We start from the raw sequence: 1,153,433 nt of genomic DNA, 5'->3' as shown, positions 1-1,153,433 counted from the left end.
ATTCAATGCCACCAGCAAAACCTATTCATTCAATGGAGCAAACTGCACTCATGATAAAGACTGCCTGCATCAATTCAATGAGTAGAGCTTCTCTCATTCATTGAATGTGTCAAGCTCACCGTTTTCATTTAATGAAACAAACTGCATTGATTGAATCATTGAACCAAACTAGAATCACTGATTCAATGAATCAAACCTTATTCCTTGTTTCATTCGAACAAACCTAACTCACTTATTTAGTGAATCCTACTACACTCATTCATTCAATGAAACAGACTGCACATGATAATTCAATGAAGGTACTCTTAACGCATTGATTCAACCAAACAAATTGCACACATTTAGTTCATGAAGCAAACTGCATTTGTCAATTGAATGAATACAGCTACTCATTCATTCAATGTCACACATTGTCACAATCAAACTGCACACATTCACTCCATGAACCAAACTACACGTGTTAATTCAATGAGCAGAGCTTCTCTCACCAGTCAATGATGAGCTTAACGCTTTCATTCAATGAAACAAACAGCATTCGTTGAATCATTGAATCAAATTCTAAAGATGGATTCAATGTAGATTAGATTACATTAGATTAGATTACATTACATTAGATTACATTACATTAGATTAGACTGCATTACATTAGATTACATTACATTAGATTTCATCAGATTAGATTACAGTATATTAGATTAGATTAGATTACATTGCATTAGATTACATGAGATTAGATGATATTACATTAGATTACATTACATTAGATTTCATCAGATTAGATTACAGTACATTAGATTAGATTACATACATTGCATTAGATGACATTAGATTAGATGAAATTACATTAGATTACATTACATTTCATTAGATTAGATTGCATTAGATTACATTACATTACATTAGGTTTCATTAGATTACATTACAGTAGATTACATTACATTAGATTAGATTACATTAGATTACATTACATTAGATTACATTAGTTTAGATTACATTACATTAGATTAGATTACATGACATTACATTAGGTTACATTAGATTACATTTCACTAGATTACATTACATTTGATTAGATTACATTACATTAGATTACATTTGTTTAGATTACATTAGTTTAGATTATATTAGTTTAGATTAGATTACATTACATTAGATTACTTTACATTAGATCACATTACTTTAGATTAGATTACATTACATTAGCTTACATTACATTACATTGCATTAGATTAATGTAATAAGATTAGATGAGATTACATTAGATTACATTACATTAGATCAGTTTATATTATATTAGATTACATTACATTAGATTACATTACATTAGATTAGATTTGATTACATTACATTAGAGTAGATTACATTAGATTACATTGCATTACATTACATGAAATTACATTACTTTAGATTAGATTACATTACTTTAGCTTACATTACATTACATTCGATGACATTACATTAGATTAGATTACATTAGATTACATTACATTAGATTACATTACATTACCTTATGTTACATTACATTACATTGCAATACATTAGAATACAATACATTAGATTACCTTACATTATATTACATTAGGCTAGTTTACATTATTTTACATTACATTACATTAGATTACATTACATTAGATTAGATTACATTAGATTAGATTACATTACATTGCATTACATTAGATTACATTAAATTTGATTAGATTACATTAGATAAGTGAGATAATTTTGTTTCATTGAAACGTTTGATTCATTGAATCAATGATTTAAGTTTCATTCAATGAAGTAATGAATGAACGTGGTGAGCTTCTCTCATTCATTCAATGTGTTAAGCTGAACGGTTTTTTCAATGAATCAAACGGTATTCATTGTTTTAATGAAACAAACTGACCTCACTTATTTAGTGAATAAATCTGTTTATTCATTGAGACTGCAATTGACAATTCAATGAGTAGAATCAAAGTGTACGCATTCATTCACTGTATGTCTTAATTAAAAGAGTAGAGCTCCCGCCATTCATTCAATGCCACCAGCAAAACCTATTCATTCAATGGAGCAAACTGCACTCATGATAAAGACTGCCTGCATCAATTCAATGAGTAGAGCTTCTCTCATTCATTGAATGTGTCAAGCTCACCGTTTTCATTTAATGAAACAAACTGCATTGATTGAATCATTGAACCAAACTAGAATCACTGATTCAATGAATCAAACCTTATTCCTTGTTTCATTCGAACAAACCTAACTCACTTATTTAGTGAATCCTACTACACTCATTCATTCAATGAAACAGACTGCACATGATAATTCAATGAAGGTACTCTTAACGCATTGATTCAACCAAACAAATTGCACACATTTAGTTCATGAAGCAAACTGCATTTGTCAATTGAATGAATACAGCTACTCATTCATTCAATGTCACACATTGTCACAATCAAACTGCACACATTCACTCCATGAACCAAACTACACGTGTTAATTCAATGAGCAGAGCTTCTCTCACCAGTCAATGATGAGCTTAACGCTTTCATTCAATGAAACAAACAGCTTTCGTTGAATCATTGAATCAAATTCTAAAGATGGATTCAATGTAGATTAGATTACATTAGATTAGATTACATTACATTAGATTACATTACATTAGATTAGACTGCATTACATTAGATTACATTACATTAGATTTCATCAGATTAGATTACAGTATATTAGATTAGATTAGATTACATTGCATTAGATTACATGAGATTAGATGATATTACATTAGATTACATTACATTAGATTTCATCAGATTAGATTACAGTACATTAGATTAGATTACATACATTGCATTAGATGTCATTAGATTAGATGAAATTACATTAGATTACATTACATTTCATTAGATTAGATTGCATTAGATTACATTACATTACATTAGGTTTCATTAGATTACATTACAGTAGATTACATTACATTAGATTCGATTACATTAGATTACATTACATTAGATTACATTAGTTTAGATTACATTACATTAGATTAGATTACATGACATTACATTAGGTTACATTAGATTACATTTCACTAGATTACATTACATTTGATTAGATTACATTACATTAGATTACATTTGTTTAGATTACATTAGTTTAGATTATATTAGTTTAGATTAGATTACATTACATTAGATTACTTTACATTAGATCACATTACTTTAGATTAGATTACATTACATTAGCTTACATTACATTACATTGCATTAGATTAATGTAATAAGATTAGATGAGATTACATTAGATTACATTACATTAGATCAGTTTATATTATATTAGATTACATTACATTAGATTACATTACATTAGATTCGATTACATTAGATTAGATTTGATTACATTACATTAGAGTAGATTACATTAGATTGCATTGCATTACATTACATGAAATTACATTACTTTAGATTAGATTACATTACTTTAGCTTACATAACATTACATTCGATGACATTACATTAGATTAGATTACATTAGATTACATTACATTAGATTACATTACATTACCTTATGTTACATTACATTACATTGCAATACATTAGAATACAATACATTAGATTACCTTACATTATATTACATTAGGCTAGTTTACATTATTTTACATTACATTACATTAGATTACATTACATTAGATTAGATTACATTAGATTAGATTACATTACATTGCATTACATTAGATTACATTAAATTTGATTAGATTACATTAGATAAGTGAGATAATTTTGTTTCATTGAAACGTTTGATTCATTGAATCAATGATTTAAGTTTCATTCAATGAAGTAATGAGTGAACGTGGTGAGCTTCTCTCATTCATTCAATGTGTTAAGCTGAACGGTTTTTTCAATGAATCAAACGGTATTCATTGTTTTAATGAAACAAACTGACCTCACTTATTTAGTGAATAAATCTGCACACGTTTATTCATTGAGACTGCAATTGACAATTCAATGAGTAGAATCAAAGTGTACGCATTCATTCACTGTATGTCTTAATTAAAAGAGTAGAGCTCCCGCCATTCATTCAATGCCACCAGCAAAACCTATTCATTCAATGGAGCAAACTGCACTCATGATAAAGACTGCCTGCATCAATTCAATGAGTAGAGCTTCTCTCATTCATTGAATGTGTCAAGCTCACCGTTTTCATTTAATGAAACAAACTGCATTGATTGAATCATTGAACCAAACTAGAATCACTGATTCAATGAATCAAACCTTATTCCTTGTTTCATTCGAACAAACCTAACTCACTTATTTAGTGAATCCTACTACACTCATTCATTCAATGAAACAGACTGCACATGATAATTCAATGAAGGTACTCTTAACGCATTGATTCAACCAAACAAATTGCACACATTTAGTTCATGAAGCAAACTGCATTTGTCAATTGAATGAATACAGCTACTCATTCATTCAATGTCACACATTGTCACAATCAAACTGCACACATTCACTCCATGAACCAAACTACACGTGTTAATTCAATGAGCAGAGCTTCTCTCACCAGTCAATGATGAGCTTAACGCTTTCATTCAATGAAACAAACAGCATTCGTTGAATCATTGAATCAAATTCTAAAGATGGATTCAATGTAGATTAGATTACATTAGATTAGATTACATTACATTAGATTACATTACATTAGATTAGACTGCATTACATTAGATTACATTACATTAGATTTCATCAGATTAGATTACAGTATATTAGATTAGATTAGATTACATTGCATTAGATTACATGAGATTAGATGATATTACATTAGATTACATTACATTAGATTTCATCAGATTAGATTACAGTACATTAGATTAGATTACATACATTGCATTAGATGACATTAGATTAGATGAAATTACATTAGATTACATTACATTTCATTAGATTAGATTGCATTAGATTACATTACATTACATTAGGTTTCATTAGATTACATTACAGTACATTACATTAGATTCGATTACATTAGATTACATTACATTAGATTACATTAGTTTAGATTACATTACATTAGATTAGATTACATGACATTACATTAGGTTACATTAGATTACATTTCACTAGATTACATTACATTTGATTAGATTACATTACATTAGATTACATTTGTTTAGATTACATTAGTTTAGATTATATTAGTTTAGATTAGATTACATTACATTAGATTACTTTACATTAGATCACATTACTTTAGATTAGATTACATTACATTAGCTTACATTACATTACATTGCATTAGATTAATGTAATAAGATTAGATGAGATTACATTAGATTACATTACATTAGATCAGTTTATATTATATTAGATTACATTACATTAGATTACATTACATTAGATTCGATTACATTAGATTAGATTTGATTACATTACATTAGAGTAGATTACATTAGATTGCATTGCATTACATTACATGAAATTACATTACTTTAGATTAGATTACATTACTTTAGCTTACATTACATTACATTCGATGACATTACATTAGATTACATTACATTAGATTACATTACATTACCTTATGTTACATTACATTACATTGCAATACATTAGAATACAATACATTAGATTACCTTACATTATATTACATTAGGCTAGTTTACATTATTTTACATTACATTACATTAGATTACATTACATTAGATTAGATTACATTAGATTAGATTACATTACATTGCATTACATTAGATTACATTAAATTTGATTAGATTACATTAGATAAGTGAGATAATTTTGTTTCATTGAAACGTTTGATTCATTGAATCAATGATTTAAGTTTCATTCAATGAAGTAATGAATGAACGTGGTGAGCTTCTCTCATTCATTCAATGTGTTAAGCTGAACGGTTTTTTCAATGAATCAAACGGTATTCATTGTTTTAATGAAACAAACTGACCTCACTTATTTAGTGAATAAATCTGCACACGTTTATTCATTGAGACTGCAATTGACAATTCAATGAGTAGAATCAAAGTGTACGCATTCATTCACTGTATGTCTTAATTAAAAGAGTAGAGCTCCCGCCATTCATTCAATGCCACGAGCAAAACCTATTCATTCAATGGAGCAAACTGCACTCATGATAAAGACTGCCTGCATCAATTCAATGAGTAGAGCTTCTCTCATTCATTGAATGTGTCAAGCTCACCGTTTTCATTTAATGAAACAAACTGCATTGATTGAATCATTGAACCAAACTAGAATCACTGATTCAATGAATCAAACCTTATTCCTTGTTTCATTCGAACAAACCTAACTCACTTATTTAGTGAATCCTACTACACTCATTCATTCAATGAAACAGACTGCACATGATAATTCAATGAAGGTACTCTTAACGCATTGATTCAACCAAACAAATTGCACACATTTAGTTCATGAAGCAAACTGCATTTGTCAATTGAATGAATACAGCTACTCATTCATTCAATGTCACACATTGTCACAATCAAACTGCACACATTCACTCCATGAACCAAACTACACGTGTTAATTCAATGAGCAGAGCTTCTCTCACCAGTCAATGATGAGCTTAACGCTTTCATTCAATGAAACAAACAGCTTTCGTTGAATCATTGAATCAAATTCTAAAGATGGATTCAATGTAGATTAGATTACATTAGATTAGATTACATTACATTAGATTACATTACATTAGATTAGACTGCATTACATTAGATTACATTACATTAGATTTCATCAGATTAGATTACAGTATATTAGATTAGATTAGATTACATTGCATTAGATTACATGAGATTAGATGATATTACATTAGATTACATTACATTAGATTTCATCAGATTAGATTACAGTACATTAGATTAGATTACATACATTGCATTAGATGTCATTAGATTAGATGAAATTACATTAGATTACATTACATTTCATTAGATTAGATTGCATTAGATTACATTACATTACATTAGGTTTCATTAGATTACATTACAGTAGATTACATTACATTAGATTCGATTACATTAGATTACATTACATTAGATTACATTAGTTTAGATTACATTACATTAGATTAGATTACATGACATTACATTAGGTTACATTAGATTACATTTCACTAGATTACATTACATTTGATTAGATTACATTACATTAGATTACATTTGTTTAGATTACATTAGTTTAGATTATATTAGTTTAGATTAGATTACATTACATTAGATTACTTTACATTAGATCACATTACTTTAGATTAGATTACATTACATTAGCTTACATTACATTACATTGCATTAGATTAATGTAATAAGATTAGATGAGATTACATTAGATTACATTACATTAGATCAGTTTATATTATATTAGATTACATTACATTAGATTACATTACATTAGATTCGATTACATTAGATTAGATTTGATTACATTACATTAGAGTAGATTACATTAGATTGCATTGCATTACATTACATGAAATTACATTACTTTAGATTAGATTACATTACTTTAGCTTACATAACATTACATTCGATGACATTACATTAGATTAGATTACATTAGATTACATTACATTAGATTACATTACATTACCTTATGTTACATTACATTACATTGCAATACATTAGAATACAATACATTAGATTACCTTACATTATATTACATTAGGCTAGTTTACATTATTTTACATTACATTACATTAGATTACATTACATTAGATTAGATTACATTAGATTAGATTACATTACATTGCATTACATTAGATTACATTAAATTTGATTAGATTACATTAGATAAGTGAGATAATTTTGTTTCATTGAAACGTTTGATTCATTGAATCAATGATTTAAGTTTCATTCAATGAAGTAATGAATGAACGTGGTGAGCTTCTCTCATTCATTCAATGTGTTAAGCTGAACGGTTTTTTCAATGAATCAAACGGTATTCATTGTTTTAATGAAACAAACTGACCTCACTTATTTAGTGAATAAATCTGCACACGTTTATTCATTGAGACTGCAATTGACAATTCAATGAGTAGAATCAAAGTGTACGCATTCATTCACTGTATGTCTTAATTAAAAGAGTAGAGCTCCCGCCATTCATTCAATGCCACGAGCAAAACCTATTCATTCAATGGAGCAAACTGCACTCATGATAAAGACTGCCTGCATCAATTCAATGAGTAGAGCTTCTCTCATTCATTGAATGTGTCAAGCTCACCGTTTTCATTTAATGAAACAAACTGCATTGATTGAATCATTGAACCAAACTAGAATCACTGATTCAATGAATCAAACCTTATTCCTTGTTTCATTCGAACAAACCTAACTCACTTATTTAGTGAATCCTACTACACTCATTCATTCAATGAAACAGACTGCACATGATAATTCAATGAAGGTACTCTTAACGCATTGATTCAACCAAACAAATTGCACACATTTAGTTCATGAAGCAAACTGCATTTGTCAATTGAATGAATACAGCTACTCATTCATTCAATGTCACACATTGTCACAATCAAACTGCACACATTCACTCCATGAACCAAACTACACGTGTTAATTCAATGAGCAGAGCTTCTCTCACCAGTCAATGATGAGCTTAACGCTTTCATTCAATGAAACAAACAGCATTCGTTGAATCATTGAATCAAATTCTAAAGATGGATTCAATGTAGATTAGATTACATTAGATTAGATTACATTACATTAGATTACATTACATTAGATTAGACTGCATTACATTAGATTACATTACATTAGATTTCATCAGATTAGATTACAGTATATTAGATTAGATTAGATTACATTGCATTAGATTACATGAGATTAGATGATATTACATTAGATTACATTACATTAGATTTCATCAGATTAGATTACAGTACATTAGATTAGATTACATACATTGCATTAGATGACATTAGATTAGATGAAATTACATTAGATCACATTACATTTCATTAGATTAGATTGCATTAGATTACATTACATTACATTAGGTTTCATTAGATTACATTACAGTAGATTACATTACATTAGATTCGATTACATTAGATTACATTACATTAGATTACATTAGTTTAGATTACATTACATTAGATTAGATTACATGACATTACATTAGGTTACATTAGATTACATTTCACTAGATTACATTACATTTGATTAGATTACATTACATTAGATTACATTTGTTTAGATTACATTAGTTTAGATTATATTAGTTTAGATTAGATTACATTACATTAGCTTACATTACATTACATTGCATTAGATTAATGTAATAAGATTAGATGAGATTACATTAGATTACATTACATTAGATCAGTTTATATTATATTAGATTACATTACATTAGATTACATTACATTAGATTCGATTACATTAGATTAGATTTGATTACATTACATTAGAGTAGATTACATTAGATTACATTGCATTACATTACATGAAATTACATTACTTTAGATTAGATTACATTACTTTAGCTTACATTACATTACATTAGATTATATTACATTAGATTACATTACATTAGATTACATTACATTACCTTATGTTACATTACATTACATTGCAATACATTAGAATACAATACATTAGATTACCTTACATTATATTACATTAGGCTAGTTTACATTATTTTACATTACATTACATTAGATTACATTACATTAGATTAGATTACATTAGATTAGATTACATTACATTGCATTACATTAGATTACATTAAATTTGATTAGATTACATTAGATAAGTGAGATAATTTTGTTTCATTGAAACGTTTGATTCATTGAATCAATGATTTAAGTTTCATTCAATGAAGTAATGAATGAACGTGGTGAGCTTCTCTCATTCATTCAATGTGTTAAGCTGAACGGTTTTTTCAATGAATCAAACGGTATTCATTGTTTTAATGAAACAAACTGACCTCACTTATTTAGTGAATAAATCTGCACACGTTTATTCATTGAGACTGCAATTGACAATTCAATGAGTAGAATCAAAGTGTACGCATTCATTCACTGTATGTCTTAATTAAAAGAGTAGAGCTCCCGCCATTCATTCAATGCCACCAGCAAAACCTATTCATTCAATGGAGCAAACTGCACTCATGATAAAGACTGCCTGCATCAATTCAATGAGTAGAGCTTCTCTCATTCATTGAATGTGTCAAGCTCACCGTTTTCATTTAATGAAACAAACTGCATTGATTGAATCATTGAACCAAACTAGAATCACTGATTCAATGAATCAAACCTTATTCCTTGTTTCATTCGAACAAACCTAACTCACTTATTTAGTGAATCCTACTACACTCATTCATTCAATGAAACAGACTGCACATGATAATTCAATGAAGGTACTCTTAACGCATTGATTCAACCAAACAAATTGCACACATTTAGTTCATGAAGCAAACTGCATTTGTCAATTGAATGAATACAGCTACTCATTCATTCAATGTCACACATTGTCACAATCAAACTGCACACATTCACTCCATGAACCAAACTACACGTGTTAATTCAATGAGCAGAGCTTCTCTCACCAGTCAATGATGAGCTTAACGCTTTCATTCAATGAAACAAACAGCATTCGTTGAATCATTGAATCAAATTCTAAAGATGGATTCAATGTAGATTAGATTACATTAGATTAGATTACATTACATTAGATTACATTACATTAGATTAGACTGCATTACATTAGATTACATTACATTAGATTTCATCAGATTAGATTACAGTATATTAGATTAGATTAGATTACATTGCATTAGATTACATGAGATTAGATGATATTACATTAGATTACATTACATTAGATTTCATCAGATTAGATTACAGTACATTAGATTAGATTACATACATTGCATTAGATGACATTAGATTAGATGAAATTACATTAGATCACATTACATTTCATTAGATTAGATTGCATTAGATTACATTACATTACATTAGGTTTCATTAGATTACATTACAGTAGATTACATTACATTAGATTCGATTACATTAGATTACATTACATTAGATTACATTAGTTTAGATTACATTACATTAGATTAGATTACATGACATTACATTAGGTTACATTAGATTACATTTCACTAGATTACATTACATTTGATTAGATTACATTACATTAGATTACATTTGTTTAGATTACATTAGTTTAGATTATATTAGTTTAGATTAGATTACATTACATTAGCTTACATTACATTACATTGCATTAGATTAATGTAATAAGATTAGATGAGATTACATTAGATTACATTACATTAGATCAGTTTATATTATATTAGATTACATTACATTAGATTACATTACATTAGATTCGATTACATTAGATTAGATTTGATTACATTACATTAGAGTAGATTACATTAGATTACATTGCATTACATTACATGAAATTACATTACTTTAGATTAGATTACATTACTTTAGCTTACATTACATTACATTAGATTATATTACATTAGATTACATTACATTAGATTACATTACATTACCTTATGTTACATTACATTACATTGCAATACATTAGAATACAATACATTAGATTACCTTACATTATATTACATTAGGCTAGTTTACATTATTTTACATTACATTACATTAGATTACATTACATTAGATTAGATTACATTAGATTAGATTACATTACATTGCATTACATTAGATTACATTAAATTTGATTAGATTACATTAGATAAGTGAGATAATTTTGTTTCATTGAAACGTTTGATTCATTGAATCAATGATTTAAGTTTCATTCAATGAAGTAATGAATGAACGTGGTGAGCTTCTCTCATTCATTCAATGTGTTAAGCTGAACGGTTTTTTCAATGAATCAAACGGTATTCATTGTTTTAATGAAACAAACTGACCTCACTTATTTAGTGAATAAATCTGCACACGTTTATTCATTGAGACTGCAATTGACAATTCAATGAGTAGAATCAAAGTGTACGCATTCATTCACTGTATGTCTTAATTAAAAGAGTAGAGCTCCCGCCATTCATTCAATGCCACCAGCAAAACCTATTCATTCAATGGAGCAAACTGCACTCATGATAAAGACTGCCTGCATCAATTCAATGAGTAGAGCTTCTCTCATTCATTGAATGTGTCAAGCTCACCGTTTTCATTTAATGAAACAAACTGCATTGATTGAATCATTGAACCAAACTAGAATCACTGATTCAATGAATCAAACCTTATTCCTTGTTTCATTCGAACAAACCTAACTCACTTATTTAGTGAATCCTACTACACTCATTCATTCAATGAAACAGACTGCACATGATAATTCAATGAAGGTACTCTTAACGCATTGATTCAACCAAACAAATTGCACACATTTAGTTCATGAAGCAAACTGCATTTGTCAATTGAATGAATACAGCTACTCATTCATTCAATGTCACACATTGTCACAATCAAACTGCACACATTCACTCCATGAACCAAACTACACGTGTTAATTCAATGAGCAGAGCTTCTCTCACCAGTCAATGATGAGCTTAACGCTTTCATTCAATGAAACAAACAGCTTTCGTTGAATCATTGAATCAAATTCTAAAGACGGATTCAATGTAGATTAGATTACATTAGATTAGATTACATTACATTAGATTACATTACATTAGATTAGACTGCATTACATTAGATTACATTACATTAGATTTCATCAGATTAGATTACAGTATATTAGATTAGATTAGATTACATTGCATTAGATTACATGAGATTAGATGATATTACATTAGATTACATTACATTAGATTTCATCAGATTAGATTACATTACATTAGATTAGATTACATGACATTACATTAGGTTACATTAGATTACATTTCACTAGATTACATTACATTTGATTAGATTACATTACATTAGATTACATTTGTTTAGATTACATTAGTTTAGATTATATTAGTTTAGATTAGATTACATTACATTAGATTACTTTACATTAGATCACATTACTTTAGATTAGATTACATTACATTAGCTTACATTACATTACATTGCATTAGATTAATGTAATAAGATTAGATGAGATTACATTAGATTACATTACATTAGATCAGTTTATATTATATTAGATTACATTACATTAGATTACATTACATTAGATTCGATTACATTAGATTAGATTTGATTACATTACATTAGAGTAGATTACATTAGATTACATTGCATTACATTACATGAAATTACATTACTTTAGATTAGATTACATTACTTTAGCTTACATTACATTACATTAGATTATATTACATTAGATTACATTACATTAGATTACATTACATTACCTTATGTTACATTACATTACATTGCAATACATTAGAATACAATACATTAGATTACCTTACATTATATTACATTTGGCTAGTTTACATTATTTTACATTACATTACATTAGATTACATTACATTAGATTAGATTACATTAGATTAGATTACATTACATTGCATTACATTAGATTACATTAAATTTGATTAGATTACATTAGATAAGTGAGATAATTTTGTTTCATTGAAACGTTTGATTCATTGAATCAATGATTTAAGTTTCATTCAATGAAGTAATGAATGAACGTGGTGAGCTTCTCTCATTCATTCAATGTGTTAAGCTGAACGGTTTTTTCAATGAATCAAACGGTATTCATTGTTTTAATGAAACAAACTGACCTCACTTATTTAGTGAATAAATCTGCACACGTTTATTCATTGAGACTGCAATTGACAATTCAATGAGTAGAATCAAAGTGTACGCATTCATTCACTGTATGTCTTAATTAAAAGAGTAGAGCTCCCGCCATTCATTCAATGCCACGAGCAAAACCTATTCATTCAATGGAGCAAACTGCACTCATGATAAAGACTGCCTGCATCAATTCAATGAGTAGAGCTTCTCTCATTCATTGAATGTGTCAAGCTCACCGTTTTCATTTAATGAAACAAACTGCATTGATTGAATCATTGAACCAAACTAGAATCACTGATTCAATGAATCAAACCTTATTCCTTGTTTCATTCGAACAAACCTAACTCACTTATTTAGTGAATCCTACTACACTCATTCATTCAATGAAACAGACTGCACATGATAATTCAATGAAGGTACTCTTAACGCATTGATTCAACCAAACAAATTGCACACATTTAGTTCATGAAGCAAACTGCATTTGTCAATTGAATGAATACAGCTACTCATTCATTCAATGTCACACATTGTCACAATCAAACTGCACACATTCACTCCATGAACCAAACTACACGTGTTAATTCAATGAGCAGAGCTTCTCTCACCAGTCAATGATGAGCTTAACGCTTTCATTCAATGAAACAAACAGCTTTCGTTGAATCATTGAATCAAATTCTAAAGATGGATTCAATGTAGATTAGATTACATTAGATTAGATTACATTACATTAGATTACATTACATTAGATTAGACTGCATTACATTAGATTACATTACATTAGATTTCATCAGATTAGATTACAGTATATTAGATTAGATTACATTGCATTAGATTACATGAGATTAGATGATATTACATTAGATTACATTACATTAGATTTCATCAGATTAGATTACAGTACATTAGATTAGATTACATACATTGCATTAGATGTCATTAGATTAGATGAAATTACATTAGATTACATTACATTTCATTAGATTAGATTGCATTAGATTACATTACATTACATTAGGTTTCATTAGATTACATTACAGTAGATTACATTACATTAGATTCGATTACATTAGATTACATTACATTAGATTACATTAGTTTAGATTACATTACATTAGATTAGATTACATGACATTACATTAGGTTACATTAGATTACATTTCACTAGATTACATTACATTTGATTAGATTACATTACATTAGATTACATTTGTTTAGATTACATTAGTTTATATTAGATTACATTACATTAGATTACTTTACATTAGATCACATTACTTTAGATTAGATTACATTACATTAGCTTACATTACATTACATTGCATTAGATTAATGTAATAAGATTAGATGAGATTACATTAGATTACATTACATTAGATCAGTTTATATTATATTAGATTACATTACATTAGATTACATTACATTAGATTCGATTACATTAGATTAGATTTGATTACATTACATTAGAGTAGATTACATTAGATTGCATTGCATTACATTACATGAAATTACATTACTTTAGATTAGATTACATTACTTTAGCTTACATAACATTACATTCGATGACATTACATTAGATTAGATTACATTAGATTACATTACATTAGATTACATTACATTACCTTATGTTACATTACATTACATTGCAATACATTAGAATACAATACATTAGATTACCTTACATTATATTACATTAGGCTAGTTTACATTATTTTACATTACATTACATTAGATTACATTACATTAGATTAGATTACATTAGATTAGATTACATTACATTGCATTACATTAGATTACATTAAATTTGATTAGATTACATTAGATAAGTGAGATAATTTTGTTTCATTGAAACGTTTGATTCATTGAATCAATGATTTAAGTTTCATTCAATGAAGTAATGAATGAACGTGGTGAGCTTCTCTCATTCATTCAATGTGTTAAGCTGAACGGTTTTTTCAATGAATCAAACGGTATTCATTGTTTTAATGAAACAAACTGACCTCACTTATTTAGTGAATAAATCTGCACACGTTTATTCATTGAGACTGCAATTGACAATTCAATGAGTAGAATCAAAGTGTACGCATTCATTCACTGTATGTCTTAATTAAAAGAGTAGAGCTCCCGCCATTCATTCAATGCCACCAGCAAAACCTATTCATTCAATGGAGCAAACTGCACTCATGATAAAGACTGCCTGCATCAATTCAATGAGTAGAGCTTCTCTCATTCATTGAATGTGTCAAGCTCACCGTTTTCATTTAATGAAACAAACTGCATTGATTGAATCATTGAACCAAACTAGAATCACTGATTCAATGAATCAAACCTTATTCCTTGTTTCATTCGAACAAACCTAACTCACTTATTTAGTGAATCCTACTACACTCATTCATTCAATGAAACAGACTGCACATGATAATTCAATGAAGGTACTCTTAACGCATTGATTCAACCAAACAAATTGCACACATTTAGTTCATGAAGCAAACTGCATTTGTCAATTGAATGAATACAGCTACTCATTCATTCAATGTCACACATTGTCACAATCAAACTGCACACATTCACTCCATGAACCAAACTACACGTGTTAATTCAATGAGCAGAGCTTCTCTCACCAGTCAATGATGAGCTTAACGCTTTCATTCAATGAAACAAACAGCATTCGTTGAATCATTGAATCAAATTCTAAAGATGGATTCAATGTAGATTAGATTACATTAGATTAGATTACATTACATTAGATTACATTACATTAGATTAGACTGCATTACATTAGATTACATTACATTAGATTTCATCAGATTAGATTACAGTATATTAGATTAGATTAGATTACATTGCATTAGATTACATGAGATTAGATGATATTACATTAGATTACATTACATTAGATTTCATCAGATTAGATTACAGTACATTAGATTAGATTACATACATTGCATTAGATGACATTAGATTAGATGAAATTACATTAGATCACATTACATTTCATTAGATTAGATTGCATTAGATTACATTACATTACATTAGGTTTCATTAGATTACATTACAGTAGATTACATTACATTAGATTCGATTACATTAGATTACATTACATTAGATTACATTAGTTTAGATTACATTACATTAGATTAGATTACATGACATTACATTAGGTTACATTAGATTACATTTCACTAGATTACATTACATTTGATTAGATTACATTACATTAGATTACATTTGTTTAGATTACATTAGTTTAGATTATATTAGTTTAGATTAGATTACATTACATTAGCTTACATTACATTACATTGCATTAGATTAATGTAATAAGATTAGATGAGATTACATTAGATTACATTACATTAGATCAGTTTATATTATATTAGATTACATTACATTAGATTACATTACATTAGATTCGATTACATTAGATTAGATTTGATTACATTACATTAGAGTAGATTACATTAGATTACATTGCATTACATTACATGAAATTACATTACTTTAGATTAGATTACATTACTTTAGCTTACATTACATTACATTAGATTATATTACATTAGATTACATTACATTAGATTACATTACATTACCTTATGTTACATTACATTACATTGCAATACATTAGAATACAATACATTAGATTACCTTACATTATATTACATTAGGCTAGTTTACATTATTTTACATTACATTACATTAGATTACATTACATTAGATTAGATTACATTAGATTAGATTACATTACATTGCATTACATTAGATTACATTAAATTTGATTAGATTACATTAGATAAGTGAGATAATTTTGTTTCATTGAAACGTTTGATTCATTGAATCAATGATTTAAGTTTCATTCAATGAAGTAATGAATGAACGTGGTGAGCTTCTCTCATTCATTCAATGTGTTAAGCTGAACGGTTTTTTCAATGAATCAAACGGTATTCATTGTTTTAATGAAACAAACTGACCTCACTTATTTAGTGAATAAATCTGCACACGTTTATTCATTGAGACTGCAATTGACAATTCAATGAGTAGAATCAAAGTGTACGCATTCATTCACTGTATGTCTTAATTAAAAGAGTAGAGCTCCCGCCATTCATTCAATGCCACCAGCAAAACCTATTCATTCAATGGAGCAAACTGCACTCATGATAAAGACTGCCTGCATCAATTCAATGAGTAGAGCTTCTCTCATTCATTGAATGTGTCAAGCTCACCGTTTTCATTTAATGAAACAAACTGCATTGATTGAATCATTGAACCAAACTAGAATCACTGATTCAATGAATCAAACCTTATTCCTTGTTTCATTCGAACAAACCTAACTCACTTATTTAGTGAATCCTACTACACTCATTCATTCAATGAAACAGACTGCACATGATAATTCAATGAAGGTACTCTTAACGCATTGATTCAACCAAACAAATTGCACACATTTAGTTCATGAAGCAAACTGCATTTGTCAATTGAATGAATACAGCTACTCATTCATTCAATGTCACACATTGTCACAATCAAACTGCACACATTCACTCCATGAACCAAACTACACGTGTTAATTCAATGAGCAGAGCTTCTCTCACCAGTCAATGATGAGCTTAACGCTTTCATTCAATGAAACAAACAGCTTTCGTTGAATCATTGAATCAAATTCTAAAGACGGATTCAATGTAGATTAGATTACATTAGATTAGATTACATTACATTAGATTACATTACATTAGATTAGACTGCATTACATTAGATTACATTACATTAGATTTCATCAGATTAGATTACAGTATATTAGATTAGATTAGATTACATTGCATTAGATTACATGAGATTAGATGATATTACATTAGATTACATTACATTAGATTTCATCAGATTAGATTACATTACATTAGATTAGATTACATGACATTACATTAGGTTACATTAGATTACATTTCACTAGATTACATTACATTTGATTAGATTACATTACATTAGATTACATTTGTTTAGATTACATTAGTTTAGATTATATTAGTTTAGATTAGATTACATTACATTAGATTACTTTACATTAGATCACATTACTTTAGATTAGATTACATTACATTAGCTTACATTACATTACATTGCATTAGATTAATGTAATAAGATTAGATGAGATTACATTAGATTACATTACATTAGATCAGTTTATATTATATTAGATTACATTACATTAGATTACATTACATTAGATTCGATTACATTAGATTAGATTTGATTACATTACATTAGAGTAGATTACATTAGATTACATTGCATTACATTACATGAAATTACATTACTTTAGATTAGATTACATTACTTTAGCTTACATTACATTACATTAGATTATATTACATTAGATTACATTACATTAGATTACATTACATTACCTTATGTTACATTACATTACATTGCAATACATTAGAATACAATACATTAGATTACCTTACATTATATTACATTTGGCTAGTTTACATTATTTTACATTACATTACATTAGATTACATTACATTAGATTAGATTACATTAGATTAGATTACATTACATTGCATTACATTAGATTACATTAAATTTGATTAGATTACATTAGATAAGTGAGATAATTTTGTTTCATTGAAACGTTTGATTCATTGAATCAATGATTTAAGTTTCATTCAATGAAGTAATGAATGAACGTGGTGAGCTTCTCTCATTCATTCAATGTGTTAAGCTGAACGGTTTTTTCAATGAATCAAACGGTATTCATTGTTTTAATGAAACAAACTGACCTCACTTATTTAGTGAATAAATCTGCACACGTTTATTCATTGAGACTGCAATTGACAATTCAATGAGTAGAATCAAAGTGTACGCATTCATTCACTGTATGTCTTAATTAAAAGAGTAGAGCTCCCGCCATTCATTCAATGCCACGAGCAAAACCTATTCATTCAATGGAGCAAACTGCACTCATGATAAAGACTGCCTGCATCAATTCAATGAGTAGAGCTTCTCTCATTCATTGAATGTGTCAAGCTCACCGTTTTCATTTAATGAAACAAACTGCATTGATTGAATCATTGAACCAAACTAGAATCACTGATTCAATGAATCAAACCTTATTCCTTGTTTCATTCGAACAAACCTAACTCACTTATTTAGTGAATCCTACTACACTCATTCATTCAATGAAACAGACTGCACATGATAATTCAATGAAGGTACTCTTAACGCATTGATTCAACCAAACAAATTGCACACATTTAGTTCATGAAGCAAACTGCATTTGTCAATTGAATGAATACAGCTACTCATTCATTCAATGTCACACATTGTCACAATCAAACTGCACACATTCACTCCATGAACCAAACTACACGTGTTAATTCAATGAGCAGAGCTTCTCTCACCAGTCAATGATGAGCTTAACGCTTTCATTCAATGAAACAAACAGCTTTCGTTGAATCATTGAATCAAATTCTAAAGATGGATTCAATGTAGATTAGATTACATTAGATTAGATTACATTACATTAGATTACATTACATTAGATTAGACTGCATTACATTAGATTACATTACATTAGATTTCATCAGATTAGATTACAGTATATTAGATTAGATTAGATTACATTGCATTAGATTACATGAGATTAGATGATATTACATTAGATTACATTACATTAGATTTCATCAGATTAGATTACAGTACATTAGATTAGATTACATACATTGCATTAGATGTCATTAGATTAGATGAAATTACATTAGATTACATTACATTTCATTAGATTAGATTGCATTAGATTACATTACATTACATTAGGTTTCATTAGATTACATTACAGTAGATTACATTACATTAGATTCGATTACATTAGATTACATTACATTAGATTACATTAGTTTAGATTACATTACATTAGATTAGATTACATGACATTACATTAGGTTACATTAGATTACATTTCACTAGATTACATTACATTTGATTAGATTACATTACATTAGATTACATTTGTTTAGATTACATTAGTTTATATTAGATTACATTACATTAGATTACTTTACATTAGATCACATTACTTTAGATTAGATTACATTACATTAGCTTACATTACATTACATTGCATTAGATTAATGTAATAAGATTAGATGAGATTACATTAGATTACATTACATTAGATCAGTTTATATTATATTAGATTACATTACATTAGATTACATTACATTAGATTCGATTACATTAGATTAGATTTGATTACATTACATTAGAGTAGATTACATTAGATTGCATTGCATTACATTACATGAAATTACATTACTTTAGATTAGATTACATTACTTTAGCTTACATAACATTACATTCGATGACATTACATTAGATTAGATTACATTAGATTACATTACATTAGATTACATTACATTACCTTATGTTACATTACATTACATTGCAATACATTAGAATACAATACATTAGATTACCTTACATTATATTACATTAGGCTAGTTTACATTATTTTACATTACATTACATTAGATTACATTACATTAGATTAGATTACATTAGATTAGATTACATTACATTGCATTACATTAGATTACATTAAATTTGATTAGATTACATTAGATAAGTGAGATAATTTTGTTTCATTGAAACGTTTGATTCATTGAATCAATGATTTAAGTTTCATTCAATGAAGTAATGAATGAACGTGGTGAGCTTCTCTCATTCATTCAATGTGTTAAGCTGAACGGTTTTTTCAATGAATCAAACGGTATTCATTGTTTTAATGAAACAAACTGACCTCACTTATTTAGTGAATAAATCTGCACACGTTTATTCATTGAGACTGCAATTGACAATTCAATGAGTAGAATCAAAGTGTACGCATTCATTCACTGTATGTCTTAATTAAAAGAGTAGAGCTCCCGCCATTCATTCAATGCCACCAGCAAAACCTATTCATTCAATGGAGCAAACTGCACTCATGATAAAGACTGCCTGCATCAATTCAATGAGTAGAGCTTCTCTCATTCATTGAATGTGTCAAGCTCACCGTTTTCATTTAATGAAACAAACTGCATTGATTGAATCATTGAACCAAACTAGAATCACTGATTCAATGAATCAAACCTTATTCCTTGTTTCATTCGAACAAACCTAACTCACTTATTTAGTGAATCCTACTACACTCATTCATTCAATGAAACAGACTGCACATGATAATTCAATGAAGGTACTCTTAACGCATTGATTCAACCAAACAAATTGCACACATTTAGTTCATGAAGCAAACTGCATTTGTCAATTGAATGAATACAGCTACTCATTCATTCAATGTCACACATTGTCACAATCAAACTGCACACATTCACTCCATGAACCAAACTACACGTGTTAATTCAATGAGCAGAGCTTCTCTCACCAGTCAATGATGAGCTTAACGCTTTCATTCAATGAAACAAACAGCATTCGTTGAATCATTGAATCAAATTCTAAAGATGGATTCAATGTAGATTAGATTACATTAGATTAGATTACATTACATTAGATTACATTACATTAGATTAGACTGCATTACATTAGATTACATTACATTAGATTTCATCAGATTAGATTACAGTATATTAGATTAGATTAGATTACATTGCATTAGATTACATGAGATTAGATGATATTACATTAGATTACATTACATTAGATTTCATCAGATTAGATTACAGTACATTAGATTAGATTACATACATTGCATTAGATGACATTAGATTAGATGAAATTACATTAGATCACATTACATTTCATTAGATTAGATTGCATTAGATTACATTACATTACATTAGGTTTCATTAGATTACATTACAGTAGATTACATTACATTAGATTCGATTACATTAGATTACATTACATTAGATTACATTAGTTTAGATTACATTACATTAGATTAGATTACATGACATTACATTAGGTTACATTAGATTACATTTCACTAGATTACATTACATTTGATTAGATTACATTACATTAGATTACATTTGTTTAGATTACATTAGTTTAGATTATATTAGTTTAGATTAGATTACATTACATTAGATTACTTTACATTAGATCACATTACTTTAGATTAGATTACATTACATTAGCTTACATTACATTACATTGCATTAGATTAATGTAATAAGATTAGATGAGATTACATTAGATTACATTACATTAGATCAGTTTATATTATATTAGATTACATTACATTAGATTACATTACATTAGATTCGATTACATTAGATTAGATTTGATTACATTACATTAGAGTAGATTACATTAGATTACATTGCATTACATTACATGAAATTACATTACTTTAGATTAGATTACATTACTTTAGCTTACATTACATTACATTAGATTATATTACATTAGATTACATTACATTAGATTACATTACATTACCTTATGTTACATTACATTACATTGCAATACATTAGAATACAATACATTAGATTACCTTACATTATATTACATTTGGCTAGTTTACATTATTTTACATTACATTACATTAGATTACATTACATTAGATTAGATTACATTAGATTAGATTACATTACATTGCATTACATTAGATTACATTAAATTTGATTAGATTACATTAGATAAGTGAGATAATTTTGTTTCATTGAAACGTTTGATTCATTGAATCAATGATTTAAGTTTCATTCAATGAAGTAATGAATGAACGTGGTGAGCTTCTCTCATTCATTCAATGTGTTAAGCTGAACGGTTTTTTCAATGAATCAAACGGTATTCATTGTTTTAATGAAACAAACTGACCTCACTTATTTAGTGAATAAATCTGCACACGTTTATTCATTGAGACTGCAATTGACAATTCAATGAGTAGAATCAAAGTGTACGCATTCATTCACTGTATGTCTTAATTAAAAGAGTAGAGCTCCCGCCATTCATTCAATGCCACGAGCAAAACCTATTCATTCAATGGAGCAAACTGCACTCATGATAAAGACTGCCTGCATCAATTCAATGAGTAGAGCTTCTCTCATTCATTGAATGTGTCAAGCTCACCGTTTTCATTTAATGAAACAAACTGCATTGATTGAATCATTGAACCAAACTAGAATCACTGATTCAATGAATCAAACCTTATTCCTTGTTTCATTCGAACAAACCTAACTCACTTATTTAGTGAATCCTACTACACTCATTCATTCAATGAAACAGACTGCACATGATAATTCAATGAAGGTACTCTTAACGCATTGATTCAACCAAACAAATTGCACACATTTAGTTCATGAAGCAAACTGCATTTGTCAATTGAATGAATACAGCTACTCATTCATTCAATGTCACACATTGTCACAATCAAACTGCACACATTCACTCCATGAACCAAACTACACGTGTTAATTCAATGAGCAGAGCTTCTCTCACCAGTCAATGATGAGCTTAACGCTTTCATTCAATGAAACAAACAGCTTTCGTTGAATCATTGAATCAAATTCTAAAGATGGATTCAATGTAGATTAGATTACATTAGATTAGATTACATTACATTAGATTACATTACATTAGATTAGACTGCATTACATTAGATTACATTACATTAGATTTCATCAGATTAGATTACAGTATATTAGATTAGATTAGATTACATTGCATTAGATTACATGAGATTAGATGATATTACATTAGATTACATTACATTAGATTTCATCAGATTAGATTACAGTACATTAGATTAGATTACATACATTGCATTAGATGTCATTAGATTAGATGAAATTACATTAGATTACATTACATTTCATTAGATTAGATTGCATTAGATTACATTACATTACATTAGGTTTCATTAGATTACATTACAGTAGATTACATTACATTAGATTCGATTACATTAGATTACATTACATTAGATTACATTAGTTTAGATTACATTACATTAGATTAGATTACATGACATTACATTAGGTTACATTAGATTACATTTCACTAGATTACATTACATTTGATTAGATTACATTACATTAGATTACATTTGTTTAGATTACATTAGTTTATATTAGATTACATTACATTAGATTACTTTACATTAGATCACATTACTTTAGATTAGATTACATTACATTAGCTTACATTACATTACATTGCATTAGATTAATGTAATAAGATTAGATGAGATTACATTAGATTACATTACATTAGATCAGTTTATATTATATTAGATTACATTACATTAGATTACATTACATTAGATTCGATTACATTAGATTAGATTTGATTACATTACATTAGAGTAGATTACATTAGATTGCATTGCATTACATTACATGAAATTACATTACTTTAGATTAGATTACATTACTTTAGCTTACATAACATTACATTCGATGACATTACATTAGATTAGATTACATTAGATTACATTACATTAGATTACATTACATTACCTTATGTTACATTACATTACATTGCAATACATTAGAATACAATACATTAGATTACCTTACATTATATTACATTAGGCTAGTTTACATTATTTTACATTACATTACATTAGATTACATTACATTAGATTAGATTACATTAGATTAGATTACATTACATTGCATTACATTAGATTACATTAAATTTGATTAGATTACATTAGATAAGTGAGATAATTTTGTTTCATTGAAACGTTTGATTCATTGAATCAATGATTTAAGTTTCATTCAATGAAGTAATGAATGAACGTGGTGAGCTTCTCTCATTCATTCAATGTGTTAAGCTGAACGGTTTTTTCAATGAATCAAACGGTATTCATTGTTTTAATGAAACAAACTGACCTCACTTATTTAGTGAATAAATCTGCACACGTTTATTCATTGAGACTGCAATTGACAATTCAATGAGTAGAATCAAAGTGTACGCATTCATTCACTGTATGTCTTAATTAAAAGAGTAGAGCTCCCGCCATTCATTCAATGCCACGAGCAAAACCTATTCATTCAATGGAGCAAACTGCACTCATGATAAAGACTGCCTGCATCAATTCAATGAGTAGAGCTTCTCTCATTCATTGAATGTGTCAAGCTCACCGTTTTCATTTAATGAAACAAACTGCATTGATTGAATCATTGAACCAAACTAGAATCACTGATTCATTGAATCAAACCTTATTCCTTGTTTCATTCGAACAAACCTAACTCACTTATTTAGTGAATCCTACTACACTCATTCATTCAATGAAACAGACTGCACATGATAATTCAATGAAGGTACTCTTAACGCATTGATTCAACCAAACAAATTGCACACATTTAGTTCATGAAGCAAACTGCATTTGTCAATTGAATGAATACAGCTACTCATTCATTCAATGTCACACATTGTCACAATCAAACTGCACACATTCACTCCATGAACCAAACTACACGTGTTAATTCAATGAGCAGAGCTTCTCTCACCAGTCAATGATGAGCTTAACGCTTTCATTCAATGAAACAAACAGCATTCGTTGAATCATTGAATCAAATTCTAAAGATGGATTCAATGTAGATTAGATTACATTAGATTAGATTACATTACATTAGATTACATTACATTAGATTAGACTGCATTACATTAGATTACATTACATTAGATTTCATCAGATTAGATTACAGTATATTAGATTAGATTAGATTACATTGCATTAGATTACATGAGATTAGATGATATTACATTAGATTACATTACATTAGATTTCATCAGATTAGATTACAGTACATTAGATTAGATTACATACATTGCATTAGATGACATTAGATTAGATGAAATTACATTAGATCACATTACATTTCATTAGATTAGATTGCATTAGATTACATTACATTACATTAGGTTTCATTAGATTACATTACAGTAGATTACATTACATTAGATTCGATTACATTAGATTACATTACATTAGATTACATTAGTTTAGATTACATTACATTAGATTAGATTACATGACATTACATTAGGTTACATTAGATTACATTTCACTAGATTACATTACATTTGATTAGATTACATTACATTAGATTACATTTGTTTAGATTACATTAGTTTAGATTATATTAGTTTAGATTAGATTACATTACATTAGCTTACATTACATTACATTGCATTAGATTAATGTAATAAGATTAGATGAGATTACATTAGATTACATTACATTAGATCAGTTTATATTATATTAGATTACATTACATTAGATTACATTACATTAGATTCGATTACATTAGATTAGATTTGATTACATTACATTAGAGTAGATTACATTAGATTACATTGCATTACATTACATGAAATTACATTACTTTAGATTAGATTACATTACTTTAGCTTACATTACATTACATTAGATTATATTACATTAGATTACATTACATTAGATTACATTACATTACATTATGTTACATTACATTACATTGCAATACATTAGAATACAATACATTAGATTACCTTACATTATATTACATTAGGCTAGTTTACATTATTTTACATTACATTACATTAGATTACATTACATTAGATTAGATTACATTAGATTAGATTAGATTACATTGCATTACATTAGATTACATTAAATTTGATTAGATTACATTAGATAAGTGAGATAATTTTGTTTCATTGAAACGTTTGATTCATTGAATCAATGATTTAAGTTTCATTCAATGAAGTAATGAATGAACGTGGTGAGCTTCTCTCATTCATTCAATGTGTTAAGCTGAACGGTTTTTTCAATGAATCAAACGGTATTCATTGTTTTAATGAAACAAACTGACCTCACTTATTTAGTGAATAAATCTGCACACGTTTATTCATTGAGACTGCAATTGACAATTCAATGAGTAGAATCAAAGTGTACGCATTCATTCACTGTATGTCTTAATTAAAAGAGTAGAGCTCCCGCCATTCATTCAATGCCACCAGCAAAACCTATTCATTCAATGGAGCAAACTGCACTCATGATAAAGACTGCCTGCATCAATTCAATGAGTAGAGCTTCTCTCATTCATTGAATGTGTCAAGCTCACCGTTTTCATTTAATGAAACAAACTGCATTGATTGAATCATTGAACCAAACTAGAATCACTGATTCAATGAATCAAACCTTATTCCTTGTTTCATTCGAACAAACCTAACTCACTTATTTAGTGAATCCTACTACACTCATTCATTCAATGAAACAGACTGCACATGATAATTCAATGAAGGTACTCTTAACGCATTGATTCAACCAAACAAATTGCACACATTTAGTTCATGAAGCAAACTGCATTTGTCAATTGAATGAATACAGCTACTCATTCATTCAATGTCACACATTGTCACAATCAAACTGCACACATTCACTCCATGAACCAAACTACACGTGTTAATTCAATGAGCAGAGCTTCTCTCACCAGTCAATGATGAGCTTAACGCTTTCATTCAATGAAACAAACAGCATTCGTTGAATCATTGAATCAAATTCTAAAGATGGATTCAATGTAGATTAGATTACATTAGATTAGATTACATTACATTAGATTACATTACATTAGATTAGACTGCATTACATTAGATTACATTACATTAGATTTCATCAGATTAGATTACAGTATATTAGATTAGATTAGATTACATTGCATTAGATTACATGAGATTAGATGATATTACATTAGATTACATTACATTAGATTTCATCAGATTAGATTACAGTACATTAGATTAGATTACATACATTGCATTAGATGACATTAGATTAGATGAAATTACATTAGATCACATTACATTTCATTAGATTAGATTGCATTAGATTACATTACATTACATTAGGTTTCATTAGATTACATTACAGTAGATTACATTACATTAGATTCGATTACATTAGATTACATTACATTAGATTACATTAGTTTAGATTACATTACATTAGATTAGATTACATGACATTACATTAGGTTACATTAGATTACATTTCACTAGATTACATTACATTTGATTAGATTACATTACATTAGATTACATTTGTTTAGATTACATTAGTTTAGATTATATTAGTTTAGATTAGATTACATTACATTAGCTTACATTACATTACATTGCATTAGATTAATGTAATAAGATTAGATGAGATTACATTAGATTACATTACATTAGATCAGTTTATATTATATTAGATTACATTACATTAGATTACATTACATTAGATTCGATTACATTAGATTAGATTTGATTACATTACATTAGAGTAGATTACATTAGATTACATTGCATTACATTACATGAAATTACATTACTTTAGATTAGATTACATTACTTTAGCTTACATTACATTACATTAGATTATATTACATTAGATTACATTACATTAGATTACATTACATTACCTTATGTTACATTACATTACATTGCAATACATTAGAATACAATACATTAGATTACCTTACATTATATTACATTAGGCTAGTTTACATTATTTTACATTACATTACATTAGATTACATTACATTAGATTAGATTACATTAGATTAGATTACATTACATTGCATTACATTAGATTACATTAAATTTGATTAGATTACATTAGATAAGTGAGATAATTTTGTTTCATTGAAACGTTTGATTCATTGAATCAATGATTTAAGTTTCATTCAATGAAGTAATGAATGAACGTGGTGAGCTTCTCTCATTCATTCAATGTGTTAAGCTGAACGGTTTTTTCAATGAATCAAACGGTATTCATTGTTTTAATGAAACAAACTGACCTCACTTATTTAGTGAATAAATCTGCACACGTTTATTCATTGAGACTGCAATTGACAATTCAATGAGTAGAATCAAAGTGTACGCATTCATTCACTGTATGTCTTAATTAAAAGAGTAGAGCTCCCGCCATTCATTCAATGCCACCAGCAAAACCTATTCATTCAATGGAGCAAACTGCACTCATGATAAAGACTGCCTGCATCAATTCAATGAGTAGAGCTTCTCTCATTCATTGAATGTGTCAAGCTCACCGTTTTCATTTAATGAAACAAACTGCATTGATTGAATCATTGAACCAAACTAGAATCACTGATTCAATGAATCAAACCTTATTCCTTGTTTCATTCGAACAAACCTAACTCACTTATTTAGTGAATCCTACTACACTCATTCATTCAATGAAACAGACTGCACATGATAATTCAATGAAGGTACTCTTAACGCATTGATTCAACCAAACAAATTGCACACATTTAGTTCATGAAGCAAACTGCATTTGTCAATTGAATGAATACAGCTACTCATTCATTCAATGTCACACATTGTCACAATCAAACTGCACACATTCACTCCATGAACCAAACTACACGTGTTAATTCAATGAGCAGAGCTTCTCTCACCAGTCAATGATGAGCTTAACGCTTTCATTCAATGAAACAAACAGCTTTCGTTGAATCATTGAATCAAATTCTAAAGATGGATTCAATGTAGATTAGATTACATTAGATTAGATTACATTACATTAGATTACATTACATTAGATTAGACTGCATTACATTAGATTACATTACATTAGATTTCATCAGATTAGATTACAGTATATTAGATTAGATTAGATTACATTGCATTAGATTACATGAGATTAGATGATATTACATTAGATTACATTACATTAGATTTCATCAGATTAGATTACATTACATTAGATTAGATTACATGACATTACATTAGGTTACATTAGATTACATTTCACTAGATTACATTACATTTGATTAGATTACATTACATTAGATTACATTTGTTTAGATTACATTAGTTTAGATTATATTAGTTTAGATTAGATTACATTACATTAGATTACTTTACATTAGATCACATTACTTTAGATTAGATTACATTACATTAGCTTACATTACATTACATTGCATTAGATTAATGTAATAAGATTAGATGAGATTACATTAGATTACATTACATTAGATCAGTTTATATTATATTAGATTACATTACATTAGATTACATTACATTAGATTCGATTACATTAGATTAGATTTGATTACATTACATTAGAGTAGATTACATTAGATTGCATTGCATTACATTACATGAAATTACATTACTTTAGATTAGATTACATTACTTTAGCTTACATAACATTACATTCGATGACATTACATTAGATTAGATTACATTAGATTACATTACATTAGATTACATTACATTACCTTATGTTACATTACATTACATTGCAATACATTAGAATACAATACATTAGATTACCTTACATTATATTACATTAGGCTAGTTTACATTATTTTACATTACATTACATTAGATTACATTACATTAGATTAGATTACATTAGATTAGATTACATTACATTGCATTACATTAGATTACATTAAATTTGATTAGATTACATTAGATAAGTGAGATAATTTTGTTTCATTGAAACGTTTGATTCATTGAATCAATGATTTAAGTTTCATTCAATGAAGTAATGAATGAACGTGGTGAGCTTCTCTCATTCATTCAATGTGTTAAGCTGAACGGTTTTTTCAATGAATCAAACGGTATTCATTGTTTTAATGAAACAAACTGACCTCACTTATTTAGTGAATAAATCTGCACACGTTTATTCATTGAGACTGCAATTGACAATTCAATGAGTAGAATCAAAGTGTACGCATTCATTCACTGTATGTCTTAATTAAAAGAGTAGAGCTCCCGCCATTCATTCAATGCCACCAGCAAAACCTATTCATTCAATGGAGCAAACTGCACTCATGATAAAGACTGCCTGCATCAATTCAATGAGTAGAGCTTCTCTCATTCATTGAATGTGTCAAGCTCACCGTTTTCATTTAATGAAACAAACTGCATTGATTGAATCATTGAACCAAACTAGAATCACTGATTCAATGAATCAAACCTTATTCCTTGTTTCATTCGAACAAACCTAACTCACTTATTTAGTGAATCCTACTACACTCATTCATTCAATGAAACAGACTGCACATGATAATTCAATGAAGGTACTCTTAACGCATTGATTCAACCAAACAAATTGCACACATTTAGTTCATGAAGCAAACTGCATTTGTCAATTGAATGAATACAGCTACTCATTCATTCAATGTCACACATTGTCACAATCAAACTGCACACATTCACTCCATGAACCAAACTACACGTGTTAATTCAATGAGCAGAGCTTCTCTCACCAGTCAATGATGAGCTTAACGCTTTCATTCAATGAAACAAACAGCATTCGTTGAATCATTGAATCAAATTCTAAAGATGGATTCAATGTAGATTAGATTACATTAGATTAGATTACATTACATTAGATTACATTACATTAGATTAGATTACATTACATTAGATTAGACTGCATTACATTAGATTACATTACATTAGATTTCATCAGATTAGATTACAGTATATTAGATTAGATTAGATTACATTGCATTAGATTACATGAGATTAGATGATATTACATTAGATTACATTACATTAGATTTCATCAGATTAGATTACAGTACATTAGATTAGATTACATACATTGCATTAGATGACATTAGATTAGATGAAATTACATTAGATCACATTACATTTCATTAGATTAGATTGCATTAGATTACATTACATTACATTAGGTTTCATTAGATTACATTACAGTAGATTACATTACATTAGATTCGATTACATTAGATTACATTACATTAGATTACATTAGTTTAGATTACATTACATTAGATTAGATTACATGACATTACATTAGGTTACATTAGATTACATTTCACTAGATTACATTACATTTGATTAGATTACATTACATTAGATTACATTTGTTTAGATTACATTAGTTTAGATTATATTAGTTTAGATTAGATTACATTACATTAGCTTACATTACATTACATTGCATTAGATTAATGTAATAAGATTAGATGAGATTACATTAGATTACATTACATTAGATCAGTTTATATTATATTAGATTACATTACATTAGATTACATTACATTAGATTACATTACATTAGATTAGATTTGATTACATTACATTAGAGTAGATTACATTAGATTACATTGCATTACATTACATGAAATTACATTACTTTAGATTAGATTACATTACTTTAGCTTACATTACATTACATTAGATTAGATTACATTAGATTACATTACATTAGATTACATTACATTACCTTATGTTACATTACATTACATTGCAATACATTAGAATACAATACATTAGATTACCTTACATTATATTACATTAGGCTAGTTTACATTATTTTACATTACATTACATTAGATTACATTACATTAGATTAGATTACATTAGATTAGATTACATTACATTGCATTACATTAGATTACATTAAATTTGATTAGATTACATTAGATAAGTGAGATAATTTTGTTTCATTGAAACGTTTGATTCATTGAATCAATGATTTAAGTTTCATTCAATGAAGTAATGAATGAACGTGGTGAGCTTCTCTCATTCATTCAATGTGTTAAGCTGAACGGTTTTTTCAATGAATCAAACGGTATTCATTGTTTTAATGAAACAAACTGACCTCACTTATTTAGTGAATAAATCTGCACACGTTTATTCATTGAGACTGCAATTGACAATTCAATGAGTAGAATCAAAGTGTACGCATTCATTCACTGTATGTCTTAATTAAAAGAGTAGAGCTCCCGCCATTCATTCAATGCCACGAGCAAAACCTATTCATTCAATGGAGCAAACTGCACTCATGATAAAGACTGCCTGCATCAATTCAATGAGTAGAGCTTCTCTCATTCATTGAATGTGTCAAGCTCACCGTTTTCATTTAATGAAACAAACTGCATTGATTGAATCATTGAACCAAACTAGAATCACTGATTCAATGAATCAAACCTTATTCCTTGTTTCATTCGAACAAACCTAACTCACTTATTTAGTGAATCCTACTACACTCATTCATTCAATGAAACCTACTGCACATGATAATTCAATGAAGGTACTCTTAACGCATTGATTCAACCAAACAAATTGCACACATTTAGTTCATGAAGCAAACTGCATTTGTCAATTGAATGAATACAGCTACTCATTCATTCAATGTCACACATTGTCACAATCAAACTGCACACATTCACTCCATGAACCAAACTACACGTGTTAATTCAATGAGCAGAGCTTCTCTCACCAGTCAATGATGAGCTTAACGCTTTCATTCAATGAAACAAACAGCTTTCGTTGAATCATTGAATCAAATTCTAAAGATGGATTCAATGTAGATTAGATTACATTAGATTAGATTACATTACATTAGATTACATTACATTAGATTAGACTGCATTACATTAGATTACATTACATTAGATTTCATCAGATTAGATTACAGTATATTAGATTAGATTAGATTACATTGCATTAGATTACATGAGATTAGATGATATTACATTAGATTACATTACATTAGATTTCATCAGATTAGATTACATTACATTAGATTAGATTACATGACATTACATTAGGTTACATTAGATTACATTTCACTAGATTACATTACATTTGATTAGATTACATTACATTAGATTACATTTGTTTAGATTACATTAGTTTAGATTATATTAGTTTAGATTAGATTACATTACATTAGATTACTATACATTAGATCACATTACTTTAGATTAGATTACATTACATTAGCTTACATTACATTACATTGCATTAGATTAATGTAATAAGATTAGATGAGATTACATTAGATTACATTACATTAGATCAGTTTATATTATATTAGATTACATTACATTAGATTACATTACATTAGATTCGATTACATTAGATTAGATTTGATTACATTACATTAGAGTAGATTACATTAGATTACATTGCATTACATTACATGAAATTACATTACTTTAGATTAGATTACATTACTTTAGCTTACATTACATTACATTAGATTATATTACATTAGATTACATTACATTAGATTACATTACATTACCTTATGTTACATTACATTACATTGCAATACATTAGAATACAATACATTAGATTACCTTACATTATATTACATTAGGCTAGTTTACATTATTTTACATTACATTACATTAGATTACATTACATTAGGTTAGATTACATTAGATTAGATTACATTACATTGCATTACATTAGATTACATTAAATTTGATTAGATTACATTAGATAAGTGAGATAATTTTGTTTCATTGAAACGTTTGATTCATTGAATCAATGATTTAAGTTTCATTCAATGAAGTAATGAATGAACGTGGTGAGCTTCTCTCATTCATTCAATGTGTTAAGCTGAACGGTTTTTTCAATGAATCAAACGGTATTCATTGTTTTAATGAAACAAACTGACCTCACTTATTTAGTGAATAAATCTGCACACGTTTATTCATTGAGACTGCAATTGACAATTCAATGAGTAGAATCAAAGTGTACGCATTCATTCACTGTATGTCTTAATTAAAAGAGTAGAGCTCCCGCCATTCATTCAATGCCACCAGCAAAACCTATTCATTCAATGGAGCAAACTGCACTCATGATAAAGACTGCCTGCATCAATTCAATGAGTAGAGCTTCTCTCATTCATTGAATGTGTCAAGCTCACCGTTTTCATTTAATGAAACAAACTGCATTGATTGAATCATTGAACCAAACTAGAATCACTGATTCAATGAATCAAACCTTATTCCTTGTTTCATTCGAACAAACCTAACTCACTTATTTAGTGAATCCTACTACACTCATTCATTCAATGAAACAGACTGCACATGATAATTCAATGAAGGTACTCTTAACGCATTGATTCAACCAAACAAATTGCACACATTTAGTTCATGAAGCAAACTGCATTTGTCAATTGAATGAATACAGCTACTCATTCATTCAATGTCACACATTGTCACAATCAAACTGCACACATTCACTCCATGAACCAAACTACACGTGTTAATTCAATGAGCAGAGCTTCTCTCACCAGTCAATGATGAGCTTAACGCTTTCATTCAATGAAACAAACAGCATTCGTTGAATCATTGAATCAAATTCTAAAGATGGATTCAATGTAGATTAGATTACATTAGATTAGATTACATTACATTAGATTACATTACATTAGATTAGACTGCATTACATTAGATTACATTACATTAGATTTCATCAGATTAGATTACAGTATATTAGATTAGATTAGATTACATTGCATTAGATTACATGAGATTAGATGATATTACATTAGATTACATTACATTAGATTTCATCAGATTAGATTACAGTACATTAGATTAGATTACATACATTGCATTAGATGACATTAGATTAGATGAAATTACATTAGATTACATTACATTTCATTAGATTAGATTGCATTAGATTACATTACATTACATTAGGTTTCATTAGATTACATTACAGTAGATTACATTACATTAGATTCGATTACATTAGATTACATTACATTAGATTACATTAGTTTAGATTACATTACATTAGATTAGATTACATGACATTACATTAGGTTACATTAGATTACATTTCACTAGATTACATTACATTTGATTAGATTACATTACATTAGATTACATTTGTTTAGATTACATTAGTTTAGATTATATTAGTTTAGATTAGATTACATTACATTAGATTACATTACATTAGATCACATTACTTTAGATTAGATTACATTACATTAGCTTACATTACATTACATTGCATTAGATTAATGTAATAAGATTAGATGAGATTACATTAGATTACATTACATTAGATCAGTTTATATTATATTAGATTACATTACATTAGATTACATTACATTAGATTCGATTACATTAGATTAGATTTGATTACATTACATTAGAGTAGATTACATTAGATTGCATTGCATTACATTACATGAAATTACATTACTTTAGATTAGATTACATTACTTTAGCTTACATTACATTACATTCGATGACATTACATTAGATTAGATTATATTAGATTACATTACATTAGATTACTTTACATTACCTTATGTTACATTACATTACATTGCAATATATTAGAATACAATACATTAGATTACCTTACATTATATTACATTAGGCTAGTTTACATTATTTTACATTACATTACATTAGATTACATTACATTAGATTAGATTACATTAGATTAGATTACATTACATTGCATTACATTAGATTACATTAAATTTGATTAGATTACATTAGATAAGTGAGATAATTTTGTTTCATTGAAACGTTTGATTCATTGAATCAATGATTTAAGTTTCATTCAATGAAGTAATGAATGAACGTGGTGAGCTTCTCTCATTCATTCAATGTGTTAAGCTGAACGGTTTTTTCAATGAATCAAACGGTATTCATTGTTTTAATGAAACAAACTGACCTCACTTATTTAGTGAATAAATCTGCACACGTTTATTCATTGAGACTGCAATTGACAATTCAATGAGTAGAATCAAAGTGCACGCATTCATTCACTGTATGTCTTAATTAAAAGAGTAGAGCTCCCGCCATTCATTCAATGCCACGAGCAAAACCTATTCATTCAATGGAGCAAACTGCACTCATGATAAAGACTGCCTGCATCAATTCAATGAGTAGAGCTTCTCTCATTCATTGAATGTGTCAAGCTCACCGTTTTCATTTAATGAAACAAACTGCATTGATTGAATCATTGAACCAAACTAGAATCACTGATTCAATGAATCAAACCTTATTCCTTGTTTCATTCGAACAAACCTAACTCACTTATTTAGTGAATCCTACTACACTCATTCATTCAATGAAACAGACTGCACATGATAATTCAATGAAGGTACTCTTAACGCATTGATTCAACCAAACAAATTGCACACATTTAGTTCATGAAGCAAACTGCATTTGTCAATTGAATGAATACAGCTACTCATTCATTCAATGTCACACATTGTCACAATCAAACTGCACACATTCACTCCATGAACCAAACTACACGTGTTAATTCAATGAGCAGAGCTTCTCTCACCAGTCAATGATGAGCTTAACGCTTTCATTCAATGAAACAAACAGCATTCGTTGAATCATTGAATCAAATTCTAAAGATGGATTCAATGTAGATTAGATTACATTAGATTAGATTACATTACATTAGATTACATTACATTAGATTAGACTGCATTACATTAGATTACATTACATTAGATTTCATCAGATTAGATTACAGTATATTAGATTAGATTAGATTACATTGCATTAGATTACATGAGATTAGATGATATTACATTAGATTACATTACATTAGATTTCATCAGATTAGATTACAGTACATTAGATTAGATTACATACATTGCATTAGATGACATTAGATTAGATGAAATTACATTAGATTACATTACATTTCATTAGATTAGATTGCATTAGATTACATTACATTACATTAGGTTTCATTAGATTACATTACAGTAGATTACATTACATTAGATTCGATTACATTAGATTACATTACATTAGATTACATTAGTTTAGATTACATTACATTAGATTAGATTACATGACATTACATTAGGTTACATTAGATTACATTTCACTAGATTACATTACATTTGATTAGATTACATTACATTAGATTACATTTGTTTAGATTACATTAGTTTAGATTATATTAGTTTAGATTAGATTACATTACATTAGATTACTTTACATTAGATCACATTACTTTAGATTAGATTACATTACATTAGCTTACATTACATTACATTGCATTAGATTAATGTAATAAGATTAGATGAGATTACATTAGATTACATTACATTAGATCAGTTTATATTATATTAGATTACATTACATTAGATTACATTACATTAGATTCGATTACATTAGATTAGATTTGATTACATTACATTAGAGTAGATTACATTAGATTGCATTGCATTACATTACATGAAATTACATTACTTTAGATTAGATTACATTACTTTAGCTTACATAACATTACATTCGATGACATTACATTAGATTACATTACATTAGATTACATTACATTACCTTATGTTACATTACATTACATTGCAATACATTAGAATACAATACATTAGATTACCTTACATTATATTACATTAGGCTAGTTTACATTATTTTACATTACATTACATTAGATTACATTACATTAGATTAGATTACATTAGATTAGATTACATTACATTGCATTACATTAGATTACATTAAATTTGATTAGATTACATTAGATAAGTGAGATAATTTTGTTTCATTGAAACGTTTGATTCATTGAATCAATGATTTAAGTTTCATTCAATGAAGTAATGAATGAACGTGGTGAGCTTCTCTCATTCATTCAATGTGTTAAGCTGAACGGTTTTTTCAATGAATCAAACGGTATTCATTGTTTTAATGAAACAAACTGACCTCACTTATTTAGTGAATAAATCTGCACACGTTTATTCATTGAGACTGCAATTGACAATTCAATGAGTAGAATCAAAGTGCACGCATTCATTCACTGTATGTCTTAATTAAAAGAGTAGAGCTCCCGCCATTCATTCAATGCCACGAGCAAAACCTATTCATTCAATGGAGCAAACTGCACTCATGATAAAGACTGCCTGCATCAATTCAATGAGTAGAGCTTCTCTCATTCATTGAATGTGTCAAGCTCACCGTTTTCATTTAATGAAACAAACTGCATTGATTGAATCATTGAACCAAACTAGAATCACTGATTCAATGAATCAAACCTTATTCCTTGTTTCATTCGAACAAACCTAACTCACTTATTTAGTGAATCCTACTACACTCATTCATTCAATGAAACAGACTGCACATGATAATTCAATGAAGGTACTCTTAACGCATTGATTCAACCAAACAAATTGCACACATTTAGTTCATGAAGCAAACTGCATTTGTCAATTGAATGAATACAGCTACTCATTCATTCAATGTCACACATTGTCACAATCAAACTGCACACATTCACTCCATGAACCAAACTACACGTGTTAATTCAATGAGCAGAGCTTCTCTCACCAGTCAATGATGAGCTTAACGCTTTCATTCAATGAAACAAACAGCATTCGTTGAATCATTGAATCAAATTCTAAAGATGGATTCAATGTAGATTAGATTACATTAGATTAGATTACATTACATTAGATTACATTACATTAGATTAGATTACATTACATTAGATTAGACTGCATTACATTAGATTACATTACATTAGATTTCATCAGATTAGATTACAGTATATTAGATTAGATTAGATTACATTGCATTAGATTACATGAGATTAGATGATATTACATTAGATTACATTACATTAGATTTCATCAGATTAGATTACAGTACATTAGATTAGATTACATACATTGCATTAGATGACATTAGATTAGATGAAATTACATTAGATCACATTACATTTCATTAGATTAGATTGCATTAGATTACATTACATTACATTAGGTTTCATTAGATTACATTACAGTAGATTACATTACATTAGATTCGATTACATTAGATTACATTACATTAGATTACATTAGTTTAGATTACATTACATTAGATTAGATTACATGACATTACATTAGGTTACATTAGATTACATTTCACTAGATTACATTACATTTGATTAGATTACATTACATTAGATTACATTTGTTTAGATTACATTAGTTTAGATTATATTAGTTTAGATTAGATTACATTACATTAGCTTACATTACATTACATTGCATTAGATTAATGTAATAAGATTAGATGAGATTACATTAGATTACATTACATTAGATCAGTTTATATTATATTAGATTACATTACATTAGATTACATTACATTAGATTACATTACATTAGATTAGATTTGATTACATTACATTAGAGTAGATTACATTAGATTACATTGCATTACATTACATGAAATTACATTACTTTAGATTAGATTACATTACTTTAGCTTACATTACATTACATTAGATTAGATTACATTAGATTACATTACATTAGATTACATTACATTACCTTATGTTACATTACATTACATTGCAATACATTAGAATACAATACATTAGATTACCTTACATTATATTACATTAGGCTAGTTTACATTATTTTACATTACATTACATTAGATTACATTACATTAGATTAGATTACATTAGATTAGATTACATTACATTGCATTACATTAGATTACATTAAATTTGATTAGATTACATTAGATAAGTGAGATAATTTTGTTTCATTGAAACGTTTGATTCATTGAATCAATGATTTAAGTTTCATTCAATGAAGTAATGAATGAACGTGGTGAGCTTCTCTCATTCATTCAATGTGTTAAGCTGAACGGTTTTTTCAATGAATCAAACGGTATTCATTGTTTTAATGAAACAAACTGACCTCACTTATTTAGTGAATAAATCTGCACACGTTTATTCATTGAGACTGCAATTGACAATTCAATGAGTAGAATCAAAGTGTACGCATTCATTCACTGTATGTCTTAATTAAAAGAGTAGAGCTCCCGCCATTCATTCAATGCCACGAGCAAAACCTATTCATTCAATGGAGCAAACTGCACTCATGATAAAGACTGCCTGCATCAATTCAATGAGTAGAGCTTCTCTCATTCATTGAATGTGTCAAGCTCACCGTTTTCATTTAATGAAACAAACTGCATTGATTGAATCATTGAACCAAACTAGAATCACTGATTCAATGAATCAAACCTTATTCCTTGTTTCATTCGAACAAACCTAACTCACTTATTTAGTGAATCCTACTACACTCATTCATTCAATGAAACCTACTGCACATGATAATTCAATGAAGGTACTCTTAACGCATTGATTCAACCAAACAAATTGCACACATTTAGTTCATGAAGCAAACTGCATTTGTCAATTGAATGAATACAGCTACTCATTCATTCAATGTCACACATTGTCACAATCAAACTGCACACATTCACTCCATGAACCAAACTACACGTGTTAATTCAATGAGCAGAGCTTCTCTCACCAGTCAATGATGAGCTTAACGCTTTCATTCAATGAAACAAACAGCTTTCGTTGAATCATTGAATCAAATTCTAAAGATGGATTCAATGTAGATTAGATTACATTAGATTAGATTACATTACATTAGATTACATTACATTAGATTAGACTGCATTACATTAGATTACATTACATTAGATTTCATCAGATTAGATTACAGTATATTAGATTAGATTAGATTACATTGCATTAGATTACATGAGATTAGATGATATTACATTAGATTACATTACATTAGATTTCATCAGATTAGATTACATTACATTAGATTAGATTACATGACATTACATTAGGTTACATTAGATTACATTTCACTAGATTACATTACATTTGATTAGATTACATTACATTAGATTACATTTGTTTAGATTACATTAGTTTAGATTATATTAGTTTAGATTAGATTACATTACATTAGATTACTTTACATTAGATCACATTACTTTAGATTAGATTACATTACATTAGCTTACATTACATTACATTGCATTAGATTAATGTAATAAGATTAGATGAGATTACATTAGATTACATTACATTAGATCAGTTTATATTATATTAGATTACATTACATTAGATTACATTACATTAGATTCGATTACATTAGATTAGATTTGATTACATTACATTAGAGTAGATTACATTAGATTACATTGCATTACATTACATGAAATTACATTACTTTAGATTAGATTACATTACTTTAGCTTACATTACATTACATTAGATTATATTACATTAGATTACATTACATTAGATTACATTACATTACCTTATGTTACATTACATTACATTGCAATACATTAGAATACAATACATTAGATTACCTTACATTATATTACATTAGGCTAGTTTACATTATTTTACATTACATTACATTAGATTACATTACATTAGGTTAGATTACATTAGATTAGATTACATTACATTGCATTACATTAGATTACATTAAATTTGATTAGATTACATTAGATAAGTGAGATAATTTTGTTTCATTGAAACGTTTGATTCATTGAATCAATGATTTAAGTTTCATTCAATGAAGTAATGAATGAACGTGGTGAGCTTCTCTCATTCATTCAATGTGTTAAGCTGAACGGTTTTTTCAATGAATCAAACGGTATTCATTGTTTTAATGAAACAAACTGACCTCACTTATTTAGTGAATAAATCTGCACACGTTTATTCATTGAGACTGCAATTGACAATTCAATGAGTAGAATCAAAGTGTACGCATTCATTCACTGTATGTCTTAATTAAAAGAGTAGAGCTCCCGCCATTCATTCAATGCCACCAGCAAAACCTATTCATTCAATGGAGCAAACTGCACTCATGATAAAGACTGCCTGCATCAATTCAATGAGTAGAGCTTCTCTCATTCATTGAATGTGTCAAGCTCACCGTTTTCATTTAATGAAACAAACTGCATTGATTGAATCATTGAACCAAACTAGAATCACTGATTCAATGAATCAAACCTTATTCCTTGTTTCATTCGAACAAACCTAACTCACTTATTTAGTGAATCCTACTACACTCATTCATTCAATGAAACAGACTGCACATGATAATTCAATGAAGGTACTCTTAACGCATTGATTCAACCAAACAAATTGCACACATTTAGTTCATGAAGCAAACTGCATTTGTCAATTGAATGAATACAGCTACTCATTCATTCAATGTCACACATTGTCACAATCAAACTGCACACATTCACTCCATGAACCAAACTACACGTGTTAATTCAATGAGCAGAGCTTCTCTCACCAGTCAATGATGAGCTTAACGCTTTCATTCAATGAAACAAACAGCATTCGTTGAATCATTGAATCAAATTCTAAAGATGGATTCAATGTAGATTAGATTACATTAGATTAGATTACATTACATTAGATTACATTACATTAGATTAGACTGCATTACATTAGATTACATTACATTAGATTTCATCAGATTAGATTACAGTATATTAGATTAGATTAGATTACATTGCATTAGATTACATGAGATTAGATGATATTACATTAGATTACATTACATTAGATTTCATCAGATTAGATTACAGTACATTAGATTAGATTACATACATTGCATTAGATGACATTAGATTAGATGAAATTACATTAGATTACATTACATTTCATTAGATTAGATTGCATTAGATTACATTACATTACATTAGGTTTCATTAGATTACATTACAGTAGATTACATTACATTAGATTCGATTACATTAGATTACATTACATTAGATTACATTAGTTTAGATTACATTACATTAGATTAGATTACATGACATTACATTAGGTTACATTAGATTACATTTCACTAGATTACATTACATTTGATTAGATTACATTACATTAGATTACATTTGTTTAGATTACATTAGTTTAGATTATATTAGTTTAGATTAGATTACATTACATTAGATTACTTTACATTAGATCACATTACTTTAGATTAGATTACATTACATTAGCTTACATTACATTACATTGCATTAGATTAATGTAATAAGATTAGATGAGATTACATTAGATTACATTACATTAGATCAGTTTATATTATATTAGATTACATTACATTAGATTACATTACATTAGATTCGATTACATTAGATTAGATTTGATTACATTACATTAGAGTAGATTACATTAGATTGCATTGCATTACATTACATGAAATTACATTACTTTAGATTAGATTACATTACTTTAGCTTACATTACATTACATTCGATGACATTACATTAGATTAGATTATATTAGATTACATTACATTAGATTACTTTACATTACCTTATGTTACATTACATTACATTGCAATATATTAGAATACAATACATTAGATTACCTTACATTATATTACATTAGGCTAGTTTACATTATTTTACATTACATTACATTAGATTACATTACATTAGATTAGATTACATTAGATTAGATTACATTACATTGCATTACATTAGATTACATTAAATTTGATTAGATTACATTAGATAAGTGAGATAATTTTGTTTCATTGAAACGTTTGATTCATTGAATCAATGATTTAAGTTTCATTCAATGAAGTAATGAATGAACGTGGTGAGCTTCTCTCATTCATTCAATGTGTTAAGCTGAACGGTTTTTTCAATGAATCAAACGGTATTCATTGTTTTAATGAAACAAACTGACCTCACTTATTTAGTGAATAAATCTGCACACGTTTATTCATTGAGACTGCAATTGACAATTCAATGAGTAGAATCAAAGTGCACGCATTCATTCACTGTATGTCTTAATTAAAAGAGTAGAGCTCCCGCCATTCATTCAATGCCACGAGCAAAACCTATTCATTCAATGGAGCAAACTGCACTCATGATAAAGACTGCCTGCATCAATTCAATGAGTAGAGCTTCTCTCATTCATTGAATGTGTCAAGCTCACCGTTTTCATTTAATGAAACAAACTGCATTGATTGAATCATTGAACCAAACTAGAATCACTGATTCAATGAATCAAACCTTATTCCTTGTTTCATTCGAACAAACCTAACTCACTTATTTAGTGAATCCTACTACACTCATTCATTCAATGAAACAGACTGCACATGATAATTCAATGAAGGTACTCTTAACGCATTGATTCAACCAAACAAATTGCACACATTTAGTTCATGAAGCAAACTGCATTTGTCAATTGAATGAATACAGCTACTCATTCATTCAATGTCACACATTGTCACAATCAAACTGCACACATTCACTCCATGAACCAAACTACACGTGTTAATTCAATGAGCAGAGCTTCTCTCACCAGTCAATGATGAGCTTAACGCTTTCATTCAATGAAACAAACAGCATTCGTTGAATCATTGAATCAAATTCTAAAGATGGATTCAATGTAGATTAGATTACATTAGATTAGATTACATTACATTAGATTACATTACATTAGATTAGACTGCATTACATTAGATTACATTACATTAGATTTCATCAGATTAGATTACAGTATATTAGATTAGATTAGATTACATTGCATTAGATTACATGAGATTAGATGATATTACATTAGATTACATTACATTAGATTTCATCAGATTAGATTACAGTACATTAGATTAGATTACATACATTGCATTAGATGACATTAGATTAGATGAAATTACATTAGATTACATTACATTTCATTAGATTAGATTGCATTAGATTACATTACATTACATTAGGTTTCATTAGATTACATTACAGTAGATTACATTACATTAGATTCGATTACATTAGATTACATTACATTAGATTACATTAGTTTAGATTACATTACATTAGATTAGATTACATGACATTACATTAGGTTACATTAGATTACATTTCACTAGATTACATTACATTTGATTAGATTACATTACATTAGATTACATTTGTTTAGATTACATTAGTTTAGATTATATTAGTTTAGATTAGATTACATTACATTAGATTACTTTACATTAGATCACATTACTTTAGATTAGATTACATTACATTAGCTTACATTACATTACATTGCATTAGATTAATGTAATAAGATTAGATGAGATTACATTAGATTACATTACATTAGATCAGTTTATATTATATTAGATTACATTACATTAGATTACATTACATTAGATTCGATTACATTAGATTAGATTTGATTACATTACATTAGAGTAGATTACATTAGATTGCATTGCATTACATTACATGAAATTACATTACTTTAGATTAGATTACATTACTTTAGCTTACATAACATTACATTCGATGACATTACATTAGATTAGATTACATTAGATTACATTACATTACCTTATGTTACATTACATTACATTGCAATACATTAGAATACAATACATTAGATTACCTTACATTATATTACATTAGGCTAGTTTACATTATTTTACATTACATTACATTAGATTACATTACATTAGGTTAGATTACATTAGATTAGATTACATTACATTGCATTACATTAGATTACATTAAATTTGATTAGATTACATTAGATAAGTGAGATAATTTTGTTTCATTGAAACGTTTGATTCATTGAATCAATGATTTAAGTTTCATTCAATGAAGTAATGAATGAACGTGGTGAGCTTCTCTCATTCATTCAATGTGTTAAGCTGAACGGTTTTTTCAATGAATCAAACGGTATTCATTGTTTTAATGAAACAAACTGACCTCACTTATTTAGTGAATAAATCTGCACACGTTTATTCATTGAGACTGCAATTGACAATTCAATGAGTAGAATCAAAGTGTACGCATTCATTCACTGTATGTCTTAATTAAAAGAGTAGAGCTCCCGCCATTCATTCAATGCCACCAGCAAAACCTATTCATTCAATGGAGCAAACTGCACTCATGATAAAGACTGCCTGCATCAATTCAATGAGTAGAGCTTCTCTCATTCATTGAATGTGTCAAGCTCACCGTTTTCATTTAATGAAACAAACTGCATTGATTGAATCATTGAACCAAACTAGAATCACTGATTCAATGAATCAAACCTTATTCCTTGTTTCATTCGAACAAACCTAACTCACTTATTTAGTGAATCCTACTACACTCATTCATTCAATGAAACAGACTGCACATGATAATTCAATGAAGGTACTCTTAACGCATTGATTCAACCAAACAAATTGCACACATTTAGTTCATGAAGCAAACTGCATTTGTCAATTGAATGAATACAGCTACTCATTCATTCAATGTCACACATTGTCACAATCAAACTGCACACATTCACTCCATGAACCAAACTACACGTGTTAATTCAATGAGCAGAGCTTCTCTCACCAGTCAATGATGAGCTTAACGCTTTCATTCAATGAAACAAACAGCATTCGTTGAATCATTGAATCAAATTCTAAAGATGGATTCAATGTAGATTAGATTACATTAGATTAGATTACATTACATTAGATTACATTACATTAGATTAGACTGCATTACATTAGATTACATTACATTAGATTTCATCAGATTAGATTACAGTATATTAGATTAGATTAGATTACATTGCATTAGATTACATGAGATTAGATGATATTACATTAGATTACATTACATTAGATTTCATCAGATTAGATTACAGTACATTAGATTAGATTACATACATTGCATTAGATGACATTAGATTAGATGAAATTACATTAGATTACATTACATTTCATTAGATTAGATTGCATTAGATTACATTACATTACATTAGGTTTCATTAGATTACATTACAGTAGATTACATTACATTAGATTCGATTACATTAGATTACATTACATTAGATTACATTAGTTTAGATTACATTACATTAGATTAGATTACATGACATTACATTAGGTTACATTAGATTACATTTCACTAGATTACATTACATTTGATTAGATTACATTACATTAGATTACATTTGTTTAGATTACATTAGTTTAGATTATATTAGTTTAGATTAGATTACATTACATTAGATTACTTTACATTAGATCACATTACTTTAGATTAGATTACATTACATTAGCTTACATTACATTACATTGCATTAGATTAATGTAATAAGATTAGATGAGATTACATTAGATTACATTACATTAGATCAGTTTATATTATATTAGATTACATTACATTAGATTACATTACATTAGATTCGATTACATTAGATTAGATTTGATTACATTACATTAGAGTAGATTACATTAGATTGCATTGCATTACATTACATGAAATTACATTACTTTAGATTAGATTACATTACTTTAGCTTACATTACATTACATTCGATGACATTACATTAGATTAGATTATATTAGATTACATTACATTAGATTACTTTACATTACCTTATGTTACATTACATTACATTGCAATATATTAGAATACAATACATTAGATTACCTTACATTATATTACATTAGGCTAGTTTACATTATTTTACATTACATTACATTAGATTACATTACATTAGATTAGATTACATTAGATTAGATTACATTACATTGCATTACATTAGATTACATTAAATTTGATTAGATTACATTAGATAAGTGAGATAATTTTGTTTCATTGAAACGTTTGATTCATTGAATCAATGATTTAAGTTTCATTCAATGAAGTAATGAATGAACGTGGTGAGCTTCTCTCATTCATTCAATGTGTTAAGCTGAACGGTTTTTTCAATGAATCAAACGGTATTCATTGTTTTAATGAAACAAACTGACCTCACTTATTTAGTGAATAAATCTGCACACGTTTATTCATTGAGACTGCAATTGACAATTCAATGAGTAGAATCAAAGTGCACGCATTCATTCACTGTATGTCTTAATTAAAAGAGTAGAGCTCCCGCCATTCATTCAATGCCACGAGCAAAACCTATTCATTCAATGGAGCAAACTGCACTCATGATAAAGACTGCCTGCATCAATTCAATGAGTAGAGCTTCTCTCATTCATTGAATGTGTCAAGCTCACCGTTTTCATTTAATGAAACAAACTGCATTGATTGAATCATTGAACCAAACTAGAATCACTGATTCAATGAATCAAACCTTATTCCTTGTTTCATTCGAACAAACCTAACTCACTTATTTAGTGAATCCTACTACACTCATTCATTCAATGAAACAGACTGCACATGATAATTCAATGAAGGTACTCTTAACGCATTGATTCAACCAAACAAATTGCACACATTTAGTTCATGAAGCAAACTGCATTTGTCAATTGAATGAATACAGCTACTCATTCATTCAATGTCACACATTGTCACAATCAAACTGCACACATTCACTCCATGAACCAAACTACACGTGTTAATTCAATGAGCAGAGCTTCTCTCACCAGTCAATGATGAGCTTAACGCTTTCATTCAATGAAACAAACAGCATTCGTTGAATCATTGAATCAAATTCTAAAGATGGATTCAATGTAGATTAGATTACATTAGATTAGATTACATTACATTAGATTACATTACATTAGATTAGACTGCATTACATTAGATTACATTACATTAGATTTCATCAGATTAGATTACAGTATATTAGATTAGATTAGATTACATTGCATTAGATTACATGAGATTAGATGATATTACATTAGATTACATTACATTAGATTTCATCAGATTAGATTACAGTACATTAGATTAGATTACATACATTGCATTAGATGACATTAGATTAGATGAAATTACATTAGATTACATTACATTTCATTAGATTAGATTGCATTAGATTACATTACATTACATTAGGTTTCATTAGATTACATTACAGTAGATTACATTACATTAGATTCGATTACATTAGATTACATTACATTAGATTACATTAGTTTAGATTACATTACATTAGATTAGATTACATGACATTACATTAGGTTACATTAGATTACATTTCACTAGATTACATTACATTTGATTAGATTACATTACATTAGATTACATTTGTTTAGATTACATTAGTTTAGATTATATTAGTTTAGATTAGATTACATTACATTAGATTACTTTACATTAGATCACATTACTTTAGATTAGATTACATTACATTAGCTTACATTACATTACATTGCATTAGATTAATGTAATAAGATTAGATGAGATTACATTAGATTACATTACATTAGATCAGTTTATATTATATTAGATTACATTACATTAGATTACATTACATTAGATTCGATTACATTAGATTAGATTTGATTACATTACATTAGAGTAGATTACATTAGATTGCATTGCATTACATTACATGAAATTACATTACTTTAGATTAGATTACATTACTTTAGCTTACATTACATTACATTAGATTAGATTACATTAGATTAGATTACATTAGATTACATTACATTACCTTATGTTACATTACATTACATTGCAATACATTAGAATACAATACATTAGATTACCTTACATTATATTACATTAGGCTAGTTTACATTATTTTACATTACATTACATTAGATTACATTACATTAGATTAGATTACATTAGATTAGATTACATTACATTGCATTACATTAGATTACATTAAATTTGATTAGATTACATTAGATAAGTGAGATAATTTTGTTTCATTGAAACGTTTGATTCATTGAATCAATGATTTAAGTTTCATTCAATGAAGTAATGAATGAACGTGGTGAGCTTCTCTCATTCATTCAATGTGTTAAGCTGAACGGTTTTTTCAATGAATCAAACGGTATTCATTGTTTTAATGAAACAAACTGACCTCACTTATTTAGTGAATAAATCTGCACACGTTTATTCATTGAGACTGCAATTGACAATTCAATGAGTAGAATCAAAGTGTACGCATTCATTCACTGTATGTCTTAATTAAAAGAGTAGAGCTCCCGCCATTCATTCAATGCCACGAGCAAAACCTATTCATTCAATGGAGCAAACTGCACTCATGATAAAGACTGCCTGCATCAATTCAATGAGTAGAGCTTCTCTCATTCATTGAATGTGTCAAGCTCACCGTTTTCATTTAATGAAACAAACTGCATTGATTGAATCATTGAACCAAACTAGAATCACTGATTCAATGAATCAAACCTTATTCCTTGTTTCATTCGAACAAACCTAACTCACTTATTTAGTGAATCCTACTACACTCATTCATTCAATGAAACAGACTGCACATGATAATTCAATGAAGGTACTCTTAACGCATTGATTCAACCAAACAAATTGCACACATTTAGTTCATGAAGCAAACTGCATTTGTCAATTGAATGAATACAGCTACTCATTCATTCAATGTCACACATTGTCACAATCAAACTGCACACATTCACTCCATGAACCAAACTACACGTGTTAATTCAATGAGCAGAGCTTCTCTCACCAGTCAATGATGAGCTTAACGCTTTCATTCAATGAAACAAACAGCATTCGTTGAATCATTGAATCAAATTCTAAAGATGGATTCAATGTAGATTAGATTACATTAGATTAGATTACATTACATTAGATTACATTACATTAGATTAGACTGCATTACATTAGATTACATTACATTAGATTTCATCAGATTAGATTACAGTATATTAGATTAGATTAGATTACATTGCATTAGATTACATGAGATTAGATGATATTACATTAGATTACATTACATTAGATTTCATCAGATTAGATTACAGTACATTAGATTAGATTACATACATTGCATTAGATGACATTAGATTAGATGAAATTACATTAGATTACATTACATTTCATTAGATTAGATTGCATTAGATTACATTACATTACATTAGGTTTCATTAGATTACATTACAGTAGATTACATTACATTAGATTCGATTACATTAGATTACATTACATTAGATTACATTAGTTTAGATTACATTACATTAGATTAGATTACATGACATTACATTAGGTTACATTAGATTACATTTCACTAGATTACATTACATTTGATTAGATTACATTACATTAGATTACATTTGTTTAGATTACATTAGTTTAGATTATATTAGTTTAGATTAGATTACATTACATTAGATTACTTTACATTAGATCACATTACTTTAGATTAGATTACATTACATTAGCTTACATTACATTACATTGCATTAGATTAATGTAATAAGATTAGATGAGATTACATTAGATTACATTACATTAGATCAGTTTATATTATATTAGATTACATTACATTAGATTACATTACATTAGATTCGATTACATTAGATTAGATTTGATTACATTACATTAGAGTAGATTACATTAGATTGCATTGCATTACATTACATGAAATTACATTACTTTAGATTAGATTACATTACTTTAGCTTACATAACATTACATTCGATGACATTACATTAGATTAGATTATATTAGATTACATTACATTAGATTACTTTACATTACCTTATGTTACATTACATTACATTGCAATATATTAGAATACAATACATTAGATTACCTTACATTATATTACATTAGGCTAGTTTACATTATTTTACATTACATTACATTAGATTACATTACATTAGATTAGATTACATTAGATTAGATTACATTACATTGCATTACATTAGATTACATTAAATTTGATTAGATTACATTAGATAAGTGAGATAATTTTGTTTCATTGAAACGTTTGATTCATTGAATCAATGATTTAAGTTTCATTCAATGAAGTAATGAATGAACGTGGTGAGCTTCTCTCATTCATTCAATGTGTTAAGCTGAACGGTTTTTTCAATGAATCAAACGGTATTCATTGTTTTAATGAAACAAACTGACCTCACTTATTTAGTGAATAAATCTGCACACGTTTATTCATTGAGACTGCAATTGACAATTCAATGAGTAGAATCAAAGTGCACGCATTCATTCACTGTATGTCTTAATTAAAAGAGTAGAGCTCCCGCCATTCATTCAATGCCACGAGCAAAACCTATTCATTCAATGGAGCAAACTGCACTCATGATAAAGACTGCCTGCATCAATTCAATGAGTAGAGCTTCTCTCATTCATTGAATGTGTCAAGCTCACCGTTTTCATTTAATGAAACAAACTGCATTGATTGAATCATTGAACCAAACTAGAATCACTGATTCAATGAATCAAACCTTATTCCTTGTTTCATTCGAACAAACCTAACTCACTTATTTAGTGAATCCTACTACACTCATTCATTCAATGAAACAGACTGCACATGATAATTCAATGAAGGTACTCTTAACGCATTGATTCAACCAAACAAATTGCACACATTTAGTTCATGAAGCAAACTGCATTTGTCAATTGAATGAATACAGCTACTCATTCATTCAATGTCACACATTGTCACAATCAAACTGCACACATTCACTCCATGAACCAAACTACACGTGTTAATTCAATGAGCAGAGCTTCTCTCACCAGTCAATGATGAGCTTAACGCTTTCATTCAATGAAACAAACAGCATTCGTTGAATCATTGAATCAAATTCTAAAGATGGATTCAATGTAGATTAGATTACATTAGATTAGATTACATTACATTAGATTACATTACATTAGATTAGACTGCATTACATTAGATTACATTACATTAGATTTCATCAGATTAGATTACAGTATATTAGATTAGATTAGATTACATTGCATTAGATTACATGAGATTAGATGATATTACATTAGATTACATTACATTAGATTTCATCAGATTAGATTACAGTACATTAGATTAGATTACATACATTGCATTAGATGACATTAGATTAGATGAAATTACATTAGATTACATTACATTTCATTAGATTAGATTGCATTAGATTACATTACATTACATTAGGTTTCATTAGATTACATTACAGTAGATTACATTACATTAGATTCGATTACATTAGATTACATTACATTAGTTTAGATTACATTACATTAGATTAGATTACATGACATTACATTAGGTTACATTAGATTACATTTCACTAGATTACATTACATTTGATTAGATTACATTACATTAGATTACATTTGTTTAGATTACATTAGTTTAGATTATATTAGTTTAGATTAGATTACATTACATTAGATTACTTTACATTAGATCACATTACTTTAGTTAGATTACATTACATTAGCTTACATTACATTACATTGCATTAGATTAATGTAATAAGATTAGATGAGATTACATTAGATTACATTACATTAGATCAGTTTATATTATATTAGATTACATTACATTAGATTACATTACATTAGATTCGATTACATTAGATTAGATTTGATTACATTACATTAGAGTAGATTACATTAGATTACATTGCATTACATTACATGAAATTACATTACTTTAGATTAGATTACATTACTTTAGCTTACATTACATTACATTAGATTAGATTACATTAGATTAGATTACATTAGATTACATTACATTACCTTATGTTACATTACATTACATTGCAATACATTAGAATACAATACATTAGATTACCTTACATTATATTACATTAGGCTAGTTTACATTATTTTACATTACATTACATTAGATTACATTACATTAGATTAGATTACATTAGATTAGATTACATTACATTGCATTACATTAGATTACATTAAATTTGATTAGATTACATTAGATAAGTGAGATAATTTTGTTTCATTGAAACGTTTGATTCATTGAATCAATGATTTAAGTTTCATTCAATGAAGTAATGAATGAACGTGGTGAGCTTCTCTCATTCATTCAATGTGTTAAGCTGAACGGTTTTTTCAATGAATCAAACGGTATTCATTGTTTTAATGAAACAAACTGACCTCACTTATTTAGTGAATAAATCTGCACACGTTTATTCATTGAGACTGCAATTGACAATTCAATGAGTAGAATCAAAGTGTACGCATTCATTCACTGTATGTCTTAATTAAAAGAGTAGAGCTCCCGCCATTCATTCAATGCCACGAGCAAAACCTATTCATTCAATGGAGCAAACTGCACTCATGATAAAGACTGCCTGCATCAATTCAATGAGTAGAGCTTCTCTCATTCATTGAATGTGTCAAGCTCACCGTTTTCATTTAATGAAACAAACTGCATTGATTGAATCATTGAACCAAACTAGAATCACTGATTCAATGAATCAAACCTTATTCCTTGTTTCATTCGAACAAACCTAACTCACTTATTTAGTGAATCCTACTACACTCATTCATTCAATGAAACAGACTGCACATGATAATTCAATGAAGGTACTCTTAACGCATTGATTCAACCAAACAAATTGCACACATTTAGTTCATGAAGCAAACTGCATTTGTCAATTGAATGAATACAGCTACTCATTCATTCAATGTCACACATTGTCACAATCAAACTGCACACATTCACTCCATGAACCAAACTACACGTGTTAATTCAATGAGCAGAGCTTCTCTCACCAGTCAATGATGAGCTTAACGCTTTCATTCAATGAAACAAACAGCTTTCGTTGAATCATTGAATCAAATTCTAAAGATGGATTCAATGTAGATTAGATTACATTAGATTAGATTACATTACATTAGATTACATTACATTAGATTAGACTGCATTACATTAGATTACATTACATTAGATTTCATCAGATTAGATTACAGTATATTAGATTAGATTAGATTACATTGCATTAGATTACATGAGATTAGATGATATTACATTAGATTACATTACATTAGATTTCATCAGATTAGATTACAGTACATTAGATTAGATTACATACATTGCATTAGATGTCATTAGATTAGATGAAATTACATTAGATTACATTACATTTCATTAGATTAGATTGCATTAGATTACATTACATTACATTAGGTTTCATTAGATTACATTACAGTAGATTACATTACATTAGATTCGATTACATTAGATTACATTACATTAGATTACATTAGTTTAGATTACATTACATTAGATTAGATTACATGACATTACATTAGGTTACATTAGATTACATTTCACTAGATTACATTACATTTGATTAGATTACATTACATTAGATTACATTTGTTTAGATTACATTAGTTTAGATTATATTAGTTTAGATTAGATTACATTACATTAGATTACTTTACATTAGATCACATTACTTTAGATTAGATTACATTACATTAGCTTACATTACATTACATTGCATTAGATTAATGTAATAAGATTAGATGAGATTACATTAGATTACATTACATTAGATCAGTTTATATTATATTAGATTACATTACATTAGATTACATTACATTAGATTCGATTACATTAGATTAGATTTGATTACATTACATTAGAGTAGATTACATTAGATTGCATTGCATTACATTACATGAAATTACATTACTTTAGATTAGATTACATTACTTTAGCTTACATAACATTACATTCGATGACATTACATTAGATTAGATTACATTAGATTACATTACATTAGATTACATTACATTACCTTATGTTACATTACATTACATTGCAATACATTAGAATACAATACATTAGATTACCTTACATTATATTACATTAGGCTAGTTTACATTATTTTACATTACATTACATTAGATTACATTACATTAGATTAGATTACATTAGATTAGATTACATTACATTGCATTACATTAGATTACATTAAATTTGATTAGATTACATTAGATAAGTGAGATAATTTTGTTTCATTGAAACGTTTGATTCATTGAATCAATGATTTAAGTTTCATTCAATGAAGTAATGAATGAACGTGGTGAGCTTCTCTCATTCATTCAATGTGTTAAGCTGAACGGTTTTTTCAATGAATCAAACGGTATTCATTGTTTTAATGAAACAAACTGACCTCACTTATTTAGTGAATAAATCTGCACACGTTTATTCATTGAGACTGCAATTGACAATTCAATGAGTAGAATCAAAGTGTACGCATTCATTCACTGTATGTCTTAATTAAAAGAGTAGAGCTCCCGCCATTCATTCAATGCCACGAGCAAAACCTATTCATTCAATGGAGCAAACTGCACTCATGATAAAGACTGCCTGCATCAATTCAATGAGTAGAGCTTCTCTCATTCATTGAATGTGTCAAGCTCACCGTTTTCATTTAATGAAACAAACTGCATTGATTGAATCATTGAACCAAACTAGAATCACTGATTCATTGAATCAAACCTTATTCCTTGTTTCATTCGAACAAACCTAACTCACTTATTTAGTGAATCCTACTACACTCATTCATTCAATGAAACAGACTGCACATGATAATTCAATGAAGGTACTCTTAACGCATTGATTCAACCAAACAAATTGCACACATTTAGTTCATGAAGCAAACTGCATTTGTCAATTGAATGAATACAGCTACTCATTCATTCAATGTCACACATTGTCACAATCAAACTGCACACATTCACTCCATGAACCAAACTACACGTGTTAATTCAATGAGCAGAGCTTCTCTCACCAGTCAATGATGAGCTTAACGCTTTCATTCAATGAAACAAACAGCATTCGTTGAATCATTGAATCAAATTCTAAAGATGGATTCAATGTAGATTAGATTACATTAGATTAGATTACATTACATTAGATTACATTACATTAGATTAGACTGCATTACATTAGATTACATTACATTAGATTTCATCAGATTAGATTACAGTATATTAGATTAGATTAGATTACATTGCATTAGATTACATGAGATTAGATGATATTACATTAGATTACATTACATTAGATTTCATCAGATTAGATTACAGTACATTAGATTAGATTACATACATTGCATTAGATGACATTAGATTAGATGAAATTACATTAGATCACATTACATTTCATTAGATTAGATTGCATTAGATTACATTACATTACATTAGGTTTCATTAGATTACATTACAGTAGATTACATTACATTAGATTCGATTACATTAGATTACATTACATTAGATTACATTAGTTTAGATTACATTACATTAGATTAGATTACATGACATTACATTAGGTTACATTAGATTACATTTCACTAGATTACATTACATTTGATTAGATTACATTACATTAGATTACATTTGTTTAGATTACATTAGTTTAGATTATATTAGTTTAGATTAGATTACATTACATTAGCTTACATTACATTACATTGCATTAGATTAATGTAATAAGATTAGATGAGATTACATTAGATTACATTACATTAGATCAGTTTATATTATATTAGATTACATTACATTAGATTACATTACATTAGATTCGATTACATTAGATTAGATTTGATTACATTACATTAGAGTAGATTACATTAGATTACATTGCATTACATTACATGAAATTACATTACTTTAGATTAGATTACATTACTTTAGCTTACATTACATTACATTAGATTAGATTACATTAGATTACATTACATTAGATTACATTACATTACCTTATGTTACATTACATTACATTGCAATACATTAGAATACAATACATTAGATTACCTTACATTATATTACATTAGGCTAGTTTACATTATTTTACATTACATTACATTAGATTACATTACATTAGATTAGATTACATTAGATTAGATTACATTACATTGCATTACATTAGATTACATTAAATTTGATTAGATTACATTAGATAAGTGAGATAATTTTGTTTCATTGAAACGTTTGATTCATTGAATCAATGATTTAAGTTTCATTCAATGAAGTAATGAATGAACGTGGTGAGCTTCTCTCATTCATTCAATGTGTTAAGCTGAACGGTTTTTTCAATGAATCAAACGGTATTCATTGTTTTAATGAAACAAACTGACCTCACTTATTTAGTGAATAAATCTGCACACGTTTATTCATTGAGACTGCAATTGACAATTCAATGAGTAGAATCAAAGTGTACGCATTCATTCACTGTATGTCTTAATTAAAAGAGTAGAGCTCCCGCCATTCATTCAATGCCACGAGCAAAACCTATTCATTCAATGGAGCAAACTGCACTCATGATAAAGACTGCCTGCATCAATTCAATGAGTAGAGCTTCTCTCATTCATTGAATGTGTCAAGCTCACCGTTTTCATTTAATGAAACAAACTGCATTGATTGAATCATTGAACCAAACTAGAATCACTGATTCAATGAATCAAACCTTATTCCTTGTTTCATTCGAACAAACCTAACTCACTTATTTAGTGAATCCTACTACACTCAATGAAACAGACTGCACATGATAATTCAATGAAGGTACTCTTAACGCATTGATTCAACCAAACAAATTGCACACATTTAGTTCATGAAGCAAACTGCATTTGTCAATTGAATGAATACAGCTACTCATTCATTCAATGTCACACATTGTCACAATCAAACTGCACACATTCACTCCATGAACCAAACTACACGTGTTAATTCAATGAGCAGAGCTTCTCTCACCAGTCAATGATGAGCTTAACGCTTTCATTCAATGAAACAAACAGCTTTCGTTGAATCATTGAATCAAATTCTAAAGATGGATTCAATGTAGATTAGATTACATTAGATTAGATTACATTACATTAGATTACATTACATTAGATTAGACTGCATTACATTAGATTACATTACATTAGATTTCATCAGATTAGATTACAGTATATTAGATTAGATTAGATTACATTGCATTAGATTACATGAGATTAGATGATATTACATTAGATTACATTACATTAGATTTCATCAGATTAGATTACAGTACATTTGATTAGATTACATACATTGCATTAGATGTCATTAGATTAGATGAAATTACATTAGATTACATTACATTTCATTAGATTAGATTGCATTAGATTACATTACATTACATTAGGTTTCATTAGATTACATTACAGTAGATTCCATTACATTAGATTCGATTACATTAGATTACATTACATTAGTTTAGATTACATTACATTAGATTAGATTACATGACATTACATTAGGTTACATTAGATTACATTTCACTAGATTACATTACATTTGATTAGATTACATTACATTAGATTACATTTGTTTAGATTACATTAGTTTAGATTATATTAGTTTAGATTAGATTACATTACATTAGATTACTTTACATTAGATCACATTACTTTAGTTAGATTACATTACATTAGCTTACATTACATTACATTGCATTAGATTAATGTAATAAGATTAGATGAGATTACATTAGATTACATTACATTAGATCAGTTTATATTATATTAGATTACATTACATTAGATTACATTACATTAGATTCGATTACATTAGATTAGATTTGATTACATTACATTAGAGTAGATTACATTAGATTACATTGCATTACATTACATGAAATTACATTACTTTAGATTAGATTACATTACTTTAGCTTACATTACATTACATTAGATTAGATTACATTAGATTAGATTACATTAGATTACATTACATTACCTTATGTTACATTACATTACATTGCAATACATTAGAATACAATACATTAGATTACCTTACATTATATTACATTAGGCTAGTTTACATTATTTTACATTACATTACATTAGATTACATTACATTAGATTAGATTACATTAGATTAGATTACATTACATTGCATTACATTAGATTACATTAAATTTGATTAGATTACATTAGATAAGTGAGATAATTTTGTTTCATTGAAACGTTTGATTCATTGAATCAATGATTTAAGTTTCATTCAATGAAGTAATGAATGAACGTGGTGAGCTTCTCTCATTCATTCAATGTGTTAAGCTGAACGGTTTTTTCAATGAATCAAACGGTATTCATTGTTTTAATGAAACAAACTGACCTCACTTATTTAGTGAATAAATCTGCACACGTTTATTCATTGAGACTGCAATTGACAATTCAATGAGTAGAATCAAAGTGTACGCATTCATTCACTGTATGTCTTAATTAAAAGAGTAGAGCTCCCGCCATTCATTCAATGCCACGAGCAAAACCTATTCATTCAATGGAGCAAACTGCACTCATGATAAAGACTGCCTGCATCAATTCAATGAGTAGAGCTTCTCTCATTCATTGAATGTGTCAAGCTCACCGTTTTCATTTAATGAAACAAACTGCATTGATTGAATCATTGAACCAAACTAGAATCACTGATTCAATGAATCAAACCTTATTCCTTGTTTCATTCGAACAAACCTAACTCACTTATTTAGTGAATCCTACTACACTCATTCATTCAATGAAACAGACTGCACATGATAATTCAATGAAGGTACTCTTAACGCATTGATTCAACCAAACAAATTGCACACATTTAGTTCATGAAGCAAACTGCATTTGTCAATTGAATGAATACAGCTACTCATTCATTCAATGTCACACATTGTCACAATCAAACTGCACACATTCACTCCATGAACCAAACTACACGTGTTAATTCAATGAGCAGAGCTTCTCTCACCAGTCAATGATGAGCTTAACGCTTTCATTCAATGAAACAAACAGCTTTCGTTGAATCATTGAATCAAATTCTAAAGATGGATTCAATGTAGATTAGATTACATTAGATTAGATTACATTACATTAGATTACATTACATTAGATTAGACTGCATTACATTAGATTACATTACATTAGATTTCATCAGATTAGATTACAGTATATTAGATTAGATTAGATTACATTGCATTAGATTACATGAGATTAGATGATATTACATTAGATTACATTACATTAGATTTCATCAGATTAGATTACAGTACATTAGATTAGATTACATACATTGCATTAGATGTCATTAGATTAGATGAAATTACATTAGATTACATTACATTTCATTAGATTAGATTGCATTAGATTACATTACATTACATTAGGTTTCATTAGATTACATTACAGTAGATTACATTACATTAGATTCGATTACATTAGATTACATTACATTAGATTACATTAGTTTAGATTACATTACATTAGATTAGATTACATGACATTACATTAGGTTACATTAGATTACATTTCACTAGATTACATTACATTTGATTAGATTACATTACATTAGATTACATTTGTTTAGATTACATTAGTTTAGATTATATTAGTTTAGATTAGATTACATTACATTAGATTACTTTACATTAGATCACATTACTTTAGATTAGATTACATTACATTAGCTTACATTACATTACATTGCATTAGATTAATGTAATAAGATTAGATGAGATTACATTAGATTACATTACATTAGATCAGTTTATATTATATTAGATTACATTACATTAGATTACATTACATTAGATTCGATTACATTAGATTAGATTTGATTACATTACATTAGAGTAGATTACATTAGATTGCATTGCATTACATTACATGAAATTACATTACTTTAGATTAGATTACATTACTTTAGCTTACATAACATTACATTCGATGACATTACATTAGATTAGATTACATTAGATTACATTACATTAGATTACATTACATTACCTTATGTTACATTACATTACATTGCAATACATTAGAATACAATACATTAGATTACCTTACATTATATTACATTAGGCTAGTTTACATTATTTTACATTACATTACATTAGATTACATTACATTAGATTAGATTACATTAGATTAGATTACATTACATTGCATTACATTAGATTACATTAAATTTGATTAGATTACATTAGATAAGTGAGATAATTTTGTTTCATTGAAACGTTTGATTCATTGAATCAATGATTTAAGTTTCATTCAATGAAGTAATGAATGAACGTGGTGAGCTTCTCTCATTCATTCAATGTGTTAAGCTGAACGGTTTTTTCAATGAATCAAACGGTATTCATTGTTTTAATGAAACAAACTGACCTCACTTATTTAGTGAATAAATCTGCACACGTTTATTCATTGAGACTGCAATTGACAATTCAATGAGTAGAATCAAAGTGTACGCATTCATTCACTGTATGTCTTAATTAAAAGAGTAGAGCTCCCGCCATTCATTCAATGCCACGAGCAAAACCTATTCATTCAATGGAGCAAACTGCACTCATGATAAAGACTGCCTGCATCAATTCAATGAGTAGAGCTTCTCTCATTCATTGAATGTGTCAAGCTCACCGTTTTCATTTAATGAAACAAACTGCATTGATTGAATCATTGAACCAAACTAGAATCACTGATTCATTGAATCAAACCTTATTCCTTGTTTCATTCGAACAAACCTAACTCACTTATTTAGTGAATCCTACTACACTCATTCATTCAATGAAACAGACTGCACATGATAATTCAATGAAGGTACTCTTAACGCATTGATTCAACCAAACAAATTGCACACATTTAGTTCATGAAGCAAACTGCATTTGTCAATTGAATGAATACAGCTACTCATTCATTCAATGTCACACATTGTCACAATCAAACTGCACACATTCACTCCATGAACCAAACTACACGTGTTAATTCAATGAGCAGAGCTTCTCTCACCAGTCAATGATGAGCTTAACGCTTTCATTCAATGAAACAAACAGCATTCGTTGAATCATTGAATCAAATTCTAAAGATGGATTCAATGTAGATTAGATTACATTAGATTAGATTACATTACATTAGATTACATTACATTAGATTAGACTGCATTACATTAGATTACATTACATTAGATTTCATCAGATTAGATTACAGTATATTAGATTAGATTAGATTACATTGCATTAGATTACATGAGATTAGATGATATTACATTAGATTACATTACATTAGATTTCATCAGATTAGATTACAGTACATTAGATTAGATTACATACATTGCATTAGATGACATTAGATTAGATGAAATTACATTAGATCACATTACATTTCATTAGATTAGATTGCATTAGATTACATTACATTACATTAGGTTTCATTAGATTACATTACAGTAGATTACATTACATTAGATTCGATTACATTAGATTACATTACATTAGATTACATTAGTTTAGATTACATTACATTAGATTAGATTACATGACATTACATTAGGTTACATTAGATTACATTTCACTAGATTACATTACATTTGATTAGATTACATTACATTAGATTACATTTGTTTAGATTACATTAGTTTAGATTATATTAGTTTAGATTAGATTACATTACATTAGCTTACATTACATTACATTGCATTAGATTAATGTAATAAGATTAGATGAGATTACATTAGATTACATTACATTAGATCAGTTTATATTATATTAGATTACATTACATTAGATTACATTACATTAGATTCGATTACATTAGATTAGATTTGATTACATTACATTAGAGTAGATTACATTAGATTACATTGCATTACATTACATGAAATTACATTACTTTAGATTAGATTACATTACTTTAGCTTACATTACATTACATTAGATTAGATTACATTAGATTACATTACATTAGATTACATTACATTACCTTATGTTACATTACATTACATTGCAATACATTAGAATACAATACATTAGATTACCTTACATTATATTACATTAGGCTAGTTTACATTATTTTACATTACATTACATTAGATTACATTACATTAGATTAGATTACATTAGATTAGATTACATTACATTGCATTACATTAGATTACATTAAATTTGATTAGATTACATTAGATAAGTGAGATAATTTTGTTTCATTGAAACGTTTGATTCATTGAATCAATGATTTAAGTTTCATTCAATGAAGTAATGAATGAACGTGGTGAGCTTCTCTCATTCATTCAATGTGTTAAGCTGAACGGTTTTTTCAATGAATCAAACGGTATTCATTGTTTTAATGAAACAAACTGACCTCACTTATTTAGTGAATAAATCTGCACACGTTTATTCATTGAGACTGCAATTGACAATTCAATGAGTAGAATCAAAGTGTACGCATTCATTCACTGTATGTCTTAATTAAAAGAGTAGAGCTCCCGCCATTCATTCAATGCCACGAGCAAAACCTATTCATTCAATGGAGCAAACTGCACTCATGATAAAGACTGCCTGCATCAATTCAATGAGTAGAGCTTCTCTCATTCATTGAATGTGTCAAGCTCACCGTTTTCATTTAATGAAACAAACTGCATTGATTGAATCATTGAACCAAACTAGAATCACTGATTCAATGAATCAAACCTTATTCCTTGTTTCATTCGAACAAACCTAACTCACTTATTTAGTGAATCCTACTACACTCAATGAAACAGACTGCACATGATAATTCAATGAAGGTACTCTTAACGCATTGATTCAACCAAACAAATTGCACACATTTAGTTCATGAAGCAAACTGCATTTGTCAATTGAATGAATACAGCTACTCATTCATTCAATGTCACACATTGTCACAATCAAACTGCACACATTCACTCCATGAACCAAACTACACGTGTTAATTCAATGAGCAGAGCTTCTCTCACCAGTCAATGATGAGCTTAACGCTTTCATTCAATGAAACAAACAGCTTTCGTTGAATCATTGAATCAAATTCTAAAGATGGATTCAATGTAGATTAGATTACATTAGATTAGATTACATTACATTAGATTACATTACATTAGATTAGACTGCATTACATTAGATTACATTACATTAGATTTCATCAGATTAGATTACAGTATATTAGATTAGATTAGATTACATTGCATTAGATTACATGAGATTAGATGATATTACATTAGATTACATTACATTAGATTTCATCAGATTAGATTACAGTACATTTGATTAGATTACATACATTGCATTAGATGTCATTAGATTAGATGAAATTACATTAGATTACATTACATTTCATTAGATTAGATTGCATTAGATTACATTACATTACATTAGGTTTCATTAGATTACATTACAGTAGATTCCATTACATTAGATTCGATTACATTAGATTACATTACATTAGTTTAGATTACATTACATTAGATTAGATTACATGACATTACATTAGGTTACATTAGATTACATTTCACTAGATTACATTACATTTGATTAGATTACATTACATTAGATTACATTTGTTTAGATTACATTAGTTTAGATTATATTAGTTTAGATTAGATTACATTACATTAGATTACTTTACATTAGATCACATTACTTTAGATTAGATTACATTACATTAGCTTACATTACATTACATTGCATTAGATTAATGTAATAAGATTAGATGAGATTACATTAGATTACATTACATTAGATCAGTTTATATTATATTAGATTACATTACATTAGATTACATTACATTAGATTCGATTACATTAGATTAGATTTGATTACATTACATTAGAGTAGATTACATTAGATTGCATTGCATTACATTACATGAAATTACATTACTTTAGATTAGATTACATTACTTTAGCTTACATAACATTACATTCGATGACATTACATTAGATTAGATTACATTAGATTACATTACATTAGATTACATTACATTACCTTATGTTACATTACATTACATTGCAATACATTAGAATACAATACATTAGATTACCTTACATTATATTACATTAGGCTAGTTTACATTATTTTACATTACATTACATTAGATTACATTACATTAGATTAGATTACATTAGATTAGATTACATTACATTGCATTACATTAGATTACATTAAATTTGATTAGATTACATTAGATAAGTGAGATAATTTTGTTTCATTGAAACGTTTGATTCATTGAATCAATGATTTAAGTTTCATTCAATGAAGTAATGAATGAACGTGGTGAGCTTCTCTCATTCATTCAATGTGTTAAGCTGAACGGTTTTTTCAATGAATCAAACGGTATTCATTGTTTTAATGAAACAAACTGACCTCACTTATTTAGTGAATAAATCTGCACACGTTTATTCATTGAGACTGCAATTGACAATTCAATGAGTAGAATCAAAGTGTACGCATTCATTCACTGTATGTCTTAATTAAAAGAGTAGAGCTCCCGCCATTCATTCAATGCCACGAGCAAAACCTATTCATTCAATGGAGCAAACTGCACTCATGATAAAGACTGCCTGCATCAATTCAATGAGTAGAGCTTCTCTCATTCATTGAATGTGTCAAGCTCACCGTTTTCATTTAATGAAACAAACTGCATTGATTGAATCATTGAACCAAACTAGAATCACTGATTCATTGAATCAAACCTTATTCCTTGTTTCATTCGAACAAACCTAACTCACTTATTTAGTGAATCCTACTACACTCATTCATTCAATGAAACAGACTGCACATGATAATTCAATGAAGGTACTCTTAACGCATTGATTCAACCAAACAAATTGCACACATTTAGTTCATGAAGCAAACTGCATTTGTCAATTGAATGAATACAGCTACTCATTCATTCAATGTCACACATTGTCACAATCAAACTGCACACATTCACTCCATGAACCAAACTACACGTGTTAATTCAATGAGCAGAGCTTCTCTCACCAGTCAATGATGAGCTTAACGCTTTCATTCAATGAAACAAACAGCATTCGTTGAATCATTGAATCAAATTCTAAAGATGGATTCAATGTAGATTAGATTACATTAGATTAGATTACATTACATTAGATTACATTACATTAGATTAGACTGCATTACATTAGATTACATTACATTAGATTTCATCAGATTAGATTACAGTATATTAGATTAGATTAGATTACATTGCATTAGATTACATGAGATTAGATGATATTACATTAGATTACATTACATTAGATTTCATCAGATTAGATTACAGTACATTAGATTAGATTACATACATTGCATTAGATGACATTAGATTAGATGAAATTACATTAGATCACATTACATTTCATTAGATTAGATTGCATTAGATTACATTACATTACATTAGGTTTCATTAGATTACATTACAGTAGATTACATTACATTAGATTCGATTACATTAGATTACATTACATTAGATTACATTAGTTTAGATTACATTACATTAGATTAGATTACATGACATTACATTAGGTTACATTAGATTACATTTCACTAGATTACATTACATTTGATTAGATTACATTACATTAGATTACATTTGTTTAGATTACATTAGTTTAGATTATATTAGTTTAGATTAGATTACATTACATTAGCTTACATTACATTACATTGCATTAGATTAATGTAATAAGATTAGATGAGATTACATTAGATTACATTACATTAGATCAGTTTATATTATATTAGATTACATTACATTAGATTACATTACATTAGATTCGATTACATTAGATTAGATTTGATTACATTACATTAGAGTAGATTACATTAGATTACATTGCATTACATTACATGAAATTACATTACTTTAGATTAGATTACATTACTTTAGCTTACATTACATTACATTAGATTAGATTACATTAGATTACATTACATTAGATTACATTACATTACCTTATGTTACATTACATTACATTGCAATACATTAGAATACAATACATTAGATTACCTTACATTATATTACATTAGGCTAGTTTACATTATTTTACATTACATTACATTAGATTACATTACATTAGATTAGATTACATTAGATTAGATTACATTACATTGCATTACATTAGATTACATTAAATTTGATTAGATTACATTAGATAAGTGAGATAATTTTGTTTCATTGAAACGTTTGATTCATTGAATCAATGATTTAAGTTTCATTCAATGAAGTAATGAATGAACGTGGTGAGCTTCTCTCATTCATTCAATGTGTTAAGCTGAACGGTTTTTTCAATGAATCAAACGGTATTCATTGTTTTAATGAAACAAACTGACCTCACTTATTTAGTGAATAAATCTGCACACGTTTATTCATTGAGACTGCAATTGACAATTCAATGAGTAGAATCAAAGTGTACGCATTCATTCACTGTATGTCTTAATTAAAAGAGTAGAGCTCCCGCCATTCATTCAATGCCACCAGCAAAACCTATTCATTCAATGGAGCAAACTGCACTCATGATAAAGACTGCCTGCATCAATTCAATGAGTAGAGCTTCTCTCATTCATTGAATGTGTCAAGCTCACCGTTTTCATTTAATGAAACAAACTGCATTGATTGAATCATTGAACCAAACTAGAATCACTGATTCAATGAATCAAACCTTATTCCTTGTTTCATTCGAACAAACCTAACTCACTTATTTAGTGAATCCTACTACACTCATTCATTCAATGAAACAGACTGCACATGATAATTCAATGAAGGTACTCTTAACGCATTGATTCAACCAAACAAATTGCACACATTTAGTTCATGAAGCAAACTGCATTTGTCAATTGAATGAATACAGCTACTCATTCATTCAATGTCACACATTGTCACAATCAAACTGCACACATTCACTCCATGAACCAAACTACACGTGTTAATTCAATGAGCAGAGCTTCTCTCACCAGTCAATGATGAGCTTAACGCTTTCATTCAATGAAACAAACAGCTTTCGTTGAATCATTGAATCAAATTCTAAAGATGGATTCAATGTAGATTAGATTACATTAGATTAGATTACATTACATTAGATTACATTACATTAGATTAGACTGCATTACATTAGATTACATTACATTAGATTTCATCAGATTAGATTACAGTATATTAGATTAGATTAGATTACATTGCATTAGATTACATGAGATTAGATGATATTACATTAGATTACATTACATTAGATTTCATCAGATTAGATTACATTACATTAGATTAGATTACATGACATTACATTAGGTTACATTAGATTACATTTCACTAGATTACATTACATTTGATTAGATTACATTACATTAGATTACATTTGTTTAGATTACATTAGTTTAGATTATATTAGTTTAGATTAGATTACATTACATTAGATTACTTTACATTAGATCACATTACTTTAGATTAGATTACATTACATTAGCTTACATTACATTACATTGCATTAGATTAATGTAATAAGATTAGATGAGATTACATTAGATTACATTACATTAGATCAGTTTATATTATATTAGATTACATTACATTAGATTACATTACATTAGATTCGATTACATTAGATTAGATTTGATTACATTACATTAGAGTAGATTACATTAGATTACATTGCATTACATTACATGAAATTACATTACTTTAGATTAGATTACATTACTTTAGCTTACATTACATTACATTAGATTAGATTACATTAGATTACATTACATTAGATTACATTACATTACCTTATGTTACATTACATTACATTGCAATACATTAGAATACAATACATTAGATTACCTTACATTATATTACATTAGGCTAGTTTACATTATTTTACATTACATTACATTAGATTACATTACATTAGATTAGATTACATTAGATTAGATTACATTACATTGCATTACATTAGATTACATTAAATTTGATTAGATTACATTAGATAAGTGAGATAATTTTGTTTCATTGAAACGTTTGATTCATTGAATCAATGATTTAAGTTTCATTCAATGAAGTAATGAATGAACGTGGTGAGCTTCTCTCATTCATTCAATGTGTTAAGCTGAACGGTTTTTTCAATGAATCAAACGGTATTCATTGTTTTAATGAAACAAACTGACCTCACTTATTTAGTGAATAAATCTGCACACGTTTATTCATTGAGACTGCAATTGACAATTCAATGAGTAGAATCAAAGTGTACGCATTCATTCACTGTATGTCTTAATTAAAAGAGTAGAGCTCCCGCCATTCATTCAATGCCACGAGCAAAACCTATTCATTCAATGGAGCAAACTGCACTCATGATAAAGACTGCCTGCATCAATTCAATGAGTAGAGCTTCTCTCATTCATTGAATGTGTCAAGCTCACCGTTTTCATTTAATGAAACAAACTGCATTGATTGAATCATTGAACCAAACTAGAATCACTGATTCAATGAATCAAACCTTATTCCTTGTTTCATTCGAACAAACCTAACTCACTTATTTAGTGAATCCTACTACACTCAATGAAACAGACTGCACATGATAATTCAATGAAGGTACTCTTAACGCATTGATTCAACCAAACAAATTGCACACATTTAGTTCATGAAGCAAACTGCATTTGTCAATTGAATGAATACAGCTACTCATTCATTCAATGTCACACATTGTCACAATCAAACTGCACACATTCACTCCATGAACCAAACTACACGTGTTAATTCAATGAGCAGAGCTTCTCTCACCAGTCAATGATGAGCTTAACGCTTTCATTCAATGAAACAAACAGCTTTCGTTGAATCATTGAATCAAATTCTAAAGATGGATTCAATGTAGATTAGATTACATTAGATTAGATTACATTACATTAGATTACATTACATTAGATTAGACTGCATTACATTAGATTACATTACATTAGATTTCATCAGATTAGATTACAGTATATTAGATTAGATTAGATTACATTGCATTAGATTACATGAGATTAGATGATATTACATTAGATTACATTACATTAGATTTCATCAGATTAGATTACAGTACATTTGATTAGATTACATACATTGCATTAGATGTCATTAGATTAGATGAAATTACATTAGATTACATTACATTTCATTAGATTAGATTGCATTAGATTACATTACATTACATTAGGTTTCATTAGATTACATTACAGTAGATTCCATTACATTAGATTCGATTACATTAGATTACATTACATTAGTTTAGATTACATTACATTAGATTAGATTACATGACATTACATTAGGTTACATTAGATTACATTTCACTAGATTACATTACATTTGATTAGATTACATTACATTAGATTACATTTGTTTAGATTACATTAGTTTAGATTATATTAGTTTAGATTAGATTACATTACATTAGATTACTTTACATTAGATCACATTACTTTAGATTAGATTACATTACATTAGCTTACATTACATTACATTGCATTAGATTAATGTAATAAGATTAGATGAGATTACATTAGATTACATTACATTAGATCAGTTTATATTATATTAGATTACATTACATTAGATTACATTACATTAGATTCGATTACATTAGATTAGATTTGATTACATTACATTAGAGTAGATTACATTAGATTGCATTGCATTACATTACATGAAATTACATTACTTTAGATTAGATTACATTACTTTAGCTTACATAACATTACATTCGATGACATTACATTAGATTAGATTACATTAGATTACATTACATTAGATTACATTACATTACCTTATGTTACATTACATTACATTGCAATACATTAGAATACAATACATTAGATTACCTTACATTATATTACATTAGGCTAGTTTACATTATTTTACATTACATTACATTAGATTACATTACATTAGATTAGATTACATTAGATTAGATTACATTACATTGCATTACATTAGATTACATTAAATTTGATTAGATTACATTAGATAAGTGAGATAATTTTGTTTCATTGAAACGTTTGATTCATTGAATCAATGATTTAAGTTTCATTCAATGAAGTAATGAATGAACGTGGTGAGCTTCTCTCATTCATTCAATGTGTTAAGCTGAACGGTTTTTTCAATGAATCAAACGGTATTCATTGTTTTAATGAAACAAACTGACCTCACTTATTTAGTGAATAAATCTGCACACGTTTATTCATTGAGACTGCAATTGACAATTCAATGAGTAGAATCAAAGTGTACGCATTCATTCACTGTATGTCTTAATTAAAAGAGTAGAGCTCCCGCCATTCATTCAATGCCACGAGCAAAACCTATTCATTCAATGGAGCAAACTGCACTCATGATAAAGACTGCCTGCATCAATTCAATGAGTAGAGCTTCTCTCATTCATTGAATGTGTCAAGCTCACCGTTTTCATTTAATGAAACAAACTGCATTGATTGAATCATTGAACCAAACTAGAATCACTGATTCATTGAATCAAACCTTATTCCTTGTTTCATTCAAACAAACCTAACTCACTTATTTAGTGAATCCTACTACACTCATTCATTCAATGAAACAGACTGCACATGATAATTCAATGAAGGTACTCTTAACGCATTGATTCAACCAAACAAATTGCACACATTTAGTTCATGAAGCAAACTGCATTTGTCAATTGAATGAATACAGCTACTCATTCATTCAATGTCACACATTGTCACAATCAAACTGCACACATTCACTCCATGAACCAAACTACACGTGTTAATTCAATGAGCAGAGCTTCTCTCACCAGTCAATGATGAGCTTAACGCTTTCATTCAATGAAACAAACAGCATTCGTTGAATCATTGAATCAAATTCTAAAGATGGATTCAATGTAGATTAGATTACATTAGATTAGATTACATTACATTAGATTACATTACATTAGATTAGACTGCATTACATTAGATTACATTACATTAGATTTCATCAGATTAGATTACAGTATATTAGATTAGATTAGATTACATTGCATTAGATTACATGAGATTAGATGATATTACATTAAATTACATTACATTAGATTTCATCAGATTAGATTACAGTACATTAGATTAGATTACATACATTGCATTAGATGACATTAGATTAGATGAAATTACATTAGATCACATTACATTTCATTAGATTAGATTGCATTAGATTACATTACATTACATTAGGTTTCATTAGATTACATTACAGTAGATTACATTACATTAGATTCGATTACATTAGATTACATTACATTAGATTACATTAGTTTAGATTACATTACATTAGATTAGATTACATGACATTACATTAGGTTACATTAGATTACATTTCACTAGATTACATTACATTTGATTAGATTACATTACATTAGATTACATTTGTTTAGATTACATTAGTTTAGATTATATTAGTTTAGATTAGATTACATTACATTAGCTTACATTACATTACATTGCATTAGATTAATGTAATAAGATTAGATGAGATTACATTAGATTACATTACATTAGATCAGTTTATATTATATTAGATTACATTACATTAGATTACATTACATTAGATTCGATTACATTAGATTAGATTTGATTACATTACATTAGAGTAGATTACATTAGATTACATTGCATTACATTACATGAAATTACATTACTTTAGATTAGATTACATTACTTTAGCTTACATTACATTACATTAGATTAGATTACATTAGATTACATTACATTAGATTACATTACATTACCTTATGTTACATTACATTACATTGCAATACATTAGAATACAATACATTAGATTACCTTACATTATATTACATTAGGCTAGTTTACATTATTTTACATTACATTACATTAGATTACATTACATTAGATTAGATTACATTAGATTAGATTACATTACATTGCATTACATTAGATTACATTAAATTTGATTAGATTACATTAGATAAGTGAGATAATTTTGTTTCATTGAAACGTTTGATTCATTGAATCAATGATTTAAGTTTCATTCAATGAAGTAATGAATGAACGTGGTGAGCTTCTCTCATTCATTCAATGTGTTAAGCTGAACGGTTTTTTCAATGAATCAAACGGTATTCATTGTTTTAATGAAACAAACTGACCTCACTTATTTAGTGAATAAATCTGCACACGTTTATTCATTGAGACTGCAATTGACAATTCAATGAGTAGAATCAAAGTGTACGCATTCATTCACTGTATGTCTTAATTAAAAGAGTAGAGCTCCCGCCATTCATTCAATGCCACCAGCAAAACCTATTCATTCAATGGAGCAAACTGCACTCATGATAAAGACTGCCTGCATCAATTCAATGAGTAGAGCTTCTCTCATTCATTGAATGTGTCAAGCTCACCGTTTTCATTTAATGAAACAAACTGCATTGATTGAATCATTGAACCAAACTAGAATCACTGATTCAATGAATCAAACCTTATTCCTTGTTTCATTCGAACAAACCTAACTCACTTATTTAGTGAATCCTACTACACTCATTCATTCAATGAAACAGACTGCACATGATAATTCAATGAAGGTACTCTTAACGCATTGATTCAACCAAACAAATTGCACACATTTAGTTCATGAAGCAAACTGCATTTGTCAATTGAATGAATACAGCTACTCATTCATTCAATGTCACACATTGTCACAATCAAACTGCACACATTCACTCCATGAACCAAACTACACGTGTTAATTCAATGAGCAGAGCTTCTCTCACCAGTCAATGATGAGCTTAACGCTTTCATTCAATGAAACAAACAGCTTTCGTTGAATCATTGAATCAAATTCTAAAGATGGATTCAATGTAGATTAGATTACATTAGATTAGATTACATTACATTAGATTACATTACATTAGATTAGACTGCATTACATTAGATTACATTACATTAGATTTCATCAGATTAGATTACAGTATATTAGATTAGATTAGATTACATTGCATTAGATTACATGAGATTAGATGATATTACATTAGATTACATTACATTAGATTTCATCAGATTAGATTACATTACATTAGATTAGATTACATGACATTACATTAGGTTACATTAGATTACATTTCACTAGATTACATTACATTTGATTAGATTACATTACATTAGATTACATTTGTTTAGATTACATTAGTTTAGATTATATTAGTTTAGATTAGATTACATTACATTAGATTACTTTACATTAGATCACATTACTTTAGATTAGATTACATTACATTAGCTTACATTACATTACATTGCATTAGATTAATGTAATAAGATTAGATGAGATTACATTAGATTACATTACATTAGATCAGTTTATATTATATTAGATTACATTACATTAGATTACATTACATTAGATTCGATTACATTAGATTAGATTTGATTACATTACATTAGAGTAGATTACATTAGATTACATTGCATTACATTACATGAAATTACATTACTTTAGATTAGATTACATTACTTTAGCTTACATTACATTACATTAGATTATATTACATTAGATTACATTACATTAGATTACATTACATTACCTTATGTTACATTACATTACATTGCAATACATTAGAATACAATACATTAGATTACCTTACATTATATTACATTAGGCTAGTTTACATTATTTTACATTACATTACATTAGATTACATTACATTAGATTAGATTACATTAGATTAGATTACATTACATTGCATTACATTAGATTACATTAAATTTGATTAGATTACATTAGATAAGTGAGATAATTTTGTTTCATTGAAACGTTTGATTCATTGAATCAATGATTTAAGTTTCATTCAATGAAGTAATGAATGAACGTGGTGAGCTTCTCTCATTCATTCAATGTGTTAAGCTGAACGGTTTTTTCAATGAATCAAACGGTATTCATTGTTTTAATGAAACAAACTGACCTCACTTATTTAGTGAATAAATCTGCACACGTTTATTCATTGAGACTGCAATTGACAATTCAATGAGTAGAATCAAAGTGTACGCATTCATTCACTGTATGTCTTAATTAAAAGAGTAGAGCTCCCGCCATTCATTCAATGCCACGAGCAAAACCTATTCATTCAATGGAGCAAACTGCACTCATGATAAAGACTGCCTGCATCAATTCAATGAGTAGAGCTTCTCTCATTCATTGAATGTGTCAAGCTCACCGTTTTCATTTAATGAAACAAACTGCATTGATTGAATCATTGAACCAAACTAGAATCACTGATTCAATGAATCAAACCTTATTCCTTGTTTCATTCGAACAAACCTAACTCACTTATTTAGTGAATCCTACTACACTCATTCATTCAATGAAACAGACTGCACATGATAATTCAATGAAGGTACTCTTAACGCATTGATTCAACCAAACAAATTGCACACATTTAGTTCATGAAGCAAACTGCATTTGTCAATTGAATGAATACAGCTACTCATTCATTCAATGTCACACATTGTCACAATCAAACTGCACACATTCACTCCATGAACCAAACTACACGTGTTAATTCAATGAGCAGAGCTTCTCTCACCAGTCAATGATGAGCTTAACGCTTTCATTCAATGAAACAAACAGCTTTCGTTGAATCATTGAATCAAATTCTAAAGATGGATTCAATGTAGATTAGATTACATTAGATTAGATTACATTACATTAGATTACATTACATTAGATTAGACTGCATTACATTAGATTACATTACATTAGATTTCATCAGATTAGATTACAGTATATTAGATTAGATTAGATTACATTGCATTAGATTACATGAGATTAGATGATATTACATTAGATTACATTACATTAGATTTCATCAGATTAGATTACAGTACATTAGATTAGATTACATACATTGCATTAGATGTCATTAGATTAGATGAAATTACATTAGATTACATTACATTTCATTAGATTAGATTGCATTAGATTACATTACATTACATTAGGTTTCATTAGATTACATTACAGTAGATTACATTACATTAGATTCGATTACATTAGATTACATTACATTAGTTTAGATTACATTACATTAGATTAGATTACATGACATTACATTAGGTTACATTAGATTACATTTCACTAGATTACATTACATTTGATTAGATTACATTACATTAGATTACATTTGTTTAGATTACATTAGTTTAGATTATATTAGTTTAGATTAGATTACATTACATTAGATTACTTTACATTAGATCACATTACTTTAGATTAGATTACATTACATTAGCTTACATTACATTACATTGCATTAGATTAATGTAATAAGATTAGATGAGATTACATTAGATTACATTACATTAGATCAGTTTATATTATATTAGATTACATTACATTAGATTACATTACATTAGATTCGATTACATTAGATTAGATTTGATTACATTACATTAGAGTAGATTACATTAGATTGCATTGCATTACATTACATGAAATTACATTACTTTAGATTAGATTACATTACTTTAGCTTACATAACATTACATTCGATGACATTACATTAGATTAGATTACATTAGATTACATTACATTAGATTACATTACATTACCTTATGTTACATTACATTACATTGCAATACATTAGAATACAATACATTAGATTACCTTACATTATATTACATTAGGCTAGTTTACATTATTTTACATTACATTACATTAGATTACATTACATTAGATTAGATTACATTAGATTAGATTACATTACATTGCATTACATTAGATTACATTAAATTTGATTAGATTACATTAGATAAGTGAGATAATTTTGTTTCATTGAAACGTTTGATTCATTGAATCAATGATTTAAGTTTCATTCAATGAAGTAATGAATGAACGTGGTGAGCTTCTCTCATTCATTCAATGTGTTAAGCTGAACGGTTTTTTCAATGAATCAAACGGTATTCATTGTTTTAATGAAACAAACTGACCTCACTTATTTAGTGAATAAATCTGCACACGTTTATTCATTGAGACTGCAATTGACAATTCAATGAGTAGAATCAAAGTGTACGCATTCATTCACTGTATGTCTTAATTAAAAGAGTAGAGCTCCCGCCATTCATTCAATGCCACGAGCAAAACCTATTCATTCAATGGAGCAAACTGCACTCATGATAAAGACTGCCTGCATCAATTCAATGAGTAGAGCTTCTCTCATTCATTGAATGTGTCAAGCTCACCGTTTTCATTTAATGAAACAAACTGCATTGATTGAATCATTGAACCAAACTAGAATCACTGATTCAATGAATCAAACCTTATTCCTTGTTTCATTCGAACAAACCTAACTCACTTATTTAGTGAATCCTACTACACTCATTCATTCAATGAAACAGACTGCACATGATAATTCAATGAAGGTACTCTTAACGCATTGATTCAACCAAACAAATTGCACACATTTAGTTCATGAAGCAAACTGCATTTGTCAATTGAATGAATACAGCTACTCATTCATTCAATGTCACACATTGTCACAATCAAACTGCACACATTCACTCCATGAACCAAACTACACGTGTTAATTCAATGAGCAGAGCTTCTCTCACCAGTCAATGATGAGCTTAACGCTTTCATTCAATGAAACAAACAGCATTCGTTGAATCATTGAATCAAATTCTAAAGATGGATTCAATGTAGATTAGATTACATTAGATTAGATTACATTACATTAGATTACATTACATTAGATTAGACTGCATTACATTAGATTACATTACATTAGATTTCATCAGATTAGATTACAGTATATTAGATTAGATTAGATTACATTGCATTAGATTACATGAGATTAGATGATATTACATTAGATTACATTACATTAGATTTCATCAGATTAGATTACAGTACATTAGATTAGATTACATACATTGCATTAGATGACATTAGATTAGATGAAATTACATTAGATCACATTACATTTCATTAGATTAGATTGCATTAGATTACATTACATTACATTAGGTTTCATTAGATTACATTACAGTAGATTACATTACATTAGATTCGATTACATTAGATTACATTACATTAGATTACATTAGTTTAGATTACATTACATTAGATTAGATTACATGACATTACATTAGGTTACATTAGATTACATTTCACTAGATTACATTACATTTGATTAGATTACATTACATTAGATTACATTTGTTTAGATTACATTAGTTTAGATTATATTAGTTTAGATTAGATTACATTGCATTAGATTACATGAGATTAGATGATATTACATTAGATTACATTACATTAGATTTCATCAGATTAGATTACATTACATTAGATTAGATTACATGACATTACATTAGGTTACATTAGATTACATTTCACTAGATTACATTACATTTGATTAGATTACATTACATTAGATTACATTTGTTTAGATTACATTAGTTTAGATTATATTAGTTTAGATTAGATTACATTACATTAGATTACTTTACATTAGATCACATTACTTTAGATTAGATTACATTACATTAGCTTACATTACATTACATTGCATTAGATTAATGTAATAAGATTAGATGAGATTACATTAGATTACATTACATTAGATCAGTTTATATTATATTAGATTACATTACATTAGATTACATTACATTAGATTCGATTACATTAGATTAGATTTGATTACATTACATTAGAGTAGATTACATTAGATTGCATTGCATTACATTACATGAAATTACATTACTTTAGATTAGATTACATTACTTTAGCTTACATAACATTACATTCGATGACATTACATTAGATTAGATTACATTAGATTACATTACATTAGATTACATTACATTACCTTATGTTACATTACATTACATTGCAATACATTAGAATACAATACATTAGATTACCTTACATTATATTACATTAGGCTAGTTTACATTATTTTACATTACATTACATTAGATTACATTACATTAGATTAGATTACATTAGATTAGATTACATTACATTGCATTACATTAGATTACATTAAATTTGATTAGATTACATTAGATAAGTGAGATAATTTTGTTTCATTGAAACGTTTGATTCATTGAATCAATGATTTAAGTTTCATTCAATGAAGTAATGAATGAACGTGGTGAGCTTCTCTCATTCATTCAATGTGTTAAGCTGAACGGTTTTTTCAATGAATCAAACGGTATTCATTGTTTTAATGAAACAAACTGACCTCACTTATTTAGTGAATAAATCTGCACACGTTTATTCATTGAGACTGCAATTGACAATTCAATGAGTAGAATCAAAGTGTACGCATTCATTCACTGTATGTCTTAATTAAAAGAGTAGAGCTCCCGCCATTCATTCAATGCCACGAGCAAAACCTATTCATTCAATGGAGCAAACTGCACTCATGATAAAGACTGCCTGCATCAATTCAATGAGTAGAGCTTCTCTCATTCATTGAATGTGTCAAGCTCACCGTTTTCATTTAATGAAACAAACTGCATTGATTGAATCATTGAACCAAACTAGAATCACTGATTCAATGAATCAAACCTTATTCCTTGTTTCATTCGAACAAACCTAACTCACTTATTTAGTGAATCCTACTACACTCATTCATTCAATGAAACAGACTGCACATGATAATTCAATGAAGGTACTCTTAACGCATTGATTCAACCAAACAAATTGCACACATTTAGTTCATGAAGCAAACTGCATTTGTCAATTGAATGAATACAGCTACTCATTCATTCAATGTCACACATTGTCACAATCAAACTGCACACATTCACTCCATGAACCAAACTACACGTGTTAATTCAATGAGCAGAGCTTCTCTCACCAGTCAATGATGAGCTTAACGCTTTCATTCAATGAAACAAACAGCATTCGTTGAATCATTGAATCAAATTCTAAAGATGGATTCAATGTAGATTAGATTACATTAGATTAGATTACATTACATTAGATTACATTACATTAGATTAGACTGCATTACATTAGATTACATTACATTAGATTTCATCAGATTAGATTACAGTATATTAGATTAGATTAGATTACATTGCATTAGATTACATGAGATTAGATGATATTACATTAGATTACATTACATTAGATTTCATCAGATTAGATTACAGTACATTAGATTAGATTACATACATTGCATTAGATGACATTAGATTAGATGAAATTACATTAGATCACATTACATTTCATTAGATTAGATTGCATTAGATTACATTACATTACATTAGGTTTCATTAGATTACATTACAGTAGATTACATTACATTAGATTCGATTACATTAGATTACATTACATTAGATTACATTAGTTTAGATTACATTACATTAGATTAGATTACATGACATTACATTAGGTTACATTAGATTACATTTCACTAGATTACATTACATTTGATTAGATTACATTACATTAGATTACATTTGTTTAGATTACATTAGTTTAGATTATATTAGTTTAGATTAGATTACATTACATTAGCTTACATTACATTACATTGCATTAGATTAATGTAATAAGATTAGATGAGATTACATTAGATTACATTACATTAGATCAGTTTATATTATATTAGATTACATTACATTAGATTACATTACATTAGATTCGATTACATTAGATTAGATTTGATTACATTACATTAGAGTAGATTACATTAGATTACATTGCATTACATTACATGAAATTACATTACTTTAGATTAGATTACATTACTTTAGCTTACATTACATTACATTAGATTAGATTACATTAGATTACATTACATTAGATTACATTACATTACCTTATGTTACATTACATTACATTGCAATACATTAGAATACAATACATTAGATTACCTTACATTATATTACATTAGGCTAGTTTACATTATTTTACATTACATTACATTAGATTACATTACATTAGATTAGATTACATTAGATTAGATTACATTACATTGCATTACATTAGATTACATTAAATTTGATTAGATTACATTAGATAAGTGAGATAATTTTGTTTCATTGAAACGTTTGATTCATTGAATCAATGATTTAAGTTTCATTCAATGAAGTAATGAATGAACGTGGTGAGCTTCTCTCATTCATTCAATGTGTTAAGCTGAACGGTTTTTTCAATGAATCAAACGGTATTCATTGTTTTAATGAAACAAACTGACCTCACTTATTTAGTGAATAAATCTGCACACGTTTATTCATTGAGACTGCAATTGACAATTCAATGAGTAGAATCAAAGTGTACGCATTCATTCACTGTATGTCTTAATTAAAAGAGTAGAGCTCCCGCCATTCATTCAATGCCACGAGCAAAACCTATTCATTCAATGGAGCAAACTGCACTCATGATAAAGACTGCCTGCATCAATTCAATGAGTAGAGCTTCTCTCATTCATTGAATGTGTCAAGCTCACCGTTTTCATTTAATGAAACAAACTGCATTGATTGAATCATTGAACCAAACTAGAATCACTGATTCAATGAATCAAACCTTATTCCTTGTTTCATTCGAACAAACCTAACTCACTTATTTAGTGAATCCTACTACACTCATTCATTCAATGAAACAGACTGCACATGATAATTCAATGAAGGTACTCTTAACGCATTGATTCAACCAAACAAATTGCACACATTTAGTTCATGAAGCAAACTGCATTTGTCAATTGAATGAATACAGCTACTCATTCATTCAATGTCACACATTGTCACAATCAAACTGCACACATTCACTCCATGAACCAAACTACACGTGTTAATTCAATGAGCAGAGCTTCTCTCACCAGTAAATGATGAGCTTAACGCTTTCATTCAATGAAACAAACAGCTTTCGTTGAATCATTGAATCAAATTCTAAAGATGGATTCAATGTAGATTAGATTACATTACATTAGATTACATTACATTAGATTAGACTGCATTACATTAGATTACATTACATTAGATTTCATCAGATTAGATTACAGTATATTAGATTAGATTAGATTACATTGCATTAGATTACATGAGATTAGATGATATTACATTAGATTACATTACATTAGATTTCATCAGATTAGATTACATTACATTAGATTAGATTACATGACATTACATTAGGTTACATTAGATTACATTTCACTAGATTACATTACATTTGATTAGATTACATTACATTAGATTACATTTGTTTAGATTACATTAGTTTAGATTATATTAGTTTAGATTAGATTACATTACATTAGATTACTTTACATTAGATCACATTACTTTAGATTAGATTACATTACATTAGCTTACATTACATTACATTGCATTAGATTAATGTAATAAGATTAGATGAGATTACATTAGATTACATTACATTAGATCAGTTTATATTATATTAGATTACATTACATTAGATTACATTACATTAGATTCGATTACATTAGATTAGATTTGATTACATTACATTAGAGTAGATTACATTAGATTACATTGCATTACATTACATGAAATTACATTACTTTAGATTAGATTACATTACTTTAGCTTACATTACATTACATTAGATTATATTACATTAGATTACATTACATTAGATTACATTACATTACCTTATGTTACATTACATTACATTGCAATACATTAGAATACAATACATTAGATTACCTTACATTATATTACATTAGGCTAGTTTACATTATTTTACATTACATTACATTAGATTACATTACATTAGATTAGATTACATTAGATTAGATTACATTACATTGCATTACATTAGATTACATTAAATTTGATTAGATTACATTAGATAAGTGAGATAATTTTGTTTCATTGAAACGTTTGATTCATTGAATCAATGATTTAAGTTTCATTCAATGAAGTAATGAATGAACGTGGTGAGCTTCTCTCATTCATTCAATGTGTTAAGCTGAACGGTTTTTTCAATGAATCAAACGGTATTCATTGTTTTAATGAAACAAACTGACCTCACTTATTTAGTGAATAAATCTGCACACGTTTATTCATTGAGACTGCAATTGACAATTCAATGAGTAGAATCAAAGTGTACGCATTCATTCACTGTATGTCTTAATTAAAAGAGTAGAGCTCCCGCCATTCATTCAATGCCACGAGCAAAACCTATTCATTCAATGGAGCAAACTGCACTCATGATAAAGACTGCCTGCATCAATTCAATGAGTAGAGCTTCTCTCATTCATTGAATGTGTCAAGCTCACCGTTTTCATTTAATGAAACAAACTGCATTGATTGAATCATTGAACCAAACTAGAATCACTGATTCAATGAATCAAACCTTATTCCTTGTTTCATTCGAACAAACCTAACTCACTTATTTAGTGAATCCTACTACACTCATTCATTCAATGAAACAGACTGCACATGATAATTCAATGAAGGTACTCTTAACGCATTGATTCAACCAAACAAATTGCACACATTTAGTTCATGAAGCAAACTGCATTTGTCAATTGAATGAATACAGCTACTCATTCATTCAATGTCACACATTGTCACAATCAAACTGCACACATTCACTCCATGAACCAAACTACACGTGTTAATTCAATGAGCAGAGCTTCTCTCACCAGTCAATGATGAGCTTAACGCTTTCATTCAATGAAACAAACAGCTTTCGTTGAATCATTGAATCAAATTCTAAAGATGGATTCAATGTAGATTAGATTACATTAGATTAGATTACATTACATTGCATTAGATTAATGTAATAAGATTAGATGAGATTACATTAGATTACATTACATTAGATCAGTTTATATTATATTAGATTACATTACATTAGATTACATTACATTAGATTCGATTACATTAGATTAGATTTGATTACATTACATTAGAGTAGATTACATTAGATTGCATTGCATTACATTACATGAAATTACATTACTTTAGATTAGATTACATTACTTTAGCTTACATAACATTACATTCGATGACATTACATTAGATTAGATTACATTAGATTACATTACATTAGATTACATTACATTACCTTATGTTACATTACATTACATTGCAATACATTAGAATACAATACATTAGATTACCTTACATTATATTACATTAGGCTAGTTTACATTATTTTACATTACATTACATTAGATTACATTACATTAGATTAGATTACATTAGATTAGATTACATTACATTGCATTACATTAGATTACATTAAATTTGATTAGATTACATTAGATAAGTGAGATAATTTTGTTTCATTGAAACGTTTGATTCATTGAATCAATGATTTAAGTTTCATTCAATGAAGTAATGAATGAACGTGGTGAGCTTCTCTCATTCATTCAATGTGTTAAGCTGAACGGTTTTTTCAATGAATCAAACGGTATTCATTGTTTTAATGAAACAAACTGACCTCACTTATTTAGTGAATAAATCTGCACACGTTTATTCATTGAGACTGCAATTGACAATTCAATGAGTAGAATCAAAGTGTACGCATTCATTCACTGTATGTCTTAATTAAAAGAGTAGAGCTCCCGCCATTCATTCAATGCCACGAGCAAAACCTATTCATTCAATGGAGCAAACTGCACTCATGATAAAGACTGCCTGCATCAATTCAATGAGTAGAGCTTCTCTCATTCATTGAATGTGTCAAGCTCACCGTTTTCATTTAATGAAACAAACTGCATTGATTGAATCATTGAACCAAACTAGAATCACTGATTCAATGAATCAAACCTTATTCCTTGTTTCATTCGAACAAACCTAACTCACTTATTTAGTGAATCCTACTACACTCATTCATTCAATGAAACAGACTGCACATGATAATTCAATGAAGGTACTCTTAACGCATTGATTCAACCAAACAAATTGCACACATTTAGTTCATGAAGCAAACTGCATTTGTCAATTGAATGAATACAGCTACTCATTCATTCAATGTCACACATTGTCACAATCAAACTGCACACATTCACTCCATGAACCAAACTACACGTGTTAATTCAATGAGCAGAGCTTCTCTCACCAGTCAATGATGAGCTTAACGCTTTCATTCAATGAAACAAACAGCATTCGTTGAATCATTGAATCAAATTCTAAAGATGGATTCAATGTAGATTAGATTACATTAGATTAGATTACATTACATTAGATTACATTACATTAGATTAGACTGCATTACATTAGATTACATTACATTAGATTTCATCAGATTAGATTACAGTATATTAGATTAGATTAGATTACATTGCATTAGATTACATGAGATTAGATGATATTACATTAGATTACATTACATTAGATTTCATCAGATTAGATTACAGTACATTAGATTAGATTACATACATTGCATTAGATGACATTAGATTAGATGAAATTACATTAGATCACATTACATTTCATTAGATTAGATTGCATTAGATTACATTACATTACATTAGGTTTCATTAGATTACATTACAGTAGATTACATTACATTAGATTCGATTACATTAGATTACATTACATTAGATTACATTAGTTTAGATTACATTACATTAGATTAGATTACATGACATTACATTAGGTTACATTAGATTACATTTCACTAGATTACATTACATTTGATTAGATTACATTACATTAGATTACATTTGTTTAGATTACATTAGTTTAGATTATATTAGTTTAGATTAGATTACATTACATTAGCTTACATTACATTACATTGCATTAGATTAATGTAATAAGATTAGATGAGATTACATTAGATTACATTACATTAGATCAGTTTATATTATATTAGATTACATTACATTAGATTACATTACATTAGATTCGATTACATTAGATTAGATTTGATTACATTACATTAGAGTAGATTACATTAGATTACATTGCATTACATTACATGAAATTACATTACTTTAGATTAGATTACATTACTTTAGCTTACATTACATTACATTAGATTAGATTACATTAGATTACATTACATTAGATTACATTACATTACCTTATGTTACATTACATTACATTGCAATACATTAGAATACAATACATTAGATTACCTTACATTATATTACATTAGGCTAGTTTACATTATTTTACATTACATTACATTAGATTACATTACATTAGATTAGATTACATTAGATTAGATTACATTACATTGCATTACATTAGATTACATTAAATTTGATTAGATTACATTAGATAAGTGAGATAATTTTGTTTCATTGAAACGTTTGATTCATTGAATCAATGATTTAAGTTTCATTCAATGAAGTAATGAATGAACGTGGTGAGCTTCTCTCATTCATTCAATGTGTTAAGCTGAACGGTTTTTTCAATGAATCAAACGGTATTCATTGTTTTAATGAAACAAACTGACCTCACTTATTTAGTGAATAAATCTGCACACGTTTATTCATTGAGACTGCAATTGACAATTCAATGAGTAGAATCAAAGTGTACGCATTCATTCACTGTATGTCTTAATTAAAAGAGTAGAGCTCCCGCCATTCATTCAATGCCACGAGCAAAACCTATTCATTCAATGGAGCAAACTGCACTCATGATAAAGACTGCCTGCATCAATTCAATGAGTAGAGCTTCTCTCATTCATTGAATGTGTCAAGCTCACCGTTTTCATTTAATGAAACAAACTGCATTGATTGAATCATTGAACCAAACTAGAATCACTGATTCAATGAATCAAACCTTATTCCTTGTTTCATTCGAACAAACCTAACTCACTTATTTAGTGAATCCTACTACACTCATTCATTCAATGAAACAGACTGCACATGATAATTCAATGAAGGTACTCTTAACGCATTGATTCAACCAAACAAATTGCACACATTTAGTTCATGAAGCAAACTGCATTTGTCAATTGAATGAATACAGCTACTCATTCATTCAATGTCACACATTGTCACAATCAAACTGCACACATTCACTCCATGAACCAAACTACACGTGTTAATTCAATGAGCAGAGCTTCTCTCACCAGTAAATGATGAGCTTAACGCTTTCATTCAATGAAACAAACAGCTTTCGTTGAATCATTGAATCAAATTCTATAGATGGATTCAATGTAGATTAGATTACATTACATTAGATTACATTACATTAGATTAGACTGCATTACATTAGATTACATTACATTAGATTTCATCAGATTAGATTACAGTATATTAGATTAGATTAGATTACATTGCATTAGATTACATGAGATTAGATGATATTACATTAGATTACATTACATTAGATTTCATCAGATTAGATTACATTACATTAGATTAGATTACATGACATTACATTAGGTTACATTAGATTACATTTCACTAGATTACATTACATTTGATTAGATTACATTACATTAGATTACATTTGTTTAGATTACATTAGTTTAGATTATATTAGTTTAGATTAGATTACATTACATTAGATTACTTTACATTAGATCACATTACTTTAGATTAGATTACATTACATTAGCTTACATTACATTACATTGCATTAGATTAATGTAATAAGATTAGATGAGATTACATTAGATTACATTACATTAGATCAGTTTATATTATATTAGATTACATTACATTAGATTACATTACATTAGATTCGATTACATTAGATTAGATTTGATTACATTACATTAGAGTAGATTACATTAGATTACATTGCATTACATTACATGAAATTACATTACTTTAGATTAGATTACATTACTTTAGCTTACATTACATTACATTAGATTATATTACATTAGATTACATTACATTAGATTACATTACATTACCTTATGTTACATTACATTACATTGCAATACATTAGAATACAATACATTAGATTACCTTACATTATATTACATTAGGCTAGTTTACATTATTTTACATTACATTACATTAGATTACATTACATTAGATTAGATTACATTAGATTAGATTACATTACATTGCATTACATTAGATTACATTAAATTTGATTAGATTACATTAGATAAGTGAGATAATTTTGTTTCATTGAAACGTTTGATTCATTGAATCAATGATTTAAGTTTCATTCAATGAAGTAATGAATGAACGTGGTGAGCTTCTCTCATTCATTCAATGTGTTAAGCTGAACGGTTTTTTCAATGAATCAAACGGTATTCATTGTTTTAATGAAACAAACTGACCTCACTTATTTAGTGAATAAATCTGCACACGTTTATTCATTGAGACTGCAATTGACAATTCAATGAGTAGAATCAAAGTGTACGCATTCATTCACTGTATGTCTTAATTAAAAGAGTAGAGCTCCCGCCATTCATTCAATGCCACGAGCAAAACCTATTCATTCAATGGAGCAAACTGCACTCATGATAAAGACTGCCTGCATCAATTCAATGAGTAGAGCTTCTCTCATTCATTGAATGTGTCAAGCTCACCGTTTTCATTTAATGAAACAAACTGCATTGATTGAATCATTGAACCAAACTAGAATCACTGATTCAATGAATCAAACCTTATTCCTTGTTTCATTCGAACAAACCTAACTCACTTATTTAGTGAATCCTACTACACTCATTCATTCAATGAAACAGACTGCACATGATAATTCAATGAAGGTACTCTTAACGCATTGATTCAACCAAACAAATTGCACACATTTAGTTCATGAAGCAAACTGCATTTGTCAATTGAATGAATACAGCTACTCATTCATTCAATGTCACACATTGTCACAATCAAACTGCACACATTCACTCCATGAACCAAACTACACGTGTTAATTCAATGAGCAGAGCTTCTCTCACCAGTCAATGATGAGCTTAACGCTTTCATTCAATGAAACAAACAGCTTTCGTTGAATCATTGAATCAAATTCTAAAGATGGATTCAATGTAGATTAGATTACATTAGATTAGATTACATTACATTAGATTACATTACATTAGATTAGACTGCATTACATTAGATTACATTACATTAGATTTCATCAGATTAGATTACAGTATATTAGATTAGATTAGATTACATTGCATTAGATTACATGAGATTAGATGATATTACATTAGATTACATTACATTAGATTTCATCAGATTAGATTACAGTACATTAGATTAGATTACATACATTGCATTAGATGTCATTAGATTAGATGAAATTACATTAGATTACATTACATTTCATTAGATTAGATTGCATTAGATTACATTACATTACATTAGGATTCATTAGATTACATTACAGTAGATTACATTACATTAGATTACATTACATTTGATTCGATTACATTAGATTACATTACATTAGATTAGATTACATGACATTACATTAGGTTACATTAGATTACATTTCACTAGATTACATTACATTTGATTAGATTACATTACATTAGATTACATTTGTTTAGATTACATTAGTTTAGATTATATTAGTTTAGATTAGATTACATTACATTAGATTACTTTACATTAGATCACATTACTTTAGATTAGATTACATTACATTAGCTTACATTACATTACATTGCATTAGATTAATGTAATAAGATTAGATGAGATTACATTAGATTACATTACATTAGATCAGTTTATATTATATTAGATTACATTACATTAGATTACATTACATTAGATTCGATTACATTAGATTAGATTTGATTACATTACATTAGAGTAGATTACATTAGATTGCATTGAATTACATTACATGAAATTACATTACTTTAGATTAGATTACATTACTTTAGCTTACATTACATTACATTCGATGACATTACATTAGATTAGATTACATTAGATTACATTACATTAGATTACATTACATTACCTTATGTTACATTACATTACATTGCAATACATTAGAATACAATACATTAGATTACCTTACATTATATTACATTAGGCTAGTTTACATTATTTTACATTACATTACATTAGATTACATTACATTAGATTAGATTACATTAGATTAGATTACATTACATTGCATTACATTAGATTACATTAAATTTGATTAGATTACATTAGATAAGTGAGATAATTTTGTTTCATTGAAACGTTTGATTCATTGAATCAATGATTTAAGTTTCATTCAATGAAGTAATGAATGAACGTGGTGAGCTTCTCTCATTCATTCAATGTGTTAAGCTGAACGGTTTTTTCAATGAATCAAACGGTATTCATTGTTTTAATGAAACAAACTGACCTCACTTATTTAGTGAATAAATCTGCACACGTTTATTCATTGAGACTGCAATTGACAATTCAATGAGTAGAATCAAAGTGTACGCCGCATTCATTCACTGTATGTCTTAATTAAAAGAGTAGAGCTCCCGCCATTCATTCAATGCCACGAGCAAAACCTATTCATTCAATGGAGCAAACTGCACTCATGATAAAGACTGCCTGCATCAATTCAATGAGTAGAGCTTCTCTCATTCATTGAATGTGTCAAGCTCACCGTTTTCATTTAATGAAACAAACTGCATTGATTGAATCATTGAACCAAACTAGAATCACTGATTCAATGAATCAAACCTTATTCCTTGTTTCATTCGAACAAACCTAACTCACTTATTTAGTGAATCCTACTACACTCATTCATTCAATGAAACAGACTGCACATGATAATTCAATGAAGGTACTCTTAACGCATTGATTCAACCAAACAAATTGCACACATTTAGTTCATGAAGCAAACTGCATTTGTCAATTGAATGAATACAGCTACTCATTCATTCAATGTCACACATTGTCACAATCAAACTGCACACATTCACTCCATGAACCAAACTACACGTGTTAATTCAATGAGCAGAGCTTCTCTCACCAGTCAATGATGAGCTTAACGCTTTCATTCAATGAAACAAACAGCATTCGTTGAATCATTGAATCAAATTCTAAAGATGGATTCAATGTAGATTAGATTACATTAGATTAGATTACATTACATTAGATTAGACTGCATTACATTAGATTACATTACATTAGATTTCATCAGATTAGATTACAGTATATTAGATTAGATTAGATTACATTGCATTAGATTACATGAGATTAGATGATATTACATTAGATTACATTACATTAGATTTCATCAGATTAGATTACAGTACATTAGATTAGAATACATACATTGCATTAGATGACATTAGATTAGATGAAATTACATTAGATTACATTACATTTCATTAGATTAGATTGCATTAGATTACATTACATTACATTAGGTTTCATTAGATTACATTACAGTAGATTACATTACATTAGATTCGATTACATTAGATTACATTAGTTTAGATTACATTACATTAGATTAGATTACATGACATTACATTAGGTTACATTAGATTACATTTCACTAGATTACATTACATTTGATTAGATTACATTACATTAGATTACATTTGTTTAGATTACATTAGTTTAGATTATATTAGTTTAGATTAGATTACATTACATTAGATTACTTTACATTAGATCACATTACTTTAGATTAGATTACATTACATTAGCTTACATTACATTACATTGCATTAGATTAATGTAATAAGATTAGATGAGATTACATTAGATTACATTACATTAGATCAGTTTATATTATATTAGATTACATTACATTAGATTACATTACATTAGATTCGATTACATTAGATTAGATTTGATTACATTACATTAGAGTAGATTACATTAGATTGCATTGCATTACATTACATGAAATTACATTACTTTAGATTAGATTACATTACTTTAGCTTACATAACATTACATTCGATGACATTACATTAGATTAGATTACATTAGATTACATTACATTAGATTACATTACATTACCTTATGTTACATTACATTACATTGCAATACATTAGAATACAATACATTAGATTACCTTACATTATATTACATTAGGCTAGTTTACATTATTTTACATTACATTACATTAGATTACATTACATTAGATAAGATTACATTAGATTAGATTACATTACATTGCATTACATTAGATTACATTAAATTTGATTAGATTACATTAGATAAGTGAGATAATTTTGTTTCATTGAAACGTTTGATTCATTGAATCAATGATTTAAGTTTCATTCAATGAAGTAATGAATGAACGTGGTGAGCTTCTCTCATTCATTCAATGTGTTAAGCTGAACGGTTTTTTCAATGAATCAAACGGTATTCATTGTTTTAATGAAACAAACTGACCTCACTTATTTAGTGAATAAATCTGCACACGTTTATTCATTGAGACTGCAATTGACAATTCAATGAGTAGAATCAAAGTGTACGCATTCATTCACTGTATGTCTTAATTAAAAGAGTAGAGCTCTCGCCATTCATTCAATGCCACGAGCAAAACCTATTCATTCAATGGAGCAAACTGCACTCATGATAAAGACTGCCTGCATCAATTCAATGAGTAGAGCTTCTCTCATTCATTGAATGTGTCAAGCTCACCGTTTTCATTTAATGAAACAAACTGCATTGATTGAATCATTGAACCAAACTAGAATCACTGATTCAATGAATCAAACCTTATTCCTTGTTTCATTCGAACAAACCTAACTCACTTATTTAGTGAATCCTACTACACTCATTCATTCAATGAAACAGACTGCACATGATAATTCAATGAAGGTACTCTTAACGCATTGATTCAACCAAACAAATTGCACACATTTAGTTCATGAAGCAAACTGCATTTGTCAATTGAATGAATACAGCTACTCATTCATTCAATGTCACACATTGTCACAATCAAACTGCACACATTCACTCCATGAACCAAACTACACGTGTTAATTCAATGAGCAGAGCTTCTCTCACCAGTCAATGATGAGCTTAACGCTTTCATTCAATGAAACAAACAGCTTTCGTTGAATCATTGAATCAAATTCTAAAGATGGATTCAATGTAGATTAGATTACATTAGATTAGATTACATTACATTAGATTACATTACATTAGATTAGACTGCATTACATTAGATTACATTACATTAGATTTCATCAGATTAGATTACAGTATATTAGATTAGATTAGATTACATTGCATTAGATTACATGAGATTAGATGATATTACATTAGATTACATTACATTAGATTTCATCAGATTAGATTACAGTACATTAGATTAGATTACATACATTGCATTAGATGACATTAGATTAGATGAAATTACATTAGATTACATTACATTTCATTAGATTAGATTGCATTAGATTACATTACATTACATTAGGTTTCATTAGATTACATTACAGTAGATTACATTACATTAGATTCGATTACATTAGATTACATTACATTAGATTACATTAGTTTAGATTACATTACATTAGATTAGATTACATGACATTACATTAGGTTACATTAGATTATATTTCACTAGATTACATTACATTTGATTAGATTACATTACATTAGATTACATTTGTTTAGATTACATTAGTTTAGATTATATTAGTTTAGATTAGATTACATTACATTAGATTACTTTACATAAGATCACATTACTTTAGATTAGATTACATTACATTAGCTTACATTACATTACATTGCATTAGATTAATGTAATAAGATTAGATGAGATTACATTAGATTACATTACATTAGATCAGTTTATATTATATTAGATTACTTTACATTAGATTACATTACATTAGATTCGATTACATTAGATTAGATTTGATTACATTACATTAGAGTAGATTACATTAGATTACATTGCATTACATTACATGAAATTACATTACTTTAGATTAGATTACATTACTTTAGCTTACATTACATTACATTAGATTAGATTACATTAGATTACATTACATTAGATTACATTACATTACCTTATGTTACATTACATTACATTGCAATACATTAGAATACAATACATTAGATTACCTTACATTATATTACATTAGGCTAGTTTACATTATTTTACATTACATTACATTAGATTACATTACATTAGATTAGATTACATTAGATTAGATTACATTACATTGCATTACATTAGATTACATTAAATTTGATTAGATTACATTAGATAAGTGAGATAATTTTGTTTCATTGAAACGTTTGATTCATTGAATCAATGATTTAAGTTTCATTCAATGAAGTAATGAATGAACGTGGTGAGCTTCTCTCATTCATTCAATGTGTTAAGCTGAACGGTTTTTTCAATGAATCAAACGGTATTCATTGTTTTAATGAAACAAACTGACCTCACTTATTTAGTGAATAAATCTGCACACGTTTATTCATTGAGACTGCAATTGACAATTCAATGAGTAGAATCAAAGTGTACGCATTCATTCACTGTATGTCTTAATTAAAAGAGTAGAGCTCCCGCCATTCATTCAATGCCACCAGCAAAACCTATTCATTCAATGGAGCAAACTGCACTCATGATAAAGACTGCCTGCATCAATTCAATGAGTAGAGCTTCTCTCATTCATTGAATGTGTCAAGCTCACCGTTTTCATTTAATGAAACAAACTGCATTGATTGAATCATTGAACCAAACTAGAATCACTGATTCAATGAATCAAACCTTATTCCTTGTTTCATTCGAACAAACCTAACTCACTTATTTAGTGAATCCTACTACACTCATTCATTCAATGAAACAGACTGCACATGATAATTCAATGAAGGTACTCTTAACGCATTGATTCAACCAAACAAATTGCACACATTTAGTTCATGAAGCAAACTGCATTTGTCAATTGAATGAATACAGCTACTCATTCATTCAATGTCACACATTGTCACAATCAAACTGCACACATTCACTCCATGAACCAAACTACACGTGTTAATTCAATGAGCAGAGCTTCTCTCACCAGTCAATGATGAGCTTAACGCTTTCATTCAATGAAACAAACAGCTTTCGTTGAATCATTGAATCAAATTCTAAAGATGGATTCAATGTAGATTAGATTACATTAGATTAGATTACATTACATTAGATTACATTACATTAGATTAGACTGCATTACATTAGATTACATTACATTAGATTTCATCAGATTAGATTACAGTATATTAGATTAGATTAGATTACATTGCATTAGATTACATGAGATTAGATGATATTACATTAGATTACATTACATTAGATTTCATCAGATTAGATTACAGTACATTAGATTAGATTACATACATTGCATTAGATGACATTAGATTAGATGAAATTACATTAGATTACATTACATTTCATTAGATTAGATTGCATTAGATTACATTACATTACATTAGGTTTCATTAGATTACATTACAGTAGATTACATTACATTAGATTCGATTACATTAGATTACATTACATTAGATTACATTAGTTTAGATTACATTACATTAGATTAGATTACATGACATTACATTAGGTTACATTAGATTACTTTACATTAGATCACATTACTTTAGATTAGATTACATTACATTAGCTTACATTACATTACATTGCATTAGATTAATGTAATAAGATTAGATGAGATTACATTAGATTACATTACATTAGATCAGTTTATATTATATTAGATTACATTACATTAGATTACATTACATTAGATTCGATTACATTAGATTAGATTTGATTACATTACATTAGAGTACATAACATTAGATTACATTGCATTACATTACATGAAATTACATTACTTTAGATTAGATTACATTACTTTAGCTTACATTACATTACATTAGATTAGATTACATTAGATTAGATTACATTAGATTACATTACATTACCTTATGTTACATTACATTACATTGCAATACATTAGAATACAATACATTAGATTACCTTACATTATATTACATTAGGCTAGTTTACATTATTTTACATTACATTACATTAGATTACATTACATTAGATTAGATTACATTAGATTAGATTACATTACATTGCATTACATTAGATTACATTAAATTTGATTAGATTACATTAGATAAGTGAGATAATTTTGTTTCATTGAAACGTTTGATTCATTGAATCAATGATTTAAGTTTCATTCAATGAAGTAATGAATGAACGTGGTGAGCTTCTCTCATTCATTCAATGTGTTAAGCTGAACGGTTTTTTCAATGAATCAAACGGTATTCATTGTTTTAATGAAACAAACTGACCTCACTTATTTAGTGAATAAATCTGCACACGTTTATTCATTGAGACTGCAATTGACAATTCAATGAGTAGAATCAAAGTGTACGCATTCATTCACTGTATGTCTTAATTAAAAGAGTAGAGCTCCCGCCATTCATTCAATGCCACGAGCAAAACCTATTCATTCAATGGAGCAAACTGCACTCATGATAAAGACTGCCTGCATCAATTCAATGAGTAGAGCTTCTCTCATTCATTGAATGTGTCAAGCTCACCGTTTTCATTTAATGAAACAAACTGCATTGATTGAATCATTGAACCAAACTAGAATCACTGATTCAATGAATCAAACCTTATTCCTTGTTTCATTCGAACAAACCTAACTCACTTATTTAGTGAATCCTACTACACTCATTCATTCAATGAAACAGACTGCACATGATAATTCAATGAAGGTACTCTTAATGCATTGATTCAACCAAACAAATTGCACACATTTAGTTCATGAAGCAAACTGCATTTGTCAATTGAATGAATACAGCTACTCATTCATTCAATGTCACACATTGTCACAATCAAACTGCACACATTCACTCCATGAACCAAACTACACGTGTTAATTCAATGAGCAGAGCTTCTCTCACCAGTCAATGATGAGCTTAACGCTTTCATTCAATGAAACAAACAGCATTCGTTGAATCATTGAATCAAATTCTAAAGATGGATTCAATGTAGATTAGATTACATTAGATTAGATTACATTACATTAGATTACATTACATTAGATTAGACTGCATTACATTAGATTACATTACATTAGATTTCATCAGATTAGATTACAGTATATTAGATTAGATTAGATTACATTGCATTAGATTACATGAGATTAGATGATATTACATTAGATTACATTACATTAGATTTCATCAGATTAGATTACAGTACATTAGATTAGATTACATACATTGCATTAGATGACATTAGATTAGATGAAATTACATTAGATTACATTACATTTCATTAGATTAGATTGCATTAGATTACATTACATTACATTAGGTTTCATTAGATTACATTACAGTAGATTACATTAGATTCGATTACATTAGATTACATTACATTACATTAGATTACATTAGTTTAGATTACATTACATTAGATTAGATTACATGACATTACATTAGGTTACATTAGATTACATTTCACTAGATTACATTACATTTGATTAGATTACATTACATTAGATTACATTTGTTTAGATTACATTAGTTTAGATTATATTAGTTTAGATTAGATTACATTACATTAGATTACTTTACATTAGATCACATTACTTTAGATTAGATTACATTACATTAGCTTACATTACATTACATTGCATTAGATTAATGTAATAAGATTAGATGAGATTACATTAGATTACATTACATTAGATCAGTTTATATTATATTAGATTACATTACATTAGATTACATTACATTAGATTAGATTTGATTACATTACATTAGAGTAGATTACATTAGATTACATTGCATTACATTACATGAAATTACATTACTTTAGATTAGATTACATTACTTTAGCTTACATTACATTACATTCGATGACATTACATTAGATTAGATTACATTAGATTACATTACATTAGATTACATTACATTACCTTATGTTACATTACATTACATTGCAATACATTAGAATACAATACATTAGATTACCTTACATTATATTACATTAGGCTAGTTTACATTATTTTACATTACATTACATTAGATTACATTACATTAGATTAGATTACATTAGATTAGATTACATTACATTGCATTACATTAGATTACATTAAATTTGATTAGATTACATTAGATAAGTGAGATAATTTTGTTTCATTGAAACGTTTGATTCATTGAATCAATGATTTAAGTTTCATTCAATGAAGTAATGAATGAACGTGGTGAGCTTCTCTCATTCATTCAATGTGTTAAGCTGAACGGTTTTTTCAATGAATCAAACGGTATTCATTGTTTTAATGAAACAAACTGACCTCACTTATTTAGTGAATAAATCTGCACACGTTTATTCATTGAGACTGCAATTGACAATTCAATGAGTAGAATCAAAGTGTACGCATTCATTCACTGTATGTCTTAATTAAAAGAGTAGAGCTCCCGCCATTCATTCAATGCCACCAGCAAAACCTATTCATTCAATGGAGCAAACTGCACTCATGATAAAGACTGCCTGCATCAATTCAATGAGTAGAGCTTCTCTCATTCATTGAATGTGTCAAGCTCACCGTTTTCATTTAATGAAACAAACTGCATTGATTGAATCATTGAACCAAACTAGAATCACTGATTCAATGAATCAAACCTTATTCCTTGTTTCATTCGAACAAACCTAACTCACTTATTTAGTGAATCCTACTACACTCATTCATTCAATGAAACAGACTGCACATGATAATTCAATGAAGGTACTCTTAACGCATTGATTCAACCAAACAAATTGCACACATTTAGTTCATGAAGCAAACTGCATTTGTCAATTGAATGAATACAGCTACTCATTCATTCAATGTCACACATTGTCACAATCAAACTGCACACATTCACTCCATGAACCAAACTACACGTGTTAATTCAATGAGCAGAGCTTCTCTCACCAGTCAATGATGAGCTTAACGCTTTCATTCAATGAAACAAACAGCTTTCGTTGAATCATTGAATCAAATTCTAAAGATGGATTCAATGTAGATTAGATTACATTAGATTAGATTACATTACATTAGATTACATTACATTAGATTAGACTGCATTACATTAGATTACATTACATTAGATTTCATCAGATTAGATTACAGTATATTAGATTAGATTAGATTACATTGCATTAGATTACATGAGATTAGATGATATTACATTAGATTACATTACATTAGATTTCATCAGATTAGATTACAGTACATTAGATTAGATTACATACATTGCATTAGATGACATTAGATTAGATGAAATTACATTAGATTACATTACATTTCATTAGATTAGATTGCATTAGATTACATTATATTACATTAGGTTTCATTAGATTACATTACAGTAGATTACATTACATTAGATTCGATTACATTAGATTACATTACATTAGATTACATTAGTTTAGATTACATTACATTAGATTAGATTACATGACATTACATTAGGTTACATTAGATTACTTTACATTAGATCACATTACTTTAGATTAGATTACATTACATTAGCTTACATTACATTACATTGCATTAGATTAATGTAATAAGATTAGATGAGATTACATTAGATTACATTACATTAGATCAGTTTATATTATATTAGATTACATTACATTAGATTACATTACATTAGATTCGATTACATTAGATTAGATTTGATTACATTACATTAGAGTACATAACATTAGATTACATTGCATTACATTACATGAAATTACATTACTTTAGATTAGATTACATTACTTTAGCTTACATTACATTACATTAGATTAGATTACATTAGATTACATTACATTAGATTACATTACATTACCTTATGTTACATTACATTACATTGCAATACATTAGAATACAATACATTAGATTACCTTACATTATATTACATTAGGCTAGTTTACATTATTTTACATTACATTACATTAGATTACATTACATTAGATTAGATTACATTAGATTAGATTACATTACATTGCATTACATTAGATTACATTAAATTTGATTAGATTACATTAGATAAGTGAGATAATTTTGTTTCATTGAAACGTTTGATTCATTGAATCAATGATTTAAGTTTCATTCAATGAAGTAATGAATGAACGTGGTGAGCTTCTCTCATTCATTCAATGTGTTAAGCTGAACGGTTTTTTCAATGAATCAAACGGTATTCATTGTTTTAATGAAACAAACTGACCTCACTTATTTAGTGAATAAATCTGCACACGTTTATTCATTGAGACTGCAATTGACAATTCAATGAGTAGAATCAAAGTGTACGCATTCATTCACTGTATGTCTTAATTAAAAGAGTACAGCTCCCGCCATTCATTCAATGCCACGAGCAAAACCTATTCATTCAATGGAGCAAACTGCACTCATGATAAAGACTGCCTGCATCAATTCAATGAGTAGAGCTTCTCTCATTCATTGAATGTGTCAAGCTCACCGTTTTCATTTAATGAAACAAACTGCATTGATTGAATCATTGAACCAAACTAGAATCACTGATTCAATGAATCAAACCTTATTCCTTGTTTCATTCGAACAAACCTAACTCACTTATTTAGTGAATCCTACTACACTCATTCATTCAATGAAACAGACTGCACATGATAATTCAATGAAGGTACTCTTAATGCATTGATTCAACCAAACAAATTGCACACATTTAGTTCATGAAGCAAACTGCATTTGTCAATTGAATGAATACAGCTACTCATTCATTCAATGTCACACATTGTCACAATCAAACTGCACACATTCACTCCATGAACCAAACTACACGTGTTAATTCAATGAGCAGAGCTTCTCTCACCAGTCAATGATGAGCTTAACGCTTTCATTCAATGAAACAAACAGCATTCGTTGAATCATTGAATCAAATTCTAAAGATGGATTCAATGTAGATTAGATTACATTAGATTAGATTACATTACATTAGATTACATTACATTAGATTAGACTGCATTACATTAGATTACATTACATTAGATTTCATCAGATTAGATTACAGTATATTAGATTAGATTAGATTACATTGCATTAGATTACATGAGATTAGATGATATTACATTAGATTACATTACATTAGATTTCATCAGATTAGATTACAGTACATTAGATTAGATTACATACATTGCATTAGATGACATTAGATTAGATGAAATTACATTAGATTACATTACATTTCATTAGATTAGATTGCATTAGATTACATTACATTACATTAGGTTTCATTAGATTACATTACAGTAGATTACATTAGATTCGATTACATTAGATTACATTACATTACATTAGATTACATTAGTTTAGATTACATTACATTAGATTAGATTACATGACATTACATTAGGTTACATTAGATTACATTTCACTAGATTACATTACATTTGATTAGATTACATTACATTAGATTACATTTGTTTAGATTACATTAGTTTAGATTATATTAGTTTAGATTAGATTACATTACATTAGATTACTTTACATTAGATCACATTACTTTAGATTAGATTACATTACATTAGCTTACATTACATTACATTGCATTAGATTAATGTAATAAGATTAGATGAGATTACATTAGATTACATTACATTAGATCAGTTTATATTATATTAGATTACATTACATTAGATTACATTACATTAGATTAGATTTGATTACATTACATTAGAGTAGATTACATTAGATTACATTGCATTACATTACATGAAATTACATTACTTTAGATTAGATTACATTACTTTAGTTTACATTACATTACATTCGATGACATTACATTAGATTAGATTACATTAGATTACATTACATTAGATTACATTATTTACCTTATGTTACATTACATTACATTGCAATACATTAGAATACAATACATTAGATTACCTTACATTATATTACATTAGGCTAGTTTACATTATTTTACATTACATTACATTAGATTACATTACATTAGATTAGATTACATTAGATTAGATTACATTACATTGCATTACATTAGATTACATTAAATTTGATTAGATTACATTAGATAAGTGAGATAATTTTGTTTCATTGAAACGTTTGATTCATTGAATCAATGATTTAAGTTTCATTCAATGAAGTAATGAATGAACGTGGTGAGCTTCTCTCATTCATTCAATGTGTTAAGCTGAACGGTTTTTTCAATGAATCAAACGGTATTCATTGTTTTAATGAAACAAACTGACCTCACTTATTTAGTGAATAAATCTGCACACGTTTATTCATTGAGACTGCAATTGACAATTCAATGAGTAGAATCAAAGTGTACGCATTCATTCACTGTATGTCTTAATTAAAAGAGTAGAGCTCCCGCCATTCATTCAATGCCACCAGCAAAACCTATTCATTCAATGGAGCAAACTGCACTCATGATAAAGACTGCCTGCATCAATTCAATGAGTAGAGCTTCTCTCATTCATTGAATGTGTCAAGCTCACCGTTTTCATTTAATGAAACAAACTGCATTGATTGAATCATTGAACCAAACTAGAATCACTGATTCAATGAATCAAACCTTATTCCTTGTTTCATTCGAACAAACCTAACTCACTTATTTAGTGAATCCTACTACACTCATTCATTCAATGAAACAGACTGCACATGATAATTCAATGAAGGTACTCTTAACGCATTGATTCAACCAAACAAATTGCACACATTTAGTTCATGAAGCAAACTGCATTTGTCAATTGAATGAATACAGCTACTCATTCATTCAATGTCACACATTGTCACAATCAAACTGCACACATTCACTCCATGAACCAAACTACACGTGTTAATTCAATGAGCAGAGCTTCTCTCACCAGTCAATGATGAGCTTAACGCTTTCATTCAATGAAACAAACAGCATTCGTTGAATCATTGAATCAAATTCTAAAGATGGATTCAATGTAGATTAGATTACATTAGATTAGATTACATTACATTAGATTACATTACATTAGATTAGACTGCATTACATTAGATTACATTACATTAGATTTCATCAGATTAGATTACAGTATATTAGATTAGATTAGATTACATTGCATTAGATTACATGAGATTAGATGATATTACATTAGATTACATTACATTAGATTTCATCAGATTAGATTACAGTACATTAGATTAGATTACATACATTGCATTAGATGACATTAGATTAGATGAAATTACATTAGATTACATTACATTTCATTAGATTAGATTGCATTAGATTACATTACATTACATTAGGTTTCATTAGATTACATTACAGTAGATTACATTACATTAGATTCGATTACATTAGATTACATTACATTAGATTACATTAGTTTAGATTACATTACATTAGATTAGATTACATGACATTACATTAGGTTACATTAGATTACATTTCACTAGATTACATTACATTTGATTAGATTACATTATATTAGATTACATTTGTTTAGATTACATTAGTTTAGATTATATTAGTTTAGATTAGATTACATTACATTAGATTACTTTACATTAGATCACATTACTTTAGATTAGATTACATTACATTAGCTTACATTACATTACATTGCATTAGATTAATGTAATAAGATTAGATGAGATTACATTAGATTACATTACATTAGATCAGTTTATATTATATTAGATTACATTACATTAGATTACATTACATTAGATTCGATTACATTAGATTAGATTTGATTACATTACATTAGAGTAGATTACATTAGATTACATTGCATTACATTACATGAAATTACATTACTTTAGATTAGATTACATAACTTTAGCTTACATTACATTACATTAGATTAGATTACATTAGATTACATTACATTACCTTATGTTACATTACATTACATTGCAATACATTAGAATACAATACATTAGATTACCTTACATTATATTACATTAGGCTAGTTTACATTATTTTACATTACATTACATTAGATTACATTACATTAGATTAGATTACATTAGATTAGATTACATTACATTGCATTACATTAGATTACATTAAATTTGATTAGATTACATTAGATAAGTGAGATAATTTTGTTTCATTGAAACGTTTGATTCATTGAATCAATGATTTAAGTTTCATTCAATGAAGTAATGAATGAACGTGGTGAGCTTCTCTCATTCATTCAATGTGTTAAGCTGAACGGTTTTTTCAATGAATCAAACGGTATTCATTGTTTTAATGAAACAAACTGACCTCACTTATTTAGTGAATAAATCTGCACACGTTTATTCATTGAGACTGCAATTGACAATTCAATGAGTAGAATCAAAGTGTACGCATTCATTCACTGTATGTCTTAATTAAAAGAGTACAGCTCCCGCCATTCATTCAATGCCACGAGCAAAACCTATTCATTCAATGGAGCAAACTGCACTCATGATAAAGACTGCCTGCATCAATTCAATGAGTAGGGCTTCTCTCATTCATTGAATGTGTCAAGCTCACCGTTTTCATTTAATGAAACAAACTGCATTGATTGAATCATTGAACCAAACTAGAATCACTGATTCAATGAATCAAACCTTATTCCTTGTTTCATTCGAACAAACCTAACTCACTTATTTAGTGAATCCTACTACACTCATTCATTCAATGAAACAGACTGCACATGATAATTCAATGAAGGTACTCTTAACGCATTGATTCAACCAAACAAATTGCACACATTTAGTTCATGAAGCAAACTGCATTTGTCAATTGAATGAATACAGCTACTCATTCATTCAATGTCACACATTGTCACAATCAAACTGCACACATTCACTCCATGAACCAAACTACACGTGTTAATTCAATGAGCAGAGCTTCTCTCACCAGTCAATGATGAGCTTAACGCTTTCATTCAATGAAACAAACAGCTTTCGTTGAATCATTGAATCAAATTCTAAAGATGGATTCAATGTAGATTAGATTACATTAGATTAGATTACATTACATTAGATTACATTACATTAGATTAGACTGCATTACATTAGATTACATTACATTAGATTTCATCAGATTAGATTACAGTATATTAGATTAGATTAGATTACATTGCATTAGATTACATGAGATTAGATGATATTACATTAGATTACATTACATTAGATTTCATCAGATTAGATTACACTACATTAGATTAGATTACATACATTGTATTAGATGACATTAGATTAGATTAAATTACATTAGATTACATTACATTTCATTAGATTAGATTGCATTAGATTACATTACATTACATTAGGTTTCATTAGATTACATTACAGTAGATTACATTACATTAGATTCGATTACATTAGATTACATTACATTAGATTACATTAGTTTAGATTACATTACATTAGATTAGATTACATGACATTACATTAGGTTACATTAGATTACATTTCACTAGATTACATTACATTTGATTAGATTACATTACATTAGATTACATTTGTTTAGATTACATTAGTTTAGATTATATTAGTTTAGATTAGATTACATTACATTAGATTACTTTACATTAGATCACATTACTTTAGATTAGATTACATTACATTAGCTTACATTACATTACATTGCATTAGATTAATGTAATAAGATTAGATGAGATTACATTAGATTACATTACATTAGATCAGTTTATATTATATTAGATTACATTACATTAGATTACATTACATTATATTCGATTACATTAGATTAGATTTGATTACATTACATTAGAGTACATAACATTAGATTACATTGCATTACATTACATGAAGTTACATTACTTTAGATTAGATTACATTACTTTAGCTTACATTACATTACATTCGATGACATTACATTAGATTAGATTACATTAGATTACATTACATTACCTTATGTTACATTACATTACATTGCAATACATTAGAATACAATACATTAGATTACCTTACATTATATTACATTAGGCTAGTTTACATTATTTTACATTACATTACATTAGATTACATTACATTAGATTAGATTACATTAGATTAGATTACATTACATTGCATTACATTAGATTACATTAAATTTGATTAGATTACATTAGATAAGTGAGATAATTTTGTTTCATTGAAACGTTTGATTCATTGAATCAATGATTTAAGTTTCATTCAATGAAGTAATGAATGAACGTGGTGAGCTTCTCTCATTCATTCAATGTGTTAAGCTGAACGGTTTTTTCAATGAATCAAACGGTATTCATTGTTTTAATGAAACAAACTGACCTCACTTATTTAGTGAATAAATCTGCACACGTTTATTCATTGAGACTGCAATTGACAATTCAATGAGTAGAATCAAAGTGTACGCATTCATTCACTGTATGTCTTAATTAAAAGAGTAGAGCTCCCGCCATTCATTCAATGCCACCAGCAAAACCTATTCATTCAATGGAGCAAACTGCACTCATGATAAAGACTGCCTGCATCAATTCAATGAGTAGAGCTTCTCTCATTCATTGAATGTGTCAAGCTCACCGTTTTCATTTAATGAAACAAACTGCATTGATTGAATCATTGAACCAAACTAGAATCACTGATTCAATGAATCAAACCTTATTCCTTGTTTCATTCGAACAAACCTAACTCACTTATTTAGTGAATCCTACTACACTCATTCATTCAATGAAACAGACTGCACATGATAATTCAATGAAGGTACTCTTAACGCATTGATTCAACCAAACAAATTGCACACATTTAGTTCATGAAGCAAACTGCATTTGTCAATTGAATGAATACAGCTACTCATTCATTCAATGTCACACATTGTCACAATCAAACTGCACACATTCACTCCATGAACCAAACTACACGTGTTAATTCAATGAGCAGAGCTTCTCTCACCAGTCAATGATGAGCTTAACGCTTTCATTCAATGAAACAAACAGCATTCGTTGAATCATTGAATCAAATTCTAAAGATGGATTCAATGTAGATTAGATTACATTAGATTAGATTACATTACATTAGATTACATGACATTAGATTAGACTGCATTACATTAGATTACATTACATTAGATTTCATCAGATTAGATTACAGTATATTAGATTAGATTAGATTACATTGCATTAGATTACATGAGATTAGATGATATTACATTAGATTACATTACATTAGATTTCATCAGATTAGATTACAGTACATTAGATTAGATTACATACATTGCATTAGATGACATTAGATTAGATGAAATTACATTAGATTACATTACATTTCATTAGATTAGATTGCATTAGATTACATTACATTACATTAGGTTTCATTAGATTACATTACAGTAGATTACATTACATTAGATTCGATTACATTAGATTACATTACATTAGTTTAGATTACATTACATTAGATTAGATTACATTACATTACATTAGGTTACATTAGATTACATTTTACTAGATTACATTACATTTGATTAGATTACATTACATTAGATTACATTTGTTTAGATTACATTAGTTTAGATTATATTAGTTTAGATTAGATTACATTACATTAGATTACTTTACATTAGATCACATTACTTTAGATTAGATTACATTACATTAGCTTACATTACATTACATTGCATTAGATTAATGTAATAAGATTAGATGAGATTACATTAGATTACATTACATTAGATCAGTTTATATTATATTAGATTACATTACATTAGATTACATTACATTAGATTCGATTACATTAGATTAGATTTGATTACATTACATTAGAGTAGATTACATTAGATTACATTGCATTACATTACATGAAATTACATTACTTTAGATTAGATTACATTACTTTAGCTTACATTACATTACATTAGATTAGATTACATTAGATTACATTACATTACCTTATGTTACATTACATTACATTGCAATACATTAGAATACAATACATTAGATTACCTTACATTATATTACATTAGGCTAGTTTACATTATTTTACATTACATTACATTAGATTACATTACATTAGATTACATTACATTAGATTAGATTACATTAGATTAGATTACATTACATTGCATTACATTAAATTTGATTAGATTACATTAGATAAGTGAGATAATTTTGTTTCATTGAAACGTTTGATTCATTGAATCAATGATTTAAGTTTCATTCAATGAAGTAATGAATGAACGTGGTGAGCTTCTCTCATTCATTCAATGTGTTAAGCTGAACGGTTTTTTCAATGAATCAAACGGTATTCATTGTTTTAATGAAACAAACTGACCTCACTTATTTAGTGAATAAATCTGCACACGTTTATTCATTGAGACTGCAATTGACAATTCAATGAGTAGAATCAAAGTGTACGCATTCATTCACTGTATGTCTTAATTAAAAGAGTAGAGCTCCCGCCATTCATTCAATGCCACCAGCAAAACCTATTCATTCAATGGAGCAAACTGCACTCATGATAAAGACTGCCTGCATCAATTCAATGAGTAGAGCTTCTCTCATTCATTGAATGTGTCAAGCTCACCGTTTTCATTTAATGAAACAAACTGCATTGATTGAATCATTGAACCAAACTAGAATCACTGATTCAATGAATCAAACCTTATTCCTTGTTTCATTCGAACAAACCTAACTCACTTATTTAGTGAATCCTACTACACTCATTCATTCAATGAAACAGACTGCACATGATAATTCAATGAAGGTACTCTTAACGCATTGATTCAACCAAACAAATTGCACACATTTAGTTCATGAAGCAAACTGCATTTGTCAATTGAATGAATACAGCTACTCATTCATTCAATGTCACACATTGTCACAATCAAACTGCACACATTCACTCCATGAACCAAACTACACGTGTTAATTCAATGAGCAGAGCTTCTCTCACCAGTCAATGATGAGCTTAACGCTTTCATTCAATGAAACAAACAGCATTCGTTGAATCATTGAATCAAATTCTAAAGATGGATTCAATGTAGATTAGATTACATTAGATTAGATTACATTACATTACATTACATTACATTAGATTAGACTGCATTACATTAGATTACATTACATTAGATTTCATCAGATTAGATTACAGTATATTAGATTAGATTAGATTACATTGCATTAGATTACATGAGATTAGATGATATTACATTAGATTACATTACATTAGATTTCATCAGATTAGATTACAGTACATTAGATTAGATTACATACATTGCATTAGATGACATTAGATTAGATGAAATTACATTAGATTACATTACATTTCATTAGATTAGATTGCATTAGATTACATTACATTACATTAGGTTTCATTAGATTACATTACAGTAGATTACATTACATTAGATTCGATTACATTAGATTACATTACATTAGATTACATTAGTTTAGATTACATTACATTAGATTAGATTACATGACATTACATTAGGTTACATTAGATTACATTTCACTAGATTACATTACATTTGATTAGATTACATTACATTAGATTACATTTGTTTAGATTACATTAGTTTAGATTATATTAGTTTAGATTAGATTACATTACATTAGATTACTTTACATTAGATCACATTACTTTAGATTAGATTACATTACATTAGCTTACATTACATTACATTGCATTAGATTAATGTAATAAGATTAGATGAGATTACATTAGATTACATTACATTAGATCAGTTTATATTATATTAGATTACATTACATTAGATTACATTACATTAGATTCGATTACATTAGATTACATTGCATTACATTACATGAAATTACATTACTTTAGATTAGATTACATAACTTTAGCTTACATTACATTACATTAGATTAGATTACATTAGATTACATTACATTACCTTATGTTACATTACATTACATTGCAATACATTAGAATACAATACATTAGATTACCTTACATTATATTACATTAGGCTAGTTTACATTATTTTACATTACATTACATTAGATTACATTACATTAGATTAGATTACATTAGATTAGATTACATTACATTGCATTACATTAGATTTGATTAGATTACATTAGATAAGTGAGATAATTTTGTTTCATTGAAACGTTTGATTCATTGAATCAATGATTTAAGTTTCATTCAATGAAGTAATGAATGAACGTGGTGAGCTTCTCTCATTCATTCAATGTGTTAAGCTGAACGGTTTTTTCAATGAATCAAACGGTATTCATTGTTTTAATGAAACAAACTGACCTCACTTATTTAGTGAATAAATCTGCACACGTTTATTCATTGAGACTGCAATTGACAATTCAATGAGTAGAATCAAAGTGTACGCATTCATTCACTGTATGTCTTAATTAAAAGAGTACAGCTCCCGCCATTCATTCAATGCCACCAGCAAAACCTATTCATTCAATGGAGCAAACTGCACTCATGATAAAGACTGCCTGCATCAATTCAATGAGTAGAGCTTCTCTCATTCATTGAATGTGTCAAGCTCACCGTTTTCATTTAATGAAACAAACTGCATTGATTGAATCATTGAACCAAACTAGAATCACTGATTCAATGAATCAAACCTTATTCCTTGTTTCATTCGAACAAACCTAACTCACTTATTTAGTGAATCCTACTACACTCATTCATTCAATGAAACAGACTGCACATGATAATTCAATGAAGGTACTCTTAACGCATTGATTCAACCAAACAAATTGCACACATTTAGTTCATGAAGCAAACTGCATTTGTCAATTGAATGAATACAGCTACTCATTCATTCAATGTCACACATTGTCACAATCAAACTGCACACATTCACTCCATGAACCAAACTACACGTGTTAATTCAATGAGCAGAGCTTCTCTCACCAGTCAATGATGAGCTTAACGCTTTCATTCAATGAAACAAACAGCTTTCGTTGAATCATTGAATCAAATTCTAAAGATGGATTCAATGTAGATTAGATTACATTAGATTAGATTACATTACATTAGATTACATTACATTAGATTAGACTGCATTACATTAGATTACATTACATTAGATTTCATCAGATTAGATTACAGTATATTAGATTAGATTAGATTACATTGCATTAGATTACATGAGATTAGATGATATTACATTAGATTACATTACATTAGATTTCATCAGATTAGATTACACTACATTAGATTAGATTACATACATTGTATTAGATGACATTAGATTAGATGCAATTACATTAGATTACATTACATTTCATTAGATTAGATTGCATTAGATTACATTACATTACATTAGGTTTCATTAGATTACATTACAGTAGATTACATTACATTAGATTCGATTACATTAGATTACATTACATTAGATTACATTAGTTTAGATTACATTACATTAGATTAGATTACATGACATTACATTAGGTTACATTAGATTACATTTCACTAGATTACATTACATTTGATTAGATTACATTACATTAGATTACATTTGTTTAGATTACATTAGTTTAGATTATATTAGTTTAGATTAGATTACATTACATTAGATTACTTTACATTAGATCACATTACTTTAGATTAGATTACATTACATTAGCTTACATTACATTACATTGCATTAGATTAATGTAATAAGATTAGATGAGATTACATTAGATTACATTACATTAGATCAGTTTATATTATATTAGATTACATTACATTAGATTACATTACATTAGATTCGATTACATTAGATTAGATTTGATTACATTACATTAGAGTACATAACATTAGATTACATTGCATTACATTACATGAAGTTACATTACTTTAGATTAGATTACATTACTTTAGCTTACATTACATTACATTCGATGACATTACATTAGATTAGATTACATTAGATTACATTACATTAGATTACATTACATTACCTTATGTTACATTACATTACATTGCAATACATTAGAATACAATACATTAGATTACCTTACATTATATTACATTAGGCTAGTTTACATTATTTTACATTACATTACATTAGATTACATTACATTAGATTAGATTACATTAGATTAGATTACATTACATTGCATTACATTAGATTACATTAAATTTGATTAGATTACATTAGATAAGTGAGATAATTTTGTTTCATTGAAACGTTTGATTCATTGAATCAATGATTTAAGTTTCATTCAATGAAGTAATGAATGAACGTGGTGAGCTTCTCTCATTCATTCAATGTGTAAAGCTGAACGGTTTTTTCAATGAATCAAACGGTATTCACTGTTTTAATGAAACAAACTGACCTCACTTATTTAGTGAATAAATCTGCACACGTTTATTCATTGAGACTGCAATTGACAATTCAATGAGTAGAATCAAAGTGTACGCATTCATTCACTGTATGTCTTAATTAAAAGAGTAGAGCTCCCGCCATTCATTCAATGCCACGAGCAAAACCTATTCATTCAATGGAGCAAACTGCACTCATGATAAAGACTGCCTGCATCAATTCAATGAGTAGAGCTTCTCTCATTCATTGAATGTGTCAAGCTCACCGTTTTCATTTAATGAAACAAACTGCATTGATTGAATCATTGAACCAAACTAGAATCACTGATTCAATGAATCAAACCTTATTCCTTGTTTCATTCGAACAAACCTAACTCACTTATTTAGTGAATCCTACTACACTCATTCATTCAATGAAACAGACTGCACATGATAATTCAATGAAGGTACTCTTAACGCATTGATTCAACCAAACAAATTGCACACATTTAGTTCATGAAGCAAACTGCATTTGTCAATTGAATGAATACAGCTACTCATTCATTCAATGTCACACATTGTCACAATCAAACTGCACACATTCACTCCATGAACCAAACTACACGTGTTAATTCAATGAGCAGAGCTTCTCTCACCAGTCAATGATGAGCTTAACGCTTTCATTCAATGAAACAAACAGCTTTCGTTGAATCATTGAATCAAATTCTAAAGATGGATTCAATGTAGATTAGATTACATTAGATTAGATTACATTACATTAGATTACATTACATTAGATTAGACTGCATTACATTAGATTACATTACATTAGATTTCATCAGATTAGATTACAGTATATTAGATTAGATTAGATTACATTGCATTAGATTACATGAGATTAGATGATATTACATTAGATTACATTACATTAGATTTCATCAGATTAGATTACAGTACATTAGATTAGATTACATACATTGCATTAGATGACATTAGATTAGATGAAATTACATTAGATTACATTACATTTCATTAGATTAGATTGCATTAGATTACATTACATTACATTAGGTTTCATTAGATTACATTACAGTAGATTACATTACATTAGATTCGATTACATTAGATTACATTACATTAGATTACATTAGTTTAGATTACATTACATTAGATTAGATTACATGACATTACATTAGGTTACATTAGATTACTTTACATTAGATCACATTACTTTAGATTAGATTACATTACATTATCTTACATTACATTACATTGCATTAGATTAATGTAATAAGATTAGATGAGATTACATTAGATTACATTACATTAGATCAGTTTATATTATATTAGATTACATTACATTAGATTACATTACATTAGATTCGATTACATTAGATTAGATTTGATTACATTACATTAGAGTACATAACATTAGATTACATTGCATTACATTACATGAAATTACATTACTTTAGATTAGATTACATTACTTTAGCTTACATTACATTACATTAGATTAGATTACATTAGATTACATTACATTAGATTACATTACATTACCTTATGTTACATTACATTACATTGCAATACATTAGAATACAATACATTAGATTACCTTACATTATATTACATTAGGCTAGTTTACATTATTTTACATTACATTACATTAGATTACATTACATTAGATCAGATTACATTAGATTAGATTACATTACATTGCATTACATTAGATTACATTAAATTTGATTAGATTACATTAGATAAGTGAGATAATTTTGTTTCATTGAAACGTTTGATTCATTGAATCAATGATTTAAGTTTCATTCAATGAAGTAATGAATGAACGTGGTGAGCTTCTCTCATTCATTCAATGTGTTAAGCTGAACGGTTTTTTCAATGAATCAAACGGTATTCATTGTTTTAATGAAACAAACTGACCTCACTTATTTAGTGAATAAATCTGCACACGTTTATTCATTGAGACTGCAATTGACAATTCAATGAGTAGAATCAAAGTGTACGCATTCATTCACTGTATGTCTTAATTAAAAGAGTAGAGCTCCCGCCATTCATTCAATGCCACCAGCAAAACCTATTCATTCAATGGAGCAAACTGCACTCATGATAAAGACTGCCTGCATCAATTCAATGAGTAGAGCTTCTCTCATTCATTGAATGTGTCAAGCTCACCGTTTTCATTTAATGAAACAAACTGCATTGATTGAATCATTGAACCAAACTAGAATCACTGATTCAATGAATCAAACCTTATTCCTTGTTTCATTCGAACAAACCTAACTCACTTATTTAGTGAATCCTACTACACTCATTCATTCAATGAAACAGACTGCACATGATAATTCAATGAAGGTACTCTTAACGCATTGATTCAACCAAACAAATTGCACACATTTAGTTCATGAAGCAAACTGCATTTGTCAATTGAATGAATACAGCTACTCATTCATTCAATGTCACACATTGTCACAATCAAACTGCACACATTCACTCCATGAACCAAACTACACGTGTTAATTCAATGAGCAGAGCTTCTCTCACCAGTCAATGATGAGCTTAACGCTTTCATTCAATGAAACAAACAGCTTTCGTTGAATCATTGAATCAAATTCTAAAGATGGATTCAATGTAGATTAGATTACATTAGATTAGATTACATTACATTAGATTACATTACATTAGATTAGACTGCATTACATTAGATTACATTACATTAGATTTCATCAGATTAGATTACAGTATATTAGATTAGATTAGATTACATTGCATTAGATTACATGAGATTAGATGATATTACATTAGATTACATTACATTAGATTTCATCAGATTAGATTACACTACATTAGATTAGATTACATACATTGTATTAGATGACATTAGATTAGATGAAATTACATTAGATTACATTACATTTCATTAGATTAGATTGCATTAGATTACATTACATTACATTAGGTTTCATTAGATTACATTACAGTAGATTACATTACATTAGATTCGATTACATTAGATTACATTACATTAGATTACATTAGTTTAGATTACATTACATTAGATTAGATTACATGACATTACATTAGGTTACATTAGATTACATTTCACTAGATTACATTACATTTGATTAGATTACATTACATTAGATTACATTTGTTTAGATTACATTAGTTTAGATTATATTAGTTTAGATTAGATTACATTACATTAGATTACTTTACATTAGATCACATTACTTTAGATTAGATTACATTACATTAGCTTACATTACATTACATTGCATTAGATTAATGTAATAAGATTAGATGAGATTACATTAGATTACATTACATTAGATCAGTTTATATTATATTAGATTACATTACATTAGATTACATTACATTATATTCGATTACATTAGATTAGATTTGATTACATTACATTAGAGTACATAACATTAGATTACATTGCATTACATTACATGAAGTTACATTACTTTAGATTAGATTACATTACTTTAGCTTACATTACATTACATTCGATGACATTACATTAGATTAGATTACATTAGATTACATTACATTACCTTATGTTACATTACATTACATTGCAATACATTAGAATACAATACATTAGATTACCTTACATTATATTACATTAGGCTAGTTTACATTATTTTACATTACATTACATTAGATTACATTACATTAGATTAGATTACATTAGATTAGATTACATTACATTGCATTACATTAGATTACATTAAATTTGATTAGATTACATTAGATAAGTGAGATAATTTTGTTTCATTGAAACGTTTGATTCATTGAATCAATGATTTAAGTTTCATTCAATGAAGTAATGAATGAACGTGGTGAGCTTCTCTCATTCATTCAATGTGTTAAGCTGAACGGTTTTTTCAATGAATCAAACGGTATTCATTGTTTTAATGAAACAAACTGACCTCACTTATTTAGTGAATAAATCTGCACACGTTTATTCATTGAGACTGCAATTGACAATTCAATGAGTAGAATCAAAGTGTACGCATTCATTCACTGTATGTCTTAATTAAAAGAGTACAGCTCCCGCCATTCATTCAATGCCACCAGCAAAACCTATTCATTCAATGGAGCAAACTGCACTCATGATAAAGACTGCCTGCATCAATTCAATGAGTAGAGCTTCTCTCATTCATTGAATGTGTCAAGCTCACCGTTTTCATTTAATGAAACAAACTGCATTGATTGAATCATTGAACCAAACTAGAATCACTGATTCAATGAATCAAACCTTATTCCTTGTTTCATTCGAACAAACCTAACTCACTTATTTAGTGAATCCTACTACACTCATTCATTCAATGAAACAGACTGCACATGATAATTCAATGAAGGTACTCTTAACGCATTGATTCAACCAAACAAATTGCACACATTTAGTTCATGAAGCAAACTGCATTTGTCAATTGAATGAATACAGCTACTCATTCATTCAATGTCACACATTGTCACAATCAAACTGCACACATTCACTCCATGAACCAAACTACACGTGTTAATTCAATGAGCAGAGCTTCTCTCACCAGTCAATGATGAGCTTAACGCTTTCATTCAATGAAACAAACAGCTTTCGTTGAATCATTGAATCAAATTCTAAAGATGGATTCAATGTAGATTAGATTACATTAGATTAGATTACATTACATTAGATTACATTACATTAGATTAGACTGCATTACATTAGATTACATTTCATTAGATTTCATCAGATTAGATTACAGTATATTAGATTAGATTAGATTACATTGCATTAGATTACATGAGATTAGATGATATTACATTAGATTACATTACATTAGATTTCATCAGATTAGATTACACTACATTAGATTAGATTACATACATTGTATTAGATGACATTAGATTAGATGAAATTACATTAGATTACATTACATTTCATTAGATTAGATTGCATTAGATTACATTACATTACATTAGGTTTCATTAGATTACATTACAGTAGATTACATTACATTAGATTCGATTACATTAGATTACATTACATTAGATTACATTAGTTTAGATTACATTACATTAGATTAGATTACATGACATTACATTAGGTTACATTAGATTACATTTCACTAGATTACATTACATTTGATTAGATTACATTACATTAGATTACATTTGTTTAGATTACATTAGTTTAGATTATATTAGTTTAGATTAGATTACATTACATTAGATTACTTTACATTAGATCACATTACTTTAGATTAGATTACATTACATTAGCTTACATTACATTACATTGCATTAGATTAATGTAATAAGATTAGATGAGATTACATTAGATTACATTACATTAGATCAGTTTATATTATATTAGATTACATTACATTAGATTACATTACATTATATTCGATTACATTAGATTAGATTTGATTACATTACATTAGAGTACATAACATTAGATTACATTGCATTACATTACATGAAGTTACATTACTTTAGATTAGATTACATTACTTTAGCTTACATTACATTACATTCGATGACATTACATTAGATTAGATTACATTAGATTACATTACATTACCTTATGTTACATTACATTACATTGCAATACATTAGAATACAATACATTAGATTACCTTACATTATATTACATTAGGCTAGTTTACATTATTTTACATTACATTACATTAGATTACATTACATTAGATTAGATTACATTAGATTAGATTACATTACATTGCATTACATTAGATTACATTAAATTTGATTAGATTACATTAGATAAGTGAGATAATTTTGTTTCATTGAAACGTTTGATTCATTGAATCAATGATTTAAGTTTCATTCAATGAAGTAATGAATGAACGTGGTGAGCTTCTCTCATTCATTCAATGTGTTAAGCTGAACGGTTTTTTCAATGAATCAAACGGTATTCATTGTTTTAATGAAACAAACTGACCTCACTTATTTAGTGAATAAATCTGCACACGTTTATTCATTGAGACTGCAATTGACAATTCAATGAGTAGAATCAAAGTGTACGCATTCATTCACTGTATGTCTTAATTAAAAGAGTAGAGCTCCCGCCATTCATTCAATGCCACCAGCAAAACCTATTCATTCAATGGAGCAAACTGCACTCATGATAAAGACTGCCTGCATCAATTCAATGAGTAGAGCTTCTCTCATTCATTGAATGTGTCAAGCTCACCGTTTTCATTTAATGAAACAAACTGCATTGATTGAATCATTGAACCAAACTAGAATCACTGATTCAATGAATCAAACCTTATTCCTTGTTTCATTCGAACAAACCTAACTCACTTATTTAGTGAATCCTACTACACTCATTCATTCAATGAAACAGACTGCACATGATAATTCAATGAAGGTACTCTTAACGCATTGATTCAACCAAACAAATTGCACACATTTAGTTCATGAAGCAAACTGCATTTGTCAATTGAATGAATACAGCTACTCATTCATTCAATGTCACACATTGTCACAATCAAACTGCACACATTCACTCCATGAACCAAACTACACGTGTTAATTCAATGAGCAGAGCTTCTCTCACCAGTCAATGATGAGCTTAACGCTTTCATTCAATGAAACAAACAGCATTCGTTGAATCATTGAATCAAATTCTAAAGATGGATTCAATGTAGATTAGATTACATTAGATTAGATTACATTACATTAGATTACATGACATTAGATTAGACTGCATTACATTAGATTACATTACATTAGATTTCATCAGATTAGATTACAGTATATTAGATTAGATTAGATTACATTGCATTAGATTACATAAGATTAGATGATATTACATTAGATTACATTACATTAGATTTCATCAGATTAGATTACAGTACATTAGATTAGATTACATACATTGCATTAGATGACATTAGATTAGATGAAATTACATTAGATTACATTACATTTCATTAGATTAGATTGCATTAGATTACATTACATTACATTAGGTTTCATTAGATTACATTACAGTAGATTACATTACATTAGATTCGATTACATTAGATTACATTACATTAGTTTAGATTACATTACATTAGATTAGATTACATTACATTACATTAGGTTACATTAGATTACATTTTACTAGATTACATTACATTTGATTAGATTACATTACATTAGATTACATTTGTTTAGATTACATTAGTTTAGATTATATTAGTTTAGATTAGATTACATTACATTAGATTACTTTACATTAGATCACATTACTTTAGATTAGATTACATTACATTAGCTTACATTACATTACATTGCATTAGATTAATGTAATAAGATTAGATGAGATTACATTAGATTACATTACATTAGATCAGTTTATATTATATTAGATTACATTACATTAGATTACATTACATTAGATTCGATTACATTAGATTAGATTTGATTACATTACATTAGAGTAGATTACATTAGATTACATTGCATTACATTACATGAAATTACATTACTTTAGATTAGATTACATTACTTTAGCTTACATTACATTACATTAGATTAGATTACATTAGATTACATTACATTACCTTATGTTACATTACATTACATTGCAATACATTAGAATACAATACATTAGATTACCTTACATTATATTACATTAGGCTAGTTTACATTATTTTACATTACATTACATTAGATTACATTACATTAGATTACATTACATTAGATTAGATTACATTAGATTAGATTACATTACATTGCATTACATTAAATTTGATTAGATTACATTAGATAAGTGAGATAATTTTGTTTCATTGAAACGTTTGATTCATTGAATCAATGATTTAAGTTTCATTCAATGAAGTAATGAATGAACGTGGTGAGCTTCTCTCATTCATTCAATGTGTTAAGCTGAACGGTTTTTTCAATGAATCAAACGGTATTCATTGTTTTAATGAAACAAACTGACCTCACTTATTTAGTGAATAAATCTGCACACGTTTATTCATTGAGACTGCAATTGACAATTCAATGAGTAGAATCAAAGTGTACGCATTCATTCACTGTATGTCTTAATTAAAAGAGTAGAGCTCCCGCCATTCATTCAATGCCACCAGCAAAACCTATTCATTCAATGGAGCAAACTGCACTCATGATAAAGACTGCCTGCATCAATTCAATGAGTAGAGCTTCTCTCATTCATTGAATGTGTCAAGCTCACCGTTTTCATTTAATGAAACAAACTGCATTGATTGAATCATTGAACCAAACTAGAATCACTGATTCAATGAATCAAACCTTATTCCTTGTTTCATTCGAACAAACCTAACTCACTTATTTAGTGAATCCTACTACACTCATTCATTCAATGAAACAGACTGCACATGATAATTCAATGAAGGTACTCTTAACGCATTGATTCAACCAAACAAATTGCACACATTTAGTTCATGAAGCAAACTGCATTTGTCAATTGAATGAATACAGCTACTCATTCATTCAATGTCACACATTGTCACAATCAAACTGCACACATTCACTCCATGAACCAAACTACACGTGTTAATTCAATGAGCAGAGCTTCTCTCACCAGTCAATGATGAGCTTAACGCTTTCATTCAATGAAACAAACAGCATTCGTTGAATCATTGAATCAAATTCTAAAGATGGATTCAATGTAGATTAGATTACATTAGATTAGATTACATTACATTAGATTACATTACATTAGATTAGACTGCATTACATTAGATTACATTACATTAGATTTCATCAGATTAGATTACAGTATATTAGATTAGATTAGATTACATTGCATTAGATTACATGAGATTAGATGATATTACATTAGATTACATTACATTAGATTTCATCAGATTAGATTACAGTACATTAGATTAGATTACATACATTGCATTAGATGACATTAGATTAGATGAAATTACATTAGATTACATTACATTTCATTAGATTAGATTGCATTAGATTACATTACATTACATTAGGTTTCATTAGATTACATTACAGTAGATTACATTACATTAGATTCGATTACATTAGATTACATTACATTAGTTTAGATTACATTACATTAGATTAGATTACATTACATTACATTAGGTTACATTAGATTACATTTTACTAGATTACATTACATTTGATTAGATTACATTACATTAGATTACATTTGTTTAGATTACATTAGTTTAGATTATATTAGTTTAGATTAGATTACATTACATTAGATTACTTTACATTAGATCACATTACTTTAGATTAGATTACATTACATTAGCTTACATTACATTACATTGCATTAGATTAATGTAATAAGATTAGATGAGATTACATTAGATTACATTACATTAGATCAGTTTATATTATATTAGATTACATTACATTAGATTACATTACATTAGATTCGATTACATTAGATTAGATTTGATTACATTACATTAGAGTAGATTACATTAGATTACATTGCATTACATTACATGAAATTACATTACTTTAGATTAGATTACATTACTTTAGCTTACATTACATTACATTAGATTAGATTACATTAGATTACATTACATTACCTTATGTTACATTACATTACATTGCAATACATTAGAATACAATACATTAGATTACCTTACATTATATTACATTAGGCTAGTTTACATTATTTTACATTACATTACATTAGATTACATTACATTAGATTACATTACATTAGATTAGATTACATTAGATTAGATTACATTACATTGCATTACATTAAATTTGATTAGATTACATTAGATAAGTGAGATAATTTTGTTTCATTGAAACGTTTGATTCATTGAATCAATGATTTAAGTTTCATTCAATGAAGTAATGAATGAACGTGGTGAGCTTCTCTCATTCATTCAATGTGTTAAGCTGAACGGTTTTTTCAATGAATCAAACGGTATTCATTGTTTTAATGAAACAAACTGACCTCACTTATTTAGTGAATAAATCTGCACACGTTTATTCATTGAGACTGCAATTGACAATTCAATGAGTAGAATCAAAGTGTACGCATTCATTCACTGTATGTCTTAATTAAAAGAGTAGAGCTCCCGCCATTCATTCAATGCCACCAGCAAAACCTATTCATTCAATGGAGCAAACTGCACTCATGATAAAGACTGCCTGCATCAATTCAATGAGTAGAGCTTCTCTCATTCATTGAATGTGTCAAGCTCACCGTTTTCATTTAATGAAACAAACTGCATTGATTGAATCATTGAACCAAACTAGAATCACTGATTCAATGAATCAAACCTTATTCCTTGTTTCATTCGAACAAACCTAACTCACTTATTTAGTGAATCCTACTACACTCATTCATTCAATGAAACAGACTGCACATGATAATTCAATGAAGGTACTCTTAACGCATTGATTCAACCAAACAAATTGCACACATTTAGTTCATGAAGCAAACTGCATTTGTCAATTGAATGAATACAGCTACTCATTCATTCAATGTCACACATTGTCACAATCAAACTGCACACATTCACTCCATGAACCAAACTACACGTGTTAATTCAATGAGCAGAGCTTCTCTCACCAGTCAATGATGAGCTTAACGCTTTCATTCAATGAAACAAACAGCATTCGTTGAATCATTGAATCAAATTCTAAAGATGGATTCAATGTAGATTAGATTACATTAGATTAGATTACATTACATTACATTACATTACATTAGATTAGACTGCATTACATTAGATTACATTACATTAGATTTCATCAGATTAGATTACAGTATATTAGATTAGATTAGATTACATTGCATTAGATTACATGAGATTAGATGATATTACATTAGATTACATTACATTAGATTTCATCAGATTAGATTACAGTACATTAGATTAGATTACATACATTGCATTAGATGACATTAGATTAGATGAAATTACATTAGATTACATTACATTTCATTAGATTAGATTGCATTAGATTACATTACATTACATTAGGTTTCATTAGATTACATTACAGTAGATTACATTACATTAGATTCGATTACATTAGATTACATTACATTAGATTACATTAGTTTAGATTACATTACATTAGATTAGATTACATGACATTACATTAGGTTACATTAGATTACATTTCACTAGATTACATTACATTTGATTAGATTACATTACATTAGATTACATTTGTTTAGATTACATTAGTTTAGATTATATTAGTTTAGATTAGATTACATTACATTAGATTACTTTACATTAGATCACATTACTTTAGATTAGATTACATTACATTAGCTTACATTACATTACATTTCATTAGATTAATGTAATAAGATTAGATGAGATTACATTAGATTACATTACATTAGATCAGTTTATATTATATTAGATTACATTACATTAGATTACATTACATTAGATTCGATTACATTAGATTACATTGCATTACATTACATGAAATTACATTACTTTAGATTAGATTACATAACTTTAGCTTACATTACATTACATTAGATTAGATTACATTAGATTACATTACATTACCTTATGTTACATTACATTACATTGCAATACATTAGAATACAATACATTAGATTACCTTACATTATATTACATTAGGCTAGTTTACATTATTTTACATTACATTACATTAGATTACATTACATTAGATTAGATTACATTAGATTAGATTACATTACATTGCATTACATTAGATTTGATTAGATTACATTAGATAAGTGAGATAATTTTGTTTCATTGAAACGTTTGATTCATTGAATCAATGATTTAAGTTTCATTCAATGAAGTAATGAATGAACGTGGTGAGCTTCTCTCATTCATTCAATGTGTTAAGCTGAACGGTTTTTTCAATGAATCAAACGGTATTCATTGTTTTAATGAAACAAACTGACCTCACTTATTTAGTGAATAAATCTGCACACGTTTATTCATTGAGACTGCAATTGACAATTCAATGAGTAGAATCAAAGTGTACGCATTCATTCACTGTATGTCTTAATTAAAAGAGTACAGCTCCCGCCATTCATTCAATGCCACCAGCAAAACCTATTCATTCAATGGAGCAAACTGCACTCATGATAAAGACTGCCTGCATCAATTCAATGAGTAGAGCTTCTCTCATTCATTGAATGTGTCAAGCTCACCGTTTTCATTTAATGAAACAAACTGCATTGATTGAATCATTGAACCAAACTAGAATCACTGATTCAATGAATCAAACCTTATTCCTTGTTTCATTCGAACAAACCTAACTCACTTATTTAGTGAATCCTACTACACTCATTCATTCAATGAAACAGACTGCACATGATAATTCAATGAAGGTACTCTTAACGCATTGATTCAACCAAACAAATTGCACACATTTAGTTCATGAAGCAAACTGCATTTGTCAATTGAATGAATACAGCTACTCATTCATTCAATGTCACACATTGTCACAATCAAACTGCACACATTCACTCCATGAACCAAACTACACGTGTTAATTCAATGAGCAGAGCTTCTCTCACCAGTCAATGATGAGCTTAACGCTTTCATTCAATGAAACAAACAGCTTTCGTTGAATCATTGAATCAAATTCTAAAGATGGATTCAATGTAGATTAGATTACATTAGATTAGATTACATTACATTAGATTACATTACATTAGATTAGACTGCATTACATTAGATTACATTACATTAGATTTCATCAGATTAGATTACAGTATATTAGATTAGATTAGATTACATTGCATTAGATTACATGAGATTAGATGATATTACATTAGATTACATTACATTAGATTTCATCAGATTAGATTACACTACATTAGATTAGATTACATACATTGTATTAGATGACATTAGATTAGATGCAATTACATTAGATTACATTACATTTCATTAGATTAGATTGCATTAGATTACATTACATTACATTAGGTTTCATTAGATTACATTACAGTAGATTACATTACATTAGATTCGATTACATTAGATTACATTACATTAGATTACATTAGTTTAGATTACATTACATTAGATTAGATTACATGACATTACATTAGGTTACATTAGATTACATTTCACTAGATTACATTACATTTGATTAGATTACATTACATTAGATTACATTTGTTTAGATTACATTAGTTTAGATTATATTAGTTTAGATTAGATTACATTACATTAGATTACTTTACATTAGATCACATTACTTTAGATTAGATTACATTACATTAGCTTACATTACATTACATTGCATTAGATTAATGTAATAAGATTAGATGAGATTACATTAGATTACATTACATTAGATCAGTTTATATTATATTAGATTACATTACATTAGATTACATTACATTAGATTCGATTACATTAGATTAGATTTGATTACATTACATTAGAGTACATAACATTAGATTACATTGCATTACATTACATGAAGTTACATTACTTTAGATTAGATTACATTACTTTAGCTTACATTACATTACATTCGATGACATTACATTAGATTAGATTACATTAGATTACATTACATTAGATTACATTACATTACCTTATGTTACATTACATTACATTGCAATACATTAGAATACAATACATTAGATTACCTTACATTATATTACATTAGGCTAGTTTACATTATTTTACATTACATTACATTAGATTACATTACATTAGATTAGATTACATTAGATTAGATTACATTACATTGCATTACATTAGATTACATTAAATTTGATTAGATTACATTAGATAAGTGAGATAATTTTGTTTCATTGAAACGTTTGATTCATTGAATCAATGATTTAAGTTTCATTCAATGAAGTAATGAATGAACGTGGTGAGCTTCTCTCATTCATTCAATGTGTAAAGCTGAACGGTTTTTTCAATGAATCAAACGGTATTCACTGTTTTAATGAAACAAACTGACCTCACTTATTTAGTGAATAAATCTGCACACGTTTATTCATTGAGACTGCAATTGACAATTCAATGAGTAGAATCAAAGTGTACGCATTCATTCACTGTATGTCTTAATTAAAAGAGTAGAGCTCCCGCCATTCATTCAATGCCACCAGCAAAACCTATTCATTCAATGGAGCAAACTGCACTCATGATAAAGACTGCCTGCATCAATTCAATGAGTAGAGCTTCTCTCATTCATTGAATGTGTCAAGCTCACCGTTTTCATTTAATGAAACAAACTGCATTGATTGAATCATTGAACCAAACTAGAATCACTGATTCAATGAATCAAACCTTATTCCTTGTTTCATTCGAACAAACCTAACTCACTTATTTAGTGAATCCTACTACACTCATTCATTCAATGAAACAGACTGCACATGATAATTCAATGAAGGTACTCTTAACGCATTGATTCAACCAAACAAATTGCACACATTTAGTTCATGAAGCAAACTGCATTTGTCAATTGAATGAATACAGCTACTCATTCATTCAATGTCACACATTGTCACAATCAAACTGCACACATTCACTCCATGAACCAAACTACACGTGTTAATTCAATGAGCAGAGCTTCTCTCACCAGTCAATGATGAGCTTAACGCTTTCATTCAATGAAACAAACAGCATTCGTTGAATCATTGAATCAAATTCTAAAGATGGATTCAATGTAGATTAGATTACATTAGATTAGATTACATTACATTAGATTACATTACATTAGATTAGACTGCATTACATTAGATTACATTACATTAGATTTCATCAGATTAGATTACAGTATATTAGATTAGATTAGATTACATTGCATTAGATTACATGAGATTAGATGATATTACATTAGATTACATTACATTAGATTTCATCAGATTAGATTACAGTACATTAGATTAGATTACATACATTGCATTAGATGACATTAGATTAGATGAAATTACATTAGATTACATTACATTTCATTAGATTAGATTGCATTAGATTACATTACATTACATTAGGTTTCATTAGATTACATTACAGTAGATTACATTACATTAGATTCGATTACATTAGATTACATTACATTAGATTACATTAGTTTAGATTACATTACATTAGATTAGATTACATGACATTACATTAGGTTACATTAGATTACTTTACATTAGATCACATTACTTTAGATTAGATTACATTACATTATCTTACATTACATTACATTGCATTAGATTAATGTAATAAGATTAGATGAGATTACATTAGATTACATTACATTAGATCAGTTTATATTATATTAGATTACATTACATTAGATTACATTACATTAGATTCGATTACATTAGATTAGATTTGATTACATTACATTAGAGTACATAACATTAGATTACATTGCATTACATTACATGAAATTACATTACTTTAGATTAGATTACATTACTTTAGCTTACATTACATTACATTAGATTAGATTACATTAGATTACATTACATTAGATTACATTACATTACCTTATGTTACATTACATTACATTGCAATACATTAGAATACAATACATTAGATTACCTTACATTATATTACATTAGGCTAGTTTACATTATTTTACATTACATTACATTAGATTACATTACATTAGATCAGATTACATTAGATTAGATTACATTACATTGCATTACATTAGATTACATTAAATTTGATTAGATTACATTAGATAAGTGAGATAATTTTGTTTCATTGAAACGTTTGATTCATTGAATCAATGATTTAAGTTTCATTCAATGAAGTAATGAATGAACGTGGTGAGCTTCTCTCATTCATTCAATGTGTTAAGCTGAACGGTTTTTTCAATGAATCAAACGGTATTCATTGTTTTAATGAAACAAACTGACCTCACTTATTTAGTGAATAAATCTGCACACGTTTATTCATTGAGACTGCAATTGACAATTCAATGAGTAGAATCAAAGTGTACGCATTCATTCACTGTATGTCTTAATTAAAAGAGTAGAGCTCCCGCCATTCATTCAATGCCACGAGCAAAACCTATTCATTCAATGGAGCAAACTGCACTCATGATAAAGACTGCCTGCATCAATTCAATGAGTAGAGCTTCTCTCATTCATTGAATGTGTCAAGCTCACCGTTTTCATTTAATGAAACAAACTGCATTGATTGAATCATTGAACCAAACTAGAATCACTGATTCAATGAATCAAACCTTATTCCTTGTTTCATTCGAACAAACCTAACTCACTTATTTAGTGAATCCTACTACACTCATTCATTCAATGAAACAGACTGCACATGATAATTCAATGAAGGTACTCTTAACGCATTGATTCAACCAAACAAATTGCACACATTTAGTTCATGAAGCAAACTGCATTTGTCAATTGAATGAATACAGCTACTCATTCATTCACTGTCACACATTGTCACAATCAAACTGCACACATTCACTCCATGAACCAAACTACACGTGTTAATTCAATGAGCAGAGCTTCTCTCACCAGTCAATGATGAGCTTAACGCTTTCATTCAATGAAACAAACAGCATTCGTTGAATCATTGAATCAAATTCTAAAGATGGATTCAATGTAGATTAGATTACATTAGATTAGATTACATTACATTAGATTACATTACATTAGATTAGACTGCATTACATTAGATTACATTACATTAGATTTCATCAGATTAGATTACTGTATATTAGATTAGATTAGATTACATTGCATTAGATTACATGAGATTAGATGATATTACATTAGATTACATTACATTAGATTTCATCAGATTAGATTACAGTACATTAGATTAGATTACATACATTGCATTAGATGACATTAGATTAGATGAAATTACATTAGATTACATTACATTTCATTAGATTAGATTGCATTAGATTACATTACATTACATTAGGTTTCATTAGATTACATTACAGTAGATTACATTAGATTCGATTACATTAGATTACATTACATTACATTAGATTACATTAGTTTAGATTACATTACATTAGATTAGATTACATGACATTACATTAGGTTACATTAGATTACATTTCACTAGATTACATTACATTTGATTAGATTACATTACATTAGATTACATTTGTTTAGATTACATTAGTTTAGATTATATTAGTTTAGATTAGATTACATTACATTAGATTACTTTACATTAGATCACATTACTTTAGATTAGATTACATTACATTAGCTTACATTACATTACATTGCATTATATTAATGTAATAAGATTAGATGAGATTACATTAGATTACATTACATTAGATCAGTTTATATTATATTAGATTACATTACATTAGATTACATTACATTAGATTAGATTTGATTACATTACATTAGAGTAGATTACATTAGATTACATTGCATTACATTACATGAAATTACATTACTTTAGATTAGATTACATTACTTTAGCTTACATTACATTACATTCGATGACATTACATTAGATTAGATTACATTAGATTACATTACATTAGATTACATTACATTACCTTATGTTACATTACATTACATTGCAATACATTAGAATACAATACATTAGATTACCTTACATTATATTACATTAGGCTAGTTTACATTATTTTACATTACATTACATTAGATTACATTACATTAGATTAGATTACATTAGATTAGATTACATTACATTGCATTACATTAGATTACATTAAATTTGATTAGATTACATTAGATAAGTGAGATAATTTTGTTTCATTGAAACGTTTGATTCATTGAATCAATGATTTAAGTTTCATTCAATGAAGTAATGAATGAACGTGGTGAGCTTCTCTCATTCATTCAATGTGTTAAGCTGAACGGTTTTTTCAATGAATCAAACGGTATTCATTGTTTTAACGAAACAAACTGACCTCACTTATTTAGTGAATAAATCTGCACACGTTTATTCATTGAGACTGCAATTGACAATTCAATGAGTAGAATCAAAGTGTACGCATTCATTCACTGTATGTCTTAATTAAAAGAGTAGAGCTCCCGCCATTCATTCAATGCCACGAGCAAAACCTATTCATTCAATGGAGCAAACTGCACTCATGATAAAGACTGCCTGCATCAATTCAATGAGTAGAGCTTCTCTCATTCATTGAATGTGTCAAGCTCACCGTTTTCATTTAATGAAACAAACTGCATTGATTGAATCATTGAACCAAACTAGAATCACTGATTCAATGAATCAAACCTTATTCCTTGTTTCATTCGAACAAACCTAACTCACTTATTTAGTGAATCCTACTACACTCATTCATTCAATGAAACAGACTGCACATGATAATTCAATGAAGGTACTCTTAACGCATTGATTCAACCAAACAAATTGCACACATTTAGTTCATGAAGCAAACTGCATTTGTCAATTGAATGAATACAGCTACTCATTCATTCAATGTCACACATTGTCACAATCAAACTGCACACATTCACTCCATGAACCAAACTACACGTGTTAATTCAATGAGCAGAGCTTCTCTCACCAGTCAATGATGAGCTTAACGCTTTCATTCAATGAAACAAACAGCTTTCGTTGAATCATTGAATCAAATTCTAAAGATGGATTCAATGTAGATTAGATTACATTAGATTAGATTACATTACATTAGATTACATTACATTAGATTAGACTGCATTACATTAGATTACATTACATTAGATTTCATCAGATTAGATTACAGTATATTAGATTAGATTAGATTACATTGCATTAGATTACATGAGATTAGATGATATTACATTAGATTACATTACATTAGATTTCATCAGATTAGATTACAGTACATTAGATTAGATTACATACATTGCATTAGATGACATTAGATTAGATGAAATTACATTAGATTACATTACATTTCATTAGATTAGATTGCATTAGATTACATTACATTACATTAGGTTTCATTAGATTACATTACAGTAGATTACATTACATTAGATTCGATTACATTAGATTACATTACATTAGATTACATTAGTTTAGATTACATTACATTAGATTAGATTACATGACATTACATTAGGTTACATTAGATTACTTTACATTAGATCACATTACTTTAGATTAGATTACATTACATTAGCTTACATTACATTACATTGCATTAGATTAATGTAATAAGATTAGATGAGATTACATTAGATTACATTACATTAGATCAGTTTATATTATATTAGATTACATTACATTAGATTACATTACATTAGATTCGATTACATTAGATTAGATTTGATTACATTACATTAGAGTACATAACATTAGATTACATTGCATTACATTACATGAAATTACATTACTTTAGATTAGATTACATTACTTTAGCTTACATTACATTACATTAGATTAGATTACATTAGATTACATTACATTAGATTACATTACATTACCTTATGTTACATTACATTACATTGCAATACATTAGAATACAATACATTAGATTACCTTACATTATATTACATTAGGCTAGTTTACATTATTTTACATTACATTACATTAGATTACATTACATTAGATCAGATTACATTAGATTAGATTACATTACATTGCATTACATTAGATTACATTAAATTTGATTAGATTACATTAGATAAGTGAGATAATTTTGTTTCATTGAAACGTTTGATTCATTGAATCAATGATTTAAGTTTCATTCAATGAAGTAATGAATGAACGTGGTGAGCTTCTCTCATTCATTCAATGTGTTAAGCTGAACGGTTTTTTCAATGAATCAAACGGTATTCATTGTTTTAATGAAACAAACTGACCTCACTTATTTAGTGAATAAATCTGCACACGTTTATTCATTGAGACTGCAATTGACAATTCAATGAGTAGAATCAAAGTGTACGCATTCATTCACTGTATGTCTTAATTAAAAGAGTAGAGCTCCCGCCATTCATTCAATGCCACGAGCAAAACCTATTCATTCAATGGAGCAAACTGCACTCATGATAAAGACTGCCTGCATCAATTCAATGAGTAGAGCTTCTCTCATTCATTGAATGTGTCAAGCTCACCGTTTTCATTTAATGAAACAAACTGCATTGATTGAATCATTGAACCAAACTAGAATCACTGATTCAATGAATCAAACCTTATTCCTTGTTTCATTCGAACAAACCTAACTCACTTATTTAGTGAATCCTACTACACTCATTCATTCAATGAAACAGACTGCACATGATAATTCAATGAAGGTACTCTTAACGCATTGATTCAACCAAACAAATTGCACACATTTAGTTCATGAAGCAAACTGCATTTGTCAATTGAATGAATACAGCTACTCATTCATTCAATGTCACACATTGTCACAATCAAACTGCACACATTCACTCCATGAACCAAACTACACGTGTTAATTCAATGAGCAGAGCTTCTCTCACCAGTCAATGATGAGCTTAACGCTTTCATTCAATGAAACAAACAGCATTCGTTGAATCATTGAATCAAATTCTAAAGATGGATTCAATGTAGATTAGATTACATTAGATTAGATTACATTACATTAGATTACATTACATTAGATTAGACTGCATTACATTAGATTACATTACATTAGATTTCATCAGATTAGATTACAGTATATTAGATTAGATTAGATTACATTGCATTAGATTACATGAGATTAGATGATATTACATTAGATTACATTACATTAGATTTCATCAGATTAGATTACAGTACATTAGATTAGATTACATACATTGCATTAGATGACATTAGATTAGATGAAATTACATTAGATTACATTACATTTCATTAGATTAGATTGCATTAGATTACATTACATTACATTAGGTTTCATTAGATTACATTACAGTAGATTACATTAGATTCGATTACATTAGATTACATTACATTACATTAGATTACATTAGTTTAGATTACATTACATTAGATTAGATTACATGACATTACATTAGGTTACATTAGATTACATTACATTTGATTAGATTACATTACATTAGATTACATTTGTTTAGATTACATTAGTTTAGATTATATTAGTTTAGATTAGATTACATTACATTAGATTACTTTACATTAGATCACATTACTTTAGATTAGATTACATTACATTAGCTTACATTACATTACATTGCATTAGATTAATGTAATAAGATTAGATGAGATTACATTAGATTACATTACATTAGATCAGTTTATATTATATTAGATTACATTACATTAGATTACATTACATTAGATCAGTTTATATTATATTAGATTACATTACATTAGATTACATTACATTAGATTCGATTACATTAGATTAGATTTGATTACATTACATTAGAGTAGATTACATTAGATTGCATTGCATTACATTACATGAAATTACATTACTTTAGATTAGATTACATTACTTTAGCTTACATTACATTACATTCGATGATATTACATTAGATTAGATTACATTAGATTACATTACATTAGATTACATTACATTACCTTATGTTACATTACATTACATTGCAATACATTAGAATACAATACATTAGATTACCTTACATTATATTACATTAGGCTAGTTTACATTATTTTACATTACATTACATTAGATTACATTACATTAGATTAGATTACATTAGATTAGATTACATTACATTGCATTACATTAGATTACATTAAATTTGATTAGATTACATTAGATAAGTGAGATAATTTTGTTTCATTGAAACGTTTGATTCATTGAATCAATGATTTAAGTTTCATTCAATGAAGTAATGAATGAACGTGGTGAGCTTCTCTCATTCATTCAATGTGTTAAGCTGAACGGTTTTTTCAATGAATCAAACGGTATTCATTGTTTTAATGAAACAAACTGACCTCACTTATTTAGTGAATAAATCTGCACACGTTTATTCATTGAGACTGCAATTGACAATTCAATGAGTAGAATCAAAGTGTACGCATTCATTCACTGTATGTCTTAATTAAAAGAGTAGAGCTCCCGCCATTCATTCAATGCCACCAGCAAAACCTATTCATTCAATGGAGCAAACTGCACTCATGATAAAGACTGCCTGCATCAATTCAATGAGTAGAGCTTCTCTCATTCATTGAATGTGTCAAGCTCACCGTTTTCATTTAATGAAACAAACTGCATTGATTGAATCATTGAACCAAACTAGAATCACTGATTCAATGAATCAAACCTTATTCCTTGTTTCATTCGAACAAACCTAACTCACTTATTTAGTGAATCCTACTACACTCATTCATTCAATGAAACAGACTGCACATGATAATTCAATGAAGGTACTCTTAACGCATTGATTCAACCAAACAAATTGCACACATTTAGTTCATGAAGCAAACTGCATTTGTCAATTGAATGAATACAGCTACTCATTCATTCAATGTCACACATTGTCACAATCAAACTGCACACATTCACTCCATGAACCAAACTACACGTGTTAATTCAATGAGCAGAGCTTCTCTCACCAGTCAATGATGAGCTTAACGCTTTCATTCAATGAAACAAACAGCATTCGTTGAATCATTGAATCAAATTCTAAAGATGGATTCAATGTAGATTAGATTACATTAGATTAGATTACATTACATTAGATTACATGACATTAGATTAGACTGCATTACATTAGATTACATTACATTAGATTTCATCAGATTAGATTACAGTATATTAGATTAGATTAGATTACATTGCATTAGATTACATGAGATTAGATGATATTACATTAGATTACATTACATTAGATTTCATCAGATTAGATTACAGTACATTAGATTAGATTACATACATTGCATTAGATGACATTAGATTAGATGAAATTACATTAGATTACATTACATTTCATTAGATTAGATTGCATTAGATTACATTACATTACATTAGGTTTCATTAGATTACATTACAGTAGATTACATTACATTAGATTCGATTACATTAGATTACATTACATTAGATTACATTAGTTTAGATTACATTACATTAGATTAGATTACATGACATTACATTAGGTTACATTAGATTACATTTCACTAGATTACATTACATTTGATTAGATTACATTATATTAGATTACATTTGTTTAGATTACATTAGTTTAGATTATATTAGTTTAGATTAGATTACATTACATTAGATTACTTTACATTAGATCACATTACTTTAGATTAGATTACATTACATTAGCTTACATTACATTACATTGCATTAGATTAATGTAATAAGATTAGATGAGATTACATTAGATTACATTACATTAGATCAGTTTATATTATATTAGATTACATTACATTAGATTACATTACATTAGATTCGATTACATTAGATTAGATTTGATTACATTACATTAGAGTAGATTACATTAGATTACATTGCATTACATTACATGAAATTACATTACTTTAGATTAGATTACATAACTTTAGCTTACATTACATTACATTAGATTAGATTACATTAGATTACATTACATTACCTTATGTTACATTACATTACATTGCAATACATTAGAATACAATACATTAGATTACCTTACATTATATTACATTTGGCTCGTTTACATTATTTTACATTACATTACATTAGATTACATTACATTAGATTAGATTACATTAGATTAGATTACATTACATTGCATTACATTAGATTACATTAAATTTGATTAGATTACATTAGATAAGTTAGATAATTTTGTTTCATTGAAACGTTTGATTCATTGAATCAATGATTTAAGTTTCATTCAATGAAGTAATGAATGAACGTGGTGAGCTTCTCTCATTCATTCAATGTGTTAAGCTGAACGGTTTTTTCAATGAATCAAACGGTATTCATTGTTTTAATGAAACAAACTGACCTCACTTATTTAGTGAATAAATCTGCACACGTTTATTCATTGAGACTGCAATTGACAATTCAATGAGTAGAATCAAAGTGTACGCATTCATTCACTGTATGTCTTAATTAAAAGAGTACAGCTCCCGCCATTCATTCAATGCCACGAGCAAAACCTATTCATTCAATGGAGCAAACTGCACTCATGATAAAGACTGCCTGCATCAATTCAATGAGTAGAGCTTCTCTCATTCATTGAATGTGTCAAGCTCACCGTTTTCATTTAATGAAACAAACTGCATTGATTGAATCATTGAACCAAACTAGAATCACTGATTCAATGAATCAAACCTTATTCCTTGTTTCATTCGAACAAACCTAACTCACTTATTTAGTGAATCCTACTACACTCATTCATTCAATGAAACAGACTGCACATGATAATTCAATGAAGGTACTCTTAACGCATTGATTCAACCAAACAAATTGCACACATTTAGTTCATGAAGCAAACTGCATTTGTCAATTGAATGAATACAGCTACTCATTCATTCAATGTCACACATTGTCACAATCAAACTGCACACATTCACTCCATGAACCAAACTACACGTGTTAATTCAATGAGCAGAGCTTCTCTCACCAGTCAATGATGAGCTTAACGCTTTCATTCAATGAAACAAACAGCTTTCGTTGAATCATTGAATCAAATTCTAAAGATGGATTCAATGTAGATTAGATTACATTAGATTAGATTACATTACATTAGATTACATTACATTAGATTAGACTGCATTACATTAGATTACATTACATTAGATTTCATCAGATTAGATTACAGTATATTAGATTAGATTAGATTACATTGCATTAGATTACATGAGATTAGATGATATTACATTAGATTACATTACATTAGATTTCATCAGATTAGATTACACTACATTAGATTAGATTACATACATTGTATTAGATGACATTAGATTAGATGAAATTACATTAGATTACATTACATTTCATTAGATTAGATTGCATTAGATTACATTACATTACATTAGGTTTCATTAGATTACATTACAGTAGATTACATTACATTAGATTCGATTACATTAGATTACATTACATTAGATTACATTAGTTTAGATTACATTACATTAGATTAGATTACATGACATTACATTAGGTTACATTAGATTACATTTCACTAGATTACATTACATTTGATTAGATTACATTACATTAGATTACATTTGTTTAGATTACATTAGTTTAGATTATATTAGTTTAGATTAGATTACATTACATTAGATTACTTTACATTAGATCACATTACTTTAGATTAGATTACATTACATTAGCTTACATTACATTACATTGCATTAGATTAATGTAATAAGATTAGATGAGATTACATTAGATTACATTACATTAGATCAGTTTATATTATATTAGATTACATTACATTAGATTACATTACATTATATTCGATTACATTAGATTAGATTTGATTACATTACATTAGAGTACATAACATTAGATTACATTGCATTACATTACATGAAGTTACATTACTTTAGATTAGATTACATTACTTTAGCTTACATTACATTACATTCGATGACATTACATTAGATTAGATTACATTAGATTACATTACATTACCTTATGTTACATTACATTACATTGCAATACATTAGAATACAATACATTAGATTACCTTACATTATATTACATTAGGCTAGTTTACATTATTTTACATTACATTACATTAGATTACATTACATTAGATTAGATTACATTAGATTAGATTACATTACATTGCATTACATTAGATTACATTAAATTTGATTAGATTACATTAGATAAGTGAGATAATTTTGTTTCATTGAAACGTTTGATTCATTGAATCAATGATTTAAGTTTCATTCAATGAAGTAATGAATGAACGTGGTGAGCTTCTCTCATTCATTCAATGTGTTAAGCTGAACGGTTTTTTCAATGAATCAAACGGTATTCATTGTTTTAATGAAACAAACTGACCTCACTTATTTAGTGAATAAATCTGCACACGTTTATTCATTGAGACTGCAATTGACAATTCAATGAGTAGAATCAAAGTGTACGCATTCATTCACTGTATGTCTTAATTAAAAGAGTAGAGCTCCCGCCATTCATTCAATGCCACCAGCAAAACCTATTCATTCAATGGAGCAAACTGCACTCATGATAAAGACTGCCTGCATCAATTCAATGAGTAGAGCTTCTCTCATTCATTGAATGTGTCAAGCTCACCGTTTTCATTTAATGAAACAAACTGCATTGATTGAATCATTGAACCAAACTAGAATCACTGATTCAATGAATCAAACCTTATTCCTTGTTTCATTCGAACAAACCTAACTCACTTATTTAGTGAATCCTACTACACTCATTCATTCAATGAAACAGACTGCACATGATAATTCAATGAAGGTACTCTTAACGCATTGATTCAACCAAACAAATTGCACACATTTAGTTCATGAAGCAAACTGCATTTGTCAATTGAATGAATACAGCTACTCATTCATTCAATGTCACACATTGTCACAATCAAACTGCACACATTCACTCCATGAACCAAACTACACGTGTTAATTCAATGAGCAGAGCTTCTCTCACCAGTCAATGATGAGCTTAACGCTTTCATTCAATGAAACAAACAGCATTCGTTGAATCATTGAATCAAATTCTAAAGATGGATTCAATGTAGATTAGATTACATTAGATTAGATTACATTACATTAGATTACATTACATTAGATTAGACTGCATTACATTAGATTACATTACATTAGATTTCATCAGATTAGATTACAGTATATTAGATTAGATTAGATTACATTGCATTAGATTACATGAGATTAGATGATATTACATTAGATTACATTACATTAGATTTCATCAGATTAGATTACAGTACATTAGATTAGATTACATACATTGCATTAGATGACATTAGATTAGATGAAATTACATTAGATTACATTACATTTCATTAGATTAGATTGCATTAGATTACATTACATTACATTAGGTTTCATTAGATTACATTACAGTAGATTACATTACATTAGATTCGATTACATTAGATTACATTACATTAGATTACATTAGTTTAGATTACATTACATTAGATTAGATTACATGACATTACATTAGGTTACATTAGATTACATTTCACTAGATTACATTACATTTGATTAGATTACATTACATTAGATTACATTTGTTTAGATTACATTAGTTTAGATTATATTAGTTTAGATTAGATTACATTACATTAGATTACTTTACATTAGATCACATTACTTTAGATTAGATTACATTACATTAGCTTACATTACATTACATTGCATTAGATTAATGTAATAAGATTAGATGAGATTACATTAGATTACATTACATTAGATCAGTTTATATTATATTAGATTACATTACATTAGATTACATTACATTAGATTCGATTACATTAGATTAGATTTGATTACATTACATTAGAGTAGATTACATTAGATTACATTGCATTACATTACATGAAATTACATTACTTTAGATTAGATTACATAACTTTAGCTTACATTACATTACATTAGATTAGATTACATTAGATTACATTACATTACCTTATGTTACATTACATTACATTGCAATACATTAGAATACAATACATTAGATTACCTTACATTATATTACATTTGGCTAGTTTACATTATTTTACATTACATTACATTAGATTACATTACATTAGATTAGATTACATTAGATTAGATTACATTACATTGCATTACATTAGATTACATTAAATTTGATTAGATTACATTAGATAAGTGAGATAATTTTGTTTCATTGAAACGTTTGATTCATTGAATCAATGATTTAAGTTTCATTCAATGAAGTAATGAATGAACGTGGTGAGCTTCTCTCATTCATTCAATGTGTTAAGCTGAACGGTTTTTTCAATGAATCAAACGGTATTCATTGTTTTAATGAAACAAACTGACCTCACTTATTTAGTGAATAAATCTGCACACGTTTATTCATTGAGACTGCAATTGACAATTCAATGAGTAGAATCAAAGTGTACGCATTCATTCACTGTATGTCTTAATTAAAAGAGTAGAGCTCCCGCCATTCATTCAATGCCACGAGCAAAACCTATTCATTCAATGGAGCAAACTGCACTCATGATAAAGACTGCCTGCATCAATTCAATGAGTAGAGCTTCTCTCATTCATTGAATGTGTCAAGCTCACCGTTTTCATTTAATGAAACAAACTGCATTGATTGAATCATTGAACCAAACTAGAATCACTGATTCAATGAATCAAACCTTATTCCTTGTTTCATTCGAACAAACCTAACTCACTTATTTAGTGAATCCTACTACACTCATTCATTCAATGAAACAGACTGCACATGATAATTCAATGAAGGTACTCTTAACGCATTGATTCAACCAAACAAATTGCACACATTTAGTTCATGAAGCAAACTGCATTTGTCAATTGAATGAATACAGCTACTCATTCATTCAATGTCACACATTGTCACAATCAAACTGCACACATTCACTCCATGAACCAAACTACACGTGTTAATTCAATGAGCAGAGCTTCTCTCACCAGTCAATGATGAGCTTAACGCTTTCATTCAATGAAACAAACAGCATTCGTTGAATCATTGAATCAAATTCTAAAGATGGATTCAATGTAGATTAGATTACATTAGATTAGATTACATTACATTAGATTACATTACATTAGATTAGACTGCATTACATTAGATTACATTACATTAGATTTCATCAGATTAGATTACAGTATATTAGATTAGATTAGATTACATTGCATTAGATTACATGAGATTAGATGATATTACATTAGATTACATTACATTAGATTTCATCAGATTAGATTACAGTACATTAGATTAGATTACATACATTGCATTAGATGACATTAGATTAGATGAAATTACATTAGATTACATTACATTTCATTAGATTAGATTGCATTAGATTACATTACATTACATTAGGTTTCATTAGATTACATTACAGTAGATTACATTACATTAGATTCGATTACATTAGATTACATTACATTAGATTACATTAGTTTAGATTACATTACATTAGATTAGATTACATGACATTACATTAGGTTACATTAGATTACATTTCACTAGATTACATTACATTTGATTAGATTACATTACATTAGATTACATTTGTTTAGATTACATTAGTTTAGATTATATTAGTTTAGATTAGATTACATTACATTAGATTACTTTACATTAGATCACATTACTTTAGATTAGATTACATTACATTAGCTTACATTACATTACATTGCATTAGATTAATGTAATAAGATTAGATGAGATTACATTAGATTACATTACATTAGATCAGTTTATATTATATTAGATTACATTACATTAGATTACATTACATTAGATTCGATTACATTAGATTAGATTTGATTACATTACATTAGAGTACATAACATTAGATTACATTGCATTACATTACATGAAGTTACATTACTTTAGATTAGATTACATTACTTTAGCTTACATTACATTACATTCGATGACATTACATTAGATTAGATTACATTAGATTACATTACATTACCTTATGTTACATTACATTACATTGCAATACATTAGAATACAATACATTAGATTACCTTACATTATATTACATTAGGCTAGTTTACATTATTTTACATTACATTACATTAGATTACATTACATTAGATTAGATTACATTAGATTAGATTACATTACATTGCATTACATTAGATTACATTAAATTTGATTAGATTACATTAGATAAGTGAGATAATTTTGTTTCATTGAAACGTTTGATTCATTGAATCAATGATTTAAGTTTCATTCAATGAAGTAATGAATGAACGTGGTGAGCTTCTCTCATTCATTCAATGTGTTAAGCTGAACGGTTTTTTCAATGAATCAAACGGTATTCATTGTTTTAATGAAACAAACTGACCTCACTTATTTAGTGAATAAATCTGCACACGTTTATTCATTGAGACTGCAATTGACAATTCAATGAGTAGAATCAAAGTGTACGCATTCATTCACTGTATGTCTTAATTAAAAGAGTAGAGCTCCCGCCATTCATTCAATGCCACCAGCAAAACCTATTCATTCAATGGAGCAAACTGCACTCATGATAAAGACTGCCTGCATCAATTCAATGAGTAGAGCTTCTCTCATTCATTGAATGTGTCAAGCTCACCGTTTTCATTTAATGAAACAAACTGCATTGATTGAATCATTGAACCAAACTAGAATCACTGATTCAATGAATCAAACCTTATTCCTTGTTTCATTCGAACAAACCTAACTCACTTATTTAGTGAATCCTACTACACTCATTCATTCAATGAAACAGACTGCACATGATAATTCAATGAAGGCACTCTTAACGCATTGATTCAACCAAACAAATTGCACACATTTAGTTCATGAAGCAAACTGCATTTGTCAATTGAATGAATACAGCTACTCATTCATTCAATGTCACACATTGTCACAATCAAACTGCACACATTCACTCCATGAACCAAACTACACGTGTTAATTCAATGAGCAGAGCTTCTCTCACCAGTCAATGATGAGCTTAACGCTTTCATTCAATGAAACAAACAGCATTCGTTGAATCATTGAATCAAATTCTAAAGATGGATTCAATGTAGATTAGATTACATTAGATTAGATTACATTACATTAGATTACATGACATTAGATTAGACTGCATTACATTAGATTACATTACATTAGATTTCATCAGATTAGATTACAGTATATTAGATTAGATTAGATTACATTGCATTAGATTACATGAGATTAGATGATATTACATTAGATTACATTACATTAGATTTCATCAGATTAGATTACAGTACATTAGATTAGATTACATACATTGCATTAGATGACATTAGATTAGATGAAATTACATTAGATTACATTACATTTCATTAGATTAGATTGCATTAGATTACATTACATTACATTAGGTTTCATTAGATTACATTACAGTAGATTACATTACATTAGATTCGATTACATTAGATTACATTACATTAGTTTAGATTACATTACATTAGATTAGATTACATGACATTACATTAGGTTACATTAGATTACATTTTACTAGATTACATTACATTTGATTAGATTACATTACATTAGATTACATTTGTTTAGATTACATTAGTTTAGATTATATTAGTTTAGATTAGATTACATTACATTAGATTACTTTACATTAGATCACATTACTTTAGATTAGATTACATTACATTAGCTTACATTACATTACATTGCATTAGATTAATGTAATAAGATTAGATGAGATTACATTAGATTACATTACATTAGATCAGTTTATATTATATTAGATTACATTACATTAGATTACATTACATTAGATTCGATTACATTAGATTAGATTTGATTACATTACATTAGAGTAGATTACATTAGATTACATTGTATTACATTACATGAAATTACATTACTTTAGATTAGATTACATTACTTTAGCTTACATTACATTACATTAGATTAGATTACATTAGATTACATTACATTACCTTATGTTACATTACATTACATTGCAATACATTAGAATACAATACATTAGATTACCTTACATTATATTACATTAGGCTAGTTTACATTATTTTACATTACATTACATTAGATTACATTACATTAGATTAGATTACATTAGATTAGATTACATTACATTGCATTACATTAGATTACATTAAATTTGATTAGATTACATTAGATAAGTGAGATAATTTTGTTTCATTGAAACGTTTGATTCATTGAATCAATGATTTAAGTTTCATTCAATGAAGTAATGAATGAACGTGGTGAGCTTCTCTCATTCATTCAATGTGTTAAGCTGAACGGTTTTTTCAATGAATCAAACGGTATTCATTGTTTTAATGAAACAAACTGACCTCACTTATTTAGTGAATAAATCTGCACACGTTTATTCATTGAGACTGCAATTGACAATTCAATGAGTAGAATCAAAGTGTACGCATTCATTCACTGTATGTCTTAATTAAAAGAGTACAGCTCCCGCCATTCATTCAATGCCACCAGCAAAACCTATTCATTCAATGGAGCAAACTGCACTCATGATAAAGACTGCCTGCATCAATTCAATGAGTAGAGCTTCTCTCATTCATTGAATGTGTCAAGCTCACCGTTTTCATTTAATGAAACAAACTGCATTGATTGAATCATTGAACCAAACTAGAATCACTGATTCAATGAATCAAACCTTATTCCTTGTTTCATTCGAACAAACCTAACTCACTTATTTAGTGAATCCTACTACACTCATTCATTCAATGAAACAGACTGCACATGATAATTCAATGAAGGTACTCTTAACGCATTGATTCAACCAAACAAATTGCACACATTTAGTTCATGAAGCAAACTGCATTTGTCAATTGAATGAATACAGCTACTCATTCATTCAATGTCACACATTGTCACAATCAAACTGCACACATTCACTCCATGAACCAAACTACACGTGTTAATTCAATGAGCAGAGCTTCTCTCACCAGTCAATGATGAGCTTAACGCTTTCATTCAATGAAACAAACAGCATTCGTTGAATCATTGAATCAAATTCTAAAGATGGATTCAATGTAGATTAGATTACATTAGATTAGATTACATTACATTAGATTACATTACATTAGATTAGACTGCATTACATTAGATTACATTACATTAGATTTCATCAGATTAGATTACAGTATATTAGATTAGATTAGATTACATTGCATTAGATTACATGAGATTAGATGATATTACATTAGATTACATTACATTAGATTTCATCAGATTAGATTACAGTACATTAGATTAGATTACATACATTGCATTAGATGACATTAGATTAGATGAAATTACATTAGATTACATTACATTTCATTAGATTAGATTGCATTAGATTACATTACATTACATTAGGTTTCATTAGATTACATTACAGTAGATTACATTACATTAGATTCGATTACATTAGATTACATTACATTAGATTACATTAGCTTAGATTACATTACATTAGATTAGATTACATGACATTACATTAGGTTACATTAGATTACATTTCACTAGATTACATTACATTTGATTAGATTACATTACATTAGATTACATTTGTTTAGATTACATTAGTTTAGATTATATTAGTTTAGATTAGATTACATTACATTAGATTACTTTACATTAGATCACATTACTTTAGATTAGATTACATTACATTAGCTTACATTACATTACATTGCATTAGATTAATGTAATAAGATTCGATGAGATTACATTAGATTACATTACATTAGATCAGTTTATATTATATTAGATTACATTACATTAGATTCGATTACATTAGATTACATTGCATTACATTACATGAAATTACATTACTTTAGATTAGATTACATAACTTTAGCTTACATTACATTACATTAGATTAGATTACATTAGATTACATTACATTACCTTATGTTACATTACATTACATTGCAATACATTAGAATACAATACATTAGATTACCTTACATTATATTACATTAGGCTAGTTTACATTATTTTACATTACATTACATTAGATTACATTACATTAGATTAGATTACATTAGATTAGATTACATTACATTGCATTACATTAGATTACATTAAATTTGATTAGATTACATTAGATAAGTGAGATAATTTTGTTTCATTGAAACGTTTGATTCATTGAATCAATGATTTAAGTTTCATTCAATGAAGTAATGAATGAACGTGGTGAGCTTCTCTCATTCATTCAATGTGTTAAGCTGAACGGTTTTTTCAATGAATCAAACGGTATTCATTGTTTTAATGAAACAAACTGACCTCACTTATTTAGTGAATAAATCTGCACACGTTTATTCATTGAGACTGCAATTGACAATTCAATGAGTAGAATCAAAGTGTACGCATTCATTCACTGTATGTCTTAATTAAAAGAGTAGAGCTCCCGCCATTCATTCAATGCCACGAGCAAAACCTATTCATTCAATGGAGCAAACTGCACTCATGATAAAGACTGCCTGCATCAATTCAATGAGTAGAGCTTCTCTCATTCATTGAATGTGTCAAGCTCACCGTTTTCATTTAATGAAACAAACTGCATTGATTGAATCATTGAACCAAACTAGAATCACTGATTCAATGAATCAAACCTTATTCCTTGTTTCATTCGAACAAACCTAACTCACTTATTTAGTGAATCCTACTACACTCATTCATTCAATGAAACAGACTGCACATGATAATTCAATGAAGGTACTCTTAACGCATTGATTCAACCAAACAAATTGCACACATTTAGTTCATGAAGCAAACTGCATTTGTCAATTGAATGAATACAGCTACTCATTCATTCAATGTCACACATTGTCACAATCAAACTGCACACATTCACTCCATGAACCAAACTACACGTGTTAATTCAATGAGCAGAGCTTCTCTCACCAGTCAATGATGAGCTTAACGCTTTCATTCAATGAAACAAACAGCTTTCGTTGAATCATTGAATCAAATTCTAAAGATGGATTCAATGTAGATTAGATTACATTAGATTAGATTACATTACATTAGATTACATTACATTAGATTAGACTGCATTACATTAGATTACATTACATTAGATTTCATCAGATTAGATTACAGTATATTAGATTAGATTAGATTACATTGCATTAGATTACATGAGATTAGATGATATTACATTAGATTACATTACATTAGATTTCATCAGATTAGATTACACTACATTAGATTAGATTACATACATTGTATTAGATGACATTAGATTAGATGAAATTACATTAGATTACATTACATTTCATTAGATTAGATTGCATTAGATTACATTACATTACATTAGGTTTCATTAGATTACATTACAGTAGATTACATTACATTAGATTCGATTACATTAGATTACATTACATTAGATTACATTAGTTTAGATTACATTACATTAGATTAGATTACATGACATTACATTAGGTTACATTAGATTACATTTCACTAGATTACATTACATTTGATTAGATTACATTACATTAGATTACATTTGTTTAGATTACATTAGTTTAGATTATATTAGTTTAGATTAGATTACATTACATTAGATTACTTTACATTAGATCACATTACTTTAGATTAGATTACATTACATTAGCTTACATTACATTACATTGCATTAGATTAATGTAATAAGATTAGATGAGATTACATTAGATTACATTACATTAGATCAGTTTATATTATATTAGATTACATTACATTAGATTACATTACATTAGATTCGATTACATTAGATTAGATTTGATTACATTACATTAGAGTACATAACATTAGATTACATTGCATTACATTACATGAAGTTACATTACTTTAGATTAGATTACATTACTTTAGCTTACATTACATTACATTCGATGACATTACATTAGATTAGATTACATTAGATTACATTACATTACCTTATGTTACATTACATTACATTGCAATACATTAGAATACAATACATTAGATTACCTTACATTATATTACATTAGGCTAGTTTACATTATTTTACATTACATTACATTAGATTACATTACATTAGATTAGATTACATTAGATTAGATTACATTACATTGCATTACATTAGATTACATTAAATTTGATTAGATTACATTAGATAAGTGAGATAATTTTGTTTCATTGAAACGTTTGATTCATTGAATCAATGATTTAAGTTTCATTCAATGAAGTAATGAATGAACGTGGTGAGCTTCTCTCATTCATTCAATGTGTTAAGCTGAACGGTTTTTTCAATGAATCAAACGGTATTCATTGTTTTAATGAAACAAACTGACCTCACTTATTTAGTGAATAAATCTGCACACGTTTATTCATTGAGACTGCAATTGACAATTCAATGAGTAGAATCAAAGTGTACGCATTCATTCACTGTATGTCTTAATTAAAAGAGTAGAGCTCCCGCCATTCATTCAATGCCACCAGCAAAACCTATTCATTCAATGGAGCAAACTGCACTCATGATAAAGACTGCCTGCATCAATTCAATGAGTAGAGCTTCTCTCATTCATTGAATGTGTCAAGCTCACCGTTTTCATTTAATGAAACAAACTGCATTGATTGAATCATTGAACCAAACTAGAATCACTGATTCAATGAATCAAACCTTATTCCTTGTTTCATTCGAACAAACCTAACTCACTTATTTAGTGAATCCTACTACACTCATTCATTCAATGAAACAGACTGCACATGATAATTCAATGAAGGTACTCTTAACGCATTGATTCAACCAAACAAATTGCACACATTTAGTTCATGAAGCAAACTGCATTTGTCAATTGAATGAATACAGCTACTCATTCATTCAATGTCACACATTGTCACAATCAAACTGCACACATTCACTCCATGAACCAAACTACACGTGTTAATTCAATGAGCAGAGCTTCTCTCACCAGTCAATGATGAGCTTAACGCTTTCATTCAATGAAACAAACAGCATTCGTTGAATCATTGAATCAAATTCTAAAGATGGATTCAATGTAGATTAGATTACATTAGATTAGATTACATTACATTAGATTACATGACATTAGATTAGACTGCATTACATTAGATTACATTACATTAGATTTCATCAGATTAGATTACAGTATATTAGATTGGATTAGATTACATTGCATTAGATTACATGAGATTAGATGATATTACATTAGATTACATTACATTAGATTTCATCAGATTAGATTACAGTACATTAGATTAGATTACATACATTGCATTAGATGACATTAGATTAGATGAAATTACATTAGATTACATTACATTTCATTAGATTAGATTGCATTAGATTACATTACATTACATTAGGTTTCATTAGATTACATTACAGTAGATTACATTACATTAGATTCGATTACATTAGATTACATTACATTAGTTTAGATTACATTACATTAGATTAGATTACATTACATTACATTAGGTTACATTAGATTACATTTTACTAGATTACATTACATTTGATTAGATTACATTACATTAGATTACATTTGTTTAGATTACATTAGTTTAGATTATATTAGTTTAGATTAGATTACATTACATTAGATTACTTTACATTAGATCACATTACTTTAGATTAGATTACATTACATTAGCTTACATTACATTACATTGCATTAGATTAATGTAATAAGATTAGATGAGATTACATTAGATTACATTACATTAGATCAGTTTATATTATATTAGATTACATTACATTAGATTACATTACATTAGATTCGATTACATTAGATTAGATTTGATTACATTACATTAGAGTAGATTACATTAGATTACATTGCATTACATTACATGAAATTACATTACTTTAGATTAGATTACATTACTTTAGCTTACATTACATTACATTAGATTAGATTACATTAGATTACATTACATTACCTTATGTTACATTACATTACATTGCAATACATTAGAATACAATACATTAGATTACCTTACATTATATTACATTAGGCTAGTTTACATTATTTTACATTACATTACATTAGATTACATTACATTAGATTACATTACATTAGATTAGATTACATTAGATTAGATTACATTACATTGCATTACATTAAATTTGATTAGATTACATTAGATAAGTGAGATAATTTTGTTTCATTGAAACGTTTGATTCATTGAATCAATGATTTAAGTTTCATTCAATGAAGTAATGAATGAACGTGGTGAGCTTCTCTCATTCATTCAATGTGTTAAGCTGAACGGTTTTTTCAATGAATCAAACGGTATTCATTGTTTTAATGAAACAAACTGACCTCACTTATTTAGTGAATAAATCTGCACACGTTTATTCATTGAGACTGCAATTGACAATTCAATGAGTAGAATCAAAGTGTACGCATTCATTCACTGTATGTCTTAATTAAAAGAGTAGAGCTCCCGCCATTCATTCAATGCCACCAGCAAAACCTATTCATTCAATGGAGCAAACTGCACTCATGATAAAGACTGCCTGCATCAATTCAATGAGTAGAGCTTCTCTCATTCATTGAATGTGTCAAGCTCACCGTTTTCATTTAATGAAACAAACTGCATTGATTGAATCATTGAACCAAACTAGAATCACTGATTCAATGAATCAAACCTTATTCCTTGTTTCATTCGAACAAACCTAACTCACTTATTTAGTGAATCCTACTACACTCATTCATTCAATGAAACAGACTGCACATGATAATTCAATGAAGGTACTCTTAACGCATTGATTCAACCAAACAAATTGCACACATTTAGTTCATGAAGCAAACTGCATTTGTCAATTGAATGAATACAGCTACTCATTCATTCAATGTCACACATTGTCACAATCAAACTGCACACATTCACTCCATGAACCAAACTACACGTGTTAATTCAATGAGCAGAGCTTCTCTCACCAGTCAATGATGAGCTTAACGCTTTCATTCAATGAAACAAACAGCATTCGTTGAATCATTGAATCAAATTCTAAAGATGGATTCAATGTAGATTAGATTACATTAGATTAGATTACATTACATTACATTACATTACATTAGATTAGACTGCATTACATTAGATTACATTACATTAGATTTCATCAGATTAGATTACAGTATATTAGATTAGATTAGATTACATTGCATTAGATTACATGAGATTAGATGATATTACATTAGATTACATTACATTAGATTTCATCAGATTAGATTACAGTACATTAGATTAGATTACATACATTGCATTAGATGACATTAGATTAGATGAAATTACATTAGATTACATTACATTTCATTAGATTAGATTGCATTAGATTACATTACATTACATTAGGTTTCATTAGATTACATTACAGTAGATTACATTACATTAGATTCGATTACATTAGATTACATTACATTAGATTACATTAGTTTAGATTACATTACATTAGATTAGATTACATGACATTACATTAGGTTACATTAGATTACATTTCACTAGATTACATTACATTTGATTAGATTACATTACATTAGATTACATTTGTTTAGATTACATTAGTTTAGATTATATTAGTTTAGATTAGATTACATTACATTAGATTACTTTACATTAGATCACATTACTTTAGATTAGATTACATTACATTAGCTTACATTACATTACATTGCATTAGATTAATGTAATAAGATTCGATGAGATTACATTAGATTACATTACATTAGATCAGTTTATATTATATTAGATTACATTACATTAGATTCGATTACATTAGATTACATTGCATTACATTACATGAAATTACATTACTTTAGATTAGATTACATAACTTTAGCTTACATTACATTACATTAGATTAGATTACATTAGATTACATTACATTACCTTATGTTACATTACATTACATTGCAATACATTAGAATACAATACATTAGATTACCTTACATTATATTACATTAGGCTAGTTTACATTATTTTACATTACATTACATTAGATTACATTACATTAGATTAGATTACATTAGATTAGATTACATTACATTGCATTACATTAGATTACATTAAATTTGATTAGATTACATTAGATAAGTGAGATAATTTTGTTTCATTGAAACGTTTGATTCATTGAATCAATGATTTAAGTTTCATTCAATGAAGTAATGAATGAACGTGGTGAGCTTCTCTCATTCATTCAATGTGTTAAGCTGAACGGTTTTTTCAATGAATCAAACGGTATTCATTGTTTTAATGAAACAAACTGACCTCACTTATTTAGTGAATAAATCTGCACACGTTTATTCATTGAGACTGCAATTGACAATTCAATGAGTAGAATCAAAGTGTACGCATTCATTCACTGTATGTCTTAATTAAAAGAGTACAGCTCCCGCCATTCATTCAATGCCACCAGCAAAACCTATTCATTCAATGGAGCAAACTGCACTCATGATAAAGACTGCCTGCATCAATTCAATGAGTAGAGCTTCTCTCATTCATTGAATGTGTCAAGCTCACCGTTTTCATTTAATGAAACAAACTGCATTGATTGAATCATTGAACCAAACTAGAATCACTGATTCAATGAATCACACCTTATTCCTTGTTCCATTCGAACAAACCTAACTCACTTATTTAGTGAATCCTACTACACTCATTCATTCAATGAAACAGACTGCACATGATAATTCAATGAAGGTACTCTTAACGCATTGATTCAACCAAACAAATTGCACACATTTAGTTCATGAAGCAAACTGCATTTGTCAATTGAATGAATACAGCTACTCATTCATTCAATGTCACACATTGTCACAATCAAACTGCACACATTCACTCCATGAACCAAACTACACGTGTTAATTCAATGAGCAGAGCTTCTCTCACCAGTCAATGATGAGCTTAACGCTTTCATTCAATGAAACAAACAGCTTTCGTTGAATCATTGAATCAAATTCTAAAGATGGATTCAATGTAGATTAGATTACATTAGATTAGATTACATTACATTAGATTACATTACATTAGATTAGACTGCATTACATTAGATTACATTACATTAGATTTCATCAGATTAGATTACAGTATATTAGATTAGATTAGATTACATTGCATTAGATTACATGAGATTAGATGATATTACATTAGATTACATTACATTAGATTTCATCAGATTAGATTACACTACATTAGATTAGATTACATACATTGTATTAGATGACATTAGATTAGATGCAATTACATTAGATTACATTACATTTCATTAGATTAGATTGCATTAGATTACATTACATTACATTAGGTTTCATTAGATTACATTACAGTAGATTACATTACATTAGATTCGATTACATTAGATTACATTACATTAGATTACATTAGTTTAGATTACATTACATTAGATTAGATTACATGACATTACATTAGGTTACATTAGATTACATTTCACTAGATTACATTACATTTGATTAGATTACATTACATTAGATTACATTTGTTTAGATTACATTAGTTTAGATTATATTAGTTTAGATTAGATTACATTACATTAGATTACTTTACATTAGATCACATTACTTTAGATTAGATTACATTACATTAGCTTACATTACATTACATTGCATTAGATTAATGTAATAAGATTAGATGAGATTACATTAGATTACATTACATTAGATCAGTTTATATTATATTAGATTACATTACATTAGATTACATTACATTAGATTCGATTACATTAGATTAGATTTGATTACATTACATTAGAGTAGATTACATTAGATTACATTGCATTACATTACATGAAATTACATTACTTTAGATTAGATTACATTACTTTAGCTTACATTACATTACATTAGATTAGATTACATTAGATTACATTACATTAGATTACATTACATTACCTTATGTTACATTACATTACATTGCAATACATTAGAATACAATACATTAGATTACCTTACATTATATTACATTAGGCTAGTTTACATTATTTTACATTACATTACATTAGATTACATTAGATTAGATTAGATTACATTAGATTAGATTACATTACATTGCATTACATTAGATTACATTAAATTTGATTAGATTACATTAGATAAGTGAGATAATTTTGTTTCATTGAAACGTTTGATTCATTGAATCAATGATTTAAGTTTCATTCAATGAAGTAATGAATGAACGTGGTGAGCTTCTCTCATTCATTCAATGTGTTAAGCTGAACGGTTTTTTCAATGAATCAAACGGTATTCATTGTTTTAATGAAACAAACTGACCTCACTTATTTAGTGAATAAATCTGCACACGTTTATTCATTGAGACTGCAATTGACAATTCAATGAGTAGAATCAAAGTGTACGCATTCATTCACTGTATGTCTTAATTAAAAGAGTAGAGCTCCCGCCATTCATTCAATGCCACCAGCAAAACCTATTCATTCAATGGAGCAAACTGCACTCATGATAAAGACTGCCTGCATCAATTCAATGAGTAGAGCTTCTCTCATTCATTGAATGTGTCAAGCTCACCGTTTTCATTTAATGAAACAAACTGCATTGATTGAATCATTGAACCAAACTAGAATCACTGATTCAATGAATCAAACCTTATTCCTTGTTTCATTCGAACAAACCTAACTCACTTATTTAGTGAATCCTACTACACTCATTCATTCAATGAAACAGACTGCACATGATAATTCAATGAAGGTACTCTTAACGCATTGATTCAACCAAACAAATTGCACACATTTAGTTCATGAAGCAAACTGCATTTGTCAATTGAATGAATACAGCTACTCATTCATTCAATGTCACACATTGTCACAATCAAACTGCACACATTCACTCCATGAACCAAACTACACGTGTTAATTCAATGAGCAGAGCTTCTCTCACCAGTCAATGATGAGCTTAACGCTTTCATTCAATGAAACAAACAGCATTCGTTGAATCATTGAATCAAATTCTAAAGATGGATTCAATGTAGATTAGATTACATTAGATTAGATTACATTACATTAGATTACATTACATTAGATTAGACTGCATTACATTAGATTACATTACATTAGATTTCATCAGATTAGATTACAGTATATTAGATTAGATTAGATTACATTGCATTAGATTACATGAGATTAGATGATATTACATTAGATTACATTACATTAGATTTCATCAGATTAGATTACAGTACATTAGATTAGATTACATACATTGCATTAGATGACATTAGATTAGATGAAATTACATTAGATTACATTACATTTCATTAGATTAGATTGCATTAGATTACATTACATTACATTAGGTTTCATTAGATTACATTACAGTAGATTACATTACATTAGATTCGATTACATTAGATTACATTACATTAGTTTAGATTACATTACATTAGATTAGATTACATTACATTACATTAGGTTACATTAGATTACATTTTACTAGATTACATTACATTTGATTAGATTACATTACATTAGATTACATTTGTTTAGATTACATTAGTTTAGATTATATTAGTTTAGATTAGATTACATTACATTAGATTACTTTACATTAGATCACATTACTTTAGATTAGATTACATTACATTAGCTTACATTACATTACATTGCATTAGATTAATGTAATAAGATTAGATGAGATTACATTAGCTTACATTACATTAGATTACATTACATTAGATCAGTTTATATTATATTAGATTACATTACATTAGATTACATTACATTAGATTCGATTACATTAGATTAGATTTGATTACATTACATTAGAGTAGATTACATTAGATTACATTGCATTACATTACATGAAATTACATTACTTTAGATTAGATTACATTACTTTAGCTTACATTACATTACATTAGATTAGATTACATTAGATTACATTACATTAGATTACATTACATTACCTTATGTTACATTACATTACATTGCAATACATTAGAATACAATACATTAGATTACCTTACATTATATTACATTAGGCTAGTTTACATTATTTTACATTACATTACATTAGATTACATTACATTAGATTAGATTACATTAGATTAGATTACATTACATTGCATTACATTAGATTACATTAAATTTGATTAGATTACATTAGATAAGTGAGATAATTTTGTTTCATTGAAACGTTTGATTCATTGAATCAATGATTTAAGTTTCATTCAATGAAGTAATGAATGAACGTGGTGAGCTTCTCTCATTCATTCAATGTGTTAAGCTGAACGGTTTTTTCAATGAATCAAACGGTATTCATTGTTTTAATGAAACAAACTGACCTCACTTATTTAGTGAATAAATCTGCACACGTTTATTCATTGAGACTGCAATTGACAATTCAATGAGTAGAATCAAAGTGTACGCATTCATTCACTGTATGTCTTAATTAAAAGAGTAGAGCTCCCGCCATTCATTCAATGCCACCAGCAAAACCTATTCATTCAATGGAGCAAACTGCACTCATGATAAAGACTGCCTGCATCAATTCAATGAGTAGAGCTTCTCTCATTCATTGAATGTGTCAAGCTCACCGTTTTCATTTAATGAAACAAACTGCATTGATTGAATCATTGAACCAAACTAGAATCACTGATTCAATGAATCAAACCTTATTCCTTGTTTCATTCGAACAAACCTAACTCACTTATTTAGTGAATCCTACTACACTCATTCATTCAATGAAACAGACTGCACATGATAATTCAATGAAGGTACTCTTAACGCATTGATTCAACCAAACAAATTGCACACATTTAGTTCATGAAGCAAACTGCATTTGTCAATTGAATGAATACAGCTACTCATTCATTCAATGTCACACATTGTCACAATCAAACTGCACACATTCACTCCATGAACCAAACTACACGTGTTAATTCAATGAGCAGAGCTTCTCTCACCAGTCAATGATGAGCTTAACGCTTTCATTCAATGAAACAAACAGCATTCGTTGAATCATTGAATCAAATTCTAAAGATGGATTCAATGTAGATTAGATTACATTAGATTAGATTACATTACATTAGATTACATTACATTAGATTAGACTGCATTACATTAGATTACATTACATTAGATTTCATCAGATTAGATTACAGTATATTAGATTAGATTAGATTACATTGCATTAGATTACATGAGATTAGATGATATTACATTAGATTACATTACATTAGATTTCATCAGATTAGATTACAGTACATTAGATTATATTACATACATTGCATTAGATGACATTAGATTAGATGAAATTACATTAGATTACATTACATTTCATTAGATTAGATTGCATTAGATTACATTACATTACATTAGGTTTCATTAGATTACATTACAGTAGATTACATTACATTAGATTCGATTACATTAGATTACATTTGTTTAGATTACATTAGTTTAGATTATATTAGTTTAGATTAGATTACATTACATTAGATTACTTTACATTAGATCACATTACTTTAGATTAGATTACATTACATTAGCTTACATTACATTACATTGCATTAGATTAATGTAATAAGATTAGATGAGATTACATTAGATTACATTACATTAGATCAGTTTATATTATATTAGATTACATTACATTAGATTACATTACATTAGATTCGATTACATTAGATTAGATTTGATTACATTACATTAGAGTAGATTACATTAGATTACATTGCATTACATTACATGAAATTACATTACTTTAGATTAGATTACATTACTTTAGCTTACATTACATTACATTAGATTAGATTACATTAGATTACATTACATGAGATTACATTACATTACCTTATGTTACATTACATTACATTGCAATACATTAGAATACAATACATTAGATTACCTTACATTATATTACATTAGGCTAGTTTACATTATTTTACATTACATTACATTAGATTACATTACATTAGATTAGATTACATTAGATTAGATTACATTACATTGCATTACATTAGATTACATTAAATTTGATTAGATTACATTAGATAAGTGAGATAATTTTGTTTCATTGAAACGTTTGATTCATTGAATCAATGATTTAAGTTTCATTCAATGAAGTAATGAATGAACGTGGTGAGCTTCTCTCATTCATTCAATGTGTTAAGCTGAACGGTTTTTTCAATGAATCAAACGGTATTCATTGTTTTAATGAAACAAACTGACCTCACTTATTTAGTGAATAAATCTGCACACGTTTATTCATTGAGACTGCAATTGACAATTCAATGAGTAGAATCAAAGTGTACGCATTCATTCACTGTATGTCTTAATTAGAAGAGTCGAGCTCCCGCCATTCATTCAATGCCACCAGCAAAACCTATTCATTCAATGGAGCAAACTGCACTCATGATAAAGACTGCCTGCATCAATTCAATGAGTAGAGCTTCTCTCATTCATTGAATGTGTCAAGCTCACCGTTTTCATTTAATGAAACAAACTGCATTGATTGAATCATTGAACCAAACTAGAATCACTGATTCAATGAATCAAACCTTATTCCTTGTTTCATTCGAACAAACCTAACTCACTTATTTAGTGAATCCTACTACACTCATTCATTCAATGAAACAGACTGCACATGATAATTCAATGAAGGTACTCTTAACGCATTGATTCAACCAAACAAATTGCACACATTTAGTTCATGAAGCAAACTGCATTTGTCAATTGAATGAATACAGCTACTCATTCATTCAATGTCACACATTGTCACAATCAAACTGCACACATTCACTCCATGAACCAAACTACACGTGTTAATTCAATGAGCAGAGCTTCTCTCACCAGTCAATGATGAGCTTAACGCTTTCATTCAATGAAACAAACAGCATTCGTTGAATCATTGAATCAAATTCTAAAGATGGATTCAATGTAGATTAGATTACATTAGATTAGATTACATTACATTAGATTACATTACATTAGATTAGACTGCATTACATTAGATTACATTACATTAGATTTCATCAGATTAGATTACAGTATATTAGATTAGATTAGATTACATTGCATTAGATTACATGAGATTAGATGATATTACATTAGATTACATTACATTAGATTTCATCAGATTAGATTACAGTACATTAGATTAGATTACATACATTGCATTAGATGACATTAGATTAGATGAAATTACATTAGATTACATTACATTTCATTAGATTAGATTGCATTAGATTACATTACATTACATTAGGTTTCATTAGATTACATTACAGTAGATTACATTACATTAGATTCGATTACATTAGATTACATTACATTAGTTTAGATTACATTACATTAGATTAGATTACATGACATTACATTAGGTTACATTAGATTACATTTCACTAGATTACATTACATTTGATTAGATTACATTACATTAGATTACATTTGTTTAGATTACATTAGTTTAGATTATATTAGTTTAGATTAGATTACATTACATTAGATTACTTTACATTAGATCACATTACTTTAGATTAGATTACATTACATTAGCTTACATTACATTACATTGCATTAGATTAATGTAATAAGATTAGATGAGATTACATTAGATTACATTACATTAGATCAGTTTATATTATATTAGATTACATTACATTAGATTACATTACATTAGATTCGATTACATTAGATTAGATTTGATTACATTACATTAGAGTAGATTACTTTAGATTACATTGCATTACATTACATGAAATTACATTACTTTAGATTAGATTACATTACTTTAGCTTACATTACATTACATTAGATTAGATTACATTAGATTACATTACATTACCTTATGTTACATTACATTACATTGCAATACATTAGAATACAATACATTAGATTACCTTACATTATATTACATTAGGCTAGTTTACATTATTTTACATTACATTACATTAGATTACATTACATTAGATTAGATTACATTAGATTAGATTACATTACATTGCATTACATTAGATTACATTAAATTTGATTAGATTACATTAGATAAGTGAGATAATTTTGTTTCATTGAAACGTTTGATTCATTGAATCAATGATTTAAGTTTCATTCAATGAAGTAATGAATGAACGTGGTGAGCTTCTCTCATTCATTCAATGTGTTAAGCTGAACGGTTTTTTCAATGAATCAAACGGTATTCATTGTTTTAATGAAACAAACTGACCTCACTTATTTAGTGAATAAATCTGCACACGTTTATTCATTGAGACTGCAATTGACAATTCAATGAGTAGAATCAAAGTGTACGCATTCATTCACTGTATGTCTTAATTAAAAGAGTAGAGCTCCCGCCATTCATTCAATGCCACCAGCAAAACCTATTCATTCAATGGAGCAAACTGCACTCATGATAAAGACTGCCTGCATCAATTCAATGAGTAGAGCTTCTCTCATTCATTGAATGTGTCAAGCTCACCGTTTTCATTTAATGAAACAAACTGCATTGATTGAATCATTGAACCAAACTAGAATCACTGATTCAATGAATCAAACCTTATTCCTTGTTTCATTCGAACAAACCTAACTCACTTATTTAGTGAATCCTACTACACTCATTCATTCAATGAAACAGACTGCACATGATAATTCAATGAAGGTACTCTTAACGCATTGATTCAACCAAACAAATTGCACACATTTAGTTCATGAAGCAAACTGCATTTGTCAATTGAATGAATACAGCTACTCATTCATTCAATGTCACACATTGTCACAATCAAACTGCACACATTCACTCCATGAACCAAACTACACGTGTTAATTCAATGAGCAGAGCTTCTCTCACCAGTCAATGATGAGCTTAACGCTTTCATTCAATGAAACAAACAGCTTTCGTTGAATCATTGAATCAAATTCTAAAGATGGATTCAATGTAGATTAGATTACATTAGATTAGATTACATTACATTAGATTACATTACATTAGATTAGACTGCATTACATTAGATTACATTACATTAGATTTCATCAGATTAGATTACAGTATATTAGATTAGATTAGATTACATTGCATTAGATTACATGAGATTAGATGATATTACATTAGATTACATTACATTAGATTTCATCAGATTAGATTACAGTACATTAGATTAGATTACATACATTGCATTAGTTGTCATTAGATTAGATGAAATTACATTAGATTACATTACATTTCATTAGATTAGATTGCATTAGATTACATTACATTACATTAGGTTTCATTAGATTACATTACAGTAGATTACATTACATTAGATTACATTACATTAGATTCGATTACATTAGATTACATTACATTAGATTAGATTACATGACATTACATTAGGTTACATTAGATTACATTTCACTAGATTACATTACATTTGATTAGATTACATTACATTAGATTACATTTGTTTAGATTACATTAGTTTAGATTATATTAGTTTAGATTAGATTACATTACATTAGATTACTTTACATTAGATCACATTACTTTAGATTAGATTACATTACATTAGCTTACATTACATTACATTGCATTAGATTAATGTAATAAGATTAGATGAGATTACATTAGATTACATTACATTAGATCAGTTTATATTATATTAGATTACATTACATTAGATTACATTACATTAGATTAGATTTGATTACATTACATTAGAGTAGATTACATTAGATTACATTGCATTACATTACATGAAATTACATTACTTTAGATTAGATTACATTACTTTAGCTTACATTACATTACATTCGATGACATTACATTAGATTAGATTACATTAGATTACATTACATTAGATTACATTACATTACCTTATGTTACATTACATTACATTGCAATACATTAGAATACAATACATTAGATTACCTTACATTATATTACATTAGGCTAGTTTACATTATTTTACATTACATTACATTAGATTACATTACATTAGATTAGATTACATTAGATTAGATTACATTACATTGCATTACATTAGATTACATTAAATTTGATTAGATTACATTAGATAAGTGAGATAATTTTGTTTCATTGAAACGTTTGATTCATTGAATCAATGATTTAAGTTTCATTCAATGAAGTAATGAATGAACGTGGTGAGCTTCTCTCATTCATTCAATGTGTTAAGCTGAACGGTTTTTTCAATGAATCAAACGGTATTCATTGTTTTAATGAAACAAACTGACCTCACTTATTTAGTGAATAAATCTGCACACGTTTATTCATTGAGACTGCAATTGACAATTCAATGAGTAGAATCAAAGTGTACGCATTCATTCACTGTATGTCTTAATTAAAAGAGTAGAGCTCCCGCCATTCATTCAATGCCACCAGCAAAACCTATTCATTCAATGGAGCAAACTGCACTCATGATAAAGACTGCCTGCATCAATTCAATGAGTAGAGCTTCTCTCATTCATTGAATGTGTCAAGCTCACCGTTTTCATTTAATGAAACAAACTGCATTGATTGAATCATTGAACCAAACTAGAATCACTGATTCAATGAATCAAACCTTATTCCTTGTTTCATTCGAACAAACCTAACTCACTTATTTAGTGAATCCTACTACACTCATTCATTCAATGAAACAGACTGCACATGATAATTCAATGAAGGTACTCTTAACGCATTGATTCAACCAAACAAATTGCACACATTTAGTTCATGAAGCAAACTGCATTTGTCAATTGAATGAATACAGCTACTCATTCATTCAATGTCACACATTGTCACAATCAAACTGCACACATTCACTCCATGAACCAAACTACACGTGTTAATTCAATGAGCAGACCTTCTCTCACCAGTCAATGATGAGCTTAACGCTTTCATTCAATGAAACAAACAGCTTTCGTTGAATCATTGAATCAAATTCTAAAGATGTATTCAATGTAGATTAGATTACATTAGATTAGATTACATTACATTAGATTACATTACATTAGATTAGACTGCATTACATTAGATTACATTACATTAGATTTCATCAGATTAGATTACAGTATATTAGATTAGATTAGATTACATTGCATTAGATTACATGAGATTAGATGATATTACATTAGATTACATTACATTAGATTTCATCAGATTAGATTACAGTACATTAGATTAGATTACATACATTGCATTAGATGTCATTAGATTAGATGAAATTACATTAGATTACATTACATTTCATTAGATTAGATTGCATTAGATTACATTACATTACATTAGGTTTCATTAGATTACATTACAGTAGATTACATTACATTAGATTACATTACATTAGATTCGATTACATTAGATTACATTACATTAGATTAGATTACATGACATTACATTAGGTTACATTAGATTACATTTCACTAGATTACATTACATTTGATTAGATTACATTACATTAGATTACATTTGTTTAGATTACATTAGTTTAGATTATATTAGTTTAGATTAGATTACATTACATTAGATTACTTTACATTAGATCACATTACTTTAGATTAGATTACATTACATTAGCTTACATTACATTACATTGCATTAGATTAATGTAATAAGATTAGATGAGATTACATTAGATTACATTACATTAGATCAGTTTATATTATATTAGATTACATTACATTAGATTACATTACATTAGATTAGATTTGATTACATTACATTAGAGTAGATTACATTAGATTACATTGCATTACATTACATGAAATTACATTACTTTAGATTAGATTACATTACTTTAGCTTACATTACATTACATTCGATGACATTACATTAGATTAGATTACATTAGATTACATTACATTAGATTACATTACATTACCTTATGTTACATTACATTACATTGCAATACATTAGAATACAATACATTAGATTACCTTACATTATATTACATTAGGCTAGTTTACATTATTTTACATTACATTACATTAGATTAGATTACATTAGATTAGATTACATTAGATTAGATTACATTACATTGCATTACATTAGATTACATTAAATTTGATTAGATTACATTAGATAAGTGAGATAATTTTGTTTCATTGAAACGTTTGATTCATTGAATCAATGATTTAAGTTTCATTCAATGAAGTAATGAATGAACGTGGTGAGCTTCTCTCATTCATTCAATGTGTTAAGCTGAACGGTTTTTTCAATGAATCAAACGGTATTCATTGTTTTAATGAAACAAACTGACCTCACTTATTTAGTGAATAAATCTGCACACGTTTATTCATTGAGACTGCAATTGACAATTCAATGAGTAGAATCAAAGTGTACGCATTCATTCACTGTATGTCTTAATTAAAAGAGTAGAGCTCCCGCCATTCATTCAATGCCACGAGCAAAACCTATTCATTCAATGGAGCAAACTGCACTCATGATAAAGACTGCCTGCATCAATTCAATGAGTAGAGCTTCTCTCATTCATTGAATGTGTCAAGCTCACCGTTTTCATTTAATGAAACAAACTGCATTGATTGAATCATTGAACCAAACTAGAATCACTGATTCAATGAATCAAACCTTATTCCTTGTTTCATTCGAACAAACCTAACTCACTTATTTAGTGAATCCTACTACACTCATTCATTCAATGAAACAGACTGCACATGATAATTCAATGAAGGTACTCTTAACGCATTGATTCAACCAAACAAATTGCACACATTTAGTTCATGAAGCAAACTGCATTTGTCAATTGAATGAATACAGCTACTCATTCATTCAATGTCACACATTGTCACAATCAAACTGCACACATTCACTCCATGAACCAAACTACACGTGTTAATTCAATGAGCAGAGCTTCTCTCACCAGTCAATGATGAGCTTAACGCTTTCATTCAATGAAACAAACAGCATTCGTTGAATCATTGAATCAAATTCTAAAGATGGATTCAATGTAGATTAGATTACATTAGATTAGATTACATTACATTAGATTACATTACATTAGATTAGACTGCATTACATTAGATTACATTACATTAGATTTCATCAGATTAGATTACAGTATATTAGATTAGATTAGATTACATTGCATTAGATTACATGAGATTAGATGATATTACATTAGATTACATTACATTAGATTTCATCAGATTAGATTACAGTACATTAGATTATATTACATACATTGCATTAGATGACATTAGATTAGATGAAATTACATTAGATTACATTACATTTCATTAGATTAGATTGCATTAGATTACATTACATTACATTAGGTTTCATTAGATTACATTACAGTAGATTACATTACATTAGATTCGATTACATTAGATTACATTACATTAGTTTAGATTACATTACATTAGATTAGATTACATGACATTACATTAGGTTACATTAGATTACATTTCACTAGATTACATTACATTTGATTAGATTACATTACATTAGATTACATTTGTTTAGATTACATTAGTTTAGATTATATTAGTTTAGATTAGATTACATTACATTAGATTACTTTACATTAGATCACATTACTTTAGATTAGATTACATTACATTAGCTTACATTACATTACATTGCATTAGATTAATGTAATAAGATTAGATGAGATTACATTAGATTACATTACATTAGATCAGTTTATATTATATTAGATTACATTACATTAGATTACATTACATTAGATTCGATTACATTAGATTAGATTTGATTACATTACATTAGAGTACATAACATTAGATTACATTGCATTACATTACATGAAATTACATTACTTTAGATTAGATTACATTACTTTAGCTTACATTACATTACATTAGATTAGATTACATTAGATTACATTACATTAGATTACATTACATTACCTTATGTTACATTACATTACATTGCAATACATTAGAATACAATACATTAGATTACCTTACATTATATTACATTAGGCTAGTTTACATTATTTTACATTACATTACATTAGATTACATTACATTAGATTAGATTACATTAGATTAGATTACATTACATTGCATTACATTAGATTACATTAAATTTGATTAGATTACATTAGATAAGTGAGATAATTTTGTTTCATTGAAACGTTTGATTCATTGAATCAATGATTTAAGTTTCATTCAATGAAGTAATGAATGAACGTGGTGAGCTTCTCTCATTCATTCAATGTGTTAAGCTGAACGGTTTTTTCAATGAATCAAACGGTATTCATTGTTTTAATGAAACAAACTGACCTCACTTATTTAGTGAATAAATCTGCACACGTTTATTCATTGAGACTGCAATTGACAATTCAATGAGTAGAATCAAAGTGTACGCATTCATTCACTGTATGTCTTAATTAAAAGAGTAGAGCTCCCGCCATTCATTCAATGCCACGAGCAAAACCTATTCATTCAATGGAGCAAACTGCACTCATGATAAAGACTGCCTGCATCAATTCAATGAGTAGAGCTTCTCTCATTCATTGAATGTGTCAAGCTCACCGTTTTCATTTAATGAAACAAACTGCATTGATTGAATCATTGAACCAAACTAGAATCACTGATTCAATGAATCAAACCTTATTCCTTGTTTCATTCGAACAAACCTAACTCACTTATTTAGTGAATCCTACTACACTCATTCATTCAATGAAACAGACTGCACATGATAATTCAATGAAGGTACTCTTAACGCATTGATTCAACCAAACAAATTGCACACATTTAGTTCATGAAGCAAACTGCATTTGTCAATTGAATGAATACAGCTACTCATTCATTCAATGTCACACATTGTCACAATCAAACTGCACACATTCACTCCATGAACCAAACTACACGTGTTAATTCAATGAGCAGAGCTTCTCTCACCAGTCAATGATGAGCTTAACGCTTTCATTCAATGAAACAAACAGCTTTCGTTGAATCATTGAATCAAATTCTAAAGATGGATTCAATGTAGATTAGATTACATTACATTAGATTACATTACATTAGATTAGACTGCATTACATTAGATTACATTACATTAGATTTCATCAGATTAGATTACAGTATATTAGATTAGATTAGATTACATTGCATTAGATTACATGAGATTAGATGATATTACATTAGATTACATTACATTAGATTTCATCAGATTAGATTACAGTACATTAGATTAGATTACATACATTGCATTAGATGACATTAGATTAGATGAAATTACATTAGATTACATTACATTTCATTAGATTAGATTGCATTAGATTACATTACATTACATTAGGTTTCATTAGATTACATTACAGTAGATTACATTACATTAGATTCGATTACATTAGATTACATAACATTAGATTACATTAGTTTAGATTACATTACATTAGATTAGATTACATGACATTACATTAGGTTACATTAGATTACATTTCACTAGATTACATTACATTTGATTAGATTACATTACATTATATTACATTTGTTTAGATTACATTAGTTTAAATTATATTAGTTTAGATTAGATTACATTACATTAGATTACTTTATATTAGATCACATTACTTTAGATTAGATTACATTACATTAGCTTACATTACATTACATTGCATTAGATTAATGTAATAAGATTAGATGAGATTACATTAGATTACATTACATTAGATCAGTTTATATTATATTAGATTACATTACATTGCATTACATTAGATTACATTACATTAGATTCGATTACATTAGATTAGATTTGATTACATTACATTAGAGTAGATTACATTAGATTACATTGCATTACATTACATGAAATTACATTACTTTAGATTAGATTACATTACTTTAGCTTACATTACATTACATTAGAATAGATTACATTAGATTACATTACATTAGATTACATTACATTACCTTATGTTACATTACATTACATTGCAATACATTAGAATACAATACATTAGATTACCTTACATTATATTACATTAGGCTAGTTTACATTATTTTACATTACATTACATTAGATTACATTACATTAGATTAGATTACATTAGATTAGATTACATTACATTGCATTACATTAGATTACATTAAATTTGATTAGATTACATTAGATAAGTGAGATAATTTTGTTTCATTGAAACGTTTGATTCATTGAATCAATGATTTAAGTTTCATTCAATGAAGTAATGAATGAACGTGGTGAGCTTCTCTCATTCATTCAATGTGTTAAGCTGAACGGTTTTTTCAATGAATCAAACGGTATTCATTGTTTTAATGAAACAAACTGACCTCACTTATTTAGTGAATAAATCTGCACACGTTTATTCATTGAGACTGCAATTGACAATTCAATGAGTAGAATCAAAGTGTACGCATTCATTCACTGTATGTCTTAATTAAAAGAGTAGAGCTCCCGCCATTCATTCAATGCCACCAGCAAAACCTATTCATTCAATGGAGCAAACTGCACTCATGATAAAGACTGCCTGCATCAATTCAATGAGTAGAGCTTCTCTCATTCATTGAATGTGTCAAGCTCACCGTTTTCATTTAATGAAACAAACTGCATTGATTGAATCATTGAACCAAACTAGAATCACTGATTCAATGAATCAAACCTTATTCCTTGTTTCATTCGAACAAACCTAACTCACTTATTTAGTGAATCCTACTACACTCATTCATTCAATGAAACAGACTGCACATGATAATTCAATGAAGGTACTCTTAACGCATTGATTCAACCAAACAAATTGCACACATTTAGTTCATGAAGCAAACTGCATTTGTCAATTGAATGAATACAGCTACTCATTCATTCAATGTCACACATTGTCACAATCAAACTGCACACATTCACTCCATGAACCAAACTACACGTGTTAATTCAATGAGCAGAGCTTCTCTCACCAGTCAATGATGAGCTTAACGCTTTCATTCAATGAAACAAACAGCATTCGTTGAATCATTGAATCAAATTCTAAAGATGGATTCAATGTAGATTAGATTACATTAGATTAGATTACATTACATTAGATTACATTACATTAGATTAGACTGCATTACATTAGATTACATTACATTAGATTTCATCAGATTAGATTACAGTATATTAGATTAGATTAGATTACATTGCATTAGATTACATGAGATTAGATGATATTACATTAGATTACATTACATTAGATTTCATCAGATTAGATTACAGTACATTAGATTAGATTACATACATTGCATTAGATGACATTAGATTAGATGAAATTACATTAGATTACATTACATTTCATTAGATTAGATTGCATTAGATTACATGACATTACATTATGTTTCAGTAGATTACATTACAGTAGATTACATTACATTAGATTCGATTACATTAGATTACATTACATTAGTTTAGATTACATTACATTAGATTAGATTACATGACATTACATTAGGTTACATTAGATTACATTTCACTAGATTACATTACATTTGATTAGATTACATTACATTAGATTACATTTGTTTAGATTACATTAGTTTAGATTATATTAGTTTAGATTAGATTACATTACATTAGATTACATTACTTTAGATTAGATTACATTACATTAGCTTACATTACATTACATTGCATTAGATTAATGTAATAAGATTAGATGAGATTACATTAGATTACATTACATTAGATCAGTTTATATTATATTAGATTACATTACATTAGATTCGATTACATTAGATTAGATTTGATTACATTACATTAGAGTAGATTACATTAGATTACATTGCATTACATTACATGAAATTACATTACTTTAGATTAGATTACATTACTTTAGCTTACATTACATTACATTAGATTAGATTACATTAGATTACATTACATTAGATTACATTACATTACCTTATGTTACATTACATTACATTGCAATACATTAGAATACAATACATTAGATTACCTTACATTATATTACATTAGGCTAGTTTACATTATTTTACATTACATTACATTAGATTACATTACATTAGATTAGATTACATTAGATTAGATTACATTACATTGCATTACATTAGATTACATTAAATTTGATTAGATTACATTAGATAAGTGAGATAATTTTGTTTCATTGAAACGTTTGATTCATTGAATCAATGATTTAAGTTTCATTCAATGAAGTAATGAATGAACGTGGTGAGCTTCTCTCATTCATTCAATGTGTTAAGCTGAACGGTTTTTTCAATGAATCAAACGGTATTCATTGTTTTAATGAAACAAACTGACCTCACTTATTTAGTGAATAAATCTGCACACGTTTATTCATTGAGACTGCAATTGACAATTCAATGAGTAGAATCAAAGTGTACGCATTCATTCACTGTATGTCTTAATTAAAAGAGTAGAGCTCCCGCCATTCATTCAATGCCACCAGCAAAACCTATTCATTCAATGGAGCAAACTGCACTCATGATAAAGACTGCCTGCATCAATTCAATGAGTAGAGCTTCTCTCATTCATTGAATGTGTCAAGCTCACCGTTTTCATTTAATGAAACAAACTGCATTGATTGAATCATTGAACCAAACTAGAATCACTGATTCAATGAATCAAACCTTATTCCTTGTTTCATTCGAACAAACCTAACTCACTTATTTAGTGAATCCTACTACACTCATTCATTCAATGAAACAGACTGCACATGATAATTCAATGAAGGTACTCTTAACGCATTGATTCAACCAAACAAATTGCACACATTTAGTTCATGAAGCAAACTGCATTTGTCAATTGAATGAATACAGCTACTCATTCATTCAATGTCACACATTGTCACAATCAAACTGCACACATTCACTCCATGAACCAAACTACACGTGTTAATTCAATGAGCAGAGCTTCTCTCACCAGTCAATGATGAGCTTAACGCTTTCATTCAATGAAACAAACAGCTTTCGTTGAATCATTGAATCAAATTCTAAAGATGGATTCAATGTAGATTAGATTACATTAGATTAGATTACATTACATTAGATTACATTACATTAGATTAGACTGCATTACATTAGATTACATTACATTAGATTTCATCAGATTAGATTACAGTATATTAGATTAGATTAGATTACATTGCATTAGATTACATGAGATTAGATGATATTACATTAGATTACATTACATTAGATTTCATCAGATTAGATTACAGTACATTAGATTAGATTACATACATTGCATTAGATGTCATTAGATTAGATGAAATTACATTAGATTACATTACATTTCATTAGATTAGATTGCATTAGATTACATTACATTACATTAGGTTTCATTAGATTACATTACAGTAGATTACATTACATTAGATTTGATTACATTAGATTACATTACATTAGATTACATTAGTTTAGATTACATTACATTAGATTAGATTACATGACATTACATTAGGTTACATTAGATTACATTTCACTAGATTACATTACATTTGATTAGATTACATTAGTTTAGATTATATTAGTTTAGATTAGATTACATTACATTAGATTACTTTACATTAGATCACATTACTTTAGATTAGATTACATTACATTAGCTTACATTACATTACATTGCATTAGATTAATGTAATAAGATTAGATGAGATTACATTAGATTACATTACATTAGATCAGTTTATATTATATTAGATTACATTACATTAGATTACATTACATTAGATTAGATTTGATTACATTACATTAGAGTAGATTGCATTAGATTGCATTGCATTACATTACATGAAATTACATTACTTTAGATTAGATTACATTACTTTAGCTTACATTACATTACATTCGATGACATTACATTAGATTAGATTACATTAGATTACATTACATTAGATTACATTACATTACCTTATGTTACATTACATTACATTGCAATACATTAGAATACAATACATTAGATTACCTTACATTATATTACATTAGGCTAGTTTACATTATTTTACATTACATTACATTAGATTACATTACATTAGATTAGATTACATTAGATTAGATTACATTACATTGCATTACATTAGATTACATTAAATTTGATTAGATTACATTAGATAAGTGAGATAATTTTGTTTCATTGAAACGTTTGATTCATTGAATCAATGATTTAAGTTTCATTCAATGAAGTAATGAATGAACGTGGTGAGCTTCTCTCATTCATTCAATGTGTTAAGCTGAACGGTTTTTTCAATGAATCAAACGGTATTCATTGTTTTAATGAAACAAACTGACCTCACTTATTTAGTGAATAAATCTGCACACGTTTATTCATTGAGACTGCAATTGACAATTCAATGAGTAGAATCAAAGTGTACGCATTCATTCACTGTATGTCTTAATTAAAAGAGTAGAGCTCCCGCCATTCATTCAATGCCACGAGCAAAACCTATTCATTCAATGGAGCAAACTGCACTCATGATAAAGACTGCCTGCATCAATTCAATGAGTAGAGCTTCTCTCATTCATTGAATGTGTCAAGCTCACCGTTTTCATTTAATGAAACAAACTGCATTGATTGAATCATTGAACCAAACTAGAATCACTGATTCAATGAATCAAACCTTATTCCTTGTTTCATTCGAACAAACCTAACTCACTTATTTAGTGAATCCTACTACACTCATTCATTCAATGAAACAGACTGCACATGATAATTCAATGAAGGTACTCTTAACGCATTGATTCAACCAAACAAATTGCACACATTTAGTTCATGAAGCAAACTGCATTTGTCAATTGAATGAATACAGCTACTCATTCATTCAATGTCACACATTGTCACAATCAAACTGCACACATTCACTCCATGAACCAAACTACACGTGTTAATTCAATGAGCAGAGCTTCTCTCACCAGTCAATGATGAGCTTTCATTCAATGAAACAAACAGCATTCGTTGAATCATTGAATCAAATTCTAAAGATGGATTCAATGTAGATTAGATTACATTAGATTAGATTACATTACATTAGATTACATGACATTAGATTAGACTGCATTACATTAGATTACATTACATTAGATTTCATCAGATTAGATTACAGTATATTAGATTAGATTAGATTACATTGCATTAGATTACATGAGATTAGATGATATTACATTAGATTACATTACATTAGATTTCATCAGATTAGATTACAGTACATTAGATTAGATTACATACATTGCTTTAGATGACATTAGATTAGATGAAATTACATTAGATTACATTACATTTCATTAGATTAGATTGCATTAGATTACATTACATTACATTAGGTTTCATTAGATTACATTACAGTAGATTACATTACATTAGATTCGATTACATTAGATTACATTACATTAGTTTAGATTACATTACATTAGATTAGATTACATTACATTACATTAGGTTACATTAGATTACATTTCACTAGAATACATTACATTTGATTAGATTACATTTGTTTAGATTACATTTGTTTAGATTACATTAGTTTAGATTATATTAGTTTAGATTAGATTACATTACATTAGATTACTTTACATTAGATCACATTACTTTAGATTAGATTACATTACATTAGCTTACATTACATTACATTGCATTAGATTAATGTAATAAGATTAGATGAGATTACATTAGATTACATTACATTAGATCAGTTTATATTATATTAGATTACATTACATTAGATTACATTACATTAGATTCGATTACATTAGATTAGATTTGATTACATTACATTAGAGTACATAACATTAGATTACATTGCATTACATTACATGAAATTACATTACTTTAGATTAGATTACATTACTTTAGCTTACATTACATTACATTAGATTAGATTACATTAGATTAGATTACATTAGATTACATTACATTTGATTACATTACATTACCTTATGTTACATTACATTACATTGCAATACATTAGAATACAATACATTAGATTACCTTACATTATATTACATTAGGCTAGTTTACATTATTTTACATTACATTACATTAGATTACATTACATTAGATTAGATTACATTAGATTAGATTACATTACATTGCATTACATTAGATTACATTAAATTTGATTAGATTACATTAGATAAGTGAGATAATTTTGTTTCATTGAAACGTTTGATTCATTGAATCAATGATTTAAGTTTCATTCAATGAAGTAATGAATGAACGTGGTGAGCTTCTCTCATTCATTCAATGTGTTAAGCTGAACGGTTTTTTCAATGAATCAAACGGTATTCATTGTTTTAATGAAACAAACTGACCTCACTTATTTAGTGAATAAATCTGCACACGTTTATTCATTGAGACTGCAATTGACAATTCAATGAGTAGAATCAAAGTGTACGCATTCATTCACTGTATGTCTTAATTAAAAGAGTAGAGCTCCCGCCATTCATTCAATGCCACGAGCAAAACCTATTCATTCAATGGAGCAAACTGCACTCATGATAAAGACTGCCTGCATCAATTCAATGAGTAGAGCTTCTCTCATTCATTGAATGTGTCAAGCTCACCGTTTTCATTTAATGAAACAAACTGCATTGATTGAATCATTGAACCAAACTAGAATCACTGATTCAATGAATCAAACCTTATTCCTTGTTTCATTCGAACAAACCTAACTCACTTATTTAGTGAATCCTACTACACTCATTCATTCAATGAAACAGACTGCACATGATAATTCAATGAAGGTACTCTTAACGCATTGATTCAACCAAACAAATTGCACACATTTAGTTCATGAAGCAAACTGCATTTGTCAATTGAATGAATACAGCTACTCATTCATTCAATGTCACACATTGTCACAATCAAACTGCACACATTCACTCCATGAACCAAACTACACGTGTTAATTCAATGAGCAGAGCTTCTCTCACCAGTCAATGATGAGCTTAACGCTTTCATTCAATGAAACAAACAGCATTCGTTGAATCATTGAATCAAATTCTAAAGATGGATTCAATGTAGATTAGATTACATTAGATTAGATTACATTACATTAGATTACATTACATTAGATTAGACTGCATTACATTAGATTACATTACATTAGATTTCATCAGATTAGATTACAGTATATTAGATTAGATTAGATTACATTGCATTAGATTACATGAGATTAGATGATATTACATTAGATTACATTACATTAGATTTCATCAGATTAGATTACAGTACATTAGATTAGATTACATACATTGCATTAGATGTCATTAGATTAGATGAAATTACATTAGATTACATTACATTTCATTAGATTAGATTGCATTAGATTACATTACATTACATTAGGTTTCATTAGATTACATTACAGTAGATTACATTACATTAGATTCGATTACATTAGATTACATTACATTAGATTACATTAGTTTAGATTACATTACATTAGATTAGATTACATGACACTACATTAGGTTACATTAGATTACATTTCACTAGATTACATTACATTTGATTAGATTACATTACATTAGATTACATTTGTTTAGATTACATTAGTTTAGATTATATTAGTTTAGATTAGATTACATTACATTAGATTACTTTACATTAGATCACATTACTTTAGATTAGATTACATTACATTAGCTTACATTACATTACATTGCATTAGATTAATGTAATAAGATTAGATGAGATTACATTAGATTACATTACATTAGATCAGTTTATATTATATTAGATTACATTACATTAGATTACATTACATTAGATTCGATTACATTAGATTAGATTTGATTACATTACATTAGAGTAGATTACATTAGATTACATTGCATTACATTACATGAAATTACATTACTTTAGATTAGATTACATTACTTTAGCTTACATTACATTACATTAGATTAGATTACATTAGATTACATTACATTAGATTACATTACATTACCTTATGTTACATTACATTACATTGCAATACATTAGAATACAATACATTAGATTACCTTACATTATATTACATTAGGCTAGTTTACATTATTTTACATTACATTACATTAGATTACATTACATTAGATTAGATTACATTAGATTAGATTACATTAGATTAGATTACATTACATTGCATTACATTAGATTACATTAAATTTGATTAGATTACATTAGATAAGTGAGATAATTTTGTTTCATTGAAACGTTTGATTCATTGAATCAATGATTTAAGTTTCATTCAATGAAGTAATGAATGAACGTGGTGAGCTTCTCTCATTCATTCAATGTGTTAAGCTGAACGGTTTTTTCAATGAATCAAACGGTATTCATTGTTTTAATGAAACAAACTGACCTCACTTATTTAGTGAATAAATCTGCACACGTTTATTCATTGAGACTGCAATTGACAATTCAATGAGTAGAATCAAAGTGTACGCATTCATTCACTGTATGTCTTAATTAAAAGAGTAGAGCTCCCGCCATTCATTCAATGCCACGAGCAAAACCTATTCATTCAATGGAGCAAACTGCACTCATGATAAAGACTGCCTGCATCAATTCAATGAGTAGAGCTTCTCTCATTCATTGAATGTGTCAAGCTCACCGTTTTCATTTAATGAAACAAACTGCATTGATTGAATCATTGAACCAAACTAGAATCACTGATTCAATGAATCAAACCTTATTCCTTGTTTCATTCGAACAAACCTAACTCACTTATTTAGTGAATCCTACTACACTCATTCATTCAATGAAACAGACTGCACATGATAATTCAATGAAGGTACTCTTAACGCATTGATTCAACCAAACAAATTGCACACATTTAGTTCATGAAGCAAACTGCATTTGTCAATTGAATGAATACAGCTACTCATTCATTCAATGTCACACATTGTCACAATCAAACTGCACACATTCACTCCATGAACCAAACTACACGTGTTAATTCAATGAGCAGAGCTTCTCTCACCAGTCAATGATGAGCTTAACGCTTTCATTCAATGAAACAAACAGCTTTCGTTGAATCATTGAATCAAATTCTAAAGATGGATTCAATGTAGATTAGATTACATTAGATTAGATTACATTAGATTACATGACATTAGATTAGACTGCATTACATTAGATTACATTACATTAGATTTCATCAGATTAGATTACAGTATATTAGATTAGATTAGATTACATTGCATTAGATTACATGAGATTAGATGATATTACATTAGATTACATTACATTAGATTTCATCAGATTAGATTACAGTACATTAGATTAGATTACATACATTGCTTTAGATGACATTAGATTAGATGAAATTACATTAGATTACATTACATTTCATTAGATTAGATTGCATTAGATTACATTACATTACATTAGGTTTCATTAGATTACATTACAGTAGATTACATTACATTAGATTCGATTACATTAGATTACATTACATTAGTTTAGATTACATTACATTAGATTAGATTACATGACATTACATTAGGTTACATTAGATTACATTTCACTAGATTACATTACATTTGATTAGATTACATTACATTAGATTATATTTGTTTAGATTACATTAGTTTAGATTATATTAGTTTAGATTAGATTACATTACATTAGATTACTTTACATTAGATCACATTACTTTAGATTAGATTACATTACATTAGCTTACATTACATTACATTGCATTAGATTAATGTAATAAGATTAGATGAGATTACATTAGATTACATTACATTAGATCAGTTTATATTATATTAGATTACATTACATTAGATTACATTACATTAGATTCGATTACATTAGATTAGATATGATTACATTACATTAGAGTACATAACATTAGATTACATTGCATTACATTACATGAAATTACATTACTTTAGATTAGATTACATTACTTTAGCTTACATTACATTACATTCGATGACATTACATTAGATTAGATTACATTAGATTACATTACATGAGATTACATTACATTACCTTATGTTACATTACATTACATTGCAATACATTAGAATACAATACATTAGATTACCTTACATTATATTACATTAGGCTAGTTTACATTATTTTACATTACATTACATTAGATTACATTACATTAGATTAGATTACATTAGATTAGATTACATTACATTGCATTACATTAGATTACATTAAATTTGATTAGATTACATTAGATAAGTGAGATAATTTTGTTTCATTGAAACGTTTGATTCATTGAATCAATGATTTAAGTTTCATTCAATGAAGTAATGAATGAACGTGGTGAGCTTCTCTCATTCATTCAATGTGTTAAGCTGAACGGTTTTTTCAATGAATCAAACGGTATTCATTGTTTTAATGAAACAAACTGACCTCACTTATTTAGTGAATAAATCTGCACACGTTTATTCATTGAGACTGCAATTGACAATTCAATGAGTAGAATCAAAGTGTACGCATTCATTCACTGTATGTCTTAATTAAAAGAGTAGAGCTCCCGCCATTCATTCAATGCCACGAGCAAAACCTATTCATTCAATGGAGCAAACTGCACTCATGATAAAGACTGCCTGCATCAATTCAATGAGTAGAGCTTCTCTCATTCATTGAATGTGTCAAGCTCACCGTTTTCATTTAATGAAACAAACTGCATTGATTGAGTCATTGAACCAAACTAGAATCACTGATTCAATGAATCAAACCTTATTCCTTGTTTCATTCGAACAAACCTAACTCACTTATTTAGTGAATCCTACTACACTCATTCATTCAATGAAACAGACTGCACATGATAATTCAATGAAGGTACTCTTAACGCATTGATTCAACCAAACAAATTGCACACATTTAGTTCATGAAGCAAACTGCATTTGTCAATTGAATGAATACAGCTACTCATTCATTCAATGTCACACATTGTCACAATCAAACTGCACACATTCACTCCATGAACCAAACTACACGTGTTAATTCAATGAGCAGAGCTTCTCTCACCAGTCAATGATGAGCTTTCATTCAAAGAAACAAACAGCATTCGTTGAATCATTGAATCAAATTCTAAAGATGGATTCAATGTAGATTAGATTACATTAGATTAGATTACATTACATTAGATTACATTACATTAGATTAGACTGCATTACATTAGATTACATTACATTAGATTTCATCAGATTAGATTACAGTATATTAGATTAGATTAGATTACATTGCATTAGATTACATGAGATTAGATGATATTACATTAGATTACATTACATTAGATTTCATCAGATTAGATTACAGTACATTAGATTAGATTACATACATTGCATTAGATGACATTAGATTAGATGAAATTACATTAGATTACATTACATTTCATTAGATTAGATTGCATTAGATTACATTACATTACATTAGGTTTCATTAGATTACATTACAGTAGATTACATTACATTAGATTCGATTACATTAGATTACATTACATTAGATTACACTAGTTTAGATTACATTACATTAGATTAGATTGCATGACACTACATTAGGTTACATTAGATTACATTTCACTAGATTACATTACATTTGATTAGATTACATTACATTAGATTACATTTGTTTAGATTACATTAGTTTAGATTATATTAGTTTAGATTAGATTACATTACATTAGATTACTTTACATTAGATCACATTACTTTAGATTAGATTACATTACATTAGCTTACATTACATTACATTGCATTAGATTAATGTAATAAGATTAGATGAGATTACATTAGATTACATTACATTAGATCAGTTTATATTATATTAGATTACATTACATTAGATTACATTACATTAGATTCGATTACATTAGATTAGATTTGATTACATTACATTAGAGTAGATTACATTAGATTACATTGCATTACATTACATGAAATTACATTACTTTAGATTAGATTACATTACTTTAGCTTACATTACATTACATTAGATTAGATTACATTAGATTACATTACATTAGATTACATTACATTACCTTATGTTACATTACATTACATTGCAATACATTAGAATACAATACATTAGATTACCTTACATTATATTACATTAGGCTAGTTTACATTATTTTACATTACATTACATTAGATTACATTACATTAGATTAGATTACATTAGATTAGATTACATTACATTGCATTACATTAGATTACATTAAATTTGATTAGATTACATTAGATAAGTGAGATAATTTTGTTTCATTGAAACGTTTGATTCATTGAATCAATGATTTAAGTTTCATTCAATGAAGTAATGAATGAACGTGGTGAGCTTCTCTCATTCATTCAATGTGTTAAGCTGAACGGTTTTTTCAATGAATCAAACGGTATTCATTGTTTTAATGAAACAAACTGACCTCACTTATTTAGTGAATAAATCTGCACACGTTTATTCATTGAGACTGCAATTGACAATTCAATGAGTAGAATCAAAGTGTACGCATTCATTCACTGTATGTCTTAATTAAAAGAGTAGAGCTCCCGCCATTCATTCAATGCCACCAGCAAAACCTATTCATTCAATGGAGCAAACTGCACTCATGATAAAGACTGCCTGCATCAATTCAATGAGTAGAGCTTCTCTCATTCATTGAATGTGTCAAGCTCACCGTTTTCATTTAATGAAACAAACTGCATTGATTGAATCATTGAACCAAACTAGAATCACTGATTCAATGAATCAAACCTTATTCCTTGTTTCATTCGAACAAACCTAACTCACTTATTTAGTGAATCCTACTACACTCATTCATTCAATGAAACAGACTGCACATGATAATTCAATGAAGGTACTCTTAACGCATTGATTCAACCAAACAAATTGCACACATTTAGTTCATGAAGCAAACTGTATTTGTCAATTGAATGAATACAGCTACTCATTCATTCAATGTCACACATTGTCACAATCAAACTGCACACATTCACTCCATGAACCAAACTACACGTGTTAATTCAATGAGCAGAGCTTCTCTCACCAGTCAATGATGAGCTTAACGCTTTCATTCAATGAAACAAACAGCTTTCGTTGAATCATTGAATCAAATTCTAAAGATGGATTCAATGTAGATTAGATTACATTAGATTAGATTACATTACATTAGATTACATTACATTAGATTAGACTGCATTACATTAGATTACATTACATTAGATTTCATCAGATTAGATTACAGTATATTAGATTAGATTAGATTACATTGCATTAGATTACATGAGATTAGATGATATTACATTAGATTACATTACATTAGATTTCATCAGATTAGATTACAGTACATTAGATTAGATTACATACATTGCATCAGATGACATTAGATTAGATGAAATTACATTAGATTACATTACATTTCATTAGATTAGATTGCATTAGATTACATTACATTACATTAGGTTTCATTAGATTACATTACAGTAGATTACATTACATTAGATTCGATTACATTAGATTACATTACATTAGATTACATTAGTTTAGATTACATTACATTAGATTAGATTACATGACATTACATTAGGTTACATTAGATTACATTTCACTAGATTACATTACATTTGATTAGATTACATTACATTAGATTACATTTGTTTAGATTACATTAGTTTAGATTATATTAGTTTAGATTAGATTACATTACATTAGATTACTTTACATTAGATCACATTACTTTAGATTAGATTACATTACATTAGCTTACATTACATTACATTGCATTAGATTAATGTAATAAGATTAGATGAGATTACATTAGATTACATTACATTAGATCAGTTTATATTATATTAGATTACATTACATTAGATTACATTACATTAGATTAGATTTGATTACATTACATTAGAGTAGATTACATTAGATTACATTGCATTACATTACATGAAATTACATTACTTTAGATTAGATTACATTACTTTAGCTTACATTACATTACATTAGTTTACATTACATTAGATTACATTACATTACCTTATGTTACATTACATTACATTGCAATACATTAGAATACAATACATTAGATTACCTTACATTATATTACATTAGGCTAGTTTACATTATTTTACATTACATTACATTAGATTACATTACATTAGATTAGATTACATTAGATTAGATTACATTACATTGCATTACATTAGATTACATTAAATTTGATTAGATTACATTAGATAAGTGAGATAATTTTGTTTCATTGAAACGTTTGATTCATTGAATCAATGATTTAAGTTTCATTCAATGAAGTAATGAATGAACGTGGTGAGCTTCTCTCATTCATTCAATGTGTAAAGCTGAACGGTTTTTTCAATGAATCAAACGGTATTCACTGTTTTAATGAAACAAACTGACCTCACTTATTTAGTGAATAAATCTGCACACGTTTATTCATTGAGACTGCAATTGACAATTCAATGAGTAGAATCAAAGTGTACGCATTCATTCACTGTATGTCTTAATTAAAAGAGTAGAGCTCCCGCCATTCATTCAATGCCACGAGCAAAACCTATTCATTCAATGGAGCAAACTGCACTCATGATAAAGACTGCCTGCATCAATTCAATGAGTAGAGCTTCTCTCATTCATTGAATGTGTCAAGCTCACCGTTTTCATTTAATGAAACAAACTGCATTGATTGAATCATTGAACCAAACTAGAATCACTGATTCAATGAATCAAACCTTATTCCTTGTTTCATTCGAACAAACCTAACTCACTTATTTAGTGAATCCTACTACACTCATTCATTCAATGAAACAGACTGCACATGATAATGCAATGAAGGTACTCTTAACGCATTGATTCAACCAAACAAATTGCACACATTTAGTTCATGAAGCAAACTGCATTTGTCAATTGAATGAATACAGCTACTCATTCATTCAATGTCACACATTGTCACAATCAAACTGCACACATTCACTCCATGAACCAAACTACACGTGTTAATTCAATGAGCAGAGCTTCTCTCACCAGTCAATGATGAGCTTAACGCTTTCATTCAATGAAACAAACAGCATTCGTTGAATCATTGAATCAAATTCTAAAGATGGATTCAATGTAGATTAGATTACATTAGATTAGATTACATTACATTAGATTACATTACATTAGATTAGACTGCATTACATTAGATTACATTACATTAGATTTCATCAGATTAGATTACAGTATATTAGATTAGATTAGATTACATTGCATTAGATTACATGAGATTAGATGATATTACATTAGATTACATTACATTAGATTTCATCAGATTAGATTACAGTACATTAGATTAGATTACATACATTGCATTAGATGACATTAGATTAGATGAAATTACATTAGATTACATTACATTTCATTAGATTAGATTGCATTAGATTACATTACATTACATTAGGTTTCATTAGATTACATTACAGTAGATTACATTACATTAGATTCGATTACATTAGATTACATTACATTAGATTACATTAGTTTAGATTACATTACATTAGATTAGATTACATGACATTACATTAGGTTACATTAGATTACTTTACATTAGATCACATTACTTTAGATTAGATTACATTACATTAGCTTACATTACATTACATTGCATTAGATTAATGTAATAAGATTAGATGAGATTACATTAGATTACATTACATTAGATCAGTTTATATTATATTAGATTACATTACATTAGATTACATTACATTAGATTCGATTACATTAGATTAGATTTGATTACATTACATTAGAGTACATAACAGATTACATTGCATTACATTACATGAAATTACATTACTTTAGATTAGATTACATTACTTTAGCTTACATTACATTACATTAGATTAGATTACATTAGATTACATTACATTAGATTACATTACATTACCTTATGTTACATTACATTACATTGCAATACATTAGAATACAATACATTAGATTACCTTACATTATATTACATTAGGCTAGTTTACATTATTTTACATTACATTACATTAGATTACATTACATTAGATCAGATTACATTAGATTAGATTACATTACATTGCATTACATTAGATTACATTAAATTTGATTAGATTACATTAGATAAGTGAGATAATTTTGTTTCATTGAAACGTTTGATTCATTGAATCAATGATTTAAGTTTCATTCAATGAAGTAATGAATGAACGTGGTGAGCTTCTCTCATTCATTCAATGTGTTAAGCTGAACGGTTTTTTCAATGAATCAAACGGTATTCATTGTTTTAATGAAACAAACTGACCTCACTTATTTAGTGAATAAATCTGCACACGTTTATTCATTGAGACTGCAATTGACAATTCAATGAGTAGAATCAAAGTGTACGCATTCATTCACTGTATGTCTTAATTAAAAGAGTAGAGCTCCCGCCATTCATTCAATGCCACGAGCAAAACCTATTCATTCAATGGAGCAAACTGCACTCATGATAAAGACTGCCTGCATCAATTCAATGAGTAGAGCTTCTCTCATTCATTGAATGTGTCAAGCTCACCGTTTTCATTTAATGAAACAAACTGCATTGATTGAATCATTGAACCAAACTAGAATCACTGATTCATTGAATCAAACCTTATTCCTTGTTTCATTCGAACAAACCTAACTCACTTATTTAGTGAATCCTACTACACTCATTCATTCAATGAAACAGACTGCACATGATAATTCAATGAAGGTACTCTTAACGCATTGATTCAACCAAACAAATTGCACACATTTAGTTCATGAAGCAAACTGCATTTGTCAATTGAATGAATACAGCTACTCATTCATTCAATGTCACACATTGTCACAATCAAACTGCACACATTCACTCCATGAACCAAACTACACGTGTTAATTCAATGAGCAGAGCTTCTCTCACCAGTCAATGATGAGCTTAACGCTTTCATTCAATGAAACAAACAGCATTCGTTGAATCATTGAATCAAATTCTAAAGATGGATTCAATGTAGATTAGATTACATTAGATTAGATTACATTACATTAGATTACATTACATTAGATTAGACTGCATTACATTAGATTACATTACATTAGATTTCATCAGATTAGATTACAGTATATTAGATTAGATTAGATTACATTGCATTAGATTACATGAGATTAGATGATATTACATTAGATTACATTACATTAGATTTCATCAGATTAGATTACAGTACATTAGATTACATTACATTAGATTCGATTACATTAGATTAGATTTGATTACATTACATTAGAGTAGATTACATTAGATTACATTGCATTACATTACATGAAATTACATTACTTTAGATTAGATTACATTACTTTAGCTTACATTACATTACATTAGATTAGATTACATTAGATTACATTACATTAGATTACATTACATTACCTTATGTTACATTACATTACATTGCAATACATTAGAATACAATACATTAGATTACCTTACATTATATTACATTAGGCTAGTTTACATTATTTTACATTACATTACATTAGATTACATTACATTAGATTAGATTACATTCGATTAGATTACATTAGATAAGTGAGATAATTTTGTTTCATTGAAACGTTTGATTCATTGAATCAATGATTTAAGTTTCATTCAATGAAGTAATGAATGAACGTGGTGAGCTTCTCTCATTCATTCAATGTGTTAAGCTGAACGGTTTTTTCAATGAATCAAACGGTATTCATTGTTTTAATGAAACAAACTGACCTCACTTATTTAGTGAATAAATCTGCACACGTTTATTCATTGAGACTGCAATTGACAATTCAATGAGTAGAATCAAAGTGTACGCATTCATTCACTGTATGTCTTAATTAAAAGAGTAGAGCTCCCGCCATTCATTCAATGCCACGAGCAAAACCTATTCATTCAATGGAGCAAACTGCACTCATGATAAAGACTGCCTGCATCAATTCAATGAGTAGAGCTTCTCTCATTCATTGAATGTGTCAAGCTCACCGTTTTCATTTAATGAAACAAACTGCATTGATTGAATCATTGAACCAAACTAGAATCACTGATTCAATGAATCAAACCTTATTCCTTGTTTCATTCGAACAAACCTAACTCACTTATTTAGTGAATCCTACTACACTCATTCATTCAATGAAACAGACTGCACATGATAATTCAATGAAGGTACTCTTAACGCATTGATTCAACCAAACAAATTGCACACATTTAGTTCATGAAGCAAACTGCATTTGTCAATTGAATGAATACAGCTACTCATTCATTCAATGTCACACATTGTCACAATCAAACTGCACACATTCACTCCATGAACCAAACTACACGTGTTAATTCAATGAGCAGAGCTTCTCTCACCAGTCAATGATGAGCTTAACGCTTTCATTCAATGAAACAAACAGCTTTCGTTGAATCATTGAATCAAATTCTAAAGATGGATTCAATGTAGATTAGATTACATTACATTAGATTACATTACATTAGATTAGACTGCATTACATTAGATTACATTACATTAGATTTCATCAGATTAGATTACAGTATATTAGATTAGATTAGATTACATTGCATTAGATTACATGAGATTAGATGATATTACATTAGATTACATTTCATTAGATTTCATCAGATTAGATTACAGTACATTAGATTAGATTACATACATTGCATTAGATGACATTAGATTAGATGAAATTACATTAGATTACATTCCATTTCATTAGATTAGATTGCATTAGATTACATTACATTACATTAGGTTTCATTAGATTACATTACAGTAGATTACATTACATTAGATTCGATTACATTAGATTACATTACATTAGATTACATTAGTTTAGATTACATTACATTAGATTAGATTACATGACATTACATTAGGTTACATTAGATTACATTTCACTAGATTACATTACATTTGATTAGATTACATTACATTAGATTACATTTGTTTAGATTACATTAGTTTAGATTATATTAGTTTAGATTAGATTACATTACATTAGATTACTTTACATTAGATCACATTACTTTAGATTAGATTACATTACATTACATTGCATTAGATTAATGTAATAAGATTAGATGAGATTACATTAGATTACATTACATTAGATCAGTTTATATTATATTAGATTACATTACATTAGATTACATTACATTAGATTCGATTACATTAGATTAGATTTGATTACATTACATTAGAGTAGATTACATTAGATTACATTGCATTACATTACATGAAATTACATTACTTTAGATTAGATTACATTACTTTAGCTTACATTACATTACATTAGATTAGATTACATTAGATTACATTACATTAGATTACATTACATTACCTTATGTTACATTACATTACATTGCAATACATTAGAATACAATACATTAGATTACCTTACATTATATTACATTAGGCTAGTTTACATTATTTTACATTACATTACATTAGATTACATTACATTAGATTAGATTACATTCGATTAGATTACATTAGATAAGTGAGATAATTTTGTTTCATTGAAACGTTTGATTCATTGAATCAATGATTTAAGTTTCATTCAATGAAGTAATGAATGAACGTGGTGAGCTTCTCTCATTCATTCAATGTGTTAAGCTGAACGGTTTTTTCAATGAATCAAACGGTATTCATTGTTTTAATGAAACAAACTGACCTCACTTATTTAGTGAATAAATCTGCACACGTTTATTCATTGAGACTGCAATTGACAATTCAATGAGTAGAATCAAAGTGTACGCATTCATTCACTGTATGTCTTAATTAAAAGAGTAGAGCTCCCGCCATTCATTCAATGCCACGAGCAAAACCTATTCATTCAATGGAGCAAACTGCACTCATGATAAAGACTGCCTGCATCAATTCAATGAGTAGAGCTTCTCTCATTCATTGAATGTGTCAAGCTCACCGTTTTCATTTAATGAAACAAACTGCATTGATTGAATCATTGAACCAAACTAGAATCACTGATTCAATGAATCAAACCTTATTCCTTGTTTCATTCGAACAAACCTAACTCACTTATTTAGTGAATCCTACTACACTCATTCATTCAATGAAACAGACTGCACATGATAATTCAATGAAGGTACTCTTAACGCATTGATTCAACCAAACAAATTGCACACATTTAGTTCATGAAGCAAACTGCATTTGTCAATTGAATGAATACAGCTACTCATTCATTCAATGTCACACATTGTCACAATCAAACTGCACACATTCACTCCATGAACCAAACTACACGTGTTAATTCAATGAGCAGAGCTTCTCTCACCAGTCAATGATGAGCTTAACGCTTTCATTCAATGAAACAAACAGCTTTCGTTGAATCATTGAATCAAATTCTAAAGATGGATTCAATGTAGATTAGATTACATTACATTAGATTACATTACATTAGATTAGACTGCATTACATTAGATTACATTACATTAGATTTCATCAGATTAGATTACAGTATATTAGATTAGATTAGATTACATTGCATTAGATTACATGAGATTAGATGATATTACATTAGATTACATTTCATTAGATTTCATCAGATTAGATTACAGTACATTAGATTAGATTACATACATTGCATTAGATGACATTAGATTAGATGAAATTACATTAGATTACATTACATTTCATTAGATTAGATTGCATTAGATTACATTACATTACATTAGGTTTCATTAGATTACATTACAGTAGATTACATTACATTAGATTCGATTACATTAGATTACATTACATTAGATTACATTAGTTTAGATTACATTACATTAGATTAGATTACATGACATTACATTAGGTTACATTAGATTACATTTCACTAGATTACATTACATTTGATTAGATTACATTACATTAGATTACATTTGTTTAGATTACATTAGTTTAGATTATATTAGTTTAGATTAGATTACATTACATTAGATTACTTTACATTAGATCACATTACTTTAGATTAGATTACATTACATTAGCTTACATTACATTACATTGCATTAGATTAATGTAATAAGATTAGATGAGATTACATTAGATTACATTACATTAGATCAGTTTATATTATATTAGATTACATTACATTAGATTACATTACATTAGATTCGATTACATTAGATTAGATTTGATTACATTACATTAGAGTAGATTACATTAGATTACATTGCATTACATTACATGAAATTACATTACTTTAGATTAGATTACATTACTTTAGCTTACATTACATTACATTAGATTAGATTACATTAGATTACATTACATTAGATTACATTACATTACCTTATGTTACATTACATTACATTGCAATACATTAGAATACAATACATTAGATTACCTTACATTATATTACATTAGGCTAGTTTACATTATTTTACATTACATTACATTAGATTACATTACATTAGATTAGATTACATTTGATTAGATTACATTAGATAAGTGAGATAATTTTGTTTCATTGAAACGTTTGATTCATTGAATCAATGATTTAAGTTTCATTCAATGAAGTAATGAATGAACGTGGTGAGCTTCTCTCATTCATTCAATGTGTTAAGCTGAACGGTTTTTTCAATGAATCAAACGGTATTCATTGTTTTAATGAAACAAACTGACCTCACTTATTTAGTGAATAAATCTGCACACGTTTATTCATTGAGACTGCAATTGACAATTCAATGAGTAGAATCAAAGTGTACGCATTCATTCACTGTATGTCTTAATTAAAAGAGTAGAGCTCCCGCCATTCATTCAATGCCACGAGCAAAACCTATTCATTCAATGGAGCAAACTGCACTCATGATAAAGACTGCCTGCATCAATTCAATGAGTAGAGCTTCTCTCATTCATTGAATGTGTCAAGCTCACCGTTTTCATTTAATGAAACAAACTGCATTGATTGAATCATTGAACCAAACTAGAATCACTGATTCAATGAATCAAACCTTATTCCTTGTTTCATTCGAACAAACCTAACTCATTTATTTAGTGAATCCTACTACACTCATTCATTCAATGAAACAGACTGCACATGATAATTCAATGAAGGTACTCTTAACGCATTGATTCAACCAAACAAATTGCACACATTTAGTTCATGAAGCAAACTGCATTTGTCAATTGAATGAATACAGCTACTCATTCATTCAATGTCACACATTGTCACAATCAAACTGCACACATTCACTCCATGAACCAAACTACACGTGTTAATTCAATGAGCAGAGCTTCTCTCACCAGTCAATGATGAGCTTAACGCTTTCATTCAATGAAACAAACAGCATTCGTTGAATCATTGAATCAAATTCTAAAGATGGATTCAATGTAGATTAGATTAGATTACATTAGATTACATTACATTAGATTAGACTGCATTACATTAGATTACATTACATTAGATTTCATCAGATTAGATTACAGTATATTAGATTAGATTAGATTACATTGCATTAGATTACATGAGATTAGATGATATTACATTAGATTACATTACATTAGATTTCATCAGATTAGATTACAGTACATTAGATTAGATTACATACATTGCATTAGATGACATTAGATTAGATGAAATTACATTAGATTACATTACATTTCATTAGATTAGATTGCATTAGATTACATTACATTACATTAGGTTTCATTAGATTACATTACAGTAGATTACATTACATTAGATTCGATTACATTAGATTACATTACATTAGATTACATTAGTTTAGATTACATTACATTAGATTAGATTACATGACATTACATTAGGTTACATTAGATTACATTTCACTAGATTACATTACATTTGATTAGATTACATTACATTAGATTACATTTGTTTAGATTACATTAGTTTAGATTATATTAGTTTAGATTAGATTACATTACATTAGATTACTTTACATTAGATCACATTACTTTAGATCAGATTACATTACATTAGCTTACATTACATTACATTGCATTAGATTAATGTAATAAGATTAGATGAGATTACATTAGATTACATTACATTAGATCAGTTTATATTATATTAGATTACTTTACATTAGATTACATTACATTAGATTAGATTTGATTACATTACATTAGAGTAGATTACATTAGATTACATTGCATTACATTACATGAAATTACATTACTTTAGATTAGATTACATTACTTTAGCTTACATTACATTACATTAGATTAGATTACATTAGATTACATTACATTAGATTACATTACATTACCTTATGTTACATTACATTACATTGCAATACATTAGAATACAATACATTAGATTACCTTACATTATATTACATTAGGCTAGTTTACATTATTTTACATTACATTACATTAGATTACATTACATTAGATTAGATTACATTAGATTAGATTACATTACATTGCATTACATTAGATTACATTAAATTTGATTAGATTACATTAGATAAGTGAGATAATTTTGTTTCATTGAAACGTTTGATTCATTGAATCAATGATTTAAGTTTCATTCAATGAAGTAATGAATGAACGTGGTGAGCTTCTCTCATTCATTCAATGTGTTAAGCTGAACGGTTTTTTCAATGAATCAAACGGTATTCATTGTTTTAATGAAACAAACTGACCTCACTTATTTAGTGAATAAATCTGCACACGTTTATTCATTGAGACTGCAATTGACAATTCAATGAGTAGAATCAAAGTGTACGCATTCATTCACTGTATGTCTTAATTAAAAGAGTAGAGCTCCCGCCATTCATTCAATGCCACCAGCAAAACCTATTCATTCAATGGAGCAAACTGCACTCATGATAAAGACTGCCTGCATCAATTCAATGAGTAGAGCTTCTCTCATTCATTGAATGTGTCAAGCTCACCGTTTTCATTTAATGAAACAAACTGCATTGATTGAATCATTGAACCAAACTAGAATCACTGATTCAATGAATCAAACCTTATTCCTTGTTTCATTCGAACAAACCTAACTCACTTATTTAGTGAATCCTACTACACTCATTCATTCAATGAAACAGACTGCACATGATAATTCAATGAAGGTACTCTTAACGCATTGATTCAACCAAACAAATTGCACACATTTAGTTCATGAAGCAAACTGTATTTGTCAATTGAATGAATACAGCTACTCATTCATTCAATGTCACACATTGTCACAATCAAACTGCACACATTCACTCCATGAACCAAACTACACGTGTTAATTCAATGAGCAGAGCTTCTCTCACCAGTCAATGATGAGCTTAACGCTTTCATTCAATGAAACAAACAGCTTTCGTTGAATCATTGAATCAAATTCTAAAGATGGATTCAATGTAGATTAGATTACATTAGATTAGATTACATTACATTAGATTACATTACATTAGATTAGACTGCATTACATTAGATTACATTACATTAGATTTCATCAGATTAGATTACAGTATATTAGATTAGATTAGATTACATTGCATTAGATTACATGAGATTAGATGATATTACATTAGATTACATTACATTAGATTTCATCAGATTAGATTACAGTACATTAGATTAGATTACATACATTGCATCAGATGACATTAGATTAGATGAAATTACATTAGATTACATTACATTTCATTAGATTAGATTGCATTAGATTACATTACATTACATTAGGTTTCATTAGATTACATTACAGTAGATTACATTACATTAGATTCGATTACATTAGATTACATTACATTAGATTACATTAGTTTAGATTACATTACATTAGATTAGATTACATGACATTACATTAGGTTACATTAGATTACATTTCACTAGATTACATTACATTTGATTAGATTACATTACATTAGATTACATTTGTTTAGATTACATTAGTTTAGATTATATTAGTTTAGATTAGATTACATTACATTAGATTACTTTACATTAGATCACATTACTTTAGATTAGATTACATTACATTAGCTTACATTACATTACATTGCATTAGATTAATGTAATAAGATTAGATGAGATTACATTAGATTACATTACATTAGATCAGTTTATATTATATTAGATTACATTACATTAGATTACATTACATTAGATTAGATTTGATTACATTACATTAGAGTAGATTACATTAGATTACATTGCATTACATTACATGAAATTACATTACTTTAGATTAGATTACATTACTTTAGCTTACATTACATTACATTAGTTTACATTACATTAGATTACATTACATTACCTTATGTTACATTACATTACATTGCAATACATTAGAATACAATACATTAGATTACCTTACATTATATTACATTAGGCTAGTTTACATTATTTTACATTACATTACATTAGATTACATTACATTAGATTAGATTACATTAGATTAGATTACATTACATTGCATTACATTAGATTACATTAAATTTGATTAGATTACATTAGATAAGTGAGATAATTTTGTTTCATTGAAACGTTTGATTCATTGAATCAATGATTTAAGTTTCATTCAATGAAGTAATGAATGAACGTGGTGAGCTTCTCTCATTCATTCAATGTGTAAAGCTGAACGGTTTTTTCAATGAATCAAACGGTATTCACTGTTTTAATGAAACAAACTGACCTCACTTATTTAGTGAATAAATCTGCACACGTTTATTCATTGAGACTGCAATTGACAATTCAATGAGTAGAATCAAAGTGTACGCATTCATTCACTGTATGTCTTAATTAAAAGAGTAGAGCTCCCGCCATTCATTCAATGCCACGAGCAAAACCTATTCATTCAATGGAGCAAACTGCACTCATGATAAAGACTGCCTGCATCAATTCAATGAGTAGAGCTTCTCTCATTCATTGAATGTGTCAAGCTCACCGTTTTCATTTAATGAAACAAACTGCATTGATTGAATCATTGAACCAAACTAGAATCACTGATTCAATGAATCAAACCTTATTCCTTGTTTCATTCGAACAAACCTAACTCACTTATTTAGTGAATCCTACTACACTCATTCATTCAATGAAACAGACTGCACATGATAATTCAATGAAGGTACTCTTAACGCATTGATTCAACCAAACAAATTGCACACATTTAGTTCATGAAGCAAACTGCATTTGTCAATTGAATGAATACAGCTACTCATTCATTCAATGTCACACATTGTCACAATCAAACTGCACACATTCACTCCATGAACCAAACTACACGTGTTAATTCAATGAGCAGAGCTTCTCTCACCAGTCAATGATGAGCTTAACGCTTTCATTCAATGAAACAAACAGCATTCGTTGAATCATTGAATCAAATTCTAAAGATGGATTCAATGTAGATTAGATTACATTAGATTAGATTACATTACATTAGATTACATTACATTAGATTAGACTGCATTACATTAGATTACATTACATTAGATTTCAGCAGATTAGATTACAGTATATTAGATTAGATAAGATTACATTGCATTAGATTACATGAGATTAGATGATATTACATTAGATTACATTACATTAGATTTCATCAGATTAGATTACAGTACATTAGATTAGATTACATACATTGCATTAGATGACATTAGATTAGATGAAATTACATTAGATTACATTACATTTCATTAGATTAGATTGCATTAGATTACATTACATTACATTAGGTTTCATTAGATTACATTACAGTAGATTACATTACATTAGATTCGATTACATTAGATTACATTACATTAGATTACATTAGTTTAGATTACATTACATTAGATTAGATTACATGACATTACATTAGGTTACATTAGATTACTTTACATTAGATCACATTACTTTAGATTAGATTACATTACATTAGCTTACATTACATTACATTGCATTAGATTAATGTAATAAGATTAGATGAGATTACATTAGATTACATTACATTAGATCAGTTTATATTATATTAGATTACATTACATTAGATTACATTACATTAGATTCGATTACATTAGATTAGATTTGATTACATTACATTAGCGTACATAACAGATTACATTGCATTACATTACATGAAATTACATTACTTTAGATTAGATTACATTACTTTAGCTTACATTACATTACATTAGATTAGATTACATTAGATTACATCACATTAGATTACATTACATTACCTTATGTTACATTACATTACATTGCAATACATTAGAATACAATACATTAGATTACCTTACATTATATTACATTAGGCTAGTTTACATTATTTTACATTACATTACATTAGATTACATTACATTAGATCAGATTACATTAGATTAGATTACATTACATTGCATTACATTAGATTACATTAAATTTGATTAGATTACATTAGATAAGTGAGATAATTTTGTTTCATTGAAACGTTTGATTCATTGAATCAATGATTTAAGTTTCATTCAATGAAGTAATGAATGAACGTGGTGAGCTTCTCTCATTCATTCAATGTGTTAAGCTGAACGGTTTTTTCAATGAATCAAACGGTATTCATTGTTTTAATGAAACAAACTGACCTCACTTATTTAGTGAATAAATCTGCACACGTTTATTCATTGAGACTGCAATTGACAATTCAATGAGTAGAATCAAAGTGTACGCATTCATTCACTGTATGTCTTAATTCAAAGAGTAGAGCTCCCGCCATTCATTCAATGCCACGAGCAAAACCTATTCATTCAATGGAGCAAACTGCACTCATGATAAAGACTGCCTGCATCAATTCAATGAGTAGAGCTTCTCTCATTCATTGAATGTGTCAAGCTCACCGTTTTCATTTAATGAAACAAACTGCATTGATTGAATCATTGAACCAAACTAGAATCACTGATTCAATGAATCAAACCTTATTCCTTGTTTCATTCGAACAAACCTAACTCACTTATTTAGTGAATCCTACTACACTCATTCATTCAATGAAACAGACTGCACATGATAATTCAATGAAGGTACTCTTAACGCATTGATTCAACCAAACAAATTGCACACATTTAGTTCATGAAGCAAACTGCATTTGTCAATTGAATGAATACAGCTACTCATTCATTCAATGTCACACATTGTCACAATCAAACTGCACACATTCACTCCATGAACCAAACTACACGTGTTAATTCAATGAGCAGAGCTTCTCTCACCAGTCAATGATGAGCTTAACGCTTTCATTCAATGAAACAAACAGCATTCGTTGAATCATTGAATCAAATTCTAAAGATGGATTCAATGTAGATTAGATTACATTAGATTAGATTACATTACATTAGATTACATTACATTAGATTAGACTGCATTACATTAGATTACATTACATTAGATTTCATCAGATTAGATTACAGTATATTAGATTAGATTAGATTACATTGCATTAGATTACATGAGATTAGATGATATTACATTAGATTACATTACATTAGATTTCATCAGATTAGATTACAGTACATTAGATTAGATTACATACATTGCATTAGATGACATTAGATTAGATGAAATTACATTAGATTACATTCCATTTCATTAGATTAGATTGCATTAGATTACATTACATTACATTAGGTTTCATTAGATTACATTACAGTAGATTACATTACATTAGATTCGATTACATTAGATTACATTACATTAGATTACATTAGTTTAGATTACATTACATTAGATTAGATTACATGACATTACATTAGGTTACATTAGATTACATTTCACTAGATTACATTACATTTGATTAGATTACATTACATTAGATTACATTTGTTTAGATTACATTAGTTTAGATTATATTAGTTTAGATTAGATTACATTACATTAGATTACTTTACATTAGATCACATTACTTTAGATTAGATTACATTACATTACATTGCATTAGATTAATGTAATAAGATTAGATGAGATTACATTAGATTACATTACATTAGATCAGTTTATATTATATTAGATTACATTACATTAGATTACATTACATTAGATTCGATTACATTAGATTAGATTTGATTACATTACATTAGAGTAGATTACATTAGATTACATTGCATTACATTACATGAAATTACATTACTTTAGATTAGATTACATTACTTTAGCTTACATTACATTACATTAGATTAGATTACATTAGATTACATTACATTAGATTACATTACATTACCTTATGTTACATTACATTACATTGCAATACATTAGAATACAATACATTAGATTACCTTACATTATATTACATTAGGCTAGTTTACATTATTTTACATTACATTACATTAGATTACATTACATTAGATTAGATTACATTCGATTAGATTACATTAGATAAGTGAGATAATTTTGTTTCATTGAAACGTTTGATTCATTGAATCAATGATTTAAGTTTCATTCAATGAAGTAATGAATGAACGTGGTGAGCTTCTCTCATTCATTCAATGTGTTAAGCTGAACGGTTTTTTCAATGAATCAAACGGTATTCATTGTTTTAATGAAACAAACTGACCTCACTTATTTAGTGAATAAATCTGCACACGTTTATTCATTGAGACTGCAATTGACAATTCAATGAGTAGAATCAAAGTGTACGCATTCATTCACTGTATGTCTTAATTAAAAGAGTAGAGCTCCCGCCATTCATTCAATGCCACGAGCAAAACCTATTCATTCAATGGAGCAAACTGCACTCATGATAAAGACTGCCTGCATCAATTCAATGAGTAGAGCTTCTCTCATTCATTGAATGTGTCAAGCTCACCGTTTTCATTTAATGAAACAAACTGCATTGATTGAATCATTGAACCAAACTAGAATCACTGATTCAATGAATCAAACCTTATTCCTTGTTTCATTCGAACAAACCTAACTCACTTATTTAGTGAATCCTACTACACTCATTCATTCAATGAAACAGACTGCACATGATAATTCAATGAAGGTACTCTTAACGCATTGATTCAACCAAACAAATTGCACACATTTAGTTCATGAAGCAAACTGCATTTGTCAATTGAATGAATACAGCTACTCATTCATTCAATGTCACACATTGTCACAATCAAACTGCACACATTCACTCCATGAACCAAACTACACGTGTTAATTCAATGAGCAGAGCTTCTCTCACCAGTCAATGATGAGCTTAACGCTTTCATTCAATGAAACAAACAGCTTTCGTTGAATCATTGAATCAAATTCTAAAGATGGATTCAATGTAGATTAGATTACATTACATTAGATTACATTACATTAGATTAGACTGCATTACATTAGATTACATTACATTAGATTTCATCAGATTAGATTACAGTATATTAGATTAGATTAGATTACATTGCATTAGATTACATGAGATTAGATGATATTACATTAGATTACATTTCATTAGATTTCATCAGATTAGATTACAGTACATTAGATTAGATTACATACATTGCATTAGATGACATTAGATTAGATGAAATTACATTAGATTACATTACATTTCATTAGATTAGATTGCATTAGATTACATTACATTACATTAGGTTTCATTAGATTACATTACAGTAGATTACATTACATTAGATTCGATTACATTAGATTACATTACATTAGATTACATTAGTTTAGATTACATTACATTAGATTAGATTACATGACATTACATTAGGTTACATTAGATTACATTTCACTAGATTACATTACATTTGATTAGATTACATTACATTAGATTACATTTGTTTAGATTACATTAGTTTAGATTATATTAGTTTAGATTAGATTACATTACATTAGATTACTTTACATTAGATCACATTACTTTAGATTAGATTACATTACATTAGCTTACATTACATTACATTGCATTAGATTAATGTAATAAGATTAGATGAGATTACATTAGATTACATTACATTAGATCAGTTTATATTATATTAGATTACATTACATTAGATTACATTACATTAGATTCGATTACATTAGATTAGATTTGATTACATTACATTAGAGTAGATTACATTAGATTACATTGCATTACATTACATGAAATTACATTACTTTAGATTAGATTACATTACTTTAGCTTACATTACATTACATTAGATTAGATTACATTAGATTACATTACATTAGATTACATTACATTACCTTATGTTACATTACATTACATTGCAATACATTAGAATACAATACATTAGATTACCTTACATTATATTACATTAGGCTAGTTTACATTATTTTACATTACATTACATTAGATTACATTACATTAGATTAGATTACATTTGATTAGATTACATTAGATAAGTGAGATAATTTTGTTTCATTGAAACGTTTGATTCATTGAATCAATGATTTAAGTTTCATTCAATGAAGTAATGAATGAACGTGGTGAGCTTCTCTCATTCATTCAATGTGTTAAGCTGAACGGTTTTTTCAATGAATCAAACGGTATTCATTGTTTTAATGAAACAAACTGACCTCACTTATTTAGTGAATAAATCTGCACACGTTTATTCATTGAGACTGCAATTGACAATTCAATGAGTAGAATCAAAGTGTACGCATTCATTCACTGTATGTCTTAATTAAAAGAGTAGAGCTCCCGCCATTCATTCAATGCCACGAGCAAAACCTATTCATTCAATGGAGCAAACTGCACTCATGATAAAGACTGCCTGCATCAATTCAATGAGTAGAGCTTCTCTCATTCATTGAATGTGTCAAGCTCACCGTTTTCATTTAATGAAACAAACTGCATTGATTGAATCATTGAACCAAACTAGAATCACTGATTCAATGAATCAAACCTTATTCCTTGTTTCATTCGAACAAACCTAACTCATTTATTTAGTGAATCCTACTACACTCATTCATTCAATGAAACAGACTGCACATGATAATTCAATGAAGGTACTCTTAACGCATTGATTCAACCAAACAAATTGCACACATTTAGTTCATGAAGCAAACTGCATTTGTCAATTGAATGAATACAGCTACTCATTCATTCAATGTCACACATTGTCACAATCAAACTGCACACATTCACTCCATGAACCAAACTACACGTGTTAATTCAATGAGCAGAGCTTCTCTCACCAGTCAATGATGAGCTTAACGCTTTCATTCAATGAAACAAACAGCTTTCGTTGAATCATTGAATCAAATTCTAAAGATGGATTCAATGTAGATTAGATTACATTACATTAGATTACATTACATTAGATTAGACTGCATTACATTAGATTACATTACATTAGATTTCATCAGATTAGATTACAGTATATTAGATTAGATTAGATTACATTGCATTAGATTACATGAGATTAGATGATATTACATTAGTTTACATTACATTAGATTTCATCAGATTAGATTACAGTACATTAGATTAGATTACATACATTGCATTAGATGACATTAGATTAGATGAAATTACATTAGATTACATTACATTTCATTAGATTAGATTGCATTAGATTACATTACATTACATTAGGTTTCATTAGATTACATTACAGTAGATTACATTACATTAGATTCGATTACATTAGATTACATTACATTAGATTACATTAGTTTAGATTACATTACATTAGATTAGATTACATGACATTACATTAGGTTACATTAGATTACATTTCACTAGATTACATTACATTTGATTAGATTACATTACATTAGATTACATTTGTTTAGATTACATTAGTTTAGATTATATTAGTTTAGATTAGATTACATTACATTAGATTACTTTACATTAGATCACATTACTTTAGATCAGATTACATTACATTAGCTTACATTACATTACATTGCATTAGATTAATGTAATAAGATTAGATGAGATTACATTAGATTACATTACATTAGATCAGTTTATATTATATTAGATTACTTTACATTAGATTACATTACATTAGATTAGATTTGATTACATTACATTAGAGTAGATTACATTAAATTACATTGCATTACATTACATGAAATTACATTACTTTAGATTAGATTACATTACTTTAGCTTACATTACATTACATTAGATTAGATTACATTAGATTACATTACATTAGATTACATTACATTACCTTATATTACATTACATTACATTGCAATACATTAGAATACAATACATTAGATTACCTTACATTATATTACATTAGGCTAGTTTACATTATTTTACATTACATTACATTAGATTACATTACATTAGATTAGATTACATTAGATTAGATTACATTACATTGCATTACATTAGATTACATTAAATTTGATTAGATTACATTAGATAAGTGAGATAATTTTGTTTCATTGAAACGTTTGATTCATTGAATCAATGATTTAAGTTTCATTCAATGAAGTAATGAATGAACGTGGTGAGCTTCTCTCATTCATTCAATGTGTTAAGCTGAACGGTTTTTTCAATGAATCAAACGGTATTCATTGTTTTAATGAAACAAACTGACCTCACTTATTTAGTGAATAAATCTGCACACGTTTATTCATTGAGACTGCAATTGACAATTCAATGAGTAGAATCAAAGTGTACGCATTCAATCTGTATGTCTTAATTAAAAGAGTAGAGCTCCCGCCATTCATTCAATGCCACGAGCAAAACCTATTCATTCAATGGAGCAAACTGCACTCATGATAAAGACTGCCTGCATCAATTCAATGAGTAGAGCTTCTCTCATTCATTGAATGTGTCAAGCTCACCGTTTTCATTTAATGAAACAAACTGCATTGATTGAATCATTGAACCAAACTAGAATCACTGATTCAATGAATCAAACCTTATTCCTTGTTTCATTCGAACAAACCTAACTCACTTATTTAGTGAATCCTACTACACTCATTCATTCAATGAAACAGACTGCACATGATAATTCAATGAAGGTACTCTTAATGCATTGATTCAACCAAACAAATTGCACACATTTAGTTCATGAAGCAAACTGCATTTGTCAATTGAATGAATACAGCTACTCATTCATTCAATGTCACACATTGTCACAATCAAACTGCACACATTCACTCCATGAACGTGTTAATTCAATGAGCAGAGCTTCTCTCACCAGTCAATGATGAGCTTAACGCTTTCATTCAATGAAACAAACAGCTTTCGTTGAATCATTGAATCAAATTCTAAAGATGGATTCAATGTAGATTAGATTACATTAGATTAGACTGCATTACATTAGATTACATTACATTAGATTTCATCAGATTAGATTACAGTATATTAGATTAGATTAGATTACATTGCATTAGATTACATGAGATTAGATGATATTACATTAGATTACATTACATTAGATTTCATCAGATTAGATTACAGTACATTAGATTAGATTACATACATTGCATTAGATGACATTAGATTAGATGAAATTACATTAGATTACATTACATTTCATTAGATTAGATTGCATTAGATTACATTACATTACATTAGGTTTCATTAGATTACATTACAGTAGATTACATTACATTAGATTCGATTACATTAGATTACATTACATTAGATTACATTAGTTTAGATTACATTACATTAGATTAGATTACATGACATTACATTAGGTTACATTAGATTACATTTCACTAGATTACATTACATTTGATTAGATTACATTACAATAGATTACATTTGTTTAGATTACATTAGTTTAGATTATATTAGTTTAGATTAGATTACATTACATTAGATTACTTTACATTAGATCACATTACTTTAGATTAGATTACATTACATTAGCTTACATTACATTACATTGCATTAGATTAATGTAATAAGATTAGATGAGATTACATTAGATTACATTACATTAGATCAGTTTATATTATATTAGATTACATTACATTAGATTACATTACATTAGATTCGATTACATTAGATTAGATTTGATTACATTACATTAGAGTAGATTACATTAGATTACATTGCATTACATTACATGAAATTACATTACTTTAGATTAGATTACATTACTTTAGCTTACATTACATTACATTCGATGACATTACATTAGATTAGATTACATTAGATTACATTACATTAGATTACATTACATTACCTTATGTTATATTACATTACATTGCAATACATTAGAATACAATACATTAGATTACCTTACATTATATTACATTAGGCTAGTTTACATTATTTTACATTACATTACATTAGATTACATTACATTAGATTAGATTACATTAGATTAGATTACATTACATTGCATTACATTAGATTACATTAAATTTGATGAGATTACATTAGATAAGTGAGATAATTTTGTTTCATTGAAACGTTTGATTCATTGAATCAATGATTTAAGTTTCATTCAATGAAGTAATGAATGAACGTGGTGAGATTCTCTCATTCATTCAATGTGTTAAGCTGAACGGTTTTTTCAATGAATCAAATGGTATTCATTGTTTTAATGAAACAAACTGCATTGATTGAATCATTGAACCAAACTAGAATCACTGATTCAATGAATCAAACCTTATTCCTTGTTTCATTCGAACAAACCTAACTCACTTATTTAGTGAATCCTACTACACTCATTCATTCAATGAAACAGACTGCACATGATAATGCAATGAAGGTACTCTTAATGCATTGATTCAACCAAACAAATTGCACACATTTAGTTCATGAAGCAAACTGCATTTGTCAATTGAATGAATACAGCTACTCATTCATTCAATGTCACACATTGTCACAATCAAACTGCACACATTCACTCCATGAACCAAACTACACGTGTTAATTCAATGAGCAGAGCTTCTCTCACCAGTCAATGATGAGCTTAACGCTTTCATTCAATGAAACAAACAGCTTTCGTTGAATCATTGAATCAAATTCTAAAGATGGATTCAATGTAGATTAGATTACATTAGATTAGATTACATTACATTAGATTACATTACATTAGATTAGACTGCATTACATTAGATTACATTACATTAGATTTCATCAGATTAGATTACAGTATATTAGATTAGATTAGATTACATTGCATTAGATTACATGAGATTAGATGATATTACATTAGATCACATTACTTTAGATTAGATTACATTACATTAGCTTACATTACATTACATTGCATTAGATTAATGTAATAAGATTAGATGAGATTACATTAGATTACATTACATTAGATCAGTTTATATTATATTAGATTACATTACATTAGATTACATTACATTAGATTAGATTTGATTACATTACATTAGAGTAGATTACATTAGATTACATTGCATTACATTACATGAAATTACATTACTTTAGATTAGATTACATTACTTTAGCTTACATTACATTACATTAGTTTACATTACATTAGATTACATTACATTACCTTATGTTACATTACATTACATTGCAATACATTAGAATACAATACATTAGATTACCTTACATTATATTACATTAGGCTAGTTTACATTATTTTACATTACATTACATTAGATTACATTACATTAGATTAGATTACATTAGATTAGATTACATTACATTGCATTACATTAGATTACATTAAATTTGATTAGATTACATTAGATAAGTGAGATAATTTTGTTTCATTGAAACGTTTGATTCATTGAATCAATGATTTAAGTTGCATTCAATGAAGTAATGAATGAACGTGGTGAGCTTCTCTCATTCATTCAATGTGTTAAGCTGAACGGTTTTTTCAATGAATCAAACGGTATTCATTGTTTTAATGAAACAAACTGCATTGATTGAATCATTGAACCAAACTAGAATCACTGATTCAATGAATCAAACCTTATTCCTTGTTTCATTCGAACAAACCTAACTCACTTATTTAGTGAATCCTACTACACTCATTCATTCAATGAAACAGACTGCACATGATAATGCAATGAAGGTACTCTTAATGCATTGATTCAACCAAACAAATTGCACACATTTAGTTCATGAAGCAAACTGCATTTGTCAATTGAATGAATACAGCTACTCATTCATTCAATGTCACACATTGTCACAATCAAACTGCACACATTCACTCCATGAACCAAACTACACGTGTTAATTCAATGAGCAGAGCTTCTCTCACCAGTCAATGATGAGCTTAACGCTTTCATTCAATGAAACAAACAGCTTTCGTTGAATCATTGAATCAAATTCTAAAGATGGATTCAATGTAGATTAGATTACATTAGATTAGATTACATTACATTAGATTACATTACATTAGATTAGACTGCATTACATTAGATTACATTACATTAGATTTCATCAGATTAGATTACAGTATATTAGATTAGATTAGATTACATTGCATTAGATTACATGAGATTAGATGATATTACATTAGATTACATTACATTAGATTTCATCAGATTAGATTACAGTACATTAGATTAGATTACATACATTGCATTAGATGTCATTAGATTAGATGAAATTACATTAGATTACATTACATTTCATTAGATTAGATTGCATTAGATTACATTACATTACATTAGGTTTCATTAGATTACATTACAGTAGATTACATTACATTAGATTACATTACATTAGATTCGATTACATTAGATTACATTACATTAGATTAGATTACATGACATTACATTAGGTTACATTAGATTACATTTCACTAGATTACATTACATTTGATTAGATTACATTACATTAGATTACATTTGTTTAGATTACATTAGTTTAGATCACATTACTTTAGATTAGATTACATTACATTAGCTTACATTACATTACATTGCATTAGATTAATGTAATAAGATTAGATGAGATTACATTAGATTACATTACATTAGATCAGTTTATATTATATTAGATTACATTACATTAGATTACATTACATTAGATTAGATTTGATTACATTACATTAGAGTAGATTACATTAGATTACATTGCATTACATTACATGAAATTACATTACTTTAGATTAGATTACATTACTTTAGCTTACATTACATTACATTCGATGACATTACATTAGATTAGATTACATTAGATTACATTACATTAGATTACATTACATTACCTTATGTTACATTACATTACATTGCAATACATTAGAATACAATACATTAGATTACCTTACATTATATTACATTAGGCTAGTTTACATTATTTTACATTACATTACATTAGATTACATTACATTAGATTACATTACATTAGATTAGATTACATTAGATTAGATTACATTACATTGCATTACATTAAATTTGATTAGATTACATTAGATAAGTGAGATAATTTTGTTTCATTGAAACGTTTGATTCATTGAATCAATGATTTAAGTTTCATTCAATGAAGTAATGAATGAACGTGGTGAGCTTCTCTCATTCATTCAATGTGTTAAGCTGAACGGTTTTTTCAATGAATCAAACGGTATTCATTGCTTTAATGAAACAAACTGACCTCACTTATTTAGTGAATAAATCTGCACACGTTTATTCATTGAGACTGCAATTGACAATTCAATGAGTAGAATCAAAGTGTACGCATTCATTCACTGTATGTCTTAATTAAAAGAGTAGAGCTCCCGCCATTCATTCAATGCCACCAGCAAAACCTATTCATTCAATGGAGCAAACTGCACTCATGATAAAGACTGCCTGCATCAATTCAATGAGTAGAGCTTCTCTCATTCATTGAATGTGTCAAGCTCACCGTTTTCATTTAATGAAACAAACTGCATTGATTGAATCATTGAACCAAACTTGATTCAATGAATCAAACCTTATTCCTTGTTTCATTCGAACAAACCTAACTCACTTATTTAGTGAATCCTACTACACTCATTCATTCAATGAAACAGACTGCACATGATAATGCAATGAAGGTACTCTTAATGCATTGATTCAACCAAACAAATTGCACACATTTAGTTCATGAAGCAAACTGCATTTGTCAATTGAATGAATACAGCTACTCATTCATTCAATGTCACACATTGTCACAATCAAACTGCACACATTCACTCCATGAACCAAACTACACGTGTTAATTCAATGAGCAGAGCTTCTCTCACCAGTCAATGATGAGCTTAACGCTTTCATTCAATGAAACAAACAGCTTTCGTTGAATCATTGAATCAAATTCTAAAGATGGATTCAATGTAGATTAGATTACATTAGATTAGATTACATTACATTAGATTACATTACATTAGATTAGACTGCATTACATTAGATTACATTACATTAGATTTCATCAGATTAGATTACAGTATATTAGATTAGATTAGATTACATTGCATTAGATTACATGAGATTAGATGATATTACATTAGATTACATTACATTAGATTTCATCAGATTAGATTACAGTACATTAGATTAGATTACATACATTGCATTAGATGTCATTAGATTAGATGAAATTACATTAGATTACATTACATTTCATTAGATTAGATTGCATTAGATTACATTACATTACATTAGGTTTCATTAGATTACATTACAGTAGATTACATTACATTAGATTACATTACATTAGATTCGATTACATTAGATTACATTACATTAGATTAGATTACATGACATTACATTAGGTTACATTAGATTACATTTCACTAGATTACATTACATTTGATTAGATTACATTACATTAGATTACATTTGTTTAGATTACATTAGTTTAGATCACATTACTTTAGATTAGATTACATTACATTAGCTTACATTACATTACATTGCATTAGATTAATGTAATAAGATTAGATGAGATTACATTAGATTACATTACATTAGATCAGTTTATATTATATTAGATTACATTACATTAGATTACATTACATTAGATTAGATTTGATTACATTACATTAGAGTAGATTACATTAGATTACATTGCATTACATTACATGAAATTACATTACTTTAGATTAGATTACATTACTTTAGCTTACATTACATTACATTCGATGACATTACATTAGATTAGATTACATTAGATTACATTACATTAGATTACATTACATTACCTTATGTTACATTACATTACATTGCAATACATTAGAATACAATACATTAGATTACCTTACATTATATTACATTAGGCTAGTTTACATTATTTTACATTACATTACATTAGATTACATTACATTAGATTACATTACATTAGATTAGATTACATTAGATTAGATTACATTACATTGCATTACATTAAATTTGATTAGATTACATTAGATAAGTGAGATAATTTTGTTTCATTGAAACGTTTGATTCATTGAATCAATGATTTAAGTTTCATTCAATGAAGTAATGAATGAACGTGGTGAGCTTCTCTCATTCATTCAATGTGTTAAGCTGAACGGTTTTTTCAATGAATCAAACGGTATTCATTGCTTTAATGAAACAAACTGACCTCACTTATTTAGTGAATAAATCTGCACACGTTTATTCATTGAGACTGCAATTGACAATTCAATGAGTAGAATCAAAGTGTACGCATTCATTCACTGTATGTCTTAATTAAAAGAGTAGAGCTCCCGCCATTCATTCAATGCCACCAGCAAAACCTATTCATTCAATGGAGCAAACTGCACTCATGATAAAGACTGCCTGCATCAATTCAATGAGTAGAGCTTCTCTCATTCATTGAATGTGTCAAGCTCACCGTTTTCATTTAATGAAACAAACTGCATTGATTGAATCATTGAACCAAACTTGATTCAATGAATCAAACCTTATTCCTTGTTTCATTCGAACAAACCTAACTCACTTATTTAGTGAATCCTACTACACTCATTCATTCAATGAAACAGACTGCACATGATAATTCAATGAAGGTACTCTTAACGCATTGATTCAACCAAACAAATTGCACACATTTAGTTCATGAAGCAAACTGCATTTGTCAATTGAATGAATACAGCTACTCATTCATTCAATGTCACACATTGTCACAATCAAACTGCACACATTCACTCCATGAACCAAACTACACGTGTTAATTCAATGAGCAGAGCTTCTCTCACCAGTCAATGATGAGCTTAACGCTTTCATTCAATGAAACAAACAGCATTCGTTGAATCATTGAATCAAATTCTAAAGATGGATTCAATGTAGATTAGATTACATTAGATTAGATTACATTACATTAGATTACATTACATTAGATTAGACTGCATTACATTAGATTACATTACATTAGATTTCATCAGATTAGATTACAGTATATTAGATTAGATTAGATTACATTGCATTAGATTACATGAGATTAGATGATATTACATTAGATTACATTACATTAGATTTCATCAGATTAGATTACAGTACATTAGATTAGATTACATACATTGCATTAGATGACATTAGATTAGATGAAATTACATTAGATTACATTACATTTCATTAGATTAGATTGCATTAGATTACATTACATTACATTAGGTTTCATTAGATTACATTACAGTAGATTACATTACATTAGATTCGATTACATTAGATTACATTACATTAGTTTAGATTACATTACATTAGATTAGATTACATGACATTACATTAGGTTACATTAGATTACATTTCACTAGATTACATTACATTTGATTAGATTACATTACATTAGATTACATTTGTTTAGATTACATTAGTTTAGATTATATTAGTTTAGATTAGATTACATTACATTAGATTACTTTACATTAGATCACATTACTTTAGATTAGATTACATTACATTAGCTTACATTACATTACATTGCATTAGATTAATGTAATAAGATTAGATGAGATTACATTAGATTACATTACATTAGATCAGTTTATATTAGATTAGATTACATTACATTAGATTACATTACATTAGATTCGATTACATTAGATTAGATTTGATTACATTACATTAGAGTAGATTACATTAGATTACATTGCATTACATTACATGAAATTACATTACTTTAGATTAGATTACATTACTTTAGCTTACATTACATTACATTAGATTAGATTACATTAGATTACATTACATTAGATTACATTACATTACCTTATGTTATATTACATTACATTGCAATACATTAGAATACAATACATTAGATTACCTTACATTATATTACATTAGGCTAGTTTACATTATTTTACATTACATTACATTAGATTACATTACATTAGATTAGATTACATTAGATTAGATTACATTACATTGCATTACATTAGATTACATTAAATTTGATTAGATTACATTAGATAAGTGAGATAATTTTGTTTCATTGAAACGTTTGATTCATTGAATCAATGATTTAAGTTTCATTCAATGAAGTAATGAATGAACGTGGTGAGCTTCTCTCATTCATTCAATGTGTTAAGCTGAACGGTTTTTTCAATGAATCAAACGGTATTCATTGTTTTAATGAAACAAACTGACCTCACTTATTTAGTGAATAAATCTGCACACGTTTATTCATTGAGACTGCAATTGACAATTCAATGAGTAGAATCAAAGTGTACGCATTCATTCACTGTATGTCTTAATTAAAAGAGTAGAGCTCCCGCCATTCATTCAATGCCACCAGCAAAACCTATTCAATCAATGGAGCAAACTGCACTCATGATAAAGACTGCCTGCATCAATTCAATGAGTAGAGCTTCTCTCATTCATTGAATGTGTCAAGCTCACCGTTTTCATTTAATGAAACAAACTGCATTGATTGAATCATTGAACCAAACTAGAATCACTGATTCAATGAATCAAACCTTATTCCTTGTTTCATTCGAACAAACCTAACTCACTTATTTAGTGAATCCTACTACACTCATTCATTCAATGAAACAGACTGCACGTGATAATTCAATGAAGGTACTCTTAACGCATTGATTCAACCAAACAAATTGCACACATTTAGTTCATGAAGCAAACTGCATTTGTCAATTGAATGAATACAGCTACTCATTCATTCAATGTCACACATTGTCACAATCAAACTGCACACATTCACTCCATGAACCAAACTACACGTGTTAATTCAATGAGCAGAGCTTCTCTCACCAGTCAATGATGAGCTTAACGCTTTCATTCAATGAAACAAACAGCTTTCGTTGAATCATTGAATCAAATTCTAAAGATGGATTCAATGTAGATTAGATTACATTAGATTAGATTACATTACATTAGATTACATTACATTAGATTAGACTGCATTACATTAGATTACATTACATTAGATTTCATCAGATTAGATTACAGTATATTAGATTAGATTAGATTACATTGCATTAGATTACATGAGATTAGATGATATTACATTAGATTACATTACATTAGATTTCATCAGATTAGATTACAGTACATTAGATTAGATTACATACATTGCATTAGATGTCATTAGATTAGATGAAATTACATTAGATTACATTACATTTCATTAGATTAGATTGCATTAGATTACATTACATTACATTAGGTTTCATTAGATTACATTACAGTAGATTCCATTACATTAGATTCGATTACATTAGATTACATTACATTAGATTACATTAGTTTAGATTACATTACATTAGATTAGATTACATGACATTACATTAGGTTACATTAGATTACATTTCACTAGATTACATTACATTTGATTAGATTACATTACATTAGATTACATTTGTTTAGATTACATTAGTTTAGATTATATTAGTTTAGATTAGATTACATTACATTAGATTACTTTACATTAGATCACATTACTTTAGATTAGATTACATTACATTAGCTTACATTACATTACATTGCATTAGATTAATGTAATAAGATTAGATGAGATTACATTAGATTACATTACATTAGATCAGTTTATATTATATTAGATTACATTACATTAGATTACATTACATTAGATTAGATTTGATTACATTACATTAGAGTAGATTACATTAGATTACATTGCATTACATTACATGAAATTACATTACTTTAGATTAGATTACATTACTTTAGCTTACATTACATTACATTCGATGACATTACATTAGATTAGATTACATTAGATTACATTACATTAGATTACATTACATTACCTTATGTTACATTACATTACATTGCAATACATTAGAATACAATACATTAGATTACCTTACATTATATTACATTAGGCTAGTTTACATTATTTTACATTACATTACATTAGATTACATTACATTAGATTAGATTACATTAGATTAGATTACATTACATTGCATTACATTAGATTACATTAAATTTGATTAGATTACATTAGATAAGTGAGATAATTTTGTTTCATTGAAACGTTTGATTCATTGAATCAATGATTTAAGTTTCATTCAATGAAGTAATGAATGAACGTGGTGAGCTTCTCTCATTCATTCAATGTGTTAAGCTGAACGGTTTTTTCAATGAATCAAACGGTATTCATTGTTTTAATGAAACAAACTGACCTCACTTATTTAGTGAATAAATCTGCACACGTTTATTCATTGAGACTGCAATTGACAATTCAATGAGTAGAATCAAAGTGTACGCATTCATTCACTGTATGTCTTAATTAAAAGAGTAGAGCTCCCGCCATTCATTCAATGCCACGAGCAAAACCTATTCATTCAATGGAGCAAACTGCACTCATGATAAAGACTGCCTGCATCAATTCAATGAGTAGAGCTTCTCTCATTCATTGAATGTGTCAAGCTCACCGTTTTCATTTAATGAAACAAACTGCATTGATTGAATCATTGAACCAAACTAGAATCACTGATTCAATGAATCAAACCTTATTCCTTGTTTCATTCGAACAAACCTAACTCACTTATTTAGTGAATCCTACTACACTCATTCATTCAATGAAACAGACTGCACATGATAATTCAATGAAGGTACTCTTAACGCATTGATTCAACCAAACAAATTGCACACATTTAGTTCATGAAGCAAACTGCATTTGTCAATTGAATGAATACAGCTACTCATTCATTCAATGTCACACATTGTCACAATCAAACTGCACACATTCACTCCATGAACCAAACTACACGTGTTAATTCAATGAGCAGAGCTTCTCTCACCAGTCAATGATGAGCTTAACGCTTTCATTCAATGAAACAAACAGCTTTCGTTGAATCATTGAATCAAATTCTAAAGATGGATTCAATGTAGATTAGATTACATTAGATTAGATTACATTACATTAGATTACATTACATTAGATTAGACTGCATTACATTAGATTACATTACATTAGATTTCATCAGATTAGATTACAGTATATTAGATTAGATTAGATTACATTGCATTAGATTACATGAGATTAGATGATATTACATTAGATTACATTACATTAGATTTCATCAGATTAGATTACAGTACATTAGATTAGATTACATACATAGCATTAGATGTCATTAGATTAGATGAAATTACATTAGATTACATTACATTTCATTAGATTAGATTGCATTAGATTACATTACATTACATTAGGTTTCATTAGATTACATTACAGTAGATTACATTACATTAGATTCGATTACATTAGATTACATTACATTAGTTTAGATTACATTACATTAGATTAGATTACATGACATTACATTAGGTTACATTAGATTACATTTCACTAGATTACATTACATTTGATTAGATTACATTACATTAGATTACATTTGTTTAGATTACATTAGTTTAGATTATATTAGTTTAGATTAGATTACATTACATTAGATTACTTTACATTAGATCACATTACTTTAGATTAGATTACATTACATTAGCTTACATTACATTACATTGCATTAGATTAATGTAATAAGATTAGATGAGATTACATTAGATTACATTACATTAGATCAGTTTATATTAGATTAGATTACATTACATTAGATTACATTACATTAGATTCGATTACATTAGATTAGATTTGATTACATTACATTAGAGTAGATTACATTAGATTACATTGCATTACATTACATGAAATTACATTACTTTAGATTAGATTACATTACTTTAGCTTACATTACATTACATTAGATTAGATTACATTAGATTACATTACATTAGATTACATTACATTACCTTATGTTATATTACATTACATTGCAATACATTAGAATACAATACATTAGATTACCTTACATTATATTACATTAGGCTAGTTTACATTATTTTACATTACATTACATTAGATTACATTACATTAGATTAGATTACATTAGATTAGATTACATTACATTGCATTACATTAGATTACATTAAATTTGATTAGATTACATTAGATAAGTGAGATAATTTTGTTTCATTGAAACGTTTGATTCATTGAATCAATGATTTAAGTTTCATTCAATGAAGTAATGAATGAACGTGGTGAGCTTCTCTCATTCATTCAATGTGTTAAGCTGAACGGTTTTTTCAATGAATCAAACGGTATTCATTGTTTTAATGAAACAAACTGACCTCACTTATTTAGTGAATAAATCTGCACACGTTTATTCATTGAGACTGCAATTGACAATTCAATGAGTAGAATCAAAGTGTACGCATTCATTCACTGTATGTCTTAATTAAAAGAGTAGAGCTCCCGCCATTCATTCAATGCCACGAGCAAAACCTATTCATTCAATGGAGCAAACTGCACTCATGATAAAGACTGCCTGCATCAATTCAATGAGTAGAGCTTCTCTCATTCATTGAATGTGTCAAGCTCACCGTTTTCATTTAATGAAACAAACTGCATTGATTGAATCATTGAACCAAACTAGAATCACTGATTCAATGAATCAAACCTTATTCCTTGTTTCATTCGAACAAACCTAACTCACTTATTTAGTGAATCCTACTACACTCATTCATTCAATGAAACAGACTGCACATGATAATTCAATGAAGGTACTCTTAACGCATTGATTCAACCAAACAAATTGCACACATTTAGTTCATGAAGCAAACTGCATTTGTCAATTGAATGAATACAGCTACTCATTCATTCAATGTCACACATTGTCACAATCAAACTGCACACATTCACTCCATGAACCAAACTACACGTGTTAATTCAATGAGCAGAGCTTCTCTCACCAGTCAATGATGAGCTTAACGCTTTCATTCAATGAAACAAACAGCTTTCGTTGAATCATTGAATCAAATTCTAAAGATGGATTCAATGTAGATTAGATTACATTAGATTAGATTACATTACATTAGATTACATTACATTAGATTAGACTGCATTACATTAGATTACATTACATTAGATTTCATCAGATTAGATTACAGTATATTAGATTAGATTAGATTACATTGCATTAGATTACATGAGATTAGATGATATTACATTAGATTACATTACATTAGATTTCATCAGATTAGATTACAGTACATTAGATTAGATTACATACATTGCATTAGATGTCATTAGATTAGATGAAATTACATTAGATTACATTACATTTCATTAGATTAGATTGCATTAGATTACATTACATTACATTAGGTTTCATTAGATTACATTACAGTAGATTCCATTACATTAGATTCGATTACATTAGATTACATTACATTAGATTACATTAGTTTAGATTACATTACATTAGATTAGATTACATGACATTACATTAGGTTACATTAGATTACATTTCACTAGATTACATTACATTTGATTAGATTACATTACATTAGATTACATTTGTTTAGATTACATTAGTTTAGATTATATTAGTTTAGATTAGATTACATTACATTAGATTACTTTACATTAGATCACATTACTTTAGATTAGATTACATTACATTAGCTTACATTACATTACATTGCATTAGATTAATGTAATAAGATTAGATGAGATTACATTAGATTACATTACATTAGATCAGTTTATATTAGATTAGATTACATTACATTAGATTACATTACATTAGATTAGATTTGATTACATTACATTAGAGTAGATTACATTAGATTACATTGCATTACATTACATGAAATTACATTACTTTAGATTAGATTACATTACTTTAGATTACATTACATTACATTCGATGACATTACATTAGATTACATTACATTAGATTACATTACATTACCTTATGTTACATTACATTACATTGCAATACATTAGAATACAATACATTAGATTACCTTACATTATATTACATTAGGCTAGTTTACATTATTTTACATTACATTACATTAGATTACATTACATTAGATTAGATTACATTAGATTAGATTACATTACATTGCATTACATTAGATTACATTAAATTTGATTAGATTACATTAGATAAGTGAGATAATTTTGTTTCATTGAAACGTTTGATTCATTGAATCAATGATTTAAGTTTCATTCAATGAAGTAATGAATGAACGTGGTGAGCTTCTCTCATTCATTCAATGTGTTAAGCTGAACGGTTTTTTCAATGAATCAAACGGTATTCATTGTTTTAATGAAACAAACTGACCTCACTTATTTAGTGAATAAATCTGCACACGTTTATTCATTGAGACTGCAATTGACAATTCAATGAGTAGAATCAAAGTGTACGCATTCATTCACTGTATGTCTTAATTAAAAGAGTAGAGCTCCCGCCATTCATTCAATGCCACGAGCAAAACCTATTCATTCAATGGAGCAAACTGCACTCATGATAAAGACTGCCTGCATCAATTCAATGAGTAGAGCTTCTCTCATTCATTGAATGTGTCAAGCTCACCGTTTTCATTTAATGAAACAAACTGCATTGATTGAATCATTGAACCAAACTAGAATCACTGATTCAATGAATCAAACCTTATTCCTTGTTTCATTCGAACAAACCTAACTCACTTATTTAGTGAATCCTACTACACTCATTCATTCAATGAAACAGACTGCACATGATAATTCAATGAAGGTACTCTTAACGCATTGATTCAACCAAACAAATTGCACACATTTAGTTCATGAAGCAAACTGCATTTGTCAATTGAATGAATACAGCTACTCATTCATTCAATGTCACACATTGTCACAATCAAACTGCACACATTCACTCCATGAACCAAACTACACGTGTTAATTCAATGAGCAGAGCTTCTCTCACCAGTCAATGATGAGCTTAACGCTTTCATTCAATGAAACAAACAGCTTTCGTTGAATCATTGAATCAAATTCTAAAGATGGATTCAATGTAGATTAGATTACATTAGATTAGATTACATTACATTAGATTACATTACATTAGATTAGACTGCATTACATTAGATTACATTACATTAGATTTCATCAGATTAGATTACAGTATATTAGATTAGATTAGATTACATTGCATTAGATTACATGAGATTAGATGATATTACATTAGATTACATTACATTAGATTTCATCAGATTAGATTACAGTACATTTGATTAGATTACATACATTGCATTAGATGTCATTAGATTAGATGAAATTACATTAGATTACATTACATTTCATTAGATTAGATTGCATTAGATTACATTACATTACATTAGGTTTCATTAGATTACATTACAGTAGATTCCATTACATTAGATTCGATTACATTAGATTACATTACATTAGTTTAGATTACATTACATTAGATTAGATTACATGACATTACATTAGGTTACATTAGATTACATTTCACTAGATTACATTACATTTGATTAGATTACATTACATTAGATTACATTTGTTTAGATTACATTAGTTTAGATTATATTAGTTTAGATTAGATTACATTACATTAGATTACTTTACATTAGATCACATTACTTTAGATTAGATTACATTACATTAGCTTACATTACATTACATTGCATTAGATTAATGTAATAAGATTAGATGAGATTACATTAGATTACATTACATTAGATCAGTTTATATTATATTAGATTACATTACATTAGATTACATTACATTAGATTCGATTACATTAGATTAGATTTGATTACATTACATTAGAGTAGATTACATTAGATTACATTGCATTACATTACATGAAATTACATTACTTTAGATTAGATTACATTACTTTAGCTTACATTACATTACATTAGATTATATTACATTAGATTACATTACATTAGATTACATTACATTACCTTATGTTACATTACATTACATTGCAATACATTAGAATACAATACATTAGATTACCTTACATTATATTACATTTGGCTAGTTTACATTATTTTACATTACATTACATTAGATTACATTACATTAGATTAGATTACATTAGATTAGATTACATTACATTGCATTACATTAGATTACATTAAATTTGATTAGATTACATTAGATAAGTGAGATAATTTTGTTTCATTGAAACGTTTGATTCATTGAATCAATGATTTAAGTTTCATTCAATGAAGTAATGAATGAACGTGGTGAGCTTCTCTCATTCATTCAATGTGTTAAGCTGAACGGTTTTTTCAATGAATCAAACGGTATTCATTGTTTTAATGAAACAAACTGACCTCACTTATTTAGTGAATAAATCTGCACACGTTTATTCATTGAGACTGCAATTGACAATTCAATGAGTAGAATCAAAGTGTACGCATTCATTCACTGTATGTCTTAATTAAAAGAGTAGAGCTCCCGCCATTCATTCAATGCCACGAGCAAAACCTATTCATTCAATGGAGCAAACTGCACTCATGATAAAGACTGCCTGCATCAATTCAATGAGTAGAGCTTCTCTCATTCATTGAATGTGTCAAGCTCACCGTTTTCATTTAATGAAACAAACTGCATTGATTGAATCATTGAACCAAACTAGAATCACTGATTCAATGAATCAAACCTTATTCCTTGTTTCATTCGAACAAACCTAACTCACTTATTTAGTGAATCCTACTACACTCATTCATTCAATGAAACAGACTGCACATGATAATTCAATGAAGGTACTCTTAACGCATTGATTCAACCAAACAAATTGCACACATTTAGTTCATGAAGCAAACTGCATTTGTCAATTGAATGAATACAGCTACTCATTCATTCAATGTCACACATTGTCACAATCAAACTGCACACATTCACTCCATGAACCAAACTACACGTGTTAATTCAATGAGCAGAGCTTCTCTCACCAGTCAATGATGAGCTTAACGCTTTCATTCAATGAAACAAACAGCTTTCGTTGAATCATTGAATCAATATCTAAAGATGGATTCAATGTAGATTAGATTACATTAGATTAGATTGCATTACATTAGATTACATTACATTAGATTTCATCAGATTAGATTACAGTATATTAGATTAGATTAGATTACATTGCATTAGATTACATGAGATTAGATGATATTACATTAGATTACATTACATTAGATTTCATCAGATTAGATTACAGTACATTAGATTAGATTACATACATTGCATTAGATGACTATAGATTAGATGAAATTACATTAGATTACATTACATTTCATTAGATTAGATTGCATTAGATTACATTACATTACATTAGGTTTCATTAGATTACATTACAGTAGATTACATTACATTAGATTCGATTACATTAGATTACATTACATTAGATTACATTAGTTTAGATTACATTACATTAGATTAGATTACATGACATTACATTAGGTTACATTAGATTACATTTCACTAGATTACATTACATTTGATTAGATTACATTACATTAGATTACATTTGTTTAGATTACATTAGTTTAGATTATATTAGTTTAGATTAGATTACATTACATTAGATTACTTTACATTAGATCACATTACTTTAGATTAGATTACATTACATTAGCTTACATTACATTACATTGCATTAGATTAATGTAATAAGATTAGATGAGATTACATTAGATTACATTACATTAGATCAGTTTATATTATATTAGATTACATTACATTAGATTACATTACATTAGATTCGATTACATTAGATTAGATTTGATTACATTACATTAGAGTAGATTACATTAGATTACATTGCATTACATTACATGAAATTACATTACTTTAGATTAGATTACATTACTTTAGCTAACATTACATTACATTCGATGACATTACATTAGATTAGATTACATTAGATTACATTACATTAGATTACATTACATTACCTTATGTTATATTACATTACATTGCAATACATTAGAATACAATACATTAGATTACCTTACATTATATTACATTAGGCTAGTTTACATTATTTTACATTACATTACATTAGATTACATTACATTAGATTAGATTACATTAGATTAGATTACATTACATTGCATTACATTAGATTACATTAAATTTGATTAGATTACATTAGATAAGTGAGATAATTTTGTTTCATTGAAACGTTTGATTCATTGAATCAATGATTTAAGTTTCATTCAATGAAGTAATGAATGAACGTGGTGAGCTTCTCTCATTCATTCAATGTGTTAAGCTGAACGGTTTTTTCAATGAATCAAACGGTATTCATTGTTTTAATGAAACAAACTGCATTGATTGAATCATTGAACCAAACTAGAATCACTGATTCAATGAATCAAACCTTATTCCTTGTTTCATTCGAACAAACCTAACTCACTTATTTAGTGAATCCTACTACACTCATTCATTCAATGAAACAGACTGCACATGATAATGCAATGAAGGTTCTCTTAATGCATTGATTCAACCAAACAAATTGCACACATTTAGTTCATGAAGCAAACTGCATTTGTCAATTGAATGAATACAGCTACTCATTCATTCAATGTCACACATTGTCACAATCAAACTGCACACATTCACTCCATGAACCAAACTACACGTGTTAATTCAATGAGCAGAGCTTCTCTCACCAGTCAATGATGAGCTTAACGCTTTCATTCAATGAAACAAACAGCTTTCGTTGAATCATTGAATCAAATTCTAAAGATGGATTCAATGTAGATTAGATTACATTAGATTAGATTACATTACATTAGATTACATTACATTAGATTAGACTGCATTACATTAGATTACATTACATTAGATTTCATCAGATTAGATTACAGTATATTAGATTAGATTAGATTACATTGCATTAGATTACATGAGATTAGATGATATTACATTAGATCACATTACTTTAGATTAGATTACATTACATTAGCTTACATTACATTACATTGCATTAGATTAATGTAATAAGATTAGATGAGATTACATTAGATTACATTACATTAGATCAGTTTATATTATATTAGATTACATTACATTAGATTACATTACATTAGATTAGATTTGATTACATTACATTAGAGTAGATTACATTAGATTACATTGCATTACATTACATGAAATTACATTACTTTAGATTAGATTACATTACTTTAGCTTACATTACATTACATTAGTTTACATTACATTAGATTACATTACATTACCTTATGTTACATTACATTACATTGCAATACATTAGAATACAATACATTAGATTACCTTACATTATATTACATTAGGCTAGTTTACATTATTTTACATTACATTACATTAGATTACATTACATTAGATTAGATTACATTAGATTAGATTACATTACATTGCATTACATTAGATTACATTAAATTTGATTAGATTACATTAGATAAGTGAGATAATTTTGTTTCATTGAAACGTTTGATTCATTGAATCAATGATTTAAGTTTCATTCAATGAAGTAATGAATGAACGTGGTGAGCTTCTCTCATTCATTCAATGTGTTAAGCTGAACGGTTTTTTCAATGAATCAAACGGTATTCATTGTTTTAATGAAACAAACTGCATTGATTGAATCATTGAACCAAACTAGAATCACTGATTCAATGAATCAAACCTTATTCCTTGTTTCATTCGAACAAACCTAACTCACTTATTTAGTGAATCCTACTACACTCATTCATTCAATGAAACAGACTGCACATGATAATGCAATGAAGGTACTCTTAATGCATTGATTCAACCAAACAAATTGCACACATTTAGTTCATGAAGCAAACTGCATTTGTCAATTGAATGAATACAGCTACTCATTCATTCAATGTCACACATTGTCACAATCAAACTGCACACATTCACTCCATGAACCAAACTACACGTGTTAATTCAATGAGCAGAGCTTCTCTCACCAGTCAATGATGAGCTTAACGCTTTCATTCAATGAAACAAACAGCTTTCGTTGAATCATTGAATCAAATTCTAAAGATGGATTCAATGTAGATTAGATTACATTAGATTAGATTACATTACATTAGATTACATTACATTAGATTAGACTGCATTACATTAGATTACATTACATTAGATTTCATCAGATTAGATTACAGTATATTAGATTAGATTAGATTACATTGCATTAGATTACATGAGATTAGATGATATTACATTAGATTACATTACATTAGATTTCATCAGATTAGAGTACAGTACATTAGATTAGATTACATACATTGCATTAGATGTCATTAGATTAGATGAAATTACATTAGATTACATTACATTTCATTAGATTAGATTGCATTAGATTACATTACATTACATTAGGTTTCATTAGATTACATTACAGTAGATTCCATTACATTAGATTCGATTACATTAGATTACATTACATTAGATTACATTAGTTTAGATTACATTACATTAGATTAGATTACATTGCATTACATTAGGTTACATTAGATTACATTTCACTAGATTACATTACATTTGATTAGATTACATTACATTAGATTACATTTGTTTAGATTACATTAGTTTAGATTATATTAGTTTAGATTAGATTACATTACATTAGATTACTTTACATTAGATCACATTACTTTAGATGAGATTACATTACATTAGCTTACATTACATTACATTGCATTAGATTAATGTAATAAGATTAGATGAGATTACATTAGATTACATTACATTAGATCAGTTTATATTATATTAGATTACATTACATTAGATTCGATTACATTAGATTAGATTTGATTACATTACATTAGAGTAGATTACATTAGATTACATTGCATTACATTACATGAAATTACATTACTTTAGATTAGATTACATTACTTTAGCTTACATTACATTACATTCGATGACATTACATTAGATTAGATTACATTAGATTACATTACATTAGATTACATTACATTACCTTATGTTACATTACATTACATTGCAATACATTAGAATACAATACATTAGATTACCTTACATTATATTACATTAGGCTAGTTTACATTATTTTACATTACATTACATTAGATTACATTACATTAGATTACATTACATTAGATTAGATTACATTAGATTAGATTACATTACATTGCATTACATTAAATTTGATTAGATTACATTAGATAAGTGAGATAATTTTGTTTCATTGAAACGTTTAATTCATTGAATCAATGATTTAAGTTTCATTCAATGAAGTAATGAATGAACGTGGTGAGCTTCTCTCATTCATTCAATGTGTTAAGCTGAACGGTTTTTTCAATGAATCAAACGGTATTCATTGTTTTAATGAAACAAACTGACCTCACTTATTTAGTGAATAAATCTGCACACGTTTATTCATTGAGACTGCAATTGACAATTCAATGAGTAGAATCAAAGTGTACGCATTCATTCACTGTATGTCTTAATTAAAAGAGTAGAGCTCCCGCCATTCATTCAATGCCACGAGCAAAACCTATTCATTCAATGGAGCAAACTGCACTCATGGTAAAGACTGCCTGCATCAATTCAATGAGTAGAGCTTCTCTCATTCATTGAATGTGTCAAGCTCACCGTTTTCATTTAATGAAACAAACTGCATTGATTGAATCATTGAACCAAACTAGAATCACTGATTCAATGAATCAAACCTTATTCCTTGTTTCATTCGAACAAACCTAACTCACTTATTTAGTGAATCCTACTACACTCATTCATTCAATGAAACAGACTGCACATGATAATTCAATGAAGGTACTCTTAACGCATTGATTCAACCAAACAAATTGCACACATTTAGTTCATGAAGCAAACTGCATTTGTCAATTGAATGAATACAGCTACTCATTCATTCAATGTCACACATTGTCACAATCAAACTGCACACATTCACTCCATGAACCAAACTACACGTGTTAATTCAATGAGCAGAGCTTCTCTCACCAGTCAATGATGAGCTTAACGCTTTCATTCAATGAAACAAACAGCATTCGTTGAATCATTGAATCAAATTCTAAAGATGGATTCAATGTAGATTAGATTACATTAGATTAGATTACATTACATTAGATTACATTACATTAGATTAGACTGCATTACATTAGATTACATTACATTAGATTTCATCAGATTAGATTACAGTATATTAGATTAGATTAGATTACATTGCATTAGATTACATGAGATTAGATGATATTACATTAGATTACATTACATTAGATTTCATCAGATTAGATTACAGTACATTAGATTAGATTACATACATTGCATTAGATGACATTAGATTAGATGAAATTACATTAGATTACATTACATTTCATTAGATTAGATTGCATTAGATTACATTACATTACATTAGGTTTCATTAGATTACATTACAGTAGATTACATTACATTAGATTCGATTACATTAGATTACATTACATTAGTTTAGATTACATTACATTAGATTAGATTACATGACATTACATTAGGTTACATTAGATTACATTTCACTAGATTACATTACATTTGATTAGATTACATTACATTAGATTACATTTGTTTAGATTACATTAGTTTAGATTATATTAGTTTAGATTAGATTACATTACATTAGATTACTTTACATTAGATCACATTACTTTAGATTAGATTACATTACATTAGCTTACATTACATTACATTGCATTAGATTAATGTAATAAGATTAGATGAGATTACATTAGATTACATTACATTAGATCAGTTTATATTATATTAGATTACATTACATTAGATTACATTACATTAGATTCGATTACATTAGATTAGATTTGATTACATTACATTAGAGTAGATTACATTAGATTACATTGCATTACATTACATGAAATTACATTACTTTAGATTAGATTACATTACTTTAGCTTACATTACATTACATTAGATTAGATTACATTAGATTACATTACATTAGATTACATTACATTACCTTATGTTATATTACATTACATTGCAATACATTAGAATACAATACATTAGATTACCTTACATTATATTACATTAGGCTAGTTTACATTATTTTACATTACATTACATTAGATTACATTACATTAGATTAGATTACATTAGATTAGATTACATTACATTGCATTACATTAGATTACATTAAATTTGATTAGATTACATTAGATAAGTGAGATAATTTTGTTTCATTGAAACGTTTGATTCATTAAATCAATGATTTAAGTTTCATTCAATGAAGTAATGAATGAACGTGGTGAGCTTCTCTCATTCATTCAATGTGTTAAGCTGAACGGTTTTTTCAATGAATCAAACGGTATTCATTGTTTTAATGAAACAAACTGACCTCACTTATTTAGTGAATAAATCTGCACACGTTTATTCATTGAGACTGCAATTGACAATTCAATGAGTAGAATCAAAGTGTACGCATTCATTCACTGTATGTCTTAATTAAAAGAGTAGAGCTCCCGCCATTCATTCAATGCCACGAGCAAAACCTATTCATTCAATGGAGCAAACTGCACTCATGATAAAGACTGCCTGCATCAATTCAATGAGTAGAGCTTCTCTCATTCATTGAATGTGTCAAGCTCACCGTTTTCATTTAATGAAACAAACTGCATTGATTGAATCATTGAACCAAACTAGAATCACTGATTCAATGAATCAAACCTTATTCCTTGTTTCATTCGAACAAACCTAACTCACTTATTTAGTGAATCCTACTACACTCATTCATTCAATGAAACAGACTGCACATGATAATTCAATGAAGGTACTCTTAACGCATTGATTCAACCAAACAAATTGCACACATTTAGTTCATGAAGCAAACTGCATTTGTCAATTGAATGAATACAGCTACTCATTCATTCAATGTCACACATTGTCACAATCAAACTGCACACATTCACTCCATGAACCAAACTACACGTGTTAATTCAATGAGCAGAGCTTCTCTCACCAGTCAATGATGAGCTTAACGCTTTCATTCAATGAAACAAACAGCTTTCGTTGAATCATTGAATCAAATTCTAAAGATGGATTCAATGTAGATTAGATTACATTAGATTAGATTACATTACATTAGATTACATTACATTAGATTAGACTGCATTACATTAGATTACATTACATTAGATTTCATCAGATTAGATTACAGTATATTAGATTAGATTAGATTACATTGCATTAGATTACATGAGATTAGATGATATTACATTAGATTACATTACATTAGATTTCATCAGATTAGATTACAGTACATTAGATTAGATTACATACATTGCATTAGATGACATTAGATTAGATGAAATTACATTAGATTACATTACATTTCATTAGATTAGATTGCATTAGATTACATTACATTACATTAGGTTTCATTAGATTACATTACAGTAGATTCCATTACATTAGATTCGATTACATTAGATTACATTACATTAGATTACATTAGTTTAGATTACATTACATTAGATTAGATTACATGACATTACATTAGGTTACATTAGATTACATTTCACTAGATTACATTACATTTGATTAGATTACATTACATTAGATTACATTTGTTTAGATTACATTAGTTTAGATTATATTAGTTTAGATTAGATTACATGAGATTAGATGATATTACATTAGATCACATTACTTTAGATTAGATTACATTACATTAGCTTACATTACATTACATTGCATTAGATTAATGTAATAAGATTAGATGAGATTACATTAGATTACATTACATTAGATCAGTTTATATTATATTAGATTACATTACATTAGATTACATTACATTAGATTAGATTTGATTACATTACATTAGAGTAGATTACATTAGATTACATTGCATTACATTACATGAAATTACATTACTTTAGATTAGATTACATTACTTTAGCTTACATTACATTACATTCGATGACATTACATTAGATTAGATTACATTAGATTACATTACATTAGATTACATTACATTACCTTATGTTACATTACATTACATTGCAATACATTAGAATACAATACATTAGATTACCTTACATTATATTACATTAGGCTAGTTTACATTATTTTACATTACATTACATTAGATTACATTACATTAGATTAGATTACATTAGATTAGATTACATTACATTGCATTACATTAGATTACATTAAATTTGATTAGATTACATTAGATAAGTGAGATAATTTTGTTTCATTGAAACGTTTGATTCATTGAATCAATGATTTAAGTTTCATTCAATGAAGTAATGAATGAACGTGGTGAGCTTCTCTCATTCATTCAATGTGTTAAGCTGAACGGTTTTTTCAATGAATCAAACGGTATTCATTGTTTTAATGAAACAAACTGACCTCACTTATTTAGTGAATAAATCTGCACACGTTTATTCATTGAGACTGCAATTGACAATTCAATGAGTAGAATCAAAGTGCACGCATTCATTCACTGTATGTCTTAATTAAAAGAGTAGAGCTCCCGCCATTCATTCAATGCCACGAGCAAAACCTATTAATTCAATGGAGCAAACTGCACTCATGGTAAAGACTGCCTGCATCAATTCAATGAGTAGAGCTTCTCTCATTCATTGAATGTGTCAAGCTCACCGTTTTCATTTAATGAAACAAACTGCATTGATTGAATCATTGAACCAAACTAGAATCACTGATTCAATGAATCAAACCTTATTCCTTGTTTCATTCGAACAAACCTAACTCACTTATTTAGTGAATCCTACTACACTCATTCATTCAATGAAACAGACTGCACATGATAATTCAATGAAGGTACTCTTAACGCATTGATTCAACCAAACAAATTGCACACATTTAGTTCATGAAGCAAACTGCATTTGTCAATTGAATGAATACAGCTACTCATTCATTCAATGTCACACATTGTCACAATCAAACTGCACACATTCACTCCATGAACCAAACTACACGTGTTAATTCAATGAGCAGAGCTTCTCTCACCAGTCAATGATGAGCTTAACGCTTTCATTCAATGAAACAAACAGCATTCGTTGAATCATTGAATCAAATTCTAAAGATGGATTCAATGTAGATTAGATTACATTAGATTAGATTACATTACATTAGATTACATTACATTAGATTAGACTGCATTACATTAGATTACATTACATTAGATTTCATCAGATTAGATTACAGTATATTAGATTAGATTAGATTACATTGCATTAGATTACATGAGATTAGATGATATTACATTAGATTACATTACATTAGATTTCATCAGATTAGATTACAGTACATTAGATTAGATTACATACATTGCATTAGATGTCATTAGATTAGATGAAATTACATTAGATTACATTACATTTCATTAGATTAGATTGCATTAGATTACATTACATTACATTAGGTTTCATTAGATTACATTACAGTAGATTACATTACATTAGATTCGATTACATTAGATTACATTACATTAGATTACATTAGTTTAGATTACATTACATTAGATTAGATTACATGACATTACATTAGGTTACATTAGATTACATTTCACTAGATTACATTACATTTGATTAGATTACATTACATTAGATTACATTTGTTTAGATTACATTAGTTTAGATTATATTAGTTTAGATTAGATTACATTACATTAGATTACTTTACATTAGATCACATTACTTTAGATTAGATTACATTACATTACATTGCATTAGATTAATGTAATAAGATTAGATGAGATTACATTAGATTACATTACATTAGATCAGTTTATATTATATTAGATTACATTACATTAGATTACATTACATTAGATTCGATTACATTAGATTAGATTTGATTACATTACATTAGAGTAGATTACATTAGATTACATTGCATTACATTACATGAAATTACATTACTTTAGATTAGATTACATTACTTTAGCTTACATTACATTACATTAGATTAGATTACATTAGATTACATTACATTAGATTACATTACATTACCTTATGTTACATTACATTACATTGCAATACATTAGAATACAATACATTAGATTACCTTACATTATATTACATTAGGCTAGTTTACATTATTTTACATTACATTACATTAGATTACATTACATTAGATTAGATTACATTAGATTAGATTACATTACATTGCATTACATTAGATTACATTAAATTTGATTAGATTACATTAGATAAGTGAGATAATTTTGTTTCATTGAAACGTTTGATTCATTGAATCAATGATTTAAGTTTCATTCAATGAAGTAATGAATGAACGTGGTGAGCTTCTCTCATTCATTCAATGTGTTAAGCTGAACGGTTTTTTCAATGAATCAAACGGTATTCATTGTTTTAATGAAACAAACTGACCTCACTTATTTAGTGAATAAATCTGCACACGTTTATTCATTGAGACTGCAATTGACAATTCAATGAGTAGAATCAAAGTGTACGCATTCATTCACTGTATGTCTTAATTAAAAGAGTAGAGCTCCCGCCATTCATTCAATGCCACGAGCAAAACCTATTCATTCAATGGAGCAAACTGCACTCATGATAAAGACTGCCTGCATCAATTCAATGAGTAGAGCTTCTCTCATTCATTGAATGTGTCAAGCTCACCGTTTTCATTTAATGAAACAAACTGCATTGATTGAATCATTGAACCAAACTAGAATCACTGATTCAATGAATCAAACCTTATTCCTTGTTTCATTCGAACAAACCTAACTCACTTATTTAGTGAATCCTACTACACTCATTCATTCAATGAAACAGACTGCACATGATAATTCAATGAAGGTACTCTTAACGCATTGATTCAACCAAACAAATTGCACACATTTAGTTCATGAAGCAAACTGCATTTGTCAATTGAATGAATACAGCTACTCATTCATTCAATGTCACACATTGTCACAATCAAACTGCACACATTCACTCCATGAACCAAACTACACGTGTTAATTCAATGAGCAGAGCTTCTCTCACCAGTCAATGATGAGCTTAACGCTTTCATTCAATGAAACAAACAGCTTTCGTTGAATCATTGAATCAAATTCTAAAGATGGATTCAATGTAGATTAGATTACATTAGATTAGATTACATTACATTAGATTACATTACATTAGATTAGACTGCATTACATTAGATTACATTACATTAGATTTCATCAGATTAGATTACAGTATATTAGATTAGATTAGATTACATTGCATTAGATTACATGAGATTAGATGATATTACATTAGATTACATTACATTAGATTTCATCAGATTAGATTACACTACATTAGATTAGATTACATACATTGTATTAGATGACATTAGATTAGATGAAATTACATTAGATTAGATTACATTTCATTAGATTAGATTGCATTAGATTACATTACATTACATTAGGTTTCATTAGATTACGTTACAGTAGATTACATTACATTAGATTCGATTACATTAGATTACATTACATTAGATTACATTAGTTTAGATTACATTACATTAGATTAGATTACATGACATTACATTAGGTTACATTAGATTACATTTCACTAGATTACATTACATTTGATTAGATTACATTACATTAGATTACATTTGTTTAGATTACATTAGTTTAGATTATATTAGTTTAGATTAGATTACATTACATTAGATTACTTTACATTAGATCACATTACTTTAGATTAGATTACATTACATTAGCTTACATTACATTACATTGCATTAGATTAATGTAATAAGATTAGATGAGATTACATTAGATTACATTACATTAGATCAGTTTATATTATATTAGATTACATTACATTAGATTACATTACATTAGATTCGATTACATTAGATTAGATTTGATTACATTACATTAGAGTACATAACATTAGATTACATTGCATTACATTACATGAAGTTACATTACTTTAGATTAGATTACATTACTTTAGCTTACATTACATTACATTCGATGACATTACATTAGATTAGATTACATTAGATTACATTACATTACCTTATGTTACATTACATTACATTGCAATACATTAGAATACAATACATTAGATTACCTTACATTATATTACATTAGGCTAGTTTACATTATTTTACATTACATTACATTAGATTACATTACATTAGATTAGATTACATTAGATTAGATTACATTACATTGCATTACATTAGATTACATTAAATTTGATTAGATTACATTAGATAAGTGAGATAATTTTGTTTCATTGAAACGTTTGATTCATTGAATCAATGATTTAAGTTTCATTCAATGAAGTAATGAATGAACGTGGTGAGCTTCTCTCATTCATTCAATGTGTTAAGCTGAACGGTTTTTGCAATGAATCAAACGGTATTCATTGTTTTAATGAAACAAACTGACCTCACTTATTTAGTGAATAAATCTGCACACGTTTATTCATTGAGACTGCAATTGACAATTCAATGAGTAGAATCAAAGTGTACGCATTCATTCACTGTATGTCTTAATTAAAAGAGTAGAGCTCCCGCCATTCATTCAATGCCACCAGCAAAACCTATTCATTCAATGGAGCAAACTGCACTCATGATAAAGACTGCCTGCATCAATTCAATGAGTAGAGCTTCTCTCATTCATTGAATGTGTCAAGCTCACCGTTTTCATTTAATGAAACAAACTGCATTGATTGAATCATTGAACCAAACTAGAATCACTGATTCAATGAATCAAACCTTATTCCTTGTTTCATTCGAACAAACCTAACTCACTTATTTAGTGAATCCTACTACACTCATTCATTCAATGAAACAGACTGCACATGATAATTCAATGAAGGTACTCTTAACGCATTGATTCAACCAAACAAATTGCACACATTTAGTTCATGAAGCAAACTGCATTTGTCAATTGAATGAATACAGCTACTCATTCATTCAATGTCACACATTGTCACAATCAAACTGCACACATTCACTCCATGAACCAAACTACACGTGTTAATTCAATGAGCAGAGCTTCTCTCACCAGTCAATGATGAGCTTAACGCTTTCATTCAATGAAACAAACAGCTTTCGTTGAATCATTGAATCAAATTCTAAAGATGGATTCAATGTAGATTAGATTACATTAGATTAGATTACATTACATTAGATTACATTACATTAGATTAGACTGCATTACATTAGATTACATTACATTAGATTTCATCAGATTAGATTACAGTATATTAGATTAGATTAGATTACATTGCATTAGATTACATGAGATTAGATGATATTACATTAGATTACATTACATTAGATTTCATCAGATTAGATTACAGTACATTAGATTAGATTACATACATTGCATTAGATGACATTAGATTAGATGAAATTACATTAGATTACATTACATTTCATTAGATTAGATTGCATTAGATTACATTACATTACATTAGGTTTCATTAGATTACATTACAGTAGATTCCATTACATTAGATTCGATTACATTAGATTACATTACATTAGATTACATTAGTTTAGATTACATTACATTAGATTAGATTACATGACATTACATTAGGTTACATTAGATTACATTTCACTAGATTACATTACATTTGATTAGATTACATTACATTAGATTACATTTGTTTAGATTACATTAGTTTAGATTATATTAGTTTAGATTAGATTACATGAGATTAGATGATATTACATTAGATCACATTACTTTAGATTAGATTACATTACATTAGCTTACATTACATTACATTGCATTAGATTAATGTAATAAGATTAGATGAGATTACATTAGATTACATTACATTAGATCAGTTTATATTATATTAGATTACATTACATTAGATTACATTACATTAGATTAGATTTGATTACATTACATTAGAGTAGATTACATTAGATTACATTGCATTACATTACATGAAATTACATTACTTTAGATTAGATTACATTACTTTAGCTTACATTACATTACATTCGATGACATTACATTAGATTAGATTACATTAGATTACATTACATTAGATTACATTACATTACCTTATGTTACATTACATTACATTGCAATACATTAGAATACAATACATTAGATTACCTTACATTATATTACATTAGGCTAGTTTACATTATTTTACATTACATTACATTAGATTACATTACATTAGATTAGATTACATTAGATTAGATTACATTACATTGCATTACATTAGATTACATTAAATTTGATTAGATTACATTAGATAAGTGAGATAATTTTGTTTCATTGAAACGTTTGATTCATTGAATCAATGATTTAAGTTTCATTCAATGAAGTAATGAATGAACGTGGTGAGCTTCTCTCATTCATTCAATGTGTTAAGCTGAACGGTTTTTTCAATGAATCAAACGGTATTCATTGTTTTAATGAAACAAACTGACCTCACTTATTTAGTGAATAAATCTGCACACGTTTATTCATTGAGACTGCAATTGACAATTCAATGAGTAGAATCAAAGTGTACGCATTCATTCACTGTATGTCTTAATTAAAAGAGTAGAGCTCCCGCCATTCATTCAATGCCACGAGCAAAACCTATTCATTCAATGGAGCAAACTGCACTCATGGTAAAGACTGCCTGCATCAATTCAATGAGTAGAGCTTCTCTCATTCATTGAATGTGTCAAGCTCACCGTTTTCATTTAATGAAACAAACTGCATTGATTGAATCATTGAACCAAACTAGAATCACTGATTCAATGAATCAAACCTTATTCCTTGTTTCATTCGAACAAACCTAACTCACTTATTTAGTGAATCCTACTACACTCATTCATTCAATGAAACAGACTGCACATGATAATTCAATGAAGGTACTCTTAACGCATTGATTCAACCAAACAAATTGCACACATTTAGTTCATGAAGCAAACTGCATTTGTCAATTGAATGAATACAGCTACTCATTCATTCAATGTCACACATTGTCACAATCAAACTGCACACATTCACTCCATGAACCAAACTACACGTGTTAATTCAATGAGCAGAGCTTCTCTCACCAGTCAATGATGAGCTTAACGCTTTCATTCAATGAAACAAACAGCATTCGTTGAATCATTGAATCAAATTCTAAAGATGGATTCAATGTAGATTAGATTACATTAGATTAGATTACATTACATTAGATTACATTACATTAGATTAGACTGCATTACATTAGATTACATTACATTAGATTTCATCAGATTAGATTACAGTATATTAGATTAGATTAGATTACATTGCATTAGATTACATGAGATTAGATGATATTACATTAGATTACATTACATTAGATTTCATCAGATTAGATTACAGTACATTAGATTAGATTACATACATTGCATTAGATGTCATTAGATTAGATGAAATTACATTAGATTACATTACATTTCATTAGATTAGATTGCATTAGATTACATTACATTACATTAGGTTTCATTAGATTACATTACAGTAGATTACATTACATTAGATTCGATTACATTAGATTACATTACATTAGATTACATTAGTTTAGATTACATTACATTAGATTAGATTACATGACATTACATTAGGTTACATTAGATTACATTTCACTAGATTACATTACATTTGATTAGATTACATTACATTAGATTACATTTGTTTAGATTACATTAGTTTAGATTATATTAGTTTAGATTAGATTACATTACATTAGATTACTTTACATTAGATCACATTACTTTAGATTAGATTACATTACATTACATTGCATTAGATTAATGTAATAAGATTAGATGAGATTACATTAGATTACATTACATTAGATCAGTTTATATTATATTAGATTACATTACATTAGATTACATTACATTAGATTCGATTACATTAGATTAGATTTGATTACATTACATTAGAGTAGATTACATTAGATTACATTGCATTACATTACATGAAATTACATTACTTTAGATTAGATTACATTACTTTAGCTTACATTACATTACATTAGATTAGATTACATTAGATTACATTACATTAGATTACATTACATTACCTTATGTTACATTACATTACATTGCAATACATTAGAATACAATACATTAGATTACCTTACATTATATTACATTAGGCTAGTTTACATTATTTTACATTACATTACATTAGATTACATTACATTAGATTAGATTACATTAGATTAGATTACATTACATTGCATTACATTAGATTACATTAAATTTGATTAGATTACATTAGATAAGTGAGATAATTTTGTTTCATTGAAACGTTTGATTCATTGAATCAATGATTTAAGTTTCATTCAATGAAGTAATGAATGAACGTGGTGAGCTTCTCTCATTCATTCAATGTGTTAAGCTGAACGGTTTTTGCAATGAATCAAACGGTATTCATTGTTTTAATGAAACAAACTGACCTCACTTATTTAGTGAATAAATCTGCACACGTTTATTCATTGAGACTGCAATTGACAATTCAATGAGTAGAATCAAAGTGTACGCATTCATTCACTGTATGTCTTAATTAAAAGAGTAGAGCTCCCGCCATTCATTCAATGCCACGAGCAAAACCTATTCATTCAATGGAGCAAACTGCACTCATGATAAAGACTGCCTGCATCAATTCAATGAGTAGAGCTTCTCTCATTCATTGAATGTGTCAAGCTCACCGTTTTCATTTAATGAAACAAACTGCATTGATTGAATCATTGAACCAAACTAGAATCACTGATTCAATGAATCAAACCTTATTCCTTGTTTCATTCGAACAAACCTAACTCACTTATTTAGTGAATCCTACTACACTCATTCATTCAATGAAACAGACTGCACATGATAATTCAATGAAGGTACTCTTAACGCATTGATTCAACCAAACAAATTGCACACATTTAGTTCATGAAGCAAACTGCATTTGTCAATTGAATGAATACAGCTACTCATTCATTCAATGTCACACATTGTCACAATCAAAGTGCACACATTCACTCCATGAACCAAACTACACGTGTTAATTCAATGAGCAGAGCTTCTCTCACCAGTCAATGATGAGCTTAACGCTTTCATTCAATGAAACAAACAGCTTTCGTTGAATCATTGAATCAAATTCTAAAGATGGATTCAATGTAGATTAGATTACATTAGATTAGATTACATTACATTAGATTACATTACATTAGATTAGACTGCATTACATTAGATTACATTACATTAGATTTCATCAGATTAGATTACAGTATATTAGATTAGATTAGATTACATTGCATTAGATTACATGAGATTAGATGATATTACATTAGATTACATTACATTAGATTTCATCAGATTAGATTACAGTACATTAGATTAGATTACATACATTGCATTAGATGTCATTAGATTAGATGAAATTACATTAGATTACATTACATTTCATTAGATTAGATTGCATTAGATTACATTACATTACATTAGGTTTCATTAGATTACATTACAGTAGATTCCATTACATTAGATTCGATTACATTAGATTACATTACATTAGATTACATTAGTTTAGATTACATTACATTAGATTAGATTACATGACATTACATTAGGTTACATTAGATTACATTTCACTAGATTACATTACATTTGATTAGATTACATTACATTAGATTACATTTGTTTAGATTTCATTAGTTTAGATTATATTAGTTTAGATTAGATTACATTACATTAGATTACTTTACATTAGATCACATTACTTTAGATTAGATTACATTACATTAGCTTACATTACATTACATTGCATTAGATTAATGTAATAAGATTAGATGAGATTACATTAGATTACATTACATTAGATCAGTTTATATTATATTAGATTACATTACATTAGATTACATTACATTAGATTAGATTTGATTACATTACATTAGAGTAGATTACATTAGATTACATTGCATTACATTACATGAAATTACATTACTTTAGATTAGATTACATTACTTTAGATTACATTACATTACATTCGATGACATTACATTAGATTAGATTACATTAGATTACATTACATTAGATTACATTACATTACCTTATGTTACATTACATTACATTGCAATACATTAGGATACAATACATTAGATTACCTTACATTATATTACATTAGGCTAGTTTACATTATTTTACATTACATTACATTAGATTACATTACATTAGATTAGATTACATTAGATTAGATTACATTACATTGCATTACATTAGATTACATTAAATTTGATTAGATTACATTAGATAAGTGAGATAATTTTGTTTCATTGAAACGTTTGATTCATTGAATCAATGATTTAAGTTTCATTCAATGAAGTAATGAATGAACGTGGTGAGCTTCTCTCATTCATTCAATGTGTTAAGCTGAACGGTTTTTGCAATGAATCAAACGGTATTCATTGTTTTAATGAAACAAACTGACCTCACTTATTTAGTGAATAAATCTGCACACGTTTATTCATTGAGACTGCAATTGACAATTCAATGAGTAGAATCAAAGTGTACGCATTCATTCACTGTATGTCTTAATTAAAAGAGTAGAGCTCCCGCCATTCATTCAATGCCACGAGCAAAACCTATTCATTCAATGGAGCAAACTGCACTCATGATAAAGACTGCCTGCATCAATTCAATGAGTAGAGCTTCTCTCATTCATTGAATGTGTCAAGCTCACCGTTTTCATTTAATGAAACAAACTGCATTGATTGAATCATTGAACCAAACTAGAATCACTGATTCAATGAATCTAACCTTATTCCTTGTTTCATTCGAACAAACCTAACTCACTTATTTAGTGAATCCTACTACACTCATTCATTCAATGAAACAGACTGCACATGATAATTCAATGAAGGTACTCTTAACGCATTGATTCAACCAAACAAATTGCACACATTTAGTTCATGAAGCAAACTGCATTTGTCAATTGAATGAATACAGCTACTCATTCATTCAATGTCACACATTGTCACAATCAAAGTGCACACATTCACTCCATGAACCAAACTACACGTGTTAATTCAATGAGCAGAGCTTCTCTCACCAGTCAATGATGAGCTTAACGCTTTCATTCAATGAAACAAACAGCTTTCGTTGAATCATTGAATCAAATTCTAAAGATGGATTCAATGTAGATTAGATTACATTAGATTAGATTACATTACATTAGATTACATTACATTAGATTAGACTGCATTACATTAGATTACATTACATTAGATTTCATCAGATTAGATTACAGTATATTAGATTAGATTAGATTACATTGCATTAGATTACATGAGATTAGATGATATTACATTAGATTACATTACATTAGATTTCATCAGATTAGATTACAGTACATTAGATTAGATTACATACATTGCATTAGATGTCATTAGATTAGATGAAATTACATTAGATTACATTACATTTCATTAGATTAGATTGCATTAGATTACATTACATTACATTAGGTTTCATTAGATTACATTACAGTAGATTCCATTACATTAGATTCGATTACATTAGATTACATTACATTAGATTACATTAGTTTAGATTACATTACATTAGATTAGATTACATGACATTACATTAGGTTACATTAGATTACATTTCACTAGATTACATTACATTTGATTAGATTACATTACATTAGATTACATTTGTTTAGATTACATTAGTTTAGATTATATTAGTTTAGATTAGATTACATTACATTAGATTACTTTACATTAGATCACATTACTTTAGATTAGATTACATTACATTAGCATACATTACATTACATTGCATTAGATTAATGTAATAAGATTAGATGAGATTACATTAGATTACATTACATTAGATCAGTTTATATTATATTAGATTACATTACATTAGATTACATTACATTAGATTAGATTTGATTACATTACATTAGAGTAGATTACATTAGATTACATTGCATTACATTACATGAAATTACATTACTTTAGATTAGATTACATTACTTTAGATTACATTACATTACATTCGATGACATTACATTAGATTAGATTACATTAGATTACATTACATTACCTTATGTTACATTACATTACATTGCAATACATTAGGATACAATACATTAGATTACCTTACATTATATTACATTAGGCTAGTTTACATTATTTTACATTACATTACATTAGATTACATTACATTAGATTAGATTACATTAGATTAGATTACATTACATTGCATTACATTAGATTACATTAAATTTGATTAGATTACATTAGATAAGTGATATAATTTTGTTTCATTGAAACGTTTGATTCATTGAATCAATGATTTAAGTTTCATTCAATGAAGTAATGAATGAACGTGGTGAGCTTCTCTCATTCATTCAATGTGTTAAGCTGAACGGTTTTTTCAATGAATCAAACGGTATTCATTGTTTTAATGAAACAAACTGACCTCACTTATTTAGTGAATAAATCTGCACACGTTTATTCATTGAGACTGCAATTGACAATTCAATGAGTAGAATCAAAGTGTACGCATTCATTCACTGTATGTCTTAATTAAAAGAGTAGAGCTCCCGCCATTCATTCAATGCCACCAGCAAAACCTATTCATTCAATGGAGCAAACTGCACTCATGATAAAGACTGCCTGCATCAATTCAATGAGTAGAGCTTCTCTCATTCATTGAATGTGTCAAGCTCACCGTTTTCATTTAATGAAACAAACTGCATTGATTGAATCATTGAACCAAACTAGAATCACTGATTCAATGAATCAAACCTTATTCCTTGTTTCATTCGAACAAACCTAACTCACTTATTTAGTGAATCCTACTACACTCATTCATTCAATGAAACAGACTGCACATGATAATTCAATGAAGGTACTCTTAACGCATTGATTCAACCAAACAAATTGCACACATTTAGTTCATGAAGCAAACTGCATTTGTCAATTGAATGAATACAGCTACTCATTCATTCAATGTCACACATTGTCACAATCAAACTGCACACATTCACTCCATGAACCAAACTACACGTGTTAATTCAATGAGCAGAGCTTCTCTCACCAGTCAATGATGAGCTTAACGCTTTCATTCAATGAAACAAACAGCATTCGTTGAATCATTGAATCAAATTCTAAAGATGGATTCAATGTAGATTAGATTACATTAGATTAGATTACATTACATTAGATTACATTACATTAGATTAGACTGCATTACATTAGATTACATTACATTAGATTTCATCAGATTAGATTACAGTATATTAGATTAGATTAGATTACATTGCATTAGATTACATGAGATTAGATGATATTACATTAGATTACATTACATTAGATTTCATCAGATTAGATTACAGTACATTAGATTAGATTACATACATTGCATTAGATGACATTAGATTAGATGAAATTACATTAGATTACATTACATTTCATTAGATTAGATTGCATTAGATTACATTACATTACATTAGGTTTCATTAGATTACATTACAGTAGATTACATTACATTAGATTCGATTACATTAGATTACATGACATTAGATTACATTAGTTTAGATTACATTACATTAGATTAGATTACATGACATTACATTAGGTTACATTAGATTACATTTCACTAGATTACATTACATTTGATTAGATTACATTACATTAGATTACATTTGTTTAGATTACATTAGTTTAGATTATATTAGTTTAGATTAGATTACATTACATTAGATTACTTTACATTAGATCACATTACTTTAGATTAGATTACATTACATTAGCTTACATTACATTACATTGCATTAGATTAATGTAATAAGATTAGATGAGATTACATTAGATTACATTACATTAGATCAGTTTATATTATATTAGATTACATTACATTAGATTACATTACATTAGATTCGATTACATTAGATTAGATTTGATTACATTACATTAGAGTAGATTACATTGCATTACATTACATGAAATTACATTACTTTAGATTAGATTACATTACTTTAGCTTACATTACATTACATTAGATTAGATTACATTAGATTACATTACATTACCTTATGTTACATTACATTACATTGCAATACATTAGAATACAATACATTAGATTACCTTACATTATATTACATTAGGCTAGTTTACATTATTTTACATTACATTACATTAGATTACATTACATTAGATTAGATTACATTAGATTAGATTACATTACATTGCATTACATTAGATTACATTAAATTTGATTAGATTACATTAGATAAGTGAGATAATTTTGTTTCATTGAAACGTTTGATTCATTGAATCAATGATTTAAGTTTCATTCAATGAAGTAATGAATGAACGTGGTGAGCTTCTCTCATTCATTCAATGTGTTAAGCTGAACGGTTTTTTCAATGAATCAAACGGTATTCATTGTTTTAATGAAACAAACTGACCTCACTTATTTAGTGAATAAATCTGCACACGTTTATTCATTGAGACTGCAATTGACAATTCAATGAGTAGAATCAAAGTGTACGCATTCATTCACTGTATGTCTTAATTAAAAGAGTAGAGCTCCCGCCATTCATTCAATGCCACGAGCAAAACCTATTCATTCAATGGAGCAAACTGCACTCATGATAAAGACTGCCTGCATCAATTCAATGAGTAGAGCTTCTCTCATTCATTGAATGTGTCAAGCTCACCGTTTTCATTTAATGAAACAAACTGCATTGATTGAATCATTGAACCAAACTAGAATCACTGATTCAATGAATCAAACCTTATTCCTTGTTTCATTCGAACAAACCTAACTCACTTATTTAGTGAATCCTACTACACTCATTCATTCAATGAAACAGACTGCACATGATAATTCAATGAAGGTACTCTTAACGCATTGATTCAACCAAACAAATTGCACACATTTAGTTCATGAAGCAAACTGCATTTGTCAATTGAATGAATACAGCTACTCATTCATTCAATGTCACACATTGTCACAATCAAACTGCACACATTCACTCCATGAACCAAACTACACGTGTTAATTCAATGAGCAGAGCTTCTCTCACCAGTCAATGATGAGCTTAACGCTTTCATTCAATGAAACAAACAGCTTTCGTTGAATCATTGAATCAAATTCTAAAGATGGATTCAATGTAGATTAGATTACATTAGATTAGATTACATTACATTAGATTACATTACATTAGATTAGACTGCATTACATTAGATTACATTACATTAGATTTCATCAGATTAGATTACAGTATATTAGATTAGATTAGATTACATTGCATTAGATTACATGAGATTAGATGATATTACATTAGATTACATTACATTAGATTTCATCAGATTAGATTACAGTACATTAGATTAGATTACATACATTGCATTAGATGTCATTAGATTAGATGAAATTACATTAGATTACATTACATTTCATTAGATTAGATTGCATTAGATTACATTACATTACATTAGGTTTCATTAGATTACATTACAGTAGATTCCATTACATTAGATTCGATTACATTAGATTACATTACATTAGATTACATTAGTTTAGATTACATTACATTAGATTAGATTACATGACATTACATTAGGTTACATTAGATTACATTTCACTAGATTACATTACATTTGATTAGATTACATTACATTAGATTACATTTGTTTAGATTACATTAGTTTAGATTATATTAGTTTAGATTAGATTACATTACATTAGATTACTTTACATTAGATCACATTACTTTAGATTAGATTACATTACATTAGCTTACATTACATTACATTGCATTAGATTAATGTAATAAGATTAGATGAGATTACATTAGATTACATTACATTAGATCAGTTTATATTATATTAGATTACATTACATTAGATTCGATTACATTAGATTAGATTTGATTACATTACATTAGAGTAGATTACATTAGATTACATTGCATTACATTACATGAAATTACATTACTTTAGATTAGATTACATTACTTTAGCTTACATTACATTACATTCGATGACATTACATTAGATTAGATTACATTAGATTACATTACATTAGATTACATTACATTACCTTATGTTACATTACATTACATTGCAATACATTAGAATACAATACATTAGATTACCTTACATTATATTACATTAGGCTAGTTTACATTATTTTACATTACATTACATTAGATTACATTACATTAGATTAGATTACATTAGATTAGATTACATTACATTGCATTACATTAGATTACATTAAATTTGATTAGATTACATTAGATAAGTGAGATAATTTTGTTTCATTGAAACGTTTGATTCATTGAATCAATGATTTAAGTTTCATTCAATGAAGTAATGAATGAACGTGGTGAGCTTCTCTCATTCATTCAATGTGTTAAGCTGAACGGTTTTTTCAATGAATCAAACGGTATTCATTGTTTTAATGAAACAAACTGACCTCACTTATTTAGTGAATAAATCTGCACACGTTTATTCATTGAGACTGCAATTGACAATTCAATGAGTAGAATCAAAGTGTACGCATTCATTCACTGTATGTCTTAATTAAAAGAGTAGAGCTCCCGCCATTCATTCAATGCCACCAGCAAAACCTATTCATTCAATGGAGCAAACTGCACTCATGATAAAGACTGCCTGCATCAATTCAATGAGTAGAGCTTCTCTCATTCATTGAATGTGTCAAGCTCACCGTTTTCATTTAATGAAACAAACTGCATTGATTGAATCATTGAACCAAACTAGAATCACTGATTCAATGAATCAAACCTTATTCCTTGTTTCATTCGAACAAACCTAACTCACTTATTTAGTGAATCCTACTACACTCATTCATTCAATGAAACAGACTGCACATGATAATTCAATGAAGGTACTCTTAACGCATTGATTCAACCAAACAAATTGCACACATTTAGTTCATGAAGCAAACTGCATTTGTCAATTGAATGAATACAGCTACTCATTCATTCAATGTCACACATTGTCACAATCAAACTGCACACATTCACTCCATGAACCAAACTACACGTGTTAATTCAATGAGCAGAGCTTCTCTCACCAGTCAATGATGAGCTTAACGCTTTCATTCAATGAAACAAACAGCATTCGTTGAATCATTGAATCAAATTCTAAAGATGGATTCAATGTAGATTAGATTACATTAGATTAGATTACATTACATTAGATTACATTACATTAGATTAGACTGCATTACATTAGATTACATTACATTAGATTTCATCAGATTAGATTACAGTATATTAGATTAGATTAGATTACATTGCATTAGATTACATGAGATTAGATGATATTACATTAGATTACATTACATTAGATTTCATCAGATTAGATTACAGTACATTAGATTAGATTACATACATTGCATTAGATGTCATTAGATTAGATGAAATTACATTAGATTACATTACATTTCATTAGATTAGATTGCATTAGATTACATTACATTACATTAGGTTTCATTAGATTACATTACAGTAGATTACATTACATTAGATTCGATTACATTAGATTACATTACATTAGATTACATTAGTTTAGATTACATTACATTAGATTAGATTACATGACATTACATTAGGTTACATTAGATTACATTTCACTAGATTACATTACATTTGATTAGATTACATTACATTAGATTACATTTGTTTAGATTACATTAGTTTAGATTATATTAGTTTAGATTAGATTACATTACATTAGATTACTTTACATTAGATCACATTACTTTAGATTAGATTACATTACATTAGCTTACATTACATTACATTGCATTAGATTAATGTAATAAGATTAGATGAGATTACATTAGATTACATTACATTAGATCAGTTTATATTATATTAGATTACATTACATTAGATTACATTACATTAGATTCGATTACATTAGATTAGATTTGATTACATTACATTAGAGTAGATTACATTAGATTACATTGCATTACATTACATGAAATTACATTACTTTAGATTAGATTACATTACTTTAGCTTACATTACATTACATTAGATTAGATTACATTAGATTACATTACATTAGATTACATTACATTACCTTATGTTACATTACATTACATTGCAATACATTAGAATACAATACATTAGATTACCTTACATTATATTACATTAGGCTAGTTTACATTATTTTACATTACATTACATTAGATTACATTACATTAGATTAGATTACATTAGATTAGATTACATTACATTGCATTACATTAGATTACATTAAATTTGATTAGATTACATTAGATAAGTGAGATAATTTTGTTTCATTGAAACGTTTGATTCATTGAATCAATGATTTAAGTTTCATTCAATGAAGTAATGAATGAACGTGGTGAGCTTCTCTCATTCATTCAATGTGTTAAGCTGAACGGTTTTTTCAATGAATCAAACGGTATTCATTGTTTTAATGAAACAAACTGACCTCACTTATTTAGTGAATAAATCTGCACACGTTTATTCATTGAGACTGCAATTGACAATTCAATGAGTAGAATCAAAGTGTACGCATTCATTCACTGTATGTCTTAATTAAAAGAGTAGAGCTCCCGCCATTCATTCAATGCCACGAGCAAAACCTATTCATTCAATGGAGCAAACTGCACTCATGATAAAGACTGCCTGCATCAATTCAATGAGTAGAGCTTCTCTCATTCATTGAATGTGTCAAGCTCACCGTTTTCATTTAATGAAACAAACTGCATTGATTGAATCATTGAACCAAACTAGAATCACTGATTCAATGAATCAAACCTTATTCCTTGTTTCATTCGAACAAACCTAACTCACTTATTTAGTGAATCCTACTACACTCATTCATTCAATGAAACAGACTGCACATGATAATTCAATGAAGGTACTCTTAACGCATTGATTCAACCAAACAAATTGCACACATTTAGTTCATGAAGCAAACTGCATTTGTCAATTGAATGAATACAGCTACTCATTCATTCAATGTCACACATTGTCACAATCAAACTGCACACATTCACTCCATGAACCAAACTACACGTGTTAATTCAATGAGCAGAGCTTCTCTCACCAGTCAATGATGAGCTTAACGCTTTCATTCAATGAAACAAACAGCTTTCGTTGAATCATTGAATCAAATTCTAAAGATGGATTCAATGTAGATTAGATTACATTAGATTAGATTACATTACATTAGATTACATTACATTAGATTAGACTGCATTACATTAGATTACATTACATTAGATTTCATCAGATTAGATTACAGTATATTAGATTAGATTAGATTACATTGCATTAGATTACATGAGATTAGATGATATTACATTAGATTACATTACATTAGATTTCATCAGATTAGATTACAGTACATTAGATTAGATTACATACATTGCATTAGATGTCATTAGATTAGATGAAATTACATTAGATTACATTACATTTCATTAGATTAGATTGCATTAGATTACATTACATTACATTAGGTTTCATTAGATTACATTACAGTAGATTCCATTACATTAGATTCGATTACATTAGATTACATTACATTAGGTTACATTAGATTACATTTCACTAGATTACATTACATTTGATTAGATTACATTACATTAGATTACATTTGTTTAGATTACATTAGTTTAGATTATATTAGTTTAGATTAGATTACATTACATTAGATTACTTTACATTAGATCACATTACTTTAGATTAGATTACATTACATTAGCTTACATTACATTACATTGCATTAGATTAATGTAATAAGATTAGATGAGATTACATTAGATTACATTACATTAGATCAGTTTATATTATATTAGATTACATTACATTAGATTACATTACATTAGATTAGATTTGATTACATTACATTAGAGTAGATTACATTAGATTACATTGCCTTACATTACATGAAATTACATTACTTTAGATTAGATTACATTACTTTAGATTACATTACATTACATTCGATGACATTACATTAGATTAGATTACATTAGATTACATTACATTAGATTACATTACATTACCTTATGTTACATTACATTACATTGCAATACATTAGAATACAATACATTAGATTACCTTACATTATATTACATTAGGCTAGTTTACATTATTTTACATTACATTACATTAGATTACATTACATTAGATTAGATTACATTAGATTAGATTACATTACATTGCATTACATTAGATTACATTAAATTTGATTAGATTACATTAGATAAGTGAGATAATTTTGTTTCATTGAAACGTTTGATTCATTGAATCAATGATTTAAGTTTCATTCAATGAAGTAATGAATGAACGTGGTGAGCTTCTCTCATTCATTCAATGTGTTAAGCTGAACGGTTTTTTCAATGAATCAAACGGTATTCATTGTTTTAATGAAACAAACTGACCTCACTTATTTAGTGAATAAATCTGCACACGTTTATTCATTGAGACTGCAATTGACAATTCAATGAGTAGAATCAAAGTGTACGCATTCATTCACTGTATGTCTTAATTAAAAGAGTAGAGCTCCCGCCATTCATTCAATGCCACGAGCAAAACCTATTCATTCAATGGAGCAAACTGCACTCATGATAAAGACTGCCTGCATCAATTCAATGAGTAGAGCTTCTCTCATTCATTGAATGTGTCAAGCTCACCGTTTTCATTTAATGAAACAAACTGCATTGATTGAATCATTGAACCAAACTAGAATCACTGATTCAATGAATCAAACCTTATTCCTTGTTTCATTCGAACAAACCTAACTCACTTATTTAGTGAATCCTACTACACTCATTCATTCAATGAAACAGACTGCACATGATAATTCAATGAAGGTACTCTTAACGCATTGATTCAACCAAACAAATTGCACACATTTAGTTCATGAAGCAAACTGCATTTGTCAATTGAATGAATACAGCTACTCATTCATTCAATGTCACACATTGTCACAATCAAACTGCACACATTCACTCCATGAACCAAACTACACGTGTTAATTCAATGAGCAGAGCTTCTCTCACCAGTCAATGATGAGCTTAACGCTTTCATTCAATGAAACAAACAGCATTCGTTGAATCATTGAATCAAATTCTAAAGATGGATTCAATGTAGATTAGATTACATTAGATTAGATTACATTACATTAGATTACATTACATTAGATTAGACTGCATTACATTAGATTACATTACATTAGATTTCATCAGATTAGATTACAGTATATTAGATTAGATTAGATTACATTGCATTAGATTACATGAGATTAGATGATATTACATTAGATTACATTACATTAGATTTCATCAGATTAGATTACAGTACATTAGATTAGATTACATACATTGCATTAGATGACATTAGATTAGATGAAATTACATTAGATTACATTACATTTCATTAGATTAGATTGCATTAGATTACATTACATTACATTAGGTTTCATTAGATTACATTACAGTAGATTACATTACATTAGATTCGATTACATTAGATTACATTACATTAGATTACATTAGTTTAGATTACATTACATTAGATTAGATTACATGACATTACATTAGGTTACATTAGATTACATTTCACTAGATTACATTACATTTGATTAGATTACATTACATTAGATTACATTTGTTTAGATTACATTAGTTTAGATTATATTAGTTTAGATTAGATTACATTACATTAGATTACTTTACATTAGATCACATTACTTTAGATTAGATTACATTACATTAGCTTACATTACATTACATTGCATTAGATTAATGTAATAAGATTAGATGAGATTACATTAGATTACATTACATTAGATCAGTTTATATTATATTAGATTACATTACATTAGATTACATTACATTAGATTCGATTACATTAGATTAGATTTGATTACATTACATTAGAGTAGATTACATTAGATTACATTGCATTACATTACATGAAATTACATTACTTTAGATTAGATTACATTACTTTAGCTTACATTACATTACATTAGATTAGATTACATTAGATTACATTACATTACCTTATGTTACATTACATTACATTGCAATACATTAGAATACAATACATTAGATTACCTTACATTATATTACATTAGGCTAGTTTACATTATTTTACATTACATTACATTAGATTACATTACATTAGATTAGATTACATTAGATTAGATTACATTACATTGCATTACATTAGATTACATTAAATTTGATTAGATTACATTAGATAAGTGAGATAATTTTGTTTCATTGAAACGTTTGATTCATTGAATCAATGATTTAAGTTTCATTCAATGAAGTAATGAATGAACGTGGTGAGCTTCTCTCATTCATTCAATGTGTTAAGCTGAACGGTTTTTTCAATGAATCAAACGGTATTCATTGTTTTAATGAAACAAACTGACCTCACTTATTTAGTGAATAAATCTGCACACGTTTATTCATTGAGACTGCAATTGACAATTCAATGAGTAGAATCAAAGTGTACGCATTCATTCACTGTATGTCTTAATTAAAAGAGTAGAGCTCCCGCCATTCATTCAATGCCACGAGCAAAACCTATTCATTCAATGGAGCAAACTGCACTCATGATAAAGACTGCCTGCATCAATTCAATGAGTAGAGCTTCTCTCATTCATTGAATGTGTCAAGCTCACCGTTTTCATTTAATGAAACAAACTGCATTGATTGAATCATTGAACCAAACTAGAATCACTGATTCAATGAATCAAACCTTATTCCTTGTTTCATTCGAACAAACCTAACTCACTTATTTAGTGAATCCTACTACACTCATTCATTCAATGAAACAGACTGCACATGATAATTCAATGAAGGTACTCTTAACGCATTGATTCAACCAAACAAATTGCACACATTTAGTTCATGAAGCAAACTGCATTTGTCAATTGAATGAATACAGCTACTCATTCATTCAATGTCACACATTGTCACAATCAAACTGCACACATTCACTCCATGAACCAAACTACACGTGTTAATTCAATGAGCAGAGCTTCTCTCACCAGTCATTGATGAGCTTAACGCTTTCATTCAATGAAACAAACAGCTTTCGTTGAATCATTGAATCAAATTCTAAAGATGGATTCAATGTAGATTAGATTACATTAGATTAGATTACATTACATTAGATTACATTACATTAGATTAGACTGCATTACATTAGATTACATTACATTAGATTTCATCAGATTAGATTACAGTATATTAGATTAGATTAGATTACATTGCATTAGATTACATGAGATTAGATGATATTACATTAGATTACATTACATTAGATTTCATCAGATTAGATTACAGTACATTAGATTAGATTACATACATTGCATTAGATGTCATTAGATTAGATGAAATTACATTAGATTACATTACATTTCATTAGATTAGATTGCATTAGATTACATTACATTACATTAGGTTTCATTAGATTACATTACAGTAGATTCCATTACATTAGATTCGATTACATTAGATTACATTACATTAGATTACATTAGTTTAGATTACATTACATTAGATTAGATTACATGACATTACATTAGGTTACATTAGATTACATTTCACTAGATTACATTACATTTGATTAGATTACATTACATTAGATTACATTTGTTTAGATTACATTAGTTTAGATTATATTAGTTTAGATTAGATTACATTACATTAGATTACTTTACATTAGATCACATTACTTTAGATTAGATTACATTACATTAGCTTACATTACATTACATTGCATTAGATTAATGTAATAAGATTAGATGAGATTACATTAGATTACATTACATTAGATCAGTTTATATTATATTAGATTACATTACATTAGATTACATTACATTAGATTCGATTACATTAGATTAGATTTGATTACATTACATTAGAGTAGATTACATTAGATTGCATTGCATTACATTACATGAAATTACATTACTTTAGATTAGATTACATTACTTTAGCTTACATAACATTACATTCGATGACATTACATTAGATTAGATTACATTAGATTACATTACATTAGATTACATTACATTACCTTATGTTACATTACATTACATTGCAATACATTAGAATACAATACATTAGATTACCTTACATTATATTACATTAGGCTAGTTTACATTATTTTACATTACATTACATTAGATTACATTACATTAGATTAGATTACATTAGATTAGATTACATTACATTGCATTACATTAGATTACATTAAATTTGATTAGATTACATTAGATAAGTGAGATAATTTTGTTTCATTGAAACGTTTGATTCATTGAATCAATGATTTAAGTTTCATTCAATGAAGTAATGAATGAACGTGGTGAGCTTCTCTCATTCATTCAATGTGTTAAGCTGAACGGTTTTTTCAATGAATCAAACGGTATTCATTGTTTTAATGAAACAAACTGACCTCACTTATTTAGTGAATAAATCTGCACACGTTTATTCATTGAGACTGCAATTGACAATTCAATGAGTAGAATCAAAGTGTACGCATTCATTCACTGTATGTCTTAATTAAAAGAGTAGAGCTCCCGCCATTCATTCAATGCCACGAGCAAAACCTATTAATTCAATGGAGCAAACTGCACTCATGATAAAGACTGCCTGCATCAATTCAATGAGTAGAGCTTCTCTCATTCATTGAATGTGTCAAGCTCACCGTTTTCATTTAATGAAACAAACTGCATTGATTGAATCATTGAACCAAACTAGAATCACTGATTCAATGAATCAAACCTTATTCCTTGTTTCATTCGAACAAACCTAACTCACTTATTTAGTGAATCCTACTACACTCATTCATTCAATGAAACAGACTGCACATGATAATTCAATGAAGGTACTCTTAACGCATTGATTCAACCAAACAAATTGCACACATTTAGTTCATGAAGCAAACTGCATTTGTCAATTGAATGAATACAGCTACTCATTCATTCAATGTCACACATTGTCACAATCAAACTGCACACATTCACTCCATGAACCAAACTACACGTGTTAATTCAATGAGCAGAGCTTCTCTCACCAGTCAATGATGAGCTTAACGCTTTCATTCAATGAAACAAACAGCATTCGTTGAATCATTGAATCAAATTCTAAAGATGGATTCAATGTAGATTAGATTACATTAGATTAGATTACATTACATTAGATTACATTACATTAGATTAGACTGCATTACATTAGATTACATTACATTAGATTTCATCAGATTAGATTACAGTATATTAGATTAGATTAGATTACATTGCATTAGATTACATGAGATGAGATGATATTACATTAGATTACATTACATTAGATTTCATCAGATTAGATTACAGTACATTAGATTAGATTACATACATTGCATTAGATGACATTAGATTAGATGAAATTACATTAGATTACATTACATTTCATTAGATTAGATTGCATTAGATTACATTACATTACATTAGGTTTCATTAGATTACATTACAGTAGATTACATTACATTAGATTCGATTACATTAGATTACATTACATTAGATTACATTAGTTTAGATTACATTACATTAGATTAGATTACATGACATTACATTAGGTTACATTAGATTACATTTCACTAGATTACATTACATTTGATTAGATTACATTACATTAGATTACATTTGTTTAGATTACATTAGTTTAGATTATATTAGTTTAGATTAGATTACATTACATTAGATTACTTTACATTAGATCACATTACTTTAGATTAGATTACATTACATTAGCTTACATTACATTACATTGCATTAGATTAATGTAATAAGATTAGATGAGATTACATTAGATTACATTACATTAGATCAGTTTATATTATATTAGATTACATTACATTAGATTACATTACATTAGATTCGATTACATTAGATTAGATTTGATTACATTACATTAGAGTAGATTACATTAGATTACATTGCATTACATTACATGAAATTACATTACTTTAGATTAGATTACATTACTTTAGCTTACATTACATTACATTAGATTAGATTACATTAGATTACATTACATTACCTTATGTTACATTACATTACATTGCAATACATTAGAATACAATACATTAGATTACCTTACATTATATTACATTAGGCTAGTTTACATTATTTTACATTACATTACATTAGATTACATTACATTAGATTAGATTACATTAGATTAGATTACATTACATTGCATTACATTAGATTACATTAAATTTGATTAGATTACATTAGATAAGTGAGATAATTTTGTTTCATTGAAACGTTTGATTCATTGAATCAATGATTTAAGTTTCATTCAATGAAGTAATGAATGAACGTGGTGAGCTTCTCTCATTCATTCAATGTGTTAAGCTGAACGGTTTTTTCAATGAATCAAACGGTATTCATTGTTTTAATGAAACAAACTGACCTCACTTATTTAGTGAATAAATCTGCACACGTTTATTCATTGAGACTGCAATTGACAATTCAATGAGTAGAATCAAAGTGTACGCATTCATTCACTGTATGTCTTAATTAAAAGAGTAGAGCTCCCGCCATTCATTCAATGCCACGAGCAAAACCTATTCATTCAATGGAGCAAACTGCACTCATGATAAAGACTGCCTGCATCAATTCAATGAGTAGAGCTTCTCTCATTCATTGAATGTGTCAAGCTCACCGTTTTCATTTAATGAAACAAACTGCATTGATTGAATCATTGAACCAAACTAGAATCACTGATTCAATGAATCAAACCTTATTCCTTGTTTCATTCGAACAAACCTAACTCACTTATTTAGTGAATCCTACTACACTCATTCATTCAATGAAACAGACTGCACATGATAATTCAATGAAGGTACTCTTAACGCATTGATTCAACCAAACAAATTGCACACATTTAGTTCATGAAGCAAACTGCATTTGTCAATTGAATGAATACAGCTACTCATTCATTCAATGTCACACATTGTCACAATCAAACTGCACACATTCACTCCATGAACCAAACTACACGTGTTAATTCAATGAGCAGAGCTTCTCTCACCAGTCATTGATGAGCTTAACGCTTTCATTCAATGAAACAAACAGCTTTCGTTGAATCATTGAATCAAATTCTAAAGATGGATTCAATGTAGATTAGATTACATTAGATTAGATTACATTACATTAGATTACATTACATTAGATTAGACTGCATTACATTAGATTACATTACATTAGATTTCATCAGATTAGATTACAGTATATTAGATTAGATTAGATTACATTGCATTAGATTACATGAGATTAGATGATATTACATTAGATTACATTACATTAGATTTCATCAGATTAGATTACAGTACATTAGATTAGATTACATACATTGCATTAGATGTCATTAGATTAGATGAAATTACATTAGATTACATTACATTTCATTAGATTAGATTGCATTAGATTACATTACATTACATTAGGTTTCATTAGATTACATTACAGTAGATTCCATTACATTAGATTACATTACATTAGATTACATTACATTAGATTACATTAGTTTAGATTACATTACATTAGATTAGATTACATGACATTACATTAGGTTACATTAGATTACATTTCACTAGATTACATTACATTTGATTAGATTACATTACATTAGATTACATTTGTTTAGATTACATTAGTTTAGATTATATTAGTTTAGATTAGATTACATTACATTAGATTACTTTACATTAGATCACATTACTTTAGATTAGATTACATTACATTAGCTTACATTACATTACATTGCATTAGATTAATGTAATAAGATTAGATGAGATTACATTAGATTACATTACATTAGATCAGTTTATATTATATTAGATTACATTACATTAGATTAGATTTGATTACATTACATTAGAGTAGATTACATTAGATTACATTGCATTACATTACATGAAATTACATTACTTTAGATTAGATTACATTACTTTAGCTTACATTACATTACATTCGATGACATTACATTAGATTAGATTACATTAGATTACATTACATTAGATTACATTACATTACCTTATGTTACATTACATTACATTGCAATACATTAGAATACAATACATTAGATTACCTTACATTATATTACATTAGGCTAGTTTACATTATTTTACATTACATTACATTAGATTACATTACATTAGATTAGATTACATTAGATTAGATTACATTACATTGCATTACATTAGATTACATTAAATTTGATTAGATTACATTAGATAAGTGAGATAATTTTGTTTCATTGAAACGTTTGATTCATTGAATCAATGATTTAAGTTTCATTCAATGAAGTAATGAATGAACGTGGTGAGCTTCTCTCATTCATTCAATGTGTTAAGCTGAACGGTTTTTTCAATGAATCAAACGGTATTCATTGTTTTAATGAACCAAACTGACCTCACTTATTTAGTGAATAAATCTGCACACGTTTATTCATTGAGACTGCAATTGACAATTCAATGAGTAGAATCAAAGTGTACGCATTCATTCACTGTATGTCTTAATTAAAAGAGTAGAGCTCCCGCCATTCATTCAATGCCACCAGCAAAACCTATTCATTCAATGGAGCAAACTGCACTCATGATAAAGACTGCCTGCATCAATTCAATGAGTAGAGCTTCTCTCATTCATTGAATGTGTCAAGCTCACCGTTTTCATTTAATGAAACAAACTGCATTGATTGAATCATTGAACCAAACTAGAATCACTGATTCAATGAATCAAACCTTATTCCTTGTTTCATTCGAACAAACCTAACTCACTTATTTAGTGAATCCTACTACACTCATTCATTCAATGAAACAGACTGCACATGATAATTCAATGAAGGTACTCTTAACGCATTGATTCAACCAAACAAATTGCACACATTTAGTTCATGAAGCAAACTGCATTTGTCAATTGAATGAATACAGCTACTCATTCATTCAATGTCACACATTGTCACAATCAAACTGCACACATTCACTCCATGAACCAAACTACACGTGTTAATTCAATGAGCAGAGCTTCTCTCACCAGTCAATGATGAGCTTAACGCTTTCATTCAATGAAACAAACAGCATTCGTTGAATCATTGAATCAAATTCTAAAGATGGATTCAATGTAGATTAGATTACATTAGATTAGATTACATTACATTAGATTACATTACATTAGATTAGACTGCATTACATTAGATTACATTACATTAGATTTCATCAGATTAGATTACAGTATATTAGATTAGATTAGATTACATTGCATTAGATTACATGAGATTAGATGATATTACATTAGATTACATTACATTAGATTTCATCAGATTAGATTACAATACATTAGATTAGATTACATACATTGCATTAGATGACATTAGATTAGATGAAATTACATTAGATTACATTACATTTCATTAGATTAGATTGCATTAGATTACATTACATTACATTAGGTTTCATTAGATTACATTACAGTAGATTACATTACATTAGATTCGATTACATTAGATTACATTACATTAGATTACATTAGTTTAGATTACATTACATTAGATTAGATTACATGACATTACATTAGGTTACATTAGATTACATTTCACTAGATTACATTACATTTGATTAGATTACATTACATTAGATTACATTTGTTTAGATTACATTAGTTTAGATTATATTAGTTTAGATTAGATTACATTACATTAGATTACTTTACATTAGATCACATTACTTTAGATTAGATTACATTACATTAGCTTACATTACATTACATTGCATTAGATTAATGTAATAAGATTAGATGAGATTACATTAGATTACATTACATTAGATCAGTTTATATTATATTAGATTACATTACATTAGATTACATTACATTAGATTCGATTACATTAGATTAGATTTGATTACATTACATTAGAGTAGATTACATTAGATTACATTGCATTACATTACATGAAATTACATTACTTTAGATTAGATTACATTACTTTAGCTTACATTACATTACATTAGATTAGATTACATTAGATTACATTACATTACCTTATGTTACATTACATTACATTGCAATACATTAGAATACAATACATTAGATTACCTTACATTATATTACATTAGGCTAGTTTACATTATTTTACATTACATTACATTAGATTACATTACATTAGATCAGATTACATTAGATTAGATTACATTACATTGCATTACATTAGATTACATTAAATTTGATTATATTACATTAGATAAGTGAGATAATTTTGTTTCATTGAAACGTTTGATTCATTGAATCAATGATTTAAGTTTCATTCAATGAAGTAATGAATGAACGTGGTGAGCTTCTCTCATTCATTCAATGTGTTAAGCTGAACGGTTTTTTCAATGAATCAAACGGTATTCATTGTTTTAATGAAACAAACTGACCTCACTTATTTAGTGAATAAATCTGCACACGTTTATTCATTGAGACTGCAATTGACAATTCAATGAGTAGAATCAAAGTGTACGCATTCATTCACTGTATGTCTTAATTAAAAGAGTAGAGCTCCCGCCATTCATTCAATGCCACGAGCAAAACCTATTAATTCAATGGAGCAAACTGCACTCATGATAAAGACTGCCTGCATCAATTCAATGAGTAGAGCTTCTCTCATTCATTGAATGTGTCAAGCTCACCGTTTTCATTTAATGAAACAAACTGCATTGATTGAATCATTGAACCAAACTAGAATCACTGATTCAATGAATCAAACCTTATTCCTTGTTTCATTCGAACAAACCTAACTCACTTATTTAGTGAATCCTACTACACTCATTCATTCAATGAAACAGACTGCACATGATAATTCAATGAAGGTACTCTTAACGCATTGATTCAACCAAACAAATTGCACACATTTAGTTCATGAAGCAAACTGCATTTGTCAATTGAATGAATACAGCTACTCATTCATTCAATGTCACACATTGTCACAATCAAACTGCACACATTCACTCCATGAACCAAACTACACGTGTTAATTCAATGAGCAGAGCTTCTCTCACCAGTCAATGATGAGCTTAACGCTTTCATTCAATGAAACAAACAGCATTCGTTGAATCATTGAATCAAATTCTAAAGATGGATTCAATGTAGATTAGATTACATTAGATTAGATTACATCACATTAGATTACATTACATTAGATTAGACTGCATTACATTAGATTACATTTCATTAGATTTCATCAGATTAGATTACAGTATATTAGATTAGATTAGATTACATTGCATTAGATGACATTAGATTAGATGAAATTACAGTAGATTACATTACATTAGATTCGATTACATTAGATTACATTACATTAGATTACATTAGTTTAGATTACATTACATTAGATTAGATTACATGACATTACATTAGGTTACATTAGATTACATTTCACTAGATTACATTACATTTGATTAGATTACATTACATTAGATTACATTTGTTTAGATTACATTAGTTTAGATTATATTAGTTTAGATTAGATTACATTACATTAGATTACTTTACATTAGATCACATTACTTTAGATTAGATTACATTACATTAGCTTACATTACATTACATTGCATTAGATTAATGTAATAAGATTAGATGAGATTACATTAGATTACATTACATTAGATCAGTTTATATTATATTAGATTACATTACATTAGATTACATTACATTAGATTAGATTTGATTACATTACATTAGAGTAGATTACATTAGATTACATTGCATTACATTACATGAAATTACATTACTTTAGATTAGATTACATTACTTTAGCTTACATTACATTACATTCGATGACATTACATTAGATTAGATTACATTAGATTACATTACATTAGATTACATTACATTACCTTATGTTACATTACATTACATTGCAATACATTAGAATACAATACATTAGATTACCTTACATTATATTACATTAGGCTAGTTTACATTATTTTACATTACATTATATTAGATTACATTACATTAGATTAGATTACATTAGATTAGATTACATTACATTGCATTACATTAGATTACATTAAATTTGATTAGATTACATTAGATAAGTGAGATAATTTTGTTTCATTGAAACGTTTGATTCATTGAATCAATGATTTAAGTTTCATTCAATGAAGTAATGAATGAACGTGGTGAGCTTCTCTCATTCATTCAATGTGTTAAGCTGAACGGTTTTTTCAATGAATCAAACGGTATTCATTGTTTTAATGAAACAAACTGACCTCACTTATTTAGTGAATAAATCTGCACACGTTTATTCATTGAGACTGCAATTGACAATTCAATGAGTAGAATCAAAGTGTACGCCGCATTCATTCACTGTATGTCTTAATTAAAAGAGTAGAGCTCCCGCCATTCATTCAATGCCACGAGCAAAACCTATTCATTCAATGGAGCAAACTGCACTCATGATAAAGACTGCCTGCATCAATTCAATGAGTAGAGCTTCTCTCATTCATTGAATGTGTCAAGCTCACCGTTTTCATTTAATGAAACAAACTGCATTGATTGAATCATTGAACCAAACTAGAATCACTGATTCAATGAATCAAACCTTATTCCTTGTTTCATTCGAACAAACCTAACTCACTTATTTAGTGAATCCTACTACACTCATTCATTCAATGAAACAGACTGCACATGATAATTCAATGAAGGTACTCTTAACGCATTGATTCAACCAAACAAATTGCACACATTTAGTTCATGAAGCAAACTGCATTTGTCAATTGAATGAATACAGCTACTCATTCATTCAATGTCACACATTGTCACAATCAAACTGCACACATTCATTCCATGAACCAAACTACACGTGTTAATTCAATGAGCAGAGCTTCTCTCACCAGTCAATGATGAGCTTAACGCTTTCATTCAATGAAACAAACAGCATTCGTTGAATCATTGAATCAAATTCTAAAGATGGATTCAATGTAGATTAGATTACATTAGATTAGATTACATTACATTAGATTACATTACATTAGATTAGACTGCATTACATTAGATTACATTACATTAGATTTCATCAGATTAGATTACAGTATATTAGATTAGATTAGATTACATTGCATTAGATTACATGAGATTAGATGATATTACATTAGATTACATTACATTAGATTTCATCAGATTAGATTACAGTACATTAGATTAGATTACATACATTGCATTAGATGACATTAGATTAGATGAAATTACATTAGATTACATTACATTTCATTAGATTAGATTGCATTAGATTACATTACATTACATTAGGTTTCATTAGATTACATTACAGTAGATTACATTACATTAGATTCGATTACATTAGATTACATTACATTAGATTACATTAGTTTAGATTACATTACATTAGATTAGATTACATGACATTACATTAGGTTACATTAGATTACATTTCACTAGATTACATTACATTTGATTAGATTACATTACATTAGATTACATTTGTTTAGATTACATTAGTTTAGATTATATTAGTTTAGATTAGATTACATTACATTAGATTACTTTACATTAGATCACATTACTTTAGATTAGATTACATTACATTAGCTTACATTACATTACATTGCATTAGATTAATGTAATAAGATTAGATGAGATTACATTAGATTACATTACATTAGATCAGTTTATATTATATTAGATTACATTACATTAGATTACATTACATTAGATTCGATTACATTAGATTAGATTTGATTACATTACATTAGAGTAGATTACATTAGATTACATTGCATTACATTACATGAAATTACATTACTTTAGATTAGATTACATAACTTTAGCTTACATTACATTACATTAGATTAGATTACATTAGATTACATTACATTACCTTATGTTACATTACATTACATTGCAATACATTAGAATACAATACATTAGATTACCTTACATTATATTACATTAGGCTAGTTTACATTATTTTACATTACATTACATTAGATTACATTACATTAGATTAGATTACATTAGATTAGATTACATTAAATTTGATTAGATTACATTAGATAAGTGAGATAATTTTGTTTCATTGAAACGTTTGATTCATTGAATCAATGATTTAAGTTTCATTCAATGAAGTAATGAATGAACGTGGTGAGCTTCTCTCATTCATTCAATGTGTTAAGCTGAACGGTTTTTTCAATGAATCAAACGGTATTCATTGTTTTAATGAAACAAACTGACCTCACTTATTTAGTGAATAAATCTGCACACGTTTATTCATTGAGACTGCAATTGACAATTCAATGAGTAGAATCAAAGTGTACGCCGCATTCATTCACTGTATGTCTTAATTAAAAGAGTAGAGCTCCCGCCATTCATTCAATGCCACCAGCAAAACCTATTCATTCAATGGAGCAAACTGCACTCATGATAAAGACTGCCTGCATCAATTCAATGAGTAGAGCTTCTCTCATTCATTGAATGTGTCAAGCTCACCGTTTTCATTTAATGAAACAAACTGCATTGATTGAATCATTGAACCAAACTAGAATCACTGATTCAATGAATCAAACCTTATTCCTTGTTTCATTCGAACAAACCTAACTCACTTATTTAGTGAATCCTACTACACTCATTCATTCAATGAAACAGACTGCACATGATAATTCAATGAAGGTACTCTTAACGCATTGATTCAACCAAACAAATTGCACACATTTAGTTCATGAAGCAAACTGCATTTGTCAATTGAATGAATACAGCTACTCATTCATTCAATGTCACACATTGTCACAATCAAACTGCACACATTCACTCCATGAACCAAACTACACGTGTTAATTCAATGAGCAGAGCTTCTCTCACCAGTCAATGATGAGCTTAACGCTTTCATTCAATGAAACAAACAGCATTCGTTGAATCATTGAATCAAATTCTAAAGATGGATTCAATGTAGATTAGATTACATTAGATTAGATTACATTACATTAGATTACATTACATTAGATTAGACTGCATTACATTAGATTACATTACATTAGATTTCATCAGATTAGATTACAGTATATTAGATTAGATTAGATTACATTGCATTAGATTACATGAGATTAGATGATATTACATTAGATTACATTACATTAGATTTCATCAGATTAGATTACACTACATTAGATTAGATTACATACATTGTATTAGATGACATTAGATTAGATGAAATTACATTAGATTACATTACATTTCATTAGATTAGATTGCATTAGATTACATTACATTACATTAGGTTTCATTAGATTACATTACAGTAGATTACATTACATTAGATTCGATTACATTAGATTACATTACATTAGATTACATTAGTTTAGATTACATTACATTAGATTAGATTACATGACATTACATTAGGTTACATTAGATTACATTTCACTAGATTACATTACATTTGATTAGATTACATTACATTAGATTACATTTGTTTAGATTACATTAGTTTAGATTATATTAGTTTAGATTAGATTACATTACATTAGATTACTTTACATTAGATCACATTACTTTAGATTAGATTACATTACATTAGCTTACATTACATTACATTGCATTAGATTAATGTAATAAGATTAGACGAGATTACATTAGATTACATTACATTAGATCAGTTTATATTATATTAGATTACATTACATTAGATTACATTACATTAGATTCGATTACATTAGATTAGATTTGATTACATTACATTAGAGTACATAACATTAGATTACATTGCATTACATTACATGAAATTACATTACTTTAGATTAGATTACATTACTTTAGCTTACATTACATTACATTCGATGACATTACATTAGATTAGATTACATTAGATTACATTACATTAGATTACATTACATTACCTTATGTTACATTACATTACATTGCAATACATTAGAATACAATACATTAGATTACCTTACATTATATTACATTAGGCTAGTTTACATTATTTTACATTACATTACATTAGATTACATTACATTAGATTAGATTACATTAGGTTAGATTACATTACATTGCATTACATTAGATTACATTAAATTTGATTAGATTACATTAGATAAGTGAGATAATTTTGTTTCATTGAAACGTTTGATTCATTGAATCAATGATTTAAGTTTCATTCAATGAAGTAATGAATGAACGTGGTGAGCTTCTCTCATTCATTCAATGTGTTAAGCTGAACGGTTTTTTCAATGAATCAAACGGTATTCATTGTTTTAATGAAACAAACTGACCTCACTTATTTAGTGAATAAATCTGCACACGTTTATTCATTGAGACTGCAATTGACAATTCAATGAGTAGAATCAAAGTGTACGCATTCATTCACTGTATGTCTTAATTAAAAGAGTAGAGCTCCCGCCATTCATTCAATGCCACGAGCAAAACCTATTCATTCAATGGAGCAAACTGCACTCATGATAAAGACTGCCTGCATCAATTCAATGAGTAGAGCTTCTCTCATTCATTGAATGTGTCAAGCTCACCGTTTTCATTTAATGAAACAAACTGCATTGATTGAATCATTGAACCAAACTAGAATCACTGATTCAATGAATCAAACCTTATTCCTTGTTTCATTCGAACAAACCTAACTCACTTATTTAGTGAATCCTACTACACTCATTCATTCAATGAAACAGACTGCACATGATAATTCAATGAAGGTACTCTTAACGCATTGATTCAACCAAACAAATTGCACACATTTAGTTCATGAAGCAAACTGCATTTGTCAATTGAATGAATACAGCTACTCATTCATTCAATGTCACACATTGTCACAATCAAACTGCACACATTCACTCCATGAACCAAACTACACGTGTTAATTCAATGAGCAGAGCTTCTCTCACCAGTCAATGATGAGCTTAACGCTTTCATTCAATGAAACAAACAGCATTCGTTGAATCATTGAATCAAATTCTAAAGATGGATTCAATGTAGATTAGATTACATTAGATTAGATTACATTACATTAGATTACATTACATTAGATTACATTACATTAGATTAGACTGCATTACATTAGATTACATTACATTAGATTTCATCAGATTAGATTACAGTATATTAGATTAGATTAGATTACATTGCATTAGATTACATGAGATTAGATGATATTACATTAGATTACATTACATTAGATTTCATCAGATTAGATTACAGTACATTAGATTAGATTACATACATTGCATTAGATGACATTAGATTAGATGAAATTACATTAGATTACATTACATTTCATTAGATTAGATTGCATTAGATTACATTACATTACATTAGGTTTCATTAGATTACATTACAGTAGATTACATTACATTAGATTCGATTACATTAGATTACATTACATTAGATTACATTAGTTTAGATTACATTACATTAGATTAGATTACATGACATTACATTAGGTTACATTAGATTACATTTCACGAGATTACATTACATTTGATTAGATTACATTACATTAGATTACATTTGTTTAGATTACATTAGTTTAGATTATATTAGTTTAGATTAGATTACATTACATTAGATTACTTTACATTAGATCACATTACTTTAGATTAGATTACATTACATTAGCTTACATTACATTACATTGCATCAGATTAATGTAATAAGATTAGATGAGATTACATTAGATTACATTACATTAGATCAGTTTATATTATATTAGATTACATTACATTAGATTACATTACATTAGATTAGATTTGATTACATTACATTAGAGTAGATTACATTAGATTACATTGCATTACATTACATGAAATTACATTACTTTAGATTAGATTACATTACTTTAGCTTACATTACATTACATTCGATGACATTACATTAGATTAGATTACATTAGATTACATTACATTAGATTACATTACATTACCTTATGTTACATTACATTACATTGCAATACATTAGAATACAATACATTAGATTACCTTACATTATATTACATTAGGCTAGTTTACATTATTTTACATTACATTACATTAGATTACATTACATTAGATTAGATTACATTAGATTAGATTACATTACATTGCATTACATTAGATTACATTAAATTTGATTAGATTACATTAGATAAGTGAGATAATTTTGTTTCATTGAAACGTTTGATTCATTGAATCAATGATTTAAGTTTCATTCAATGAAGTAATGAATGAACGTGGTGAGCTTCTCTCATTCATTCAATGTGTTAAGCTGAACGGTTTTTTCAATGAATCAAACGGTATTCATTGTTTTAATGAAACAAACTGACCTCACTTATTTAGTGAATAAATCTGCACACGTTTATTCATTGAGACTGCAATTGACAATTCAATGAGTAGAATCAAAGTGTACGCATTCATTCACTGTATGTCTTAATTAAAAGAGTAGAGCTCCCGCCATTCATTCAATGCCACGAGCAAAACCTATTCATTCAATGGAGCAAACTGCACTCATGATAAAGACTGCCTGCATCAATTCAATGAGTAGAGCTTCTCTCATTCATTGAATGTGTCAAGCTCACCGTTTTCATTTAATGAAACAAACTGCATTGATTGAATCATTGAACCAAACTAGAATCACTGATTCAATGAATCAAACCTTATTCCTTGTTTCATTCGAACAAACCTAACTCACTTATTTAGTGAATCCTACTACACTCATTCATTCAATGAAACAGACTGCACATGATAATTCAATGAAGGTACTCTTAACGCATTGATTCAACCAAACAAATTGCACACATTTAGTTCATGAAGCAAACTGCATTTGTCAATTGAATGAATACAGCTACTCATTCATTCAATGTCACACATTGTCACAATCAAACTGCACACATTCACTCCATGAACCAAACTACACGTGTTAATTCAATGAGCAGAGCTTCTCTCACCAGTCAATGATGAGCTTAACGCTTTCATTCAATGAAACAAACAGCATTCGTTGAATCATTGAATCAAATTCTAAAGATGGATTCAATGTAGATTAGATTACATTAGATTAGATTACATTACATTAGATTACATTACATTAGATTAGACTGCATTACATTAGATTACATTACATTAGATTTCATCAGATTAGATTACAGTATATTAGATTAGATTAGATTACATTGCATTAGATTACATGAGATTAGATGATATTACATTAGATTACATTACATTAGATTTCATCAGATTAGATTACAGTACATTAGATTAGATTACATACATTGCATTAGATGACATTAGATTAGATGAAATTACATTAGATTACATTACATTTCATTAGATTAGATTGCATTAGATTACATTACATTACATTAGGTTTCATTAGATTACATTACAGTAGATTACATTACATTAGATTCGATTACATTAGATTACATTACATTAGATTACATTAGTTTAGATTACATTACATTAGATTAGATTACATGACATTACATTAGGTTACATTAGATTACATTTCACTAGATTACATTACATTTGATTAGATTACATTACATTAGATTACATTTGTTTAGATTACATTAGTTTAGATTATATTAGTTTAGATTAGATTACATTACATTAGATTACTTTACATTAGATCACATTACTTTAGATTAGATTACATTACATTAGCTTACATTACATTACATTGCATCAGATTAATGTAATAAGATTAGATGAGATTACATTAGATTACATTACATTAGATCAGTTTATATTATATTAGATTACATTACATTAGATTACATTACATTAGATTAGATTTGATTACATTACATTAGAGTAGATTACATTAGATTACATTGCATTACATTACATGAAATTACATTACTTTAGATTAGATTACATTACTTTAGCTTACATTACATTACATTCGATGACATTACATTAGATTAGATTACATTAGATTACATTACATTAGATTACATTACATTACCTTATGTTACATTACATTACATTGCAATACATTAGAATACAATACATTAGATTACCTTACATTATATTACATTAGGCTAGTTTACATTATTTTACATTACATTACATTAGATTACATTACATTAGATTAGATTACATTAGATTAGATTACATTACATTGCATTACATTAGATTACATTAAATTTGATTAGATTACATTAGATAAGTGAGATAATTTTGTTTCATTGAAACGTTTGATTCATTGAATCAATGATTTAAGTTTCATTCAATGAAGTAATGAATGAACGTGGTGAGCTTCTCTCATTCATTCAATGTGTTAAGCTGAACGGTTTTTTCAATGAATCAAACGGTATTCATTGTTTTAATGAAACAAACTGACCTCACTTATTTAGTGAATAAATCTGCACACGTTTATTCATTGAGACTGCAATTGACAATTCAATGAGTAGAATCAAAGTGTACGCATTCATTCACTGTATGTCTTAATTAAAAGAGTAGAGCTCCCGCCATTCATTCAATGCCACGAGCAAAACCTATTCATTCAATGGAGCAAACTGCACTCATGATAAAGACTGCCTGCATCAATTCAATGAGTAGAGCTTCTCTCATTCATTGAATGTGTCAAGCTCACCGTTTTCATTTAATGAAACAAACTGCATTGATTGAATCATTGAACCAAACTAGAATCACTGATTCAATGAATCAAACCTTATTCCTTGTTTCATTCGAACAAACCTAACTCACTTATTTAGTGAATCCTACTACACTCATTCATTCAATGAAACAGACTGCACATGATAATTCAATGAAGGTACTCTTAACGCATTGATTCAACCAAACAAATTGCACACATTTAGTTCATGAAGCAAACTGCATTTGTCAATTGAATGAATACAGCTACTCATTCATTCAATGTCACACATTGTCACAATCAAACTGCACACATTCACTCCATGAACCAAACTACACGTGTTAATTCAATGAGCAGAGCTTCTCTCACCAGTCAATGATGAGCTTAACGCTTTCATTCAATGAAACAAACAGCATTCGTTGAATCATTGAATCAAATTCTAAAGATGGATTCAATGTAGATTAGATTACATTAGATTAGATTACATTACATTAGATTACATTACATTAGATTAGACTGCATTACATTAGATTACATTACATTAGATTTCATCAGATTAGATTACAGTATATTAGATTAGATTAGATTACATTGCATTAGATTACATGAGATTAGATGATATTACATTAGATTACATTACATTAGATTTCATCAGATTAGATTACAGTACATTAGATTAGATTACATACATTGCATTAGATGACATTAGATTAGATGAAATTACATTAGATTACATTACATTTCATTAGATTAGATTGCATTAGATTACATTACATTACATTAGGTTTCATTAGATTACATTACAGTAGATTACATTACATTAGATTCGATTACATTAGATTACATTACATTAGATTACATTAGTTTAGATTACATTACATTAGATTAGATTACATGACATTACATTAGGTTACATTAGATTACATTTCACTAGATTACATTACATTTGATTAGATTACATTACATTAGATTACATTTGTTTAGATTACATTAGTTTAGATTATATTAGTTTAGATTAGATTACATTACATTAGATTACTTTACATTAGATCACATTACTTTAGATTAGATTACATTACATTAGCTTACATTACATTACATTGCATTAGATTAATGTAATAAGATTAGATGAGATTACATTAGATTACATTACATTAGATCAGTTTATATTATATTAGATTACATTACATTAGATTACATTACATTAGATTCGATTACATTAGATTAGATTTGATTACATTACATTAGAGTAGATTACATTAGATTACATTGCATTACATTACATGAAATTACATTACTTTAGATTAGATTACATTACTTTAGCTTACATTACATTACATTAGATTAGATTACATTAGATTACATTACATTACCTTATGTTACATTACATTACATTGCAATACATTAGAATACAATACATTAGATTACCTTACATTATATTACATTAGGCTAGTTTACATTATTTTACATTACATTACATTAGATTACATTACATTAGATCAGATTACATTAGATTAGATTACATTACATTGCATTACATTAGATTACATTAAATTTGATTAGATTACATTAGATAAGTGAGATAATTTTGTTTCATTGAAACGTTTGATTCATTGAATCAATGATTTAAGTTTCATTCAATGAAGTAATGAATGAACGTGGTGAGCTTCTCTCATTCATTCAATGTGTTAAGCTGAACGGTTTTTTCAATGAATCAAACGGTATTCATTGTTTTAATGAAACAAACTGACCTCACTTATTTAGTGAATAAATCTGCACACGTTTATTCATTGAGACTGCAATTGACAATTCAATGAGTAGAATCAAAGTGTACGCATTCATTCACTGTATGTCTTAATTAAAAGAGTAGAGCTCCCGCCATTCATTCAATGCCACGAGCAAAACCTATTAATTCAATGGAGCAAACTGCACTCATGATAAAGACTGCCTGCATCAATTCAATGAGTAGAGCTTCTCTCATTCATTGAATGTGTCAAGCTCACCGTTTTCATTTAATGAAACAAACTGCATTGATTGAATCATTGAACCAAACTAGATTCACTGATTCAATGAATCAAACCTTATTCCTTGTTTCATTCGAACAAACCTAACTCACTTATTTAGTGAATCCTACTACACTCATTCATTCAATGAAACAGACTGCACATGATAATTCAATGAAGGTACTCTTAACGCATTGATTCAACCAAACAAATTGCACACATTTAGTTCATGAAGCAAACTGCATTTGTCAATTGAATGAATACAGCTACTCATTCATTCAATGTCACACATTGTCACAATCAAACTGCACACATTCACTCCATGAACCAAACTACACGTGTTAATTCAATGAGCAGAGCTTCTCTCACCAGTCAATGATGAGCTTAACGCTTTCATTCAATGAAACAAACAGCATTCGTTGAATCATTGAATCAAATTCTAAAGATGGATTCAATGTAGATTAGATTACATTAGATTAGATTACATCACATTAGATTACATTACATTAGATTAGACTGCATTACATTAGATTACATTACATTAGATTTCATCAGATTAGATTACAGTATATTAGATTAGATTAGATTACATTGCATTAGATGACATTAGATTAGATGAAATTACAGTAGATTACATTACATTAGATTCGATTACATTAGATTACATTACATTAGATTACATTAGTTTAGATTACATTACATTAGATTAGATTACATGACATTACATTAGGTTACATTAGATTACATTTCACTAGATTACATTACATTTGATTAGATTACATTACATTAGATTACATTTGTTTAGATTACATTAGTTTAGATTATATTAGTTTAGATTAGATTACATTACATTAGATTACTTTACATTAGATGACATTACTTTAGATTAGATTACATTACATTAGCTTACATTACATTACATTGCATTAGATTAATGTAATAAGATTAGATGAGATTACATTAGATTACATTACATTAGATCAGTTTATATTATATTAGATTACATTACATTAGATTACATTACATTAGATTAGATTTGATTACATTACATTAGAGTAGATTACATTAGATTACATTGCATTACATTACATGAAATAACATTACTTTAGATTAGATTACATTACTTTAGCTTACATTACATTACATTCGATGACATTACATTAGATTAGATTACATTAGATTACATTACATTAGATTACATTACATTACCTTATGTTACATTACATTACATTGCAATACATTAGAATACAATACATTATATTACATTAGGCTAGTTTACATTATTTTACATTACATTACATTAGATTACATTACATTAGATTAGATTACATTAGATCAGATTACATTACATTGCATTACATTAGATTACATTAAATTTGATTAGATTACATTAGATAAGTGAGATAATTTTGTTTCATTGAAACGTTTGATTCATTGAATCAATGATTTAAGTTTCATTCAATGAAGTAATGAATGAACGTGGTGAGCTTCTCTCATTCATTCAATGTGTTAAGCTGAACGGTTTTTTCAATGAATCAAACGGTATTCATTGTTTTAATGAAACAAACTGACCTCACTTATTTAGTGAATAAATCTGCACACGTTTATTCATTGAGACTGCAATTGACAATTCAATGAGTAGAATCAAAGTGTACGCATTCATTCACTGTATGTCTTAATTAAAAGAGTAGAGCTCCCGCCATTCATTCAATGCCACGAGCAAAACCTATTAATTCAATGGAGCAAACTGCACTCATGATAAAGACTGCCTGCATCAATTCAATGAGTAGAGCTTCTCTCATTCATTGAATGTGTCAAGCTCACCGTTTTCATTTAATGAAACAAACTGCATTGATTGAATCATTGAACCAAACTAGAATCACTGATTCAATGAATCAAACCTTATTCCTTGTTTCATTCGAACAAACCTAACTCACTTATTTAGTGAATCCTACTACACTCATTCATTCAATGAAACAGACTGCACATGATAATTCAATGAAGGTACTCTTAACGCATTGATTCAACCAAACAAATTGCACACATTTAGTTCATGAAGCAAACTGCATTTGTCAATTGAATGAATACAGCTACTCATTCATTCAATGTCACACATTGTCACAATCAAACTGCACACATTCACTCCATGAACCAAACTACACGTGTTAATTCAATGAGCAGAGCTTCTCTCACCAGTCAATGATGAGCTTAACGCTTTCATTCAATGAAACAAACAGCATTCGTTGAATCATTGAATCAAATTCTAAAGATGGATTCAATGTAGATTAGATTACATTAGATTAGATTACATTACATTAGATTACATTACATTAGATTAGACTGCATTACATTAGATTACATTACATTAGATTTCAGCAGATTAGATTACAGTATATTAGATTAGATTAGATTACATTGCATTAGATTACATGAGATTAGATGATATTACATTAGATTACATTACATTAGATTTCATCAGATTAGATTACAGTACATTAGATTAGATTACATACATTGCATTAGATGACATTAGATTAGATGAAATTACATTAGATTACATTACATTTCATTAGATTAGATTGCATTAGATTACATTACATTACATTAGGTTTCATTAGATTACATTACAGTAGATTACATTACATTAGATTCGATTACATTAGATTACATTACATTAGATTACATTAGTTTAGATTACATTACATTAGATTAGATTACATGACATTACATTAGGTTACATTAGATTACATTTCACTAGATTACATTACATTTGATTAGATTACATTACATTAGATTACATTTGTTTAGATTACATTAGTTTAGATTATATTAGTTTAGATTAGATTACATTACATTAGATTACTTTACATTAGATCACATTACTTTAGATTAGATTACATTACATTAGCTTACATTACATTACATTGCATTAGATTAATGTAATAAGATTAGATGAGATTACATTAGATTACATTACATTAGATCAGTTTATATTATATTAGATTACATTACATTAGATTACATTACATTAGATGCGATTACATTAGATTAGATTTGATTACATTACATTAGAGTAGATTACATTAGATTACATTGCATTACATTACATGAAATTACATTACTTTAGATTAGATTACATAACTTTAGCTTACATTACATTACATTAGATTAGATTACATTAGATTACATTACATTACCTTATGTTACATTACATTACATTGCAATACATTAGAATACAATACATTTGATTACCTTACTTTATATTACATTAGGCTAGTTTACATTATTTTACATTACATTACATTAGATTACATTACATTAGATTAGATTACATTAGATTAGATTACATTACATTTGATTAGATTACATTAGATAAGTGAGATAATTTTGTTTCATTGAAACGTTTGATTCATTGAATCAATGATTTAAGTTTCATTCAATGAAGTAATGAATGAACGTGGTGAGCTTCTCTCATTCATTCAATGTGTTAAGCTGAACGGTTTTTTCAATGAATCAAACGGTATTCATTGTTTTAATGAAACAAACTGACCTCACTTATTTAGTGAATAAATCTGCACACGTTTATTCATTGAGACTGCAATTGACAATTCAATGAGTAGAATCAAAGTGTACGCCGCATTCATTCACTGTATGTCTTAATTAAAAGAGTAGAGCTCCCGCCATTCATTCAATGCCACGAGCAAAACCTATTCATTCAATGGAGCAAACTGCACTCATGATAAAGACTGCCTGCATCAATTCAATGAGTAGAGCTTCTCTCATTCATTGAATGTGTCAAGCTCACCGTTTTCATTTAATGAAACAAACTGCATTGATTGAATCATTGAACCAAACTAGAATCACTGATTCAATGAATCAAACCTTATTCCTTGTTTCATTCGAACAAACCTAACTCACTTATTTAGTGAATCCTACTACACTCATTCATTCAATGAAACAGACTGCACATGATAATTCAATGAAGGTACTCTTAACGCATTGATTCAACCAAACAAATTGCACACATTTAGTTCATGAAGCAAACTGCATTTGTCAATTGAATGAATACAGCTACTCATTCATTCAATGTCACACATTGTCACAATCAAACTGCACACATTCACTCCATGAACCAAACTACACGTGTTAATTCAATGAGCAGAGCTTCTCTCACCAGTCAATGATGAGCTTAACGCTTTCATTCAATGAAACAAACAGCATTCGTTGAATCATTGAATCAAATTCTAAAGATGGATTCAATGTAGATTAGATTACATTAGATTAGATTACATTACATTAGATTACATTACATTAGATTAGACTGCATTACATTAGATTACATTACATTAGATTTCATCAGATTAGATTACAGTATATTAGATTAGATTAGATTACATTGCATTAGATTACATGAGATTAGATGATATTACATTAGATTACATTACATTAGATTTCATCAGATTAGATTACACTACATTAGATTAGATTACATACATTGTATTAGATGACATTAGATTAGATGAAATTACATTAGATTACATTACATTTCATTAGATTAGATTGCATTAGATTACATTACATTACATTAGGTTTCATTAGATTACATTACAGTAGATTACATTACATTAGATTCGATTACATTAGATTACATTACATTAGATTACATTAGTTTAGATTACATTACATTAGATTAGATTACATGACATTACATTAGGTTACATTAGATTACATTTCACTAGATTACATTACATTTGATTAGATTACATTACATTAGATTACATTTGTTTAGATTACATTAGTTTAGATTATATTAGTTTAGATTAGATTACATTACATTAGATTACTTTACATTAGATCACATTACTTTAGATTAGATTACATTACATTAGCTTACATTACATTACATTGCATTAGATTAATGTAATAAGATTAGACGAGATTACATTAGATTACATTACATTAGATCAGTTTATATTATATTAGATTACATTACATTAGATTACATTACATTAGATTCGATTACATTAGATTAGATTTGATTACATTACATTAGAGTACATAACATTAGATTACATTGCATTACATTACATGAAATTACATTACTTTAGATTAGATTACATTACTTTAGCTTACATTACATTACATTCGATGACATTACATTAGATTAGATTACATTAGATTACATTACATTAGATTACATTACATTACCTTATGTTACATTACATTACATTGCAATACATTAGAATACAATACATTAGATTACCTTACATTATATTACATTAGGCTAGTTTACATTATTTTACATTACATTACATTAGATTACATTACATTAGATTAGATTACATTAGATTAGATTACATTAAATTTGATTAGATTACATTAGATAAGTGAGATAATTTTGTTTCATTGAAACGTTTGATTCATTGAATCAATGATTTAAGTTTCATTCAATGAAGTAATGAATGAACGTGGTGAGCTTCTCTCATTCATTCAATGTGTTAAGCTGAACGGTTTTTTCAATGAATCAAACGGTATTCATTGTTTTAATGAAACAAACTGACCTCACTTATTTAGTGAATAAATCTGCACACGTTTATTCATTGAGACTGCAATTGACAATTCAATGAGTAGAATCAAAGTGTACGCATTCATTCACTGTATGTCTTAATTAAAAGAGTAGAGCTCCCGCCATTCATTCAATGCCACGAGCAAAACCTATTCATTCAATGGAGCAAACTGCACTCATGATAAAGACTGCCTGCATCAATTCAATGAGTAGAGCTTCTCTCATTCATTGAATGTGTCAAGCTCACCGTTTTCATTTAATGAAACAAACTGCATTGATTGAATCATTGAACCAAACTAGAATCACTGATTCAATGAATCAAACCTTATTCCTTGTTTCATTCGAACAAACCTAACTCACTTATTTAGTGAATCCTACTACACTCATTCATTCAATGAAACAGACTGCACATGATAATTCAATGAAGGTACTCTTAACGCATTGATTCAACCAAACAAATTGCACACATTTAGTTCATGAAGCAAACTGCATTTGTCAATTGAATGAATACAGCTACTCATTCATTCAATGTCACACATTGTCACAATCAAACTGCACACATTCACTCCATGAACCAAACTACACGTGTTAATTCAATGAGCAGAGCTTCTCTCACCAGTCAATGATGAGCTTAACGCTTTCATTCAATGAAACAAACAGCATTCGTTGAATCATTGAATCAAATTCTAAAGATGGATTCAATGTAGATTAGATTACATTAGATTAGATTACATTACATTAGATTACATTACATTAGATTAGACTGCATTACATTAGATTACATTACATTAGATTTCAGCAGATTAGATTACAGTATATTAGATTAGATTAGATTACATTGCATTAGATTACATGAGATTAGATGATATTACATTAGATTACATTACATTAGATTTCATCAGATTAGATTACAGTACATTAGATTAGATTACATACATTGCATTAGATGACATTAGATTAGATGAAATTACATTAGATTACATTACATTTCATTAGATTAGATTGCATTAGATTACATTACATTACATTAGGTTTCATTAGATTACATTACAGTAGATTACATTACATTAGATTCGATTACATTAGATTACATTACATTAGATTACATTAGTTTAGATTACATTACATTAGATTAGATTACATGACATTACATTAGGTTACATTAGATTACATTTCACTAGATTACATTACATTTGATTAGATTACATTACATTAGATTACATTTGTTTAGATTACATTAGTTTAGATTATATTAGTTTAGATTAGATTACATTACATTAGATTACTTTACATTAGATCACATTACTTTAGATTAGATTACATTACATTAGCTTACATTACATTACATTGCATTAGATTAATGTAATAAGATTAGATGAGATTACATTAGATTACATTACATTAGATCAGTTTATATTATATTAGATTACATTACATTAGATTACATTACATTAGATGCGATTACATTAGATTAGATTTGATTACATTACATTAGAGTAGATTACATTAGATTACATTGCATTACATTACATGAAATTACATTACTTTAGATTAGATTACATAACTTTAGCTTACATTACATTACATTAGATTAGATTACATTAGATTACATTACATTACCTTATGTTACATTACATTACATTGCAATACATTAGAATACAATACATTTGATTACCTTACTTTATATTACATTAGGCTAGTTTACATTATTTTACATTACATTACATTAGATTACATTACATTAGATTAGATTACATTAGATTAGATTACATTACATTTGATTAGATTACATTAGATAAGTGAGATAATTTTGTTTCATTGAAACGTTTGATTCATTGAATCAATGATTTAAGTTTCATTCAATGAAGTAATGAATGAACGTGGTGAGCTTCTCTCATTCATTCAATGTGTTAAGCTGAACGGTTTTTTCAATGAATCAAACGGTATTCATTGTTTTAATGAAACAAACTGACCTCACTTATTTAGTGAATAAATCTGCACACGTTTATTCATTGAGACTGCAATTGACAATTCAATGAGTAGAATCAAAGTGTACGCCGCATTCATTCACTGTATGTCTTAATTAAAAGAGTAGAGCTCCCGCCATTCATTCAATGCCACGAGCAAAACCTATTCATTCAATGGAGCAAACTGCACTCATGATAAAGACTGCCTGCATCAATTCAATGAGTAGAGCTTCTCTCATTCATTGAATGTGTCAAGCTCACCGTTTTCATTTAATGAAACAAACTGCATTGATTGAATCATTGAACCAAACTAGAATCACTGATTCAATGAATCAAACCTTATTCCTTGTTTCATTCGAACAAACCTAACTCACTTATTTAGTGAATCCTACTACACTCATTCATTCAATGAAACAGACTGCACATGATAATTCAATGAAGGTACTCTTAACGCATTGATTCAACCAAACAAATTGCACACATTTAGTTCATGAAGCAAACTGCATTTGTCAATTGAATGAATACAGCTACTCATTCATTCAATGTCACACATTGTCACAATCAAACTGCACACATTCACTCCATGAACCAAACTACACGTGTTAATTCAATGAGCAGAGCTTCTCTCACCAGTCAATGATGAGCTTAACGCTTTCATTCAATGAAACAAACAGCATTCGTTGAATCATTGAATCAAATTCTAAAGATGGATTCAATGTAGATTAGATTACATTAGATTAGATTACATTACATTAGATTACATTACATTAGATTAGACTGCATTACATTAGATTACATTACATTAGATTTCATCAGATTAGATTACAGTATATTAGATTAGATTAGATTACATTGCATTAGATTACATGAGATTAGATGATATTACATTAGATTACATTACATTAGATTTCATCAGATTAGATTACACTACATTAGATTAGATTACATACATTGTATTAGATGACATTAGATTAGATGAAATTACATTAGATTACATTACATTTCATTAGATTAGATTGCATTAGATTACATTACATTACATTAGGTTTCATTAGATTACATTACAGTAGATTACATTACATTAGATTCGATTACATTAGATTACATTACATTAGATTACATTAGTTTAGATTACATTACATTAGATTAGATTACATGACATTACATTAGGTTACATTAGATTACATTTCACTAGATTACATTACATTTGATTAGATTACATTACATTAGATTACATTTGTTTAGATTACATTAGTTTAGATTATATTAGTTTAGATTAGATTACATTACATTAGATTACTTTACATTAGATCACATTACTTTAGATTAGATTACATTACATTAGCTTACATTACATTACATTGCATTAGATTAATGTAATAAGATTAGACGAGATTACATTAGATTACATTACATTAGATCAGTTTATATTATATTAGATTACATTACATTAGATTACATTACATTAGATTCGATTACATTAGATTAGATTTGATTACATTACATTAGAGTACATAACATTAGATTACATTGCATTACATTACATGAAATTACATTACTTTAGATTAGATTACATTACTTTAGCTTACATTACATTACATTCGATGACATTACATTAGATTAGATTACATTAGATTACATTACATTAGATTACATTACATTACCTTATGTTACATTACATTACATTGCAATACATTAGAATACAATACATTAGATTACCTTACATTATATTACATTAGGCTAGTTTACATTATTTTACATTACATTACATTAGATTACATTACATTAGATTAGATTACATTAGATTAGATTACATTAAATTTGATTAGATTACATTAGATAAGTGAGATAATTTTGTTTCATTGAAACGTTTGATTCATTGAATCAATGATTTAAGTTTCATTCAATGAAGTAATGAATGAACGTGGTGAGCTTCTCTCATTCATTCAATGTGTTAAGCTGAACGGTTTTTTCAATGAATCAAACGGTATTCATTGTTTTAATGAAACAAACTGACCTCACTTATTTAGTGAATAAATCTGCACACGTTTATTCATTGAGACTGCAATTGACAATTCAATGAGTAGAATCAAAGTGTACGCATTCATTCACTGTATGTCTTAATTAAAAGAGTAGAGCTCCCGCCATTCATTCAATGCCACGAGCAAAACCTATTCATTCAATGGAGCAAACTGCACTCATGATAAAGACTGCCTGCATCAATTCAATGAGTAGAGCTTCTCTCATTCATTGAATGTGTCAAGCTCACCGTTTTCATTTAATGAAACAAACTGCATTGATTGAATCATTGAACCAAACTAGAATCACTGATTCAATGAATCAAACCTTATTCCTTGTTTCATTCGAACAAACCTAACTCACTTATTTAGTGAATCCTACTACACTCATTCATTCAATGAAACAGACTGCACATGATAATTCAATGAAGGTACTCTTAACGCATTGATTCAACCAAACAAATTGCACACATTTAGTTCATGAAGCAAACTGCATTTGTCAATTGAATGAATACAGCTACTCATTCATTCAATGTCACACATTGTCACAATCAAACTGCACACATTCACTCCATGAACCAAACTACACGTGTTAAGTCAATGAGCAGAGCTTCTCTCACCAGTCAATGATGAGCTTAACGCTTTCATTCAATGAAACAAACAGCATTCGTTGAATCATTGAATCAAATTCTAAAGATGGATTCAATGTAGATTAGATTACATTAGATTAGATTACATCACATTAGATTACATTAGATTAGACTGCATTACATTAGATTACATTACATTAGATTTCATCAGATTAGATTACAGTATATTAGATTAGATTAGATTACATTGCATTAGATGACATTAGATTAGATGAAATTACAGTAGATTACATTACATTAGATTCGATTACATTAGATTACATTACATTAGATTACATTAGTTTAGATTACATTACATTAGATTAGATTACATGACATTACATTAGGTTACATTAGATTACATTTCACTAGATTACATTACATTTGATTAGATTACATTACATTAGATTACATTTGTTTAGATTACATTAGTTTAGATTATATTAGTTTAGATTAGATTACATTACATTAGATTACTTTACATTAGATCACATTACTTTAGATTAGATTACATTACATTAGCTTACATTACATTACATTGCATTAGATTAATGTAATAAGATTAGATGAGATTACATTAGATTACATTACATTAGATCAGTTTATATTATATTAGATTACATTACATTAGATTACATTACATTAGATTAGATTTGATTACATTACATTAGAGTAGATTACATTAGATTACATTGCATTACATTACATGAAATTACATTACTTTAGATTAGATTACATTACTTTAGCTTACATTACATTACATTCGATGACATTACATTAGATTAGATTACATTAGATTACATTACATTAGATTACATTACATTACCTTATGTTACATTACATTACATTGCAATACATTAGAATACAATACATTATATTACATTAGGCTAGTTTACATTATTTTACATTACATTACATTAGATTACATTACATTAGATTAGATTACATTAGATTAGATTACATTACATTGCATTACATTAGATTACATTAAATTTGATTAGATTACATTAGATAAGTGAGATAATTTTGTTTCATTGAAACGTTTGATTCATTGAATCAATGATTTAAGTTTCATTCAATGAAGTAATGAATGAACGTGGTGAGCTTCTCTCATTCATTCAATGTGTTAAGCTGAACGGTTTTTTCAATGAATCAAACGGTATTCATTGTTTTAATGAAACAAACTGACCTCACTTATTTAGTGAATAAATCTGCACACGTTTATTCATTGAGACTGCAATTGACAATTCAATGAGTAGAATCAAAGTGTACGCATTCATTCACTGTATGTCTTAATTAAAAGAGTAGAGCTCCCGCCATTCATTCAATGCCACCAGCAAAACCTATTCATTCAATGGAGCAAACTGCACTCATGATAAAGACTGCCTGCATCAATTCAATGAGTAGAGCTTCTCTCATTCATTGAATGTGTCAAGCTCACCGTTTTCATTTAATGAAACAAACTGCATTGATTGAATCATTGAACCAAACTAGAATCACTGATTCAATGAATCAAACCTTATTCCTTGTTTCATTCGAACAAACCTAACTCACTTATTTAGTGAATCCTACTACACTCATTCATTCAATGAAACAGACTGCACATGATAATTCAATGAAGGTACTCTTAACGCATTGATTCAACCAATCAAACTGCACACATTCACTCCATGAACCAAACTACACGTGTTAATTCAATGAGCAGAGCTTCTCTCACCAGTCAATGATGAGCTTAACGCTTTCATTCAATGAAACAAACAGCATTCGTTGAATCATTGAATCAAATTCTAAAGATGGATTCAATGTAGATTAGATTACATTAGATTAGATTACATTACATTAGATTACATTACATTAGATTAGACTGCATTACATTAGATTACATTACATTAGATTTCATCAGATTAGATTACAGTATATTAGATTAGATTAGATTACATTGCATTAGATTACATGAGATTAGATGATATTACATTAGATTACATTACATTAGATTTCATCAGATTAGATTACAGTACATTAGATTAGATTACATACATTGCATTAGATGACATTAGATTAGATGAAATTACATTAGATTACATTACATTTCATTAGATTAGATTGCATTAGATTACATTACATTACATTAGGTTTCATTAGATTACATTACAGTAGATTACATTACATTAGATTCGATTACATTAGATTACATTACATTAGATTACATTAGTTTAGATTACATTACATTAGATTAGATTACATGACATTACATTAGGTTACATTAGATTACATTTCACTAGATTACATTACATTTGATTAGATTACATTACATTAGATTACATTTGTTTAGATTACATTAGTTTAGATTATATTAGTTTAGATTAGATTACATTACATTAGATTACTTTACATTAGATCACATTACTTTAGATTAGATTACATTACATTAGCTTACATTACATTACATTGCATCAGATTAATGTAATAAGATTAGATGAGATTACATTAGATTACATTACATTAGGTCAGTTTATATTATATTAGATTACATTACATTAGATTACATTACATTAGATTAGATTTGATTACATTAGATTAGAGTAGATTACATTAGATTACATTGCATTACATTACATGAAATTACATTACTTTAGATTAGATTACATTACTTTAGCTTACATTACATTACATTCGATGACATTACATTAGATTAGATTACATTAGATTACATTACATTAGATTACATTACATTACCTTATGTTACATTACATTACATTGCAATACATTAGAATACAATACATTAGATTACCTTACATTATATTACATTAGGCTAGTTTACATTATTTTACATTACATTACATTAGATTACATTACATTAGATTAGATTACATTAGATTAGATTACATTACATTGCATTACATTAGATTACATTAAATTTGATTAGATTACATTAGATAAGTGAGATAATTTTGTTTCATTGAAACGTTTGATTCATTGAATCAATGATTTAAGTTTCATTCAATGAAGTAATGAATGAACGTGGTGAGCTTCTCTCATTCATTCAATGTGTTAAGCTGAACGGTTTTTTCAATGAATCAAACGGTATTCATTGTTTTAATGAAACAAACTGACCTCACTTATTTAGTGAATAAATCTGCACACGTTTATTCATTGAGACTGCAATTGACAATTCAATGAGTAGAATCAAAGTGTACGCATTCATTCACTGTATGTCTTAATTAAAAGAGTAGAGCTCCCGCCATTCATTCAATGCCACGAGCAAAACCTATTCATTCAATGGAGCAAACTGCACTCATGATAAAGACTGCCTGCATCAATTCAATGAGTAGAGCTTCTCTCATTCATTGAATGTGTCAAGCTCACCGTTTTCATTTAATGAAACAAACTGCATTGATTGAATCATTGAACCAAACTAGAATCACTGATTCAATGAATCAAACCTTATTCCTTGTTTCATTCGAACAAACCTAACTCACTTATTTAGTGAATCCTACTACACTCATTCATTCAATGAAACAGACTGCACATGATAATTCAATGAAGGTACTCTTAACGCATTGATTCAACCAAACAAATTGCACACATTTAGTTCATGAAGCAAACTGCATTTGTCAATTGAATGAATACAGCTACTCATTCATTCAATGTCACACATTGTCACAATCAAACTGCACACATTCACTCCATGAACCAAACTACACGTGTTAATTCAATGAGCAGAGCTTCTCTCACCAGTCAATGATGAGCTTAACGCTTTCATTCAATGAAACAAACAGCATTCGTTGAATCATTGAATCAAATTCTAAAGATGGATTCAATGTAGATTAGATTACATTAGATTAGATTACATTACATTAGATTACATTACATTAGATTAGACTGCATTACATTAGATTACATTACATTAGATTTCATCAGATTAGATTACAGTATATTAGATTAGTTTAGATTACATTGCATTAGATTACATGAGATTAGATGATATTACATTAGATTACAGTACATTAGATTTCATCAGATTAGATTACAGTACATTAGATTAGATTACATACATTGTATTAGATGACATTAGATTAGATGAAATTACATTAGATTACATTACATTTCATTAGATTAGATTGCATTAGATTACATTACATTACATTAGGTTTCATTAGATTACATTACAGTAGATTACATTACATTAGATTCGATTACATTAGATTACATGACATTAGATTACATTAGTTTAGATTACATTACATTAGATTAGATTACATGACATTACATTAGGTTACATTAGATTACATTTCACTAGATTACATTACATTTGATTAGATTACATTACATTAGATTACATTTGTTTAGATTACATTAGTTTAGATTATATTAGTTTAGATTAGATTACATTACATTAGATTACTTTACATTAGATCACATTACTTTAGATTAGATTACATTACATTAGCTTACATTACATTACATTGCATTAGATTAATGTAATAAGATTAGATGAGATTACATTAGATTACATTACATTAGATCAGTTTATATTATATTAGATTACATTACATTAGATTCGATTAGATTAGATTAGATTTGATTACATTACATTAGAGTAGATTACATTAGATTACATTGCATTACATTACATGAAATTACATTACTTTAGATTAGATTACATTACTTTAGCTTACATTACATTACATTCGATGACATTACATTAGATTAGATTACATTAGATTACATTACATTAGATTACATTACATTACCTTATGTTACATTACATTACATTGCAATACATTAGAATACAATACATTATATTACATTAGGCTAGTTTACATTATTTTACATTACATTACATTAGATTACATTACATTAGATTAGATTACATTAGATTAGATTACATTACATTGCATTACATTAGATTACATTAAATTTGATTAGATTACATTAGATAAGTGAGATAATTTTGTTTCATTGAAACGTTTGATTCATTGAATCAATGATTTAAGTTTCATTCAATGAAGTAATGAATGAACGTGGTGAGCTTCTCTCATTCATTCAATGTGTTAAGCTGAACGGTTTTTTCAATGAATCAAACGGTATTCATTGTTTTAATGAAACAAACTGACCTCACTTATTTAGTGAATAAATCTGCACACGTTTATTCATTGAGACTGCAATTGACAATTCAATGAGTAGAATCAAAGTGTACGCATTCATTCACTGTATGTCTTAATTAAAAGAGTAGAGCTCCCGCCATTCATTCAATGCCACCAGCAAAACCTATTCATTCAATGGAGCAAACTGCACTCATGATAAAGACTGCCTGCATCAATTCAATGAGTAGAGCTTCTCTCATTCATTGAATGTGTCAAGCTCACCGTTTTCATTTAATGAAACAAACTGCATTGATTGAATCATTGAACCAAACTAGAATCACTGATTCAATGAATCAAAACTTATTCCTTGTTTCATTCGAACAAACCTAACTCACTTATTTAGTGAATCCTACTACACTCATTCATTCAATGAAACAGACTGCACATGATAATTCAATGAAGGTACTCTTAACGCATTGATTCAACCAATCAAACTGCACACATTCACTCCATGAACCAAACTACACGTGTTAATTCAATGAGCAGAGCTTCTCTCACCAGTCAATGATGAGCTTAACGCTTTCATTCAATGAAACAAACAGCATTCGTTGAATCATTGAATCAAATTCTAAAGATGGATTCAATGTAGATTAGATTACATTAGATTAGATTACATTACATTAGATTACATTACATTAGATTAGACTGCATTACATTAGATTACATTACATTAGATTTCATCAGATTAGATTACAGTATATTAGATTAGATTAGATTACATTGCATTAGATTACATGAGATTAGATGATATTACATTAGATTACATTACATTAGATTTCATCAGATTAGATTACAGTACATTAGATTAGATTACATACATTGCATTAGATGACATTAGATTAGATGAAATTACATTAGATTACATTACATTTCATTAGATTAGATTGCATTAGATTACATTACATTACATTAGGTTTCATTAGATTACATTACAGTAGATTACATTACATTAGATTCGATTACATTAGATTACATTACATTAGATTACATTAGTTTAGATTACATTACATTAGATTAGATTACATGACATTACATTAGGTTACATTAGATTACATTTCACTAGATTACATTACATTTGATTAGATTACATTACATTAGATTACATTTGTTTAGATTACATTAGTTTAGATTATATTAGTTTAGATTAGATTACATTACATTAGATTACTTTACATTAGATCACATTACTTTAGATTAGATTACATTACATTAGCTTACATTACATTACATTGCATCAGATTAATGTAATAAGATTAGATGAGATTACATTAGATTACATTACATTAGGTCAGTTTATATTATATTAGATTACATTACATTAGATTACATTACATTAGATTAGATTTGATTACATTAGATTAGAGTAGATTACATTAGATTACATTGCATTACATTACATGAAATTACATTACTTTAGATTAGATTACATTACTTTAGCTTACATTACATTACATTCGATGACATTACATTAGATTAGATTACATTAGATTACATTACATTAGATTACATTACATTACCTTATGTTACATTACATTACATTGCAATACATTAGAATACAATACATTAGATTACCTTACATTATATTACATTAGGCTAGTTTACATTATTTTACATTACATTACATTAGATTACATTACATTAGATTAGATTACATTAGATTAGATTACATTACATTGCATTACATTAGATTACATTAAATTTGATTAGATTACATTAGATAAGTGAGATAATTTTGTTTCATTGAAACGTTTGATTCATTGAATCAATGATTTAAGTTTCATTCAATGAAGTAATGAATGAACGTGGTGAGCTTCTCTCATTCATTCAATGTGTTAAGCTGAACGGTTTTTTCAATGAATCAAACGGTATTCATTGTTTTAATGAAACAAACTGACCTCACTTATTTAGTGAATAAATCTGCACACGTTTATTCATTGAGACTGCAATTGACAATTCAATGAGTAGAATCAAAGTGTACGCATTCATTCACTGTATGTCTTAATTAAAAGAGTAGAGCTCCCGCCATTCATTCAATGCCACGAGCAAAACCTATTCATTCAATGGAGCAAACTGCACTCATGATAAAGACTGCCTGCATCAATTCAATGAGTAGAGCTTCTCTCATTCATTGAATGTGTCAAGCTCACCGTTTTCATTTAATGAAACAAACTGCATTGATTGAATCATTGAACCAAACTAGAATCACTGATTCAATGAATCAAACCTTATTCCTTGTTTCATTCGAACAAACCTAACTCACTTATTTAGTGAATCCTACTACACTCATTCATTCAATGAAACAGACTGCACATGATAATTCAATGAAGGTACTCTTAACGCATTGATTCAACCAAACAAATTGCACACATTTAGTTCATGAAGCAAACTGCATTTGTCAATTGAATGAATACAGCTACTCATTCATTCAATGTCACACATTGTCACAATCAAACTGCACACATTCACTCCATGAACCAAACTACACGTGTTAATTCAATGAGCAGAGCTTCTCTCACCAGTCAATGATGAGCTTAACGCTTTCATTCAATGAAACAAACAGCATTCGTTGAATCATTGAATCAAATTCTAAAGATGGATTCAATGTAGATTAGATTACATTAGATTAGATTACATTACATTAGATTACATTACATTAGATTAGACTGCATTACATTAGATTACATTACATTAGATTTCATCAGATTAGATTACAGTATATTAGATTAGTTTAGATTACATTGCATTAGATTACATGAGATTAGATGATATTACATTAGATTACAGTACATTAGATTTCATCAGATTAGATTACAGTACATTAGATTAGATTACATACATTGTATTAGATGACATTAGATTAGATGAAATTACATTAGATTACATTACATTTCATTAGATTAGATTGCATTAGATTACATTACATTACATTAGGTTTCATTAGATTACATTACAGTAGATTACATTACATTAGATTCGATTACATTAGATTACATGACATTAGATTACATTAGTTTAGATTACATTACATTAGATTAGATTACATGACATTACATTAGGTTACATTAGATTACATTTCACTAGATTACATTACATTTGATTAGATTACATTACATTAGATTACATTTGTTTAGATTACATTAGTTTAGATTATATTAGTTTAGATTAGATTACATTACATTAGATTACTTTACATTAGATCACATTACTTTAGATTAGATTACATTACATTAGCTTACATTACATTACATTGCATTAGATTAATGTAATAAGATTAGATGAGATTACATTAGATTACATTACATTAGATCAGTTTATATTATATTAGATTACATTACATTAGATTCGATTAGATTAGATTAGATTTGATTACATTACATTAGAGTAGATTACATTAGATTACATTGCATTACATTACATGAAGTTACATTACTTTAGATTAGATTACGTTACTTTAGCTTACATTACATTACATTCGATGACATTACATTAGATTAGATTACATTAGATTACATTACATTAGATTACATTACATTACCTTATGTTACATTACATTACATTGCATTAGATTAATGTAATAAGATTAGATGAGATTACATTAGATTACATTACATTAGATCAGTTTATATTATATTAGATTACATTACATTAGATTACATTACATTAGATTCGATTACATTAGATTAGATTTGATTACATTACATTAGAGTAGATTACATTAGATTACATTGCATTACATTACATGAAATTACATTACTTTAGATTAGATTACATAACTTTAGCTTACATTACATTACATTAGATTAGATTACATTAGATTACATTACATTACCTTATGTTACATTACATTACATTGTAATACATTAGAATACAATACATTAGATTACCTTACATTATATTACATTAGGCTAGTTTACATTATTTTACATTACATTACATTAGATTACATTACATTAGATTAGATTACATTAGATTAGATTACATTAAATTTGATTAGATTACATTAGATAAGTGAGATAATTTTGTTTCATTGAAACGTTTGATTCATTGAATCAATGATTTAAGTTTCATTCAATGAAGTAATGAATGAACGTGGTGAGCTTCTCTCATTCATTCAATGTGTTAAGCTGAACGGTTTTTTCAATGAATCAAACGGTATTCATTGTTTTAATGAAACAAACTGACCTCACTTATTTAGTGAATAAATCTGCACACGTTTATTCATTGAGACTGCAATTGACAATTCAATGAGTAGAATCAAAGTGTACGCCGCATTCATTCACTGTATGTCTTAATTAAAAGAGTAGAGCTCCCGCCATTCATTCAATGCCACGAGCAAAACCTATTCATTCAATGGAGCAAACTGCACTCATGATAAAGACTGCCTGCATCAATTCAATGAGTAGAGCTTCTCTCATTCATTGAATGTGTCAAGCTCACCGTTTTCATTTAATGAAACAAACTGCATTGATTGAATCATTGAACCAAACTAGAATCACTGATTCAATGAATCAAACCTTATTCCTTGTTTCATTCGAACAAACCTAACTCACTTATTTAGTGAATCCTACTACACTCATTCATTCAATGAAACAGACTGCACATGATAATTCAATGAAGGTACTCTTAACGCATTGATTCAACCAAACAAATTGCACACATTTAGTTCATGAAGCAAACTGCATTTGTCAATTGAATGAATACAGCTACTCATTCATTCAATGTCACACATTGTCACAATCAAACTGCACACATTCACTCCATGAACCAAACTACACGTGTTAATTCAATGAGCAGAGCTTCTCTCACCAGTCAATGATGAGCTTAACGCTTTCATTCAATGAAACAAACAGCATTCGTTGAATCATTGAATCAAATTCTAAAGATGGATTCAATGTAGATTAGATTACATTAGATTAGATTACATTACATTAGATTACATTACATTAGATTAGACTGCATTACATTAGATTACATTACATTAGATTTCATCAGATTAGATTACAGTATATTAGATTAGATTAGATTACATTGCATTAGATTACATGAGATTAGATGATATTACATTAGATTACATTACATTAGATTTCATCAGATTAGATTACACTACATTAGATTAGATTACATACATTGTATTAGATGACATTAGATTAGATGAAATTACATTAGATTACATTACATTTCATTAGATTAGATTGCATTAGATTACATTACATTACATTAGGTTTCATTAGATTACATTACAGTAGATTACATTACATTAGATTCGATTACATTAGATTACATTACATTAGATTACATTAGTTTAGATTACATTACATTAGATTAGATTACATGACATTACATTAGGTTACATTAGATTACATTTCACTAGATTACATTACATTTGATTAGATTACATTACATTAGATTACATTTGTTTAGATTACATTAGTTTAGATTATATTAGTTTAGATTAGATTACATTACATTAGATTACTTTACATTAGATCACATTACTTTAGATTAGATTACATTACATTAGCTTACATTACATTACATTGCATTAGATTAATGTAATAAGATTAGACGAGATTACATTAGATTACATTACATTAGATCAGTTTATATTATATTAGATTACATTACATTAGATTACATTACATTAGATTCGATTACATTAGATTAGATTTGATTACATTACATTAGAGTACATAACATTAGATTACATTGCATTACATTACATGAAATTACATTACTTTAGATTAGATTACATTACTTTAGCTTACATTACATTACATTCGATGACATTACATTAGATTATATTACATTAGATTACATTACATTAGATTACATTACATTACCTTATGTTACATTACATTACATTGCAATACATTAGAATACAATACATTAGATTACCTTACATTATATTACATTAGGCTAGTTTACATTATTTTACATTACATTACATTAGATTACATTACATTAGATTAGATTACATTAGATTAGATTACATTACATTGCATTACATTAGATTACATTAAATTTGATTAGATTACATTAGATAAGTGAGATAATTTTGTTTCATTGAAACGTTTGATTCATTGAATCAATGATTTAAGTTTCATTCAATGAAGTAATGAATGAACGTGGTGAGCTTCTCTCATTCATTCAATGTGTTAAGCTGAACGGTTTTTTCAATGAATCAAACGGTATTCATTGTTTTAATGAAACAAACTGACCTCACTTATTTAGTGAATAAATCTGCACACGTTTATTCATTGAGACTGCAATTGACAATTCAATGAGTAGAATCAAAGTGTACGCATTCATTCACTGTATGTCTTAATTAAAAGAGTAGAGCTCCCGCCATTCATTCAATGCCACGAGCAAAACCTATTCATTCAATGGAGCAAACTGCACTCATGATAAAGACTGCCTGCATCAATTCAATGAGTAGAGCTTCTCTCATTCATTGAATGTGTCAAGCTCACCGTTTTCATTTAATGAAACAAACTGCATTGATTGAATCATTGAACCAAACTAGAATCACTGATTCAATGAATCAAACCTTATTCCTTGTTTCATTCGAACAAACCTAACTCACTTATTTAGTGAATCCTACTACACTCATTCATTCAATGAAACAGACTGCACATGATAATTCAATGAAGGTACTCTTAACGCATTGATTCAACCAAACAAATTGCACACATTTAGTTCATGAAGCAAACTGCATTTGTCAATTGAATGAATACAGCTACTCATTCATTCAATGTCACACATTGTCACAATCAAACTGCACACATTCACTCCATGAACCAAACTACACGTGTTAATTCAATGAGCAGAGCTTCTCTCACCAGTCAATGATGAGCTTAACGCTTTCATTCAATGAAACAAACAGCATTCGTTGAATCATTGAATCAAATTCTAAAGATGGATTCAATGTAGATTAGATTACATTAGATTAGATTACATTACATTAGATTACATTACATTAGATTAGACTGCATTACATTAGATTACATTACATTAGATTTCATCAGATTAGATTACAGTATATTAGATTAGATTAGATTACATTGCATTAGATTACATGAGATTAGATGATATTACATTAGATTACATTACATTAGATTTCATCAGATTAGATTACAGTACATTAGATTAGATTACATACATTGCATTAGATGACATTAGATTAGATGAAATTACATTAGATTACATTACATTTCATTAGATTAGATTGCATTAGATTACATTACATTACATTAGGTTTCATTAGATTACATTACAGTAGATTACATTACATTAGATTCGATTACATTAGATTACATTACATTAGATTACATTAGTTTAGATTACATTACATTAGATTAGATTACATGACATTACATTAGGTTACATTAGATTACATTTCACTAGATTACATTACATTTGATTAGATTACATTACATTAGATTACATTTGTTTAGATTACATTAGTTTAGATTATATTAGTTTAGATTAGATTACATTACATTAGATTACTTTACATTAGATCACATTACTTTAGATTAGATTACATTACATTAGCTTACATTACATTACATTGCATCAGATTAATGTAATAAGATTAGATGAGATTACATTAGATTACATTACATTAGATCAGTTTATATTATATTAGATTACATTACATTAGATTACATTACATTAGATTAGATTTGATTACATTACATTAGAGTAGATTACATTAGATTACATTGCATTACATTACATGAAATTACATTACTTTAGATTAGATTACATTACTTTAGCTTACATTACATTACATTCGATGACATTACATTAGATTAGATTACATTAGATTACATTACATTAGATTACATTACATTACCTTATGTTACATTACATTACATTGCAATACATTAGAATACAATACATTAGATTACCTTACATTATATTACATTAGGCTAGTTTACATTATTTTACATTACATTACATTAGATTACATTACATTAGATTAGATTACATTAGATTAGATTACATTACATTGCATTACATTAGATTACATTAAATTTGATTAGATTACATTAGATAAGTGAGATAATTTTGTTTCATTGAAACGTTTGATTCATTGAATCAATGATTTAAGTTTCATTCAATGAAGTAATGAATGAACGTGGTGAGCTTCTCTCATTCATTCAATGTGTTAAGCTGAACGGTTTTTTCAATGAATCAAACGGTATTCATTGTTTTAATGAAACAAACTGACCTCACTTATTTAGTGAATAAATCTGCACACGTTTATTCATTGAGACTGCAATTGACAATTCAATGAGTAGAATCAAAGTGTACGCATTCATTCACTGTATGTCTTAATTAAAAGAGTAGAGCTCCCGCCATTCATTCAATGCCACCAGCAAAACCTATTCATTCAATGGAGCAAACTGCACTCATGATAAAGACTGCCTGCATCAATTCAATGAGTAGAGCTTCTCTCATTCATTGAATGTGTCAAGCTCACCGTTTTCATTTAATGAAACAAACTGCATTGATTGAATCATTGAACCAAACTAGAATCACTGATTCAATGAATCAAACCTTATTCCTTGTTTCATTCGAACAAACCTAACTCACTTATTTAGTGAATCCTACTACAGTCATTCATTCAATGAAACAGACTGCACATGATAATTCAATGAAGGTACTCTTAACGCATTGATTCAACCAAACAAATTGCACACATTTAGTTCATGAAGCAAACTGCATTTGTCAATTGAATGAATACAGCTACTCATTCATTCAATGTCACACATTGTCACAATCAAACTGCACACATTCACTCCATGAACCAAACTACACGTGTTAATTCAATGAGCAGAGCTTCTCTCACCAGTCAATGATGAGCTTAACGCTTTCATTCAATGAAACAAACAGCATTCGTTGAATCATTGAATCAAATTCTAAAGATGGATTCAATGTAGATTAGATTACATTAGATTAGATTACATTACATTAGATTACATTACATTAGATTAGACTGCATTACATTAGATTACATTACATTAGATTTCATCAGATTAGATTACAGTATATTAGATTAGATTAGATTACATTGCATTAGATTACATGAGATTAGATGATATTACATTAGATTACATTACATTAGATTTCATCAGATTAGATTACAGTACATTAGATTAGATTACATACATTGTATTAGATGACATTAGATTAGATGAAATTACATTAGATTACATTACATTTCATTAGATTAGATTGCATTAGATTACATTACATTACATTAGGTTTCATTAGATTACATTACAGTAGATTACATTACATTAGATTCGATTACATTAGATTACATGACATTAGATTACATTAGTTTAGATTACATTACATTAGATTAGATTACATGACATTACATTAGGTTACATTAGATTACATTTCACTAGATTACATTACATTTGATTAGATTACATTACATTAGATTACATTTGTTTAGATTACATTAGTTTAGATTATATTAGTTTAGATTAGATTACATTACATTAGATTACTTTACATTAGATCACATTACTTTAGATTAGATTACATTACATTAGCTTACATTACATTACATTGCATTAGATTAATGTAATAAGATTAGATGAGATTACATTAGATTACATTACATTAGATCAGTTTATATTATATTAGATTACATTACATTAGATTACATTACATTAGATTCGATTACATTAGATTAGATTTGATTACATTACATTAGAGTAGATTACATTAGATTACATTGCATTACATTACATGAAATTACATTACTTTAGATTAGATTACGTTACTTTAGCTTACATTACATTACATTCGATGACATTACATTAGATTAGATTACATTAGATTACATTACATTAGATTACATTACATTACCTTATGTTACATTACATTACATTGCAATACATTAGAATACAATACATTTGATTACCTTACATTATATTACATTAGGCTAGTTTACATTATTTTACATTACATTACATTAGATTACATTACATTAGATTAGATTACATTAGATTAGATTACATTACATTGCATTACATTAGATTACATTAAATTTGATTAGATTACATTAGATAAGTGAGATAATTTTGTTTCATTGAAACGTTTGATTCATTGAATCAATGATTTAAGTTTCATTCAATGAAGTAATGAATGAACGTGGTGAGCTTCTCTCATTCATTCAATGTGTTAAGCTGAACGGTTTTTTCAATGAATCAAACGGTATTTATTGTTTTAATGAAACAAACTGACCTCACTTATTTAGTGAATAAATCTGCACACGTTTATTCATTGAGACTGCAATTGACAATTCAATGAGTAGAATCAAAGTGTACGCATTCATTCACTGTATGTCTTAATTAAAAGAGTAGAGCTCCCGCCATTCATTCAATGCCACCAGCAAAACCTATTCATTCAATGGAGCAAACTGCACTCATGATAAAGACTGCCTGCATCAATTCAATGAGTAGAGCTTCTCTCATTCATTGAATGTGTCAAGCTCACCGTTTTCATTTAATGAAACAAACTGCATTGATTGAATCATTGAACCAAACTAGAATCACTGATTCAATGAATCAAACCTTATTCCTTGTTTCATTCGAACAAACCTAACTCACTTATTTAGTGAATCCTACTACACTCATTCATTCAATGAAACAGACTGCACATGATAATTCAATGAAGGTACTCTTAACGCATTGATTCAACCAAACAAATTGCACACATTTAGTTCATGAAGCAAACTGCATTTGTCAATTGAATGAATACAGCTACTCATTCATTCAATGTCACACATTGTCACAATCAAACTGCACACATTCACTCCATGAACCAAACTACACGTGTTAATTCAATGAGCAGAGCTTCTCTCACCAGTCAATGATGAGCTTAACGCTTTCATTCAATGAAACAAACAGCATTCGTTGAATCATTGAATCAAATTCTAAAGATGGATTCAATGTAGATTAGATTACATTAGATTAGATTACATTACATTAGATTACATTACATTAGATTAGACTGCATTACATTAGATTACATTACATTAGATTTCATCAGATTAGATTACAGTATATTAGATTAGATTAGATTACATTGCATTAGATTACATGAGATTAGATGATATTACATTAGATTACATTACATTACATTTCATCAGATTAGATTACAGTACATTAGATTAGATTACATACATTGCATTAGATGACATTAGATTAGATGAAATTACATTAGATTACATTACATTTCATTAGATTAGATTGCATTAGATTACATTACATTACATTAGGATTCATTAGATTACATTACAGTAGATTACATTACATTAGATTCGATTACATTAGATTACATTACATTAGTTTAGATTACATTACATTAGATTAGATTACATGACATTACATTAGGTTACATTAGATTACATTTCACTAGATTACATTACATTTGATTAGATTACATTACATTAGATTACATTTGTTTAGATTACATTAGTTTAGATTATATTAGTTTAGATTAGATTACATTACATTAGATTACTTTACATTAGATCACATTACTTTAGATTAGATTACATTACATTAGCTTACATTACATTACATTGCATTAGATTAATGTAATAAGATTAGATGAGATTACATTAGATTACATTACATTAGATCAGTTTATATTATATTAGATTACATTACATTAGATTACATTACATTAGATTCGATTACATTAGATTAGATTTGATTACATTACATTAGAGTAGATTACATTAGATTACATTGCATTACATTACATGAAATTACATTACTTTAGATTAGATTACATTACTTTAGCTTACATTACATTACATTAGATTAGATTACATTAGATTACATTACATTACCTTATGTTACATTACATTACATTGCAATACATTAGAATACAATACATTAGATTACCTTACATTATATTACATTAGGCTAGTTTACATTATTTTACATTACATTACATTAGATTACATTACATTAGATTAGATTACATTAGATTAGATTACATTACATTGCATTACATTAGATTACATTAAATTTGATTAGATTACATTAGATAAGTGAGATAATTTTGTTTCATTGAAACGTTTGATTCATTGAATCAATGATTTAAGTTTCATTCAATGAAGTAATGAATGAACGTGGTGAGCTTCTCTCATTCATTCAATGTGTTAAGCTGAACGGTTTTTTCAATGAATCAAACGGTATTCATTGTTTTAATGAAACAAACTGACCTCACTTATTTAGTGAATAAATCTGCACACGTTTATTCATTGAGACTGCAATTGACAATTCAATGAGTAGAATCAAAGTGTACGCATTCATTCACTGTATGTCTTAATTAAAAGAGTAGAGCTCCCGCCATTCATTCAATGCCACGAGCAAAACCTATTCATTCAATGGAGCAAACTGCACTCATGATAAAGACTGCCTGCATCAATTCAATGAGTAGAGCTTCTCTCATTCATTGAATGTGTCAAGCTCACCGTTTTCATTTAATGAAACAAACTGCATTGATTGAATCATTGAACCAAACTAGAATCACTGATTCAATGAATCAAACCTTATTCCTTGTTTCATTCGAACAAACCTAACTCACTTATTTAGTGAATCCTACTACACTCATTCATTCAATGAAACAGACTGCACATGATAATTCAATGAAGGTACTCTTAACGCATTGATTCAACCAAACAAATTGCACACATTTAGTTCATGAAGCAAACTGCATTTGTCAATTGAATGAATACAGCTACTCATTCATTCAATGTCACACATTGTCACAATCAAACTGCACACATTCACTCCATGAACCAAACTACACGTGTTAATTCAATGAGCAGAGCTTCTCTCACCAGTCAATGATGAGCTTAACGCTTTCATTCAATGAAACAAACAGCTTTCGTTGAATCATTGAATCAAATTCTATAGATGGATTCAATGTAGATTAGATTACATTAGATTAGATTACATTACATTAGATTACATTACATTAGATTAGACTGCATTACATTAGATTACATTACATTAGATTTCATCAGATTAGATTACAGTATATTAGATTAGATTAGGTTACATTGCATTAGATTACATGAGATTAGATGATATTACATTAGATTACATTACATTAGATTTCATCAGATTAGATTACAGTACATTAGATTAGATTACATACATTGCATTAGATGTCATTAGATTAGATGAAATTACATTAGATTACATTACATTTCATTAGATTAGATTGCATTAGATTACATTACATTACATTAGGTTTCATTAGATTACATTACAGTAGATTACATTACATTAGATTACATTACATTAGATTCGATTACATTAGATTACATTACATTAGATTAGATTACATGACATTACATTAGGTTACATTAGATTACATTTCACTAGATTACATTACATTTGATTAGATTACATTACATTAGATTACATTTGTTTAGATTACATTAGTTTAGATTATATTAGTTTAGATTAGATTACATTACATTAGATTACTTTACATTAGATCACATTACTTTAGATTAGATTACATTACATTAGCTTACATTACATTACATTGCATTAGATTAATGTAATAAGATTAGATGAGATTACATTAGATTACATTACATTAGATCAGTTTATATTATATTAGATTACATTACATTAGATTACATTACATTAGATTAGATTTGATTACATTACATTAGAGTAGATTACATTAGATTACATTGCATTACATTACATGAAATTACATTACTTTAGATTAGATTACATTACTTTAGCTTACATTACATTACATTCGATGACATTACATTAGATTAGATTACATTAGATTACATTACATTAGATTACATTACATTACCTTATGTTACATTACATTACATTGCAATACATTAGAATACAATACATTAGATTACCTTACATTATATTACATTAGGCTAGTTTACATTATTTTACATTACATTACATTAGATTACATTACATTAGATTAGATTACATTAGATTAGATTGCATTACATTGCATTACATTAGATTACATTAAATTTGATTAGATTACATTAGATAAGTGAGATAATTTTGTTTCATTGAAACGTTTGATTCATTGAATCAATGATTTAAGTTTCATTCAATGAAGTAATGAATGAACGTGGTGAGCTTCTCTCATTCATTCAATGTGTTAAGCTGAACGGTTTTTTCAATGAATCAAACGGTATTCATTGTTTTAATGAAACAAACTGACCTCACTTATTTAGTGAATAAATCTGCACACGTTTATTCATTGAGACTGCAATTGACAATTCAATGAGTAGAATCAAAGTGTACGCATTCATTCACTGTATGTCTTAATTAAAAGAGTAGAGCTCCCGCCATTCATTCAATGCCACGAGCAAAACCTATTCATTCAATGGAGCAAACTGCACTCATGATAAAGACTGCCTGCATCAATTCAATGAGTAGAGCTTCTCTCATTCATTGAATGTGTCAAGCTCACCGTTTTCATTTAATGAAACAAACTGCATTGATTGAATCATTGAACCAAACTAGAATCACTGATTCAATGAATCAAACCTTATTCCTTGTTTCATTCGAACAAACCTAACTCACTTATTTAGTGAATCCTACTACACTCATTCATTCAATGAAACAGACTGCACATGATAATTCAATGAAGGTACTCTTAACGCATTGATTCAACCAAACAAATTGCACACATTTAGTTCATGAAGCAAACTGCATTTGTCAATTGAATGAATACAGCTACTCATTCATTCAATGTCACACATTGTCACAATCAAACTGCACACATTCACTCCATGAACCAAACTACACGTGTTAATTCAATGAGCAGAGCTTCTCTCACCAGTCAATGATGAGCTTAACGCTTTCATTCAATGAAACAAACAGCATTCGTTGAATCATTGAATCAAATTCTAAAGATGGATTCAATGTAGATTAGATTACATTAGATTAGATTACATTACATTAGATTAGACTGCATTACATTAGATTACATTACATTAGATTTCATCAGATTAGATTACAGTATATTAGATTAGATTAGATTACATTGCATTAGATTACATGAGATTAGATGATATTACATTAGATTACATTACATTAGATTTCATCAGATTAGATTACAGTACATTAGATTAGATTACATACATTGCATTAGATGACATTAGATTAGATGAAATTACATTAGATTACATTACATTTCATTAGATTAGATTGCATTAGATTACATTACATTACATTAGGTTTCATTAGATTACATTACAGTAGATTACATTACATTAGATTACATTACATTAGATTCGATTACATTAGATTACATTACATTAGATTAGATTACATGACATTACATTAGGTTACATTAGATTACATTTCACTAGATTACATTACATTTGATTAGATTACATTACATTAGATTACATTTGTTTAGATTACATTAGTTTAGATTATATTAGTTTAGATTAGATTACATTACATTAGATTACTTTACATTAGATCACATTACTTTAGATTAGATTACATTACATTAGCTTACATTACATTACATTGCATTAGATTAATGTAATAAGATTAGATGAGATTACATTAGATTACATTACATTAGATCAGTTTATATTATATTAGATTACATTACATTAGATTACATTACATTAGATTAGATTTGATTACATTACATTAGAGTAGATTACATTAGATTACATTGCATTACATTACATGAAATTACATTACTTTAGATTAGATTACATTACTTTAGCTTACATTACATTACATTCGATGACATTACATTAGATTAGATTACATTAGATTACATTACATTAGATTACATTACATTACCTTATGTTACATTACATTACATTGCAATACATTAGAATACAATACATTAGATTACCTTACATTATATTACATTAGGCTAGTTTACATTATTTTACATTACATTACATTAGATTACATTACATTAGATTAGATTACATTAGATTAGATTACATTACATTGCATTACATTAGATTACATTAAATTTGATTAGATTACATTAGATAAGTGAGATAATTTTGTTTCATTGAAACGTTTGATTCATTGAATCAATGATTTAAGTTTCATTCAATGAAGTAATGAATGAACGTGGTGAGCTTCTCTCATTCATTCAATGTGTTAAGCTGAACGGTTTTTTCAATGAATCAAACGGTATTCATTGTTTTAATGAAACAAACTGACCTCACTTATTTAGTGAATAAATCTGCACACGTTTATTCATTGAGACTGCAATTGACAATTCAATGAGTAGAATCAAAGTGTACGCATTCATTCACTGTATGTCTTAATTAAAAGAGTAGAGCTCCCGCCATTCATTCAATGCCACCAGCAAAACCTATTCATTCAATGGAGCAAACTGCACTCATGATAAAGACTGCCTGCATCAATTCAATGAGTAGAGCTTCTCTCATTCATTGAATGTGTCAAGCTCACCGTTTTCATTTAATGAAACAAACTGCATTGATTGAATCATTGAACCAAACTAGAATCACTGATTCAATGAATCAAACCTTATTCCTTGTTTCATTCGAACAAACCTAACTCACTTATTTAGTGAATCCTACTACACTCATTCATTCAATGAAACAGACTGCACATGATAATTCAATGAAGGTACTCTTAACGCATTGATTCAACCAAACAAATTGCACACATTTAGTTCATGAAGCAAACTGCATTTGTCAATTGAATGAATACAGCTACTCATTCATTCAATGTCACACATTGTCACAATCAAACTGCACACATTCACTCCATGAACCAAACTACACGTGTTAATTCAATGAGCAGAGCTTCTCTCACCAGTCAATGATGAGCTTAACGCTTTCATTCAATGAAACAAACAGCATTCGTTGAATCATTGAATCAAATTCTAAAGATGGATTCAATGTAGATTAGATTACATTAGATTAGATTACATTACATTAGATTACATTACATTAGATTAGATTACATTACATTAGATTTCATCAGATTAGATTACAGTATATTAGATTAGATTAGATTACATTGCATTAGATTACATGAGATTAGATGATATTACATTAGATTACATTACATTAGATTTCATCAGATTAGATTACAGTACATTAGATTAGATTACATACATTGCATTAGATGACATTAGATTAGATGAAATTACATTAGATTACATTACATTTCATTAGATTAGATTGCATTAGATTACATTATATTACATTAGGTTTCATTAGATTACATTACAGTAGATTACATTACATTAGATTCGATTACATTACATTAGATTACATTACATTAGATTAGATTACATGACATTACATTAGGTTACATTAGATTACATTTCACTAGATTACATTACATTTGATTAGATTACATTACATTAGATTACATTTGTTTAGATTACATTAGTTTAGATTATATTAGTTTAGATTAGATTACATTACATTAGATTACTTTACATTAGATCACATTACTTTAGATTAGATTACATTACATTAGCTTACATTACATTACATTGCATTAGATTAATGTAATAAGATTAGATGAGATTACATTAGATTACATTACATTAGATCAGTTTATATTATATTAGATTACATTACATTAGATTACATTACATTAGATTCGATTACATTAGATTAGATTTGATTACATTACATTAGAGTACATAACATTAGATTACATTGCATTACATTACATGAAATTACATTACTTTAGATTAGATTACATTACTTTAGCTTACATTACATTACATTAGATTAGATTACATTAGATTACATTACATTAGATTACATTACATTACCTTATGATACATTACATTACATTGCAATACATTAGAATACAATACATTAGATTACCTTACATTATATTACATTAGGCTATTTTACATTATTTTACATTACATTACATTAGATTACATTACATTAGATTAGATTACATTAGATTAGATTACATTACATTGTATTACATTAGATTACATTAAATTTGATTAGATTACATTAGATAAGTGAGATAATTTTGTTTCATTGAAACGTTTGATTCATTAAATCAATGATTTAAGTTTCATTCAATGAAGTAATGAATGAACGTGGTGAGCTTCTCTCATTCATTCAATGTGTTAAGCTGAACGGTTTTTTCAATGAATCAAACGGTATTCATTGTTTTAATGAAACAAACTGACCTCACTTATTTAGTGAATAAATCTGCACACGTTTATTCATTGAGACTGCAATTGACAATTCAATGAGTAGAATCAAAGTGTACGCATTCATTCACTGTATGTCTTAATTAAAAGAGTAGAGCTCCCGCCATTCATTCAATGCCACCAGCAAAACCTATTCATTCAATGGAGCAAACTGCACTCATGATAAAGACTGCCTGCATCAATTCAATGAGTAGAGCTTCTCTCATTCATTGAATGTGTCAAGCTCACCGTTTTCATTTAATGAAACAAACTGCATTGATTGAATCATTGAACCAAACTAGAATCACTGATTCAATGAATCAAACCTTATTCCTTGTTTCATTCGAACAAACCTAACTCACTTATTTAGTGAATCCTACTACACTCATTCATTCAATGAAACAGACTGCACATGATAATTCAATGAAGGTACTCTTAACGCATTGATTCAACCAAACAAATTGCACACATTTAGTTCATGAAGCAAACTGCATTTGTCAATTGAATGAATACAGCTACTCATTCATTCAATGTCACACATTGTCACAATCAAACTGCACACATTCACTCCATGAACCAAACTACACGTGTTAATTCAATGAGCAGAGCTTCTCTCACCAGTCAATGATGAGCTTAACGCTTTCATTCAATGAAACAAACAGCATTCGTTGAATCATTGAATCAAATTCTAAAGATGGATTCAATGTAGATTAGATTACATTAGATTAGATTACATTACATTAGATTACATTACATTAGATTAGACTGCATTACATTAGATTACATTACATTTGATTTCATCAGATTAGATTACAGTATATTAGATTAGATTAGATTACATTGCATTAGATTACATGAGATTAGATGATATTACATTAGATTACATTACATTAGATTTCATCAGATTAGATTACAGTACATTAGATTAGATTACATACATTGCATTAGATGACATTAGATTAGATGAAATTACATTAGATTACATTACATTTCATTAGATTAGATTGCATTAGATTACATTACATTACATTAGGTTTCATTAGATTACATTACAGTAGATTACATTACATTAGATTACATTACATTAGATTCGATTACATTAGATTACATTACATTAGATTAGATTACATGACATTACATTAGGTTACATTAGATTACATTTCACTAGATTACATTACATTTGATTAGATTACATTACATTAGATTACATTTGTTTAGATTACATTAGTTTAGATTATATTAGTTTAGATTAGATTACATTACATTAGATTACTTTACATTAGATCACATTACTTTAGATTAGATTACATTACATTAGCTTACATTACATTACATTGCATTAGATTAATGTAATAAGATTAGATGAGATTACATTAGATTACATTACATTAGATCAGTTTATATTATATTAGATTACATTACATTAGATTACATTACATTAGATTCGATTACATTAGATTAGATTTGATTACATTACATTAGAGTAGATTACATTAGATTACATTGCATTACATTACATGAAATTACATTACTTTAGATTAGATTACATTACTTTAGCTTACATTACATTACATTAGATTAGATTACATTAGATTACATTACATTACCTTATGTTACATTACATTACATTGCAATACATTAGAATACAATACATTAGATTACCTTACATTATATTACATTAGGCTAGTTTACATTATTTTACATTACATTACATTAGATTACATTACATTAGATTAGATTACATTAGATTAGATTACATTACATTGCATTACATTAGATTACATTAAATTTGATTAGATTACATTAGATAAGTGAGATAATTTTGTTTCATTGAAACGTTTGATTCATTGAATCAATGATTTAAGTTTCATTCAATGAAGTAATGAATGAACGTGGTGAGCTTCTCTCATTCATTCAATGTGTTAAGCTGAACGGTTTTTTCAATGAATCAAACGGTATTCATTGTTTTAATGAAACAAACTGACCTCACTTATTTAGTGAATAAATCTGCACACGTTTATTCATTGAGACTGCAATTGACAATTCAATGAGTAGAATCAAAGTGTACGCATTCATTCACTGTATGTCTTAATTAAAAGAGTAGAGCTCCCGCCATTCATTCAATGCCACCAGCAAAACCTATTCATTCAATGGAGCAAACTGCACTCATGATAAAGACTGCCTGCATCAATTCAATGAGTAGAGCTTCTCTCATTCATTGAATGTGTCAAGCTCACCGTTTTCATTTAATGAAACAAACTGCATTGATTGAATCATTGAACCAAACTAGAATCACTGATTCAATGAATCAAACCTTATTCCTTGTTTCATTCGAACAAACCTAACTCACTTATTTAGTGAATCCTACTACACTCATTCATTCAATGAAACAGACTGCACATGATAATTCAATGAAGGTACTCTTAACGCATTGATTCAACCAAACAAATTGCACACATTTAGTTCATGAAGCAAACTGCATTTGTCAATTGAATGAATACAGCTACTCATTCATTCAATGTCACACATTGTCACAATCAAACTGCACACATTCACTCCATGAACCAAACTACACGTGTTAATTCAATGAGCAGAGCTTCTCTCACCAGTCAATGATGAGCTTAACGCTTTCATTCAATGAAACAAACAGCATTCGTTGAATCATTGAATCAAATTCTAAAGATGGATTCAATGTAGATTAGATTACATTAGATTAGATTACATTACATTAGATTACATTACGTTAGATTAGACTGCATTACATTAGATTACATTACATTAGATTTCATCAGATTAGATTACAGTATATTAGATTAGATTAGATTACATTGCATTAGATTACATGAGATTAGATGATATTACATTAGATTACATTACATTAGATTTCATCAGATTAGATTACAGTACATTAGATTAGATTACATAAATTGCATTAGATGTCATTAGATTAGATGAAATTACATTAGATTACATTACATTTCATTAGATTAGATTGCATTAGATTACATTACATTACATTAGGTTTCATTAGATTACATTACAGTAGATTACATTACATTAGATTACATTACATTTGATTCGATTACATTAGATTACATTACATTAGATTAGATTACATGACATTACATTAGGTTACATTAGATTACATTTCACTAGATTACATTACATTTGATTAGATTACATTACATTAGATTACATTTGTTTAGATTACATTAATTTAGATTATATTAGTTTAGATTAGATTACATTACATTAGATTACTTTACATTAGATCACATTACTTTAGATTAGATTACATTACATTAGCTTACATTACATTACATTGCATTAGATTAATGTAATAAGATTAGATGAGATTACATTAGATTACATTACATTAGATCAGTTTATATTATATTAGATTACATTACATTAGATTACATTACATTAGATTCGATTACATTAGATTAGATTTGATTACATTACATTAGAGTAGATTACATTAGATTGCATTGCATTACATTACATGAAATTACATTACTTTAGATTAGATTACATTACTTTAGCTTACATTACATTACATTCGATGACATTACATTAGATTAGATTACATTAGATTACATTACATGAGATTACATTACATTACCTTATGTTACATTACATTACATTGCAATACATTAGAATACAATACATTAGATTACCTTACATTATATTACATTAGGCTAGTTTACATTATTTTACATTACATTATATTAGATTACATTACATTAGATTAGATTACATTAGATTAGATTACATTACATTGCATTACATTAGATTACATTAAATTTGATTAGATTACATTAGATAAGTGAGATAATTTTGTTTCATTGAAACGTTTGATTCATTGAATCAATGATTTAAGTTTCATTCAATGAAGTAATGAATGAACGTGGTGAGCTTCTCTCATTCATTCAATGTGTTAAGCTGAACGGTTTTTTCAATGAATCAAACGGTATTCATTGTTTTAATGAAACAAACTGACCTCACTTATTTAGTGAATAAATCTGCACACGTTTATTCATTGAGACTGCAATTGACAATTCAATGAGTAGAATCAAAGTGTACGCATTCATTCACTGTATGTCTTAATTAAAAGAGTAGAGCTCCCGCCATTCATTCAATGCCACGAGCAAAACCTATTCATTCAATGGAGCAAACTGCACTCATGATAAAGACTGCCTGCATCAATTCAATGAGTAGAGCTTCTCTCATTCATTGAATGTGTCAAGCTCACCGTTTTCATTTAATGAAACAAACTGCATTGATTGAATCATTGAACCAAACTAGAATCACTGATTCAATGAATCAAACCTTATTCCTTGTTTCATTCGAACAAACCTAACTCACTTATTTAGTGAATCCTACTACACTCATTCATTCAATGAAACAGACTGCACATGATAATTCAATGAAGGTACTCTTAACGCATTGATTCAACCAAACAAATTGCACACATTTAGTTCATGAAGCAAACTGCATTTGTCAATTGAATGAATACAGCTACTCATTCATTCAATGTCACACATTGTCACAATCAAACTGCACACATTCACTCCATGAACCAAACTACACGTGTTAATTCAATGAGCAGAGCTTCTCTCACCAGTCAATGATGAGCTTAACGCTTTCATTCAATGAAACAAACAGCATTCGTTGAATCATTGAATCAAATTCTAAAGATGGATTCAATGTAGATTAGATTACATTAGATTAGATTACATTACATTAGATTACATTACATTAGATTAGACTGCATTACATTAGATTACATTACATTAGATTTCATCAGATTAGATTACAGTATATTAGATTAGATTAGATTACATTGCATTAGATTACATGAGATTAGATGATATTACATTAGATTACATTACATTAGATTTCATCAGATTAGATTACAGTACATTAGATTAGATTACATACATTGCATTAGATGACATTAGATTAGATGAAATTACATTAGATTACATTACATTTCATTAGATTAGATTGCATTAGATTACATTACATTACATTAGGTTTCATTAGATTACATTACAGTAGATTACATTACATTAGATTCGATTACATTAGATTACATTACATTAGATTACATTAGTTTAGATTACATTACATTAGATTAGATTACATGACATTACATTAGGTTACATTAGATTACATTTCACTAGATTACATTACATTTGATTAGATTACATTACATTAGATTACATTTGTTTAGATTACATTAGTTTAGATTATATTAGTTTAGATTAGATTACATTACATTAGATTACTTTACATTAGATCACATTACTTTAGATTAGATTACATTACATTAGCTTACATTACATTACATTGCATTAGATTAATGTAATAAGATTAGATGAGATTACATTAGATTACATTACATTAGATCAGTTTATATTATATTAGATTACATTACATTAGATTACATTACATTAGATTCGATTACATTAGATTAGATTTGATTACATTACATTAGAGTAGATTACATTAGATTACATTGCATTACATTACATGAAATTACATTACTTTAGATTAGATTACATTACTTTAGCTTACATTACATTACATTCGATGACATTACATTAGATTATATTACATTAGATTACATTACATTAGATTACATTACATTACCTTATGTTACATTACATTACATTGCAATACATTAGAATACAATACATTAGATTACCTTACATTATATTACATTAGGCTAGTTTACATTATTTTACATTACATTACATTAGATTACATTACATTAGATTAGATTACATTAGATTAGATTACATTACATTGCATTACATTAGATTACATTAAATTTGATTAGATTACATTAGATAAGTGAGATAATTTTGTTTCATTGAAACGTTTGATTCATTGAATCAATGATTTAAGTTTCATTCAATGAAGTAATGAATGAACGTGGTGAGCTTCTCTCATTCATTCAATGTGTTAAGCTGAACGGTTTTTTCAATGAATCAAACGGTATTCATTGTTTTAATGAAACAAACTGACCTCACTTATTTAGTGAATAAATCTGCACACGTTTATTCATTGAGACTGCAATTGACAATTCAATGAGTAGAATCAAAGTGTACGCATTCATTCACTGTATGTCTTAATTAAAAGAGTAGAGCTCCCGCCATTCATTCAATGCCACCAGCAAAACCTATTCATTCAATGGAGCAAACTGCACTCATGATAAAGACTGCCTTCATCAATTCAATGAGTAGAGCTTCTCTCATTCATTGAATGTGTCAAGCTCACCGTTTTCATTTAATGAAACAAACTGCATTGATTGAATCATTGAACCAAACTAGAATCACTGATTCAATGAATCAAACCTTATTCCTTGTTTCATTCGAACAAACCTAACTCACTTATTTAGTGAATCCTACTACACTCATTCATTCAATGAAACAGACTGCACATGATAATTCAATGAAGGTACTCTTAACGCATTGATTCAACCAAACAAATTGCACACATTTAGTTCATGAAGCAAACTGCATTTGTCAATTGAATGAATACAGCTACTCATTCATTCAATGTCACACATTGTCACAACCAAACTGCACACATTCACTCCATGAACCAAACTACACGTGTTAATTCAATGAGCAGAGCTTCTCTCACCAGTCAATGATGAGCTTAACGCTTTCATTCAATGAAACAAACAGCTTTCGTTGAATCATTGAATCAAATTCTAAAGATGGATTCAATGTAGATTAGATTACATTAGATTAGATTACATTACATTAGATTACATTACATTAGATTAGACTGCATTACATTAGATTACATTACATTAGATTTCATCAGATTAGATTACAGTATATTAGATTAGATTAGATTACATTGCATTAGATTACATGAGATTAGATGATATTACATTAGATTACATTACATTAGATTTCATCAGATTAGATTACAGTACATTAGATTAGATTACATACATTGCATTAGATGTCATTAGATTAGATGAAATTACATTAGATTACATTACATTTCATTAGATTAGATTGCATTAGATTACATTACATTACATTAGGTTTCATTAGATTACATTACAGTAGATTACATTACATTAGATTCGATTACATTAGATTACATTACATTAGATTACATTAGTTTAGATTACATTACATTAGATTAGATTACATGACATTACATTAGGTTACATTAGATTACATTTCACTAGATTACATTACATTTGATTAGATTACATTACATTAGATTACATTTGTTTAGATTACATTAGTTTAGATTATATTAGTTTAGATTAGATTACATTACATTAGATTACTTTACATTAGATCACATTACTTTAGATTAGATTACATTACATTAGCTTATATTACATTACATTGCATTAGATTAATGTAATAAGATTAGATGAGATTACATTAGATTACATTACATTAGATCAGTTTATATTATATTAGATTACATTACATTAGATTACATTACATTAGATTCGATTACATTAGATTAGATTTGATTACATTACATTAGAGTAGATTACATTAGATTGCATTGCATTACATTACATGAAATTACATTACTTTAGATTAGATTACATTACTTTAGCTTACATAACATTACATTCGATGACATTACATTAGATTAGATTACATTAGATTACATTACATTAGATTACATTACATTACCTTATGTTACATTACATTACATTGCAATACATTAGAATACAATACATTAGATTACCTTACATTATATTACATTAGGCTAGTTTACATTATTTTACATTACATTACATTAGATTACATTACATTAGATTAGATTACATTAGATTAGATTACATTACATTGCATTACATTAGATTACATTAAATTTGATTAGATTACATTAGATAAGTGAGATAATTTTGTTTCATTGAAACGTTTGATTCATTGAATCAATGATTTAAGTTTCATTCAATGAAGTAATGAATGAACGTGGTGAGCTTCTCTCATTCATTCAATGTGTTAAGCTGAACGGTTTTTTCAATGAATCAAACGGTATTCATTGTTTTAATGAAACAAACTGACCTCACTTATTTAGTGAATAAATCTGCACACGTTTATTCATTGAGACTGCAATTGACAATTCAATGAGTAGAATCAAAGTGCACGCATTCATTCACTGTATGTCTTAATTAAAAGAGTAGAGCTCCCGCCATTCATTCAATGCCACCAGCAAAACCTATTCATTCAATGGAGCAAACTGCACTCATGATAAAGACTGCCTGCATCAATTCAATGAGTAGAGCTTCTCTCATTCATTGAATGTGTCAAGCTCACCGTTTTCATTTAATGAAACAAACTGCATTGATTGAATCATTGAACCAAACTAGAATCACTGATTCAATGAATCAAACCTTATTCCTTGTTTCATTCGAACAAACCTAACTCACTTATTTAGTGAATCCTACTACACTCATTCATTCAATGAAACAGACTGCACATGATAATTCAATGAAGGTACTCTTAACGCATTGATTCAACCAAACAAATTGCACACATTTAGTTCATGAAGCAAACTGCATTTGTCAATTGAATGAATACAGCTACTCATTCATTCAATGTCACACATTGTCACAATCAAACTGCACACATTCACTCCATGAACCAAACTACACGTGTTAATTCAATGAGCAGAGCTTCTCTCACCAGTCAATGATGAGCTTAACGCTTTCATTCAATGAAACAAACAGCATTCGTTGAATCATTGAATCAAATTCTAAAGATGGATTCAATGTAGATTAGATTACATTAGATTAGATTACATTACATTAGATTACATTACATTAGATTAGACTGCATTACATTAGATTACATTACATTAGATTTCATCAGATTAGATTACAGTATATTAGATTAGATTAGATTAGATTGCATTAGATTACATGAGATTAGATGATATTACATTAGATTACATTACATTAGATTTCATCAGATTAGATTACAGTACATTAGATTAGATTACATACATTGCATTAGATGACATTAGATTAGATGAAATTACATTAGATTACATTACATTTCATTAGATTAGATTGCATTAGATTACATTACATTACATTAGGTTTCATTAGATTACATTACAGTAGATTACATTACATTAGATTCGATTACATTAGATTACATTACATTAGATTACATTAGTTTAGATTACATTACATTAGATTAGATTACATGACATTACATTAGGTTACATTAGATTACATTTCACTAGATTACATTACATTTGATTAGATTACATTACATTAGATTACATTTGTTTAGATTACATTAGTTTAGATTATATTAGTTTAGATTAGATTACATTACATTAGATTACTTTACATTAGATCACATTACTTTAGATTAGATTACATTACATTAGCTTACATTACATTACATTGCATTAGATTAATGTAATAAGATTAGATGAGATTACATTAGATTACATTACATTAGATCAGTTTATATTATATTAGATTACATTACATTAGATTACATTACATTAGATTCGATTACATTAGATTAGATTTGATTACATTACATTAGAGTAGATTACATTAGATTACATTGCATTACATTACATGAAATTACATTACTTTAGATTAGATTACATTACTTTAGCTTACATTACATTACATTCGATGACATTACATTAGATTAGATTACATTAGATTACATTACATTAGATTAAATTACATTACCTTATGTTACATTACATTACATTGCAATACATTAGAATACAATACATTAGATTACCTTACATTATATTACATTAGGCTAGTTTACATTATTTTACATTACATTACATTAGATTACATTACATTAGATTAGATTACATTAGATTAGATTACATTACATTGCATTACATTAGATTACATTAAATTTGATTAGATTACATTAGATAAGTGAGATAATTTTGTTTCATTGAAACGTTTGATTCATTGAATCAATGATTTAAGTTTCATTCAATGAAGTAATGAATGAACGTGGTGAGCTTCTCTCATTCATTCAATGTGTTAAGCTGAACGGTTTTTTCAATGAATCAAACGGTATTCATTGTTTTAATGAAACAAACTGACCTCACTTATTTAGTGAATAAATCTGCACACGTTTATTCATTGAGACTGCAATTGACAATTCAATGAGTAGAATCAAAGTGTACGCATTCATTCACTGTATGTCTTAATTAAAAGAGTAGAGCTCCCGCCATTCATTCAATGCCACCAGCAAAACCTATTCATTCAATGGAGCAAACTGCACTCATGATAAAGACTACCTGCATCAATTCAATGAGTAGAGCTTCTCTCATTCATTGAATGTGTCAAGCTCACCGTTTTCATTTAATGAAACAAACTGCATTGATTGAATCATTGAACCAAACTAGAATCACTGATTCAATGAATCAAACCTTATTCCTTGTTTCATTCGAACAAACCTAACTCACTTATTTAGTGAATCCTACTACACTCATTCATTCAATGAAACAGACTGCACATGATAATTCAATGAAGGTACTCTTAACGCATTGATTCAACCAAACAAATTGCACACATTTAGTTCATGAAGCAAACTGCATTTGTCAATTGAATGAATACAGCTACTCATTCATTCAATGTCACACATTGTCACAATCAAACTGCACACATTCACTCCATGAACCAAACTACACGTGTTAATTCAATGAGCAGAGCTTCTCTCACCAGTCAATGATGAGTTTAACGCTTTCATTCAATGAAACAAACAGCATTCGTTGAATCATTGAATCAAATTCTAAAGATGGATTCAATGTAGATTAGATTACATTAGATTAGATTACATTACATTAGATTACATTACATTAGATTAGACTGCATTACATTAGATTACATTACATTAGATTTCATCAGATTAGATTACAGTATATTAGATTAGATTAGATTACATTGCATTAGATTACATGAGATTAGATGATATTACATTAGATTACATTACATTAGATTTCATCAGATTAGATTACAGTACATTAGATTAGATTACATACATTGCATTAGATGACATTAGATTAGATGAAATTACATTAGATTACATTACATTTCATTAGATTTGATTGCATTAGATTACATTACATTACATTAGGTTTCATTAGATTACATTACAGTAGATTACATTACATTAGATTCGATTACATTAGATTACATTACATTAGATTACATTAGTTTAGATTACATTACATTAGATTAGATTACATGACATTACATTAGGTTACATTAGATTACATTTCACTAGATTACATTACATTTGATTAGATTACATTACATTAGATTACATTTGTTTAGATTACATTAGTTTAGATTATATTAGTTTAGATTAGATTACATTACATTAGATTACTTTACATTAGATCACATTACTTTAGATTAGATTACATTACATTAGCTTACATTACATTACATTGCATTAGATTAATGTAATAAGATTAGATGAGATTACATTAGATTACATTACATTAGATCAGTTTATATTATATTAGATTACATTACATTAGATTACATTACATTAGTTTCGATTACATTAGATTAGATTTGATTACATTACATTAGAGTACATAACATTAGATTACATTGCATTACATTACATGAAATTACATTACTTTAGATTAGATTACATTACTTTAGCTTACATAACATTACATTCGATGACATTACATTAGATTAGATTACATTAGATTACATTACATTAGATTACATTACATTACCTTATGTTACATTACATTACATTGCAATACATTAGAATACAATACATTAGATTACCTTACATTATATTACATTAGGCTAGTTTACATTATTTTACATTACATTACATTAGATTACATTACATTAGATTAGATTACATTAGATTAGATTACATTACATTGCATTACATTAGATTACATTAAATTTGATTAGATTACATTAGATAAGTGAGATAATTTTGTTTCATTGAAACGTTTGATTCATTGAATCAATGATTTAAGTTTCATTCAATGAAGTAATGAATGAACGTGGTGAGCTTCTCTCATTCATTCAATGTGTTAAGCTGAACGGTTTTTTCAATGAATCAAACGGTATTCATTGTTTTAATGAAACAAACTGACCTCACTTATTTAGTGAATAAATCTGCACACGTTTATTCATTGAGACTGCAATTGACAATTCAATGAGTAGAATCAAAGTGTACGCATTCATTCACTGTATGTCTTAATTAAAAGAGTAGAGCTCCCGCCATTCATTCAATGCCACCAGCAAAACCTATTCATTCAATGGAGCAAACTGCACTCATGATAAAGACTGCCTGCATCAATTCAATGAGTAGAGCTTCTCTCATTCATTGAATGTGTCAAGCTCACCGTTTTCATTTAATGAAACAAACTGCATTGATTGAATCATTGAACCAAACTAGAATCACTGATTCAATGAATCAAACCTTATTCCTTGTTTCATTCGAACAAACCTAACTCACTTATTTAGTGAATCCTACTACACTCATTCATTCAATGAAACAGACTGCACATGATAATTCAATGAAGGTACTCTTAACGCATTGATTCAACCAAACAAATTGCACACATTTAGTTCATGAAGCAAACTGCATTTGTCAATTGAATGAATACAGCTACTCATTCATTCAATGTCACACATTGTCACAATCAAACTGCACACATTCACTCCATGAACCAAACTACACGTGTTAATTCAATGAGCAGAGCTTCTCTCACCAGTCAATGATGAGCTTAACGCTTTCATTCAATGAAACAAACAGCTTTCGTTGAATCATTGAATCAAATTCTAAAGATGGATTCAATGTAGATTAGATTACATTAGATTAGATTACATTACATTAGATTACATTACATTAGATTAGACTGCATTACATTAGATTACATTACATTAGATTTCATCAGATTAGATTACAGTATATTAGATTAGATTAGATTACATTGCATTAGATTACATGAGATTAGATGATATTACACTAGATTACATTACATTAGATTTCATCAGATTAGATTACAGTACATTAGATTAGATTACATACATTGCATTAGATGTCATTAGATTAATGAAATTACATTAGATTACATTACATTTCATTAGATTAGATTGCATTAGATTACATTACATTACATTAGGTTTCATTAGATTACATTACAGTAGATTACATTACATTAGATTCGATTACATTAGATTACATTAGTTTAGATTACATTACATTAGATTAGATTACATGACATTACATTAGGTTACATTAGATTACATTTCACTAGATTACATTACATTTGATTAGATTACATTACATTAGATTACATTTGTTTAGATTACATTAGTTTAGATTATATTAGTTTAGATTAGATTACATTACATTAGATTACTTTACATTAGATCACATTACTTTAGATTAGATTACATTACATTAGCTTACATTACATTACATTGCATTAGATTAATGTAATAAGATTAGATGAGATTACATTAGATTACATTACATTAGATCAGTTTATATTATATTAGATTACATTACATTAGATTACATTACATTAGATTCGATTACATTAGATTAGATTTGATTACATTACATTAGAGTAGATTACATTAGATTACATTGCATTACATTACATGAAATTACATTACTTTAGATTAGATTACATTACTTTAGCTTACATTACATTACATTCGATGACATTACATTAGATTAGATTACATTAGATTACATTACATGAGATTACATTACATTACCTTATGTTACATTACATTACATTGCAATACATTAGAATACAATACATTAGATTACCTTACATTAGGCTAGTTTACATTATTTTACATTACATTACATTAGATTACATTACATTAGATTAGATTACATTAGATTAGATTACATTACATTGCATTACATTAGATTACATTAAATTTGATTAGATTACATTAGATAAGTGAGATAATTTTGTTTCATTGAAACGTTTGATTCATTGAATCAATGATTTAAGTTTCATTCAATGAAGTAATGAATGAACGTGGTGAGCTTCTCTCATTCATTCAATGTGTTAAGCTGAACGGTTTTTTCAATGAATCAAACGGTATTCATTGTTTTAATGAAACAAACTGACCTCACTTATTTAGTGAATAAATCTGCACACGTTTATTCATTGAGACTGCAATTGACAATTCAATGAGTAGAATCAAAGTGTACGCATTCATTCACTGTATGTCTTAATTAAAAGAGTAGAGCTCCCGCCATTCATTCAATGCCACGAGCAAAACCTTTTCATTCAATGGAGCAAACTGCACTCATGATAAAGACTGCCTGCATCAATTCAATGAGTAGAGCTTCTCTCATTCATTGAATGTGTCAAGCTCACCGTTTTCATTTAATGAAACAAACTGCATTGATTGAATCATTGAACCAAACTAGAATCACTGATTCAATGAATCAAACCTTATTCCTTGTTTCATTCGAACAAACCTAACTCACTTATTTAGTGAATCCTACTACACTCATTCATTCAATGAAACAGACTGCACATGATAATTCAATGAAGGTACTCTTAACGCATTGATTCAACCAAACAAATTGCACACATTTAGTTCATGAAGCAAACTGCATTTGTCAATTGAATGAATACAGCTACTCATTCATTCAATGTCACACATTGTCACAATCAAACTGCACACATTCACTCCATGAACCAAACTACACGTGTTAATTCAATGAGCAGAGCTTCTCTCACCAGTCAATGATGAGCTTAACGCTTTCATTCAATGAAACAAACAGCATTCGTTGAATCATTGAATCAAATTCTAAAGATGGATTCAATGTAGATTAGATTACATTAGATTAGATTACATTACATTAGATTACATTACATTAGATTAGACTGCATTACATTAGATTACATTACATTAGATTTCATCAGATTAGATTACAGTATATTAGATTAGATTAGATTACATTGCATTAGATTACACGAGATTAGATGATATTACATTAGATTACATTACATTAGATTTCATCAGATTAGATTACAGTACATTAGATTAGATTACATACATTGCATTAGATGACATTAGATTAGATGAAATTACATTAGATTACATTACATTTCATTAGATTAGATTGCATTAGATTACATTACATTACATTAGGTTTCATTAGATTACATTACAGTAGATTACATTACATTAGATTCGATTACATTAGATTACATTACATTAGATTACATTAGTTTAGATTACATTACATTAGATTAGATTACATGACATTACATTAGGTTACATTAGATTACATTTCACTAGATTACATTACATTTGATTAGATTACATTACATTAGATTACATTTGTTTAGATTACATTAGTTTAGATTATATTAGTTTAGATTAGATTACATTACATTAGTTACTTTACATTAGATCACATTACTTTAGATTAGATTACATTACATTAGCTTACATTACATTACATTGCATTAGATTAATGTAATAAGATTAGATGAGATTACATTAGATTACATTACATTAGATCAGTTTATATTATATTAGATTACATTACATTAGATTACATTACATTAGATTCGATTACATTAGATTAGATTTGATTACATTACATTAGAGTAGATTACATTAGATTACATTGCATTACATTACATGAAATTACATTACTTTAGATTAGATTACATTACTTTAGCTTACATTACATTACATTAGATTAGATTACATTAGATTACATTACATTAGATTACATTACATTACCTTATGTTACATTACATTACATTGCAATACATTAGAATACAATACATTAGATTACCTTACATTATATTACATTAGGCTAGTTTACATTATTTTACATTACATTACATTAGATTACATTACATTAGATTAGATTACATTAGATTAGATTACATTACATTGTATTACATTAGATTACATTAAATTTGATTAGATTACATTAGATAAGTGAGATAATTTTGTTTCATTGAAACGTTTGATTCATTAAATCAATGATTTAAGTTTCATTCAATGAAGTAATGAATGAACGTGGTGAGCTTCTCTCATTCATTCAATGTGTTAAGCTGAACGGTTTTTTCAATGAATCAAACGGTATTCATTGTTTTAATGAAACAAACTGACCTCACTTATTTAGTGAATAAATCTGCACACGTTTATTCATTGAGACTGCAATTGACAATTCAATGAGTAGAATCAAAGTGTACGCATTCATTCACTGTATGTCTTAATTAAAAGAGTAGAGCTCCCGCCATTCATTCAATGCCACCAGCAAAACCTATTCATTCAATGGAGCAAACTGCACTCATGATAAAGACTGCCTGCATCAATTCAATGAGTAGAGCTTCTCTCATTCATTGAATGTGTCAAGCTCACCGTTTTCATTTAATGAAACAAACTGCATTGATTGAATCATTGAACCAAACTAGAATCACTGATTCAATGAATCAAACCTTATTCCTTGTTTCATTCGAACAAACCTAACTCACTTATTTAGTGAATCCTACTACACTCATTCATTCAATGAAACAGACTGCACATGATAATTCAATGAAGGTACTCTTAACGCATTGATTCAACCAAACAAATTGCACACATTTAGTTCATGAAGCAAACTGCATTTGTCAATTGAATGAATACAGCTACTCATTCATTCAATGTCACACATTGTCACAATCAAACTGCACACATTCACTCCATGAACCAAACTACACGTGTTAATTCAATGAGCAGAGCTTCTCTCACCAGTCAATGATGAGCTTAACGCTTTCATTCAATGAAACAAACAGCATTCGTTGAATCATTGAATCAAATTCTAAAGATGGATTCAATGTAGATTAGATTACATTAGATTAGATTACATTACATTAGATTACATTACATTAGATTAGACTGCATTACATTAGATTACATTACATTTGATTTCATCAGATTAGATTACAGTATATTAGATTAGATTAGATTACATTGCATTAGATTACATGAGATTAGATGATATTACATTAGATTACATTACATTAGATTTCATCAGATTAGATTACAGTACATTAGATTAGATTACATACATTGCATTAGATGACATTAGATTAGATGAAATTACATTAGATTACATTACATTTCATTAGATTAGATTGCATTAGATTACATTACATTACATTAGGTTTCATTAGATTACATTACAGTAGATTACATTACATTAGATTACATTACATTAGATTCGATTACATTAGATTACATTACATTAGATTAGATTACATGACATTACATTAGGTTACATTAGATTACATTTCACTAGATTACATTACATTTGATTAGATTACATTACATTAGATTACATTTGTTTAGATTACATTAGTTTAGATTATATTAGTTTAGATTAGATTACATTACATTAGATTACTTTACATTAGATCACATTACTTTAGATTAGATTACATTACATTAGCTTACATTACATTACATTGCATTAGATTAATGTAATAAGATTAGATGAGATTACATTAGATTACATTACATTAGATCAGTTTATATTATATTAGATTACATTACATTAGATTACATTACATTAGATTCGATTACATTAGATTAGATTTGATTACATTACATTAGAGTAGATTACATTAGATTACATTGCATTACATTACATGAAATTACATTACTTTAGATTAGATTACATTACTTTAGCTTACATTACATTACATTAGATTAGATTACATTAGATTACATTACATTACCTTATGTTACATTACATTACATTGCAATACATTAGAATACAATACATTAGATTACCTTACATTATATTACATTAGGCTAGTTTACATTATTTTACATTACATTACATTAGATTACATTACATTAGATTAGATTACATTAGATTAGATTACATTACATTGCATTACATTAGATTACATTAAATTTGATTAGATTACATTAGATAAGTGAGATAATTTTGTTTCATTGAAACGTTTGATTCATTGAATCAATGATTTAAGTTTCATTCAATGAAGTAATGAATGAACGTGGTGAGCTTCTCTCATTCATTCAATGTGTTAAGCTGAACGGTTTTTTCAATGAATCAAACGGTATTCATTGTTTTAATGAACCAAACTGACCTCACTTATTTAGTGAATAAATCTGCACACGTTTATTCATTGAGACTGCAATTGACAATTCAATGAGTAGAATCAAAGTGTACGCATTCATTCACTGTATGTCTTAATTAAAAGATTAGACCTCCCGCCATTCATTCAATGCCACGAGCAAAACCTATTCATTCAATGGAGCAAACTGCACTCATGATAAAGACTGCCTGCATCAATTCAATGAGTAGATCTTCTCTCATTCATTGAATGTGTCAAGCTCACCGTTTTCATTTAATGAAACAAACTGCATTGATTGAATCATTGAACCAAACTAGAATCACTGATTCAATGAATCAAACCTTATTCCTTGTTTCATTCGAACAAACCTAACTCACTTATTTAGTGAATCCTACTACACTCATTCATTCAATGAAACAGACTGCACATGATAATTCAATGAAGGTACTCTTAACGCATTGATTCAACCAAACAAATTGCACACATTTAGTTCATGAAGCAAACTGCATTTGTCAATTGAATGAATACAGCTACTCATTCATTCAATGTCACACATTGTCACAATCAAACTGCACACATTCACTCCATGAACCAAACTACACGTGTTAATTCAATGAGCAGAGCTTCTCTCACCAGTCAATGATGAGCTTAACGCTTTCATTCAATGAAACAAACAGCTTTCGTTGAATCATTGAATCAAATTCTAAAGATGGATTCAATGTAGATTAGATTACATTAGATTAGATTACATTACATTAGATTACATTACATTAGATTAGACTGCATTACATTAGATTACATTACATTAGATTTCATCAGATTAGATTACAGTATATTAGATTAGATTAGATTACATTGCATTAGATTACATGAGATTAGATGATATTACATTAGATTACATTACATTAGATTTCATCAGATTAGATTACAGTACATTAGATTAGATTACATACATTGCATTAGATGTCATTAGATTAGATGAAATTACATTAGATTACATTACATTTCATTAGATTAGATTGCATTAGATTACATTACATTACATTAGGTTTCATTAGATTACATTACAGTAGATTACATTACATTAGATTACATTACATTTGATTCGATTACATTAGATTACATTACATTAGATTAGATTACATGACATTACATTAGGTTACATTAGATTACATTTCACTAGATTACATTACATTTGATTAGATTACATTACATTAGATTACATTTGTTTAGATTACATTAATTTAGATTATATTAGTTTAGATTAGATTACATTACATTAGATTACTTTACATTAGATCACATTACTTTAGATTAGATTACATTACATTAGCTTACATTACATTACATTGCATTAGATTAATGTAATAAGATTAGATGAGATTACATTAGATTACATTACATTAGATCAGTTTATATTATATTAGATTACATTACATTAGATTACATTACATTAGATTCGATTACATTAGATTAGATTTGATTACATTACATTAGAGTAGATTACATTAGATTGCATTGCATTACATTACATGAAATTACATTACTTTAGATTAGATTACATTACTTTAGCTTACATTACATTACATTCGATGACATTACATTAGATTAGATTACATTAGATTACATTACATGAGATTACATTACATTACCTTATGTTACATTACATTACATTGCAATACATTAGAATACAATACATTAGATTACCTTACATTATATTACATTAGGCTAGTTTACATTATTTTACATTACATTATATTAGATTACATTACATTAGATTAGATTACATTAGATTAGATTACATTACATTGCATTACATTAGATTACATTAAATTTGATTAGATTACATTAGATAAGTGAGATAATTTTGTTTCATTGAAACGTTTGATTCATTGAATCAATGATTTAAGTTTCATTCAATGAAGTAATGAATGAACGTGGTGAGCTTCTCTCATTCATTCAATGTGTTAAGCTGAACGGTTTTTTCAATGAATCAAACGGTATTCATTGTTTTAATGAAACAAACTGACCTCACTTATTTAGTGAATAAATCTGCACACGTTTATTCATTGAGACTGCAATTGACAATTCAATGAGTAGAATCAAAGTGTACGCATTCATTCACTGTATGTCTTAATTAAAAGAGTAGAGCTCCCGCCATTCATTCAATGCCACGAGCAAAACCTATTCATTCAATGGAGCAAACTGCACTCATGATAAAGACTGCCTGCATCAATTCAATGAGTAGAGCTTCTCTCATTCATTGAATGTGTCAAGCTCACCGTTTTCATTTAATGAAACAAACTGCATTGATTGAATCATTGAACCAAACTAGAATCACTGATTCAATGAATCAAACCTTATTCCTTGTTTCATTCGAACAAACCTAACTCACTTATTTAGTGAATCCTACTACACTCATTCATTCAATGAAACAGACTGCACATGATAATTCAATGAAGGTACTCTTAACGCATTGATTCAACCAAACAAATTGCACACATTTAGTTCATGAAGCAAACTGCATTTGTCAATTGAATGAATACAGCTACTCATTCATTCAATGTCACACATTGTCACAATCAAACTGCACACATTCACTCCATGAACCAAACTACACGTGTTAATTCAATGAGCAGAGCTTCTCTCACCAGTCAATGATGAGCTTAACGCTTTCATTCAATGAAACAAACAGCATTCGTTGAATCATTGAATCAAATTCTAAAGATGGATTCAATGTAGATTAGATTACATTAGATTAGATTACATTACATTAGATTACATTACATTAGATTAGACTGCATTACATTAGATTACATTACATTAGATTTCATCAGATTAGATTACAGTATATTAGATTAGATTAGATTACATTGCATTAGATTACATGAGATTAGATGATATTACATTAGATTACATTACATTACATTTCATCAGATTAGATTACAGTACATTAGATTAGATTACATACATTGCATTAGATGACATTAGATTAGATGAAATTACATTAGATTACATTACATTTCATTAGATTAGATTGCATTAGATTACATTACATTACATTAGGTTTCATTAGATTACATTACAGTAGATTACATTACATTAGATTCGATTACATTAGATTACATTACATTAGATTACATTAGTTTAGATTACATTACATTAGATTAGATTACATGACATTACATTAGGTTACATTAGATTACATTTCACTAGATTACATTACATTTGATTAGATTACATTACATTAGATTACATTTGTTTAGATTACATTAGTTTAGATTATATTAGTTTAGATTAGATTACATTACATTAGATTACTTTACATTAGATCACATTACTTTAGATTAGATTACATTACATTAGCTTACATTACATTACATTGCATTAGATTAATGTAATAAGATTAGATGAGATTACATTAGATTACATTACATTAGATCAGTTTATATTATATTAGATTACATTACATTAGATTACATTACATTAGATTCGATTACATTAGATTAGATTTGATTACATTACATTAGAGTAGATTACATTAGATTACATTGCATTACATTACATGAAATTACATTACTTTAGATTAGATTACATTACTTTAGCTTACATTACATTACATTCGATGACATTACATTAGATTATATTACATTAGATTACATTACATTAGATTACATTACATTACCTTATGTTACATTACATTACATTGCAATACATTAGAATACAATACATTAGATTACCTTACATTATATTACATTAGGCTAGTTTACATTATTTTACATTACATTACATTAGATTACATTACATTAGATTAGATTACATTAGATTAGATTACATTACATTGCATTACATTAGATTACATTAAATTTGATTAGATTACATTAGATAAGTGAGATAATTTTGTTTCATTGAAACGTTTGATTCATTGAATCAATGATTTAAGTTTCATTCAATGAAGTAATGAATGAACGTGGTGAGCTTCTCTCATTCATTCAATGTGTTAAGCTGAACGGTTTTTTCAATGAATCAAACGGTATTCATTGTTTTAATGAAACAAACTGACCTCACTTATTTAGTGAATAAATCTGCACACGTTTATTCATTGAGACTGCAATTGACAATTCAATGAGTAGAATCAAAGTGTACGCATTCATTCACTGTATGTCTTAATTAAAAGAGTAGAGCTCCCGCCATTCATTCAATGCCACCAGCAAAACCTATTCATTCAATGGAGCAAACTGCACTCATGATAAAGACTGCCTTCATCAATTCAATGAGTAGAGCTTCTCTCATTCATTGAATGTGTCAAGCTCACCGTTTTCATTTAATGAAACAAACTGCATTGATTGAATCATTGAACCAAACTAGAATCACTGATTCAATGAATCAAACCTTATTCCTTGTTTCATTCGAACAAACCTAACTCACTTATTTAGTGAATCCTACTACACTCATTCATTCAATGAAACAGACTGCACATGATAATTCAATGAAGGTACTCTTAACGCATTGATTCAACCAAACAAATTGCACACATTTAGTTCATGAAGCAAACTGCATTTGTCAATTGAATGAATACAGCTACTCATTCATTCAATGTCACACATTGTCACAACCAAACTGCACACATTCACTCCATGAACCAAACTACACGTGTTAATTCAATGAGCAGAGCTTCTCTCACCAGTCAATGATGAGCTTAACGCTTTCATTCAATGAAACAAACAGCTTTCGTTGAATCATTGAATCAAATTCTAAAGATGGATTCAATGTAGATTAGATTACATTAGATTAGATTACATTACATTAGATTACATTACATTAGATTAGACTGCATTACATTAGATTACATTACATTAGATTTCATCAGATTAGATTACAGTATATTAGATTAGATTAGATTACATTGCATTAGATTACATGAGATTAGATGATATTACATTAGATTACATTACATTAGATTTCATCAGATTAGATTACAGTACATTAGATTAGATTACATACATTGCATTAGATGTCATTAGATTAGATGAAATTACATTAGATTACATTACATTTCATTAGATTAGATTGCATTAGATTACATTACATTACATTAGGTTTCATTAGATTACATTACAGTAGATTACATTACATTAGATTCGATTACATTAGATTACATTACATTAGATTACATTAGTTTAGATTACATTACATTAGATTAGATTACATGACATTACATTAGGTTACATTAGATTACATTTCACTAGATTACATTACATTTGATTAGATTACATTACATTAGATTACATTTGTTTAGATTACATTAGTTTAGATTATATTAGTTTAGATTAGATTACATTACATTAGATTACTTTACATTAGATCACATTACTTTAGATTAGATTACATTACATTAGCTTACATTACATTACATTGCATTAGATTAATGTAATAAGATTAGATGAGATTACATTAGATTACATTACATTAGATCAGTTTATATTATATTAGATTACATTACATTAGATTACATTACATTAGATTCGATTACATTAGATTAGATTTGATTACATTACATTAGAGTAGATTACATTAGATTGCATTGCATTACATTACATGAAATTACATTACTTTAGATTAGATTACATTACTTTAGCTTACATAACATTACATTCGATGACATTACATTAGATTAGATTACATTAGATTACATTACATTAGATTACATTACATTACCTTATGTTACATTACATTACATTGCAATACATTAGAATACAATACATTAGATTACCTTACATTATATTACATTAGGCTAGTTTACATTATTTTACATTACATTACATTAGATTACATTACATTAGATTAGATTACATTAGATTAGATTACATTACATTGCATTACATTAGATTACATTAAATTTGATTAGATTACATTAGATAAGTGAGATAATTTTGTTTCATTGAAACGTTTGATTCATTGAATCAATGATTTAAGTTTCATTCAATGAAGTAATGAATGAACGTGGTGAGCTTCTCTCATTCATTCAATGTGTTAAGCTGAACGGTTTTTTCAATGAATCAAACGGTATTCATTGTTTTAATGAAACAAACTGACCTCACTTATTTAGTGAATAAATCTGCACACGTTTATTCATTGAGACTGCAATTGACAATTCAATGAGTAGAATCAAAGTGCACGCATTCATTCACTGTATGTCTTAATTAAAAGAGTAGAGCTCCCGCCATTCATTCAATGCCACCAGCAAAACCTATTCATTCAATGGAGCAAACTGCACTCATGATAAAGACTGCCTGCATCAATTCAATGAGTAGAGCTTCTCTCATTCATTGAATGTGTCAAGCTCACCGTTTTCATTTAATGAAACAAACTGCATTGATTGAATCATTGAACCAAACTAGAATCACTGATTCAATGAATCAAACCTTATTCCTTGTTTCATTCGAACAAACCTAACTCACTTATTTAGTGAATCCTACTACACTCATTCATTCAATGAAACAGACTGCACATGATAATTCAATGAAGGTACTCTTAACGCATTGATTCAACCAAACAAATTGCACACATTTAGTTCATGAAGCAAACTGCATTTGTCAATTGAATGAATACAGCTACTCATTCATTCAATGTCACACATTGTCACAATCAAACTGCACACATTCACTCCATGAACCAAACTACACGTGTTAATTCAATGAGCAGAGCTTCTCTCACCAGTCAATGATGAGCTTAACGCTTTCATTCAATGAAACAAACAGCATTCGTTGAATCATTGAATCAAATTCTAAAGATGGATTCAATGTAGATTAGATTACATTAGATTAGATTACATTACATTAGATTACATTACATTAGATTAGACTGCATTACATTAGATTACATTACATTAGATTTCATCAGATTAGATTACAGTATATTAGATTAGATTAGATTAGATTGCATTAGATTACATGAGATTAGATGATATTACATTAGATTACATTACATTAGATTTCATCAGATTAGATTACAGTACATTAGATTAGATTACATACATTGCATTAGATGACATTAGATTAGATGAAATTACATTAGATTACATTACATTTCATTAGATTAGATTGCATTAGATTACATTACATTACATTAGGTTTCATTAGATTACATTACAGTAGATTACATTACATTAGATTCGATTACATTAGATTACATTACATTAGATTACATTAGTTTAGATTACATTACATTAGATTAGATTACATGACATTACATTAGGTTACATTAGATTACATTTCACTAGATTACATTACATTTGATTAGATTACATTACATTAGATTACATTTGTTTAGATTACATTAGTTTAGATTATATTAGTTTAGATTAGATTACATTACATTAGATTACTTTACATTAGATCACATTACTTTAGATTAGATTACATTACATTAGCTTACATTACATTACATTGCATTAGATTAATGTAATAAGATTAGATGAGATTACATTAGATTACATTACATTAGATCAGTTTATATTATATTAGATTACATTACATTAGATTACATTACATTAGATTCGATTACATTAGATTAGATTTGATTACATTACATTAGAGTAGATTACATTAGATTACATTGCATTACATTACATGAAATTACATTACTTTAGATTAGATTACATTACTTTAGCTTACATTACATTACATTCGATGACATTACATTAGATTAGATTACATTAGATTACATTACATTAGATTAAATTACATTACCTTATGTTACATTACATTACATTGCAATACATTAGAATACAATACATTAGATTACCTTACATTATATTACATTAGGCTAGTTTACATTATTTTACATTACATTACATTAGATTACATTACATTAGATTAGATTACATTAGATTAGATTACATTACATTGCATTACATTAGATTACATTAAATTTGATTAGATTACATTAGATAAGTGAGATAATTTTGTTTCATTGAAACGTTTGATTCATTGAATCAATGATTTAAGTTTCATTCAATGAAGTAATGAATGAACGTGGTGAGCTTCTCTCATTCATTCAATGTGTTAAGCTGAACGGTTTTTTCAATGAATCAAACGGTATTCATTGTTTTAATGAAACAAACTGACCTCACTTATTTAGTGAATAAATCTGCACACGTTTATTCATTGAGACTGCAATTGACAATTCAATGAGTAGAATCAAAGTGTACGCATTCATTCACTGTATGTCTTAATTAAAAGAGTAGAGCTCCCGCCATTCATTCAATGCCACCAGCAAAACCTATTCATTCAATGGAGCAAACTGCACTCATGATAAAGACTACCTGCATCAATTCAATGAGTAGAGCTTCTCTCATTCATTGAATGTGTCAAGCTCACCGTTTTCATTTAATGAAACAAACTGCATTGATTGAATCATTGAACCAAACTAGAATCACTGATTCAATGAATCAAACCTTATTCCTTGTTTCATTCGAACAAACCTAACTCACTTATTTAGTGAATCCTACTACACTCATTCATTCAATGAAACAGACTGCACATGATAATTCAATGAAGGTACTCTTAACGCATTGATTCAACCAAACAAATTGCACACATTTAGTTCATGAAGCAAACTGCATTTGTCAATTGAATGAATACAGCTACTCATTCATTCAATGTCACACATTGTCACAATCAAACTGCACACATTCACTCCATGAACCAAACTACACGTGTTAATTCAATGAGCAGAGCTTCTCTCACCAGTCAATGATGAGCTTAACGCTTTCATTCAATGAAACAAACAGCATTCGTTGAATCATTGAATCAAATTCTAAAGATGGATTCAATGTAGATTAGATTACATTAGATTAGATTACATTACATTAGATTACATTACATTAGATTAGACTGCATTACATTAGATTACATTACATTAGATTTCATCAGATTAGATTACAGTATATTAGATTAGATTAGATTACATTGCATTAGATTACATGAGATTAGATGATATTACATTAGATTACATTACATTAGATTTCATCAGATTAGATTACAGTACATTAGATTAGATTACATACATTGCATTAGATGACATTAGATTAGATGAAATTACATTAGATTACATTACATTTCATTAGATTAGATTGCATTAGATTACATTACATTACATTAGGTTTCATTAGATTACATTACAGTAGATTACATTACATTAGATTCGATTACATTAGATTACATTACATTAGATTACATTAGTTTAGATTACATTACATTAGATTAGATTACATGACATTACATTAGGTTACATTAGATTACATTTCACTAGATTACATTACATTTGATTAGATTACATTACATTAGATTACATTTGTTTAGATTACATTAGTTTAGATTATATTAGTTTAGATTAGATTACATTACATTAGATTACTTTACATTAGATCACATTACTTTAGATTAGATTACATTACATTAGCTTACATTACATTACATTGCATTAGATTAATGTAATAAGATTAGATGAGATTACATTAGATTACATTACATTAGATCAGTTTATATTATATTAGATTACATTACATTAGATTACATTACATTAGTTTCGATTACATTAGATTAGATTTGATTACATTACATTAGAGTACATAACATTAGATTACATTGCATTACATTACATGAAATTACATTACTTTAGATTAGATTACATTACTTTAGCTTACATAACATTACATTCGATGACATTACATTAGATTAGATTACATTAGATTACATTACATTAGATTACATTACATTACCTTATGTTACATTACATTACATTGCAATACATTAGAATACAATACATTAGATTACCTTACATTATATTACATTAGGCTAGTTTACATTATTTTACATTACATTACATTAGATTACATTACATTAGATTAGATTACATTAGATTAGATTACATTACATTGCATTACATTAGATTACATTAAATTTGATTAGATTACATTAGATAAGTGAGATAATTTTGTTTCATTGAAACGTTTGATTCATTGAATCAATGATTTAAGTTTCATTCAATGAAGTAATGAATGAACGTGGTGAGCTTCTCTCATTCATTCAATGTGTTAAGCTGAACGGTTTTTTCAATGAATCAAACGGTATTCATTGTTTTAATGAAACAAACTGACCTCACTTATTTAGTGAATAAATCTGCACACGTTTATTCATTGAGACTGCAATTGACAATTCAATGAGTAGAATCAAAGTGTACGCATTCATTCACTGTATGTCTTAATTAAAAGAGTAGAGCTCCCGCCATTCATTCAATGCCACCAGCAAAACCTATTCATTCAATGGAGCAAACTGCACTCATGATAAAGACTGCCTGCATCAATTCAATGAGTAGAGCTTCTCTCATTCATTGAATGTGTCAAGCTCACCGTTTTCATTTAATGAAACAAACTGCATTGATTGAATCATTGAACCAAACTAGAATCACTGATTCAATGAATCAAACCTTATTCCTTGTTTCATTCGAACAAACCTAACTCACTTATTTAGTGAATCCTACTACACTCATTCATTCAATGAAACAGACTGCACATGATAATTCAATGAAGGTACTCTTAACGCATTGATTCAACCAAACAAATTGCACACATTTAGTTCATGAAGCAAACTGCATTTGTCAATTGAATGAATACAGCTACTCATTCATTCAATGTCACACATTGTCACAATCAAACTGCACACATTCACTCCATGAACCAAACTACACGTGTTAATTCAATGAGCAGAGCTTCTCTCACCAGTCAATGATGAGCTTAACGCTTTCATTCAATGAAACAAACAGCTTTCGTTGAATCATTGAATCAAATTCTAAAGATGGATTCAATGTAGATTAGATTACATTAGATTAGATTACATTACATTAGATTACATTACATTAGATTAGACTGCATTACATTAGATTACATTACATTAGATTTCATCAGATTAGATTACAGTATATTAGATTAGATTAGATTACATTGCATTAGATTACATGAGATTAGATGATATTACACTAGATTACATTACATTAGATTTCATCAGATTAGATTACAGTACATTAGATTAGATTACATACATTGCATTAGATGTCATTAGATTAATGAAATTACATTAGATTACATTACATTTCATTAGATTAGATTGCATTAGATTACATTACATTACATTAGGTTTCATTAGATTACATTACAGTAGATTACATTACATTAGATTCGATTACATTAGATTACATTAGTTTAGATTACATTACATTAGATTAGATTACATGACATTACATTAGGTTACATTAGATTACATTTCACTAGATTACATTACATTTGATTAGATTACATTACATTAGATTACATTTGTTTAGATTACATTAGTTTAGATTATATTAGTTTAGATTAGATTACATTACATTAGATTACTTTACATTAGATCACATTACTTTAGATTAGATTACATTACATTAGCTTACATTACATTACATTGCATTAGATTAATGTAATAAGATTAGATGAGATTACATTAGATTACATTACATTAGATCAGTTTATATTATATTAGATTACATTACATTAGATTACATTACATTAGATTCGATTACATTAGATTAGATTTGATTACATTACATTAGAGTAGATTACATTAGATTACATTGCATTACATTACATGAAATTACATTACTTTAGATTAGATTACATTACTTTAGCTTACATTACATTACATTCGATGACATTACATTAGATTATATTACATTAGATTACATTACATTAGATTACATTACATTACCTTATGTTACATTACATTACATTGCAATACATTAGAATACAATACATTAGATTACCTTACATTATATTACATTAGGCTAGTTTACATTATTTTACATTACATTACATTAGATTACATTACATTAGATTAGATTACATTAGATTAGATTACATTACATTGCATTACATTAGATTACATTAAATTTGATTAGATTACATTAGATAAGTGAGATAATTTTGTTTCATTGAAACGTTTGATTCATTGAATCAATGATTTAAGTTTCATTCAATGAAGTAATGAATGAACGTGGTGAGCTTCTCTCATTCATTCAATGTGTTAAGCTGAACGGTTTTTTCAATGAATCAAACGGTATTCATTGTTTTAATGAAACAAACTGACCTCACTTATTTAGTGAATAAATCTGCACACGTTTATTCATTGAGACTGCAATTGACAATTCAATGAGTAGAATCAAAGTGTACGCATTCATTCACTGTATGTCTTAATTAAAAGAGTAGAGCTCCCGCCATTCATTCAATGCCACCAGCAAAACCTATTCATTCAATGGAGCAAACTGCACTCATGATAAAGACTGCCTTCATCAATTCAATGAGTAGAGCTTCTCTCATTCATTGAATGTGTCAAGCTCACCGTTTTCATTTAATGAAACAAACTGCATTGATTGAATCATTGAACCAAACTAGAATCACTGATTCAATGAATCAAACCTTATTCCTTGTTTCATTCGAACAAACCTAACTCACTTATTTAGTGAATCCTACTACACTCATTCATTCAATGAAACAGACTGCACATGATAATTCAATGAAGGTACTCTTAACGCATTGATTCAACCAAACAAATTGCACACATTTAGTTCATGAAGCAAACTGCATTTGTCAATTGAATGAATACAGCTACTCATTCATTCAATGTCACACATTGTCACAACCAAACTGCACACATTCACTCCATGAACCAAACTACACGTGTTAATTCAATGAGCAGAGCTTCTCTCACCAGTCAATGATGAGCTTAACGCTTTCATTCAATGAAACAAACAGCTTTCGTTGAATCATTGAATCAAATTCTAAAGATGGATTCAATGTAGATTAGATTACATTAGATTAGATTACATTAGATTAGATTACATTACATTAGATTAGACTGCATTACATTAGATTACATTACATTAGATTTCATCAGATTAGATTACAGTATATTAGATTAGATTAGATTACATTGCATTAGATTACATGAGATTAGATGATATTACATTAGATTACATTACATTAGATTTCATCAGATTAGATTACAGTACATTAGATTAGATTACATACATTGCATTAGATGTCATTAGATTAGATGAAATTACATTAGATTACATTACATTTCATTAGATTAGATTGCATTAGATTACATTACATTACATTAGGTTTCATTAGATTACATTACAGTAGATTACATTACATTAGATTCGATTACATTAGATTACATTACATTAGATTACATTAGTTTAGATTACATTACATTAGATTAGATTACATGACATTACATTAGGTTACATTAGATTACATTTCACTAGATTACATTACATTTGATTAGATTACATTACATTAGATTACATTTGTTTAGATTACATTAGTTTAGATTATATTAGTTTAGATTAGATTACATTACATTAGATTACTTTACATTAGATCACATTACTTTAGATTAGATTACATTACATTAGCTTACATTACATTACATTGCATTAGATTAATGTAATAAGATTAGATGAGATTACATTAGATTACATTACATTAGATCAGTTTATATTATATTAGATTACATTACATTAGATTACATTACATTAGATTCGATTACATTAGATTAGATTTGATTACATTACATTAGAGTAGATTACATTAGATTGCATTGCATTACATTACATGAAATTACATTACTTTAGATTAGATTACATTACTTTAGCTTACATAACATTACATTCGATGACATTACATTAGATTAGATTACATTAGATTACATTACATTAGATTACATTACATTACCTTATGTTACATTACATTACATTGCAATACATTAGAATACAATACATTAGATTACCTTACATTATATTACATTAGGCTAGTTTACATTATTTTACATTACATTACATTAGATTACATTACATTAGATTAGATTACATTAGATTAGATTACATTACATTGCATTACATTAGATTACATTAAATTTGATTAGATTACATTAGATAAGTGAGATAATTTTGTTTCATTGAAACGTTTGATTCATTGAATCAATGATTTAAGTTTCATTCAATGAAGTAATGAATGAACGTGGTGAGCTTCTCTCATTCATTCAATGTGTTAAGCTGAACGGTTTTTTCAATGAATCAAACGGTATTCATTGTTTTAATGAAACAAACTGACCTCACTTATTTAGTGAATAAATCTGCACACGTTTATTCATTGAGACTGCAATTGACAATTCAATGAGTAGAATCAAAGTGTACGCATTCATTCACTGTATGTCTTAATTAAAAGAGTAGAGCTCCCGCCATTCATTCAATGCCACCAGCAAAACCTATTCATTCAATGGAGCAAACTGCACTCATGATAAAGACTGCCTGCATCAATTCAATGAGTAGAGCTTCTCTCATTCATTGAATGTGTCAAGCTCACCGTTTTCATTTAATGAAACAAACTGCATTGATTGAATCATTGAACCAAACTAGAATCACTGATTCAATGAATCAAACCTTATTCCTTGTTTCATTCGAACAAACCTAACTCACTTATTTAGTGAATCCTACTACACTCATTCATTCAATGAAACAGACTGCACATGATAATTCAATGAAGGTACTCTTAACGCATTGATTCAACCAAACAAATTGCACACATTTAGTTCATGAAGCAAACTGCATTTGTCAATTGAATGAATACAGCTACTCATTCATTCAATGTCACACATTGTCACAATCAAACTGCACACATTCACTCCATGAACCAAACTAAACGTGTTAATTCAATGAGCAGAGCTTCTCTCACCAGTCAATGATGAGTTTAACGCTTTCATTCAATGAAACAAACAGCTTTCGTTGAATCATTGAATCAAATTCTAAAGATGGATTCAATGTAGATTAGATTACATTAGATTAGATTACATTACATTAGATTACATTACATTAGATTAGACTGCATTACATTAGATTACATTACATTAGATTTCATCAGATTAGATTACAGTATATTAGATTAGATTAGATTACATTGCATTAGATTACATGAGATTAGATGATATTACACTAGATTACATTACATTAGATTTCATCAGATTAGATTACAGTACATTAGATTAGATTACATACATTGCATTAGATGTCATTAGATTAATGAAATTACATTAGATTACATTACATTTCATTAGATTAGATTGCATTAGATTACATTACATTACATTAGGTTTCATTAGATTACATTACAGTAGATTACATTACATTAGATTCGATTACATTAGATTACATTAGTTTAGATTACATTACATTAGATTAGATTACATGACATTACATTAGGTTACATTAGATTACATTTCACTAGATTACATTACATTTGATTAGATTACATTACATTAGATTACATTTGTTTAGATTACATTAGTTTAGATTATATTAGTTTAGATTAGATTACATTACATTAGATTACTTTACATTAGATCACATTACTTTAGATTAGATTACATTACATTAGCTTACATTACATTACATTGCATTAGATTAATGTAATAAGATTAGATGAGATTACATTAGATTACATTACATTAGATCAGTTTATATTATATTAGATTACATTACATTAGATTACATTACATTAGATTCGATTACATTAGATTAGATTTGATTACATTACATTAGAGTAGATTACATTAGATTACATTGCATTACATTACATGAAATTACATTACTTTAGATTAGATTACATTACTTTAGCTTACATTACATTACATTCGATGACATTACATTAGATTATATTACATTAGATTACATTACATTAGATTACATTACATTACCTTATGTTACATTACATTACATTGCAATACATTAGAATACAATACATTAGATTACCTTACATTATATTACATTAGGCTAGTTTACATTATTTTACATTACATTACATTAGATTACATTACATTAGATTAGATTACATTAGATTAGATTACATTACATTGCATTACATTAGATTACATTAAATTTGATTAGATTACATTAGATAAGTGAGATAATTTTGTTTCATTGAAACGTTTGATTCATTGAATCAATGATTTAAGTTTCATTCAATGAAGTAATGAATGAACGTGGTGAGCTTCTCTCATTCATTCAATGTGTTAAGCTGAACGGTTTTTTCAATGAATCAAACGGTATTCATTGTTTTAATGAAACAAACTGACCTCACTTATTTAGTGAATAAATCTGCACACGTTTATTCATTGAGACTGCAATTGACAATTCAATGAGTAGAATCAAAGTGTACGCATTCATTCACTGTATGTCTTAATTAAAAGAGTAGAGCTCCCGCCATTCATTCAATGCCACCAGCAAAACCTATTCATTCAATGGAGCAAACTGCACTCATGATAAAGACTGCCTTCATCAATTCAATGAGTAGAGCTTCTCTCATTCATTGAATGTGTCAAGCTCACCGTTTTCATTTAATGAAACAAACTGCATTGATTGAATCATTGAACCAAACTAGAATCACTGATTCAATGAATCAAACCTTATTCCTTGTTTCATTCGAACAAACCTAACTCACTTATTTAGTGAATCCTACTACACTCATTCATTCAATGAAACAGACTGCACATGATAATTCAATGAAGGTACTCTTAACGCATTGATTCAACCAAACAAATTGCACACATTTAGTTCATGAAGCAAACTGCATTTGTCAATTGAATGAATACAGCTACTCATTCATTCAATGTCACACATTGTCACAATCAAACTGCACACATTCACTCCATGAACCAAACTACACGTGTTAATTCAATGAGCAGAGCTTCTCTCACCAGTCAATGATGAGCTTAACGCTTTCATTCAATGAAACAAACAGCTTTCGTTGAATCATTGAATCAAATTCTAAAGATGGATTCAATGTAGATTAGATTACATTAGATTAGATTACATTACATTAGATTACATTACATTAGATTAGACTGCATTACATTAGATTACATTACATTAGATTTCATCAGATTAGATTACAGTATATTAGATTAGATTAGATTACATTGCATTAGATTACATGAGATTAGATGATATTACATTAGATTACATTACATTAGATTTCATCAGATTAGATTACAGTACATTAGATTAGATTACATACATTGCATTAGATGTCATTAGATTAGATGAAATTACATTAGATTACATTACATTTCATTAGATTAGATTGCATTAGATTACATTACATTACATTAGGTTTCATTAGATTACATTACAGTAGATTACATTACATTAGATTACATTACATTTGATTCGATTACATTAGATTACATTAAATTAGATTAGATTACATGACATTACATAAGGTTACATTAGATTACATTTCACTAGATTACATTACATTTGATTAGATTACATTACATTAGATTACATTTGTTTAGATTACATTAGTTTAGATTATATTAGTTTAGATTAGATTACATTACATTAGATTACTTTACATTAGATCACATTACTTTAGATTAGATTACATTACATTAGCTTACATTACATTACATTGCATTAGATTAATGTAATAAGATTAGATGAGATTACATTAGATTACATTACATTAGATCAGTTTATATTATATTAGATTACATTACATTAGATTACATTACATTAGATTCGATTACATTAGATTAGATTTGATTACATTACATTAGAGTAGATTACATTAGATTGCATTGCATTACATTACATGAAATTACATTACTTTAGATTAGATTACATTACTTTAGCTTACATTACATTACATTAGATTATATTACATTAGATTACATTACATTAGATTACATTACATTACCTTATGTTACATTACATTACATTGCAATACATTAGAATACAATACATTAGATTACCTTACATTATATTACATTAGGCTAGTTTACATTATTTTACATTACATTACATTAGATTACATTACATTAGATTAGATTACATTAGATTAGATTACATTACATTGCATTACATTAGATTACATTAAATTTGATTAGATTACATTAGATAAGTGAGATAATTTTGTTTCATTGAAACGTTTGATTCATTGAATCAATGATTTAAGTTTCATTCAATGAAGTAATGAATGAACGTGGTGAGCTTCTCTCATTCATTCAATGTGTTAAGCTGAACGGTTTTTTCAATGAATCAAACGGTATTCATTGTTTTAATGAAACAAACTGACCTCACTTATTTAGTGAATAAATCTGCACACGTTTATTCATTGAGACTGCAATTGACAATTCAATGAGTAGAATCAAAGTGTACGCATTCATTCACTGTATGTCTTAATTAAAAGAGTAGAGCTCCCGCCATTCATTCAATGCCACCAGCAAAACCTATTCATTCAATGGAGCAAACTGCACTCATGATAAAGACTGCCTGCATCAATTCAATGAGTAGAGCTTCTCTCATTCATTGAATGTGTCAAGCTCACCGTTTTCATTTAATGAAACAAACTGCATTGATTGAATCATTGAACCAAACTAGAATCACTGATTCAATGAATCAAACCTTATTCCTTGTTTCATTCGAACAAACCTAACTCACTTATTTAGTGAATCCTACTACACTCATTCATTCAATGAAACAGACTGCACATGATAATTCAATGAAGGTACTCTTAACGCATTGATTCAACCAAACAAATTGCACACATTTAGTTCATGAAGCAAACTGCATTTGTCAATTGAATGAATACAGCTACTCATTCATTCAATGTCACACATTGTCACAATCAAACTGCACACATTCACTCCATGAACCAAACTACACGTGTTAATTCAATGAGCAGAGCTTCTCTCACCAGTCAATGATGAGCTTAACGCTTTCATTCAATGAAACAAACAGCTTTCGTTGAATCATTGAATCAAATTCTAAAGATGGATTCAATGTAGATTAGATTACATTAGATTAGATTACATTACATTAGATTACATTACATTAGATTAGACTGCATTACATTAGATTACATTACATTAGATTTCATCAGATTAGATTACAGTATATTAGATTAGATTAGATTACATTGCATTAGATTATATGAGATTAGATGATATTACATTAGATTACATTACATTAGATTTCATCAGATTAGATTACAGTACATTAGATTAGATTACATACATTGCATTAGATGTCATTAGATTAGATGAAATTACATTAGATTACATTACATTTCATTAGATTAGATTGCATTAGATTACATTACATTACATTAGGTTTCATTAGATTACATTACAGTAGATTACATTACATTAGATTACATTACATTTGATTCGATTACATTAGATTACATTACATTAGATTAGATTACATGACATTACATAAGGTTACATTAGATTACATTTCACTAGATTACATTACATTTGATTAGATTACATTACATTAGATTACATTTGTTTAGATTACATTAGTTTAGATTATATTAGTTTAGATTAGATTACATTACATTAGATTACTTTACATTAGATCACATTACTTTAGATTAGATTACATTACATTAGCTTACATTACATTACATTGCATTAGATTAATGTAATAAGATTAGACGAGATTACATTAGATTACATTACATTAGATCAGTTTATATTATATTAGATTACATTACATTAGATTACATTACATTAGATTCGATTACATTAGATTAGATTTGATTACATTACATTAGAGTAGATTACATTAGATTGCATTGCATTACATTACATGAAAGTACATTACTTTAGATTAGATTACATTACTTTAGCTTACATTACATTACATTAGATTATATTACATTAGATTATATTACATTAGATTACATTACATTACCTTATGTTACATTACATTACATTGCAATACATTAGAATACAATACATTAGATTACCTTACATTATATTACATTAGGCTAGTTTACATTATTTTACATTACATTACATTAGATTACATTACATTAGATTAGATTACATTAGATTAGATTACATTACATTGCATTACATTAGATTACATTAAATTTGATTAGATTACATTAGATAAGTGAGATAATTTTGTTTCATTGAAACGTTTGATTCATTGAATCAATGATTTAAGTTTCATTCAATGAAGTAATGAATGAACGTTGTGAGCTTCTCTCATTCATTCAATGTGTTAAGCTGAACGGTTTTTTCAATGAATCAAACGGTATTCATTGTTTTAATGAAACAAACTGACCTCACTTATTTAGTGAATAAATCTGCACACGTTTATTCATTGAGACTGCAATTGACAATTCAATGAGTAGAATCAAAGTGTACGCATTCATTCACTGTATGTCTTAATTAAAAGAGTAGAGCTCCCGCCATTCATTCAATGCCACCAGCAAAACCTATTCATTCAATGGAGCAAACTGCACTCATGATAAAGACTGCCTGCATCAATTCAATGAGTAGAGCTTCTCTCATTCATTGAATGTGTCAAGCTCACCGTTTTCATTTAATGAAACAAACTGCATTGATTGAATCATTGAACCAAACTAGAATCACTGATTCAATGAATCAAACCTTATTCCTTGTTTCATTCGAACAAACCTAACTCACTTATTTAGTGAATCCTACTACACTCATTTATTCAATGAAACAGACTGCACATGATAATTCAATGAAGGTACTCTTAACGCATTGATTCAACCAAACAAATTGCACACATTTAGTTCATGAAGCAAACTGCATTTGTCAATTGAATGAATACAGCTACTCATTCATTCAATGTCACACATTGTCACAATCAAACTGCACACATTCACTCCATGAACCAAACTACACGTGTTAATTCAATGAGCAGAGCTTCTCTCACCAGTCAATGATGAGCTTAACGCTTTCATTCAATGAAACAAACAGCTTTCGTTGAATCATTGAATCAAATTCTAAAGATGGATTCAATGTAGATTAGATTACATTAGATTAGATTACATTACATTAGATTACATTACATTAGATTAGACTGCATTACATTAGATTACATTACATTAGATTTCATCAGATTAGATTACAGTATATTAGATTAGATTAGATTACATTGCATTAGATTACATGAGATTAGATGATATTACATTAGATTACATTACATTAGATTTCATCAGATTAGATTACAGTACATTAGATTAGATTACATACATTGCATTAGATGTCATTAGATTAGATGAAATTACATTAGATTACATTACATTTCATTAGATTAGATTGCATTAGATTACATTACATTACATTAGGTTTCATTAGATTACATTACAGTAGATTACATTACATTAGATTACATTACATTTGATTCGATTACATTAGATTACATTACATTAGATTAGATTACATGACATTACATAAGGTTACATTAGATTACATTTCACTAGATTACATTACATTTGATTAGATTACATTACATTAGATTACATTTGTTTAGATTACATTAGTTTAGATTATATTAGTTTAGATTAGATTACATTACATTAGATTACTTTACATTAGATCACATTACTTTAGATTAGATTACATTACATTAGCTTACATTACATTACATTGCATTAGATTAATGTAATAAGATTAGATGAGATTACATTAGATTACATTACATTAGATCAGTTTATATTATATTAGATTACATTACATTAGATTACATTACATTAGATTCGATTACATTAGATTAGATTTGATTACATTACATTAGAGTAGATTACATTAGATTGCATTGCATTACATTACATGAAATTACATTACTTTAGATTAGATTACATTACTTTAGCTTACATTACATTACATTAGATTATATTACATTAGATTACATTACATTACCTTATGTTACATTACATTACATTGCAATACATTAGAATACAATACATTAGATTACCTTACATTATATTACATTAGGCTAGTTTACATTATTTTACATTACATTACATTAGATTACATTACATTAGATTAGATTACATTAGATTAGATTACATTACATTGCATTACATTAGATTACATTAAATTTGATTAGATTACATTAGATAAGTGAGATAATTTTGTTTCATTGAAACGTTTGATTCATTGAATCAATGATTTAAGTTTCATTCAATGAAGTAATGAATGAACGTGGTGAGCTTCTCTCATTCATTCAATGTGTTAAGCTGAACGGTTTTTTCAATGAATCAAACGGTATTCATTGTTTTAATGAAACAAACTGACCTCACTTATTTAGTGAATAAATCTGCACACGTTTATTCATTGAGACTGCAATTGACAATTCAATGAGTAGAATCAAAGTGTACGCATTCATTCACTGTATGTCTTAATTAAAAGAGTAGAGCTCCCGCCATTCATTCAATGCCACCAGCAAAACCTATTCATTCAATGGAGCAAACTGCACTCATGATAAAGACTGCCTGCATCAATTCAATGAGTAGAGCTTCTCTCATTCATTGAATGTGTCAAGCTCACCGTTTTCATTTAATGAAACAAACTGCATTGATTGAATCATTGAACCAAACTAGAATCACTGATTCAATGAATCAAACCTTATTCCTTGTTTCATTCGAACAAACCTAACTCACTTATTTAGTGAATCCTACTACACTCATTCATTCAATGAAACAGACTGCACATGATAATTCAATGAAGGTACTCTTAACGCATTGATTCAACCAAACAAATTGCACACATTTAGTTCATGAAGCAAACTGCATTTGTCAATTGAATGAATACAGCTACTCATTCATTCAATGTCACACATTGTCACAATCAAACTGCACACATTCACTCCATGAACCAAACTACACGTGTTAATTCAATGAGCAGAGCTTCTCTCACCAGTCAATGATGAGCTTAACGCTTTCATTCAATGAAACAAACAGCTTTCGTTGAATCATTGAATCAAATTCTAAAGATGGATTCAATGTAGATTAGATTACATTAGATTAGATTACATTACATTAGATTACATTACATTAGATTAGACTGCATTACATTAGATTACATTACATTAGATTTCATCAGATTAGATTACAGTATATTAGATTAGATTAGATTACATTGCATTAGATTACATGAGATTAGATGATATTACATTAGATTACATTACATTAGATTTCATCAGATTAGATTACAGTACATTAGATTAGATTACATACATTGCATTAGATGACATTAGATTAGATGAAATTACATTAGATTACATTACATTTCATTAGATTAGATTGCATTAGATTACATTACATTACATTAGGTTTCATTAGATTACATTACAGTAGATTACATTACATTAGATTCGATTACATTAGATTACATTACATTAGATTACATTAGTTTAGATTACATTACATTAGATTAGATTACATGACATTACATTAGGTTACATTAGATTACATTTCACTAGATTACATTACATTTGATTAGATTACATTACATTAGATTACATTTGTTTAGATTACATTAGTTTAGATTATATTAGTTTAGATTAGATTACATTACATTAGATTACTTTACATTAGATCACATTACTTTAGATTAGATTACATTACATTAGCTTACATTACATTACATTGCATTAGATTAATGTAATAAGATTAGATGAGATTACATTAGATTACATTACATTAGATCAGTTTATATTATATTAGATTACATTACATTAGATTACATTACATTAGATTCGATTACATTAGATTAGATTTGATTACATTACATTAGAGTAGATTACATTAGATTACATTGCATTACATTACATGAAATTACATTACTTTAGATTAGATTACATTACTTTAGCTTACATTACATTACATTAGATTAGATTACATTAGATTACATTACATTAGATTACATTACATTACCTTATGTTACATTACATTACATTGCAATACATTAGAATACAATACATTAGATTACCTTACATTATATTACATTAGGCTAGTTTACATTATTTTACATTACATTACATTAGATTACATTACATTAGATTAGATTACATTAGATTAGATTACATTACATTGCATTACATTAGATTACATTAAATTTGATTAGATTACATTAGATAAGTGAGATAATTTTGTTTCATTGAAACGTTTGATTCATTGAATCAATGATTTAAGTTTCATTCAATGAAGTAATGAATGAACGTGGTGAGCTTCTCTCATTCATTCAATGTGTTAAGCTGAACGGTTTTTTCAATGAATCAAACGGTATTCATTGTTTTAATGAAACAAACTGACCTCACTTATTTAGTGAATAAATCTGCACACGTTTATTCATTGAGACTGCAATTGACAATTCAATGAGTAGAATCAAAGTGTACGCATTCATTCACTGTATGTCTTAATTAAAAGAGTAGAGCTCCCGCCATTCATTCAATGCCACCAGCAAAACCTATTCATTCAATGGAGCAAACTGCACTCATGATAAAGACTGCCTGCATCAATTCAATGAGTAGAGCTTCTCTCATTCATTGAATGTGTCAAGCTCACCGTTTTCATTTAATGAAACAAACTGCATTGATTGAATCATTGAACCAAACTAGAATCACTGATTCAATGAATCAAACCTTATTCCTTGTTTCATTCGAACAAACCTAACTCACTTATTTAGTGAATCCTACTACACTCATTCATTCAATGAAACAGACTGCACATGATAATTCAATGAAGGTACTCTTAACGCATTGATTCAACCAAACAAATTGCACACATTTAGTTCATGAAGCAAACTGCATTTGTCAATTGAATGAATACAGCTACTCATTCATTCAATGTCACACATTGTCACAATCAAACTGCACACATTCACTCCATGAACCAAACTACACGTGTTAATTCAATGAGCAGAGCTTCTCTCACCAGTCAATGATGAGCTTAACGCTTTCATTCAATGAAACAAACAGCATTCGTTGAATCATTGAATCAAATTCTAAAGATGGATTCAATGTAGATTAGATTACATTAGATTAGATTACATTACATTAGATTACATTACATTAGATTAGACTGCATTACATTAGATTACATTACATTAGATTTCATCAGATTAGATTACAGTATATTAGATTAGATTAGATTACATTGCATTAGATTACATGAGATTAGATGATATTACATTAGATTACATTACATTAGATTTCATCAGATTAGATTACAGTACATTAGATTAGATTACATACATTGCATTAGATGACATTAGATTCGATGAAATTACATTAGATTACATTACATTTCATTAGATTAGATTGCATTAGATTACATTACATTACATTAGGTTACATTAGATTACATTACAGTAGATTACATTACATTAGATTCGATTACATTAGATTACATTACATTAGATTACATTAGTTTAGATTACATTACATTAGATTAGATTACATGACATTACATTAGGTTACATTAGATTACATTTCACTAGATTACATTACATTTGATTAGATTACATTACATTAGATTACATTTGTTTAGATTACATTAGTTTAGATTATATTAGTTTAGATTAGATTACATTACATTAGATTACTTTACATTAGATCACATTACTTTAGATTAGATTACATTACATTAGCTTACATTACATTACATTGCATTAGATTAATGTAATAAGATTAGATGAGATTACATTAGATTACATTACATTAGATCAGTTTATATTATATTAGATTACATTACATTAGATTACATTACATTAGATTCGATTACATTAGATTAGATTTGATTACATTACATTAGAGTAGATTACATTAGATTACATTGCATTACATTACATGAAATTACATTACTTTAGATTAGATTACATTACTTTAGCTTACATTACATTACATTAGATTATATTACATTAGATTACATTACATTAGATTACATTACATTACCTTATGTTACATTACATTACATTGCAATACATTAGAATACAATACATTAGATTACCTTACATTATATTACATTAGGCTAGTTTACATTATTTTACATTACATTACATTAGATTACATTACATTAGATTAGATTACATTAGATTAGATTACATTACATTGCATTACATTAGATTACATTAAATTTGATTAGATTACATTAGATAAGTGAGATAATTTTGTTTCATTGAAACGTTTGATTCATTGAATCAATGATTTAAGTTTCATTCAATGAAGTAATGAATGAACGTGGTGAGCTTCTCTCATTCATTCAATGTGTTAAGCTGAACGGTTTTTTCAATGAATCAAACGGTATTCATTGTTTTAATGAAACAAACTGACCTCACTTATTTAGTGAATAAATCTGCACACGTTTATTCATTGAGACTGCAATTGACAATTCAATGAGTAGAATCAAAGTGTACGCATTCATTCACTGTATGTCTTAATTAAAAGAGTAGAGCTCCCGCCATTCATTCAATGCCACCAGCAAAACCTATTCATTCAATGGAGCAAACTGCACTCATGATAAAGACTGCCTGCATCAATTCAATGAGTAGAGCTTCTCTCATTCATTGAATGTGTCAAGCTCACCGTTTTCATTTAATGAAACAAACTGCATTGATTGAATCATTGAACCAAACTAGAATCACTGATTCAATGAATCAAACCTTATTCCTTGTTTCATTCGAACAAACCTAACTCACTTATTTAGTGAATCCTACTACACTCATTCATTCAATGAAACAGACTGCACATGATAATTCAATGAAGGTACTCTTAACGCATTGATTCAACCAAACAAATTGCACACATTTAGTTCATGAAGCAAACTGCATTTGTCAATTGAATGAATACAGCTACTCATTCATTCAATGTCACACATTGTCACAATCAAACTGCACACATTCACTCCATGAACCAAACTACACGTGTTAATTCAATGAGCAGAGCTTCTCTCACCAGTCAATGATGAGCTTAACGCTTTCATTCAATGAAACAAACAGCATTCGTTGAATCATTGAATCAAATTCTAAAGATGGATTCAATGTAGATTAGATTACATTAGATTAGATTACATTACATTAGATTACATTACATTAGATTAGACTGCATTACATTAGATTACATTACATTAGATTTCATCAGATTAGATTACAGTATATTAGATTAGATTAGATTGCATTGCATTAGATTACATGAGATTAGATGATATTACATTAGATTACATTACATTAGATTTCATCAGATTAGATTACAGTACATTAGATTAGATTACATACATTGCATTAGATGTCATTAGATTAGATGAAATTACATTAGATTACATTACATTTCATTAGATTAGATTGCATTAGATTACATTACATTACATTAGGTTTCATTAGATTACATTACAGTAGATTACATTACATTAGATTCGATTACATTAGATTACATTACATTAGTTTAGATTACATTATATTAGATTAGATTACATGACATTACATTAGGTTACATTAGATTACATTTCACTAGATTACATTACATTTGATTAGATTACATTACATTAGATTACATTTGTTTAGATTACATTAGTTTAGATTATATTAGTTTAGATTAGATTACATTACATTAGATTACTTTACATTAGATCACATTACTTTAGATTAGATTACATTACATTAGCTTACATTACATTACATTGCATTAGATTAATGTAATAAGATTAGATGAGATTACATTAGATTACATTACATTAGATCAGTTTATATTATATTAGATTACATTACATTAGATTACATTACATTAGATTCGATTACATTAGATTAGATTTGATTACATTACATTAGAGTAGATTACATTAGATTACATTGCATTACATTACATGAAATTACATTACGTTAGATTAGATTACATTACTTTAGCTTACATTACATTACATTCGATGACATTACATTAGATTATATTACATTAGATTACATTACATTAGATTACATTACATTACCTTATGTTACATTACATTACATTGCAATACATTAGAATACAATACATTAGATTACCTTACATTATATTACATTAGGCTAGTTTACATTATTTTACATTACATTACATTAGATTACATTACATTAGATTAGATTACATTAGATTAGATTACATTACATTGCATTACATTAGATTACATTAAATTTGATTAGATTACATTAGATAAGTGAGATAATTTTGTTTCATTGAAACGTTTGGTTTATTGAATCAATGATTTAAGTTTCATTCAATGAAGTAATGAATGAACGTGGTGAGCTTCTCTCATTCATTCAATGTGTTAAGCTGAACGGTTTTTTCAATGAATCAAACGGTATTCATTGTTTTAATGAAACAAACTGACCTCACTTATTTAGTGAATAAATCTGCACACGTTTATTCATTGAGACTGCAATTGACAATTCAATGAGTAGAATCAAAGTGTACGCATTCATTCACTGTATGTCTTAATTAAAAGAGTAGAGCTCCCGCCATTCATTCAATGCCACGAGCAAAACCTATTCATTCAATGGAGCAAACTGCACTCATGATAAAGACTGCCTGCATCAATTCAATGAGTAGAGCTTCTCTCATTCATTGAATGTGTCAAGCTCACCGTTTTCATTTAATGAAACAAACTGCATTGATTGAATCATTGAACCAAACTAGAATCACTGATTCAATGAATCAAACCTTATTCCTTGTTTCATTCGAACAAACCTAACTCACTTATTTAGTGAATCCTACTACACTCATTCATTCAATGAAACAGACTGCACATGATAATTCAATGAAGGTACTCTTAACGCATTGATTCAACCAAACAAATTGCACACATTTAGTTCATGAAGCAAACTGCATTTGTCAATTGAATGAATACAGCTACTCATTCATTCAATGTCACACATTGTCACAATCAAACTGCACACATTCACTCCATGAACCAAACTACACGTGTTAATTCAATGAGCAGAGCTTCTCTCACCAGTCAATGATGAGCTTAACGCTTTCATTCAATGAAACAAACAGCTTTCGTTGAATCATTGAATCAAATTCTAAAGATGGATTCAATGTAGATTAGATTACATTAGATTAGATTACATTACATTAGATTACATTACATTAGATTAGACTGCATTACATTAGATTACATTACATTAGATTTCATCAGATTAGATTACAGTATATTAGATTAGATTAGATTACATTGCATTAGATTACATGAGATTAGATGAAATTACATTAGATTACATTACATTAGATTTCATCAGATTAGATTACAGTACATTAGATTAGATTACATACATTGCATTTTATGACATTAGATTAGATGAAATTACATTAGATTACATTACATTTCATTAGATTAGATTGCATTAGATTACATTACATTACATTAGGTTTCATTAGATTACATTACAGTAGATTACATTACATTAGATTCGATTACATTAGATTACATTACATTAGATTACATTAGTTTAGATTACATTACATTTGATTAGATTACATTACATTAGATTACATTTGTTTAGATTACATTAGTTTAGATTATATTAGTTTAGATTAGATTACATTACATTAGATTACTTTACATTAGATCACATTACTTTAGATTAGATTACATTACATTAGCTTACATTACATTACATTGCATTAGATTAATGTAATAAGATTAGATGAGATTACATTAGATTACATTACATTAGATCAGTGTATATTATATTAGATTACATTACATTAGATTACATTACATTAGATTCGATTACATTAGATTAGATTTGATTACATTACATTAGAGTACATAACATTAGATTACATTGCATTACATTACATGAAATTACATTACTTTAGATTAGATTACATTCCTTTAGCTTACATTACATTACATTCGATGACATTACATTACATTATATTACATTAGATTACATTACATTAGATTACATTACATTACCTTATGTTACATTACATTACATTGCAATACATTAGAATACAATACATTAGATTACCTTACATTATATTACATTAGGCTAGTTTACATTATTTTACATTACATTACATTAGATTACATTAGATTAGATTACATTAGATTAGATTAAAATACATTGCATTACATTAGATTACATTAAATTTGATTAGATTACATTAGATAAGTGAGATAATTTTGTTTCATTGAAACGTTTGATTCATTGAATCAATGATTTAAGTTTCATTCAATGAAGTAATGAATGAACGTGGTGAGCTTCTCTCATTCATTCAATGTGTTAAGCTGAACGGTTTTTTCAATGAATCAAACGGTATTCATTGTTTTAATGAAACAAACTGACCTCACTTATTTAGTGAATAAATCTGCACACGTTTATTCATTGAGACTGCAATTGACAATTCAATGAGTAGAATCAAAGTGTACGCATTCATTCACTGTATGTCTTAATTAAAAGAGTAGAGCTCCCGCCATTCATTCAATGCCACCAGCAAAACCTATTCATTCAATGGAGCAAACTGCACTCATGATAAAGACTGCCTGCATCAATTCAATGAGTAGAGCTTCTCTCATTCATTGAATGTGTCAAGCTCACCGTTTTCATTTAATGAAACAAACTGCATTGATTGAATCATTGAACCAAACTAGAATCACTGATTCAATGAATCAAACCTTATTCCTTGTTTCATTCGAACAAACCTAACTCACTTATTTAGTGAATCCTACTACACTCATTCATTCAATGAAACAGACTGCACATGATAATTCAATGAAGGTACTCTTAACGCATTGATTCAACCAAACAAATTGCACACATTTAGTTCATGAAGCAAACTGCATTTGTCAATTGAATGAATACAGCTACTCATTCATTCAATGTCACACATTGTCACAATCAAACTGCACACATTCACTCCATGAACCAAACTACACGTGTTAATTCAATGAGCAGAGCTTCTCTCACCAGTCAATGATGAGCTTAACGCTTTCATTCAATGAAACAAACAGCTTTCGTTGAATCATTGAATCAAATTCTAAAGATGGATTCAATGTAGATTAGATTACATTAGATTAGATTACATTACATTAGATTACATTACATTAGATTAGACTGCATTACATTAGATTACATTACATTAGATTTCATCAGATTAGATTACAGTATATTAGATTAGATTAGATTACATTGCATTAGATTACATGAGATTAGATGATATTACATTAGATTACATTACATTAGATTTCATCAGATTAGATTACAGTACATTAGATTAGATTACATACATTGCATTAGATGTCATTAGATTAGATGAAATTACATTAGATTACATTACATTTCATTAGATTAGATTGCATTAGATTACATTACATTACATTAGGTTTCATTAGATTACATTACAGTAGATTACATTACATTAGATTACATTACATTTGATTCGATTACATTAGATTACATTACATTAGATTAGATTACATGACATTACATAAGGTTACATTAGATTACATTTCACTAGATTACATTACATTTGATTAGATTACATTACATTAGATTACATTTGTTTAGATTACATTAGTTTAGATTATATTAGTTTAGATTAGATTACATTACATTAGATTACTTTACATTAGATCACATTACTTTAGATTAGATTACATTACATTAGCTTACATTACATTACATTGCATTAGATTAATGTAATAAGATTAGATGAGATTACATTAGATTACATTACATTAGATCAGTTTATATTATATTAGATTACATTACATTAGATTACATTACATTAGATTCGATTACATTAGATTAGATTTGATTACATTACATTAGAGTAGATTACATTAGATTGCATTGCATTACATTACATGAAATTACATTACTTTAGATTAGATTACATTACTTTAGCTTACATTACATTACATTAGATTATATTACATTAGATTACATTACATTAGATTACATTACATTACCTTATGTTACATTACATTACATTGCAATACATTAGAATACAATACATTAGATTACCTTACATTATATTACATTAGGCTAGTTTACATTATTTTACATTACATTACATTAGATTACATTACATTAGATTAGATTACATTAGATTAGATTACATTACATTGCATTACATTAGATTACATTAAATTTGATTAGATTACATTAGATAAGTGAGATAATTTTGTTTCATTGAAACGTTTGATTCATTGAATCAATGATTTAAGTTTCATTCAATGAAGTAATGAATGAACGTGGTGAGCTTCTCTCATTCATTCAATGTGTTAAGCTGAACGGTTTTTTCAATGAATCAAACGGTATTCATTGTTTTAATGAAACAAACTGACCTCACTTATTTAGTGAATAAATCTGCACACGTTTATTCATTGAGACTGCAATTGACAATTCAATGAGTAGAATCAAAGTGTACGCATTCATTCACTGTATGTCTTAATTAAAAGAGTAGAGCTCCCGCCATTCATTCAATGCCACCAGCAAAACCTATTCATTCAATGGAGCAAACTGGACTCATGATAAAGACTGCCTGCATCAATTCAATGAGTAGAGCTTCTCTCATTCATTGAATGTGTCAAGCTCACCGTTTTCATTTAATGAAACAAACTGCATTGATTGAATCATTGAACCAAACTAGAATCACTTATTTAATGAATCAAACCTTATTCCTTGTTTCATTCGAACAAACCTAACTCACTTATTTAGTGAATCCTACTACACTCATTCATTCAATGAAACAGACTGCACATGATAATTCAATGAAGGTACTCTTAACGCATTGATTCAACCAAACAAATTGCACACATTTAGTTCATGAAGCAAACTGCATTTGTCAATTGAATGAATACAGCTACTCATTCATTCAATGTCACACATTGTCACAATCAAACTGCACACATTCACTCCATGAACCAAACTACACGTGTTAATTCAATGAGCAGAGCTTCTCTCACCAGTCAATGATGAGCTTAACGCTTTCATTCAATGAAACAAACAGCATTCGTTGAATCATTGAATCAAATTCTAAAGATGGATTCAATGTAGATTAGATTACATTAGATTAGATTACATTACATTAGATTACATTACATTAGATTAGACTGCATTACATTAGATTACATTACATTAGATTTCATCAGATTAGATTACAGTATATTAGATTAGATTAGATTACATTGCATTAGATTACATGAGATTAGATGATATTACATTAGATTACATTACATTAGATTTCATCAGATTAGATTACAGTACATTAGATTAGATTACATACATTGCATTAGATGACATTAGATTAGATGAAATTACATTAGATTACATTACATTTCATTAGATTAGATTGCATTAGATTACATTACATTACATTAGGTTTCATTAGATTACATTACAGTAGATTACATTACATTAGATTCGATTACATGAGATTACATTACATTTGATTAGATTACATGACATTACATTAGGTTACATTAGATTACATTTCACTAGATTACATTACATTTGATTAGATTACATTACATTAGATTACATTTGTTTAGATTACATTAGTTTAGATTATATTAGTTTAGATTAGATTACATTACATTAGATTACTTTACATTAGATCACATTACTTTAGATTAGATTACATTACATTAGCTTACATTACATTACATTGCATTAGATTAATGTAATAAGATTAGATGAGATTACATTAGATTACATTACATTAGATCAGTTTATATTATATTAGATTACATTACATTAGATTACATTACATTAGATTCGATTACATTAGATTAGATTTGATTACATTACATTAGAGTAGATTACATTAGATTACATTGCATTACATTACATGAAATTACATTACTTTAGATTAGATTACATTACTTTAGCTTACATTACATTACATTAGATTAGATTACATTAGATTACATTACATTAGATTACATTACATTACCTTATGTTACATTACATTACATTGCAATACATTAGAATACAATACATTAGATTACCTTACATTATATTACATTAGGCTAGTTTACATTATTTTACATTACATTACATTAGATTACATTACATTAGATTAGATTACATTAGATTAGATTACATTACATTGCATTACATTAGATTACATTAAATTTGATTAGATTACATTAGATAAGTGAGATAATTTTGTTTCATTGAAACGTTTGATTCATTGAATCAATGATTTAAGTTTCATTCAATGAAGTAATGAATGAACGTGGTGAGCTTCTCTCATTCATTCAATGTGTTAAGCTGAACGGTTTTTTCAATGAATCAAACGGTATTCATTGTTTTAATGAAACAAACTGACCTCACTTATTTAGTGAATAAATCTGCACACGTTTATTCATTGAGACTGCAATTGACAATTCAATGAGTAGAATCAAAGTGTACGCATTCATTCACTGTATGTCTTAATTAAAAGAGTAGAGCTCCCGCCATTCATTCAATGCCACCAGCAAAACCTATTCATTCAATGGAGCAAACTGCACTCATGATAAAGACTGCCTGCATCAATTCAATGAGTAGAGCTTCTCTCATTCATTGAATGTGTCAAGCTCACCGTTTTCATTTAATGAAACAAACTGCATTGATTGAATCATTGAACCAAACTAGAATCACTGATTCAATGAATCAAACCTTATTCCTTGTTTCATTCGAACAAACCTAACTCACTTATTTAGTGAATCCTACTACACTCATTCATTCAATGAAACAGACTGCACATGATAATTCAATGAAGGTACTCTTAACGCATTGATTCAACCAAACAAATTGCACACATTTAGTTCATGAAGCAAACTGCATTTGTCAATTGAATGAATACAGCTACTCATTCATTCAATGTCACACATTGTCACAATCAAACTGCACACATTCACTCCATGAACCAAACTACACGTGTTAATTCAATGAGCAGAGCTTCTCTCACCAGTCAATGATGAGCTTAACGCTTTCATTCAATGAAACAAACAGCTTTCGTTGAATCATTGAATCAAATTCTAAAGATGGATTCAATGTAGATTAGATTACATTAGATTAGATTACATTACATTAGATTACATTACATTAGATTAGACTGCATTACATTAGATTACATTACATTAGATTTCATCAGATTAGATTACAGTATATTAGATTAGATTAGATTACATTGCATTAGATTACATGAGATTAGATGATATTACATTAGATTACATTACATTAGATTTCATCAGATTAGATTACAGTACATTAGATTAGATTACATACATTGCATTAGATGTCATTAGATTAGATGAAATTACATTAGATTACATTACATTTCATTAGATTAGATTGCATTAGATTACATTACATTACATTAGGTTTCATTAGATTACATTACAGTAGATTACATTACATTAGATTCGATTACATTAGATTACATTACATTAGATTACATTAGTTTAGATTACATTACATTAGATTAGATTACATGACATTACATTAGGTTACATTAGATTACATTTCACTAGATTACATTACATTTGATTAGATTACATTACATTAGATTACATTTGTTTAGATTACATTAGTTTAGATTATATTAGTTTAGATTAGATTACATTACATTAGATTACTTTACATTAGATCACATTACTTTAGATTAGATTACATTACATTAGCTTACATTACATTACATTGCATTAGATTAATGTAATAAGATTAGATGAGATTACATTAGATTACATTACATTAGATCAGTTTATATTATATTAGATTACATTACATTAGATTACATTACATTAGATTCGATTACATTAGATTAGATTTGATTACATTACATTAGAGTAGATTACATTAGATTACATTGCATTACATTACATGAAATTACATTACTTTAGATTAGATTACATTACTTTAGCTTACATTACATTACATTAGATTAGATTACATTACATTAGATTACATTACATTACCTTATGTTACATTACATTACATTGCAATACATTAGAATACAATACATTAGATTACCTTACATTATATTACATTAGGCTAGTTTACATTATTTTACATTACATTACATTAGATTACATTACATTAGATTAGATTACATTAGATTAGATTACATTACATTGCATTACATTAGATTACATTAAATTTGATTAGATTACATTAGATAAGTGAGATAATTTTGTTTCATTGAAACGTTTGATTCATTGAATCAATGATTTAAGTTTCATTCAATGAAGTAATGAATGAACGTGGTGAGCTTCTCTCATTCATTCAATGTGTTAAGCTGAACGGTTTTTTCAATGAATCAAACGGTATTCATTGTTTTAATGAAACAAACTGACCTCACTTATTTAGTGAATAAATCTGCACACGTTTATTCATTGAGACTGCAATTGACAATTCAATGAGTAGAATCAAAGTGTACGCATTCATTCACTGTATGTCTTAATTAAAAGAGTAGAGCTCCCGCCATTCATTCAATGCCACCAGCAAAACCTATTCATTCAATGGAGCAAACTGCACTCATGATAAAGACTGCCTGCATCAATTCAATGAGTAGAGCTTCTCTCATTCATTGAATGTGTCAAGCTCACCGTTTTCATTTAATGAAACAAACTGCATTGATTGAATCATTGAACCAAACTAGAATCACTTATTTAATGAATCAAACCTTATTCCTTGTTTCATTCGAACAAACCTAACTCACTTATTTAGTGAATCCTACTACACTCATTCATTCAATGAAACAGACTGCACATGATAATTCAATGAAGGTACTCTTAACGCATTGATTCAACCAAACAAATTGCACACATTTAGTTCATGAAGCAAACTGCATTTGTCAATTGAATGAATACAGCTACTCATTCATTCAATGTCACACATTGTCACAATCAAACTGCACACATTCACTCCATGAACCAAACTACACGTGTTAATTCAATGAGCAGAGCTTCTCTCACCAGTCAATGATGAGCTTAACGCTTTCATTCAATGAAACAAACAGCATTCGTTGAATCATTGAATCAAATTCTAAAGATGGATTCAATGTAGATTAGATTACATTAGATTAGATTACATTACATTAGATTACATTACATTAGATTAGACTGCATTACATTAGATTACATTACATTAGATTTCATCAGATTAGATTACAGTATATTAGATTAGATTAGATTACATTGCATTAGATTACATGAGATTAGATGATATTACATTAGATTACATTACATTAGATTTCATCAGATTAGATTACAGTACATTAGATTAGATTACATACATTGCATTAGATGACATTAGATTAGATGAAATTACATTAGATTACATTACATTTCATTAGATTAGATTGCATTAGATTACATTACATTACATTAGGTTTCATTAGATTACATTACAGTAGATTACATTACATTAGATTCGATTACATGAGATTACATTACATTAGATTACATTAGTTTAGATTACATTACATTAGATTAGATTACATGACATTACATTAGGTTACATTAGATTACATTTCACTAGATTACATTACATTTGATTAGATTACATTACATTAGATTACATTTGTTTAGATTACATTAGTTTAGATTATATTAGTTTAGATTAGATTACATTACATTAGATTACTTTACATTAGATCACATTACTTTAGATTAGATTACATTACATTAGCTTACATTACATTACATTGCATTAGATTAATGTAATAAGATTAGATGAGATTACATTAGATTACATTACATTAGATCAGTTTATATTATATTAGATTACATTACATTAGATTACATTACATTAGATTCGATTACATTAGATTAGATTTGATTACATTACATTAGAGTAGATTACATTAGATTACATTGCATTACATTACATGAAATTACATTACTTTAGATTAGATTACATTACTTTAGCTTACATTACATTACATTAGATTAGATTACATTAGATTACATTACATTAGATTACATTACATTACCTTATGTTACATTACATTACATTGCAATACATTAGAATACAATACATTAGATTACCTTACATTATATTACATTAGGCTAGTTTACATTATTTTACATTACATTACATTAGATTACATTACATTAGATTAGATTACATTAGATTAGATTACATTACATTGCATTACATTAGATTACATTAAATTTGATTAGATTACATTAGATAAGTGAGATAATTTTGTTTCATTGAAACGTTTGATTCATTGAATCAATGATTTAAGTTTCATTCAATGAAGTAATGAATGAACGTGGTGAGCTTCTCTCATTCATTCAATGTGTTAAGCTGAACGGTTTTTTCAATGAATCAAACGGTATTCATTGTTTTAATGAAACAAACTGACCTCACTTATTTAGTGAATAAATCTGCACACGTTTATTCATTGAGACTGCAATTGACAATTCAATGAGTAGAATCAAAGTGTACGCATTCATTCACTGTATGTCTTAATTAAAAGAGTAGAGCTCCCGCCATTCATTCAATGCCACCAGCAAAACCTATTCATTCAATGGAGCAAACTGCACTCATGATAAAGACTGCCTGCATCAATTCAATGAGTAGAGCTTCTCTCATTCATTGAATGTGTCAAGCTCACCGTTTTCATTTAATGAAACAAACTGCATTGATTGAATCATTGAACCAAACTAGAATCACTGATTCAATGAATCAAACCTTATTCCTTGTTTCATTCGAACAAACCTAACTCACTTATTTAGTGAATCCTACTACACTCATTCATTCAATGAAACAGACTGCACATGATAATTCAATGAAGGTACTCTTAACGCATTGATTCAACCAAACAAATTGCACACATTTAGTTCATGAAGCAAACTGCATTTGTCAATTGAATGAATACAGCTACTCATTCATTCAATGTCACACATTGTCACAATCAAACTGCACACATTCACTCCATGAACCAAACTACACGTGTTAATTCAATGAGCAGAGCTTCTCTCACCAGTCAATGATGAGCTTAACGCTTTCATTCAATGAAACAAACAGCTTTCGTTGAATCATTGAATCAAATTCTAAAGATGGATTCAATGTAGATTAGATTACATTAGATTAGATTACATTACATTAGATTACATTACATTAGATTAGACTGCATTACATTAGATTACATTACATTAGATTTCATCAGATTAGATTACAGTATATTAGATTAGATTAGATTACATTGCATTAGATTACATGAGATTAGATGATATTACATTAGATTACATTACATTAGATTTCATCAGATTAGATTACAGTACATTAGATTAGATTACATACATTGCATTAGATGTCATTAGATTAGATGAAATTACATTAGATTACATTACATTTCATTAGATTAGATTGCATTAGATTACATTACATTACATTAGGTTTCATTAGATTACATTACAGTAGATTACATTACATTAGATTCGATTACATTAGATTACATTACATTAGATTACATTAGTTTAGATTACATTACATTAGATTAGATTACATGACATTACATTAGGTTACATTAGATTACATTTCACTAGATTACATTACATTTGATTAGATTACATTACATTAGATTACATTTGTTTAGATTACATTAGTTTAGATTATATTAGTTTAGATTAGATTACATTACATTAGATTACTTTACATTAGATCACATTACTTTAGATTAGATTACATTACATTAGCTTACATTACATTACATTGCATTAGATTAATGTAATAAGATTAGATGAGATTACATTAGATTACATTACATTAGATCAGTTTATATTATATTAGATTACATTACATTAGATTACATTACATTAGATTCGATTACATTAGATTAGATTTGATTACATTACATTAGAGTAGATTACATTAGATTACATTGCATTACATTACATGAAATTACATTACTTTAGATTAGATTACATTACTTTAGCTTACATTACATTACATTAGATTAGATTACATTACATTAGATTACATTACATTACCTTATGTTACATTACATTACATTGCAATACATTAGAATACAATACATTAGATTACCTTACATTATATTACATTAGGCTAGTTTACATTATTTTACATTACATTACATTAGATTACATTACATTACATTAGATTACATTAGATTAGATTACATTACATTGCATTACATTAGATTACATTAAATTTGATTAGATTACATTAGATAAGTGAGATAATTTTGTTTCATTGAAACGTTTGATTCATTGAATCAATGATTTAAGTTTCATTCAATGAAGTAATGAATGAACGTGGTGAGCTTCTCTCATTCATTCAATGTGTTAAGCTGAACGGTTTTTTCAATGAATCAAACGGTATTCATTGTTTTAATGAAACAAACTGACCTCACTTATTTAGTGAATAAATCTGCACACGTTTATTCATTGAGACTGCAATTGACAATTCAATGAGTAGAATCAAAGTGTACGCATTCATTCACTGTATGTCTTAATTAAAAGAGTAGAGCTCCCGCCATTCATTCAATGCCACGAGCAAAACCTATTCATTCAATGGAGCAAACTGCACTCATGATAAAGACTGCCTGCATCAATTCAATGAGTAGAGCTTCTCTCATTCATTGAATGTGTCAAGCTCACCGTTTTCATTTAATGAAACAAACTGCATTGATTGAATCATTGAACCAAACTAGAATCACTGATTCAATGAATCAAACCTTATTCCTTGTTTCATTCGAACAAACCTAACTCACTTATTTAGTGAATCCTACTACACTCATTCATTCAATGAAACAGACTGCACATGATAATTCAATGAAGGTACTCTTAACGCATTGATTCAACCAAACAAATTGCACACATTTAGTTCATGAAGCAAACTGCATTTGTCAATTGAATGAATACAGCTACTCATTCATTCAATGTCACACATTGTCACAATCAAACTGCACACATTCACTCCATGAACCAAACTACACGTGTTAATTCAATGAGCAGAGCTTCTCTCACCAGTCAATGATGAGCTTAACGCTTTCATTCAATGAAACAAACAGCATTCGTTGAATCATTGAATCAAATTCTAAAGATGGATTCAATGTAGATTAGATTACATTAGATTAGATTACATTACATTAGATTACATTACATTAGATTAGACTGCATTACATTAGATTACATTACATTAGATTTCATCAGATTAGATTACAGTATATTAGATTAGATTAGATTACATTGCATTAGATTACATGAGATTAGATGATATTACATTAGATTACATTACATTAGATTTCATCAGATTAGATTACAGTACATTAGATTAGATTACATACATTGCATTAGATGACACTAGATTAGATGAAATTACATTAGATTACATTACATTTCATTAGATTAGATTGCATTAGATTACATTACATTACATTAGGTTTCATTAGATTAAATTACAGTAGATTACATTACATTAGATTCGATTACATTAGATTACATTACATTAGATTACATTAGTTTAGATTACATTACATTTGATTAGATTACATTACATTAGATTACATTTGTTTAGATTACATTAGTTTAGATTATATTAGTTTAGATTAGATTACATTACATTAGATTACTTTACATTAGATCACATTACTTTAGATTAGATTACATTACATTAGCTTACATTACATTACATTGCATTAGATTAATGTAATAAGATTAGATGAGATTACATTAGATTACATTACATTAGATCAGTGTATATTATATTAGATTACATTACATTAGATTAAATTACATTAGATTCGATTACATTAGATTAGATTTGATTACATTACATTAGAGTACATAACATTAGATTACATTGCATTACATTACATGAAATTACATTACTTTAGATTAGATTACATTACTTTAGCTTACATTACATTACATTCGATGACATTACATTAGATTATATTACATTAGATTACATTACATTAGATTACATTACATTACCTTATGTTACATTACATTACATTGCAATACATTAGAATACAATACATTAGATTACCTTACATTATATTACATTAGGCTAGTTTACATTATTTTACATTACATTACATTAGATTACATTACATTAGATTACATTACATTAGATTAGATTACATTACATTGCATTACATTAGATTACATTAAATTTGATTAGATTACATTAGATAAGTGAGATAATTTTGTTTCATTGAAACGTTTGATTCATTGAATCAATGATTTAAGTTTCATTCAATGAAGTAATGAATGAACGTGGTGAGCTTCTCTCATTCATTCAATGTGTTAAGCTGAACGGTTTTTTCAATGAATCAAACGGTATTCATTGTTTTAATGAAACAAACTGACCTCACTTATTTAGTGAATAAATCTGCACACGTTTATTCATTGAGACTGCAATTGACAATTCAATGAGTAGAATCAAAGTGTACGCATTCATTCACTGTATGTCTTAATTAAAAGAGTAGAGCTCCCGCCATTCATTCAATGCCACCAGCAAAACCTATTCATTCAATGGAGCAAACTGCACTCATGATAAAGACTGCCTGCATCAATTCAATGAGTAGAGCTTCTCTCATTCATTGAATGTGTCAAGCTCACCGTTTTCATTTAATGAAACAAACTGCATTGATTGAATCATTGAACCAAACTAGAATCACTGATTCAATGAATCAAACCTTATTCCTTGTTTCATTCGAACAAACCTAACTCACTTATTTAGTGAATCCTACTACACTCATTCATTCAATGAAACAGACTGCACATGATAATTCAATGAAGGTACTCTTAACGCATTGATTCAACCAAACAAATTGCACACATTTAGTTCATGAAGCAAACTGCATTTGTCAATTGAATGAATACAGCTACTCATTCATTCAATGTCACACATTGTCACAATCAAACTGCACACATTCACTCCATGAACCAAACTAAACGTGTTAATTCAATGAGCAGAGCTTCTCTCACCAGTCAATGATGAGTTTAACGCTTTCATTCAATGAAACAAACAGCTTTCGTTGAATCATTGAATCAAATTCTAAAGATGGATTCAATGTAGATTAGATTACATTAGATTAGATTACATTACATTAGATTACATTACATTAGATTAGACTGCATTACATTAGATTACATTACATTAGATTTCATCAGATTAGATTACAGTATATTAGATTAGATTAGATTACATTGCATTAGATTACATGAGATTAGATGATATTACATTAGATTACTTTACATTAGATTTCATCAGATTAGATTACAGTACATTAGATTAGATTACATACATTGCATTAGATGTCATTAGATTAGATGAAATTACATTAGATTACATTACATTTCATTAGATTAGATTGCATTAGATTACATTACATTACATTAGGTTTCATTAGATTACATTACAATAGATTCCATTACATTAGATTCGATAACATTAGATTACATTACATTAGATTACATTAGTTTAGATTACATTACATTAGATTAGATTACATGACATTACATTAGGTTACATTAGATTACATTTCACTAGATTACATTACATTTGATTAGATTACATTACATTAGATTACATTTGTTTAGATTACATTAGTTTAGATTATATTAGTTTAGATTAGATTACATTACATTAGATTACTTTACATTAGATCACATTACTTTAGATTAGATTACATTACATTAGCTTACATTACATTACATTGCATTAGATTAATGTAATAAGATTAGATGAGATTACATTAGATTACATTAGATCAGTTTATATTATATTAGATTACATTACATTAGATTACATTACATTAGATTCGATTACATTAGATTAGATTTGATTACATTACATTAGAGTAGATTACATTAGATTACATTGCATTACATTACATGAAATTACATTACTTTAGATTAGATTACATTACTTTAGCTTACATTACATTACATTAGATTAGATTACATTAGATTACATTACATTACCTTATGTTACATTACATTACATTGCAATACATTAGAATACAATACATTAGATTACCTTACATTATATTACATTAGGCTAGTTTACATTATTTTACATTACATTACATTAGATTACATTACATTAGATTAGATTACATTAGATTAGATTACATTACATTGCATTACATTAGATTACATTAAATTTGATTAGATTACATTAGATAAGTGAGATAATTTTGTTTCATTGAAACGTTTGATTCATTGAATCAATGATTTAAGTTTCATTCAATGAAGTAATGAATGAACGTGGTGAGCTTCTCTCATTCATTCAATGTGTTAAGCTGAACGGTTTTTTCAATGAATCAAACGGTATTCATTGTTTTAATGAAACAAACTGACCTCACTTATTTAGTGAATAAATCTGCACACGTTTATTCATTGAGACTGCAATTGACAATTCAATGAGTAGAATCAAAGTGTACGCATTCATTCACTGTATGTCTTAATTAAAAGAGTAGAGCTCCCGCCATTCATTCAATGCCACCAGCAAAACCTATTCATTCAATGGAGCAAACTGCACTCATGATAAAGACTGCCTGCATCAATTCAATGAGTAGAGCTTCTCTCATTCATTGAATGTGTCAAGCTCACCGTTTTCATTTAATGAAACAAACTGCATTGATTGAATCATTGAACCAAACTAGAATCACTGATTCAATGAATCAAACCTTATTCCTTGTTTCATTCGAACAAACCTAACTCACTTATTTAGTGAATCCTACTACACTCATTCATTCAATGAAACAGACTGCACATGATAATTCAATGAAGGTACTCTTAACGCATTGATTCAACCAAACAAATTGCACACATTTAGTTCATGAAGCAAACTGCATTTGTCAATTGAATGAATACAGCTACTCATTCATTCAATGTCACACATTGTCACAATCAAACTGCACACATTCACTCCATGAACCAAACTACACGTGTTAATTCAATGAGCAGAGCTTCTCTCACCAGTCAATGATGAGCTTAACGCTTTCATTCAATGAAACAAACAGCTTTCGTTGAATCATTGAATCAAATTCTAAAGATGGATTCAATGTAGATTAGATTACATTAGATTAGATTACATTACATTAGATTACATGACATTAGATTAGACTGCATTACATTAGATTACATTACATTAGATTTCATCAGATTAGATTACAGTATATTAGATTAGATTAGATTACATTGCATTAGATTACATGAGATTAGATGATATTACATTAGATTACATTACATTAGATTTCATCAGATTAGATTACAGTACATTAGATTAGATTACATACATTGCATTAGATGTCATTAGATTAGATGAAATTACATTAGATTACATTACATTTCATTAGATTAGATTGCATTAGATTACATTACATTACATTAGGTTTCATTAGATTACATTACAGTAGATTACATTACATTAGATTCGATTACATTAGATTACATTACATTAGATTACATTAGTTTAGATTACATTACATTAGATTAGATTACATGACATTACATTAGGTTACATTAGATTACATTTCACTAGATTACATTACATTTGATTAGATTACATTACATTAGATTACATTTGTTTAGATTACATTAGTTTAGATTATATTAGTTTAGATTAGATTACATTACATTAGATTACTTTACATTAGATCACATTACTTTAGATTAGATTACATTACATTAGCTTACATTACATTACATTGCATTAGATTAATGTAATATGATTAGATGAGATTACATTAGATTACATTACATTAGATCAGTTTATATTATATTAGATTACATTACATTAGATTACATTACATTAGATTCGATTACATTAGATTAGATTTGATTACATTACATTAGAGTAGATTACATTAGATTGCATTGCATTACATTACATGAAATTACATTACTTTAGATTAGATTACATTACTTTAGCTTACATAACATTACATTCGATGACATTACATTAGATTAGATTACATTAGATTACATTACATTAGATTACATTACATTACCTTATGTTACATTACATTACATTGCAATACATTAGAATACAATACATTAGATTACCTTACATTATATTACATTAGGCTAGTTTACATTATTTTACATTACATTACATTAGATTACATTACATTAGATTAGATTACATTAGATTAGATTACATTACATTGCATTACATTAGATTACATTAAATTTGATTAGATTACATTAGATAAGTGAGATAATTTTGTTTCATTGAAACGTTTGATTCATTGAATCAATGATTTAAGTTTCATTCAATGAAGTAATGAATGAACGTGGTGAGCTTCTCTCATTCATTCAATGTGTTAAGCTGAACGGTTTTTTCAATGAATCAAACGGTATTCATTGTTTTAATGAAACAAACTGACCTCACTTATTTAGTGAATAAATCTGCACACGTTTATTCATTGAGACTGCAATTGACAATTCAATGAGTAGAATCAAAGTGTACGCATTCATTCACTGTATGTCTTAATTAAGAGTAGAGCTCCCGCCATTCATTCAATGCCACGAGCAAAACCTATTCATTCAATGGAGCAAACTGCACTCATGATAAAGACTGCCTGCATCAATTCAATGAGTAGAGCTTCTCTCATTCATTGAATGTGTCAAGCTCACCGTTTTCATTTAATGAAACAAACTGCATTGATTGAATCATTGAACCAAACTAGAATCACTGATTCAATGAATCAAACCTTATTCCTTGTTTCATTCGAACAAACCTAACTCACTTATTTAGTGAATCCTACTACACTCATTCATTCAATGAAACAGACTGCACATGATAATTCAATGAAGGTACTCTTAACGCATTGATTCAACCAAACAAATTGCACACATTTAGTTCATGAAGCAAACTGCATTTGTCAATTGAATGAATACAGCTACTCATTCATTCAATGTCACACATTGTCACAATCAAACTGCACACATTCACTCCATGAACCAAACTACACGTGTTAATTCAATGAGCAGAGCTTCTCTCACCAGTCAATGATGAGTTTAACGCTTTCATTCAATGAAACAAACAGCATTCGTTGAATCATTGAATCAAATTCTAAAGATGGATTCAATGTAGATTAGATTACATTAGATTAGATTACATTACATTAGATTACATTACATTAGATTAGACTGCATTACATTAGATTACATTACATTAGATTTCATCAGATTAGATTACAGTATATTAGATTAGATTAGATTACATTGCATTAGATTACATGAGATTAGATGATATTACATTAGATTACATTACATGAGATTTCATCAGATTAGATTACAGTACATTAGATTAGATTACATACATTGCATTAGATGACATTAGATTAGATGAAATTACATTAGATTACATTACATTTCATTAGATTAGATTGCATTAGATTACATTACATTACATTAGGTTTCATTAGATTACATTACAGTAGATTACATTACATTAGATTACATTACATTAGATTACATTTGTTTAGATTACATTAGTTTAGATTATATTAGTTTAGATTAGATTACATTACATTAGATTACTTTACATTAGATCACATTACTTTAGATTAGATTACATTACATTAGCTTACATTACATTACATTGCATTAGATTAATGTAATAAGATTAGATGAGATTACATTAGATTACATTACATTAGATCAGTTTATATTATATTAGATTACATTACATTAGATTACATTACATTAGATTCGATTACATTAGATTAGATTTGATTACATTACATTAGAGTAGATTACATTAGATTACATTGCATTACATTACATGAAATTACATTACTTTAGATTAGATTACATTACTTTAGCTTACATTACATTACATTAGATTAGATTACATTAGATTACATTACATTACCTTATGTTACATTACATTACATTGCAATACATTAGAATACAATACATTAGATTACCTTACATTATATTACATTAGGCTAGTTTACATTATTTTACATTACATTACATTAGATTACATTACATTAGATTAGATTACATTAGATTAGATTACATTACATTGCATTACATTAGATTACATTAAATTTGATTAGATTACATTAGATAAGTGAGATAATTTTGTTTCATTGAAACGTTTGATTCATTGAATCAATGATTTAAGTTTCATTCAATGAAGTAATGAATGAACGTGGTGAGCCTCTCTCATTCATTCAATGTGTTAAGCTGAACGGTTTTTTCAATGAATCAAACGGTATTCATTGTTTTAATGAAACAAACTGACCTCACTTATTTAGTGAATAAATCTGCACACGTTTATTCATTGAGACTGCAATTGACAATTCAATGAGTAGAATCAAAGTGTACGCATTCATTCACTGTATGTCTTAATTAAAAGAGTAGAGCTCCCGCCATTCATTCAATGCCACCAGCAAAACCTATTCATTCAATGGAGCAAACTGCACTCATGATAAAGACTGCCTGCATCAATTCAATGAGTAGAGCTTCTCTCATTCATTGAATGTGTCAAGCTCACCGTTTTCATTTAATGAAACAAACTGCATTGATTGAATCATTGAACCAAACTAGAATCACTGATTCAATGAATCAAACCTTATTCCTTGTTTCATTCGAACAAACCTAACTCACTTATTTAGTGAATCCTACTACACTCATTCATTCAATGAAACAGACTGCACATGATAATTCAATGAAGGTACTCTTAACGCATTGATTCAACCAAACAAATTGCACACATTTAGTTCATGAAGCAAACTGCATTTGTCAATTGAATGAATACAGCTACTCATTCATTCAATGTCACACATTGTCACAATCAAACTGCACACATTCACTCCATGAACCAAACTACACGTGTTAATTCAATGAGCAGAGCTTCTCTCACCAGTCAATGATGAGCTTAACGCTTTCATTCAATGAAACAAACAGCTTTCGTTGAATCATTGAATCAAATTCTAAAGATGGATTCAATGTAGATTAGATTACATTAGATTAGATTACATTACATTAGATTACATGACATTAGATTAGACTGCATTACATTAGATTACATTACATTAGATTTCATCAGATTAGATTACAGTATATTAGATTAGATTAGATTACATTGCATTAGATTACATGAGATTAGATGATATTACATTAGATTACATTACATTAGATTTCATCAGATTAGATTACAGTACATTAGATTAGATTACATACATTGCATTAGATGTCATTAGATTAGATGAAATTACATTAGATTACATTACATTTCATTAGATTAGATTGCATTAGATTACATTACATTACATTAGGTTTCATTAGATTACATTACAGTAGATTACATTACATTAGATTCGATTACATTAGATTACATTACATTAGATTACATTAGTTTAGATTACATTACATTAGATTAGATTACATGACATTACATTAGGTTACATTAGATTACATTTCACTAGATTACATTACATTTGATTAGATTACATTACATTAGATTACATTTGTTTAGATTACATTAGTTTAGATTATATTAGTTTAGATTAGATTACATTACATTAGATTACTTTACATTAGATCACATTACTTTAGATTAGATTACATTACATTAGCTTACATTACATTACATTGCATTAGATTAATGTAATAAGATTAGATGAGATTACATTAGATTACATTACATTAGATCAGTTTATATTATATTAGATTACATTACATTAGATTACATTACATTAGATTCGATTACATTAGATTAGATTTGATTACATTACATTAGAGTAGATTACATTAGATTGCATTGCATTACATTACATGAAATTACATTACTTTAGATTAGATTACATTACTTTAGCTTACATAACATTACATTCGATGACATTACATTAGATTAGATTACATTAGATTACATTACATTAGATTACATTACATTACCTTATGTTACATTACATTACATTGCAATACATTAGAATACAATACATTAGATTACCTTACATTATATTACATTAGGCTAGTTTACATTATTTTACATTACATTACATTAGATTACATTACATTAGATTAGATTACATTAGATTAGATTACATTACATTGCATTACATTAGATTACATTAAATTTGATTAGATTACATTAGATAAGTGAGATAATTTTGTTTCATTGAAACGTTTGATTCATTGAATCAATGATTTAAGTTTCATTCAATGAAGTAATGAATGAACGTGGTGAGCTTCTCTCATTCATTCAATGTGTTAAGCTGAACGGTTTTTTCAATGAATCAAACGGTATTCATTGTTTTAATGAAACAAACTGACCTCACTTATTTAGTGAATAAATCTGCACACGTTTATTCATTGAGACTGCAATTGACAATTCAATGAGTAGAATCAAAGTGTACGCATTCATTCACTGTATGTCTTAATTAAGAGTAGAGCTCCCGCTATTCATTCAATGCCACGAGCAAAACCTATTCATTCAATGGAGCAAACTGCACTCATGATAAAGACTGCCTGCATCAATTCAATGAGTAGAGCTTCTCTCATTCATTGAATGTGTCAAGCTCACCGTTTTCATTTAATGAAACAAACTGCATTGATTGAATCATTGAACCAAACTAGAATCACTGATTCAATGAATCAAACCTTATTCCTTGTTTCATTCGAACAAACCTAACTCACTTATTTAGTGAATCCTACTACACTCATTCATTCAATGAAACAGACTGCACATGATAATTCAATGAAGGTACTCTTAACGCATTGATTCAACCAAACAAATTGCACACATTTAGTTCATGAAGCAAACTGCATTTGTCAATTGAATGAATACAGCTACTCATTCATTCAATGTCACACATTGTCACAATCAAACTGCACACATTCACTCCATGAACCAAACTACACGTGTTAATTCAATGAGCAGAGCTTCTCTCACCAGTCAATGATGAGTTTAACGCTTTCATTCAATGAAACAAACAGCATTCGTTGAATCATTGAATCAAATTCTAAAGATGGATTCAATGTAGATTAGATTACATTAGATTAGATTACATTACATTAGATTACATTACATTAGATTAGACTGCATTACATTAGATTACATTACATTAGATTTCATCAGATTAGATTACAGTATATTAGATTAGATTAGATTACATTGCATTAGATTACATGAGATTAGATGATATTACATTAGATTACATTACATGAGATTTCATCAGATTAGATTACAGTACATTAGATTAGATTACATACATTGCATTAGATGACATTAGATTAGATGAAATTACATTAGATTACATTACATTTCATTAGATTAGATTGCATTAGATTACATTACATTACATTAGGTTTCATTAGATTACATTACAGTAGATTACATTACATTAGATTACATTACATTAGATTACATTTGTTTAGATTACATTAGTTTAGATTATATTTGTTTAGATTAGATTACATTACATTAGATTACTTTACATTAGATCACATTACTTTAGATTAGATTACATTACATTAGCTTACATTACATTACATTGCATTAGATTAATGTAATAAGATTAGATGAGATTACATTAGATTACATTACATTAGATCAGTTTATATTATATTAGATTACATTACATTAGATTACATTACATTAGATTCGATTACATTAGATTAGATTTGATTACATTACATTAGAGTAGATTACATTAGATTACATTGCATTACATTACATGAAATTACATTACTTTAGATTAGATTACATTACTTTAGCTTACATTACATTACATTAGATTAGATTACATTAGATTACATTACATTACCTTATGTTACATTACATTACATTGCAATACATTAGAATACAATACATTAGATTACCTTACATTATATTACATTAGGCTAGTTTACATTATTTTACATTACATTACATTAGATTACATTACATTAGATTAGATTACATTAGATTAGATTACATTACATTGCATTACATTAGATTACATTAAATTTGATTAGATTACATTAGATAAGTGAGATAATTTTGTTTCATTGAAACGTTTGATTCATTGAATCAATGATTTAAGTTTCATTCAATGAAGTAATGAATGAACGTGGTGAGCCTCTCTCATTCATTCAATGTGTTAAGCTGAACGGTTTTTTCAATGAATCAAACGGTATTCATTGTTTTAATGAAACAAACTGACCTCACTTATTTAGTGAATAAATCTGCACACGTTTATTCATTGAGACTGCAATTGACAATTCAATGAGTAGAATCAAAGTGTACGCATTCATTCACTGTATGTCTTAATTAAAAGAGTAGAGCTCCCGCCATTCATTCAATGCCACCAGCAAAACCTATTCATTCAATGGAGCAAACTGCACTCATGATAAAGACTGCCTGCATCAATTCAATGAGTAGAGCTTCTCTCATTCATTGAATGTGTCAAGCTCACCGTTTTCATTTAATGAAACAAACTGCATTGATTGAATCATTGAACCAAACTAGAATCACTGATTCAATGAATCAAACCTTATTCCTTGTTTCATTCGAACAAACCTAACTCACTTATTTAGTGAATCCTACTACACTCATTCATTCAATGAAACAGACTGCACATGATAATTCAATGAAGGTACTCTTAACGCATTGATTCAACCAAACAAATTGCACACATTTAGTTCATGAAGCAAACTGCATTTGTCAATTGAATGAATACAGCTACTCATTCATTCAATGTCACACATTGTCACAATCAAACTGCACACATTCACTCCATGAACCAAACTACACGTGTTAATTCAATGAGCAGAGCTTCTCTCACCAGTCAATGATGAGCTTAACGCTTTCATTCAATGAAACAAACAGCATTCGTTGAATCATTGAATCAAATTCTAAAGATGGATTCAATGTAGATTAGATTACATTAGATTAGATTACATTACATTAGATTACATGACATTAGATTAGACTGCATTACATTAGATTACATTACATTAGATTTCATCAGATTAGATTACAGTATATTAGATTAGATTAGATTACATTGCATTAGATTACATGAGATTAGATGATATTACATTAGATTACATTACATTAGATTTCATCAGATTAGATTACAGTACATTAGATTAGATTACATACATTGCATTAGATGACATTAGATTAGATGAAATTACATTAGATTACATTACATTTCATTAGATTAGATTGCATTAGATTACATTACATTACATTAGGTTTCATTAGATTACATTACAGTAGATTACATTACATTAGATTCGATTACATTAGATTACATTACATTAGTTTAGATTACATTACATTAGATTAGATTACATGACATTACATTAGGTTACATTAGATTACATTTCACTAGATTACATTACATTTGATTAGATTACATTACATTAGATTACATTTGTTTAGATTACATTAGTTTAGATTATATTAGTTTAGATTAGATTACATTACATTAGATTACTTTACATTAGATCACATTACTTTAGATTAGATTACATTACATTAGCTTACATTACATTACATTGCATTAGATTAATGTAATAAGATTAGATGAGATTACATTAGATTACATTACATTAGATCAGTTTATATTATATTAGATTACATTACATTAGATTACATTACATTAGATTCGATTACATTAGATTAGATTTGATTACATTACATTAGAGTAGATTACATTAGATTACATTGCATTACATTACATGAAATTACATTACTTTAGATTAGATTACATTACTTTAGCTTACATTACATTACATTAGATTAGATTACATTAGATTACATTACATTACCTTATGTTACATTACATTACATTGCAATACATTAGAATACAATACATTAGATTACCTTACATTATATTACATTAGGCTAGTTTACATTATTTTACATTACATTACATTAGATTACATTACATTAGATTAGATTACATTAGATTAGATTACATTACATTGCATTACATTAGATTACATTAAATTTGATTAGATTACATTAGATAAGTGAGATAATTTTGTTTCATTGAAACGTTTGATTCATTGAATCAATGATTTAAGTTTCATTCAATGAAGTAATGAATGAACGTGGTGAGCCTCTCTCATTCATTCAATGTGTTAAGCTGAACGGTTTTTTCAATGAATCAAACGGTATTCATTGTTTTAATGAAACAAACTGACCTCACTTATTTAGTGAATAAATCTGCACACGTTTATTCATTGAGACTGCAATTGACAATTCAATGAGTAGAATCAAAGTGTACGCATTCATTCACTGTATGTCTTAATTAAAAGAGTAGAGCTCCCGCCATTCATTCAATGCCACCAGCAAAACCTATTCATTCAATGGAGCAAACTGCACTCATGATAAAGACTGCCTGCATCAATTCAATGAGTAGAGCTTCTCTCATTCATTGAATGTGTCAAGCTCACCGTTTTCATTTAATGAAACAAACTGCATTGATTGAATCATTGAACCAAACTAGAATCACTGATTCAATGAATCAAACCTTATTCCTTGTTTCATTCGAACAAACCTAACTCACTTATTTAGTGAATCCTACTACACTCATTCATTCAATGAAACAGACTGCACATGATAATTCAATGAAGGTACTCTTAACGCATTGATTCAACCAAACAAATTGCACACATTTAGTTCATGAAGCAAACTGCATTTGTCAATTGAATGAATACAGCTACTCATTCATTCAATGTCACACATTGTCACAATCAAACTGCACACATTCACTCCATGAACCAAACTACACGTGTTAATTCAATGAGCAGAGCTTCTCTCACCAGTCAATGATGAGCTTAACGCTTTCATTCAATGAAACAAACAGCATTCGTTGAATCATTGAATCAAATTCTAAAGATGGATTCAATGTAGATTAGATTACATTAGATTAGATTACATTACATTAGATTACATTACATTAGATTAGACTGCATTACATTAGATTACATTACATTAGATTTCATCAGATTAGATTACAGTATATTAGATTAGATTAGATTACATTGCATTAGATTACATGAGATTAGATGATATTACATTAGATTACATTACATTAGATTTCATCAGATTAGATTACAGTACATTAGATTAGATTACATACATTGCATTAGATGACATTAGATTAGATGAAATTACATTAGATTACATTACATTTCATTAGATTAGATTGCATTAGATTACATTACATTACATTAGGTTTCATTAGATTACATTACAGTAGATTACATTACATTAGATTCGATTACATTAGATTACATTACATTAGTTTAGATTACATTACATTAGATTAGATTACATGACATTACATTAGGTTACATTAGATTACATTTCACTAGATTACATTACATTTGATTAGATTACATTTGTTTAGATTACATTAGTTTAGATTATATTAGTTTAGATTAGATTACATTACATTAGATTACTTTACATTAGATCACATTACTTTAGATTAGATTACATTACATTAGCTTACATTACATTACATTGCATTAGATTAATGTAATAAGATTAGATGAGATTACATTAGATTACATTACATTAGATCAGTTTATATTATATTAGATTACATTACATTAGATTACATTACATTAGATTCGATTACATTAGATTAGATTTGATTACATTACATTAGAGTAGATTACATTAGATTACATTGCATTACATTACATGAAATTACATTACTTTAGATTAGATTACATTACTTTAGCTTACATTACATTACATTAGATTAGATTACATTAGATTACATTACATTAGATTACATTACATTACCTTATGTTACATTACATTACATTGCAATACATTAGAATACAATACATTAGATTACCTTACATTATATTACATTAGGCTAGTTTACATTATTTTACATTACATTACATTAGATTACATTACATTAGATTAGATTACATTAGATTAGATTACATTACATTGCATTACATTAGATTACATTAAATTTGATTAGATTACATTAGATAAGTGAGATAATTTTGTTTCATTGAAACGTTTGATTCATTGAATCAATGATTTAAGTTTCATTCAATGAAGTAATGAATGAACGTGGTGAGCTTCTCTCATTCATTCAATGTGTTAAGCTGAACGGTTTTTTCAATGAATCAAACGGTATTCATTGTTTTAATGAAACAAACTGACCTCACTTATTTAGTGAATAAATCTGCACACGTTTATTCATTGAGACTGCAATTGACAATTCAATGAGTAGAATCAAAGTGTACGCATTCATTCACTGTATGTCTTAATTAAAAGAGTAGAGCTCCCGCCATTCATTCAATGCCACCAGCAAAACCTATTCATTCAATGGAGCAAACTGCACTCATGATAAAGACTGCCTGCATCAATTCAATGAGTAGAGCTTCTCTCATTCATTGAATGTGTCAAGCTCACCGTTTTCATTTAATGAAACAAACTGCATTGATTGAATCATTGAACCAAACTAGAATCACTGATTCAATGAATCAAACCTTATTCCTTGTTTCATTCGAACAAACCTAACTCACTTATTTAGTGAATCCTACTACACTCATTCATTCAATGAAACAGACTGCACATGATAATTCAATGAAGGTACTCTTAACGCATTGATTCAACCAAACAAATTGCACACATTTAGTTCATGAAGCAAACTGCATTTGTCAATTGAATGAATACAGCTACTCATTCATTCAATGTCACACATTGTCACAATCAAACTGCACACATTCACTCCATGAACCAAACTACACGTGTTAATTCAATGAGCAGAGCTTCTCTCACCAGTCAATGATGAGCTTAACGCTTTCATTCAATGAAACAAACAGCATTCGTTGAATCATTGAATCAAATTCTAAAGATGGATTCAATGTAGATTAGATTACATTAGATTAGATTACATTACATTAGATTACATGACATTAGATTAGACTGCATTACATTAGATTACATTACATTAGATTTCATCAGATTAGATTACAGTATATTAGATTAGATTAGATTACATTGCATTAGATTACATGAGATTAGATGATATTACATTAGATTACATTACATTAGATTTCATCAGATTAGATTACAGTACATTAGATTAGATTACATACATTGCATTAGATGACATTAGATTAGATGAAATTACATTAGATTACATTACATTTCATTAGATTAGATTGCATTAGATTACATTACATTACATTAGGTTTCATTAGATTACATTACAGTAGATTACATTACATTAGATTCGATTACATTAGATTACATTACATTAGTTTAGATTACATTACATTAGATTAGATTACATGACATTACATTAGGTTACATTAGATTACATTTCACTAGATTACATTACATTTGATTAGATTACATTACATTAGATTACATTTGTTTAGATTACATTAGTTTAGATTATATTAGTTTAGATTAGATTACATTACATTAGATTACTTTACATTAGATCACATTACTTTAGATTAGATTACATTACATTAGCTTACATTACATTACATTGCATTAGATTAATGTAATAAGATTAGATGAGATTACATTAGATTACATTACATTAGATCAGTTTATATTATATTAGATTACATTACATTAGATTACATTACATTAGATTCGATTACATTAGATTAGATTTGATTACATTACATTAGAGTAGATTACATTAGATTACATTGCATTACATTACATGAAATTACATTACTTTAGATTAGATTACATTACTTTAGCTTACATTACATTACATTAGATTAGATTACATTAGATTACATTACATTACCTTATGTTACATTACATTACATTGCAATACATTAGAATACAATACATTAGATTACCTTACATTATATTACATTAGGCTAGTTTACATTATTTTACATTACATTACATTAGATTACATTACATTAGATTAGATTACATTAGATTAGATTACATTACATTGCATTACATTAGATTACATTAAATTTGATTAGATTACATTAGATAAGTGAGATAATTTTGTTTCATTGAAACGTTTGATTCATTGAATCAATGATTTAAGTTTCATTCAATGAAGTAATGAATGAACGTGGTGAGCTTCTCTCATTCATTCAATGTGTTAAGCTGAACGGTTTTTTCAATGAATCAAACGGTATTCATTGTTTTAATGAAACAAACTGACCTCACTTATTTAGTGAATAAATCTGCACACGTTTATTCATTGAGACTGCAATTGACAATTCAATGAGTAGAATCAAAGTGTACGCATTCATTCACTGTATGTCTTAATTAAAAGAGTAGAGCTCCCGCCATTCATTCAATGCCACCAGCAAAACCTATTCATTCAATGGAGCAAACTGCACTCATGATAAAGACTGCCTGCATCAATTCAATGAGTAGAGCTTCTCTCATTCATTGAATGTGTCAAGCTCACCGTTTTCATTTAATGAAACAAACTGCATTGATTGAATCATTGAACCAAACTAGAATCACTGATTCAATGAATCAAACCTTATTCCTTGTTTCATTCGAACAAACCTAACTCACTTATTTAGTGAATCCTACTACACTCATTCATTCAATGAAACAGACTGCACATGATAATTCAATGAAGGTACTCTTAACGCATTGATTCAACCAAACAAATTGCACACATTTAGTTCATGAAGCAAACTGCATTTGTCAATTGAATGAATACAGCTACTCATTCATTCAATGTCACACATTGTCACAATCAAACTGCACACATTCACTCCATGAACCAAACTACACGTGTTAATTCAATGAGCAGAGCTTCTCTCACCAGTCAATGATGAGCTTAACGCTTTCATTCAATGAAACAAACAGCTTTCGTTGAATCATTGAATCAAATTCTAAAGATGGATTCAATGTAGATTAGATTACATTAGATTAGATTACATTACATTAGATTACATTACATTAGATTAGACTGCATTACATTAGATTACATTACATTAGATTTCATCAGATTAGATTACAGTATATTAGATTAGATTAGATTACATTGCATTAGATTACATGAGATTAGATGATATTACATTAGATTACATTACATTAGATTTCATCAGATTAGATTACAGTACATTAGATTAGATTACATACATTGCATTAGATGACATTAGATTAGATGAAATTACATTAGATTACATTACATTTCATTAGATTAGATTGCATTAGATTACATTACATTACATTAGGTTTCATTAGATTACATTACAGTAGATTACATTACATTAGATTCGATTACATTAGATTACATTACATTAGTTTAGATTACATTACATTAGATTAGATTACATGACATTACATTAGGTTACATTAGATTACATTTCACTAGATTACATTACATTTGATTAGATTACATTACATTAGATTACATTTGTTTAGATTACATTAGTTTAGATTATATTAGTTTAGATTAGATTACATTACATTAGATTACTTTACATTAGATGACATTACTTTAGATTAGATTACATTACATTAGCTTACATTACATTACATTGCATTAGATTAATGTAATAAGATTAGATGAGATTACATTAGATTACATTACATTAGATCAGTTTATATTATATTAGATTACATTACATTAGATTACATTACATTAGATTCGATTACATTAGATTAGATTTGATTACATTACATTAGAGTAGATTACATTAGATTACATTGCATTACATTACATGAAATTACATTACTTTAGATTAGATTACATTACTTTAGCTTACATTACATTACATTAGATTAGATTACATTAGATTACATTACATTAGATTACATTACATTACCTTATGTTACATTACATTACATTGCAATACATTAGAATACAATACATTAGATTACCTTACATTATATTACATTAGGCTAGTTTACATTATTTTACATTACATTACATTAGATTACATTACATTAGATTAGATTACATTAGATTAGATTACATTACATTGCATTACATTAGATTACATTAAATTTGATTAGATTACATTAGATAAGTGAGATAATTTTGTTTCATTGAAACGTTTGATTCATTGAATCAATGATTTAAGTTTCATTCAATGAAGTAATGAATGAACGTGGTGAGCTTCTCTCATTCATTCAATGTGTTAAGCTGAACGGTTTTTTCAATGAATCAAACGGTATTCATTGTTTTAATGAAACAAACTGACCTCACTTATTTAGTGAATAAATCTGCACACGTTTATTCATTGAGACTGCAATTGACAATTCAATGAGTAGAATCAAAGTGTACGCATTCATTCACTGTATGTCTTAATTAAAAGAGTAGAGCTCCCGCCATTCATTCAATGCCACGAGCAAAACCTATTCATTCAATGGAGCAAACTGCACTCATGATAAAGACTGCCTGCATCAATTCAATGAGTAGAGCTTCTCTCATTCATTGAATGTGTCAAGCTCACCGTTTTCATTTAATGAAACAAACTGCATTGATTGAATCATTGAACCAAACTAGAATCACTGATTCAATGAATCAAACCTTATTCCTTGTTTCATTCGAACAAACCTAACTCACTTATTTAGTGAATCCTACTACACTCATTCATTCAATGAAACAGACTGCACATGATAATTCAATGAAGGTACTCTTAACGCATTGATTCAACCAAACAAATTGCACACATTTAGTTCATGAAGCAAACTGCATTTGTCAATTGAATGAATACAGCTACTCATTCATTCAATGTCACACATTGTCACAATCAAACTGCACACATTCACTCCATGAACCAAACTACACGTGTTAATTCAATGAGCAGAGCTTCTCTCACCAGTCAATGATGAGCTTAACGCTTTCATTCAATGAAACAAACAGCTTTCGTTGAATCATTGAATCAAATTCTAAAGATGGATTCAATGTAGATTAGATTACATTAGATTAGATTACATTACATTAGATTACATTACATTAGATTAGACTGCATTACATTAGATTACATTACATTAGATTTCATCAGATTAGATTACAGTATATTAGATTAGATTAGATTACATTGCATTAGATTACATGAGATTAGATGATATTACATTAGATTACATTACATTAGATTTCATCAGATTAGATTACAGTACATTAGATTAGATTACATACATTGTATTAGATGACATTAGATTAGATGAAATTACATTAGATTACATTACATTTCATTAGATTAGATTGCATTAGATTACATTACATTACATTAGGTTTCATTAGATTACATTACAGTAGATTACATTACATTAGATTCGATTACATTAGATTACATTACATTAGATTACATTAGTTTAGATTACATTACATTAGATTAGATTACATGACATTACATTAGGTTACATTAGATTACATTTCACTAGATTACATTACATTTGATTAGATTACATTACATTAGATTACATTTGTTTAGATTACATTAGTTTAGATTATATTAGTTTAGATTAGATTACATTACATTAGATTACTTTACATTAGATCACATTACTTTAGATTAGATTACATTACATTAGCTTACATTACATTACATTGCATTAGATTAATGTAATAAGATTAGATGAGATTACATTAGATTACATTACATTAGATCAGTTTATATTATATTAGATTACATTACATTAGATTACATTACATTAGATTCGATTACATTAGATTAGATTTGATTACATTACATTAGAGTACATAACATTAGATTACATTGCATTACATTACATGAAGTTACATTACTTTAGATTAGATTACATTACTTTAGCTTACATTACATTACATTCGATGACATTACATTAGATTAGATTACATTAGATTACATTACATTAGATTACATTACATTACCTTATGTTACATTACATTACATTGCAATACATTAGAATACAATACATTAGATTACCTTACATTATATTACATTAGGCTAGTTTACATTATTTTACATTACATTACATTAGATTACATTACATTAGATTAGATTACATTAGATTAGATTACATTACATTGCATTACATTAGATTACATTAAATTTGATTAGATTACATTAGATAAGTGAGATAATTTTGTTTCATTGAAACGTTTGATTCATTGAATCAATGATTTAAGTTTCATTCAATGAAGTAATGAATGAACGTGGTGAGCTTCTCTCATTCATTCAATGTGTTAAGCTGAACGGTTTTTTCAATGAATCAAACGGTATTCATTGTTTTAATGAAACAAACTGACCTCACTTATTTAGTGAATAAATCTGCACACGTTTATTCATTGAGACTGCAATTGACAATTCAATGAGTAGAATCAAAGTGTACGCATTCATTCACTGTATGTCTTAATTAAAAGAGTAGAGCTCCCGCCATTCATTCAATGCCACCAGCAAAACCTATTCATTCAATGGAGCAAACTGCACTCATGATAAAGACTGCCTGCATCAATTCAATGAGTAGAGCTTCTCTCATTCATTGAATGTGTCAAGCTCACCGTTTTCATTTAATGAAACAAACTGCATTGATTGAATCATTGAACCAAACTAGAATCACTGATTCAATGAATCAAACCTTATTCCTTGTTTCATTCGAACAAACCTAACTCACTTATTTAGTGAATCCTACTACACTCATTCATTCAATGAAACAGACTGCACATGATAATTCAATGAAGGTACTCTTAACGCATTGATTCAACCAAACAAATTGCACACATTTAGTTCATGAAGCAAACTGCATTTGTCAATTGAATGAATACAGCTACTCATTCATTCAATGTCACACATTGTCACAATCAAACTGCACACATTCACTCCATGAACCAAACTACACGTGTTAATTCAATGAGCAGAGCTTCTCTCACCAGTCAATGATGAGCTTAACGCTTTCATTCAATGAAACAAACAGCATTCGTTGAATCATTGAATCAAATTCTAAAGATGGATTCAATGTAGATTAGATTACATTAGATTAGATTACATTACATTAGATTACATTACATTAGATTAGACTGCATTACATTAGATTACATTACATTAGATTTCATCAGATTAGATTACAGTATATTAGATTAGATTAGATTACATTGCATTAGATTACATGAGATTAGATGATATTACATTAGATTACATTACATTAGATTTCATCAGATTAGATTACAGTACATTAGATTAGATTACATACATTGCATTAGATGACATTAGATTAGATGAAATTACATTAGATTACATTACATTTCATTAGATTAGATTGCATTAGATTACATTACATTACATTAGGTTTCATTAGATTACATTACAGTAGATTACATTACATTAGATTCGATTACATTAGATTACATTTGTTTAGATTACATTAGTTTAGATTATATTAGTTTAGATTAGATTACATTACATTAGATTACTTTACATTAGATCACATTACTTTAGATTAGATTACATTACATTAGCTTACATTACATTACATTGCATTAGATTAATGTAATAAGATTAGATGAGATTACATTAGATTACATTACATTAGATCAGTTTATATTATATTAGATTACATTACATTAGATTACATTACATTAGATTCGATTACATTAGATTAGATTTGATTACATTACATTAGAGTAGATTACATTAGATTACATTGCATTACATTACATGAAATTACATTACTTTAGATTAGATTACATTACTTTAGCTTACATTACATTACATTAGATTAGATTACATTAGATTACATTACATTACCTTATGTTACATTACATTACATTGCAATACATTAGAATACAATACATTAGATTACCTTACATTATATTACATTAGGCTAGTTTACATTATTTTACATTACATTACATTAGATTACATTACATTAGATTAGATTACATTAGATTAGATTACATTACATTGCATTACATTAGATTACATTAAATTTGATTAGATTACATTAGATAAGTGAGATAATTTTGTTTCATTGAAACGTTTGATTCATTGAATCAATGATTTAAGTTTCATTCAATGAAGTAATGAATGAACGTGGTGAGCTTCTCTCATTCATTCAATGTGTTAAGCTGAACGGTTTTTTCAATGAATCAAACGGTATTCATTGTTTTAATGAAACAAACTGACCTCACTTATTTAGTGAATAAATCTGCACACGTTTATTCATTGAGACTGCAATTGACAATTCAATGAGTAGAATCAAAGTGTACGCATTCATTCACTGTATGTCTTAATTAAAAGAGTAGAGCTCCCGCCATTCATTCAATGCCACCAGCAAAACCTATTCATTCAATGGAGCAAACTGCACTCATGATAAAGACTGCCTGCATCAATTCAATGAGTAGAGCTTCTCTCATTCATTGAATGTGTCAAGCTCACCGTTTTCATTTAATGAAACAAACTGCATTGATTGAATCATTGAACCAAACTAGAATCACTGATTCAATGAATCAAACCTTATTCCTTGTTTCATTCGAACAAACCTAACTCACTTATTTAGTGAATCCTACTACACTCATTCATTCAATGAAACAGACTGCACATGATAATTCAATGAAGGTACTCTTAACGCATTGATTCAACCAAACAAATTGCACACATTTAGTTCATGAAGCAAACTGCATTTGTCAATTGAATGAATACAGCTACTCATTCATTCAATGTCACACATTGTCACAATCAAACTGCACACATTCACTCCATGAACCAAACTACACGTGTTAATTCAATGAGCAGAGCTTCTCTCACCAGTCAATGATGAGCTTAACGCTTTCATTCAATGAAACAAACAGCATTCGTTGAATCATTGAATCAAATTCTAAAGATGGATTCAATGTAGATTAGATTACATTAGATTAGATTACATTACATTAGATTACATTACATTAGATTAGACTGCATTACATTAGATTACATTACATTAGATTTCATCAGATTAGATTACAGTATATTAGATTAGATTAGATTACATTGCATTAGATTACATGAGATTAGATGATATTACATTAGATTACATTACATTAGATTTCATCAGATTAGATTACAGTACATTAGATTAGATTACATACATTGCATTAGATGACATTAGATTAGATGAAATTACATTAGATTACATTACATTTCATTAGATTAGATTGCATTAGATTACATTACATTACATTAGGTTTCATTAGATTACATTACAGTAGATTACATTACATTAGATTCGATTACATTAGATTACATTACATTAGTTTAGATTACATTACATTAGATTAGATTACATGACATTACATTAGGTTACATTAGATTACATTTCACTAGATTACATTACATTTGATTAGATTACATTACATTAGATTACATTTGTTTAGATTACATTAGTTTAGATTATATTAGTTTAGATTAGATTACATTACATTAGATTACTTTACATTAGATCACATTACTTTAGATTAGATTACATTACATTAGCTTACATTACATTACATTGCATTAGATTAATGTAATAAGATTAGATGAGATTACATTAGATTACATTACATTAGATCAGTTTATATTATATTAGATTACATTACATTAGATTACATTACATTAGATTCGATTACATTAGATTAGATTTGATTACATTACATTAGAGTAGATTACATTAGATTACATTGCATTACATTACATGAAATTACATTACTTTAGATTAGATTACATTACTTTAGCTTACATTACATTACATTAGATTAGATTACATTAGATTACATTACATTACCTTATGTTACATTACATTACATTGCAATACATTAGAATACAATACATTAGATTACCTTACATTATATTACATTAGGCTAGTTTACATTATTTTACATTACATTACATTAGATTACATTACATTAGATTAGATTACATTAGATTAGATTACATTACATTGCATTACATTAGATTACATTAAATTTGATTAGATTACATTAGATAAGTGAGATAATTTTGTTTCATTGAAACGTTTGATTCATTGAATCAATGATTTAAGTTTCATTCAATGAAGTAATGAATGAACGTGGTGAGCTTCTCTCATTCATTCAATGTGTTAAGCTGAACGGTTTTTTCAATGAATCAAACGGTATTCATTGTTTTAATGAAACAAACTGACCTCACTTATTTAGTGAATAAATCTGCACACGTTTATTCATTGAGACTGCAATTGACAATTCAATGAGTAGAATCAAAGTGTACGCATTCATTCACTGTATGTCTTAATTAAAAGAGTAGAGCTCCCGCCATTCATTCAATGCCACCAGCAAAACCTATTCATTCAATGGAGCAAACTGCACTCATGATAAAGACTGCCTGCATCAATTCAATGAGTAGAGCTTCTCTCATTCATTGAATGTGTCAAGCTCACCGTTTTCATTTAATGAAACAAACTGCATTGATTGAATCATTGAACCAAACTAGAATCACTGATTCAATGAATCAAACCTTATTCCTTGTTTCATTCGAACAAACCTAACTCACTTATTTAGTGAATCCTACTACACTCATTCATTCAATGAAACAGACTGCACATGATAATTCAATGAAGGTACTCTTAACGCATTGATTCAACCAAACAAATTGCACACATTTAGTTCATGAAGCAAACTGCATTTGTCAATTGAATGAATACAGCTACTCATTCATTCAATGTCACACATTGTCACAATCAAACTGCACACATTCACTCCATGAACCAAACTACACGTGTTAATTCAATGAGCAGAGCTTCTCTCACCAGTCAATGATGAGCTTAACGCTTTCATTCAATGAAACAAACAGCATTCGTTGAATCATTGAATCAAATTCTAAAGATGGATTCAATGTAGATTAGATTACATTAGATTAGATTACATTACATTAGATTACATTACATTAGATTAGACTGCATTACATTAGATTACATTACATTAGATTTCATCAGATTAGATTACAGTATATTAGATTAGATTAGATTACATTGCATTAGATTACATGAGATTAGATGATATTACATTAGATTACATTACATTAGATTTCATCAGATTAGATTACAGTACATTAGATTAGATTACATACATTGCATTAGATGACATTAGATTAGATGAAATTACATTAGATTACATTACATTTCATTAGATTAGATTGCATTAGATTACATTACATTACATTAGGTTTCATTAGATTACATTACAGTAGATTACATTACATTAGATTCGATTACATTAGATTACATTTGTTTAGATTACATTAGTTTAGATTATATTAGTTTAGATTAGATTACATTACATTAGATTACTTTACATTAGATCACATTACTTTAGATTAGATTACATTACATTAGCTTACATTACATTACATTGCATTAGATTAATGTAATAAGATTAGATGAGATTACATTAGATTACATTACATTAGATCAGTTTATATTATATTAGATTACATTACATTAGATTACATTACATTAGATTCGATTACATTAGATTAGATTTGATTACATTACATTAGAGTAGATTACATTAGATTACATTGCATTACATTACATGAAATTACATTACTTTAGATTAGATTACATTACTTTAGCTTACATTACATTACATTAGATTAGATTACATTAGATTACATTACATTACCTTATGTTACATTACATTACATTGCAATACATTAGAATACAATACATTAGATTACCTTACATTATATTACATTAGGCTAGTTTACATTATTTTACATTACATTACATTAGATTACATTACATTAGATTAGATTACATTAGATTAGATTACATTACATTGCATTACATTAGATTACATTAAATTTGATTAGATTACATTAGATAAGTGAGATAATTTTGTTTCATTGAAACGTTTGATTCATTGAATCAATGATTTAAGTTTCATTCAATGAAGTAATGAATGAACGTGGTGAGCTTCTCTCATTCATTCAATGTGTTAAGCTGAACGGTTTTTTCAATGAATCAAACGGTATTCATTGTTTTAATGAAACAAACTGACCTCACTTATTTAGTGAATAAATCTGCACACGTTTATTCATTGAGACTGCAATTGACAATTCAATGAGTAGAATCAAAGTGTACGCATTCATTCACTGTATGTCTTAATTAAAAGAGTAGAGCTCCCGCCATTCATTCAATGCCACCAGCAAAACCTATTCATTCAATGGAGCAAACTGCACTCATGATAAAGACTGCCTGCATCAATTCAATGAGTAGAGCTTCTCTCATTCATTGAATGTGTCAAGCTCACCGTTTTCATTTAATGAAACAAACTGCATTGATTGAATCATTGAACCAAACTAGAATCACTGATTCAATGAATCAAACCTTATTCCTTGTTTCATTCGAACAAACCTAACTCACTTATTTAGTGAATCCTACTACACTCATTCATTCAATGAAACAGACTGCACATGATAATTCAATGAAGGTACTCTTAACGCATTGATTCAACCAAACAAATTGCACACATTTAGTTCATGAAGCAAACTGCATTTGTCAATTGAATGAATACAGCTACTCATTCATTCAATGTCACACATTGTCACAATCAAACTGCACACATTCACTCCATGAACCAAACTACACGTGTTAATTCAATGAGCAGAGCTTCTCTCACCAGTCAATGATGAGCTTAACGCTTTCATTCAATGAAACAAACAGCATTCGTTGAATCATTGAATCAAATTCTAAAGATGGATTCAATGTAGATTAGATTACATTAGATTAGATTACATTACATTAGATTACATTACATTAGATTAGACTGCATTACATTAGATTACATTACATTAGATTTCATCAGATTAGATTACAGTATATTAGATTAGATTAGATTACATTGCATTAGATTACATGAGATTAGATGATATTACATTAGATTACATTACATTAGATTTCATCAGATTAGATTACAGTACATTAGATTAGATTACATACATTGCATTAGATGACATTAGATTAGATGAAATTACATTAGATTACATTACATTTCATTAGATTAGATTGCATTAGATTACATTACATTACATTAGGTTTCATTAGATTACATTACAGTAGATTACATTACATTAGATTCGATTACATTAGATTACATTACATTAGTTTAGATTACATTACATTAGATTAGATTACATGACATTACATTAGGTTACATTAGATTACATTTCACTAGATTACATTACATTTGATTAGATTACATTACATTAGATTACATTTGTTTAGATTACATTAGTTTAGATTATATTAGTTTAGATTAGATTACATTACATTAGATTACTTTACATTAGATCACATTACTTTAGATTAGATTACATTACATTAGCTTACATTACATTACATTGCATTAGATTAATGTAATAAGATTAGATGAGATTACATTAGATTACATTACATTAGATCAGTTTATATTATATTAGATTACATTACATTAGATTACATTACATTAGATTCGATTACATTAGATTAGATTTGATTACATTACATTAGAGTAGATTACATTAGATTACATTGCATTACATTACATGAAATTACATTACTTTAGATTAGATTACATTACTTTAGCTTACATTACATTACATTAGATTAGATTACATTAGATTACATTACATTACCTTATGTTACATTACATTACATTGCAATACATTAGAATACAATACATTAGATTACCTTACATTATATTACATTAGGCTAGTTTACATTATTTTACATTACATTACATTAGATTACATTACATTAGATTAGATTACATTAGATTAGATTACATTACATTGCATTACATTAGATTACATTAAATTTGATTAGATTACATTAGATAAGTGAGATAATTTTGTTTCATTGAAACGTTTGATTCATTGAATCAATGATTTAAGTTTCATTCAATGAAGTAATGAATGAACGTGGTGAGCTTCTCTCATTCATTCAATGTGTTAAGCTGAACGGTTTTTTCAATGAATCAAACGGTATTCATTGTTTTAATGAAACAAACTGACCTCACTTATTTAGTGAATAAATCTGCACACGTTTATTCATTGAGACTGCAATTGACAATTCAATGAGTAGAATCAAAGTGTACGCATTCATTCACTGTATGTCTTAATTAAAAGAGTAGAGCTCCCGCCATTCATTCAATGCCACGAGCAAAACCTATTCATTCAATGGAGCAAACTGCACTCATGATAAAGACTGCCTGCATCAATTCAATGAGTAGAGCTTCTCTCATTCATTGAATGTGTCAAGCTCACCGTTTTCATTTAATGAAACAAACTGCATTGATTGAATCATTGAACCAAACTAGAATCACTGATTCAATGAATCAAACCTTATTCCTTGTTTCATTCGAACAAACCTAACTCACTTATTTAGTGAATCCTACTACACTCATTCATTCAATGAAACAGACTGCACATGATAATTCAATGAAGGTACTCTTAACGCATTGATTCAACCAAACAAATTGCACACATTTAGTTCATGAAGCAAACTGCATTTGTCAATTGAATGAATACAGCTACTCATTCATTCAATGTCACACATTGTCACAATCAAACTGCACACATTCACTCCATGAACCAAACTACACGTGTTAATTCAATGAGCAGAGCTTCTCTCACCAGTCAATGATGAGCTTAACGCTTTCATTCAATGAAACAAACAGCTTTCGTTGAATCATTGAATCAAATTCTAAAGATGGATTCAATGTAGATTAGATTACATTAGATTAGATTACATTACATTAGATTACATGACATTAGATTAGACTGCATTACATTAGATTACATTACATTAGATTTCATCAGATTAGATTACAGTATATTAGATTAGATTAGATTACATTGCATTAGATTACATGAGATTAGATGATATTACATTAGATTACATTACATTAGATTTCATCAGATTAGATTACAGTACATTAGATTAGATTACATACATTGCATTAGTTGTCATTAGATTAGATGAAATTACATTAGATTACATTACATTTCATTAGATTAGATTGCATTAGATTACATTACATTACATTAGGTTTCATTAGATTACATTACAGTAGATTACATTACATTAGATTACATTACATTAGATTCGATTACATTAGATTACATTACATTAGATTAGATTACATGACATTACATTAGGTTACATTAGATTACATTTCACTAGATTACATTACATTTGATTAGATTACATTACATTAGATTACATTTGTTTAGATTACATTAGTTTAGATTATATTAGTTTAGATTAGATTACATTACATTAGATTACTTTACATTAGATCACATTACTTTAGATTAGATTACATTACATTAGCTTACATTACATTACATTGCATTAGATTAATGTAATAAGATTAGATGAGATTACATTAGATTACATTACATTAGATCAGTTTATATTATATTAGATTACATTACATTAGATTACATTACATTAGATTAGATTTGATTACATTACATTAGAGTAGATTACATTAGATTACATTGCATTACATTACATGAAATTACATTACTTTAGATTAGATTACATTACTTTAGCTTACATTACATTACATTCGATGACATTACATTAGATTAGATTACATTAGATTACATTACATTAGATTACATTACATTAGCTTATGTTACATTACATTACATTGCAATACATTAGAATACAATACATTAGATTACCTTACATTATATTACATTAGGCTAGTTTACATTATTTTACATTACATTACATTAGATTACATTACATTAGATTAGATTACATTAGATTAGATTACATTACATTGCATTACATTAGATTACATTAAATTTGATTAGATTACATTAGATAAGTGAGATAATTTTGTTTCATTGAAACGTTTGATTCATTGAATCAATGATTTAAGTTTCATTCAATGAAGTAATGAATGAACGTGGTGAGCTTCTCTCATTCATTCAATGTGTTAAGCTGAACGGTTTTTTCAATGAATCAAACGGTATTCATTGTTTTAATGAAACAAACTGACCTCACTTATTTAGTGAATAAATCTGCACACGTTTATTCATTGAGACTGCAATTGACAATTCAATGAGTAGAATCAAAGTGTACGCATTCATTCACTGTATGTCTTAATTAAAAGAGTAGAGCTCCCGCCATTCATTCAATGCCACCAGCAAAACCTATTCATTCAATGGAGCAAACTGCACTCATGATAAAGACTGCCTGCATCAATTCAATGAGTAGAGCTTCTCTCATTCATTGAATGTGTCAAGCTCACCGTTTTCATTTAATGAAACAAACTGCATTGATTGAATCATTGAACCAAACTAGAATCACTGATTCAATGAATCAAACCTTATTCCTTGTTTCATTCGAACAAACCTAACTCACTTATTTAGTGAATCCTACTACACTCATTCATTCAATGAAACAGACTGCACATGATAATTCAATGAAGGTACTCTTAACGCATTGATTCAACCAAACAAATTGCACACATTTAGTTCATGAAGCAAACTGCATTTGTCAATTGAATGAATACAGCTACTCATTCATTCAATGTCACACATTGTCACAATCAAACTGCACACATTCACTCCATGAACCAAACTACACGTGTTAATTCAATGAGCAGAGCTTCTCTCACCAGTCAATGATGAGCTTAACGCTTTCATTCAATGAAACAAACAGCTTTCGTTGAATCATTGAATCAAATTCTAAAGATGGATTCAATGTAGATTAGATTACATTAGATTAGATTACATTACATTAGATTACATTACATTAGATTAGACTGCATTACATTAGATTACATTACATTAGATTTCATCAGATTAGATTACAGTATATTAGATTAGATTAGATTACATTGCATTAGATTACATGAGATTAGATGATATTACATTAGATTACATTACATTAGATTTCATCAGATTAGATTACAGTACATTAGATTAGATTACATACATTGCATTAGATGTCATTAGATTAGATGAAATTACATTAGATTACATTACATTTCATTAGATTAGATTGCATTAGATTACATTACATTACATTAGGTTTCATTAGATTACATTACAGTAGATTACATTACATTAGATTACATTACATTAGATTCGATTACATTAGATTACATTACATTAGATTAGATTACATGACATTACATTAGGTTACATTAGATTACATTTCACTAGATTACATTACATTTGATTAGATTACATTACATTAGATTACATTTGTTTAGATTACATTAGTTTAGATTATATTAGTTTAGATTAGATTACATTACATTAGATTACTTTACATTAGATCACATTACTTTAGATTAGATTACATTACATTAGCTTACATTACATTACATTGCATTAGATTAATGTAATAAGATTAGATGAGATTACATTAGATTACATTACATTAGATCAGTTTATATTATATTAGATTACATTACATTAGATTACATTACATTAGATTAGATTTGATTACATTACATTAGAGTAGATTACATTAGATTACATTGCATTACATTACATGAAATTACATTACTTTAGATTAGATTACATTACTTTAGCTTACATTACATTACATTCGATGACATTACATTAGATTAGATTACATTAGATTACATTACATTAGATTACATTACATTACCTTATGTTACATTACATTACATTGCAATACATTAGAATACAATACATTAGATTACCTTACATTATATTACATTAGGCTAGTTTACATTATTTTACATTACATTACATTAGATTACATTACATTAGATTAGATTACATTAGATTAGATTACATTACATTGCATTACATTAGATTACATTAAATTTGATTAGATTACATTAGATAAGTGAGATAATTTTGTTTCATTGAAACGTTTGATTCATTGAATCAATGATTTAAGTTTCATTCAATGAAGTAATGAATGAACGTGGTGAGCTTCTCTCATTCATTCAATGTGTTAAGCTGAACGGTTTTTTCAATGAATCAAACGGTATTCATTGTTTTAATGAAACAAACTGACCTCACTTATTTAGTGAATAAATCTGCACACGTTTATTCATTGAGACTGCAATTGACAATTCAATGAGTAGAATCAAAGTGTACGCATTCATTCACTGTATGTCTTAATTAAAAGAGTAGAGCTCCCGCCATTCATTCAATGCCACGAGCAAAACCTATTCATTCAATGGAGCAAACTGCACTCATGATAAAGACTGCCTGCATCAATTCAATGAGTAGAGCTTCTCTCATTCATTGAATGTGTCAAGCTCACCGTTTTCATTTAATGAAACAAACTGCATTGATTGAATCATTGAACCAAACTAGAATCACTGATTCAATGAATCAAACCTTATTCCTTGTTTCATTCGAACAAACCTAACTCACTTATTTAGTGAATCCTACTACACTCATTCATTCAATGAAACAGACTGCACATGATAATTCAATGAAGGTACTCTTAACGCATTGATTCAACCAAACAAATTGCACACATTTAGTTCATGAAGCAAACTGCATTTGTCAATTGAATGAATACAGCTACTCATTCATTCAATGTCACACATTGTCACAATCAAACTGCACACATTCACTCCATGAACCAAACTACACGTGTTAATTCAATGAGCAGAGCTTCTCTCACCAGTCAATGATGAGCTTAACGCTTTCATTCAATGAAACAAACAGCATTCGTTCAATCATTGAATCAAATTCTAAAGATGGATTCAATGTAGATTAGATTACATTAGATTAGATTACATTACATTAGATTACATGACATTAGATTAGACTGCATTACATTAGATTACATTACATTAGATTTCATCAGATTAGATTACAGTATATTAGATTAGATTAGATTACATTGCATTAGATTACATGAGATTAGATGATATTACATTAGATTACATTACATTAGATTTCATCAGATTAGATTACAGTACCTTAGATTAGATTACATACATTGCATTAGATGACATTAGATTAGATGAAATTACATTAGATTACATTACATTTCATTAGATTAGATTGCATTAGATTACATTACATTACATTAGGTTTCATTAGATTACATTACAGTAGATTACATTACATTAGATTCGATTACATTAGATTACATTACATTAGTTTAGATTACATTACATTAGATTAGATTACATGACATTACATTAGGTTACATTAGATTACATTTCACTAGATTACATTACATTTGATTAGATTACATTACATTAGATTACATTTGTTTAGATTACATTAGTTTAGATTATATTAGTTTAGATTAGATTACATTACATTAGCTTACATTACATTACATTGCATTAGATTAATGTAATAAGATTTGATGAGATTACATTAGATTACATTACATTAGATCAGTTTATATTATATTAGATTACATTACATTAGATTACATTACATTAGATTCGATTACATTAGATTAGATTTGATTACATTACATTAGAGTACATAACATTAGATTACATTGCATTACATTACATGAAATTACATTACTTTAGATTAGATTACATTACTTTAGCTTACATTACATTACATTAGATTAGATTACATTAGATTACATTACATTAGATTACATTACATTACCTTATGTTACATTACATTACATTGCAATACATTAGAATACAATACATTAGATTACCTTACATTATATTACATTAGGCTAGTTTACATTATTTTACATTACATTACATTAGATTACATTACATTAGATTAGATTACATTAGATTAGATTACATTACATTGCATTACATTAGATTACATTAAATTTGATTAGATTACATTAGATAAGTGAGATAATTTTGTTTCATTGAAACGTTTGATTCATTGAATCAATGATTTAAGTTTCATTCAATGAAGTAATGAATGAACGTGGTGAGCTTCTCTCATTCATTCAATGTGTTAAGCTGAACGGTTTTTTCAATGAATCAAACGGTATTCATTGTTTTAATGAAACAAACTGACCTCACTTATTTAGTGAATAAATCTGCACACGTTTATTCATTGAGACTGCAATTGACAATTCAATGAGTAGAATCAAAGTGTACGCATTCATTCACTGTATGTCTTAATTAAAAGAGTAGAGCTCCCGCCATTCATTCAATGCCACGAGCAAAACCTATTCATTCAATGGAGCAAACTGCACTCATGATAAAGACTGCCTGCATCAATTCAATGAGTAGAGCTTCTCTCATTCATTGAATGTGTCAAGCTCACCGTTTTCATTTAATGAAACAAACTGCATTGATTTAATCATTGAACCAAACTAGAATCACTGATTCAATGAATCAAACCTTATTCCTTGTTTCATTCGAACAAAACTAACTCACTTATTTAGTGAATCCTACTACACTCATTCATTCAATGAAACAGACTGCACATGATAATTCAATGAAGGTACTCTTAATGCATTGATTCAACCAAACAAATTGCACACATTTAGTTCATGAAGCAAACTGCATTTGTCAATTGAATGAATACAGCTACTCATTCATTCAATGTCACACATTGTCACAATCAAACTGCACACATTCACTCCATGAACCAAACTACACGTGTTAATTCAATGAGCAGAGCTTCTCTCACCAGTCAATGATGAGCTTAACGCTTTCATTCAATGAAACAAACAGCTTTCGTTGAATCATTGAATCAAATTCTAAAGATGGATTCAATGTAGATTAGATTACATTAGATTAGATTACATTACATTAGATTACATTACATTAGATTAGACTGCATTACATTAGATTACATTACATTAGATTTCATCAGATTAGATTACAGTATATTAGATTAGATTAGATTACATTGCATTAGATTACATGAGATTAGATGATATTACATTAGATTACATTACATTAGATTTCATCAGATTAGATTACAGTACATTAGATTAGATTACATACATTGCATTAGATGACATTAGATTAGATGAAATTACATTAGATTACATTACATTTCATTAGATTAGATTGCATTAGATTACATTACATTACATTAGGTTTCATTAGATTACATTACAGTAGATTACATTACATTAGATTCGATTACATTAGATTACATGACATTAGATTACATTAGTTTAGATTACATTACATTAGATTAGATTACATGACATTACATTAGGTTACATTAGATTACATTTCACTAGATTACATTACATTTGATTAGATTACATTACATTATATTACATTTGTTTAGATTACATTAGTTTAAATTATATTAGTTTAGATTAGATTACATTACATTAGATTACTTTATATTAGATCACATTACTTTAGATTAGTTTACATTACATTAGCTTACATTACATTACATTGCATTAGATTAATGTAATAAGATTAGATGAGATTACATTAGATTACATTACATTAGATCAGTTTATATTATATTAGATTACATTACATTGCATTACATTAGATTACATTACATTAGATTCGATTACATTAGATTAGATTTGATTACATTACATTAGAGTAGATTACATTAGATTACATTGCATTACATTACATGAAATTACATTACTTTAGATTAGATTACATTACTTTAGCTTACATTACATTACATTAGATTAGATTACATTAGATTACATTACATTAGATTACATTACATTACCTTATGTTACATTACATTACATTGCAATACATTAGAATACAATACATTAGATTACCTTACATTATATTACATTAGGCTAGTTTACATTATTTTACATTACATTACATTAGATTACATTACATTAGATTAGATTACATTAGATTAGATTACATTACATTGCATTACATTAGATTACATTAAATTTGATTAGATTACATTAGATAAGTGAGATAATTTTGTTTCATTGAAACGTTTGATTCATTGAATCAATGATTTAAGTTTCATTCAATGAAGTAATGAATGAACGTGGTGAGCTTCTCTCATTCATTCAATGTGTTAAGCTGAACGGTTTTTTCAATGAATCAAACGGTATTCATTGTTTTAATGAAACAAACTGACCTCACTTATTTAGTGAATAAATCTGCACACGTTTATTCATTGAGACTGCAATTGACAATTCAATGAGTAGAATCAAAGTGTACGCATTCATTCACTGTATGTCTTAATTAAAAGAGTAGAGCTCCCGCCATTCATTCAATGCCACCAGCAAAACCTATTCATTCAATGGAGCAAACTGCACTCATGATAAAGACTGCCTGCATCAATTCAATGAGTAGAGCTTCTCTCATTCATTGAATGTGTCAAGCTCACCGTTTTCATTTAATGAAACAAACTGCATTGATTGAATCATTGAACCAAACTAGAATCACTGATTCAATGAATCAAACCTTATTCCTTGTTTCATTCGAACAAACCTAACTCACTTATTTAGTGAATCCTACTACACTCATTCATTCAATGAAACAGACTGCACATGATAATTCAATGAAGGTACTCTTAACGCATTGATTCAACCAAACAAATTGCACACATTTAGTTCATGAAGCAAACTGCATTTGTCAATTGAATGAATACAGCTACTCATTCATTCAATGTCACACATTGTCACAATCAAACTGCACACATTCACTCCATGAACCAAACTACACGTGTTAATTCAATGAGCAGAGCTTCTCTCACCAGTCAATGATGAGCTTAACGCTTTCATTCAATGAAACAAACAGCATTCGTTGAATCATTGAATCAAATTCTAAAGATGGATTCAATGTAGATTAGATTACATTAGATTAGATTACATTACATTAGATTACATTACATTAGATTAGACTGCATTACATTAGATTACATTACATTAGATTTCATCAGATTAGATTACAGTATATTAGATTAGATTAGATTACATTGCATTAGATTACATGAGATTAGATGATATTACATTAGATTACATTACATTAGATTTCATCAGATTAGATTACAGTACATTAGATTAGATTACATACATTGCATTAGATGACATTAGATTAGATGAAATTACATTAGATTACATTACATTTCATTAGATTAGATTGCATTAGATTACATGACATTACATTATGTTTCAGTAGATTACATTACAGTAGATTACATTACATTAGATTCGATTACATTAGATTATATTACATTAGTTTAGATTACATTACATTAGATTAGATTACATGACATTACATTAGGTTACATTAGATTACATTTCACTAGATTACATTACATTTGATTAGATTACATTACATTAGATTACATTTGTTTAGATTACATTAGTTTAGATTATATTAGTTTAGATTAGATTACATTACATTAGATTACTTTACATTAGATCACATTACTTTAGATTAGATTACATTACATTAGCTTACATTACATTACATTGAATTAGATTAATGTAATAAGATTAGATGAGATTACATTAGATTACATTACATTAGATCAGTTTATATTATATTAGATTACATTACATTAGATTACATTACATTAGATTCGATTACATTAGATTAGATTTGATTACATTACATTAGAGTAGATTACATTAGATTACATTGCATTACATTACATGAAATTACATTACTTTAGATTAGATTACATTACTTTAGCTTACATTACATTACATTAGATTATATTACATTAGATTACATTACATTAGATTACATTACATTACCTTATGTTACATTACATTACATTGCAATACATTAGAATACAATACATTAGATTACCTTACATTATATTACATTAGGCTAGTTTACATTATTTTACATTACATTACATTAGATTACATTACATTAGATTAGATTACATTAGATTAGATTACATTACATTGCATTACATTAGATTACATTAAATTTGATTAGATTACATTAGATAAGTGAGATAATTTTGTTTCATTGAAACGTTTGATTCATTGAATCAATGATTTAAGTTTCATTCAATGAAGTAATGAATGAACGTGGTGAGCTTCTCTCATTCATTCAATGTGTTAAGCTGAACGGTTTTTTCAATGAATCAAACGGTATTCATTGTTTTAATGAAACAAACTGACCTCACTTATTTAGTGAATAAATCTGCACACGTTTATTCATTGAGACTGCAATTGACAATTCAATGAGTAGAATCAAAGTGTACGCATTCATTCACTGTATGTCTTAATTAAAAGAGTAGAGCTCCCGCCATTCATTCAATGCCACCAGCAAAACCTATTCATTCAATGGAGCAAACTGCACTCATGATAAAGACTGCCTTCATCAATTCAATGAGTAGAGCTTCTCTCATTCATTGAATGTGTCAAGCTCACCGTTTTCATTTAATGAAACAAACTGCATTGATTGAATCATTGAACCAAACTAGAATCACTGATTCAATGAATCAAACCTTATTCCTTGTTTCATTCGAACAAACCTAACTCACTTATTTAGTGAATCCTACTACACTCATTCATTCAATGAAACAGACTGCACATGATAATTCAATGAAGGTACTCTTAACGCATTGATTCAACCAAACAAATTGCACACATTTAGTTCATGAAGCAAACTGCATTTGTCAATTGAATGAATACAGCTACTCATTCATTCAATGTCACACATTGTCACAATCAAACTGCACACATTCACTCCATGAACCAAACTACACGTGTTAATTCAATGAGCAGAGCTTCTCTCACCAGTCAATGATGAGCTTAACGCTTTCATTCAATGAAACAAACAGCTTTCGTTGAATCATTGAATCAAATTCTAAAGATGGATTCAATGTAGATTAGATTACATTAGATTAGATTACATTACATTAGATTACATTACATTAGATTAGACTGCATTACATTAGATTACATTACATTAGATTTCATCAGATTAGATTACAGTATATTAGATTAGATTAGATTACATTGCATTAGATTACATGAGATTAGATGATATTACATTAGATTACATTACATTAGATTTCATCAGATTAGATTACAGTACATTAGATTAGATTACATACATTGCATTAGATGTCATTAGATTAGATGAAATTACATTAGATTACATTACATTTCATTAGATTAGATTGCATTAGATTACATTACATTACATTAGGTTTCATTAGATTACATTACAGTAGATTACATTACATTAGATTCGATTACATTAGATTACATTACATTAGATTACATTAGTTTAGATTACATTACATTAGATTAGATTACATGACATTACATTAGGTTACATTAGATTACATTTCACTAGATTACATTACATTTGATTAGATTACATTAGTTTAGATTATATTAGTTTAGATTAGATTACATTACATTAGATTACTTTACATTAGATCACATTACTTTAGATTAGATTACATTACATTAGCTTACATTACATTACATTGCATTAGATTAATGTAATAAGATTAGATGAGATTACATTAGATTACATTACATTAGATCAGTTTATATTATATTAGATTACATTACATTAGATTACATTACATTAGATTAGATTTGATTACATTACATTAGAGTAGATTACATTAGATTGCATTGCATTACATTACATGAAATTACATTACTTTAGATTAGATTACATTACTTTAGCTTACATTACATTACATTCGATGACATTACATTAGATTAGATTACATTAGATTACATTACATTAGATTACATTACATTACCTTATGTTACATTACATTACATTGCAATACATTAGAATACAATACATTAGATTACCTTACATTATATTACATTAGGCTAGTTTACATTATTTTACATTACATTACATTAGATTACATTACATTAGATTAGATTACATTAGATTAGATTACATTACATTGCATTACATTAGATTACATTAAATTTGATTAGATTACATTAGATAAGTGAGATAATTTTGTTTCATTGAAACGTTTGATTCATTGAATCAATGATTTAAGTTTCATTCAATGAAGTAATGAATGAACGTGGTGAGCTTCTCTCATTCATTCAATGTGTTAAGCTGAACGGTTTTTTCAATGAATCAAACGGTATTCATTGTTTTAATGAAACAAACTGACCTCACTTATTTAGTGAATAAATCTGCACACGTTTATTCATTGAGACTGCAATTGACAATTCAATGAGTAGAATCAAAGTGTACGCATTCATTCACTGTATGTCTTAATTAAAAGAGTAGAGCTCCCGCCATTCATTCAATGCCACGAGCAAAACCTATTCATTCAATGGAGCAAACTGCACTCATGATAAAGACTGCCTGCATCAATTCAATGAGTAGAGCTTCTCTCATTCATTGAATGTGTCAAGCTCACCGTTTTCATTTAATGAAACAAACTGCATTGATTGAATCATTGAACCAAACTAGAATCACTGATTCAATGAATCAAACCTTATTCCTTGTTTCATTCGAACAAACCTAACTCACTTATTTAGTGAATCCTACTACACTCATTCATTCAATGAAACAGACTGCACATGATAATTCAATGAAGGTACTCTTAACGCATTGATTCAACCAAACAAATTGCACACATTTAGTTCATGAAGCAAACTGCATTTGTCAATTGAATGAATACAGCTACTCATTCATTCAATGTCACACATTGTCACAATCAAACTGCACACATTCACTCCATGAACCAAACTACACGTGTTAATTCAATGAGCAGAGCTTCTCTCACCAGTCAATGATGAGCTTTCATTCAATGAAACAAACAGCATTCGTTGAATCATTGAATCAAATTCTAAAGATGGATTCAATGTAGATTAGATTACATTAGATTAGATTACATTACATTAGATTACATGACATTAGATTAGACTGCATTACATTAGATTACATTACATTAGATTTCATCAGATTAGATTACAGTATATTAGATTAGATTAGATTACATTGCATTAGATTACATGAGATTAGATGATATTACATTAGATTACATTACATTAGATTTCATCAGATTAGATTACAGTACATTAGATTAGATTACATACATTGCTTTAGATGACATTAGATTAGATGAAATTACATTAGATTACATTACATTTCATTAGATTAGATTGCATTAGATTACATTACATTACATTAGGTTTCATTAGATTACATTACAGTAGATTACATTACATTAGATTCGATTACATTAGATTACATTACATTAGTTTAGATTACATTACATTAGATTAGATTACATGACATTACATTAGGTTACATTAGATTACATTTCACTAGAATACATTACATTTGATTAGATTACATTACATTAGATTACATTTGTTTAGATTACATTAGTTTAGATTATATTAGTTTAGATTAGATTACATTACATTAGATTACTTTACATTAGATCACATTACTTTAGATTAGATTACATTACATTAGCTTACATTACATTACATTGCATTAGATTAATGTAATAAGATTAGATGAGATTACATTAGATTACATTACATTAGATCAGTTTATATTATATTAGATTACATTACATTAGATTACATTACATTAGATTCGATTACATTAGATTAGATTTGATTACATTACATTAGAGTACATAACATTAGATTACATTGCATTACATTACATGAAATTACATTACTTTAGATTAGATTACATTACTTTAGCTTACATTACATTACATTAGATTAGATTACATTAGATTAGATTTCATTAGATTACATTACATTAGATTACATTACATTACCTTATGTTACATTACATTACATTGCAATACATTAGAATACAATACATTAGATTACCTTACATTATATTACATTAGGCTAGTTTACATTATTTTACATTACATTACATTAGATTACATTACATTAGATTAGATTACATTAGATTAGATTACATTACATTGCATTACATTAGATTACATTAAATTTGATTAGATTACATTAGATAAGTGAGATAATTTTGTTTCATTGAAACGTTTGATTCATTGAATCAATGATTTAAGTTTCATTCAATGAAGTAATGAATGAACGTGGTGAGCTTCTCTCATTCATTCAATGTGTTAAGCTGAACGGTTTTTTCAATGAATCAAACGGTATTCATTGTTTTAATGAAACAAACTGACCTCACTTATTTAGTGAATAAATCTGCACACGTTTAATCATTGAGACTGCAATTGACAATTCAATGAGTAGAATCAAAGTGTACGCATTCATTCACTGTATGTCTTAATTAAAAGAGTAGAGCTCCCGCCATTCATTCAATGCCACCAGCAAAACCTATTCATTCAATGGAGCAAACTGCACTCATGATAAAGACTGCCTGCATCAATTCAATGAGTAGAGCTTCTCTCATTCATTGAATGTGTCAAGCTCACCGTTTTCATTTAATGAAACAAACTGCATTGATTGAATCATTGAACCAAACTAGAATCACTGATTCAATGAATCAAACCTTATTCCTTGTTTCATTCGAACAAACCTAACTCACTTATTTAGTGAATCCTACTACACTCATTCATTCAATGAAACAGACTGCACATGATAATTCAATGAAGGTACTCTTAACGCATTGATTCAACCAAACAAATTGCACACATTTAGTTCATGAAGCAAACTGCATTTGTCAATTGAATGAATACAGCTACTCATTCATTCAATGTCACACATTGTCACAATCAAACTGCACACATTCACTCCATGAACCAAACTACACGTGTTAATTCAATGAGCAGAGCTTCTCTCACCAGTCAATGATGAGCTTAACGCTTTCATTCAATGAAACAAACAGCATTCGTTGAATCATTGAATCAAATTCTAAAGATGGATTCAATGTAGATTAGATTACATTAGATTAGATTACATTACATTAGATTACATTACATTAGATTAGACTGCATTACATTAGATTACATTACATTAGATTTCATCAGATTAGATTACAGTATATTAGATTAGATTAGATTACATTGCATTAGATTACATGAGATTAGATGATATTACATTAGATTACATTACATTAGATTTCATCAGATTAGATTACAGTACATTAGATTAGATTACATACATTGCATTAGATGACATTAGATTAGATGAAATTACATTAGATTACATTACATTTCATTAGATTAGATTGCATTAGATTACATTACATTACATTAGGTTTCATTAGATTACATTACAGTAGATTACATTACATTAGATTCGATTACATTAGATTACATTACATTAGATTACATTAGTTTAGATTACATTACATTAGATTAGATTACATGACACTACATTAGGTTACATTAGATTACATTTCACTAGATTACATTACATTTGATTAGATTACATTACATTAGATTACATTTGTTTAGATTACATTAGTTTAGATTATATTAGTTTAGATTAGATTACATTACATTAGATTACTTTACATTAGATCACATTACTTTAGATTAGATTACATTACATTAGCTTACATTACATTACATTGCATTAGATTAATGTAATAAGATTAGATGAGATTACATTAGATTACATTACATTAGATCAGTTTATATTATATTAGATTACATTACATTAGATTACATTACATTAGATTCGATTACATTAGATTAGATTTGATTACATTACATTAGAGTAGATTACATTAGATTACATTGCATTACATTACATGAAATTACATTACTTTAGATTAGATTACATTACTTTAGCTTACATTACATTACATTAGATTAGATTACATTAGATTACATTACATTAGATTACATTACATTACCTTATGTTACATTACATTACATTGCAATACATTAGAATACAATACATTAGATTACCTTACATTATATTACATTAGGCTAGTTTACATTATTTTACATTACATTACATTAGATTACATTACATTAGATTAGATTACATTAGATTAGATTACATTACATTGCATTACATTAGATTACATTAAATTTGATTAGATTACATTAGATAAGTGAGATAATTTTGTTTCATTGAAACGTTTGATTCATTGAATCAATGATTTAAGTTTCATTCAATGAAGTAATGAATGAACGTGGTGAGCTTCTCTCATTCATTCAATGTGTTAAGCTGAACGGTTTTTTCAATGAATCAAACGGTATTCATTGTTTTAATGAAACAAACTGACCTCACTTATTTAGTGAATAAATCTGCACACGTTTATTCATTGAGACTGCAATTGACAATTCAATGAGTAGAATCAAAGTGTACGCATTCATTCACTGTATGTCTTAATTAAAAGAGTAGAGCTCCCGCCATTCATTCAATGCCACGAGCAAAACCTATTCATTCAATGGAGCAAACTGCACTCATGATAAAGACTGCCTGCATCAATTCAATGAGTAGAGCTTCTCTCATTCATTGAATGTGTCAAGCTCACCGTTTTCATTTAATGAAACAAACTGCATTGATTGAATCATTGAACCAAACTAGAATCACTGATTCAATGAATCAAACCTTATTCCTTGTTTCATTCGAACAAACCTAACTCACTTATTTAGTGAATCCTACTACACTCATTCATTCAATGAAACAGACTGCACATGATAATTCAATGAAGGTACTCTTAACGCATTGATTCAACCAAACAAATTGCACACATTTAGTTCATGAAGCAAACTGCATTTGTCAATTGAATGAATACAGCTACTCATTCATTCAATGTCACACATTGTCACAATCAAACTGCACACATTCACTCCATGAACCAAACTACACGTGTTAATTCAATGAGCAGAGCTTCTCTCACCAGTCAATGATGAGCTTAACGCTTTCATTCAATGAAACAAACAGCTTTCGTTGAATCATTGAATCAAATTCTAAAGATGGATTCAATGTAGATTAGATTACATTAGATTAGATTACTTTAGATTACATGACATTAGATTAGACTGCATTACATTAGATTACATTACATTAGATTTCATCAGATTAGATTACAGTATATTAGATTAGATTAGATTACATTGCATTAGATTACATGAGATTAGATGATATTACATTAGATTACATTACATTAGATTTCATCAGATTAGATTACAGTACATTAGATTAGATTACATACATTGCTTTAGATGACATTAGATTAGATGAAATTACATTAGATTACATTACATTTCATTAGATTAGATTGCATTAGATTACATTACATTACATTAGGTTTCATTAGATTACATTACAGTAGATTACATTACATTAGATTCGATTACATTAGATTACATTACATTAGTTTAGATTACATTACATTAGATTAGATTACATGACATTACATTAGGTTACATTAGATTACATTTCACTAGATTACATTACATTTGATTAGATTACATTACATTAGATTACATTTGTTTAGATTACATTAGTTTAGATTATATTAGTTTAGATTAGATTACATTACATTAGATTACTTTACATTAGATGACATTACTTTAGATTAGATTACATTACATTAGCTTACATTACATTACATTGCATTAGATTAATGTAATAAGATTAGATGAGATTACATTAGATTACATTACATTAGATCAGTTTATATTATATTAGATTACATTACATTAGATTACATTACATTAGATTCGATTACATTAGATTAGATATGATTACATTACATTAGAGTACATAACATTAGATTACATTGCATTACATTACATGAAATTACATTACTTTAGATTAGATTACATTACTTTAGCTTACATTACATTACATTCGATGACATTACATTAGATTAGATTACATTAGATTACATTACATGAGATTACATTACATTACCTTATGTTACATTACATTACATTGCAATACATTAGAATACAATACATTAGATTACCTTACATTATATTACATTAGGCTAGTTTACATTATTTTACATTACATTACATTAGATTACATTACATTAGATTAGATTACATTAGATTAGATTACATTACATTGCATTACATTAGATTACATTAAATTTGATTAGATTACATTAGATAAGTGAGATAATTTTGTTTCATTGAAACGTTTGATTCATTGAATCAATGATTTAAGTTTCATTCAATGAAGTAATGAATGAACGTGGTGAGCTTCTCTCATTCATTCAATGTGTTAAGCTGAACGGTTTTTTCAATGAATCAAACGGTATTCATTGTTTTAATGAAACAAACTGACCTCACTTATTTAGTGAATAAATCTGCACACGTTTATTCATTGAGACTGCAATTGACAATTCAATGAGTAGAATCAAAGTGTACGCATTCATTCACTGTATGTCTTAATTAAAAGAGTAGAGCTCCCGCCATTCATTCAATGCCACGAGCAAAACCTATTCATTCAATGGAGCAAACTGCACTCATGATAAAGACTGCCTGCATCAATTCAATGAGTAGAGCTTCTCTCATTCATTGAATGTGTCAAGCTCACCGTTTTCATTTAATGAAACAAACTGCATTGATTGAGTCATTGAACCAAACTAGAATCACTGATTCAATGAATCAAACCTTATTCCTTGTTTCATTCGAACAAACCTAACTCACTTATTTAGTGAATCCTACTACACTCATTCATTCAATGAAACAGACTGCACATGATAATTCAATGAAGGTACTCTTAACGCATTGATTCAACCAAACAAATTGCACACATTTAGTTCATGAAGCAAACTGCATTTGTCAATTGAATGAATACAGCTACTCATTCATTCAATGTCACACATTGTCACAATCAAACTGCACACATTCACTCCATGAACCAAACTACACGTGTTAATTCAATGAGCAGAGCTTCTCTCACCAGTCAATGATGAGCTTTCATTCAATGAAACAAACAGCATTCGTTGAATCATTGAATCAAATTCTAAAGATGGATTCAATGTAGATTAGATTACATTAGATTAGATTACATTACATTAGATTACATTACATTAGATTAGACTGCATTACATTAGATTACATTACATTAGATTTCATCAGATTAGATTACAGTATATTAGATTAGATTAGATTACATTGCATTAGATTACATGAGATTAGATGATATTACATTAGATTACATTACATTAGATTTCATCAGATTAGATTACAGTACATTAGATTAGATTACGTACATTGCATTAGATGACATTAGATTAGATGAAATTACATTAGATTACATTACATTTCATTAGATTAGATTGCATTAGATTACATTACATTACATTAGGTTTCATTAGATTACATTACAGTAGATTACATTACATTAGATTCGATTACATTAGATTACATTACATTAGATTACACTAGTTTAGATTACATTACATTAGATTAGATTGCATGACACTACATTAGGTTACATTAGATTACATTTCACTAGATTACATTACATTTGATTAGATTACATTACATTAGATTACATTTGTTTAGATTACATTAGTTTAGATTATATTAGTTTAGATTAGATTACATTACATTAGATTACTTTACATTAGATCACATTACTTTAGATTAGATTACATTACATTAGCTTACATTACATTACATTGCATTAGATTAATGTAATAAGATTAGATGAGATTACATTAGATTACATTACATTAGATCAGTTTATATTATATTAGATTACATTACATTAGATTACATTACATTAGATTCGATTACATTAGATTAGATTTGATTACATTACATTAGAGTAGATTACATTAGATTACATTGCATTACATTACATGAAATTACATTACTTTAGATTAGATTACATTACTTTAGCTTACATTACATTACATTAGATTAGATTACATTAGATTACATTACATTAGATTACATTACATTACCTTATGTTACATTACATTACATTGCAATACATTAGAATACAATACATTAGATTACCTTACATTATATTACATTAGGCTAGTTTACATTATTTTACATTACATTACATTAGATTACATTACATTAGATTAGATTACATTAGATTAGATTACATTACATTGCATTACATTAGATTACATTAAATTTGATTAGATTACATTAGATAAGTGAGATAATTTTGTTTCATTGAAACGTTTGATTCATTGAATCAATGATTTAAGTTTCATTCAATGAAGTAATGAATGAACGTGGTGAGCTTCTCTCATTCATTCAATGTGTTAAGCTGAACGGTTTTTTCAATGAATCAAACGGTATTCATTGTTTTAATGAAACAAACTGACCTCACTTATTTAGTGAATAAATCTGCACACGTTTATTCATTGAGACTGCAATTGACAATTCAATGAGTAGAATCAAAGTGTACGCATTCATTCACTGTATGTCTTAATTAAAAGAGTAGAGCTCCCGCCATTCATTCAATGCCACGAGCAAAACCTATTCATTCAATGGAGCAAACTGCACTCATGATAAAGACTGCCTGCATCAATTCAATGAGTAGAGCTTCTCTCATTCATTGAATGTGTCAAGCTCACCGTTTTCATTTAATGAAACAAACTGCATTGATTGAATCATTGAACCAAACTAGAATCACTGATTCAATGAATCAAACCTTATTCCTTGTTTCATTCGAACAAACCTAACTCACTTATTTAGTGAATCCTACTACACTCATTCATTCAATGAAACAGACTGCACATGATAATTCAATGAAGGTACTCTTAACGCATTGATTCAACCAAACAAATTGCACACATTTAGTTCATGAAGCAAACTGTATTTGTCAATTGAATGAATACAGCTACTCATTCATTCAATGTCACACATTGTCACAATCAAACTGCACACATTCACTCCATGAACCAAACTACACGTGTTAATTCAATGAGCAGAGCTTCTCTCACCAGTCAATGATGAGCTTAACGCTTTCATTCAATGAAACAAACAGCTTTCGTTGAATCATTGAATCAAATTCTAAAGATGGATTCAATGTAGATTAGATTACATTAGATTAGATTACATTACATTAGATTACATTACATTAGATTAGACTGCATTACATTAGATTACATTACATTAGATTTCATCAGATTAGATTACAGTATATTAGATTAGATTAGATTACATTGCATTAGATTACATGAGATTAGATGATATTACATTAGATTACATTACATTAGATTTCATCAGATTAGATTACAGTACATTAGATTAGATTACATACATTGCATCAGATGACATTAGATTAGATGAAATTACATTAGATTACATTACATTTCATTAGATTAGATTGCATTAGATTACATTACATTACATTAGGTTTCATTAGATTACATTACAGTAGATTACATTACATTAGATTCGATTACATTAGATTACATTACATTAGATTACATTAGTTTAGATTACATTACATTAGATTAGATTACATGACATTACATTAGGTTACATTAGATTACATTTCACTAGATTACATTACATTTGATTAGATTACATTACATTAGATTACATTTGTTTAGATTACATTAGTTTAGATTATATTAGTTTAGATTAGATTACATTACATTAGATTACTTTACATTAGATCACATTACTTTAGATTAGATTACATTACATTAGCTTACATTACATTACATTGCATTAGATTAATGTAATAAGATTAGATGAGATTACATTAGATTACATTACATTAGATCAGTTTATATTATATTAGATTACATTACATTAGATTACATTACATTAGATTAGATTTGATTACATTACATTAGAGTAGATTACATTAGATTACATTGCATTACATTACATGAAATTACATTACTTTAGATTAGATTACATTACTTTAGCTTACATTACATTACATTAGTTTACATTACATTAGATTACATTACATTACCTTATGTTACATTACATTACATTGCAATACATTAGAATACAATACATTAGATTACCTTACATTATATTACATTAGGCTAGTTTACATTATTTTACATTACATTACATTAGATTACATTACATTAGATTAGATTACATTAGATTAGATTACATTACATTGCATTACATTAGATTACATTAAATTTGATTAGATTACATTAGATAAGTGAGATAATTTTGTTTCATTGAAACGTTTGATTCATTGAATCAATGATTTAAGTTTCATTCAATGAAGTAATGAATGAACGTGGTGAGCTTCTCTCATTCATTCAATGTGTAAAGCTGAACGGTTTTTTCAATGAATCAAACGGTATTCACTGTTTTAATGAAACAAACTGACCTCACTTATTTAGTGAATAAATCTGCACACGTTTATTCATTGAGACTGCAATTGACAATTCAATGAGTAGAATCAAAGTGTACGCATTCATTCACTGTATGTCTTAATTAAAAGAGTAGAGCTCCCGCCATTCATTCAATGCCACCAGCAAAACCTATTCATTCAATGGAGCAAACTGCACTCATGATAAAGACTGCCTGCATCAATTCAATGAGTAGAGCTTCTCTCATTCATTGAATGTGTCAAGCTCACCGTTTTCATTTAATGAAACAAACTGCATTGATTGAATCATTGAACCAAACTAGAATCACTGATTCAATGAATCAAACCTTATTCCTTGTTTCATTCGAACAAACCTAACTCACTTATTTAGTGAATCCTACTACACTCATTCATTCAATGAAACAGACTGCACATGATAATTCAATGAAGGTACTCTTAACGCATTGATTCAACCAAACAAATTGCACACATTTAGTTCATGAAGCAAACTGCATTTGTCAATTGAATGAATACAGCTACTCATTCATTCAATGTCACACATTGTCACAATCAAACTGCACACATTCACTCCATGAACCAAACTACACGTGTTAATTCAATGAGCAGAGCTTCTCTCACCAGTCAATGATGAGCTTAACGCTTTCATTCAATGAAACAAACAGCATTCGTTGAATCATTGAATCAAATTCTAAAGATGGATTCAATGTAGATTAGATTACATTAGATTAGATTACATTACATTAGATTACATTACATTAGATTAGACTGCATTACATTAGATTACATTACATTAGATTTCATCAGATTAGATTACAGTATATTAGATTAGATTAGATTACATTGCATTAGATTACATGAGATTAGATGATATTACATTAGATTACATTACATTAGATTTCATCAGATTAGATTACAGTACATTAGATTAGATTACATACATTGCATTAGATGACATTAGATTAGATGAAATTACATTAGATTACATTACATTTCATTAGATTAGATTGCATTAGATTACATTACATTACATTAGGTTTCATTAGATTACATTACAGTAGATTACATTACATTAGATTCGATTACATTAGATTACATTACATTAGATTACATTAGTTTAGATTACATTACATTAGATTAGATTACATGACATTACATTAGGTTACATTAGATTACTTTACATTAGATCACATTACTTTAGATTAGATTACATTACATTAGCTTACATTACATTACATTGCATTAGATTAATGTAATAAGATTAGATGAGATTACATTAGATTACATTACATTAGATCAGTTTATATTATATTAGATTACATTACATTAGATTACATTACATTAGATTCGATTACATTAGATTAGATTTGATTACATTACATTAGAGTACATAACAGATTACATTGCATTACATTACATGAAATTACATTACTTTAGATTAGATTACATTACTTTAGCTTACATTACATTACATTAGATTAGATTACATTAGATTACATTACATTAGATTACATTACATTACCTTATGTTACATTACATTACATTGCAATACATTAGAATACAATACATTAGATTACCTTACATTATATTACATTAGGCTAGTTTACATTATTTTACATTACATTACATTAGATTACATTACATTAGATCAGATTACATTAGATTAGATTACATTACATTGCATTACATTAGATTACATTAAATTTGATTAGATTACATTAGATAAGTGAGATAATTTTGTTTCATTGAAACGTTTGATTCATTGAATCAATGATTTAAGTTTCATTCAATGAAGTAATGAATGAACGTGGTGAGCTTCTCTCATTCATTCAATGTGTTAAGCTGAACGGTTTTTTCAATGAATCAAACGGTATTCATTGTTTTAATGAAACAAACTGACCTCACTTATTTAGTGAATAAATCTGCACACGTTTATTCATTGAGACTGCAATTGACAATTCAATGAGTAGAATCAAAGTGTACGCATTCATTCACTGTATGTCTTAATTAAAAGAGTAGAGCTCCCGCCATTCATTCAATGCCACGAGCAAAACCTATTCATTCAATGGAGCAAACTGCACTCATGATAAAGACTGCCTGCATCAATTCAATGAGTAGAGCTTCTCTCATTCATTGAATGTGTCAAGCTCACCGTTTTCATTTAATGAAACAAACTGCATTGATTGAATCATTGAACCAAACTAGAATCACTGATTCAATGAATCAAACCTTATTCCTTGTTTCATTCGAACAAACCTAACTCACTTATTTAGTGAATCCTACTACACTCATTCATTCAATGAAACAGACTGCACATGATAATTCAATGAAGGTACTCTTAACGCATTGATTCAACCAAACAAATTGCACACATTTAGTTCATGAAGCAAACTGCATTTGTCAATTGAATGAATACAGCTACTCATTCATTCAATGTCACACATTGTCACAATCAAACTGCACACATTCACTCCATGAACCAAACTACACGTGTTAATTCAATGAGCAGAGCTTCTCTCACCAGTCAATGATGAGCTTAACGCTTTCATTCAATGAAACAAACAGCATTCGTTGAATCATTGAATCAAATTCTAAAGATGGATTCAAAGTAGATTAGATTACATTAGATTAGATTACATTACATTAGATTACATTACATTAGATTAGACTGCATTACATTAGATTACATTACATTAGATTTCATCAGATTAGATTACAGTATATTAGATTAGATTAGATTACATTGCATTAGATTACATGAGATTAGATGATATTACATTAGATTACATTACATTAGATTTCATCAGATTAGATTACAGTACATTAGATTAGATTACATACATTGCATTAGATGACATTAGATTAGATGAAATTACATTAGATTACATTACATTTCATTAGATTAGATTGCATTAGATTACATTACATTACATTAGGTTTCATTAGATTACATTACAGTAGATTACATTACATTAGATTCGATTACATTAGATTACATTACATTAGATTACATTAGTTTAGATTACATTACATTAGATTAGATTACATGACATTACATTAGGTTACATTAGATTACATTTCACTAGATTACATTACATTTGATTAGATTACATTACATTAGATTACATTTGTTTAGATTACATTAGTTTAGATTATATTAGTTTAGATTAGATTACATTACATTAGATTACTTTACATTAGATCACATTACTTTAGATTAGATTACATTACATTACATTGCATTAGATTAATGTAATAAGATTAGATGAGATTACATTAGATTACATTACATTAGATCAGTTTATATTATATTAGATTACATTACATTAGATTACATTACATTAGATTCGATTACATTAGATTAGATTTGATTACATTACATTAGAGTAGATTACATTAGATTACATTGCATTACATTACATGAAATTACATTACTTTAGATTAGATTACATTACTTTAGCTTACATTACATTACATTAGATTAGATTACATTAGATTACATTACATTAGATTACATTACATTACCTTATGTTACATTACATTACATTGCAATACATTAGAATACAATACATTAGATTACCTTACATTATATTACATTAGGCTAGTTTACATTATTTTACATTACATTACATTAGATTACATTACATTAGATTAGATTACATTAGATTAGATTACATTAGATAAGTGAGATAATTTTGTTTCATTGAAACGTTTGATTCATTGAATCAATGATTTAAGTTTCATTCAATGAAGTAATGAATGAACGTGGTGAGCTTCTCTCATTCATTCAATGTGTTAAGCTGAACGGTTTTTTCAATGAATCAAACGGTATTCATTGTTTTAATGAAACAAACTGACCTCACTTATTTAGTGAATAAATCTGCACACGTTTATTCATTGAGACTGCAATTGACAATTCAATGAGTAGAATCAAAGTGTACGCATTCATTCACTGTATGTCTTAATTAAAAGAGTAGAGCTCCCGCCATTCATTCAATGCCACGAGCAAAACCTATTCATTCAATGGAGCAAACTGCACTCATGATAAAGACTGCCTGCATCAATTCAATGAGTAGAGCTTCTCTCATTCATTGAATGTGTCAAGCTCACCGTTTTCATTTAATGAAACAAACTGCATTGATTGAATCATTGAACCAAACTAGAATCACTGATTCAATGAATCAAACCTTATTCCTTGTTTCATTCGAACAAACCTAACTCACTTATTTAGTGAATCCTACTACACTCATTCATTCAATGAAACAGACTGCACATGATAATTCAATGAAGGTACTCTTAACGCATTGATTCAACCAAACAAATTGCACACATTTAGTTCATGAAGCAAACTGCATTTGTCAATTGAATGAATACAGCTACTCATTCATTCAATGTCACACATTGTCACAATCAAACTGCACACATTCACTCCATGAACCAAACTACACGTGTTAATTCAATGAGCAGAGCTTCTCTCACCAGTCAATGATGAGCTTAACGCTTTCATTCAATGAAACAAACAGCTTTCGTTGAATCATTGAATCAAATTCTAAAGATGGATTCAATGTAGATTAGATTACATTACATTAGATTACATTACATTAGATTAGACTGCATTACATTAGATTACATTACATTAGATTTCATCAGATTAGATTACAGTATATTAGATTAGATTAGATTACATTGCATTAGATTACATGAGATTAGATGATATTACATTAGATTACATTTCATTAGATTTCATCAGATTAGATTACAGTACATTAGATTAGATTACATACATTGCATTAGATGACATTAGATTAGATGAAATTACATTAGATTACATTACATTTCATTAGATTAGATTGCATTAGATTACATTACATTACATTAGGTTTCATTAGATTACATTACAGTAGATTACATTACATTAGATTCGATTACATTAGATTACATTACATTAGATTACATTAGTTTAGATTACATTACATTAGATTAGATTACATGACATTACATTAGGTTACATTAGATTACATTTCACTAGATTACATTACATTTGATTAGATTACATTACATTAGATTACATTTGTTTAGATTACATTAGTTTAGATTATATTAGTTTAGATTAGATTACATTACATTAGATTACTTTACATTAGATCACATTACTTTAGATTAGATTACATTACATTAGCTTACATTACATTACATTGCATTAGATTAATGTAATAAGATTAGATGAGATTACATTAGATTACATTACATTAGATCAGTTTATATTATATTAGATTACATTACATTAGATTACATTACATTAGATTCGATTACATTAGATTAGATTTGATTACATTACATTAGAGTAGATTACATTAGATTACATTGCATTACATTACATGAAATTACATTACTTTAGATTAGAATACATTACTTTAGCTTACATTACATTACATTAGATTAGATTACATTAGATTACATTACATTAGATTACATTACATTACCTTATGTTACATTACATTACATTGCAATACATTAGAATACAATACATTAGATTACCTTACATTATATTACATTAGGCTAGTTTACATTATTTTACATTACATTACATTAGATTACATTACATTAGATTAGATTACATTTGATTAGATTACATTAGATAAGTGAGATAATTTTGTTTCATTGAAACGTTTGATTCATTGAATCAATGATTTAAGTTTCATTCAATGAAGTAATGAATGAACGTGGTGAGCTTCTCTCATTCATTCAATGTGTTAAGCTGAACGGTTTTTTCAATGAATCAAACGGTATTCATTGTTTTAATGAAACAAACTGACCTCACTTATTTAGTGAATAAATCTGCACACGTTTATTCATTGAGACTGCAATTGACAATTCAATGAGTAGAATCAAAGTGTACGCATTCATTCACTGTATGTCTTAATTAAAAGAGTAGAGCTCCCGCCATTCATTCAATGCCACGAGCAAAACCTATTCATTCAATGGAGCAAACTGCACTCATGATAAAGACTGCCTGCATCAATTCAATGAGTAGAGCTTCTCTCATTCATTGAATGTGTCAAGCTCACCGTTTTCATTTAATGAAACAAACTGCATTGATTGAATCATTGAACCAAACTAGAATCACTGATTCAATGAATCAAACCTTATTCCTTGTTTCATTCGAACAAACCTAACTCATTTATTTAGTGAATCCTACTACACTCATTCATTCAATGAAACAGACTGCACATGATAATTCAATGAAGGTACTCTTAACGCATTGATTCAACCAAACAAATTGCACACATTTAGTTCATGAAGCAAACTGCATTTGTCAATTGAATGAATACAGCTACTCATTCATTCAATGTCACACATTGTCACAATCAAACTGCACACATTCACTCCATGAACCAAACTACACGTGTTAATTCAATGAGCAGAGCTTCTCTCACCAGTCAATGATGAGCTTAACGCTTTCATTCAATGAAACAAACAGCTTTCGTTGAATCATTGAATCAAATTCTAAAGATGGATTCAATGTAGATTAGATTACATTACATTAGATTACATTACATTAGATTAGACTGCATTACATTAGATTACATTACATTAGATTTCATCAGATTAGATTACAGTATATTAGATTAGATTAGATTACATTGCATTAGATTACATGAGATTAGATGATATTACATTAGATTACATTACATTAGATTTCATCAGATTAGATTACAGTACATTAGATTAGATTACATACATTGCATTAGATGACATTAGATTAGATGAAATTACATTAGATTACATTACATTTCATTAGATTAGATTGCATTAGATTACATTACATTACATTAGGTTTCATTAGATTACATTACAGTAGATTACATTACATTAGATTCGATTACATTAGATTACATTACATTAGATTACATTAGTTTAGATTACATTACATTAGATTAGATTACATGACATTACATTAGGTTACATTAGATTACATTTCACTAGATTACATTACATTTGATTAGATTACATTACATTAGATTACATTTGTTTAGATTACATTAGTTTAGATTATATTAGTTTAGATTAGATTACATTACATTAGATTACTTTACATTAGATCACATTACTTTAGATCAGATTACATTACATTAGCTTACATTACATTACATTGCATTAGATTAATGTAATAAGATTAGATGAGATTACATTAGATTACATTACATTAGATCAGTTTATATTATATTAGATTACTTTACATTAGATTACATTACATTAGATTCGATTACATTAGATTAGATTTGATTACATTACATTAGAGTAGATTACATTAGATTACATTGCATTACATTACATGAAATTACATTACTTTAGATTAGATTACATTACTTTAGCTTACATTACATTACATTAGATTAGATTACATTAGATTACATTACATTAGATTACATTACATTACCTTATGTTACATTACATTACATTGCAATACATTAGAATACAATACATTAGATTACCTTACATTATATTACATTAGGCTAGTTTACATTATTTTACATTACATTACATTAGATTACATTACATTAGATTAGATTACATTAGATTAGATTACATTACATTGCATTACATTAGATTACATTAAATTTGATTAGATTACATTAGATAAGTGAGATAATTTTGTTTCATTGAAACGTTTGATTCATTGAATCAATGATTTAAGTTTCATTCAATGAAGTAATGAATGAACGTGGTGAGCTTCTCTCATTCATTCAATGTGTTAAGCTGAACGGTTTTTTCAATGAATCAAACGGTATTCATTGTTTTAATGAAACAAACTGACCTCACTTATTTAGTGAATAAATCTGCACACGTTTATTCATTGAGACTGCAATTGACAATTCAATGAGTAGAATCAAAGTGTACGCATTCAATCTGTATGTCTTAATTAAAAGAGTAGAGCTCCCGCCATTCATTCAATGCCACGAGCAAAACCTATTCATTCAATGGAGCAAACTGCACTCATGATAAAGACTGCCTGCATCAATTCAATGAGTAGAGCTTCTCTCATTCATTGAATGTGCCAAGCTCACCGTTTTCATTTAATGAAACAAACTGCATTGATTGAATCATTGAACCAAACTAGAATCACTGATTCAATGAATCAAACCTTATTCCTTGTTTCATTCGAACAAACCTAACTCACTTATTTAGTGAATCCTACTACACTCATTCATTCAATGAAACAGACTGCACATGATAATTCAATGAAGGTACTCTTAATGCATTGATTCAACCAAACAAATTGCACACATTTAGTTCATGAAGCAAACTGCATTTGTCAATTGAATGAATACAGCTACTCATTCATTCAATGTCACACATTGTCACAATCAAACTGCACACATTCACTCCATGAACGTGTTAATTCAATGAGCAGAGCTTCTCTCACCAGTCAATGATGAGCTTAACGCTTTCATTCAATGAAACAAACAGCTTTCGTTGAATCATTGAATCAAATTCTAAAGATGGATTCAATGTAGATTAGATTACATTAGATTAGACTGCATTACATTAGATTACATTACATTAGATTTCATCAGATTAGATTACAGTATATTAGATTAGATTAGATTACATTGCATTAGATTACATGAGATTAGATGATATTACATTAGATTACATTACATTAGATTTCATCAGATTAGATTACAGTACATTAGATTAGATTACATACATTGCATTAGATGACATTAGATTAGATGAAATTACATTAGATTACATTACATTTCATTAGATTAGATTGCATTAGATTACATTACATTACATTAGGTTTCATTAGATTACATTACAGTAGATTACATTACATTAGATTCGATTACATTAGATTACATTACATTAGATTACATTAGTTTAGATTACATTACATTAGATTAGATTACATGACATTACATTAGGTTACATTAGATTACATTTCACTAGATTACATTACATTTGATTAGATTACATTACATTAGATTACATTTGTTTAGATTACATTAGTTTAGATTATATTAGTTTAGATTAGATTACATTAGATTAGATTACATTACATTAGATTACATTACATTAGATTAGACTGCATTACATTAGATTACATTACATTAGATTTCATCAGATTAGATTACAGTATATTAGATTAGATTAGATTACATTGCATTAGATTACATGAGATTAGATGATATTACATTAGATCACATTACTTTAGATTAGATTACATTACATTAGCTTACATTACATTACATTGCATTAGATTAATGTAATAAGATTAGATGAGATTACATTAGATTACATTACATTAGATCAGTTTATATTATATTAGATTACATTACATTAGATTACATTACATTAGATTCGATTACATTAGATTAGATTTGATTACATTACATTAGAGTAGATTACATTAGATTACATTGCATTACATTACATGAAATTACATTACTTTAGATTAGATTACATTACTTTAGCTTACATTACATTACATTCGATGACATTACATTAGATTAGATTACATTAGATTAGATTACATTAGATTACATTACATTACCTTATGTTATATTACATTACATTGCAATACATTAGAATACAATACATTAGATTACCTTACATTATATTACATTAGGCTAGTTTACATTATTTTACATTACATTACATTAGATTACATTACATTAGATTAGATTACATTAGATTAGATTACATTACATTGCATTACATTAGATTACATTAAATTTGATGAGATTACATTAGATAAGTGAGATAATTTTGTTTCATTGAAACGTTTGATTCATTGAATCAATGATTTAAGTTTCATTCAATGAAGTAATGAATGAACGTGGTGAGATTCTCTCATTCATTCAATGTGTTAAGCTGAACGGTTTTTTCAATGAATCAAACGGTATTCATTGTTTTAATGAAACAAACTGCATTGATTGAATCATTGAACCAAACTAGAATCACTGATTCAATGAATCAAACCTTATTCCTTGTTTCATTCGAACAAACCTAACTCACTTATTTAGTGAATCCTACTACACTCATTCATTCAATGAAACAGACTGCACATGATAATGCAATGAAGGTACTCTTAATGCATTGATTCAACCAAACAAATTGCACACATTTAGTTCATGAAGCAAACTGCATTTGTCAATTGAATGAATACAGCTACTCATTCATTCAATGTCACACATTGTCACAATCAAACTGCACACATTCACTCCATGAACCAAACTACACGTGTTAATTCAATGAGCAGAGCTTCTCTCACCAGTCAATGATGAGCTTAACGCTTTCATTCAATGAAACAAACAGCTTTCGTTGAATCATTGAATCAAATTCTAAAGATGGATTCAATGTAGATTAGATTACATTAGATTAGATTACATTACATTAGATTACATTACATTAGATTAGACTGCATTACATTAGATTACATTACATTAGATTTCATCAGATTAGATTACAGTATATTAGATTAGATTAGATTACATTGCATTAGATTACATGAGATTAGATGATATTACATTAGATCACATTACTTTAGATTAGATTACATTACATTAGCTTACATTACATTACATTGCATTAGATTAATGTAATAAGATTAGATGAGATTACATTAGATTACATTACATTAGATCAGTTTATATTATATTAGATTACATTACATTAGATTACATTACATTAGATTAGATTTGATTACATTACATTAGAGTAGATTACATTAGATTACATTGCATTACATTACATGAAATTACATTACTTTAGATTAGATTACATTACTTTAGCTTACATTACATTACATTAGTTTACATTACATTAGATTACATTACATTACCTTATGTTACATTACATTACATTGCAATACATTAGAATACAATACATTAGATTACCTTACATTATATTACATTAGGCTAGTTTACATTATTTTACATTACATTACATTAGATTACATTACATTAGATTAGATTACATTAGATTAGATTACATTACATTGCATTACATTAGATTACATTAAATTTGATTAGATTACATTAGATAAGTGAGATAATTTTGTTTCATTGAAACGTTTGATTCATTGAATCAATGATTTAAGTTGCATTCAATGAAGTAATGAATGAACGTGGTGAGCTTCTCTCATTCATTCAATGTGTTAAGCTGAACGGTTTTTTCAATGAATCAAACGGTATTCATTGTTTTAATGAAACAAACTGCATTGAATGAATCATTGAACCAAACTAGAATCACTGATTCAATGAATCAAACCTTATTCCTTGTTTCATTCGAACAAACCTAACTCACTTATTTAGTGAATCCTACTACACTCATTCATTCAATGAAACAGACTGCACATGATAATGCAATGAAGGTACTCTTAATGCATTGATTCAACCAAACAAATTGCACACATTTAGTTCATGAAGCAAACTGCATTTGTCAATTGAATGAATACAGCTACTCATTCATTCAATGTCACACATTGTCACAATCAAACTGCACACATTCACTCCATGAACCAAACTACACGTGTTAATTCAATGAGCAGAGCTTCTCTCACCAGTCAATGATGAGCTTAACGCTTTCATTCAATGAAACAAACAGCTTTCGTTGAATCATTGAATCAAATTCTAAAGATGGATTCAATGTAGATTAGATTACATTAGATTAGATTACATTACATTAGATTACATTACATTAGATTAGACTGCATTACATTAGATTACATTACATTAGATTACATTACATTACCTTATGTTACATTACATTACATTGCAATACATTAGAATACAATACATTAGATTACCTTACATTATATTACATTAGGCTAGTTTACATTATTTTACATTACATTACATTAGATTACATTACATTAGATCAGATTACATTAGATTAGATTACATTACATTGCATTACATTAGATTACATTAAATTTGATTAGATTACATTAGATAAGTGAGATAATTTTGTTTCATTGAAACGTTTGATTCATTGAATCAATGATTTAAGTTTCATTCAATGAAGTAATGAATGAACGTGGTGAGCTTCTCTCATTCATTCAATGTGTTAAGCTGAACGGTTTTTTCAATGAATCAAACGGTATTCATTGTTTTAATGAAACAAACTGACCTCACTTATTTAGTGAATAAATCTGCACACGTTTATTCATTGAGACTGCAATTGACAATTCAATGAGTAGAATCAAAGTGTACGCATTCATTCACTGTATGTCTTAATTAAAAGAGTAGAGCTCCCGCCATTCATTCAATGCCACGAGCAAAACCTATTCATTCAATGGAGCAAACTGCACTCATGATAAAGACTGCCTGCATCAATTCAATGAGTAGAGCTTCTCTCATTCATTGAATGTGTCAAGCTCACCGTTTTCATTTAATGAAACAAACTGCATTGATTGAATCATTGAACCAAACTAGAATCACTGATTCAATGAATCAAACCTTATTCCTTGTTTCATTCGAACAAACCTAACTCACTTATTTAGTGAATCCTACTACACTCATTCATTCAATGAAACAGACTGCACATGATAATTCAATGAAGGTACTCTTAACGCATTGATTCAACCAAACAAATTGCACACATTTAGTTCATGAAGCAAACTGCATTTGTCAATTGAATGAATACAGCTACTCATTCATTCAATGTCACACATTGTCACAATCAAACTGCACACATTCACTCCATGAACCAAACTACACGTGTTAATTCAATGAGCAGAGCTTCTCTCACCAGTCAATGATGAGCTTAACGCTTTCATTCAATGAAACAAACAGCATTCGTTGAATCATTGAATCAAATTCTAAAGATGGATTCAATGTAGATTAGATTACATTAGATTAGATTACATTACATTAGATTACATTACATTAGATTAGACTGCATTACATTAGATTACATTACATTAGATTTCATCAGATTAGATTACAGTATATTAGATTAGATTAGATTACATTGCATTAGATTACATGAGATTAGATGATATTACATTAGATTACATTACATTAGATTTCATCAGATTAGATTACAGTACATTAGATTAGATTACATACATTGCATTAGATGACATTAGATTAGATGAAATTACATTAGATTACATTACATTTCATTAGATTAGATTGCATTAGATTACATTACATTACATTAGGTTTCATTAGATTACATTACAGTAGATTACATTACATTAGATTCGATTACATTAGATTACATTACATTAGATTACATTAGTTTAGATTACATTACATTAGATTAGATTACATGACATTACATTAGGTTACATTAGATTACATTTCACTAGATTACATTACATTTGATTAGATTACATTACATTAGATTACATTTGTTTAGATTACATTAGTTTAGATTATATTAGTTTAGATTAGATTACATTACATTAGATTACTTTACATTAGATCACATTACTTTAGATTAGATTACATTACATTACATTGCATTAGATTAATGTAATAAGATTAGATGAGATTTAATTAGATTACATTACATTAGATCAGTTTATATTATATTAGATTACATTACATTAGATTACATTACATTAGATTCGATTACATTAGATTAGATTTGATTACATTACATTAGAGTAGATTACATTAGATTACATTGCATTACATTACATGAAATTACATTACTTTAGATTAGATTACATTACTTTAGCTTACATTACATTACATTAGATTAGATTACATTAGATTACATTACATTAGATTACATTACATTACCTTATGTTACATTACATTACATTGCAATACATTAGAATACAATACATTAGATTACCTTACATTATATTACATTAGGCTAGTTTACATTATTTTACATTACATTACATTAGATTACATTACATTAGATTAGATTACATTAGATTAGATTACATTAGATAAGTGAGATAATTTTGTTTCATTGAAACGTTTGATTCATTGAATCAATGATTTAAGTTTCATTCAATGAAGTAATGAATGAACGTGGTGAGCTTCTCTCATTCATTCAATGTGTTAAGCTGAACGGTTTTTTCAATGAATCAAACGGTATTCATTGTTTTAATGAAACAAACTGACCTCACTTATTTAGTGAATAAATCTGCACACGTTTATTCATTGAGACTGCAATTGACAATTCAATGAGTAGAATCAAAGTGTACGCATTCATTCACTGTATGTCTTAATTAAAAGAGTAGAGCTCCCGCCATTCATTCAATGCCACGAGCAAAACCTATTCATTCAATGGAGCAAACTGCACTCATGATAAAGACTGCCTGCATCAATTCAATGAGTAGAGCTTCTCTCATTCATTGAATGTGTCAAGCTCACCGTTTTCATTTAATGAAACAAACTGCATTGATTGAATCATTGAACCAAACTAGAATCACTGATTCAATGAATCAAACCTTATTCCTTGTTTCATTCGAACAAACCTAACTCACTTATTTAGTGAATCCTACTACACTCATTCATTCAATGAAACAGACTGCACATGATAATTCAATGAAGGTACTCTTAACGCATTGATTCAACCAAACAAATTGCACACATTTAGTTCATGAAGCAAACTGCATTTGTCAATTGAATGAATACAGCTACTCATTCATTCAATGTCACACATTGTCACAATCAAACTGCACACATTCACTCCATGAACCAAACTACACGTGTTAATTCAATGAGCAGAGCTTCTCTCACCAGTCAATGATGAGCTTAACGCTTTCATTCAATGAAACAAACAGCTTTCGTTGAATCATTGAATCAAATTCTAAAGATGGATTCAATGTAGATTAGATTACATTACATTAGATTACATTACATTAGATTAGACTGCATTACATTAGATTACATTACATTAGATTTCATCAGATTAGATTACAGTATATTAGATTAGATTAGATTACATTGCATTAGATTACATGAGATTAGATGATATTACATTAGATTACATTTCATTAGATTTCATCAGATTAGATTACAGTACATTAGATTAGATTACATACATTGCATTAGATGACATTAGATTAGATGAAATTACATTAGATTACATTACATTTCATTAGATTAGATTGCATTAGATTACATTACATTACATTAGGTTTCATTAGATTACATTACAGTAGATTACATTACATTAGATTCGATTACATTAGATTACATTACATTAGATTACATTAGTTTAGATTACATTACATTAGATTAGATTACATGACATTACATTAGGTTACATTAGATTACATTTCACTAGATTACATTACATTTGATTAGATTACATTACATTAGATTACATTTGTTTAGATTACATTAGTTTAGATTATATTAGTTTAGATTAGATTACATTACATTAGATTACTTTACATTAGATCACATTACTTTAGATTAGATTACATTACATTAGCTTACATTACATTACATTGCATTAGATTAATGTAATAAGATTAGATGAGATTACATTAGATTACATTACATTAGATCAGTTTATATTATATTAGATTACATTACATTAGATTACATTACATTAGATTCGATTACATTAGATTAGATTTGATTACATTACATTAGAGTAGATTACATTAGATTACATTGCATTACATTACATGAAATTACATTACTTTAGATTAGATTACATTACTTTAGCTTACATTACATTACATTAGATTAGATTACATTAGATTACATTACATTAGATTACATTACATTACCTTATGTTACATTACATTACATTGCAATACATTAGAATACAATACATTAGATTACCTTACATTATATTACATTAGGCTAGTTTACATTATTTTACATTACATTACATTAGATTACATTACATTAGATTAGATTACATTTGATTAGATTACATTAGATAAGTGAGATAATTTTGTTTCATTGAAACGTTTGATTCATTGAATCAATGATTTAAGTTTCATTCAATGAAGTAATGAATGAACGTGGTGAGCTTCTCTCATTCATTCAATGTGTTAAGCTGAACGGTTTTTTCAATGAATCAAACGGTATTCATTGTTTTAATGAAACAAACTGACCTCACTTATTTAGTGAATAAATCTGCACACGTTTATTCATTGAGACTGCAATTGACAATTCAATGAGTAGAATCAAAGTGTACGCATTCATTCACTGTATGTCTTAATTAAAAGAGTAGAGCTCCCGCCATTCATTCAATGCCACCAGCAAAACCTATTCATTCAATGGAGCAAACTGCACTCATGATAAAGACTGCCTGCATCAATTCAATGAGTAGAGCTTCTCTCATTCATTGAATGTGTCAAGCTCACCGTTTTCATTTAATGAAACAAACTGCATTGATTGAGTCATTGAACCAAACTAGAATCACTGATTCAATGAATCAAACCTTATTCCTTGTTTCATTCGAACAAACCTAACTCACTTATTTAGTGAATCCTACTACACTCATTCATTCAATGAAACAGACTGCACATGATAATTCAATGAAGGTACTCTTAACGCATTGATTCAACCAAACAAATTGCACACATTTAGTTCATGAAGCAAACTGCATTTGTCAATTGAATGAATACAGCTACTCATTCATTCAATGTCACACATTGTCACAATCAAACTGCACACATTCACTCCATGAACCAAACTACACGTGTTAATTCAATGAGCAGAGCTTCTCTCACCAGTCAATGATGAGCTTTCATTCAATGAAACAAACAGCATTCGTTGAATCATTGAATCAAATTCTAAAGATGGATTCAATGTAGATTAGATTACATTAGATTAGATTACATTACATTAGATTACATTACATTAGATTAGACTGCATTACATTAGATTACATTACATTAGATTTCATCAGATTAGATTACAGTATATTAGATTAGATTAGATTACATTGCATTAGATTACATGAGATTAGATGATATTACATTAGATTACATTACATTAGATTTCATCAGATTAGATTACAGTACATTAGATTAGATTACATACATTGCATTAGATGACATTAGATTAGATGAAATTACATTAGATTACATTACATTTCATTAGATTAGATTGCATTAGATTACATTACATTACATTAGGTTTCATTAGATTACATTACAGTAGATTACATTACATTAGATTCGATTACATTAGATTACATTACATTAGATTACATTAGTTTAGATTACATTACATTAGATTAGATTACATGACATTACATTAGGTTACATTAGATTACATTTCACTAGATTACATTACATTTGATTAGATTACATTACATTAGATTACATTTGTTTAGATTACATTAGTTTAGATTATATTAGTTTAGATTAGATTACATTACATTAGATTACTTTACATTAGATCACATTACTTTAGATTAGATTACATTACATTACATTGCATTAGATTAATGTAATAAGATTAGATGAGATTACATTAGATTACATTACATTAGATCAGTTTATATTATATTAGATTACATTACATTAGATTACATTACATTAGATTCGATTACATTAGATTAGATTTGATTACATTACATTAGAGTAGATTACATTAGATTACATTGCATTACATTACATGAAATTACATTACTTTAGATTAGATTACATTACTTTAGCTTACATTACATTACATTAGATTAGATTACATTAGATTACATTACATTAGATTACATTACATTACCTTATGTTACATTACATTACATTGCAATACATTAGAATACAATACATTAGATTACCTTACATTATATTACATTAGGCTAGTTTACATTATTTTACATTACATTACATTAGATTACATTACATTAGATTAGATTACATTAGATTAGATTACATTAGATAAGTGAGATAATTTTGTTTCATTGAAACGTTTGATTCATTGAATCAATGATTTAAGTTTCATTCAATGAAGTAATGAATGAACGTGGTGAGCTTCTCTCATTCATTCAATGTGTTAAGCTGAACGGTTTTTTCAATGAATCAAACGGTATTCATTGTTTTAATGAAACAAACTGACCTCACTTATTTAGTGAATAAATCTGCACACGTTTATTCATTGAGACTGCAATTGACAATTCAATGAGTAGAATCAAAGTGTACGCATTCATTCACTGTATGTCTTAATTAAAAGAGTAGAGCTCCCGCCATTCATTCAATGCCACGAGCAAAACCTATTCATTCAATGGAGCAAACTGCACTCATGATAAAGACTGCCTGCATCAATTCAATGAGTAGAGCTTCTCTCATTCATTGAATGTGTCAAGCTCACCGTTTTCATTTAATGAAACAAACTGCATTGATTGAATCATTGAACCAAACTAGAATCACTGATTCAATGAATCAAACCTTATTCCTTGTTTCATTCGAACAAACCTAACTCACTTATTTAGTGAATCCTACTACACTCATTCATTCAATGAAACAGACTGCACATGATAATTCAATGAAGGTACTCTTAACGCATTGATTCAACCAAACAAATTGCACACATTTAGTTCATGAAGCAAACTGCATTTGTCAATTGAATGAATACAGCTACTCATTCATTCAATGTCACACATTGTCACAATCAAACTGCACACATTCACTCCATGAACCAAACTACACGTGTTAATTCAATGAGCAGAGCTTCTCTCACCAGTCAATGATGAGCTTAACGCTTTCATTCAATGAAACAAACAGCTTTCGTTGAATCATTGAATCAAATTCTAAAGATGGATTCAATGTAGATTAGATTACATTACATTAGATTACATTACATTAGATTAGACTGCATTACATTAGATTACATTACATTAGATTTCATCAGATTAGATTACAGTATATTAGATTAGATTAGATTACATTGCATTAGATTACATGAGATTAGATGATATTACATTAGATTACATTTCATTAGATTTCATCAGATTAGATTACAGTACATTAGATTAGATTACATACATTGCATTAGATGACATTAGATTAGATGAAATTACATTAGATTACATTACATTTCATTAGATTAGATTGCATTAGATTACATTACATTACATTAGGTTTCATTAGATTACATTACAGTAGATTACATTACATTAGATTCGATTACATTAGATTACATTACATTAGATTACATTAGTTTAGATTACATTACATTAGATTAGATTACATGACATTACATTAGGTTACATTAGATTACATTTCACTAGATTACATTACATTTGATTAGATTACATTACATTAGATTACATTTGTTTAGATTACATTAGTTTAGATTATATTAGTTTAGATTAGATTACATTACATTAGATTACTTTACATTAGATCACATTACTTTAGATTAGATTACATTACATTAGCTTACATTACATTACATTGCATTAGATTAATGTAATAAGATTAGATGAGATTACATTAGATTACATTACATTAGATCAGTTTATATTATATTAGATTACATTACATTAGATTACATTACATTAGATTCGATTACATTAGATTAGATTTGATTACATTACATTAGAGTAGATTACATTAGATTACATTGCATTACATTACATGAAATTACATTACTTTAGATTAGATTACATTACTTTAGCTTACATTACATTACATTAGATTAGATTACATTAGATTACATTACATTAGATTACATTACATTACCTTATGTTACATTACATTACATTGCAATACATTAGAATACAATACATTAGATTACCTTACATTATATTACATTAGGCTAGTTTACATTATTTTACATTACATTACATTAGATTACATTACATTAGATTAGATTACATTTGATTAGATTACATTAGATAAGTGAGATAATTTTGTTTCATTGAAACGTTTGATTCATTGAATCAATGATTTAAGTTTCATTCAATGAAGTAATGAATGAACGTGGTGAGCTTCTCTCATTCATTCAATGTGTTAAGCTGAACGGTTTTTTCAATGAATCAAACGGTATTCATTGTTTTAATGAAACAAACTGACCTCACTTATTTAGTGAATAAATCTGCACACGTTTATTCATTGAGACTGCAATTGACAATTCAATGAGTAGAATCAAAGTGTACGCATTCATTCACTGTATGTCTTAATTAAAAGAGTAGAGCTCCCGCCATTCATTCAATGCCACCAGCAAAACCTATTCATTCAATGGAGCAAACTGCACTCATGATAAAGACTGCCTGCATCAATTCAATGAGTAGAGCTTCTCTCATTCATTGAATGTGTCAAGCTCACCGTTTTCATTTAATGAAACAAACTGCATTGATTGAATCATTGAACCAAACTAGAATCACTGATTCAATGAATCAAACCTTATTCCTTGTTTCATTCGAACAAACCTAACTCATTTATTTAGTGAATCCTACTACACTCATTCATTCAATGAAACAGACTGCACATGATAATTCAATGAAGGTACTCTTAACGCATTGATTCAACCAAACAAATTGCACACATTTAGTTCATGAAGCAAACTGCATTTGTCAATTGAATGAATACAGCTACTCATTCATTCAATGTCACACATTGTCACAATCAAACTGCACACATTCACTCCATGAACCAAACTACACGTGTTAATTCAATGAGCAGAGCTTCACTCACCAGTCAATGATGAGCTTAACGCTTTCATTCAATGAAACAAACAGCTTTCGTTGAATCATTGAATCAAATTCTAAAGATGGATTCAATGTAGATTAGATTACATTACATTAGATTACATTACATTAGATTAGACTGCATTACATTAGATTACATTACATTAGATTTCATCAGATTAGATTACAGTATATTAGATTAGATTAGATTACATTGCATTAGATTACATGAGATTAGATGATATTACATTAGATTACATTACATTAGATTTCATCAGATTAGATTACAGTACATTAGATTAGATTACATACATTGCATTAGATGACATTAGATTAGATGAAATTACATTAGATTACATTACATTTCATTAGATTAGATTGCATTAGATTACATTACATTACATTAGGTTTCATTAGATTACATTACAGTAGATTACATTACATTAGATTCGATTACATTAGATTACATTACATTAGATTACATTAGTTTAGATTACATTACATTAGATTAGATTACATGACATTACATTAGGTTACATTAGATTACATTTCACTAGATTACATTACATTTGATTAGATTACATTACATTAGATTACATTTGTTTAGATTACATTAGTTTAGATTATATTAGTTTAGATTAGATTACATTACATTAGATTACTTTACATTAGATCACATTACTTTAGATCAGATTACATTACATTAGCTTACATTACATTACATTGCATTAGATTAATGTAATAAGATTAGATGAGATTACATTAGATTACATTACATTAGATCAGTTTATATTATATTAGATTACTTTACATTAGATTACATTACATTAGATTCGATTACATTAGATTAGATTTGATTACATTACATTAGAGTAGATTACATTAGATTACATTGCATTACATTACATGAAATTACATTACTTTAGATTAGATTACATTACTTTAGCTTACATTACATTACATTAGATTAGATTACATTAGATTACATTACATTAGATTACATTACATTACCTTATGTTACATTACATTACATTGCAATACATTAGAATACAATACATTAGATTACCTTACATTATATTACATTAGGCTAGTTTACATTATTTTACATTACATTACATTAGATTACATTACATTAGATTAGATTACATTAGATTAGATTACATTACATTGCATTACATTAGATTACATTAAATTTGATTAGATTACATTAGATAAGTGAGATAATTTTGTTTCATTGAAACGTTTGATTCATTGAATCAATGATTTAAGTTTCATTCAATGAAGTAATGAATGAACGTGGTGAGCTTCTCTCATTCATTCAATGTGTTAAGCTGAACGGTTTTTTCAATGAATCAAACGGTATTCATTGTTTTAATGAAACAAACTGACCTCACTTATTTAGTGAATAAATCTGCACACGTTTATTCATTGAGACTGCAATTGACAATTCAATGAGTAGAATCAAAGTGTACGCATTCAATCTGTATGTCTTAATTAAAAGAGTAGAGCTCCCGCCATTCATTCAATGCCACGAGCAAAACCTATTCATTCAATGGAGCAAACTGCACTCATGATAAAGACTGCCTGCATCAATTCAATGAGTAGAGCTTCTCTCATTCATTGAATGTGTCAAGCTCACCGTTTTCATTTAATGAAACAAACTGCATTGATTGAATCATTGAACCAAACTAGAATCACTGATTCAATGAATCAAACCTTATTCCTTGTTTCATTCGAACAAACCTAACTCACTTATTTAGTGAATCCTACTACACTCATTCATTCAATGAAACAGACTGCACATGATAATTCAATGAAGGTACTCTTAATGCATTGATTCAACCAAACAAATTGCACACATTTAGTTCATGAAGAAAACTGCATTTGTCAATTGAATGAATACAGCTACTCATTCATTCAATGTCACACATTGTCACAATCAAACTGCACACATTCACTCCATGAACCAAACTACACGTGTTAATTCAATGAGCAGAGCTTCTCTCACCAGTCAATGATGAGCTTAACGCTTTCATTCAATGAAACAAACAGCTTTCGTTGAATCATTGAATCAAATTCTAAAGATGGATTCAATGTAGATTAGATTACATTAGATTAGACTGCATTACATTAGATTACATTACATTAGATTTCATCAGATTAGATTACAGTATATTAGATTAGATTAGATTACATTGCATTAGATTACATGAGATTAGATGATATTACATTAGATTACATTACATTAGATTTCATCAGATTAGATTACAGTACATTAGATTAGATTACATACATTGCATTAGATGACATTAGATTAGATGAAATTACATTAGATTACATTACATTTCATTAGATTAGATTGCATTAGATTACATTACATTACATTAGGTTTCATTAGATTACATTACAGTAGATTACATTACATTAGATTCGATTACATTAGATTACATTACATTAGATTACATTAGTTTAGATTACATTACATTAGATTAGATTACATGACATTACATTAGGTTACATTAGATTACATTTCACTAGATTACATTACATTTGATTAGATTACATTACATTAGATTACATTTGTTTAGATTACATTAGTTTAGATTATATTAGTTTAGATTAGATTACATTAGATTAGATTACATTACATTAGATTACATTACATTAGATTAGACTGCATTACATTAGATTACATTACATTAGATTTCATCAGATTAGATTACAGTATATTAGATTAGATTAGATTACATTGCATTAGATTACATGAGATTAGATGATATTACATTAGATCACATTACTTTAGATTAGATTACATTACATTAGCTTACATTACATTACATTGCATTAGATTAATGTAATAAGATTAGATGAGATTACATTAGATTACATTACATTAGATCAGTTTATATTATATTAGATTACATTACATTAGATTACATTACATTAGATTCGATTACATTAGATTAGATTTGATTACATTACATTAGAGTAGATTACATTAGATTACATTGCATTACATTACATGAAATTACATTACTTTAGATTAGATTACATTACTTTAGCTTACATTACATTACATTCGATGACATTACATTAGATTAGATTACATTAGATTACATTACATTAGATTACATTACATTACCTTATGTTATATTACATTACATTGCAATACATTAGAATACAATACATTAGATTACCTTACATTATATTACATTAGGCTAGTTTACATTATTTTACATTACATTACATTAGATTACATTACATTAGATTAGATTACATTAGATTAGATTACATTACATTGCATTACATTAGATTACATTAAATTTGATGAGATTACATTAGATAAGTGAGATAATTTTGTTTCATTGAAACGTTTGATTCATTGAATCAATGATTTAAGTTTCATTCAATGAAGTAATGAATGAACGTGGTGAGATTCTCTCATTCATTCAATGTGTTAAGCTGAACGGTTTTTTCAATGAATCAAACGGTATTCATTGTTTTAATGAAACAAACTGCATTGATTGAATCATTGAACCAAACTAGAATCACTGATTCAATGAATCAAACCTTATTCCTTGTTTCATTCGAACAAACCTAACTCACTTATTTAGTGAATCCTACTACACTCATTCATTCAATGAAACAGACTGCACATGATAATGCAATGAAGGTACTCTTAATGCATTGATTCAACCAAACAAATTGCACACATTTAGTTCATGAAGCAAACTGCATTTGTCAATTGAATGAATACAGCTACTCATTCATTCAATGTCACACATTGTCACAATCAAACTGCACACATTCACTCCATGAACCAAACTACACGTGTTAATTCAATGAGCAGAGCTTCTCTCACCAGTCAATGATGAGCTTAACGCTTTCATTCAATGAAACAAACAGCTTTCGTTGAATCATTGAATCAAATTCTAAAGATGGATTCAATGTAGATTAGATTACATTAGATTAGATTACATTACATTAGATTACATTACATTAGATTAGACTGCATTACATTAGATTACATTACATTAGATTTCATCAGATTAGATTACAGTATATTAGATTAGATTAGATTACATTGCATTAGATTACATGAGATTAGATGATATTACATTAGATTACATTACATTAGATTTCATCAGATTAGATTACAGTACATTAGATTAGATTACATTACATTGCATTACATTAGATTACATTAAATTTGATGAGATTACATTAGATAAGTGAGATAATTTTGTTTCATTGAAACGTTTGATTCATTGAATCAATGATTTAAGTTTCATTCAATGAAGTAATGAATGAACGTGGTGAGATTCTCTCATTCATTCAATGTGTTAAGCTGAACGGTTTTTTCAATGAATCAAACGGTATTCATTGTTTTAATGAAACAAACTGCATTGATTGAATCATTGAACCAAACTAGAATCACTGATTCAATGAATCAAACCTTATTCCTTGTTTCATTCGAACAAACCTAACTCACTTATTTAGTGAATCCTACTACACTCATTCATTCAATGAAACAGACTGCACATGATAATGCAATGAAGGTACTCTTAATGCATTGATTCAACCAAACAAATTGCACACATTTAGTTCATGAAGCAAACTGCATTTGTCAATTGAATGAATACAGCTACTCATTCATTCAATGTCACACATTGTCACAATCAAACTGCACACATTCACTCCATGAACCAAACTACACGTGTTAATTCAATGAGCAGAGCTTCTCTCACCAGTCAATGATGAGCTTAACGCTTTCATTCAATGAAACAAACAGCTTTCGTTGAATCATTGAATCAAATTCTAAAGATGGATTCAATGTAGATTAGATTACATTAGATTAGATTACATTACATTAGATTACATTACATTAGATTAGACTGCATTACATTAGATTACATTACATTAGATTTCATCAGATTAGATTACAGTATATTAGATTAGATTAGATTACATTGCATTAGATTACATGAGATTAGATGATATTACATTAGATCACATTACTTTAGATTAGATTACATTACATTAGCTTACATTACATTACATTGCATTAGATTAATGTAATAAGATTAGATGAGATTACATTAGATTACATTACATTAGATCAGTTTATATTATATTAGATTACATTACATTAGATTACATTACATTAGATTAGATTTGATTACATTACATTAGAGTAGATTACATTAGATTACATTGCATTACATTACATGAAATTACATTACTTTAGATTAGATTACATTACTTTAGCTTACATTACATTACATTAGTTTACATTACATTAGATTACATTACATTACCTTATGTTACATTACATTACATTGCAATACATTAGAATACAATACATTAGATTACCTTACATTATATTACATTAGGCTAGTTTACATTATTTTACATTACATTACATTAGATTACATTACATTAGATTAGATTACATTAGATTAGATTACATTACATTGCATTACATTAGATTACATTAAATTTGATTAGATTACATTAGATAAGTGAGATAATTTTGTTTCATTGAAACGTTTGATTCATTGAATCAATGATTTAAGTTGCATTCAATGAAGTAATGAATGAACGTGGTGAGCTTCTCTCATTCATTCAATGTGTTAAGCTGAACGGTTTTTTCAATGAATCAAACGGTATTCATTGTTTTAATGAAACAAACTGCATTGAATGAATCATTGAACCAAACTAGAATCACTGATTCAATGAATCAAACCTTATTCCTTGTTTCATTCGAACAAACCTAACTCACTTATTTAGTGAATCCTACTACACTCATTCATTCAATGAAACAGACTGCACATGATAATGCAATGAAGGTACTCTTAATGCATTGATTCAACCAAACAAATTGCACACATTTAGTTCATGAAGCAAACTGCATTTGTCAATTGAATGAATACAGCTACTCATTCATTCAATGTCACACATTGTCACAATCAAACTGCACACATTCACTCCATGAACCAAACTACACGTGTTAATTCAATGAGCAGAGCTTCTCTCACCAGTCAATGATGAGCTTAACGCTTTCATTCAATGAAACAAACAGCTTTCGTTGAATCATTGAATCAAATTCTAAAGATGGATTCAATGTAGATTAGATTACATTAGATTAGATTACATTACATTAGATTACATTACATTAGATTAGACTGCATTACATTAGATTACATTACATTAGATTTCATCAGATTAGATTACAGTATATTAGATTAGATTAGATTACATTGCATTAGATTACATGAGATTAGATGATATTACATTAGATTACATTACATTAGATTTCATCAGATTAGATTACAGTACATTAGATTAGATTACATACATTGCATTAGATGTCATTAGATTAGATGAAATTACATTAGATTACATTACATTTCATTAGATTAGATTGCATTAGATTACATTACATTACATTAGGTTTCATTAGATTACATTACAGTAGATTACATTACATTAGATTACATTACATTAGATTCGATTACATTAGATTACATTACATTAGATTAGATTACATGACATTACATTAGGTTACATTAGATTACATTTCACTAGATTACATTACATTTGATTAGATTACATTACATTAGATTACATTTGTTTAGATTACATTAGTTTAGATTATGTTAGTTTAGATTAGATTACATTACATTAGATTACTTTACATTAGATCACATTACTTTAGATTAGATTACATTACATTAGCTTACATTACATTACATTGCATTAGATTAATGTAATAAGATTAGATGAGATTACATTAGATTACATTACATTAGATCAGTTTATATTATATTAGATTACATTACATTAGATTACATTACATTAGATTAGATTTGATTACATTACATTAGAGTAGATTACATTAGATTACATTGCATTACATTACATGAAATTACATTACTTTAGATTAGATTACATTACTTTAGCTTACATTACATTACATTCGATGACATTACATTAGATTAGATTACATTAGATTACATTACATTAGATTACATTACATTACCTTATGTTACATTACATTACATTGCAATACATTAGAATACAATACATTAGATTACCTTACATTATATTACATTAGGCTAGTTTACATTATTTTACATTACATTACATTAGATTACATTACATTAGATTACATTACATGAGATTAGATTACATTAGATTAGATTACATTACATTGCATTACATTAAATTTGATTAGATTACATTAGATAAGTGAGATAATTTTGTTTCATTGAAACGTTTGATTCATTGAATCAATGATTTAAGTTTCATTCAATGAAGTAATGAATGAACGTGGTGAGCTTCTCTCATTCATTCAATGTGTTAAGCTGAACGGTTTTTTCAATGAATCAAACGGTATTCATTGTTTTAATGAAACAAACTGACCTCACTTATTTAGTGAATAAATCTGCACACGTTTATTCATTGAGACTGCAATTGACAATTCAATGAGTAGAATCAAAGTGTACGCATTCAATCTGTATGTCTTAATTAAAAGAGTAGAGCTCCCGCCATTCATTCAATGCCACGAGCAAAACCTATTCATTCAATGGAGCAAACTGCACTCATGATAAAGACTGCCTGCATCAATTCAATGAGTAGAGCTTCTCTCATTCATTGAATGTGTCAAGCTCACCGTTTTCATTTAATGAAACAAACTGCATTGATTGAATCATTGAACCAAACTAGAATCACTGATTCAATGAATCAAACCTTATTCCTTGTTTCATTCGAACAAACCTAACTCACTTATTTAGTGAATCCTACTACACTCATTCATTCAATGAAACAGACTGCACATGATAATTCAATGAAGGTACTCTTAACGCATTGATTCAACCAAACAAATTGCACACATTTAGTTCATGAAGCAAACTGCATTTGTCAATTGAATGAATACAGCTACTCATTCATTCAATGTCACACATTGTCACAATCAAACTGCACACATTCACTCCATGAACCAAACTACACGTGTTAATTCAATGAGCAGAGCTTCTCTCACCAGTCAATGATGAGCTTAACGCTTTCATTCAATGAAACAAACAGCTTTCATTGAATCATTGAATCAAATTCTAAAGATGGATTCAATGTAGATTAGATTACATTAGATTAGATTACATTACATTAGATTACATTACATTAGATTAGACTGCATTACATTAGCTTACATTACATTACATTGCATTAGATTAATGTAATAAGATTAGATGAGATTACATTAGATTACATTACATTAGATCAGTTTATATTATATTAGATTACATTACATTAGATTAGATTTGATTACATTACATTAGAGTAGATTACATTAGATTACATTGCATTACATTACATGAAATTACATTACTTTAGATTAGATTACATTACTTTAGCTTACATTACATTACATTAGTTTACATTACATTAGATTACATTACATTACCTTATGTTACATTACATTACATTGCAATACATTAGAATACAATACATTAGATTACCTTACATTATATTACATTAGGCTAGTTTACATTATTTTACATTACATTACATTAGATTACATTACATTAGATTAGATTACATTAGATTAGATTACATTACATTGCATTACATTAGATTACATTAAATTTGATTAGATTACATTAGATAAGTGAGATAATTTTGTTTCATTGAAACGTTTGATTCATTGAATCAATGATTTAAGTTGCATTCAATGAAGTAATGAATGAACGTGGTGAGCTTCTCTCATTCATTCAATGTGTTAAGCTGAACGGTTTTTTCAATGAATCAAACGGTATTCATTGTTTTAATGAAACAAACTGCATTGAATGAATCATTGAACCAAACTAGAATCACTGATTCAATGAATCAAACCTTATTCCTTGTTTCATTCGAACAAACCTAACTCACTTATTTAGTGAATCCTACTACACTCATTCATTCAATGAAACAGACTGCACATGATAATGCAATGAAGGTACTCTTAATGCATTGATTCAACCAAACAAATTGCACACATTTAGTTCATGAAGCAAACTGCATTTGTCAATTGAATGAATACAGCTACTCATTCATTCAATGTCACACATTGTCACAATCAAACTGCACACATTCACTCCATGAACCAAACTACACGTGTTAATTCAATGAGCAGAGCTTCTCTCACCAGTCAATGATGAGCTTAACGCTTTCATTCAATGAAACAAACAGCTTTCGTTGAATCATTGAATCAAATTCTAAAGATGGATTCAATGTAGATTAGATTACATTAGATTAGATTACATTACATTAGATTACATTACATTAGATTAGACTGCATTACATTAGATTACATTACATTAGATTTCATCAGATTAGATTACAGTATATTAGATTAGATTAGATTACATTGCATTAGATTACATGAGATTAGATGATATTACATTAGATTACATTACATTAGATTTCATCAGATTAGATTACAGTACATTAGATTAGATTACATACATTGCATTAGATGTCATTAGATTAGATGAAATTACATTAGATTACATTACATTTCATTAGATTAGATTGCATTAGATTACATTACATTACATTAGGTTTCATTAGATTACATTACAGTAGATTACATTACATTAGATTACATTACATTAGATTCGATTACATTAGATTACATTACATTAGATTAGATTACATGACATTACATTAGGTTACATTAGATTACATTTCACTAGATTACATTACATTTGATTAGATTACATTACATTAGATTACATTTGTTTAGATTACATTAGTTTAGATTATGTTAGTTTAGATTAGATTACATTACATTAGATTACTTTACATTAGATCACATTACTTTAGATTAGATTACATTACATTAGCTTACATTACATTACATTGCATTAGATTAATGTAATAAGATTAGATGAGATTACATTAGATTACATTACATTAGATCAGTTTATATTATATTAGATTACATTACATTAGATTACATTACATTAGATTAGATTTGATTACATTACATTAGAGTAGATTACATTAGATTACATTGCATTACATTACATGAAATTACATTACTTTAGATTAGATTACATTACTTTAGCTTACATTACATTACATTCGATGACATTACATTAGATTAGATTACATTAGATTACATTACATTAGATTACATTACATTACCTTATGTTACATTACATTACATTGCAATACATTAGAATACAATACATTAGATTACCTTACATTATATTACATTAGGCTAGTTTACATTATTTTACATTACATTACATTAGATTACATTACATTAGATTACATTACATTAGATTAGATTACATTAGATTAGATTACATTACATTGCATTACATTAAATTTGATTAGATTACATTAGATAAGTGAGATAATTTTGTTTCATTGAAACGTTTGATTCATTGAATCAATGATTTAAGTTTCATTCAATGAAGTAATGAATGAACGTGGTGAGCTTCTCTCATTCATTCAATGTGTTAAGCTGAACGGTTTTTTCAATGAATCAAACGGTATTCATTGCTTTAATGAAACAAACTGACCTCACTTATTTAGTGAATAAATCTGCACACGTTTATTCATTGAGACTGCAATTGACAATTCAATGAGTAGAATCAAAGTGTACGCATTCATTCACTGTATGTCTTAATTAAAAGAGTAGAGCTCCCGCCATTCATTCAATGCCACCAGCAAAACCTATTCATTCAATGGAGCAAACTGCACTCATGATAAAGACTGCCTGCATCAATTCAATGAGTAGAGCTTCTCTCATTCATTGAATGTGTCAAGCTCACCGTTTTCATTTAATGAAACAAACTGCATTGATTGAATCATTGAACCAAACTTGATTCAATGAATCAAACCTTATTCCTTGTTTCATTCGAACAAACCTAACTCACTTATTTAGTGAATCCTACTACACTCATTCATTCAATGAAACAGACTGCACATGATAATTCAATGAAGGTACTCTTAACGCATTGATTCAACCAAACAAATTGCACACATTTAGTTCATGAAGCAAACTGCATTTGTCAATTGAATGAATACAGCTACTCATTCATTCAATGTCACACATTGTCACAATCAAACTGCACACATTCACTCCATGAACCAAACTACACGTGTTAATTCAATGAGCAGAGCTTCTCTCACCAGTCAATGATGAGCTTAACGCTTTCATTCAATGAAACAAACAGCATTCGTTGAATCATTGAATCAAATTCTAAAGATGGATTCAATGTAGATTAGATTACATTAGATTAGATTACATTACATTAGATTACATTACATTAGATTAGACTGCATTACATTAGATTACATTACATTAGATTTCATCAGATTAGATTACAGTATATTAGATTAGATTAGATTACATTGCATTAGATTACATGAGATTAGATGATATTACATTAGATTACATTACATTAGATTTCATCAGATTAGATTACAGTACATTAGATTAGATTACATACATTGCATTAGATGACATTAGATTAGATGAAATTACATTAGATTACATTACATTTCATTAGATTAGATTGCATTAGATTACATTACATTACATTAGGTTTCATTAGATTACATTACAGTAGATTACATTACATTAGATTCGATTACATTAGATTACATTACATTAGTTTAGATTACATTACATTAGATTAGATTACATGACATTACATTAGGTTACATTAGATTACATTTCACTAGATTACATTACATTTGATTAGATTACATTACATTAGATTACATTTGTTTAGATTACATTAGTTTAGATTATATTAGTTTAGATTAGATTACATTACATTAGATTACTTTACATTAGATCACATTACTTTAGATTAGATTACATTACATTAGCTTACATTACATTACATTGCATTAGATTAATGTAATAAGATTAGATGAGATTACATTAGATTACATTACATTAGATCAGTTTATATTAGATTAGATTACATTACATTAGATTACATTACATTAGATTCGATTACATTAGATTAGATTTGATTACATTACATTAGAGTAGATTACATTAGATTACATTGCATTACATTACATGAAATTACATTACTTTAGATTAGATTACATTACTTTAGCTTACATTACATTACATTAGATTAGATTACATTAGATTACATTACATTAGATTACATTACATTACCTTATGTTATATTACATTACATTGCAATACATTAGAATACAATACATTAGATTACCTTACATTATATTACATTAGGCTAGTTTACATTATTTTACATTACATTACATTAGATTACATTACATTAGATTAGATTACATTAGATTAGATTACATTACATTGCATTACATTAGATTACATTAAATTTGATTAGATTACATTAGATAAGTGAGATAATTTTGTTTCATTGAAACGTTTGATTCATTGAATCAATGATTTAAGTTTCATTCAATGAAGTAATGAATGAACGTGGTGAGCTTCTCTCATTCATTCAATGTGTTAAGCTGAACGGTTTTTTCAATGAATCAAACGGTATTCATTGTTTTAATGAAACAAACTGACCTCACTTATTTAGTGAATAAATCTGCACACGTTTATTCATTGAGACTGCAATTGACAATTCAATGAGTAGAATCAAAGTGTACGCATTCATTCACTGTATGTCTTAATTAAAAGAGTAGAGCTCCCGCCATTCATTCAATGCCACCAGCAAAACCTATTCAATCAATGGAGCAAACTGCACTCATGATAAAGACTGCCTGCATCAATTCAATGAGTAGAGCTTCTCTCATTCATTGAATGTGTCAAGCTCACCGTTTTCATTTAATGAAACAAACTGCATTGATTGAATCATTGAACCAAACTAGAATCACTGATTCAATGAATCAAACCTTATTCCTTGTTTCATTCGAACAAACCTAACTCACTTATTTAGTGAATCCTACTACACTCATTCATTCAATGAAACAGACTGCACATGATAATTCAATGAAGGTACTCTTAACGCATTGATTCAACCAAACAAATTGCACACATTTAGTTCATGAAGCAAACTGCATTTGTCAATTGAATGAATACAGCTACTCATTCATTCAATGTCACACATTGTCACAATCAAACTGCACACATTCACTCCATGAACCAAACTACACGTGTTAATTCAATGAGCAGAGCTTCTCTCACCAGTCAATGATGAGCTTAACGCTTTCATTCAATGAAACAAACAGCTTTCGTTGAATCATTGAATCAAATTCTAAAGATGGATTCAATGTAGATTAGATTACATTAGATTAGATTACATTACATTAGATTACATTACATTAGATTAGACTGCATTACATTAGATTACATTACATTAGATTTCATCAGATTAGATTACAGTATATTAGATTAGATTAGATTACATTGCATTAGATTACATGAGATTAGATGATATTACATTAGATTACATTACATTAGATTTCATCAGATTAGATTACAGTACATTAGATTAGATTACATACATTGCATTAGATGTCATTAGATTAGATGAAATTACATTAGATTACATTACATTTCATTAGATTAGATTGCATTAGATTACATTACATTACATTAGGTTTCATTAGATTACATTACAGTAGATTCCATTACATTAGATTCGATTACATTAGATTACATTACATTAGATTACATTAGTTTAGATTACATTACATTAGATTAGATTACATGACATTACATTAGGTTACATTAGATTACATTTCACTAGATTACATTACATTTGATTAGATTACATTACATTAGATTACATTTGTTTAGATTACATTAGTTTAGATTATATTAGTTTAGATTAGATTACATTACATTAGATTACTTTACATTAGATCACATTACTTTAGATTAGATTACATTACATTAGCTTACATTACATTACATTGCATTAGATTAATGTAATAAGATTAGATGAGATTACATTAGATTACATTACATTAGATCAGTTTATATTATATTAGATTACATTACATTAGATTACATTACATTAGATTCGATTACATTAGATTAGATTTGATTACATTACATTAGAGTAGATTACATTAGATTACATTGCATTACATTACATGAAATTACATTACTTTAGATTAGATTACATTACTTTAGCTTACATTACATTACATTAGATTAGATTACATGAGATTACATTACATTACCTTATGTTACATTACATTACATTGCAATACATTAGAATACAATACATTAGATTACCTTACATTATATTACATTAGGCTAGTTTACATTATTTTACATTACATTACATTAGATTACATTACATTAGATTAGATTACATTAGATTAGATTACATTACATTGCATTACATTAGATTACATTAAATTTGATTAGATTACATTAGATAAGTGAGATAATTTTGTTTCATTGAAACGTTTGATTCATTGAATCAATGATTTAAGTTTCATTCAATGAAGTAATGAATGAACGTGGTGAGCTTCTCTCATTCATTCAATGTGTTAAGCTGAACGGTTTTTTCAATGAATCAAACGGTATTCATTGTTTTAATGAAACAAACTGACCTCACTTATTTAGTGAATAAATCTGCACACGTTTATTCATTGAGACTGCAATTGACAATTCAATGAGTAGAATCAAAGTGTACGCATTCATTCACTGTATGTCTTAATTAAAAGAGTAGAGCTCCCGCCATTCATTCAATGCCACCAGCAAAACCTATTCATTCAATGGAGCAAACTGCACTCATGATAAAGACTGCCTGCATCAATTCAATGAGTAGAGCTTCTCTCATTCATTGAATGTGTCAAGCTCACCGTTTTCATTTAATGAAACAAACTGCATTGATTGAATCATTGAACCAAACTAGAATCACTGATTCAATGAATCAAACCTTATTCCTTGTTTCATTCGAACAAACCTAACTCACTTATTTAGTGAATCCTACTACACTCATTCATTCAATGAAACAGACTGCACATGATAATTCAATGAAGGTACTCTTAACGCATTGATTCAACCAAACAAATTGCACACATTTAGTTCATGAAGCAAACTGCATTTGTCAATTGAATGAATACAGCTACTCATTCATTCAATGTCACACATTGTCACAATCAAACTGCACACATTCACTCCATGAACCAAACTACACGTGTTAATTCAATGAGCAGAGCTTCTCTCACCAGTCAATGATGAGCTTAACGCTTTCATTCAATGAAACAAACAGCTTTCGTTGAATCATTGAATCAAATTCTAAAGATGGATTCAATGTAGATTAGATTACATTAGATTAGATTACATTACATTAGATTACATTACATTAGATTAGACTGCATTACATTAGATTACATTACATTAGATTTCATCAGATTAGATTACAGTATATTAGATTAGATTAGATTACATTGCATTAGATTACATGAGATTAGATGATATTACATTAGATTACATTACATTAGATTTCATCAGATTAGATTACAGTACATTAGATTAGATTACATACATAGCATTAGATGTCATTAGATTAGATGAAATTACATTAGATTACATTACATTTCATTAGATTAGATTGCATTAGATTACATTACATTACATTAGGTTTCATTAGATTACATTACAGTAGATTACATTACATTAGATTCGATTACATTAGATTACATTACATTAGTTTAGATTACATTACATTAGATTAGATTACATGACATTACATTAGGTTACATTAGATTACATTTCACTAGATTACATTACATTTGATTAGATTACATTACATTAGATTACATTTGTTTAGATTACATTAGTTTAGATTATATTAGTTTAGATTAGATTACATTACATTAGATTACTTTACATTAGATCACATTACTTTAGATTAGATTACATTACATTAGCTTACATTACATTACATTGCATTAGATTAATGTAATAAGATTAGATGAGATTACATTAGATTACATTACATTAGATCAGTTTATATTAGATTAGATTACATTACATTAGATTACATTACATTAGATTCGATTACATTAGATTAGATTTGATTACATTACATTAGAGTAGATTACATTAGATTACATTGCATTACATTACATGAAATTACATTACTTTAGATTAGATTACATTACTTTAGCTTACATTACATTACATTAGATTAGATTACATTAGATTACATTACATTAGATTACATTACATTACCTTATGTTATATTACATTACATTGCAATACATTAGAATACAATACATTAGATTACCTTACATTATATTACATTAGGCTAGTTTACATTATTTTACATTACATTACATTAGATTACATTACATTAGATTAGATTACATTAGATTAGATTACATTACATTGCATTACATTAGATTACATTAAATTTGATTAGATTACATTAGATAAGTGAGATAATTTTGTTTCATTGAAACGTTTGATTCATTGAATCAATGATTTAAGTTTCATTCAATGAAGTAATGAATGAACGTGGTGAGCTTCTCTCATTCATTCAATGTGTTAAGCTGAACGGTTTTTTCAATGAATCAAACGGTATTCATTGTTTTAATGAAACAAACTGACCTCACTTATTTAGTGAATAAATCTGCACACGTTTATTCATTGAGACTGCAATTGACAATTCAATGAGTAGAATCAAAGTGTACGCATTCATTCACTGTATGTCTTAATTAAAAGAGTAGAGCTCCCGCCATTCATTCAATGCCACGAGCAAAACCTATTCATTCAATGGAGCAAACTGCACTCATGATAAAGACTGCCTGCATCAATTCAATGAGTAGAGCTTCTCTCATTCATTGAATGTGTCAAGCTCACCGTTTTCATTTAATGAAACAAACTGCATTGATTGAATCATTGAACCAAACTAGAATCACTGATTCAATGAATCAAACCTTATTCCTTGTTTCATTCGAACAAACCTAACTCACTTATTTAGTGAATCCTACTACACTCATTCATTCAATGAAACAGACTGCACATGATAATTCAATGAAGGTACTCTTAACGCATTGATTCAACCAAACAAATTGCACACATTTAGTTCATGAAGCAAACTGCATTTGTCAATTGAATGAATACAGCTACTCATTCATTCAATGTCACACATTGTCACAATCAAACTGCACACATTCACTCCATGAACCAAACTACACGTGTTAATTCAATGAGCAGAGCTTCTCTCACCAGTCAATGATGAGCTTAACGCTTTCATTCAATGAAACAAACAGCTTTCGTTGAATCATTGAATCAAATTCTAAAGATGGATTCAATGTAGATTAGATTACATTAGATTAGATTACATTACATTAGATTACATTACATTAGATTAGACTGCATTACATTAGATTACATTACATTAGATTTCATCAGATTAGATTACAGTATATTAGATTAGATTAGATTACATTGCATTAGATTACATGAGATTAGATGATATTACATTAGATTACATTACATTAGATTTCATCAGATTAGATTACAGTACATTAGATTAGATTACATACATTGCATTAGATGTCATTAGATTAGATGAAATTACATTAGATTACATTACATTTCATTAGATTAGATTGCATTAGATTACATTACATTACATTAGGTTTCATTAGATTACATTACAGTAGATTCCATTACATTAGATTCGATTACATTAGATTACATTACATTAGATTACATTAGTTTAGATTACATTACATTAGATTAGATTACATGACATTACATTAGGTTACATTAGATTACATTTCACTAGATTACATTACATTTGATTAGATTACATTACATTAGATTACATTTGTTTAGATTACATTAGTTTAGATTATATTAGTTTAGATTAGATTACATTACATTAGATTACTTTACATTAGATCACATTACTTTAGATTAGATTACATTACATTAGCTTACATTACATTACATTGCATTAGATTAATGTAATAAGATTAGATGAGATTACATTAGATTACATTACATTAGATCAGTTTATATTATATTAGATTACATTACATTAGATTACATTACATTAGATTAGATTTGATTACATTACATTAGAGTAGATTACATTAGATTACATTGCATTACATTACATGAAATTACATTACTTTAGATTAGATTACATTACTTTAGATTACATTACATTACATTCGATGACATTACATTAGATTAGATTACATTAGATTACATTACATTAGATTACATTACATTACCTTATGTTACATTACATTACATTGCAATACATTAGAATACAATACATTAGATTACCTTACATTATATTACATTAGGCTAGTTTACATTATTTTACATTACATTACATTAGATTACATTACATTAGATTAGATTACATTAGATTAGATTACATTACATTGCATTACATTAGATTACATTAAATTTGATTAGATTACATTAGATAAGTGAGATAATTTTGTTTCATTGAAACGTTTGATTCATTGAATCAATGATTTAAGTTTCATTCAATGAAGTAATGAATGAACGTGGTGAGCTTCTCTCATTCATTCAATGTGTTAAGCTGAACGGTTTTTTCAATGAATCAAACGGTATTCATTGTTTTAATGAAACAAACTGACCTCACTTATTTAGTGAATAAATCTGCACACGTTTATTCATTGAGACTGCAATTGACAATTCAATGAGTAGAATCAAAGTGTACGCATTCATTCACTGTATGTCTTAATTAAAAGAGTAGAGCTCCCGCCATTCATTCAATGCCACGAGCAAAACCTATTCATTCAATGGAGCAAACTGCACTCATGATAAAGACTGCCTGCATCAATTCAATGAGTAGAGCTTCTCTCATTCATTGAATGTGTCAAGCTCACCGTTTTCATTTAATGAAACAAACTGCATTGATTGAATCATTGAACCAAACTAGAATCACTGATTCAATGAATCAAACCTTATTCCTTGTTTCATTCGAACAAACCTAACTCACTTATTTAGTGAATCCTACTACACTCATTCATTCAATGAAACAGACTGCACATGATAATTCAATGAAGGTACTCTTAACGCATTGATTCAACCAAACAAATTGCACACATTTAGTTCATGAAGCAAACTGCATTTGTCAATTGAATGAATACAGCTACTCATTCATTCAATGTCACACATTGTCACAATCAAACTGCACACATTCACTCCATGAACCAAACTACACGTGTTAATTCAATGAGCAGAGCTTCTCTCACCAGTCAATGATGAGCTTAACGCTTTCATTCAATGAAACAAACAGCATTCGTTGAATCATTGAATCAAATTCTAAAGATGGATTCAATGTAGATTAGATTACATTAGATTAGATTACATTACATTAGATTACATTACATTAGATTAGACTGCATTACATTAGATTACATTACATTAGATTTCATCAGATTAGATTACAGTATATTAGATTAGATTAGATTGCATTGCATTAGATTACATGAGATAAGATGATATTACATTAGATTACATTACATTAGATTTCATCAGATTAGATTACAGTACATTAGATTAGATTACATACATTGCATTAGATGTCATTAGATTAGATGAAATTACATTAGATTACATTACATTTCATTACATTAGATTGCATTAGATTACATTACATTACATTAGGTTTCATTAGATTACATTACAGTAGATTCCATTACATTAGATTCGATTACATTAGATTACATTACATTAGTTTAGATTACATTACATTAGATTAGATTACATGACATTACATTAGGTTACATTAGATTACATTTCACTAGATTACATTACATTTGATTAGATTACATTACATTAGATTACATTTGTTTAGATTACATTAGTTTAGATTATATTAGTTTAGATTAGATTACATTACATTAGATTACTTTACATTAGATCACATTACTTTAGATTAGATTACATTACATTAGCTTACATTACATTACATTGCATTAGATTAATGTAATAAGATTAGATGAGATTACATTAGATTACATTACATTAGATCAGTTTATATTATATTAGATTACATTACATTAGATTACATTACATTAGATTCGATTACATTAGATTAGATTTGATTACATTACATTAGAGTAGATTACATTAGATTCCATTGCATTACATTACATGAAATTACATTACTTTAGATTAGATTACATTACTTTAGCTTACATTACATTACATTAGATTATATTACATTAGATTACATTACATTAGATTACATTACATTACCTTATGTTACATTACATTACATTGCAATACATTAGAATACAATACATTAGATTACCTTACATTATATTACATTAGGCTAGTTTACATTATTTTACATTATATTACATTAGATTACATTACATTAGATTAGATTACATTAGATTAGATTACATTACATTGCATTACATTAGATTACATTAAATTTGATTAGATTACATTAGATAAGTGAGATAATTTTGTTTCATTGAAACGTTTGATTCATTGAATCAATGATTTAAGTTTCATTCAATGAAGTAATGAATGAACGTGGTGAGCTTCTCTCATTCATTCAATGTGTTAAGCTGAACGGTTTTTTCAATGAATCAAACGGTATTCATTGTTTTAATGAAACAAACTGACCTCACTTATTTAGTGAATAAATCTGCACACGTTTATTCATTGAGACTGCAATTGACAATTCAATGAGTAGAATCAAAGTGTACGCATTCATTCACTGTATGTCTTAATTAAAAGAGTAGAGCTCCCGCCATTCATTCAATGCCACGAGCAAAACCTATTCATTCAATGGAGCAAACTGCACTCATGATAAAGACTGCCTGCATCAATTCAATGAGTAGAGCTTCTCTCATTCATTGAATGTGTCAAGCTCACCGTTTTCATTTAATGAAACAAACTGCATTGATTGAATCATTGAACCAAACTAGAATCACTGATTCAATGAATCAAACCTTATTCCTTGTTTCATTCGAACAAACCTAACTCACTTATTTAGTGAATCCTACTACACTCATTCATTCAATGAAACAGACTGCACATGATAATTCAATGAAGGTACTCTTAATGCATTGATTCAACCAAACAAATTGCACACATTTAGTTCATGAAGCAAACTGCATTTGTCAATTGAATGAATACAGCTACTCATTCATTCAATGTCACACATTGTCACAATCAAACTGCACACATTCACTCCATGAACCAAACTACACGTGTTAATTCAATGAGCAGAGCTTCTCTCACCAGTCAATGATGAGCTTAACGCTTTCATTCAATGAAACAAACAGCTTTCGTTGAATCATTGAATCAATATCTAAAGATGGATTCAATGTAGATTAGATTACATTAGATTAGATTGCATTACATTAGATTACATTACATTAGATTTCATCAGATTAGATTACAGTATATTAGATTAGATTAGATTACATTGCATTAGATTACATGAGATTAGATGATATTACATTAGATTACATTACATTAGATTTCATCAGATTAGATTACAGTACATTAGATTAGATTACATACATTGCATTAGATGACATTAGATTAGATGAAATTACATTAGATTACATTACATTTCATTAGATTAGATTGCATTAGATTACATTACATTACATTAGGTTTCATTAGATTACATTACAGTAGATTACATTACATTAGATTCGATTACATTAGATTACATTACATTAGATTACATTAGTTTAGATTACATTACATTAGATTAGATTACATGACATTACATTAGGTTACATTAGATTACATTTCACTAGATTACATTACATTTGATTAGATTACATTACATTAGATTACATTTGCTTAGATTACATTAGTTTAGATTATATTAGTTTAGATTAGATTACATTACATTAGATTACTTTACATTAGATCACATTACTTTAGATTAGATTACATTACATTAGCTTACATTACATTACATTGCATTAGATTAATGTAATAAGATTAGATGAGATTACATTAGATTACATTACATTAGATCAGTTTATATTATATTAGATTACATTACATTAGATTACATTACATTAGATTCGATTACATTAGATTAGATTTGATTACATTACATTAGAGTAGATTACATTAGATTACATTGCATTACATTACATGAAATTACATTACTTTAGATTAGATTACATTACTTTAGCTTACATTACATTACATTAGATTATATTACATTAGATTACATTACATTAGATTACATTACATTACCTTATGTTACATTACATTACATTGCAATACATTAGAATACAATACATTAGATTACCTTACATTATATAACATTAGGGTAGTTTACATTATTTTACATTACATTACATTAGATTACATTACATTAGATTAGATTACATTAGATTAGATTACATTACATTGCATTACATTAGATTACATTAAATTTGATTAGATTACATTAGATAAGTGAGATAATTTTGTTTCATTGAAACGTTTGATTCATTGAATCAATGATTTAAGTTTCATTCAATGAAGTAATGAATGAACGTGGTGAGCTTCTCTCATTCATTCAATGTGTTAAGCTGAACGGTTTTTTCAATGAATCAAACGGTATTCATTGTTTCAATGAAACAAACTGACCTCACTTATTTAGTGAATAAATCTGCACACGTTTATTCATTGAGACTGCAATTGACAATTCAATGAGTAGAATCAAAGTGTACGCATTCATTCACTGTATGTCTTAATTAAAAGAGTAGAGCTCCCGCCATTCATTCAATGCCACCAGCAAAACCTATTCATTCAATGGAGCAAACTGCACTCATGATAAAGACTGCCTGCATCAATTCAATGAGTAGAGCTTCTCTCATTCATTGAATGTGTCAAGCTCACCGTTTTCATTTAATGAAACAAACTGCATTGATTGAATCATTGAACCAAACTAGAATCACTGATTCAATGAATCAAACCTTATTCCTTGTTTCATTCGAACAAACCTAACTCACTTATTTAGTGAATCCTACTACACTCATTCATTCAATGAAACAGACTGCACATGATAATTCAATGAAGGTACTCTTAACGCATTGATTCAACCAAACAAATTGCACACATTTAGTTCATGAAGCAAACTGCATTTGTCAATTGAATGAATACAGCTACTCATTCATTCAATGTCACACATTGTCACAATCAAACTGCACACATTCACTCCATGAACCAAACTACACGTGTTAATTCAATGAGCAGAGCTTCTCTCACCAGTCAATGATGAGCTTAACGCTTTCATTCAATGAAACAAACAGCTTTCGTTGAATCATTGAATCAATATCTAAAGATGGATTCAATGTAGATTAGATTACATTAGATTAGACTGCATTACATTAGATTACATTACATTAGATTTCATCAGATTAGATTACAGTATATTAGATTAGATTAGATTACATTGCATTAGATTACATGAGATTAGATGATATTACATTAGATTACATTACATTAGATTTCATCAGATTAGATTACAGTACATTAGATTAGATTACATACATTGCATTAGATGACATTAGATTAGATGAAATTACATTAGATTACATTACATTTCATTAGATTAGATTGCATTAGATTACATTACATTACATTAGGTTTCATTAGATTACATTACAGTAGATTACATTACATTACATTCGATTACATTAGATTACATTACATTAGATTACATTAGTTTAGATTACATTACATTAGATTAGATTACATGACATTACATTAGGTTACATTAGATTACATTTCACTAGATTACATTACATTTGATTAGATTACATTACATTAGATTACATTTGTTTAGATTACATTAGTTTAGATTATATTAGTTTAGATTAGATTACATTACATTAGATTACTTTACATTAGATCACATTACTTTAGATTAGATTACATTACATTAGCTTACATTACATTACATTGCATTAGATTAATGTAATAAGATTAGATGAGATTACATTAGATTACATTACATTAGATCAGTTTATATTATATTAGATTACATTACATTAGATTACATTACATTAGATTCGATTACATTAGATTAGATTTGATTACATTACATTAGAGTAGATTACATTAGATTACATTGCATTACATTACATGAAATTACATTACTTTAGATTAGATTACATTACTTTAGCTTACATTACATTACATTCGATGACATTACATTAGATTAGATTACATTAGATTACATTACATTAGATTACCTTACATTACCTTATGTTATATTACATTACATTGCAATACATTAGAATACAATACATTAGATTACCTTACATTATATTACATTAGGCTAGTTTACATTATTTTACATTACATTACATTAGATTACATTACATTAGATTAGATTACATTAGATTAGATTACATTACATTGCATTACATTAGATTACATTAAAATTGATGAGATTACATTAGATAAGTGAGATAATTTTGTTTCATTGAAACGTTTGATTCATTGAATCAATGATTTAAGTTTCATTCAATGAAGTAATGAATGAACGTGGTGAGCTTCTCTCATTCATTCAATGTGTTAAGCTGAACGGTTTTTTCAATGAATCAAACGGTATTCATTGTTTTAATGAAACAAACTGCATTGATTGAATCATTGAACCAAACTAGAATCACTGATTCAATGAATCAAACCTTATTCCTTGTTTCATTCGAACAAACCTAACTCACTTATTTAGTGAATCCTACTACACTCATTCATTCAATGAAACAGACTGCACATGATAATGCAATGAAGGTACTCTTAATGCATTGATTCAACCAAACAAATTGCACACATTTAGTTCATGAAGCAAGCTGCATTTGTCAATTGAATGAATACAGCTACTCATTCATTCAATGTCACACAATGTCACAATCAAACTGCACACATTCACTCCATGAACCAAACTACACGTGTTAATTCAATGAGCAGAGCTTCTCTCACCAGTCAATGATGACCTTAACGCTTTCATTCAATGCAACAAACAGCTTTCGTTGAATCATTGAATCAAATTCTAAAGATGGATTCAATGTAGATTAGATTACATTAGATTAGATTACATTACATTAGATTACATTACATTAGATTAGACTGCATTACATTAGATTACATTACATTAGATTTCATCAGATTAGATTACAGTATATTAGATGAGATTAGATTACATTGCATTAGATTACATGAGATTAGATGATATTACATTAGATCACATTACTTTAGATTAGATTACATTACATTAGCTTACATTACATTACATTGCATTAGATTAATGTAATAAGATTAGATGAGATTACATTAGATTACATTACATTAGATCATAGAACATAGAACATAGAACATAGAACAATACAGCACAGAACAGGCCCTTCGGCCCACGATGTTGTGCCGAACTTCTATCCTAGATTAAGCACCCATCCATGTACCTATCCAAATGCCGCTTAAAGGTCGCCAATGAATCTGACTCTACCACTCCCACGGGCAGCGCATTCCATGCCCCCACCACTCTCTGGGTGAAGAACCCACCCCTGACATCTCCCCTATACCTTCCACCCTTCACCTTAAATTTATGTCCCCTTGTAACACTCTGTTGTACCCGTGGAAAAAGTTTCTGACTGTCTACTCTATCTATTCCTCTGATCATCTTATAAACCTCTATCAAGTCACCCCTCATCCTTCGCCGTTCCAACGAGAAAAGGCCGAGAACTCTCAACCTATCCTCGTATGACCTACTCTCCATTCCAGGCAACATCCTGGTAAATCTTCTCTGCACCCTCTCCAAAGCTTCCACATCTTTCCTAAAGTGAGGCGACCAGAACTGCACACAGTACTCCAAATGTGGCCTAACCAATGTCCTGTACAGCTGCAACATCACCTCACGACTCTTGAATTCAATCCCTCTGCTAATGAACGATAATACTCCATAGGCCTTCTTACAAACTCTATCCACCTGAGATCAGTTTATATTATATTAGATTACATTACATTAGATTACAATACATTAGATTAGATTTGATTACATTACATTAGAGTAGATTACATTAGATTACATTGCATTACATTACATGAAATTACATTACTTTAGATTAGATTACATTACTTTAGCTTACATTACATTACATTAGTTTACATTACATTAGATTACATTACATTACCTTATGTTACATTACATTACATTGCAATACATTAGAATACAATACATTAGATTACCTTACATTATATTACATTAGGCTAGTTTACATTATTTTACATTACATTACATTAGATTACATTACATTAGATTAGATTACATTAGATTAGATTACATTACATTGCATTACATTAGATTACATTAAATTTGATTAGATTACATTAGATAAGTGAGATAATTTTGTTTCATTGAAACGTTTGATTCATTGAATCAATGATTTAAGTTTCATTCAATGAAGTAATGAATGAACGTGGTGAGCTTCTCTCATTCATTCAATGTGTTAAGCTGAACGGTTTTTTCAATGAATCAAACGGTATTCATTGTTTTAATGAAACAAACTGCATTGATTGAATCATTGAACCAAACTAGAATCACTGATTCAATGAATCAAACCTTATTCCTTGTTTCATTCGAACAAACTGACCTCACTTATTTAGTGAATAAATCTGCACACGTTTATTCATTGAGACTGCAATTGACAATTCAATGAGTAGAATCAAAGTGTACGCATTCATTCACTGTATGTCTTAATTAAAAGAGTAGAGCTCCCGCCATTCATTCAATGCCACGAGCAAAACCTATTCATTCAATGGAGCAAACTGCACTCATGATAAAGACTGCCTGCATCAATTCAATGAGTAGAGCTTCTCTCATTCATTGAATGTGTCAAGCTCACCGTTTTCATTTAATGAAACAAACTGCATTGATTGAATCATTGAACCAAACTAGAATCACTGATTCAATGAATCAAACCTTATTCCTTGTTTCATTCGAACAAACCTAACTCACTTATTTAGTGAATCCTACTACACTCATTCATTCAATGAAACAGACTGCACATGATAATTCAATGAAGGTACTCTTAACGCATTGATTCAACCAAACAAATTGCACACATTTAGTTCATGAAGCAAACTGCATTTGTCAATTGAATGAATACAGCTACTCATTCATTCAATGTCACACATTGTCACAATCAAACTGCACACATTCACTCCATGAACCAAACTACACGTGTTAATTCAATGAGCAGAGCTTCTCTCACCAGTCAATGATGAGCTTAACGCTTTCATTCAATGAAACAAACAGCATTCGTTGAATCATTGAATCAAATTCTAAAGATGGATTCAATGTAGATTAGATTACATTAGATTAGATTACATTACATTAGATTACATTACATTAGATTAGACTGCATTACATTAGATTACATTACATTAGATTTCATCAGATTAGATTACAGTATATTAGATTAGATTAGATTACATTGCATTAGATTACATGAGATTAGATGATATTACATTAGATTACATTACATTAGATTTCATCAGATTAGATTACAGTACATTAGATTAGATTACATACATTGCATTAGATGACATTAGATTAGATGAAATTACATTAGATTACATTACATTTCATTAGATTAGATTGCATTAGATTACATTACATTACATTAGGTTTCATTAGATTACATTACAGTAGATTACATTACATTAGATTCGATTACATTAGATTACATTACATTAGTTTAGATTACATTACATTAGATTAGATTACATGACATTACATTAGGTTACATTAGATTACATTTCACTAGATTACATTACATTTGATTAGATTACATTACATTAGATTACATTTGTTTAGATTACATTAGTTTAGATTATATTAGTTTAGATTAGATTACATTACATTAGATTACTTTACATTAGATCACATTACTTTAGATTAGATTACATTACATTAGCTTACATTACATTGCATTGCATTAGATTAATGTAATAAGATTAGATGAGATTACATTAGATTACATTACATTAGATCAGTTTATATTATATTAGATTACATTACATTAGATTACATTACATTAGATTCGATTACATTAGATTAGATTTGATTACATTACATTAGAGTAGATTACATTAGATTACATTGCATTACATTACATGAAATTACATTACTTTAGATTAGATTACATTACTTTAGCTTACATTACATTACATTAGATTAGATTACATTAGATTACATTACATTAGATTACATTACATTACCTTATGTTATATTACATTACATTGCAATACATTAGAATACAATACATTAGATTACCTTACATTATATTACATTAGGCTAGTTTACATTATTTTACATTACATTACATTAGATTACATTACATTAGATTAGATTACATTAGATTAGATTACATTACATTGCATTACATTAGATTACATTAAATTTGATTAGATTACATTAGATAAGTGAGATAATTTTGTTTCATTGAAACGTTTGATTCATTGAATCAATGATTTAAGTTTCATTCAATGAAGTAATGAATGAACGTGGTGAGCTTCTCTCATTCATTCAATGTGTTAAGCTGAACGGTTTTTTCAATGAATCAAACGGTATTCATTGTTTTAATGAAACAAACTGACCTCACTTATTTAGTGAATAAATCTGCACACGTTTATTCATTGAGACTGCAATTGACAATTCAATGAGTAGAATCAAAGTGTACGCATTCATTCACTGTATGTCTTAATTAAAAGAGTAGAGCTCCCGCCATTCATTCAATGCCACGAGCAAAACCTATTCATTCAATGGAGCAAACTGCACTCATGATAAAGACTGCCTGCATCAATTCAATGAGTAGAGCTTCTCTCATTCATTGAATGTGTCAAGCTCACCGTTTTCATTTAATGAAACAAACTGCATTGATTGAATCATTGAACCAAACTAGAATCACTGATTCAATGAATCAAACCTTATTCCTTGTTTCATTCGAACAAACCTAACTCACTTATTTAGTGAATCCTACTACACTCATTCATTCAATGAAACAGACTGCACATGATAATTCAATGAAGGTACTCTTAACGCATTGATTCAACCAAACAAATTGCACACATTTAGTTCATGAAGCAAACTGCATTTGTCAATTGAATGAATACAGCTACTCATTCATTCAATGTCACACATTGTCACAATCAAACTGCACACATTCACTCCATGAACCAAACTACACGTGTTAATTCAATGAGCAGAGCTTCTCTCACCAGTCAATGATGAGCTTAACGCTTTCATTCAATGAAACAAACAGCTTTCGTTGAATCATTGAATCAAATTCTAAAGATGGATTCAATGTAGATTAGATTACATTAGATTAGATTACATTACATTAGATTACATTACATTAGATTAGACTGCATTACATTAGATTACATTACATTAGATTTCATCAGATTAGATTACAGTATATTAGATTAGATTAGATTACATTGCATTAGATTACATGAGATTAGATGATATTACATTAGATTACATTACATTAGATTTCATCAGATTAGATTACAGTACATTAGATTAGATTACATACATTGCATTAGATGACATTAGATTAGATGAAATTACATTAGATTACATTACATTTCATTAGATTAGATTGCATTAGATTACATTACATTACATTAGGTTTCATTAGATTACATTACAGTAGATTCCATTACATTAGATTCGATTACATTAGATTACATTACATTAGATTACATTAGTTTAGATTACATTACATTAGATTAGATTACATGACATTACATTAGGTTACATTAGATTACATTTCACTAGATTACATTACATTTGATTAGATTACATTACATTAGATTACATTTGTTTAGATTACATTAGTTTAGATTATATTAGTTTAGATTAGATTACATTACATTAGATTACTTTACATTAGATCACATTACTTTAGATTAGATTACATTACATTAGCTTACATTACATTACATTGCATTAGATTAATGTAATAAGATTAGATGAGATTACATTAGATTACATTACATTAGATCAGTTTATATTATATTAGATTACATTACATTAGATTACATTACATTAGATTAGATTTGATTACATTACATTAGAGTAGATTACATTAGATTACATTGCATTACATTACATGAAATTACATTACTTTAGATTAGATTACATTACTTTAGCTTACATTACATTACATTCGATGACATTACATTAGATTAGATTACATTAGATTACATTACATTAGATTACATTACATTACCTTATGTTACATTACATTACATTGCAATACATTAGAATACAATACATTAGATTACCTTACATTATATTACATTAGGCTAGTTTACATTATTTTACATTACATTACATTAGATTACATTACATTAGATTAGATTACATTAGATTAGATTACATTACATTGCATTACATTAGATTACATTAAATTTGATTAGATTACATTAGATAAGTGAGATAATTTTGTTTCATTGAAACGTTTGATTCATTGAATCAATGATTTAAGTTTCATTCAATGAAGTAATGAATGAACGTGGTGAGCTTCTCTCATTCATTCAATGTGTTAAGCTGAACGGTTTTTTCAATGAATCAAACGGTATTCATTGTTTTAATGAAACAAACTGACCTCACTTATTTAGTGAATAAATCTGCACACGTTTATTCATTGAGACTGCAATTGACAATTCAATGAGTAGAATCAAAGTGTACGCATTCATTCACTGTATGTCTTAATTAAAAGAGTAGAGCTCCCGCCATTCATTCAATGCCACGAGCAAAACCTATTCATTCAATGGAGCAAACTGCACTCATGGTAAAGACTGCCTGCATCAATTCAATGAGTAGAGCTTCTCTCATTCATTGAATGTGTCAAGCTCACCGTTTTCATTTAATGAAACAAACTGCATTGATTGAATCATTGAACCAAACTAGAATCACTGATTCAATGAATCAAACCTTATTCCTTGTTTCATTCGAACAAACCTAACTCACTTATTTAGTGAATCCTACTACACTCATTCATTCAATGAAACAGACTGCACATGATAATTCAATGAAGGTACTCTTAACGCATTGATTCAACCAAACAAATTGCACACATTTAGTTCATGAAGCAAACTGCATTTGTCAATTGAATGAATACAGCTACTCATTCATTCAATGTCACACATTGTCACAATCAAACTGCACACATTCACTCCATGAACCAAACTACACGTGTTAATTCAATGAGCAGAGCTTCTCTCACCAGTCAATGATGAGCTTAACGCTTTCATTCAATGAAACAAACAGCATTCGTTGAATCATTGAATCAAATTCTAAAGATGGATTCAATGTAGATTAGATTACATTAGATTAGATTACATTACATTAGATTACATTACATTAGATTAGACTGCATTACATTAGATTACATTACATTAGATTTCATCAGATTAGATTACAGTATATTAGATTAGATTAGATTACATTGCATTAGATTACATGAGATTAGATGATATTACATTAGATTACATTACATTAGATTTCATCAGATTAGATTACAGTACATTAGATTAGCTTACATACATTGCATTAGATGTCATTAGATTAGATGAAATTACATTAGATTACATTACATTTCATTAGATTAGATTGCATTAGATTACATTACATTACATTAGGTTTCATTAGATTACATTACAGTAGATTACATTACATTAGATTCGATTACATTAGATTACATTACATTAGATTACATTAGTTTAGATTACATTACATTAGATTAGATTACATGACATTACATTAGGTTACATTAGATTACATTTCACTAGATTACATTACATTTGATTAGATTACATTACATTAGATTACATTTGTTTAGATTACATTAGTTTAGATTATATTAGTTTAGATTAGATTACATTACATTGGATTACTTTACATTAGATCACATTACTTTAGATTAGATTACATTACATTACATTGCATTAGATTAATGTAATAAGATTAGATGAGATTACATTAGATTACATTACATTAGATCAGTTTATATTATATTAGATTACATTACATTAGATTACATTACATTAGATTCGATTACATTAGATTAGATTTGATTACATTACATTAGAGTAGATTACATTAGATTACATTGCATTACATTACATGAAATTACATTACTTTAGATTAGATTACATTACTTTAGCTTACATTACATTACATTAGATTAGATTACATTAGATTACATTACATTAGATTACATTACATTACCTTATGTTACATTACATTACATTGCAATACATTAGAATACAATACATTAGATTACCTTACATTATATTACATTAGGCTAGTTTACATTATTTTACATTACATTACATTAGATTACATTACATTAGATTAGATTACATTAGATTAGATTACATTACATTGCATTACATTAGATTACATTAAATTTGATTAGATTACATTAGATAAGTGAGATAATTTTGTTTCATTGAAACGTTTGATTCATTGAATCAATGATTTAAGTTTCATTCAATGAAGTAATGAATGAACGTGGTGAGCTTCTCTCATTCATTCAATGTGTTAAGCTGAACGGTTTTTGCAATGAATCAAACGGTATTCATTGTTTTAATGAAACAAACTGACCTCACTTATTCAGTGAATAAATCTGCACACGTTTATTCATTGAGACTGCAATTGACAATTCAATGAGTAGAATCAAAGTGTACGCATTCATTCACTGTATGTCTTAATTAAAAGAGTAGAGCTCCCGCCATTCATTCAATGCCACGAGCAAAACCTATTCATTCAATGGAGCAAACTGCACTCATGATAAAGACTGCCTGCATCAATTCAATGAGTAGAGCTTCTCTCATTCATTGAATGTGTCAAGCTCACCGTTTTCATTTAATGAAACAAACTGCATTGATTGAATCATTGAACCAAACTAGAATCACTGATTCAATGAATCAAACCTTATTCCTTGTTTCATTCGAACAAACCTAACTCACTTATTTAGTGAATCCTACTACACTCATTCATTCAATGAAACAGACTGCACATGATAATTCAATGAAGGTACTCTTAACGCATTGATTCAACCAAACAAATTGCACACATTTAGTTCATGAAGCAAACTGCATTTGTCAATTGAATGAATACAGCTACTCATTCATTCAATGTCACACATTGTCACAATCAAAGTGCACACATTCACTCCATGAACCAAACTACACGTGTTAATTCAATGAGCAGAGCTTCTCTCACCAGTCAATGATGAGCTTAACGCTTTCATTCAATGAAACAAACAGCTTTCGTTGAATCATTGAATCAAATTCTAAAGATGGATTCAATGTAGATTAGATTACATTAGATTAGATTACATTACATTAGATTACATTACATTAGATTAGACTGCATTACATTAGATTACATTACATTAGATTTCATCAGATTAGATTACAGTATATTAGATTAGATTAGATTACATTGCATTAGATTACATGAGATTAGATGATATTACATTAGATTACATTACATTAGATTTCATCAGATTAGATTACAGTACATTAGATTAGATTACATACATTGCATTAGATGTCATTAGATTAGATGAAATTACATTAGATTACATTACATTTCATTAGATTAGATTGCATTAGATTACATTAGGTTTCATTAGATTACATTACAGTAGATTCCATTACATTAGATTCGATTACATTAGATTACATGACATTAGATTACATTAGTTTAGATTACATTACATTAGATTAGATTACATGACATTACATTAGGTTACATTAGATTACATTTCACTAGATTACATTACATTTGATTAGATTACATTACATTAGATTACATTTGTTTAGATTACATTAGTTTAGATTATATTAGTTTAGATTAGATTACATTACATTAGATTACTTTACATTAGATCACATTACTTTAGATTAGATTACATTACATTAGCTTACATTACATTACATTGCATTAGATTAATGTAATAAGATTAGATGAGATTACATTAGATTACATTACATTAGATCAGTTTATATTATATTAGATTACATTACATTAGATTCGATTACATTAGATTAGATTTGATTACATTACATTAGAGTAGATTACATTAGATTACATTGCATTACATTACATGAAATTACATTACTTTAGATTAGATTACATTACTTTAGATTACATTACATTACATTCGATGACATTACATTAGATTAGATTACATTAGATTACATTACATTAGATTACATTACATTACCTTATGTTACATTACATTACATTGCAATACATTAGGATACAATACATTAGATTACCTTACATTATATTACATTAGGCTAGTTTACATTATTTTACATTACATTACATTAGATTACATTACATTAGATTAGATTACATTAGATTAGATTACATTACATTGCATTACATTAGATTACATTAAATTTGATTAGATTACATTAGATAAGTGAGATAATTTTGTTTCATTGAAACGTTTGATTCATTGAATCAATGATTTAAGTTTCATTCAATGAAGTAATGAATGAACGTGGTGAGCTTCTCTCATTCATTCAATGTGTTAAGCTGAACGGTTTTTTCAATGAATCAAACGGTATTCATTGTTTTAATGAAACAAACTGACCTCACTTATTTAGTGAATAAATCTGCACACGTTTATTCATTGAGACTGCAATTGACAATTCAATGAGTAGAATCAAAGTGTACGCATTCATTCACTGTATGTCTTAATTAAAAGAGTAGAGCTCCCGCCATTCATTCAATGCCACGAGCAAAACCTATTCATTCAATGGAGCAAACTGCACTCATGATAAAGACTGCCTGCATCAATTCAATGAGTAGAGCTTCTCTCATTCATTGAATGTGTCAAGCTCACCGTTTTCATTTAATGAAACAAACTGCATTGATTGAATCATTGAACCAAACTAGAATCACTGATTCAATGAATCAAACCTTATTCCTTGTTTCATTCGAACAAACCTAACTCACTTATTTAGTGAATCCTACTACACTCATTCATTCAATGAAACAGACTGCACATGATAATTCAATGAAGGTACTCTTAACGCATTGATTCAACCAAACAAATTGCACACATTTAGTTCATGAAGCAAACTGCATTTGTCAATTGAATGAATACAGCTACTCATTCATTCAATGTCACACATTGTCACAATCAAACTGCACACATTCACTCCATGAACCAAACTACACGTGTTAATTCAATGAGCAGAGCTTCTCTCACCAGTCAATGATGAGCTTAACGCTTTCATTCAATGAAACAAACAGCATTCGTTGAATCATTGAATCAAATTCGAAAGATGGATTCAATGTAGATTAGATTACATTAGATTAGATTACATTACATTAGATTACATTACATTAGATTAGACTGCATTACATTAGATTACATTACATTAGATTTCATCAGATTAGATTACAGTATATTAGATTAGATTAGATTACATTGCATTAGATTACATGAGATTAGATGATATTACATTAGATTACATTACATTAGATTTCATCAGATTAGATTACAGTACATTAGATTAGATTACATACATTGCATTAGATGACATTAGATTAGATGAAATTACATTAGATTACATTACATTTCATTAGATTAGATTGCATTAGATTACATTACATTACATTAGGTTTCATTAGATTACATTACAGTAGATTACATTACATTAGATTCGATTACATTAGATTACATGACATTAGATTACATTAGTTTAGATTACATTACATTAGATTAGATTACATGACATTACATTAGGTTACATTAGATTACATTTCACTAGATTACATTACATTTGATTAGATTACATTACATTAGATTACATTTGTTTAGATTACATTAGTTTAGATTATATTAGTTTAGATTAGATTACATTACATTAGATTACTTTACATTAGATCACATTACTTTAGATTAGATTACATTACATTAGCTTACATTACATTACATTGCATTAGATTAATGTAATAAGATTAGATGAGATTACATTAGATTACATTACATTAGATCAGTTTATATTATATTAGATTACATTACATTAGATTACATTACATTAGATTCGATTACATTAGATTAGATTTGATTACATTACATTAGAGTAGATTACATTAGATTACATTGCATTACATTACATGAAATTACATTACTTTAGATTAGATTACATTACTTTAGCTTACATTACATTACATTAGATTAGATTACATTAGATTACATTACATTACCTTATGTTACATTACATTACATTGCAATACATTAGAATACAATACATTAGATTACCTTACATTATATTACATTAGGCTAGTTTACATTATTTTACATTACATTACATTAGATTACATTACATTAGATTAGATTACATTAGATTAGATTACATTACATTGCATTACATTAGATTACATTAAATTTGATTAGATTACATTAGATAAGTGAGATAATTTTGTTTCATTGAAACGTTTGATTCATTGAATCAATGATTTAAGTTTCATTCAATGAAGTAATGAATGAACGTGGTGAGCTTCTCTCATTCATTCAATGTGTTAAGCTGAACGGTTTTTTCAATGAATCAAACGGTATTCATTGTTTTAATGAAACAAACTGACCTCACTTATTTAGTGAATAAATCTGCACACGTTTATTCATTGAGACTGCAATTGACAATTCAATGAGTAGAATCAAAGTGTACGCATTCATTCACTGTATGTCTTAATTAAAAGAGTAGAGCTCCCGCCATTCATTCAATGCCACCAGCAAAACCTATTCATTCAATGGAGCAAACTGCACTCATGATAAAGACTGCCTGCATCAATTCAATGAGTAGAGCTTCTCTCATTCATTGAATGTGTCAAGCTCACCGTTTTCATTTAATGAAACAAACTGCATTGATTGAATCATTGAACCAAACTAGAATCACTGATTCAATGAATCAAACCTTATTCCTTGTTTCATTCGAACAAACCTAACTCACTTATTTAGTGAATCCTACTACACTCATTCATTCAATGAAACAGACTGCACATGATAATTCAATGAAGGTACTCTTAACGCATTGATTCAACCAAACAAATTGCACACATTTAGTTCATGAAGCAAACTGCATTTGTCAATTGAATGAATACAGCTACTCATTCATTCAATGTCACACATTGTCACAATCAAACTGCACACATTCACTCCATGAACCAAACTACACGTGTTAATTCAATGAGCAGAGCTTCTCTCACCAGTCAATGATGAGCTTAACGCTTTCATTCAATGAAACAAACAGCTTTCGTTGAATCATTGAATCAAATTCTAAAGATGGATTCAATGTAGATTAGATTACATTAGATTAGATTACATTACATTAGATTACATTACATTAGATTAGACTGCATTACATTAGATTACATTACATTAGATTTCATCAGATTAGATTACAGTATATTAGATTAGATTAGATTACATTGCATTAGATTACATGAGATTAGATGATATTACATTAGATTACATTACATTAGATTTCATCAGATTAGATTACAGTACATTAGATTAGATTACATACATTGCATTAGATGTCATTAGATTAGATGAAATTACATTAGATTACATTACATTTCATTAGATTAGATTGCATTAGATTACATTACATTACATTAGGTTTCATTAGATTACATTACAGTAGATTCCATTACATTAGATTCGATTACATTAGATTACATTACATTAGATTACATTAGTTTAGATTACATTACATTAGATTAGATTACATGACATTACATTAGGTTACATTAGATTACATTTCACTAGATTACATTACATTTGATTAGATTACATTACATTAGATTACATTTGTTTAGATTACATTAGTTTAGATTATATTAGTTTAGATTAGATTACATTACATTAGATTACTTTACATTAGATCACATTACTTTAGATTAGATTACATTACATTAGCTTACATTACATTACATTGCATTAGATTAATGTAATAAGATTAGATGAGATTACATTAGATTACATTACATTAGATCAGTTTATATTATATTAGATTACATTACATTAGATTACATTACATTAGATTAGATTTGATTACATTACATTAGAGTAGATTACATTAGATTACATTGCATTACATTACATGAAATTACATTACTTTAGATTAGATTACATTACTTTAGCTTACATTACATTACATTCGATGACATTACATTAGATTAGATTACATTAGATTAGATTACATTAGATTACATTACATTACCTTATGTTACATTACATTACATTGCAATACATTAGAATACAATACATTAGATTACCTTACATTATATTACATTAGGCTAGTTTACATTATTTTACATTACATTACATTAGATTACATTACATTAGATTAGATTACATTAGATTAGATTACATTACATTGCATTACATTAGATTACATTAAATTTGATTAGATTACATTAGATAAGTGAGATAATTTTGTTTCATTGAAACGTTTGATTCATTGAATCAATGATTTAAGTTTCATTCAATGAAGTAATGAATGAACGTGGTGAGCTTCTCTCATTCATTCAATGTGTTAAGCTGAACGGTTTTTTCAATGAATCAAACGGTATTCATTGTTTTAATGAAACAAACTGACCTCACTTATTTAGTGAATAAATCTGCACACGTTTATTCATTGAGACTGCAATTGACAATTCAATGAGTAGAATCAAAGTGTACGCATTCATTCACTGTATGTCTTAATTAAAAGAGTAGAGCTCCCGCCATTCATTCAATGCCACCAGCAAAACCTATTCATTCAATGGAGCAAACTGCACTCATGATAAAGACTGCCTGCATCAATTCAATGAGTAGAGCTTCTCTCATTCATTGAATGTGTCAAGCTCACCGTTTTCATTTAATGAAACAAACTGCATTGATTGAATCATTGAACCAAACTAGAATCACTGATTCAATGAATCAAACCTTATTCCTTGTTTCATTCGAACAAACCTAACTCACTTATTTAGTGAATCCTACTACACTCATTCATTCAATGAAACAGACTGCACATGATAATTCAATGAAGGTACTCTTAACGCATTGATTCAACCAAACAAATTGCACACATTTAGTTCATGAAGCAAACTGCATTTGTCAATTGAATGAATACAGCTACTCATTCATTCAATGTCACACATTGTCACAATCAAACTGCACACATTCACTCCATGAACCAAACTACATGTGTTAATTCAATGAGCAGAGCTTCTCTCACCAGTCAATGATGAGCTTAACGCTTTCATTCAATGAAACAAACAGCATTCGTTGAATCATTGAATCAAATTCTAAAGATGGATTCAATGTAGATTAGATTACATTAGATTAGATTACATTACATTAGATTACATTACATTAGATTAGACTGCATTACATTAGATTACATTACATTAGATTTCATCAGATTAGATTACAGTATATTAGATTAGATTAGATTACATTGCATTAGATTACATGAGATTAGATGATATTACATTAGATTACATTACATTAGATTTCATCAGATTAGATTACAGTACATTAGATTAGATTACATACATTGCATTAGATGTCATTAGATTAGATGAAATTACATTAGATTACATTACATTTCATTAGATTAGATTGCATTAGATTACATTACATTACATTAGGTTTCATTAGATTACATTACAGTAGATTACATTACATTAGATTCGATTACATTAGATTACATTACATTAGATTACATTAGTTTAGATTACATTACATTAGATTAGATTACATGACATTACATTAGGTTACATTAGATTACATTTCACTAGATTACATTACATTTGATTAGATTACATTACATTAGATTACATTTGTTTAGATTACATTAGTTTAGATTATATTAGTTTAGATTAGATTACATTACATTAGATTACTTTACATTAGATCACATTACTTTAGATTAGATGACATTACATTAGCTTACATTACATTACATTGCATTAGATTAATGTAATAAGATTAGATGAGATTACATTAGATTACATTACATTAGATCAGTTTATATTATATTAGATTACATTACATTAGATTACATTACATTAGATTCGATTACATTAGATTAGATTTGATTACATTACATTAGAGTAGATTACATTAGATTACATTGCATTACATTACATGAAATTACATTACTTTAGATTAGATTACATTACTTTAGCTTACATTACATTACATTAGATTAGATTACATTAGATTACATTACATTACCTTATGTTACATTACATTACATTGCAATACATTAGAATACAATACATTAGATTACCTTACATTATATTACATTAGGCTAGTTTACATTATTTTACATTACATTACATTAGATTACATTACATTAGATTAGATTACATTAGATTAGATTACATTACATTGCATTACATTAGATTACATTAAATTTGATTAGATTACATTAGATAAGTGAGATAATTTTGTTTCATTGAAACGTTTGATTCATTGAATCAATGATTTAAGTTTCATTCAATGAAGTAATGAATGAACGTGGTGAGCTTCTCTCATTCATTCAATGTGTTAAGCTGAACGGTTTTTTCAATGAATCAAACGGTATTCATTGTTTTAATGAAACAAACTGACCTCACTTATTTAGTGAATAAATCTGCACACGTTTATTCATTGAGACTGCAATTGACAATTCAATGAGTAGAATCAAAGTGTACGCATTCATTCACTGTATGTCTTAATTAAAAGAGTAGAGCTCCCGCCATTCATTCAATGCCACGAGCAAAACCTATTCATTCAATGGAGCAAACTGCACTCATGATAAAGACTGCCTGCATCAATTCAATGAGTAGAGCTTCTCTCATTCATTGAATGTGTCAAGCTCACCGTTTTCATTTAATGAAACAAACTGCATTGATTGAATCATTGAACCAAACTAGAATCACTGATTCAATGAATCAAACCTTATTCCTTGTTTCATTCGAACAAACCTAACTCACTTATTTAGTGAATCCTACTACACTCATTCATTCAATGAAACAGACTGCACATGATAATTCAATGAAGGTACTCTTAACGCATTGATTCAACCAAACAAATTGCACACATTTAGTTCATGAAGCAAACTGCATTTGTCAATTGAATGAATACAGCTACTCATTCATTCAATGTCACACATTGTCACAATCAAACTGCACACATTCACTCCATGAACCAAACTACACGTGTTAATTCAATGAGCAGAGCTTCTCTCACCAGTCAATGATGAGCTTAACGCTTTCATTCAATGAAACAAACAGCTTTCGTTGAATCATTGAATCAAATTCTAAAGATGGATTCAATGTAGATTAGATTACATTAGATTAGATTACATTACATTAGATTACATTACATTAGATTAGACTGCATTACATTAGATTACATTACATTAGATTTCATCAGATTAGATTACAGTATATTAGATTAGATTAGATTACATTGCATTAGATTACATGAGATTAGATGATATTACATTAGATTACATTACATTAGATTTCATCAGATTAGATTACAGTACATTAGATTAGATTACATACATTGCATTAGATGTCATTAGATTAGATGAAATTACATTAGATTACATTACATTTCATTAGATTAGATTGCATTAGATTACATTACATTACATTAGGTTTCATTAGATTACATTACAGTAGATTCCATTACATTAGATTCGATTACATTAGATTACATTACATTAGATTACATTAGTTTAGATTACATTACATTAGATTAGATTACATGACATTACATTAGGTTACATTAGATTACATTTCACTAGATTACATTACATTTGATTAGATTACATTACATTAGATTACATTTGTTTAGATTACATTAGTTTAGATTATATTAGTTTAGATTAGATTACATTACATTAGATTACTTTACATTAGATCACATTACTTTAGATTAGATTACATTACATTAGCTTACATTACATTACATTGCATTAGATTAATGTAATAAGATTAGATGAGATTACATTAGATTACATTACATTAGATCAGTTTATATTATATTAGATTACATTACATTAGATTACATTACATTAGATTAGATTTGATTACATTACATTAGAGTAGATTACATTAGATTACATTGCATTACATTACATGAAATTACATTACTTTAGATTAGATTACATTACTTTAGCTTACATTACATTACATTCGATGACATTACATTAGATTAGATTACATTAGATTACATTACATTAGATTACATTACATTACCTTATGTTACATTACATTACATTGCAATACATTAGAATACAATACATTAGATTACCTTACATTATATTACATTAGGCTAGTTTACATTATTTTACATTACATTACATTAGATTACATTACATTAGATTAGATTACATTAGATTAGATTACATTACATTGCATTACATTAGATTACATTAAATTTGATTAGATTACATTAGATAAGTGAGATAATTTTGTTTCATTGAAACGTTTGATTCATTGAATCAATGATTTAAGTTTCATTCAATGAAGTAATGAATGAACGTGGTGAGCTTCTCTCATTCATTCAATGTGTTAAGCTGAACGGTTTTTTCAATGAATCAAACGGTATTCATTGTTTTAATGAAACAAACTGACCTCACTTATTTAGTGAATAAATCTGCACACGTTTATTCATTGAGACTGCAATTGACAATTCAATGAGTAGAATCAAAGTGTACGCATTCATTCACTGTATGTCTTAATTAAAAGAGTAGAGCTCCCGCCATTCATTCAATGCCACCAGCAAAACCTATTCATTCAATGGAGCAAACTGCACTCATGATAAAGACTGCCTGCATCAATTCAATGAGTAGAGCTTCTCTCATTCATTGAATGTGTCAAGCTCACCGTTTTCATTTAATGAAACAAACTGCATTGATTGAATCATTGAACCAAACTAGAATCACTGATTCAATGAATCAAACCTTATTCCTTGTTTCATTCGAACAAACCTAACTCACTTATTTAGTGAATCCTACTACACTCATTCATTCAATGAAACAGACTGCACATGATAATTCAATGAAGGTACTCTTAACGCATTGATTCAACCAAACAAATTGCACACATTTAGTTCATGAAGCAAACTGCATTTGTCAATTGAATGAATACAGCTACTCATTCATTCAATGTCACACATTGTCACAATCAAACTGCACACATTCACTCCATGAACCAAACTACACGTGTTAATTCAATGAGCAGAGCTTCTCTCACCAGTCAATGATGAGCTTAACGCTTTCATTCAATGAAACAAACAGCATTCGTTGAATCATTGAATCAAATTCTAAAGATGGATTCAATGTAGATTAGATTACATTAGATTAGATTACATTACATTAGATTACATTACATTAGATTAGACTGCATTACATTAGATTACATTACATTAGATTTCATCAGATTAGATTACAGTATATTAGATTAGATTAGATTACATTGCATTAGATTACATGAGATTAGATGATATTACATTAGATTACATTACATTAGATTTCATCAGATTAGATTACAGTACATTAGATTAGATTACATACATTGCATTAGATGTCATTAGATTAGATGAAATTACATTAGATTACATTACATTTCATTAGATTAGATTGCATTAGATTACATTACATTACATTAGGTTTCATTAGATTACATTACAGTAGATTACATTACATTAGATTCGATTACATTAGATTACATTACATTAGATTACATTAGTTTAGATTACATTACATTAGATTAGATTACATGACATTACATTAGGTTACATTAGATTACATTTCACTAGATTACATTACATTTGATTAGATTACATTACATTAGATTACATTTGTTTAGATTACATTAGTTTAGATTATATTAGTTTAGATTAGATTACATTACATTAGATTACTTTACATTAGATCACATTACTTTAGATTAGATTACATTACATTAGCTTACATTACATTACATTGCATTAGATTAATGTAATAAGATTAGATGAGATTACATTAGATTACATTACATTAGATCAGTTTATATTATATTAGATTACATTACATTAGATTACATTACATTAGATTCGATTACATTAGATTAGATTTGATTACATTACATTAGAGTAGATTACATTAGATTACATTGCATTACATTACATGAAATTACATTACTTTAGATTAGATTACATTACTTTAGCTTACATTACATTACATTAGATTAGATTACATTAGATTACATTACATTACCTTATGTTACATTACATTACATTGCAATACATTAGAATACAATACATTAGATTACCTTACATTATATTACATTAGGCTAGTTTACATTATTTTACATTACATTACATTAGATTACATTACATTAGATTAGATTACATTAGATTAGATTACATTACATTGCATTACATTAGATTACATTAAATTTGATTAGATTACATTAGATAAGTGAGATAATTTTGTTTCATTGAAACGTTTGATTCATTGAATCAATGATTTAAGTTTCATTCAATGAAGTAATGAATGAACGTGGTGAGCTTCTCTCATTCATTCAATGTGTTAAGCTGAACGGTTTTTTCAATGAATCAAACGGTATTCATTGTTTTAATGAAACAAACTGACCTCACTTATTTAGTGAATAAATCTGCACACGTTTATTCATTGAGACTGCAATTGACAATTCAATGAGTAGAATCAAAGTGTACGCATTCATTCACTGTATGTCTTAATTAAAAGAGTAGAGCTCCCGCCATTCATTCAATGCCACCAGCAAAACCTATTCATTCAATGGAGCAAACTGCACTCATGATAAAGACTGCCTGCATCAATTCAATGAGTAGAGCTTCTCTCATTCATTGAATGTGTCAAGCTCACCGTTTTCATTGAATGAAACAAACTGCATTGATTGAATCATTGAACCAAACTAGAATCACTGATTCAATGAATCAAACCTTATTCCTTGTTTCATTCGAACAAACCTAACTCACTTATTTAGTGAATCCTACTACACTCATTCATTCAATGAAACAGACTGCACATGATAATTCAATGAAGGTACTCTTAACGCATTGATTCAACCAAACAAATTGCACACATTTAGTTCATGAAGCAAACTGCATTTGTCAATTGAATGAATACAGCTACTCATTCATTCAATGTCACACATTGTCACAATCAAACTGCACACATTCACTCCATGAACCAAACTACACGTGTTAATTCAATGAGCAGAGCTTCTCTCACCAGTCAATGATGAGCTTAACGCTTTCATTCAATGAAACAAACAGCTTTCGTTGAATCATTGAATCAAATTCTAAAGATGGATTCAATGTAGATTAGATTACATTAGATTAGATTACATTACATTAGATTACATTACATTAGATTAGACTGCATTACATTAGATTACATTACATTAGATTTCATCAGATTAGATTACAGTATATTAGATTAGATTAGATTACATTGCATTAGATTACATGAGATTAGATGATATTACATTAGATTACATTACATTAGATTTCATCAGATTAGATTACAGTACATTAGATTAGATTACATACATTGCATTAGATGTCATTAGATTAGATGAAATTACATTAGATTACATTACATTTCATTAGATTAGATTGCATTAGATTACATTACATTACATTAGGTTTCATTAGATTACATTACAGTAGATTCCATTACATTAGATTCGATTACATTAGATTACATTACATTAGATTACATTAGTTTAGATTACATTACATTAGATTAGATTACATGACATTACATTAGGTTACATTAGATTACATTTCACTAGATTACATTACATTTGATTAGATTACATTACATTAGATTACATTTGTTTAGATTACATTAGTTTAGATTATATTAGTTTAGATTAGATTACATTACATTAGCTTACATTACATTACATTGCATTAGATTAATGTAATAAGATTAGATGAGATTACATTAGATTACATTACATTAGATCAGTTTATATTATATTAGATTACATTACATTAGATTACATTACATTAGATTCGATTACATTAGATTAGATTTGATTACATTACATTAGAGTAGATTACATTAGATTACATTGCATTACATTACATGAAATTACATTACATGAAATTACATTACTTTAGATTAGATTACATTACTTTAGCTTACATTACATTACATTAGATTAGATTACATTAGATTACATTACATTACCTTATGTTACATTACATTACATTGCAATACATTAGAATACAATACATTAGATTACCTTACATTATATTACATTAGGCTAGTTTACATTATTTTACATTACATTACATTAGATTACATTACATTAGATTAGATTACATTAGATTAGATTACATTACATTGCATTACATTAGATTACATTAAATTTGATTAGATTACATTAGATAAGTGAGATAATTTTGTTTCATTGAAACGTTTGATTCATTGAATCAATGATTTAAGTTTCATTCAATGAAGTAATGAATGAGCGTGGTGAGCTTCTCTCATTCATTCAATGTGTTAAGCTGAACGGTTTTTTCAATGAATCAAACGGTATTCATTGTTTTAATGAAACAAACTGACCTCACTTATTTAGTGAATAAATCTGCACACGTTTATTCATTGAGACTGCAATTGACAATTCAATGAGTAGAATCAAAGTGTACGCATTCATTCACTGTATGTCTTAATTAAAAGAGTAGAGCTCCCGCCATTCATTCAATGCCACCAGCAAAACCTATTCATTCAATGGAGCAAACTGCACTCATGATAAAGACTGCCTGCATCAATTCAATGAGTAGAGCTTCTCTCATTCATTGAATGTGTCAAGCTCACCGTTTTCATTTAATGAAACAAACTGCATTGATTGAATCATTGAACCAAACTAGAATCACTGATTCAATGAATCAAACCTTATTCCTTGTTTCATTCGAACAAACCTAACTCACTTATTTAGTGAATCCTACTACACTCATTCATTCAATGAAACAGACTGCACATGATAATTCAATGAAGGTACTCTTAACGCATTGATTCAACCAAACAAATTGCACACATTTAGTTCATGAAGCAAACTGCATTTGTCAATTGAATGAATACAGCTACTCATTCATTCAATGTCACACATTGTCACAATCAAACTGCACACATTCACTCCATGAACCAAACTACACGTGTTAATTCAATGAGCAGAGCTTCTCTCACCAGTCAATGATGAGCTTAACGCTTTCATTCAATGAAACAAACAGCTTTCGTTGAATCATTGAATCAAATTCTAAAGATGGATTCAATGTAGATTAGATTACATTAGATTAGATTACATTACATTAGATTACATTACATTAGATTAGACTGCATTACATTAGATTACATTACATTAGATTTCATCAGATTAGATTACAGTATATTAGATTAGATTAGATTACATTGCATTAGATTACATGAGATTAGATGATATTACATTAGATTACATTACATTAGATTTCATCAGATTAGATTACAGTACATTAGATTAGATTACATACATTGCATTAGATGTCATTAGATTAGATGAAATTACATTAGATTACATTACATTTCATTAGATTAGATTGCATTAGATTACATTACATTACATTAGGTTTCATTAGATTACATTACAGTAGATTCCATTACATTAGATTCGATTACATTAGATTACATTACATTAGATTACATTAGTTTAGATTACATTACATTAGATTAGATTACATGACATTACATTAGGTTACATTAGATTACATTTCACTAGATTACATTACATTTGATTAGATTACATTACATTAGATTACATTTGTTTAGATTACATTAGTTTAGATTATATTAGTTTAGATTAGATTACATTACATTAGATTACTTTACATTAGATCACATTACTTTAGATTAGATTACATTACATTAGCTTACATTACATTACATTGCATTAGATTAATGTAATAAGATTAGATGAGATTACATTAGATTACATTACATTAGATCAGTTTATATTATATTAGATTACATTACATTAGATTACATTACATTAGATTAGATTTGATTACATTACATTAGAGTAGATTACATTAGATTACATTGCATTACATTACATGAAATTACATTACTTTAGATTAGATTACATTACTTTAGCTTACATTACATTACATTCGATGACATTACATTAGATTAGATTACATTAGATTACATTACATTAGATTACATTACATTACCTTATGTTACATTACATTACATTGCAATACATTAGAATACAATACATTAGATTACCTTACATTATATTACATTAGGCTAGTTTACATTATTTTACATTACATTACATTAGATTACATTACATTAGATTAGATTACATTAGATTAGATTACATTACATTGCATTACATTAGATTACATTAAATTTGATTAGATTACATTAGATAAGTGAGATAATTTTGTTTCATTGAAACGTTTGATTCATTGAATCAATGATTTAAGTTTCATTCAATGAAGTAATGAATGAACGTGGTGAGCTTCTCTCATTCATTCAATGTGTTAAGCTGAACGGTTTTTTCAATGAATCAAACGGTATTCATTGTTTTAATGAAACAAACTGACCTCACTTATTTAGTGAATAAATCTGCACACGTTTATTCATTGAGACTGCAATTGACAATTCAATGAGTAGAATCAAAGTGTACGCATTCATTCACTGTATGTCTTAATTAAAAGAGTAGAGCTCCCGCCATTCATTCAATGCCACGAGCAAAACCTATTCATTCAATGGAGCAAACTGCACTCATGATAAAGACTGCCTGCATCAATTCAATGAGTAGAGCTTCTCTCATTCATTGAATGTGTCAAGCTCACCGTTTTCATTTAATGAAACAAACTGCATTGATTGAATCATTGAACCAAACTAGAATCACTGATTCAATGAATCAAACCTTATTCCTTGTTTCATTCGAACAAACCTAACTCACTTATTTAGTGAATCCTACTACACTCATTCATTCAATGAAACAGACTGCACATGATAATTCAATGAAGGTACTCTTAACGCATTGATTCAACCAAACAAATTGCACACATTTAGTTCATGAAGCAAACTGCATTTGTCAATTGAATGAATACAGCTACTCATTCATTCAATGTCACACATTGTCACAATCAAACTGCACACATTCACTCCATGAACCAAACTACACGTGTTAATTCAATGAGCAGAGCTTCTCTCACCAGTCAATGATGAGCTTAACGCTTTCATTCAATGAAACAAACAGCATTCGTTGAATCATTGAATCAAATTCTAAAGATGGATTCAATGTAGATTAGATTACATTAGATTAGATTACATTACATTAGATTACATTACATTAGATTAGACTGCATTACATTAGATTACATTACATTAGATTTCATCAGATTAGATTACAGTATATTAGATTAGATTAGATTACATTGCATTAGATTACATGAGATTAGATGATATTACATTAGATTACATTACATTAGATTTCATCAGATTAGATTACAGTACATTAGATTAGATTACATACATTGCATTAGATGACATTAGATTAGATGAAATTACATTAGATTACATTACATTTCATTAGATTAGATTGCATTAGATTACATTACATTACATTAGGTTTCATTAGATTACATTACAGTAGATTACATTACATTAGATTCGATTACATTAGATTACATTACATTAGATTACATTAGTTTAGATTACATTACATTAGATTAGATTACATGACATTACATTAGGTTACATTAGATTACATTTCACTAGATTACATTACATTTGATTAGATTACATTACATTAGATTACATTTGTTTAGATTACATTAGTTTAGATTATATTAGTTTAGATTAGATTACATTACATTAGATTACTTTACATTAGATCACATTACTTTAGATTAGATTACATTACATTAGCTTACATTACATTACATTGCATTAGATTAATGTAATAAGATTAGATGAGATTACATTAGATTACATTACATTAGATCAGTTTATATTATATTAGATTACATTACATTAGATTACATTACATTAGATTCGATTACATTAGATTAGATTTGATTACATTACATTAGAGTAGATTACATTAGATTACATTGCATTACATTACATGAAATTACATTACTTTAGATTAGATTACATTACTTTAGCTTACATTACATTACATTAGATTAGATTACATTAGATTACATTACATTACCTTATGTTACATTACATTACATTGCAATACATTAGAATACAATACATTAGATTACCTTACATTATATTACATTAGGCTAGTTTACATTATTTTACATTACATTACATTAGATTACATTACATTAGATTAGATTACATTAGATTAGATTACATTACATTGCATTACATTAGATTACATTAAATTTGATTAGATTACATTAGATAAGTGAGATAATTTTGTTTCATTGAAACGTTTGATTCATTGAATCAATGATTTAAGTTTCATTCAATGAAGTAATGAATGAACGTGGTGAGCTTCTCTCATTCATTCAATGTGTTAAGCTGAACGGTTTTTTCAATGAATCAAACGGTATTCATTGTTTTAATGAAACAAACTGACCTCACTTATTTAGTGAATAAATCTGCACACGTTTATTCATTGAGACTGCAATTGACAATTCAATGAGTAGAATCAAAGTGTACGCATTCATTCACTGTATGTCTTAATTAAAAGAGTAGAGCTCCCGCCATTCATTCAATGCCACGAGCAAAACCTATTCATTCAATGGAGCAAACTGCACTCATGATAAAGACTGCCTGCATCAATTCAATGAGTAGAGCTTCTCTCATTCATTGAATGTGTCAAGCTCACCGTTTTCATTTAATGAAACAAACTGCATTGATTGAATCATTGAACCAAACTAGAATCACTGATTCAATGAATCAAACCTTATTCCTTGTTTCATTCGAACAAACCTAACTCACTTATTTAGTGAATCCTACTACACTCATTCATTCAATGAAACAGACTGCACATGATAATTCAATGAAGGTACTCTTAACGCATTGATTCAACCAAACAAATTGCACACATTTAGTTCATGAAGCAAACTGCATTTGTCAATTGAATGAATACAGCTACTCATTCATTCAATGTCACACATTGTCACAATCAAACTGCACACATTCACTCCATGAACCAAACTACACGTGTTAATTCAATGAGCAGAGCTTCTCTCACCAGTCAATGATGAGCTTAACGCTTTCATTCAATGAAACAAACAGCTTTCGTTGAATCATTGAATCAAATTCTAAAGATGGATTCAATGTAGATTAGATTACATTAGATTAGATTACATTACATTAGATTACATTACATTAGATTAGACTGCATTACATTAGATTACATTACATTAGATTTCATCAGATTAGATTACAGTATATTAGATTAGATTAGATTACATTGCATTAGATTACATGAGATTAGATGATATTACATTAGATTACATTACATTAGATTTCATCAGATTAGATTACAGTACATTAGATTAGATTACATACATTGCATTAGATGTCATTAGATTAGATGAAATTACATTAGATTACATTACATTTCATTAGATTAGATTGCATTAGATTACATTACATTACATTAGGTTTCATTAGATTACATTACAGTAGATTCCATTACATTAGATTACATTACATTAGATTACATTACATGAGATTACATTAGTTTAGATTACATTACATTAGATTAGATTACATGACATTACATTAGGTTACATTAGATTACATTTCACTAGATTACATTACATTTGATTAGATTACATTACATTAGATTACATTTGTTTAGATTACATTAGTTTAGATTATATTAGTTTAGATTAGATTACATTACATTAGATTACTTTACATTAGATCACATTACTTTAGATTAGATTACATTACATTAGCTTACATTACATTACATTGCATTAGATTAATGTAATAAGATTAGATGAGATTACATTAGATTACATTACATTAGATCAGTTTATATTATATTAGATTACATTACATTAGATTACATTACATTAGATTAGATTTGATTACATTACATTAGAGTAGATTACATTAGATTACATTGCATTACATTACATGAAATTACATTACTTTAGATTAGATTACATTACTTTAGCTTACATTACATTACATTCGATGACATTACATTAGATTAGATTACATTAGATTACATTACATTAGATTACATTACATTACCTTATGTTACATTACATTACATTGCAATACATTAGAATACAATACATTAGATTACCTTACATTATATTACATTAGGCTAGTTTACATTATTTTACATTACATTACATTAGATTACATTACATTAGATTAGATTACATTAGATTAGATTACATTACATTGCATTACATTAGATTACATTAAATTTGATTAGATTACATTAGATAAGTGAGATAATTTTGTTTCATTGAAACGTTTGATTCATTGAATCAATGATTTAAGTTTCATTCAATGAAGTAATGAATGAACGTGGTGAGCTTCTCTCATTCATTCAATGTGTTAAGCTGAACGGTTTTTTCAATGAATCAAACGGTATTCATTGTTTTAATGAAACAAACTGACCTCACTTATTTAGTGAATAAATCTGCACACGTTTATTCATTGAGACTGCAATTGACAATTCAATGAGTAGAATCAAAGTGTACGCATTCATTCACTGTATGTCTTAATTAAAAGAGTAGAGCTCCCGCCATTCATTCAATGCCACGAGCAAAACCTATTCATTCAATGGAGCAAACTGCACTCATGATAAAGACTGCCTGCATCAATTCAATGAGTAGAGCTTCTCTCATTCATTGAATGTGTCAAGCTCACCGTTTTCATTTAATGAAACAAACTGCATTGATTGAATCATTGAACCAAACTAGAATCACTGATTCAATGAATCAAACCTTATTCCTTGTTTCATTCGAACAAACCTAACTCACTTATTTAGTGAATCCTACTACACTCATTCATTCAATGAAACAGACTGCACATGATAATTCAATGAAGGTACTCTTAACGCATTGATTCAACCAAACAAATTGCACACATTTAGTTCATGAAGCAAACTGCATTTGTCAATTGAATGAATACAGCTACTCATTCATTCAATGTCACACATTGTCACAATCAAACTGCACACATTCACTCCATGAACCAAACTACACGTGTTAATTCAATGAGCAGAGCTTCTCTCACCAGTCAATGATGAGCTTAACGCTTTCATTCAATGAAACAAACAGCATTCGTTGAATCATTGAATCAAATTCTAAAGATGGATTCAATGTAGATTAGATTACATTAGATTAGATTACATTACATTAGATTACATTACATTAGATTAGACTGCATTACATTAGATTACATTACATTAGATTTCATCAGATTAGATTACAGTATATTAGATTAGATTAGATTACATTGCATTAGATTACATGAGATTAGATGATATTACATTAGATTACATTACATTAGATTTCATCAGATTAGATTACAGTACATTAGATTAGATTACATACATTGCATTAGATGACATTAGATTAGATGAAATTACATTAGATTACATTACATTTCATTAGATTAGATTGCATTAGATTACATTACATTACATTAGGTTTCATTAGATTACATTACAGTAGATTACATTACATTAGATTCGATTACATTAGATTACATTACATTAGATTACATTAGTTTAGATTACATTACATTAGATTAGATTACATGACATTACATTAGGTTACATTAGATTACATTTCACTAGATTACATTACATTTGATTAGATTACATTACATTAGATTACATTTGTTTAGATTACATTAGTTTAGATTATATTAGTTTAGATTAGATTACATTACATTAGATTACTTTACATTAGATCACATTACTTTAGATTAGATTACATTACATTAGCTTACATTACATTACATTGCATTAGATTAATGTAATAAGATTAGATGAGATTACATTAGATTACATTACATTAGATCAGTTTATATTATATTAGATTACATTACATTAGATTACATTACATTAGATTCGATTACATTAGATTAGATTTGATTACATTACATTAGAGTAGATTACATTAGATTACATTGCATTACATTAGATTACATTAGATTACATTACATTACCTTATGTTACATTACATTACATTGCAATACATTAGAATACAATACATTAGATTACCTTACATTATATTACATTAGGCTAGTTTACATTATTTTACATTACATTACATTAGATTACATTACATTAGATCAGATTACATTAGATTAGATTACATTACATTGCATTACATTAGATTACATTAAATTTGATTAGATTACATTAGATAAGTGAGATAATTTTGTTTCATTGAAACGTTTGATTCATTGAATCAATGATTTAAGTTTCATTCAATGAAGTAATGAATGAACGTGGTGAGCTTCTCTCATTCATTCAATGTGTTAAGCTGAACGGTTTTTTCAATGAATCAAACGGTATTCATTGTTTTAATGAAACAAACTGACCTCACTTATTTAGTGAATAAATCTGCACACGTTTATTCATTGAGACTGCAATTGACAATTCAATGAGTAGAATCAAAGTGTACGCATTCATTCACTGTATGTCTTAATTAAAAGAGTAGAGCTCCCGCCATTCATTCAATGCCACGAGCAAAACCTATTAATTCAATGGAGCAAACTGCACTCATGATAAAGACTGCCTGCATCAATTCAATGAGTAGAGCTTCTCTCATTCATTGAATGTGTCAAGCTCACCGTTTTCATTTAATGAAACAAACTGCATTGATTGAATCATTGAACCAAACTAGAATCACTGATTCAATGAATCAAACCTTATTCCTTGTTTCATTCGAACAAACCCAACTCACTTATTTAGTGAATCCTACTACACTCATTCATTCAATGAAACAGACTGCACATGATAATTCAATGAAGGTACTCTTAACGCATTGATTCAACCAAACAAATTGCACACATTTAGTTCATGAAGCAAACTGCATTTGTCAATTGAATGAATACAGCTACTCATTCATTCAATGTCACACATTGTCACAATCAAACTGCACACATTCACTCCATGAACCAAACTACACGTGTTAATTCAATGAGCAGAGCTTCTCTCACCAGTCAATGATGAGCTTAACGCTTTCATTCAATGAAACAAACAGCATTCGTTGAATCATTGAATCAAATTCTAAAGATGGATTCAATGTAGATTAGATTACATTAGATTAGATTACATCACATTAGATTACATTACATTAGATTAGACTGCATTACATTAGATTACATTACATTAGATTTCATCAGATTAGATTACAGTATATTAGATTAGATTAGATTACATTGCATTAGATGACATTAGATTAGATGAAATTACAGTAGATTACATTACATTAGATTCGATTACATTAGATTACATTACATTAGATTACATTAGTTTAGATTACATTACATTAGATTAGATTACATGACATTACATTAGGTTACATTAGATTACATTTCACTAGATTACATTACATTTGATTAGATTACATTACATTAGATTACATTTGTTTAGATTACATTAGTTTAGATTATATTAGTTTAGATTAGATTACATTACATTAGATTACTTTACATTAGATCACATTACTTTAGATTAGATTACATTACATTAGCTTACATTACATTACATTGCATTAGATTAATGTAATAAGATTAGATGAGATTACATTAGATTACATTACATTAGATCAGTTTATATTATATTAGATTACATTACATTAGATTACATTACATTAGATTAGATTTGATTACATTACATTAGAGTAGATTACATTAGATTACATTGCATTACATTACATGAAATTACATTACTTTAGATTAGATTACATTACTTTAGCTTACATTACATTACATTCGATGACATTACATTAGATTAGATTACATTAGATTACATTACATTAGATTACATTACATTACCTTATGTTACATTACATTACATTGCAATACATTAGAATACAATACATTAGATTACCTTACATTATATTACATTAGGCTAGTTTACATTATTTTACATTACATTACATTAGATTACATTACATTAGATTAGATTACATTAGATTAGATTACATTACATTGCATTACATTAGATTACATTAAATTTGATTAGATTACATTAGATAAGTGAGATAATTTTGTTTCATTGAAACGTTTGATTCATTGAATCAATGATTTAAGTTTCATTCAATGAAGTAATGAATGAACGTGGTGAGCTTCTCTCATTCATTCAATGTGTTAAGCTGAACGGTTTTTTCAATGAATCAAACGGTATTCATTGTTTTAATGAAACAAACTGACCTCACTTATTTAGTGAATAAATCTGCACACGTTTATTCATTGAGACTGCAATTGACAATTCAATGAGTAGAATCAAAGTGTACGCATTCATTCACTGTATGTCTTAATTAAAAGAGTAGAGCTCCCGCCATTCATTCAATGCCACGAGCAAAACCTATTCATTCAATGGAGCAAACTGCACTCATGATAAAGACTGCCTGCATCAATTCAATGAGTAGAGCTTCTCTCATTCATTGAATGTGTCAAGCTCACCGTTTTCATTTAATGAAACAAACTGCATTGATTGAATCATTGAACCAAACTAGAATCACTGATTCAATGAATCAAACCTTATTCCTTGTTTCATTCGACCAAACCTAACTCACTTATTTAGTGAATCCTACTACACTCATTCATTCAATGAAACAGACTGCACATGATAATTCAATGAAGGTACTCTTAACGCATTGATTCAACCAAACAAATTGCACACATTTAGTTCATGAAGCAAACTGCATTTGTCAATTGAATGAATACAGCTACTCATTCATTCAATGTCACACATTGTCACAATCAAACTGCACACATTCACTCCATGAACCAAACTACACGTGTTAATTCAATGAGCAGAGCTTCTCTCACCAGTCAATGATGAGCTTAACGCTTTCATTCAATGAAACAAACAGCATTCGTTGAATCATTGAATCAAATTCTAAAGATGGATTCAATGTAGATTAGATTACATTAGATTAGATTACATTACATTAGATTACATTACATTAGATTAGACTGCATTACATTAGATTACATTACATTAGATTTCATCAGATTAGATTACAGTATATTAGATTAGATTAGATTACATTGCATTAGATTACATGAGATTAGATGATATTACATTAGATTACATTACATTAGATTTCATCAGATTAGATTACAGTACATTAGATTAGATTACATACATTGCATTAGATGACATTAGATTAGATGAAATTACATTAGATTACATTACATTTCATTAGATTAGATTGCATTAGATTACATTACATTACATTAGGTTTCATTAGATTACATTACAGTAGATTCCATTACATTAGATTCGATTACATTAGATTACATTACATTAGATTACATTAGTTTAGATTACATTACATTAGATTAGATTACATGACATTACATTAGGTTACATTAGATTACATTTCACTAGATTACATTACATTTGATTAGATTACATTACATTAGATTACATTTGTTTAGATTACATTAGTTTAGATTATATTAGTTTAGATTAGATTACATTACATTAGATTACTTTACATTAGATCACATTACTTTAGATTAGATTACATTACATTAGCTTACATTACATTACATTGCATTAGATTAATGTAATAAGATTAGATGAGATTACATTAGATTACATTACATTAGATCAGTTTATATTATATTAGATTACATTACATTAGATTACATTACATTAGATTCGATTACATTAGATTAGATTTGATTACATTACATTAGAGTAGATTACATTAGATTACATTGCATTACATTACATGAAATTACATTACTTTAGATTAGATTACATAACTTTAGCTTACATTACATTACATTAGATTAGATTACATTAGATTACATTACATTACCTTATGTTACATTACATTACATTGCAATACATTAGAATACAATACATTAGATTACCTTACATTATATTACATTAGGCTAGTTTACATTATTTTACATTACATTACATTAGATTACATTACATTAGATTAGATTACATTAGATTAGATTACATTAAATTTGATTAGATTACATTAGATAAGTGAGATAATTTTGTTTCATTGAAACGTTTGATTCATTGAATCAATGATTTAAGTTTCATTCAATGAAGTAATGAATGAACGTGGTGAGCTTCTCTCATTCATTCAATGTGTTAAGCTGAACGGTTTTTTCAATGAATCAAACGGTATTCATTGTTTTAATGAAACAAACTGACCTCACTTATTTAGTGAATAAATCTGCACACGTTTATTCATTGAGACTGCAATTGACAATTCAATGAGTAGAATCAAAGTGTACGCCGCATTCATTCACTGTATGTCTTAATTAAAAGAGTAGAGCTCCCGCCATTCATTCAATGCCACGAGCAAAACCTATTCATTCAATGGAGCAAACTGCACTCATGATAAAGACTGCCTGCATCAATTCAATGAGTAGAGCTTCTCTCATTCATTGAATGTGTCAAGCTCACCGTTTTCATTTAATGAAACAAACTGCATTGATTGAATCATTGAACCAAACTAGAATCACTGATTCAATGAATCAAACCTTATTCCTTGTTTCATTCGAACAAACCTAACTCACTTATTTAGTGAATCCTACTACACTCATTCATTCAATGAAACAGACTGCACATGATAATTCAATGAAGGTACTCTTAACGCATTGATTCAACCAAACAAATTGCACACATTTAGTTCATGAAGCAAACTGCATTTGTCAATTGAATGAATACAGCTACTCATTCATTCAATGTCACACATTGTCACAATCAAACTGCACACATTCACTCCATGAACCAAACTACACGTGTTAATTCAATGAGCAGAGCTTCTCTCACCAGTCAATGATGAGCTTAACGCTTTCATTCAATGAAACAAACAGCATTCGTTGAATCATTGAATCAAATTCTAAAGATGGATTCAATGTAGATTAGATTACATTAGATTAGATTACATTACATTAGATTACATTACATTAGATTAGACTGCATTACATTAGATTACATTACATTAGATTTCATCAGATTAGATTACAGTATATTAGATTAGATTAGATTACATTGCATTAGATTACATGAGATTAGATGATATTACATTAGATTACATTACATTAGATTTCATCAGATTAGATTACACTACATTAGATTAGATTACATACATTGTATTAGATGACATTAGATTAGATGAAATTACATTAGATTACATTACATTTCATTAGATTAGATTGCATTAGATTACATTACATTACATTAGGTTTCATTAGATTACATTACAGTAGATTACATTACATTAGATTCGATTACATTAGATTACATTACATTAGATTACATTAGTTTAGATTACATTACATTAGATTAGATTACATGACATTACATTAGGTTACATTAGATTACATTTCACTAGATTACATTACATTTGATTAGATTACATTACATTAGATTACATTTGTTTAGATTACATTAGTTTAGATTATATTAGTTTAGATTAGATTACATTACATTAGATTACTTTACATTAGATCACATTACTTTAGATTAGATTACATTACATTAGCTTACATTACATTACATTGCATTAGATTAATGTTTTAAGATTAGACGAGATTACATTAGATTACATTACATTAGATCAGTTTATATTATATTAGATTACATTACATTAGATTACATTACATTAGATTCGATTACATTAGATTAGATTTGATTACATTACATTAGAGTACATAACATTAGATTACATTGCATTACATTACATGAAATTACATTACTTTAGATTAGATTACATTACTTTAGCTTACATTACATTACATTCGATGACATTACATTAGATTAGATTACATTAGATTACATTACATTAGATTACATTACATTACCTTATGTTACATTACATTACATTGCAATACATTAGAATACAATACATTAGATTACCTTACATTATATTACATTAGGCTAGTTTACATTATGTTACATTACATTACATTAGATTACATTACATTAGATTAGATTACATTAGATTAGATTACATTACATTGCATTACATTAGATTACATTAAATTTGATTAGATTACATTAGATAAGTGAGATAATTTTGTTTCATTGAAACGTTTGATTCATTGAATCAATGATTTAAGTTTCATTCAATGAAGTAATGAATGAACGTGGTGAGCTTCTCTCATTCATTCAATGTGTTAAGCTGAACGGTTTTTTCAATGAATCAAACGGTATTCATTGTTTTAATGAAACAAACTGACCTCACTTATTTAGTGAATAAATCTGCACACGTTTATTCATTGAGACTGCAATTGACAATTCAATGAGTAGAATCAAAGTGTACGCATTCATTCACTGTATGTCTTAATTAAAAGAGTAGAGCTCCCGCCATTCATTCAATGCCACGAGCAAAACCTATTAATTCAATGGAGCAAACTGCACTCATGATAAAGACTGCCTGCATCAATTCAATGAGTAGAGCTTCTCTCATTCATTGAATGTGTCAAGCTCACCGTTTTCATTTAATGAAACAAACTGCATTGATTGAATCATTGAACCAAACTAGAATCACTGATTCAATGAATCAAACCTTATTCCTTGTTTCATTCGAACAAACCTAACTCACTTATTTAGTGAATCCTACTACACTCATTCATTCAATGAAACAGACTGCACATGATAATTCAATGAAGGTACTCTTAACGCATTGATTCAACCAAACAAATTGCACACATTTAGTTCATGAAGCAAACTGCATTTGTCAATTGAATGAATACAGCTACTCATTCATTCAATGTCACACATTGTCACAATCAAACTGCACACATTCACTCCATGAACCAAACTACACGTGTTAATTCAATGAGCAGAGCTTCTCTCACCAGTCAATGATGAGCTTAACGCTTTCATTCAATGAAACAAACAGCATTCGTTGAATCATTGAATCAAATTCTAAAGATGGATTCAATGTAGATTAGATTACATTAGATTAGATTACATTACATTAGATTACATTACATTAGATTAGACTGCATTACATTAGATTACATTACATTAGATTTCATCAGATTAGATTACAGTATATTAGATTAGATTAGATTACATTGCATTAGATTACATGAGATTAGATGATATTACATTAGATTACATTACATTAGATTTCATCAGATTAGATTACAGTACATTAGATTAGATTACATACATTGCATTAGATGACATTAGATTAGATGAAATTACATTAGATTACATTACATTTCATTAGATTAGATTGCATTAGATTACATTACATTACATTAGGTTTCATTAGATTACATTACAGTAGATTACATTACATTAGATTCGATTACATTAGATTACATTACATTAGATTACATTAGTTTAGATTACATTACATTAGATTAGATTACATGACATTACATTAGGTTACATTAGATTACATTTCACTAGATTACATTACATTTGATTAGATTACATTACATTAGATTACATTTGTTTAGATTACATTAGTTTAGATTATATTAGTTTAGATTAGATTACATTACATTAGATTACTTTACATTAGATCACATTACTTTAGATTAGATTACATTACATTAGCTTACATTACATTACATTGCATCAGATTAATGTAATAAGATTAGATGAGATTACATTAGATTACATTACATTAGATCAGTTTATATTATATTAGATTACATTACATTAGATTACATTACATTAGATTAGATTTGATTACATTACATTAGAGTAGATTACATTAGATTACATTGCATTACATTACATGAAATTACATTACTTTAGATTAGATTACATTACTTTAGCTTACATTACATTACATTCGATGACATTACATTAGATTAGATTACATTAGATTACATTACATTAGATTACATTACATTACCTTATGTTACATTACATTACATTGCAATACATTAGAATACAATACATTAGATTACCTTACATTATATTACATTAGGCTAGTTTACAATATTTTACATTACATTACATTAGATTACATTACATTAGATTAGATTACATTAGATTAGATTACATTACATTGCATTACATTAGATTACATTAAATTTGATTAGATTACATTAGATAAGTGAGATAATTTTGTTTCATTGAAACGTTTGATTCATTGAATCAATGATTTAAGTTTCATTCAATGAAGTAATGAATGAACGTGGTGAGCTTCTCTCATTCATTCAATGTGTTAAGCTGAACGGTTTTTTCAATGAATCAAACGGTATTCATTGTTTTAATGAAACAAACTGACCTCACTTATTTAGTGAATAAATCTGCACACGTTTATTCATTGAGACTGCAATTGACAATTCAATGAGTAGAATCAAAGTGTACGCATTCATTCACTGTATGTCTTAATTAAAAGAGTAGAGCTCCCGCCATTCATTCAATGCCACGAGCAAAACCTATTCATTCAATGGAGCAAACTGCACTCATGATAAAGACTGCCTGCATCAATTCAATGAGTAGAGCTTCTCTCATTCATTGAATGTGTCAAGCTCACCGTTTTCATTTAATGAAACAAACTGCATTGATTGAATCATTGAACCAAACTAGAATCACTGATTCAATGAATCAAACCTTATTCCTTGTTTCATTCGAACAAACCTAACTCACTTATTTAGTGAATCCTACTACACTCATTCATTCAATGAAACAGACTGCACATGATAATTCAATGAAGGTACTCTTAACGCATTGATTCAACCAAACAAATTGCACACATTTAGTTCATGAAGCAAACTGCATTTGTCAATTGAATGAATACAGCTACTCATTCATTCAATGTCACACATTGTCACAATCAAACTGCACACATTCACTCCATGAACCAAACTACACGTGTTAATTCAATGAGCAGAGCTTCTCTCACCAGTCAATGATGAGCTTAACGCTTTCATTCAATGAAACAAACAGCATTCGTTGAATCATTGAATCAAATTCTAAAGATGGATTCAATGTAGATTAGATTACATTAGATTAGATTACATTACATTAGATTACATTACATTAGATTAGACTGCATTACATTAGATTACATTACATTAGATTTCATCAGATTAGATTACAGTATATTAGATTAGATTAGATTACATTGCATTAGATTACATGAGATTAGATGATATTACATTAGATTACATTACATTAGATTTCATCAGATTAGATTACAGTACATTAGATTAGATTACATACATTGCATTAGATGACATTAGATTAGATGAAATTACATTAGATTACATTACATTTCATTAGATTAGATTGCATTAGATTACATTACATTAGGTTTCATTAGATTACATTACAGTAGATTACATTACATTAGATTACATTACATTAGATTCGATTACATTAGATTACATTACATTAGATTACATTAGTTTAGATTACATTACATTAGATTAGATTACATGACATTACATTAGGTTACATTAGATTACATTTCACTAGATTACATTACATTTGATTAGATTACATTACATTAGATTACATTTGTTTAGATTACATTAGTTTAGATTATATTAGTTTAGATTAGATTACATTACATTAGATTACTTTACATTAGATCACATTACTTTAGATTAGATTACATTACATTAGCTTACATTACATTACATTGCATTAGATTAATGTAATAAGATTAGATGAGATTACATTAGATTACATTACATTAGATCAGTTTATATTATATTAGATTACATTACATTAGATTACATTACATTAGATTCGATTACATTAGATTAGATTTGATTACATTACATTAGAGTAGATTACATTAGATTACATTGCATTACATTACATGAAATTACATTACTTTAGATTAGATTACATTACTTTAGCTTACATTACATTACATTAGATTAGATTACATTAGATTACATTACATTACCTTATGTTACATTACATTACATTGCAATACATTAGAATACAATACATTAGATTACCTTACATTATATTACATTAGGCTAGTTTACATTATTTTACATTACATTACATTAGATTACATTACATTAGATCAGATTACATTAGATTAGATTACATTACATTGCATTACATTAGATTACATTAAATTTGATTAGATTACATTACATAAGTGAGATAATTTTGTTTCATTGAAACGTTTGATTCATTGAATCAATGATTTAAGTTTCATTCAATGAAGTAATGAATGAACGTGGTGAGCTTCTCTCATTCATTCAATGTGTTAAGCTGAACGGTTTTTTCAATGAATCAAACGGTATTCATTGTTTTAATGAAACAAACTGACCTCACTTATTTAGTGAATAAATCTGCACACGTTTATTCATTGAGACTGCAATTGACAATTCAATGAGTAGAATCAAAGTGTACGCATTCATTCACTGTATGTCTTAATTAAAAGAGTAGAGCTCCCGCCATTCATTCAATGCCACGAGCAAAACCTATTAATTCAATGGAGCAAACTGCACTCATGATAAAGACTGCCTGCATCAATTCAATGAGTAGAGCTTCTCTCATTCATTGAATGTGTCAAGCTCACCGTTTTCATTTAATGAAACAAACTGCATTGATTGAATCATTGAACCAAACTAGAATCACTGATTCAATGAATCAAACCTTATTCCTTGTTTCATTCGAACAAACCTAACTCACTTATTTAGTGAATCCTACTACACTCATTCATTCAATGAAACAGACTGCACATGATAATTCAATGAAGGTACTCTTAACGCATTGATTCAACCAAACAAATTGCACACATTTAGTTCATGAAGCAAACTGCATTTGTCAATTGAATGAATACAGCTACTCATTCATTCAATGTCACACATTGTCACAATCAAACTGCACACATTCACTCCATGAACCAAACTACACGTGTTAATTCAATGAGCAGAGCTTCTCTCACCAGTCAATGATGAGCTTAACGCTTTCATTCAATGAAACAAACAGCATTCGTTGAATCATTGAATCAAATTCTAAAGATGGATTCAATGTAGATTAGATTACATTAGATTAGATTACATCACATTAGATTACATTACATTAGATTAGACTGCATTACATTAGATTACATTACATTAGATTTCATCAGATTAGATTACAGTATATTAGATTAGATTAGATTACATTGCATTAGATGACATTAGATTAGATGAAATTACAGTAGATTACATTACATTAGATTCGATTACATTAGATTACATTACATTAGATTACATTAGTTTAGATTACATTACATTAGATTAGATTACATGACATTACATTAGGTTACATTAGATTACATTTCACTAGATTACATTACATTTGATTAGATTACATTACATTAGATTACATTTGTTTAGATTACATTAGTTTAGATTATATTAGTTTAGATTAGATTACATTACATTAGATTACTTTACATTAGATCACATTACTTTAGATTAGATTACATTACATTAGCTTACATTACATTACATTGCATTAGATTAATGTAATAAGATTAGATGAGATTACATTAGATTACATTACATTAGATCAGTTTATATTATATTAGATTACATTACATTAGATTACATTACATTAGATTAGATTTGATTACATTACATTAGAGTAGATTACATTAGATTACATTGCATTACATTACATGAAATTACATTACTTTAGATTAGATTACATTACTTTAGCTTACATTACATTACATTCGATGACATTACATTAGATTAGATTACATTAGATTACATTACATTAGATTACATTACATTACCTTATGTTACATTACATTACATTGCAATACATTAGAATACAATACATTAGATTACCTTACATTATATTACATTAGGCTAGTTTACATTATTTTACATTACATTACATTAGATTACATTACATTAGATTAGATTACATTAGATTAGATTACATTACATTGCATTACATTAGATTACATTAAATTTGATTAGATTACATTAGATAAGTGAGATAATTTTGTTTCATTGAAACGTTTGATTCATTGAATCAATGATTTAAGTTTCATTCAATGAAGTAATGAATGAACGTGGTGAGCTTCTCTCATTCATTCAATGTGTTAAGCTGAACGGTTTTTTCAATGAATCAAACGGTATTCATTGTTTTAATGAAACAAACTGACCTCACTTATTTAGTGAATAAATCTGCACACGTTTATTCATTGAGACTGCAATTGACAATTCAATGAGTAGAATCAAAGTGTACGCATTCATTCACTGTATGTCTTAATTAAAAGAGTAGAGCTCCCGCCATTCATTCAATGCCACGAGCAAAACCTATTCATTCAATGGAGCAAACTGCACTCATGATAAAGACTGCCTGCATCAATTCAATGAGTAGAGCTTCTCTCATTCATTGAATGTGTCAAGCTCACCGTTTTCATTTAATGAAACAAACTGCATTGATTGAATCATTGAACCAAACTAGAATCACTGATTCAATGAATCAAACCTTATTCCTTGTTTCATTCGAACAAACCTAACTCACTTATTTAGTGAATCCTACTACACTCATTCATTCAATGAAACAGACTGCACATGATAATTCAATGAAGGTACTCTTAACGCATTGATTCAACCAAACAAATTGCACACATTTAGTTCATGAAGCAAACTGCATTTGTCAATTGAATGAATACAGCTACTCATTCATTCAATGTCACACATTGTCACAATCAAACTGCACACATTCACTCCATGAACCAAACTACACGTGTTAATTCAATGAGCAGAGCTTCTCTCACCAGTCAATGATGAGCTTAACGCTTTCATTCAATGAAACAAACAGCATTCGTTGAATCATTGAATCAAATTCTAAAGATGGATTCAATGTAGATTAGATTACATTAGATTAGATTACATTACATTAGATTACATTACATTAGATTAGACTGCATTACATTAGATTACATTACATTAGATTTCATCAGATTAGATTACAGTATATTAGATTAGATTAGATTACATTGCATTAGATTACATGAGATTAGATGATATTACATTAGATTACATTACATTAGATTTCATCAGATTAGATTACAGTACATTAGATTAGATTACATACATTGCATTAGATGACATTAGATTAGATGAAATTACATTAGATTACATTACATTTCATTAGATTAGATTGCATTAGATTACATTACATTACATTAGGTTTCATTAGATTACATTACAGTAGATTACATTACATTAGATTCGATTACATTAGATTACATGACATTAGATTACATTAGTTTAGATTACATTACATTAGATTAGATTACATGACATTACATTAGGTTACATTAGATTACATTTCACTAGATTACATTACATTTGATTAGATTACATTACATTAGATTACATTTGTTTAGATTACATTAGTTTAGATTATATTAGTTTAGATTAGATTACATTACATTAGATTACTTTACATTAGATCACATTACTTTAGATTAGATTACATTACATTAGCTTACATTACATTACATTGCATTAGATTAATGTAATAAGATTAGATGAGATTACATTAGATTACATTACATTAGATCAGTTTATATTATATTAGATTACATTACATTAGATTACATTACATTAGATTCGATTACATTAGATTAGATTTGATTACATTACATTAGAGTAGATTACATTAGATTACATTGCATTACATTACATGAAATTACATTACTTTAGATTAGATTACATAACTTTAGCTTACATTACATTACATTAGATTAGATTACATTAGATTACATTACATTACCTTATGTTACATTACATTACATTGCAATACATTAGAATACAATACATTAGATTACCTTACATTATATTACATTAGGCTAGTTTACATTATTTTACATTACATTACATTAGATTACATTACATTAGATTAGATTACATTAGATTAGATTACATTAAATTTGATTAGATTACATTAGATAAGTGAGATAATTTTGTTTCATTGAAACGTTTGATTCATTGAATCAATGATTTAAGTTTCATTCAATGAAGTAATGAATGAACGTGGTGAGCTTCTCTCATTCATTCAATGTGTTAAGCTGAACGGTTTTTTCAATGAATCAAACGGTATTCATTGTTTTAATGAAACAAACTGACCTCACTTATTTAGTGAATAAATCTGCACACGTTTATTCATTGAGACTGCAATTGACAATTCAATGAGTAGAATCAAAGTGTACGCCGCATTCATTCACTGTATGTCTTAATTAAAAGAGTAGAGCTCCCGCCATTCATTCAATGCCACGAGCAAAACCTATTCATTCAATGGAGCAAACTGCACTCATGATAAAGACTGCCTGCATCAATTCAATGAGTAGAGCTTCTCTCATTCATTGAATGTGTCAAGCTCACCGTTTTCATTTAATGAAACAAACTGCATTGATTGAATCATTGAACCAAACTAGAATCACTGATTCAATGAATCAAACCTTATTCCTTGTTTCATTCGAACAAACCTAACTCACTTATTTAGTGAATCCTACTACACTCATTCATTCAATGAAACAGACTGCACATGATAATTCAATGAAGGTACTCTTAACGCATTGATTCAACCAAACAAATTGCACACATTTAGTTCATGAAGCAAACTGCATTTGTCAATTGAATGAATACAGCTACTCATTCATTCAATGTCACACATTGTCACAATCAAACTGCACACATTCACTCCATGAACCAAACTACACGTGTTAATTCAATGAGCAGAGCTTCTCTCACCAGTCAATGATGAGCTTAACGCTTTCATTCAATGAAACAAACAGCATTCGTTGAATCATTGAATCAAATTCTAAAGATGGATTCAATGTAGATTAGATTACATTAGATTAGATTACATTACATTAGATTAGACTGCATTACATTAGATTACATTACATTAGATTTCATCAGATTAGATTACAGTATATAAGATTAGATTAGATTACATTGCATTAGATTACATGAGATTAGATGATATTACATTAGATTACATTACATTAGATTTCATCAGATTAGATTACAGTACATTAGATTAGATTACATACATTGCATTAGATGACATTAGATTAGATGAAATTACATTAGATTACATTACATTTCATTAGATTAGATTGCATTAGATTACATTACATTACATTAGGTTTCATTAGATTACATTACAGTAGATTACATTACATTAGATTCGATTACATTACATTAGATTACATTACATTAGATTAGATTACATGACATTACATTAGGTTACATTAGATTACATTTCACTAGATTACATTACATTTGATTAGATTACATTACATTAGATTACATTTGTTTAGATTACATTAGTTTAGATTATATTAGTTTAGATTAGATTACATTACATTAGATTACTTTACATTAGATCACATTACTTTAGATTAGATTACATTACATTAGCTTACATTACATTACATTGCATTAGATTAATGTAATAAGATTAGATGAGATTACATTAGATTACATTACATTAGATCAGTTTATATTATATTAGATTACATTACATTAGATTACATTACATTAGATTCGATTACATTAGATTAGATTTGATTACATTACATTAGAGTACATAACATTAGATTACATTGCATTACATTACATGAAATTACATTACTTTAGATTAGATTACATTACTTTAGCTTACATTACATTACATTAGATTAGATTACATTAGATTACATTACATTAGATTACATTACATTACCTTATGTTACATTACATTACATTGCAATACATTAGAATACAATACATTAGATTACCTTACATTATATTACATTAGGCTAGTTTACATTATTTTACATTACATTACATTAGATTACATTACATTAGATTAGATTACATTAGATTAGATTACATTACATTGTATTACATTAGATTACATTAAATTTGATTAGATTACATTAGATAAGTGAGATAATTTTGTTTCATTGAAACGTTTGATTCATTAAATCAATGATTTAAGTTTCATTCAATGAAGTAATGAATGAACGTGGTGAGCTTCTCTCATTCATTCAATGTGTTAAGCTGAACGGTTTTTTCAATGAATCAAACGGTATTCATTGTTTTAATGAAACAAACTGACCTCACTTATTTAGTGAATAAATCTGCACACGTTTATTCATTGAGACTGCAATTGACAATTCAATGAGTAGAATCAAAGTGTACGCATTCATTCACTGTATGTCTTAATTAAAAGAGTAGAGCTCCCGCCATTCATTCAATGCCACCAGCAAAACCTATTCATTCAATGGAGCAAACTGCACTCATGATAAAGACTGCCTGCATCAATTCAATGAGTAGAGCTTCTCTCATTCATTGAATGTGTCAAGCTCACCGTTTTCATTTAATGAAACAAACTGCATTGATTGAATCATTGAACCAAACTAGAATCACTGATTCAATGAATCAAACCTTATTCCTTGTTTCATTCGAACAAACCTAACTCACTTATTTAGTGAATCCTACTACACTCATTCATTCAATGAAACAGACTGCACATGATAATTCAATGAAGGTACTCTTAACGCATTGATTCAACCAAACAAATTGCACACATTTAGTTCATGAAGCAAACTGCATTTGTCAATTGAATGAATACAGCTACTCATTCATTCAATGTCACACATTGTCACAATCAAACTGCACACATTCACTCCATGAACCAAACTACACGTGTTAATTCAATGAGCAGAGCTTCTCTCACCAGTCAATGATGAGCTTAACGCTTTCATTCAATGAAACAAACAGCATTCGTTGAATCATTGAATCAAATTCTAAAGATGGATTCAATGTAGATTAGATTACATTAGATTAGATTACATTACATTAGATTACATTACATTAGATTAGACTGCATTACATTAGATTACATTACATTTGATTTCATCAGATTAGATTACAGTATATTAGATTAGATTAGATTACATTGCATTAGATTACATGAGATTAGATGATATTACATTAGATTACATTACATTAGATTTCATCAGATTAGATTACAGTACATTAGATTAGATTACATACATTGCATTAGATGACATTAGATTAGATGAAATTACATTAGATTACATTACATTTCATTAGATTAGATTGCATTAGATTACATTACATTACATTAGGTTTCATTAGATTACATTACAGTAGATTACATTACATTAGATTACATTACATTAGATTCGATTACATTAGATTACATTACATTAGATTAGATTACATGACATTACATTAGGTTACATTAGATTACATTTCACTAGATTACATTACATTTGATTAGATTACATTACATTAGATTACATTTGTTTAGATTACATTAGTTTAGATTATATTAGTTTAGATTAGATTACATTACATTAGATTACTTTACATTAGATCACATTACTTTAGATTAGATTACATTACATTAGCTTACATTACATTACATTGCATTAGATTAATGTAATAAGATTAGATGAGATTACATTAGATTACATTACATTAGATCAGTTTATATTATATTAGATTACATTACATTAGATTACATTACATTAGATTAGATTTGATTACATTACATTAGAGTAGATTACATTAGATTACATTGCATTACATTACATGAAATTACATTACTTTAGATTAGATTACATTACTTTAGATTACATTACATTACATTCGATGACATTACATTAGATTAGATTACATTAGATTACATTACATTAGATTACATTACATTACCTTATGTTACATTACATTACATTGCAATACATTAGAATACAATACATTAGATTACCTTACATTATATTACATTAGGCTAGTTTACATTATTTTACATTACATTACATTAGATTACATTACATTAGATTAGATTACATTAGATTAGATTACATTACATTGCATTACATTAGATTACATTAAATTTGATTAGATTACATTAGATAAGTGAGATAATTTTGTTTCATTGAAACGTTTGATTCATTGAATCAATGATTTAAGTTTCATTCAATGAAGTAATGAATGAACGTGGTGAGCTTCTCTCATTCATTCAATGTGTTAAGCTGAATGGTTTTTTCAATGAATCAAACGGTATTCATTGTTTTAATGAAACAAACTGACCTCACTTATTTAGTGAATAAATCTGCACACGTTTATTCATTGAGACTGCAATTGACAATTCAATGAGTAGAATCAAAGTGTACGCATTCATTCACTGTATGTCTTAATTAAAAGAGTAGAGCTCCCGCCATTCATTCAATGCCACGAGCAAAACCTATTCATTCAATGGAGCAAACTGCACTCATGATAAAGACTGCCTGCATCAATTCAATGAGTAGAGCTTCTCTCATTCATTGAATGTGTCAAGCTCACCGTTTTCATTTAATGAAACAAACTGAATTGATTGAATCATTGAACCAAACTAGAATCACTGATTCAATGAATCAAACCTTATTCCTTGTTTCATTCGAACAAACCTAACTCACTTATTTAGTGAATCCTACTACACTCATTCATTCAATGAAACAGACTGCACATGATAATTCAATGAAGGTACTCTTAACGCATTGATTCAACCAAACAAATTGCACACATTTAGTTCATGAAGCAAACTGCATTTGTCAATTGAATGAATACAGCTACTCATTCATTCAATGTCACACATTGTCACAATCAAACTGCACACATTCACTCCATGAACCAAACTACACGTGTTAATTCAATGAGCAGAGCTTCTCTCACCAGTCAATGATGAGCTTAACGCTTTCATTCAATGAAACAAACAGCATTCGTTGAATCATTGAATCAAATTCTAAAGATGGATTCAATGTAGATTAGATTACATTAGATTAGATTACATCACATTAGATTACATTACATTAGATTAGACTGCATTACATTAGATTACATTACATTAGATTTCATCAGATTAGATTACAGTATATTAGATTAGATTAGATTACATTGCATTAGATTACATGAGATTAGATGATATTACATTAGATTACATTACATTAGATTTCATCAGATTAGATTACAGTACATTAGATTAGATTACATACATTGTATTAGATGACATTAGATTAGATGAAATTACATTAGATTACATTACATTTCATTAGATTAGATTGCATTAGATTACATTACATTACATTAGGTTTCATTAGATTACATTACAGTAGATTACATTACATTAGATTCGATTACATTAGATTACATGACATTAGATTACATTAGTTTAGATTACATTACATTAGATTAGATTACATGACATTACATTAGGTTACATTAGATTACATTTCACTAGATTACATTACATTTGATTAGATTACATTACATTAGATTACATTTGTTTAGATTACATTAGTTTAGATTATATTAGTTTAGATTAGATTACATTACATTAGATTACTTTACATTAGATCACATTACTTTAGATTAGATTACATTACATTAGCTTACATTACATTACATTGCATTAGATTAATGTAATAAGATTAGATGAGATTACATTAGATTACATTACATTAGATCAGTTTATATTATATTAGATTACATTACATTAGATTACATTACATTAGATTCGATTACATTAGATTAGATTTGATTACATTACATTAGAGTAGATTACATTAGATTACATTGCATTACATTACATGAAGTTACATTACTTTAGATTAGATTACGTTACTTTAGCTTACATTACATTACATTCGATGACATTACATTAGATTAGATTACATTAGATTACATTACATTAGATTACATTACATTACCTTATGTTACATTACATTACATTGCAATACATTAGAATACAATACATTAGATTACCTTACATTATATTACATTAGGCTAGTTTACATTATTTTACATTACATTACATTAGATTACATTACATTAGATTAGATTACATTAGATTAGATTACATTACATTGCATTACATTAGATTACATTAAATTTGATTAGATTACATTAGATAAGTGAGATAATTTTGTTTCATTGAAACGTTTGATTCATTGAATCAATGATTTAAGTTTCATTCAATGAAGTAATGAATGAACGTGGTGAGCTTCTCTCATTCATTCAATGTGTTAAGCTGAACGGTTTTTTCAATGAATCAAACGGTATTCATTGTTTTAATGAAACAAACTGACCTCACTTATTTAGTGAATAAATCTGCACACGTTTATTCATTGAGACTGCAATTGACAATTCAATGAGTAGAATCAAAGTGTACGCATTCATTCACTGTATGTCTTAATTAAAAGAGTAGAGCTCCCGCCATTCATTCAATGCCACGAGCAAAACCTATTCATTCAATGGAGCAAACTGCACTCATGATAAAGACTGCCTGCATCAATTCAATGAGTAGAGCTTCTCTCATTCATTGAATGTGTCAAGCTCACCGTTTTCATTTAATGAAACAAACTGCATTGATTGAATCATTGAACCAAACTAGAATCACTGATTCAATGAATCAAACCTTATTCCTTGTTTCATTCGAACAAACCTAACTCACTTATTTAGTGAATCCTACTACACTCATTCATTCAATGAAACAGACTGCACATGATAATTCAATGAAGGTACTCTTAACGCATTGATTCAACCAAACAAATTGCACACATTTAGTTCATGAAGCAAACTGCATTTGTCAATTGAATGAATACAGCTACTCATTCATTCAATGTCACACATTGTCACAATCAAACTGCACACATTCACTCCATGAACCAAACTACACGTGTTAATTCAATGAGCAGAGCTTCTCTCACCAGTCAATGATGAGCTTAACGCTTTCATTCAATGAAACAAACAGCATTCGTTGAATCATTGAATCAAATTCTAAAGATGGATTCAATGTAGATTAGATTACATTAGATTAGATTACATTACATTAGATTAGACTGCATTACATTAGATTACATTACATTAGATTTCATCAGATTAGATTACAGTATATTAGATTAGATTAGATTACATTGCATTAGATTACATGAGATTAGATGATATTACATTAGATTACATTACATTAGATTTCATCAGATTAGATTACAGTACATTAGATTAGATTACATACATTGCATTAGATGACATTAGATTAGATGAAATTACATTAGATTACATTACATTTCATTAGATTAGATTGCATTAGATTACATTACATTACATTAGGTTTCATTAGATTACATTACAGTAGATTACATTACATTAGATTACATTACATTAGATTCGATTACATTAGAATACATTACATTAGATTAGATTACATGACATTACATTAGGTTACATTAGATTACATTTCACTAGATTACATTACATTTGATTAGATTACATTACATTAGATTACATTTGTTTAGATTACATTAGTTTAGATTATATTAGTTTAGATTAGATTACATTACATTAGATTACTTTACATTAGATCACATTACTTTAGATTAGATTACATTACATTAGCTTACATTACATTACATTGCATTAGATTAATGTAATAAGATTAGATGAGATTACATTAGATTACATTACATTAGATCAGTTTATATTATATTAGATTACATTACATTAGATTACATTACATTAGATTAGATTTGATTACATTACATTAGAGTAGATTACATTAGATTACATTGCATTACATTACATGAAATTACATTACTTTAGATTAGATTACATTACTTTAGCTTACATTACATTACATTCGATGACATTACATTAGATTAGATTACATTAGATTACATTACATTAGATTACATTACATTACCTTATGTTACATTACATTACATTGCAATACATTAGAATACAATACATTAGATTACCTTACATTATATTACATTAGGCTAGTTTACATTATTTTACATTACATTACATTAGATTACATTACATTAGATTAGATTACATTAGATTAGATTACATTAGATTGCATTACATTAGATTACATTAAATTTGATTAGATTACATTAGATAAGTGAGATAATTTTGTTTCATTGAAACGTTTGATTCATTGAATCAATGATTTAAGTTTCATTCAATGAAGTAATGAATGAACGTGGTGAGCTTCTCTCATTCATTCAATGTGTTAAGCTGAACGGTTTTTTCAATGAATCAAACGGTATTCATTGTTTTAATGAAACAAACTGACCTCACTTATTTAGTGAATAAATCTGCACACGTTTATTCATTGAGACTGCAATTGACAATTCAATGAGTAGAATCAAAGTGTACGCATTCATTCACTGTATGTCTTAATTAAAAGAGTAGAGCTCCCGCCATTCATTCAATGCCACCAGCAAAACCTATTCATTCAATGGAGCAAACTGCACTCATGATAAAGACTGCCTGCATCAATTCAATGAGTAGAGCTTCTCTCATTCATTGAATGTGTCAAGCTCACCGTTTTCATTTAATGAAACAAACTGCATTGATTGAATCATTGAACCAAACTAGAATCACTGATTCAATGAATCAAACCTTATTCCTTGTTTCATTCGAACAAACCTAACTCACTTATTTAGTGAATCCTACTACACTCATTCATTCAATGAAACAGACTGCACATGATAATTCAATGAAGGTACTCTTAACGCATTGATTCAACCAAACAAATTGCACACATTTAGTTCATGAAGCAAACTGCATTTGTCAATTGAATGAATACAGCTACTCATTCATTCAATGTCACACATTGTCACAATCAAACTGCACACATTCACTCCATGAACCAAACTACACGTGTTAATTCAATGAGCAGAGCTTCTCTCACCAGTCAATGATGAGCTTAACGCTTTCATTCAATGAAACAAACAGCATTCGTTGAATCATTGAATCAAATTCTAAAGATGGATTCAATGTAGATTAGATTACATTAGATTAGATTACATTACATTAGATTAGACTGCATTACATTAGATTACATTACATTAGATTTCATCAGATTAGATTACAGTATATTAGATTAGATTAGATTACATTGCATTAGATTACATGAGATTAGATGATATTACATTAGATTACATTACATTAGATTTCATCAGATTAGATTACAGTACATTAGATTAGATTACATACATTGCATTAGATGACATTAGATTAGATGAAATTACATTAGATTACATTACATTTCATTAGATTAGATTGCATTAGATTACATTACATTACATTAGGTTTCATTAGATTACATTACAGTAGATTACATTACATTAGATTCGATTACATTACATTAGATTACATTACATTAGATTAGATTACATGACATTACATTAGGTTACATTAGATTACATTTCACTAGATTACATTACATTTGATTAGATTACATTACATTAGATTACATTTGTTTAGATTACATTAGTTTAGATTATATTAGTTTAGATTAGATTACATTACATTAGATTACTTTACATTAGATCACATTACTTTAGATTAGATTACATTACATTAGCTTACATTACATTACATTGCATTAGATTAATGTAATAAGATTAGATGAGATTACATTAGATTACATTACATTAGATCAGTTTATATTATATTAGATTACATTACATTAGATTACATTACATTAGATTCGATTACATTAGATTAGATTTGATTACATTACATTAGAGTACATAACATTAGATTACATTGCATTACATTACATGAAATTACATTACTTTAGATTAGATTACATTACTTTAGCTTACATTACATTACATTAGATTAGATTACATTAGATTACATTACATTAGATTACATTACATTACCTTATGTTACATTACATTACATTGCAATACATTAGAATACAATACATTAGATTACCTTACATTATATTACATTAGGCTAGTTTACATTATTTTACATTACATTACATTAGATTACATTACATTAGATTAGATTACATTAGATTAGATTACATTACATTGTATTACATTAGATTACATTAAATTTGATTAGATTACATTAGATAAGTGAGATAATTTTGTTTCATTGAAACGTTTGATTCATTAAATCAATGATTTAAGTTTCATTCAATGAAGTAATGAATGAACGTGGTGAGCTTCTCTCATTCATTCAATGTGTTAAGCTGAACGGTTTTTTCAATGAATCAAACGGTATTCATTGTTTTAATGAAACAAACTGACCTCACTTATTTAGTGAATAAATCTGCACACGTTTATTCATTGAGACTGCAATTGACAATTCAATGAGTAGAATCAAAGTGTACGCATTCATTCACTGTATGTCTTAATTAAAAGAGTAGAGCTCCCGCCATTCATTCAATGCCACCAGCAAAACCTATTCATTCAATGGAGCAAACTGCACTCATGATAAAGACTGCCTGCATCAATTCAATGAGTAGAGCTTCTCTCATTCATTGAATGTGTCAAGCTCACCGTTTTCATTTAATGAAACAAACTGCATTGATTGAATCATTGAACCAAACTAGAATCACTGATTCAATGAATCAAACCTTATTCCTTGTTTCATTCGAACAAACCTAACTCACTTATTTAGTGAATCCTACTACACTCATTCATTCAATGAAACAGACTGCACATGATAATTCAATGAAGGTACTCTTAACGCATTGATTCAACCAAACAAATTGCACACATTTAGTTCATGAAGCAAACTGCATTTGTCAATTGAATGAATACAGCTACTCATTCATTCAATGTCACACATTGTCACAATCAAACTGCACACATTCACTCCATGAACCAAACTACACGTGTTAATTCAATGAGCAGAGCTTCTCTCACCAGTCAATGATGAGCTTAACGCTTTCATTCAATGAAACAAACAGCATTCGTTGAATCATTGAATCAAATTCTAAAGATGGATTCAATGTAGATTAGATTACATTAGATTAGATTACATTACATTAGATTACATTACATTAGATTAGACTGCATTACATTAGATTACATTACATTTGATTTCATCAGATTAGATTACAGTATATTAGATTAGATTAGATTACATTGCATTAGATTACATGAGATTAGATGATATTACATTAGATTACATTACATTAGATTTCATCAGATTAGATTACAGTACATTAGATTAGATTACATACATTGCATTAGATGACATTAGATTAGATGAAATTACATTAGATTACATTACATTTCATTAGATTAGATTGCATTAGATTACATTACATTACATTAGGTTTCATTAGATTACATTACAGTAGATTACATTACATTAGATTACATTACATTAGATTCGATTACATTAGATTACATTACATTAGATTAGATTACATGACATTACATTAGGTTACATTAGATTACATTTCACTAGATTACATTACATTTGATTAGATTACATTACATTAGATTACATTTGTTTAGATTACATTAGTTTAGATTATATTAGTTTAGATTAGATTACATTACATTAGATTACTTTACATTAGATCACATTACTTTAGATTAGATTACATTACATTAGCTTACATTACATTACATTGCATTAGATTAATGTAATAAGATTAGATGAGATTACATTAGATTACATTACATTAGATCAGTTTATATTATATTAGATTACATTACATTAGATTACATTACATTAGATTAGATTTGATTACATTACATTAGAGTAGATTACATTAGATTACATTGCATTACATTACATGAAATTACATTACTTTAGATTAGATTACATTACTTTAGATTACATTACATTACATTCGATGACATTACATTAGATTAGATTACATTAGATTACATTACATTAGATTACATTACATTACCTTATGTTACATTACATTACATTGCAATACATTAGAATACAATACATTAGATTACCTTACATTATATTACATTAGGCTAGTTTACATTATTTTACATTACATTACATTAGATTACATTACATTAGATTAGATTACATTAGATTAGATTACATTACATTGCATTACATTAGATTACATTAAATTTGATTAGATTACATTAGATAAGTGAGATAATTTTGTTTCATTGAAACGTTTGATTCATTGAATCAATGATTTAAGTTTCATTCAATGAAGTAATGAATGAACGTGGTGAGCTTCTCTCAGTCATTCAATGTGTTAAGCTGAATGGTTTTTTCAATGAATCAAACGGTATTCATTGTTTTAATGAAACAAACTGACCTCACTTATTTAGTGAATAAATCTGCACACGTTTATTCATTGAGACTGCAATTGACAATTCAATGAGTAGAATCAAAGTGTACGCATTCATTCACTGTATGTCTTAATTAAAAGAGTAGAGCTCCCGCCATTCATTCAATGCCACGAGCAAAACCTATTCATTCAATGGAGCAAACTGCACTCATGATAAAGACTGCCTGCATCAATTCAATGAGTAGAGCTTCTCTCATTCATTGAATGTGTCAAGCTCACCGTTTTCATTTAATGAAACAAACTGCATTGATTGAATCATTGAACCAAACTAGAATCACTGATTCAATGAATCAAACCTTATTCCTTGTTTCATTCGAACAAACCTAACTCACTTATTTAGTGAATCCTACTACACTCATTCATTCAATGAAACAGACTGCACATGATAATTCAATGAAGGTACTCTTAACGCATTGATTCAACCAAACAAATTGCACACATTTAGTTCATGAAGCAAACTGCATTTGTCAATTGAATGAATACAGCTACTCATTCATTCAATGTCACACATTGTCACAATCAAACTGCACACATTCACTCCATGAACCAAACTACACGTGTTAATTCAATGAGCAGAGCTTCTCTCACCAGTCAATGATGAGCTTAACGCTTTCATTCAATGAAACAAACAGCATTCGTTGAATCATTGAATCAAATTCTAAAGATGGATTCAATGTAGATTAGATTACATTAGATTAGATTACATTACATTAGATTAGACTGCATTACATTAGATTACATTACATTAGATTTCATCAGATTAGATTACAGTATATTAGATTAGATTAGATTACATTGCATTAGATTACATGAGATTAGATGATATTACATTAGATTACATTACATTAGATTTCATCAGATTAGATTACAGTACATTAGATTAGATTACATACATTGCATTAGATGACATTAGATTAGATGAAATTACATTAGATTACATTACATTTCATTAGATTAGATTGCATTAGATTACATTACATTACATTAGGTTTCATTAGATTACATTACAGTAGATTACATTACATTAGATTACATTACATTAGATTCGATTACATTAGATTACATTACATTAGATTAGATTACATGACATTACATTAGGTTACATTAGATTACATTTCACTAGATTACATTACATTTGATTAGATTACATTACATTAGATTACATTTGTTTAGATTACATTAGTTTAGATTATATTAGTTTAGATTAGATTACATTACATTAGATTACTTTACATTAGATCACATTACTTTAGATTAGATTACATTACATTAGCTTACATTACATTACATTGCATTAGATTAATGTAATAAGATTAGATGAGATTACATTAGATTACATTACATTAGATCAGTTTATATTATATTAGATTACATTACATTAGATTACATTACATTAGATTAGATTTGATTACATTACATTAGAGTAGATTACATTAGATTACATTGCATTACATTACATGAAATTACATTACTTTAGATTAGATTACATTACTTTAGCTTACATTACATTACATTCGATGACATTACATTAGATTAGAATACATTAGATTACATTACATTAGATTACATTACATTACCTTATGTTACATTACATTACATTGCAATACATTAGAATACAATACATTAGATTACCTTACATTATATTACATTAGGCTAGTTTACATTATTTTACATTACATTACATTAGATTACATTACATTAGATTAGATTACATTAGATTAGATTACATTACATTGCATTACATTAGATTACATTAAATTTGATTAGATTACATTAGATAAGTGAGATAATTTTGTTTCATTGAAACGTTTGATTCATTGAATCAATGATTTAAGTTTCATTCAATGAAGTAATGAATGAACGTGGTGAGCTTCTCTCATTCATTCAATGTGTTAAGCTGAACGGTTTTTTCAATGAATCAAACGGTATTCATTGTTTTAATGAAACAAACTGACCTCACTTATTTAGTGAATAAATCTGCACACGTTTATTCATTGAGACTGCAATTGACAATTCAATGAGTAGAATCAAAGTGTACGCATTCATTCACTGTATGTCTTAATTAAAAGAGTAGAGCTCCCGCCATTCATTCAATGCCACCAGCAAAACCTATTCATTCAATGGAGCAAACTGCACTCATGATAAAGACTGCCTGCATCAATTCAATGAGTAGAGCTTCTCTCATTCATTGAATGTGTCAAGCTCACCGTTTTCATTTAATGAAACAAACTGCATTGATTGAATCATTGAACCAAACTAGAATCACTGATTCAATGAATCAAACCTTATTCCTTGTTTCATTCGAACAAACCTAACTCACTTATTTAGTGAATCCTACTACACTCATTCATTCAATGAAACAGACTGCACATGATAATTCAATGAAGGTACTCAACGCATTGATTCAACCAAACAAATTGCACACATTTAGTTCATGAAGCAAACTGCATTTGTCAATTGAATGAATACAGCTACTCATTCATTCAATGTCACACATTGTCACAATCAAACTGCACACATTCACTCCATGAACCAAACTACACGTGTTAATTCAATGAGCAGAGCTTCTCTCACCAGTCAATGATGAGCTTAACGCTTTCATTCAATGAAACAAACAGCATTCGTTGAATCATTGAATCAAATTCTAAAGATGGATTCAATGTAGATTAGATTACATTAGATTAGATTACATTACATTAGATTACATTACGTTAGATTAGACTGCATTACATTAGATTACATTACATTAGATTTCATCAGATTAGATTACAGTATATTAGATTAGATTAGATTACATTGCATTAGATTACATGAGATTAGATGATATTACATTAGATTACATTACATTAGATTTCATCAGATTAGATTACAGTACATTAGATTAGATTACATACATTGCATTAGATGACATTAGATTAGATGAAATTACATTAGATTACATTACATTTCATTAGATTAGATTGCATTAGATTACATTACATTACATTAGGTTTCATTAGATTACATTACAGTAGATTACATTACATTAGATTCGATTACATTAGATTACATTACATTAGATTACATTAGTTTAGATTACATTACATTTGATTAGATTACATTACATTAGATTACATTTGTTTAGATTACATTAGTTTAGATTATATTAGTTTAGATTAGATTACATTACATTAGATTACTTTACATTAGATCACATTACTTTAGATTAGATTACATTACATTAGCTTACATTACATTACATTGCATTAGATTAATGTAATAAGATTAGATGAGATTACATTAGATTACATTACATTAGATCAGTGTATATTATATTAGATTACATTACATTAGATTACATTACATTAGATTCGATTACATTAGATTAGATTTGATTACATTACATTAGAGTACATAACATTAGATTACATTGCATTACATTACATGAAATTACATTACTTTAGATTAGATTACATTACTTTAGCTTACATTACATTACATTCGATGACATTACATTAGATTAGATTACATTAGATTACATTACATTAGATTACATTACATTATCTTATGTTACATTACATTACATTGCAATACATTAGAATACAATACATTAGATTACCTTACATTATATTACATTAGGCTAGTTTACATTATTTTACATTACATTACATTAGATTACATTACATTAGATTAGATTACATTAGATTAGATTACATTACATTGCATTACATTAGATTACATTAAATTTGATTAGATTACATTAGATAAGTGAGATAATTTTGTTTCATTGAAACGTTTGATTCATTGAATCAATGATTTAAGTTTCATTCAATGAAGTAATGAATGAACGTGGTGAGCTTCTCTCATTCATTCAATGTGTTAAGCTGAACGGTTTTTTCAATGAATCAAACGGTATTCATTGTTTTAATGAAACAAACTGACCTCACTTATTTAGTGAATAAATCTGCACACGTTTATTCATTGAGACTGCAATTGACAATTCAATGAGTAGAATCAAAGTGTACGCATTCATTCACTGTATGTCTTAATTAAAAGAGTAGAGCTCCCGCCATTCATTCAATGCCACCAGCAAAACCTATTCATTCAATGGAGCAAACTGCACTCATGATAAAGACTGCCTGCATCAATTCAATGAGTAGATCTTCTCTCATTCATTGAATGTGTCAAGCTCACCGTTTTCATTTAATGAAACAAACTGCATTGATTGAATCATTGAACCAAACTAGAATCACTGATTCAATGAATCAAACCTTATTCCTTGTTTCATTCGAACAAACATAACTCACTTATTTAGTGAATCCTACTACACTCATTCATTCAATGAAACAGACTGCACATGATAATTCAATGAAGGTACTCTTAACGCATTGATTCAACCAAACAAATTGCACACATTTAGTTCATGAAGCAAACTGCATTTGTCAATTGAATGAATACAGCTACTCATTCATTCAATGTCACACATTGTCACAATCAAACTGCACACATTCACTCCATGAACCAAACTACACGTGTTAATTCAATGAGCAGAGCTTCTCTCACCAGTCAATGATGAGCTTAACGCTTTCATTCAATGAAACAAACAGCTTTCGTTGAATCATTGAATCAAATTCTAAAGATGGATTCAATGTAGATTAGATTACATTAGATTAGATTACATTACATTAGATTACATTACATTAGATTAGACTGCATTACATTAGATTACATTACATTTGATTTCATCAGATTAGATTACAGTATATTAGATTAGATTAGATTACATTGCATTAGATTACATGAGATTAGATGATATTACATTAGATTACATTACATTAGATTTCATCAGATTAGATTACAGTACATTAGATTAGATTACATACATTGCATTAGATGTCATTAGATTAGATGAAATTACATTAGATTACATTACATTTCATTAGATTAGATTGCATTAGATTACATTACATTACATTAGGTTTCATTAGATTACATTACAGTAGATTACATTACATTAGATTACATTACATTTGATTCGATTACATTAGATTACATTACATTAGATTAGATTACATGACATTACATTAGGTTACATTAGATTACATTTCACTAGATTACATTACATTTGATTAGATTACATTACATTAGATTACATTTGTTTAGATTACATTAATTTAGATTATATTAGTTTAGATTAGATTACATTACATTAGATTACTTTACATTAGATCACATTACTTTAGATTAGATTACATTACATTAGCTTACATTACATTACATTGCATTAGATTAATGTAATAAGATTAGATGAGATTACATTAGATTACATTACATTAGATCAGTTTATATTATATTAGATTACATTACATTAGATTACATTACATTAGATTCGATTACATTAGATTAGATTTGATTACATTACATTAGAGTAGATTACATTAGATTGCATTGCATTACATTACATGAAATTACATTACTTTAGATTAGATTACATTACTTTAGCTTACATTACATTACATTCGATGACATTACATTAGATTAGATTACATTAGATTACATTACATGAGATTACATTACATTACCTTATGTTACATTACATTACATTGCAATACATTAGAATACAATACATTAGATTACCTTACATTATATTACATTAGGCTAGTTTACATTATTTTACATTACATTATATTAGATTACATTACATTAGATTAGATTACATTAGATTAGATTACATTACATTGCATTACATTAGATTACATTAAATTTGATTAGATTACATTAGATAAGTGAGATAATTTTGTTTCATTGAAACGTTTGATTCATTGAATCAATGATTTAAGTTTCATTCAATGAAGTAATGAATGAACGTGGTGAGCTTCTCTCATTCATTCAATGTGTTAAGCTGAACGGTTTTTTCAATGAATCAAACGGTATTCATTGTTTTAATGAAACAAACTGACCTCACTTATTTAGTGAATAAATCTGCACACGTTTATTCATTGAGACTGCAATTGACAATTCAATGAGTAGAATCAAAGTGTACGCCGCATTCATTCACTGTATGTCTTAATTAAAAGAGTAGAGCTCCCGCCATTCATTCAATGCCACGAGCAAAACCTATTCATTCAATGGAGCAAACTGCACTCATGATAAAGACTGCCTGCATCAATTCAATGAGTAGAGCTTCTCTCATTCATTGAATGTGTCAAGCTCACCGTTTTCATTTAATGAAACAAACTGCATTGATTGAATCATTGAACCAAACTAGAATCACTGATTCAATGAATCAAACCTTATTCCTTGTTTCATTCGAACAAACCTAACTCACTTATTTAGTGAATCCTACTACACTCATTCATTCAATGAAACAGACTGCACATGATAATTCAATGAAGGTACTCTTAACGCATTGATTCAACCAAACAAATTGCACACATTTAGTTCATGAAGCAAACTGCATTTGTCAATTGAATGAATACAGCTACTCATTCATTCAATGTCACACATTGTCACAATCAAACTGCACACATTCACTCCATGAACCAAACTACACGTGTTAATTCAATGAGCAGAGCTTCTCTCACCAGTCAATGATGAGCTTAACGCTTTCATTCAATGAAACAAACAGCTTTCGTTGAATCATTGAATCAAATTCTAAAGATGGATTCAATGTAGATTAGATTACATTAGATTAGATTACATTACATTAGATTACATTACATTAGATTAGACTGCATTACATTAGATTACATTACATTAGATTTCATCAGATTAGATTACAGTATATTAGATTAGATTAGATTACATTGCATTAGATTACATGAGATTAGATGATATTACATTAGATTACATTACATTAGATTTCATCAGATTAGATTACAGTACATTAGATTAGATTACATACATTGCATTAGATGTCATTAGATTAGATGAAATTACATTAGATTACATTACATTTCATTAGATTAGATTGCATTAGATTACATTACATTACATTAGGTTTCATTAGATTACATTACAGTAGATTACATTACATTAGATTACATTACATTTGATTCGATTACATTAGATTACATTACATTAGATTAGATTACATGACATTACATTAGGTTACATTAGATTACATTTCACTAGATTACATTACATTTGATTAGATTACATTACATTAGATTACATTTGTTTAGATTACATTAATTTAGATTATATTAGTTTAGATTAGATTACATTACATTAGATTACTTTACATTAGATCACATTACTTTAGATTAGATTACATTACATTAGCTTACATTACATTACATTGCATTAGATTAATGTAATAAGATTAGATGAGATTACATTAGATTACATTACATTAGATCAGTTTATATTATATTAGATTACATTACATTAGATTACATTACATTAGATTCGATTACATTAGATTAGATTTGATTACATTACATTAGAGTAGATTACATTAGATTGCATTGCATTACATTACATGAAATTACATTACTTTAGATTAGATTACATTACTTTAGCTTACATTACATTACATTCGATGACATTACATTAGATTAGATTACATTAGATTACATTACATGAGATTACATTACATTACCTTATGTTACATTACATTACATTGCAATACATTAGAATACAATACATTAGATTACCTTACATTATATTACATTAGGCTAGTTTACATTATTTTACATTACATTATATTAGATTACATTACATTAGATTAGATTACATTAGATTAGATTACATTACATTGCATTACATTAGATTACATTAAATTTGATTAGATTACATTAGATAAGTGAGATAATTTTGTTTCATTGAAACGTTTGATTCATTGAATCAATGATTTAAGTTTCATTCAATGAAGTAATGAATGAACGTGGTGAGCTTCTCTCATTCATTCAATGTGTTAAGCTGAACGGTTTTTTCAATGAATCAAACGGTATTCATTGTTTTAATGAAACAAACTGACCTCACTTATTTAGTGAATAAATCTGCACACGTTTATTCATTGAGACTGCAATTGACAATTCAATGAGTAGAATCAAAGTGTACGCCGCATTCATTCACTGTATGTCTTAATTAAAAGAGTAGAGCTCCCGCCATTCATTCAATGCCACGAGCAAAACCTATTCATTCAATGGAGCAAACTGCACTCATGATAAAGACTGCCTGCATCAATTCAATGAGTAGAGCTTCTCTCATTCATTGAATGTGTCAAGCTCACCGTTTTCATTTAATGAAACAAACTGCATTGATTGAATCATTGAACCAAACTAGAATCACTGATTCAATGAATCAAACCTTATTCCTTGTTTCATTCGAACAAACCTAACTCACTTATTTAGTGAATCCTACTACACTCATTCATTCAATGAAACAGACTGCACATGATAATTCAATGAAGGTACTCTTAACGCATTGATTCAACCAAACAAATTGCACACATTTAGTTCATGAAGCAAACTGCATTTGTCAATTGAATGAATACAGCTACTCATTCATTCAATGTCACACATTGTCACAATCAAACTGCACACATTCACTCCATGAACCAAACTACACGTGTTAATTCAATGAGCAGAGCTTCTCTCACCAGTCAATGATGAGCTTAACGCTTTCATTCAATGAAACAAACAGCTTTCGTTGAATCATTGAATCAAATTCTAAAGATGGATTCAATGTAGATTAGATTACATTAGATTAGATTACATTACATTAGATTACATTACATTAGATTAGACTGCATTACATTAGATTACATTACATTAGATTTCATCAGATTAGATTACAGTATATTAGATTAGATTAGATTACATTGCATTAGATTACATGAGATTAGATGATATTACATTAGATTACATTACATTAGATTTCATCAGATTAGATTACAGTACATTAGATTAGATTACATACATTGCATTAGATGTCATTAGATTAGATGAAATTACATTAGATTACATTACATTTCATTAGATTAGATTGCATTAGATTACATTACATTACATTAGGTTTCATTAGATTACATTACAGTAGATTACATTACATTAGATTACATTACATTTGATTCGATTACATTAGATTACATTACATTAGATTAGATTACATGACATTACATTAGGTTACATTAGATTACATTTCACTAGATTACATTACATTTGATTAGATTACATTACATTAGATTACATTTGTTTAGATTACATTAATTTAGATTATATTAGTTTAGATTAGATTACATTACATTAGATTACTTTACATTAGATCACATTACTTTAGATTAGATTACATTACATTAGCTTACATTACATTACATTGCATTAGATTAATGTAATAAGATTAGATGAGATTACATTAGATTACATTACATTAGATCAGTTTATATTATATTAGATTACATTACATTAGATTACATTACATTAGATTCGATTACATTAGATTAGATTTGATTACATTACATTAGAGTAGATTACATTAGATTGCATTGCATTACATTACATGAAATTACATTACTTTAGATTAGATTACATTACTTTAGCTTACATTACATTACATTCGATGACATTACATTAGATTAGATTACATTAGATTACATTACATGAGATTACATTACATTACCTTATGTTACATTACATTACATTGCAATACATTAGAATACAATACATTAGATTACCTTACATTATATTACATTAGGCTAGTTTACATTATTTTACATTACATTACATTAGATTACATTACATTAGATTAGATTACATTAGATTAGATTACATTACATTGCATTACATTAGATTACATTAAATTTGATTAGATTACATTAGATAAGTGAGATAATTTTGTTTCATTGAAACGTTTGATTCATTGAATCAATGATTTAAGTTTCATTCAATGAAGTAATGAATGAACGTGGTGAGCTTCTCTCATTCATTCAATGTGTTAAGCTGAACGGTTTTTTCAATGAATCAAACGGTATTCATTGTTTTAATGAAACAAACTGACCTCACTTATTTAGTGAATAAATCTGCACACGTTTATTCATTGAGACTGCAATTGACAATTCAATGAGTAGAATCAAAGTGTACGCCGCATTCATTCACTGTATGTCTTAATTAAAAGAGTAGAGCTCCCGCCATTCAGTCAATGCCACGAGCAAAACCTATTCATTCAATGGAGCAAACTGCACTCATGATAAAGACTGCCTGCATCAATTCAATGAGTAGAGCTTCTCGCATTCATTGAATGTGTCAAGCTCACCGTTTTCATTTAATGAAACAAACTGCATTGATTGAATCATTGAACCAAACTAGAATCACTGATTCAATGAATCAAACCTTATTCCTTGTTTCATTCGAACAAACCTAACTCACTTATTTAGTGAATCCTACTACACTCATTCATTCAATGAAACAGACTGCACATGATAATTCAATGAAGGTACTCTTAACGCATTGATTCAACCAAACAAATTGCACACATTTAGTTCATGAAGCAAACTGCATTTGTCAATTGAATGAATACAGCTACTCATTCATTCAATGTCACACATTGTCACAATCAAACTGCACACATTCACTCCATGAACCAAACTACACGTGTTAATTCAATGAGCAGAGCTTCTCTCACCAGTCAATGATGAGCTTAACGCTTTCATTCAATGAAACAAACAGCATTCGTTGAATCATTGAATCAAATTCTAAAGATGGATTCAATGTAGATTAGATTACATTAGATTAGATTACATTACATTAGATTACATTACATTACATTAGACTGCATTACATTAGATTACATTACATTAGATTTCATCAGATTAGATTACAGTATATTAGATTAGATTAGATTACATTGCATTAGATTACATGAGATTAGATGATATTACATTAGATTACATTACATTAGATTTCATCAGATTAGATTACAGTACATTAGATTAGATTACATACATTGCATTAGATGACATTAGATTAGATGAAATTACATTAGATTACATTACATTTCATTAGATTAGATTGCATTAGATTACATTACATTACATTAGGTTTCATTAGATTACATTACAGTAGATTACATTACATTAGATTCGATTACATTAGATTACATTACATTAGATTAAATTAGTTTAGATTACATTACATTAGATTAGATTACATGACATTACATTAGGTTACATTAGATTACATTTCACTAGATTACATTACATTTGATTAGATTACATTACATTAGATTACATTTGTTTAGATTACATTAGTTTAGATTATATTAGTTTAGATTAGATTACTTTACATTAGATCACATTACTTTAGATTAGATTACATTACATTAGCTTACATTACATTACATTGCATTAGATTAATGTAATAAGATTAGATGAGATTACATTAGATTACATTACATTAGATCAGTTTATATTATATTAGATTACATTACATTAGATTACATTACATTAGATTCGATTACATTAGATTAGATTTGATTACATTACATTAGAGTAGATTACATTAGATTACATTGCATTACATTACATGAAATTACATTACTTTAGATTAGATTACATTACTTTAGCTTACATTACATTACATTCGATGACATTACATTAGATTATATTACATTAGATTACATTACATTAGATTACATTACATTACCTTATGTTACATTACATTACATTGCAATACATTAGAATACAATACATTAGATTACCTTACATTATATTACATTAGGCTAGTTTACATTATTTTACATTACATTACATTAGATTACATTACATTAGATTAGATTACATTAGATTAGATTACATTACATTGCATTACATTAGATTACATTAAATTTGATTAGATTACATTAGATAAGTGAGATAATTTTGTTTCATTGAAACGTTTGATTCATTGAATCAATGATTTAAGTTTCATTCAATGAAGTAATGAATGAACGTGGTGAGCTTCTCTCATTCATTCAATGTGTTAAGCTGAACGGTTTTTTCAATGAATCAAACGGTATTCATTGTTTTAATGAAACAAACTGACCTCACTTATTTAGTGAATAAATCTGCACACGTTTATTCATTGAGACTGCAATTGACAATTCAATGAGTAGAATCAAAGTGTACGCATTCATTCACTGTATGTCTTAATTAAAAGAGTAGAGCTCCCGCCATTCATTCAATGCCACGAGCAAAACCTATTCATTCAATGGAGCAAACTGCACTCATGATAAAGACTGCCTGCATCAATTCAATGAGTAGAGCTTCTCTCATTCATTGAATGTGTCAAGCTCACCGTTTTCATTTAATGAAACAAACTGCATTGATTGAATCATTGAACCAAACTAGAATCACTGATTCAATGAATCAAACCTTATTCCTTGTTTCATTCGAACAAACCTAACTCACTTATTTAGTGAATCCTACTACACTCATTCATTCAATGAAACAGACTGCACATGATAATTCAATGAAGGTACTCTTAACGCATTGATTCAACCAAACAAATTGCACACATTTAGTTCATGAAGCAAACTGCATTTGTCAATTGAATGAATACAGCTACTCATTCATTCAATGTCACACATTGTCACAACCAAACTGCACACATTCACTCCATGAACCAAACTACACGTGTTAATTCAATGAGCAGAGCTTCTCTCACCAGTCAATGATGAGCTTAACGCTTTCATTCAATGAAACAAACAGCTTTCGTTGAATCATTGAATCAAATTCTAAAGATGGATTCAATGTAGATTAGATTACATTAGATTAGATTACATTACATTAGATTACATTACATTAGATTAGACTGCATTACATTAGATTACATTACATTAGATTTCATCAGATTAGATTACAGTATATTAGATTAGATTAGATTACATTGCATTAGATTACATGAGATTAGATGATATTACATTAGATTACATTACATTAGATTTCATCAGATTAGATTACAGTACATTAGATTAGATTACATACATTGCATTAGATGTCATTAGATTAGATGAAATTACATTAGATTACATTACATTTCATTAGATTAGATTGCATTAGATTACATTACATTACATTAGGTTTCATTAGATTACATTACAGTAGATTACATTACATTAGATTCGATTACATTAGATTACATTACATTAGATTACATTAGTTTAGATTACATTACATTAGATTAGATTACATGACATTACATTAGGTTACATTAGATTACATTTCACTAGATTACATTACATTTGATTAGATTACATTACATTAGATTACATTTGTTTAGATTACATTAGTTTAGATTATATTAGTTTAGATTAGATTACATTACATTAGATTACTTTACATTAGATCACATTACTTTAGATTAGATTACATTACATTAGCTTACATTACATTACATTGCATTAGATTAATGTAATAAGATTAGATGAGATTACATTAGATTACATTACATTAGATCAGTTTATATTATATTAGATTACATTACATTAGATTACATTACATTAGATTCGATTACATTAGATTAGATTTGATTACATTACATTAGAGTAGATTACATTAGATTGCATTGCATTACATTACATGAAATTACATTACTTTAGATTAGATTACATTACTTTAGCTTACATAACATTACATTCGATGACATTACATTAGATTAGATTACATTAGATTACATTACATTAGATTACATTACATTACCTTATGTTACATTACATTACATTGCAATACATTAGAATACAATACATTAGATTACCTTACATTATATTACATTAGGCTAGTTTACATTATTTTACATTACATTACATTAGATTAGATTACATTAGATTAGATTACATTACATTGCATTACATTAGATTACATTAAATTTGATTAGATTACATTAGATAAGTGAGATAATTTTGTTTCATTGAAACGTTTGATTCATTGAATCAATGATTTAAGTTTCATTCAATGAAGTAATGAATGAACGTGGTGAGCTTCTCTCATTCATTCAATGTGTTAAGCTGAACGGTTTTTTCAATGAATCAAACGGTATTCATTGTTTTAATGAAACAAACTGACCTCACTTATTTAGTGAATAAATCTGCACACGTTTATTCATTGAGACTGCAATTGACAATTCAATGAGTAGAATCAAAGTGCACGCATTCATTCACTGTATGTCTTAATTAAAAGAGTAGAGCTCCCGCCATTCATTCAATGCCACGAGCAAAACCTATTCATTCAATGGAGCAAACTGCACTCATGATAAAGACTGCCTGCATCAATTCAATGAGTAGAGCTTCTCTCATTCATTGAATGTGTCAAGCTCACCGTTTTCATTTAATGAAACAAACTGCATTGATTGAATCATTGAACCAAACTAGAATCTCTGATTCAATGAATCAAACCTTATTCCTTGTTTCATTCGAACAAACCTAACTCACTTATTTAGTGAATCCTACTACACTCATTCATTCAATGAAACAGACTGCACATGATAATTCAATGAAGGTACTCTTAACGCATTGATTCAACCAAACAAATTGCACACATTTAGTTCATGAAGCAAACTGCATTTGTCAATTGAATGAATACAGCTACTCATTCATTCAATGTCACACATTGTCACAATCAAACTGCACACATTCACTCCATGAACCAAACTACACGTGTTAATTCAATGAGCAGAGCTTCTCTCACCAGTCAATGATGAGCTTAACGCTTTCATTCAATGAAACAAACAGCATTCGTTGAATCATTGAATCAAATTCTAAAGATGGATTCAATGTAGATTAGATTACATTAGATTAGATTACATTACATTAGATTACATTACATTAGATTAGACTGCATTACATTAGATTACATTACATTAGATTTCATCAGATTAGATTACAGTATATTAGATTAGATTAGATTAGATTGCATTAGATTACATGAGATTAGATGATATTACATTAGATTACATTACATTAGATTTCATCAGATTAGATTACAGTACATTAGATTAGATTACATACATTGCATTAGATGACATTAGATTAGATGAAATTACATTAGATTACATTACATTTCATTAGATTAGATTGCATTAGATTACATTACATTACATTAGGTTTCATTAGATTACATTACAGTAGATTACATTACATTAGATTCGATTACATTAGATTACATTACATTAGATTACATTAGTTTAGATTACATTACATTAGATTAGATTACATGACATTACATTAGGTTACATTAGATTACATTTCACTAGATTACATTACATTTGATTAGATTACATTACATTAGATTACATTTGTTTAGATTACATTAGTTTAGATTATATTAGTTTAGATTAGATTACATTACATTAGATTACTTTACATTAGATCACATTACTTTAGATTAGATTACATTACATTAGCTTACATTACATTACATTGCATTAGATTAATGTAATAAGATTAGATGAGATTACATTAGATTACATTACATTAGATCAGTTTATATTATATTAGATTACATTACATTAGATTACATTACATTAGATTCGATTACATTAGATTAGATTTGATTACATTACATTAGAGTAGATTACATTAGATTACATTGCATTACATTACATGAAATTACATTACTTTAGATTAGATTACATTACTTTAGCTTACATTACATTACATTCGATGACATTACATTAGATTAGATTACATTAGATTACATTACATTAGATTACATTACATTACCTTATGTTACATTACATTACATTGCAATACATTAGAATACAATACATTAGATTACCTTACATTATATTACATTAGGCTAGTTTACATTATTTTACATTACATTACATTAGATTACATTACATTAGATTAGATTACATTAGATTAGATTACATTACATTGCATTACATTAGATTACATTAAATTTGATTAGATTACATTAGATAAGTGAGATAATTTTGTTTCATTGAAACGTTTGATTCATTGAATCAATGATTTAAGTTTCATTCAATGAAGTAATGAATGAACGTGGTGAGCTTCTCTCATTCATTCAATGTGTTAAGCTGAACGGTTTTTTCAATGAATCAAACGGTATTCATTGTTTTAATGAAACAAACTGACCTCACTTATTTAGTGAATAAATCTGCACACGTTTATTCATTGAGACTGCAATTGACAATTCAATGAGTAGAATCAAAGTGTACGCCGCATTCATTCACTGTATGTCTTAATTAAAAGAGTAGAGCTCCCGCCATTCATTCAATGCCACGAGCAAAACCTATTCATTCAATGGAGCAAACTGCACTCATGATAAAGACTGCCTGCATCAATTCAATGAGTAGAGCTTCTCTCATTCATTGAATGTGTCAAGCTCACCGTTTTCATTTAATGAAACAAACTGCATTGATTGAATCATTGAACCAAACTAGAATCACTGATTCAATGAATCAAACCTTATTCCTTGTTTCATTCGAACAAACCTAACTCACTTATTTAGTGAATCCTACTACACTCATTCATTCAATGAAACAGACTGCACATGATAATTCAATGAAGGTACTCTTAACGCATTGATTCAACCAAACAAATTGCACACATTTAGTTCATGAAGCAAACTGCATTTGTCAATTGAATGAATACAGCTACTCATTCATTCAATGTCACACATTGTCACAATCAAACTGCACACATTCACTCCATGAACCAAACTACACGTGTTAATTCAATGAGCAGAGCTCCTCTCACCAGTCAATGATGAGCTTAACGCTTTCATTCAATGAAACAAACAGCATTCGTTGAATCATTGAATCAAATTCTAAAGATGGATTCAATGTAGATTAGATTACATTAGATTAGATTACATTACATAAGATTACATTACATTAGATTAGACTGCATTACATTAGATTACATTACATTAGATTTCATCAGATTAGATTACAGTATATTAGATTAGATTAGATTACATTGCATTAGATTACATGAGATTAGATGATATTACATTAGATTACATTACATTAGATTTCATCAGATTAGATTACAGTACATTAGATTAGATTACATACATTGCATTAGATGACATTAGATTAGATGAAATTACATTAGATTACATTACATTTCATTAGATTAGATTGCATTAGATTACATTACATTACATTAGGTTTCATTAGATTACATTACAGTAGATTACATTAGATTCGATTACATTAGATTACATTACATTAGTTTAGATTACATTACATTAGATTAGATTACATGACATTACATTAGGTTACATTAGATTACATTTCACTAGATTACATTACATTTGATTAGATTACATTACATTAGATTACATTTGTTTAGATTACATTAGTTTAGATTATATTAGTTTAGATTAGATTACATTACATTAGATTACTTTACATTAGATCACATTACTTTAGATTAGATTACATTACATTAGCTTACATTACATTACATTGCATTAGATTAATGTAATAAGATTAGATGAGATTACATTAGATTACATTACATTAGATCAGTTTATATTATATTAGATTACATTACATTAGATTACATTACATTAGATTCGATTACATTAGATTAGATTTGATTACATTACATTAGAGTAGATTACATTAGATTACATTGCACTACATTACATGAAATTACATTACTTTAGATTAGATTACATTACTTTAGCTTACATTACATTACATTAGATTAGATTACATTAGATTACATTACATGAGATTACATTACATTACCTTATGTTACATTACATTACATTGCAATACATTAGAATACAATACATTAGATTACCTTACATTATATTACATTAGGCTAGTTTACATTATTTTACATTACATTACATTAGATTACATTACATTAGATTAGATTACATTAGATTAGATTACATTACATTGCATTACATTAGATTACATTAAATTTGATTAGATTACATTAGATAAGTGAGATAATTTTGTTTCATTGAAACGTTTGATTCATTGAATCAATGATTTAAGTTTCATTCAATGAAGTAATGAATGAACGTGGTGAGCTTCTCTCATTCATTCAATGTGTTAAGCTGAACGGTTTTTTCAATGAATCAAACGGTATTCATTGTTTTAATGAAACAAACTGACCTCACTTATTTAGTGAATAAATCTGCACACGTTTATTCATTGAGACTGCAATTGACAATTCAATGAGTAGAATCAAAGTGCACGCATTCATTCACTGTATGTCTTAATTAAAAGAGTAGAGCTCCCGCCATTCATTCAATGCCACGAGCAAAACCTATTCATTCAATGGAGCAAACTGCACTCATGATAAAGACTGCCTGCATCAATTCAATGAGTAGAGCTTCTCTCATTCATTGAATGTGTCAAGCTCACCGTTTTCATTTAATGAAACAAACTGCATTGATTGAATCATTGAACCAAACTAGAATCACTGATTCAATGAATCAAACCTTATTCCTTGTTTCATTCGAACAAACCTAACTCACTTATTTAGTGAATCCTACTACACTCATTCATTCAATGAAACAGACTGCACATGATAATTCAATGAAGGTACTCTTAACGCATTGATTCAACCAAACAAATTGCACACATTTAGTTCATGAAGCAAACTGCATTTGTCAATTGAATGAATACAGCTACTCATTCATTCAATGTCACACATTGTCACAATCAAACTGCACACATTCACTCCATGAACCAAACTACACGTGTTAATTCAATGAGCAGAGCTTCTCTCACCAGTCAATGATGAGCTTAACGCTTTCATTCAATGAAACAAACAGCATTCGTTGAATCATTGAATCAAATTCTAAAGATGGATTCAATGTAGATTAGATTAGATTACATTACATTAGATTACATTACATTAGATTAGACTGCATTACATTAGATTACATTACATTAGATTTCATCAGATTAGATTACAGTATATTAGATTAGATTAGATTACATTGCATTAGATTACATGAGATTAGATGATATTACATTAGATTACATTACATTAGATTTCATCAGATTAGATTACAGTACATTAGATTAGATTACATACATTGCATTAGATGACATTAGATTCGATGAAATTACATTAGATTACATTACATTTCATTAGATTAGATTGCATTAGATTACATTACATTACATTAGGTTTCATTAGATTACATTACAGTAGATTACATTACATTAGATTCGATTACATTACATTAGATTACATTAGTTTAGATTACATTACATTAGATTAGATTACATGACATTACATTAGGTTACATTAGATTACATTTCACTAGATTACATTACATTTGATTAGATTACATTACATTAGATTACATTTGTTTAGATTACATTAGTTTAGATTATATTAGTTTAGATTAGATTACATTACATTAGATTACATTACATTAGCTTACATTACATTACATTGCATTAGATTAATGTAATAAGATTAGATGAGATTACATTAGATTACATTACATTAGATCAGTTTATATTATATTAGATTACATTACATTAGATTACATTACATTAGATTCGATTACATTAGATTAGATTTGATTACATTACATTAGAGTAGATTACATTAGATTACATTGCATTACATTACATGAAATTACATTACTTTAGATTAGATTACATTACTTTAGCTTACATTACATTACATTAGATTAGATTACATTAGATTACATTACATTAGATTACATTACATTACCTTATGTTACATTATATTACATTGCAATACATTAGAATACAATACATTAGATTACCTTACATTATATTACATTAGGCTAGTTTACATTATTTTACATTACATTACATTAGATTCCATTACATTAGATTAGATTACATTAGATTAGATTACATTACATTGCATTACATTAGATTACATTAAATTTGATTAGATTACATTAGATAAGTGAGATAATTTTGTTTCATTGAAACGTTTGATTCATTGAATCAATGATTTAAGTTTCATTCAATGAAGTAATGAATGAACGTGGTGAGCTTCTCTCATTCATTCAATGTGTTAAGCTGAACGGTTTTTTCAATGAATCAAACAGTATTCATTGTTTTAATGAAACAAACTGACCTCACTTATTTAGTGAATAAATCTGCACACGTTTATTCATTGAGACTGCAATTGACAATTCAATGAGTAGAATCAAAGTGTACGCATTCATTCACTGTATGTCTTAATTAAAAGAGTAGAGCTCCCGCCATTCATTCAATGCCACCAGCAAAACCTATTCATTCAATGGAGCAAACTGCACTCATGATAAAGACTGCCTGCATCAATTCAATGAGTAGAGCTTCTCTCATTCATTGAATGTGTCAAGCTCACCGTTTTCATTTAATGAAACAAACTGCATTGATTGAATCATTGAACCAAACTAGAATCACTGATTCAATGAATCAAACCTTATTCCTTGTTTCATTCGAACAAACCTAACTCACTTATTTAGTGAATCCTACTACACTCATTCATTCAATGAAACAGACTGCACATGATAATTCAATGAAGGTACTCTTAACGCATTGATTCAACCAAACAAATTGCACACATTTAGTTCATGAAGCAAACTGCATTTGTCAATTGAATGAATACAGCTACTCATTCATTCAATGTCACACATTGTCACAATCAAACTGCACACATTCACTCCATGAACCAAACTACACGTGTTAATTCAATGAGCAGAGCTTCTCTCACCAGTCAATGATGAGCTTAACGCTTTCATTCAATGAAACAAACAGCTTTCGTTGAATCATTGAATCAAATTCTAAAGATGGATTCAATGTAGATTAGATTACATTAGATTAGATTACATTACATTAGATTACATTACATTAGATTAGACTGCATTACATTAGATTACATTACATTAGATTTCATCAGATTAGATTACAGTATATTAGATTAGATTAGATTACATTGCATTAGATTACATGAGATTAGATGATATTACATTAGATTACATTACATTAGATTTCATCAGATTAGATTACAGTACATTAGATTAGATTACATACATTGCATTAGATGTCATTAGATTAGATGAAATTACATTAGATTACATTACATTTCATTAGATTAGATTGCATTAGATTACATTACATTACATTAGGTTTCATTAGATTACATTACAGTAGATTACATTACATTAGATTCGATTACATTAGATTACATTACATTAGATTACATTAGTTTAGATTACATTACATTAGATTAGATTACATGACATTACATTAGGTTACATTAGATTACATTTCACTAGATTACATTACATTTGATTAGATTACATTACATTAGATTACATTTGTTTAGATTACATTAGTTTAGATTATATTAGTTTAGATTAGATTACATTACATTAGATTACTTTACATTAGATCACATTACTTTAGATTAGATTACATTACATTAGCTTACATTACATTACATTGCATTAGATTAATGTAATAAGATTAGATGAGATTACATTAGATTACATTACATTAGATCAGTTTATATTATATTAGATTACATTACATTAGATTACATTACATTAGATTCGATTACATTAGATTAGATTTGATTACATTACATTAGAGTAGATTACATTAGATTGCATTGCATTACATTACATGAAATTACATTACTTTAGATTAGATTACATTACTTTAGCTTACATAACATTACATTCGATGACATTACATTAGATTAGATTACATTAGATTACATTACATTAGATTACATTACATTACCTTATGTTACATTACATTACATTGCAATACATTAGAATACAATACATTAGATTACCTTACATTATATTACATTAGGCTAGTTTACATTATTTTACATTACATTACATTAGATTACATTACATTAGATTAGATTACATTAGATTAGATTACATTACATTGCATTACATTAGATTACATTAAATTTGATTAGATTACATTAGATAAGTGAGATAATTTTGTTTCATTGAAACGTTTGATTCATTGAATCAATGATTTAAGTTTCATTCAATGAAGTAATGAATGAACGTGGTGAGCTTCTCTCATTCATTCAATGTGTTAAGCTGAACGGTTTTTTCAATGAATCAAACGGTATTCATTGTTTTAATGAAACAAACTGACCTCACTTATTTAGTGAATAAATCTGCACACGTTTATTCATTGAGACTGCAATTGACAATTCAATGAGTAGAATCAAAGTGTACGCATTCATTCACTGTATGTCTTAATTAAAAGAGTAGAGCTCCCGCCATTCATTCAATGCCACCAGCAAAACCTATTCATTCAATGGAGCAAACTGCACTCATGATAAAGACTGCCTGCATCAATTCAATGAGTAGAGCTTCTCTCATTCATTGAATGTGTCAAGCTCACCGTTTTCATTTAATGAAACAAACTGCATTGATTGAATCATTGAACCAAACTAGAATCACTGATTCAATGAATCAAACCTTATTCCTTGTTTCATTCGAACAAACCTAACTCACTTATTTAGTGAATCCTACTACACTCATTCATTCAATGAAACAGACTGCACATGATAATTCAATGAAGGTACTCTTAACGCATTGATTCAACCAAACAAATTGCACACATTTAGTTCATGAAGCAAACTGCATTTGTCAATTGAATGAATACAGCTACTCATTCATTCAATGTCACACATTGTCACAATCAAACTGCACACATTCACTCCATGAACCAAACTACACGTGTTAATTCAATGAGCAGAGCTTCTCTCACCAGTCAATGATGAGCTTAACGCTTTCATTCAATGAAACAAACAGCATTCGTTGAATCATTGAATCAAATTCTAAAGATGGATTCAATGTAGATTAGATTACATTAGATTAGATTACATTACATTAGATTACATTACATTAGATTAGACTGCATTACATTAGATTACATTACATTAGATTTCATCAGATTAGATTACAGTATATTAGATTAGATTAGATTACATTGCATTAGATTACATGAGATTAGATGATATTACATTAGATTACATTACATTAGATTTCATCAGATTAGATTACAGTACATTAGATTAGATTACATACATTGCATTAGATGACATTAGATTAGATGAAATTACATTAGATTACATTACATTTCATTAGATTAGATTGCATTAGATTACATTACATTACATTAGGTTTCATTAGATTACATTACAGTAGATTACATTACATTAGATTCGATTACATTAGATTACATTACATTAGATTACATTAGTTTAGATTACATTACATTAGATTAGATTACATGACATTACATTAGGTTACATTAGATTACATTTCACTAGATTACATTACATTTGATTAGATTACATTACATTAGATTACATTTGTTTAGATTACATTAGTTTAGATTATATTAGTTTAGATTAGATTACATTACATTAGATTACTTTACATTAGATCACATTACTTTAGATTAGTTTACATTACATTAGCTTACATTACATTACATTGCATTAGATTAATGTAATAAGATTAGATGAGATTACATTAGATTACATTACATTAGATCAGTTTATATTATATTAGATTACATTACATTAGATTACATTACATTAGATTCGATTACATTAGATTAGATTTGATTACATTACATTAGAGTAGATTACATTAGATTGCATTGCATTACATTACATGAAATTACATTACTTTAGATTAGATTACATTACTTTAGCTTACATTACATTACATTCGATGACATTACATTAGATTAGATTACATTAGATTACATTACATTAGATTACATTACATTACCTTATGTTACATTACATTACATTGCAATACATTAGAATACAATACATTAGATTACCTTACATTATATTACATTAGGCTAGTTTACATTATTTTACATTACATTACATTAGATTACATTACATTAGATTCGATTACATTAGATTAGATTTGATTACATTACATTAGAGTAGATTACATTAGATTGCATTGCATTACATTACATGAAATTACATTACTTTAGATTAGATTACATTACTTTAGCTTACATTACATTACATTCGATGACATTACATTAGATTAGATTACATTAGATTACATTACATTAGATTACATTACATTACCTTATGTTACATTACATTACATTGCAATACATTAGAATACAATACATTAGATTACCTTACATTATATTACATTAGGCTAGTTTACATTATTTTACATTACATTACATTAGATTACATTACATTAGATTAGATTACATTAGATTAGATTACATTACATTGCATTACATTAGATTACATTAAATTTGATTAGATTACATTAGATAAGTGAGATAATTTTGTTTCATTGAAACGTTTGATTCATTGAATCAATGATTTAAGTTTCATTCAATGAAGTAATGAATGAACGTGGTGAGCTTCTCTCATTCATTCAATGTGTTAAGCTGAACGGTTTTTTCAATGAATCAAACGGTATTCATTGTTTTAATGAAACAAACTGACCTCACTTATTTAGTGAATAAATCTGCACACGTTTATTCATTGAGACTGCAATTGACAATTCAATGAGTAGAATCAAAGTGTACGCATTCATTCACTGTATGTCTTAATTAAAAGAGTAGAGCTCCCGCCATTCATTCAATGCCACCAGCAAAACCTATTCATTCAATGGAGCAAACTGCACTCATGATAAAGACTGCCTGCATCAATTCAATGAGTAGAGCTTCTCTCATTCATTGAATGTGTCAAGCTCACCGTTTTCATTTAATGAAACAAACTGCATTGATTGAATCATTGAACCAAACTAGAATCACTGATTCAATGAATCAAACCTTATTCCTTGTTTCATTCGAACAAACCTAACTCACTTATTTAGTGAATCCTACTACACTCATTCATTCAATGAAACAGACTGCACATGATAATTCAATGAAGGTACTCTTAACGCATTGATTCAACCAAACAAATTGCACACATTTAGTTCATGAAGCAAACTGCATTTGTCAATTGAATGAATACAGCTACTCATTCATTCAATGTCACACATTGTCACAATCAAACTGCACACATTCACTCCATGAACCAAACTACACGTGTTAATTCAATGAGCAGAGCTTCTCTCACCAGTCAATGATGAGCTTAACGCTTTCATTCAATGAAACAAACAGCATTCGTTGAATCATTGAATCAAATTCTAAAGATGGATTCAATGTAGATTAGATTACATTAGATTAGATTACATTACATTAGATTACATTACATTAGATTAGACTGCATTACATTAGATTACATTACATTAGATTTCATCAGATTAGATTACAGTATATTAGATTAGATTAGATTACATTGCATTAGATTACATGAGATTAGATGATATTACATTAGATTACATTACATTAGATTTCATCAGATTAGATTACAGTACATTAGATTAGATTACATACATTGCATTAGATGTCATTAGATTAGATGAAATTACATTAGATTACATTACATTTCATTAGATTAGATTGCATTAGATTACATTACATTACATTAGGTTTCATTAGATTACATTACAATAGATTCCATTACATTAGATTCGATAACATTAGATTACATTACATTAGATTACATTAGTTTAGATTACATTACATTAGATTAGATTACATGACATTACATTAGGTTACATTAGATTACATTTCACTAGATTACATTACATTTGATTAGATTACATTACATTAGATTACATTTGTTTAGATTACATTAGTTTAGATTATATTAGTTTAGATTAGATTACATTACATTAGATTACTTTACATTAGATCACATTACTTTAGATTAGATTACATTACATTAGCTTACATTACATTACATTGCATTAGATTAATGTAATAAGATTAGATGAGATTACATTAGATTACATTACATTAGATCAGTTTATATTATATTAGATTACATTACATTAGATTACATTACATTAGATTAGATTTGATTACATTACATTAGAGTAGATTACATTAGATTACATTGCATTACATTACATGAAATTACATTACTTTAGATTAGATTACATTACTTTAGCTTACATTACATTACATTCGATGACATTACATTAGATTAGATTACATTAGATTACATTACATTAGATTACATTACATTACCTTATGTTACATTACATGACATTGCAATACATTAGAATACAATACATTAGATTACCTTACATTATATTACATTAGGCTAGTTTACATTATTTTACATTACATTACATTAGATTACATTACATTAGATTAGATTACATTAGATTAGATTACATTACATTGCATTACATTAGATTACATTAAATTTGATTAGATTACATTAGATAAGTGAGATAATTTTGTTTCATTGAAACGTTTGATTCATTGAATCAATGATTTAAGTTTCATTCAATGAAGTAATGAATGAACGTGGTGAGCTTCTCTCATTCATTCAATGTGTTAAGCTGAACGGTTTTTTCAATGAATCAAACGGTATTCATTGTTTTAATGAAACAAACTGACCTCACTTATTTAGTGAATAAATCTGTTTATTCATTGAGACTGCAATTGACAATTCAATGAGTAGAATCAAAGTGTACGCATTCATTCACTGTATGTCTTAATTAAAAGAGTAGAGCTCCCGCCATTCATTCAATGCCACGAGCAAAACCTATTCATTCAATGGAGCAAACTGCACTCATGATAAAGACTGCCTGCATCAATTCAATGAGTAGAGCTTCTCTCATTCATTGAATGTGTCAAGCTCACCGTTTTCATTTAATGAAACAAACTGCATTGATTGAATCATTGAACCAAACTAGAATCACTGATTCAATGAATCAAACCTTATTCCTTGTTTCATTCGAACAAACCTAACTCACTTATTTAGTGAATCCTACTACACTCATTCATTCAATGAAACAGACTGCACATGATAATTCAATGAAGGTACTCTTAACGCATTGATTCAACCAAACAAATTGCACACATTTAGTTCATGAAGCAAACTGCATTTGTCAATTGAATGAATACAGCTACTCATTCATTCAATGTCACACATTGTCACAATCAAACTGCACACATTCACTCCATGAACCAAACTACACGTGTTAATTCAATGAGCAGAGCTTCTCTCACCAGTCAATGATCTGCTTAACGCTTTCATTCAATGAAACAAACAGCTTTCGTTGAATCATTGAATCAAATTCTAAAGATGGATTCAATGTAGATTAGATTACATTAGATTAGATTACATTACATTAGATTACATTACATTAGATTAGACTGCATTACATTAGATTACATTACATTAGATTTCATCAGATTAGATTACAGTATATTAGATTAGATTAGATTACATTGCATTAGATTACATGAGATTAGATGATATTACATTAGATTACATTACATTAGATTTCATCAGATTAGATTACAGTACATTAGATTAGATTACATACATTGCATTAGATGTCATTAGATTAGATGAAATTACATTAGATTACATTACATTTCATTAGATTAGATTGCATTAGATTACATTACATTACATTAGGTTTCATTAGATTACATTACAGTAGATTACATTACATTAGATTCGATTACATTAGATTACATTACATTAGATTACATTAGTTTAGATTACATTACATTAGATTAGATTACATGACATTACATTAGGTTACATTAGATTACATTTCACTAGATTACATTACATTTGATTAGATTACATTACATTAGATTACATTTGTTTAGATTACATTAGTTTAGATTATATTAGTTTAGATTAGATTACATTACATTAGATTACTTTACATTAGATCACATTACTTTAGATTAGATTACATTACATTAGCTTACATTACATTACATTGCATTAGATTAATGTAATAAGATTAGATGAGATTACATTAGATTACATTACATTAGATCAGTTTATATTATATTAGATTACATTACATTAGATTACATTACATTAGATTCGATTACATTAGATTAGATTTGATTACATTACATTAGAGTAGATTACATTAGATTACATTGCATTACATTACATGAAATTACATTACTTTAGATTAGATTACATTACTTTAGCTTACATTACATTACATTAGATTAGATTACATTAGATTACATTACATTAGATTACATTACATTACCTTATGTTACATTACATTACATTGCAATACATTAGAATACAATACATTAGATTACCTTACATTATATTACATTAGGCTAGTTTACATTATTTTACATTACATTACATTAGATTACATTACATTAGATTAGATTACATTAGATTAGATTACATTACATTGCATTACATTAGATTACATTAAATTTGATTAGATTACATTAGATAAGTGAGATAATTTTGTTTCATTGAAACGTTTGATTCATTGAATCAATGATTTAAGTTTCATTCAATGAAGTAATGAATGAACGTGGTGAGCTTCTCTCATTCATTCAATGTGTTAAGCTGAACGGTTTTTTCAATGAATCAAACGGTATTCATTGTTTTAATGAAACAAACTGACCTCACTTATTTAGTGAATAAATCTGCACACGTTTATTCATTGAGACTGCAATTGACAATTCAATGAGTAGAATCAAAGTGTACGCATTCATTCACTGTATGTCTTAATTAAAAGAGTAGAGCTCCCGCCATTCATTCAATGCCACCAGCAAAACCTATTCATTCAATGGAGCAAACTGCACTCATGATAAAGACTGCCTGCATCAATTCAATGAGTAGAGCTTCTCTCATTCATTGAATGTGTCAAGCTCACCGTTTTCATTTAATGAAACAAACTGCATTGATTGAATCATTGAACCAAACTAGAATCACTGATTCAATGAATCAAACCTTATTCCTTGTTTCATTCGAACAAACCTAACTCACTTATTTAGTGAATCCTACTACACTCATTCATTCAATGAAACAGACTGCACATGATAATTCAATGAAGGTACTCTTAACGCATTGATTCAACCAAACAAATTGCACACATTTAGTTCATGAAGCAAACTGCATTTGTCAATTGAATGAATACAGCTACTCATTCATTCAATGTCACACATTGTCACAATCAAACTGCACACATTCACTCCATGAACCAAACTACACGTGTTAATTCAATGAGCAGAGCTTCTCTCACCAGTCAATGATGAGCTTAACGCTTTCATTCAATGAAACAAACAGCTTTCGTTGAATCATTGAATCAAATTCTAAAGATGGATTCAATGTAGATTAGATTACATTAGATTAGATTACATTACATTAGATTACATGACATTAGATTAGACTGCATTACATTAGATTACATTACATTAGATTTCATCAGATTAGATTACAGTATATTAGATTAGATTAGATGACATTGCATTAGATTACATGAGATTAGATGATATTACATTAGATTACATTACATTAGATTTCATCAGATTAGATTACATTACATTAGATTAGATTACATGACATTACATTAGGTTACATTAGATTACATTTCACTAGATTACATTACATTTGATTAGATTACATTACATTAGATTACATTTGTTTAGATTACATTAGTTTAGATTATATTAGTTTAGATTAGATTACATTACATTAGATTACTTTACATTAGATCACATTACTTTAGATTAGATTACATTACATTAGCTTACATTACATTACATTGCATTAGATTAATGTAATAATATTAGATGAGATTACATTAGATTACATTACATTAGATCAGTTTATATTATATTAGATTACATTACATTAGATTACATTACATTAGATTCGATTACATTAGATTAGATTTGATTACATTACATTAGAGTAGATTACATTAGATTACATTGCATTACATTACATGAAATTACATTACTTTAGATTAGATTACATTACTTTAGCTTACATTACATTACATTAGATTAGATTACATTAGATTACATTACATTACCTTATGTTACATTACATTACATTGCAATACATTAGAATACAATACATTAGATTACCTTACATTATATTACATTAGGCTAGTTTACATTATTTTACATTACATTACATTAGATTACATTACATTAGATTAGATTACATTAGATTAGATTACATTACATTGCATTACATTAGATTACATTAAATTTGATTAGATTACATTAGATAAGTGAGATAATTTTGTTTCATTGAAACGTTTGATTCATTGAATCAATGATTTAAGTTTCATTCAATGAAGTAATGAATGAACGTGGTGAGCTTCTCTCATTCATTCAATGTGTTAAGCTGAACGGTTTTTTCAATGAATCAAACGGTATTCATTGTTTTAATGAAACAAACTGACCTCACTTATTTAGTGAATAAATCTGCACACGTTTATTCATTGAGACTGCAATTGACAATTCAATGAGTAGAATCAAAGTGTACGCATTCATTCACTGTATGTCTTAATTAAAAGAGTAGAGCTCCCGCCATTCATTCAATGCCACCAGCAAAACCTATTCATTCAATGGAGCAAACTGCACTCATGATAAAGACTGCCTGCATCAATTCAATGAGTAGAGCTTCTCTCATTCATTGAATGTGTCAAGCTCACCGTTTTCATTTAATGAAACAAACTGCATTGATTGAATCATTGAACCAAACTAGAATCACTGATTCAATGAATCAAACCTTATTCCTTGTTTCATTCGAACAAACCTAACTCACTTATTTAGTGAATCCTACTACACTCATTCATTCAATGAAACAGACTGCACATGATAATTCAATGAAGGTACTCTTAACGCATTGATTCAACCAAACAAATTGCACACATTTAGTTCATGAAGCAAACTGCATTTGTCAATTGAATGAATACAGCTACTCATTCATTCAATGTCACACATTGTCACAATCAAACTGCACACATTCACTCCATGAACCAAACTACACGTGTTAATTCAATGAGCAGAGCTTCTCTCACCAGTCAATGATGAGCTTAACGCTTTCATTCAATGAAACAAACAGCTTTCGTTGAATAATTGAATCAAATTCTAAAGATGGATTCAATGTAGATTAGATTACATTAGATTAGATTACATTACATTAGATTACATTACATTAGATTAGACTGCATTACATTAGATTACATTACATTAGATTTCATCAGATTAGATTACAGTATATTAGATTAGATTAGATTACATTGCATTAGATTACATGAGATTAGATGATATTACATTAGATTACATTACATTAGATTTCATCAGATTAGATTACAGTACATTAGATTAGATTACATACATTGCATTAGATGTCATTAGATTAGATGAAATTACATTAGATTACATTACATTTCATTAGATTAGATTGCATTAGATTACATTACATTACATTAGGTTTCATTAGATTACATTACAGTAGATTACATTACATTAGATTCGATTACATTAGATTACATTACATTAGATTACATTAGTTTAGATTACATTACATTAGATTAGATTACATGACATTACATTAGGTTACATTAGATTACATTTCACTAGATTACATTACATTTGATTAGATTACATTACATTAGATTACATTTGTTTAGATTACATTAGTTTAGATTATATTAGTTTAGATTAGATTACATTACATTAGATTACTTTACATTAGATCACATTACTTTAGATTAGATTACATTACATTAGCTTACATTACATTACATTGCATTAGATTAATGTAATAAGATTAGATGAGATTACATTAGATTACATTACATTAGATCAGTTTATATTATATTAGATTACATTACATTAGATTACATTACATTAGATTCGATTACATTAGATTAGATTTGATTACATTACATTAGAGTAGATTACATTAGATTGCATTGCATTACATTACATGAAATTACATTACTTTAGATTAGATTACATTACTTTAGCTTACATAACATTACATTCGATGACATTACATTAGATTAGATTACATTAGATTACATTACATTAGATTACATTACATTACCTTATGTTACATTACATTACATTGCAATACATTAGAATACAATACATTAGATTACCTTACATTATATTACATTAGGCTAGTTTACATTATTTTACATTACATTACATTAGATTACATTACATTAGATTAGATTACATTAGATTAGATTACATTACATTGCATTACATTAGATTACATTAAATTTGATTAGATTACATTAGATAAGTGAGATAATTTTGTTTCATTGAAACGTTTGATTCATTGAATCAATGATTTAAGTTTCATTCAATGAAGTAATGAATGAACGTGGTGAGCTTCTCTCATTCATTCAATGTGTTAAGCTGAACGGTTTTTTCAATGAATCAAACGGTATTCATTGTTTTAATGAAACAAACTGACCTCACTTATTTAGTGAATAAATCTGCACACGTTTATTCATTGAGACTGCAATTGACAATTCAATGAGTAGAATCAAAGTGTACGCATTCATTCACTGTATGTCTTAATTAAAAGAGTAGAGCTCCCGCCATTCATTCAATGCCACGAGCAAAACCTATTCATTCAATGGAGCAAACTGCACTCATGATAAAGACTGCCTGCATCAATTCAATGAGTAGAGCTTCTCTCATTCATTGAATGTGTCAAGCTCACCGTTTTCATTTAATGAAACAAACTGCATTGATTGAATCATTGAACCAAACTAGAATCACTGATTCAATGAATCAAACCTTATTCCTTGTTTCATTCGAACAAACCTAACTCACTTATTTAGTGAATCCTACTACACTCATTCATTCAATGAAACAGACTGCACATGATAATTCAATGAAGGTACTCTTAACGCATTGATTCAACCAAACAAATTGCACACATTTAGTTCATGAAGCAAACTGCATTTGTCAATTGAATGAATACAGCTACTCATTCATTCAATGTCACACATTGTCACAATCAAACTGCACACATTCACTCCATGAACCAAACTACACGTGTTAATTCAATGAGCAGAGCTTCTCTCACCAGTCAATGATGAGCTTAACGCTTTCATTCAATGAAACAAACAGCATTCGTTGAATCATTGAATCAAATTCTAAAGATGGATTCAATGTAGATTAGATTACATTAGATTAGATTACATTACATTAGATTACATTACATTAGATTAGACTGCATTACATTAGATTACATTACATTAGATTTCATCAGATTAGATTACAGTATATTAGATTAGATTAGATTACATTGCATTAGATTACATGAGATTAGATGATATTACATTAGATTACATTACATTAGATTTCATCAGATTAGATTACAGTACATTAGATTAGATTACATACATTGCATTAGATGACATTAGATTAGATGAAATTACATTAGATCACATTACATTTCATTAGATTAGATTGCATTAGATTACATTACATTACATTAGGTTTCATTAGATTACATTACAGTAGATTACATTACATTAGATTCGATTACATTAGATTACATTACATTAGATTACATTAGTTTAGATTACATTACATTAGATTAGATTACATGACATTACATTAGGTTACATTAGATTACATTTCACTAGATTACATTACATTTGATTAGATTACATTACATTAGATTACATTTGTTTAGATTACATTAGTTTAGATTATATTAGTTTAGATTAGATTACATTACATTAGCTTACATTACATTACATTGCATTAGATTAATGTAATAAGATTAGATGAGATTACATTAGATTACATTACATTAGATCAGTTTATATTATAGTAGATTACATTACATTAGATTACATTACATTAGATTCGATTACATTAGATTAGATTTGATTACATTACATTAGAGTAGATTACATTAGATTACATTGCATTACATTACATGAAATTACATTACTTTAGATTAGATTACATTACTTTAGCTTACATTACATTACATTAGATTATATTACATTAGATTACATTACATTAGATTACATTACATTACCTTATGTTACATTACATTACATTGCAATACATTAGAATACAATACATTAGATTACCTTACATTATATTACATTAGGCTAGTTTACATTATTTTACATTACATTACATTAGATTACATTACATTAGATTAGATTACATTAGATTAGATTACATTACATTGCATTACATTAGATTACATTAAATTTGATTAGATTACATTAGATAAGTGAGATAATTTTGTTTCATTGAAACGTTTGATTCATTGAATCAATGATTTAAGTTTCATTCAATGAAGTAATGAATGAACGTGGTGAGCTTCTCTCATTCATTCAATGTGTTAAGCTGAACGGTTTTTTCAATGAATCAAACGGTATTCATTGTTTTAATGAAACAAACTGACCTCACTTATTTAGTGAATAAATCTGCACACGTTTATTCATTGAGACTGCAATTGACAATTCAATGAGTAGAATCAAAGTGTACGCATTCATTCACTGTATGTCTTAATTAAAAGAGTAGAGCTCCCGCCATTCATTCAATGCCACGAGCAAAACCTATTCATTCAATGGAGCAAACTGCACTCATGATAAAGACTGCCTGCATCAATTCAATGAGTAGAGCTTCTCTCATTCATTGAATGTGTCAAGCTCACCGTTTTCATTTAATGAAACAAACTGCATTGATTGAATCATTGAACCAAACTAGAATCACTGATTCAATGAATCAAACCTTATTCCTTGTTTCATTCGAACAAACCTAACTCACTTATTTAGTGAATCCTACTACACTCATTCATTCAATGAAACAGACTGCACATGATAATTCAATGAAGGTACTCTTAACGCATTGATTCAACCAAACAAATTGCACACATTTAGTTCATGAAGCAAACTGCATTTGTCAATTGAATGAATACAGCTACTCATTCATTCAATGTCACACATTGTCACAATCAAACTGCACACATTCACTCCATGAACCAAACTACACGTGTTAATTCAATGAGCAGAGCTTCTCTCACCAGTCAATGATGAGCTTAACGCTTTCATTCAATGAAACAAACAGCATTCGTTGAATCATTGAATCAAATTCTAAAGATGGATTCAATGTAGATTAGATTACATTAGATTAGATTACATTACATTAGATTACATGACATTAGATTAGACTGCATTACATTAGATTACATTACATTAGATTTCATCAGATTAGATTACAGTATATTAGATTAGATTAGATTACATTGCATTAGATTACATGAGATTAGATGATATTACATTAGATTACATTACATTAGATTTCATCAGATTAGATTACAGTACATTAGATTAGATTACATACATTGCATTAGATGACATTAGATTAGATGAAATTACATTAGATCACATTACATTTCATTAGATTAGATTGCATTAGATTACATTACATTACATTAGGTTTCATTAGATTACATTACAGTAGATTACATTACATTAGATTCGATTACATTAGATTACATTACATTAGATTACATTAGTTTAGATTACATTACATTAGATTAGATTACATGACATTACATTAGGTTACATTAGATTACATTTCACTAGATTACATTACATTTGATTAGATTACATTACATTAGATTACATTTGTTTAGATTACATTAGTTTAGATTATATTAGTTTAGATTAGATTACATTACATTAGCTTACATTACATTACATTGCATTAGATTAATGTAATAAGATTAGATGAGATTACATTAGATTACATTACATTAGATCAGTTTATATTATAGTAGATTACATTACATTAGATTACATTACATTAGATTCGATTACATTAGATTAGATTTGATTACATTACATTAGAGTAGATTACATTAGATTACATTGCATTACATTACATGAAATTACATTACTTTAGATTAGATTACATTACTTTAGCTTACATTACATTACATTAGATTATATTACATTAGATTACATTACATTAGATTACATTACATTACCTTATGTTACATTACATTACATTGCAATACATTAGAATACAATACATTAGATTACCTTACATTATATTACATTAGGCTAGTTTACATTATTTTACATTACATTACATTAGATTACATTACATTAGATTAGATTACATTAGATTAGATTACATTACATTGCATTACATTAGATTACATTAAATTTGATTAGATTACATTAGATAAGTGAGATAATTTTGTTTCATTGAAACGTTTGATTCATTGAATCAATGATTTAAGTTTCATTCAATGAAGTAATGAATGAACGTGGTGAGCTTCTCTCATTCATTCAATGTGTTAAGCTGAACGGTTTTTTCAATGAATCAAACGGTATTCATTGTTTTAATGAAACAAACTGACCTCACTTATTTAGTGAATAAATCTGCACACGTTTATTCATTGAGACTGCAATTGACAATTCAATGAGTAGAATCAAAGTGTACGCATTCATTCACTGTATGTCTTAATTAAAAGAGTAGAGCTCCCGCCATTCATTCAATGCCACGAGCAAAACCTATTCATTCAATGGAGCAAACTGCACTCATGATAAAGACTGCCTGCATCAATTCAATGAGTAGAGCTTCTCTCATTCATTGAATGTGTCAAGCTCACCGTTTTCATTTAATGAAACAAACTGCATTGATTGAATCATTGAACCAAACTAGAATCACTGATTCAATGAATCAAACCTTATTCCTTGTTTCATTCGAACAAACCTAACTCACTTATTTAGTGAATCCTACTACACTCATTCATTCAATGAAACAGACTGCACATGATAATTCAATGAAGGTACTCTTAACGCATTGATTCAACCAAACAAATTGCACACATTTAGTTCATGAAGCAAACTGCATTTGTCAATTGAATGAATACAGCTACTCATTCATTCAATGTCACACATTGTCACAATCAAACTGCACACATTCACTCCATGAACCAAACTACACGTGTTAATTCAATGAGCAGAGCTTCTCTCACCAGTCAATGATGAGCTTAACGCTTTCATTCAATGAAACAAACAGCATTCGTTGAATCATTGAATCAAATTCTAAAGATGGATTCAATGTAGATTAGATTACATTAGATTAGATTACATTACATTAGATTACATTACATTAGATTAGACTGCATTACATTAGATTACATTACATTAGATTTCATCAGATTAGATTACAGTATATTAGATTAGATTAGATTACATTGCATTAGATTACATGAGATTAGATGATATTACATTAGATTACATTACATTAGATTTCATCAGATTAGATTACAGTACATTAGATTAGATTACATACATTGCATTAGATGACATTAGATTAGATGAAATTACATTAGATCACATTACATTTCATTAGATTAGATTGCATTAGATTACATTACATTACATTAGGTTTCATTAGATTACATTACAGTAGATTACATTACATTAGATTCGATTACATTAGATTACATTACATTAGATTACATTAGTTTAGATTACATTACATTAGATTAGATTACATGACATTACATTAGGTTACATTAGATTACATTTCACTAGATTACATTACATTTGATTAGATTACATTACATTAGATTACATTTGTTTAGATTACATTAGTTTAGATTATATTAGTTTAGATTAGATTACATTACATTAGCTTACATTACATTACATTGCATTAGATTAATGTAATAAGATTAGATGAGATTACATTAGATTACATTACATTAGATCAGTTTATATTATATTAGATTACATTACATTAGATTACATTACATTAGATTCGATTACATTAGATTAGATTTGATTACATTACATTAGAGTAGATTACATTAGATTACATTGCATTACATTACATGAAATTACATTACTTTAGATTAGATTACATTACTTTAGCTTACATTACATTACATTAGATTAGATTACATTAGATTAGATTACATTACATTACCTTATGTTACATTACATTACATTGCAATACATTAGAATACAATACATTAGATTACCTTACATTATATTACATTAGGCTAGTTTACATTATTTTACATTACATTACATTAGATTACATTACATTAGATTAGATTACATTAGATTAGATTACATTACATTGCATTACATTAGATTACATTAAATTTGATTAGATTACATTAGATAAGTGAGATAATTTTGTTTCATTGAAACGTTTGATTCATTGAATCAATGATTTAAGTTTCATTCAATGAAGTAATGAATGAACGTGGTGAGCTTCTCTCATTCATTCAATGTGTTAAGCTGAACGGTTTTTTCAATGAATCAAACGGTATTCATTGTTTTAATGAAACAAACTGACCTCACTTATTTAGTGAATAAATCTGCACACGTTTATTCATTGAGACTGCAATTGACAATTCAATGAGTAGAATCAAAGTGTACGCATTCATTCACTGTATGTCTTAATTAAAAGAGTAGAGCTCCCGCCATTCATTCAATGCCACGAGCAAAACCTATTCATTCAATGGAGCAAACTGCACTCATGATAAAGACTGCCTGCATCAATTCAATGAGTAGAGCTTCTCTCATTCATTGAATGTGTCAAGCTCACCGTTTTCATTTAATGAAACAAACTGCATTGATTGAATCATTGAACCAAACTAGAATCACTGATTCAATGAATCAAACCTTATTCCTTGTTTCATTCGAACAAACCTAACTCATTTATTTAGTGAATCCTACTACACTCATTCATTCAATGAAACAGACTGCACATGATAATTCAATGAAGGTACTCTTAACGCATTGATTCAACCAAACAAATTGCACACATTTAGTTCATGAAGCAAACTGCATTTGTCAATTGAATGAATACAGCTACTCATTCATTCAATGTCACACATTGTCACAATCAAACTGCACACATTCACTCCATGAACCAAACTACACGTGTTAATTCAATGAGCAGAGCTTCTCTCACCAGTCAATGATGAGCTTAACGCTTTCATTCAATGAAACAAACAGCTTTCGTTGAATCATTGAATCAAATTCTAAAGATGGATTCAATGTAGATTAGATTACATTAGATTAGATTACATTACATTAGATTACATTACATTAGATTAGACTGCATTACATTAGATTACATTACATTAGATTTCATCAGATTAGATTACAGTATATTAGATTAGATTAGATTACATTGCATTAGATTACATGAGATTAGATGATATTACATTAGATTACATTACATTAGATTTCATCAGATTAGATTACATTACATTAGATTAGATTACATGACATTACATTAGGTTACATTAGATTACATTTCACTAGATTACATTACATTTGATTAGATTACATTACATTAGATTACATTTGTTTAGATTACATTAGTTTAGATTATATTAGTTTAGATTAGATTACATTACATTAGATTACTTTACATTAGATCACATTACTTTAGATTAGATTACATTACATTAGCTTACATTACATTACATTGCATTAGATTAATGTAATAAGATTAGATGAGATTACATTAGATTACATTACATTAGATCAGTTTATATTATATTAGATTACATTACATTAGATTACATTACATTAGATTCGATTACATTAGATTAGATTTGATTACATTACATTAGAGTAGATTACATTAGATTACATTGCATTACATTACATGAAATTACATTACTTTAGATTAGATTACATTACTTTAGCTTACATTACATTACATTAGATTATATTACATTAGATTACATTACATTAGATTACATTACATTACCTTATGTTACATTACATTACATTGCAATACATTAGAATACAATACATTAGATTACCTTACATTATATTACATTTGGCTAGTTTACATTATTTTACATTACATTACATTAGATTACATTACATTAGATTAGATTACATTAGATTAGATTACATTACATTGCATTACATTAGATTACATTAAATTTGATTAGATTACATTAGATAAGTGAGATAATTTTGTTTCATTGAAACGTTTGATTCATTGAATCAATGATTTAAGTTTCATTCAATGAAGTAATGAATGAACGTGGTGAGCTTCTCTCATTCATTCAATGTGTTAAGCTGAACGGTTTTTTCAATGAATCAAACGGTATTCATTGTTTTAATGAAACAAACTGACCTCACTTATTTAGTGAATAAATCTGCACACGTTTATTCATTGAGACTGCAATTGACAATTCAATGAGTAGAATCAAAGTGTACGCATTCATTCACTGTATGTCTTAATTAAAAGAGTAGAGCTCCCGCCATTCATTCAATGCCACCAGCAAAACCTATTCATTCAATGGAGCAAACTGCACTCATGATAAAGACTGCCTGCATCAATTCAATGAGTAGAGCTTCTCTCATTCATTGAATGTGTCAAGCTCACCGTTTTCATTTAATGAAACAAACTGCATTGATTGAATCATTGAACCAAACTAGAATCACTGATTCAATGAATCAAACCTTATTCCTTGTTTCATTCGAACAAACCTAACTCACTTATTTAGTGAATCCTACTACACTCATTCATTCAATGAAACAGACTGCACATGATAATTCAATGAAGGTACTCTTAACGCATTGATTCAACCAAACAAATTGCACACATTTAGTTCATGAAGCAAACTGCATTTGTCAATTGAATGAATACAGCTACTCATTCATTCAATGTCACACATTGTCACAATCAAACTGCACACATTCACTCCATGAACCAAACTACACGTGTTAATTCAATGAGCAGAGCTTCTCTCACCAGTCAATGATGAGCTTAACGCTTTCATTCAATGAAACAAACAGCTTTCGTTGAATCATTGAATCAAATTCTAAAGATGGATTCAATGTAGATTAGATTACATTAGATTAGATTACATTACATTAGATTACATTACATTAGATTAGACTGCATTACATTAGATTACATTACATTAGATTTCATCAGATTAGATTACAGTATATTAGATTAGATTAGATTACATTGCATTAGATTACATGAGATTAGATGATATTACATTAGATTACATTACATTAGATTTCATCAGATTAGATTACAGTACATTAGATTAGATTACATACATTGCATTAGATGTCATTAGATTAGATGAAATTACATTAGATTACATTACATTTCATTAGATTAGATTGCATTAGATTACATTACATTACATTAGGTTTCATTAGATTACATTACAGTAGATTACATTACATTAGATTCGATTACATTAGATTACATTACATTAGATTACATTAGTTTAGATTACATTACATTAGATTAGATTACATGACATTACATTAGGTTACATTAGATTACATTTCACTAGATTACATTACATTTGATTAGATTACATTACATTAGATTACATTTGTTTAGATTACATTAGTTTAGATTATATTAGTTTAGATTAGATTACATTACATTAGATTACTTTACATTAGATCACATTACTTTAGATTAGATTACATTACATTAGCTTACATTACATTACATTGCATTAGATTAATGTAATAAGATTAGATGAGATTACATTAGATTACATTACATTAGATCAGTTTATATTATATTAGATTACATTACATTAGATTACATTACATTAGATTCGATTACATTAGATTAGATTTGATTACATTACATTAGAGTAGATTACATTAGATTGCATTGCATTACATTACATGAAATTACATTACTTTAGATTAGATTACATTACTTTAGCTTACATAACATTACATTCGATGACATTACATTAGATTAGATTACATTAGATTACATTACATTAGATTACATTACATTACCTTATGTTACATTACATTACATTGCAATACATTAGAATACAATACATTAGATTACCTTACATTATATTACATTAGGCTAGTTTACATTATTTTACATTACATTACATTAGATTACATTACATTAGATTAGATTACATTAGATTAGATTACATTACATTGCATTACATTAGATTACATTAAATTTGATTAGATTACATTAGATAAGTGAGATAATTTTGTTTCATTGAAACGTTTGATTCATTGAATCAATGATTTAAGTTTCATTCAATGAAGTAATGAATGAACGTGGTGAGCTTCTCTCATTCATTCAATGTGTTAAGCTGAACGGTTTTTTCAATGAATCAAACGGTATTCATTGTTTTAATGAAACAAACTGACCTCACTTATTTAGTGAATAAATCTGCACACGTTTATTCATTGAGACTGCAATTGACAATTCAATGAGTAGAATCAAAGTGTACGCATTCATTCACTGTATGTCTTAATTAAAAGAGTAGAGCTCCCGCCATTCATTCAATGCCACGAGCAAAACCTATTCATTCAATGGAGCAAACTGCACTCATGATAAAGACTGCCTGCATCAATTCAATGAGTAGAGCTTCTCTCATTCATTGAATGTGTCAAGCTCACCGTTTTCATTTAATGAAACAAACTGCATTGATTGAATCATTGAACCAAACTAGAATCACTGATTCAATGAATCAAACCTTATTCCTTGTTTCATTCGAACAAACCTAACTCACTTATTTAGTGAATCCTACTACACTCATTCATTCAATGAAACAGACTGCACATGATAATTCAATGAAGGTACTCTTAACGCATTGATTCAACCAAACAAATTGCACACATTTAGTTCATGAAGCAAACTGCATTTGTCAATTGAATGAATACAGCTACTCATTCATTCAATGTCACACATTGTCACAATCAAACTGCACACATTCACTACATGAACCAAACTACACGTGTTAATTCAATGAGCAGAGCTTCTCTCACCAGTCAATGATGAGCTTAACGCTTTCATTCAATGAAACAAACAGCATTCGTTGAATCATTGAATCAAATTCTAAAGATGGATTCAATGTAGATTAGATTACATTAGATTAGATTACATTACATTAGATTACATTACATTAGATTAGACTGCATTACATTAGATTACATTACATTAGATTTCATCAGATTAGATTACAGTATATTAGATTAGATTAGATTACATTGCATTAGATTACATGAGATTAGATGATATTACATTAGATTACATTACATTAGATTTCATCAGATTAGATTACAGTACATTAGATTAGATTACATACATTGCATTAGATGACATTAGATTAGATGAAATTACATTAGATCACATTACATTTCATTAGATTAGATTGCATTAGATTACATTACATTACATTAGGTTTCATTAGATTACATTACAGTAGATTACATTACATTAGATTCGATTACATTAGATTACATTACATTAGATTACATTAGTTTAGATTACATTACATTAGATTAGATTACATGACATTACATTAGGTTACATTAGATTACATTTCACTAGATTACATTAGACTAGATTATATTAGTTTAGATTAGATTACATTACATTAGATTACTTTACATTAGATCACATTACTTTAGATTAGATTACATTACATTAGCTTACATTACATTACATTGCATTAGATTAATGTAATAAGATTAGATGAGATTACATTAGATTACATTACATTAGATCAGTTTATATTATATTAGATTACATTACATTAGATTACATTACATTAGATTCGATTACATTAAATTAGATTTGATTACATTACATTAGAGTAGATTACATTAGATTACATTGCATTACATTACATGAAATTACATTACTTTAGATTAGATTACATTACTTTAGCTTACATTACATTACATTAGATTATATTACATTAGATTACATTACATTAGATTACATTACATTACCTTATGTTACATTACATTACATTGCAATACATTAGAATACAATACATTAGATTACCTTACATTATATTACATTAGGCTAGTTTACATTATTTTACATTACATTACATTAGATTACATTACATTAGATTAGATTACATTAGATTAGATTACATTACATTGCATTACATTAGATTACATTAAATTTGAATAGATTACATTAGATAAGTGAGATAATTTTGTTTCATTGAAACGTTTGATTCATTGAATCAATGATTTAAGTTTCATTCAATGAAGTAATGAATGAACGTGGTGAGCTTCTCTCATTCATTCAATGTGTTAAGCTGAACGGTTTTTTCAATGAATCAAACGGTATTCATTGTTTTAATGAAACAAACTGACCTCACTTATTTAGTGAATAAATCTGCACACGTTTATTCATTGAGACTGCAATTGACAATTCAATGAGTAGAATCAAAGTGTACGCATTCATTCACTGTATGTCTTAATTAAAAGAGTAGAGCTCCCGCCATTCATTCAATGCCACGAGCAAAACCTATTCATTCAATGGAGCAAACTGCACTCATGATAAAGACTGCCTGCATCAATTCAATGAGTAGAGCTTCTCTCATTCATTGAATGTGTCAAGCTCACCGTTTTCATTTAATGAAACAAACTGCATTGATTGAATCATTGAACCAAACTAGAATCACTGATTCAATGAATCAAACCTTATTCCTTGTTTCATTCGAACAAACCTAACTCACTTATTTAGTGAATCCTACTACACTCATTCATTCAATGAAACAGACTGCACATGATAATTCAATGAAGGTACTCTTAACGCATTGATTCAACCAAACAAATTGCACACATTTAGTTCATGAAGCAAACTGCATTTGTCAATTGAATGAATACAGCTACTCATTCATTCAATGTCACACATTGTCACAATCAAACTGCACACATTCACTCCATGAACCAAACTACACGTGTTAATTCAATGAGCAGAGCTTCTCTCACCAGTCAATGATGAGCTTAACGCTTTCATTCAATGAAACAAACAGCATTCGTTGAATCATTGAATCAAATTCTAAAGATGGATTCAATGTAGATTAGATTACATTAGATTAGATTACATTACATTAGATTACATTACATTAGATTAGACTGCATTACATTAGATTACATTACATTAGATTTCATCAGATTAGATTACAGTATATTAGATTAGATTAGATTACATTGCATTAGATTACATGAGATTAGATGATATTACATTAGATTACATTACATTAGATTTCATCAGATTAGATTACAGTACATTAGATTAGATTACATACATTGCATTAGATGACATTAGATTAGATGAAATTACATTAGATCACATTACATTTCATTAGATTAGATTGCATTAGATTACATTACATTACATTAGGTTTCATTAGATTACATTACAGTAGATTACATTACATTAGATTCGATTACATTAGATTACATTACATTAGATTACATTAGTTTAGATTACATTACATTAGATTAGATTACATGACATTACATTAGGTTACATTAGATTACATTTCACTAGATTACATTACATTTGATTAGATTACATTACATTAGATTACATTTGTTTAGATTACATTAGTTTAGATTATATTAGTTTAGATTAGATTACATTACATTAGCTTACATTACATTACATTGCATTAGATTAATGTAATAAGATTAGATGAGATTACATTAGATTACATTACATTAGATCAGTTTATATTATATTAGATTACATTACATTAGATTACATTACATTAGATTCGATTACATTAGATTAGATTTGATTACATTACATTAGAGTAGATTACATTAGATTACATTGCATTACATTACATGAAATTACATTACTTTAGATTAGATTACATTACTTTAGCTTACATTACATTACATTAGATTACATTACATTAGATTACATTACATTACCTTATGTTACATTACATTACATTGCAATACATTAGAATACAATACATTAGATTACCTTACATTATATTACATTAGGCTAGTTTACATTATTTTACATTACATTACATTAGATTACATTACATTAGATTAGATTACATTAGATTAGATTACATTACATTGCATTACATTAGATTACATTAAATTTGATTAGATTACATTAGATAAGTGAGATAATTTTGTTTCATTGAAACGTTTGATTCATTGAATCAATGATTTAAGTTTCATTCAATGAAGTAATGAATGAACGTGGTGAGCTTCTCTCATTCATTCAATGTGTTAAGCTGAACGGTTTTTTCAATGAATCAAACGGTATTCATTGTTTTAATGAAACAAACTGACCTCACTTATTTAGTGAATAAATCTGCACACGTTTATTCATTGAGACTGCAATTGACAATTCAATGAGTAGAATCAAAGTGTACGCATTCATTCACTGTATGTCTTAATTAAAAGAGTAGAGCTCCCGCCATTCATTCAATGCCACGAGCAAAACCTATTCATTCAATGGAGCAAACTGCACTCATGATAAAGACTGCCTGCATCAATTCAATGAGTAGAGCTTCTCTCATTCATTGAATGTGTCAAGCTCACCGTTTTCATTTAATGAAACAAACTGCATTGATTGAATCATTGAACCAAACTAGAATCACTGATTCAATGAATCAAACCTTATTCCTTGTTTCATTCGAACAAACTTAACTCACTTATTTAGTGAATCCTACTACACTCATTCATTCAATGAAACAGACTGCACATGATAATTCAATGAAGGTACTCTTAACGCATTGATTCAACCAAACAAATTGCACACATTTAGTTCATGAAGCAAACTGCATTTGTCAATTGAATGAATACAGCTACTCATTCATTCAATGTCACACATTGTCACAATCAAACTGCACACATTCACTCCATGAACCAAACTACACGTGTTAATTCAATGAGCAGAGCTTCTCTCACCAGTCAATGATGAGCTTAACGCTTTCATTCAATGAAACAAACAGCTTTCGTTGAATCATTGAATCAAATTCTAAAGATGGATTCAATGTAGATTAGATTACATTAGATTAGATTACATTACATTAGATTACATTACATTAGATTAGACTGCATTACATTAGATTACATTACATTAGATTTCATCAGATTAGATTACAGTATATTAGATTAGATTAGATTACATTGCATTAGATTACATGAGATTAGATGATATTACATTAGATTACATTACATTAGATTTCATCAGATTAGATTACATTACATTAGATTAGATTACATGACATTACATTAGGTTACATTAGATTACATTTCACTAGATTACATTACATTTGATTAGATTACATTACATTAGATTACATTTGTTTAGATTACATTAGTTTAGATTATATTAGTTTAGATTAGATTACATTACATTAGATTACTTTACATTAGATCACATTACTTTAGATTAGATTACATTACATTAGCTTACATTACATTACATTGCATTAGATTAATGTAATAAGATTAGATGAGATTACATTAGATTACATTACATTAGATCAGTTTATATTATATTAGATTACATTACATTAGATTACATTACATTAGATTCGATTACATTAGATTAGATTTGATTACATTACATTAGAGTAGATTACATTAGATTGCATTGCATTACATTACATGAAATTACATTACTTTAGATTAGATTACATTACTTTAGCTTACATAACATTACATTCGATGACATTACATTAGATTAGATTACATTAGATTACATTACATTAGATTACATTACATTACCTTATGTTACATTACATTACATTGCAATACATTAGAATACAATACATTAGATTACCTTACATTATATTACATTAGGCTAGTTTACATTATTTTACATTACATTACATTAGATTACATTACATTAGATTAGATTACATTAGATTAGATTACATTACATTGCATTACATTAGATTACATTAAATTTGATTAGATTACATTAGATAAGTGAGATAATTTTGTTTCATTGAAACGTTTGATTCATTGAATCAATGATTTAAGTTTCATTCAATGAAGTAATGAATGAACGTGGTGAGCTTCTCTCATTCATTCAATGTGTTAAGCTGAACGGTTTTTTCAATGAATCAAACGGTATTCATTGTTTTAATGAAACAAACTGACCTCACTTATTTAGTGAATAAATCTGCACACGTTTATTCATTGAGACTGCAATTGACAATTCAATGAGTAGAATCAAAGTGTACGCATTCATTCACTGTATGTCTTAATTAAAAGAGTAGAGCTCCCGCCATTCATTCAATGCCACCAGCAAAACCTATTCATTCAATGGAGCAAACTGCACTCATGATAAAGACTGCCTGCATCAATTCAATGAGTAGAGCTTCTCTCATTCATTGAATGTGTCAAGCTCACCGTTTTCATTTAATGAAACAAACTGCATTGATTGAATCATTGAACCAAACTAGAATCACTGATTCAATGAATCATACCTTATTCCTTGTTTCATTCGAACAAACCTAACTCACTTATTTAGTGAATCCTACTACACTCATTCATTCAATGAAACAGACTGCACATGATAATTCAATGAAGGTACTCTTAACGCATTGATTCAACCAAACAAATTGCACACATTTAGTTCATGAAGCAAACTGCATTTGTCAATTGAATGAATACAGCTACTCATTCATTCAATGTCACACATTGTCACAATCAAACTGCACACATTCACTCCATGAACCAAACTACACGTGTTAATTCAATGAGCAGAGCTTCTCTCACCAGTCAATGATGAGCTTAACGCTTTCATTCAATGAAACAAACAGCATTCGTTGAATCATTGAATCAAATTCTAAAGATGGATTCAATGTAGATTAGATTACATTAGATTAGATTACATTACATTAGATTACATTACATTAGATTAGACTGCATTACATTAGATTACATTACATTAGATTTCATCAGATTAGATTACAGTATATTAGATTAGATTAGATTACATTGCATTAGATTACATGAGATTAGATGATATTACATTAGATTACATTACATTAGATTTCATCAGATTAGATTACAGTACATTAGATTAGATTACATACATTGCATTAGATGACATTAGATTAGATGAAATTACATTAGATTACATTACATTTCATTAGATTAGATTGCATTAGATTACATTACATTACATTAGGTTTCATTAGATTACATTACAGTAGATTACATTACATTAGATTCGATTACATTAGATTACATTACATTAGATTACATTAGTTTAGATTACATTACATTAGATTAGATTACATGACATTACATTAGGTTACATTAGATTACATTTCACTAGATTACATTACATTTGATTAGATTACATTACATTAGATTACATTTGTTTAGATTACATTAGTTTAGATTATATTAGTTTAGATTAGATTACATTACATTAGATTACTTTACATTAGATCACATTACTTTAGATTAGATTACATTACATTAGCTTACATTACATTACATTGCATTAGATTAATGTAATAAGATTAGATGAGATTACATTAGATTACATTACATTAGATCAGTTTATATTATATTAGATTACATTACATTAGATTACATTACATTAGATTCGATTACATTAGATTAGATTTGATTACATTACATTAGAGTAGATTACATTAGATTGCATTGCATTACATTACATGAAATTACATTACTTTAGATTAGATTACATTACTTTAGCTTACATAACATTACATTCGATGACATTACATTAGATTAGATTATATTAGATTACATTACATTAGATTACTTTACATTACCTTATGTTACATTACATTACATTGCAATATATTAGAATACAATACATTAGATTACCTTACATTATATTACATTAGGCTAGTTTACATTATTTTACATTACATTACATTAGATTACATTACATTAGATTAGATTACATTAGATTAGATTACATTACATTGCATTACATTAGATTACATTAAATTTGATTAGATTACATTAGATAAGTGAGATAATTTTGTTTCATTGAAACGTTTGATTCATTGAATCAATGATTTAAGTTTCATTCAATGAAGTAATGAATGAACGTGGTGAGCTTCTCTCATTCATTCAATGTGTTAAGCTGAACGGTTTTTTCAATGAATCAAACGGTATTCATTGTTTTAATGAAACAAACTGACCTCACTTATTTAGTGAATAAATCTGCACACGTTTATTCATTGAGACTGCAATTGACAATTCAATGAGTAGAATCAAAGTGCACGCATTCATTCACTGTATGTCTTAATTAAAAGAGTAGAGCTCCCGCCATTCATTCAATGCCACGAGCAAAACCTATTCATTCAATGGAGCAAACTGCACTCATGATAAAGACTGCCTGCATCAATTCAATGAGTAGAGCTTCTCTCATTCATTGAATGTGTCAAGCTCACCGTTTTCATTTAATGAAACAAACTGCATTGATTGAATCATTGAACCAAACTAGAATCACTGATTCAATGAATCAAACCTTATTCCTTGTTTCATTCGAACAAACCTAACTCACTTATTTAGTGAATCCTACTACACTCATTCATTCAATGAAACAGACTGCACATGATAATTCAATGAAGGTACTCTTAACGCATTGATTCAACCAAACAAATTGCACACATTTAGTTCATGAAGCAAACTGCATTTGTCAATTGAATGAATACAGCTACTCATTCATTCAATGTCACACATTGTCACAATCAAACTGCACACATTCACTCCATGAACCAAACTACACGTGTTAATTCAATGAGCAGAGCTTCTCTCACCAGTCAATGATGAGCTTAACGCTTTCATTCAATGAAACAAACAGCATTCGTTGAATCATTGAATCAAATTCTAAAGATGGATTCAATGTAGATTAGATTACATTAGATTAGATTACATTACATTAGATTTCATTACATTAGATTAGACTGCATTACATTAGATTACATTACATTAGATTTCATCAGATTAGATTACAGTATATTAGATTAGATTAGATTACATTGCATTAGATTACATGAGATTAGATGATATTACATTAGATTACATTACATTAGATTTCATCAGATTAGATTACAGTACATTAGATTAGATTACATACATTGCATTAGATGACATTAGATTAGATGAAATTACATTAGATTACATTACATTTCATTAGATTAGATTGCATTAGATTACATTACATTACATTAGGTTTCATTAGATTACATTACAGTAGATTACATTACATTAGATTCGATTACATTAGATTACATTACATTAGTTTAGATTACATTACATTAGATTAGATTACATGACATTACATTAGGTTACATTAGATTACATTTCACTAGATTACATTACATTTGATTAGATTACATTACATTAGATTACATTTGTTTAGATTACATTAGTTTAGATTATATTAGTTTAGATTAGATTACATTACATTAGATTACTTTACATTAGATCACATTACTTTAGATTAGATTACATTACATTAGCTTACATTACATTACATTGCATTAGATTAATGTAATAAGATTAGATGAGATTACATTAGATTACATTACATTAGATCAGTTTATATTATATTAGATTACATTACATTAGATTACATTACATTAGATTCGATTACATTAGATTAGATTTGATTACATTACATTAGAGTAGATTACATTAGATTACATTGCATTACATTACATGAAATTACATTACTTTAGATTAGATTACATTACTTTAGCTTACATTACATTACATTCGATGACATTACATTAGATTAGATTACATTAGATTACATTACATTACCTTATGTTACATTACATTACATTGCAATACATTAGAATACAATACATTAGATTACCTTACATTATATTACATTAGGCTAGTTTACATTATTTTACATTACATTACATTAGATTACATTACATTAGATTAGATTACATTAGATTAGATTACATTACATTGCATTACATTAGATTACATTAAATTTGATTAGATTACATTAGATAAGTGAGATAATTTTGTTTCATTGAAACGTTTGATTCATTGAATCAATGATTTAAGTTTCATTCAATGAAGTAATGAATGAACGTGGTGAGCTTCTCTCATTCATTCAATGTGTTAAGCTGAACGGTTTTTTCAATGAATCAAACGGTATTCATTGTTTTAATGAAACAAACTGACCTCACTTATTTAGTGAATAAATCTGCACACGTTTATTCATTGAGACTGCAATTGACAATTCAATGAGTAGAATCAAAGTGTACGCATTCATTCACTGTATGTCTTAATTAAAAGAGTAGAGCTCCCGCCATTCATTCAATGCCACGAGCAAAACCTATTCATTCAATGGAGCAAACTGCACTCATGATAAAGACTGCCTGCATCAATTCAATGAGTAGAGCTTCTCTCATTCATTGAATGTGTCAAGCTCACCGTTTTCATTTAATGAAACAAACTGCATTGATTGAATCATTGAACCAAACTAGAATCACTGATTCAATGAATCAAACCTTATTCCTTGTTTCATTCGAACAAACCTAACTCACTTATTTAGTGAATCCTACTACACTCATTCATTCAATGAAACAGACTGCACATGATAATTCAATGAAGGTACTCTTAACGCATTGATTCAACCAAACAAATTGCACACATTTAGTTCATGAAGCAAACTGCATTTGTCAATTGAATGAATACAGCTACTCATTCATTCAATGTCACACATTGTCACAATCAAACTGCACACATTCACTCCATGAACCAAACTACACGTGTTAATTCAATGAGCAGAGCTTCTCTCACCAGTCAATGATGAGCTTAACGCTTTCATTCAATGAAACAAACAGCTTTCGTTGAATCATTGAATCAAATTCTAAAGATGGATTCAATGTAGATTAGATTACATTAGATTAGATTACATTACATTAGATTACATTACATTAGATTAGACTGCATTACATTAGATTACATTACATTAGATTTCATCAGATTAGATTACAGTATATTAGATTAGATTAGATTACATTGCATTAGATTACATGAGATTAGATGATATTACATTAGATTACATTACATTAGATTTCATCAGATTAGATTACAGTACATTAGATTAGATTACATACATTGCATTAGATGTCATTAGATTAGATGAAATTACATTAGATTACATTACATTTCATTAGATTAGATTGCATTAGATTACATTACATTACATTAGGTTTCATTAGATTACATTACAGTAGATTACATTACATTAGATTCGATTACATTAGATTACATTACATTAGATTACATTAGTTTAGATTACATTACATTAGATTAGATTACATGACATTACATTAGGTTACATTAGATTACATTTCACTAGATTACATTACATTTGATTAGATTACATTACATTAGATTACATTTGTTTAGATTACATTAGTTTAGATTATATTAGTTTAGATTAGATTACATTACATTAGATTACTTTTCATTAGATCACATTACTTTAGATTAGATTACATTACATTAGCTTACATTACATTACATTGCATTAGATTAATGTAATAAGATTAGATGAGATTACATTAGATTACATTACATTAGATCAGTTTATATTATATTAGATTACATTACATTAGATTACATTACATTAGATTCGATTACATTAGATTAGATTTGATTACATTACATTAGAGTAGATTACATTAGATTGCATTGCATTACATTACATGAAATTACATTACTTTAGATTAGATTACATTACTTTAGCTTACATAACATTACATTCGATGACATTACATTAGATTAGATTACATTAGATTACATTACATTAGATTACATTACATTACCTTATGTTACATTACATTACATTGCAATACATTAGAATACAATACATTAGATTACCTTACATTATATTACATTAGGCTAGTTTACATTATTTTACATTACATTACATTAGATTACATTACATTAGATTAGATTACATTAGATTAGATTACATTACATTGCATTACATTAGATTACATTAAATTTGATTAGATTACATTAGATAAGTGAGATAATTTTGTTTCATTGAAACGTTTGATTCATTGAATCAATGATTTAAGTTTCATTCAATGAAGTAATGAATGAACGTGGTGAGCTTCTCTCATTCATTCAATGTGTTAAGCTGAACGGTTTTTTCAATGAATCAAACGGTATTCATTGTTTTAATGAAACAAACTGACCTCACTTATTTAGTGAATAAATCTGCACACGTTTATTCATTGAGACTGCAATTGACAATTCAATGAGTAGAATCAAAGTGTACGCATTCATTCACTGTATGTCTTAATTAAAAGAGTAGAGCTCCCGCCATTCATTCAATGCCACGAGCAAAACCTATTCATTCAATGGAGCAAACTGCACTCATGATAAAGACTGCCTGCATCAATTCAATGAGTAGAGCTTCTCTCATTCATTGAATGTGTCAAGCTCACCGTTTTCATTTAATGAAACAAACTGCATTGATTGAATCATTGAACCAAACTAGAATCACTGATTCAATGAATCAAACCTTATTCCTTGTTTCATTCGAACAAACCTAACTCACTTATTTAGTGAATCCTACTACACTCATTCATTCAATGAAACAGACTGCACATGATAATTCAATGAAGGTACTCTTAACGCATTGATTCAACCAAACAAATTGCACACATTTAGTTCATGAAGCAAACTGCATTTGTCAATTGAATGAATACAGCTACTCATTCATTCAATGTCACACATTGTCACAATCAAACTGCACACATTCACTCCATGAACCAAACTACACGTGTTAATTCAATGAGCAGAGCTTCTCTCACCAGTCAATGATGAGCTTAACGTTTTAATTCAATGAAACAAACAGCTTTCGTTGAATCATTGAATCAAATTCTAAAGATGGATTCAATGTAGATTAGATTACATTAGATTAGATTACATTACATTAGATTACATGACATTAGATTAGACTGCATTACATTAGATTACATTACATTAGATTTCATCAGATTAGATTACAGTATATTAGATTAGATTAGATTACATTGCATTAGATTACATGAGATTAGATGATATTACATCAGATTACATTACATTAGATTTCATCAGATTAGATTACAGTACATTAGATTAGATTACATACATTGCATTAGATGACATTAGATTAGATGAAATTACATTAGATCACATTACATTTCATTAGATTAGATTGCATTAGATTACATTACATTACATTAGGTTTCATTAGATTACATTACAGTAGATTACATTACATTAGATTCGATTGCATTAGATTACATTACATTAGATTACATTAGTTTAGATTACATTACATTAGATTAGATTACATGACATTACATTAGGTTACATTAGATTACATTTCACTAGATTACATTACATTTGATTAGATTACATTACATTAGATTACATTTGTTTAGATTACATTAGTTTAGATTATATTAGTTTAGATTAGATTACATTACATTAGCTTACATTACATTACATTGCATTAGATTAATGTAATAAGATTAGATGAGATTACATTAGATTACATTACATTAGATCAGTTTATATTATATTAGATTACATTACATTAGATTACATTACATTAGATTCGATTACATTAGATTAGATTTGATTACATTACATTAGAGTAGATTACATTAGATTACATTGCATTACATTACATGAAATTACATTACTTTAGATTAGATTACATTACTTTAGCTTACATTACATTACATTAGATTATATTACATTAGATTACATTACATTAGATTACATTACATTACCTTATGTTACATTACATTACATTGCAATACATTAGAATACAATACATTAGATTACCTTACATTATATTACATTAGGCTAGTTTACATTATTTTACATTACATTACATTAGATTACATTACATTAGATTAGATTACATTAGATTAGATTACATTACATTGCATTACATTAGATTACATTAAATTTGATTAGATTACATTAGATAAGTGAGATAATTTTGTTTCATTGAAACGTTTGATTCATTGAATCAATGATTTAAGTTTCATTCAATGAAGTAATGAATGAACGTGGTGAGCTTCTCTCATTCATTCAATGTGTTAAGCTGAACGGTTTTTTCAATGAATCAAACGGTATTCATTGTTTTAATGAAACAAACTGACCTCACTTATTTAGTGAATAAATCTGCACACGTTTATTCATTGAGACTGCAATTGACAATTCAATGAGTAGAATCAAAGTGTACGCATTCATTCACTGTATGTCTTAATTAAAAGAGTAGAGCTCCCGCCATTCATTCAATGCCACGAGCAAAACCTATTCATTCAATGGAGCAAACTGCACTCATGATAAAGACTGCCTGCATCAATTCAATGAGTAGAGCTTCTCTCATTCATTGAATGTGTCAAGCTCACCGTTTTCATTTAATGAAACAAACTGCATTGATTGAATCATTGAACCAAACTAGAATCACTGATTCAATGAATCAAACCTTATTCCTTGTTTCATTCGAACAAACCTAACTCACTTATTTAGTGAATCCTACTACACTCATTCATTCAATGAAACAGACTGCACATGATAATTCAATGAAGGTACTCTTAACGCATTGATTCAACCAAACAAATTGCACACATTTAGTTCATGAAGCAAACTGCATTTGTCAATTGAATGAATACAGCTACTCATTCATTCAATGTCACACATTGTCACAATCAAACTGCACACATTCACTCCATGAACCAAACTACACGTGTTAATTCAATGAGCAGAGCTTCTCTCACCAGTCAATGATGAGCTTAACGCTTTCATTCAATGAAACAAACAGCTTTCGTTGAATCATTGAATCAAATTCTAAAGATGGATTCAATGTAGATTAGATTACATTAGATTAGATTACATTACATTAGATTACATTACATTAGATTAGACTGCATTACATTAGATTACATTACATTAGATTTCATCAGATTAGATTACAGTATATTAGATTAGATTAGATTACATTGCATTAGATTACATGAGATTAGATGATATTACATTAGATTACATTACATTAGATTTCATCAGATTAGATTACATTACATTAGATTAGATTACATGACATTACATTAGGTTACATTAGATTACATTTCACTAGATTACATTACATTTGATTAGATTACATTACATTAGATTACATTTGTTTAGATTACATTAGTTTAGATTATATTAGTTTAGATTAGATTACATTACATTAGATTACTTTACATTAGATCACATTACTTTAGATTAGATTACATTACATTAGCTTACATTACATTACATTGCATTAGATTAATGTAATAAGATTAGATGAGATTACATTAGATTACATTACATTAGATCAGTTTATATTATATTAGATTACATTACATTAGATTACATTACATTAGATTAGATTACATTAGATTAGATTTGATTACATTACATTAGAGTAGATTACATTAGATTACATTGCATTACATTACATGAAATTACATTACTTTAGATTAGATTACATTACTTTAGCTTACATTACATTACATTAGATTATATTACATTAGATTACATTACATTAGATTACATTACATTACCTTATGTTACATTACATTACATTGCAATACATTAGAATACAATACATTAGATTACCTTACATTATATTACATTAGGCTAGTTTACATTATTTTACATTACATTACATTAGATTACATTACATTAGATTAGATTACATTAGATTAGATTACATTACATTGCATTACATTAGATTACATTAAATTTGATTAGATTACATTAGATAAGTGAGATAATTTTGTTTCATTGAAACGTTTGATTCATTGAATCAATGATTTAAGTTTCATTCAATGAAGTAATGAATGAACGTGGTGAGCTTCTCTCATTCATTCAATGTGTTAAGCTGAACGGTTTTTTCAATGAATCAAACGGTATTCATTGTTTTAATGAAACAAACTGACCTCACTTATTTAGTGAATAAATCTGCACACGTTTATTCATTGAGACTGCAATTGACAATTCAATGAGTAGAATCAAAGTGTACGCATTCATTCACTGTATGTCTTAATTAAAAGAGTAGAGCTCCCGCCATTCATTCAATGCCACGAGCAAAACCTATTCATTCAATGGAGCAAACTGCACTCATGATAAAGACTGCCTGCATCAATTCAATGAGTAGAGCTTCTCTCATTCATTGAATGTGTCAAGCTCACCGTTTTCATTTAATGAAACAAACTGCATTGATTGAATCATTGAACCAAACTAGAATCACTGATTCAATGAATCAAACCTTATTCCTTGTTTCATTCGAACAAACCTAACTCACTTATTTAGTGAATCCTACTACACTCATTCATTCAATGAAACAGACTGCACATGATAATTCAATGAAGGTACTCTTAACGCATTGATTCAACCAAACAAATTGCACACATTTAGTTCATGAAGCAAACTGCATTTGTCAATTGAATGAATACAGCTACTCATTCATTCAATGTCACACATTGTCACAAACAAACTGCACACATTCACTCCATGAACCAAACTACACGTGTTAATTCAATGAGCAGAGCTTCTCTCACCAGTCAATGATGAGCTTAACGCTTTCATTCAATGAAACAAACAGCTTTCGTTGAATCATTGAATCAAATTCTAAAGATGGATTCAATGTAGATTAGATTACATTAGATTAGATTACATTACATTAGATTACATTACATTAGATTAGACTGCATTACATTAGATTACATTACATTAGATTTCATCAGATTAGATTACAGTATATTAGATTAGATTAGATTACATTGCATTAGATTACATGAGATTAGATGATATTACATTAGATTACATTACATTAGATTTCATCAGATTAGATTACAGTACATTAGATTAGATTACATACATTGCATTAGATGTCATTAGATTAGATGAAATTACATTAGATTACATTACATTTCATTAGATTAGATTGCATTAGATTACATTACATTACATTAGGTTTCATTAGATTACATTACAGTAGATTACATTACATTAGATTACATTACATTTGATTCGATTACATTAGATTACATTACATTAGATTAGATTACATGACATTACATTAGGTTACATTAGATTACATTTCACTAGATTACATTACATTTGATTAGATTACATTACATTAGATTACATTTGTTTAGATTACATTAGTTTAGATTATATTAGTTTAGATTAGATTACATTACATTAGATTACTTTACATTAGATCACATTACTTTAGATTAGATTACATTACATTAGCTTACATTACATTACATTGCATTAGATTAATGTAATAAGATTAGATGAGATTACATTAGATTACATTACATTAGATCAGTTTATATTATATTAGATTACATTACATTAGATTACATTACATTAGATTCGATTACATTAGATTAGATTTGATTACATTACATTAGAGTAGATTACATTAGATTGCATTGCATTACATTACATGAAATTACATTACTTTAGATTAGATTACATTACTTTAGCTTACATTACATTACATTCGATGACATTACATTAGATTAGATTACATTAGATTACATTACATTAGATTACATTACATTACCTTATGTTACATTACATTACATTGCAATACATTAGAATACAATACATTAGATTACCTTACATTATATTACATTAGGCTAGTTTACATTATTTTACATTACATTACATTAGATTACATTACATTAGATTAGATTACATTAGATTAGATTACATTACATTGCATTACATTAGATTACATTAAATTTGATTAGATTACATTAGATAAGTGAGATAATTTTGTTTCATTGAAACGTTTGATTCATTGAATCAATGATTTAAGTTTCATTCAATGAAGTAATGAATGAACGTGGTGAGCTTCTCTCATTCATTCAATGTGTTAAGCTGAACGGTTTTTTCAATGAATCAAACGGTATTCATTGTTTTAATGAAACAAACTGACCTCACTTATTTAGTGAATAAATCTGCACACGTTTATTCATTGAGACTGCAATTGACAATTCAATGAGTAGAATCAAAGTGTACGCCGCATTCATTCACTGTATGTCTTAATTAAAAGAGTAGAGCTCCCGCCATTCATTCAATGCCACGAGCAAAACCTATTCATTCAATGGAGCAAACTGCACTCATGATAAAGACTGCCTGCATCAATTCAATGAGTAGAGCTTCTCTCATTCATTGAATGTGTCAAGCTCACCGTTTTCATTTAATGAAACAAACTGCATTGATTGAATCATTGAACCAAACTAGAATCACTGATTCAATGAATCAAACCTTATTCCTTGTTTCATTCGAACAAACCTAACTCACTTATTTAGTGAATCCTACTACACTCATTCATTCAATGAAACAGACTGCACATGATAATTCAATGAAGGTACTCTTAACGCATTGATTCAACCAAACAAATTGCACACATTTAGTTCATGAAGCAAACTGCATTTGTCAATTGAATGAATACAGCTACTCATTCATTCAATGTCACACATTGTCACAATCAAACTGCACACATTCACTCCATGAACCAAACTACACGTGTTAATTCAATGAGCAGAGCTTCTCTCACCAGTCAATGATGAGCTTAACGCTTTCATTCAATGAAACAAACAGCATTCGTTGAATCATTGAATCAAATTCTAAAGATGGATTCAATGTAGATTAGATTACATTAGATTAGATTACATTACATTAGATTAGACTGCATTACATTAGATTACATTACATTAGATTTCATCAGATTAGATTACAGTATATTAGATTAGATTAGATTACATTGCATTAGATTACATGAGATTAGATGATATTACATTAGATTACATTACATTAGATTTCATCAGATTAGATTACAGTACATTAGATTAGAATACATACATTGCATTAGATGACATTAGATTAGATGAAATTACATTAGATTACATTACATTTCATTAGATTAGATTGCATTAGATTACATTACATTACATTAGGTTTCATTAGATTACATTACAGTAGATTACATTACATTAGATTCGATTACATTAGATTACATTAGTTTAGATTACATTACATTAGATTAGATTACATGACATTACATTAGGTTACATTAGATTACATTTCACTAGATTACATTACATTTGATTAGATTACATTACATTAGATTACATTTGTTTAGATTACATTAGTTTAGATTATATTAGTTTAGATTAGATTACATTACATTAGATTACTTTACATTAGATCACATTACTTTAGATTAGATTACATTACATTAGCTTACATTACATTACATTGCATTAGATTAATGTAATAAGATTAGATGAGATTACATTAGATTACATTACATTAGATCAGTTTATATTATATTAGATTACATTACATTAGATTACATTACATTAGATTCGATTACATTAGATTAGATTTGATTACATTACATTAGAGTAGATTACATTAGATTGCATTGCATTACATTACATGAAATTACATTACTTTAGATTAGATTACATTACTTTAGCTTACATAACATTACATTCGATGACATTACATTACATTAGATTACATTAGATTACATTACATTAGATTACATTACATTACCTTATGTTACATTACATTACATTGCAATACATTAGAATACAATACATTAGATTACCTTACATTATATTACATTAGGCTAGTTTACATTATTTTACATTACATTACATTAGATTACATTACATTAGATAAGATTACATTAGATTAGATTACATTACATTGCATTACATTAGATTACATTAAATTTGATTAGATTACATTAGATAAGTGAGATAATTTTGTTTCATTGAAACGTTTGATTCATTGAATCAATGATTTAAGTTTCATTCAATGAAGTAATGAATGAACGTGGTGAGCTTCTCTCATTCATTCAATGTGTTAAGCTGAACGGTTTTTTCAATGAATCAAACGGTATTCATTGTTATAATGAAACAAACTGACCTCACTTATTTAGTGAATAAATCTGCACACGTTTATTCATTGAGACTGCAATTGACAATTCAATGAGTAGAATCAAAGTGTACGCATTCATTCACTGTATGTCTTAATTAAAAGAGTAGAGCTCTCGCCATTCATTCAATGCCACGAGCAAAACCTATTCATTCAATGGAGCAAACTGCACTCATGATAAAGACTGCCTGCATCAATTCAATGAGTAGAGCTTCTCTCATTCATTGAATGTGTCAAGCTCACCGTTTTCATTTAATGAAACAAACTGCATTGATTGAATCATTGAACCAAACTAGAATCACTGATTCAATGAATCAAACCTTATTCCTTGTTTCATTCGAACAAACCTAACTCACTTATTTAGTGAATCCTACTACACTCATTCATTCAATGAAACAGACTGCACATGATAATTCAATGAAGGTACTCTTAACGCATTGATTCAACCAAACAAATTGCACACATTTAGTTCATGAAGCAAACTGCATTTGTCAATTGAATGAATACAGCTACTCATTCATTCAATGTCACACATTGTCACAATCAAACTGCACACATTCACTCCATGAACCAAACTACACGTGTTAATTCAATGAGCAGAGCTTCTCTCACCAGTCAATGATGAGCTTAACGCTTTCATTCAATGAAACAAACAGCTTTCGTTGAATCATTGAATCAAATTCTAAAGATGGATTCAATGTAGATTAGATTACATTAGATTAGATTACATTACATTAGATTACATTACATTAGATTAGACTGCATTACATTAGATTACATTACATTAGATTTCATCAGATTAGATTACAGTATATTAGATTAGATTAGATTACATTGCATTAGATTACATGAGATTAGATGATATTACATTAGATTACATTACATTAGATTTCATCAGATTAGATTACAGTACATTAGATTAGATTACATACATTGCATTAGATGACATTAGATTAGATGAAATTACATTAGATTACATTACATTTCATTAGATTAGATTGCATTAGATTACATTACATTACATTAGGTTTCATTAGATTACATTACAGTAGATTACATTACATTAGATTCGATTACATTAGATTACATTACATTAGATTACATTAGTTTAGATTACATTACATTAGATTAGATTACATGACATTACATTAGGTTACATTAGATTATATTTCACTAGATTACATTACATTTGATTAGATTACATTACATTAGATTACATTTGTTTAGATTACATTAGTTTAGATTATATTAGTTTAGATTAGATTACATTACATTAGATTACTTTACATAAGATCACATTACTTTAGATTAGATTACATTACATTAGCTTACATTACATTACATTGCATTAGATTAATGTAATAAGATTAGATGAGATTACATTAGATTACATTACATTAGATCAGTTTATATTATATTAGATTACTTTACATTAGATTACATTACATTAGATTCGATTACATTAGATTAGATTTGATTACATTACATTAGAGTAGATTACATTAGATTACATTGCATTACGTTACATGAAATTACATTACTTTAGATTAGATTACATTACTTTAGCTTACATTACATTACATTAGATTAGATTACATTAGATTACATTACATTAGATTACATTACATTACCTTATGTTACATTACATTACATTGCAATACATTAGAATACAATACATTAGATTACCTTACATTATATTACATTAGGCTAGTTTACATTATTTTACATTACATTACATTAGATTACATTACATTAGATTAGATTACATTAGATTAGATTACATTACATTGCATTACATTAGATTACATTAAATTTGATTAGATTACATTAGATAAGTGAGATAATTTTGTTTCATTGAAACGTTTGATTCATTGAATCAATGATTTAAGTTTCATTCAATGAAGTAATGAATGAACGTGGTGAGCTTCTCTCATTCATTCAATGTGTTAAGCTGAACGGTTTTTTCAATGAATCAAACGGTATTCATTGTTTTAATGAAACAAACTGACCTCACTTATTTAGTGAATAAATCTGCACACGTTTATTCATTGAGACTGCAATTGACAATTCAATGAGTAGAATCAAAGTGTACGCATTCATTCACTGTATGTCTTAATTAAAAGAGTAGAGCTCCCGCCATTCATTCAATGCCACCAGCAAAACCTATTCATTCAATGGAGCAAACTGCACTCATGATAAAGACTGCCTGCATCAATTCAATGAGTAGAGCTTCTCTCATTCATTGAATGTGTCAAGCTCACCGTTTTCATTTAATGAAACAAACTGCATTGATTGAATCATTGAACCAAACTAGAATCACTGATTCAATGAATCAAACCTTATTCCTTGTTTCATTCGAACAAACCTAACTCACTTATTTAGTGAATCCTACTACACTCATTCATTCAATGAAACAGACTGCACATGATAATTCAATGAAGGTACTCTTAACGCATTGATTCAACCAAACAAATTGCACACATTTAGTTCATGAAGCAAACTGCATTTGTCAATTGAATGAATACAGCTACTCATTCATTCAATGTCACACATTGTCACAATCAAACTGCACACATTCACTCCATGAACCAAACTACACGTGTTAATTCAATGAGCAGAGCTTCTCTCACCAGTCAATGATGAGCTTAACGCTTTCATTCAATGAAACAAACAGCTTTCGTTGAATCATTGAATCAAATTCTAAAGATGGATTCAATGTAGATTAGATTACATTAGATTAGATTACATTACATTAGATTACATTACATTAGATTAGACTGCATTACATTAGATTACATTACATTAGATTTCATCAGATTAGATTACAGTATATTAGATTAGATTAGATTACATTGCATTAGATTACATGAGATTAGATGATATTACATTAGATTACATTACATTAGATTTCATCAGATTAGATTACAGTACATTAGATTAGATTACATACATTGCATTAGATGACATTAGATTAGATGAAATTACATTAGATTACATTACATTTCATTAGATTAGATTGCATTAGATTACATTACATTACATTAGGTTTCATTAGATTACATTACAGTAGATTACATTACATTAGATTCGATTACATTAGATTACATTAGTTTAGATTACATTACATTAGATTAGATTACATGACATTACATTAGGTTGCATTAGATTACATTTCACTAGATTACATTACATTTGATTAGATTACATTACATTAGATTACATTTGTTTAGATTACATTAGTTTAGATTATATTAGTTTAGATTAGATTACATTACATTAGATTACTTTACATTAGATCACATTACTTTAGATTAGATTACATTACATTAGCTTACATTACATTACATTGCATTAGATTAATGTAATAAGATTAGATGAGATTACATTAGATTACATTACATTAGATCAGTTTATATTATATTAGATTACATTACATTAGATTACATTACATTAGATTCGATTACATTAGATTAGATTTGATTACATTACATTAGAGTAGATTACATTAGATTACATTGCATTACATTACATGAAATTACATTACTTTAGATTAGATTACATAACTTTAGCTTACATTACATTACATTAGATTATATTACATTAGATTACATTACATTAGATTACATTACATTACCTTATGTTACATTACATTACATTGCAATACATTAGAATACAATACATTAGATTACCTTACATTATTTTACATTACATTACATTAGATTACATTACATTAGATTAGATTACATTACATTAGATTAGATTACATTAGATTAGATTACATTACATTGCATTACATTAGATTACATTAAATTTGATTAGATTACATTAGATAAGTGAGATAATTTTGTTTCATTGAAACGTTTGATTCATTGAATCAATGATTTAAGTTTCATTCAATGAAGTAATGAATGAACGTGGTGAGCTTCTCTCATTCATTCAATGTGTTAAGCTGAACGGTTTTTTCAATGAATCAAACGGTATTCATTGTTTTAATGAAACAAACTGACCTCACTTATTTAGTGAATAAATCTGCACACGTTTATTCATTGAGACTGCAATTGACAATTCAATGAGTAGAATCAATGTGTACGCATTCATTCACTGTATGTCTTAATTAAAAGAGTACAGCTCCCGCCATTCATTCAATGCCACGAGCAAAACCTATTCATTCAATGGAGCAAACTGCACTCATGATAAAGACTGCCTGCATCAATTCAATGAGTAGAGCTTCTCTCATTCATTGAATGTGTCAAGCTCACCGTTTTCATTTAATGAAACAAACTGCATTGATTGAATCATTGAACCAAACTAGAATCACTGATTCAATGAATCAAACCTTATTCCTTGTTTCATTCGAACAAACCTAACTCACTTATTTAGTGAATCCTACTACACTCATTCATTCAATGAAACAGACTGCACATGATAATTCAATGAAGGTACTCTTAACGCATTGATTCAACCAAACAAATTGCACACATTTAGTTCATGAAGCAAACTGCATTTGTCAATTGAATGAATACAGCTACTCATTCATTCAATGTCACACATTGTCACAATCAAACTGCACACATTCACTCCATGAACCAAACTACACGTGTTAATTCAATGAGCAGAGCTTCTCTCACCAGTCAATGATGAGCTTAACGCTTTCATTCAATGAAACAAACAGCTTTCGTTGAATCATTGAATCAAATTCTAAAGATGGATTCAATGTAGATTAGATTACATTAGATTAGATTACATTACATTAGATTACATTACATTAGATTAGACTGCATTACATTAGATTACATTACATTAGATTTCATCAGATTAGATTACAGTATATTAGATTAGATTAGATTACATTGCATTAGATTACATGAGATTAGATGATATTACATTAGATTACATTACATTAGATTTCATCAGATTAGATTACAGTACATTAGATTAGATTACATACATTGCATTAGATGACATTAGATTAGATGAAATTACATTAGATTACATTACATTTCATTAGATTAGATTGCATTAGATTACATTACATTACATTAGGTTTCATTAGATTACATTACAGTAGATTACATTACATTAGATTCGATTACAGATTACATTACATTACATTAGGTTTCATTAGATTACATTACAGTAGATTACATTACATTAGATTCGATTACATTAGATTACATTACATTAGATTACATTAGTTTAGATTACATTACATTAGATTAGATTACATGACATTACATTAGGTTACATTAGATTACATTTCACTAGATTACATTACATTTGATTAGATTACATTACATTAGATTACATTTGTTTAGATTACATTAGTTTAGATTATATTAGTTTAGATTAGATTACATTACATTAGATTACTTTACATTAGATCACATTACTTTAGATTAGATTACATTACATTAGCTTACATTACATTACATTGCATTAGATTAATGTAATAAGATTAGATGAGATTACATTAGATTACATTACATTAGATCAGTTTATATTATATTAGATTACATTACATTAGATTACATTACATTAGATTCGATTACATTAGATTAGATTTGATTACATTACATTAGAGTACATAACATTAGATTACATTGCATTACATTACATGAAGTTACATTACTTTAGATTAGATTACATTACTTTAGCTTACATTACATTACATTCGATGACATTACATTAGATTAGATTACATTAGATTACATTACATTAGATTACATTACATTACCTTATGTTACATTACATTACATTGCAATACATTAGAATGCAATACATTAGATTACCTTACATTATATTACATTAGGCTAGTTTACATTATTTTACATTACATTACATTAGATTACATTACATTAGATTAGATTACATTAGATTAGATTACATTACATTGCATTACATTAGATTACATTAAATTTGATTAGATTACATTAGATAAGTGAGATAATTTTGTTTCATTGAAACGTTTGATTCATTGAATCAATGATTTAAGTTTCATTCAATGAAGTAATGAATGAACGTGGTGAGCTTCTCTCATTCATTCAATGTGTTAAGCTGAACGGTTTTTTCAATGAATCAAACGGTATTCATTGTTTTAATGAAACAAACTGACCTCACTTATTTAGTGAATAAATCTGCACACGTTTATTCATTGAGACTGCAATTGACAATTCAATGAGTAGAATCAAAGTGTACGCATTCATTCACTGTATGTCTTAATTAAAAGAGTAGAGCTCCCGCCATTCATTCAATGCCACCAGCAAAACCTATTCATTCAATGGAGCAAACTGCACTCATGATAAAGACTGCCTGCATCAATTCAATGAGTAGAGCTTCTCTCATTCATTGAATGTGTCAAGCTCACCGTTTTCATTTAATGAAACAAACTGCATTGATTGAATCATTGAACCAAACTAGAATCACTGATTCAATGAATCAAACCTTATTCCTTGTTTCATTCGAACAAACCTAACTCACTTATTTAGTGAATCCTACTACACTCATTCATTCAATGAAACAGACTGCACATGATAATTCAATGAAGGTACTCTTAACGCATTGATTCAACCAAACAAATTGCACACATTTAGTTCATGAAGCAAACTGCATTTGTCAATTGAATGAATACAGCTACTCATTCATTCAATGTCACACATTGTCACAATCAAACTGCACACATTCACTCCATGAACCAAACTACACGTGTTAATTCAATGAGCAGAGCTTCTCTCACCAGTCAATGATGAGCTTAACGCTTTCATTCAATGAAACAAACAGCATTCGTTGAATCATTGAATCAAATTCTAAAGATGGATTCAATGTAGATTAGATTACATTAGATTAGATTACATTACATTAGATTACATGACATTAGATTAGACTGCATTACATTAGATTACATTACATTAGATTTCATCAGATTAGATTACAGTATATTAGATTAGATTAGATTACATTGCATTAGATTACATGAGATTAGATGATATTACATTAGATTACATTACATTAGATTTCATCAGATTAGATTACAGTACATTAGATTAGATTACATACATTGCATTAGATGACATTAGATTAGATGAAATTACATTAGATTACATTACATTTCATTAGATTAGATTGCATTAGATTACATTACATTACATTAGGTTTCATTAGATTACATTACAGTAGATTACATTACATTAGATTCGATTACATTAGATTACATTACATTAGTTTAGATTACATTACATTAGATTAGATTACATTACATTACATTAGGTTACATTAGATTACATTTCACTAGATTACATTACATTTGATTAGATTACATTACATTAGATTACATTTGTTTAGATTACATTAGTTTAGATTATATTAGTTTAGATTAGATTACATTACATTAGATTACTTTACATTAGATCACATTACTTTAGATTAGATTACATTACATTAGCTTACATTACATTACATTGCATTAGATTAATGTAATAAGATTAGATGAGATTACATTAGATTACATTACATTAGATTACATTACATTAGATCAGTTTATATTATATTAGATTACATTACATTAGATTACATTACATTAGATTCGATTACATTAGATTAGATTTGATTACATTACATTAGAGTACATAACATTAGATTACATTGCATTACATTACATGAAGTTACATTACTTTAGATTAGATTACATTACTTTAGCTTACATTACATTACATTCGATGACATTACATTAGATTAGATTACATTAGATTACATTACATTAGATTACATTACATTACCTTATGTTACATTACATTACATTGCAATACATTAGAATACAATACATTAGATTACCTTACATTATATTACATTAGGCTAGTTTACATTATTTTACATTACATTACATTAGATTACATTACATTAGATTAGATTACATTTGATTAGATTACATTAGATAAGTGAGATAATTTTGTTTCATTGAAACGTTTGATTCATTGAATCAATGATTTAAGTTTCATTCAATGAAGTAATGAATGAACGTGGTGAGCTTCTCTCATTCATTCAATGTGTTAAGCTGAACGGTTTTTTCAATGAATCAAACGGTATTCATTGTTTTAATGAAACAAACTGACCTCACTTATTTAGTGAATAAATCTGCACACGTTTATTCATTGAGACTGCAATTGACAATTCAATGAGTAGAATCAAAGTGTACGCATTCATTCACTGTATGTCTTAATTAAAAGAGTAGAGCTCTCGCCATTCATTCAATGCCACGAGCAAAACCTATTCATTCAATGGAGCAAACTGCACTCATGATAAAGACTGCCTGCATCAATTCAATGAGTAGAGCTTCTCTCATTCATTGAATGTGTCAAGCTCACCGTTTTCATTTAATGAAACAAACTGCATTGATTGAATCATTGAACCAAACTAGAATCACTGATTCAATGAATCAAACCTTATTCCTTGTTTCATTCGAACAAACCTAACTCACTTATTTAGTGAATCCTACTACACTCATTCATTCAATGAAACAGACTGCACATGATAATTCAATGAAGGTACTCTTAACGCATTGATTCAACCAAACAAATTGCACACATTTAGTTCATGAAGCAAACTGCATTTGTCAATTGAATGAATACAGCTACTCATTCATTCAATGTCACACATTGTCACAATCAAACTGCACACATTCACTCCATGAACCAAACTACACGTGTTAATTCAATGAGCAGAGCTTCTCTCACCAGTCAATGATGAGCTTAACGCTTTCATTCAATGAAACAAACAGCTTTCGTTGAATCATTGAATCAAATTCTAAAGATGGATTCAATGTAGATTAGATTACATTAGATTAGATTACATTACATTAGATTACATTACATTAGATTAGACTGCATTACATTAGATTACATTACATTAGATTTCATCAGATTAGATTACAGTATATTAGATTAGATTAGATTACATTGCATTAGATTACATGAGATTAGATGATATTACATTAGATTACATTACATTAGATTTCATCAGATTAGATTACAGTACATTAGATTAGATTACATACATTGCATTAGATGACATTAGATTAGATGAAATTACATTAGATTACATTACATTTCATTAGATTAGATTGCATTAGATTACATTACATTACATTAGGTTTCATTAGATTACATTACAGTAGATTACATTACATTAGATTCGATTACATTAGATTACATTACATTAGATTACATTAGTTTAGATTACATTACATTAGATTAGATTACATGACATTACATTAGGTTACATTAGATTATATTTCACTAGATTACATTACATTTGATTAGATTACATTACATTAGATTACATTTGTTTAGATTACATTAGTTTAGATTATATTAGTTTAGATTAGATTACATTACATTAGATTACTTTACATAAGATCACATTACTTTAGATTAGATTACATTACATTAGCTTACATTACATTACTTTGCATTAGATTAATGTAATAAGATTAGATGAGATTACATTAGATTACATTACATTAGATCAGTTTATATTATATTAGATTACTTTACATTAGATTACATTACATTAGATTCGATTACATTAGATTAGATTTGATTACATTACATTAGAGTAGATTACATTAGATTACATTGCATTACATTACATGAAATTACATTACTTTAGATTAGATTACATTACTTTAGCTTACATTACATTACATTAGATTAGATTACATTAGATTACATTACATTAGATTACATTACATTACCTTATGTTACATTACATTACATTGCAATACATTAGAATACAATACATTAGATTACCTTACATTATATTACATTAGGCTAGTTTACATTATTTTACATTACATTACATTAGATTACATTACATTAGATTAGATTACATTAGATTAGATTACATTACATTGCATTACATTAGATTACATTAAATTTGATTAGATTACATTAGATAAGTGAGATAATTTTGTTTCATTGAAACGTTTGATTCATTGAATCAATGATTTAAGTTTCATTCAATGAAGTAATGAATGAACGTGGTGAGCTTCTCTCATTCATTCAATGTGTTAAGCTGAACGGTTTTTTCAATGAATCAAACGGTATTCATTGTTTTAATGAAACAAACTGACCTCACTTATTTAGTGAATAAATCTGCACACGTTTATTCATTGAGACTGCAATTGACAATTCAATGAGTAGAATCAAAGTGTACGCATTCATTCACTGTATGTCTTAATTAAAAGAGTAGAGCTCCCGCCATTCATTCAATGCCACCAGCAAAACCTATTCATTCAATGGAGCAAACTGCACTCATGATAAAGACTGCCTGCATCAATTCAATGAGTAGAGCTTCTCTCATTCATTGAATGTGTCAAGCTCACCGTTTTCATTTAATGAAACAAACTGCATTGATTGAATCATTGAACCAAACTAGAATCACTGATTCAATGAATCAAACCTTATTCCTTGTTTCATTCGAACAAACCTAACTCACTTATTTAGTGAATCCTACTACACTCATTCATTCAATGAAACAGACTGCACATGATAATTCAATGAAGGTACTCTTAATGCATTGATTCAACCAAACAAATTGCACACATTTAGTTCATGAAGCAAACTGCATTTGTCAATTGAATGAATACAGCTACTCATTCATTCAATGTCACACATTGTCACAATCAAACTGCACACATTCACTCCATGAACCAAACTACACGTGTTAATTCAATGAGCAGAGCTTCTCTCACCAGTCAATGATGAGCTTAACGCTTTCATTCAATGAAACAAACAGCTTTCGTTGAATCATTGAATCAAATTCTAAAGATGGATTCAATGTAGATTAGATTACATTAGATTAGATTACATTAGATTAGATTACATTACATTAGATTAGACTGCATTACATTAGATTACATTACATTAGATTTCATCAGATTAGATTACAGTATATTAGATTAGATTAGATTACATTGCATTAGATTACATGAGATTAGATGATATTACATTAGATTACATTACATTAGATTTCATCAGATTAGATTACAGTACATTAGATTAGATTACATACATTGCATTAGATGACATTAGATTAGATGAAATTACATTAGATTACATTACATTTCATTAGATTAGATTGCATTAGATTACATTACATTACATTAGGTTTCATTAGATTACATTACAGTAGATTACATTACATTAGATTCGATTACATTAGATTACATTAGTTTAGATTACATTACATTAGATTAGATTACATGACATTACATTAGGTTACATTAGATTACATTTCACTAGATTACATTACATTTGATTAGATTACATTACATTAGATTACATTTGTTTAGATTACATTAGTTTAGATTATATTAGTTTAGATTAGATTACATTACATTAGATTACTTTACATTAGATCACATTACTTTAGATTAGATTACATTACATTAGCTTACATTACATTACATTGCATTAGATTAATGTAATAAGATTAGATGAGATTACATTAGATTACATTACATTAGATCAGTTTATATTATATTAGATTACTTTACATTAGATTACATTACATTAGATTCGATTACATTAGATTAGATTTGATTACATTACATTAGAGTAGATTACATTAGATTACATTGCATTACATTACATGAAATTACATTACTTTAGATTAGATTACATTACTTTAGCTTACATTACATTACATTAGATTAGATTACATTAGATTACATTACATTAGATTACATTACATTACCTTATGTTACATTACATTACATTGCAATACATTAGAATACAATACATTAGATTACCTTACATTATATTACATTAGGCTAGTTTACATTATTTTACATTACATTACATTAGATTACATTACATTAGATTAGATTACATTAGATTAGATTACATTACATTGCATTACATTAGATTACATTAAATTTGATTAGATTACATTAGATAAGTGAGATAATTTTGTTTCATTGAAACGTTTGATTCATTGAATCAATGATTTAAGTTTCATTCAATGAAGTAATGAATGAACGTGGTGAGCTTCTCTCATTCATTCAATGTGTTAAGCTGAACTGTTTTTTCAATGAATCAAACGGTATTCATTGTTTTAATGAAACAAACTGACCTCACTTATTTAGTGAATAAATCTGCACACGTTTATTCATTGAGACTGCAATTGACAATTCAATGAGTAGAATCAAAGTGTACGCATTCATTCACTGTATGTCTTAATTAAAAGAGTAGAGCTCCCGCCATTCATTCAATGCCACGAGCAAAACCTATTCATTCAATGGAGCAAACTGCACTCATGATAAAGACTGCCTGCATCAATTCAATGAGTAGAGCTTCTCTCATTCATTGAATGTGTCAAGCTCACCGTTTTCATTTAATGAAACAAACTGCATTGATTGAATCATTGAACCAAACTAGAATCACTGATTCAATGAATCAAACCTTATTCCTTGTTTCATTCGAACAAACCTAACTCACTTATTTAGTGAATCCTACTACACTCATTCATTCAATGAAACAGACTGCACATGATAATTCAATGAAGGTACTCTTAACGCATTGATTCAACCAAACAAATTGCACACATTTAGTTCATGAAGCAAACTGCATTTGTCAATTGAATGAATACAGCTACTCATTCATTCAATGTCACACATTGTCACAATCAAACTGCACACATTCACTCCATGAACCAAACTACACGTGTTAATTCAATGAGCAGAGCTTCTCTCACCAGTCAATGATGAGCTTAACGCTTTCATTCAATGAAACAAACAGCTTTCGTTGAATCATTGAATCAAATTCTAAAGATGGATTCAATGTAGATTAGATTACATTAGATTAGATTACATTACATTAGATTACATTACATTAGATTAGACTGCATTACATTAGATTACATTACATTAGATTTCATCAGATTAGATTACAGTATATTAGATTAGATTAGATTACATTGCATTAGATTACATGAGATTAGATGATATTACATTAGATTACATTACATTAGATTTCATCAGATTAGATTACAGTACATTAGATTAGATTACATACATTGCATTAGATGACATTAGATTAGATGAAATGACATTAGATTACATTACATTTCATTAGATTAGATTGCATTAGATTACATTACATTACATTAGGTTTCATTAGATTACATTACAGTAGATTACATTACATTAGATTCGATTACATTAGATTACATTACATTAGATTACATTAGTTTAGATTACATTACATTAGATTAGATTACATGACATTACATTAGGTTACATTAGATTACTTTACATTAGATCACATTACTTTAGATTCGATTACATTACATTAGCTTACATTACATTACATTGCATTAGATTAATGTAATAAGATTAGATGAGATTACATTAGATTACATTACATTAGATCAGTTTATATTATATTAGATTACATTACATTAGATTACATTACATTAGATTCGATTACATTAGATTAGATTTGATTACATTACATTAGAGTACATAACATTAGATTACATTGCATTACATTACATGAAATTACATTACTTTAGATTAGATTACATTACTTTAGCTTACATTACATTACATTAGATTAGATTACATTAGATTACATTACATTAGATTACATTACATTACCTTATGTTACATTACATTACATTGCAATACATTAGAATACAATACATTAGATTACCTTACATTATATTACATTAGGCTAGTTTACATTATTTTACATTACATTACATTAGATTACATTACATTAGATCAGATTACATTAGATTAGATTACATTACATTGCATTACATTAGATTACATTAAATTTGATTAGATTACATTAGATAAGTGAGATAATTTTGTTTCATTGAAACGTTTGATTCATTGAATCAATGATTTAAGTTTCATTCAATGAAGTAATGAATGAACGTGGTGAGCTTCTCTCATTCATTCAATGTGTTAAGCTGAACGGTTTTTTCAATGAATCAAACGGTATTCATTGTTTTAATGAAACAAACTGACCTCACTTATTTAGTGAATAAATCTGCACACGTTTATTCATTGAGACTGCAATTGACAATTCAATGAGTAGAATCAAAGTGTACGCATTCATTCACTGTATGTCTTAATTAAAAGAGTAGAGCTCCCGCCATTCATTCAATGCCACGAGCAAAACCTATTCATTCAATGGAGCAAACTGCACTCATGATAAAGACTGCCTGCATCAATTCAATGAGTAGAGCTTCTCTCATTCATTGAATGTGTCAAGCTCACCGTTTTCATTTAATGAAACAAACTGCATTGATTGAATCATTGAACCAAACTAGAATCACTGATTCAATGAATCAAACCTTATTCCTTGTTTCATTCGAACAAACCTAACTCACTTATTTAGTGAATCCTACTACACTCATTCATTCAATGAAACAGACTGCACATGATAATTCAATGAAGGTACTCTTAATGCATTGATTCAACCAAACAAATTGCACACATTTAGTTCATGAAGCAAACTGCATTTGTCAATTGAATGAATACAGCTACTCATTCATTCAATGTCACACATTGTCACAATCAAACTGCACACATTCACTCCATGAACCAAACTACACGTGTTAATTCAATGAGCAGAGCTTCTCTCACCAGTCAATGATGAGCTTAACGCTTTCATTCAATGAAACAAACAGCATTCGTTGAATCATTGAATCAAATTCTAAAGATGGATTCAATGTAGATTAGATTACATTAGATTAGATTACATTACATTAGATTACATTACATTAGATTAGACTGCATTACATTAGATTACATTACATTAGATTTCATCAGATTAGATTACAGTATATTAGATTAGATTAGATTACATTGCATTAGATTACATGAGATTAGATGATATTACATTAGATTACATTACATTAGATTTCATCAGATTAGATTACAGTACATTAGATTAGATTACATACATTGCATTAGATGACATTAGATTAGATGAAATTACATTAGATTACATTACATTTCATTAGATTAGATTGCATTAGATTACATTACATTACATTAGGTTTCATTAGATTACATTACAGTAGATTACATTAGATTCGATTACATTAGATTACATTACATTACATTAGATTACATTAGTTTAGATTACATTACATTAGATTAGATTACATGACATTACATTAGGTTACATTAGATTACATTTCACTAGATTACATTACATTTGATTAGATTACATTACATTAGATTACATTTGTTTAGATTACATTAGTTTAGATTATATTAGTTTAGATTAGATTACATTACATTAGATTACTTTACATTAGATCACATTACTTTAGATTAGATTACATTACATTAGCTTACATTACATTACATTGCATTAGATTAATGTAATAAGATTAGATGAGATTACATTAGATTACATTACATTAGATCAGTTTATATTATATTAGATTACATTACATTAGATTACATTACATTAGATTCGATTACATTAGATTAGATTTGATTACATTACATTAGAGTAGATTACATTAGATTACATTGCATTACATTACATGAAATTACATTACTTTAGATTAGATTACATTACTTTAGCTTACATTACATTACATTAGATTAGATTACATTAGATTACATTACATTAGATTACATTACATTACCTTATGTTACATTACATTACATTGCAATACATTAGAATACAATACATTAGATTACCTTACATTATATTACATTAGGCTAGTTTACATTATTTTATATTACATTACATTAGATTACATTACATTAGATTAGATTACATTAGATTAGATTACATTACATTGCATTACATTAGATTACATTAAATTTGATTAGATTACATTAGATAAGTGAGATAATTTTGTTTCATTGAAACGTTTGATTCATTGAATCAATGATTTAAGTTTCATTCAATGAAGTAATGAATGAACGTGGTGAGCTTCTCTCATTCATTCAATGTGTTAAGCTGAACGGTTTTTTCAATGAATCAAACGGTATTCATTGTTTTAATGAAACAAACTGACCTCACTTATTTAGTGAATAAATCTGCACACGTTTATTCATTGAGACTGCAATTGACAATTCAATGAGTAGAATCAAAGTGTACGCATTCATTCACTGTATGTCTTAATTAAAAGAGTAGAGCTCCCGCCATTCATTCAATGCCACGAGCAAAACCTATTCATTCAATGGAGCAAACTGCACTCATGATAAAGACTGCCTGCATCAATTCAATGAGTAGAGCTTCTCTCATTCATTGAATGTGTCAAGCTCACCGTTTTCATTTAATGAAACAAACTGCATTGATTGAATCATTGAACCAAACTAGAATCACTGATTCAATGAATCAAACCTTATTCCTTGTTTCATTCGAACAAACCTAACTCACTTATTTAGTGAATCCTACTACACTCATTCATTCAATGAAACAGACTGCACATGATAATTCAATGAAGGTACTCTTAACGCATTGATTCAACCAAACAAATTGCACACATTTAGTTCATGAAGCAAACTGCATTTGTCAATTGAATGAATACAGCTACTCATTCATTCAATGTCACACATTGTCACAATCAAACTGCACACATTCACTCCATGAACCAAACTACACGTGTTAATTCAATGAGCAGAGCTTCTCTCACCAGTCAATGATGAGCTTAACGCTTTCATTCAATGAAACAAACAGCATTCGTTGAATCATTGAATCAAATTCTAAAGATGGATTCAATGTAGATTAGATTACATTAGATTAGATTACATTACATTAGATTACATTACATTAGATTAGACTGCATTACATTAGATTACATTACATTAGATTTCATCAGATTAGATTACAGTATATTAGATTAGATTAGATTACATTGCATTAGATTACATGAGATTAGATGATATTACATTAGATTACATTACATTAGATTTCATCAGATTAGATTACAGTACATTAGATTAGATTACATACATTGCATTAGATGACATTAGATTAGATGAAATTACATTAGATTACATTACATTTCATTAGATTAGATTGCATTAGATTACATTACATTACATTAGGTTTCATTAGATTACATTACAGTAGATTACATTACATTAGATTCGATTACATTAGATTACATTACATTAGATTACATTAGTTTAGATTACATTACATTAGATTAGATTACATGACATTACATTAGGTTACATTAGATTACATTTCACTAGATTACATTACATTTGATTAGATTACATTACATTAGATTACATTTGTTTAGATTACATTAGTTTAGATTATATTAGTTTAGATTAGATTACATTACATTAGATTACTTTACATTAGATCACATTACTTTAGATTAGATTACATTACATTAGCTTACATTACATTACATTGCATTAGATTAATGTAATAAGATTAGATGAGATTACATTAGATTACATTACATTAGATCAGTTTATATTATATTAGATTACATTACATTAGATTACATTACATTAGATTACATTACATTAGATTAGATTTGATTACATTACATTAGAGTAGATTACATTAGATTACATTGCATTACATTACATGAAATTACATTACTTTAGATTAGATTACATAACTTTAGCTTACATTACATTACATTAGATTAGATTACATTAGATTACATTACATTACCTTATGTTACATTACATTACATTGCAATACATTAGAATACAATACATTAGATTACCTTACATTATATTACATTAGGCTAGTTTACATTATTTTACATTACATTACATTAGATTACATTACATTAGATTAGATTACATTAGATTAGATTACATTACATTGCATTACATTAGATTACATTAAATTTGATTAGATTACATTAGATAAGTGAGATAATTTTGTTTCATTGAAACGTTTGATTCATTGAATCAATGATTTAAGTTTCATTCAATGAAGTAATGAATGAACGTGGTGAGCTTCTCTCATTCATTCAATGTGTTAAGCTGAACGGTTTTTTCAATGAATCAAACGGTATTCATTGTTTTAATGAAACAAACTGACCTCACTTATTTAGTGAATAAATCTGCACACGTTTATTCATTGAGACTGCAATTGACAATTCAATGAGTAGAATCAAAGTGTACGCATTCATTCACTGTATGTCTTAATTAAAAGAGTACAGCTCCCGCCATTCATTCAATGCCACCAGCAAAACCTATTCATTCAATGGAGCAAACTGCACTCATGATAAAGACTGCCTGCATCAATTCAATGAGTAGAGCTTCTCTCATTCATTGAATGTGTCAAGCTCACCGTTTTCATTTAATGAAACAAACTGCATTGATTGAATCATTGAACCAAACTAGAATCACTGATTCAATGAATCAAACCTTATTCCTTGTTTCATTCGAACAAACCTAACTCACTTATTTAGTGAATCCTACTACACTCATTCATTCAATGAAACAGACTGCACACGATAATTCAATGAAGGTACTCTTAACGCATTGATTCAACCAAACAAATTGCACACATTTAGTTCATGAAGCAAACTGCATTTGTCAATTGAATGAATACAGCTACTCATTCATTCAATGTCACACATTGTCACAATCAAACTGCACACATTCACTCCATGAACCAAACTACACGTGTTAATTCAATGAGCAGAGCTTCTCTCACCAGTCAATGATGAGCTTAACGCTTTCATTCAATGAAACAAACAGCTTTCGTTGAATCATTGAATCAAATTCTAAAGATGGATTCAATGTAGATTAGATTACATTAGATTAGATTACATTACATTAGATTACATTACATTAGATTAGACTGCATTACATTAGATTACATTACATTAGATTTCATCAGATTAGATTACAGTATATTAGATTAGATTAGATTACATTGCATTAGATTACATGAGATTAGATGATATTACATTAGATTACATTACATTAGATTTCATCAGATTAGATTACAGTACATTAGATTAGATTACATACATTGCATTAGATGACATTAGATTAGATGAAATTACATTAGATTACATTACATTTCATTAGATTAGATTGCATTAGATTACATTACATTACATTAGGTTTCATTAGATTACATTACAGTAGATTACATTACATTAGATTCGATTACATTAGATTACATTACATTAGATTACATTAGTTTAGATTACATTACATTAGATTAGATTACATGACATTACATTAGGTTACATTAGATTACATTTCACTAGATTACATTACATTTGATTAGATTACATTACATTAGATTACATTTGTTTAGATTACATTAGTTTAGATTATATTAGTTTAGATTAGATTACATTACATTAGATTACTTTACATTAGATCACATTACTTTAGATTAGATTACATTACATTAGCTTACATTACATTACATTGCATTAGATTAATGTAATAAGATTAGATGAGATTACATTAGATTACATTACATTAGATCAGTTTATATTATATTAGATTACATTACATTAGATTACATTACATTAGATTACATTACATTAGATTAGATTTGATTACATTACATTAGAGTAGATTACATTAGATTACATTGCATTACATTACATGAAATTACATTACTTTAGATTAGATTACATAACTTTAGCTTACATTACATTACATTAGATTAGATTACATTAGATTACATTACATTACCTTATGTTACATTACATTACATTGCAATACATTAGAATACAATACATTAGATTACCTTACATTATATTACATTAGGCTAGTTTACATTATTTTACATTACATTACATTAGATTACATTACATTAGATTAGATTACATTAGATTAGATTACATTACATTGCATTACATTAGATTACATTAAATTTGATTAGATTACATTAGATAAGTGAGATAATTTTGTTTCATTGAAACGTTTGATTCATTGAATCAATGATTTAAGTTTCATTCAATGAAGTAATGAATGAACGTGGTGAGCTTCTCTCATTCATTCAATGTGTTAAGCTGAACGGTTTTTTCAATGAATCAAACGGTATTCATTGTTTTAATGAAACAAACTGACCTCACTTATTTAGTGAATAAATCTGCACACGTTTATTCATTGAGACTGCAATTGACAATTCAATGAGTAGAATCAAAGTGTACGCATTCATTCACTGTATGTCTTAATTAAAAGAGTACAGCTCCCGCCATTCATTCAATGCCACCAGCAAAACCTATTCATTCAATGGAGCAAACTGCACTCATGATAAAGACTGCCTGCATCAATTCAATGAGTAGAGCTTCTCTCATTCATTGAATGTGTCAAGCTCACCGTTTTCATTTAATGAAACAAACTGCATTGATTGAATCATTGAACCAAACTAGAATCACTGATTCAATGAATCAAACCTTATTCCTTGTTTCATTCGAACAAACCTAACTCACTTATTTAGTGAATCCTACTACACTCATTCATTCAATGAAACAGACTGCACATGATAATTCAATGAAGGTACTCTTAACGCATTGATTCAACCAAACAAATTGCACACATTTAGTTCATGAAGCAAACTGCATTTGTCAATTGAATGAATACAGCTACTCATTCATTCAATGACACACATTGTCACAATCAAACTGCACACATTCACTCCATGAACCAAACTACACGTGTTAATTCAATGAGCAGAGCTTCTCTCACCAGTCAATGATGAGCTTAACGCTTTCATTCAATGAAACAAACAGCTTTCGTTGAATCATTGAATCAAATTCTAAAGATGGATTCAATGTAGATTAGATTACATTAGATTAGATTACATTACATTAGATTACATTACATTAGATTAGACTGCATTACATTAGATTACATTACATTAGATTTCATCAGATTAGATTACAGTATATTAGATTAGATTAGATTACATTGCATTAGATTACATGAGATTAGATGATATTACATTAGATTACATTACATTAGATTTCATCAGATTAGATTACAGTACATTAGATTAGATTACATACATTGCATTAGATGACATTAGATTAGATGAAATTACATTAGATTACATTACATTTCATTAGATTAGATTGCATTAGATTACATTACATTACATTAGGTTTCATTAGATTACATTACAGTAGATTACATTACATTAGATTCGATTACATTAGATTACATTAGATTAGATTACATTAGTTTAGATTACATTACATTAGATTAGATTACATGACATTACATTAGGTTACATTAGATTACATTTCACTAGATTACATTACATTTGATTAGATTACATTACATTAGATTACATTTGTTTAGATTACATTAGTTTAGATTATATTAGTTTAGATTAGATTACATTACATTAGATTACTTTACATTAGATCACATTACTTTAGATTAGATTACATTACATTAGCTTACATTACATTACATTGCATTAGATTAATGTAATAAGATTAGATGAGATTACATTAGATTACATTACATTAGATCAGTTTATATTATATTAGATTACATTACATTAGATTACATTACATTAGATTACATTACATTAGATTAGATTTGATTACATTACATTAGAGTAGATTACATTAGATTACATTGCATTACATTACATGAAATTACATTACTTTAGATTAGATTACATAACTTTAGCTTACATTACATTACATTAGATTAGATTACATTAGATTACATTACATTACCTTATGTTACATTGCATTACATTGCAATACATTAGAATACAATACATTAGATTACCTTACATTATATTACATTAGGCTAGTTTACATTATTTTACATTACATTACATTAGATTACATTACATTAGATTAGATTACATTAGATTAGATTACATTACATTGCATTACATTAGATTACATTAAATTTGATTAGATTACATTAGATAAGTGAGATAATTTTGTTTCATTGAAACGTTTGATTCATTGAATCAATGATTTAAGTTTCATTCAATGAAGTAATGAATGAACGTGGTGAGCTTCTCTCATTCATTCAATGTGTTAAGCTGAACGGTTTTTTCAATGAATCAAACGGTATTCATTGTTTTAATGAAACAAACTGACCTCACTTATTTAGTGAATAAATCTGCACACGTTTATTCATTGAGACTGCAATTGACAATTCAATGAGTAGAATCAAAGTGTACGCATTCATTCACTGTATGTCTTAATTAAAAGAGTACAGCTCCCGCCATTCATTCAATGCCACCAGCAAAACCTATTCATTCAATGGAGCAAACTGCACTCATGATAAAGACTGCCTGCATCAATTCAATGAGTAGAGCTTCTCTCATTCATTGAATGTGTCAAGCTCACCGTTTTCATTGAATGAAACAAACTGCATTGATTGAATCATTGAACCAAACTAGAATCACTGATTCAATGAATCAAACCTTATTCCTTGTTTCATTCGAACAAACCTAACTCACTTATTTAGTGAATCCTACTACACTCATTCATTCAATGAAACAGACTGCACATGATAATTCAATGAAGGTACTCTTAACGCATTGATTCAACCAAACAAATTGCACACATTTAGTTCATGAAGCAAACTGCATTTGTCAATTGAATGAATACAGCTACTCATTCATTCAATGTCACACATTGTCACAATCAAACTGCACACATTCACTCCATGAACCAAACTACACGTGTTAATTCAATGAGCAGAGCTTCTCTCACCAGTCAATGATGAGCTTAACGCTTTCATTCAATGAAACAAACAGCTTTCGTTGAATCATTGAATCAAATTCTAAAGATGGATTCAATGTAGATTAGATTACATTAGATTAGATTACATTACATTAGATTAGACTGCATTACATTAGATTACATTACATTAGATTTCATCAGATTAGATTACAGTATATTAGATTAGATTAGATTACATTGCATTAGATTACATGAGATTAGATGATATTACATTAGATTACATTACATTAGATTTCATCAGATTAGATTACACTACATTAGATTAGATTACATACATTGTATTAGATGACATTAGATTAGATGAAATTACATTAGATTACATTACATTTCATTAGATTAGATTGCATTAGATTACATTACATTACATTAGGTTTCATTAGATTACATTACAGTAGATTACATTACATTAGATTCGATTACATTAGATTACATTACATTAGATTACATTAGTTTAGATTACATTACATTAGATTAGATTACATGACATTACATTAGGTTACATTAGATTACATTTCACTAGATTACATTACATTTGATTAGATTACATTACATTAGATTACATTTGTTTAGATTACATTAGTTTAGATTATATTAGTTTAGATTAGATTACATTACATTAGATTACTTTACATTAGATCACATTACTTTAGATTAGATTACATTACATTAGCTTACATTACATTACATTGCATTAGATTAATGTAATAAGATTAGATGAGATTACATTAGATTACATTACATTAGATTACATTACATTAGATCAGTTTATATTATATTAGATTACATTACATTAGATTACATTACATTAGATTCGATTACATTAGATTAGATTTGATTACATTACATTAGAGTAGATTACATTAGATTACATTGCATTACATTACATGAAATTACATTACTTTAGATTAGATTACATTACTTTAGCTTACATTACATTACATTAGATTAGATTACATTAGATTACATTACATTAGATTACATTACATTACCTTATTTTACATTACATTACATTGCAATACATTAGAATACAATACATTAGATTACCTTACATTATATTACATTAGGCTAGTTTACATTATTTTACATTACATTACATTAGATTACATTACATTAGATTAGATTACATTAGATTAGATTACATTACATTGCATTACATTAGATTACATTAAATTTGATTAGATTACATTAGATAAGTGAGATAATTTTGTTTCATTGAAACGTTTGATTCATTGAATCAATGATTTAAGTTTCATTCAATGAAGTAATGAATGAACGTGGTGAGCTTCTCTCATTCATTCAATGTGTTAAGCTGAACGGTTTTTTCAATGAATCAAACGGTATTCATTGTTTTAATGAAACAAACTGACCTCACTTATTTAGTGAATAAATCTGCACACGTTTATTCATTGAGACTGCAATTGACAATTCAATGAGTAGAATCAAAGTGTACGCATTCATTCACTGTATGTCTTAATTAAAAGAGTAGAGCTCCCGCCATTCATTCAATGCCACCAGCAAAACCTATTCATTCAATGGAGCAAACTGCACTCATGATAAAGACTGCCTGCATCAATTCAATGAGTAGAGCTTCTCTCATTCATTGAATGTGTCAAGCTCACCGTTTTCATTTAATGAAACAAACTGCATTGATTGAATCATTGAACCAAACTAGAATCACTGATTCAATGAATCAAACCTTATTCCTTGTTTCATTCGAACAAACCTAACTCACTTATTTAGTGAATCCTACTACACTCATTCATTCAATGAAACAGACTGCACATGATAATTCAATGAAGGTACTCTTAACGCATTGATTCAACCAAACAAATTGCACACATTTAGTTCATGAAGCAAACTGCATTTGTCAATTGAATGAATACAGCTACTCATTCATTCAATGTCACACATTGTCACAATCAAACTGCACACATTCACTCCATGAACCAAACTACACGTGTTAATTCAATGAGCAGAGCTTCTCTCACCAGTCAATGATGAGCTTAACGCTTTCATTCAATGAAACAAACAGCATTCGTTGAATCATTGAATCAAATTCTAAAGATGGATTCAATGTAGATTAGATTACATTAGATTAGATTACATTACATTAGATTACATGACATTAGATTAGACTGCATTACATTAGATTACATTACATTAGATTTCATCAGATTAGATTACAGTATATTAGATTAGATTAGATTACATTGCATTAGATTACATGAGATTAGATGATATTACATTAGATTACATTACATTAGATTTCATCAGATTAGATTACAGTACATTAGATTAGATTACATACATTGCATTAGATGACATTAGATTAGATGAAATTACATTAGATTACATTACATTTCATTAGATTAGATTGCATTAGATTACATTACATTACATTAGGTTTCATTAGATTACATTACAGTAGATTACATTACATTAGATTCGATTACATTAGATTACATTACATTAGTTTAGATTACATTACATTAGATTAGATTACATTACATTACATTAGGTTACATTAGATTACATTTTACTAGATTACATTACATTTGATTAGATTACATTACATTAGATTACATTTGTTTAGATTACATTAGTTTAGATTATATTAGTTTAGATTAGATTACATTACATTAGATTACTTTACATTAGATCACATTACTTTAGATTAGATTACATTACATTAGCTTACATTACATTACATTGCATTAGATTAATGTAATAAGATTAGATGAGATTACATTAGATTACATTACATTAGATTACATTACATTAGATCAGTTTATATTATATTAGATTACATTACATTAGATTACATTACATTAGATTCGATTACATTAGATTAGATTTGATTACATTACATTAGAGTACATAACATTAGATTACATTGCATTAGATTACATGAAATTACATTACTTTAGATTAGATTACATTACTTTAGCTTACATTACATTACATTAGATTAGATTACATTAGATTACATTACATTAGATTACATTACATTACCTTATGTTACATTACATTACATTGCAATACATTAGAATACAATACATTAGATTACCTTACATTATATTACATTAGGCTAGTTTACATTATTTTACATTACATTACATTAGATTACATTACATTAGATTAGATTACATTAGATTAGATTACATTACATTGCATTACATTAGATTACATTAAATTTGATTAGATTACATTAGATAAGTGAGATAATTTTGTTTCATTGAAACGTTTGATTCATTGAATCAATGATTTAAGTTTCATTCAATGAAGTAATGAATGAACGTGGTGAGCTTCTCTCATTCATTCAATGTGTTAAGCTGAACGGTTTTTTCAATGAATCAAACGGTATTCATTGTTTTAATGAAACAAACTGACCTCACTTATTTAGTGAATAAATCTGCACACGTTTATTCATTGAGACTGCAATTGACAATTCAATGAGTAGAATCAAAGTGTACGCATTCATTCACTGTATGTCTTAATTAAAAGAGTAGAGCTCCCGCCATTCATTCAATGCCACCAGCAAAACCTATTCATTCAATGGAGCAAACTGCACTCATGATAAAGACTGCCTGCATCAATTCAATGAGTAGAGCTTCTCTCATTCATTGAATGTGTCAAGCTCACCGTTTTCATTTAATGAAACAAACTGCATTGATTGAATCATTGAACCAAACTAGAATCACTGATTCAATGAATCAAACCTTATTCCTTGTTTCATTCGAACAAACCTAACTCACTTATTTAGTGAATCCTACTACACTCATTCATTCAATGAAACAGACTGCACATGATAATTCAATGAAGGTACTCTTAACGCATTGATTCAACCAAACAAATTGCACACATTTAGTTCATGAAGCAAACTGCATTTGTCAATTGAATGAATACAGCTACTCATTCATTCAATGTCACACATTGTCACAATCAAACTGCACACATTCACTCCATGAACCAAACTACACGTGTTAATTCAATGAGCAGAGCTTCTCTCACCAGTCAATGATGAGCTTAACGCTTTCATTCAATGAAACAAACAGCATTCGTTGAATCATTGAATCAAATTCTAAAGATGGATTCAATGTAGATTAGATTACATTAGATTAGATTACATTACATTAGATTACATTACATTAGATTAGACTGCATTACATTAGATTACATTACATTAGATTTCATCAGATTAGATTACAGTATATTAGATTAGATTAGATTACATTGCATTAGATTACATGAGATTAGATGATATTACATTAGATTACATTACATTAGATTTCATCAGATTAGATTACAGTACATTAGATTAGATTACATACATTGCATTAGATGACATTAGATTAGATGAAATTACATTAGATTACATTACATTTCATTAGATTAGATTGCATTAGATTACATTACATTACATTAGGTTTCATTAGATTACATTACAGTAGATTACATTACATTAGATTCGATTACATTAGATTACATTTGTTTAGATTACATTAGTTTAGATTATATTAGTTTAGATTAGATTACATTACATTAGATTACTTTACATTAGATCAGATTACTTTAGATTAGATTACATTACATTAGCTTACATTACATTACATTGCATTAGATTAATGTAATAAGATTAGATGAGATTACATTAGATTACATTACATTAGATCAGTTTATATTATATTAGATTACATTACATTAGATTACATTACATTAGATTCGATTACATTAGATTAGATTTGATTACATTACATTAGAGTAGATTACATTAGATTACATTGCATTACATTACATGAAATTACATTACTTTAGATTAGATTACATTACTTTAGCTTACATTACATTACATTAGATTAGATTACATTAGATTACATTACATTACCTTATGTTACATTACATTACATTGCAATACATTAGAATACAATACATTAGATTACCTTACATTATATTACATTAGGCTAGTTTACATTATTTTACATTACATTACATTAGATTACATTACATTAGATTAGATTACATTAGATTAGATTACATTACATTGCATTACATTAGATTACATTAAATTTGATTAGATTACATTAGATAAGTGAGATAATTTTGTTTCATTGAAACGTTTGATTCATTGAATCAATGATTTAAGTTTCATTCAATGAAGTAATGAATGAACGTGGTGAGCCTCTCTCATTCATTCAATGTGTTAAGCTGAACGGTTTTTTCAATGAATCAAACGGTATTCATTGTTTTAATGAAACAAACTGACCTCACTTATTTAGTGAATAAATCTGCACACGTTTATTCATTGAGACTGCAATTGACAATTCAATGAGTAGAATCAAAGTGTACGCATTCATTCACTGTATGTCTTAATTAAAAGAGTAGAGCTCCCGCCATTCATTCAATGCCACCAGCAAAACCTATTCATTCAATGGAGCAAACTGCACTCATGATAAAGACTGCCTGCATCAATTCAATGAGTAGAGCTTCTCTCATTCATTGAATGTGTCAAGCTCACCGTTTTCATTTAATGAAACAAACTGCATTGATTGAATCATTGAACCAAACTAGAATCACTGATTCAATGAATCAAACCTTATTCCTTGTTTCATTCGAACAAACCTAACTCACTTATTTAGTGAATCCTACTACACTCATTCATTCAATGAAACAGACTGCACATGATAATTCAATGAAGGTACTCTTAACGCATTGATTCAACCAAACAAATTGCACACATTTAGTTCATGAAGCAAACTGCATTTGTCAATTGAATGAATACAGCTACTCATTCATTCAATGTCACACATTGTCACAATCAAACTGCACACATTCACTCCATGAACCAAACTACACGTGTTAATTCAATGAGCAGAGCTTCTCTCACCAGTCAATGATGAGCTTAACGCTTTCATTCAATGAAACAAACAGCATTCGTTGAATCATTGAATCAAATTCTAAAGATGGATTCAATGTAGATTAGATTACATTAGATTAGATTACATTACATTAGATTACATTACATTAGATTAGACTGCATTACATTAGATTACATTACATTAGATTTCATCAGATTAGATTACAGTATATTAGATTAGATTAGATTAGATTGCATTAGATTACATGAGATTAGATGATATTACATTAGATTACATTACATTAGATTTCATCAGATTAGATTACAGTACATTAGATTAGATTACATACATTGCATTAGATGACATTAGATTAGATGAAATTACATTAGATTACATTACATTTCATTAGATTAGATTGCATTAGATTACATTACATTACATTAGGTTTCATTAGATTACATTACAGTAGATTACATTACATTAGATTCGATTACATTAGATTACATTACATTAGTTTAGATTACATTACATTAGATTAGATTACATGACATTACATTAGGTTACATTAGATTACATTTCACTAGATTACATTACATTTGATTAGATTACATTACATTAGATTACATTTGTTTAGATTACATTAGTTTAGATTATATTAGTTTAGATTAGATTACATTACATTAGATTACTTTACATTAGATCACATTACTTTAGATTAGATTACATTACATTAGCTTACATTACATTACATTGCATTAGATTAATGTAATAAGATTAGATGAGATTACATTAGATTACATTACATTAGATCAGTTTATATTATATTAGATTACATTACATTAGATTACATTACATTAGATTCGATTACATTAGATTAGATTTGATTACATTACATTAGAGTAGATTACATTAGATTACATTGCATTACATTACATGAAATTACATTACTTTAGATTAGATTACATTACTTTAGCTTACATTACATTACATTAGATTAGATTACATTAGATTACATTACATTAGATTACATTACATTACCTTATGTTACATTACATTACATTGCAATACATTAGAATACAATACATTAGATTACCTTACATTATATTACATTAGGCTAGTTTACATTATTTTACATTACATTACATTAGATTACATTACATTAGATTAGATTACATTAGATTAGATTACATTACATTGCATTACATTAGATTACATTAAATTTGATTAGATTACATTAGATAAGTGAGATAATTTTGTTTCATTGAAACGTTTGATTCATTGAATCAATGATTTAAGTTTCATTCAATGAAGTAATGAATGAACGTGGTGAGCTTCTCTCATTCATTCAATGTGTTAAGCTGAACGGTTTTTTCAATGAATCAAACGGTATTCATTGTTTTAATGAAACAAACTGACCTCACTTATTTAGTGAATAAATCTGCACACGTTTATTCATTGAGACTGCAATTGACAATTCAATGAGTAGAATCAAAGTGTACGCATTCATTCACTGTATGTCTTAATTAAAAGAGTAGAGCTCCCGCCATTCATTCAATGCCACCAGCAAAACCTATTCATTCAATGGAGCAAACTGCACTCATGATAAAGACTGCCTGCATCAATTCAATGAGTAGAGCTTCTCTCATTCATTGAATGTGTCAAGCTCACCGTTTTCATTTAATGAAACAAACTGCATTGATTGAATCATTGAACCAAACTAGAATCACTGATTCAATGAATCAAACCTTATTCCTTGTTTCATTCGAACAAACCTAACTCACTTATTTAGTGAATCCTACTACACTCATTCATTCAATGAAACAGACTGCACATGATAATTCAATGAAGGTACTCTTAACGCATTGATTCAACCAAACAAATTGCACACATTTAGTTCATGAAGCAAACTGCATTTGTCAATTGAATGAATACAGCTACTCATTCATTCAATGTCACACATTGTCACAATCAAACTGCACACATTCACTCCATGAACCAAACTACACGTGTTAATTCAATGAGCAGAGCTTCTCTCACCAGTCAATGATGAGCTTAACGCTTTCATTCAATGAAACAAACAGCTTTCGTTGAATCATTGAATCAAATTCTAAAGATGGATTCAATGTAGATTAGATTACATTAGATTAGATTACATTACATTAGATTACATGACATTAGATTAGACTGCATTACATTAGATTACATTACATTAGATTTCATCAGATTAGATTACAGTATATTAGATTAGATTAGATTACATTGCATTAGATTACATGAGATTAGATGATATTACATTAGATTACATTACATTAGATTTCATCAGATTAGATTACAGTACATTAGATTAGATTACATACATTGTATTAGATGACATTAGATTAGATGAAATTACATTAGATTACATTACATTTCATTAGATTAGATTGCATTAGATTACATTACATTACATTAGGTTTCATTAGATTACATTACAGTAGATTACATTACATTAGATTCGATTACATTAGATTACATTTGTTTAGATTACATTAGTTTAGATTATATTAGTTTAGATTAGATTACATTACATTAGATTACTTTACATTAGATCAGATTACTTTAGATTAGATTACATTACATTAGCTTACATTACATTACATTGCATTAGATTAATGTAATAAGATTAGATGAGATTACATTAGATTACATTACATTAGATCAGTTTATATTATATTAGATTACATTACATTAGATTACATTACATTAGATTCGATTACATTAGATTAGATTTGATTACATTACATTAGAGTAGATTACATTAGATTACATTGCATTACATTACATGAAATTACATTACTTTAGATTAGATTACATTACTTTAGCTTACATTACATTACATTAGATTAGATTACATTAGATTACATTACATTACCTTATGTTACATTACATTACATTGCAATACATTAGAATACAATACATTAGATTACCTTACATTATATTACATTAGGCTAGTTTACATTATTTTACATTACATTACATTAGATTACATTACATTAGATTAGATTACATTAGATTAGATTACATTACATTGCATTACATTAGATTACATTAAATTTGATTAGATTACATTAGATAAGTGAGATAATTTTGTTTCATTGAAACGTTTGATTCATTGAATCAATGATTTAAGTTTCATTCAATGAAGTAATGAATGAACGTGGTGAGCCTCTCTCATTCATTCAATGTGTTAAGCTGAACGGTTTTTTCAATGAATCAAACGGTATTCATTGTTTTAATGAAACAAACTGACCTCACTTATTTAGTGAATAAATCTGCACACGTTTATTCATTGAGACTGCAATTGACAATTCAATGAGTAGAATCAAAGTGTACGCATTCATTCACTGTATGTCTTAATTAAAAGAGTAGAGCTCCCGCCATTCATTCAATGCCACCAGCAAAACCTATTCATTCAATGGAGCAAACTGCACTCATGATAAAGACTGCCTGCATCAATTCAATGAGTAGAGCTTCTCTCATTCATTGAATGTGTCAAGCTCACCGTTTTCATTTAATGAAACAAACTGCATTGATTGAATCATTGAACCAAACTAGAATCACTGATTCAATGAATCAAACCTTATTCCTTGTTTCATTCGAACAAACCTAACTCACTTATTTAGTGAATCCTACTACACTCATTCATTCAATGAAACAGACTGCACATGATAATTCAATGAAGGTACTCTTAACGCATTGATTCAACCAAACAAATTGCACACATTTAGTTCATGAAGCAAACTGCATTTGTCAATTGAATGAATACAGCTACTCATTCATTCAATGTCACACATTGTCACAATCAAACTGCACACATTCACTCCATGAACCAAACTACACGTGTTAATTCAATGAGCAGAGCTTCTCTCACCAGTCAATGATGAGCTTAACGCTTTCATTCAATGAAACAAACAGCATTCGTTGAATCATTGAATCAAATTCTAAAGATGGATTCAATGTAGATTAGATTACATTAGATTAGATTACATTACATTAGATTACATTACATTAGATTAGACTGCATTACATTAGATTACATTACATTAGATTTCATCAGATTAGATTACAGTATATTAGATTAGATTAGATTACATTGCATTAGATTACATGAGATTAGATGATATTACATTAGATTACATTACATTAGATTTCATCAGATTAGATTACAGTACATTAGATTAGATTACATACATTGCATTAGATGACATTAGATTAGATGAAATTACATTAGATTACATTACATTTCATTAGATTAGATTGCATTAGATTACATTACATTACATTAGGTTTCATTAGATTACATTACAGTAGATTACATTACATTAGATTCGATTACATTAGATTACATTACATTAGTTTAGATTACATTACATTAGATTAGATTACATGACATTACATTAGGTTACATTAGATTACATTTCACTAGATTACATTACATTTGATTAGATTACATTACATTAGATTACATTTGTTTAGATTACATTAGTTTAGATTATATTAGTTTAGATTAGATTACATTACATTAGATTACTTTACATTAGATCACATTACTTTAGATTAGATTACATTACATTAGCTTACATTACATTACATTGCATTAGATTAATGTAATAAGATTAGATGAGATTACATTAGATTACATTACATTAGATCAGTTTATATTATATTAGATTACATTACATTAGATTACATTACATTAGATTCGATTACATTAGATTAGATTTGATTACATTACATTAGAGTAGATTACATTAGATTACATTGCATTACATTACATGAAATTACATTACTTTAGATTAGATTACATTACTTTAGCTTACATTACATTACATTAGATTAGATTACATTAGATTACATTACATTAGATTACATTACATTACCTTATGTTACATTACATTACATTGCAATACATTAGAATACAATACATTAGATTACCTTACATTATATTACATTAGGCTAGTTTACATTATTTTACATTACATTACATTAGATTACATTACATTAGATTAGATTACATTAGATTAGATTACATTACATTGCATTACATTAGATTACATTAAATTTGATTAGATTACATTAGATAAGTGAGATAATTTTGTTTCATTGAAACGTTTGATTCATTGAATCAATGATTTAAGTTTCATTCAATGAAGTAATGAATGAACGTGGTGAGCTTCTCTCATTCATTCAATGTGTTAAGCTGAACGGTTTTTTCAATGAATCAAACGGTATTCATTGTTTTAATGAAACAAACTGACCTCACTTATTTAGTGAATAAATCTGCACACGTTTATTCATTGAGACTGCAATTGACAATTCAATGAGTAGAATCAAAGTGTACGCATTCATTCACTGTATGTCTTAATTAAAAGAGTAGAGCTCCCGCCATTCATTCAATGCCACCAGCAAAACCTATTCATTCAATGGAGCAAACTGCACTCATGATAAAGACTGCCTGCATCAATTCAATGAGTAGAGCTTCTCTCATTCATTGAATGTGTCAAGCTCACCGTTTTCATTTAATGAAACAAACTGCATTGATTGAATCATTGAACCAAACTAGAATCACTGATTCAATGAATCAAACCTTATTCCTTGTTTCATTCGAACAAACCTAACTCACTTATTTAGTGAATCCTACTACACTCATTCATTCAATGAAACAGACTGCACATGATAATTCAATGAAGGTACTCTTAACGCATTGATTCAACCAAACAAATTGCACACATTTAGTTCATGAAGCAAACTGCATTTGTCAATTGAATGAATACAGCTACTCATTCATTCAATGTCACACATTGTCACAATCAAACTGCACACATTCACTCCATGAACCAAACTACACGTGTTAATTCAATGAGCAGAGCTTCTCTCACCAGTCAATGATGAGCTTAACGCTTTCATTCAATGAAACAAACAGCTTTCGTTGAATCATTGAATCAAATTCTAAAGATGGATTCAATGTAGATTAGATTACATTAGATTAGATTACATTACATTAGATTACATGACATTAGATTAGACTGCATTACATTAGATTACATTACATTAGATTTCATCAGATTAGATTACAGTATATTAGATTAGATTAGATTACATTGCATTAGATTACATGAGATTAGATGATATTACATTAGATTACATTACATTAGATTTCATCAGATTAGATTACAGTACATTAGATTAGATTACATACATTGTATTAGATGACATTAGATTAGATGAAATTACATTAGATTACATTACATTTCATTAGATTAGATTGCATTAGATTACATTACATTACATTAGGTTTCATTAGATTACATTACAGTAGATTACATTACATTAGATTCGATTACATTAGATTACATTACATTAGATTACATTAGTTTAGATTATATTAGTTTAGATTAGATTACATTACATTAGATTACTTTACATTAGATCACATTACTTTAGATTAGATTACATTACATTAGCTTACATTACATTACATTGCATTAGATTAATGTAATAAGATTAGATGAGATTACATTAGATTACATTACATTAGATCAGTTTATATTATATTAGATTACATTACATTAGATTACATTACATTAGATTCGATTACATTAGATTAGATTTGATTACATTACATTAGAGTAGATTACATTAGATTACATTGCATTACATTACATGAAATTACATTACTTTAGATTAGATTACATTACTTTAGCTTACATTACATTACATTAGATTAGATTACATTAGATTACATTACATTACCTTATGTTACATTACATTACATTGCAATACATTAGAATACAATACATTAGATTACCTTACATTATATTACATTAGGCTAGTTTACATTATTTTACATTACATTACATTAGATTACATTACATTAGATTAGATTACATTAGATTAGATTACATTACATTGCATTACATTAGATTACATTAAATTTGATTAGATTACATTAGATAAGTGAGATAATTTTGTTTCATTGAAACGTTTGATTCATTGAATCAATGATTTAAGTTTCATTCAATGAAGTAATGAATGAACGTGGTGAGCTTCTCTCATTCATTCAATGTGTTAAGCTGAACGGTTTTTTCAATGAATCAAACGGTATTCATTGTTTTAATGAAACAAACTGACCTCACTTATTTAGTGAATAAATCTGCACACGTTTATTCATTGAGACTGCAATTGACAATTCAATGAGTAGAATCAAAGTGTACGCATTCATTCACTGTATGTCTTAATTAAAAGAGTAGAGCTCCCGCCATTCATTCAATGCCACCAGCAAAACCTATTCATTCAATGGAGCAAACTGCACTCATGATAAAGACTGCCTGCATCAATTCAATGAGTAGAGCTTCTCTCATTCATTGAATGTGTCAAGCTCACCGTTTTCATTTAATGAAACAAACTGCATTGATTGAATCATTGAACCAAACTAGAATCACTGATTCAATGAATCAAACCTTATTCCTTGTTTCATTCGAACAAACCTAACTCACTTATTTAGTGAATCCTACTACACTCATTCATTCAATGAAACAGACTGCACATGATAATTCAATGAAGGTACTCTTAACGCATTGATTCAACCAAACAAATTGCACACATTTAGTTCATGAAGCAAACTGCATTTGTCAATTGAATGAATACAGCTACTCATTCATTCAATGTCACACATTGTCACAATCAAACTGCACACATTCACTCCATGAACCAAACTACACGTGTTAATTCAATGAGCAGAGCTTCTCTCACCAGTCAATGATGAGCTTAACGCTTTCATTCAATGAAACAAACAGCATTCGTTGAATCATTGAATCAAATTCTAAAGATGGATTCAATGTAGATTAGATTACATTAGATTAGATTACATTACATTAGATTACATTACATTAGATTAGACTGCATTACATTAGATTACATTACATTAGATTTCATCAGATTAGATTACAGTATATTAGATTAGATTAGATTACATTGCATTAGATTACATGAGATTAGATGATATTACATTAGATTACATTACATTAGATTTCATCAGATTAGATTACAGTACATTAGATTAGATTACATACATTGCATTAGATGACATTAGATTAGATGAAATTACATTAGATTACATTACATTTCATTAGATTAGATTGCATTAGATTACATTACATTACATTAGGTTTCATTAGATTACATTACAGTAGATTACATTACATTAGATTCGATTACATTAGATTACATTACATTAGTTTAGATTACATTAGATTAGATTAGATTACATGACATTACATTAGGTTACATTAGATTACATTTCACTAGATTACATTACATTTGATTAGATTACATTACATTAGATTACATTTGTTTAGATTACATTAGTTTAGATTATATTAGTTTAGATTAGATTACATTACATTAGATTACTTTACATTAGATCACATTACTTTAGATTAGATTACATTACATTAGCTTACATTACATTACATTGCATTAGATTAATGTAATAAGATTAGATGAGATTACATTAGATTACATTACATTAGATCAGTTTATATTATATTAGATTACATTACATTAGATTACATTACATTAGATTCGATTACATTAGATTAGATTTGATTACATTACATTAGAGTAGATTACATTAGATTACATTGCATTACATTACATGAAATTACATTACTTTAGATTAGATTACATTACTTTAGCTTACATTACATTACATTAGATTAGATTACATTAGATTACATTACATTACCTTATGTTACATTACATTACATTGCAATACATTAGAATACAATACATTAGATTACCTTACATTATATTACATTAGGCTAGTTTACATTATTTTACATTACATTACATTAGATTACATTACATTAGATTAGATTACATTAGATTAGATTACATTACATTGCATTACATTAGATTACATTAAATTTGATTAGATTACATTAGATAAGTGAGATAATTTTGTTTCATTGAAACGTTTGATTCATTGAATCAATGATTTAAGTTTCATTCAATGAAGTAATGAATGAACGTGGTGAGCTTCTCTCATTCATTCAATGTGTTAAGCTGAACGGTTTTTTCAATGAATCAAACGGTATTCATTGTTTTAATGAAACAAACTGACCTCACTTATTTAGTGAATAAATCTGCACACGTTTATTCATTGAGACTGCAATTGACAATTCAATGAGTAGAATCAAAGTGTACGCATTCATTCACTGTATGTCTTAATTAAAAGAGTAGAGCTCCCGCCATTCATTCAATGCCACGAGCAAAACCTATTCATTCAATGGAGCAAACTGCACTCATGATAAAGACTGCCTGCATCAATTCAATGAGTAGAGCTTCTCTCATTCATTGAATGTGTCAAGCTCACCGTTTTCATTTAATGAAACAAACTGCATTGATTGAATCATTGAACCAAACTAGAATCACTGATTCAATGAATCAAACCTTATTCCTTGTTTCATTCGAACAAACCTAACTCACTTATTTAGTGAATCCTACTACACTCATTCATTCAATGAAACAGACTGCACATGATAATTCAATGAAGGTACTCTTAACGCATTGATTCAACCAAACAAATTGCACACATTTAGTTCATGAAGCAAACTGCATTTGTCAATTGAATGAATACAGCTACTCATTCATTCAATGTCACACATTGTCACAATCAAACTGCACACATTCACTCCATGAACCAAACTACACGTGTTAATTCAATGAGCAGAGCTTCTCTCACCAGTCAATGATGAGCTTAACGCTTTCATTCAATGAAACAAACAGCTTTCGTTGAATCATTGAATCAAATTCTAAAGATGGATTCAATGTAGATTAGATTACATTAGATTAGATTACATTACATTAGATTACATGACATTAGATTAGACTGCATTACATTAGATTACATTACATTAGATTTCATCAGATTAGATTACAGTATATTAGATTAGATTAGATTACATTGCATTAGATTACATGAGATTAGATGATATTACATTAGATTACATTACATTAGATTTCATCAGATTAGATTACAGTACATTAGATTAGATTACATACATTGCATTAGTTGTCATTAGATTAGATGAAATTACATTAGATTACATTACATTTCATTAGATTAGATTGCATTAGATTACATTACATTACATTAGGTTTCATTAGATTACATTACAGTAGATTACATTACATTAGATTACATTACATTAGATTCGATTACATTAGATTACATTACATTAGATTAGATTACATGACATTACATTAGGTTACATTAGATTACATTTCACTAGATTACATTACATTTGATTAGATTACATTACATTAGATTACATTTGTTTAGATTACATTAGTTTAGATTATATTAGTTTAGATTAGATTACATTACATTAGATTACTTTACATTAGATCACATTACTTTAGATTAGATTACATTACATTAGCTTACATTACATTACATTGCATTAGATTAATGTAATAAGATTAGATGAGATTACATTAGATTACATTACATTAGATCAGTTTATATTATATTAGATTACATTACATTAGATTACATTACATTAGATTAGATTTGATTACATTACATTAGAGTAGATTACATTAGATTACATTGCATTACATTACATGAAATTACATTACTTTAGATTAGATTACATTACTTTAGCTTACATTACATTACATTCGATGACATTACATTAGATTAGATTACATTAGATTACATTACATTAGATTACATTACATTACCTTATGTTACATTACATGACATTGCAATACATTAGAATACAATACATTAGATTACCTTACATTATATTACATTAGGCTAGTTTACATTATTTTACATTACATTACATTAGATTACATTACATTAGATTAGATTACATTAGATTAGATTACATTACATTGCATTACATTAGATTACATTAAATTTGATCAGATTACATTAGATAAGTGAGATAATTTTGTTTCATTGAAACGTTTGATTCATTGAATCAATGATTTAAGTTTCATTCAATGAAGTAATGAATGAACGTGGTGAGCTTCTCTCATTCATTCAATGTGTTAAGCTGAACGGTTTTTTCAATGAATCAAACGGTATTCATTGTTTTAATGAAACAAACTGACCTCACTTATTTAGTGAATAAATCTGCACACGTTTATTCATTGAGACTGCAATTGACAATTCAATGAGTAGAATCAAAGTGTACGCATTCATTCACTGTATGTCTTAATTAAAAGAGTAGAGCTCCCGCCATTCATTCAATGCCACGAGCAAAACCTATTCATTCAATGGAGCAAACTGCACTCATGATAAAGACTGCCTGCATCAATTCAATGAGTAGAGCTTCTCTCATTCATTGAATGTGTCAAGCTCACCGTTTTCATTTAATGAAACAAACTGCATTGATTGAATCATTGAACCAAACTAGAATCACTGATTCAATGAATCAAACCTTATTCCTTGTTTCATTCGAACAAACCTAACTCACTTATTTAGTGAATCCTACTACACTCATTCATTCAATGAAACAGACTGCACATGATAATTCAATGAAGGTACTCTTAACGCATTGATTCAACCAAACAAATTGCACACATTTAGTTCATGAAGCAAACTGCATTTGTCAATTGAATGAATACAGCTACTCATTCATTCAATGTCACACATTGTCACAATCAAACTGCACACATTCACTCCATGAACCAAACTACACGTGTTAATTCAATGAGCAGAGCTTCTCTCACCAGTCAATGATGAGCTTAACGCTTTCATTCAATGAAACAAACAGCTTTCGTTGAATCATTGAATCAAATTCTAAAGATGGATTCAATGTAGATTAGATTACATTAGATTAGATTACATTACATTAGATTACATGACATTAGATTAGACTGCATTACATTAGATTACATTACATTAGATTTCATCAGATTAGATTACAGTATATTAGATTAGATTAGATTACATTGCATTAGATTACATGAGATTAGATGATATTGCATTAGATGACATTACATTAGATTTCATCAGATTAGATTACAGTACATTAGATTAGATTACATACATTGCATTAGATGTCATTAGATTAGATGAAATTACATTAGATTACATTACATTTCATTAGATTAGATTGCATTAGATTACATTACATTACATTAGGTTTCATTAGATTACATTACAGTAGATTACATTACATTAGATTACATTACATTAGATTCGATTACATTAGATTACATTACATTAGATTAGATTACATGACATTACATTAGGTTACATTAGATTACATTTCACTAGATTACATTACATTTGATTAGATTACATTACATTAGATTACATTTGTTTAGATTACATTAGTTTAGATTATATTAGTTTAGATTAGATTACATTACATTAGATTACTTTACATTAGATCACATTACTTTAGATTAGATTACATTACATTAGCTTACATTACATTACATTGCATTAGATTAATGTAATAAGATTAGATGAGATTACATTAGATTACATTACATTAGATCAGTTTATATTATATTAGATTACATTACATTAGATTACATTACATTAGATTAGATTTGATTACATTACATTAGAGTAGATTACATTAGATTACATTGCATTACATTACATGAAATTACATTACTTTAGATTAGATTACATTACTTTAGCTTACATTACATTACATTCGATGACATTACATTAGATTAGATTACATTAGATTACATTACATTAGATTACATTACATTACCTTATGTTACATTACATTACATTGCAATACATTAGAATACAATACATTAGATTCCCTTACATTATATTACATTAGGCTAGTTTACATTATTTTACATTACATTACATTAGATTACATTACATTAGATTAGATTACATTAGATTAGATTACATTACATTGCATTACATTAGATTACATTAAATTTGATTAGATTACATTAGATAAGTGAGATAATTTTGTTTCATTGAAACGTTTGATTCATTGAATCAATGATTTAAGTTTCATTCAATGAAGTAATGAATGAACGTGGTGAGCTTCTCTCATTCATTCAATGTGTTAAGCTGAACGGTTTTTTCAATGAATCAAACGGTATTCATTGTTTTAATGAAACAAACTGACCTCACTTATTTAGTGAATAAATCTGCACACGTTTATTCATTGAGACTGCAATTGACAATTCAATGAGTAGAATCAAAGTGTACGCATTCATTCACTGTATGTCTTAATTAAAAGAGTAGAGCTCCCGCCATTCATTCAATGCCACCAGCAAAACCTATTCATTCAATGGAGCAAACTGCACTCATGATAAAGACTGCCTGCATCAATTCAATGAGTAGAGCTTCTCTCATTCATTGAATGTGTCAAGCTCACCGTTTTCATTTAATGAAACAAACTGCATTGATTGAATCATTGAACCAAACTAGAATCACTGATTCAATGAATCAAACCTTATTCCTTGTTTCATTCGAACAAACCTAACTCACTTATTTAGTGAATCCTACTACACTCATTCATTCAATGAAACAGACTGCACATGATAATTCAATGAAGGTACTCTTAACGCATTGATTCAACCAAACAAATTGCACACATTTAGTTCATGAAGCAAACTGCATTTGTCAATTGAATGAATACAGCTACTCATTCATTCAATGTCACACATTGTCACAATCAAACTGCACACATTCACTCCATGAACCAAACTACACGTGTTAATTCAATGAGCAGAGCTTCTCTCACCAGTCAATGATGAGCTTAACGCTTTCATTCAATGAAACAAACAGCTTTCGTTGAATCATTGAATCAAATTCTAAAGATGGATTCAATGTAGATTAGATTACATTAGATTAGATTACATTACATTAGATTACATTACATTAGATTAGACTGCATTACATTAGATTACATTACATTAGATTTCATCAGATTAGATTACAGTATATTAGATTAGATTAGATTACATTGCATTAGATTACATGAGATTAGATGATATTACATTAGATTACATTACATTAGATTTCATCAGATTAGATTACAGTACATTAGATTAGATTACATACATTGCATTAGATGACATTAGATTAGATGAAATTACATTAGATTACATTACATTTCATTAGATTAGATTGCATTAGATTACATTACATTACATTAGGTTTCATTAGATTACATTACAGTAGATTACATTACATTAGATTCGATTACATTAGATTACATTACATTAGTTTAGATTACATTACATTAGATTAGATTACATGACATTACATTAGGTTACATTAGATTACATTTCACTAGATTACATTACATTTGATTAGATTACATTACATTAGATTACATTTGTTTAGATTACATTAGTTTAGATTATATTAGTTTAGATTAGATTACATTACATTAGATTACTTTACATTAGATCACATTACTTTAGATTAGATTACATTACATTAGCTTACATTACATTACATTGCATTAGATTAATGTAATAAGATTAGATGAGATTACATTAGATTACATTACATTAGATCAGTTTATATTATATTAGATTACATTACATTAGATTACATTACATTAGATTCGATTACATTAGATTAGATTTGATTACATTACATTAGAGTACATAACATTAGATTACATTGCATTACATTACATGAAATTACATTACTTTAGATTAGATTACATTACTTTAGCTTACATTACATTACATTAGATTAGATTACATTAGATTACATTACATTAGATTACATTACATTACCTTATGTTACATTACATTACATTGCAATACATTAGAATACAATACATTAGATTACCTTACATTATATTACATTAGGCTAGTTTATATTATTTTACATTACATTACATTAGATTACATTACATTAGATTAGATTACATTAGATTAGATTACATTACATTGCATTACATTAGATTACATTAAATTTGATTAGATTACATTAGATAAGTGAGATAATTTTGTTTCATTGAAACGTTTGATTCATTGAATCAATGATTTAAGTTTCATTCAATGAAGTAATGAATGAACGTGGTGAGCTTCTCTCATTCATTCAATGTGTTAAGCTGAACGGTTTTTTCAATGAATCAAACGGTATTCATTGTTTTAATGAAACAAACTGACCTCACTTATTTAGTGAATAAATCTGCACACGTTTATTCATTGAGACTGCAATTGACAATTCAATGAGTAGAATCAAAGTGTACGCATTCATTCACTGTATGTCTTAATTAAAAGAGTAGAGCTCCCGCCATTCATTCAATGCCACGAGCAAAACCTATTCATTCAATGGAGCAAACTGCACTCATGATAAAGACTGCCTGCATCAATTCAATGAGTAGAGCTTCTCTCATTCATTGAATGTGTCAAGCTCACCGTTTTCATTTAATGAAACAAACTGCATTGATTGAATCATTGAACCAAACTAGAATCACTGATTCAATGAATCAAACCTTATTCCTTGTTTCATTCGAACAAAACTAACTCACTTATTTAGTGAATCCTACTACACTCATTCATTCAATGAAACAGACTGCACATGATAATTCAATGAAGGTACTCTTAATGCATTGATTCAACCAAACAAATTGCACACATTTAGTTCATGAAACAAACTGCATTTGTCAATTGAATGAATACAGCTACTCATTCATTCAATGTCACACATTGTCACAATCAAACTGCACACATTCACTCCATGAACCAAACTACACGTGTTAATTCAATGAGCAGAGCTTCTCTCACCAGTCAATGATGAGCTTAACGCTTTCATTCAATGAAACAAACAGCTTTCGTTGAATCATTGAATCAAATTCTAAAGATGGATTCAATGTAGATTAGATTACATTAGATTAGATTACATTACATTAGATTACATTACATTAGATTAGACTGCATTACATTAGATTACATTACATTAGATTTCATCAGATTAGATTACAGTATATTAGATTAGATTAGATTACATTGCATTAGATTACATGAGATTAGATGATATTACATTAGATTACATTACATTAGATTTCATCAGATTAGATTACAGTACATTAGATTAGATTACATACATTGCATTAGATGACATTAGATTAGATGAAATTACATTAGATTACATTACATTTCATTAGATTAGATTGCATTAGATTACATTACATTACATTAGGTTTCATTAGATTACATTACAGTAGATTACATTACATTAGATTCGATTACATTAGATTACATTACATTAGATTACATTAGTTTAGATTACATTACATTAGATTAGATTACATGACATTACATTAGGTTACATTAGATTACATTTCACTAGATTACATTACATTTGATTAGATTACATTACATTATATTACATTTGTTTAGATTACATTAGTTTAAATTATATTAGTTTAGATTAGATTACATTACATTAGATTACTTTATATTAGATCACATTACTTTAGATTAGATTACATTACATTAGCTTACATTACATTACATTGCATTAGATTAATGTAATAAGATTAGATGAGATTACATTAGATTACATTACATTAGATCAGTTTATATTATATTAGATTACATTACATTAGATTACATTACATTAGATTCGATTACATTAGATTAGATTTGATTACATTACATTAGAGTAGATTACATTAGATTACATTGCATTACATTACATGAAATTACATTACTTTAGATTAGATTACATTACTTTAGCTTACATTACATTACATTAGATTAGATTACATTAGATTACATTACATTAGATTACATTACATTACCTTATGTTACATTACATTACATTGCAATACATTAGAATACAATACATTAGATTACCTTACATTATATTACATTAGGCTAGTTTACATTATTTTACATTACATTACATTAGATTACATTACATTAGATTAGATTACATTAGATTAGATTACATTACATTGCATTACATTAGATTACATTAAATTTGATTAGATTACATTAGATAAGTGAGATAATTTTGTTTCATTGAAACGTTTGATTCATTGAATCAATGATTTAAGTTTCATTCAATGAAGTAATGAATGAACGTGGTGAGCTTCTCTCATTCATTCAATGTGTTAAGCTGAACGGTTTTTTCAATGAATCAAACGGTATTCATTGTTTTAATGAAACAAACTGACCTCACTTATTTAGTGAATAAATCTGCACACGTTTATTCATTGAGACTGCAATTGACAATTCAATGAGTAGAATCAAAGTGTACGCATTCATTCACTGTATGTCTTAATTAAAAGAGTAGAGCTCCCGCCATTCATTCAATGCCACCAGCAAAACCTATTCATTCAATGGAGCAAACTGCACTCATGATAAAGACTGCCTGCATCAATTCAATGAGTAGAGCTTCTCTCATTCATTGAATGTGTCAAGCTCACCGTTTTCATTTAATGAAACAAACTGCATTGATTGAATCATTGAACCAAACTAGAATCACTGATTCAATGAATCAAACCTTATTCCTTGTTTCATTCGAACAAACCTAACTCACTTATTTAGTGAATCCTACTACACTCATTCATTCAATGAAACAGACTGCACATGATAATTCAATGAAGGTACTCTTAACGCATTGATTCAACCAAACAAATTGCACACATTTAGTTCATGAAGCAAACTGCATTTGTCAATTGAATGAATACAGCTACTCATTCATTCAATGTCACACATTGTCACAATCAAACTGCACACATTCACTCCATGAACCAAACTACACGTGTTAATTCAATGAGCAGAGCTTCTCTCACCAGTCAATGATGAGCTTAACGCTTTCATTCAATGAAACAAACAGCATTCGTTGAATCATTGAATCAAATTCTAAAGATGGATTCAATGTAGATTAGATTACATTAGATTAGATTACATTACATTAGATTACATTACATTAGATTAGACTGCATTACATTAGATTACATTACATTAGATTTCATCAGATTAGATTACAGTATATTAGATTAGATTAGATTACATTGCATTAGATTACATGAGATTAGATGATATTACATTAGATTACATTACATTAGATTTCATCAGATTAGATTACAGTACATTAGATTAGATTACATACATTGCATTAGATGACATTAGATTAGATGAAATTACATTAGATTACATTACATTTCATTAGATTAGATTGCATTAGATTACATGACATTACATTATGTTTCATTAGATTACATTACAGTAGATTACATTACATTAGATTCGATTACATTAGATTACATTACATTAGTTTAGATTACATTACATTAGATTAGATTACATGACATTACATTAGGTTACATTAGATTACATTTCACTAGATTACATTACATTTGATTAGATTACATTACATTAGATTACATTTGTTTAGATTACATTAGTTTAGATTATATTAGTTTAGATTAGATTACATTACATTAGATTACTTTACATTAGATCACATTACTTTAGATTAGATTACATTACATTAGCTTACATTACATTACATTGCATTAGATTAATGTAATAAGATTAGATGAGATTACATTAGATTACATTACATTAGATCAGTTTATATTATATTAGATTACATTACATTAGATTACATTACATTAGATTCGATTACATTAGATTAGATTTGATTACATTACATTAGAGTAGATTACATTAGATTACATTGCATTACATTACATGAAATTACATTACTTTAGATTAGATTACATTACTTTAGCTTACATTACATTACATTAGATTAGATTACATTAGATTACATTACATTAGATTACATTACATTACCTTATGTTACATTACATTACATTGCAATACATTAGAATACAATACATTAGATTACCTTACATTATATTACATTAGGCTAGTTTACATTATTTTACATTACATTACATTAGATTACATTACATTAGATTAGATTACATTAGATTAGATTACATTACATTGCATTACATTAGATTACATTAAATTTGATTAGATTACATTAGATAAGTGAGATAATTTTGTTTCATTGAAACGTTTGATTCATTGAATCAATGATTTAAGTTTCATTCAATGAAGTAATGAATGAACGTGGTGAGCTTCTCTCATTCATTCAATGTGTTAAGCTGAACGGTTTTTTCAATGAATCAAACGGTATTCATTGTTTTAATGAAACAAACTGACCTCACTTATTTAGTGAATAAATCTGCACACGTTTATTCATTGAGACTGCAATTGACAATTCAATGAGTAGAATCAAAGTGTACGCATTCATTCACTGTATGTCTTAATTAAAAGAGTAGAGCTCCCGCCATTCATTCAATGCCACGAGCAAAACCTATTCATTCAATGGAGCAAACTGCACTCATGATAAAGACTGCCTGCATCAATTCAATGAGTAGAGCTTCTCTCATTCATTGAATGTGTCAAGCTCACCGTTTTCATTTAATGAAACAAACTGCATTGATTGAATCATTGAACCAAACTAGAATCACTGATTCAATGAATCAAACCTTATTCCTTGTTTCATTCGAACAAACCTAACTCACTTATTTAGTGAATCCTACTACACTCATTCATTCAATGAAACAGACTGCACATGATAATTCAATGAAGGTACTCTTAACGCATTGATTCAACCAAACAAATTGCACACATTTAGTTCATGAAGCAAACTGCATTTGTCAATTGAATGAATACAGCTACTCATTCATTCAATGTCACACATTGTCACAATCAAACTGCACACATTCACTCCATGAACCAAACTACACGTGTTAATTCAATGAGCAGAGCTTCTCTCACCAGTCAATGATGAGCTTAACGCTTTCATTCAATGAAACAAACAGCTTTCGTTGAATCATTGAATCAAATTCTAAAGATGGATTCAATGTAGATTAGATTACATTAGATTAGATTACATTACATTAGATTACATTACATTAGATTAGACTGCATTACATTAGATTACATTACATTAGATTTCATCAGATTAGATTACAGTATATTAGATTAGATTAGATTACATTGCATTAGATTACATGAGATTAGATGATATTACATTAGATTACATTACATTAGATTTCATCAGATTAGATTACAGTACATTAGATTAGATTACATACATTGCATTAGATGTCATTAGATTAGATGAAATTACATTAGATTACATTACATTTCATTAGATTAGATTGCATTAGATTACATTACATTACATTAGGTTTCATTAGATTACATTACAGTAGATTACATTACATTAGATTCGATTACATTAGATTACATTACATTAGATTACATTAGTTTAGATTACATTACATTAGATTAGATTACATGACATTACATTAGGTTACATTAGATTACATTTCACTAGATTACATTACATTTGATTAGATTACATTAGTTTAGATTATATTAGTTTAGATTAGATTACATTACATTAGATTACTTTACATTAGATCACATTACTTTAGATTAGATTACATTACATTAGCTTACATTACATTACATTGCATTAGATTAATGTAATAAGATTAGATGAGATTACATTAGATTACATTACATTAGATCAGTTTATATTATATTAGATTACATTACATTAGATTACATTACATTAGATTAGATTTGATTACATTACATTAGAGTAGATTACATTAGATTGCATTGCATTACATTACATGAAATTACATTACTTTAGATTAGATTACATTACTTTAGCTTACATTACATTACATTCGATGACATTACATTAGATTAGATTACATTAGATTACATTACATTAGATTACATTACATTACCTTATGTTACATTACATTACATTGCAATACATTAGAATACAATACATTAGATTACCTTACATTATATTACATTAGGCTAGTTTACATTATTTTACATTACATTACATTAGATTACATTACATTAGATTAGATTACATTAGATTAGATTACATTACATTGCATTACATTAGATTACATTAAATTTGATTAGATTACATTAGATAAGTGAGATAATTTTGTTTCATTGAAACGTTTGATTCATTGAATCAATGATTTAAGTTTCATTCAATGAAGTAATGAATGAACGTGGTGAGCTTCTCTCATTCATTCAATGTGTTAAGCTGAACGGTTTTTTCAATGAATCAAACGGTATTCATTGTTTTAATGAAACAAACTGACCTCACTTATTTAGTGAATAAATCTGCACACGTTTATTCATTGAGACTGCAATTGACAATTCAATGAGTAGAATCAAAGTGTACGCATTCATTCACTGTATGTCTTAATTAAAAGAGTAGAGCTCCCGCCATTCATTCAATGCCACGAGCAAAACCTATTCATTCAATGGAGCAAACTGCACTCATGATAAAGACTGCCTGCATCAATTCAATGAGTAGAGCTTCTCTCATTCATTGAATGTGTCAAGCTCACCGTTTTCATTTAATGAAACAAACTGCATTGATTGAATCATTGAACCAAACTAGAATCACTGATTCAATGAATCAAACCTTATTCCTTGTTTCATTCGAACAAACCTAACTCACTTATTTAGTGAATCCTACTACACTCATTCATTCAATGAAACAGACTGCACATGATAATTCAATGAAGGTACTCTTAACGCATTGATTCAACCAAACAAATTGCACACATTTAGTTCATGAAGCAAACTGCATTTGTCAATTGAATGAATACAGCTACTCATTCATTCAATGTCACACATTGTCACAATCAAACTGCACACATTCACTCCATGAACCAAACTACACGTGTTAATTCAATGAGCAGAGCTTCTCTCACCAGTCAATGATGAGCTTAACGCTTTCATTCAATGAAACAAACAGCATTCGTTGAATCATTGAATCAAATTCTAAAGATGGATTCAATGTAGATTAGATTACATTAGATTAGATTACATTACATTAGATTACATTACATTAGATTAGACTGCATTACATTAGATTACATTACATTAGATTTCATCAGATTAGATTACAGTATATTAGATTAGATTAGATTACATTGCATTAGATTACATGAGATTAGATGATATTACATTAGATTACATTACATTAGATTTCATCAGATTAGATTACAGTACATTAGATTAGATTACATACATTGCATTAGATGACATTAGATTAGATGAAATTACATTAGATTACATTACATTTCATTAGATTAGATTGCATTAGATTACATTACATTACATTAGGTTTCATTAGATTACATTACAGTAGATTACATTACATTAGATTCGATTACATTAGATTACATTACATTAGATTACATTAGTTTAGATTACATTACATTAGATTAGATTACATGACACTACATTAGGTTACATTAGATTACATTTCACTAGATTACATTACATTTGATTAGATTACATTACATTAGATTACATTTGTTTAGATTACATTAGTTTAGATTATATTAGTTTAGATTAGATTACATTACATTAGATTACTTTACATTAGATCACATTACTTTAGATTAGATTACATTACATTAGCTTACATTACATTACATTGCATTAGATTAATGTAATAAGATTAGATGAGATTACATTAGATTACATTACATTAGATCAGTTTATATTATATTAGATTACATTACATTAGATTCGATTACATTAGATTAGATTTGATTACATTACATTAGAGTAGATTACATTAGATTACATTGCATTACATTACATGAAATTACATTACTTTAGATTAGATTACATTACTTTAGCTTACATTACATTACATTAGATTATATTACATTAGATTACATTACATGAGATTACATTACATTACCTTATGTTACATTACATTACATTGCAATACATTAGAATACAATACATTAGATTACCTTACATTATATTACATTAGGCTAGTTTACATTATTTTACATTACATTACATTAGATTACATTACATTAGATTAGATTACATTAGATTAGATTACATTACATTGCATTACATTAGATTACATTAAATTTGATTAGATTACATTAGATAAGTGAGATAATTTTGTTTCATTGAAACGTTTGATTCATTGAATCAATGATTTAAGTTTCATTCAATGAAGTAATGAATGAACGTGGTGAGCTTCTCTCATTCATTCAATGTGTTAAGCTGAACGGTTTTTTCAATGAATCAAACGGTATTCACTGTTTTAATGAAACAAACTGACCTCACTTATTTAGTGAATAAATCTGCACACGTTTATTCATTGAGACTGCAATTGACAATTCAATGAGTAGAATCAAAGTGTACGCATTCATTCACTGTATGTCTTAATTAAAAGAGTAGAGCTCCCGCCATTCATTCAATGCCACGAGCAAAACCTATTCATTCAATGGAGCAAACTGCACTCATGATAAAGACTGCCTGCATCAATTCAATGAGTAGAGCTTCTCTCATTCATTGAATGTGTCAAGCTCACCGTTTTCATTTAATGAAACAAACTGCATTGATTGAATCATTGAACCAAACTAGAATCACTGATTCAATGAATCAAACCTTATTCCTTGTTTCATTCGAACAAACCTAACTCACTTATTTAGTGAATCCTACTACACTCATTCATTCAATGAAACAGACTGCACATGATAATTCAATGAAGGTACTCTTAACGCATTGATTCAACCAAACAAATTGCACACATTTAGTTCATGAAGCAAACTGCATTTGTCAATTGAATGAATACAGCTACTCATTCATTCAATGTCACACATTGTCACAATCAAACTGCACACATTCACTCCATGAACCAAACTACACGTGTTAATTCAATGAGCAGAGCTTCTCTCACCAGTCAATGATGAGCTTTCATTCAATGAAACAAACAGCATTCGTTGAATCATTGAATCAAATTCTAAAGATGGATTCAATGTAGATTAGATTACATTAGATTAGATTACATTACATTAGATTACATTACATTAGATTAGACTGCATTACATTAGATTACATTACATTAGATTTCATCAGATTAGATTACAGTATATTAGATTAGATTAGATTACATTGCATTAGATTACATGAGATTAGATGATATTACATTAGATTACATTACATTAGATTTCATCAGATTAGATTACAGTACATTAGATTAGATTACATACATTGCATTAGATGACATTAGATTAGATGAAATTACATTAGATTACATTACATTTCATTAGATTAGATTGCATTAGATTACATTACATTACATTAGGTTTCATTAGATTACATTACAGTAGATTACATTACATTAGATTCGATTACATTAGATTACATTACATTAGATTACACTAGTTTAGATTACATTACATTAGATTAGATTGCATGACACTACATTAGGTTACATTAGATTACATTTCACTAGATTACATTACATTTGATTAGATTACATTACATTAGATTACATTTGTTTAGATTACATTAGTTTAGATTATATTAGTTTAGATTAGATTACATTACATTAGATTACTTTACATTAGATCACATTACTTTAGATTAGATTACATTACATTAGCTTACATTACATTACATTGCATTAGATTAATGTAATAAGATTAGATGAGATTACATTAGATTACATTACATTAGATCAGTTTATATTATATTAGATTACATTACATTAGATTACATTACATTAGATTCGATTACATTAGATTAGATTTGATTACATTACATTAGAGTAGATTACATTAGATTACATTGCATTACATTACATGAAATTACATTACTTTAGATTAGATTACATTACTTTAGCTTACATTACATTACATTAGATTAGATTACATTAGATTACATTACATTAGATTACATTACATTACCTTATGTTACATTACATTACATTGCAATACATTAGAATACAATACATTAGATTACCTTACATTATATTACATTAGGCTAGTTTACATTATTTTACATTACATTACATTAGATTACATTACATTAGATTAGATTACATTAGATTAGATTACATTACATTGCATTACATTAGATTACATTAAATTTGATTAGATTACATTAGATAAGTGAGATAATTTTGTTTCATTGAAACGTTTGATTCATTGAATCAATGATTTAAGTTTCATTCAATGAAGTAATGAATGAACGTGGTGAGCTTCTCTCATTCATTCAATGTGTTAAGCTGAACGGTTTTTTCAATGAATCAAACGGTATTCATTGTTTTAATGAAACAAACTGACCTCACTTATTTAGTGAATAAATCTGCACACGTTTATTCATTGAGACTGCAATTGACAATTCAATGAGTAGAATCAAAGTGTACGCATTCATTCACTGTATGTCTTAATTAAAAGAGTAGAGCTCCCGCCATTCATTCAATGCCACGAGCAAAACCTATTCATTCAATGGAGCAAACTGCAATCATGATAAAGACTGCCTGCATCAATTCAATGAGTAGAGCTTCTCTCATTCATTGAATGTGTCAAGCTCACCGTTTTCATTTAATGAAACAAACTGCATTGATTGAATCATTGAACCAAACTAGAATCACTGATTCAATGAATCAAACCTTATTCCTTGTTTCATTCGAACAAACCTAACTCACTTATTTAGTGAATCCTACTACACTCATTCATTCAATGAAACAGACTGCACATGATAATTCAATGAAGGTACTCTTAACGCATTGATTCAACCAAACAAATTGCACACATTTAGTTCATGAAGCAAACTGTATTTGTCAATTGAATGAATACAGCTACTCATTCATTCAATGTCACACATTGTCACAATCAAACTGCACACATTCACTCCATGAACCAAACTACACGTGTTAATTCAATGAGCAGAGCTTCTCTCACCAGTCAATGATGAGCTTAACGCTTTCATTCAATGAAACAAACAGCTTTCGTTGAATCATTGAATCAAATTCTAAAGATGGATTCAATGTAGATTAGATTACATTAGATTAGATTACATTACATTAGATTACATTACATTAGATTAGACTGCATTACATTAGATTACATTACATTAGATTTCATCAGATTAGATTACAGTATATTAGATTAGATTAGATTACATTGCATTAGATTACATGAGATTAGATGATATTACATTAGATTACATTACATTAGATTTCATCAGATTAGATTACAGTACATTAGATTAGATTACATACATTGCATCAGATGACATTAGATTAGATGAAATTACATTAGATTACATTACATTTCATTAGATTAGATTGCATTAGATTACATTACATTACATTAGGTTTCATTAGATTACATTACAGTAGATTACATTACATTAGATTCGATTACATTAGATTACATTACATTAGATTACATTAGTTTAGATTACATTACATTAGATTAGATTACATGACATTACATTAGGTTACATTAGATTACATTTCACTAGATTACATTACATTTGATTAGATTACATTACATTAGATTACATTTGTTTAGATTACATTAGTTTAGATTATATTAGTTTAGATTAGATTACATTACATTAGATTACTTTACATTAGATCACATTACTTTAGATTAGATTACATTACATTAGCTTACATTACATTACATTGCATTAGATTAATGTAATAAGATTAGATGAGATTACATTAGATTACATTACATTAGATCAGTTTATATTATATTAGATTACATTACATTAGATTACATTACATTAGATTAGATTTGATTACATTACATTAGAGTAGATTACATTAGATTACATTGCATTACATTACATGAAATTACATTACTTTAGATTAGATTACATTACTTTAGCTTACATTACATTACATTAGTTTACATTACATTAGATTACATTACATTACCTTATGTTACATTACATTACATTGCAATACATTAGAATACAATACATTAGATTACCTTACATTATATTACATTAGGCTAGTTTACATTATTTTACATTACATTACATTAGATTACATTACATTAGATTAGATTACATTAGATTAGATTACATTACATTGCATTACATTAGATTACATTAAATTTGATTAGATTACATTAGATAAGTGAGATAATTTTGTTTCATTGAAACGTTTGATTCATTGAATCAATGATTTAAGTTTCATTCAATGAAGTAATGAATGAACGTGGTGAGCTTCTCTCATTCATTCAATGTGTAAAGCTGAACGGTTTTTTCAATGAATCAAACGGTATTCACTGTTTTAATGAAACAAACTGACCTCACTTATTTAGTGAATAAATCTGCACACGTTTATTCATTGAGACTGCAATTGACAATTCAATGAGTAGAATCAAAGTGTACGCATTCATTCACTGTATGTCTTAATTAAAAGAGTAGAGCTCCCGCCATTCATTCAATGCCACGAGCAAAACCTATTCATTCAATGGAGCAAACTGCACTCATGATAAAGACTGCCTGCATCAATTCAATGAGTAGAGCTTCTCTCATTCATTGAATGTGTCAAGCTCACCGTTTTCATTTAATGAAACAAACTGCATTGATTGAATCATTGAACCAAACTAGAATCACTGATTCAATGAATCAAACCTTATTCCTTGTTTCATTCGAACAAACCTAACTCACTTATTTAGTGAATCCTACTACACTCATTCATTCAATGAAACAGACTGCACATGACAATTCAATGAAGGTACTCTTAACGCATTGATTCAACCAAACAAATTGCACACATTTAGTTCATGAAGCAAACTGCATTTGTCAATTGAATGAATACAGCTACTCATTCATTCAATGTCACACATTGTCACAATCAAACTGCACACATTCACTCCATGAACCAAACTACACGTGTTAATTCAATGAGCAGAGCTTCTCTCACCAGTCAATGATGAGCTTAACGCTTTCATTCAATGAAACAAACAGCATTCGTTGAATCATTGAATCAAATTCTAAAGATGGATTCAATGTAGATTAGATTACATTAGATTAGATTACATTACATTAGATTACATTACATTAGATTAGACTGCATTACATTAGATTACATTACATTAGATTTCATCAGATTAGATTACAGTATATTAGATTAGATTAGATTACATTGCATTAGATTACATGAGATTAGATGATATTACATTAGATTACATTACATTAGATTTCATCAGATTAGATTACAGTACATTAGATTAGATTACATACATTGCATTAGATGACATTAGATTAGATGAAATTACATTAGATTACATTACATTTCATTAGATTAGATTGCATTAGATTACATTACATTACATTAGGTTTCATTAGATTACATTACAGTAGATTACATTACATTAGATTCGATTACATTAGATTACATTACATTAGATTACATTAGTTTAGATTACATTACATTAGATTAGATTACATGACATTACATTAGGTTACATTAGATTACATTTCACTAGATTACATTACATTTGATTAGATTACATTACATTAGATTACATTTGTTTAGATTACATTAGTTTAGATTATATTAGTTTAGATTAGATTACATTACATTAGATTAGAACATAGAACATAGAACATAGAACAATACAGCACAGAACAGGCCCTTCGGCCCACGATGTTGTGCCGAACTTCTATCCTAGATTAAGCACCCATCCATGTACCTATCCAAATGCCGCTTAAAGGTCGCCAATGAATCTGACTCTACCACTCCCACGGGCAGCGCATTCCATGCCCCCACCACTCTCTGGGTGAAGAACCCACCCCTGACATCTCCCCTATACCTTCCACCCTTCACCTTAAATTTATGTCCCCTTGTAACACTCTGTTGTACCCGGGGAAAAAGTTTCTGACTGTCTACTCTATCTATTCCTCTGATCATCTTATAAACCTCTATCAAGTCACCCCTCATCCTTCGCCGTTCCAACGAGAAAAGGCCGAGAACTCTCAACCTATCCTCGTATGACCTACTCTCCATTCCAGGCAACATCCTGGTAAATCTTCTCTGCACCCTCTCCAAAGCTTCCACATCTTTCCTAAAGTGAGGCGACCAGAACTGCACACAGATTACTTTACATTAGATCACATTACTTTAGATTAGATTACATTACATTACATTGCATTAGATTAATGTAATAAGATTAGATGAGATTACATTAGATTACATTACATTAGATCAGTTTATATTATATTAGATTACATTACATTAGATTACATTACATTAGATTCGATTACATTAGATTAGATTTGATTACATTACATTAGAGTAGATTACATTAGATTACATTGCATTACATTACATGAAATTACATTACTTTAGATTAGATTACATTACTTTAGCTTACATTACATTACATTAGATTAGATTACATTAGATTACATTACATTAGATTACATTACATTACCTTATGTTACATTACATTACATTGCAATACATTAGAATACAATACATTAGATTACCTTACATTATATTACATTAGGCTAGTTTACATTATTTTACATTACATTACATTAGATTACATTACATTAGATTAGATTACATTAGATTAGATTACATTAGATAAGTGAGATAATTTTGTTTCATTGAAACGTTTGATTCATTGAATCAATGATTTAAGTTTCATTCAATGAAGTAATGAATGAACGTGGTGAGCTTCTCTCATTCATTCAATGTGTTAAGCTGAACGGTTTTTTCAATGAATCAAACGGTATTCATTGTTTTAATGAAACAAACTGACCTCACTTATTTAGTGAATAAATCTGCACACGTTTATTCATTGAGACTGCAATTGACAATTCAATGAGTAGAATCAAAGTGTACGCATTCATTCACTGTATGTCTTAATTAAAAGAGTAGAGCTCCCGCCATTCATTCAATGCCACCAGCAAAACCTATTCATTCAATGGAGCAAACTGCACTCATGATAAAGACTGCCTGCATCAATTCAATGAGTAGAGCTTCTCTCATTCATTGAATGTGTCAAGCTCACCGTTTTCATTTAATGAAACAAACTGCATTGATTGAATCATTGAACCAAACTAGAATCACTGATTCAATGAATCAAACCTTATTCCTTGTTTCATTCGAACAAACCTAACTCACTTATTTAGTGAATCCTACTACACTCATTCATTCAATGAAACAGACTGCACATGATAATTCAATGAAGGTACTCTTAACGCATTGATTCAACCAAACAAATTGCACACATTTAGTTCATGAAGCAAACTGCATTTGTCAATTGAATGAATACAGCTACTCATTCATTCAATGTCACACATTGTCACAATCAAACTGCACACATTCACTCCATGAACCAAACTACACGTGTTAATTCAATGAGCAGAGCTTCTCTCACCAGTCAATGATGAGCTTAACGCTTTCATTCAATGAAACAAACAGCTTTCGTTGAATCATTGAATCAAATTCTAAAGATGGATTCAATGTAGATTAGATTACATTACATTAGATTACATTACATTAGATTAGACTGCATTACATTAGATTACATTACATTAGATTTCATCAGATTAGATTACAGTATATTAGATTAGATTAGATTACATTGCATTAGATTACATGAGATTAGATGATATTACATTAGATTACATTTCATTAGATTTCATCAGATTAGATTACAGTACATTAGATTAGATTACATACATTGCATTAGATGACATTAGATTAGATGAAATTACATTAGATTACATTACATTTCATTAGATTAGATTGCATTAGATTACATTACATTACATTAGGTTTCATTAGATTACATTACAGTAGATTACATTACATTAGATTCGATTACATTAGATTACATTACATTAGATTACATTAGTTTAGATTACATTACATTAGATTAGATTACATGACATTACATTAGGTTACATTAGATTACATTTCACTAGATTACATTACATTTGATTAGATTACATTACATTAGATTACATTTGTTTAGATTACATTAGTTTAGATTATATTAGTTTAGATTAGATTACATTACATTAGATTACTTTACATTAGATCACATTACTTTAGATTAGATTACATTACATTAGCTTACATTACATTACATTGCATTAGATTAATGTAATAAGATTAGATGAGATTACATTAGATTACATTACATTAGATCAGTTTATATTATATTAGATTACATTACATTAGATTACATTACATTAGATTCGATTACATTAGATTAGATTTGATTACATTACATTAGAGTAGATTACATTAGATTACATTGCATTACATTACATGAAATTACATTACTTTAGATTAGATTACATTACTTTAGCTTACATTACATTACATTAGATTAGATTACATTAGATTACATTACATTAGATTACATTACATTACCTTATGTTACATTACATTACATTGCAATACATTAGAATACAATACATTAGATTACCTTACATTATATTACATTAGGCTAGTTTACATTATTTTACATTACATTACATTAGATTACATTACATTAGATTAGATTACATTTGATTAGATTACATTAGATAAGTGAGATAATTTTGTTTCATTGAAACGTTTGATTCATTGAATCAATGATTTAAGTTTCATTCAATGAAGTAATGAATGAACGTGGTGAGCTTCTCTCATTCATTCAATGTGTTAAGCTGAACGGTTTTTTCAATGAATCAAACGGTATTCATTGTTTTAATGAAACAAACTGACCTCACTTATTTAGTGAATAAATCTGCACACGTTTATTCATTGAGACTGCAATTGACAATTCAATGAGTAGAATCAAAGTGTACGCATTCATTCACTGTATGTCTTAATTAAAAGAGTAGAGCTCCCGCCATTCATTCAATGCCACGAGCAAAACCTATTCATTCAATGGAGCAAACTGCACTCATGATAAAGACTGCCTGCATCAATTCAATGAGTAGAGCTTCTCTCATTCATTGAATGTGTCAAGCTCACCGTTTTCATTTAATGAAACAAACTGCATTGATTGAATCATTGAACCAAACTAGAATCACTGATTCAATGAATCAAACCTTATTCCTTGTTTCATTCGAACAAACCTAACTCATTTATTTAGTGAATCCTACTACACTCATTCATTCAATGAAACAGACTGCACATGATAATTCAATGAAGGTACTCTTAACGCATTGATTCAACCAAACAAATTGCACACATTTAGTTCATGAAGCAAACTGCATTTGTCAATTGAATGAATACAGCTACTCATTCATTCAATGTCACACATTGTCACAATCAAACTGCACACATTCACTCCATGAACCAAACTACACGTGTTAATTCAATGAGCAGAGCTTCTCTCACCAGTCAATGATGAGCTTAACGCTTTCATTCAATGAAACAAACAGCTTTCGTTGAATCATTGAATCAAATTCTAAAGATGGATTCAATGTAGATTAGATTACATTACATTAGATTACATTACATTAGATTAGACTGCATTACATTAGATTACATTACATTAGATTTCATCAGATTAGATTACAGTATATTAGATTAGATTAGATTACATTGCATTAGATTACATGAGATTAGATGATATTACATTAGATTACATTACATTAGATTTCATCAGATTAGATTACAGTACATTAGATTAGATTACATACATTGCATTAGATGACATTAGATTAGATGAAATTACATTAGATTACATTACATTTCATTAGATTAGATTGCATTAGATTACATTACATTACATTAGGTTTCATTAGATTACATTACAGTAGATTACATTACATTAGATTCGATTACATTAGATTACATTACATTAGATTACATTAGTTTAGATTACATTACATTAGATTAGATTACATGACATTACATTAGGTTACATTAGATTACATTTCACTAGATTACATTACATTTGATTAGATTACATTACATTAGATTACATTTGTTTAGATTACATTAGTTTAGATTATATTAGTTTAGATTAGATTACATTACATTAGATTACTTTACATTAGATCACATTACTTTAGATCAGATTACATTACATTAGCTTACATTACATTACATTGCATTAGATTAATGTAATAAGATTAGATGAGATTACATTAGATTACATTACATTAGATCAGTTTATATTATATTAGATTACTTTACATTAGATTACATTACATTAGATTCGATTACATTAGATTAGATTTGATTACATTACATTAGAGTAGATTACATTAGATTACATTGCATTACATTACATGAAATTACATTACTTTAGATTAGATTACATTACTTTAGCTTACATTACATTACATTAGATTAGATTACATTAGATTACATTACGTTAGATTACATTACATTACCTTATGTTACATTACATTACATTGCAATACATTAGAATACAATACATTAGATTACCTTACATTATATTACATTAGGCTAGTTTACATTATTTTACATTACATTGCATTAGATTACATTATATTAGATTAGATTACATTAGATTAGATTACATTACATTGCATTACATTAGATTACATTAAATTTGATTAGATTACATTAGATAAGTGAGATAATTTTGTTTCATTGAAACGTTTGATTCATTGAATCAATGATTTAAGTTTCATTCAATGAAGTAATGAATGAACGTGGTGAGCTTCTCTCATTCATTCAATGTGTTAAGCTGAACGGTTTTTTCAATGAATCAAACGGTATTCATTGTTTTAATGAAACAAACTGACCTCACTTATTTAGTGAATAAATCTGCACACGTTTATTCATTGAGACTGCAATTGACAATTCAATGAGTAGAATCAAAGTGTACGCATTCATTCACTGTATGTCTTAATTAAAAGAGTAGAGCTCCCGCCATTCATTCAATGCCACGAGCAAAACCTATTCATTCAATGGAGCAAACTGCACTCATGATAAAGACTGCCTGCATCAATTCAATGAGTAGAGCTTCTCTCATTCATTGAATGTGTCAAGCTCACCGTTTTCATTTAATGAAACAAACTGCATTGATTGAATCATTGAACCAAACTAGAATCACTGATTCAATGAATCAAACCTTATTCCTTGTTTCATTCGAACAAACCTAACTCACTTATTTAGTGAATCCTACTACACTCATTCATTCAATGAAACAGACTGCACATGATAATTCAATGAAGGTACTCTTAACGCATTGATTCAACCAAACAAATTGCACACATTTAGTTCATGAAGCAAACTGCATTTGTCAATTGAATGAATACAGCTACTCATTCATTCAATGTCACACATTGTCACAATCAAACTGCACACATTCACTCCATGAACCAAACTACACGTGTTAATTCAATGAGCAGAGCTTCTCTCACCAGTCAATGATGAGCTTAACGCTTTCATTCAATGAAACAAACAGCTTTCGTTGAATCATTGAATCAAATTCTAAAGATGGATTCAATGTAGATTAGATTACATTAGATTAGATTACATTACATTAGATTACATTACATTAGATTAGACTGCATTACATTAGATTACATTACATTAGATTTCATCAGATTAGATTACAGTATATTAGATTAGATTAGATTACATTGCATTAGATTACATGAGATTAGATGATATTACATTAGATTACATTACATTAGATTTCATCAGATTAGATTACAGTACATTAGATTAGATTACATACATAGCATTAGATGTCATTAGATTAGATGAAATTACATTAGATTACATTACATTTCATTAGATTAGATTGCATTAGATTACATTACATTACATTAGGTTTCATTAGATTACATTACAGTAGATTACATTACATTAGATTCGATTACATTAGATTACATTACATTAGTTTAGATTACATTACATTAGATTAGATTACATGACATTACATTAGGTTACATTAGATTACATTTCACTAGATTACATTACATTTGATTAGATTACATTACATTAGATTACATTTGTTTAGATTACATTAGTTTAGATTATATTAGTTTAGATTAGATTACATTACATTAGATTACTTTACATTAGATCACATTACTTTAGATTAGATTACATTACATTAGCTTACATTACATTACATTGCATTAGATTAATGTAATAAGATTAGATGAGATTACATTAGATTACATTACATTAGATCAGTTTATATTAGATTAGATTACATTACATTAGATTACATTACATTAGATTCGATTACATTAGATTAGATTTGATTACATTACATTAGAGTAGATTACATTAGATTACATTGCATTACATTACATGAAATTACATTACTTTAGATTAGATTACATTACTTTAGCTTACATTACATTACATTAGATTAGATTACATTAGATTACATTACATTAGATTACATTACATTACCTTATGTTATATTACATTACATTGCAATACATTAGAATACAATACATTAGATTACCTTACATTATATTACATTAGGCTAGTTTACATTATTTTACATTACATTACATTAGATTACATTACATTAGATTAGATTACATTAGATTAGATTACATTACATTGCATTACATTAGATTACATTAAATTTGATTAGATTACATTAGATAAGTGAGATAATTTTGTTTCATTGAAACGTTTGATTCATTGAATCAATGATTTAAGTTTCATTCAATGAAGTAATGAATGAACGTGGTGAGCTTCTCTCATTCATTCAATGTGTTAAGCTGAACGGTTTTTTCAATGAATCAAACGGTATTCATTGTTTTAATGAAACAAACTGACCTCACTTATTTAGTGAATAAATCTGCACACGTTTATTCATTGAGACTGCAATTGACAATTCAATGAGTAGAATCAAAGTGTACGCATTCATTCACTGTATGTCTTAATTAAAAGAGTAGAGCTCCCGCCATTCATTCAATGCCACGAGCAAAACCTATTCATTCAATGGAGCAAACTGCACTCATGATAAAGACTGCCTGCATCAATTCAATGAGTAGAGCTTCTCTCATTCATTGAATGTGTCAAGCTCACCGTTTTCATTTAATGAAACAAACTGCATTGATTGAATCATTGAACCAAACTAGAATCACTGATTCAATGAATCAAACCTTATTCCTTGTTTCATTCGAACAAACCTAACTCACTTATTTAGTGAATCCTACTACACTCATTCATTCAATGAAACAGACTGCACATGATAATTCAATGAAGGTACTCTTAACGCATTGATTCAACCAAACAAATTGCACACATTTAGTTCATGAAGCAAACTGCATTTGTCAATTGAATGAATTGACTACTCATTCATTCAATGTCACACATTGTCACAATCAAACTGCACACATTCACTCCATGAACCAAACTACACGTGTTAATTCAATGAGCAGAGCTTCTCTCACCAGTCAATGATGAGCTTAACGCTTTCATTCAATGAAACAAACAGCTTTCGTTGAATCATTGAATCAAATTCTAAAGATGGATTCAATGTAGATTAGATTACATTAGATTAGATTACATTACATTAGATTACATTACATTAGATTAGACTGCATTACATTAGATTACATTACATTAGATTTCATCAGATTAGATTACAGTATATTAGATTAGATTAGATTACATTGCATTAGATTACATGAGATTAGATGATATTACATTAGATTACATTACATTAGATTTCATCAGATTAGATTACAGTACATTAGATTAGATTACATACATTGCATTAGATGTCATTAGATTAGATGAAATTACATTAGATTACATTACATTTCATTAGATTAGATTGCATTAGATTACATTACATTACATTAGGTTTCATTAGATTACATTACAGTAGATTCCATTACATTAGATTCGATTACATTAGATTACATTACATTAGATTACATTAGTTTAGATTACATTACATTAGATTAGATTACATGACATTACATTAGGTTACATTAGATTACATTTCACTAGATTACATTACATTTGATTAGATTACATTACATTAGATTACATTTGATTAGATTACATTAGTTTAGATTATATTAGTTTAGATTAGATTACATTACATTAGATTACTTTACATTAGATCACATTACTTTAGATTAGATTACATTACATTAGCTTACATTACATTACATTGCATTAGATTAATGTAATAAGATTAGATGAGATTACATTAGATTACATTACATTAGATCAGTTTATATTATATTAGATTACATTACATTAGATTACATTACATTAGATTAGATTTGATTACATTACATTAGAGTACATTACATTAGATTACATTGCATTACATTACATGAAATTACATTACTTTAGATTAGATTACATTACTTTAGATTACATTACATTACATTCGATGACATTACATTAGATTAGATTACATTAGATTACATTACATTAGATTACATTACATTACCTTATGTTACATTACATTACATTGCAATACATTAGAATACAATACATTAGATTACCTTACATTATATTACATTAGGCTAGTTTACATTATTTTACATTACATTACATTAGATTACATTACATTAGATTAGATTACATTAGATTAGATTACATTACATTGCATTACATTAGATTACATTAAATTTGATTAGATTACATTAGATAAGTGAGATAATTTTGTTTCATTGAAACGTTTGATTCATTGAATCAATGATTTAAGTTTCATTCAATGAAGTAATGAATGAACGTGGTGAGCTTCTCTCATTCATTCAATGTGTTAAGCTGAACGGTTTTTTCAATGAATCAAACGGTATTCATTGTTTTAATGAAACAAACTGACCTCACTTATTTAGTGAATAAATCTGCACACGTTTATTCATTGAGACTGCAATTGACAATTCAATGAGTAGAATCAAAGTGTACGCATTCATTCACTGTATGTCTTAATTAAAAGAGTAGAGCTCCCGCCATTCATTCAATGCCACGAGCAAAACCTATTCATTCAATGGAGCAAACTGCACTCATGATAAAGACTGCCTGCATCAATTCAATGAGTAGAGCTTCTCTCATTCATTGAATGTGTCAAGCTCACCGTTTTCATTTAATGAAACAAACTGCATTGATTGAATCATTGAACCAAACTAGAATCACTGATTCAATGAATCAAACCTTATTCCTTGTTTCATTCGAACAAACCTAACTCACTTATTTAGTGAATCCTACTACACTCATTCATTCAATGAAACAGACTGCACATGACAATTCAATGAAGGTACTCTTAACGCATTGATTCAACCAAACAAATTGCACACATTTAGTTCATGAAGCAAACTGCATTTGTCAATTGAATGAATACAGCTACTCATTCATTCAATGTCACACATTGTCACAATCAAACTGCACACATTCACTCCATGAACCAAACTACACGTGTTAATTCAATGAGCAGAGCTTCTCTCACCAGTCAATGATGAGCTTAACGCTTTCATTCAATGAAACAAACAGCTTTCGTTGAAACATTGAATCAAATTCTAAAGATGGATTCAATGTAGATTAGATTACATTAGATTAGATTACATTACATTAGATTACATTACATTAGATTAGACTGCATTACATTAGATTACATTACATTAGATTTCATCAGATTAGATTACAGTATATTAGATTAGATTAGATTACATTGCATTAGATTACATGAGATTAGATGATATTACATTAGATTACATTACATTAGATTTCATCAGATTAGATTACAGTACATTAGATTAGATTACATACATTGCATTAGATGTCATTAGATTAGATGAAATTACATTAGATTACATTACATTTCATTAGATTAGATTGCATTAGATTACATTACATTACATTAGGTTTCATTAGATTACATTACAGTAGATTCCATTACATTAGATTCGATTACATTAGATTACATTACATTAGTTTAGATTACATTACATTAGATTAGATTACATGACATTACATTAGGTTACATTAGATTACATTTCACTAGATTACATTACATTTGATTAGATTACATTACATTAGATTACATTTGTTTAGATTACATTAGTTTAGATTATATTAGTTTAGATTATAGATTACATTACATTAGATTACTTTACATTAGATCACATTACTTTAGATTAGATTACATTACATTAGCTTACATTACATTACATTGCATTAGATTAATGTAATAAGATTAGATGAGATTACATTAGATTACATTACATTAGATCAGTTTATATTATATTAGATTACATTACATTAGATTACATTACATTAGATTCGATTACATTAGATTAGATTTGATTACGTTACATTAGAGTAGATTACATTAGATTACATTGCATTACATTACATGAAATTACATTACTTTAGATTAGATTACATTACTTTAGCTTACATTACATTACATTAGATTATATTACATTAGATTACATTACATTAGATTACATTACATTACCTTATGTTACATTACATTACATTGCAATACATTAGAATACAATACATTAGATTACCTTACATTATATTACATTAGGCTAGTTTACATTATTTTACATTACATTACATTAGATTACATTACATTAGATTAGATTACATTAGATTAGATTACATTACATTGCATTACATTAGATTACATTAAATTTGATAAGTGAGATAATTTTGTTTCATTGAAACGTTTGATTCATTGAATCAATGATTTAAGTTTCATTCAATGAAGTAATGAATGAACGTGGTGAGCTTCTCTCATTCATTCAATGTGTTAAGCTGAACGGTTTTTTCAATGAATCAAACGGTATTCATTGTTTTAATGAAACAAACTGACCTCACTTATTTAGTGAATAAATCTGCACACGTTTATTCATTGAGACTGCAATTGACAATTCAATGAGTAGAATCAAAGTGTACGCATTCATTCACTGTATGTCTTAATTAAAAGAGTAGAGCTCCCGCCATTCATTCAATGCCACGAGCAAAACCTATTCATTCAATGGAGCAAACTGCACTCATGATAAAGACTGCCTGCATCAATTCAATGAGTAGAGCTTCTCTCATTCATTGAATGTGTCAAGCTCACCGTTTTCATTTAATGAAACAAACTGCATTGATTGAATCATTGAACCAAACTAGAATCACTGATTCAATGAATCAAACCTTATTCCTTGTTTCATTCGAACAAACCTAACTCACTTATTTAGTGAATCCTACTACACTCATTCATTCAATGAAACAGACTGCACATGATAATTCAATGAAGGTACTCTTAACGCATTGATTCAACCAAACAAATTGCACACATTTAGTTCATGAAGCAAACTGCATTTGTCAATTGAATGAATACAGCTACTCATTCATTCAATGTCACACATTGTCACAATCAAACTGCACACATTCACTCCATGAACCAAACTACACGTGTTAATTCAATGAGCAGAGCTTCTCTCACCAGTCAATGATGAGCTTAACGCTTTCATTCAATGAAACAAACAGCATTCGTTGAATCATTGAATCAAATTCTAAAGATGGATTCAATGTAGATTAGATTACATTAGATTAGATTACATTACATTAGATTACATTACATTAGATTAGACTGCATTACATTAGATTACATTACATTAGATTTCATCAGATTAGATTACAGTATATTAGATTAGATTAGATTGCACTGCATTAGATTACATGAGATTAGATGATATTACATTAGATTACATTACATTAGATTTCATCAGATTAGATTACAGTACATTAGATTAGATTACATACATTGCATTAGATGTCATTAGATTAGATGAAATTACATTAGATTACATTACATTTCATTAGATTAGATTGCATTAGATTACATTACATTACATTAGGTTTCATTAGATTACATTACAGTAGATTCCATTACATTAGATTCGATTACATTAGATTACATTACATTAGTTTAGATTACATTACATTAGATTAGATTACATGACATTACATTAGGTTACATTAGATTACATTTCACTAGATTACATTACATTTGATTAGATTACATTACATTAGATTACATTTGTTTAGATTACATTAGTTTAGATTATATTAGTTTAGATTAGATTACATTACATTAGATTACTTTACATTAGATCACATTACTTTAGATTAGATTACATTACATTAGCTTACATTACATTACATTGCATTAGATTAATGTAATAAGATTAGATGAGATTACATTAGATTACATTACATTAGATCAGTTTATATTATATTAGATTACATTACATTAGATTACATTACATTAGATTCGATTACATTAGATTAGATTTGATTACATTACATTAGAGTAGATTACATTAGATTCCATTGCATTACATTACATGAAATTACATTACTTTAGATTAGATTACATTACTTTAGCTTACATTACATTACATTAGATTATATTACATTAGATTACATTACATTAGATTACATTACATTACCTTATGTTACATTACATTACATTGCAATACATTAGAATACAATACATTAGATTACCTTACATTATATTACATTAGGCTAGTTTACATTATTTTACATTACATTACATTAGATTACATTACATTAGATTAGATTACATTAGATTAGATTACATTACATTGCATTACATTAGATTACATTAAATTTGATTAGATTACATTAGATAAGTGAGATAATTTTGTTTCATTGAAACGTTTGATTCATTGAATCAATGATTTAAGTTTCATTCAATGAAGTAATGAATGAACGTGGTGAGCTTCTCTCATTCATTCAATGTGTTAAGCTGAACGGTTTTTTCAATGAATGAAACGGTATTCATTGTTTTAATGAAACAAACTGACCTCACTTATTTAGTGAATAAATCTGCACACGTTTATTCATTGAGACTGCAATTGACAATTCAATGAGTAGAATCAAAGTGTACGCATTCATTCACTGTATGTCTTAATTAAAAGAGTAGAGCTCCCGCCATTCATTCAATGCCACGAGCAAAACCTATTCATTCAATGGAGCAAACTGCACTCATGATAAAGACTGCCTGCATCAATTCAATGAGTAGAGCTTCTCTCATTCATTGAATGTGTCAAGCTCACCGTTTTCATTTAATGAAACAAACTGCATTGATTGAATCATTGAACCAAACTAGAATCACTGATTCAATGAATCAAACCTTATTCCTTGTTTCATTCGAACAAACCTAACTCACTTATTTAGTGAATCCTACTACACTCATTCATTCAATGAAACAGACTGCACATGCTAATTCAATGAAGGTACTCTTAATGCATTGATTCAACCAAACAAATTGCACACATTTAGTTCATGAAGCAAACTGCATTTGTCAATTGAATGAATACAGCTACTCATTCATTCAATGTCACACATTGTCACAATCAAACTGCACACATTCACTCCATGAACCAAACTACACGTGTTAATTCAATGAGCAGAGCTTCTCTCACCAGTCAATGATGAGCTTAACGCTTTCATTCAATGAAACAAACAGCTTTCGTTGAATCATTGAATCAATATCTAAAGATGGATTCAATGTAGATTAGATTACATTAGATTAGATTGCATTACATTAGATTACATTACATTAGATTTCATCAGATTAGATTACAGTATATTAGATTAGATTAGATTACATTGCATTAGATTACATGCGATTAGATGATATTACATTAGATTACATTACATTAGATTTCATCAGATTAGATTACAGTACATTAGATTAGATTACATACATTGCATTAGATGACATTAGATTAGATGAAATTACATTAGATTACATTACATTTCATTAGATTAGATTGCATTAGATTACATTACATTACATTAGGTTTCATTAGATTACATTACAGTAGATTACATTACATTAGATTCGATTACATTAGATTACATTACATTAGATTACATTAGTTTAGATTACATTACATTAGATTAGATTACATGACATTACATTAGGTTACATTAGATTACATTTCACTAGATTACATTACATTTGATTAGATTACATTACATTAGATTACATTTGTTTAGATTACATTAGTTTAGATTATATTAGTTTAGATTAGATTACATTACATTAGATTACTTTACATTAGATCACATTACTTTAGATTAGATTACATTACATTAGCTTACATTACATTACATTGCATTAGATTAATGTAATAAGATTAGATGAGATTACATTAGATTACATTACATTAGATCAGTTTATATTATATTAGATTACATTACATTAGATTACATTACATTAGATTCGATTACATTAGATTAGATTTGATTACATTACATTAGAGTAGATTACATTAGATTACATTGCATTACATTACATGAAATTACATTACTTTAGATTAGATTACATTACTTTAGCTTACATTACATTACATTAGATTATATTACATTAGATTACATTACATTAGATTACATTACATTACCTTATGTTACATTACATTACATTGCAATACATTAGAATACAATACATTAGATTACCTTACATTATATTACATTAGGCTAGTTTACATTATTTTACATTACATTACATTAGATTACATTACATTAGATTAGATTACATTAGATTAGATTACATTACATTGCATTACATTAGATTACATTAAATTTGATTAGATTACATTATATAAGTGAGATAATTTTGTTTCATTGAAACGTTTGATTCATTGAATCAATGATTTAAGTTTCATTCAATGAAGTAATGAATGAACGTGGTGAGCTTCTCTCATTCATTCAATGTGTTAAGCTGAACGGTTTTTTCAATGAATCAAACGGTATTCATTGTTTTAATGAAACAAACTGACCTCACTTATTTAGTGAATAAATCTGCACACGTTTATTCATTGAGACTGCAATTGACAATTCAATGAGTAGAATCAAAGTGTACGCATTCATTCACTGTATGTCTTAATTAAAAGAGTAGAGCTCCCGCCATTCATTCAATGCCACGAGCAAAACCTATTCATTCAATGGAGCAAACTGCACTCATGATAAAGACTGCCTGCATCAATTCAATGAGTAGAGCTTCTCTCATTCATTGAATGTGTCAAGCTCACCGTTTTCATTGAATGAAACAAACTGCATTGATTGAATCATTGAACCAAACTAGAATCACTGATTCAATGAATCAAACCTTATTCCTTGTTTCATTCGAACAAACCTAACTCACTTATTTAGTGAATCCTACTACACTCATTCATTCAATGAAACAGACTGCACATGATAATTCAATGAAGGTACTCTTAACGCATTGATTCAACCAAACAAATTGCACACATTTAGTTCATGAAGCAAACTGCATTTGTCAATTGAATGAATACAGCTACTCATTCATTCAATGTCACACATTGTCACAATCAAACTGCACACATTCACTCCATGAACCAAACTACACGTGTTAATTCAATGAGCAGAGCTTCTCTCACCAGTCAATGATGAGCTTAACGCTTTCATTCAATGAAACAAACAGCTTTCGTTGAATCATTGAATCAAATTCTAAAGATGGATTCAATGCAGATTAGATTACATTAGATTAGATTACATTACACTAGATTACATTACATTAGATTAGACTGCATTACATTAGATTACATTACATTAGATTTCATCAGATTAGATTACAGTATATTAGATTAGATTAGATTACATTGCATTAGATTACATGAGATTAGATGATATTACATTAGATTACATTACATTAGATTTCATCAGATTAGATTACAGTACATTAGATTAGATTACATACATTGCATTAGATGTCATTAGATTAGATGAAATTACATTAGATTACATTACATTTCATTAGATTAGATTGCATTAGATTACATTACATTACATTAGGTTTCATTAGATTACATTACAGTAGATTCCATTACATTAGATTCGATTACATTAGATTACATTACATTAGATTACATTAGTTTAGATTACATTACATTAGATTAGATTACATGACATTACATTAGGTTACATTAGATTACATTTCACTAGATTACATTACATTTGATTAGATTACATTACATTAGATTACATTTGTTTAGATTACATTAGTTTAGATTATATTAGTTTAGATTAGATTTCATTACATTAGATTACTTTACATTAGATCACATTACTTTAGATTAGATTACATTACATTAGCTTACATTACATTACATTGCATTAGATTAATGTAATAAGATTAGATGAGATTACATTAGATTACATTACATTAGATCAGTTTATATTATATTAGATTACATTACATTAGATTACATTACATTAGATTAGATTTGATTACATTACATTAGAGTAGATTACATTAGATTACATTGCATTACATTACATGAAATTACATTACATTACATGAAATTACATTACTTTAGATTACATTACATTACATTCGATGACATTACATTAGATTAGATTACATTAGATTACATTACATTAGATTACATTACATTACCTTATGTTACATTACATTACATTGCAATACATTAGAATACAATACATTAGATTACCTTACATTATATTACATTAGGCTAGTTTACATTATTTTACATTACATTACATTAGATTACATTACATTAGATTAGATTACATTAGATTAGATTACATTACATTGCATTACATTAGATTACATTAAATTTGATTAGATTACATTAGATAAGTGAGATAATTTTGTTTCATTGAAACGTTTGATTCATTGAATCAATGATTTAAGTTTCATTCAATGAAGTAATGAATGAACGTGGTGAGCTTCTCTCATTCATTCAATGTGTTAAGCTGAACGGTTTTTTCAATGAATCAAACGGTATTCATTGTTTTAATGAAACAAACTGACCTCACTTATTTAGTGAATAAATCTGCACACGTTTATTCATTGAGACTGCAATTGACAATTCAATGAGTAGAATCAAAGTGTACGCCGCATTCATTCACTGTATGTCTTAATTAAAAGAGTAGAGCTCCCGCCATTCATTCAATGCCACGAGCAAAACCTATTCATTCAATGGAGCAAACTGCACTCATGATAAAGACTGCCTGCATCAATTCAATGAGTAGAGCTTCTCTCATTCATTGAATGTGTCAAGCTCACCGTTTTCATTTAATGAAACAAACTGCATTGATTGAATCATTGAACCAAACTAGAATCACTGATTCAATGAATCAAACCTTATTCCTTGTTTCATTCGAACAAACCTAACTCACTTATTTAGTGAATCCTACTACACTCATTCATTCAATGAAACAGACTGCACATGATAATTCAATGAAGGTACTCTTAACGCATTGATTCAACCAAACAAATTGCACACATTTAGTTCATGAAGCAAACTGCATTTGTCAATTGAATGAATACAGCTACTCATTCATTCAATGTCACACATTGTCACAATCAAACTGCACACATTCACTCCATGAACCAAACTACACGTGTTAATTCAATGAGCAGAGCTTCTCTCACCAGTCAATGATGAGCTTAACGCTTTCATTCAATGAAACAAACAGCATTCGTTGAATCATTGAATCAAATTCTAAAGATGGATTCAATGTAGATTAGATTACATTAGATTAGATTACATTACATTAGATTACATTACATTAGATTAGACTGCATTACATTAGATTACATTACATTAGATTTCATCAGATTAGATTACAGTATATTAGATTAGATTAGATTACATTGCATTAGATTACATGAGATTAGATGATATTACATTAGATTACATTACATTAGATTTCATCAGATTAGATTACAGTACATTAGATTAGATTACATACATTGCATTAGATGACATTAGATTAGATGAAATTACATTAGATTACATTACATTTCATTAGATTAGATTGCATTAGATTACATTACATTACATTAGGTTTCATTAGATTACATTACAGTAGATTACATTACATTAGATTCGATTACATTAGATTACATTACATTAGATTACATTAGTTTAGATTACATTACATTAGATTAGATTACATGACATTACATTAGGTTACATTAGATTACATTTCACTAGATTACATTACATTTGATTAGATTACATTACATTAGATTACATTTGTTTAGATTACATTAGTTTAGATTATATTAGTTTAGATTAGATTACATTACATTAGATTACTTTACATTAGATCACATTACTTTAGATTAGATTACATTACATTAGCTTACATTACATTACATTGCATTAGATTAATGTAATAAGATTAGATGAGATTACATTAGATTACATTACATTAGATCAGTTTATATTATATTAGATTACATTACATTAGATTACATTACATTAGATTCGATTACATTAGATTAGATTTGATTACATTACATTAGAGTAGATTACATTAGATTACATTGCATTACATTACATGAAATTACATTACTTTAGATTAGATTACATAACTTTAGCTTACATTACATTACATTAGATTAGATTACATTAGATTACATTACATTACCTTATGTTACATTACATTACATTGCAATACATTAGAATACAATACATTAGATTACCTTACATTATATTACATTAGGCTAGTTTACATTATTTTACATTACATTACATTAGATTACATTACATTAGATTAGATTACATTAGATTAGATTACATTACATTGCATTACATTAGATTACATTAAATTTGATTAGATTACATTAGATAAGTGAGATAATTTTGTTTCATTGAAACGTTTGATTCATTGAATCAATGATTTAAGTTTCATTCAATGAAGTAATGAATGAACGTGGTGAGCTTCTCTCATTCATTCAATGTGTTAAGCTGAACGGTTTTTTCAATGAATCAAACGGTATTCATTGTTTTAATGAAACAAACTGACCTCACTTATTTAGTGAATAAATCTGCACACGTTTATTCATTGAGACTGCAATTGACAATTCAATGAGTAGAATCAAAGTGTACGCATTCATTCACTGTATGTCTTAATTAAAAGAGTAGAGCTCCCGCCATTCATTCAATGCCACGAGCAAAACCTATTCATTCAATGGAGCAAACTGCACTCATGATAAAGACTGCCTGCATCAATTCAATGAGTAGAGCTTCTCTCATTCATTGAATGTGTCAAGCTCACCGTTTTCATTTAATGAAACAAACTGCATTGATTGAATCATTGAACCAAACTAGAATCACTGATTCAATGAATCAAACCTTATTCCTTGTTTCATTCGAACAAACCTAACTCACTTATTTAGTGAATCCTACTACACTCATTCATTCAATGAAACAGACTGCACATGATAATTCAATGAAGGTACTCTTAACGCATTGATTCAACCAAACAAATTGCACACATTTAGTTCATGAAGCAAACTGCATTTGTCAATTGAATGAATACAGCTACTCATTCATTCAATGTCACACATTGTCACAATCAAACTGCACACATTCACTCCATGAACCAAACTACACGTGTTAATTCAATGAGCAGAGCTTCTCTCACCAGTCAATGATGAGCTTAACGCTTTCATTCAATGAAACAAACAGCTTTCGTTGAATCATTGAATCAAATTCTAAAGATGGATTCAATGTAGATTAGATTACATTAGATTAGATTACATTACATTAGATTACATTACATTAGATTAGACTGCATTACATTAGATTACATTACATTAGATTTCATCAGATTAGATTACAGTATATTAGATTAGATTAGATTACATTGCATTAGATTACATGAGATTAGATGATATTACATTAGATTACATTACATTAGATTTCATCAGATTAGATTACAGTACATTAGATTAGATTACATACATTGCATTAGATGTCATTAGATTAGATGAAATTACATTAGATTACATTACATTTCATTAGATTAGATTGCATTAGATTACATTACATTACATTAGGTTTCATTAGATTACATTACAGTAGATTCCATTACATTAGATTCGATTACATTAGATTACATTACATTAGATTACATTAGTTTAGATTACATTACATTAGATTAGATTACATGACATTACATTAGGTTACATTAGATTACATTTCACTAGATTACATTACATTTGATTAGATTACATTACATTAGATTACATTTGTTTAGATTACATTAGTTTAGATTACATTAGTTTAGATTAGATTACATTACATTAGATTACTTTACATTAGATCACATTACTTTAGATTAGATTACATTACATTAGCTTACATTACATTACATTGCATTAGATTAATGTAATAAGATTAGATGAGATTACATTAGATTACATTACATTAGATCAGTTTATATTATATTAGATTACATTACATTAGATTACATTACATTAGATTAGATTTGATTACATTACATTAGAGTAGATTACATTAGATTACATTGCATTACATTACATGAAATTACATTACTTTAGATTAGATTACATTACTTTAGCTTACATTACATTACATTCGATGACATTACATTAGATTAGATTACATTAGATTACATTACATTAGATTACATTACATTACCTTATGTTACATTACATTACATTGCAATACATTAGAATACAATACATTAGATTACCTTACATTATATTACATTAGGCTAGTTTACATTATTTTACATTACATTACATTAGATTACATTACATTAGATTAGATTACATTAGATTAGATTACATTACATTGCATTACATTAGATTACATTAAATTTGATTAGATTACATTAGATAAGTGAGATAATTTTGTTTCATTGAAACGTTTGATTCATTGAATCAATGATTTAAGTTTCATTCAATGAAGTAATGAATGAACGTGGTGAGCTTCTCTCATTCATTCAATGTGTTAAGCTGAACGGTTTTTTCAATGAATCAAACGGTATTCATTGTTTTAATGAAACAAACTGACCTCACTTATTTAGTGAATAAATCTGCACACGTTTATTCATTGAGACTGCAATTGACAATTCAATGAGTAGAATCAAAGTGTACGCATTCATTCACTGTATGTCTTAATTAAAAGAGTAGAGCTCCCGTCATTCATTCAATGCCACGAGCAAAACCTATTCATTCAATGGAGCAAACTGCACTCATGATAAAGACTGCCTGCATCAATTCAATGAGTAGAGCTTCTCTCATTCATTGAATGTGTCAAGCTCACCGTTTTCATTTAATGAAACAAACTGCATTGATTGAATCATTGAACCAAACTAGAATCACTGATTCAATGAATCAAACCTTATTCCTTGTTTCATTCGAACAAACCTAACTCACTTATTTAGTGAATCCTACTACACTCATTCATTCAATGAAACAGACTGCACATGATAATTCAATGAAGGTACTCTTAACGCATTGATTCAACCAAACAAATTGCACACATTTAGTTCATGAAGCAAACTGCATTTGTCAATTGAATGAATACAGCTACTCATTCATTCAATGTCACACATTGTCACAATCAAACTGCACACATTCACTCCATGAACCAAACTACACGTGTTAATTCAATGAGCAGAGCTTCTCTCACCAGTCAATGATGAGCTTAACGCTTTCATTCAATGAAACAAACAGCATTCGTTGAATCATTGAATCAAATTCTAAAGATGGATTCAATGTAGATTAGATTACATTAGATTAGATTACATTACATTAGATTACATTACATTAGATTAGACTGCATTACATTAGATTACATTACATTAGATTTCATCAGATTAGATTACAGTATATTAGATTAGATTAGATTACATTGCATTAGATTACATGAGATTAGATGATATTACATTAGATTACATTACATTAGATTTCATCAGATTAGATTACAGTACATTAGATTAGATTACATACATTGCATTAGATGACATTAGATTAGATGAAATTACATTAGATTACATTACATTTCATTAGATTAGATTGCATTAGATTACATTACATTACATTAGGTTTCATTAGATTACATTACAGTTGATTACATTACATTAGATTCGATTACATTAGATTACATTACATTAGATTACATTAGTTTAGATTACATTACATTAGATTAGATTACATGACATTACATTAGGTTACATTAGATTACATTTCACTAGATTACATTACATTTGATTAGATTACATTACATTAGATTACATTTGTTTAGATTACATTAGTTTAGATTATATTAGTTTAGATTAGATTACATTACATTAGATTACTTTACATTAGATCACATTACTTTAGATTAGATTACATTACATTAGCTTACATTACATTACATTGCATTAGATTAATGTAATAAGATTAGATGAGATTACATTAGATTACATTACATTAGATCAGTTTATATTATATTAGATTACATTACATTAGATTACATTACATTAGATTCGATTACATTAGATTAGATTTGATTACATTACATTAGAGTAGATTACATTAGATTACATTGCATTACATTACATGAAATTACATTACTTTAGATTAGATTACATTACTTTAGCTTACATTACATTACATTAGATTACATTACATTAGATTACATTACATTACCTTATGTTACATTACATTACATTGCAATACATTAGAATACAATACATTAGATTACCTTACATTATATTACATTAGGCTAGTTTACATTATTTTACATTACATTACATTAGATTACATTACATTAGATTAGATTACATTAGATTAGATTACATTACATTGCATTACATTAGATTACATTAAATTTGATTAGATTACATTAGATAAGTGAGATAATTTTGTTTCATTGAAACGTTTGATTCATTGAATCAATGATTTAAGTTTCATTCAATGAAGTAATGAATGAACGTGGTGAGCTTCTCTCATTCATTCAATGTGTTAAGCTGAACGGTTTTTTCAATGAATCAAACGGTATTCATTGTTTTAATGAAACAAACTGACCTCACTTATTTAGTGAATAAATCTGCACACGTTTATTCATTGAGACTGCAATTGACAATTCAATGAGTAGAATCAAAGTGTACGCATTCATTCACTGTATGTCTTAATTAAAAGAGTAGAGCTCCCGCCATTCATTCAATGCCACGAGCAAAACCTATTCATTCAATGGAGCAAACTGCACTCATGATAAAGACTGCCTGCATCAATTCAATGAGTAGAGCTTCTCTCATTCATTGAATGTGTCAAGCTCACCGTTTTCATTTAATGAAACAAACTGCATTGATTGAATCATTGAACCAAACTAGAATCACTGATTCAATGAATCAAACCTTATTCCTTGTTTCATTCGAACAAACCTAACTCACTTATTTAGTGAATCCTACTACACTCATTCATTCAATGAAACAGACTGCACATGATAATTCAATGAAGGTACTCTTAACGCATTGATTCAACCAAACAAATTGCACACATTTAGTTCATGAAGCAAACTGCATTTGTCAATTGAATGAATACAGCTACTCATTCATTCAATGTCACACATTGTCACAATCAAACTGCACACATTCACTCCATGAACCAAACTACACGTGTTAATTCAATGAGCAGAGCTTCTCTCACCAGTCAATGATGAGCTTAACGCTTTCATTCAATGAAACAAACAGCTTTCGTTGAATCATTGAATCAAATTCTAAAGATGGATTCAATGTAGATTAGATTACATTAGATTAGATTACATTACATTAGATTACATTACATTAGATTAGACTGCATTACATTAGATTACATTACATTAGATTTCATCAGATTAGATTACAGTATATTAGATTAGATTAGATTACATTGCATTAGATTACATGAGATTAGATGATATTACATTAGATTACATTACATTAGATTTCATCAGATTAGATTACAGTACATTAGATTAGATTACATACATTGCATTAGATGTCATTAGATTAGATGAAATTACATTAGATTACATTACATTTCATTAGATTAGATTGCATTAGATTACATTACATTACATTAGGTTTCATTAGATTACATTACAGTAGATTCCATTACATTAGATTACATTACATTAGATTACATTACATTAGATTACATTAGTTTAGATTACATTACATTAGATTAGATTACATGACATTACATTAGGTTACATTAGATTACATTTCACTAGATTACATTACATTTGATTAGATTACATTACATTAGATTACATTTGTTTAGATTACATTAGTTTAGATTATATTAGTTTAGATTAGATTACATTACATTAGATTACTTTACATTAGATCACATTACTTTAGATTAGATTACATTACATTAGCTTACATTACATTACATTGCATTAGATTAATGTAATAAGATTAGATGAGATTACATTAGATTACATTACATTAGATCAGTTTATATTATATTAGATTACATTACATTAGATTACATTACATTAGATTAGATTTGATTACATTACATTAGAGTAGATTACATTAGATTACATTGCATTACATTACATGAAATTACATTACTTTAGATTAGATTACATTACTTTAGCTTACATTACATTACATTCGATGACATTACATTAGATTAGATTACATTAGATTACATTACATTAGATTACATTACATTACCTTATGTTACATTACATTACATTGCAATACATTAGAATACAATACATTAGATTACCTTACATTATATTACATTAGGCTAGTTTACATTATTTTACATTACATTACATTAGATTACATTACATTAGATTAGATTACATTAGATTAGATTACATTACATTGCATTACATTAGATTACATTAAATTTGATTAGATTACATTAGATAAGTGAGATAATTTTGTTTCATTGAAACGTTTGATTCATTGAATCAATGATTTAAGTTTCATTCAATGAAGTAATGAATGAACGTGGTGAGCTTCTCTCATTCATTCAATGTGTTAAGCTGAACGGTTTTTTCAATGAATCAAACGGTATTCATTGTTTTAATGAAACAAACTGACCTCACTTATTTAGTGAATAAATCTGCACACGTTTATTCATTGAGACTGCAATTGACAATTCAATGAGTAGAATCAAAGTGTACGCATTCATTCACTGTATGTCTTAATTAAAAGAGTAGAGCTCCCGCCATTCATTCAATGCCACGAGCAAAACCTATTCATTCAATGGAGCAAACTGCACTCATGATAAAGACTGCCTGCATCAATTCAATGAGTAGAGCTTCTCTCATTCATTGAATGTGTCAAGCTCACCGTTTTCATTTAATGAAACAAACTGCATTGATTGAATCATTGAACCAAACTAGAATCACTGATTCAATGAATCAAACCTTATTCCTTGTTTCATTCGAACAAACCTAACTCACTTATTTAGTGAATCCTACTACACTCATTCATTCAATGAAACAGACTGCACATGATAATTCAATGAAGGTACTCTTAACGCATTGATTCAACCAAACAAATTGCACACATTTAGTTCATGAAGCAAACTGCATTTGTCAATTGAATGAATACAGCTACTCATTCATTCAATGTCACACATTGTCACAATCAAACTGCACACATTCACTCCATGAACCAAACTACACGTGTTAATTCAATGAGCAGAGCTTCTCTCACCAGTCAATGATGAGCTTAACGCTTTCATTCAATGAAACAAACAGCATTCGTTGAATCATTGAATCAAATTCTAAAGATGGATTCAATGTAGATTAGATTACATTAGATTAGATTACATTACATTAGATTACATTACATTAGATTAGACTGCATTACATTAGATTACATTACATTAGATTTCATCAGATTAGATTACAGTATATTAGATTAGATTAGATTACATTGCATTAGATTACATGAGATTAGATGATATTACATTAGATTACATTACATTAGATTTCATCAGATTAGATTACAGTACATTAGATTAGATTACATACATTGCATTAGATGACATTAGATTAGATGAAATTACATTAGATTACATTACATTTCATTAGATTAGATTGCATTAGATTACATTACATTACATTAGGTTTCATTAGATTACATTACAGTAGATTACATTACATTAGATTCGATTACATTAGATTACATTACATTAGATTACATTAGTTTAGATTACATTACATTAGATTAGATTACATGACATTACATTAGGTTACATTAGATTACATTTCACTAGATTACATTACATTTGATTAGATTACATTACATTAGATTACATTTGTTTAGATTACATTAGTTTAGATTATATTAGTTTAGATTAGATTACATTACATTAGATTACTTTACATTAGATCACATTACTTTAGATTAGATTACATTACATTAGCTTACATTACATTACATTGCATTAGATTAATGTAATAAGATTAGATGAGATTACATTAGATTACATTACATTAGATCAGTTTATATTATATTAGATTACATTACATTAGATTACATTACATTAGATTCGATTACATTAGATTAGATTTGATTACATTACATTAGAGTAGATTACATTAGATTACATTGCATTACATTACATGAAATTACATTACTTTAGATTAGATTACATAACTTTAGCTTACATTACATTACATTAGATTAGATTACATTAGATTACATTACATTACCTTATGTTACATTACATTACATTGCAATACATTAGAATACAATACATTAGATTACCTTACATTATATTACATTAGGCTAGTTTACATTATTTTACATTACATTACATTAGATTACATTACATTAGATTAGATTACATTAGATTAGATTACATTAAATTTGATTAGATTACATTAGATAAGTGAGATAATTTTGTTTCATTGAAACGTTTGATTCATTGAATCAATGATTTAAGTTTCATTCAATGAAGTAATGAATGAACGTGGTGAGCTTCTCTCATTCATTCAATGTGTTAAGCTGAACGATTTTTTCAATGAATCAAACGGTATTCATTGTTTTAATGAAACAAACTGACCTCACTTATTTAGTGAATAAATCTGCACACGTTTATTCATTGAGACTGCAATTGACAATTCAATGAGTAGAATCAAAGTGTACGCCGCATTCATTCACTGTATGTCTTAATTAAAAGAGTAGAGCTCCCGCCATTCATTCAATGCCACGAGCAAAACCTATTCATTCAATGGAGCAAACTGCACTCATGATAAAGACTGCCTGCATCAATTCAATGAGTAGAGCTTCTCTCATTCATTGAATGTGTCAAGCTCACCGTTTTCATTTAATGAAACAAACTGCATTGATTGAATCATTGAACCAAACTAGAATCACTGATTCAATGAATCAAACCTTATTCCTTGTTTCATTCGAACAAACCTAACTCACTTATTTAGTGAATCCTACTACACTCATTCATTCAATGAAACAGACTGCACATGATAATTCAATGAAGGTACTCTTAACGCATTGATTCAACCAAACAAATTGCACACATTTAGTTCATGAAGCAAACTGCATTTGTCAATTGAATGAATACAGCTACTCATTCATTCAATGTCACACATTGTCACAATCAAACTGCACACATTCACTCCATGAACCAAACTACACGTGTTAATTCAATGAGCAGAGCTTCTCTCACCAGTCAATGATGAGCTTAACGCTTTCATTCAATGAAACAAACAGCATTCGTTGAATCATTGAATCAAATTCTAAAGATGGATTCAATGTAGATTAGATTACATTAGATTAGATTACATTACATTAGATTACATTACATTAGATTAGACTGCATTACATTAGATTACATTACATTAGATTTCATCAGATTAGATTACAGTATATTAGATTAGATTAGATTACATTGCATTAGATTACATGAGATTAGATGATATTACATTAGATTACATTACATTAGATTTCATCAGATTAGATTACACTACATTAGATTAGATTACATACATTGTATTAGATGACATTAGATTAGATGAAATTACATTAGATTACATTACATTTCATTAGATTAGATTGCATTAGATTACATTACATTACATTAGGTTTCATTAGATTACATTACAGTAGATTACATTACATTAGATTCGATTACATTAGATTACATTACATTAGATTACATTAGTTTAGATTACATTACATTAGATTAGATTACATGACATTACATTAGGTTACATTAGATTACATTTCACTAGATTACATTACATTTGATTAGATTACATTACATTAGATTACATTTGTTTAGATTACATTAGTTTAGATTATATTAGTTTAGATTAGATTACATTACATTAGATTACTTTACATTAGATCACATTACTTTAGATTAGATTACATTACATTAGCTTACATTACATTACATTGCATTAGATTAATGTAATAAGATTAGACGAGATTACATTAGATTACATTACATTAGATCAGTTTATATTATATTAGATTACATTACATTAGATTACATTACATTAGATTCGATTACATTAGATTAGATTTGATTACATTACATTAGAGTACATAACATTAGATTACATTGCATTACATTACATGAAATTACATTACTTTAGATTAGATTACATTACTTTAGCTTACATTACATTACATTCGATGACATTACATTAGATTTGATTACATTAGATTACATTACATTAGATTACATTACATTACCTTATGTTACATTACATTACATTGCAATACATTAGAATACAATACATTAGATTACCTTACATTATATTACATTAGGCTAGTTTACATTATTTTACATTACATTACATTAGATTACATTACATTAGATTAGATTACATTAGATTAGATTACATTACATTGCATTACATTAGATTACATTAAATTTGATTAGATTACATTAGATAAGTGAGATAATTTTGTTTCATTGAAACGTTTGATTCATTGAATCAATGATTTAAGTTTCATTCAATGAAGTAATGAATGAACGTGGTGAGCTTCTCTCATTCATTCAATGTGTTAAGCTGAACGGTTTTTTCAATGAATCAAACGGTATTCATTGTTTTAATGAAACAAACTGACCTCACTTATTTAGTGAATAAATCTGCACACGTTTATTCATTGAGACTGCAATTGACAATTCAATGAGTAGAATCAAAGTGTACGCATTCATTCACTGTATGTCTTAATTAAAAGAGTAGAGCTCCCGCCATTCATTCAATGCCACGAGCAAAACCTATTCATTCAATGGAGCAAACTGCACTCATGATAAAGACTGCCTGCATCAATTCAATGAGTAGAGCTTCTCTCATTCATTGAATGTGTCAAGCTCACCGTTTTCATTTAATGAAACAAACTGCATTGATTGAATCATTGAACCAAACTAGAATCACTGATTCAATGAATCAAACCTTATTCCTTGTTTCATTCGAACAAACCTAACTCACTTATTTAGTGAATCCTACTACACTCATTCATTCAATGAAACAGACTGCACATGATAATTCAATGAAGGTACTCTTAACGCATTGATTCAACCAAACAAATTGCACACATTTAGTTCATGAAGCAAACTGCATTTGTCAATTGAATGAATACAGCTACTCATTCATTCAATGTCACACATTGTCACAATCAAACTGCACACATTCACTCCATGAACCAAACTACACGTGTTAATTCAATGAGCAGAGCTTCTCTCACCAGTCAATGATGAGCTTAACGCTTTCATTCAATGAAACAAACAGCATTCGTTGAATCATTGAATCAAATTCTAAAGATGGATTCAATGTAGATTAGATTACATTAGATTAGATTACATTACATTAGATTACATTACATTAGATTAGACTGCATTACATTAGATTACATTACATTAGATTTCATCAGATTAGATTACAGTATATTAGATTAGATTAGATTACATTGCATTAGATTACATGAGATTAGATGATATTACATTAGATTACATTACATTAGATTTCATCAGATTAGATTACAGTACATTAGATTAGATTACATACATTGCATTAGATGACATTAGATTAGATGAAATTACATTAGATTACATTACATTTCATTAGATTAGATTGCATTAGATTACATTACATTACATTAGGTTTCATTAGATTACATTACAGTAGATTACATTACATTAGATTCGATTACATTAGATTACATTACATTAGATTACATTAGTTTAGATTACATTACATTAGATTAGATTACATGACATTACATTAGGTTACATTAGATTACATTTCACTAGATTACATTACATTTGATTAGATTACATTACATTAGATTACATTTGTTTAGATTACATTAGTTTAGATTATATTAGTTTAGATTAGATTACATTACATTAGATTACTTTACATTAGATCACATTACTTTAGATTAGATTACATTACATTAGCTTACATTACATTACATTGCATCAGATTAATGTAATAAGATTAGATGAGATTACATTAGATTACATTACATTAGATCAGTTTATATTATATTAGATTACATTACATTAGATTACATTACATTAGATTTGATTTGATTACATTACATTAGAGTAGATTACATTAGATTACATTGCATTACATTACATGAAATTACATTACTTTAGATTAGATTACATTACTTTAGCTTACATTACATTACATTCGATGACATTACATTAGATTAGATTACATTAGATTACATTACATTAGATTACATTACATTACCTTATGTTACATTACATTACATTGCAATACATTAGAATACAATACATTAGATTACCTTACATTATATTACATTAGGCTAGTTTACATTATTTTACATTACATTACATTAGATTACATTACATTAGATTAGATTACATTAGATTAGATTACATTACATTGCATTACATTAGATTACATTAAATTTGATTAGATTACATTAGATAAGTGAGATAATTTTGTTTCATTGAAACGTTTGATTCATTGAATCAATGATTTAAGTTTCATTCAATGAAGTAATGAATGAACGTGGTGAGCTTCTCTCATTCATTCAATGTGTTAAGCTGAACGGTTTTTTCAATGAATCAAACGGTATTCATTGTTTTAATGAAACAAACTGACCTCACTTATTTAGTGAATAAATCTGCACACGTTTATTCATTGAGACTGCAATTGACAATTCAATGAGTAGAATCAAAGTGTACGCATTCATTCACTGTATGTCTTAATTAAAAGAGTAGAGCTCCCGCCATTCATTCAATGCCACGAGCAAAACCTATTCATTCAATGGAGCAAACTGCACTCATGATAAAGACTGCCTGCATCAATTCAATGAGTAGAGCTTCTCTCATTCATTGAATGTGTCAAGCTCACCGTTTTCATTTAATGAAACAAACTGCATTGATTGAATCATTGAACCAAACTAGAATCACTGATTCAATGAATCAAACCTTATTCCTTGTTTCATTCGAACAAACCTAACTCACTTATTTAGTGAATCCTACTACACTCATTCATTCAATGAAACAGACTGCACATGATAATTCAATGAAGGTACTCTTAACGCATTGATTCAACCAAACAAATTGCACACATTTAGTTCATGAAGCAAACTGCATTTGTCAATTGAATGAATACAGCTACTCATTCATTCAATGTCACACATTGTCACAATCAAACTGCACACATTCACTCCATGAACCAAACTACACGTGTTAATTCAATGAGCAGAGCTTCTCTCACCAGTCAATGATGAGCTTAACGCTTTCATTCAATGAAACAAACAGCATTCGTTGAATCATTGAATCAAATTCTAAAGATGGATTCAATGTAGATTAGATTACATTAGATTAGATTACATTACATTAGATTACATTACATTAGATTAGACTGCATTAAATTAGATTACATTACATTAGATTTCATCAGATTAGATTACAGTATATTAGATTAGATTAGATTACATTGCATTAGATTACATGAGATTAGATGATATTACATTAGATTACATTACATTAGATTTCATCAGATTAGATTACAGTACATTAGATTAGATTACATACATTGCATTAGATGACATTAGATTAGATGAAATTACATTAGATTACATTACATTTCATTAGATTAGATTGCATTAGATTACATTACATTACATTAGGTTTCATTAGATTACATTACAGTAGATTACATTACATTAGATTCGATTACATTAGATTACATTACATTAGATTACATTAGTTTAGATTACATTACATTAGATTAGATTACATGACATTACATTAGGTTACATTAGATTACATTTCACTAGATTACATTACATTTGATTAGATTACATTACATTAGATTACATTTGTTTAGATTACATTAGTTTAGATTATATTAGTTTAGATTAGATTACATTACATTAGATTACTTTACATTAGATCACATTACTTTAGATTAGATTACATTACATTAGCTTACATTACATTACATTGCATTAGATTAATGTAATAAGATTAGATGAGATTACATTAGATTACATTACATTAGATCAGTTTATATTATATTAGATTACATTACATTAGATTACATTACATTAGATTCGATTACATTAGATTAGATTTGATTCCATTACATTAGAGTAGATTACATTAGATTACATTGCATTACATTACATGAAATTACATTACTTTAGATTAGATTACATTACTTTAGCTTACATTACATTACATTAGATTAGATTACATTAGATTACATTACATTACCTTATGTTACATTACATTACATTGCAATACATTAGAATACAATACATTAGATTACCTTACATTATATTACATTAGGCTAGTTTACATTATTTTACATTACATTACATTAGATTACATTACATTAGATCAGATTACATTAGATTAGATTACATTACATTGCATTACATTAGATTACATTAAATTTGATTAGATTACATTAGATAAGTGAGATAATTTTGTTTCATTGAAACGTTTGATTCATTGAATCAATGATTTAAGTTTCATTCAATGAAGTAATGAATGAACGTGGTGAGCTTCTCTCATTCATTCAATGTGTTAAGCTGAACGGTTTTTTCAATGAATCAAACGGTATTCATTGTTTTAATGAAACAAACTGACCTCACTTATTTAGTGAATAAATCTGCACACGTTTATTCATTGAGACTGCAATTGACAATTCAATGAGTAGAATCAAAGTGTACGCATTCATTCACTGTATGTCTTAATTAAAAGAGTAGAGCTCCCGCCATTCATTCAATGCCACGAGCAAAACCTATTAATTCAATGGAGCAAACTGCACTCATGATAAAGACTGCCTGCATCAATTCAATGAGTAGAGCTTCTCTCATTCATTGAATGTGTCAAGCTCACCGTTTTCATTTAATGAAACAAACTGCATTGATTGAATCATTGAACCAAACTAGAATCACTGATTCAATGAATCAAACCTTATTCCTTGTTTCATTCGAACAAACCTAACTCACTTATTTAGTGAATCCTACTACACTCATTCATTCAATGAAACAGACTGCACATGATAATTCAATGAAGGTACTCTTAACGCATTGATTCAACCAAACAAATTGCACACATTTAGTTCATGAAGCAAACTGCATTTGTCAATTGAATGAATACAGCTACTCATTCATTCAATGTCACACATTGTCACAATCAAACTGCACACATTCACTCCATGAACCAAACTACACGTGTTAATTCAATGAGCAGAGCTTCTCTCACCAGTCAATGATGAGCTTAACGCTTTCATTCAATGAAACAAACAGCATTCGTTGAATCATTGAATCAAATTCTAAAGATGGATTCAATGTAGATTAGATTACATTAGATTAGATTACATCACATTAGATTACATTACATTAGATTAGACTGCATTACATTAGATTACATTACATTAGATTTCATCAGATTAGATTACAGTATATTAGATTAGATTAGATTACATTGCATTAGATGACATTAGATTAGATGAAATTACAGTAGATTACATTACATTAGATTCGATTACATTAGATTACATTACATTAGATTACATTAGTTTAGATTACATTACATTAGATTAGATTACATGACATTACATTAGGTTACATTAGATTACATTTCACTAGATTACATTACATTTGATTAGATTACATTACATTAGATTACATTTGTTTAGATTACATTAGTTTAGATTATATTAGTTTAGATTAGATTACATTACATTAGATTACTTTACATTAGATCACATTACTTTAGATTAGATTACATTACATTAGCTTACATTACATTACATTGCATTAGATTAATGTAATAAGATTAGATGAGATTACATTAGATTACATTACATTAGATCAGTTTATATTATATTAGATTACATTACATTAGATTACATTACATTAGATTCGATTACATTAGATTAGATTTGATTACATTACATTAGAGTAGATTACATTAGATTACATTGCATTACATTACATGAAATTACATTACTTTAGATTAGATTACATTACTTTAGCTTACATTACATTACATTAGATTAGATTACATTAGATTACATTACATTACCTTATGTTACATTACATTACATTGCAATACATTAGAATACAATACATTAGATTACCTTACATTATATTACATTAGGCTAGTTTACATTATTTTACATTACATTACATTAGATTACATTACATTAGATCAGATTACATTAGATTAGATTACATTACATTGCATTACATTAGATTACATTAAATTTGATTAGATTACATTAGATAAGTGAGATAATTTTGTTTCATTGAAACGTTTGATTCATTGAATCAATGATTTAAGTTTCATTCAATGAAGTAATGAATGAACGTGGTGAGCTTCTCTCATTCATTCAATGTGTTAAGCTGAACGGTTTTTTCAATGAATCAAACGGTATTCATTGTTTTAATGAAACAAACTGACCTCACTTATTTAGTGAATAAATCTGCACACGTTTATTCATTGAGACTGCAATTGACAATTCAATGAGTAGAATCAAAGTGTACGCATTCATTCACTGTATGTCTTAATTAAAAGAGTAGAGCTCCCGCCATTCATTCAATGCCACGAGCAAAACCTATTCATTCAATGGAGCAAACTGCACTCATGATAAAGACTGCCTGCATCAATTCAATGAGTAGAGCTTCTCTCATTCATTGAATGTGTCAAGCTCACCGTTTTCATTTAATGAAACAAACTGCATTGATTGAATCATTGAACCAAACTAGAATCACTGATTCAATGAATCAAACCTTATTCCTTGTTTCATTCGAACAAACCTAACTCACTTATTTAGTGAATCCTACTACACTCATTCATTCAATGAAACAGACTGCACATGATAATTCAATGAAGGTACTCTTAACGCATTGATTCAACCAAACAAATTGCACACATTTAGTTCATGAAGCAAACTGCATTTGTCAATTGAATGAATACAGCTACTCATTCATTCAATGTCACACATTGTCACAATCAAACTGCACACATTCACTCCATGAACCAAACTACACGTGTTAATTCAATGAGCAGAGCTTCTCTCACCAGTCAATGATGAGCTTAACGCTTTCATTCAATGAAACAAACAGCATTCGTTGAATCATTGAATCAAATTCTAAAGATGGATTCAATGTAGATTAGATTACATTAGATTAGATTACATTACATTAGATTACATTACATTAGATTAGACTGCATTACATTAGATTACATTACATTAGATTTCATCAGATTAGATTACAGTATATTAGATTAGATTAGATTACATTGCATTAGATTACATGAGATTAGATGATATTACATTAGATTACATTACATTAGATTTCATCAGATTAGATTACAGTACATTAGATTAGATTACATACATTGCATTAGATGACATTAGATTAGATGAAATTACATTAGATTACATTACATTTCATTAGATTAGATTGCATTAGATTACATTACATTACATTAGGTTTCATTAGATTACATTACAGTAGATTACATTACATTAGATTCGATTACATTAGATTACATTACATTAGATTACATTAGTTTAGATTACATTACATTAGATTAGATTACATGACATTACATTAGGTTACATTAGATTACATTTCACTAGATTACATTACATTTGATTAGATTACATTACATTAGATTACATTTGTTTAGATTACATTAGTTTAGATTATATTAGTTTAGATTAGATTACATTACATTAGATTACTTTACATTAGATCACATTACTTTAGATTAGATTACATTACATTAGCTTACATTACATTACATTGCATTAGATTAATGTAATAAGATTAGATGAGATTACATTAGATTACATTACATTAGATCAGTTTATATTATATTAGATTACATTACATTAGATTACATTACATTAGATTCGATTACATTAGATTAGATTTGATTACATTACATTAGAGTAGATTACATTAGATTACATTGCATTACATTACATGAAATTACATTACTTTAGATTAGATTACATAACTTTAGCTTACATTACATTACATTAGATTAGATTACATTAGATTACATTACATTACCTTATGTTACATTACATTACATTGCAATACATTAGAATACAATACATTAGATTACCTTACATTATATTACATTAGGCTAGTTTACATTATTTTACATTACATTACATTAGATTACATTACATTAGATTAGATTACATTAGATTAGATTACATTAAATTTGATTAGATTACATTAGATAAGTGAGATAATTTTGTTTCATTGAAACGTTTGATTCATTGAATCAATGATTTAAGTTTCATTCAATGAAGTAATGAATGAACGTGGTGAGCTTCTCTCATTCATTCAATGTGTTAAGCTGAACGGTTTTTTCAATGAATCAAACGGTATTCATTGTTTTAATGAAACAAACTGACCTCACTTATTTAGTGAATAAATCTGCACACGTTTATTCATTGAGACTGCAATTGACAATTCAATGAGTAGAATCAAAGTGTACGCCGCATTCATTCACTGTATGTCTTAATTAAAAGAGTAGAGCTCCCGCCATTCATTCAATGCCACGAGCAAAACCTATTCATTCAATGGAGCAAACTGCACTCATGATAAAGACTGCCTGCATCAATTCAATGAGTAGAGCTTCTCTCATTCATTGAATGTGTCAAGCTCACCGTTTTCATTTAATGAAACAAACTGCATTGATTGAATCATTGAACCAAACTAGAATCACTGATTCAATGAATCAAACCTTATTCCTTGTTTCATTCGAACAAACCTAACTCACTTATTTAGTGAATCCTACTACACTCATTCATTCAATGAAACAGACTGCACATGATAATTCAATGAAGGTACTCTTAACGCATTGATTCAACCAAACAAATTGCACACATTTAGTTCATGAAGCAAACTGCATTTGTCAATTGAATGAATACAGCTACTCATTCATTCAATGTCACACATTGTCACAATCAAACTGCACACATTCACTCCATGAACCAAACTACACGTGTTAATTCAATGAGCAGAGCTTCTCTCACCAGTCAATGATGAGCTTAACGCTTTCATTCAATGAAACAAACAGCATTCGTTGAATCATTGAATCAAATTCTAAAGATGGATTCAATGTAGATTAGATTACATTAGATTAGATTACATTACATTAGATTACATTACATTAGATTAGACTGCATTACATTAGATTACATTACATTAGATTTCATCAGATTAGATTACAGTATATTAGATTAGATTAGATTACATTGCATTAGATTACATGAGATTAGATGATATTACATTAGATTACATTACATTAGATTTCATCAGATTAGATTACACTACATTAGATTAGATTACATACATTGTATTAGATGACATTAGATTAGATGAAATTACATTAGATTACATTACATTTCATTAGATTAGATTGCATTAGATTACATTACATTACATTACAGTAGATTACATTACATTAGATTCGATTACATTAGATTACATTACATTAGATTACATTAGTTTAGATTACATTACATTAGATTAGATTACATGACATTACATTAGGTTACATTAGATTACATTTCACTAGATTACATTACATTTGATTAGATTACATTACATTAGATTACATTTGTTTAGATTACATTAGTTTAGATTATATTAGTTTAGATTAGATTACATTACATTAGATTACTTTACATTAGATCACATTACTTTAGATTAGATTACATTACATTAGCTTACATTACATTACATTGCATTAGATTAATGTAATAAGATTAGACGAGATTACATTAGATTACATTACATTAGATCAGTTTATATTATATTAGATTACATTACATTAGATTACATTACATTAGATTCGATTACATTAGATTAGATTTGATTACATTACATTAGAGTACATAACATTAGATTACATTGCATTACATTACATGAAATTACATTACTTTAGATTAGATTACATTACTTTAGCTTACATTACATTACATTCGATGACATTACATTAGATTAGATTACATTAGATTACATTACATTAGATTACATTACATTACCTTATGTTACATTACATTACATTGCAATACATTAGAATACAATACATTAGATTACCTTACATTATATTACATTAGGCTAGTTTACATTATTTTACATTACATTACATTAGATTACATTACATTAGATTAGATTACATTAGATTAGATTACATTACATTGCATTACATTAGATTACATTAAATTTGATTAGATTACATTAGATAAGTGAGATAATTTTGTTTCATTGAAACGTTTGATTCATTGAATCAATGATTTAAGTTTCATTCAATGAAGTAATGAATGAACGTGGTGAGCTTCTCTCATTCATTCAATGTGTTAAGCTGAACGGTTTTTTCAATGAATCAAACGGTATTCATTGTTTTAATGAAACAAACTGACCTCACTTATTTAGTGAATAAATCTGCACACGTTTATTCATTGAGACTGCAATTGACAATTCAATGAGTAGAATCAAAGTGTACGCATTCATTCACTGTATGTCTTAATTAAAAGAGTAGAGCTCCCGCCATTCATTCAATGCCACGAGCAAAACCTATTCATTCAATGGAGCAAACTGCACTCATGATAAAGACTGCCTGCATCAATTCAATGAGTAGAGCTTCTCTCATTCATTGAATGTGTCAAGCTCACCGTTTTCATTTAATGAAACAAACTGCATTGATTGAATCATTGAACCAAATTAGAATCACTGATTCAATGAATCAAACCTTATTCCTTGTTTCATTCGAACAAACCTAACTCACTTATTTAGTGAATCCTACTACACTCATTCATTCAATGAAACAGACTGCACATGATAATTCAATGAAGGTACTCTTAACGCATTGATTCAACCAAACAAATTGCACACATTTAGTTCATGAAGCAAACTGCATTTGTCAATTGAATGAATACAGCTACTCATTCATTCAATGTCACACATTGTCACAATCAAACTGCACACATTCACTCCATGAACCAAACTACACGTGTTAATTCAATGAGCAGAGCTTCTCTCACCAGTCAATGATGAGCTTAACGCTTTCATTCAATGAAACAAACAGCATTCGTTGAATCATTGAATCAAATTCTAAAGATGGATTCAATGTAGATTAGATTACATTAGATTAGATTACATTACATTAGATTACATTACATTAGATTAGACTGCATTACATTAGATTACATTACATTAGATTTCATCAGATTAGATTACAGTATATTAGATTAGATTAGATTACATTGCATTAGATTACATGAGATTAGATGATATTACATTAGATTACATTACATTAGATTTCATCAGATTAGATTACAGTACATTAGATTAGATTACATACATTGCATTAGATGACATTAGATTAGATGAAATTACATTAGATTACATTACATTTCATTAGATTAGATTGCATTAGATTACATTACATTACATTAGGTTTCATTAGATTACATTACAGTAGATTACATTACATTAGATTCGATTACATTAGATTACATTACATTAGATTACATTAGTTTAGATTACATTACATTAGATTAGATTACATGACATTACATTAGGTTACATTAGATTACATTTCACTAGATTACATTACATTTGATTAGATTACATTACATTAGATTACATTTGTTTAGATTACATTAGTTTAGATTATATTAGTTTAGATTAGATTACATTACATTAGATTACTTTACATTAGATCACATTACTTTAGATTAGATTACATTACATTAGCTTACATTACATTACATTGCATCAGATTAATGTAATAAGATTAGATGAGATTACATTAGATTACATTACATTAGATCAGTTTATATTATATTAGATTACATTACATTAGATTACATTACATTAGATTAGATTTGATTACATTACATTAGAGTAGATTACATTAGATTACATTGCATTACATTACATGAAATTACATTACTTTAGATTAGATTACATTACTTTAGCTTACATTACATTACATTCGATGACATTACATTAGATTAGATTACATTAGATTACATTACATTAGATTACATTACATTACCTTATGTTACATTACATTACATTGCAATACATTAGAATACAATACATTAGATTACCTTACATTATATTACATTAGGCTAGTTTACATTATTTTACATTACATTACATTAGATTACATTACATTAGATTAGATTACATTAGATTAGATTACATTACATTGCATTACATTAGATTACATTAAATTTGATTAGATTACATTAGATAAGTGAGATAATTTTGTTTCATTGAAACGTTTGATTCATTGAATCAATGATTTAAGTTTCATTCAATGAAGTAATGAATGAACGTGGTGAGCTTCTCTCATTCATTCAATGTGTTAAGCTGAACGGTTTTTTCAATGAATCAAACGGTATTCATTGTTTTAATGAAACAAACTGACCTCACTTATTTAGTGAATAAATCTGCACACGTTTATTCATTGAGACTGCAATTGACAATTCAATGAGTAGAATCAAAGTGTACGCATTCATTCACTGTATGTCTTAATTAAAAGAGTACAGCTCCCGCCATTCATTCAATGCCACGAGCAAAACCTATTCATTCAATGGAGCAAACTGCACTCATGATAAAGACTGCCTGCATCAATTCAATGAGTAGAGCTTCTCTCATTCATTGAATGTGTCAAGCTCACCGTTTTCATTTAATGAAACAAACTGCATTGATTGAATCATTGAACCAAACTAGAATCACTGATTCAATGAATCAAACCTTATTCCTTGTTTCATTCGAACAAACCTAACTCACTTATTTAGTGAATCCTACTACACTCATTCATTCAATGAAACAGACTGCACATGATAATTCAATGAAGGTACTCTTAACGCATTGATTCAACCAAACAAATTGCACACATTTAGTTCATGAAGCAAACTGCATTTGTCAATTGAATGAATACAGCTACTCATTCATTCAATGTCACACATTGTCACAATCAAACTGCACACATTCACTCCATGAACCAAACTACACGTGTTAATTCAATGAGCAGAGCTTCTCTCACCAGTCAATGATGAGCTTAACGCTTTCATTCAATGAAACAAACAGCATTCGTTGAATCATTGAATCAAATTCTAAAGATGGATTCAATGTAGATTAGATTACATTAGATTAGATTACATTACATTAGATTACATTACATTAGATTAGACTGCATTACATTAGATTACATTACATTAGATTTCATCAGATTAGATTACAGTATATTAGATTAGATTAGATTACATTGCATTAGATTACATGAGATTAGATGATATTACATTAGATTACATTACATTAGATTTCATCAGATTAGATTACAGTACATTAGATTAGATTACATACATTGTATTAGATGACATTAGATTAGATGAAATTACATTAGATTACATTACATTTCATTAGATTAGATTGCATTAGATTACATTACATTACATTAGGTTTCATTAGATTACATTACAGTAGATTACATTACATTAGATTCGATTACATTAGATTACATGACATTAGATTACATTAGTTTAGATTACATTACATTAGATTAGATTACATGACATTACATTAGGTTACATTAGATTACATTTCACTAGATTACATTACATTTGATTAGATTACATTACATTAGATTACATTTGTTTAGATTACATTAGTTTAGATTATATTAGTTTAGATTAGATTACATTACATTAGATTACTTTACATTAGATCACATTACTTTAGATTAGATTACATTACATTAGCTTACATTACATTACATTGCATTAGATTAATGTAATAAGATTAGATGAGATTACATTAGATTACATTACATTAGATCAGTTTATATTATATTAGATTACATTACATTAGATTACATTACATTAGATTCGATTACATTAGATTAGATTTGATTACATTACATTAGAGTAGATTACATTAGATTACATTGCATTACATTACATGAAGTTACATTACTTTAGATTAGATTACGTTACTTTAGCTTACATTACATTACATTCGATGACATTACATTAGATTAGATTACATTAGATTACATTACATTAGATTACATTACATTACCTTATGTTACATTACATTACATTGCAATACATTAGAATACAATACATTTGATTACCTTACATTATATTACATTAGGCTAGTTTACATTATTTTACATTACATTACATTAGATTACATTACATTAGATTAGATTACATTAGATTAGATTACATTACATTGCATTACATTAGATTACATTAAATTTGATTAGATTACATTAGATAAGTGAGATAATTTTGTTTCATTGAAACGTTTGATTCATTGAATCAATGATTTAAGTTTCATTCAATGAAGTAATGAATGAACGTGGTGAGCTTCTCTCATTCATTCAATGTGTTAAGCTGAACGGTTTTTTCAATGAATCAAACGGTATTCATTGTTTTAATGAAACAAACTGACCTCACTTATTTAGTGAATAAATCTGCACACGTTTATTCATTGAGACTGCAATTGACAATTCAATGAGTAGAATCAAAGTGTACGCATTCATTCACTGTATGTCTTAATTAAAAGAGTAGAGCTCCCGCCATTCATTCAATGCCACGAGCAAAACCTATTCATTCAATGGAGCAAACTGCACTCATGATAAAGACTGCCTGCATCAATTCAATGAGTAGAGCTTCTCTCATTCATTGAATGTGTCAAGCTCACCGTTTTCATTTAATGAAACAAACTGCATTGATTGAATCATTGAACCAAACTAGAATCACTGATTCAATGAATCAAACCTTATTCCTTGTTTCATTCGAACAAACCTAACTCACTTATTTAGTGAATCCTACTACACTCATTCATTCAATGAAACAGACTGCACATGATAATTCAATGAAGGTACTCTTAACGCATTGATTCAACCAAACAAATTGCACACATTTAGTTCATGAAGCAAACTGCATTTGTCAATTGAATGAATACAGCTACTCATTCATTCAATGTCACACATTGTCACAATCAAACTGCACACATTCACTCCATGAACCAAACTACACGTGTTAATTCAATGAGCAGAGCTTCTCTCACCAGTCAATGATGAGCTTAACGCTTTCATTCAATGAAACAAACAGCTTTCGTTGAATCATTGAATCAAATTCTAAAGATGGATTCAATGTAGATTAGATTACATTAGATTAGATTACATTACATTAGATTACATTACATTAGATTAGACTGCATTACATTAGATTACATTACATTAGATTTCATCAGATTAGATTACAGTATATTAGATTAGATTAGATTACATTGCATTAGATTACATGAGATTAGATGATATTACATTAGATTACATTACATTAGATTTCATCAGATTAGATTACAGTACATTAGATTAGATTACATACATTGCATTAGATGTCATTAGATTAGATGAAATTACATTAGATTACATTACATTTCATTAGATTAGATTGCATTAGATTACATTACATTACATTAGGTTTCATTAGATTACATTACAGTAGATTACATTACATTAGATTACATTACATTAGATTCGATTACATTAGATTACATTACATTGGATTAGATTACATGACATTACATTAGGTTACATTAGATTACATTTCACTAGATTACATTACATTTGATTAGATTACATTACATTAGATTACATTTGTTTAGATTACATTAGTTTAGATTATATTAGTTTAGATTAGATTACATTACATTAGATTACTTTACATTAGATCACATTACTTTAGATTAGATTACATTACATTAGCTTACATTACATTACATTGCATTAGATTAATGTAATAAGATTAGATGAGATTACATTAGATTACATTACATTAGATCAGTTTATATTATATTAGATTACATTACATTAGATTACATTACATTAGATTAGATTTGATTACATTACATTAGAGTAGATTACATTAGATTACATTGCATTACATTACATGAAATTACATTACTTTAGATTAGATTACATTACTTTAGCTTACATTACATTACATTCGATGACATTACATTAGATTAGATTACATTAGATTACATTACATTAGATTACATTACATTACCTTATGTTACATTACATTACATTGCAATACATTAGAATACAATACATTAGATTACCTTACATTATATTACATTAGGCTAGTTTACATTATTTTACATTACATTACATTAGATTACATTACATTAGATTAGATTACATTAGATTAGATTACATTACATTGCATTACATTAGATTACATTAAATTTGATTAGATTACATTAGATAAGTGAGATAATTTTGTTTCATTGAAACGTTTGATTCATTGAATCAATGATTTAAGTTTCATTCAATGAAGTAATGAATGAACGTGGTGAGCTTCTCTCATTCATTCAATGTGTTAAGCTGAACGGTTTTTTCAATGAATCAAACGGTATTCATTGTTTTAATGAAACAAACTGACCTCACTTATTTAGTGAATAAATCTGCACACGTTTATTCATTGAGACTGCAATTGACAATTCAATGAGTAGAATCAAAGTGTACGCATTCATTCACTGTATGTCTTAATTAAAAGAGTAGAGCTCCCGCCATTCATTCAATGCCACCAGCAAAACCTATTCATTCAATGGAGCAAACTGCACTCATGATAAAGACTGCCTGCATCAATTCAATGAGTAGAGCTTCTCTCATTCATTGAATGTGTCAAGCTCACCGTTTTCATTTAATGAAACAAACTGCATTGATTGAATCATTGAACCAAACTAGAATCACTGATTCAATGAATCAAACCTTATTCCTTGTTTCATTCGAACAAACCTAACTCACTTATTTAGTGAATCCTACTACACTCATTCATTCAATGAAACAGACTGCACATGATAATTCAATGAAGGTACTCTTAACGCATTGATTCAACCAAACAAATTGCACACATTTAGTTCATGAAGCAAACTGCATTTGTCAATTGAATGAATACAGCTACTCATTCATTCAATGTCACACATTGTCACAATCAAACTGCACACATTCACTCCATGAACCAAACTACACGTGTTAATTCAATGAGCAGAGCTTCTCTCACCAGTCAATGATGAGCTTAACGCTTTCATTCAATGAAACAAACAGCATTCGTTGAATCATTGAATCAAATTCTAAAGATGGATTCAATGTAGATTAGATTACATTAGATTAGATTACATTACATTAGATTAGACTGCATTACATTAGATTACATTACATTAGATTTCATCAGATTAGATTACAGTATATTAGATTAGATTAGATTACATTGCATTAGATTACATGAGATTAGATGATATTACATTAGATTACATTACATTAGATTTCATCGGATTAGATTACAGTACATTAGATTAGATTACATACATTGCATTAGATGACATTAGATTAGATGAAATTACATTAGATTACATTACATTTCATTAGATTAGATTGCATTAGATTACATTACATTACATTAGGTTTCATTAGATTACATTACAGTAGATTACATTACATTAGATTACATTACATTAGATTCGATTACATTAGATTACATTACATTAGATTAGATTACATGACATTACATTAGGTTACATTAGATTACATTTCACTAGATTACATTACATTTGATTAGATTACATTACATTAGATTACATTTGTTTAGATTACATTAGTTTAGATTATATTAGTTTAGATTAGATTACATTACATTAGATTACTTTACATTAGATCACATTACTTTAGATTAGATTACATTACATTAGCTTACATTACATTACATTGCATTAGATTAATGTAATAAGATTAGATGAGATTACATTAGATTACATTACATTAGATCAGTTTATATTATATTAGATTACATTACATTAGATTACATTACATTAGATTAGATTTGATTACATTACATTAGAGTAGATTACATTAGATTACATTGCATTACATTACATGAAATTACATTACTTTAGATTAGATTACATTACTTTAGCTTACATTACATTACATTCGATGACATTACATTAGATTAGATTACATTAGATTACATTACATTAGATTACATTACATTACCTTATGTTACATTACATTACATTGCAATACATTAGAATACAATACATTAGATTACCTTACATTATATTACATTAGGCTAGTTTACATTATTTTACATTACATTACATTAGATTACATTACATTAGATTAGATTACATTAGATTAGATTACATTACATTGCATTACATTAGATTACATTAAATTTGATTAGATTACATTAGATAAGTGAGATAATTTTGTTTCATTGAAACGTTTGATTCATTGAATCAATGATTTAAGTTTCATTCAATGAAGTAATGAATGAACGTGGTGAGCTTCTCTCATTCATTCAATGTGTTAAGCTGAACGGTTTTTTCAATGAATCAAACGGTATTCATTGTTTTAATGAAACAAACTGACCTCACTTATTTAGTGAATAAATCTGCACACGTTTATTCATTGAGACTGCAATTGACAATTCAATGAGTAGAATCAAAGTGTACGCATTCATTCACTGTATGTCTTAATTAAAAGAGTAGAGCTCCCGCCATTCATTCAATGCCACGAGCAAAACCTATTCATTCAATGGAGCAAACTGCACTCATGATAAAGACTGCCTGCATCAATTCAATGAGTAGAGCTTCTCTCATTCATTGAATGTGTCAAGCTCACCGTTTTCATTTAATGAAACAAACTGCATTGATTGAATCATTGAACCAAACTAGACTCACTGATTCAATGAATCAAACCTTATTCCTTGTTTCATTCGAACAAACCTAACTCACTTATTTAGTGAATCCTACTACACTCATTCATTCAATGAAACAGACTGCACATGATAATTCAATGAAGGTACTCTTAACGCATTGATTCAACCAAACAAATTGCACACATTTAGTTCATGAAGCAAACTGCATTTGTCAATTGAATGAATACAGCTACTCATTCATTCAATGTCACACATTGTCACAATCAAACTGCACACATTCACTCCATGAACCAAACTACACGTGTTAATTCAATGAGCAGAGCTTCTCTCACCAGTCAATGATGAGCTTAACGCTTTCATTCAATGAAACAAACAGCATTCGTTGAATCATTGAATCAAATTCTAAAGATGGATTCAATGTAGATTAGATTACATTAGATTAGATTACATTACATTAGATTAGACTGCATTACATTAGATTACATTACATTAGATTTCATTAGATTAGATTACAGTATATTAGATTAGATTAGATTACATTGCATTAGATTACATGAGATTAGATGATATTACATTAGATTACATTACATTAGATTTCATCAGATTAGATTACAGTACATTAGATTAGATTACATACATTGCATTAGATGACATTAGATTAGATGAAATTACATTAGATTACATTACATTTCATTAGATTAGATTGCATTAGATTACATTACATTACATTAGGTTTCATTAGATTACATTACAGTAGATTACATTACATTAGATTCGATTACATTACATTAGATTACATTACATTAGATTAGATTACATGACATTACATTAGGTTACATTAGATTACATTTCACTAGATTACATTACATTTGATTAGATTACATTACATTAGATTACATTTGTTTAGATTACATTAGTTTAGATTATATTAGTTTAGATTAGATTACATTACATTAGATTACTTTACATTAGATCACATTACTTTAGATTAGATTACATTACATTAGCTTACATTACATTACATTGCATTAGATTAATGTAATAAGATTAGATGAGATTACATTAGATTACATTACATTAGATCAGTTTATATTATATTAGATTACATTACATTAGATTACATTACATTAGATTCGATTACATTAGATTAGATTTGATTACATTACATTAGAGTACATAACATTAGATTACATTGCATTACATTACATGAAATTACATTACTTTAGATTAGATTACATTACTTTAGCTTACATTACATTACATTAGATTAGATTACATTAGATTACATTACATTAGATTACATTACATTACCTTATGTTACATTACATTACATTGCAATACATTAGAATACAATACATTAGATTACCTTACATTATATTACATTAGGCTAGTTTACATTATTTTACATTACATTACATTAGATTACATTACATTAGATTAGATTACATTAGATTAGATTACATTACATTGTATTACATTAGATTACATTAAATTTGATTAGATTACATTAGATAAGTGAGATAATTTTGTTTCATTGAAACGTTTGATTCATTAAATCAATGATTTAAGTTTCATTCAATGAAGTAATGAATGAACGTGGTGAGCTTCTCTCATTCATTCAATGTGTTAAGCTGAACGGTTTTTTCAATGAATCAAACGGTATTCATTGTTTTAATGAAACAAACTGACCTCACTTATTTAGTGAATAAATCTGCACACGTTTATTCATTGAGACTGCAATTGACAATTCAATGAGTAGAATCAAAGTGTACGCATTCATTCACTGTATGTCTTAATTAAAAGAGTAGAGCTCCCGCCATTCATTCAATGCCACGAGCAAAACCTATTCATTCAATGGAGCAAACTGCACTCATGATAAAGACTGCCTGCATCAATTCAATGAGTAGAGCTTCTCTCATTCATTGAATGTGTCAAGCTCACCGTTTTCATTTAATGAAACAAACTGCATTGATTGAATCATTGAACCAAACTAGAATCACTGATTCAATGAATCAAACCTTATTCCTTGTTTCATTCGAACAAACCTAACTCACTTATTTAGTGAATCCTACTACACTCATTCATTCAATGAAACAGACTGCACATGATAATTCAATGAAGGTACTCTTAACGCATTGATTCAACCAAACAAATTGCACACATTTAGTTCATGAAGCAAACTGCATTTGTCAATTGAATGAATACAGCTACTCATTCATTCAATGTCACACATTGTCACAATCAAACTGCACACATTCACTCCATGAACCAAACTACACGTGTTAATTCAATGAGCAGAGCTTCTCTCACCAGTCAATGATGAGCTTAACGCTTTCATTCAATGAAACAAACAGCATTCGTTGAATCATTGAATCAAATTCTAAAGATGGATTCAATGTAGATTAGATTACATTAGATTAGATTACATTACATTAGATTACATTACATTAGATTAGACTGCATTACATTAGATTACATTACATTTGATTTCATCAGATTAGATTACAGTATATTAGATTAGATTAGATTACATTGCATTAGATTACATGAGATTAGATGATATTACATTAGATTACATTACATTAGATTTCATCAGATTAGATTACAGTACATTAGATTAGATTACATACATTGCATTAGATGACATTAGATTAGATGAAATTACATTAGATTACATTACATTTCATTAGATTAGATTGCATTAGATTACATTACATTACATTAGGTTTCATTAGATTACATTACAGTAGATTACATTACATTAGATTACATTACATTAGATTCGATTACATTAGATTACATTACATTAGATTAGATTACATGACATTACATTAGGTTACATTAGATTACATTTCACTAGATTACATTACATTTGATTAGATTACATTACATTAGATTACATTTGTTTAGATTACATTAGTTTAGATTATATTAGTTTAGATTAGATTACATTACATTAGATTACTTTACATTAGATCACATTACTTTAGATTAGATTACATTACATTAGCTTACATTACATTACATTGCATTAGATTAATGTAATAAGATTAGATGAGATTACATTAGATTACATTACATTAGATCAGTTTATATTATATTAGATTACATTACATTAGATTACATTACATTAGATTCGATTACATTAGATTAGATTTGATTACATTACATTAGAGTAGATTACATTACATTAGATTAGATTACATTAGATTACATTACATTACCTTATGTTACATTACATTACATTGCAATACATTAGAATACAATACATTAGATTACCTTACATTATATTACATTAGGCTAGTTTACATTATTTTACATTACATTACATTAGATTACATTACATTAGATTAGATTACATTAGATTAGATTACATTACATTGCATTACATTAGATTACATTAAATTTGATTAGATTACATTAGATAAGTGAGATAATTTTGTTTCATTGAAACGTTTGATTCATTGAATCAATGATTTAAGTTTCATTCAATGAAGTAATGAATGAACGTGGTGAGCTTCTCTCATTCATTCAATGTGTTAAGCTGAACGGTTTTTTCAATGAATCAAACGGTATTCATTGTTTTAATGAAACAAACTGACCTCACTTATTTAGTGAATAAATCTGCACACGTTTATTCATTGAGACTGCAATTGACAATTCAATGAGTAGAATCAAAGTGTACGCATTCATTCACTGTATGTCTTAATTAAAAGAGTAGAGCTCCCGCCATTCATTCAATGCCACGAGCAAAACCTATTCATTCAATGGAGCAAACTGCACTCATGATAAAGACTGCCTGCATCAATTCAATGAGTAGAGCTTCTCTCATTCATTGAATGTGTCAAGCTCACCGTTTTCATTTAATGAAACAAACTGCATTGATTGAATCATTGAACCAAACTAGAATCACTGATTCAATGAATCAAACCTTATTCCTTGTTTCATTCGAACAAACCTAACTCACTTATTTAGTGAATCCTACTACACTCATTCATTCAATGAAACAGACTGCACATGATAATTCAATGAAGGTACTCTTAACGCATTGATTCAACCAAACAAATTGCACACATTTAGTTCATGAAGCAAACTGCATTTGTCAATTGAATGAATACAGCTACTCATTCATTCAATGTCACACATTGTCACAATCAAACTGCACACATTCACTCCATGAACCAAACTACACGTGTTAATTCAATGAGCAGAGCTTCTCTCACCAGTCAATGATGAGCTTAACGCTTTCATTCAATGAAACAAACAGCTTTCGTTGAATCATTGAATCAAATTCTAAAGATGGATTCAATGTAGATTAGATTACATTAGATTAGATTACATTACATTAGATTACATTACATTAGATTAGACTGCATTACATTAGATTACATTACATTAGATTTCATCAGATTAGATTACAGTATATTAGATTAGATTAGATTACATTGCATTAGATTACATGAGATTAGATGATATTACATTAGATTACATTACATTAGATTTCATCAGATTAGATTACAGTACATTAGATTAGATTACATACATTGCATTAGATGTCATTAGATTAGATGAAATTACATTAGATTACATTACATTTCATTAGATTAGATTGCATTAGATTACATTACATTACATTAGGTTTCATTAGATTACATTACAGTAGATTACATTACATTAGATTACATTACATTAGATTCGATTACATTAGATTACATTACATTAGATTAGATTACATGACATTACATTAGGTTACATTAGATTACATTTCACTAGATTACATTACATTTGATTAGATTACATTACATTAGATTACATTTGTTTAGATTACATTAGTTTAGATTATATTAGTTTAGATTAGATTACATTACATTAGATTACTTTACATTAGATCACATTACTTTAGATTAGATTACATTACATTAGCTTACATTACATTACATTGCATTAGATTAATGTAATAAGATTAGATGAGATTACATTAGATTACATTACATTAGATCAGTTTATATTATATTAGATTACATTACATTAGATTACATTACATTAGATTCGATTACATTAGATTAGATTTGATTACATTACATTAGAGTACATAACATTAGATTACATTGCATTACATTACATGAAATTACATTACTTTAGATTAGATTACATTACTTTAGCTTACATTACATTACATTAGATTAGATTACATTAGATTACATTACATTAGATTACATTACATTACCTTATGTTACATTACATTACATTGCAATACATTAGAATACAATACATTAGATTACCTTACATTATATTACATTAGGCTAGTTTACATTATTTTACATTACATTACATTAGATTACATTACATTAGATTAGATTACATTAGATTAGATTACATTACATTGCATTACATTAGATTACATTAAATTTGATTAGATTACATTAGATAAGTGAGATAATTTTGTTTCATTGAAACGTTTGATTCATTGAATCAATGATTTAAGTTTCATTCAATGAAGTAATGAATGAACGTGGTGAGCTTCTCTCATTCATTCAATGTGTTAAGCTGAACGGTTTTTTCAATGAATCAAACGGTATTCATTGTTTTAATGAAACAAACTGACCTCACTTATTTAGTGAATAAATCTGCACACGTTTATTCATTGAGACTGCAATTGACAATTCAATGAGTAGAATCAAAGTGTACGCATTCATTCACTGTATGTCTTAATTAAAAGAGTAGAGCTCCCGCCATTCATTCAATGCCACGAGCAAAACCTATTCATTCAATGGAGCAAACTGCACTCATGATAAAGACTGCCTGCATCAATTCAATGAGTAGAGCTTCTCTCATTCATTGAATGTGTCAAGCTCACCGTTTTCATTTAATGAAACAAACTGCATTGATTGAATCATTGAACCAAACTAGAATCACTGATTCAATGAATCAAACCTTATTCCTTGTTTCATTCGAACAAACCTAACTCACTTATTTAGTGAATCCTACTACACTCATTCATTCAATGAAACAGACTGCACATGATAATTCAATGAAGGTACTCTTAACGCATTGATTCAACCAAACAAATTGCACACATTTAGTTCATGAAGCAAACTGCATTTGTCAATTGAATGAATACAGCTACTCATTCATTCAATGTCACACATTGTCACAATCAAACTGCACACATTCACTCCATGAACCAAACTACACGTGTTAATTCAATGAGCAGAGCTTCTCTCACCAGTCAATGATGAGCTTAACGCTTTCATTCAATGAAACAAACAGCATTCGTTGAATCATTGAATCAAATTCTAAAGATGGATTCAATGTAGATTAGATTACATTAGATTAGATTACATTACATTAGATTAGACTGCATTACATTAGATTACATTACATTAGATTTCATCAGATTAGATTACAGTATATTAGATTAGATTAGATTACATTGCATTAGATTACATGAGATTAGATGATATTACATTAGATTACATTACATTAGATTTCATCAGATTAGATTACAGTACATTAGATTAGATTACATACATTGCATTAGATGACATTAGATTAGATGAAATTACATTAGATTACATTACATTTCATTAGATTAGATTGCATTAGATTACATTACATTACATTAGGTTTCATTAGATTACATTACAGTAGATTACATTACATTAGATTACATTACATTAGATTCGATTACATTAGATTACATTACATTAGATTAGATTACATGACATTACATTAGGTTACATTAGATTACATTTCACTAGATTACATTACATTTGATTAGATTACATTACATTAGATTACATTTGTTTAGATTACATTAGTTTAGATTATATTAGTTTAGATTAGATTACATTACATTAGATTACTTTACATTAGATCACATTACTTTAGATTAGATTACATTACATTAGCTTACATTACATTACATTGCATTAGATTAATGTAATAAGATTAGATGAGATTACATTAGATTACATTACATTAGATCAGTTTATATTATATTAGATTACATTACATTAGATTACATTACATTAGATTAGATTTGATTACATTACATTAGAGTAGATTACATTAGATTACATTGCATTACATTACATGAAATTACATTACTTTAGATGAGATTACATTACTTTAGCTTACATTACATTACATTCGATGACATTACATTAGATTAGATTACATTAGATTACATTACATTAGATTACATTACATTACCTTATGTTACATTACATTACATTGCAATACATTAGAATACAATACATTAGATTACCTTACATTATATTACATTAGGCTAGTTTACATTATTTTACATTACATTACATTAGATTACATTACATTAGATTAGATTACATTAGATTAGATTACATTACATTGCATTACATTAGATTACATTAAATTTGATTAGATTACATTAGATAAGTGAGATAATTTTGTTTCATTGAAACGTTTGATTCATTGAATCAATGATTTAAGTTTCATTCAATGAAGTAATGAATGAACGTGGTGAGCTTCTCTCATTCATTCAATGTGTTAAGCTGAACGGTTTTTTCAATGAATCAAACGGTATTCATTGTTTTAATGAAACAAACTGACCTCACTTATTTAGTGAATAAATCTGCACACGTTTATTCATTGAGACTGCAATTGACAATTCAATGAGTAGAATCAAAGTGTACGCATTCATTCACTGTATGTCTTAATTAAAAGAGTAGAGCTCCCGCCATTCATTCAATGCCACGAGCAAAACCTATTCATTCAATGGAGCAAACTGCACTCATGATAAAGACTGCCTGCATCAATTCAATGAGTAGAGCTTCTCTCATTCATTGAATGTGTCAAGCTCACCGTTTTCATTTAATGAAACAAACTGCATTGATTGAATCATTGAACCAAACTAGAATCACTGATTCAATGAATCAAACCTTATTCCTTGTTTCATTCGAACAAACCTAACTCACTTATTTAGTGAATCCTACTACACTCATTCATTCAATGAAACAGACTGCACATGATAATTCAATGAAGGTACTCTTAACGCATTGATTCAACCAAACAAATTGCACACATTTAGTTCATGAAGCAAACTGCATTTGTCAATTGAATGAATACAGCTACTCATTCATTCAATGTCACACATTGTCACAATCAAACTGCACACATTCACTCCATGAACCAAACTACACGTGTTAATTCAATGAGCAGAGCTTCTCTCACCAGTCAATGATGAGCTTAACGCTTTCATTCAATGAAACAAACAGCATTCGTTGAATCATTGAATCAAATTCTAAAGATGGATTCAATGTAGATTAGATTACATTAGATTAGATTACATTACATTAGATTACATTACATTAGATTAGACTGCATTACATTAGATTACATTACATTAGATTTCATCAGATTAGATTACAGTATATTAGATTAGATTAGATTACATTGCATTAGATTACATGAGATTAGATGATATTACATTAGATTACATTACATTAGATTTCATCAGATTAGATTACAGTACATTAGATTAGATTACATACATTGCATTAGATGACATTAGATTAGATGAAATTACATTAGATTACATTACATTTCATTAGATTAGATTGCATTAGATTACATTACATTACATTAGGTTTCATTAGATTACATTACAGTAGATTACATTACATTAGATTCGATTACATTAGATTACATTACATTAGATTACATTAGTTTAGATTACATTACATTAGATTAGATTACATGACATTACATTAGGTTACATTAGATTACATTTCACTAGATTACATTACATTTGATTAGATTACATTACATTAGATTACATTTGTTTAGATTACATTAGTTTAGATTATATTAGTTTAGATTAGATTACATTACATTAGATTACTTTACATTAGATCACATTACTTTAGATTAGATTACATTACATTAGCTTACATTACATTACATTGCATTAGATTAATGTAATAAGATTAGATGAGATTACATTAGATTACATTACATTAGATCAGTTTATATTATATTAGATTACATTACATTAGATTACATTACATTAGATTCGATTACATTAGATTAGATTTGATTACATTACATTAGAGTACATAACATTAGATTACATTGCATTACATTACATGAAATTACATTACTTTAGATTAGATTACATTACTTTAGCTTACATTACATTACATTAGATTAGATTACATTAGATTACATTACATTAGATTACATTACATTACCTTATGTTACATTACATTACATTGCAATACATTAGAATACAATACATTAGATTACCTTACATTATATTACATTAGGCTAGTTTACATTATTTTACATTACATTACATTAGATTACATTACATTAGATTAGATTACATTAGATTAGATTACATTACATTGTATTACATTAGATTACATTAAATTTGATTAGATTACATTAGATAAGTGAGATAATTTTGTTTCATTGAAACGTTTGATTCATTGAATCAATGATTTAAGTTTCATTCAATGAAGTAATGAATGAACGTGGTGAGCTTCTCTCATTCATTCAATGTGTTAAGCTGAACGGTTTTTTCAATGAATCAAACGGTATTCATTGTTTTAATGAAACAAACTGACCTCACTTATTTAGTGAATAAATCTGCACACGTTTATTCATTGAGACTGCAATTGACAATTCAATGAGTAGAATCAAAGTGTACGCATTCATTCACTGTATGTCTTAATTAAAAGAGTAGAGCTCCCGCCATTCATTCAATGCCACCAGCAAAACCTATTCATTCAATGGAGCAAACTGCACTCATGATAAAGACTGCCTGCATCAATTCAATGAGTAGAGCTTCTCTCATTCATTGAATGTGTCAAGCTCACCGTTTTCATTTAATGAAACAAACTGCATTGATTGAATCATTGAACCAAACTAGAATCACTGATTCAATGAATCAAACCTTATTCCTTGTTTCATTCGAACAAACCTAACTCACTTATTTAGTGAATCCTACTACACTCATTCATTCAATGAAACAGACTGCACATGATAATTCAATGAAGGTACTCTTAACGCATTGATTCAACCAAACAAATTGCACACATTTAGTTCATGAAGCAAACTGCATTTGTCAATTGAATGAATACAGCTACTCATTCATTCAATGTCACACATTGTCACAATCAAACTGCACACATTCACTCCATGAACCAAACTACACGTGTTAATTCAATGAGCAGAGCTTCTCTCACCAGTCAATGATGAGCTTAACGCTTTCATTCAATGAAACAAACAGCTTTCGTTGAATCATTGAATCAAATTCTAAAGATGGATTCAATGTAGATTAGATTACATTAGATTAGATTACATTACATTAGATTACATTACATTAGATTAGACTGCATTACATTAGATTACATTACATTAGATTTCATCAGATTAGATTACAGTATATTAGATTAGATTAGATGACATTGCATTAGATTACATGAGATTAGATGATATTACATTAGATTACATTACATTAGATTTCATCAGATTAGATTACAGTACATTAGATTAGATTACATACATTGCATTAGATGTCATTAGATTAGATGAAATTACATTAGATTACATTACATTTCATTAGATTAGATTGCATTAGATTACATTACATTACATTAGGTTTCATTAGATTACATTACAGTAGATTCCATTACATTAGATTACATTACATTAGATTACATTACATTAGATTACATTAGTTTAGATTACATTACATTAGATTAGATTACATGACATTACATTAGGTTACATTAGATTACATTTCACTAGATTACATTACATTTGATTAGATTACATTACATTAGATTACATTTGTTTAGATTACATTAGTTTAGATTATATTAGTTTAGATTAGATTACATTACATTAGATTACTTTACATTAGATCACATTACTTTAGATTAGATTACATTACATTAGCTTACATTACATTACATTGCATTAGATTAATGTAATAAGATTAGATGAGATTACATTAGATTACATTACATTAGATCAGTTTATATTATATTAGATTACATTACATTAGATTACATTACATTAGATTAGATTTGATTACATTACATTAGAGTAGATTACATTAGATTACATTGCATTACATTACATGAAATTACATTACTTTAGATTAGATTACATTACTTTAGCTTACATTACATTACATTCGATGACATTACATTAGATTAGATTACATTAGATTACATTACATTAGATTACATTACATTACCTTATGTTACATTACATGACATTGCAATACATTAGAATACAATACATTAGATTACCTTACATTATATTACATTAGGCTAGTTTACATTATTTTACATTACATTACATTAGATTACATTACATTAGATTAGATTACATTAGATTAGATTACATTACATTGCATTACATTAGATTACATTAAATTTGATTAGATTACATTAGATAAGTGAGATAATTTTGTTTCATTGAAACGTTTGATTCATTGAATCAATGATTTAAGTTTCATTCAATGAAGTAATGAATGAACGTGGTGAGCTTCTCTCATTCATTCAATGTGTTAAGCTGAACGGTTTTTTCAATGAATCAAACGGTATTCATTGTTTTAATGAAACAAACTGACCTCACTTATTTAGTGAATAAATCTGCACACGTTTATTCATTGAGACTGCAATTGACAATTCAATGAGTAGAATCAAAGTGTACGCATTCATTCACTGTATGTCTTAATTAAAAGAGTAGAGCTCCCGCCATTCATTCAATGCCACGAGCAAAACCTATTCATTCAATGGAGCAAACTGCACTCATGATAAAGACTGCCTGCATCAATTCAATGAGTAGAGCTTCTCTCATTCATTGAATGTGTCAAGCTCACCGTTTTCATTTAATGAAACAAACTGCATTGATTGAATCATTGAACCAAACTAGAATCACTGATTCAATGAATCAAACCTTATTCCTTGTTTCATTCGAACAAACCTAACTCACTTATTTAGTGAATCCTACTACACTCATTCATTCAATGAAACAGACTGCACATGATAATTCAATGAAGGTACTCTTAACGCATTGATTCAACCAAACAAATTGCACACATTTAGTTCATGAAGCAAACTGCATTTGTCAATTGAATGAATACAGCTACTCATTCATTCAATGTCACACATTGTCACAATCAAACTGCACACATTCACTCCATGAACCAAACTACACGTGTTAATTCAATGAGCAGAGCTTCTCTCACCAGTCAATGATGAGCTTAACGCTTTCATTCAATGAAACAAACAGCATTCGTTGAATCATTGAATCAAATTCTAAAGATGGATTCAATGTAGATTAGATTACATTAGATTAGATTACATTACATTAGATTAGACTGCATTACATTAGATTACATTACATTAGATTTCATCAGATTAGATTACAGTATATTAGATTAGATTAGATTACATTGCATTAGATTACATGAGATTAGATGATATTACATTAGATTACATTACATTAGATTTCATCAGATTAGATTACAGTACATTAGATTAGATTACATACATTGCATTAGATGACATTAGATTAGATGAAATTACATTAGATTACATTACATTTCATTAGATTAGATTGCATTAGATTACATTACATTACATTAGGTTTCATTAGATTACATTACAGTAGATTACATTACATTAGATTACATTACATTAGATTCGATTACATTAGATTACATTACATTAGATTAGATTACATGACATTACATTAGGTTACATTAGATTACATTTCACTAGATTACATTACATTTGATTAGATTACATTACATTAGATTACATTTGTTTAGATTACATTAGTTTAGATTATATTAGTTTAGATTAGATTACATTACATTAGATTACTTTACATTAGATCACATTACTTTAGATTAGATTACATTACATTAGCTTACATTACATTACATTGCATTAGATTAATGTAATAAGATTAGATGAGATTACATTAGATTACATTACATTAGATCAGTTTATATTATATTAGATTACATTACATTAGATTCGATTACATTAGATTAGATTTGATTACATTACATTAGAGTAGATTACATTAGATTACATTGCATTACATTACATGAAATTACATTACTTTAGATTAGATTACATTACTTTAGCTTACATTACATTACATTCGATGACATTACATTAGATTAGATTACATTAGATTACATTACATTAGATTACATTACATTACCTTATGTTACATTACATTACATTGCAATACATTAGAATACAATACATTAGATTACCTTACATTATATTACATTAGGCTAGTTTACATTATTTTACATTACATTACATTAGATTACATTACATTAGATTAGATTACATTAGATTAGATTACATTACATTGCATTACATTAGATTACATTAAATTTGATTAGATTACATTAGATAAGTGAGATAATTTTGTTTCATTGAAACGTTTGATTCATTGAATCAATGATTTAAGTTTCATTCAATGAAGTAATGAATGAACGTGGTGAGCTTCTCTCATTCATTCAATGTGTTAAGCTGAACGGTTTTTTCAATGAATCAAACGGTATTCATTGTTTTAATGAAACAAACTGATCTCACTTATTTAGTGAATAAATCTGCACACGTTTATTCATTGAGACTGCAATTGACAATTCAATGAGTAGAATCAAAGTGTACGCATTCATTCACTGTATGTCTTAATTAAAAGAGTAGAGCTCCCGCCATTCATTCAATGCCACGAGCAAAACCTATTCATTCAATGGAGCAAACTGCACTCATGATAAAGACTGCCTGCATCAATTCAATGAGTAGAGCTTCTCTCATTCATTGAATGTGTCAAGCTCACCGTTTTCATTTAATGAAACAAACTGCATTGATTGAATCATTGAACCAAACTAGAATCACTGATTCAATGAATCAAACCTTATTCCTTGTTTCATTCGAACAAACCTAACTCACTTATTTAGTGAATCCTACTACACTCATTCATTCAATGAAACAGACTGCACATGATAATTCAATGAAGGTACTCTTAACGCATTGATTCAACCAAACAAATTGCACACATTTAGTTCATGAAGCAAACTGCATTTGTCAATTGAATGAATACAGCTACTCATTCATTCAATGTCACACATTGTCACAATCAAACTGCACACTTTCACTCCATGAACCAAACTACACGTGTTAATTCAATGAGCAGAGCTTCTCTCACCAGTCAATGATGAGCTTAACGCTTTCATTCAATGAAACAAACAGCATTCGTTGAATCATTGAATCAAATTCTAAAGATGGATTCAATGTAGATTAGATTACATTAGATTAGATTACATTACATTAGATTACATTACATTAGATTAGACTGCATTACATTAGATTACATTACATTAGATTTCATCAGATTAGATTACAGTATATTAGATTAGATTAGATTACATTGCATTAGATTACATGAGATTAGATGATATTACATTAGATTACATTACATTAGATTTCATCAGATTAGATTACAGTACATTAGATTAGATTACATACATTGCATTAGATGACATTAGATTAGATGAAATTACATTAGATTACATTACATTTCATTAGATTAGATTGCATTAGATTACATTACATTACATTAGGTTTCATTAGATTACATTACAGTAGATTACATTACATTAGATTCGATTACATTAGATTACATTACATTAGATTACATTAGTTTAGATTACATTACATTAGATTAGATTACATGACATTACATTAGGTTACATTAGATTACATTTCACTAGATTACATTACATTTGATTAGATTACATTACATTAGATTACATTTGTTTAGATTACATTAGTTTAGATTATATTAGTTTAGATTAGATTACATTACATTAGATTACTTTACATTAGATCACATTACTTTAGATTAGATTACATTACATTAGCTTACATTACATTACATTGCATTAGATTAATGTAATAAGATTAGATGAGATTACATTAGATTACATTACATTAGATCAGTTTATATTATATTAGATTACATTACATTAGATTACATTACATTAGATTAGATTTGATTACATTACATTAGAGTACATAACATTAGATTACATTGCATTACATTACATGAAATTACATTACTTTAGATTAGATTACATTACTTTAGCTTACATTACATTACATTAGATTAGATTACATTAGATTACATTAGATTACATTACATTACCTTATGTTACATTACATTACATTGCAATACATTAGAATACAATACATTAGATTACCTTACATTATATTACATTAGGCTAGTTTACATTATTTTACATTACATTACATTAGATTACATTACATTAGATTAGATTACATTAGATTAGATTACATTACATTGTATTACATTAGATTACATTAAATTTGATTAGATTACATTAGATAAGTGAGATAATTTTGTTTCATTGAAACGTTTGATTCATTGAATCAATGATTTAAGTTTCATTCAATGAAGTAATGAATGAACGTGGTGAGCTTCTCTCATTCATTCAATGTGTTAAGCTGAACGGTTTTTTCAATGAATCAAACGGTATTCATTGTTTTAATGAAACAAACTGACCTCACTTATTTAGTGAATAAATCTGCACACGTTTATTCATTGAGACTGCAATTGACAATTCAATGAGTAGAATCAAAGTGTACGCATTCATTCACTGTATGTCTTAATTAAAAGAGTAGAGCTCCCGCCATTCATTCAATGCCAGCAGCAAAACCTATTCATTCAATGGAGCAAACTGCACTCATGATAAAGACTGCCTGCATCAATTCAATGAGTAGAGCTTCTCTCATTCATTGAATGTGTCAAGCTCACCGTTTTCATTTAATGAAACAAACTGCATTGATTGAATCATTGAACCAAACTAGAATCACTGATTCAATGAATCAAACCTTATTCCTTGTTTCATTCGAACAAACCTAACTCACTTATTTAGTGAATCCTACTACACTCATTCATTCAATGAAACAGACTGCACATGATAATTCAATGAAGGTACTCTTAACGCATTGATTCAACCAAACAAATTGCACACATTTAGTTCATGAAGCAAACTGCATTTGTCAATTGAATGAATACAGCTACTCATTCATTCAATGTCACACATTGTCACAATCAAACTGCACACATTCACTCCATGAACCAAACTACACGTGTTAATTCAATGAGCAGAGCTTCTCTCACCAGTCAATGATGAGCTTAACGCTTTCATTCAATGAAACAAACAGCATTCGTTGAATCATTGAATCAAATTCTAAAGATGGATTCAATGTAGATTAGATTACATTAGATTAGATTACATTACATTAGATTACATTACATTAGATTAGACTGCATTACATTAGATTACATTACATTTGATTTCATCAGATTAGATTACAGTATATTAGATTAGATTAGATTACATTGCATTAGATTACATGAGATTAGATGATATTACATTAGATTACATTACATTAGATTTCATCAGATTAGATTACAGTACATTAGATTAGATTACATACATTGCATTAGATGACATTAGATTAGATGAAATTACATTAGATTACATTACATTTCATTAGATTAGATTGCATTAGATTACATTACATTACATTAGGTTTCATTAGATTACATTACAGTAGATTACATTACATTAGATTCGATTACATTAGATTACATTACATTAGTTTAGATTACATTACATTAGATTAGATTACATGACATTACATTAGGTTACATTAGATTACATTTCACTAGATTACATTACATTTGATTAGATTACATTACATTAGATTACATTTGTTTAGATTACATTAGTTTAGATTATATTAGTTTAGATTAGATTACATTACATTAGATTACTTTACATTAGATCACATTACTTTAGATTAGATTACATTACATTAGCTTACATTACATTACATTGCATTAGATTAATGTAATAAGATTAGATGAGATTACATTAGATTACATTACATTAGATCAGTTTATATTATATTAGATTACATTACATTAGATTACATTACATTAGATTAGATTTGATTACATTACATTAGAGTAGATTACATTAGATTACATTGCATTACATTACATGAAATTACATTACTTTAGATTAGATTACATTACTTTAGCTTACATTACATTACATTCGATGACATTACATTAGATTAGATTACATTAGATTACATTACATTAGATTACATTACATTACCTTATGTTACATTACATGACATTGCAATACATTAGAATACAATACATTAGATTACCTTACATTATATTACATTAGGCTAGTTTACATTATTTTACATTACATTACATTAGATTACATTACATTAGATTAGATTACATTAGATTAGATTACATTACATTGCATTACATTAGATTACATTAAATTTGATTAGATTACATTAGATAAGTGAGATAATTTTGTTTCATTGAAACGTTTGATTCATTGAATCAATGATTTAAGTTTCATTCAATGAAGTAATGAATGAACGTGGTGAGCTTCTCTCATTCATTCAATGTGTTAAGCTGAACGGTTTTTTCAATGAATCAAACGGTATTCATTGTTTTAATGAAACAAACTGACCTCACTTATTTAGTGAATAAATCTGCACACGTTTATTCATTGAGACTGCAATTGACAATTCAATGAGTAGAATCAAAGTGTACGCATTCATTCACTGTATGTCTTAATTAAAAGAGTAGAGCTCCCGCCATTCATTCAATGCCACCAGCAAAACCTATTCATTCAATGGAGCAAACTGCACTCATGATAAAGACTGCCTGCATCAATTCAATGAGTAGAGCTTCTCTCATTCATTGAATGTGTCAAGCTCACCGTTTTCATTTAATGAAACAAACTGCATTGATTGAATCATTGAACCAAACTAGAATCACTGATTCAATGAATCAAACCTTATTCCTTGTTTCATTCGAACAAACCTAACTCACTTATTTAGTGAATCCTACTACACTCATTCATTCAATGAAACAGACTGCACATGATAATTCAATGAAGGTACTCTTAACGCATTGATTCAACCAAACAAATTGCACACATTTAGTTCATGAAGCAAACTGCATTTGTCAATTGAATGAATACAGCTACTCATTCATTCAATGTCACACATTGTCACAATCAAACTGCACACATTCACTCCATGAACCAAACTACACGTGTTAATTCAATGAGCAGAGCTTCTCTCACCAGTCAATGATGAGCTTAACGCTTTCATTCAATGAAACAAACAGCATTCGTTGAATCATTGAATCAAATTCTAAAGATGGATTCAATGTAGATTAGATTACATTAGATTAGATTACATTACATTAGATTAGACTGCATTACATTAGATTACATTACATTAGATTTCATCAGATTAGATTACAGTATATTAGATTAGATTAGATTACATTGCATTAGATTACATGAGATTAGATGATATTACATTAGATTACATTACATTAGATTTCATCAGATTAGATTACAGTACATTAGATTAGATTACATACATTGCATTAGATGACATTAGATTAGATGAAATTACATTAGATTACATTACATTTCATTAGATTAGATTGCATTAGATTACATTACATTACATTAGGTTTCATTAGATTACATTACAGTAGATTACATTACATTAGATTACATTACATTAGATTCGATTACATTAGATTACATTACATTAGATTAGATTACATGACATTACATTAGGTTACATTAGATTACATTTCACTAGATTACATTACATTTGATTAGATTACATTACATTAGATTACATTTGTTTAGATTACATTAGTTTAGATTATATTAGTTTAGATTAGATTACATTACATTAGATTACTTTACATTAGATCACATTACTTTAGATTAGATTACATTACATTAGCTTACATTACATTACATTGCATTAGATTAATGTAATAAGATTAGATGAGATTACATTAGATTACATTACATTAGATCAGTTTATATTATATTAGATTACATTACATTAGATTACATTACATTAGATTAGATTTGATTACATTACATTAGAGTAGATTACATTAGATTACATTGCTTTACATTACGTGAAATTACATTACTTTAGATTAGATTACATTACTTTAGCTTACATTACATTACATTCGATGACATTACATTAGATTAGATTACATTAGATTACATTACATTAGATTACATTACATTACCTTATGTTACATTACATTACATTGCAATACATTAGAATACAATACATTAGATTACCTTACATTATATTACATTAGGCTAGTTTACATTATTTTACATTACATTACATTAGATTACATTACATTAGATTAGATTACATTAGATTAGATTACATTACATTGCATTACATTAGATTACATTAAATTTGATTAGATTACATTAGATAAGTGAGATAATTTTGTTTCATTGAAACGTTTGATTCATTGAATCAATGATTTAAGTTTCATTCAATGAAGTAATGAATGAACGTGGTGAGCTTCTCTCATTCATTCAATGTGTTAAGCTGAACGGTTTTTTCAATGAATCAAACGGTATTCATTGTTTTAATGAAACAAACTGATCTCACTTATTTAGTGAATAAATCTGCACACGTTTATTCATTGAGACTGCAATTGACAATTCAATGAGTAGAATCAAAGTGTACGCATTCATTCACTGTATGTCTTAATTAAAAGAGTAGAGCTCCCGCCATTCATTCAATGCCACGAGCAAAACCTATTCATTCAATGGAGCAAACTGCACTCATGATAAAGACTGCCTGCATCAATTCAATGAGTAGAGCTTCTCTCATTCATTGAATGTGTCAAGCTCACCGTTTTCATTTAATGAAACAAACTGCATTGATTGAATCATTGAACCAAACTAGAATCACTGATTCAATGAATCAAACCTTATTCCTTGTTTCATTCGAACAAACCTAACTCACTTATTTAGTGAATCCTACTACACTCATTCATTCAATGAAACAGACTGCACATGATAATTCAATGAAGGTACTCTTAACGCATTGATTCAACCAAACAAATTGCACACATTTAGTTCATGAAGCAAACTGCATTTGTCAATTGAATGAATACAGCTACTCATTCATTCAATGTCACACATTGTCACAATCAAACTGCACACTTTCACTCCATGAACCAAACTACACGTGTTAATTCAATGAGCAGAGCTTCTCTCACCAGTCAATGATGAGCTTAACGCTTTCATTCAATGAAACAAACAGCATTCGTTGAATCATTGAATCAAATTCTAAAGATGGATTCAATGTAGATTAGATTACATTAGATTAGATTACATTACATTAGATTACATGACATTAGATTAGACTGCATTACATTAGATTACATTACATTAGATTTCATCAGATTAGATTACAGTATATTAGATTAGATTAGATTACATTGCATTAGATTACATGAGATTAGATGATATTACATTAGATTACATTACATTAGATTTCATCAGATTAGATTACAGTACATTAGATTAGATTACATACATTGCATTAGATGACATTAGATTAGATGAAATTACATTAGATTACATTACATTTCATTAGATTAGATTGCATTAGATTACATTACATTACATTAGGTTTCATTAGATTACATTACAGTAGATTACATTACATTAGATTCGATTACATTAGATTACATTACATTAGATTACATTAGTTTAGATTACATTACATTAGATTAGATTACATGACATTACATTAGGTTACATTAGATTACATTTCACTAGATTACATTACATTTGATTAGATTACATTACATTAGATTACATTTGTTTAGATTACATTAGTTTAGATTATATTAGTTTAGATTAGATTACATTACATTAGATTACTTTACATTAGATCACATTACTTTAGATTAGATTACATTACATTAGCTTACATTACATTACATTGCATTAGATTAATGTAATAAGATTAGATGAGATTACATTAGATTACATTACATTAGATCAGTTTATATTATATTAGATTACATTACATTAGATTACATTACATTAGATTCGATTACATTAGATTAGATTTGATTACATTACATTAGAGTACATAACATTAGATTACATTGCATTACATTACATGAAATTACATTACTTTAGATTAGATTACATTACTTTAGCTTACATTACATTACATTAGATTAGATTACATTAGATTACATTACATTAGATTACATTACATTACCTTATGTTACATTACATTACATTGCAATACATTAGAATACAATACATTAGATTACCTTACATTATATTACATTAGGCTAGTTTACATTATTTTACATTACATTACATTAGATTACATTACATTAGATTAGATTACATTAGATTAGATTACATTACATTGCATTACATTAGATTACATTAAATTTGATTAGATTACATTAGATAAGTGAGATAATTTTGTTTCATTGAAACGTTTGATTCATTGAATCAATGATTTAAGTTTCATTCAATGAAGTAATGAATGAACGTGGTGAGCTTCTCTCATTCATTCAATGTGTTAAGCTGAACGGTTTTTTCAATGAATCAAACGGTATTCATTGTTTTAATGAAACAAACTGACCTCACTTATTTAGTGAATAAATCTGCACACGTTTATTCATTGAGACTGCAATTGACAATTCAATGAGTAGAATCAAAGTGTACGCATTCATTCACTGTATGTCTTAATTAAAAGAGTAGAGCTCCCGCCATTCATTCAATGCCACCAGCAAAACCTATTCATTCAATGGAGCAAACTGCACTCATGATAAAGACTGCCTGCATCAATTCAATGAGTAGAGCTTCTCTCATTCATTGAATGTGTCAAGCTCACCGTTTTCATTTAATGAAACAAACTGCATTGATTGAATCATTGAACCAAACTAGAATCACTGATTCAATGAATCAAACCTTATTCCTTGTTTCATTCGAACAAACCTAACTCACTTATTTAGTGAATCCTACTACACTCATTCATTCAATGAAACAGACTGCACATGATAATTCAATGAAGGTACTCTTAACGCATTGATTCAACCAAACAAATTGCACACATTTAGTTCATGAAGCAAACTGCATTTGTCAATTGAATGAATACAGCTACTCATTCATTCAATGTCACACATTGTCACAATCAAACTGCACACATTCACTCCATGAACCAAACTACACGTGTTAATTCAATGAGCAGAGCTTCTCTCACCAGTCAATGATGAGTTTAACGCTTTCATTCAATGAAACAAACAGCATTCGTTGAATCATTGAATCAAATTCTAAAGATGGATTCAATGTAGATTAGATTACATTAGATTAGATTACATTACATTAGATTACATTACATTAGATTAGACTGCATTACATTAGATTACATTACATTAGATTTCATCAGATTAGATTACAGTATATTAGATTAGATTAGATTACATTGCATTAGATTACATGAGATTAGATGATATTACATTAGATTACATTACATTAGATTTCATCAGATTAGATTACAGTACATTAGATTAGATTACATACATTGCATTAGATGACATTAGATTAGATGAAATTACATTAGATTACATTACATTTCATTAGATTAGATTGCATTAGATTACATTACATTACATTAGGTTTCATTAGATTACATTACAGTAGATTACATTACATTAGATTACATTACATTAGATTCGATTACATTAGATTACATTACATTAGATTAGATTACATGACATTACATTAGGTTACATTAGATTACATTTCACTAGATTACATTACATTTGATTAGATTACATTACATTAGATTACATTTGTTTAGATTACATTAGTTTAGATTATATTAGTTTAGATTAGATTACATTACATTAGATTACTTTACATTAGATCACATTACTTTAGATTAGATTACATTACATTAGCTTACATTACATTTCATTGCATTAGATTAATGTAATAAGATTAGATGAGATTACATTAGATTACATTACATTAGATCAGTTTATATTATATTAGATTACATTACATTAGATTACATTACATTAGATTAGATTTGATTACATTACATTAGAGTAGATTACATTAGATTACATTGCATTACATTACATGAAATTACATTACTTTAGATTAGATTACATTACTTTAGCTTACATTACATTACATTCGATGACATTACATTAGATTAGATTACATTAGATTACATTACATTAGATTACATTACATTACCTTATGTTACATTACATTACATTGCAATACATTAGAATACAATACATTAGATTACCTTACATTATATTACATTAGGCTAGTTTACATTATTTTACATTACATTACATTAGATTACATTACATTAGATTAGATTACATTAGATTAGATTACATTACATTGCATTACATTAGATTACATTAAATTTGATTAGATTACATTAGATAAGTGAGATAATTTTGTTTCATTGAAACGTTTGATTCATTGAATCAATGATTTAAGTTTCATTCAATGAAGTAATGAATGAACGTGGTGAGCTTCTCTCATTCATTCAATGTGTTAAGCTGAACGGTTTTTTCAATGAATCAAACGGTATTCATTGTTTTAATGAAACAAACTGACCTCACTTATTTAGTGAATAAATCTGTTTATTCATTGAGACTGCAATTGACAATTCAATGAGTAGAATCAAAGTGTACGCATTCATTCACTGTATGTCTTAATTAAAAGAGTAGAGCTCCCGCCATTCATTCAATGCCACGAGCAAAACCTATTCATTCAATGGAGCAAACTGCACTCATGATAAAGACTGCCTGCATCAATTCAATGAGTAGAGCTTCTCTCATTCATTGAATGTGTCAAGCTCACCGTTTTCATTTAATGAAACAAACTGCATTGATTGAATCATTGAACCAAACTAGAATCACTGATTCAATGAATCAAACCTTATTCCTTGTTTCATTCGAACAAACCTAACTCACTTATTTAGTGAATCCTACTACACTCATTCATTCAATGAAACAGACTGCACATGATAATTCAATGAAGGTACTCTTAACGCATTGATTCAACCAAACAAATTGCACACATTTAGTTCATGAAGCAAACTGCATTTGTCAATTGAATGAATACAGCTACTCATTCATTCAATGTCACACATTGTCACAATCAAACTGCACACATTCACTCCATGAACCAAACTACACGTGTTAATTCAATGAGCAGAGCTTCTCTCACCAGTCAATGATGAGCTTAACGCTTTCATTCAATGAAACAAACAGCTTTCGTTGAATCATTGAATCAAATTCTAAAGATGGATTCAATGTAGATTAGATTACATTAGATTAGATTACATTACATTAGATTAGATTACATTAGATTAGACTGCATTACATTAGATTACATTACATTAGATTTCATCAGATTAGATTACATTATATTAGATTAGATTAGATGACATTGCATTAGATTACATGAGATTAGATGATATTACATTAGATTACATTACATTAGATTTCATCAGATTAGATTACAGTACATTAGATTAGATTACATACATTGCATTAGATGACATTAGATTAGATGAAATTACATTAGATTACATTACATTTCATTAGATTAGATTGCATTAGATTACATTACATTACATTAGGTTTCATTAGATTACATTACAGTAGATTACATTACATTAGATTACATTACATTAGATTCGATTACATTAGATTACATTACATTAGATTAGATTACATGACATTACATTAGGTTACATTAGATTACATTTCACTAGATTACATTACATTTGATTAGATTACATTACATTAGATTACATTTGTTTAGATTACATTAGTTTAGATTATATTAGTTTAGATTAGATTACATTACATTAGATTACTTTACATTAGATCACATTACTTTAGATTAGATTACATTACATTAGCTTACATTACATTACATTGCATTAGATTAATGTAATAAGATTAGATGAGATTACATTAGATTACATTACATTAGATCAGTTTATATTATATTAGATTACATTACATTAGATTACATTACATTAGATTAGATTTGATTACATTACATTAGAGTAGATTACATTAGATTACATTGCATTACATTACATGAAATTACATTACTTTAGATTAGATTACATTACTTTAGTTTACATTACATTACATTCGATGACATTACATTAGATTAGATTACATTAGATTACATTACATTAGATTACATTACATTACCTTATGTTACATTACATTACATTGCAATACATTAGAATACAATACATTAGATTACCTTACATTATATTACATTAGGCTAGTTTACATTATTTTACATTACATTACATTAGATTACATTACATTAGATTAGATTACATTAGATTAGATTACATTACATTGCATTACATTAGATTACATTAAATTTGATTAGATTACATTAGATAAGTGAGATAATTTTGTTTCATTGAAACGTTTGATTCATTGAATCAATGATTTAAGTTTCATTCAATGAAGTAATGAATGAACGTGGTGAGCTTCTCTCATTCATTCAATGTGTTAAGCTGAACGGTTTTTTCAATGAATCAAACGGTATTCATTGTTTTAATGAAACAAACTGACCTCACTTATTTAGTGAATAAATCTGCACACGTTTATTCATTGAGACTGCAATTGACAATTCAATGAGTAGAATCAAAGTGTACGCATTCATTCACTGTATGTCTTAATTAAAAGAGTAGAGCTCCCGCCATTCATTCAATGCCACGAGCAAAACCTATTCATTCAATGGAGCAAACTGCACTCATGATAAAGACTGCCTGCATCAATTCAATGAGTAGAGCTTCTCTCATTCATTGAATGTGTCAAGCTCACCGTTTTCATTTAATGAAACAAACTGCATTGATTGAATCATTGAACCAAACTAGAATCACTGATTCAATGAATCAAACCTTATTCCTTGTTTCATTCGAACAAACCTAACTCACTTATTTAGTGAATCCTACTACACTCATTCATTCAATGAAACAGACTGCACATGATAATTCAATGAAGGTACTCTTAACGCATTGATTCAACCAAACAAATTGCACACATTTAGTTCATGAAGCAAACTGCATTTGTCAATTGAATGAATACAGCTACTCATTCATTCAATGTCACACATTGTCACAATCAAACTGCACACATTCACTCCATGAACCAAACTACACGTGTTAATTCAATGAGCAGAGCTTCTCTCACCAGTCAATGATGAACTTAACGCTTTCATTCAATGAAACAAACAGCATTCGTTGAATCATTGAATCAAATTCTAAAGATGGATTCAATGTAGATTAGATTACATTAGATTAGATTACATTACATTAGATTACATTACATTAGATTAGACTGCATTACATTAGATTACATTACATTAGATTTCATCAGATTAGATTACAGTATATTAGATTAGATTAGATTACATTGCATTAGATTACATGAGATTAGATGATATTACATTAGATTACATTACATTAGATTTCATCAGATTAGATTACAGTACATTAGATTAGATTACATACATTGCATTAGATGACATTAGATTAGATGAAATTACATTAGATTACATTACATTTCATTAGATTAGATTGCATTAGATTACATTACATTACATTAGGTTTCATTAGATTACATTACAGTAGATTACATTACATTAGATTACATTACATTAGATTAGATTACATGACATTACATTAGGTTACATTAGATTACATTTCACTAGATTACATTACATTTGATTAGATTACATTACATTAGATTACATTTGTTTAGATTACATTAGTTTAGATTATATTAGTTTAGATTAGATTACATTACATTAGATTACTTTACATTAGATCACATTACTTTAGATTAGATTACATTACATTAGCTTACATTACATTACATTGCATTAGATTAATGTAATAAGATTAGATGAGATTACATTAGATTACATTACATTAGATCAGTTTATATTATATTAGATTACATTACATTAGATTACATTACATTAGATTAGATTTGATTACATTACATTAGAGTAGATTACATTAGATTACATTGCATTACATTACATGAAATTACATTACTTTAGATGAGATTACATTACTTTAGCTTACATTACATTACATTCGATGACATTACATTAGATTAGATTACATTAGATTACATTACATTAGATTACATTACATTACCTTATGTTACATTACATTACATTGCAATACATTAGAATACAATACATTAGATTACCTTACATTATATTACATTAGGCTAGTTTACATTATTTTACATTACATTACATTAGATTACATTACATTTCATTAGATTAGATTGCATTAGATTACATTACATTACATTAGGTTTCATTAGATTACATTACAGTAGATTACATTACATTAGATTACATTACATTAGATTCGATTACATTAGATTACATTACATTAGATTAGATTACATGACATTACATTAGGTTACATTAGATTACATTTCACTAGATTACATTACATTTGATTAGATTACATTACATTAGATTACATTTGTTTAGATTACATTAGTTTAGATTATATTAGTTTAGATTAGATTACATTACATTAGATTACTTTACATTAGATCACATTACTTTAGATTAGATTACATTACATTAGCTTACATTACATTACATTGCATTAGATTAATGTAATAAGATTAGATGAGATTACATTAGATTACATTACATTAGATCAGTTTATATTATATTAGATTACATTACATTAGATTACATTACATTAGATTAGATTTGATTACATTACATTAGAGTAGATTACATTAGATTACATTGCATTACATTACATGAAATTACATTACTTTAGATTAGATTACATTACTTTAGCTTACATTACATTACATTCGATGACATTACATTAGATTAGATTACATTAGATTACATTACATTAGATTACATTACATTACCTTATGTTACATTACATTACATTGCAATACATTAGAATACAATACATTAGATTACCTTACATTATATTACATTAGGCTAGTTTACATTATTTTACATTACATTACATTAGATTACATTACATTAGATTAGATTACATTAGATTAGATTACATTACATTGCATTACATTAGATTACATTAAATTTGATTAGATTACATTAGATAAGTGAGATAATTTTGTTTCATTGAAACGTTTGATTCATTGAATCAATGATTTAAGTTTCATTCAATGAAGTAATGAATGAACGTGGTGAGCTTCTCTCATTCATTCAATGTGTTAAGCTGAACGGTTTTTTCAATGAATCAAACGGTATTCATTGTTTTAATGAAACAAACTGACCTCACTTATTTAGTGAATAAATCTGCACACGTTTATTCATTGAGACTGCAATTGACAATTCAATGAGTAGAATCAAAGTGTACGCATTCATTCACTGTATGTCTTAATTAAAAGAGTAGAGCTCCCGCCATTCATTCAATGCCACGAGCAAAACCTATTCATTCAATGGAGCAAACTGCACTCATGATAAAGACTGCCTGCATCAATTCAATGAGTAGAGCTTCTCTCATTCATTGAATGTGTCAAGCTCACCGTTTTCATTTAATGAAACAAACTGCATTGATTGAATCATTGAACCAAACTAGAATCACTGATTCAATGAATCAAACCTTATTCCTTGTTTCATTCGAACAAACCTAACTCACTTATTTAGTGAATCCTACTACACTCATTCATTCAATGAAACAGACTGCACATGATAATTCAATGAAGGTACTCTTAACGCATTGATTCAACCAAACAAATTGCACACATTTAGTTCATGAAGCAAACTGCATTTGTCAATTGAATGAATACAGCTACTCATTCATTCAATGTCACACATTGTCACAATCAAACTGCACACATTCACTCCATGAACCAAACTACACGTGTTAATTCAATGAGCAGAGCTTCTCTCACCAGTCAATGATGAGCTTAACGCTTTCATTCAATGAAACAAACAGCATTCGTTGAATCATTGAATCAAATTCTAAAGATGGATTCAATGTAGATTAGATTACATTAGATTAGATTACATTACATTAGATTACATTACATTAGATTACACTGCATTACATTAGATTACATTACATTAGATTTCATCAGATTAGATTACAGTATATTAGATTAGATTAGATGACATTGCATTAGATTACATGAGATTAGATGATATTACATTAGATTACATTACATTAGATTTCATCAGATTAGATTACAGTACATTAGATTAGATTACATACATTGCATTAGATGTCATTAGATTAGATGAAATTACATTAGATTACATTACATTTCATTAGATTAGATTGCATTAGATGACATTACATTACATTAGGTTTCATTAGATTACATTACAGTAGATTACATTACATTAGATTCGATTACATTAGATTACATTACATTAGTGTTTAGATTACATTACATTAGATTAGATTACATGACATTACATTAGGTTACATTAGATTACATTTCACTAGATTACATTACATTTGATTAGATTACATTACATTAGATTACATTTGTTTAGATTACATTAGTTTAGATTATATTAGTTTAGATTAGATTACATTACATTAGATTACTTTACATTAGATCACATTACTTTAGATTAGATTACATTACATTAGCTTACATTACATTACATTGCATTAGATTAATGTAATAAGATTAGATGAGATTACATTAGATTACATTACATTAGATCAGTTTATATTATATTAGATTACATTACATTAGATTACATTACATTAGATTCGATTACATTAGATTAGATTTGATTACATTACATTAGAGTACATAACATTAAATTACATTGCATTACATTACATGAAATTACATTACTTTAGATTAGATTACATTACTTTAGCTTACATTACATTACATTAGATTAGATTACATTAGATTACATTACATTAGATTACATTACATTACCTTATGTTACATTACATTACATTGCAATACATTAGAATACAATACATTAGATTACCTTACATTATATTACATTAGGCTAGTTTACATTATTTTACATTACATTACATTAGATTACATTACATTAGATTAGATTACATTAGATTAGATTACATTACATTGTATTACATTAGATTACATTAAATTTGATTAGATTACATTAGATAAGTGAGATAATTTTGTTTCATTGAAACGTTTGATTCATTGAATCAATGATTTAAGTTTCATTCAATGAAGTAATGAATGAACGTGGTGAGCTTCTCTCATTCATTCAATGTGTTAAGCTGAACGGTTTTTTCAATGAATCAAACGGTATTCATTGTTTTAATGAAACAAACTGACCTCACTTATTTAGTGAATAAATCTGCACACGTTTATTCATTGAGACTGCAATTGACAATTCAATGAGTAGAATCAAAGTGTATGCATTCATTCACTGTATGTCTTAATTAAAAGAGTAGAGCTCCCGCCATTCATTCAATGCCACGAGCAAAACCTATTCATTCAATGGAGCAAACTGCACTCATGATAAAGACTGCCTGCATCAATTCAATGAGTAGAGCTTCTCTCATTCATTGAATGTGTCAAGCTCACCGTTTTCATTTAATGAAACAAACTGCATTGATTGAATCATTGAACCAAACTAGAATCACTGATTCAATGAATCAAACCTTATTCCTTGTTTCATTCGAACAAACCTAACTCACTTATTTAGTGAATCCTACTACACTCATTCATTCAATGAAACAGACTGCACATGATAATTCAATGAAGGTACTCTTAATGCATTGATTCAACCAAACAAATTGCACACATTTAGTTCATGAAGCAAACTGCATTTGTCAATTGAATGAATACAGCTACTCATTCATTCAATGTCACACATTGTCACAATCAAACTGCACACATTCACTCCATGAACCAAACTACACGTGTTAATTCAATGAGCAGAGCTTCTCTCACCAGTCAATGATGAGCTTAACGCTTTCATTCAATGAAACAAACAGCTTTCGTTGAATCATTGAATCAAATTCTAAAGATGGATTCAATGTAGATTAGATTACATTAGATTAGATTACATTACATTAGATTACATTACATTAGATTAGACTGCATTACATTAGATTACATTACATTAGATTTCATCAGATTAGATTACAGCATATTAGATTAGATTAGATTACATTGCATTAGATTACATGAGATTAGATGATATTACATTAGATTACATTACATTAGATTTCATCAGATTAGATTACAGTACATTAGATTAGATTACATACATTGCATTAGATGACATTAGATTAGATGAAATTACATTAGATTACATTACATTTCATTAGATTAGATTGCATTAGATTACATTACATTACATTAGGTTTCATTAGATTACATTACAGTAGATTACATTACATTAGATTCGATTACATTAGATTACATGACATTAGATTACATTAGTTTAGATTACATTACATTAGATTAGATTACATGACATTACATTAGGTTACATTAGATTACATTACATTAGATTACATTACATTTGATTAGATTACATTACATTAGATTACATTTGTTTAGATTACATTAGTTTAGATTATATTAGTTTAGATTAGATTACATTACATTAGATTACTTTACATTAGATCACATTACTTTAGATTAGATTACATTACATTAGCTTACATTACATTACATTGCATTAGATTAATGTAATAAGATTAGATGAGATTACATTAGATTACATTACATTAGATCAGTTTATATTATATTAGATTACATTACATTAGATTACATTACATTAGATTCGATTACATTAGATTAGATTTGATTACATTACATTAGAGTACATAACATTAGATTACATTGCATTACATTACATGAAATTACATTACTTTAGATGAGATTACATTACTTTAGCTTACATTACATTACATTCGATGACATTACATTAGATTAGATTACATTAGATTACATTACATTAGATTACATTACATTACCTTATGTTACATTACATTACATTGCAATACATTAGAATACAATACATTAGATTACCTTACATTATATTACATTAGGCTAGTTTACATTATTTTACATTACATTACATTAGATTACATTACATTAGATTAGATTACATTAGATTAGATTACATTACATTGCATTACATTAGATTACATTAAATTTGATTAGATTACATTAGATAAGTGAGATAATTTTGTTTCATTGAAACGTTTGATTCATTGAATCAATGATTTAAGTTTCATTCAATGAAGTAATGAATGAACGTGGTGAGCTTCTCTCATTCATTCAATGTGTTAAGCTGAACGGTTTTTTCAATGAATCAAACGGTATTCATTGTTTTAATGAAACAAACTGACCTCACTTATTTAGTGAATAAATCTGCACACGTTTATTCATTGAGACTGCAATTGACAATTCAATGAGTAGAATCAAAGTGTACGCATTCATTCACTGTATGTCTTAATTAAAAGAGTAGAGCTCCCGCCATTCATTCAATGCCACGAGCAAAACCTATTCATTCAATGGAGCAAACTGCACTCATGATAAAGACTGCCTGCATCAATTCAATGAGTAGAGCTTCTCTCATTCATTGAATGTGTCAAGCTCACCGTTTTCATTTAATGAAACAAACTGCATTGATTGAATCATTGAACCAAACTAGAATCACTGATTCAATGAATCAAACCTTATTCCTTGTTTCATTCGAACAAACCTAACTCACTTATTTAGTGAATCCTACTACACTCATTCATTCAATGAAACAGACTGCACATGATAATTCAATGAAGGTACTCTTAACGCATTGATTCAACCAAACAAATTGCACACATTTAGTTCATGAAGCAAACTGCATTTGTCAATTGAATGAATACAGCTACTCATTCATTCAATGTCACACATTGTCACAATCAAACTGCACACATTCACTCCATGAACCAAACTACACGTGTTAATTCAATGAGCAGAGCTTCTCTCACCAGTCAATGATGAGCTTAACGCTTTCATTCAATGAAACAAACAGCATTCGTTGAATCATTGAATCAAATTCTAAAGATGGATTCAATGTAGATTAGATTACATTAGATTAGATTACATTACATTAGATTACATTACATTAGATTAGACTGCATTACATTAGATTACATTACATTAGATTTCATCAGATTAGATTACAGTATATTAGATTAGATTAGATTACATTGCATTAGATTACATGAGATTAGATGATATTACATTAGATTACATTACATTAGATTTCATCAGATTAGATTACAGTACATTAGATTAGATTACATACATTGCATTAGATGACATTAGATTAGATGAAATTACATTAGATTACATTACATTTCATTAGATTAGATTGCATTAGATTACATTACATTACATTAGGTTTCAGTAGATTACGTTACAGTAGATTACATTACATTAGATTCGATTACATTAGATTACATTACATTAGTTTAGATTACATTACATTAGATTAGATTACATGACATTACATTAGGTTACATTAGATTACATTTCACTAGATTACATTACATTTGATTAGATTACATTACATTAGATTACATTTGTTTAGATTACATTAGTTTAGATTATATTAGTTTAGATTAGATTACATTACATTAGATTACTTTACATTAGATCACATTACTTTAGATTAGATTACATTACATTAGCTTACATTACATTACATTGCATTAGATTAATGTAATAAGATTAGATGAGATTACATTAGATTACATTACATTAGATCAGTTTATATTATATTAGATTACATTACATTAGATTACATTACATTAGATTCGATTACATTAGATTAGATTTGATTACATTACATTAGAGTACATAACATTAGATTACATTGCATTACATTACATGAAATTACATTACTTTAGATTAGATTACATTACTTTAGCTTACATTACATTACATTAGATTAGATTACATTAGATTACATTACATTAGATTACATTACATTACCTTATGTTACATTACATTACATTGCAATACATTAGAATACAATACATTAGATTACCTTACATTATATTACATTAGGCTAGTTTACATTATTTTACATTACATTACATTAGATTAGATTACATTAGATTAGATTACATTAGATTAGATTACATTACATTGCATTACATTAGATTACATTAAATTTGATTAGATTACATTAGATAAGTGAGATAATTTTGTTTCATTGAAACGTTTGATTCATTGAATCAATGATTTAAGTTTCATTCAATGAAGTAATGAATGAACGTGGTGAGCTTCTCTCATTCATTCAATGTGTTGAGCTGAACGGTTTTTTCAATGAATCAAACGGTATTCATTGTTTTAATGAAACAAACTGACCTCACTTATTTAGTGAATAAATCTGCACACGTTTATTCATTGAGACTGCAATTGACAATTCAATGAGTAGAATCAAAGTGTACGCATTCATTCACTGTATGTCTTAATTAAAAGAGTAGAGCTCCCGCCATTCATTCAATGCCACGAGCAAAACCTATTCATTCAATGGAGCAAACTGCACTCATGATAAAGACTGCCTGCATCAATTCAATGAGTAGAGCTTCTCTCATTCATTGAATGTGTCAAGCTCACCGTTTTCATTTAATGAAACAAACTGCATTGATTGAATCATTGAACCAAACTAGAATCACTGATTCAATGAATCAAACCTTATTCCTTGTTTCATTCGAACAAACCTAACTCACTTATTTAGTGAATCCTACTACACTCATTCATTCAATGAAACAGACTGCACATGATAATTCAATGAAGGTACTCTTAACGCATTGATTCAACCAAACAAATTGCACACATTTAGTTCATGAAGCAAACTGCATTTGTCAATTGAATGAATACAGCTACTCATTCATTCAATGTCACACATTGTCACAATCAAACTGCACACATTCACTCCATGAACCAAACTACACGTGTTAATTCAATGAGCAGAGCTTCTCTCACCAGTCAATGATGAGCTTAACGCTTTCATTCAATGAAACAAACAGCTTTCGTTGAATCATTGAATCAAATTCTAAAGATGGATTCAATGTAGATTAGATTACATTAGATTAGATTACATTACATTAGATTACATTACATTAGATTAGACTGCATTACATTAGATTACATTACATTAGATTTCATCAGATTAGATTACAGTATATTAGATTAGATTAGATTACATTGCATTAGATTACATGAGATTAGATGATATTACATTAGATTACATTACATTAGATTTCATCAGATTAGATTACAGTACATTAGATTAGATTACATACATTGCATTAGATGACATTAGATTAGATGAAATTACATTAGATTACATTACATTTCATTAGATTAGATTGCATTAGATTACATTACATTACATTAGGTTTCATTAGATTACATTACAGTAGATTACATTACATTAGATTCGATTACATTAGATTACATGACATTAGATTACATTAGTTTAGATTACATTACATTAGATTAGATTACATGACATTACATTAGGTTACATTAGATTACATTACATTAGATTACATTACATTTGATTAGATTACATTACATTAGATTACATTTGTTTAGATTACATTAGTTTAGATTATATTAGTTTAGATTAGATTACATTACATTAGATTACTTTACATTAGATCACATTACTTTAGATTAGATTACATTACATTAGCTTACATTACATTACATTGCATTAGATTAATGTAATAAGATTAGATGAGATTACATTAGATTACATTACATTAGATCAGTTTATATTATATTAGATTACATTACATTAGATTACATTACATTAGATTCGATTACATTAGATTAGATTTGATTACATTACATTAGAGTACATAACATTAGATTACATTGCATTACATTACATGAAATTACATTACTTTAGATGAGATTACATTACTTTAGCTTACATTACATTACATTCGATGACATTACATTAGATTAGATTACATTAGATTACATTACATTAGATTACATTACATTACCTTATGTTACATTACATTACATTGCAATACATTAGAATACAATACATTAGATTACCTTACATTATATTACATTAGGCTAGTTTACATTATTTTACATTACATTACATTAGATTACATTACATTAGATTAGATTACATTAGATTAGATTACATTACATTGCATTACATTAGATTACATTAAATTTGATTAGATTACATTAGATAAGTGAGATAATTTTGTTTCATTGAAACGTTTGATTCATTGAATCAATGATTTAAGTTTCATTCAATGAAGTAATGAATGAACGTGGTGAGCTTCTCTCATTCATTCAATGTGTTAAGCTGAACGGTTTTTTCAATGAATCAAACGGTATTCATTGTTTTAATGAAACAAACTGACCTCACTTATTTAGTGAATAAATCTGCACACGTTTATTCATTGAGACTGCAATTGACAATTCAATGAGTAGAATCAAAGTGTACGCATTCATTCACTGTATGTCTTAATTAAAAGAGTAGAGCTCCCGCCATTCATTCAATGCCACGAGCAAAACCTATTCATTCAATGGAGCAAACTGCACTCATGATAAAGACTGCCTGCATCAATTCAATGAGTAGAGCTTCTCTCATTCATTGAATGTGTCAAGCTCACCGTTTTCATTTAATGAAACAAACTGCATTGATTGAATCATTGAACCAAACTAGAATCACTGATTCAATGAATCAAACCTTATTCCTTGTTTCATTCGAACAAACCTAACTCACTTATTTAGTGAATCCTACTACACTCATTCATTCAATGAAACAGACTGCACATGATAATTCAATGAAGGTACTCTTAACGCATTGATTCAACCAAACAAATTGCACACATTTAGTTCATGAAGCAAACTGCATTTGTCAATTGAATGAATACAGCTACTCATTCATTCAATGTCACACATTGTCACAATCAAACTGCACACATTCACTCCATGAACCAAACTACACGTGTTAATTCAATGAGCAGAGCTTCTCTCACCAGTCAATGATGAGCTTAACGCTTTCATTCAATGAAACAAACAGCATTCGTTGAATCATTGAATCAAATTCTAAAGATGGATTCAATGTAGATTAGATTACATTAGATTAGATTACATTACATTAGATTACATTACATTAGATTAGACTGCATTACATTAGATTACATTACATTAGATTTCATCAGATTAGATTACAGTATATTAGATTAGATTAGATTACATTGCATTAGATTACATGAGATTAGATGATATTACATTAGATTACATTACATTAGATTTCATCAGATTAGATTACAGTACATTAGATTAGATTACATACATTGCATTAGATGACATTAGATTAGATGAAATTACATTAGATTACATTACATTTCATTAGATTAGATTGCATTAGATTACATTACATTACATTAGGTTTCAGTAGATTACATTACAGTAGATTACATTACATTAGATTCGATTACATTAGATTACATTACATTAGTTTAGATTACATTACATTAGATTAGATTACATGACATTACATTAGGTTACATTAGATTACATTTCACTAGATTACATTACATTTGATTAGATTACATTACATTAGATTACATTTGTTTAGATTACATTAGTTTAGATTATATTAGTTTAGATTAGATTACATTACATTAGATTACTTTACATTAGATCACATTACTTTAGATTAGATTACATTACATTAGCTTACATTACATTACATTGCATTAGATTAATGTAATAAGATTAGATGAGATTACATTAGATTACATTACATTAGATCAGTTTATATTATATTAGATTACATTACATTAGATTACATTACATTAGATTCGATTACATTAGATTAGATTTGATTACATTACATTAGAGTAGATTACATCAGATTACATTGCATTACATTACATGAAATTACATTACTTTAGATTAGATTACATTACTTTAGCTTACATTACATTACATTAGATTAGATTACATTAGATTACATTACATTAGATTACATTACATTACCTTATGTTACATTACATTACATTGCAATACATTAGAATACAATACATTAGATTACCTTACATTATATTACATTAGGCTAGTTTACATTATTTTACATTACATTACATTAGATTAGATTACATTAGATTAGATTACATTAGATTAGATTACATTACATTGCATTACATTAGATTACATTAAATTTGATTAGATTACATTAGATAAGTGAGATAATTTTGTTTCATTGAAACGTTTGATTCATTGAATCAATGATTTAAGTTTCATTCAATGAAGTAATGAATGAACGTGGTGAGCTTCTCTCATTCATTCAATGTGTTGAGCTGAACGGTTTTTTCAATGAATCAAACGGTATTCATTGTTTTAATGAAACAAACTGACCTCACTTATTTAGTGAATAAATCTGCACACGTTTATTCATTGAGACTGCAATTGACAATTCAATGAGTAGAATCAAAGTGTACGCATTCATTCACTGTATGTCTTAATTAAAAGAGTAGAGCTCCCGCCATTCATTCAATGCCACGAGCAAAACCTATTCATTCAATGGAGCAAACTGCACTCATGATAAAGACTGCCTGCATCAATTCAATGAGTAGAGCTTCTCTCATTCATTGAATGTGTCAAGCTCACCGTTTTCATTTAATGAAACAAACTGCATTGATTGAATCATTGAACCAAACTAGAATCACTGATTCAATGAATCAAACCTTATTCCTTGTTTCATTCGAACAAACCTAACTCACTTATTTAGTGAATCCTACTACACTCATTCATTCAATGAAACAGACTGCACATGATAATTCAATGAAGGTACTCTTAACGCATTGATTCAACCAAACAAATTGCACACATTTAGTTCATGAAGCAAACTGCATTTGTCAATTGAATGAATACAGCTACTCATTCATTCAATGTCACACATTGTCACAATCAAACTGCACACATTCACTCCATGAACCAAACTACACGTGTTAATTCAATGAGCAGAGCTTCTCTCACCAGTCAATGATGAGCTTAACGCTTTCATTCAATGAAACAAACAGCTTTCGTTGAATCATTGAATCAAATTCTAAAGATGGATTCAATGTAGATTAGATTACATTAGATTAGATTACATTACATTAGATTACATTACATTAGATTAGACTGCATTACATTAGATTACATTACATTAGATTTCATCAGATTAGATTACAGTATATTAGATTAGATTAGATTACATTGCATTAGATTACATGAGATTAGATGATATTACATTAGATTACATTACATTAGATTTCATCAGATTAGATTACAGTACATTAGATTAGATTACATACATTGCATTAGATGACATTAGATTAGATGAAATTACATTAGATTACATTACATTTCATTAGATTAGATTGCATTAGATTACATTACATTACATTAGGTTTCATTAGATTACATTACAGTAGATTACATTACATTAGATTCGATTACATTAGATTACATGACATTAGATTACATTAGTTTAGATTACATTACATTAGATTAGATTACATGACATTACATTAGGTTACATTAGATTACATTACATTAGATTACATTACATTTGATTAGATTACATTACATTAGATTACATTTGTTTAGATTACATTAGTTTAGATTAGATTACATTACATTAGATTACTTTACATTAGATCACATTACTTTAGATTAGATTACATTACATTAGCTTACATTACATTACATTGCATTAGATTAATGTAATAAGATTAGATGAGATTACATTAGATTACATTACATTAGATCAGTTTATATTATATTAGATTACATTACATTAGATTACATTACATTAGATTCGATTACATTAGATTAGATTTGATTACATTACATTAGAGTACATAACATTAGATTACATTGCATTACATTACATGAAATTACATTACTTTAGATGAGATTACATTACTTTAGCTTACATTACATTACATTCGATGACATTACATTAGATTAGATTACATTAGATTACATTACATTAGATTACATTACATTACCTTATGTTACATTACATTACATTGCAATACATTAGAATACAATACATTAGATTACCTTACATTATATTACATTAGGCTAGTTTACATTATTTTACATTACATTACATTAGATTACATTACATTAGATTAGATTACATTAGATTAGATTACATTACATTGCATTACATTAGATTACATTAAATTTGATTAGATTACATTAGATAAGTGAGATAATTTTGTTTCATTGAAACGTTTGATTCATTGAATCAATGATTTAAGTTTCATTCAATGAAGTAATGAATGAACGTGGTGAGCTTCTCTCATTCATTCAATGTGTTAAGCTGAACGGTTTTTTCAATGAATCAAACGGTATTCATTGTTTTAATGAAACAAACTGACCTCACTTATTTAGTGAATAAATCTGCACACGTTTATTCATTGAGACTGCAATTGACAATTCAATGAGTAGAATCAAAGTGTACGCATTCATTCACTGTATGTCTTAATTAAAAGAGTAGAGCTCCCGCCATTCATTCAATGCCACGAGCAAAACCTATTCATTCAATGGAGCAAACTGCACTCATGATAAAGACTGCCTGCATCAATTCAATGAGTAGAGCTTCTCTCATTCATTGAATGTGTCAAGCTCACCGTTTTCATTTAATGAAACAAACTGCATTGATTGAATCATTGAACCAAACTAGAATCACTGATTCAATGAATCAAACCTTATTCCTTGTTTCATTCGAACAAACCTAACTCACTTATTTAGTGAATCCTACTACACTCATTCATTCAATGAAACAGACTGCACATGATAATTCAATGAAGGTACTCTTAACGCATTGATTCAACCAAACAAATTGCACACATTTAGTTCATGAAGCAAACTGCATTTGTCAATTGAATGAATACAGCTACTCATTCATTCAATGTCACACATTGTCACAATCAAACTGCACACATTCACTCCATGAACCAAACTACACGTGTTAATTCAATGAGCAGAGCTTCTCTCACCAGTCAATGATGAGCTTAACGCTTTCATTCAATGAAACAAACAGCATTCGTTGAATCATTGAATCAAATTCTAAAGATGGATTCAATGTAGATTAGATTACATTAGATTAGATTACATTACATTAGATTACATTACATTAGATTAGACTGCATTACATTAGATTACATTACATTAGATTTCATCAGATTAGATTACAGTATATTAGATTAGATTAGATTACATTGCATTAGATTACATGAGATTAGATGATATTACATTAGATTACATTACATTAGATTTCATCAGATTAGATTACAGTACATTAGATTAGATTACATACATTGCATTAGATGACATTAGATTAGATGAAATTACATTAGATTACATTACATTTCATTAGATTAGATTGCATTAGATTACATTACATTACATTAGGTTTCAGTAGATTACATTACAGTAGATTACATTACATTAGATTCGATTACATTAGATTACATTACATTAGTTTAGATTACATTACATTAGATTAGATTACATGACATTACATTAGGTTACATTAGATTACATTTCACTAGATTACATTACATTTGATTAGATTACATTACATTAGATTACATTTGTTTAGATTACATTAGTTTAGATTATATTAGTTTAGATTAGATTACATTACATTAGATTACTTTACATTAGATCACATTACTTTAGATTAGATTACATTACATTAGCTTACATTACATTACATTGCATTAGATTAATGTAATAAGATTAGATGAGATTACATTAGATTACATTACATTAGATCAGTTTATATTATATTAGATTACATTACATTAGATTACATTACATTAGATTCGATTACATTAGATTAGATTTGATTACATTACATTAGAGTAGATTACATCAGATTACATTGCATTACATTACATGAAATTACATTACTTTAGATTAGATTACATTACTTTAGCTTACATTACATTACATTAGATTAGATTACATTAGATTACATTACATTAGATTACATTACATTACCTTATGTTACATTACATTACATTGCAATACATTAGAATACAATACATTAGATTACCTTACATTATATTACATTAGGCTAGTTTACATTATTTTACATTACATTACATTAGATTACATTACATTAGATTAGATTACATTAGATTAGATTACATTACATTGCATTACATTAGATTACATTAAATTTGATTAGATTACATTAGATAAGTGAGATAATTTTGTTTCATTGAAACGTTTGATTCATTGAATCAATGATTTAAGTTTCATTCAATGAAGTAATGAATGAACGTGGTGAGCTTCTCTCATTCATTCAATGTGTTGAGCTGAACGGTTTTTTCAATGAATCAAACGGTATTCATTGTTTTAATGAAACAAACTGACCTCACTTATTTAGTGAATAAATCTGCACACGTTTATTCATTGAGACTGCAATTGACAATTCAATGAGTAGAATCAAAGTGTACGCATTCATTCACTGTATGTCTTAATTAAAAGAGTAGAGCTCCCGCCATTCATTCAATGCCACCAGCAAAACCTATTCATTCAATGGAGCAAACTGCACTCATGATAAAGACTGCCTGCATCAATTCAATGAGTAGAGCTTCTCTCATTCATTGAATGTGTCAAGCTCACCGTTTTCATTTAATGAAACAAACTGCATTGATTGAATCATTGAACCAAACTAGAATCACTGATTCAATGAATCAAACCTTATTCCTTGTTTCATTCGAACAAACCTAACTCACTTATTTAGTGAATCCTACTACACTCATTCATTCAATGAAACAGACTGCACATGATAATTCAATGAAGGTACTCTTAACGCATTGATTCAACCAAACAAATTGCACACATTTAGTTCATGAAGCAAACTGCATTTGTCAATTGAATGAATACAGCTACTCATTCATTCAATGTCACACATTGTCACAATCAAACTGCACACATTCACTCCATGAACCAAACTACACGTGTTAATTCAATGAGCAGAGCTTCTCTCACCAGTCAATGATGAGCTTAACGCTTTCATTCAATGAAACAAACAGCTTTCGTTGAATCATTGAATCAAATTCTAAAGATGGATTCAATGTAGATTAGATTACATTAGATTAGATTACATTACATTAGATTACATTACATTAGATTAGACTGCATTACATTAGATTACATTACATTAGATTTCATCAGATTAGATTACAGTATATTAGATTAGATTAGATGACATTGCATTAGATTACATGAGATTAGATGATATTACATTAGATTACATTACATTAGATTTCATCAGATTAGATTACAGTACATTAGATTAGATTACATACATTGCATTAGATGTCATTAGATTAGATGAAATTACATTAGATTACATTACATTTCATTAGATTAGATTGCATTAGATTACATTACATTACATTAGGTTTCATTAGATTACATTACAGTAGATTACATTACATTAGATTCGATTACATTAGATTACATTACATTAGATTACATTAGTTTAGATTACATTACATTAGATTAGATTACATGACATTACATTAGGTTACATTAGATTACATTTCACTAGATTACATTACATTTGATTAGATTACATTAGTTTAGATTATATTAGTTTAGATTAGATTACATTACATTAGATTACTTTACATTAGATCACATTACTTTAGATTAGATTACATTACATTAGCTTACATTACATTACATTGCATTAGATTAATGTAATAAGATTAGATGAGATTACATTAGATTACATTACATTAGATCAGTTTATATTATATTAGATTACATTACATTAGATTACATTACATTAGATTCGATTTGATTACATTACATTAGAGTAGATTACATTAGATTGCATTGCATTACATTACATGAAATTACATTACTTTAGATTAGATTACATTACTTTAGCTTACATTACATTACATTCGATGACATTACATTAGATTAGATTACATTAGATTACATTACATTAGATTACATTACATTACCTTATGTTACATTACATTACATTGCAATACATTAGAATACAATACATTAGATTACCTTACATTATATTACATTAGGCTAGTTTACATTATTTTACATTACATTACATTAGATTACATTACATTAGATTAGATTACATTAGATCAGATTACATTACATTGCATTACATTAGATTACATTAAATTTGATTAGATTACATTAGATAAGTGAGATAATTTTGTTTCATTGAAACGTTTGATTCATTGAATCAATGATTTAAGTTTCATTCAATGAAGTAATGAATGAACGTGGTGAGCTTCTCTCATTCATTCAATGTGTTGAGCTGAACGGTTTTTTCAATGAATCAAACGGTATTCATTGTTTTAATGAAACAAACTGACCTCACTTATTTAGTGAATAAATCTGCACACGTTTATTCATTGAGACTGCAATTGACAATTCAATGAGTAGAATCAAAGTGTACGCATTCATTCACTGTATGTCTTAATTAAAAGAGTAGAGCTCCCGCCATTCATTCAATGCCACGAGCAAAACCTATTCATTCAATGGAGCAAACTGCACTCATGATAAAGACTGCCTGCATCAATTCAATGAGTAGAGCTTCTCTCATTCATTGAATGTGTCAAGCTCACCGTTTTCATTTAATGAAACAAACTGCATTGATTGAATCATTGAACCAAACTAGAATCACTGATTCAATGAATCAAACCTTATTCCTTGTTTCATTCGAACAAACCTAACTCACTTATTTAGTGAATCCTACTACACTCATTCATTCAATGAAACAGACTGCACATGATAATTCAATGAAGGTACTCTTAACGCATTGATTCAACCAAACAAATTGCACACATTTAGTTCATGAAGCAAACTGCATTTGTCAATTGAATGAATACAGCTACTCATTCATTCAATGTCACACATTGTCACAATCAAACTGCACACATTCACTCCATGAACCAAACTACACGTGTTAATTCAATGAGCAGAGCTTCTCTCACCAGTCAATGATGAGCTTAACGCTTTCATTCAATGAAACAAACAGCTTTCGTTGAATCATTGAATCAAATTCTAAAGATGGATTCAATGTAGATTAGATTACATTAGATTAGATTACATTACATTAGATTACATTACATTAGATTAGATGGCATTACATTAGATTACATTACATTAGATTTCATCAGATTAGATTACAGTATATTAGATTAGATTAGATTACATTGCATTAGATTACATGAGATTAGATGATATTACATTAGATTACATTACATTAGATTTCATCAGATTAGATTACAGTACATTAGATTAGATTACATACATTGCATTAGATGTCATTAGATTAGATGAAATTACATTAGATTACATTACATTTCATTAGATTAGATTGCATTAGATTACATTACATTACATTAGGTTTCATTAGATTACATTACAGTAGATTACATTACATTAGATTCGATTACATTAGATTACATTACATTAGATTACATTAGTTTAGATTACATTACATTAGATTAGATTACATGACATTACATTAGGTTACATTAGATTACATTTCACTAGATTACATTACATTTGATTAGATTACATTAGTTTAGATTATATTAGTTTAGATTAGATTACATTACATTAGATTACTTTACATTAGATCACATTACTTTAGATTAGATTACATTACATTAGCTTACATTACATTACATTGCATTAGATTAATGTAATAAGATTAGATGAGATTACATTAGATTACATTACATTAGATCAGTTTATATTATATTAGATTACATTACATTAGATTACATTACATTAGATTCGATTTGATTACATTACATTAGAGTAGATTACATTAGATTGCATTGCATTACATTACATGAAATTACATTACTTTAGATTAGATTACATTACTTTAGCTTACATTACATTACATTCGATGACATTACATTAGATTAGATTACATTAGATTACATTACATTAGATTACATTACATTACCTTATGTTACATTACATTACATTGCAATACATTAGAATACAATACATTAGATTACCTTACATTATATTACATTAGGCTAGTTTACATTATTTTACATTACATTACATTAGATTACATTACATTAGATTAGATTACATTAGATCAGATTACATTACATTGCATTACATTAGATTACATTAAATTTGATTAGATTACATTAGATAAGTGAGATAATTTTGTTTCATTGAAACGTTTGATTCATTGAATCAATGATTTAAGTTTCATTCAATGAAGTAATGAATGAACGTGGTGAGCTTCTCTCATTCATTCAATGTGTTAAGCTGAACGGTTTTTTCAATGAATCAAACGGTATTCATTGTTTTAATGAAACAAACTGACCTCACTTATTTAGTGAATAAATCTGCACACGTTTATTCATTGAGACTGCAATTGACAATTCAATGAGTAGAATCAAAGTGTACGCATTCATTCACTGTATGTCTTAATTAAAAGAGTAGAGCTCCCGCCATTCATTCAATGCCACGAGCAAAACCTATTCATTCAATGGAGCAAACTGCACTCATGATAAAGACTGCCTGCATCAATTCAATGAGTAGAGCTTCTCTCATTCATTGAATGTGTCAAGCTCACCGTTTTCATTTAATGAAACAAACTGCATTGATTGAATCATTGAACCAAACTAGAATCACTGATTCAATGAATCAAACCTTATTCCTTGTTTCATTCGAACAAACCTAACTCACTTATTTAGTGAATCCTACTACACTCATTCATTCAATGAAACAGACTGCACATGATAATTCAATGAAGGTACTCTTAACGCATTGATTCAACCAAACAAATTGCACACATTTAGTTCATGAAGCAAACTGCATTTGTCAATTGAATGAATACAGCTACTCATTCATTCAATGTCACACATTGTCACAATCAAACTGCACACATTCACTCCATGAACCAAACTACACGTGTTAATTCAATGAGCAGAGCTTCTCTCACCAGTCAATGATGAGCTTAACGCTTTCATTCAATGAAACAAACAGCATTCGTTGAATCATTGAATCAAATTCTAAAGATGGATTCAATGTAGATTAGATTACATTAGATTAGATTACATTACATTAGATTACATGACATTAGATTAGACTGCATTACATTAGATTACATTACATTAGATTTCATCAGATTAGATTACAGTATATTAGATTAGATTAGATTACATTGCATTAGATTACATGAGATTAGATGATATTACATTAGATTACATTACATTAGATTTCATCAGATTAGATTACAGTACATTAGATTAGATTACATACATTGCTTTAGATGACATTAGATTAGATGAAATTACATTAGATTACATTACATTTCATTAGATTAGATTGCATTAGATTACATTACATTACATTAGGTTTCATTAGATTACATTACAGTAGATTACATTACATTAGATTCGATTACATTAGATTACATTACATTAGTTTAGATTACATTACATTAGATTAGATTACATGACATTACATTAGGTTACATTAGATTACATTACAGTAGATTACATTACATTTGATTAGATTACATTACATTAGATTACATTTGTTTAGATTACATTAGTTTAGATTATATTAGTTTAGATTAGATTACATTACATTAGATTACTTTACATTAGATCACATTACTTTAGATTAGATTACATTACATTAGCTTACATTACATTACATTGCATTAGATTAATGTAATAAGATTAGATGAGATTACATTAGATTACATTACATTAGATCAGTTTATATTATATTAGATTACATTACATTAGATTACATTACATTAGATTCGATTACATTAGATTAGATTTGATTACATTACATTAGAGTACATAACATTAGATTACATTGCATTACATTACATGAAATTACATTACTTTAGATTAGATTACATTACTTTAGCTTACATTACATTACATTCGATGACATTACATTAGATTAGATTACATTAGATTACATTACATTAGATTACATTACATTACCTTATGTTACATTACATTACATTGCAATACATTAGAATACAATACATTAGATTACCTTACATTATATTACATTAGGCTAGTTTACATTATTTTACATTACATTACATTAGATTACATTACATTAGATTAGATTACATTAGATTAGATTACATTACATTGCATTACATTAGATTACATTAAATTTGATTAGATTACATTAGATAAGTGAGATAATTTTGTTTCATTGAAACGTTTGATTCATTGAATCAATGATTTAAGTTTCATTCAATGAAGTAATGAATGAACGTGGTGAGCTTCTCTCATTCATTCAATGTGTTAAGCTGAACGGTTTTTTCAATGAATCAAACGGTATTCATTGTTTTAATGAAACAAACTGACCTCACTTATTTAGTGAATAAATCTGCACACGTTTATTCATTGAGACTGCAATTGACAATTCAATGAGTAGAATCAAAGTGTACGCATTCATTCACTGTATGTCTTAATTAAAAGAGTAGAGCTCCCGCCATTCATTCAATGCCACGAGCAAAACCTATTCATTCAATGGAGCAAACTGCACTCATGATAAAGACTGCCTGCATCAATTCAATGAGTAGAGCTTCTCTCATTCATTGAATGTGTCAAGCTCACCGTTTTCATTTAATGAAACAAACTGCATTGATTGAATCATTGAACCAAACTAGAATCACTGATTCAATGAATCAAACCTTATTCCTTGTTTCATTCGAACAAACCTAACTCACTTATTTAGTGAATCCTACTACACTCATTCATTCAATGAAACAGACTGCACATGATAATTCAATGAAGGTACTCTTAACGCATTGATTCAACCAAACAAATTGCACACATTTAGTTCATGAAGCAAACTGCATTTGTCAATTGAATGAATACAGCTACTCATTCATTCAATGTCACACATTGTCACAATCAAACTGCACACATTCACTCCATGAACCAAACTACACGTGTTAATTCAATGAGCAGAGCTTCTCTCACCAGTCAATGATGAGCTTAACGCTTTCATTCAATGAAACAAACAGCTTTCGTTGAATCATTGTATCAAATTCTAAAGATGGATTCAATGTAGATTAGATTACATTAGATTAGATTACATTACATTAGATTACATTACATTAGATTAGACTGCATTACATTAGATTACATTACATTAGATTTCATCAGATTAGATTACAGTATATTAGATTAGATTAGATTACATTGCATTAGATTACTTAAGATTAGATGATATTACATTAGATTACATTACATTAGATTTCATCAGATTAGATTACAGTACATTAGATTAGATTACATACATTGCATTAGATGTCATTAGATTAGATGAAATTACATTAGATTACATTACATTTCATTAGATTAGATTGCATTAGATTACATTACATTACATTAGGTTTCATTAGATTACATTACAGTAGATTACATTACATTAGATTCGATTACATTAGATTACATTACATTAGATTACATTAGTTTAGATTACATTACATTAGATTAGATTACATGACATTACATTAGGTTACATTAGATTACATTTCACTAGATTACATTACATTTGATTAGATTACATTAGTTTAGATTATATTAGTTTAGATTAGATTACATTACATTAGATTACTTTACATTAGATCACATTACTTTAGATTAGATTACATTACATTAGCTTACATTACATTACATTGCATTAGATTAATGTAATAAGATTAGATGAGATTACATTAGATTACATTACATTAGATCAGTTTATATTATATTAGATTACATTACATTAGATTACATTACATTAGATTAGATTTGATTACATTACATTAGAGTAGATTACATTAGATTGCATTGCATTACATTACATGAAATTACATTACTTTAGATTAGATTACATTACTTTAGCTTACATTACATTACATTCGATGACATTACATTAGATTAGATTACATTAGATTACATTACATTAGATTACATTACATTACCTTATGTTACATTACATTACATTGCAATACATTAGAATACAATACATTAGATTACCTTACATTATATTACATTAGGCTAGTTTACATTATTTTACATTACATTACATTAGATTACATTACATTAGATTAGATTACATTAGATTAGATTACATTACATTGCATTACATTAGATTACATTAAATTTGATTAGATTACATTAGATAAGTGAGATAATTTTGTTTCATTGAAACGTTTGATTCATTGAATCAATGATTTAAGTTTCATTCAATGAAGTAATGAATGAACGTGGTGAGCTTCTCTCATTCATTCAATGTGTTAAGCTGAACGGTTTTTTCAATGAATCAAACGGTATTCATTGTTTTAATGAAACAAACTGACCTCACTTATTTAGTGAATAAATCTGCACACGTTTATTCATTGAGACTGCAATTGACAATTCAATGAGTAGAATCAAAGTGTACGCATTCATTCACTGTATGTCTTAATTAAAAGAGTAGAGCTCCCGCCATTCATTCAATGCCACGAGCAAAACCTATTCATTCAATGGAGCAAACTGCACTCATGATAAAGACTGCCTGCATCAATTCAATGAGTAGAGCTTCTCTCATTCATTGAATGTGTCAAGCTCACCGTTTTCATTTAATGAAACAAACTGCATTGATTGAATCATTGAACCAAACTAGAATCACTGATTCAATGAATCAAACCTTATTCCTTGTTTCATTCGAACAAACCTAACTCACTTATTTAGTGAATCCTACTACACTCATTCATTCAATGAAACAGACTGCACATGATAATTCAATGAAGGTACTCTTAACGCATTGATTCAACCAAACAAATTGCACACATTTAGTTCATGAAGCAAACTGCATTTGTCAATTGAATGAATACAGCTACTCATTCATTCAATGTCACACATTGTCACAATCAAACTGCACACATTCACTCCATGAACCAAACTACACGTGTTAATTCAATGAGCAGAACTTCTATCACCAGTCAATGATGAGCTTAACGCTTTCATTCAATGAAACAAACAGCATTCGTTGAATCATTGAATCAAATTCTAAAGATGGATTCAATGTAGATTAGATTACATTAGATTAGATTACATTACATTAGATTACATTACATTAGATTAGACTGCATTACATTAGATTACATTACATTAGATTTCATCAGATTAGATTACAGTATATTAGATTAGATTAGATTACATTGCATTAGATTACATGAGATTAGATGATATTACATTAGATTACATTACATTAGATTTCATCAGATTAGATTACAGTACATTAGATTAGATTACATACATTGCATTAGATGACATTAGATTAGATGAAATTACATTAGATTACATTACATTTCATTAGATTAGATTGCATTAGATTACATTACATTACATTAGGTTTCATTAGATTACATTACAGTAGATTACATTACATTAGATTCGATTACATTAGATTACATTACATTAGTTTAGATTACATTACATTAGATTAGATTACATGACATGACATTAGGTTACATTAGATTACATTTCACTAGATTACATTACATTTGATTAGATTACATTACATTAGATTACATTTGTTTAGATTACATTAGTTTAGATTATATTAGTTTAGATTTGATTACATTACATTAGATTACTTTACATTAGATCACATTACTTTAGATTAGATTACATTACATTAGCTTACATTACATTACATTGCATTAGATTAATGTAATAAGATTAGATGAGATTACATTAGATTACATTACATTAGATCAGTTTATATTATATTAGATTACATTACATTAGATTACATTACATTAGATTCGATTACATTAGATTAGATTTGATTACATTACATTAGAGTACATAACATTAGATTACATTGCATTACATTACATGAAATTACATTACTTTAGATTAGATTACATTACTTTAGCTTACATTACATTACATTCGATGACATTACATTAGATTAGATTACATTAGATTACATTACATTAGATTACATTACATTACCTTATGTTACATTACATTACATTGCAATACATTAGAATACAATACATTAGATTACCTTACATTATATTACATTAGGCTAGTTTACATTATTTTACATTACATTACATTAGATTACATTACATTAGATTAGATTACATTAGATTAGATTACATTACATTGCATTACATTAGATTACATTAAATTTGATTAGATTACATTAGATAAGTGAGATAATTTTGTTTCATTGAAACGTTTGATTCATTGAATCAATGATTTAAGTTTCATTCAATGAAGTAATGAATGAACGTGGTGAGCTTCTCTCATTCATTCAATGTGTTAAGCTGAACGGTTTTTTCAATGAATCAAACGGTATTCATTGTTTTAATGAAACAAACTGACCTCACTTATTTAGTGAATAAATCTGCACACGTTTATTCATTGAGACTGCAATTGACAATTCAATGAGTAGAATCAAAGTGTACGCATTCATTCACTGTATGTCTTAATTAAAAGAGTAGAGCTCCCGCCATTCATTCAATGGAACGAGCAAAACCTATTCATTCAATGGAGCAAACTGCACTCATGATAAAGACTGCCTGCATCAATTCAATGAGTAGAGCTTCTCTCATTCATTGAATGTGTCAAGCTCACCGTTTTCATTTAATGAAACAAACTGCATTGATTGAATCACTGAACCAAACTAGAATCACTGATTCAATGAATCAAACCTTATTCCTTGTTTCATTCGAACAAACCTAACTCACTTATTTAGTGAATCCTACTACACTCATTCATTCAATGAAACAGACTGCACATGATAATTCAATGAAGGTACTCTTAACGCATTGATTCAACCAAACAAATTGCACACATTTAGTTCATGAAGCAAACTGCATTTGTCAATTGAATGAATACAGCTACTCATTCATTCAATGTCACACATTGTCACAATCAAACTGCACACATTCACTCCATGAACCAAACTACACGTGTTAATTCAATGAGCAGAGCTTCTCTCACCAGTCAATGATGAGCTTAACGCTTTCATTCAATGAAACAAACAGCTTTCGTTGAATCATTGAATCAAATTCTAAAGATGGATTCAATGTAGATTAGATTACATTAGATTAGATTACATTACATTAGATTACATTACATTAGATTAGACTGCATTACATTAGATTACATTACATTAGATTTCATCAGATTAGATTACAGTATATTAGATTAGATTAGATTACATTGCATTAGATTACATGAGATTAGATGATATTACATTAGATTACATTACATTAGATTTCATCAGATTAGATTACAGTACATTAGATTAGATTACATACATTGCATTAGATGACATTAGATTAGATGAAATTACATTAGATTACATTACATTTCATTAGATTAGATTGCATTAGATTACATTACATTACATTAGGTTTCATTAGATTACATTACAGTAGATTACATTATATTAGATTCGATTACATTAGATTACATTACATTAGATTACATTAGTTTAGATTACATTACATTAGATTAGATTACATGACACTACATTAGGTTACATTAGATTACATTTCACTAGATTACATTACATTTGATTAGATTACATTACATTAGATTACATTTGGTTAGATTACATTAGTTTAGATTATATTAGTTTAGATTAGATTACATTACATTAGATTACTTTACATTAGATCACATTACTTTAGATTAGATTACATTACATTAGCTTACATTACATTACATTGCATTAGATTAATGTAATAAGATTAGATGAGATTACATTAGATTACATTACATTAGATCAGTTTATATTATATTAGATTACATTACATTAGATTACATTACATTAGATTCGATTACATTAGATTAGATTTGATTACATTACATTAGAGTAGATTACATTAGATTACATTGCATTACATTACATGAAATTACATTACTTTAGATTAGATTACATTACTTTAGCTTACATTACAATACATTAGATTAGATTACATTAGATTACATTACATTAGATTACATTACATTACCTTATGTTACATTACATTACATTGCAATACATTAGAATACAATACATTAGATTACCTTACATTATATTACATTAGGCTAGTTTACATTATTTTACATTACATTACATTAGATTACATTACATTAGATTAGATTACATTAGATTAGATTACATTACATTGCATTACATTAGATTACATTAAATTTGATTAGATTACATTAGATAAGTGAGATAATTTTGTTTCATTGAAACGTTTGATTCATTGAATCAATGATTTAAGTTTCATTCAATGAAGTAATGAATGAACGTGGTGAGCTTCTCTCATTCATTCAATGTGTTAAGCTGAACGGTTTTTTCAATGAATCAAACGGTATTCATTGTTTTAATGAAACAAACTGACCTCACTTATTTAGTGAATAAATCTGCACACGTTTATTCATTGAGACTGCAATTGACAATTCAATGAGTAGAATCAAAGTGTACGCATTCATTCACTGTATGTCTTAATTAAAAGAGTAGAGCTCCCGCCATTCATTCAATGCCACGAGCAAAACCTATTCATTCAATGGAGCAAACTGCACTCATGATAAAGACTGCCTGCATCAATTCAATGAGTAGAGCTTCTCTCATTCATTGAATGTGTCAAGCTCACCGTTTTCATTTAATGAAACAAACTGCATTGATTGAATCATTGAACCAAACTAGAATCACTGATTCAATGAATCAAACCTTATTCCTTGTTTCATTCGAACAAACCTAACTCACTTATTTAGTGAATCCTACTACACTCATTCATTCAATGAAACAGACTGCACATGATAATTCAATGAAGGTACTCTTAACGCATTGATTCAACCAAACAAATTGCACACATTTAGTTCATGAAGCAAACTGCATTTGTCAATTGAATGAATACAGCTACTCATTCATTCAATGTCACACATTGTCACAATCAAACTGCACACATTCACTCCATGAACCAAACTACACGTGTTAATTCAATGAGCAGAGCTTCTCTCACCAGTCAATGATGAGCTTAACGCTTTCATTCAATGAAACAAACAGCATTCGTTGAATCATTGAATCAAATTCTAAAGATGGATTCAATGTAGATTAGATTACATTAGATTAGATTACATTACATTAGATTACATGACATTAGATTAGACTGCATTACATTAGATTACATTACATTAGATTTCATCAGATTAGATTACAGTATATTAGATTAGATTAGATTACATTGCATTAGATTACATGAGATTAGATGATATTACATTAGATTACATTACATTAGATTTCATCAGATTAGATTACAGTACATTAGATTAGATTACATACATTGCATTAGATGACATTAGATTAGATGAAATTACATTAGATTACATTACATTTCATTAGATTAGATTGCATTAGATTACATTACATTACATTAGGTTTCATTAGATTACATTACAGTAGATTACATTACATTAGATTCGATTACATTAGATTACATTACATTAGTTTAGATTACATTACATTAGATTAGATTACATGACATTACATTAGGTTACATTAGATTACATTTCACTAGATTACATTACATTTGATTAGATTACATTACATTAGATTACATTTGTTTAGATTACATTAGTTTAGATTATATTAGTTTAGATTAGATTACATTACATTAGATTACTTTACATTAGATCACATTACTTTAGATTAGATTACATTACATTAGCTTACATTACATTACATTGCATTAGATTAATGTAATAAGATTAGATGAGATTACATTAGATTACATTACATTAGATCAGTTTATATTATATTAGATTACATTACATTAGATTACATTACATTAGATTAGATTTGATTACATTACATTAGAGTAGATTACATTAGATTACATTGCATTACATTACATGAAATTACATTACTTTAGATTAGATTACATTACTTTAGCTTACATTACATTACATTAGTTTACATTACATTAGATTACATTACATTACCTTATGTTACATTACATTACATTGCAATACATTAGAATACAATACATTAGATTACCTTACATTATATTACATTAGGCTAGTTTACATTATTTTACATTACATTACATTAGATTACATTACATTAGATTAGATTACATTAGATTAGATTACATTACATTGCATTAGGTTACATTAGATTACATTACACTAGATTACACTACATTAGATTACATTTGTTTAGATTACATTACTTTAGATTACATTACATTAGATTAGATTACATTACATTAGATTACTTTACATTAGATTACATTACATTAGATTAGATTACATTACATTGGGCTTACATTACATTACATTCGATTACATTACTTTAGATTACATTAGAGTAGATTAGAATAGATTACATTACATTCCATTCCATTCCATTACATTACATTAGATTACATTACATTAAATTAGATTACTTTATATTACAGTATATTAGATTAGACTACATTACATTAGATTACATTACATTAGATTTCATCAGATTAGATTACATTACATTAGATTAGCTTACATTACATTGCATTAGATTACATTAGATTACATTACATTAGATTACATTAGACGACATTACATTAGATTACATTACATTAGATTACATTACATTTCATTGCTTTACTTTACGTTACATTAGATTACATTACATTAGATTACATTACATTATCTTATGTTACATTACATTACATTGCAATACATTAGACTACAACACATTAGTTTACCTTACATTATAATACATTAGTTTAGTTTACATTATTTTACATTACATTACATTACATTGCATTACTTTAGATTACATTACATTAGATTAGATTACATTACATTAGATTACATTACATTATATTACATTCGATTACATTACATTAGATTACATTACATTGCATTAGATTACATTACATTACATTAGATTACATTAGATTACATTACATTAGATTAGATTACATGAGATTACATTACATTACCTTATGTTACACTACACTACATTCCAATACATTAGACTACAATACATTAGATTATCTTACATTATATTACATTAGGTTAGTTTACATTATTTTACATTACATTACATTAGATTAGATTACATTAGATTAAATTACATTAGATTAAATTACATTACATTGCATTACATTAGATAACATTACATTAGATTAGATTACATTACATTACATTAGATTAGATTACTTTACATTAGTTAGATTACATTACATTAGATTACAGTATATTAGATCTCATTACATTAATTACATTACATTAGCTAACATTACATTCGATTACATTTCATTAGATTAGATTTCATTAGATTACATTACATTAGATAACATTACATTTGATTAGATTACATTAGATTACATTAGATAACTGAGTTAATTTTGTTTCATTGAAACGTTTGATTCATTGAATCAATGATTTAAGTTTCATTCAATGAAGTAATGAATGAAGGTGGTGAGCTTCTCTCATTCATTCAATGTGTTAAGCTGAACGTTTCTTTTAATGAATCAAACTGTATTCATTGTTTTAATGAAACAAACTGACCTCACTTATTTAGTGAATAAATCTGCACACGTTCATTCATTGAGACTGCACTTGACAATTCAATGAGTAGAATCAAAGTGTACGCATTCATTCAAAGAAATGCACTGTATGTCTTAATTAAAAGAGTAGAGCTCCCGCCATTCATTCAATGCCACGAGCAAAACCTATTCATTCAATGGAGCAAACTGCACTCATGATAAAGACTGCCTGCATGAATTCAATGAGTAGAGCTTCTCTCATTCATTGAATGTGTCAAGCTCACCGTTTTCATTTAATGAAACAAACTGCATTGATTGAATCATTGAACCAAACTAGAATCACTGATTCAATGAATCAAACCTTATTCCTTGTTTCATTCGAACAAACCTAACTCACTTATTTAGTGAATCCTACTACACTCATTCATTCAATGAAACAGACTGCACATGATAATTCAATGAAGGTACTCTTAACGCATTGATTCAACCAAACAAATTGCACACATTTAGTTCATGAAGCAAACTGCATTTGTCAATTGAATGAATACGGCTACTCATTCATTCAATGTCACACATTGTCACAATCAAACTGCACACATTCACTCCATGAACCAAACTACACGTGTTAATTCAATGAGCAGAGCTTCTCTCACCAGTCAATGATGAGCTTAACGCTTTCATTCAATGAAACAAACAGCTTTCGTTGAATCATTGAATCAAATTCTGAAGATGGATTCAATGTAGATTAGATTACATTAGATTAGATTACATTAGATTAGATTACATTACATTAGATTCGACTACATTATATTAGATTACATTACATTAGATTTCATCAGATTAGATTACAGTATATTAGATTAGATTACATTACATTGCATTAGATTACATTAGATTAGATGATATTACATTAGATTACATTACATTAGATTTCATCAGATTAGATTACAGTACATTAGATTAGATAACATTACATTGCATTAGATGACATTAGATTAGATGAGACTACATTAGATTACATTACATTAGATTACATTTCATTAGATTAGATTGCATTAGATTACATTACATTACATTAGGTTTCATTAGATTACATTACAGTAGATTACATTACATTAGATTCGATTACATTAGATTAGATTTAATTACATTACATTAGATTACACTAGTTTAGATTACATTACATTAGATTAGATGACATTAGACTAGATTACATGACATTACATTAGGTTACATTAGATTACATTACACTAGATTACATTACATTAGATTACATTTGTTTAGATTACGTTACTTTAGATTACATTACATTAGATTAGATTACATTACATTAGATTACTTTACGTTAGATTACATTACATTAGATTAGATTACATTACATTAGCTTACATTACATTACATTCGATTACATTACTTTAGATTACATTAGAGTAGATTAGAATAGATTACATTCCATTCCATTCCATTCCATTACATTACATTAGATTACATTACATTAGATTAGATTACTTTATATTACAGTATATTAGATTCGACTACATTACATTAGATTACATTACATTAGATTTCATCAGATTAGATTACATTACATTAGATTAGATTACATTACATTAGATTACAGTACATTAGATCTTATTACATTATTTACATTACATTAGATTAGATTACATTACATTAGATTACAGTACATTAGATCTTATTACATTAATTACATTACATTAGATAACATTACATTTGATTAGATTACATTAGATAAGTGAGTTAATTTTGTTTCATTGAAACGTTTGATTCATTGAATCAATGATTTAAGTTTCATTCAATGAAGTAATGAATGAACGTGGTGAGCTTCTCTCATTCATTCAATGTGTTAAGCTGAACGGTTTTTTCAATGAATCAAACGGTATTCATTGTTTTAATGAAACAAACTGACCTCACTTATTTAGTGAATAAATCTGCACACGTTTATTCATTGAGACTGCAATTGACAATTCAATGAGTAGAATCAAAGTGTACGCATTCATTCACTGTATGTCTTAATTAAAAGAGTAGAGCTCCCGCCATTCATTCAATGCCACGAGCAAAACCTATTCATTCAATGGAGCAAACTGCACTCATGATAAAGACTGCCTGCATCAATTCAATGAGTAGAGCTTCTCTCATTCATTGAATGTGTCAAGCTCACCGTTTTCATTTAATGAAACAAACTGCATTGATTGAATCATTGAACCAAACTAGAATCACTGATTCAATGAATCAAACCTTATTCCTTGTTTCATTCGAACAAACCTAACTCACTTATTTAGTGAATCCTACTACACTCATTCATTCAATGAAACAGACTGCACATGATAATTCAATGAAGGTACTCTTAACGCATTGATTCAACCAAACAAATTGCACACATTTAGTTCATGAAGCAAACTGCATTTGTCAATTGAATGAATACAGCTACTCATTCATTCAATGTCACACATTGTCACAATCAAACTGCACACATTCACTCCATGAACCAAACTACACGTGTTAATTCAATGAGCAGAGCTTCTCTCACCAGTCAATGATGAGCTTAACGCTTTCATTCAATGAAACAAACAGCTTTCGTTGAATCATTGAATCAAATTCTAAAGATGGATTCAATGTAGATTAGATTACATTAGATTAGATTACATTACATTAGATTACATTACATTAGATTAGACTGCATTACATTAGATTACATTACATTAGATTTCATCAGATTAGATTACAGTATATTAGATTAGATTAGATTACATTGCATTAGATTACATGAGATTAGATGATATTACATTAGATTACATTACATTAGATTTCATCAGATTAGATTACAGTACATTAGATTAGATTACATTACATTGCATTAGATGACATTAGATTAGATGAGATTACATTAGATTACATTACATTTCATTAGATTAGATTGCATTAGATTACATTACATTACATTAGGTTTCATTAGATTACATTACAGTAGATTACATTACATTAGATTCGATTACATTAGATTACATTACATTAGATTACATTAGTTTAGATTACATTACATTAGATTAGATTACATGACATTACATTAGGTTACATTAGATTACATTTCACGAGATTACATTACATTTGATTAGATTACATTACATTAGATTACATTTGTTTAGATTACATTAGTTTAGATTATATTAGTTTAGATTAGATTACATTACATTAGATTACTTTACATTAGATCACATTACTTTAGATTAGATTACATTACATTAGCTTACATTACATTACATTCGATTACATTACATTAGATTAGATAACCTTAGATTACATTATATTAGATTAGATTACATTACTTTAGATTACATTAGATTAGATTAGAATAGATTACATTACATTCCATTACATTACATTAGATGACATTACATTAGATTAGATTACATTCGATTAAATTACATTACATTAGATTACATTTCATTAGATTACAGTACATTAGATTAGACTACATTACATTAGATTACATTACATTAGATTTCAACAGATTAGATTACATTACATTAGATTAGATTACATTTCATTGCATTAGATTAATGTAATGAGATTAGATGAGATTACATTAGATTACATTACATTAGATCAGTTTATATTATATTAGATTACATTACATTAGATTACATTACATTAGATTCGATTACATTAGATTAGATTTGATTACATTACATTAGAGTAGATTACATTAGATTACATTGCATTACATTACATGAAATTACATTACTTTAGATTAGATTACACTCCTTTAGTTTACATTACATTACATTCGATGACATTACATTAGATTAGATTACATTAGATTACATTACATTAGATTACATTACATTACCTTATGTTACATGACATTACATTGCAATACATTAGAATACAATACATTAGATTACCTTACATTATATTACATTAGGCTAGTTTACATTATTTTACATTACATTACATTAGATTACATTACATTAGATTAGATTACATTAGATTCGATTACATTACATTGCATTACATTAGATTACATTAAATTTGATTAGATTACATTAGATAAGTGAGTTAATTTTGTTTCATTGAAACGTTTGATTCATTGAATCAATGATTTAAGTTTCATTCAATGAAGTAATGAATGAACGTGGTGAGCTTCTCTCATTCATTCAATGTGTTAAGCTGAACGGTTTTTTCAATGAATCAAACGGTATTCATTGTTTTAATGAAACAAACTGACCTCACTTATTTAGTGAATAAATCTGCACACGTTTATTCATTGAGACTGCAATTGACAATTCAATGAGTAGAATCAAAGTGTACGCATTCATTCACTGTATGTCTTAATTAAAAGAGTAGAGCTCCCGCCATTCATTCAATGCCACGAGCAAAACCTATTCATTCAATGGAGCAAACTGCACTCATGATAAAGACTGCCTGCATCAATTCAATGAGTAGAGCTTCTCCCATTCATTGAATGTGTCAAGCTCACCGTTTTCATTTAATGAAACAAACTGCATTGATTGAATCATTGAACCAAACTAGAATCACTGATTCAATGAATCAAACCTTATTCCTTGTTTCATTCGAACAAACCTAACTCACTTATTTAGTGAATCCTACTACACTCATTCATTCAATGAAACAGACTGCACATGATAATGCAATGAAGGTACTCTTAACGCATTGATTCAACCAAACAAATTGCACACATTTAGTTCATGAAGCAAACTGCATTTGTCAATTGAATGAATACAGCTACTCATTCATTCAATGTCACACATTGTCACAATCAAACTGCACACATTCACTCCATGAACCAAACTACACGTGTTAATTCAATGAGCAGAGCTTCACTCACCAGTCAATGATGAGCTTAACGCTTTCATTCAATGAAACAAACAGCTTTCGTTGAATCATTGAATCAAATTCTAAAGATGGATTCAATGTAGATTAGATTACATTAGATTAGATTAGATTACATTAGATTACATTACATTAGATTAGACTGCATTACATTAGATTACATTACATTAGATTTCATCAGATTAGATTACAGTATATTAGATTAGATTAGATTACATTGCATTAGATTACATGAGATTAGATTATATTACATTAGATTACATTACATTAGATTTCATCAGATTAGATTACAGTACATTAGATTAGATTACATTACATTGCATTAGATGACATTAGATTAGATGAGATTACATTAGATTACATTACATTTCATTAGATTAGATTGCATTAGATTACATTACATTACATTAGGTTTCATTAGATTACATTACAGTAGATTACATTACATTAGATTCGATTACATTAGATTACATTACATTAGTTTAGATTACATTACATTAGATTAGATTACATGACATTACATTAGGTTACATTAGATTACATTTCACGAGATTACATTACATTTGATTAGATTACATTACATTAGATTACATTTGTTTAGATTACATTAGTTTAGATTATATTAGTTTAGATTAGATTAAATTACATTAGATTAATTTACATTAGATCACATTACTTTAGATTAGATTACATTACATTAGCTTACATTACATTACATTCGATTACATTACATTAGATTAGATAACCTTAGATTACATTATATTAGATTAGATTACATTACTTTAGATTACATTAGATTAGATTAGAATAGATTACATTACATTCCATTACATTACATTAGATGACATTACATTAGATTAGATTTCATTAGATTAAATTACATTACATTAGATTACATTTCATTAGATTACAGTACATTAGATTAGACTACATTACATTAGATTACATTACATTAGATTTCATCAGATTAGATTACATTACATTAGATTGGTTTACATTACATTGCATTAGATTAATGAAATGAGATTAGATGAGATTACATTAGATTACATTACATTAGATCAGTTTATATTATATTAGATTACATTACATTAGATTACATTACATTAGATTCGATTACATTAGATTAGATTTGATTACATTACATTAGAGTAGATTACATTAGATTACATTGCATTACATTACATGAAATTACATTACTTTAGATTAGATTACATTACTTTAGCTTACATTACATTACATTCGATGACATTACTTTAGATTAGATTACATTAGATTACATTACATTAGATTACATTACATTACCTTATGTTACATGACATTACATTGCAATACATTAGAATACAATACATTAGATTACCTTACATTATATTACATTAGGCTAGTTTACATTATTTTACATTACATTACATTAGATTACATTACATTAGATTAGATTACATTAGATTCGATTACATTACATTGCATTACATTAGATTACATTAAATTTGATTAGATTACATTAGATAAGTGAGTTAATTTTGTTTCATTGAAACGTTTGATTCATTGAATCAATGATTTAAGTTTCATTCAATGAAGTAATGAATGAACGTGGTGAGCTTCTCTCATTCATTCAATGTGTTAAGCTGAACGGTTTTTTCAATGAATCAAACGGTATTCATTGTTTTAATGAAACAAACTGACCTCACTTATTTAGTGAATAAATCTGCACACGTTTATTCATTGAGACTGCAATTGACAATTCAATGAGTAGAATCAAAGTGTGCGCATTCATTCACTGTATGTCTTAATTAAAAGAGTAGAGCTCCCGCCATTCATTCAATGCCACGAGCAAAACCTATTCATTCAATGGAGCAAACTGCACTCATGATAAAGACTGCCTGCATCAATTCAATGAGCAGAGCTTCTCTCATTCATTGAATGTGTCAAGCTCACCGTATTCATTTAATGAAACAAACTGCATTGATTGAATCATTGAACCAAACTAGAATCACTGATTCAATGAATCAAACCTTATTCCTTGTTTCATTCGAACAAACCTAACTCACTTATTTAGTGAATCCTACTACACTCATTCATTCAATGAAACAGACTGCACATGATAATTCAATGAAGGTACTCTTAACGCATTGATTCAACCAAACAAATTGCACACATTTAGTTCATGAAGCAAACTGCATTTGTCAATTGAATGAATACAGCTACTCATTCATTCAATGTCACACATTGTCACAATCAAACTGCACACATTCACTCCATGAACCAAACTACACGTGTTAATTCAATGAGCAGAGCTTCTCTCACCAGTCAATGATGAGCTTAACGCTTTCATTCAATGAAACAAACAGCTTTCGTTGAATCATTGAATCAAATTCTAAAGATGGATTCAATGTAGATTAGATTACATTAGATTAGATTACATTAGATTAGATTACATAACATTAGATTACATGACATTAGATTAGACTGCATTACATTAGATTACATTACATTAGATTTCATCAGATTAGATTACAGTATATTAGATTAGATTAGATTACATTGCATTAGATTACATGAGATTAGATGATATTACATTAGATTACATTACATTAGATTTCATCAGATTAGATTACAGTACATTAGATTAGATTACATTACATTGCAGTAGATGATTTTAGATTAGATGAGATTACATTAGATTACATTACATTTCATTAGATTAAATTGCATTAGATTACATTACATTACATTAGGTTTCATTAGATTACATTACAGAAGATTAGATTACATTAGATTCGATTACATTAGATTAGATTTAATTTCATTTCATTAGATTACACGAGTTTAGATTACATTACATTAGATTAGATTACATTAGATTAGATTACATGACATTACATTAGGTTACATTAGATTACATTACACTAGATTACATTACATTAGATTACATTTGTTTAGATTACGTTACTTTAGATTACATTACATTAGATTAGATTACATTACATTAGATTACTTTACGTTAGATTACATTACATTAGATTAGATTACATTACATTAGCTTACATTACATTACATTCGATTACATTACTTTAGATTACATTAGAGTAGATTAGAATAGATTCCATTCCATTCCATTACATTACATTACATTACATTACATTACATTAGATTACATTACATTAGATTAGATTACTTTATATTACAGTAGATTAGATTCGACTACATTACATTAGATTACATTACATTAGATTTCATCACATTAGATTACATTACATTAGATTAGATTACATTACATTAGATTACAGTACATTAGATCTTATTACATTAATTACATTACATTAGATTAGATTACATTACATTAGATTACAGTACATTAGATCTTATTACATTAATTACATTACATTAGATAACATTACATTTGATTAGATTACATTAGATTACATTAGATAAGTGAGTTAAGTTTGTTTCATTGAAACGTTTGATTCATTGAATCAATGATTTAAGTTTCATTCAATGAAGTAATGAATGAACGTGGTGAGCTTCTCTCATTCATTCCATGTGTTAAGCTGAACGGTTTTTTCAATGAATCAAACGGTATTCATTGTTTTCATGAAACAAACTGACCTCACTTATTTAGTGAATAAATCTGCACACGTTCATTCATTGAGACTGCACTTGACAATTCAATGAGTAGAATCAAAGTGTACGCATTCATTCACTGTATGTCTTAATTAAAAGAGTAGAGCTCCCGCCATTCATTCAATGCCACGAGCAAAACCTATTCATTCAATGGAGCAAACTGCACTCATGATAAAGACTGCCTGCAACAATTCAATGAGTAGAGCTTCTCTCATTCATTGAATGTGTCAAGCTCACCGTTTTCATTTAATGAAACAAACTGCATTGATTGAATCATTGAACCAAACTAGAATCACTGATTCAATTAATCAAACCTTATTCCTTGTTTCATTCGAACAAACCTAACTCACTAATTTAGTGAATCCTACTACACTCATTCATTCAATGAAACAGACTGCACATGATAATTCAATGAAGGTACTCTTAACGCATTGATTCAACCAAACAAATTGCACACATTTAGTTCATGAAGCAAACTGCATTTGTCAATTGAATGAATACAGCTACTCATTCATTCAATGGCACACATTGTCACAATCAAACTGCACACATTCACTCCATGAACCAAACTACACGTGTTAATTCAATGAGCAGAGCTTCTCTCACCAGTCAATGATGAGCTTAACGCTTTCATTCAATGAAACAAACAGCTTTCGTTGAATCATTGAATCAAATTCTAAAGATGGATTCAATGTAGATTAGATTACATTAGATTAGATTACATTACATTAGATTACATTAGATTAGATTACATTACATTAGATTAGACTACATTACATTAGATTTCATCAGATTAGATTACAGTATATTAGATTAGATTACATTACATTGCATTAGATTACATTAGATTAGATGATATTACATTAGATTACATTACATTAGATTTCATCAGATTAGATTACAGTACATTAGATTAGATAACATTACATTGCATTAGATGATATTAGATTAGATGAGATTACATTAGATTACATTACATTAGATTACATTTCATTAGATTAGATTGCATTAGATTACATTACATTACATTAGGTTTCATTAGATTACATTACAGTAGATTACATTACATTAGATTCGATTACATTAGATTAGATTTGATTACATTACATTAGATTACACTAGTTTAGATTACATTACATTAGATTAGATTATATTAGATTAGATTACATGACATTACATTAGGTTACATTAGATTACATTACACTAGATTACATTACATTAGATTACATTTGTTTACATTACATTACTTTAGAATACATTACATTAGATTAGATTACATTACATTAGATTACTTTACATTAGATTACATTAGATTAGATTAGATTACATTACATTGGGCTTACATTACATTACATTCGATTACATTACTTTAGATTACATTAGAGTAGATTAGAATAGATTACATTACATTCCATTCCATTACATTACATTACATTAGATTACATTACATTAGATTAGATTACTTTATATTACAGTATATTAGATTAGACTACATTACATTAGATTACATTACATTAGATTTCATCAGATTAGATTACATTACATTAGATTAGCTTACATTACATTGCATTAGATTACATTAGATTACATTAGACGACATTACATTAGATTAGATTACATTAGATTACATTACATATCATTGCTTTACTTTACGTTACATTAGATTACATTACATTAGATTACATTACATTATCTTATGTTACATTACATTACATTGCAATACATTAGATTACAACACATTAGTTTACCTTACATTATAATACATTAGTTTAGTTTACATTATTTTACATTACATTACATGGCATTACTTTAGATTACATTACATTAGATTAGATTACATTACATTAGATTACATTACATTCCATTACATTACATTAGATTACATTACATTGCATTAGATTACATTACATTACATTAGATTACATTAGATTACATTACATTAGATTAGATTACATGAGATTACATTACATTACCTTATGTTACACTACATTACATTCCAATACATTAGACTACAATACATTAGATTATCTTACATTATATTACATTAGGTTAGTTTACATTATTTTACATTACATTACATTAGATTAGATTACATTAGATTAAATTACATTACATTGCATTACATTAGATAACATTACATTAGATTAGATTAGATTACATTACATTAGATTAGATTACTTTACATTAGTTAGATTACATTACATTAGATTACAGTATATTAGATCTCATTACATTAATTATATTACATTAGCTAACATTACATTCGATTACATTTCATTAGATTAGATTTCATTAGATTACATTACATTACATCACATTAGGTTTCATTAGATTACATTAGTTTAGATTTCATTACATTAGATTAGATTACATTAGATTAGATTTGATTACATTACATTAGATTACATTAGTTTAGGCTACATTACATTAGATTAGATTACATCACGTTACATTACATTCGGTTACATTAGATTACATTACACTAGATTACAGTACATTAGATCTTATTACATTAATTACATTACATTAGATTAGATTACATTACATTAGATTACAGTACATTAGATCTTATTACATTAATTACATTACATTAGATTAGATTACATTACATTAGATTTCAGTACATTAGATCTTATTACATTAATTACATTACAGTAGATAACATTACATTTGATTAGATTACATTAGATTATATTAGATAACTGAGTTAATTTTGTTTCATTGAAACGTTTGATTCATTGAATCAATGATTTAAGTTTCATTCAATGAAGTAATGAATGAAGGTGGTGAGCTTCTCTCATTCATTCAATGTGTTAAGCTGAACGTTTCTTTTAATGAATCAAACTGTATTCATTGTTTTAATGAAACAAACTGACCTCACTTATTTAGTGAATAAATCTGCACACGTTCATTCATTGAGACTGCACTTGACAATTCAATCAGGAGAATCAAAGTGTACGCATTCATTCAATGAAATGCACTGTATGTCTTAATTAAAAGAGTAGAGCTCCCGCCATTCATTCAATGCCACGAGCAAAACCTATTCATTCAATGGAGCAAACTGCACTCATGATAAAGACTGCCTGCATCAATTCAATGAGTAGAGCTTCTCTCATTCATTGAATGTGTCAAGCTCACCGTTTTCATTTAATGAAACAAACTGCATTGATTGAATCATTGAACCAAACTAGAATCACTGATTCAATGAATCAAACCTTATTCCTTGTTTCATTCGAACAAACCTAACTCACTTATTTAGTGAATCCTACTACACTCATTCATTCAATGAAACAGACTGCACATGATAATTCAATGAAGGTACTCTTAACGCATTGATTCAACCAAACAAATTGCACACATTCAGTTCATGAAGCAAACTGCATTTGTCAATTCAATGAATACAGCTACTCATTCATTCAATGTCACACATTGTCACAATCAAACTGCACACATTCACTCCATGAACCAAACTACACGTGTTAATTCAATGAGCAGAGCTTCTCTCACCAGTCAATGATGAGCTTAACGCTTTCATTCAATGAAACAAACAGCTTTCGTTGAATCATTGAATCAAATTCTAAAGATGGATTCAATGTAGATTAGATTACATTAGATTAGATTACATTACATTAGATTACATTAGATTAGATTACATTACATTAGATTAGACTACATTACATTAGATTTCATCAGATTAGATTACAGTATATTAGATTAGATTACATTACATTGCATTAGATTACATTAGATTAGATCAGATTACATTAGATTACATTACATTAGATTTCATCAGATTAGATTACAGTACATTAGATTAGATAACATTACATTGCATTAGATGACATTAGATTAGATGAGATTACATTAGATTACATTACATTAGATTACATTTCATTAGATTAGATTGCATTAGATTACATTACATTACATTAGGTTTCATTAGATTACATTACAGTAGATTACATTACATTAGATTCGATTACATTAGATTAGATTTAATTACATTACATTAGATTACGTTACTTTAGATTACATTACATTAGATTAGATTACATGACATTACATTAGGTTACATTAGATTACATTACACTAGATTACATTACATTAGATTACATTTGTTTAGATTACGTTACTTTAGATTACATTACATTAGATTAGATTACATTACATTAGATTACTTTACGTTAGATTACATTACATTAGATTAGATTACATTACATTAGCTTACATTACATTACATTCGATTACATTATTTTAGATTACATTAGAGTAGATTAGAATAGATTACATTCCATTCCATTCCATTCCATTACATTACATTACATTAGATTACATTACATTAGATTAGATTACTTTATATTACAGTATATTAGATTAGACTACATTACATTAGATTACATTACATTAGATTTCATCAGATTAGATTACATTAGATTAGATTAGATTAGATTACATTAGATTACAGTACATTAGATCTTATTACATTAATTACATTACATTAGATTAGATTACATTACATTAGATTACAGTACATTAGATCTTATTACATTAATTACATTACATTAGATAACATTACATTTGATGAGATTACATTAGATTACATTAGATAAGTGAGTTAATTTTGTTTCATTGAAACGTTTGATTCATTGAATCAATGATTTAAGTTTCATTCAATGAAGTAATGAATGAACGTGGTGAGCTTCTCTCATTCATTCAATGTGTTAAGCTGAACGTTTTTTTCAATGAATCAAACGGTATTCATTGTTTTAATGAAACAAACTTACCTCACTTATTTAGTGAATAAATCTGCACACGTTCATTCATTGAGACTGCACTTGACAATTCAATGAGTAGAATCAAAGTGTACGCATTCATTCAATGAAATGCACTGTATGTCTTAATTAAAAGAGTAGAGCTACCGCCATTCATTCAATGCCACGAGCAAAATCTATTCATTCAATGGAGCAAACTGCACTCATGATAAAGACTGCCTGCATCAATTCAATGAGTAGAGCTTCTCTCATTCATTGAATGTGTCAAGCTCACCGTTTTCATTTAATGAAACAAACTGCATTGATTGAATCATTGAACCAAACTAGAATCACTGATTCAATGAATCAAACCTTATTCCTTGTTTCATTCGAACAAACCTAACTCACTTATTTAGTGAATCCTACTACACTCATTCATTCAATGAAACAGACTGTACATGATAATTCAATGAAGGTACTCTTAACGCATTGATTCAACCAAACAAATTGCACACATTTAGTTCATGAAGCAAACTGCATTTGTCAATTGAATGAATACAGCTACTCATTCATTCAATGTCACACATTGTCACAATCAAACTGCACACATTCACTCCATGAACCAAACTACACGTGTTAATTCAATGAGCAGAGCTTCTCTCACCAGTCAATGATGAGCTTAACGCTTTCATTCAATGAAAAAAACAGCTTTCGTTGAATCATGGAATCAAATTCTAAAGATGGATTCAATGTAGATTAGATTACATTAGATTAGATTTCATTAGATTAGATTACATTACATTAGATTAGACTACATTACATTAGATTACATTACATTAGATTTCATCAGATTCGATTACAGTACATTAGATTTGATAACATTACATTGCATTAGATGACATTAGATTAGATGAGATTACATTAGATTACATTTCATTAGATTAGATTTCATTAGATTACATTACATTACATTACATTAGGTATCATTAGATTACGTTACACTAGATTACATTACATTAGTTTCGATTACATTCGATTAGATTTGATTACATTACACTAGTTTAGATTACATTACATTAGATTAGATTACATTAGTTTAGATTACATTAGGTTAGATAACAGTAGATTACATTAAATTACATTCGGATACATTACATTAGATAACATTACATTACATTAGTTTGCATTACATTACATTACATTACATTAGAATACATTACATTAGATTAGATTTCATTAGATTACATAACATTAGATTAGATTATATTACATTAGAATACATTACATTAGATTAGATTACAATAGATTACATTAGATGAGATTACAATAGATTACATTAGATGAGATTAGATTACATTATATTACATTACATTATTTTACATTGTACAACATTAGATTACATTAGATTACATTAGATGAGATTAGATTACATTACATTAGATTACAGTACATTAGATCTTATTACATTAATTACATTACATTAGATAACATTACATTTGATTAGATTACATTAGATTACATTAGATAACTGAGTTAATTTTGTTTCATTGAAACGTTTGATTCATTGAATCAATGATTTAAGTTTCATTCAATGAAGTAATGAATGAACGTGGTGAGCTTCTCTCATTCATTCAATGTGTTAAGCTGAACGGTTTTTTCAATGAATCAAACTGTATTCATTGTTTTAATGAAACAAACTGACCTCACTTATTTAGTGAATAAATCTGCACACGTTCATTCATTGAGACTGCACTTGACAATTCAATGAGTAGAATCAAAGTGTACGCATTCATTCACTGTATGTCTTAATTAAAAGAGTAGAGCTCCCGCCATTCATTCAATGCCACGAGCAAAACCTATTCATTCAATGGAGCAAACTGCACTCATAATAAAGACTGCCTGCATCAATTCAATGAGTAGAGCTTCTCTCATTCATTGAATGTGTCAAGCTCACCGTTTGCATTTAATGAAACAAACTGCATTGATTGAATCATTGAACCAAACTAGAATCACTGATTCAATTAATCAAACCTTATTCCTTGTTTCATTCGAACAAACCTAACTCACTTATTTAGTGAATCCTACTACACTCATTCATTCAATGAAACAGACTGCACATGATAATTCAATGAAGGTACTCTTAACGCATTGATTCAACCAAACAAATTGCACACATTTAGTTCATGAAGCAAACTGCATTTGTCAATTCAATGAATACAGCTACTCATTCATTCAATGGCACACATTGTCACAATCAAACTGCACACATTCACTCCATGAACCAAACTACACGTGTTAATTCAATGAGCAGAGCTTCTCTCACCAGTCAATGATGAGCTTAACGCTTTCATTCAATGAAACAAACAGCTTTCGTTGAATCATTGAATCAAATTCTAAAGATGGATTCAATGTAGATTAGATTACATTAGATTAGATTACATTACATTAGATTACATTAGATTAGATTACATTACATTAGATTCGACTACATTACATTAGATTTCATCAGATTAGATTACAGTATATTAGATTAGATTACATTACATTGCATTAGATTACATTAGATTAGATGATATTACATTAGATTACATTACATTAGATTTCATCAGATTAGATTACAGTACATTAGATTAGATAACATTACATTGCATTAGATGACATTAGATTAGATGAGATTACATTAGATTACATTACATTAGATTACATTTCATTAGATTAGATTGCATTAGATTACATTACATTACATTAGGTTTCATTAGATTACATTACAGTAGATTACATTACATTAGATTCGATTACATTAGATTAGATTTGATTACATTACATTAGATTACACTAGTTTAGATTACATTACATTAGATTAGATTATATTAGATTAGATTACATGACATTACATTAGGTTACATTAGATTACATTACACTAGATTACATTACATTAGATTACATTTGTTTACATTACATTACTTTAGATTACATTACATTAGATTAGATTACATTACATTAGATTACTTTACATTAGATTACATTACATTAGATTAGATTACATTACATTGGGCTTACATTACATTACATTCGATTACATTACTTTAGATTACATTAGAGTAGATTAGAATAGATTACATTACATTCCATTCCATTACATTACATTACATTAGATTACATTACATTAGATTAGATTACTTTATATTACAGTATATTAGATTAGACTACATTACATTAGATTACATTACATTAGATTTCATCAGATTAGATTACATTACATTAGATTAGCTTACATTACATTGCATTAGATTACATTAGATTACATTAGACGACATTACATTAGATTAGATTACATTAGATTACATTACATTTCATTGCTTTACTTTACGTTACATTAGATTACATTACATTAGATTACATTACATTATCTTATGTTACATTACATTACATTGCAATACATTAGATTACAACACATTAGTTTACCTTACATTATAATACATTAGTTTAGTTTACATTATTTTACATTACATTACATTGCATTACTTTAGATTACATTACATTAGATTAGATTACATTACATTAGATTACATTACATTCGATTACATTACATTAGATTACATTACATTGCATTAGATTACATTACATTACATTAGATTACATTAGATTACATTACATTAGATTAGATTACATGAGATTACATTACATTACCTTATGTTACACTACATTACATTCCAATACATTAGACTACAATACATTAGATTATCTTACATTATATTACATTAGGTTAGTTTACATTATTTTACATTACATTACATTTGATTAGATTACATTAGATTAAATTACATTACATTGCATTACATTAGATAACATTACATTAGATTAGATTAGATTACATTACATTAGATTAGATTACTTTACATTAGTTAGATTACATTACATTAGATTACAGTATATTAGATCTCATTACATTAATTATATTACATTAGCTAACATTACATTCGATTACATTTCATTAGATTAGATTTCATTAGATTACATTACATTACATCACATTAGGTTTCATTAGATTACATTAGTTTAGATTTCATTACATTAGATTAGATTACATTAGATTAGATTTGATTACATTACATTAGATTACATTAGTTTAGGCTACATTACATTAGATTAGATTACATCACGTTACATTACATTCGGTTACATTAGATTACATTACACTAGATTACAGTACATTAGATCTTATTACATTAATTACATTACATTACATTAGATTACATTACATTAGATTACAGTACATTAGATCTTATTACATTAATTACATTACATTAGATTAGATTACATTACATTAGATTTCAGTACATTAGATCTTATTACATTAATTACATTACATTAGATAACATTACATTTGATTAGATTACATTAGATAACTGAGTTAATTTTGTTTCATTGAAACGTTTGATTCATTGAATCAATGATTTAAGTTTCATTCAATGAAGTAATGAATGAACGTGGTGAGCTTCTCTCATTCATTCAATGTGTTAAGCTGAACGTTTCTTTTAATGAATCAAACTGTATTCATTGTTTTAATGAAACAAACTGACCTCACTTATTTAGTGAATAAATCTGCACACGTTCATTCATTGAGACTGCACTTGACAATTCAATGAGTAGAATCAAAGTGTACGCATTCATTCAATGAAATGCACTGTATGTCTTAATTAAAAGAGTAGAGCTCCCGCCATTCATTCAATGCCACGAGCAAAACCTATTCATTCAATGGAGCAAACTGCACTCATGATAAAGACTGCCTGCATCAATTCAATGAGTAGAGCTTCTCTCATTCATTGAATGTGTCAAGCTCACCGTTTTCATTTAATGAAACAAACTGCATTGATTGAATCATTGAACCAAACTAGAATCACTGATTCAATGAATCAAACCTTATTCCTTGTTTCATTCGAACAAACCTAACTCACTTATTTAGTGAATCCTACTACACTCATTCATTCAATGAAACAGACTGCACATGATAATTCAATGAAGGTACTCTTAACGCATTGATTCAACCAAACAAATTGCACACATTCAGTTCATGAAGCAAACTGCATTTGTCAATTCAATGAATACAGCTACTCATTCATTCAATGTCACACATTGTCACAATCAAACTGCACACATTCACTCCATGAACCAAACTACACGTGTTAATTCAATGAGCAGAGCTTCTCTCACCAGTCAATGATGAGCTTAACGCTTTCATTCAATGAAACAAACAGCTTTCGTTGAATCATTGAATCAAATTCTAAAGATGGATTCAATGTAGATTAGATTACATTAGATTAGATTACATTACATTAGATTACATTAGATTAGATTACATTACATTAGATTACATTAGATTAGATTACATTACATTAGATTAGACTACATTGCATTAGATTTCATCAGATTAGATTACAGTATATTAGATTAGATTACATTACATTGCATTAGATTACATTAGATTAGATGAGATTACATTAGATTACATTACATTAGATTTCATCAGATTAGATTACAGTACATTAGATTAGATAACATTACATTGCATTAGATGACATTAGATTAGATGAGATTACATTAGATTACATTACATTAGATTACATTTCATTAGGTTAGATTGCATTAGATTACATTACATTACATTAGGTTTCATTAGATTTCATTACAGTAGATTACATTACATTAGATTCGATTACATTAGATTAGATTTAATTACATTACATTAGATTACGTTACTTTAGATTACATTACATTAGATTAGATTACATGACATTACATTAGGTTACATTAGATTACATTACACTAGATTACATTACATTAGATTACATTTGTTTAGATTACGTTACTTTAGATTACATTACATTAGATTAGATTACATTACATTAGATTACTTTACGTTAGATTACATTACATTAGATTAGATTACATTACATTAGCTTACATTACATTACATTCGATTACATTATTTTAGATTACATTAGAGTAGATTAGAATAGATTACATTCCATTCCATTCCATTCCATTACATTACATTACATTAGATTACATTACATTAGATTAGATTACTTTATATTACAGTATATTAGATTAGACTACATTACATTAGATTACATTACATTAGATTTCATCAGATTAGATTACATTACATTAGATTAGATTAGATTACATTAGATTACAGTACATTAGATCTTATTACATTAATTACATTACATTAGATTAGATTACATTACATTAGATTACAGTACATTAGATCTTATTACATTAATTACATTACATTAGATAACATTACATTTGATGAGATTACATTAGATTACATTAGATAAGTGAGTTAATTTTGTTTCATTGAAACGTTTGATTCATTGAATCAATGATTTAAGTTTCATTCAATGAAGTAATGAATGAAGGTGGTGAGCTTCTCTCATTCATTCAATGTGTTAAGCTGAACGTTTTTTTCAATGAATCAAACGGTATTCATTGTTTTAATGAAACAAACTTACCTCACTTATTTAGTGAATAAATCTGCACACGTTCATTCATTGAGACTGCACTTGACAATTCAATGAGTAGAATCAAAGTGTACGCATTCATTCAATGAAATGCACTGTATGTCTTAATTAAAAGAGTAGAGCTACCGCCATTCATTCAATGCCACGAGCAAAATCTATTCATTCAATGGAGCAAACTGCACTCATGATAAAGACTGCCTGCATCAATTCAATGAGTAGAGCTTCTCTCATTCATTGAATGTGTCAAGCTCACCGTTTTCATTTAATGAAACAAACTGCATTGATTGAATCATTGAACCAAACTAGAATCACTGATTCAATGAATCAAACCTTATTCCTTGTTTCATTCGAACAAACCTAACTCACTTATTTAGTGAATCCTACTACACTCATTCATTCAATGAAACAGACTGTACATGATAATTCAATGAAGGTACTCTTAACGCATTGATTCAACCAAACAAATTGCACACATTTAGTTCATGAAGCAAACTGCATTTGTCAATTGAATGAATACAGCTACTCATTCATTCAATGTCACACATTGTCACAATCAAACTGCACACATTCACTCCATGAACCAAACTACACGCGTTAATTCAATGAGCAGAGCTTCTCTCACCAGTCAATGATGAGCTTAACGCTTTCATTCAATGAAAAAAACAGCTTTCGTTGAATCATGGAATCAAATTCTAAAGATGGATTCAATGTAGATTAGATTACATTAGATTAGATTTCATTAGATTAGATTACATTACATTAGATTAGACTACATTACATTAGATTACATTACATTAGATTTCATCAGATTCGATTACAGTACATTAGATTAGATAACATTACATTGCATTAGATGACATTAGATTAGATGAGATTACATTAGATTACATTTCATTAGATTAGATTACATTAGTTTAGATTACATTAGGTTAGATAACAGTAGATTACATTAAATTACATTCGGATACATTACATTAGATAACATTACATTACATTACATTAGGTATCATTAGATTACATTACACTAGATTACATTACATTGGATTTGATTACATTAGATTACATTACATTAGATTAGATTACATTAGTTTAGATTACATTAGGTTAGATAACAGTAGATTACATTAAATTACATTCGGATACATTACATTAGATAACATTACATTGCATTAGTTTGCATTACATTACATTACATTAAATTAGAATACATTACATTAGATTAGATTTCATTAGATTACATAACATTAGATTAGATTATATTACATTAGAATACATTACATTAGATTAGATTACAATAGATTACATTAGATGAGATTACAATAGATTACATTAGATGAGATTAGATTACATTACATTACATTAGATTACATTAGATGAGATTAGATTACATTATATTACATTACATTATTTTACATTGTACAACATTAGATTACATTAGATTACATTAGATGAGATTAGATTACATTACATTAGATTACAGTACATTAGATCTTATTACATTAATTACATTACATTAGATAACATTACATTTGATTAGATTACATTAGATTACATTAGATAACTGAGTTAATTTTGTTTCATTGAAACGTTTGATTCATTGAATCAATGATTTAAGTTTCATTCAATGAAGTAATGAATGAACGTGGTGAGCTTCTCTCATTCATTCAATGTGTTAAGCTGAACGGTTTTTTCAATGAATCAAACGGTATTCATTGTTTTAATGAAACAAACTGACCTCACTTATTTAGTGAATAAATCTGCACACGTTTATTCATTGAGACTGCAATTGACAATTCAATGAGTAGAATCAAAGTGTACGCATTCATTCACTGTATGTCTTAATTAAAAGAGTAGAGCTCCCGCCATTCATTCAATGCCACGAGCAAAACCTATTCATTCAATGGAGCAAACTGCACTCATGATAAAGACTGCCTGCATCAATTCAATGAGTAGAGCTTCTCTCATTCATTGAATGTGTCAAGCTCACCGTTTTCATTTAATGAAACAAACTGCATTGATTGAATCATTGAACCAAACTAGAATCACTGATTCAATGAATCAAACCTTATTCCTTGTTTCATTCGAACAAACCTAACTCACTTATTTAGTGAATCCTACTACACTCATTCATTCAATGAAACAGACTGCACATGATAATTCAATGAAGGTACTCTTAATGCATTGATTCAACCAAACAAATTGCACACATTTAGTTCATGAAGCAAACTGCATTTGTCAATTGAATGAATACAGCTACTCATTCATTCAATGTCACACATTGTCACAATCAAACAGCACACATTCACTCCATGAACCAAACTACACGTGTTAATTCAATGAGCAGAGCTTCTCTCACCAGTCAATGATGAGCTTAACGCTTTCATTCAATGAAACAAACAGCTTTCGTTGAATCATTGAATCAAATTCTAAAGATGGATTCAATGTAGATTAGATTACATTAGATTAGATTACATTACATTAGATTACATTACATTAGATTAGACTGCATTACATTAGATTACATTACATTAGATTTCATCAGATTAGATTACAGTATATTAGATTAGATTAGATTACATTGCATTAGATTACATGAGATTAGATGATATTACATTAGATTACATTACATTAGATTTCATCAGATTAGATTACAGTACATTAGATTAGATTACATACATTGCATTAGATGTCATTAGATTAGATGAAATTACATTAGATTACATTACATTTCATTAGATTAGATTGCATTAGATTACATTACATTACATTAGGTTTCATTAGATTACATTACAGTAGATTACATTACATTAGATTCGATTACATTAGATTACATTACATTAGATTACATTAGTTTAGATTACATTACATTAGATTAGATTACATGACATTACATTAGGTTACATTAGATTACATTTCACTAGATTACATTACATTTGATTAGATTACATTAGTTTAGATTATATTAGTTTAGATTAGATTACATTACATTAGATTACTTTACATTAGATTACATTACATTATCTTATGTTACATTACATTACATTGCAATACATTAGATTACAACACATTAGTTTACCTTACATTATAATACATTAGTTTAGTTTACATTATTTTACATTACATTACATTGCATTACTTTAGATTACATTACATTAGATTAGATTACATTACATTAGATTACATTACATTCGATTACATTACATTAGATTACATTACATTGCATTAGATTACATTACATTACATTAGATTACATTAGATTACATTACATTAGATTAGATTACATGAGATTACATTACATTACCTTATGTTACACTACATTACATTCCAATACATTAGACTACAATACATTAGATTATCTTACATTATATTACATTAGGTTAGTTTACATTATTTTACATTACATTACATTTGATTAGATTACATTAGATTAAATTACATTACATTGCATTACATTAGATAACATTACATTAGATTAGATTAGATTACATTACATTAGATTAGATTACTTTACATTAGTTAGATTACATTACATTAGATTACAGTATATTAGATCTCATTACATTAATTATATTACATTAGCTAACATTACATTCGATTACATTTCATTAGATTAGATTTCATTAGATTACATTACATTACATCACATTAGGTTTCATTAGATTACATTAGTTTAGATTTCATTACATTAGATTAGATTACATTAGATTAGATTTGATTACATTACATTAGATTACATTAGTTTAGGCTACATTACATTAGATTAGATTACATCACGTTACATTACATTCGGTTACATTAGATTACATTACACTAGATTACAGTACATTAGATCTTATTACATTAATTACATTACATTACATTAGATTACATTACATTAGATTACAGTACATTAGATCTTATTACATTAATTACATTACATTAGATTAGATTACATTACATTAGATTTCAGTACATTAGATCTTATTACATTAATTACATTACATTAGATAACATTACATTTGATTAGATTACATTAGATAACTGAGTTAATTTTGTTTCATTGAAACGTTTGATTCATTGAATCAATGATTTAAGTTTCATTCAATGAAGTAATGAATGAACGTGGTGAGCTTCTCTCATTCATTCAATGTGTTAAGCTGAACGTTTCTTTTAATGAATCAAACTGTATTCATTGTTTTAATGAAACAAACTGACCTCACTTATTTAGTGAATAAATCTGCACACGTTCATTCATTGAGACTGCACTTGACAATTCAATGAGTAGAATCAAAGTGTACGCATTCATTCAATGAAATGCACTGTATGTCTTAATTAAAAGAGTAGAGCTCCCGCCATTCATTCAATGCCACGAGCAAAACCTATTCATTCAATGGAGCAAACTGCACTCATGATAAAGACTGCCTGCATCAATTCAATGAGTAGAGCTTCTCTCATTCATTGAATGTGTCAAGCTCACCGTTTTCATTTAATGAAACAAACTGCATTGATTGAATCATTGAACCAAACTAGAATCACTGATTCAATGAATCAAACCTTATTCCTTGTTTCATTCGAACAAACCTAACTCACTTATTTAGTGAATCCTACTACACTCATTCATTCAATGAAACAGACTGCACATGATAATTCAATGAAGGTACTCTTAACGCATTGATTCAACCAAACAAATTGCACACATTCAGTTCATGAAGCAAACTGCATTTGTCAATTCAATGAATACAGCTACTCATTCATTCAATGTCACACATTGTCACAATCAAACTGCACACATTCACTCCATGAACCAAACTACACGTGTTAATTCAATGAGCAGAGCTTCTCTCACCAGTCAATGATGAGCTTAACGCTTTCATTCAATGAAACAAACAGCTTTCGTTGAATCATTGAATCAAATTCTAAAGATGGATTCAATGTAGATTAGATTACATTAGATTAGATTACATTACATTAGATTACATTAGATTAGATTACATTACATTAGATTACATTAGATTAGATTACATTACATTAGATTAGACTACATTACATTAGATTTCATCAGATTAGATTACAGTATATTAGATTAGATTACATTACATTGCATTAGATTACATTAGATTAGATGAGATTACATTAGATTACATTACATTAGATTTCATCAGATTAGATTACAGTACATTAGATTAGATAACATTACATTGCATTAGATGACATTAGATTAGATGAGATTACATTAGATTACATTACATTAGATTACATTTCATTAGATTAGATTGCATTAGATTACATTACATTACATTAGGTTTCATTAGATTTCATTACAGTAGATTACATTACATTAGATTCGATTACATTAGATTAGATTTAATTACATTACATTAGATTACGTTACTTTAGATTACATTACATTAGATTAGATTACATGACATTACATTAGGTTACATTAGATTACATTACACTAGATTACATTACATTAGATTACATTTGTTTAGATTACGTTACTTTAGATTACATTACATTAGATTAGATTACATTACATTAGATTACTTTACGTTAGATTACATTACATTAGATTAGATTACATTACATTAGCTTACATTACATTACATTCGATTACATTATTTTAGATTACATTAGAGTAGATTAGAATAGATTACATTCCATTCCATTCCATTCCATTACATTACATTACATTAGATTACATTACATTAGATTAGATTACTTTATATTACAGTATATTAGATTAGACTACATTACATTAGATTACATTACATTAGATTTCATCAGATTAGATTACATTACATTAGATTAGATTAGATTACATTAGATTACAGTACATTAGATCTTATTACATTAATTACATTACATTAGATTAGATTACATTACATTAGATTACAGTACATTAGATCTTATTACATTAATTACATTACATTAGATAACATTACATTTGATGAGATTACATTAGATTACATTAGATAAGTGAGTTAATTTTGTTTCATTGAAACGTTTGATTCATTGAATCAATGATTTAAGTTTCATTCAATGAAGTAATGAATGAAGGTGGTGAGCTTCTCTCATTCATTCAATGTGTTAAGCTGAACGTTTTTTTCAATGAATCAAACGGTATTCATTGTTTTAATGAAACAAACTTACCTCACTTATTTAGTGAATAAATCTGCACACGTTCATTCATTGAGACTGCACTTGACAATTCAATGAGTAGAATCAAAGTGTACGCATTCATTCAATGAAATGCACTGTATGTCTTAATTAAAAGAGTAGAGCTACCGCCATTCATTCAATGCCACGAGCAAAATCTATTCATTCAATGGAGCAAACTGCACTCATGATAAAGACTGCCTGCATCAATTCAATGAGTAGAGCTTCTCTCATTCATTGAATGTGTCAAGCTCACCGTTTTCATTTAATGAAACAAACTGCATTGATTGAATCATTGAACCAAACTAGAATCACTGATTCAATGAATCAAACCTTATTCCTTGTTTCATTCGAACAAACCTAACTCACTTATTTAGTGAATCCTACTACACTCATTCATTCAATGAAACAGACTGTACATGATAATTCAATGAAGGTACTCTTAACGCATTGATTCAACCAAACAAATTGCACACATTTAGTTCATGAAGCAAACTGCATTTGTCAATTGAATGAATACAGCTACTCATTCATTCAATGTCACACATTGTCACAATCAAACTGCACACATTCACTCCATGAACCAAACTACACGCGTTAATTCAATGAGCAGAGCTTCTCTCACCAGTCAATGATGAGCTTAACGCTTTCATTCAATGAAAAAAACAGCTTTCGTTGAATCATGGAATCAAATTCTAAAGATGGATTCAATGTAGATTAGATTACATTAGATTAGATTTCATTAGATTAGATTACATTACATTAGATTAGACTACATTACATTAGATTACATTACATTAGATTTCATCAGATTCGATTACAGTACATTAGATTAGATAACATTACATTGCATTAGATGACATTAGATTAGATGAGATTACATTAGATTACATTTCATTAGATTAGATTACATTAGTTTAGATTACATTAGGTTAGATAACAGTAGATTACATTAAATTACATTCGGATACATTACATTAGATAACATTACATTACATTACATTAGGTATCATTAGATTACATTACACTAGATTACATTACATTGGATTTGATTACATTAGATTACATTACATTAGATTAGATTACATTAGTTTAGATTACATTAGGTTAGATAACAGTAGATTACATTAAATTACATTCGGATACATTACATTAGATAACATTACATTGCATTAGTTTGCATTACATTACATTACATTAAATTAGAATACATTACATTAGATTAGATTTCATTAGATTACATAACATTAGATTAGATTATATTACATTAGAATACATTACATTAGATTAGATTACAATAGATTACATTAGATGAGATTACAATAGATTACATTAGATGAGATTAGATTACATTACATTACATTAGATTACATTAGATGAGATTAGATTACATTATATTACATTACATTATTTTACATTGTACAACATTAGATTACATTAGATTACATTAGATGAGATTAGATTACATTACATTAGATTACAGTACATTAGATCTTATTACATTAATTACATTACATTAGATAACATTACATTTGATTAGATTACATTAGATTACATTAGATAACTGAGTTAATTTTGTTTCATTGAAACGTTTGATTCATTGAATCAATGATTTAAGTTTCATTCAATGAAGTAATGAATGAACGTGGTGAGCTTCTCTCATTCATTCAATGTGTTAAGCTGAACGGTTTTTTCAATGAATCAAACGGTATTCATTGTTTTAATGAAACAAACTGACCTCACTTATTTAGTGAATAAATCTGCACACGTTTATTCATTGAGACTGCAATTGACAATTCAATGAGTAGAATCAAAGTGTACGCATTCATTCACTGTATGTCTTAATTAAAAGAGTAGAGCTCCCGCCATTCATTCAATGCCACGAGCAAAACCTATTCATTCAATGGAGCAAACTGCACTCATGATAAAGACTGCCTGCATCAATTCAATGAGTAGAGCTTCTCTCATTCATTGAATGTGTCAAGCTCACCGTTTTCATTTAATGAAACAAACTGCATTGATTGAATCATTGAACCAAACTAGAATCACTGATTCAATGAATCAAACCTTATTCCTTGTTTCATTCGAACAAACCTAACTCACTTATTTAGTGAATCCTACTACACTCATTCATTCAATGAAACAGACTGCACATGATAATTCAATGAAGGTACTCTTAATGCATTGATTCAACCAAACAAATTGCACACATTTAGTTCATGAAGCAAACTGCATTTGTCAATTGAATGAATACAGCTACTCATTCATTCAATGTCACACATTGTCACAATCAAACAGCACACATTCACTCCATGAACCAAACTACACGTGTTAATTCAATGAGCAGAGCTTCTCTCACCAGTCAATGATGAGCTTAACGCTTTCATTCAATGAAACAAACAGCTTTCGTTGAATCATTGAATCAAATTCTAAAGATGGATTCAATGTAGATTAGATTACATTAGATTAGATTACATTACATTAGATTACATTACATTAGATTAGACTGCATTACATTAGATTACATTACATTAGATTTCATCAGATTAGATTACAGTATATTAGATTAGATTAGATTACATTGCATTAGATTACATGAGATTAGATGATATTACATTAGATTACATTACATTAGATTTCATCAGATTAGATTACAGTACATTAGATTAGATTACATACATTGCATTAGATGTCATTAGATTAGATGAAATTACATTAGATTACATTACATTTCATTAGATTAGATTGCATTAGATTACATTACATTACATTAGGTTTCATTAGATTACATTACATTAGATTACATTACATTAGATTCGATTACATTAGATTACATTACATTAGATTACATTAGTTTAGATTACATTACATTAGATTAGATTACATGACATTACATTAGGTTACATTAGATTACATTTCACTAGATTACATTACATTTGATTAGATTACATTAGTTTAGATTATATTAGTTTAGATTAGATTACATTACATTAGATTACTTTACATTAGATCACATTACTTTAGATTAGATTACATTACATTAGCTTACATTACATTACATTGCATTAGATTAATGTAATAAGATTAGATGAGATTACATTAGATTACATTACATTAGATCAGTTTATATTATATTAGATTACATTACATTAGATTACATTACATTAGATTAGATTTGATTACATTACATTAGAGTAGATTACATTAGATTGCATTGCATTACATTACATGAAATTACATTACTTTAGATTAGATTACATTACTTTAGCTTACATTACATTACATTCGATGACATTACATTAGATTAGATTACATTAGATTACATTACATTAGATTACATTACATTACCTTATGTTACATTACATTACATTGCAATACATTAGAATACAATACATTAGATTACCTTACATTATATTACATTAGGCTAGTTTACATTATTTTACATTACATTACATTAGATTACATTACATTAGATTAGATTACATTAGATTAGATTACATTACATTGCATTACATTAGATTACATTAAATTTGATTAGATTACATTAGATAAGTGAGATAATTTTGTTTCATTGAAACGTTTGATTCATTGAATCAATGATTTAAGTTTCATTCAATGAAGTAATGAATGAACGTGGTGAGCTTCTCTCATTCATTCAATGTGTTAAGCTGAACGGTTTTTTCAATGAATCAAACGGTATTCATTGTTTTAATGAAACAAACTGACCTCACTTATTTAGTGAATAAATCTGCACACGTTTATTCATTGAGACTGCAATTGACAATTCAATGAGTAGAATCAAAGTGTACGCATTCATTCACTGTATGTCTTAATTAAAAGAGTAGAGCTCCCGCCATTCATTCAATGCCACGAGCAAAACCTATTCATTCAATGGAGCAAACTGCACTCATGATAAAGACTGCCTGCATCAATTCAATGAGTAGAGCTTCTCTCATTCATTGAATGTGTCAAGCTCACCGTTTTCATTTAATGAAACAAACTGCATTGATTGAATCATTGAACCAAACTAGAATCACTGATTCAATGAATCAAACCTTATTCCTTGTTTCATTCGAACAAACCTAACTCACTTATTTAGTGAATCCTACTACACTCATTCATTCAATGAAACAGACTGCACATGATAATTCAATGAAGGTACTCTTAACGCATTGATTCAACCAAACAAATTGCACACATTTAGTTCATGAAGCAAACTGCATTTGTCAATTGAATGAATACAGCTACTCATTCATTCAATGTCACACATTGTCACAATCAAACTGCACACATTCACTCCATGAACCAAACTACACGTGTTAATTCAATGAGCAGAGCTTCTCTCACCAGTCAATGATGAGCTTAACGCTTTCATTCAATGAAACAAACAGCATTCGTTGAATCATTGAATCAAATTCTAAAGATTGATTCAATGTAGATTAGATTACATTAGATTAGATTACATTACATTAGATTACATGACATTAGATTAGACTGCATTACATTAGATTACATTACATTAGATTTCATCAGATTAGATTACAGTATATTAGATTAGATTAGATTACATTGCATTAGATTACATGAGATTAGATGATATTACATTAGATTACATTACATTAGATTTCATCAGATTAGATTACAGTACATTAGATTAGATTACATACATTGCATTAGATGACATTAGATGAGATGAAATTACATTAGATTACATTACATTTCATTAGATTAGATTGCATTAGATTACATTACATTACATTAGGTTTCATTAGATTACATTACAGTAGATTACATTACATTAGATTCGATTACATTAGATTACATTACATTAGTTTAGATTACATTACATTAGATTAGATTACATTACATTACATTAGGTTTCATTAGATTACATTACAGTAGATTACATTACATTTGATTAGATTACATTACATTAGATTACATTTGTTTAGATTACATTAGTTTAGATTATATTAGTTTAGATTAGATTACATTACATTAGATTACTTTACAGTAGATCACATTACTTTAGATTAGATTACATTACATTAGCTTACATTACATTACATTGCATTAGATTAATATAATAAGATTAGATGAGATTACATTAGATTACATTACATTAGATCAGTTTATATTATATTAGATTACATTACATTAGAATACATTACATTAGATTCGATTACATTAGATTAGATTTGATTACATTACATTAGAGTAGATTACATTAGATTACATTGCATTACATTACATGAAATTACATTACTTTAGATTAGATTACATTACTTTAGCTTACATTACATTACATTAGATTAGATTACATTAGATTACATTACATTAGATTACATTACATTACCTTATGTTACATTACATTACATTGCAATACATTAGAATACAATACATTAGATTACCTTACATTATATTACATTAGGCTAGTTTACATTATTTTACATTACATTACATTAGATTACATTACATTAGATTAGATTACATTAGATTAGATTACATGACATTACATTAGGTTACATTAGATTACATTACACTAGATTACATTACATTAGATTACATTTGTTTAGATTACGTTACTTTAGATTACATTACATTAGATTAGATTACATTACATTAGATTACTTTACGTTAGATTACATTACATTAGATTAGATTACATTACATTAGCTTACATTACATTACATTCGATTACATTACTTTAGATTACATTAGAGTATATTAGAATAGATTCCATTCCATTCCATTCCATTCCATTACATTACAGTACATTACATTAGATTACATTACATTAGGTTAGATTACTTTATATTACAGTATATTAGATTAGACTACATTACATTAGATTACATTACATTAGATTTCATCACATTAGATTACATTACATTAGATTAGTTTACATTACATTAGATTACAGTACATTAGATCTTATTACATTAATTACATTACATTAGATTAGATTACATTACATTAGATTACAGTACATTAGATGATATTACATTAATTACATTACATTAGATAACATTACATTTGATTAGATTACATTAGATTACATTAGATAAGTGAGTTAAGTTTGTTTCATTGAAACGTTTGATTCATTGAATCAATGATTTAAGTTTCATTCAATGGAGTAATGAATGAACGTGGTGAGCTTCTCTCATTCATTCAATGTGTTAAGCTGAACGGTTTTTTCAATGAATCAAACGGTATTCATTGTTTTCATGAAACAAACTGACCTCACTTATTTAGTGAATAAATCTGCACACGTTCATTCATTGAGACTGCAATTGACAATTCAATGAGTAGAATCAAAGTGTACGCATTCATTCACTGTATGTCTTAATTAAAAGAGTAGAGCTCCCGCCATTCATTCAATGCCACGAGCAAAACCTATTCATTCAATGGAGCAAACTGCACTCATAATAAAGACTGCCTGCATCAATTCAATGAGTAGAGCTTCTCTCATTCATTGAATGTGTCAAGCTCACCGTTTGCATTTAATGAAACAAACTGCATTGATTGAATCATTGAACCAAACTAGAATCACTGATTCAATTAATCAAACCTTATTCCTTGTTTCATTCGAACAAACCTAACTCACTTATTTTGTGAATCCTACTACACTCATTCATTCAATGAAACAGACTGCACATGATAATTCAATGAAGGTACTCTTAACGCATTGATTCAACCAAACAAATTGCACACATTTAGTTCATGAAGCAAACTGCATTTGTCAATTGAATGAATACAGCTACTCATTCATTCAATGGCACACATTGTCACAATCAAACTGCACACATTCACTCCATGAACCAAACTACACGTGTTAATTCAATGAGCAGAGCTTCTCTCACCAGTCAATGATGAGCTTAACGCTTTCATTCAATGAAACAAACAGCTTTCGTTGAATCATTGAATCAAATTCTAAAGATGGATTCAATGTAGATTAGATTACATTAGATTAGATTACATTACATTAGATTACATTAGATTAGATTACATTACATTAGATTAGACTACATTACATTAGATTTCATCAGATTAGATTACAGTATATTAGATTAGATTACATTACATTGCATTAGATTACATTAGATTAGATGATATTACATTAGATTACATTACATTAGATTTCATCAGATTAGATTACAGTACATTAGATTAGATAACATTACATTGCATTAGATGACATTAGATTAGATGAGATTACATTAGATTACATTACATTAGATTACATTTCATTAGATTAGATTGCATTAGATTACATTACATTACATTAGGTTTCATTAGATTACATTACAGTAGATTACATTACATTAGATTCGATTACATTAGATTAGATTTGATTACATTACATTAGATTACACTAGTTTAGATTACATTACATTAGATTAGATTATATTAGATTAGATTACATGACATTACATTAGGTTACATTAGATTACATTACACTAGATTACATTACATTAGATTACATTTGTTTACATTACATTACTTTAGATTACATTACATTAGATTAGATTACATTACATTAGATTACTTTACATTAGATTACATTACATTAGATTAGATTACATTACATTGGGCTTACATTACATTACATTCGATTACATTACTTTAGATTACATTAGAGTAGATTAGAATAGATTACATTACATTCCATTCCGTTACATTACATTACATTAGATTACATTACATTAGATTAGATTACTTTATATTACAGTATATTAGATTAGACTACATTACATTAGATTACATTACATTAGATTTCATCAGATTAGATTACATTACATTAGATTAGCTTACATTACATTGCATTAGATTACATTAGATTACATTAGACGACATTACATTAGATTAGATTACATTAGATTACATTACATTTGATTGCTTTACTTTACGTTACATTAGATTACATTACATTAGATTACATTACATTATCTTATGTTACATTACATTACATTGCAATACATTAGATTACAACGCATTAGTTTACCTTACATTATAATACATTAGTTTAGTTTACATTATTTTACATTACATTACATTGCATTACTTTAGATTACATTACATTAGATTAGATTACATTACATTAGATTACATTACATTCGATTACATTACATTAGATTACATTACATTGCATTAGATTACATTACATTACATTAGATTACATTACATTAGATTAGATTACATGAGATTACATTCCATTACCTTATGTTACACTACATTACATTCCAATACATTAGACTACAATACATTAGATTATCTTACATTATATTACATTAGGTTAGTTTACATTATTTTACATTACATTACATTAGATTAGATTACATTAGATTAAATTACATTACATTGCATTACATTAGATAACATTAGATTAGATTAGATTAGATTACATTACATTACATTACATTAGATTAGATTCCTTTACATTAGTTAGATTATATTACATTAGATTACAGTATATTAGATCTCATTACATTAATTATATTACATTAGCTAACATTACATTCGATTACATTTCATTAGATTAGATTTCATTAGATTACATTACATTACATCACATTAGGTTTCATTAGATTACATTAGTTTAGATTTCATTACATTAGATTAGATTACATGAGATTAGATTTGATTACATTACATTAGATTACATTAGTTTAGGCTACATTACATTAGATTAGATTACATCACGTTACATTACATTCGGTTACATTAGATTACATTACACTAGATTACAGTACATTAGATCTTATTACATTTATTACATTACATCAGATTAGATTACATTATATTAGATTACAGTACATTAGATCTTATTACATTAATTACGTTACATTAGATTAGATTACATTACATTAGATTACAGTACATTAGATCTTATTACATTAATTACATTACATTAGATTAGATTACATTACATTTGATTTCAGTACATTAGATCTTATTACATTAATTACATTACATTAGATAACATTACATTTGATTAGATTACATTAGATTACATTAGATAACTGAGTTAATTTTGTTTCATTGAAACGTTTGATTCATTGAATCAATGATTTAAGTTTCATTCAATGAAGTAATGAATGAAGGTGGTGAGCTTCTCTCATTCATTCAATGTGTTAAGCTGAACGTTTCTTTTAATGAATCAAACTGTATTCATTGTTTTAATGAAACAAACTGACCTCACTTATTTAGTGAATAAATCTGCACACGTTCATTCATTGAGACTGCACTTGACAATTCAATGAGTAGAATCAAAGTGTACGCATTCATTCAATGAAATGCACTGTATGTCTTAATTAAAAGAGTAGAGCTCCCGCCATTCATTCAATGCCACGAGCAAAACCTATTCATTCAATGGAGCAAACTGCACTCATGATAAAGACTGCCTGCATCAATTCAATGAGTAGAGCTTCTCTCATTCATTGAATGTGTCAAGCTCACCGTTTTCATTTAATGAAACAAACTGCATTGATTGAATCATTGAACCAAACTAGAATCACTGATTCAATGAATCAAACCTTATTCCTTGTTTCATTCGAACAAACCTAACTCACTTATTTAGTGAATCCTACTACACTCATTCATTCAATGAAACAGACTGCACATGATAATTCAATGAAGGTACTCTTAACGCATTGATTCAACCAAACAAATTGCACACATTCAGTTCATGAAGCAAACTGCATTTGTCAATTCAATGAATACAGCTACTCATTCATTCAATGTCACACATTGTCACAATCAAACTGCACACATTCACTCCATGAACCAAACTACACGTGTTAATTCAATGAGCAGAGCTTCTCTCACCAGTCAATGATGAGCTTAACGCTTTCATTCAATGAAACAAACAGCTTTCGTTGAATCATTGAATCAAATTCTAAAGATGGATTCAATGTAGATTAGATTACATTAGATTAGATTACATTACATTAGATTACATTAGATTAGATTACATTACATTAGATTAGACTACATTACATTAGATTTCATCAGATTAGATTACAGTATATTAGATTAGATTACATTACATTGCATTAGATTACATTAGATTAGATGAGATTACATTAGATTACATTACATTAGATTTCATCAGATTAGATTACAGTACATTAGATTAGATAACATTACATTGCATTAGATGACATTAGATTAGATGAGATTACATTAGATTACATTACATTAGATTACATTTCATTAGATTAGATTGCATTAGATTACATTACATTACATTAGGTTTCATTAGATTACATTACAGTAGATTACATTACATTAGATTCGATTACATTAGATTAGATTTAATTACATTACATTAGATTACGTTACTTTAGATTACATTACATTAGATTAGATTACATGACATTACATTAGGTTACATTAGATTACATTACACTAGATTACATTACATTAGATTACATTTGTTTAGATTACGTTACTTTAGATTACATTACATTAGATTAGATTACATTACATTAGATTACTTTACGTTAGATTACATTACATTAGATTAGATTACATTACATTAGCTTACATTACATTACATTCGATTACATTATTTTAGATTACATTAGAGTAGATTAGAATAGATTACATTCCATTCCATTCCATTCCATTACATTACATTACATTATATTACATTACATTAGATTTGATTACTTTATATTACAGTATATTAGATTAGACTACATTACATTAGATTACATTACATTAGATTTCATCAGATTAGATTACATTACATTAGATTAGATTAGATTACATTAGATTACAGTACATTAGATCTTATTACATTAATTACATTACATTAGATTAGATTACATTACATTAGATTACAGTACATTAGATCTTATTACATTAATTACATTACATTAGATAACATTACATTTGATGAGATTACATTAGATTACATTAGATAAGTGAGTTAATTTTGTTTCATTGAAACGTTTGATTCATTGAATCAATGATTTAAGTTTCATTCAATGAAGTAATGAATGAACGTGGTGAGCTTCTCTCATTCATTCAATGTGTTAAGCTGAACGGTTTTTTCAATGAATCAAACGGTATTCATTGTTTTAATGAAACAAACTGACCTCACTTATTTAGTGAATAAATCTGCACACGTTCATTCATTGAGACTGCACTTGACAATTCAATGAGTAGAATCAAAGTGTACGCATTCATTCAATGAAATGCACTGTATGTCTTAATTAAAAGAGTAGAGCTACCGCCATTCATTCAATGCCACGAGCAAAATCTATTCATTCAATGGAGCAAACTGCACTCATGATAAAGACTGCCTGCATCAATTCAATGAGTAGAGCTTCTCTCATTCATTGAATGTGTCAAGCTCACCGTTTTCATTTAATGAAACAAACTGCATTGATTGAATCATTGAACCAAACTAGAATCACTGATTCAATGAATCAAACCTTATTCCTTGTTTCATTCGAACAAACCTAACTCACTTATTTAGTGAATCCTACTACACTCATTCATTCAATGAAACAGACTGTACATGATAATTCAATGAAGGTACTCTTAACGCATTGATTCAACCAAACAAATTGCACACATTTAGTTCATGAAGCAAACTGCATTTGTCAATTGAATGAATACAGCTACTCATTCATTCAATGTCACACATTGTCACAATCAAACTGCACACATTCACTCCATGAACCAAACTACACGCGTTAATTCAATGAGCAGAGCTTCTCTCACCAGTCAATGATGAGCTTAACGCTTTCATTCAATGAAAAAAACAGCTTTCGTTGAATCATGGAATCAAATTCTAAAGATGGATTCAATGTAGATTAGATTACATTAGATTAGATTTCATTAGATTAGATTACATTACATTAGATTAGACTACATTACATTAGATTACATTACATTAGATTTCATCAGATTCGATTACAGTACATTAGATTAGATAACATTACATTGCATTAGATGACATTAGATTAGATGAGATTACATTAGATTACATTTCATTAGATTAGATTTCATTAGATTACATTACATTACATTACATTAGGTATCATTAGATTACATTACACTAGATTACATTACATTGGATTCGATTACATTAGATTACATTACATTAGATTAGATTACATTAGTTTAGATTACATTAGGTTAGATAACAGTAGATTACATTAAATTACATTCGGATACATTACATTAGATAACATTACATTACATTAGTTTGCATTACATTACATTACATTACATTAGAATACATTACATTAGATTAGATTTCATTAGATTACATAACATTAGATTAGATTATATTACATTAGAATACATTACATTAGATTAGATTACAATAGATTACATTAGATGAGATTACAATAGATTACATTAGATGAGATTAGATTACATTACATTACATTAGATTACATTAGATGAGATTAGATTACATTATATTACATTACATTATTTTACATTGTACAACATTAGATTACATTAGATTACATTAGATGAGATTAGATTACATTACATTAGATTACAGTACATTAGATCTTATTACATTAATTACATTACATTAGCTAACATTACATTTGATTAGATTACATTAGATTACATTAGATAACTGAGTTAATTTTGTTTCATTGAAACGTTTGATTCATTGAATCAATGATTTAAGTTTCATTCAATGAAGTAATGAATGAACGTGGTGAGCTTCTCTCATTCATTCAATGTGTTAAGCTGAACGGTTTTTTCAATGAATTAAACTGTATTCATTGTTTTAATGAAACAAACTGACCTCACTTATTTAGTGAATAAATCTGCACACGTTCATTCATTGAGACTGCACTTGACAATTCAATGAGTAGAATCAAAGTGTACGCATTCATTCACTGTATGTCTTAATTAAAAGAGTAGAGCTCCCGCCATTCATTCAATGCCACGAGCAAAACCTATTCATTCAATGGAGCAAACTGCACTCATAATAAAGACTGCCTGCATCAATTCAATGAGTAGAGCTTCTCTCATTCATTGAATGTGTCAAGCTCACCGTTTGCATTTAATGAAACAAACTGCATTGATTGAATCATTGAACCAAACTAGAATCACTGATTCAATTAATCAAACCTTATTCCTTGTTTCATTCGAACAAACCTAACTCACTTATTTTGTGAATCCTACTACACTCATTCATTCAATGAAACAGACTGCACATGATAATTCAATGAAGGTACTCTTAACGCATTGATTCAACCAAACAAATTGCACACATTTAGTTCATGAAGCAAACTGCATTTGTCAATTGAATGAATACAGCTACTCATTCATTCAATGGCACACATTGTCACAATCAAACTGCACACATTCACTCCATGAACCAAACTACACGTGTTAATTCAATGAGCAGAGCTTCTCTCACCAGTCAATGATGAGCTTAACGCTTTCATTCAATGAAACAAACAGCTTTCGTTGAATCATTGAATCAAATTCTAAAGATGGATTCAATGTAGATTAGATTACATTAGATTAGATTACATTACATTAGATTACATTAGATTAGATTACATTACATTAGATTAGACTACATTACATTAGATTTCATCAGATTAGATTACAGTATATTAGATTAGATTACATTACATTGCATTAGATTACATTAGATTAGATGATATTACATTAGATTACATTACATTAGATTTCATCAGATTAGATTACAGTACATTAGATTAGATAACATTACATTGCATTAGATGACATTAGATTAGATGAGATTACATTAGATTACATTACATTAGATTACATTTCATTAGATTAGATTGCATTAGATTACATTACATTACATTAGGTTTCATTAGATTACATTACAGTAGATTACATTACATTAGATTCGATTACATTAGATTAGATTTGATTACATTACATTAGATTACACTAGTTTAGATTACATTACATTAGATTAGATTATATTAGATTAGATTACATGACATTACATTAGGTTACATTAGATTACATTACACTAGATTACATTACATTAGATTACATTTGTTTACATTACATTACTTTAGATTACATTACATTAGATTAGATTACATTACATTAGATTACTTTACATTAGATTACATTACATTAGATTAGATTACATTACATTGGGCTTACATTACATTACATTCGATTACATTACTTTAGATTACATTAGAGTAGATTAGAATAGATTACATTACAATCCATTCCATTCCATTACATTACATTAGATTACATTACATTAGATTAGATTACTTTATATTACAGTATATTAGATTAGACTACATTACATTAGATTACATTACATTAGATTTCATCAGATTAGATTACATTACATTAGATTAGCTTACATTACATTGCATTAGATTACATTAGATTACATTAGACGACATTACATTAGATTAGATTACATTAGATTACATTACATTTGATTGCTTTACTTTACGTTACATTAGATTACATTACATTATCTTATGTTACATTACATTACATTGCAATACATTAGATTACAACACATTAGTTTACCTTACATTATAATACATTAGTTTAGTTTACATTATTTTACATTACATTACATTGCATTACTTTAGATTACATTACATTAGATTAGATTACATTACATTAGATTACATTACATTCGATTACATTACATTAGATTACATTACATTGCATTAGATTACATTACATTACATTAGATTACATTAGATTACATTACATTAGATTAGATTACATGAGATTACATTACATTACCTTATGTTACACTACATTACATTCCAATACATTAGACTACAATACATTAGATTATCTTACATTATATTACATTAGGTTAGTTTACATTATTTTACATTACATTACATTACATTAGATTACATTAGATTAAATTACATTACATTGCATTACATTAGATAACATTAGATTAGATTAGATTAGATTACATTACATTACATTACATTAGATTAGATTACTTTACATTAGTTAGATTACATTACATTAGATTACAGTATATTAGATCTCATTACATTAATTATATTACATTAGCTAACATTACATTCGATTACATTTCATTAGATTAGATTTCATTAGATTACATTACATTACATCACATTAGGTTTCATTAGATTACATTAGTTTAGATTTCATTACATTAGATTAGATTACATTAGATTAGATTTGATTACATTACATTAGATTACATTAGTTTAGGCTACATTACATTAGATTAGATTACATCACGTTACATTACATTCGGTTACATTAGATTACATTACACTAGATTACAGTACATTAGATCTTATTACATTTATTACATTACATTAGATTAGATTACATTATATTAGATTACAGTACATTAGATCTTATTACATTAATTACATTACATTAGATTAGATTACATTACATTAGATTACAGTACATTAGATCTTATTACATTAATTACATTACATTAGATTAGATTACATTACATTAGATTTCAGTACATTAGATCTTATTACATTCATTACATTACATTAGATAACATTACATTTGATTAGATTACATTAGATTACATTTGATAACTGAGTTAATTTTGTTTCATTGAAACGTTTGATTCATTGAATCAATGATTTAAGTTTCATTCAATGAAGTAATGAATGAAGGTGGTGAGCTTCTCTCATTCATTCAATGTGTTAAGCTGAACGTTTCTTTTAATGAATCAAACTGTATTCATTGTTTTAATGAAACAAACTGACCTCACTTATTTAGTGAATAAATCTGCACACGTTCATTCATTGAGACTGCACTTGACAATTCAATGAGTAGAATCAAAGTGTACGCATTCATTCAATGAAATGCACTGTATGTCTTAATTAAAAGAGTAGAGCTCCCGCCATTCATTCAATGCCACGAGCAAAACCTATTCATTCAATGGAGCAAACTGCACTCATGATAAAGACTGCCTGCATCAATTCAATGAGTAGAGCTTCTCTCATTCATTGAATGTGTCAAGCTCACCGTTTTCATTTAATGAAACAAACTGCATTGATCGAATCATTGAACCAAACTAGAATCACTGATTCAATGAATCAAACCTTATTCCTTGTTTCATTCGAACAAACCTAACTCACTTATTTAGTGAATCCTACTACACTCATTCATTCAATGAAACAGACTGCACATGATAATTCAATGAAGGTACTCTTAACGCATTGATTCAACCAAACAAATTGCACACATTCAGTTCATGAAGCAAACTGCATTTGTCAATTCAATGAATACAGCTACTCATTCATTCAATGTCACACATTGTCACAATCAAACTGCACACATTCACTCCATGAACCAAACTACACGTGTTAATTCAATGAGCAGAGCTTCTCTCACCAGTCAATGATGAGCTTAACGCTTTCATTCAATGAAACAAACAGCTTTCGTTGAATCATTGAATCAAATTCTAAAGATGGATTCAATGTAGATTAGATTACATTAGATTAGATTACATTACATTAGATTACATTAGATTAGATTACATTACATTAGATTAGACTACATTACATTAGATTTCATCAGATTAGATTACAGTATATTAGATTAGATTACATTACATTGCATTAGATTACATTAGATTAGATGAGATTACATTACATTAGATTTCATCAGATTAGATTACAGTACATTAGATTAGATAACATTACATTGCATTAGATGACATTAGATTAGATGAGATTACATTAGATTACATTACATTAGATTACATTTCATTAGATTAGATTGCATTAGATTACATTACATTACATTAGGTTTCATTAGATTACATTACAGTAGATTACATTACATTAGATTCGATTACATTAGATTAGATTTAATTACATTACATTAGATTACGTTACTTTAGATTACATTACATTAGATTAGATTACATGACATTACATTAGGTTACATTAGATTACATTACACTAGATTACATTACATTAGATTACATTTGTTTAGATTACGTTACTTTAGATTACATTACATTAGATTAGATTACATTACATTAGATTACTTTACGTTAGATTACATTACATTAGATTAGATTACATTACATTAGCTTACATTACATTACATTCGATTACATTATTTTAGATTACATTAGAGTAGATTAGAATAGATTACATTCCATTACATTACATTACATTAGATTACATTACATTAGATTAGATTACTTTATATTACAGTATATTAGATTAGACTACATTACATTAGATTACATTACATTAGATTTCATCAGATTAGATTACATTACATTAGATTAGATTAGATTACATTAGATTACAGTACATTAGATCTTATTACATTAATTACATTACATTAGATTAGATTACATTACATTAGATTACAGTACATTAGATCTCATTACATTAATTACATTACATTAGATAACATTACATTTGATGAGATTACATTAGATTACATTAGATAAGTGAGTTCATTTTGTTTCATTGAAACGTTTGATTCATTGAATCAATGATTTAAGTTTCATTCAATGAAGTAATGAATGAAGGTGGTGAGCTTCTCTCATTCATTCAATGTGTTAAGCTGAACGTTTTTTTCAATGAATCAAACGGTATTCATTGTTTTAATGAAACAAACTTACCTCACTTATTTAGTGAATAAATCTGCACACGTTCATTCATTGAGACTGCACTTGACAATTCAATGAGTAGAATCAAAGTGTACGCATTCATTCAATGAAATGCACTGTATGTCTTAATTAAAAGAGTTGAGCTACCGCCATTCATTCAATGCCACGAGCAAAATCTATTCATTCAATGGAGCAAACTGCACTCATGATAAAGACTGCCTGCATCAATTCAATGAGTAGAGCTTCTCTCATTCATTGAATGTGTCAAGCTCACCGTTTTCATTTAATGAAACAAACTGCATTGATTGAATCATTGAACCAAACTAGAATCACTGATTCAATGAATCAAACCTTATTCCTTGTTTCATTCGAACAAACCTAACTCACTTATTTAGTGAATCCTACTACACTCATTCATTCAATGAAACAGACTGTACATGATAATTCAATGAAGGTACTCTTAACGCATTGATTCAACCAAACAAATTGCACACATTTAGTTCATGAAGCAAACTGCATTTGTCAATTGAATGAATACAGCTACTCATTCATTCAATGTCACACATTGTCACAATCAAACTGCACACATTCACTCCATGAACCAAACTACACGCGTTAATTCAATGATCAGAGCTTCTCTCACCAGTCAATGATGAGCTTAACGCTTTCATTCAATGAAAAAAACAGCTTTCGTTGAATCATGGAATCAAATTCTAAAGATGGATTCAATGTAGATTAGATTACATTAGATTAGATTTCATTAGATTAGATTACATTACATTAGATTAGACTACATTACATTAGATTACATTACATTAGATTTCATCAGATTCGATTACAGTACATTAGATTAGATAACATTACATTGCATTAGATGACATTAGATTAGATGAGATTACATTAGATTACATTTCATTAGATTAGATTTCATTAGATTACATTACATTACATTACATTAGGTATCATTAGATTACATTACACTAGATTACATTACATTGGATTCGATTACATTAGATTACATTACATTAGATTAGATTACATTAGTTTAGATTACATTAGGTTAGATAACAGTAGATTACATTAAATTACATTCGGATACATTACATTCGATAACATTACATTACATTAGTTTGCATTACATTACATTACATTACATTAGAATACATTACATTAGATTAGATTTCATTAGATTACATAACATTAGATTAGATTATATTACATTAGAATACATTACATTACATTAGATTACAATAGATTACATTAGATGAGATTACAATAGATTACATTAGATGAGATTAGATTACATTACATTACATTAGATTACATTAGATGAGATTAGATTACATTATATTACATTACATTATTTTACATTGTACAACATTAGATTACATTAGATTACATTAGATGAGATTAGATTACATTACATTAGATTGCAGTACATTAGATCTTATTACATTAATTACATTACATTAGATAACATTACATTTGATTAGATTACATTAGATTACATTAGATAACTGAGTTAATTTTGTTTCATTGAAACGTTTGATTCATTGAATCAATGATTTAAGTTTCATTCAATGAAGTAATGAATGAACGTGGTGAGCTTCTCTCATTCATTCAATGTGTTAAGCTGAACGGTTTTTTCAATGAATCAAACTGTATTCATTGTTTTAATGAAACAAACTGACCTCACTTATTTAGTGAATAAATCTGCACACGTTCATTCATTGAGACTGCACTTGACAATTCAATGAGTAGAATCAAAGTGTACGCATTCATTCACTGTATGTCTTAATTAAAAGAGTAGAGCTCCCGCCATTCATTCAATGGAACGAGCAAAACCTATTCATTCAATGGAGCAAACTGCACTCATGATAAAGACTGCCTGCATCAATTCAATGAGTAGAGCTTCTCTCATTCATTGAATGTGTCAAGCTCACCGTTTGCATTTAATGAAACAAACTGCATTGATTGAATCATTGAACCAAACTAGAATCACTGATTCAATGAATCAAACCTTATTCCTTGTTTCATTCGAACAAACCTAACTCACTTATTTAGTGAATCCTACTACACTCATTCATTCAATGAAACAGACTGCACATGATAATTCAATGAAGGTACTCTTAACGCATTGATTCAACCAAACAAATTGCACACATTCAGTTCATGAAGCAAACTGCATTTGTCAATTGAATGAATACAGCTACTCATTCATTCAATGTCACACATTGTCACAATCAAACTGCACACATTCACTCCATGAACCAAACTACACGTGTTAATTCAATGAGCAGAGCTTCTCTCACCAGTCAATGATGAGCTTAACGCTTTCATTCAATGAAACAAACAGCTTTCGTTGAATCATTGAATCAAATTCTAAAGATGGATTCAATGTAGATTAGATTACATTAGATTAGATTACATTACATTAGATTACATTAGATTAGATTACATTACATTAGATTAGACTACATTACATTAGATTTCATCAGATTAGATTACAGTATATTAGATTAGATTACATTACATTGCATTAGATTACATTAGATTAGATGAGATTACATTAGATTACATTACATTAGATTTCATCAGATTAGATTACAGTACATTAGATTAGATAACATTACATTGCATTAGATGACATTAGATTAGATGAGATTACATTAGATTACATTACATTAGATTACATTTCATTAGATTAGATTGCATTAGATTACATTACATTACATTAGGTTTCATTAGATTACATTACAGTAGATTACATTACATTAGATTCGATTACATTAGATTAGATTTAATTACATTACATTAGATTACGTTACTTTAGATTACATTACATTAGATTAGATTACATGACATTACATTAGGTTACATTAGATTACATTACACTAGATTACATTACATTAGATTACATTTGTTTAGATTACGTTACTTTAGATTACATTACATTAGATTAGATTACATTACATTAGATTACTTTACGTTAGATTACATTACATTAGATTAGATTACATTACATTAGCTTACATTACATTACATTCGATTACATTATTTTAGATTACATTAGAGTAGATTAGAATAGATTACATTCCATTCCATTCCATTCCATTACATTACATTACATTAGATTACATTACATTAGATTAGATTACTTTATATTACAGTATATTAGATTAGACTACATTACATTAGATTACATTACATTAGATTTCATCAGATTAGATTACATTACATTAGATTAGATTAGATTACATTAGATTACAGTACATTAGATCTTATTACATTAATTACATTACATTAGATTAGATTACATTACATTAGATTACAGTACATTAGATCTTATTACATTAATTACATTACATTAGATAACATTACATTTGATGAGATTACATTAGATTACATTAGATAAGTGAGTTAATTTTGTTTCATTGAAACGTTTGATTCATTGAATCAATGATTTAAGTTTCATTCAATGAAGTAATGAATGAACGTGGTGAGCTTCTCTCATTCATTCAATGTGTTAAGCTGAACGGTTTTTTCAATGAATCAAACGGTATTCATTGTTTTAATGAAACAAACTTACCTCACTTATTTAGTGAATAAATCTGCACACGTTCATTCATTGAGACTGCACTTGACAATTCAATGAGTAGAATCAAAGTGTACGCATTCATTCAATGAAATGCACTGTATGTCTTAATTAAAAGAGTAGAGCTACCGCCATTCATTCAATGCCACGAGCAAAATCTATTCATTCAATGGAGCAAACTGCACTCATGATAAAGACTGCCTGCATCAATTCAATGAGTAGAGCTTCTCTCATTTATTGAATGTGTCAAGCTCACCGTTTTCATTTAATGAAACAAACTGCATTGATTGAATCATTGAACCAAACTAGAATCACTGATTCAATGAATCAAACCTTATTCCTTGTTTCATTCGAACAAACCTAACTCACTTATTTAGTGAATCCTACTACACTCATTCATTCAATGAAACAGACTGTACATGATAATTCAATGAAGGTACTCTTAACGCATTGATTCAACCAAACAAATTGCACACATTTAGTTCATGAAGCAAACTGCATTTGTCAATTGAATGAATACAGCTACTCATTCATTCAATGTCACACATTGTCACAATCAAACTGCACACATTCACTCCATGAACCAAACTACACGTGTTAATTCAATGAGCAGAGCTTCTCTCACCAGTCAATGATGAGCTTAACGCTTTCATTCAATGAAAAAAACAGCTTTCGTTGAATCATGGAATCAAATTCTAAAGATGGATTCAATGTAGATTAGATTACATTAGATTAGATTTCATTAGATTAGATTACATTACATTAGATTAGACTACATTACATTAGATTACATTACATTAGATTTCATCAGATTCGATTACAGTACATTAGATTAGATAACATTACATTGCATTAGATGACATTAGATTAGATGAGATTACATTAGATTACATTTCATTAGATTAGATTTCATTAGATTACATTACATTACATTACATTAGGTATCATTAGATTACATTACACTAGATTACATTACATTGGATTCGATTACATTAGATTACATTACATTAGATTAGATTACATTAGTTTAGATTACATTAGGTTAGATAACAGTAGATTACATTAAATTACATTCGGATACATTACATTAGATAACATTACATTACATTAGTTTGCATTACATTACATTACATTACATTAGAATACATTACATTAGATTAGATTTCATTAGATTACATAACATTAGATTAGATTATATTACATTAGAATACATTACATTAGATTAGATTACAATAGATTACATTAGATGAGATTACAATAGATTACATTAGATGAGATTAGATTACATTACATTACATTAGATTACATTAGATGAGATTAGATTACATTATATTACATTACATTATTTTACATTGTACAACATTAGATTACATTAGATTACATTAGATGAGATTAGATTACATTACATTAGATTACAGTACATTAGATCTTATTACATTAATTACATTACATTAGATAACATTACATTTGATTAGATTACATTAGATTACATTAGATAACTGAGTTGATTTTGTTTCATTGAAACGTTTGATTCATTGAATCAATGATTTAAGTTTCATTCAATGAAGTAATGAATGAACGTGGTGAGCTTCTCTCATTCATTCAATGTGTTAAGCTGAACGGTTTTTTCAATGAATCAAACTGTATTCATTGTTTTAATGAAACAAACTGACCTCACTTATTTAGTGAATAAATCTGCACACGTTTATTCATTGAGACTGCACTTGACAATTCAATGAGTAGAATCAAAGTGTACGCATTCATTCACTGTATGTCTTAATTAAAAGAGTAGAGCTCCCGCCATTCATTCAATGCCACGAGCAAAACCTATTCATTCAATGGAGCAAACTGCACTCATAATAAAGACTGCCTGCATCAATTCAATGAGTAGAGCTTCTCTCATTCATTGAATGTGTCAAGCTCACCGTTTTCATTTAATGAAACAAACTGCATTGATTGAATGATTGAACCAAACTAGAATCACTGATTCAATTAATCAAACCTTATTCCTTGTTTCATTCGAACAAACCTAACTCACTTATTTAGTGAATCCTACTACACTCATTCATTCAATGAAACAGACTGCACATGATAATTCAATGAAGGTACTCTTAACGCATTGATTCAACCAAACAAATTGCACACATTTAGTTCATGAAGCAAACTGCATTTGTCAATTGAATGAATACAGCTACTCATTCATTCAATGTCACACATTTTCACAATCAAACTGCACACATTCACTCCATGAACCAAACTACACGTGTTAATTCAATGAGCAGAGCTTCTCTCACCAGTCAATGATGAACTTAACGCTTTCATTCAATGAAACAAACAGCTTTCGTTGAATCATTGAATCAAATTCTAAAGATGGATTCAATGTAGATTAGATTACATTAGATTAGATTACATTACATTAGATTACATTAGATTAGATTACATTACATTAGATTAGACTACATTACATTAGATTTCATCAGATTAGATTACAGTATATTAGATTAGATTACATTACATTGCATTAGATGACATTAGATTAGATGAGATTACATTAGATTATATTACATTAGATTACATTTCATTAGATTAGATTGCATTAGATTACATTACATTACATTAGGTTTCATTAGATTACATTACAGTAGATTACATTACATTAGATTCGATTACATTAGATTAGATTTGATTACATTACATTAGATTACACTAGTTTAGATTAGATTAGATTAGATTAGATTAGATTAGATTAGATTACATGACATTACATTAGGTTACATTAGATTACATTACACGAGATTACATTACATTTGTTTAGATTACATTACTTTAGATTACATTACATTAGATTAGATTACATTACATTAGATTACTTTACATTAGGTTACATTACATTAGATTAGATTACATTTCATTGGCTTACATTACATTACATTCGATTACAATACTTTAGATTACATTAGAGTAGATTAGAATAGATTACATTACATTCCATTCCATTACATTAGATTACATTACATTAGATTAGATTACTTTATATTATAGTATATTAGATTAGACTACATTACATTAGATTACATTACGTTAGATTTCATCAGATTAGATTACATTACATTAGATTAGTTTACATTACATTGCATTAGATTACATTAGATTACATTACATTCGATTACATTAGACGACATTACATTAGATTAGATTACATTAGATTACATTACATTTCATTGCTTTACTTTACGTTACATTAGATTACATTACATTATCTTATGTTACATTACATTACATTGCAATACATTAGACTACAACACATTAGTTTACCTTACATTATAATACATTAGTTTAGTTTACATTATTTTACATTTCATTACATTACATTACATTGCATTACTTTAGATTACATTACATTAGATTAGATTACATTACATTATATTACATTCGATTACATTACATTAGATTACATTACATTTCATTAGATTACATTACATTACATTAGATTACATTAGATTACATTACATTAGATTAGATTACATGAGATTACATTACATTACCTTATGTTACACTACATTACATTCCAATACATTAGACTACAATACATTAGATTATCTTACATTATATTACATTAGGTTAGTTTACATTATTTTACATTACATTACATTAGATTAGATTACATTAGATTAAATTACATTACATTGCATTACATTAGATAACATTACATTAGATTAGATTACATTACATTACATTAGATTACTTTACATTAGTTAGATTACATTACATTAGATTACAGTATATTAGATCTCATTACATTAATTACATTACATTAGCTAACATTACATTCGTTACAATTTCATTAGATTAGATTTCATTAGATTACATTACATTACATCACATTAGGTTTCATTAGATTACATTAGTTTGGATTTCATTACATTAGATTAGATTACATTAGATTAGATTTGATTACCTTACATTAGATTACATTAGTTTAGGTTACATTACATTAGATTAGATTACATCACATTACATTACATTCGGTTACATTAGATTACATTACACTAGATTACAGTACATTAGATCTTATTACATTTATTACATTACATTAGATTAGATTACATTATATTAGATTACAGTACATTAGATCTTATTACATTAATAACATTACATTAGATTAGATTACATTACATTAGATTACAGTACATTCGATCTTATTACATTAATTACATTACATTAGATTAGATTACATTACATTAGATTACAGTTCATTAGATCTTATTACATTAATTACATTACATTAGATAACATTACATTTGATTAGATTACATTAGATTACATTAGATAACTGAGTTAATTTTGTTTCATTGAAACGTTTGATTCATTGAATCAATGATTTCAGTTTCATTCAATGCATTAATGAATGAAGGTGGTGAGCTTCTCTCATTCATTCAATGTGTTAAGCTGAACGTTTCTTTTAATGAATCAAACTGTATTCATTGTTTTAATGAAACAAACTGACCTCACTTATTTAGTGAATAAATATGCACACGTTCATTCATTGAGACTGCACTTGACAATTCAATGAGTAGAATCAAAGTGTACGCATTCATTCAATGAAATGCACTGTATGTCTTAATTAAAAGAGTAGAGCTCCCGCCATTCATTCAATGCCACGAGCAAAACCTATTCATTCAATGGAGCAAACTGCACTCATGATAAAGACTGCCTGCATCAATTCAATGAGTAGAGCTTCTCTCATTCATTGAATGTGTCAAGCTCACCGTTTTCATTTAATGAAACAAACTGCATTGATTGAATCATTGAACCAAACTAGAATCACTGATTCAATGAATCAAACCTTATTCCTTGTTTCATTCGAACAAACCTAACTCACTTATTTAGTGAATCCTACTACACTCATTCATTCAATGAAACAGACTGCACATGATAATTCAATGAAGGTACTCTTAACGCATTGATTCAACCAAACAAATTGCACACATTTAGTTCATGAAGCAAACTGCATTTGTCAATTGAATGAATACAGCTACTCATTCATTCAATGTCACACATTGTCACAATCAAACTGCACACATTCACTCCATGAACCAAACTACACGTGTTAATTCAATGAGCAGAGCTTCTCTCACCAGTCAATGATGAGCTTAACGCTTTCATTCAATGAAACAAACAGCTTTCGTTGAATCATTGAATCAAATTCTAAAGATGGATTCAATGTAGATTAGATTACATTAGATTAGATTACATTACATTAGATTACATTACATTAGATTAGACTACATTACATTAGATTACATTACATTAGATTTCATCACATTAGATTACATTACATTAGATTAGATTACATTACATTAGATTACAGTACATTAGATCTTATTACATTAATTACATTACATTAGATTAGATTACATTACATTAGATTACAGTACATTAGATCTTATTACATTAATTACATTACATTAGATAACATTACATTTGATTAGATTACATTAGATTACATTAGATAAGTGAGTTAAGTTTGTTTCATTGAAACGTTTGATTCATTGAATCAATGATTTAAGTTTCATTCAATGAAGTAATGAATGAAGGTGGTGAGCTTCTCTCATTCATTCAATGTGTTAAGCTGAACGTTTCTTTTCATGGATCAAACTGTATTCATTGTTTTAATGAAACAAACTGACCTCACTTATTTAGTGAATAAATCTGCACACGTTCATGCATTGAGACTGCAATTGACAATTCAATGAGTAGAATCAAAGTGTACGCATTCATTCAATGAAATGCACTGTATGTCTTAATTAAAAGAGTAGAGCTCCCGCCATTCATTCAATGCCACGAGCAAAACCTATTCATTCAATGGAGCAAACTGCACTCATGATAAAGACTGCCTGCATCAATTCAATGAGTAGAGCTTCTCTCATTCATTGAATGTGTCAAGCTCACCGTTTTCATTTAATGAAACAAACTGCATTGATTGAATCATTGAACCAAACTAGAATCACTGATTCAATGAATCAAACCTTATTCCTTGTTTCATTCGAACAAACCTAACTCACTTATTTAGTGAATCCTACTACACTCATTCATTCAATGAAACAGACTGCACATGACAATTCAATGAAGGTACTCTTAACGCATTGATTCAACCAAACAAATTGCACACATTTAGTTCATGAAGCAAACTGCATTTGTCAATTGAATGAATACAGCTACTCATTCATTCAATGTCACACATTGTCACAATCAAACTGCACACATTCACTCCATGAACCAAACTACACGTGTTAATTCAATGAGCAGAGCTTCTCTCACCAGTCAATGATGAGCTTAACGCTTTCATTCAATGAAACAAACAGCTTTCGTTGAATCATTGAATCAAATTCTAAAGATGGATTCAATGTAGATTAGATTACATTAGATTAGATTACATTACATTAGATTACATTAGATTAGATTACATTACATTAGATTAGACTACATTACATTAGATTTCATCAGATTAGATTACAGTATATTAGATTAGATTACATTGCATTAGATGACATTAGATTAGATGAGATTACATTAGAATACATTACATTAGATTACATTTCATGAGATTAGATTGCATTAGATTACATTACATTACATTAGGTTTCATTAGATTACATTACAGTAGATTACATTACATTAGATTCGATTACATTAGATTAGATTTGATTACATTACATTAGATTACACTAGTTTAGATTAGATTAGATTAGATTAGATTAGATTAGATTAGATTACATGACATTACATTAGGTTACATTAGATTACATTACACGAGATTACATTACATTTGTTTAGATTACATTACTTTAGATTACATTACATTAGATTAGATTACATTACATTAGATTACTTTACATTAGGTTACATTACATTAGATTAGATTACATTTCATTGGCTTACATTACATTACATTCGATTACAATACTTTAGATTACATTAGAGTAGATTAGAATAGATTACATTACATTCCATTCCATTACATTAGATTACATTACATTAGATTAGATTACTTTATATTATAGTATATTAGATTAGACTACATTACATTAGATTACATTACATTAGATTTCATCAGATTAGATTACATTACATTAGATTAGTTTACATTACATTGCATTAGATAACATTAGATTACATTACATTCGATTACATTAGACGACATTACATTAGATTAGATTACATTAGATTACATTACATTTCATTGCTTTACTTTACGTTACATTAGATTACATTACATTATCTTATGTTACATAACATTACATTGCAATACATTAGACTACAACACATTAGTTTACCTTACATTATAATACATTAGTTTAGTTTACATTATTTTACATTACATTACATTACATTACATTGCATTACTTTAGATTACATTACATTAGATTAGATTACATTACATTATATTACATTCGATTACATTACATTAGATTACATTACATTGCATTAGATTACATTACATTACATTAGATTACATTAGATTACATTACATTAGATTAGATTACATGAGATTACATTACATTACCTTATGTTACACTACATTACATTCCAATACATTAGACTACAATACATTAGATTATCTTACATTATATTACATTAGGTTAGTTTACATTATTTTACATTACATTACATTAGATTAAATTACATTACATTGCATTACATTAGATAACATTACATTAGATTAGATTACATTACATTACATTACATTAGATTACTTTACATTAGTTAGATTACATTACATTAGATTACAGTATATTAGATCTCATTACATTAATTACATTACATTAGCTAACATTACATTCGTTTACATTTCATTAGATTAGATTTCATTAGATTACATTACATTACATCACATTAGGTTTCATTAGATTACATTAGTTTGGATTTCATTACATTAGATTAGATTACATTAGATTAGATTTGATTACCTTACATTAGATTACATTAGTTTAGGTTACATTACATTAGATTAGATTACATCACATTACATTACATTCGGTTACATTAGATTACATTACACTAGATTACAGTACATTAGATCTTATTACATTTATTACATTACATTAGATTAGATTACATTATATTAGATTACAGTACATTAGATCTTATTACATTAATAACATTACATTAGATTAGATTACATTACATTAGATTACAGTACATTAGATCTTATTACATTAATTACATTACATTAGATTAGATTACATTACATTAGATTACAGCTCATTAGATCTTATTACATTAATTACATTACATTAGATAACATTACATTTGATTAGATTACATTAGATTACATTAGATAACTGAGTTAATTTTGTTTCATTGAAACGTTTGATTCATTGAATCAATGATTTCAGTTTCATTCAATGCATTAATGAATGAAGGTGGTGAGCTTCTCTCATTCATTCAATGTGTTAAGCTGAACGTTTCTTTTAATGAATCAAACTGTATTCATTGTTTTAATGAAACAAACTGACCTCACTTATTTAGTGAATAAATATGCACACGTTCATTCATTGAGACTGCACTTGACAATTCAATGAGTAGAATCAAAGTGTACGCATTCATTCAATGAAATGCACTGTATGTCTTAATTAAAAGAGTAGAGCTCCCGCCATTCATTCAATGCCACGAGCAAAACCTATTCATTCAATGGAGCAAACTGCACTCATGATAAAGACTGCCTGCATCAATTCAATGAGTAGAGCTTCTCTCATTCATTGAATGTGTCAAGCTCACCGTTTTCATTTAATGAAACAAACTGCATTGATTGAATCATTGAACCAAACTAGAATCACTGATTCAATGAATCAAACCTTATTCCTTGTTTCATTCGAACAAACCTAACTCACTTATTTAGTGAATCCTACTACACTCATTCATTCAATGAAACAGACTGCACATGATAATTCAATGAAGGTACTCTTAACGCATTGATTCAAACAAACAAATTGCACACATTTAGTTCATGAAGCGGACTGCATTTGTCAATTGAATGAATACAGCTACTCATTCATTCAATGTCACACATTGTCACAATCAAACTGCACACATTCACTCCATGAACCAAACTACACGTGTTAATTCAATGAGCAGAGCTTCTCTCACCAGTCAATGATGAGCTTAACGCTTTCATTCAATGAAACAAACAGCTTTCGTTGAATCATTGAATCAAATTCTAAAGATGGATTCAATGTAGATTAGATTACATTAGATTAGATTACATTACATTAGATTACATTACATTAGATTAGACTACATTACATTAGATTACATTACATTAGATTTCATCACATTAGATTACATTACATTAGATTAGATTACATTACATTAGATTACAGTACATTAGATCTTATTACATTAATTACATTACATTAGATTAGATTACATTACATTAGATTACAGTACATTAGATCTTATTACATTAATTACATTACATTAGATAACATTACATTTGATTAGATTACATTAGATTACATTAGATAAGTGAGTTAAGTTTGTTTCATTGAAACGTTTGATTCATTGAATCAATGATTTAAGTTTCATTCAATGAAGTAATGAATGAAGGTGGTGAGCTTCTCTCATTCATTCAATGTGTTAAGCTGAACGTTTCTTTTCATGGATCAAACTGTATTCATTGTTTTAATGAAACAAACTGACCTCACTTATTTAGTGAATAAATCTGCACACGTTCATTCATTGAGACTGCACTTGACAATTCAATGAGTAGAATCAAAGTGTACGCATTCATTCAATGAAATGCACTGTATGTCTTAATTAAAAGAGTAGAGCTCCCGCCATTCATTCAATGCCACGAGCAAAACCTATTCATTCAATGGAGCAAACTGCACTCATGATAAAGACTGCCTGCATCAATTCAATGAGTAGAGCTTCTCTCATTCATTGAATGTGTCAAGCTCACCGTTTTCATTTAATGAAACAAACTGCATTGATTGAATCATTGAACCAAACTAGAATCACTGATTCAATGAATCAAACCTTATTCCTTGTTTCATTCGAACAAACCTAACTCACTTATTTAGTGAATCCTACTACACTCATTCATTCAATGAAACAGACTGCACATGATAATTCAATGAAGGTACTCTTAACGCATTGATTCAACCAAACAAATTGCACACATTTAGTTCATGAAGCAAACTGCATTTGTCAATTGAATGAATACAGCTACTCATTCATTCAATGTCACACATTGTCACAATCAAACTGCACACATTCACTCCATGAACCAAACTACACGTGTTAATTCAATGAGCAGAGCTTCTCTCACCAGATAATGATGAGCTTAACGCTTTCATTCAATGAAACAAACAGCTTTCGTTGAATCATTGAATCAAATTCTAAAGATGGATTCAATGTCGATTAGATTACATTAGATTAGATTACATTACATTAGATTACATTACATTAGATTAGACTGCATTACATTAGATTACATTACATTAGATTTCATCAGATTAGATTACAGTATATTAGATTAGATTAGATTACATTGCATTAGATTACATGAGATTAGATGATATTACATTAGATTACATTACATTAGATTTCATCAGATTAGATTACAGTACATTAGATTAGATTACATACATTGCATTAGATGTCATTAGATTAGATGAAATTACATTAGATTACATTACATTTCATTAGATTAGATTGCATTAGATTACATTACATTACATTAGGTTTCATTAGATTACATTACAGTAGATTACATTACATTAGATTACATTACATTAGATTCGATTACATTAGATTACATTACATTAGATTAGATTACATGACATTACATTAGGTTACATTAGATTACATTTCACTAGATTACATTACATTTGATTAGATTACATTACATTAGATTACATTTGTTTAGATTACATTAGTTTAGATTATATTAGTTTAGATTAGATTACATTACATTAGATTACTTTACATTAGATCACATTACTTTAGATTAGATTACATTACATTAGCTTACATTACATTACATTGCATTAGATTAATGTAATAAGATTAGATGAGATTACATTAGATTACATTACATTAGATCAGTTTATATTATATTAGATTACATTACATTAGATTACATTACATTAGATTCGATTACATTAGATTAGATTTGATTACATTACATTAGAGTACATAACATTAGATTACATTGCATTACATTACATGAAATTACATTACTTTAGATTAGATTACATTACTTTAGCTTACATTACATTACATTAGATTAGATTACATTAGATTACATTACATTAGATTACATTACATTACCTTATGTTACATTACATTACATTGCAATACATTAGAATACAATACATTAGATTACCTTACATTATATTACATTAGGCTAGTTTACATTATTTTACATTACATTACATTAGATTACATTACATTAGATTAGATTACATTAGATTAGATTACATTACATTGCATTACATTAGATTACATTAAATTTGATTAGATTACATTAGATAAGTGAGATAATTTTGTTTCATTGAAACGTTTGATTCATTGAATCAATGATTTAAGTTTCATTCAATGAAGTAATGAATGAACGTGGTGAGCTTCTCTCATTCATTCAATGTGTTAAGCTGAACGGTTTTTTCAATGAATCAAACGGTATTCATTGTTTTAATGAAACAAACTGACCTCACTTATTTAGTGAATAAATCTGCACACGTTTATTCATTGAGACTGCAATTGACAATTCAATGAGTAGAATCAAAGTGTACGCATTCATTCACTGTATGTCTTAATTAAAAGAGTAGAGCTCCCGCCATTCATTCAATGCCACGAGCAAAACCTATTCATTCAATGGAGCAAACTGCACTCATGATAAAGACTGCCTGCATCAATTCAATGAGTAGAGCTTCTCTCATTCATTGAATGTGTCAAGCTCACCGTTTTCATTTAATGAAACAAACTGCATTGATTGAATCATTGAACCAAACTAGAATCACTGATTCAATGAATCAAACCTTATTCCTTGTTTCATTCGAACAAACCTAACTCACTTATTTAGTGAATCCTACTACACTCATTCATTCAATGAAACAGACTGCACATGATAATTCAATGAAGGTACTCTTAACGCATTGATTCAACCAAACAAATTGCACACATTTAGTTCATGAAGCAAACTGCATTTGTCAATTGAATGAATACAGCTACTCATTCATTCAATGTCACACATTGTCACAATCAAACTGCACACATTCACTCCATGAACCAAACTACACGTGTTAATTCAATGAGCAGAGCTTCTCTCACCAGTCAATGATGAGCTTAACGCTTTCATTCAATGAAACAAACAGCATTGATTGAATCATTGAACCAAACTAGAATCACTGATTCAATGAATCAAACCTTATTCCTTGTTTCATTCGAACAAACCTAACTCACTTATTTAGTGAATCCTACTACACTCATTCATTCAATGAAACAGACTGCACATGATAATTCAATGAAGGTACTCTTAACGCATTATTTCAACCAAACAAATTGCACACATTTAGTTCATGAAGCAAACTGCATTTGTCAATTGAATGAATACAGCTACTCATTCATTCAATGTCACACATTGTCACAATCAAACTGCACACATTCACTCCATGAACCAAACTACACGTGTTAATTCAATGAGCAGAGCTTCTCTCACCAGATAATGATGAGCTTAACGCTTTCATTCAATGAAACAAACAGCTTTCGTTGAATCATTGAATCAAATTCTAAAGATGGATTTATGTCGATTAGATTACATTAGATTAGATTACATTACATTAGATTACATTACATTAGATTAGACTGCATTACATTAGATTACATTACATTAGATTTCATCAGATTAGATTACAGTATATTAGATTAGATTAGATTACATTGCATTAGATTACATGAGATTAGATGATATTACATTAGATTACATTACATTAGATTTCATCAGATTAGATTACAGTACATTAGATTAGATTACATACATTGCATTAGATGTCATTAGATTAGATGAAATTACATTAGATTACATTACATTTCATTAGATTAGATTGCATTAGATTACATTACATTACATTAGGTTTCATTAGATTACATTACAGTAGATTACATTACATTAGATTACATTACATTAGATTCGATTACATTAGATTACATTACATTAGATTAGATTACATGACATTACATTAGGTTACATTAGATTACATTTCACTAGATTACATTACATTTGATTAGATTACATTACATTAGATTACATTTGTTTAGATTACATTAGTTTAGATTATATTAGTTTAGATTAGATTACATTACATTAGATTACTTTACATTAGATCACATTACTTTAGATTAGATTACATTACATTAGCTTACATTACATTACATTGCATTAGATTAATGTAATAAGATTAGATGAGATTACATTAGATTACATTACATTAGATCAGTTTATATTATATTAGATTACATTACATTAGATTACATTACATTAGATTCGATTACATTAGATTAGATTTGATTACATTACATTAGAGTACATAACATTAGATTACATTGCATTACATTACATGAAATTACATTACTTTAGATTAGATTACATTACTTTAGCTTACATTACATTACATTAGATTAGATTACATTAGATTACATTACATTAGATTACATTACATTACCTTATGTTACATTACATTACATTGCAATACATTAGAATACAATACATTAGATTACCTTACATTATATTACATTAGGCTAGTTTACATTATTTTACATTACATTACATTAGATTAGATTACATTAGATTAGATTACATTAGATTAGATTACATTACATTGCATTACATTAGATTACATTAAATTTGATTAGATTACATTAGATAAGTGAGATAATTTTGTTTCATTGAAACGTTTGATTCATTGAATCAATGATTTAAGTTTCATTCAATGAAGTAATGAATGAACGTGGTGAGCTTCTCTCATTCATTCAATGTGTTAAGCTGAACGGTTTTTTCAATGAATCAAACGGTATTCATTGTTTTAATGAAACAAACTGACCTCACTTATTTAGTGAATAAATCTGCACACGTTTATTCATTGAGACTGCAATTGACAATTCAATGAGTAGAATCAAAGTGTACGCATTCATTCACTGTATGTCTTAATTAAAAGAGTAGAGCTCCCGCCATTCATTCAATGCCACGAGCAAAACCTATTCATTCAATGGAGCAAACTGCACTCATGATAAAGACTGCCTGCATCAATTCAATGAGTAGAGCTTCTCTCATTCATTGAATGTGTCAAGCTCACCGTTTTCATTTAATGAAACAAACTGCATTGATTGAATCATTGAACCAAACTAGAATCACTGATTCAATGAATCAAACCTTATTCCTTGTTTCATTCGAACAAACCTAACTCACTTATTTAGTGAATCCTACTACACTCATTCATTCAATGAAACAGACTGCACATGATAATTCAATGAAGGTACTCTTAACGCATTGATTCAACCAAACAAATTGCACACATTTAGTTCATGAAGCAAACTGCATTTGTCAATTGAATGAATACAGCTACTCATTCATTCAATGTCACACATTGTCACAATCAAACTGCACACATTCACTCCATGAACCAAACTACACGTGTTAATTCAATGAGCAGAGCTTCTCTCACCAGTCAATGATGAGCTTAACGCTTTCATTCAATGAAACAAACAGCTTTCGTTGAATCATTGAATCAAATTCTAAAGATGGATTCAATGTAGATTAGATTACATTAGATTAGATTACATTACATTAGATTACATTACATTAGATTAGACTGCATTACATTAGATTACATTACATTAGATTTCATCAGATTAGATTACAGTATATTAGATTAGATTAGATTACATTGCATTAGATTACATGAGATTAGATGATATTACATTAGATTACATTACATTAGATTTCATCAGATTAGATTACAGTACATTAGATTAGATTACATACATTGCATTAGATGACATTAGATTAGATGAAATTACATTAGATGACATTACATTTCATTAGATTAGATTGCATTAGATTACATTACATTACATTAGGTTTCATTAGATTACATTACAGGAGATTACATTACATTAGATTCGATTACATTAGATTACATTACATTAGATTACATTAGTTTAGATTACATTACATTAGATTAGATTACATGACATTACATTAGGTTACATTAGATTACATTTCACTAGATTACATTACATTTGATTAGATTACATTACATTAGATTACATTTGTTTAGATTACATTAGTTTAGATTAGATTACATTACATTAGATTACTTTACATTAGATCACATTACTTTAGATTAGATTACATTACATTAGCTTACATTACATTACATTGCATTAGATTAATGTAATAAGATTAGATGAGATTACATTAGATTACATTACATTAGATCAGTTTATATTATATTAGATTACATTACATTAGATTACATTATTTTAGATTCGATTACATTAGATTAGATTTGATTACATTACATTAGAGTACATAACATTAGATTACATTGCATTACATTACATGAAATTACATTACTTTAGATTAGATTACATTACTTTAGCTTACATTACATTACATTAGATTAGATTACATTAGATTACATTACATTAGATTACATTACATTACCTTATGTTACATTACATTACATTGCAATACATTAGAATACAATACATTAGATTACCTTACATTATATTACATTAGGCTAGTTTACATTATTTTACATTACATTACATTAGATTACATTACATTAGATTAGATTACATTAGATTAGATTACATTACATTGCATTACATTAGATTACATTAAATTTGATTAGATTACATTAGATAAGTGAGATAATTTTGTTTCATTGAAACGTTTGATTCATTGAATCAATGATTTAAGTTTCATTCAATGAAGTAATGAATGAACGTGGTGAGCTTCTCTCATTCATTCAATGTGTTAAGCTGAACGGTTTTTTCAATTAATCAAACGGTATTCATTGTTTTAATGAAACAAACTGACCTCACTTATTTAGTGAATAAATCTGCACACGTTTATTCATTGAGACTGCAATTGACAATTCAATGAGTAGAATCAAAGTGTACGCATTCATTCACTGTATGTCTTAATTAAAAGAGTAGAGCTCCCGCCATTCATTCAATGCCACGAGCAAAACCTATTCATTCAATGGGGCAAACTGCACTCATGATAAAGACTGCCTGCATCAATTCAATGAGTAGAGCTTCTCTCATTCATTGAATGTGTCAAGCTCACCGTTTTCATTTAATGAAACAAACTGCATTGATTGAATCATTGAATCAAACTAGAATCACTGATTCAATGAATCAAACCTTATTCCTTGTTTCATTCGAACAAACCTAACTCACTTATTTAGTGAATCCTACTACACTCATTCATTCAATGAAACAGACTGCACATGATAATTCAATGAAGGTACTCTTAATGCATTGATTCAACCAAACAAATTGCACACATTTAGTTCATGAAGCAAACTGCATTTGTCAATTGAATGAATACAGCTACTCATTCATTCAATGTCACACATTGTCACAATCAAACTGCACACATTCACTCCATGAACCAAACTACACGTGTTAATTCAATGAGCAGAGCTTCTCTCACCAGTCAATGATGAGCTTAACGCTTTCATTCAATGAAACAAACAGCTTTCGTTGAATCATTGAACCAAATTCTAAAGATGGATTCAATGTAGATTAGATTACATTAGATTAGATTACATTACATTAGATTACATTACATTAGATTAGACTGCATTACATTAGATTACATTACATTAGATTTCATCAGATTAGATTACAGTATATTAGATTAGATTAGATTACATTGCATTAGATTACATGAGATTAGATGATATTACATTAGATTACATTACATTAGATTTCATCAGATTAGATTACAGTACATTAGATTAGATTACATACATTGCATTAGATGACATTAGATTAGATGAAATTACATTAGATTACATTACATTTCATTAGATTAGATTGCATTAGATTACATTACATTACATTAGGTTTCATTAGATTACATTACAGTAGATTACATTACATTAGATTCGATTACATTAGATTACATTACATTAGATTACATTAGTTTAGATTACATTACATTAGATTAGATTACATGACATTACATTAGGTTACATTAGATTACATTTCACTAGATTACATTACATTTGATTAGATTACATTACATTAGATTACATTTGTTTAGATTACATTAGTTTAGATTATATTAGTTTAGATTAGATTACATTACATTAGATTACTTTACATTAGATCACATAACTTTAGATTAGATTACATTACATTAGCTTTCATTACATTACATTGCATTAGATTAATGTAATAAGATTAGATGAGATTACATTAGATTACATTACATTAGATCAGTTTATATTATATTAGATTACATTACATTAGATTACATTACATTAGATTCGATTACATTAGATTAGATTTGATTACATTACATTAGAGTAGATTACATTAGATTACATTGCATTAGATTACATTACATTACCTTATGTTATATTACATTACATTGCAATACATTAGAATACAATACATTAGATTACCTTACATTATATTACATTAGGCTAGTTTACATTATTTTACATTACATTACATTAGATTACATTACATTAGATTAGATTACATTAGATTAGATTACATTACATTGCATTACATTAGATTACATTAAATTTGATGAGATTACATTAGATAAGTGAGATAATTTTGTTTCATTGAAACGTATGATTCATTGAATCAATGATTTAAGTTTCATTCAATGAAGTAATGAATGAACGTGGTGAGCTTCTCTCATTCATTCAATGTGTTAAGCTGAACGGTTTTTTCAATGAATCAAACGGTATTCATTGTTTTAATGAAACAAACTGCATTGATTGAATCATTGAACCAAACTAGAATCACTGATTCAATGAATCAAACCTTATTCCTTGTTTCATTCGAACAAACCTAACTCACTTATTTAGTGAATCCTACTACACTCATTCATTCAATGAAACAGACTGCACATGATAATTCAATGAAGGTACTCTTAACGCATTGATTCAACCAAACAAATTGCACACATTTAGTTCATGAAGCAAACTGCATTTGTCAATTGAATGAATACAGCTACTCATTCATTCAATGTCACACATTGTCACAATCAAACAGCACACATTCACTCCATGAACCAAACTACACGTGTTAATTCAATGAGCAGAGCTTCTCTCACCAGTCAATGATGAGCTTAACGCTTTCATTCAATGAAACAAACAGCTTTCGTTGAATCATTGAATCAAATTCTAAAGATGGATTCAATGTAGATTAGATTACATTAGATTAGATTACATTACATTAGATTACATTACATTAGATTAGACTGCATTACATTAGATTACATTACATTAGATTTCATCAGATTAGATTACAGTATATTAGATTAGATTAGATTACATTGCATTAGATTACATGAGATTAGATGATATTACATTAGATTACATTACATTAGATTTCATCAGATTAGATTACAGTACATTAGATTAGATTACATACATTGCATTAGATGTCATTAGATTAGATGAAATTACATTAGATTACATTACATTTCATTAGATTAGATTGCATTAGATTACATTACATTACATTAGGTTTCATTAGATTACATTACAGTAGATTACATTACATTAGATTCGATTACATTAGATTACATTACATTAGATTACATTAGTTTAGATTACATTACATTAGATTAGATTACATGACATTACATTAGGTTACATTAGATTACATTTCACTAGATTACATTACATTTGATTAGATTACATTACATTAGATTACATTTGTTTAGATTACATTAGTTTAGATTATATTAGTTTAGATTAGATTACATTACATTAGATTACTTTACATTAGATCACATTACTTTAGATTAGATTACATTACATTAGCTTACATTACATTACATTGCATTAGATTAATGTAATAAGATTAGATGAGATTACATTAGATTACATTACATTAGATCAGTTTATATTATATTAGATTACATTACATTAGATTACATTACATTAGATTCGATTACATTAGATTAGATTTGATTACATTACATTAGAGTAGATTACATTAGATTGCATTGCATTACATTACATGAAATTACATTACTTTAGATTAGATTACATTACTTTAGCTTACATTACATTACATTCGATGACATTACATTAGATTAGATTACATTAGATTACATTACATTACCTTATGTTACATTACATTACATTGCAATACATTAGAATACAATACATTAGATTACCTTACATTATATTACATTAGGCTAGTTTACATTATTTTACATTACATTACATTAGATTACATTACATTAGATTAGATTACATTAGATTAGATTACATTACATTGCATTACATTAGATTACATTAAATTTGATGAGATTACATTAGATAAGTGAGATAATTTTGTTTCATTGAAACGTTTGATTCATTGAATCAATGATTTAAGTTTCATTCAATGAAGTAATGAATGAACGTGGTGAGCTTCTCTCATTCATTCAATGTGTTAAGCTGAACGGTTTTTTCAATGAATCAAACGGTATTCATTGTTTTAATGAAACAAACTGACCTCACTTATTTAGTGAATAAATCTGCACACGTTTATTCATTGAGACTGCAATTGACAATTCAATGAGTAGAATCAAAGTGTACGCATTCATTCACTGTATGTCTTAATTAAAAGAGTAGAGCTCCCGCCATTCATTCAATGCCACGAGCAAAATCTATTCATTCAATGGAGCAAACTGCACTCATGATAAAGACTGCCTGCATCAATTCAATGAGTAGAGCTTCTCTCATTCATTGAATGTGTCAAGCTCACCGTTTTCATTTAATGAAACAAACTGCATTGATTGAATCATTGAACCAAACTAGAATCACTGATTCAATGAATCAAACCTTATTCCTTGTTTCATTCGAACAAACCTAACTCACTTATTTAGTGAATCCTACTACACTCATTCATTCAATGAAACAGACTGCACATGATAATTCAATGAAGGTACTCTTAACGCATTGATTCAACCAAACAAATTGCACACATTTAGTTCATGAAGCAAACTGCATTTGTCAATTGAATGAATACAGCTACTCATTCATTCAATGTCACACATTGTCACAATCAAACTGCACACATTCACTCCATGAACCAAACTACACGTGTTAATTCAATGAGCAGAGCTTCTCTCACCAGTCAATGATGAGCTTAACGCTTTCATTCAATGAAACAAACAGCATTCGTTGAATCATTGAATCAAATTCTAAAGATGGATTCAATGTAGATTAGATTACATTAGATTAGATTACATTACATTAGATTACATTACATTAGATTAGACTGCATTACATTAGATTACATTACATTAGATTTCATCAGATTATATTACAGTATATTAGATTAGATTAGATTACATTACATTAGCTTACATTACATTACATTGCATTAGATTAATGTAATAAGATTAGATGAGATTACATTAGATTACATTACATTAGATCAGTTTATATTATATTAGATTACATTACATTAGATTACATTACATTAGATTCGATTACATTAGATTAGATTTGATTACATTACATTAGAGTAGATTACATTAGATTACATTGCATTACATTACATGAAATTACATTACTTTAGATTAGATTACATTACTTTAGCTTACATTACATTACATTAGATTAGATTACATTAGATTACATTACATTAGATTACATTACATTACCTTATGTTACATTACATTACATTGCAATACATTAGAATACAATACATTAGATTACCTTACATTATATTACATTAGGCTAGTTTACATTATTTTACATTACATTACATTAGATTAGATTACATTAGATTAGATTACATTTGATGAGATTACATTAGATAAGTGAGATAATTTTGTTTCATTGAAACGTTTGATTCATTGAATCAATGATTTAAGTTTCATTCAATGAAGTAATGAATGAACGTGGTGAGCTTCTCTCATTCATTCAATGTGTTAAGCTGAACGGTTTTTTCAATGAATCAAACGGTATTCATTGTTTTAATGAAACAAACTGACCTCACTTATTTAGTGAATAAATCTGCACACGTTTATTCATTGAGACTGCAATTGACAATTCAATGAGTAGAATCAAAGTGTACGCATTCATTCACTGTATGTCTTAATTAAAAGAGTAGAGCTCCCGCCATTCATTCAATGCCACGAGCAAAACCTATTCATTCAATGGAGCAAACTGCACTCATGATAAAGACTGCCTGCATCAATTCAATGAGTAGAGCTTCTCTCATTCATTGAATGTGTCAAGCTCACCGTTTTCATTTAATGAAACAAACTGCATTGATTGAATCATTGAACCAAACTAGAATCACTGATTCAATGAATCAAACCTTATTCCTTGTTTCATTTGAACAAACCTAACTCACTTATTTAGTGAATCCTACTACACTCATTCATTCAATGAAACAGACTGCACATGATAATTCAATGAAGGTACTCTTAACGCATTGATTCAACCAAACAAATTGCACACATTTAGTTCATGAAGCAAACTGCATTTGTCAATTGAATGAATACAGCTACTCATTCATTCAATGTCACACATTGTCACAATCAAACTGCACACATTCACTCCATGAACCAAACTACACGTGTTAATTCAATGAGCAGAGCTTCTCTCACCAGTCAATGATGAGCTTAACGCTTTCATTCAATGAAACAAACAGCTTTCGTTGAATCATTGAATCAAATTCTAAAGATGGATTCAATGTAGATTAGATTACATTAGATTAGATTACATTACATTAGATTACATTACATTAGATTAGACTGCATTACATTAGATTACATTACATTAGATTTCATCAGATTAGATTACAGTATATTAGATTAGATTAGATTACATTGCATTAGATTACATGAGATTAGATGATATTACATTAGATTACATTACATTAGATTTCATCAGATTAGATTACAGTACATTAGATTAGATTACATACATTGCATTAGATGACATTAGATTAGATGAAATTACATTAGATTACATTACATTTCATTAGATTAGATTGCATTAGATTACATTACATTACATTAGGTTTCATTAGATTACATTACAGTAGATTACATTACATTAGATTCGATTACATTAGATTACATTAGATTACATTACATTAGTTTAGATTACATTACATTAGATTAGATTACATGACATTACATTAGGTTACATTAGATTACATTTCACTAGATTACATTACATTTGATTAGATTACATTACATTAGATTACATTTGTTTAGATTACATTAGTTTAGATTATATTAGTTTAGATTAGATTACATTACATTAGATTACTTTACATTAGATCACATTACTTTAGATTAGATTACATTACATTAGCTTACATTACATTACATTGCATTAGATTAATGTAATAAGATTAGATGAGATTACATTAGATTACATTACATTAGATCAGTTTATATTATATTAGATTACATTACATTAGATTACATTACATTAGATTCGATTACATTAGATTAGATTTGATTACATTACATTAGAGTAGATTACATTAGATTACATTGCATTACATTACATGAAATTACATTACTTTAGCTTACATTACATTACTTTAGCTTACATTACATTACATTAGATTAGATTACATTAGATTACATTACATTAGATTACATTACATTACCTTATGTTACATTACATTACATTGCAATACATTAGAATACAATACATTAGATTACCTTACATTATATTACATTAGGCTAGTTTACATTATTTTACATTACATTACATTAGATTACATTACATTAGATTAGATTACATTAGATTAGATTACATTACATTGCATTACATTAGATTACATTAAATTTGATTAGATTACATTAGATAAGTGAGATAATTTTGTTTCATTGAAACGTTTGATTCATTGAATCAATGATTTAAGTTTCATTCAATGAAGTAATGAATGAACGTGGTGAGCTTCTCTCATTCATTCAATGTGTTAAGCTGAACGGTTTTTTCAATGAATCAAACGGTATTCATTGTTTTAATGAAACAAACTGACCTCACTTATTTAGTGAATAAATCTGCACACGTTTATTCATTGAGACTGCAATTGACAATTCAATGAGTAGAATCAAAGTGTACGCATTCATTCACTGTATGTCTTAATTAAAAGAGTAGAGCTCCCGCCATTCATTCAATGCCACGAGCAAAACCTATTCATTCAATGGAGCAAACTGCACTCATGATAAAGACTGCCTGCATCAATTCAATGAGTAGAGCTTCTCTCATTCATTGAATGTGTCAAGCTCACCGTTTTCATTTAATGAAACAAACTGCATTGATTGAATCATTGAACCAAACTAGAATCACTGATTCAATGAATCAAACCTTATTCCTTGTTTCATTCGAACAAACCTAACTCACTTATTTAGTGAATCCTACTACACTCATTCATTCAATGAAACAGACTGCACATGATAATTCAATGAAGGTACTCTTAACGCATTGATTCAACCAAACAAATTGCACACATTTAGTTCATGAAGCAAACTGCATTTGTCAATTGAATGAATACAGCTACTCATTCATTCAATGTCACACATTGTCACAATCAAACTGCACACATTCACTCCATGAACCAAACTACACGTGTTAATTCAATGAGCAGAGCTTCTCTCACCAGTCAATGATGAGCTTAACGCTTTCATTCAATGAAACAAACAGCATTCGTTGAATCATTGAATCAAATTCTAAAGATGGATTCAATGTAGATTAGATTACATTAGATTAGATTACATTACATTAGATTACATTACATTAGATTAGACTGCATTACATTAGATTACATTACATTAGATTTCATCAGATTATATTACAGTATATTAGATTAGATTAGATTACATTACATTAGCTTACATTACATTACATTGCATTAGATTAATGTAATAAGATTAGATGAGATTACATTAGATTACATTACATTAGATCAGTTTATATTATATTAGATTACATTACATTAGATTACATTACATTAGATTCGATTACATTAGATTAGATTTGATTACATTACATTAGAGTAGATTACATTAGATTACATTGCATTACATTACATGAAATTACATTACTTTAGATTAGATTACATTACTTTAGCTTACATTACATTACATTAGATTAGATTACATTAGATTACATTACATTAGATTACATTACATTACCTGATGTTACATTACATTACATTGCAATACATTAGAATACAATACATTAGATTACCTTACATTATATTACATTAGGCTAGTTTACATTATTTTACATTACATTACATTAGATTAGATTACATTAGATTAGATTACATTTGATTAGATTACATTAGATAAGTGAGATAATTTTGTTTCATTGAAACGTTTGATTCATTGAATCAATGATTTAAGTTTCATTCAATGAAGTAATGAATGAACGTGGTGAGCTTCTCTCATTCATTCAATGTGTTAAGCTGAACGGTTTTTTCAATTAATCAAACGGTATTCATTGTTTTATTGAAACAAACTGACCTCACTTATTTAGTGAATAAATCTGCACACGTTTATTCATTGAGACTGCAATTGACAATTCAATGAGTAGAATCAAAGTGTACGCATTCATTCACTGTATGTCTTAATTAAAAGAGTAGAGCTCCCGCCATTCATTCAATGCCACGAGCAAAACCTATTCATTCAATGGAGCAAACTGCACTCATGATAAAGACTGCCTGCATCAATTCAATGAGTAGAGCTTCTCTCATTCATTGAATGTGTCAAGCTCACCGTTTTCATTTAATGAAACAAACTGCATTGATTGAATCATTGAACCAAACTAGAATCACTGATTCAATGAATCAAACCTTATTCCTTGTTTCATTCGAACAAACCTAACTCACTTATTTAGTGAATCCTACTACACTCATTCATTCAATGAAACAGACTGCACATGATAATTCAATGAAGGTACTCTTAACGCATTGATTCAACCAAACAAATTGCACACATTTAGTTCATGAAGCAAACTGCATTTGTCAATTGAATGAATACAGCTACTCATTCATTCAATGTCACACATTGTCACAATCAAACAGCACACATTCACTCCATGAACCAAACTACACGTGTTAATTCAATGAGCAGAGCTTCTCTCACCAGTCAATGATGAGCTTAACGCTTTCATTCAATGAAACAAACAGCTTTCGTTGAATCATTGAATCAAATTCTAAAGATGGATTCAATGTAGATTAGATTACATTAGATTAGATTACATTACATTAGATTACATTACATTAGATTAGACTGCATTACATTAGATTACATTACATTAGATTTCATCAGATTAGATTACAGTATATTAGATTAGATTAGATTACATTGCATTAGATTACATGAGATTAGATGATATTACATTAGATTACATTACATTAGATTTCATCAGATTAGATTACAGTACATTAGATTAGATTACATACATTGCATTAGATGACATTAGATTAGATGAAATTACATTAGATTACATTACATTTCATTAGATTAGATTGCATTAGATTACATTACATTACATTAGGTTTCATTAGATTACATTACAGTAGATTACATTACATTAGATTCGATTACATTAGATTACATTAGATTACATTACATTAGTTTAGATTACATTACATTAGATTAGATTACATGACATTACATTAGGTTACATTAGATTACATTTCACTAGATTACATTACATTTGATTAGATTACATTACATTAGATTACATTTGTTTAGATTACATTAGTTTAGATTATATTAGTTTAGATTAGATTACATTACATTAGATTACTTTACATTAGATCACATTACTTTAGATTAGATTACATTACATTAGCTTACGTTACATTACATTGCATTAGATTAATGTAATAAGATTAGATGAGATTACATTAGATTACATTACATTAGATCAGTTTATATTATATTAGATTACATTACATTAGATTACATTACATTAGATTCGATTACATTAGATTAGATTTGATTACATTACATTAGAGTAGATTACATTAGATTACATTGCATTACATTACATGAAATTACATTACTTTAGCTTACATTACATTACTTTAGCTTACATTACATTACATTAGATTAGATTACATTAGATTACATTACATTAGATTACATTACATTACCTTATGTTACATTACATTACATTGCAATACATTAGAATACAATACATTAGATTACCTTACATTATATTACATTAGGCTAGTTTACATTATTTTACATTACATTACATTAGATTAGATTACATTAGATTAGATTACATTAGATTAGATTACATTACATTGCATTACATTAGATTACATTAAATTTGATTAGATTACATTAGATAAGTGAGATAATTTTGTTTCATTGAAACGTTTGATTCATTGAATCAATGATTTAAGTTTCATTCAATGAAGTAATGAATGAACGTGGTGAGCTTCTCTCATTCATTCAATGTGTTAAGCTGAACGGTTTTTTCAATGAATCAAACGGTATTCATTGTTTTAATGAAACAAACTGACCTCACTTATTTAGTGAATAAATCTGCACACGTTTATTCATTGAGACTGCAATTGACAATTCAATGAGTAGAATCAAAGTGTACGCATTCATTCACTGTATGTCTTAATTAAAAGAGTAGAGCTCCCGCCATTCATTCAATGCCACGAGCAAAACCTATTCATTCAATGGAGCAAACTGCACTCATGATAAAGACTGCCTGCATCAATTCAATGAGTAGAGCTTCTCTCATTCATTGAATGTGTCAAGCTCACCGTTTTCATTTAATGAAACAAACTGCATTGATTGAATCATTGAACCAAACTAGAATCACTGATTCAATGAATCAAACCTTATTCCTTGTTTCATTCGAACAAACCTAACTCACTTATTTAGTGAATCCTACTACACTCATTCATTCAATGAAACAGACTGCACATGATAATTCAATGAAGGTACTCTTAACGCATTGATTCAACCAAACAAATTGCACACATTTAGTTCATGAAGCAAACTGCATTTGTCAATTGAATGAATACAGCTACTCATTCATTCAATGTCACACAATGTCACAATCAAACTGCACACATTCACTCCATGAACGAAACTACACGTGTTAATTCAATGAGCAGAGCTTCTCTCACCAGTCAATGATGAGCTTAACGCTTTCATTCAATGAAACAAACAGCTTTCGTTGAATCATTGAATCAAATTCTAAAGATGGATTCAATGTAGATTAGATTACATTAGATTAGATTACATTACATTAGATTACATTACATTAGATTAGACTGCATTACATTAGATTACATTACATTAGATTTCATCAGATTAGATTACAGTATATTAGATTAGATTAGATTACATTGCATTAGATTACATGAGATTAGATGAGATTACATTAGATTACATTACATTAGATTTCATCAGATTAGATTACAGTACATTAGATTAGATTACATACATTGCATTAGATGACATTAGATTAGATGAAATTACATTAGATTACATTACATTTCATTAGATTAGATTGCATTAGATTACATTACATTACATTAGTTTTCATTAGATTACATTACAGTAGATTACATTACATTAGATTCGATTACATTAGATTACATTAGATTACATTACATTAGTTTAGATTACATTACATTAGACTAGATTACATGACATTACATTAGGTTACATTAGATTACATTTCACTAGATTACATTACATTTGATTAGATTACATTACATTAGATTACATTTGTTTAGATTACATTAGTTTAGATTATATTAGTTTAGATTAGATTACATTACATTAGATTACTTTACATTAGATCACATTACTTTAGATTAGATTACATTACATTAGCTTACATTACATTACATTGCATTAGATTAATGTAATAAGATTAGATGAGATTACATTAGATTACATTACATTAGATCAGTTTATATTATATTAGATTACATTACATTAGATTAAATTACATTAGATTCGATTACATTAGATTAGATTTGATTACATTACATTAGAGTAGATTACATTAGATTACATTGCATTACATTACATGAAATTACATTACTTTAGATTAGATTACATTACTTTAGCTTACATTACATTACATTAGATTAGATTACATTAGATTACATTACATTAGATTACATTACATTACCTTATGTTACATTACATTACATTAGAATACAATACATTAGATTACCTTACATTATATTACATTAGGCTAGTTTACATTATTTTACATTACATTACATTAGATTACATTACATTAGATTAGATTACATTAGATTAGATTACATTACATTGCATTACATTAGATTACATTAAATTTGATTAGATTACATTAGATAAGTGAGATAATTTTGTTTCATTGAAACGTTTGATTCATTGAATCAATGATTTAAGTTTCATTCAATGAAGTAATGAATGAACGTGGTGAGCTTCTCTCATTCATTCAATGTGTTAAGCTGAACGGTTTTTTCAATGAATCAAACGGTATTCATTGTTTTAATGAAACAAACTGACCTCACTTATTTAGTGAATAAATCTGCACACGTTTATTCATTGAGACTGCAATTGACAATTCAATGAGTAGAATCAAAGTGTACGCATTCATTCACTGTATGTCTTAATTAAAAGAGTAGAGCTCCCGCCATTCATTCAATGCCACGAGCAAAACCTATTCATTCAATGGAGCAAACTGCACTCATGATAAAGACTGCCTGCATCAATTCAATGAGTAGAGCTTCTCTCATTCATTGAATGTGTCAAGCTCACCGTTTTCATTTAATGAAACAAACTGCATTGATTGAATCATTGAACCAAACTAGAATCACTGATTCAATGAATCAAACCTTATTCCTTGTTTCATTCGAACAAACCTAACTCACTTATTTAGTGAATCCTACTACACTCATTCATTCAATGAAACAGACTGCACATGATAATTCAATGAAGGTACTCTTAATGCATTGATTCAACCAAACAAATTGCACACATTTAGTTCATGAAGCAAACTGCATTTGTCAATTGAATAAATACAGCTACTCATTCATTCAATGTCACACATTGTCACAATCAAACTGCACACATTCACTCCATGAACCAAACTACACGTGTTAATTCAATGAGCAGAGCTTCTCTCACCAGTCAATGATGAGCTTAACGCTTTCATTCAATGAAACAAACAGCTTTCGTTGAATCATTGAATCAAATTCTAAAGATGGATTCAATGTAGATTAGATTACATTAGATTAGATTACATTACATTAGATTACATTACATTAGATTAGACTGCATTACATTAGATTACATTACATTAGATTTCATCAGATTAGATTACAGTATATTAGATTAGATTAGATTACATTGCATTAGATTACATGAGATTAGATGATATTACATTAGATTACATTACATTAGATTTCATCAGATTAGATTACAGTACATTAGATTAGATTACATACATTGCATTAGATGACATTAGATTAGATGAAATTACATTAGATTACATTACATTTCATTAGATTAGATTGCATTAGATTACATTACATTACATTAGGTTTCATTAGATTACATTACAGTAGATTACATTACATTAGATTCGATTACATTAGATTACATTACATTAGATTACATTAGTTTAGATTACATTACATTAGATTAGATTACATGACATTACATTAGGTTACATTAGATTACATTTCACTAGATTACATTACATTTGATTAGATTACATTACATTAGATTACATTTGTTTAGATTACATTAGTTTAGATTATATTAGTTTAGATTAGATTACATTACATTAGATTACTTTACATTAGATCACATTACTTTAGATTAGATTACATTACATTAGCTTACATTACATTACATTGCATTAGATTAATGTAATAAGATTAGATGAGATTACATTAGATTACATTACATTAGATCAGTTTATATTATATTAGATTACATTACATTAGATTACATTACATTAGATTCGATTACATTAGATTAGATTTGATTACATTACATTAGAGTAGATTACATTAGATTACATTGCATTACATTACATGAAATTACATTACTTTAGATTAGATTACATTACTTTAGCATACATTACATTACATTAGATTAGATTACATTAGATTACATTACATTAGATTACATTACATTACCTTATGTTACAATACATTACATTGCAATACATTAGAATACAATACATTAGATTACCTTACATTATATTACATTAGGCTAGTTTACATTATTTTACATTACATTACATTAGATTACATTACATTAGATTAGATTACATTAGATTAGATTACATTACATTGCATTACATTAGATTACATTAAATTTGATTAGATTACATTAGATAAGTGAGATAATTTTGTTTCATTGAAACGTTTGATTCATTGAATCAATGATTTAAGTTTCATTCAATGAAGTAATGAATGAACGTGGTGAGCTTCTCTCATTCATTCAATGTGTTAAGCTGAACGGTTTTTTCAATGAATCAAACGGTATTCATTGTTTTAATGAAACAAACTGACCTCACTTATTTAGTGAATAAATCTGCACACGTTTATTCATTGAGACTGCAATTGACAATTCAATGAGTAGAATCAAAGTGTACGCATTCATTCACTGTATGTCTTAATTAAAAGAGTAGAGCTCCCGCCATTCATTCAATGCCACGAGCAAAACCTATTCATTCAATGGAGCAAACTGCACTCATGATAAAGACTGCCTGCATCAATTCAATGAGTAGAGCTTCTCTCATTCATTGAATGTGTCAAGCTCACCGTTTTCATTTAATGAAACAAACTGCATTGATTGAATCATTGAACCAAACTAGAATCACTGATTCAATGAATCAAACCTTATTCCTTGTTTCATTCGAACAAACCTAACTCACTTATTTAGTGAATCCTACTACACTCATTCATTCAATGAAACAGACTGCACATGATAATTCAATGAAGGTACTCTTAATGCATTGATTCAACCAAACAAATTGCACACATTTAGTTCATGAAGCAAACTGCATTTGTCAATTGAATGAATACAGCTACTCATTCATTCAATGTCACACATTGTCACAATCAAACAGCACACATTCACTCCATGAACCAAACTACACGTGTTAATTCAATGAGCAGAGCTTCTCTCACCAGTCAATGATGAGCTTAACGCTTTCATTCAATGAAACAAACAGCTTTCGTTGAATCATTGAATCAAATTCTAAAGATGGATTCAATGTAGATTAGATTACATTAGATTAGATTACATTACATTAGATTACATTACATTAGATTAGACTGCATTACATTAGATTACATTACATTAGATTTCATCAGATTAGATTACAGTATATTAGATTAGATTAGATTACATTGCATTAGATTACATGAGATTAGATGATATTACATTAGATTACATTACATTAGATTTCATCAGATTAGATTACAGTACATTAGATTAGATTACATACATTGCATTAGATGACATTAGATTAGATGAAATTACATTAGATTACATTACATTTCATTAGATTAGATTGCATTAGATTACATTACATTACATTAGGTTTCATTAGATTACATTACAGTAGATTACATTACATTAGATTCGATTACATTAGATTACATTACATTAGATTACATTAGTTTAGATTACATTACATTAGATTAGATTACATGACATTACATTAGGTTACATTAGATTACATTTCACTAGATTACATTACATTTGATTAGATTACATTACATTAGATTACATTTGTTTAGATTACATTAGTTTAGATTATATTAGTTTAGATTAGATTACATTACATTAGATTACTTTACATTAGATCACATTACTTTAGATTAGATTACATTACATTAGCTTACATTACATTACATTGCATTAGATTAATGTAATAAGATTAGATGAGATTACATTAGATTACATTACATTAGATCAGTTTATATTATATTAGATTACATTACATTAGATTACATTACATTAGATTCGATTACATTAGATTAGATTTGATTACATTACATTAGAGTAGATTACATTAGATTACATTGCATTACGTTACATGAAATTACATTACTTTAGATTAGATTACATTACTTTAGCTTACATTACATTACATTCGATGACATTACATTAGATTAGATTACATTAGATTACATTACATTAGATTACATTACATTACCTTATGTTATATTACATTACATTGCAATACATTAGAATACAATACATTAGATTACCTTACATTATATTACATTAGGCTAGTTTACATTATTTTACATTACATTACATTAGATTACATTACATTAGATTAGATTACATTAGATTAGATTACATTACATTGCATTACATTAGATTACATTAAATTTGATGAGATTACATTAGATAAGTGAGATAATTTTGTTTCATTGAAACGTTTGATTCATTGAATCAATGATTTAAGTTTCATTCAATGAAGTAATGAATGAACGTGGTGAGCTTCTCTCATTCATTCAATGTGTTAAACTGAACGGTTTTTTCAATGAATCAAACGGTATTCATTGTTTTAATGAAACAAACTGCATTGATTGAATCATTGAACCAAACTAGAATCACTGATTCAATGAATCAAACCTTATTCCTTGTTTCATTCGAACAAACCTAACTCACTTATTTAGTGAATCCTACTACACTCATTCATTCAATGAAACAGACTGCACATGATAATTCAATGAAGGTACTCTTAACGCATTGATTCAACCAAACAAATTGCACACATTTAGTTCATGAAGCAAACTGCATTTGTCAATTGAATGAATACAGCTACTCATTCATTCAATGTCACACATTGTCACAATCAAACTGCACACATTCACTCCATGAACCAAACTACACGTGTTAATTCAATGAGCAGAGCTTCTCTCACCAGTCAATGATGAGCTTAACGCTTTCATTCAATGAAACAAACAGCTTTCGTTGAATCATTGAATCAAATTCTAAAGATGGATTCAATGTAGATTAGATTACATTAGATTAGATTACATTACATTAGATTACATTACATTAGATTAGACTGCATTACATTAGATTACATTACATTAGATTTCATCAGATTAGATTACAGTATATTAGATTAGATTAGATTACATTGCATTAGATTACATGAGATTAGATGATATTACATTAGATTACATTACATCAGATTTCATCAGATTAGATTACAGTACATTAGATTAGATTACATACATTGCATTAGATGACATTAGATTAGATGAAATTACATTAGATTACATTACATTTCATTAGATTAGATTGCATTAGATTACATTACATTACATTAGGTTTCATTAGATTACATTACAGTAGATTACATTACATTAGATTCGATTACATTAGATTACATTACATTAGATTACATTAGTTTAGATTACATTACATTAGATTAGATTACATGACATTACATTAGGTTACATTAGATTACATTTCACTAGATTACATTACATTTGATTAGATTACATTACATTAGATTACATTTGTTTAGATTACATTAGTTTAGATTATATTAGTTTAGATTAGATTACATTACATTAGATTACTTTACATTAGATCACATTACTTTAGATTAGATTACATTACATTAGCTTACATTACATTACATTGCATTAGATTAATGTAATAAGATTAGATGAGATTACATTAGATTAAATTACATTAGATCAGTTTATATTATATTAGATTACATTACATTAGATTACATTACATTAGATTCGATTACATTAGATTAGATTTGATTACATTACATTAGAGTAGATTACATTAGATTACATTGCATTACATTACATGAAATTACATTACTTTAGATTAGATTACATTACTTTAGCTTACATTACATTACATTAGATTAGATTACATTAGATTACATTACATTAGATTACATTACATTACCTTATGTTACAATACATTACATTGCAATACATTAGAATACAATACATTAGATTACCTTACATTATATTACATTAGGCTAGTTTACATTATTTTACATTACATTACATTAGATTACATTACATTAGATTAGATTACATTAGATTAGATTACATTACATTGCATTACATTAGATTACATTAAATTTGATTAGATTACATTAGATAAGTGAGATAATTTTGTTTCATTGAAACGTTTGATTCATTGAATCAATGATTTAAGTTTCATTCAATGAAGTAATGAATGAACGTGGTGAGCTTCTCTCATTCATTCAATGTGTTAAGCTGAACGGTTTTTTCAATGAATCAAACGGTATTCATTGTTTTAATGAAACAAACTGACCTCACTTATTTAGTGAATAAATCTGCACACGTTTTTTCATTGAGACTGCAATTGACAATTCAATGAGTAGAATCAAAGTGTACGCATTCATTCACTGTATGTCTTAATTAAAAGAGTAGAGCTCCCGCCATTCATTCAATGCCACGAGCAAAACCTATTCATTCAATGGAGCAAACTGCACTCATGATAAAGACTGCCTGCATCAATTCAATGAGTAGAGCTTCTCTCATTCATTGAATGTGTCAAGCTCACCGTTTTCATTTAATGAAACAAACTGCATTGATTGAATCATTGAACCAAACTAGAATCACTGATTCAATGAATCAAACCTTATTCCTTGTTTCATTCGAACAAACCTAACTCACTTATTTAGTGAATCCTACTACACTCATTCATTCAATGAAACAGACTGCACATGATAATTCAATGAAGGTACTCTTAATGCATTGATTCAACCAAACAAATTGCACACATTTAGTTCATGAAGCAAACTGCATTTGTCAATTGAATGAATACAGCTACTCATTCATTCAATGTCACACATTGTCACAATCAAACTGCACACATTCACTCCATGAACCAAACTACACGTGTTAATTCAATGAGCAGAGCTTCTCTCACCAGTCAATGATGAGCTTAACGCTTTCATTCAATGAAACAAACAGCTTTCGTTGAATCATTGAATCAAATTCTAAAGATGGATTCAATGTAGATTAGATTACATTAGATTAGATTACATTACATTAGATTACATTACATTAGATTAGACTGCATTACATTAGATTACATTACATTAGATTTCATCAGATTAGATTACAGTATATTAGATTAGATTACATGAGATTAGATGATATTACATTAGATTACATTACATTAGATTTCATCAGATTAGATTACAGTACATTAGATTAGATTACATACATTGCATTAGATGACATTAGATTAGATGAAATTACATTAGATTACATTACATTTCATTAGATTAGATTGCATTAGATTACATTACATTACATTAGGTTTCATTAGATTACATTACAGTAGATTACATTACATTAGATTCGATTACATTAGATTACATTACATTAGATTACATTAGTTTAGATTACATTACATTAGATTAGATTACATGACATTACATTAGGTTACATTAGATTACATTTCACTAGATTACATTACATTTGATTAGATTACATTACATTAGATTACATTTGTTTAGATTACATTAGTTTAGATTATATTAGTTTAGATTAGATTACATTACATTAGATTACTTTACATTAGATCACATTACTTTAGATTAGATTACATTACATTAGCTTACATTACATTACATTGCATTAGATTAATGTAATAAGATTAGATGAGATTACATTAGATTACATTACATTAGATCAGTTTATATTATGTTAGATTACATTACATTAGATTACATTACATTAGATTCGATTACATTAGATTAGATTTGATTACATTACATTAGAGTAGATTACATTAGATTACATTGCATTACATTACATGAAATTACATTACTTTAGATTAGATTACATTACTTTAGCTTACATTACATTACATTAGATTAGATTACATTAGATTACATTACATTAGATTACATTACATTACCTTATGTTACATTACATTACATTGCAATACATTAGAATACAATACATTAGATTACCTTACATTATATTACATTAGGCTAGTTTACATTATTTTACATTACATTACATTAGATTACATTACATTAGATTAGATTACATTAGATTAGATTACATTACATTGCATTACATTAGATTACATTAAATTTGATTAGATTACATTAGATAAGTGAGATAATTTTGTTTCATTGAAACGTTTGATTCATTGAATCAATGATTTAAGTTTCATTCAATGAAGTAATGAATGAACGTGGTGAGCTTCTCTCATTCATTCAATGTGTTAAGCTGAACGGTTTTTTCAATGAATCAAACGGTATTCATTGTTTTAATGAAACAAACTGACCTCACTTATTTAGTGAATAAATCTGCACACGTTTATTCATTGAGACTGCAATTGACAATTCAATGAGTAGAATCAAAGTGTACGCATTCATTCACTGTATGTCTTAATTAAAAGAGTAGAGCTCCCGCCATTCATTCAATGCCACGAGCAAAACCTATTCATTCAATGGAGCAAACTGCACTCATGATAAAGACTGCCTGCATCAATTCAATGAGTAGAGCTTCTCTCATTCATTGAATGTGTCAAGCTCACCGTTTTCATTTAATGAAACAAACTGCATTGATTGAATCATTGAACCAAACTAGAATCACTGATTCAATGAATCAAACCTTATTCCTTGTTTCATTCGAACAAACCTAACTCACTTATTTAGTGAATCCTACTACACTCATTCATTCAATGAAACAGACTGCACATGATAATTCAATGAAGGTACTCTTAACGCATTGATTCAACCAAACAAATTGCACACATTTAGTTCATGAAGCAAACTGCATTTGTCAATTGAATGAATACAGCTACTCATTCATTCAATGTCACACATTGTCACAATCAAACTGCACACATTCACTCCATGAACCAAACTACACGTGTTAATTCAATGAGCAGAGCTTCTCTCACCAGTCAATGATGAGCTTAACGCTTTCATTCAATGAAACAAACAGCATTCGTTGAATCATTGAATCAAATTCTAAAGATGGATTCAATGTAGATTAGATTACATTAGATTAGATTACATTACATTAGATTACATTACATTAGATTAGACTGCATTACATTAGATTACATTACATTAGATTTCATCAGATTAGATTACAGTATATTAGATTAGATTAGATTACATTGCATTAGATTACATGAGATTAGATGATATTACATTAGATTACATTACATTAGATTTCATCAGATTAGATTACAGTACATTAGATTAGATTACATACATTGCATTAGATGACATTAGATTAGATGAAATTACATTAGATTACATTACATTTCATTAGATTAGATTGCATTAGATTACATTACATTACATTAGGTTTCATTAGATTACATTACAGTAGATTACATTACATTAGATTCGATTACATTAGATTACATTACATTAGATTACATTAGTTTAGATTACATTACATTAGATTAGATTACATGACATTACATTAGGTTACATTAGATTACATTTCACTAGATTACATTACATTTGATTAGATTACATTACATTAGATTACATTTGTTTAGATTACATTAGTTTAGATTATATTAGTTCAGATTAGATTACATTACATTAGATTACTTTACATTAGATCACATTACTTTAGATTAGATTACATTACATTAGCTTACATTACATTACATTGCATTAGATTAATGTAATAAGATTAGATGAGATTACATTAGATTACATTACATTAGATCAGTTTATATTATATTAGATTACATTACATTAGATTACATTACATTAGATTCGATTACATTAGATTAGATTTGATTACATTACATTAGAGTAGATTACATTAGATTACATTGCATTACATTACATGAAATTACATTACTTTAGATTAGATTACATTACTTTAGCTTACATTACATTACATTAGATTAGATTACATTAGATTACATTACATTAGATTACATTACATTACCTTATGTTACATTACATTACATTGCAATACATTAGAATACAATACATTAGATTACCTTACATTATATTACATTAGGCTAGTTTACATTATTTTACATTACATTACATTAGATTACATTACATTAGATTAGATTACATTTGATTAGATTACATTAGATAAGTGAGATAATTTTGTTTCATTGAAACGTTTGAATCATTGAATCAATGATTTAAGTTTCATTCAATGAAGTAATGAATGAACGTGGTGAGCTTCTCTCATTCGTTCAATGTGTTAAGCTGAACGGTTTTGTCAATGAATCAAACGGTATTCATTGTTTTAATGAAACAAACTGCATTGATTGAATCATTGAACCAAACTAGAATCACTGATTCAATGAATAAAACCTTATTCCTTGTTTCATTCGAACAAACCTAACTCACTTATTTAGTGAATCCTACTACACTCATTCATTCAATGAAACAGACTGCACATGATAATTCAATGAAGGTACTCTTAATGCATTGATTCAACCAAACAAATTGCACACATTTAGTTCATGAAGCAAACTGCATTTGTCAATTGAATGAATATAGCTACTCATTCATTCAATGTCACACATTGTCACAATCAAACTGCACACATTCACTCCATGAACCAAACTACACGTGTTAATTCAATGAGCAGAGCTTCTCTCACCAGTCAATGATGAGCTTAACGCTTTCATTCAATGAAACAAACAGCTTTCGTTGAATCATTGAATCAAATTCTAAAGATGGATTCAATGTAGATTAGATTACATTAGATTAGATTACATTACATTAGATTACATTACATTAGATTAGACTGCATTACATTAGATTACATTACATTAGATTTCATCAGATTAGATTACAGTATATTAGATTAGATTAGATTACATTGCATTAGATTACATGAGATTAGATGATATTACATTAGATTACATTACATTAGATTTCATCAGATTAGATTACAGTACATTAGATTAGATTACATACATTGCATTAGATGACATTAGATTAGATGAAATTACATTAGATTACATTACATTTCATTAGATTAGATTGCATTAGATTACATTACATTACATTAGGTTTCATTAGATTACATTACAGTAGATTACATTACATTAGATTCGATTACATTAGATTACATTACATTAGATTACATTAGTTTAGATTACATTACATTAGATTAGATTACATGACATTACATTAGGTTACATTAGATTACATTTCACTAGATTACATTACATTTGATTAGATTACATTACATTAGATTACATTTGTTTAGATTACATTAGTTTAGATTATATTAGTTCAGATTAGATTACATTACATTAGATTACTTTACATTAGATCACATTACTTTAGATTAGATTACATTACATTAGCTTACATTACATTACATTGCATTAGATTAATGTAATAAGATTAGATGAGATTACATTAGATTACATTACATTAGATCAGTTTATATTATATTAGATTACATTACATTAGATTACATTACATTAGATTCGATTACATTAGATTAGATTTGATTACATTACATTAGAGTAGATTACATTAGATTACATTGCATTACATTACATGAAATTACATTACTTTAGATTAGATTACATTACTTTAACTTACATTACATTACATTAGATTAGATTACATTAGATTACATTACATTAGATTACATTACATTACCTTATGTTACATTACATTACATTGCAATACATTAGAATACAATACATTAGATTACCTTACATTATATTACATTAGGCTAGTTTACATTATTTTACATTACATTACATTAGATTACATTACATTAGATTAGATTACATTTGATTAGATTACATTAGATAAGTGAGATAATTTTGTTTCATTGAAACGTTTGATTCATTGAATCAATGATTTAAGTTTCATTCAATGAAGTAATGAATGAACGTGGTGAGCTTCTCTCATTCATTCAATGTGTTAAGCTGAACGGTTTTTTCAATGAATCAAACGGTATTCATTGTTTTAATGAAACAAACTGACCTCACTTATTTAGTGAATAAATCTGCACACGTTTATTCATTGAGACTGCAATTGACAATTCAATGAGTAGAATCAAAGTGTACGCATTCATTCACTGTATGTCTTAATTAAAAGAGTAGAGCTCCCGCCATTCATTCAATGCCACGAGCAAAACCTATTCATTCAATGGAGCAAACTGCACTCATGATAAAGACTGCCTGCATCAATTCAATGAGTAGAGCTTCTCTCATTCATTGAATGTGTCAAGCTCACCGTTTTCATTTAATGAAACAAACTGCATTGATTGAATCATTGAACCAAACTAGAATCACTGATTCAATGAATCAAACCTTATTCCTTGTTTCATTCGAACAAACCTAACTCACTTATTTAGTGAATCCTACTACACTCATTCATTCAATGAAACAGACTGCACATGATAATTCAATGAAGGTACTCTTAACGCATTGATTCAACCAAACAAATTGCACACATTTAGTTCATGAAGCAAACTGCATTTGTCAATTGAATGAATACAGCTACTCATTCATTCAATGTCACACATTGTCACAATCAAACTGCACACATTCACTCCATGAACCAAACTACACGTGTTAATTCAATGAGCAGAGCTTCTCTCACCAGTCAATGATGAGCTTAACGCTTTCATTCAATGAAACAAACAGCATTCGTTGAATCATTGAATCAAATTCTAAAGATGGATTCAATGTAGATTAGATTACATTAGATTAGATTACATTACATTAGATTACATTACATTAGATTAGACTGCATTACATTAGATTACATTACATTAGATTTCATCAGATTAGATTACAGTATATTAGATTAGATTAGATTACATTGCATTAGATTACATGAGATTAGATGATATTACATTAGATTACATTACATTAGATTTCATCAGATTAGATTACAGTACATTAGATTAGATTACATACATTGCATTAGATGACATTAGATTAGATGAAATTACATTAGATTACATTACATTTCATTAGATTAGATTGCATTAGATTACATTACATTACATTAGGTTTCATTAGATTACATTACAGTAGATTACATTACATTAGATTCGATTACAGATTACATTACATTACATTAGGTTTCATTAGATTACATTACAGTAGATTACATTACATTAGATTCGATTACATTAGATTACATTACATTATATTACATTAGTTTAGATTACATTACATTAGATTAGATTACATGACATTACATTAGGTTACATTAGATTACATTTCACTAGATTACATTACATTTGATTAGATTACATTACATTAGATTACATTTGTTTAGATTACATTAGTTTAGATTATATTAGTTTAGATTAGATTACATTACATTAGATTACTTTACATTAGATCACATTACTTTAGATTAGATTACATTACATTAGCTTACATTACATTACATTGCATTAGATTAATGTAATAAGATTAGATGAGATTACATTAGATTACATTACATTAGATCAGTTTATATTATATTAGATTACATTACATTAGATTACATTACATTAGATTTCATCAGATTAGATTACAGTACATTAGATTAGATTACATACATTGCATTAGATGACATTAGATTAGATGAAATTACATTAGATTACATTACATTTCATTAGATTAGATTGCATTAGATTACATTACATTACATTAGGTTTCATTAGATTACATTACAGTAGATTACATTACATTAGATTCGATTACAGATTACATTACATTACATTAGGTTTCATTAGATTACATTACAGTAGATTACATTACATTAGATTCGATTACATTAGATTACATTACATTAGATTACATTAGTTTAGATTACATTACATTAGATTAGATTACATGACATTACATTAGGTTACATTAGATTACATTTCACTAGATTACATTACATTTGATTAGATTACATTACATTAGATTACATTTGTTTAGATTACATTAGTTTAGATTATATTAGTTTAGATTAGATTACATTACATTAGCTTACATTACATTACATTGCATTAGATTAATGTAATAAGATTAGATGAGATTACATTAGATTACATTACATTAGATCAGTTTATATTATATTAGATTACATTACATTAGATTACATTACATTAGATTCGATTGGATTACATTACATTAGAGTAGATTACATTAGATTGCATTGCATTACATTACATGAAATTACATTACTTTAGATTAGATTACATTACTTTAACTTACATTACATTACATTCGATGACATTACATTAGATTAGATTACATTAGATTACATTACATTAGATTACATTACATTACCTTATGTTACATTACATTACATTGCAATACATTAGAATACAATACATTAGATTACCTTACATTATATTACATTAGGCTAGTTTACATTATTTTACATTACATTACATTAGATTACATGACATTAGATTAGATTACATTAGATTAGATTACATTACATTGCATTACATTAGATTACATTAAATTTGGTTAGATTACATTAGATAAGTGAGATAATTTTGTTTCATTGAAACGTTTGATTCATTGAATCAATGATTTAAGTTTCATTCAATGAAGTAATGAATGAACGTGGTGAGCTTCTCTCATTCATTCAATGTGTTAAGCTGAACGGTTTTTTCAATGAATCAAACGGTATTCATTGTTTTAATGAAACAAACTGACCTCACTTATTTAGTGAATAAATCTGCACACGTTTATTCATTGAGACTGCAATTGACAATTCAATGAGTAGAATCAAAGTGTACGCATTCATTCACTGTATGTCTTAATTAAAAGAGTAGAGCTCCCGCCATTCATTCAATGCCACGAGCAAAACCTATTCATTCAATGGTGCAAACTGCACTCATGATAAAGACTGCCTGCATCAATTCAATGAGTAGAGCTTCTCTCATTCATTGAATGTGTCAAGCTCACCGTTTTCATTTAATGAAACAAACTGCATTGATTGAATCATTGAACCAAACTAGAATCACTGATTCAATGAATCAAACCTTATTCCTTGTTTCATTCGAACAAACCTAACTCACTTATTTAGTGAATCCTACTACACTCATTCATTCAATGAAACAGACTGCACATGATAATTCAATGAAGGTACTCTTAACGCATTGATTCAACCAAACAAATTGCACACATTTAGTTCATGAAGCAAACTGCATTTGTCAATTGAATGAATACAGCTACTCATTCATTCAATGTCACACATTGTCACAATCAAACTGCACACATTCACTCCATGAACCAAACTACACGTGTTAATTCAATGAGCAGAGCTTCTCTCACCAGTCAATGATGAGCTTAACGCTTTCATTCAATGAAACAAACAGCATTCGTTGAATCATTGAATCAAATTCTAAAGATGGATTCAATGTAGATTAGATTACATTAGATTAGATTACATTACATTAGATTACATTACATTAGATTAGACTGCATTACATTAGATTACATTACATTAGATTTCATCAGATTAGATTACAGTATATTAGATTAGATTAGATTACATTGCATTAGATTACATGAGATTAGATGATATTACATTAGATTACATTACATTAGATTTCATCAGATTAGATTACAGTACATTAGATTAGATGACATACATTGCATTAGATGACATTAGATTAGATGAAATTACATTAGATTACATGACATTTCATTAGATTAGATTGCATTAGATTACATTACATTACATTAGGTTTCATTAGATTACATTACAGGAGATTACATTACATTAGATTCGATTACATTAGATTACATTACATTAGATTACATTAGTTTAGATTACATTACATTAGATTAGATTACATGACATTACATTAGGTTACATTAGATTACATTTCACTAGATTACATTACATTTGATTAGATTACATTACATTAGATTACATTTGTTCAGATTACATTAGTTTAGATTATATTAGTTTAGATTAGATTACATTACATTAGATTACTTTACATTAGATCACATTACTTTAGATTAGATTACATTACATTAGCTTACATTACATTACATTGCATTAGATTAATGTAATAAGATTAGATGAGATTACATTAGATTACATTACATTAGATCAGTTTATATTATATTAGATTACATTACATTAGATTACATTACATTAGATTCGATTACATTAGATTAGATTTGATTACATTACATTAGAGTAGATTACATTAGATTACATTGCATTACATTACATGAAATTACATTACTTTAGATTAGATTACATTACTTTAGCTTACATTACATTACATTAGATTAGATTACATTAGATTACATTACATTAGATTACATTACATTACCTCATGTTACATTACATTACATTGCAATACATTAGAATACAATACATTAGATTACCTTACATTATATTACATTAGGCTAGTTTACATTATTTTACATTACATTACATTAGATTACATTACATTAGATTAGATTACATTTGATTAGATTACATTAGATAAGTGAGATAATTTTGTTTCATTGAAACGTTTGATTCATTGAATCAATGATTTAAGTTTCATTCAATGAAGTAATGAATGAACGTGGTGAGCTTCTCTCATTCATTCAATGTGTTAAGCTGAACGGTTTTTTCAATGAATCAAACGGTATTCATTGTTTTAATGAAACAAACTGACCTCACTTATTTAGTGAATAAATCTGCACACGTTTATTCATTGAGACTGCAATTGACAATTCAATGAGTAGAATCAAAGTGTACGCATTCATTCACTGTATGTCTTAATTAAAAGAGTAGAGCTCCCGCCATTCATTCAATGCCACGAGCAAAACCTATTCATTCAATGTAGCAAACTGCACTCATGATAAAGACTGCCTGCATCAATTCAATGAGTAGAGCTTCTCTCATTCATTGAATGTGTCAAGCTCACCGTTTTCATTTAATGAAACAAACTGCATTGATTGAATCATTGAACCAAACTAGAATCACTGATTCAATGAATCAAACCTTATTCCTTGTTTCATTCGAACAAACCTAACTCACTTATTTAGTGAATCCTACTACACTCATTCATTCAATGAAACAGACTGCACATGATAATTCAATGAAGGTACTCTTAACGCATTGATTCAACCAAACAAATTGCACACATTTAGTTCATGAAGCAAACTGCATTTGTCAATTGAATGAATACAGCTACTCATTCATTCAATGTCACACATTGTCACAATCAAACTGCACACATTCACTCCATGAACCAAACTACACGTGTTAATTCAATGAGCAGAGCTTCTCTCACCAGTCAATGATGAGCTTAACGCTTTCATTCAATGAAACAAACAGCATTCGTTGAATCATTGAATCAAATTCTAAAGATGGATTCAATGTAGATTAGATTACATTAGATTAGATTACATTACATTAGATTACATTACATTAGATTAGACTGCATTACATTAGATTACATTACATTAGATTTCATCAGATTAGATTACAGTATATTAGATTAGATTAGATTACATTGCATTAGATTACATGAGATTAGATGATATTACATTAGATTACATTACATTAGATTTCATCATATTAGATTACAGTACATTAGATTAGATTACATACATTGCATTAGATGACATTAGATTAGATGAAATTACATTAGATTACATTACATTTCATTAGATTAGATTGCATTAGATTACATTACATTACATTAGGTTTCATTAGATTACATTACAGTAGATTACATTACATTAGATTCGATTACATTAGATTACATTACATTAGATTACATTAGTTTAAATTACATTACATTAGATTAGATTACATGACATTACATTAGGTTACATTAGATTACATTTCACTAGATTACATTACATTTGATTAGATTACATTACATTAGATTACATTTGTTTAGATTACATTAGTTTAGATTATATTAGTTTAGATTAGATTACATTACATTAGATTACTTTACATTAGATCACATTACTTTAGATTAGATTACATTACATTAGCTTACATTACATTACATTGCATTAGATTAATGTAATAAGATTAGATGAGATTACATTAGATTACATTACATTAGATCAGTTTATATTATATTAGATTACATTACATTAGATTACATTACATTAGATTCGATTACATTAGATTAGATTTGATTACATTACATTAGAGTAGATTACATTAGATTACATTGCATTACATTACATGAAATTACATTACTTTAGATTAGATTACATTACTTTAGCTTACATTACATTACATTAGATTAGATTACATTCGATTACATTACATTAGATTACATTACATTACCTTATGTTACATTACATTACATTGCAATACATTAGAATACAATACATTAGATTACCTTACATTATATTACATTAGGCTAGTTTACATTATTTTACATTACATTACATTAGATTACATTACATTAGATTAGATTACATTAGATTAGATTACATTACATTGCATTACATTAGATTACATTAAATTTGATTAGATTACATTAGATAAGTGAGATAATTTTGTTTCATTGAAACGTTTGATTCATTGAATCAATGATTTAAGTTTCATTCAATGAAGTAATGAATGAACGTGGTGAGCTTCTCTCATTCATTCAATGTGTTAAGCTGAACGGTTTTTTCAATGAATCAAACGGTATTCATTGTTTTAATGAAACAAACTGACCTCACTTATTTAGTGAATAAATCTGCACACGTTTATTCATTGAGACTGCAATTGACAATTCAATGAGTAGAATCATAGTGTACGCATTCATTCACTGTATGTCTTAATTAAAAGAGTAGAGCTCCCGCCATTCATTCAATGCCACGAGCAAAACCTATTCATTCAATGGAGCAAACTGCACTCTTGATAAAGACTGCCTGCATCAATTCAATGAGTAGAGCTTCTCTCATTCATTGAATGTGTCAAGCTCACCGTTTTCATTTAATGAAACAAACTGCATTGATTGAATCATTGAACCAAACTAGAATCACTGATTCAATGAATCAAACCTTATTCCTTGTTTCATTCGAACAAACCTAACTCACTTATTTAGTGAATCCTACTACACTCATTCATTCAATGAAACAGACTGCACATGATAATTCAATGAAGGTACTCTTAATGCATTGATTCAACCAAACAAATTGCACACATTTAGTTCATGAAGCAAACTGCATTTGTCAATTGAATGAATACAGCTACTCATTCATTCAATGTCACACATTGTCACAATCAAACTGCACACATTCACTCCATGAACCAAACTACACGTGTTAATTTAATGAGCAGAGCTTCAATCACCAGTCAATGATGAGCTTAACGCTTTCATTCAATGAAACAAACAGCTTTCGTTGAATCATTGAATCAAATTCTAAAGATGGATTCAATGTAGATTAGATTACATTAGATTACATTACATTAGATTACATTACATTAGATTAGACTGCATTACATTAGATTACATTACATTAGATTTCATCAGATTAGATTACAGTATATTAGATTAGATTAGATTACATTGCATTAGATTACATGAGATTAGATGATATTACATTAGATTACATTACATTAGATTTCATCAGATTAGATTACAGTACATTAGATTAGATTACATACATTGCATTAGATGACATTAGATTAGATGAAATTACATTAGATTACATTACATTTCATTAGATTAGATTGCATTAGATTACATTACATTACATTAGGTTTCATTAGATTACATTACAGTAGATTACATTACATTAGATTCGATTACATTAGATTACATTACATTAGATTACATTAGTTTAGATTACATTACATTAGATTAGATTACATGACATTACATTAGGTTACATTAGATTACATTTCACTAGATTACATTACATTTGATTAGATTACATTACATTAGATTACATTTGTTTAGATTACATTAGTTTAGATTATATTAGTTTAGATTAGATTACATTACATTAGATTACTTTACATTAGATCACATTACTTTTGATTAGATTACATTACATTAGCTTACATTACATTACATTGCATTAGATTAATGTAATAAGATTAGATGAGATTACATTAGATTACATTACATTAGATCAGTTTATATTATATTAGATTACATTACATTAGATTACATTACATTAGATTCGATTACATTAGATTAGATTTGATTACATTACATTAGAGTAGATTACATTAGATTACATTGCATTACATTACATGAAATTACATTACTTTAGATTAGATTACATTACTTTAGCTTACATTACATTACATTCGATGACATTACATTAGATTAGATTACATTAGATTACATTACATTAGATTACATTACATTACCTTATGTTATATTACATTACATTGCAATACATTAGAATACAATACATTAGATTACCTTACATTATATTACATTAGGCTAGTTTACATTATTTTACATTACATTACATTAGATTACATTACATTAGATTAGATTACATTAGATTAGATTACATTACATTGCATTACATTAGATTACATTAAATTTGATTAGATTACATTAGATAAGTGAGATAATTTTGTTTCATTGAAACGTTTGATTCATTGAATCAATGATTTAAGTTTCATTCAATGAAGTAATGAATGAACGTGGTGAGCTTCTCTCATTCATTCAATGTGTTAAGCTGAACGGTTTTTTCAATGAATCAAACGGTATTCATTGTTTTAATGAAACAAACTGCATTGATTGAATCATTGAACCAAACTAGAATCACTGATGCAATGAATAAAACCTTATTCCTTTTTTCATTCGAACAAACCTAACTCACTTATTTAGTGAATCCTACTAAACTCATTCATTCAATGAAACAGACTGCACATGATAATTCAATGTAGGTACTCTTAACGCATTGATTCAACCAAACAAATTGCACACATTTAGTTCATGAAGCAAACTGCATTTGTCAATTGAATGAATACAGCTACTCATTCATTCAATGTCACACATTGTCACAATCAAACTGCACACATTCACTCCATGAACCAAACTACACGTGTTAATTCAATGAGCAGAGCTTCTCTCACCAGTCAATGATGAGCTTAACGCTTTCATTCAATGAAACAAACAGCTTTCGTTGAATCATTGAATCAAATTCTAAAGATGGATTCAATGTAGATTAGATTACATTAGATTAGATTACATTACATTAGATTACATTACATTAGATTAGACTGCATTACATTAGATTACATTACATTAGATTTCATCAGATTAGATTACAGTATATTAGATTAGATTAGATTACATTGCATTAGATTACATGAGATTAGATGATATTACATTAGATTACATTACATTAGATTTCATCAGATTAGATTACAGTACATTAGATTAGATGACATACATTGCATTAGATGACATTAGATTAGATGAAATTACATTAGATTACATTACATTTCATTAGATTAGATTGCATTAGATTACATTACATTACATTAGGTTTCATTAGATTACATTACAGTGGATTACATTACATTAGATTCGATTACATTAGATTACATTACATTAGATTACATTAGTTTAGATTACATTACATTAGATTAGATTACATGACATTACATTAGGTTACATTAGATTACATTTCACTAGATTACATTACATTTGATTAGATTACATTACATTAGATTACATTTGTTTAGATTACATTAGTTTAGATTATATTAGTTTAGATTAGATTACATTACATTAGATTACTTTACATTAGATCACATTACTTTAGATTAGATTACATTACATTAGCTTACATTACATTACATTGCATTAGATTAATGTAATAAGATTAGATGAGATTACATTAGATTACATTACATTAGATCAGTTTATATTATATTAGATTACATTACATTAGATTACATTACATTAGATTCGATTACATTAGATTAGATTTGATTACATTACATTAGAGTAGATTACATTAGATTACATTGCATTACATTACATGAAATTACATTACTTTAGATTAGATTACATTACTTTAGCTTACATTACATTACATTAGATTAGATTACATTAGATTACATTACATTAGATTACATTACATTACCTTATGTTACATTACATTACATTGCAATACATTAGAATACAATACATTAGATTACCTTACATTATATTACATTAGGCTAGTTTACATTATTTTACATTACATTACATTAGATTACATTACATTAGATTAGATTACATTTGATTAGATTACATTAGATAAGTGAGATAATTTTGTTTCATTGAAACGTTTGATTCATTGAATCAATGATTTAAGTTTCATTCAATGAAGTAATGAATGAACGTGGTGAGCTTCTCTCATTCATTCAATGTGTTAAGCTGAACGTTTCTTTTAATGAATCGAACTGTATTCATTGTTTTAATGAAACAAACTGACCTCACTTATTTAGTGAATAAATCTGCACACGTTCTTTCATTGAGACTGCACTTGACAATTCAATGAGTAGAATCAAAGTGTACGCATTCATTCAAAGAAATGCACTGTATGTCTTAATTAAAAGAGTAGAGCTCCCGCCATTCATTCAATGCCACGAGCAAAACCTATTCATTCAATGGAGCAAACTGCACTCATGATAAAGACTGCCTGCATCAATTCAATGAGTAGAGCTTCTCTCATTCATTGAATGTGTCAAGCTCACCGTTTTCATTTAATGAAACAAACTGCATTGATTGAATCATTGAACCAAACTAGAATCACTGATTCAATGAATCAAACCTTATTCCTTGTTTCATTCGAACAAACCTAACTCACTTATTTAGTGAATCCTACTACACTCATTCATTCAATGAAACAGACTGCACATGATAATTCAATGAAGGTACTCTTAATGCATTGATTCAACCAAACAAATTGCACACATTTAGTTCATGAAGCAAACTGCATTTGTCAATTGAATGAATACAGCTACTCATTCATTCAATGTCACACATTGTCACAATCAAACTGCACACATTCACTCCATGAACCAAACTACACGTGTTAATTCAATGAGCAGAGCTTCTCTCACCAGTCAATGATGAGCTTAACGCTTTCATTCAATGAAACAAACAGCTTTCGTTGAATCATTGAATCAAATTCTAAAGATGGATTCAATGTAGATTAGATTACATTAGATTAGATTACATTACATTAGATTACATTACATTAGATTAGACTGCATTACATTAGATTACATTACATTAGATTTCATCAGATTAGATTACAGTATATTAGATTAGATTAGATTACATTGCATTAGATTACATGAGATTAGATGATATTACATTAGATTACATTACATTAGATTTCATCAGATTAGATTACAGTACATTAGATTAGATTACATACATTGCATTAGATGACATTAGATTAGATGAAATTACATTAGATTACATTACATTTCATTAGATTAGATTGCATTAGATTACATTACATTACATTAGGTTTCATTAGATTACATTACAGTAGATTACATTACATTAGATTCGATTACATTAGATTACATTACATTAGATTACATTAGTTTAGATTACATTACATTAGATTAGATTACATGACATTACATTAGGTTACATTAGATTAAATTTCACTAGATTACATTACATTTGATTAGATTACATTACATTAGATTACATTTGTTTAGATTACATTAGTTTAGATTATATTAGTTTAGATTAGATTACATTACATTAGATTACTTTACATTAGATCACATTACTTTTGATTAGATTACATTACATTAGCTTACATTACATTACATTGCATTAGATTAATGTAATAAGATTAGATGAGATTACATTAGATTACATTACATTAGATCAGTTTATATTATATTAGATTACATTACATTAGATTACATTACATTAGATTCGATTACATTAGATTAGATTTGATTACATTACATTAGAGTAGATTACATTAGATTACATTGCATTACATTACATGAAATTACATTACTTTAGATTAGATTACATTACTTTAGCTTACATTACATTACATTCGATGACATTACATTAGATTAGATTACATTAGATTACATTACATTAGATTACATTACATTACCTTATGTTATATTACATTACATTGCAATACATTAGAATACAATACATTAGATTACCTTACATTATATTACATTAGGCTAGTTTACATTATTTTACATTACATTACATTAGATTACATTACATTAGATTAGATTACATTAGATTAGATTACATTACATTGCATTACATTAGATTACATTAAATTTGATGAGATTACATTATATAAGTGAGATAATTTTGTTTCATTGAAACGTTTGATTCATTGAATCAATGATTTAAGTTTCATTCAATGAAGTAATGAATGAACGTGGTGAGCTTCTCTCATTCATTCAATGTGTTAAGCTGAACGGTTTTTTCAATGAATCAAACGGTATTCATTGTTTTAATGAAACAAACTGCATTGATTGAATCATTGAACCAAACTAGAATCACTGATTCAATGAATCAAACCTTATTCCTTGTTTCATTCGAACAAACCTAACTCACTTATTTAGTGAATCCTACTACACTCATTCATTCAATGAAACAGACTGCACATGATAATTCAATGAAGGTACTCTTAATGCATTGATTCAACCAAACAAATTGCACACATTTAGTTCATGAAGCAAACTGCATTTGTCAATTGAATGAATACAGCTACTCATTCATTCAATGTCACACATTGTCACAATCAAACTGCACACATTCACTCCATGAACCAAACTACACGTGTTAATTCAATGAGCAGAGCTTCTCTCACCAGTCAATGATGAGCTTAACGCTTTCATTCAATGAAACAAACAGCTTTCGTTGAATCATTGAATCAAATTCTAAAGATGGATTCAATGTAGATTAGATTACATTAGATTAGATTACATTACATTAGATTACATTACATTAGATTAGACTGCATTACATTAGATTACATTACATTAGATTTCATCAGATTAGATTACAGTATATTAGATTAGATTAGATTACATTGCATTAGATTACATGAGATTAGATGATATTACATTAGATTACATTACATTAGATTTCATCAGATTAGATTACAGTACATTAGATTAGATTACATACATTGCATTAGATGACATTAGATTAGATGAAATTACATTAGATTACATTACATTTCATTAGATTAGATTGCATTAGATTACATTACATTACATTAGGTTTCATTAGATTACATTACAGTAGATTACATTACATTAGATTCGATTACATTAGATTACATTACATTAGATTACATTAGTTTAGATTACATTACATTAGATTAGATTACATGACATTACATTAGGTTACATTAGATTACATTTCACTAGATTACATTACATTTGATTAGATTACATTACATTAGATTACATTTGTTTAGATTACATTAGTTTAGATTATATTAGTTTATATTAGATTACATTGCGAAGATGATTCAGGAGAAGAGTGACAGTAATAGGGTGATTGTTATGGGAGACTTTAACTTTCCTGATATTGATTGGGAAAGCTATAGCTCAAGTTCGTTAGATGGGTCAGTGTTTGTGCAATGTGTGCAGGAGAGTTTCCTGACACAATATGTAGATAAGCCAACAAGAGGTGAGGCCATACTGGATTTGGTTCTGGGTAACGAACCAGGCCAGGTATTAGAACTAGAGGTAGGTGAGCACTTTGGGGACAGTGACCACAATTCGGTGATTTTTACTCTAGTGATGGAGAGGGATAAGTGTGTACTACAGGGCAAGAGTTATAGCTGGGGGCAGGGAAATTATGATGCGTTGAGGCATGACTTAGGATGTGTGGATTGGAAAAGTAGATTCCAAGGCAAGAGCGTAATTGATATGTGGAACTTGTTCAAGGAGCAACTATTGAGTGTCCTTGATAAGTACGTACCTATCAGGCAGGGAGGAAAGGGTCGTGTGAAGGAGCCGTGGTTTAATAAGGAGTTGGAATCCCTTGTTAAATGGAAGAGGGCGGCCTTTGTAAAGATGAGGCGTGAAGGTTCAATAGGGGCGATTGAGAGTTATAAGGTAGCCCGGAAGGACCTGAAGAGAGAGCTAAGAGCAGCAAGGAGGGGACATGAAAGGTCCTTAGTTGGTAGGATTAGGGAAAACCCTAAGGCTTTCTATAGGTATGTTAGGAATAAAAGAATGACTAGGGAAGGAATAGGTCCAATCAAGGATAGTAATGGGAAGTTGCGTGTGGAGGCTGAAGAGATTGGGGAGGCGCTGAATGAATACTTTTCGTCAGTATTCACTCAGGAACAGGACATTGTTGTCGATATGAATACTGAGGCACGAATAAGTAGAATGGATGGCTTTGAGATATGTAGAGAAGAGGTGTTGGAAATTCTGGCAAGGGTGAAAATAGATAAGTCCCCTGGGCCTGATTGCATTTATCCTAGGATTCTCTGGGAAGCAAGGGAGGAGATTGCAGAGCCATTGGCCTTGATTTTTGTGTCCTCTTTGTCTACAGGAGTAGTGCCAGAGGACTGGAGGCTAGCAAACGTGGTTCCCTTGTTCAAGAAGGGGAGTAGGGATAATCCTAGTAACTATAGGCCAGTGAGTCTCACTTCTGTTGTGGGCAAAGTCTTAGAGAGAATTATAAGGGATAGGATTTATGCACATCTGGATAAGAATGATGTGATCAAGGATAGTCAGCATGGTTTTGTGAAGGGCAGGTCGTGCCTCACAAACCTTATTGAATTCTTTGAGAAGGTGACGAAGGAGGTAGATGAGGGGAAAGCGGTAGATGTAGTATATATGGATTTTAGTAAGGCGTTTGATAAGGTCCCCCATGGTAGGCTACTGCAGAAAATACAGAGATATGGCATTGAGGGTGAGTTGGAGGTTTGGATTAGGAATTGGCTCTCTGGAAGAAGACAGAGGGTAGTAGTTGATGGCAAAGATTCATCTTGGAGTGCCGTCACTAGTGGTGTTCCGCAAGGATCTGTTTTGGGACCATTGCTGTTTGTCATTTTTATAAATGACCTGGAGGAAGGGTTAGAAGGTTGGGTGAGCAAGTTTGCGGATGATACGAAAGTCGGAGGAGTTGTAGACAGTGAGGAAGGATATGGCAGGTTACAGCGGGATATAGAGAAGCTGCAGAGCTGGGCAGAAAGGTGGCAAATGGAGTTCAATGTAGCTAAGTGTGAAGTGATTCACTTTGGTAAGAGTAATAAAAAGATGGATTACTGGGCTAATGGTAGACTACTTGGTAGTGTGGAAGAGCAGAGGGATCTTGGTGTCCATGTACACAGATCTCTGAAAGTTGCCACCCAGGTAAATAGTGCAGTGAAGAAGGCATATGGCGTACTGGCTTTTATTGGTAGAGGAATTGAGTTCCGGAGTCCTGAGGTCATGCTGCAGTTGTATAAGACTCTGGTGCGGCCGCTTCTGGAATATTGTGTGCAGTTTTGGTCGCCATACTATAGGAAGGATGTGGAGGCACTGGAACGGGTGCAGAGGAAGTTTACCAGGATGTTGCCTGGCATGGTAGGAAGATCCTATGAGGAAAGGCTGAGGCACTTGGGGTTGTTTTCTTTGGAGAAAAGAAGGTTTAGGGGTGATTTGATAGAGGTGTACAAGATGATTAGGGGGTTAGATAGGGTTGACAGTGAGAACCTTTTTCCGCGTATGGAGTCAGCTATTACAAGGGGGCATAGCTTTAAATTAAGGGGGGGTAGATATAGGACTGATGTTAGGGGTAGGTTCTTCACTCAGCGAGTCGTAAGATCATGGAATGCCCTGCCAGTAGCAGTAGTGGACTCTCCCTCTTTATGGGTATTTAAGCGGGCATTGGATAGGTATATGGAGGATAGTGGGTTAGTGTAGGTTAGGTGGGCTTTGATCGGCGCAACATCGAGGGCCGAAGGGCCTGTACTGCGCTGTATTGTTCTATGTTCTATGTTCTATGTTCTACATTACATTAGATTACTTTACATTAGATCACATTACTTTAGATTAAATTACATTACATTAGCTTACATTACATTACATTGCATTAGATTAATGTAATAAGATTAGATGAGATTACATTAGATTACATTACATTAGATCAGTTTATATTATATTAGATTACATTACATTAGATTACATTACATTAGATTCGATTACATTAGATTAGATTTGATTACATTACATTAGAGTAGATTACATTAGATTACATTGCATTACATTACATGAAATTACATTACTTTAGATTAGATTACATGACTTTAGCTTACATTACATTACATTCGATGACATTACATTAGATTAGATTACATTAGATTACATTACATTAGATTACATTACATTACCTTATGTTATATTACATTACATTGCAATACATTAGAATACAATACATTAGATTACCTTACATTATATTACATTAGGCTAGTTTACATTATTTTACATTACATTACATTAGATTACATTACATTAGATTAGATTACATTAGATTAGATTACATTAGATTAGATTACATTACATTGCATTACATTAGATTACATTAAATTTGATGAGATTACATTATATAAGTGAGATAATTTTGTTTCATTGAAACGTTTGATTCATTGAATCAATGATTTAAGTTTCATTCAATGAAGTAATGAATGAACGTGGTGAGCTTCTCTCATTCATTCAATGTGTTAAGCTGAACGGTTTTTTCAATGAATCAAACGGTATTCATTGTTGTAATGAAACAAACTGCATTGATTGAATCATTGAACCAAACTAGAATCACTGATTCAATGAATCAAACCTTATTCCTTGTTTCATTCGAACAAACCTAACTCACTTATTTAGTGAATCCTACTACACTCATTCATTCAATGAAACAGACTGCACATGATAATTCAATGAAGGTACTCTTAATGCATTGATTCAACCAAACAAATTGCACACATTTAGTTCATGAAGCAAACTGCATTTGTCAATTGAATGAATACAGCTACTCATTCATTCAATGTCACACATTGTCACAATCAAACTGCACACATTCACTCCATGAACCAAACTACACGTGTTAATTCAATGAGCAGAGCTTCTCTCACCAGTCAATGATGAGCTTAACGCTTTCATTCAATGAAACAAACAGCTTTCGTTGAATCATTGAATCAAATTCTAAAGATGGATTCAATGTAGATTAGATTACATTAGATTAGATTACATTACATTAGATTACATTAGATTAGATTAGACTGCATTACATTAGATTACATTACATTAGATTTCATCAGATTAGATTACAGTATATTAGATTAGATTAGATTACATTGCATTAGATTACATGAGATTAGATGATATTACATTAGATTACATTACATTAGATTTCATCAGATTAGATTACAGTACATTAGATTAGATTACATACATTGCATTAGATGACATTAGATTAGATGAAATTACATTAGATTACATTACATTTCATTAGATTAGATTGCATTAGATTACATTACATTACATTAGGTTTCATTAGATTACATTACAGTAGATTACATTACATTAGATTCGATTACATTAGATTACATTACATTAGATTACATTAGTTTAGATTACATTACATTAGATTAGATTACATGACATTACATTAGGTTACATTAGATTACATTTCACTAGATTACATTACATTTGATTAGATTACATTACATTAGATTACATTTGTTTAGATTACATTAGTTTAGATTATATTAGTTTAGATTAGATTACATTACATTAGATTACTTTACATTAGATCACATTACTTTTGATTAGATTACATTACATTAGCTTACATTACATTACATTGCATTAGATTAATGTAATAAGATTAGATGAGATTACATTAGATTACATTACATTAGATCAGTTTATATTATATTAGATTACATTACATTAGATTACATTACATTAGATTCGATTACATTAGATTAGATTTGATTACATTACATTAGAGTAGATTACATTAGATTACATTGCATTACATTACATGAAATTACATTACTTTAGATTAGATTACATTACTTTAGCTTACATTACATTACATTCGATGACATTACATTAGATTAGATTACATTAGATTACATTACATTAGATTACATTACATTACCTTATGTTATATTACATTACATTGCAATACATTAGAATACAATACATTAGATTACCTTACATTATATTACATTAGGCTAGTTTACATTATTTTACATTACATTACATTAGATTACATTACATTAGATTAGATTACATTAGATTAGATTACATTACATTGCATTACATTAGATTACATTAAATTTGATGAGATTACATTATATAAGTGAGATAATTTTGTTTCATTGAAACGTTTGATTCATTGAATCAATGATTTAAGTTTCATTCAATGAAGTAATGAATGAACGTGGTGAGCTTCTCTCATTCATTCAATGTGTTAAGCTGAACGGTTTTTTCAATGAATCAAACGGTATTCATTGTTTTAATGAAACAAACTGCATTGATTGAATCATTGAACCAAACTAGAATCACTGATTCAATGAATCAAACCTTATTCCTTGTTTCATTCGAACAAACCTAACTCACTTATTTAGTGAATCCTACTAAACTCATTCATTCAATGAAACAGACTGCACATGATAATTCAATGAAGGTACTCTTAACGCATTGATTCAACCAAACAAATTGCACACATTTAGTTCATGAAGCAAACTGCATTTGTCAATTGAATGAATACAGCTACTCATTCATTCAATGTCACACATTGTCACAATCAAACTGCACACATTCACTCCATGAACCAAACTACACGTGTTAATTCAATGAGCAGAGCTTCTCTCACCAGTCAATGATGAGCTTAACGCTTTCATTCAATGAAACAAACAGCATTCGTTGAATCATTGAATCAAATTCTAAAGATGGATTCAATGTAGATTAGATTACATTAGATTAGATTACATTACATTAGATTACATTACATTAGATTAGACTGCATTACATTAGATTACATTACATTAGATTTCATCAGATTAGATTACAGTATATTAGATTAGATTAGATTACATTGCATTAGATTACATGAGATTAGATGATATTACATTAGATTACATTACATTAGATTTCATCAGATTAGATTACAGTACATTAGATTAGATTACATACATTGCATTAGATGACATTAGATTAGATGAAATTACATTAGATTACATTACATTTCATTAGATTAGATTGCATTAGATTACATTACATTACATTAGGTTTCATTAGATTACATTACAGTAGATTACATTACATTAGATTCGATTACATTAGATTACATTACATTAGTTTAGATTACATTACATTAGATTAGATTACATGACATTACATTAGGTTACATTAGATTACATTTCACTAGATTACATTACATTTGATTAGATTACATTACATAAGATTACATTTGTTTAGATTACATTAGTTTAGATTATATTAGTTTAGATTAGATTACATTACATTAGATTACTTTACATTAGATCACATTACTTTAGATTAGATTACATTACATTAGCTTACATTACATTACATTGCATTAGATTAATGTAATAAGATTAGATGAGATTACATTAGATTACATTACATTAGATCAGTTTATATTATATTAGATTACATTACATTAGATTACATTACATTAGATTCGATTACATTAGATTAGATTTGATTACATTACATTAGAGTAGATTACATTAGATTACATTGCATTACATTACATGAAATTACATTACTTTGGATTAGATTACATTACTTTAGCTTACATTACATTACATTAGATTAGATTACATTAGATTACATTACATTACCTTATGTTACATTACATTACATTGCAATACATTAGAATACAATACATTAGATTACCTTACATTATATTACATTAGGCTAGTTTACATTATTTTACATTACATTACATTAGATTAGATTACATTAGATTAGATTACATTAGATTAGATTACATTACATTGCATTACATTAGATTACATTAAATTTGATTAGATTACATTAGATAAGTGAGATAATTTTGTTTCATTGAAACGTTTGATTCATTGAATCAATGATTTAAGTTTCATTCAATGAAGTAATGAATGAACGTGGTGAGCTTCTCTCATTCATTCAATGTGTTAAGCTGAACGGTTTTTTCAATGAATCAAACGGTATTCATTGTTTTAATGAAACAAACTGACCTCACTTATTTAGTGAATAAATCTGCACACGTTTATTCATTGAGACTGCAATTGACAATTCAATGAGTAGAATCAAAGTGTACGCATTCATTCACTGTATGTCTTAATTAAAAGAGTAGAGCTCCCGCCATTCATTCAATGCCACGAGCAAAACCTATTCATTCAATGGTGCAAACTGCACTCATGATAAAGACTGCCTGCATCAATTCAATGAGTAGAGCTTCTCTCATTCATTGAATGTGTCAAGCTCACCGTTTTCATTTAATGAAACAAACTGCATTGATTGAATCATTGAACCAAACTAGAATCACTGATTCAATGAATCAAACCTTATTCCTTGTTTCATTCGAACAAACCTAACTCACTTATTTAGTGAATCCTACTACACTCATTCATTCAATGAAACAGACTGCACATGATAATTCAATGAAGGTACTCTTAACGCATTGATTCAACCAAACAAATTGCACACATTTAGTTCATGAAGCAAACTGCATTTGTCAATTGAATGAATACAGCTACTCATTCATTCAATGTCACACATTGTCACAATCAAACTGCACACATTCACTCCATGAACCAAACTACACGTGTTAATTCAATGAGCAGAGCTTCTCTCACCAGTCAATGATGAGCTTAACGCTTTCATTCAATGAAACAAACAGCTTTCGTTGAATCATTGAATCAAATTCTAAAGATGGATTCAATGTAGATTAGATTACATTAGATTAGATTACATTACATTAGATTACATTACATTAGATTAGACTGCATTACATTAGATTACATTACATTAGATTTCATCAGATTAGATTACAGTATATTAGATTAGATTAGATTACATTGCATTAGATTACATGAGATTAGATGATATTACATTAGATTACATTACATTAGATTTCATCAGATTAGATTACAGTACATTAGATTAGATTACATACATTGCATTAGATGTCATTAGATTAGATGAAATTACATTAGATTACATTACATTTCATTAGATTAGATTGCATTAGATTACATTACATTACATTAGGTTTCATTAGATTACATTACAGTAGATTACATTACATTAGATTCGATTACATTAGATTACATTACATTAGATTAAATTAGTTTAGATTACATTACATTAGATTAGATTACATGACATTACATTAGGTTACATTAGATTACATTTCACTAGATTACATTACATTTGATTAGATTACATTACATTAGATTACATTTGTTTAGATTACATTAGTTTAGATTATATTAGTTTAGATTAGATTACATTACATTAGATTACTTTACATTAGATCACATTACTTTAGATTAGATTACATTACATTAGCTTACATTACATTACATTGCATTAGATTAATGTAATAAGATTAGATGAGATTACATTAGATTACATTACATTAGATCAGTTTATATTATATTAGATTACATTACATTAGATTCGATTACATTAGATTAGATTTGATTACATTACATTAGAGTAGATTACATTAGATTACATTGCATTACATTACATGAAATTACATTACTTTAGATTAGATTACATTACTTTAGCTTACATTACATTACATTCGATGACATTACATTAGATTAGATTACATTAGATTACATTACATTAGATTACATTACATTACCTTATGTTACATTACATTACATTGCAATACATTAGAATACAATACATTAGATTACCTTACATTATATTACATTAGGCTAGTTTACATTATTTTACATTACATTACATTAGATTACATTACATTAGATTAGATTACATTAGATTAGATTACATTACATTGCATTACATTAGATTACATTAAATTTGATTAGATTACATTAGATAAGTGAGATAATTTTGTTTCATTGAAACGTTTGATTCATTGAATCAATGATTTAAGTTTCATTCAATGAAGTAATGAATGAACGTGGTGAGCTTCTCTCATTCATTCAATGTGTTAAGCTGAACGGTTTTTTCAATGAATCAAACGGTATTCATTGTTTTAATGAAACAAACTGACCTCACTTATTTAGTGAATAAATCTGCACACGTTTATTCATTGAGACTGCAATTGACAATTCAATGAGTAGAATCAAAGTGTACGCATTCATTCACTGTATGTCTTAATTAAAAGAGTAGAGCTCCCGCCATTCATTCAATGCCACGAGCAAAACCTATTCATTCAATGGTGCAAACTGCACTCATGATAAAGACTGCCTGCATCAATTCAATGAGTAGAGCTTCTCTCATTCATTGAATGTGTCAAGCTCACCGTTTTCATTTAATGAAACAAACTGCATTGATTGAATCATTGAACCAAACTAGAATCACTGATTCAATGAATCAAACCTTATTCCTTGTTTCATTCGAACAAACCTAACTCACTTATTTAGTGAATCCTACTACACTCATTCATTCAATGAAACAGACTGCACATGATAATTCAATGAAGGTACTCTTAACGCATTGATTCAACCAAACAAATTGCACACATTTAGTTCATGAAGCAAACTGCATTTGTCAATTGAATGAATACAGCTACTCATTCATTCAATGTCACACATTGTCACAATCAAACTGCACACATTCACTCCATGAACCAAACTACACGTGTTAATTCAATGAGCAGAGCTTCTCTCACCAGTCAATGATGAGCTTAACGCTTTCATTCAATGAAACAAACAGCTTTCGTTGAATCATTGAATCAAATTCTAAAGATGGATTCAATGTAGATTAGATTACATTAGATTAGATTACATTACATTAGATAACATTACATTAGATTAGACTGCATTACATTAGATTACATTACATTAGATTTCATCAGATTAGATTACAGTATATTAGATTAGATTAGATTACATTGCATTAGATTACATGAGATTAGATGATATTACATTAGATTACATTGCATTAGATTTCATCAGATTAGATTACAGTACATTAGATTAGATTACATACATTGCATTAGATGTCATTAGATTAGATGAAATTACATTAGATTACATTACATTTCATTAGATTAGATTGCATTAGATTACATTACATTACATTAGGTTTCATTAGATTACATTACAGTAGATTACATTACATTAGATTCGATTACATTAGATTACATTACATTAGATTACATTACTTTAGCTTACATTACATTACATTCGATGACATTACATTAGATTAGATTACATTAGATTACATTACATTAGATTACATTACATTACCTTATGTTACATTACATTACATTGCAATACATTAGAATACAATACATTAGATTACCTTACATTATATTACATTAGGCTAGTTTACATTATTTTACATTACATTACATTAGATTAGATTACATTAGATTAGATTACATTACATTGCATTACATTAGATTACATTAAATTTGATTAGATTACATTAGATAAGTGAGATAATTTTGTTTCATTGAAACGTTTGATTCATTGAATCAATGATTTAAGTTTCATTCAATGAAGTAATGAATGAACGTGGTGAGCTTCTCTCATTCATTCAATGTGTTAAGCTGAACGGATTTTTCAATGAATCAAACGGTATTCATTGTTTTAATGAAACAAACTGACCTCACTTATTTAGTGAATAAATCTGCACACGTTTATTCATTGAGACTGCAATTGACAATTCAATGAGTAGAATCAAAGTGTACGCATTCATTCACTGTATGTCTTAATTAAAAGAGTAGAGCTCCCGCCATTCATTCAATGCCACGAGCAAAACCTATTCATTCAATGGAGCAAACTGCACTCATGATAAAGACTGCCTGCATCAATTCAATGAGTAGAGCTTCTCTCATTCATTGAATGTGTCAAGCTCACCGTTTTCATTTAATGAAACAAACTGCATTGATTGAATCATTGAACCAAACTAGAATCACTGATTCAATGAATCAAACCTTATTCCTTGTTTCATTCGAACAAACCTAACTCACTTATTTAGTGAATCCTACTACACTCATTCATTCAATGAAACAGACTGCACATGATAATTCAATGAAGGTACTCTTAACGCATTGATTCAACCAAACAAATTGCACACATTTAGTTCATGAAGCAAACTGCATTTGTCAATTGAATGAATACAGCTACTCATTCATTCAATGTCACACATTGTCACAATCAAACTGCACACATTCACTCCATGAACCAAACTACACGTGTTAATTCAATGAGCAGAGCTTCTCTCACCAGTCAATGATGAGCTTAACGCTTTCATTCAATGAAACAAACAGCTTTCGTTGAATCATTGAATCAAATTCTAAAGATGGATTCAAAGTAGATTAGATTACATTAGATTAGATTACATTACATTAGATTACATTACATTAGATTAGACTGCATTACATTAGATTACATTACATTAGATTTCATCAGATTAGATTACAGTATATTAGATGAGATTAGATTACATTGCATTAGATTACATGAGATTAGATGATATTACATTAGATTACATTACATTAGATTTCATCAGATTAGATTACAGTACATTAGATTAGATTACATACATTGCATTAGATGACATTAGATTAGATGAAATTACATTAGATTACATTACATTAGATTACATTAGTTTAGATTACATTACATTACATTAGGTTTCATTAGATTACATTACAGTAGATTACATTACATTAGATTCGATTACATTAGATTACATTACATTAGATTACATTAGTTTAGATTACATTACATTAGATTAGATTACATGACATTACATTAGGTTACATTAGATTATATTTCACTAGATTACATTACATTTGATTAGATTACATTACATTAGATTACATTTGTTTAGATTACATTAGTTTAGATTATATTAGTTTAGATTAGATTACATTACATTAGATTACTTTACATTAGATCACATTACTTTAGATTAGATTACATTACATTAGCTTACATTACATTACATTGCATTAGATTAATGTAATAAGATTAGATGAGATTACATTAGATTACATTACATTAGATCAGTTTATATTATATTAGATTACATTACATTACATTAGATTCGATTACATTAGATTAGATTTGATTACATTACATTAGAGTACATAACATTAGATTACATTGCATGACATTACATGAAATTACATTACTTTAGATTAGATTACATTACTTTAGCTTACATTACATTACATTCGATGACATTACATTAGATTAGATTACATTAGATTACATTACATTAGATTACATTACATTACCTTATGTTACATTACATTACATTGCAATACATTAGAATACAATACATTAGATTACCTTACATTATATTACATTAGGCTAGTTTACATTATTTTACATTACATTACATTAGATTAGATTACATTAGATTAGATTACATTAGATTAGATTACATTACATTGCATTACATTAGATTACATTAAATTTGATTAGATTACATTAGATAAGTGAGATAATTTTGTTTCATTGAAACGTTTGATTCATTGAATCAATGATTTAAGTTTCATTCAATGAAGTAATGAATGAACGTGGTGAGCTTCTCTCATTCATTCAACGTGTTAAGCTGAACGGTTTTTTCAATGAATCAAACGGTATTCATTGTTTTAATGAAACAAACTGACCTCACTTATTTAGTGAATAAATCTGCACACGTTTATTCATTGAGACTGCAATTGACAATTCAATGAGTAGAATCAAAGTGTACGCATTCATTCACTGTATGTCTTAATTAAAAGAGTAGAGCTCCCGCCATTCATTCAATGCCACGAGCAAAACCTATTCATTCAATGGAGCAAACTGCACTCATGATAAAGACTGCCTGCATCAATTCAATGAGTAGAGCTTCTCTCATTCATTGAATGTGTCAAGCTCACCGTTTTCATTTAATGAAACAAACTGCATTGATTGAATCATTGAACCAAACTAGAATCACTGATTCAATGAATCAAACCTTATTCCTTGTTTCATTCGAACAAACCTAACTCACTTATTTAGTGAATCCTACTACACTCATTCATTCAATGAAACAGACTGCACATGATAATTCAATGAAGGTACTCTTAACGCATTGATTCAACCAAACAAATTGCACACATTTAGTTCATGAAGCAAACTGCATTTGTCAATTGAATGAATACAGCTACTCATTCATTCAATGTCACACATTGTCACAATCAAACTGCACACATTCACTCCATGAACCAAACTACACGTGTTAATTCAATGAGCAGAGCTTCTCTCACCAGTCAATGATGAGCTTAACGCTTTCATTCAATGAAACAAACAGCATTCGTTGAATCATTGAATCAAATTCTAAAGATGGATTCAATGTAGATTAGATTACATTAGATTAGATTACATTACATTAGATTACATTACATTAGATTAGACTGCATTACATTAGATTACATTACATTAGATTTCATCAGATTAGATTACAGTATATTAGATTAGATTAGATTACATTGCATTAGATTACATGAGATTACATGATATTACATTAGATTACATTACATTAGATTTCATCAGATTAGATTACAGTACATTAGATTAGATTACATACATTGCATTAGATGACATTAGATTAGATGAAATTACATTAGATTACATTACATTTCATAAGATTAGATTGCATTAGATTAGATTACATTACATTAGGTTTCATTAGATTACATTACAGTAGATTACATTACATTAGATTCGATTACATTAGATTACATTACATTAGTTTAGATTACATTACATTAGATTAGATTACATGACATTACATTAGGTTACATTAGATTACATTTCACTAGATTACATTACATTTGATTAGATTACATTACATTAGATTACATTTGTTTAGATTACATTAGTTTAGATTATATTAGTTTAGATTAGATTACATTACATTAGATTACTTTACATTAGATCACATTACTTTAGATTAGATTACATTACATTAGCTTACATTACATTACATTGCATTAGATTAATGTAATAAGATTAGATGAGATTACATTAGATTACATTACTTTAGATTAGTTTATATTATATTAGATTACATTACATTAGATTACATTACATTAGATTCGATTACATTAGATTAGATTTGATTACATTACATTAGAGTAGATTACATTAGATTACATTGCATTACATTACATGAAATTACATTACTTTAGATTAGATTACATTACTTTAGCTTACATTACATTACATTAGATTAGATTACATTAGATTACATTACATTAGATTACATTACATTACCTTATGTTACATTACATTACATTGCAATACATTAGAATACAATACATTAGATTACCTTACATTATATTACATTAGGCTAGTTTACATTATTTTACATTACATTACATTAGATTAGATTACATTAGATTAGATTACATTAGATTAGATTACATTACATTGCATTACATTAGATTACATTAAATTTGATTAGATTACATTAGATAAGTGAGATAATTTTGTTTCATTGAAACGTTTGATTCATTGAATCAATGATTTAAGTTTCATTCAATGAAGTAATGAATGAACGTGGTGAGCTTCTCTCATTCATTCAATGTGTTAAGCTGAACGGTTTTTTCAATGAATCAAACGGTATTCATTGTTTTAATGAAACAAACTGACCTCACTTATTTAGTGAATAAATCTGCACACGTTTATTCATTGAGACTGCAATTGACAATTCAATGAGTAGAATCAAAGTGTACGCATTCATTCACTGTATGTCTTAATTAAAAGAGTAGAGCTCCCGCCATTCATTCAATGCCACGAGCAAAACCTATTCATTCAATGGAGCAAACTGCACTCATGATAAAGACTGCCTGCATCAATTCAATGAGTAGAGCTTCTCTCATTCATTGAATGTGTCAAGCTCACCGTTTTCATTTAATGAAACAAACTGCATTGATTGAATCATTGAACCAAACTAGAATCACTGATTCAATGAATCAAACCTTATTCCTTGTTTCATTCGAACAAACCTAACTCACTTATTTAGTGAATCCTACTACACTCATTCATTCAATGAAACAGACTGCACATGATAATTCAATGAAGGTACTCTTAACGCATTGATTCAACCAAACAAATTGCACACATTTAGTTCATGAAGCAAACTGCATTTGTCAATTGAATGAATACAGCTACTCATTCATTCAATGTCACACATTGTCACAATCAAACTGCACACATTCACTCCATGAACCAAACTACACGTGTTAATCCAATGAGCAGAGCTTCTCTCACCAGTCAATGATGAGCTTAACGCTTTCATTCAATGAAACAAACAGCTTTCGTTGAATCATTGAATCAAATTCTAAAGATGGATTCAATGTAGATTAGATTACATTAGATTAGATTACATTACATTAGATTACATTAGATTAGATTAGACTGCATTACATTAGATTACATTACATTAGATTTCATCAGATTAGATTACAGTATATTAGATTAGATTAGATTACATTGCATTAGATTACATGAGATTAGATGATATTACATTAGATTACATTACATTAGATTTCATCAGATTAGATTACAGTACATTAGATTAGATTACATACATTGCATTAGATGACATTAGATTAGATGAAATTACATTAGATTACATTACATTTCATTAGATTAGATTGCATTAGATTACATTACATTACATTAGGTTTCATTAGATTACATTACAGTAGATTACATTACATTAGATTCGATTACATTAGATTACATTACATTAGTTTAGATTACATTACATTAGATTAGATTACATGACATTACATTCGGTTACATTAGATTACATTTCACTAGATTACATTACATTTGATTAGATTACATTACATTAGATTACATTTGTTTAGATTACATTAGTTTAGATTATATTAGTTTAGATTAGATTACATTACATTAGATTACTTTACATTAGATCACATTACTTTAGATTAGATTACATTACATTAGCTTACATTACATTACATTGCATTAGATTAATGTAATAAGATTAGATGAGATTACATTAGATTACATTACATTAGATCAGTTTATATTATATTAGATTACATTACATTAGATTACATTACATTAGATTCGATTACATTAGATTAGATTTGATTACATTACATTAGATTACATTGCATTACATTACATGAAATTACATTACTTTAGATTAGATTACATTACTTTAGCTTACATTACATTACATTAGATTAGATTACATTAGATTACATTACATTAGATTACATTACATTACCTTATGTTACATTACATTACATTGCAATACATTAGAATACAATACATTAGATTACCTTACATTATATTACATTAGGCTAGTTTACATTATTTTACATTACATTACATTAGATTAGATTACATTAGATTAGATTACATTAGATTAGATTACATTACATTGCATTACATTAGATTACATTAAATTTGATTAGATTACATTAGATAAGTGAGATAATTTTGTTTCATTGAAACGTTTGATTCATTGAATCAATGATTTAAGTTTCATTCAATGAAGTAATGAATGAACGTGGTGAGCTTCTCTCATTCATTCAACGTGTTAAGCTGAACGGTTTTTTCAATGAATCAAACGGTATTCATTGTTTTAATGAAACAAACTGACCTCACTTATTTAGTGAATAAATCTGCACACGTTTATTCATTGAGACTGCAATTGACAATTCAATGAGTAGAATCAAAGTGTACGCATTCATTCACTGTATGTCTTAATTAAAAGAGTAGAGCTCCCGCCATTCATTCAATGCCACGAGCAAAACCTATTCATTCAATGGAGCAAACTGCACTCATGATAAAGACTGCCTGCATCAATTCAATGAGTAGAGCTTCTCTCATTCATTGAATGTGTCAAGCTCACCGTTTTCATTTAATGAAACAAACTGCATTGATTGAATCATTGAACCAAACTAGAATCACTGATTCAATGAATCAAACCTTATTCCTTGTTTCATTCGAACAAACCTAACTCACTTATTTAGTGAATCCTACTACACTCATTCATTCAATGAAACAGACTGCACATGATAATTCAATGAAGGTACTCTTAACGCATTGATTCAACCAAACAAATTGCACACATTTAGTTCATGAAGCAAACTGCATTTGTCAATTGAATGAATACAGCTACTCATTCATTCAATGTCACACATTGTCACAATCAAACTGCACACATTCACTCCATGAACCAAACTACACGTGTTAATTCAATGAGCAGAGCTTCTCTCACCAGTCAATGATGAGCTTAACGCTTTCATTCAATGAAACAAACAGCTTTCGTTGAATCATTGAATCAAATTCTAAAGATGGATTCAATGTAGATTAGATTACATTAGATTAGATTACATTACATTAGATTACATTACATTAGATTAGACTGCATTACATTAGATTACATTACATTAGATTTCATCAGATTAGATTACAGTATATTAGATTAGATTAGATTACATTGCATTAGATTACATGAGATTAGATGATATTACATTAGATTACATTACATTAGATTTCATCAGATTAGATTACAGTACATTAGATTAGATTACATACATTGCATTAGATGACATTAGATTAGATGAAATTACATTAGATTACATTACATTTCATTAGATTAGATTGCATTAGATTACATTACATTACATTAGGTTTCATTAGATTACATTACAGTAGATTACATTACATTAGATTCGATTACATTAGATTACATTACATTAGATTACATTAGTTTAGATTACATTACATTAGATTAGATTACATGACATTACATTAGGTTACATTAGATTACATTTCACTAGATTACATTACATTTGATTAGATTACATTACATTAGATTACATTTGTTTAGATTACATTAGTTTAGATTATATTAGTTTAGATTAGATTACATTACATTAGATTACTTTACATTAGATCACATTACTTTAGATTAGATTACATTACATTAGCTTACATTACATTACATTGCATTAGATTAATGTAATAAGATTAGATGAGATTACATTAGATTACATTACATTAGATCAGTTTATATTATATTAGATTACATTACATTAGATTACATTACATTAGATTCGATTACATTAGATTAGATTTGATTACATTACATTAGAGTAGATTACATTAGATTACATTGCATTACATTACATGAAATTACATTACTTTAGATTAGATTACATTACTTTAGCTTACATTACATTACATTCGATGACATTACATTAGATTAGATTACATTACATTAGATTACATTACATTACCTTATGTTACATTACATTACATTGCAATACATTAGAATACAATACATTAGATTACCTTACATTATATTACATTAGGCTAGTTTACATTATTTTACATTACATTACATTAGATTAGATTACATTAGATTAGATTACATTAGATTAGATTACATTACATTGCATTACATTAGATTACATTAAATTTGATTAGATTACATTAGATAAGTGAGATAATTTTGTTTCATTGAAACGTTTGATTCATTGAATCAATGATTTAAGTTTCATTCAATGAAGTAATGAATGAACGTGGTGAGCTTCTCTCATTCATTCAATGTGTTAAGCTGAACGGTTTTTTCAATGAATCAAACGGTATTCATTGTTTTAATGAAACAAACTGACCTCACTTATTTAGTGAATAAATCTGCACACGTTTATTCATTGAGACTGCAATTGACAATTCAATGAGTAGAATCAAAGTGTACGCATTCATTCACTGTATGTCTTAATTAAAAGAGTAGAGCTCCCGCCATTCATTCAATGCCACGAGCAAAACCTATTCATTCAATGGAGCAAACTGCACTCATGATAAAGACTGCCTGCATCAATTCAATGAGTAGAGCTTCTCTCATTCATTGAATGTGTCAAGCTCACCGTTTTCATTTAATGAAACAAACTGCATTGATTGAATCATTGAACCAAACTAGAATCACTGATTCAATGAATCAAACCTTATTCCTTGTTTCATTCGAACAAACCTAACTCACTTATTTAGTGAATCCTACTACACTCATTCATTCAATGAAACAGACTGCACATGATAATTCAATGAAGGTACTCTTAATGCATTGATTCAACCAAACAAATTGCACACATTTAGTTCATGAAGCAAACTGCATTTGTCAATTGAATGAATACAGCTACTCATTCATTCAATGTCACACATTGTCACAATCAAACTGCACACATTCACTCCATGAACCAAACTACACGTGTTAATTCAATGAGCAGAGCTTCTCTCACCAGTCAATGATGAGCTTAACGCTTTCATTCAATGAAACAAACAGCTTTCGTTGAATCATTGAATCAAATTCTAAAGATGGATTCAATGTAGATTAGATTACATTAGATTAGATTACATTACATTAGATTACATTAGATTAGATTAGACTGCATTACATTAGATTACATTACATTAGATTTCATCAGATTAGATTACAGTATATTAGATTAGATTAGATTACATTGCATTAGATTACATGAGATTAGATGATATTACATTAGATTACATTACATTAGATTTCATCAGATTAGATTACAGTACATTAGATTAGATTACATACATTGCATTAGATGACATTAGATTAGATGAAATTACATTAGATTACATTACATTTCATTAGATTAGATTGCATTAGATTACATTACATTACATTAGGTTTCATTAGATTACATTACAGTAGATTACATTACATTAGATTCGATTACATTAGATTACATTACATTAGTTTAGATTACATTACATTAGATTAGATTACATGACATTACATTAGGTTACATTAGATTACATTTCACTAGATTACATTACATTTGATTAGATTACATTACATTAGATTACATTTGTTTAGATTACATTAGTTTAGATTATATTAGTTTAGATTAGATTACATTACATTAGATTACTTTACATTAGATCACATTACTTTAGATTAGATTACATTACATTAGCTTACATTACATTACATTGCATTAGATTAATGTAATAAGATTAGATGAGATTACATTAGATTACATTACATTAGATCAGTTTATATTATATTAGATTACATTACATTAGATTACATTACATTAGATTCGATTACATTAGATTAGATTTGATTACATTACATTAGATTACATTGCATTACATTACATGAAATTACATTACTTTAGATTAGATTACATTACTTTAGCTTACATTACATTACATTAGATTAGATTACATTAGATTACATTACATTAGATTACATTACATTACCTTATGTTACATTACATTACATTGCAATACATTAGAATACAATACATTAGATTACCTTACATTATATTACATTAGGCTAGTTTACATTATTTTACATTACATTACATTAGATTACATTACATTAGATTAGATTACATTTGATTAGATTACATTAGATAAGTGAGATAATTTTGTTTCATTGAAACGTTTGATTCATTGAATCAATGATTTAAGTTTCATTCAATGAAGTAATGAATGAACGTGGTGAGCTTCTCTCATTCATTCAACGTGTTAAGCTGAACGGTTTTTTCAATGAATCAAACGGTATTCATTGTTTTAATGAAACAAACTGACCTCACTTATTTAGTGAATAAATCTGCACACGTTTATTCATTGAGACTGCAATTGACAATTCAATGAGTAGAATCAAAGTGTACGCATTCATTCACTGTATGTCTTAATTAAAAGAGTAGAGCTCCCGCCATTCATTCAATGCCACGAGCAAAACCTATTCATTCAATGGAGCAAACTGCACTCATGATAAAGACTGCCTGCATCAATTCAATGAGTAGAGCTTCTCTCATTCATTGAATGTGTCAAGCTCACCGTTTTCATTTAATGAAACAAACTGCATTGATTGAATCATTGAACCAAACTAGAATCACTGATTCAATGAATCAAACCTTATTCCTTGTTTCATTCGAACAAACCTAACTCACTTATTTAGTGAATCCTACTACACTCATTCATTCAATGAAACAGACTGCACATGATAATTCAATGAAGGTACTCTTAACGCATTGATTCAACCAAACAAATTGCACACATTTAGTTCATGAAGCAAACTGCATTTGTCAATTGAATGAATACAGCTACTCATTCATTCAATGTCACACATTGTCACAATCAAACTGCACACATTCACTCCATGAACCAAACTACACGTGTTAATTCAATGAGCAGAGCTTCTCTCACCAGTCAATGATGAGCTTAACGCTTTCATTCAATGAAACAAACAGCTTTCGTTGAATCATTGAATCAAATTCTAAAGATGGATTCAATGTAGATTAGATTACATTAGATTAGATTACATTACATTAGATTACATTAGATTAGATTAGACTGCATTACATTAGATTACATTACATTAGATTTCATCAGATTAGATTACAGTATATTAGATTAGATTAGATTACATTGCATTAGATTACATGAGATTAGATGATATTACATTAGATTACATTACATTAGATTTCATCAGATTAGATTACAGTACATTAGATTAGATTACATACATTGCATTAGATGACATTAGATTAGATGAAATTACATTAGATTACATTACATTTCATTAGATTAGATTGCATTAGATTACATTACATTACATTAGGTTTCATTAGATTACATTACAGTAGATTACATTACATTAGATTCGATTACATTAGATTACATTACATTAGTTTAGATTACATTACATTAGATTAGATTACATGACATTACATTAGGTTACATTAGATTACATTTCACTAGATTACATTACATTTGATTAGATTACATTACATTAGATTACATTTGTTTAGATTACATTAGTTTAGATTATATTAGTTTAGATTAGATTACATTACATTAGATTACTTTACATTAGATCACATTACTTTAGATTAGATTACATTACATTAGCTTACATTAAATTACATTGCATTAGATTAATGTAATAAGATTAGATGAGATTACATTAGATTACATTACATTAGATCAGTTTATATTATATTAGATTACATTACATTAGATTACATTACATTAGATTCGATTACATTAGATTAGATTTGATTACATTACATTAGATTACATTGCATTACATTACATGAAATTACATTACTTTAGATTAGATTACATTACTTTAGCTTACATTACATTACATTAGATTAGATTACATTAGATTACATTACATTAGTTTACATTACATTACCTTATGTTACATTACATTACATTGCAATACATTAGAATACAATACATTAGATTACCTTACATTATATTACATTAGGCTAGTTTACATTATTTTACATTACATTACATTAGATTACATTACATTAGATTAGATTACATTTGATTAGATTACATTAGATAAGTGAGATAATTTTGTTTCATTGAAACGTTTGATTCATTGAATCAATGATTTAAGTTTCATTCAATGAAGTAATGAATGAACGTGGTGAGCTTCTCTCATTCATTCAACGTGTTAAGCTGAACGGTTTTTTCAATGAATCAAACGGTATTCATTGTTTTAATGAAACAAACTGACCTCACTTATTTAGTGAATAAATCTGCACACGTTTATTCATTGAGACTGCAATTGACAATTCAATGAGTAGAATCAAAGTGTACGCATTCATTCACTGTATGTCTTAATTAAAAGAGTAGAGCTCCCGCCATTCATTCAATGCCACGAGCAAAACCTATTCATTCAATGGAGCAAACTGCACTCATGATAAAGACTGCCTGCATCAATTCAATGAGTAGAGCTTCTCTCATTCATTGAATGTGTCAAGCTCACCGTTTTCATTTAATGAAACAAACTGCATTGATTGAATCATTGAACCAAACTAGAATCACTGATTCAATGAATCAAACCTTATTCCTTGTTTCATTCGAACAAACCTAACTCACTTATTTAGTGAATCCTACTACACTCATTCATTCAATGAAACAGACTGCACATGATAATTCAATGAAGGTACTCTTAACGCATTGATTCAACCAAACAAATTGCACACATTTAGTTCATGAAGCAAACTGCATTTGTCAATTGAATGAATACAGCTACTCATTCATTCAATGTCACACATTGTCACAATCAAACTGCACACATTCACTCCATGAACCAAACTACACGTGTTAATTCAATGAGCAGAGCTTCTCTCACCAGTCAATGATGAGCTTAACGCTTTCATTCAATGAAACAAACAGCTTTCGTTGAATCATTGAATCAAATTCTAAAGATGGATTCAATGTAGATTAGATTACATTAGATTAGATTACATTACATTAGATTACATTACATTAGATTAGACTGCATTACATTAGATTACATTACATTAGATTTCATCAGATTAGATTACAGTATATTAGACTAGATTAGATTACATTGCATTAGATTACATGAGATTAGATGATATTACATTAGATTACATTACATTAGATTTCATCAGATTAGATTACAGTACATTAGATTAGATTACATACATTGCATTAGATGACATTAGATTAGATGAAATTACATTAGATTACATTACATTTCATTAGATTAGATTGCATTAGATTACATTACATTACATTAGGTTTCATTAGATTACATTACAGTAGATTACATTACATTAGATTCGATTACATTAGATTACATTACATTAGTTTAGATTACATTACATTAGATTAGATTACATGACATTACATTAGGTTACATTAGATTACATTTCACTAGATTACATTACATTTGATTAGATTACATTACATTAGATTACATTTGTTTAGATTACATTAGTTTAGATTATATTAGTTTAGATTAGATTACATTACATTAGATTACTTTACATTAGATCACATTACTTTAGATTAGATTACATTACATTAGCTTACATTAAATTACATTGCATTAGATTAATGTAATAAGATTAGATGAGATTACATTAGATTACATTACATTAGATCAGTTTATATTATATTAGATTACATTACATTAGATTACATTACATTAGATTCGATTACATTAGATTAGATTTGATTACATTACATTAGATTACATTGCATTACATTACATGAAATTACATTACTTTAGATTAGATTACATTACTTTAGCTTACATTACATTACATTAGATTAGATTACATTACATTAGATTACATTACATTACCTTATGTTACATTACATTACATTGCAATACATTAGAATACAATACATTAGATTACCTTACATTATATTACATTAGGCTAGTTTACATTATTTTACATTACATTACATTAGATTACATTACATTAGATTAGATTACATTTGATTAGATTACATTAGATAAGTGAGATAATTTTGTTTCATTGAAACGTTTGATTCATTGAATCAATGATTTAAGTTTCATTCAATGAAGTAATGAATGAACGTGGTGAGCTTCTCTCATTCATTCAATGTGTTAAGCTGAACGGTTTTTTCAATGAATCAAACGGTATTCATTGTTTTAATGAAACAAACTGACCTCACTTATTTAGTGAATAAATCTGCACACGTTTATTCATTGAGACTGCAATTGACAATTCAATGAGTAGAATCAAAGTGTACGCATTCATTCACTGTATGTCTTAATTAAAAGAGTAGAGCTCCCGCCATTCATTCAATGCCACGAGCAAAACCTATTCATTCAATGGAGCAAACTGCACTCATGATAAAGACTGCCTGCATCAATTCAATGAGTAGAGCTTCTCTCATTCATTGAATGTGTCAAGCTCACCGTTTTCATTTAATGAAACAAACTGCATTGATTGAATCATTGAACCAAACTAGAATCACTGATTCAATGAATCAAACCTTATTCCTTGTTTCATTCGAACAAACCTAACTCACTTATTTAGTGAATCCTACTACACTCATTCATTCAATGAAACAGACTGCACATGATAATTCAATGAAGGTACTCTTAACGCATTGATTCAACCAAACAAATTGCACACATTTAGTTCATGAAGCAAACTGCATTTGTCAATTGAATGAATACAGCTACTCATTCATTCAATGTCACACATTGTCACAATCAAACTGCACACATTCACTCCATGAACCAAACTACACGTGTTAATTCAATGAGCAGAGCTTCTCTCACCAGTCAATGATGAGCTTAACGCTTTCATTCAATGAAACAAACAGCTTTCGTTGAATCATTGAATCAAATTCTAAAGATGGATTCAATGTAGATTAGATTACATTAGATTAGATTACATTACATTAGATTACATTACATTAGATTAGACTGCATTACATTAGATTACATTACATTAGATTTCATCAGATTAGATTACAGTATATTAGACTAGATTAGATTACATTGCATTAGATTACATGAGATTAGATGATATTACATTAGATTACATTACATCAGATTTCATCAGATTAGATTACAGTACATTAGATTAGATTACATACATTGCATTAGATGACATTAGATTAGATGAAATTACATTAGATTACATTACATTTCATTAGATTAGATTGCATTAGATTACATTACATTACATTAGGTTTCATTAGATTACATTACAGTAGATTACATTACATTAGATTCGATTACATTAGATTACATTACATTAGATTACATTAGTTTAGATTACATTACATTAGATTAGATTACATGACATTACATTAGGTTACATTAGATTACATTTCACTAGATTACATTACATTTGATTAGATTACATTACATTAGATTACATTTGTTTAGATTACATTAGTTTAGATTATATTAGTTTAGATTAGATTACATTACATTAGATTACTTTACATTAGATCACATTACTTTAGATTAGATTACATTACATTAGCTTACATTACATTACATTGCATTAGATTAATGTAATAAGATTAGATGAGATTACATTAGATTACATTACATTAGATCAGTTTATATTATATTAGATTACATTACATTAGATTACATTACATTAGATTCGATTACATTAGATTAGATTTGATTACATTACATTAGAGTAGATTACATTAGATTACATTGCATTACATTACATGAAATTACATTACTTTAGATTAGATTACATTACTTTAGCTTACATTACATTACATTCGATGACATTACATTAGATTAGATTACATTAGATTACATTACATTAGATTACATTACATTACCTTATGTTACATTACATTACATTGCAATACATTAGAATACAATACATTAGATTACCTTACATTATATTACATTAGGCTAGTTTACATTATTTTACATTACATTACATTAGATTAGATTACATTAGATTAGATTACATTAGATTAGATTACATTACATTGCATTACATTAGATTACATTAAATTTGATTAGATTACATTAGATAAGTGAGATAATTTTGTTTCATTGAAACGTTTGATTCATTGAATCAATGATTTAAGTTTCATTCAATGAAGTAATGAATGAACGTGGTGAGCTTCTCTCATTCATTCAATGTGTTAAGCTGAACGGTTTTTTCAATGAATCAAACGGTATTCATTGTTTTAATGAAACAAACTGACCTCACTTATTTAGTGAATAAATCTGCACACGTTTATTCATTGAGACTGCAATTGACAATTCAATGAGTAGAATCAAAGTGTACGCATTCATTCACTGTATGTCTTAATTAAAAGAGTAGAGCTCCCGCCATTCATTCAATGCCACGAGCAAAACCTATTCATTCAATGGAGCAAACTGCACTCATGATAAAGACTGCCTGCATCAATTCAATGAGTAGAGCTTCTCTCATTCATTGAATGTGTCAAGCTCACCGTTTTCATTTAATGAAACAAACTGCATTGATTGAATCATTGAACCAAACTAGAATCACTGATTCAATGAATCAAACCTTATTCCTTGTTTCATTCGAACAAACCTAACTTACTTATTTAGTGAATCCTACTACACTCATTCATTCAATGAAACAGACTGCACATGATAATTCAATGAAGGTACTCTTAACGCATTGATTCAACCAAACAAATTGCACACATTTAGTTCATGAAGCAAACTGCATTTGTCAATTGAATGAATACAGCTACTCATTCATTCAATGTCACACATTGTCACAATCAAACTGCACACATTCACTCCATGAACCAAACTACACGTGTTAATTCAATGAGCAGAGCTTCTCTCACCAGTCAATGATGAGCTTAACGCTTTCATTCAATGAAACAAACAGCTTTCGTTGAATCATTGAATCAAATTCTAAAGATGGATTCAATGTAGATTAGATTACATTAGATTAGATTACATTACATTAGATTACATTACATTAGGTTAGACTGCATTACATTAGATTACATTACATTAGATTTCATCAGATTAGATTACAGTATATTAGACTAGATTAGATTACATTGCATTAGATTACATGAGATTAGATGATATTACATTAGATTACATTACATTAGATTTCATCAGATTAGATTACAGTACATTAGATTAGATTACATACATTGCATTAGATGACATTAGATTAGATGAAATTACATTAGATTACATTACATTTCATTAGATTAGATTGCATTAGATTACATTACATTACATTAGGTTTCATTAGATTACATTACAGTTGATTACATTACATTAGATTACATTAGTTTAGATTACATTACATTAGATTAGATTACATGACATTACATTAGGTTACATTAGATTACATTTCACTAGATTACATTACATTTGATTAGATTACATTACATTAGATTACATTTGTTTAGATTACATTAGTTTAGATTATATTCGTTTAGATTAGATTACATTACATTAGATTACTTTACATTAGATCACATTACTTTAGATTAGATTACATTACATTAGCTTACATTACATTACATTGCATTAGATTAATGTAATAAGATTAGATGAGATTACATTAGATTACATTACATTAGATCAGTTTATATTATATTAGATTACATTACATTAGATTACATTACATTAGATTCGATTACATTAGATTAGATTTGATTACATTACATTAGAGTAGATTACATTAGATTACATTGCATTACATTACATGAAATTACATTACTTTAGATTAGATTACATTACTTTAGCTTACATTACATTACATTAGATTAGATTACATTAGATTACATTACATTAGATTACATTACATTACCTTATGTTACATTACATTACATTGCAATACATTAGAATACAATACATTAGATTACCTTACATTATATTACATTAGGCTAGTTTACATTATTTTACATTACATTACATTAGATTACATTACATTAGATTAGATTACATTAGATTAGATTACATTACATTGCATTACATTAGATTGCATTAAATTTGATGAGATTACATTAGATAAGTGAGATAATTTTGTTTCATTGAAACGTTTGATTCATTGAATCAATGATTTAAGTTTCATTCAATGAAGTAATGAATGAACGTGGTGAGCTTCTCTCATTCATTCAATGTGTTAAGCTGAACGGTTTTTTCAATGAATCAAACGGTATTCATTGTTTTAATGAAACAAACTGACCTCACTTATTTAGTGAATAAATCTGCACACGTTTATTCATTGAGACTGCAATTGACAATTCAATGAGTAGAATCAAAGTGTACGCATTCATTCACTGTATGTCTTAATTAAAAGAGTAGAGCTCCCGCCATTCATTCAATGCCACGAGCAAAACCTATTCATTCAATGGTGCAAACTGCACTCATGATAAAGACTGCCTGCATCAATTCAATGAGTAGAGCTTCTCTCATTCATTGAATGTGTCAAGCTCACCGTTTTCATTTAATGAAACAAACTGCATTGATTGAATCATTGAACCAAACTAGAATCACTGATTCAATGAATCAAACCTTATTCCTTGTTTCATTCGAACAAACCTAACTCACTTATTTAGTGAATCCTACTACACTCATTCATTCAATGAAACAGACTGCACATGATAATTCAATGAAGGTACTCTTAACGCATTGATTCAACCAAACAAATTGCACACATTTAGTTCATGAAGCAAACTGCATTTGTCAATTGAATGAATACAGCTACTCATTCATTCAATGTCACACATTGTCACAATCAAACTGCACACATTCACTCCATGAACCAAACTACACGTGTTAATTCAATGAGCAGAGCTTCTCTCACCAGTCAATGATGAGCTTAACGCTTTCATTCAATGAAACAAACAGCTTTCGTTGAATCATTGAATCAAATTCTAAAGATGGATTCAATGTAGATTAGATTACATTAGATTAGATTACATTACATTAGATTACATTACATTAGATTAGACTGCATTACATTAGATTACATTACATTAGATTTCATCAGATTAGATTACAGTATATTAGATTAGATTAGATTACATTGCATTAGATTACATGAGATTAGATGATATTACATTAGATTACATTACATTAGATTTCATCAGATTAGATTACAGTACATTAGATTAGATTACATACATTGTATTAGATGACATTAGATTAGATGAAATTACATTAGATTACATTACATTTCATTAGATTAGATTGCATTAGATTACATTACATTACATTAGGTTTCATTAGATTACATTACAGTAGATTACATTACATTAGATTCGATTACATTAGATTACATTACATTAGATTACATTAGTTTAGATTACATTACATTAGATTAGATTACATGACATTACATTAGGTTACATTAGATTACATTTCACTAGATTACATTACATTTGATTAGATTACATTACATTAGATTACATTTGTTTAGATTACATTAGTTTAGATTATATTAGTTTAGATTAGATTACATTACATTAGATTACTTTACATTAGATCACATTACTTTAGATTAGATTACATTACATTAGCTTACATTACATTACATTGCATTAGATTAATGTAATAAGATTAGATGAGATTACATTAGATTACATTACATTAGATCAGTTTATATTATATTAGATTACATTACATTAGATTACATTACATTAGATTCGATTACATTAGATTAGATTTGATTACATTACATTAGAGTACATAACATTAGATTACATTGCATGACATTACATGAAATTACATTACTTTAGATTAGATTACATTACTTTAGCTTACATTACATTACATTCGATGACATTACATTAGATTAGATTACATTAGATTACATTACATTAGATTACATTACATTACCTTATGTTACATTACATTACATTGCAATACATTAGAATACAATACATTAGATTACCTTACATTATATTACATTAGGCTAGTTTACATTATTTTACATTACATTACATTAGATTACATTACATTAGATTAGATTACATTAGATTAGATTACATTACATTGCATTACATTAGATTACATTAAATTTGATTAGATTACATTAGATAAGTGAGATAATTTTGTTTCATTGAAACGTTTGATTCATTGAATCAATGATTTAAGTTTCATTCAATGAAGTAATGAATGAACGTGGTGAGCTTCTCTCATTCATTCAATGTGTTAAGCTGAACGGTTTTTTCAATGAATCAAACGGTATTCATTGTTTTAATGAAACAAACTGACCTCACTTATTTAGTGAATAAATCTGCACACGTTTATTCATTGAGACTGCAATTGACAATTCAATGAGTAGAATCAAAGTGTACGCATTCATTCACTGTATGTCTTAATTAAAAGAGTAGAGCTCCCGCCATTCATTCAATGCCACGAGCAAAACCTATTCATTCAATGGAGCAAACTGCACTCATGATAAAGACTGCCTTGCATCAATTCAATGAGTAGAGCTTCTCTCATTCATTGAATGTGTCAAGCTCACCGTTTTCATTTAATGAAACAAACTGCATTGATTGAATCATTGAACCAAACTAGAATCACTGATTCAATGAATCAAACCTTATTCCTTGTTTCATTCGAACAAACCTAACTCACTTATTTAGTGAATCCTACTACACTCATTCATTCAATGAAACAGACTGCACATGATAATTCAATGAAGGTACTCTTAACGCATTGATTCAACCAAACAAATTGCACACATTTAGTTCATGAAGCAAACTGCATTTGTCAATTGAATGAATACAGCTACTCATTCATTCAATGTCACACATTGTCACAATCAAACTGCACACATTCACTCCATGAACCAAACTACACGTGTTAATTCAATGAGCAGAGCTTCTCTCACCAGTCAATGATGAGCTTAACGCTTTCATTCAATGAAACAAACAGCTTTCGTTGAATCATTGAATCAAATTCTAAAGATGGATTCAATGTAGATTAGATTACATTAGATTAGATTACATTACATTAGATTACATTACATTAGATTAGACTGCATTACATTAGATTACATTACATTAGATTTCATCAGATTAGATTACAGTATATTAGATTAGATTAGATTACATTGCATTAGATTACATGAGATTAGATGATATTACATTAGATTACATTACATTAGATTTCATCAGATTAGATTACAGTACATTAGATTAGATTACATACATTGCATTAGATGACATTAGATTAGATGAAATTACATTAGATTACATTACATTTCATTAGATTAGATTGCATTAGATTACATTAGGTTTCATTAGATTACATTACAGTAGATTACATTACATTAGATTCGATTACATTAGATTACATTACATTAGATTACATTAGTTTACATTACATTACATTAGATTAGATTACATGACATTACATTAGGTTACATTAGATTACATTTCACTAGATTACATTACATTTGATTAGATTACATTACATTAGATTACATTTGTTTAGATTACATTAGTTTAGATTATATTAGTTTAGATTAGATTACATTACATTAGATTACTTTACATTAGATCACATTACTTTAGATTAGATTACATTACATTAGCTTACATTACATTACATTGCATTAGATTAATGTAATAAGATTAGATGAGATTACATTAGATTACATTACATTAGATCAGTTTATATTATATTAGATTACATTACATTAGATTACATTACATTAGATTCGATTACATTAGATTAGATTTGATTACATTACGTTAGAGTAGATTACATTAGATTACATTGCATTACATTACATGAAATTACATTACTTTAGATTAGATTACATTACTTTAGCTTACATTACATTACATTCGATGACATTACATTAGATTAGATTACATTAGATTACATTACATTAGATTACATTACATTACCTTATGTTACATTACATTACATTGCAATACATTAGAATACAATACATTAGATTACCTTACATTATATTACATTAGGCTAGTTTACATTATTTTACATTACATTACATTAGATTAGATTACATTAGATTAGATTACATTACATTGCATTACATTAGATTACATTAAATTTGATTAGATTACATTAGATAAGTGAGATAATTTTGTTTCATTGAAACGTTTGATTCATTGAATCAATGATTTAAGTTTCATTCAATGAAGTAATGAATGAACGTGGTGAGCTTCTCTCATTCATTCAATGTGTTAAGCTGAACGGTTTTTTCAATGAATCAAACGGTATTCATTGTTTTAATGAAACAAACTGACCTCCCTTATTTAGTGAATAAATCTGCACACGTTTATTCATTGAGACTGCAATTAACAATTCAATGAGTAGAATCAAAGTGTACGCATTCATTCACTGTATGTCTTAATTAAAAGAGTAGAGCTCCCGCCATTCATTCAATGCCACGAGCAAAACCTATTCATTCAATGGAGCAAACTGCACTCATGATAAAGACTGCCTGCATCAATTCAATGAGTAGAGCTTCTCTCATTCATTGAATGTGTCAAGCTCACCGTTTTCATTTAATAAAACAAACTGCATTGATTGAATCATTGAACCAAACTAGAATCACTGATTCAATGAATCAAACCTTATTCCTTGTTTCATTCGAACAAACCTAACTCACTTATTTAGTGAATCCTACTACACTCATTCATTCAATGAAACAGACTGCACATGATAATTCAATGAAGGTACTCTTAACGCATTGATTCAACCAAACAAATTGCACACATTTAGTTCATGAAGCAAACTGCATTTGTCAATTGAATGAATACAGCTACTCATTCATTCAATGGCACACATTGTCACAATCAAACTGCACACATTCACTCCATGAACCAAACTACACGTGTTAATTCAATGAGCAGAGCTTCTCTCACCAGTCAATGATGAGCTTAACGCTTTCATTCAATGAAACAAACAGCTTTCGTTGAATCATTGAATCAAATTCTAAAGATGGATTCAATGTAGATTAGATTACATTAGATTAGATTACATTACATTAGATTACATTACATTAGATTAGACTGCATTACATTAGATTACATTACATTAGATTTCATCAGATTAGATTACAGTACATTAGATTAGATTACATACATTGCATTAGATGACATTAGATTAGATGAAATTACATTAGATTACATTACATTTCATTAGATTAGATTGCATTAGATTACATTACATTACATTAGGTTTCATTAGATTACATTACAGTAGATTACATTACATTAGATTCGATTACATTAGATTACATTACATTAGATTACATTAGTTTAGATTACATTACATTAGATTAGATTACATGACATTACATTAGATTACATTTCACTAGATTACATTACATTTGATTAATTACATTACATTAGATTACATTTGTTTAGATTACATTAGTTTAGATTATATTAGTTTAGATTAGATTACATTACATTAGATTACTTTACATTAGATCACATTACTTTAGATTAGATTACATTACATTAGCTTACATTACATTACATTGCATTAGATTAATGTAATAAGATTAGATGAGATTACATTAGATTACATTACATTAGATCAGTTTATATTATATTAGATTACATTACATTAGATTACATTACATTAGATTCGATTACATTAGATTAGATTTGATTACATTACATTAGAGTAGATTACATTAGATTACATTGCATTACATTACATGAAATTACATTACTTTAGATTAGATTACATTACTTTAGCTTACATTACATTACATTAGATTAGATTACATTAGATTACATTACATTAGATTACATTACATTACCTTATGTTACATTACATTACATTGCAATACATTAGAATACAATACATTAGATTACCTTACATTATATTACATTAGGCTAGTTTACATTATTTTACATTACATTACATTAGATTACATTACATTAGATTAGATTACATTAGATTAGATTACATTACATTGCATTACATTAGATTACATTAAATTTGATTAGATTACATTAGATAAGTGAGATAATTTTGTTTCATTGAAACGTTTGATTCATTGAATCAATGATTTAAGTTTCATTCAATGAAGTAATGAATGAACGTGGTGAGCTTCTCTCATTCATTCAATGTGTTAAGCTGAACGGTTTTTTCAATGAATCAAACGGTATTCATTGTTTTAATGAAACAAACTGACCTCACTTATTTAGTGAATAAATCTGCACACGTTTATTCATTGAGACTGCAATTGACAATTCAATGAGTCGAATCAAAGTGTACGCATTCATTCACTGTATGTCTTAATTAAAAGAGTAGAGCTCCCGCCATTCATTCAATGCCACGAGCAAAACCTATTCATTCAATGGAGCAAACTGCACTCATGATAAAGACTGCCTGCATCAATTCAATGAGTAGAGCTTCTCTCATTCATTGAATGTGTCAAGCTCACCGTTTTCATTTAATGAAACAAACTGCATTGATTGAATCATTGAACCAAACTAGAATCACTGATTCAATGAATCAAACCTTATTCCTTGTTTCATTCGAACAAACCTAACTCACTTATTTAGTGAATCCTACTACACTCATTCATTCAATGAAACAGACTGCACATGATAATTCAATGAAGGTACTCTTAACGCATTGATTCAACCAAACAAATTGCACACATTTAGTTCATGAAGCAAACTGCATTTGTCAATTGAATGAATACAGCTACTCATTCATTCAATGTCACACATTGTCACAATCAAACTGCACACATTCACTCCATGAACCAAACTACACGTGTTAATTCAATGAGCAGAGCTTCTCTCACCAGTCAAAGATGAGCTTAACGCTTTCATTCAATGAAACAAACAGCTTTCGTTGAATCATTGAATCAAATTCTAAAGAAGGATTCAATGTAGATTAGATTACATTAGATTAGATTACATTAGATTAGATTACATTACATTAGATTACATTACATTAGATTAGACTGCATTACATTAGATTACATTACATCAGATTTCATCAGATTAGATTACAGTACATTAGATTAGATTACATTACATTGCATTAGATGACATTAGATTAGATGAGATTACATTAGATTACATTACATTTCATTAGATTAGATTGCATTAGATTACATTAAATTACATTAGGTTTCATTAGATTACATTACAGTAGATTACATTACATTAGATTCGATTACATTAGATTAGATTTAATTACATTACATTAGATTACACTAGTTTAGATTACATTACATTAGATTAGATTACATTAGATTAGATTGCATGACATTACATTAGGTTACATTAGATTACATTACACTAGATTACATTACATTAGATTACATTTGTTTAGATTACGTTACTTTAGATTACATTACATTAGATTAGATTACATTACATTAGATTACTTTACGTTAGATTACATTACATTAGATTAGATTACATTACATTAGCTTACATTACATTACATTCGATTACATTACTTTAGATTACATTAGAGTAGATTAGAATAGATTCCATTCCATTCCATTCCATTCCATTACAGTACATTTGATAACATTACATTAGGATAGATTACTTTATATTACAGTATATTAGATTTGACTACATTACATTAGATTACATTACACTAGATTTCATCAGATTAGATTACATTACATTAGATTAGTTTACATTACATTAGATTACAGTACATTAGATCTTATTACATTAATTACATTACATTAGATTAGATTACATTACATTAGATTACAGTACATTAGATCTTATTACATTAATTACATTACATTAGATAACATTACATTTGATTAGATTACATTAGATTACATTAGATAAGTGAGTTAAGTTTGTTTCATTGAAACGTTAGATTCATTGAATCAATGATTTAAGTTTCATTCAATGAAGTAATGAATGAAGGTGGTGAGCTTCTCTCATTCATTCAATGTGTTAAGCTGAACGGTTTTTTCAATGAATCAAACGGTATTCATTGTTTTCATGAAACAAACTGACCTCACTTATTTAGTGAATAAATCTGCACACGTTCATTCATTGAGACTGCACTTGACAATTCAATGAGTAGAATCAAAGTGTACGCATTCATTCACTGTATGTCTGAATTAAAAGAGTAGAGCTCCCGCCATTCATTCAATGCCACCAGCAAAACCTATTCATTCAATGGAGCAAACTGCACTCATGATAAAGACTGCCTGCATCAATTCAATGAGTAGAGCTTCTCTCATTCATTGAATGTGTCAAGCTCACCGTTTCATTTAATGAAACAAACTGCATTGATTGAATCATTGAACCAAACTAGAATCACTGATTCAATGAATCAAACCTTATTCCTTGTTTCATTCGAACAAACCTAACTCACTTATTTAGTGAATCCTACTACACTCATTCATTCAATGAAACAGACTGCACATGATAATTCAATGAAGGTACTCTTAACGCATTGATTCAACCAAACAAATTGCACACATTTAGTTCATGAAGCAAACTGCATTTGTCAATTGAATGAATACAGCTACTCATTCATTCAATGTCACACATTGTCACAATCAAACTGCACACATTCACTCCATGAACCAAACTACACGTGTTAATTCAATGAGCAGAGCTTCTCTCACCAGTCAATGATGAGCTTAACGCTTTCATTCAATGAAACAAACAGCTTTCGTTGAATCATTGAATCAAATTCTAAAGATGGATTCAATGTAGATTAGATTACATTAGATTAGATTACATTACATTAGATTACATTACATTAGATTAGACTGCATTACATTAGATTACATTACATTAGATTTCATCAGATTAGATTACAGTATATTAGACTAGATTAGATTACATTGCATTAGATTACATGAGATTAGATGATATTACATTAGATTACATTACATTAGATTTCATCAGATTAGATTACAGTACATTAGATTAGATAACATTACATTGCATTAGATGACATTAGATTAGATGAAATTACATTAGATTACATTACATTTCATTAGATTAGATTGCATTAGATTACATTACATTACATTAGGTTTCATTAGATTACATTACAGTAGATTACATTACATTAGATTCGATTACATTAGATTACATTAGATTAGATTACATTACATTAGATTAGATTACATGACATTACATTAGGTTACATTAGATTACATTTCACTACATTACATTACATTTGATTAGATTACATTACATTAGATTACATTTGTTTAGATTACATTAGTTTAGATTATATTAGTTTAGATTAGATTACATTACATTAGATTACTTTACATTAGATCACATTACTTTAGATTAGATTACATTACATTAGCTTACATTACATTACATTGCATTAGATTAATGTAATAAGATTCGATGAGATTACATTAGATTACATTACATTAGATCAGTTTATGTTATATTAGATTACATTACATTAGATTACATTACATTAGATTCGATTACATTAGATTAGATTTGATTACATTACATTAGAGTAGATTACATTAGATTACATTGCATTACATTACATGAAATTACATTACTTTAGATTAGATTACATTACTTTAGTTTACATTACATTACATTAGATTAGATTACATTAGATTACATTACATTAGATTACATTACATTACCTTATGTTACATTACATTACATTGCAATACATTAGAATACAATACATTAGATTACCTTACATTATATTACATTAGGCTAGTTTACATTATTTTACATTACATTACATTAGATTACATTACATTAGATGAGATTACATTAGATTAGATTACATTACATTGCATTACATTAAATTTGATTAGATTACATTAGATAAGTGAGATAATTTTGTTTAATTGAAACGTTTGATTCATTGAATCAATGATTTAAGTTTCATTCAATGAAGTAATGAATGAACGTGGTGAGCTTCTCTCATTCATTCAATGTGTTAAGCTGAACGGTTTTTTCAATGAATCAAACGGTATTCATTGTTTTAATGAAACAAACTGACCTCACTTATTTAGTGAATAAATCTGCACACGTTTATTCATTGAGACTGCAATTGACAATTCAATGAGTAGAATCAAAGTGTACGCATTCATTCACTGTATGTCTTAATTAAAAGAGTAGAGCTCCCGCCATTCATTCAATGCCACGAGCAAAACCTATTCATTCAATGGAGCAAACTGCACTCATGATAAAGACTGCCTGCATCAATTCAATGAGTAGAGCTTCTCTCATTCATTGAATGTGTCAAGCTCACCGTTTTCATTTAATGAAACAAACTGCATTGATTGAATCATTGAACCAAACTAGAATCACTGATTCAATGAATCAAACATTATTCCTTGTTTCATTCGAACAAACCTAACTCACTTATTTAGTGAATCCTACTACACTCATTCATTCAATGAAACAGACTGGACATGATAATTCAATGAAGGTACTCTTAATGCATTGATTCAACCAAACAAATTGCACACATTTAGTTCATGAAGCAAACTGCATTTGTCAATTGAATGAATACAGCTACTCATTCATTCAATGTCACACATTGTCACAATCAAACTGCACACATTCACTCCATGAACCAAACTACACGTGTTAATTCAATGAGCAGAGCTTCTCTCACCAGTCAATGATGAGCTTAACGCTTTCATTCAATGAAACAAACAGCTTTCGTTGAATCATTGAATCAAATTCTAAAGAAGGATTCAATGTAGATTAGATTACATTAGATTAGATTACATTAGATTGGATTACATTACATTAGATTACATTACATTAGATTAGACGGCATTACATTAGATTACATTACATTAGATTTCATCAGATTAGATTACAGTATATTAGATTAGATTAGATTACATTGCATTAGATTACATGAGATTAGATGATATTACATTAGATTACATTACATTAGATTTCATCAGATTAGATTACAGTACATTAGATTAGATTACATTACATTGCATTAGATGACATTAGATTAGATGAGATTACATTAGATTACATTACATTTCATTAGATTAGATTGCATTAGATTACATTACATTACATTAGGTTTCATTAGATTACATTACAGTAGATTACATTACATTAGATTCGATTACATTAGATTAGATTTAATTACATTACATTAGATTACACTAGTTTAGATTACATTACATTAGATTAGATTACATTAGATTAGATTACATGACATTACATTAAGTTACAATGGATTACATTACACTAGATTACATTACATTAGATTACATTTGTTTAGATTACGTTACTTTAGATTACATTACATTAGATTAGATTACATTACATTAGATTACTTTACGTTAGATTACATTACATTAGCTTACATTACATTCGATTACATTACTTTAGATTACATTAGAGTAGATTAGAATAGATTACATTCCATTCCATTCCATTCCATTACATTACATTAGATAACATTACATTAGATTAGGTAACTTTATATTACAGTATATTAGATTAGACTACATTACATTAGATTACATTACATTAGATTTCATCAGATTAGATTACATTACATTAGATTAGATTACATTACATTAGATTACAGTACATTAGATCTTATTACATTATTTACATTACATTAGATTCGATTACATTACATTACATTACAGTACATTAGATCTTATTACATTAATTACATTACATTAGATAACATTACATTTGATTAGATTACATTAGATTACATTAGATAAGTGAGTTAATTTTGTTTCATTGAAACGTTTGATTCATTGAATCAATGATTTAAGTTTCATTCAATGAAGTAATGAATGAACGTGGTGAGCTTCTCTCATTCATTCAATGTGTTAAGCTGAACGGTTTTTTCAATGAATCAAACGGTATTCATTGTTTTAATGAAACAAACTGACCTCACTTATTTAGTGAATAAATCTGCACACGTTTATTCATTGAGACGGCAATTGACAATTCAATGAGTAGAATCAAAGTGTACGCATTCTTTCACTGTATGTCTTAATTAAAAGAGTAGAGCTCCCGCCATTCATTCAATGCCACGAGCAAAACCTATTCATTCAATGGAGCAAACTGCACTCATGATAAAGACTGCCTGCATCAATTCAATGAGTAGAGCTTCTCTCATTCATTGAATGTGTCAAGCTCACCGTTTTCATTTAATGAAACAAACTGCATTGATTGAATCACTGAACCAAACTAGAATCACTGATTCAATGAATCAAACCTTATTCCTTGTTTCATTCGAACAAACCTAACTCACTTATTTAGTGAATCCTACTACACTCATTCATTCAATGAAACAGACTGCACATGATAATTCAATGAAGGTACTCTTAACGCATTGATTCAACCAAACAAATTGCACACATTTAGTTCATGAAGCAAACTGCATTTGTCAATTGAATGAATACAGCTACTCATTCATTCAATGTCACACATTGTCACAATCAAACTGCACACATTCACTCCATGAACCAAACTACACGTGTTAATTCAATGAGCAGAGCTTCTCTCACCAGTCAATGATGAGCTGAACGCTTTCATTCAATGAAACAAACAGCTTTCGTTGAATCATTGAATCAAATTCTAAAGATGGATTCAATGTAGATTAGTTTACATTAGATTAGATTACATTACATTAGATTACATTACATTAGATTAGACTGCATTACATTAGATTACATTACATTAGATTAGACTGCATTACATTAGATTACATTACATTAGATTTCATCAGATTAGATTACAGTATATTAGATTAGATTAGATTACATTGCATTAGATTACATGAGATTAGATGAAATTACATTAGATTACATTACATTTCATTAGATTAGATTGCATTAGATTACATTACATTACATTAGGTTTCATTAGATTACATTACAGTAGATTACATTACATTAGATTCGATTACATTAGATTACATTACATTAGATTATATTAGTTTAAATTACATTACATTAGATTAGATTACATGACATTACATTAGGTTACATTAGATTACATTTCACTAGATTACATTACATTTGATTAGATTACATTACATTAGATTACATTTGTTTAGATTACATTAGTTTAGATTATATTAGTTTAGATTAGATTACATTACATTAGATTACTTTTCATTAGATCACATTACTTTAGATTAGATTACATTACATTAGCTTACATTACATTACATTGCATTAGATTAATGTAATAAGATTAGATGAGATTACATTAGATTACATTACATTAGATTAGTTTATATTATATTAGCTTACATTACATTAGATTACATTACATTAGATTCGATTACATTAGATTAGATTTGATTACATTACATTAGAGTAGATTACATTAGATTACATTGCATTACATTACATGAAATTACATTACTTTAGATTAGATTACATTACTTTAGCTTACATTACATTACATTCGATGACATTACATTAGATTAGATTACATTAGATTACATTACATTAGATTACATTACATTACCTTATGTTACATTACATTACATTGCAATACATTAGAATACAATACATTAGATTACCTTACATTATATTACATTAGGCTAGTTTACATTATTTTACATTACATTACATTAGATTACATTACATTAGATTAGATTACATTAGATTAGATTACATTACATTGCATTACATTAAATTTGATTAGATTACATTAGATAAGTGAGATAATTTTGTTTCATTGAAACGTTTGATTCATTGAATCAATGATTTAAGTTTCATTCAATGAAGTAATGAATGAACGTGGTGAGCTTCTCTCATTCATTCAATGTGTTAAGCTGAACGGTTTTTTCAATGAATCAAACGGTATTCATTGTTTTAATGAAACAAACTGACCTCACTTATTTAGTGAATAAATCTGCACACGTTTATTCATTGAGACTGCAATTGACAATTCAATGAGTAGAATCAAAGTGTACGCATTCTTTCACTGTATGTCTTAATTAAAAGAGTAGAGCTCCCGCCATTCATTCAATGCCACGAGCAAAACCTATTCATTCAATGGAGCAAACTGCACTCATGATAAAGACTGCCTGCATCAATTCAATGAGTAGAGCTTCTCTCATTCATTGAATGTGTCAAGCTCACCGTTTTCATTTAATGAAACAAACTGCATTGATTGAATCATTGAACCAAACTAGAATCACTGATTCAATGAATCAAACCTTATTCCTTGTTTCATTCGAACAAACCTAACTCACTTATTTAGTGAATCCTACTACACTCATTCATTCAATGAAACAGACTGCACATGATAATTCAATGAAGGTACTCTTAACGCATTGATTCAACCAAACAAATTGCACACATTTAGTTCATGAGGCAAACTGCATTTGTCAATTGAATGAATACAGCTACTCATTCATTCAATGTCACACATTGTCACAATCAAACTGCACACATTCACTCCATGAACCAAACTACACGTGTTAATTCAATGAGCAGAGCTTCTCTCACCAGTCAATGATGAGCTTAACGCTTTCATTCAATGAAACAAACAGCTTTCGTTGAATCATTGAATCAAATTCTAAAGAAGGATTCAATGTAGATTAGATTACATTAGATTAGATTACATTACATTAGATTAGACTGCATTACATTAGATTACATTACATTAGATTTCATCAGATTAGATTACAGTATATTAGATTAGATTAGATTACATTGCATTAGATTACATGAGATTAGATGATATTACATTAGATTACATTACATTAGATTTCATCAGATTAGATTACAGTACATTCGATTAGATTACATTACATTGCATTAGATGACATTAGATTAGATGAGATTACATTAGATTACATTACATTTCATTCGATTAGACTGCATTAGATTACATTACATTACATTAGGTTTCATTAGATTACATTACAGTAGATTACATTACATTAGATTCGATTACATTAGATTAGATTTAATTACATTACATTAGATTACACTAGTTTAGATTACATTACATTCGATTAGATTACATTAGTTTAGATTACATGACATTACATTAGGTTACATTAGATTACATTACACTAGATTACATTACATTAGATTACATTTGTTTAGATTACGTTACTTTAGATTACATTACATTAGATTAGATTACATTACATTAGATTACTTTACGTTAGATTACATTACATTAGATTAGATTACATTACATTAGCTTACATTACATTACATTCGATTACATTACTTTAGATTACATTAGAGTAGATTAGAATAGATTCCATTCCATTCCATTCCATTCCATTCCATTACATTACATTACATTACATTAGATTACATTACATTAGGTTAGATTACTTTATATTACCTTACTTTATATTACCTTACTTTAGATTACTACATTACATTAGATTACATTACATTAGATTTCATCACATTAGATTACATTACATTAGATTAGTTTACATTACATTAGATTACAGTACATTAGATCTTATTACATTAATTACATTACATTAGATTAGATTACATTACATTAGATTACAGTACATTAGATCTTATTACATTAATTACATTACATTAGATAACATTACATTTGATTAGATTACATTAGATTACATTAGATAAGTGAGTTAAGTTTGTTTCATTGAAACGTTTGATTCATTGAATCAATGATTTAAGTTTCATTCAATGAAGTAATGAATGAACGTGGTGAGCTTCTCTCATTCATTCAATGTGTTAAGCTGAACGGTTTTTTCAATGAATCAAACGGTATTCATTGTTTTCATGAAACAAACTGACCTCACTTATTTAGTGAATAAATCTGCACACGTTCATTCATTGAGACTGCACTTGACAATTCAATGAGTAGAATCAAAGTGTACGCATTCATTCACTGTATGTCTTCATTAAAAGAGTAGAGCTCCCGCCATTCATTCAATGCCACGAGCAAAACCTATTCATTCAATGGAGCAAACTGCACTCATAATAAAGACTGCCTGCATCAATTCAATGAGTAGAGCTTCTCTCATTCATTGAATGTGTCAAGCTCACCGTTTTCATTTAATGAAACAAACTGCATTGATTGAATCATTGAACCAAACTAGAATCACTGATTCAATGAATCAAACCTTATTCCTTGTTTCATTCGAACAAACCTAACTCACTTATTTAGTGAATCCTACTACACTCATTCATTCAATGAAACAGACTGCACATGATAATTCAATGAAGGTACTCTTAACGCATTGATTCAACCAAACAAATTGCACACATTTAGTTCATGAAGCAAACTGCATTTGTCAATTGAATGAATACAGCTACTCATTCATTCAATGTCACACATTGTCACAATCAAACTGCACACATTCACTACATGAACCAAACTACACGTGTTAATTCAATGAGCAGAGCTTCTCTCACCAGTCAATGATGAGCTTAACGCTTTCATTCAATGAAACAAACAGCTTTCGTTGAATCATTGAATCAAATTCAATGAGCAGAGCTTCTCTCACCAGTCAATGATGAGCTTAACGCTTTCATTCAATGAAACAAACAGCTTTCGTTGAATCATTGAATCAAATTCTAAAGATGGATTCAATGTAGATTAGATTACATTAGATTAGATTACATTACATTAGATTACATTAGATTAGATTACATTACATTAGATTAGACTACATTACATTAGATTTCATCAGATTAGATTACAGTATATTAGATTAGATTACATTACATTGCATTAGATTACATTAGATTAGATGATATTACATTAGATTACATTACATTAGATTTCATCAGATTAGATTACAGTACATTAGATTAGATAACATTACATTGCATTAGATGACATTAGATTAGATGAGATTACATTAGATTACATTACATTAGATTACATTTCATTAGATTAGATTGCATTAGATTACATTACATTACATTAGGTTTCATTAGATTACATTACAGTAGATTACATTACATTAGATTCGATTACATTAGATTAGATTTGATTACATTACATTAGATTACACTAGTTTAGATTACATTACATTAGATTACATTACATTGCATTAGATTACATTACATTACATTAGATTACATTAGATTACATGTCATTAGATTAGATTACATGAGATTACATTACATTACCTTATGTTACACTACATTACATTCCAACACATTAGACTATAATACATTAGATTATCTTACATTATATTACATTAGGTTAGTTTACATTATTTTACATTACATTAGATTACATTAGATTAAATTACATTACATTGCATTACATTAGATAACATTACATTAGATTAGATTACATTACATTACATTAGATTAGATTACTTTACATTAGTTAGATTACATTACATTAGATTACTGTATATTAGATCTCATTACATTAATTACATTACATTAGATAACATTACATTCGATTACATTTCATTAGATTAGATTTCATTAGATTACATTACATTACATCACATTAGATTTCATTAGATTACATTAGTTTAGATTTCATTACATTAGATTAGATTACATTAGATTAGATTTGATTACATTACATTAGATTACATTAGTTTAGGCTACATTACATTAGATTAGATTACATCACATTACATTACATTACATTAGATTAGATTACATTATATTAGATTACAGTACATTAGATCTTATTACATTTATTACATTACATTAGATTAGATTACATTATATTAGATTACAGTACATTAGATCTTTTACATTAATTACATTACATTAGATTAGATTACATTACATTAGATTACAGTACATTAGATCTTATTACATTAATTACATTACATTAGATTAGATTACATTACATTAGATTTCAGTACATTAGATCTTATTACATTAATTACATTACATTAGATAACATTACATTTGATTAGATTACATTAGATTTCATTAGATAAGTGAGTTAATTTTGTTTCATTGAAACGTTTGATTCATTGAATCAATGATTTAAGTTTCATTCAATGAAGTAATGAATGAAGGTGGTGAGCTTCTCTCATTCATTCAATGTGTTAAGCTGAACGTTTCTTTTAATGAATCAAACTGTAGTCATTGTTTTAATGAAACAAACTGACCTCACTTATTTCGTGAATAAATCTGCACACGTTCATTCATTGAGACTGCACTTGACAATTCAATGAGTAGAATCAAAGTGTACGCATTCATTCAAAGAAATGCACTGTATGTCTTAATTAAAAGAGTAGAGCTCCCGCCATTCATTCAATGCCACCAGCAAAACCTATTCATTCAATGGAGCAAACTGCACTCATGATAAAGACTGCCTGCATCAATTCAATGAGTAGAGCTTCTCTCATTCATTGAATGTGTCAAGCTCACCGTTTTCATTTAATGAAACAAACTGCATTGATTGAATCATTGAACCAAACTAGAATCACTGATTCAATGAATCAAACCTTATTCCTTGTTTCATTCGAACAAACCTAACTCACTTATTTAGTGAATCCTACTACACTCATTCATTCAATGAAACAGACTGCACATGATAATTCAATGAAGGTACTCTTAACGCATTGATTCAACCAAACAAATTGCACACATTTAGTTCATGAAGCAAACTGCATTTGTCAATTGAATGAATACGGCTACTCATTCATTCAATGTCACACATTGTCACAATCAAACTGCACACATTCACTCCATGAACCAAACTACACGTGTTAATTCAATGAGCAGAGCTTCTCTCACCAGTCAATGATGAGCTTAACGCTTTCATTCAATGAAACAAACAGCTTTCGTTGAATCATTGAATCAAATTCTAAAGATGGATTCAATGTAGATTAGATTACATTAGATTAGATTACATTAGATTAGATTACATTACATTAGATTAGACTACATTATATTAGATTACATTACATTAGATTTCATCAGATTAGATTACAGTATATTAGATTAGATTACATTACATTGCATTAGATTACATTAGATTAGATGATATTACATTAGATTACATTACATTAGATTTCATCAGATTAGATTGCAGTACACTAGATTAGATAACATTACATTGCATTAGATGACATTAGATTAGATGAGATTACATTAGATTACATTACATTTGATTACATTTCCTGAGATTAGATTGCATTAGATTACATTACATTACATTAGGTTTCATTAGATTACATTACAGTAGATTACATTACATTAGATTCGATTACATTAGATTAGATTTAATTACATTACATTAGATTACACTAGTTTAGATTACATTACATTATATTAGATGACATTAGACTAGATTACATGACATTACATTAGGTTACATTAGATTACATTACACTAGATTACATTACATTAGATTACATTTGTTTAGATTACGTTACTTTAGATTACATTACATTAGTTTAGATTACATTACATTAGATTACTTTACGTTAGATTACATTACATTAGATTAGATTACATTACATTAGCTTACATTACATTACATTCGATTACATTACTTTAGATTACATTAGAGTAGATTAGAATAGATTACATTACATTCCATTCCATTACATTACATTACATTAGATTACATTACATTAGATTAGATTACTTTATATTACAGTATATTAGATTAGACTACATTACATTAGATTACATTACATTAGATTTCATCAGATTAGATTACATTACATTAGATTAGATTACATTACATTAGATTACAGTACATTAGATCTTATTACATTATTTACATTACATTAGATTAGATTACATTAGATTAGATTACAGTACATTAGATCTTATTACATTAATTACATTACATTAGATAACATTACATTTGATTAGATTACATTAGATTACATTAGATAAGTGAGTTAATTTTGTTTCATTGAAACGTTTGATTCATTGAATCAATGATTTAAGTTTCATTCAATGAAGTAATGAATGAACGTGGTGAGCTTCTCTCATTCGTTCAATGTGTTAAGCTGAACGGTTTTTTTCAATGAATCAAACGGTATTCATTGTTTTAATGAAACAAACTGACCTCACTTATTTAGTGAATAAATCTGCACACGTTTATTCATTGAGACTGCAATTGACAATTCAATGAGTAGAATCAAAGTGTACGCATTCATTCACTGTATGTCTTAATTAAAAGAGTAGAGCTCCCGCCATTCATTCAATGCCACCAGCAAAACCTATTCATTCAATGGAGCAAACTGCACTCATGATAAAGACTGCCTGCATCAATTCAATGAGTAGAGCTTCTCTCATTCATTGAATGTGTCAAGCTCACCGTTTTCATTTAATGAAACAAACTGCATTGATTGAATCATTGAACCAAACTAGAATCACTGATTCAATGAATCAAACCTTATTCCTTGTTTCATTCGAACAAACCTAACTCACTTATTTAGTGAATCCTACTACACTCATTCATTCAATGAAACAGACTGCACATGATAATTCAATGAAGGTACTCTTAATGCATTGATTCAACCAAACAAATTGCATACATTTAGTTCATGAAGCAAACTGCATTTGTGAATTGAATGAATACAGCTACTCATTCATTCAATGTCACACATTGTCACAATCAAACTGCACACATTCACTCCATGAACCAAACTACACGTGTTAATTCAATGAGCAGAGCTTCTCTCACCAGTCAATGATGAGCTTAACGCTTTCATTCAATGAAACAAACAGCTTTCGTTGAATCATTGAATCAAATTCTAAAGATGGATTCAATGTAGATTAGTTTACATTAGATTAGATTACATTACATTAGATTACATTACATTAGATTAGACTGCATTACATTAGATTACATTACATTAGATTTCATCAGATTAGATTACAGTATATTAGATTAGATTAGATTACATTGCATTAGATTACATGAGATTAAATGATATTACATTAGATTACATTACATTAGATTTCATCAGATTAGATTACAGTACATTAGATTAGATTACATTACATTGCATTAGATGACATTAGATTAGATGAGATTATAATAGATTACATTACATTTCATTAGATTAGATTGCATTAGATTACATTACATTACATTAGGTTTCATTAGATTACATTACAGTAGATTACATTACATTAGATTCGATTACATTAGATTACATTACATTAGATTACATTAGTTTAGATTACATTACATTAGATTAGATTACATGACATTACATTAGGTTACATTAGATTACATTTCACTAGATTACATTACAATTGATTAGAATACATTACATTAGATTACATTTGTTTAGATTACATTAGTTTAGATTATATTAGTTTAGATTAGATTACATTACATTAGATTAATTTACATTAGATCACATTACTTTAGATTAGATTACATTACATTAGCTTACATTACATTACATTCGATTACATTACATTAGATTAGATAACATTAGATTACATTATATTAGATTAGATTACATTACTTTAGATTACATTAGATTAGATTAGAATAGATTACATTACATTCCATTACATTACATTAGATGACATTACATTAGATTAGATTACATTAGATTAAATTACATTACATTAGATTACATTTCATTAGATTACAGTACATTAGATTAGACTACATTACATTAGATTACATTACATTAGATTTCATCAGATTAGATTACATTAGATTAGATTAGATTACATTACATTGCATTAGATTAATGTAATAAGATTAGATGAGATTACATTAGATTACATTACATTAGATCAGTTTATATTATATTAGATTACATTACATTAGATTACATTACATTAGATTCGATTACGTTAGATTAGATTTGATTACATTACATTAGAGTAGATTACATTAGATTACATTGCATTACATTACATGAAATTACATTACTTTAGATTAGATTACATTACTTTAGCTTACATTACATTACATTCGATGACATTACATTAGATTAGATTACATTAGATTACATTACATTAGATTACATTACATTACCTTATGTTACATTACATTACATTGCAATACATTAGAATACAATACATTAGATTACCTTACATTATATTACATTAGGCTAGTTTACATTATTTTACATTACATTACATTAGATTACATTACATTAGATTAGATTACATTAGATTAGATTACATTACATTGCATTACATTAAATTTGATTAGATTACATTAGATAAGTAAGATAATTTTGTTTCATTGAAACGTTTGATTCATTGAATCAATGATTTAAGTTTCATTCAATGAAGTAATGAATGAACGTGGTGAGCTTCTCTCATTCATTCAATGTGTTAAGCTGAACGGTTTTTTCAATGAATCAAACGGTATTCATTGTTTTAATGAAACAAACTGACCTCACTTATTTAGTGAATAAATCTGCACACGTTTATTCATTGAGACTGCAATTGACAATTCAATGAGTCGAATCAAAGTGTACGCATTCATTCACTGTATGTCTTAATTAAAAGAGTAGAGCTCCCGCCATTCATTCAATGCCACGAGCAAAACCTATTCATTCAATGGAGCAAACTGCACTCATGATAAAGACTGCCTGCATCAATTCAATGAGTAGAGCTTCTCTCATTCATTGAATGTGTCAAGCTCACCGTTTTCATTTAATGAAACAAACTGCATTGATTGAATCATTGAACCAAACTAGAATCACTGATTCAATGAATCAAACCTTATTCCTTGTTTCATTCGAACAAACCTAACTCACTTATTTAGTGAATCCTACTACACTCATTCATTCAATGAAACAGACTGCACATGATAATTCAATGAAGGTACTCTTAACGCATTGATTCAACCAAACAAATTGCACACATTTAGTTCATGAAGCAAACTGCATTTGTCAATTGAATGAATACAGCTACTCATTCATTCAATGTCACACATTGTCACAATCAAACTGCACACATTCACTCCATGAACCAAACTACACGAGTTAATTCAATGAGCAGAGCTTCTCTCACCAGTCAATCATGAGCTTAACGCTTTCATTCAATGAAACAAACAGCTTTCGTTGAATCATTGAATCAAATTCTAAAGAAGGATTCAATGTAGATTAGATTACATTAGATTAGATTACATTACATTAGATTACATTACATTAGATTAGACTGCATTACATTAGATTACATTACATTAGATTTCATCAGATTAGATTACAGTATATTAGATTAGATTAGATTACATTGCATTAGATTACATGAGATTAGATGATATTACATTAGATTACATTACATTAGATTTCATCAGATTAGATTACAGTACATTAGATTAGATAACATTACATTGCATTAGATGACATTAGATTAGATGAGATTACATTAGATTACATTACATTTCATGAGATTAGATTGCATTAGATTACATTACATTACATTAGGTTTCATTAGATTACATTACAGTAGATTACATTACATTAGATTCGATTACATTAGATTAGATTTAATTACATTACATTAGATTACACTAGTTTAGATTACATTACATTAGATTAGATTACATGACATTACATTAGGTTACATTAGATTACATTACACTAGATTACATTACATTAGATTACATTTGTTTAGATTACGTTACTTTAGATTACATTACATTAGATTAGATTACATTACATTAGATTACTTTACGTTAGATTACATTACATTAGATTAGATTACATTACATTAGCTTACATTACATTACATTCGATTACATTACTTTAGATTACATTAGAGTAGATTAGAATAGATTACATTCCATTCCATTACATTACATTAGATAACATTACTTTAGATTAGATTACTTTATAGTACAGTATATTAGATTAGACTACATTACATTAGATTACATTACATTAGATTTCATCAGATTAGATTACATTACATTAGATTAGATTACATTACATTAGATTATAGTACATTAGATCTTATTACATTATTTACATTACATTAGATTCGATTACATTACATTAGGAAACAGTACATTAGATCTTATTACATTAATTACATTACATTAGATAACATTGCATTTGATTAGATTACATTAGATTACATTAGATAAGTGAGTTAATTTTGTTTCATTGAAACGTTTGATTCATTGAATCAATGATTTAAGTTTCATTCAATGAAGTAATGAATGAAGGTGGTGAGCTTCTCTCATTCATTCAATGTGTTAAGCTGAACGGTTTTTTCAATGAATCAAACGGTATTCATTGTTTTAATGAAACAAACTGACCTCACTTATTTAGTGAATAAATCTGCACACGTTTATTCATTGAGACTGCAATTGACAATTCAATGAGTAGAATCAAAGTGTACGCATTCATTCACTGTATGTCTTAATTAAAAGAGTAGAGCTCCCGCCATTCATTCAATGCCACGAGCAAAACCTATTCATTCAATGGAGCAAACTGCACTCATGATAAAGACTGCCTGCATCAATTCAATGAGTAGAGCTTCTCTCATTCATTGAATGTGTCAAGCTCACCGTTTTCATTTAATGAAACAAACTGCATTGATTGAATCATTGAACCAAACTAGAATCACTGATTCAATGAATCAAACCTTATTCCTTGTTTCATTCGAACAAACCTAACTCACTTATTTAGTGAATCCTACTACACTCATTCATTCAATGAAACAGACTGCACATGACAATTCAATGAAGGTACTCTTAATGCATTGATTCAACCAAACAAATTGCACACATTTAGTTCATGAAGCAAACTGCATTTGTGAATTGAATGAATACAGCTACTCATTCATTCAATGTCACACATTGTCACAATCAAACTGCACACATTCACTCCATGAACCAAACTACACGTGTTAATTCAATGAGCAGAGCTTCTCTCACCAGTCAATGATGAGCTTAACGCTTTCATTCAATGAAACAAACAGCTTTCGTTGAATCATTGAATCAAATTCTAAAGATGGATTCAATGTAGATTAGATTACATTAGATTAGATTACATTACATTAGATTACATTACATTAGATTAGACTGCATTACATTAGATTACATTACATTAGATTTCATCAGATTAGATTACAGTATATTAGACTAGATTAGATTACATTGCATTAGATTACATGAGATTAGATGATATTACATTAGATTACATTACATTAGATTTCATCAGATTAGATTACAGTACATTAGATTAGATTACATACATTGCATTAGATGACATTAGATTAGATGAAATTACATTAGATTACATTACATTTCATTAGATTAGATTGCATTAGATTACATTACATTACATTAGGTTTCATTAGATTACATTACAGTAGATTACATTACATTAGATTCGATTACATTAGATTACATTACATTAGATTACATTAGTTTAGATTACATTACATTAGATTAGATTACATGACATTACATTAGGTTACATTAGATTACATTTCACTAGATTACATTACATTTGATTAGATTACATTACATTAGATTACATTTGTTTAGATTACATTAGTTTAGATTATATTAGTTTAGATTAGATTACATTACATTAGATTACTTTACATTAGATCACATTACTTTAGATTAGATTACATTACATTAGCTTACATTACATTACATTGCATTAGATTAATGTAATAAGATTAGATGAGATTACATTAGATTACATTACATTAGATCAGTTTATATTATATTAGATTACATTACATTAGATTACATTACATTAGATTCGATTACATTAGATTAGATTTGATTACATTACATTAGAGTAGATTACATTAGATTACATTGCATTACATTACATGAAATTACATTACTTTAGATTAGATTACATTACTTTAGCTTACATTACATTACATTCGATGACATTACATTAGATTAGATTACATTACATTAGATTACATTACATTACCTTATGTTACATTACATTACATTGCAATACATTAGAATACAATACATTAGATTACCTTACATTATATTACATTAGGCTAGTTTACATTATTTTACATTACATTACATTAGATTACATTACATTAGATTTGATTACATTAGATTAGATTACATTACATTGCATTACATTAGATTACATTAAATTTGATTAGATTACATTAGATAAGTGAGATAATTTTGTTTCATTGAAACGTTTGATTCATTGAATCAATGATTTAAGTTTCATTCAATGAAGTAATGAATGAACGTGGTGAGCTTCTCTCATTCATTCAATGTGTTAAGCTGAACGGTTTTTTCAATGAATCAAACGGTATTCATTGTTTTAATGAAACAAACTGACCTCACTTATTTAGTGAATAAATCTGCACACGTTTATTCATTGAGACTGCAATTGACAATTCAATGAGTAGAATCAAAGTGTACGCATTCATTCACTGTATGTCTTAATTAAAAGAGTAGAGCTCCCGCCATTCATTCAATGCCACGAGCAAAACCTATTCATTCAATGGAGCAAACTGCACTCATGATAAAGACTGCCTGCATCAATTCAATGAGTAGAGCTTCTCTCATTCATTGAATGTGTCAAGCTCACCGTTTTCATTTAATGAAACAAACTGCATTGATTGAATCATTGAACCAAACTAGAATCACTGATTCAATGAATCAAACCTTATTCCTTGTTTCATTCGAACAAACCTAACTCACTTATTTAGTGAATCCTACTACACTCATTCATTCAATGAAACAGACTGCACATGATAATTCAATGAAGGTACTCTTAACGCATTGATTCAACCAAACAAATTGCACACATTTAGTTCATGAAGCAAACTGCATTTGTCAATTGAATGAATACGGCTACTCATTCATTCAATGTCACACATTGTCACAATCAAACTGCACACATTCACTCCATGAACCAAACTACACGTGTTAATTCAATGAGCAGAGTTTCTCTCAACAGTCAATGATGAGCTTAACGCTTTCATTCAATGAAACAAACAGCTTTCGTTGAATCATTGAATCAAATTCTAAAGATGGATTCAATGTAGATTAGATTACATTAGATTAGATTACATTAGATTAGATTACATTACATTAGATTAGACTGCATTACATTAGATTACATTACATTAGATTTCATCAGATTAGATTACAGTACATTAGATTAGATTACATACATTGCATTAGATGACATTAGATTAGATGAAATTACATTAGATTACATTACATTTCATTAGATTAGATTGCATTAGATTACATTACATTACATTAAGTTTCATTAGATTACATTACAGTAGATTACATTACATTAGATTCGATTACATTAGATTACATTACATTAGATTACATTAGTTTAGATTACATTACATTAGATTAGATTACATGACATTACATTAGGTTACATTAGATTACATTTCACTAGATTACATTACATTTGATTAGATTACATTACATTAGATTAAATTTGTTTAGATTACATCAGTTTAGATTATATTAGTTTAGATTAGATTACATTACATTAGATTACTTTACATTAGATCACATTACTTTAGATTAGATTACATTACATTAGCTTACATTACATTACATTGCATTAGATTAATGTAATAAGATTAGATGAGATTACATTAGATTACATTACATTAGATCAGTTTATATTATATTAGATTACATTACATTAGATTACATTACATTAGATTCGATTACATTAGATTAGATTTGATTACATTACATTAGAGTAGATTACATTAGATTACATTGCATTACATTACATGAAATTACATTACTTTAGATTAGATTACATTACTTTAGCTTACATTACATTACATTCGATGACATTACATTAGATTAGATTACATTACATTAGATTACATTACATTACCTTATGTTACATTACATTACATTGCAATACATTAGAATACAATACATTAGATTACCTTACATTATATTACATTAGGCTAGTTTACATTATTTTACATTACATTACATTAGATTACATTACATTAGATTTGATTACATTAGATTAGATTACATTACATTGCATTACATTAGATTACATTAAATTTGATTAGATTACATTAGATAAGTGAGATAATTTTGTTTCATTGAAACGTTTGATTCATTGAATCAATGATTTAAGTTTCATTCAATGAAGTAATGAATGAACGTGGTGAGCTTCTCTCATTCATTCAATGTGTTAAGCTGAACGGTTTTTTCAATGAATCAAACGGTATTCATTGTTTTAATGAAACAAACTGACCTCACTTATTTAGTGAATAAATCTGCACACGTTTATTCATTGAGACTGCAATTGACAATTCAATGAGTCGAATCAAAGTGTACGCATTCATTCACTGTATGTCTTAATTAAAAGAGTAGAGCTCCCGCCATTCATTCAATGCCACGAGCAAAACCTATTCATTCAATGGAGCAAACTGCACTCATGATAAAGACTGCCTGCATCAATTCAATGAGTAGAGCTTCTCTCATTCATTGAATGTGTCAAGCTCACCGTTTTCATTTAATGAAACAAACTGCATTGATTGAATCATTGAACCAAACTAGAATCACTGATTCAATGAATCAAACCTTATTCCTTATTTCATTCGAACAAACCTAACTCACTTATTTAGTGAATCCTACTACACTCATTCATTCAATGAAACAGACTGCACATGATAATTCAATGAAGGTACTCTTAATGCATTGATTCAACCAAACAAATTGCACACATATAGTTCATGAAGCAAACTGCATTTGTCAATTGAATGAATACAGCTACTCATTCATTCAATGTCACACATTGTCACAATCAAACTGCACACATTCACTCCATGAACCAAACTACACGTGTTAATTCAATGAGCAGAGCTTCTCTCACCAGTCAATGATGAGTTTAACGCTTTCATTCAATGAAACAAACAGCTTTCGTTGAATCATTGAATCAAATTCTAAAGAAGGATTCAATGTAGATTAGATTACATTAGATTAGATTACATTAGATTGGATTACATTACATTAGATTACATTACATTAGATTAGACGGCATTACATTAGATTACATTACATTAGATTTCATCAGATTAGATTACAGTATATTAGATTAGATTAGATTACATTGCATTAGATTACATGAGATTAGATGATATTACATTAGATTACATTACATTAGGTTTCATCAGATTAGATTACAGTACATTAGATTAGATTACATTACATTGCATTAGATGACATTAGATTAGATGAGATTACATTAGATTACATTACATTAGATTACATTTCATTAGATTAGATTGCATTAGATTACATTACATTACATTAGGTTTCATTAGATTACATTACAGTAGATTACATTACATTAGATTCGATTACATTAGATTAGATTTCATTACATTACATTAGATTACACTAGTTTAGATTACATTACATTAGATTAGATTACATGACATTACATTAGGTTACAATGGATTACATTACACTAGATTACATTACATTAGATTACATTTGTTTAGATTACGTTACTTTAGATTACATTACATTAGATTAGATTAGATTACATTAGATTACTTTACGTTAGATTACATTACATTAGCTTACATTACATTACATTCGATTACATTACTTTAGATTACATTAGAGTAGATTAGAATAGATTACATTCCATTCCATTCCATTCCATTCCATTCCATTAGATAACATTACATTAGATTAGATTACTTTATATTACAGTATATTAGATTAGACTACATTACATTAGATTACATTACATTAGATTTCATCAGATTAGATTACATTACATTAGATTAGATTACATTACATTAGATTACAGTACATTAGATCTTATTACATTATTTACATTACATTAGATTCGATGACATTACATTACATTACAGTACATTAGATCTTATTACATTAATTACATTACATTAGATAACATTACATTTGATTAGATTACATTAGATTACATTAGATAAGTGAGTTAATTTTGTTTCATTGAAACGTTTGATTCATTGAATCAATGATTTAAGTTTCATTCAATGAAGTAATGAATGAACGTGGTGAGCTTCTCTCATTCATTCAATGTGTTAAGCTGAACGGTTTTTTCAATGAATCAAACGGTATTCATTGTTTTAATGAAACAAACTGACCTCACTTATTTAGTGAATAAATCTGCACACGTTTATTCATTGAGACTGCAATTGACAATTCAATGAGTAGAATCAAAGTGTACGCATTCTTTCACTGTATGTCTTAATTAAAAGAGTAGAGCTCCCGCCATTCATTCAATGCCACGAGCAAAACCTATTCATTCAATGGAGCAAACTGCACTCATGATAAAGACTGCCTGCATCAATTCAATGAGTAGAGCTTCTCTCATTCATTGAATGTGTCAAGCTCACCGTTTTCATTTAATGAAACAAACTGCATTGATTGAATCACTGAACCAAACTAGAATCACTGATTCAATGAATCAAACCTTATTCCTTGTTTCATTCGAACAAACCTAACTCACTTATTTAGTGAATCCTACTACACTCATTCATTCAATGAAACAGACTGCACATGATAATTCAATGAAGGTACTCTTAACGCATTGATTCAACCAAACAAATTGCACACATTTAGTTCATGAAGCAAACTGCATTTGTCAATTGAATGAATACAGCTACTCATTCATTCAATGTCACACATTGTCACAATCAAACTGCACACATTCACTCCATGAACCAAACTACACGTGTTAATTCAATGAGCAGAGCTTCTCTCACCAGTCAATGATGAGCTTAACGCTTTCATTCAATGAAACAAACAGCTTTCGTTGAATCATTGAATCAAATTCTAAAGATGGATTCAATGTAGATTAGTTTACATTAGATTAGATTACATTACATTAGATTACATTACATTAGATTAGACTGCATTACATTAGATTACATTACATTAGATTAGACTGCATTACATTAGATTACATTACATTAGATTTCATCAGATTAGATTACAGTATATTAGATTAGATTAGATTACATTGCATTAGATTACATGAGATTAGATGATATTACATTAGATTACATTACATTAGATTTCATCAGATTAGATTACAGTACATTAGATTAGATTACATACATTGCATTAGATGACATTAGATTAGATGAAATTACATTAGATTACATTACATTTCATTAGATTAGATTGCATTAGATTACATTACATTACATTAGGTTTCATTAGATTACATTACAGTAGATTACATTACATTAGATTCGATTACATTAGATTACATTACATTAGATTATATTAGTTTAAATTACATTACATTAGATTAGATTACATGACATTACATTAGGTTACATTAGATTACATTTCACTAGATTACATTACATTTGATTAGATTACATTACATTAGATTACATTTGTTTAGATTACATTAGTTTAGATTATATTAGTTTAGATTAGATTACATTACATTAGATTACTTTACATTAGATCACATTACTTTAGATTAGATTACATTACATTAGCTTACATTACATTACATTGCATTAGATTAATGTAATAAGATTAGATGAGATTACATTAGATTACATTACATTAGATTAGTTTATATTATATTAGATTACATTACATTAGATTACATTACATTAGATTCGATTACATTAGATTAGATTTGATTACATTACATTAGAGTAGATTACATTAGATTACATTGCATTACATTACATGAAATTACATTACTTTAGATTAGATTACATTACTTTAGCTTACATTACATTACATTCGATGACATTACATTAGATTAGATTACATTAGATTACATTACATTAGATTACATTACATTACCTTATGTTACATTACATTACATTGCAATACATTAGAATACAATACATTAGATTACCTTACATTATATTACATTAGGCTAGTTTACATTATTTTACATTACATTACATTAGATTACATTACATTAGATTAGATTACATTAGATTAGATTACATTACATTGCATTACATTAAATTTGATTAGATTACATTAGATAAGTGAGATAATTTTGTTTCATTGAAACGTTTGATTCATTGAATCAATGATTTAAGTTTCATTCAATGAAGTAATGAATGAACGTGGTGAGCTTCTCTCATTCATTCAATGTGTTAAGCTGAACGGTTTTTTCAATGAATCAAACGGTATTCATTGTTTTAATGAAACAAACGGACCTCACTTATTTAGTGAATAAATCTGCACACGTTTATTCATTGAGACTGCAATTGACAATTCAATGAGTAGAATCAAAGTGTACGCATTCTTTCACTGTATGTCTTAATTAAAAGAGTAGAGCTCCCGCCATTCATTCAATGCCACGAGCAAAACCTATTCATTCAATGGAGCAAACTGCACTCATGATAAAGACTGCCTGCATCAATTCAATGAGTAGAGCTTCTCTCATTCATTGAATGTGTCAAGCTCACCGTTTTCATTTAATGAAACAAACTGCATTGATTGAATCATTGAACCAAACTAGAATCACTGATTCAATGAATCAAACCTTATTCCTTGTTTCATTCGAACAAACCTAACTCACTTATTTAGTGAATCCTACTACACTCATTCATTCAATGAAACAGACTGCACATGATAATTCAATGAAGGTACTCTTAACGCATTGATTCAACCAAACAAATTGCACACATTTAGTTCATGAGGCAAACTGCATTTGTCAATTGAATGAATACAGCTACTCATTCATTCAATGTCACACATTGTCGCAATCAAACTGCACACATTCACTCCATGAACCAAACTACACGTGTTAATTCAATGAGCAGAGCTTCTCTCACCAGTCAATGATGAGCTTAACGCTTTCATTCAATGAAACAAACAGCTTTCGTTGAATCATTGAACCAAATTCTAAAGATGGATTCAATGTAGATTAGATTACATTAGATTAGATTACATTACATTAGATTACATTACATTAGATTAGACTGCATTACATTAGATTACATTACATTAGATTTCATCAGATTAGATTACAGTATATTAGATTAGATTAGATTACATTGCATTAGATTACATGAGATTAGATGATATTACATTAGATTACATTACATTAGATTTCATCAGATTAGATTACAGTACATTAGATTAGATTACATTACATTGCATTAGATGACATTAGATTAGATGAGATTACATTAGATTACATTACATTTCATTCGATTAGACTGCATTAGATTACATTACATTACATTAGGTTTCATTAGATTACATTACAGTAGATTACATTACATTAGATTCGATTACATTAGATTAGATTTAATTACATTACATTAGATTACACTAGTTTAGATTACATTACATTCGATTAGATTACATTAGATTAGATTACATGACATTACATTAGGTTACATTAGATTACATTACACTAGATTACATTACATTAGATTACATTTGTTTAGATTACGTTACTTTAGATTACATTACATTAGATTAGATTACATTACATTAGATTACTTTACGGTAGATTACATTACATTAGATTAGATTACATTACATTAGCTTACATTACATTACATTCGATTACATTACTTTAGATTACATTAGAGTAGATTAGAATAGATTCCATTCCATTCCATTCCATTCCATTACATTACATTACATTACATTACATTAGATTACATTACATTAGGTTAGATTACTTTATATTACCTTACTTTATATTACCTTACTTTAGATTACTACATTACATTAGATTACATTACATTAGATTTCATCACATTAGATTACATTACATTAGATTAGTTTACATTACATTAGATTACAGTACATTAGATCTTATTACATTAATTACATTACATTAGATTAGATTACATTACATTAGATTACAGTACATTAGATCTTATTACATTAATTACATTACATTAGATAACATTATATTTGATTAGATTACATTAGATTACATTAGATAAGTGAGTTAAGTTTGTTTCATTGAAACGTTTGATTCATTGAATCAATGATTTAAGTTTCATTCAATGAAGTAATGAATGAACGTGGTGAGCTTCTCTCATTCATTCAATGTGTTAAGCTGAACGGTTTTTTCAATGAATCAAACGGTATTCATTGTTTTAATGAAACAAACTGACCTCACTTATTTAGTGAATAAATCTGCACACGTTCATTCATTGAGACTGCACTTGACAATTCAATGAGTAGAATCAAAGTGTACGCATTCATTCACTGTATGTCTTAATTAAAAGAGTAGAGCTCCCGCCATTCATTCAATGCCACGAGCAAAACCTATTCATTCAATGGAGCAAACTGCACTCATAATAAAGACTGCCTGCATCAATTCAATGAGTAGAGCTTCTCTCATTCATTGAATGTGTCAAGCTCACCGTTTTCATTTAATGAAACAAACTGCATTGATTGAATCATTGAACCAAACTAGAATCACTGATTCAATGAATCAAACCTTATTCCTTGTTTCATTCGAACAAACCTAACTCACTTATTTAGTGAATCCTACTACACTCATTCATTCAATGAAACAGACTGCACATGATAATTCAATGAAGGTACTCTTAACGCATTGATTCAACCAAACAAATTGCACACATTTAGTTCATGAAGCAAACTGCATTTGTCAATTGAATGAATACGGCTACTCATTCATTCAATGTCACACATTGTCACAATCAAACTGCACACATTCACTCCATGAACCAAACTACACGTGTTAATTCAATGAGCAGAGCTTCTCTCACCAGTCAATGATGAGCTTAACGCTTTCATTCAATGAAACAAACAGCTTTCGTTGAATCATTGAATCAAATTCTAAAGATGGATTCAATGTAGATTAGATTACATTAGATTAGATTACATTAGATTAGATTACATTACATTAGATTAGACTACATTATATTAGATTACATTACATTAGATTTCATCAGATTAGATTACAGTATATTAGATTAGATTACATTACATTGCATTAGATTACATTAGATTAGATGATATTACATTAGATTACATTACATTAGATTTCATCAGATTAGATTGCAGTACACTAGATTAGATAACATTACATTGCATTAGATGACATTAGATTAGATGAGATTACATTAGATTACATTACATTTGATTACATTTCATGAGATTAGATTGCATTAGATTACATTACATTACATTAGGTTTCATTAGATTACATTACAGTAGATTACATTACATTAGATTCGATTACATTAGATTAGATTTAATTACATTACATTAGATTACACTAGTTTAGATTACATTACATTATATTAGATGACATTAGACTGGATTACATGACATTACATTAGGTTACATCAGATTACATTACACTAGATTACATTACATTAGATTACATTTGTTTAGATTACGTTACTTTAGATTACATTACATTAGTTTAGATTACATTACATTAGATTACTTTACATTAGATTACATTACATTAGATTAGATTACATTACATTAGCTTACATTACATTACATTCGATTACATTACTTTAGATTACATTAGAGTAGATTAGAATAGATTACATTACATTCCATTCCATTACATTACATTACATTAGATTACATTACATTAGATTAGATTACTTTATATTACAGTATATTAGATTAGACTACATTACATTACATTAGATTTCATCAGATTAGATTACATTACATTAGATTAGATTACATTACATTAGATTACAGTACATTAGATCTTATTACATTATTTACATTACATTAGATTAGATTACATTACATTAGATTACAGTACATTAGATCTTATTACATTAATTACATTACATTAGATAACATTACATTTGATTAGATTACATTAGATTACATTAGATAAGTGAGTTAATTTTGTTTCATTGAAACGTTTGATTCATTGAATCAATGATTTAAGTTTCATTCAATGAAGTAATGAATGAACGTGGTGAGCTTCTCTCATTCATTCAATGTGTTAAGCTGAACGGTTTTTTCAATGAATCAAACGGTATTCATTGTTTTAATGAAACAAACTGACCTCACTTATTTAGTGAATAAATCTGCACACGTTTATTCATTGAGACTGCAATTGACAATTCAATGAGTAGAATCAAAGTGTACGCATTCATTCACTGTATGTCTTAATTAAAAGAGTAGAGCTCCCGCCATTCATTCAATGCCACCAGCAAAACCTATTCATTCAATGGAGCAAACTGCACTCATGATAAAGACTGCCTGCATCAATTCAATGAGTAGAGCTTCTCTCATTCATTGAATGTGTCAAGCTCACCGTTTTCATTTAATGAAACAAACTGCATTGATTGAATCATTGAACCAAACTAGAATCACTGATTCAATGAATCAAACCTTATTCCTTGTTTCATTCGAACAAACCTAACTCACTTATTTAGTGAATCCTACTACACTCATTCATTCAATGAAACAGACTGCACATGACAATTCAATGAAGGTACTCTTAATGCATTGATTCAACCAAACAAATTGCATACATTTAGTTCATGAAGCAAACTGCATTTGTCAATTGAATGAATACAGCTACTCATTCATTCAATGTCACACATTGTCACAATCAAACTGCACACATTCACTCCATGAACCAAACTACACGTGTTAATTCAATGAGCAGAGCTTCTCTCACCAGTCAATGATGAGCTTAACGCTTTCATTCAATGAAACAAACAGCTTTCGTTGAATCATTGAATCAAATTCTAAAGATGGATTCAATGTAGATTAGTTTACATTAGATTAGATTACATTAGATTAGATTACATTACATTAGATTAGACTGCATTACATTAGATTACATTACATTAGATTTCATCAGATTAGATTACAGTATATTAGATTAGATTAGATTACATTGCATTAGATTACATGAGATTAAATGATATTACATTAGATTACATTACATTAGATTTCATCAGATTAGATTACAGTACATTAGATTAGATTACATTACATTGCATTAGATGACATTAGATTAGATGAGATTATAATAGATTACATTACATTTCATTAGATTAGATTGCATTAGATTACATTACATTACATTAGGTTTCATTAGATTACATTACAGTAGATTACATTACATTAGATTCGATTACATGACATTACATTAGGTTACATTAGATTACATTTCACTAGATTACATTACATTTGATTAGAATACATTACATTAGATTACATTTGTTTAGATTACATTAGTTTAGATTATATTAGTTTAGATTAGATTACATTACATTAGATTAATTTACATTAGATCACATTACTTTAGATTAGATTACATTACATTAGCTTACATTACATTACATTCGATTACATTACATTAGATTAGATAACATTAGATTACATTATATTAGATTAGATTACATTACTTTACATTACATTAGATTAGATTAGAATAGATTACATTACATTCCATTACATTACATTAGATGACATTACATTAGATTAGATTACATTAGATTAAATTACATTACATTAGATTACATTTCATTAGATTACAGTACATTAGATTAGACTACATTACATTAGATTACATTACATTAGATTTCATCAGATTAGATTACATTAGATTAGATTAGATTACATTACATTGCATTAGATTAATGTAATAAGATTAGATGAGATTACATTAGATTACATTACATTAGATCAGTTTATATTATATTAGATTACATTACATTAGATTACATTACATTAGATTCGATTACATTAGATTAGATTTGATTACATTACATTAGAGTAGATTACATTAGATTACATTGCATTACATTACATGAAATTACATTACTTTAGATTAGATTACATTACTTTAGCTTACATTACATTACATTCGATGACATTACATTAGATTAGATTACATTAGATTACATTACATTAGATTACATTACATTACCTTATGTTACATTACATTACATTGCAATACATTAGAATACAATACATTAGATTACCTTACATTATATTACATTAGGCTAGTTTACATTATTTTACATTACATTACATTAGATTACATTACATTAGATTAGATTACATTAGATTAGATTACATTACATTGCATTACATTAAATTTGATTAGATTACATTAGATAAGTAAGATAATTTTGTTTCATTGAAACGTTTGATTCATTGAATCAATGATTTAAGTTTCATTCAATGAAGTAATGAATGAACGTGGTGAGCTTCTCTCATTCATTCAATGTGTTAAGCTGAACGGTTTTTTCAATGAATCAAACGGTATTCATTGTTTTAATGAAACAAACTGACCTCACTTATTTAGTGAATAAATCTGCACACGTTTATTCATTGAGACTGCAATTGACAATTCAATGAGTAGAATCAAAGTGTACGCATTCATTCACTGTATGTCTTAATTAAAAGAGTAGAGCTCCCGCCATTCATTCAATGCCACGAGCAAAACCTATTCATTCAATGGAGCAAACTGCACTCATGATAAAGACTGCCTGCATCAATTCAATGAGTAGAGCTTCTCTCATTCATTGAATGTGTCAAGCTCACCGTTTTCATTTAATGAAACAAACTGCATTGATTGAATCATTGAACCAAACTAGAATCACTGATTCAATGAATCAAACCTTATTCCTTGTTTCATTCGAACAAACCTAACTCACTTATTTAGTGAATCCTACTACACTCATTCATTCAATGAAACAGACTGCACATGATAATTCAATGAAGGTACTCTTAACGCATTGATTCAACCAAACAAATTGCACACATTTAGTTCATGAAGCAAACTGCATTTGTCAATTGAATGAATACAGCTACTCATTCATTCAATGTCACACATTGTCACAATCAAACTGCACACATTCACTCCATGAACCAAACTACACGTGTTAATTCAATGAGCAGAGCTTCTCTCACCAGTCAATCATGAGCTTAACGCTTTCATTCAATGAAACAAACAGCTTTCGTTGAATCATTGAATCAAATTCTAAAGATGGATTCAATGTAGATTAGATTACATTAGATTAGATTACATTACATTAGATTACATTACATTAGATTAGACTGCATTACATTAGATTACATTACATTAGATTTCATCAGATTAGATTACAGTATATTAGATTAGATTAGATTACATTGCATTAGATTACATGAGATTAGATGATATTACATTAGATTACATTACATTAGATTTCATCAGATTAGATTACAGTACATTAGATTAGATTACATTACATTGCATTAGATGACATTAGATTAGATGAGATTACATTAGATTACATTACATTTCATGAGATTAGATTGCATTAGATTACATTACATTACATTAGGTTTCATTAGATTACATTACAGTAGATTACATTACATTAGATTCGATTACATTAGATTAGATTTAATTACATTACATTAGATTACACTAGTTTAGATTACATTACATTAGATTAGATTACATTAGATTAGATTACATGACATTACATTAGGTTACATTAGATTACATTACACTAGATTACATTACATTAGATTACATTTGTTTAGATTACGTTACTTTAGATTACATTACATTAGATTAGATTACATTACATTAGATTACTTTACGTTAGATTACATTACATTAGATTAGATTACATTACATTAGCTTACATTACATTACATTCGATTACATTACTTTAGATTACATTAGAGTAGATTAGAATAGATTACATTCCATTCCATTACATTACATTACATAACATTACATTAGATTAGATTACTTTATATTACAGTATATTAGATTAGACTACATTACATTAGATTACATTACATTAGATTTCATCAGATTAGATTACATTACATTAGATTAGATTACATTACATTAGATTACAGTACATTAGATCTTATTACATTATTTACATTACATTAGATTCGATTACATTACATTAGGAAACAGTACATTAGATCTTATTACATTAATTACATTACATTAGATAACATTGCATTTGATTAGATTACATTAGATTACATTAGATAAGTGAGTTAATTTTGTTTCATTGAAACGTTTGATTCATTGAATCAATGATTTAAGTTTCATTCAATGAAGTAATGAATGAAGGTGGTGAGCTTCTCTCATTCATTCAATGTGTGAAGCTGAACGGTTTTTTCAATGAATCAAACGGTATTCATTGTTTTAATGAAACAAACTGACCTCACTTATTTAGTGAATAAATCTGCACACGTTTATTCATTGAGACTGCAATTGACAATTCAATGAGTAGAATCAAAGTGTACGCATTCATTCACTGTATGTCTTAATTAAAAGAGTAGAGCTCCCGCCATTCATTCAATGCCACGAGCAAAACCTATTCATTCAATGGAGCAAACTGCACTCATGATAAAGACTGCCTGCATCAATTCAATGAGTAGAGCTTCTCTCATTCATTGAATGTGTCAAGCTCACCGTTTTCATTTAATGAAACAAACTGCATTGATTGAATCATTGAACCAAACTGGAATCACTGATTCAATGAATCAAACCTTATTCCTTGTTTCATTCGAACAAACCTAACTCACTTATTTAGTGAATCCTACTACACTCATTCATTCAATGAAACAGACTGCACATGATAATTCAATGAAGGTACTCTTAACGCATTGATTCAACCAAACAAATTGCACACATTTAGTTCATGAGGCAAACTGCATTTGTCAATTGAATGAATACAGCTACTCATTCATTCAATGGCACACATTGTCACAATCAAACTGCACACATTCACTCCATGAACCAAACTACACGTGTTAATTCAATGAGCAGAGCTTCTCTCACCAGTCAATGATGAGCTTAACGCTTTCATTCAATGAAACAAACAGCATTCGTTGAATCATTGAATCAAATTCTAAAGAAGGATTCAATGTAGATTAGATTACATTAGATTAGATTACATTACATTAGATTACATTACATTAGATTAGACTGCATTGCATTGCATTAGATGACATTAGATTAGATGAGATTACATTAGATTACATTACATTTCATTCGATTAGACTGCATTAGATTACATTACATTACATTAGGTTTCATTAGATTACATTACAGTAGATGACATTACATTAGATTCGATTACATTAGATTACATTACATTAGATTACATTAGTTTAGATTACATTACATTAGATTAGATTACATGACATTGCATTAGATTACATTAGATTAGATGATATTACATTAGATTACATTACATTAGATTTCATCAGATTAGATTACAGTACACTAGATTAGATAACATTACATTGCATTAGATGACATTAGATTAGATGAGATTACATTAGATTACATTACATTAGATTACATTTCATTAGATTAGATTGCATTAGATTACATTACATTACATTAGGTTTCATTAGATTACATTACAGTAGATTACATTACATTAGATTCGATTACATTAGATTAGATTTAATTACATTACATTAGATTACACTAGTTTAGATTACATTACATTAGATTAGATGACATTAGACTAGATTACATGACATTACATTAGGTTACATTAGATTACATTACACTAGATTACATTACATTAGATTACATTTGTTTAGATTACGTTACTTTAGATTACATTACATTAGATTAGATTACATTACATTAGATTACTTTACGTTAGATTACATTACATTAGATTAGATTACATTACATTAGCTTACATTACATTACATTCGATTACATTACTTTAGATTACATTAGAGTAGATTAGAATAGATTACATTACATTCCATTCCATTACATTACATTACATTAGATTACATTACATTAGATTAGATTACTTTATATTACAGTATATTAGATTAGACTACATTACATTAGATTACATTACATTAGATTTCATCAGATTAGATTACATTACATTAGATTAGATTACATTACATTAGATTACAGTACATTAGATCTTATTACATTATTTACATTACATTAGATTAGATTACATTACATTAGATTACAGTACATTAGATCTTATTACATTAATTACATTACATTAGATAACATTACATTTGATTAGATTACATTAGATTACATTAGATAAGTGAGTTAATTTTGTTTCATTGAAACGTTTGATTCATTGAATCAATGATTTAAGTTTCATTCAATGAAGTAATGAATGAACGTGGTGAGTTTCTCTCATTCATTCAATGTGTTAAGCTGAACGGTTTTTTCAATGAATCAAACGGTATTCATTGTTTTAATGAAACAAACTGACCTCACTTATTTAGTGAATAAATCTGCACACGTTTATTCATTGAGACTGCAATTGACAATACAATGAGTAGAATCAAAGTGTACGCATTCATTCACTGTATGTCTTAATTAAAAGAGTAGAGCTCCCGCCATTCATTCAATGCCACGAGCAAAACCTATTCATTCAATGGAGCAAACTGCACTCATGATAAAGACTGCCTGCATCAATTCAATGAGTAGAGCTTCTCTCATTCATTGAATGTGTCAAGCTCACCGTTTTCATTTAATGAAACAAACTGCATTGATTGAATCATTGAACCAAACTAGAATCACTGATTCAATGAATCAAACCTTATTCCTTGTTTCATTCGAACAAACCTAACTCACTTATTTAGTGAATCCTACTACACTCATTCATTCAATGAAACAGACTGCACATGACAATTCAATGAAGGTACTCATAATGCATTGATTCAACCAAACAAATTGCATACATTTAGTTCATGAAGCAAACTGCATTTGTCAATTGAATGAATACAGCTACTCATTCATTCAATGTCACACATTGTCACAATCAAACTGCACACATTCACTCCATGAACCAAACTACACGTGTTAATTCAATGAGCAGAGCTTCTCTCACCAGTCAATGATGAGCTTAACGCTTTCATTCAATGAAACAAACAGCTTTCGTTGAATCATTGAATCAAATTCTAAAGATGGATTCAATGTAGATTAGATTACATTAGATTAGATTACATTACATTAGATTACATTACATTAGATTAGACTGCATTGCATTAGATTACATTACATTAGATTTCATCAGATTAGATTACAGTATATTAGATTAGATTAGATTACATTGCATTAGATTACATGAGATTAAATGATATTACATTAGATTACATTACATTAGATTTCATCAGATTAGATTACAGTACATTAGATTAGATTACATTACATTGCATTAGATGACATTAGATTAGATGAGATTATAATAGATTACATTACATTTCATTAGATTAGATTGCATTAGATTACATTACATTACATTAGGTTTCATTAGATTACATTACAGTAGATTACATTACATTAGATTCGATTACATTAGATTACATTACATTAGATTACATTAGTTTAGATTACATTACATTAGATTAGATTACATGACATTACATTAGGTTACATTAGATTACATTTCACTAGATTACATTACATTTGATTATATTACATTACATTAGATTACATTTGTTTAGATTACATTAGTTTAGATTATATTAGTTTAGATTAGATTACATTACATTAGATTACTTTACATTAGATCACATTACTTTAGATTAGATTACATTACATTAGCTTACATTACATTACATTCGATTACATTACATTAGATTAGATAACATTAGATTACATTATATTAGATTAGATTACATTACTTTAGATTACATTAGATTAGATTAGAATAGATTATATTACATTCCATTACATTACATTAGAGGACATTACATTAGATTAGATTACATTAGATTAAATTACATTACATTAGATTACATTTCATTAGATTACAGTACATTAGATTAGACTACATTACATTAGATTACATTACATTAGATTTCATCAGATTAGATTACATTAGATTAGATTAGATTACATTACATTGCATTAGATTAATGTAATAAGATTGGATGAGATTACATTAGATTACATTACATTAGATCAGTTTATATTATATTAGATTACATTACATTAGATTACATTACATTAGATTCGATTACATTAGATTAGATTTGATTACATTACATTAGAGTAGATTACATTAGATTACATTGCATTACATTACATGAAATTACATTACTGTAGATTAGATTACATTACTTTAGCTTACATTACATTACATTCGATGACATTACATTAGATTAGATTACATTAGATTACATTACATTAGATTACATTACATTACCTTATGTTACATGACATTACATTGCAATACATTAGAATACAATACATTAGATTACCTTACATTATATTACATTAGGCTAGTTTACATTATTTTACATTACATTACATTAGATTACATTACATTAGATTAGATTACATTAGATTAGATTACATTACATTGCATTACATTAAATTTGATTAGATTACATTAGATAAGTGAGATAATTTTGTTTCATTGAAACGTTTGATTCATTGAATCAATGATTTAAGTTTCATTCAATGAAGTAATGAATGAACGTGGTGAGCTTCTCTCATTCATTCAATGTGTTAAGCTGAACGGTTTTTTCAATGAATCAAACGGTATTCATTGTTTTAATGAAACAAACTGACCTCACTTATTTAGTGAATAAATCTGCACACGTTTATTCATTGAGACTGCAATTGACAATTCAATGAGTAGAATCAAAGTGTACGCATTCTTTCACTGTATGTCTTAATTAAAAGAGTAGAGCTCCCGCCATTCATTCAATGCCACGAGCAAAACCTATTCATTCAATGGAGCAAACTGCACTCATGATAAAGACTGCCTGCATCAATTCAATGAGTAGAGCTTCTCTCATTCATTGAATGTGTCAAGCTCACCGTTTTCATTTAATGAAACAAACTGCATTGATTGAATCATTGAACCAAACTAGAATCACTGATTCAATGAATCAAACCTTATTCCTTGTTTCATTCGAACAAACCTAACTCACTTATTTAGTGAATCCTACTACACTCATTCATTCAATGAAACAGACTGCACATGATAATTCAATGAAGGTACTCTTAACGCATTGATTCAACCAAACAAATTGCACACATTTAGTTCATGAGGCAAACTGCATTTGTCAATTGAATGAATACAGCTACTCATTCATTCAATGGCACACATTGTCACAATCAAACTGCACACATTCACTCCATGAACCAAACTACACGTGTTAATTCAATGAGCAGAGCTTCTCTCACCAGTCAATGATGAGCTTAACGCTTTCATTCAATGAAACAAACAGCATTCGTTGAATCATTGAATCAAATTCTAAAGAAGGATTCAATGTAGATTAGATTACATTAGATTAGATTACATTACATTAGATTACATTACATTAGATTAGACTGCATTGCATTGCATTAGATGACATTAGATTAGATGAGATTACATTAGATTACATTACATTTCATTCGATTAGACTGCATTAGATTACATTACATTTCATTAGGTTTCATTAGATTACATTACAGTAGATGACATTACATTAGATTCGATTACATTAGATTACATTACATTAGATTACATTAGTTTAGATTACATTACATTAGATTAGATTACATGACATTGCATTAGATTACATTAGATTAGATGATATTACATTAGATTACATTACATTAGATTTCATCAGATTAGATTACAGTACACTAGATTAGATAACATTACATTGCATTAGATGACATTAGATTAGATGAGATTACATTAGATTACATTACATTAGATTACATTTCATTAGATTAGATTGCATTAGATTACATTACATTACATTAGGTTTCATTAGATTACATTACAGTAGATTACATTACATTAGATTCGATTACATTAGATTAGATTTAATTACATTACATTAGATTACACTAGTTTAGATTACATTACATTAGATTAGATGACATTAGACTAGATTACATGACATTACATTAGGTTACATTAGATTACATTACACTAGATTACATTACATTAGATTACATTTGTTTAGATTACGTTACTTTAGATTACATTACATTAGATTAGATTACATTACATTAGATTACTTTACGTTAGATTACATTACATTAGATTAGATTACATTACATTAGCTTACATTACATTACATTCGATTACATTACTTTAGATTACATTAGAGTAGATTAGAATAGATTACATTACATTCCATTCCATTACATTACATTACATTAGATTACATTACATTAGATTAGATTACTTTATATTACAGTATATTAGATTAGACTACATTACATTAGATTACATTACATTAGATTTCATCAGATTAGATTACATTACATTAGATTAGATTACATTACATTAGATTACAGTACATTAGATCTTATTACATTATTTACATTACATTAGATTAGATTACATTACATTAGATTACAGTACATTAGATCTTATTACATTAATTACATTACATTAGATAACATTACATTTGATTAGATTACATTAGATTACATTAGATAAGTGAGTTAATTTTGTTTCATTGAAACGTTTGATTCATTGAATCAATGATTTAAGTTTCATTCAATGAAGTAATGAATGAACGTGGTGAGTTTCTCTCATTCATTCAATGTGTTAAGCTGAACGGTTTTTTCAATGAATCAAACGGTATTCATTGTTTTAATGAAACAAACTGACCTCACTTATTTAGTGAATAAATCTGCACACGTTTATTCATTGAGACTGCAATTGACAATACAATGAGTAGAATCAAAGTGTACGCATTCATTCACTGTATGTCTTAATTAAAAGAGTAGAGCTCCCGCCATTCATTCAATGCCACGAGCAAAACCTATTCATTCAATGGAGCAAACTGCACTCATGATAAAGACTGCCTGCATCAATTCAATGAGTAGAGCTTCTCTCATTCATTGAATGTGTCAAGCTCACCGTTTTCATTTAATGAAACAAACTGCATTGATTGAATCATTGAACCAAACTAGAATCACTGATTCAATGAATCAAACCTTATTCCTTGTTTCATTCGAACAAACCTAACTCACTTATTTAGTGAATCCTACTACACTCATTCATTCAATGAAACAGACTGCACATGACAATTCAATGAAGGTACTCTTAATGCATTGATTCAACCAAACAAATTGCATACATTTAGTTCATGAAGCAAACTGCATTTGTCAATTGAATGAATACAGCTACTCATTCATTCAATGTCACACATTGTCACAATCAAACTGCACACATTCACTCCATGAACCAAACTACACGTGTTAATTCAATGAGCAGAGCTTCTCTCACCAGTCAATGATGAGCTTAACGCTTTCATTCAATGAAACAAACAGCTTTCGTTGAATCATTGAATCAAATTCTAAAGATGGATTCAATGTAGATTAGATTACATTAGATTAGATTACATTACATTAGATTACATTACATTAGATTAGACTGCATTGCATTAGATTACATTACATTAGATTTCATCAGATTAGATTACAGTATATTAGATTAGATTAGATTACATTGCATTAGATTACATGAGATTAAATGATATTACATTAGATTACATTACATTAGATTTCATCAGATTAGATTACAGTACATTAGATTAGATTACATTACATTGCATTAGATGACATTAGATTAGATGAGATTATAATAGATTACATTACATTTCATTAGATTAGATTGCATTAGATTACATTACATTACATTAGGTTTCATTAGATTACATTACAGTAGATTACATTACATTAGATTCGATTACATTAGATTACATTACATTAGATTACATTAGTTTAGATTACATTACATTAGATTAGATTACATGACATTACATTAGGTTACATTAGATTACATTTCACTAGATTACATTACATTTGATTATATTACATTACATTAGATTACATTTGTTTAGATTACATTAGTTTAGATTATATTAGTTTAGATTAGATTACATTACATTAGATTACTTTACATTAGATCACATTACTTTAGATTAGATTACATTACATTAGCTTACATTACATTACATTCGATTACATTACATTAGATTAGATAACATTAGATTACATTATATTAGGTTAGATTACATTACTTTAGATTACATTAGATTAGATTAGAATAGATTATATTACATTCCATTACATTACATTAGAGGACATTACATTAGATTAGATTACATTAGATTAAATTACATTACATTAGATTACATTTCATTAGATTACAGTACATTAGATTAGACTACATTACATTAGATTACATTACATTAGATTTCATCAGATTAGATTACATTAGATTAGATTAGATTACATTACATTGCATTAGATTAATGTAATAAGATTGGATGAGATTACATTAGATTACATTACATTAGATCAGTTTATATTATATTAGATGACATTACATTAGGTTACATTACATTAGATTCGATTACATTAGATTAGATTTGATTACATTACATTAGAGTAGATTACATTAGATTACATTGCATTACATTACATGAAATTACATTACTGTAGATTAGATTACATTACTTTAGCTTACATTACATTACATTCGATGACATTACATTAGATTAGATTACATTAGATTACATTACATTAGATTACATTACATTACCTTATGTTACATGACATTACATTGCAATACATTAGAATACAATACATTAGATTACCTTACATTATATTACATTAGGCTAGTTTACATTATTTTACATTACATTACATTAGATTACATTACATTAGATTAGATTACATTAGATTAGATTACATTACATTGCATTACATTAAATTTGATTAGATTACATTAGATAAGTGAGATAATTTTGTTTCATTGAAACGTTTGATTCATTGAATCAATGATTTAAGTTTCATTCAATGAAGTAATGAATGAACGTGGTGAGCTTCTCTCATTCATTCAATGTGTTAAGCTGAACGGTTTTTTCAATGAATCAAACGGTATTCATTGTTTTAATGAAACAAACTGACCTCACTTATTTAGTGAATAAATCTGCACACGTTTATTCATTGAGACTGCAATTGACAATTCAATGAGTAGAATCAAAGTGTACGCATTCATTCACTGTATGTCTTAATTAAAAGAGTAGAGCTCCCGCCATTCATTCAATGCCACGAGCAAAACCTATTCATTCAATGGAGCAAACTGCACTCATGATAAAGACTGCCTGCATCAATTCAATGAGTAGAGCTTCTCTCATTCATTGAATGTGTCAAGCTCACCGTTTTCATTTAATGAAACAAACTGCATTGATTGAATCATTGAACCAAACTAGAATCACTGATTCAATGAATCAAACCTTATTCCTTGTTTCATTCGAACAAACCTAACTCACTTATTTAGTGAATCCTACTACACTCATTCATTCAATGAAACAGACTGCACATGATAATTCAATGAAGGTACTCTTAACGCATTGATTCAACCAAACAAATTGCACACATTTAGTTCATGAGGCAAACTGCATTTGTCAATTGAATGAATACAGCTACTCATTCATTCAATGTCACACATTGTCACAATCAAACTGCACACATTCACTCCATGAACCAAACTACACGTGTTAATTCAATGAGCAGAGCTTCTCTCACCAGTCAATCATGAGCTTAACGCTTTCATTCAATGAAACAAACAGCTTTCGTTGAATCATTGAATCAAATTCTAAAGATGGATTCAATGTAGATTAGATTACATTAGATTAGATTACATTACATTAGATTACATTACATTAGATTACATTACATTAGATTAGACTGCATTACATTAGATTACATTACATTAGATTTCATCAGATTAGATTACAGTATATTAGATTAGATTAGATTACATTGCATTAGATTACATGAGATTAGATGATATTACATTAGATTACATTACATTAGATTTCATCAGATTAGATTACAGTACATTAGATTGGATTACATTACATTGCATTAGATGACATTAGATTAAATGAGATTACATTAGATTACATTACATTTCATGAGATTAGATTGCATTAGATTACATTACATTACATTAGGTTTCATTAGATTACATTACAGTAGATTACATTACATTAGATTCGATTACATTAGATTAGATTTAATTACATTACATTAGATTACACTAGTTTAGATTACATTACATTAGATTAGATTACATTAGATTAGATTACATGACATTACATTAGGTTACATTAGATTACATTACACTAGATTACATTACATTAGATTACATTTGTTTAGATTACGTTACTTTAGATTACATTACATTAGATTAGATTACATTACATTAGATTACTTTACGTTAGATTACATTACATTAGATTAGATTACATTACATTAGCTTACATTACATTACATTCGATTACATTACTTTAGATTACATTAGAGTAGATTAGAATAGATTACATTCCATTCCATTCCATTCCATTACATTACATTAGATAACATTACATTAGATTAGATTACTTTATATTACAGTATATTAGATTAGACTACATTACATTAGATTACATTGCATTAGATTTCATCAGATTAGATTACATTACATTAGATTAGATTACATTAGATTAGATTACAGTACATTAGATCTTATTACATTATTTACATTACATTAGATTCGATTACATTACATTAGGAAACAGTACATTAGATCTTATTACATTAATTACATTACATTAGATAACATTGCATTTGATTAGATTACATTAGATTACATTAGATAAGTGAGTTAAGTTTGTTTCATTGAAACGTTTGATTCATTGAATCAATGATTTAAGTTTCATTCAATGAAGTAATGAATGAACGTGGTGAGCTTCTCTCATTCATTCAATGTGTTAAGCTGAACGGTTTTTTCAATGAATCAAACGGTATTCATTGTTTTAATGAAACAAACTGACCTCACTTATTTAGTGAATAAATCTGCACACGTTTATTCATTGAGACTGCAATTGACAATTCAATGAGTAGAATCAAAGTGTACACATTCATTCACTGTATGTCTTAATTAAAAGAGTAGAGCTCCCGCCATTCATTCAATGCCACGAGCAAAACCTATTCATTCAATGGAGCAAACTGCACTCATGATAAAGACTGCCTGCATCAATTCAATGAGTAGAGCTTCTCTCATTCATTGAATGTGTCAAGCTCACCGTTTTCATTTAATGAAACAAACTGCATTGATTGAATCATTGAACCAAACTAGAATCACTGATTCAATGAATCAAACCTTATTCCTTGTTTCATTCGAACAAACCTAACTCACTTATTTAGTGAATCCTACTACACTCATTCATTCAATGAAACAGACTGCACATGATAATTCAATGAAGGTACTCTTAACGCATTGATTCAACCAAACAAATTGCACACATTTAGTTCATGAAGCAAACTGCATTTGTCAATTGAATGAATACAGCTACTCATTCATTCAATGTCACACATTGTCACAATCAAACTGCACACATTCACTCCATGAACCAAACTACACGTGTTAATTCAATGAGCAGAGCTTCTCTCACCAGTCAATGATGAGCTTAACGCTTTCATTCAATGAAACAAACAGCTTTCGTTGAATCATTGAATCAAATTCTAAAGATGGATTCAATGTAGATTAGATTACATTAGATTAGATTACATTAGATTAGATTACATTACATTAGATTAGACTGCATTACATTAGATTACATTACATTAGATTTCATCAGATTAGATTACAGTATATTAGACTAGATTAGATTACATTGCATTAGATTACATTAGATTAGATGATATTACATTAGATTACATTACATTAGATTTCATCAGATTAGATAACAGTACATTAGATTAGATTAACTACATTGCATTAGATGACATTAGATTAGATGAAATTACATTAGATTACATTACATTTCATTAGATTAGATTGCATTAGATTACATTACATTACATTAGGTTTCATTAGATTACATTACAGTAGATTACATTACATTAGATTCGATTACATTAGATTACATTACATTAGATTACATTAGTTTAGATTACATTACATTAGATTAGATTACATGACATTACATTAGGTTACATTAGATTACATTTCACTAGATTACATTACATTTGATTAGATTACATTACATTAGATTACATTTGTTTAGATTACATTAGTTTAGATTATATTAGTTTAGATTAGATTACATTACATTAGATTACTTTACATTAGATCACATTACTTTAGATTAGATTACATTACATTAGCTTACATTACATTACATTGCATTAGATTAATGTAATAAGATTAGATGAGAATACATTAGATTACATTACATTAGATCAGTTTATATTATATTAGATTACATTACATTAGATTACATTACATTAGATTCGATTACATTAGATTAGATTTGATTACATTACATTAGAGTAGATTACATTAGATTACATTGCATTACATTACATGAAATTACATTACTTTAGATTAGATTACATTACTTTAGCTTGCATTACATTACATTCGATGACATTACATTAGATTAGATTACATTACATTACCTTATGTTACATTACATTACATTGCAATACATTAGAATACAATACATTAGAATACAATACATTAGATTACCTTACATTATATTACATTAGGCTAGTTTACATTATTTTACATTACATTACATTAGATTACATTACATTAGATTAGATTACATTAGATTAGATTACATTACATTGCATTACATTAGATTACATTAAATTTGATTAGATTACATTAGATAAGTGAGATAATTTTGTTTCATTGAAACGTTTGATTCATTGAATCAATGATTTAAGTTTCATTCAATGAAGTAATGAATGAACGTGGTGAGCTTCTCTCATTCATTCAATGTGTTAAGCTGAACGGTTTTTTTCAATGAATCAAACGGTATTCATTGTTTTAATGAAACAAACTGACCTCACTTATTTAGTGAATAAATCTGCACACGTTTATTCATTGAGACTGCAATTGACAATTCAATGAGTAGAATCAAAGTGTACGCATTCATTCACTGTATGTCTTAATTAAAAGAGTAGAGCTCCCGCCATTCATTCAATGCCACGAGCAAAACCTATTCATTCAATGGAGCAAACTGCACTCATGATAAAGACTGCCTGCATCAATTCAATGAGTAGAGCTTCTCTCATTCATTGAATGTGTCAAGCTCACCGTTTTCATTTAATGAAACAAACTGCATTGATTGAATCATTGAACCAAACTAGAATCACTGATTCAATGAATCAAACCTTATTCCTTGTTTCATTCGAACAAACCTAACTCACTTATTTAGTGAATCCTACTACACTCATTCATTCAATGAAACAGACTGCACATGATAATTCAATGAAGGTACTCTTAACGCATTGATTCAACCAAACAAATTGCACACATTTAGTTCATGAAGCAAACTGCATTTGTCAATTGAATGAATACAGCTACTCATTCATTCAATGTCACACATTGTCACAATCAAACTGCACACATTCACTCCATGAACCAAACTACACGTGTTAATTCAATGAGCAGAGCTTCTCTCACCAGTCAATCATGAGCTTAACGCTTTCATTCAATGAAACAAACAGCTTTCGTTGAATCATTGAATCAAATTCTAAAGATGGATTCAATGTAGATTAGATTACATTAGATTAGATTACATTACATTAGATTACATTACATTAGATTAGACTGCATTACATTAGATTACATTACATTAGATTTCATCAGATTAGATTACAGTATATTAGACTAGATTAGATTACATTGCATTAGATTACATTAGATTAGATGATATTACATTAGATTACATTACATTAGATTTCATCAGATTAGATTACAGTACATTAGATTAGATTACATACATTGCATTAGATGACATTAGATTAGATGAAATTACATTAGATTACATTACATTTCATTAGATTAGATTGCATTAGATTACATTACATTACATTAGGTTTCATTAGATTACATTACAGTAGATTACATTACATTAGATTCGATTACATTAGATTACATTACATTAGATTACATTAGTTTAGATTACATTACATTAGATTAGATTACATGACATTACATTAGGTTACATTAGATTACATTTCACTAGATTACATTACATTTGATTAGATTACATTACATTAGATTACATTTGTTTAGATTACATTAGTTTAGATTATATTAGTTTAGATTAGATTACATTACATTAGATTACTTTACATTAGATCACATTACTTTAGATTAGATTACATTACATTAGCTTACATTACATTACATTGCATTAGATTAATGTAATAAGATTAGATGAGATTACATTAGATTACATTACATTAGATCAGTTTATATTATATTAGATTACATTACATTAGATTACATTACATTAGATTCGATTACATTAGATTAGATTTGATTACATTACATTAGAGTAGATTACATTAGATTACATTGCATTACATTACATGAAATTACATTACTTTAGATTAGATTACATTACTTTAGCTTACATTACATTACATTAGATTAGATTACATTAGATTACATTACATTAGATTACATTACATTACCTTATGTTACATTACATTACATTGCAATACATTAGAATACAATACATTAGATTACCTTACATTATATTACATTAGGCTAGTTTACATTATTTTACATTACATTACATTAGATTACATTACATTAGATTAGATTACATTAGATTAGATTACATGACATTACATTAGGTTACATTAGATTACATTACACTAGATTACATTACATTAGATTACATTTGTTTAGATTACGTTACTTTAGATTACATTACATTAGATTAGATTACATTACATTAGATTACTTTACGTTAGATTACATTACATTAGATTAGATTACATTACATTAGCTTACATTACATTACATTCGATTACATTACTTTAGATTACATTAGAGTAGATTAGAATAGATTCCATTCCATTCCATTCCATTACATTACATTGCAGTACATTACATTAGATTACATTACATTAGGTTAGATTACTTTATATTAAGGTATATTAGATTAGACTACATTACATTAGATTACATTACATTAGATTTCATCACATTAGATTACATTACATTAGATTAGTTTACATTACATTAGATTACAGTACATTAGATCTTATTACATTAATTACATTACATTAGATTAGATTACATTACATTAGATTACAGTACATTAGATCTTATTACATTAATTACATTACATTAGATAACATTACATTTGATTAGATTACATTAGATTACATTAGATAAGTGAGTTAAGTTTGTTTCATTGAAACGTTTGATTCATTGAATCAATGATTTAAGTTTCATTAAATGGAGTAATGAATGAACGTGGTGAGCTTCTCTCATTCATTCAATGTGTTAAGCTGAACGGTTTTTTCAATGAATCAAACGGTATTCATTGTTTTCATGAAACAAACTGACCTCACTTATTTAGTGAATAAATCTGCACACGTTCATTCATTGAGACTGCACTTGACAATTCAATGAGTAGAATCAAAGTGTACGCATTCATTCACTGTATGTCTTAATTAAAAGAGTAGAGCACCCGCCATTCATTCAATGCCACGAGCAAAACCTATTCATTCAATGGAGCAAACTGCACTCATAATAAAGACTGCCTGCATCAATTCAATGAGTAGAGCTTCTCTCATTCATTGAATGTGTCAAGCTCACCGTTTGCATTTAATGAAACAAACTGCATTGATTGAATCATTGAACCAAACTAGAATCACTGATTCAATGAATCAAACCTTATTCCTTGTTTCATTCGAACAAACCTAACTCACTTATTTAGTGAATCCTACTACACTCATTCAAACAATGAAACAGACTGCACATGATAATTCAATGAAGGTACTCTTAACGCATTGATTCAACCAAACAAATTGCACACATTTAGTTCATGAAGCAAACTGCATTTGTCAATTGAATGAATACAGCTACTCATTCATTCAATGTCACACATTGTCACAATCAAACTGCACACATTCACTCCATGAACCAAACTACACGTGTTAATTCAATGAGCAGAGCTTCTCTCACCAGTCAATGATGAGCTTAACGCTTTCATTCAATGAAACAAACAGCTTTCGTTGAATCATTGAATCAAATTCAAAAGATGGATTCAATGTAGATTAGATTACATTAGATAAGATTACATTACATTAGATTACATTAGATTAGATTACATTACATTAGATTAGACTACATTACATTAGATTTCATCAGATTAGATTACAGTATATTAGATTAGATTAGATTACATTGCATTAGATTACACTAGATTAAATGATATTACATTAGATTACATTACATTAGATTTCATCAGATTAGATTACAGTACATTAGATTAGATAACATTACATTGCATTAGATTACATTAGAGTGGATTACATTACATTAGATTACATTACATTACCTTATGTTACATTACATTACATTGCAATACATTAGAATACAATACATTAGATTACCTTACATTATATTACATTAGGCTAGTTTACATTATTTTACATTACATTACATTAGATTACATTACATTAGATTAGATTACATTAGATTAGATTACATTACATTGCATTACATTAGATTACATTAAATTTGATTAGATTACATTAGATAAGTGAGATAATTTTGTTTCATTGAAACGTTTGATTCATTGAATCAATGATTTAAGTTTCATTCAATGAAGTAATGAATGAACGTGGTGAGCTTCTCTCATTCATTCAATGTGTTAAGCTGAACGGTTTTTTCAATGAATCAAACGGTATTCATTGTTTTAATGAAACAAACTGACCTCACTTATTTAGTGAATAAATCTGCACACGTTTATTCATTGAGACTGCAATTGACAATTCAATGAGTAGAATCAAAGTGTACGCATTCATTCACTGTATGTCTTAATTAAAAGAGTAGAGCTCCCGCCATTCATTCAATGCCACGAGCAAAACCTATTCATTCAATGGAGCAAACTGCACTCATGATAAAGACTGCCTGCATCAATTCAATGAGTAGAGCTTCTCTCATTCATTGAATGTGTCAAGCTCACCGTTTTCATTTAATGAAACAAACTGCATTGATTGAATCATTGAACCAAACTAGAATCACTGATTCAATGAATCAAACCTTATTCCTTGTTTCATTCGAACAAACCTAACTCACTTATTTAGTGAATCCTACTACACTCATTCATTCAATGAAACAGACTGCACATGATAATTCAATGAAGGTACTCTTAACGCATTGATTCAACCAAACAAATTGCACACATTTAGTTCATGAAGCAAACTGCATTTGTCAATTGAATGAATACAGCTACTCATTCATTCAATGTCACACATTGTCACAATCAAACTGCACACATTCACTCCATGAACCAAACTACACGTGTTAATTCAATGAGCAGAGCTTCTCTCACCAGTCAATGATGAGCTTAACGCTTTCATTCAATGAAACAAACAGCTTTCGTTGAATCATTGAATCAAATTCTAAAGATGGATTCAATGTAGATTAGATTACATTAGATTAGATTACATTACATTAGATTACATTACATTAGATTAGACTGCATTACATTAGATTACATTACATTAGATTTCATCAGATTAGATTACAGTATATTAGATTAGATTAGATTACATTGCATTAGATTACATGAGATTAGATGATATTACATTAGATTACATTACATAGAACATAGAACATAGAACATAGAACATAGAACAATACAGCGCAGTACAGGCCCTTCGGCCCTCGATGTTGCGCCGATCAAAGCCCACCTAACCTACACTAACCCACTATCCTCCATATACCTATCCAATGCCCGCTTAAATACCCATAAAGAGGGAGAGTCCACTACTGCTACTGGCAGGGCATTCCATGATCTTACGACTCGCTGAGTGAAGAACCTACCCCTAACATCAGTCCTATATCTACCCCCCCTTAATTTAAAGCTATGCCCCCTTGTAATAGCTGACTCCATACGCGGAAAAAGGTTCTCACTGTCAACCCTATCTAACCCCCTAATCATCTTGTACACCTCTATCAAATCACCCCTAAACCTTCTTTTCTCCAAAGAAAACAACCCCAAGTGCCTCAGCCTTTCCTCATAGGATCTTCCTACCATACCATGCAACATCCTGGTAAACCTCCTCTGCACCCGTTCCAGTGCCTCCACATCCTTCCTATAGTATGGCGACCAAAACTGCACACAATATTCCAGAAGCGGCCGCACCAGAGTCTTATACAACTGCAGCATGACCTCAGGACTCCGGAACTCAATTCCTCTACCAATAAAGGCCAGTACGCCATATGCCTTCTTCACTGCACTATTTACCTGGGTGGCAACTTTCAGAGATCTGTGTACATGGACACCAAGATCCCTCTGCTCTTCCACACTACCAAGTAGTCTACCATTAGCCCAGTAATCCATCTTTTTATTACTCTTACCAAAGTGAATCACTTCACACTTAGCTACATTGAACTCCATTTGCCACCTTTCTGCCCAGCTCTGCAGCTTCTCTATATCCCGCTGTAACCTGCCATATCCTTCCTCACTGTCTACAACTCCTCCGACTTTCGTATCATCGTAATGTAATCTTATTACATTAGATTTCATCAGATTAGATTACAGTACATTAGATTAGATTACATACATTGCATTAGATGACATTAGATTAGATGAAATTACATTAGATTACATTACATTTCATTAGATTAGATTGCATTAGATTACATTACATTACATTAGGTTTCATTAGATTACATTACAGTAGATTACATTACATTTGATTAGATTACATTACATTAGATTACATTTGTTTAGATTACATTAGTTTAGATTATATTAGTTTAGATTAGATTACATTACATTAGATTACTTTACATTAGATCACATTACTTTAGATTAGATTACATTACATTAGCTTACATTACATTACATTGCATTAGATTAATGTAATAAGATTAGATGAGATTACATTAGATTACATTACATTAGATCAGTTTATATTATATTAGATTACATTACATTAGATTACATTACATTAGATTCGATTACATTAGATTAGATTTGATTACATTACATTAGAGTAGATTACATTAGATTACATTGCATTACATTACATGAAATTACATTACTTTAGATTAGATTACATTACTTTAGCTTACATTACATTACATTAGATTAGATTACATTAGATTACATTACATTACCTTATGTTACATTACATTACATTGCAATACATTAGAATACAATACATTAGATTACCTTACATTATATTACATTAGGCTAGTTTACATTATTTTACATTACATTACATTAGATTACATTACATTAGATTAGATTACATTAGATTAGATTACATGACATTACATTAGGTTACATTAGATTACATTTCACTAGATTACATTACATTTGATTAGATTACATTACATTAGATTACATTTGTTTAGATTACATTAGTTTAGATTATATTAGTTTAGATTAGATTACATTATATTAGATTACTTTACATTAGATCACATTACTTTAGATTAGATTACATTACATTAGCTTACATTACATTACATTGCATTAGATTAATGTAATAAGATTAGATGAGATTACATTAGATTACATTACATTAGATCAGTTTATATTATATTAGATTACATTACATTAGATTACATTACATTAGATTACATTACATTACCTTATGTTACATTACATTACATTGCAATACATTAGAATACAATACATTAGATTACCTTACATTATATTACATTAGGCTAGTTTACATTATTTTACATTACATTACATTAGATTACATTACATTAGATTAGATTACATTAGATTAGATTACATGACATTACATTAGGTTACATTAGATTACATTACACTAGATTACATTACATTAGATTACATTTGTTTAGATTACCTTACTTTAGATTACATTACATTAGATTATATTACATTACATTTGATTACTTTACGTTAGATTACATTACATTAGATTAGATTACATTACATTAGCTTACATTACATTACATTCGATTACATTACTTTAGATTACATTAGAGTAGATTAGAATAGATTCCATTCCATTCCATTCCATTCCATTACATTACAGTACATTACATTAGATTACATTACATTAGGTTAGATTACTTTATATTACAGTATATTAGATTAGACTACATTACATTAGATTACATTACATTAGATTTCATCACATTAGATTACATTACATTAGATTAGTTTACATTACATTAGATTGCAGTACATTAGATCTTATTACATTAATTACATTACATTAGATTAGATTACATTACATTAGATTACAGTACATTAGATCTTGTTACATTAATTACATTACATTAGATAACATTACATTTGATTAGATTACATTAGATTACATTAGATAAGTGAGTTAAGTTTGTTTCATTGAAACGTTTGATTCATTGAATCATTGATTTAAGTTTCATTCAATGGAGTAATGAATGAACGTGGTGAGCTTCTCTCATTCGTTCAATGTGTTAAGCTGAACGGTTTTTTAAATGAATCAAACGGTATTCATTGTTTTCATGAAACAAACTGACCTCACTTATTTAGTGAATAAATCTGCACACGTTCATTCATTGAGACTGCACTTGACAATTCAATGAGTAGAATCAAAGTGTACGCATTCATTCACTGTATGTCTTAATTAAAAGAGTAGAGCTCCCGCCATTCATTCAATGCCACGAGCAAAACCTATTCATTCAATGGAGCAAACTGCACTCATAATAAAGACTGCCTGCATCGATTCAATGAGTAGAGCTTCTCTCATTCATTGAATGTGTCAAGCTCACCGTTTGCATTTAATGAAACAAACTGCATTGATTGAATCATTGAACCAAACTAGAATCACTGATTCAATGAATCAAACCTTATTCCTTGTTTCATTCGAACAAACCTAACTCACTTATTTAGTGAATCCTACTACACTCATTCATTCAATGAAACAGACTGCACATGATAATTCAATGAAGGTACTCTTAACGCATTGATTCAACCAAACAAATTGCACACATTTAGTTCATGAAGCAAACTGCATTTGTCAATTGAATGAATACAGCTACTCATTCATTCAATGTCACACATTGTCACAATCAAACTGCACACATTCACTCCATGAACCAAACTACACGTGTTAATTCAATGAGCAGAGCTTCTCTCACCAGTCAATGATGAGCTTAACGCTTTCATTCAATGAAACAAACAGCTTTCGTTGAATCATTGAATCAAATTCTAAAGATGGATTCAATGTAGATTAGATTACATTAGATTAGATTACATTACATTAGATTACATTACATTAGATTAGACTGCATTACATTAGATTACATTACATTAGATTTCATCAGATTAGATTACAGTATATTAGATTAGATTAGATTACATTGCATTAGATTACATGAGATTAGATGATATTACATTAGATTACATTACATTAGATTTCATCAGATTAGATTACAGTACATTAGATTAGATAACATTACATTGCATTAGATTACATTAGATTAGATGAGATTACATTAGATTACATTACATTAGATTACATTTCATTAGATTAGATTGCATTAGATTACATTACATTACATTAGGTTTCATTCGATTACATTACAGTAGATTACATTACATTAGATTCGATTACATTAGATTAGATTTGATTACATTACATTAGATTACACTAGTTTAGATTACATTACATTCGATTATATTATATTAGATTAGATTACATGACATTACATTAGGTTACATTAGATTACTTTACACTAGATTACATTACATTAGATTACATTTGTTTAGATTACATTACTTTAGATTACATTACATTAGATTAGATTACATTACATTAGATTACTTTACATTAGATTACATTACATTAGATTAGATTACATTACATTGGGCTTACATTACATTACATTCGATTACATTACTTTAGATTACATTAGAGTAGATTAGAATAGATTACATTACATTCCATTCCATTACATTACATTACATTACATTAGATTACATTACATTAGATTACATTACATTACCTTATGTTACATTACATTACATTGCAATACATTAGAATACAATACATTAGATTACCTTACATTATATTACATTAGGCTAGTTTACATTATTTTACATTACATTACATTAGATTACATTACATTAGATTAGATTACATTAGATTAGATTACATTACATTGCATTACATTAGATTACATTAAATTTGATTAGATTACATTAGATAAGTGAGATAATTTTGTTTCATTGAAACGTTTGATTCATTGAATCAATGATTTAAGTTTCATTCAATGAAGTAATGAATGAACGTGGTGAGCTTCTCTCATTCATTCAATGTGTTAAGCTGAACGGTTTTTTCAATGAATCAAACGGTATTCATTGTTTTCATGAAACAAACTGACCTCACTTATTTAGTGAATAAATCTGCACACGTTTATTCATTGAGACTGCAATTGACAATTCAATGAGTAGAATCAAAGTGTACGCATTCATTCACTGTATGTCTTAATTAAAAGAGTAGAGCTCCCGCCATTCATTCAATGCCACGAGCAAAACCTATTCATTCAATGGAGCAAACTGCACTCATGATAAAGACTGCCTGCATCAATTCAATGAGTAGAGCTTCTCTCATTCATTGAATGTGTCAAGCTCACCGTTTTCATTTAATGAAACAAACTGCATTGATTGAATCATTGAACCAAACTAGAATCACTGATTCAATGAATCAAACCTTATTCCTTGTTTCATTCGAACAAACCTAACTCACTTATTTAGTGAATCCTACTACACTCATTCATTCAATGAAACAGACTGCACATGATAATTCAATGAAGGTACTCTTAACGCATTGATTCAACCAAACAAATTGCACACGTTTAGTTCATGAAGCAAACTGCATTTGTCAATTGAATGAATACAGCTACTCATTCATTCAATGTCACACATTGTCACAATCAAACTGCACACATTCACTCCATGAACCAAACTACACGTGTTAATTCAATGAGCAGAGCTTCTCTCACCAGTCAATGATGAGCTTAACGCTTTCATTCAATGAAACAAACAGCTTTCGTTGAATCATTGAATCAAATTCTAAAGATGGATTCAATGTAGATTAGATTACATTAGATTAGATTACATAACATTAGATTACATGACATTAGATTAGACTGCATTACATTAGATTACATTACATTAGATTTCATCAGATTAGATTACAGTATATTAGATTAGATTAGATTACATTGCATTAGATTACATGAGATTAGATGATATTACATTAGATTACATTACATTAGATTTCATCAGATTAGATTACAGTACATTAGATTAGATTACATACATTGCATTAGATGACATTAGATTAGATGAAATTACATTAGATTACATTACATTTCATTAGATTAGATTGCATTAGATTACATTACATTACATTAGGTTTCATTAGATTACATTACAGTAGATTACATTACATTTGATTAGATTACATTACATTAGATTACATTTGTTTAGATTACATTAGTTTAGATTATATTAGTTTAGATTAGATTACATTACATTAGATTACTTTACATTAGATCACATTACTTTAGATTAGATTACATTACATTAGCTTACATTACATTACATTGCATTAGATTAATGTAATAAGATTAGATGAGATTACATTAGATTACATTACATTAGATCAGTTTATATTATATTAGATTACATTACATTAGATTACATTACATTAGATTCGATTACATTAGATTAGATTTGATTACATTACATTAGAGTAGATTACATTAGATTACATTGCATTACATTACATGAAATTACATTACTTTAGATTAGATTACATTACTTTAGCTTACATTACATTACATTAGATTAGATTACATTAGATTACATTACATTAGATTACATTACATTACCTTATGTTACATTACATTACATTGCAATACATTAGAATACAATACATTAGATTACCTTACATTATATTACATTAGGCTAGTTTACATTATTTTACATTACATTACATTAGATTACATTACATTAGATTAGATTACATTAGATTAGATTACATGACATTACAATAGATTACATTAGATTACATTTCACTAGATTATATTACATTTGATTAGATTACATTACATTAGATTACATTTGTTTAGATTACATTAGTTTAGATTATATTAGTTTAGATTAGATTAGATTACATTAGATTACTTTACATTAGATCACATTACTTTAGATTAGATTACATTACATTAGCTTACATTACATTACATTGCATTAGATTAATGTAATAAGATTAGATGAGATTACATTAGATTACATTACATTAGATCAGTTTATATTATATTAGATTACATTACATTAGATTACATTACATTCGATTCGATTACATTAGATTAGATTTGATTACATTACATTAGAGTAGATTACATTAGATTACATTGCATTACATTACATGAAATTACATTACTTTAGATTAGATTACATTACTTTAGCTTACATTACATTACATTAGATTAGATTACATTAGATTACATTACATTAGATTACATTACATTACCTTATGTTACATTACATTACATTGCAATACATTAGAATACAATACATTAGATTACCTTACATTATATTACATTAGGCTAGTTTACATTATTTTACATTACATTACATTAGATTACATTACATTAGATTAGATTACATTAGATTAGATTACATGACATTACATTAGGTTACATTAGATTACATTACACTAGATTACATTACATTAGATTACATTTGTTTAGATTACGTTACTTTAGATTACATTACATTAGATTAGATTACATTACATTAGATTACTTTACGTTAGATTACATTACATTAGATTAGATTACATTACATTAGCTTACATTACATTACTTTCGATTACATTACTTTAGATTACATTAGAGTAGATTAGAATAGATTCCATTCCATTCCATTACATTACAGTACATTACATTAGATTACATTACATTAGGTTAGATTACTTTATATTACAGTATATTAGATTAGACTACATTACATTAGATTACATTACATTAGATTTCATCACATTAGATTACATTACATTAGATTAGTTTACATTACATTAGATTACAGTACATTAGATCTTATTACATTAATTACATTACATTAGATTAGATTACATTACATTAGATTACAGTACATTAGATCTTATTACATTAATTACATTACATTAGATAACATTACATTTGATGAGATTACATTAGATAAGTGAGTTAATTTTGTTTCATTGAAACGTTTGATTCATTGAATCAATGATTTAAGTTTCATTCAATGAAGTAATGAATGAACGTGGTGAGCTTCTCTCATTCATTCAATGTGATAAGCTGAACGGTTTTTTCAATGAATCAAACGGTATTCATTGTTTTCATGAAACAAACTGACCTCACTTATTTAGTGAATAAATCTGCACACGTTTATTCATTGAGACTGCAATTGACAATTCAATGAGTAGAATCAAAGTGTACGCATTCATTCACTGTATGTCTTAATTAAAAGAGTAGAGCTCCCGCCATTCATTCAATGCCACGAGCAAAACCTATTCATTCAATGGAGCAAACTGCACTCATGATAAAGACTGCCTGCATCAATTCAATGAGTAGAGCTTCTCTCATTCATTGAATGTGTCAAGCTCACCGTTTTCATTTAATGAAACAAACTGCATTGATTGAATCATTGAACCAAACTAGAATCACTGATTCAATGAATCAAACCTTATTCCTTGTTTCATTCGAACAAACCTAACTCACTTATTTAGTGAATCCTACTACACTCATTCATTCAATGAAACAGACTGCACATGATAATTCAATGAAGGTACTCTTAACGCATTGATTCAACCAAACAAATTGCACACATTTAGTTCATGAAGCAAACTGCATTTGTCAATTGAATGAATACAGCTACTCATTCATTCAATGTCACACATTGTCACAATCAAACTGCACACATTCACTCCATGAACCAAACTACACGTGTTAATTCAATGAGCAGAGCTTCTCTCACCAGTCAATGATGAGCTTAACACTTTCATTCAATGAAACAAACAGCTTTCGTTGAATCATTGAATCAAATTCTAAAGATGGATTCAATGTAGATTAGATTACATTAGATTAGATTTGATTACATTACATTAGAGTAGATTACATTAGATTACATTGCATTACATTACATGAAATTACATTACTTTAGATTAGATTACATTACTTTAGCTTGCATTACATTACATTCGATGACATTACATTAGATTAGATTACATTACATTACCTTATGTTACATTACATTACATTGCAATACATTAGAATACAATACATTAGAATACAATACATTAGATTACCTTACATTATATTACATTAGGCTAGTTTACATTATTTTACATTACATTACATTAGATTACATTACATTAGATTAGATTACATTAGATTAGATTACATTACATTGCATTACATTAGATTACATTAAATTTGATTAGATTACATTAGATAAGTGAGATAATTTTGTTTCATTGAAACGTTTGATTCATTGAATCAATGATTTAAGTTTCATTCAATGAAGTAATGAATGAACGTGGTGAGCTTCTCTCATTCATTCAATGTGTTAAGCTGAACGGTTTTTTTCAATGAATCAAACGGTATTCATTGTTTTCATGAAACAAACTGACCTCACTTATTTAGTGAATAAATCTGCACACGTTTATTCATTGAGACTGCAATTGACAATTCAATGAGTAGAATCAAAGTGTACGCATTCATTCACTGTATGTCTTAATTAAAAGAGTAGAGCTCCCGCCATTCATTCAATGCCACGAGCAAAACCTATTCATTCAATGGAGCAAACTGCACTCATGATAAAGACTGCCTGCATCAATTCAATGAGTAGAGCTTCTCTCATTCATTGAATGTGTCAAGCTCACCGTTTTCATTTAATGAAACAAACTGCATTGATTGAATCATTGAACCAAACTAGAATCACTGATTCAATGAATCAAACCTTATTCCTTGTTTCATTCGAACAAACCTAACTCACTTATTTAGTGAATCCTACTACACTCATTCATTCAATGAAACAGACTGCACATGATAATTCAATGAAGGTACTCTTAACGCATTGATTCAACCAAACAAATTGCACACATTTAGTTCATGAAGCAAACTGCATTTGTCAATTGAATGAATACAGCTACTCATTCATTCAATGTCACACATTGTCACAATCAAACTGCACACATTCACTCCATGAACCAAACTACACGTGTTAATTCAATGAGCAGAGCTTCTCTCACCAGTCAATGATGAGCTTAACGCTTTCATTCAATGAAACAAACATCTTTCGTTGAATCATTGAATCAAATTCTAAAGATGGATTCAATGTAGATTAGATTACATTAGATTAGATTACATTAGATTAGATTACATTACATTAGATTAGACTGCATTACATTAGATTACATTACATTAGATTTCATCAGATTACATTACAGTATATTAGACTAGATTAGATTACATTGCATTAGATTACATTAGATTAGATGATATTACATTAGATTACATTACATTAGATTTCATCAGATTAGATTACAGTACATTAGATTAGATTACATACATTGCATTAGATGACATTAGATTAGATGAAATTACATTAGATTACATTACATTTCATTAGATTAGATTGCATTAGATTACATTACATTACATTAGGTTTCATTAGATTACATTACAGTAGATTACATTACATTAGATTCGATTACATTAGATTACATTACATTAGATTACATTAGTTTAGATTACATTCCATTAGATTAGATTACATGACATTACATTAGGTTACATTAGATTACATTTCACTAGATTACATTACATTTGATTAGATTACATTACATTAGATTACATTTGTTTAGATTACATTAGTTTAGATTATATTAGTTTAGATTAGATTACATTACATTAGATTACTTTACATTAGATCACATTACTTTAGATTAGATTACATTACATTAGCTTACATTACATTACATTGCATTAGATTAATGTAATAAGATTAGATGAGATTACATTAGATTACATTACATTAGATCAGTTTATATTATATTAGATTACATTACATTAGATTCGATTACATTAGATTAGATTTGATTACATTACATTAGAGTAGATTACATTAGATTACATTGCATTACATTACATGAAATTACATTACTTTAGATTAGATTACATTACTTTAGTTTACATTACATTACATTAGATTAGATTACATTAGATTACATTAAATTAGATTACATTACATTACCTTATGTTACATTACATTACATTGCAATACATTAGAATACAATACATTAGATTACCTTACATTATATTACATTAGGCTAGTTTACATTATTTTACATTACATTACATTAGATTACATTACATTAGATTAGATTACATTAGATTAGATTACATGACATTACATTAGGTTACATTAGATTACATTACACTAGATTACATTACATTAGATTACATTTGTTTAGATTACGTTACTTTAGATTACATTACATTAGATTAGATTACATTACATTAGATTACTTTACGTTAGATTACATTACATTAGATTAGATTACATTACATTAGCTTACATTACATTACATTCGATTACATTACTTTAGATTACATTAGAGTAGATTAGAATAGATTCCATTCCATTCCATTCCATTACATTACATTACAGTACATTACATTAGATTACATTACATTAGGTTAGATTACTTTATATTAAGGTATATTAGATTAGACTACATTACATTAGATTACATTACATTAGATTTCATCACATTAGATTACATTACATTAGATTAGTTTACATTACATTAGATTACAGTACATTAGATCTTATTACATTAATTACATTACATTAGATTAGATTACATTACATTAGATTACAGTACATTAGATCTTATTACATTAATTACATTACATTAGATAACATTACATTTGATTAGATTACGTTAGATTACATTAGATAAGTGAGTTAAGTTTGTTTCATTGAAACGTTTGATTCATTGAATCAATGATTTAAGTTTCATTAAATGGAGTAATGAATGAACGTGGTGAGCTTCTCTCATTCATTCAATGTGTTAAGCTGAACGGTTTTTTCAATGAATCAAACGGTATTCATTGTTTTCATGAAACAAACTGACCTCACTTATTTAGTGAATAAATCTGCACACGTTCATTCATTGAGACTGCACTTGACAATTCAATGAGTAGAATCAAAGTGTACGCATTCATTCACTGTATGTCTTAATTAAAAGAGTAGAGCACCCGCCATTCATTCAATGCCACGAGCAAAACCTATTCATTCAATGGAGCAAACTGCACTCATAAAAAAGACTGCCTGCATCAATTCAATGAGTAGAGCTTCTCTCATTCATTGAATGTGTCAAGCTCACCGTTTGCATTTAATGAAACAAACTGCATTGATTGAATCATTGAACCAAACTAGAATCACTGATTCAATGAATCAAACCTTATTCCTTGTTTCATTCGAACAAACCTAACTCACTTATTTAGTGAATCCTACTACACTCATTCAAACAATGAAACAGACTGCACATGATAATTCAATGAAGGTACTCTTAACGCATTGATTCAACCAAACAAATTGCACACATTTAGTTCATGAAGCAAACTGCATTTGTCAATTGAATGAATACAGCTACTCATTCATTCAATGTCACACATTGTCACAATCAAACTGCACACATTCACTCCATGAACCAAACTACACGTGTTAATTCAATGAGCAGAGCTTCTCTCACCAGTCAATGATGAGCTTAACGCTTTCATTCAATGAAACAAACAGCTTTCGTTGAATCATTGAATCAAATTCAAAAGATGGATTCAATGTAGATTAGATTACATTAGATAAGATTACATTACATTAGATTACATTAGATTAGATTACATTACATTAGATTAGACTACATTACATTAGATTTCATCAGATTAGATTACAGTATATTAGATTAGATTAGATTACATTGCATTAGATTACATTAGATTAAATGATATTACATTAGATTACATTACATTAGATTAGATTACATTACATTAGATTACATTACATTACCTTATGTTACATTACATTACATTGCAATACATTAGAATACAATACATTAGATTACCTTACATTATATTACATTAGGCTAGTTTACATTATTTTACATTACATTACATTAGATTACATTACATTAGATTAGATTACATTAGATTAGATTACATTACATTGCATTACATTAGATTACATTAAATTTGATTAGATTACATTAGATAAGTGAGATAATTTTGTTTCATTGAAACGTTTGATTCATTGAATCAATGATTTAAGTTTCATTCAATGAAGTAATGAATGAACGTGGTGAGCTTCTCTCATTCATTCAATGTGTTAAGCTGAACGGTTTTTTCAATGAATCAAACGGTATTCATTGTTTTAATGAAACAAACTGACCTCACTTATTTAGTGAATAAATCTGCACACGTTTATTCATTGAGACTGCAATTGACAATTCAATGAGTAGAATCAAAGTGTACGCATTCATTCACTGTATGTCTTAATTAAAAGAGTAGAGCTCCCGCCATTCATTCAATGCCACGAGCAAAACCTATTCATTCAATGGAGCAAACTGCACTCATGATAAAGACTGCCTGCATCAATTCAATGAGTAGAGCTTCTCTCATTCATTGAATGTGTCAAGCTCACCGTTTTCATTTAATGAAACAAACTGCATTGATTGAATCATTGAACCAAACTAGAATCACTGATTCAATGAATCAAACCTTATTCCTTGTTTCATTCGAACAAACCTAACTCACTTATTTAGTGAATCCTACTACACTCATTCATTCAATGAAACAGACTGCACATGATAATTCAATGAAGGTACTCTTAACGCATTGATTCAACCAAACAAATTGCACACATTTAGTTCATGAAGCAAACTGCATTTGTCAATTGAATGAATACAGCTACTCATTCATTCAATGTCACACATTGTCACAATCAAACTGCACACATTCACTCCATGAACCAAACTACACGTGTTAATTCAATGAGCAGAGCTTCTCTCACCAGTCAATGATGAGCTTAACGCTTTCATTCAATGAAACAAACAGCTTTCGTTGAATCATTGAATCAAATTCTTAAGATGGATTCAATGTAGATTAGATTACATTAGATTAGATTACATAACATTAGATTACATGACATTAGATTAGACTGCATTACATTAGATTACATTACATTAGATTTCATCAGATTAGATTACAGTATATTAGATTAGATTAGATTACATTGCATTAGATTACATGAGATTAGATGATATTACATTAGATTACATTACATTAGATTTCATCAGATTAGATTACAGTACATTAGATTAGATTACATACATTGCATTAGATGACATTAGATTAGATGAAATTACATTAGATTACATTACATTTCATTAGATTAGATTGCATTAGATTACATTACATTACATTAGGTTTCATTAGATTACATTACAGTAGATTACATTACATTTGATTAGATTACATTACATTAGATTACATTTGTTTAGATTACATTAGTTTAGATTATATTAGTTTAGATTAGATTACATTACATTAGATTACTTTACATTAGATCACATTACTTTAGATTAGATTACATTACATTAGCTTACATTACATTACATTGCATTAGATTAATGTAATAAGATTAGATGAGATTACATTAGATTACATTACATTAGATCAGTTTATATTATATTAGATTACATTACATTAGATTACATTACATTAGATTCGATTACATTAGATTAGATTTGATTACATTACATTAGAGTAGATTACATTAGATTACATTGCATTACATTACATGAAATTACATTACTTTAGATTAGATTACATTACTTTAGCTTACATTACATTACATTAGATTAGATTACATTAGATTACATTACATTACCTTATGTTACATTACATTACATTGCAATACATTAGAATACAATACATTAGATTACCTTACATTATATTACATTAGGCTAGTTTACATTATTTTACATTACATTACATTAGATTACATTACATTAGATTAGATTACATTAGATTAGATTACATGACATTACATTAGGTTACATTAGATTACATTTCACTAGATTACATTACATTTGATTAGATTACATTACATTAGATTACATTTGTTTAGATTACATTAGTTTAGATTATATTAGTTTAGATTAGATTACATTATATTAGATTACTTTACATTAGATCACATTACTTTAGATTAGATTACATTACATTAGCTTACATTACATTACATTGCATTAGATTAATGTAATAAGATTAGATGAGATTACATTAGATTACATTACATTAGTTCAGTTTATATTATATTAGATTACATTACATTAGATTACATTACATTAGATTACATTACATTACCTTATGTTACATTACATTACATTGCAATACATTAGAATACAATACATTAGATTACCTTACATTATATTACATTAGGCTAGTTTACATTATTTTACATTACATTACATTAGATTACATTACATTAGATTAGATTACATTAGATTAGATTACATGACATTACATTAGGTTACATTAGATTACATTACACTAGATTACATTACATTAGATTACATTTGTTTAGATTACGTTACTTTAGATTACATTACATTAGATTAGATTACATTACATTTGATTACTTTACGTTAGATTACATTACATTAGATTAGATTACATTACATTAGCTTACATTACATTACATTCGATTACATTACTTTAGATTACATTAGAGTAGATTAGAATAGATTCCATTCCATTCCATTCCATTCCATTACATTACAGTACATTACATTAGATTACATTAAATTAGGTTAGATTACTTTATATTACAGTATATTAGATTAGACTACATTACATTAGATTACATTACATTAGATTTCATCACATTAGATTACATTACATTAGATTAGTTTACATTACATTAGATTACAGTACATTAGATCTTATTACATTAATTACATTACATTAGATTAGATTACATTACATTAGATTACAGTACATTAGATCTTGTTACATTAATTACATTACATTAGATAACATTACATTTGATTAGATTACATTAGATTACATTAGATAAGTGAGTTAAGTTTGTTTCATTGAAACGTTTGATTCATTGAATCAATGATTTAAGTTTCATTCAATGGAGTAATGAATGAACGTGGTGAGCTTCTCTCATTCATTCAATGTGTTAAGCTGAACGGTTTTTTAAATGAATCAAACGGTATTCATTGTTTTCATGAAACAAACTGACCTCACTTATTTAGTGAATAAATCTGCACACGTTCATTCATTGAGACTGCACTTGACAATTCAATGAGTAGAATCAAAGTGTACGCATTCATTCACTGTATGTCTTAATTAAAAGAGTAGAGCTCCCGCCATTCATTCAATGCCACGAGCAAAACCTATTCATTCAATGGAGCAAACTGCACTCATAATAAAGACTGCCTGCATCGATTCAATGAGTAGAGCTTCTCTCATTCATTGAATGTGTCAAGCTCACCGTTTGCATTTAATGAAACAAACTGCATTGATTGAATCATTGAACCAAACTAGAATCACTGATTCAATGAATCAAACCTTATTCCTTGTTTCATTCGAACAAACCTAACTCACTTATTTAGTGAATCCTACTACACTCATTCATTCAATGAAACAGACTGCACATGATAATTCAATGAAGGTACTCTTAACGCATTGATTCAACCAAACAAATTGCACACATTTAGTTCATGAAGCAAACTGCATTTGTCAATTGAATGAATACAGCTACTCATTCATTCAATGTCACACATTGTCACAATCAAACTGCACACATTCACTCCATGAACCAAACTACACGTGTTAATTCAATGAGCAGAGCTTCTCTCACCAGTCAATGATGAGCTTAACGCTTTCATTCAATGAAACAAACAGCTTTCGTTGAATCATTGAATCAAATTCTAAAGATGGATTCAATGTAGATTAGATTACATTAGATTAGATTACATTACATTAGATTACATTACATTAGATTAGACTGCATTACATTAGATTACATTACATTAGATTTCATCAGATTAGATTACAGTATATTAGATTAGATTAGATTACATTGCATTAGATTACATGAGATTAGATGATATTACATTAGATTACATTACATTAGATTTCATCAGATTAGATTACAGTACATTAGATTAGATAACATTACATTGCATTAGATTACATTAGATTAGATGAGATTACATTAGATTACATTACATTAGATTACATTTCATTAGATTAGATTGCATTAGATTACATTACATTACATTAGGTTTCATTCGATTACATTACAGTAGATTACATTACATTAGATTCGATTACATTAGATTAGATTTGATTACATTACATTAGATTACACTAGTTTAGATTACATTACATTCGATTATATTATATTAGATTAGATTACATGACATTACATTAGGTTACACTAGATTACTTTACACTAGATTACATTACATTAGATTACATTTGTTTAGATTACATTACTTTAGATTACATTACATTAGATTAGATTACATTACATTAGATTACTTTACATTAGATTACATTACATTAGATTAGATTACATTACATTGGGCTTACATTACATTACATTCGATTACATTACTTTAGATTACATTAGAGTAGATTAGAATAGATTACATTACATTCCATTCCATTACATTACATTACATTACATTAGATTACATTACATTAGATTACATTACATTACCTTATGTTACATTACATTACATTGCAATACATTAGAATACAATACATTAGATTACCTTACATTATATTACATTAGGCTAGTTTACATTATTTTACATTACATTACATTAGATTACATTACATTAGATTAGATTACATTAGATTAGATTACATTACATTGCATTACATTAGATTACATTAAATTTGATTAGATTACATTAGATAAGTGAGATAATTTTGTTTCATTGAAACGTTTGATTCATTGAATCAATGATTTAAGTTTCATTCAATGAAGTAATGAATGAACGTGGTGAGCTTCTCTCATTCATTCAATGTGTTAAGCTGAACGGTTTTTTCAATGAATCAAACGGTATTCATTGTTTTCATGAAACAAACTGACCTCACTTATTTAGTGAATAAATCTGCACACGTTTATTCATTGAGACTGCAATTGACAATTCAATGAGTAGAATCAAAGTGTACGCATTCATTCACTGTATGTCTTAATTAAAAGAGTAGAGCTCCCGCCATTCATTCAATGCCACGAGCAAAACCTATTCATTCAATGGAGCAAACTGCACTCATGATAAAGACTGCCTGCATCAATTCAATGAGTAGAGCTTCTCTCATTCATTGAATGTGTCAAGCTCACCGTTTTCATTTAATGAAACAAACTGCATTGATTGAATCATTGAACCAAACTAGAATCACTGATTCAATGAATCAAACCTTATTCCTTGTTTCATTCGAACAAACCTAACTCACTTATTTAGTGAATCCTACTACACTCATTCATTCAATGAAACAGACTGCACATGATAATTCAATGAAGGTACTCTTAACGCATTGATTCAACCAAACAAATTGCACACATTTAGTTCATGAAGCAAACTGCATTTGTCAATTGAATGAATACAGCTACTCATTCATTCAATGTCACACATTGTCACAATCAAACTGCACACATTCACTCCATGAACCAAACTACACGTGTTAATTCAATGAGCAGAGCTTCTCTCACCAGTCAATGATGAGCTTAACGCTTTCATTCAATGAAACAAACAGCTTTCGTTGAATCATTGAATCAAATTCTAAAGATGGATTCAATGTAGATTAGATTACATTAGATTAGATTACATTACATTAGATTACATGACATTAGATTAGACTGCATTACATTAGATTACATTACATTAGATTTCATCAGATTAGATTACAGTATATTAGATTAGATTAGATTACATTGCATTAGATTACATGAGATTAGATGATATTACATTAGATTACATTACATTAGATTTCATCAGATTAGATTACAGTACATTAGATTAGATTACATACATTGCATTAGATGACATTAGATTAGATGAAATTACATTAGATTACATTACATTTCATTAGATTAGATTGCATTAGATTACATTACATTACATTAGGTTTCATTAGATTACATTACAGTAGATTACATTACATTTGATTAGATTACATTACATTAGATTACATTTGTTTAGATTACATTAGTTTAGATTATATTAGTTTAGATTAGATTACATTACATTAGATTACTTTACATTAGATCACATTACTTTAGATTAGATTACATTACATTAGCTTACATTACATTACATTGCATTAGATTAATGTAATAAGATTAGATGAGATTACATTAGATTACATTACATTAGATCAGTTTATATTATATTAGATTACATTACATTAGATTACATTACATTAGATTCGATTACATTAGATTAGATTTGATTACATTACATTAGAGTAGATTACATTAGATTACATTGCATTACATTACATGAAATTACATTACTTTAGATTAGATTACATTACTTTAGCTTACATTACATTACATTAGATTAGATTATATTAGATTACATTACATTAGATTACATTACATTACCTTATGTTACATTACATTACATTGCAATACATTAGAATACAATACATTAGATTACCTTACATTATATTACATTAGGCTAGTTTACATTATTTTACATTACATTACATTAGATTACATTACATTAGATTAGATTACATTAGATTAGATTACATGACATTACAATAGGTTACATTAGATTACATTTCACTAGATTATATTACATTTGATTAGATTACATTACATTAGATTACATTTGTTTAGATTACATTAGTTTAGATTATATTAGTTTAGATTAGATTAGATTACATTAGATTACTTTACATTAGATCACATTACTTTAGATTAGATTACATTACATTAGCTTACATTACATTACATTGCATTAGATTAATGTAATAAGATTAGATGAGATTACATTAGATTACATTACATTAGATCAGTTTATATTATATTAGATTACATTACATTAGATTACATTACATTCGATTCGATTACATTAGATTAGATTTGATTACATTACATTAGAGTAGATTACATTAGATTACATTGCATTACATTACATGAAATTACATTACTTTAGATTAGATTACATTACTTTAGCTTACATTACATTACATTAGATTAGATTACATTAGATTACATTACATTAGATTACATTACATTACCTTATGTTACATTACATTACATTGCAATACATTAGAATACAATACATTAGATTACCTTACATTATATTACATTAGGCTAGTTTACATTATTTTACATTACATTACATTAGATTACATTACATTAGATTAGATTACATTAGATTAGATTACATGACATTACATTAGGTTACATTAGATTACATTACACTAGATTACATTACATTAGATTACATTTGTTTAGATTACGTTACTTTAGATTACATTACATTAGATTAGATTACATTACATTAGATTACTTTACGTTAGATTACATTACATTAGATTAGATTACATTACATTAGCTTACATTACATTACTTTCGATTACATTACTTTAGATTACATTAGAGTAGATTAGAATAGATTCCATTCCATTCCATTCCATTCCATTACATTACAGTACATTACATTAGATTACATTACATTAGGTTAGATTACTTTATATTACAGTATATTAGATTAGACTACATTACATTAGATTACATTACATTAGATTTCATCACAGTAGATTACATTACATTAGATTAGTTTACATTACATTAGATTACAGTACATTAGATCTTATTACATTAATTACATTACATTAGATTAGATTACATTACATTAGATTACAGTACATTAGATCTTATTACATTAATTACATTACATTAGATAACATTACATTTGATGAGATTACATTAGATTACATTAGATAAGTGAGTTAATTTTGTTTCATTGAAACGTTTGATTCATTGAATCAATGATTTAAGTTTCATTCAATGAAGTAATGAATGAACGTGGTGAGCTTCTCTCATTCATTCAATGTGATAAGCTGAACGGTTTTTTCAATGAATCAAACGGTATTCATTGTTTTCATGAAACAAACTGACCTCACTTATTTAGTGAATAAATCTGCACACGTTTATTCATTGAGACTGCAATTGACAATTCAATGAGTAGAATCAAAGTGTACGCATTCATTCACTGTATGTCTTAATTAAAAGAGTAGAGCTCCCGCCATTCATTCAATGCCACGAGCAAAACCTATTCATTCAATGGAGCAAACTGCACTCATGATAAAGACTGCCTGCATCAATTCAATGAGTAGAGCTTCTCTCATTCATTGAATGTGTCAAGCTCACCGTTTTCATTTAATGAAACAAACTGCATTGATTGAATCATTGAACCAAACTAGAATCACTGATTCAATGAATCAAACCTTATTCCTTGTTTCATTCGAACAAACCTAACTCACTTATTTAGTGAATCCTACTACACTCATTCATTCAATGAAACAGACTGCACATGATAATTCAATGAAGGTACTCTTAACGCATTGATTCAACCAAACAAATTGCACACATTTAGTTCATGAAGCAAACTGCATTTGTCAATTGAATGAATACAGCTACTCATTCATTCAATGTCACACATTGTCACAATCAAACTGCACACATTCACTCCATGAACCAAACTACACGTGTTAATTCAATGAGCAGAGCTTCTCTCACCAGTCAATGATGAGCTTAACGCTTTCATTCAATGAAACAAACAGCTTTCGTTGAATCATTGAATCAAATTCTAAAGATGGATTCAATGTAGATTAGATTACATTAGATTAGATTACATTAGATTAGATTACATGACATTAGATTAGACTGCATTACATTAGATTACATTACATTAGATTTCATCAGATTAGATTACAGTATATTAGATTAGATTAGATTACATTGCATTAGATTACATGAGATTAGATGATATTACATTAGATTACATTACATTAGATTTCATCAGATTAGATTACAGTACATTAGATTAGATTACATACATTGCATTAGATGACATTAGATTAGATGAAATTACATTAGATTACATTACATTTCATTAGATTAGATTGCATTAGATTACATTACATTACATTAGGTTTCATTAGATTACATTACAGTAGATTACATTACATTTGATTAGATTACATTACATTAGATTACATTTGTTTAGATTACATTAGTTTAGATTATATTAGTTTAGATTAGATTACATTACATTAGATTACTTTACATTAGATCACATTACTTTAGATTAGATTACATTACATTAGCTTACATTACATTACATTGCATTAGATTAATGTAATAAGATTAGATGAGATTACATTAGATTACATTACATTAGATCAGTTTATATTATATTAGATTACATTACATTAGAATACATTACATTAGATTCGATTACATTAGATTAGATTTGATTACATTACATTAGAGTAGATTACATTAGATTACATTGCATTACATTACATGAAATTACATTACTTTAGATTAGATTACATTACTTTAGCTTACATTACATTACATTAGATTAGATTACATTAGATTACATTACATTAGATTACATTACATTACCTTATGTTACATTACATTACATTGCAATACATTAGAATACAATACATTAGATTACCTTACATTATATTACATTAGGCTAGTTTACATTATTTTACATTACATTACATTAGATTACATTACATTAGATTAGATTACATTAGATTAGATTACATGACATTACATTAGGTTACATTAGATTACATTTCACTAGATTACATTACATTTGATTAGATTACATTACATTAGATTACATTTGTTTAGATTACATTAGTTTAGATTATATTAGTTTAGATTAGATTACATTACATTAGATTACTTTACATTAGATCACATTACTTTAGATTAGATTACATTACATTAGCTTACATTACATTACATTGCATTAGATTAATGTAATAAGATTAGATGAGATTACATTAGATTACATTACATTAGATCAGTTTATATTATATTAGATTACATTACATTAGATTACATTACATTAGATTCGATTACATTAGATTAGATTTGATTACATTACATTAGAGTAGATTACATTAGATTACATTGCATTACATTACATGAAATTACATTACTTTAGCTTACATTACATTACTTTAGCTTACATTACATTACATTAGATTAGATTACATTAGATTACATTACATTAGATTACATTACATTACCTTATGTTACATTACATTACATTGCAATACATTAGAATACAATACGTTAGATTACCTTACATTATATTACATTAGGCTAGTTTACATTATTTTACATTACATTACATTAGATTACATTACATTAGATTAGATTACATTAGATTAGATTACATTACATTGCATTACATTAGATTACATTAAATTTGATTAGATTACATTAGATAAGTGAGATAATTTTGTTTCATTGAAACGTTTGATTCATTGAATCAATGATTTAAGTTTCATTCAATGAAGTAATGAATGAACGTGGTGAGCTTCTCTCATTCATTCAATGTGTTAAGCTGAACGGTTTTTTCAATGAATCAAACGGTATTCATTGTTTTCATGAAACAAACTGACCTCACTTATTTAGTGAATAAATCTGCACACGTTTATTCATTGAGACTGCAATTGACAATTCAATGAGTAGAATCAAAGTGTACGCATTCATTCACTGTATGTCTTAATTAAAAGAGTAGAGCTCCCGCCATTCATTCAATGCCACGAGCAAAACCTATTCATTCAATGGAGCAAACTGCACTCATGATAAAGACTGCCTGCATCAATTCAATGAGTAGAGCTTCTCTCATTCATTGAATGTGTCAAGCTCACCGTTTTCATTTAATGAAACAAACTGCATTGATTGAATCATTGAACCAAACTAGAATCACTGATTCAATGAATCAAACCTTATTCCTTGTTTCATTCGAACAAACCTAACTCACTTATTTAGTGAATCCTACTACACTCATTCATTCAATGAAACAGACTGCACATGATAATTCAATGAAGGTACTCTTAACGCATTGATTCAACCAAACAAATTGCACACATTTAGTTCATGAAGCAAACTGCATTTGTCAATTGAATGAATACAGCTACTCATTCATTCAATGTCACACATTGTCACAATCAAACTGCACACATTCACTCCATGAACCAAACTACACGTGTTAATTCAATGAGCAGAGCTTCTCTCACCAGTCAATGATGAGCTTAACGCTTTCATTCAATGAAACAAACAGCTTTCGTTGAATCATTGAATCAAATTCTAAAGATGGATTCAATGTAGATTAGATTACATTAGATTAGATTACATTACATTAGATTACATGACATTAGATTAGACTGCATTACATTAGATTGCATTACATTAGATTTCATCAGATTAGATTACAGTATATTAGATTAGATTAGATTACATTGCATTAGATTACATGAGATTAGATGATATTACATTAGATTACATTACATTAGATTTCATCAGATTAGATTACAGTACATTAGATTAGATTACATACATTGCATTAGATGACATTAGATTAGATGAAATTACATTAGATTACATTACATTTCATTAGATTAGATTGCATTAGATTACATTACATTACATTAGGTTTCATTAGATTACATTACAGTAGATTACATTACATTTGATTAGATTACATTACATTAGATTACATTTGTTTAGATTACATTAGTTTAGATTATATTAGTTTAGATTAGATTACATTACATTAGATTACTTTACATTAGATCACATTACTTTAGATTAGATTACATTACATTAGCTTACATTACATTACATTGCATTAGATTAATGTAATAAGATTAGATGAGATTACATTAGATTACATTACATTAGATCAGTTTATATTATATTAGATTACATTACATTAGATTACATTACATTAGATTCGATTACATTAGATTAGATTTGATTACATTACATTAGAGTAGATTACATTAGATTACATTGCATTACATTACATGAAATTACATTACTTTAGATTAGATTACATTACTTTAGCTTACATTACATTACATTAGATTAGATTATATTAGATTACATTACATTAGATTACATTACATTACCTTATGTTACATTACATTACATTGCAATACATTAGAATACAATACATTAGATTACCTTACATTATATTACATTAGGCTAGTTTACATTATTTTACATTACATTACATTAGATTACATTACATTAGATTAGATTACATTAGATTAGATTACATGACATTACAATAGGTTACATTAGATTACATTTCACTAGATTATATTACATTTGATTAGATTACATTACATTAGATTACATTTGTTTAGATTACATTAGTTTAGATTATATTAGTTTAGATTAGATTAGATTACATTAGATTACTTTACATTAGATCACATTACTTTAGATTAGATTACATTACATTAGCTTACATTACATTACATTGCATTAGATTAATGTAATAAGATTAGATGAGATTACATTAGATTACATTACATTAGATCAGTTTATATTATATTAGATTACATTACATTAGATTACATTACATTCGATTCGATTACATTAGATTAGATTTGATTACATTACATTAGAGTAGATTACATTAGATTACATTGCATTACATTACATGAAATTACATTACTTTAGATTAGATTACATTACTTTAGCTTACATTACATTACATTAGATTAGATTACATTAGATTACATTACATTAGATTACATTACATTACCTTATGTTACATTACATTACATTGCAATACATTAGAATACAATACATTAGATTACCTTACATTATATTACATTAGGCTAGTTTACATTATTTTACATTACATTACATTAGATTACATTACATTAGATTAGATTACATTAGATTAGATTACATGACATTACATTAGGTTACATTAGATTACATTACACTAGATTACATTACATTAGATTACATTTGTTTAGATTACGTTACTTTAGATTACATTACATTAGATTAGATTACATTACATTAGATTACTTTACGTTAGATTACATTACATTAGATTAGATTACATTACATTAGCTTACATTACATTACTTTCGATTACATTACTTTAGATTACATTAGAGTAGATTAGAATAGATTCCATTCCATTCCATTCCATTCCATTACATTACAGTACATTACATTAGATTACATTACATTAGGTTAGATTACTTTATATTACAGTATATTAGATTAGACTACATTACATTAGATTACATTACATTAGATTTCATCACAGTAGATTACATTACATTAGATTAGTTTACATTACATTAGATTACAGTACATTAGATCTTATTACATTAATTACATTACATTAGATTAGATTACATTACATTAGATTACAGTACATTAGATCTTATTACATTAATTACATTACATTAGATAACATTACATTTGATGAGATTACATTAGATTACATTAGATAAGTGAGTTAATTTTGTTTCATTGAAACGTTTGATTCATTGAATCAATGATTTAAGTTTCATTCAATGAAGTAATGAATGAACGTGGTGAGCTTCTCTCATTCATTCAATGTGATAAGCTGAACGGTTTTTTCAATGAATCAAACGGTATTCATTGTTTTCATGAAACAAACTGACCTCACTTATTTAGTGAATAAATCTGCACACGTTTATTCATTGAGACTGCAATTGACAATTCAATGAGTAGAATCAAAGTGTACGCATTCATTCACTGTATGTCTTAATTAAAAGAGTAGAGCTCCCGCCATTCATTCAATGCCACGAGCAAAACCTATTCATTCAATGGAGCAAACTGCACTCATGATAAAGACTGCCTGCATCAATTCAATGAGTAGAGCTTCTCTCATTCATTGAATGTGTCAAGCTCACCGTTTTCATTTAATGAAACAAACTGCATTGATTGAATCATTGAACCAAACTAGAATCACTGATTCAATGAATCAAACCTTATTCCTTGTTTCATTCGAACAAACCTAACTCACTTATTTAGTGAATCCTACTACACTCATTCATTCAATGAAACAGACTGCACATGATAATTCAATGAAGGTACTCTTAACGCATTGATTCAACCAAACAAATTGCACACATTTAGTTCATGAAGCAAACTGCATTTGTCAATTGAATGAATACAGCTACTCATTCATTCAATGTCACACATTGTCACAATCAAACTGCACACATTCACTCCATGAACCAAACTACACGTGTTAATTCAATGAGCAGAGCTTCTCTCACCAGTCAATGATGAGCTTAACGCTTTCATTCAATGAAACAAACAGCTTTCGTTGAATCATTGAATCAAATTCTAAAGATGGATTCAATGTAGATTAGATTACATTAGATTAGATTACATTAGATTAGATTACATGACATTAGATTAGACTGCATTACATTAGATTACATTACATTAGATTTCATCAGATTAGATTACAGTATATTAGATTAGATTAGATTACATTGCATTAGATTACATGAGATTAGATGATATTACATTAGATTACATTACATTAGATTTCATCAGATTAGATTACAGTACATTAGATTAGATTACATACATTGCATTAGATGACATTAGATTAGATGAAATTACATTAGATTACATTACATTTCATTAGATTAGATTGCATTAGATTACATTACATTACATTAGGTTTCATTAGATTACATTACAGTAGATTACATTACATTTGATTAGATTACATTACATTAGATTACATTTGTTTAGATTACATTAGTTTAGATTATATTAGTTTAGATTAGATTACATTACATTAGATTACTTTACATTAGATCACATTACTTTAGATTAGATTACATTACATTAGCTTACATTACATTACATTGCATTAGATTAATGTAATAAGATTAGATGAGATTACATTAGATTACATTACATTAGATCAGTTTATATTATATTAGATTACATTACATTAGAATACATTACATTAGATTCGATTACATTAGATTAGATTTGATTACATTACATTAGAGTAGATTACATTAGATTACATTGCATTACATTACATGAAATTACATTACTTTAGATTAGATTACATTACTTTAGCTTACATTACATTACATTAGATTAGATTACATTAGATTACATTACATTAGATTACATTACATTACCTTATGTTACATTACATTACATTGCAATACATTAGAATACAATACATTAGATTACCTTACATTATATTACATTAGGCTAGTTTACATTATTTTACATTACATTACATTAGATTACATTACATTAGATTAGATTACATTAGATTAGATTACATGACATTACATTAGGTTACATTAGATTACATTTCACTAGATTACATTACATTTGATTAGATTACATTACATTAGATTACATTTGTTTAGATTACATTAGTTTAGATTATATTAGTTTAGATTAGATTACATTACATTAGATTACTTTACATTAGATCACATTACTTTAGATTAGATTACATTACATTAGCTTACATTACATTACATTGCATTAGATTAATGTAATAAGATTAGATGAGATTACATTAGATTACATTACATTAGATCAGTTTATATTATATTAGATTACATTACATTAGATTACATTACATTAGATTCGATTACATTAGATTAGATTTGATTACATTACATTAGAGTAGATTACATTAGATTACATTGCATTACATTACATGAAATTACATTACTTTAGCTTACATTACATTACTTTAGCTTACATTACATTACATTAGATTAGATTACATTAGATTACATTACATTAGATTACATTACATTACCTTATGTTACATTACATTACATTGCAATACATTAGAATACAATACGTTAGATTACCTTACATTATATTACATTAGGCTAGTTTACATTATTTTACATTACATTACATTAGATTACATTACATTAGATTAGATTACATTAGATTAGATTACATTACATTGCATTACATTAGATTACATTAAATTTGATGAGATTACATTAGATAAGTGAGATAATTTTGTTTCATTGAAACGTTTGATTCATTGAATCAATGATTTAAGTTTCATTCAATGAAGTAATGAATGAACGTGGTGAGCTTCTCTCATTCATTCAATGTGTTAAGCTGAACGGTTTTTTCAATGAATCAAACGGTATTCATTGTTTTAATGAAACAAACTGACCTCACTTATTTAGTGAATAAATCTGCACACGTTTATTCATTGAGACTGCAATTGACAATTCAATGAGTAGAATCAAAGTGTACGCATTCATTCACTGTATGTCTTAATTAAAAGAGTAGAGCTCCCGCCATTCATTCAATGCCACGAGCAAAACCTATTCATTCAATGGAGCAAACTGCACTCATGATAAAGACTGCCTGCATCAATTCAATGAGTAGAGCTTCTCTCATTCATTGAATGTGTCAAGCTCACCGTTTTCATTTAATGAAACAAACTGCATTGATTGAATCATTGAACCAAACTAGAATCACTGATTCAATGAATCAAACCTTATTCCTTGTTTCATTCGAACAAACCTAACTCACTTATTTAGTGAATCCTACTACACTCATTCATTCAATGAAACAGACTGCACATGATAATTCAATGAAGGTACTCTTAACGCATTGATTCAACCAAACAAATTGCACACATTCAGTTCATGAAGCAAACTGCATTTGTCAATTGAATGAATACAGCTACTCATTCATTCAATGTCACACATTGTCACAATCAAACTGCACACATTCACTCCATGAACCAAACTACACGTGTTAATTCAATGAGCAGAGCTTCTCTCACCAGTCAATGATGAGCTTAACGCTTTCATTCAATGAAACAAACAGCTTTCGTTGAATCATTGAATCAAATTCTAAAGATGGATTCAATGTAGATTAGATTACATTAGATTAGATTATATTACATTAGATTACATTAGATTAGATTACATTACATTAGATTAGACTACATTACATTAGATTTCATCAGATTAGATTTCAGTATATTAGATTAGATTAGATTACATTGCATTAGATTACATTAGTTTAAATGATATTACATTAGATTACATTACATTAGATTTCATCAGATTAGATTACAGTACATTAGATTAGATAACATTACATTGCATTAGATTACATTAGATTAGATGAGATTACATTAGATTACATTACATTAGATTACATTTCATTAGATTAGATTGCATTAGATTACATTACATTACATTAGGTTTCATTAGATTACATTACAGTAGATTACATTACATTAGATTCGATTACATTAGATTAGATTTGATTACATTACATTAGATTACACTAGTTTAGATTACATTACATTCGATTACATTATATTAGATTAGATTACATGACATTACATTAGGTTACATTAGATTACATTACACTAGATTACATTACATTAGATTACATTTGTTTAGATTACATTACTTTAGATTACATTACATTAGATTAGATTACATTACATTAGATTACTTTACATTAGATTACATTACCTTAGATTAGATTACATTACATTGGACTTACATTACATTACATTCGATTACATTACTTTAGATTACATTAGAGTAGATTAGAATAGATTATATTACATTCCATTCCATTACATTACATTACATTACATTACATTACATTAGATTAGATTACTTTATATTACAGTATATTAGATTAGACTACATTACATTAGATTACATTACATTAGATTTCATCAGATTAGATTACATTACATTAGATTAGTTTACATTACATTGCATTAGATTACATTAGATTACATTACATTAGATTACATTAGACGACATTACATTAGATTAGATTACATTAGATTACATTACATTTCATTGCTTTACTTTACGTTACATTAGATTACATTACATTAGATTACATTACATTATCTTATGTTACATTACATTACATTGCAATACATTAGACTACAACATATTAGTTTACCTTACATTATAATACATTAGTTTATTTTACATTATTTTACATTACATTACATTACATTACATTGCATTACTTTAGATTACATTACATTAGATTAGATTACATTAGATTAGATGATATTACATTAGATTACATTACATTAGATTTCATCAGATTAGATTACAGTATATTAGATTAGATTACACTACATTGCATTAGATTACATTAGATTAGATGATATTACATTAGATTACATTACATTAGATTTCATCAGATTAGATTACAGTATATTAGATTAGATTACATTACATTATATTAGACTACATTACATTAGATTTCATCAGATTAGATTACAGTATATTAGATTAGATTAGATTACATTGCATTAGATTACATTAGATTAGATGATATTACATTAGATTACATTACATTAGATTTCATCAGATTAGATTACAGTACATTAGATTAGATAACATTACATTGCATTAGATTACATTAGATTAGATGAGATTACATTAGATTACATTACATTAGATTACATTTCATTAGATTAGATTGCATTAGATTACATTACATTACATTAGGTTTCATTAGATTACATTACAGTAGATTACATTACATTAGATTCGATTACATTAGATTACATTTGATTACATTACATTAGATTACACTAGTTTAGATTACATTACATTAGATTATATTATATTAGATTAGATTACATGACATTACATTAGGTTACATTAGATTACATTACACTAGATTACATTACATTAGATTACATTTGTTTAGATTACATTACTTTAGATTACATTACATTAGATTAGATTACATTACATTAGATTACTTTACATTAGATTACATTACATTAGATTAGATTACATTACATTGGGCTTACATTACATTACATTCGATTACATTACTTTAGATTACATTAGAGTAGATTAGAATAGATTACGTTACATTCCATTCCATTACATTACATTACATTAGATTACATTACATTAGATTAGATTACTTTATATTACAGTATATTAGATTAGACTACATTACATTAGATTACATTACATTAGATTAGCTTACATTACATTGCATTAGATTACATTAGATTACATTACATTAGATTACATTAGACGACATTACATTAGATTAGATTACATTAGATTACATTACATTTCATTGCTTTACTTTACGTTACATTAGATTACATTACATTAGATTACATTACATTATCTTATGTTACGTTACATTACATTGCAATACATTAGACTACAACACATTAGTTTACCTTACATTATAATACATTAGTTTAGTTTACATTATTTTACATTACATTACATTACATTACATTACATTGCATTACTTTAGATTACATTACTTTAGATTACATTACATAAGATTAGATTACATTACATTACATTACATTACATTATATTACATTCGATTACATTACATTAGATTACATTACATTGCATTAGATTACATTACATTACATTAGATTACATTAGATTACATTACATTAGATTAGATTACATGAGATTACATTACATTACCTTATGTTACACTACATTACATTCCAATACATTAGACTACAATACATTAGATTATCTTACATTATATTACATTAGGTTAGTTTACATTATTTTACATTACATTACATTAGATTAGATTACATTAGATTAAATTACATTACATTGCATTACATTAGATAACATTACATTAGATTACATTACATTACATTACATTACATTAGATTAGATTACTTTACATTAGTTAGATTACATTACATTAGATTACAGTATATTAGATCTCATTACATTAATTACATTACATTAGCTAACATTACATTCGATTACATTTCATTAGATTAGATTTCATTAGATTACATTACATTACATCACATTAGGTTTCATTAGATTACATTAGATTAGATTTGATTACATTACATTAGATTACATTAGTTTAGGCTACATTACATTAGATTAGATTACATCACATTACATTACATTCGGTTACATTAGATTACATTACACTAGATTACAGTACATTAGATCTTATTACATTTATTACATTACATTAGATTAGATTACATTATATTAGATTACAGTACATTAGATCTTATTACATTAATTACATTACATTAGATTAAATTACATTACATTAGATTACAGTACATTAGATCTTATTACATTAATTACATTACATTAGATTAGATTACATTACATTAGATTTCAGTACATTAGATCTTATTACATTAATTACATTACATTAGATAACATTACATTTGATTAGATTACATTAGATAACTGAGTTAATTTTGTTTCATTGAAACGTTTGTTTCATTGAATCAATGATTTAAGTTTCATTCAATGAAGTAATGAATGAACGTGGTGAGCTTCTCTCATTCATTCAATGTGTTAAGCTGAACGTTTCTTTTAATGAATCAAACTGTATTCATTGTTTTAATGAAACAAACTGACCTCACTTATTTAGTGAATAAATCTGCACACGTTCATTCATTGAGACTGCACTTGACAATTCAATGAGTAGAATCAAAGTGTACGCATTCATTCAAAGAAATGCACTGTATGTCTTAATTAAAAGAGTAGAGCTCCCGCCATTCATTCAATGCCACGAGCAAAACCTATTCATTCAATGGAGCAAACTGCACTCATGATAAAGACTGCCTGCATCAATTCAATGAGTAGAGCTTCTCTCATTCATTGAATGTGTCAAGCTCACCGTTTTCATTTAATGAAACAAACTGCATTGATTGAATCATTGAACCAAACTAGAATCACTGATTCAATGAATCAAACCTTATTCCTTGTTTCATTCGAACAAACCTAACTCACTTATTTAGTGAATCCTACTACACTCATTCATTCAATGAAACAGACTGCACATGATAATTCAATGAAGGTACTCTTAACGCATTGATTCAACCAAACAAATTGCACACATTTAGTTCATGAAGCAAACTGCATTTGTCAATTGAATGAATACGGCTACTCATTCATTCAATGTCACACATTGTCACAATCAAACTGCACACATTCACTCCATGAACCAAACTACACGTGTTAATTCAATGAGCAGAGTTTCTCTCAACAGTCAATGATGAGCTTAACGCTTTCATTCAATGAAACAAACAGCTTTCGTTGAATCATTGAATCAAATTCTAAAGATGGATTCAATGTAGATTAGATTACATTAGATTAGATTACATTAGATTAGATTACATTACATTAGATTAGACTACATTATATTAGATTACATTACATTTGATTTCATCAGATTAGATTACAGTATATTAGATTAGATTACATTACATTGCATTAGATTACATTAGATTAGATGATATTACATTAGATTACATTACATTAGATTTCATCAGATTAGATTACAGTACATTAGATTAGATAACATTACATTGCATTAGATGACATTAGATTAGATGAGATTACATTAGATTACATTACATTAGATTACATTTCATTAGATTAGATTGCATTAGATTACATTACATTACATTAGGTTTCATTAGATTACATGACAGTAGATTACATTACATTAGATTCGATTACATTCGATTAGATTTAATTACATTACATTAGATTACACTAGTTTAGATTACATTACATTAGATTAGATGACATTAGACTAGATTACATGACATTACATTAGGTTACATTAGATTACATTACACTAGATTACATTACATTAGATTAGACTACATTACATTAGATTTCATCAGATTAGATTACAGTATATTACATTAGATTACATTACATTGCATTAGATTACATTAGAGTAGATGAGATTACATTAGATTACATTACATTAGATTACATTTCATTAGATTAGATTGCATTAGATTACATTACATTACATTAGGTTTCATTAGATTACATTACAGTAGATTACATTACATTAGATTCGATTACATTAGATTAGATTTGATTACATTACATTAGATTACACTAGTTTAGATTACATTACATTAGATTATATTATGTTAGATTAGATTACATGACATTACATTAGGTTACATTAGATTACATTACACTAGATTACATTACATTAGATTACATTTGTTTAGATTACATTACTTTAGATTACATTACATTAGATTAGATTACATTACATTAGATTACTTTACATGAGATTACATTAGATTAGATTAGATTACATTACATTGGGCTTACATTACATTACATTCGATTACATTACTTTAGATTACATTAGAGTAGATTAGAATAGATTACATTACATTCCATTCCATTACATTACATTACATTAGATTACATTACATTAGATTAGATTACTTTATATTACAGTATATTAGATTAGACTACAGTACATTAGATTACATTACATTAGATTTCATCAGATTAGATTACATTACATTAGATTAGCTTACATTACATTGCATTATATTACATTAGATTACATTACATTAGATTACATTAGACGACATTACATTAGATTAGATTACATTAGATTACATTACATTTCATTGCTTTACTTTACGTTACATTAGATTACATTACATTAGATTACATTACATTATCTTATGTTACATTACATTACATTGCAATACATTAGACTACAACACATTAGTTTACCTTACATTATAATACATTAGTTTAGTTTACATTATTTTACATTACATTACATTACATTACATTGCATTACTTTAGATTACATTACATAAGATTAGATTACATTACATTAGATTACATTACATTATATTACATTCGATTACGTTACATTAGATTACATTACATTGCATTAGATTACATTACATTACATTAGATTACATTAGATTACATTACATTAGATTAGATTACATGAGATTACATTACATTACTTTATGTTACACTACATTACATTCCAATACATTAGACTACAATACATTAGATTATCTTACATTATATTACATTAGGTTAGTTTACATTATTTTACATTACATTACATTAGATTAGATTACATTAGATTAAATTACATTACATTGCATTACATTAGATAACATTACATTAGATTAGATTACATTACATTACATTACATTACATTAGATTACATTAGATTAGATTACTTTACATTAGTTAGATTACATTACATTAGATTACAGTATATTAGATCTCATTACATTAATTACATTACATTAGCTAACATTACATTCGATTACATTTCATTAGATTAGATTTCATTAGATTACATTACATTACATCACATTAGGTTTCATTAGATTACATTAGTTTAGATTTCATTACATTAGATTAGATTACATGAGATTAGATTTGATTACATTACATTAGATTACATTAGTTTAGGCTACATTACATTAGATTAGATTACATCACATTACATTACATTCGGTTACTTTAGATTACATTACACTAGATTACAGTACATTAGATCTTATTACATTTATTACATTACATTAGATTAGATTACATTATATTAGATTACAGTACATTAGATCTTATTACATTAATTACATTACATTAGATTAGATTACATTACATTAGATTACAGTACATTAGATCTTATTACATTAATTACATTACATTAGATTACATTACATTACATTAGATTTCAGTACATTAGATCTTATTACATTAATTACATTACATTGGATAACATTACATTTGATTAGATTACATTAGATTACATTAGATAACTGAGTTAATTTTGTTTCATTGAAACGTTTGATTCATTGAATCAATGATTTAAGTTTCATTCAATGAAGTAATGAATGAAGGTGGTGAGCTTCTCTCATTCATTCAATGTGTTAAGCTGAACGTTTCTTTTAATGAATCAAACGGTATTCATTGTTTTAATGAAACAAACTGACCTCACTTATTTAGTGAATAAATCTGCACACGTTCATTCATTGAGACTGCACTTGACAATTCAATGAGTAGAATCAAAGTGTACGCATTCATTCAAAGAAATGCACTGTATGTCTTAATTAAAAGAGTAGAGCTCCCGCCATTCATTCAATGCCACGAGCAAAACCTATTCATTCAATGGAGCAAACTGCACTCATGATAAAGACTGCCTGCATCAATTCAATGAGTAGAGCTTCTCTCATTCATTGAATGTGTCAAGCTCACCGTTTTCATTTAATGAAACAAACTGCATTGATTGAATCATTGAACCAAACTAGAATCACTGATTCAATGAATCAAACCTTATTCCTTGTTTCATTCGAACAAACCTAACTCACTTATTTAGTGAATCCTACTACACTCATTCATTCAATGAAACAGACTGCACATGATAATTCAATGAAGGTACTCTTAACGCATTGATTCAACCAAACAAATTGCACACATTTAGTTCATGAAGCAAACTGCATTTGTCAATTGAATGAATACGGCTACTCATTCATTCAATGTCACACATTGTCACAATCAAACTGCACACATTCACTCCATGAACCAAACTACACGTGTTAATTCAATGAGCAGAGCTTCTCTCACCAGTCAATGATGAGCTTAACGCTTTCATTCAATGAAACAAACAGCTTTCGTTGAATCATTGAATCAAATTCTAAAGATGGATTCAATGTAGATTAGATTACATTAGATTAGATTACATTAGATTAGATTACATTACATTAGATTAGACTACATTATATTAGATTACATTACATTAGATTTCATCAGATTAGATTACAGTATATTAGATTAGATTACATTACATTGCATTAGATGACATTAGATTAGATGATATTACATTAGATTACATTACATTAGATTTCATCAGATTAGATTACAGTACATTAGATTAGATAACATTACATTGCATTAAATGACATTAGATTAGATGAGATTACATTACATTACATTAGGTTTCATTAGATTACATTACAGTAGATTACATTACATTAGATTCGATTACATTAGATTAGATTTAATTACATTACATTAGATTACACTAGTTTAGATTACATTACATTAGATTAGATGACATTAGACTAGATTACATGACATTACATTAGGTTACATTAGATTACATTACACTAGATTACATTACATTAGATTAGACTACATTACATTAGATTTCATCAGATTAGATTACAGTATATTACATTAGATTACATTACATTTCATTAGATTACATTAGATTAGATGATATTACATTAGATTACATTACATTAGATTTCATCAGATTAGATTACAGTACATTAGATTAGATAACTTTACATTGCATTAGATTACATTAGATTAGATGAGATTACATTAGATTACATTACATTAGATTACATTTCATTAGATTAGATTGCATTAGATTACATTACATTACATTAGGTTTCATTAGATTACATTACAGTAGATTACATTACATTAGATTCGATTACATTAGATTACATTTGATTACATTACATTAGATTACACTAGTTTAGATTACATTACATTAGATTATATTATATTAGATTAGATTACATGACATTACATTAGGTTACATTAGATTACATTACACTAGATTACATTACATTAGATTACATTTGTTTAGATTACATTACTTTAGATTACATTACATTAGATTAGATTACATTACATTAGATTACTTTACATTAGATTACATTACATTAGATTAGATTACATTATATTGGGCTTACATTACATTCCATTCGATTACATTACTTTAGATTACATTAGAGTAGATTAGAATAGATTACATTACATTCCATTCCATTCCATTACATTACATTAGATTACATTACATTAGATTAGATTACTTTATATTACAGTATATTAGATTAGACTACATTACATTAGATTACATTACATTAGATTTCATCAGATTAGATTACATTACATTAGATTAGCTTACATTACATTGCATTAGATTACATTAGATTACATTACATTAGATTACATTAGACGACATTACATTAGATTAGATTACATTAGATTACATTACATTTAATTGCTTTACTTTACGTTACATTAGATTACATTACATTAGATTACATTACATTATCTTATGTTACATTACATTACATTGCAATACATTAGACTACAACACATTAGTTTACCTTACATTATAATACATTAGTTTAGTTTACATTATTTTACATTACATTACATTACATTACATTGCATTACTTTAGATTACATTACATTAGATTAGATTACATTACATTAGATTACATTACATTATATTACATTCGATTACATTACATTAGATTACATTACATTGCATTAGATTACATTACATTACATTAGATTACATTAGATTACATTACATTAGATTAGATTACATGAGATTACATTACATTACCTTATGTTACACTACATTACATTCCAATACATTAGACTACAATACATTAGATTATCTTACATTATATTACATTAGGTTAGTTTACATTATTTTACATTACATTACATTAGATTAGATTACATTAGATTAAATTACATTACATTGCATTACATTAGATAACATTACATTAGATTAGATTAGATTACATTACATTACATTACATTAGATTAGATTACTTTACATTAGTTAGATTACATTACATTAGATTACAGTATATTAGATCTCATTACATTAATTACATTACATTAGCTAACATTACATTCGATTACATTTCATTAGATTAGATTTCATTAGATTACATTACATTACATCACATTAGGTTTCATTAGATTACATTTGTTTAGATTTCATTACATTAGATTAGATTACATTAGATTAGATTTTATTACATTACATTAGATTACATTAGTTTAGGCTACATTACATTAGATTAGATTACATCACATTACATTACATTCGGTTACATTAGATCACATTACACTAGATTACAGTACATTAGATTTCATCAGATTAGATTACAGTATATTAGATTAGATTACATTACATTGCATTAGATTACATTAGATTAGATGATATTACATTAGATTACATTACATTAGATTTCATCAGATTAGATTACAGTACATTAGATTAGATAACATTACATTGCATTAGATGACATTAGATTAGATGAGATTACATTAGATTACATTACATTAGATTACATTTCATTAGATTAGATTGCATTAGATTACATTACATTACATTAGGTTTCATTAGATTACATTACAGTAGATTACATTACATTAGATTCGATTACATTAGATTAGATTTAATTACATTACATTAGATTACACTAGTTTAGATTACATTACATTAGATTAGATGACATTAGACTAGATTACATGACATTACATTAGGTTACATTAGATTACATTACACTAGATTACATTACATTAGATTAGACTACATTACATTAGATTTCATCAGATTAGATTACAGTATATTAGATTAGATTACATTACATTGCATTAGATTACATTAGATTAAATGATATTACATTAGATTACATTACATTAGATTTCATCAGATTAGATTACAGTACATTAGATTAGATAACATTACATTGCATTAGATCACATTAGATTAGATGAGATTACATTAGATTACATTACATTAGATTACATTTCATTAGATTAGATTGCATTAGATTACATTACATTACATTAGGTTTCATTAGATTACATTACAGTAGATTACATTACATTAGATTCGATTACATTAGATTAGATTTGATTACATTACATTAGATTACACTAGTTTAGATTACATTACATTAGATTATATTATATTAGATTAGATTACATGACATTACATTAGGTTACATTAGATTACATTACACTAGATTACATTACATTAGATTACATTTGTTTAGATTACATTACATTAGATTAGATTACATTACATTAGATTACTTTACATTAGATTACATTACATTATATTAGATTACATTACATTGGGCTTACATTACATTAGATTAGAATAGATTACATTACATTCCATTCCATTACATTACATTACATTAGATTACATTACATTAGATTAGATTACTTTATATTACAGTATATTAGATTAGACTACATTACATTAGATTACATTACATTAGATTTCATCAGATTAGATTACATTACATTAGATTAGCTTACATTACCTTGCATTAGATTACATTAGATTACATTACATTAGATTACATTAGACGACATTACATTAGATTAGATTACATTAGATTACATTACATTTCATTGCTTTACTTTACGTTACATTAGATTACATTACATTAGATTACATTACATTATCTTATGTTACATTACATTACATTGCAATACATTAGACTACAACACATTAGTTTACCTTACATTATAATACATTAGTTTAGTTTACATTATTTTACATTACATTACATTACATTGCATTACTTTAGATTACATTACATTAGATCAGATTACATTACATTAGATTACATTACATTATATTACATTCGATTACATTACATTAGATTACATTACATTGCATTAGATTACATTACATTACATTAGATTACATTAGATTACATTACATTAGATTAGATTACATGAGATTACATTACATTACCTTATGTTACACTACATTACATTCCAATACATTAGACTACAATACATTAGATTATCTTACATTATATTACATTAGGTTAGTTTACATTATTTTACATTACATTACATTAGATTAGATTACATTAGATTAAATTACATTAGATTAAATTACATTACATTGCATTACATTAGATAACATTACATTAGATTAGATTACATTACATTACATTAGATTAGATTACTTTACATTAGTTAGATTACATTACATTAGATTACAGTATATTAGATCTCATTACATTAATTACATTACATTAGCTAACATTACATTCGATTACATTTCATTAGATTAGATTTCATTAGATTACATTACATTACATCACATTAGGTTTCATTAGATTACATTAGTTTAGATTTCATTACATTAGATTAGATTACATTAGATTAGATTTTATTACATTACATTAGATTACATTAGTTTAGGCTACATTACATTAGATTAGATTACATCACATTACATTACTTCGGTTACATTAGATTACATTACACTAGATTACAGTACATTAGATCTTATTACATTTATTACATTACATTAGATTAGATTACATTATATTAGATTACAGTACATTAGATCTTATTACATTAATTACATTACATTAGATTAGATTACATTACATTAGATTACAGTACATTAGATCTTATTACATTAATTACATTACATTAGATTAGATTACATTACATTAGATTTCAGTACATTAGATCTTATTACATTAATTACATTACATTAGATAACATTACATTTGATTAGATTACATTAGATTACATTAGATAACTGAGTTAATTTTGTTTCATTGAAACGTTTGATTCATTGAATCAATGATTTAAGTTTCATTCAATGAAGTAATGAATGAAGGTGGTGAGCTTCTCTCATTCATTCAATGTGTTACGCTGAACGTTTCTTTTAATGAATCAATCTGTATTCATTGTTTTAATGAAACAAACTGACCTCACTTATTTAGTGAATAAATCTGCACACGTTCATTCATTGAGACTGCACTTGACAATTCAATGAGTAGAATCAAAGTGTACGCATTCATTCACTGTATGTCTTAATTAAAAGAGTAGAGCTCCCGCCATTCATTCAATGCCACGAGCAAAACCTATTCATTCAATGGAGCAAACTGCACTCATGATAAAGACTGCCTGCATCAATTCAATGAGTAGAGCTTCTCTCATTCATTGAATGTGTCAAGCTCACCGTTTTCATTTAATGAAACAAACTGCATTGATTGAATCATTGAACCAAACTAGAATCACTGATTCAATGAATCAAACCTTATTCCTTGTTTCATTCGAACAAACCTAACTCACTTATTTAGTGAATCCTACTACACTCATTCATTCAATGAAACAGACTGCACATGATAATTCAATGAAGGTACTCTTAACGCATTGATTCAACCAAACAAATTGCACACATTTAGTTCATGAAGCAAACTGCATTTGTCAATTGAATGAATACGGCTACTCATTCATTCAATGTCACACATTGTCACAATCAAACTGCACACATTCACTCCATGAACCAAACTACACGTGTTAATTCAATCAGCAGAGCTTCTCTCACCAGTCAATGATGAGCTTAACGCTTTCATTCAATGAAACAAACAGCTTTCGTTGAATCATTGAATCAAATTCTAAAGATGGATTCAATGTAGATTAGATTACATTAGATTAGATTACATTAGATTAGATTACATTACATTAGATTAGACTACATTATATTAGATTACATTACATTAGATTTCATCAGATTAGATTACAGTATATTAGATTAGATTACATTACATTGCATTAGATTACATTAGATTAGATGATATTACATTAGATTACATTACATTAGATTTCATCAGATTAGATTACAGTACATTAGATTAGATAACATTACATTGCATTAGATGACATTAGATTAGATGAGATTACATTAGATTACATTACATTAGATTACATTTCATTAGATTAGATTGCATTAGATTACATTACATTACATTAGGTTTCATTAGATTACATTACAGTAGATTACATTACATTAGATTCGATTACATTAGATTAGATTTAATTACATTACATTAGATTACACTAGTTTAGATTACATTACATTAGATTAGATGACATTAGACTAGATTGCATGACATTATATTAGGTTACATTAGATTACATTACACTAGATTACATTACATTAGATTACATTTGTTTAGATTACGTTACTTTAGATTACATTACATTAGATTAGATTACATTACATTAGATTACTTTACGTTAGATTACATTACATTAGATTAGATTACATTACATTAGCTTACATTACATTACATTCGATTACATTACTTTAGATTACATTAGAGTAGATTAGAATAGATTACATTCCATTCCATTCCATTCCATTACATTACATTAGATTACATTACATTAGATTAGATTACTTTATTTTTCAGTATATTAGATTAGACTACATTACATTAGATTACATTACATTAGATTTCATCAGATTAGATTACATTACATTAGATTAGATTACATTACATTAGATTACAGTACATTAGATCTTATTACATTATTTACATTACATTAGATTAGATTACATTACATTAGATTACAGTATATTAGATCTTATTACATTAATTACATTACATTAGATAACATTACATTTGATTAGATTACATTAGATTACATTAGATAAGTGAGTTAATTTTGTTTCATTGAAACGTTTGATTCATTGAATCAATGATTTAAGTTTCATTCAATGAAGTAATGAATGATGGTGGTGAGCTTCTCTCATTCATTCAATGTGTTAAGCTGAACGTTTCTTTTAATGAATCAAACTGTATTCATTGTTTTAATGAAACAAACTGACCTCACTTATTTAGTGAATAATTCTGCACACGTTCATTCATTGAGACTGCACTTGACAATTCAATGAGTAGAATCAAAGTGTACGCATTCATTCAAAGAAATGCACTGTATGTCTTAATTAAAAGAGTAGAGCTCCCGCCATTCATTCAATGCCACGAGCAAAACCTATTCATTCAATGGAGCAAACTGCACTCATGATAAAGACTGCCTGCATCAATTCAATGAGTAGAGCTTCTCTCATTCATTGAATGTGTCAAGCTCACCGTTTTCATTTAATGAAACAAACTGCATTGATTGAATCATTGAACCAAACTAGAATCACTGATTCAATGAATCAAACCTTATTCCTTGTTTCATTCGAACAAACCTAACTCACTTATTTAGTGAATCCTACTACACTCATTCATTCAATGAAACAGACTGCACATGATAATTCAATGAAGGTACTCTTAATGCATTGATTCAACCAAACAAATTGCACACATTTAGTTCATGAAGCAAACTGCATTTGTCAATTGAATGAATACAGCTACTCATTCATTCAATGTCACACATTGTCACAATCAAACTGCACACATTCACTCCATGAACCAAACTACACGTGTTAATTCAATGAGCAGAGCTTCTCTCACCAGTCAATGATGAGCTTAACGCTTTCATTCAATGAAACAAACAGCTTTCGTTGAATCATTGAATCAAATTCTAAAGATGGATTCAATGTAGATTAGATTACATTAGATTAGATTACATTAGATTAGATTACATTACATTAGATTACTTTACATTAGATTAGACTGCATTACATTAGATTACATTACATTAGATTTCATCAGATTAGATTACAGTATATTAGATTAGATTAGATTACATTGCATTAGATTACATGAGATTAGATGATATTACATTCGATTACATTACATTAGATTTCATCAGATTAGATTACAGTACATTAGATTAGATTACATTACATTGCATTAGATGACATTAGATTAGATGAGATTACATTCGATTACATTACATTTCATTAGATTAGATTGCATTAGATTACATTACATTACATTAGGTTTCATTAGATTACATTACAGTAGATTACATTACATTAGATTCGATTACATTAGATTAGATTACATTAGATTACATTAGTTTAGATTACATTACATTAGATTAGATTACATGACATTACATTAGGTTACATTAGATTACATTTCACTAGATTACATTACATTTGATTAGATTACATTACATTAGATTACTTTTGTTTAGATTACATGAGTTTAGATTATATTAGTTTAGATTAGATTACATTACATTAGATTACTTTACATTAGATCACATTACTTTAGATTAGATTACATTACATTAGCTTACATTACATTACATTCGATTACATTACATTAGATTAGATAACATTAGATTACATTATATTAGATTAGATTACATTACTTTAGATTACATTAGAATGGATTAGAATAGATTACATTACATTCCATTACATAACATTAGATGACATTACATTAGATTAGATTACATTAGATTAAATTACATTACATTAGATTACATTTCATTAGATTACAGTACATTAGATTAGACTACATTACATTAGATTACATTACATTAGATTAGATTACATTACATTGCATTAGATTAATGTAATAAGATTAGATGAGATTACATTAGATTACATTACATTAGATCAGTTTATATGATATTAGATTACATTACATTAGATTACATTACATTAGATTCGATTACATTAGATTAGATTTGATTACATTACATTAGAGTAGATTACATTAGATTACATTGCATTACATTACATGAAATTACATTACTTTAGATTAGATTACATTACTTTAGCTTACATTACATTACATTCGATGACATTACATTAGATTAGATTACATTAGATTATATTACATTAGTTTACATTACATTACCTTATGTTACATTACATTACATTGCAATAGATTAGAATACAATACATTAGATTACCTTACATTATATTAGATTAGGCTAGTTTACATTATTTTACATTACATTACATTAGATTACATTACATTAGATTAGATTACATTAGATTAGATTACATTACATTGCATTACATTAAATTTGATTAGATTACATTAGATAAGTGAGATAATTTTGTTTCATTGAAACGTTTGATTCATTGAATCAATGATTTAAGTTTCATTCAATGAAGTAATGAATGAACGTGGTGAGCTTCTCTCATTCATTCAATGTGTTAAGCTGAACGGTTTTTTCAATGAATCAAACGGTATTCATTGTTTTAATGAAACAAACTGACCTCACTTATTTAGTGAATAAATCTGCACACGTTTATTCATTGAGACTGCAATTGACAATTCAATGAGTAGAATCAAAGTGTACGCATTCATTCACTGTATGTCTTAATTAAAAGAGTAGAGCTCCCGCCATTCATTCAATGCCACCAGCAAAACCTATTCATTCAATGGAGCAAACTGCACTCATGATAAAGACTGCCTGCATCAATTCAATGAGTAGAGCTTCTCTCATTCATTGAATGTGTCAAGCTCACCGTTTTCATTTAATGAAACAAACTGCATTGATTGAATCATTGAACCAAACTAGAATCACTGATTCAATGAATCAAACCTTATTCCTTGTTTCATTCGAACAAACCTAACTCACTTATTTAGTGAATCCTACTACACTCATTCATTCAATGAAACAGACTGCACATGATAATTCAATGAAGGTACTCTTAATGCATTGATTCAACCAAACAAATTGCACACATTTAGTTCATGAAGCAAACTGCATTTGTCAATTGAATGAATACAGCTACTCATTCATTCAATGTCACACATTGTCACAATCAAACTGCACACATTCACTCCATGAACCAAACTACACGTGTTAATTCAATGAGCAGAGCTTCTCTCACCAGTCAATGATGAGCTTAACGCTTTCATTCAATGAAACAAACAGCTTTCGTTGAATCATTGAATCAAATTCTAAAGATGGATTCAATGTAGATTAGATTACATTAGATTAGATTACATTAGATTAGATTACATTACATTAGATTACTTTACATTAGATTAGACTGCATTACATTAGATTACATTACATTAGATTTCATCAGATTAGATTACAGTATATTAGATTAGATTAGATTACATTGCATTAGATTACATGAGATTAGATGATATTACATTCGATTACATTACATTAGATTTCATCAGATTAGATTACAGTACATTAGATTAGATTACATTACATTGCATTAGATGACATTAGATTAGATGAGATTACATTCGATTACATTACATTTCATTAGATTAGATTGCATTAGATTACATTACATTACATTAGGTTTCATTAGATTACATTACAGTAGATTACATTACATTAGATTCGATTACATTAGATTAGATTACATTAGATTACATTAGTTTAGATTACATTACATTAGATTAGATTACATGACATTACATTAGGTTACATTAGATTACATTTCACTAGATTACATTACATTTGATTAGATTACATTACATTAGATTACTTTTGTTTAGATTACATGAGTTTAGATTATATTAGTTTAGATTAGATTACATTACATTAGATTACTTTACATTAGATCACATTACTTTAGATTAGATTACATTACATTAGCTTACATTACATTACATTCGATTACATTACATTAGATTAGATAACATTAGATTACATTATATTAGATTAGATTACATTACTTTAGATTACATTAGATTGGATTAGAATAGATTACATTACATTCCATTACATAACATTAGATGACATTACATTAGATTAGATTACATTAGATTAAATTACATTACATTAGATTACATTTCATTAGATTACAGTACATTAGATTAGACTACATTACATTAGATTTCATTACATTAGATTAGATTACATTACATTGCATTAGATTAATGTAATAAGATTAGATGAGATTACATTAGATTACATTACATTAGATCAGTTTATATGATATTAGATTACATTACATTAGATTACATTACATTAGATTCGATTACATTAGATTAGATTTGATTACATTACATTAGAGTAGATTACATTAGATTACATTGCATTACATTACATGAAATTACATTACTTTAGATTAGATTACATTACTTTAGCTTACATTACATTACATTCGATGACATTACATTAGATTAGATTACATTAGATTATATTACATTAGTTTACATTACATTACCTTATGTTACATTACATTACATTGCAATAGATTAGAATACAATACATTAGATTACCTTACATTATATTAGATTAGGCTAGTTTACATTATTTTACATTACATTACATTAGATTACATTACATTAGATTAGATTACATTAGATTAGATTACATTACATTGCATTACATTAAATTTGATTAGATTACATTAGATAAGTGAGATAATTTTGTTTCATTGAAACGTTTGATTCATTGAATCAATGATTTAAGTTTCATTCAATGAAGTAATGAATGAACGTGGTGAGCTTCTCTCATTTATTCAATGTGTTAAGCTGAACGGTTTTTTCAATGAATCAAACGGTATTCATTGTTTTAATGAAACAAACTGACCTCACTTATTTAGTGAATAAATCTGCACACGTTTATTCATTGAGACTGCAATTGACAATTCAATGAGTAGAATCAAAGTGTACGCATTCATTCACTGTATGTCTTAATTAAAAGAGTAGAGCTCCCGCCATTCATTCAATGCCACCAGCAAAACCTATTCATTCAATGGAGCAAACTGCACTCATGATAAAGACTGCCTGCATCAATTCAATGAGTAGAGCTTCTCTCATTCATTGAATGTGTCAAGCTCACCGTTTTCATTTAATGAAACAAACTGCATTGATTGAATCATTGAACCAAACTAGAATCACTGATTCAATGAATCAAACCTTATTCCTTGTTTCATTCGAACAAACCTAACTCACTTATTTAGTGAATCCTACTACACTCATTCATTCAATGAAACAGACTGCACATGATAATTCAATGAAGGTACTCTTAATGCATTGATTCAACCAAACAAATTGCACACATTTAGTTCATGAAGCAAACTGCATTTGTCAATTGAATGAATACAGCTACTCATTCATTCAATGTCACACATTGTCACAATCAAACTGCACACATTCACTCCATGAACCAAACTACACGTGTTAATTCAATGAGCAGAGCTTCTCTCACCAGTCAATGATGAGCTTAACGCTTTCATTCAATGAAACAAACAGCTTTCGTTGAATCATTGAATCAAATTCTAAAGATGGATTCAATGTAGATTAGATTACATTAGATTAGATTACATTAGATTAGATTACATTACATTAGATTACTTTACATTAGATTAGACTGCATTACATTAGATTACATTACATTAGATTTCATCAGATTAGATTACAGTATATTAGATTAGATTAGATTACATTGCATTAGATTACATGAGATTAGATGATATTACATTCGATTACATTACATTAGATTTCATCAGATTAGATTACAGTACATTAGATTAGATTACATTACATTGCATTAGATGACATTAGATTAGATGAGATTACATTCGATTACATTACATTTCATTAGATTAGATTGCATTAGATTACATTACATTACATTAGGTTTCATTAGATTACATTACAGTAGATTACATTACATTAGATTCGATTACATTAGATTAGATTACATTAGATTACATTAGTTTAGATTACATTACATTAGATTAGATTACATGACATTACATTAGGTTACATTAGATTACATTTCACTAGATTACATTACATTTGATTAGATTACATTACATTAGATTACTTTTGTTTAGATTACATGAGTTTAGATTATATTAGTTTAGATTAGATTACATTACATTAGATTACTTTACATTAGATCACATTACTTTAGATTAGATTACATTACATTAGCTTACATTACATTACATTCGATTACATTACATTAGATTAGATAACATTAGATTACATTATATTAGATTAGATTACATTACTTTAGATTACATTAGATTGGATTAGAATAGATTACATTACATTCCATTACATAACATTAGATGACATTACATTAGATTAGATTACATTAGATTAAATTACATTACATTAGATTACATTTCATTAGATTACAGTACATTAGATTAGACTACATTACATTAGATTTCATTACATTAGATTAGATTACATTACATTGCATTAGATTAATGTAATAAGATTAGATGAGATTACATTAGATTACATTACATTATATCAGTTTATATGATATTAGATTACATTACATTAGATTACATTACATTAGATTCGATTACATTAGATTAGATTTGATTACATTACATTAGAGTAGATTACATTAGATTACATTGCATTACATTACATGAAATTACATTACTTTAGATTAGATTACATTACTTTAGCTTACATTACATTACATTCGATGACATTACATTAGATTAGATTACATTAGATTATATTACATTAGTTTACATTACATTACCTTATGTTACATTACATTACATTGCAATAGATTAGAATACAATACATTAGATTACCTTACATTATATTAGATTAGGCTAGTTTACATTATTTTACATTACATTACATTAGATTACATTACATTAGATTAGATTACATTAGATTAGATTAGATTACATTGCATTACATTAAATTTGATTAGATTACATTAGATAAGTGAGATAATTTTGTTTCATTGAAACGTTTGATTCATTGAATCAATGATTTAAGTTTCATTCAATGAAGTAATGAATGAACGTGGTGAGCTTCTCTCATTCATTCAATGTGTTAAGCTGAACGGTTTTTTCAATGAATCAAACGGTATTCATTGTTTTAATGAAACAAACTGACCTCACTTATTTAGTGAATAAATCTGCACACGTTTATTCATTGAGACTGCAATTGACAATTCAATGAGTAGAATCAAAGTGTACGCATTCATTCACTGTATGTCTTAATTAAAAGAGTAGAGCTCCCGCCATTCATTCAATGCCACCAGCAAAACCTATTCATTCAATGGAGCAAACTGCACTCATGATAAAGACTGCCTGCATCAATTCAATGAGTAGAGCTTCTCTCATTCATTGAATGTGTCAAGCTCACCGTTTTCATTTAATGAAACAAACTGCATTGATTGAATCATTGAACCAAACTAGAATCACTGATTCAATGAATCAAACCTTATTCCTTGTTTCATTCGAACAAACCTAACTCACTTATTTAGTGAATCCTACTACACTCATTCATTCAATGAAACAGACTGCACATGATAATTCAATGAAGGTACTCTTAACGCATTGATTCAACCAAACAAATTGCACACATTTAGTTCATGAAGCAAACTGCATTTGTCAATTGAATGAATACAGCTACTCATTCATTCAATGTCACACATTGTCACAATCAAACTGCACACATTCACTCCATGAACCAAACTACACGTGTTAATTCAATGAGCAGAGCTTCTCTCACCAGTCAATGATGAGCTTAACGCTTTCATTCAATGAAACAAACAGCTTTCGTTGAATCATTGAATCAAATTCTAAAGATGGATTCAATGTAGATTAGATTACATTAGATTAGATTACATTAGATTAGATTACATTACATTAGATTACTTTACATTAGATTAGACTGCATTACATTAGATTACATTACATTAGATTTCATCAGATTAGATTACAGTATATTAGATTAGATTAGATTACATTGCATTAGATTACATGAGATTAGATGATATTACATTCGATTACATTACATTAGATTTCATCAGATTAGATTACAGTACATTAGATTAGATTACATTACATTGCATTAGATGACATTAGATTAGATGAGATTACATTCGATTACATTACATTTCATTAGATTAGATTGCATTAGATTACATTACATTACATTAGGTTTCATTAGATTACATTACAGTAGATTACATTACATTAGATTCGATTACATTAGATTAGATTACATTAGTTTAGATTACATTACATTAGATTAGATTACATGACATTACATTAGGTTACATTAGATTACATTTCACTAGATTACATTACATTTGATTAGATTACATTACATTAGATTACTTTTGTTTAGATTACATGAGTTTAGATTATATTAGTTTAGATTTGATTACATTACATTAGATTACTTTACATTAGATCACATTACTTTAGATTAGATTACATTACATTAGCTTACATTACATTACATTCGATTACATTACATTAGATTAGATAACATTAGATTACATTATATTAGATCAGATTACATTACTTTAGATTACATTAGATTGGATTAGAATAGATTACATTACATTCCATTACATAACATTAGAAGACATTACATTAGATTAGATTACATTAGATTAAATTACATTACATTAGATTACATTTCATTAGATTACAGTACATTAGATTAGACTACATTACATTAGATTACATTACATTAGATTAGATTACATTACATTGCATTAGATTAATGTAATAAGATTAGATGAGATTACATTAGATTACATTACATTAGATCAGTTTATATGATATTAGATTACATTACATTAGATTACATTACATTAGATTCGATTACATTAGATTAGATTTGATTACATTACATTAGAGTAGATTACATTAGATTACATTGCATTACATTACATGAAATTACATTACTTTAGATTAGATTACATTACTTTAGCTTACATTACATTACATTCGATGACATTACATTAGATTAGATTACATTAGATTATATTACATTAGTTTACATTACATTACCTTATGTTACATTACATTACATTGCAATAGATTAGAATACAATACATTAGATTACCTTACATTATATTAGATTAGGCTAGTTTACATTATTTTACATTACATTACATTAGATTACATTACATTAGATTAGATTACATTAGATTAGATTACATTACATTGCATTACATTAAATTTGATTAGATTACATTAGATAAGTGAGATAATTTTGTTTCATTGAAACGTTTGATTCATTGAATCAATGATTTAAGTTTCATTCAATGAAGTAATGAATGAACGTGGTGAGCTTCTCTCATTTATTCAATGTGTTAAGCTGAACGGTTTTTTCAATGAATCAAACGGTATTCATTGTTTTAATGAAACAAACTGACCTCACTTATTTAGTGAATAAATCTGCACACGTTTATTCATTGAGACTGCAATTGACAATTCAATGAGTAGAATCAAAGTGTACGCATTCATTCACTGTATGTCTTAATTAAAAGAGTAGAGCTCCCGCCATTCATTCAATGCCACCAGCAAAACCTATTCATTCAATGGAGCAAACTGCACTCATGATAAAGACTGCCTGCATCAATTCAATGAGTAGAGCTTCTCTCATTCATTGAATGTGTCAAGCTCACCGTTTTCATTTAATGAAACAAACTGCATTGATTGAATCATTGAACCAAACTAGAATCACTGATTCAATGAATCAAACCTTATTCCTTGTTTCATTCGAACAAACCTAACTCACTTATTTAGTGAATCCTACTACACTCATTCATTCAATGAAACAGACTGCACATGATAATTCAATGAAGGTACTCTTAATGCATTGATTCAACCAAACAAATTGCACACATTTAGTTCATGAAGCAAACTGCATTTGTCAATTGAATGAATACAGCTACTCATTCATTCAATGTCACACATTGTCACAATCAAACTGCACACATTCACTCCATGAACCAAACTACACGTGTTAATTCAATGAGCAGAGCTTCTCTCACCAGTCAATGATGAGCTTAACGCTTTCATTCAATGAAACAAACAGCTTTCGTTGAATCATTGAATCAAATTCTAAAGATGGATTCAATGTAGATTAGATTACATTAGATTAGATTACATTAGATTAGATTACATTACATTAGATTACTTTACATTAGATTAGACTGCATTACATTAGATTACATTACATTAGATTTCATCAGATTAGATTACAGTATATTAGATTAGATTAGATTACATTGCATTAGATTACATGAGATTAGATGATATTACATTCGATTACATTACATTAGATTTCATCAGATTAGATTACAGTACATTAGATTAGATTACATTACATTGCATTAGATGACATTAGATTAGATGAGATTACATTCGATTACATTACATTTCATTAGATTAGATTGCATTAGATTACATTACATTACATTAGGTTTCATTAGATTACATTACAGTAGATTACATTACATTAGATTCGATTACATTAGATTAGATTTAATTACATTACATTAGATTACACTAGTTTAGATTACATTACATTAGATTAGATTACATGACATTACATTAGGTTACATTAGATTACATTACACTAGATTACATTACATTAGATTACATTTGTTTAGATTACATTACTTTAGATTACATTAGATTAGATTAGATTACATTACATTAGATTACTTTACGTTAGATTACATTACATTTGATTAGATTACATTACATTAGCTTACATTACATTACATTCGATTACATTACTTTAGATTACATTAGTGTAGATTAGAATAGATTACATTCCATTCCATTCCATTACATTACATTACATTAGATAACATTACATTAGATTAGATTATTTTTTATTACAGTATATTAGATTAGACTACATTACATTAGATTACATTACATTAGATTTCATCAGATTAGATTACATTACATTAGATTAGATTACATTACATTAGATTACAGTACATTAGATCTTATTACATTATTTACATTACATTAGATTCGATTACATTACATTAGATTACAGTACATTAGATCTTATTACATTAATTACATTACATTAGATAACATTACATATGATTAGATTACATTAGATTACATTAGATAAGTGAGTTAATTTTGTTTCATTGAAACGTTTGATTCATTGAATCAATGATTTAAGTTTCATTCAATGAAGTAATGAATGAACGTGGTGAGCTTCTCTCATTCATTCAATGTGTTAAGCTGAACGGTTTTTTCAATGAATCAAACGGTATTCATTGTTTTAATGAAACAAACTGACCTCACTTATTTAGTGAATAAATCTGCACACGTTTATTCATTGAGACTGCAATTGACAATTCAATGTGTAGAATCAAAGTGTACGCATTCATTCACTGTATGTCTTAATTAAAAGAGTAGAGCTCCCGCCATTCATTCAATGCCACGAGCAAAACCTATTCATTCAATGGAGCAAACTGCACTCATGATAAAGACTGCCTGCATCAATTCAATGAGTAGAGCTTCTCTCATTCATTGAATGTGTCAAGCTCACCGTTTTCATTTAATGAAACAAACTGCATTGATTGAATCATTGAACCAAACTAGAATCACTGATTCAATGAATCAAACCTTATTCCTTGTTTCATTCGAACAAACCTAACTCACTTATTTAGTGAATCCTACTACACTCATTCATTCAATGAAACAGACTGCACATGATAATTCAATGAAGGTACTCTTAACGCATTGATTCAACCAAACAAATTGCACACATTTAGTTCATGAAGCAAACTGCATTTGTCAATTGAATGAATACAGCTACTCATTCATTCAATGTCACACATTGTCACAATCAAACTGCACACATTCACTCCATGAACCAAACTACACGTGTTAATTCAATGAGCAGAGCTTCTCTCACCAGTCAATGATGAGCTTAACGCTTTCATTCAATGAAACAAACAGCTTACGTTGAATCATTGAATCAAATTCTAAAGATGGATTCAATGTAGATTAGATTACATTAGATTAGATTACATTACATTAGATTACATTACATTAGATTTCATCAGATTAGATTACAGTATATTAGATTAGATTAGATTACATTGCATTAGATTACATGAGATTAGATGATATTACATTAGATTACATTACATTAGATTTCATCAGATTAGATTACAGTACATTAGATTAGATTACATACATTGCATTAGATGACATTAGATTAGATGAAATTACATTAGATTACATTACATTTCATTAGATTAGATTGCATTAGATTACATTACATTACATTAGGTTTCATTAGATTACATTACAGTAGATTACATTACATTAGATTCGATTACATTAGATTACATTACATTAGATTACATTAGTTTAGATTACATTACATTAGATTAGATTACATGACATTACATTAGGTTACATTAGATTACATTTCACTAGATTACATTACATTTGATTAGATTACATTACATTAGATTACATTTGTTTAGATTACATTAGTTTAGATTATATTAGTTTAGATTAGATTACATTACATTAGATTACTTTACATTAGATCACATTACTTTAGATTAGATTACATTACATTAGCTTACATTACATTACATTGCATTCGATTAATGTAATAAGATTAGATGAGATTACATTAGATTACATTACATTAGATCAGTTTATATTATATTAGATTACATTACATTAGATTACATTACATTAGATTCGATTACATTAGATTAGATTTGATTACATTACATTAGAGTAGATTACATTAGATTACATTGCATTACATTACATGAAATAACATTACTTTAGATTAGATTACATTACTTTAGCTTACATTACATTACATTCGATGACCTTACATTAGATTAGATTACATTAGATTACATTACATTAGATTACATTACATTACCTTATGTTACATTACATTACATTGCAATACATTAGAATACAATACATTAGATTACCTTACATTATATTACATTAGGCTAGTTTACATTATTTTACGTTACATTAGATTACATTACATTAGATTAGATTACATTACGTTGCATTACATTAGAGAACATTAAATTTCATTAGATTACATTAGATAAGTGAGATAATTTTGTTTCATTGAAACGTTTGATTCATTGAATCAATGATTTAAGTTTCATTCAATGAAGTAATGAATGAACGTGGTGAGCTTCTCTCATTCATTCAATGTGTTAAGCTGAACGGTTTTTTCAATGAATCAAACGGTATTCATTGTTTTCATGAAACAAACTGACCTCACTTATTTAGTGAATAAATCTGCACACGTTCATTCATTGAGACTGCACTTGACAATTCAATGAGTAGAATCAAAGTGTACGCATTCATTCACTGTATGTCTTAATTAAAAGAGTAGAGCTCCCGCCATTCATTCAATGCCACGAGCAAAACCTATTCATTCAATGGAGCAAACTGCACTCATAATAAAGACTGCCTGCATCAATTCAATGAGTAGAGCTTCTCTCATTCATTGAATGTGTCAAGCTCACCGTTTGCATTTAATGAAACAAACTGCATTGATTGAATCATTGAACCAAACTAGAATCACTGATTCAATTAATCAAACCTTATTCCTTGTTTCATTCGAACAAACCTAACTCACTTATTTAGTGAATCCTACTACACTCATTCATTCAATGAAACAGACTGCACATGATAATTCAATGAAGGTACTCTTAACGCATTGATTCAACCAAACAAATTGCACACATTTAGTTCATGAAGCAAACTGCATTTGTCAATTGAATGAATACAGCTACTCATTCATTCAATGGCACACATTGTCACAATCAAACTGCACACATTCACTCCATGAACCAAACTACACGTGTTAATTCAATGAGCAGAGCTTCTCTCACCAGTCAATGATGAGCTTAACGCTTTCATTCAATGAAACAAACAGCTTTCGTTGAATCATTGAATCAAATTCTAAAGATGGATTCAATGTAGATTAGATTAGATTACATTACATTAGATTACATTAGATTAGATTAGATTACATTAGATTAGACTACATTACATTAGATTTCATCAGATTAGATTACAGTATATTAGATTAGATTACATTACATTGCATTAGATTACATTAGATTAGATGATATTACATTAGATTACATTACATTAGATTTCATCAGATTAGATGACAGTACATTAGATTAGATAACATTACATTGCATTAGATGACATTAGATTAGATGAGATTACATTAGATTACATTACATTAGATTACATTTCATTAGATTAGATTGCATTAGATTACATTACATTACATTAGGTTTCATTAGATTACATTACAGTAGATTACATTACATTAGATTCGATTACATTAGATTAGATTTGATTACATTACATTAGATTACACTAGTTTAGATTACATTACATTAGATTATATTATATTAGATTAGATTACATGACATTACATTAGGTTACATTAGATTACATTACACTAGATTACATTACATTAGATTACATTTGTTTAGATTACATTACTTTAGATTACATTACATTAGATTAGATTACATTACATTAGATTACTTTACATTAGATTACATTACATTAGATTAGATTACATTACATTGGGCTTACATTACATTACATTCGATTACATTACTTTAGATTACATTAGAGTAGATTAGAATAGATTACATTACATTCCATTCCATTACATTACATTACATTAGATTACATTACATTAGATTAGATTACTTTATATTACAGTATATTAGATTAGACTACATTACATTAGATTACATTACATTAGATTTCATCAGATTAGATTACATTACATTAGATTAGCTTACATTACATTGCATTAGATTACATTAGATTACATTACATTAGATTACATTAGACGACATTACATTAGATTAGATTACATTAGATTACATTACATTTCATTGCTTTACTTTACGTTACATTAGATTACATTACATTAGATTACATTACATTATCTTATGTTACATTACATTACATTGCAATACATTAGACTACAACACATTAGTTTACCTTACATTATTATACATTAGTTTAGTTTACATTATTTTAAATTACATTACATTACATTACATTGCATTACTTTAGATTAGATTACATTACATTATATTACATTCGATTACATTACATTAGATTACATTACATTGCATTAGATTACATTACATTACATTAGATTACATTAGATTACATTACATTAGATTAGATTACATGAGATTACATTACATTACCTTATGTTACACTACATTACATTCCAATACATTAGACTACAATACATTAGATTATCTTACATTATATTACATTAGGTTAGTTTACATTATTTTACATTACATTACATTAGATTAGATTACATTAGATTAAATTACATTACATTGCATTACATTACATAACATTACATTAGATTAGATTACATTACATTACATTACATTACATTAGATTACTTTACATTAGTTAGATTACATTACATTAGATTACAGTATATTAGATCTCATTACATTAATTACATTACATTAGCTAACATTACATTCGATTACATTTCATTAGATTAGATTTCATTAGATTACATTACATTACATCACATTAGGTTTCATTAGATTACATTAGTTTAGATTTCATTACATTAGATTAGATTACATTAGATTAGATTTGATTACATTACATTAGATTACATTAGTTTAGGCTACATTACATTAGATTAGATTACATCACATTACATTACATTCGGTTAAATTAGATTACATTACACGAGATTACAGTACATTAGATCTTATTACATTTATTACATTACATTAGATTAGATTACATTATATTAGATTACAGTACATTAGATCTTATTACATTAATAACATTACATTAGATTAGATTACATTACATTAGATTACAGTACATTAGATCTTATTAAATTAATTACATTACATTAGATTAGATTACATTACATTAGATTTCAGTACATTAGATCTTATTACATTAATTACATTACATTAGATAACATTACATTTGATTAGATTACATTAGATAACTGAGTTAATTTGGTTTCATTGAAACGTTTCATTCATTGAATCAATGATTTAAGTTTCATTCAATGAAGTAATGAATGAACGTGGTGAGCTTCTCTCATTCATTCAATGTGTTAAGCTGAACGTTTCTTTTAATGAATCAAACTGTATTCATTGTTTTAATGAAACAAACTGACCTCACTTATTTAGTGAATAAATCTGCACACGTTCATTCATTGAGACTGCACTTGACAATTCAATGAGTAGAATCAAAGTGTACGCATTCATTCAAAGAAATGCATTGTATGTCTTAATTAAAAGAGTAGAGCTCCCGCCATTCATTCAATGCCACGAGCAAAACCTATTCATTCAATGGAGCAAACTGCACTCATGATAAAGACTGCCTGCATCAATTCAATGAGTAGAGCTTCTCTCATTCATTGAATGTGTCAAGCTCACCGTTTTCATTTAATGAAACAAACTGCATTGATTGAATCATTGAACCAAACTAGAATCACTGATTCAATGAATCAAACCTTATTCCTTGTTTCATTCGAACAAACCTAACTCACTTATTTAGTGAATCCTACTACACTCATTCATTCAATGAAACAGACTGCACATGATAATTCAATGAAGGTACTCTTAACGCATTGATTCAACCAAACAAATTGCACACATTTAGTTCATGAAGCAAACTGCATTTGTCAATTGAATGAATACGGCTACTCATTCATTCAATGTCACACATTGTCACAATCAAACTGCACACATTCACTCCATGAACCAAACTACACGTGTTAATTCAATCAGCAGAGCTTCTCTCACCAGTCAATGATGAGCTTAACGCTTTCATTCAATGAAACAAACAGCTTTCGTTGAATCATTGAATCAAATTCTAAAGATGGATTCAATGTAGATTAGATTACATTAGATTAGATTACATTAGATTAGATTACATTACATTAGATTAGACTACATTATATTAGATTACATTACATTAGATTTCATCAGATTAGATTACAGTATATTAGATTAGATTAGATTACATTGCATTAGATTACATGAGATTAGATGATATTACATTAGATTACATTACATTAGATTTCATCAGATTAGATTACAGTACATTAGATTAGATAACATTACATTGCATTAGATGACATTAGATTAGATGAGATTACATTAGATTACATTACATTAGATTACATTTCATGAGATTAGATTGCATTAGATTACATTACATTACATTAGGTTTCATTAGATTACATTACAGTAGATTACATTACATTAGATTCGATTACATTAAATTAGATTTAATTACATTACATTAGATTACACTAGTTTAGATTAGATTACATTAGATTAGATTATATTAGATTAGATTACATGACATTACATTAGGTTACATTAGATTACATTACACTAGATTACATTACATTAGATTACATTTGTTTAGATTACGTTACTTTAGATTACATTACATTAGATTAGATTACATTACATTAGATTACTTTACGTTAGATTACATTACATTAGATTAGATTACATTACATTAACTTACATTACATTACATTCGATTACATTACTTTAGATTACATTAGAGTAGATTAGAATAGATTACATTCCATTCCATTACATTACAGTACATTACATTAGATTACATTACATTAGATTAGATTACTTTATATTACAGTATATTAGATTAGACTACATTACATTAGATTACATTACATTAGATTTCATCAGATTAGATTACATTACATTAGATTAGATTACATTACATTAGATTACAGTACATTAGATCTTATTACATTATTTACATTACATTAGATTAGATTACATTACATTAGATTACAGTACATTAGATCTTATTACATTAATTACATTACATTAGATAACATTACATTTGATTAGATTACATTAGATTACATTAGATAAGTGAGTTAATTTTGTTTCATTGAAACGTTTGATTCATTGAATCAATGATTTAAGTTTCATTCAATGAAGTAATGAATGAACGTGGTGAGCTTCTCTCATTCATTCAATGTGTTAAGCTGAACGGTTTTTTCAATGAATCAAACGGTATTCATTGTTTTAATGAAACAAACTGACCTCACTTATTTAGTGAATAAATCTGCACACGTTTATTCATTGAGACTGCAATTGACAATTCAATGAGTAGAATCAAAGTGTACGCATTCATTCACTGTATGTCTTAATTAAAAGAGTAGAGCACCCGCCATTCATTCAATGCCACCAGCAAAACCTATTCATTCAATGGAGCAAACTGCACTCATGATAAAGACTGCCTGCATCAATTCAATGAGTAGAGCTTCTCTCATTCATTGAATGTGTCAAGCTCACCGTTTTCATTTAATGAAACAAACTGCATTGATTGAATCATTGAACCAAACTAGAATCACTGATTCAATGAATCAAACCTTATTCCTTGTTTCATTCGAACAAACCTAACTCACTTATTTAGTGAATCCTACTACACTCATTCATTCAATGAAACAGACTGCACATGATAATTCAATGAAGGTACTCTTAATGCATTGATTCAACCAGACAAATTGCACACATTTAGTTCATGAAGCAAACTGCATTTGTCAATTGAATGAATACAGCTACTCATTCATTCAATGTCACACATTGTCACAATCAAACTGCACACATTCACTCCATGAACCAAACTACACGCGTTAATTCAATGAGCAGAGCTTCTCTCACCAGTCAATGATGAGCTTAACGCTTTCATTCAATGAAACAAACAGCTTTCGTTGAATCATTGAATCAAATTCTAAAGATGGATTCAATGTAGATTAGATTACATTAGATTAGATTACATTACATTAGATTACATTACATTAGATTAGACTGCATTACATTAGATTACATTACATTAGATTTCATCAGATTACATTACAGAATATTAGATTTGATTAGATTACATTGCATTAGATTACATGAGATTAGATGATATTACATTAGATTACATGATACTAGATTACATTACATTAGATTACATTTGTTTAGATTACGTTACTTTAGATTACATTACATTAGATTAGATTACATTACATTAGATTACTTTACGTTAGATTACATTACATTAGATTAGATTACATTACATTAGCTTACATTACAATACATTCGATTACATTACTTTAGATTACATTAGAGTAGATTAGAATAGATTCCATTCCATTCCATTACATTACATTACATTACATTACATTATATTACATTAGGTTAGATTACTTTATATTACAGTATATTAGATTAGACTACATTACATTAGATTACATTACATTAGATTTCATCACATTAGATTACATTACATTAGATTAGTTTACATTACATTAGATTACAGTACATTAGATCTTATTACATTAATTACATTACATTAGATTAGATTACATTACATTAGATTACAGTACATTAGATCTTATTGCATTAATTACATTACATTAGATAACATTACATTTGATTAGATTACATTAGATTACATTAGATAAGTGAGTTAAGTTTGTTTCATTGAAACGTTTGATTCATTGAATCAATGATTTAAGTTTCATTCAATGAAGTAATGAATGAACGTGGTGAGCTTCTCTCATTCATTCAATGTGTTAAGCTGAACGGTTTTTTCAATGAATCAAACTGTATTCATTGTTTTCATGAAACAAACTGACCTCACTTATTTAGTGAATAAATCTGCACACGTTCATTCATTGAGACTGCACTTGACAATTCAATGAGTAGAATCAAAGTGTACGCATTCATTCACTGTATGTCTTAATTAAAAGAGTAGAGCTCCCGCCATTCATTCAATGCCACGAGCAAAACCTATTCATTCTATGGAGCAAACTGCTCTCATAATAAAGACTGCCTGCATCAATTCAATGAGCAGAGCTTCTCTCATTCATTGAATGTGTCAAGCTCACCGTTTGCATTTAATGAAACAAACTGCATTGATTGAATCATTGAACCAAACTAGAATCACTGATTCAATGAATCAAACCTTATTCCTTGTTTCATTCGAACAAACCTAACTCACTTATTTAGTGAATCCTACTACACTCATTCATTCAATGAAACAGACTGCACATGATAATTCAATGAAGGTACTCTTAACGCATTGATTCAACCAAACAAATTGCACACATTTAGTTCATGAAGCAAACTGCATTTGTCAATTGAATGAATACAGCTACTCATTCATTCAATGGCACACATTGTCACAATCAAACTGCACACATTCACTCCATGAACCAAACTACACGTGTTAATTCAATGAGCTGAGCTTCTCTCACCAGTCAATGATGAGCTTAACGCTTTCATTCAATGAAACAAACAGCTTTCGTTGAATCATTGAATCAAATTCTAAAGATGGATTCAATGTAGATTAGATTACATTAGATTAGATTACATTACATTAGATTACATTAGATTAGATTACATTACATTAGATTAGACTACATTACATTAGATTTCATCAGATTAGATTACAGTATATTAGATTAGATTACATTACATTGCATTAGATTACATTAGATTTGATGATATTACATTAGATTACATTACATTAGATTTCATCAGATTAGATTACAGTACATTAGATTAGATAACATTACATTGCATTAGATTACATTAGATTAGATGAGATTACACTAGATTACATTACATTAGATTACATTTGTTTAGATTACATTACTTTAGATTACATTACATTAGATTAGATTACATTACATTAGATTACATTACATTAGATTACATTAGATTAGATTAGATTACATTACATTGGGCTTACATTACATTACATTCGATTACATTACTTTAGATTACATTAGAGTAGATTAGAATAGATTACATTACATTCCATTCCATTACATTACATTACATTAGATTACATTACATTAGATTAGATTACTTTATATTACAGTATATTAGATTAGACTACATTACATTAGTTTACATTACATTAGATTTCATCAGATTAGATTACATTACATTAGATTAGCTTACATTACATTGCATTAGATTACATTAGATTACATTACATTAGATTACATTAGACGACATTACATTAGATTAGATTACATTAGATTACATTACATTTCATTGCTTTACTTTGCGTTACATTAGATTACATTACATTAGATTACATTACATTATCTTATGTTACATTACATTACATTGCAATACATTAGACTACAACACATTAGTTTACCTTACATTATAATACATTAGTTTAGTTTACATTACATTACATTACATTACATTGCATTACTTTAGATTACATTACATTAGATTAGATTACATTACATTAGATTACATTACATTATATTACATTCGATTACATTACATTAGATTACATTACATTGCATTAGATTACATTACATTACATTAGATTACATTACATTAGATTAGATTACATGAGATGCCATTACATTACCTTATGTTACACTACATTACATTCCAATACATTAGACTACAATACATTAGATTATCTTACATTATATTACATTAGGTTAGTTTACATTATTTTACATTACATTACATTACATTAGATTACATTAGATTAAATTACATTACATTGCATTACATTAGATAACATTACATTAGATTAGATTAGATTAGATTACATTACATTACATTAGATTAGATTACTTTACATTAGTTAGATTACATTACATTAGATTACAGTATATTAGATCTCATTACATTAATTACATTACATTAGCTAACATTACATTCGATTACATTTCATTAGATTACATTACATTACATCACATTAGGTTTCATTAGATTACATTAGTTTAGATTTCATTACATTAGATTAGATTACATTAGATTAGATTTGATTACATTACATTAGATTACATTAGTTTAGGCTACATTACATTAGATTAGATTACATCACATTACATTACATTCGGTTACATTAGATTACATTACACTAGATTACAGTACATTAGATCTTATTACATTAATTACATTACATTAGATCAGATTACATTACATTAGATTACAGTACATTAGATCTTATTACATTAATTACATTACATTAGATTAGATTACATTACATCAGATTTCAGTACATTAGATCTTATTACATTAATTACATTACATTAGATAACATTACATTTGATTAGATTACATTAGATTACATTAGATAACTGAGTTAATTTTGTTTCATTGAAACGTTTGATTCATTGAATCAATGATTTAAGTTTCATTCAATGAAGTAATGAATGAAGGTGGTGAGCTTCTCTCATTCATTCAATGTGTTAAGCTGAACGTTTCTTTTAATGAATCAAACTGTATTCATTGTTTTAATGAAACAAACTGACCTCACTTATTTAGTGAATAAATCTGCACACGTTCATTCATTGAGACTGCACTTGACAATTCAATGAGTAGAATCAAAGTGTACGCATTCATTCAAAGAAATGCACTGTATGTCTTAATTAAAAGAGTAGAGCTCCCGCCATTCATTCAATGCCACGAGCAAAACCTATTCATTCAATGGAGCAAACTGCACTCATGATAAAGACTGCCTGCATCAATTCAATGAGTAGAGCTTCTCTCATTCATTGAATGTGTCAAGCTCACCGTTTTCATTTAATGAAACAAACTGCATTGATTGAATCATTGAACCAAACTAGAATCACTGATTCAATGAATCAAACCTTATTCCTTGTTTCATTCGAACAAACCTAACTCACTTCTTTAGTGAATCCTACTACACTCATTCATTCAATGAAACAGACTGCACATGATAATTCAATGAAGGTACTCTTAACGCATTGATTCAACCAAACAAATTGCACACATTTAGTTCATGAAGCAAACTGCATTTGTCAATTGAATGAATACGGCTACTCATTCATTCAATGTCACACATTGTCACAATCAAACTGCACACATTCACTCCATGAACCAAACTACACTTGTTAATTCAATGAGCAGAGCTTCTCTCACCAGTCAATGATGAGCTTAACGCTTTCATTCAATGAAACAAACAGCTTTCGTTGAATCATTGAATCAAATTCTAAAGATGGATTCAATGTAGATTAGATTACATTAGATTAGATTACATAACATTAGATTACATGACATTAGATTAGACTGCATTACATTAGATTACATTACATTAGATTTCATCAGATTAGATTACAGTATATTAGATTAGATTAGATTACATTGCATTAGATTACATGAGATTAGATGATATTACATTAGTTTACATTACATTAGATTTCATCAGATTAGATTACAGTACATTAGATTAGATTACATTACATTGCAGTAGATGACTTTAGATTAGATGAGATTACATTAGATTACATTACATTTCATTAGATTAGATTGCATTAGATTACATTACATTACATTAGGTTTCATTAGATTACATTACAGAAGATTAGATTACATTAGATTCGATTACATTAGATTAGATTTAATTACATTACATTAGATTACACTAGTTTAGATTACATTACATTAGATTAGATTACATTAGATTAGATTACATGACATTACATTAGGTTACATTAGATTACATTACACTAGATTACATTACATTAGATTACATTTGTTTAGATTACGTTACTTTAGATTACATTACATTAGATTAGATTACATTACATTAGATTACTTTACGTTAGATTACATTACATTAGATTAGATTACATTACATTAGCTTACATTACATTACATTCGATTACATTACTTTAGATTACATTAGAGTAGATTAGAATAGATTCCATTCCATTCCATTCCATTACATTACATTACATTAGATTACATTACATTAGATTAGATTACTTTATATTACAGTAGATTAGATTAGACTACATTACATTAGATTACATTACATTAGATTTCATCACATTAGATTACATTACATTAGATTAGATTACATTACATTAGATTACAGTACATTAGATCTTATTACATTAATTACATTACATTAGATTAGATTACATTACATTAGATTACAGTACATTAGATCTTATTACATTAATTACATTACATTAGATAACATTACATTTGATTAGATTACATTAGATTACATTAGATAAGTGAGTTAAGTTTGTTTCATTGAAACGTTTGATTCATTGAATCAATGATTTAAGTTTCATTCAATGAAGTAATGAATGAAGGTGGTGAGCTTCTCTCATTCATTCAATGTGTTAAGCTGAACGGTTTTTTCAATGAATCAAACGGTATTCATTGTTTTCATGAAACAAACTGACCTCACTTATTTAGTGAATAAATCTGCACACGTTCATTCATTGAGACTGCACTTGACAATTCAATGAGTAGAATCAAAGTGTACGCATTCATTCACTGTATGTCTTAATTAAAAGAGTAGAGCTCCCGCCATTCATTCAATGCCACGAGCAAAACCTATTCATTCAATGGAGCAAACTGCACTCATAATAAAGACTGCCTGCATCAATTCAATGAGTAGAGCTTCTCTCATTCATTGAATGTGTCAAGCTCACCGTTTGCATTTAATGAAACAAACTGCATTGATTGAATCATTGAACCAAACTAGAATCACTGATTCAATGAATCAAACCTTATTCCTTGTTTCATTCGAACAAACCTAACTCACTTATTTAGTGAATCCTACTACACTCATTCATTCAATGAAACAGACTGCACATGATAATTCAATGAAGGTACTCTTAACTCATTGATTCAACCAAACAAATTGCACACATTTAGTTCATGAAGCAAACTGCATTTGTCAATTGAATGAATACGGCTACTCATTCATTCAATGGCACACATTGTCACAATCAAACTGCACACATTCACTCCATGAACCAAACTACACGTGTTAATTCAATGAGCAGAGCTTCTCTCACCAGTCAATGATGAGCTTAACGCTTTCATTCAATGAAACAAACAGCTTTCGTTGAATCATTGAATCAAATTCTAAAGATGGATTCAATGTAGATTAGAAGACATTAGATTAGATTACATGACATTAGATTACATTAGATTAGATTACATTACATTAGATTAGACTACATTACATTAGATTTCATCAGATTAGATTACAGTATATTAGATTAGATTACATTACATTGCATTAGATTACATTAGATTAGATGATATTACATTAGATTACATTCCATTAGATTTCATCAGATTAGATTACAGTACATTAGATTCGATAACATTACATTAGATTACATTACATTAGATTAGATTACTTTATATTACAGTATATTAGATTAGACTACATTACATTAGATTACATTACTTTAGATTTCATCAGATTAGATTACATTACATTAGATTACATTACATTTGATTAGATTACATTAGATAAGTGAGTTAATTTTGTTTCATTGAAACGTTTGATTCATTGAATCAATGATTTAAGTTTCATTCAATGAAGTAATGAATGAACGTGGTGAGCTTCTCTCATTCATTCAATGTGTTAAGCTGAACGGTTTTTTCAATGAATCAAACGGTATTCATTGTTTTAATGAAACAAACTGACCTCACTTATTTAGTGAATAAATCTGCACACGTTTATTCATTGAGACTGCAATTGACAATTCAATGAGTAGAATCAAAGTGTACGCATTCATTCACTGTATGTCTTAATTAAAAGAGTAGAGCACCCGCCATTCATTCAATGCCACGAGCAAAACCTATTCATTCAATGGAGCAAACTGCACTCATGATAAAGACTGCCTGCATCAATTCAATGAGCAGAGCTTCTCTCATTCATTGAATGTGTCAAGCTCACCGTTTTCATTTAATGAAACAAACTGCATTGATTGAATCATTGAACCAAACTAGAATCACTGATTCAATGAATCAAACCTTATTCCTTGTTTCATTCGAACAAACCTAACTCACTTATTTAGTGAATCCTACTACACTCATTCATTCAATGAAACAGACTGCACATGATAATTCAATGAAGGTACTCTTAACGCATTGATTCAACCAAACAAATTGCACACATTTAGTTCATGAAGCAAACTGCATTTGTCAATTGAATGAATACAGCTACTCATTCATTCAATGTCACACATTGTCACAATCAAACTGCACACATTCACTCCATGAACCAAACTACACGTGTTAATTCAATGAGCAGAGCTTCTCTCACCAGTCAATGATGAGCTTAACGCTTTCATTCAATGAAACAAACAGCTTTCGTTGAATCATTGAATCAAATTCTAAAGATGGATTCAATGTAGATTAGATTACATTAGATTAGATTACATAACATTAGATTACATGACATTAGATTAGACTGCATTACATTAGATTACATTACATTAGATTTCATCAGATTAGATTACAGTATATTAGATTAGATTAGATTACATTGCATTAGATTACATGAGATTAGATGATATTACATTAGTTTACATTACATTAGATTTCATCAGATTAGATTACAGTACATTAGATTAGATTACATTACATTGCAGTAGATGACTTTAGATTAGATGAGATTACATTAGATTACATTACGTTTCATTAGATTAGATTGCATTAGATTACATTACATTACATTAGGTTTCATTAGATTACATTACAGAAGATTAGATTACATTAGATTCGATTACATTAGATTAGATTTAATTACATTACATTAGATTACACTAGTTTAGATTACATTACATTAGATTAGATTACATTAGATTAGATTACATGACATTACATTAGGTTACATTAGATTACATTACACTAGATTACATTACATTAGATTACATTTGTTTAGATTACGTTACTTTAGATTACATTACATTAGATTAGATCACATTACATTAGATTACTTTACGTTAGATTACATTACATTAGATTAGATTACATTACATTAGCTTACATTACATTACATTCGATTACATTACTTTAGATTACATTAGAGTAGATTAGAATAGATTCCATTCCATTCCATTCCATTACATTACATTACATTAGATTACATTACATTAGATTAGATTACTTTATATTACAGTAGATTAGATTAGACTACATTACATTAGATTACATTACATTAGATTTCATCACATTAGATTACATTACATTAGATTAGATTACATTACATTAGATTACAGTACATTAGATCTTATTACATTAATTACATTACATTAGATTAGATTACATTACATTAGATTACAGTACATTAGATCTTATTACATTAATTACATTACATTAGATAACATTACATTTGATTAGATTACATTAGATTACATTAGATAAGTGAGTTAAGTTTGTTTCATTGAAACGTTTGATTCATTGAATCAATGATTTAAGTTTCATTCAATGAAGTAATGAATGAACGTGGTGAGCTTCTCTCATTCATTCAATGTGTTAAGCTGAACGGTTTTTTCAATGAATCAAACGGTATTCATTGTTTTCATGAAACAAACTGACCTCACTTATTTAGTGAATAAATCTGCACACGTTCATTCATTGAGACTGCACTTGACAATTCAATGAGTAGAATCAAAGTGTACGCATTCATTCACTGTATGTCTTAATTAAAAGAGTAGAGCTCCCGCCATTCATTCAATGCCACGAGCAAAACCTATTCATTCAATGGAGCAAACTGCACTCATAATAAAGACTGCCTGCATCAATTCAATGAGTAGAGCTTCTCTCATTCATTGAATGTGTCAAGCTCACCGTTTGCATTTAATGAAACAAACTGCATTGATTGAATCATTGAACCAAACTAGAATCACTGATTCAATGAATCAAACCTTATTCCTTGTTTCATTCGAACAAACCTAACTCACTTATTTAGTGAATCCTACTACACTCATTCATTCAATGAAACAGACTGCACATGATAATTCAATGAAGGTACTCTTAACTCATTGATTCAACCAAACAAATTGCACACATTTAGTTCATGAAGCAAACTGCATTTGTCAATTGAATGAATACGGCTACTCATTCATTCAATGGCACACATTGTCACAATCAAACTGCACACATTCACTCCATGAACCAAACTACACGTGTTAATTCAATGAGCAGAGCTTCTCTCACCAGTCAATGATGAGCTTAACGCTTTCATTCAATGAAACAAACAGCTTTCGTTGAATCATTGAATCAAATTCTAAAGATGGATTCAATGTAGATTAGAAGACATTAGATTAGATTACATTACATTAGATTACATTAGATTAGATTACATTACATTAGATTAGACTACATTACATTAGATTTCATCAGATTAGATTACAGTATATTAGATTAGATTACATTACATTGCATTAGATTAGATGATATTACATTAGATTACATTCCATTAGATTTCATCAGATTAGATTACAGTACATTAGATTCGATAACATTACATTAGATTACATTACATTAGATTAGATTACTTTATATTACAGTATATTAGATTAGACTACATTACATTAGATTACATTACTTTAGATTTCATCAGATTAGATTACATTACATTAGATTACATTACATTTGATTAGATTACATTAGATAAGTGAGTTAATTTTGTTTCATTGAAACGTTTGATTCATTGAATCAATGATTTAAGTTTCATTCAATGAAGTAATGAATGAACGTGGTGAGCTTCTCTCATTCATTCAATGTGTTAAGCTGAACGGTTTTTTCAATGAATCAAACGGTATTCATTGTTTTAATGAAACAAACTGACCTCACTTATTTAGTGAATAAATCTGCACACGTTTATTCATTGAGACTGCAATTGACAATTCAATGAGTAGAATCAAAGTGTACGCATTCATTCACTGTATGTCTTAATTAAAAGAGTAGAGCACCCGCCATTCATTCAATGCCACGAGCAAAACCTATTCATTCAATGGAGCAAACTGCACTCATGATAAAGACTGCCTGCATCAATTCAATGAGCAGAGCTTCTCTCATTCATTGAATGTGTCAAGCTCACCGTTTTCATTTAATGAAACAAACTGCATTGATTGAATCATTGAACCAAACTAGAATCACTGATTCAATGAATCAAACCTTATTCCTTGTTTCATTCGAACAAACCTAACTCACTTATTTAGTGAATCCTACTACACTCATTCATTCAATGAAACAGACTGCACATGATAATTCAATGAAGGTACTCTTAACGCATTGATTCAACCAAACAAATTGCACACATTTAGTTCATGAAGCAAACTGCATTTGTCAATTGAATGAATACAGCTACTCATTCATTCAATGTCACACATTGTCACAATCAAACTGCACACATTCACTCCATGAACCAAACTACACGTGTTAATTCAATGAGCAGAGCTTCTCTCACCAGTCAATGATGAGCTTAACGCTTTCATTCAATGAAACAAACAGCTTTCGTTGAATCATTGAATCAAATTCTAAAGATGGATTCAATGTAGATTAGATTACATTAGATTAGATTACATTACATTAGATTACATTACATTAGATTAGACTGCATTACATTAGATTACATTACATTAGATTTCATCAGATTAGATTACAGTATATTAGATTAGATTAGATTACATTGCATTAGATTACATGAGATTAGATTATATTACATTAGATTACATTACATTAGATTTCATCAGATTAGATTACAGTACATTAGATTAGATTACATTACATTGCATTAGATGACATTAGATTAGATGAGATTACATTAGATTACATTACATTTCATTAGATTAGATTGCATTAGATTACATTACATTACATTAGGTTTCATTAGATTACATTACAGTAGATTACATTACATTAGATTCGATTACATTAGATTACATTACATTAGTTTAGATTACATTACATTAGATTAGATTACATGACATTACATTATGTTACATTAGATTACATTTCACTAGATTACATTACATTTGATTAGATTACATTACATTAGATTACATTTGTTTAGATTACATTAGTTTAGATTATATTAGTTTAGATTAGATTACATTACATTAGATTACTTTACATTAGATCACATTACTTTAGATTAGATTACATTACATTAGCTTACATTACATTACATTCGATTACATTACATTAGATTAGATAACCTTAGATTACATTATATTAGATTAGATTACATTACTTTAGATTACATTAGATTAGATTAGAATAGATTACATTACATTCCATTACATTACATTAGATGACATTACATTAGATTAGATTACATTAGATTAAATTACATTACATTAGATTACATTTCATTAGATTACAGTACATTAGATTAGACTACATTACATTAGATTACATTACATTAGATTTCATCAGATTAGATTACATTACATTAGATTAGATTACATTACATTGCATTAGATTAATGAAATGAGATTAGATGAGATTACATTAGATTACATTACATTAGATCAGTTTATATTATATTAGATTACATTACATTAGATTACATTACATTAGATTCGATTACATTAGATTAGATTTGATTACATTACATTAGAGTAGATTACATTAGATTACATTGCATTACATTACATGAAATTACATTACTTTAGATTAGATTACATTACTTTAGCTTACATTACATTACATTCGATGACATTACATTAGATTAGATTACATTAGATTACATTACATTAGATTACATTACATTACCTTATGTTACATGACATTACATTGCAATACATTAGAATACAATACATTAGATTACCTTACATTATATTACATTAGGCTAGTTTACATTATTTTACATTACATTACATTAGATTACATTACATTAGATTAGATTACATTAGATTCGATTACATTACATTGCATTACATTAGATTACATTAAATTTGATTAGATTACTTTAGATAAGTGAGTTAATTTTGTTTCATTGAAACGTTTGATTCATTGAATCAATGATTTAAGTTTCATTCAATGAAGTAATGAATGAACGTGGTGAGCTTCTCTCATTCATTCAATGTGTTAAGCTGAACGGTTTTTTCAATGAATCAAACGGTATTCATTGTTTTAATGAAACAAACTGACCTCACTTATTTAGTGAATAAATCTGCACACGTTTATTCATTGAGACTGCAATTGACAATTCAATGAGTAGAATCAAAGTGGACGCATTCATTCACTGTATGTCTTAATTAAAAGAGTAGAGCTCCCGCCATTCATTCAATGCCACCAGCAAAACCTATTCATTCAATGGAGCAAACTGCACTCATGATAAAGACTGCCTGCATCAATTCAATGAGCAGAGCTTCTCTCATTCATTGAATGTGTCAAGCTCACCGTTTTCATTTAATGAAACAAACTGCATTGATTGAATCATTGAACCAAACTAGAATCACTGATTCAATGAATCAAACCTTATTCCTTGTTTCATTCGAACAAACCTAACTCACTTATTTAGTGAATCCTACTACACTCATTCATTCAATGAAACAGACTGCACATGATAATTCAATGAAGGTACTCTTAACGCATTGATTCAACCAAACAAATTGCACACATTTAGTTCATGAAGCAAACTGCATTTGTCAATTGAATGAATACAGCTACTCATTCATTCAATGGCACACATTGTCACAATCAAACTGCACACATTCACTCCATGAACCAAACTACACGTGTTAATTCAATGAGCAGAGCTTCTCTCACCAGTCAATGATGAGCTTAACGCTTTCATTCAATGAAACAAACAGCTTTCGTTGAATCATTGAATCAAATTCTAAAGATGGATTCAATGTAGATTAGATTACATTAGATTAGATTACATTAGATTAGATTACATAACATTAGATTACATGACATTAGATGAGACTGCATTACATTAGATTACATTACATTAGATTTCATCAGATTAGATTACAGTATATTAGATTAGATTAGATTACATTGCATTAGATTACATGAGATTAGATGATATTACATTAGATTACATTACATTAGATTTCATCAGATTAGATTACAGTACATTAGATTAGATTACATTACATTGCAGTAGATGATTTTAGATTAGATGAGATTACATTAGATTACATTACATTTCATTAGATTAGATTGCATTAGATTACATTACATTACATTAGGTTTCATTAGATTACATTACAGAAGATTAGATTACATTAGATTCGATTACATTAGATTAGATTTAATTACATTTCATTAGATTACACTAGTTTAGATTACATTACATTAGATTAGATTACATTAGATTAGATTACATGACATTACATTAGGTTACATTAGATTACATTACACTAGATTACATTACATTAGATTACATTTGTTTAGATTACGTTACTTTAGATTACATTACATTAGATTAGATTACATTACATTAGATTACTTTACGTTAGATTACATTACATTAGATTAGATTACATTACATTAGCTTACATTACATTACATTCGATTACATTACTTTAGATTACATTAGAGTAGATTAGAATAGATTCCATTCCATTCCATTACATTACATTGCATTACATTACATTAGATTACATTACATTAGATTAGATTACTTTATATTACAGTAGATTAGATTAGACTACATTACATTAGATTACATTACATTAGATTTCATCACATTAGATTACATTACATTAGATTACATTACATTACATTAGATTACAGTACATTAGATCTTATTACATTAATTACATTACATTAGATTAGATTACATTACATTAGATTACAGTACATTAGATCTTATTACATTAATTACATTACATTAGATAACATTACATTTGATTAGATTACATTAGATTACATTAGATAAGTGAGTTAAGTTTGTTTCATTGAAACGTTTGATTCATTGAATCAATGATTTAAGTTTCATTCAATGAAGTAATGAATGAAGGTGGTGAGCTTCTCTCATTCATTCAATGTGTTAAGCTGAACGGTTTTTTCAATGAATCAAACGGTATTCATTGTTTTCATGAAACAAACTGACCTCACTTATTTAGTGAATAAATCTGCACACGTTCATTCATTGAGACTGCACTTGACAATTCAATGAGTAGAATCAAAGTGTACGCATTCATTCACTGTATGTCTTAATTAAAAGAGTAGAGCTCCCGCCATTCATTCAATGCCACGAGCAAAACCTATTCATTCAATGGAGCAAACTGCACTCATAATAAAGACTGCCTGCATCAATTCAATGAGTAGAGCTTCTCTCATTCATTGAATGTGTCAAGCTCCCCGTTTGCATTTAATGAAACAAACTGCATTGATTGAATCATTGAACCAAACTAGAATCACTGATTCAATGAATCAAACCTTATTCCTTGTTTCATTCGAACAAACCTAACTCACTTATTTAGTGAATCCTACTACACTCATTCATTCAATGAAACAGACTGCACATGATAATTCAATGAAGGTACTCTTAACGCATTGATTCAACCAAACAAATTGCACACATTTAGTTCATGAAGCAAACTGCATTTGTCAATTGAATGAATACAGCTACTCATTCATTCAATGTCACACATTGTCACAATCAAACTGCACACATTCACTCCATGAACCAAACTACACGTGTTAATTCAATGAGCAGAGCTTCTCTCACCAGTCAATGATGAGCTTAACGCTTTCATTCAATGAAACAAACAGCTTTCGTTGAATCATTGAATCAAATTCTAAAGATGGATTCAATGTAGATTAGATTACATTAGATTAGATTACATTACATTAGATTACATTAGATTAGATTACATTACATTAGATTAGACTACATTACATTAGATTTCATCAGATTAGATTACAGTATATTAGATTAGATTACATTACATTGCATTAGATTACATTAGATTAGATGATATTACATTAGATTACATTACATTAGATTTCATCAGATTAGATTACAGTACATTAGATTAGATAACATTACATTGCATTAGATTACATTAGATTAGATGAGATTACATTAGATTACATTACATTAGATTACATTTCATTAGATTAGATTGCATTAGATTACATTACATTACATTAGGTTTCATTAGATTACATTACAGTAGATTACATTACATTAGATTCGATTACATTAGATTAGATTACATGACATTACATTAGGTTACATTAGATTACATTACACTAGATTACATTACATTAGATTACATTTGTTTAGATTACATTACTTTAGATTACATTACATTAGATTAGATTACATTACATTAGATTACTTTACATTAGATTACATTACATTAGATTAGATTACATTACATTGGGCTTACATTACATTACATTCGATTACATTACTTTTGATTACATTAGAGTAGATTAGAATAGATTACATTACATTCCATTCCATTACATTACATTACATTAGATTACATTACATTAGATTAGATTACTTTATATTACAGTATATTAGATTAGACTACATTACATTAGATTACATTACATTAGATTTCATCAGATTAGATTACATTACATTAGATTAGCTTACATTACATTGCATTAGATTACATTAGATTACATTAGACGACATTACATTAGATTAGATTACATTAGATTACATTACATTTCATTGCTTTACTTTACGTTACATTAGATTACATTGCATTAGATTACATGACATTAAATATGTTACATTACATTACATTGCAATACATTAGATTACAACACATTAGTTTACCTTACATTATAATACATTAGTTTAGTTTACATTATTTTACATTACATTACATTGCATTACTTTAGATTACATTACATTAGATTAGATAACATTACATTAGATTACATTACGTTAGATTACATTACATTAGATTAGATTACATTACATTAGCTTACATTACATTACATTCGATTACATTACTTTAGATTACATTAGAGTAGATTATAATAGATTCCATTCCATTCCATTCCATTACATTACATTACATTACATTACATTAGATTACATTACATTAGATTAGATTACTTTATATTACAGTAGATTAGATTAGACTACATTACATTAGATTACATTACATTTGATTTCATCACATTAGATTACATTACATTAGATTAGATTACATTACATTAGATTACAGTACATTAGATCTTATTACATTAATTACATTACATTAGATTAGATTACATTACATTAGATTTCAGTACATTAGATCTTATTACATTAATTACATTACATTAGATAACATTACATTTGATTAGATTACATTAGATTACATTAGATAAGTGAGTTAAGTTTGTTTCATTGAAACGTTTGATTCATTGAATCAATGATTTAAGTTTCATTCAATGAAGTAATGAATGAACGTGGTGAGCTTCTCTCATTCATTCCATGTGTTAAGCTGAACGGTTTTTTCAATGAATCAAACGGTATTCATTGTTTTCATGAAACAAACTGACCTCACTTATTTAGTGAATAAATCTGCACACGTTCATTCATTGAGACTGCACTTGACAATTCAATGAGTAGAATCAAAGTGTACGCATTCATTCACTGTATGTCTTAATTAAAAGAGTAGAGCTCCCGCCATTCATTCAATGCCACGAGCAAAACCTATTCATTCAATGGAGCAAACTGCACTCATAATAAAGACTGCCTGCATCAATTCAATGAGCAGAGCTTCTCTCATTCATTGAATGTGTCAAGCTCACCGTTTGCATTTAATGAAACAAACTGCATTGATTGAATCATTGAACCAAACTAGAATCACTGATTCAATTAATCAAACCTTATTCCTTGTTTCATTCGAACAAACCTAACTCACTTATTTAGTGAATCCTACTACACTCATTCATTCAATGAAACAGACTGCACATGATAATTCAATGAAGGTACTCTTAACGCATTGATTCAACCAAACAAATTGCACACATTTAGTTCATGAAGCAAACTGCATTTGTCAATTGAATGAATACAGCTACTCATTCATTCAATGGCACACATTGTCACAATCAAACTGCACACATTCACTCCATGAACCAAACTACACGTGTTAATTCAATGAGCAGAGCTTCTCTCACCAGTCAATGATGAGCTTAACGCTTTCATTCAATGAAACAAACAGCTTTCGTTGAATCATTGAATCAAATTCTAAAGATGGATTCAATGTAGATTAGATTACATTAGATTAGATTACATTAGATTAGATTACATTAGATTAGATTACATTACATTAGATTAGACTACATTACATTAGATTTCATCAGATTAGATTACAGTATATTAGATTAGATTACATTACATTGCATTAGATTACATTAGATTAGATGATATTACATTAGATTACATTACATTAGATTTCATCAGATTAGATTACAGTACATTAGATTAGATAACATTACATTGCATTAGATGACATTAGATTAGATGAGATTACATTAGATTACATTACATTAGATTACATTTCATTAGATTAGATTGCATTAGATTACATTACATTACATTAGGTTTCATTAGATTACATTACAGTAGATTACATTACATTAGATTACATTTGTTTACATTACATTACTTTAGATTACATTACATTAGATTAGATTACATTACATTAGATTACTTTACATTAGATTACATTACATTAGATTAGATTACATTACATTGGGCTTACATTACATTACATTCGATTACATTACTTTAGATTACATTAGAGTAGATTAGAATAGATTACATTACATTCCATTCCATTACATTACATTACATTAGATTACATTACATTAGATTAGATTACTTTATATTACAGTATATTAGATTAGACTACATTACATTAGATTACATTACATTAGATTTCATCAGATTAGATTACATTACATTAGAATAGCTTACATTACATTGCATTAGATTACATTAGATTACATTAGACTTCATTACATTAGATTAGATTACATTAGATTACATTACATTTCATTGCTTTACTTTACGTTACATTAGATTACATTGCATTAGATTACATGACATTATCTTATGTTACATTACATTACATTGCAATACATTAGATTACAACACATTAGTTTACCTTACATTATAATACATTAGTTTAGTTTACATTATTTTACATTACATTACATTGCATTACTTTAGATTACATTACATTAGATTAGATTACATTACATTAGATTACATTACGTTAGATTACATTAGATTAGATTAGATTACATTACATTAGCTTACATTACATTACATTCGATTACATTACTTTAGATTACATTAGAGTAGATTAGAATAGATTCCATTCCATTCCAATACATTACATTACATTACATTACCTTACATTAGATTACATTACATTAGATTAGATTACTTTATATTACAGTAGATTAGATTAGACTACATTACATTAGATTACATTACATTAGATTTCATCACATTAGATTACATTACATTAGATTAGATTACATTACATTAGATTACAGTACATTAGATCTTATTACATTAATTACATTACATTAGATTAGATTACATTACATTAGATTACAGTACATTAGATCTTATTACATTAATTACATTACATTAGATAACATTACATTTGATTAGATTACATTAGATTACATTAGATAAGTGAGTTAAGTTTGTTTCATTGAAACGTTTGATTCATTGAATCAATGATTTAAGTTTCATTCAATGAAGTAATGAATGAACGTGGTGAGCTTCTCTCATTCATTCCATGTGTTAAGCTGAACGGTTTTTTCAATGAATCAAACGGTATTCATTGTTTTCATGAAACAAACTGACCTCACTTATTTAGTGAATAAATCTGCACACGTTCATTCATTGAGACTGCACTTGACAATTCAATGAGTAGAATCAAAGTGTACGCATTCATTCACTGTATGTCTTAATTAAAAGAGTAGAGCTCCCGCCATTCATTCAATGCCACGAGCAAAACCTATTCATTCAATGGAGCAAACTGCACTCATAATAAAGACTGCCTGCATCAATTCAATGAGTAGAGCTTCTCTCATTCATTGAATGTGTCAAGCTCACCGTTTGCATTTAATGAAACAAACTGCATTGATTGAATCATTGAACCAAACTAGAATCACTGATTCAATTAATCAAACCTTATTCCTTGTTTCATTCGAACAAACCTAACTCACTTATTTAGTGAATCCTACTACACTCATTCATTCAATGAAACAGACTGCACATGATAATTCAATGAAGGTACTCTTAACGCATTGATTCAACCAAACAAATTGCACACATTCAGTTCATGAAGCAAACTGCATTTGTCAATTGAATGAATACAGCTACTCATTCATTCAATGTCACACATTGTCACAATCAAACTGCACACATTCACTCCATGAACCAAACTACACGTGTTAATTCAATGAGCAGAGCTTCTCTCACCAGTCAATGATGAGCTTAACGCTTTCATTCAATGAAACAAACAGCTTTCGTTGAATCATTGAATCAAATTCTAAAGATGGATTCAATGTAGATTAGATTACATTAGATTAGATTACATTACATTAGATTACATTAGATTAGATTACATTACATTAGATTAGACTACATTACATTAGATTTCATCAGATTAGATTACAGTATATTAGATTAGATTACATTACATTGCATTAGATTACATTAGATTAGATGATATTACATTAGATTACATTACATTAGATTTCATCAGATTAGATTACAGTACATTAGATTAGATAACATTACATTGCATTAATTACATTAGATTAGATGATATTACATTAGATTACATTACATTAGATTACATTTCATTAGATTAGATTGCATTAGATTACATTACATTACATTAGGTTTCATTAGATTACATTACAGTAGATTACATTACATTAGATTCGATTACATTAGATTAGATTTGATTACATTACATTAGATTACACTAGTTTAGATTAGATTACATTAGATTAGATTATATTAGATTAGATTACATGACATTACATTAGGTTACATTAGATTACATTACACTAGATTACATTACATTAGATTACATTTGTTTACATTACATTACTTTTGATTACATTACATTAGATTAGATTACATTACATTAGATTACTTTACATTAGATTACATTACATTAGATTAGATTACATTACATTGGGCTTACATTACATTACATTCGATTACATTACTTTAGATTACATTTGAGTAGATTAGAATAGATTACATTACATTCCATTCCATTACATTACATTACATTAGATTACATTACATTAGATTAGATTACTTTATATTACAGTATATTAGATTAGACTACATTACATTAGATTACATTACATTAGATTTCATCAGATTAGATTACATTACATTAGATTAGCTTACATTACATTGCATTAGATTACATTAGATTACATTATACGACATTACATTAGATTAGATTACATTAGATTACATTACATTTCATTGCTTTACTTTACGTTACATTAGATTACATTACATTAGATTACATTACATTATCTTATGTTACATTACATTACATTGCAATACATTAGATTACAACACATTAGTTTACCTTACATTATAATACATTAGTTTAGTTTACATTATTTTACATTACATTACATTGCATTACTTTAGATTACATTACATTAGATTAGATTACATTACATTAGATTACATTACATTCGATTACATTACATTAGATTACATTACATTGCATTAGATTACATTACATTACATTAGATTACATTAGATTACATTACATTAGATTAGATTACATGAGATTACATTACATTACCTTATGTTACACTACATTACATTCCAATACATTAGACTACAATACATTAGATTATCTTACATTATATTACATTAGGTTAGTTTACATTATTTTACATTACATTACATTAGATTAGATTACATTAGATTAAATTACATTACATTGCATTACATTAGATAACATTAGATTAGATTAGATGAGATTACATTAGATTACATTACATTAGATTACATTTCATTAGATTAGATTGCATTAGATTACATTACATTACATTAGGTTTCATTAGATTACATTACAGTAGATTACATTACATTAGATTCGATTACATTAGATTAGATTTAATTACATTACATTAGATTACGTTACTTTAGATTACATTACATTAGATTAGATTACATGACATTACATTAGGTTACATTAGATTACATTACACTAGATTACATTACATTAGATTACATTTGTTTAGATTACGTTACTTTAGATTACATTACATTAGATTAGATTACATTACATTAGATTACTTTACGTTAGATTACATTACATTAGATTAGATTACATTACATTAGCTTACATTACATTACATTCGATTACATTATTTTAGATTACATTAGAGTAGATTAGAATAGATTACATTCCATTCCATTCCATTCCATTACATTACATTACATTAGATTACATTACATTAGATTAGATTACTTTATATTACAGTATATTAGATTAGACTACATTATATTAGATTACATTACATTAGATTTCATCAGATTAGATTACATTACATTAGATTAGATTAGATTACATTAGATTACAGTACATTAGATCTTATTACATTAATTACATTACATTAGATTAGATTACATTACATTAGATTACAGTACATTAGATCTTATTACATTAATTACATTACATTAGATAACATTACATTTGATGAGATTACATTAGATTACATTAGATAAGTGAGTTAATTTTGTTTCATTGAAACGTTTGATTCATTGAATCAATGATTTAAGTTTCATTCAATGAAGTAATGAATGAAGGTGGTGAGCTTCTCTCATTCATTCAATGTGTTAAGCTGAACGTTTTTTTCAATGAATCAAACGGTATTCATTGTTTTAATGAAACAAACTTACCTCACTTATTTAGTGAATAAATCTGCACACGTTCATTCATTGAGACTGCACTTGACAATTCAATGAGTAGAATCAAAGTGTACGCATTCATTCAATGAAATGCACTGTATGTCTTAATTAAAAGAGTAGAGCTATCGCCATTCATTCAATGCCACGAGCAAAATCTATTCATTCAATGGAGCAAACTGCACTCATGATAAAGACTGCCTGCATCAATTCAATGAGTAGAGCTTCTCTCATTCATTGAATGTGTCAAGCTCACCGTTTTCATTTAATGAAACAAACTGCATTGATTGAATCATTGAACCAAACTAGAATCACTGATTCAATGAATCAAACCTTATTCCTTGTTTCATTCGAACAAACCTAACTCACTTATTTAGTGAATCCTACTACACTCATTCATTCAATGAAACAGACTGTACATGATAATTCAATGAAGGTACTCTTAACGCATTGATTCAACCAAACAAATTGCACACATTTAGTTCATGAAGCAAACTGCATTTGTCAATTGAATGAATACAGCTACTCATTCATTCAATGTCACACATTGTCACAATCAAACTGCACACATTCACTCCATGAACCAAACTACACGCGTTAATTCAATGAGCAGAGCTTCTCTCACCAGTCAATGATGAGCTTAACGCTTTCATTCAATGAAAAAAACAGCTTTCGTTGAATCATGGAATCAAATTCTAAAGATGGATTCAATGTAGATTAGATTACATTAGATTAGATTTCATTAGATTAGATTACATTACATTAGATTAGACTACATTACATTAGATTACATTACATTAGATTTCATCAGATTCGATTACAGTACATTAGATTAGATAACATTACATTGCATTAGATGACATTAGATTAGATGAGATTACATTAGATTACATTTCATTAGATTAGATTTCATTAGATTACATTACATTACATTAGGTATCATTAGATTACATTACACTAGATTACATTACATTGGATTCGATTACATTAGATTACATTACATTAGATTAGATTACATTAGTTTAGATTACATTAGGTTAGATAACAGTAGATTACATTAAATTACATTCGGATACATTACATTAGATAACATTACATTACATTAGTTTGCATTACATTACATTACATTACATTAGAATACATTACATTAGATTAGATTTGATTAGATTACATAACATTAGATTAGATTATATTACATTAGAATACATTACATTAGATTAGATTACAATAGATTACATTAGATGAGATTACAATAGATTACATTAGATGAGATTAGATTACATTACATTACATTAGATTACATTAGATGAGATTAGATTACATTATATTACATTACATTATTTTACATTGTACAACATTAGATTACATTAGATTACATTAGATGAGATTAGATTACATTACATTAGATTACAGTACATTAGATCTTATTACATTAATTACATTACATTAGATAACATTACATTTGATTAGATTACATTAGATTACATTAGATAACTGAGTTAATTTTGTTTCATTGAAACGTTTGATTCATTGAATCAATGATTTAAGTTTCATTCAATGAAGTAATGAATGAAGGTGGTGAGCTTCTCTCATTCATTCAATGTGTTAAGCTGAACGGTTTTTTCAATGAATCAAACTGTATTCATTGTTTTAATGAAACAAACTGACCTCACTTATTTAGTGAATAAATCTGCACACGTTCATTCATTGAGACTGCACTTGACAATTCAATGAGTAGAATCAAAGTGTACGCATTCATTCACTGTATGTCTTAATTAAAAGAGTAGAGCTCCCGCCATTCATTCAATGCCACGAGCAAAACCTATTCATTCAATGGAGCAAACTGCACTCATAATAAAGACTGCCTGCATCAATTCAATGAGTAGAGCTTCTCTCATTCATTGAATGTGTCAAGCTCACCGTTTGCATTTAATGAAACAAACTGCATTGATTGAATCATTGAACCAAACTAGAATCACTGATTCAATGAATCAAACCTTATTCCTTGTTTCATTCGAACAAACCTAACTCACTTATTTAGTGAATCCTACTACACTCATTCATTCAATGAAACAGACTGCACATGATAATTCAATGAAGGTACTCTTAACGCATTGATTCAACCAAACAAATTGCACACATTTAGTTCATGAAGCAAACTGCATTTGTCAATTGAATGAATACAGCTACTCATTCATTCAATGGCACACATTGTCACAATCAAACTGCACACATTCACTCCATGAACCAAACTACACGTGTTAATTCAATGAGCAGAGCTTCTCTCACCAGTCAATGATGAGCTTAACGCTTTCATTCAATGAAACAAACAGCTTTCGTTGAATCATTGAATCAAATTCTAAAGATGGATTCAATGTAGATTAGATTACATTAGATTAGATTACATTACATTAGATTACATTAGATTAGATTACATTACATTAGATTAGACTACATTACATTAGATTTCATCAGATTAGATTACAGTATATTAGATTAGATTACATTACATTGCATTAGATTACATTAGATTAGATGATATTACATTAGATTACATTACATTAGATTTCATCAGATTAGATTACAGTACATTAGATTAGATAACATTACATTGCATTAGATGACATTAGATTAGATGAGATTACATTAGATTACATTACATTAGATTACATTTCATTAGATTAGATTGCATTAGATTACATTACATTACATTAGGTTTCATTAGATTACATTACAGTAGATTACATTACATTAGATTCGATTACATTAGATTAGATTTGATTACATTACATTAGATTACACTAGTTTAGATTACATTACATTAGATTAGATTATATTAGATTAGATTACATGACATTACATTAGGTTACATTAGATTACATTACACTAGATTACATTACATTAGATTACATTTGTTTACATTACATTACTTTAGATTACATTACATTAGATTAGATTACATTACATTAGATTACTTTACATTAGATTACATTAGATTAGATTAGATTACATTACATTGGGCTTACATTACATTACATTCGATTACATTACTTTAGATTACATTAGAGTAGATTAGAATAGATTACATTACATTCCATTCCATTACATTACATTACATTAGATTACATTACATTAGATTAGATTACTTTATATTACAGTATATTAGATTTGACTACATTACATTAGATTACATTACATTAGATTTCATCAGATTAGATTACATTACATTAGATTAGCTTACATTACATTGCATTAGATTACATTAGATTACATTATACGACATTACATTAGATTAGATTACATTAGATTACATTACATTTCATTGCTTTACTTTACGTTACATTAGATTACATTACATTAGATTACATTACATTATCTTATGTTACATAACATTACATTGCAATACATTAGATTACAACACATTAGTTTACCTTACATTATAATACATTAGTTTAGTTTACATTATTTTACATTACATTACATTGCATTACTTTAGATTACATTACATTAGATTAGATTACATTACATTAGATTACATTACATTCGATTACATTACATTAGATTACATTACATTGCATTAGATTACATTACATTACATTAGATTACATTAGATTACATTACATTAGATTAGATTACATGAGATTACATTACATTACCTTATGTTACACTACATTACATTCCAATACATTAGACTACAATACATTAGATTATCTTACATTATATTACATTAGGTTAGTTTACATTATTTTACATTACATTACATTAGATTAGATTACATTAGATTAAATTACATTACATTGCATTACATTAGATAACATTAGATTAGATTAGATTAGATTACATTACATTACATTACATTAGATTAGATTACTTTACATTAGTTAGATTACATTACATTAGATTACAGTATATTAGATCTCATTACATTAATTATATTACATTAGCTAACATTACATTCGATTACATTTCATTAGATTAGATTTCATTAGATTACATTACATTACATCACATTAGGTTTCATTAGATTACATTAGTTTAGATTTCATTACATTAGATTAGATTACATTAGATTAGATTTGATTACATTACATTAGATTACATTAGTTTAGGCTACATTACATTAGATTAGATTACATCACGTTACATTACATTCGGTTACATGAGATTACATTACACTAGATTACAGTACATTAGATCTTATTACATTTATTACATTACATTAGATTAGATTACATTATATTAGATTACAGTACATTAGATCTTATTACATTAATTACATTACATTAGATTAGATTACATTACATTAGATTACAGTACATTAGATCTTATTACATTAATTACATTACATTAGATTAGATTACATTACATTAGATTTCAGTACATTAGATCTTATTACATTAATTACATTACATTAGATAACATTACATTTGATTAGATTACATTAGATAACTGAGTTAATTTTGTTTCATTGAAACGTTTGATTCATTGAATCAATGATTTCAGTTTCATTCAATGAAGTAATGAATGAAGGTGGTGAGCTTCTCTCATTCATTCAATGTGTTAAGCTGAACGTTTCTTTTAATGAATCAAACTGTATTCATTGTTTTAATGAAACAAACTGACCTCACTTATTTAGTGAATAAATCTGCACACGTTCATTCATTGAGACTGCACTTGACAATTCAATGAGTAGAATCAAAGTGTACGCATTCATTCACTGTATGTCTTAATTAAAAGAGTAGAGCTCCCGCCATTCATTCAATGCCACGAGCAAAACTTATTCATTCAATGGAGCAAACTGCACTCATAATAAAGACTGCCTGCATCAATTCAATGAGTAGAGCTTCTCTCATTCATTGAATGTGTCAAGCTCACCGTTTGCATTTAATGAAACAAACTGCATTGATTGAATCATTGAACCAAACTAGAATCACTGATTCAATGAATCAAACCTTATTCCTTGTTTCATTCGAACAAACCTAACTCACTTATTTAGTGAATCCTACTACACTCATTCATTCAATGAAACAGACTGCACATGATAATTCAATGAAGGTACTCTTAACGCATTGATTCAACCAAACAAATTGCACACATTCATGAAGCAAACTGCATTTGTCAATTGAATGAATACAGCTACTCATTCATTCAATGTCACACATTGTCACAATCAAACTGCACACATTCACTCCATGAACCAAACTACACGTGTTAATTCAATGAGCAGAGCTTCTCTCACCAGTCAATGATGAGCTTAACGCTTTCATTCAATGAAACAAACAGCTTTCGTTGAATCATTGAATCAAATTCTAAAGATGGATTCAATGTAGATTAGATTACATTAGATTAGATTACATTACATTAGATTACATTAGATTAGATTACATTACATTAGATTAGACTACATTACATTAGATTTCATCAGATTAGATTACAGTATATTAGATTAGATTACATTACATTGCATTAGATTACATTAGATTAGATGATATTACATTAGATTACATTACATTAGATTTCATCAGATTAGATTACAGTACATTAGATTAGATAACATTACATTGCATTAGATTACATTAGATTAGATGAGATTACATTAGATTACATTACATTAGATTACATTTCATTAGATTAGATTGCATTAGATTACATTACATTACATTAGGTTTCATTAGATTACATTACAGTAGATTACATTACATTAGATTCGATTACATTAGATTAGATTTGATTACATTACATTAGATTACACTAGTTTAGATTACATTACATTAGATTAGATTATATTAGATTAGATTACATGACATTACATTAGGTTACATTAGATTACATTACACTAGATTACATTACATTAGATTACATTTGTTTACATTACATTACTTTAGATTACATTACATTAGATTAGATTACATTACATTAGATTACTTTACATTAGATTACATTAGATTAGATTAGATTACATTACATTGGGCTTACATTACATTACATTCGATTACATTACTTTAGATTACATTAGAGTAGATTAGAATAGATTACATTACATTCCATTCCATTACATTACATTACATTAGATTACATTACATTAGATTAGATTACTTTATATTACAGTATATTAGATTAGACTACATTACATTAGATTACATTACATTAGATTTCATCAGATTAGATTACATTACATTAGATTAGCTTACATTACATTGCATTAGATTACATTAGATTACAATATACGACATTACATTAGATTAGATTACATTAGATTACATTACATTTCATTGCTTTACTTTACGTTACATTAGATTACATTACATTAGATTACATTACATTATCTTATGTTACATTACATTACATTGCAATACATTAGATTACAACACATTAGTTTACCTTACATTATAATACATTAGTTTAGTTTACATTATTTTACATTACATTACATTGCATTACTTTAGATTACATTACATTAGATTAGATTACATTACATTAGATTACATTACATTCGATTACATTACATTAGATTACATTACATTGCATTAGATTACATTACATTACATTAGATTACATTAGATTACATTACATTAGATTAGATTACATGAGATTACATTACATTACCTTATGTTACACTACATTACATTCCAATACATTAGACTACAATACATTAGATTATCTTACATTATATTACATTAGGTTAGTTTACATTATTTTACATTACATTACATTAGATTAGATTACATTAGATTAAATTACATTACATTGCATTACATTAGATAACATTAGATTAGATTAGATTACATTACATTACATTAGATTAGATTACTTTACATTAGTTAGATTACATTACATTAGATTACAGTATATTAGATCTCATTACATTAATTATATTACATTAGCTAACATTACATTCGATTACATTTCATTAGATTAGATTTCATTAGATTACATTACATTACATCACATTAGGTTTCATTAGATTACATTAGTTTAGATTTCATTACATTAGATTAGATTACATTAGATTAGATTTGATTACATTACATTAGATTACATTAGTTTAGGCTACATTACATTAGATTAGATTACATCACGTTACATTACATTCGGTTACATTAGATTACATTACACTAGATTACAGTACATTAGATCTTATTACATTAATTACATTACATTAGATTAGATTACATTACATTAGATTACAGTACATTAGATCTTATTACATTAATTACATTACATTAGATTAGATTACATTACATTAGATTTCAGTACATTAGATCTTATTACATTAATTACATTACATTAGATAACATTACATTTGATTAGATTACATTAGATAACTGAGTTAATTTTGTTTCATTGAAACGTTTGATTCATTGAATCAATGATTTAAGTTTCATTCAATGAAGTAATGAATGAAGGTGGTGAGCTTCTCTCATTCATTCAATGTGTTAAGCTGAACGTTTCTTTTAATGAATCAAACTGTATTCATTGTTTTAATGAAACAAACTGACCTCACTTATTTAGTGAATAAATCTGCACACGTTCATTCATTGAGACTGCACTTGACAATTCAATGAGTAGAATCAAAGTGTACGCATTCATTCAATGAAATGCACTGTATGTCTTAATTAAAAGAGTAGAGCTCCCGCCATTCATTCAATGCCACGAGCAAAACCTATTCATTCAATGGAGCAAACTGCACTCATGATAAAGACTGCCTGCATCAATTCAATGAGTAGAGCTTCTCTCATTCATTGAATGTGTCAAGCTCACCGTTTTCATTTAATGAAACAAACTGCATTGATGGAATCATTGAACCAAACTAGAATCACTGATTCAATGAATCAAACCTTATTCCTTGTTTCATTCGAACAAACCTAACTCACTTATTTAGTGAATCCTACTACACTCATTCATTCAATGAAACAGACTGCACATGATAATTCAATGAAGGTACTCTTAACGCATTGATTCAACCAAACAAATTGCACACATTTAGTTCATGAAGCAAACTGCATTTGTCAATTGAATGAATACAGCTACTCATTCATTCAATGGCACACATTGTCACAATCAAACTGCACACATTCACTCCATGAACCAAACTACACGTGTTAATTCAATGAGCAGAGCTTCTCTCACCAGTCAATGATGAGCTTAACGCTTTCATTCAATGAAACAAACAGCTTTCGTTGAATCATTGAATCAAATTCTAAAGATGGATTCAATGTAGATTAGATTACATTAGATTAGATTACATTACATTAGATTACATTAGATTAGATTACATTACATTAGATTAGACTACATTACATTAGATTTCATCAGATTAGATTACAGTATATTAGATTAGATTACATTACATTGCATTAGATTACATTAGATTAGATGATATTACATTAGATTACATTACATTAGATTTCATCAGATTAGATTACAGTACATTAGATTAGATAACATTACATTGCATTAGATGACATTAGATTAGATGAGATTACATTAGATTACATTACATTAGATTACATTTCATTAGATTAGATTGCATTAGATTACATTACATTACATTAGGTTTCATTAGCTTACATTACAGTAGATTACATTACATTAGATTCGATTACATTAGATTAGATTTGATTACATTACATTAGATTACACTAGTTTAGATTACATTACATTAGATTAGATTATATTAGATTAGATTACATGACATTACATTAGGTTACATTAGATTACATTACACTAGATTACATTACATTAGATTACATTTGTTTACATTACATTACTTTAGATTACATTACATTAGATTAGATTACATTACATTAGATTACTTTACATTAGATTACATTACATTAGATTACATTACATTACATTGGGCTTACATTACATTACATTCGATTACATTACTTTAGATTTCATTAGAGTAGATTAGAATAGATTACATTACATTCCATTCCATTACATTACATTACATTAGATTACATTACATTAGATTAGATTACTTTATATTACAGTATATTAGATTAGACTACATTACATTAGATTACATTACATTAGATTTCATCAGATTAGATTACATTACATTAGATTAGCTTACATTACATTGCATTAGATTACATTAGATTACATTAGACGACATTACATTAGATTAGATTACATTAGATTACGTTACATTTCATTGCTTTACTTTACGTTACATTAGATTACATTACATTAGATTACATTACATTATCTTATGTTACATTACATTACATTGCAATACATTAGATTACAACACATTAGTTTACCTTACATTATAATACATTAGTTTAGTTTACATTATTTTACATTACATTACATTGCATTACTTTAGATTACATTACATTAGATTAGATTACATTACATTCGATTACATTACTTTCGATTACATTACATTGCATTAGATTACATTACATTACATTAGATTACATTACATTAGATTAGATTACATGAGATTACATTACATTACCTTATGTTACACTACATTACATTCCAATACATTAGACTACAATACATTAGATTATCTTACATTAGATTATCTTACATTATATTACATTAGGTTAGTTTACATTATTTTACATTACATTACATTAGATTAGATTACATTAGATTAAATTACATTACATTGCATTACATTAGATAACATTAGATTAGATTAGATTAGATTAGATTACATTACATTACATTAGATTAGATTACTTTACATTAGTTAGATTACATTACATTAGATTACAGTATATTAGATCTCATTACATTAATTATATTACATTAGCTAACATTACATTCGATTACATTTCATTAGATTAGATTTCATTAGATTACATTACATTACATCACATTAGGTTTCATTAGATTACATTAGTTTAGATTTCATTACATTAGATTAGATTACATTAGATTAGATTTGATTACATTACATTAGATTACATTAGTTTAGGCTACATTACATTAGATTAGATTACATCACGTTACATTACATTCGGTTACATTAGATTACATTACACTAGATTACAGTACATTAGATCTTATTACATTTATTACATTACATTAGATTAGATTACATTATATTAGATTACAGTACATTAGATCTTATTACATTAATTACATTACATTAGATTAGATTACATTACATTAGATTACAGTACATTAGATCTTATTACATTAATTACATTACATTAGATTAGATTACATTACATTAGATTTCAGTACATTAGATCTTATTACATTAATTACATTACATTAGATAACATTACGTTTGATTAGATTACATTAGATAACTGAGTTAATTTTGTTTCATTGAAACGTTTGATTCATTGAATCAATGATTTAAGTTTCATTCAATGAAGTAATGAATGAAGGTGGTGAGCTTCTCTCATTCATTCAATGTGTTAAGCTGAACGTTTCTTTTAATGAATCAAACTGTATTCATTGTTTTAATGAAACAAACTGACCTCACTTATTTAGTGAATAAATCTGCACACGTTCATTCATTGAGACTGCACTTGACAATTCAATGAGTAGAATCAAAGTGTACGCATTCATTCAATGAAATGCACTGTATGTCTTAATTAAAAGAGTAGAGCTACCGCCATTCATTCAATGCCACGAGCAAAACCTATTCATTCAATGGAGCAAACTGCACTCATGATAAAGACTGCCTGCATCAATTCAATGAGTAGAGCTTCTCTCATTCATTGAATGTGTCAAGCTCACCGTTTTCATTTAATGAAACAAACTGCATTGATTGAATCATTGAACCAAACTAGAATCACTGATTCAATGAATCAAACCTTATTCCTTGTTTCATTCGAACAAACCTAACTCACTTATTTAGTGAATCCTACTACACTCATTCATTCAATGAAACAGACTGCACATGATAATTCAATGAAGGTACTCTTAACGCATTGATTCAACCAAACAAATTGCACACATTCAGTTCATGAAGCAAACTGCATTTGTCAATTCAATGAATACAGCTACTCATTCATTCAATGTCACACATTGTCACAATCAAACTGCACACATTCACTCCATGAACCAAACTACACGTGTTAATTCAATGAGCAGAGCTTCTCTCACCAGTCAATGATGAGCTTAACGCTTTCATTCAATGAAACAAACAGCTTTCGTTGAATCATTGAATCAAATTCTAAAGATGGATTCAATGTAGATTAGATTACATTAGATTAGATTACATTACATTAGATAACATTAGATTAGATTACATTACATTAGATTACATTAGATTAGATTACATTACATTAGATTAGACTACATTACATTAGATTTCATCAGATTAGATTTCAGTATATTAGATTAGATTACATTACATTGCATTAGATTACATTAGATTAGATGAGATTACATTAGATTACATTACATTAGATTTCATCAGATTAGATTACAGTACATTAGATTAGATAACATTACATTGCATTAGATGACATTAGATTAGATGAGATTACATTAGATTACATTACATTAGATTACATTTCATTAGATTAGATTGCATTAGATTACATTACATTACATTAGGTTTCATTAGATTACATTACAGTAGATTACATTACATTAGATTCGATTACATTAGATTAGATTTAATTACATTACATTAGATTACGTTACTTTAGATTACATTACATTAGATTAGATTACATGACATTACATTAGGTTACATTAGATTACATTACACTAGATTACATTACATTAGATTACATTTGTTTAGATTACGTTACTTTAGATTACATTACATTAGATTAGATTACATTACATTAGATTACTTTACGTTAGATTACATTACATTAGATTAGATTACATTACATTAGCTTACATTACATTACATTCGATTACATTATTTTAGATTACATTAGAGTAGATTAGAATAGATTACATTCCATTCCATTCCATTCCATTCCATTACATTACATTAGATTACATTACATTAGATTAGATTACTTTATATTACAGTATATTAGATTAGACTACATTACATTAGATTACATTACATTAGATTTCATCAGATTAGATTACATTACATTAGATTAGATTAGATTACATTAGATTACAGTACATTAGATCTTATTACATTAATTACATTACATTAGATTAGATTACATTACATTAGATTACAGTACATTAGATCTTATTACATTAATTACATTACATTAGATAACATTACATTTGATGAGATTACATTAGATTACATTAGATAAGTGAGTTAATTTTGTTTCATTGAAACGTTTGATTCATTGAATCAATGATTTAAGTTTCATTCAATGAAGTAATGAATGAAGGTGGTGAGCTTCTCTCATTCATTCAATGTGTTAAGCTGAACGTTTTTTTCAATGAATCAAACGGTATTCATTGTTTTAATGAAACAAACTTACCTCACTTATTTAGTGAATAAATCTGCACACGTTCATTCATTGAGACTGCACTTGACAATTCAATGAGTAGAATCAAAGTGTACGCATTCATTCAATGAAATGCACTGTATGTCTTAATTAAAAGAGTAGAGCTACCGCCATTCATTCAATGCCACGAGCAAAATCTATTCATTCAATGGAGCAAACTGCACTCATGATAAAGACTGCCTGCATCAATTCAATGAGTAGAGCTTCTCTCATTCATTGAATGTGTCAAGCTCACCGTTTTCATTTAATGAAACAAACTGCATTGATTGAATCATTGAACCAAACTAGAATCACTGATTCAATGAATCAAACCTTATTCCTTGTTTCATTCGAACAAACCTAACTCACTTATTTAGTGAATCCTACTACACTCATTCATTCAATGAAACAGACTGTACATGATAATTCAATGAAGGTACTCTTAACGCATTGATTCAACCAAACAAATTGCACACATTTAGTTCATGAAGCAAACTGCATTTGTCAATTGAATGAATACAGCTACTCATTCATTCAATGTCACACATTGTCACAATCAAACTGCACACATTCACTCCATGAACCAAACTACACGCGTTAATTCAATGAGCAGAGCTTCTCTCACCAGTCAATGATGAGCTTAACGCTTTCATTCAATGAAAAAAACAGCTTTCGTTGAATCATGGAATCAAATTCTAAAGATGGATTCAATGTAGATTAGATTACATTAGATTAGATTTCATTAGATTAGATTACATTACATTAGATTAGACTACATTACATTAGATTACATTACAGTAGATTTCATCAGATTCGATTACAGTACATTAGATTAGATAACATTACATTGCATTAGATGACATTAGATTAGATGAGATTACATTAGATTACCTTTCATTAGATTAGATTTCATTAGATTACATTACATTACATTACATTAGGTATCATTAGATTCCATTACACTAGATTACATTACATTGGATTCGATTACATTAGATTAGATTACATTAGTTTAGATTACATTAGGTTAGATAACAGTAGATTACATTAAATTACATTCGGATACATTACATTAGATAACATTACATTACATTAGTTTGCATTACATTACATTACATTACATTAGAATACATTACATTAGATTAGATTTCATTAGATTACATAACATTAGATTAGATTATATTACATTAGAATACATTACATTAGATTAGATTACAATAGATTACATTAGATGAGATTACAATAGATTACATTAGATGAGATTAGATTAGATTACATTACATTAGATTAAATTAGATGAGATTAGATTACATTATATTACATTACATTATTTTACATTGTACAACATTAGATTACATTAGATTACATTAGATGAGATTAGATTACATTACATTAGATTACAGTACATTAGATCTTATTACATTAATTACATTACATGAGATAACATTACATTTGATTAGATTACATTAGATTACATTAGATAACTGAGTTAATTTTGTTTGATTGAAACGTTTGATTCATTGAATCAATTATTTAAGTTTCATTCAATGAAGTAATGAATGAACGTGGTGAGCTTCTCTCATCCATTCAACGTGTTAAGCTGAACGGTTTTTTCAATGAATCAAACTGTATTCATTGTTTTAATGAAACAAACTGACCTCACTTATTTAGTGAATAAATCTGCACACGTTCATTCATTGAGACTGCACTTGACAATTCAATGAGTAGAATCAAAGTGTACGCATTCATTCACTGTATGTCTTAATTAAAAGAGTAGAGCTCCCGCCATTCATTCAATGCCACGAGCAAAACCTATTTATTCAATGGAGCAAACTGCACTCATAATAAAGACTGCCTGCATCAATTCAATGAGTAGAGCTTCTCTCATTCATTGAATGTGTCAAGCTCACCGTTTGCATTTAATGAAACAAACTGCATTGATTGAATCATTGAACCAAACTAGAATCACTGATTCAATTAATCAAACCTTATTCCTTGTTTCATTCGAACAAACCTAACTCACTTATTTAGTGAATCCTACTACACTCATTCATTCAATGAAACAGACTGCACATGATAATTCAATGAAGGTACTCTTAACGCATTGATTCAACCAAACAAATTGCACACATTTAGTTCATGAAGCAAACTGCATTTGTCAATTGAATGAATACAGCTACTCATTCATTCAATGTCACACATTGTCACAATCAAACTGCACACATTCACTCCATGAACCAAACTACACGTGTTAATTCAATGAGCAGAGCTTCTCTCACCAGTCAATGATGAGCTTAACGCTTTCATTCAATGAAACAAACAGCTTTCGTTGAATCATTGAATCAAATTCTAAAGATGGATTCAATGTAGATTAGATTACATTAGATTAGATTACATTACATTAGATTACATTAGATTAGATTACATTACATTAGATTAGACTACATTACATTAGATTTCATCAGATTAGATTACAGTATATTAGATTAGATTACATTACATTGCATTAGATTACATTAGATTAGATGATATTACATTAGATTACATTACATTAGATTTCATCAGATTAGATTACAGTACATTAGATTAGATAACATTACATTGCATTAGATGACATTAGATTAGATGAGATTACATTAGATTACATTACATTAGATTACATTTCATTAGATTAGATTGCATTAGATTACATTACATTACATTAGGTTTCATTAGATTACATTACAGTAGATTACATTACATTAGATTCGATTACATTAGATTAGATTTGATTACATTACATTAGATTACACTAGTTTAGATTACATTACATTAGATTAGATTATATTAGATTAGATTACATGACATTACATTAGGTTACATTAGATTACATTACACTAGATTACATTACATTAGATTACATTTGTTTAGATTACATTACTTTAGATTACATTACATTAGATTAGATTACATTACATTAGATTACTTTACATTAGATTACATTACATTAGATTAGATTACATTACATTGGGCTTACATTACATTACATTCGATTACATTACTTTAGATTACATTAGAGTAGATTAGAATAGATTACATTACATTCCATTCCATTACATTACATTACATTAGATTACATTACATTAGATTAGATTACTTTATATTACAGTATATTAGATTAGACTACATTACATTAGATTACATTACATTAGATTTCATCAGATTAGATTACATTACATTAGATTAGCTTACATTACATTGCATTAGATTACATTAGATTACATTAGACGACATTACATTAGATTAGATTACATTAGATTACATTACATTTCATTGCTTTACTTTACGTTACATTAGATTACATTACATTAGATTACATTACATTATCTTATGTTACATTACATTACATTGCAATACATTAGATTACAACACATTAGTTTACCTTACATTATAATACATTAGTTTAGTTTACATTATTTTACATTACATTACATTGCATTACTTTAGATTACATTACATTAGATTAGATTACATTACATTAGATTACATTACATTCGATTACATTACATTAGATTACATTACATTGCATTAGATTACATTACATTACATTAGATTACATTAGATTACATTACATTGGATTAGATTACATGAGATTACATTACATTACCTTATGTTACACTACATTACATTCCAATACATTAGACTACAATACATTAAATTATCTTACATTATATTACATTAGGTTAGTTTACATTATTTTACATTACATTACATTAGATTAGATTACATTAGATTAAATTACATTACATTGCATTACATTAGATAACATTACATTAGATTAGATTAGATTACATTACATTACATTACATTAGATTAGATTACTTTACATTAGTTAGATTACATTACATTAGATTACAGTATATTAGATCTCATTACATTAATTATATTACATTAGCTAACATTACATTCGATTACATTTCATTAGATTAGATTTCATTAGATTACATTACATTACATCACATTAGGTTTCATTAGATTACATTAGTTTAGATTTCATTACATTAGATTAGATTACATTAGATTAGATTTGATTACATTACATTAGATTACATTAGTTTAGGCTACATTACATTAGATTAGATTACATCACGTTACATTACATTCGGTTACATTAGATTACATTACACTAGATTACAGTACATTAGATCTTATTACATTTATTACATTACATTAGATTAGATTACATTATATTAGATTACAGTACATTAGATCTTATTACATTAATTACATTACATTAGATTAGATTACATTACATTAGATTAGATGTACATAGATCTTTGAAGGTTGCCACTCAGGTGGATAGAGTTTGTAAGAAGGCCTATGGAGTATTATCGTTCATTAGCAGAGGGATTGAATTCAAGAGTCGTGAGGTGATGTTGCAGCTGTACAGGACTTTGGTTAGGCCACATTTGGAGTACTGTGTGCAGTTCTGGTCGCCTCACTTTAGGAAAGATGTGGAAGCTTTGGAGAGGGTGCAGAGAAGATTTACCAGGATGTTGCCTGGAATGGAGAGTAGGTCATACGAGGATAGGTTGAGAGTTCTCGGCCTTTTCTCGTTGGAACGGCGAAGGATGAGGGGTGACTTGATAGAGGTTTATAAGATGATCAGAGGAATAGATAGAGTAGACAGTCAGAAACTTTTTCCCCGGGTACAACAGAGTGTTACAAGGGGACATAAATTTAAGGTGAAGGGTGGAAGGTATAGGGGAGATGTCAGGGGTGGGTTCTTCACCCAGAGAGTGGTGGGGGCATGGAATGCGCTGCCCGTGGGAGTGGTAGAGTCAGATTCATTGGCGACCTTTAAGCGGCATTTGGATAGGTACATGGATGGGTGCTTAATCTAGGATAGAAGTTCGGCACAACATCGTGGGCCGAAGGGCCTGTTCTGTGCTGTATTGTTCTATGTTCTATTACATTAGATTACAGTACATTAGATCTTATTACATTAATTACATTACATTAGATAACATTACATTTGATTAGATTACATTAGATTACATTAGATAACTGAGTTAATTTTGTTTCATTGAAACGTTTGATTCATTGAATCAATGATTTAAGTTTCATTCAATGAAGTAATGAATGAAGGTGGTGAGCTTCTCTCATTCATTCAATGTGTTAAGCTGAACGTTTCTTTTAATGAATCAAACTGTATTCATTGTTTTAATGAAACAAACTGACCTCACTTATTTAGTGAATAAATCTGCACACGTTCATTCATTGAGACTGCACTTGACAATTCAATGAGTAGAATCAAAGTGTACGCATTCATTCAATGAAATGCACTGTATGTCTTAATTAAAAGAGTAGAGCTCCCGCCATTCATTCAATGCCACGAGCAAAACCTATTCATTCAATGGAGCAAACTGCACTCATGATAAAGACTGCCTGCATCAATTCAATGAGTAGAGCTTCTCTCATTCATTGAATGTGTCAAGCTCACCGTTTTCATTTAATGAAACAAACTGCATTGATTGAATCATTGAACCAAACTAGAATCACTGATTCAATTAATCAAACCTTATTCCTTGTTTCATTCGAACAAACCTAACTCACTTATTTAGTGAATCCTACTACACTCATTCATTCAATGAAACAGACTGCACATGATAATTCAATGAAGGTACTCTTAACGCATTGATTCAACCAAACAAATTGCACACATTCAGTTCATGAAGCAAACTGCATTTGTCAATTCAATGAATACAGCTACTCATTCATTCAATGTCACACATTGTCACAATCAAACTGCACACATTCACTCCATGAACCAAACTACACGTGTTAATTCAATGAGCAGAGCTTCTCTCACCAGTCAATGATGAGCTTAACGCTTTCATTCAATGAAACAAACAGCTTTCGTTGAATCATTGAATCAAATTCTAAAGATGGATTCAATGTAGATTAGATTACATTAGATTAGATTACTTTACATTAGATTACATTACATTAGATTACATTACATTAGATGAGACTACATTACATTTGATTTCATCAGATTAGATTACAGTATATTAGATTAGATTACATTACATTGCATTAGATTACATTAGATTAGATGAGATTACATTAGATTACATTACATTAGATTTCATCAGATTAGATTACAGTACATTAGATTAGATAACATTACATTGCATTAGATGACATTAGATTAGATGAGATTACATTAGATTACATTACATTAGATTACATTTCATTAGATTAGATTGCATTAGATTACATTACATTACATTAGGTTTCATTAGATTACATTACATTAGATTCGATTACATTAGATTAGATTTAATTACATTACATTAGATTACGTTACTTTAGATTACATTACATTAGATTAGATTACATGACATTACATTAGGTTACATTAGATTACATTACACTAGATTACATTACATTAGATTACATTTGTTTAGATTACGTTACTTTAGATTACATTACATTAGATTAGATTACATTACATTAGATTACTTTACGTTAGATTACATTACATTAGATTAGATTACATTACATTAGCTTACATTACATTACATTCGATTACATTATTTTAGATTACATTAGAGTAGATTAGAATAGATTACATTCCATTCCATTCCATTCCATTCCATTACATTACATTAGATTACATTACATTAGATTAGATTACTTTATATTACAGTATATTAGATTAGACTACATTACATTAGATTACATTACATTAGATTTCATCAGATTAGATTACATTACATTAGATTAGATTAGATTACATTAGATTACAGTACATTAGATCTTATTACATTAATTACATTACATTAGATTAGATTACATTACATTAGATTACAGTACATTAGATCTTATTACATTAATTACATTACATTAGATAACATTACATTTGATGAGATTACATTAGATTACATTAGATAAGTGAGTTAATTTTGTTTCATTGAAACGTTTGATTCATTGAATCAATGATTTAAGTTTCATTCAATGAAGTAATGAATGAACGTGGTGAGCTTCTCTCATTCATTCAATGTGTTAAGCTGAACGTTTTTTTCAATGAATCAAACGGTATTCATTGTTTTAATGAAACAAACTTACCTCACTTATTTAGTGAATAAATCTGCACACGTTCATTCATTGAGACTGCACTTGACAATTCAATGAGTAGAATCAAAGTGTACGCATTCATTCAATGAAATGCACTGTATGTCTTAATTAAAAGAGTAGAGCTACCGCCATTCATTCAATGCCACGAGCAAAATCTATTCATTCAATGGAGCAAACTGCACTCATGATAAAGACTGCCTGCAACAATTCAATGAGTAGAGCTTCTCTCATTCATTGAATGTGTCAAGCTCACCGTTTTCATTTAATGAAACAAACTGCATTGATTGAATCATTGAACCAAACTAGAATCACTGATTCAATGAATCAAACCTTATTCCTTGTTTCATTCGAACAAACCTAACTCACTTATTTAGTGAATCCTACTACACTCATTCATTCAATGAAACAGACTGCACATGATAATTCAATGAAGGTACTCTTAACGCATTGATTCAACCAAACAAATTGCACACATTTAGTTCATGAAGCAAACTGCATTTGTCAATTGAATGAATACAGCTACTCATTCATTCAATGTCACACATTGTCACAATCAAACTGCACACATTCACTCCATGAACCAAACTACACGCGTTAATTCAATGAGCAGAGCTTCTCTCACCAGTCAATGATGACCTTAACGCTTTCATTCAATGAAAAAAACAGCTTTCGTTGAATCATGGAATCAAATTCTAAAGATGGATTCAATGTAGATTAGATTACATTAGATTAGATTTCATTAGATTAGATTACATTACATTAGATTAGACTACATTACATTAGATTACATTACATTAGATTTCATCAGATTCGATTACAGTACATTAGATTAGATAACATTACATTGCATTAGATGACATTAGATTAGATGAGATTACATTAGATTACATTTCATTAGATTAGATTTCATTAGATTACATTACATTACATTACATTAGGTATCATTAGATTACATTACACTAGATTACATTACATTGGATTCGATTACATTAGATTACATTACATGAGATTAGATTACATTAGTTTAGATTACATTAGGTTAGATAACAGTAGATTACATTACATTACATTAGAATACATTACATTAGATTAGATTTCATTAGATTACATAACATTAGATTAGATTATATTACATTAGAATACATTACATTAGATTAGATTACAATAGATTACATTAGATGAGATTACAATAGATTACATTAGATGAGATTAGATTACATTACATTACATTAGATTACATTAGATGAGATTAGATTACATTATATTACATTAGATTATTTTACATTGTACAACATTAGATTACATTAGATTACATTAGATGAGATTAGATTACATTACATTAGATTACAGTACATTAGATCTTATTACATTAATTACATTACATTAGATAACATTACATTTGATTTGATTACATTAGACTACATTAGATAACTGAGTTAATTTTGTTTCATTGAAACGTTTGATTCATTGAATCAATGATTTAAGTTTCATTCAATGAAGTAATGAATGAACGTGGTGAGCTTCTCTCATTCATTCAATGTGTTAAGCTGAACGGTTTTTTCAATGAATCAAACTGTATTCATTGTTTTAATGAAACAAACTGACCTCACTTATTTAGTGAATAAATCTGCACACGTTCATTCATTGAGACTGCACTTGACAATTCAATGAGTAGAATCAAAGTGTACGCATTCATTCACTGTATGTCTTAATTAAAAGAGTAGAGCTCCCGCCATTCATTCAATGCCACGAGCAAAACCTATTCATTCAATGGAGCAAACTGCACTCATAATAAAGACTGCCTGCATCAATTCAATGAGTAGAGCTTCTCTCATTCATTGAATGTGTCAAGCTCACCGTTTGCATTTAATGAAACAAACTGCATTGATTGAATCATTGAACCAAACTAGAATCACTGATTCAATTAATCAAACCTTATTCCTTGTTTCATTCGAACAAACCTAACTCACTTATTTAGTGAATCCTACTACACTCATTCATTCAATGAAACAGACTGCACATGATAATTCAATGAAGGTACTCTTAACGCATTGATTCAACCAAACAAATTGCACACATTTAGTTCATGAAGCAAACTGCATTTGTCAATTGAATGAATACAGCTACTCATTCATTCAATGTCACACATTGTCACAATCAAACTGCACACATTCACTCCATGAACCAAACTACACGTGTTCATTCAATGAGCAGAGCTTCTCTCACCAGTCAATGATGAGCTTAACGCTTTCATTCAATGAAACAAACAGATTTCGTTGAATCATTGAATCAAATTCTAAAGATGGATTCAATGTAGATTAGATTACATTAGATTAGATTAGATTACATTAGATTACATTAGATTAGATTACATTACATTAGATTAGACTACATTACATTAGATTTCATCAGATTAGATTACAGTATATTAGATTAGATTACATTACATTGCATTAGATTACATTAGATTAGATGATATTACATTAGATTACATTACATTAGATTTCATCAGATTAGATTACAGTACATTAGATTAGATAACATTACATTGCATTAGATGACATTAGATTAGATGAGATTACATTAGATTACATTACATTAGATTACATTTCATTAGATTAGATTGCATTAGATTACATTACATTACATTAGGTTTCATTAGATTACATTACATTACATTGCATTAGATTACATTAGATTACATTCGACGACATTACATTAGATTAGATTACATTAGATTACATTACATTTCATTGCTTTACTTTACGTTACATTAGATTACATTACATTAGATTACATTACATTATCTTATGTTACATTACATTACATTGCAATACATTAGATTACAACACATTAGTTTACCTTACATTATAATACATTAGTTTAGTTTACATTATTTTACATTACATTACATTGCATTACTTTAGATTACATTACATTAGATTAGATTACATTACATTAGATTACATTACATTCGATTACATTACATTAGATTACATTACATTGCATTAGATTACATTACATTACATTAGATTACATTAGATTACATTACATTAGATTAGATTACATGAGATTACATTACATTACCTTATGTTACACTACATTACATTCCAATACATTAGACTACAATACATTAGATTATCTTACATTATATTACATTAGGTTAGTTTACATTATTTTACATTACATTACATTAGATTAGATTACATTAGATTAAATTACATTACATTGCATTACATTAGATAACATTAGATTAGATTAGATTAGATTACATTACATTACATTACATTAGATTAGATTACTTTACATTAGTTAGATTACATTACATTAGATTACAGTATATTAGATCTCATTACATTAATTATATTACATTAGAGAACATTACATTCGATTACATTTCATTAGATTAGATTTCATTAGATTACATTAAATTACATCACATTAGGTTTCATTAGATTACATTAGTTTAGATTTCATTACATTAGATTAGATTACATTAGATTAGATTTGATTACATTACATTAGATTACATTAGTTTAGGCTACATTACATTAGATTAGATTACATCACGTTACATTACATTCGGTTACATTAGATTACATTACACTAGATTACAGTACATTAGATCTTATTACATTTATTACATTACATTAGATTAGATTACATTATATTAGATTACAGTACATTAGATCTTATTACATTAATTACATTACATTAGATTAGATTACATTACATTAGATTTCAGTACATTAGATCTTATTACATTAATTACATTACATTAGATAACATTACATTTGATTAGATTACATTAGATTACATTAGATAACTGAGTTAATTTTGTTTCATTGAAACGTTTGATTCATTGAATCAATGATTTAAGTTTCATTCAATGAAGTAATGAATGAAGGTGGTGAGCTTCTCTCATTCATTCAATGTGTTAAGCTGAACGTTTTTTTCAATGAATCAAACGGTATTCATTGTTTTAATGAAACAAACTTACCTCACTTATTTAGTGAATAAATCTGCACACGTTCATTCATTGAGACTGCACTTGACAATTCAATGAGTAGAATCAAAGTGTACGCATTCATTCAATGAAATGCACTGTATGTCTTAATTAAAAGAGTAGAGCTCCCGCCATTCATTCAATGCCACGAGCAAAACCTATTCATTCAATGGAGCAAACTGCACTCATAATAAAGACTGCCTGCATCAATTCAATGAGTAGAGCTTCTCTCATTCATTGAATGTGTCAAGCTCACCGTTTTCATTTAATGAAACAAACTGCATTGATTGAATCATTGAACCAAACTAGAATCACTGATTCAATTAATCAAACCTTATTCCTTGTTTCATTCGAACAAACCTAACTCACTTATTTAGTGAATCCTACTACACTCATTCATTCAATGAAACAGACTGCACATGATAATTCAATGAAGGTACTCTTAACGCATTGATTCAACCAAACAAATTGCACACATTTAGTTCATGAAGCAAACTGCATTTGTCAATTGAATGAATACAGCTACTCATTCATTCAATGTCACACATTTTCACAATCAAACTGCACACATTCACTCCATGAACCAAACTACACGTGTTAATTCAATGAGCAGAGCTTCTCTCACCAGTCAATGATGAGCTTAACGCTTTCATTCAATGAAACAAACAGCTTTCGTTGAATCATTGAATCAAATTCTAAAGATGGATTCAATGTAGATTAGATTACATTAGATTAGATTACATTAGATTAGATTACATTACATTAGATTACATTACATTAGATTAGACTACATTACATTAGATTTCATCAGATTAGATTACAGTATATTAGATTAGATTACATTACATTGCATTAGATGACGTTAGATTAGATGAGATTACATTAGATTACATTACATTAGATTACATTTCATTAGATTAGATAGCATTAGATTACATTACATTACATTAGGTTTCATTAGATTACATTACAGTAGATTACATTACATTAGATTCGATTACCTTAGATTAGATTTGATTACATTACATTAGATTACACTAGTTTAGATTACATTAGATTAGATTAGATTAGATTAGATTAGATTACATGTCATTACATTAGGTTACATTAGATTACATTACACGAGATTACATTACATTTGTTTAGATTACATTACTTTAGATTACATTACATTAGATTAGATTACATTACATTAGATTACTTTACATTAGGTTACATTACATTGGATTAGATTACATTTCATTGGCTTACATTACATTACATTCGATTACAATACTTTAGATTACATTAGAGTAGATTAGAATAGATTACATTACATTCCATTCCATTACATTAGATTACATTACATTAGATTAGATTACTTTATATTATAGTATATTAGATTAGACTACATTACATTTGATTACATTACATTAGATTTCATCAGATTAGATTACATTACATTAGATTAGTTTACATTACATTGCATTAGATTACATTAGATTACATTACATTCGATTACATTAGACGACATTACATTAGATTAGATTACATTAGATTACATTACATTTCATTGCTTTACTTTACGTTACATTAGATTACATTACATTATCTTATGTTACATTACATTACATTGCAATACATTAGACTACAACACATTAGTTTACCTTACATTATAATACATTAGTTTAGTTTACATTATTTTACATTACATTACATTACATTACATTGCATTACTTTAGATTACATTACATTAGATTAGATTACATTACATTATATTACATTCGATTACATTACATTAGATTACATTACATTGCATTAGATTACATTACATTACATTAGATTACATTAGATTACATTACATTAGATTAGATTACATGAGATTACATTACATTACCTTATGTTACACTACATTACATTCCAATACATTAGACTACAATACATTAGATTATCTTACATTATATTACATTAGGTTAGTTTACATTATTTTACATTACATTACATTAGATTAGATTACATTAGATTAAATTACATTACATTGCATTACATTAGATAACATTACATTAGATTAGATTACATTACATTACATTAGATTAGATTAGATTACTTTACATTAGTTAGATTACATTACATTAGATTACAGTATATTAGATCTCATTACATTAATTACATTACATTAGCTAACATTACATTCGTTTACATTTCATTAGATTAGATTTCATTAGATTACATTACATTACATCACATTAGGTTTCATTAGATTACATTAGTTTGGATTTCATTACATTAGATTAGATTACATTAGATTAGATTTGATTACCTTACATTAGATTACATTAGTTTAGGTTACATTACATTAGATTAGATTACATCACATTACATTACATTCGGTTACATTAGATTACATTACACTAGATTACAGTACATTAGATCTTATTACATTTATTACATTACATTAGATTAGATTACATTATATTAGATTACAGTACATTAGATCTTATTACATTAATAACATTACATTAGATTAGATTACATTACATTAGATTACAGTACATTAGATCTTATTACATTAATTACATTACATTAGATTAGATTACATTACATTAGATTACAGTAGATTAGATCTTATTACATTAATTACATTACATTAGATAACATTACATTTGATTAGATTACATTAGATTACATTAGATAACTGAGTTAATTTTGTTTCATTGAAACGTTTGATTCATTGAATCAATGATTTCAGTTTCATTCAATGCATTAATGAATAAAGGTGGTGAGCTTCTCTCATTCATTCAATGTGTTAAGCTGAACGTTTCTTTTAATGAATCAAACTGTATTCATTGTTTTAATGAAACAAACTGACCTCACTTATTTAGTGAATAAATATGCACACGTTCATTCATTGAGACTGCACTTGACAATTCAATGAGTAGAATCAAAGTGTACGCATTCATTCAATGAAATGCACTGTATGTCTTAATTAAAAGAGTAGAGCTCCCGCCATTCATTCAATGCCACGAGCAAAACCTATTCATTCAATGGAGCAAACTGCACTCATGATAAAGACTGCCTGCATCAATTCAATGAGTAGAGCTTCTCTCATTCATTGAATGTGTCAAGCTCACCGTTTTCATTTAATGAAACAAACTGCATTGATTGAATCATTGAACCAAACTAGAATCACTGATTCAATGAATCAAACCTTATTCCTTGTTTCATTCGAACAAACCTAACTCACTTATTTAGTGAATCCTACTACACTCATTCATTCAATGAAACAGACTGCACATGATAATTCAATGAAGGTACTCTTAACGCATTGATTCAACCAAACAAATTGCACACATTTAGTTCATGAAGCAAACTGCATTTGTCAATTGAATGAATACAGCTACTCATTCATTCAATGTCACACATTGTCACAATCAAACTGCACACATTCACTCCATGAACCAAACTACACGTGTTAATTCAATCAGCAGAGCTTCTCTCACCAGTCAATGATGAGCTTAACGCTTTCATTCAATGAAACAAACAGCTTTCGTTGAATCATTGAATCAAATTCTAAAGATGGATTCAATGTAGATTAGATTACATTAGATTAGATTACATTACATTAGATTACATTACATTAGATTAGACTACATTACATTAGATTACATTACATTAGATTTCATCACATTAGATTACATTACATTAGATTAGATTACATTACATTAGATTACAGTACATTAGATCTTATTACATTAATTACATTACATTAGATTAGATTACATTACATTAGATTACAGTACATTAGATCTTATTACATTAATTACATTACATTAGATAACATTACATTTGATTAGATTACATTAGATTACATTAGATAAGTGAGTTAAGTTTGTTTCATTGAAACGTTTGATTCATTGAATCAATGATTTAAGTTTCATTCAATGAAGTAATGAATGAAGGTGGTGAGCTTCTCTCATTCATTCAATGTGTTAAGCTGAACGTTTCTTTTCATGGATCAAACTGTATTCATTGTTTTAATGAAACAAACTGACCTCACTTATTTAGTGAATAAATCTGCACACGTTCATTCATTGAGACTGCAATTGACAATTCAATGAGTAGAATCAAAGTGTACGCATTCATTCAATGAAATGCACTGTATGTCTTAATTAAAAGAGTAGAGCTCCCGCCATTCATTCAATGCCACGAGCAAAACCTATTCATTCAATGGAGCAAACTGCACTCATGATAAAGACTGCCTGCATCAATTCAATGAGTAGAGCTTCTCTCATTCATTGAATGTGTCAAGCTCACCGTTTTCATTTAATGAAACAAACTGCATTGATTGAATCATTGAACCAAACTAGAATCACTGATTCAATGAATCAAACCTTATTCCTTGTTTCATTCGAACAAACCTAACTCACTTATTTAGTGAATCCTACTACACTCATTCATTCAATGAAACAGACTGCACATGACAATTCAATGAAGGTACTCTTAACGCATTGATTCAACCAAACAAATTGCACAAATTTAGTTCATGAAGCAAACTGCATTTGTCAATTGAATGAATACAGCTACTCATTCATTCAATATCACACATTGTCACAATCAAACTGCACACATTCACTCCATGAACCAAACTACACGTGTTAATTCAATCAGCAGAGCTTCTCTCACCAGTCAATGATGAGCTTAACGCTTTCATTCAATGAAACAAACAGCTTTCGTTGAATCATTGAATCAAATTCTAAAGATGGATTCAATGTAGATTAGATTACATTAGATTAGATTACATTACATTAGATTACATTAGATTAGATTACATTACATTAGATTAGACTACATTACATTAGATTTCATCAGATTAGATTACAGTATATTAGATTAGATTACATTACATTGCATTAGATTACATTAGATTAGATGAGATTACATTAGATTACATTACATTAGATTTCATCAGATTAGATTACAGTACATTAGATTAGATAACATTACATTGCATTAGATGACATTAGATTAGATGAGATTACATTAGATTACATTACATTAGATTACATTTCATTAGATTAGATTGCATTAGATTACATTACATTACATTAGGTTTCATTAGATTACATTACAGTAGATTACATTACATTAGATTCGATTACATTAGATTAGATTTAATTACATTACATTAGATTACGTTACTTTAGATTACATTACATTAGATTAGATTACATGACATTACATTAGGTTACATTAGATTACATTACACTAGATTACATTACATTAGATTACATTTGTTTAGATTACGTTACTTTAGATTACATTACATTACATTAGATTACATTACATTAGATTACTTTACGTTAGATTACATTACATTAGATTAGATTACACTACATTAGCTTACATTACATTACATTCGATTACATTATTTTAGATTACATTAGAGTAGATTAGAATAGATTACATTCCATTCCATTCCATTCCATTACATTACATTACATTAGATTACATTACATTAGATTAGATTACTTTATATTACAGTATATTAGATTAGACTACATTACGCTAGAGTACATTACATTAGATTTCATCAGATTAGATTACATTACATTAGATTAGATTAGATTAGATTAGATTACAGTACATTAGATCTTATTACATTAATTACATTACATTAGATTAGATTACATTACATTAGATTACAGTACATTAGATCTTATTACATTAATTACATTACATTAGATAACATTACATTTGATGAGATTACATTAGATTACATTAGATAAGTGAGTTAATTTTGTTTCATTGAAACGTTTGATTCATTGAATCAATGATTTAAGTTTCATTCAATGAAGTAATGAATGAACGTGGTGAGCTTCTCTCATTCATTCAATGTGTTAAGCTGAACGGTTTTTTAAAATGAATCAAACTGTATTCATTGTTTTAATGAAACAAACTTACCTCACTTATTTAGTGAATAAATCTGCACACGTTCATTCATTGAGACTGCACTTGACAATTCAATGAGTAGAATCAAAGTGTACGCATTCATTCAATGAAATGCACTGTATGTCTTAATTAAAAGAGTAGAGCTACCGCCATTCATTCAATGCCACGAGCAAAATCTATTCATTCAATGCAGCAAACTGCACTCATGATAAAGACTGCCTGCATCAATTCAATGAGTAGAGCTTCTCTCATTCATTGAATGTGTCAAGCTCACCGTTTTCATTTAATGAAACAAACTGCATTGATTGAATCTTTGAACCAAACTAGAATCACTGATTCAATGAATCAAACCTTATTCCTTGTTTCATTCGAACAAACCTAACTCACTTATTTAGTGAATCCTACTACACTCATTCATTCAATGAAACAGACTGCACATGATAATTCAATGAAGGTACTCTTAACGCATTGATTCAACCAAACAAATTGCACACATTTAGTTCATGAAGCAAACTGCATTTGTCAATTGAATGAATACAGCTACTCATTCATTCAATGTCACACATTGTCACAATCAAACTGCACACATTCACTCCATGAACCAAACTACACGCGTTAATTCAATGAGCAGAGCTTCTCTCACCAGTCAATGATGAGCTTAACGCTTTCATTCAATGAAAAAAACAGCTTTCGTTGAATCATGGAATCAAATTCTAAAGATGGATTCAATGTAGATTAGATTACATTAGATTAGATTTCATTAGATTAGATTACATTACATTAGATTAGACTACATTACATTAGATTACATTACATTAGATTTCATCAGATTAGATTACAGTACATTAGATTAGATAACATTACATTGCATTAGATGACATTAGATTAGATGAGATTACATTAGATTACATTTCATTAGATTAGATTTCATTAGATTACATTACATTTCATTACATTAGGTATCATTATATTACATTACACTAGATTACATTACATTGGATTCGATTACATTAGATTACATTACATTAGATTAGATTACATTAGTTTAGATTACATTAGGTTAGATAACAGTAGATTACATTAAATTACATTCGGATACCTTACATTAGATAACATTACATTACATTAGTTTGCATTACATTACATTACATTACATTAGAATACATTACATTAGATTAGATTTGATTAGATTACATAACATGAGATTAGATTATATTACATTAGAATACATTACATTAGATTAGACTACAATAGATTACATTAGATGAGATTACAATAGATTACATTAGATGAGATTAGATTACATTACATTACATTAGATTACATTAGATGAGATTAGATTACATTATATTACATTACATTATTTTACATTGTACAACATTAGATTACATTAGATTACATTAGATGAGATTAGATTACATTATATTACGTTACATTACATTACATTGCATTAGATTACATTAGATGAGATTAGATTACATTACATTACATTATTTTACATTGTATAACATTAGATTACATTACATTAGATTACATTAGATTAGATTAGATTACATTACCTTACATTAGACGACATTACATTAGATTAGATTACATTAGATTACATTGCATTACATTGCATTATTTTTCATTACATTAGATTATATTACATTACATTAGATTACATTTCATTAGATTAGAGTACATTAGATTAGACTACATTACATTTGATTACATTACATTAGTTTACATTACATTACATTCGATGACATTATATTAGATTAGAGTACATTAGATTACATTACATTAGATTAGATTACATTACTTTAGATTACATTAGGTTAGATAACATTAGATTACATTAAATTACATTAGATAACATTGCATTACATTAGTTTGCATTACATTACATTAGAATACATTACATTAGATTAGATTTCATTAGATTACATAACATTAGAATAGATTATATTACATTAGAATACATTACATTAGATTAGATTACATTAGATTATATTAGATGAGTTTAGATTACATTACATTACATTAGATTACATTAGATTAGATTACAGTAGATTACATTACATTAGATTTCATCAGATTAGATTACAGCACATTAGATTAGATTACATTACATTGCATTAGATGACATTAGATTAGATGAGATTACATTAGATTACATTACATTTCATTAGATTAGATTGCATTAGATTAGATGAGATTAGATGATATTACATTAGATTACATTACATTAGATTTCATCAGATTAGATTACAGTACATTAGTTTAGATTACATGACATTGCATTAGATTACATTACATTACATTAGGTTTCATTAGATTACATTACAGTAGATTACATTACATTAGATTCGATTACATTAGATTACATTACATTAGATTACATTAGTTTAGATTACATTACATTAGATTAGATTACATGACATTACATTAGGTTACATTAGATTACATTTCACTAGATTACATTACATTTGATTAGATTACATTACATTAGATTACATTTGTTTAGATTACATTAGTTTAGATTATATTAGTTTAGATTAGATTACATTACATTAGATTACTTTACATTATATCACATTACTTTAGATTAGATTACATTACATTAGCTTACATTACATTACATTCGATTACATTACATTAGATTAGATAACATTAGATTACATTATATTAGATTAGATTACATTACTATAGATTACATTAGATTAGATTAGAATAGATTATATTACATTCCATTACATTACATTAGATGACATTACATTAGATTAGATTACATTAGATTAAATTACATTACATTAGATTACATTTCATTAGATTACAGTACATTAGATTAGACTACATTACATTAGATTACATTACATTAGATTTCATCAGATTAGATTACATTACATTAGATTAGATTACATTACATTACATTGCATTAGATTAATGTAATGAGATTAGATGAGATTACATTAGATTACATTACATTAGATCAGTTTATATTATATTAGATTACATTACATTAGATTACATTACATTAGATTCGATTACTTTAGATTAGATTTGATTACATTACATTAGAGTAGATTACATTAGATTACATTGCATTACATTACATGAAATTACATTACTTTAGATTAGATTACATTACTTTAGCTTACATTACATTACATTCGATGACATTACATTAGATTAGATTACATTAGATTACATTACATTAGATTACATTACATTACCTTATGTTACATTACATTACATTGCAATACATTAGAATACAATACATTAGATTACCTTACATTATATTACATTAGGCTAGTTTACATTATTTTACATTACATTACATTAGATTAGATTACATTAGATTCGATTACATTACATTGCATTACATTAGATTACATTAAATTTGATTAGATTACATTAGATAAGTGAGTTAATTTTGTTTCATTGAAACGTTTGATTCATTGAATCAATGATTTAAGTTTCATTCAATGAAGTAATGAATGAACGTGGTGAGCTTCTCTCATTTATTCAATGTGTTAAGCTGAACGGTTTTTTCAATGAATCAAACGGTATTCATTGTTTTAATGAAACAAACTGACCTCACTTATTTAGTGAATAAATCTGCACACGTTTATTCATTGAGACTGCAATTGACAATTCAATGAGTAGAATCAAAGTGTACGCATTCATTCACTGTATGTCTTAATTAAAAGAGTAGAGCTCCCGCCATTCATTCAATGCCACGAGCAAAACCTATTCATTCAATGGAGCAAACTGCACTCATGATAAAGACTGCCTGCATCAATTCAATGAGTAGAGCTTCTCTCATTCATTGAATGTGTCAAGCTCACCGTTTTCATTTAATGAAACAAACTGCATTGATTGAATCATTGAACCAAACTAGAATCACTGATTCAATGAATCAAACCTTATTCCTTGTTTCATTCGAACAAACCTAACTCACTTATTTAGTGAATCCTACAACACTCATTCATTCAATGAAACAGACTGCACACGATAATTCAATGAAGGTACTCTTAATGCATTGATTCAACCAAACAAATTGCACACATTTAGTACATGAAGCAAACTGCATTTGTCAATTGAATGAATACAGCTACTCATTCATTCAATGTCACACATTGTCACAATCAAACTGCACACATTCACTCCATGAACCAAACTACACGTGTTAATTCAATGAGCAGAGCTTCTCTCACCAGTCAATGATGAGCTTAACGCTTTCATTCAATGAAACAAACAGCTTTCGTTGAATCATTGAATCAAATTCTAAAGATGGATTCAATGTCGATTAGATTACATTAGATTAGATTACATTAGATTAGATTAGATTACATTAGATTAGACTGCATTACATTAGATTACATTACATTAGATTTCATCAGATTAGATTACAGTATATTAGATTAGATTAGATTACATTGCATTAGATTACATGAGATTAGATGATATTACATTAGATTACATTACATTAGATTTCATCAGATTAGATTACATTACATTAGATTAGATTACATTACATTGCATTAGATGACATTAGATTAGATGAGATTACATTAGATTACATTACATTTCATTAGATTAGATTGCATTAGATTACATTACATTACATTAGGTTTCATTAGATTACATTACAGTAGATTACATTACATTAGATTCGATTACATTAGATTACATTACATTAGATTACATTAGTTTAGATTACATTACATTAGATTAGATTACATGACATTACATTAGGTTACATTAGATTACATTTCACTAGATTACATTACATTTGATTAGATTACATTACATTAGATTACATTTGTTTAGATTACATTAGTTTAGATTAGATTACATTACATTAGATTACTTTACATTAGATCACATTACTTTAGATTAGATTACATTACATTAGATTAGATAACATTAGATTACATTATATTAGATTAGATTACATTACTTTAGATTACATTAGATTAGATTAGAATAGATTACATTACATTCCATTACATTACATTAGATGACATTACATTAGATTAGATTACATTAGATTAAATTACATTACATTAGATTACATTTCATTAGATTACAGTACGTTAGATTAGACTACATTACATTAGATTACATTACATTAGATTTCATCAGATTAGATTACATTACATTAGATTAGATTACATTACATTGCATTAGATTAATGTAATGAGATTAGATGAGATTACATTAGATTACATTACATTAGATCAGTTTATATTATATTAGATTACATTACATTAGATTACATTACATTAGATTCGATTACATTAGATTAGATTTGATTACATTACATTAGAGTAGATTACATTAGATTACATTGCATTACATTACATGAAATTACATTACTTTAGATTAGATTACATTACTTTAGCTTACATTACATTACATTCGATGACATTACATTAGATTAGATTACATTAGATTACATTACATTAGATTAGATTACATTACTTTAGATTACATTAGGTTAGATAACAGTAGATTACATTAAATTACATTCGGATACATTACATTAGATAACATTGCATTACATTAGTTTGCATTACATTACATTACATTAGAATACATTACATTAGATTAGATTTCATTAGATTACATAACATTAGATTAGATTATATTACATTGGAATACATTACATTAGATTAGATTACATTGCATTGCATTACTTTACGTTACATTAGATTACATTACATTACATTACATTAGAATACATTACATTAGATTAGATTTCATTAGATTACATTACATTAGTTTAGATTATATTACATTGGAATACATTACATTAGATTAGATTACATTGCATTGCATTACTTTACGTTACATTAGATTACATTACATTACATTACATTAGATGAGATTAGATTACATTACATTATTTTACATTGTATACATTAGATTACATTAGATTAGATTAGAATAGATTACATTACATTAGATTACATTAGATTAGATTACATTACATAACATTAGATTACATTAGATTACATTGCATTACATTGCATTATTTTACGTTACATTAGATTATATTACATTACATTAGATTACATTACATTACATTCGATGACATTACATTAGATTAGATTACATTAGATGAGATTAGATTACATTACATTACATTAGATTACATTAGATGAGATTAGATTACATTACATTACATTACATTATTTTACAATGTATAACATTACATTATTTTACAATGTATAACATTACATTACATTACATTAGATTACATTAGATTAGATTAGAATAGATCACATTACATTAGATTACATTAGATTAGATTACATTACATTACATTGCATTAGATTACATTAGATTACATTAGGTTACATTACATTACATTAGACGACATTCCATTAGATTAGATTACATTAGATTACATTGCATCACATTGCATTAGACGACATTACATTAGATTACCTTACATTTTCTTACATTAGGCTAGTTTACATTATTTTACATTACATTACATTAGATTACATTACATTACATTAGATTACATTAGATTAGATTACATTACATTGCATTACATTAGATTACATTACATTAGATTACATTACATTACATTGCATTACTTTACGTTACATTAGATTACATTACATTAGATTACATTACATTTGATTAGATTACATTAGATAAGTGAGTTAATTTTGTTTCATTGAAACGTTTGATTCATTGAATCAATGATTTAAGTTTCATTCAATGAAGTAATGAATGAAGGTGGTGAGCTTCTCTCATTCATTCAATGTGTTAAGCTGAACGTTTTTTTCAATGAATCAAACGGTATTCATTGTTTTAATGAAACAAACTGACCTCACTTATTTAGTGAATAAATCTGCACACGTTCATTCATTGAGACTGCACTTGACAATTCAATGAGTAGAATCAAAGTGTACGCATTCATTCACTGTATGTCTTAATTAAAAGAGTAGAGCTCCCGCCATTCATTCAATGCCACGAGCAAAACCTATTCATTCAATGGAGCAAACTGCACTCATGATAAAGACTGCCTGCATCAATTCAATGAGTAGAGCTTCTCTCATTCATTGAATGTGTCAAGCTCACCGTTTTCATTTAATGAAACAAACTGCATTGATTGAATCATTGAACCAAACTAGAATCACTGATTCAATGAATCAAACCTTATTCCTTGTTTCATTCGAACAAACCTAACTCACTTATTTAGTGAATCCTACTACACTCATTCATTCAATGAAACAGACTGCACATGATAATTCAATGAAGGTACTCTTAACGCATTGATTCAACCAAACAAATTGCACACATTTAGTTCATGAAGCAAACTGCATTTGTCAATTGAATGAATACAGCTACTCATTCATTCAATGTCACACATTGTCACAATCAAACTGCACACATTCACTCCATGAACCAAACTACACGTGTTAATTCAATCAGCAGAGCTTCTCTCACCAGTCAATGATGAGCTTAACGCTTTCATTCAATGAAACAAACAGCTTTCGTTGAATCATTGAATCAAATTCTAAAGATGGATTCAATGTAGATTAGATTACATTAGATTAGATTACATTAGATTAGATTAGATTACATTATATTAGACTGCATTACATTAGATTACATTACATTAGATTTCATCAGATTAGATTACAGTATATTAGATTAGATTAGATTACATTGCATTAGATTACATTAGATTAGATGATATTACATTAGATTACATTAGATTAGATTTCTTCAGATTAGATTACAGTACATTAGATTAGATTACATTACATTGCATTAGATGACATTAGATTAGATGAGATTACATTTGATTACATTACATTAGATTACATTTCATTAGATTAGATTGCATTAGATTACATTACATTACATTAGGTTTCATTAGATTACATTACAGTAGATTACATTACATTAGATTCGATTACATTAGATTACATTACATTAGATTACATTAGATTGGATTAGATTAGATTAGATCAGATTACATTACATTACATTACGTATCATTAGATTACATTGCACTAGATTACATTACATTAGATTCGATTACATTCGATTAGATTTGATTACATTACATTAGATTACACTAGTTTAGATTACATTACATTAGATTAGATTACATGACATTACATTAGGTTACATTAGATTACATTTCACTAGATTACATTACATTTGATTAGATTACATTACATTAGATTACATTTGTTTAGATTACATTAGTTTAGATTATATTAGTTTCGATTAGATTACATTACATTAGATTACTTTACATTAGATTACATTACTTTAGATTAGATTACATTACATTATCTTACATTACATTACATTCGATTACATTACATTAGATTAGATAACATTAGATTACATTATATTAGATTAGATTACATTACTTTAGATTACATTACATTAGATTAGAATAGATTCCATTCCATTCCATTACATTACATTAGATGACATTACATTAGATTAGATCACATTAGATTAAATTACATTACATTAGATTACATTTCATTAGATTACAGTACATTAGATTAGACTACATTACATTTGATTACATTACATTAGATTTCATCAGATTAGATTACATTAGATTAGATTACATTACATTGCATTAGATTAATGTAATGAGATTAGATGAGATTACATTAGATTACATTACATTAGATCAGTTTATATTATATTAGATTACATTACATTAGATTACATTACATTAGATTCGATTACATTAGATTAGATTTGATTACATTACATTAGAGTAGATTACATTAGATTACATTGCATTACATTACATGAAATTACATTACTTTAGATTAGATTACATTACATTAGATTACATTACTTTAGATTAGATTACATTACATTAGATTACATTACATTACATTCGATGACATTACATTAGATTAGATTACATTAGATTACATTACATTAGATTAGATTACATTACTTTAGATTACATTAGGTTAGATAACAGTAGATTACATTAAATTACATTCGGATACATTACATTAGATAACATTGCATTACATTAATTTGCATTACATTACATTACATTACATTAGAATACATTACATTAGATTAGATTTCATTAGATTACATAACATTAGATTAGATTATATTACATTAGAATACATTACATTAGATTAGATTACATTGCATTGCATTACTTTACGTTACATTAGATTACATTACATTAGATGAGATTAGATTACATTACATTATTTTACTTTGTATAACATTAGATTACATTAGATTAGATTAGAATAGATTACATTACATTAGATTACATTAGATTAGATTAGATTACATTACATAGCATTAGATTACATTAGACTACATTGCATTACATTGCATTATTTTACGTTACATTAGATTATATTAAATTACATTAGATTACATTACATTACATTCGATGACATTACATTAGATTAGATTACATTAGATTACATTACATTAGATTAGATTACATTACTTTAGATAACATTAGGTTAGATAACAGTAGATTACATTAAATTACATTCGGATACATTACATTAGATAACATTGCATTACATTACATTACATTACATTAGATTACATTACATTACATTAGATTTCATTAGATTACATAACATTAGATTAGATTATACTACATTAGAATACATTACATTAGATTAGATTACATTAGAATACATTAGATGAGATTAGATTACATTACATTACATTAGATTTCATTAGATGAGATTAGATTACATTACATTACATTATATTATTTTACATTGTATAACATTAGATTACATTACATTAGATTACATTAGATTAGATTAGAATTGATTACATTACATTAGATTACATTAGATTAGATTAGATTAGATTAGATTACATTACATTGCATTACATTGCATTAGATTACATTAGATTACATTAGGTTACATTACATTACATTACATTACATTAGACGACATTACATTAGATTAGATTACATTAGAATACATTGCATTACATTGCATTATTTTACGTTACTTTAGATTATATTACATTACATTAGATTACATTAGATTACATTATATTAGATTGCATTACATTACCTTATGTTACATTACATTACATTGCAATACATTAGAATACAATACATTATATTACCTTACATTATATTACATTAGGCTAGTTTACATTATTTTACATTACATTACATTAGATTACATTACATTAGATTAGATTACATTAGATTAGATTACATTACATTGCATTACATTAGATTACATTACATTTGATTACATTACATTAGATTACACTAGTTTAGATTACATTACATTAGATTAGATTATATTAGATTAGATTACATGACATTACATTAGGTTACATTAGATTACATTACACTAGATTACATTACATTAGATTACATTTGTTTAGATTACATTACTTTAGATTACATTACATTAGATTAGATTACATTACATTAGATTACTTTACATTAGATTACATTACATTAGATTAGATTACATTACATTGGGCTTACATTACATTACATTCGATTACATTACTTTAGATTACATTAGAGTAGATTAGAACAGATTCCATTCCATTCCATTCCATTCCATTACATTACATTAGATTACATTACATTAGATTAGATTACTTTATATTACAGTATATTAGATTAGACTACATTACATTAGATTTCATCAGATTAGATTACATTACATTAGATTAGGTTACATTACATTGCATTAGATTACATTAGATTACATTACATTAAATTACATTCGACGACATTACATTAGATTAGATTACATTAGATTACATTACATTTCATTGCTTTACTTTACGTTACATTAGATTACATTACATTAGATTACATTACATTATCTTATGTTACATTACATTGCAATACATTAGACTACAACACATTAGTTTACCTTACATTATATTACATTAGTTTAGTTTACATTATTTTACATTACATTACATTACATTACTTTAGATTACATTACATTAGATTAGATTACATTACATTAGATTACATTACATTATATTACATTCGATTACATTACATTAGATTACATTACGTTAGATTACATTAGATTACATTACATTAGATTAGATTACATGAGATTACCTTATGTTACACTACATTACATTCCAATACATTAGACTACAATACATTAGATTATCTTATATTATATTACATTAGGTTAGTTTACATTATTTTACATTACATTACATTAGATTAGATTACATTAGATTAAATTACATTACATTGCATTACATTAGATAACATTACATTAGATTAGATAAGATTAGATTACATTACATTACATTAGATTAGATTAGATTACTTTACATTAGTTAGATTACATTACATTAGATTACAGTATATTAGATCTCATTACATTAATTACATTACATTAGATTACATTACAGTCGATTACATTTCATTAGATTAGATTTCATTAGATTACATTACATTACATCACATTAGGTTTCATTGGATTACATTAGTTTAGATTTCATTACATTAGATTAGATTACATTAGATTAGATTTGATTACATTACATTAGATTACATTAGTTTAGGCTACATTACATTAGATTAGATTACATTAGATTACATTACATTACATTACATTCGGTTACATTAGATTACATTACACTAGATTACAGTACATTAGATCTTATTACATTTATTACATTACATTCGATTAGATTACATTACATTAGATTACAGTACATTAGATCTTATTACATTAATTACATTACATTAGATTAGATTACATTACATTAGATTACAGTACATTAGATCTTATTACATTAATTACATTACATTAGATAACATTACATTTGATTAGATTACATTAGATTACATTAGATAAGTGAGTTAATTTTGTTTCATTGAAACGTTTGATTCATTGAATCAATGATTTAAGTTTCATTCAATGAAGTAATGAATGAAGGTGGTGAGCTTCTCTCATTCATTCAATGTGTTAAGCTGAACGTTTTTTTTAATGAATCAAACTGTATTCATTGTTTTAATGAAACAAACTGACCTCACTTATTTAGTGAATAAATCTGCACGCGTTCATTCATTGAGACTGCACTTGACAATTCAATGAGTAGAATCAAAGTGTACGCATTCATTCAATGAAATGCACTGTATGTCTTAATTAAAAGAGTAGAGCTCCCGCCATTCATTCAATGCCACGAGCAAAACCTATTCATTCAATGGAGCAAACTGCACTCATGATCAAAACTGCCTGCATCAATTCAATGAGTAGAGCTTCTCTCATTCATTGAATGTGTCAAGCTCACCGTTTTCATTTAATGAATCGAACTGCATTGATTGAATCATTGAACCAAACTAGAATCACTGATTCAATGAATCAAACCTTATTCCTTGTTTCATTCGAACAAACCTAACTCACTTATTTAGTGAATCCTACTACACTCATTCATTCAATGAAACAGACTGCACATGATAATTCAATGAAGGTACTCTTAACTCATTGATTCAACCAAACAAATTGCACACATTTAGTTCATGAAGCAAACTGCATTTGTCAATTGAATGAATACAGCTACTCATTCATTCAATGTCACACATTGTCACAATCAAACTGCACACATTCACTCCATGAACCAAACTACACGTGTTAATTCAATGAGCAGAGCTTCGCTCACCAGTCAATGATGAGCTTAACGCTTTCATTCAATGAAACAAACAGCTTTCGTTGAATCATTGAATCAAATTCTAAAGATGGATTCAATGTAGATTAGATTACATTAGATTAGATTACATTAGATTAGATTACATTACATTAGATTAGACTACATTACATTAGATTACATTACATTAGATTTCATCAGATTAGATTACAGTATATTAGATTAGATTACATTACATTGCATTAGATTACATTAGATTAGATGATATTACATTAGATTACATTACATTAGATTTCATCAGATTAGATTACAGTACATTAGATTAGATTACATTACATTGCATTAGATGACATTAGATTAGATGAGATTACATTAGATTACATTACATTAGATTACATTTCATTAGATTAGATTGCATTAGATTACATTACATTACATTAGTTTGCATTACATTACATTACATTACATTAGAATACATTACATTAGATTAGATTTCATTAGATTACATAACATTAGATTAGATTATATTACATTAGAATACATTACATTAGATTAGATTACAATAGATTACATTAGATGAGATTAGATTACATTACATTACATTAGATCACATTAGATGAGATTAGATTACATTACATTACATTACATTATTTTACATTGTATAACATTAGATTACATTACATTAGATTACATTAGATTAGATTAGATTACATTATATTACGTTACATTACACTACATTGCATTAGATTACATTAGATTAGATTACATTACATTACATTACATTAGACGACATTACATTAGATTAGATTACATTAGATTACATTGCATTACATTGCATTATTTTTCATTACATTATATTATATTACATTACATTAGATTAGATTACATTACATTACGTTAGATTACATTAGATTAGATTACATTACATTACATAGCATTAGATTACATTAAATTACATTGCATTATTTTACGTTACATTATATTATATTACATTACATTACATTACATTCGATGACATTACATTAGATTAGATTACATTTGATTACATTACATTAGATTAGATTACATTACTTTAGATTACATTAGTTTAGATAACAGTAGATTACATTAAATTACATTCGGATACATTACATTAGATAACATTGCATTACATTAGTTTGCATTACATTACATTACATTACATTAGAATACATTACATTAGATTAGATTTCATTAGATTACAGAACATTAGATTAAATTATATTACATTAGAATACATTACATTAGATTAGATTACATTACATTACATTAGATGAGATTAGATTACATTACATTACATTACATTATTTTACATTGTATAACATTAGATTACATTACATTAGATTACATTAGATTAGATTAGAATAGATTACATTACATTAGATTACATTAGATTAGATTAGATTACATTACATTACATTACATTGCATTAGATTACATTAGATTACATTAGGTTACATTACATTACATTAGACGACATTACATTAGATTAGATTACATTAGATTACATTGCATTATTTTACATTACATTAGATTATATTACATTACATTAGATTACATTACATTAGATTACATTACATTAGATTACATTACATTACCTTATGTTACATTACATTACATTGCAATACATTAGAATACAATACATTAGATTACCTTACATTATATTACATTCGGCTAGTTTACATTATTTTACATTACATTACATTAGATTACATTACAATATATTGCATTACTTTACGTTACATTAGATTACATTACATTAGATTACATTACATTTGATTAGATTGCATTAGATAAGTGAGTTAATTTTGTTTCATTGAAACGTTTGATTCATTGAATCAATGATTTAAGTTTCATTCAATGAAGTAATGAATGAAGGTGGTGAGCTTCTCTCATTCATTCAATGTGTTAAGCTGAACGGTTTTTTCAATGAATCAAACGGTATTCATTGTTTTAATGAAACAAACTGACCTCACTTATTTAGTGAATAAATCTGCACACGTTCATTCATTGAGACTGCACTTGACAATTCAATGAGTAGAATCAAAGTGTACGCATTCATTCACTGGATGTCTTAATTAAAAGAGTAGAGCTCCCGCCATTCATTCAATGCCACGAGCAAAACCTATTCATTCAATGGAGCAAACTGCACTCATGATAAAGACTGCCTGCATCAATTCAATGAGTAGAGCTTCTCTCATTCATTGAATGTGTCAAGCTCACCGTTTTCATTTAATGAAACAAACTGCATTGATTGAATCATTGAACCAAACTAGAATCACTGATTCCATGAATCAAACCTTATTCCTTGTTTCATTCGAACAAACCTAACTCACTTATTTAGTGAATCCTACTACACTCATTCATTCAATGAAACAGACTGCACATGATAATTCAATGAAGGTACTCTTAACGCATTGATTCAACCAAACAAATTGCACACATTTAGTTCATGAAGCAAACTGCATTTGTCAATTGAATGAATACAGCTACTCATTCATTCAATGTCACACATTGTCACAATCAAACTGCACACATTCACTCCATGAACCAAACTACACGTGTTAATTCATTGAGCAGAGCTTCTCTCACTAGTCAATGATGAGCTTAACGCTTTCATTCAATGAAACAAACAGCTTTAGTTGAATCATTGAATCAAATTCTAAAGATGGATTCAATGTAGATTAGATTACATTAGATTAGATTACATTACATTAGATTACATTACATTAGATTAGACTGCATTACATTAGATTACATTACATTAGATTTCATCAGATTAGATTACAGTATATTAGATTAGATTAGATTACATTGCATTAGATTACATTAGATTAGATTAATGTAATTAGATTACATTAGATTACATTCGATTAGATTAGATTCGATTACATTAGATTACATTAGATTACTTTGCATTAGATTACATTACTTTAGATTAGATTACATTACATTAGCTTACATTCCATTACATTCGATTACATTACATTAGATTAGATAACATTAGATTACATTACTTTAGATTACATTAGATTAGATTAGAATAGATTACATTACATTCCATTACATTACATTAGATGACATTACATTAGATTACATTAGATTAAATTACATTACATTAGATTACATTTCATTAGATTACAGTACATTAGATTAGACTACATTACATTTGATTACATTACATTAGATTTCATCAGATTAGATTACATTACATTAGATTAGATTACATTACATTGCATTAGATTAATGTAATGAGATTAGATGAGATTACATTAGATTACATTACATTAGATCAGTTTATATTATATTAGATTACATTACATTAGATTACATTACATTAGATTCGATTACATTAGATTAGATTTGATTACATTACATTAGAGTAGATTACATTAGATTACATTGCATTACATTACATGAAATTACATTACATTAGATTAGATTACATTACATTAGGTTACATTACATTACATTCGATGACATTACATTAGATTAGATTACATTAGATTACATTACATTAGATTAGATTACATTACTTTAGATTACATTAGGTTAGATAACAGTAGATTACATTAAATTACATTCGGATACATTACTTTAGATAACATTGCATTACATTAGTTTGCATTACATTACATTACATTCCATTAGAATACATTACATTGGATTTGATTTCATTAGATTACATAACATTAGATTAGATTATATTACATTAGAATACATTACATTAAATTAGATTACATTGCATTGCATTACTTTACGTTACATTAGATTACATTACATTACATTACATTAGATGGGATTAGATTACATTACATTATTTTACATTGTATAACATTAGATTACATTAGATTAGATTAGAATAGATTACATTACATTAGATTACATTAGATTAGATTACATTACATTACATAGCATTAGATTACATTAGATTACATTGCATTACATTGCATTATTTTACGTTACATTAGATTATATTACATTACATTAGATTACATTACATTACATTCGATGACATTACATTAGATTAGATTACATTAGAGTACATTACATTAGATTAGATTACTTTACTTTAGATTACATTAGGTTAGATAACAGTAGATTACATTAAATTACATTCGGATACATTACATTAGATAACATTGCATTACATTAGTTTGCATTACATTACATTACCTTACATTAGAATACATTACATTAGATTAGATTTCATTAGATTACATAACATTAGATTAGATTATATTACATTAGAATACATTACATTAGATTAGATTACATTAGATTACATTAGATGAGATTAGATTACATTACATTACATTATTTTACATTGTATAACATTAGATTACATTACATTAGATTACATTAGATTAGATTAGAATAGATTACATTAGATTAGATTAGATTAGATTACATTACATTACATTACATTACATTACATTGCATTAGATTACATTAGATTACATTACGTTACATTACATTACATTACATTAGACGACATTACATTAGATTAGATTACATTAGAATACATTGCATTACATTGCATTATTTTACGTTACATTAGATTATATTACATTACATTAGATTACATTAGATTACATTACATTACCTTATGTTACATTACATTACATTGCAATACATTAGAATACAATACATTAGATTACCTTACATTATATTACATTAGGCTAGTTTACATTATTTTACATTACATTACATTAGATTACATTACATTAGATTAGATTACATTAGATTAGATTACATTACATTGCATTACATTAGATTACATTACATTAGATTACATTACATTACATTGCATTACTTTACGTTACATTGGATTCCATTACATTAGATTACATTACATTTGATTAGATTACATTAGATAAGTGAGTTAATTTTGTTTCATTGAAACGGTTGATTCATTGAATCAATGATTTAAGTTTCATTCAATGAAGTAATGAATGAACGTGGTGAGCTTCTCTCATTCATTCAATGTGTTAAGCTGAACGGTATTTTCAATGAATCAAACGGTATTCATTGTTTTAATGAAACAAACTGACCTCACTTATTTAGTGAATAAATCTGCACACGTTCATTCATTGAGACTGCACTTGACAATTCAATGAGTAGAATCAAAGTGTACGCATTCATTCACTGTATGTCTTAATTAAAAGAGTAGAGCTCCCGCCATTCATTCAATGCCACGAGCAAAACCTATTCATTCAATGGAGCAAACTGCACTCATGATAAAGACTGCCTGCATCAATTCAATGAGTAGAGCTTCTCTCATTCATTGAATGTGTCAAGCTCACCGTTTTCATTTAATGAAACAAACTGCATTGATTGAATCATTGAACCAAACTAGAATCACTGATTCAATGAATCAAACCTTATTCCTTGTTTCATTCGAACAAACCTAACTCACTTATTTAGTGAATCCTACTACACTCATTCATTCAATGAAACAGACTGCACATGATAATTCAATGAAGGTACTCTGAACGCATTGATTCAACCAAACAAATTGCACACATTTAGTTCATGAAGCAAACTGCATTTGTCAATTGAATGAATACAGCTACTCATTCATTCAATGGCACACATTGTAACAATCAAACTGCACACATTCACTCCATGAACCAAACTACACGTGTTAATTCAATGAGCAGAGCTTCTCTCACCAGTCAATGATGAGCTTAACGCTTTCATTCAATGAAACAAACAGCTTTCGTTGAATCATTGAATCAAATTCTAAAGATGGATTCAATGTAGATTAGATTACATTGGATTAGATTACATTACATTAGATTAGACTGCATTAACATTAGATTACATTACATTAGATTTCATCAGATTAGATTACAGTATATTAGATTAGATTACATTGCATTAGATTACATTAGGTTAGATGAGATTACATTAGATTACATTACATTAGATTACATTTCATTAGATTAGATTGCATTAGATTACATTACATTACATTAGGTTTCATTAGATTACATTACAGTAGATTACATTACATTAGATTCGATTACATTAGATTAGATTTAATTATATTACATTAGATTACACTAGTTTAGATTACATTACATTAGATTAGATTACATTAGATTAGATTACATGACATTACATTAGGTTACATTAGATTACATTACACTAGATTACATTACATTAGATTACATTTGTTTAGATTACGTTACTTTAGATTACATTACATTAGATTAGATTACATTACATTAGATTACTTTACGTTAGATTACATTACATTAGATTAGATTACATTACATTAGCTTACATTACATTACATTCGATGACATTACATTAGATTAGATTACATTAGATTACATTACATTAGATTAGATTTCATTACTTTAGATTACATTAGGTTAGATAACAGTAGATTACATTAAATTACATTCGGATACATTACATTAGATAACATTGCATTACATTAGTTTGCATTACATTACATTAGAATACATTACATTATATTAGATTTCATTAGATTACATAACATTAGATTAGATTATATTACATTAGAATACATTACATTAGATTAGATTACATTAGATTACATTAGATGAGATTAGATTACATTACATTACATTAGATTACATTAGATTAGATTACATTACATTACATAGCATTAGATTACATTAGATTACATTGCATTATTTTACGTTACATTATATTATATTACATTACATTACATTACATTCGATGACATTACATTAGATTAGATTACATTTGATTACATTACATTAGATTAGATTACATTACTTTAGATTACATTAGGTTAGATAACAGTAGATTACATTAAATTACATTCGGATACATTACATTAGATAACATGGCATTACATTAGTTTGCATTACATTACATTACATTACATTAGAATACATTACATTAGATTAGATTTCATTAGATTACAGAACATTAGATTAAATTATATTACATTAGAATACATTACATTAGATTAGATTACATTAGATTACATTAGATGAGATTAGATTACATTACATTACATTAGATGAGATTAGATTACATTACATTACATTACATTATTTTACATTGTATAACATTAGATTACATTACATTAGATTACATTAGATTAGATTAGAATAGATTACATTACATTAGATTACATTAGATTAGATTAGATTACATTACATTACATTACATTACATTACATTGCATTAGATTACATTAGATTACATTAGGTTACATTACATTACATTAGACGACATTACATTAGATTAGATTACATTAGATTACATTTCATTATGTTACGTTACATTAGATTATATTACATTACATTAGATTACATTACACTAGATTACATTACATTACCTTATGTTACATTACATTGCAATTCCTTTGAATACAATACATTAGATTACCTTACATTATATTACATTAGGCTAGTTTACATTATTTTTTTACATTACATTACATTAGATTACATTACATTACATTGCATTACTTTACGTTACATTAGATTACATGACATTAGATTACATTACATTTGATTAGATTACATTAGATAAGTGAGTTAATTTTGTTTCATTGAAACGTTTGATTCATTGAATCAATGATTTAAGTTTCATTCAATGAAGTAATGAATGAACGTGGTGAGCTTCTCTCATTCATTCAATGTGTTAAGCTGAACGGTTTTTTCAATGAATCAAACGGTATTCATTGTTTTAATGAAACAAACTGACCTCACTTATTTAGTGAATAAATCTGCACACGTTCATTCATTGAGACTGCACTTGACAATTCAATGAGTAGAATCAAAGTGTACGCATTCATTCACTGTATGTCTTAATTAAAAGAGTAGAGCTCCCGCCATTCATTCAATGCCACGAGCAAAACCTATTCATTCAATGGAGCAAACTGCACTCATGATAAAGACTGCCTGCATCAATTCAATGAGTAGAGCTTCTCTCATTCATTGAATGTGTCCAGCTCACCGTTTTCATTTAATGAAACAAACTGCATTGATTGAATCATTGAACCAAACTAGAATCACTGATTCAATGAATCAAACCTTATTCCTTGTTTCATTCGAACAAACCTAACTCACTTATTTAGTGAATCCTACTACACTCATTCATTCAATGAAACAGACTGCACATGATAATTCAATGAAGGTACTCTTAACGCATTGATTCAACCAAACAAATTGCACACATTTAGTTCATGAAGCAAACTGCATTTGTCAATTGAATGAATACAGCTACTCATTCATTCAATGTCACACATTGTCACAATCAAACTGCACACATTCACTCCATGAACCAAACTACACGTGTTAATTCATTGAGCAGAGCTTCTCTCACCAGTCAATGATGAGCTTAACGCTTTCATTCAATGAAACAAACAGCTTTCGTTGAATCATTGAATCAAATTCTAAAGATGGATTCAATGTAGATTAGATTACATTAGAAAAGATTACATTACATTAGATTACATTAGATTAGATTACATTACATTAGATTACACTACATTAGATTTCATCAGATTAGATTACAGTATATTAGATTAGATTACATTGCATTAGATTACATTAGATTAGATGATATTACATTAGATTACATTTCATTAGATTTCATCAGATTAGATTACAGTACATTAGATTAGATTACATTACATTGCATTAGATGACATTAGATTAGATGAGATTACATTAGATTACATTACATTAGATTACATTTCATTAGATTAGATTGCATTAGATTACATTACATTACATTAGGTTTCATTAGATTACATTACAGTAGATTACATTACATTAGATTCGATTACATTAGATTACATTAGATTACATTACATTAGATTACATTAGCTAAGATTACATTACATTAGATTAGATTATATTAGATCAGATTACATTACATTACATTAGGTATCATTAGATTACATTACACTAGATTACATTACATTAGATTCGATTACATTCGATTAGATTAGATTCGATTACATTAGATTACACTAATTTGGATTACATTACAGTAGATTAGATTACATGACATTACATTAGGTTACATTAGATTACATTTCACTAGATTACATTACATTTGATTAGATTACATTACATTAGATTACTTTACATTAGATTACATTACTTTAGATTAGATTACATTACATTAGCTTACATTACATTACATTCGATTACATTACATTAAATTAGATAACATTAGATTACATTACTTTAGATTACATTAGATTAGATTAGAATAGATTACATTACATTCCATTACATTACATTAGATGACATTACATTAGATTAGATTACATTCGATTAAATTACATTACATTAAATTACATTTCATTGGATTACAGTACATTAGATTAGACTACATTACATTTGATTACATTACATTAGATTTCATCAAATTAGATTACATTACATTAGATTAGATTACATTACATTGCATTAGATTAATGTAATGAGATTAGATGAGATTACATTAGATTACATTACATTAGATCAGTTTATATTATATTAGATTACATTAAATTAGATTACATTACATTAGATTCGATTACATTAGATTAGATTTGATTACATTACATTAGAGTAGATTACATTAGATTACATTGCATTACATTACATGAAATTACATTACATTAGATTAGATTACATTACATTAGGTTACATTACATTACATTCGATGACATTACATTAGATTAGATTACATTAGATTACCTTACATTAGATTAGATTACATTACTTTAGATTACATTAGGTTAGATAACAGTAGATTACATTAAATTACATTCGGATACATTACATTAGATAACATTGCATTACATTAGTTTGCATTACATTACATTACATTACATTAGAATACATTACATTAGATTAGATTTCATTAGATTACATAACATTAGATTAGATTATATTACATTAGAATACATTACATTAGATTAGATTACATTGCATTGCATTACTTTACGTTACATTAGATTACATTACATTACATTACATTAGATGGGATTAGATTACATTACATTATTTTACATTGTATAACATTAGATTACATTAGATTAGATTAGAATAGATTACATTACATTAGATTACATTAGATTAGATTACATTACATTACATAGCATTAGATTACATTAGATTACATTGCATTACATTGCATTATTTTACGTTACATTAGATTATATTACATTACATTAGATTACATTACATTACATTCGATGACATTACATTAGATTAGATTACATTAGAGTACATTACATTAGATTAGATTACTTTACTTTAGATTACATTAGGTTAGGTAACAGTAGATTACATTAAATTACATTCGGATACATTACATTAGATAACATTGCATTACATTAGTTTGCATTACATGACATTACATTACATTAGATTAGATTTCATTAGATTACATAACATTAGATTAGATTATATTACATTAGAATACATTACATTAGATTACATTAGATGAGATTAGATTACATTACATTACATTAGATTACATTAGATGAGATTAGAATAGATTACATTACATTAGATTAGATTAGATTAGATTAGATTAGATTAGATTACATTACATTACATTGCATTAGATTACATTACATTACATTACATTATTTTACATTGTATAACATTAGATTACATTACATTAGATTACATTAGATTAGATTAGAATAGATTACATTACATTAGATTAGATTAGATTAGATTAGATTAGATTAGATTACATTACATTACATTGCATAAGATTACTTTAGATTACATTACGTTACATTACATTACATTACATTACATTAGACGACATTACATTAGATTAGATTACATTAGAATACATTGCATTACATTGCATTATTTTACGTTACATTAGATTATATTACATTACATTAGATTACATTACATTAGATTACATTACATTACCTTATGTTACATTACATTACATTGCAATACATTAGAATACAATACATTAGATTACCTTACATTATATTACATTAGGCTAGTTTACATTATTTTACATTACATTACATTAGATTACATTACATTAGATTAGATTACATTAGATTAGATTACATTACATTGCATTACATTAGATTACATTACATTAGATTACATTACATTACATTGCATTACTTTACGTTACATTGGATTCCATTACATTAGATTACATTACATTTGATTAGATTACATTAGATAAGTGAGTTAATTTTGTTTCATTGAAACGGTTGATTCATTGAATCAATGATTTAAGTTTCATTCAATGAAGTAATGAATGAACGTGGTGAGCTTCTCTCATTCATTCAATGTGTTAAGCTGAACGGTATTTTCAATGAATCAAACGGTATTCATTGTTTTAATGAAACAAACTGACCTCACTTATTTAGTGAATAAATCTGCACACGTTCATTCATTGAGACTGCACTTGACAATTCAATGAGTAGAATCAAAGTGTACGCATTCATTCACTGTATGTCTTAATTAAAAGAGTAGAGCTCCCGCCATTCATTCAATGCCACGAGCAAAACCTATTCATTCAATGGAGCAAACTCACTCATGATAAAGACTGCCTGCATCAATTCAATGAGTAGAGCTTCTCTCATTCATTGAATGTGTCAAGCTCACCGTTTTCATTTAATGAAACAAACTGCATTGATTGAATCATTGAACCAAACTAGAATCACTGATTCAATGAATCAAACCTTATTCCTTGTTTCATTCGAACAAACCTAACTCACTTATTTAGTGAATCCTACTACACTCATTCATTCAATGAAACAGACTGCACATGATAATTCAATGAAGATACTCTGAACGCATTGATTCAACCAAACAAATTGCACACATTTAGTTCATGAAGCAAACTGCATTTGTCAATTGAATGAATACAGCTACTCATTCATTCAATGGCACACATTGTCACAATCAAACTGCACACATTCACTCCATGAACCAAACTACACGTGTTAATTCAATGAGCAGAGCTTCTCTCACCAGTCAATGATGAGCTTAACGCTTTCATTCAATGAAACAAACAGCTTTCGTTGAATCATTGAATCAAATTCTAAAGATGGATTCAATGTAGATTAGATTACATTGGATTAGATTACATTACATTAGATTAGACTGCATTAATATTAGATTACATTACATTAGATTTCATCAGATTAGATTACAGTATATTAGATTAGATTACATTACATTGCATTAGATTACATTAGATTAGATGAGATTACATTAGATTACATTACATTAGATTACATTTCATTAGATTAGATTGCATTAGATTACATTACATTACATTAGGTTTCATTAGATTACATTACAGTAGATTACATTACATTAGATTCGATTACATTATATTAGATTTAATTACATTACATTAGATTACACTAGTTTAGATTACATTACATTAGATTAGATTACATTAGATTAGATTACATGACATTACATTAGATTACATTACACTAGATTACATTACATTAGATTACATTTGTTTAGATTACGTTACTTTAGATTACATTACATTAGATTAGATTACATTACATTAGATTACTTTACGTTAGGTTACATTACATTAGATTAGATTACATTACATTAGCTTACATTACATTACATTCGATGACATTACATTAGATTAGATTACATTAGATTACATTACATTAGATTAGATTACATTACTTTAGATTACATTAGGTTAGATAACAGTAGATTACATTAAATTACATTCGGATACATTACATTAGATAACATTGCATTATATTAGTTTGCATTACATTACATTAGAATACATTACATTAGATTAGATTACATTACATTTCATAGCATTAGATTACATTAGATTACATTGCATTATTTTACGTTACATATTATATTACATTACATTAGATTACATTACATTACATTCAATGACATTACATTAGATTAGATTAGATTACATTACATTACATTTGATTAGATTACATTACTTTAGATTACATTAGCTTAGATAATAGGAGATTACATTAAATTACATTCGGATACATTACATTAGATAACATTGCATTACATTAGTTTGCATTACATTACATTACATTAGAATACATTACATTAGATTAGATTTCATTAGATTACATAACATTAGATTACATTATATTATATTAGAATACATTACATTAGATTAGATTACATTAGATTACATTAGATGAGATTAGATTACATTACATTACATTAGATTACATTAGATGAGATTAGATTAGATTACATTACATTACATTATTTTACATTGTATAACATTAGATTACATTACATTAGATTACATTAGATTAGATTAGAATAGATTACATTACATTAGATTACATTAGATTAGATTAGATTACATTACATTACATTACATTACATTGCATTAGATTACATTAGATTACATTAGGTTACATTACATTACATTACATTACATTAGACGACATTACATTAGATTAGATTACATTAGAATACATTGCATTACATTGCATTATTTTACGTTACATTAGATTATATTACATTACATTAGATTATATTAGATAACATTACATTAGATTACATTACATTACCTTATGTTTCATTACATTACATTGCAATACATTAGAATACAATACATTAGATTACCTTACATTATATTACATTAGGCTAGTTTACATTATTTTACATTACATTACATTAGATTACATTACATTAGATTAGATTACATTAGATTAGATTACATTACATTGCATTACATTAGATTACATTACATTAGATTACATTACATTACATTGCATTCATTTACGTTACATTGGATTCCATGACATTAGATTACATTACATTTGATTAGATTACATTAGATAAGTGAGTTAATTTTGTTTCATTGAAACGTTTGATTCATTGAATCAATGATTTAAGTTTCATTCAATGAAGTAATGAATGAACGTGGTGAGCTTCTCTCATTCATTAAGCTGAACGGTATTTTCAATGAATCAAACGGTATTCATTGTTTTAATGAAACGAACTTACCTCACTTATTTAGTGAATAAATCTGCACACGTTCATTCATTGAGACTGCACTTGACAATTCAATGAGTAGAATCAAAGTGTACGCATTCATTCACTGTATGTCTTAAATAAAAGATCAGAGCTCCCGCCATTCATTCAATGCCACGAGCAAAACCTATTCATTCAATGGAGCAAACTGCACTCATGATAAAGACTGCCTGCATCAATTCAATGAGTAGAGCTTCTCTCATTCATTGAATGTGTCAAGCTCACCGTTTTCATTTAATGAAACAAACTGCATTGATTGAATCATTGAACCAAACTAGAATCACTGATTCAATAAATCAAACCTTATTCCTTGTTTCATTCGAACAAACCTAACTCACTTATTTAGTGAATCCTACTACACTCATTCATTCAATGAAACAGACTGCACATGATAATTCAATGAAGGTACTCTTAACGCATTGATTCAACCAAACAAATTGCACACATTTAGTTCATGAAGCAAACTGCATTTGTCAATTGAATGAATACAGCTACTCATTCATTCAATGGCACACATTGTCACAATCAAACTGCACACATTCACTCCATGAACCAAACTACACGTGTTAATTCAATCAGCAGAGCTTCTCTCACCAGTCAATGATGAGCTTAACGCTTTCATTCAATGAAACAAACAGCTTTCGTTGAATCATTGAATCAAATTCTAAAGATGGATTCAATGTAGATTAGATTACATTAGATTAGATTACATTACATTACATTAGACTACATTACATTAGATTTCATCAGATTAGATTACAGTATATTAGATTAGATTACATTACATTGCATTAGATTACATTAGATTAGATGATATTACATTAGATTACATTACATTATATTTCATCAGATTAGATTACAGTACATTAGATTAGATAACATTACATTGCATTAGATGACATTAGATTAGATGAGATTACATTAGATTACATTACATTAGATTACATTTCATTAGATTAGATTGCATTAGATTACATTACATTACATTAGGTTTCATTAGATTACATTACAGTAGATTACATTACATTAGATTCGATTACATTAGATTAGATTTAATTACATTACATTAGATTACACTAGTTTAGATTACATTACATTAGATTAGATGACATTAGATTAGATTACATGACATTACATTTGGTTACATTAGATTACATTACACTAGATTACATTACATTAGATTACATTTGTTTAGATTACGTTACTTTAGATTACATTATATTAGATTAATGTAATCTAAAATAGGTGGAGTTGTGGACAGTGAGGAGGGCTGTTGTCGGCTGCAGAGGGACTTAGATATGATGCAGAGCTGGGCTGAGGAGTGGCAGATGGAGTTCAACCCTGCCAAGTGTGAAGTTGTCCATTTTGGAAGAACAAATAAGAATGCGGAATACAGGGTTAATGGTAGGGTTCTTGGTCAGGTGGAGGAACAGAGGGATCTTGGGGTCTATGTACATAGATCTTTGAAGGTTGCCACTCAGGTGGATAGAGTTTGTAAGAAGGCCTATGGAGTATTATCGTTCATTAGCAGAGGGATTGAATTCAAGAGTCGTGAGGTGATGTTGCAGCTGTACAGGACTTTGGTTAGGCCACATTTGGAGTACTGTGTGCAGTTCTGGTCGCCTCACTTTAGGAAAGATGTGGAAGCTTTGGAGAGGGTGCAGAGAAGATTTACCAGGATGTTGCCTGGAATGGAGAGTAGGTCGTACGAGGATAGGTTGAGAGTTCTCGGCCTTTTCTCGTTGGAACGGCGAAGGATGAGGGGTGACTTGATAGAGGTTTATAAGATGATCAGAGGAATAGATAGAGTAGACAGTCAGAAACTTTTTCCCCGGGTACAACAGAGTGTTACAAGGGGACATAAATTTAAGGTGAAGGGTGGAAGGTATAGGGGAGATGTCAGGGGTGGGTTCTTCACCCAGAGAGTGGTGGGGGCATGGAATGCGCTGCCCGTGGGAGTGGTAGAGTCAGATTCATTGGCGACCTTTAAGCGGCATTTGGATAGGTACATGGATGGGTGCTTAATCTAGGATAGAAGTTCGGCACAACATCGTGGGCCGAAGGGCCTGTTCTGTGCTGTATTGTTCTATGTTCTATTAGATTACATTACATTAGATTACTTTACGTTGGATTACATTACATTAGATTAGATTACATTACATTAGCTTACATTACATTACATTCGATTACATTACTTTAGATTACATTAGAGTAGATTAGAATAGATTACATTACATTCCATTCCATTAAATTACATTACATTACATTACATTAGATTACATTACATTAGATTAGATTACTTTATATTACAGTATATTAGATTAGACTACATTACATTAGATTACGTTACATTAGATTTCATCAGATTAGATTACATTACATTAGATTAGATTACATTACATTAGATTACAGTACATTAGATCTTATTACATTAATTACATTACATTAGATTAGATTACATTACATTAGATTACAGTACATTAGATCTTATTACATTAATTACATTACATTAGATAACATTACATTTGATTAGATTACATTAGATTACATTAGATAAGTGAGTTAATTTTGTTTCATTGAAACGTTTGATTCATTGAATCAATGATTTAAGTTTCATTCAATGAAGTAATGAATGAAGGTGGTGAGCTTCTCTCATTCATTCAATGTGTTAAGCTGAACGTTTTTTTTAATGAATCAAACTGTATTCATTGTTTTAATGAAACAAACTGACCTCACTTATTTAGTGAATAAATCTGCACACGTTCATTCATTGAGACTGCACTTGACAATTCAATGAGTAGAATCAAAGTGTACACATTCATTCAATGAAATGCACTGTATGTCTTAATTAAAAGAGTAGAGCTCCCGCCATTCATTCAATGCCACGAGCAAAACCTATTCATTCAATGGAGCAAACTGCACTCATGATAAAGACTGCCTGCATCAATTCAATGAGTAGAGCTTCTCTCATTCATTGAATGTGTCAAGCTCACCGTTTTCATTTAATGAAACAAACTGCATTGATTGAATCATTGAACCAAACTAGAATCACTGATTCAATGAATCAAACCTTATTCCTTGTTTCATTCGAACAAACCTAACTCACTTATTTAGTGAATCCTACTACACTCATTCATTCAATGAAACAGACTGCACATGATAATTCAATGAAGGTACTCTTAACGCATTGATTCAACCAAACAAATTGCACACATTTAGTTCATGAAGCAAACTGCATTTGTCAATTGAATGAATACAGCTACTCATTCATTCAATGTCACACATTGTCACAATCAAACTGCACACATTCACTCCATGAATCAAACTACACGTGTTAATTCAATGAGCAGAGCTTCTCTCACCAGTCAATGATGAGCTTAACGCTTTCATTCAATGAAACAAACAGCTTTCGTTGAATCATTGAATCAAATTCTAAAGATGGATTCAATGTAGATTAGATTACATTAGATTAGATTACATTAGATTAGATTACATTACATTACATTAGGTTACATTAGATTACATTACACTAGATTACATTACATTAGATTACATTTGTTTAGATTACGTTACTTTAGATTACATTACATTAGATTAGATTACATTACATTAGATTACTTTACGTTAGATTACATTACATTAGATTAGATTACATTACATTAGATTTCATCAGATTAGATTACAGTATATTAGATTAGATTAGATTACATTGCATTAGATTACATTAGATTAGATGATATTACATTAGATTACATTACATTAGATTTCATCAGATTAGATTACAGTACATTAGATTAGATAACATTACATTGCATTAGATGACATTAGATTAGATGAGATTACATTAGATTACATTACATTAGATTACATTTCATTAGATTAGATTGCATTAGATTACATTACATTACATTAGGTTTCATTAGAATACATTACAGTAGATTACATTACATTAGATTCGATTACATTAGATTAGATTTGATTATATTATATTAGATTACACTAGTTTAGATTACATTACATTAGATTAGATTACATTAGATTAGATTACATGACATTACATTAGGTTACATTCGATTACATTACACTAGATTACATTACATTAGATTACATTTGTTTAGATTACGTTACTTTAGATTACATTACATTAGATTAGATTACATTACATTAGATTACTTTACGTTAGATTACATTACATTAGATTAGATTACATTACATAAGCTTACATTACATTACATTCGATTACATTACTATAGATTACATTAGAGTAGATTAGAATAGATTACATTACATTCCATTACATTACATTACATTAGATTGCATTACATTAGATTAGATTACTTTATATTACAGTATATTAGATTAGACAACATTTCATTAGATTACATTGCATTAGATTTCATCAGATTAGATTAGATTACATTAGATTAGATTACATTACATTAGATTACAGTACATTAGATCTTATTACATTAATTACATTACATTAGATTAGATTACATTACATTAGATTACAGTTCATTAGATCTTATTACATTAATTACATTACATTAGATAACATTACATTTGATTAGATTCCATTAGATTACATTAGATAAGTGAGTTAATTTTGTTTCATTGAAACGTTTGATTCATTGAATCAATGATTTAAGTTTCATTCAATGAAGTAATGAATGAAGGTGGTGAGCTTCTCTCATTCATTCAATGTGTTAAGCTGAACGGTATTTTCAATGAATCAAACGGTATTCATTGTTTTAATGAAACAAACTGACCTCACTTATTTAGTGAATAAATCTGCACACGTTCATTCATTGAGACTGCACTTGACAATTCAATGAGTAGAATCAAAGTGTACGCATTCATTCACTGTATGTCTTAATTAAAAGAGTAGAGCTCCCGCCATTCATTCAATGCCACGAGCAAAACCTATTCATTCAATGGAGCAAACTGCACTCATGATAAAGACTGCCTGCATCAATTCAATGAGTAGAGCTTCTCTCATTCATTGAATGTGTCAAGCTCACCGTTTTCATTTAATGAAACAAACTGCATTGATTGAATCATTGAACCAAACTAGAATCACTGATTCAATGAATCAAACCTTATTCCTTGTTTCATTCGAACAAACCTAACTCACTTATTTAGTGAATCCTACTACACTCATTCATTCAATGAAACAGACTGCACATGATAATTCAATGAAGGTACTCTTAACGCATTGATTCAACCAAACAAATTGCACACATTTAGTTCATGAAGTAAACTGCATTTGTCAATTGAATGAATACAGCTACTCATTCATTCAATGGCACACATTGTCACAATCAAACTGCACACATTCACTCCATGAACCAAACTACACGTGTTAATTCAATGAGCAGAGCTTCTCTCACCAGTCAATGATGAGCTTAACGCTTTCATTCAATGAAACAAACAGCTTTCGTTGAATCATTGAATCAAATTCTAAAGATGGATTCAATGTAGATTAGATTACATTAAATTAGATTACATTAGATTAGATTACATTACATTAGATTAGATTACATTACATTAGATTAGACTACATTACATTAGATTTCATCAGATTAGATTACAGTATATTAGATTAGATTACATTACATTGCATTAGATTACATTAGATTAGATGATATTACATTAGATTACATTACATTAGATTTCATCAGATTAGATTACAGTACATTAGATTAGATAACATTACATTGCATTAGATGACATTAGATTAGATGAGATTACATTAGATTACATTACATTAGATTACATTTCATTAGATTAGATTGCATTAGATTACATTACATTACATTTGGTTTCATTAGATTACATTACAGTAGATTACATTACATTAGATTCGATTACATTAGATTAGATTTAATTACATTACATTAGATTACACTAGTTTAGATTACATTACATTAGATTAGATGACATTAGATTAGATTACATGACATTACATTAGGTTACATTAGATTACATTACACTAGATTACATTACATTAGATTACATTTGTTTAGATTACATTACTTTAGATTACATTACATTAGATTAGATTACATTACATTAGATTACTTTACGTTAGATTACATTAAATTAGATTAGATTACATTACATTAGCTTACATTACATTACATTCGATTACATTACTTTAGATTACATTCGAGTAGATTAGAATAGATTACATTACATTCCATTCCATTACATTACATTACATTAGATTACATTACATTAGATTAGATTACTTTATATTACAGTATATTAGATTAGACTACATTACATTAGATTTCATCAGATTAGATTACATTACATTAGATTAGGTTACATTACATTGCATTAGATTACATTAGATTACATTACATTAGACGACATTACATTAGATTAGATTAGATTAGATTACATTACATTTCATTGCTTTACTTTACGTTACATTAGATTACATTACATTAGATTACATTACATTATCTTATGTTACATTACATTACATTGCAATACATTAGAGTACAACACATTAGTTTACCTTACATTATATTACATTAGTTTAGTTTACATTATTTTACATTACATTACATTGCATTACTTTAGATTACATTACATTAGATTAGATTACATTACATTAGATTACATTACATTATATTACATTCGATTACATTACATTAGATTACATTACATTGCATTAGATTACATTACATTACATTAGATTACATTAGATTTCATTACATTAGATTAGATTACATGAGATTACATTACATTACCTTATGTTACACTACATTACATTCCAATACATTAGACTACAATACATTAGATTATCTTACATTATATTACATTAGGTTAGTTTACATTATTTTACATTACATTACATTAGATTAGATTACATTAGATTAAATTACATTACATTGCATTACATTAGATAACATTACATTAGATTAGATTAGATTACATTACATTACATTACATTAGATAAGATTACTTTACATTAGTTAGATTACATTACATTGGATTACAGTATATTAGATCTCATTACGTTAATTACATTACATTAGATAACATTACATATGATTACATTTCATTAGATTAGATTTCATTAGATTACATTACATTACATCACATTAGGTTTCATTAGATTAAATTAGTTTAGATTTCATTACATTAGATTAGATTACATTAGATTAGATTTGATTACATTACATTAGATTACATTAGTTTAGGCTACATTACATTAGATTAGATTACATTAGATTACATTACATTCGGTTACATTAGATTACATTACACTAGATTAGAGTACATTAGATCTTATTACATTAATTACTTTACATTAGATTAGATTACATTACATTAGATTACAGTACATTAGATCTTATTACATTAATTACATTACATTAGATAACATTACATTTGATTAGATTACATTAGATAAGTGAGTTAATTTTGTTTCATTGAAACGTTTGATTCATTGAATCAATGATTTAAGTTTCATTCAATGAAGTAATGAATGAAGGTGGTGAGCTTCTCTCATTCATTCAATGTGTTAAGCTGAACGTTTTTTTTTAATGAATCAAACTGTATACATTGTTTTAATGAAACAAACTGACCTCACTTATTTAGTGAATAAATCTGCACACGTTCATTCATTGAGACTGCACTTGACAATTCAATGAGTAGAATCAAAGTGTACGCATTCATTCAATGAAATGCACTGTATGTCTTAATTAAAAGAGTAGAGCTCCCGCCATTCATTCAATGCCACGAGCAAAACCTACTCATTCAATGGAGCAAACTGCACTCATGATAAAGACTGCCTGCATCAATTCAAAGAGTAGAGCTTCTCTCATTCATTGAATGTGTCAAGCTCACCGTTTGCATTTAATGAAACAAACTGCATTGATTGAATCATTGAACCAAACTAGAATCACTGATTCAATTAATCAAACCTTATTCCTTGTTTCATTCGAACAAACCTAACTCACTTATTTAGTGAATCCTACTACACTCATTCATTCAATGAAACAGACTGCACATGATAATTCAATGAAGGTACTCTTAACGCATTGATTCAACCAAACAAATTGCACACATTTAGTTCATGAAGCAAACTGCATTTGTCAATTGAATGAATACAGCTACTCATTCATTCAATGTCACACATTGTCACAATCAAACTGCACACATTCACTCCATGAACCAAACTACACGGGTTAATTCAATGAGCAGAGCTTCTCTCACCAGTCAATGATGAGCTTAACGCTTTCATTCAATGAAACAAACAGCTTTCGTTGAATCATTGAATCAAATTCTAAAGATGGATTCAATGTAGATTAGATTACATTAGATTAGATTACATTACATTACATTAGACTACATTACATTAGATTACATTATATTAGATTTCATCAGATTAGATTACAGTATATTAGATTAGATTACATTACATTGCATTAGATTACATTAGATTTGATGATATTACATTAGATTACATTACATTAGATTTCATCAGATTAGATTACAGTACATTAGATTAGATAACATTACATTGCATTAGATGACATTAGATTAGATGAGATTACATTACATTAGATTAAATTTCATTAGATTAGATTGCATTAGATTACATTACATTACATTAGGTTTCATTAGATTACATTACAGTAGATTACATTACATTAGATTCGATAACATTAGATTAGATTTAATTACATTACATTAGATTACACTAGTTTAGATTACATTACATTAGATTAGATGACATTAGATTAGATTACATGACATTACATTAGGTTACATTAGATTACATTACACTAGATTACATTACATTAGATTACATTTGTTTAGATTACATTACTTTAGATTACATTACATTAGATTAGATTACATTACATTAGATTACTTTACGTTAGATTACATTACATTAGATTAGATTACATTACATTAGCTTACATTACATTACATTCGATTACATTACTTTAGATTACATTAGAGTAGATTAGAATAGATTACATTCCATTCCATTACATTACATTAGATTACATTACATTAGATTTCATCAGATTAGATTACAGTATATTAGATTAGATTACATTACATTGCATTAGATTACATTAGATTAGATGATATTACATTAGATTACATTACATTCGATTTCATCAGATTAGATTACAGTACATTAGATTAGATAACATTACATTGCATTAGATGACATTAGATTAGATGAGATTACATTAGATTACATTACATTAGATTACATTTTATTAGATTAGATTGCATTAGATTACATTACATTACATTAGGTTTCATTAGATTACATTACAGTAGATTACATTACATTAGATTCGATTACATTAGATTAGATTTAATTACATTACATTAGATTACACTAGTTTAGATTACATTACATTAGATTAGATTACATTAGATTAGATTACATGACATTACATTAGGTTACATTAGATTACATTACACTAGATTACATTACATTAGATTACATTTGTTTAGATTACATTACTTTAGATTACATTACATTAGATTAGATTACATTACATTAGATTACTTTAAGTTAGATTACATTACATTAGATTAGATTGCATTACATTAGATTAGACTACATTACATTAGATTTCATCAGATTAGATTACAGTATATTAGATTAGATTACATTACATTGCATTAGATTACATTAGATTAGATGATATTACATTAGATTACATTACATTAGATTTCATCAGATTAGATTACAGTACATTAGATTAGATAACATTACATTGCATTAGATGACATTAGATTAGATGAGATTACATTACATTAGATTACATTTCATTAGATTAGATTGCATTAGATTACATTACATTACATTAGGTTTCATTAGATTACATTACAGTAGATTACATTACATTAGATTCGATTACATTAGATTAGATTTAATTACATTACATTAGATTACACTAGTTTAGATTACATTACATTAGATTAGATGACATTAGATTAGATTACATGACATTACATTAGGTTACATTAGATTACATTACACTAGATTACATTACATTAGATTACATTTGTTTAGATTACATTACTTTAGATTACATTACATTAGATTAGATTACATTACATTAGATTACTTTACGTTAGATTACATTACATTAGATTAGATTACATTACATTAGCTTACATTACATTACATTCGATTACATTACTTTAGATTACATTAGAGTAGATTAGAATAGATTACATTCCATTCCATTCCATTACATTACATTAGATTACATTACATTAGATTTCATCAGATTAGATTACAGTATATTAGATTAGATTACATTACATTGCATTAGATTACATTAGATTAGATGATATTACATTAGATTACATTACATTAGATTTCATCAGATTAGATTACAGTACATTAGATTAGATAACATTACATTGCATTAGATGACATTAGATTAGATGAGATTACATTAGATTACATTACATTAGATTACATTTTATTAGATTAGATTGCATTAGATTACATTACATTACATTAGGTTTCATTAGATTACATTACAGTAGATTACATTACATTAGATTCGATTACATTAGATTAGATTTAATTACATTACATTAGATTACACTAGTTTAGATTACATTACATTAGATTAGATTACATTAGATTAGATTACATGACATTACATTAGGTTACATTAGATTACATTACACTAGATTACATTACATTAGATTACATTTGTTTAGATTACATTACTTTAGATTACATTACATTAGATTAGATTACATTACATTAGATTACTTTACGTTAGATTACATTACATTAGATTAGACTACATTACATTAGATTTCATCAGATTAGATTACAGTATATTAGATTAGATTACATTACATTGCATTAGATTACATTAGATTAGATGATATTACATTAGATTACATTACATTAGATTTCATCAGATTAGATTACAGTACATTAGATTAGATAACATTACATTGCATTAGATGACATTAGATTAGATGAGATTACATTAGATTACATTACATTAGATTACATTTCATTTGATTAGATTGCATTAGATTACATTACATTACATTAGGTTTCATTAGATTACATTATAGTAGATTACATTACATTAGATTCGATTACATTAGATTAGATTTAATTACATTACATTAGATTACACTAGTTTAGATGACATTACATTAGATTAGATGACATTAGATTAGATTACATGACATTATATTAGGTTACATTAGATTACATTACACTAGATTACATTTGTTTAGATTACATTACTTTAGATTACATTACATTAGATTAGATTACATTACATTAGATTACTTTACATTAGATTACATTACATTAGATTAGATTACATTACATTAGCTTACATTACATTACATTCGATTTCATTACTTTAGATTACATTCGAGTAGATTAGAATAGATTACATTACATTCCATTCGATTACATTACATTACATTAGATTACATTAGATTAGATTAGATTACTTTATATTACAGTATATTAGATTAGACTACATTACATTAGATTTCATCAGATTAGATTACATTACATTAGATTAGGTTACATTACATTGCATTAGATTACATTAGATTACATTACATTAGACGACATTACATTAGATTAGATAACATTTGATTACATTACATTTCATTGCTTTACTTTACGTTACATTAGATTACATTACATTAGATTACATTACATTATCTTATGTTACATTACATTACATTGCAATACTTTAGAGTACAACACATTAGTTTACCTTACATTATATTACATTAGTTTAGTTTACATTATTTTACATTACATTACATTGCATTACTTTAGATTACATTACATTAGATTAGATTACATTACATTAGATTACATTTCATTATATTACATTCGATTACATTACATTAGATTACATTACATTGCATTAGATTACATTATATTACATTAGATTACATTAGATTTCATTACATTAGATTAGATTACATGAGATTACATTACATTACCTTATTTTACACTACATTACATTCCAATACATTAGACTACAATACATTAGATTATCTTACATTATATTACATTAGGTTAGTTTACATTATTTTACATTACATTACATTAGATTAGATTACATTAGATTAAATTACATTACATTGCATTACATTAGATAACATTAGATTAGATTAGATTAGATTAGATTACATTACATTACATTACATTAGATTACTTTACATTAGTTAGATTACATTACATTGGATTACAGTATATTAGATCTCATTACATTAATTACATTACATGAGATAACATTACATATGATTACATTTCATTAGATTAGATTTCATTAGATTACATTACATTACATCACATTAGGTTTCATTAGATTAAATTAGTTTAGATTTCATTACATTAGATTAGATTACATTAGATTAGATTTGATTACATTACATTAGATTACATTAGTTTAGGCTACATTATATTAGATTAGATTACATTAGATTACATTACATTCGGTTACATTAGATTACATTACACTAGATTAGAGTACATTAGATCTTATTACATTAATTACTTTACATTAGATTAGATTACATTACATTAGATTACAGTACATTAGATCTTATTACATTAATTACATTACATTAGATAACATTACATTTGATTAGATTACATTAGATTACATTAGATAAGTGAGTTAATTTTGTTTCATTGAAACGTTTGATTCATTGAATCAATGATTTAAGTTTCATTCACTGAAGTAATGAATGAAGGTGGTGAGCTTCTCTCATTCATTCAATGTGTTAAGCTGAACGTTTTTTTTTAATGAATCAAACTGTATTCATTGTTTTAATGAAACAAACTGACCTCGCTTATTTAGTGAATAAATCTGCACACGTTCATTCATTGAGACTGCACTTGACAATTCAATGAGTAGAATCAAAGTGTACGCATTCATTCAATGAAATGCACTGTATGTCTTAATTAAAAGAGTAGAGCTCCCGCCATTCATTCAATGCCACGAGCAAAACCTATTCATTCAATGGAGCAAACTGCACTCATGATAAAGACTGCCTGCATCAATTCAATGAGTAGAGCTTCTCTCATTCATTGAATGTGTCAAGCTCACCGTTTTCATTTAATGAAACAAACTGCATTGATTGAATCATTGAACCAAACTAGAATCACTGATTCAATGAATCAAACCTTATTCCTTGTTTCATTCGAACAAACCTAACTCACTTATTTAGTGAATCCTACTACACTCATTCATTCAATGAAACAGACTGCACATGATAATTCAATGAAGGTACTCTTAACGCATTGATTCAACCAAACAAATTGCACACATTTAGTTCATGAAGCAAACTGCATTTGTCAATTGAATGAATACAGCTACTCATTCATTCAATGTCACACATTGTCACAATCAAACTGCACACATTCACTCCATGAACCAAACTACACGGGTTAATTCAATGAGCAGAGCTTCTCTCACCAGTCAATGATGAGCTTAACGCTTTCATTCAATGAAACAAACAGCTTTCGTTGAATCATTGAATAAAATTCTAAAGATGGATTCAATGTAGATTAGATTACATTAGATTAGATTACATTACATTACATTAGACTACATTACATTAGATTACATTACATTAGATTTCATCAGATTAGATTACAGTATATTAGATTAGATTACATTACATTGCATTAGATTACATTAGATTAGATGATATTACATTAGATTACATTACATTAGATTTCATCAGATTAGATTACAGTACATTAGATTAGATAACATTACATTGCATTAGATGACATTAGATTAGATGAGATTACATTACATTAGATTACATTTCATTAGATTAGATTGCATTAGATTACATTACATTACATTAGGTTTCATTAGATTACATTACAGTAGATTACATTACATTAGATTCGATTACATTAGATTAGATTTAATTACATTACATTAGATTACACTAGTTTAGATTACATTACATTAGATTAGATGACATTAGATTAGATTACATGACATTACATTAGGTTACATTAGATTACATTACACTAGATTACATTACATTAGATTACATTTGTTTAGATTACATTACTTTAGATTACATTACATTAGATTAGATTACATTACATTAGATTACTTTACGTTAGATTACATTACATTAGATTAGATTACATTACATTAGCTTACATTACATTACATTCGATTACATTACTTTAGATTACATTAGAGTAGATTAGAATAGATTACATTCCATTCCATTCCATTACATTACATTACATTACATTAGATTACATTACATTAGATTTCATCAGATTAGATTACAGTATATTAGATTAGATTACATTACATTGCATTAGATTACATTAGATTAGATGATATTACATTAGATTACATTACATTAGATTTCATCAGATTAGATTACAGTACATTAGATTAGATAACATTACATTGCATTAGATGACATTAGATTAGATGAGATTACATTAGATTACATTATATTAGATTACATTTTATTAGATTAGATTGCATTAGATTACATTACATTACATTAGGTTTCATTAGATTACATTACAGTAGATTACATTACATTAGATTAGATTTAATTACATTACATTAGATTACACTAGTTTAGATTACATTACATTAGATTAGATTACATTAGATTAGATTACATGACATTACATTAGGTTACATTAGATTACATTACACTAGATTACATTACATTAGATTCGATTACATTCGATTAGATTTGATTACATTACATTAGATTACTCTAGTTTAGATTACATTACATTAGATTAGATTATATTAGATTAGATTACATGACATTACATTAGGTTACATTAGATTACATTACACTAGATTACATTTGTTTTGATTACATTACTTTAGATTACATTACATTAGATTAGAATACATTACATTAGATTACTTTACATTAGATTACATTACATTAGAATAGATTACATTACATTAGCTTACATTACATTACATTCGATTACATTACTTTAGATTACATTAGAGTAGATTAGAATAGATTACATTACATCACATTAGATTACATTACATTAGATTAGATTACTTTATATTACAGTATATTAGATTAGACTACATTACATTAGATTACATGACATTAGATTTCATCAGATTAGATTACATTACATTAGATTAGGTTACATTACATTGCATAGATTACATTAGATTACATTACATTAGATTACATTAGACGACATTACATTAGATTAGATTACATTAGATTACATTACATTTCATTGCTTTACTTTACGTTACATTAGATTACATTACATTAGATTACATTACATTATCTTATGTTAGATTACATTACATTGCAATACATTAGACTACAACACATTAGTTTACCTTACATTATATTACATTAGTTTAGTTTACATTATTTTACATTACATTACATTACATTACATTGCATTACTTTAGATTACATTACATTAGATTAGATTACATTACATTAGATTACATTACATTATATTACATTACATTGCATTAGATTACATTACATTACATTACATTACATTAGATTACATTACATTAGATTAGATTACATGAGATTACATTACATTTACTTATGTTACACTACATTACATTCCAATACATTAGACTATAATACATTAGATTATCTTACATTATATTACATTAGGTTAGTTTACATTATTTTACATTACATTACATTACATTAGATTACATTAGATTTAATTACATTATATTGCATTACATTAGATAACATTACATTAGATTAGATTACATTACATTACATTACATTAGATTAGATTAGATTACTTTACATTAGTTAGATTACATTACATTAGATTACAGTATATTAGATCTCATTACATTAATTACATTACATTAGAGAACATTACATTCGATTACATTTCATTAGATTAGATTTCATTAGATTACATTACATTACATCACATTAGGTTTCATTAGATTACATTAGTTTAGATTTCATTACATTAGATTAGATTACATTAGATTAGATTTGATTACATTACATTAGATTACATTAGTTTAGGCTACATTACATTAGATTACATTACATTACATTACATTCGGTTACATTAGATTGCATTACACTAGATTACAGTACATTAGATCTTATTACATTTATTACATTACATTAGATTAGATTACATTACATTAGATTACAGTACATTAGATCTTATTACATTAATTACATTACATTAGACTAGATTACATTACATTAGATTACAGTACATTAGATCTTATTACATTAATTACATTACATTAGATAACATTACATTTGATTTTGGGCGGCACGGTGGCACAGTGGTTAGCACTGCTGCCTCGCAGCGCTGGAGACCCGGGTTCATTTCCCGCCTCAGGCGACTGACTGTGTGGAGTTTGCACGTTCTCCCCGTGTCTGCGTGGGTTTCCTCCGGGTGCTCCGGTTTCCTCCCACAGTCCAAAGATGTGCAGGCCAGGTGAATTGGCCATGCTAAATTGCCCATAGTGTTCGGTAGGGGTAGATGTAGATCTAGATGTAGATGTAGATGTAGGGGTATGGGTGGGTTACGCTTCGGCGGGGCGGTGTGGACTTGTTGGGCCGGAGGGCCTGTTTCCACACTGTAAGTAATCTAAGTAATCTAATCTAATCTTGATTAGATTACATTAGATTACATTAGATAAGTGAGTTAATTTTGTTTCATTGAAACGTTTGATTCATTGAATCAATGATTTAAGTTTCATTCAATGAAGTAATGAATGAAGGTGGTGAGCTTCTCTCATTCATTCAATGTGTTAAGCTGAACGGTTTTTTTAATGAATCAAACTGTATTCATTGTTTTAATGAAACAAACTGACCTCACTTATTTAGTGAATAAATCTGCACACGTTCATTCATTGAGACTGCACTTGACAATTCAATGAGTAGAATCAAAGTGTACGCATTCATTCAATGAAATGCACTGTATGTCTTAATTAAAAGAGTAGAGCTCCCGCCATTCATTCAATGCCACGAGCAAAACCTATTCATTCAATGGAGCAAACTGCACTCATGATAAAGACTGCCTGCATCAATTCAATGAGTAGAGCTTCTCTCATTCATTGAATGTGTCAAGCTCACCGTTTTCATTTAATGAAACAAACTGCATTGATTGAATCATTGAACCAAACTAGAATCACTGATTCAATGAATCAAACCTTATTCCTTGTTTCATTCGAACAAACCTAACTCACTTATTTAGTGAATCCTACTACACTCATTCATTCAATGAAACAGACTGCACATGATAATTCAATGAAGGTACTCTTAACGCATTGATTCAACCAAACAAATTGCACACATTTAGTTCATGAAGCAAACTGCATTTGTCAATTGAATGAATACAGCTACTCATTCATTCAATGGCACACATTGTCACAATCAAACTGCACACATTCACTCCATGAACCAAACTACACGTGTTAATTCAATGAGCAGAGCTTCTCTCACCAGTCAATGATGAGCTTAACGCTTTCATTGAATGAAACAAACAGCTTTCGTTGAATCATTGAATCAAATTCTAAAGATGGATTCAATGTAGATTAGATTACATTAGATTAGATTACATTACATTAGATTACATTAGATTAGATGATATTACATTAGATTACATTACATTAGATTTCATCAGATTAGATTACAGTACATTAGATTAGATAACATTACATTGCATTAGATGACATTAGATTAGATGAGATTACATTACATTAGATTACATTTCATTAGATTAGATTGCATTAGATTACATTACATTACATTAGGTTTCATTAGATTACATTACAGTAGATTACATTACATTAGATTCGATTACATTAGATTAGATTTAATTACATTACATTAGATTACACTAGTTTAGATTACATTACATTAGATTAGATTACATTAGATTAGATTACATGACATTACATTAGGTTACATTAGATTACATTACACTAGATTACATTACATTAGATTACATTTGTTTAGATTACATTACTTTAGATTACATTACATTAGATTAGATTACATTACATTAGATTACTTTACGTTAGATTACATTACATTAGATTAGATTACATTACATTAGCTTACATTACATTACATTCGATTACATTACTTTAGATTACATTAGAGTAGATTAGAATAGATTACATTCCATTCCATTCCATTACATTACATTACATTACATTAGATTACATTACATTAGATTTCATCAGATTAGATTACAGTACATTAGATTAGATAACATTACATTGCATTAGATGACATTAGATTAGATGAGATTACATTAGATTACATTATATTAGATTACATTTTATTAGATTAGATTGCATTAGATTACATTACATTACATTAGGTTTCATTAGATTACATTACAGTAGATTACATTACATTAGATTAGATTTAATTACATTACATTAGATTACACTAGTTTAGATTACATTACATTAGATTAGATTACATTAGATTAGATTACATGACATTACATTAGGTTACATTAGATTACATTACACTAGATTACATTACATTAGATTCGATTACATTCGATTAGATTTGATTACATTACATTAGATTACTCTAGTTTAGATTACATTACATTAGATTAGATTATATTAGATTAGATTACATGACATTACATTAGGTTACATTAGATTACATTACACTAGATTACATTTGTTTTGATTACATTACTTTAGATTACATTACATTAGATTAGAATACATTACATTAGATTACTTTACATTAGATTACATTACATTAGAATAGATTACATTACATTAGCTTACATTACATTACATTCGATTACATTACTTTAGATTACATTAGAGTAGATTAGAATAGATTACATTACATCACATTAGATTACATTACATTAGATTAGATTACTTTATATTACAGTATATTAGATTAGACTACATTACATTAGATTACATGACATTAGATTTCATCAGATTAGATTACATTACATTAGATTAGGTTACATTACATTGCATAGATTACATTAGATTACATTACATTAGATTACATTACGTTATCTTATGTTAGATTACATTACATTGCAATACATTAGACTACAACACATTAGTTTACCTTACATTATATTACATTAGTTTAGTTTACATTATTTTACATTACATTACATTACATTACATTGCATTACTTTAGATTACATTACATTAGATTAGATTACATTACATTAGATTACATTACATTATATTACATTACATTGCATTAGATTACATTACATTACATTACATTACATTAGATTACATTACATTAGATTAGATTACATGAGATTACATTACATTTACTTATGTTACACTACATTACATTCCAATACATTAGACTATAATACATTAGATTATCTTACATTATATTACATTAGGTTAGTTTACATTATTTTACATTACATTACATTACATTAGATTACATTAGATTTAATTACATTATATTGCATTACATTAGATAACATTACATTAGATTAGATTACATTACATTACATTACATTAGATTAGATTACTTTACATTAGTTAGATTACATTACATTAGATTACAGTATATTAGATCTCATTACATTAATTACATTACATTAGAGAACATTACATTCGATTACATTTCATTAGATTAGATTTCATTAGATTACATTACATTACATCACATTAGGTTTCATTAGATTACATTAGTTTAGATTTCATTACATTAGATTAGATTACATTAGATTAGATTTGATTACATTACATTAGATTACATTAGTTTAGGCTACATTACATTAGATTAGATTACATTAGATTACATTACATTACATTACATTCGGTTACATTAGATTGCATTACACTAGATTACAGTACATTAGATCTTATTACATTTATTACATTACATTAGATTAGATTACATTACATTAGATTACAGTACATTAGATCTTATTACATTAATTACATTACATTAGACTAGATTACATTACATTAGATTACAGTACATTAGATCTTATTACATTAATTACATTACATTAGATAACATTACATTTGATTAGATTACATTAGATTACATTAGATAAGTGAGTTAATTTTGTTTCATTGAAACGTTTGATTCATTGAATCAATGATTTAAGTTTCATTCAATGAAGTAATGAATGAAGGTGGTGAGCTTCTCTCATTCATTCAATGTGTTAAGCTGAACGGTTTTTTTAATGAATCAAACTGTATTCATTGTTTTAATGAAACAAACTGACCTCACTTATTTAGTGAATAAATCTGCACACGTTCATTCATTGAGACTGCACTTGACAATTCAATGAGTAGAATCAAAGTGTACGCATTCATTCAATGAAATGCACTGTATGTCTTAATTAAAAGAGTAGAGCTCCCGCCATTCATTCAATGCCACGAGCAAAACCTATTCATTCAATGGAGCAAACTGCACTCATAATAAAGACTGCCTGCATCAATTCAATGAGTAGAGCTTCTCTCATTCATTGAATGTGTCAAGCTCACCGTTTTCATTTAATGAAACAAACTGCATTGATTGAATCATTGAACCAAACTAGAATCACTGATTCAATGAATCAAACCTTATTCCTTGTTTCATTCGAACAAACCTAACTCACTTATTTAGTGAATCCTACTACACTCATTCATTCAATGAAACAGACTGCACATGATAATTCAATGAAGGTACTCTTAACGCATTGATTCAACCAAACAAATTGCACACATTTAGTTCATGAAGCAAACTGCATTTGTCAATTGAATGAATACAGCTACTCATTCATTCAATGCCACACATTGTCACAATCAAACTGCACACATTCACTCCATGAACCAAACTACACGTGTTAATTCAATGAGCAGAGCTTCTCTCACCAGTCAATGATGAGCTTAACGCTTTCATTCAATGAAACAAACAGCTTTCGTTGAATCATTGAATCAAATTCTAAAGATGGATTCAATGTAGATTAGATTACATTAGATTAGATTACATTACATTAGATTACATTAGATTAGATTACATTACATTAGATTAGACTACATTACATTAGATTCCATCAGATTAGATTACAGTATATTAGATTAGATTACATTACATTGCATTAGATTACATTAGATTAGATGATATTACATTAGATTACATTACATTAGATTTCATCAGATTAGATTACAGTACATTAGATTAGATAACATTACATTGCATTAGATTACATTAGATTAGATGAGATTACATTAGATTACATTACATTAGATTACATTTCATTAGATTAGATTGCATTAGATTACATTACATTAAATTAGGTTTCATTAGATTACATTACAGTAGATTACATTACATTAGATTCGATTACATTAGATTAGATTTGATTACATTACATTAGATTACACTAGTTTAGATTACATTACATTAGATTAGATTATATTAGATTAGATTACATGACATTACATTAGGTTACATTAGATTACATTACACTAGATTACATTACATTAGATTACATTTGTTTAGATTACGTTACTTTAGATTACATTACATTAGATTAGATTACATTACATTAGATTACTTTACATTAGATTACATTACATTAGATTAGATTACATTTCATTAGCTTACATTACATTACATTCGATTACATTACTTTAGATTACATTAGAGTAGATTAGAATAGATTACATTACATTCCATTCCATTCCATTACATTACATTACATAAGATTACATTACATTAGATTAGATTACTTTATATTACAGTATATTGGATTAGACTACATTACATTAGATTTCATCAGATTAGATTACATTACATTAGATTAGGTTACATTACATTGCATTAGATTACATTACATTACATTACATTCGGTTACATTAGATTACATTACACTAGATTACAGTACATTAGATCTTATTACATTAATTACATTACATTATATTAGATTACATTACATTCGATTACAGTACATTAGATCTTATTACATTAATTACATTACATTAGATAACATTACATTTGATTAGATTACATTAGATTACATTAGATAAGTGAGTTAATTTTGTTTCATTGAAACGTTTGATTCATTGAATCAATGATTTAAGTTTCATTCAATGAAGTAATGAATGAAGGTGGTGAGCTTCTCTCATAACCTAACTCACTTATTTAGTGAATCCTACTACACTCATTCATTCAAAGAAACAGACTGCACATGATAATTCAATGAAGGTACTCTTAACGCATTGATTCAACCAAACATATTGCACACATTTAGTTCATGAAGCAAACTGCATTTGTCAATTGAATGAATACAGCTACTCATTCATTCAATGTCACACATTGTCACAATCAAACTGCACACATTCACTCCATGAACCAAACTACACGTGTTAATTCAATGAGCAGAGCTTCTCTCACCAGTCAATGATAAGCTTAACGCTTTCATTCAATGAAACAAACAGCTTTCGTTGAATCATTGAATCAAATTCTAAAGATGGATTCAATGTAGATTTGATTACATTAGATTAGATTACATTAGATTAGATTACAATACATTAGATTAGATTACATTACATTGCATTAGATTAGATGATATTACATTAGATTACATTAGATTACATTACTTTAGATTACATTACATTAGATTAGATTAGATTACATTAGATTACTTTACGTTAGATTACATTACATTAGATTCGATTACATTACATTAGCTTACATTACATTACATTCGATTACATTACTTTAGTTTACATTAGAGTAGATTAGAATACATTACATTACATTACATTAGATTAGATTACTTTATATCACAGTATATTGGATTAGACTACATTACATTAGATTACATTACATTAGATTTCATCAGATTAGATTACAGTACATTAGATTAGATAACATTACATTGCATTAGATTACATTAGATTAGATGAGATTACATTAGATTACATTACATTAGATTACATTTCATTAGATTAGATTGCATTAGATTACATTACATTAGATTACATTTCATTAGATTAGATTACAGTAGATTACATTACATTAGATTCGATTACATTAGATTAGATTTAATTACATTACATTAGATTACACTAGTTTAGATTACATTACATTAGATTAGATGACATTAGATTAGATTACATGACATTACATTAGGTTACATTAGATTACATTACACTAGATTACATTACATTAGATTACATTTGTTTAGATTACGTTACTTTAGATTACATTACATTAGAGTAGATTACATTAGATTAGATTACTTTACGTTAGATTACAGTACATTAGATTAGATTACATTACATTAGCTTACATTACATTACATTCGATTACATTACTTTAGATTACATTAGAGTAGATTAGAATAGATTACATTACATCACATTAGATTACATTACGTTAGATTAGATTACTTTATATTACAGTATATTAGATTAGACTACATTACATTAGATTACATGACATTAGATTTCATCAGATTAGATTACATTACATTAGATTAGGTTACATTACATTGCATAGATTACATTAGATTACATTACATTAGATTACATTACATTATCTTATGTTAGATTACATTACATTGCAATACATTAGACTACAACACATTAGTTTACCTTACATTATATTACATTAGTTTAGTTTACATTATTTTACATTACATTACATTACATTACATTGCATTACTTTAGATTACATTACATTAGATTAGATTACATTACATTAGATTACATTACATTATATTACATTACATTGCATTAGATTGCATTACATTACATTAGATTACATTACATTAGATTAGATTACATGAGATTACATTACATTTACTTATGTTACACTACATTACATTCCAATACATTAGACTATAATACATTAGATTATCTTACATTATATTACATTAGGTTAGTTTACATTATTTTACATTACATTACATTACATTAGATTACATTAGATTTAATTACATTATATTGCATTACATTAGATAACATTACATTAGATTAGATTAGATTACATTACATTACATTAGATTAGATTAGATTACTTTACATTAGTTAGATTACATTACATTAGATTACAGTATATTAGATCTCATTACATTAATTACATTACATTAGAGAACATTACATTCGATTACATTTCATTAGATTAGATTTCATTAGATTACATTACATTACATCACATTAGGTTTCATTAGATTACATTAGTTTAGATTTCATTACATTAGATTAGATTACATTAGATTAGATTTGATTACATTACATTAGATTACATTAGTTTAGGCTACATTACATTAGATTAGATTACATTAGATTACATTACATTCGGTTACATTAGATTGCATTACACTAGATTACAGTACATTAGATCTTATTACATTTATTACATTACATTAGATTAGATTACATTACATTAGATTACAGTACATTAGATCTTATTACATTAATTACATTACATTAGACTAGATTACATTACATTAGATTACAGTACATTAGATCTTATTACATTAATTACATTACATTAGATAACATTACATTTGATTAGATTACATTAGATAACATTAGATAAGTGAGTTAATTTTGTTTCATTGAAACGTTTGATTCATTGAATCAATGATTTAAGTTTCATTCAATGAAGTAATGAATGAAGGTGGTGAGCTTCTCTCATTCATTCAATGTGTTAAGCTGAACGGTTTTTTTAATGAATCAAACTGTATTCATTGTTTTAATGAAATAAACTGACCTCACTTATTTAGTGAATAAATCTGCACACGTTCATTCATTGAGACTGCACTTGACAATTCAATGAGTAGAATCAAAGTGTACGCATTCATTCAATGAAATGCACTGTATGTCTTAATTAAAAGAGTAGAGCTCCCGCCATTCATTCAATGCCACGAGCAAAACCTATTCATTCAATGGAGCAAACTGCACTCATAATAAAGACTGCCTGCATCAATTCAATGAGTAGAGCTTCTCTCATTCATTGAATGTGTCAAGCTCACCGTTTTCATTTAATGAAACAAACTGCATTGATTGAATCATTGAACCAAACTAGAATCACTGATTCAATGAATCAAACCTTATTCCTTGTTTCATTCGAACAAACCTAACTCACTTATTTAGTGAATCCTACTACACTCATTCATTCAATGAAACAGACTGCACATGATAATTCAATGAAGGTACTCTTAACGCATTGATTCAACCAAACAAATTGCACACATTTAGTTCATGAAGCAAACTGCATTTGTCAATTGAATGAATACAGCTACTCATTCATTCAATGGCACACATTGTCACAATCAAACTGCACACATTCACTCCATGAACCAAACTACACGTGTTAATTCAATGAGCAGAGCTTCTCTCACCAGTCAATGATGAGCTTAACGCTTTCATTCAATGAAACAAACAGCTTTCGTTGAATCATTGAATCAAATTCTAAAGATGGATTCAATGTAGATTAGATTACATTAGATTAGATTACATTACATTAGATTACATTAGATTAGATTACATTACATTAGATTAGACTACATTACATTAGATTCCATCAGATTAGATTACAGTATATTAGATTAGATTACATTACATTGCATTAGATTACATTAGATTAGATGATATTACATTAGATTACATTACATTAGATTTCATCAGATTAGATTACAGTACATTAGATTAGATAACATTACATTGCATTAGATTACATTAGATTAGATGAGATTACATTAGATTACATTACATTAGATTACATTTCATTAGATTAGATTGCATTAGATTACATTACATTAAATTAGGTTTCATTAGATTACATTACAGTAGATTACATTACATTAGATTCGATTACATTAGATTAGATTTGATTACATTACATTAGATTACACTAGTTTAGATTACATTACATTAGATTAGATTATATTAGATTAGATTACATGACATTACATTAGGTTACATTAGATTACATTACACTAGATTACATTACATTAGATTACATTTGTTTAGATTACGTTACTTTAGATTACATTACATTAGATTAGATTACATTACATTAGATTACTTTACATTAGATTACATTACATTAGATTAGATTACATTTCATTAGCTTACATTACATTACATTCGATTACATTACTTTAGATTACATTAGAGTAGATTAGAATAGATTACATTACATTCCATTCCATTCCATTACATTACATTACATAAGATTACATTACATTAGATTAGATTACTTTATATTACAGTATATTGGATTAGACTACATTACATTAGATTTCATCAGATTAGATTACATTACATTAGATTAGGTTACATTACATTGCATTAGATTACATTACATTCGGTTACATTAGATTACATTACACTAGATTACAGTACATTAGATCTTATTACATTTATTACATTACATTAGATTAGATTACATTACATTAGATTACAGTACATTAGATCTTATTACATTAATTACATTACATTAGATTAGATTACATTACATTATATTACAGTACATTAGATCTTATTACATTAATTACATTACATTATATTAGATTACATTACATTCGATTACAGTACATTAGATCTTATTACATTAATTACATTACATTAGATAACATTACATTTGATTAGAATACATTAAATTACATTAGATAAGTGAGTTAATTTTGTTTCATTGAAACGTTTGATTCATTGAATCAATGATTTAAGTTTCATTCAATGAAGTAATGAATGAAGGTGGTGAGCTTCTCTCATAACCTAACTCACTTATTTAGTGAATCCTACTACACTCATTCATTCAATGAAACAGACTGCACATGATAATTCAATGAAGGTACTCTTAACGCATTGATTCAACCAAACAAATTGCACACATTTAGTTCATGAAGCAAACTGCATTTGTCAATTGAATGAATACAGCTACTCATTCATTCAATGTCACACATTGTCACAATCAAACTGCACACATTCACTCCATGAACCAAACTACACGTGTTAATTCAATGAGCAGAGCTTCTCTCACCAGTCAATGATGAGCTTAACGCTTTCATTCAATGAAACAAACAGCTTTCGTTGAATCATTGAATCAAATTCTAAAGATGGATTCAATGTAGATTAGATTACATTAGATTAGATTACATTACATTAGATTACATTAGATTAGATTACATTACATTAGATTAGACTACTTTACATTAGATTCCATCAGATTAGATTACAGTATATTAGATTAGATTACATTACATTGCATTAGATTACATTAGATTAGATGATATTACATTAGATTACATTACATTAGATTTCATCAGATTAGATTACAGTACATTAGATTAGATAACATTACATTGCATTAGATTACATTAGATTAGATGAGATTACATTAGATTACATTACATTAGATTACATTTCATTAGATTAGATTGCATTAGATTACATTACATTAAATTAGGTTTCATTAGATTACATTACAGTAGATTACATTACATTAGATTCGATTACATTAGATTAGATTTGATTACATTACATTAGATTACACTAGTTTAGATTACATTACATTAGATTAGATTATATTAGATTAGATTACATGACATTACATTAGGTTACATTAGATTACATTACACTAGATTACATTACATTAGATTACATTTGTTTAGATTACGTTACTTTAGATTACATTACATTAGATTAGATTACATTACATTAGATTACTTTACATTAGATTACATTACATTAGATTAGATTACATTTCATTAGCTTACATTACATTACATTCGATTACATTACTTTAGATTACATTAGAGTAGATTAGAATAGATTACATTACATTCCATTCCATTCCATTACATTACATTACATAAGATTACATTACATTAGATTAGATTACTTTATATTACAGTATATTGGATTAGACTCCATTACATCAGATTTCATCAGATTAGATTACATTACATTAGATTAGGTTACATTACATTGCATTAGATTACATTACATTACATTACATTCGGTTACATTAGATTACATTACACTAGATTACAGTACATTAGATCTTATTACATTTATTACATTACATTAGATTAGATTACATTACATTAGATTACAGTACATTAGATCTTATTAAATTAATTACATTAGATTAGATTAGATTACATTACATTAGATTACAGTACATTAGATCTTATTACATTAATTACATTACATTATATTAGATTACATTACATTCGATTACAGTACATTAGATCTTATTACATTAATTACATTACATTAGATAACATTACATTTGATTAGAATACATTAAATTACATTAGATAAGTGAGTTAATTTTGTTTCATTGAAACGTTTGATTCATTGAATCAATGATTTAAGTTTCATTCAATGAAGTAATGAATGAAGGTGGTGAGCTTCTCTCATAACCTAACTCACTTATTTAGTGAATCCTACTACACTCATTCATTCAATGAAACAGACTGCACATGATAATTCAATGAAGGTACTCTTAACGCATTGATTCAACCAAACAAATTGCACACATTTAGTTCATGAAGCAAACTGCATTTGTCAATTGAATGAATACAGCTACTCATTCATTCAATGTCACACATTGTCACAATCAAACTGCACACATTCACTCCATGAACCAAACTACACGTGTTAATTCAATGAGCAGAGCTTCTCTCACCAGTCAATGATGAGCTTAACGCTTTCATTCAATGAAACAAACAGCTTTCGTTGAATCATTGAATCAAATTCTAAAGATGGATTCAATGTAGATTAGATTACATTAGATTAGATTACATTACATTAGATTACATTAGATTAGATTACATTACATTAGATTAGACTACTTTACATTAGATTCCATCAGATTAGATTACAGTATATTAGATTAGATTACATTACATTGCATTAGATTACATTAGATTAGATGATATTACATTAGATTACATTACATTAGATTTCATCAGATTAGATTACAGTACATTAGATTAGATAACATTACATTGCATTAGATTACATTAGATTAGATGAGATTACATTAGATTACATTACATTAGATTACATTTCATTAGATTAGATTGCATTAGATTACATTACATTAAATTAGGTTTCATTAGATTACATTACAGTAGATTACATTACATTAGATTCGATTACATTAGATTAGATTTGATTACATTACATTAGATTACACTAGTTTAGATTACATTACATTAGATTAGATTATATTAGATTAGATTACATGACATTACATTAGGTTACATTAGATTACATTACACTAGATTACATTACATTAGATTACATTTGTTTAGATTACGTTACTTTAGATTACATTACATTAGATTAGATTACATTACATTAGATTACTTTACATTAGATTACATTACATTAGATTAGATTACATTTCATTAGCTTACATTACATTACATTCGATTACATTACTTTAGAATACATTAGAGTAGATTAGAATAGATTACATTACATTCCATTCCATTCCATTACATTACATTACATAAGATTACATTACATTAGATTAGATTACTTTATATTACAGTATATTGGATTAGACTCCATTAAATCAGATTTCATCAGATTAGATTACATTACATTAGATTAGGTTACATTACATTGCATTAGATTACATTACATTACATTACATTCGGTTACATTAGATTACATTACACTAGATTACAGTACATTAGATCTTATTACATTTATTACATTACATTAGATTAGATTACATTACATTAGATTACAGTACATTAGATCTTATTAAATTAATTACATTAGATTAGATTAGATTACATTACATTAGATTACAGTACATTAGATCTTATTACATTAATTACATTACATTAGATAACATTACATTTGATTAGAATACATTAAATTACATTAGATAAGTGAGTTAATTTTGTTTCATTGAAACGTTTGATTCATTGAATCAATGATTTAAGTTTCATTCAATGAAGTAATGAATGAAGGTGGTGAGCTTCTCTCATAACCTAACTCACTTATTTAGTGAATCCTACTACACTCATTCATTCAATGAAACAGACTGCACATGATAATTCAATGAAGGTACTCTTAACGCATTGATTCAACCAAACAAATTGCACACATTTAGTTCATGAAGCAAACTGCATTTGTCAATTGAATGAATACAGCTACTCATTCATTCAATGTCACACATTGTCACAATCAAACTGCACACATTCACTCCATGAACCAAACTACACGTGTTAATTCAATGAGCAGAGCTTCTCTCACCAGTCAATGATGAGCTTAACGCTTTCATTCAATGAAACAAACAGCTTTCGTTGAATCATTGAATCAAATTCTAAAGATGGATTCAATGTAGATTAGATTACATTAGATTAGATTACATTACATTAGATCTTATTACATTAATTACATTACATTAGATTAGATTACATTACATTAGATTACAGTACATTAGATCTTATTACATTAATTACATTACATTAGATAACATTACATTTGATTAGATTACATTAGATTACATTAGATAAGTGAGTTAATTTTGTTTCATTGAAACGTTTGATTCATTGAATCAATGATTTAAGTTTCATTCAATGAAGTAATGAATGAAGGTGGTGAGCTTCTCTCATTCATTCAATGTGTTAAGCTGAACGTTTTCTTTAATGAATCAAACTGTATTCATTGTTTTAATGAAACAAACTGACCTCACTTATTTCGTGAATAAATCTGCACACGTTCATTCATTGAGACTGCACTTGACAATTCAATGAGTAGAATCAAAATGTACGCATTCATTCAATGAAATGCACTGTATGTCTTAATTAAAAGAGTAGAGCTCCCGCCATTCATTCAATGCCACGAGCAAAACCTATTCATTCAATGGAGCAAACTGCACTCATGATAAAGACTGCCTGCATCAATTCAATGAGTAGAGCTTCTATCATTCATTGAATGTGTCAAGCTCACCGTTTTCATTTAATGAAACAAACTGCATTGATTGAATCATTGAACCAAACTAGAATCACTGATTCAATGAATCAAACCTTATTCCTTGTTTCATTCGAACAAACCTAACTCACTTACTTAGTGAATCCTACTACACTCATTCATTCAATGAAACAGACTGCACATGATAATTCAATGAAGGTACTCTTAACGCATTGATTCAACCAAACAAATTGCACACATTTAGTTCATGAAGCAAACTGCATTTGTCAATTGAATGAATACAGCTACTCATTCATTCAATGTCACACATTGTCACAATCAAACTGCACACATTCACTCCATGAACCAAACTACAAGTGTTCATTCAATGAGCAGAGCTTCTCTCACCAGTCAATGATGAGCTTAACGCTTTCATTCAATGAAACAAACAGCTTTCGTTGAATCATTGAATCAAATTCTAAAGATGGATTCAATGTAGATTAGATTACATTAGATTAGATTACATTAGATTAGATTACATTACATTAGATTAGACTACATTACATTAGATTACATTACATTAGATTTCATCAGATTAGATTACAGTATATTAGATTAGATTAGATTACATTGCATTAGATTACATTAGATTAGATGATATTACATTAGATTACATTACATTAGATTTCATCAGATTAGATTACAGTACATTAGATTAGATAACATTACATTGCATTAGATGACATTAGATTAGATGAGATTACATTAGATTACATTACATTAGATTACATTTCATTAGATTAGATTGCATTAGATTACATTACATTACATTAGGTTTCATTAGATTACATTACAGTAGATTACATTACATTAGATTCGATTACATTAGATTAGATTTAATTACATTACATTAGATTACACTTGTTTAGATTACATTACTTTAGATTAGATTACATTAGATTAGATTACATGACATTACATTAGGTTACATTAGATTACATTACACTAGATTAGATTACATTAGATTACATTTGTTTAGATTACGTTGCTTTAGATTACATTACATTAGATTAGATTACATTACATTAGATTTCTTTACGTTAGATTACATTACATTAGATTAGATTACATTACATTACATTCGATTACATTACTTTAGATTACATTAGATTAGAATAGATTACATTACATTCCATTCCATTACATTACATTACATTACATTAGATTAGATTACTTTATATTACAGTATATAAGATTAGACTACATTACATTAGATTACATTACATTAGATTTCATCAGATTAGATTACATTACATTAGATTTCATCAGATTAGATTACATTAGATTAGATTAGATTACATTACATTAGATTACAGTACATTAGATCTTATTACATTAATTACATTACATTAGATTAGATTACATTACATTAGATTACAGTACATTAGATCTTATTACATTAATTACATTACATTACATAACATTACATTTGATTAGATTACTTTATATTACAGTATATTAGATTAGACTACATTACATTCGATTACATTACATTAGATTTCATCAGATTAGATTACATTACATTAGATAACATTACATTACATTAGATTACAGTACATTAGATCTTATTACATTAATTACATTACATTAGATTAGTTTACATTACATTAGATTACAGTACATTAGATCTTATTACATTAATTACATTACATTACATTTGATTAGATTACATTAGATTACATGAGATAAGTGAGTTAATTTTGTTTCATTGAAACGTTTGATTCATTGAATCAATGATTTAAGTTTCATTCAATGAAGTAATGAATGAAGGTGGTGAGCTTCTCTCATTCATTCAATGTGTTAAGCTGAACGTTTTCTTTAATGAATCAAACTGTATTCATTGTTTTAATGAAACAAACTGACCTCACTTATTTAGTGAATAAATCTGCACACGTTCATTCATTGAGACTGCACTTGACAATTCAATGAGTAGAATCAAAATGCACGCATTCATTCAATGAAATGCACTGTATGTCTTAATTAAAAGAGTAGAGCTCCCGCCATTCATTCAATGCCACGAGCAAAACCTATTCATTCAATGGAGCAAACTGCACTCATGATAAAGACTGCCTGCATCAATTCAATGAGTAGAGCTTCTCTCATTCATTGAATGTGTCAAGCTCACCGTTTTCATTTAATGAAACAAACTGCATTGATTGAATCATTGAACCAAACTAGAATCACTGATTCAATGAATCAAACCTTATTCCTTGTTTCATTCGAACAAACCTAACTCACTTATTTAGTGAATCCTACTACACTCATTCATTCAATGAAACAGACTGCACATGATAATTCAATGAAGGTACTCTTAACGCATTGATTCAACCAAACAAATTGCACACATTTAGTTCATGAAGCAAACTGCATTTGTCAATTGAATGAATACAGCTACTCATTCATTCAATGTCACACATTGTCAAAATCAAACTGCACACATTCACTCCATGAACCAAACTACACGTGTTAATTCAATGAGCAGAGCTTCTCTCACCAGTCAATGATGAGCTTAACGCTTTCATTCAATGAAACAAACAGCTTTCGTTGAATCATTGAATCAAATTCTAAAGATGGATTCAATGTAGATTAGATTACATTAGATTAGATTACATTAGATTAGATTACATTACATTAGATTAGACTACATTACATTAGATTACATTACATTAGATTTCATCAGATTAGATTACAGTATATTAGATTAGATTAGATTACATTGCATTAGATTACGTTAGATTAGATGATATTACATTAGATTACATTACATTAGATTTCATCAGATTAGATTACAGTACATTAGATTAGATAACATTACATTGCATTAGATGACATTAGATTAGATGAGATTACATTAGATTACATTACATTAGATTACATTTCATGAGATTAGATTGCATTAGATTACATTACATTACATTAGGTTTCATTAGATTACATTACAGTAGATTACATTACATTAGATTCAATTACATTAGATTAGATTTAATTACATTACATTAGATTACACTAGTTTAGATTACATTACTTTAGATTAGATTACATTAGATTAGATTACATGACATTACATTAGGTTACATTAGATTACATTACACTAGATTACATTACATTAGATTACATTTGTTTAGATTACGTTACTTTAGATTACATTACATTAGATTAGATTACAATACATTAGATTACTTTACGTTAGATTACATTACATTAGATTAGATTACATTACATTAGCTTACATTACATTACATTACTTTAGATTACATTAGAGTAGATTAGAATAGATTACATTACATTCCATTCCATTACATTACATTACATTACATTAGATTAGATTACTTTATATTACAGTATATAAGATTAGACTACATTACATTAGATTACATTACATTAGATTTCATCAGATTAGATTACATTACATTAGATTAGATTACATTACATTAGATTACAGTACATTAGATCTTATTACATTAATTACATTATATTAGATTAGATTACATTACATTAGATTACAGTACATTAGATCTTATTACATTAATTACATTACATTAGATAACATTACATTTGATTAGATTACTTTATATTACAGTATATTAGATTAGACTACATTACATTCGATTACATTACATTAGATTTCATCAGATTAGATTACATTACATTAGATAACATTACATTACATTAGATTACAGTACATTCGATCTTATTACATTAATTACATTACATTACATTAGATTACATTACATTAGATTACAGTACATTAGATCTTATTACATTAATTACATTACATTAGATTAGATTACATTACATTAGATTACAGTACATTAGATCTTATTACATTAATTACATTAGATTAGATTAGATTACATTACATTAGATTACAGTACATTAGATCTTATTACATTAATGTAATCTAATCAAATGTAATGTAATCTAATCAAATGTAATGTTATCTAATGTAATGTAATTAGAGTACATTAGATAAGTGAGTTAATTTTGTTTCATTGAAACGTTTGATTCATTGAATCAATGATTTAAGTTTCATTCAATGAAGTAATGAATGAAGGTGGTGAGCTTCTCTCATTCATTCAATGTGTTAAGCTGAACGTTTTTTTTAATGAATCAAACTGTATTCATTGTTTTAATGAAACAAACTGACCTCACTTATTTAGTGAATAAATCTGCACACGTTCATTCATTGAGACTGCACTTGACAATTCAATGAGTAGAATCAAAGTTTACGCATTCATTCAATGAAATGCTCTGTATGTCTTAACTAAAAGAGTAGAGCTCCCGCCATTCATTCAATGCCACGAGCAAAACCTATTCATTCAATGGAGCAAACTGCACTCATGATAAAGACTGCCTGCATCAATTCAATGAGTAGAGCTTCTCTCATTCATTGAATGTGTCAAGTTCACCGTTTACATTTAATGAAACAAACTGCATTGATTGAATCATTGAACCAAACTAGAATCACTGATTCAATGAATCAAACCTTATTCCTTGTTTCATTCGAACAAACCTAACTCACTTATTTAGTGAATCCTACTACACTCATTCATTCAATGAAACAGACTGCACATGATAATTCAATGAAGGTACTCTTAACGCATTGATTCAACCAAACAAATTGCACACATTTAGTTCATGAAGCAAACTGCATTTGTCAATTGAATGAATACAGCTACTCATTCATTCAATGTCACACATTGTCACAATCAAACTGCACACATTCACTCCATGAACCAAACTACACGTGTTAATTCAATGAGCAGAGCTTCTCTCACCAGTCAATGATGAGCTTAACGCTTTCATTCAATGAAACAAACAGCTTTCGTTGAATCATTGAATCAAATTCTAAAGATGGATTCAATGTAGATTAGATTACATTAGATTAGATTACATTAGATTAGATTACATTACATTAGATTAGACTACATTACATTAGATTACATTACATTAGATTTCATCAGATTAGATTACAGTATATTAGATTAGATTAGATTACATTGCATTAGATTACATTAGATTAGATGATATTACATTAGATTACATTACATTAGATTTCATCAGATTAGATTACAGTACATTAGATTAGATAACATTACATTGCATTAGATGACATTAGATTAGATGAGATTACATTAGATTACATTACATTAGATTACATTTCATTAGATTAGATTGCATTAGATTACATTACATTACATTAGGTTTCATTAGATTACATTACAGTAGATTACATTACATTAGATTCGATTACATTAGATTAGATTTAATTACATTACATTAGATTACACTTGTTTAGATTACATTACTTTAGATTAGATTACATTAGATTAGATTACATGACATTACATTAGGTTACATTAGATTACATTACACTAGATTACATTACATTAGATTACATTTGTTTAGATTACGTTGCTTTAGATTACATTACATTAGATTAGATTACATTACATTAGATTACTTTACGTTAGATTACATTACATTAGATTAGATTACATTACATTACATTCGATTACATTACTTTAGATTACATTAGATTAGAATAGATTACATTACATTCCATTCCATTCCATTACATTACATTACATTACATTAGATTACTTTATATTACAGTATATAAGATTAGACTACATTACATTAGATTACATTACATTAGATTTCATCAGATTAGATTACATTACATTAGATTTCATCAGATTAGATTACATTAGATTAGATTAGATTACATTACATTAGATTACAGTACATTAGATCTTATTACATTAATTACATTACATTAGATTAGATTACATTACATTAGATTACAGTACATTAGATCTTATTACATTAATTACATTACATTACATAACATTACATTTGATTAGATTACTTTATATTACAGTATATTAGATTAGACTACATTACATTAGATTACATTACATTAGATTTCATCAGATTAGATTACATTACATTAGATTTCATCAGATTAGATTACATTACATTAGATAACATAACATTACATTAGATTACAGTACATTAGATCTTATTACATTAATTACATTACATTAGATTAGATTACATTACATTAGATTACAGTACATTAGATCTTATTACATTAATTACATTACATTAGATAACATTACATTTGATTAGATTACATTAGATTACATTAGATAAGTGAGTTAATTTTGTTTCATTGAAACGTTTGATTCATTGAATCAATGATTTAAGTTTCATTCAATGAAGTAATGAATGAAGGTGGTGAGCTTCTCTCATTCATTCAATGTGTTAAGCTGAACGTTTTCTTTAATGAATCAAACTGTATTCATTGTTTTAATGAAACAAACTGACCTCACTTATTTAGTGAATAAATCTGCACACGTTCATTCATTGAGACTGCACTTGACAATTCAATGAGTAGAATCAAAATGCACGCATTCATTCAATGAAATGCACTGTATGTCTTAATTAAAAGAGTAGAGCTCCCGCCATTCATTCAATGCCACGAGCAAAACCTATTCATTCAATGGAGCAAACTGCACTCATGATAAAGACTGCCTGCATCAATTCAATGAGTAGAGCTTCTCTCATTCATTGAATGTGTCAAGCTCACCGTTTTCATTTAATGAAACAAACTGCATTGATTGAATCATTGAACCAAACTAGAATCACTGATTCAATGAATCAAACCTTATTCCTTGTTTCATTCGAACAAACCTAACTCACTTATTTAGTGAATCATACTACACTCATTCATTCAATGAAACAGACTGCACATGATAATTCAATGAAGGTACTCTTAACGCATTGATTCAACCAAACAAATTGCACACATTTAGTTCATGAAGCAAACTGCATTTGTCAATTGAATGAATACAGCTACTCATTCATTCAATGTCACACATTGTCAAAATCAAACTGCACACATTCACTCCATGAACCAAACTACACGTGTTAATTCAATGAGCAGAGCTTCTCTCACCAGTCAATGATGAGCTTAACGCTTTCATTCAATGAAACAAACAGCTTTCGTTGAATCATTGAATCAAATTCTAAAGATGGATTCAATGTAGATTAGATTACATTAGATTAGATTACATTAGATTAGATTACATTACATTAGATTAGACTACATTACATTAGATTACATTACATTAGATTTCATCAGATTAGATTACAGTATATTAGATTAGATTAGATTACATTGCATTAGATTACGTTAGATTAGATGATATTACATTAGATTACATTACATTAGATTTCATCAGATTAGATTACAGTACATTAGATTAGATAACATTACATTGCATTAGATGACATTAGATTAGATGAGATTACATTAGATTACATTACATTAGATTACATTTCATGAGATTAGATTGCATTAGATTACATTACATTACATTAGGTTTCATTAGATTACATTACAGTAGATTACATTACATTAGATTCAATTACATTAGATTAGATTTAATTACATTACATTAGATTACACTAGTTTAGATTACATTACTTTAGATTAGATTACATTAGATTAGATTACATGACATTACATTAGGTTACATTAGATTACATTACACTAGATTACATTACATTAGATTACATTTGTTTAGATTACGTTACTTTAGATTACATTACATTAGATTAGATTACAATACATTAGATTACTTTACGTTAGATTACATTACATTAGATTAGATTACATTACATTAGCTTACATTACATTACATTCGATTACATTACTTTAGATTACATTAGAGTAGATTAGAATAGATTACATTACATTCCATTCCATTACATTACATTACATTACATTAGATTAGATTACTTTATATTACAGTATATAAGATTAGACTACATTACATTAGATTACATTACATTAGATTTCATCAGATTAGATTACATTACATTAGATTAGATTACATTACATTAGATTACAGGACATTAGATCTTATTACATTAATTACATTATATTAGATTAGATTACATTACATTAGATTACAGTACATTAGATCTTATTACATTAATTACATTACATTAGATAACATTACATTTGATTAGATTACTTTATATTACAGTATATTAGATTAGACTACATTACATTCGATTACATTACATTAGATTTCATCAGATTAGATTACATTACATTAGATAACATTACATTACATTAGATTACAGTACATTCGATCTTATTACATTAATTACATTACATTACATTAGATTACATTACATTAGATTACAGTACATTAGATCTTATTACATTAATTACATTACATTAGATAACATTACATTTGATTAGATTACATTAGATTACATTAGATAAGTGAGTTAATTTTGTTTCATTGAAACTTTTGATTCATTGAATCAATGATTTAAGTTTCATTCAATGAAGGAATGAATGAAGGTGGTGAGCTTCTCTCATTCATTCAATGTGTTAAGCTGAACGTTTTCTTTAATGAATCAAACTGTATTCATTGTTTTAATGAAACAAACTGACCTCACTTATTTAGTGAATAAATCTGCACACGTTCATTCATTGAGACTGCACTTGACAATTCAATGAGTAGAATCAAAATGCACGCATTCATTCAATGAAATGCACTGTATGTCTTAATTAAAAGAGTAGAGCTCCCGCCATTCATTCAATGCCACGAGCAAAACCTATTCATTCAATGGAGCAAACTGCACTCATGATAAAGACTGCCTGCATCAATTCAATGAGTAGAGCTTCTCTCATTCATTGAATGTGTCAAGCTCACCGTTTTCATTTAATGAAACAAACTGCATTGATTGAATCATTGAACCAAACTAGAATCACTGATTCAATGAATCAAACCTTATTCCTTTTTTCATTCGAACAAACCTAACTCACTTATTTAGTGAATCCTACTACACTCATTCATTCAATGAAACAGACTGCACATGATAATTCAATGAAGGTACTCTTAACGCATTGATTCAACCAAACAAATTGCACACATTTAGTTCATGAAGCAAACTGCATTTGTCAATTGAATGAATACAGCTACTCATTCATTCAATGTCACACATTGTCACAATCAAACTGCACACATTCACTCCATGAACCAAACTACACGTGTTAATTCAATGAGCAGAGCTTCTCTCACCAGTCAATGATGAGCTTATCGATTTCATTCAATGAAACAAACAGCTTTCGTTGAATCATTGAATCAAATTCTAAAGATGGATTCAATGTAGATTAGATTACATTAGATTAGATTACATTAGATTAGATTACATTACATTAGATTAGACTACATTACATTAGATTACATTACATTAGATTTCATCAGATTAGATTACAGTATTTTAGATTAGTTTACATTACATTGCATTAGATTACATTAGATTAGATGATATTACATTAGATTAGATTACATTAGATTTCATCAGATTAGATTACAGTACATTAGATTAGATAACATTACATTGCATTAGATGACATTAGATTAGATGAGATTACATTAGTTTACATTACATTAGATTACATTTCATTAGATTAGATTGCATTAGATTACATTACATTACATTAGGTTTCATTAGATTTCATTATAGTAGATTACATTACATTAGATTCGATTACATTAGATTAGATTTAATTACATTACATTAGATTACACTAGTTTAGATTACATTACATTAGATTAGATTACATTAGATTAGATTACATGACATTACATTAGGTTACATTAGATTACATTACACTAGATTACATTACATTAGATTACATTTGTTTAGATTACGTTACTTTAGATTACATTACATTAGATTAGATTACATTACATTAGATTACTTTACGTTAGATTACATTACATTAGATTAGATTACATTACATTAGCTTACATTACATTACATTCGATTACATTACTTTAGATTACATTAGAGTAGATTAGAATAGATTACATTACATTCCATTACATTACATTACATTAGATTACATTACATTAGATTAGATGACTTTATATTACAGTATATTAGATTAGACTACATTACATTAGATTACATTACATTAGATTTCATCAGATTAGATTACCTTTCATTAGATTACAGTACATTAGATTTATTACAATAATTACATTACATTAGATTAGATTACATGACATTAGATTACAGTACATTAGATCTTATTACATTAATTACATTACATTAGATTAGATTACATTACATTAGATTACAGTACATTAGATCTTATTACATTAATTACATTACATTAGATAACATTACATTTGATTAGATTACATTAGATAAGTGAGTTAATTTTGTTTCATTGAAACGTTTGATTCATTGAATCAATGATTTAAGTTTCATTCAATGAAGTAATGAATGAAGGTGGTGAGCTTCTCTCATTCATTCAATGTGTTAAGCTGAACGTTTTTTTAATGAATCAAACTGTATTCATTGTTTTAATGAAACAAACTGACCTCACTTATTTAGTGAATAAATCTGCACACGTTCATTCATTGAGACTGCACTTGACAATTCAATGAGTAGAATCAAAGTGTACGCATTCATTCAATGAAATGCACTGTATGTCTTAATTAAAAGAGTAGAGCTCCCGCCATTCATTCAATGCCACGAGCAAAACCTATTCATTCAATGGAGCAAACTGCACTCATGATAAAGACTGCCTGCATCAATTCAATGAGTAGAGCTTCTCTCATTCATTGAATGTGTCAAGCTCACCGTTTTCATTTAATGAAACAAACTGCATTGATTGAATCATTGAACCAAACTAGAATCACTGATTCAATGAATCATACCTTATTCCTTGTTTCATTCGAACAAACCTAACTCACTTATTTAGTGAATCCTACTACACTCATTCATTCAATGAAACAGACTGCACATGATAATTCAATGAAGGTACTCTTAACGCATTGATTCAACCAAACAAATTGCACACATTTAGGTCATGAAGCAAACTGCATTTGTCAATTCAATGAATACAGCTACTCATTCATTCAATGTCACACATTGTCACAATCAAACTGCACACATTCACTCCATGAACCAAACTACACGTGTTAATTCAATGAGCAGAGCTTCTCTCACCAGTCAATGATGAGCTTAACGCTTTCATTCAATGAAACAAACAGCTTTCGTTGAATCATTGAATCAAATTCTAAAGATGGATTCAATGTAGATTAGATTACATTAGATTAGATTACATTAGATTAGATTACATTACATTAGATTAGACTACATTACATTAGATTACATTACATTAGATTTCATCAGATTAGATTACAGTATATTAGATTAGATTACATTACATTGCATTAGATTACATTAGATTAGATGATATTACATTAGATTACATTACATTAGATTTCATCAGATTAGATTACAGTACATTAGATTAGATAACATTACATAGCATTAGATGACATTAGATTAGATGAGATTACATTAGATTACATTACATTAGATTACATTTCATTAGATTAGATTGCATTAGATTACATTACATTACATTAGGTTTCATTAGATTACATTACAGTAGATTACATTACATTAGATTCGATTACATTAAATTAGATTTGATTACATTACATTAGATTACACTAGTTTAGATTACATTACATTAGATTAGATTACATTAGATTAGATTACATGACATTACATTAGGTTACATTAGATTACATTACACTAGATTGCATTACATTAGATTACATTTGTTTAGATTACGTTACTTTAGATTACATTACATTAGATTAGATTACATTACATTAGATTACTTTACGTTAGATTACATTACATTAGATTAGATTACATTACATTAGCTTACATTACATTACATTCGATTACATTACTTTAGATTTCATTAGAGTAGATTAGAATAGATTACATTACATTCCATTACATTACATGACATTACATTAGATTACATTACATTAGATTTCATCAGATTAGATTACAGTATATTAGATTAGATTACATTACATTGCATTAGATTACATTCGATTAGATGATATTACATTAGATTACATTACATTAGATTTCATCAGATTAGATTACAGTACATTAGATTAGATAACATTACATTGCATTAGATGACATTAGATTAGATGAGATTACATTAGATTACATTACATTAGATTACATTTCATTAGATTAGATTGCATTAGATTATATTACGTTACATTATGTTTCATTAGATTACATTAGAGTAGATTACATTACATTAAATTCGATTACATTACATTAGATTTAATTACATTACATTAGATTACACTAGTTTAGATTACATTACATTAGATTAGATGACATTAGATTAGATTACATGACATTACATTAGGTTACATTAGATTACATTACACTAGATTACATTACATTAGATTACATTTGTTTAGATTACGTTACTTTAGATTACATTACATTGCATTACTTTACGTTAGATTACATTACATTAGATTAGATTACATTACATTAGCTTACATTAAATTCCATTCGATTACATTACTTTAGATTACATTAGAGTAGATTAGAATAGATTACATTACATTTCATTCCATTACATTACATTACATTAGATTAGATTACATTACATTAGATTAGATTACTTTATATTACAGTATATTAGATTAGACTACATTACATTAGATTACATTACATTAGATTTCATCAGATTAGATTACATTACATTAGATAACATTACATTAGATCTTATTACATTAATTACATTACATTAGATTAGATTACATTACATTAGATTACAGTACATTAGATCTTATTACATTAATTACATTACATTAGATAACATTACATTTGATTAGATTACATTAGATTACATTAGATAAGTGAGTTAATTTTGTTTCATTGAAACGTTTGATTCATTGAATCAATGATTTAAGTTTCATTCAATGAAGTAATGAATGAAGGTGGTGAGCTTCTCTCATTCATTCAATGTGTTAAGCTGAACGTTTTCTTTAATGAATCAAACTGTATTCATTGTTTTAATGAAACAAACTGACCTCACTTATTTAGTGAATAAATCTGCACACGTTCATTCATTGAGACTGCACTTGACAATTCAATGAGTAGAATCAAAGTGTACGCATTCATTCAATGAAATGCACTGTATGTATTAATTAAAAGAGTAGAGCTCCCGCCATTCATTCAATGCCACGAGCAAAACCTATTCATTCAATGGAGCAAACTGCACTCATGATAAAAACTGCCTGCATCAATTCAATGAGTAGAGCTTCTCTCATTCATTGAATGTGTCAAGCTCACCGTTTTCATTTAATGAAACAAACTGCATTGATTGAATCATTGAACCAAACTAGAATCACTGATTCAATGAATCAAACCTTATTCCTTGTTTCATTCGAACAAACCTAACTCACTTATTTAGTGAATCCTACTACACTAGTGTAATCAATGAAACAGACTGCACATGATAATTCAATGAAGAACGCATTGATTCAACCAAACAAATTGCACACATTTAGTTCATGAAGCAAACTGCATTTGTCAATTGAATGAATACAGCTACTCATTCATTCAATGTCACACATTGTCACAATCAAACTGCACACATTCACTCCATGAACCAAACTACACGTGTTAATTCAATGAGCAGAGCTTCTCTCACCAGTCAATGATGAGCTTAACGCTTTCATTCAATGAAACAAACAGCTTTCGTTGAATCATTGAATCAAATTCTAAAGATGGATTCAATGTAGATTAGATTACATTAGATTAGATTACATTAGATTAGATTACATTACATTAGATTAGACTACATTACATTAGATTACATTACATTAGATTTCATCAGATTAGATTACAGTATATTAGATTAGATTAGATTACATTGCATTAGATTACATTAGATTAGATGATATTACATTAGATTACATTACATTAGATTTCATCAGATTAGATTACAGTACATTAGATTAGATAACATTACATTGCATTAGATGACATTAGATTAGATGAGATTACATTAGATTACATTACATTAGATTACATTTCATTAGATTAGATTGCATTAGATTACATTACATTACATTAGGTTTCATTAGATTACATTACAGTAGATTACATTACATTAGATTCGATTACATTAGATTAGATTTAATTACATTACATTAGATTACACTAGTTTAGATTACATTACTTTAGATTAGATTACATTAGATTAGATTACATGACATTACATTAGGTTACATTAGATTACATTACACTAGATTACATTACATTAGATTACATTTGTTTAGATTACGTTACTTTAGATTACATTACATTAGATTAGATTACATTACATTAGATTACTTTACGTTAGATTACATTACATTAGATTAGATTACATTACATTAGCTTACATTACATTACATTCGATTACATTACTTTAGATTACATTAGAGTAGATTAGAATAGATTACATTACATTCCATTCCATTACATTACATTACATTACATGAGATTAGATTACTTTATATTACAGTATATAAGATTAGACTACATTACATTAGATTACATTACATTAGATTTCATCAGATTAGATTACATTACATTAGATTAGATTACATTACATTAGATTACAGTACATTAGATCTTATTATATTAATTACATTACATTAGATTAGATTACATTACATTAGATTACAGTACATTAGATCTTATTACATTAATTACATTACATTAGATAACATTACATTTGATTATATTACTTTATATTACAGTATATTAGATTAGACTACATTACATTAGATTACATTACATTAGATTTCATCAGATTAGATTACATTACATTAGATAACATTACATTACATTAGATTACAGTACATTAGATCTTATTACATTAATTACATTACATTACATTAGATTACAGTACATTAGATCTTATTACATTAATTACATTACATTAGATAACATTACATTTGATTAGATTACATTAGATTACATTAGATAAGTGAGTTAATTTTGTTTCATTGAAACGTTTGATTCATTGAATCAATGATTTAAGTTTCATTCAATGAAGTAATGAATGAAGGTGGTGAGCTTCTCTCATTCATTCAATGTGTTAAGCTGAACGTTTTCTTTAATGAATCAAACTGTATTCATTGTTTTAATGAAACAAACTGACCTCACTTATTTAGTGAATAAATCTGCACACGTTCATTCATTGAGACTGCACTTGACAATTCAATGAGTAGAATCAAAGTGTACGCATTCATTCAATGAAATGCACTGTATGTCTTAATTAAAAGAGTAGAGCTCCCGCCATTCATTCAATGCCACGAGCAAAACCTATTCATTCAATGGAGCAAACTGCACTCATGATAAAGACTGCCTGCATCAATTCAATGAGTAGAGCTTCTCTCATTCATTGAATGTGTCAAGCTCACCGTTTTCATTTAATGAAACAAACTGCATTGATTGAATCATTGAACCAAACTAGAATCACTGATTCAATGAATCAAACCTTATTCCTTGTTTCATTCGAACAAACCTAAATCACTTATTTAGTGAATCCTACTACACTCATTCATTCAATGAAACAGACTGCACATGATAATTCAATGAAGGTACTCTTAACGCATTGATTCAACCAAACAAATTGCACAATTTTGTTCATGAAGCAAACTGCATTTGTCAATTGAATGAATACAGCTACTCATTCATTCAATGTCACACATTGTCACAATCAAACTGCACACATTCACTCCATGAACCAAACTACACGTGTTAATTCAATGAGCAGAGCTTCTCTCACCAGTCAATGATGAGCTTAACGCTTTCATTCAATGAAACAAACAGCTTTCGTTGAATCATTGAATCAAATTCTAAAGATGGATTCAATGTAGATTAGATTACATTAGATTAGATTACATTAGATTAGATTACATTACATTAGATTAGACTACATTACATTAGATTACATTACATTAGATTTCATCAGATTAGATTACAGTATATTAGATTAGATTAGATTACATTGCATTAGATTACATTAGATTAGATGATATTACATTAGATTACATTACATTAGATTTCATCAGATTAGATTACAGTACATTAGATTAGATAACATTACATTGCATTAGATGACATTAGATTAGATGAGATTACATTAGATTACATTACATTAGATTACATTACATTAGATTACATTACATTAGATTCGATTACATTACATTAGATTTGATTTCATTATATTAGAGTAGATTACATTAGATTACATTGCATTACATTAGATTAAATGAAATTACATTACTTTAGATTAGATTACATTACATTAGCTTACATTACATTACATTCGATGACATTACATTAGATTAGATTACATTAGATTACATTTCATTAAATTAGATTGCATTACATTACATTAGATTAGATGATATTACATTAGATTACATTACATTAGATTTCATCAGATTAGATTACAGTACATTAGATTAGATAACATTACATTGCATTAGATGACATTAGATTAGATGAGATTACATTAGATTACATTACATTAGATTACATTTCATGAGATTAGATTGCATTAGATTACATTACATTACATTAGGTTTCATTAGATTACATTACAGTAGATTACATTACATTAGATTCGATTACATTAGATTAGATTTAATTACATTACATTAGATTACACTAGTTTAGATTACATTACTTTAGATTAGATTACATTACACTAGATTACATTACATTAGATTACATTTGTTTAGATTACGTTACTTTAGATTACATTACATTAGATTACTTTACGTTAGATTACATTACATTAGATTAGATTACATTACATTAGCTTACATTACATTACATTCGATTACATTACTTTAGATTTCATTAGAGTAGATTAGAATAGATTACATTACATTCCATTACATTACATGACATTACATTACATTAGATTACATTACATTAGATTTCATCAGATTAGATTACCATATATTAGATTAGATTACATTACATTGCATTAGATTACATTAGATTAGATGATATTACATTAGATTACATTACATTAGATTTCATCAGATTAGATTACAGTACATTAGATTAGATAAACTTACATTGCATTAGATGACATTAGATTAGATGAGATTACATTAGATTACATTACATTAGATTACATTTCATTAGATTAGATTGCATTAGATTACATTACGTTACATTAGGTTTCATTAGATTACATTACAGTAGATTACATTACATTAGATTCGATTACATTAGATTAGATTTAATTACATTACATTAGATTACACTAGTTTAGATTACATTACATTAGATTAGATGACATTAGATTAGATTACATGACATTACATTAGGTTACATTAGATTACATTACACGAGATTACATTACATTAGATTACATTTGTTTAGATTACGTTACTTTAGATTACATTACATTGCATTACTTTACGTTAGATTACATTACATTAGATTAGATTACATTACATTAGCTTACATTAAATTCCATTCGATTGCATTACTTTAGATTACATTAGAGTAGATTAGAATAGATTACATTACATTCCATTCCATTCCATTCCATTACATTACATTACATTACATTAGATTACATTACATTAGATTAGATTACTTTATATTACAGTATATTAGATTAGACTACATTACATTAGATTACATTACATTAGATTTCATCAGATTAGATTACATTAGATTAGATTACAGTACATTAGATCTTATTACATTAATTACATTACATTAGATTAGATTACATTACATTAGATTACAGTACATTAGATCTTATTACATTAATTACATTACATTAGATAACATTACATTTGATTAGATTACATTAGATTACATTAGATAAGTGAGTTAATTTTGTTTCATTGAAACGTTTGATTCATTGAATCAATGATTTAAGTTTCATTCAATGAAGTAATGAATGAAGGTGGTGAGCTTCTCTCATTCATTCAATGTGTTAAGCTGAACGTTTTCTTTAATGAATCAAACTGTATTCATTGTTTTAATGAAACAAACTGACCTCACTTATTTAGTGAATAAATCTGCACACGTTCATTCATTGAGACTGCACTTGACAATTCAATGAGTAGAATCAAAGTGTACGCATTCATTCAATGAAATGCACTGTATGTCTTAATTAAAAGAGTAGAGCTCCCGCCATTCATTCAATGCCACGAGCAAAACCTATTCATTCAATGGAGCAAACTGCACTCATGATAAAAACTCCCTGCATCAATTCAATGAGTAGAGCTTCTCTCATTCATTGAATGTGTCAAGCTCACCGTTTTCATTTAATGAAACAAACTGCATTGATTGAATCATTGAACCAAACTAGAATCACTGATTCAATGAATCAAACCTTATTCCTTGTTTCATTCGAACAAACCTAACTCACTTATTTAGTGAATCCTACTACACTCATTCATTCAATGAAACAGACTGCACATGATAATTCAATGAAGAACGCATTCATTCAACCAAACAAATTGCACACATTTAGTTCATGAAGCAAACTGCATTTGTCAATTGAATGAATACAGCTACTCATTCATTCAATGTCACACATTGTCACAATCAAACTGCACACATTCACTCCATGAACCAAACTACACGTGTTAATTCAATGAGGAGAGCTTCTCTCACCAGTCAATGATGAGCTTAACGCTTTCATAATATGAAACAAACAGCTTTCGTTGAATCATTGAATCAAATTCTAAAGATGGATTCAATGTAGATTAGATTACATTAGATTAGATTACATTACATTAGATTACATTACATTAGATTAGACTACATTACATTAGATTACATTACATTAGATTTCATCAGATTAGATTACAGTATATTAGATTAGATTAGATTACATTGCATTAGATTACATTAGATTAGATGATATTACATTAGATTACATTACATTAGATTTCATCAGATTAGATTACAGTACATTAGATTAGATAACATTACATTGCATTAGATGACATTAGATTAGATGAGATTACATTAGATTACATTACATTAGATTACATTTCATTAGATTAGATTGCATTAGATTACATTACATTACATTAGGTTTCATTAGATTACATTACAGTAGATTACATTACATTAGATTCGATTACATTAGATTAGATTTAATTACATTACATTAGATTACACTAGTTTTGATTACATTACTTTAGATTAGATTACATTAGATTAGATTACATGACATTACATTAGGTTACATTAGATTACATTACACTAGATTACATTACATTAGATTACATTTGTTTAGATTACGTTACTTTAGATTACATTACATTAGATTAGATTACATTACATTAGATTACTTTACGTTAGATTACATTACATTAGATTAGATTACATTACATTAGCTTACATTACATTACATTCGATTACATTACTTTAGATTACATTAGAGTAGATTAGAATAGATTACATTACATTCCATTCCATTACATTACATTACATTACATGAGATTAGATTACTTTATATTACAGTATATAAGATTAGACTACATTACATTAGATTACATTACATTAGATTTCATCAGATTAGATTACATTACATTAGATTAGATTACATTACATTAGATTACAGTACATTAGATCTTATTATATTAATTACTTTACATTAGATTAGATTACATTACATTAGATTACAGTACATTAGATCTTATTACATTAATTACATTACATTAGATAACATTACATTTGATTAGATTACTTTATATTACAGTATATTAGATTAGACTACATTACATTAGATTACATTACATTAGATTTCATCAGATTAGATTACATTACATTAGATAACATTACATTACATTAGATTACAGTACATTCGATCTTATTACATTAATTACATTACATTACATTAGATTACATTACATTAGATTACAGTACATTAGATCTTATTACATTAATTACATTACATTAGATAACATTACATTTGATTAGATTACATTAGATAAGTGAGTTAATTTTGTTTCATTGAAACGTTTGATTCATTGAATCAATGATTTAAGTTTCATTCAATGAAGTAATGAATGAAGGTGGTGAGCTTCTCTCATTCATTCAATGTGTTAAGCTGAACGTTTTCTTTAATGAATCAAACTGTATTCATTGTTTTAATGAAACAAACTGACCTCACTTATTTAGTGAATAAATCTGCACACGTTCATTCATTGAGACTGCACTTGACAATTCAATGAGTAGAATCAAAGTGTTCGCATTCATTCAATGAAATGCACTGTATGTCTTAATTAAAAGAGTAGAGCTCCCGCCATTCATTCAATGCCACGAGCAAAACCTATTCATTCAATGGAGCAAACTGCACTCATGATAAAGACTGCCTGCATCAATTCAATGAGTAGAGCTTCTCTCATTCATTGAATGTGTCAAGCTCACCGTTTTCATTTAATGAAACAAACTGCATTGATTGAATCATTGAACCAAACTAGAATCACTGATTCAATGAATCAAACCTTATTCCTTGTTTCATTCGAACAAACCTAACTCACTTATTTAGTGAATCCTACTACACTCATTCATTCAATGAAACAGACTGCACATGATAATTCAATGAAGGTACTCTTAACGCATTGATTCAACCAAACAAATTGCACACATTTAGTTCATGAAGCAAACTGCATTTGTCAATTCAATGAATACAGCTACTCATTCATTCAATGTCACACATTGTCACAATCAAACTGCACACATTCACTCCATGAACCAAACTACACGTGTTCATTCAATGAGCAGAGCTTCTCTCACCAGTCAATGATGAGCTTAACGCTTTCATTCAATGAAACAAACAGCTTTCGTTGAATCATTAAATCAAATTCTAAAGATGGATTCAATGTAGATTAGATTACATTAGATTAGAATACATTAGATTAGATTACATTACATTAGATTAGACTACATTACATTAGATTACATTACATTAGATTTCATCAGATTAGATTACAGTATATTAGATTAGATTACATTACATTGCATTAGATTACATTAGATTAGATGATATTACATTAGATTACATTACATTAGATTTCATCAGATTAGATTACAGTACATTAGATTAGATAACATTACATAGCATTACATGACATTAGATTAGATGAGATTACATTACATTACATTACATTAGATTACATTTCATTAGATTAGATTGCATTAGATTACATTACATTACATTAGGTTTCATTAGATTACATTACAGTAGATTACATTACATTAGATTCGATTACATTAAATTAGATTTGATTACATTACATTAGATTACACTAGTATAGATTACATTACATTAGATTAGATTACATTAGATTAGATTACACGACATTACATTAGGTTACATTAGATTACATTACACTAGATTGCATTACATTAGATTACATTTGTTTAGATTACGTTACTTTAGATTACATTACATTAGATTAGATTACATTACATTAGATTACTTTACGTTAGATTACATTACATTAGATTAGATTACATTACATTAGCTTACATTACATTACATTCGATTACATTACTTTAGATTTCATTAGAGTAGATTAGAATAGATTACATTACATTCCATTACATTACATGACATTACATTACATTAGATTACATTACATTAGATTTCATCAGATTAGATTACAGTATATTAGATTAGATTACATTACATTGCATTAGATTACATTAGATTAGATGATATTACATTAGATTACATTACATTAGATTTCATCAGATTAGATTACAGTACATTAGATTAGATAACATTACATTGCATTAGATGACATTAGATTAGATGAGATTACATTAGATTACATTACATTAGATTACATTTCATTAGATTAGATTGCATTAGATTACATTACGTTACATTAGGTTTCATTAGATTACATTACAGTAGATTACATTACATTAGATTCGATTACATTAGATTAGATTTAATTACATTACATTAGATTACACTAGTTTAGATTACATTACATTAGATTAGATTACATTAGATTAGATAACATGACATTACATTAGGTTACATTAGATTACATTACACTAGATTACATTACATTAGATTACATTTGTTTAGATTACGTTACTTTAGATTACATTACATTGCATTACTTTACGTTAGATTACATTACATTAGATTAGATTACATTACATTAGCTTACATTAAATTCCATTCGATTACATTACTTTTGATTACATTAGAGTAGATTAGAATAGATTACATTACATTAGATTTCATCAGATTAGATTACAGTATATTAGATGAGATTACATTACATTGCATTAGATTACATTAGATTAGATGATATTACATTAGATTAGATTACATTAGATTTCATCAGATTAGATTACAGTACATTAGATTAGATAACATTACATTGCATTAGATGACATTAGATTAGATGAGATTACATAAGTTTACATTACATTAGATTACATTTCATTAGATTAGATTGCATTAGATTACATTACATTACATTAGGTTTCATTAGATTTCATTATAGTAGATTACATTACATTAGATTCGATTTCATTAGATTAGATTTAATTACATTACATTAGATTACACTAGTTTAGATTACATGACATTACATTAGGTTACATTAGATTACATTACACTAGATTACATTACATTAGATTACATTTGTTTAGATTACGTTACTTTAGATTACATTAGATTAGATTAGATTACATTACATTAGATTACTTTACGTTAGATTACATTACATTAGATTAGATTACATTACATTAGCTTACATTACATTACATTCGATTACATTACTTTAGATTACATTAGAGTAGATTAGAATAGATTACATTACATTCCATTGCATTACATTACATTAGATTACATTACATTAGATTAGATGACTTTATATTACAGTATATTAGATTAGACTACATTACATTAGATTACATTACATTAGATTTCATCAGATTAGATTACCTTTCATTAGATTACAGTACATTAGATTTATTACAATAATTACATTACATTAGATTAGATTACATGACATTAGATTACAGTACATTAGATCTTATTACATTAATTACATTACATTAGATTAGATTACATTACATTAGATTACAGTACATTAGATCTTATTACATTAATTACATTACATTAGATAACATTACATTTGATTAGATTACATTAGATAAGTGAGTTAATTTTGTTTCATTGAAACGTTTGATTCATTGAATCAATGATTTAAGTTTCATTCAATGAAGTAATGAATGAAGGTGGTGAGCTTCTCTCATTCATTCAATGTGTTAAGCTGAACGGTTTTTTAATGAATCAAACTGTATTCATTGTTTTAATGAAACAAACTGACCTCACTTATTTAGTGAATAAATCTGCACACGTTCATTCATTGAGACTGCACTTGACAATTCAATGAGTAGAATCAAAGTGTACGCATTCATTCACTGTATGTCTTAATTAAAAGAGTAGAGCTCCCGCCATTCATTCAATGCCACGAGCAAAACCTATTCATTCAATGGAGCAAACTGCACTCATGATAAAGACTGCCTGCATCAATTCAATGAGTAGAGCTTCTCTCATTCATTGAATGTGTCAAGCTCACCGTTTTCATTTAATGAAACAAACTGCATTGATTGAATCATTGAACCAAACTAGAATCACTGATTCAATGAATCATACCTTATTCCTTGTTTCATTCGAACAAACCTAACTCACTTATTTAGTGAATCCTACTACACTCATTCATTCAATGAAACAGACTGCACATGATAATTCAATGAAGGTACTCTTAACGCATTGATTCAACCAAACAAATTGCACACATTTAGTTCATGAAGCAAACTGCATTTGTCAATTGAATGAATACAGCTACTCATTCATTCAATGTCACACATTGTCACAATCAAACTGCACACTTTCACTCCATGAACCAAACTACACGTGTTAATTCAATGAGCAGAGCTTCTCTCACCAGTCAATGATGAGCTTAACGCTTTCATTCAATGAAACAAACAGCTTTCGTTGAATCATTAAATCAAATTCTAAAGATGGATTCAATGTAGATTAGATTACATTAGATTAGATTACATTAGATTAGATTACATTACATTAGATTAGACTACATTACATTAGATTACATTACATTAGATTTCATCAGATTAGATTACAGTATATTAGATTAGATTAGATTACATTGCATTAGATTACATGAGATTAGATGATATTACATTAGATTACATTACATTAGATTTCATCAGATTAGATTACAGTACATTAGATTAGATAACATTACATTGCATTAGGTGACATTAGATTAGATGAGATTACATTAGATTACATTACATTAGATTACATTTCATTAGATTAGATTGCATTAGATTACATTACGTTACATTAGGTTTCATTAGATTACATTACAGTAGATTACATTACATTAGATTCGATTACATTAGATTAGATTTAATTACATTACATTAGATTACACTAGTTTAGATTACAATACATTAGATTAGATTACATTAGATTAGATTACATGACATTACATTAGGTTACATTAGATTACATTACACTAGATTACATTACATTAGATTACATTTGTTTAGATTACGTTACTTTAGATTACATTACATTGCATTACTTTACGTTAGATTACATTACATTAGATTAGATTACATTACATTAGCTTACATTAAATTCCATTCGATTACATTACTTTAGATTACATTAGAGTAGATTAGAATAGATTACAATACATTCCATTCCATTCCATTACATTACATTACATTACATTAGATTACATTACATTAGATTAGATTACTTTATATTACAGTATATTAGATTAGACTACATTACATTAGATTACATTACATTAGATTTCATCAGATTAGATTACATTACATTAGATAACATTACATTACATTAGATTACAGTACATTAGATCTTATTACATTAATTACATTACATTACATTACATTATATTACAGTACATTAGATCTTATTACATTAATTACATTACATTAGATAACATTACATTTGATTAGATTACATTAGATTACATTAGATAAGTGAGTTAATTTTGTTTCATTGAAACGTTTGATTCATTGAATCAATGATTTAAGTTTCATTCAATGAAGTAATGAATGAAGGTGGTGAGCTTCTCTCATTCATTCAATGTGTTAAGCTGAACGTTTTCTTTAATGAATCAAACTGTATTCATTGTTTTAATGAAACAAACTGACCTCACTTATTTAGTGAATAAATCTGCACACGTTCATTCATTGAGACTGCACTTGACAATTCAATGAGTAGAATCAAAGTGTACGCATTCATTCAATGAAATGCACTGTATGTCTTAATTAAAAGAGTAGAGCTCCCGCCATTCATTCAATGCCACGAGCAAAACGTACATTCGATGACATTACATTAGATTAGATTACATTAGATTACATTACATTAGATTAGATTACATTACTTTAGATTACATTAGGTTAGATAACAGTAGATTACATTAAATTACATTCGGATACATTACATTAGATAACATTGCATTACATTAGTTTGCATTACATTACATTAGAATACATTACATTAGATTAGATTTCATTAGATTACATAACATTAGATTATATTATATTACATTAGAATACATTACATTACATTAGATTACATTAGATTAGATTACAGTACATTACATTGCATTAGATTACATTACATTACATTACATTACATTAGACGACATTACATTAGATTAGATTACATTAGATTACATTGCACTATTTTACATTACATTAGATTATATTACATTACATTAGATTACATTAGATTACATTACATTAGATTACATTACATTACCTTATGTTACATTACATTACATTGCAATACATTAGAATACAATACATTAGATTACCTTACATTATATTACATTAGGCTAGTTTACATTATTTTACATTACATTACATTAGATTACATTACATTAGATTAGATTACATTAGATTAGATTACATTACATTGCATTACATTAGATTACATTACATTACATTAGATTACATTAGATTAGATTACATTACATTACATTGCATTAGATTACATTAGATTACATTGCATTACATTGCATTATTTTACGTTACATTTGATTATATTACATTACATTAGATTCCATTACATTACATTCGATGACATTATATTAGATTAGATTACATTAGATTACATTACATTAGATTAGATTACATTACTTTAGATTATATTAGGTTAGATATCAGTAGATTACATTAAATTACATTCGGATACATTACATTAGATAACATTGCATTACATTAGTTTGCATTACATTACATTACATTACATGAGAATACATTACATTAGATTAGATTTCATTAGATTACATAACATTAGATTAGATTATATTACATTAGAATACATTACATTACATTAGATTACATTAGATTAGATTAGATTACATTACATTACATTACATTACCTTGCATTAGAGTACATTAGATTACATTAGATTAGATTACATTAGATTACATTGCATTATTTTACGTTACATTAGATTATATTACATTACATTAGATTACATGAGATTACATTACATTAGATTACATTACATTACCTTATGTTACATTACATTACATTGCAATACATTAGAATACAATACATTAGATTACCTTCCATTATATTACATTAGGCTAGTTTACATTATTTTACATTACATTACATTAGATTATATTACATTAGATTAGATTACATTAGATTAGATTACATTACATTGCATTACATTAGATTACATTACATTGCATTACTTTACGTTACATTAGATTACATTATATTAGATTTCATCAGATTAGATTACAGTATATTAGATTAGATTACATTACAATGCATTAGATTACATTAGATTAGATGATATTACATTAGATTACATTACATTAGATTTCATCAGATTAGATTACAGTACATTAGATTAGATAACATTACATTGCATTAGATTACATTAGATGAGATGAGATTACATTAGATTACATTACAGTAGATTACATTTCATTAGATTAGATTGCATTCGATTACATTACATTACATTAGGTTTCATTAGATTACATTACAGTAGATTACATTACATTAGATTCGATTACATTAGATTAGATTTGATTACTTAACATTAGATTACACTAGTTTAGATTATATTACATTAGATTAGATTACATGACATTACATTAGGTTACATTAGATTACATTACACTAGATTACATTACATTAGATTACATTTGTTTAGATTACATTAGTTTAGATTACATTACATTAGATTAGATTACATTACATTAGATTAGATAACATTACATTGCATTAGATTACATTACATTAGATTACATTAGACGACATTACATTAGATTAGATTACATTACATATCATTGCTTTACTTTACGTTACATTAGATTACATTACATTAGATTACATTACATTATCTTATGTTACATTACATTTCATTGCAATACATTAGACTACAACACATTAGTTTACCTTACATTATATTACATTAGTTTAGTTTACATTACATTACATTGCATTACTTTAGATTACATTACATTAGATTAGATTACATTACATTAGATTACATTACATTAGATTACATTACATTACATTGCATTACTTTACGTTACATTAGATTACATTTCATTAGATCACATTACTTTAGATTAGATTACATTACATTAGCTTACATTACATTACATTGCATTAGATTAATGTAATAAGATTAGATGAGATTACATTAGATTACATTACATTAGATCAGTTTATATTATATTAGATTACATTACATTAGATTACATTACATTAGATTCGATTACATTAGATTAGATTTGATTACATTACATTAGAGTAGATTACATTAGATTACATTGCATTACATTAGATTACCTTACATTAGATTACATTACATTAGATTAGATTACATTACATTAGCTTACATTACATTACATTCGATTACATTACATTAGATTAGATAACATTAGATTACATTACATTACATTAGATTACATTACTTTAGATTACATTAGATTAGATTAGAATAGATTACATTACGTTCCATTACATTACATTACATTAGATTAAATAACATTACATTGCATTACATTAGATTAGATTACATTACATTAGATTACAGTATATTAGATTAGACTACATTTCATTAGATTACATTACATTAGTTTTCATCAGATTAGATTACATTACATTAGATTAGATTACATTAGATTAGATTAGATTACATTAAATTGCATTAGATTACATTAGATTAGAGGAGATTACATTACATTACATTACATTAGATCAGTTTAGATTACATTACATTAGACTACATTTCATTAGATTAGATTTCATTAGATTATATTACATTACATTACATTAGGTTTCATTAGATTACATTACACTATATTACATTACATTAGATTTGATTACATTAGATTAGATTTGATTACATTACATTAGAGTAGATTACATTAGATTACATTGCATCACATTACATTACATTACATGAAATTATATTACTTTAGATTAGATTACATTACATTAGCTTACATTACATTACATTCGATTACATTACATTAGATTAGATTACATTAGATTACATTACATTAGGCTAGATTACATTACTTTAGATTACATTAGGTTAGATAACAGTAGATTACATTAAATTACATTCGGATACATTACATTAGATGACATTACATTACATTAGTTTGCATTACATTACTTTACATTAGATTGCATTGCATTAGATTAGATTACATTAGATTACATAACATAAAATTAGATTATATTACTTTAGATTACATTACATTATATTAGATTACATTGCATTGCATTACTTTACGTTACATTAGATTACATTATATTAGATTACATTAGATGAGATTAGATTAGATTACATTACATTACATTATTTTACATTGGATAACATTACATTAGATTACATTAGATTAGATTATTTAACATTGCATGAGATTACATTAGATTCGATTACATTAGATTACGTTTGATTAAATTACTTCAGATGACATTACATTAGATTACATTAGATTACATTAGAATAGATTACATTACATTACATTACATTAGATTACATTAGATTTTATTACATTACATTAGATTACATTACATTGCATTAGATTACATTAGATTACATTACATTAGATTACATTAGACGACATTACATTAGATTAGATTACATTAGATTACATTACATTTCATTGCATTACTTTACGTTACATTAGATTACATTACATTAGATTACATTACATTATCTTATGTTACATTACATTGCATTGCAATACATTAGACTACAATACATTAGATTACCTTACATTATATTACATTAGTTTAGTTTACATTATTTTACATTACATTACATTACATTGCATTACTTTAGATTACATTACATTACATTAGATTACATTATATTATATTACATTCGATTACATTATATTAGATAACATTACATTGCATTAGATTACATTACATTAGATTACATTAGACGACATTACATTAGATTAGATTACATTACATATCATTGCTTTACTTTACGTTACATTAGATTACATTACATTAGATTACATTACATTATCTTATGTTACATTACATTTCATTGCAATACATTAGACTACAACACATTAGTTTACCTTACATTATATTACATTAGTTTAGTTTACATTACATTACATTGCATTACTTTAGATTACATTACATTAGATTAGATTACATTACATTAGATTACATTACATTAGATTACATTACATTACATTGCATTACTTTACGTTACATTAGATTACATTTCATTAGATTACTTTACATTTGATTAGATTACATTAGATAAGTGAGTTAATTTTGTTTCATTGAAACGTTTGATTCATTGAATCAATGAGTTAAGTTTCATTCAATGAAGTAATGAATGAACGTGGTGAGCTTCTCTCATTCATTCAATGTGTTAAGCTGAACGGTTTTTTCAATGAATCAAACGGTATTCATTGTTTTAATGAAACAAACTGACCTCACTTATTTAGTGAATAAATCTGCACACGTTCATTCATTGAGACTGCACTTGACAATTCAATGAGTAGAATCAAAGTGTACGCATTCATTCACTGTATGTCTTAATTCAAAGAGTAGAGCTCCCGCCATTCATTCAATGCCACGAGCAAAACCTATTCATTCAATGGAGCAAACTGCACTCATGATAAAGACTGCCTGCATCAATTCAATGAGTAGAGCTTCTCTCATTCATTGAATGTGTCAAGCTCACCGTTTTCATTTAATGAAACAAACTGCATTGATTGAATCATTGAACCAAACTAGAATCACTGATTCAATGAATCAAACCTTATTCCTTGTTTCATTCGAACAAACCTAACTCACTTATTTAGTGAATCCTACTACACTCATTCATTCAATGAAACAGACTGCACATGATAATTCAATGAAGGTACTCTTAACGCATTGATTCAACCAAACAAATTGCACACATTTAGTTCATGAAGCAAACTGCATTTGTCAATTGAATGAATACAGCTACTCATTCATTCAATGTCACACATTGTCACAATCAAACTGCACACATTCACTCCATGAACCAAACTACACGCGTTAATTCAATGAGCAGAGCTTCTCTCACCAGTCAATGATGAGCTTAACGCTTTCATTCAATGAAACAAACAGCTTTCGTTGAATCATTGAATCAAATTCTAAAGATGGATTCAATGTAGATTAGATTACATTAGATTTGATTAGATTACATTAGATTAGACTACATTACATTAGATTACATTACATTAGATTTCATCAGATTAGATTACATTACATTGCATTAGATTACATTAGATTAGATGATATTACATTAGATTACATTACATTAGATTAGTTTACATTACATTACATTAGATTACATTTCATTAGATTAGATTTCATTAGATTAGATTACATTACATTACATTAGGATTCATTAGATTACATTACATTAGATTAGATTACATTAGATTAGATTTGATTACATTACATTAGATTACATTTGTTTAGATTACATTCGATTAGATTACATTACATTAGATTACATTACATTAGATTAGATTACATTACATTAGATTAGATTACATTAGATTACATTGCATTACATTACATTACATTAGATTACATGAAATTACATTACATTAGATTAGATTACATGCCATTAGCTTACATTACATTACATTCGTTAACATTACATGAGATTAGATTACATTAGATTACATTACATTAGTTTAGATTACATTACTTTAGATTACATTAGGTTAGATAACAGTAGATTGCATTAAATTACAATCGGATACATTACATTAGATAACTTTACGTTACATTAGTTTGGATTACATTACATTACATTAGATTACATAACATTAGATTAGATTATATTACATTAGATTACATTACATTCGATTAGATTACATTGCATTGCATTACTTTACATTACATTAGATTACATTACATTAGATTACATGAGATTAGATTAGATTAGATTAGATTACATTAAATTACATTATTTTAAATTGGATAACATTACATTAGATTACATTAGATTACGTTTGATTAAATTACTTCAGATAACATTACATTAGATTACATTAGATTAAATTAGATTACATTACATTAGATTACTTTACATGAGATTACATTACATTACCTTATGTTACATTACATTACATTGCAATACATTAGACTACAATGCATTAGATTACCTTACGTTATATTACATTAGGTTAGTTTACATTATTTTATATTACATTACATTAGATTACATCAGATTTGATTACATTAGATTAAATTACATTACATTGCATTACATTGGATTGTATTACATTAGATTAGATTACATTACATTAGATTACATTACATTAGATTACTTTAGATTAGTTAGATTACATTACATTATATTACATTATATTACATTAGATTAGATTAGATTAGATTTGATTAGATTACATTAATTTACATTACATTAGATTACATTAGATTAGATTACTTTAGATTAGTTAGATTACATTACATTAGATTTCATCAGATTAGATTACAGTACATTAGATTAGATAACATTACATTGCATTAGGTGACATTAGATTAGATGAGATTACATTAGATTACATTACATTAGATTACATTTCATTAGATTAGATTGCATTAGATTACATTACGTTACATTAGGTTTCATTAGATTACATTACAGTAGATTACATTACATTAGATTCGATTACATTAGATTAGATTTAATTACATTACATTAGATTACACTAGTTTAGATTACAATACATTAGATTAGATTACATTAGATTAGATTACATGACATTACATTAGGTTACATTAGATTACATTACACTAGATTACATTACATTAGATTACATTTGTTTAGATTACGTTACTTTAGATTACATTACATTGCATTACTTTACGTTAGATTACATTACATTAGATTAGATTACATTACATTAGCTTACATTAAATTCCATTCGATTACATTACTTTAGATTACATTAGAGTAGATTAGAATAGATTACAATACATTCCATTCCATTCCATTACATTACATTACATTACATTAGATTACATTACATTAGATTAGATTACTTTATATTACAGTATATTAGATTAGACTACATTACATTAGATTACATTACATTAGATTTCATCAGATTAGATTACATTACATTAGATAACATTACATTACATTAGATTACAGTACATTAGATCTTATTACATTAATTACATTACATTACATTACATTATATTACAGTACATTAGATCTTATTACATTAATTACATTACATTAGATAACATTACATTTGATTAGATTACATTAGATTACATTAGATAAGTGAGTTAATTTTGTTTCATTGAAACGTTTGATTCATTGAATCAATGATTTAAGTTTCATTCAATGAAGTAATGAATGAAGGTGGTGAGCTTCTCTCATTCATTCAATGTGTTAAGCTGAACGTTTTCTTTAATGAATCAAACTGTATTCATTGTTTTAATGAAACAAACTGACCTCACTTATTTAGTGAATAAATCTGCACACGTTCATTCATTGAGACTGCACTTGACAATTCAATGAGTAGAATCAAAGTGTACGCATTCATTCAATGAAATGCACTGTATGTCTTAATTAAAAGAGTAGAGCTCCCGCCATTCATTCAATGCCACGAGCAAAACGTACATTCGATGACATTACATTAGATTAGATTACATTAGATTACATTACATTAGATTAGATTACATTACTTTAGATTACATTAGGTTAGATAACAGTAGATTACATTAAATTACATTCGGATACATTACATTAGATAACATTGCATTACATTAGTTTGCATTACATTACATTAGAATACATTACATTAGATTAGATTTCATTAGATTACATAACATTAGATTATATTATATTACATTAGAATACATTACATTACATTAGATTACATTAGATTAGATTACAGTACATTACATTGCATTAGATTACATTACATTACATTACATTACATTAGACGACATTACATTAGATTAGATTACATTAGATTACATTGCACTATTTTACATTACATTAGATTATATTACATTACATTAGATTACATTAGATTACATTACATTAGATTACATTACATTACCTTATGTTACATTACATTACATTGCAATACATTAGAATACAATACATTAGATTACCTTACATTATATTACATTAGGCTAGTTTACATTATTTTACATTACATTACATTAGATTACATTACATTAGATTAGATTACATTAGATTAGATTACATTACATTGCATTACATTAGATTACATTACATTACATTAGATTACATTAGATTAGATTACATTACATTACATTGCATTAGATTACATTAGATTACATTGCATTACATTGCATTATTTTACGTTACATTTGATTATATTACATTACATTAGATTCCATTACATTACATTCGATGACATTATATTAGATTAGATTACATTAGATTACATTACATTAGATTAGATTACATTACTTTAGATTATATTAGGTTAGATATCAGTAGATTACATTAAATTACATTCGGATACATTACATTAGATAACATTGCATTACATTAGTTTGCATTACATTACATTACATTACATGAGAATACATTACATTAGATTAGATTTCATTAGATTACATAACATTAGATTAGATTATATTACATTAGAATACATTACATTACATTAGATTACATTAGATTAGATTAGATTACATTACATTACATTACATTACCTTGCATTAGAGTACATTAGATTACATTAGATTAGATTACATTAGATTACATTGCATTATTTTACGTTACATTAGATTATATTACATTACATTAGATTACATGAGATTACATTACATTAGATTACATTACATTACCTTATGTTACATTACATTACATTGCAATACATTAGAATACAATACATTAGATTACCTTCCATTATATTACATTAGGCTAGTTTACATTATTTTACATTACATTACATTAGATTATATTACATTAGATTAGATTACATTAGATTAGATTACATTACATTGCATTACATTAGATTACATTACATTGCATTACTTTACGTTACATTAGATTACATTATATTAGATTTCATCAGATTAGATTACAGTATATTAGATTAGATTACATTACAATGCATTAGATTACATTAGATTAGATGATATTACATTAGATTACATTACATTAGATTTCATCAGATTAGATTACAGTACATTAGATTAGATAACATTACATTGCATTAGATTACATTAGATGAGATGAGATTACATTAGATTACATTACAGTAGATTACATTTCATTAGATTAGATTGCATTCGATTACATTACATTACATTAGGTTTCATTAGATTACATTACAGTAGATTACATTACATTAGATTCGATTACATTAGATTAGATTTGATTACTTAACATTAGATTACACTAGTTTAGATTATATTACATTAGATTAGATTACATGACATTACATTAGGTTACATTAGATTACATTACACTAGATTACATTACATTAGATTACATTTGTTTAGATTACATTAGTTTAGATTACATTACATTAGATTAGATTACATTACATTAGATTAGATAACATTACATTGCATTAGATTACATTACATTAGATTACATTAGACGACATTACATTAGATTAGATTACATTACATATCATTGCTTTACTTTACGTTACATTAGATTACATTACATTAGATTACATTACATTATCTTATGTTACATTACATTTCATTGCAATACATTAGACTACAACACATTAGTTTACCTTACATTATATTACATTAGTTTAGTTTACATTACATTACATTGCATTACTTTAGATTACATTACATTAGATTAGATTACATTACATTAGATTACATTACATTAGATTACATTACATTACATTGCATTACTTTACGTTACATTAGATTACATTTCATTAGATCACATTACTTTAGATTAGATTACATTACATTAGCTTACATTACATTACATTGCATTAGATTAATGTAATAAGATTAGATGAGATTACATTAGATTACATTACATTAGATCAGTTTATATTATATTAGATTACATTACATTAGATTACATTACATTAGATTCGATTACATTAGATTAGATTTGATTACATTACATTAGAGTAGATTACATTAGATTACATTGCATTACATTAGATTACCTTACATTAGATTACATTACATTAGATTAGATTACATTACATTAGCTTACATTACATTACATTCGATTACATTACATTAGATTAGATAACATTAGATTACATTACATTACATTAGATTACATTACTTTAGATTACATTAGATTAGATTAGAATAGATTACATTACGTTCCATTACATTACATTACATTAGATTAAATAACATTACATTGCATTACATTAGATTAGATTACATTACATTAGATTACAGTATATTAGATTAGACTACATTTCATTAGATTACATTACATTAGTTTTCATCAGATTAGATTACATTACATTAGATTAGATTACATTAGATTAGATTAGATTACATTAAATTGCATTAGATTACATTAGATTAGAGGAGATTACATTACATTACATTACATTAGATCAGTTTAGATTACATTACATTAGACTACATTTCATTAGATTAGATTTCATTAGATTATATTACATTACATTACATTAGGTTTCATTAGATTACATTACACTATATTACATTACATTAGATTTGATTACATTAGATTAGATTTGATTACATTACATTAGAGTAGATTACATTAGATTACATTGCATCACATTACATTACATTACATGAAATTATATTACTTTAGATTAGATTACATTACATTAGCTTACATTACATTACATTCGATTACATTACATTAGATTAGATTACATTAGATTACATTACATTAGGCTAGATTACATTACTTTAGATTACATTAGGTTAGATAACAGTAGATTACATTAAATTACATTCGGATACATTACATTAGATGACATTACATTACATTAGTTTGCATTACATTACTTTACATTAGATTGCATTGCATTAGATTAGATTACATTAGATTACATAACATAAAATTAGATTATATTACTTTAGATTACATTACATTATATTAGATTACATTGCATTGCATTACTTTACGTTACATTAGATTACATTATATTAGATTACATTAGATGAGATTAGATTAGATTACATTACATTACATTATTTTACATTGGATAACATTACATTAGATTACATTAGATTAGATTATTTAACATTGCATGAGATTACATTAGATTCGATTACATTAGATTACGTTTGATTAAATTACTTCAGATGACATTACATTAGATTACATTAGATTACATTAGAATAGATTACATTACATTACATTACATTAGATTACATTAGATTTTATTACATTACATTAGATTACATTACATTGCATTAGATTACATTAGATTACATTACATTAGATTACATTAGACGACATTACATTAGATTAGATTACATTAGATTACATTACATTTCATTGCATTACTTTACGTTACATTAGATTACATTACATTAGATTACATTACATTATCTTATGTTACATTACATTGCATTGCAATACATTAGACTACAATACATTAGATTACCTTACATTATATTACATTAGTTTAGTTTACATTATTTTACATTACATTACATTACATTGCATTACTTTAGATTACATTACATTACATTAGATTACATTATATTATATTACATTCGATTACATTATATTAGATAACATTACATTGCATTAGATTACATTACATTAGATTACATTAGACGACATTACATTAGATTAGATTACATTACATATCATTGCTTTACTTTACGTTACATTAGATTACATTACATTAGATTACATTACATTATCTTATGTTACATTACATTTCATTGCAATACATTAGACTACAACACATTAGTTTACCTTACATTATATTACATTAGTTTAGTTTACATTACATTACATTGCATTACTTTAGATTACATTACATTAGATTAGATTACATTACATTAGATTACATTACATTAGATTACATTACATTACATTGCATTACTTTACGTTACATTAGATTACATTTCATTAGATTACTTTACATTTGATTAGATTACATTAGATAAGTGAGTTAATTTTGTTTCATTGAAACGTTTGATTCATTGAATCAATGAGTTAAGTTTCATTCAATGAAGTAATGAATGAACGTGGTGAGCTTCTCTCATTCATTCAATGTGTTAAGCTGAACGGTTTTTTCAATGAATCAAACGGTATTCATTGTTTTAATGAAACAAACTGACCTCACTTATTTAGTGAATAAATCTGCACACGTTCATTCATTGAGACTGCACTTGACAATTCAATGAGTAGAATCAAAGTGTACGCATTCATTCACTGTATGTCTTAATTCAAAGAGTAGAGCTCCCGCCATTCATTCAATGCCACGAGCAAAACCTATTCATTCAATGGAGCAAACTGCACTCATGATAAAGACTGCCTGCATCAATTCAATGAGTAGAGCTTCTCTCATTCATTGAATGTGTCAAGCTCACCGTTTTCATTTAATGAAACAAACTGCATTGATTGAATCATTGAACCAAACTAGAATCACTGATTCAATGAATCAAACCTTATTCCTTGTTTCATTCGAACAAACCTAACTCACTTATTTAGTGAATCCTACTACACTCATTCATTCAATGAAACAGACTGCACATGATAATTCAATGAAGGTACTCTTAACGCATTGATTCAACCAAACAAATTGCACACATTTAGTTCATGAAGCAAACTGCATTTGTCAATTGAATGAATACAGCTACTCATTCATTCAATGTCACACATTGTCACAATCAAACTGCACACATTCACTCCATGAACCAAACTACACGCGTTAATTCAATGAGCAGAGCTTCTCTCACCAGTCAATGATGAGCTTAACGCTTTCATTCAATGAAACAAACAGCTTTCGTTGAATCATTGAATCAAATTCTAAAGATGGATTCAATGTAGATTAGATTACATTAGATTTGATTAGATTACATTAGATTAGACTACATTACATTAGATTACATTACATTAGATTTCATCAGATTAGATTACATTACATTGCATTAGATTACATTAGATTAGATGATATTACATTAGATTACATTACATTAGATTAGTTTACATTACATTACATTAGATTACATTTCATTAGATTAGATTTCATTAGATTAGATTACATTACATTACATTAGGATTCATTAGATTACATTACATTAGATTAGATTACATTAGATTAGATTTGATTACATTACATTAGATTACATTTGTTTAGATTACATTCGATTAGATTACATTACATTAGATTACATTACATTAGATTAGATTACATTACATTAGATTAGATTACATTAGATTACATTGCATTACATTACATTACATTAGATTACATGAAATTACATTACATTAGATTAGATTACATGCCATTAGCTTACATTACATTACATTCGTTAACATTACATGAGATTAGATTACATTAGATTACATTACATTAGTTTAGATTACATTACTTTAGATTACATTAGGTTAGATAACAGTAGATTGCATTAAATTACAATCGGATACATTACATTAGATAACTTTACGTTACATTAGTTTGGATTACATTACATTACATTAGATTACATAACATTAGATTAGATTATATTACATTAGATTACATTACATTCGATTAGATTACATTGCATTGCATTACTTTACATTACATTAGATTACATTACATTAGATTACATGAGATTAGATTAGATTAGATTAGATTACATTAAATTACATTATTTTAAATTGGATAACATTACATTAGATTACATTAGATTACGTTTGATTAAATTACTTCAGATAACATTACATTAGATTACATTAGATTAAATTAGATTACATTACATTAGATTACTTTACATGAGATTACATTACATTACCTTATGTTACATTACATTACATTGCAATACATTAGACTACAATGCATTAGATTACCTTACGTTATATTACATTAGGTTAGTTTACATTATTTTATATTACATTACATTAGATTACATCAGATTTGATTACATTAGATTAAATTACATTACATTGCATTACATTGGATTGTATTACATTAGATTAGATTACATTACATTAGATTACATTACATTAGATTACTTTAGATTAGTTAGATTACATTACATTATATTACATTATATTACATTAGATTAGATTAGATTAGATTTGATTAGATTACATTAATTTACATTACATTAGATTACATTAGATTAGATTACTTTAGATTAGTTAGATTACATTACATTAGATTACATTAGATAACATTACATTAGATTAGATTACATTTGATTAGATTACATTAGATTACATTACATTATATTACATTAGATAAGTGAGTTAATTTTGTTTTATTGAAACGTTTGATTCATTGAATCAATGATTTAAGTTTCATTCAATGAAGTAATGAATGAACGTGGTGAGCTTCTCTCATTCTTTCAATGTGTTAAGCTGAACGGTTTTTTCAATGAATCAAAAGGTATTCATTGTTTTAATGAAACAAACTTACCTCACTTATTTAGTGAATAAATCTGCACACGTTCATTCATTGAGACTGCACTTGACAATTCAATGAGTAGAATTAAAGTGTACGCATTCATTCAATGAAATGCACTGTATGTCTTAATTAAAAGTGTAGAGCTCCCGCCATTCATTCAATGCCACGAGCAAAACGTATTCATTCAATGGAGCAAAATGCACTCATGATAAAGACTGCCTGCATCAATTCAATGAGTAGAGCTTCTCTCATTCATTGAATGTGTCAAGCTCACCGTTTTCATTTAATGAAACAAACTGCATTGATTGAATCATTGAACCAAACTAGAATCACTGATTCAATGAATCAAACCTTATTCCTTGTTTCATTCGAACAAACCTAACTCACTTATTTAGTGAATCCTACTACACTCATTCATTCAATGAAACAGACTGCACATGATAATTCAATGAAGGAACTCTTAACGCATTGATTCAACCAAACAAATTGCACACATTTAGTTCATGAAGCAAACTGCATTTGTCAATTGAATGAATACAGCTACTCATTCATTCAATGTCACAAGCTTCACACATTGTCTCAATCAAACTGCACACCTTCACTCCATGAACCAAACTGCACGTGTTAATTCAATGAGCAGAGCTTTTCTCATTAGTCAATGATGAGCTTAACGCTTTTGTTCAATGAAACAAACAGCTTTCGTTGAATCATTGAATCAAATTCTAAAGATGGATTTAATGTAGATTAGATTACATTAGATTAGATTACATTAGATTAGATTACATTAGAGTAGATTACTTTAGGTTAGATTACACTGAATTACATTAGATTACAATACATTAGAATACTTTACATTAGATTACATTACATTACATTACATTACATTACATTAGATTACATTGCATTAGATTAGATTGCTTTACATTACATTAGGTTAGATTACAGTAGATTACATTACATTAGTTGGGATTGCATTAGATTAGATTAGATTACATTACATTACATTACATTAGATTACATTACTTTATATTAGATTACATTATATTATATCAGATTGCATTACATTACATTACATAACATTAGATTAATTTAGATTAGTTAGATTACATTACATTAGATTACATTACATTAGATTACTTTAGATTAGATTACAATTCATTAGATTACATTCGATTAGATTAGATTTAATTACATAACTTTATATTAGATTACATTACATTAGATTACATTACATTACGTTAGATAACTTTAACTTACAGTACATTAGATTACATTATATTACATTACATTAGATTACATTACAGTAGATTACATTGCATTAGATTACATTACATTAGATTACATTAGATTATATTACCTTAGATTAGATTACATGAGATTACATTACATTTCCTTATGCTACATTGCAATACATTAGACTACAATACATTAGATTACCTTACATTATATTACATTAGGTTAGTTTACATTATTTTACATTACATTAGATTAGATTACATTAGGTTAAATTACATTACATTGCATTACATTAGATTACATTAGATGAGATTAGGTTACATTACATTAGATTACATTACATTAGATTACATTAGATTAGATTACTTTAGATTAGTTAGATTACATTACATTAGATTACATTACATTAGATTAGGTTAGATTACATTACATTAGATTAGATTACATTTGATTAGATTACATTAGATTACATTACATTACATTGCGTTACATTAGTTAACATTACATTAGATGAGATTACATTACATTAGATTACAGTACATTAGATCACATTACATTAGATTACATTACATTAGATAACATTAGATTTGATTAGCTTACATTAGATTACATTAGATAAGTGAGTTAATTTTGTTTCATTGAAACGTTTGATTCATTGAATCAATGATTTAAGTTTCATTCAATGAAGTAATGAATGAACGTGCTGAGCCTCTCTCATTCATTCAATGTGTTAAGCTGAACGATTTTTTCAATGAATCAAACGGTATTCATTGTTTTAATGAAACAAACTGACCTCACTTAATTAGTGAATAAATCTGCACACGTTCATTCATTGAGACTGCACTTGACAATTCAATGAGTAGAATCAAACTGTATGCATTCATTCACTGTATGTCTTAATTAAAAGAGTAGAGCTCCCGCCATTCATTCAATGCCACGAGCAAAACCTATTCATTCAATGGAGCAAACTGCACTCATGATAAAGACTGCCTGCATCAATTCAATGAGTAGAGCTTCTCTCATTCATTGAATGTGTCAAGCTCACCGTTTTCATTTAATGAAACAAACTGCATTGATTGAATCATTGAACCAAACTAGAATCACTGATTCAATGAATCAAACCTTATTCCTTGTTTCATTCGAACAAACCTAACTCACTTATTTAGTGAATCCTACTACACTCATTCATTCAATGAAACAGACTGCACATGATAATTCAATGAAGGTACTCTTAACGCATTGATTCAACCAAACAAATTGCACACATTTAGTTCATGAAGCAAACTGCATTTGTCAATTGAATGAATACAGCTACTCATTCATACAATGTCACAAATTGTCACAATCAAACTGCACACATTCACTCCATGAACCAAACTACACGTGTTCATTCAATCAGCAGAGCTTCTCTCACCAGTCAATGATGAGCTTAACGCTTTCATTCAATGAAACAAACAGCTTTCGTTGAATCATTGAATCAAATTCTAAAGATGGATTCAATGTAGATTAGATTACATTAGATTAGATTACATTACATTAGATTACATTACATTAGATTAGATTACATTAGATTAGATTACATGACATTACATTTGGTTACATTAGATTACATTACACTAGATTACATTACATTAGATTACATTTGTTTAGATTACATTAGTTTAAATTACATTACATTAGATTAGATTACATTACATTAGATTACCTTACATTAGATTACATTACATTAGATTAGATTACATTACATTAGCTTACATTACATTACATTCGATTACATTACATTAGATTAGATAACATTAGATTACATTACATTACATTAGATTACATTACTTTAGATTACATTAGATTAGATTAGAATAGATTACATTACGTTCCATTACATTACATTACATTAGATTAAATAACATTACATTGCATTACATTAGATTAGATTACATTACATTAGATTACAGTATATTAGATTAGACTACATTTCATTAGATTACATTACATTAGTTTTCATCAGATTAGATTACATTACATTAGATTAGATTACATTAGATTAGATTAGATTACATTAAATTGCATTAGATTACATTAGATTAGAGGAGATTACATTACATTACATTACATTAGATCAGTTTAGATTACATTAGATTACATTACATTAGACTACATTTCATTAGATTAGATTTCATTAGATTATATTACATTACATTACATTAGGTTTCATTAGATTACATTACACTATATTACATTACATTAGATTTGATTACATTAGATTAGATTTGATTACATTACATTAGAGTAGATTACATTAGATTACATTGCATCACATTACATTACATTACATGAAATTATATTACTTTAGATTAGATTACATTACATTAGCTTACATTACATTACATTCGATTACATTACATTAGATTAGATTACATTAGATTACATTACATTAGGCTAGATTACATTACTTTAGATTACATTAGGTTAGATAACAGTAGATTACATTAAATTACATTCGGATACATTACATTAGATGACATTACATTACATTAGTTTGCATTACATTACTTTACATTAGATTGCATTGCATTAGATTAGATTACATTAGATTACATAACATAAAATTAGATTATATTACTTTAGATTACATTACATTATATTAGATTACATTGCATTGCATTACTTTACGTTACATTAGATTACATTATATTAGATTACATTAGATGAGATTAGATTAGATTACATTACATTACATTATTTTACATTGGATAACATTACATTAGATTACATTAGATTAGATTATTTAACATTGCATGAGATTACATTAGATTCGATTACATTAGATTACGTTTGATTAAATTACTTCAGATTACATTACATTAGATTACATTAGATTACATTAGAATAGATTACATTACATTACATTACATTAGATTACATTAGATTTTATTACATTACATTAGATTACATTACATTGCATTAGATTACATTAGATTACATTACATTAGATTACATTAGACGACATTACATTAGATTAGATTACATTAGATTACATTACATTTCATTGCATTACTTTACGTTACATTAGATTACATTACATTAGATTACATTACATTATCTTATGTTACATTACATTGCATTGCAATACATTAGACTACAATACATTAGATTACCTTACATTATATTACATTAGTTTAGTTTACATTATTTTACATTACATTACATTACATTGCATTACTTTAGATTACATTACATTACATTAGATTACATTATATTATATTACATTCGATTACATTATATTAGATAACATTACATTGCATTAGATTACATTACATTAGATTACATTAGACGACATTACATTAGATTAGATTACATTACATATCATTGCTTTACTTTACGTTACATTAGATTACATTACATTAGATTACATTACATTATCTTATGTTACATTACATTTCATTGCAATACATTAGACTACAACACATTAGTTTACCTTACATTATATTACATTAGTTTAGTTTACATTACATTACATTGCATTACTTTAGATTACATTACATTAGATTAGATTACATTACATTAGATTACATTACATTAGATTACATTACATTACATTGCATTACTTTACGTTACATTAGATTACATTTCATTAGATTACTTTACATTTGATTAGATTACATTAGATAAGTGAGTTAATTTTGTTTCATTGAAACGTTTGATTCATTGAATCAATGAGTTAAGTTTCATTCAATGAAGTAATGAATGAACGTGGTGAGCTTCTCTCATTCATTCAATGTGTTAAGCTGAACGGTTTTTTCAATGAATCAAACGGTATTCATTGTTTTAATGAAACAAACTGACCTCACTTATTTAGTGAATAAATCTGCACACGTTCATTCATTGAGACTGCACTTGACAATTCAATGAGTAGAATCAAAGTGTACGCATTCATTCACTGTATGTCTTAATTCAAAGAGTAGAGCTCCCGCCATTCATTCAATGCCACGAGCAAAACCTATTCATTCAATGGAGCAAACTGCACTCATGATAAAGACTGCCTGCATCAATTCAATGAGTAGAGCTTCTCTCATTCATTGAATGTGTCAAGCTCACCGTTTTCATTTAATGAAACAAACTGCATTGATTGAATCATTGAACCAAACTAGAATCACTGATTCAATGAATCAAACCTTATTCCTTGTTTCATTCGAACAAACCTAACTCACTTATTTAGTGAATCCTACTACACTCATTCATTCAATGAAACAGACTGCACATGATAATTCAATGAAGGTACTCTTAACGCATTGATTCAACCAAACAAATTGCACACATTTAGTACACTACATTACATTAGATTACATTACATTAGATTTCATCAGATTAGATTACAGTATATTAGATTAGATTAGATTACATTGCATTAGATTACATTAGATTAGATGATATTACATTAGATTACATTACATTAGATTTCATCAGATTAGATTACAGTACATTAGATTAGATAACATTACATTGCATTAGATGACATTAGATTAGAGGAGATTACATTAGATTACATTACATTAGATTACATTTCATTAGATTAGATTGCATTAGATTACATTACATTACATTAGATTAGATTACATTACATTAGATTACAGTACATTAGATCTTATTACATTAATTACATTACATTAGATAACATTACATTTGATTAGATTACTTTATATTACAGTATATTAGATTAGACTACATTACATTAGATTACATTACATTAGATTTCATCAGATTAGATTACATTACATTAGATAACATTACATTACATTAGATTACAGTACATTAGATCTTATTACATTCAATGGAGCAAACTGCACTCATGATAAAAACTGCCTGCATCAATTCAATGAGTAGAGCTTCTCTCATTCATTGAATGTGTCAAGCTCACCGTTTTCATTTAATGAAACAAACTGCATTGATTGAATCATTGAACCAAACTAGAATCACTGATTCAATGAATCAAACCTTATTCCTTGTTTCATTCGAACAAACCTAACTCACTTATTTAGTGAATCCTACTACACTCATTCATTCAATGAAACAGACTGCACATGATAATTCAATGAAGGAACTCTTAACGCATTGATTCAACCAAACAAATTGCACACATTTAGTTCATGAAGCAAACTGCATTTGTCAATTGAATGAATACAGCTACTCATTCATTCAATGTCACAAGCTTCACACATTGTCTCAATCAAACTGCACACCTTCACTCCATGAACCAAACTGCACGTGTTAATTCAATGAGCAGAGCTTTTCTCATTAGTCAATGATGAGCTTAACGCTTTTGTTCAATGAAACAAACAGCTTTCGTTGAATCATTGAATCAAATTCTAAAGATGGATTTAATGTAGATTAGATTACATTAGATTAGATTACATTAGATTAGATTACATTAGAGTAGATTACTTTAGGTTAGATTACACTGAATTACATTAGATTACAATACATTAGAATACTTTACATTAGATTACATTACATTACATTACATTACATTACATTAGATTACATTGCATTAGATTAGATTGCTTTACATTACATTAGGTTAGATTACAGTAGATTACATTACATTAGTTGGGATTGCATTAGATTAGATTAGATTACATTACATTACATTACATTAGATTACATTACTTTATATTAGATTACATTATATTATATCAGATTGCATTACATTACATTACATAACATTAGATTAATTTAGATTAGTTAGATTACATTACATTAGATTACATTACATTAGATTACTTTAGATTAGATTACAATTCATTAGATTACATTCGATTAGATTAGATTTAATTACATAACTTTATATTAGATTACATTACATTAGATTACATTACATTACGTTAGATTACTTTAACTTACAGTACATTAGATTACATTATATTACATTACATTAGATTACATTACAGTAGATTACATTGCATTAGATTACATTACATTAGATTACATTAGATTATATTACCTTAGATTAGATTACATGAGATTACATTACATTTCCTTATGCTACATTGCAATACATTAGACTACAATACATTAGATTACCTTACATTATATTACATTAGGTTAGTTTACATTATTTTACATTACATTACATTACATTAGATTAGATTACATTAGGTTAAATTACATTACATTGCATTACATTAGATTACATTAGATGAGATTAGGTTACATTACATTAGATTACATTACATTAGATTACATTAGATTAGATTACTTTAGATTAGTTAGATTACATTACATTAGATTACATTACATTAGATTAGGTTAGATTACATTACATTAGATTAGATTACATTTGATTAGATTACATTAGATTACATTACATTACATTGCGTTACATTAGTTAACATTACATTAGATGAGATTACATTACATTAGATTACAGTACATTAGATCACATTACATTAGATTACATTACATTAGATAACATTAGATTTGATTAGCTTACATTAGATTACATTAGATAAGTGAGTTAATTTTGTTTCATTGAAACGTTTGATTCATTGAATCAATGATTTAAGTTTCATTCAATGAAGTAATGAATGAACGTGCTGAGCCTCTCTCATTCATTCAATGTGTTAAGCTGAACGATTTTTTCAATGAATCAAACGGTATTCATTGTTTTAATGAAACAAACTGACCTCACTTAATTAGTGAATAAATCTGCACACGTTCATTCATTGAGACTGCACTTGACAATTCAATGAGTAGAATCAAACTGTATGCATTCATTCATTGTATGTCTTAATTAAAAGAGTAGAGCTCCCGCCATTCATTCAATGCCACGAGCAAAACCTATTCATTCAATGGAGCAAACTGCACTCATGATAAAGACTGCCTGCATCAATTCAATGAGTAGAGCTTCTCTCATTCATTGAATGTGTCAAGCTCACCGTTTTCATTTAATGAAACAAACTGCATTGATTGAATCATTGAACCAAACTAGAATCACTGATTCAATGAATCAAACCTTATTCCTTGTTTCATTCGAACAAACCTAACTCACTTATTTAGTGAATCCTACTACACTCATTCATTCAATGAAACAGACTGCACATGATAATTCAATGAAGGTACTCTTAACGCATTGATTCAACCAAACAAATTGCACACATTTAGTTCATGAAGCAAACTGCATTTGTCAATTGAATGAATACAGCTACTCATTCATTCAATGTCACACATTGTCACAATCAAACTGCACACATTCACTCCATGAACCAAACTACACGTGTTCATTCAATCAGCAGAGCTTCTCTCACCAGTCAATGATGAGCTTAACGCTTTCATTCAATGAAACAAACAGCTTTCGTTGAATCATTGAATCAAATTCTAAAGATGGATTCAATGTAGATTAGATTACATTAGATTAGATTACATTACATTAGATTACATTACATTAGATTAGACTACATTACATTAGATTACATTACACTAGATTACATTACATTAGATTACATTTGTTTAGATTACATTAGTTTAAATTACATTACATTAGATTAGATTACATTACATTAGATTACCTTACATTAGATTACATTACATTAGATTAGATTACATTACATTAGCTTACATTACATTACATTCGATTACATTACATTAGATTAGATAACATTAGATTACATTACATTACATTAGATTACATTACTTTAGATTACATTAGATTAGATTAGAATAGATTACATTACGTTCCATTACATTACATTACATTAGATTAAATAACATTACATTGCATTACATTAGATTAGATTACATTACATTAGATTACAGTATATTAGATTAGACTACATTTCATTAGATTACATTACATTAGTTTTCATCAGATTAGATTACATTACATTAGATTAGATTACATTAGATTAGATTAGATTACATTAAATTGCATTAGATTACATTAGATTAGAGGAGATTACATTACATTACATTACATTAGATCAGTTTAGATTACATTAGATTACATTACATTAGACTACATTTCATTAGATTAGATTTCATTAGATTATATTACATTACATTACATTAGGTTTCATTAGATTACATTACACTATATTACATTACATTAGATTTGATTACATTAGATTAGATTTGATTACATTACATTAGAGTAGATTACATTAGATTACATTGCATCACATTACATTACATTACATGAAATTATATTACTTTAGATTAGATTACATTACATTAGCTTACATTACATTACATTCGATTACATTACATTAGATTAGATTACATTAGATTAGATTACATTAGATTACATTACATTAGGCTAGATTACATTACTTTAGATTACATTAGGTTAGATAACAGTAGATTACATTTAATTACATTCGGATACATTACATTAGATGACATTACATTACATTAGTTTGCATTACATTACTTTACATTAGATTGCATTGCATTAGATTAGATTACATTAGATTACATAACATAAAATTAGATTATATTACTTTAGATTACATTACATTATATTAGATTACATTGCATTGCATTACTTTACGTTACATTAGATTACATTATATTAGATTACATTAGATGAGATTAGATTAGATTACATTACATTACATTATTTTACATTGGATAACATTACATTAGATTACATTAGATTAGATTATTTAACATTGCATGAGATTACATTAGATTCGATTACATTAGATTACGTTTGATTAAATTACTTCAGATTACATTACATTAGATTACATTAGATTACATTAGAATAGATTACATTACATTACATTACATTAGATTACATTAGATTTTATTACATTACATTAGATTACATTACATTGCATTAGATTACATTAGATTACATTAGATTAGATTACATTACATTAGATTACATTACATTGCATTAGATTACATTAGATTACATTACATTTCATTGCATTACTTTACGTTACATTAGATTACATTACATTAGATTACATTACATTATCTTATGTTACATTACATTGCATTGCAATACATTAGACTACAATACATTAGATTACCTTACATTATATTACATTAGTTTAGTTTACATTATTTTACATTACATTACATTACATTGCATTACTTTAGATTACATTACATTACATTAGATTACATTATATTATATTACATTCGATTACATTATATTAGATTACATTACATTGCATTAGATTACATTACATTACCTTATGTTACATTACATTACATTCCAATACATTAGACTGCAATACATTAGATTACCTTACATTATATTACATTCCAATACATTAGACTGCAATACATTAGATTACCTACATTATATTACATTAGGTTAGTTTACATTATTTTACATTACATTTCATTAGATTACATTACATTAGATTAGATTACATTAGATTAAATTACATTACATTGCATTACATTAGATAACATTAGATTAGATTAGATTAGATTACATTACATTCGATTACATTAGATTACTTTACATTAGTTAGATTACATTACATTAGATTACAGTATATTAGATCTCATTACATTAATTACATTACATTAGATAACATTACATTAGATTAGATTTCATTAGATTACATTACATCACATTAGGTTTCATTAGATTAAATTAATTTAGGATTCATTACATTAGATTATATTACATTAGATCAGATTTCATTACATTACATTAGATTACATTAGTTTAGACTACATTACATTAGATTAGATTGCATTAGATTACATTACTTTCAGTTACATTAGATTACATTACACTAGATTACAGTACATTAGATCTTATTACATTAATTACATTACATTAGATTAGATTACATTACATTAGATTACAGTACATTAGATCTTATTACATTAATTACATTACATTAGATAACATTACATTTGATTAGATTACATTAGATTACACTAGTTTAGATTACATTACATTAGATTAGATTACATTTGATTAGATTACATGACATTACCTTAGGTTACATTAGATTACATTACATTAGATTACATTTGTTTAGATTACATTAGTTTAGATTACATTACATTAGATTAGATTACATTACATTAGATTACTTTACATTAGATTACATTACATTAGATTAGATTACATTACATTAGCTTACATTACATTTCATTCGATTACATTACATTAGATTAGATAACATTAGATTACATTACTTTAGATTACATTAGATTAGATTAGAATAGATTACATTCCATTCCATTACATTACATTACATTAGATTAGATGACATTACATTAGATTAGATTATATTAGATTAAATAACATTACATTGCATTACATTAGATTAGATTACATTACATTAGATTGCATTACATTAGATTACAGTATATTAGATTAGACTACATTACATTAGATTACATTACATTAGATTTCATCAGATTAGATTACATTGCATTAGATTACATTAGATTAGATGAGTTTACATAACATTAGATTAGATTATATTACATTACATTAGATTAGATTACATTGCATTGCATTACTTTACGTTACATTAGATTACATTACATTAGATTACATTAGATGAGATTAGATTACATTACATTACATTACATTATTTTACATTGGATAACATTACATTAGATTACATTAGAATAGATTATTTAACATTGCATGAGATTATATTAGATTCGATTACATTAGATTACGTTTGATTAAATTACTTCTGATTACATTACATTAGATTACATTAGATTACATTAGAATAGATTACATTACATTACATTACATTAGATTACATTAGATTACATTACATTACATTAGATTACATTACATTAGATTACATTACATTGCATCAGATTACATTAGATTACATTACATTAGATTAGATTAGACGACATTACATTAGATTAGATTACATTAGATTACATTACATTTCATTGCATTACTTTACGTTACATTAGATTACATTACATTAGATTACATTACATTATCTTATGTTACATTACATTACATTGCAATACATTAGACTACAATACATTAAATTACCTTACATTATATTACATTAGATTAGTTTACATTATTTTACATTACATTACATTACATTACATTAGATTACTTTAGATTACGTTACATTAGATTAGATTAGATTACATTACATTACATTATATTACATTAGATTACATTACATTATGTTACATTCGATTACATTACATTAGATTACAATACATTGCATTAGATTACATTACATTCCATTAGATTACATTACATTAGATTAGATTACATTACATTAGATTAGATTACATGAGATTACATTACATTATCTTATGTTACATTACATTACATTGCAATACATTAGACTACAATACATTAGATTACCTTACATTATATTACATTAGGTTAGTTTACATTATTTTACATTACATTACATTACTTTACATTAGATTACATTACATTAGATTACATTCCATTAGATTAAATTACATTACATTGCATTACATTAGATAACATTAGATTAGATTAGATTAGATTAGATTACTTTACATTAGTTAGATTACATTACATTAGATTACGGTATATTAGATCTCATTACATTACTTACATTACATTAGATAACATTACATTAGATTACATTTCATTAGATCAGATTTCATTAGATTAGACTACATTACATTAGATTACATTACATCAGATTTCATCTGATTAGATTACAGTACATTAGATTTGATTACATTACATTGCATTAGATTACATTAGATCAGATGAGATTACATTACATTACATTTCATCAGATTAGATTACAATACATTAGATTAGATAACATTACATAGCATTAGATTACATTAGATTAGATGAGATTACATTAGATTGCATTACATTAGATCAGTTTAGATTACATTGGATTACATTTCATTAGATTAGATTTCATTAGATTAGATTACATTACATTACATTAGGTATCATTAGATTACATTACACTAGATTACATTACATTAGATTCGATTACATTCGATTAGATTTGATTACATTACATTAGATTACACTAGTTTAGATTACATTACATTAGGTTAGATTACATGACATTACATTAGGTTACATTAGATTACATTTCACTAGATTACATTACATTTGATTAGATTACATTACATTAGATTACATTTGTTTAGATTACATTAATTTAATTATATTAGTTTAGATTAGATTACATTACATTAGATTACTTTACATTAGATTACATTACATTAGATTAGATTACATTAGATTACATTATGTTAGATTAGATTACATTACTTTAGATTACATTAGATTAGATTAGAATAGATTACATTACATTCCATTACATTACATTAGATGACATTACATTAGATTAGATTACATTAGATTAAATTACATTACATTGCATTACATTAGATTGGATTACATTACATTTCATTAGATTACAGTACATTAGATTAGACTACATTACATTTGATTACATTACATTAGATTTCATCAGATTAGATTACATTACATTAGATTAGATTACATTACATTGCATTAGATTAATGTAATGAGATTAGATGAGATTACATTAGATTACATTACATTAGATCAGTTTATATTACATTAGATTACATTACATTAGATTCGATTACATTAGATTAGATTTGATTACATTACATTAGAGTAGATTACATTAGATTACATTGCATTACATTACATTACATTACATTACATGAAATTACATTACTTTAGATTAGATTACATTACATTAGATTACTTTACATTAGATTACATTACATTAGATTAGATTACATTACATTAGCTTACATTACATTACATTCGATTACATTACATTAGATTAGATAACATTAGATCACATTACATTAGATTAGATTCCATTACTTTAGATTACATTAGGTTAGATAACAGTAGATTACATTAAATTACATTCGGATACATTACATTAGATAACATTACATTACATTAGTTTGCATTTCATTGCATTACATTACATTACATTAGATTACTTTACATTAGTTAGATTACATTACATTAGATTACAGTATATTAGATCTCATTACATTACTTACATTACATTAGATAACATTACATTAGATTACATTTCATTAGATTAGATTTTATTAGATTACATTACATTACATCACATTAGGTTTCATTAGATTACATTAGTTTTGATTTCATTACATTAGATTAGATTTGATTACATTACATTAGATTACATTAGTTTAGACTACATTACATTAGATTAGATTACATTAGATTACATTACATTCGGTTACATTAGATTACATTACACTAGATTACAGTACATTAGATCTTATTACATTAATTACATTTGATTAGATTAGATTACATTACATTAGATTACAGTACATTAGATCTTATTACATTAATTACATTACATTAGATAACATTACATTTGATTACATTACATTAGATAAGTTAGTTAATTTTGTTTCATTGAAACGTTTGCTTCATTGAATCAATGATTTAAGTTTCATTCAATGAAGTAATGAATGAAGGTGGTGAGCTTCTCTCATTCATTCAATGTGTTAAGCTGAACGTTTTTTAATGAATCAAACTGTATTCATTGTTTTAATGAAACAAACTTACCTCACTTATTTAGTGAATAAATCTGCACACGTTCATTCATTGAGACTGCACTTGACAATTCAATGAGTAGAATCAAAGTGTACGCATTCATTCAATGAAATGCACTGTATGTCTTAATTAAAAGAGTAGAGCTCCCGCCATTCTTTCAATGCCACGAGCAAAACCTATTCATTCAATGGAGCAAACTGCACTCATGATAAAGACTGCCTGCATCAATTCAATGAGTAGAGCTTCTCTCATTCATTGAATGTGTCAAGCTCACCGTTTTCATTTAATGAAACAAACTGCATTGATTGAATCATTGAACCAAACTAGAATCACTGATTCAATGAATCAAACCGTATTCCTTGTTTCATTCGAACAAACCTAACTCACTTATTTAGTGAATCCTACTACACTCATTCATTCAATGAAACAGACTGCACATGATAATTCAATGAAGGTACTCTTAACGCATTGATTCAACCAAACAAATTGCACACATTTAGTTCATGAAGCAAACTGCATTTGTCAATTGAATGAATACAGCTACTCATTCATTCAATGTCACACATTGTCACAATCAAACTGCACACATTCACTCCATGAACTAAACTACACGTGTTAATTCAATGAGCAGAGCTTCTCTCACCAATCAATGATGAGCTTAACGCTTTCATTCAATGAAAAAAACAGCTTTCGTTGAATCATGGAATCAAATTCTAAAGATGGATTCAATGTAGATTAGATTACTTGAGATTAGATTACATTAGATTAGATTACATTACATTAGATTAGACTACATTACATTAGATTACATTACATTAGATTACAGTACATTACATTAGATTACATTAGATCAGATGAGATTACATTAGATTACATTACATTAGATTTCATCAGATTAGATTACAGTACATTAGATTAGATAACATTACATAGCATTAGATTACATTAGATTAGATGAGATTACATTAGATTAAATTACATTAGATCAGTTTAGATTACATTAGATTACATTACATTAGATTACATTTCATTAGATTAGATTTCATTAGATTACATTACATTACATTACATTAGGTATCATTAGATTACATTACACTAGATTACATTACATTAGATTCGATTACATTCGATTAGATTTGATTACATTACATTAGATTACACTAGTTTAGATTACATACATTAGATTAGATTACATGACATTACATTAGGTTACATTAGATAACATTTCACTAGATTACATTACATTTGATTAGATTACATTACATTAGATTATATTAGTTTAGATTACATTACATTAGAATAGATTATATTAGATCAGATTACATTACATTACATTAGGTATCATTCGATTACATTACACTTGATTACATTACATTAGATTCGATTACATTCGATTAGATTTGATTACATTACATTAGATTACACTAGTTTAGATTACATTACATTAGATTAGATTACATGTCATTACATTAGGTTACATTAGATTACATTTCACTAGATTACATTACATTTGATTAGATTACATTACATTAGATTACATTTGTTTAGATTACATGAGTTTAGATTATATTAGTTTAGATTAGATTACATTACATTAGATTACTTTACATTAGATTACATTACATTAGATTAGATTACATTAAATTAGCTTACATTACATTACATTCGATTACATTACATTAGATTAGATAACATTAGATTACATTATATTAGATTAGATCACATTACTTTAGATTACATTAGATTAGATTAGAATAGATTACATTACATTCCATT

Source organism: Chiloscyllium punctatum, chromosome 23 (assembly GCF_047496795.1).
Source record: "Chiloscyllium punctatum isolate Juve2018m chromosome 23, sChiPun1.3, whole genome shotgun sequence".
Classification (NCBI taxonomy): domain Eukaryota; kingdom Metazoa; phylum Chordata; class Chondrichthyes; order Orectolobiformes; family Hemiscylliidae; genus Chiloscyllium; species Chiloscyllium punctatum.
This window is presented reverse-complemented; position numbering follows the sequence as displayed.